The sequence below is a fragment of the Schistocerca piceifrons genome, chromosome 2 (genome assembly GCF_021461385.2).
Source record: "Schistocerca piceifrons isolate TAMUIC-IGC-003096 chromosome 2, iqSchPice1.1, whole genome shotgun sequence".
Classification (NCBI taxonomy): domain Eukaryota; kingdom Metazoa; phylum Arthropoda; class Insecta; order Orthoptera; family Acrididae; genus Schistocerca; species Schistocerca piceifrons.
The window spans coordinates 693,691,983-694,845,415 of record NC_060139.1 but is presented as its reverse complement, the minus strand read 5'-3'; the positions used below and the strand labels follow the sequence as shown (position 1 = coordinate 694,845,415).

Sequence of the window (1,153,433 nt, the reverse complement as noted above, 5' to 3'; positions counted from 1 at the left end):
CTAGTCTCTCTATCTAAACCGTTTATCGTCCATATTTCCCATATTTCACGTACATACACGGTTACACTCCATACAAATATTTTCAGAAAAGACTTCCTGACACCTAAATCTACATTCAATGTAAACCAATTTATATTTTTCAGAGACGCCTTTCTTACCGTTGCAAGTCTACATTTTATATCCTCTCTACTTCAATCATCATTAGTCATTTTACTGCCCAAACAGCAAACCTCATCTTCTACTTTAAGTGTCTCACTTCCTAATCTAATTCCCTCAGCATCATCTGATTTAATTCGACTACATTCCATTATCCTCATTTTGCTTTCGTTGATGTTTATCTTATGTACAAGACACTGCCCTTTCCGTTCGACTGCTTTTCCAAGTCCTCTGCTGTCTCTGACAAAATTCTGATGTCTTCGGCAAACCTCACAGTTTTTATTTCTTCTCGCTAGACTTTAATTCCCACTCCAAATTTTTCTTTTGTTTCCTTTACTGCTTGCTCAATACACAGATTGAATAACATCGGGGATAGGCTACAGTCCTGTCTCACTCTCTTGTCAAACACTGCTTGCCTTCCAAACCCCTCGACTCTTATAACTGCTATCTGATTTCTGTACAAATTGTAAATAGCCTTTCGCTCCCTGTATTTTACCCCTGCCACCCTTAGAACGTCAAAGAGTGTTTTCCAGTCAACATTGTCAAATGCTCTCTCTAAGTCTACAGATGCTACAAACGTAGGTTAGGCTTTCCTTAACCTATCTTCTATCACAAGACGTAGGATCGGTATTGTCTGGCATATTCCTATATTTCTTTGGAATCCAAAGTGATCTTCCCCGAGGTCGGCTTCTACCAGTTTTTCCATTCTTCTGTAAAGAATTTGTGTTAGTATTTTGCAGCTGTAACTTTCTAAACAGATAGTTCGGTCATTTTGACATCTGCTTTCTTTGGAATTGGAATTGTTATATTCTTCTTGATGTCTGAGTGTATTTCGCCTGTTTCGTACATCTTGATGGGAGACTTTTGTCTTGACTGGCTCTCCCGAGGCTGTCAGATCTAAAGGAATGTTGTCTATTCCCGGGGCCTGGCTTCGACTTAAATCTTTCAGTGCTCTGTCAAATTCTTCACTCACTATCAAATCTCCTATCTCATCTTCATCTACGTCCTCATGCAGTTTCATAACATTTCCCTCAAGTACATCTCCTTATATAGACCCTATATATGTCCCTTCCACATTTCTACTTTCCCTTCTTTACTTAGTACTGATTTTCTATCTGAGCTTTTGATATTCGCACAGATAATTCTCTTTTCTTCAAAGGTGTTTTTAATTTTCCTGTAGGCGGCCATCTATCTTTTCCCTAGTGATATATGCTTCTAAATCTTTATATTTGTCCTCTGGCCACTCCTGCTTAGCCATTTCGCACTTCCTGTCAATCTCATTTTTTAGACATTTGTATTCCTTTTCGCCTGATTCATTTAGCGCAGTTTTATACCGCCGTATTGTGCGCCAGGCACACCATCACCCCTTTATATCTGCGACTAACACAAGCCGGGCTAAGGAATTAGCTTCCCATGCGAAGGCTGCCAGTAACACGACAACACAAACGGCTGGTTTGGTGTGATACCACGTCCAGGAAGCACGGACTGCTGATAAGCGGCGTCTCATTGTGTTCTGCACTAGCCAGAATAACTATAGACGGCTAGTATGGTGGCAATGTGGCGAGAGGCCCCTTTCTTCCAGTGTTTTGAGGAGGCATACCATTTTTATTCCTGGCATCATGTTAAGGAAAGTCATTGGATGTGGTTTCAGGTAGGGCTGGTAGTGATTGCGGGAACTCAGATGGTGTCACGGACATCCCATCTCCTCGTGTTTTAAGTCTTATGCAAAATTATCACAATGTAATTTTTCAACAGCACTGTGCTCATCAGACGTGGCACGTGTCTCTGCGAACTGTCTGATGCTGAGGTTCTCCCGTGACCACAAGATACCTTGATCTGTCAGTGATGGAACATGTGTGGCCCCATCTCGGACATCAACTCTGTTCCAGCGCCAACATCCAATATGTCAAAGACCAGTTGCCACAGTTGTGGGCCAGCTTTCCTCAGGAGAAGATACAACGACTTTATGAGTCAGTGTATACAGCCGGGACAGATGAAGTGTTACGTCATGCTGGTAAGTGGACTCACACTGCCAAGTTCTACCTAAATTAAACTCGAAACTGTAGCCACTGAAATAATATTACACATCCTCTCAACCCAGAGAACTTTATTTCCTCTCCTCCTTCCTTTCTTTGCTTAGTGCTTTACGTTTTTTGTCAAACGGTATAGTGTTAGGCGTACAGATGCAGATATTGTGTTCATTTGTACTTAATATGTACTCACTTCCGTGTGTTAGTTTCTTCTCTTCATCTAACAGTCTTCCACAAACACATCGTATAATTTACCACCTGATGTTTTTTTTTTTATTCGTCCACCTCAATAACTGCTTGGTCAGCACGACGGATTCCTAACCGTAGTGCGACATAAACGGAAGTTGGTAGGCGTATTTCTACATCTGAAAGATGATGTCGATTCAGACTTCACGCCATTCGCATATGAGTTGCGCTTGTAGCGCCACTATGGGGATACAAATCAGGTTTGGTTTAAATACACACTGTAACGGTCGAGAGCGTTAGTTACCCGGTGGTGAGCTGACGTTAGTCATGAATGCCTTTAAGGCGACAAAGATGTTATTATCAACACCTCAGTCAGTTAGAATGAGGTCGTGTAATAGGTCTACGAGAAGCTGGAAGTTCCTTCTCCGATACTGCAGAAAGGCTTTGCAGGAATGTAGCCACTGCACGTGATTGCTGCCAGCAGTGAACACGAGAATGTACGGTCGCAAAAATAGCACTCTCCAGACGGCCACATGGTACTACCGAGACGGGAGACCATCGTGTTTGGCTTATTGCTCTGGTGCATCGTACTGCATCTGCAGCACCATTCTCAACAGCAATTGGCACCAGACTGACACAACGAACTGCTGCAAATCGTTTACTAGGACTGCTCCGAGCCAGACGCCCCGTTGAGTGCAGTCCACTGACCCCAAACCATCGCCATTGCGAATTCAGTGGAGTCAAGCGAGAGATCATTGGAGAGGAGGGTGGAGGCATGTTATGTTTCTGGAAAGAGTCGGTTGTGCCTTGGTACCAGTGATAGAAGGAGACGAACTGAGGGCTTGCAATCAACTTCGTATGAGAGCAGAGCACTCTTGTGGTTGTCCTACGCAAATTTGTACTTCAGTCCGGTGATTCGACCATGTGTGTTGCCATTCATGAACTTCATTCCAGGGGGTCTTTTCCAAGGGTCTTTTCCAACAGTATAAGGCTCGCCCACATACCGCTGTTGTAACGCAACATGCTCTAGAGAGTGTCGACATGCGGCCTTGGTCTGCTCGATCAATAGATCTGTTTCCAATCTAGCAGATACGGGACACCATCGGACGAAACCCCAGCGTCATCCATAAACAGCATTAACTGTCCCTCTATTGACCGACCAAGTGCAACTGTCATGGGACTCCATCCCACAAACTGACATCTGGCACCTGTACAACACTATGCACGCACTTTTCAGGCTTTATTCAACATTCTGGAGGATACACCGGTTATTAATATACTAGCATTACACATTTGCAATGGTTATCTCACGCTTACATTAACCTGCGATCTTGCAATGTTAATCGCATAAGTATGTTACCTAGACAAATGCATTCCCGAATTTTCATTTCCCTACATTAATTATTTTTTAGTGTTGTGATTTTTTTCCGGCAGTGTATACATACACTATGTGATCAAAAGTATCCGGACACCCCCAAAAACACACGTTTTTCATATTAGATGCAATGTGGTGCCACTCATATATCAGCGACCTCAGTAGTCATTAGACATCGTGAGAGAGGAAAATGGGGCGCCCCGCGAAACTCACGAACTTCGAACATGGTCAGGTGATTTGGTGTCATTTGTGTCATATGTCTGTACGCGATATTTCCACACTCCTAAACATCCCTAGGTCCATTGTTTGGCTGTGATAGTGAAGTGGACACGTGAAGCGACACGTACAGCACAAAAGCGTACAGGCCGACATCGTCTGTTGGCTGACAGACCGCCGACAGTTGAAGAGGGTCATAATGTATAATAGGCAGACATCTATCCAGACCATCAGACAGAAATTCCAAACTGCATCAGGATCCACTCCACGTACTATAACAGTTAGGCGGGAGGTGAGAAAACATGGATTTCATGGTCGAGCGGCTGCCCATAACCCACACATCACGACAGTAAATGCCAAACAACGCCTCGCTTGGTGTAAGGCGCGTAAACATTGGACGATTTCACGGTAGAAAAACGTTGTGTGGAGTGACGAATCACGGTACACAATGTGGCGATTCGATGGCGGGGTGTGGGTATGGCGAAATCCTGGTCAACCTCATCTGCCAGCATGTGTAGTGCCAACAGAAAAATTCGGAGGCGGTGGTAATATGGTGTGCTCGTGTTTTTCATGGAGGGTGCTTGCATCCCTTGTTGTTTTGCGTGGCACTATCACAGCGCAGCCTACATTGATGTTTTAAGCACCTCCTTGCTTCCCACTGTTGAAGAGCAATTCGGGAAAGGCGATTGCATCTCTCAATACGATCGAGCACCTGTTCATAATGTAGGGCGTGTGACGGAGTGGTTACACGACAGTAACTTCCCTGTAATGGACTGGCCTGCAGAGAGTCCTGACCTGAATCCTATAGAACACCTTTGGGATGTTTTGGAACACCGACTTCGTGCCAGACCTCACCGACCGACATCGATACCTCTCCTCAGTGCAGCACTCCGTGAAGAATAGGCTACTTTCCAGCGCCTGATTGAACTTATGCCTGCGAGACTGGAGGCTGTCATCAAGGCTAAGGATGGGCCAACACCATATTGAATTCCAGCATTATCGATGGAGGGCGCCAAGAACTTGTAAGCCATATACTTACTAAGATGGTATCTGTTCTTTCGGACATGTCCGAAAGAACAGATACTATCGGTGACCAAGCAGCCCGTTAGAATGAGCAGATACCATCGTAGTAAATATATAGTTAAGGCTCACCGGACACTTGACCATCTTCTTCTTCTGTGCGAATGCACAAACAGTCCCCGAACTCTTACGGGAATCGGCAACGCGCCGCGAGTAATGAGTATAATGGGCGGGGGCACTACGAATGTAGTGCGGGACAATACGTTAAGAATGTGGGTTTCGCGGGAGACGTGCCAGAGATAAATCCCTGCAGTCGCGATATCCTCTGTGTCCTCGGTGGCTCAGATGGATGGAGCGTCCGCCATGTAAGCAGGAGATCCCGGGTTCGAGTCCTGGTCGGGGCATACATTTTTATCTGTCCCCGTTGACGTATGTCAACGCCTGTAAGCAGCGAGGGTGTTCATTTCATTGTAACTTGTAAGTCATTTTCAGCCAGGTGTCCGGATACTTTTAATAGTGTAGTTCATAGAAAATAACGCTGAACGCAGAAGTGGCGCTGATCGACCTCTGGTGCAAAAGATCTTTACTCAAACAAAAACTATTTAGAAATTCCGCGTGTTCTTTCTGAAATTCCTGGAAGGAACAGCAGGTGGCGGTGGCAGGAAAATGATCTAGCTCAGGGCAGAGTACTGATCTCCAACAGTTTTTAAAATTTATGTCAATGACTAACCACCAGGTCCAACTTGAGATATATGATAGCCGAGACGCGGCCGTTCAGGGCAGTGCATTTCAGGGAGTTGGAGTAAAGGTCAGTAAATTCTTAGGGAATCGTGTTGAGCCACAAAAACCCACTTTCGCCACTTTTACCACTACAACAAACATCCAGAGGGTTCCAAGTAAAGCTAAGTAACGCACTACCGTACCCTACGTACTTTACTATTCCTCTGGTCAATACCCTGACACATAAGCAGCACTGGCTCAACACCAAAACGAGAATCAATGACAGAACCAATATCCTCTAGAAAATTCTGGGATCAAATTCTGTTGGTAAGTTACAAATGGTAAATAAAACAGCACTGGCAGTTTGCTTCTCCGCTGATGTGTATGCTCTCCGAACTGGTGCTAATCCGTACATGAGAAGTATGTTGACGTCTAAGTCAGTGAAGCACGTAGACTTATCGCTGGCTGTCTGAAAGCGACTCTCAGAAATGAAGATGATCGTCCAACTGGAATCGCTCTAGCGACAAGTTGATGTGTGGCAATTACCTACAAAGAGCGAATGAAGTGTTCCATGGTCGAAAAATATCCACAATATGGCAAATCAAACGTCAAAATCAGGAAATAACGTACTCAAAGCAGCCGAGAACAAAGTCAACACGAAGTAGAGATACCTTAGGCCTATGCTCCATTGCATGAAGCCGTAAGAAGAACTAGCTCCTGGTCATCAAGGAACTGCGAAATCCAGAAATTACTCAACAGGCACCAGACAGAAGCAACAAGATACCAGACAAATTTTCTAACATGTGGATAGTCAGTGTCGTCCAACCCGTCCACTTAAGGATAGGTCCAGACAACCAAGACATCATTGCCACCCTGACTGCTTCCTTTAGCAGTAAGGCTATATTGTGATTTAATGCAGGTGCGAGAAACTTTATGGTAGCTTAATTATGCGGAGATTGCTGTTCGACATCTGTGAATCTCGAAGCTATTACGTGTTGCTATTTGGCAAAGCGTTGTGTAAGCCTAAATTTCTCGAACTGGCAGGTGGCTCGGGGAGATGTTGGTTGAAAGGTTTGCTAAAGTTCAAATGAAGCACATAATTCATGTGGGAAAGCAATATTTCAGTTTGTGTAACGGTTTGGAGACGTAGTTTTAAACATTATCCTGAGACTTTTACTCCTAGAATTCAGTGAGTGCTGCAAGGAGTCAGCTTTGGAGGATAAACAGAAAGTGTTTGCACAGTATTGTATTGGGTCTTGTGATCGTCTCAGGAATCTACATGGGTTTAGTCTAGTTACAAAGGATTCAGATAAATGGTGTGAGACGAAATAGCAGTGCAGGTGTTATTAAGAAGCACGATGCATTGTTCCTTCGGAAAGAAGAGGCATTATGGCAACTACAGCTGTCAATAAATACGGAAAATATATTCCCAGTTGCAAATATGAACCACCTTATGCTGTATATTGGAATGAGGGCAATGAACATCTGTGCCAGACCGGGAATCGAAACCGGATTTCCCGCTTTACGCGAGTGGTCTCCTTGACAACTTCGGATATCCGTGGACATATGATAGCCAGACCCAAACTTCCATGTGATGACATCCGTGTGTCACAACCTATAGTCGTACGTTACGTATATTCCCGCCCAGGAAGGACCTATTTACCGAAAGTGAAGGGCCCAGTACTGGCGAATAAATACGAAATGCATTCACGTCTGAAGGAACTTTGCATCGTACAACTTAATAACACATGCTCTATTATTTCATATTTATTCGCCAATAGCAGGCCCTCGAATTTCAATAAATACGAGTATGTTCTTCCTGGATGGGAATATACGTAACGTAAGAGATCAGATGGTGACGCAAGGACGACGAAATATGAAAGTTTGGGTCTGGCCGCGATTCGTGCACGGATAGCGAAGTCTAGTAAGGCAACAACTCGCGCAAAGTGAGAAATCCGGATTCGAGACACGGTCAGGCACAAGTTTTCATTGTCCTCATTCTAATACAGAGCCGAAGTTGGTTCATACTTGCAACTGCGAATACGTTTCGTGTAGTAGAGTGACAGTTGCGAGTTTTTATTTCGTTTCGCTGGTGAAAGTAAAGCTGCCAATCCTTAACGAGGAGTGCGCGTAGTCAAATCGCGCGAGCTGTGAAGTGCCTAGACGATGTGTACGAAGGCAGCAGATGCTTCTCTTCGACTTTTCGCCACGAAAAGAGGTGGTGCGTGCCTCTACACGAGTACGGGAGCCAGCGTCGTGGCTGGTTATGCAGTCTGCGAGCATCGGCCGCCCGTGGCCGACGGCTGCAGTTTTAATTACGGCCTCGGCGTCCGGCAGATTTACAGCCCTGCGCTCCGGCCTCCGGGCGCGGCGCGGCTGCTGGCGCCGAATTTCAAACCTCGGCCGCGAATGAAATGCGGCCTCACCGCCTTTGCGTGCCCTTTGCTTCAGCAGAAGCAAGCCTTGCCCGGATTAATTAAAGGTTTGTAGAATTTTCCGCCGCGTTTGCAATTCGTGGCACGTAATTGCTTCCGGCCGTAATTCTTCAGGTTTTGTGGTAATTATAATAATAATTCTTCTTCTTCGTCTTTAATTTTTCGTGGCGAGTGAAATACACCGCTTTGTTTCGCACCAAAGTTACTGCACGTTCAGAAGATTAATCCGCTGCAAAAAGTGCGCTGCGTTGCAGCGAGTAAGTGCAGTCAGAATGTTTACAGTTGATGTTCTGGGACTTGGTCTTTAACATTACATATGACAACCAGAAAACTGATGTCATTACTTCATCACAATTAGCTGAGGATTTAGTGTGAAGTGCGAGTCCCCTATTTTGTTTGTTAAGATGCTGTAACTATAGCCTAATTTCCTGTTTCGTCTAGCTGCAGACAGCATGAAAATATTGAAAGAAACGAAACTCGTCATAAATCAATAAATATGTAACCATTCAGTTGAGGTAAATAAATGTAGATGTCATGTGATTAGGGCCTCCCGTAAGGTAGACCATTCTCCGGGTGCAGGTCTTTCGATTTGACGCCACTTGGGCGACTTGCGCGTCGAGAGGGATGAAATTATGATGGTGAAGACAACACAACACCCAGTCCCTAAGCGGAGAAAATCTCCGACTCACCCGAGAATTGAACCCGGGCCCTTAGGATTGACAATCTGTCGCGCTGACCACTCAGCTACGCGGGCGGACAGTTGAGGTGATTTTCATTAATCATTAACATTCATGTCATATGTGGGCTCAACATGATCAAGTTTACTTTTTAGAGTGCTATCGTGATGGAAAAGACTGCTTCAGCTGTATGATAAACCTTAATTACGATCCAACCAGTTTCGTGACGTTAGAGCCAAACTTCAAGGATACATACGTATCTCATAATTTATTTCAAACGATAACCAGTAGATGACCCAGCATTCTTTGTCGAACTGCGATAAAAAAATGTTCAATCGTCAAGAGGTCGGCAGTCACATTTAAGACGGGGCAGGATGCAGGGAACATCCTCGCGATACAGGAAATCGAAGGCGTAACTTCGTCGTAACGACATGAGGCCCGCAGTGACCACCTAGATGAACTGAACTGAACCGGCGCCTGCCCTGTTTTAAATTGGGCTACGGACATCTTGACGGCTGAACATTTTTATCACAACTGGACAAAGAATGTTGGGACACCGACTGGTTATCGTTTGAAATAAATTAAGGAATAAATATTCATCCCTGAAGATGTGTCTCTAAATCCGCGAAACTAGTTGGACCGTAAATAAACATTTATCATACAGATGAAGCGATCTTTTTCATCATGGTACAGTTCTGTATGTATTGATGCTAACAACACATATTTGCTGCCTTAGAGTGTTACTCGTCTGTCATGTTGTTTAATCCGTCCCCACAGATAGGTAACCAAGATAATGTAGAATTGAGTCAATGAGAAAGTTACGTTTCTAGCTTGTCCCTGGCTGCAGAGCAATAACTCAGTTCGACGAGAGAGCAGGCGGAATCAGTGCAGCCCTTATCAAACACCCCGTTATGGAATTCACTGGATCTTTGTTACGAGGGTGAGACACACGAGAGGGAGGACGGCCTTCGCTGGACAACGACAGTTCTGCGGGTGCGTTCCGGAAGGCCGCTGTAGTCGCAGGTCTGGACGACTTGATCCCATACATGTTGTTGCCCTGTGCGTCGGCGATAAAGTGCCGCAGTGGAGCGTGAGGGAAAGAAAATGTACATTTGACAACACAATAGTTGGCCGGTAGAAATCGCAGCTAATGTCATATTTTTCTGTTTAACTTGAGAACGTGCAGACGAGGAAATATTTCAAAAGTTACGGGACCTGATGTTGTCAGTAGACCTATACCAGATGTGTTCCAAGAAGGCACAAAATATTTTCTGAAAGTAAAAAATGCTGTTATTATCTACAGATACAGTCTATTGGTTTAACAATGTGTTGCCTATGATACCCTCCACTGTACTGTGTGGAACACATATCAATTAAGCGCATCTAGTATCCCACAGATGATACGAAGGAATTTTCTCTATAAATTAATGACTCACTTCTGGTGGAGAGTGTTTTTCCCAGAGTCGAAAACTTCAGTTTGCTACTTTTGATATTATATGTGAAAATTATTCTCATAGTCTCGCTGGTGTTACACAGTGATTCACAATCTGTAGTGTCGAGACAGGCCTGAAAGTGCACCATTCGTTCTACAATAGCCAATGACAGTACATGAGCAAAGTCAAACAGCTGCACCGCATCGCTTTCAGTCGAGTAACATTATTCATGCATCATGCCTCATTGTCAACTGGCTATTCGTGACAGCGTCAACGCTCTTGTGGAGGGATGGGATTTGATGCTGTCGGCGACCGGGACACTTTATGGCGTTCCTGAGCGCTCTACACGACGATGGACAAAACGTGATTGAGAAAATAAAGAATCCAGTAGGTATGTGAAAACTGGCTTCTGGCGTATTACAACACCTGTCCAAGATAATGAAAATGTCAGCACATCACAAGAAATTCCTTTTACTTAAACGCGGTGGAATTGAAACATACTTCCGCGTTTTTCGGATACTGTTCGACTCCGACTCGGGCTTCGGAAGGAAAAGCATGGCCACCAAGGAGGGGCACCGTGATCATCATCGACTCTACCGATTAGCGGATCCGAGTGGCTCACTCCGTCGGAGGTTCGAGTCCTCTCTCGGGCTTGGGTTGTGTGTTGGTTGTGTGTTGTCCCTGGTGTAAATTAGTTTAAGTTAGATTAAGTAGTGTGAAAATTTAGGGACCGATGACCTTAGCAGTTTGGTACCATAAGATCTTACCACAAATTTACAAATTATTCTCCGATTAGCGTGTGTCGAGACAATGTCAGTCGTGACTGGCGAAACGTGATGTTTTCCGACGAATCGGTTTTTTACTCAGTAAAAGAGGCCCCAACACGAGCACACAGGACACAATGTGCCGTTTCGATACGAAATACATCAATGAGTCATGTCGCAGTGACCGCGTTCTGTGGCAGTTTGGGACTGGATGCGTTCCCGTGGACTTAGAATGTTTCATCGGGTAGAGGGTCAAATTGATTTTGTGCATTGTACCCATATTATGAGTAATATTACTATTCCGTCAGTGCGACAACTATATCCTCAGCGAGTAATCTATTTCCAGCAGGATCAGTGTCCCATGCACATGTCAGCGAAAGCGCAGAAGTTGTTTGCAAAACAGAGTGAGATTTCTCTTCCAGACTGGCCTCATTTTGCACCCGACCTATACCCTTTTGAAAACGTATGACACGAAACGGATTATGCGAATCAAACTGGCTTGGCCCCCTCCAAGAACCCAAGGTTGCCGTCACCTTATCCGCCAGGGAGTAGGTGGCAGAAAATGAGAGATCTATTGCTCAGTTCGTATATTCCCTTACCCGGAGATTGTAGACAGTCATTTTAAGTTGAAGGCCTTTGGACGCAGGTATCAAGTGGCAAAGAAGCCACATGCTGTGCAGTTTTAAGAGCTGAAAATATCTTTTCTATTTGTTTCGTGATTACTACGACTCAATAGTTTCGTGATTATTACTGAGTGAACGAATAGCAGGGTACAGCAAAAAACTTTGCATTAAGTCAGATAGAGCCCAGACCATGTCGCCAGATAGTTACCCATCACGCAGCCGACTATGCCACTAAGCTACGAATGCGTTATGCTACAGCTGCCCATATTTACCTTCTTACCGCTGTGGACTCTTTACATCGTGAAATTTCTTTACTAGGTCTGCAGAGATACGAATGGCGTGCTGTAGTTTGCCTGCGTGCGTTCTCATGTTAAGCGTAAAAAAGGTGTTAATCCTTCTGATAGACCCACAATTTCAAGTATTCTTTATTTTTATGGGCAGATCTGTGCACCCTGTAATGTGATTGGCTCCTGAGTAATTCAAATTTCAGTCACGGCAATTTCCTGTACTGTCACGTGTGTGATCCGTCAGAGTACGAAGTTTTGATCGAAAAAATTAATCATCTCTCAAAACTGTGCAGGAATGATGTTGGAATATGTTGTGGTAAAAGAGGACATTACACAACATCAATAAAACTTGTAAACAAATAGATTGCCCAGATGTAGGATTAGAGCTGGCCGATTAGGTGTGTAGACAGGCTTCTCACAGCTTTTGCAGATCGCTGGAGGGAGAGACTTCTCTCAGGGTGGGAGGCTTTGCCTTCGTTCCCATTTGAATTCATGAAGCGTCTCCGTAATACTTACGATCTGATGGAAACTATCAGTAATAAATCTAGCAATACGCCTTTGAAATGCTTCTAAGTATTCTTTTAATGCAACCAGTTGGGACCCCACAAACACGAGCAGTAATCAAGAATGGGTCGCACTAGTGTTCTGCACGCTGTCTCCTTTGTAGATGAGCTACACATTCCTCAAATTCTCTCAAGAAATCGAAGTCTACCATTCGCCTTCTCTCCTATCCTTACATGACCGTTGCGCCTCTATATTTAATCGACACGACTGTGTTATGCACCCCACTACTAATGCTGTGTTTCTCCTGCTGATCTGCATTAACTTACATTTTTCTACATTTAGGGAAAGCTGCGGCTCACAACATCAACTTGTAATTTGCAATTTCGTCCAAGTCACACAACGATTATACTTTCCCATACACCACAGCGTCATCAGCAACAGCCGCACGTTCTTGCTCAATCTGTCTCTCAGATCATTTACGTACTTAGACATTTCGTTTTAGTTTTATTCATGGAAACAAATTCTTAGGACGATGTACCGTAAATTTATGTAATTGCGTTTCCTAATGGCATTTTCATTGCGTGGGGAACTTCTTTTAAACTGAATTTAGGACAACAGTTTTGCGAACTAAATCTTGAGAATAAATCACATATTTTATGTTCCAAACTTCAACCCTAATAGACATTTCTAACAGATATTATTTTAGGTGTGTGCGACAAATTATGACATTCACACAGTCCTCGGTTTAGTTTCATTTCGAGAAACTGACTGCTATCATTTTAATCAACATATTTTTACGTTATTTGATCAGACAATTTATATTTACCATAAAAATTGTGCGCGTTGCGCTTCTTTTCGTGCATTATCTTAAAATCAGTTTCCTGGAATTTGGAGAAAGAAAAATAGAAACTCAAAAAGCTGTGCCTCACTATTACCGCAGTTATATTCAAAAGAAGGAGATAGAATTCTGTTGTATTTTAAAGACTGAATTCCTGATGAGATGTGCATTAGAACGTGATCACTTCCTTTCAAAATCCTCACAAGTTTTTTGTTCACATTCGAAGCTGCTGCAGCTCATTCTGTCACATAGTTGACAGAAAGAAGAGTACTACCTTTAAGTCTTCCTTTCTCTCGGCTGAGCTCGTACGATAATATCGCATCACAAACAGCGCGACTTCGTACTTTACTACTCGGAACACTTGGCAAACTTTCTTCTGTCATTCTTCAGTGTCACAAAACATGCAACAAACAACAGTAACAATAAACAAAGTTTTAACCGAAATTTTCAGAAGAAAAAAAAAGAATACCACACAAAGTAGAAAGTTGTTTGAGTTATGCGACAGATTTTTTTTTTTCAAAATTATCTCGCAACCATTACACTCGTAAAATCAGAGTATGAAAATCCATTAAATTAGGGACATGCCAACTGTCACAAGGGTACAAATTTGCAGTTTGAGGATGATACGGCTCTTCTCACCTGCGGCAGACATATTCACGCCAACATTCGATGCTGTTAATGTCAACTAGATTCCACAGCCGCTTGGTGTAAGACCAGTACGGTGCGACTAAATTCCGCCAAGACGACAGCCATCTGTCTCAGGGAGAAACGCCCCTCGATGTTTACCAACTTGAGGCTGCATGGGTGGGATACCCCCTTGGGGGTCAACGGTGACCTATCTGGGTGTCACTTTGTAGAAACACTTCTTTCTCGCCGGTCGGAGTGACCGAGCGGTTCTAGGAACCGCGCCACCGCTACGGTCGCAGGTTCGAATCCTGCCTCGGGCATGGATGTGTGTGATGTCCTTAGGTTAGTTGGATTTAAGTAGTTCTAAGTTCTAGGGGACTGATGACCTCCGCTGTTAAGTCTCGTAGTGCTCAGAGCCATTTGAACCATTTTGACCTTCTTTCTCCAAAAACATATTGAACTTCTCAGGAACAAAGTTTTGGTATGACCAAGAAACTCCTCCCGTTTTTCAAATGTACTGACTCCAGTACCACAGCAAATGCTTCGAGTATATTAGGCGACAATGCTCTCCAAGATACTGTATGGCAGCTCGGTCTGGGACATTGCCAGTCCAACACAAATTGCCCGTCTACAAGTTTAAGAAAATGTAGTACTCAATGAATACTACATGAAGACCGCCATACACGCATCGTTGACTTGCACTCAGCACTCCACATGGATAGAGTACTGGAAGCAGTTCGCAAACGGACGACGACCTTACACAACAAAATAGACAATTTGCGTAACTCGATGTACCACATAACAAATCTGGGCAGGACAGTACCCCTCCCATGGCATCGGTGTATGGTACCGCGGTCCTCGGTAATATGACATCCTAACCCATTCCACCAACTGGCGGTATCTAGCGGACCGATATAGACGCCCTAAGAAGTTGACCCCGATACGTTTATCCATAATAAAGTGAACCCAAGCACCTAATTACCTTCCACCATCAAATCTGGACTGTCATCGACGATGGCACTTCGATTTACAGTGTGTCAAAAAAAATAAAAAAAATAAAAATTTAAATAGCAGTGAGAAATGTAATGCGTATCAGTACCAGTGATTATGGGTAGTTAATTAACGTAATTTACATTTATGTATGTAAATGGGCTTTGAAAGCACAATGGAATGAGGTGACAGTGCTCAAGTAAGCAGCAGAATCACGTAGACAGACAGAGCGCCCGCACTCGGGGGAGATCTCAGAATGATGCATCAGGAGGCGTGTAGGCCAGTGCAATGCTGTCAACTGGACCTTCTTTTGTAGTGCTGCGAATGGGTGCCGAAGACACAGCGGGCAACACAGGCACTGTCTCCTTTGACATAAGGTCTGTAGCAGCGACTGTTTCACCACCCAGCAGTGGAGAGAGAAGGAACGCTGTTCGCATCAACTTCTCGGAAGGCACTACTGTCCACAAAACGGAGATAGCTGTGTTCCTTTGGAACACACCAGACACTATAGATAACATACAGAAAAAGTGAGTACCCGCAGTTTGGTGCACCTTTGAAAACGTGGAGCACCGCCGAACGTTGACTTCGCAAAAACTGAATGTTTACGCAATATAAGAACTTGGTTAATGTAAATAAACTGGAAGTTAGAAAGAAAAACACGACCCTGCTGCCGCGGATCCAATTCATAGGGCAGAGAGAGAGATAGAAAGAGAGTGAGATGCCTTTCTTCAATACTGAATGGTTGACGTGCGTTACGGGCAAACCGAGCAAAGAAAGAGACCAGCGGTTTCTAAGGAATATTTTTGCCAGTTGGCGCTTGGAATATCCGTAGGCCAGCCAACATGAGCACAACAAATAGCTCAAAATGCAAAAATACACGTTTTAGTTTTAGTAAGCATTTGGTACAAAATTACTTCATCGCCAGGCTTCTTCTTTACTGAGTGCTTTCCACAGTCAGACCTTTTCCACGCCAGCCTGTAACGCCGCCAATGTCCATATCTGACCACATGAGCTGAGAGATTAGAAAGATTCCGGCTGACTTGAACCTAGCCACTGGCAAGGAACATTACTGTGTCACCAGTGATTCATTCTCCAGCTTCTTCGGCTTCCAGCTGCAGTTTTATATGGTGAGATCGAGCTGTGACAGTGGGGGATTGCATAAGAACAGTAAAATCATTTTCATCGAGTTACAGTAGCTCTGAAGTCTTGTTTTCAGATTCAGGTGACCAGTTTGCTTTCTACTCCATCCGCAGCTGCAATGCAGTCCTTTCCCTAGTACTGCCTGTCTTTCATACTAAAATCACGGTACAACTTCGTGACTGAAGTAGTTTCATTTTAGACACGAATATTCGAATCTTTCCCTAGACCCTTTATCATATGGTCTAAGGTTGCACTTGAGTATTATTACTGACTATCAGGCGATTTACGACTCACTTTATCAGAACAAACTGAAGTAAATGTGATTCTTGTTTCATTTAGTAGCCATTCAATTCCTAATTCTTTATTTTGGAGGGTATCTGACTAATTCATGTCAGATCACAGAGCTAATTAGCAGATTAGACAAACAGTAGCTTATACATTAGACTGAAGCATAATGCAAGTGTGGAATTCTGTTGTATTGCGGGTGGTGGCTTTGCTACCGCCGGTGGTCGCTGTGACTACATCACTCGTGAGAGTGATTGAACACTTGCCGTGCCTCCCAAATGAGTCTGTCTTCACTCTTTCCATGGTTGCTATCGAGCCTGAAGTAATTTTGAATGAAGTGTACTGGGAGGTCGCACGAGTTTGCTGGCAATCACACAGTCGTCGCGGCAGCCACACAACTCATTCACATCCGCAGCGTCGGCCACCGCCTTCAAGCAGAACCAGCCGCCTGGAAATTCTGCGACAGTTTCACGACGACACCACTGGATATCGCTGCCTGCTAATGACATACACTTAAGCACTACACCCATCAATTTCCCTCCTGGAAAGTGACGAAAAATTATTAATGGAATGGGCATATTTTTTTATTCTTCTGTGCGATTAAAATATAACGTCAGAACATGTTTTAAGGGGTAACTGAAATGCGTCTGTAGTACAAAAGAAACATTTTCTGAGGAAACAAAATGATTCTAGTGTACTCTATTCGCATTCCTGCATCTGGTATAAATTAGCTTCACAATATAGTCATTTAAATTCTATAATTACAATGTTATTGGCAATAACCAAAACAGTGAGACAGGACACGACAGAACTTATGATCTGCTTCAAAGAAAATCAATTAGTTTGTCTTCGCCGCTGCTCCAGGACTGCTTCGGAAGATTTAACAGGTTTTGCGCTATGTCACGTTTAACATCCTCAATTTGAATGGTATCAGCAGCTAAAACGAAGCTTATGGTACACAGTATTCCTATCTGATCAGTTCTAACCTCCCCACACAAAAAAATAAAATTATTATGGAGCCATGAGCCAAGTGTAACCTCCCCACAAATATATGAAAATGTAAATGAAAATGGAGCCAAGTGTAACCTTCCCACAAAAATATTAAAATGTAAATGAAAATGGAGCCAAGTGTAACCTCCCAACACGAAAAATGAGAATTGAAAATGAATTTTTCTAATATTGTAACCTCTGAACAAAATTGATTTTAATGTAACCTTTGAACAAAATTGGCTCCGATTTATACTCTCTGGTCAGAGATTCTGTCATGCCTCGCCCATCGCCGGCGAAGCATACGTCTTACACAGTACATCATAATCACTGATTCTGCACGTTTGCACGTATCTGGTTTCAGTGTACTCCGAAGCTGACACTAATACATTACAACTGCTATTGTAGCAAGGACAAACTGAATATATTTATAAGTAACAGCACGAAATTTTTGTGTTCACGATATTAGAAGCCTGGTGTTATTAAAGTACTTGGTATTTTATCGGTGGAATGAGCCCACGTTGTTTCGGCTGTCTTGGATTTGTGAGTGATGCAAGACGAATACGTTGGTTATTCTGTATGGCCCTCCCCCTACAGAAACTGCTGCCCAGCACAACAGCCGCGCGTTTAACAGAGAGGCAGCTGCCAGTGGCAGACCAAAGCACTCTCCACAAAGGAACTACAGAGAGCCAGACAGCTCTCCGTGCTATGCGGTTCTCACCTCCAACAAGACTCCAGCTGCCTGGACCTGACAGTTCGGCACTCCTCCCATCTAATGACGTCAGCCAACAACTGTCCACTGTGCCTCAGAGCATTTTCAGATGCGGAGAGAGGTTGAGATCATAGGGTGGGGAAACGTCAATGTACAACTAGTTCGTTCACAGTTACACTGATCTATGACGATAAACACACCTTCCGACAGTCACAATGTGTACGAAAAGAGTCTCACTACCAAGTGAATGACCATGGAAATCAATGATCCCACACCCTGACTGCCAGAGAGGATTATGGGTCTTAGCCTTCACAGTGGAGTTTAAACTTAAGGGACAGTCTGCGACGCTGCTCCATAAGAAACTATGTTGCCAATATAAGCACAGCGAAAGTATTCTCGTAGCTATTTCAACCGTTTTATGTGTGACCATCTTAGAAACGAAAGATAATAAAAAAATAAAAATGTCAACAAGCTTGCTAAATGGATCTCCTTGAGATTTTCCACAGTTTATGGAATTATGTTTGATTTACAGTTCTCTGTTGTGCGTTAGTGAAGTATCATCACTTACTATTCTAATGCACACACAATAATTTCCTCCTAAGATGAATAACGAGACTACAGGAACAGATTGAACGCACGTAATTGTACAACTTCTGAAACTTTCAGTCTCAAAACATATTCCACCGTATTATTTCTAGTTATTTCTATAATGTAACAGTCTCAAAGAACACACTTAAGGCTAATTTTGTAAAAGAATTCACATTTTCTAGTACACAAACGTAAGCCAAATAGTTATATATTTTTAAATCTTAACTGCCGTTTAAAATTCCTCATGAAGTTTACGAAAGCAGTTGCATTTCTTTATTAAGCAATAGTTTTCTCGCTTTTTCTCAGGTACAACTTAAAACCGATCATTAGTTCTTAGTAGTATGCATCTTATGTCATTACCATCATTAGTATTATTCAGTTTGTTGTTGCTGTTGTTATCTTCCTCAATTTCTCTCTCATGTTTCGTGTCACTATCACTTGTAACCCAAGATATTCTCCACCTTCCTATTCTCAATATTTCTGGAGGTTAATATTTTATTGCTTTCGTGGGCCATCTCTTCTCCTCCGTTATAAACATGTGTCTTAATCACACAGTTCGTTTTTCTCTGACTATGATTGTCTCAATACTCTCATCATATTGTAATCAATGCTTTTCCTAGACTCCCTATTTCCACAACTTTTACGTTGCATCTATTATTTTACGTACTTGCCTAAAGTCCACAAACATGTCTTGTCGTAGATGCCAGATAAACATACTCTCTCTCACCTGAGTAGCCCATTACTGGGAATGCGGTTTATGTATTTAGTTCTTATATCTTTGTATAAGCATTACGATACAGATAAAAATAATTCTTTATGTAAAGATAATGGAGGTTACTGTGGCGATCTTCAAAAACTGTCAGAAACATTATATCTACGATTTAGAATATTCATCAGATCTTCTTGAGAAAATAATTTATGTTCAACATACAAATATGGAATCCACTCACATGTCATTTTTTTTACATGTTTTAATTTTAAATGGTTGATATTTATAACTCCGGACGGAGACATGTATTTATAATATTAAATAAACCATAGCGAGAGCAGCTCAGTCTCTTGTGTTACATATTTCTCAATCTCTTTTGGTAATAAACCATAGTGCTAGACAAAGGGTACTTGGTTTTCTTGCATCAGCTTTATTGTTTGAAAACGTTCCGTTAATATAGTGAAAAATTATGTTGTTGCTCTGTTAGCGTCAGGGTTTCGTAAAAATTATTTTTAAACTGTTTTTTATGTTTTTCAGGTTCATATTGCGAGCTGTGATTTCACTGCCGGTCGTAATAACAGGTATGTTGTTTCACTGTTTACTGTTAGAATTAATCTCTTTAACTTCATACGAAAACTGCTTCTTTTTAAGGGCAAAGTAGTGAGAGATGTAAGGCACTCCCGGACTTAGGGAGATATGTAGTACCGCATTGTAAGTCACTACTGTCTATTATACCGCAAGCAAAACGTCTTGTTGATATTAGCGAAACGCATGTGTTTCCAAGTGTTGAGATATTAAAAAGAGGTGACAGTGGAAGTTACGCTTGTTGGAGATGCAAATCATTATCATCTATAGCCACATTGGTAACACGTTAACAAGAAGTTAGAAAAGAAAAATTTTTTCTGCATTTTAGAAGAAATGCCTACATGAGGAGTGACGAGTGGATCCGTATATGAGTTCTGTGTCTGTGTGCGGAGAAACTACTGGTCTCCCTTTATTACAACGGAAGTTTGTAAATTATACGGTTAGGAACAGTTACCTCGTGCAATGGAGATACAATGAGGAGGCAGTGGTGATTTATGTAACCATCCTCGTGTCGATTCGTCTGTATATTTACGAGTTTTACAGAGCAAAGGCTTTAGCATCTAAAGTATCTCCGTTGTTGAAAGTCTGGCTGTTTTGGACCCCACGTGGTTATTTTGATTCTAAGGATAGTTTCGCTGCAAGTAGATGAAGTAGATGCTTTACATAGCACTGATAGATACACTGCCTAAAAGTACTTACGTGTTTATGAATATTATAAATTCAAGTACTCTGCCACGGTTTCTGTCTGTACTTTCAGGTTAATCTCAGGAATAATGTAGTTATTTTGACACAGTTTTCACTGGTAGATAGAGTGATTCAGGAAGGAAGTCTGTGTATACAATTTATTTCCACTAAGTAACGATGAGTGCTTAATAAATGTGTATCTGTTTCACATTAAATTGGGGGTTTGGAGTGACATCTCGTGCCATTGTTAGGAGCTACAAACTGGCCAGTCACAGACGACGCGATATGTGGTAGCAACAGCGGTGAAGTAAGCAACATTCGCAACTCCGAAGCACGGCGAAAGTTGGTCAGAATTTATGTCAGGCCAGGTAGCCTAATGGTCAAACGCGTGCCTGGAAACGAATGGTCGCTTGATCGAATCTCAGTCGATCCACGGATTTTCACTCTGCGTTTTAAGCTAGAAATCACATCCTCAGCGTTGGGGAGATGGTCAAAAACCTCATACACGACTTTCTGTCTTTTCTTTCTTTCATTTTTTTTGGGGGGAAAGCAGAATAACATCGCACACCGAGTAATAATTGCGTGACAACTTTTGAAGCGGCCTTGTCTATTCCACATTGATTCTTGAATAGTGTCATGTTTACGAAAAAAAAGAGTGGTAGGCTACAATCACCATTTCACTTCACTTACCGACTGAGAATTCATGGTAGACAAATTCGTTAACAGCAGAACAAAAATAAAGGTATCATCGGTGTGAGTTCTCTAGCACTGTGGCGAATTGTGGCTGTTCTGTTTTTCCTAGAAACCATGAAGTGTCTGTGTAAGAAGATAATACTAATGCACTATGACTCTTACATCTGTCACCAATAATCAATGCAAGGTTGTAACCGTAGAAAATATGCATACCGTGAGAAAAAAAACGAGACTTTATGTTTGCACAAAAGCGTTTTGGATTTTTGCCATAACAGGTAGTTTGTTACAGTTGTACTAATTATCAGTGCCGAAGTGAGATACTCTCAGCAGCCAGACAGCAGTGCCATCGATATATTTTATGTTTTCCCTGGTTTCCATAACTCTATTAAAGCAAATACCGTGCGATTTCCCTCCCCAAATTTTCCCAATCTGAGCTCGCACTTCTTCTCTAATGAACGAGTCGTAAATAGGTAGTATGAACGGAAAAGGACACTGCACCATTTTACGTGTATGTTTATATATCAGCAGAAATGTGCGCTTTCGGACATTAATCACTGTTTAGAACAACACCAGAAGGGCTCCCTCTTAAAAACCAGAAACTATGTAATGGTAATTTATAAACCCCGCACAGTAACCTTTCGATTGCAAGCACACTGTTCATTTCAGTATCTGTTACGTACGAGTAAATTACAACGAATCATGCTCATAACACAAATATGCTCTACATTTTTCACTGTTTTCTACTCCACGGCTTAGTGATACAGCAACTAGTCTGTAGAATGAGGAGAAGTATTCCTGGTAGCGATGTTGAAATTACTGTTTATTTATCCATAAGTGACGCTGGTTTCGCCTAGTTCAAGTCTCTTCAGATTGGCCGATAAATGTTGATAAGCAAGTTATGAATACAGATAATGAGATATCCGCAAAAATAAATTGCTCTCATCACGTGCAAGATAAGTAGTCGAGACAAATATATGCTGCCGTCATATATTAAAAGCATAACATACGATAATCTTGTCGCGGCGCGTAATGCGGTCCACCTAATAAAAGGTAGGTCCAGCGTGTCCAACCGTCAGATGGTAAACATCTTGGAAGCATCTTCTACATCCTGCGACCACATACACAGTACGCAATAAATGACGGGAGCATCTGTTGCTCTCAACTATTTTCTTGCACACGATGAGGCAGTTTATTTTTGCGGATGTTTCATCACAAATTTCTGTAACTTACTTATCAACATTTATCGGCCAACCCGAAGATACATTGAGTTATGTGATGAATAAAAAAAACTGTATTTTCAACATCTCACCCAAGACTGTTTTCATCATCTCATTTTCCAGTGTACTGCGTTCGGTTCCTTGTTCATGCTATATGTTCGCCTCCAAAAGACGTAGAAAGAATTTTCACGTAAGGCTTATCAGATGACAAATATTGCCGAAAGAATAGGGGTGAAACGTATAGGGAACCTTAATGGCAGTCGTGTCTGTGAAAACATGGGTGACAAAGGACAGAGGCGTCTCTATAGCCGTCGTTGGTGCATGGCCGAATACCCTCGGGGAATTTCGTAACAAATGATGATGAGAAAATGTCGCTCGCGGTGTCATCATAGGAGAAGGGCAGGCGCAAGTTATTGGAAAACGTTCAACAGACCAACATGCTGCGGCGAGGTAGAGATAAAGCAAGTTATTTAGACCTGTCCCTTGAGTGCAGTATGATGTTAAGACGAGCTGATGAGTTTTTTATACTCGTAATAGTTTCCCGGCGAAAAAGATTGAGCTACCTATACAAAAGGTGTGGAGAGGCAGAATTTTTCGCAGCACAGCTTGTTTCTCTCTCATGACTTTCAAGCTAAGTTGATAGAGGCAACAGCGATAAGGTACTGAATTGCAACCAGCACAAGCTAAGAGTTTGTGGAATGAAAACTGGCAACAGACATTCGATTGTTCAAAGGACTTTATAAATAAAGCGTAATTCTGGCATCTCACCGTAGACTAAACTGCACGCGTAGCCATTTAGTGGTCATCTTGACGTTATTTTACAAGCGCGACGACGTTCATAACACTAAAAACGTATTTAACTCGTGTACTATATTAACGCACCATGCTAAATTAATTTTTTTTAATGAAAACTGTATCTCTGTTTGAGGACGTTGTAGACGTGATATAGCTGTTTTACCGGAAATTTTAGATGTAGCTAAAATGTTATCTCATTGTCAAAACGAGCAAAAGGATCTACCGTACCAAATATAATGCCCAACTGACTCGTAGGAATGTCAAGGACTGGGGGCCGTAAGAATCAAAAAATCGGTGTAATCAAACTGGGGAATAATTCTGACATCACGCATATTGGATCTAATTCAGTTTTTTTAAAAGTCCTAGATATGATTTAAGGTTGGAGAATGTCAGGTAGCACTTCAGAGAACACGTACTTTTCCGGCAGCATATGATGGGATCGCAACAGGGTAGCTAGCGCTGAAAGCAGCAGAATGGCCGATCTGATACGGGATATCTTTCTAGACTAATTACAATCTCTTAAAAACAAAGTGCGTGCCTTCTTAAATCCACAGGAGGCCCTAATAGAGAGGTAAAACAACTCGTCAATAAACAATGTTACTGCCGTCAGCGACGTGTCTTACATCAGGCATGTAACAAATGTGCATGGCTTTAATTGCAGACAAATAGGACTATGAGCTAGGTAGAGTCGTATTTTTGCGTCATAGTTACCGCTTCTGTTTTCTAACAGTAAAACGCAGTGCCCCCAGTTTCCAGCGCCTTTCCACAAAACATGAAATATTTTTCTCGAAACACTTAGCATGTATCAAGAACACTGTGTCTATAGAGTCTTCCGTATTTATTGCATTCCAGTTGGCTGAGTAGAGAGTTCGATAGCTGGAATTTGATCGCAGTCAAGCAGTTTCAGCTTGTAAATGTAATTCATTGTACCAGGCAGAACATTACACGTGTGTATGTTTTATTGATATATCTAGAGCCTGAGAAAGCGTTCTACCATTTTCAATCTATAAATTGACATATCCACCTGTGGAAACCACCAATCCAAAAGAGGAAGCTACTTCTAAACTAAAAGTTACATTAATGCGTGTTCCCGACCAAACTGCCGTGTGCTATGAAACTAGTCTCAATTTTAAACAACAGCTTGTAATGACTTTTGAGTTCGTCCTCTCTCTCTCTCTCTCTCTCTCTCTCTCCGTCTCCCTCTCCCTCTTTCTCTCTGTATCCATCTATCTTCCAATTGCGATTTCAAATTAATCTCGAGTACCACGACTTTTTGCAGCCTTTTTGAAACGCCTTTTAGCCGGTAGTTACTGGTCAAAACCATTGTTACTCCATAGCCTTATGCTTTTCTCAAAAATTAAAATTTAATCCTTTTCAAAGGCTCACAAAATCGTGGAACGATAGTTTTAATGTTTAACAAGTTGATGATAGCTGTGAAACTTGAAGGAAGCAGGGTGGGGGGGATTACGGTATAACGTCTCGTCGGTGAAGAAGTCATTAGAGGTGCATCACAAGTTCGTACTGGGAAGGAAATCGGTCATGTTCCTGTTAGAGGATCGATCATAGCATTATTTCAAAGCGATTGGTGAAACATACTGGAAACCTGACTCTGAATAATCAGAGATTTGAACCACTGTCCGCTGGAGTGCAGATCCTGTATTGACGAATCTAAAGTGAAGAGTCTGAGTTATATAATTACCTGGGCTTCTCGGTTGGTGTCAGTCTCATTAACAACCTGTTACGTGTACCGCTATGTCACTTTCAAGTACTTGAAATGATAGAATACTAACATAACTGACGTTTCGGCAGTGTTTTGCAGAGGCCTTTAGCTAAATGAATCTATGTCCTGAAAAGGAATGCACTGCCGAAAGGTTAATTATTTTAGTACCGTAGCGTTCTTAGTACTTACAAGGTAACATAGCGGTACACCCAGAAGGATTGAAGCAGTGGTTTTTATTAAAACTTAAGTGAAGTATTAGGCTTCAGAGAGTAGATTAACGTTCTTTCATGTTTTTTGTCGCTCAGTGGGATCATCTCAGTTTGCGAGGTAGTTGTAAATGTCACCTAAAACTTGCACCACAGATATTGAGGAAATGAAAAGTGCTACTGACGAACGGTTATCACAGAATGGATTGGCAGTTACGGTCTCGTATCGTTAGGCAATCAATAGTTTGCAATAATCCTTAGTGTATTTTTGTGTACACATACACTTCTTTGAATGGAACAATTCTTGTTGACAACAACAAACTGGAAGTAGGGTAAAATAGACCACCAGTGGTGTTCGTTGCAGGAGTCTTTTACGGGATATTGTATTTTGAAAAGTTCTCACACCGACACTTGTACAATACCTGTGGTTGCGCACACTAAAGAACAACACAACAGCATACACAAGTTACGTGTAACGAGACAATTGGCCACCACAGGTTGTGTTCAAAATGACCACAGCAGCGACAATACACGTTTCCAGTTTGGCATGGACGACCGCTGCACACGTGCTAACATTTCAGCGGATATGTTCGAGCAGGCTGCTGTAACACGTCGTTGCATATCATCGACTGTAGTTGGCATTTCCTTATAAACAGTGTCTTTCAGCTTTCCTCACAGAAAAAAGTTTACAGGCGTCAGAGCTGGGGAAAAGACCGGCCAAGGTACAGGTCTTCTGCGTCCAATCCAAGGATTTGGAAACAATTCGTGGAGACATGCTGTAGTACTTCATGCACTATGAGCTGGACAGCCATCATGTTGGTACCAATGGTTCCCCCAATTCTGCAGAGTAACGTCTTTTAGCGTCCAGGGAGGATGATCTGTTAGGAGGCTGTGATGCTTCTGCGCATCCAGTGTTCCGCCAATGAAAAACGAATTTATAAGCTGATGCTTCACTATCCCACACCTCTCGTGTACATCCCATGCACGCTGGCGTTTTACTTGACGAAGCCAACGGGGATTGTCAGTAGACCAACAGTGTATGTTTTGGCTGTTTACCTGGCCATGATTGGTAAATGTGGCTTCATCACTTAACAAAATACATAATACATCTGGAGTATCCTGTCTTAATGCACAAGTACAGAAGATAACACGATTCTCATAATCGTTTCTATGCAGCTCTTCATGAAGAGATATATGATAGAGGTGGAATCTATGTCGATGGAGAACGCGTGGGACACTTGCGCGACCCATGCCACTTCATCATGCGATTCGTGGGAGCTAATGTGCGGATCAACTTCGACAGCAGCAAGAACATTAATTTCCCATTCTTCTGTCGCCATTTCTTTCCTTCTGTTAAGCGTTGTCTAAGTGTTACACTACTACTTTCGTGTAACTTGCTGAAGAGGCTGATAAATAATTGCCGAGGTGGTTGACGTCTATTGTGATATCTTGCCGCAACAGCGTATAAGAAAGAACTACATTCTTCCTGCACTTTCCATACGCTATGAGCTTGCCGACTTTTTCTGCATTGGCAAATCCCATCGTCCACCCACGACCTACGGTTTGGACTCTCAGATACTGACTAGCAAGTTGCAATGCACTAAAGGAAGGCACAAGCACACTGTAAGCAAACATTACACATCGCACGTAGCAACTACTCAGATCGGATGGCGCGAACAAGTATCGGTGTGGAAACTTTTCAAAATACGGTATTTGGTAAAGAACTCGCACTCGCACTAGATTCCTGAGGCAAACACCACTAACATTCTAATGTACCCTACTTTCCGTCTGTTAATATCAATAGACATTGTTCCATTTAAAAAAGTGCATGTTTGCACAAAAAATACATTCTCTGAGCATTATTAGAATCTGTTTATTGGCTAACAATACGAGCCCCTGACTGCTAACCCACTCTGTGAAAACCGCACATCAACACCACTTTCCATCTACGCAATATTTGCGGTGCCGGTTTCAAATGGTTCACACTGTATAAGGTCATAAGGTCCTACTATCATTTCAAAAATTAAGACTTCGAAACTATAAGATGTAGAGAATCGTTGTTTAGTGTGAAAAGCTTAGTAGCTCTCAGAGTTTTGTCCTTTGTCTTTTGATGCAATTATGGCCTGGAGTGTACCAAAATAGTGACTGACTGGAATAAGGCGCAATGTACCATCTGGTATGAAGAATCCGGACCTGTGACAACAGAACTGCCTGATTATCAACGCAGTATGAAAGCCCATCACTGGCAAAAGCAAGCATAACGAAGTGGTTCAAAAACCTTAAGGAGACAGTCAGTGTGAAAGACCTTCTCCACCCTCTCTCGGTATCATGCCATTAGACTTCTTTTTGTGGGGTTACCTCAAGAGTCACGTGTACACAGCACCACTCAATGACATGGATATCCTTCGCGCACACATCAATGAAACAATCAGAGCTGTTGATGCTGCAATGCCGATCTGTACATGAGCAGAACCCAAATATTGTCTTCATGTTTTACGAGTGACGAGTGATGGGGCGCATTGAAATTCTGGTATAACAGGAAAAATATTTTGAGAGCAGCTAAACGTTTTACAACTAACTACGCTGCTCTGTATGCTGGACTTTTGGTCGCCCTGTATTTCTTCCATTTTAATATGAATGTCTGAGATTACGGTGAACCCCAAAATATCCAACGCATACTTAATTGTTTATACAGCACCCTAAGACTATATACATTTAGCTTTCATATATTAATCAGAAAATTGCGAAGTGTGTGTGGCAAAACATTTCTGAATGCATACCATGCACTGAAGATCCTTGTGTATAGATGTTTCTAGTGATGAAGGGGCGTTCCTTCGAAATGCACTAAATTAGACTTTTGTGTTGTGTGTGGCTGAACCCACATTTTCTTTCAAGTCGACTACAATTACGATCTCATTTATAGTCATGAGTAAATTGAAAAAGAAAAGAAAAAGAACATATATTCAAAACTAGTACTTAGGCATGCTATTTATCAACATATGCAACTTTAGCAGCTCACTTGTGACTGTATTGAATATACATCGCCGGTCCACATGGCCGAGCGGTTCTAGGCGCTACAGTCTGGAACCGCGCGACCGCTACGGTCGCAGGTTCGCATCCTGCCTCGGGCATGGATGTGTGTGATGTCCTTAGGTTAGTTAGGTTTAAGTAGTTCTAAGTTCTAGGGGACTGATGACCTTAGAAGTTAAGTCCCATAGTGCTCAGAGCCATTTGAACCATTTTTTGAATATACATCTCCAAAACTGCAGCATCTGCGTAAGTGGTAGACAACCCAGTCCCCACCGCCCACTAGAGAGTGTTCTAGCTGTCATGATAGCCCCATTTAATACGTTCAGGAAATATCAAAATCTTTCAACAATTGTCATATCAGTTAAGGAACAACATGCATTGAACAAAGATGGATTAATTTCCTATTATCACACTTCGCAACTGACTGTAAAAAGTGGTAAATGTAATAATGTTCTAGAAACTATAACAATGCTCCACATAAAAGAATTTATCTCAACAGTAATGTATCAAGATACATCCGAAATTTTAAGAACACTGTTCTTTGTGATGGCATAATAACGTGAAAAATTGAAAAAACTGGTAGATAGTGTTGAAAAAATAACTTGTAACTATTCTTCAAAACTCCTCATTTTTTGTGCAAATGGAAGAGTCTAACATTGCAGATAATAATGCCCTATTGATGGCATATGTACAGTGTTTTGATGAAAACAATAGATTTCGAGGAGAAATGCTATTCAAAATAAATGTCATTACAGCTACAACAGCTATGTCTTTCTGAAATGTATTGGAATGTTGACAATGAAGTAGCTGTTGACATACCCTTTGAATCCCGCCAATATAAAAATTTAATTTTAAAATTGACATCATAGTAAGCAATAAATACAATAAAAAATTGGGAAAAGTAAACAATCACTTATTTCAAGGAGGTGGTTTCACACTGGAATATAATCTTAAAATTTTTCACAAAACTAACATTTTTTTATCACAGGAAGCAATGACTACAAGAAGAAACTGCCAACAAGTAAACCATCAGTTGTTTTGAAAATGAGGTTTCACTTCATAACCACTGGAACATTCCGTTTCCAACCATCCATCATCCCATGAAATATATATGGGAGCAATTTCACATTTTTCCTGCAGTTCCACATCGCAAAACTTCCATGATCTCATTATGCCTAAAAAAAATGTCAGTCCTAAATAAAAACAAAAATGGGCCAAAAATTTAATAAATGTATCTCAAATGCACACCGCTCCAGTGGTTTCATATCAGACTTACGTTATTGTAACTTCATATACAGGTACACTTACTTTCACAATTAATGAACTCCTCAGTATGAGCACTATAAGAAAACCACATATCCTAATCTTCTACAATCACATAAAACAACCTCCACGCCGACTGGTACTTTGAACACTTCAAAGAAGTGCCTTAGTATAGCACTAGATGTCTCTGTCTTGTGATAGCTTCGGTGGTTTCACGCGAAAGATATTAGTACTTCAAAAAATTTTAACTGGTGTTTTCACGCAGAAACACTGATACTGCAAAGGTTTGTACTGTTGAATCATAAAAAATTACACGTGCCTAAATAATGTTGTTGCACGCACTACTTATGGGCCACCATCAGCGGTAGGTTGCTATCAAAAATTTGTTTTTTATTTTAAGGGAGAGGTGCCAGTTGTTTGATACATTGATTCTGTGGAGCACAGGCAACATCTGGTAGGAATACGTCTAAGTACAAATCTCCATCCATCATTAACTATAAGAATTTCACCCATAAACAAGATCAAATCCATTTGAAAAATAATGATAGATTGCTTGGACAGCTTTCCAGGTCAGTAATGTAGATTTTCTTTGACTACTTTTGCACACAAAAGCGCGGTGGCTGTCAAAGAGTATACCTTTTCACGCTTTTTCGCATAATATGATAGTCACACAATTTTTTGAAAGTAGTAATGAAATAAATGATGCCTTTTACCTTTTAGATTTTTTCAAAAGATTTAATATATCAATTTGCAGCTTCAATGATCTACTAACACTCTTGTAGTTTACCAAGATATTAGATTCTTTATTTGCGTGGCCATGTTGTCCGTAGTTGCTTTACAATTCTTGAGGTATTTTTGTTCTGTCATTGCAACAACAAAAATGCGTGATTTTTTCACCAGACGCGTTTCGTTTTATTGAAGTAAAGCATCATCAGCGGTTATGATTTTCGTTTGATTTCTCGGTTACATCGGGCAATCCGAAACGCATGTGGCGAAAAAAACACGCATTTTTGTAGTTGCAACGGAACAACAAAAATACTCTAAAAATGCCGAGATATTGTGTCTTTATTTACTGACAGACTTCAATTATTTTGTTACATTCTACTGAAGAGAGAATTTTCTCACTTTCCTTCAATTATTGGAAACAAAAGGTGGTGTATCTCCAGAAGATATTGACAGATTCAGTATCTAATTCAACTAATTTAAATTGAACAACGTGGAACAATTTGAAGATTTTTGAAATTGAAGGTGTATGACTGGATGAAAAATCCACTGCAGCAAATAACTGAAGATGCTGTTACAATATCTCAACAATAACTCTTATACATTAGAAGTTATGAAGAAAGTAAACATAAATTCGCAATGGTAATACGAAAAACTATGGCAAAATTTAAAAAAAAATAGATGCCTGTTTATGTGCAAATGTGTGGAAAACTATCTTCAGGGTACTAATACTGTTCCCTACTTCACATCTTGCACAATCAGGCTTTAGTGGTATTAATCATACTATGGCCACAGAAAGAAACCAAAGAGAAAAACTTCGTTAGTAACTTAGACAAACTGAGCTATATATCCAGTAATAAGTTTCGCAGCATCAGAATCTAGGACCTCATTAATAAATTAATTACCTAAATACAGTTCCATCACACTTCATTCTTCTGTGTATGCAAAGTATAAATAAAAAGATAATTATAACTGCAGTGAGTTGTTTTATAAAGATTTGTTCTGTGAAACTTAGTTCATCATAGTTGGTAATTAACTATTATTATATTCTTTATCTTCCTGTAACTTTATTTACCAGTTGTAAAATGTAAAGTTACTTTTCTACTTTACGGAACACCACTACTGGGGAGTCAGTGGGTGATTAGAAAATATTACTACTAACAGAAGTGGGTGGTAGGTAGAGAAAGTTTGACTACCCCTGAATCCCCTTTTACCGTCACTGCTCGTCCAACTGAGCCATTCACGTTAACGCAGTGGATCAAGTAACTACAAAACCTCTCTTTCCGTTCTGTCTGTCTGACACGTCACCACGCAGCAATGCACAAATATTTCCAGTCTTCTGTAGTTTGCAACACATAATTAAACGTATGCCCCTGCTGGTCTCTCCAGTTGGGTAAAATTTACAAAATTGAAGAATAACGCCCGGAGTCAGCCCACACTACTTAGAAGTTCCGTGTTTAGCACTCCCTCGTGCCCTGTGCCACAAATACGTCACCAGGAGAGGTCAGATGCCGAGTTTACGACGTAGTAAAGACGCCGCCGCCGCGCAGTCTGCTGGCCGATGACGTCACCCTATCGATCTCGCCAACCGGGTCACCTCCATTATTTACGGCCGCCATTCATCCCGCACAGCAGCGCTGCGCAGCGGCTGTCGCGCGCACATGGTCGGCGATCAGCGGGAGGGGAGGGCACGGTCTCCCACACACGAAGAACAGCCTCATGCCAGCACTCACTATTGCAGTTAACGCAGTTACGAGGTCGTTCTAAAAAGTTCTGGGTCTATCACTGAAATTCTTTTATCGTGGTCAAAATATTACTTATCTTATCCTGCCAATGACGTGATGTGAAGTTTGGTTGTCTGTGAATGCATAAAACCTTAAAAAGTAAAATTGTTGTGGAAGAGGACATGACCTAATCAGTGTTGTGGAACAATATTTCGTTCTAACAGATTTAATCTTAAATAGTGTGAAACGAGAGTAGAATCCTGATAGCGGATTCTTATCCATCGTTTCTAAGTGAGCTGCTGACTTCTAACGTTGTCTTGCAAACGTCGCAGATAGCGGTCCCTCGAAAAGTCCGAAGTTTTACGACTGAAGGGATTGTGACAAACATCACATAGTCGTACTCGTTAACTGCTGTTTTGACGTACGTGAGCTAGCTGGCATTACAAAGCTCTTGATCGGTTCATTCAACACATTTTGAGGGAAGAAATCTCTTTTCTGCCAATCCTCATAAAGAGCGAGAATGAAACAACAACAAAAATTATAGCAAACAGAGGACTAACTATATGGTGGTGTGTACTGCAGTCTTCTCTTGATTCAACAATTTTTACTCTGTGCTGGTACAGTGGAAATAAATTTTGTGGGTTGACTACAGCCACTGTGTTTACGTTCGGCCAACAATAATTTACCGAAACACTTAGAAAATATGTGAACATATGAGAAGTGGAACTACTCGCCCCATTTGTCTGTCAACTTAGCGCTAAAACCACAGAACACTGTTAATCTGCAGTTTGAATGGATAGCAGTGTCGTGTGCCATGCTGGATGTTCTGATCCATAATATATGGAGTGTTACCTTAATACAACCACGGACCACTGCCGACCTCCGGATTGTGCCTGTCCACCAAATTGTGGAGTTCACAGACACCATGCAAGATGGCTTCATTCGCCGTGTGTGCCATTACGTGCCAGATACCATTAAAAAAAAGCATCACATCCTTTTTGCTGATTTACTTGCAACCGGTGTAAGGACGCCACACAAGGCCTGACAAATATTCTAATTTGTTTGGTACATGTTTTTGTAAAGTCTCACGGTGTAGCGTAGTCAGTTTTAATGCACACATTACTGTTGTCTTATTTTGTTTCTTGCATCTCGAAGATTTGCACGTTTGTAAACGTCGACATTTAGAGAATATCTGAAGGTAACATTTTCATCAGGATAAACGTACGGAAGACTTGGGCAGTCTCTTTCTTTTTTCCGCCTTTTATTAGTTGCGTGGAGAGTATCAAATAATACATTGTTGCATAGTGGATAGGTCAATCCATAACAATCGTAAAACTCAGCTATTTAAACTCCTTTCGGACAGGCCTCGGTAGGCCCAACGATACCGGCCGACCGCCATGTCATTCTCGGCCGATAGGTTCACTGGGTGCGGACATGGAGGGGCAAGTGGTCAGCACATCGCTTTCCCGGTCGTGTTCAGTCTTCGCGACCAGAGCCGCTACTTTCCAGTCAAATAGCCACTCTATTGGCCTCACAAGGCTGAGTGCACCCTGCCTGCCGTTCGTCTGTGTGTTATTCTCGTCAGCAACTTTGATGCATGAGCTGTTAGCTCATAGTGGGATAGTTCTCGAACTTATCGGCTCCTTGCTATCTTTCGAATTGGTGGATAATATTTTTCCTGAAGTCTGATGGTACGTCGTCAGTCTCATACATTCTACACACCAACTTGAATATATTCGATATTGCAGTGCTGTGTTATTCTTAATTACGATGCAAAGTTCCCTTGGACATGAAAGAGTGTCCGAAGGAACTTTGGATCGTAATTCAGAATAACACAGACACTCCAATGTCCAATGTCATATTTATCCTTCGACAACGGGCAAGCAACTTTCAAAGAATATGTCTTACCTGTACGGGAATATTCATAATGTATGTACAATTACAGGTTGTAGACGCATGGTTGACGACAAATGGAAGTTTGGATCTGGTCGGGAGTCGTGCACGAATAGTCAGATGGTAAAGATTCGTAATTGCGAATACATTTAATTGACTGATCTGGGCGAACCATCAGAGACCCATTCTGCGCTCTGTCGTTTTGTGATAGGTTCGTGTTGATAACACCAAGTACCGTCCGTCAGTCATGACGATTTCTTCCAGAGAAGAATTGTCTGTGTTTTTAATTTGAATCAAGTCGCAGCAAGCGTTCACTTGTCGTTGTTTTCGTTCAGAATCAAGTTGTGCGCGACAAACTTTGCACTCACAATTCTGTACTTCAAAACATGCTCTCGAATGTCACAAACACTTGATTCAGAGATGTTCAATTTGTTGCTCGATTGCGATATGTGACACAACATTCATATACTTCGTCCGCAAGTCCACTACTTAACACTGGCTGCTCACAACTGACTGACCGGATGCACATAACTCGTTTGCAGTTTTTAGTTCAAGCTGCCACCGTTGTTACTTCGTTCGCGTCGCTTATACGCCAGGAATAAAATAAATCTCGGAAGTTTTCGGCGGATGGTGTACGTGGGACAGCATTTTCCGCACAGATGCCAATCATCGCACAATATACTCGTATTTGCAGTTGTATAGCGTGGGGTGTGTGGAACATGTGCTGTCCTGCCTGTCACTGTGGGTGGTAGGTTAATTAGTTATTTGTATATTCCAGGATCTCTCTGCGGTACAGAACGAATCAGTTTTACAATTACAGTACATTTTCTAAGTGATAAATTTTATATTTGTATGACCCTCTAATGCTTTCTTTCTCCAGTTGACTTTAAAGCTTTTAAATCTCTCTCTCTCTCTCTCTCTCTCATCTCAATGCCCCCTCCCGCTCTCTTCATTTCTCCCTCCCTCCCTCTCTCTCTCTCTCTCTCTCTCTCTCTCTCTCTCTCTCTCTGTCTCTCTCTCTCCCTCTCCCTCTCTCTCTCTCTCTCTCTCTCCCTCCCCTGTCTCTCCCCCCTCCCAGGCCTATGCTATGTGTTGTAACGGTTTGTTGGACCTAGTTGGCGTCAGATATACTCTAAAACTTCTGCTGATATCTGATATATAGAGACAATCGTCGCTACAACATGAAGCCAGTGTTCGTACACACACATTGTGTTACACTGTTCTACAAAAAAAACCTTTTTTTCTATTTCTGATAAAAAATATTGTGATCCTAGTTGTATTTTGAGTGCTGAATTGAAAACTGTTTTTGGTTTTTTTCTGTCAGGGATAGTTTATGAGTAATCGCAATTTTATTTCTCTTTTCAGTTTCTGATATAGTGCAGCAAACGTGAGGTGAAATTCGACAAACAAATGCACATCTTTATGATGTTATACGTTCATCACATTAATGGAGGGTGGGATCTAACATATAACACAGTAACCTTTGTGTATACACCTTGAAGCATTTATTTGACATGAGAAATTACAGAAAATTGACAAACAATGAGTACGGCCTTGTAATGCACATCACTTTTTTCTCTTGTATTGTGAATCTTTCTTCTCTCGAATGATATTCCAGCAATAATCTGCTAACATAGAAGGTACCCACTTCCCTTCATAGCGCCTTTCTATGGTAGAAATGTTTTTATGGAGTCTTTCCCCATGTTCATCCGATACGTCACTACAACTCTCTGTGAAGTAGTCCAGATGAGAGTCCATCATATGTACCTTCAAAGACATATTGCACCCCAAATCCTGATATGCTTTGATCATATCCTTCACCATTGCTTTGTAGTTAGTAGCTCTTCTTCTTCAGAGGAAGTTTTCCGACACCATCTTGAAACAGTCCCATGCGGTTTTTTCTTTATCAGTTAAACATGCTTCAAAATTTGCATATTTCTGCAGCTCCCTGATTTGTGGGCCCACAAATACACCTTGCTTTATTTTTGCAGCTGAAAGACAGGGGAATTTGGTAGTTAGATATGCAAACCCACAGCCTGTTGGATCCATGGCCTTCACGAATTGTTTCATCAGGCCAAGTTTGATGTGAAGCGATGGAAGTAGTATATATTCAGGGGCTACCAGACTTTCACGTTGTACATTTTTTTCGCCAACTTTCCATCTTCGCCTAGGTCATTTCTTTTTCACGTAGTGAGAATTTCGGTCTCGACTATCCCACTCGCAAAGAAAACAGGCATACTTTGTGTAGCCTTGTTGCATTCCCAGTACCATAGCAATTATCTTGAAATCTGCACATATTTTCCATTTGTGTTCATTGTATTTTAATGAATTTAGCATCCTTTGTACGAATTCGTAAATCTCTTTTGTCAAACTAGCGTAAGTTACTGGAACAGAGGGTATTTTATTTCCGTTATGGAGCAAAACACCCTTCAGACTTGTTTTCGATGCATCTCCACTCCTGTGAAACATAAGTGAAGTTCAGCACTTTCATCAGGCCAGAAACGTCATTGCAAAATGTCAGTGCTTCGTCAGTTGAAAAATAAGAAATAAAGGCATGTTCTCTGTGCCTGAACACTGATTTTAGTACTTTGGTGCGGTAGATTATACTCTTGTAATCTTGAACCAAGCAGCTGCACCTTTTGTTTACTTAGTCCTAGATCACGTACTAAATCATTTAAATCTGCCTGTGTTAACAAATGTGACGATGACTCACTTGTGTAGTGATATAAAGAATCATTATCTGTGATTTCTTCAATACTACTTATTTCACTGTCACTCGGAATTTGACCTCAAGCTCTTGAAGGTACTGGAAGGTTGTCGGAATGCTGCACTGGCATTCTCGCTGAAGGCAGATCTGGGTAAACAATGTGCCTCTTCGACTTTTTGTTTGTAAAACCCTGAATTTTTGTTAGTCAGTAATAACAATCAGTAACACGGTCCTTAGGCTCCCTCCACACCATGGGAACAGCAAACAACGCCACATTCTCTTTACCTTTCCACCACTGAATTAGTTTGCAGTAACATGTAGCACAACAGAAATGTGGTGCCCATTCTTTATCTTGGTCTCCTACCTCTACTCCAAAGTAATGTTTGTATGCTTTCTTTATGACTGAAGAAATTTTCTTCCTATTTCTGGCAAAAGTGAACTTCCCACAGAGGTAGCAGAAGTTGTCCGGCTTATATCGACATCCACGACGACGTGGCATTTCTGCACATTTAAAAATACCACTTTGGTAATACATCTGTATTAAATTAATAGTAGGGAACTAGAGGAACGCTGATGTGTAAAAACAAGCAGTCGTTTTAACTTCAGCACCAGACTCAATCAGTTTACACATAGGAACTAAAAAATTCAACCGTGCTCGGAAATATGACAGACAGTTACTTGTCAGCCAAAAAAAACCCACTCGTTAAGACTGACACAAGCTTTACTGCCGAGGCAGCGACCGGCTGTCGGTGTTCGAGTTAATGAGATGTTTCAAGTGGTCTTAATGACATAGGTGTGGCGGGGGATAACCTAATGATGTCTGATTCTTCCCACCTCCTGTTGCACAAGAAATTATCACGTTCTATCACTACTGGATGCGGCAACATACCCGTATCTCTCTATAACGTCTCTGTGTTTGCCATGAATTGTGAATATATATATATATATATATATATATATATATATATACAGATTACATAAAAAGTATCCCTGACAAAGATATTTTGTTTACATATTTGAATTTCGCACGGTAAAATGGTCTAGAAGCACATACTTTAATATCAGAAATAGAACCCATGTCGAACAGTGTTATCACATTCGACCATCTCTCTGCCGCAGCACCAATAGACTGAGACGCAAGTCACGGTCTGTTTATGGTGTGGGGTAGGAATTATGTTGTTTGGGTGGCGTCATGGTATGGCAGGAGTCTCAGCTTCTGTCCGATGCGATCTGTGAATCTGGACAAGGTCTGCAGACGGATTGACGGCAGACATACCTTATGTTCCGTTTATAGAACTAAGCTTTCAGGCACATTTGATGAAAGGACAGGAAGTACTGAAACCGATAATTTGAAATAAATACTGAAACCGATCATTTGAAATAGAACTTTAAAATCAAATGCAGCGCAGTCTGTGGAGCCAATCTAGCCAGACAGTACTTAAAGGGGAAAAATAATTCTGCTTAATCAGCATTACGTTGTTCCTTATCAGTACCTCCCGAAACATGTCAGCTTTTCCAAATGCGAGTGCTTTTATAGCGTGTTTCCAGCTGAGATTGCGCCGCACAGTGCATTCGGCCACCGGCAGGGTGCGGTGTATATGGGCGGGTCTGCGCCGTGTAGTTTGGCGCCCCCCGCTGCCGCGGATAACAAGAGCAGAACTTAGCGGGGGATGATGAGCGCTGTCCTCATCACGCTGACGCGTTTTAGGGCTGCAGACTCGGCTCTGATTACGACGCCTAGCTGCTCACTGGGGCACGTCGAAATATGGGCTATGTGCCGAGCACATGCGCCATACACCGTGCCCTTGTACGAACAGTTTGTGGCTGATACCCACATACATACGTATGCATTTCTCGGAGTCACAGCTGAATGAGTCTTTTGATTAAAACGAATTTCGCAAAACTTCCATGAATTCCATTAATAGAATTTTACAGGATAGTATTCTTTTTTTTTAGTTGGACACAATATCGTTGATTCAAAAGCCTTCAAAAATGTAATGCTAATCATCCATGTAGATAAATGCTGATGAAGGAATAATTGAAGTTTATCACTAATCCTTTTTACTGAGAAAAAAATAAGAAATTACAAATTGTTACAAAACGCAATATATCCACGTTTTCATCCATGTTTTATATTAAGTGCTACAAATACTTGGACATTTTTATCTGTATCTTTCCAAAGGAGTGAGTAAATTTTACAGTTACGCAGAAATTGATGATGACTTTTTCATTTGGAGCAGCCGTTTCTTGAGTTACCGGCGAATTAACATGAGCATAAATCACTTTCCCGCCAAACAGGTAAAAATTGTCGATCTTTGAGGAACAGTTGTTGCTAAACGGTTGGCCCGGTTTTTACTCTCAAGTAGGTTGTTCTACGCGAGATTTTCTGCTCTTTCATTCTGGTTTTAAGAAACTGTAGGATGTATTGTTTTCGAGTTATAAGCGAAAAACGGAGAGAAGTCCAAAAATAACGTGGTTTTCCAGCCCTCAAAAGTTTAACACCAGCCAACCCCTATTTGGTATGCCCAACGTCAGTTAAAATTATTTCCAGTTTGTCCTTAATTTATTGGTCAGCAAAATTCTAATACGCCCACACTAATCACAGTAAGAAATGATCGTGCTCACCTCTTGTTTCATTCATGTAGACCTACACGCTGTCTCTAAAATGAATAAGATAAATGAAACAGAAACATCCTGCTTTGCATATTTCAATATGGATACAATCTATATTCAGATCTCAATTTTCACTCCTTTTACGTTGACGAATCCTGCTTTGTCACCTCCTGAATTGTTCCAGAATATTCTGGAGCCTCTAATATATCGATAATGACAGCTAATAATCTTGTAGTAAAATAGCGGCTGAGTATGAGAGAGAATTAAGTGCGACAATATCTACTGTTCTCCAACAAATGCTTAACGAAGAGTTGGTTTATCTTGTAGGATGTTGTGCGATTGTCTGACAGTAAGCACAAGCGAGTGTAAAGGCTATTAAATTTAACTTTTAAATTTCTTGTACTAAGTTTCAACCATACGACATTAAAGAAGGATTAGTTGAGTTTTGTGGAATCTTGAAAAATGGAGATGTCGAGTTTTGAGAAAATTTGCTACATTCAGGCGCCTTTTACAACGAAATACAGTTTTCTCGTATTTTCTGGTAGTCATTGCGTGAGGCTCGTATTAAAGTACTAGAATCCGTTGAAAAAAAGCAATTTGAAAAAAATGGCATTTATTGAGTTTCGTTAATACGACCCTCAGTTTAAGAAACTAACTGGAATAATTTTTGTTACAAAGAATACTGATTTCAAGGCATTTTTTGATAAATTTAATAAGATTGTGGGTAACTATTCTAAGGAAATTTGATGATCTGTTAGATCACCATCAGTTTGATAAAGGCACCAGTGAAGCATTTCTGATGTTAAGCGTATTCTAAACACACTGTTGAATGGAATAGCGATTAACACAGACAGAAAAAAGTTATCTGTTTTAGTACATAGTAGCACTTTTATTCATCCAGCTTGATACCGGCCTGATCATGGTACGAGGGTCGTTCAATAAGTGATGCCCCACTTTTTTTTCTCACAACATATTTACTGTTAAGAGTCAGAATTTTGTGACAGTACATCCTACTTTTGTAAGTAGTCTCCATCACGTTCAATGGCCGTACCCCAAGGTTGTGGAAGAGCATGTATTCCCTGCTGGTAAAAGCTCTTGTCCTGTAGGCGTAGCCATGTTTTCCCTGTATGACTGACACTCTTGTCATCTTCAAGATGTGTTCCCGAAGAGAATCTTTAAGCGGCCCATAGAGATGGAACTCCGAGGGTGCCGGGTCTGGACTGAAGGGTGGATGAGGCAATGATGTGCAACCCAGTTTGTCGATGTGTTCCCGGGTTCTCACACTTGTGCATGGGCGTGCTTTATCGTGTAGGAACAAGACTTCTGGTGGATTCTCGACCGAACGAACAGGTCGGAAGCGGTTCTTGAATGCCTCAATGTCGGTCTCAAAACGCTCCAACAATTCAGATGAAATGACATTTATTTGAAACTTGTGGTCAGCTATGGGCATTCGTGGAAACCATCGAGAGCACCTCTATGAATATCCGACACTCTCGATCATTGCAGAGGCACATCCAATGCTGACCGACAACTGTAGATCCAACTGTCTAGTTGTGATGCGCAGGTCGGCACGCATAATGGCATCCGCACGATTCAGCATGCCTGTGACCGGACGTCCCGCGCGTCTCTCATCATGGGGCTCTGTTTCTGCCTTTCCTGAGGCTGTAACTTTCTTTACCCATCGCCTGACTGTACTCCTATCAACTGTAGCATCGCCATGCACTGCACACAAACGTTTATGGATGTTCACAACGGTTTCTTTCTCTGTACACAAGAATTCAATAACAGCACGCTGCTCGTTACGTACGTCATATGTAGATGCCATTTTAACGCTGTACTACGGCTCTGCCATCTGCAAGAACGGTTCGAAACTTCACCAGCGCACAGAACAAACGTCAGATGTGAGTCAACAACTAGGACGTTTGTCTATGTATATCAATGGCTTTTTTAAAAAATGTGGGGCGTTATTTATTGAACGACCCTCGAACTTGTCCCCGAAACCGAGAGCCAGAAGGCAAAATGGAACTGCAATTATAGACTAAAGCAGATTTTTTTTTATGGAAGCAAGGTTTAAGAAAAAAGGTTTATTGACCAAGATGAAGCGTAGGCTATGTAAAATGGTGCAATGTGTATGATTGCTAAGAAGAACGTGCTTACGCTACAGATAAAGATGGGTAATAAGCCATGAAGCCATGCTCTGTGTACAAGTACCAAGACGGTACTGCTTGGATTAATGAGTGTAAGGCACGAAAGCAGTGTCCTTCCCCTACTGTTCAACCTACACAATAAATAAATATGAGTGTGATTAAAATCGAGACGTTTCCTATGCTTGAAGTCCATAAAAATGAAGTCTGAGATCCCGTTCACTTATGCCACAAGTCCAACAACCTTTGGATACCATCAAAGTCATAAATTTTAATAAATGCAGTCAGTTCGGGTTTCTGGTCTTAGAGTTTACTTGTGCTATCAGCTTTATCTAATGATATGCCTTATATATACGAATAAGTCAAATATTTTCGTAGCATAATATTTATTATGTAAACAACTCACAACAACAACTCACAGTAACAACTAACATCGGACATGTTTTTACACTCTTGCTAACTTGCATTTTGATGGCATTCACAGAAACTAAAAGTATCACAACGTTTACTTTTAACTGCCGTTTCGCTTCTCTCTAAAACACATGTAAAAGCTTCCCCTCCCTACCAATTTAAGAGATGTGAGGTCACAAAAAGGAAGTATAAACCTGTACTGAATACTAGACCTAAGCTACCTGAACGGGTGCACTGCTTTATTTTATGTTAGCATTAACTTAAAAATTGCTTTTCCTTTGCAAACTAAATTTGTTCGACAGTGTGTTAATGTAATAGCTGATGTGTCTGCCAAAGACGGCGAAGGAAAAACACTCACATGTAAAATGAATTTGAAGTTTATTGTAATACACACAATCATCTCCAATGTGAGATAGTTTGGAACACAATAACTGAAAACAAGTCACTCTTTGATATTGAAGGAAATAACATTATCTGAAAGCTGAAGGACTGAAAATGGCTAAGTTCAAAAATGGTTCAAATGGCTCTGAGCACTATGGGACTTAACTTCTGAGGTCATCAGTCCCCTAGAACTTCGAACTAGTTAAACCTAACTAACGTAAGGACATCACATACATCCATGCCCGAGGCAGGATTCGAACCTGCGACCGTAGCGGTCGCGCAGCTCCAGACTGTAGCGCCTAGAACCGCTCGGCCAGTCCGGCTGGCAAAATGGCTAAGTAAATTGAAAGTTCCAAATGTACGATACCCATACGCTAAGCATGCCATAATCAAAGTCTGGAAGGGACATGCAACAGATAGTCCTAAGAGGATGAACAAAAGTTAGAGTCCCAAAGGGACTAAGTTTAAGTCTGGCATATTGCCAGTGGAAAACAAAGACAATTGTTACAAAGACCAGTTGCAGGTCACAGCGTTGGAGGTCAGTGTATGTGGCGATGAATGGTGTATGTCCATACCTGGCAGCTTCTGGAGGCGAAGGCCGACATGGATGGTGGAGTCACTGTAACAGCAACTCCAGAGTTAGTTGCTGATTGTAGGATGCTTTCAGAATTGGCGCTTCGCCCAGGAAATTCATTCAGTAAGGAGTGATCGAGCATAGCCCATGACCACCTAAATACCAACCGGAGGCCCCAGAATACGTCAGGCGCTACATTTGGGTATGTGACCAATGGACGAGAAAAGATGTGCAGGGCCAATGATGTCCAGCAGCACGTGGGTTGCTATCTGGTAGCTGGTTGGAACACATATACACATACACACATAACTCATCTGTGTTGCTGGTTGAGTGGATGCCAGACCTCGACACAGCATACCACCTCCTCCCCCCCCTCCCCCTGCACAAGGAGAGGAGAGGTGGAATCACATCTTGAGGCACCTGTTATTGCTGTTGTTGTGGTTTGTGGCGTAGCTGATGGTCCCTCCAGTGAGCTGGTGCAGGCAGAAATTGAGATACGCTGGCTGTGTCCAGGATGGGATTTCTGAAACACTCCTCCTCTGGAACGAAAAATGATGGCAGAATACCAAACCAAAGGTCACATTTGGTTAATATACTGATCTTGAAGTGTCACATTGGCCATAGCTGTGCCCAGAAACCAATGCTAGCAGCCTTTGGTGAAGACAAGGGCCTACATGGGATCTTTGAAACAGTGGTTTCTGGACAGTCAAGAGGACATGTTGGCGTTGGTGTGACTGATGGTAGATAATTGTGACCGATGTAGTCAGCCATTGAGTTTTTCTGCTGTGGGTGACTCACCTGGGTAGTGGATGATAGTCAGAAAGAGCTCAAGAGCCTTATTTAACAGGTGATGGCAATGAAGCTTGGACAGCTAGGGTTTAAAGGTATCAACTTATTTGCCATTTTCTTCACAGAAATTGGAGAATTTTGTGGAAACAAATTGAGGGCCATTATACATCACAATAGTTTCGTGGAACCCTTCAGTTTAAAAAAAAATGTGGAACAGGATTTAAATGGTCTGCCCTGTGGATGTGGTAGACATGCATGAGATTTAGAGGAAGGCACTGCCAGCATCTATGGTGATTAACCAGAAGTACCACAGGCAATCCAAGTGTAGCTGGGACTAGGGAGCAGAAGTGTCCTGCCAAGGGAAAAAATGAGATGGAGAGGAAACCTGCTTGATCTGGGGAATTGGGCAGGAGGTAACTATGTGGATGATCGCAGCACTCATGCCCTGCCAGTAGACCTGTTGACAGGCTTGATTAGAACAACGCCCAGTGGCTGACCTGCAAGGGAGACAAGACGCATTGCTATAGAGCCGCCAGGCTGTGGCTGTTGTTCCCCTCCAGCAGGAGCACATAACTAAGGTTGGTGATTTCCTTACGGTGATCCTAGTAGGCCTGGACTTTTAGGCATTGTAGCTGCTTGCAGTCTGGAGGCCAAACTCATTGTAACAGTTGGAATACCTTGACTTAATGTCCTGCATGATAGAGAAGGTCCTGGCCCAAAAGCAGATGCTAGAGGAGGTGACCATGAGGATGTCAGGTTGTTGAACAGTACTGAATGTTGTAATTGTGATTAATGAACAACATAAAATGGCGGCTGTAGACATAATCACGAAACTTTTTTTACACCAAGTATGATTCTGAGGTCATTTTTTTCTGTCTAACTGTAGTAACCCTCTGAACTGGAAAGATTCTTAGATACAAATGCGTTTGACCTCTCCACCCCATCTCTCATATGTGAAAGGACTGCCCCCAACCTATAGTCCTTCCCATCAGCTGTCAAGACTAGGGGACGAGTGGTGCCACTGCTGTGAGGAGGGCCTGTTATCACATGCTGGAGTCCATTCCAACAAACATTTTTGTGTAAGAGGTGATGTAATGGTTCTTCGATAGCTGCTGCATGCACAATAAATTTACTGTAATAATTGGGCTACCCCAACACTGACTTCAGCTGGTTGGTGTTGGTTTTTGCACTGCCTCAATATACAGTTGTGTCGGATGGACACACACTAAAAAGTGACACAAGTATTCAGCTTGGTGAGCAAGAAAATAGCACTTTCATTTATTGCATCTGAGGTTTGCCTGCCGCAGGACCAAGTACAGGGCATGCAGATTCTTAGCAAAGTTCTGTGCGTCCTTGCTTTCGATGAGCATGTCGTCTAAACACTTTGCCGTGCCTAATACGTGCCTAAGCAGGTGCAGTGTTCGCAGTACCAGCAAGAAATGGCGAGAGCATGGACAATGCCAAATCGATGTCTCTTATACTGAAACAGTCCAAAAGGAGTACTGATCACTGAAAAGCGTTGGGAATCTTCGGCAGCTGAAAGCTGAAGATCCGCATCATGGAGGTCAATCTTGGCACAAACTGTGCCACTTTGAGGAACGTTGTTCTGTCCTCTGCCTTGGGAATAGGATAAGCGTTTATGGGCGATTGGGCCTAAATGGACTTCTTGAAGCTCCCGCCTAGGCACAACGCACCAGTTGCTTTTTTCTACGGACATGTTGGGGGCGACCCATTGGCTGTTGGGAACGAGAGAATGCATCCTTCCTGCAACCGTTGTAGCTCCAGCCAAAGTTTGTTCCAAAGTGAAAAGGGGACATTTCTGGCTCTGAGGGACTTTGGTGTTGCTAATGGGAAAAGAGCCACATCTGTCTCACAGTTACTGACACCTGAGGAAGGTTGCATAAACAGTGAGCTTAACTTGCGAAAGAGGTCTTTTCGGTAGGGGTAGTTTGCTTCCGTGCTCTAGGGGTTACGTCTTTGATTAGCAATCAAAACGTCCTCAGTCCAAGGTTCGAAACCTGCCACTGCTTGAATTTTGATTAATAGCATTGGCGGCCGAAGAATTCCGTCAGGAAGTCACTCTCTTTCTACCAACGGCCTTGTCAAAGAGAGCGGAGGAGCGGACAGAGGTTCAGGGCACTCTCTTGTCCTTCGGGTGGGAAACTGCCGCCAAAGGTGGAAGAATCAATAATGATCAACGGCATGAGGGCGCAGAAAGCTATGAAAACAAGAGCATTGAACACACATATCGGGTATTCACAGGACATATGGCCCATAACTGGAAACGTGTCATGATCATCGGCCATTATCAAAAGATTCCCGAATAGTCCCCCACTCGTATCACCAGGAGGGGACTGGCAATGAGGAGGTGACCATGAGAAAAAGCATAAATAACCAACGAAAGGATAATGTTCCAATATCAGGGCGTGGAATGTCAGAAGCTTGAAAGTTGCGGGGAAGGTAGAAAATTTGAAAAGTGAAATGCAAAGGCCCGACCTAGATGTCGTACGGGTCAATGAAGTGAAATGGAAAGAATACAAGGTTTTCTGGTCAGATGAGAAGAGGGTAACAGTAACAGCTGGAGAAAATGGTATGACGGGAGTAGGATTCGTTATGAATACGATTGTAGGGCAGAGAGTGTGCTACTGTGAACAGTTCAGTGACAGGGTTGTTCTCACACGAATGGAAAGCAACCCAACACCAACAACAACAGTTTAGGTATACATGCCGACGTCGCAAGCTGAAGATGAAGAGATAGACAAAGTATGTGATGATACTGAAAGGGCTATATAGTACGTAAAGGAAGATGAAAACCGAATATTCATGGGGAACTGGAATGCAGTTGTAGAGGAAGGAGTAGAAGAAAAGCTTGGAGAAGAACATACGCTTGGAACAAGGAATAAGAGATGAGAAGGACTAACTGAGTTCGGTAATAAATTTCAGCTTGTAATAGCAAATATTCTGTTTAAGAATTACAAGAGGAGGTGGTATACTTAGAAAAGGCCGGGTGATACGGGAGGATTTCAGCTAGATTACATCATCATCAGAAAGAGATTCCGAAATCAGATACTGGATTCTAAGGCGTCCACAGGAGCAGATATAGACTCAGATCTCAATGTAGTGGTGATCAAGAGCAGGCAGAAATTTAAGAGATTAGCCAGGAAGAATCAATACGCAAAGAAATGGGATACGGAAGTACTAAGGAATGACGAGAAACGCTTCAAGTTCTCTAAGGCTGTAGATACAGCAATAAAAAATAGCCCAGTAGGCAGTACAGTTGAAGAGAAATGGATATAACTAAAAAGGGAAATCACAGAAGTTGGAAAGAGACACATTGACTCAAAGAAGGTAACTGCGAAGAAACCAATGGTAACAAAGAAAAACTTTAGGTTATCTATGAAAGAAGAAAGTACAAAAATATTCAGGGAAATTCAGGAATGAAATAAATGGGAAGTGCAAGGAGGCTAGACGAAACGGCTGCATGAAAAAATGGAAGAAATCAAGAAAGAAATGATTGTTGGAAGGACTGAATCAGCTTATAAGAAAGTCAAAACAACCTTCGGTTAAATGAAGAGCACGGATGGTAACATTAAGAGTGCAACGGGAATTCCACAGTTAAATGCAGAGGAGAGAGCGGATAGGTGGAAAGAGTACATTGAAGGTCGCTATTGGGGGAATATAAGTGTAATGTGATAGAAGAAGAAACAGGAGTCGATATAGAAGAGATAGAGGATCCAGTATTAAGATCAGAATTTAAGAGAGCTTTGAGGAACTTAAGAGCAAGTAAGGCAGAAGGGATAGATAACATTCAATCAGAATTTCTAAAATCGTTGTGGGAAGTGGCAACAAAACGACTATTCACGTTAATGTGTGGAATGTATGAGTATGACGACATACTATCTGACTTTTGGAAATATATCATCCACACAATTCCGAAGACTGCAAGAGCCGACAAGTGCGAGAATTATCGCACAATCAGCTTATCAGTCCATGCATTCAAGTTGCTTACAATATTAATATACAGATGAATGGAAAAGAAAGTGAGGATGTGTTAGATGATCAGTTTGGCTTTAAAAAGGTAAAGGAACCAGCGAGGCAATTCTGACGTTGCGATTGATAATGGAAGCAAATTTAAAGAAAAATCAAGACACGTTCATACGATTTGTCGACCTGGAAAAAAGTGTTCGACAATGTAAAATGGTGGAACATGTTCGAGATTCTGAAAATAGGAGTAAGCTGTAGGGAAAGACGGGTAATGCACAAAATGTACAAGAACCAAAAGGGGCTAATAAGATTGGAAGACCAAGTACGAAGTCCTCAGATTAAAGGGGTCTAACACAGGGTTGTAGCCTTTCGCCCTCTACTGTTAAATCTGTACATGGAAGAAGCAATGACGGAAATAAAAGTAAGGTTCAAGAAGCAATTAAAATTGAAGGTGAAAGGATATCTATGATAAGATTTGCTGATGGCATTGCTATCTTCAGTGAAAAGAAAGAAGAATTACAGTCTAAAGAGTATAAAATATAGACTGAGAGTAAATCTAAGAAAGATGAAAGTAATGGGAAGTAGCAGAAATGAGAACAGTGAGAAACGTAACATCAGGACTGATAGTCACGAAGTAGATGAAGTTAAGGAATTCGACTAGCTAGGCAGCAAAATAACCAGTGACGGACAGAGCAAGGAGGACATCAAAAGTATCCTAGCACTGGCAAAAAAGGACACTCCTGGCCAAGAGAAGTCTACTAGTATCGAACATAGACCTTAATTTGAGGAAGAAATTTCTGAAAATATACGTATGGTAGTGAAGCAAGGAGGACATCAAAAGTATCCTAGCACTGGCAAAAAAGGACACTCCTGGCCAAGAGAAGTCTACTAGTATCGAACATAGACCTTAATTTGAGGAAGAAATTTCTGAAAATATACGTATGGTAGTGAAACATGGACTGTGGGAAAACCGGAACAGAAGAGAAGCAAAGAATTGGAGATTTGGTGCTATAGACGAAAGTTGAAATTTAGGTGGACTGATAAGGTGAGAAATGAGGAGGTTCTGCGCAGAATCGGAGAGGAAACGAATACTGACAAGAAGAAGGGACAGGATGATTGGACATCTGTTAGGACATCAGGGATGACTTCCTTGGTACTAGAGGGAGCTGTAGAAGGCAAAAACAGTAGAAGAAGACAGAGATTGGAAGACATCCAGCAAATAATTGAGTATGCACGTCACAAATGCTACTCTGGGATGAAGAGCTTGGCACACGAGAGCAATCGTGGTGGGCCGCAACGAACCAGTCAGAAGACTGAGGACTCAAAAGAGAGAAAAAAAAATGTAGGGGTTGGCGCCCACGACTTGATGGTGGGGATAGGATCTCCGATTTCTAAGCCAAAACATTGTACAGATACAAGCGCAAGAGAATAATAGCTCCATGAACGTCAACGATGGAAACCGTGGCTGTGAGGGTGGCTGAATTGTTCTGAAGTGGAACTGTGAATTGGCCATTGACTTTATTAATGGCATTGCTGTATCTACATAGGGGCTGTCAAAAGGCTGAAGGGAAGGCGACTCAGCACATTACTGAAACTGCTAGTCTGTGATGTTCGTGAGGGACCTCATATCCATCTGCAGCTCGATGGGCATGTTGTTTATAAATGGGGAAACACAGATTCCATGTAAGATATGTCCATGAACGGTCTGCTCTGTCGTCCACCCGTGCATCCAAGGGGTCCATTTGTGCACAGTCGACATTCAGTTGGAGTGCTGATGGGGTCACTTCAGCCCTATGTCTGGATTTCCTACAAGAGGTGCAATTAGTACATCAGTAGTGGCACTGCTGTCTCTGGTTACAAAAGAACACTGGCTACAGGAAAGAAGCTGTTGAGCGTGGCGTCTGGCCACTGAAGCTTTTCTTGCTTATGTGAATCTGACTGGGGCTGAAGGTGACACGTTGGTCATGCAGTGGACATTGTGTTCTAGGCTGGCTGACGATATGAGAGACTTTTTAAAAGTTCTGATAAGTTCTAAGGAAAGGTCATTTAGTTTAAGAAAAATCACACAAAGTTCTTTATCAGGGGCGTCCACGAGAATTATGCCCCATATCAAAAAAGATGCATATGAATGCTTGCACTGAGGATTACTACAATGGAAATAACATCAGTGACATAAACCATAGAGGTGGCGATCCATTCGAGGTAAGACTGTCCCTTAAGTTTATGGAAGCTGAAAAACTACTGACAGTTTATTCGCCGCATGCACATGGTAGTCAAACTATTGGAACAAACTGGGCTTCAACATGTCATAGGGCGGAGCGTCGGATTGCCCTACGAGGTTAAATTATTGCAGAAGGGGTAAATGTCTGGACCCGTATAGATTAAAGACGGCGACCTGCTGAGGATCACTGTGATGCTGTGGGCTAAGATATAGTTCACCCATGATTCGACCTTTTTCTCTAACTGCTGAAATGCCAAGGGAGAGGTGGTTGGAGGTCTCAGGAGGTGATGCGGAGGTACTCACGAAACACTCAATCAGCAGTTCGTGGATGCGCTGCGTCTGCTAGGGCAGTAACAACGTCTGGCCAGAGACATCCAAAATTTCCATGACGCTGGAAGCAGTGTGACAGTAAGTGTATATGGAAGTGGAAGAACACATGCCAAATACTTTCTACTTGGGACGGAGCACATACTTGAGAAACTCACCAATTGATGTGTCTGCCGAAGGCAACGCAGTAAAAATACCGGTTATGAGATGGGATTTATTGTAACACATATAAACATTCTCCGACGGGAATTAATTTGGAACCCAATAATTGTAAACAAGCGACTTCTTGAATAGTGAAAGAATAATAATTTTATATGAAGGCAGAAGGCTTGAAAATGTCACAGTAAATTGAAAGTTCCAAAATCTAGTGTCTATACCCTAAGCTTCCCACAACAGAAGGGATGTGCAAAAGTTGAAGTCCGACATATTGCTGACGAAAAACAAAGACAAATGATTCAAACTCCAACTGCTGGCGTTGGATGCCACGGCTATTTGTTGTAGAGGCACGAGTGGTCTAGATTCTTAGCTGGCAACTCCTGGAGGTGAAATGAAAAAAATGAAATGATCTTATGGCCGGGATATCCCCTTCGGGGTTCGGCCGTCGTATTGCAAGTCTTTTTAGTTGACGCCTCTACGGCGACTTGCGTGTCAATGATGATGAAAACGATGTTAAAGGTCACACAATACCCAGTCCCCTGCCGGGAATCAACCCGGACCCCCTTGCGTGGTAGGCGGTAACGCTACCGCTGCGCTCCGGAGGCGGACACCTGGAGGGAAAAATCGACGTGGACGGCGTCGTCATCACATCAATGGCTGTAGAGTGCGATCGTGCTGTCCCCTGCAAGCTCCGTGCCCGCATAACTCATTTGTGCTGTTGGTTGCTGTCTGAGTATGCCACTATATTTCAATTGAATTGCGACATCAGCCAGAGAATGACACGTAAACTTCCCAGACCATAGCGCACCCTCCTCGGCCCAGACCATCACGACGATTGTTGGAGTGCCACGCACGCCAACGGCCATCTGTCCGATGGGGCATAAAACATGATTCATCTGGAAAGGCCACCTGCCGCCACTCAGCGCAGGTCTAATTATGATACTGGCGCGAAAATTCCAGCCTTTGTCGCCGAAGAACAGCAGTCGGCGTGGATGCATGAACCAGGCGCCTGACCATACAAAGCAATGTTAGCTGAACGGGCGCTGAGGAGACATTGCCAGTAGCCCCTTCGTTCATCTTGGTGCTCACTTGAAACTCCTGTTCGCCCTCAGCCACCGTTCACCCCTCTCATGTATGGAACCTGCAGCACCACATTTGCCTCGTGGCCGGTTTTGACAAGTGCCATTTTCCCATGCTCTTTCCACGGCGGCACGCGAACAGCTTACAAACTTTGCCTTTTCGTAAATGCTTCCACCCTTGGGGGAAAATCCAATGATCATGTCCTTTTTGACGTCAGATAAAACAAGGGCCTTAGAGGATGTTTCTGGTTCCTGTCGGTCCAGCTGACTGTCTACTGCCGTCCGTGAGTGTCCCTCAGCGCTTCAACGACGGCGCTGACGTCCAGAAGTCTGCAAGAAATACATGGATATAACAGCTTATTACCAAAAGAGACAAGTTACATAACAATATCTATAAGCCAAGTGTAACACATAGGCTATAGAAATAAACTGGCATCTTTATGAGAAGAATTATGCCAGTGCTCAATTATAATTTTTGACAAATGGTCATCATTGAATCGTAAAATGTCTGATTCTTGGCAATCGGTTGGTCACTAAGACTAAAATCTTTGGCTACATGGCCAGCTGCGGTGTCCGAGTGGTTCTAGGCGCTTCAGTCCGGAACCGCGTTGCTGCTACGGTCGTAAGTTCGAATCCTGCCTCAGGCATGGTTGTGTGTGATGTCCTTAGGTTAGTTAGGTTTAAGTAGTTCTAAGTTCTAGGGGACTGATGACCTCCACTGTTAAATCCCATAGTCGCATAGTGCTCAGAGCCATTTGAACATTTTTTTTTAAAATAACACATGAACCATAGACCTTGCCGTTGGTGGGGAGGCTTGCGTGCCTCAGCGACACATATAGCCGTACCGTAGGTGCAACCGCAACGGAGGGGTATCTGTTGAGAGGCCAGACAAACGTATGGTTCCTGAAGAGGGGCAGCAGCCTTTTCAGTAGTTGCAGGGGCAACAGTCTGGATGATTGACTGATCTGGCCTTGTAACATTAACCAAAACGGCCTTGCTGTGCTGGTACTGCGAACGGCTGAAAGCAAGGGGAAACTAAGGCCGTAATTTTTTCCCGAGGGCATGCAGCTTTACTGTATGGATAAATGATGATGGCGTCCTCTTGGGTAAAATATTCCGGAGGTAAAATAGTCCCCCACTCGGATTTCCGGGCGGGGACTACTCAGGAGGACGTCGTTATCAGGAGAAAGAAAACTGGCGTTCTACGGATCGGAGCGTGGAATGTCAGATCCCTTAATCGGGCAGGTAGGTTAGAAAATTTAAAAACGGAAATGGATAGGTTAAAGTTAGATATAGTGGGAATTAGTGAAGTTCGGTGGCAGGAGGAACAAGACTTTTGGTCAGGTGAGTACAGGGTTATAAATACAAAATCAAATAGGGGTAATGCAGGAGTAGGTTTAATAATGAATAAAGCAATAGGAATGCGGGTAAACTGCTACAAACAGCACAGTGAACGCAAGATAGACACGAAGCCCACGCCTACGACAGTAGTACAAGTCTATATGCCTACTAGCTCTGCAGATGACGAAGAAATTGAAGAAATGTATGATGACATAAAAGAAATTATTCAGATACTAAAGGGAGACGAAAATTTAATAGTCATGGGTGACTGGAATTCGACAGTAGGGAAAGGAAGAGAAGGAAACGCAGTAGGTGAATATGGATTGGGGCTAAGAAATGAAAGAGGAGGCCGCCTGATAGAATTTTGCACGGAGCAAAACTTAATCATAGCTAACACTTGGTTCAAGAATCATGAAAGAAGGTTGTATACATGGAAGAACCCTGGAGATACTAAAAGGTTTCAGATAGATTATCTAATGGTAAGACAGAGATTTAGGAACCAGGTTTTAAATTGTAAGACATTTCCAGGGGAAAATGTGGACTCTGACCACAATCTATTGGAAATGAACTGTAGATTAAAACTGAAGAAACTGCAAAAAGGTGGGAATTTAAGGAGATGGGACCTGGATAAACTGAAAGAACCAGAGGTTGTACAGAGTTTCAGGGAGAGCATAAGGGAACAATTGACAAGAATGGGGGAAAGAAATACAGTAGAAGAAGAATGGGTAGCTTTGAGGGATGAAGTAGTAAAGGCAGCAGAGGATCAAGTACGTAAAAGGACGAGGGCTAGTAGAAATCCTTGGGTGACAGAAGAAATATTGAATTTAATTGACGAAAGGAGAAAATATAAAAATGCAGTAAATGAAGCAGGCAAAAAGGAATACAAACGTCTCAAAAATGAGATCGACAGGAAGTGCAAAATGGCTAAACAGGCATGGCTAGAGGACAAATGTAGCGATGTAGAGGCTTATCTCACTAGGGGTAAGATAGATACTGCCTACAGGAAAATTAAAGAGACCTTTGGAGAAAGGAGAACCACTTGTATGAATATCAAGAGCTCAGATGGAAACTCAGTTCTAAGCAATGAAGGGAAAGCAGAAAGGAGGAAGGAGTATATAGAGGGTCTATACAAGGGCGATGTACTTGAGGGCAATTTTATAGAAATGGAAGAGGATGTAGATGAAGATGAAATGGGAGATATCATTCTGCGTGAAGAGTTTGATAGAGCACTGAAAGACCTAAGTTGAAACAAGGCCCCGACAATAGACAACATTCCATTAGAACTACTGACAGCCTTAGGAGAGCCAGTCCTGACAAAAATCTACCGTCTGGTGAGCAAAATGTATGAGACAGGCGAAATGGCTCTGAGCACTATGGGACTTAACATCTGTGGTCATCAGTCCCCTAGAACTAGAACTATTTAAACCTAACTAACCTAAGGACATCACACACATCCATGCCCGAGGCAGGATTCGAACCTGCGACCGTAGCAGTCGCGCGGCGCCGAACTGAGCGCCTAGAACCGCGAGACCACCGCGGCCGGCTCAGGCGAAATACCCTCACACTTCAAGAAGAATATGATAATTCCAATTCCAAAGAAAGCAGGCGTTGACAGATGTGAAAATTACCGAACTATCAGTTTAATAAGTCACGGCTGCAAAATACTAATACGAATTCTTTACAGACGAATGGAAAATTTGGTAGAAGCCGACCTCGGGGAAGATCAGTTTGGATTCCGTAGAAATATGGGAACACGTGAGGCAATACTGACCCTACGACTTATTTTAGAAGCTAGATTAAGAAAAGGCAAACCTACGTTTCTAGCATTTGTAGACTTGGAGAAAGCTTTTGACAATGTTGACTGGAATACTCTCTTTCAAATTATGAAGGTGGCAGGTGTAAAACACAGGGAGCGAAAGGCTATTTACAATTTGTACAGAAACCAGATGGCAGTTATAAGAGTCGAGGGACATGAAAGGGAAGCACTGGTTGGGAAGGGAGTGAGACAGGGTTGTAGCCTCTCCCCGATGTTGTTCAATCTGTATATTGAGCAAGCAGTAAAGGAAACAAAAGAAAAATTCGGAGTAGGTATTAAAATCCATGGAGAAGAAATAAAAACTTTGAGGTTCGCTGATGACATTGTAATTCCGTCAGAGACAGCAAAGGACTTGGAAGAGCAGTTGAACGGAATGGACAGTGTCTTGAAAGGAGGATATAAGATGAACATCGACAAAAGCAAAACGAGTATCATGGAATGTAGTCGAATTAAGTGGGGTGATGCTGAGGGAATTAGATTAGGAAATGAGACACTTAAAGTAGTAAAGGAGTTTTGCTATTTGGGGAGCAAAATAACTGATGGTGATCGAAGTAGAGAGGATGTAAAATGTAGACTGGCAATGGCAAGGAAAGCGTTTCTGAAGAAGAGAAATTTGTTAACATCAAGTATAGATTTACGTGTCAAGAAGTCGTTTCTGAAAGTATTTGTATGGAGTGTAGCCATGTATGGAAGTGAAACATGGACGATAAACAGTTTGGACAAGAAGAGAATATAAGCTTTCGAAATGTGGTGCTACAGAAGAATGCTGAAGATTAGATGGATAGATCACATAAGTAACGAGGAGGTATTGAATAGAATTGGTGAGAAGAGGAGTTTGTGGCACAACTTGACTAGAATAAGGGATCGGTTCGTAAGACATGTTCTGAGGCATCAAGGGATCACCAATTTATTATTGGAGGGCAGAGTGGAGGGTAAAAATCGTAGAGGGAGACCAAGAGATGAATACACTAAGCAGATTCAGATGGATGTAGGTTGCAGTACGTACTGGGAGATGAAGAAGCTTGCACAGGATAGAGTAGCATGGAGAGCTGCATCAAACCAGTCTCAGGACTGAAGACCACAACAACAACAACAATACAAAATATCGAAAACAGGTTTCCGGCAAATGATTGTGGTCTGCGTTGTAAATAATTCTTGTATCAACCAAGATACGGAACCTGTTTGGTATCATGCTTCGATACCACCCCCTGGCACATCAGGGGTGGTAACGGAATGGCAAGTTTCCGTCTGAACCCGACAGCGATCGCGCGTAATCTGACAGAGCTAATGATGCGCGTCCGCTCCACCTGCAGGTGTCAGACACTCAGACCGGTACTAACCGTTCTATGTCGATAGAGTATCTACCAAAACTCCGATTTAGTTCGTACTGTATGCTGTCGTCAAGCAGAATGGGCGTAAACTTTAATTAAAAGTAACACCGTAAGTGTAGAGCACAGAAGAAGCATAACTAACGTATCCAAATAGCTTCTGCGGGAAAGATGGTAGAGCGTTAGATTGTCGTACCAGGAGTCCAGGTTTCAAATCTCAGTTATGACAATTTTTTCACTGTATTATGTGTGAAAGTGTTATATGGGACTAATAGTACTTCCGCACGTGTGATGCAATTGTTTCTTTATTCTACCGTTCCGATTGTTTATGTTTATTCTGTGAATCTACAAATGAACTCGCTGCTTCATCACGAGTGGTATCTGTTCTATCGCACATGTCCGACAGAACGCCACATCTATCTACACGAATTTACCCTACAGATTTGCTACTTTCAACTAACGAAGCGAAAACTGCCAAAAGAACATTTCTAAAAACCCCGAAAAGTCTTTTTACATGTCACATAAATGTTCTCCCATATAACAGTTTCACGCGTAAACAGTTAAAAAAAGTTGTCATTAGTCAGGTCAGAACGCGCGACCACCGTAACGACGATATCAAACTCCTCCAATCACTCACGCGACTTCTATAACGCAATTATTAAGACATACGCTTTTGCTGTCCTCTGTTACTTTTAATTACCGTTTACGCATGTTCTACTGGACGTCAGCACATAGCACATAGTATGAACTAAATCGGTGTTTTGGTTGATTATCGAAATACAACGTTGGATACTGATCTGAGTGACTTCTGGAGATTTGCGAGTTAGCCACACCTAAAGCAGCTGTGTAAACGGCCGATGGCAGCCTTTCAGCCCACTCAGGCTTGGAGCCTCTTCCTTGTAACATTGCAATAGCTGGACTATATTTATCGCCGCATTATTTGTAGTGAGTCTTTGCACGCTTGGAGAAAGACAAGTAAAGTAAATCTTCTGTTTACTGCGTTAACTTGTTCACTAATCATTTCTGCTCCTTTCCAGTATCCCTACAGCGACAGCTGCCACTCCACTTTGTAGTCCACATCTCCTTACTGTTGTATAGTACATGTGCAAAGTCACACACAACAAGTGAAATATGTGTTTTTTAATGGAACGATGCACTTCTTTAGCGGAATTAGAAAGCTCTTAAAAACACAAGTGGAGTGATGTAACGCTTGTTAATGTCGGTGTTGAATCTTTTCGCTAAAGTACCCGTCACTAACTTCAGATTAGCCGCAACTGTGTAGTGGAAGAGGTTCTTCTTCTACTCACACTAGTCAGTGATCATTCCTTCATTCTCAGTTTCTCCAGAAAGCTGCTTCACAGTACCTCATAGCTTGCACGGCTTCTGCCTGCCCTCTCCGCACGAATCAGTGCAGTGAGATAAGGACACGATTACTCGTGCAATTCTGTGTACGTTGTCTGCTGTCGTACTGCATCGAGTAGACAACTTTCCCTATCTGATGGTCCATAAAGAAACTTGTTTCACTTCCTGTGACAGCAGACGAGACCAAGAACAGAAAAAAACACTGAAGCGCAAAATCTTTTGTGAATAAAACCGTCTAGATTTCTTAATAAATCTGTGTATTTATTACAGCGTCTCGGCTACTGCCATCATCAGATAACGAAAAATTTATAACTTGCAAAACAACGTTCAGTCTTAGTATTAAAAACATACGTCTAATCATGGTTTCAGCTAAGTTGAAGTTGTTAGTTGACGCGCAGGTTAGACGTAGGCGTTTAATACTGACACTGATCTTTGTTTTGCAACGTCTAAGTGAAAGTCAAGAGGAATTACAGGATCTGTTGAGTGGAATTAACAGTCTAATGAGATCAGAATAAGGATTGAGAGTAAATCTAAGAAGGAGGAAATTAGTAAGATGCGACAGAAATAATAATGCCGAGAAACATCAGAAGTGGTGATCTCCAAGTAGAGAAAATTAATCAATTCTGCTACATAGGCAAGAAAATAATCTGGGACGGATTAGCAAGGAGGACATAAAAAGCACTACAAAAAGGACATTTCTGGCTAAGAGAAGTCTCCTAACACCAAACATAGGCCTTAATTTGAGGAAGAAATTTCTGAGACTATACGTTTGGAGTACAGCATTGCGTGGTACTGAAACAAGGATTATGAGAAAACATGAACAGAAAAGAGTAGAATCATTTGAGATGTGGTACTACAGAAGAACCCTGAAAATTAGGTGGTCTGATAAGGTAAGGAATGAGCAGGTTCTCCACAGAATCGGTGAAGAAAGGAACATGTGGAAAACACTGACAAGAAGAAGAGACAGGATGATGGGACATACGTTACAACATCAGGGAATAACGCCTATGATGTGGAGTAGAGGTTAGAACCTGCAGGGGAAGACAGAGACTTGGTTACATACAGAAAATAATTGAGGACGTAGGTTGCAATCGCTACTCTCGGATGAAAAGGTTTGCACGGCAGAGGAATTTGTGGTGGGCCGTATCAAGCCACTCAGAAGACTGATGCCTCAAAAACAAGTTTTTCGAAATATGGTGGTGGTAACAGCCGAAACAGCGTAATAAACAAATTAATTTACTAACAAAATATTCACAATGATTGCGGAATCATCCAGGGAATTTATTTCTGTTTCAATAAACTGGAGCGGAAAGCGTTATATATCACATTTGATCCCATCTTCCATAACATTGAAGTTGCGATATTATATGTATATTTGTTTTTAGCATTTCGCTATGCTTACCGTACATATGACTGTAACGTAGGGTACGATTTACTGGAATAGCCTAAGTTTGTGTGTTATGCTCAATGAGTGTGACAAAACGTGTTTTTGCAACGGCTGTCGTTCGCGCAGCGAGTGAACCGTGGGGACTACGCCGCGCCGCGTGGCTTTCGCGAGCCTCCGGCGCGCTGGAGGCGGTAAGTGGCGACGTGAGTCATCGAGGGGGCGGGCCTCGTCATACATCAGCCGCGAGGCACGGGGGAGCGGGGGAGCAGCTCCCGGCTCTCCTCTTACATCTCTCTGCAGCTCATATGGCTTCACTTCCACGTCTGGTTCACTCGCAGCCACTCACGAATCCCCACACGATCAGGTTTCTGAACAACAACATACGAAGAGAGGAAATGTCAAAAGTTCTACCTGCAATTTTTTCACAAAACTCTTTTTCAGTACTATCGAGTTCTCCGTACTATGTTGTGTGTCCCTAGACTTGTTCCAAAAGCCACAACATCGATAAAATGTCGCAAACAATAATTATTAGGGCCTCGTGCCGGGCAGTTCTTTCCTCCAGGCTTCCGAGTGTCATGTGTCAAGGTCTTCTCCATTTAATTGATGCACAGTTTGTATGTTGAGTAGAGTGCACGTAAGCTTTTGTTTCTACGAACATAGCACAGGAGATAATGTGAGTTTCAAAAATAGTTAGAGAAGTGAACACACAATACCACGTGTGTTTCGAAAATGTAAGTAGACATGGAATGGTTTGAAGAGATAACAGACAAGTTTCTGGTAGTCGGCACACCCTTCTGAGCTGAAACAGAGGTTTAGGAATTATAGAACAAGGTCTTTGATCCGCGATAGTTGGACCAGATTATTGAATTACCCATTCCCTACAATTCCAATGAATACGACGACTTCTTTGATTTTCAAGTGGTTCAAATGGCTCTTAGCACAATGGGACTTAAGTGCTAACGCCATCAGTCCCCTAGAACTTAGAACTACTTAAACCCAACTAACCTAAAGACATCACACACATCCATGCCCGAGGCAGGATTCGAACCTGCGACCGTAGCAGTCGCGCGGTTCCAGACTGTAGCGCCTAGAACCGCTCGGCCATCATGGCCGGCTCTTTGATTTTAAACACGAAACTGGATAGGCTGCGATAGGCAAGTAGGGTGTGACAAGACGGGAATTTGGGATGGATGGAAAGCGTGTTCGGGTAGTGGAAGCGGTTAAGATGGTTACTCGAGTAAAGCGGGGAGTCCTCGTTCGAATGCCGATCCGGCACAAATTTTCACCTGGCGCCATTGAATTCATTTCAGTCCCAAATTGCTACCGATCTCGGAATTTATTTCATTCCATCATGTGTACTTCCGAAATATTATCAGTGCAGGCGCGCGAACCTCCGAATGCAGAATGATGAATGTGTCTGATCATTAATCTCAAATAGCTGTTAAAAATTCTGACGCTTATACAGAAAATCGTAAAATGTCAACGTATTGAAAACAAGAAATGCCATGGCTGATGTATTCAGTGCTGTACTTCATCTGAAATACCAGCTTCAAAACAGAAGGCATGTTGACGACATTGCCATATATTCCTCAACGGCACAGAGAGTTCTAGAGTAACTTTTGAAATACCTTATCAGGAGAATGGAGTTGTGTAACAAACAGAAGTCAATGCTTTGAAAACAAGTGAGCAATGGTTTTTATTGATAGTTCTACTAGATAAAATATTATTATTGTATTTATCTTCTTGTATTACCACGAATAAAATGTAGTGCCTGAATAATAATGGAATTTGAAACAAAAGATTGTTATTGACATTTAATTTAGTACCAGTCGGTTTTTTTTTTTTCAGTGATGAAGTGAGCAGCATATTCTATGGTATCGAAGTAACTGCTCATTCTTTTGCGCATAATTAATAAATTTTGCACAGAAGATACTTTTTTTATTCCTATGACAAATTTGACATTTGCACTTCCAATGTTTTGCATTACTAGTCTTCATACGTACTCCACAATTTCAAACCGAGCGAGGTGGCGCAGTGGTTAGACACTGGACTCCCATTCGGGAGGACGACGGTTCAATCCCGCGTCCATCCATCCTGATTTAGGTTTTCCGTAATTTCCCTAAATCGCTCCAGGCAAATGCCGGGATGGTTCCTTTCAAAGGGCACGGCCGACTTCCTTCCCCGTCCTTCCCTAATCCGATGAGACCGATGACCTCGCTGTCTGGTCTCCTTCCAACCAACCACAGTTTCAAAATGGCACAATCACCCAGTGAATTAATGACGGACAAGTTCCTACTTTATCACTATTCTTTCAAGTCCTTCAGTCTCAAAAACTAGTGAATATTCTAGAAATAAGTATTTCCTACCTGTTCTCGTCTGCCATTCGGTCAACAGGAATCTCCTAGCATTTTAAAGCATTTTAAATAAGTGTTCCGTCAAAACACACCCTCGGTTGGTAGATTATCTTGAAAGTATCATCAAAGGTGGGAGGCACCTGAATACTTGCATTCCTCTATACTACTTACGTTTGTAACGAACATATTGATTCTACTAGCAAACATTTTGGCCAAGTTAGATGCTGTAATAATTAAGAACTTAGTTTCGATTTTGATAGATGTGTCGTCAGATAAGGACATGGGTTTTTCCTTCTTCATCCTAGCTGGTTCGACCTTGTTTCCAACCTCGAATGACATGACTGGAACCACACTCTAACCTCCCTTGCTTCGAGATTTTTTCAACTTTTTATTTTCGTTCTGTAGTTTTAAGGACATGCAAGCCTGCGGAGTGAAGCTCACAAAATGAACACTCTACAACCTCTAAAAAAACATTAAATGAAAAGTAAAAAAACAAAAACTACTAAAACTAGAGGACCTTATCTCCTGCACTCCCTTCCATTCAGTAATCTCTCCACTTTTGTACAGCTACTGAACTAATGTTGTGAGCTCTCAGAAGTGACCGTATCGCAGTTACGTCATTGATGACAGTAATCATCAGCTTCATTGACATGGAGATGTGTAGGCCTACGAAACTGGGTTACGCAGTTGGTCGTGGCAGACGTCTTCTGAAGCGGCTGCGCCAATCTCACTTTAAGTCTCGGGGCCCTTCTTTCACAGCACAGACCACAGGTTAGACTGGCAGCAAGTGAACGCTTACTCAGTATAAAGCACTTCAAAACGCTGAAATTCAGTTTGACGCTACATCTAAGCTTGTGAAGGGAAATGTAAAAATTTAATGTGGTGACAAAAACACATTAATTTCTACGGTTATGCCACTCTGTGTAGCTTCTTTGTTAGTATTGACAGCTCTACGCAAACACCGGTGCTCTCGGTCATTAGATGAAGGTCGTGGACACACTCTTGACACTGTGGATCTCGGAATTTGAACTCCCTCACGATTTCCGAAATGGAATTTCCCTTGCGTCTAGCTCCGACTACCATTCCGCGTTCAAAGTCTGATAATTCCCGTCGGGTGACCATAATCACACCGGAAACTATTCCACATGAATCACCTGAGTACAAATGATAGGTGCGCCAGTGCACTATCCTTTCATGCCTTCTGTGCGCGATACTGCCGTCTGTATATGTACGTATCATTCATTATCCAAGGACTTTACTCACCTCAGTGTAAGTCATTTGGCTGCGCGTACACACCGTTCTGCATCCGTGTATAGCTCTTTGTGCGTTACGCATATGACGTGGAGACACAGAACACCTCAACATCTTTATAAACCAGCTTACAGTATCCTATCTCATCTGTGTATTAAGGGTTATTAATGGTCTTGAGAATGCGATCCAAGTTTCGTTCACAATCATCAACGTTCAACGTATTTTGGTGCAAATGGCTCTGACCACTATGGGACTTAATTTCTAAGGTCATCATTCCCCTAGAATTTAGAACTACTTAAACCTAACTAACCTAAGGACATCACACACATCCACGCCCGAGGCAGCATTCGACCTGCGACCGTATCGGTCGCGCGGTTCCAGAATGTAGCGCCTCGAACCGCTCGGCCAGTCCGGCCGGCAACGTATTTTGGCTATGAGCTGTATCACTAAAGGCTCACTGCAAGGGGTTGAGATTAATCCACAATACGATTCAATGTATTACTTCAAAGCCGACATTTTTAACGCAAAATGACTGTCACGCTAGCTTAGCCTCCATTACGTTGTATGCATACGCCAAATAACTGGGGCACTGAAGTTATCGCCGTCCAACCGTGATGTCTTTCGGTAAATATTAATTTTTTGAAAATCATTCAGTGCGATCATTGTTAGAGAAATGTACTGTTTCATTACTTGTAGCGCTACTGCACGTCGCCTTGTCGAATCGCTGGCACCGGACACAAGCTGGTTTATTGTTTGCTCGGGCGCTGCCTTCCCAGATCTCTTTCTATTAGTATTGATAGGCAGAGTCAGTTTATGGGCCATCCTCAGATTGGTGAAATAGCTCACGTGTCTGATGCTAACACACATGACGAACGGTCAGGCCAGCGAGGGAACGGCGTCTGTTGTTTCGACATTTCAGTCAACAAGTCTGCCGCGCTGTGTGGCCACGCGGGCCGAGGAGTCTTGTGACGGTCCCACGGCTCCCTCCGTCGGAGGTTCCAATCCTCCCTCGGGCATGGGTGTGTGTGTTGTCCTTAGTGTAAGTTATTTTAAGTTAGATTACGTAGTGTGTAACCTTAGGAACCGATGGCCTTAGCAGTTTGGTCCCATAAGATCTTACCACAAATTTCCAAAATTTCAAAAAGTCTCCCGATGCTGTTATCTTGGAATACAGAGTTCTTACAGTTATTAATATCTTTGTATTTAATTAAGTATCGAGCAACGTTGTTTGCACTTAGTGAAAAGAAAAGCATCTCCATCTATCGTGTTCAATTGCTTGTAGAGCATGTATGGTTGAGAAGAAAAATTTTAGTGCAAATGAGTGAACCGCAAAACAGTTAATCCACAGACTACAGTTGCCTTCTAGCTATTAAATTTAATAGGGGCTAGGAGGAGTGTTCTAGACGAAGACTATAGCTTTCACCTCTAAGGCAACCACCGGGAGGAGAAGTTGGTATAGCTCTCAATCATTTTCAGCTGAGATTGTCCGTGGTGATACTGTCACTGCATCATGTTTCATCTGCTGTTACTCATTCTTACGCATGCAGTGACTTGGTAATCTCCAACGTGCAGTCCAATAGGTTTTTAATTACTCTACCGATAACAGCTCTGAAATCAACTTTCGTTGTGTGCTCTCCCTCCCCCCCCCCCCTCCTCTCTCTCTCTCTCTCTCTTTCCCCTCTCTCTACCCTCTCTCTATGTGCATTATTATCTTTTCTGGCGATACGTCAAAAACCTCAGATAGGATCTTCTGCTCCATGTTTCTATTCTTATAACTCAGCTTTTCAGACTCACAGGCATTTTTGATGCGTTTCGCTCATTATATACATATTATATGTCGGTACGCGCATCTTTGAGGGCACCTACTTTTTTACGAGGGGGGGGGGGGGGGGGTTTCTTGGCCGCCCATATTTCAGCTATTCAACAACGTACAGTCTGAGACAAAAAAAAAGAAAAAGAAAAGAAAACGCGCCCCTCGAAGCAATTATCCAAATCGGACGCAAATCAGGACACGTACTGTACATATACAGGCAAACAAATGACTACAATTTCAGAAAAGTTGCGTGACTTCTCTAAGACAAAGAGCTTCACAAATTGAGCACCCTTGGCCCAAGGAAGAAGTTATTCGTCTTGGTATTGAGTTGCTGAATGTCTTCCTCACGGATGTTATGCCAGATTTTGTCCAGTTGGCGTATTACATAGTCAATATCCCGAACTGGTTGCAGGGCTTCTCCGTAATGTTCAGGTGGGGTTTTAAAACACCAAGAAAAACAACAAAAACTCCCTACGCGTACGGGAGGGCATTATCTTACGAAAATGCAAGCCCGCGATAGCTTGCCATAAAAGGTAAGAAAATGGGGCGAATGATATTATCGACGTTCTGCCGTGCTGTAAGGCTGTCCCGTATGACAACCATAGGTGTGCTGCTATGAAGAAAGGGCACTCCAGACCATCACTCCTCGTTGTCGGTCTGTGCGGCCGGCGACAAACAGGTTAGTATCCTACAGCTGCCCAGGGCGTCTGCAGACACGTCTTCAGCCTGGAAACTCATTGACTGGAGTAGAACTCGCTGGGACTTTGACGATCTAGTGCGCCAGTTGTACGGACTCTGCCTCGATTATCCTGAGAGGATATCCAAGAACACTGTTAATCAATTCCAAGTTGAGTAACTACTTGCATAAGGGACAGAGATGGACCAACGCGTTATTGAGTTGTTGAATTTGTGAAATTCTTCGTTTTGAATAAATCACCTAATTTTTTGAAACTGTAATCATTTGTATATGTATATGACATCTACCGATTTCTGTCCTCTTCGGATAATCCCTTCGCGATGCGTCCCTAATTAACACAGTGAATAAGTTGAGTTTGGTGGACTTTTTTAATCTGCGTCTATTTCCGAGAGCTTATTGACTATTAGAAACATCAGTTCCACGGGGCGTCATCAGCTTCTGAAAATCGGCATAACTTTAAGTGTAGGTGAAACATGTCGTAACTGTTCTGTATAGTTCCGCTTGTTAGTGTATTTCTCATTATATGATTTAATCTCTATGACTGTTAGTAACTATACCCTGTAGCTATAAGTACTGTGTCAAATATGACAGTGCTGCAATCTACTTTCGCAGCCCGTTTTTGGTGTGGGCAGTCATACGGATGGTGGTAACGTTCTGAATATTGTTATTAACTGGGAGACATGTCTCGCTACTGTAAGTAAAGTACCAAAGCAGTCAATATAACTGTGACTTAATTGGTGTTGCGCGACTAAAAGTGATTAAATGCGTCTGGAGCTATTCTAAGCACCATTTTGTAGAATATGCACTGCAGTTTCGTGGTATTTTATTGTCGTATGTGGACACTAATCGTTTCATATCTTTCCCTTCCATATTTTTCCCTTCCTATTTCCTTTTGCTTTTTTAATTTAACTCCAGATTTTTGTTATTTTTAGGAGATATGACAATTTAGTTTTTGCTTCCTTGCATGCTGAATTTACTGTAGGCAGAAGTTTACTTTGCCCTGAAGAGGCACTTCTTTTAGTGTTATAGTAACTTATTGAAACCGATTAAATATCATTCGAAATAAAGAAAGCGAATCGAATTTCCTCGTATGACCTACTTTTTTATTAATTTTCTTCAATCTGTGTTTCATAATAATCACAAGCTAGTGTGCATTTAGGTAATAGCGCGTGTCTTCCTACAGACAGCTTTCATCTATCCTCTTCATAGTATTGAATGATAGGTGCAGCTGAGGTGGTAGCAAAGATACAGATACTCAAGCGAGCAGCTAGTTTATCTCAGGACAATCAAACAATACAATCTCTACTTCAATCCTCATGTAACGGACCTAGTGCACCGTCTGTGATGCCGAAAACATCGACGGGACCTTAAAATGTTACGTCCTTCCCTGGCTTCAGACGCCATTTCGTAGGATATTACGTGATGATTCCATACGAATGTCACGTGACCACATGCTCGAGTTTTATAGCCCGCAATGCTGTCATGGCACAACAGTTCCTCCATGTACCTATTATTCACCGACTGGCAGTTACCTATAACGGAGAGGTAGTCGCATCGAACTTAAACTTAACAATACATTCGCAGATGAGTAAGGGGTTGCGTGCTGGTGTCGTATTTCAGAAAGGGTTGATACAACGAATTACAGCCTTGAATGTACGACGCAGAGTAACGCTGAAGAAACGTCTCGGTTGACTGAGATCGTACACTTTTTAAAATTGTGGTACACCGCATGAACACTCCGGAAATCACATGCAGTGTTTGTTCTGCAAGAGGATACACGAAATTGATTAGCATACATGAATTTTATCCATAATGGATGCTGTTCCTTTGTAGGGTGTAGAAAAATTTCCGCTACCAGTCACAATAAGGGGTTATTTATTTGTCGCACGACCGGTTTCGGGCTTTTGCCCATCCTCAGGTGTTTATACATTTATGTACATGTTTATATTGCTGGAGATCGCTGTATAAATACAAAAATATATATATTTGCTGGTGGGACAATTGTAAGTGGCAAGGCAGCATTTGTCGATAATATATCTATACTTACATAATAATGATGCTTCATCTTCTAGATAATCCAGAGACAAAATGTCTCAACGTAGTAACCACACTAATTGTTTGTCCATAATAACAGTACAGTGTAAGGTCGTACAGAAACTTCAGAAGTATGTTGTAACCAAACAGAACCTTCGTTTTTGGACTGATATGCTGGTTTTCGTCCAAGGACAAGTGATCATCAGTTCCCATGAATACGTGCAGCTTTAACGAGTGTCTGCAGGTCTGCAGTACTAACGTCCCCCTGGAACATCTGATTCTAGTGTGTGTGTGTGTGTGTGTGTCAGCGAGAGAGAGAGAGAGAGAGAGAGAGAGAGAGAGAGAGAGAGAGAGAGGAGGGAGAGAGAGAGAGTGAGAGAGAGTTCCGCACCATGGTCATGAACTGCAAAGCATTTTCTTTTCTTTCCTTTTTCTTTCGTATTCTTATATGAAATCTCTTTCTCGGTACTCGTTTCATCACAGGGAATTTCTACGTATTACCACTCGCGTAGCGGAGATAAATCCTTGTTTACACTGCGGTTCAGTAAAGCTCCCTGTTTTTCCAGTCGGGACAAAACGAATCGTGTACACAGTTCGGTCTATCAACTTGACTCGAAGGGTTATCCAAGCGTAGACCGTATGTGCAAAGTTGCCTGGGGAATTGGGGTATAGTACAGCGACATCATTCAAATATTCTGTCGATATTGTGTGAGACAAAGTTTCAACAGCACTACAACTCCGCACAGACTTTATGGAAGTAACTGGGACGGCTCTGTCGGCCCAAGTAGTAACCGACCATCTCCAAAAGATGTATGCCCCGCCAACACAGTGTGCATGAAGAAGTAGGGCAGACAGAACACTTTGAATGGGAGGTGTATCAGTGTGTAGGAATCTCTTCTGCGTCTAATTCAGGATAAGTCTGACGTCTGACAATCGTCGCACAACAGTATGACGGAGGACGTCTCAGGCGTGCAGTCACTCGAGTTCAGCAGCTACGTTCTAGGACGACATTACGCACAGAGGGGAGAAAATGAACGCTGACCTGTATGCCCTACAGGATCCCGTGGCATGGTCCGAGTTTCGAATCCTCGTCGTCGGGTTCTCTTATACGTGACGAAGGACCTCCTCTTCAAAGTCGCGGGCGCGACGCATCCGTAAAGTATCAAAGTCAACCCTTCTAGTTGCAAACGCATCAGCGTCTCTCAGCCGTCATTGTAGGTGGACGAACATATTATATGGTGTCATAGTTACAACAAGGACTGACGACGGCGCCCTCTTCTCAGTTTGTGTGCGTACCGTGAAGCGGGATATTTGAAAGTGATCCGATCTTCAGACTTATTTTATATCCAAACGATACATTGTCTACTAATCCCTCTATCTCAACAACCTTTAGAATCCTTTGTAATTGGACACCTTTTTCTAACATAACCTTTTTTTATAGTAGTAGTTGATACGAGGATTAATCTCGAATCTCGTAGAGGTGAACATTCTCGGCTGTTTCACTGAAACAATTTAATTTGATTTTGTATACGATGTCATATTTCAGACTAAAATGTATAAAAAGAAATTAATTTGTTACACTCTGTATGTACGGTTAAAATTATTCTTCTTTTGGAAAGATTTGAAACTACGAAATTTCTTGCATACTTAAAATTCGTATTATTAATTGTGCAATCTAACGCTAATTTTTAAAGTTATTTCTGGATTCATTTATAAAATAATGCTTTATCTTGATGATGATTTTTCTTGTGTCAAGAAAGTTTGTGGACTCTTTTGCTTTCTAAACTCTTTGGAGCATTGCGAGTACCGTAGAATGTAGATAGTAGTGGGTATGCCTATGATGGAAACACATTTATTCTTCAATTTTGTCACTAATAATGTAATTGATGGTTTTATGAAAATGTAGACTGTGAAGTCAGTGTGATATAGAAGAATGGGATAAAATAAATGAAAATCATAGCAACAGAAAGAATTTCATCAATTATTCAGTTCAACAGGAACCCACAATGTTATAAAAATTACAACCTCAACAATGTACGCTAGACGCAATAACTGGAGCCAACAACAAGATAAAATGAAAATAAGTAAAAAGTTTTTCTTTTGTATATCTTACGCCTCTCGAAGCTGTTGAAAATAATGAAGAGACTAAGAGAAATTCAATGGTTATGTGCGGGAGGGTAAGATTACACCATTAAGGGGAACTGTGAAACATCCTGCCTATGTATAGCGCTCAGAGCGCTTAAAACTGTATAAAAAGTCAAATCGGGTAAGTATTATTGTCAGTATGACCGTCTGCTTATCTGAGTGGTCAGCGTAGATGGCTGCATGCAGAGGACTCGGGTTCGATTCCCGACACTGTTACTGATTTTCCCTTGCCGGGAGGACTGATGTTGGGTGCGCTCGGCCTCGTGATGCCAACTGAGGAGTCACTTGACTGAGCAGCAGCGCTTCATGGTCTGGAAAGTCTGTGTAACGGCGGGGATATTGGTGGATTTGAACACATGTCCCTCCATACTGCATCCGCATGATGCCGCAAGGCAGAGGATAACACGGCAGCCGGTCAGTATCCCCTAGGTAATCACGGCCCGCTGAGGAGCTCGTTTAGTATTGTCAGTAGTGCTCTTGTTATTTTTTATTGTTGTCAGAAGACAATTGATTAATATCAAGAGTTACAATGCTGGGAGATCTAGAAGTCGTATCCTCTATTCAACAGGCACATGACAGCATAAGTACATAACCCCCACCCACCCACTAAAAACAGAAAAAAAACACTTGATTTCGGTATCTTAATTTCTTTAAGAAATATTTTCATGTATCTTTATGTACATTTCTTCAAATACGTCCAGCCAGTCCTGGACAAACATTTCTTTATTGAATTAATGTGAAATTCTCTTTACTTTCTGATAAATTCACTTGTTTTTGTGTCAAGCGAACCATTCATGAATCACTTATTCTTACTGCTTAGACTTCAATGTTTCGCCGCATAAATTGACCTTCTAAAATGGGTGTTGACAAATTATTGGCGATTAAAGTAACTGGGAAGAAAACGTGTGGACGTTCGAACATTTCGTAAGACAGCTCCATTTCAAGACTGACACACTTAAGTGTAATTATGTTAAGGTCAGTGTACTTCAGTGTAACTACTTTGTGATGTGACACACGCGACTAGTCTCTCGCCGTGTCTTCCTGCTGTTGCCGTGCTGCTGTGTGCCCTGCTGTGTTTACTCTCTGGTGGCTTGTCAGCGGCGTTTTACGGCTTCCCGAAGGCAGCAACTGAAGCCTTGCAAACTGTAGACGTCCGGAGGAGACGTTCTCGCGAGGTGCTGTTAATTCAAAGAGAGTATTTATGGCTATGCGGCAACCAATAGCTTATCAGTTCTGTGATTTACAAACTATTTATACATTTTCATTTCGAAACGTTTCATCTCCTCCATATGTAAAAATAGATTCTGAGTCATCAGACGATCGATCACAGGTCTTATCTGGAGAATCTGGGTCCGACAATTGAACTCATTTCTGCATTCCATTTTGACTTAAAAGCTTGCATTTTTATAGTCGTGAGTGTCTCCGACTCCCTTTACAATTACATATTTGTTCAACACATCAAATAAAAGTTATGATACCATTCGTGTCTACTGAAAAACGTATGTATTTACACGCAGAAGAATGTATTTATATACCCACTTGACGGCTGGATTTTTAAAGAGCTTTATACCGATGTGTTGAAAACAAATCATTAGACGATAGTGCACGTACAGGATGGGGCAAATAAAAGTGGCCAGGAGAACAGAATACCGAGGTACAAAGAAACACAGAAGAGAAAAGGCAATACAGTACTAACCTGATGATAGCAACTATTGAAAGTGACCTAAATTCATCTCTTGGCACTTTTTGGCCCTGGTCAGCAAGTTATTGAAGGCGGTTCGAAGATGGACTGTTGGAATTGCTGTAATCTCGTCCGAAATGTTCTGCTGCAATTCTTGAAGACTGTGAGGCCTGTTGCAATACACGTTAGACTTGAGGGCACCGCACACAAAGTAATCGCACACCGACAGATCAGGTGACCTGTGTGGCCAGCTAGGCCCGCGACCAGACTGACATCTGCTAGAAACTCTTGAATATTGAGTAAATGTGCTCCAAGGTTCGGCCAGCTGTACGGGCAGTTGTTCTCTCCTGTTGAAACTACCTTTACGTCTTTTCCTCCTCCGTTAATGCTGCTATAAATGATTTCAAAATGCAACGCCCAAACGTCCGGGTCACTTTTGTTTGCCCCTCCCTGAACTTTTTTTTTCCTTTGAAACTGTATTTTTGAACGTCTGTGATAGTCTCAAACACAAATGGATTTCCAACAGTTAATGAAAGTACTGTGCGGCTGTGCTCGATTTCTCCAACTCAAACCTGTTGTGACGTTTCTTTGCTCAACCCTACAACAACATCTGAATCATCTTCGAAAAGGGTTGTTTCTGCCTTCTCTTTGAAACTAACATTAGATTCATCTGAAAATCTTTTTTTTCTTTTAGTAAAAATCAATCCAGACCGCAATAATTTTTAATCCTCGACCGGTTTCGGTTTTTTATTCTATCCTCAGATCAAGGTCCCAGATGACCGCAGTAGGTGACCAGTATCAGTCGGTACTACACAGCGGCTCTTCGCGTCTTGTGGAGTCTTGGTGGTCTGAGGATGCCCTTAAAGACCGATACCGGTAACCAGAATTACAGATAAAAATTTATTGCTGTTTGGACTGCTTTTTCTAAAATATTAAGTACGATGGCTGACTTTTTTGTTGTTGCTGTTGTTGTTGTTGTTGTTGTAATGACGTGAAAGTTATCATCATAAAATTGCCTGAAATTGATATATTAATATTTTTAATTATTTTTGGTTAGTTTCGATCTTAAATAATACAAGATCCATGCATATCAACATAACGTAGAGAAGGGATGGTTGACGTCAAAAGTACACCCAGAACACAGGAATCAGCTGTATGAAGCGTCATTGTTCTAAATTATGGTTCGATTTGTTGAAATTAGATGGTTAATTTTTTAGTGTCCATTGTACAGTGTATAAGAGGCATTAGGTGGCTTTAAGATGTCTTTTCTGCTGAAGGTTCTTCGAATAATCGATCAACAACAACGATAATTGCTACGAGGCAATGATTGAATTCTGCGGAACGGTAATACTGACTGTAATATCTAACTCAGCTATCATATTAATAAGCATATTGTGTTTAATGCGGAAGGAGTTGGTCCTTGAAATGTTGCTACAGTGTATACAAACGAAGATACAGTATGATGAGAATGCACATTATTGCCATCGTTGGCATGGGAAAAGACCACACAGCGATTACCATTTGAGAGACTGATGGTGTTTGGTCCCATACTGGCATCGCGCAGACTACATTCCAGCACCTAGTTACTCCTGGTGACAGAACAAACTAATCCTAACCACAATAGATTCATACCAAACACAGAGTTGTTATAGGTAAAGCGATATTTTTTAGATGAATATGGCGTGAGCCATAGTTGACAATATTTTCGACTCTCTTGCGCTCTCCTGCCGAGATGCAACGTTAGGTCACGCGTCATTCAATAGTTTTCGTGGACTTCAATACCCCAGCAAAATGATTATCATACCGTCGTTCTCTCATAGGTTGGTGACGAAAGTAAAGCTTTAACTGCATAATTAACAATGTTACCTTGTACTAAAACTACACTCCTGGAAATTGAAATAAGAACACCGTGAATTCATTGTCCCAGGAAGGGGAAACTTTATTGTCACATTCCTGGGGTCAGATTCATCACATGATCACACTGACAGAACCACAGGCACATAGACACAGGCAACAGAGCATGCACAATGTCGGCACTAGTACAATGTATATCCACCTTTCGCAGCAATGCAGGCTGCTATTCTCCCATGGAGACGATCGTAGAGATGCTGGATGTAGTCCTGTGGAACGGCTTGCCATGCCATTTCCACCTGGCGCCTCAGTTGGACCAGCGTTCGTGCTGGACGTGCAGACCGCGTGAGACGACGCTTCATCCAGTCCCAAACATGCTCAATGGGGGACAGATCCGGAGATCTTGCTGGCCAGGGTAGTTGACTTACACCTTCTAGAGTGCGTTGGGTGGCACGGGATACATGCGGACGTGCATTGTCCTGTTGGAACAGCAAGTTCCCTTGCCGGTCTAGGAATGGTAGAACGATGGGTTCGATGACGGTTTGGATGTACCGTGCACTATTCAGTGTCCCCTCGACGATCACCAGTGGTGTACGGCCAGTGTAGGAGATCGCTCCTCGCACCATGATGCCGGGTGTTGGCCCTGTGTGCCTCGGTCGTATGCAGTCCTGATTGTGGCGCTCACCTGCACGGTGCCAAACACGCATACGACCATCATTGGCACCAAGGCAGAAGCGACTCTCATCGCTGAAGACGACACGTCTCCATTCGTCCCTCCATTCACGCCTGTCGCGACACCACTGGAGGCGGGCTGCACGATGTTGGGGCGTGAGCGGAAGACGGCCTAACGGTGTGCGGGACCGTAGCCCAGCTTCATGGAGACGGTTGCGAATGGTCCTCGCCGATATCCCAGGAGCAACAGTGTCCCTAATTTGCTGGGAAGTGGCGGTGCGGTCCCCTACGGCACTGCGTAGGATCCTACGGTCTTGACGTGCATCCGTGCGTCGCTGCGGTCCGGTCCCAGGTCGACGGGCACGTGCACCTTCCGCCGACCACTGGCGACAACATCGATGTACTGTGGAGACCTCACGCCCCACGTGTTGAGCAATTCGGCGGTACGTCCACCCGGCCTCCCGCATGCCCACTATACGCCCTCGCTCAAAGTCCGTCAACTGCACATACGGTTCACGTCCACGCTGTCGCGGCATGCTACCAGTGTTAAAGACTGCGATGGAGCTCCGTATGCCACGGCAAACTGGCTGACACTGACGACGGCGGTGCACAAATGCTGCGCAGCTAGCGCCATTCGACGGCCAACACCGCGGTTCCTGTTGTGTCCGCTGTGCCGTGCGTGGGATCATTGCTTGTACAGCCCTCTCGCAGTGTCCGGAGCAAGTATGGTGGGTCTGACACACCGGTGTCAATATGTTCTTTTTTCCATTTCCAGGAGTGTATTTCCGTCGAGTCGAAATCTATATTTTACCTCTCAAAGTGAGTCACTATACACTGATGCGCAAAGCTTAAGGGCGAAAATATAACATGATATAAGGAAAGAACTGCTACAGTACAGTAATGAAGGTCACTGAAAGAAATACGCAGTGAGACGAACAGAAGTTACACTTTTATCGAAAGACAACAGTAACACTGAAGTCACTGCTGTTTGTGATTGTCCTCTGGATATTACAAAAGGCGGGACATGGTATCTATTAGGATGTGTGAACACCATGGCGATAATGCATGCTCTGCAACGTCTTCCTATGCTGAACACTAGAGGTAAGGACCTCTTGTAGCAGGACGACCCATTCCTCGACCAGGGCTGTTGACAACTACTGGATAGCTGTTCGCAGGAGAGCTTGTGTAAAGTTTGGAAGGGAAGAGACGAGATACTGGCAGAAGTAAAGCTGTGAGGACAGAAAGTGAGTCGTGCTTGGGTAGCTCAGGTGGTTGAGCACTTGCCCGCGAAAGGCAAAGGTCCCGAGCTCAAGTCTCAGTCCGGCACACAGTTTTAATCCGCCAGGAAGTTCCATATCAACGCACAGTCCTCAGCAGAGTGAACATCTCATTCTGGATTGCTGTTGTATATGTGGAAGTGCTGCAATTGTGTGTCAGCGTGCTCGATGGGACTTCAGTTGGGGGAACGGGAAGGGTAGTCCATTTCGCTGAATATCCTCTCATTCAAAGAGCTCCTCCAGCTGAGCTGTTTAATGCGGTCGCGTATTTCCAACGTTAACAATGAAGTCATGGACAAATGCACCCCTGAAAAGAAGCACAAGGGGGCAGCAGTACAGTGTCACAAAACAGACCGGCGAATGTACCGTGTTCAAAGATTTGAAGGTTAGTATACCCATGCAACATTATGCCTCCCCACATCATAACACCTGGACCACCAAAGCGCTCATGTTCGACAAAGTTTCTGACTGCATTACGTGTTCCCACCTAAAGGACGTAATGGTCCTTTTTTTTTCGTGGTCACCCCTCGCTTGGAAGTCACCTCCCAGTGATCCGGATGGAGGACTGATCCCAAAGGAGCGCTCATCATGACATTTCTTCCAATTACCACGTGTCCTGTCGATACACTTTATGTGATCCCGATGCATTACTTATCATTGCCTTCTGTGTCCCAATACCACTGACCATTGCTGAGAGCTGGTAGCTCCTCATAAGCTATGAATTGCCATTATTGATTACTTGTTCTCTCTCGCAGTAAAGAGAAGAAATTAAGTGGCCGAGTGAAGCGACACCAAGCTAATATTTTCTCCTCCTTCCTCTTCCAGCTTTTAACAAATTTACAAACTATTATGAAATTCGGTTGTCTCATATTCTCGTTCGCATGTTGACAGCATAATAACTAGTGTGGAATTGCGCCAATAATGTCACTGTATAATTCAATAGGGCTCACACGTTACTGTAACTGAGTGTCGATGCAATCTGTATGTTCGTCTGATGAGAGAAAATTTACAGTCAGTAAATAACAATCGCTGGAGTTCTCCATAACCTCGATCGGCAGTCATGATTGAGTTAATAAGAAAGTTTTAGTCTGAAATATAACTATAGATTCTACTTCTTTTTTAAAAAACAGACAAATATGAACCATAAATGCATTTTTATACACAAAAAAGATGAAAATGTGCACTTACAGTCAACAGTCTGCGCTTTTTAACAGTACTCATAACAAGTTGCACAGTGAAATTATGACTAGGTAATAGCGCAATAGCCTTAATTTTAAAATTTTAGCTTGAGAGTACTCTCAAAGAGGGATATCTGCAATGTACTTCATTGCGCTTTATGTAACAAGTAATACACATTTCAAGACAAAAAAAGGAACAAAATAAGTGACGCACCACGAAGCAATTATCCGCATGGAACGGAAATCGGTAGATGTGATATACATGTACAGCTAAATAAATGATTACATTTTCAGTAAAATTGGATGCTTTATTCAAGAGAGCCGGACATGCGTGTGCATGCCCGCCGAGGTGTGGCCTGTTTCGGCTTACTCGGAAGTACCCGGAACTGTGCGACGTTCCATTTAGTATCGCGGTGTGGCATTTTTCGGTCAGCACAACACCGTGCCCTACCATTTCATTTATTTTGTTATTTATTTATTTAAGATCCGACAATCATTAGTTAATCAGTTTCATTTTACACTGAAATCCTTTTGTTTTGTTTTCTAACATTGACGTACAAGTGCTTATGCAAAGACGATACCCCCAAAAAATTATACAACAATATTAAAACAATTCTCTAAAACAATCTCCAATGAGCCAAGTTGCCTTTCAATCCCCTAAGTTGAAATTTAAAAAACTCTGAGATTATTAAAGGCAAACACAACTCAGTGTGCCGCGCGCACTTTTGATTGTTAAGAATCAGCTCACATAACTATCAGTTACTCCCTAAAGAGTCCGCAACTCGTGGTCTAGTGCCGTCGGCACGGTAGCTCAGCGTGTTCGGTCAGAAGGGTCGCTGCACTCTATAATAAAAAATAAAAATAAAAATAATAAAAAAAAACTGAGTTAATGGCTGAACGATGAACTTGAACAAGCGTCATGGGACGTCCACCCCAAACAAATAGAATAAACAATAACGAACAAAAATAGATCAACAATAAAAATGTGGCTAGCGTTGCTGGCCCTGCGATCATAGGGTCCAAGATTCGATTCCCGGCCGGGTTGGGATTTTCTCTGCCCGGCGGACTCGGTATTTGTGTTGTCCTCATCATTTCATCATCATCATTCGTTACAGAGGCAAAATTGGACTGTGAAAAAATTGAGACTTTGTACGGGTGCTGATGACAGCGTAGTTGAGAGCCCCATAAACCAAATATCACTGCCCAAAATTGTTGCACGTCGACTACTTTAATAAAGAGAGTTCTTTTACGCTAATTTATAAATTAACAATTCCAGAGGACACTTTCCATTAAATCTGCACAAGTTAAAGCAGTCTACCAAAAGCATTTGCGAGACCGCTTGCATAGCTTAACAAACGCATACGTAGAAATTGATCAGCTTAAGCTTCACGCGATAATTTACAGTTACTTAACGAAAGGAAATGCAATTTATAAAATTCAGTTTACCAAGGACAGTTACCAACATACTAAGCTGAGAGTTCTGCACCATTTCCGGTAATCACTATACTATGCCAATACACACAGTACTCAAACAAGAAAAATTCTAGTGTACTATATAACCGTAAGCAGTGAGATGTTACAGTAACAGAAAAGACAACGTTTAGTCAAAGTACCATGAGCAGAGGCTAACCTTACTTAAAATTACTTAACGTCTACCCAACCTTTGGACCAGTCGTGCCTTTGTACTGCTCGTACCACACTTCTCAAGCCTGACTACCAGAACAACAGGCCTTTCTCGACCAAGGCAGCTGGTTATAGTTGGTGCCTAATTTCCACCAAACCAAATCAACTTATTCGATACCGGTGTGTCAATAAATTTCCCCCTCTTAGAATATCAGCTTCACAACACAGTTCCAAAATGGTCTAGAACAATATAACTTCATTGGGTGAAGCCGAAACCAGTCCCCTCGTTTTCAATGACCAAAAGTTTCAAAAGTTCCAAAAGCGACACATCATCATTCAACTCAAGATTTCTACCATGGCGTGCGTCTTCTTCCTCCAAACTAGCGATAGCCTGTGCATATGCCTTCCTTCACACAAGCACGCTCCTCTGCTCCCAGCAGCCTCACTAAAGCACGTCCACTCGCTAGCCGTTACGCTCGCAAAGTTCCTGCGCCCGCAGAGTCACTTGCTATCCTCGCCCGCGAGCGCTCTGCTCTTTCACTGGCCTTGCATGCCTCACCGTACCACCAAAGACATTGCATGAAGACAAAGCAGTCAATCGGTCCCAGAGGAAATCTCGAACCTTGCAACATGGATCAATACTGAAGAATTTCAAAATCCGAAAATTCAGAAAAATCAAATATTGTCTAAAACGCCTCCCTGTACAGCGTCTTTTCGACGAGACGGAGTCGCAATATAACTAAAATCAGTCACCTGTGGCCTCCATCCCGTCGAGCATGCGCCACATTCCTGTGTCCGTGGAAAAATAAGGAAGGGACCCGGCCTCCGGGCAGATTTGAGAGAGCAGAGTGGGCGGGCAGGGTCTGCACGCTGGTGGCGAAACGACTGGCCTGACAGCGGCGGACCGGATCCGTCAAAACTATTCGCGTTACTTACCTGCGCCTCTAGCCTGTCGCTGAAATTCGCTCATATGCGACCTTGCAGGATAACCATACCATCTACTCAGTATCACAATATGGCTGCCCAAATCAGTGCCAAACCCATGGCACGTTTCACTCTTCGGAAGAAAACTCGGCGAGAAATTTGGAACAGTGTGAAACAAGACCCACCGACAAATGATTTTCTTCCACTGCCCCTTAGTAGACGTTTTATGGTTTCGGTACCACGTTTTCCTGTTACGGCATCTGCATGACTGACGAGTGGTTTGGGAAGTCCAGCTCGCCCTTCAGTTTCCTAGTTATGCAGCTCCATTCGTGTTGTTTTGGTGCTGACAGGGTTCGCGTACGCGAAATTCAGTGACTTCTGCAGCTGTCGCCCTCTTATTTTTCGACACAATGGTTCTCAATGACCGTTAGTTGCGATCACTCAACACAAACTTTCATCAACATTGTCACGTATTTGCGGTACAAATCTTCGATGCGGTGCCTCTTGCAACATAAAACACTTTGGCTCCCTTGCTTACCGAAGCCCCCCCACCACACGAGCAACAACAATTTACCCGCGTTAGATTGTACTCACCTCCGCCACAATGCAATCACAACTACACAAAACAGTGTTCTGACCACCGCTAACACTTGCAGCGAACTCAGGACTTGCACAGGTGCCGTTCGTGGTTAACGGTTTGTCTAGCAGCTGCATTTATGATCAAGCATGCATTTATCGCGGTGTTTTTATATTTTTGTCAAACCCTGTAAGTGTAGCATTACATACTGTAACGTTACACGTCCAAAACATTAATTCAATCCCTGACAGAATGCTTACATCGTAAATTTCTGAAGTATTCGTTCTCAAGAACACGAGGAGCGATCTCGTACAATGAACAAAACAGACAGCTCGCGTGTAGCGGTCATGAGATATATAACAAAGGGAGGATGGGCGTGGTGCAGTACCGGCGCGGCGCGGCGCACGTGGCCTGTGAGCCCATTGTAGCAGGAGGCGGGGACACACCTCCAGCTGCTCATACCGGATAAAGATCAGCCATCGCGGCCGCAGAGAAGCCGGCACACCAAGCAGCGACCCAATTCGTGTCTCTTGTGAACCTCTCCTCACCACTAAGAACCTTCAAAGTGATCCCGATGACTACGAGAGCTTTCTCACTCCTTGTAAAACAAAGCTCTTATATTCGTACGCCTTCGTTTCTTACGACCATACAATCGGTGTCTGTCTTTTGCCTGTAAGTATAAACCAACTTTCGACTGAAATGTAATTTTCAGTAGGTGTTTAGAAACAACAGTAACGTTAAATGAGATTAAAGTGGGTTATACGCTTGGTAGCACCAACACGTTCAGACTGCAGCCACCAGCATAATAAATAATTAAGGAAAATCGAATATGCTTCCATCGTCAGTGTAAAACATCGGACTTCACAGGGAGTAAGTGTGAGCAGGTGGCTGCACACGTCACAACTCAAAAAGAGGAAGTTCAGCGCTCAGTTGATTACCACGCTTTTTTCTGACGTACAATGTGACTTTTATAACTTCAGAGAAATCGGTATGATGCAGCTGCTTTGGGCGCTGAGATGATTCAACAGCTACTCTTGAAAATTTGTGCCAGGCCGGGACTCGAAACCGGATACTCCGCATCTCTAGAACGATTGCCATCCCGACAAGCTTCACGTCTGACCTTAATCCCCAGCTCCCCTCACCACTGATGTTGTGACTCCGTTCATTTTCCCATTGCTCGCAGCTTCAATATATTCCCACAAGGGCGGCGATCGATGGTATGCATTCGCGTTGAAATAATCGTATGCCCGCCAAGGCGTATTTTCACAATTATACATGTGTCTGTCCTTTAGGAAATGATCGAAGCAACAGACACCACACATATAAGTAACTGATCTGACTTTTATTGCGTCAAAGCTTTGCAGACATGAAAACGAGTTCCAATTTTGGGTCTCCCAACACTGGCTGGGTCCTTAGGTCAGAGACGAAATCAGGCTAGCACCTACAACACAAGCACTCTTTTCATATTCCCTGTTATGCGTCACAGTTTATTTTATTTCCTCACTGGTATTCAGAGTTTTAATGTGCACTATCAATATGTTCCCAAACGCGATGCGCATAACAAAAGGTTTCTTCCAGGGCTCATACCTGGATTTCTGCCGGTGATAGAAAGGTATGGTCAAGTACTTCGGATGCCCCTTGAGATAGGGATCGTTTGTATATCCAAGAGAAGGTTCTTCTTAGTGTCTCTATCGTACACTACAGGGTCGAAGAATGAATATTACACACTTCTCAGTGTTTTTAGGCAAGTAGAGCAAATCGATTGCTAATTTTTGCATTTGATGTGATCTGAGATGGACCTTACGGGGCTTATGGAGGCACCATTACTTCATGGCCTATTCCTTACAAAACTAAAAAAACAGAGGTTTTCTTAGCATTTTTTCGCACCAAAACCGAGCCGCTGATTCCAAGATAGCTACGCACAGCAAATGGCAGAATTTTTTGCGATGTGTTCTAAGTTTCCGATCTCTAAAACCATGAAAATTTTCTTGATGTCTTTATTCTTTTCCGAGGTACACACGCTCAAGCTACCCTATCTGTACAAGTAAAATACGCACGTCAAATCCGGTGTGAGACGAAAATGTAATTTTTAAAGTGACAGCATGAGGGAATATGGTTTAAAATGTCTCAGTATCCATCATAAGGGTTCTGGTAATCCCATGTTGTAGTACTGAAACACATGCAAAATTTTTGTTCATGTGAAATCCGGTCTGAGGTGTAAAATTAGTTTTTCATGATTTCAATTTCACGTAAGTAAACTATCAAAGTTTTAGCGACATGCCCTGCTGTGGCAGGGGAAAGAAATGAACCAGCGCAAAAATGGTCCTGTCGTAGCACAAAAAAGACGAATATGCTCCTATTTAATGGACTCTGACTGAAAAGTGGGATACCAGCTGTATCATTCTACATTCGTCAAAACCTTAAAAAAATTCCTTAAAATTTTGGTATGCGAACGTATCTGCCCTGTTTTGTGCCGAGAGAGAAGGAGACAGTGGTAGTGGAAAACAGACGTAAAAAGTAATAAATACTGCACGGTAGCAAGTAGTGGTTGTGCCGAGAGCAAAGGAAACAGCGACAGTGTAAGAGAAATATAGGGACACAGCAGTAGAGGAACATAATTGACAGTGCAAAACTGTGCTAAGAAAAGAGGAAATACAGTACCAGTTGAAGAGGAGTAAAGAGAATGAGAAAGTGGGTGTGACCCAGTGATAATATATGTCGATGACAATAGGAAGAACGAGACAGTGACAATGAGAAGAGATAGCAGCAGTGGGAAGAAATGCATGAGATAGTAGCAGTGAGAGAGAGCAAGACGCAGACAGTGGCAATGACAGGAGACAGTAGTAGGAGGACAGAACGAAGGAGACGCTGGCTGTGAGGCAGAGGGCAGTGACAGTTGCCTCTTACAACGACAATGAGCTGGGCTGAATAAGTGAGAGAGGATAAGTCGACGTTGATGGACATGAGCGACTTAAGGCGACGGACCAGTGGGTAAGAGCGAGTTACAATTAGGGGAACTTGCGGGAGTGAGAGGCAAGGCAGAACGACGCAGCTTGTACTCCACTGTTAAGTCAGGGTCTTTTAAATAGGAGCATATTCACCTTTTTTGTGCTGCGACAAGAAGGGTTTTCCGATGGCACCCTTGGATGTATGTATTGCTTTAAGACTTTTGTGTAAGCTGGGGCACCGTCTCCAGTCTCAAAGCCTCCTTTTCCTGTCGTGTTACGTCACATAAAACATCACTTGCACTTTGTAAAAGAAGAAATATAAAGTAAGCAACGATAGCGTCTAGAATGTGGAAATCCAAAGCTAATATACCTCATATGGCTTCATGTATCGAGAAGCAATGAAAAGTAACATGTCATTTTATTTTTTCTAGCTGTCAGCTAGTACGGAGGCCAAGATGATAAACAAATGTAGCATCTACTGTTTCTCGAGGGTTGACGTTTCACATTACAATGAAGGTAACGAATAATAAATTAGTCGTATCACTCAATAATTTAACCTGATACCTACCAATATGAGACGTAATAACGGTGACCACAGATGAAATCCTATTGGTGTCAGATTAAATACGTTTATGAAACAAGATCGTGACAGTGCGAGATTAGAAATATATAGGTCACCTTACATAGAGATGGCTAGGAAGCTGAGAGGCCACCTGTGGCAACCGTAATCTCTGTTGAAACTTCCTGACAGATTAGAACTGTGTGTCGGAGCGAGACTTGAGCTCGGGACGCTTGCTTTTTGCTGGAAAGTGCTCTATCGAATGCACTTTCCCGCGAAAGGCAAAGGTCACGAGTTCGAGTCTCGGTCCGGTACACAGTTTCAATCTGCAGGGAAGTTTCATATCAGTGCACACGCTCCGCTGCAGAGTGAAATCTTCTTTCTGTAATCTCTGTTGCTTGCCAGATAATGAGAACTCGCATCAACAATCAGTTTGTTCAAACGTTCAAATATGTGTGAAAGCGTATGGGACTTAACTGCTAAGGTCATCATTCCCTAAGCTTACAAACTACTGAAGCTAAATTATCCTAAGGACAAACACACACGCCCGTGCCCAAGGGAGGACTCGAACCTCCGCCGGGACCAGCCGCAATCAGTTTGCCATCGCACTCTCGAGAGAAACTAAATTCCGAAATTCGAGTTCTGCTTTTATGCAGTCTGCATCCATGCTCTACAAAGCACTGTGAAGTGGCACTAGCGAGAGTGATTTCCATCTTACCACTTGTTACGTTGTCTTCCCTCTGCGTTCGAGTACGGAGCGTGCGGAGAATGATAACTGACAAGGGAACAGCGTCAACTCGTCGATTTCTTCCATTTTTTTTATGTGTGCAGGGCTTGGCCAAAAATGAATGTGACAAAACGGGAGCTCCAGATGGCCAATCATTTAGGAAAATAGCACTTTTGAATCGTGTCGGGCGAGGCATGACCCATTTATCTTTAAGTAGTTCCCAGGTAACGGATGGTGCAGCGGAAAGAGTACAGAGTTGTAATCCGAGTTCACTGGCGTCGAGATGCTACGCGCAAACTCTTTTTTTGTTTTCAATTTTTACGTCACCCGAACAGGCACCCTATATTTTTACATACTGCCATCGATCGACGACTTATTCGGATCAAATCAACCCATCGTCGCACACAAAAGTATACTCCGACAAGGCTTTCAATACCTTCTCGTGTACTTTACTTTCAGTTTGAATGTGTTCTTCAGTTATTACCGCGGAATCTTCTGATGTCATCAGATCGTTTTTGGTCCAAATATGCAAACTATAATCCAGCGCCGTTTTGAAGTTATGACTCAACGCTTCGCTATGGGGACTATCATCGTGTGGCTCCTGTTCTTCTTCTAGCGGTGTTCCTGCCACATCAATATTTTCACTTGCACATTCAGACATTTTCGGTCGCTCGATATTTTCACAGTATTCCCACTGTGGGCTCACAATATTCTAGAAAATATTCCGCGTTACTCAATTTAGAGAGACTGACTGCATTTTCTCAGTGTCCTACCGAAGCATCGAAGTCGCATCGAAGTCTGTCATCTGCTTTACGTACGGCTCAACCTACGCGAAGTTTCCATTTCAAAAAATGGTTCAAATCGCTCTGAGCACTATGGGACTTAACATCTATGGTCATCAGTCCCCTAGAACTTAGAACTACTTAAACCTAACTAACCTAAGGACATCACACAACACCCAGTCATCACGAGGCAGAGAAAATCCCTGACCCCGCCGGGAATCGAAGCCGGGAACCCGGGCGCGGGAAGCGAGAACGCTACCACACGACCACGAGCTGCGGACTTTCCATTTCATATCCCCTCAAAATGACACAGCCAGGTTGACTGATTCCAAGGCAATGGTATGGTGGACAATCAGATAAAGCGAGTTGGATTCAGTGACCAGTCTCTCCACTTGTGTTATATCTTGCGTCGTTGCACAACAATGCGAAACTTGTCTCACAGCTCGAATTTCAGAAGGGTTGCTCGACTCGGAACGCTATTTATGTATCCACTCATCAAATATTACAAGACGTAAATAACAAATATCGCTAGTTCCTATTTTTTCTCATCTTTCCAAGGAGTTTGATTGTGGAGATCATGATACTCTCTTAGAAAAACTCTTGTTTTATGGAACTGATGACTTTACGTACAGCTGTTTTGAATTATACGTAATAAACACAATCCAAAAGGTTCTGACGCGTAACTCAAACCATGTCTCAAGGATATAAAATTTTAGGGACTGGGATAAATCATAAAAACAGTCCCATAGGGTTCAATTTTGTGTCCATTCCTATTTCTCATACATGTGAATGGCCTTCCACTTAATGTTCAACATGCAGAATTGGTAGTTTGTCCAGAATGCACTAGTGTTACAATAAATTCCACTAGAAAGAAAGCAACTGAAGAGAAGGTAAATGATATTTTCGAAAGAATTATAAAGTGGTTCTTAGAAAATGAATTCTCCCTAAATTTTGAAAAAAAAACCACTTTCTATATTCAGTTCCCTACAACAAATAGTCATAACAACAACTGATGTAGCACATGAACATGAGACAGCAAATACGGTAGGATACTCCAAAACCTGTTGTGTGCTTGAACGGGAAGACGCATGGTGTTGATCTAAAACAGTTAAATTCAGCTACTTTTGCTCTTCGTATAATTTCTATTCTTGGAAACGGACGAATCAAACTCCTGACATTTTTGTGTATATTCCCTCATTGATGTCTTACGGAACCTGGGGTAACTCATCACTTAAAAAGTGTTGACTGCTCCAAAGCGAGCAGTAACAACAGTACGGGGTGTTCACCCCCGGAGATCATGTAGGTACCTCTTCAAGAAGCTAGACATTTTAACTGCGCCTTCGTAGTACATATATTTGCTAGTGAAATTCGTCATAAATAATCTACCACAATTTGAGAGGAACAGTGATGTCCGTAACTACATCACTACAGGGATAAATAACCTTTGTTATCCAATATTAAAGATGTCAGTGGCTCAGAAAGGAACTCAATATGTAGCAAGAAAAATTTTTGATCATTTGCCCAAAAACATTAGGTGTCTGAGAGGTAAAATGGTTCAAATGGCTCTGAGCACTATGGGACTTAACATCTATGGTCATCAGTCCCCTAGAACTTAGAACTACTTAAACCTAACTAACCTAAGGACAGCACACGACACCCAGCCATCACGAGGCAGAGAAAATCCCTGACCCCGCCGGGAATCGAACCCGGGAACCCGGGCGTGGGAAGTGAGAACGCTACCGCACGACCACGAGATGAGGGCTCTGAGAGGTAACAAAGAAAGTTTTAAATCAAACTTAAAACCATTTCTCATCGACAACCGAAAACTCCTTCTATTCTAATCACAAATTCGTACTTAAAACTGATAGCAAGTTAAAAAAAAAAAAAAAAAAAAAAAAAAAAAGGGTGATGTAGTTGCGTGAGTTGTACAAAAGAAGTAATGTGATCGTTTCGATCAAAGAATTGGTCAATGGCTCTATCAAATATGTAAATAACTAAATATCTCCAAATTTGAAATCGTTTTTCCCAAAGAATCAAAACGGAAGAAAAAGAACAAAGACGTGTCTATACGTCAGAATAACAAAATGAAAACTTATTCTGATGTACGCTTGCTAAATCTTTTTTAGCAATAAGCGATACCAATCTTTTTTGTGACGAATTTCGTTTGTAGTTTGCCGACTTCATTTCCAAGCGCCCTTTGAGCTGCCTGGTTTCTTTGGACGACATTCTGGTGACATGTAAGAGAGGGCATCTGCTCCGAGGCGGAACGAACAGCCGCTTTAAAAAGTGCGCCCGTGCATTGATTGCATTCTGGTCCCCTCAAATTTCCTATCTGGCAGCGTAACGAAGTGATCGACCGGCTGCCCTTCCGGCTCAACCCCGCGCTGCGCGGCCTTCGACCAGCGCTCTAAACGTGTAGTCAGCCAGCCGCCGCCCCCGAAGGGTACTGTGACCACGTGTCATCGAAGTACTATTTCGCAATTCCTTAAAAGTAACAGGAATACAAATTATTCGAAAATGATCTACTCGTAATATGACCTACAAGTGACACTTTTCTGTCTTTCCAACTTTGATGAGGCCAGCGCTAATATCATTCCTGTGTCAGCCCCTTCATCTGAGATTAGTACTTGCACTTCATGTTCCTCAGTTACCTTCTACAGCTGCCAAGTGACTTACTCCTTGACGTCTTTATGCACGTCCTGTCATCGTGTCCCTTGTTCTTGTCAGTCTTCTACATAGACCTCTCCTCCCCGATTCTATGGAGAACCACCTCATTTCCTATCAGTGTACCTAATTGTCAACATCTGTCTATACTATAGACCCTACAGTATCAAATCTAAAATCCTTCACTTCTGTTCTTTTCCGCTTTTCTCAGAGTCCATTATTCACACCAATGCAACGCTGTGCTTCAAACGTAGGTCTCATATCTTTCTTCCTCAGATTGACACATTCGAGAATGGAATCAGTCACCCTGAATGGGGCTGCTTGACTGATCTTTTCAACACACTTTTTTTCGAAAATCATAGCTTTGTAACTGTGAATTCAATAACTGTATGTGATACTTCATTTGAAACGATGAAACCTGGTTTATCTGTTTCTAAAATATTATTAGGAATATTAAAACATTCTGAAAAAAATCTTGTGTAAGTGGTTTATACACATAATTTCCTGAATGTGTTATATTTTGAAACGATCAGGCATACAAAGCGCTCTATAGATCTACCGCTGCAGTTGTGTGACTGGATTGGAGATATCCCGTCAGAAAGATCACAGGTCGTGGTAACCGACGGAAAGTCATCACTTGGAACAGAAATGATATCTGACGTTCCTAACGTATAGAAACGATTTAGGAGACAATCTGAGCAGCCCTCTTAGATTTTTTGCACGTGATGCTGTCGTTTGCCGTCAAATAAAGTCATCAGAAGCTCAAAACATGTTTAGAAAATGATTTAGGTAAGGTATCTGAGTGGTACGCGAAGTACGAATTGACCCCAAACAATGAAAAGTGTGAGGTCATTCTCATGGGTACATAAAGGAATCCTTTAACTTTCCGTTACACGATGAATCACTCGTATCTAAAGGCTTTCAATTCAGCTACATACCTACGGGTTACAATTACGAAGAATTTAAGTTGGCAAGATCACATACAAAGCGTTGCGGGGAAGGCGTACCAAAGAGAGAGTCTTATTTACAGAAGATGCAACAGATCTACTAAAGTGACAGCCTACAGTAAGCTTGTACGCCCGCTTATGGAATATTTATGCACGCTGTGCGATCTTTACCACATAGGATTGTGGATGACATCGAAAAAGTTCAAGGACCTACAGCTCGTTTTGTATTATCTCGAAAAAGGGGACAGTGTGTCAACGATATGATAAGAGAGTACCAGTGGCACTCATTGAAAACAAAGGTATTCCTCGTTGCAGCGAGATCTTTTCACGAAATTTCAGTCACCAACTTTCTCCTCCGAATGACATCAACCTACGTAGGGGGAAGTGATCATTGTAATAAAAGAAGAAAAATCAAACCTCATAGGGAAAGAATTAAGCGTTCGTTTATCCCGCGTGCTATTAGAGAACGGTAGAGAAATAGTCTAAAGGGGACCCAACAGGGTAGCCGAGAGCGCCAACGCCCTGCTTCCTGGACTCGGGTAGGCGCGCCGGCCACGGATTGAATCCACTAACGACGAGGGCCGATGTGCCGGCCAGCCTGGATGTGGTTTTTAGGCGGTTTTCCACATCTCGCTAGGTGAATGCCGGCTGATCTCCATGTTCCGCCTCAGTTACACGGCTCGCAGACATCTGCACACTTTCACACTATTCCATGGATTACACTCGACGCAGATAGTTGGGGTACACTCATTCCGTCCCGGGGGCACGGGGTGGCGGCAGGAAGGGCATCCGGCCACCCCTTAAACATTAACATGCCAAATCCGATTAACAATGGCGGACGCTGCGTAACTGCGGGACAAGGCTCAAGCGATGAATAGATAGAGAAATAGTCTAAAGGGAGTTCGATGAACCTTCTACCAAGCACTTCATTGTGAAGTGCAGAGTAATAATGTAGATTTAAATTACAATTTGCACACCAACAGGCGTTCTTATTGACATCGGAACACACTTTACAGACACGTGTTGCATGTGATTTTCTCTCAGCAGGTGGTATCTTTCCGGCAAAATGTCGCCCACCATTTCTGCTTGTTGCAAGAACTGGAGAAAGACCTGGGCGCCATCCACCTGAATAGCCGCCTATTTAAATTGAAGGTGGAGAGGGGAAGAAACGAAAGGAGAGAGAGGGGATCCCTGCTGAGAGCTGCCTTGGGACATAACGCGGAATCAGCGGCGACGAATGAAAATGTGTACCAGCCCGGGATTCGAACCCAGGATCTCCTCATACAATGAAGGCTTTCACGACCGGATGTTCCAGCTGCCGAATTCTCGGCACCAGGATCTCCTGCTTACTAGGCAGGTGTGTGAACCATTGCGCCATCCGGAAGACAGCGTTATCGCACCTGCGCGGACTATTAAGGCACGCCTCACGGCCGATCCACACTCCCATCGAACGCCAGCTATCCGCAGTCCCTGCCCATTGACTCCATATTCGCTCTCTGAGAGTCCTACACGAGACATCACGCATTCGTATAATTTGAATAACTGGAGCTGCCCGAGTTCTACTCGGGTTCCGTCCACAACGTATTACCACCGAGTTCTGATACTAGTAGACTTCTTTTGGTCAAGAATGCCCTATTTAACTGCCCTAGTCTGCTTCTTATGTCCTCGTTGCTTCGTGCGGAGTGCACTGTTTAGCTTCAAAGGGCGCAGAATTCATCCTCTTCATCTACTTCGCGATCCTCTATTCTGATGTTAAGTTCATCCCTTAACTCATTTCTGCTGTTAATCATTACTTTCATCTTTCTTTAGCTAATTTTCGATCCATTGTGTGTGTTCATTACAATTTTTTGCTTCATTTAGAGGGTCCTGCAATTCTTCTTCGTTTTCACTGAGGATAACAATGTCATCACCGAATCTTGTCACCCGTATCCTCACACACTTAATTTTAATCCCTCTTCTCAACATTTCTTTTATAATACTTAAATAACGAAATATTAAAATATTTTAGAGGTAATTAGTACATCCCACCTTCCTTCATAAGGACATCGTGGGTGAACTGATTGATAGTCGATGAAAACCATCGTCATCAGAGCTTAGATTCATTTAGGTGGGAATTGGGACGCGCTGACTTCCCTGATGCTTTAATCTACGTCTTGAGAAGGGTCGCTATAATATGGTTACCAAGTCAGATATTTTATTGTTTTATAAGGTGACGATGGAGCACACCCACAAGTTTTCAATAAGATCGATACCGAATGCTTCGTCGACTATTTTATAACAGGCAGTCATTACATTAAAACTTATAAATTAGGTCGTGAGTTGCTAAATATCATCACAAAACGCCACGTAGAGCGTGTGTGTGATTTGATATTGAAAAAGGCAAGCTCCGAACTCGAGTTTCTCTGGTGACCTCCGAGGCTTTCGTTACAGGCGCAGTACTTGTACAAATTATGCAAAGTGGCCGCTTATACTAGCGCGCTTTGAACGTTAACGGTAGACATTATCTGTACTATAAAGGACAGTCGGACTAAGATTGGGAAGTGAGTATTCACTCTGCCGATTTCCATAGTTCTAACGACGCAATATAGTTCACGACAACGCGAATAAATTTAACAATATCCGTGACAAAAAACTTTCATATGATCCCAAGATTCTGAAAACAATATTAAGTATTTTAACAACACTCGAAGTTTCTTATAACTCAAGCAAATGTTGCCGGATTACATCGTCGACAAACCTAGATGATTCGATAGGTGAACACCCAACAGTTTTCGTGACACGAATGAGGCTATCGCTGTATATGGTGCCTTAAATCCTCAGTTGGTGGGACTACACAACCTGGAAGCGAGCTATGTGTATGCAGAAAGACAACACACACCGTAAACAACTAGCTTCAGCATGAGCTACGTTAGACTTATCGACGGTGGAAAATTAATTAAAAGCGGATGAGCAGGTAGCTCTAACTCCGTCCCTCGATTGTTTGACGAGAGAAACAGCATGGTTCCACCTAGAATTTAATCAAAAACTCCGTCTGTATGTATAAGGACACTCGCTAGATTAATATCAACTTCTAGCTTAATATCACTATCCCAGTGGCTGGAAGCGCACGCCAGAATCTCTGCGTTATATTCAGTTAGAATGGCCAAATCCAATTGGAATGACCGGTGCCCAGCCATGGTTCTGCAGAAGTAGATTTTCTCGGCTGTCGTAACCGTGTGTGATGCTCATGCTGAGCACATCGCTCCTCCACAAATCTGAATATCTGACCGATGTATGACGTGCAATAACTCGAGAGGATACAGTAGGTTGCGTAGACTTTACAGACGCTAAGAGAGCCCATAATTCACACCGTGTTTCCTCAGAATGCGAATAATCCTATTGGAAATAATGTTTGAGTAAGGTTTGTGGCTCCTCCTTTCTATTGTCTTTCGCGGTTGCAAAACTGTAGTTTATTAAGTTGGCCTGTGTCGATGTCTTCCATCTCTAGGGTCGTATTCGGTTTATTTTTATTTAAAGCTGGGAGGACGAGTCACAAACTTCATTAAAATCTCTTGAAACAGTATTAGCGGAAGCAACGCAGCTTGACATCGTCGTAAATTGTTTATTCACCAATTCTGTTACTAAGCAAGCTTGTGTCTAATTCTGGTCGCACGGGGTAGCCGCGTGCTATAGGGTGCCTTTGCCACGGTTCGCAAGGCTCCCACCGTCGGAGGTTCGAGTCCTCCCTCGGGCATGGTTGTGTATCTTGTCCTTAGCGTAAGTTAGTTTAAGTTAGAGTAAGTAGTGTGTAAGCCTAGGGACCGACGACCTCAGCAGTTTGTTCCCATAGGAACTTACCACAAATTTCCAATTTCTAATTCGGTGAACAAACATTATTTGTTTTAATTAGAATTAATTTCAAGCACTAAGACTTGAAAATAAATGTCTTGACACGTTATGTTCGTCGTAATTAAGTTTTCACGTCAGATTACACGCTGAAAGTCAGAGAGGTTGCTGCAATGTAGTCGGTGAAGTTCTTCAAATAAATCACAGTCAGTCGATCGCTCCGTGCTACTATCGGAAGTTAACATTTTCATTAAAATTGTTTAACTGCTGTTGAATTGAGACTGACTTCAAAATTATAGTAAGTGCAGTCTAGTATTTTAAATCCAATCAGCCTCAGGTGTAAAATCGTAACACTGAAATAATTGCGCATATTAAAATCCGTAAATAACAAAGCTGAATCAGAGATTACTTTTGATTCTGTTTTATTCGTAATCCGTACGAAACGAAACTTTCACAAGTAAATGTAACCGAGACCCTAACTGAAGCTAACAGAACAGAAGAAATCGCTACGGTCTAAAACATATACTTATACTTCTAAAAAGAAAGCATTGAACAATGGAACACCTACTTGATATTCTGATGTCTCTAGCTTCCTTTAAAAATTCTAAATTGTTTTATTATATTAATAAACTTATAAATTTCAAACAAAAGTTGACATAATAACTCATATAAATAACTCAAATTAAATAAAAATAAATATTTCAGTTACTATACTACTAAAGAGTGGCTTCAGGGGGGAAAACGTTATACTAGGCACTTCTTCATTATTCTCATCGTTAACCCGTTTCATGGTTTGTTCATAACGCAATGCACGTCTGATGTCTCTGACTCGCTACACTCATTCTGGCGAAAGGTTAGTACATGGTGGGCTAACGCACACGTCTGATCTGTCTCTCACTACATTCGTTGGGCTAATTCAGCTGACAGACTTCCAGGGTCTGAGTTGACATGGACATACGAAGTCTGATGGTGACAATAGGTTGAGTGTGAGTTGGCTGCCTGTTAACGGCATCGCCCAAGGTCCCATTATCATTCCTCCTGACCAACACATTAAGGAAAGGAAGGCAGCCATCCTTTTCCATCTTCATGGTGAAGCGAATATCGGGGTGGGTTGAACTGAGATGTTATACAAAGCTGGGAAAAATTTGGAAATTTGTGGTAAAGTACTTGGGACCAAACTGCTGAGGTAATGGGTCCCTAGGCTTACACTACTTATTCGGCCAAAACCCAAGTGTCAATAGTTTCGCACCGAACCTATTGTTATAGTAAGTTGATGTTACATTTGCGAGTTGTGCAGTGGAAAGATGAATGGGCGGTATCGCCCTGTTCGTGTCCTCTTTTGGTGATTCCTATGCAAGAATACGAAAGTGAAAACAGTGTGTGGCACATTCCTCCTCTGTGTCTAGGGAGTCACATTATCAGCAGAGAGAGAGCACAGAAGGCGATCGGGACCTAATTCACAAGATCTATCTAAATAACATAATATAGGCACACGCAGAGTACAAGAAAAACGGTTCAAATGGCTCTGAGCACTATGGGACTTAACTTCTGAGGTCATCAGTCCCATAGAACTTAGAACTACTTAATCCTAACTAACCTAAGGACATCACACACCTCCAATCCCGAGGCAGGATTCGAACCTGCGACCGTTTCGGTTGCGTGGTTCCAGACTGTAGCGCCTAGAACCGCTCGGCCACCCCGGCCGGCAGAGTACAAGAAAGCTCAAGGGCTGTAGAAGTAACTGCTTGCAACGGGGCTTCTCCTACCTACTATCGTCACCTCTTTGCTCCACAGATCGGATGTAAATAACTACAATTTGATGTGAAAAAGGCATATAAATTTCACAGACTCCGACGCCAAATACCTAGTGTCATTACCCTCTGTGCGGAAGGCCCGGATTCGATTCCTAGTACTTCCTCGGATTTTTCTGGGGTGGGGATATCTGGAATCGGCTCCACTCTGCTTCGTGGGGTCATATGAGGAGTTTCTTGAATAAAGAAGCAGTACATCACCAGGCTTCACCTACTGCCAGCAACGGCTGGAGGGATTTACAATCTACAATCACAGATCGCTTCTGTGCAGTAGCCTGTCAGTCGGAGCAGGCCTAACGGCTAAATGCTTGAGTGGTGTTTACGGTTACTTCAATTGACACAATTAAAGTTATTATTACAGCCCAGTCCTCGAAACACTGCACTGTTTCTTTGCGTGTTGTCTTAAATTAAGAACTTGGATCTGAACACTCAAACTATCTTGAATAAGACACTCATATGAATCCATTCTAAGAAATTATTTGTATGTGTTGACTATAATTAAACATCCTTGGCATATTTTACCATTCACAATGCTGACCTTATTCTGATAGTTGTAAGCTTACTAGCTTATTTTTGGTATTAAGTGAACGTGATGTGAACTTTGTTTTTATTCGATACTTCATACTTTTACCGTTCCGTCCGGACAAGACTTGGAAGGCCCAATGGTAGCGACCGAGTGCCGTGTCATCCTCAGCCGATGGGCGTCATTGGAGGAGGAGGAGGAGGAGTTGATTATCGTTTAACGTCCCGTCGACAACGAGATCATTAGAGACGGAGCACAAGCTCAGATTAAGGAAGGATGGGAAAGGAAATCGGCCGTGCCCTTTCAAAGGAAACCATCCCGGCATTTGCCTGAAGTGATTTGGGGAAATCACGGAAAACCTAAATCTGGATGGCCGTCGGTTTGAACCGTCCTCCTCCCGAATGCCAGTCCAGTGTGCTAACAGCGTCACTGCATGCGGATATGGAGGGACATGTGGTCAGCACGCTGGCCTCCCGGCCATTATCAGATTAGACGACGGGAGCTGCAAATTCGCTGTCAAGTAGCTCGTCACTTAGCCTCACAAGAGCTGCGTGCAATCCGCTTGCCAACACTGCTGGACAGACCAGGACAGCCACCCATCCAAGTGGTAGCCAAACCCAACAGCGCTTAACTTCGATGATCTGACGGAAATTGGCGTTAACACTGTGGCGAGACCATTGGCTCATATTTGTACACTGCATAATATTGAAACAGAAGTGTTCAATAGTCAAAATGTTACACCAAAGAGGATCCGAGTACAAGCAATGTGATCCATTGTTGTCAGTGGCACTGTCGTTGCCACGTTGCCAGTGTAGCATTCAGAGTGAAGTAAGTGAGAGAGAGTTGAATGTTGGTCATGCTGTTGAACGGTCTAAAAGTAGCCAGCAGAACATAAAAGATGCAAACGCAGACGATGTTGCATTTTGGAAATATTATTTTATAAAGACTGATATGGAAACTCTGAAGATATTCAAATAATGTGGTCCCTGGATTGTGTGCTCGCTCATAATTTATCATGAGTTTTGAAGACAGATTTTAGATTATCTATCTTTTCTGGTTTGGTCGATATTTTCACTGTCAAGACGAGATTAAACAAATTTATCTGCTGACATAGCCTGTACTCAGAGCTATAGTTTCACCACCTCTTTACCATTATAGTAACGTATTGTATGAAACAATAACATTTTCGTTATAAGAACTGAATTTTGTAAAGATTGATTTAATTATTAATGAATGACTTTCATAATTCACAATACAGTTTTTTAATGCTACTCTCTTCTACGTCATTCAATAAATTCAGTTTTCTGTGTTGCCGCTCTGCACTTACCGGAACACAGTTTCTCAAAATATGAAGCACGATTAGTTTACCATTGTTGCTTTTCCTCACTTTACATTTGGTCAACATTTTTTTCTTTTCTTTCTCTGGTTTGCTTCTGCTCTGCATTTGAATTTTCATCACTCTTCAGCAGTACCGAGTTTCAGTTGCCACAAGGACATAAAAATTAATAAGGGCCAGTTTAACATCAGTCAGAACACAGTAAGACCAGTCACAGTTAAGTACGGAATTTGAAAATCATCTTCAGCGTCACTTCAGGTAAAGTCAAGTTCATATCTCATTTGTTATGGAGACATTCTTACTTTTACAGTGCAGTGTTCCATTCATATCATTATCGTTTAGTGTTCAGAATTTTATTTTGTCAGTTTGCATACATAAAATTACAGCACATTGTAATAATATCATTCTGGACATAAATATGTTCTTTAAAAATTCGGTTTGAAATTTTATGTAGAATATTTATTCTGTTTTGTGTGTTGGAACTGCTAGTCACGTACTGTGGCGTCGCGCATTGTAGCACTGCTTACTGCATGGTACGATACAGAATTTCACAGGACAGCTTTAAATTTTTAATTGTCTTTGGTAATAGTTAACCACGCATAGTATAGCCTGCACGGTAGCTCAGCGTGTTCAGTCAGAGGGTTAGCTGACCTTTGTAATAAAAACCTGAGTGAACTGATCAACGATGAACTTGAACAGGTGTTACGGGACGTCCGCCCCGAACATATGCAACGAACAATAACGAACAAAATTAAATCGGAAAAAAGTTGCGTCTTTGATTAGTAATCAGAATGTTCTGCGTCCTGTGTTCGGAGGCCGCCAGCGCTTAAATTTTGATCAATAATCACCACTGGCGACCGAAGACTTCTGGCATAATAAGTCACCGTAATTCTGCCAACAGCCTTATCAAAGAGTGCGGAGGAGCGGACAGAGGTTCAGGGCACTCTTTTGTCCTTGGGGTGGAAACATTTCCCTAAAGGCGGCAAAATCAGCAAAGATCAACGACATAAGGATTAAGAAGGCAATGGAAAACACTGCATTAAAGACACATGACATGTATCTACAGGACCTGTGGCTGAAAAAGTGTCAAGATGATCTCTCCACTGACAAAAGATTCTGGGATTGTCCCCTATTTGGAGCTCCCAGAGGGGAACTTTTTTTACATTACTTTTATTTACTTTATCGTTTTCCATGGATCCCTTGCAGAGGAGTCTCTTCGTGTGGAAAAAGTCAAAGTTTTTTCTTTAGATAATTTTTTACTCAGATACATGGATATTGTACAGAGTTATGATCTGTAATGCTTGTGAAGATATTCATCGATGGTGTTGTGTCTAGGCAAGACAGCCTAGACACAATGCGAGGAAGCCGAAAGGCACGCGCTAAGCTAAAGCAGGATGGCGTGAGGTTTGAAACAGGATACGTAATGAATGCTATAAGATAAAGTACGTAGCTGCAGGAATACTTAACTTCAATCCATCCTTGTGGTACATTTGGAGATTGTGGCGATACAAGTGAGACTCTTTAGATACATGCAATGTTACTAATGGCGCCTTGCTAGGTCGTAGCCATTGACTTAGCTGAAGGCTATTCTAACTATCTGCTCTGCAAAGGAGCGAGGCTTCGTCAGGGTGCATCGCTAGCTACGTCGTCCGTACAACTGGGGCGAGTGCTAGTACGTCTCTATAGACCTGCCGTGTGGTGGCGCTCGGTCTGCTATAACTGCAAGTGGCGACACGCGGGTCCGACATGTACTAATGGACCGCGGCCGATTTAAAGCTACCACCTAGCAAGTGTGGTGTCTGGCGGTGACACCACAGATGGAGTAGAAGGAGTTGGCCAACAGGAAGTTCTTTAATTCACTCTGAAACTGATCTTTATCACTTACAAGACCTTTAATATGCTCTGGTAGGTAACTGAATATATGAGTATCCATGTATTTGACTCATTTTTGTACTAATGTTACACTTTTTATACTCCTTATACAGATTGTTTTTGGTTCTGGTATTATAATCATGTTTTGCACTATGTTGTATAAAAAGAGACATGTTGTAAATGACAAAGGACAGCAATGAGTATATGTACTGGGAAGTAGTGGTTAGAACACCAGGTTTCTTAAAGAGGTCTCTGAATGATGATCTAGGACTGACACCAGATATAATTCTAATGACTCGTTTATGAATTTTGAAAATGTTCTCTTTGTGAGAAGAGTTTCCCCAAAGGTGATTCCATAACTCATTAGTGAATGTAAGTAGACCGAATAAATTAACTTCTTCATTTTTAAATCACCTATTTCTACTATCATGCATACTGCAAATGTAGCTGAACTAGGGCGTTTCATTAAGTCTAGAGTGTGAGTTTTCCAATTTAGGTTGTGGTCAATTTGTAGCCTTAAAATTTTGACATTGTCTAAAGCTTTAACTTCATTGTTTCAATACATTATACCTGTTGGGTCAGGTACTAAACTGTATGTACTGGGTATTGTTAAAATTCAGTGACAATCTGCTTCCTGTGAACCACCCATTGATACCTACAAATATTTCATTAGCTGATTGCTCAATGAGATCATGGGTGCTACTGTTTTTTATACCAATACTTGAATCATGTGCAAATAAGACACTGCTTATGGATTGTCATTAATATATAATAGGAACCACAAGGGACCTAAAATAGAGCCCTGGGCCACCCCTTGTCTGATGGTTTTATATTTTGAATGACTATTGTTATGTGGTAAGCCTGATACAGACACACACTGTTTCCTATTAAAAAGGTAGGATGAGAACCATAAGCCTGCTATTCATGTTATCCCATAATATTTTAAATTTTGTATAAGGATATCATGCTTAACACAATCAAAAGCTTTAACCAGATCATAGAATATTCCAAGTGGTAATAACTTTTGATTTATTGATTCTAATATATCATTTGTAAAAGTGAATATAGTTTGATCAGTTGACAATTCTTTCCGAAATCCAAACTGATTGGGAATGAGAATATTTTTCTGTACTAAGTGTTTATAAGGTCTATTGTACATAAGCCTTTCAAACTCTTTTGAAAATATTGCCAATAATAAAATGGAATGGAAGTTTTTCACTGGTGATTTGTCTCCTGTTTGTGTAATCGTTTGACAATATCATATTTAAGCCTATTTGGAAAAGTACTGCTGTAGAGTGCTTCATTACATAAGTAGCTCAATATGTCACAGAGTTCTGAGGAGCAACCTTTAATTATGGTAGTCCTGATTGCATCATACCATTGGAACATTTGTTTTTGAGAGAGCTAATAATGCTAGAAATCTCTTTCGGTAAGGTAGGATATAGTTGAATTGTGTCAAAATTCTGTGGAAATGCATTTTTTAAAATATTTTAGGCTGTCTTCTGAGGAACTCTGCAAACCTAAGTTGCCTGTTACTGAAAGGAAAAACTTGTTGAAAGTGCCTGTAATTTTGGAGGTATCTCTAACTCATTATTTAAATTTAACATAATTTCCACATTTGCCTGATTAGTTTTTCCTATTTCACTTTTACTATGTTCCATATAGTTTTTTTATCTTGTTATTAGAGGCATTTATTTTTTCTTGAAAGTAAGTACATTTTGAGGTTCTGATTACTTTGTTTACAATTTTACAATATAATTTGTAATGTGATTTAGCTCTGTAGTCATAGTTTTCCCTTGACATTAAGTACAGTCTTCTTTTTGTTTATCGGGATACTTTTGTTCCATTTGCAATCCCAGGTTTTGAAATATTTAACCTATTTGCTTTGATTACTTTCTTAGGGCAGAAGTTTTTAATGTGACCTATGACCATATTAGAGAAACATTTATATTTTTCATTTATCCTGGGTGAACTGTATACATCTTTTCAGTCTGTATTCCTCAAACAGTTTTTTAGACCTTCAATTCCTGGTTCATTTATTATTTGTAGTTTCCCACTTCCTGTTATTAGTTGAATCAGACCCCACTATATTATATGTAAGCAACTGGGCATCATGATCTGAAAGGCCATTAAATATTGGATTTATACTGATTTGCTAATGTGCTAGTATCTATGAAAATGTTATCAATAGCAGTACTGCTGGTACCCATAACCATGGTTGGAAACTGTACTAAGGAAATGAGATTATAGAAAGTGGTAAGAGACTCCAGTATGGATCTTGAATGACTAACCTCCAGAAATTTAAATTAAAATCTCCACTCAGTATGAGTTCATTATTTTTAGAAGTTAAGAAATTTAATACAGCATCAAGCTGTTTAGAGAATAGCTGGAAATTACCAGTTGGAGCCCTATATATTGTGACTATAATTATTTTATTTTTGTGTGTTTCTACTTGTGTGGCACATGCTTCAAAATGCTGATCACTGCAGTATTTAAGAATGTCAATGTTTTTATGGTTGTGACCCTTTCTAATGTAAGTGGCAACTCCTCCTTTCTCCATCTCTTTTCTACAGTACTTTGAAGCTAAGGTATACCTTTCCCTATTAAGCATTTCAATTTCACTACCTAAATGATGTTCAGAAATACAAATAATATCAACAGGATTTGTAGACTGTAGATCATCTAAACAGATCTGAAGTTCATTAATTTTTTTTTTTAAACCTCTGATATTTTGATGTAGTATATTTACTGTTACTATTCTTTCGTCTTCACAAGCATTATGCTTAACCTTTTCAGATACATCTTGTTTCAATGTTGAATGTGTAGATGATGAGCTTAACCTAAGAAAGAACTACTATGAGTTACAGTGTCCCCCCTTAAAGAATTTGCTATCAGCCTAGCCAGTATATCCTTCCCTGTTCTACTGAGATGAAGGCCATGAAATGTAAAGCCTCACCTACCAATAGTGTCAACAGGAACCAAAGAAATCCCTGATCCAGCACCAGCCCGATGCAGTCGATCCAACTCCATATTGACCATCTTAACAGAGCTGTTCAACTGGGGTCGATCGTACCGCTTGAAAACAGGCACAAACCCAACTTTAATATGGTTCGTTGCCAATGAGGAGGTGACCATGAGAAAAAGACTGAATAATCAAAGAAAGGATAACGTTCTACTACGTTCTACTACTCAGGACGTGGAATTTCAGGGACTTCAACGTGGTAGGGAAACTAGAAAATCTAGATGTAGTAAGAGTCAGCGAAGTTAAATGTGAAGAAGACAAGGATTTCTGATCGGATGAACATGCGGTAATATCAACAGCTGCAGAAACTGCCATAATGGGAGTAGGATTCGTTATGAATAGGAAGGTAGGGCAGAAAATGTGTTACCGTGAACGGTAACATATATCTCGCGTAATGATCACAACGAAAAGATCCGAGAAATTAGAGCAAATACGGAGACTTACAAGCAGTCGTTCTTCCCACGCACAATTCGTGAATGGAACAGGGAAGGGGGGATCAGATAGTGGTACAATAAGTACCCTCCGCCACACACCGTAAGGTGGCTCGCGGAGTATAGATGTAGATGTAGATGTAGGGTTGTTCTTATCAGAATCGACAGCAAAGCAACACCGACAACTACAGTTAAGGTATACAACAAGAAATAATAATAATAAATTAAAACAGTAATGTTTATTTAAGCCTCTACCGTTACAACTGTTGCTGTCTGTGTGGTCGATGATGCCTAAAGCCAAAATAAAAAGAAGAAAAGTAGCACAGGACAGCATTTACAAGCACTTATCACCGCTGTCGTACATTTTTCTAGAAAACTCTCATCCCATTCATTGACTACCGTCTCCGAGAAGCGGCAATTACGTAGACATCTACCTACATCCCAGCATCCCAAGAAGGAACATGATCAGGACATCAAGAGTCACGGAAAGACCCCACTGCAGTTTGTGACCATTTATGTGACTATTTGATACGAAGTAAACAGTGACTTATCATGTGGCGCTCAATCCAGGAACTTCATTTTCCAAGTATCAACCTGTCATTATGTAACTGTTAGTATGTCACCAACGCATTAGTATTCACCCCTAATTTTGGTAATTCCCTAACACGGAAACTACAACATGGTCCCTCAACAGCACCGCCAAAAACGTGATTTATTCTTGCCAACACGTTTTTAATAATCGTGAGATACCCTCCTGGAATGTATGCTACTGCTTTTCACATATCTGTGTGTATTTATTTCCAAACAATTGCAAGTTTTTGAAGAGAAACAATTAAAATGAGCACTATTTACAGTACACTCCTTTCTCCATGTGCACTCACCTTCAAACTGCCCTAGCCATCGTCGTGTCAAGGCTCCTGAAGTCGCTGACATTGAACGCTAAACAATCAGACGCCAGAAAAAGCACCGCTTCCTTATAAAGGCATGCTCTGAACAGCGGAGTCGAGAACCGTATTATTTAATCGCTTCATATGTTAGATCACGCACAAAGTTTGTGATCACGACGCAATAGGAGTGGCCCGGTTGAATGTAACGTATACTGCAAAACGTTAATTTTTCCATATACTGCATTACTTGGCTGTAATTACTGTCTCCCAATCAACTGACACTTTATTTAAGAATTGACAGGTCTCAGTACAGAGCTAATTAGCCATAAATAATACATGTTGCTTACCAAGGCATTCGCCAGTAGCCCCTCGCCACTATTTACAGCTGAGTTCGACATCCGACACCGACTTCACCCTTTGATGATCTTGTTTTTCAGAACCTGTGCTGAAACTGCTTGAAAAGCACATTCTCTAAGCATATACTATTTATGGTGGATGCGATGGCCGGCGAGATCCCAATGACTTATTTTCCAGGCCCCAAGTCTTGTCCAAATTGAAAACTCCGTCCCTGGTAACTGGGATCTCATAGGCCATGGCATCCACTGAATTTTGAAATGTTAAGAGGATTTAAGTTACTGCAGAATGACAGTCTACTGTGTGGCTGCATGTTACGCAGGTACTCAACGGACCATGTTACCTAAAAGGCTTGTACAACAGCTGACCTGCGCAGTTTGTTGTCGGGACAGAGGATGTTCAAAATTCTTGTGCCTATGTACCTAAATGGCAATTCACTGGCGACATTGTCCATAATAGCAAAACTGGTTTTAATGTGAGAATTATTCAGCTTGGAAGGCACATCAACGTTACAAGTGAGTGACACAGAAGTGATAAAGCTATTGTTTACCCTATTTAGAAAAATTGATCTTTAGCTTCAGTTTCTCGGGCACGTCTTTTGATCAAGACAGTTGGCTCGCACTGTCTAGTAACGATCTACAACACTGCTATTTACTTCTTTTGTCTGCAATCTTGCCAACGGTTGTTGACAATAATTTATTGAAGCTTTCATCCGGTCTTCTCTAAGTAGTCTGATGGGACAAGGAGCAGCTTCTAGAGTTACCAGTGTGATTACACCTTATGTCACCTGACTTCTGGGCAATATATTGTGTTATATGAAGATGGTATCTGTTCTTTAGGTCATGTCTGAACGAACAGATACCATCTTCGTATAGTTAAGGGTAACCGGCCATTGACCTTCTTCTGTGCGGAAGCACACGCATTGCCCGAACTCTTACAGGACTCGATAAGATTGTCTGCCGCGAGTAATGAGTATAATGGGCAGGGGCACTTCGAACGTAGTGTGTGGACATTAAGTTGGGAATGTGGGTCTCACGGAGAGCGTGCAAGGGATAAATCCCTGCAGTCGCACTATCCTCTGTGCCCTCGGTGGCTCAGATGGAAAGACCGTTTGCCATGTAAGCAGGAGATCCCGGGTTGGAGTCCCGGTCGGGGCACACACTTTCAACTATCCCCGTTGATGTATATCACCGCCTGTCGGCAGCTTACGGTCTTGATTTAATTATCATATATTTTACAAGTAGGAGCTTGCAGTTACTAGGAAAATGATCAGGGCAGATGCACAAAAACACAGCTTTTTTTCATGATAAATGTTCGTCGATCGTTGATACCAAGTGTTTGAAACTACATACATATAATGACAACATCAAATTTGTTACAAAACTTGCAGTTCCCTTATTTTTATCAGCACAATCCAGACGTTCTTTCTTCACATTTTCCATCTGACTTTTTGTGCTGGATTTGCCTTGCATATCTTCTGAAGGGCTGTTCTTAAATCTAACCAACCTATCAGCTTGACATTTTATCTCCAAAATATTCGTCAGATGATTTAGAGTGGTGAATGTGGACTCATGCTGACCTGCCACTTATGATGATCTGTGGGTCGCAAACAAACCAGAAATGTTTATTAAACAAAAAAATTAAAATTAAAGCTTTTAATGCCTATACCACCATTTTCATATTATTGCATGAATACTCATGCAACTGGACAATTTTCTACATGACCCTCAACCAGCGAAATACCGTCTACAACAGGGCCGGTCAAACGCTGCACAGTGTGCAGACGTGCGGCAGTGCTGCACATGTGCGCACGTGTGCGACAGAGACATCTGTTATTAGACATGTGTCCTAAATGAACGGCGGCAGCTCGACGTCCCTGTTTATGCGGTACAAGCAAGAGCGCAACATACCCAGTCTCGTTTACCCCTGGTGACCGTAACCTTAACAGAGAAGTACTGAGAAATGGCAGGTACTGTGAAAAAGCAAAGGACGGGAGATCTATGTTCTCAGTCATTTAAAAATGACTGGGAGCTCCAATTCTTTTTTGTAGCTGTTGGCGAAAACTCAGTGTTTGCTGTGCCGCCGAATAATAGACGGCCAGCGTAAGTTTTCAGTTGAAAGACACTACAATACATGTCACAAAGACGAGTGTAGTGTACTCAACAGTGAAGAACGGCAAGCACAATTAAATGTCTTTAAGAAAATGGATGAGACACATCAACTCGATTTTACTGTACGTCAAAGTAACTGATACTTCTTGAACTCTTAGTTTCTTGTGTGACATTTATGTCTATTTTACTGTACGCTGTACAATGTAATGTTTTCTGTTTTCCAGAATGACAACCACACTAAATTTTCAAAGCGAGCAAGTTTTAATACCGTATTAAGAATTGCACAATCTGAGAAACCATTTTCCGAAGGGGAGTTTGTGAAAGGGTGTTTGATTGATGCTGCATAACTTGTGTGTCCCACGAACGTTAGCAGGTTTCAAGAAATCAGTCTATCCAAACAAACACTGACAAGACGTATCAGTGCTATGGCCGGCGATAGGCACAGGCAGCTAATAAATAAGGCTAAAGACTTTGTTGCTTTCTCTGTTGCGCACGATGAAGCAACAGATCTTACAGTTACAGCCCAGGTTGTGATATACATACGAGGTGTCGATAACGCACTTTGTGTAACAGAGGACGTTTTGGACTTAGTACCTTTGAAATGGTCTACTACAGGTGCGGACTTACAACAAGCTGTCGAGCAAGCGATTGATAGTGTCGGTATGGACTGGAATCGGTTAGTCTCAGTGACCACAGATGGAGCGGACTTAGTACCTTTGAAATGATCTACTACAGGTGCGGACTTACTCCAAGCTGTCGAGCAAGCGATTGATAGTGTCGGTATGGACTGGAATCGGTTAGTCTCAGTGACCACAGATGGAGCACCATCAATGCAAGGTCATCAGAGAGGACTCATAGCACGGATGAGCAAAAAGCTAGGGCGCACAGACGAGACGTTGTATGGAATTCACTGCATTCTGCATCGAGAGGCGCTTTCCGCAAAATCAGTAACGTTAGAAAACGTCATGCAAATTGTTGGTGCGTACTGTAAACTATCTGAAGACACATGGGCTTACGCATCGCCAGTTTCGGCGGTTCTTGGAGGAATTAGGAGCGGAGTACGAAGAAGTACCTTACTATACCGAAGTACGCTGGCTCAGTCGAGGTAAAATGCTGAAAATATTTTTTGATTTACGTTTGGTCATGGTAACATTCTTACATGACAAGGGAAAAAGTGAACCTATGTTGGAAGACCCTTGTTTGATATCAGACCTTGCAGTTCTCGTGGACATTACGTCTCACATGAACAGCCTGAACGTCAATTTGCAAGGTGAAAATAATTTAATTTCTGACATTTTGGAAAAAGTAAATGCCTTTGAAAGGAAGTTTGCGCTTTACGAGAGCCAGCTATTGACAGAAAACACTGAACATTTCCCGACTCTTGGACTGGTCCATCAAAGTGCTAGATGTCAAGAAAACGTGTCAATAATTGTAAAAAATGTTCAAATGTGTGTGAAATCTCATGGGACTTAACTGCTAAGGTCATCAGTCCCTAAGCTTACACACTACTTAAGTTATCCTAAGGACAAACACATACACCCATGCCCAAGGGAGGACTCGATCCTCCGCCGGGACCAGCCGCACAGTCCATGACTGCAGCGCCCTGGACCGCTCGGCTAATCCCGCGCGGCAATAATTGTAAAAATTAAGACACAATGTCGAGAACGATTTGCAAATGTTACGAGTTTGTCTCCTGTCATTCGCCTCTTTGCTCGACCGTTGTCGTCGTCAGTTGAAGATGCTCCGAATTATCTACAGATGGAACTGATCGACCTACAGTGCAATACAAGACTGCAGGACAAGTTCTTTGCAGCGCGAAGTACAAAAGAATTCTACGAAAATTTTTCACAACAAGAATTTCCACGCCTGCTCCGAGAAGCCGCGAGAGTTATGCCCATGTTCGGGTCGACATATGCTTGTGAAATATTTTTCTCGGTGATGAAAATGAATAAATCAGGGTTTCGATCAAGCATAAGTGATGAAAATCTTCGTAACTGCTTTCGTTTGTCACTTAGCCGTGCTTTTGTGCCCGATATTAACTGTATCATTTCTCATGACCAGTGATAAAAGTGTTTGGATTTATTCCTTTCACAATTAAAAATTATTGTTTACTAACAGTGCATGATTGCCTCATTCTGCTCCATGTTACATTATTATCAGGAAAATTGGTCATTTTTTTTAATGTGTGAAGGGCTACGCTCAGCTCAAGTATATAAAACATAACATTCATCTAATTGTCGGTTATTATGCAGATTTCAGACGGAACTGATGAAAGATACAGCAATAATGGTATTGAAATAACAGGTGATTGTCGAGAGGTCTGCAGTTATCATTCTGTTCAGAGGTCAGTGGGACAGAAATTATGTGGGTGTAACCAAGGGCACCGAGAATTAGTTTTAGGAAATCTTGCATTAGTTTAATGTTATTTGAAATCATGAATAAGGTATGTTGGAAGTCACTAAGTGTTCTCTTTCTTAAATACTAGGTCAAAAACATTACATAGTATTTTAAATGTTTAATACGCGAAGTACCTTCCCATGATTGGCTTGCAAGCTGTGGAAAGAGCACTAGAATGCGCAGGTACAGAGTATCCCAGCAAGTGGATAAAGGGACATCCGTGCGTAGAAACATGCACTACATGAATTCTGACGGCTGCGGCGTACAGCTGTGACCCGGAAGTTGCACATGTGCAGAATTTCTGGCCGGCCCTGGTCTACAACCTGGCGTCCTCGCGGTGACATTATCATCTACGTACTGTTATTATTTTGGTACCTACGAAAGCATGTTGTTGCATGACTACAGCTAACGATACTTTTCAATGTTCTTCACCGCCTTTTAATATTTTGACCGATCTGAAGATGATTGCAGATAGTAACCAAAACTAGTTATTGAACTTAAATTGTGACAGGAAAATTGCGATCTGGGCATTAACAGTCTTTACTTTAAAAAGAAGTTATTTAATAAACCACGTTAATGGCAGTCTCCCCCCTGACCATGTCTGACTTCACTAACCAGAATTGCTTCCGAAAGAACCAATTAATGAAATGGGGCATTAAGAGTTAAAACCTTTAAGGGCTTCTACAGCTACGTGCGTGATTCATGAGGCGTCTAATCGCTAACCGTGCAGTGGTGTGGTCAAAAAAGCCTTTGCGTGTCTGGTTCAAATGGCTCTGAGCGCTATGGGACCAAAAATCTGAGGTCATCAGTCCCCTAGAACTTAGAACTACTTAAACCTAACAAACCTAAGGACATCACACACATCCATGCCCGAGGCAGGATTCGAACCTGTGACCGCAGCAGTCACGCGGTTCCAGACTGTAGCACCTAGAACCGCTCGGCCACTCCGGCCGGCTGCGTGTCTGGCTTTAATTATTTTGGTACTAGCCCATCCCTGCATGATAGCCCCAAGACAGTCATTAGGTTTTCTGATATGATAGATATATATCTTAATAGGTCCTCTGCTTCACCCAGCAATGTAGAACTGAGCTAGTGGATTTTTTTGCACATCATCGATTGGGTTTTTGTTCATAATTAAACTCGAAAAGACATCATTGTAACGGCAACTTAAGGTAGTCACCTTCAAAAGTCTGTAAGTTAATAGAGACTAACTTCAAATGACAGACATTTCCTGGCGGATTCGAAAGTTCCATAGACTGTGGTATGTGAGCGTGTCGCTTCATTAAACTCTTCGTATTAAATTCAATGAAAGTCCAGGAATCCTCGGATTCTGCCGTGTCCTTGCTATGATCCATGGACTCATCTTCAATTTGCAACCGTGTTTCTGCCGACTTTTCCTTCCGGCATTCCTACGCTACGACTGTCTACAGCTTGTACAAAACCCTCTATGCGTGCGAGGCGGCTTTTGCAATACCTCTCTGCTTAACCAATCGAGCCTCTCACCAGATTCTATTCTGGGAATGGGCAGGTGGTAATATGGTACCAAGGAGCTGATAATTGCACTTCCACATTACAGTCAGGGCGGCAGGCAGCACGGACTGGAAGGACCCTAGCGTCATCATGCACTCAGTCATCAGTGGCGAAATTTCGACGCTAGCAGGTGACGTCACAGAACACAATGGTTGGTGGTGCCTGTACTCTTCCTGTTTAGTGTTCAACAAACACATTGTCAGCTGACAAACAGCTGCGAGCGCTGATGTTTCAGCAGCTGTTTCTGAAGTAATGAATCTTTTTTAAGAAGGAACACTGATAAATCTTTTTAAAAATATAGAACAGGACTTCTACGGCTGTAGAAACGAATTTAGAGAATGGTACGACAACAGAGGGAATTAAATCAGATTTTGAAAGTGAACGACCTAAATGAGAAATTGTTGGTTAAATATTTAAAAGAGTTGTTTAAAGGTAATAAACTAGCAGAAAATGAGAAAATTTTAGAGATCAGCATAAAAATAAACAATGGTGAAACTACTTCACTGGCAGAGTTAGAAGAAGCTGTAAGTCTGGTAAATAATGAGAAACTTTCAGGGAAAGATAGGATTCCCAATGAGTTTCTGAAGTATGGAGGATATCCACTAACTAAATAACTAATCACGTTATTTAATAATTTTATAACTCGTAATAAAATTCAAAATGAATGAACAACTAGCATCACTATACTCATGTGCAAAAGAGGAGATAAGAAAGACCCACCCAGTTACAGAGGGCTAAATCTACTCAGTTCAGTTCTTAAACTCATAAAAAGGTTGTAGGAAATAAATGTAAAAAAACTATATAACCCTAGCAGAGGAGCACATTTGAGAACCAGTAGGTCACGCACAGATGCAATATTCATTGTTAGACAGCTTGTAGAAAAGTCCACTGAATGCAACAGACCAGCTTATTTTTGTTTTATTGACTTTTAGAAGGCTTTCGACATTATTCAGTAAACACATGTGATAAACCTGCTCTGTAGTAAGGCCATACCTTTCGGTTTAATAAAAACAATTGGAGACATTTATTCCAACAACTACATGCAGGCGAAAATTGGTTCCAGTTTATCTGGCTGTAAAGCAATTAATAACGATATTAGACATGTTGACTCTTTCAGCCTGCTAGTCATGGATGACGTGATAAAGGAGGTATTGGATGGTAGTCGATATAAAATGGGGGACGAGGAAATAAAAATAATTTCTTATGCTGTTGCAGTTCTGCAAGCAAATAGTGATAACCTGCAGAAAATTTTACATACAGTTAACGTGGCAGCCTCAAACTTTAATATGATCATATTCATTAAAAAAACCAAAAGCATGACCATTTCTGTGGAAACAATTAGATGCCAGTTGAAAATAAATGGAAAGACTCTTCAACAAGTAATAAAATTTGAATACTTTGGTACTGAATTGTCCAGCAGAGGAAATTTCGGAGAAGAGCTTAGAGAACAAGTATAAAAAGCAAACAGAATGGTAGGGTGTTGAAACAATACAGTTTGAAGAAACAAAAATATAGGTTGAATGCAAAAGAAGGCAATATGCACTGAAGAGGCAAAGAAATTGGTACACCTGTCTAATATCGTGTAAGGCTCCAGCGAGCACGCAGAAATGCCGCAACATGACGTGGCATGAACTCGACCAATGTCTGAAGTAGTGCTGGAGGGAACTGACACCATGAATGCTGTAGGGCTGTCCATAAATTCATACGAATACAAAGGGCTGGAGATCTTCTGAATATCACGTTGCAAGGCATCCCAGGTATCCTCAATAACGTTCATGTCTGGGGCCTGTGGTGGACGACGGAAGCGTTTAAACTCAGAAAAGTGTTCCTGGAGCCACTCTGTAGCAATCCTGGTCGTGTGGGGTGTCGCATTGTCCAGCTGGAATTGCCCAAGTCCATCAGAATACACAATGAACATGAATGGATGCAAGTGATCAGACAGGATGCTTACGTCCGTGCGACCAGTCATGAGTCGTATCTAGACACATCAGTGGTCGCATATCACTCCAACTGCACACGTCCCACACCATTACAGAGCTTCATGCGGTTTGAACAGTGCCCTGCTGCACGGATTCATGAGTTTGTCTCCATACCGATACACGTCCATGCGCTCGATACAATTTGAAACGAGAGTCGTCAGACCAGGCAACATGTTTCCAGTCGTCAACAGTCCAATGATGTCGGTGTTGATGGGCCCAGTCGAGGTGTACGACTTTGTGCAAGGGTACAAGAGTGGGCCTTCTGCTGCGAAAACCCATGTCGATGATGTTTCGTCGAATGGTTCACGCGCTGACACCTGTTGATGGCCCAGCATTGAAATCTGCCGCAATTTGCGGAATGGTTGCATTTCTGTCACGTTGAACGATTGTTTTCAGTCGTCGTTGGTCCCTTTGATCTTTCACCAGCCGCAGCGATGTCAGAGATTTGATGTTTTACCGGATTCTTGATATTCACGGTACGCTCGTGAAATGATCGTACGGAAAAAATCCCCATTTCATCGCTACCTCGGAGATGCTGTGTCCCATCGCCCGTGCGCCGACTATAACACCACGTTCAAACTCACTTAAGTCTGTATAACCTGCTATTGTAGCAGCAGTAACCGATCAAACAATTGCATCAGACACTTGTTGGCCGATCGCAGTGCCGCGTTCTGCCTGTTTGCATATCTCTGAATTTGAATACGCTTGCCTGTACCAGTTTCTTTGGCGCTTCAGTGTAAAGAACAATAGTGAGACCGATTATGGCATAAAAAGCTGAGACAGGGCCTGAAGTATCAAGAACTGGAAGACTTTTGGAAGCCACGGAAATTAAAATTCTGTGGAAGATTGCAGAGGAAACGCCGAGAGATATAGAAGTGAAAGCATAAGAAAATGGTTGCGGGAGAACCAGTCCAGTTGAGTGTCTCGTCAGGCGCTTCTTGTCGACTATTGATCTCAACATGGGGAACGTCTGTTAGGAATATCGCCACAGTCACACGAACTGTCAGGGCAAAATTCCCACTTGTGCATGTTGTATTTGAACATACCTCCTCCAGTCCAGTATCTGCTAAGCTGTACGCGCACCCCTTTAGGACCATGAAAGCCTGGGACTTTAACAGCTGAGTTGTTAATAAATTCGTGGTTCCGGGAATTCATGGCTCGCCATTCAATTTTCCATTCGCAGTCCCGGTTGAACCCAGTTGAGAAAATCTGGATACCTTCTTCATATACTGGACTTCTGTATTTGAGACATTTCTTGTTCAGCAAGAGTAAATCTTTGTAAAGAGAAACTTATTTTTAGAAGCTTCCCGGAAGAGGTTGTAGAGAGCCGCCTTTCGGTGTTGGTGTGCATGACACATATTCAAGACTACTGATAGCCAACATAGCTGAAGGTACGGGATTAAGGCAAAAGAAAAAGTAGCAGAAATATGATTATTATGGAAAATATACATTGCGTTTGCGAAGGCGGTGACTGACATGTTATGAGATATTATTTTTTGTTTTGACGCAGCCACTTTTGATGATATAATCATAACCAGTTTCGGCCGTCAAAGGCCATCTTCATGGGCTACAACAGAAAACAGAAATGCTTGAATTAAGACCTGAAACAAGTGCAGTTCTTTTCACTAGACCTACGTGTGGGCTTAATAAACTGCTATTGCAATGAATATGGTTCATACCTAAGGGCGGCGTTTGATGACAACATCAGATCAGAAATCAGGGAATTATGTACGTACAACCAAGTGTACTTTTCCTACCCTACTCTTTGCGCTAGATGCACGCATCCGCTACAAGAGAATCTTCAGCCTTGAAAATAATAGTTACTGTAATAATATTTCACTCAGTTATCCATTCAGTAATTCCCTAATTTATGATCTTGTGTTTAGCTGACTATACATGAAAACTTGTTCATCAAACTCCGCCCATAGGTCTGAACCATATGCATTGTAAAAGCACTAAACTCAAAACGAAAATAACTGCACTTGTTTCACGTCTTAATTTAAGCTTTTCTATTCTCATCTGAAGATGGTCTTTGAAGGCAGAAACCGGTTATGATTGTATCATAAAAAGTCACTGAGTAAAAACGAAAATAATACCTTACAATACCATTATTATTTTCCACTACGAACCGTGCATTCCAAGCTATGACGGCTCATCTCTGCAGAATGGACATTATTTAGCCCCAACGCTCTGTCTTTACAAATAACTTTCCATCTTAACTATTCTATGTTACTTACAACATTATGAAAGTGTGTTTCGAATTGGCATCCAAGAGTTTGCCTTCTATTTCTAGGCTCTTCCATCCCTCTTTTAATGTTACTGTTTCTGCTGCCCTAATTCATTGCAATCTTTTGGCTTTTCTTACTGTATCTAGATCTTTGTATAAATTATTAAATTAATCATCATGTAGTGTTTCCAGGATTTATTATTACTTTTTTCCATCAGTCTTGTGACTGGTCTGATGCGACGCGCCACAAAATTCTCTCCTCTGCCACCCTATTTATCTCAGAACACCATTTACAGCCAACGTTCGCAGTCACTTGCTGGATTTATTCCAATCCTCATCACCTCCTACAGTTTTTACACTTCACTTCTCCCTGAAGTGGGTGTTATATCCTTGATGTCTTAACACATGCCCTATAATACCCTGTTATTGTCAACGTTATTTCTCATTTTTCTCCTCCCCCCCCCCCCCAATTCTGTGGAGAGCCTGCTCACTTCCTGTCTTATCAGTACATATAAGTTTCAACGTTCTTCTGTAGCACTAAGTCTCAAAATATTTCGATTCTCTTCTCTTCCGGTTTTGTGGACAATCTGTGATGCACTTGCATACAACCCAACGTCGTTGTCAGTTGGTCGATCCTCATACTGAAGCTGATACTAGTAGACTTCTTTTGGCCAGGGACGCGCTCTTTGCCTGTACTGGTATGTGCTTTATGTCCTCCTGATTTCGTCTGCCAGATCCCATTTTGCCTTGAAGGTAGCAGAATTTCTTCATTCCGTCAGCTTCGTGATCGCTCATTTCTGCTACTTCTCATTACTTTCGTCTGTCTTCGGTTGTGATTGTGAGATTGTTCATTTTGTTTAATACATCCTGCAATTCTTCATCACTTTTGCCGAGGCTGAATTGCAATTATACTGTTGAAACTTTCTTTTTATTACCTTCATTGCTTCTTCGATGTATACATCGAACAGTAAGGGCGAGAGACTGCATCCCTCACTTACATTCTTTCTAATCCGAGCCCTTCATTTTTGCTGTTCCATTCTTAGTTTTTCCTGTTGGCTCCGTACTCCCTACACCTAAATTCCTGAGAACTTCGAATATATTCCACTATATCACATTGCCGGACACTTTTTCGAGGTCGACAAATTCTGTGAAAGTTTTGTGTACCTTATGCCGGCCGGAGTGGCCGAGCGGTTCTAGGAGCTTCAGTCTGGCACCGCGCGACCACTACGGTCGCAGGTTTGAATCCTGCCTCGGTCATGGTTGTGTGTGATGTCCTTAGGTTGGTTAGCTTTAAGTATTTCTAAGTTCTAGGGGACTGATGACCTCAGATGTTAAGTCCCATAGTGCTCAGAGCCATTTGAACCATTTTTGTATCTTATAGGTCGACATACTTTCCTTAAGGGGGGGTAGGACGTCAAACGGGCCGACTTGGAGAAGGAGGGGCACCACAGGACATTTTAATTTCCACTCTCTATACTTTTACAAATAAATTCATAAAACTTTGTCAGCATGACCAGGAAGGATTCAGAATTCACACTCATTGCAGTGGATGTTCGAAAACATAACGAAGTAATATTTTTTTTTACATGTGAAATTTCATCATTTTTTCACTTACTAATGGCTGCATTTGTTGCTACAGGTACACTTTTCTTCATAAGTAAGTGAGATTCTTCGATGAATTTTGCACAGCATACAAACCATGCATAAAGGTGTATGAAACTCTAGAATTTTCAAAATCTATTAAAAACTGTGGTAAAAATTGAGGTAATTAACTACAAAATTTGTGTTTTTTCTAAACATCAAGTTCAAAATATAGCAGCTGATTCGTTTTTTCATAAATTAAATCAATTCTAGAGTTTCATACACCTGTAAGTATGGTATGTATGCTGTGCAAAATTCATCGAAGAATCTCTCTAACTTATGAAGAAAAGTGTACCTATACCAACAAATGCAACCATTAGTACGTGAAAAAATGACGAAATTTCACACTTAAAAAAATTACTTCGTTATGTTTTCGAATTTCCACTGCAATGAGTGTGAATCCTGAATCCTTCCTGGTGATGCTGACAAAGTTTTATGAATTTATTTGTAAAAGTTTAGACACTGGAAATTAAAATATCATGTGATGCCTCTCCTGCTCCAAGTCGGCCCGTTTGACGTCCTACCCCCCCCCCCCCCCCCCCCCTCCTACATTAAGGCTCTGCGTCCAACTGCCCTTCATTTTCTTTTGTTATTTCCCGAAAGAAGTACACCATTTTATTTCTTTTAATCTGAACAGCATAGCCTTTCATACGCACAAAGACATTAAAGTTTTTTTTTATTAAGTTTGAAAGTGGATTCCAATAGAAAACTGCCCACTTTGAATTCGCTTGAGATTTAACAAGTTAAGATTCATAAGCGCTTATAATTGTGTTTGTGTGTTTCTGTGTGGGTATGTGGGGGGGGGGGGGGTGGATGTGGGTGAATGTGTGTGTGTGTGGGGGGGGGGGGCGGTAGGGGGGGGGTGTACGTACAGTAATCGTTCATTAAGCGCTTTTGGAGGATTTTAATCTCCGCGGCGCTACGCTTCAAAATGTACGCGGACTCGCTGCCCTCCGCTCCAGAACAGAAACACAAGCGGCAGGCCGCTTTTCGCGCGCAGCGGAAATCTCCGCCGAGCCGAGAGCACGGAGTGAGCCGGGAAAGGGGCAGCTGGTGAGAGCAGATCGGCCAGCCGTGTTTTCCGGCCGCGCGATCACAGGCGCGGTCAGCACTCGTGGCGTCAGCTGTACCGCGGGCCGTCGCCATGGCGACGGCGGCTACGTGGGCGTGGCGGGTGGAGAGGGGGCGCGGGGCAGGGTAGGCCGGCAGTGCTCCGCGCCGGTGGCGCCCCACAGCCAGCCGGCGAGCCAGCGTCGCGTCGCGTCGAGCCGAGCCGTGGTCCCGCGCCGCGCCGCGCAGCTGCCAGCGTCCGCCCGCCGGTGACACAGTGACGGCCGGTGACAGCGAGAGCCGCGACGCCGGCATGGAGGCCCCGCCAGGTGAGTGAGTGCCAATGCGTTGCAGCGCAGCCCCGTCTCGCTGCGAAGTGGCCCACCCGACGGCGTCGCGCCTGACCTCGGCGCGCGCGATCGATAGCTCGCAGCCGGCCGCGAGTGTGCGCCCCGCTCTACGGCTCTGCTCGCGTGCCGCTCCGCCGTTCGCACTGCCGCAGGCCCGGCCCTGGCGACGTCATCACGTGTGTGTTCGTACGGCCACGCTCAGCTGCCGGGTGCACCGACTGGTAGTTCGGTCTCTCCCCGCCCTGTGATTTACTAGCAGTGCGTGTGGAACGCTACTTACGTTTCCTGGAGCAGTGACACCCTCGTGCGCATTAACGTCATTTGGCAATTATTCTGTAAGGGCTAGACAACTACCTGTTCAATCACAATCTGCTGTTGCTGGGTCTTCAGTCCGAAGACTGGTTTGTTGTAGCTCCCCACGTTAGTCCATCCTGTGCAAGCTTCTTCATCTCGGCGTCACTACTACAACCTTCATTGATTTGAACCTGTGTTTTATAGTCGAGTATTCGTCTCCGTCTACAATCCCCTGCACCCCTCCCACAATTGCCAGACTGGTATCTCAGGTTCTGTCTTATCAATCGATACCCCCTTTTATTCATGTTACGTCATAAATACGTCTCCAGTTCAATTGTTTTTTTTTTCTCCTCATTAATTATTCGATCTAGCGATCTAATTCATAAGACGCTCCTGCAGAATCACATCTCAAAACCTCTTCTTCTTGTTTATCACGCACATACCTCTTCTGTACAAGGCTCAAGACAGATAACGTCTGAAAAGATTTGCTAACACTTAAGCTCATATTCGACGATAACAAATTTAACAATTGTTACGAGAGTTTCCGCAACGGTTTAAATTTTCGAAACATTTATTGTAACAGCCTCAGTTCAAATGGTTCAAATGGCTCTGAGCACTATGGGACTTAACTTCTGAGGTCATTAGTCCCCTAGAACTTAGAACTACTTAAACCTAACTAACCTAAGGACATCACACACATCCATGCCCGAGGCAGGATTCGAACCTGCGACCGTAGCGGTCGCACGGTTCCAAACTGTAGCGCCTAGAACCGCACGGCCACACCGGCCGGCCAGCCTCAGTTGCAAATGGTGACAGTTGGTACCTAGTTTCGATCACATTTAATGATCATCTTCAGCTATGACTAATCACAGACAGTGAAAAGTCAAAATTCTTTCAAAAGTACGTAGTCATAGTTGAAAAATAAAGGAAACAGCTACAATAGTACACACATGAAACTTTCCATTTCATCTTGCATTTTACTCATATATGTTAGATGCCATGAAATGTTGCCACAGGTGTACTACTTTGCTGTTTTCTTTGTTTTACGGCTTTGACCATATCATTTATAAAGAATTTTGCTATTCACTACTCATGATAAATCAGATCTGAAGATGATCCTTAAATGTGATCGAAACTACTTATCAGCTGTAACTACTTTCAGCTAAGACCATTGTAATAAATATTTCAAAGAGATATGGTAATTATCATTTCCAAAAATGTTTTTCCTACTAATGTCGGACTGAATTTTTATATCGTTGAGCCGGCCGCGGTGGTCTAGCGGTTCTGGCGCTGCAGTCTGGAACCGCGGGACTGCTACAGTCGCAGGTTCGAATCCTGCCTCGGGCATGGGTGTGTGTGATGTCCTTAGGTTAGTTAGGTTTAAGTAGTTCTAAGTTCTAGGGGACTTATGACCTAAGATGTTGAGTCCCATAGTGCTCAGAGCCATTTTTTTAATATCGTTGGTACCTAAGCCATCGTCACTTACGTTGTTACTCCAGTAATTAAAGTCATCTAATACGTTTAGTGTCTCGGTTCTCTTTCTGAATCTAATCCCGCGACCGTTGCCTGGTTCAGTTCGACTATACTGTATATGACTGAGGAAAGTGAGAGCAGTGTGATTTACATTCGGTACTACTGTAATAATTTATGGAAGGATCTAAGGCAAAACGTGGATGCATCTTACATATTTCTTTTATTTGTACGATTTGTTTCGGAAGAATAGAAGGGAGGATGAAACGAAAATTGCACATCACGACAACGACAATGTCATCAGCGACTGAGAAGAAACTGGAATAGTTCATGTTTTGGGAAGGAATTCGGTAGCGTCCTTTCATAGGGGACTATACTGGTTTCGCTTAAATCGATGTAGTGAAACCACGGAATACATAATCCAGGACGGCTCGACGGGGATTTGAACCCCGGGTCGGTGTTTGTATCTCCATCAAAAAGCCGGCTACTTAAAAACAGTACCTGGAGAAAAAACACAATCAGTCGTAACGACTGCTTCCTTTGTAGCCGAGTATACACTTTAATCAAACATCCTGCCGGTTTGAAACAGTGCAAAAAGCAAATACTTTTCAAGCTCCAAATGCGGCCGTCGGAAATACAAGATTATCTCAGCTACAGAGGAATTTCCCGCCAAAGGCAGCGATTGGTTTTCGAATCGCAGTCTGTTGAAAAGTTTTAGTCTGACAAGTAGATTTAGATTTGAGAACTTCTGTACCTGTTCGTTCTTCTTTCCTTCTTGGATGTTATTTCCATTATGATAAAAGTTTAAAATACGTTTTAATTTTCGCACTAGAGACAGTGTTAACTACTGGCAGATGTCTGTTGATGCCAAATCGAAAGCACGACGCAGAGAACTATATCAGTGATCCTGAGTTCCTGATTTGTTGCATACGCATGTACTAACCCAGAGATACTTCCTGAAAACATTTCACAGTGGCAAATGCTACGACTAATGCCCAATGTGCTCCTCTGCAGATTTCTGTACCTATTGAAAGGATTTCTGTTGTGGATCTTCTTACATAACATTCTCAGCTGTGCTGGAGTACACAGATTTGACATACCTTCTCTTGATAATAGATCGAACGAGGTGGCGCAGCGTTTAAAGGCAGCGGATTAGTATTTGGAAGGAAGGCGGTTCAAATCCCTCCACGACCATCCTGCTTCAGTAAATCACTAAAGGCAAATGACGATGTGGTTCCCTCGAAAAGAACTCGTCCAATTTCCTTGCTCATCCTGCCGTAGAAAGGGGAGATTTTTATTTGGCTGTAACGACATCGCCGTCGATGCGATGTGAAACCTCATTTTTCCTTCCTTGCTATTAACACAACGCTACGACATATAAATAAAATTATACACAATCTTCATCAAAAGAGGATCGATCACCCATACAAGCAACGTACAGATGCTTTTGGGATAATTCCTTGTTTTATTTTCTTTTCCAGGATTCCAACCCAAGGATCCCTACAACCAACTGCATAACATCAGAATAAAACATAGACTATGTACGCAATAAAAACCCCACAATGTAACAGTTTCGAGATTTCGTGTTATAATTTGACTAGTTCATAAAGTACATGTAATCATAGGTTTACAAGGAATGAACAACATGCTATCACTGTTACGAAGAAGAAAAATTAATATTTACAACGATTTTGTACCTGTCCACATACATAAATGGAATGTTTGTGATGTTGAGTGTCAGCCTTATTTTGTACTACTAATTTGGAATAGTACCAAGTTTGGGCGTTAATGGTTGTTCTGGTCGTGGGAGTAATAATTGACGAATTAGTGTGTTGGCCGAGTAAGGAAGTATGCTGCAAAAGCTTTCAGTTATGGAGCGAATCTCTTCTGAAACAAATTTCTAAGTGTGAAACTTCTTAATAATTGTTTTTACTTAAACTGCAATAACTTAGAGAGGTGAAACTTCTAAATTTATTTGATTCTGAAACTGCTGTGTGAAATTGAATGCAAGTGAACCTGATTAAACTGCTGAGTGGAACTGTATGTACTGTCTCTTTGCTTGTCTTTATCATTTCATATCTGACCTACAGAACTTGCCCTGACAAACAGAACTCCAACTTTTCCTGTTCATTAATTACTCACAATATTCAAATAACGCGATCTGACTGCTTAAAATTGATAATCTGGCTTCAAATAATTAATAAAAAAGAATAGCCCCGAATCAAAAGAAAGCCTAACAGTAACCTATATATATCATAAGTCACTTACCTCATAGAAAATCTTCATTACACGAACTACAGCAATGCACCAAAAACTAATAAAGCCAGCTAAATAAAAGATTCTAACCACAGTAGGCTCTAACCATTAATAGGCATGTGGTTAGCAAAGGAAAGATTTTGTTGCAGAGCAAACAATGTATTTACCTTAAGAATGTGACAACCAGTTCAAAAATTATATAATCATTAGTAATAAATCTCAGTGACGGATATACATTCAGACCGTCCGCTCTCGCTAATATTGCAAACTTCCAACACTGCTAATTATTAACCTCTAACCTCCATCACTGCTGACTACTCACTCCCAACTTCCATCACTGCTTGCCATTCACCTCCAACTACCATCACCTCTGACTGACAACTTCCAACTGCTAGTCCACCCAGCCACAGAGTCTCTTACAGAGCGCGCACAGCACTGTCAGAGTTATTAGTGCAGAGTGCTACATAGCGCTGCCAACATACAAACACATAAACAAGCCTGATCCTCTCAAAAAATTTTACAGAATAGTTTGGGCAGTGGCCAAGACTCTTGTTAAAACTTTTTCATATTAACGATATCAGCTAGATCAAATGCACACAATTAGAAATATACTGTTGGTAAAAAGCAAAAATTGTCCTCACAGTCCCTAAAGACAGTTCTAGTCATTCATCAGAAGAGCAGTCTATGACAGTTTTATGCACAAAGTCTGAGCAGTAAAAGAAAATGCACAAACAAGTAATGGACCACCATGCAATCTTGAAGAAGTAATGTTGTCCTCCCATTGGAAACATAGTGCTGACTCTTGACATGAGGAATGATACTGGGCCACAAGAGAGCAAACCCACAGCAGAGTCAGTCAAAGTCTTGAAGAATATTGGTTGGTAGATCACCACAGAGCAGACCCACAGTGTGCCTTGTAGAAATTATGGTAGTAATGGGCCACCAAAAGTGCAGACCCACTGTAGTCCTTGAAGAGATGGCCAGCAGCCATCGGTTGCGATTGTGCAGGTGCATATACTATGACCAACAGAAATGTGTGCAGTAAAATGATCCCTACTCTTTACTTAACTTGAAGAACTGTTGTCTATACAATTTACAATTTTACAGCATAAGAATACAATTAAAAAGGTACAGAAAACATCATTACAATCAACAAAATGATAATACAGATAACATTTGTAGTAATACAGGCATTACGCAAAAATGGAAATAAGCATATACATCAATATTACAGGAATTATGACATAAGTAAATAAATGAAAAAAATTAAAATATTCTTAGGAACATTAACTTGATCCATGAGCATTAAAAGAAAACATAACAGAATAAATAACGTACAAACATCTACCCAAAGAAAAAAAGTCCAGATTTGAGGATAACAGTATTCCTCATCATAGTGAACGCAGCTAAGTATTAGAAGGAAAAAAAATTCTACCATATTTATCTTATCAGGTAAATACACAGACAGAGGAAGAACACAGACATACAAGGGTACACAAAAAACATAGCGGAATAACACAACAGGAGAGGGCAGGGTATGTTTTCAGTGTAACATTTAGTACTGCAGTACTTGTGGTACTTCATTTCCAACCAAAACTTCGTTTTATTCTCGGAAATCTCCCTTAGTTCAACATTGTTCCCAAAAAAAGTCGTGTCTAAGCATGCTTTTTTGGAATCATACTTACTCATATTTCTCACTTCATCATTTGTTTCCAAGTAAATCCTACCTAACAAAATAATTGTTCCCCATTAACAATACTCGTTGGCCAAACTTTTTTCTTATAGCTTCTCAATGCATTTCTTCCCTATTCATCACAGCCTTTTTCATAAATAGCATACCTCCTGTTAAACTAACTTAAATCTACTGAGCTCAGATACATAAACTAGAGAACGAGGCAAGGCAGCAGCACAAAACAGTTAACACAAACAGCAATGACAAAAAATGTAAATTGGCAAAGCAAGCAGCAGCATATTTAAATTAGCAAAGCAAATTCAACATTACAATATAAGGCAGCAAACAAGAGATATAAATCATTGGTAAAACTGACTTAATACAGTAATACAATGTGAAATTCAGTAGAACAATGCCTGACAAATAGCAGCAGCAAATGCAATAACTTATACCTAAACATGAGAAAGCACAAGCAGAAAAAATATTACAGTAAAGACAGCAATGCAGATAAGGGAAACGTCTATTCACATCTTAATGTGTATGTCACATCATATCACTAAAATGGTGCATCACAACAGCTATTCTACCAAAAAATTTCCAACTCTTCAAAACGAAAATTATGTATGCAATTCCTGTTACTAGTCCCTTCGCCTTTTTATGCTTCTTTCCTCTCCAAGTGCTCGTTTTTAAGAATGTGGATCATAAGATTATTATTTAATGGATCTGTAGATGGAAAGTGTTTACATTAGCATATGCATTAAATTTTATTTAATAAAACCAATGCTAGAGCGCAACTGGAAACTAGACATCAAAATACGAAAATATGTACAAAGCAAAGCATAAAAACATTATTCACCAGACGCATGGAATTTCATAATTCAGTAAAAAAAAAATTCTCAACTTTCGTAGAAAGATACTAGTCATAATCAGGTGTAGGTTGGTTCTGAGAACTATGGGACTTAACATCTATGGTCATCAGTCCCCTAGAACTTAGAACTACTTAAACCTAACTAACCTAAGGACAGCACACAACACCCAGCCATCACGAGGCAGAGAAAATCCCTGACCCCGCCGGGAATCGAACCCGGGAACCCGGGCGTGGGAAGCGAGAACGCTACCGCACGACCACGAGATGCGGGCATAATCAGGTGTGTAACATAAGAACATTTCTCGTCAATTCATAAGCATTTCAGTAATTTGTATAAGGTACGAGTTCCAAAGTGTTATCATATGTTTCCAAGTAATAGTGTGTCGTGTTTGTGGTGCGTTCTGCAAAGAAATGTCGATAGTAAGGTAAATGGCCTGTTTTTTCTACAGCTATGTGAGCACTTATGAAAGTGCGGCAAGCTTCAAAGTTTCTGAAGCGGCACGAGGAAAGTTGAAAATCAACACAACAATACGTATATTTCAAAGCGGCTAGTGTGTAGCCCAGCGCAGTTTAACATCAAGATCACATACACTTTTTAAGAAAATATTTATAACAGCAATTTCAGCTATAATGACAGTTTCACAGATTGAAAATTTACTTTGGAAGTGTATAGAAATGAAATCTCATGAATAACACTGTCCAAAAATTTCCATCAGCATTGTGGTACTCACATTCACATATATACTTACCTTTCATAACTCTTAAAGTACAGTTCTTGGTTTCCAATATTTTTTCACAAACCAGAGTCCCTAAACACTATTCATTATTTATATACATATATGTTGATACTGCTTCAATATTTCATCATAATAAACACTTAACATAATCACATTCCTCGTATAGAATCACCTTATTGATCATAAACATACCTCAACATCACAATACACATCTTCGTTATAATAACATCTCATAACAGATCAATCAAATCTCAAAATCGTCATAGCTTCTTTCAATAATCACAAAATACATAAAAAATTCTCTGCTTGTTTCAATAATGTCATCTACCTCAAACGTACTTCAAAAATCGTGATCCCATACAAAATACAGCATTCAAATCTCTCACAGTATCACAATGGTTCCGAAAATATATGAACAGTTCACAAAGTATAAAGTACAATTTCCTAAATGTGAATTGACTCAACTGTGTAATTATGTAGGCATGTGGCACTGACATAGTGAAAAAAATGTTTAATTTCGTCTGCTAAATGTCTAGATAGCTCTGTAATTCTGTGTTAGAGAAATATGGTACCAATATCTAAATTGTATAAGCAAATATCATATTAACTAGGGCTTCTTGCACTTGCCACACACATGGTACACAAAGTAGGCGTACCCCCATGAGGGATAATGTACACTCATGCTCATAAATTTAGGATAATTGCAGAATGTGATAGGCATAGGCACATAAGGAACACACACGACACAGATCTGTAAGTCCACAGTATCGGTGATAAGTTGAGAAAACCGTCCCGCAACCCATGTACTACAAAACGCCACTGTTTACTGCACATGTACCCTGACATCAATATAGGATATGATCACCATGCACACATACACAGGCCGCACAAGGAGTTGGCATATTCTGGATCAGGTGTTCGAGCAACTGTTGGGGTATAGCCTCCCACTCGTGCATCAGTGCCTGTCAGAGCTCCTGAAGTGTTGTAGGGGTTTGAAGAGGTGCAGCCATACGTCAACCGAGAGCATCCCAGACGTAGTCGATGGAGTTTAGGTCTGGAGAACAGGCAGGCCACTCCATATGCCTGAGATCTTCGGTTTCAAGGTACTCCTCCATGATGGCAGCTCAGGAGGAAGGTGGGACTCACTGCACCCTAAAAAGGCGAACATACTGGTGCAAAAAGACGTCCCGGTACACCTGACCTGTTACAGTTCCTCTGTCAAATACATGCAGGGATGTACGTGCACCAATCATAATTCCACCCCACACCATCAAACCATGACCTACATACAGGTCCCTTTCAAGAACATTGAGGGGTTGGTATCTGGTTCCTGGTTCACGCCAGATGAAAACATGGCGATGTTCACTGTTCACACTATACCTGGACTCGTCCGTGAACATAACCTGGGACCACTGTTCCAATGACCATGTACTGTGTTCTTGATACCAGGCTTTACGGTCTTTCCTGTGACCAGGGGTCAGTGGAATGCACCTTGCAGGTCTCCGGGAGAATAAACCATGTTTGTTCAGTCGTTTGTAGACTGTGTGTCTGAAGACAACTGTTCCAGTGGCTGCGGTAAAGTCCCGAGCAAGGCTACCTGCAGTACTCCGTGGCCGTCTGCGGGCACTGATGGTGAGATGTCGGTCTTCTTGTGGTGTTGTACACTGTGTACGTCCCGTGTTGTAGCGCCTGGACACGTTTCCTGTCTCCTGGAATCGTTGTCATAATCTTGAGATCACACTTTGTGGCACACGGAGGGTCCATGCTACGACCTGCTGTGTTTGACCAGCCTCCAGTCGCCCTAGTATTCTACCCCTCATAACGTCTTCAATACGTGTTCTTCGAGCCATTTTCAACACACAGTCACTATTATCAAGTCTGAAAACGTCTGCACACCCACTCGCTACACCAAACTCTGACATGCACCAACACACCTCTGCGTATGTGGACTGCTGCCAGCGCCACCGTGCAACGACCGCATGTCAAATGCACCACATGGTCACACCCCGAGGTGTTTTAAACCCGCAAACCACCCACCAGAGCGTTGTGTCACCATGTATCAGCAATATCCTTAATTTATGAGCATGAGTGTAATTATACCCTCAGATGTTACAGATTAAAAGTGCGGAATGAAATGTATTGCCGAAAACCTTCAGTGTATCATAGTAGTTCAAAAATATTGCTTAAAATATTCTAAGTACAAAAGGTAATCACTCAAATGCGTGTCCTGTAGCGCCAAACTTTGCTTTCTGTTGTAAGATAATTTCTGTCATTGGCTGGTGGTAAAAATGTGCTAAGTGTCATAGTCATCGTCATCCATAAGCAACGTTCTCCAAAAATCAATGTACACACCTTTGTCATATACAAAAGTAAAGGCTGCGTAAGTATTAGCATTTCAGCGGTGATGTCAGTGCAGTCTGCTGTAATATATCACTGCATATCGTCGGATGAAGCTGGTATGTCCTTCAAGAAAATGTCTTTCAGCTTTCCCCACAGAAAAAAAGTCTACAAGCGTTAAATCTGGGCAACAGGCCGGCCAACGATTTGGAAACAATTTGTGAAAACATGCTGTTGTACTTAGTGCACTGTTGGCTGGATAGCCATCATTTTGTTACCAAGGGGTCCTTCTAGTCTGCAGAGGAACGTCTTCTAGCACCCGTACAAGACGGTCTGTTAGAAGGATGCGATACTTGTGCGCATTCAGTCTTCCGTCTCTGATAAGCGGACTATGAACTGAAGGTTCACTATCTCACACCACACGTTTACACTCCCTGGACGCTGACGTTTCACCTGACGAAGCCAACAGGGATTGTCAACAGACCAATAGTGCATTTTTCAATGGTTTACCTGGCCATGATTGCTAAATGTGATTTCGTGACTGAACGAGACGCGTGGTACATGTGGAGTATCCTGTCTTAAAGCCCATGAGCAAAAGTGAACACGATTCTCCTAGTTGTTTCCTTGCAGCTCTTGATGGAGAGAGATGTTACAGGGATGGGACCTAAGTCGATGAAGAATGTGTAGGTCACTTACCTGACTCATGCCACTTCCCCGTTCGATTGCGCAGGAGTTAACGTGCGGATTAACTGGAACAGCAGCAATAGTGTCAATTTCCCCCTCCTCTGTCGCCATTTTTCCCTGTCTGTTAAGCATTGTGTAGGTGTTACACTACCATTTGCACGTAACTGGTGGAAGAGGCTGATAAATAATTGCAGAGATGGTTGACGTTTATTGAAATATCTTGCGCAAACTGCATTCTGCCTACACTCTCCGTATATCGTGAGCATGTCGACTTTTTCTGCATTTTATCCCATCGTCCACTCACGACGTACTGCTTGGACTGTCACGCACTTACTGACTAGCAACCCGCTATGCACTGAAGGAACACACAAACACTTTGTTAGTAAACATAACAACATCGTGCCTAGCAACTACGCTGACTGAATGGCACAAACAGGTGTCGGTGTGAAAGCATTTCAAAATACGATACAATGTAAATGACTTGCACTAGAGTACTAAAACAAACTCCAGTGACAGTCTAATTTACTCAATGTTTAGTCTGTTAATGTCAATATGCATTGCTCCATTTAAAAAAGTGTATGTTTGCACAAAAAATTCACCTAAGTATTGTTACAATCTGTGTGTTGGTTAACAGTACGAGCCCTAGCTAGTAATCCATTCTGTGAAAACGGCACATCGATAACACTTTGCATTTTCACAGTATTTTCGTGCAAGTTTTAGGTGGTTCACCCTGCTTTTACTGATGGAAAAAAGTGGCAGCACCAAAATGGAGTAATGTGAAGTAAACACAAAGTTGACAGCCGTGTTTCTACAGCTGAAAGATATCTATTCAAATTACACACCAGCCGCGTAAGAGTGGCGCTAGCAGCGCCACTAAGAGGATGCAAATCAGGTTTCCTTTAAATACTCGCTGTAACAGCCGTGGGCATTTGTTATCCTTGAATGGGACGTGGTGAGTTGATGTTATTCAACAATGCCTTTAAAGCTACAACGACGCCCTTATCCACTCCTCACTGAGTTTGAACGACGACGTATAATAGAGCTACGAGAAGCTGCATGTTCCTTCCGCGATATAGCAGAAAGACTTGTCAGAATTGTAGCCACTGTGCGTGACCACTGGCAGCGGTGCTCACGGGAATGTACGGTCGCAAGAACACCGGGCTCCGGATGGCACGTGACACTACCAAGGGGGAAGACCATCTTGTTCGGCGTATGGCTCTGTCGCATTGTACTGCATCTGCAGCAGCAATTCGTCCAGCAGTTGGCTCCACAGTGACGTTTTAGATATCGGATACTTCGAAGACAGCTCTGAGCCAGACGCCCTGTAAAGTGCTTTTCACTGACGCCAAACCACCACCATTTGCGACTTCAGTGGTGCCAAGAAAGAGACCATTGGAAAGCAGGGTGGAGGTCTGTTGTGTTTCCGATGAAAGCTGGTTTCCCCTCGGTGCCAGTGGTGCCCTTGTGTTGGTTAAGAGGCGGCCACTTTTGTTCCTGCAATTAACCTGTCTGCATGCTAGACACATTGGACCTACAGCTCGAGTTATAGTCTGGAGTGCGATTTCGTAAGACAGCAGGAGCACTCTAGCGGTTATGCAACGCATCCTGACTGGAAATTTGTACGTCAGTCTGGTGAATCATTCTGTTATGCTGCCATCCACGAACAGCAACAGTTCAACGCTCCCCCACATAACGCTGTTGTATCCCTACATGCTTTAGAGAATGTCGACATTTTGCCTTGTTCTGCTCGGTCACCAGATATGTGTCCAATCGAGCACACATGAGACATCATCGGACAACAACTCCAGCTTCATCTACATTCAACATTAACTGTACCTGTATTGACCGACCAAGTGCAACAGACAAGGAACTCCATCGCACAAACTTGTATGCGGCAGCTGTACAACACAATGCATGCACATTTCCATGCTTTCACTCAACTTTCTGGCTGCTATTCCTATTATTAATGTACCAGCATTTCACATTTTCAATGGCTTATCTCGCGCTTACATTAACTTGTGATCTTGTAATGTTAATCAGTTAAATATGTTCCTAGACAAATGTATTGTCGAAATTTAAGTCTCTACGTTAATTTTTGGTGTTGCGGTTTTTTTCCTGTCAGTGTATATTAAGTCGGTGGCTAAAGGGAACATTGTGACACTGCGATGCTAATAGGATAGACGTAGAAAGCATTGCCATCTTTACGATACAGGCCAATTAGTCTTACGATAATGGTGGGAAATACACAGCTGGCCATTAAAATTGCTACACCTAGAAGAAATGCAGATGATAAACGGCTATTCATTGGACAAATATATTATACTAGAACTGACATGTGATTACATTTTCACGCAATTTGGGTGCGTAGAATCCTGACAAATCAGTACCCAGAACAACCACCTCTGGCCGTAATAACGGCCTTGATACGTCTGCCCATGCAGCTGCCCATGCAGCTTCAACACGATACCACAGTTCATCAAGAGTAGTGACTGGCGTATTGTGACGAGCCAGTTGCTCGGCCCCACCATTGACCAGACGTTTTCAGTTGGTGAGAGATCTGGAGAATGTGCTGGCCAGGGCAGCAGTCGAACATTTCCGGTATCCAGAAAGGCCCGTACAGGACCTGCAACATGCGGTCGTGCATTATCCTGCAGAAATGTAGGGTTTCGCAGGGATCCAATGAAGGGTAGAGTCACGGGTCGTAAGACATCTGAAATGTAACGTCCACTGTTCAAAGCGCCGTCAATGCGAACAAGAGGTGACCGAGACGTGTAACCAATGGCACCCCATACCATCACGCCGGGTGATACGCCAGTATGGCGATGACGAATACACGCTTCCAATGTGCGTTTACTGCGATGTCGGCAAACGCGGACGCGACCATCATGACGCTGTAAACAGAACCTGGATTCAAACGAAAAAATGACGTTTTACCATTCGTGCACCCAGGTTCGTCGTCGAGTACACCATCGCAGGCGCTCCTGTCTGTGATGCAGCGTCAAGGGTAACCGCAGCCATGGTCTCCGAGCTGTTAGTCCACGCTGCTGCAAACGTCGTCGAACTGTTGATGCAGATGGTTGTTGTCTTGCAAACGTCCCCATCTGTTGACCAGGGATCGAGACGTGGCTGCACGATCCGTTACAGCCATGCGGATAAGATGCCTGTCATCTCGACTGCTAGTGATACGAGGCCGTTGGTATCCAGCACGGCGTTCCGTATTACCCTCCTGAACCCATCGATTCCATATTCTGCTAACAGTCATTGGATCTCGACCAACGCGAGCATCAATGTCGCGATACGATAAACCGCAATCGCGATGGGTTATAATCCGACCTTTATCAAAGTCGGAAACGTGATGGTACGCATTTCTCCTCCTTACATGAGGCATCAAAACAACGATTCACCAGGCAACCCCGGTTAACTGCTGTTTGTGTATGAGAAATCGGTTGGAAACTTTCCTCATGTTAGCACGTTGTAGGTGTCGCCACCGGCGCCAACCTTGTGTGAATGCTGTGAAAAGCTAATCATTTGCATATCACAGCATCTTCTTCCTGTCGGTTAAATTTCGCGTCTGTAGCACGTCATCTTCGTGGTGTAGCAGTTTTAATGGCCAGTAGTGTATTAATTTTATAATCTTGTATAATATACCATTATGCCATTATGGCAAAGTCTCTCAGAGGCTTGAGCTATGTCGAGGTGTACGGCTGTTGTGTCATCTGTGTAAGCTTCCACTAATCTAACTGCAGTGGAACCGAGTGCTTTGGACGAAAATTGAGCTGAGTGTTTGGTGTTACTGATTTTTCATCGCGTGTTATACAGATTCGGCGTAGGAGGCCTGTAATTTGTTCAAATCCAACTGACGACCAAAGGCTGATTGTTCTGTAATTCTCGGGGTATCTATGGTGTATGATTTGTTTGGGTATAGTAATTACCGTACCATGCTTCCACTGACTGGGAAAATTCCTTAGGTTTTTACTACTTTTATTGCGACTACTAGCACTCTTTGGGAGCTTGGAGTCACGTTCTTTCATGATTGTAGTTGAAACAGAATTATTAATCCTAAGGATGTTTCAGACACACTCTCTTTACTTTACCAGCGGCGTCAGTCCTCAACTATGCGTGTCCCAGCCAAATGGCGCGTGTAGTGGTTGTTGTGGAGGAGATCGGCGCGCCACAACAAGGCTAGCGCAGACCTCAAGACGCGCTGGGCGCGCCCGGACAGCCGCGCCTTGGTATTGATCCCTGAGGATATTAGGCAGGCCGTGGTGTGGAGAGGACACGAGAGGCGTTTAACAGCGGCCGCGGGATGAGTGCGCAGGATGTGTCGCAACCGGCCGTCCGGCCGGCTCGCCGCGGCTGCGGGACCAGCCGGGCACACGGCGGCTCGCGTCCCTGCCTCCTCGTCATCTTCAGTATTTTCATACCAGGGAACACAGGCGGGATTCCAGGGTTGGTTTCTGAGTTAGAATAGGAGACTGTGAGAGTCGATATAATTTGTTGGCACTCCTATTGTTGTGTTGGCAGACGAGACAACACTGTGTTACTAGTGGAGGCCGAAATGCACGCGTTTTAGCTCACGCAGGCTGGTGTGAGGAGGGAAGAACTATACTAACGTGACGTCTGGAACATGACAAGGAATTAGAATTCAGAAAGCGGACGTAATTAGTTTGATACTTAACTTTAATCCATTAATGATGAACGTCGCTCTTGACGGTACATGATTCACAATATTATCTGTTCAGAATAGTAACTGAATATGGAGCCTTGCTAGGTCGTAGCAAATGACGTAGCTGAAGGCTATGCTAAACTGTCGTCTCTGCAAATGAGAGCGTATGTAGACAGTGAACCATCGCTAGCAAAGTCGGCTGTAAAACTGGGGTGAGTGCTAGGGAGTCTCTCTAGACCAGACCTGCCGTGTGGCGGCGTTCGGTCTGCAATCACTGATAGTGGCGACACGCGGGTCCGACGTACACTAACGGACCGCGGCCGATTTAAAGGCTACCACCTAACAAGTGTGGTGTCTGGCGGTGACACCACACCTATTTTTGACGTACCACAGATGCGTAGGACTTCATTAATAATAACGACACTAAACCACGAGAGGACTTTAAAGAGTATGTTACACATTTCGCCCCACGCTAAGACCACTGCGCAACAAAAGAGCCGCATTCTCAGAAGGGGGTACATGTTTTGTGTTTCCCGCAGACACAGTTCTGCTGCGGTATGGATAACATGTGCACCACAGTGTGGGAGTGAAATGACGTGGCAACTGCAATACTCGAAAGTTCACCGTGAAGTTCTGGTGGTATGTGTACCTAATGTAACGTCGCATGCAGCCATTGTTAAATGGTGCCAACAATTTTCCCAAGGTCGCACAGACGTTTGTGATGTGAATCGGGAAGGAAGATCGTCGATATTCATCGCAGACGACTGTGTCCAGACAATCGAGGAAATAATTCTCAGCAGTCGCGATTTTCGACGATGAGGACGTCACACAGCATTTCTCGAATGGCTCAGAGACAAAGGGTCGGATTTTTGTCGTCGAGGAACTGTACGAGTGGTAGATCGATCCGTCCGTTGTTTGTAGTGACTTAGTGACTATGTTTAAAAAATGGTTCAAATGGCTCTGAGCACTATGGGACTTAACATCTGTCGTCATCAGTCCCCTAGAACTTAGAACTACCTAAACCTAACTAACCTAAGGACATAACACACATCCATGCCCGAGGCAGGATTCCAACCTGCGACCGTAGCGATCACGCGGTTCCAGACTGAAGCGCCTAGAACCGCACGGCCACACACGCCGGCGACTATGTTTAAGAATTGTGTCATGTATCAGTTTGAACTGTAGTGGAGCATTCAGTGAAACTTGCTTGGTCTCCCATAACAGTATGTATCTTACCTTTTTCGGTGAAGCCCCCTACTATATAAAATGTTTTAATGCAATGATAATTTGTTTGTATCAGTGCTTATTATCGCTGTATTCCTTTAGCGTAACTTCCAAGAAATTTTAATTCAGAAAAAGAGATCATTTTAAAAGAACTGGCCGAAAGTTTGAGATCATATGCCACCTAATTCATTTAAGAACTATAGCAGCAACAAACTTTCACAACACTGACAGCATCATAATTTACAAGCTATCCAGGAATTGGAAAAAAATGTGAGAACAACGAAAGAAATGAGTGCTTGAACATAAATGTAGACGTTAGCCAATCCTGCAGGTTGCGCTGTCGTATTGTGATTACGAATGGCACCTGTGTAGTGTCCTCAATTCGCTGCCAGTTTCAGTTTCGGTCAGAACAGCCTTCTGTGTAATTGTAACTGAATTATGTCGGAGATAAGTGAATTCGAACGTGGGAAAATTGTTTGTGTCCCTATCGTGGCTACTTCCGTAACCAAGGAAGCAGAAGTGTTCGATGTTTCAAGAGGCACTGTATCGAAGATTTATAGCGCATACATGGAAAACGGATAAACATCATCCCATCATACGCTAGATCACAACGCTGACGGAAGTCTATGTTGAGTGATTGTGACAGACGGTCATTGAAGAGGATTTTGACGCAAAATTAGAGGACGACAGCTGCGAAGTCGCTGCAGAACTGAATGTCGCACACGCTAGTCCCATTAGCACCAAAACATCGAGAAGCGATGGGTATGCCTATGATATTTTAACATTTTCACCTGATGATGCGGCTTAAAGCCACAAAACCAGTCTTGTTTTAATAAACAACAATTTTATCATATGTGAGCTTAATTCTTCCTGACATCTAAACAAGAAGGGAACTGCAGGGCGCCCTGGAATCCCAAAACCACTCACCAGTGATGCAAATGCCCGTGACAGGGAAACCTAGTGCCGAACTCATAAAACTTTCCTATGGAACAATGGAGGAAAGTCATTGGTCGGATGAGTCTCGTTTCACAGTTTCCAACTTCTCGTCGTGTTTACGTCCCATGAGTGAAAAATGGCGCGATGTCGGTGATGATTTGAGCAGCCATATCGCGATATTTGACGGGCGCCTTGGTTACTCTGCAAACTCACATTACTGCCAAGGATTAGGTGATCATTTTGGTCTATCAAGTGTATCTCATTGTAATAGTTTGTTTCCCTATCGTGGAGCTGTGTTCAAAGACGACAGGTGCTCCTTTCATGCAGCTTGCGTGGTCCAAGAATGGTTTTGTCAGCATGAGAATTAGCTATCGCTTTTTCCCTGGCCACCAGATAGCAGAACCGTTTGTCTTCTACGTAGTTTGAAGAGAAAGGGGCCTGATCGCTCTACATCTCCGTCATAGTTACCTGAATTTGCCACTATTTTCCAGGAATAATGGTATAAGATTCACTTGTAAACCATACAGGACCCATACTTTTTCCGTTCCAGCAAGACTCTTTTTAACGCCAACACCGTATTAGGCATGGTAATGTGTTGTGTTTTTGGTGTTACCATATTTTTGTCCAATGCTATAAAACGAAGTGTTGCATGGGGGCTTAATTAAATATAATGCAAATAATTTTAATTTTAGTCGATGTTTGTCCGATTACGAAGTCTCGTAACCGGTTGTCCCTGACTAGTATTAGTACGCAATCTGACTGCATAGAATAACAACAGAGAATGAAAGGAAATTTCCGTTAACACAATTAATTAATTAAGTCCCCAGCAACTATAAAAGGCTACGAAAGAAAAACTATGAAACAACAAAGCACAAGTGTAACTGTTCTGTGTGTGGAAGTGTGATTCAACGTACACATCTGGTACGGTTCTTCCTCAATAAGACAAGGTATTTTAAGCACCATTTACACTGAAGTAATTAAAAAAAACAGAAATACTATAATTGCACATAGAAACCAGAATTACACTCTAATACATGAACACAAGCCAGATGCTTTGTTGACTGAACCTGTGACCAAGAGACATTGTTAGTTAGGAAATTAAAAAAAAAAATTAAAAAAATTTTTTTACCTTCATATATATTGACGAAAAATACACTCTGATTATTACAACATCCCCATTCAAACAGCATCGGCTGTCTAGCCCATCAGAACAACTGCACACGACATGCTCACAACTAGTACTGCTATCGACATCCTCTCAACAAACACTGACTACGGCAACCTCAGAACTACGATTGCCCACAGCAACTTCTGAGCAAGCACTGCCAGTGGAGGCGGCGGAATAAAACTCTTTGGCGCAATCTCTGGCGCTGTGACTCAGTGTCACCACCTTTCAGTGTGCACTCATAATCATCAGTATTGTCCTAAATCTAAGACTGCGAACAGAGGTTTGCTGGCCATGGTTATATGAGGCACTTTTTTCCGCCAGGGAAATTTTGTTCTATGTCTTCCCCTCTCTGTCTCACTTTACGTTATTTATTTATGTAACCTGATCTGATTAGAGACATCAGGCCCTATCTTACATCAGACCAGGGTTTCACAGCTAGAGTACCTCTTTTACATCATAGCTATCTAAGAGATATCAATTTTAATATGGAAAACAGTATTAAAATGATTTGGATGTCTGTCGTGATAATGTGGGTAATACTATGAACTAGTGTGAGTAATAATAAGAACTAATAAAGTTAATACTGGCAGTATTTGTATTACTGTTGCTGGCGCCACTAATAGTAATAACGGTAATAATAATAATAATGACAATTTTCCGACATGGCGAGTTCTGGAGAAAGGAAATTTAAGGAGACTTCGCCGGCCGTTGTAGCCGAGCGGTTCTAGGCGCTTCAGTCAGGAACCGCGCTGCTGCTACGGTCGCAGTTTTGAATCTTGCCTCGGGCATGGATGTGTGTGATGTCCTTAGGTTAGTTAGGTTTAAGTAGTTCTAAGTTCTAGGGGACTGATGACCTCAGATGTTAAGTTCCATAGTGCTCAGAGCCATTTTAAGGAGAATTCTCCAGCTAAGTACATTGGGAAACGAGGAAGAAATCGTTAGAAAGATGAGTGTAGAAGTGTACAAGCGTAAGGAGAGCTTACAAGGACAACAGTAATCATTATTGTTGTTTAAATAGTTACGTGATTAACCCTTCTGAAGCCGAAGATGTTATTTAGTTCGACAATATAATGCAGGAGGCTATTCCGCAGTCGGGTTCCTGCCACTGAGGAGGAATGAGAGAAAGTAGCTGGACGATGGAGTGAGACAAAGGATTTTGCTCTGATGGAACTCCACCGTGTTGTTCAGACAAGAGCTTTAAGTCCGAGGAGAGAGGTGGATTCAATGTTCGTTGTAATACAGTGAAGAAGACAGAGGGTATAGATATACATGCGCTTGTCTGCACTCAGTTGGGATGGATGTGCAAATGATGGAGAACTGTGATCAAAGAGTGGAACGTCACGGATATAAAGAACACAGGCGTTGATAACTACTTCCAGGTGCCATGAGCTTTCCTGAGAAGAACCTTCGTAGGATAACTTCGCTGTAATCTAGAACTGGAAGTATAAGTGTTTGTTCAAGTTCCCTTGTCAGGTCAAGAGGAAAGAGCTTTTATATTTTTGTAGGGCATGAAGAGGAACTGATCCCTTCTTTCCTCAACTTTGTGTGGTTTGCCAGTTTTATCTTCGACTTGCGAAACGTGACGTTATTCTTGTTCTTCGCAGGCACGTTCAGCCTATAAAAGTGCCCATTTTCCTTGCATGAATGTTCTCTGTAGACGGTCAGCATGCGAGTGTATCCATTCGCTCTAGCCCTCAGAGGTGCAACTGAAGACTATCCTGTGTTAGACATATTAAAAATTTAGATCCCCCGCCACTTTTTGCTACCTACGTATGATGACCGATCTTAGAAACACTAATACATATATTGATTCACAAGGAAGGTTTACGTAAGTAATTTACAAATATTTCATGCAAATTAGCTGAACTAAAGGTAAGATCATATTTGTCGATTAATTCGTGCCTCCTGGCAACTTTCCTGGCGTGGGCTGCTTAAATCGTTTAAATTATGGTACAACGTGTAGTTAATATTCAGTTACCCAATGTATTTTCATTAATTTTAATCATAATTCTTCGCAATGACCCGTAGATGATATTATTGCTACTCCAGACAAGCCGTACGGTCGTAAATATGAGTGTTATACTTAGTGCTACCCGTGCGTTGCAGGGGCGGATCGTTACTTGATATTTGTAAGACGGCAAACATGTTTTAGTAAAATAGTCTTTTGGCAAGAGGAGGAATACCACTTATATCTCCCCTCAACCCCCCCCCCCCCCCCCAAATTCCATCCACCACCGCCTCTTGTCACAGGTAGCGACAGTTTCTGGAGAAACACACCGTGCATTTCTGTACCTCATTAGACTCTACTTATCAGCAGAGCTGCCTCTTATTTGTGAAATGTAGACGGCGTTTCTGCACTGAGGCTGCAATACTTATCAAGATCTTTTCTTGTTCACACCATATACAAAACTAGTTTCGTTTTGTATAGCCAGTTTCAGTTGTTTACATTTACTATTGCAATAACGGCGGCGGAAGTCTCGAGTAAACCGTCAGTAGTGGTAACACATCTTGTTTGACCATTACTATATGCATGTCAGTAAAACCTCGCTGCTGGTAATGGTGTTGTGGGCTGTTTCGTAATACAAAGATGAGCCAAAACATTGTGACCATCCTCTCATTGGCGAGCTGCACCACGTTTGGAACTCAATGACGTGGCCGTTCTACGTAGCATGGACTCTTGGTAGATATCAGGAGATTTGTGGTACTAAATGTTTATTCACTTGTCACGCAGTTCCCGTAAAGTACCGTTCCGGTTGCTCGTGAGAGCGGAACAGGCATCCGATGGCGTCCCAGATGTGTTCTGTTGGATACACGCCAGGTGAATTTGCCCAAGGCAGCTACCTTAGTTTTCCCTATCATGCACATCGACACACTGTAGGATGATTCTGACGTTATGAAAGTGTCTGTTATCGTGCTGGAAGATGTCATCACCGTCGGAAAAGGTTTCAACCATGAAGAAACCTAGGTGGTTTGCAGCAAAGTTCATGTTTTTCGCTTCTCGAGAACGGTTGTCTTGTTCGCCTCAGCCTCAGGACACGCTTTTCGTCACACCCAAATTCCCAACTTCCCGTTCGTCGGACCGCAACGGGCTCCGTCCATTAACCTCCTACTCGTGGACTTCTGATTCCCGTACGAGTTCGACGTTGGTTGTACATTCACACTGAAACGTTATCAAGTAGCTGTTGCGCCCATAGAATTATAGGTGTGAGTGGTGACACCATTCGTATCTATAATCTGCCCTTTGTGGAAGTCGAAGATAAAGGAGGTGCTGTGCCCACTCTCTGTCAGGGTCCCTGGAATTTGTATGTTTTCTTGTGAGTGCGGGAGAAAGTACATTGGTCAGGCCATCGGTGCCGTTACCAGCTATTCTGCAGAACATAAAACGCACATTAAAAGCGTTAATTTGAGAACTCACCATTTTCTGACACAGAGTCTCACAAGTAAACACACAATATTGTTTGATGAAGCTAAAACCTTTTCGCACGCGCCTAAACATTCGAATTTTGTGATTAAAGAAATTAGAATGTGCAAGAGCAACTTCAATCTGGGCAGCTACTATTGTCTTGCGTGGAAGCGATCTGTCGACGCCGAGAAGAAACAGAGGAGTGTGCTGAACGGTTTACGTTCGTACGAGAGCGGTGGTTCCAGCAGTGCAGACACGTACAGTGGGTGAACTAAAATATGGAAACGCCAAGAACTCAACCGTTGACGATCAAAACAATCTCCAGTCGTCTCGAAATGATTAAATAAAGGGCCTGTACCGTTTTCAAAGGCATTTGCACCATTCTTCCTGCAAAACAGCAGTAAGTGCTCTCCAAAGCACAGGTAGACTACAAAATCTCAATACTATTGATATCTAGTGAGTATGGTGGCCAGAGAGATGCGACAATTCATCATCGTGCTTACAAAACCTCTCCTGGACGATGCGATCTGAATGAACAGGGGCCCTGTCGTCTTGCAATATAGCATCACCTTTGGGAAACATACATTGTACCATGGACCTCACTACCCAAAATGGCCACGTAACCCTTGGCAGTAGTGAGTCCTTGCAGAGTAAAAATGGGGCCCAAGGAATATCATGAGATGACTACCCAAATCGTAACCGAACACCCTCCATGTTTCAGTTTTGGGACGTCAATTTTGCCATAAGTTGGAAACAGTGTGTAACAAGTCTCATCCAACCATATGACTTTCTCCTGTTGTTCCATAGTTCAGGTTTTGTGTTTTAGGCACTACGTTATGGGCATTTCATCACTGATGAGTGGTTTTGAAATTCTAGATAGTCCTGCAGTACCGTGCTTATGGAGCTCTCTTCGCGTTGTTTTGGTGCTGACAGGGTTCGCGAGTACGATTTCCGGTTTTGCAGTGTCGTCACGCAAATTTTGGTCACAATCCTCCTTAGTGACGATCACACAAAACACCAATACACACTTTCGTCCACTTTCTGACTTAGTGGAAGATACTCAAAAAGATTTCGGGCTTGCAGCCGGTCGTCGTTAGCTTCCATCCACGATATTTCGACTGGACAATTGCCAGCCATCCTCAGGTGAGCCATCGAAGACTGACGAAGACGCCCTCCGTTCCGTAATATATAGCGTGCAGCGGATAGTGGATGATGTTTTCCGCTTTTCTCGAATGCGATATAAGTCTTCGATATGGTGGCTCTTGAAATATCAGACACTTCGGCTACATTGTTTACGGAAGCACCCACCAAACGAGTACTAACATTTTTCCCATATTCAAATACACCTAGCTTCGACGTAATGGATTCACAAGTACACAGAACGCCGTTCTGCTCGCGACTGACACTTGCAACGTATTGAAAACATTGCACAGAAGCCGCTCGCGCTCACATACAAAAGTACAGTTTAGTCTTGGCTAACATCTGCATTTATGTTGATGTCGAAGCATGCGCGGTGTTATTGCGCATTGTTCCTGGTAGTGTGTCGTATGTCGCTCAGTTACAAGCCGTATGTAGGCTGCAAAGGGTCACTCCAACAGTAATCACGACAGTGGGTTTTATTCCTAGCCAAGACAAATTCTCGTCGAACACACTAGGTTTTAACCAGATTTGACGAGGCAAGTAAACCGAGAATGTTTTCTACAATGATGCCTTCCCGACGAACTTCGATCTTATAGATACACAGTATTGCTATCACTGTACGACGCTAATAGCGCCTCGAAAAACACGATGAACCTGAAGAGTGAACGAAAACAAGGAGACCGTGAAAAACGACACCGTATGCCGAGACAGCGAGTGCTGCGTCGACAACAAAACGCACTTTGCACGCTCGCCGTGCTGGCTGTGTCGTGCCGGTGGCCGCCTCCGCTCCCTGAGTTTCGCCCCACTGAGCAGTGGAGGGGTCGACAGACCTGAGGTATAGCGCGGGGCGCGCCAGACGCAGGGGCTCCCCCTGGCGCGTGACCTGCTCGCCGGAGCCGGGATCATCCGGTAAACACAGGGGTTCGCCACACCGCCGCAGGCCGCGGCGTCACGCCACACGCCGCCAACGAAATCGCCTCCGAAACCTCTTCTCCACCCACAAGCCGCAGACACACTTCTCCGTCTTTCTTCGTTCTTGCCGATCACAGAAAATCTTGCTTCGATTTCTTACTGTCGGAACCACAGCTTCAACAAATTTCAACAAGAGAAAACTGGAGATGGATAAACTTGTTCATCTTTGGGAAACAATTCACTGATGGCCGGTCCTTTCTGGGAGCTGTCCATTTTTTCTCCTTCACTTTTCCTTTATTTATGTAATTATGTAACGATTTATTGGTTGTAAGAGGACAGAATGGAAAACCAGAAATACTGCACCCAGTAACGAAAGCGTTCCAGACAGGAAATGATCCGCCATTGGCTGTGGTACTAGGGGGCACATGGGGGCGGGGGGAGGGACTTGTATTAGTTTCACAGCGAAAGGCGAAATACGCGGGCTATTCGGAAAGCAAGATCCGACCGGTCGCAAAATGGAAAGCACAGTTAAAATCAAAAACGTTTTATTTGCAACAGTTGCCTACCGCTTACAGCTACTTATCCACATATCTACCGCTCCAACTTAGACGTATATTGTAGCATGGTACCAACTTTCCATACCCTCCTCGTAGGAGGCAGCCTCTTGTGCTTTCCGCCTCTTCTCTACGCTGGTCTGCAGTTGACTGATCAAAAATGGTTCAAATGGCTCTGAGCACTATGGGACTTAACATCTGAGGTCATCAGTCCCGCCGGCCGGAGCGGCCGAGCGGTTCTAGACGCTACAGTTTGGAACCGCGTGACCGCTACGGTCGCAGGTTCGAATCCTGCCCCGGGCATGGATGTGTGTGATGTCCTTAGGTTGGTTAGGTTTAAGTAGTTCTAAGTTCTAGGGGACTGATGACCTCAGATGTTAAGTCCCATAGTGCTCACAGCCATTTGAACCAATCATCAGTCCCCTAGAAGTTAGAACTACTTAAACCTAACTAACCTAAGGACATGACACACATCCATACCCGAGGCAGGATTTGAACCTGCGACCGTAGCAGCAGCGGCTGCAACCGCTTGTCCACATCGGCCGGCAGTTGATTGATATTTTACGGCGTATGATTCAACATACACCTGTTTCTAGTCAGTATCTATTACATGTTCGGCCTTACTTCATACTGGTCTATGTGTGCGTGTGGGGGCGGGGGGGGGGGGGCACCATGCGAAGCGAAGTGAATTAGTGGAAAACAGTTTTACTACTGAGTGAGGGGTGGGGGTGAGGGTGGGGGAAGGAGGGGTCAGAGCTCATCCCCTCCCTCATCAATGGTACACGACGAACTGTGGAATAAATATTATTTAGTTTTTAATGAGTCTACATTCTTATGTACTGACGGATTATTCCATAAATGTCAACGATAAAAACCTTTGTCTGATGAGATGCAGAAGCACGTAAGTTTCTCCTTAATCGAAATACACACTGTGTAAGGGCATTCGAATGTCCTTTAGAAGAGTACAATAGTGATACACTACACTCAAAGTTTTCGGAAATAGGCGTTCCGTAAGTATGATTAATTTGGAGGCCAAAGTGAACTGTAAAATGAAATTTACGTTCAATTGTCTAATGTTTACATAGCAATAAAAGGAAACTGATATGTGCTGTTAGTTTTGGATTTCGTGTTTTCCGTATTCCTTGTTTATTTCCGCTAAATCTTTGAGGTTATACTTTAAGAAGGAACAGTTTGTTACACTCTCCTTGTTGCAAAATTTCTTTCGAGTACCATATTAAGCGAACATAGCTCAATAAAGAAATAACAATTTCCTCAGTATCTCCGTGAATAAGAGTTAGCGAAATCGAACACCTTTGTCCTACGCTTCTATCCATTTAAGAAACTAGATGCGGCAATGTTGCAACTATGTCACATGTGTTCAGTAGTAGTTTGCCAACGGATTTGAGAGACACGCAACTTTTTTTATTTTTATTTTCTATGAGGTTCGCTCACAGAAAGATGCGTACCTAAAGACTGGAAAATTGCTCAAGTCACACCAATACCAAAAAAGGGAACTAGGAGTAATCCGCTGAATTACAGGCCTATACCACTAACGAAAAGATATCGGATAAGCAGAAGAAATATTTACGGCACAGAAACGAGCCTGTAAATAGTGAAAAATAATCGAATCATTCTTTTCTATAAACGTCCCTTCATTTATAATATTTTTCTACCCCCTCCCCTCCACCCTCGACGCCTGCCCCCCCCCCCCCCCCTCTCCTTTGCTATGGTCTTGTTATTTCTGTACGACAACCCAACATTTTTCACCGAACGACATCAGATGTTCTGTAAATGCAGTCTGTTTGTTTTTCATAACCGTCGCTTCAGTACCTCCAGATTTACTTTGATTAAGGTACCATCAGTCCCCTCTACACAAAATTACTCTGATGTTACTGCTTTGTTGGCGCCTCACACCAACATCAGCAGGTAATGATGTATCAGCATTCACACTATACTTGACTCATCATTGCCAATGAGATGGCTAAGTTTTTTAATGTTTTAGGAAACTGTTACAAGTCGTTGGTCAATATCTTATCTATCTTCATTTAACCTGTTTGCGTTGCTCCGTCTGGATACTCCTTTTGTTCGTTCTATCAGCCATAACAGGCTGTAGAAGTTTTGGTATTAAAGTTATTATCTCTTTCTGCGAAGATATACTTCTCTTGTTGATGTAGAAGCATGAACTAAACTTTAGTGTGAAAAACCTTATCGCCGTCACTGAAGGCACATCCCTTTGCAAAGATTTTTATTCTTTATCTTTCTCTTCAAATTTCTTCAGCTGTTGTTTTACTACTTCTGTCGACCTTTCTGTTATGGGATTACAAATTAAATTATGAGGCACATAAAAAAATAACAATATAAGGAAGAGTCTGATAAAACAGGGTAGTCTGATGAAACAGGGTATCGTACTTTTCTCGTCTACTAAGTGCTGTCATCTCCCGGTAAACATAGTAACGTCTTTCCCACTCGACGACATTCATTCTTAGAGTAGCTGCAGTCCGTTGAAAGCAACACTGAGTTCTCTCGTTGAAAAATATATTTTTACAGTGTTGTGATGTAACATTCGACTGTGAACTGTGCGTTTATATTTGCAAGGCACTATTTTGAAGACTGTAAAGTAAGTGTGATATAAATTAAACGTTGTCTGCACTACAGATCGTTGAATGTTTCAAAATGTTTGTCCCGCTCAAGGGCTGTTGAAATCAAATTGTTCTTAACATGGCGTTGTCGGATAAAACAGGGTGCCTGCCACTAAGTTTGATAAAACAGGGTAGTACTTTCAATTTGTTTATTTAGTTTGTTCAATTAGAAAATTTATTGTTATTATTCACAGGATCTAACTTAAATTATGCCATAATTATGGCGCTTTATAAAGGGAAAACTGACAGACAGTCATGAAGTCAAGAGAGTATGAAAGAAGCTGTAGCAGCAGTTTTGGCCCAAACAATGCGCTATTTGAAAGCATCAAAGTTCTTTGGGGTTTATCAGAGTACTGTGGAAGCACGTGTAAAAAAGACCCGGAGTGGAATGTGCTTAGAGGATGCTACAAAGAAAGGTAGGCCTATTTACTATTTTAGAAGAAATTAGTTAAACCGTTGCAGGTATTATTATTATTGTTGTTTTTGTCAATGTTGTTTTAGGTCTAGGCTGCTATAAACCTGTATTTAATCAGGAGCAGGAAAATGAACTGATTGAATATATCCTGTTAATGGAAAGCAGATTGTTTGGGTTGACCATCGATGAGGTGAGGAGTCTTGCTTTCGAACTGGCAGAGAAAAATAACATGCCGCATAGCTTCAGGAAGACTAAGAAGATGTCAGGTAAATGCTGGTTCTATCCGGTTTTGAAGTGGAATCCGGAAATAAGCCTGCGTTCTGCCGAGCCAGCATCTCTTGCCAGAGCAATGGGTTTTAACCGTGTAGTGGTAAGAAGTTCTTTGGTTTGCTTTTAGAACTTTATAATAGGTACAACTTCACAGCTGATAAGGGTCTATAATGTGGATGAGACAGGAATAACAACAGTCCCTAATAAGCAATCAAAGATGCTTGTCTTGAGGGGAAAACGTCAAGTTGGCGGTTTGATTTCTGCGGAGAGAGGCATCTCAGTGACTGTTGTAGCCTGTATGAACGCTTCTGGAATTTGTATGCCCACAATGTTTGTGTTCCCTAGACAAAGAGCCAAGCCTGGGCTGCTGTATAATGCTCCGCCTGGATCTACTGCGGAGTATCACCCTAGCGGATGGATGCAGAAAGAAATTTTCCTGATGTGGTTTCAACGATTTGTTGAATTTTCTAAACCAACTGCAGAGAAACCCATTCTTCTGCTCTTGGATGGTCACTCAACACACACAAAGAGTATTGAATTTATTGACATGTTCATATGTTACGCTTCCCCCCAAACTGCACCCACCGAATGCAGCCACTGGACGCTGCATTCATGGCCCCACTGAGTAATTATTACTCTCAAGAGGTTCAAAAGTGGCTTCAGTGTCATCCTGGACGAGTGATAATCATCAATCAAGTTTCAGGGCTGTATGGGACAGCATTCATGAAAGCTGCTTCTATTGAGACTGCCGTAAAAACATTCTGTAAAACTGGAATCTTCCCACTGGCTGCAGATATTTTCCCTGATGGGATGTATCAGCCTGCTGAAACAACAGACGCTGACCCACCGTTGGAGAAAGGTGATGTCCCGCCTTCGGAATCTACTTCAGAGTCATTAAACAGAGAAATATCTTTTCCCACCACACCGTGGTCTTCCCAGTCGGATAGGCGTAAGTCTTCAACTTCAGCTTTCCACGTCTCTCCGAAAGACATAAAAGCAGTGCCAATAGCTGAAAGAAAGGAACAAAAATCTGATAGAAGAAGAGGAAAGACCGCTGTTCTTACAAGTTCACCTTATAAGGAAGAATTAAAGTTTTCTATGAAAAAGGGGAAGACTCTCAAAAGGAATCTTCAAATGGGGCGACATTCTAACTGTTCTATGTCTGCCGGCCGCGGTGGCCGAGCGGTTCTAGGCGCTTCAGTCCGGAACCGCGCGACTGCTACGGTCGCAGGTTCAAATCCTGCCTCGGGCATGGATGTGTGTGATGTCCTTAGGTTAGTTATGTTTAAGTAGTTCTAAGTTCTATGGGACTGATGACCTTAGAAATTAAGTCCCATAGTGCTCAGAGCCATTTGAACGATTGTTCTATGTCTACTGATGTCATAAATGTTGGACAGAAGAAAACAAAGAAAGCTGGAAAAGTCAGAAGAGGAAGGAGAAGATATTAATACAGCTTGCATTTATTCTAATCAACTTTTTTCCAATTCTAAGTCTGAAAAAGGTTGGGTGAGGTGTTATAAGTATAGTGAATGGGCTCATGTACAGTGCGCCGGGATTAATGGTGATGATGATGATGATGATGATGATGATGAAACATATAAATGTGATTTTTGTACATGAAGTGATTGCCAGAGTTTGTAAATGGATTTTTTAAATGTTCATTATAATGTAGTACCGTATTTTATCCAACTAGTCTGATAAAACGGGGTAGTTGACACAAGTGTAAAAAATTCATTCCTGTGATGAGGCATTTTTTTCAAATGTATGTTTTTCATGCTCAATTGTAAGTAGACAGATTGAACAATTAGTCATTAAAAACTCAGCAGATAGGTACGCACAGTTCATTACATATGCCACTTTGATTATTAAGTACCCTGTTTTAACCGACTCTCCCATACAAAAAATTACAACAAAAATGGATGTGACAGTCTCAACAGTTGTGATAACTGCGTGAAACAACAATTCTGAACAGTAGTCGTTTCTTATTCCGCAGGAAAACAGATGCAACTCAGATCGGTGAGGTGACTCAACCAAGCGACCAGTGCGAATGGTAGTTCGCTCCTTCGCCAACAGATGTCGAGTGCGGCTCTCTTGCAGCGTCACATCCGCAACGTGGATACGCATGGCGTTTTTAGAAATGGATGTAGTATGTCGCCGTTGTTACACACACAAAGATTATTCAAATTTTTCCTTTTTTCCTGAGTGGTTGAATCGTTTCTTATCTCAACGTAGACCTCGTTGAACTTACATGTCATGGATTTGTTATAGAAAGCATTACTTGCCAGATCCTTACTCCGGCACTTTTAAAAAAGAATTTCATGCAAAATATTCTAACTGCTTTTCATAAAAACAGAAGAGAAGGCACTATAGGGGATGCGCGTGTTATATACACTGATTATCACAGAGCTAATGAGATACACGCATGCTGTCCGCTCAATTATCGGCATCTGAGCGGACTGTTTATTAGTGAAACATCTTCACAGTTAGTGTGATTGTAAACAGGCAGGCAGCTTCGAGTTACTATGGGACCATGAGACCAGTTAATCACGTATTCTGATGAGTGTTATGTGTGTTGTAGAGGCACTTGTCCTGAGTATATGGTTTGCAGCTTTTCATGCGATGGCACCGCGTTTCCATGAAAATCAATGTTGGAGACTTTTGTGCGTGTCAACTATACTTAAGCTGCGACAAAGCGAGCCAAGGGGCCGTGGTTCACGGCAACCACGCCTGTATGTATAGGTATATATATTTTAGTTGCATCGAACAGAAGATCATTAAAGAGTATATGTCATGCAATATTGATTAGAAATTGTCATTTCCGCTGTAGTAAGTTCACTATTAAATCAATCATTGCAGCAAACGTACTTCAGATGTGTATTCCGTTTGTTACAGACTGGATTAAATTGCTTAGTGTGCAGAACAGAATTCCAAATGGCACGTATTTGTCACAGAAGCAACCGAAACACAAAATCGTAGAGCACCACGCACATTTGATGAAAGCTACTACCGTGCAAGCCACGGATTTTTCAGTAGCGACACCGGAAAACATGGTTCATTTAAAATCGAAAAGATTGCTCTGTCTTCGACTATCTTAGATACGTACCATCCGTACTGGATCATCCTGCGAATGCTAGTGTAGTAAATTGATGCAGAATTAAAGAATGTGTTTTATGAAATTTTCCCCCGAAGCGATTCCACTATCAGTCTTTACCAGTTCGGGGGAATTCCGAATTTTTTTCGTGTAAACTTTAACCTACGCGTAAAAAATAAACGTCACAGTGTTGGCAAAGCCGGATACATTTGGGTGAGATAATATTTACGGTGTAGGTGCATTCTTTTGCACATCTACAAAGATTTGATCCCAACGATTCAGTAATGGAAAGAAAATTTTCTTGTTCCACGTATTAAAAAATGACAAATTTTAAAAATTCATCATACAGCACGTTTGTGAACTTCCCTAACTGCATACAGGTCCAAGTTACACTCTTTAATTTATCAGTCAACTCTTCAAACTTCCTGCGTGGTTCTTGCATACATAAGAAAACATAGTGGAATATCTCTTCTATCGCAGTTGTGCTGTAAAGAAACGACTAATCTTGTTCAATTTTTTTTTCTGCACAGGGACGGTTTTTGCTTCTTACTCTGCAAGGGATCTACTCCACATCGATTGATACTGGCAGCCGGTTGGATAGGTATTAATTAAGTAATCGAGGTCAAAATTATGGATGAGTTCTTCCGTCTTTATCTGGAATCCTTCCGTCTTTATCTGGAATCCTTCCGCATATGCTAATGCTTCCTCCATTGTAGCAAAATCTTGGGCCTGTACAAAAATGTGCAGTATTAACTAGGAACTACAAACGAAATACTCGTTTGAATTGATTTATTAACGAAATTACTATGCAGAAAATGAGTAACCATGCGTGACGGATACTATTTAGTGATAATCTGTAGGACGAAATTGAAAACAAAAGAAGTAGACGGGCAGGTTTTGAACGTCTACCAGCAATTTCTTAGCAGAGAAATTTGGCCGTTGTGCTGTGCATGCTTGGTCGAAACATGAATAACATTACGGTAGAGGACGCACGCACACAACTATAACTTCGATTTTCTCCGAAATTTGGATCCGTCGCAACAAAAGCCACCAGCCAGGTACTCAGTTTAAGTCTCTCTACAACATACCAAAGATTCATCAATATCCGTGATTAACGGGTCTGAGGGTCTCCTTGGTAGTGATATATTTCTAGTCAGAAAAAAATACTGGAAATTTTGGTCAGAGAGAATACACGCGTGTTAGTAATTATAGAATGTGCACAAGTTCCTGTTTTGTAAACCATGCAGTGTCTCCACATGCCAGTGATAATTTTTCAATGAATGATTCAAACTTAAATATATTTATGGTTTCCTACCATCGTATTTTATTCAGAATTCAGGTATAAAAGGCATGGGCACAGAGAGAATAAGTGGGTCCCTCATCAGTGTAACACTATTGAAATTTAGATTACCGGAATTCTATAATTAAGATATTTAAATGTTCATATAAAACTGCCATAGAACGTCGATTAGCTGCTGTAGAACACTCAGACTGGAGGCAAATCGAAACACTATCTCCATAGGTTAACTGAGAATTTCGAGTACAGTAACATTTTATTTTTTACAAATACTAAGAGAAATAACTTTCCAGTATGCAGTTGGGTTATCCATGGAGGCCAAATTAAGTAGAAAGTGATGAGTTTGCAAGGAAGTGCGGGAGGATTAACTTACCTGTTGTATAGACAACCCTTTCAGTTGTTGGTTCACGATGAAGCTATTTTTGAAACAAAATATACACTCAGATAATACCATTGAAGACTCCATGCAACAAATGGAAGTACAACGTCGGGTAATGATGCGTAGTAGTTCGACAGCTAATTAGAAACCGCGTTCAGAAGCTGGAAAAGCTTATCCGTGACCTACTTCATACTCATAAATTACCTACATTGACCAAAATACAATCTTGATCACCCCAGAGGCAGGACCACATCACTTGAGATAGTCTGCCAAGGAAGTCATCGATAGAAGCGACTCTGCTGTTCGGAGATTACAGCACCGGATGCGGAATAACACCATCTCAAAAGAACATCGATGCAGTTTCCGATGGCCTTCCCCAAGACTGACTTTTTTTAATAGAAAAGAACAAGTATTTGTCATTCCCTGAAGATGAATGTGATGATTACCAGCTTCTAATACTCTTTTCTAGATCGTATTGTTTTACCTGTCTGAGATCATAGTGTTACTTGCTTGCGGCATCCAAGAGTACAGCATAAAGTGATGAAGACGCGTATCATGCCTCGCGGTAACACGGTCCTAACTTACCTCTGTCTGTTCCCTGCCGGCTACTGCCTGCCTATCACAACTGTTTCTGTGTAAGACACTTTTACAGAAGTTTGTGGAGCTTGCAAATCCTTGATGAACTTCACGGTCTCTCCCCCCTCCCTCCCCCCCCTCCACATGTTGTATAATGCACTGATGCTGATAACTGAATTTCACTGTACCGTCACAGATACTTAATGCCTCAGTACATAACGTTGTCAGATTTTCTCTACCTCGTGATGACTGGGTGTTGTGTGATGTCCTTAGGTTAGTTAGGTTTAAGTAGTTCTAAGTTCTAGGGGACTGATGACCATAGCTGTTAAGTCCCATAGTGCTCAGAGCCACATAACGTTGTCACACCATCACCTCGATGATCGAAATTTAACCCAAAGGACCACTCCCTCCTGTCTGATTCGATTTAATGTGGATTCTTTTAAAAATTCGAACCACTGTATCTATGAAATTATCCGTCGCCTCGCTTTTCTCATTATATCTGACTGAGAAGTTCAATTCTCCACACATGTACACCCACAATCAGTCGTACAAAACGGTGAATACAATTAAATACATAAACAGATACGTCTACTCAATTACTGTAAAAAATCACTCTGTCTTCAGGCCACAAGTAGCCCATCGGGACCATCCGACCGCCGTGTCATCCTCAGTTGAGGATGTGATAGGAGGGGCATGTGGTCAGCACACGGCTCTCCTGGTCGTTCTGATGGTTTTCTTTGACTGGAGCCGCTACTATTCGGTCGACTAGCTCCTCAGTTGGCATCACGAGGCTGAGTGCACCCCGAAAAATGGCAACAGACATGGTGGCTGGATGGTCACCCATCCAAGTGCCGGCCACGCCCGACAGCCCTTAACTTCGGTGATCTCACGGGAACCGGTGTATCCACTGCGTCAAGGCCGTTGCCAATTACTCTAAGAGCTACTATAGAATTGATTACAGTGTTGCTAACCGTTCGTTATTGAAAATGAATATATAGACTAGTACTTCAGTTATGTTTTATGCATTGAGAAAGTAAAAGGCGCTTTGCTGATGTGTGTTAACAGTTCGGTGTAACAAAAGTCAGATCGATCGTAATAACAAAATGTTAATTCTTGTATGGTATAGCAGCATGCGATCACGTGAATTCTAACTGGAATTAAATTAACTGTACTGCTGATTAGGACCGGAATGCAGCGAACGTTAATAACACTCCTGCATGAAGCCTCTCTGTTGTGTCACTGTCAGTTACAAGCAAACTTCTGCTACGTTTCTACGTTTCAGAATAAACCGTATTTTTAATTTCATATGTCTGAGAAAAATTACAACCGTTAGTAATTGCGTTCGCACCTCTCTCGGAAGTATGTAAGAAAATTATTTAAGTAGGTCTCATGATTCCAATGTTATTTACCCACAAACTACAGTGGTGTCCAAAATTAAAGCAACAAACCGTTATTTCTCTGTCTTGCATCTAGTCCACGATAAAATCGTACACACTGTCAACAGATGTGTGTATGATCGTGTTCTCTACGGAAGATAGCATTCCGGTCAATTGAAAGCCGCGCTAGCGACGACGTAAGGGCATCTACCACACGGAGTAGTGTTTTTTCCGGATAGCCCCACATCCACAATCGCTGTGCACACAGCCACAGACTGTGCAGTATGCCACAGAGAAGACGCCTACCAGACTCTCTGCTGTGGAGGGCCATAGGGATTATAGAAGCAGGACAGTCACAAGCTGATATGACCCGACGGCTTAATGTGAATTGTTCTGCTGTTTTTCGGGTGTGGCGATAGTTTATAGAGACCGAAACTGTATACCGAAGACCAGGGCAAGTCCGACCATGTGCGACATCAGAGACAGAGTACCGCACGGCAACTGGCATCTGACCTCGCAGCACCCAATGGACGTGTAATATCGAGGCAAACGGTGTACAGAAGGCTTCAACAGAGTGGCCTATACTGCCAGAGAACTGCTGTATCTGTACCTCTGACTTATCTTCACAGAAGGGTGCCGTCAACATGTCTCCTGGACGGTCGAACATTGGTCCAATGATCTTTTGACAGATGAGTCCCGATTTGATGTGCAGAGACCCAAACATTGTGGATAAAGATCGATATCTAGGAGGATCCCTAATAGTGTGGGCAAGGATTGCGTTGAGCATTCGAATAGATCTTCGTGAAACCTTACAGGTGAATCGGCGAGGTTTAACCGGTGTCAGGTATCGTGACGAGATCTTGGGACCCCATGTGCGGTTATTGCTAGCAGCTGTGGGCTCAGACTTCGTACTAACGGTAGACCTCATAGAGTACGGGTTATTGATGTTTTCCTGGAAACTGAAGATATTGCACGCGAGGCGTGGCCTACTCGCTCTCCCGATTTGAATCCCACAGGGCAAGTCTGGGATGAACTAGGGAGACGGGCTGCACCACGTCAGCACCCACCAACCACTCTCCAACACTTGCGAGCAGCTCTGGAGGAAGAATGGGTGTTATTGGCTCAACATGAGACTGATGACATCATTCGCAGCATACCCCGACGTTGTCAGGTCTGTATTGCTGCCAGAAGTGGTCATACCCCATACTGAGCACATTAACTGGTTGTCCCAAGTGTGTGCAAACACTGTTTGGTGCCAAAATAAACGCAAACTTGCAAAATTTCCGTTTGTTACTTTAATTTTGGACACCACTGCACTATGTTTACACAGTTCTGATCAAATGTACGCTCACAATATTTTAGCTGCTGTTAATGTAATTACTAGTCGGCTGAGTACTGTTAGACAGTGTTAAACGAACATACGCTCACTGTTTATTTAAGCCAATACACTTTAATGTAACATTCCGTATGAAGTCTGCTTTTCTATAACACGACAACGGCGGCTGATGGTTGACTGCTGAAGCACTGATACAAACCCCTACCACGCGGTAGCGGAGAAGTGTGGAACGTGTTTTCGAATTGAAGACCGCCATTTGCATGGACGAACATGAATACTGATCTTGATTTAAAAGATGTGAGAGACATCTAAGAAAAACCGATAAACAAAATGAATAGATGTTTGCCTCACAATTCCTAATGCGTAATAAAGTCTGTCTTAAGTGACTGTATTTTTCTACTTTTCTGTATGGGTCTCCATCAAAAGACGGGAAGTAATAAATGTCTATTCAAGAATGTGGGGTTCTTCTCTTACGAGTATGAGCGAAGTGCGTGAAATTTTCTATTCAGTATAGCTGCATGTAACCAATTAAGTTGCAGACAGTTTGTCAAACACTCAGTTATTCACTTCCGGTTGTTGTTCTTCCTGGAACATACTCTGCGTCTGTTTTTTGCGATTATTTTTCGGACTTTATTTTTTGTATGGTATAATTTTGTCTACCTTACTTTCCACAATTTTGTAGGACTTTTTATTCATCTAGCATGGATATGAATAATTGTAATCTCCAGTATCAAACTTGAACTAACCACTTCATTTTCACACTTTTTCCTGACAACAGGGATACATAGTCCGTATGAACGTTATTTGGGTAATTTCTAAGAATGATTGCCTATCGAACGCGCTTTGGCCCTAACGATATAAATCGAGCGTGCGACTGTATGTCGACTACACGACTCGCGAATTATGGTAAATGTATAGCGAGGTGACAGGGAACATAGTTTATTGTTCTCGGTTGTGAATAGCAGTGAATGAAAGTGTTGCAGTTTCGAGTGCCGATAGTCTCACACAGGGAAATCTAATTCCTTTGTTATGTAGTGTGGAAAATTGTGTGAATTTTGTAGGGACTTCGGATTGCTTCCAAATTAAGATATCAGTAACTGAGTAGGATGTCGTGGCTTCAAATCCGCAAAACTTCGCAAGAAAGATGCTGATTTTCTTTTCCAATTGTACTGCGCCCATTGTCACAAGAGAACATCTTTAAGAAAAAACAGTGGTTTCACAGCTCGACCTTGTGCATTGAAAAGAGCATCATTTTAGTTTCTTGTTGGATAAGAGCCTATATGTTACATGTGACAGCTTCTGAATCACAATTGTCCACGAACACCGCGTGAATACTGCGGTTTCTGTCTAGAAGTCTGTTACGTAATAGTCATGAACGGGAGTGTTTCAATCAGTGGACGAAACAAGGTTTTCGAAACAGCCGAATCGCAAGTAGCTTCTAGGAAACACCGCTGAAAAATGTGGTCGAACTTATTTGGGTATTGGGCGGCACTGAAAGAAAATCCCACAGGTGCTTTATAGTTCGCTTTTATTCAAGAGGAAAGAAACTTGAGCACTCTGATGAAGCATTTTGTATAGCCAGCCACGAATGTAATAGCAGACCGCCCTCAGTTGTACAACATATTAAAGAAAGAAGGATTTAAGCGTGAATTTATGAATCATTATGTTGAATTTGTATCATCGGACGATCCACAGACACCGAAAAGTCTAATACTTGAGGTAATCGGTGAACTCCTCCACAAAGGGAAAGTATCTCCCGATACTTCTGACTCACATAGCAAGAGTGAATCAGGGGTGCGGGAAAAAAAGGGTTATTGCCGGCGGTTTGTACAACACGGGGAAAAGTGCATGAAGAAGACGTGGTTGACAAGTAAGTAATGTTACTAATTTCATTTGTAATTAATTGTAACTTGTTAAACAACAGTCTTTTGTTAATGCTGTAGAGAACGCTGTAAACAGGATCCGTACCTCGTGCCACCAGAGACGTGTGATCGACATAGAATCACAGGTTCAGTATACTTCATTAGGGACCCGCGCATTCGATAGGCAGTCATCCTTGGAAACCACCGTTATTTGCATCTGTTAAGTCATTTTGTGTACAATGTCTTATCAGATATTTGACATCATTCACTAAGTGCAAACACGGAGTTGACCTGAAAATGGCAGCTTCAATATGGGTGCGCTGTACTAGCGCCAGTGATCTGTCTATTTAAAGTGGCCAGAACGAAAATAGGGCTTCAAGGTCATCTCGCTCTCTTACAATATTGCCAGCTTCCTTTTATAGTGATAATTTAAAATGTTCGTACAGATTCAAAAAAATATTAGACTACTCATATTTTTAATCTAGAATATTATGGAGTACTTTCCAAAAGAAAATTCTCACTAGCTGGTAGGAAGAAAAATGAAAACTAACGTTACAAGAAATTTTGGAGGAAAATAATTATTTACTTCAACCTGTGGTAGTAACAGAATCACTAATGTAATTGGACTGAAGAAAAATATGAACATCCTCAAAGTTCACAAATGCATATGTTGCGTCTTTTATTTCGGAAACATAAAAGTATTCTGAGATAAAAAAAAATATATTATAAGAGGTGTGAAATTGTGCCGACTGCGTAGCAAAAAATTAAGTCACTGATGAATATTCGTTCTGTAGGACTGCGAGGAAACTTCCAGCGAGGAAGTTGTTAAGAAAACTACAAAATTATTTTTGGTGACATTTCAGGTATCAGTATTGTATCGTATCACGTACAGAGGCAAATTAATTCTGCGATATTCCGTGCACAGCAGCGCGCGAGTCGTTGTATGCCATCGCCAAGGGTTTTGTTCGGACGGCCCGCTTTAATATGACCGAGAATATTCCCTACTTCCCGAAAGTATTTTACTGGCTGCTAATACATATCCTTCATCATTGCATCCATCACTCAAAACGCCAATATACGCTACGCAAAAGTAATTGTAGTTATTTTGAAGCCAATATTTTCACTGAAGTCAAGAAAAATATTTGTTCGAAACGTTTTGTGAAACACAAGTTTTATCTAAATTTGCTGTAAGCCCATTATTCTCAGCACGCAATACGTGCTTGGTACACAAAAACCTCATTTTACTACTGTAATCTCCCTGTCTTGTGTTACAAATTTCGTCCTGCATTACAGTTTCTGAATTAAAAACCAAGTGGGCGGAGAAGACAGTGCATTGAAGTGACTGGCCAGAATAATCAATTTTATCATGGACATTACCCTGTATTTCTTTAGCCATCGGATACTATCCTCTGTCATAGTAAAGTAATACAATTTTACGTTCTAGCTTTTTGTAAAAGTCGTCAAATATCATAGATTTTTATGCTCTTCTCGGAGAATCAGAATAGGAGCTGGGATTGTTCTGATGTTACTCCACTGTTTATATATATAGTCGATACAGAAGCACCACAACGTTTTGTCATTTTGTGAACTGCATTACCCTCGCTAAGAAACAGCCAGTAAATCCTTCTATGAAAAAAGGAATTAAATTTCGAATGTACTGGTAAACCGAATGCAGTAAGATTATATCCGAGACATTCGATACAGATTCTTAGGAAAAACTGTTGTTAATTAATGCTTAAGTGACAATCTTATTTTAATTGACAGTTACTGTCGAGTAAACTAATCGCCATCATTTGTGTTAAATTTATCAGACGTCTACTGTAAGAGAAAAACATTCGCAGTATGTCCTCTATAACTGAAATGAATAGCCAAACATTTAAATCAAGTCGTCTCTTTACATAGACGGCACTTACCTAAACTGAAGGATCTTCTGACTCCGTGTCTTCAGATTCCCTGTCGCTTGTTTCGGCCAGTTGTACCATCACAGATTCCACTATGGTGTCTTTTAAAACCTGGTTCAAAAAATCAGTTTCTTGCAATGCTTTTGCGTGTTTTACGTACCTCTCCCAGTCCTGCTGAGTAACATTGTCAAGAGCTTCGTGTGTTACCTTCTCGACATCAGCAAGTATGAAAGTAGTATTTCTTTTCGCTACTTCTCGCTTTACTTGGGCCCATATCAATTCAGTGGGATTATAATGGCAGTGATACTGTGGTAGACGTACCACTTGGTATCCCATTTCGTTTGCCAGTTGATCTAATTCGTAAGTCTTTTTGGCACCTGCGATTTCTTCCTTAGGCAGGAGTTCAGCCTCCGTTTCATCGACTGAATATGAAACATTCTTTCTCTTTAACCACTCCATAATATCTGCCTTGCGCCAATTTGAATGTGACAGCTTTTGTATCTGAATGGAGTGGTAGCAGGCGTTATCCATCACTATGATTGACCTTTCATCCAGCGCAGACAACAGTCGAATAAACCAATTCTTAAAAACTTCTCTCTTCATTTCTGAATCGTAATCGGATTGATAGAACTTTTCCCAACACGAAAAACAAGTTTGGCCTCTGGTATGAAGCCTGTGGTTAATGAACCAGGGTGGGCGATGATTAATTGGCCACCTCTACCAGTAGGCACTTTCAAACCGCCGTTTCCTTTGCATTCGTGCCATACATATTTATTGCTGTGGTTTTGTGAAACCCAAGTTTCATCCAAGTACACTACAGGCCTGGTGTCTTCAGCACGCAAGAAGTGCATTGTACGCTAAAACTTCGCTCTTGCTGCTGCAATGCTTCTGTGTTCCATTAAGAATTTCCGTCCGTCATTACACTTGCTGAATCGGAAACCGAGGGAGCGGAGAATACGAAGAACAGAGGTCTCTGAGCCCGAGTGATTAATTTTTTCATGGAGGTCAGCCTGTATTTTTTTAGCCGTTGGATACTCTCCCCGTCGTCATATCCAAGTACAGTTCTACACACGAGCTCTTTGTTAAAATCGTCAAAGTCGGTTGATTTCCATTCACGTTCGGATTCTTTTCTTGGAGAATCGAAACACGCATTCATGTTTGGAGATTTTGCCAATGACACAATTTGCTAATACGGCCTACAGTTGGAGACAACACACGCTTTAGCAGTAAGTTTATGAATTTGCGCCAAATTTAAGTTATTCCTCGCTTCTTCATTGTCAGCCTGATCAATAAAAAACTTGAGTACATTCGATACGGTAATGTTCATTGCTTGCAAATGTCTTTCCACCCTTTACACACACCGATCAGAGGAGTACTACAAGTAGGTCGTTGCTCCTGCATTGTTGTTCACCACCGAACACATGTCAAAGCACCTTTCTAAAGACAGGAAGACACTGAGATCAGACGTGAACACGCGATTTAGCACAGTAACACCGACCTTTCAGCTGCTCTGACCTACCGCACCGCTAACGGTGCCTACATGGCAGCAAAGCCGAGAGGCGAGCGAATCACAGCCCACAGCCCCTGCTGGTGGTAGGCAGCGGCCATGACCTTGAGGAGTCTACTTTCGTGCTGGCCACTACAGTTATTTTTACTAAGTGTATGAGCAGAGTCTAATTCATATAGTCACGACACTTTCTGTGCGAAAGTTGTTACCTTTCAACAGATGGAGCGACACCAGCGCTCCAAGCGGTGAGAAAGCTGACAGTCACAAGTGTTGTAATGACAATGTTTGTTTTTATTTATTTTCTACTACATTAACGAAATGGTTGTTATATTTTTTGCATCCCATGCGTTAGCAAATTATCAAGAGAGATGAATTGTCATGAAGTACATTCAAAAACACCTGTACTTTCAAATAAGTGTATATTTGTAGCTTATTCCACTGAAAGCAAGAGAATATAAACACATCTCATGTGTGAGAAGCATACATTTCTATTGTTGTCTGTTGTTATTATCAAAGGCACTTTCCTCGCACTTGAAAATTGTTATGGAATCTAATGATTCACCCATTGTTAAACTTCACTCGACTTTCTGATACATGGATATTTTTGTAAATGTTATTACTTTTGCTTCAAAAGTGAATGTTTTGAAGATTCTTGCCATTTGTGGCTCAGATTTACCAGTAACTGTAGAATTGCTATATTCTGTGCTGGGAAACAGTTTTATTGCTTTTGACGAATTATTATCAGATCTGTATGATTTTTCCTTAATATACAAGGTGTTACAAAAAGGTACGGCCAAACTTTCAGGAAACATTCCTCACACACAAAGAAAGAAAATATGTTATGTGGACATGTGTCCGGAAACGCTTACCTTCCATGTTACAGCTCATTTGATTACTTCTCTTCAAATCACATTAATCATGGAGTGGAAACACGCAGCAACAGAACGTACCAGCGTGACTTCAAACACTTTGTTACAGGAAATGTTCAAAATGTCCTCCGTTAGCGAGGATACATGCATCCACCCTCCGTCGCATGGAATCCCTGATGCGCTGGTGCAGCCCTGGAGAATCGCGTATCACAGCCGTCCACAATACGAGCACGAAGAGTCTCTACATTTGGTACCGGGGTTGCGTAGACAAGAGCTTTCAAATGCCCCCATAAATGAAAGTCAAGAGGGTTGAGGTCAGGAGAGCGTGGAGGCCATGGAATTGGTCCACCTCTACCAATCCATCGGTCACCGAATTTGTTGTTGAGAAGTGTACGAACACTTCGACTGAAATGTGCAGGAGCTCCATCGTGCATGAACCACATGTTGTGTCGTACTTGTAAAGGCACATGTTCTAGCAGCACAGGTAGACTATCCCGTATGAAATCATGATAACGTGCTCCATTGAGCGTAGGTGGAAGAACATGGAGCCCAATCAAGACATCACCAACAATGCCTGCCCAAACGTTCACAGAAAATCTGTGTTGATGACGTGATTGCACAATTGCGTGCGGATTCTCATCAGCCCACACATGTTGATTGTGAAAATTTACAATTTGATCACGTTGGAATGAAGCCTCATCCGTAAAGAGAACATTTGCACTGAAATGAGGATTGACACATTGTTGGATGAACCATTCGCAGAAGTGTACCCGTGGAGGCCAATCAGCTGCTGATAGTGCCTGCACACGCTGTACATGGTGCGGAAACCACTGGTTCTCCCGTAGCACTCTCCATACAGTGACGTGGTCAACGTTACCTTGTACAGCAGCAACTTCTCTGACGCTGACTTTAGGGTTATCGTCAACTGCACGAAGAATTGCCTCGTCCATTGCAGGTGTCCTCGTCGTTCTAGGTCTTCCCCAGTTGCGAGTCATAGGCTGGAATGGTCCGTGCTTCCTAAGACGCCGATCAATTGCTTCGAACGTCTTCCTGTCGGGACACCTACGTTCTGGAAATCTGTCTCGATACAAACGTACCGCGTCACGGCTATTGCCCCGTGCTAATCCATACATCAAATGAGCATCTGCCAACTCCGCATTTGTAAACATTGCACTGACTGCAAAACCACGTTCGTGATGAACACTAACCCGTTGATGCTACGTACTGATGTGCTTGATGCTAGTACTGTAGAGCAATGAGTCGCATGTCAACACAAGCACCGAAGTCAACATTACCTTCCTTCAATTGGGCCAACTGGCGGTGAATCGAGGAAGTACAGTACATACTGACGAAACTAAAACGAGCTCTAAAATGGAAATTAAGCATTTCCGGACACATGTCCATATAACATATTTTCTTTATTTGTGTGTGAGGAATGATTCCTGAAAGTTTGGCCGCACCTTTTTGTAACACCCTGTATAGTTGGCTTGGCTTATTTGATGCGTTGAATACTGTAGGTATTACATTCTGTATAAGTTTCCTACATTCCTCATTCACTGATTTGCCTGAAAGCGTGAGGAACAAAATTCTGCTTTGTTGGGTACATATACCATGTCTTTCGGTAAAAGGTCAGGTTTTCTGGCGTTTACTAGCAATTATTTGTTATTAAAGGAAACTAACAATATTTAGCAAATTTCTGTATGTTACAAAAGAACTGTAAATAAACTGCCCTGTAATATACCATTTCGTATCTACTAGGGTCCTTAGGAAACGAAAGGATGACAAATGTGATATCATGCTTTAGTTATTGCCGATTTTTATGACACTGCATACACTCCCTATTGTAAAAACTATGTTACAAATCAATATAAACGTTAGTATTCGCACTCATCCGATATAGTACTCAGAAGTGTCACTTGCTAGCCGCTTGAGACGCTGTTATCGCTGTGGGTAAAAAAACCATACAAAGTGTCCCGACTATTATGTTAGACTGTGGTATGAGTAAGTCTGTGCACTGATATTTCGTACCTCTTGATGGCAGTTCTCTGGAGCTGGTGCTCTGCTGTTCTTTGATGTCACTGAGATACTGCAAGGTGGTGATGGCGATCTCATTAATTAGCTCAAGTAATGAGGAAATTCAAATAAAATTTCACAGCTGCTCCAATTGGTCTTTTCATCGGAGGAGGCACAGTAAATAAAACGTTAAATGGTTTCCAAGAGGTGTGGGATAGAATTTGTTGGGTTAATAAATTTAGCGGACACTAATTTAGCACTTCCAACAATGACAGGCTGTGAAACTGCGTATTTAAAGAGCAGTTTATTATTGCACTCAAAATTAATTGGTCGGAAGCTTGCCTGTCACGCTGTTAAAACACAGTTTTAAACAAAATACTTCACAGTTCGATGCACAGAACACTATTGGTCGATATCCACTCATAAGTCCATAGCACAGTAAAAGTCTCAGTCGCTGCTGTCGAAATAACACGGAAATTATTTAGTCTGACACTCGATATGGATTGCGTCTTGCTGATGTGATTAGGTACTTCGGGCTTTTGTCTGTTTGACGTATTTCGTCTACATCTTTCCACTGTCTTGTGCGATGATCTTCCAAAATCTTCTTGCTTGTAGTTTCTTTTCTCTACTCCGACATCTTTAACACTTGTGATTCCTCTGCTGCGATGATTTCCACAGATAAAATCTTTTTCCAGAAGCATAGTAATTTTTGGCAACAGTGGTGCAGCCACCATCTTTTAGAATGTTCTATGTTCGACTCGCCTCTCCGGATTAAAAAAAAAAAAAAAAGCCGCGTTCTCCTGCTCATGACAGCCCGCGTTCCGATCGTCTTGATACTGCCACAGCCTAACATAACAAATGCAACACTTCGTCTCCTTTTTGTTACTCACAGCGACAGCACCGCCCCAACCGGCCAGAAAACGACACTTCTGAATACGACATCGAATGGATGCGAATACTAACGTTTATATTGGTTTGTAACATAGCTTTTACAGTAGGGAGTGTGTTTATAATGCAATAAAAATCTTCAGTCACAAAAAATTACACTGCATTTGTTGTTCTTTAATTTGCTAAGGACCCTGAGAGGTACGAAATGGTACAGTACAGCACAATTTATTTACGATTTTCTTGTAATGTAAAGATATTTACTGAGTAATATCGTTTTGCTTCAGCAACAAAAAACTGCTAGTAAAAATCAAAAAGCCTGTCATTTTGCAGAAGAAAGAGGCCTTTGTTCGTTACACTCTCAGCCAAATCAGTGAATATGTACGTAGGAAACCTAATGGAATGTAATACCTACATCATTTAACGTATCAAATACGCCACGACAACTGTAGCTTATGGGAAAACTACACAGATGTGATAATAAATCGTCAAAAGCAATAAAACTGTTTCTCAACACAAAAGAAAAAAATCCACAATTGCTGTTAACTCTGAGCTACAAACGGCAAGAATCTTCAACACACACGCTTTTGAAGCAAAAGTAATAACTAGTGCTTGGATTTATATGCACTGAAAAGTACGAATATATGCACACATATGTGCATTAAAAATCTGATAAATATGCTCTAAAAACTTTAAAATATGCATAATAAATAAAATTCATTATTTCAACTTTCTCACATCTTTTAATCCTCCTAAAGTAATCTGATTATACAATTATTCTTAAAACATTAACTAACAATTATTACGGTATATTGATAATTTTTATGAGGAAGACAGGACTAAAATAGTTGAAGATTAATTAACAAAGTTAATATTTATTATTGTCTGTTTGTCTCTTTCTCTTAGTCTATTTTAGCATCAGTTGCTTTTATTGTAATAAACAATTAAATATTTTTCGTAGTTGTCTAGAAGAAATGATTTCCTTCTGTCACTTAAAATGTTTTTGTACGAAGAGAAAGATCTCTCTATATCACATGAAGTCACAGGACAGTACTAAAAGAGGCTATGTCACTTACAGAATAACCATTAAGCTGTTTTTCAGATTCTCCTTGTAACACCTTATTCACATCCCGAAAAACATTAAACCTGGATTCCTTACTTCAGTTTTCTCATTTCTGTTGCGAAGACACATTCCTATTTCTCCTGGTCTGTCTCCGACGACAGCTGTTTCGTAGACCTCAAGGGCAGAAAATAGAGGCATTGCTTTTTATTCCAAACGTGTGAGTGTGGCTGGGAGTTTACTTAAATAGGTCCTAATAAACACTAATTTACTCTGGAGACTCTCCTCATTGCAAGCACTAATTGCAGCTGGGATGCTTACTGCTTCGTTTCTGTCCATCACGTCCAGCACCCTTTTCACGTCTTCTAAATTCTCACTGTAATACAGAGCTGCTACTATCCATGTTCCCCACCTCGTGATGATCGGCTGTGGGGGTAAACGAATACCTGGCATCATTTCAGTAAATAATTTTACTCTTGATGGCGCCCTCACAAACACTTTTTTCACAGAGGAAATTAAGGCATTTACTTCTGGAAAATACGCTCGAATGTCTTCAGCCAGTCGGTGAAGAGCATGTGCTAAACAAGTTATGTGAACTGCCTTGGGATAAAATACCTGCAAAGCTTTAGGAGCCTTAATCATATATGCTGCTGCATTTGTAACTATCACCAGGAGTTTTTTTTTAGCGGGCCACAAAACGCGTAATGCATCACGAACAACCCTAGCAATAGTACAATGGTTTGTTTTTCCAGTACTCTGGAGACAATGAGATGAGGTGTTCCTGGTTCAGATTCCACCATTTTTCCGACAACAACGTTGGTCATATATCTCCCACATGAGTCAGTCGTTTCATCCACAGATAACCACACGTTTGAATCCCCAATATCATCTCTGATCTCTTGTATTACCTGAAAATTTGTAAAGAACAGCCATGGTAATATGGGTCTCACTTCCTTTTTGGGGGGGGGGGGGAGAAGCACAAGTGTAAAATGGGGGGGAGGGGGGAGGATACGTGTAACAGAAAATATTAAAAACGTTTCTTGATCGTAAACTCGTTGACACTACAGGCCATAAGAAATTTTATGTTTCGATTTTAAAATATTTTTGTGTAATAGATTTAAAATTCTTAAAAAAAATGAAAAGTTTTAATGAAACTTAAATGGAGGGCGGGGGATATGGGGGTAGCTGACATGCAAACTAATTTCATTAAATAAATGTTTAAACTACCTCTTCATAAACTTTGCCAAGATAGTTTTTCCTTATTGTTGATTCATCATGAACTTTTCGTTTGGTATATTTTTCGAGGAACCCTCGAAATTTTTCATTATTTAATTTATTGAAAAGGATGTTGGCTGAAACTAAAGCTTTGCAGATATCTTTCGAAAAATTATCATTGCCATCATTTCCACTTCTGCTTGCATAAAGTGCTGTTGGTAAGGTTGTCTGGATGTTGGAGATATTTTTATTAGCAGCATTTCTATGAGCAGCTGTTTGTAAATGTTGTGTAATCTGGAATTTTTTATCACAGGGAACCTATAACAATGGTATAAAAATAAAGTGAGTTTATTTTCATTAAGTAAAAACTAACTCGAAAATCACATTGATTTTTAACTTTGAGAAAGCAAAAATAGAACTTACGTGCTTCTCACACACTTGGCACAATACTACATTTCCATCTGTTGTTAGAGTAGGATTTCCATCAATCCACTGTCGAAGTAAATAAGCTTTACTGTTCTTCTTTTTCGGCATTGTGGTAATATGGTCTCCTCCTGCGCACACTTCAGAAATCACGAAGAACAGCAGACTAGTTACTGATTTATACGTAGCCGACAATGGAACTTATTCATTCTTGGAAATGTCATTGTTGCAGCTGGAGGCTTCGTTTGTTACACAATAAAAACCGTACTGACTTTTATGACGTGATGGCCGACCGAACTTTAAAGGTTCGCCGCATGATTGTTGATCGCTATTTAGTTTTTGTTAAGCTGTCGAGAGACATTTTTGTAGTACAGGAACCGCTCATTGCTGGTTGCTATGTTCGTCTCATTTTCAGGCGCCCTTTTATGGATTTGTAAATATGACAGAGAAGTAATTCTACAAAAACAGAGCAATAAAAGAGAAATTTGCTCAGGTCTTAATCTTCTTCTTAAACTATTGTGGTGAAATACTCGTCTTTCAAGAATCATTGCTGCAAAAGTAAAATATATGCATAAATATGCAAAATTTATTTATATATGCTATATCCCCTTAAATATACATTTATGTGCACTAACATGCAACTGTGCGAAAATCCTAGAAAATATATGCATAAATATGCAAAATTTATTTATATATGCTATATCCCCTTAAATATATATTTATATGCACTAACATGCAACTGTGCGAAAATCCTAGCTCTAGTAACGACGTCTACAAACATATTCTTGTATTAGGAACTCGAGTGACGTGTAAAACAGCAAATCATTACATTCCATAAAAATATTAAGTTTGAGAAAGTGTCAGTCATAAAGAAAATAGACAACAAAAGAAGTACGTGCTTCTCATGCATGAAATATGTGTTTGTATTCTCTAGCTTTCAGCGAAGCAAGCTGCAAATTTGCACCTATTCGGAAGTATTTCTTCACAAAAAAGTTGTAGCTTATATCACTGAACCATTGTGATTCACCCACATATCACTTAGCCAGAGAAATGCACACATACTTACAGAAACATTACATGTACACAAATAACAGAATCATACACAACACTGAAGAGCTGATACAAAAAATCGAAGACATCAACGTACTTTCAACAGCCACACTCACATAATTTGACATCACATCCATGTACACCAATATCCCCACCACAGAAATCATCAACATCATCAAACAACAATTAGAAGAACAGGCAGAAATTCCCAAACTCCACATAAGAGAAATAGCTAGCATTCTAAAACTAATCACAGAGTAAAACTATTGCTCATTTGACAATCAGTTCTACTCACGAGAAGATGGGCTTCCATTGGGGTCACCAGTTAGTGAACTTCTAGCCAACATTTTTTCTTAATCACATTGAAAATAAAATATTTGAAACAATGGTAGGACCCAAACAATACAGATAATATATTGGTATCATTATGTAGATGAAATCATATACCTTCTAGGTGAAAAACCCAGTTGCATCCAACAACTCCATAGTGATGTGAACAAAGTCCACCCAAAAATAAAATTCACCTTAGAAACAGAAAACAACAAAATGTTCAATTTTCTTGACCTCACAATATTCAGACACAACAACCAACACAAATTCTCCGCATTCAGAAAAGTAACCACCACCATCACAGCCATTCACAAACATTCCGATCTTCCGATTACACACAAACTTGCGGGTTTCCAATATATGCTACACAGACTGAACAAAACTCCACTCACTGAAACCAACTATAACAATGAATTACAGACAATCAGACAAATCGTGCGTTTTGTTAATATCGTCTGATCTAATATAATAACAATTGCGCTGCCATCACCTGCTTAAATTAGTAGCTGCGGGAATTACCAGCTGATAGATTTAAATTAATGTAACATGTGGTACGTCTAGTGCAAGGGTAGCGTCTTTGTTCCTGCATTCAAACCCCTCCTTTGCTTAAATTTGGAATAAAAATCATCAGTAATGGCAACCGAAGACATCCGACATAAGAAGTCATCCTCATTCTCCTCACCACCTCGTCAAAGACAGCGGAGGAGCGGACAGAGATTCAGGGTACTCTCTTGCCCTTGCAGTGGGAAAATGTCCATAAAGGGGTAGGAATCAGCAATGATCAACGGCATGAGGATGCAGAAGACAAAGGAAACCACTTCATTATAGACACATAATGTGTATCCATAGGACATATGGCCTGTATTTGAAAAATTGTCATGATAATCTCTTCATTGGCAAGAGATTCCGGAATAGTCCCCCATTCGTATCTCCAGGAGGGGACTGCCAAGGAGGAAGTGACCATGAGAAAAAGATTAAGAACCAACGAAAGGATAACGTTCTACGAGTCAAGGCCTGGAATGTCAAAAGCTTGAACGTGGTAGGGAAACTAGAAAATCCGAAAAGGGAAATACAAAGGCTCATTCTACACATAGTATGGGTCAGCGAAGTGAAATGGAAATTAGACAAGGATTACTGATCAGATTAGTATAGGGTGATATCAACAGCACCAGAAAATTGTATAACGGGAGTAGGATTCGTTACAAACAGGAAAGTAGGGCAGAGAGTGTGTTACAGCGAACATTTCCGTCATATGGTTGTTCTGATCGGGACCGACAGCAAGCAACACCCACAACGATATTTCGGGTATGCTTGCTGACGTCGCAAGCAGAAGATGAATAGGTGAGAAACTATATGAGGATATTGAAAGGGTAATACAGTACGTACATGGAGGTGAAAATCTAATAGTCGTGGGGGACTGGAATGCAATCATAGAGGAAGGAGTAGAAGGAAAGGTTACGGGGTTACGGGAGAATAACGGTTTTGGACAAGGAGCGAGAGAGGAGAAAGACTAATTGGCTTCTGCAGTAAATTTCACCTAGTTATACGAATACTCTGTTCAAGAATCACAAGAGGATGAGGTATACTTGGAAAAGACCGGATGATACAGTAAGATCTCAATTAGATTACATCGTGGTCAGACAGAGATTCCGAAATGAGATACTGAATTGTAAGACGTAACGAGGAGCAGATACAGACTCAGATCACATTGTAGTAGTGATGAATAATAGGCTGAAGTTTCAGAGGCTAATCAGGAGGAATCATTGTGCAAAGAAATGGGATACGGAACCACTAATGAGTGGAGTGTTATGTTTGAAGTTCTTCGACCCTATAGATACTGTGATACGGAATAGCTCAGCAGGCAGATCAGTTGAAGAGGAATGGACGTCTCTGTAAGTGGGCAATCACAGAATTTGGAAAGAAAACCATAGGCACAAAGAAGTTAACTGCGAAGAAGCCATGGGTAACAGAAGGAATACTTCAGGCGATCGATGAAAGAAGAATGTACAAAAATGTTCAGCGAAATTCAGGAATATTGAAATACAAGTCGCCGAGAAATGAAATAAATATGAAACGCAGGGAACCTAAGACGAAATGGCTGCACGAAAAATGTGAAGAAACAGAAAAAAGAAATGACTGTCGAAAAGACTGTCTCAGCATACAGAAAAGTCAAAACAACCATTGCTGAAATTAAAAGTAAATGCAGCAACATTAACAGCGCAATAGGAATTCGACTGTTAAATGCAGAGGAGACAAAGATTAGATGGAAGGAGTACACCAAAGGCCTCTATGATGTGGAGGACTCGTCTGGTGTGATAGAAGAAGAAAACAGGAGTCGATTTCGAAGAGATAGAGGATCCAGTGTTAGAATTTAGAGGAGCTTTGGAGGACTTAAGATCAAATAAGTTAGAAGTAATGGACAACATTCCAGCTGAAGTTCTAAAATTTTTAAGGGAAGTGGCAACAAAACGACTATTCACGTTGGTGTACAGAATGCGTGAGACTGCCGATATACCATCAGACTTTATGGAAAACATCAGCCACACAGTTCCGAAGACTCCAGGAGCCGACATATGCGAGAATTATTTCACAACCAGCTTAACAACTCACGCATCCCAGTTCCTGACAAGAATAATATACAAAAGAGTGGAAAAGGAAACTGAGGATCTGTTAAATGACGATCAGCTTCGCTTTAGGAAAGGTAAAGGTACCAGAGAGGCAGTTCTGACGTTGCGTTTGATAATGGAAGGTAAACTCAAGAAAAATCAGCATATGCTCAGAGGACTTGTTGACCTTGAAACAGCTTTCGACAACGTCAGATGGTGCAAGGTGTTCGAAATTCTCATGAAAATATTGGTAAGCTATAAGGAAAGAACGGTGATGTACAATATGTACAAGAACTAAAAGGGAGCAATAAGAGTGGAAGACGAAGAAGTATCTTCTCGGACTAAATAGATTATAAGACAGGAATCTGTTCTTTTGCTCTTACTGTTCAATCTATACACCGAAGAAGCAATGACGGAAATAAAAGAAAGCTACAAGAGTGGGATTAAAATTCAAGGTGAAACGATATCAATGATAAGAGCTGCTGATGACATTACTGACTTTTGTGAAAGTGAAGAAGAATTGCAGGATCTGCTGAATGGAATAAATAGTCTAAGGAGTACTGGATGAGAATTGAGAGTAAATCGAAGGACGACGTAAGTAATGATAAGCAGCAGCAATGAGAACAGCGACAACTTAGTATCAGAATTGGTGATTACGTAGACGATGAAGTTAAGGAATTCTGCTACTTAGGCTGCAAAATAACCGATTATGGAAGCAGCAAAGAGGGTATACAAGGCAGACTGGCACAGCCAAAAAGGGGATTCCTGGCCAAGAGAAGGCTGCTAATATCAAACATAGGTATTAATTTGAGGAAGAAATTTGTGAGAATATACGTTTGAAGCAGACCATTGTACGATAGTGAAACATGGTCTTTGGGAAAAGCGTTTGAGATGTGGCGCTACAGAAGAATGTTGAAAACTAGATGGACTGGAAAGGTAAGGAACGAGGAGGTTCTCCGGAGTTTCGGCGAGGAAAGGAAAAATGAAAAACACTGACAAGCAGAAGGGAAAAGATGATAGGACATGAGTTAAGACATAAGGGAATAACTTCAACGGTGCTAGAGTGAGCTGCAGAGGGTAAAACTGTAAGAGAAAGCCAGCAAATAGAATATGTACAAAAAATAATAGAGGACGTAGTTTGCAAGTGCTACTCTGAAACCGAAAGTTTGGCACAGGACAGGAATTCATGGTGGGGTACATTCAGAAATCTGATGCCTCAAAGAATAAGGAAAATACGTATTGTCCCGTCCTCATTATTCATTCAATTGCACATACATTTTAATCTGGTCTATAGTCTTCATAATAACTTTGTTTCCGTTATGAGCAATAGCATTTTCATAATTCCGGCTTAGTTTGGCAATTATATATCCTATTTTTATACTTGCTATTAAATATTTATTATTATTTTATTTGCTTTTTTATTCTTTTATTTTTATTTACTTATTTATTCTTTTTTTGCACATAAGGATTTTGTTCAACAGATTTAATTCGTTATTGTTGACACATAGTTCTGTATTAAGTACGACTTCGTCAAAAACGTACTGAGAAGAGATAATGAGAGACTTTATTGCGTTATTTGAGATGAAGGCACCTATCTTTTTTTGTGTCTAAGCGAGATTTTAGTAAGTTCCTTGTTAACATATTTATTGATATTATTAAGAAGAATTGTGAAGACATGAGCATGACAGGTATGACGAATTGAAGATTCATATTGTACAATTGCAAACTGAAGAGATCTTCCGTCTTATTAAGAGATTTGATTTCAGTTTCAGCGAAATAGTGTCACAGTGTGATTTCGTTTTGGCAGGCATGCTCTTACTTGTCTCTTATACACTGGTATAGTTCAGGGTCAGGTTTTCAGATGGACATTTCTTGTTAAACCTTTTTGCGAGGATGGTTTTCGTTTGTTCCGTTGTGGTGGAAACAGCTTAACCTTAACCGTTTTGTGTTTACATTCAACATACAGTCACGGGTTCTAGAATATCCATTATGGATAACCTTAACCCTTTCCCTTTTTTTTAAATCAGAATACGATGCTACTCCATGCCAAAAGATTTCACAGTTTAAGAAACACTGATCATTTTTATCTTTTCAGTGCATGTACTTCTGACTATATTAAAAAGGTTTTTATTTTCCTGTCATTTTACCATACTAATACTATTTCTCTTCTTAAGCTGTATGAGTAGAAAAGAGACTTCGCGTCTTTATAAACTGACTGCATTTCTCAGTCCCAATAAAATGCATTATTAAAATTTACTCTTTGATAACTTCTTCCTTTCAGAGTAATGAACAGAGAAAAACAATAATAAATGCTTGGTTTCAATTAAACCTCAACTCTAATATAAATTTGATAAAAACCAGACTGCAATTGCGGAGCTCTAGAAGGACACTGTACACAGGCACACTTAAAATTATGTCTGCCGCAGATAAACTTCAAAATAGAAAATATTCTCTCTCGTATTACTGCAGAAGCTTATTACAGAGATTATATGGCCTCTAGGTAGTGTCATTAACGATAAGTGATGAGCGGGACTCATTTGATTGCGACAATGTAAAAAAAGCAACTGTCACTACTGTCCTCTTCTTCATAGTTACAATATGATGGAGGTACAGACCTGGGAAAGCATCAGACTTCAGCTTACGTTTCATAGAAACATTCCACAGTTCACCTTACAATTCTCCTTGCATTCTGAATCAGAAAAATTATCTCTTTAGAATCCTTATCAGCAAAATGTACTGAACACGCTCAAGCATTACCAATGACAACAAATCGGCGCCTTTACAAGCATTTATCCATTGTTGTTTCGTCTGTAATCTTCAAAGTGCATGAAACCTACCTTCTAATTTTTGTTGTCTATAGCGGTTACATTAGCTTAGCAAATAATTAGTTTTCTATTTAAACTGTAGCCTCAGAAACTGTCAATACACCGATAACTGTTGTAAAACGCTGCACTTAATCGTTAGTAACCGATAAGAACTAACACTCACGCACGGAACCTTGTATATACTCAAAAACCCATGAGAAGATGACAGCATCTATCCTATTATTCATTAGTTTTACTACATTTCTTTTCATTGCTTGTTGTCAAACGAAAAAGACCTGGTCCAGCTGATACTTGATTTAGAAGTATCATTAAGAAAATGGATCTTCTGCGACAGCGAACATACTTCTCGTCATAAACAAAATTGTGAAACGTATCTCTAAGCCTGATTTTTGGAATAACGGTGCTGAGAGCTTTGAGACGGTATGCGCCAAAGGTTACGACGTGAGGGCTTCGACTGGTCCACAGTTAGTGATACGAACTGAGTCTCGCAGTCTCAAGTTCGCACAGTGCCTGCGCCTTGTGTGCGTTTGTGGACTAAATGCCGTCCTTCCCGGAGATTAAAATGTTAAGCACGCCGTTGCGCTACAATATCATTGCATTTACATGCTCCGCGTCCCCGCCGGCAAGGCCTCGCTGCAGCGTAATTACCTCATAGGCTCCATTACGGGCCGCGCCAGCTCCGGGAACACGACGTTGTAGCGCTCACCGACCGGCTCTGCCGGAAGTAACGTAATCTTCCGGCGGCAGCTTACGGGGCGAGGCCGTAGCAGGAGCGGTGCTGGGCGCGGGCAGGCCATCTGTCCGCACAGCACGTCACGCTCTTCTTATCTACGTTTGCTTTTTACTCTGCGCGTTGATCTGTTTACACAGTCTTCCAGTAAAGAATACCTAAAACCCGCGTGCAGATCGTTCAGTCTCTTTTCGGCTGGCAGACTGTTAAATTTAATTTGTGGTAAGGTCTTAGGGGACCAAACTGCTGAGGTCATCGGTCCCTAAGCCTACACACTACTTAATCTAACTTAAACTAACTGACGCTATGGACAACACACACACCCATGCTCGAGGGAAGATTCGAATCTCCGACGAGGGGAGCCGAACGGACCCATAGACCGCGCGGCTACCCCGCGTGGCAGTCTGTTAAATATATATAGTCTACATCTACATAAATAATCCGCAAACCACTATAAGGTGCATGATGGAGGGTTCCTTGCCCCACTAATATTAGGTCCCTTTCCTATTCAATCGCAAATGGAGAAAGAGACATCGACTGTGTATACGCCTCCGCACGAACACTAATTGCCCTTAACTTGTCTTTGCAGTTCTTAAACAAAATGTACGTTGGCGGTAGTAGAATACTTTGGCAGTCAGATGCAAATACCTGTCCTCTAAATTTTCTAAGAAGTGTTTTGAGAAAACGTCGTCGTCTACCCTTCAGGGATTCCCACTTGAGTTCCCGAAGCTTCCCTGTAATACTGGTATGTTGGTCGAACCTATCGGTAACAAATCTAGCATCACACCTCAAGAATAGGTCGCACTAGTGTCCTACATGCAGTCTCTTTTACAGACGAACCACATTTTCCCAAAACTCTCCCAATAAACCAAAGTCGACCATTCGCCTATCTTACTGCCGACTTCACGTGCTAGTTCCATTTCATATCGCTCTGTCATTCGGCGCCCCCCTAACATCATATCCAAATATTACAGAATATTGTCTTTCCTACTCATCTGCGTTAACTTACATTTTTCTACAGTTAGCGCAAGCTGTCATTTACTAAATCAGGCAGAGACTATGTCCAGTTCATTACGTGTCCTAATACAGTCACTCAACAACTACAGTTTCCCGTGCACAATAGCGTTATCAACAATCAGTGAGACACTGCTTATTACACTCTCCGACAACTCATAGGGATGGATTTCTGACTGGAACTGAAGGAAAAAAGATCATATGAACATCTGTCCGGAAATGGATGGTATGCGTCCAACGACAACAAATCGTACCGGAACGCGGCACAGAGCTCCATCACATCCATGTCACAACACATCTTCAGAGCGGCCTCCATGGGATGCAATGTACGTAGTTGTCATGCAGGTTACACATAATCGTACTTTGGCTTAGACCATGTTGGCGGGCCACTTGCTGGATCTTGTACTAAAGTTCCTCTCAATATCCTGTAGACCACTGTCCTCCACATTTGGTGTAGGCACAGTCCGCCGCCATCTTGCAAGTTCGTCTGTCTGAAAGGACCCATGATCACACAAACTCCCAAAAAGGGATTGAGGTGTTGAGTGATGTGGCAGGTGTCTATGAGGGTGCTTGTTTTGGTATAGCCGTGCTGCCTCTCGACCGTTTCCATTTACTTGGCCGTACACAGGAACCATCTCGGCTTGTTCCCGACATGAATACCATACCACTCAGCTGCTTACAGTATACACTGTGCCATTCACACAGCCTGCAACTCACAAAGAACACACGGCACGTGTTCAGAGGCACTTTTATTCGTCAGCACCATCTTCCGTGACAACGATGAATTTCCGGACGCACGTTCATAGGACCTCTTTTTCCTCCATTTCCGGTCAGGAATCTGTCGCTGCAGTTTGTCAGTTTTATTGATGTTCGCCTTGTAGGGGACAAGAGTTGTCTGTCATACCCGTGTCTCTGATGAACACTTGTCTGGAAACCCATCCCGTATGCTCGGATGTTCATTAACAGTCTGAAGTGGGCCACCATATCAAAACTTTCCGGAAATCTAGGAATATGGAATCTGTCTGTTGCAGTTTGTCCACGGTTCGCAGGATGTCGTGCGAGAAAACGGCAAGCGGAGTTTTTCGCGAGAGATCCTTCTTAATTTCGTTCTCATTTGTGGCCGGAAGCTTTCCTGTCTCAACGAAATTTATTATATTCGAACTCGGAACATGCTCAAGAATTCTGCAGCAAACTCATTAAGTATATTGGTCTGTAATTTTGCGGGTGCAAAGAGCCATATGTGAATGTTATTTAGAGCACCAGAAGCAACTTTATGGTTGGTTGATTTGGGGGAGGGATCCAAACAGCGAGGTTATCAGTTCCATCGGATTATGGAAGGATGGGGAAGGAAGTCCCCCGTGCCTTTTCAAGGGAACCATCCCGGCATTTGCCTGAAGCAGTTTAGGGAAATCAAGGAAAACCTAAATTAGGATTACCGGACGCGCGTTTTAATTGTCGTCCTCCCGAATGCGGGTCCAGTTTGGTAACCACTACGCCACCTCACTAGGTGGAATCATTATTTCTTTCCTACTGTATCTACGGACGTGGTATTTCTTCGTTACTGGCTTTTAATCACAAAATCACTTTAGCTGAAGCCCTTCCTCTCACTACAGGTAGAGGACACTAGACTAGCACGAGATTACTGTTAACAACAGGCACGTAAGTAATGTGAGAGATCGGAGCTGCTGAAGTTAAAGTATAGCAGCTCGTGAACTTGCTGTAACAAGTAGTCCAACAATTCAATAGTCCGGGTAGCATCATGATGACTGACTGCGTTTTCACTGCGTTTGCCCTCTCTGGCCCAGAATAGCTTCAGTACCTGTAAGAAAATGAAATTCTTTAATAACAACGTCTTTTTGAAGGAATAGGCACCTGGTTATATTTTGCAATTAACGCGTGGAGCTAAGAAAGTATGACCTTGAACTACAAGGATGATAATGATTTGTCTTGTCGTCGAAGACCAACTCTAACGACCTCAACACAGACTGCAGGATTAATGAATCAGTGCCAGAGACAGTATCGCTTCATAATATCTGGGAGTAATAATGCAAGACGATTGTGAATAATGTAAATAGCAGGCTTCGATTCACATACAGGATACTCGTAGACAATATATTATTTATATACACTCCTGGAAATGGAAAAAAGAACACATTGACACCGGTGTGTCAGACCCACCATACTTGCTCCGGACACTGCGAGAGGGCTGTACAAGCAATGATCACACGCACGGCACAGCGGACACACCAGGAACTGCGGTGTTGGCCGTCGAATGGCGCTAGCTGCGAAGCATTTGTGCACCGCCGCCGTCAGTGTCAGCCAGTTTGCTGTGGCATACGGAGCTCCATCGCAGTCTTTAACACTGGTAGCATGCCGCGACAGCGTGGACGTGAACCGTATGTGCAGTTGACGGACTTTGAGAGAGGGCGTATAGTGGGCATGCGGGAGGCCGGGTGGACGTACCGCCGAATTGCTCAACACGTGGGGCGTGAGGTCTCCACAGTACATCGATGTTGTCGCCAGTGGTCGGCGGAAGGTGCACGTGCCCGTCGACCTGGGACCGGACCGCAGCGACGCACGGATGCACGCCAAGACCGTAGGATCCTACGCAGTGCCGTAGGGGACCGCACCGCCACTTCCCAGCAAATTAGGGACACTGTTGCTCCTGGGGTATCGGCGAGGACCATTCGCAACCGTCTCCATGAAGCTGGGCTACGGTCCCGCACACCGTTAGGCCGTCTTCCGCTCACGCCCCAACATCATGCAGCCCGCCTCCAGTGGTGTCGCGACAGGCGTGAATGGAGGGACGAATGGAGACGTGTCGTCTTCAGCGATGAGAGTCGCTTCTGCCTTGGTGCCAATGATGGTCGTATGCGTGTTTGGCGCTGTGCAAGTGAGCGCCACAATCAGGACTGCATACGACCGAGGCACACAGGGCCAACACCCGACATCATGGTGTGGGGAGCGATCTCCTACACTGGCCGTACACCACTGGTGATCGTCGAGGGGACACTGAATAGTGCACGGTACATCCAAACCGTCATCGAACCCATCGTTCTACCATTCCTAGACCGGCAAGGGAACTTGCTGTTCCAACAGGACAATGCACGTCCGCATGTATCCCGTGCCACCCAACGTGCTCTAGAAGGTGTAAGTCAACTACCCTGGCCAGCAAGATCTCCGGATCTGTCCCCCATTGAGCATGTTTGGGACTGGATGAAGCGTCGTCTCACGCGTTCTGCACGTCCAGCACGAACGCTGGTCCAACTGAGGCGCCAGGTGGAAATGGCATGGCAAGCCGTTCCACAGGACTACATCCAGCATCTCTACGATCGTCTCCATGGGAGAATAGCAGCCTGCATTGCTGCGAAAGGTGGATATACACTGTACTAGTGCCGACATTGTGCATGCTCTGTTGCCTGTGTCTATGTGCCTGTGGTTCTGTCAGTGTGATCATGTGATGTATCTGACCCCAGGAATGTGTCAATAAAGTTTCCCCTTCCTGGGACAATGAATTCACGGTGTTCTTATTTCAATTTCCAGGAGTGTACATTGCCCATAGCGAATTCCGAAGTAGTTAGTTCATTTCAGGAGGCAGGAACAACTCTAAACGGGCAATTACACAAGCTGGCAGTAAAATATGAATGTATGAAAAGTAACAGCGAGGGAGTAGTGGATAACAGAGGAGCTACTTTACTTGGCTAACGAATGAACGAAGTGCAAAACTGTTCAGATAAAGAAATGAATGCAAGTACATGAATCATTCAGACACTAAACCAATAATGAACGCAAGTTAATTAAGGTGAAATAAAAGAAGATAACTGTCAAGAAATCTCAAAGTAAATGCTACTATGAAAAAGAAATTCGTCATGTAGAAAAGCATTTAAATGAAACTGCGTCAACTTAAAGAGCGCAAGCGATATCCCTTTGATAAACTCGGAGGAGAGAGTGGATGGGCGGAAAGAGTATATCGAGTACCTCTGCGAGACGAAGAAACGGTGTGCTAATGTTGCACAAAAGTAAACGTGTTTCGATGGGAGGCATATAGGGGATCCAGCATCACTCACAATTTGAACGAGCTTTGAAGACTTGATCAAACAAGACAGGAAGGATAGATATCGTTTATTGGGAATTTCTAAAATATTTGGACCAAGTGGCAACCAGATTTACATTTAGATAAACACTAGAGTCATACCATCGGACTTCCAGAAAAATGTTATCCACCCATTCCTGGAGATAGCGGGGCCATATAAAAGCGACAGCTGTCGCACAGTCAGCTTAGTAACTGACTCATGCAAGTTCATGGGCACAGTAATACACAGCGCAAAGAAAAAAAAACTACGAATCCGTTAGATGACAATCAGTTCGACTTTAGGAGAGGCACCAGAGAGACAATTCTTATGCTACGCGTGATGATGGAAGCAAACCTACAACACTTCCAGAGGGTTTGTGGACCTAGTTATTGGTCCGACAATGTATAGTGGTGGGAGACATTTCAGATCCTTAGTGGAATGTGTGTACGCTACTGGAAAAGAACATTGGTCCACACAACAACCAGGAGCTTTTCAGAATAATATTACCACGAAATATTTGCATGCAAGAAAAGTATAAATCCTTTGGGTAAGTATACATGAAAATGTTGTGTCTTTCTGAGCATCCAATTCAAACGTCCACGTCCCATGGTTTAAAGTGTTATACGTCACGATGCAATCCGACGGAGGACTTGGGTGGCAGCGTGCAGAACACCACAAATCAGCCTTTAGTGTATTGCAGCCGATTAAACATTTTCAGAAGAGAGGTACAATAAAACAATTACGGCTATTCTAATGCGTTGTGATCTCGTAACGTCAACATGACAAGTGCGCGGATTATTATGGTCTTCAGCCGTATGCACTTACACCGTCTGTGAAAAATGAGATGCTTCACTCCACAGCAAGATTGTCTTAAGCACAAGAAGGCGTGCGCCGTGGCTGTAAACAAAATTTTTCGTCACGTACCCAGTGATATAAAATGTCTGACAGAAAGCAAAAGTAAAATTCGGAAACAAAGTGAAAATTTTCTTCGTGCCACGTCTTTCTACTAGTAGAATTTCTGTTATTGTAATGTATAAAAGTGTTGCATATGAATTAGTAACCCACATCTGTATTTTTTAAATACACTCCTGGAAATGGAAAAAAGAACACATTGACACTGGTGTGTCAGACCCACCATACTTGCTCCGGACACTGCGAGAGGGCTGTACAAGCAATGATCACACGCACGGCACAGCGGACACACCAGGAACCGCGGTGTTGGCCGTCGAATGGCGCTAGCTGCGCAGCATTTGTGCACCGCCGCCGTCAGTGTCAGCCAGTTTGCCGTGGCATACGGAGCTCCATCGCAGTCTTTAACACTGGTAGCATGCCGCGACAGCGTGGACGTGAACCGTATGTGCAGTTGACGGACTTTGAGCGAGGGCGTATAGTGGGCTTGCGGGAGGCCGGGTGGACGTACCGCCGAATTGCTCAACACGTGGGGCGTGAGGTCTCCACAGTACATCGATGTTGTCGCCAGTGGTCGGCGGAAGGTGCACGTGCCCGTCGACCTGGGACCGGACCGCAGCGACGCACGGATGCACGCCAAGACCGTAGGATCCTACGCAGTGCCGTAGGGGACCGCACCGCCACTTCCCAGCAAATTAGGGACACTGTTGCTCCTGGGGTATCGGCGAGGACCATTCGCAACCGTCTCCATGAAGCTGGGCTACGGTCCCGCACACCGTTAGGCCGTCTTCCGCTCACGCCCCAACATCGTGCAGCCCGCCTCCAGTGGTGTCGCGACAGGCGTGAATGGAGGGACGAATGGAGACGTGTCGTCTTCAGCGATGAGAGTCGCTTCTGCCATGGTGCCAATGATGGTCGTATGCGTGTTTGGCGCCGTGCAGCTGAGCGCCACAATCAGGACTGCATACGACCGAGGCACACAGGGCCAACACCCGGCATCATGGTGTGGGGAGCGATCTCCTACACTGGCCGTACACCACTGGTGATCGTCGAGGGGACACTGAATAGTGCACGGTACATCCAAACCGTCATCGAACCCATCGTTCTACCATTCCTAGACCGGCAAGGGAACTTGCTGTTCCAACAGGACAATGCACGTCCGCATGTATCCCGTGCCACCCAACGTGCTCTAGAAGGTGTAAGTCAACTACCCTGGCCAGCAAGATCTCCGGATCTGTCCCCCATTGAGCATGTTTGGGACTGGATGAAGCGTCGTCTCACGCGGTCTGCACGTCCAGCACGAACGCTGGTCCAACTGAGGCGCCAGGTGGAAATGGCATGGCAAGCCGTTCCACAGGACTACATCCAGCATCTCTACGATCGTCTCCATGGGAGAATAGCAGCCTGCATTGCTGCAAAAGGTGGATATACACTGTACTAGGGCCGACATTGTGCATGCTCTGTTGCCTGTGTCTATGTGCCTGTGGTTCTGTCAGTGTGATCATGTGATGTATCTGACCCCAGGAATGTGTCAATAAAGTTTCCCCTTCCTGGGACAATGAATTCACGGTGTTCTTATTTCAATTTCCAGGAGTGTAATAATGACTAGCATGTAGCTATATTTACAGATTGATTTGTTATTTGAATGTAAAATGACTCGACCCACATCACTGCGATTTATCCTGTAAATTGTCCACGTAAAAAGACACTAAGTAACTTATTAAGTAACTAACTCAGAGCACGGTACCTTGCAAGTCAGGGATATGAGCCAGATCCGGGTCGAGCCCGCGGCGCGGATAAACTACCGTGGTCTGGTACACCGACTAGCCTGAGATCGGTTTTTACGCGGTTTGCCACCCTTATTTAGGCCAACGCTGGGCTATTCCTCAAATTCAGTCTCAGAGAGTACATACAGTACACAAAGAGTTGAGGTACCTTAACACACAGAGCAAAGTTCACGCGATGCACAGACATACGGCACACACGCCTTCCGTGTCTTAGATTACCTTGACGACTGTGACATCTGGAAGCCGTCCGACCTCGAAATTAAATGTCTACTAATAATAAACCTGTAAAACTGTCATGCCGGATTGTTTGTTTGAATAAGCTTCTTCAAAACTACTAGATGAATTTTCAAGGGGGTTTTCGCATGTAACTTGGACATAGCTTGTGGCACCGTATAGAACTCATTTCATCAAAATCGAGTTACGATAAAAAAGATATCGTAGTCGAAAGTTTTAATCATACAAAAATTGTAAATGCGACAATAACTCTATATGCTACATTTTGATGACTAATCCGGTGAATCAATTTCGATGAAATTGAACCAACATAAGCTACTTAAGAAAGATTGTAGTACATGACAATTATTGATTTCAAGAATATTACTCGAGCTAGGGGAAAAAATATTCACCCTTTGGAAAGCTATATACCTTCTGACTTTTGGTCTTTATCACGTTTGTAAAAATGGTTTTCTTCGTTGTATATGCTATGTGTTACGATTGAAAGTACTGAAAGCAATGCTTAAACAATCTATAATGTGTTTAATCCGTACTTCCGCACTATTTGTTGCACAATGTACATGTTATATAATATATAGCTACATCAATAGCATGATGAATGATTATAACCACGGACCTACTGTCGATATACACTCGTCCATTCGATAGCAGCATCACCTGGCGAGGAATGTGTGCTGTTCAGACACACACACACACGGCGCACGTAGTAGCAGTGAGCGTGCTGCCCGTGTGTGGAATGGGATAGGTGCGCGATGTATCTGAATTTGACCGAGGGCAGATTGTGATGGCCCGGAAACTCGGCACGAGGATTTCTAAAACTGCAAGATTTATTGGGTGTTCGAGGAGTGGTGTGACGAGTGTCTTCAACACTTGGCGAAACCGACGTGAAACCACGTCTAGACGTCGTGGGGTTGGGCGGACACCTCTCATTACAAATGCCGGACATCGCAGTCTGGGCAGACTAGTAAAACAGGATGGGCGGCGAGCTGTGACGGAACTAACATCAGGCTTCAATGCTGGGCAGATTACAAGTGTGCCTGAACACTCAGAGCACCGAACACTCCTGACGATGGGCCTCCGCAACCGGCGACCCATGCAAGTGTCAATGTTAACACCACGACATCGGCAACTATGATTTGAAAGGGCAGTTGACCATCAGCACCGGACGTTGTAAAATTAGATATTTGAGCGCGCACGGAGGCTTTCCGGCAGTCGTTCTTCCCGCGAACCATACGGGACTGGAACAGGAAAGGGAGGTGATGACAGTGGCACGTAAAGTGCCCTCCCCCACACGCCGTTGGGTGGCTTGAGGAGTATAAATGTAGATGTAGATGTAGACGTTGCCGCAGGGGCAGAGCGCTGCATGGTCTGATGAATCCCGATACCTTCTTCGTTATGCCAATAGGAGGGCGCGAATTCGTTGTCTTCCAGGGGAACAGCTCCTTGACACCTACTCTGGGGGACGGAGACCAGCTGGTGGCGGCTCCATTATGCTCTGGGGAACATTTACCTCCGTGACGTCCAAGGAGTATCGTAAACTGGTTGCAGACCACGCACACCCGTTCATGATGATCATGTTTCCCGACTGCATTGGCATTTTTCAACATGATGATGTGGCATGTCACAAGCCCAGAAATGTGATGGAGTGGTTCGAGGTAGACAGTGGGCGAGTTCCAGTTTATGTGCTGCTCCCTCCTCCCCCCCCCCCCCCCCTCCACACTCATCAGATCTGAACCCGATCGAACACATCAGGGATTTGATTGAACGTGGCGTCAAACCTCATCGCCCCCTACCAGGAATTTTCGGGAATTAGGTGACTTGTGTATGCAGGTGTGGTGCGATCACCCTCCAGCGACCGACCAAGGCTCCACTGGTTCCATGCCACGACACGTTGCCGCTGTTATCTGAGCTAAAGTTGGACATACTTGCCACTAGGCAGGGCTCATCTATGTGATTAGTCTGCTATTCACAATAAAGTGTCTGGCAGAGGGTTCAATGAACCACCTTCAAGCTGTCTCTCTACCGTTCCACTCTCTAACGGCACGCGGGAAAAACGAGCGCTTAAATTTTTCTGTGCTAGCCCTGATTACTATTTTATCGAGATGATCGTGGTCATAATGCTCAGGCTCATCAGTGTAGATGTGCATTTCTGGGTTTGCCCCTCTGAACGCACTGCTCGGCAGCGAAATTGTGCATGCCGACGTATTGTGTGTTAGGTAATGCTTACCTGAACAGTCAGATGCATGAGAGTAGCTGATTTTATTCCACCTATTAATCATCATAACGAAGCTATTGGTATGAAAGCACAGCCATGGGGCCAGCCGGAGTGGCCGAGCGGTTCTAGGCGCTACAGTCTGGAACCGCGCGACCGCTACGGTCGCAGGTTCGAATCCTGCCTTGGGCATGGATGTGTGTGATGTCCTTTGGTTAGTTAGGTTTAAGTAATTCTAAGTTCTAGGGGACTGATGACCTCAGAAGTTAAGTCCCCTAGTGCTCAGAGCCATTTGAACCACAGCCATGGGTAACAGCTGGTTCTAAAAAAAAAAAAAAATTAATTCTCAGACCCCGTACTGTAGGCGGTACATGGTAGGGAAAAGAAAACCTCAGTGTTTTGGCAGTGATACCAAAGTGAATAATATAGTGCAGCAGCCTACTACGATTCGAAAATTCAAAACTCTTGTACCAATATGAGAAACGCTTAACTAACAGTCCAGATCACATAAAGAAATAAAGAAAGCTTCAGTTTTATAAGTGACATTTTTTTCTAACATAGTGCTTTGTTCTACTAGTATCCATTAAAGTTAGAAGATCCTTACGTCTTAGACTACCGTTGAAAAGGCAGGATTGACTACTGTGCGATATTGTGCTCGCCACATGCGGTAGCTCCTTTCACACCGTTTTGTGGAACAGGTAATAAGCACAGCGGTGCGGCTTCTCTCAGCAAATTACCGTGGCTCAGCTCACTTCACCTTACCCACCTCGCGTCGCGTCGCGTCGCCACGCTACGCCAGAACACGCACAGGTGCCGGCGGGGGCGCTGGGTTAATTAAAAGTTGAGGCAGCCAGCAGCCGACAGCGGGCTGCCCTGAGCCGCGCTGCTAATCGCCCCGCGGTCACCGCGCCCCGTGCGAGATTACGGAGCCGCTATGCGGCTGCACACTATGACGCTGCCGCGAGTCGCCACCGACCTGTAGCGACAGGTGGTCTCAACCTCGCAAATGTGCCACAGTGACACGTCATCCTCCTACACTGGTGTACAAAAGTAAGAACGAAAGTAACTTCCGCAAGTGTCACTGCCACGTAACATAGCTCGATGAAACATGAACCACGCATACGAAAAATTGCTACAGTATAGTACACACGGTGAATGAAATACCCAAAGAGAATAACAGAAATTATACCTTTATTCAGACACAATAATTACACCATTCATGACGGCCCACTGGAATTACAAAAGCCGAAACACAGTTCTAGCCGGCCGGGGTGGCCGAGCGGTTCTAGGCGCTACAGTCTGGAACCGCGCGACCGCTTCGGTCGCAGGTTCGAATCCTGCCTCTGGCATGGATGTGTGTCATGTCCTTGGGTTAGTTAGGTTTAAGTAGTTCTAAGTTCTAGGGGACTGATGACCTCAGAAGTTAAGTCCCATAGTGCTCAGAGCCATTTGAACCATTTGAACACGGTTCTAAATAGGGTACGTAATCACCACGGGTGGCAATGCATGCCCTGCGACGCGCTGCCATGCTTACCACAAGGTTGTATTTGTAGTAGGACGTTACATTCCTGCACCAGCGCGGTTGAAAACTTTTGGATCGTCGTTGGTGTATGGAGACGTGTTACAACACATCTCCCCAGTAAATCCCGCAAATGGTCCGTGGGATTCAAGTCGTGGATGCGGGCAGGCCAGCCCATTTGCAGAATAACCTCTCGTTGCAGAACCACCACGGCTCGCGCTGTTCCATGCAGTCACACATATTCATCCATGAAAACGAAGTCTGCCATGAAAGCAGAAAGCACCTCTGGAAAGACACTTGGGGAAGTACGCTTTTGCGACGGTTGCCCATAGAGAAATGCACCGGAATTTTTTCTCTCGGCCGAAAACAATGCTAGGAAAGCGAAACGTAACGTATGTACGAGGGCTGAATGAAAATTAATGCCTCCGCCTTCGTTAATGGGGGTTTGGATGGAAATATTTTAATAAATCAAACGCAGAAATAATCCTTAGAAAATGTTCTTTAATTACCAATATTCACTTTTCCACATAATCACCAGCCAATTGGATACATTTCTGCCAACGATGAACTAGTTTTCTGAAGCTGTCGCGGAAGAAGTCGACACTCTGCTTCCGCAACCACAGTCTCACAGTTCTCTCAACGTCTTCATCAGAGGCATAATGATGTCCACACAGACAGTCTTTCATTATCTGGAACAGATGGAAGTCAGACGGTGCTAAGTCTGGACTGTATGGAGGATGCCTTACGGTGGTGAGATTCAGTCTCTGAAGTTCTGCTGTGATGGTACGTGAAGTGTGTGGTGTGGTATTGTCATGCAGGAAAACAACAACGCACAGTACTCACATCAACACAATCACCGTAAACTGCTTTCATTCTCTAATGAATCTCCTTTGGCATTACACCTTCTGCTTGCCAAGAATTCAATGACTGCATGTTGCTTAAATCGCATTGACCGAGCGTCTGCGCAGGGTTCCATGTTTTACACTGTAACTGTTGTGACGTAACAAGACTGTTACGCCACACTGAAGTAGCCGAAAGAAAGGCACGCGTACACACACGCCGACTGGCGTCAAGTCTGGAACAAGATACGTTATGACTGTTATCAAGAAAATACGTAGCTGTGGAATATACTTAACTTTATTATTCCTTGTGATACATCTCTCTTGACTATACAAATGCGACTCGTAAGATACATGCACTGTTACAATTGGCGCCTTGCTAGGTCGTAGCCATGGACTTAGCAGAAGGCTATTCTAACTGTCTCTCGGCAAATGAGAGGAAGGCTTCGTCCGTATTGTCGCTAGCAATGTCGTCCGTACAACTGGGGCGAGTGCTCTATCGTATATCGAGACCTGCCTTGTGGTGGCGCTAGGTCTGCGATCACACAGTGGCGACACGCGGGTCCGACATGTACTAAATGGACCGCGGCCGATTTAAGCTACCACCTAGCAAGTGTGGTGTCTGGCGGTGACACCACAGTAATAACACAACCGTTCAATCCAAAGGCTTCCCGCCAACTGGAGCTGCAGAGAAGAGGCTATGGAAAACGTCAGTACCTGCCGCATACCAATGCTGCCAACTGTTGAAGAGTAACGAAGATGGAGGCATTAGTTTTCAGTCAACCCTCGTATTGTTTGAAGTCTCCTGAGTGAGTGCGCCAAGTTTCCGTCACTTCCGAGAGATAGCACAGCTGCAGGACACTTTCAAAATGGAGTCTGTAGCGTCTGTAGGTGATGCACGTTAGAAGCAACGTACCGTCATTGAATTTCTCACTGCAGAGAAAGTAACTATGGGGAATATCCACAAGCGCTTGTGCAAAGTCTACAGAGCATCTGCTGTCGACAGAAGTGCAGTTAGGCGCTGGCCACGGAGAGTGACGTCATGAGAAGGCGGTTCGGCGGAGCTCCACGACTTGCAGCAGTCGGGGAGACCATCCACGGCTGTTACACCTGACATGTTGCAGCACGCTGATGTGATTCGCGAGGACTGACGCATTACGACTCGACAGTTGGAAGACATTTTGAGGACGATGAGGAAGTGATTCACACAGTGAAGCACTGGCTCCACCACCAGTACAAGGATTGGTACTGGCAGGGCACACCAGTCCTTGTTTCGTCCTGGAGGAAGGGCATAGAACGGGATGGAGATTAAGGGTGGAAATAGAGTTTGTAGATAAAACACCAATCTTTCGTGTGTGTAATTCGCATTATGTTGAACAAAGAATCGTTGAAGGAAAAAATGCGATGCCTTACTTTTTGGGCAACCATCGTACATTAACGTTGACCAGGAGCATGCCTGTTCAAAGATATGGATGTCAGAATGCCCGATAAACATTATGCTCCTCATATCGTAACACCTGGACAACCAAACGATAATGTTCGACAATGTTCCTCGGTGCACTACGTGTTCCCCTCGCCTTACCGTATGAGGCTACGCCCAGCATTGTCGAACGTGATTGTTTGGGGGGCCCAGATGTCACGGTGTGAGGAGGCATAATGTTGCATAGGTGTATTAACTCCCAAACCTTTGAACACGATATACTCACTGTCAACGTTATTGTGAGAAAGTACAGCTTCCCCATGAGCGCCTTTTCAGGGATTTTGTTTGAGACTACAATAAATAGTGGAAAAATGACAATACATTAAATCAACGTACCAGTTGTTTTAAAACTTTTTTTAAAAAATGTAGACCTATTATAATATTAGTCTTTCGTTATCTACACTAATCATAGTAATACTACACTACTGGCCATTAAAATTGCTACACCACGAAGATGACATGCTACAGACATGAAATTTAACCGACAGGAAGAAGATACTGTGATAAGCAAATGATTAGCTTTTCAGAGCATTTACACAATGTTGGCGCCGGTGGCTGACATGACGAAAGTTTCCAACCGATTTCTCATACACAAATAGCAGTTGACCGGCGTTGCCTGGCGAAACGTTGTTGTGATGCCTCGTGTAAGGAGGAGAAATGTGTACCATCACGTTTCCGACTTTGATAAAGGTCGGATTGTAGCCTATCGCGATTGCGGTTTATCGTATCGCGACATTGCTGCTCGCGTTGGTCGAGAACCAATGACTGTTAGCAGAACATGGAATCGGTGGGTTCAGGAGGGTAATACGGAGCGCCGTGCTGGGTCCCAACGACCTCGTATCACTAGCAGTCGAGATGACAGGCATCTTATCCGCATGGCTGTAACGGATCGTGCAGACACGTCTCGATCCCTGAGTCAACAGATGGGCACGTTTGCAAGACGACAACCATCTGCACGAACAGTTCGACGACGTTTGCAGCAGCATGGACTATCCGCTCGGAGACCATGGCTGCGGTTACCCTTGACGCTGCATCACAGACAGGAGCGCCTGCGATGGTGTACTCGACGACGAACCTGGGTGCACGAATGGCAAAACGTCATTTTTTCGGATGAACCCAGGTTCTGTTTGCAGCATCATGATGGTCGCATCCGTGTTTGGCGACATCGCTGTGAGCGCACATTGGAAGCGTGTATTCGTCATCGCCATACTGGCTTATCACCCGGCGTGATGGTATGGGATGCCATTTGTTACACGTCTCGGTCACCTCTTGTTCGCATTAACACCAGTTTGAACAGTGGACGTTACATTTCAGATGTCTTACGACCCGTGGCTCTACCCTTCATTCGATCCCTGCAAAACCCTACATTTCAGCAGGATAATGCACGACAGCATGTTGCAGGTCCTATGCGAGCCTTTGTGGATACAGAAAATGTTCGACTGCTGTCTTGGCCAGCACATTCTCCAGATCTCTCACCAATTGAAAACGTCTGGTCAATGGTGGTCGAGCAACTGGGTCGTCACAATACGCCAGTCACTACTCTTGGTGAACTGTGGTATCGTGTTGAAGCTGCATGGGCAGCTGTACCTGTACACGCCATCCAAGCTCTGTTTGACTCAATGCCCAGGCGTATCAAGGCCGTTATTATGGCCAGAGGTGGTTGTTCTGGGCACTGATTTCTCAGGATCTATGCACCCAAATTGCGCGAAAATGTAATCACATGTCAGTTCTAGTATAATATATTTGTACAATGAATATCCGTTTCTCATATGCATTTCTTCTTGTTTTAGCAATTTTAATGGCCGGTAGTGTATGGGCATTTAATTCGTGACGAGATGCGAATCCCCGATCATCTTCGCAGTGCTGTGTGTTAACTTTGGTCACTGGTCTCTTTGATTTCTTGTTTACGCACCGAAGCGCTCAGTCGCGCTGCTCATGTGTTTGTATTCCTGTGTTTTTCCTGGAGGTGTACGGACTGTGCACACAAGTAGAGGTGGCTGTGTCGCTCCCTATACTCAGGAAAGCATATGTCGATTCATTTCAGTTTATCTCGTCGACTGGGCGAATGATGTGGAAGCACACCTTAGGCACCCTCGGTTTCATGGGAAGTAACCACGAAATTTTAATACTTTCATCAAGAATTTTATCTTTATCGTTTTTATAGATTCTTGTAAAATAATTCTAATAATGAAGGCTTGCTGCTTCGAAACGCGTCAGGTTTAGTACTTTTGCATTGCGAGAAGTTGTTGAGCCTAAGACGATAAGTGTACGTTGAACGACTGCGGGTTTTATCAAATAGATAGAAAAGTGGTGTTAGTTCTCTGTACTGTCCTGATATTACCGTTGCTTTCTGCAGTACGCACCTCACTGTATTTTCACTAAACATAACTGGATTATTGTGTCTTTGGAAATTCTTTGAACTCTAATAAAACATCTTACCACTTTCCTGAGTCTACATCTACATGGACACTGTGCAAATCACATTTAAGTGCCTGGCAGAGGGTTCATCTATTCGTTAACGACATACAGTAACAAACAGATTTCTCTGATATTGTATTGGCTCATATTTTCCACATAGACAACACAAGTGTGAACACACACTCACGCAATCAAGCCAACCAACAAAATAATAATAATAATAATAATAACAATAATACAGTATCATATGCAGTGTATTTGAGCATACGTGGTTTACTTATAAGTATCAGAATTTAATACATTTACGTCGCGTAAGACTTTTAGTGATGCACAGTTTTGTTATTACTTTGTACCTTCTGTTGCCAGTTTAAGTAGATTTTACGTCAAAGTTCAGTCGCAAAACATATGCGCTACAGTTTGTTTGCTACAATAAATTGATGTTATTAGACATCCCACCCATTTTAGCAATTTCTCTCCCAGACGCGAATTTGACTGCATATTCATATACGGAAGCTATAAGGTACTAGACTGCGGAAGAAATTAACGAGTTCGTGTTTTTTACTAAAATCGGACTATCTACCGTTACCTTGAGTGTATTTCCAAAATTTTGCACTGCAAACTTGATTTATTTTATTATTTCACTTCCTACTGCACGTGAACATTTTGAGGTTCATTTAATTCACTACTCTAAAATGATTTGGCAATGATTATGACGTTCGACGTCTTAGTAAAAATGCTTTTGTTGCTGTTTTTCGGCTGCCGTGAAACATGCATTTCTGAGACTCTCGTACCTCTGACTGAAGGCAGTTCCGGTTAGCTGTGTGAAACTCACTGGGCCGCGCTGCCGTCGCTGATCTGAGACGGTACGAAAATGACGGTATCTTCAATTCGAAATTTTAAAATAAATTGGCTAAAAATTAATACAGCGATGATTCCGCTCCAAACTGTAGTTCAGCGTGCATTAAACGTCTTGATTAAGCTAAGGAAGATTTCAGGATTGATTTATCTGACTCTTCGGTTCTCTTATAACAATAGTATCTGCATTATTATTTTATTTGCTAATATGAAGTGCCCATTTGTTTAAAACATCTACTTTTCGCAGGCAAATTGCATGCTATTGCCTCAAAAATGATAAAACAGCAGTAAATTTTCTGTCACTTACGAAGATCTATGCAAGAGTCACTGACACAGTTGAACAGTTTGTTCATCTGCCACAGTTCAACTACATAACACAATCGACGCATGCCTGCCCCTTTACTGACAAATATAATTTTTCTTGGCTGTTCTTGACGTCACAGTATGATACCACGCCTTCCGCCCACAGGTCTTCAATAAGAGTACAAGCAGTTAATAACCTTCACACTGACGTACTTACCGTCCACCATTAAACAATTCTCGGTGTCTCCTGTTCTTCTCTTCTTCTTTGAAATCTTCTTCGTCCAATTAACTCAACTTGACATTCCGTTGACATTGTAATTCTGTCAGAGACGGCAAAGGACCTGGAAAAGCAGCTGAACAGAATGCACAGTGTCTTGAAAGGAAGATATAAGATGAACATCAACAAAAGCAAAACGAGGATAATGGAATGTAGTCGAATTAAGTCGGGTGATGCTGAGGGAATTAGATTAGGAAATCAGATGCTTACAGTAGTAAATGAGTGTTGCTATTTGGGGAGCAAAATAACTGATGATGGTCGAAGTAGAGAGGACGTAAAATGTAGACTGGGAATGACAAGGAAAGCGTTTCTGAAGAAGAGAAATTTATTAACATCGAGAATAGATTTAAGTGTCAGGAAGTCGTTTCTGAAAGTATTTGTATGGAGTGTAGCCATGTATGGAAGTGAAACGTGGACGATAAATAGTTTAGACAAGAAGAGAATAGAAGCTTTAGAAATGTGGTGCTACAGAAGAATGCTGAAGATTAGATGGGTAATCACATAACTAATAAGGAGGTATTGAATAGAATTGGAGAGAAGAGAAATTTGTGGCACAACTTGACTAGAAGAAGGGATCGGTTGGTAGGACATGTTCTGAGGCGTCAAGGGATCACCAATTTAGTATTGGAGGGCAGCGTCGAGGGTAAAAGTCGTAGAGGGAGACCAAGGGATGAATACACTAAACAGATTCAGAAGGATGTAGGTTGCAGTAGGTACTGGGAGATGAAGAGGCTTGTAGAGGATAGAGTAGCATGGAGAGCTGCATCAAACCAGTCCCAGGACTGAAGACCACAACAACAACAACTTCTTCCTTTTGATGATCAGCCTCTCTTGTTTCTTGTTACTCCCCATAGTCTTTTAAATGATTTCTAACTACGTGATATCATCTCAGCTTGCAGTTCTTGGCTCCCACTACTACAACGCCATTGCCGTCTGCGACAACGTCTTCATTACAATGGCAGTTTCTCATATAGCTACCTTAAACTGCTTCTTGTGAATTAAGGCAGCTACAATGTACGGAAATCACGAAATTTCAGGAGTCTTAGTGCTAGCAAATTGGAATCCCTCACAGTGAAATGGTGTGTGCCTTAGCAAATGGCATGCTGAAAAAGTTACATATCTTCAGTAAAGATTATATTATTCACTGATTACGTTCTCAGTCAGATCTGAGATGAAAAAGTACAAGAAAGAGCAAAATGTCCTTAATACGACATAGGAAACAAGGAATTGAAGTTATTAACTGTACTGTGTCCCGTCTAACTGCACTTAACAATCATAAGCAGTAGATGGCGACTTGCCTCGTCAACCCGGTGTTGCCCACAAGAAGTGACCAACAGTGATGGTCCTCCTTCCTCACTCCCAACACCACCTCTCTCTCTCTCTCTCTCTCTCTCTCTCTCTCTCTCTCTCTCTCACACACACACACACACACACACACACACAGAAGTACTCACGGCACACCTTTCACGCTGCAGTCCTTGAAAACCAATGTTTGTATGCATACAGATGGAAAGTGACAGTACTTGTTTCTAGACGCTGAAGAACTTCTCGATCCAGTTCTGATACAGCAAGCCTCACGAGGCTTACCAATGTGTAAAAACGCTTCTGAAGTCACGATCCTGCGACCCGGGGCCCACGAGAAATACAGACACCCTCCCCCCCCCCACACACACACACACACAACGAACCTCTCACGTCACACTCGCTGCCTTGGGGCCAACGAGCCATATGAGCCAGCATGTGACACTACAGATCCTACGAGTTCCAGCGACAGTCTAGGGCGAGTAGCGAGTTACGAGTTACAATTTCACACCAATCTCTTACTTCGTAGCTGCACGGTTAAGTACAGCCAAGCTCTCGACAACATTTGTCAAAGTTAAGTCCTTTACTGAGTACTGATTTCACACTTTGCACTAAAAATTGCTGAGCATTCGCGATTTATGTGCGAAAAGGCAACTAGGGTGACGCACAAGTACATTGCGAGGTCCGCATTTCTAGTGGGCTCAGAGTTGCCTTAGCCGATATACATCACGAGTGCTCGGTTCTGTCTGGGGTCCACGAAAAGTCAGTACATCACTGAAAAGATACACACGCTAAAGATCTTAACATTGTCATTTGTTATCGAGAGCTTTCATATATTTAAACGCTCAATTAAGAATTATTAAACTCGTTTGAAATAGACCCCTGCTCCCCGCCGCAGATGATCGTTTGAACTCGGAAGACCTGTAGTGTCACGTGCTGTGACGCAAGCCACACAGCCCGCATATCTGTCCGTTTGCGACACTGTGAGAGTGTGAGGACAACAGGCTTGAGCTTCAGCGAAATGTGCCAACAGGCTGAATTACAAACGGAGGTGTGGCCTTCTGTTCAAACAAAAGGACATGCGTGCACTCTGGTAGCCTTGCAACATCTGTCAGAAACAAGTAAATTCTATCGTTTCATTTGAACTGTTGCATGGGGGCTTAATTATAATTCAATAAAAATAATTTTAGTAGCTGTGTGTCCGGTTACGCAATCTAACTGCATAAAATAACAATAAAGAATGAAAGGAAATTTCCGTTAACACAATTGATTAATTAAGTCCCCTGCAACTATAAAAGCTACGAAAAAACAAAGCACAAGTGTAGCTGTTCTGTTTGTAATAGTGTGGTTCAACGTACATGTATCTGGCACGGTTCTTCCTCAATACGACAAGCAATTCTAAATACCATTTACAATGAACTAATTGAAAAACCAGAAATACTATAATTGCACATAGAAACCAGAATTACAAGTCTAATACATGAACACGAGCCAGATGCTTTGTTGACTGAACCTGTGACCAAGAGGCATTATTATTAAGGAGATTTGAAATAAGAAAATTTTTTGTGGCCTCCATATATATTGACGAAAAATACACTGTGATCATTGCAACATCTTCCATATATACATTACACCAACCAAACAGCATCTACTCTCTCGCCCAACAGAACAATAACTGCACACGACATGGTCTCAACTAGTACTGCTCTCGACATCCTCTCAACAAGCACTTCCCACGGCAACCTCTGAACTACAACTGCCCTCGACATTCTCTGAACAACAACTGCCCACGGCAACCACTGAACTACACCTGCCCTCGACATTCTCTGAACAACTACTGTGCCAGTGGAGGCGGCGGAATAATACTCTTTGGCGCAATCTCTGGCGCTGTGACTCAGTGTAGCCACCTTTCACTGTCTCATTAGTCTGGTGTGAGTAGATGGCATTGATGGTACGAAAAGGAAATCATAGGCCGGAGAATATTTCATTGAAGCCCCAGAAAATCTCGATTATGTTTCCATTAAATAAGTTTCGAAATCCAGTATGCAACAGGAAGACTCACCATTGGAAGGACCATGAAATATTTCATGACAGACAAGGATCAACTAACAGTTTGTTTGTAGGCTGATTTTGGAAGAATGACTAATAACACCAAAAACGCTGCTCGCAAAACAAGATGACACTCGGTAGGGTGGCTGATAAGAGCGGCCGTAAGGGCGTTGCCCAATTAAGGTCGCTCCAATGAGCCATCGTGTCGACTGTCGATTTGCATGAATAGTGTTACTTTATTTCAGGACGGAGGTTAATTTGCTCTTTTTTTCCTTTTTTGTCATTAAAGTGAAAACCATTAGTATGGTGTGTATTAGACCGGTTTTCTTTGTAGCAGATTATGCAATTATTTCCTTACTTAACTACCTCTGGTCTACCTTAAGCACACTAAGTGTAAAATGTATTCGGACACCTACATAATTCGGCTTTGGATCTTAGGACGTGGACCACAGACGGTCAATGCTGTTTTATTTTATTTCGCATATGCATAGTTAAAAACGAAACATTGCACCAGTAAAATGAAATTTTAAGCAGCTGTCCATTTTCTTTCTTCTGAGAATCAAACGTGAAGGTTATATGAATTACTGCAACAGTATCAACACAGAGATGTCGAAAATTCGAAATTGTGATGTACATTAAAAAAATACAGGAAACAACGAAAAATTCGTGTCATTTCAAACCCCATTAAGAAACAGATGTCTTGTTTCATCTACAGGGTGATCAAAAAGTCAGTATAAATTTGAAAACTGAATAAATCACGGAATAATGTAGATAGAGAGGTACAAATTGACACACATGCTTGGAATGACATGGGGTTTTATTAGAACAAAAAAATAGAAATGTTCAAAAAATGTCAGACAGATGGTGCTTCATCTGACCAGAATAGCAATAATTAGCATAACAAAGTAAGACAAAGCAAAGATGATGTTCTTTACAGGAAATGCTCAATATGTTCACCATCATTCCTCAACAATAGCTGTAGTCGAGGAATAATGTTGTGAACAGCACTGTCAAGCATGTCCGGAGTTATGGTGAGGCACTGGCGTCGGATGTTGTCTTTCAGTATCCCTAGAGACGTCGGTCGGTCACGATACACTTGCGACTTCATGTAACCCCAAAGCCAATAATTGCACGGACTGAGGTCTGGGGACCTGGGAGGCCAAGCATGACGAAAGTGGCGGCCTGAGCACACGATCATCATCAAACGACGCGCGCAAGAGATCTTTCACGCGTCTAGCAATATGGGGTGGTTCTAATAAAACCCCATGTCACTCCAAGCATGTGTGTCAATTTTTACCTCTCTATCTACATTATTCCGTGGTTTATTAAGTTTTTAAAATTTATACTGACGCCTCGATTGGACAATGAATCACATCCTTCATCGCGGATGCACATTTACGTTCGACCTCCAGCGGGAATGTAAAATTAGCAGGCGCCAAGGACATGGGCAGGGACTGAGGATAGGTGGCGCTAGGTGGGGAATGTGATCGGTTGGGGAGTGTGCCGTGATAGCCCACGTATTTGCGATAAACACTGTGTCCAGGTGACGTAGCTGTTAACTCAACTACTTAGTAAGCAGGAGATCGTGAGTTCGAGTCCCAATGCATCACATCTTTTCATTTATCACCGCCGATTCCACATAAAGTCCCGATGCAGCTGATATCAATAGTTCCCCCCTTTCCTCTCGTCCCCAACCTACCTTCAATTTTACATAATAATTACTCTATGGTGACGCTTAATAATCGATGCTACAGTTTTTATTGCCCCATAGCCGATATTTTTTCTTCGAACTTATGGAAGTGCCATGATCGTATGGTTTCTATTTGTATGTGATTGCTTTTTGTGCAATATTCGAAGAAGTCTCAGACGAAGCAGAGCAGACTTGACATAACTTAACCCGATATCTGCACCCCTTCAAATACCAACAATGCTTTAATTGCACAACTGGTCAGGGAAAGAAATCTCAGTTAAATACTCTTCGAGATACTGTGCAGCATTCTAGAAACAGTTTCCACTACCTATGCATGACCCCAGAGATTTAGTGTTCAGTGCGACGGACACCGCTAGCTTGGTCTCAATAAAATATATTGATATTGCTCGTTTTGTCCATACGTTGCTCAGCTTTCACACCAGTTGTATTTGCCTGACGATCGCAGTTTCGTTGAACACTTTAAGTGACAACATTTTCGCTAATGGGTGCACTATTTATTATGTCACTGACATCTGTAGAACCTACGAATCCAGTTTCATAGATTTTCCAGGCTAGGCTGAAAATTTGTGCCCACGCGACCTAAATTACCTTCGGAAAAGCGCCTAATTAAACAGCGTATTTTCTCGAATTTCTGACCGTTGAAACAGTGACTTCTGGTGAGATTCACCGTCGTTTAAAGACTTTTTATGGTGACGATAGTGTTGATAGGTGTACTCTAAACAGATGTATATCAAAATTTCGTGGTTGTGAACTTGAAAAAGCCATAATTATTCATGAAATGCGTGGCGGACGTCCCGTTCATTGCCACAAACGATAAACGCTGCAAACTCGTCGACGATTTGATTAAAAATGGCTGGCGAATCACTCAAAAGCTTATCGCGAACCATATTGCAATATCCAACGAACATATCGGCTTTACTATTGAACCATTAGGACACCGTTAAATCCGTGCAAGATGGGTACCACGGTCTAACAGAGGAAAACAAAATTAATTGTGTCGATTGGAATGCTGCTAGCAACATTTGCAGTGCTATCGTGACGAGGAGACGGCTTCCTTTTGAATATTGCGACGGGGAGACGAGGCGTGGGCCATTCATTACGACACAGAAGGGAAAAAAACAGAGCGCTGAATATCGATAGTTGTCTTCTCCTTAGGCGGAAAAATTCAGGACTTACACATATAAATATTATTTTCGCTGTGTTTGGGATGCTCACCGATTTTATGTGACCGACTGTCTGGTACAAGGGGCAATGGTAAATTCTTTTCAATTTGTAGACACTCTAAAACACCTCAGACGTCGAGTTTGTCATGTTAGAGGCAGCCTGGAGTCAATAATCTTGCACCATGACACTCGTCCAAACACCTCGAGCGAATTCTGAAGTCTGAATCTATACCACACACTCGTTACTCCCCCTACCTTACGCATTGCGATTTTTTTCCCCTGTAGTCAAGAGAGACCTCGAGGTTACTCATTACACCTCAGACGATGAGGTGAAGGCAGTTGTAAAGACCTGCATTCGAGAAGAGTCGGAAGAACTTTTCAGAGACGAAATGAAACAAAATGTTACACGTCGGTAGAAATGTGTTAGTCCTAACGGTGTCTATGTTGGAAAATAAGTATTTGATTCTGGAGCTTAAAAGTTGTGCTGTAGCGTACTTTCGCCCAATCTCCTAATTGTTTTTGTTCCTGTTATCAAGCATTTGTGGATTACTTTTCAGTCTATCCTCCTGTTGCATATCGGTAGAGTTAAATAAAGTGTTTTATTTATCTGTTTTTTTTAACATGTTCTCGTAAAAAGATGATGTATTCTAACCTTTTACACCGATGAAGTATGTGACAAATTTTGACATATGCCATAAAGCTCACATGCTTTTTACTTACTTCGCTAATGTTGGCAACTGTTGTGATTTCCGCATGTGAGTAATTTTTATCGATTGTCAATTATTTCATGGAAGTACGGTAACACACGTATGCTTTCTGCCTTTGCAACTTTAATATTTCTTATTGCCTGCAGCTTAACCATTCTAATACTACTTAACAGACGAAATCCAAGTTCTAGAAATTGTAATACATAGTGCAGCCCATGGCTAAAATGTTTTCATTTAAAAAACAATCGCCGGCCCCGGTGGCCGAGCGGTTCTAGGCGCTTCATTCCGGAACCACGCGGCTGCTACGGTCACAGGTTCGAACCCTGTCTCGGACATGGACGTGTGTGATGTCCGTAGGTTAGTTAGGTTTAAGTAGTTCTAAGTTCTAGGGGACTGATGACCTCAGGTGTTAAGTCCCATAGTGCTTAGTCATTTTAACCATTTTTTAAAAAATAATCATGAAAAAGAAGCCTAAAATATGAATTATGATAACAGTAATAATATTAAACATTTCAATAAGGTTGGAATATAACTGAGTGATTGTTTACATAGAACAATCAGTAAACAAGGACAAGTGAAGTGAGCATCAACGGACAGCACATTGTAATGTTCTCCACGTTCTCCCCCAGATAGCGGTAACACATTTCCGGGACGGAGTTCAAATGTGTGTGAAATCTTATGAGACTTAACTGCTAAGGTCATCAGTCCCTAAGCTTACACACTGCTTAACCTAAATTATCCTAAGGACAAACACACACACCCATGCCCGAGGGAGGACTCGAACCTCCGCCAGGATCAGCCGTACAGTGCATGACCCGGGACGGAGTGATGTTACGCTGAACATCGGAAACGCACCTCACACAAGCGTTCATCCTCTTCTGAGAATCGATGAGGTTGCACGTTCACACAAGGAAGTCCCTGAAGAATGATCTGACCGTAGTCGACAACTGAAAGTACTAGGGATCAACGAGTTTTCAGATCACCTCCAACAGATATTTTTGCTCCGGATTCTAAAATTCTAAAGTTATTACCGCTGTGTTTTATGCAGTTTGTGCTCCACAAATATTTGGAAAAAGGAATATTTCCGAATCGTCAGGAGCTACTGATGAAATAATAAATCTTTATTAACTATCGGGATCGATTAAAAGATCATCCTCAGAAATCTAAAATTGTTTGCAACAACCTGCCTGGTAATGATCTTACTGCGCCTTCAAATAGAGTAAAGAGAGTGCACTGGACACGGAAGGATGGAAACTGATTAGGACAGTATGAGATTATTATCTGCTCCATTGCATTTTACTGTAGGCTATATAATGCATTTTGCTGTTAAGAACAGTGATGCAGGACGATTTTCGCTTCACCTGAAAGTGCAAACCAGTTTTATTTATTTTCCGTTAACCCTCTCTCAATTTCTCGTTTTTGGCCACCAATGTCTGCTTTTCCACGTTTAGATGCCTCAGATGTTTAGCGAAGCAGAGGAGTGTGAGTTAGCGCGCCGCCGTGTGATCGCCGTCCCGCGGAGTGCTGCGCGCCGACTGCGATGGATGTGCCGTGCTTTACGATCGGGGCGCCCCGGGTGCCGGCCTCGCTGCCGGCGGAGACTTGCGCACGCGGCCATGTGAGAAATTGCGTCTATTCTCATCCATAACAATACTCGCAAACTGATTGCAAATTACTTCCAACGCACGCGCCCATTTTGCTCTAATTGAAATTCAGCGCCGCGCCGGAGCCTTGCTGCTGGCAGTGAGGAAAGTGGAGCCCCGGCAAGTGGGCTGGTAGACTGGCTCCAAACACACACACACACACACACACACACACACACACACACACAACTCCGTCACTTTAACTCCCTGCTACGTGTCGAATATTAAAGCCAAATAACCTACTTCACTATAGTCGTACCACGTGCCCTTTGCAACAAGATTTCGCAACGAATTTTGACTTTTATTACTGAAATCTTAAACAGAGACGTTACAGGTTCATTGCAGTCTGTTTTATAGATGCGTTGCCGAAAATCCCAGTTTATACAGAAATAACTGATTTAATTGTCGCACAAGAGCATTAGTTATCAACTTCTTTTTTTCCCGCAGTACTGTCGGATTTGAACTCTATTGTGATATTTGGCTTGAGCGGATATTTTTCTTTTAAAACATTTTACATTCATGGAATCGGTAATTCTGAAATTCTTAAGTGATGGGGAACAGTCCCCAAAACACATAAATACTATTTACACTCATGGAATTAGTAATTCTGAAATTCTTAAGTGATGTGGAACAGTCCCTAAAACACATAAAAACTATCTACATCTGCATCTACATACACACTCCGCAAGCCACTGTATGGTGCGTGGCGGAGGGTATCCCGTATCACTATTAGTCAGTTTCTTTTCTGTCCCACTCTAAAACAGAGCGAGGGAAAAACGACTGTCTATAAGCCTCCGTGCGAGCCCTAATCTCTCTAATCATATCTTCATGGTCCGTACGCGAAATGTACGTAGGTGGCAGTAGAATCGTTCAGCAGTCAGCCACAAAAGCCGGTTCTCTAAAGTTTGTCATAGTGCTCCCCGAAAAGAACGTCGCCCTTTCTCCAGTGATTCCCATCTGAGTTCCCGAAGCATCTCCATAATACTTGCGTGTTGTTCGAACCTACCGCCAACATACATAGCAGCTCACCTTATAACGACACCAGTATACGGAACACAGTGTAGGAATTGTTCCACGTCATTTCATAGAAGTTATTTCGTTTATCTCCGCCATAACGTAAAAAAATACGACCAGTAGCAGGGAAGTTGTAAAAATCTTGTAATTTCGATGTATTGCTCATGCGCTGCCTGCGATATGCAAGGTATAAGAGAATCGCTGACCAGAGAGCAGTGTTGACTGCATTAGGAACTGTGTAGCTGTAGCAGTAAGTTGTTGCTAGTCTGGAGTCTGCTCTGGTCTGGTCTGGTGTATCGTGTTGGCTGGCCGGTCGCGGTGCAGCGATGCCGGAGCCTGGGTATTATTGTATAAGGTAAAAAGCAGCCTCGCGCATGTGTAGTAATGTCATCTCAAGTCCCATGTAAATGTTTTAAAAATCTCGTAATAATAATCTTTCTCACAAAAAGTAACTTTTAACAACCATTCATTTCAATTTAAAGAATTTACTAATTTCTCCCATCCATGATCATCCCGATTGTTGCAAAAGAAAAATCAGTTGCTTTCTTTCATAAATTACAAATCTATCGGCCAGCATTGCACAGGGCTGTGCCAGAAAACATTATTTTAAGAGCAGATATATATGCGTTATCCGGCGACTTCATTGAGGTAAGAGTTTTTCTCTTTTTTATTCAGAATGATCTTTCAGGGCCATGACGCAGCACTGCTGACGTCCAAAATTTACCAGGTTAAATTCACAGTCAATTATTGAAAAGTTATAAGTGAGCGACAATTTAATTGAGAGGCTAGTTACATTGTATTATTACCAGGTTACTGAATTTTTTTTTTTTTTTTTTTTTTTGTTGGGACGTTACACTGAATGTGAACGACATAATTATAATTTTTTACTGTTGAGAGATTTAGGAATTTTTTTGTTTTTGAGCTTAGATTAAATGTGAATGAATTTTGTGTGGAGGTTAATGTGAAAAGAATTTTGTGGGGAGGTTAAATGTCAATGAATTTTCTGTTTTGAGGTTATTTTATTTTGTGGGGATGTTTCACTTTTGTGGGGAGGTTACACTAAAGGAGAAAGAATTTTGTGGGGAGGTTACACTTGGCGACAACCGGCCAGGATCATACTTTCTTTGTGAATTTCAGAGAAGTAGTCATATATCTGCTCTTATTTACTTAAATGTAGTTTGCATCTGGCGCAACGCATTTACTAATTTGTCACTCTTTCTTTCACAGATCATCGGCAATTTATTCCTCTTTGTTGTAATTGTGTTTGTTCCATTTTTTATTTCGTTTTTGTTTCATTTTTGTGCTTAATTTCGATTTGTGAAAAATGCCTCGAAAAACTGTTAACAGTACATCGCGATGTACAATGAGTGAAATAGCCGACTCGAATAATTTGACCGATAATACTTGCGACACTCAGTGTAATAGTGATAATCCTCTAATTGCAGATAATCTGTGTGTGCCGATCACTATTAATGATATTGATCCTAACGATGAGCAAACGAATTCAATTATGTCCACCGTAAATGTAACAATTGATGACGCGGCACGTTCCGTTACAATGAACGCTGCCCAGTTTGACACACCTAATTTGCAAAATTTACGTAGCGAACAGATAATTGTTTCTAACGAAGGTGAACAATGTACTCAAAATATGTCAGATTTGTTTAATTCCGATGTAGTGACCAATAGTGTACATCCAATTGGCAAACCTTTTCAAGAATCAGATAATGACCAAATGCTTACACAAAACGTGACAAATGCAGATACACCATCAAACAGCACAGAAAATAGAGTCGCTAATTTTGGCTGGGGTCAAGTTATGGCATTATTGCTACAACTTAATAAAAAAATAGACAACAATTCCAAACAGTCGAATGAAAAACAACACGACAATTTCAAACGACTTAATGAAAAACAAGACAACGTTAATAAAAATTTCAAACAACTTAATGAACAGAATAAACAACTTAGTGAACAAATTACAGCCGTTGCCGTGCAATGTCATGATACCAAAGAACAATTACACGAGGAAATTAAGGCTTGTGCTAAGTACAGTAGTGAAGAAATTGGATCTGTGGCACAAGAATTAAGTAATACACATGCAGCCACAACTAAATTACTTAGAGATGAAATTAGTGCAGTCGCTAATCAATGCTCTGAAAACGCAACACAGTTACGCGACGAGTTTAAATTAATGTCAGCAGAACTTTCACGCACGCTGGATGCGAAAGTAGACACGAAATTTGACCAACAGAACAGCCAAATTGACGAACGTTTTAATCACCACCTACAAAACAGTGAAACGCGTTACTGTAAATTTATACAGGAACAGGATAAAGTAAAGCAACAAGTCATGGAAACAATTACTGCACAGAGACAGGAAGATAAGCGTAAATTGTTTACGAAAGCAAAAACATACGTAGACAACAATATTGCTACAGTATCAGACGAAATCAAACAGTTGAACACCAAATTGCTTATTGTAATACACACTCTATCATCATAATTGATGTCATTGAATTTATCGACGAAGAGCTTTAACGTTATTTCTAAAATAGTAAATTAATAAGCACTACTTGCAGAATTAAGTCTTGTAGTATCTGAGCCGCAGAAACCGTATAAAGTTTGGATGCCTCCAGACGGGGAGTAATCCCCTTTATTTGGGAGACGGTAGCCGCCTGTAATTGTACCGGAGGACCAGCTGCGCCCCGCAGAACAACGCATCTGCAGAGCTTTTTCCTCTCGCTGGCCTGCATGCGGAGGCGCTTAAAGTTCTCAGTGATCTGGGGCAGGCTGAGATTACCTTCCTCCTTCCAGTGAGGCTGCTGGTTCTTTTCCGTGTGAATAAAATACATTGACCTCCTGGTCCAACGCCCATTTCAGCACTGAATAAATCCCACGTTTTCGTTTGAAACTTTTCTTGTAATAAGCGTGGAAAGAAATAGGCAACGTATCATTTCTTTTTTACTAATTGGATGTTTCTCAAGAATATTACTTCCGCTGTAAGGTGAATTTAGTTATTTGCAGAACCTAAATTACTCGTTTTAACAGCGGTGGTATAAAAAAAGTACGCAAAGTGGAAACAAGTTTTAATTATTTTAAGAAGCCACTAACCGATACTGCACTTTTCTCTCAATGAAATGATACATTAATGTTTCTCTCAGATAATTTCGAGGTTCTGCGCTGGAGAGACGTCTCAAGAAAGGTTTCTGAGTGTTGTCTTTGTGATACTGTCCTCATTTTTATTTCAAAACAATTTAGCTGCTTCACATACGTAACATGATTCTTCCCATTTCTTGATATCACATTGGAGTTGTAAGCGAGGTATGCCAGGAAAAACTTCTGTTGACTACTTTAGACGACCCTTGTCGAGTCTCTTATTAGATTTCATCCAGCAGTGTGCTTTGGATGTGCTCCACGTGGAGGAGCATCACAACTATAGTGCTACAGGAGTGTGGTAGGGTTGGGTTGAACGTGGGTGAACATAATCCTTAATATTTCTAAATATTTAGTAACAGACCAAGGCTTGTTGAAGCGAAACAGAATTAGAATCCAAGGCGACGGTACAAGTCCCAAAAGATAAAAGGGATAGTAACCATAATATTATTGATGAGACAAGTTGCACTGGATAAAGCCACGGAACGAAAACAATTCAGAAAGGATATAAAAAATTCATAACAAGCTCAAGCAAATGGAACAAAGGGCCAAGTAAAATCACATTATACAAGAGACTCATGAAAAATTGCTTTAGTTAATCTTGCCCACAGGTCCTGCCAAGTTACAGAATAACCAGAAATTAGAGATATCACCAAGCCTAGTTTTTAAAAATAAAAGCTGGAAGTTATTATATGGGATTAATAAGTGTTACAGTTGCAATTGACGATATATCCAAGTCGAGAGTAGGGATACAACCCATAACGAGTAAAATTAGAACCACCGCGAACTACTGATGGCTCTCACATAGCTTGGACGCATCGTCGGTTGCTTACAGAAAGTATCAGATTGCACAGTTTTTGTAATCGCGACAAGCCCTTTTTTCTCATGGCGTCATTCACCGTGAAACTTCTTTTAAATGCACTTGACTTCTACTGTTTCCAACATTTGACGTTGCTACTCTACAGCAGAACGTAAGTTTTACATTGTTTTTACGCTTGTACTGTCCATATATAAAAATTGTCTCTCACCTCCCATTATACTAAAAAATAAAAAAAAACCAAGAGTATCTATATGCCCGTCATATTATTTATAAACATTCATCAGTTTCAGATGCACTTAATAATGGCCTAATATAAAGGCCGAAACCGGTCGTGTGAGCTTAATAAAGTTCTAAACAAGAAGAGCAACTGGAGCGACTTTCATTTACTGGGCGTCATTTACGGACTCAGCAGCAATATCATCGACACGTGGAGGACTAACAAAGCAGATTGTTTGCAATTCCCTCTGCAATAGGTACATTGAAGGCATCAGAATGTTATTTAAGTGATTTTATATTTTCATTAACATTCTCTTTTTCAGTACTGAGATGTTAATAGAGGTTTTAGTTGTCGAAATGACTACGGTATTGCGTTTACATGAGTTCCTCTAATTTTTGCGGGAACGCTTTGTGTTCAGGCCAAGTGCCCAGGTGCTGTGATCACAAAAGAGAATCGTGCTTGTGTTTAATGTTTCCCATAGTAAATTCCCTGCCACTGTCTAGAGGAAACTTAACGAAAGTAAGTGCGCATAATGCAAGATCGAAATTTATAATATTTTCGTCAGTTAGAAACTTGGAAAGTTGTGCCTTTTTATCGATCTCATATACAAATTAATAGTATCAGAGATCATGTTCAGTGAGCTTGAATCATTAATAAATGGTTCTGTTATTTAATACGTGTGTAAAATTCCTTCTTATACTCGTATAACGAAGAGTTTAAATACTTAGCCTTTTCTTCTCGTTAGTTTGACTCGCCTTTAGTTACACGTCGATCACTGAGTAGGCCTCTGTAACGTTGCCAAGTGAGTCTATCTGCTACCTGCACGTACCGTAAATTATGCTTTTTTAATTAATCAATTTTTGCATCGATTTTTGGGGACGCAATTTTACTTCTCTTTCACGTATATTACAGTGTTTGTATGATCCATAACTGCAGGAGAGAAATATTTTATATATTGGCACTCTACAACTACTATTTTACGAACCCCTTCTAAATCTCCACTGGAATTTGTTAACTCGAATCATAAGTAGTTATCTGAATCATACCTTGGCTCATCACATGCCGGTTGGTCATAATCGAAGTTACTGAAAGCTGTAAAATCCCTGGTTGCATGAGGTATTAAACATGTCATTTCATGTTCCCGTGTGTCCTCTCCCACTTTTTCTTTATCTGTGAATTGTCAGTGTGCTGTGGAGAAATGACTAATCTTGCTAATCTTTAAGTTTCTTAAATGTTTTTACACTGTATCGCGGGGGTTCTGGATACTTTTTCCACATACAAGAGATGGGCTCGACGGAGGCTTCCATTTGCAATACCATAACAGAAGATCATATCTGCCATTTCTCGTGTAAAATAAAAGGCTTCCATTATGTTGCTAGGTGAAGAGCTTATCAGGACACACTGGTTCCGTTAGAACAAATGTACGCACTACACTTACCTGGAATATGGATACATTTACAGTAACAATACTAACAAGTGTTTACTGCGTGCTGTATCCATGAAAAATAACAGATGAATGTACCCTCATTTTTTTACTGCATTCTGAAGGTCGTTCATAACCCATTATGTCCAGTAATCTATTTTTAGACTCTCTTGCTTTTTATTTTATTACTGATAATGGTACAACTTGCATTGATTTCCAGTTATAATAAACCTTCATTATCCACGTAATTGCCCTAATTTCCTTTTTATTGAACATTCAAACAATGGGATTTTTCTTATATTTTAAAATGAGACGACAACTGTCATAAATACAGCACGTTAATTTTTATATCCTCTCTATGATTATCAATTACTTCATAGTGTCGGTTGACTCTGGTTATGCTAGAAAAGGTTCATACAAAATGTGCAAGTAAATGATTTGCCATTATTGACCTACATTGTTGTTTAGCAAGCGTAAATACAAACGACCTATTTTTAGATTACTGGGAAGAAACACTATTGTCTGCTGACACAGCTGTAGTAAAAAAACACAATAACGACATTCGGTTCTAGCAGCGTAGTTGATGAGTAAAGTTTACTTTATTCACTGTAGCTCCATAAAATAGAGAAAACGCAAGCAAACGATTACTTAGTGTTCAAACACATTACAGTGTATGATGTTTTAGACATTATAAATAGTGATAATTTTGAACAGTTGATTGATGAAGACAATAAAAATGATTATGTCGTTGTTCTTCTGCATACTGATGCTTTGACAGTTGCAGATGAGGCAGATGAAGATGCAATAGGTACCGTGAATTTTCTGGATGTTCCTGGATAGGTGAAAGTTCATTTTGAAAGTACTGAAAATACGTGTTTGGTGACTTGGATAACGAAGTATTTGCTGATGAACATAGAATAAACTCAAGAAAACAGAACAAACTTTGCAGTCAACTGCCAGCTTACAGTAAAATGGATCCAATGTATATTGCAACTGCTAAAAATCACGTTACGGCTGCTGCAGCTCTAGAATAAATGAAAAACAAAATAAAGGCTCTCACGCCATTTGAAGTTGGAGAAAATATCTTTAATTTCAATAATGCCTTTGATTACATAGTGAGCAAATAATTATGATATATAAGTTCTTCTAAAAACTTATACAACTTCTCTTTCAACGTGGAAGAACTTAGTATTCCCAGGCTTACTACTTTTGTCACGGTACCATGAACTTAAATCAGAAGTACATTTTTGGTCTGAAGACGGTGACTTAGGACTGGAAATCGCCAAGAAATCTACGATGAGAAGTACATATTAGCATAAAAAATCTTTAATACAGTTCAGTAATAATGATCAAGCTCAAGATAACAAACGTGATAGAGAGTTCAAGGTTAGAGCACTAATTACAAAGATTAACGAGTCCTACTAGCAGTTCGGTATACTTTCGGAAAACTTCCGTGTCGATAAAATAATTTGAAGTATTATGCCCATCATACACGAAAACAGTTCATTCAAAGAAAGCCAATTCTATCTGGCTATAAGCTATATGCATTAAGTGCTTCTAATGGTTAATGTTTCAATTTTGATTTGTAATGTGGTGAGGAAGAGACAAAAGAAATGCTGACCCTGGTGTTGAATCCAGGGTAGTGCTAAATATGCTTGAATGTGCTGAAAATCCCCCTGGTCATACTACTTACTTCTACAACTATTTCACTAGCTGAGATCTCTTCTGCATGTGCGAAACATTGTATTTAGGGCAACAGGTACAGTGCAAGAAAACAGAATTGAAAAGTGCCCTCTTTAAGAACCAAAGCACTAGGAGAAATTGCCTCATAGAACTTGTGACTTTGTCTGTGATACAAGTCGTGAAATCCTGTTTGTCAAATAGAATAGTAATAAATGCGTGTGTATTGGCACCATTGTTAATACTGTGCAGCCACTCACCTCTGGAAGTAGGTGGAATAGAAAAGCTACGCAGAAAGCCAACATTCAACAGCCACATCTACATCTACATCCACATCTACATTTATACTCCGCAAGCCACCCAACAGTGTGTGGCGGAGGGCACTTTACGTGCCACGGTCATTACCTCCCTTTTCTGTTCCAGTCGCGTATGGTTCGCGGGAAGAACGACTGTCTGAAAGCCTCCGTGCGCGCTCGAATCTCTCTAATTTTACATTCGTGGTCTCCTCGGGAGGTATAAGTAGGGGGAAGCAATATATTCGATACCTCATCCAGAAACGCGTCCTCTCGAAACCTGGCGAGCAAGCTACACCGCGGTGCAGATCGCCTCTCTTGCAGAGTCTGCCACTTGAGTTTGCTAAACATCTCCGTAACGCTATCACGGTTACCAAATAACCCTGCAACGAAACGCGCCGCTCTTCTTTGGATCTTCTCTATCTCCTCTGCCAACCCGACCTGGTACGGATCCCAGACTGATGAGGAATACTCAAGTATAGGTCGAACGAGTGTTTTGTAAGCCACCTCCTTTGTTGATGGACTACATTTTCTAAGGACTCTTCCAATGAATCTCAACCTGGCACCCGCCTAACGAACAATTAATTTTATATGATCATTCCACTTCAAATCGTTCCGCACGCATACTCCCAGATATTTTACAGAACTTGTAAAGAATTGCAAAATACAGGGTGTTACAAAAAGGTACGGCCAAACTTTCAGGAAACATTCCTCACACACAAAGAAAGAAAATATGTTATGTGGACATGTGTCCGGAAACGCTTACTTTCCATGTTACAGCTCATTTTATTATTTCTCTTCAAATCACATTAATCATGGAATGGAAACACACAGCAACAGAACGTACCAGCGTGACTTCAAACACTTTGTTACAGGAAATGTTCAAAATGTCCTCCGTTAGCGAGGACACATGCATCCACCCTCCGTCGCATGGAATCCCTGACGCGCTGATGCAGCCCTGGAGAATGGCGTATCACAGCCGTCCACAATACGAGCACGAGGAGTCTCTACATTTGGTACCGGGGTTGCGTAGACAAGAGCTTTCAAATGCCCCCATAAATGAAAGTCAAGAAGGTTGAGGTCAGGAGAGCGTGGAGGCCATGGAATTGGTCCGCCTCTACCAATCCGTCAGTCACCGAATCTGTTGTTGAGAAGCGTACGAACACTTCGACTGAAATGTGCAGGAGCTCCATCGTGCATGAACCACATGTTGTGTCGTACTTGTATAGGCACATATTCTAGCAGCACAGGTAGACTATCCCGTATGAAATCATGATAACGTGCTCCATTGAACGTAGGTGGAAGAACATGGGCCCAAATCAAGACATCACCAACAATGCCTGCCCAAACGTTCACAGAAAATCTGTGTTGATGACGTGATTGCACAATTGCGTGCGGATTCTCGTCAGCCCACACATGTTGATTGTGAAAATTTACAATTTGATCACGTTGGAATGAAGCCTCATCCGTAAAGAGAACATTTGCACTGAAATGAGGATTGACACATTGTTGGATGAACCATTCGCAGAAGAGTACCCGTGGAGGCCAATCTGCTGATGATAGTGCCTGCACAAGCTGTACATGGTACGGAAACAACTGGTTCTCCCGTAGCACTCTCCATACAGTGACGTGGTCAACGTTACCTTGTACAGCAGCAATTTCTCTGACGCTGAGATAGGGTTATCGTCAACTGCACGAAGAATTGCCTCGTCCATTACAGGTGTCCTCGTCGTTCTAGGTCATAGGCTGGAATGGTCCGTGCTCCCTAACACGCCGATCAGTTGCTTCGAACATCTTCCTGTCGGGACACCTTCGTTCTGGAAATTTGTTTCGATACAAACGTACCGCGCCACGGCTATTGCCCCGTGCTAATCCATACATCAAATGGGCATCTGCTGACTCCGCATTTGTAAACATTGCATTGACTGCAAAACCACGTTCGTGATGAACACTAACCTGTTGCTGCTACGTACTGATGTGCTTGATGCAAGTACTGTAGAGCAATGAGTCGCATGTCAACACAAGCAAATAAGTCAACATTACCTTCCTTAAATTGGGCCAACTGGCGGTGAATCGAGGAAGTACAGTACATACTGACGAAACTAAAATGAGCTCTAACATGGAAATTAAGCGTTTCCGGACACATATCCACAAAACATCTTTTCATTATTTGTGTGTGAGGAGTGTTTCCTGAAAGTTTGGCCGTACCTTTTTGTAACACCCTGTATATATATTGCAGGAGTAGACAACCATGACTGGCTCGCTGACAAATATGTCACTTCTTTGCACTGTAAGAAATGGTAATAGGATCTCTTTTCAGAAATAATTGATATGGCCTTTGTGAACAGCTGGACCAAGTACCACATCATACATGGTGCAAGGTCTCTGGATTTACTGTCGTTCCTACGATGTCTTGCTTTCAGTATCTGAAAATGGCTACAAATTGCAGAGTGTGACATCCCTTATCAACAGCAAGAAGAAAATCCCATGAAGTGAGATATGATGGAAAGAACCACTTTATGCAACACGTTATTCCCACAGACTTTGTTAGTTTCTGGTTGCAAAGGCAGTACACTGACGTTGTGGAAGAAATATAACATTACCCTTTGTCGCAACTGCTTTGAGCCACAAAAAATAGGACAGAACACTGTAAAAGCATAAACAGGTGATTAGAAATGAAAATCACTGGTTTTTACAATAGCAAATGTTTGTAAAGTAAATTTTAAAAGTAATAAAGCTTTTTCTTCTAAAACTGAAAGATATTTTTAATACAGAAATATAATAAGAATGAGGAATACACCGAAGAGCCAAAGAAACTGATACACCTTCCTGATCTCGTGTAGGACCTCCAGGAGCACGCAGAAGTGCCGCAGCCCGACGTGACATGGATTAGACTAATATCTGAAGTAGTGCTGGAGGGAATTGAAACTATGAATCCAGCAGCGCTGTCCGTAAATCCGTAAGAGTCCAAGGGGGTGGAGATCTCTTCTGAACAGCACGATATGATCAATAATGCTTATGTCTGGGGAGTTTGGTGGCCAGCGGACGTGTTCAAACTCAGAAGAGTGTTTCTGGAGCCACTCTGTAGCAATTCTGAACGTGTGTGTCGCCGCATTGCCCCGCTGGAATTGCCCAAGTCCGTCGGAACGCACAGTGGACATGAATGGATGCAGGTGATCAAATAGGATGCTTACGTACGTGTCACCTGTCAGAGTCGTATCACTCCAATTGCACATGCCCCACAACATTACAGAGTCTCCACCAGCTTGAGCAGTTTCCTGCTAACATGCAGGGTCCATGGATTCATGAGATTGTCTCCATACCTGTACACGTTCACCCCATCGGTATCATTTGAAACGAGACTCGTCCGACCAGGCAACATGTTTCCAGTCGTTAATAGTCCAATGTCGGTGTTGACGGGCACAGGAGAGGGGTAAATATTTGTATCGTGCAATCGTGGAGTCATCAAGGGTACACGAGTGGGCCTTCGGCTCCGAAAGCCCATGTCAATGATGTTTCGTTGATTGGTTCGCACGCTGACAATTTTTGATGTTCCAGCATTGAAATCTGCACCAATTTGCGGCAGGGTTACACTTCTGTCACGTTCAACGATCTCTTCAGTCGTCTTTGCTCCCGTCCTTGCAGGGTCTTTTACCGGTCGCAGCAATGCCGGAAATTTGATGTTTTACCGGATTCCTGATTTTCACGGTACACTCATGAAATGGTCGTACGGGAAAATCCCCACTTCACCGCTACCTCGGCGATGCTGTGTCCCATCGCTCGTGCGCTGACTATAACATCACGTTCAAACTCACTTGACTCTTGATAACCTGCCATTGTAGCAGCAGTAACCGGTCGAACAACTACGCCAAACACTTTTTGTCTTATGTAGGGGTTGCGTACTGCAGCTCCGTATTCTGCCTGTTTACATATCTCTGTATCTGAATACGCATGACTGTACCAATTTCTTTGGTGCTTCAGCGTAAGAGAATACGTAATTTGGTTTGGTATATGTAGTTTATCTTCACAAATAATAAGCTGTAATAATGTACTTATAAAAACGAATCCCAAGTGAAATGCCAAAATCTAAATGTTTGCATAAACATCAAATTCTGTTTCATCTCAATGATCTTATTGTAGATCAACCAACTCTGTTCTTCAGAGTACTTCAAAAAATAAATAGAATTAGTTATGTTATTTAACATCACTAAATTATATAAACACAGAAAAACGTCACTTTCCCCCAAAAAATAAGTTGGGGATATGGGATAGTAGCAAGCAGCATGTGGAAAAAGAGATGTATTTTATAGTACTGAAGATGAACAAATGGTAATGACTCTTGAGAATAGCCCATGTTTACACAGGACCTTTTTGTTTTTAGTTACGTACTGACGTCTGTCAAAATATGAAATACGGTTTTCTTGGGCGCCCTGTGCACAGAAGTTACCTACTATGTGCAAAAATGCTTACTGATTGCGTATCATAGCATGTACTACGTTTCATGCAAATTTGACGTTTGTTACATGCCATCTTCATAGTGGTTCAATTTTAATGACAAGCAATGTAATTTACCAAAGTGACACAGGACGCTTTTATCCTAGGGTAAGGTTTCACTCACACTAACTTCTCAGAGAAATTGGAGTTGTTATGGTGTTTTATTGGCAACCATACTGCCAACGCATCATTCGTGACTTAAACAGGAAAGGAAGGGGAAAATGTAGTTGTAGCAAAAGTGCCGTCCGTGACACACCAATAGTTGGCTCAAGCAGTACAGAGGTAGATGAAACACTTCAGCACAAGGTCACAGCCGTCTACCAACTCACAATAAACTGACGCTTCCTTATTCTTTACGTATTCATGGGTACAAAAATAAAATAACTTCACTGAAAGGGTGATACTGATCGTATTCCAAGACTAGCAAGGTAGCATCACTAACTTGAGCTCATATTTGAAGGAGAAAAAAGCATACTTACAAGATACCAGCCGTAGAAATGATTCCGCGTGAAATTTGGGACGTAAGTCTAATAGTACGTAGTTATGACCTTGTGATTAAACAGGTTTTAAACATGTGAGAGTATCAATTGTCACTCGCTCCGCCCCATTGCAGGCGCAAAAAGCCGGAGCGGGACAGCGGGGTGACTAAGAGGCTTGTGAAGTACTGATTTGCCACTGGTAACGAGCTTTATCCATTGTGTGAAAGTCCGCGGTTTCTGACCTGTAACTGGTGCCAAATATCCCTTTGCTTTGAATGAGAAGAATAAGTGTATCATTAAAGAAATGGCGTAGTGCAATTTAATATTAATATTTTGACATTATGTTATTATTATAACATCATTTCTGCGTCATTTTCTTTTGTTTATAAATCTGACACTGTGAAATTCAAGTACACTCCCAGGAGATGATTAAGTTGTAAATCGAAAATCATTAGCTTACTTTGAAGTAATCTGTCAGTTACTTCATTTTCACTTTGTCGTGTAAGTATAGCTTCAGAACATCAGTTGAAGAATGGTGTTAACATACACTATCCAGTCATTTTAATGTAAACATCTGTCAAAAGCCTGAGTTAACCAGCTTTTGCAGCGCGGGCTGCTGCGAGACATGCTGGAAGAGAGTCAGTGAGGTTCTGGAAGGTGCTGACAGGGGTGTGGGGTAATACCGACTCCAGTGCCGTGGTTTCTCGGTGGAGGATCCATGGCGCGTACAGATCGATCGTGGGATCCCAAAGACTCTCAATTGAGTTTCAGTTGGGGGGGGGGGGGGGGGGGTGAGAGGGGAGGTGTGGTTGATGGCCAGCGAGGGTACGGCAAATTCATCCTGACCCTCTTCGAACAACACACGTACACAGTGAGCCGTGTGACAAGTTGCTAAGGAAAAGCAAATTGCTTGTAGGGTTGGACATGGTCTTCAAAGATAGACGCATATTTGTCTTGGGTAGATGTTTCACGTCACACATACCAATGGGCATTTGCCCGATGGAGCATAAAATGTGATTCATCTGAAAACCACCTATCGCCACTCAGTGGACATCTAGTTACCATATTGTCGCGCTGATTCCAGCCTTCGTCGCCTGTGAGTACTAGTCAGCATGGGGTCATGAACAAGGAACTTGCTGCAGTGTCCAATACGAAGCAATGTTCACTGAACAGTCATTGAAGAGACACTGTTGGTAGCCCCTTGGCTCATGTCGGCGGTCAGTTCCTCAGCAGTTGCACGTCTATTCGCCAGTACACATCTCAGCAGCTATCGTTCGCCGCTGACAAAATGGTTCAAATGGCTCTGAGCACTATGGGACTTAGCATCTGTGGTCATCAGTCCCCTAGAACTTAGAACTACTTAAACCTAACTAACCTAAGGACATCACACACATCCATGCCCGAGGCAGGATTCGAACCTGCGACCGTAGCGGTCACGCGGTACCAGACTTAAGCGCCTAGAACCGCTCGGCCACACTGGCCGGCTCACCGCTGACACCTGTGGCCCTTGGTGCACCACAATAACCTCTTCAACCACGGCAGGACGTGAACAGTTTACAAATTTAGGCGTTTCGGAAAGCTTCCACCGGTGGCCAGAAAGCCATGATCATATTCTTTCGCACGTCAGATTAACCGCTCTTTTTCCGCATTATCACAACAACTGCAGTGTCCCCCCCCCCCTCCATGGTTTAAATACTTTCGACTCCTAGTGCTACAAGCTGCCGTCTGTTAGTGGTTATTGACACCGACACCGAACATAGGCGATAGCCAAATCAATGTGACTGTACCACTTAATGTTAGACGTATATGTGTATGAGTTTGACACATTACGTACTCATATTACGCATCTGTTTTTAGCGTAGAATCTGTCCTTGCACAAAATTTCTAAATACTTCTGACAGACGTGTCCACCTTCCCCTCCTCTTCACTCACTTTCAAGATGCTGCGAATAGGAGTGCTCCGGTTGTCACTCCGCTGTATAGTACTTTGCGCTCGGGGATAACGAGGTTGTAAGGGGTGCAGCGAGTGATAGCAACTGGTGAGCGCGCAGTTTAAGGGCTGTAAACTCAGAAAGTAATATTGTGTACTATCAGAATTACGGCCCATATTTCGCGCAGGTATGATTGTCGGTGCCCGTTGTGGCCGTGCGGTTCTAGGCGCTTCAGTCCGGAACCGCGCTGCTGCTATGGTCCCAGGTTTGAATCCTGCCTCGGGCATGGGTGTGTGTGATGTCCTTAGGTTAGTTAGGTTTAAGTAGTTCTAAGTCTAGGGGACTGATGACCTCAGATGTTAAGTCCCATAGTGCTCAGAGCCATTTGAACCACGATTGTCGGTGCTGGTAACTTGGAAGTATCCTCTTTTTCCTTAAAATATGAGGTGAAATTGGTGACGTTTCTTTATAACAAATGGTACTTTTTATTATAGAAGTCGCTAGCTGGATGCTTTTTGTCCCCCGCGGAGTACGGCACAGCACGCTCCTGTAGTTCGGGTGGGATTGACAGCCAAATCCCCGCCTTGTTTGGGAGTGTTGGGGCGCACCTGGCGCGGCGCGTCGGTCCCCTGGATAATTCAGCGGGCAGGGTGGCCAGGCGGCCGGGAGGCCGGGCCATCTCATTCCGGGGACGCATCACGACCGCCTTTATTCCGGAGCGCCCGCTGTCTTGGCTGCCGGCGGGCCGCCGCCGCCGCCGCTGCCGCCTGCCACTTTCATATTCATGGACTCGCTCTGCTCTGCTCTGCTCTTCTCTCTCGACTCCCCAACTCAGCAGACCAAGGGTGGCCGCTGCTCCTGTCGCCGCCTTCCTTCGACTGTGGATACTAGGTACCGGGCGAGTCGTCACTTTCTTGCAGCTACAGATCCAGGATGGGGCTCACAGTTTCTTACTTTCTCTTCGGCCTCCCCTTTCTCCAAGTGTAGGAGGAGGAGGAGGAGGAGATTATAATTTAAAGTCCCGTCGACAACGTGATCATTACAAGTGGAGCAAGCTCGAATTAGGGAAGGATGGGGAAGGAAATCAGCCGCTCCCTTTCCTAGAAACGATCCCGGCATTTGCCTGAAGCGTTTTAAGAAAAACACTGAAAATCCAGATCGGGAAGTCCGGACATGGGTTTGAACAGCCGTCCTCCGGAATGTGAGTCCAGAGTTCCCCCCAACTATAATTTGCTGTCACTGCCTCTCTTAATGTGTCGCAGTTGCTTCGGATATTGTTGTAACACAGAATGGTAAGCGATTGAATTTAGAAAAAATATTGCAAATCATTCACTTTAACACAGACAAACTCAAGCCATGCCAGAAGCAGCAGGAAGCGAGCCAGCGACTGCAGGTGAGTGAGGTCACCGACACATTACAAAACCAGTTGTCAAGATAGGATACACATTCACCAGAAATGACACTGTGACAAAAAGCCAAAGGAAGTGAGACAAGCATGTTCGTTAGCTCGTAAGCAGGTTCAAGAAACTCTCGCTCTTTCACAAATGCACATAACGTGGAACTGACAAAGTAGTTAACAGCCTATTAATCGAATATAGCAGAATAGAGACGACACATGTGGTCATTAAAAACTGAGCCTTGCATCACAGCCTCACGTCAACTCACTTTAAATGCCCTAGAACTCCAACCCTCGAAATGAGTTGATTTTGAGATCGATGACATGCACAGCAACAGCACTCGATTCCAACATTACAACACTGAGTGAATCTATATCCTAGAGGGACCAGCACAGTTTATGAACTAGTCGAAGATGTATTCAAAATTATGGCCTTCACCTGATGGAAAAAGTGACTGTCTTTCGATAACATCGTATCGCAGAGTGTTGCCTGCATGGAACTTCAGTGTGGAAACCAATACAGGATCTACTGGGGTCCTAGTACCTGTTCAATACTCAGGTGCCTCTTGGCGTTGAAACCTGCCAGGATTAGGGAGGAAATCAATCTACCACACCACTACCGACACCAGGAACATCACGAATGGGTCATCAATGGCCATCATAGAATTCGGATGGGACCCAAGACACTCCAGCAGCCAGCGCGGGAATCATTTTGTGCTGGGCAATAGCCACGCGTACCAGCCGGCAACATGTTGCCGCGCCAGGGTCGTAGACGTCATTTCCTGCTGCTGCAGACGTCAAGCTGATTCAACGGACACCAACTAGACTCCAACATGCAGCCGTATGAGCAACAGCGGAGGCTGATGCAAAAAAACAACGACTTGCAGACATAGTGAATAAATGACTGAATTCTAATAATGTTTTACTGACATAAAAGAAGCTCCACATGTTCCCAACAGCTATCCTGACTACATGCAGAGATGCCTCTGATCGGCCCTTTGTAATATTATGAGGGCGTGCTGAAAAGTAATGACTCCGAATTGTTTATCCTGTTCGCAATACCGATTCATGTACTACATGCCATGCATTTTAGCCTGTCGGCTTTCCCGCTTCGCTCACGCAACTTGCAACACTATGCCGCTAGAGGGCTCCGAATTCTATCATGTAACCTGGCTGTGTGTAACACGACTATGTCGGTGCGTGAGAACAGCGTGCTTTAATCAAGTTTATAACCACAGAAGAGTTTAGAATCTCAAATCAAACACCTTCCAGCCATCTAAATTTCCAAATTGTTATTTTTTTGGGCTACCAGTTTCGGCGATATATTACGCCATCTTTATGCCCACTGACCGACGGTTAGGAAGATGACGCAATATATCGCCGAAACTGGTAGCCCAATAAAGCAACAATTTGAAAATTTAGACCTCTAAAAGGTGTTTGATTAACATTCTGTACTGAATAGCCGAAGTCTCGAACCACCTCTGGAAAGATGGACGAACGTAGCCAGAAGATTTCGTCCACACGTGTACCACCCTCTCCTTCAGCATCATAATGTCAGACCGCATGCGAGTTCTGTGACATCTGAAACAGTCTGACACCTTGGGATCACAGTCATCGATCATCGTCCATACACTCCCGACTTGTCTCCATCCGATTTTTCAGTTTCCAAAACTTACGGAACACCTCCGAGGAACACAGCCGTGAAACAACAACTAATCCCCCGACTTTTTTTCATTTATTGGTTTTGGTGACTTACCCATACTGTCACCTGAAGTAGAAGATTCGCAGTTATGATGATGCGAAAGGGAGGATAATACAACACCCAGTCCCTGAGCGGAGTAAATCTCGGATCAGGCCGGGAATCGAACTCGGGTCCCTTGGTTCGCAAAACACCGCGCTTACAACACAGTTACCTGTGCGGACAATCCAGCGACTTCACACACCGTATAACCATGGGCATGACAAAACCGATTTCCCCGTTTTGCTACACTGTCACATCTTATATTCACATACGGTTGCGTACATTGTCCGCTATAATATAAATGTTCAGTGATCACTAATGCGTTATGTCACCTGTAAAGGCTTAAGGTTTTATATCTGCGTGCGCACTGGCGTGACCAGTTTTTGGTCCGGTGAGCTTAATATCCGTCATATTCTTGTACGTGGACCATCGATACGTGGAAAGACTTACGTTCTACCAATTGTATAATGCCATTTGAATGTCCACATGAAATATGACTGTTCGAAGCATTTTTGTTAAAACACGAGTAAACACTCTTGAATCTGGTACGTTGCTGCTAGAAAATCTTCTGCCTTATTCCCTACAAGCAGCAACAGCAGTATTTCTAAATATGTGTGGCACGCTTAAACGATACAGCACAATTGGTCATAAAATCACAATCACAATTGCAAAATTGAAGCCGACCGGTGTGGCCGTGCGGTTCTAGGCGCTTCAGTCTGGAACCGCGTGACCGCTACGGTCGAAGGTTCGAATCCTGCCTCGGGCATGGCTGTGAGTGATGTCCTTAGGTTAGTTACGTTTAAGTAGTTCTAAGTTCTAGGGGACTGATGACCACAGATGTTAAGTCCCATAGAGCTCAGAGCCATTTTTTGCAAAATTCAATTACCTAACCTCATGTCCGTCTTCACAACTTGAACTTCGAAACAAACACGACCGTTGATAAATAAGTGCATATTAACTGGCTATTAACAAGATAAATAAAACTTAACTGTGTAATAATTTGTAACGCTATAACTAATAAGAAATGGATGCATGTTGCCTAGAGCGTTTTATTCGAGTTATTCTGCACCATTACCTCCTTAAATGTATACTATTCCTCCTGAAACAAATACCTTTACAAAGCGTTTCAATTTAATAATACCTTCTTTACATCAATCCTTAGTATATTGTATGTATGTATGTGTGTGAAATCTTATGGGCCTTAACTGCTAAGGTCATCAGTCCCTAAGCTTACACACTACTTAACCTAAATTATCCTAAGGACAAACACGCGCACGCCCATGCCCGACGGAGGACTCGAACATCCGCCGGGGCCAGCCGCACAGTCCATGACTGCAGCGCCCTAGACCGCTCGGCTAATCCCGCGCGGCGTTAGTATATTGCTTTTGCAGAATTTACACGATATAAAACCGAAATGTGGACTCGCCACTATCAATATTTCACCCAGAACTACGATTCTGAGCAAAAGGCTGCAGACTACGAGTAGACGAGCTTGTAAACGAGAAGAATGTTGTCTGTTTCAGTCGTTTGAGCCCACGATCAGGAAAGTTCTTGATTTTTCCGTAGCTGAAGGCCTTTCTCTTTCTTTCTTGGCTTATTCAGCTTGCTATAGTTTGCCAGCTCTACCTGTGAACTCAAAAATTTGTCCGATTTGTTGTCGATAGCAGTCATAGACGAACTGGCTCGAATGCTTTCTGCAACCCCTCGGTCCGCAAGCCCTTCCACGTGGGCTAGCCTTGGAATGATAGACTGAAAGTTTCTTGTCTTTTTATTTCGTTCCAGTTTCAGACTGTTCTCACGCTACCTTGTTTTCCGTAAATTGTCTAAGAAAATTGCAAATCGATACACACAAAATTTAAATGCTTTTAGTAACTTTTTTCTTTAGTACGTATGGTGTATTCATGACCCTATGACATCAACTTCTTGGAACCGCGCTTATGTTCTTAGGGTCAACACCTGTAGAGCCACTACCATGTAACTGTTCGCAAAAGAACCGTGGTCTCGCGTTGTGCTCATGAATGTAGCCTACAGTGCCTTTTGTTCAGAACACTGTCACTCAATTACACGTGTACCTACTGTTATTATTATTATTATTATTATTATTATTCAGTAACAATGTTTCCTCAACTGTTCAACTGTTGAAACTTCCTGGCAGATTAAAACTGTATGCCGGGCCGACACTCGAACTCGGGACCTTTGCCTTTCGCGGGCAAGTGCTCTACCATCTGAGCTACCCAAGCACCACTCACGCCCCGTCCTCAGAGCTTTACTTCTGCCAGTACGTCGTCTCCTACCTTCCAAACGTAACAGAAGCTCTTCTGCAAACGTTGCAGAACTAGCACTACTGAAAGAAAGGATATTACGGAGACATGGCTCAGACACAGCCTGGGGGATGTTTCCAGAATGAGATTTTCACTCTGCAGCGGAGTGTGCGCTGATATGAAACCTCCTGGCAGATTAAACCTGTGTGCCGGGCCGAGACTCGAACTCAGTTGGTAGAGCACTTGCCCGTGAAAGGCAAAGGTCCCAAGTTCGAGTCTCGGCCCGGCACACAGTTTTAATCTGCCAGGAAGTTTCATATCAGCGCACACTCCGCTGCAGAGCGAAAATCTCATTCTGTTCAACTGTTGTTTACACAATTTTTGTATCCATGTAGTCACTGTCACTTACATTATTAGTTCTAGACTGCTTACAGATTGCCTTCAGTAAATGAGGAAAAAATATATGCAACATATGAGAACGTGCTAAAAAGTAATGCCTCCAAATGCTTTACGTGAAAGCTCTTCTTAAATGAAACAAACGTCATTAATATTCTACATCTTCATTCTTCATGTCTATATATTCATTTCTGAACGTAGTTACCCTGTCGAAGAAGTTATTTCTCTTATCCAGAGACCAATTTGTTGATACCGTCACCATAGAATGTTTGTTGACGAAGCCACAACCTCACCTCTGCTAGCACCGCTTCACCACTATGGAACTGAAGTACTCGAAGGCGTTCTTTAAATTTTGGAAGCAGATCAAAATCGGATGACGGTCATTATGGGCAAACTCTTGGATTTTAATTTCGTGAACTAGTTATACTCGTATATGTATGAAGGCCACTTGGTGAAGATCCCTGAACCTCAACTGCACCTTTTCTATGTCAAGGTGAAGGTGCTTGATAATCATCTGTTAATATGAGCGATATATAATTTGCATTGGATAATTTTTTTCCGCTTGTTCCGACATACAAGTAGCGTAAGTAGGTGATATTGTACAATGTTTTATATTTTACTTGATTTATTGTACAAATGGTTTTGCTGCAATATTGTACAAATTACAGTACGTTCTTCACGGAGAAATGATTATCATCGTTTTCCGTAAAGTGGTGGATAAATTTTATTTCTTGTGCCGATTGTGGCTGTTTCTGTACGGCTCTCTCCTGAAGTGATTTTATAACATTTTATGTTGCTGTGACATAGGCACGTTGAAAATCTCTCCGTTCTAATTCTGAATTGCCACCTAGTGGCAACCTCAAATCATCTAGGCGACCGTTCAGACATTATCTGTCAGTCTGTCTCTAGCCGTCAGCAGGGAGACTTCTCCTGACATAGTACTAGTGGAAACGTATTTTGCTACCTGCTTATTATAGCTACCTCCTTAATGAAGCTTCTGAGTTACGTAGTGCTGTGGGGCGTTAAACAATGCCTTTACTGTGAGGTACGTTTATTACGGATACATCTTGCACATATGTTTACATTTTTTGATCGTATGTGTCTTTCCATATACTTGCTTTTAATTTATCGTGCAGTAAAATTGTAAAATGTATGTTGTTACGATAAAATGTCTAACTATTATCGACGTAGATACTACTGCATTATACAAAGTGGTATGTAACCCTATTGCTATGAAGTCTGTTTTCTTATATGTGGTCCGTTGAATATTGGCCTGTAACCTGATTCTTAAATTTTTTCTTATCCAAGATGGAAATTTTATTTGCTGAAAGTAGTTATCAATGTAAAAATATTTACGATCAAGGCTAGTAAATTATTCCCACAAGGAGACTACACCACCGATAATTATTGCTCACCTCCTACAGACCTGATAATGTCATGTAATTATTAAAGAAATATACTTCACATGACCTTACTTGCACTTGTGTTACACACCAAGCTATTAAAAGCTGAAAATTTTAACATTTTCGCTAGTTGTAGAGGCTTCAACTCGATTGCATTCTGTCATTCGTCCGATACCTTTGGAGGGCACCGCTCCACAGTACTAAGATTGATATAGTTATAGCTGTGAACTGAAATTCGTGCATCTTCATAAACTATACTGAGCGATCGGTTTCGCAATACGATTGGCCCTTGTTATTACCAAATTGTGTTTATCAAAAATTTCTGTGTTCTCTGACATCTTTTTTTATGATTACTGACACTGTCTTTGAGCTCAAATTGTGAAATTTTTGAATATGATTATATCCCTTTCGTCGGCTGTTGAGAGTTTTAGTCTATCTCCGTCACAATTAGCGCTTGCTCCTCCCAATGTACATTCTCACTCAGGCCATCGTTTACCCCAACCACTTCACCGGTAGGTCGTCCTGTTCGCGACCTTAAATGACCAGCTAGCTCGCGCTGATGGTGACTTGGCCCATTGCATTAACTTTGAATGATAATATGGGAATGGAACGTTTCGTTTCTGATGGAAAGATCCCAAAATAACGGAGGCCTCTTCGTACGAGAAGCAAAACCGTTCCTTTAATCAACTTCCTGGAGAGCAGACGTACGATCATGGCGTAGTCTCCACCTATCACATGCATCATAAAGTGTGTGTGTCTAATGGAAGCCGGCCGGAGTGGCCGTGCGGTTCTAGGCGCTACAGTCTGGAACCGAGCGACCACTACGGTCGGAGGTTCGAATCTTGCCTCGGGCATGGATGTATGTGATGTCCTTAGGTTAGTTAGATTTAATTAGCTCTAAGTTCTAGGTGACTAATGACCTCAGAAGTTAAGTCACATAGTGGTCAGAGCCATTTGTCTAATGGAAACACAAAGTCTAACTTCTCTCTATTTGTACGTCACCCACGTACTTCTCTCTATTTGTACGTCACCCACGTAATGAGCAGATACAGTATGAACTAATGCAGTACAGTATGAACTAATGCAGATCGATGAGGCAGGTGGATTCTACAGGTCGTTAGGTGCCTGTTAAGTAGTTTCCAACTTGTGATTATAATCTACGAAACGAATCGGCCGGGTATTCGAGCTCCGTAGTGACGTATTAATTACTGTAGCTAAAAATAAATATCGCTCAAGAATCGTCACAGAGAGACAGCGATTTGTTTTCTGTGGCACGCAACTTAAGCAGGGCTAGGCTGTCTGAAGAAAGCTTGGAGATGTCCGAGCCGGGAGAGAGCGCTGGTTAGCCGAGCCGCCGGCGCATGCAGTATTCAGGCGTCAGCGGGGGCCGCCATGATTTCCCCCGAGATGGCGCCAGCGACATGAAGCCTGTCGGGAGGCCGCGACGACTGCGCGCCCTTTGTCTTCTGTCTTCTGTCTTTGGCGTCGCTCTGTCCGCTCTCTCTCTCAGGAGAAAGCTGCTGCCACCTAGCCCTTTCTCCGGGAAACAGCCTTGACCGCATGCCGCGGAGCTGAACGTGGAGGTCCAAAGAGGCCCTTACAGTGAGCTGCCCCCCCCCCCCTCCCCCGTCAAGCTATCGTAATGATATCGTAATGAGGGCATCACAAGAGTGAATGACAACACCGGCTACAGAAATTAGAAATTAGTCACCTCCCTCCCCCCCCACCCTCCCCTTGTAGGAGAAGTCACGCTAATATCGTCTCTAGCCTTGATAAAGTTCGGCGAGGAAATGGATCCATAAATCTCTTCCAAAAAGGCCACATCAAACACAAGCCAGGCATGAATGTCAGATCCCGCAGAGTTTCCAAATTGTGGGGGCATTGATTACAAACCTTTCCCCAACTGTCCAAAGCAAGTACCAGACAATTTCTATGAGATTAGGGTCAGGAGGTTTAGTGGACCAGTCGATGTTCCGTGCGGGGCCAGACCGATCGTCAGTGCAGCCGTATTAACACAGCTGGCATCATCTTGCAAGACGAGCGTCCACAGAATGATCACGATGTAGAAGAAAGGTTCACATTTTGTCACCGAGAATGTGGAAATAAGCAACCTGGTTCATGTTAACGGTAACCTCATTAGTTGCTTGACGTCTGTTATGATTCTTGGGGATGCAAAATTTGGAGGTATATGGGAATATGAATCGGTAGTGACTTGCGAATTACTAACAGCGAATGGCTCCTGCCCTACTAGGATACAGCAGAAATGCCTCCCACCAGGTATCCCCTCTTAACTGTATTTAGTTGCTCGTTTGCCATATACCGGGTTCTAACAAAAGTACGACTCAAGGAGGCCTGACATCAAGAGAAAATATTCTCAAACTAACCCTGCACAAGGTAACGTTGACTCGGTGCAGCCTTATGGAGTTGATGGCCTGATTTTCCAATGATATTTGCATCTCACAGATTCTTTTATACTACTGACATTGCATTGGGACTGTCGACAAGGTGGTATGAAAAGGTCCATTGTAAACTAACACTTGTATTGATATTGTATTGCTTATTTGACGTGAAATTTGGGTACAAAATTATGGTGGACTGCTAAGCGCTGTTGTCCCGTACAAAGTCGTTTAACAAAGAAGTATGATGGACAAAAGGACCAGCATGGGGGAGGACCTATACATTAAGGGATTGCATTCTTATATTGGATTTATTATTAGCCATGTAGGCACCAGACTCGTTCTGTTAAACACGGCAAAGAACACGGCTGAATGTGAAGATGTATTAGCGGAAAGTTCGACCGAATAAGCAAAAGTTATGATCGGAGCGGCAATGCTACAGTACCGTTCAATAAAGCTTCTATAGGCAGTAACAGTGACATCTGTAGGATTCCACTTTTCTGTCAAAGCGATTTCTTCCGAAATTGAAAGCATGACACAAATTAACTAATTACATTGACGGAAAAATATAGCAGCACCAAGGAGCAGTTGTGCAACATAAACGCAGGTTGGTAGGCGTATTTCTACATCTGAAATATGATGACTATTTACATTTCGCGTCAATCGCTTAAAACTGGCGCCAGTACAGCCTCTACGAGGTTGCAAATCAGATTTGCTTCAAGTGCGCACTGTAACAGCCGTGAGCGTTAGTTACCTTTGAGACTGGACGCAGTGAGTTGATGTTACTCAAGAGTGCCTTTAAGGCAACAAAGACGCCATTGGCGGCCGCGGTGGTCTAGCGGTTCTAGGCGCTCAGTCCGGAGCCTTGCGACTGCTACGGTCGCAGGTTCGAATCCTGCCTCGGGCATGGATGTGTGTGATGTCCTTAGGTTAGTTAGGTTTAAGTAGTTCTAAGTTCTAGGGGACTGATGACCATAGATGTTAAGTCCCATAGTGCTCAGAGCCAAAGACGCCATTATCAACACCTCACTGAGTTTGAACGATGTCGTGTAATAGGGCTGTGCGAAGCTGAATGTTCCTTTGCGATACTGCAGAAAGACTTGACAGAAATGTATCCACTGTACATGATTGCTGGCAGCGGCTGTCATGGGAACGTACTGTCTCAAGAAGAGCAACGGCCACGCGCCACTACCGAGAGCGAACACCAACATGCTCCGCAATTGGCTCTGGCGCGTCGCACTGCATCTGCAGCAGCAATCCGAGCAACGTTTGACGCCACAGTGACATGACGAGGTGTTACAAATCGGTTACTTCAGGGACAGCTCCGAACCAGACGCCCTGTTGCGTGCTTTCCACTGACCCCAAACATCCGCCATTTGCGACTTCAGTGGTGTCAAGCGAGAGCTCTTTGGATGGCAAGGTGGAGGTCTGTTCTGTTTTCAGACGGACGCTGGTTCTTCCTCGGTGCCAGTGATGGCCTAGTGGTGGTTAGGTGGAGGCCAGTTGAGGGCCTGCAACCAATCTGTCTGCGAGCTGAATACTCTGGACCTACAGCTGGAGTTATGGTGTGATTTGGTATGACAGCAGATGAAGTCTCGTGGTTATTCCACGCACCCTGATTTCAAATTTGTACGCCAGTCTGGTGATTCAACCTGTTGTGCCGCCATTCATAAACAGCATTGCAGGGGGTGTTTCCCAACAGGATAACGCTTGCCCACATATCGCTATTGTAACTCAGCGTCCTCTGCAGGGTGTCGAGTGTTGCCTGCTCGATCACCAGATCTGTCTCCAATGGACCACATACGGGACATCATCGGACGACAACTCCAACGTCTTTCACACTCAGCATTAACCGCTCCAGTATTCACCGACTAAGTGTAACAGGCCTGTAATCCCATGCCACTAACTGAAATTCGGCTCGTGTGCAGCACAATGCATGCACATTTGCATGCTTCCATTCAACATTCTGGCGGCTACACCGGCTATTAAAGTATCAGAAGTTCACATCTTCAGTGCCTTATCTCGCACTTGCATTTACTTGTGATCCTGCAATGTCGATCACTTAAAAATTTTACGTGGACAAATGTATTCCCAAAATTTCATTACTCTACATCAATTATTTTTTTATGTTGCGTTTTTTTCCTTCCTCAGTGTTTGTGTATAGTCACACGGAAACAGAGACTGAGCAACTTAGAACGTTCTCTATTCCTAAATGCACTAATTCTTTCAAGTTACACTGTGGCCTAACTTCCTAACGAACCCCAATTACAATTACATTTTTTCGTAACATATCAGCTTGCAGACTGCAGCAGTCCTGCGTGGGCACAACCTCTAAAGTATTCCACCAGCCTTCAGTTACTTCCAACACACGTCTGCCACACCCCAAGGCTATCTGCCTGACGGCCTCCCGCAAAACATGATTTCTCGTCCGCAGTTTTTGTACATGTCTCTGGCCAAACCGCTGTTACGCTCCTCGGTGTGACGCACTAGCCGGGTCGGAATCCGAGAAAATGGTGCGTAGGAATGCACTTTTGGCGCCCCTGTGAACAGAGAAGGCTACTAGAGCTTTCTCGAACCTTCCATCAGAAGGTCAGAGTAGCAAATAAAACTTCTCGCTCAAAATTCGATGGGAAAGCTCGCTTCCCGAACCTCGTGCCGGTGTTCGCTCCATCTTTTTTTTTTTTTTTTGCGTCCACCCCGCCAAGATACCATGAAAGCTAAAAGTCTCTCTCCCTGGCTTCCTCCAACAAGGAAGAGTACTAATTCGTCCTAGCACCCAGCTAAACTTATATGACGTGTTTTCATGCATGGCAGTGTAAAAACACAGATTAGAGTCTTCTGACAATAAAGGGCATTTAATTAAAAATAAAATACAGGATTTCACAGACCACTCACTCTGTTATTTAGTTTCACTAGAAACAGACGGAAAAACAATATGTTACTTAGTCAAGTTAAAAAGAGCTCGAGTTTAAGGAAGAAGTACCAAAATCACCGTACATCTTTCTACTTGAATAAGTTAGCCCAAGCCGTCGCAGGAAACACTCCCAAAATCACGATGGGCCTCAACTACACAATCCACGCACACTGCAGGTTAAACGCCTCATCGGACCTTCAGCGCACTCGATCGCTTTGCTCAAAAGAGGTAAAATCCCGACTCTTCGGACTACACTATGCACCAGACAGCTACGATCCAGTTTCTGTGTCGTTTGGCACATTGGAGACGTGCAACTTCATTTGCTGCTGTGAACAATCGTCTTTTGCGAGATATCCGATCCAAATGTCCATTGCATCCGGTCCCCTATGCAACGTTCACTCAGAGACTGGTTGAGACGAACCTGCATTCACGGACAGCTGATCCTGAACAGTCTCGAACCAGTTCTCAGTGACCAGGCGTAACACTCGCGTGCAGTCGTTGTCGGTTAGGGTCGCCTCACGACCACTGTTCCTGTGCCTTGTTACACGGCTGTGGGTAGGCACGCCAGACAGTCCGCGCTGATATATCAACAAATTGGGTCATTTCCTTTATGGAGAGGTTACGGGCACGTCCAAACACGGTGGTTTCTTTCTGCCAGTTTGACATGTCTGCACTGTCTCATCTTACGCACCGATTACTGAAGTCAGGATGACACACTCGTACATCATTTCGCTGCCGTGGCAGGTTGCCAATGGTTACATGACTATCCATACCAGTTTTACACCGCCTACAGTGCTTCAGAGCGACCACACAATCAATGACATACACTGCCGAATGAAAAAGTGGAGCACCCTGAAGGTCTGAAGGAAACGAAATGAAACTTCATAGATTCAGAGAGTATTCGATGTTATTGCACTAATTACAAAATAGAGTCACCATGACAAAGAATTAGGCGATATGGACCCACTTATCAGTACGACATCGCTCCCCTGCCTGCGGTTAAAGGCGCTGCAGTCTGGAACCGCAAGACCGCTAGGGTCGCAGGTTCGAGTCCTGCCTCGGGCATGGATGTTTGTGATGTCCTTAGGTTAGTTAGGTTTAACTAGTTCTAAGTTCTAGGGGACTAATGACCTCAGCAGTTGAGTCCCATAGTGCTCAGAGCCATTTGAACCATTTTTTTGACATCGCTCCCTTCTGGCCGGTATGCATGCGTTGACTCGGTTGGTAAGGGTGTCACTAACGCCGGTGTATCCTCTCCTGAGGCAATCCAGCTCACAACTGTTGTAACAGGTTCTTCTCGACATCCTGGGTATGGGCACTAAGATGGAGTTGAAGATCGAGCTGGTGCCACCTATGTTCTACCGGAAACAGATCTGAGGATCTTGCTAGCCAGGGAGTACCACAGCATCACGCAGACAGTTCATAGAGACATGTGTCGATGAGCATTGTGCTGTCGGAAAAAGACACCACAGTACTGTCGATTAGAAGTAACACATGAGGATGCAGGATATCCGTGACGTACCGTTCTGGTTCAAATGGCTCTGAGCACTATGGGACTTAACTTCTAAGGTCATCAGTCCCCTAGAACTTAGAACTATTTAAACCTAACTAACCTAAGGACATCACACACATCCATGCCCGAGGCAGGATTCGAACCTGCGACCGTAGCGGTCACGCGGTTCGTACCGTTCTGCTGTCAGAGTTTCTTCAGCTACTACCAGTCGTGATCAGGAGTCGTACCCAATGACTCCCCACGCCATGACGCCGGGAGTAGCTCCCTTGTGCCTCTCCAAAACAGCACCTCTTCCAAGTCGCCGCCATACTCGCTGACGATGATCATTCGGGGTGATGCAGAACCGAGATCCATCACTGAACACAATACGACGCCATTTATCAACGATCCATGCTTCCCGGTCGTGGCATCACTCTAAAAGCAGCTGTTATCGGCAGCCTATGAGTGGGACGGTAGTTCTCTATTCCGACTGCTGCTAGTCTCCGACCAATGGTATGTGAAGACACAGAATGCTGCAGGGAATCCATTACTTGTGTCTCCGACCGATGGTATGTGAAGACACGGAATGTTGCAGGGAATCCATTACTTGTTCTCAGATGGCAGGTGGCGATATGAAGGGGTTAAGTTGTGCTTGGCGCATAGCACCATGGTACGTGTTGTGTTGGCAGAAGAGCCAACACCGTGTTACGAATGGAAGCCGAAATGCACGCGTTTTAGCTCACGCAGGCTGGCGTGGGGAGGGAAGAACTATACTGACGTGAGGTCTGGAACATGACAAGGAATTAGAATTCAGAAAGCGGGCGTAATTAGTTTGATACTTAACTTTAATCCATTAATGATGAACGTCGCTCTTGACGGTACATGATTCACAATATTATCTGTTCAGAATACTTTCATAGTAACTGAATATGGTGCCTTGCTAGGTCGTAGCAAATGACGTAGCAGAAGGCTATGCTAAACTGTCGTCTCTGCAAATGAGAACGTATGTAGGCAGTGAACCATCGCTAGCAAAGTCGGCTGTACAACAGGGCGAGTGCTAGGGAGTCTCTCTAGACTAGACCTGCCGTGTGGCGGCACTCGGTCTGCAATCACTGATAGTGGCGACACGCGGGTCCGACGTATACTAACGGACCGCGGCCGATTTAAAGGCTACCACCTAGAAAGTGTGGTGTCTGGGGATGACACCACAGTACTTTCTTGTGGTGGTCAGATGTGGTAGAATGGAACCCCGTCGATATGTATGCCTGCCCTCACGTTCCCATGCAGCCCAATATCGGTCCACCGTCACATCCGAATGCGTCTTACAAATACTTTTAGGTACTGATAACGCTGATTGATACGATTATGCAGCATCTACGTGTCCTTCACACTGATCGCTCAACATCTGATTCTGTTCACGCCCCGTACATACCCTACCGGACCTGGTAACAACACCAAACATGAGCAACATCAATACCCTCTGGTGGCCATTGTACGTGTAACAGAGAATTGCACACCTGCCAGTGGTGTGTAAGTGTACTAAGTTGCATAGCCATGCGATCATGTGTTCTGAATGCTTCCCTTTTTTGTTCATCAGTAACAGAAAAAAATCTTGGACCAAATTTGTAAAGAACAAATGGTTCAAATGGCTCTGAGCACTATGGGACTTAACTTCTGAGGTCATCAGTCCCCTAGAACTTGGAACTACTTAAACCTAACTAACTTCAGGACATCACAAACATCCATGCCCGAGGCAGGATTCGAACCTCCGACCGTAGCGGTCGCGCAGTTCCAGACTGTAGCGCCTAGAACCGCTCGGCCACCCGGGCCGGCCTGTAAAGAACAACAGACCTTTATATTTGTAGCCTAACACTCAAACACTAAGCCACCAAGCTATCGATTGAAAACGTTTGCAGCAAAAGGAACGCCAGCTTAACAATTTCTTGACTAATATTTTTGACACTGCGAAAGTAGACCATGTCCCACATTTTGTATTCTCCCAAAACGTGTTGGATGAAATAATGTACACATGAACACAGACATTGGTTTTTAATGGAAGAAAACTTCATTTTACATTAAACTTAGTTTTCATTTGTTTATCTTCTCTCAAATGTTCAGTTTCGTAGATACACCAATTTTCTCCGGTCTTAAGCTTTTTTTTTCCTGTACTGTGTATAGAAAGGCAAACAGACCCAGATAGCTGCAATACACATCAAGTGACTAATAAAACATATAGCAGCTTCTGTGGAATGTTCATTTGGGGATTTGAAACGGTTCAAAAGATTTCCAAGGTCTCTCAGAGTCAAGAAATAGTCCCCATCTTGGCAGTACTCTCTAGTTGACCTCCTTCAGATAGAGTGTTGCAGCATTCTACGAAGATGTCGTCATGATGATCAGTGAACAAGAATGGCGTGCAACTAAGCTGTCAAAATGTAATGAAAGGAATTAAGAAATCATTAGGATGTGAAATGCTATAAAACCTACGACTACCATACGCTTCGAAATAATAAAATTGTTACTTTAACTGATTCTTGCGTCGCTTCTTGGTAAAACAGCTTCATAATCTTAATAAAATGTAAATTTTCATTTGCTGAATGTCGAATATATTTGCGAAAGTTCTTCATCGATTGCTATAATAGTTTTGACACAGTGTTGCACGTTTTTCTATGTTCCTACTGGACCGCCATATGGTGTATAAATACAGAGATGGAGAGAGAGGTGGGAGAAAATGGATATAGAAAGAAAGAAATGAACAGGGAGGGCGTCCCTGAGGAGATGGGGAGAGAGGGCTTGAACGAGCTGGATATAGAAAGATGAGAGGAAGTGGTGGACAGAGAGATGGAAAGAGACATGCTGAGTCAGGGGAGGAGGTGATGGAGAGAGAGAGAGGGGGAGGAGGAGGTAGACGGACGCAGTGAGAGGAGGAGATCAGGACGTGTGCTTTCTCTTTTCTTTCCTTTCCGTTTAATCACTGTGAGACACATCAATGCATGGCTGGTAACAGCTACTTGTAAATGAAAAGTTCAATATTGTGTACGTGCTACAGATTTTCGGCTTACAAGGCTATCAGCACCATTAATTGCCTATCGTCGTCAAAGAAGACAGAGTATTCACTAACAGCACTGAAAAATATGTTACACATCGAGACTGAGATACGAACGCAAAGTAATGCAGTGGTAATGCAACTCACAATGTCAACACAGAACAGTAAATAAATATAAAGGGGTCAAACCAGGAAAATATTGCCGAGAAAACAGAGCCTATATAACAATTTGAATTAAATTAACAATCCCAAGAAAAAAAAATTAGTACAAGCAAGTGTATTGAAGAACAGTTTAGAGAGGTACTATGTATGGAAGTAGATATTGAAATAGGATTGGCAATTTTAACAGCAGAATGTATAAAGAGCATGTACAGTCACTATAAAATTAGTAAATACAGAAATAATGAGGAACAGGATGGAACAGACTGTGTGGGAAGCACTGAAAACTATGAGGACTAAATGAATTTTAGAAGACGAGAAGTATTGAGCTGTGTTTGGTCGTTTAGTACGAAATATGTTGATCAGATGTTTAATTTCCACGGCTTCCAACACATTAAGTTTTTATCCTTTGTTTGCTGAGTGGAGGACAAGTGACTAGCTGCTAACTGTAGCCCTCACTCAGTATATGATCAACAGATGTGGAGCTGTGGCTCTGCAACTTCCAGCTGCACTCACGTTCAGCCAACGCAGCCGCTATGTCTCTGCCTGATTGACCAATATAAAACTTGTCACAAAAGGAAAAGTAATTTTGAATACTCCATTGTTGGCCAATAATTGGGTATTACCTTTACCACTGAAAAAACACTCGGCTGTGGTGTTCCTCACGTATTTGGAAATTATATAGTTGCAGGAGTTCTGAGTTTTGTCTACACTCCATGACACCTGTCCTGTGTATGGGGTTGTATAACACTTCCTGAAAATTGTGGAAAGAACAGATGGTGTTAAGGAGGGGTATAATTTTGAATTTTTGGTTTTTATGCAAGATGTAGTGAATCAGGACAGGGTAAAGCGACAGGGTTATAGCAACTGATTGACGCAATAAATTCTGTTGTGTCTAATTCCCCTTTGAAATCTTCATTGAGCATGAGAACAGATAAGAGGTGGTAGACTACTGCGTGTAAAGCGGCATGTCTGTACGTTACTGAGTGTTGTGAACAAGAAGGTATTACTGTGTCTGTAGTTTTAGTTTTCTATAAATTTTGAAGCAATGGGTTTGTGTGCTGATGTCCGTGATTAAATCTAGGAAATCTCGATTGTGAACTGAATGTTTTATGCTGACTTTTTAAGTTACGAAAAAATGTGTTGGGATCTCCTGGAGTGCGTTATAAAAAAACACATTTTCTCAGCTGAGCCAACGTAAAACCATTAAAAACATTCAGTTCACTGGTGAACTAAAATACAGCTCAACAAATTTTTCAGAACTTTTATTCCTTGATTATATAAGCTAGTGAACTGGAAATACAATGACTAATATAGATTACTGACATCTTAGAACATGTCTCTCCTTACAAGCGCAATTCATCTTTGTTTAACGATAAATGTGGTGACTGAAAAAATTACTTGAATCAAAATATAAACATTATAATGAGGAATATGTACAAGCCCCTTCTTAGTTTAATAAATCGCACGTTACCTGTATTGGAATAGCACTTTTTTGGAAGGTATTGTGACGCTTCAAGGCTCCAACCGTCTACAGTAGGCGACGCGTAAAGCGAACACAATGTTTCCTCTCTCGTGTCGATGTGCTATAACGAACGTGTACATGGTGTAGTAGCAAGTCAGCGGCTGCGGATGGCTCGTTCCTTGTCTCAGGGAACGGCCGGACCGTAAATCGGGAGCTCCTGGCTCTGTTTTGACGTGTATTGCCCATTCTGCCTCGATAAACGGTCGATTCCTGCCACTAAAGTACACATTTTCATTTGCAATTTCGTTCGGTCGTGATTTACTGTCGCCTGAACGTCGTGCCGGTGGACCAAAGTAGACGAGAGAAGAATGTGTGTGTAAAACACCGTCAGGATCTAAGGTTTCCTCCCTGCCAGAAAGCACGCTCTTCCACATATTATATACCGAAATTAAAGCGCTACTGATACACTGATATTTATAACGTCAAAACAACAAATGAATCTGACAACTGTTGAGAGTCTGTTAATTCAGAACTTGCTACCGTAATATCATTATACTAGTAGGATATTAGCTGATTTCTCATCAGTATCATAATACAGAAAATCGACGTTTCTTCTTGTAATTAGTAAAAAAATTAAGTGTAACAACTTTATTCTGTGATCGTAATCGTAGACTGTTCTTTCTTTCATTTCGACTGTATGGCAAACTATGCCAGTTGCTTTCAATTCCGTTCATAAGGTATGTTTCGCAGGGCGATGTTAATTGGTTCAATATACGTCGTTCTTCGTCTTCCACTTGCAGCCTGACGACATAATACTACAAACAAACAAACGATCAAGGTCGTTGGATCGTTAATTTTCATACAGTTTTCCAAAGGCTACAATACAGATGGTTCTTCACTCCCTATCCAGTTTCGGACTATTTCGTAGATTTATGACTGTGCTCCACTTACTCATTTTCCTTCAGTTCATCTGTTTTTGTTAACATTTCATTCAATTACTCTTTAAAGCGTACCACAGATCACACACGAGCAGAAGGTAGCTTGGCCTCTCGACAAGATACAGTGACATTAATGTAGTGCGCGATTCTAGTAAAAAAAGCGATTTCATAAATGGTTTGGTGTTAATGTAATTAAATTTAATGACGGAAGCTGTAAGTAAGAAGTTTAAATTAAGTAAGTACACTTCTGAGCAGCCAAAGTCTGCGCTGTTACTATGCAGATGACGACAGGTTTCGGGACTGGGTGCCGAGTGGAACTTATATATCAACAACAAAGAAGAAGAAGCATATTCCTGCCAATAAATATCCTATTTACGGTATGACTACATGCGTTCTTAAGTAGCAAAGTCTACGACACATTGTCAACTCACATTAATGTTAATAATTGGCAACCAATGCTATACAATCGCAATAAAGTCATGAAATGTTCAGTTGACTCCTTTATTAGAACATGTTACGCGATTCGGGATTACACCCACCTTCAGACATCTGTTACAAAAAAGTACAAAACATAAGTGAACAGCACACTCAACATGTCTCAACGTCACAGAAAATGAGATCGTAAATGTAACCATCATTATCCATCTAGAGCTCTCCAGTCTCCGGATAGCTTAGGTAGGACTCTGGCAATTGTCGTGCCACTAGTTTATATAAGGAATTTATGAGGTACAACCCACGTTTGTGTGTTGGGATTTTATGAAAATGTTCATTCTCTCACCATTAAATTTTTTCCACTTGGTAGAGGGGTGTAAGTAGTTATTTGAAGGCTTTTGTTTGGGGAGTCATGGCCCATGAATATCACTTGGCTGTAATTCGATAGGCGAATGGCTGCCGCCGACATGATTGTCGTTGGCTTTAACAGATCGCGCCTAAGACGTCTGCGTACGCGAGCTGATCACAGGGTTTTAGTTTAAGATGGATAATGTTGGTTATATTTAATTTGGTGGTATTATTTTAGAGAATTGGGAGTTTGAAAGATCTATTCATGAAGAACTCCCCCTCCCCTCCTCCCTGTTATTTATTTTATTTTGACATATGGTTTGAGTTGTGCTTAGTGCCACGACTAGCTATAGGTATAGTACGGCAATGTAAAAATTTCTAAGTTTCTAAAATTTTTTTTAAAAAATCCTTCAGTGTTAACGTGTACGGAAGTAATAAATGAAAAGCAGCAGTTTGCTTTTGTTCTACAATATTGTTAACCAGTTAACCAGTTTTCGGCTTACAAGGCCATCTTCAGACTTTAATGAGTATTATCAACAAAGAAGTTAAATGTTAGCAGACAACATTGGAAGAGAAGCAACACATCTAGACTGAAGTAGAAACATAGAGTAAGTAACATCTTTGCAATGAAATAGTAAAAACTGAACAGTACATAAATAACAATGGAGTTGACAGGAAAACCTTTAGCACAAAATAGGAATAGCATGCCTACATAATAGTTTCTATTAATAAACAAAACTAATAAAATAAAATAAAATTAGTACAAGACAAGGCTGCATCAGGAGGTATGAAACATGGAGAGTGATACACAACCAATTAAAACAAGAGACAGTTGTCAATGTAAATGTGTACGGAAGTACCATTCCGGTCGCTAGTCGTAATTACACCCTGTTAGGTGTCACATGCGGAGTATATTATTATTAATCACATGTGAACGCATGGAGCACATGACCATGCAGCGCCCCCTACCGAGGGCGCTTCGCTGCTAGTTGACATGTTTAGCGTCAGTACACACTCTGCTTCAAAACTGCTTGTGTCGCAATTATAGTCATATGTAATTGGACACATTCTTTGATTTGTCAGGGCTGTACGCCTAGTTGGTTAGGAAGGAGTTGAAGTTTGTGCTATGTAACTCATATGACCCGATCTCATTTTCTATTATGTTCACTTATGTTTTGTAGTTTTTTGTGACAGATGTCTGAAGATGGGTGTAATCCCGAAACGCGTAAAAGGTTCTAATAAAATGGTTAAAATGGTTCTGAGCACTATGAGACTAACTTATGAGGTCATCAGTCCCCCAGAACTTAGAACTACTTAAACCTAACTAACCTAAGGACATCACACACATCCGTGCCCGAGGTAGGATTCGAACCTGCGACCGTAGCGGTCGCGCAGTTCCAGACTGTAGCGCCTAGAACCGCTCGGCGACACTGGCCGGCGGTTCTAATAAAGGAGTCAACTGAACATCACATTACTTTATTGCGATTGTTCCCACTGGTTGCCAATTATTAACGTAAAAATTATTGCAGGCCTCAGACGGGATTTTATGTCCTGTATATTTCCGCAGCTCGTGGTCTTGCGGTAGCGTTCTCGCTTCCTGCGCATGGGGTTCCGGGTTCGATTCCCGGCGGGGTCAGGGATTTTCCCTGACTCGAGATGACTGGGTGTTTTCTTCATCACCATCATCATTCATCCCCATTACGGTAGGAGGAAGGCAATGGCAAACCACCCCCTTGCCTAGTCGGCGGTGCGGGTCTCCCGCATCGTTCCCTACGCTCCTCAGAGTATGGTACCTCATCATCATCATCATATGTCACATTAATGTAACTACGTCTCAGAAGTCTGAATAACCAACTTTTCCAGCGCGGGCCGCTCCAAGACGTGCAGGGAGAGAGTTAAAGAGGTTCTGGAACGTACCTTCGACGAGGATATGGAGTCATGCCAACTCCATCGCCGTGGCCAGCCGCGTTAGCTTTCTCGGTTGAGGATCCACGGCACGAACAGCCCGACCGAGGTGGTCCCACAGATTCTCTATTGGATTTAAAACCGGGGAGTTTGGTGGTCAGGTTTGTACAGTAAACTCATGCTGGTGCTCTTACAACTCCGCACGTACACTGCGACCTGTGTGATACGTTCACATTGTTTTGCCGGTAGATGTCATCGTGCCAAGGAAAACCAGATTACTGGTAGCGATGGACATAGCCAAGAACTACAGATATATGATTACGTTGATCCATTGTGCCTTACAGCATGACCAGATCGCCCAGGGAATGTCACGGATACATTCACGCAGGCTATAACGGTCCCTCCTCCGGCCTGGACCCTTGCGAAGATTCTTGCACAGTGTTTGCTTTCTTTCCGATGGAGCATAACGTGGTTCATCTGAAAAGGCCGCCTGTCGTCATTCAGTGGACGTCCACTTGCAGTACTGTCGTCCAAATTCCAGCCTTCGTCGCCGATGAATTGCAGTCAGTATGCGTGCACGAACCAGGCGCCTGATGCGCACTCCCATAAGCAGTAGTGTTCGCTGAATGGTTGTTGAGGAAACATTATTGGTAGACCCTTGGTTCATCTGGGGGGGGGGGCTACATGCTCAACATTTGCACGTCTATTCGACCGTATACGCCGTTCACCCCTGTCATCGACGGCCCGTGGTGCAACACAGTTGCCTCGGCGCCGGTTTTGGACAGCACTATTTTGCCATGCGCGATATACTGTACCCACGGCGGCATGCGAGCAGTTTACAGACTTAGCCACTTCGGAAATGCTTCCACTCGTTTCCCGAAAGCCAATGAACGTGCCCTTTTGACAGTGCGATAGCTCGCTTCGTTTCCGCAATAACAACGGCAGCACTTCTTTCATCGGCCGTCTGCGGATGGTTATTACACGTTGACGTCGTTCATAGGTTGTGGTCATAGTGTGACTGGACAGTGTATTGTAAACAGTACAAACAATTTCAAGAGACAGATAATGACATATCTCTTTTGTCTTTAGTTGTAGGGTTGTAAATTCGAGGTAGACCTTTTTTTTCTATAAATATGAAGACAGACAGTACCATTGGTAAAATTTTCAGACTTTTTTCACAAAATTTACGCGTAGCAAAGCTCACAAAAGCAAATAACTCATGTACTTAACTTCGTCTTTGCATTTACAATTGTTCGTCAGACTGTAAACTGTCCTTGGCTGCCCGGCCTCTGTGGCCGAGCGGTTCTAGGCGCTTCAGTCTGGCACCGCGCGACCGCTAGGTCGCAGGTTCGAATCCTGCCTCGGGCATGGATGTGTGTGATGTCCTTAGGTTAGTTAGGTTTAATCAGTTCTAGGGGACTGATGACCTCAGATATTAAGTCCCATAGTGCTCAGAGCCATTTGAACCATTTGTCCTTGGTTCACTGACGCGTTGCTTTTAGTAACTGATGGTTATTGCATAGGTGTCGATGAAAGTCTTTCAAGGTTTATCGTGTCTTCTGCCCAAGGCATCTGCCTGCACCAGATTATAAGGAGGAGCGGATGAGTCGTTGGATCCGCTGTGGGCGTGGCCATTAACGGCGACCCCTCTCTTCATATTCAGTGTCACTCGTCGGTCTTTCGACAAGTGACGGAGAGTCTGGAGCGAGTGAAGCATCTGCTGGCGACTAACCCGGACTTGCTACACTCGGTTGACTTGCGAGCAGAGCAATAGTGGCGTCGTTTGTGGTCGGCGTGTATACTGAAGATCCCGCAATATCTCCTAAACAAAAGCAACAATAATGTCTGCCTTTGTTCTTGTACGCCTTCTTTACCTCAATGAAACTAACGAGGAGAACACGGCAAGTGCCATACCGAAACCCGTAGTATAAGGAGAAAACACTTTTCTAATCGTAGAAGACAACAAAAAAAAATGTTCTGTGTTTACTGAAGCTACAAGCCATATCCTGTCCAGCAATCCCTCTAAGCACGATATAGTCAGATCTTCTGTTCGCATTCCTGATAATACTTATTACCTCGAATATCTGTTACTCTCGAAAAATGCTAAACAGGCCTTAATCCATGTGGGCCATCTTTCGCAAGAGCCCAGCGGACTCCCTCCAATGCAAGGCACGAGGTATTTTACTTTATTCATTCCTAGGGGGTGTCACGAATTACCCACTTTCCCACACCTCACACCACAGACAGGAAGATTTTCAAATCCAGCCGGCAGCTGGTGAGCGCTTCCGCGAGAACAAATAAACATTTGCATAATTTATAGGCGCTCCCCCGGCAGCGATCTCCGACTGAGTTCATCATTAATGCAGCTCTGGCCTGCCTGCCGACTGCTTGCGAATCGTTGGAGCTCTACAGGACAGGCAAGCTCAAGACGAAGCGGAAGTCGTTCACTTGCAACGTCCTTACCATTTTTGACAGCCATTAACCAATCGTGCTAAGTGTTGTCAGATATCTTACTTGAGTTGGAATAACCGTGATGTATTACTTGCTGTACTGAACAAGACTCAACACTATCGCAGCACACATTGATCGAGAGCTGTTAAATTAAATGGGGTGCCTGCAATGATACTGCCTTGTATTGTTTTAGACTGTGCACAATAAAAACGGTCGCCAGTTCACCGAGACGCATGCTCCTAGTTGGCTATAAGTGTAAATTTTATTGACCTACCGGTATAGTGAAAGCATAATGATCTCAGCTACGATATTAAACGCGCAAATTGCATTAAACTTACATTGTTCGTTCTATGTAGCAATGTAATTTACATGCACTGAAAGTAAGTTTTGATCTTTATGAAACAATAGCTTGTAAGTTAAAATATAAAACTTGTCGAAAAATTTGGTTATGATGGCGTGAAAATATCACCTCGCATGAACATATGCTTCAAATTCAAATGGCTCTAAGCAGTGTGGGACTTAACGTCTGAGGTCATCAGTCCCCTAGACTTAGAACTACTTAAACCTAACTAGCCTAATGACATCACACACATCCATGCCCGAACCTGCGACCGTAGCAGCCGCGTGGTTCCGGACTGAAGCGCCTACAACCGCTCGGTCACAACGGCCGGCAACATGTGCTTCATTAAATATTTAAGTTTCCGTTTGAGGGCTTTGCTGCAGAGTATATGGAACCCAGCGCGGCTCCTACGCGGGTAAAATAAGCACCGTCATGTAGGCAAGGCGTTAGTGTGGCCTTCGAAAGACAACTTTTTGATCGCCCCATGTACAGTTACTCAGAACGAAGCACGCATTTATCATTAACCTTGCCACCTAAGATTTCAGTTATATCTGCTCTCACATAACTACAAAGCAGTGCGATGTCCAACAATTCATTAATACGACGAAAACATACATTTAATTAGTGTAGGCGCTGTGTCACTTGGAAATTCGTAAGGAGGCTATTGGGAGTGACTATAAGGCTTTCTGCCTACCCCACTGTTCCCAGCATGCATCAGGAGAAGTACATTGCGGGTGTTCTACATTAACATATCACATCTTATAGGACAAGGCAGCAGTCTGTCAGTGAGTAAGTGTTACGTTTTTCATATACACTGTACCCCAATGACATTCAAAGCCACTAATTCCGAAGCAACAGTCAAAAGCGGTACCAGTCGTGCAAACAGCTTCTTGATTCAGAACACGCCTATTAGTCCGCCCGTCTTATCAATATCAAAAAGATTTATTCAACGTTTCTGTATCGCGCTACCTTAAGATTGTCGACCACTTCTTCAGAGCAGCCCTCAAACTGGTGTCCAGAAGAAGTCGAGGTACCAGTACTTTGTTTAAATTCATTTATCCAACGGTAAATAGTCCTCAGTGTCGTGTAGAGTCCTCGACAAGTTTTCCAAATTACTAAGATCCTGTTCTTTAAAATATTTCATTACTCGATTTTTTCGTTATCCATTTTATACAGAAGGTGTACTACTTATAGGACCTAAGCTCAAATAATTGTCACTCGTATTTCTTTGAAACTTCGAACAAAATCCATGTATAAAGACATTCAAAAATTTCTCGGCATTTATTTGTGATTCCAGGCTATTCCCGTGGCAGCCTACAAACATGAATAGTTTTGTTTATCTGAGTATGTGATGACTGAACTCTGCTCTGTCATCTGAAAGCCACAAAACTGATTTAAGTGGTTTGTTTGTTTGCAGCTCATTCTTATGTATTTGTTAAGAGTCAGCAATGGTGGTGTTGGTACACATATGGTGATAACAGCTTCGACTGCGTGGAAACTTCCTGAATGGATGTATGGGCGTTCTCTAACGAGTCTCTACGATGAAGATAACCTGCGCGTTGCTGCTCTTTTCTGAATGCAGGTGGCAGTAAGCATTTTTCTAGCAATGACACGCGTGCTGCTAAGCCGATGAAAAGCAGGCGCCCTCAAAACGCGTCAAAAGTGCTGTTTGTGGAGTTCTTCATTTGGGCTGTCGGTTCTAAAACAAAAAACTATGATGCACTACGTAAAAGCCGCTTGTCACAGAGTGAATACCGCAGAGGCTGCATTCGTAAAGACTTAGCTCAACAAGAATTTGCGGGTAAACTCAGGGTTACACGCGGTTAAATTGAATGGGGCACACATGTGAGTAGGTTAGTATCTAGCGCATCGTGAACAGTTATGAGTACGACAGCGAAGGGGAAAATATCTCTTCGTAATGGAAATTAGTGCCAACGGCGGTACCGTTCTGATGACGTACCAAGCGACTCATAGGCCGGTTCAAAAGAGAAAACACAAATGACGACAAGAAAAAGTTATTAGAGTTTCGTGCGTCTGTGAAGAGATGTATGTGTGAACCATGCAACTACTACTACCGGTGTACCTTAGCAAAATATCTGGCAGAGAATCCGAAAAAATTCTGGTCCTACGTAAAATCGCTAAACTCATCTAAGGCTTCCATCCAGTCCCTTATTGATGAATATGGTGTAACAGTTGAAGATAGCAAAACGAAAATTTTCAATTTCGCGTACTAGAAATCGTTCAAGCAGGAGAATCGAACAAACATACCGGCATTTGACCATCAGACAGGCACCCGAATGCGTGACATACTATTAAGCATCCACGGTGTAGAGAAATAACTGTAAGATTCGAAAGTAAAGGTCTTGACGGAATCGAATTCGATTTTACATAGAGTACTTTACGGCGTTGGTCCCTTACCTAGCTTACGTTTATCCTGAATCTGTCGCCCAGCGCAAAATCCCAAGTGAAAAGCGCAGTTGACTCCTTTATATATGAAGGGCACAAGAACGGACCCATAAAATTACAGACCAATATCCTTTACTTCGAAACTTCCTGGCAGATTAAAACTGTGTGCCGCACCGAGACTCGAACTCGGGATCTTTGCATTTCGCTGCAACTGCTCTACCAACTGAGGTACCCAATCACGACTCACGCCCCCTCCTCACAGCTTCACTTCCGCCAGTACCTCGTCTCCTACTTTCCAAACTTCACAGAAGCTCTCCTGCGAACCTTGGAGAACTAGCACTCCTAGAAGAAAGGATATTGCGGAAACATGGCTTAGCCACAGCTTGGGGGATGTTTCCAGAATGAGATTTTGACTCTGCAGCGGAGTGTGCGCTGATATGAAACGGGGCGTAAGTCGTGCTTGGGTAGCTCAGTTGGTAGAGCACTTGCTCGCGAAAGGCAAACATCCCGAGTTCGAGTCTCGGTCCGGCATATAGTTTTAATCTGCCAGGAAGTTTCATATCAGCGCACACTCCGCTGCAGAGTGAAAATCTCATTCTGGATCCTTAACTTCGGTTTGCCGCAGAATTCTTAATTCGAATATAATGAACGTTTTTGAGACTGAGAAGCTTATGTCCACGAATCAGAATGGTTTTAGAAAGCACCACTCATGCGAAACCCAGCTTGCCCTTTTCTTACATGATATACAGCGAACTATGGATGAAGAGCAACAGGCAGACTCTATATTTCTAGATATCCGGAAAGCACTTGACACGGTGCCCAATTGCAGGTTGTTAACGAAGGTACGAACATATGGAATATGTTCACAGATTTGTGAGAGGCTCGAAGACTTCTTGGGTTATAGAACGCAGTATGTTGTTCTCGACGGCAAGTGTTCATCAGGGGTAAGGATTTCGTCAGGAGCGCCCAAGGGAAGTGTGATAGGACCGCTATTGTTGTCTAAGTACGCACGTGAATTGGCGGACAGGGTGGGCAGCAATCTGCGGTTGTTTTCTGATGATGCTGTGGTGCACGCCAATGTTTCAAAGTTGAGAGACTATAGAAGGATACAAGATGACTTAGCTAAAATTTCTAGTTGGCGTTGTGAATGGCAGATATCACTACATGTAGAAAACGTAAGGTAATGGGAATGAGCAGGGAAAACACACCTGTAATGCTCGGATGTAGCATTAGTAGTAGTTTGCTCGACACAGTCACGTCGTTTAAATATCTGAGCGTTAAGCCGTCGGCACACGGACCGTGCTGTCGAACGTTAACGTTGAGCGTGCCAAGTTCAACGTGCTGCTGAACGCTTAGGAACGATGCGACTTGTGCATACGGTACGTGGGCCCCAACGTGGTATATGCGATCGCAACGCACTCCAGCGGCAGTTTGAGGGATGTTTCTAATTCGTAAATCACACTGTTTACTCAACGGGCGCACGTAAAATTCCCACGTTAGCTCTATTAAAACGCACATTTCCTTTATCATCCACGAAAAGGAAAGTGCCATGTCCAATCAATAAGGACAAAGGCTTATAAAAGTTCCATTACAAACAGTGCTGTACAAATTTAGAATACTTCTCCGAATAAGATAAACATTATTTCATCATTCCCACATTTTAGTAAAACCCCAAGGTCAGTCTTACTTGATCACTGTTCCTACCCAGCAGCAGAATCTCTGCAACATGTGAATTACGAAGCGTAAAAGAAAAAGGAGCAAAATATATTTATACAAGTAGCGCAAGCTGTCCTGTAGATTAAGCCAATCCAACAAAGTCACCCCTCATAAAAAGGTGAACTTATATTTACATAACATCAAATATTGTAGCATATTCTTATATTAAACTAATAATAAAGTATCAGAACCTCTTAAAAACGCGAATGTTGGGAAACAAAATTTGGAACTGTTCAGACGCGAACCACCGCCCCCAACAAAAATTCATCGATGGACATAGACGCTACTCATTACACTAAACATACAATACGGTATTCATCTTCATCATATTGAATTACGCGTTGCCAGAAACGTTAATAGTAGATAATTATGTTATTAATTGAAATTTAATTATAACAAATTGTACGAAGAACAATGCGTTTTGGATGGATCTTCAGTGTGTCGCTGCCTTCAAATAGCCTACTCTCGTAATACGCTCTTTACAATAATTCTTTTGCCACGACTATGATATTTCTCATTATTTTATTGGAACGAATCACACAGTTAATAACGGGGTTCCCAGTGATTCTCACTTCGCTGGTGCTCAGAAACGGCATATACATATATAGACTTGAAATGAATGCCAATATGGCGCCTCACAACTCTGTGCTGAAGGGAGACGGCGTCCGTGTGACGTAGGTGGCGTTGTGCCATCTCATTGGTCAACGCTCAGACGCACGCTCAGAATATCTGACATGCTAGATATTGCTCTGCACATTCGGAAAGACTCCCGAGCGTGCTATTCCACGCTATGACGTCAGAAACTGGGCACGCTCAACGCTCAACGTTCGGATGCACGGTCCGTGTGCCGACGGCTTAACGTTGCAAAGCGGTGTGAAATGGAACGAGCGTGTGAGGACTGCGGTAGGGAAGGCGAATGGCTGACCTCGGTTTATTTTAAGAAAGTGTGGTTAACCTGTATAGAAGACCGCATACATGGCGCTGGTGCGACCTATTCTTGAGTACTACTCGAGTGTTTGGGGTTCGTATCAGGTCGGGTTAAAGGAAGACATCGAAGCAATTCAGATGCGGGCTGCTAGATTTGTTAATGACAGATTCGAACGACACGTTCAGGAACTTAAATGGGTATCCCTGGAGGGAACGCGACGTTCCTTTCGAGGAACGCTGTTAAGGTAATTTGAAGAACCACCATTTGAAGTTGGCTGCCCAGCGATTCTACTGCCGGCAACAAACATTGCGCGGACCACGAAGATAACATACGAGAAATTAGGGCTCATACGGGGGGCATATAGATATCTGTTTGTGGTTCTCTCTATTTGCAAAGCCGGCAACTATGCAAGCGACACTCTTGAGCTTTAGTTGTCAAGTGAATAACTGAAACCGTTAAATGGAGGAGATTATATAGGCTGCTGCTATCAAAATTACAGTCTCATGTTTTCGCGACTGTCAGAACAATGTCCTCTATCGTCTGGTCTGCGTGCTACAGGCAATGAACGACCACGACAATCGCTACGAGACATAATAACATCTCGGTCGATAAGAGTGTGGTGGATAATCCCCCCTAATCAGCCAACTGCTGTTGAGAGGGAGTGCCGGGCCACATAAGCAACATACACAGTTTATAACAACAACACTTTTATTACGTCTCTTTAGCCAAATAAAATGTTATCTTTAAAATTGAAAATCCTTACAAGCACGGGACTCCGCCCTATTCAAACAACATTAATCTTTAACCAAGCATTGACTTGCAAGTTAATTAAATTCTGTACACAGTAAAGCTCCCAAAAGGAGACTACAATAATGAGATAAACTTTAACCAATTATGGATATCACAATCTTTTTTTAACACAAAATAAAATACAAACAGATATGCCCCTTCGTGACGTTTTCAGAACAGGTGACGTCACATAGGCACGGGCTAATTCAAGTAGCAGTAGGGGGGCCCACTGGACCCAGACCAGAGGCGGCTAGACCCAGAACCCACAGCAAGCGTGCGAGCTGGACAGGGTGCCGCACACAGTACGCTATAACACACTGGAGAAAAGGTCTTAGAGCCCGTGCTACTATACAATTTCGGAGAAAGAGGGGGGGGGGGGGGGGAGGGGGAGAAAACGGCAAACATTAATTCCTCAAGAGTAAAATAACTACACTGTATAAAATGACAGCCTATTTCACGAATAATGAAATAAAATAGTCAAGGGTCCCTTGACGTAACCTTAAAAGACGAGGGCGATTAGCATAATACCAAGTCAGCTAAAAAATTTGAACTAGACTAGAAGGTTAACATATGCTCACTGAAACTGGGGAGCTGATTTAAATTACCCCCTTAAAAGGATACTGATAAACTTAAACAGTCAAGTGAGGGTGCCATTTCACTTTTACGAGTGAACAAGTAATGGAGTTAGTAACACAGAATGTACAGATTCAATGTTAAGCCTGTACTTTGAACCAACTATATCAACGTCCACACAGCTCACTGTACCAGGAAAAAATATTACAGTTGCACCATACTGGCTTATGCCGTCCGTCACTCCGAACAGCAATAGTACCAATTAATACACCTCGGTTGCTCGGACTGTATCACATCACAAAATCCAGATAGACATTTACCCAAACACAATAACACGTGTTTACTTAAACAGCACTAAATAGAAGGGACCTTTTGGTTGGCAAGACAACAGTTTCCACTCATGGTGCCGATACTTGGGAGGAGGAGGAGGAGGTTAGTGTTTAACGTCCCGTCGACAACGAGGTCATTAGAGACGGAGCGCAAGCTCGGCCTAGGGAAGGATGTGGAAGGAAATCGGCCGTGCCCTTTCAAAGGAACCATCCCGGCATTTTCCTGAAACGATTTAGAGAAATCACGGAAAACCTTAATCAGGATGGCTGGAGACGGGATTGAACCGTCGTCCTCCAGTGTGCTAACGCACCAAAAACATGACAAGCAATTCTCACCAAATCTTTTATGAAATCCTTTAAATATCCAAATCAGGGCCGCACGACTCGATTCGGGTAATGTGGCCGAGTCCAGTTCCCACAGTACAAGCCAGGTTCGGTCTTGCAAACGTGTCAGACACACCACAACCTCTGCGTCGTGCCCCAGCCAGCTCAACCAAGCTCGCCTCCGATTCTCACGCGCCGCGCGGCTCTCCGGCTGTCCCTCTCTAGCGCCACAAGCCGTCGCGGCCACAAGCCACGTCAAACGGCAGAGCCCAAAGATCACACCATGCCAACCCGATCGATCAATCGATACGAGCCGGCACGGCTCAAAGAAAAAAACCATGATTATTGATCATGATCACCCTCCTATAGTTTTGTAAATGGCTTGATCAGTATAGCCATCCTTTTGTTGAACTGAAGGCTCCTATTCGTTACTTTTTGTATGTCCGGGTTACTGTGAGGTACTACTGTACAGATTTTGATACAAGTCTTGGAATTCCCGGAATCAATTTTTAGGTAGTATCGATATCGGTAACAGGCAAAAATCGTTGATATTACCGATTTCCAGGATGGCTGAACCATTTATGTACATAATTAAGTTTGTACGGAAGCCTCAGTGCGTGAGGCCTACTCGCACTTGGCCGCTTTTTGTTGTTGTGGTCTCCCACCACATCTTATTCACGCATACAACACTCCTAATACAAAATGCGTACCGCACAATTCATTACTGTGGAAACCCCTTCCCGACACATTCCGGAAAGATCTGATGCACAACAGGCAGTTGGCGTTTGCACGTGTGACGCTCTGGCCTGGGTTCCAATCGGCGCCGCGCGTCGCGTTGCGTCCTGCGGTCTGCACGCCTGCGGCCGATGCGTGCTGCCGCAGGCACGCCGCGCGCTTCTGACGTCACGGGCCGCCCGCCGCCCCTGTGGCCAACCGCGGACGCCGGCTCGGACGCAAGAACTGCGGCTTTGGCGGGCGACACACGTCCCCCACAATGAATTGTTGAATTCGAGCATCCTGTAGCAAAATCAAGCCAATCCAATGAAGGAAACTGGATACTATCGCATCACAAATGAAAAGCTCGGGTGAGCTGGACCTACCTATTTCGGCTTTGACTCGTGACGTAATGGTGACGCGATGTCATACGTGTGCAAATAGAATTCCGCTTACACCTGGTGAAATTGTTGTTTATTGAAACACAATCGCTTTCGCAGCCTAAAGCCGCATCAACAGGTACAACCTACATGGTAAAGAGCAAAGTACGGAGTCACCACATTTTATAGACATTAAAATAAATAAAGGCGTGACTAAAATATATTCACAACGGTAAGAGGTGATGGGAATGCCCATCGCTCGTAGTCAAAATTTACTACTCAGAGAGTATTGTCAATACCACGGCAAGTGAAAGGTAACGAAGATGTGCTCCATTCATATAGGACAAATTACTGATATACGTTAGGACAACCATCAGCTGTAGAATGGAATGATGACAGTAAGAATTTCAGCCGGACCGGGAATCGAACCCGGATTTCCCGCGTAACGTGAGCGGTCGCCTTACCGTTTGACTATCCGTGCACACCTTACGGTCGCAGGTTCGAATCCTGCCTCGGGCATGGATGTGTGTGATGTCCTTAGGTTAGTTACGTTTAAGTAGTTCTAAGTTCTAGGGGACTGATGACCACAGCAGTTAAATCCCATAGTGCTCAGAGCCATTTGAACCATTTTGTTACTTCCGCTCAGTGGCACGGCCGGAATTTATACTAAGCGCTCATGCAATTAGTCAGTGCATTATTCATTAACCCGGTTAAGTCTGTGGTGATATTTTGTCAACTAAGTCTTTTGTGACGATTCCACCTTGACAAAATATATGATGACTATCTTTTTCAGCCTTCGAGCGGTTGCGAAATTAAAACCACAGTGAAAATCCGGTGAAGCTTTGCACAGATAGGTTGCACAGTGGTTCTAGAATGCCTGCCTATGGCGTCACGTCGCACCTTCCATTACCGAGCGCACGATAAGCAAATAAAGATGCCTTCAACAGTAGTGCCTCTCACCAAGTGTCAAGTGCCATTTGAAGGGTTTCGCCTTATTTCACGCAGCCCACATAATGTAAATGCCTTGCGTTTCCTTCTCATGACAATTATTCTCGGCAGCACACTGCAGGTGTAACGAAGATGATTCTACAGCGTTTTCGATGAGAAATCTTTGATCATAGATCATGCAGCTCGAATTTGGCTGCCTCTGATCTTCATCTCTATGTTCACATGAATCGCTGGTTATGAGGGCAGTATTTTGGTACAGACATGGAGCTGCAGAGCAGTATAGGATATTGGCGGAAATTACTGGTGGCTGCCTTATATGACGATGGTATTGGATAATTGGTACCACACTAAAACAAATGTCTACTTCGGAGCAGCGACTATATTGAGAACCATCTAGAAGGTGTATCTAAATGTAGTAAGAAAAATATTTTGATTTTCACTGCCGTTTTCATTTCGTGATCGTTCAGGGGTTGAAAAAAAAAATAGCCCCCGAACCTTTGAGTCCTATGATCGTATCATTTTGTAAGTAGGCTGTTTAAGTTTTTTTATTGGTAACGCCAACTCTGTATGAAAATCACTGGCTGTGCTGTGTGCAGTCTGTGGCTAGTTTTGCATTGTTGTCTGCCATTGTAGTGTTGGGCAGCGGCAGCTGGACGTGAACAGCGCGTAGCGTTGTGCAGTTGGAGGTGAGCCGCCAGCAGTGGTGGATGTGGGGAGAGAGATGGCGGAGATTTGTAATTTGTCATGAACTGCTATATTTATATATGATGATATCAAGGTAAATACATTGTTTGTTCTCTACTAATATCTTTCATTTGCTAACTATCCCTATCAGTAGTTAGTGCCTTCCATAGTTTGAATCTTTTATTTAGCTGGCAGTAGTGGCGCTCGCTGTATTGCAGTAGCTTGAGCACCGAAGATTTTTGTGAGTTAAGTGATTTGTGAAAGGTATAGTTTAATGTTAGTCAGGGCCATTATTTTGTAGGGAATTTTGAAAGTCAGATTGCGTTGCGCTAACAAAATATTGTGTGTCAGTTTAAGCACAGTCATGTATAATTGTTCAAATGGGACGTTTCATAATTTCAAGCAATAAGTAGACATCTAATAACGCTCTGAGGCCATTCAACCATTCGCTCTGGCAATATAAAGGTTCAAAAATATCGGAAGAACAAATAATGGTGCACAGCAGCACAAAAACCGTTGGGTAAGCAATCGCACAAATGTGGTTTATGATGGCCACCGCGATTGACGCATGATGACAAGTCCCAGTCCTCTTTATAAAGCTCCAAGCATTAATATCTTTTCAGTTTTATTTTAGATTATTTTTGCGGCTGTCGGGTTCAAATACAGGATCTTTAAATAGAGAAAACACTTCGTTATGAGTATAGCTTTACCATGTGCCTAATACGAATACGTGTCACTTATACATTTCAAACACTGAAGTATCTCAGTTGAAAAATGGAAAATGTCACTTTGACATAACACACTACAAGTCAGATTACTTTGTTGTATTGTCCCTTTAGCATGTAAAATCCCTGCCAGTGCCTAAGCTCATCCGGTCTCGCTTTAACAGTTATGCTTGTTTCACATTCGCCCTGAAGTAACCATCGCTACGTTGCGTTTTCGCACTAATTAAACAGGCAATCGCTGTTCACGGAAGACTTTTGATTTACGTTCTACATCAATACGTATTTCCACGACAACTTCTGATTCAAAAACACTGTTCCAAACATATATCTCATAATTAATCCCTCGCTCCTTTTTGCGTAATAACGAAATTACTGAAATATTTTTCTGCAAACCGACGTAACACTTTCAACATTATTGCTACCACATTCTTCATACCATCTATTCACGACGCGGCTGCACGTGAGCGCTCCATACTGAAGAAGCCCAATGACGACTCTCCCTATCGCCAAGAATACACGCCACCATTCCTGCTGCGGCATTGTTGCCGTTATGCAGCAAGATAGTGCACCCTCAGAGAAAAGGCGCGCTCGGTTCCCAAAGTTCCAGTACAATATCGATCCAATGGCAATATTCCTCACATCCTTCTTTGCTGCTATACTTCGTCGACAGATGTCGATGGCCATGTGATATGTAATTCGTCTCCCCCAGCATGTGCGTCGAGAGAAAGACGTTACGAAACGCCTTGCAGAGACAGGAACTATTGCTTTTAGCCATAATTTAATTTCTCGTTGCTGTATGGGATAACATGTACGGACAACTTAGTTTACTCACGAAGACCATTTAGCCAGATTAGAATTTTCTAACCAATATTGCCTAGGCTTGGCCACGTTTAAACGGATATCACAGCATATCCCTTCTGCTATTAGGCTGACGCCGTGCAATTTCTCAAAAGGATATGAGCAGTCAACCAGTGAAAATAGGTAATGAGAATCAAATTCTGTGGGAGAAATGTGTTCTCCGCTATTGTTTAAGAATGATTTCTATACTCTGCTACAGGCACTCTCAGCACTCGCCTGAGTACTTTTCCTGCTGCCTAAAGTTATAGAATGACTCCCCGTTTTGACAAACGCAATGAGGCAGACGTTCTCATATATCAATGGTGTCATCTACTTTCACAGTAATCGCTGTCAGTTACAACCCCGTAACACAGTTAAAGGGGTCAATATAATTTCTGTAGGTAGAGTCATCTAACAGAAGCAAATATCAAATCTGGATCTGACAACCCGTGAGTTATCGCTAAGATGGTTTAGCTCCTGTAGAAATATATTGAACTGTAGGTATATAGCGGAGTGCTGCGCCCTTATTTCTCGGTATTATCAACATCACAATGATATAGAATCCGTCAGTTTAATACCGGAATGTTATGCCATATATGCGGACACGATATATGGTTGGGCGCAGTGTTTTTGAAGAAGCCGCCACTTTTTGTTTTCTTACTCACCGAATCTGAGGAGAACTTCCTATTGTCTTATGCTAAGTCATCGTAGCTTTTAATATCTTGCTATAGCACCACATCTCAAACGTTTCTGTTCTCTTTTACGATGTTACCACACTCCATGGTTCATTACCATACAATGTTGGCTCCAGAAGTACATTACCAGAACTTTATTCCTCAAATTAAGACCGATATTTGACAGATGTACGTTTTTTGACCAGCGGTGGAGCTTTTGCCTATTCTAGTATACTTTATATGTCCGCATTGTTCCGTCCGTCATATGTTATTTCCAAGGTAGCAAAAATCTTTCAATTGGTGGTCCCAATTTTTATGTTATCGAAAATCTCATTTCTGCTACCCATTATTAACTTCGTCTTTGTTGGATTTACTCTGAATCCACAGTGTGTGTTTATTCCACAACAGATCCTGCAGTGTTTCCTCACTTTCACGGAGAACAGCAATGTCATCAGCGTATCTTAGCATTCATATGCTTTCACCTTAAATTTTAATCCCCCCTTTCTTTTATTTGTATAATTGATTCCTCGATGTATAGGTCGAATAAAAGGGGTGAGGGGCTACGCTGCTATATTACACCATTTGTAAATTGAACATTTCGTTCTTGGTCTTCCAGTCCCATAATTCTCTCTCTGTTCTTGGAATGTCTTTCCGTGTTGCTTACAGACCGAGCGAAATGGAGTAACTGTTAGTACACAGGACTCGCATTCGGGAGGACAATGCTTCAAATATCCGGGCAGCCACCCAGGTTTAGGTTTCCCTTGATTTCTCTAAATCGTTTAAGGCAAATACCGGGTCGTTACCTTTAAAATTACAGGGCCGAATTCCTTCCCAACACTTCAGCAGTACAAGTTTCTTGAGCTCTGCCTCTAATGACCTTCTTGTCACGGGATCTTAACCTCTAATCTACCATCCTTACTGTTGCTTACGCCTAGTTTCCTGAGAATGTCAAACTTCGTGTACAATTTTACGTCTCCAGCCCCTTTTTCCAAATCGTCAACTACTATAATTGCGTCTTGTTTTTCCTTAAGTGTTTGCTTCCATTGTCAAGTGCAACGTCAGAACTGCTCCTCCGTTCCAAGTTCCTGTACACTATACTTCTCAGCAATTTGGATGCAACAGCTGTTAAGCTGATTATGCGACAGCCGTCGCACTTATCTGCCCTTGGTATCTTTAGGATTGTGTAGATGATGTTTTTTCCGAAAATCTGACGGTATTTCTCCAGAACCGTATGTCTACATACTGATTTGAATAGTCGTTTGGTTGGCACTTCCACCAAAAATTTTAGAAATTTGAAGGGACTAGTCTTCTAGAGCTTTGTTAAATTCTGACACTGATACACTATATCTCCCACATCGACTTCCATTTCATCCGCTGTCTCATGTCGCCAGACAGTTCCTCCCCTTCGTAGAGGTCGTCATTGTACGTTTCTACCTGTTTGGTCTCTGTTCTGGATTCATTAACGACATTCCTCTTGCATTTTGAAGTTAGCGTATATTGTTTCAAGTGGTTGAAATGGCTTTATGCACCATGTTACTCAACATCTGAAGTCATCAGGCCCCTAGACTTAGAACTACTTAAACCTAACTAACCTAAGGACATCACACACATCCATGCCCGAGGCAGGATTCGAACCTGCGACCGTAGCAGCAGTGCGGTTCCGGACTGAAACACCTAGAACCGCTAGGCCACAGCGGCCGGCTATATCGTTTCACCGAAAATCATTTTGACTTTAGTGTATGTTAAATATGTGCTATGAAATGTCTTTTTAGATTTACTCCCATTTTTCGTGCAACCATTTCGCCTTGGCTTCCCTGCACTTCGTATTTATTTCATTCGCGACTGTATTGCCGTATTTCCGTCTTTTCCCTTCACATTTTTGCAGTTCCTTCTTTCGTCGACCAATTGAAACGTTGCTTCTGTTACCCAAGGTTTCCTCGCAGTTATCTTCCTTGTACCTACATTTATATGTCCAGTTTATGAGATTGCCTCTTCAAGTGAACTGCCTACTGTGGTATTCATTATAACATTTAGTTTAACAGCATACAATTAATTATGCATTACTTATGTAGTCTTTTCGCTACACAGAGCCCCACACATTTGACCTCGATTTCAGGACCACGACCACGCAGGCTCTCTATGTCTTCCCTTCTGCCCGTCAGAAAAACTGTATCAGCAACCCCCCACAATGAGTGAGATATTGAATCCCCACTCGAAATTCTCCGTCTTTAGCCGTTTATTAACTAATATTTAAGATGAGCGCTTGGACTGCTTTTTTAAACAAGCATCTTTCACTTATTTCTTCATTTCCTTGAGCCAATTATTTAACAGTTTTAATCCCTGATATATATCACCATCAGAATAATTAGACAGATCTATAGTTCTACTTAAATCCATCAAACAATGAAATTAATTAAAGACCCAAAATCTGAATCTAGAAGATGCTACTCCTAATTAACCCAGCATAAATCGTGAAATTCCTTCTATAATCAGAAAAGGGGTATCAGATACATTTGTGACTTTGTGTGATGGTTATTTCTACGAAGTGCACCGTCACTCCCAGTTTCGGTGGCAGAAGCCGCAATCGCGGAGGCGTGCCAACGTGGCAGCAGGGCGCTGGCGGTCACCTCAAATTAATTTTGCCCGTGGGGACGGGTCGTGCTGGCGATGGGAGGGGGTGTTGTAGAGAGGGGGGGGGGGGGGGAGGTCGAGTGGCGGCGACCCGTGACAAACGAGCGCTGGTGGCGCCGCCACGCTGAGGACGCCGGCACCGGCAGCGCCCCCTGATAAATGATGACAAATGACTGGCGCCTCTGCGCCTCTCGTCGCGGGCGATTCGTCAGCGCTCGCCTGGTATTTTCCGATAAAAAGAAATAGTTTTTCTCGAGGTAATAAACAAAGCATTCGAGGCAGGCTTGCTGGCAGGGGGAAATAATTGCACCGTGTCACTCAGGAGGGCCGCTGCCTGCGGCGTGTGGCTCAACGTGTCACGTGGCTCAACCGGCCAGACAGCGCCTGACTGAGCGCCGGAGCTGCGCCTTATGGTTCTAGCCACCAGCGGCGGCTTTGTGCACGTCCAAACACGTACCAGAGAAGAATTTTTGGTGTGGGGAAACCTTTGGCAAGTCTGATTAAGCTCAATGTTCCTTTGTACGTTAGAAAACCAGCATGTGTGCGATCCAAAGTGTCTGTCACTGAAAAACGAGTTTTAATATATAGTCTTGTCTGAATGAGACCAGCATATTTCAATAATATTAAAAAGAAAAGACTTTCCTGTTTTTATACAAATGTGTATTTACAGATCATCAAGAACTGTTTCGTGTTTAATATAATTCTCGAGATCTGCCGAGCGCCGACGAAGAATTCAACGGATTTTAACAAACTTATGTTTTGTCTTCAAATATGAAACTTAATGCTGAACTGAGCTCGTGGCTGATCTTCTGTTACATAATTCAGAGCAAAACAGTGAACAGTCACCATAACCGATTTCTAAATGTCCTGAAAAGGTGATGAGGTTATGTCCCTACTAATATTCGTCTATGTAAAAATAAACAATGTGACAGACTGCGAGATCCACTTTTCGTTTCTTTTAATCAAGAGCTTTTGGACATGAACGAGACAGTCATCCACAGAATGATTTTCAACATTTAAATGTCTAACGTACATTAGGAATTAAATACTACCAGAGAAGTTACACAACATTTTGATCCCACCCTGTACTACGGCCACAAATGGAAGATCTGAAAGACAGAAATCCCCAAGTCCACTACATTTCATAAAAGTCAATAGTTTCTCAGGTACCGCGCGCCGCGGAATTTGAATCCGCGCCAGACGTCATGGACGTAAGCTGAGGCGGTGCGCGCCTCCTGACCGACTTTTAGTGTGAGGGCGCCACAGTGGAACACGTGGTCCCAGCGGCCAATAGCGGCGCCCCCGAGAGCATACTTAAGTGCCTGCCTCACGCTCAGCCAGATCTCCTGTACACTGCTGATATGCCCAAACCTCCCCCACCTGTTCATCTTCTCCAATTCGCTGATGACACCGCCTTCCTAGCCCTTTATCCTACCCTTCAACGGTCCCAACGTACCCTCCAAACCCACGTTGACCAATTCACCGCTTGGTGCAACCGATGGTTCCTCCGTGTCAATCCCTCCAAGACCCAGGCGATCATCATAGGCCACACCACCCACTCCTTCCGCCTCCATGATTTCTACCTCACCATTTATGGCCGTCCTATCCACCTCACTCCTACCCTCAAATACCTTGGCCTCACACTCGACCACCACCTCACCTGGACTCCCCATCTCCTTACCATCCAAAACAAAGCTTACAACCGCCTTCGCCTCCTGAAACTCCTGTCTGGCCAGATGTGGGGTCTGCATCCTTCCACCATCCTTCACACCTACAAATCCTTGATCCGCCCCATCCTCTGTTATGCCAGCTTAGCATGGATTTCCGCCCCTCCCCGGTTCTATAAAGCCCTCCAAATCCTGAACGCCATGCGCTCTGCCTCGCTTTCCGCATCCGCCTTCTGCCCCCCACACGCATCCTCTACGACCTCATCCCCTTCCCCCACCTTCTCCTTTTCCTTGAACACATCCGCACACCCACTGGTGTCTCCCTTCCTCTCCACCCCCAACCAGTTGCCGCGCCTTTATCATTGTGTCTCACCCTCTCTCCATCTCCACACCCTCCATCTCCTTTCCCAACGCAACTTCCACCATCTACCCCCTCCCGGATGATGAGCTTTGCCCTGACATCTACCCTTCCTACCAACTCTAACCTCATCTTCCTGCCTCCTCCTCAGGGCTCCCTCTCCTCCCCCTCCCTCCTCCTGAGCGGCTTCCCCCTCCTACTCCCCCTCCATCTCTTGTGCCTCCTTTCAGTGTCTCTGCATTCCCTCCTGCCCTGTCTTCCCTCAACATCTCTTGCCCCACATGTCTCCTGCCTCTTTGTGTACCCACTGATGCCCCTCCTCTCTTCATCCCGCAGCTTCCCCCGCCGCCCCTTGCTCTCCCCTCCTTTTCCATCCTCTCTGCCCTTTCCCTCGGCACGTCCCGCCTGGCAGTTTTATTCTTTGTCGTGTGTGTTCCAAGTGGGTTTTAAGTGTGTTGTTCCAGAGTGTTTTTACTACTGTGGCCGACTTTTAACCTGTACATATCTCTGAGTTTTGAAGAATCGCCAACTGTGTTTTTTTTTTAACTTTCTGGTGACTTTTTTCTTTTCAACTGTCCTCCATGAACGTCTGCTTGTTAGTCTATTTTTTACCTCCATTTTCTCCCATTATTCTGTTTTAAGTTCCCCTTTCTCGCCTTATGTATGTAACATTTTATTCTTATTTTAAGTTGTCATGTCACTTGGCTGAAGAGCGTCGGATTGTGCCGCTGACAGCCCTCCCCTGCCCATATGGGGCAGGGGAATGAAATCACAATAAAGGAAAAAAAAAAGAAGCTCAGCCAGCAGTCTAACATCACGTGCGTCTCAGGACATATCGCCCCAGACAGCATATTGACTTTCGTGTTTCTATTCCAGTGGATGTGGTTGTCTTGTTTGGTTCGTTACTCCACTGTTTCGAACTTGTTGTTCGTTCTGTCCTCCGTTGGTCGTGTCCATCCTCTCCCGTTGTGTTGTTTTTCGCGGGCCGCTCCGCGGGTCCCGCCGCGTTTCCGTCACTATTACCCCGCGACCGTTCCGGTCGCCGTTACAACAGTTTTAATAAATCCAAATCTAACGGACATGTCCGAAAGAACGGTGCAGCTCTCTAGAATGAAACTACAATTAAATCAATACCATTAGCTGCTGACAGGCGTTGATATACATCAATGGGGACAGTTGAAAATGTGAGGCCCGCACGCGACTCGAACCAGGGATTTCCTGCTTACATGGAAGACACTCTATTCATCTGAGCCAACGAGGGCACAGAGGATAGTGCAACAGCAGTGACTTAGCGCGAGTAATGGGTATCATGGCAGGGGCACTACAAATGTAGTGTGTGGACTATAAGTTGAGAATGTAGGTCTCACGGGGAGCATTCCCGTGATAAGTCCCTGCAGTCGCATTATCCTCTGTGCCCTCGGTGGCTCAGATGGATAGAGTGTCTGCCATGTGAGCAGGAGGTCTCGGGTTCGAGTCCCAGTTGGGGCATACATATGTTCAACTGCCCCGTTGATGTATATCAACGCCTCTCAGAAGCTAAGGGTAATGATTTAATTTAATTTCATATAAGTATTGGGTATGCTCAGCGACTTGGGCGTGATACGATTGAGCCTTATGTGGATGGACGATGGGTTCAGGTCCAAGCCCTAAAAATGCAATAAAATCGGTAAAGTCCGATACCCACAAATTTGGATACACATATGGCTATTCGTTCCAGTCCATGATTTGAGATTTATTCAATAACCTGAATAGTCACACACAAAACAGAGTCACGATTAGAATGACCAAAATAGAAAAACAGAAGTTACAGATAATTCGCTGAAGGCGATAAGAAACTGAATGACTTAATAATCTTAAGCGTTGGTAATTCAGTACAAAGATCATATTCATAGTTCGCGAAATCAAGATAAATTTATTCAAATATTTATTTTGCACAATGAACAAGTGCATCAATCAACTAGTAACCACGAGAGCAGTTTCTGGGTGTCACTAATGATCGTACGACGTCGCGAAAGCATGGGCACCAAAGCCGCACTAAATTGAGAACCTTTTTAGAACAAAAATATGACTATTCGGAACGACTCTGTCTACTGTGAATTCAAATAAACGTGATATGAGTAATTATCTTTGCAGAACAAAAATTTAACTAATTCCGACCAAACTGAAACCTAAGTTAATCGTCTTCCGAGGAACACAAGGCATTCACGATGACGTTCCCAGAAAGTGTGTCTAGAAATACTTCTTGCCTTTTGGGGTTTGCCTCCTCCTTTCGACCAGCTGTGAGAGTTATGGACCAACTGAAAAACTACCAAAAGACCCAGTGGTGGGTGCTTGGCCAATCGTCAGACGTTGAAAACTAGGGACGACAGTTGCTCTACACACGCCACATTACAGGATACGTTTGAACAGGAGCCAATGGAAAATTTCCACTTTACACGGTGGGTGCTTGGACAGTTGAAACACATTAAAAAAAAGCGGAATGACGATCGCTATCCACCACAGCAAGTGACAGAAAAGAAAGAAATTACTCTGATTTCGGCCGGTACACATACAAACTCAATTACCAACACATCCATACGCTACAGAGGTTGTTCATGATTAAGAAAAAAGGAAGAGGTTCGTGATGTGAGAGACAAATAAAACAAACTTGTTCCTACGAATTCCGTCTCTAAGCACAGGAGAGAAGTATGATGAAAGATAGTAGAAAACTAGGCTACTATGCTGATTCCAAAGTATATATATATAATGACTGGCATTTGTATGAAAGGTGGCTGAAACAGGCCTCTTTCACCGTTATGATAAGAATTAACAATTATATAAATTTTACCTGAAATTCAGATAATGATCTAATAAAATCAAAATGATTTGTTATAAAAGTATGTTTGTTAACGCAAGACATGCTTATTGATTTACTGTACCATAATGTTAAAAAATACATGCTCTATATCCTTATGTGTCTTTCTGGTAAGAAATCGTAAAGCAATGAAATCAGTTTTTGGTCCTCTTGTCGCTAAAACCGTCTGATTAATGTGCTTCTACTGCCGCATTCACATGAAGAACATAGAATCACGTTGAGGGGGTTGAGATGCTGCTGGAATCTCCCCTGATTAAATCGAAGTCATGCCATTGCCACTAAAAACTTTCTGCTGTTTTTGCAGCTTTTGCACCAAGGACGTGAGGGCACATTAGGTACCACTGCAACATGCTGTTTCCCTTTAATTTCGTGAGAATGGTGAAGGTTTACGTTCCATCGAGCCCTGAGGTTTTCGTTCCATCCAGACTTGATTCTGTACCTTATTGTATGAAGAAGATCGTCAGGCGGCACTGTATTGTATTTCGCCTAGCCAGCGTACACAGCTTCCTTGAGCAGAGCCACTACTTTTTCATTGCCTTCTATTCCGCTGTGAGTTTTCTCCTTCTCGGTACGGACATACAGTAACACATTTTCTCTTGCAAAACGTACCTTTCCTTTTTCTACACTTCTCAAAATTACATTTCGAACACTTTATGACTGAGTGAATCGTCCCACAAAAAAAGGTAAAAATGAGGTCTATAGTTCGTCATTCCACGACCCTATCCCTTACCAGATACATTTATAGAACTCCGCATGTATGCATACCCTCTCTCAGGTTTGACGCATAAAGGTTTTTGTCAACGAAAGCAGGTGTCTCTATAAAATTACGTTATAGGCAAAAGACAGGACGCTATTTTAATTAGAGCTTAATGCGTCGTCAAGCATGTGTGGAAAATTTGTGGTAAGGTCTTAAGGGACCAAACTGCTGAGGTCATCGGTCCCTAATCTTACATACTATTTAATCTAACTTAAACTAACTTACGCTAAGGACGACACACACACACAAACACACACACACACACACACACACACACACACACACACACTCACACACCCATGTCCGAGGGAGGACTCGAACCTCGGACGGGGGCAGCCGCGCGGACCGTGACAAGACGCTTCAGACCAGCGGCTACCCCGCGTGGCCAAGCATGTGTGGTTAGCAACTTATCGCTTAGCACTTAAAATTATTTCCTCTTGTACCCTATGGTTACATAGAATGTGCGACTGTGTACCAACACTCATGCATGCTACTCCTTGACCCTGGAAAAACAGCCAAGTGAATTTTATGACAACGTTGTTTAGCATTGTTTTTACCCTGGAACATGCGTTTTGCCTATATATTTTGCAATAAGTTTTACCAAACAACCTAGGTGTCGGATTGTGGGTCTACTTTCACACGTGTTGCTAAAGAAAAAATAAAATCAAAATCCACATGTAGTCTAGTAAAACTTTTTTTAAATAAATTAACCAACAAAAATTATCTTTCAAAGAGTTATTTCAATGAATATCCGCAACAGAGTCATACTTTTTATCCTTATATTCAATTGACACTTTTCGCACCGTACAGATATTTTGTCTAAATAATTTTGCTATTGCTCTTGATGTTGTGATCGCTTTACAACACGATAAATGACTGCATCATTTGTAAACACACTAAGAGGACTGTTCACATTGTTTCCTAAATCGTTTACATAGATTAAGAGCAGCAGGTGGGCTATAAGACTTGTTTTGGGATCGCCAGACATCACTTCTGCTTTACACGACGACTTCTCCTCAACTACTACGAACTGTGGCCTTTCTGACAGGAAATCACGAATCCTGTCGCACAATAGCAACTATATTCCGTAGGCACGCCATTTGACTAGAAGCAGCTTGTGGGCTACGGTGTCAGAAGCCTTCTGTAAATCTAGAACTACTGCATGTACTCAATTTGGGATCCCCTGTCGATAGCACTAATTACAGAAATATTTGAAACACAGGAACGAGATTTTCGGGATCTGTGCTGACTATGTGTCAACAGATCATCTTACTCGAGGTAATTTGTAATGTTCAAAGACGGTATATGTCCTAAATAGTACTGCAAATTAAGATGATTACTTCTATTTCCTTTCTTGAATGTTTAAGTATTGGTGCGACCTTTGCCTCTTTCCAGTCTTTAGACATGGATCTTTCGTCAAGAGAGCGGTTGTGTATGATTGCTAAATATTTAGCTATTACATCAGCATACACTGAAAGGAACCTAACTAGTGTGCAGTCTGGACTGGAAGATTTTTCTATATTGAGTGATTTAAGTTGCTTCGCGACACCGAGGGTTAACAGCAGTTCTTAATTCGAATTCTGGAATATGTACTGCGTCGTCTTTGGTAAAGGATTATCAGAAAACCATCTTTAGTTGGGTTGGGTTGATTTCGGGGGAAGAAACCAAACTGCGAGGTCATCGGTCTCATCAGATTACAGAAGGATGGGGAAGTCGTCCTCCCGGATACGAGTCCAATGTGGTAACCACTGCGCCACCTCGCTCGGCCCGTCTTTAGTAACATTGCCATTTCTGTCGCACAGTGAATATATTGAATGTGTACCGCTAGTTTACTTTACGTAGGACCAGAATTTCTTTGGATTTTCTGACAGATTTTGGCACAGAGTTCAGTTGAGGAAATTATGAACCCTCTCACACTGGCACCGTGACTGTTGGGTCGTGCGCTGTGGCCGAGCGCCAGTCCCGCTCGGTCGTACCCGCTGTACGGCCCTTTTTTCGCGCTCCCCGCTGCGCTAGTCTGTCCTGCTTTCACATCCGTATTGCTATCGCAATTATTGGACTTTATACTACATATTTATTGCGTAAAATATTTATACAAATCACACAGGTTTTTGATACGTGTATCGTGTCTATGCATAAATTCAAGTCTGAAGATGTCAGTGGAAAACCAGGAGTAGCACGTGTACGTGATGTAGAAGCAGATACAATAGTTGTTTCATATTCATCGTCAGATTTGGACGATGCGTCGCTTTCATCTTCAAAGCCACTACCCAGTATGAGAGAAAGAGCCTCCTCCACAGTATATCGCTTATCTGCCATATCACTTCTAGTAGAAACTAACTGAGGCTAACAACACGTCACTTCAGTAACTCTGTTGTTAGCTTCAAACTTTGGACAAAGCCGCTAGATGGTGAATAGATCAAACTTCAACGCAAGTCGAGATTAGTGAAGCGGAGAAAGATGACGCAAGGCAGAACTGCAAGAGCAGTCCACCGGCTGGGAGGCACATTTGCTCCCGACTTCTGCAGACGTTCACCGTAGCGAAAGGATTAAAAGCCTGCCGCATTGAAGTCCGAGCTTCTATATATAAGTTAGTTCCAGATATTTTCAGAAATTCCAAATGTTAAATCATGGATAATTACTATGGTGCCGTCCAAAGAGTGGGATCCTGTGTTAAAGTTGGTACTTCACGACAGTACCACAAGCTATGGACAGTCACTGCCAGACGCAGCCACGAATGAGAGACGGCAACGAGGAAAGGCCGTCATGAGGTTCCGTAAGCCATTGCGCCTGGAAGGCTACTTGCAAGGGAATGGTCCAATTCGACATATCGAAATTTTTCATATACGAAGAATTTACCAAAAGAAATGAACAGTGAAAATTTTAACTGATATGGTGCACTGTAAGTACTTTTTATGTTAAAGTTACTCAGTTTTTCCGCACCAAGAACCGCTTCTGACAGTAGTTCGTACAGCTCTTCCTGCCTTGTCAGTGGATCGGCGAATAAATAGAGGCAGCCATGACATGAGAACGTAGAGCCGCGTAGTGTGAACTCCAAAGTGCAAACATGCGGATTTTAAGCACTTGAATCATACCTAAATCATTAATTTTTGAAGAAGTTGCACTCGTATTGATAGATAAAATGTTGTAGATGTAATTGTTCATAAATGGCTAGCGGAGGAAGTGGTCAGTGGAGTGTATGACGTTTCATTGCAGACTCCTTCCACTAATCGGCACATAAAGTAGTTGACACGAAATTTTTTATAAGAATTTCTGAAGCACAGGTGTTATAATAATATTTGAATAATGTACATTTTACTAACAATGAAATTTCCTTAATTATTCCCTGCAGCAATCAGAAAATGCAAAGCGTCTATTGGAACAGCATTTTCATTACACAAGGCACACCTGATAAAAGGAAAATTAATGCTGTCAGTTACTCCACCGTGATCAGTCAACATCTGACCCTGTTCACGCCCCCTTTATACCCTACTACGCCTGGTAACGACTTTAAACACGAAGAACACTAACGCTCTCTTGTGACCGTTCTAGTTATCACAGAGGATTGCAACTCCCTATAATTTAAGGCGGCCGTTTTGGCCGAACAGTTCTAGGCGCTTCAGTCCGGAACCGCGCTGCTGCTACGGTCGCAGGTTCGAATCCTGCCTCGGACATGGATGTGTGTGTGTGATGTCCTTAGGTTGGTTAGGTTTAAGTAGTTCTAAGTCTAGGGGACTGATGACCTCAGATGTTAAGTCCCATAGTGCTCAGAGCCATTTGAACCTATAATTTACTGCAGTGCAGTAACTGAGACACTGCGTTGACGATCAAAAGCCGCATTCAGTTAAGAATGAACTTGCAAACTGAGATTATGGTTCGGCTTCAGCTGTAGAATATTTCAGAAGAAATGGAAGTTTGAGCAGGAAGGGGACTCAGCCCGGATTTTCTGGTTGTCGCGAGCAATCCGAGCTTTCCGAGCACGCCTTCAGGAGTGACCAAAATCTCCATTTGTCCTGCTGTCTACTATATCTTGTGCTCGCAGTATCTCACCACGATTCCCACGAGGGGTGAGAGGTTGTTACAAGAGAAAACAGTATCTCACCCGGTGCAGGAATCACGGTAGTAGAGTGCAGCCACAAGGAAAAGCAGACACCTGGACAAATGGAAATTTGCACCGCTCCTTGAAGGCGAGCTCGGATAACCGAAGTGGTTAAGGCGATTGCCCGCGACAAACAGGGAATCAGGATTCGAATGCCGATCCGGTACAAATTCTCATTTATTCTGAAATATTCTACAGCTATAATCAAAATTTGCGATTTCATTTCATCATTCACATATCCGCCAACGGTAAGTAGGTTGGTTGGTTGATTGATTTGGGGGAGGGGACCCAATAACGAGGTCATCGGTCCTATCGGATTAGGGAAAGATGGGGACGGAAGTCGGCTGTGCCCTTGCAAAGGAACCATCCCGGTAATTGCCTGAAGCGATTTAGGGACATCACGGAAAACCCAAATCAGGATTGCCGGACGCGGGTTTGAACCTTCGTCCTCCGGAAATCCACTGTGTTAACCACTGTGCCACCTCGCTTGGTACCGCCGACGGTGTGTACGTGTATACAGTTACTTTGACATCCGACCATGTCTTCTGGGTGCTCCAATTTTTATGGCAGACTGTGTATTTTGCCCTTCACTGTGCTGTGGAAATCAGTGTGCCATTGCGATTTGAATGAATTGATGGTTTCAGCGAGGCTACACACGATGTCCTGTAGGGTCTTAACGGTCTCACACCACATGGCGGTCGAGAGAAGAGATGTATTGTTGGTTGGGCCCGTCAAGCACTATGAATCATAAAATGCGCCAATTGCCAGCAATATGGACTGTGTGACGATGTAAGGAGCAGCACTGACTGTCAGCAAGGTGACCAATTCTGCGGCTTTTCTGGAAGCATACAAGCGCTGCGGCAGTGGTGCGCCCAATGAACACACTGGACGCACTGGTGGCATCACATCCTCTTCTAAGAGGAATCTCGGTTCTGCTTACCGTACCTCTGTGGATGTATTCGTGTGTGGAGCTCCCACGCGATATTCCTCATTACCCAGATCTTTCACGCATTAAAATCATTTGAACAACGGAAACTGAAAACGTTCTGCGTGACACTTTGCCACAAACGCGTTTTCAGTGTTGTTGTGTTCTCGCTGTTCTGTCGCTTTTCTGTAGACTTTTTCCAATACAGCAGAAATTTTGTTAGTAGTAGAAATATAATCCACAAAAACCATTTCTAATTTCGCTTAATTGTTCAAGAGAATAACAAAATTAAATTCAAGGGAAAAAAATCGCTTAATGTTGACTTCTGTTTGCTACAAATCGTGGCGATCTGAAACATTCATTACTAGATGACGTATAGTCTTTGTGCCAAGTAGTGTTTTCCTCTGATTTCAAAGTGTCACGCTTCAAGGTGTTCCCCATTTAGCAGGGATGGTTTTGAAACGATAACTGACAAGTTTTTGATGACTGGGCACAGCATTTTGAGCTGCGACAGAAGTTTTGCAGTTGCAGGCAAACGAAGACATTTAAGCAAGGCCTTGATTCCGCAAGATTTAAACGAGAGCTATGAACCAATTTGAAGGCATACAACTGACTTTTCTCATTTTAAACCTGTTGCTGAAACAATGTTGTCGATGCAGGCATGTAAGATCTCCAAGTGCAGAATGATCAAACTTTCTCATAGTCATCCGTCTCAAATAACTATTAAAAAGTCTTAGAGATAGAAAAATGGAAAAATGTCAGTGTATTCGAATTATGAAAGAACGCGGCTGATGTATGCCTTGCCGTACTTCATCTGAAAGACCAGCCTCGTTTATCAGTGACAGACCTGTTGACGATGTTGCACAGGGAGTTTTATAGGGAACTTTGCGACATCTAATCCCAAGAATGAACATGTGTAACAAGCAGAAGTCAACACTGAGCGTTTGTTTTCCTTAAATTTAATTTTGTTATTTACTTGAACAATTAAGCGAAGTGAGAAATGGTTTTTGTGGATTACAGTTCTACTATTAACAAAATTTCTGCTGTATTTCTATACTTGTGTTGTGACATGAAACATTGTACCTCAGTATTAACGACACTTGAAACAAACACTTTCACACTGTCCCTAACAAACATTCATTTTTCTGGTATGGCATTTGGAATGTTTTTAATAAATTATTTATTTTGTCAAAAATGGTTCAAATGGCTTGAGCAATATGGGACTTAACTTCTAAGGTCATCAGTCCCCTAGAACTTAGAACTACTTAAACCTAACTAACCTAAGGACATCACACACATCCATGCCCGAGGCAGGATTCGAACCTGCGACTTTAGCGGTCGCGCGGTCCCAGACTGTAGCGCCCAGAACCGCTCGACCACTCCGGCCGGCTATTTATTTTGTCATTCACCTCATTATTGCTTTGCAGTGATGAGGCGCGTAGCGTAATTGTGTGGTATCACAACACATTCTCATTTCTTGGCTACAATTAAGTTATATACAAAAGGGTAACGAGGGTTTACTGAAAAGTTATGCGTCCGACATTTTATGTGAGGACAAACCGGATTTTATAAAGTCATACCTCCATAAAAGGATGCTCAGACGACATCAGAACAACTAGACATGTTTTTGTCAGGAGAGTTCTGAAGTCCACTGAAGTAGAACTTTTTAAATGAAACAAATGTTTTTTGTCTGTCATAATTAACGGTTTTACGTTGCAACATGTATCTCTATTTAAAGCAGATAAATATGTAACTTCATCCTGTTATTATTAATGCTTACGCTATGCCTGAATCAGCTGCATCACAATTTCATGTGTCTAATTTTGAATGTACAGTAGCCCAGTTGTTTCTGCGGCTACTAGATGGCGCTCGTAGCAACACCATGTTTACTTGCCCTAAAGTGGGCACAGTCTTGTTGCAACCCCTGTCCACAGTACGAGCAGCCCTTAGCGGCTCGCCATATGACAAGTGTTCATGACGTCGCCTTTCCGGCCGAGATCTTTTTTAATGTGTGACTTGTAAGTACTGCATCGTTTCGAGTCAGTACAAACTTTAATTTTATTAATGTACTATATACCTAATGTTTTAGTACAGTTAGTCCAATTCTGAAGACGACGCTCATAGTAGCGTCGAAACCAGGTTAATTTTGACTTAATATTTGTGACCGAGGGCTTATTTGTTACAATAAAACAAATGTTATTGAAATTGTACATCTTTATTCTTCATAATTCTAACATAGTCACCCTGGCGACGAACATATTTCTTCCAACGAGAGACCAGTTTGTCGATTCCATCACTGCAGAATGTTTGTTGACAGGGCCACAACCTCAACCCTGCTTGCGCCCACTTCATCACTATCAAAGGTCGTCCCCGAAGATGATCTTCAATTTTGGAAACATCTTGAAAATGTTCAAATGTGTGTGAATTTCTAAGGGACCAAACTGCTGAGGTCATTGGTCCCTAGACTTACACACTAGTTAAACTAATTTATGCTAAGAACAACACACACACCCATGCCCGAGGGAGGACTCGAACCTCTGGCGAGAGGGGCCGCGCAGTCCGTGACATGGCGCCTTAAACCGTTCGGCCACTCCGCGCGGCTTGGAAACATGAAAATCAGATGAGGTCAACTCGGGACTGTATGGAGGATTATTGATGACAGTGAAGCCAGGGTGTCGGATTCTTCCAGATGTCGCAGCGCTGATATCTGGTCTAGCATTGTCATGCTGAAGGAGAGGGCGCTCTCTGTGTAGACGAACTCTGCAAATTCGAAACTCTATTACACGACGCTATTTATCACACGCTGACATACACTCCTGGAAATGGAAAAAAGAACACATTGACACCGGTGTGTCAGACCCACCATACTTGCTCCGGACACTGCGAGAGGACTGTACAAGCAATGATCACACGCACAGCACAGCGGACACACCAGGAACCGCGGTGTTGGCCGTCGAATGGCGCTAGCTGCGCAGCATTTGTGCACCGCCGCCGTCAGTGTCAGCCAGTTTGCCGTGGCATACGGAGCTCCATCGCAGTCTTTAACACTGGTAGCATGCCGCGACAGCGTGGACGTGAACCGTATGTGCAGTTGACGGACTTTGAGCGAGGGCGTATAGTGGGCATGCGGGAGGCCGGGTGGACGTACCGCCGAATTGCTCAACACGTGGGGCGTGAGGTCTCCACAGTACATCGATGTTGTCGCCAGTGGTCGGCGGAAGGTGCACGTGCCCGTCGACCTGGGACTGGACCGCAGCGACGCACGGATGCACGCCAAGACCGTAGGATCCTACGCAGTGCCGTAGGGGACCGCACCGCCACTTCCCAGCAAATTAGGGACACTGTTGCTCCTGGGGTATCGGCGAGGACCATTCGCAACCGTCTCCATGAAGCTGGGCTACGGTCCCGCACACCGTTAGGCCGTCTTCCGCTCACGCCCCAACATCGTGCAGCCCGCCTCCAGTGGTGTCGCGACAGGCGTGAATGGAGGGACGAATGGAGACGTGTCGTCTTCAGCGATGAGAGTCGCTTCTGCCTTGGTGCCAATGATGGTCGTATGCGTGTTTGGCGCCGTGCAGGTGAGCGCCACAATCAGGACTGCATACGACCGAGGCACACAGGGCCAACACCCGGCATCATGGTGTGGGGAGCGATCTCCTACACTGGCCGTACACCACTGGTGATCGTCGAGGGGACACTGAATAGTGCACAGTACATCCAAACCGTCATCGAACCCATCGTTCTACCATTCCTATACCGGCAAGGGAACTTGCTGTTCCAACAGGACAATGCACGTCCGCATGTATCCCGTGCCACCCAACGTGCTCTAGAAGGTGTAAGTCAACTACCCTGGCCAGCAAGATCTCCGGATCTGTCCCCCATTGAGCATGTTTGGGACTGAATGAAGCGTCGTCTCACGCGGTCTGCACGTCCAGCACGAACGCTGGTCCAACTGAGGCGCCAGGTGGAAATGGCATGGCAAGCCGTTCCACAGGACTACATCCAGCATCTCTACGATCGTCTCCATGGGAGAATAGCAGCCTGCATTGCTGCGAAAGGTGGATATACACTGTACTAGTGCCGACATTGTGCATGCTCTGTTGCCTGTGTCTATGTGCCTGTGGTTCTGTCAGTGTGATCATGTGATGTATCTGACCCCAGGAATGTGTCAATAAAGTTTCCCCTTCCTGGGACAATGAATTCACGGTGTTCTTATTTCAATTTCCAGGAGTGTAGTTACGTTGCACACCGCCATGTTATACGCTAGCTGTTACGCTAGCTGCAGAGAGCAGTAAATATGAAGACATGAAGAGTAGATGTTGAATGTATATTGTTTACTTATTCTCCTGGTAAATGTGAGATTTGGCACTAACAAGGGGAGGCCACGACGTTTGGAATGTGGAATTACTGAAAACTTCGCACATTCGTAATACTGCTTGAGGACAACAAAATGTGTAAGCGGTAGCGCATACTTCTCAAGCGTTATTGAGAAAATCGCAAGATAATTTCAGTCGTTAAACATATACCTGTGCGTGGCCATTTTTACCACGAAGCGGCGGCTGCCTAGTGGTTGCCGGCACGGTAGCTCAGCGTGTACGGTCAGAGAGCCTTTTGGCCTCTGTAATAAAAAACTGAGTGGAAGGATCAACCACCGAACTTGAACAGGATTTCTTGCGACGTCCGCAACGACCAACCATAACGATCAATAACGAAAAAAATGCAAAAAAAGTGGTTAGCGTTGAAGCTCCGTAATCACTTCATCGATAGATCGAGTCACGTTCGTCAGGTTTTTTTTTATTTCTAACACAGTAATTTTCTTTACTATTTATATTACAATTGATATAATAGGAAAAATACGTGTAATCGGATGAACTTTTATTTATATTGCAGTCTACAAATTTTTATTATCACAAATAATATAATATTCATAACTATCGACTAGTAAACGACCAACGCACAAAGTGATACTGAAAATGTATGCTTGTCTGTGATGTGAGAAATCCCTTATACGTGGAAGGAGCCCTAAACGACTTGGTACCTCCAAGTTTTGACCGGCACAGACTGCTTCTGAAAGAAGTACAATTAATCGTCGCTTTCGACATTTCAAGTTTCAGATGGTATTTTTCGTAAAACATGGAAACATAAAGTTAAACGGCACCAGCTGAATAAATGCTATGTTTCCGCATACGCAAGGTCTTTTGAGGTTTTCCTTGGAAAAACAAACCTCACTAACATATTCTAAAACCTCTCTTTCAGACGATAATTTGGAAGTAAACCATGCATAACACAGCATTTCCTTAAATATCGGCGCTGATGATTGGTCATGCAGTATCGTCTGTATTTTAATAGCGTCTTAAGAGAAGCAATTTCTCGTTCCCTTTTGATTAAATACGAACAATTTTGAAAACACAGACAAGCATACAATTTCAGTATAACTTTATGCGTTTGTTCGTTTACTAGTCGATAATTATGAACGTTATATTATTTGTGATAATAAAAACTTATAGACTGCCAAATAACGCTGTAAATTTAATAAAAGTTCATCCGATTACACGTATTTTTCCCATTATATCAATTGTAATATGAATAGTAAAGAAAATTACTGTGTTAGAAACAAAGACACTGACGAAATGGACTCGATTCATCGATCCAGCGATTGCGTGGCTTGAACGCTAACCACTCGGCTGCCGCCGCTTCATGGTAGAAATGGCCACGCACAGGTATATGTTTCACGACTGAAATTGTCTTGCGATTTTCTCAATAACGCTTGAGAAGTATGCGCTACTGCTTACACATTTTGTTGTCCTCAAGGAGTACCACGAGTGTGCGAAGTTTGCAGTAAATCCCTCCCCTTGCAAGAATGCTACTCCTATCCACTCCTCAGTTAGTTGTAGGTTTCCGAGAGACTGGCATGCGTTGAATCGAGAGCTACTACCATAAATGATATCTGGCAGTGTACTGTTAAAGCAGAAGGAAAGACGTACTCGCATCTCACATACCAGCTCATTTCGACTCGGTACGCAGCCGATTTAGAGTAGGTAGCAGCTCTGTGTACTAAATTTCGCACTTGGTATACTATCAAACATCTACAAATTTAATCGTGTAATTGTCCTACCATACTGTTTGCGCACAATAAGCTAAGTGTGTTATTAGCTGCACTTCCTGGTGTTGCAATTTTAGTGGCGAACAGTATTAAGTCCGTTGCCCACAAGCTGAGTACGAAGTAATGTTAGCCGAGTTTTTCAGGGACGGAGCAGTGTCACATTTGCCAGTCGATTGAGTGACAGAGAGGAATGGGCGACGTTGTGATGCCTCCATTCCGGCGCGCCCTATTTGCGCGGCTTCGACCGACGACGCTGCCGTCGCGGCGCGGTGGCAAACGCCCCACGAAACCGCTCTTAACATTAGCATTTATGAGGAAATACGCGGGACGGCTTTGACATTTATTGCGGGCGCGCTATCGCGGGCGTAAATCGCGTCGCCTGCCACGCGGCCCTATTAATCAGCTTTGCGTCAAGTCCCCGCCTGCGCTATCGGCAACCCGCGGCGCCAGGCGGGCACGCGCTACACACACGGCAGTAGCCACTAGCCGGCGCTGTACTGGCGCTCGCTCGGCCCGTCCCCGCCGGTTTCATTCCCCTCGACAACGCCGGGCCGGCCCCATCCATCACGCCGTGGCCGCGGCCACAGCCACAGGCGCACTCTGCGGACGCTGACGTCAGTATTGGCGCCGCAGACGACTCTTTAACAAACAACCCGGCACAGTGCTCTCTCTCTCTCTCTCTCTCTCTCTCTCTCTCTCTCTGTGTGTGTGTGTGTGTGTGTGTGTGTGTCTTTCTCTACCTCTCTTCCGTACATCCCCGCATCTCTCTCTCTCTGCCGCGCTCTTCCCTCTCTCCCTCCCCTCACTATTCACTTCTGCACCACGTATGTTCTGTCATGTTGCGCCGCCACATCTGTAGAGTCATAGCTTTTGAACAAGTTCTCGCTGGAAAATCAGCAAAAGTTAAAATTTTTAATATGTCGTAGCCCTTAACTCACGAGGTGACTTTTCTGTAACGTATACTACGAGATGACTCTCTGGTACCCCTCCGTCTAAACGGAGATTTAACGTATAATTAATTTGAAAATTTTAATCTTAGTTACGTAAAATTTTAAATTATTTACTTGTTGTGCAATTACTGCTTTTGATATTGTTGCACTAAATAAAGGCTGTAGTATTTTACTTTTAATCAAACACAACCGCATACTTTACTGCGGCTTTCTAAACAATACACTTAAATGAACTGTTAATGACTAAATTTTACGCTCTGAAAAACTGTAGTAATTACCTCAGTAACAGTTAAATTTTCACTTAAAACTAAATTCCATGGTTTAAACTTGCAGATAAAAATTGCACTCGATACGACAAACAGAAAATCTGCAAAACTGACATTCACTGCTGGGATCTACACATTGCTTTACCAGGATTCGTAAAACATTTGATGTTAACTAACATTTCAGGTATTTTGTTGGTGAAACAGGACGGTGCCTATCACCACTTTACTCGGTTCTTCGTCTGAATGATGCCCTTATTCGCTTGCACAATTGTGATCATTGGCTATTACAAAATCGTCGTCTTTTTCGTCTATTTATTCATATATGTATACCAGTGACATCTTCCTACATCCATCGATAGACAATTTCATCAAACCTAGGATCATTAAAATTGACACGTTCCTGCGAACTCATTTGTACTATAGTGAAGAAAACAGTTACACAGGTCACGAGGCGCGGTCTGGGAAACCCTAACGCGTGTCAGCAACACGTGTCAACAAGAAACAAAAATGATGAAAATGCAACCGGCCGTAATACATTGCTGAGTTTGCAATTTAAGGAAAGTAGGAGGGGGGGGGGGGGGAACTGTTTGTTTTATTTGGCTCCTAGATTTCGTACGTTATTTAGCCATCGAGAACACGTGTTGACATAGAATACATAAATGTACTCAAGCCCTCAACTTTTTCCACAACAGATGCTTAACACATAGAACAAGTAAATTAAACATATTTATCTTATCAGTTCATACTTCTTCTTAAATTTAATAATGAGTGATTTAAGTAAAGGAAAATATGAGTCCTACACATTTTTCCCTATACTCATAAGAAAACTCACAGTCGCCTTAGACTGTGGAATATCTTTAGAAACCAAAAGAGCAGACGAGATAACACATACTCATCAAAGTTCGGAATCACACTCACTCGCACAGGAATAGTGGAGTCGAATGATGGTGGAAAGGGGCCAAATGCGTCCTCGTAAACTAAGGCCTTCTTGTAATTTGAGGTTGTAATGCCGCAAACTATCCACCTTTCGTTTGTTGGGACACATTCCACATTTCTTGCCGTTGTTGTTTTCCGTCGCCTTTGACCTCACATAAGTAGTCTGCATACGGTAATTTCAAATCGAGAATAGTTCCCATACCCGATGAGCTGCAGGATTTTTATGTCACTTATCAATTTCTTCACCTCTGACAATGTTTGTTATGTCCAACAAATCGCGTTGCACCGCCCTTCGGTGTTCTGATTAAACTTGAGGTCGCCCTGTAACTGGCTGCTAAGTCAGATCAGAGGGCAGAGGGAAGGCAACGGCATACCATCTGCAATACAACAAGGGCCTACCAAACCAACTTCCGTATTGATGACAGATTTACTTTACTTAACGAATCCCTAATGCTTTCACGTGACATAATGAGACAGAGGGAGACTTTTCGATATGTACAGGAAATCAAACTACTTACATTTATTTATTTGTTTGTTTGGCGTGTAACTAAAATACATGAAGTGCATAATTTTACGAAATAAATAGCATTACACATTTCTTTCTATAAATAAATATCTATTTTTTTCGATCCATCTAAAAGCTGCTTCAGTCACTTGAAAGATATCTTCTAGGGTCGCTAGTCTGCTACAGCTTTCTACATAGTGTTTAATGGTCTGATGATCATTGACTGAGTCACTTTGAGAAGAGGAAGCCTTACCCCACTGATATGTGCTTCCTACAGAGATGCTAAGGCCTATATGAATCCTGTTAATTCTCTTTCAATACGCTGCGGCTATTACATGTAGAATGGCCTTGTACCAGATCCTATGAGAGTTTGATATTCCTCACAGGCAATGCTATGCCACACGTCTGATCACTTCCTGTTCGGACTGAACTCCAGTGCTTGGAGCTAATCTGTCAATATGTTGGGTGACTGCCCGGATTTTAATCGGCTCATTACAAATGTAGTGACATGAGAGCTGTAAAATTTTAATAAATTTTTCATTTTCATTGAGAAGAGCATTCTGTCTTCGCACGTCCGATGGTGCAGTTTGGCTGAGAGACTGTAATCAGTGAAGAGGGGTAGACCTGATACATCCTGTTTTGCAACAGTGTAGACGAAAATGTAACAATTATGCTAAAGTGGTATATAGCAATTTTTTCACACAAACAAATATTTACAAATCTATCGCTGCTTTTCTGTAGCTCCCAAACGACAATCAGAAGAACTTGAAATTAGTTATTCCATACATAAAAGTATCATAAAGTAATCGACATTTACAAGACTTCATTGAGCCAGTTAGCGCCAACGAAGCACATTTGTCGCAAAATGTACCAAACATTGCAGTAGTGGTTCAAGCAACACACATCGCACTTGCTCCAAGGTTGGTGGGTAGCGCTACTTGGCGTCTGTCAACGACCGAACGTGGCATACTTCTACCTGTTAATGGCCGTTGTGTAAAGTGAGCACGAATCAAGAACAATCACTCAAGGCTGATTGTTCCCACATTCGAGAGTGGCAGCCCGTTTCCGTCACAGGTGCTTTCAAAGGCTGTAACTGCCGTTAACTATTGACTAAATTTCCGACCAAACGAAAAAACTGAAAGAATAAATTGTGACTGAGAATTATCTATACTTTCTGGAGGCATGTGCAATGAAATATCACTTTTTCTTTTTTATGAATAAAAATTCAATAGACGTCTTTGCGATTTCTTAATTTACCTAAAAGAATTTCTTAAGGATTGCTCGATATTCACTATTTACATGTTTCGGTAGAGGCTTTTGATCATGATGAAGTGCTAAAGGGGAGTTATATTGTCAAATGGAAGGAAAAATATGAGGTCTAATAAAAATAAATTACAAACTATGCCATGCACGAATTTTGTGACAATTCACCTCACTTTTAGTCCCTAGTGAAGTTCCTCTTATGTTGGCATACTGCCTGTTGGCTTCTGTCTCGGATTCGTGACCCAACGTTTCTTAGACGATTTTTCTGACGTTTCGCCAGCTTGAGTGGCTCGCAATGTCAGAGCTTCAGGGGAATCGTCAAACATCAGCCGAAGAACCCGAGACAATAGCCAACAGGCACTATGTCAATAAGTCGGCACAAAACCTCAATAATTCGTTTATGTTGTCTGAGTTTTATCGAATAGTATCAACACGACAAATTAAAGAATGAAAAAATTGGTCCCATACGCTGTTCAGTTCCAAATATATGCACTTAAATTAGAGAATATACAGTACTGTGAAAAGAGCATTGCTACCAAAGACTTTACAATTTTCTTAGAACTATGAATAACGCTGTAAAATGCACTGACGGAAAAAATCGCAACAACAAAAGATAATTTATGTAGAGTAATTAAATGTCTGGAATCCATTTGTCTAGGTAACTTATTTAAGTGACTGACAAAGCAAAATCACAGGTTAATGTAAGCGAGAGATGCGCTATTGAAAATGTGAAATGCTGGTACATTGATAACCGCTGTAACCGCTAAAAAGTTGAATGCAATCTCGGAAACGTGGGTGCATTGGGTTGTATAGGTGCCAGATGTCAGTTTATGGGATGGAGTTCCATGCCTGTTGCGCTTGGTCGGTCAATACAGAGACGGTTAATGCTGATATCCCACATGTGCTCGATATGGCGACCGATCTGGTAATCGAGCAGACCAAGGCAGCAGGTGACATTCTGTAGAGTATGTATGGTTACAACAGCGGTATGTGGGTGAACGTTATCCTGAACTGCTGTTCACGATAGGTAGCATAATAGGTCGAATCACCGGATTGACGTAGAAATTTGCAGTCAGGTTGCGTGACATAATCACGAGAACGCTCCTTCTGTCACATAAAATCGCACATGGACCATAATTCCATATGTATGTCCAGTGCGTCTATCGTGCAGACAGGTTGGTTGCAGCCGGCCGCGGTGGCCGTGCGGTTCTAGGCGCTCCAGTCCGGAGCCTCGCTGTTGCTACGGTCGCAGGTTCGAATCCTGCCTCGGGCATGGGTGTATGTGATGTCCTTAGGTTAGTTAGGTTTAAGTAGTTCTAAGTTCTAGGGGACCGATGACCACAGCAGTTGAGTCCCATAGTGCTCAGAGCCAGCCAGGTTGGTTGCAGGTCCTCAAATGGCATCCGTCTGCCTCAACATACTACCATCACTGGCACTCTGGCAGAACCAGCGTTCATCAGGAAACAACACACTTCTACCCTGCCCTTTTAATGAGATCTCACTTGAAACTTCTGAAGTCACAAATGACGGTGGTCTGGGGTCAGTGGAATGCACGCTACACGGTATTTGGTTTGGAGCTATCCTTGAAGTAACCGATTTGTAACAGTTCGTTGCGTCACTATGGTACCGACTGCTGATCAAATTGGTGCTGCACTAGCAGTGCGATGAGCCAGAGTCCCGCTCCGAACACGACGGTCTTCCTTCTCAGTACTGCCACGTGGCCATCCAGAGTCCGGTCTTCTTGCGACCGTCCCTTCCGGTGACTATCCCTGCAGCAATAATGTGCAGTGCCACAGTGCTGCCACGTCTTTCTGTAAAATCGTAGTAGTAGCACCTAGCCTCCCGTAGCCCTATTGCACGACCTCGTTCAAACCCAGTGAGGCGCTGGTAATGGCGTCTTTGTCGCCTTAAAAGCATTCTTGACTACCATCAACCAACAACGTCCAAAAGTAACTAACGCTCACGACCGTTACAGCGTGTATTTAAAGCAAACCTGATTTCCATCTTCATATTGGCGCTCATAGTATCACTCTTAATGCGATTGGCGTTTCTTCTACATGCTTGATGATACCAACGGAATGTTACACTGTAAGTTTGGTAAAGAACTGAAAATTACGTACAAAATAATACTGCTAAAACATTAATAACAATCAAAAAATTATAAGATAATGGTTTTTTTCCACAAATTTCACGAATAACACGCAGTAATACATGTAAGCTGTTCCTCTGGGAATGTTAAACCTTATTTCGTTGGTGTGAGATCGTTTGAACCACATCATGTAGAAATAAAGCTAGAGAAGCTGCTTCTTAAGACACACTAGTATCAGTGTATAATGAATTCTCGAGAAACAGTTTAGGAAATTTCACTACATTAGTAAATGAATTTTATGAATTTACTTACTCGCCACCTATGCAGAACTGCCAACTGTAGACTTCCATTTAGGTCTGTATCGTGCGAGACACTGTTCTTACGAAAGTGTAAAATGTATTCTAAAGTACAAAACAAGAGACATTGTTGTATTCGAACACTTTTTATACAGATAGACTGACATTGTAAAGGTATTTTATTTAATATTCTCGTACTATTTTTTTACGTATTGTATTTGTTTGGTTTGCCAGATATGAAAATGCTTTCTTTGAATATGGTACAGATATAGTTTTCTCCTCTGTGCATGTTGCTGGCTGAGAGTTAGATTAAGGATATCAGATGTGTTGTGTGTCTGTACTCCAGTAAAATTACAGCTTCGTATAAAGCTCTATCACGTATGTACGAATATAATAGACCTGAAGCCATCTATCATTATGTGTTCCTCCAGTAATTTAGTCTGGTATCATAGATTTACAAGGTATGGTGATCAGAGAAATGCAGATTCCTTATAAAACCATAGTATGATTATGTATTCTCAAATCACTTAAAATTGGCTTTTGATTAGTTTGTACGCCTCATTCGTCGGGTGTTGTCTCGTAGCTAAATAATAAACTGCGTACGCTGTTAGCCGAAGTCGAAAGATTTCAAGATAGCTCTGTTCTCGGATCAGATGCACTAGGACAAGGAGAGATGAAGGACAGTCTTAATGCAGATGGCTTTAAGAAATGTTTCACTTTCTTGAATGCTGAAGTTTATTTATTTATCGAGTTTCAACATAATTAAGAACTGGATCCATATTCTTTATTGGTTATGTTTCTGAACATCTGGTTGCTAAATCCTCTAACCACTGAGTAGTTCATTTGACTTTTTTTTTCCTTGCCATTTTTGGTATATGGTGTCCGCAACAGCCAGTTAAAAGCTACCACAGAAATTTTATCATTCTCTCATTTCTTTTCCTACGCCTAAATTTTCCAGTATTTTTCTCATTCTTTGTACGACTAATGTAGCATCCACCTGCACCAAAGCTAACGAGTTTTCATCCTCTTACACCTATTTATCGGTTCTTTAATTTTCTCACACTTGCATCCTTCTTCTATCGGTTTGTATTGTGGGCGTGCAAACTTGTGCAATAGTGGAAGATGTTGACTCCATTGCACTTCTCAGAAGAGTGATGTGGCAACTGTCTTGCTCTCTCCTTCCTTTCCGACAATACTAATACCTCTTAAACCAAACTTCAATGCTGGCGCTATATTCACCTGACGAAAAGCCATCGCCCCTTTCTGTTTCACTATAATTTATTATTTATAAGTCTAAATTCAGCCAGTCGTCTTCCTTCTAAGAATTTTCTACATCCAGTCAACAATTAAAGCTCTCAAATTTTCCTCACTGATTCGCAGAAGATTTCCTATATTTGTAAATCCCCAAAAAACAACCTCCAGTCAAAAATCGGAAGACGGGACGGCTGTTTTATCCACTATTATTTATTGCAAGAAAAATCAAGCTGAGAGTTGCCTTATGAGAACACAGGGACATTTACCTTATCATTGAGATAACATTTTTTCCAATAAATGATCGTAATATCAGCCAAAAAAGCAATGAAGTTTCGAATACGGGTGTGAAACCCGAGTAGGACCTCTAATATATTGGGTGGTTACGGCGCGCGTTTCCTCCCCGACCACGCGCCATTTAATATGCTTGCGCATATATTGGACGATAGGAGTAGCTGTATTATCTTTCACAGGCGTCTCTTTTTCAGCGTATAAGCCTATAAGCATCTTCAGTCACTAGATGCATTTGCATCAATATCACGAGCAGCGACCACAGGCGTAGGCTGCCGCTCAAAAGCAACACCAGCAACCCTACTGGCATTACAGAAAGCCTCAGTGTAAGAGAAGAAACATTCGCAGGCCATCCTACGAGACTAGACCGTGGGTAATGTACTACTCTGCTCTCTCCTCTCTAGACCCATGCAAGGGTGTAGGGCCACAGTTGGTGAGCCCATTGAGGACCATTCCCCAAGAAGCTCTGTCTCGGAAATGGTGTCTTACTTGCTGTAAGCTCATCCCTGTCAAGCTCTTAAGCTGGTCTGCCCACTGTAATGTTGAAAGTCCTCTAGTTCTCTGGCCGTTGACTTTTCCCTCAATCATTGTTCTTTCCACTGCTAGCGAATATAATATTTTAATTGATTTTGAGTGACAGGAGTCGACAGCCTTGTTCTGATATCGAATTGTCTCAGGATTGATTCATTAGTTCAATGTGCTGCCCTTGGTATTAGAGTCAATCTTATACAGCACCACATTTCCAGAGCATCGATATTACCGACAACGTTCCGCCATCTTCATCGCCCAAGTTTCTTATACATACGTAGCCGTAGGGAAGACTACAGTTCGGACGAAGGTGAGATTTGTCTTGTCAATGATGGAAGTGTTCTTCCAGATGCGAGCAAGTTTTGTTGTAGTATTTCTCATAGTCGAAATGCGCCTACAGATTTCAGGTTCGCAGTCTCCTGCATCGTGATAACAGATATTAAATACCCGAAGTGACTGACGACCGCCGCGCGGTATTCACTCTATACTATGGCGATGCCTTTTGTTTCCGTGATGATATTCCCTTGGTCGTCTTTAATTACCTGAGACCCGGGTGAAAACTCCTGTACCAAATACTTCACCTAGTCGTATAGTTCTGAGCTGCGGTTCTCCGTGGCAAGTGTAAATTTCCTTTTCTAAAAGCGTGTGTAATATTGTTATTCACTATTTTCATTAGTTTTTCGAGTTGGTTTGGACCTCTGTCTGTGATCCAGATGTTAAGTCATTTTTTAATGAAAGCCAAACTTCGCTTCACCGTGGTGTTCATCTTCGGGATTTTGTTTACTGCAGCTGTGATCCAATTTCCTATCCTCATCCAAGCTATGTCGCAATTTAATTCTAGGTTATGTGGTACAGTGTTTCGAAGTACTTCTTGGAATATAACTGGGTCAGGTGCTCAGCTTAATTTTGAGGTAGGCCCAAAGCAGACGGTGATCAGATCTGCATTCGGCACTACACTTGGTTTTAACATTGCGGAAAGTGGTTTTCCGTCTGTTATTAATAAGGATGTAGCCACTCTGGTTCTCGTAATGTCCTTTTGAGGACGTCAACGGAAAGAGACGGCGTTTGTGATGTTTAAACATGGTATCCGTTGTGGGAAAATTGTTGCCGATTGCAAACTGCAGCAATCATTTGCCTCGCTCATTGCATATTCCAAGGCCATACTGACCCACAGTCTCTCGCAAGTGGTCATCCTTCAAAGTGGTTCCGTCTTCCGCACTGAAATCTACCAGAAAAATCCATGTTTCTTCTTGGTTTATGACTGTGATGGTATTTTCTAAGTTTCCATTGAATCCTTCATTGTCTTCGTCAACAGGATCAGATGTAATTCATATGGTTTCGTGTTGAGGGCGGCGGTCAATATTCTCTCGTTGATGGGTCTGTAAACCTCAGCATACTGCATCATACGTTTGCTGGCAAGAAACGTGACGCCATTCCGCCCTGTAACGTTCGCTTCGGCAATGTGTATGGTGTGATCATCGGTTTCAAAATGTCCACCGTCTTTCTGATAAGTCACAGATGTCAATGTGATGCTTCTTTAGCTCTCGTTCCACAATATGAAGTTTCTCCGTCCGAAGTAATCCTTTCACATCTCGTGTAGGTGTTGTTTTACCTTTGCGAAGTTGGTCTGTCTTTGTTCGATCAGTACTGCACTGTCCGTGCAAGTCCTAATGGTTAACATCTGCGCATCCGGTTACACATTGCACATCGTTTGGCACGGATCCAGTGCGGTGCTTTTTCACTTCTTGACCTTTCCATGATGATGTCATGGGATTTTCATCAAGTGGTTTCCCCTCGCCTTCCTGATCCTTATGCCGTTGGCTACCTAATGGCTCTTTCTCCTTTAGGAGCAATTTCTCATCCCGAGGGCAAGAACATGCTCTATGCTTCTTTCCACTGATCAACCCTCCGAGGAGGCCGTTGTCACTTGATAATGGAGGGACGACTTATACCGGTAGTCATTTGGTGCGTACTCGCAGTTTAACGTCATGCCCGGACCACTAGGACAACATTTTGAAGACTTGGGTCTTTCATCCAGGGCTCTGACCTGTAACAAGCAAGGACGCAATCCGAAAACAAAGGAAGTAGGTTACAGTACGCTTGTTCGCCCACTGCTTGAATACTGCTCAGCAGTGTGGGATCCGTACCAGATAGGGTTGATAGAAGAGATAGAGAAGATCCAACGGAGAGCAGCGCGCTTCGTTACAGGATCATTTAGTAATCGCGAAAGCGTTACGGAGATGATAGATAAACTCCAGTGGAAGACTCTGCAGGAGAGACGCTCAGTAGCTCGGTACGGGCTTTTATTGAAGTTTCGAGAACATACCTTCACTGAAGAGTCAAGCAGTATATTGCTCCCTCCTACGTATATCTCGCGAAGAGACCATGAGGATAAAACCAGAGAGATTAGAGCCCACACAGAGGCATACCGACAGTCCTTCTTTCCACGAACAATACGAGACTGGAATAGAAGGGAGAACCGATAGAGGTACTGAAGGTACCCTCCGCCACACACCGTCAGGTGGCTTGCGGAGTATGGACGTAGATGTAGATGTAGATGTAGACGCAGAGGGAGAGGAAGGGTTGGGGGGGGGGGTGGTAAAAACTAACCGGATACAAAATCTGATTGACTGACTGACTGAAAGACGGCGTAAGAGTTCTCCTACCCCTCGTCTTCCTATTGTCTATGTATGGGAAGCCTTTCCTCGCCCCGCGACCGTAAACGAACAGTATCACTTGCGAGAGACTGTGGGAAAGTACGGCCTTGGAATATGCAATGAGTGAGGCAAACGACTGCTGCAGTTTGCAATCGACAACAATTTAGACTATAAGTTGCGATCTGCTCTAGTCTGGAACTACATATCGCTGACAGCTCACAGTCGCGAGTACACAGTGGTCGTGGAAAATAACCTGGCCTTCCTTCTATTCGCCTGCCTTTGAAAGCCAAAAGCCACACACTTTGTTGCTCAGAAAAATTCGTGATAGATAGACGATACGGAATCAGACCCTGGAATATGGCTCTTGCACTTATTTCTACACTCGTTACACTCGCAAAAAATAACCTTTGCTGTGGGGATCGCGTAAGTACTTCGTAATACACAGATGGAAAAACTCGCAACAGCAGAAAAAATTAATGTAGAGTAATTATATTTCGTAAATACATTTTCTAGGTGACATAGTTAAGTGATTAACATTGCAAGATCACGGGTTAATGTAAGCGCGAGATAAGGCATTGAAAATGTGTGTTGGTACATTAATAATCAGCGTAACCGCTGGATTGTTGAATGGAAGCAAAGAAAAAGTGCATGCACTGTGTTGTACATGTGGCGGATGTCAGTTTGTTGGGTGGAGTTCCGTGCCTGTTGCACTTGGCCGGTCAATATAGGGATGCTTATTGCTGGTTGTGGATGACGCTGGAGTTGTACGATGATGTCCAATATGTGCTTGAAAGGAGACAGACCTGGTGATCGAGCATACCAAGGCAGCATGTCGGCACTCTGTAGAGCAGTTACATTATTGCAGCGGCACGTGGGCAAGCGTTATCCTGTTGGGAAACACCTCCTGGAATGCTGTTCAGTAACGGCAGCTCATCAGGTGGATTCACCAGCCGTGGAAATTTGCAGTCAGGGTGTGTGGGATGATCACGAGAGTGGTCTTGCTGTTAAGCGAAATCTCACCCCAGACCATAACAGGTGTAGGTCCAGTAAGTCTAACACACAGACAGGTTGTTTGCAGAGAATCAACTGGTCTCCTTCTAACCAACACACAGACATCACGGGCACCGAGGCGGAACCAGCTTTCACCAGAAAACACTGCAGTCCTCCACCTTTCCCTCCAATGAGCTTTCGCTTGACACCACTGAAGTCTCAAATGGCGATAGTTTGGGGTCAGTGGAATGCACGCTACAGGGCGTCTGGCTCGGAGCTATCCCTGAAGTAACCGATCTGTAAGATTTAGTTGTTTCACTGTGGGGAAACTGCTGTTGAAATTGCTGCTGCAGAAGCAGTACGATGTGCCAGAGCCATACACCTAACACGAAGATCGACCCTCTCGGCAATGGCACGTGGCCGTCCGGTCTTCTTGCGGTCGTACATTCTACTGACCACCGCTTACAGCGGTTCTGCATCTACACTCCTGGAAATTGAAATAAGAACACCGTGAATTCATTGTCCCAGGAAGGGGAAACTTTATTGACACATTCCTGGGGTCAGATACATCACATGATCACACTGACAGAACCACAGGCACATAGACACAGGCAACAGAGCATGCACAATGTCGGCACTAGTACAGTGTATATCCACCTTTCGCAGCAATGCAGTCTGCTATTCTCCCATGGAGACGATCGTAGAGATGCTGGATGTAGTCCTGTGGAACGGCTTGCCATGCCATTTCCACCTGGCGCCTCATTTGGACCAGCGTTCGTGCTGGACGTGCAGGCCGCGTGAGACGACGCTTCATCCAGTCCCAAACATGCTCAATGGGAGACAGATCCGGAGATCTTGCTGGCCAGGGTAGTTGACTTACACCTTCTAGAGCACGTTGGGTGGCACGGGATACATGCGGACGTGCATTGTCATGTTGGAACAGCAAGTTCCCTTGCCGGTCTAGGAATGGTAGAACGATGGGTTCGATGACGGTTTGGATGTACCGTGCACTATTCAGTGTCCCCTCGACGATCACCAGTGGTGTACGGCCAGTGTAGGAGATCGCTCCCCACACCATGATGCCGGGTGTTGGCCCTGTGTGCCTCGGTCGTATGCAGTCCTGATTGTGGCGCTCACCTGCACGGCGCCAAACACGCATACGACCATCATTGGCACCAAGGCAGAAGCGACTCTCATCGCTGAAGACGACACGTCTCCATTCGTCCCTCCATTCACGCCTGTCGCGACACCACTGGAGGCGGGCTGCACGATGTTGGGGCGTGAGCGGAAGACGGCCTAACGGTGTGCGGGACCGTAGCCCAGCTTCATGGAGACGGTTGCGAATGGTCCTCGCCGATACCCCAGGAGCAACAGTGTCCCTAATTTGCTGGGAAGTGGCGGTGCGGTCCCCTACGGCACTGCGTAGGATCCTACGGTCTTGGCGTGTATCCGTGCGTCGCTGCGGTCCGGTCTCAGGTCGACGGGCACGTGCACCTTCCGCCGACCACTGGCGACAACATCGATGTACTGTGGAGACCTCACGCCCCACGTGTTGAGCAATTCGGCGGTACGTCCACCCAGCCTCCCGCATGCCCACTATACGCCCTCGCTCAAAGTCCGTCAACTGCACATGCGGTTCACGTCCACGCTGTCGCGGCATGCTACCAGTGTTAAAGACTGCGATGGAGCTCCGTATGCCACGGCAAACTGGCTGACACTGACGGCGGCGGTGCACAAATGCTGCGCAGCTAGCGCCATTCGACGGCCAACACCGCGGTTCCTGGTGTGTCCGCTGTGCCGTGCGTGTGATCATTGCTTGTACAGCCCTCTCGCAGTGTCAGGAGCAAGTATGGTGGGTCTGACACACCGGTGTCAATGTGTTCTTTTTTCCATTTCCAAGAGTGTACATGTATACTCCGCTAGCCACCAAGCGGTGTGTGGCGGAGGGCACAATTCGCGCCAAAGTCATATTTTTCCCCCTCTCTTCCACACGCGGATCGCGCGAAGGAAAAACGACTGTCTGAACGCCTCAGTACAAGCTCTAATTTCCCTTATCTTTCAATGGTGATCACTGCGCGATTTGAAAGTTGGTGGTAATAATATATGTTCTACATCCTCGGTGAAGATCGGAATTCGGAATTTAGTGAGCAGCCCCTTCCGTCTATCTGCAAGTGTGTCCCATTTCAGACTTATGAGATTTGTAACGCTCTTGCGATGGCTAAATGTACCAGTCACGAATCTTGCCGCCCTTCTTTGGACCTTCTCAATCTCTTGAATCAGACCCAACTGGTAAGGGTCTCATAAAGACGAACAATACTCTAAGACTGGACGAACTAACGTATTGTAAGCTACTTCCTTTGTTGGAGGACTGCATCTCTTCAGGATTCTACCAATAAACCAGAGTTTGCCTTACCGTTACTTGTGTAATCTGATCACTCCATTTGAGATCATTTCGAATAGTCACACCCAGATGCTTGACTGATGTTACCGCTTCCAAAGACTGGGCATTTATTTAGTACTCGTACATTAATGGGGATTTTCGCCTTGTTATACGCAGTAGGTTACACTTACTAATATTGAGAGATAACTGCCAGTCATTACACCACGCATAAATTTTCTGCAAATCCTCATTGATTTGTTCACAACTTTTGTGTCATACTACTTTCCTGTAGACTTCAGCATCATCGGCAAACAGTCTAATGCCGCTGTCAATACCATGAATCAAATCGTTTATGTAAACCGTAAAAAGTAGCGGACCTATTACGCTGCCCTGGGGCACACCTGAAGTTACGCTTGTTTCTGTTGAAGTCACCCCGTTCAGGACGACATACTGCTCCCTGTCTGTTAGAAAACTTTATATCCAACCGCATATGTCATCGGATAGACCGTAAGCGCGCACTTTTTGAAGCAAGCGACAGTGCGGAACTGAGTCGAACGCCTTTCGAATGTCGAGAAATATGGCATCAACCTGGGAGCCCTTATCTAGAGCCTGTTGTATATCATGCACAAAGAAGGCCAGCTGTGTCTCGAATGACCGCTGTTTCCTAAAACTGTGCTGGTTTCTGCAGATGTGCTTCTCAGAGTGTAGAAAGTTCATTACGTCTAAACACAAAACATGTTCCATGATTCTACAACAAATCGATGTCAGTGAAATTCGCCTATAATTATGTGCATTCGATTTTCTACTCTTTTAATAGATTGCTATGACCTGGGCCTTCTTCCAATCCCGTGGAACTTTCCGCCCTTCCAATGATCTTTGATAGATGATGGATAAGAATGGTGCTATATTCGTAGGATAGTCAACGTATAATTTTACGGGGATACGGTCTGGGCCAGATGCCTTCCTGGCGTTATGTACAATGGCTGCATTCCTGCAAAGTCTTTCTGCAGTATCATAGAAGGAACATACAGCTTCTCGTAGCCCTATTAGACGACCACGTTCGAACTCAGTGAGGCGTTCCTAATGGTTCTTTGTCGCCATAAAGGTATTCTTGACTAACATCAACTGAGGACGTCCAATCTCAAAAGGTTACTAACGCTCACGATCGTCAAAGCGCGTATTTAAAGCAGACCAGGTTTTCACTACTTGCGTGAAATTTGAAAAGAAATCATCTTCCAGATGCTGAAACATGTCTACCAACCTTCGTTTATGTCGCACAACTCCTTTCCGGTGTTGCGATGTTTTCTTCTGTGAATGTAGAACGTGACTTTTCTTTCAAATCTAGCGCCTGTGATTGCGCCCTCACTGGCTCTGTGACGGCAAGGCCCATTCCTCCAGAGCGCGGCCCGCCGCCTGCTTTACGGCTCCGCGCCGCCACACTCTCTCCCCAGCCCCGCCGGACATTCTTTCTCATTACTGCGGCCAGCGGCGCCGGCCCAAGTTGCCTCATTCCGCGTCCTAAGCCCGACAAGCCTTCTTTCGCGTTTACAACAAAGAACCGCACGTGACACCAACTTCCCCGAAGCCATTACCGCTACACGTGTTACTTTACTAATCCCAACAAAAGTACGGACCATTTTCTCACAGTTGTGTGAGGCCTAAATCTGCAATACAAGAATACTCAGAGACTCAACGGAAACTATGAGGGGCTTTAACAAGTGATTTACACATCATGACAGCAGGCCAAATAACTTTCACTGTCTGCTGCACTACACTTCATACCGACAAGGAATTCTGTTCAGGTTTCGAGAGGGTGCGTTTCTGGATGAGGTATCGAATATATTGCTTCCACCTACTTATACCTCCCGAGGAGATCACGAACGTAAAATTAGAGAGATTCGATTGCGCACGGAGGCTTACCGGCAGTCGTTCTTCCCGCGAACCATACGCAACTGGAACAGGAAAGACAGGTGATGACAGTGGCACGTAAAGTGCCCTCCGCCATACACCGTTGGGTGGCTTGCGGAGTATAAATGTAGATGTAGATGTAGATTCTGTTTCTCAACATAGCCACTCAGTCTCTGTGAACAACGGCCGGAACGTTCCGCCAGTCGTTCAGTTCCTCGAGGATAGAAATTCGCTCCTTGGTGACGCAGTCATCCTGGAGCCTCTGTGTAAACGTCTTCATCGTTGGAAAACCTGTCTTTCCTCGACTGCCTGGACATTGTCATCTGTGGTTGATGTCGATGGCCATCCTCCCTGATCACCATTATCCACGCCTTTGCGTTCTTGGTCATACTGGTGGCTCCATTTCACCATGGCTGGACGCGACTGAGCATTTGTTCCATGTAGCGCCCTAATTTTACGGCTACTGTGTGTGCAATTTAGACGTCTTGCCCACAAGAATCGCTCTGTCCCGCATGCTACGACTTCGGAGTACGTTCCCGGTTTCCGTGGCATTTCACTTCCACACTGTGATGGACCGCCTAGCCATACCACAGGAGAACTGTCTCTGCAGGAAACCCGTAACATGTACTCTCTTCTGAAAATGCAGCACTCTTGTTTCTCAATGGTCTTAGCTTGTGACGACATTTCTAACTAACTTCCTGAAATCCCTACGTACCACACATCACTCCTGTTCATAAGAAAATCATAAATCTGGATACACAGAATTACAAAGTAGTGTGCGATAACTTGACTGAAAGAAGAGACAGGTTAGTAGCTTGGATGCAGAACCGCCAAGAAATAGAGGCCAGCATTGGGAAAGGATGGGGGAGATATAAGTAACAGAAGGAATGCATGGCTTGATTACAGGTGGCAGCATAATGTGGGTGCAGGTTGTAGTAGGATACCACGAAACTTGCACAGGATAGACCATCGTCAAAAGCTGTGTCAAAACAGTCTGACTGGTGACTATAAGGGCATCTCTCAATGTCTTTGCTGCAGTTCTTGAAAAAAAAAAAAATCTTGCGAAGCATCAGCACTGGTTTGGGAAAGGCCATTCGTAATGCACAACTCTATTTTTGGACAAGATATGAAGGCGTGAAAAGTAATGCCTCCGAATTTTCTATGAGAAAACTCCTACAACTTTTTAAACAAACGTTATTAACATTCTACATCTTTATTCTTCTTGTCTACATTATTTACAGCCCTCTGCCGCTAGAGGGCTCCGAATTGTAGCGTGTAACATGGGGTTGTGTAACGTAACTATGCCGGTGCCTAAGAAACAAACAGTCAAACAGCGAGTTTCTAACCGTCCACATATGGAGCCCTCTCCTTTAGGATGGCAGAGCCAGACCACACATTAGTGCCTCGACATCTGCAACAATCCGAGGCTGGGGTTCACTGTCATCGATCATTCTCCATACAGTCCCGACAGTCCGAAACATAAATAGTACCTTCGAGGATTTCATTTGGTGCAAGCAGACGTGAGGTTGTGGCTCCGTCAACAGTCTCAAATATTCTGCAGTGACGGTATCAACGAATTGGCTGCTCTGCTTGGTACAAATTTGTTCGTCGCCAGGGTGATTATGTTGAGAAATATGTATGTCGACATGAAGAATAAACATGCAAAAGTTAATAACGCTTGTTTTATTAAATATTCAAGTGTTTTCACATAAATAATCGGAGTCATTACTTTTCAGCACGCCCTCGTATTTAATACATATCCCATGAAGGAGAAAAAATTAATTCAGTGTTCTTAGGTACCTGAATAACGTACAACAGAACAGTACCACAATTTTCATAAAAACCGTAAAAATGTAGAGTATTGGCTCGGATATTTCCTTGAAGAAGTTTTGACAAATCGGATACAGTACGCAAAACAGGATTCCGAATTTTCAAAAGAAACATTAGTAGCGTTTTCCACGACCACTTGATAAATGTAATACACTACTGGCCATTAAAATTGCTACACCAAGAATAAATGCAGACGATAAACGGGTATTCATTGGACAAATATATCATATTAGAACCCTGAGCATTGAGTCAAACGCAGCTTGCATGGCACGTACAGGTACAGCTGCCAATGCAGCTTCAACACGATACCACGGTTCATCAAGAGTAGTGACTGGCGTATTGTGACGAGTCAGTTGCTCGGCCACCATTGACCAGACGTTTTTAGTTGGTGAGAGATCTGGAGAATGTGCTGGCTCGGGCAGCAGTCGAACATTTTCTGTATCCAGAAAGGCCCGTACATGACCTGCCACAGTTCTCGCTTCCCGCGCCCGGTTAAAAAATGGTTCAAATGGCTCTGAGCACTATGGGACTCAACATCTTAGGTCATAAGTCCCCTAGAACTTAGAAGTACTTAAACCTAACTAACCTAAGGACATCACACACACCCATGCCCGAGGCAGGATTCGAACCTGCAACCGTAGCAGTCCCGCGGTTCCGGACTGCAGCGCCAGAACCGCTAGACCACCGCGGCCGGCCCTGCGCCCTGGTTCCCGGGTTCTATTCCCGGCGGGGTCAGGGATTTTCTCTGCCTCGTGATGACTGGGTGTTGTGTGATGTCCTTAGGTTACTTAGGTTTAAGTAGTTCTAAGTTCTAGGGGACTGATGACCATAGATGTTAAGTCCCATAGTGCTCAGAGCCATTTCAACCATTTGAACCATGACCTGCAACATGTGGTCGTGCATTATCGTGATGAAATGTAGGGTTTCGCAGTGATCGAATGAAGGCCAGAGCCACGGGTCGTAACACATCTGAAATGTAACGTCCACTATTCAAAGTGCCGTCAATGCGAACATGAGGTGACCGGGACGTGTAACCAATGGCACCCCATATCATCACGCCGGGTGATAAGCCTGTATGGCGATGACAAATACACGCTTCCAATATGCCATGTCGCCAAACACGAATGCGACCATCATGATGCTGTAAACAGAACCTGGATTCATCCGAAAAAAATGACGTTTTGCCATTCGTGCACCCAGGTTTGTCGTTGAGTACACCATCGCAGGCGCTCCTGTCTGTGATGCAGCGTCAAGGGTAACCGCAGCCATGGTCTCCGAGCTGATAGTCCATGTTGCTGCAAACGTCGTCGAACTGTTCGTGCAGATGGTTGTTGTCTTGCAAACGTCCCCATCTGTTGACCAGGGATCGAGACGTGGCTGCACGATCCGTTACAGCCATGCGGAAAGGTGCCTGTCATCTCGACTGCTAGTGATACGAGGCCGTTGGGATCCAGCACGGCGTTCCGTATTACCCTCCTGAACCCACCGATTCCATATTCTGCTAACAGTCATTGGATCTCGACCAACGCGAGCAGCAATATCGCGATACGACAAACCGCAATCGCGATAGGCTACAATCCGACCTTTATCAAAGTCGGAAACGAGGCATCACAATAACGTTTCACCAGGCAACGCCGGTCAACTGCTGTTTGTGTATGAGAAAGCGGTTGGAAACTTCCGTCATGTCAGCACGTTATAGGTGTCGCCACCGGCGCCAACCTTGTGTGAATGCTCTGAAAAGCTAATCATTTGCATATCACAGAATCTTCTTCCTGTCAGTTAAGTTTCGCGTCTGTAGCACGTGATCTTCGTGGTGTAGCAATTTTAATGGCTAGTAGTGTAGTTCCACTAACGCTCCCAACATACATAAGTAATTCGTTACACATCGTAGCAGTTAACGTCTAATTGAATAATGACTACATACTTTTCTACGGAAAAGTGTCATGATTGGATGATCTTAAGGAAACGAAAAGCGACATACACAATACTTCCACTCGGAATACTGAATGGCGGACCTTCTTAACTGCGGATAAATACAAGGAAGTAATTCCGTAGTATTCGGTTAAGCGTAAGCGACAAATATCTGTAGTTTTTCACATGTTTTAAAAACCAAGAGATACTACCATGAAGTGATATGAAATAGCAATGAAATCAGCAATACTGAAGATCAATGGAAGACTTAAATTTATTGCATTACTATCATTACATGAAATATACCTGACAGCGGACATCAGAGTAACTCGAGAAGTGTTCATAACATGGCAGGTCGGTACAGCACGTATGGAGAGTGTAGTAGAGATGCTTACATAGCATACATGGGAATATTTGCAGAAAGGTGACGTTGTTCTCACACAAACCTCTTGAAAAATTTAGAGACCCTACATTCGACGTTCACTGTGTAGCAGTTCCATTGCCTTGCAACGAAAATCTCATGTAAAGTCTATGAGAAAGAGGTGAGACGAATTATCATGCAAAATATGAAGGTATGAGGCCCACACATCCGTTTTCATTTCGCAAGTAGCAAATCAAGTCGCTGACGTCGATAGGAAGGATCGCCCACGCAAAGAATTTGTGAATCACGTACTTACTATGGTATTTACATTGCCGACATGCATAACATAACTAATGTAGCTTACCTTGCTGTCGATTATGTACATTACAGCGAACGTGCTCCAGTAACAATTAACAGTGCACACTCCTGTCTGTCGTCTTGAGTAGATATCGTGCTCTCATGACAATAAATTCACCACATTAGTTTTGTTTCCACGAAGAGTGAGACTATCTTACCAGCGCCAATTTTCTTCTGTTGTCTTTGAAACGCATTCGTATCCTTTATTGAGAAGTGTTAAATTTATTCAGATTTCCTCATCGTAAATTGCTTGAAAAGTGTATTATCTGTCGCATTAAATACCGATACTGTGAATATGTACTACATTTCAGTTTTAAAACATGTACAAATGCTAAATTTTAATTTCGTTGTATTACAACCAAAGCAAATATCTCGGAAAATTACCATTTCGCTGTAGTTCGGCACGAAGATATTGATCGTTATTTGGCTAAATCTCGAGATGATCACTTTGAGAAGTGAACAGTCGATTTCTTTCTCTCTCTTCCCCTAAGTACATTCTAATTATCTTGATGTTAAGAGGACTTTATAAAATTCCTTTAGTCCTTGTCGTGCACGTAGTGAAATTAACGGTCGTGAATTTACTTTTCCCAATACGGGTTACATACCTAAACTCATAAACAAAGTATTAATTGGTAATGTAACATAAATAAATGAGGACAATCAACAACATGACTATTTCCCTTCTAGAAACTAACAATAAGATGTATGACGTTCCGTTGTACTGGCACATTTGTCACGGGCTCGCTGCGGTGTTTATATTTATAATGCATGTTATGACGGCGAGCAGTATTTCGCGCCTTTCTGGCTACCTAGCCGTATCGCAGTAGACGCTAGGTCCACATGCACCATTGTTTTGCTGCGTGCCCTCTACCAATTTGTTAACTACTGTGCGCACGCCAGAGCACGCACTAATTTACATAAAGCTGCTGCTTATTACGGGAGCATAGCCCCTAAATCCAAAGATTATCTTTTTATCAGAAAAAGAAATGAGTAATAGCTCTGACTCAGGGGATCCCTCCCGAACATGGGCGTACTGCCTGCACCTGCGGTGTTCGTGGCAGACATCAAACCTCTCAGTTCGGGGAAAAACCCACGCCACACTGTCCTTTTAACCAAAAAACGTGTTCTTCTATGTTGATATTAAAATAATGCGTGACATAAAAATGGCAAACTCTTCAGTGTCGACATTTTGGTACGCTATTACAATTGTCCTTTTTTATCCTATTTACTACAATGAAGTTCAGTCACGTGTGTACTCTTCGTAGACTTACATAGCAACATTATTATATAACTTATCTGATATGTATCCATAATGATTATGATCATAACAAGAACCACATGAATTCATAGAACGTGCATTTTTCTGTCTCATTGTTGATTTCTGTCCCCACCCCCGAAGCGATATGGCATGTACATAGCTGTTCTTCAACAAAACTACCAGCTGCCACTCAGTGATTTCGTGTCTGGCACCGCTCTTGGTTCCCTTGTTGTTCACTACACTGGTGGTGAGGTAGGACTGTTTAAAGTGGTCCGCATCACAACGTGTTGGTCTCCAGGAGCATGTGTCCGTTTCGCATCAATGTATTTTTCGAGGGAACAAAGCCAAGATTCTTCTATACTATTCTAAAACTTGTACGCATAATTTCGAATGTTAACGAAGCGTAGTGTATGGCGGCACGGTAGCTTAGCGTGATCGGACAGAGAGCAGGTTGGCCTCTGTAATAAAAACCTGAGTGGAAGGATCAACAAAGGAACTTTAACGGATGTCATGTGACGTCCGCAACGACCAAGCACAACGACCAACAACAAAAAAGTTGTGTAGTGGTTATGATACTAGACTATTGCTTGGAGGGTCGTGAGTTCAAAATTCATCTGACCTGCAAAATTTTAATTTCTATATTCATTTCGAATACATTCTAGAAGTATCCACAAATGGCAAGAACCATTGCACTGGAATGTGCTGTAGCTGAATATATATAGTATGTGTTCTGGCCGGAGGCAGTTCGTTCCGCGCTCTTGTATGTGCAAGTGCTGAATAAACCTTCGTCATTCCTCTGCTTACACCTTTCTCTACGTGACATTATTCTTGAATTTTCCAGGACACAGCCTGGAAACGGTAATTGTCGCAATGACCCACACTTCCATAAAATCGTCTTAACCGAAGGGTCGCACAACGCAGTAAGGGCAGAGTAACAAATCGAGGAAGTACGTCTCCTTAACGTAGAAAAAATACACAAACAAAGATTGGTCGTGTGAGCGAACAATTTTAGCAACAAGAAATGACTAGCTAAATAAACAAATCTGCGATACGGACTATGTTACTACTGGAAGAAAAAATATTTATAGCCATTGATACAAAGATGAATCGAGACGCAAACAGCAACTTTGCAAGAGCATTCCTAAATTCGCTCTGAGTTCGCCATATGCCCTCACAAAAAAGTTTGTAAACATCATTGCAGAAGCGGAAATATTAATCAGAAAAGAAAAGGGCAAATCAGATTCGTATTACGAATTCCATGCATCTCAACTAAATTACCATTCAGCTTTACAGGGCTCTTACTTTTGCTTTTGATTACGTCCACTTAGACTATCGACGAAGTGTACGGGGAACATTTCGAAGTTGCGGATCGAATTTAAGAGAAATGCGTTTTCTTGACAGATAACTATACGTAGCGTGTTAAGCGTGTTGAACAGCCATAAAATGTATTCGTCTTTGCACCCGAAACTAAAACCGTAAATGCAGTTTATAACAGTACACTGTGAATAAGTTGGATGCCCCAAAAATATGATTAACTGCACACAATTTCCCAGCTGGGAACAAAAATGAAAAAAGGACCAAGCGCATCAGATTCTTGAAGTGTTTCCTTTTATTCTTATTATCCAATTGATGTCCTTAATGTTCAGTTATAAAATCTGGGTAGTGCACCAATCAACACACTCTCCAGTCATATTAATGTGATCACCTCTTAGAAGTCTGCGTAACCACATTTTGCATCGCAGACAGCTGCGAAACATGCAGCAAGAGAGTCAGTGAGGTTTGCAAGGTAACGACATGCACGTGAAGACATGTCGGCTACAGTGCCGTGGCCAGCTGCGATAGGTTTCTCATTTGAGGATCCATGGCTCAAACAGCCCGATCGAGGTTCTCCCACAGTTAAATCCAGGGAGTTTGTTGACCGGGGAATACAGTAAACGTCCTGATGCTCTGCTAAACACGCACATGCACTACGAGCCGTGTGACACCTCGCACTACCCTGCCAGTAGATGGCATCATATCGAGGGAAAAAAATCTGCATGTAGGGGTAGCCATGGTCCCAGAGTATCTCTCCACATATGAGTTGATCCATTTAGCCTTCCAGAATGATGAGGTCCCTAAGGAAATGTCACGAAAACATTCCACAGACCATAACGCTACCTTCTTGGTTACTTTCAGGCGTTTCACTCTGTACATACCAATTACCACCCGTCCGACGGAACTTGAAACGTGATTCGTCTGAAGAGGTCACCTGTTGGCACTCAGTGGACGTTCAGATGCTGTATTGGAGTACAAATTCCACCCTTTGTGGCCGATGAAAAACAGTCCGCAAGGGAGCATCCAGATGGCGCCTGCTGTGGAGGCTCATAGTGCTCGATGAAGATGACGTGCTACAGATGCGAAATTTAACCGAGAGGAAAAAGATGCTGTGATATGCAAATGATTAGCTTTTCAGAACATTCACATAAGGCTGGCGCCGGTGGCGACAGCTACAACGTGCTGACATGAGGAAAGTTTCCAACCGATTTCTCATACACAAACAGCAGTTGACCGGCGTTGCATGGTGAAACGTTGTGATGCCTCGTGTAAGGAGGAGAAATGCGTACCGATAAAGATCGGATTGTGGCCTATCGCGATTGCGGTTTATCGTATCACGACATTGCTGCTCGCGTTGGTCGAGATCCAATGACTGTTAGCAGAATATGGAATCGGTGGGTTCAGGAGGGTAATACGAAACGCCGTGCTGGATCCCAACGGCCTCGAATCACTAGCAGTCGAGATGACAGGCATCTTATCCGCATGGCTGTAACGGATCGTGAAGCCACATCTCGATCCCTGAGTCAACGGATGGGGACGTTTGCAAGACAACAACCATCTGCACGAACAGTTCGACCACGTTTGTAGCAGCATGGACTATCAGCTCGGAGACCATAGCTGCGGTTACCCTTGACGCTGCATCACAGACCGGTGCGCCTGCGATGGTGTACTCAACGACGACCTTGGGTGCTTGAATGACAAAACGTCATTTTTTCGGATAAATCCAGGTTCTGTTTACAGCATCATGATGGTCGCATCCGTTTTTGGCGACATCGCGGTGAACGCATATTGGAAGTGTGTATTCGTCCTCGCCATGCTGGCGTATCACCCGACGTGAAGGTACGCGGTGCCATTGGTTACACGTCTCGGTCACCTCTTGTTCGCATTGACTGCACTTTGAACAGTGGAAGTTACATTTCAGATGTGTTACGACCCGTGTCTCCACCCTTCATTGGATCCGTGCGAAACCCTACATTTCAGCAGAATAATGCACGACAGCATGTTGTAGGTCCTGTACGGGCCTTTCTGGATACAGATAATGTTCGACTGCTGCCCTGGCCAGCACCTTCTTTAGATCTCTCACCAATTGAAAACGTCTGGCCAGTGGTAGCCGAGCAACTGGCTCGTCAGAATACGCCAGTCACTAATCTTGATGAACTGTGGTATCGTGTTGAAGCTGCATGGGCAGCTGTAGCTGTACACGCCATCCAAGTTCTGTTTGACTCAATGCCCAGGCGTATCAAGGCTGTTATTACGGCCAGAGGTGGTTGTTCTGAGTACTGATTTCTCAGGATCTAAGCACCCAAATTGCGTGAAAATGTAATCACATGTCAGTTCTAGTATAATATATCTGTCCAATGAATACCCGTTTATCATGTGCATTTCTTCTTGGTGTAGCAATTTTAATGGCCAGTAGCGTATTTGCCCGCACACATCTCTGCAGATGTCGTTTACCTCCGTCCTCTGTGGACTGTTGTGCAACACAATTGCCAAGGCGACTACGGTGACAAGAGTCATGGAATTGCGGGATAGCTCCTACTATCGTGTCGAACCTCATTTTGCCCGGCATAATTACAGCAACTCGGCATCAACTCAACAAGTCGTTGGAAGTTCCCTGCAGAAATACTGAGCCCTGCTGCATGTATAGCAGCTCATAATTACGAAACCGTTGCCGGTGCAGGATTTTGTGCACGAGCTCATCTCCCGATTACGTCCCATAAATGTTCTATGGGATTAATGTCGGGCGATGTGGATGGCAAAACCGTTTGCTTGAACTGTCCAGAATGTTCTTCAAACCAATCGCGAACAATTGTGGCCGAGTGCGATGGCGCATTGTCATCCATAAAAAATTCCGCCGTTGTTTGAGAACATGAAATCCATGAATGGGTGAAAATGTGGTCCAAGTAGCCGAACATAACCATTTCCAGCGAATTATCAGTTCACTTGGACCCAGTCCATTTGATGTAAACACATTGCACACCATTATGGAGTTACCACCTGCTTGCTTAGTACCTGTTTGACAACTTGGGTCCATGACTTCGTAGACAGTCGAACCCTGCCATCAGCTCTTACCAACTGAAGCCGGGAGTCATCTGACATGGCCATGGTTGTCCATTCGTCCAGGTTCCAACCCATGTGGTAAAGAGGCCAGGAGAGGCGATGTAGTGCTGTTAACAAGGGCAGTCGTGTCGGTCGTCTGCTGCCATAGCCCATTAACACCAAATTTCACCGCACTGTCCTAAAGGACTTGTTCGTCGCAAGTCTCACATTGATTTCTGCGGCTATTTCACGCAGCGTTGCTTGTCTTGCAAAAGCTGCTGTTCTCGGTCGTTCAGTGAAAGCCGTCGACCACTGCGTTGTGCGTGGTGAGAGGTGATGCCTGAAATCTGGTATTCTCGGCACTCTCTCGACGCTGTGGATCTTGGAATACAGAATTACCTAACGATTTCCGAAATGGAATATCCTATGCTTCTAGCTCCCACCACCTTTTTGTGTTGAAAGTCTTTAATTCAATTAGCACGTCGGAAACTTTTTCAGTTGAACCTACTGAGTTCAAATGGCAGCTTCGCCAGTCCATTCATTGCCCTTGGATATTTGATATCTACTGTACGCGATACTGCCGCCATCTGAATGTGTGCATATCACAATCCCATGAATTTTGTCACCACAGTGTACTTTAAACACGGAGGCACATTTCCACACTTGTCCCGAAAGCAAACGATCTTGCCCATTTGGATGTCAGATACATCACTTTACGACAACGATTTACTCTTCCCCGCATCCCCCCCCCCTCACCCCCGACACGCTTTATGCTTCATATATCCTCCACAGCTGCCACCTTCCACAAATGAGTGCTTACTTCACGTTAACGTTAAACATAGGTGGTGGTCGCATTAACGTGACTGGACCGTGTATAAATGATAAAATGTGTCATTACCTAGAAACCAGTGGACACTTTTGTATAACCTATGATCATTTATACTGGAAGGTTGTTCCATAACTGCAACATAAGTTAAAGCAAAATCTCTGAGAAAGAAAAAAAGATAGAGACGGTTTCACTTTGTCTTCCCCTATTTTAGTCTTGGCTGAATCCACGTAGTTTCATTGCTTGTTTTTCTCCAATGTCTCAGGGTGATAGCGGTATACCCAGGACTCCAGGACTCTTTCGTGATGATAAGGTGAAAATCACTTGGACTACCCTGACGCAGCTAAATTTCCGCTGCTGTCGTGGTCCAGCAAGCTTTTTGAATGGGTGTGTGAACACAACTCAGCGGTCAGCGAGTTTTGTCATTCTCAAAATGTCCTGCAAGAAGTTCAGAACTACTCTGTGATTGATTACCACTGGTTGAATTACTCAACTGTGACATTCCAATCTTGTCTTGCAATTCCTGGTTATTCACAGTTAGATGGCCTTCCAGTTTCTTCGACAATTAGACAATTCTGGAAACGTCGTCGCCACATTATACCATGGGGGAGGGGGGGGGGGTGCATTGCTTCCGTACACATCCATCAACTCAGCGTTGTTCCTTTTTAAATGCAGAAAAAGAATTACCGCACTATACACTTTATCAAACGGCTGCGCCGTTTTGTCTAGTTTAGCGGCCTGCTACGGTACTGTGGCGCGTAGAATTTAGTGTGTCTCTGGACTGCAGAAACGTACTTCCAAACAAACAGAAAATTAGTTAGCTAACTTCGTATTTTCGTTTTAATTGAACATTTATGAATCCTTTATAAAATGTATTTCATTGGTGAAAACGATTGCGATTCAAGGTATGCCGACTGAAGAGGCTTTTGATGCCACTTCTTTTATGTGATCATTCCACTTCTAGTCGTTCCCGATCTGTTTATATTACGCAAGTGACGTGACGCAGTGTGGTGGAGGAAACTTCTGGTACCACTAACTGCCCCTCCCCCCTCCCGCGCTCCCCCTCTTCACTGTTCCAGTAGCGTATGACGCGTGGGAAGAATGTTTGTGGGTAAGCCTCTTTATTAGCTCTAATTTCTCGAATTTTTTCATCGTGTTCATTCCCCAAGATGTATGTGGAGAAGGAGTAATATGTTGTTCAGTTCTTTCCGGAAAGTACTCTCTCGTAATCTGAACAGTAAACAGTGTAGGTGATGCACAGAGCCTCTCTTTGTTTCTTGAGCATCTCCGTAACGCTCTCACGTCAACTAAAGGACCCCGTGACGGAACACTCCGCTCTTCGCTGGACCTTCTCTCCCTTATCTATCAGCCCTATCTGTTAAGGGTCCCAGATTGATGGACAATGCTCAAGAATCGGGACCATCGCCTTGTACGTCACTTCTTTCGTGGCTGAAACACATTTCCCTAAGATTCTTCCTATGTATCTCAGTCTGCTATTTGCTTTTCTTACTGTCTGCTTTGTGTGGCCATTCTACTTAATGTGCCGACCGCAGTGGCCGAACGGTTCTAGGTGCTTCAGTCTGGAGCCACGCGACCACTACGGTCGCAGGTTCGAATCCTGCATCGAGCATGGATGTTTATTATGTCCTTAGGTTACTTAGGTTTAAGTGGTTCTATGTTCTAGTCGACTGATGACCTCAGATGTTAATTCACATAGTGCTCAGAGCCATTTGAACCATTTTTTTCTACTTAATGCCACTTCGGACGGTTACGCTTAGTTAATTTACGGTAGTTACAGTTCTCAATAATTTTTGGCCAGTAGCGTAATTGTACTGTGGTAGATTTTTAGACCACATGTGCACAGTATGTTACATTTATTTAATGTTGTTCGAATGTGTGTGAAATCTTATGGGACTTAACTGCTAAGGTCATCAGTCCCTAAGCTTACACACTACTTAACCTAAATTATCCTAAGGACAAACACACACTCCCATGCCCGAGGGAGGACTCGAACCTCCGCCGGGATCAGCCGCACAGTCCATGACTGCAACGCCTGGGACCGCTCGGCTAATCCCGCGCGGCTACATTTATTTAATGCCAGTGCTGTGCACAAGTCATCAGTTCTCTGCAGCTCATTCTGCAAACCGCTACAGCCTTTCAGCACTGCTACCTTCCTATACCACATCATCTGCGAACAGTCTTGAAAAACTTTCGGCGCTTTCTATTATCTCACTTATACACACTGTAAACAGTAACGGCCCTATGACACTTCCTTGCGGTACTCTGGAATTTACCTTTGCATCTGTCGATTTTAAAACCGACGTGTTGAGTTCTATTTGCAACAAAGTCTTGAATCTAGTCGTAAATCTGGTCCGGTGCTTGGTAATATGTTTTCTTCACTAAACGACAACGCGGGTCAGTGTCGAATGCCTTCCTGAAGTGAAGAAACGCGGCGGCAGCCTGATGTATACAGCTTTGTGGATCTCATGAAAGAACGGAGAGATCTGTGTTTCCAAATTTCTGTTTGTGGAATCTCTCTTAATTTCTACAGATGAGATTAACGTTCTCCAGAAACATCATACTACTTGAGCATAAAATGTGTTTCATAATCCTGCAGTAGATTGACCGCAGCGTAATAGTCCTAGGACTATGTGCACCTTGACCATTGCTTCTGCGGTAGAGGTGGCAGATTGAAAAGCCATACCAGTACTATGAGACGATTAGACCTCTCACTGTGTACGCCTTTCCGGTGCTGGGCGCTTATAGGCCGATTACGGCCGCAGTGGCTACAAAGGCGTCCACAGAGGCTGCACAATGGCCCCCAGTAACACAGAGGGCCCGAATTACTGCATCCGGTTCAGGCGCACCGCCGCTAGCCAGACGGCTTGCAGCAAGCGCGAGCTCACAAGGACTTTCAGCAGTTAGTTAGTAACACAGGTTGCTCTCCTGTCGTTAAAACAAGCGTGAATTCAATGAACTTCACTCGGGTGCCGCGTGTGAATCTGCATAGCGTCTCACGTCCCTACGGTCTGAGGCTTAGGTTGTAAAAGCTCCCCTTACTGCTTTACGTCCAGAGGTGCGGGTTCCGTGCGGCTAAATAGGCACTAAAGCACAACTCGGCAACCGCACCCTGCAAGTTTAGCCATGTGCGTGAAGTACTCGCCAACTCGGTTGGAACCTGTAAACAGATCAGTGGCGCCCAGATACGCTACCCAAACTGAAATTGCATGAAAGTCCGTCTTACTGGTTTACTAGTACCTAACACTGTCTCAAACGCAAGTAATCAACATACAGCAAGAACAGAAGTTCGACACTAGACGGAAGTGTTAAAGTTATAGCATATCGTGCCCACAAAACCATTACGTACAGTTTTGTGTATTTATTTACGACTTCAAACCTGTTAATGTTGCGCAGGTATAATTTACAGAATAGTAACGAACCAGCGAAATCCATAAACGATGATAGCAACAGCTCCTATTTACTTAGCCCAGTTGCTGACTGCGGGAGGTTGCTGCCTAGGTACTACACAGCTACGATCGTTCTTGCGCTTATGAACGTAGTATTAATGTTCCACAATTCTAGTTCCTATAGGGTGTTAATTAATCCTAATATGTCTATTATCTTGTTTTCTCAAATGGTGGTTTTTTGTTGACATTCGTCGCATGTCAAGCCGACATGATTAGTAAAAATTTGTGTTCGTTGTTGAAGTAACAACATTTAATAATCAACCAGATTCCTAAGCTTTAGTTAATAATGACTTGCACGGAAACAGAAATTTTATAACAGTGACACTGACCGTGGCTGTTAGAACAAAAAAAAAAAAACCTTTGTCAAACTGGGCAGGAGAGTTAAAAAACGTCAATACGAAAAGACTATAAGGTGTCAGGTTAGTGCTTATATCACATTGGCGATAAGGACACATTAGACATGCGAAGAATTTATTACCTAAAAAGGGAGCGGAAGACATGTTGAATAATCTCGTATGTGTACCCACTTTGAACTGACAAAATTATTGACATCATTTCGTTCCCCTGCTACTTCATCAATTAGCTATGAAAAATACTCACTGACCACCTAGACGTCCTAGACAAACGACTGTTAAGTCAGAGCCGTAGTGCGGAGATCCTGTGCGGGCTGCACCTGGCAGAGCAGCCTAAGCTGACAGTCCATCGCTTCTCGTAAACTTCCTTTCTCCATGTTTCTCTACCCACATTTACCAAAATCATTTTGTAGCTAGGTTTCACAAAGGTGAAGAATTACAGAACACTACTGCTCAAATGAACTACGTGCTGAATATTGAGGAAAATGGTGAACAACAAATTAAAAGTATCATTGTAGTAGGTAAATTACAGATCGTATAAACCTCATAAAAATTCAAAGGTAAAACAATATCTTTATTTTATGTTTATAGCAGCTACCGAACGTTAGTTTTAGTATAGTGTGTAGAGAAGAATATATTTAATTTGTTCGCATTAACTAATAATAGTGAAGAAAATATTAATGAGGAATCAAATGGAACTAAGCGTAGAGAAAATATTCATTTCCTAGAACTTCGCATTTACATGCTTTGATTCATTGATTATGTCGAAAATGAAGTCAAACAACTTATACCTTCGTGTCTGCCCGAAAAAACAGACACTACTTTTTATCCAGCAGCCATTATGAATTAAGACGCAAAGGAGTCACAAACATTGGAAGCGAGCGAACATTGACTGAATCCAATGGGGAAAGTTAAATATTTGAGCAGTTTCAATGACCACATTGTCCAAATGGCTTAGAGGTCAGGGCACCTACCTAGTAAGCAGGAGACCGGGGTTCGCTTCCCGATCCGGCACAAATATTCAACTTCCCCATTGATTTCAGACAATGCCCGCCCGCAGCCAGTTTCTGTACTTAGTCTCTACTTGTGTTTTATCGACAAGATAGCTAAATTTGACAGCCTGGTTTAACCCTTTATCGATCTTAAGTACCTCACAAGACAACACAGTCACCAGCATTGATATAAATATCCTCAACACTATGCCAATGTTTGAAGAAGCCTCTCTTAACCCATAATATCGTATTTAATTCAACATCCACTCGCCCACCTACGAGATCCTAAAATATCGTACCGAATCAGTAGTGAGAACTCCCTTGCTGAACAAGAGCGACCAGTGTAGGCGGCAGCTGCGTGAATAAAAGGCGAGAGACATCTGTTCCGTAGTGGTCGTTTCTTTGTAGCAGACCGCACATGACACAAGTTCTTTTCTACGAGGGTCAGTCAAAAAGTAATGACTCCTATTTTTTTTTCTACGTTTAATTGTCAGGAAATTTAAATGCAATTACATAGGTTGAAAACCACAACATTGAGGATCATTTTGTCATTTTTCAATGTAATCTCCGCCCATCTCTACAGTTTTGGTCCATCTTTGAACAAGGGCATGTATCCCAGCACGGTAAAAATCACAGCTCTGCTTCCTAAGCCATTGACGCACGGATGTTTTGACGGCCTCCTCATCTTCAAAATGAATCCCACGATGAGCTTCTTTTAGTGGCCCGAACAGATGGAAGTCTGATGGTGCCAGGTCAGGACTGTATGGGGGATGAGGCAAAACTTCCCATCCAATTTTGACAATCTCGTCAGAGGTGTGACGACTGGTGTGTGGTCTTGCATTGTCATGCAAAAGAAGAACATCTGCCATTGATTTTGTTGGGCGAACTCGCTGAAGATGTGCTTTAAGTTTGTTGAGGGTTGTGACGTATTGAACAGAATTTATTGTGCATCCCTGCTCCAAAAAATCAACCAGAATCACACCCTCTGTATCCCAGAAAACTGTTGCCATAACTTTCCCTGCCGATCGCACAGTTTTGAATTTTTTCTTCCTCGGCGAGCTTGTGTGACGCCACTCCATTGACTGCCTCTTTGATTCGGGTTCAAAAAAATGCACCCATGTTTCGTCCCCGGTCACAATTTTTTTCAGAAACTCATCTCCCTCCAAACGGAAGCGCTGCAAGTGTTGGGAGGCTATTGTTTTCCTTGCCTCTTTATTCTGATCGGTTAACATTCTTGGAACCCACCGTGCACAAACTTTTGAGTACCCCAATTGTTTAATAATCGTGATCACACTGCCTTTACTAAGAGAAATAATGCGACACACTTCATCTGCAGTCACCCGACGGTCACCACGAATGATGTCATCAACTTGCTGAATGTTGTGTGGAGTCACTGCACTCACCGGCCTGCCGCTCCGCTTTTCGTCAGTCAACGGTGTTTGCCCTTCAGCTTCCTTACAACGACGAACCCATCGTCTAACAGTGCTGACATCCACTGTCACAACACCATACACCTTCTTCAGTCTTTCATGAATGCGTATGGGCGTTTCACCTTCTGCATTCAAGAATTCAATCACACAACGCTGTCTCAAACGAACATCGATGTCGGCCATCTTACAAACTTCTGCTGTGCTGCCACCTGTTGACACAGAAAGTTACTACTGCAGTGGATTGCAGAAGAAGGTTTGAGGAATGGCGCCAAATTCAAATTTTTCACTTAACTTAATTTCTTTAAGTAGAAAAAAAATGGGAGGCATTACTTTTTGACCGACCCTCGTATCTATGGGTTTGTCAAACAAGCCCACACACGTACTAATAAAGTTTGTCAAGTTAACCTTCCTTTTGAAACATTGATCGTGAAGTATTTTGACGCTATTGGTATGGATACCAGTGCAGAGTCTCTTTAAGTGAATTTGAACGTGGTTTTATAGTCGGTGCACGAGCGATGGGACACAGCATCTCCGAGGCAGCGATAAAGTGGGGATTTTCCCGTACGACCATTTCACAAGTGTATCGTGAATATCAGGAACCCGTTAAAAAATCAAATCTACGATATCACTGCGGTCGGAAAAAGATCCTGCAAGAAAGGGACCATCGACGACTGAAGAGAGTCGATCAACTTGACAGAAGTGCAACCCTTCCCCAACCTGCTGCAGATTTCAGTGGTCGGGCATCAACAAGTGCCAGCGTGCGAATTATTGAACTTAACATGGGCTTTCGAAGACGAAGGCCCACTCGCGTACCCTTGATTAAATGCACGACACAAAGTTTTAATCCTCGCCTGGCCCTTCAGTACCGACACTGGACGGGTTGATGACTATAAACATACTGCCTGGCCGTACGAGTATCGTTTCAAGTTGTATCAAGCGGATAGACGTCTACGGGTATGACAACCTCTTGAATCCATTGTCCCTGCATGTTAGCAGGGGACTGTTCAAGCTGGTGGAGGCTCTGTAATGGTGTGGGGCGTGTGCAGTTGGAGTGATAAGGGGCCCTTGATATGTGTAGATACGACAATAACAGGTGACACGTACGTAATCATCCTGTCTGATCACCTACATCCATTCATGTCCACTGTGCATTCCGATGCACTTTCGCAATTCCAGCAGGACAATGCGACACACCAAACGTCCAGAATTGCTACAGAGTGGCTCCAGGAACACTCTTGTGAGTTTAAACACTTCCATTGGACACCAGACTCCAGTGACATGAACATTAATGAGCGTATCTGGGATGTCTTGCAACGTGCTGTTCAGAAGAGATCTCCACCGCCTCGTACTCTTACGGACTTATCAACAGCGTTGCAGGATTCATGGTGTCAATTCCCTTCAGCACTACTTCAGACATTAGTCGACTCCATGTCACGTCGTGTTGTGACACTTTTGGGTGCTCACGGGGTCCTGCATGATATCAGGCTGGTGTACCGGTTTCTCTGGCTCTTAATTGTAGAAGAAGAAGAAAACAAAGCGTTGCTCCAGGGAAGGGCTGAAATTGAGTGGGAGATACGCTCTTGAATATCTGCTAAAGGAAATATTACACTCAAAACCTGATAATAACGTGAACTTTCTCCGAATGGACAAACATTTAATAACAGACTCACTTCGCCGTCACATTGAAGTAGAAGAAAAGTATACGAAAATTTATTCTCTTCTATTTGGTCCCGTAATGACAGTTCTTTAGCCCGCCAGTGTGGCCGAGCGGTTCTAAGCGCTATAGTCTGGAACCGCGCGACCGCTACGGTTGCAGGTTCGAATCGTGCCTCGGGCATGGATGTGTGTGATGTACTTAGGTTAGTTGGGTTTAAGTAGTTCTAAGTTCTAGGGGACTGATGACCTCAGAAGTTAAGTCCCATAGTGCTCAGAGCCATTTGAACAGTTCTTTATACACCAAAGAGGGAATGTATACGAGTATATCGTCCATGGTCCATGGAAGAATCGGAGAGCTCCCACTTTTTTTTATTTTATTACACTCCCGTAACCTCTTCCTGAGTAATAGAAGGCAGAGAAAGTCGCAACTTCCCTATCATTTTGGTAATTGCCAGTGCTGTATTGTTTTTATCGTTGATCACAGTTTCCGCAGCTATTGAACCTCACGATACAGTTATATCAATTTTAATAAAACTCTTTTTTGCTAATCACACGCGTCGAAACATCGAAAGTCCGACATCTCGTTAAATATGGTGTCAATTTAAATTTATCTCAAGCACGATAAACATACTGTATATTTGACAAAGACTGCAAACAGCGCCATAAACTATCAAATATTCGACATATCTAGTGCAGTTTATCAAATTTTTTGATCGTGTTCGGGATGATTATGAAGCTACTTCGACGGAATGACACTGCAGAAATGACACGGTGCCAACACTGTGTATTTACTGTCGCGGGCCGATGGAAAGGTTTCCTCTTGTTGGAAGAAGATACAACCAGGAGGCGTAGGAGGACTGACGTAACAGTCACGGTCAACTCTCAAACTGCCTTTCTATTTCGATTTCTGTTCACGTAATCGAAACTGCCACTCGTCGCAGTGGCTCGTGGGAGCCACAGCAAAAGCATTTCCCATTTCCGATCGCTCATATTTCTGGATTTTTTTACTGCGCCTCACAATTTTGAACCCTGCGTGCGACCGTTTCCAACGCTGATACGCTGCGAGACGAGAGTCATCAGGATTTCACGGTTCGGGCGGGACCTGTGACGTTACCGGCGCATCACCTGTTGAACGTCATCTCCCCTTGGAGACGCGCTGTACCCAGTCCACAGTCCAGTGATCGATCTGCTTGGCGGGCACATGACAGCAGCAAGCAGCAGACGGCGCGAGCAGCCCTCTGCCACTCCACTTCGAAGGTGGCCCGCAGAAAGGAACGATATACCCGACAGGGAGCACAATCGAGCAGTGAACTCGCATGGGGAAGAAAATCAGTCGCGTCTTTTTCTAAGAACCCAACCCATCTTTGACCCTAATTGAGATAAATGAATGGTGATTTGAATTCCACTTCGAGGAAAACGCGAAAAAATTGTGGGTCTGCAAGTAAGAGCTTATGATTCGTGAAAGAGTCATTTATTACCAACATAAATAAGAATTTCTGGCGTCCTGCTGAGACGTCAGCGATTGTACTGAATACAAATAAAAGATAATTGCCAAAGAGCTTCAATTTTTAGGTGTTTACCGATTTAGATTATATAATAACCATCAACAGAACATCAAGTCAACATGAGAACCCACTTTCCGACACTCGGTGACGGATACCACTTGCTAACAAAATAGTGGCTCCTCACACTGGCTCCTGTGGACTTTGAACTGGTCTGATAATTGTATAACTGAAACCAGTAAGCACCACTGTTTGTACCAAGATAATTCTTTTTTAGTTTAAAGCTCTTTATCGACTGTTTCTTTTTCTTTTTTTTTCTTTCTGTGACTAGTATCTACCACTGAAGTGTGTATTTGAAACATCTGAGACATATCCACCTGCGGTTGGTACAACTTCTTGACTGGACAGGAAATTCTTCCTACAATAATTTCCTCAAAATGAGTGGAAAATCTAGCCAATACGGTAGATGTTCCATCATTTATTACTTCATATCACTCGATTTTTCAGTTGCCGAAACTTGAACAAAGATGGTCGTTTTCTTTGTGTAATGCATCCCCTTCTCTTGTATTTTCTCACCCTTTCGTTGCACCTTATTTGCATAATATTTGTCAGTTATAGTAATTATTAAGAAGAATCGCCTTACCGTTCCAGAAACTCTAGCCATAACATTTTCGGTAGATGAAATCAGCTTTGCCTCTTTTTATACACGACTACAGGTTATCAGGCCCTTGTTTCTTTTATGGCGTGTAGAGTCCACTTCTCAGGCGCGGTAGCGCAATATAAGAACTGGTTTTTAAAAGGAAACAAATATTGTAAGAAATACATTTTCGAATTTGAAATTTGGTCACCATTAAGGAAATACGACATCTGTCACGCACAGAGGTCTCCCATAATGACTTCTTCTCGTAAAAATCTGTCGCGTTCTTCTACACTCATATCGCATCAGTCATTTTATAGGCTATATTTTAGTCAATGATCGTCCCCGTTTTGGCCATTTTGCAGTTTTTCTGCTAGGAAGTGTTAGGCGTCTCTTAAGTGGAAGAAAATTATGACACTGAGGGCTTGGACCGTTCAACCGTTAGAGATATGACCAAGGTTCTCCACAAAGAGTTGCTGCCGCAGTAGAGGTGTCGGACATGGCGAAAGAAGCTTCTGAAAAGAGTACATTACGCTGCATAGTTAAAGATTCGTTATGAAAAGTGTATCTGCTAGTAACAGAAATTTATTACAGGACCGAAAGAGTTTTTCCCCTCCTCATTGTTATTCCCGAGCTGGAGTTCCATATTTTCGCCTTCTGGTCCTTCCCCTAGTAAAACGTTCCAAAGTTACATACTGAACTTCCTGCCGTGTGAAGTCGGCAGGCATACCAGAACTATGTTTATCGGCATTGAGCGTGTACAAACGCAGTCACCAAAATTCTTGCTTGCACTTCAAGTGCCTACTTCATCCACACAGTTCTTCCACTCTTTGACGTTGTAATTACACTACTGGCCATTAAAATTGCTACTCCAAGAAGAAATGCAGATGATAAACGGGTATTCATTGGACAAATATATTATACTAGAACTGACATGTGATTACATTTTCACGAAATTTGGGTTCTTAGATCCTGAGACATCAGTACCCAGAACAACCACATCTGGCCGTAATAACGACCTTGATACGTCTGGGAATTGAGTCAAACACGGCTTCGATGTACAGGTACAGCTGCCCATGCAGCTTCAACACCATACCACAGTTCATCAAGAGTAGTGACTGGCGTATTGTGACGAGCCAGTTGCTCGGCCACCATTGACCAGACGTTTTCAGTTGGTGAGAGATCTGGAGAATGTGCTGGCCAGGGCAGCAGTCGAACATTTTCTGTATCCAGAAAGGCCCGTACAGGACCTGCAACATGCGGTCGTGCATTATCCTGCTGAAATGCAGGTTTTCGCAGGGATCGAATGAAGGGCAGAGCCACGGGTCGTAACACATCTGAAATGTAACGTCCACTGTTCGAAGTGCCGTCAATGCGAGCAAGAGGTGACCGAGACATGTAACCAATGGCACTCAATACCATCACGCCGGGTGATACACCAGTATGGCGTTGACGAATACACGCCTCCAATGTGCGTTCACCGCGATGTCGCCAACACGGATGCGACCATCATGATACTGTAAAAAGAACCTGGATTCATCCGAAAAAATGACGTTTTGCCATTCGTGCACCCAGGTTCGTCGTTGAGTACACTATCGCAGGCGCTCCTGTCTGTGATGCAGCGTCAAGGGTAACCGCAGCCATGGTCTCCGAGCTGATAGTCCATGCTGCTGGAAACGTCATCGAACTGTTCGTGCAGATGGTTGTCATCTTGCAAACGTCCCCATCTGTTGAGTCAGGGATCGAGACGTGGCTTCACGATCCATTACATCCATGCTGATAAGATGCTTGTCATGTCGTCTGCTAGTGATACGAGGCCGTTGGGATCCAGCACCACGTTCCGTATTACCCTCCTGAACCCACCGATTCCATATTCTGCTAACAGTCATTGGATCTCGACCAACGCGAGCAGCAATGTCGCGATACGATAAACTGCAATCGCGATAGGCTACAATCCGACCTTTATCAAAGTCGCAAACGTGATGGTACACATTTCTCCTCCTTACACGAGGCCTCACAACAACGTTTCACCAGGCAACGGCGGTCAACTGCTGTTTGTGTATGAGAAATCAGTTGGAAACTTTCCTCATGTCAGGACGTTGTAGGTGACGCCACCGGCGCCAACCTCGTGTGAATGCTCTGAAAAGCTAATCATTTGCATATCACAGTATCTTCTTCCTGTCGGTTAAATTTCGCGTCTGTAGCACATCATCATCGTGGTGTAGCAATTTTAATAGCCAGTAGTGTAGTTTGTATTGACAAACGCAAAGAAATTTAGTTGATGAAGAGCCCATATACGCCATAGGCGACAGACAAGTATGAGGTTTTTTTTTTTAATTTTAGATTACGCAGGTAGACAACTGATATTTATTGTACTGAGATGGATGAACTGAGTTGAAATATAATTTCATTATCGTCGTTTCTGGGCGCTCGATGACCCTATTCTGCATGAAGGTAATCGGACTTCAGTGGAAATTAATTAAGACTTTACCTGTCGTATAGTTAATGTGTAATTACTTCCAGTCAGAATAGTCCGGACTGACATACACGATAGCACTAAGACAAAAAAATGTATGGAAGTTCGCTAAGAAAGTCGTTTCATATTGCTCGTTGTGAATGATACAAGCTTTTGAAATATCACTTACTTTATTAAGAGATGATCCACAGTCCACACACATTATTAATATATAGCCTAGCACGAGAACAAGTAATTACTTCTGTGCTCTATCATAACATGCAGACAAGAGTAAAACATACATTATTTCATGTTTTGTTGCTAAACAAGCGAGGTGAGGTTTTTCCAAATAGCTCTGGAAAAATATTACTGTGGCAGCTGGAGGCCGCTCCACTTAAGTTTTTGGTCAATATACAGCGAATGAAAGTTATTAACAATAACAAACAGCAGCCAGGGGACGTTATACTAAGCTATATTTCTGTAGGAAATTTGTACAGTTCATTGAAGAACTCGGAATAGCTGATGGGAGGGATGCTAGTCGTCAAATACGCTTAAAAGCAGAGCGCGATGATGCCAGACACGTATCTATTTACTCATCAGTAGCAGGAGAGCTCTTGTGTGAGAACACTTCAGGAATGGGTGCCGGTACTGCAAATTCCTAGACCCTGGAGGACGATCAATACGGGGCGGGGCGTTCCTAGAACCGGCGGTAACAAACAGCCCCGGGCGCCACCTACTGTAGCTGCAGGCGCCTCGACTAGACCTGCTGTCTGCACTCTGCATGGCTGCGCTCCCGGCCACACCGATCACTCGCCACAGAATTACAGGCACATGCCTGACGGAGGACATGAATCACTCATCTTGCTTTCCGTCTGTAAAGAAAATAAAGGACCCCCACAGAATATTATCATCTTTGGCTACACGAGTTATTCACTCACCGTCGAAAACAAATAGTAATGATTTGTCAGTCGACAACAGATCATTAGCGTGCAAGAACAGTATGTTATATTTTAAGCTAAAATTTATGTAAATGGATTACTTTGTAAAATGTTTTAGTCTCGATGCTATAATCGATAGCCACTAGTTCTGAATGTATAGTTAAAATTATGGTTTTTAGAAACATTTGAAATTACGAACTACTGCCACACTTAAAATTTCTATTATTAACCACGCAATACCGTACTGGTAACAATGTTTTTGTGAAATAAAATGTTTCTATGAAATAATATCGAAAGCAATAACGTAACAGAAACTAGTAGAAATTAATTTGTTAAGAAAAATTATAAACCCTCTGGAATATAGTTATTCCTGCAGAGTGTGAGAGTCGTAAGCATGCCTCTCATGTGACCGGACGTATTTTTGTGTGGACAATGTAATTTCGGCTTTGTTAACTTGAAAAATTAAAAGACTTTATGAAATACTAAGATGTGATAAAATAAATTTACATAAAAATAAAAGTTCTGCAACAACAATCTTCAAATTTATTTTCTTCAATTCAACCGTGAGGTCCTAAAATATGAGAATTTCAGCTTCGAGAATCTGACCCCTAGACAAGAAGAACTGAAGCCAACTCAACATGACAAGATAAGTAAACTGGAAAGTTTATTGCAAAAGACTAATGTGGACAACAGATGGAATTAGGAAAGAGGGAGGAGGTTACAAGTTGCAACCCTGTTATGCCATACACTTCTCCCCAGCCGTCGGTCACCCCTGTTATCTATGGCCAGTGGCGCACCGTATTTGCCTCGACGCCAGGTTCGGATAGTGCCATTTTGTCATGCGTAGTACACTTTAACCACGACGGCAGTCAAACAATCTACAAACTCATCCTTTCGGAAATGCTTCCAACCTTAGGCCCAAAAGGTAATGATCATGCCCCTTTGGACGTCAGATATTATTATTCCCAATTATGATGCAATGTTCCTTTGAACACCCAAGCATCCCAGTGAACAGTCATCGAAAAACAATACGCAGAATTTGCTTAGTATTCGGTATACTAGGTTAGCAGGTAATGAGATATCTTTGGCGCTACAGACCTGGATGAAATGTGGTTTTATTTTATTTTTTCCCCAAACATTAAAGCTATCGCATTTCCATAAAACCAGTCAGTAACTTGCACAATAGCATCAGTTACTGTTTTCTCTGTTGATGCTTCTTCACTAGACTTCACTACAATACTTGTATCAAGAGCAAAGGTAACTAATTCTCCCTCTTGACTGAAAATAATGACAATTCATTAACATAAACTAGAGCAGTAGGGTACGTACGGTCAAAACCTGTAGGCTCCATCGTAATTTTCCCCATACAGATATACCGAGCGAGGTGGCGCATTGGTTAGCGCACTGGACTAGCATTCGGGAGGACGACGGTTCAATCCCGCGTCCAGCCATCCTGATTTAGGTTTTCCGTGATTTCCCTAGTTCGCTCCAGGCAAATTCCGGGATGGTTCCTTTGAAAGGGCACGGCCGACTTCCTTCCCCGTCCTTCCCTAAACCGATGAGACCGATGACCTCGCAGTTTGGTCTCTTCCCTCAAAACAACCCGACCCCAACCCATACAGATAACATGACACCCTCTTTACAATAACTCAATAGAGGAAAGTCCACTGGACCTGACGGGATACCAATTCGATTCTACACAGAGTACGCGAAAGAACTAGCCCCCCTTCTAACAGCCGTGTACCGCAAGTCTCTAGAGGAACGGAGGGTTCCAAATGATTGGAAAAGAGCACAGATAGTCCCAGTCTTCAAGAAGGGTCGTCGAGCAGATGCGCAAAACTATAGACCTATATCTCTTACGTCGATCTCTTGTAGAATTTTAGAACATGTTTTTTGCTCGCGTATCATGTCATTTCTGGAAACCCAGAATCTACTATGTAGGAATCAACATGGATTCCGGAAACAGCGATCGTGTGAGACCCAACTCGCCTTATTTGTTCATGAGACCCAGAAAATATTAGATACAGGCTCCCAGGTAGATGCTATTTTTCTTGACTTCCGGAAGGCGTTCGATACAGTTCCGCACTGTCGCCTGATAAACAAAGTAAGAGCCTACGGAATATCAGACCAGCTGTGTGGCTGGATTGAAGAGTTTTTAGCAAACAGAACACAGCATGTTGTTATCAATGGAGAGACGTCTACAGACGTTAAAGTAACCTCTGGCGTGCCACAGGGGAGTGTTATGGGACCATTGCTTTTCACAATATATATAAATGACTTAGTAGATAGTGTCGGAAGTTCCATGCGGCTTTTCGCGGATGATGCTGTAGTATACAGAGAAGTTGCTGCATTAGAAAATTGTAGCGAAATACAGGAAGATCTGCAGCGGATAGGCACTTGGTGCAGGGAGTGGCAACTGACCCTTAACATAGACAAATGTAATGTATTGCGAATACATAGAAAGAAGGATCCTTTATTGTATGATTATGTGATAGCGGAACAAACACTGGTAGCAGTTACTTCTGTAAAATATCTGGGAGTATGCGTACGGAACGATTTGAAGTGGAATGATCATATAAAACTAATTGTTGGTAAGGCGGGTACCAGGTTGAGATTCATTGGGAGAGTGCTTAGAAAATGTAGTCCATCAACAAAGGAGGTGGCTTACAAAACACTCGTTCGACCTATACTTGAGTATTGCTCATCAGTGTGGGATCCGTACCAGGTCGGGTTGACGGAGGAGATAGAGAAGATCCAAAGAAGAGCGGCGCGTTTCGTCACTGGGTTATTTGGTAACCGTGATAGCGTTACGGAGATGTTTAATAAACTCAAGTGGCAGACTCTGCAAGAGAGGCGCTCTGCATCGCGGTGTAGCTTGCTCGCCAGGTTTCGAGAGGGTGCGTTTCTGGATGAGGTATCGAATATATTGCTTCCCCCTACTTATACTTCCCGAGGAGATCACGAATGTAAAATTAGAGAGATTAGAGCGCGCACAGAGGCTTTCAGACAGTCGTTCTTCCCGCGAACCATACGCGACTGGAACAGGAAAGGGAGGTAATGACAGTGGCACGTAAAGTGCCCTCCGCCACACACCGTTGGGTGGCTTGCGGAGTATCAATGTAGATGTAGAACTGAAGATGCTAAGATATTTCTTTTTTTAATTTGTGCATAAAGGTTGGTTGTCTAGGGAATACATATATTAAGTAAGATCGTCGTCGGGTTATTCAGCAGAAAAAATTATTTAGCAACGAACTAAAACATACACATACATAGATATAAACAAAAGAAAAAATGGTTCAAATGGCTCTGAGCACTATGGGACTCAACATCTTAGGTCATAAGTCCCCTAGAACTTAGAACTACTTAAACCTAACTAACCTAAGGACATCACACACACCCATGCCCGAGGCAGGATTCGAACCTGTGACCGTAGCAGTCCCGCGGTTCCGGACTGCAGCGCCAGAACCGCACGGCCACCGCGGCCGGCAACAAAAGAAAAATGCAATTTCAATTAATAACACGTCAAGTCACCCGCAGCGTCGACAATTCCTTGGTATCCGAGGCATACTTGAAACCAACTTTTCCGCGTATTCACTTGGAAGAGACCCCAAAATGTGTCGAACCTGTGTTGACAACAGTTTCAAAGTGAAGATCGTTTCTTCTTGTAGCTTCCTTTTTTTTTAAGGCCACACATTTTTTACAGTATTACCATCAGGCGACTGTGAGGGCCAATCCAGTACCTGCACACAGTCTCTTCAAAGCCTGCTGCTGGCCTTCGGATCATTATCCCTCTGCAGTATGTAGCCATCATTTATGTCCCAAAACCAACGTTTGGCAGTCGGCATCAAACATCTTTGATAAGTTTATAACATCTTCTGTGCATTTAAATTGTTCCTAAACACGTGCAAATCTTAGTCAAGAATTCAAAGTAAACTTTATAGAATTGCCTGAATGACGCAGGTTCCCTCTAGCGTGCTGTAGAAAAACTGATGCGATATCTTTTTACTACCCATCTGTGTGTAATGCCGACCACACTCTTAACGTTATATTGGAAACCCCACTCGCAACGTTGTATTCCTCCGACACATCGAACCGGGGACTACTCAACGCGCCACTGCAGCTGTGGCTCGAGGCGAACACTACTCTACTTTTCCAATTATAGTAAGTGTTCCAAAGTAATGCCGTCAAAGAAGCATACCGCTGAGAATGTTACCACATGCGTTTCTGATGCGGTCGACCGTGTCTTCAAGGCCCTTGGCACTTGCTGGAGACCGAGCAAGGTGGCACATTGGTTACCACACTCGACTCGCATTGGGAGGACGTCGGTTCAAATCCGCGTCCAGCCATCCTGATTTAGGTTTGTCGTGATTTTCCTAAATCGCTTCAGGCAAATGGCGGGATGGTTCCTTTGAAAGGGCACTGCCGACTTCCTTGGTTCAAATGGCTCTGAGCACTATGTGACTTAATGTCTGAGGTCATCTGTCGCTATAACTTAGAACTAATTAAACCTAACTAACCTAAGGACATCACACACATCCATGCCCGAGGCAGGATTCGAACCTGCGACCGTCGCGGTCGCTCGGCTCCAGACTGTAGCGCCTAGAACCGCACGGCCACTCCGGCTGGCCGCCGACTTCCTTCCCCATCCTTCCCTAATCCGATGGGACCGATGACCTCGTTGTTTGGTCCCTTCCCCCAAATCAACCAACCAACTTGCTGGTGCACCTTATCTTTTAAATACCCCCACAGGAAGACACATGGCGACGTCAAATCCGGCGACTTGGCGGAACCATTAATAGCGCCACCTCTGCCGATCCGCCGCCCAGTGTAAATACGGTCTAATACCTCGCGTGTTTCAGTTGCGTAAAACGCTGGGCAGCCGTCATGCTGAAACCACAAACGTTGTCGAACGTCCAGGGCAACATACTGCAGTAGTACCGGTAGTTCCTGTTCCAAAAACCTTCGATATTTGAGCCCATTCAATTTGCCGTCGATAAAATCGATAAAATAGGACCAACGAGTTTGTTCCTCATACGTCAAAAAAATGGTTCAAATGGCTCTGAGCACTATGGGACTTAACTTCTGAGGTCATCAGTCCCCTAGAACTTAGAACTTCTTAAACCTAACCAACCTAAGGACATCACACACATCCATGCCCGAGGCAGGATTCGAACCTGCGACCGTAGCGGCCGCGCGGTTCCAGACTGTAGTGCCTAGAACCGCTCGGCCACTCCGGCCGGCACCCATACGTCAACGGACCACGCACGTTGACGGTCAACTTGCCGTAATCAGTGGGACGCCAGTAATGCATGTTATTCCGGTTAACGCTATTATGATTTGTGAATATAGACTCATCGGTAAATAGAACCTCGCAAAGAACGTGGGGGCGTTTATATCTATTGACGCGCCCATTCACAAACACTACCCGGTTATAGAAATCAGCGCAATGAAGTTCTTGATGCAGTGCCACTTGGTATGGGTGATACTTTTGACCACACAGTATTGTAACAGTACTACCTACAGACATACTGTAATCGCCGTGTAATTGCCGGCCACTTATCCGTGGGTTGCGGTACACTTCCGCTAGTACAGCTATTTCATTAGCTTTTCCCGTAACACGTTTGCTTCGTTTCTTTTTGCACGTCTGTATGCTGGCATCAGACAGAAAGGTGTTCACAACCTTGTAAAAGAACGGACGAGAGAGAGTTTTCTTTGGAAAACGCTCGGCATACAAGAAAACAATAGCCTCCACATTTCTCCTACATTCTCCGTATATCGGGATCATTTCAGTTTTTTCGGCTGTAGTTGCACCACTCATCGTCCACTTGTAAAGAATACGAAGTAGGTGGGGGCTAAGACGACGTAGGAGTTGAAATGCTGAAATGAATTTCACTAACGACAAGTTCCGGTTTCTTCTAAGCGCAAGAGGGTTGTGCTACGATGCTGACAAGAAGGACCACAAGGGGAACTCCGAAAATTTTGGCAAAATTTACAGCCGTGACGGGGATGGTGAACAACAACGTGCATAAATTTTATCAGGCCGCGATTCCATCAAACTTTCAACAACTGAAAAACTCTTGCAGTTCTCTGTTACACACAGTGACGGAAGAATCTTCCCGAATTTAAGCGTAGCAGTACATATTATACTGACAGTCGCTATCTCCGTCCTTTAGCAAATCAGCTCATTCTCTCGTGTCCCAGCACATCTGTGGGACCAAGATGACTCAGTGAATTTTCTATGCATGATATTGAAAGGGTGAAGACCGAGAAATATGATATTCACGCAGTGATTGAGTAACTTACGGTAGCGAAATAAAAAGTAAATTTTGCTTAAGTCAGTCGCTGTGCGCACAGTAGTGCTTAGAATTTGACAAGAGGCAACTACAGACGTCCGGCCATGATTATGGGTTCTTTGATTGCTCTCGGAGGTGGCTCATCTGAACTACAACATAAGATATTAATCCACTTTATTAGATGAATAATAAAAAAATTAGTTAACTTGATAACATGCTTTGCCACAGGAGTGCTTGACAATTTAAAACAGTCATGACTATTAAAGCATCAGTTGATGCCCTAGTTAAAAACTGACAAATTGTTCTCTTGAAGTACAGTGTTCAACATTTACAAAACTGCATTTCCGTCAGACTTGAACAACTCTTCAGCCCTTCTCGATGAAGCTGACTGCTTCAGCTGAGGGCACGAACTGAGCAGAGTACTTCCAAGTTCGGTTCTTTATTGACCACCGTGTGAGGACGCAGCTGCGCTGACAGAAAGGGCCAATCTTATTCACCCTCTCCCATTCGTCACTGCGTATTGTAGCAAGATATCACTAATGTCTGTGGTATAGATGTGCGTTGCTCAATATGAACAGTACCAAATAAACTTTTAATAATTTTAGCATTTTTCAGTTAAAACAAATGTAATCAACCATCAGCTGCAATGAGAGTTACGTCAGTGTTTCTTATGTTGTTTTACGTTTTCCTTATGAAAACATGATTTCAAGAGCATTTCGCAATAATATATTTTATTTTTTCATAGACACTATACATTTCTTTGCTCCAGTATTATGTAATATTTAAAATTTAAATTTAAATCAGTCTTGATCGCAATCTTGTTAATATATATATATATATATATATATATATATATATATATATATATATATATATATATATATATATATATATATATATACACATATGTATGTATTATTGGAGTGAGTGACCGGTTTCGACTCTATGAAAGTGTCATCTTCAGACTCTGTAAAGATATATTGCCAGAGCAGTATAGAGTTATAATAAGCATATAAAAATATATAAAAATAAGATAAATAGTTCTGAAAGTATTTGTATGGAGTGTAGCCATGTATGGAAGTGAAACATGGACGATAACTAGTTTGGACAAGAAGAGAATAGAAGCTTTCGAAATGTGGTGCTACAGAAGAATGCTGAAGATTAGATGGGTAGATCACATAACTAATGAGGAAGTATTGAATAGGATTGGGGAGAAGAGAAGTTTGTGGCACAACTTGACCAGAAGAAGGGATCGGTTGGTAGGACATGTTCTGAGGCATCAAGGGATCACCAATTTAGTATTGGAGGGCAGCGTGGAGGGTAAAAATCGCAGAGGGAGGCCAAGAGATGAATACACTAAGCAGATTCAGAAGGATGTAGGTTGCAGTAGGTACTGGGAAATGAAGAACCTTGCACAGGATAGAGTAGCATGGAGAGCTGCATCAAACCAGTCTCAGGACTGAAGACCACAGCAACAACAACAACAACAAGATAAATAGTAATAAATTATACCCAGGGCGGTGGATGGACACTGCTAGATGAGGGAACGGGTATTAATAGGGCTGGTCACACCCACCGTTCTGAGTATGACATCATAAGTAGCCAATTAGAAAACACGTTCATGATTATATAACTTAGTACATAACTACGAAGGAACAGTTACAATTGGAATACATCGTAATGTCAATTATTGATCATTATTCGTCAATGAATATAAATTATAATATTAAATTGGTTCAGTGGTATGAAATAAGGCTTACAGTAGGCTGCCCTCTAAACTCAGAACTACAAAATCTGCACCAAAGATTGTCGTTGCCCCAGAGTTTACGTGTATAATCGAGGGTTACCATGGAAATGGCGTCGTGTTCCGCTGTGGACGTTAGTGGTGCTAGGGTGAGAAACGTCGTATGTTACAGTTATGTGATGCCATAGAAATATGGTAACTTCTGCTCTCTTCTGATATCAGCGCCATGGAAAATAACAGTACTATGGCGGAATCACACCGACATTTCTGTAATAACAGTGGAACGAGGTTACTAAAGTGCATCGATAGTTGCCGTGGAAACGGCGTCCTAGCCCGGTGAGGCAGGCATCAGATGATCACAGATTATTAATCTCTGATTATTAACAAGATTGCGGTCAAGACTGTTTCAAATTTTAATTTTAACTACTTTTAAGATCGCTGACTAAGTTTTCAAAAATCTTATGTAATATTGTTCCAGTATTGTCTACTTACGCAATTAAAATGTAGCAGGATCTCACAACTATTTATGTTACAAACACACAATTGCCATGCAACGAAAAAGAAATGTTTTTGTGTAAAAATTTGGCGTTGCACTGCATTTTCTTTGTGTTGAAATGTTATACAACTCTATATTACTAACGCGATGAAAGAGTCTCCCTACCCAATTGTAGGTTGCCTCTCTTTTGACTCCCAGGAGAAAAAAAAATATTTCCAGTACGTCATATAGTTATTGAGAAACTTCCTTTCTTCGAGTCGTCAGTCTTTGGACCGGTTTGTTGTCTCACGCCACTGATTCCTTCTTGTACCAGCCTCTTCATTTCAGTATACCACTTGAAACCTAGTTCCTCAAATATTCGTCGGATGTATTCCAATCTCTGTCTTCCTCCACAGTTTTTGCCCTCTACAGATCCCCCTAATAGCTTGGAAATTATTGCCTATCGTCTTAACGCAGGTCCTATCACCCCGTCTTCTTGTCAATATTTTCCACGTGCACCTTTCTTCGTTCATTCTGAAGAGAACCTCGCCGTTTCTTACCTTATCAGTCCACATAACTTCCAAAATTCAAAGATTGAAAACGATGGCATAATCTGCAAACTTAGAGGCATAACCCTACATTAAAGGTTTAACACAACTAAAGTTAAAAACTCTGTGTACTGCCTTATCAAAAATATCGACACTCCTATACAACACGGAACAGACCAAAAAACGTCACGTAAGGCGGACCCACCATTACCAAAAAAAGTCGAGGAGTATAGCGTTGTCAGCAGGGATTTAATAACAGCAGAATACGTCGATCAAGAGAGCTCAGTCACTTAGAACGTGAAGTAGTCACTGGATGTTACCTGAGTAAAAAATCCACCAGGTACATTTCAACCCTTCGAAAACTGCCCAAATCGACTGTTGCTGATGTGACTGTCAAGTGGAAACGCGAAGCAACAACCACAGTTAAACCAAGATGGCCGGCCGCTGTGGCCGAGTAGTTCTAGACGCTTCAGTCCAGAACTACGTTGGTGCTACGGTCGCAGGTTCGAATTCTGCCTCGGGCATGGATGTGTGTGATGTCCTTAGGTTAGTTAGGTTTAAGCAGTTCTAAGTCTAGAAGACTGATTGCCTCAGATGTTAAGTCCCATAGTGCTCAGAGCCATTTGAACGATTTGAAACCAAGATGAGGCAGACTTCCTGTGCTGACAGACACAGACCGTCAAGCACTGCGGATGGTGGTTGTAAAAAATCCCATGACATCAATGAAAGGAATCACTCAGAAGTCCATTTAGCAGATTGATTGTGCCCAGTAGGTTGAAAAGAACGGAGTACAGTGGCCGGACAGCTCGTGCTATGCCACACATTTCTGTAGTCAATGCTGGGCGATGCTTGTGATATAAATATATAAAGAGCGACACCATCACGATATGCTCTGTGGACATTTTATGCAAGAGTTTGAGTGTGGCCCATATCTGGACAACGTTACCTGGCGTCATTTGAGGTGTCAATACTGAAGTCTGGAGGTGGTGGTGTTGCCCGATTAAGGTATGGTCCACTTATTGCGCTTAAGAAACTGATAAATGCGGAAGGATATGAAAATATTTTACTGTTTGGAGACAGTGACTGTTTGTATTATCATGACATTGCACCTTAAAGCAGCATCTGCAAAGTAATGGTTTATGGGCAATAATATTCCATAACTAGATAGGCCTACCCCAAGTCCCGAACTGAACCCGATGGAACACCTTTGGGATGACTTACAGCATTGACTTCACTCTAGATCGCAGCGTCCAACATACTACCTATTCGGATTTCAGCTCTTGAGTAAGAATGGACTGCCACTCTTCCACAGACATTCAGACACCTGACTCAAAGTGTCTCAAGGCATCATAAAGGAGAAGGGTAGATACACCCAAATTAAGGGTAAGTATACTTTTGATCGCAGCCCGTGTAGTGTAACGACGTATTAGTTTTTCGTTTGATATATGACCATGTGCAGACTTCGTCACCTACGTCAGTTACAACCCACTTCAAAAATGATTTATATTCTTTTTAAATTGTCATAGAATGGTTCTTGAACGAAACTGTAAAACATCAGTTGAGTCGTGTGCAAAGAATTACATCACTTGGGCCAATTGGTTTTTGTAACTTTCTCGATTTAAATTTCGTTTGTTTCTCCTCAGAAATTATATTGACACACGTTATCTTGATCTAATCGATATCAGAATCACACATTAAATAAACTTTTTAGATTCAAAGTTTCGGTGAACGCCGTAAGAATCACGAATCTTGTCAAATATATTATTAATCCGTTCACATAATTCTTCATAAATAAATCTTCAAGACACGTGTTTCAACTTTAGTAGCATACACTATTTTATTAGCTTCCTACACATACAGATGTGAACTTGAGCGTTGAGAGTTAGTGACTGACATTTCAATAAGATTAAGCTCTATATGACGTCATTGTTGTACAAAAAGAGTATAAAAATTCATTTTTAATTTTTAGAAGCACGACGCAACAACTCGGTTCCAGGATCTTCTGTTGCTCCTTGGCTGTCGACCCGCGACGTATAGCGGCCAGCAATTTCCTCTCTGGTCGCGGCAACGAAGATGCTGTCCCCGTTCGTTGCGCCGCCCTCTCCGTACATGAAACACATAAAAAAAATACAAAACTTTTAGATAATTCACATCTATTACAAATAATAAGAAAACACATAAACAAAACTAAATTAAACTTATAGTCACCTGCAAACTGGGCTGACTTTGGTGGATGGGTGACGCTTAATTTCGTCCCACTACACCCGCCCGCTTAGCCGAGCGGTCTAACGCACGGCTTTCCGGAGCAGGAAGGAGCGCCTGGACCCCGTCACGAATCCAGCCAGTCTGTGGATGGTTTTTAGGAGGTTTTCCATCTGCCTCGGCGAATGTGGGCTGGTTACCCTTATTCCTCCTCTGCTGCACTATGTCGGCGATTGCTGCGCGCCGGCCAGTGTGGCCGAGCTGTTCTAGGCGCTACAGTCTGGAACCGCGCGACCGCGGCGTTGCAGGTTCGAGTCCTGCCTCGGGCATGGATGTGTGTGATGTCCTTAGGTTAGTTAGGTTTAAGTAGTTCTAAGTTCTAGGGGGCTGATGACCTCAGACGTTAAGTCCTATAGTGCTCAGAGCCATTTGAACCATTTGATTGCTGCGCAAGTAAGTTCTCCATGTACGCTTACACCACCATTACTCTACCACGCAAACATAGGGGGTTACACTCGTCTGGTGTGAGACATTCCCTGGGGGGAACCGCACAATAACCCTGGGATCGGGGTGGGGCGGCGGAGGGGTGAAGTGGACTGCGGTAGTCGTCGTGGGGTTGTGGACCATTGCGACTGCGGAGGCACGGAGCCTCTCTGTCGTTTCTAGGTCCCCAGTTAACATACATCGTACTTTTGATAACAAGCTGTGCTAGGGTTATTCGAAAAGTAAGGTACGATCAGACGCGAAATGTAAACCACTGCGAAAATCCAATGAAGCTTTGCATGGATGTGTTGGCAGTGTCCCTAGTTTGCCCATCGATCGCTTCAAGTCGCTCTTTTCACTTCTGAGCTCGCAGTCAGCACGTAAAGACGCCTAAAAAATAGTGTCTCCCGCCAAGTACGAGGGACTGGTGAGAATTTCGACTGAAGCTATGCAGCCCACATAACATAACTGTCATGCATTCCCTTCTTCAAGACAATTCTCAGCCGCATTCTGCAGGGGAAATGCGTCTGCGAAGGGAAGTGTTTGATAACGCGTAATACAGCCCGTAAATGGCTCCCTCTGGGTTCCATCTGTGCTCCCATGAACCGCTGGCTATGAAGACAACATTTTGGCAGAGACAACGAGCTGTAGACCAGCGTAGAGAACTGGCGGAAAGCACTAGCGGCTGCCTTCTATGTCGAGGGTATTGGAAAGTTTGTACAGCGTTACGACAAATGTCTAGGTCGGATCGGCGACTATGTAGATAAGTACCTGGAAGGTGTAGCTAGCTATTGCAAATAAAACATTTTTCATTTTCATACTGACCTCCAGTGTGCGACCGATCGGACCTTACTTTGCGAATAACTCTCGCATATGTCTTCAGTTAGCGTAACTTATTGTGCGCAAATTACACAGACTATATTCATCCAGTATTTGTGAATGGGGGCACATACTAATTTCCAGTTCAGTATACACTTTATTTAAAACCATATCAAAACTTTTTACATGCGTAATGTCAAATATTTGACTTTGAAACGTCCCCTTTGAAAAATTAATGAATTACTGTGCTGGTAAACCAATTACATTATTTGATTTTCAAACAGCTCAGCAGAACTGAACGTACTCAGACGTTTCGCTCTTTACTTATTCTGATCAACACTAAACTGACACACAATATTTTTAGCGTAACGCAGTCTGACTTTCAATAATCGCTACAAAAGAATGGCCCTGACTAACAATAACCTATAGCTTTCATGAGTCACTTACCTCACAAAAATCTTCGTCACTCGAACTACTGCAATACAGGGAGCGCCACTACTGCCGGCTAAATAAAAGATTAAAACTACTGAAGGCACTAACTACTGATAGGCATAGTTAGCAAATGAAAGATTTTGATCGAGAACAAACAATTTATTTACCTTAATAGTGTTCAAAAGTCATAATATATATGTCAGTTCATGAAATCCAGTATTACAAATTTACTGTCTCTGATGGACACACGTCCAGATCATCCGCTCTCAAAACTCCGCCATCTCTCTCCCCACATCCACCTCTGCTGGCGGCACACCTCCAACTGCGCAGTGCTACGCGCTGTTAACAACCAACTGCCCAACACTACAATGGTGACTATTCCAACAATGCTAACCAGCCACAGACTGCACACAGTACAGCCAGTGATTTTCATACAGAACGCTACGTGGCGTTACCAATATAAAAACCTAAACAGCCTGCTTACAACTTGTTAACTCATTTGTGGAATAATCAGGTGTATGAAGCTGTCTTATACGTGGGAGCTCGATTTCTAAAACTAAATGTACCCTGTTTTGTCTCTTTGGGAAGATAACTTTAATTTTAAGATTTGTTGTTACCAAAGTGCACATTATTTTGTTGCAGAAGTTCAGCAAATTAATAATTTCCTTTTTGTTTAAGCCTTGGGTTATTGTTATTCTGGAATTTGTTGGAATCGAAATTTGTTGATTCCTTCTGGAATCAGAGTTTCAGACCAAAAATTACTTTTGCTCGAAATATTCTTTTCCCTCTGCTGGTGTTTTCAAATATAGCAAAATAGCGGTGGTGGATGAGCATTTACTCTGGATTATTACCTAGTTTCGAGTGTGACAATCTACTGAGTGCTGCAAAGTGAACAACGTGAATATTTTATACGATGACAGTTGATGTGAGTTCATAATGCTAGAGACGTACCGGAAGCGGAACGGCCGCGAGCGACGCACCGGAACGTGTGCTGCTCGAGCGTCACGTGACGCGACGGTGGCGCTCCTGGCGGCGGGAGGCGTCGCGTCGCCTTAACTCAGTGCACTTCCCGCCACCGGCCCGCGCGCGCCGCAGCACAGCGCGGTGATGTAAGAGGCGGGCAGCCAGTGAGCAGTCGCGTCAGCTCTCGGCATGTTCGCCGCTCTGGTGCAGTGCGGAGGCGGCGGCGTCGGCGGTACCGCCTCCTGCTCCATCGCCGCCAAGGCCAGCGTCTCGGCCGCCGACGCCAACTGTCATTACGTCAAGGCGCGGGTCACACCGAAAGAGGTGCGTGCTGCCGTGACACGGACTGTACACGCCCGCGTCAGTCACTCTCCGCGTGTCCACTTATCCCTGTCGCAAACTTCCTCGCAACTTAGCCAGCCAGCTTCCCTACGTGTCGGTCAGAATATCTTGGAGATAATAACTTGTTCCCACTGAACAAACGCCCATACATTCTGGAACTACCATAATTGCTTTGAACTAAAAAACTCACATTACTATTTTCCATTTTTTAAGAGAACCCACAGAAATTGCTGTTGAGCGACAAGCAAAAATAAATCTCTGGGGGTGACTTTTCTGGCAAAGTTACAACCGGAAAAGTCGTTCTTTGACAGTTAGTGTGCTGGGTTGCGAAAAAAAGGTGGATCGGTTCGCGGTAGGCGTGGCGACGCAGTGTGGCTGCATACAGTTTCGCGATGCAAACTGACACCCCTATCACTATTCTTCAGCCATTCGCGCAACACGGTTTCACATGGAGCTTAATCCACTTACATAAGCTGTAAAACTGACACATTGATTATGCTTCCCGCTCTGCTCATGCCTTCCACCCGTAACTTAATTCACTCGTAACATGGTGTACTGCGTTGCCTATCCGACATACCCCCATTAACTTCTCTTGTCGAAGTCCTCAAACTTAGACGTATATTTTGCTGTAAAACGGACGCAATTTTTTTAGGCGAATAAGAACTTCACTGTTACTTATTGAAAGTAACACATGCTTGAAAAATGCTGCATTCACCGCTATAGGGCCAATTAATTAGCTGCCTGAATACATAAACTACAACGATGACACGCCAATGGCTCTATTTATAACTATAAATACCTCTAGTGACATTATGTCGTATTTCATTATTCTGCAACTCTTGTCTTGTTCAGACCTCAGGAGAGAGTGTATTTCTTTAACTGGTGTAAATTACTAAGATTACCAGCAGTGTGTAAACATAAACTCAAACGCCTCTTCATTTAAAAACTATTAACAACGTTCCCATCTACGGAGATGTCTTCTTAGAGCTTTACTAAACAAGACCACGCAAGTTTTGGAATAAGTACCCCGATTCCCTCAAATATTACGTCATTCACGAGCACGGTTTAAACAGAATGGAATCGCTAAACCTCTGTCCATTTGTCCACAGAATACTCCTCATACTGAGTGTAGAACAGAACATGAAGACCACTGCAACAGTTTGCTTGTTCCACATTGTATTTCGGCGTCACTCTTGTTAGTCACAGTATAAGAAATTCTGCGGAAAGAACACGCTACGTCTGTGGATTCATCGATGTAGAATTACAGTTGTTCTCGTCCATTCGCTGTTTACCTTCTAATGCTCTCGTTATGGAATCGCTATCCACGTTACCGAATCTCTCTTAAGCTCAAGTAGTTTCCTCAGCTCTTATTTTGGGGGTTATTTGGTTGATTTCTTGCCGTTGATTGTCGTTGCGAATGGATTCAGTGATGTGCTGTGTGTGTGTTGCCGTAAAACGTGAAATCAGTTTTTATCAAATTCGATGAATTTGTTAAGCAGTTCTCTAGTCTGAAACAAGATTATTTATTCACACAATATTTCTTGACTTCGATATGAACGATTCCATTCCTCCTCTTACCGCGTCAGTTATTCGTCTAAAGCACAAAGGAAACAGACGACAGTTTTTCGCCATCTGATTTCATTGTAATAATGACCTGCCTTTATATTCATAACAGACCAGGCTATTACACAATTCCAAGTTGATCACGTGATTGAAAAGGTTGTTTGTAGCGTACCGTTGTGTACTTAGAGGACTTGGTAAAAAAATAACCATAGAGCTATCATTTGGATAGGAATCCATATCTCTCTGTCACAGCAACAAACGTGTAAAATAATACTTTCCACTGTCCCTTGTCTGCTGGATGATAGAGCGCTACCAGTTAACGTTGGTAAATGTCACATCTGTAGCCAAGTACCTAAAGTAACAATATACCACATAACAGGGAAAAAGAATCCGGACAGCTGGTGGAATAAGAGACAGTGCGTAATGTGATACTTGAAACTAACGTTTCGCCCGTGCCTTGGCACTGTACATTGCCATAATGTCAGTCTTCTGGTTACGAGAGACACAAAAAGTGACTTTTATTCTTCAACGCACTATACACGGGCAGACAGGAGACGGTGTTGCTCCTGTAGCACGGAGACAGTATGTTTCCCGATTACGGCTTTCTATCTCAAACGATATCTATACGGTCTGCTCAGAAAAATTCAAAGTAAAGGGACCTTTGAAACACTCGTTATAGCTAGGGCTTGAAAGGTGTCGGTCTGATTTAGAGACTGACCATTCGCAGAGAAATGTATAGCAATGAAAAGTTGGTTCACAATACGTATGTTGTACTGAGCAGATGAGTCATAGTAGCACCCAGCCGCCATACAAGCATGCCAGACAACAAAGTGAGGAAAAATGAAATGTAAATATCACATAGACGGCCCAGCCACAAAGCAAGAAGTAGACTGCGGTTTGCTTTAAAGATATTAGTGTGCTGGTAGGTTATTCAAAAAAAGTATGAGTAGGTACTACTTCAGTATACTCCGTCAGCACTTGTCGCTACTGCTTCCGGACCCACAAAGCATAGGAACAGTCCCAAGAGAGACGGCACCCTACATACGGCTTAATATTATGTTTCGTAAGCCCTCCACAGAAATACGTGATTACGTGTTCTGTTATCACAAAGAGGTCAAAATATTCAATAACGTTTAGAACTAACCTTTTTCCTGGGTGTATTTGTTTCTACGTTTCATCATCTATTTGTCGAAAGTATATGCATAATTGTATTAACGATCCGCATTTTCCGTTTCATTTACAAGTTTTCTTACTTGTGTAGCTCGTATAATACCCGATTACATACGTTAAATTCTCTCTCCTTGCATTATCTGTTGTTTCCTCTCAGATTTCTGTACATTATTTCAAAGTAACTTCCTAATTACAATGATACATCTTTATAAAAAGATGAGAAGGTACTGACAGAGAAATGAATATATACATCTCAATTTTCACGAAAGGAGAAGGTTTTTAAAACTCAGCGGAAACCAGTGTTGGCACAGTGAGACAACTTTCGATTCCATTCATATCACTACATTTTAATATTACACTTATGAAAGTGTTTTTGAGCGGTGTAAAAAAAAAATGGCGGGAAACCGCGGAAATGTGGGCTGAAACGTCAATGGGCCCTTTACTGATTACGGTCATTTTGTCATTTTGAAACTTCACTATCGACTCGATAAGGATTTAAAAGTTAATAGCGCACGCATACCGTGTGTATTCATTCAGGAAAACGTCGTCCTTAGATTTCACACGACAATTTTCACTAGATAATCCATACATATTATAAAAATATATGTATATATGTGTGCATGCCGGCCGGAGTGGCTGTGCGGTTCTAGGCGCTACAGTCTGGAGCCGAGCGACCGCTACGGTCGCAGGTTCGAATCCTGCCTCGGGCATGGATGTGTGTGATGTCCTTAGGTTAGTTAGGTTTAATTAGTTCTAAGTTCTAGGCGACTGATGACCTCAGAAGTTAAGTCGCATTGTGCTCAGAGCCAGCCATGTGTGTGCATGATCCACATCCATTGGACCGATTTCAACCAGACTTTGTACACATATCCCTTATTGTTAGGCAACGATCACTGTGGGAGTAAGAACCACATACATATCATAGTTAAGGAGATATCACGTCATAAAGACTGAGACAAATGAAAAACTGCCGCATTATCCATAACGTTTAAATTTATTACTTCTTTGATGCTAATTCTATTTCTAACGTATTTCGCTGACACTATCCAAATGGGCCGCTCAATATAACTACACAAATGTATCATTGTACGACACATAATTTAAGAGATGTGGCCTCATAAACACTGAGAAACTTGAAAAAATGCCGCATCATCCATGAAGTTTTAATACATTTATTCGTTACTGCTGAGACACTTCTACAGTCGTTTTAACGGAAGGAAATTTCTGACGCCTAGCAACACTTTCGACCACATTTAACTGGCAAGCGCAAACGGCAGTAAGCGAAAACGGGTGCAAGCGAAAACGATAGCAGTCTATAGATCTATGAAGAGACGTTGCTATAGAGACATTTACAAAATTGCGTCGTAGAGACGCGAAGCAGCTGCGCTCAACGTACAGAAACTATTCTGGACTATTTTCCTTGATTTGAATGCTGTACTTATACATCTGTGCGTTATGCATATTTCTTTGTACAAATTTTTCATAATTTCAAAGCTGTTTTTTCGAATACATGGAAAAGAAATTTTGTCGATAATTCATACAAACACAACTGTATTTTTTGTTTGCATTTCTTATAGAAAATTGGCCAATGACTACCCAGGCAATGCCACGTTTGTTAGCTAGTAATGTAATAAATCCGTTGTTATAACTTTTTATTAAAATGACCAAGCATTTGTAAAAAAAAAATAGCTTTATACCAGTCATGGCTCTCTCTGGCAATTAGGAAATGCTGGATACCTGTAATTATGACATTAAATTTTATTCCATATGCTCCACTATGCTTCATCTTATTACAAACCAGTTATTAGTTCTTCGAGGTTTTTCAGATAGCTAATGCAAACGCATGATAATGTATAGCGCAAGTAAATAGTATAACAGAGGAATCCCATACCTTACGAACAAAGATGAACCACTTTATGTCGTGTTTCCTTCGATACTGACCGAAAATTACGTGGACTAATATTCACTGATTACACCAGCGGTTCTCGAAAGCTTGTGGGATGCAGCTCTCCAAAATTTAGACTCTAAAAAAACTAGGACATACGACGAACAAAAGCACGACGTCCACGCAGTACGGAAACTATGCAAAGCTACCCATTGAAAAAAGTCTCTACCACCATTTTCGTTTGTGTGCATTTTGAAGAATTGCTCCATCGTTACCTTACAATTTGTCTTAATACTCATATTAACTTTTAGATGATCGCTACAGACGTGACTACGGGATTTCTGAGAGATTCGTAAATTGTGCTAACATACAGTTTAAATATAAAATTGTTTATCTTATAAAACCTGCTCCCTGTTGGATAGGTCCACAGAATTACGTACAAAATAGAATTAAACTCCCCATGCATTTCATCCGCTCTGTTGGTCACTTGCATCTGTGTACGAACTTGCTTGGAACAACTTGCTACGCGTGGAGCTAGTTATTTAAAAAGCGACAAAGTTTCCGTTCAACAGCGATGATCCCTCCCTCCTCCTCTTCCTCCCCCCCCCCCCCCAAAAAAAAGATCTGGTTTCTTTTTAACACAAGTGTATACTATACATAATTATTGAACGAATCGTACAGAGAAATATGACTTAATTTTTTTTAATTTCACAGTTAAAAGAAGAATTAAATACGTATTAAATACGTATTAAAAACACTAAATGCAAAGGTAATGTTTCACTACTATTTTATAGGTACTGGATGTATCTATAACTTAGTTAATAAGTCGTGAAATACTCTGGGCTTCATCAACATTGAATCTGATAGTTCTGGTAACTCCAAAAATGGTCATGAGACGTTAAAGTGGAACTTCGGCATTTCAATTCCCAGTGGAAGGTAAAAAAGGAATCCTTAGATATTTCTAAAGTAATGCCGTAACTACATTGTTACTTAACATAAGAAATACATGGTGCGTACTTCATTTTCATGGATTTTCCAACCGTTCTTGTATTCTCTATAGTGGCTTCAGTTGATGTACCATAGATGGAGATATATCGTGAAAGCCAGTAGACGCCTGATCTTTTTATTTCCTGAGATATGTAATTCGAATAACAATCGAAACTTCTTTATAGGAATTTTACGGTAAGCCAACGCAAGAGAGAGGAATGGGAACTTTGACGGCAGCCGCGCGTTCGAGTCCTCCCTCGGGCATGGGTGTGTGTTGTTCTTAGCATATGTCAGTTTAAGTTACTTTAAGTAGTGTGTAAGCCTAGGCACCGAATTCACACACATTTGAACATTTCTTTGACGGCAAGTATACATTACTTTTGCCTGCTATAAACAACGGCGATACTTATTTGTATCAATATTTCGGATGTCTATAGCTTCTTTACTGTATTTGCTTAAATCATTACCTCCAAAAAATCCATAAGCCATAACAATACGTTTATGACAGGTGTTCGTTATACCCAGTGATCGATTTCGGACGTAGGTCCGTCACGGCATTGCTACATTGCGGACATAACAAAAGTGGAGCTAAATACGTGACGACATGTTTAACTGCGTAACTACAAAATAGTATGTTACCTGCTACAAAATGCAAACTCTAATACAAATATTCTAGTAGCATACAAAAGTTTGAGTTTATTTTAAAATTTTCGTATTTTATTCTTGATCAGTTTTTGTGCCAAGGCTAGACGAACTGCTTCGTTCCAAATCTTTGACTCTGGAGTATCAAAAACAACAAGTATTACTCCTGTCTTAATAAGACCTAGACTTTAAGAGCAATTTTTTTCCCTTCATTCTTCTGACTGGTTTGACGCGGTCCACCATGAATTCCTTTCCTGTGCCAACCACCAACCTCTTCATTTAGAGTAGCACTTGCAACTTACACCATCAATTATTTGCTGGATGTATTCCAATCTTTGTCCTTTCCTACAGTCTTTACCCATTGCAGCTCCCTCTAGTACCATGGAAGTTATCCCTAGCGTCTAAACAGGTGTTCTATCATCCTGTACCTTCTTCTTCTCAGTGTTTTCCCTATATTCCTTTTTCTCCGATTTTGTGCAGAGCCTCCTCATACGTTACCTTATCAATCCACCTAATTTTCATTATTCTTTTGTAGCACCATAACTCAAATGCTTCGATTCCCTTCTTTTCCGTGGTTCCCACAGTCCATGCTTCACTACCATGCAATGCCGTGCTCCAAACGTACATTCTCAGAAATTTCTTCCTCGGATTAAGACCTATGTTTCATAGTACCCAATACTCCGTCATTGTCTGCAGCTCATGGGCTCGCGGTCGCGTTCTCGCTTCCCGAGTACGGGGTTCCGGCTTCGATTCCCGGCGCGGTCAGGGATTTTCACCTGCCCCGGGATGACTGGTTGTTTGTGTTGTCCTCATCATTTCATCATTATTCATGAAAGTGGTGAGATTGGATTGATCAAAGTTTGGGAATTTGTACGGGCGCTGATAACCGCGCCATTGAGCGCCCCACCAACCAATCATCATCATTCGTCCGTCATTGGTTATTTTGCTGCCTAGGTAGCAGTATTTTTTAACTTCATCTACTTCTTGACCATCAGTGCTGATAAGTTTCTCGCTGTTTTCTCTTCCGCTACTTCTCATTATTTTGCTCTTCCTTTGATTTACTCTCAATCCATATTCTGTACTCGTTAGATAACTCGTTCCATTCAGCAGATCCTGTAATTCTTCTTCACCTTCACTGTGGATACCAATGTCACCAGCGAATCTTATAATTTATGTCATTTAACCTTGAGTTTTAATTCTGCTCTTCAACCTCTTTTATTTCCATCATTGCCTCTTTGATGTAGAGATTGAATAGTAAGGGGGGAAAGACTACATCCCTGTTTCACAGCCTTTTTTTCATTCATTGTTCAAATGGTTCAAATGGCTCTGAGCACTATGGGACTTAACATCTGTGGTCAATCAGTCCCCTGGAACTTGGAACTACCTAAACCTAACTAACCTAAGGACATCACACACATCCATGCCCGAGGCAGGATTCGAACCTGCGACCGTAGCAGTCGCACGGTTCCGGACTGGGCGCCTAGAACCGCTAGACCACCGCGGCCGGCTTCATTCATTGTCTTCCACTCTTATTATTCCCTCTTGGACCTTGTACATGCTGTATATTGCCCGTGTCTCCCTATAGTTTACCCGTATTTACCTTAGAATTTCGAAAATCTTGTGCCCATTTACTCAATCGAACGATTTTCCAGGTCGGAAAATCCTAAGAGCAATTTAAGCTCTTTAAAAACAGAATTTTCATCAGGAGATAGACTCGCAGAACTCGAAATGTATCGTTAATATGACAGATTACACATATTCTTAAGAGGAGACATAGTGTTTAACTTAATGTAACTGCGGTAGGCATATGCTTTGGAAAATATCTGTAATTTTTTAATCAGTGTGACCATCTCTTAGAAGGTGTCTTTAAGAGATTTGAAACCTTATATTTTGCAGGAACGCTCGTCACGGACATTTTACCGAAAAGCCTCGCTTCATTACGTTAATGTTCGTGCTGTGGATGGCCTCTTGAACACGACTGAAAATTAAGGAGTAATCAACTATGTTATCAACTTCCAGATTCGTTACGGAAGATCTTTTACTTCCACAAATGACCTATAAAGCATTCAGCCGTGCAAAATCGTCTGGTCGATACTTGATGGAAAAATGGTTTGTCCGCGCTGAGAAAAGTTTTAAGTACTTTAATCCGTCGCAACCGAAGTTCTTCCACGAAAATGCTACTCTGTATCTCAGTAAAAGGGAGCTTTTATAACCACGCAGCACAGAAGCACCAAAATGCACTGCTTAGTTGCCCAGATAAAGGCTAGAAGTAAATGCTTTACTTGTAGTTTCCAGTGGCTTTAAGCGACTTCGTCGGGGAATTGTCGATAGCGTTTTTTTTTTTTTTGTTTTTTTTTTTTTTTTTTTTTTTTTGTTATAAGTTATGGAATCTACAATATGAAAGCTCTGAATTACGGACGCATCCTGCAGAGCCATGAAAGTTAGTTATATGCGTGGAATTTGTAGTAAACATTTAAAATCGAAAATTTCTTTATCGTTAAACAAACCTGTTGAGTGTGCACGGATCTTCTATTATTGTTATTCTCTGCTATTACTGGCTTCATGTTGCAAAATTTTCCGTTGCCAAGGATGTAATTCCGCATTAATCCTAACAGGAATTAAATACAAATTAATTTCCAAGAGAATACTTTATTTGTATCTGAACAGAATTAGTGATTATCACTGCTTTATTTTTACCCAGACACCATATTACACGTGAACCTGAACTGCGGAATACATTTGTTTGCACGGATTTCAAAAGTGGTTAATTTATGCATAGGCGGGAATACCTTTCCCTCTTCGAAATATGGAGATAGGAATGTTTATCGCCAATGAAATATCACCCGGGATAGGTGTTATTGGCTGCAACTAGTTATATGGGCAATGTCTAGAAGAATGTAAATTGGGTTCTTATTAATAAATAGCTACCTGACGATAAAACAAAAACTAGTGAATAACATGCAATTCCTCTGCATCAACTGAGAGCAAAAACCGTGGGAATGTGTTGTAATTGCAAGATAAATTAGTTAATTTCACGACCAGTTTCGACAATGACTGTTTGTCATTCACAGATTCGCTAGAATCATAATTACGCATCAGCCTCGATGCTGAGGGCATACTAGTTATAATAATACAGCTCCACAACGGTTTATCACATATATAAAGTAGCCATAACACCAATAAGGAGTACAGGAGCAAAAAGAGGTACATCAGTACAGATTATACGTCGACGACAACTCGGGATGACAACTAGTTACAGTCGAAACTGGTCATGAAACCAACAATTTCACCTCAAGTGATGGCTTCTAATATCGTAAAGCGCAGCAGTTTGATTAAATCTAATGAAGCCAACCTTGTACCCTCATTTACTTTGTACTCTTGTGTCAGTTCTGTCACCTGCCTACTATTCACTATAACTATGCCATTTACGAAGCATCTCACTTAGCCATGTAATTAATTTTCCTCCATGTCCTCTCCCATATTAAGGGACTGGTTATTAGTACACCGAATGTCAGAGAAAAAGGTGTTTGCTGGATTTTGTACAGACAAGACAGTCCCTATGGTACAAACTGCAAATAATGGGTCACATACACTTACTTATCAACCAGAACTTTATGATCACCTGGTTAATAGCCGGTAGGTCCACTTTCGGCACCACATCTGCACATGCACGTCACCCAATTCCTGTAAATTCCGGGGAGGGGGGCGATGAGCTCTGACACCACATTCAATCACATCTCAGATGTGTTCAGGTTAACATCTGGCGAGTTGGGGTTTAGTACATCAGTTGTCACTGTGTTCCTCGAACCACTCCATCACACTCCTGGCCATGTGACATGGCGCATTGTCTTGTTGGAACATACCAGCGCTGGCGGGAAACATGACCGCCACGAAGGGGTGTACGTGGTTTTCAACCACTTTACGATACTCCTTGGCCGTCATTGTGCTTTGCACAAGCTCCACTGGAACCACGGATTCACGCGTGAATCTTCCCTAGAACATAATAGAGGCGCCACCAGCTTGTCTCCATGTCACAATACACGTATCGAGGAGTTGTTCGCCTGGAAGACAACGGAATCGCACGCTCCCTTCGGCATGGAGAAGCAACACCACCTGGACTAGAAGACTTTGGGTGAAGCAGGTATCTCAATTCATCAGACCATGCAACGCTCTACCACTGCCTCAACGTCCGGTGCCAATGGCCACGTGCCCATTTCAATCATAGTTACCGACGTCGTGTTTTTAACATTGGCACATTCATGGGTCGTCGACAGCGGAGATTAATCATTACGAGCGTTCGGTGCATTGTGTGTTCAGACACACTTGTAGTCTGCCTGGCATTAAAGTCTAATATTAGTTCCTCCACAGTTCGCCGCCTGCCCTTTTATACCAGTCTGTTCAGCCTATGACGTTCGACGTCTGTAATGAGGAGTTGACGCCCACCCCCATATATTCTGGACGTGGTTTCACATTGGTTTAGCCACATGTGGAAGACACTCACCACAGCAGTCTCGAACACCGACAAGGCGTGCATTTTCCGAAATACTCGTGCCGAGCCTCCGGAGCATTGCCGAGCCTCCGGAGCATCGCAATCTGCTCTCGGTCAAATTCAGATAGATCGCGCGCCTTCCCCATTCTACACAGGGACAGCACGCTCACTAATACTACCCGTGTGTCTGATTAGCAGTTATTCATCGCCCGGTGAGTTTGCTATCGCATAGACGGGTTTATATTGATAGTAGGTCGGTGGTCATAATGTTCTGGCTGATTATTTTAAAGAGAAGGTGATGCTGTCCTTGTGTGGAGGACCAGTGCGCAGTGGATATCAGGTACCATGGGCATTGCCCACGCGGTGGAACAGTGCTCAGCTGCAAACTGAGGAGATGGGGGCGCGTGTGAACCGCTATCCTTTCTTCGCTGCCGTAAACAGAGGCTGCTCCATGTGAATCCACTACAATTAAGCCATTGGTGACGCAGGCAGCCGCGTGCTGGGTAGCCCCCGCCCATCTTATGCCCAACGAATGACGTTTAGGGGTGACGACTGTTTCTGGATCGTCGTCACCACGCGTATCACCTGTCCTACAGAAGAGACGTGTCCGGTGTTGCAGCTCCAGACACTCGTCCGGCCACCAAATTTAAAATTTCGATTGGGTCCCTAAACCATTCAATGGATATCAGAGGTCCTATCTTGCACACGTTAAAATGCTATGTTTATGACTCGTTATGTCGAATAATGTTAAGGATAACGCTGTACTGTACAGAGAACTGTCATCTTTGAGTGGCTGTAGGAGGGCACTGGATGACTTAGGGAGAATATCGATTTGGTGTGACGAATCGCAGCTTGCTTTAAAGGCGGCAATGCACATGAGTAGGAGAAACAATCAGCTAACGTTCGAATACATTATTAGTGATGTGCTCCTTGACACAGTTACGTAGATTAAACATCAGGCATAACGTTGCAGCGCAATATGAAATATGATGTGTCGACAGAAGTGCCGACACAGTGTGATTTGAGGGGACCGCAATGCACGCTATAAACACACGAAGGATGGCGTGAGGTCTGAAACAGGATACGTAATGAATGCTATAAAGAAAAGTACGTAGCTTTTGGAATACTTAACTTTAATCCATCCTTGTTGTATACATCGTTCTTGATGAAACATGCTTTATACGATAAGTATCAATTGCTATGTAAGGCTAATGGCGCCTTGCTAGGTCGTAGCCATGGACTTAGCTGAAGGCTATTCTAACTATCTGCTCGGCAAAGGAGCGAGGCTTCGTCAGTGTAGTCGCTAGCAAAGTCGTCCGTACAACTGGGGCGAGTGCTAGGAAGTCTCTCTATACCTGCCGTGTGGCGGCGCTCGGTCTGCAATTACTGACAGTGGCGACACGCGGGTCCGACATGTACTAATGGACCGCGGCCGATTTAAAGCTACCACCTAGCAAGTGTGGTGTCTGGCGGTGACACCACAAAATACGTGGTTATTCGTAAGTGCAGGGGGTGAGGGGGGGGGGGGACATAACATGTAGTCAAATCATCCACTCCGTATTTGTCTCACCGAACTTCACTATGCAAAACAATTACAGGATCATTTCGTCCAAGCGCCGTAACTGTCTCCCACTGCGACGTAGTACTTCGAAATCTGGATCATAGGCGCCCACAGTATTCTACTGTAATGATGCAAAAGCGTGACGCCCTGCAACGTTATATACAGGCTCGGCGACGCTTTAAACAGCAAAGCGTCGCTAATGCGAAAAGAAATACCAGGCCACAGAAGTTCATGTGTGGCGTAGTGAGGGTTAATGATGTCACGGTGATGTCACGTTGTTACCCCCTCTTATCCACACAACCACACTTCATCCCTTTTTCTGACACATTTGGGACAAGGGTCAGAACTGTCACGCCCAGGCTTGGAATCACACGGTTCCCTTATGGGTGGTCGAGGAAAACATTTCAGCGCGCCACTGCTTAAAAATGACATGAAAATGCCTTAGGGGGGCGGCATAAAGGACGCCAATAAAACCACCCCTTTCCTTGCGGCATCGATCTCCACTCATTTCGCAGTAATAGACAACAGTTCACAGTGAAATGAGCAACAGGTCGACGTTCTCGATAACCATTGATACTGCTGACACCCCAGGACGATTCAACCCTTCTCTAAGGCCATTGTGGTCCAGCTACCCCACTGATGTGATAGCAGATTCCTAGGTGTCTGCAAACAGGCAACCCCTTGAGATGTTTCTGATTATACATGCCTAATAGCAGACACAGTGGCAGCGGCGTAGCCTGCCTGCAGGCGCATAGGACTCATCACAGTTTGTCTCTGTTCAGCTACATTTTTAAAGTGTTCAGCAAAGACGGCCGAGTGGAACCGCAGGAGGCCGCGATTTTTTTATTTCATTTTTTCCCCCGAGTCATCAGTCTCGTGACTGGTTTGAAGAATCCTGCAATTAATTCCTCTCCTGTGCCAACTACTTCAACTCAGAGTAGCTACTGCAACCTAGATCCTCGATTATTTGATACATGTATTCCAATCTCTGTCTTCCTCTACAGCTTTTCCTCTCTACAGCTCCCTCTAGTACCATCCATGTTATTCCTGATGTATTAAGAGAAGATGACTTACGAGCCTGTCCCTTTTTCTTGTCAGCATTTTCCAAATATTCCTTTCCTCGCCGATTTTCCGGAGAACCTTAAGCGTAAACACCCTTTACTGATTCAGATTTCTTCTAATGGTTTTGAATGACCTCTAGAGATGCCACAGTGCTCATCAGAACAATAATTGCGGTCGCCGTGCACTCAAAAGGGGTACGATCACATTCAATGGTGTTTCTGGTCCACGATGTCCTTACAGGAGGGTTTTAATCGTCCACAGTGTATCAGCAATGTATCAGCAGTGTCCAAGGTTGTCAAGAACGTGGTCCTGTTGCCGTCACACTTCGGACTGTTGGTTTCGATCGCAAAAAGCTTGGGAATCAACGCTCCAAGGAAATCGGTAGTTTCACTGACGTCGTTTATTCGAACCCCTAAGGCCAGTTTCGTATCGACACTGAGCAACGGTGTCTGAAACGTTTTCCTCGGCCACCTATAAGAAAACCGCATGAATTGTGTCGCGATTCTAATCTCCATCGAAGAGGAGTCAAAAGAAGGGGTGAAATGTGGGTAAGAGGGGTTTTGAGGACGTTCCCAATGTGCGACATGTCCACGGTGGTGGTCGGCAGAATTGTGGGGAAATTTTGTGCTAATATCATTAACTCACCTCACGCCTCACATGAGCTGAGCTCTGACCTTTTTTTCGCATTTCTCCATACCTTGCTGTTTGAAGTGTGCGAATCTGAGGGTGAGGTCGCAGGGGGCAGCTGTTTTGCATCATTACAGAGTAAGCTTCTACGCAACTTTGAGGCAAATAAAAAACTTCTACCTAACAGTGAGAGACAATTATGGCGTTTTGAAAAAGCGACCCTTTCATTGTGTTGCGCAGTGTAGTCCACGCCTGCAGTTAGGCAACCCAATGATTAATTTGCCAAAATAGTCTGTTGTACCGCATTCCCAGACAGGAAACACCAGCGACTTCACGAACAGTACTCGTAATATGCACCTGTAATGTGTATTAAAAACATGAAGATATGCTCTGTCCGCAGATTTATGTAATTTTTCTGTATGTCTTTTAGTTTTTGCGCATCCATCTTCTAAATCCTTTCGGTTACTTACGAATAACCCTGTATAAATACGAGCACGTAAAGTTGGTAGTAGGGGATGTTAATGGACGACTTCGGTTTATTGAGAGAATTATTGAAAATGTAGTCGTCTATAAACGATGCCATATAAGAACACGTGCCCTTCCACTCTTTAGTATTGCTCCACTGAAACAGTTCAGAGGCGTAGTGCTGTATTTGTTACGGGTAGAATCGATCAACGCTCGAGTGTTATGGAAATGTTCCGTCACCTCACAGGGGAATCTTTAGAGGAAAGAAGACTTTTTTTCGCGAAACTGTATTGAGAATGCTTAGAACTGTCATTTGCCGTAGACTGAAAAACGAAACTACTGCAACCAGTACACATTTTCATAAGGATCACCTAAACAAGATAACAGAAAACAGAATGCTTACGGAAGCTCGCAGACAATCGTTACCTTCTACGATACATTTCCGAATGCAGCACGAACTACACACGTCAAAAGAAAGTTTTGCATCACCCTGGTTCCCAGAACTCCTGAGGACAGACGTTGACTGTGGATATTGTATGACAGACACAGTCCTTTTGACTGACTGTTCAGAGATGTCACTAAACCCGCCAAAAGATGTAAACAACCATGCATGAGCAGCGCCTATTAGACGGAGGGGATCCGGCAGCCGATCAGTTCCAGTCATTCCACCAGGAAGGAGGTACACGGCTCGTGTTGTCTGTAGTTCAACCATGCCTATAAGGTCAATACCGCGTTTCGATCGCGTCCGCATTGTTACTTTGTGCCAGGTAGGGCTCTCAACAAGGGAAATGTCCAGTCGTCTCGGAGTGAACCAAAGCGATGTTGTTCGGACATGGAGGGGACACAGAGAGGCAGGAACTGTCGATGACATGGCTCGCTCAGGCCGCCCAAGGTCAACTACTGCAGTGGATGACCGCTACCTACGTATTATGGCTCGGAGGAACCCTGACAGTAACGCCACCATGTTGAATAATGCTTTTCGTGCAGCCACAGTACGTCGTGTTACGACTAAAACTAATTCAGACTAATAATTATAGGAATTACGAGTCGTTTCCTTTTAGGTTGGTTAATACCGCCAAGTACTAGTGGCACAAGCCAGCCATTAATGTTTTTTTTCCAATGGGCAGCATGATTGTGAGGATTGAAGTGTGGACACGTGGATGCAAAACCGTCAGACTATACTGACAGGATTACACCACCCACACGCAATTACGAAAGTCTGACATCCATATCCAAACATATTAGAAAAATAGAAATATGTAAATACGTATGTATGTATTTATGTTCAGCCCTCTAAACCAAAGGACCGATTTCAATCAAATTTTACACACGTGTCACTTACTCCCTGTATGGAATCGCTGTGGGGATAAGAACGACGTACCTGTCAAATGGGTGGGGTGGGGGTGGAAGAGTAGCCAATTTGCAAAATTGATTCATACAGTATTTGATAATAGCAATTAGTGACTTCCAACAAACTTTGCACATAATTTCAAACCTTCGAGAAACTTTTTCTTCCTCACAGCCCCCACAAAGTTATGAAAGGAAAAAGTCTATCGCTCATTAAATTTTCACTGTTCGTAAGTAAAACTGCCGCATCCCGCATGACCTTTTAATTTGTTACTTCTGTATAGCTAAGTGTACTAACAACACATTTGGCAGACAGTATTCACAAATAACATTGAATGTACTTCCAAAATAATATCGCTGTACTTAGGAGGAGGAGGAGGATATTAGTGTTTAACGTTCCGTCGACAACGAGGTCATTAGAGACGAAGCGCAAGCTCGGATGAGGGAAGGATGGGGAAGGAAATCGGCCGTGCCCTTTCAAAGGAACCATCCCGGCATTTGCCTGAAGCGATTTAGGGAAATCACGGAAAACCTAAATCAGGATGGCCGGAGACGGGATTGAACCGTCGTCCTCCCGAATGCGAGTCCAGTGTGCTAACCACTGCGCCACCTCGCTCGGTGCTGTACTTAGGAGATATGACGTCAAATATTGAGAAGCGTGGAAAACTGCAGCATCACGTATGACGTTTTAACTTATTACTCCTTTCCTACTAGCTCCATTCAATACACATTTTGCAGACAGTATTTATACATATGATTAAATATATCTGCAAAATTAGATCATAGTACGACACATAACTGAGGCGTACGACGTCAAAAACATTAAGATGCGTGAAAATGAAAGTGTGTGACGAAATTCGCTAGATATGCATGAGGATTCTGTTAAAAAATGTTCAAATGTGTGTGAAATCATATGGGACTAACTGCTAATGTCATCATTCCCTAAGCTTACACACTACTTAACCTAAATTATCCTAACGACAAACACACACACCCATGTCCGAGGGAGGACTCGAACCTCCCCCGGTACCAGCCGCACAGTCCATGACTGCAGCTCCTTAGATCGCTCGGCTAATCCCGCGCGGCGAGGATTTTGTGTACAGATATGTTTGAAGTATGTTAATAACTGTGAACCATGTATGAATTGTGCCTACGCGGGAAAATCCATCCGTTAAAAGTTCATCCTAAACCCCTGGAACGATTTCAACCAAATTTCGAACACATATTAGTTACTGCTTGGACAAGAAGAGGAGGAGATTGATAGAGAGAGGAGGGAGACCGAGGAGGACAGAGAGCGGGTGAAGAGAAAACGGACAAAGAGAGCGAGGAGGAGGAGATGATGGAATTAGAAAGGAAGGAAGAGTTTGACAGATGGGGAATTAGCAGGTGGACAAGGGGGAGAGGGGAGGAGACGGACAGAAAGAGGGAAGGAGCAGATAGGCATAAAAGGGACTACATAAGTTGAACAGAGAGGGATTATAGTAGGAGATGGACAGGTAAAGTAGAAGGTGGACTAATATATGTATTGGAATAAATACACACCCCAGCAACAACGGGTATTCAACTATTGAGTGTGTGTGTGTGTGTGTGTGTGAGAGAGAGAGAGAGAGAGAGAGAGAGAGAGAGAGAGAGAAAGTGTTTGAAATATAACCTATCAATGCATCGTATCATAAAGGATGCTATGGCAGCCTCATAAGAGACTGAAACGGCGAACTGTAATTTATGGCAAATTAGAGAGGCACTGACCGCAGAGGCAGGAAAGTAACGTTCTTTTTAACTTCAGCATAGGTTTTTGACCTGTTATTGAACATTCGATACGACGATGACGTCGCCAGTGGAAGAGAAATATAAGCTGTCACGAAAGATTCGTAACGTAGTTGTCCTTATAAGGAATGGAATCTTCATATTTGTACGTTCCGCGTAGTCATCAAGCGTAATGGATTTGGGGCGCACTGGCTGTGATCGTGGAAGCTCCAGCCGCGGTCATGTGATGACGGGAGCCGCCCCCCACACGCTGAGTCAGGCAAAGGAGAGGACGGGGCCCCACACCGCTCAGTTCTAGCAGGGCCTCGCAGCGCACGCACGCACCCGAGTTTCTGCCGACTGTTTCTACAGACTATGGGCGACCGCAGCACGCCGGACCTGGGACAGTGGGCGCGGTGCTCCTGAGGTATTTCCCATCGAGAGATGTCGGTTGTGAAAGTCGCGTTTTGCATCTCATATCTTCAATCACTGTGAAGTTTTTCGTCTACAACATCGTTCATATTGACACAGCTACTAATTATCATTGTACCGTGCATAATTCCAGTCAGATCCCATTGAGATATTGAAAACGCTTGTGAAGGTAGCTATTTGCATATCGAAAGTTGGCACTTTTTCATTCGGTTTAAGCTTTCATTCAGCTTAGGACTCGAAAATCTGATTTTGAAGCAGCAGAAATCTGATCTATGGATTTCATGTGTATGTTTTGCAGTCATTACCGTTTTTGATAAGTGCAGTAGGTATTCCAAATTAATATACTGAAATGCGATGGTACAGTATATCATCTTGAAATAGTACCTTAATACGTCACGCTCATTTAAAGATCAGTACCAATTGCTATCACTCGAGTAAGATTCGTAATACATTAAGCTGAAAATAATAACAAAGGAGCAATAATATCACAGGCTACATTCAAAAATAAACCTCACTTCTCTTTATTGTTTGTTTTGCGTAAACTCAGTAAGACTTCCTGCAAGAATTTTCTGCTCCCGTCCACATATTGCGAAGATTGTTTCCACTACGCTGCAGAAGTTTAGCTCCGAAGCCGTTACACATCCTGCATACAATCGCGCTATCTCCTCATGCGATTACCATATTTTTGGAGCCCTTAAGAAAGGCATTCGTGGCCGTCGATGTGCTTCGGATGAAGTGGTGCACTGTTGGGTTCAATCATGGTTCCGTAGGCAATCGTAAACATTTTTCCATGAAGACAGTGACCCTTTCGCCTCAGGGTGGGATGAATGTATTTTTGGAAATTGTGGTAAGTTCCTATGAGACCAAACTGCTGAGGTCATCGGTCCATAGGGTTACACACTACTTAATGTAACTTAAAGTAACGCACGCTAAGGACAACACACACACACACACACACACACACACACACACATATATATATATATATATATATATATATATATATATATATGCCCAAGGGAGGACTCGAACCTCCGATGTGAGCAGCCGCGCGAACCGCGGCAAGGGGCCCTAGATATCGCGGCGATGGGTATATAGACAGTTATGGTGTTGCTTCTGAAATAATAAGTAGTTTACTTACTTTATACAGTCTTTCTCGTTTTCCTTTAACTGGCCCTCATATTTATAACATCCAGTTTTTATGACAATATAAACAAAGGACTTTCTTTGCATGTCTCGTATTTGTGGCCCCTAACTGTGGCCCAATTTTCTTAATTCTGACATTTTACCGAACAGGGAACGCCCTCAAAAAAGATGTTTTTGCAGCATTTCTTTTACATCGATTGTAGTTTTGAAGTTTCACGAACACCTGCAAAATAATCGAAAGCAAGTCCCATAATATTTGCTAAAGTAGGATAGTACTCTCCGAAAATCCCCAATAATAAATGAGCAGGGATATCTATTATCTGTGATTGCTATTAACCCATTTCCTAAACCAACATGTAGGTAATGTCTCTCGAACGATAGTAATGAACGGACTTTCAGGATAGCTTCTTTATTAACATTTGTCTCTAATTTACGGGTCCAACTACTTGCGTTTTGGCACCAGCAGATATTGATAACGAGTATGGAAATATAAATTATATTACTGCTGTTCAGACTTTATTGTATCTCGATTAAGGCATTTCGATTATTATGCATGCACACAACTCTCTGTAGCTCAGAGAACCGTGGACAAAGTTAGTGGAGTGTGGAAGACAAGTTGCTTAGGGCGGTGTTTCTGACGTAGGGAAGCAGTGACAAGGACGTGCTGGGTGTTTCGCAAGATCCTGCGCCGTGAGTCATCCGTCTCTGCAGATGTGGGCTGCGCGCATCCGCTATTAAAGGCAAAAACACGCCCTCCTCTGGCATGACGCGGTGACCGCTTATAAATGTTCGGCCGCCACGCCGCAGTGCTGTTTCCAGCGTAAGAGGCACTATCTTCCAGCAGCTACAGTACTGCTTGCAAAAAAACCTAAAGTGTTTCATCGGGGAGGTTCTAACAGCACATCTTATTTCAACGAATATTTTCAAGACCACCAACCTGTGCACCGTTTGAAAACTATAATAGATATAGCGAATTGTAGCGTGTAACATGGCAGTGTATAAAGTAACTACGTAGGTGCTGATATGGAATACGCACAAACTCGAAGAGTTCGTCCACACATGGAGCACATTCTCCTTCAGCTGACAATGCCAGACCACACGTGAGCTCTCGAACGTCTGCAACAATCCGACGCTTTGGGGTCACTGTCATTAATCATCCTCCATATATGGCCCCATCCGATTATCATCTGTTTCGAAAATTTTAAGGACACCTTTGTGATCTTCACTTTGATACTCATGATGCGGTGCAAGTAGAGGCACGGTTCTGGCTCGTCATCAAAATCAAACATTCTGCAGTGGCGGTAATAACAAACTGGTCTCTCGTTGTAAGAAATGCGTCTGTCGCCAGCGTGACTATGTTGTGAAATAGAAATATAGATTGTTAATAAAGTTTGATTTATTTAAAAGGTTTTAATAGTTTTCACATAAAAAATACGGGGCAATTACTTTTCAGCCAAAACAGAGTCTTGACATTCCTAGCCAAGTGCAAGCCATTCGATTCGACTTCAGCGGTTTGTCAGTTGCGCTCTTTATGAAACTTCTCAATTGGCCTCAGTGGCCAAATCCAAATTACACCGTCCAGAAATCTGAGTTTTGTACCATGAATCTCCGGAGGCTAGCTATTAATCTACACCACGGAGGTGCCCCGCACACATGGTTATCTTTATAGACAGCCTGCCTTTTAATTATGTCTCAGTTTGTCTTCGTGTGTGTTACCATCTATTTGTCCGCCTCGATAGCTGAGAGGTCAGCGTGACGCTCAAGGAGTGGGTGTTGTGCTGTCTTCATCCTCATTTCATTCCCATCCGGAGCACAGGTCGCCCAATGTGGCGTTGAATGTAATAAGACCTGCACCAAGGCGTCCGGACCTGCCTCGCAAAGGGCCTCCCGGCCAATGATGCCAAACGCTCATTTCCATTACCGTCTATTTAATCCTCTTGGCTTTTTTTTGCCTGGAAAGAATATTTGTTACTAAGTTCGCAAATTATTGTACAGTCCACACAAAATAAATTGGAAGACGGCGTGGTACGAGAGAGAACAATTATATGGTCTGATAATCTACTAATTTTGCTATTCAGTTTACGCAGATCAATATCGAACATTGTAACAGAATCTGTCAGTTGCCACTCCTTTTGAAATTACACATAAGTGATGGCACAAGATTACGAACATAGTTTATGGCCTGGATTATATCCCGTAGACAGTGAATACGAAGCATTGATAATGCGATCTGACTTTTTAAATAACAACAGGAGATGGTAAAGCTTCCATAAAGTGCAACAAAAAGGGAGAAGTTACTCGGAAGTTACATAAGTGAACACCGAACGTGAACGAACTGCAAACACATGCTACACAGCTTCAGAGCATAACAAACCTCTCCTTATAGGTCTGATTTGTGTATGCTCGAATGTACGTAAGTGTAAGAAAAACGCTTCCCCAAGAAATCAAGTCTACAGATTCATATATAGAGGCAAATACACGTGGTGGAATTGCTAGTTCCAGGAAAAATTTGTGAACTATTGAATTCACGAAATTGCAATCTAGCAGAAACACAACATAGTTTACAAGCAGATTAGATACAGTGCGAAGCCATTTTGGCTAAGAACACTACTCCCGAGGACCATATCACAGAACTGCATCAGAAACATCATCACTGGTACATCTGGGATAACATAAAGAAAAAACCTTTCGCAAGGAATGATGCATGACATACTTCATTTAATCCACATCGACGGTTACAACGTCTTAAATTGAAGCGACGCCACTGTTAACACTTGAGTTTAAACCACATGGTTTATGGAACAGAACTGATAACATAAAGAAATACGGCTCATCTACTTACGTCATCATGTCAGCGTAGTTACATTCATACTCCCACAGTCATGGGGATTACAAAACCTGATAACCTCAGTCAGACTACTCATACAATGATGCTTAGCTGCTCAGTAGAATGTTCAAAATTTGTTTGAAGGTTCTATGAATATTACTAGTGAATTTAATTCTCTCTCACACAGTTTTCGTGTTCAGTATTCTGTTCTACGACTAGTTGCATTAAAGCACCTTATCGCAGTAGAGGAAAGATTTATTGTACTAGGTAAATCAGTTTACACAAACACGTTTTAAGTTTGAAAATGAATTTTGCATATATTATTGCGAATTTATATAAAAGAACTGACGCGAAGTTTACTAATCAAAAATATTCCTTGTATCGGAAACAGTACGAAGCTTACGCAATACTGAGACTTTGTAGTAATGAAGTTGCTTGTTCTCGGCAATGCCAAGTATGAATACACTTCGACTCACGTACTTTATGTCTCTGTATCATATGGCTGAATCTCTTTTTCAAGCCAATGAGATATTCAAGATGCCTATAGCAAATCAGATTATAGGACAGTTAAATAGAGCGCTACAATACCACATTTTTCATCATAAGCGTGTCGTATGCTCTGTACTGCTCAGCCGACTCTCGTGAATGCAAAACACTGAAACTTATTTCTCAAACCAACAATATTTTATCACTTCTGAAGATATTATTTACATATAATTTTTCAATATTATTAAGGTTTAGATTTGTTACATTAAGACCAATGATAGAACTTTGTGCTGCAATTAACTGATTAGTTACAAACTAAAAACTTATTCATTAATGAAAATGGAGAGTATGGGGTATATTACACACAGGTTCTGTCTGAGCAATTTAGAGCACTGCCAGATTCGATATTAGCAATAAAAACAGATCGACTACGTTTCCGTTTGTTTTGTTACAATGACAGTCCATCAAGGAAAGTGGGTGAGCTTCAGTGAAGTTTGGGACGTAGGAGAGAAATAACGACGGAATTAAAGCTGTGAGTGCGGTTCATTAATGCAGCCTGGATTGCTTATTCGGTTGGATGTGAAAGATAAGGTTTCAGATTCTAGTCCCTGCCCAGCATACAGTTTCTATCCTCTAGTCAGCTTCTCGCGGCTTTGTGCTCAGTTTTACAGGCCACTTCATGGAAAGAACTTTGCGTCTCTCACCTGTATTGTGCGGGTTGCTGCCTTCGCAGGAGGCACCTGTTGTACGCACAGGTTGCCTAACTTTCGCGAACCATGCAAAATCTACTGAAGTGATGCGACTAGACTCTATTTTACACTTTTTCTTATATCAGTGGTGCCCTGACCACCATTCTGCATTATTAACAAACATGCAGAAAAAGGAATGAAGGACTCTTACAGTTATCATTTCTCCGACATTGGTGACATGTGACGGAGTGCTCGCTCACTTGGACAATAAAGAACAGACACCACATCGGCCTAGCGGTTCTAGGCGCTACAGTCTGAAACTGCGCGACCGCTAATGTAGCAGGTTCGAATCCTGCCTCGGGCATGGATGTGTGTGATGTACTTAGGTTAGTTAGGTTTAAGTAGTTCTAACTTCTAGGGGACTGATGACCACAGCAGTTCAGTCCTATAGTGCTCAGAGCCATTTGCACCATATAAGTATACAGTTCTGGCAACACCGGCCATGACCTTCTTCTTCTGTGCGGATGCACACATATTCCCCGAACTCTTACGGGACTTGGTAAGAATGTTTTCCACGAATAATGAGTGTGTTGGGGCGGGACGCTACGAATGTAGTGTGTGGACATATAAGGTGAGAATGTGAGCCTCGCGGGAGGCGTGCGCGAGATATTCCCTGCAGTCGCGCTATCCTGTGTGCCCTCGGTGGCTCAGATGGATAGAGCGTCTGTCATGTAAGCAGGAGATACCGGGTTTGAGTCCCGTTCGGGGCACACATTTTCACCTGTCCCCGTTGATATATATCAACGTCCTTTAGCAGCTGAAGGTATTAATATAATTCTAATAATCAGAGAATGGTTTTATAAGTGGGCCTATTATCCTATAATTCAACCTAAGTTACACCACAGATGGCTCCCACTGCCATCTGACAACCCTGACCTTTACTGCATTTTCATATCTTCTTTATCTCGGTTTAATGCTCTAAAACCGGAGATAAATGTGCTAAATCTGAAGTCTGAGAATACCGAGATAATGAAGTTTTGCTCCGATGACCTCGCATCAGGAAGAATAACAGGATGGAAACGACGCTAAACCAATAGTCATGTTCTACAAAATGCACCGTCTCAGGCGGTATTAATAGGGGTGAAACCGACCTGCGAACTGAATGACAGTTTATACCACTATCCGCCTTTAATCAAGAGCTCATCACTGGAGTGTAAATAAGTACGTAGTACAATCTCGATTCGTATTTGTCCAGTACTTTGGCGAATAAAAAAGTAAGAAAACAGAAAAACGCTCATCGTCTATCGGCATTATCACATACCAAAACTATAACTTGGATATCGTGAACTATTAGTCAAACATTCTGTTTGTCCACTATAAATTAATACATTGCATACCGTCGTGGAAGGCATGGAGAAAGGTGCTTACAACACAGAAATGATAGAACATGGCATCTACCACTACCCGACCACATACTCCTTATTCCCTATCAACCTTTGGGTTCTTAACGACCACAGTGTAAGCCACACTCCTTTGAAACTTTATCATTCACTACTTTAAAATTTTCTTCAGCAGGAGCAGTTTTTCACCCAATGTTACTCGTATAGGGACACATTCGTGGATGTCTAGCATTGACTAAATTTATTAGGTACTAATGTAATAGAATCTCTCCTAATTGACTTCAATGAATCAGAATTCCAACTGTAAAGTAAATAAATTTTCAACTTATAGGAGCCACATAAATTGGAGCACATGAAATCATCATTCCACAGAGCCACAATGGCTCGCTACCTTCCTACAGTACTGTCCATGCTTAATTTAATTTTCTGCGTACTCACTAGGAATGTGATCAACCTGACTAAATTCAGAGACACGTCAAGTATACTCTGTAACAACACAGTTAAATTTTTGTTTCGAAACTAAATGCCGTAGTTGTTGAGGTACATTTAAGATTATGTTCCAAGTGATGAGTCGATTGTGGTTCAGTTTGGAATTATCTGCTGATGTCATTCTGTGAACATCTGTGACATTTCTGTTGTCTCCACTGAAGGATCGGTCGTTTTTCTCTAAAATACCACCAGAGAAAAGTACAGTTGGGTCGTGCCCAGAGAATCGATCAAAATAATAAGCCGCGACATATTCTTTCAGTTGCTAGTTTTTTGACAGTCGTTGTAATACAGTTCGACCCTATTTTTTCGTCCCTTCTCTCTTGCGAATAGCGACGTAAACCGTTACAAAGGAAATTTCGTTAAAATCAAGAATGATTCTATAAAGAAAGTAATCAGAGTAGTTACTCGTAGTGGAAGAGAGTTGTTAGTATTCGAGAGAGCTAGCTTACATATTTGTGAGAGTATTTACAGTTGATTTATGTTAGAGCATACATGAATAGACAGAGAGAACAATTCAGTTCCACAGCAGGGCTTAACGAAATGCCGAGTGATCCGATATGTAGATTTCCAGAATAATACGCCATTCCATCCGTTGCGAGAGTATAATATACTCTTATTTTAAGATTGTCCATAAAATTAAAATAAAAGTATAATTCGTTTGTATTACGTTTCGACTGACTGTTTATTAAATGGACTTTGTCATAAGCCAATTGTACCGTGTGATGTTTTAGTCCATCATAAAGCGAGCCTAAAACTGTTGATAAAGTTATGCTGTAGCTTACCAATATCTCTACAGAGGACCTCATTCAATTTCTACAGATAGAGATATTGAAAAGTTGGGATTATTAAAACATTTAACGCTATTGATAAATTTTATGTTCATCTCCTTCGGTATATAGTCTGATAATATATTTTAATTGCTATTCAATTTACGAAATTATATTACTATCAAACAATGTAATGGCACTCCTTCTGAAACTACACGAGTCTTCATGCAAGATTACGAGGATAGTTTATGTCCTGAAATATATCCTTGAGACAGTGAATATGAACCTTTGATAACGAGGTCTGACTTTTTGAATAGCAACAGAGGATGGTCACATAAAGTGTAACTAAGAAGAGGGGTAGTTACTCGGAAGAAACGCAGTTGAATACTGAGCGTGTACATAAATTGCAAGCCACATATTACACGGCTTCGAAGTATAATAAATCACATCTTCTAGGGCCTATATGTGCGCAGATCTTTTTTTTTTTTTTTTTTTTTTTTTTTTTTTTTTTTTTGTCGACTGTTACCTGCATTGCCTAATCCCTAACAATGAGCTTGTGTGGTGTATGCGATGATTTCCAATGACGTCGTCTCACACCTAGGATATGTCTGAGAACTGCATGAGCGTCAACCTAGCTCGATTGCTGAAAATCTCTTACAATGAAACTAAATGCTAGTGGAGAACACACGTGTAAATGCAACGTACGTTTAAGAAATCAAGTTTACAGCTTCGCACATGGAGGCAAACACACGTGGTGGAATTGCAAGTTCCAGGGAAAGGTTGTACGGTAATGAATTCGTGAAATCGAAAAGTGTCAAAAACACAATGTAATTTATAAGCAGATTGGACATGTTGTTTAGCCGTGGCGGCTATGGACAAACATTGAATCGGAACAACTTATCTTAGAATTAGAAAAAAAATAACTTTACAGATCGCTAGAAAACATTGGCGCTCATGAGAGAAGATGTTTCTAAGTCACTTGAATTTACAGATACCCAGCATAGAGATGTATGCATATCATCACTTGTTCTGAAGTAATTGAAAACGAGACCAAAGATCCCGCATTCTACACGTGAAGTCCGTATATAAAAGCCAACCCGAAAACCACAAGATTTTACGTACGTTGAATACTGTCATGGGTCCCAATCTATATCTACATCTACATCTACATGACTACTCTGCAGTTCACATTTAAGTGCTTGGCAGAGGGTTCATCGAACCACAATCATACTATCTCTCTACCATTCCACTCCCAAACAGCGCGCGGGAAAAATGAACACCTAAACCTTTCTGTTCGAGCTCTGATTTCTCTTTTTTTTATTTTGATGATCATTCCTACCTATGTAGGTTGGGCTCAACAAAATATTTTCGCATTCGGAACAGAAAGTTGGTGACTGAAATTTCGTAAATAGATCTCGCCGCGACGAAAAACGTCTTTGCTTTAATGACTTCCATCCCAACTCGCCTATCATATCTGCCACACTCTCTCCCCTATTACGTGATAATACAAAACGAGCTGCCCTGTTTTGCACCCTTTCGATGTCCTCCGTCAATCCCACCTGGTAAGGATCCCACACCGCGCAGCAATATTCTAACAGAGGACGAACGAGTGTAGTGTAAGCTGTCTCTTTAGTGGACTTGTTGCATCTTCTAAGTGTCCTGCCGATGAAACGAAACCTTTGGCTCGCCTTCCTCACAATATTATCTATGTGGTCTTTCCAACTGAAGTTGTTCGTAATTTTAACACCTAGGTACTTAGTTGAATTGACAGCCTTGAGAATTGTACTATTTATCGAGTAAGCGAATTCCAACGGATTTCTTTTGGAACTCATGCGGATCACCTCACACTTTTCGTTATTTAGCGTCAACTGCCACCTGCCACACCATACAGCAATCTTTTCTAAATCGGTTTGCAATTGATACTGGTCTTCGGATGACCTTACTAGACGAATGCATACGAATGCAGCCGACATGACCGCTTCTTGTTCCGGTCTTACCATTACACGAACCGTTGCTGTCTGAATGCGTCACTATCAACCACAACACAAGCTTCTGGAATACAGCTTTCTATTGGGAGCTGGTCATGAGGATGATTGAGACAATATGATAATACATTTGTGTTTGAAAGAATGATGGAACTCAGATGAACTCTTAGGCTTATCTTTTGCCAGTTAAGTTTATAAATTTACTTCCAGATAGGGTAAACCAGCAATTCCTTCTTTTGTCAAAGATGAGTTACTTTCGCGGACAGAGGTGATTCGTTACTGACTTCGTGAATCAATAAGTGACTAAGCCGATAATGGTGTAGTTCTGCGATGACGTATGAAATGCGCTCGCTACGAAACAGCCACCATTCAAATCAAAATCATCACCCGGTAAGAGCAACCTATGATTGTAATATGTTGTTGTTGTTGTTGTTGTTGTTGTTGTTGATGTGGTCTTCAGTCCCGAGACTGGTTTGATGCAGCTCTCCATGCTACTCTATCCTGTGCAAGCTTCTTCATCTCCTAGTACCTACTGCAGCCTACATCCTACTGAATCTGCTTAGTGTATTCATCTCTTGGTATCCCTCTACGATTTTTACCCTCCACGCTGCCCTCTGCCCGCTGCCTTGTAATATAACTTCACTGAATTTGTTAAAACTGGGACCTTGCATTCGCCTGTTTTGGTCGTCGCATGGATTTGAGTCCTCTATTAATTTACTCATCGTGAAATATCGTTTAATACTGTACCTAAATGTGTGTGGGAGAGAAAATAACTAAATTTATCCGAAAGAGACGATGTGTTAGACCGAGTGTACTCCGGTGAGCGTTTGTGTTAAAAAGTCTTAGGTGAACGTTACTTCAAGCCGAATAGCGTTTAACTCAAATGCGTACATATAAAATGTGAGCGGCATATAATTATCACGTGCGTTCGATAATATTTTAATTCTTTGTCTGCATTGTAATGTGAGTATTTCCGAAAGAAACCAAAGTGTAACAAAAATCTTATAATGCCTCAGTGAATACGAGTTTTATTTGAACGCCTTAGGGACTTTTCGTTCACTTATCAACAATAATGGAACTTACTAGAAAGTTTGTGGCCTTTGACTGGATCCTTCAGCGGAATTTTCGTATATTTGTTTGACACGGAACTGAACGTAAGGCTTCCTAAGAAATGTAACTCATTAATCTTACAATATATTCGAAATTGCGAACGACATACATAGTAATACACTCCTGGAAATTGAAATAAGAACACCGTGAATTCATTGTCCCAGGAAGGGGAAACTTTATTGACACATTCCTGGGGTCAGATACATCACATGATCACACTGACAGAACCACAGGCACATAGACACAGGCAACAGAGCATGCACAATGTCGGCACTAGTACAGTGTATATCCACCTTTCGCAGCAATGCAGGCTGCTATTCTCCCATGGAGACGATCGTAGAGATGCTGGATGTAGTCCTGTGGAACGGCTTGCCATGCCATTTCCACCTGGCGCCTCAGTTGGACCAGCGTTCGTGCTGGACGTGCAGACCGCGTGAGACGACGCTTCATCCAGTCCCAAACATGCTCAATGGGGGACAGATCCGGAGATCTTGCTGGCCAGGGTAGTTGACTTACACCTTCTAGAGCACGTTGGGTGGCACGGGATACATGCGGATGTGCATTATCCTGTTGGAACAGCAAGTTCCCTTGCTGGTCTAGGAATGGTAGAACGATGGGTTCGATGACGGTTTGGATGTACCGTGCACTATTCAGTGTCCCCTCGACGATCACCAGTGGTGTACGGCCAGTGTAGGAGATCGCTCCCCACACCATGATGCCGGGTGTTGGCCCTGTGTGCCTCGGTCGTATGCAGTCCTGATTGTGGCGCTCACCTGCACGGCGCCAAACACGCATACGACCATCATTGGCACCAAGGCAGAAGCGACTCTCATCGCTGAAGACGACACGTCTCCATTCGTCCCTCCATTCACGCCTGTCGCGACACCACTGGAGGCGGGCTGCACGATGTTGGGGCGTGAGCGGAAGACGGCCTAACGGTGTGCGGGACCGTAGCCCAGCTTCATGGAGACGGTTGCGAATGGTCCTCGCCGATACCCCAGGAGCAACAGTGTCCCTAATTTGCTGGGAAGTGGCGGTGCGGTCCCCTACGGCACTGCGTAGGATCCTACGGTCTTGGCGTGCATCCGTGCGTCGCTGCGGTCCAGTCCCAGGTCGACGGGCACGTGTACCTTCCGCCGACCACTGGCGACAACATCGATGTACTGTGGAGACCTCACGCCCCACGTGTTGAGCAATTCGGCGGTACGTCCACCCGGCCTCCCGCATGCGCACTATACGCCCTCGCTCAAAGTCCGTCAACTGCACATACGGTTCACGTCCACGCTGTCGCGGCATGCTACCAGTGTTAAAGACTGCGATGGAGCTCCGTATGCCACGGCAAACTGGCTGACACTGACGGCGGCAGTGCACAAATGCTGCGCAGCTAGCGCCATTCGACGGCCAACACTGCGGTTCCTGGTGTGTCCGCTGTGCCGTGCGTGTGATCATTGCTTGTACAGCCCTCTCGCAGTGTCCGGAGCAAGTATGGTGGGTCTGACACACCGGTGTCAATGTGTTCTTTTTTCCATTTCCAGGAGTGTAATTTTCTGTAATACTGGACATTCCTCTCACCTGAGGGAACTGTAGAATACCTTGACTACATCATGGTATCGATATGCGCTCCATAATCAATGTTAGTTTCTAGACTTCGAGAACCTGTATACGTCTTTTTACGTACACGGTTTGTTCAGTCCCGTCGAGTTTAAAATATAAATTAGACGTAGCATTTTGTTTTAGCACGAGTGTGAAATCAAAAACATAGTATCTTCTTGACATATACGTTTTCTGGATATGGTACCGCGTTATAATGTATAAAACTACTGCTGCTGGAGAAAAACCAACGTTTCGGCCAAGGTTGCAGCGGCTCTCTTCTGGGTCTACTGATAGATTTGAAGTGCACATAGTCTTATTTTTTTATCCAGAAGAATATTTAGAAATAGCAAGTCGAACAGGAACGACACAGTGCAGGCACTGATCCACTGTTCGGTTCTGGGTGAGAGGGACAGGAGGGCAGGGGACGGCGTGCCACAGTTTACCTGCCCCCACCCCCGCCCCACACAACTTGCCGTCAGCCTCATACAAGCCATATATGACTATGATTTCAATACTAATAACAATTAAATATTTTAATACAATTATAATATTTTGTTGAAATTTGTGCTTGTTGCATCACTTTAACCTAACCAACTTCCAAGAAACAGCAAGCCGGAGAAGTATATTATTTGAAACCCATTCGTCTGAAAAACTGAAGTTGACACTTGAACTCTCACAGTTTTGATAACGTTACAAAATACAAGATATAAAATCGAAGTGTGCAGTTAACATGGTCAGAATTTATCTTGCCACCGAATGTGTGAACACAGTTCCAAAGACTACAGCCATATGAGCATGTCAGTGGTAAGGAAAGCTGTATCTTTCAATTGTTTCGACCTAGATAGGAAAAGGCAGTCTTTGTTATTTTTTCTTAGTGATCGGACTTTGTCCTTCAGTCTTGCCTTACTCAACTTTCTGTGGTTTGCCGGTTCTCGACTCGACTCGACAAGCGATTCGGGTTCTCGTTGAGAGCAGGTACGGTCAATCCGTGAACGTGTGCCTTTACACGTGGTTGGACTTCTTTTTGAAGGCAGTCAGACTACAATCCGCGTCTCGTGGTCAGGACCTCAGGCAAGTAACTCGAAAGTATCCTGTGTTAAACATAACTTGTAATTTCTAGAATCATCGCCACTTTTGAGACTCTTAGCTGTTACGCTGGCTGAAGGACTTGAAAAACGATATACATATAAATATAAACGCTTTTTACAAATTTTTGTTTGTATTCACGTCTGATACAGTTACAAAGCAAATATCATCCCTTACTGAGGTTCTTGAACGTATACAGTACTAACACAAAGGCGCGACTGTGTTCTGTCTGGTGAGGTAGCAGTCTATCAACCCACGTGGCTACGATATTAATTTAGGTTTAGATCATAGTACCGCTGCTGTGGCGGTGACGAACTATAAGTGTCATGCACATCTTCTCTTCTGTACTCCCATCAGTAAGCATTGTAATTTAAATCTCCGTTGAGCTATTTCAAGCTTAGTTCAGTCAGAGGCATGTCAAAAATCGTTCAAATGGCTCTGAGCATTATGCGACTTAACTTCTGAGGTCATCAGTCACCTAGAACGTAGAACTAATTAAACCTAACTAACCTAAGGACATCACACACATCCATGCCCGAGGCAGGATTCGAACCTTGCGACCGTAGCGGTTACGCGGTTCCAAACTGAAGCGCCTAGAACCGCACGGCCACACCGACCGGCAGAGGCATGTCCTATACGAATGGAATACGTAGATTATTTAAGAATTTTAGATTTGTGATGAAATTATAATTCCAGGACTGTAAGGATTTTGATGTCAACTTGTTCCACAAACAAGGTGTAATTTTCAATTAACGAACTCTGATGTCAGCCTACTGTTCTAGATTTGTGTTACGCTAAACAATAACTATCTGCTGCTCTTTGCTCACCAACAATTACCAAATGTTTCTTCTTTTTCAGGTAAGCACGTCGCCTGCAGCCTCAACAGCCAACAGAAAAGAACGAAATTCGTCTCCACCTCTTCTGTTGAGAATTGAGAACGTAAGTTCGTCACGACCTGCTCATCTTAGAGACGTCCGTCGTGTAAGCTGTGACAGGAAAATAGGAAGCAAAGATTACCGGAAAATTTCACCTTATTCATCCTCACTTATATTCATCCTTACTTATATTATTGTTTATTGTATGTTTACTCGTGTGAATGGAACGTTAATTCACTTACGAGCTTTCGGAGCAAAGCGGGATCCTGCACTGATCTTTGGATAATGTGTTAGGTGAATAACTAACCATTGCTATTCTCCTACATTACACATGTTATTTGATGGCAGTAATCTGTCAAGTCAATAGAAAGAAATTTCTTCTACACCTAAGATCGATAAATATTATTTATTTCACGATGACCGGCAGAAGCATGCTGTGGTCATCTGATCGTCGAAAATATTTGTTTGTACCAGCAGTTTGCTGGTAGCTGACGTAGCTCACTGAAAACTCTCCACAAAAGCCCAGCTTCAAATTATGGCGTCTACGAAGCCCCACGTCATAATTACAAAATGTCTAATGAATCAAGTGATGATTTGTACTATTTCCAGCTACATTGAAAGCCAGTGATCCAGTGGATGGAAATAGCATTTGGGTACCTTCGCAGATATCTGTTTATGTACGCATGGTAATTATGTTTATCGTGTATTAGTTGATGAAACTATATAGACTGATGGAATGGCTAAAAACACACAAATAAAAATCGCTACAGATATGTAAAAATAATAAACAGATTGTTGTTATTATATCATTGCTTTTTAGTTCTGTGTTACTGTGAAAAAGACATGATCTAGACTTCTAATAAATGTTAGTAATGCTTCGGATAACTTCTAAAAGGGAAACCACATACGAAAAGCTGAATCACACGGAAAAAGTTGATAAATTAAACATAAATAAAAAGATCGAAATGGAAAAAGGATAATTTCAAGCCGTTTTATGTTGCAGCTGAAAGTGTTTATCCTACCATAAACAACTTTTATTACAAAAAATTTTAATTTACGATGAACAACGGGCCCGCCTGCCTTTCGAGGCAGTCGGTTAGGCGTGGATCGAGAGCTCGCAATCGATATTTTATTTATAAGAGAGAGCAGAGACAGAGCGAGACAAAGCGAGCGAGAGATGAACTCAATAGAATTATATCACAAGGCGCAACAGAAAAAAATGTCTTCATCTAGAAATGCACCATGGCGTCACCGAGCTCACGTAATCCCTAAAACCGTACATCCCCATGATAGTAGATGGAAGTAGCATTAGGTAGCGCGAACTGCAGCATTAATACGTTGACCTATACGCCCTTAACCTGCTTGAGGCTACGATGCTCGCAAAATGTGCAATGTAATTTATATTCATTTGTTGTAGTGTGTGTATGAAATATTTCAGTAGTAGCTGAATAAAGTAATTGAAACATAAATTCCTCCAGTCATCCTGCACTATTTTGTACTAATTTGCATGCTTTCACCGTTTTCGGATGACCATTACTAGGCTTCGTTATTCAACTCATCACAAATCGTTCTGTTTAGCACGTACAGGATGAAAAAGTATCCACTGAGAAACATTTTCTGCGTGTAAAGAATAAGTAGTGCATTGTAACTAAGGATGGAAGTTAATGTATTAGGTAATTTACAGAGGTCATATTTTTAACATTGTTGTGTACGTATATCGTATACCAGCTGAATTACAACCTGTTCGTGCGTCTGTAATTGATTGTAGAAATACCTTTGAAATGAGCTGTACTAAACAGTTCAACAAACACTGAAAACCTTACTGGAGGGCGGGGAGGGGGGGGGGGGGGTACAGAGAATGGAAATAATGGGTACATCTGTTGTGTATTTGCTCCTATACTGCGTGCTCCCGGTCGGATTAATAGTATACACAAGCCTTTATTTATGCCAAACACTTACATGACACAAGAGACAGCTGTTGATATAAGCATAGCTTGGCTATTTTAGTATGGGTGATACCTGTAGAATATGCGCGACGTTAATGCCTAGAACAAAACATTATGGCAGTTCGGAAGATAATGGGTTTATATCCACCACAAGTCATTTGGTACAATGTGCTTTACTCAGTTGCGTGAATGAACAGTCAGGGACGACTGTTAAAGGATTGTCTATAGCCTCCGGTTTAACTAGTAAGCCAAAAATTGCTTTCTTTCACAAACTGCAAAGTATACGACGGGCTAGTCGTACTTGTAATTGTACCTTGCAGAACTGAAGAGCTGGAGTAATTAAATAGCGTGAGATACTTCGACTTTTTTTTCTGTCACTCACACCCCCCTGTAAACAAGGAAAAAAAAGAAATTACGCTACTCTAACTGGACTAGTCACCCAAAGAGTTACTACAGTTGTTATTACTCTGCTGAATATTCCTGTAATACTGCTACACTTATTCCTGACAAAATAATGAATTCGTAATGACCTCCCTTGAAATGGGCGCATAACATTTTAAGCGAACCAATTGTTCACTTCTTTCCACTAAGGAAGACGTTGAAACGATACAGTACGGAAAACACAGCCTGTTTATCACTGAAAGCTCCCTGCCCAAAACACACAAAAAAGCAACATACATATTTTTGTGACCTGATATCAATCGCCGTATAAAATATTCAAATAACTTTTGGGAATGCAGATGGGTGACGTCATCGACATCTGCCGATATTTCGGTAAGAGTACACACTGCCATTTTCAAGGCAAAACTGCAGCAAGTAAGCGCTGTGCAAGGGAATTTAATACCTTGGTTTCCAGAGAAACTCTGGAAATATAATACGCACAGGTTCATCAAATCTGTGTTTCCCTTCTTCGTATACGCCAAAAAATGGTTCAAATGGCTCTGAACACTATGGGTCTTAACATCTGAGGTCATCAGTTCCCTAGACTTAGAACTACTTAAACCTAACTAACCTAAGGACATCACACACATCCATGCCCGAGGCAGGATTCGAAGCTGCAACCGTAGCAGCAGCACGGTTCCGGACTGAAGCGCTTGGAACCGCTCGGCCACAGCTGCCGGCCGTATTCGCTCAGTATACCCTGTCAGTTCTTCTGTCTACAGGCCCCACTGACTTGAGCAATATTCTGCGTGACGCAGCATGTGAAAGTTGCTGTGTGTGGATGGGTTACTCCTGCAATCGAAATTGTAGATCTGAAGATGGCTCTAGAAGAACCGAAACCAGTAATGTGAATAAACATTTTTGCAGTCAAAATGGAATGTAAATAACATTATATAACCAGTGATTGCAGTATCCCCTCAGACGTTGTCTGTTTTTGCAAACTGGTCGCTGAATTAGATAAGTTGTCTGACGGACTTTAAACGAGTCTAGTTTTTCTAGTTGCTGAAAAAGCTGTCGGATCACGCTACAGCTTCACGTCCCTCGCAGCAATTAATAATCATTTATGAAATAACTAAATAAGTCAGAGTGTGGTTTAAAGTCGGACAACGTAAACCAACTTTAATGTTCATAATGGAGGCGTCACTTTCAGCCATGCTGATCCTGCATTCGACACATGCACATTGCTTGCAGTCGTGGAGACATTTTTGAGTTTTTTTAAATATACCATTACACGTTGTAGACTGACAGAAAGAAATCGCATCGCCAAGGAGGAGCTGTGCGACGTAAATAAAATTTGGTAGGTGTGTTTCGGCATTGAGAACGTGATGGCTGTTCAGATACAGCTCCAGTCGCGTAAGAATGGCACTAGTGGTGCCACAATGATGCAAATCAGGTTTCCTTTAAATAGAGCTGTAACGGTCGTGAGAGTTACTTACCTTTGAGACTGGACGTGGTGAGTTGTCAGTCTAGAAAGCCTTTAAGGCGACAAAGACGCCATTATGAGCACCTCACCGAGTTTGAACGAGGTCGCGTCATAGGACTACGAGAATCTGGATGTTCCTTCTGCGATATTAGAGAAAGGCATGGCAGGAATGTAGCCACTGCACGTCATTGCTGGTAGCAGTGGTCGTGAGACTGTGTGGTCGCTAGGAGACAGGGCTCCGGATGGCCACGTAGCACTGGCGCGTCGTACTGCATCTGCAGCAGCAATTTGAGCGACAGTTGGCACCACTGCGACACAATAAACTCATACAAATCGGTTACTTCAAGGATAGCCGAATGTCAGGCGCCCTGTAGCGACGGCAGGTTGGAGGTCTGCTGTGTTTTATGAAGAACGCTGGTTCTGCCTCTGTGCCAACAATGGCCGTGTGTTGGTAAGGAGGCGGCCAGTTGAAAGCCTGCGTGGCAGTCGCATTGAACCTACACCTGCAATTATGGTCTGGGGTGCGCTTCCGTATGACTGCAGAAGCACTCTTCGTGGATATTCCACGCACCCTGACTGTAAATCCTTACGTCAATCTGATGATTCAATCTGTCGTGCTGCCATTCATGAACGACATCTGTTTTCCAAAAGAATAACGCTCGCCCACATGCTGCTGTTGTCATCCAACAAGCACTACAATGTCGACATATGGGACATTATCGGATGAAAACTCCAGCGTCATCCACAAACAGCATTAACAGTCACTGTATTGAACGACAGAGTGCAACGGCGTGGAACTCCGTCCTACAAACTGACATATAGCACCTGTGCAACACAATGGACGCACGTTTGCTTGCTTGTGTTCAATATTCTGGCGGTTACACATTTCACATTTGCAGTGGCCAACCTCGCGCTTACCTTGCAATGTTAAGCACTGAAATATGGTACCTAGACAAATGTGTTCCCGAAATTTCTTTACTGTACAGTAACTACCTCTTTCGTGTAGCGTATTTCATTTCTATCAGTATATGTAGCGATATAACCAGAAACTTCCTGCAGTCATTAACTCACAACAATGTTCAAATGTATGTGAAATCTTATGAGACTTAACTGCTAAGGTCGTCAGTCACTAAGCTCACACACTACTTAACCTAAATTATCCTAAGGACAAACACACACACCCATGCCCGAGGGAGGACTCGAACCTCCGCCGGGACCAGCCGTACAGTCCATCACCGCAGCGCCCTAGACCGCTCGGCTAATAGCGCGTGGCCATTAACTCACACTCACCGAAAGTTTATCGTATGTTTCTGTGGTGCAAGTAGTTTATGCTGAAGAGGAGGACATCGTTCTGATGTTTATATTGTGGTATTTCCCCTACAGTACTCTAACATTAAACGAGGGATTGTGAGAGATGGAAGTTCCGTGCGAGTGCGCCTGTTGGAAGGCGTTACTTCACGCTGCGTCGTTGCTCTAAAGTGTTCCGTATTATGAATACAGGCCGCTTTAGCTGCACGCCATCTCACTCTTTATTGCCACAACAAAATCCCTCCTCAGAATGACACACGTGATGAAGACGAGAATCATCTGGCGCATTTGAGGAACAGACGCGCGAGACAGCCGCCTGTAAACACACGCGACTTATCAGCAGGCGACGCGGGGCCTTGGAATAATTCAGCGGCTGGCGGCCGCATTAGGGGGAGGCTCCCTCCCCCCAGTTTTACGAGCGCCAGGGGCACGGCACGGCACGGCACGGCACGGCACGCCAGCCGCCCCGAGGGCCTGCCTCGGCCTGTTTCGAGCGCCCACGGCACTGGCCACGAATGCACGGTATCGCGGCTCGCACTAAACGCCGCGCCAACCACCCAAATGGAGCCAAACGTCACCCGGAGACCAAGCGTGTCACTCCTTTTTCACACCCAAACACTGTCTGTTAGGGGATGTACAATTTAAAATCTTATTATATGAATGCTTCGTGTCTTTTCCTTTGGACATGCCCGAAAGAACAGACACCGCGTGGAATCCGCAGCTGCGACACATATTATGTGAATTGACGGTGATTGGGGAAGAAAGGAAAGGGAATTGAACGAACTAACGACATCAGCTGCATCGGAACTTTAAACGGAATCGGTGGCGACAAGTGAAAATGTGTGCCGTACCGGGATCGAGCCCGGGATCTTCTGTTTACTAAACAGTTGCGTTAAGCACTGAGCCATGTGCCTTCATACACTGAAGAGGCAAAGAAACTGGCACACATGCCTAACATCGTGTAGGGTCACCGCGAACACGCTGAAGTGCCGCAACACATGGCACGGACTCGATTAATGTCTCCTGTAGTGATGGAGGGAAGTGACACCATCAATCCTGCAGGGCTGCCCATAAATCCGTAAGGGTACGAGGAGGTGGAGATCTCCTGTGAGCAGCACGTTGCAAGCCATCCCAGATACGCTCAATAATGTTTATGCCTGGGGGTCTGGTGGCCAGTGGAAGTGTTTAAACTTAGAAGAGTGTTTCTGGAGGCACTCTGTAGCAATTCTGGACGTGTGGTTGTCACATCGTCCTGCTGAAATTTCTCACGTCTGTCGAAATGCACAGTGGATATGAATGGACGCATGTTATCAGACAGGATGCTTATGTACGTGTCACCAGTCAGAGTCGTATCGACGTGTATCAGGAGTCCCATTTGACTCCATCTGCACATGAGCCACACCATTACAGAGCCTTCACCAGCATGAACAGTCCAGTACTGACAAACAGGGTCCATGGATTCGTAAGGTTGTCGCCATACCCGCACACGTTCGTCCGCTCGATACAATTTGAAACGGTACTCGTCCGACGAGAGAGCATGTTTCCACTCACCAATAGACCAATGTCGGTGTTGACGGGACCAGAGAGGCGTAAAGCTTTGTGTCGTGCAGTCATCAAAGGTATACGAGAGGGCCATCGGCTCCGAATGCCCATATCGATGATATTTCGTATATTGGTTCGCACGCTGCTACTTGCTGATGGCCCAGAATTGAAATCTGCACCGATTTGTGGAAGGGTCGCACTTCTGTCACGCTGATCGATTTTCTGCAGTCGTCGTTGGTCCCGTTCTTGCAGGATATTTTTCCGGCCGCAGCAATGTCGGAGGTTTGATCTTTTGCCGAATTTCTGATATTCACGGTACACTCGTGAAATGGTCGTACGGGAAAATCCCCACTTCATTGCTGCCTCGGAGATGATGTATCCCATCGCTCGTGCGCTGACTTTAGCACCACGTTAAAATTCACTTAAATCTTGATAACCTGCCACTGTAGCGGCGGAAACAGATCTAACAACTGCGCCAGACAGTAGTTGTCTTATATAGGCGCTGACGACCGCAGCACCATATTCTGCCTGTTTACATATCTCTGTATATGAATACACATGCCTATACCAGTTGCTTTGGCGCTTCAGTGTATAGTAGATTCCCGTCGATGGGCAGTGAATCCACAACCTTCAGTGTGGGTGTTGAACATCGCTCGACCTCCGACGAGAATCTAAGATTAGCGATCATGTAGCTCATGGACAAGGACTGCGGATAGTTGGCGCTAGGTGGCAGTGTGGGGCGGCCGGCAACCGTGCCGAGGAAGTCCGTGCATTTACGATAAACACTGTGTTGGGATTGCTCAATGGTTAACGCAACTGCCTAGTAAGCACGGAATTCTGGGTTCGACTCCCATTCCGGCACACATCTTCATTCCGCATAAAGTCCCGCCAAGCTGATATCATCAGCTCCTTTCCTTTCTTTTCACCCCTCCCCCCCCCCCCCCCCCCCACTCCCTGTATCTTCAGTTTATATTATTTGTTATTGCCCAGTTTCAACATGTTAGTCATAATCAAGCAACTTCAAACATACCGAGACATACATAAAATAAAACATGAAACGTATCCAAGGAAACGTACGTAAAGCAAACAGCAGCGTTGTGAAAATCTGAGTGGCCTTGTAGTTATACTGCGCAACACAATTAAAGGGTGACACTTTCGACCCCTTCATTGTCTCTCATTGCAGCCCATAAATCTTAAATTTGCCTCAGAGGTGCATGCAACCTCCTTCTGTAATGGTACAAAAGCGTCGTGCCCTTCGACTCCATCTTCAGGCTAAAGTCGTTAAACCCGTCTTATCCGCATTAGATGGCTTCTCTTGACGTCTTTGCGATGGAAGTCAGAACTGCAAAGCAAGGCGTTCAAATCACTCGGTTTTCTTACGGCTGGCTGACGAAAACATTTTAGCTCTGAGCGCTATGGGATTTAACATCTGAGGTGATCAGTCCCCTAGACTTAGAACTACATAAACCTACCTAACCTAAGGACATCACACACATCCATGCCCGAGCCAGCGACCGTAGCAGTCGCGTGGTTCCGGACTGAAGCGCCAACAACCGCTAGGCCGAAACGGCCGGCAAAACATCATTTCCCTTGTGACACTGATCCGCACACATTCCGCGGTTAACTGTGCAGTAAGTAATAAGACGACGATCATGAAAACTTTTAGCACTGCCGACAGCCACCGGATGATTCAATCATTCTCTAAGGACATCGTTGGCCTGGAACCCCTTAAACGTGATTGCACCCCTTTGGAGTGTAGCGTGAGCACAATTTTCGCCTTTGCATACTGGGCAGTACCACTAGGGAACTCAAAGCTCTTCGACGACAATTCAAAATAATCCGGTGCAGCAAAGTGTTTTTATGCTTTTTCGACCTTTCTATTTTGCGCCCTGCTGTGGCATGATCCCAGTTGGTTGGGGGGGGGGGGGGGGGGGTGGTGACATTGACACATGCGTGAATAAATCAGGACGGCCGCTGTGACGAGTGGTTCTAGGGCCTTCAGTCCAGAACCGCGCTGCTGCTACGGTCGCAGGTCCGAATCCTGCCATGGGCATGGATGTGTGTGATGTCCTTGGATTAGGTAGGTAGGAAACGAAACGAAAAGTCATGATGCTGAGCGCGATTTAAACCAGGTGTAATCGTCAGAGCACTCGAACATTTCATTTTTATATGAAGCTGACAACTAAACAGTTTCCTTGCTATTGAAGAAAAAGCGATTTTGATCAGCTGCAGGTATGGTCACATGATAGGGTGTCACTTGGGTCATACGTCTGTACGCGAGATTTCGACACTCCTCAACATACCTAGTATTTTGTGAATATTTTCTGGCATATGCGGAATTCAATAAGTTACAGATGCAATTTAGGGTAATTAACTCAAAAATAGATAGTATGCACGATAATAACATTAATAAAATAAATAGTATTGCTATACACAATATATCCTAATGGAAAAAAATGGTTTAAATGACTCTGAGCACTATGCGACTTAACTGCTAAGGTCATCAGTCGCCTAGAACTCAGAACTAATTAAACCTAACTAACCTAAGGGCATGACACACATCCATGCCCGAGGCAGGATTTGAACCTGCGACCGTAGCGGTCGCTCGGTTCCAGACTGTAGCGTCTAGAATCGCACGGCCACTCCGGCCGGCCCTAATGGAACATCTTAGCTTTGAGTTAGGAAAGTAATCTACATGAAATGAACTCTTTTGATGTACGATACGTTTTGCGTATCTCCTGCAAAATTTAGTTACTGGTAAACGACACGGGTTCAGTGTCAGCAAATTAGCTATATCAGAAATTACAGTTTTACAATCGCGCCCAGTCTCGGATAAATTTCTGCTTAGTCCTATACCTGTGTCTGAAGAATCTTACTGTGGCGACGGAAAGGCTAGAGGGAGAGCAGCAGAGCGCCCGCCGCCCGCTGCCCGCTATCCGTGTCCTGGCTGGGGGACGGCGGCCGGCGGCAAAGCGCGTCCGGCGTAAAGCGCCGGCCAGCCCGCGACCGCTATCAGCGCAGCCGAAGCAGCCGCAGGCCGGGGCTAAGCCCGGATTAATCATCTAGTCGCGCGCCACATTAGCGCCGATTGCCAGATTACGCCCAAACAAATGGCTGCCGACAGGCGCGATCCTAATGTATCGCCGCGCATCCGACGCTTCGCGAATCCTCCGTTTTTGGCAATCAGCGTTTCGGGTGTTTTTCTTTTATCAGTATACCTATTTGTTCTAAATCGCCGATAAATCCACCGAGTTAAATTCTTTCGATAAAACTGTCATTGTTTTGGAACGGCAAAATTACGGCAGATGCTGTTGATTTGCACGCTGCGCAACATTCTGCAAGCTCCACTAACACGCTTTTGCCCCATTATTCTGTCTTTGTACTGAGCGTAAACCGCAGGTACGAGCTTTCTCCTTGCTGCTAACTTCGGACATGCGCACCAGCAATATGAAAAACAATGTACCACACAGCGTCAGCGTTATGAGGGAAGTCCGAATTGCCCACTGCTGTCGCGACCGAAACCTTAGACAAGGAGGCTCGAAAACCTGAACCTTTCAATACCACCAATTTGCTTTGGCACTTGATGTCAGTAAAATTGCAAATATAAGCCATTAATCAAAGACTTATATGCATTAAATATGCTTAGTAATAATGTGTGTGTGTGTGTGTGTGTGTGTGTGTGTGTGTGTGTGTGTGTGTCTGTGTCTGTGTCTGTGTCTGTGTCTCTGTGGTCTTCAGTCCTGAGACTGGTTTGATTTAGCTCTTCGTACTACTCTATCCTGTGCAAGCTTCTTCATCTCCCAGTACCTACTGCAACCTACATCCTTCTGAATCTGTTTAGTGAATTCATCTCTTGGTCTCCCTCTACGATTTTTACCCTCGACACTGCCCTCCAATACTAAATTGGTGATCCCTTGATGCCTCAGAGTATGCCCTACCAACCGATCCCTTCTTCTAGTCAAGTTGTGGCACATATTTCTCTTCTCTGCAATTCTATTCAATACCTCCTCATTAGTTATGTGATCTATCCATCTAATCTTCAGCATTCTTCTGTAGCACCACATTTCTAAAGCTTCTATTCTCTTCTTGTCTAAACTATTTATCGTCCACGTTTCGCTTCCATACATGGCTACACTCCATACAAATACTTTCAGAACCGACTTACTGGCATTTAAATCTATACTCGATGTTAACAAATTTCTCTTCTTCAGAAACTCTTTCCTTGCCATTGATAGTCTGCATTTTATTTCCTTTGTACTTTGACCATCATCAGTCATTTTGCTCCCTAAATAGCAAAACTCATTTACTACTTTAAACGTCTCATTTCCTAATCTAATTCCCGCAGCATCACCCGATTTAATTCGACTACATTCCATTATCCTCGTTTCGCCTTTGTTGATGATCATCTTATATTCTCCTTTCAAGACACTGTCCATTCCGTTCAGCTGCTCTTCCAGGTCCTTTGCTGAACTGACAGAATTACAATATCATCGGCGAACCTCAAAGTTTTTATTTCTTCTCCATGGATTTTAATTCCTACTCCGAATTTTTCTTTTGTTTCCTTCACTGCTTGCTCAATATACAGATTGAATAACATCAGGATAACTGTTAAAGCCAATGTCTGGTATTGCTAGGTTCAACCCACTGTCGTTTCGCTGCTGAATTAATTTTGGAAATTTATAGTAAGATTCTATGGGACCAAAGTGCAGAGGTCATCTGTCCCTAGGCTTACACACTATTTACGATAAACTAACTTAGCTAAGAACAACACTCACACCCATGCCCGAGGGAGGACTCGAACCTCCGATGGGAGTAGCAGCGCGAACCGTGACAAGGCCCTCAGACCATGCGGCTACCCCGCGCGGCAGAATCAATTTGACTGGTTCTAGTGTCTCTGGTCAAGTACAGTTCTGTGACCGCAAAATCAAGTTTATTTTCGCATTGTTACACATGCTACCAGAATGAAAGAAAGGAAGAAAATAGAATTCCAACCGCTGCCAAAAAAAATTAGAGGAATCGCTCATTGATGCCATGTAAACCGAAGACAAAATATGGTTTCCTTTCTTCATCTCTATTTTCTTTTCTTCATTTGCTTGTAACCCCGGTCAGTTGAAGACCTCTTCCATCTCGTGTACTGACGGTTCAAGCTCCACGTTCAGAGAAGGAAATTTTCGTAGGAACGATCATCCTTACATAAAGGGCAACTAACATATCTTTAAATACTTTTGTTTTGTCCAAACATAAAGCTTGAAGCGCTGTGCGTAGAAATTATATTTGGAATCGGTGTCTAAAGTAGAACAAAAACTACAGTTATAGCAACTTAGCATCCTGTGTTCCTGATTTCTTCCAAAAGACTTGGAAAAGGTATGAAACGTAAGGGTTTACATAAAACATTCTGAGAAATACTTCAACATTTCACTGTAACAAAAAGGAAATAGCTTCAATCAGAGTGTTGGGTTGGGTTGGATTGATTTTGGGAAGAGACCAAACAGTGAGGTCGTCGGTCTCATCGGATTAAGAAAGGATGGGAAAGGAAGTCTGCCGTGTCCTGGAAAAGGAACCATCCCAGCGTTTACCTGAAGCGATTTAGGGAAATCACGGAAAACCTAAATCAAGATGGCCGAACGCGGGATTGAACAGTCGTCCACCCGAATGCGAGTCCAGTGTGCTAACCATTGCGCCACCTCGCTCGGTCTAATCAGAGTGTGTCGTTGATACAGATTAGTTGGCAATAGTGGATGAAATTTTGAAATATTTCGAGAGATGATTCATTCACAAACCAAGTACACTTTGTTGAAAATGACTCAACTCACAGAACCTTACACATATAGGACAGTTTGCTCACGACCCAAACCATTGTGAGCACTTGTACAGTACCTGGAGAAAGTGATGTTTGAGGGGTTGGTACCCATTTTCTTCGATCGGCTTGAATAAGTAAAACTACTGCGTTGGGAGATGGACTTTCGTAAGCGGGAATCGCGTTCACATTTTTTACTATGTATTTTATGTTTCGAGCTTTTACGAGTATATCATGCGTGTGTTACCAGGTTCACCTACTCCCCTTGCGAAACAAATCCGCTTTGCGTTTAATGCCCAACATTAAAGCCTTTGTAGATAAGAGTGAACTGGATATCAAAACCTCTATGCTTGGTAGTCACACGTTTTCACACAGGCCGCAGTCCTCTGACGCATGGCTTCGCGCTCCGAAGAAAGGACCGTCCAGTGTGTGGTGCTTGTCACGTAGAGATTACTGTGGGCCACATTTCACTAGACTGTGTTTAATTTTCGAACCAAATGACAACGGCAGATTTGTCAGCAGATCTGCCCTTTGTTTTAAGTGACACTGAAACAAATGTGATTAGAGTTTTAAGGTTTCGTGATCTGTCCAAATTGTTTCGGACTTTTTTGTTGTTTTTTTTTAATTTTTTCAGCCAGTCACATATCCCTGTGACATTGTTTTGGCTCCTCTGTCGTTTTAGTTCTGTTTTCATTCCACGTACAGCATCTTTCAACATATCTACTTTGTTTTATGGTATGTTATATGGGATGATTATGTAGGTCAACGCGACTGAGATAGGAGAGAATGAAGTAATGCACAAGTGTGCCAACGATTTTGGCGCTTTTACTCATATTCGTTTCTTTTAGTATTTTAAGGGCTCTGATAACCTCGCCCTTAAGCGTCCATACTCGTACACCCCAAAAACCACAAAACAAAATAGTTAAATGTTTTGTATCTCCACATTGATTGGTTTTTGCGTAAAATGTAAAAATTCGTAAATATTACAATCTCAATGCTACTCCAGTCTCTGTTCTGATTTGTAAAATGAAGTAATTTATGTTTTCGGTGAACTGTCTGAACTGTCTTTTGAAAATTATCTTTTGCTTTAACAGTTTTACAATAAGTGTTATAGTAATTATGTTTTCCACCCACATCACAAGCATTCTGATGGCAAGTCATTTATTCCACGATTGCTGCCTGTGTCGCTGTTCGTAATTTAAGCAACATTACAAGTTTGGTAAACAGTTGCTTAAATATGCTTCATCATTTCACTGAAACAAAACGAAAAGAAAATATAATCGACAATTAATAAACTGTCATAGCTAAAGCATAAAAATTTACCTATCCCACAAAAAATAGATTGTTTGTTCCTTTCACACCCCTTGAAACCAAATAAAACAATTATGAGGGAAAATAACAAATACTCAAATATACACATCAACAAAAGATTTGTATCACCGCCTTATTTCAAAATTCATAGGAGAGACGGTAAAAACTGGTTCTGAGACATCCGTATATACTCAATTGAAATGCGACAAGATTACCAAACGAAAAAAAAAACATGTTTAATGACAGAATCGTCTGTTTCCTAATAGCGAGTTTTCCACAGCACTCCTGACCAACGTCAGTACGCGGTGGAACGTCGCCCTTCTCGGATGCAAGCTTGACTTCGTCATGGCATACCACCGATGAGATCATCGAACCAGCCCTGGTCCAAATTGTCTCACTCTTCAATCAGGATTCTCCGTAAATCACGCAGAGTACGTCGTCGTTGTCGAGGTCTAAAAACAGCTCGTGTCGAACGATTTCGCACATGTTCTATTGGGTTCGTGTCTAGGAAACAGGTAGGCCCCTCCATTCTGATGAACCCAGCACATTGAAGAAACACGTTCACGAAAACTGCACTCTGAGCATGAGGACCACCATCCGTCAAGATGAAGTTCTCACCAAAATGTTGGCGATACGGTCCCTCTATTGCTTGCAGAATCTCGTCCCTCTACCGTAGAGCAGTGAGATTATCGTCAACTATTAAGCAAAGTGTCCCGTGGCCCCTTGTAATGCCGTCCTAGAACATCGCTCCACCACTTCAAGTCAGTCTTGTTGCACACGTGGCACACAGTGTTGGAGGCGTTAGATATTAACGGGTTGTCTCCAAATGCGTTGTTTACGATTATCGAGATACAGATAGATCCGAGATTCGTCCGTAAACAACGCCACACGCCAATCCTGGGACGTCCATTCTGTATTATGTCGTGCCCATCAGTAATGGAGTTCCTTGTGGTATGGTACGACGTGGTGCTCGCTATGTTCATCTCAAATCAGTCCAGCCCCGGTAGCTGAGTGCTCAGCGCGACAGAATGTCAATCCTAAGGACCCGGATTCGATTCCCGGCTGGGTCGGGGATTTTCTCCGCACAGGGACTGGGTGTTGTGTTGTCCTAATCATCATCATTTCACCCCCATCGACGCGCAGGTCGCCGAAGTGGCGTCAAATCGAAAGACTTGCACCAGGCGAACGGTCTATCCGACGGGAGACCCTACTCTCACGACATTTGCATCTCTAAGCATTCAGTTCTGGAGCATTCAGACAATGGTTCATTTGACTAAAAAGGGGTTGACGCTTTCATACTGTGCACCTGTGGAATCTGGACGGTCTATGCGATGTGAGTCCTCAACATTCCCAGTCGGTGGGTAACGATTCCATGTCCGCAGCACATCACTTTGAGTCCGGTGCACATGTCGAGCAGAGTCCTGGGTGACAAAGTTCCTGCGAGTAACGTGATCATTGGTCGCGATGACCCTTTTTGGCATGATGGATGGTCATTCTACTGTTCCACAAGCGACTCCGGTGCATCCCCACTGGTGCTTTACTTTCAACTGCAATGCTGCAGTCTATTAAAGAGCAATGTTATATCTGTAAATAGCACTCATAATAACCGTGTGTACCTTTACAGTCAACGCCAGGGGTGACTTACCGATCGGAACGGGAACAGTCACAACAGCAGCACACATGCACGACGTATTAGGCAGAAGCAAATCTTTTGTTGATGTGTGTATTTTTTATTATCTTATATTCAAATCTTGCGAGACGATTCCTAACGCTTAGACACTTTTTTGTCTTCATAGCTACTAGTTATTATCATCAAAGTACAAAACTGAAAACACTCTTTTTGGTGGGAGAGGATATTTATGAGACTGATACAGTTTTAAAAAAATCTGCAACTATTACTAGGTATGCTTATTTTTCATAAATTCTATTCATACAAACGATATTCATACAGTTCTACTTGCGTAATTTGTGGCTGATAGTAAAAGTAGTACTATGATCTGCAGTGTGTATCGACTGATTGGAATGGTGCACCAAGTTCTGTACTGGTCACGGGTCAGCACAACACTAAGGCGGTTCTGCGACCCCAAGATCATCAATTGCAGACGAGTGGGAGACATTCAAGCACGCGGCATATAGTCCTAGTCCCTCCCAATGCCATTATCACACCTTTGGTCCCTCAAAAAAGAGCTTGAAGGCCCGAAGATTTCTGTTGGACGAGGATCTCTTCACGTAGCTCGACACGGTGTTTTACCGAAACGTTGTCTTCAACCTGGTGCGTCTGTGGCATGATTGCGTCAATGCTCAAGGCGATTTTGACAGATTAACATATCAATTCTGGACTATACTTTATTCTAACGGAAAATTTTTGATCGCCCTTTTAAGTAAGTCACGAGAATCAGCAGGGTGGTCAGAGCAGTTTGAAAATCTTGTAAGGGTGTTGCAGGATAGACACACATAGTTGTTAATTAAAATATTCGATATATTATCATTGAAGTTACCCAATCAGGCTGTCGCGAGAGCAAATTCAAGCGGCCCGCCAGAGACGGTGTTGCGAAACGTATTCTTCATTTGGTTTCCTACAACCAAAAAAGAAAAAAAGAACGATAGAAAAATTGGACATTGGACGGTAGTAAGGATCGAACCTGAGCCACAGGCTGAGCAGTCTTGTGCGCTATCATCCAGGCTATGAGAAAAACTGAAGGTATTTGTATCTGGAGGGCCGCTTGAATTTGCGCGCAAAACGGGCTGCCTGGCTAATTTCAATGCTAATTAACTCGGAAATGGGAACGAATCGAATTTTTTTCTTAATCGTTAAAAAAACACTTCCTAGCATAACCTACCCTGTAATGTCCCTATAAGCTTCTGGAACTGTTTCTGACCACTTGGTATTTTTAATTTTTCGTTAATCACCTTCGTTTACCTGGAAGTATCGTCTTTCTCAAGGCGTGAGTTGGACTTTAGAGTGCATCGGCATCGTTCCAATAACATATTTTTCTGAAACTCAAACTGCGTGTTTGTTTTTGTTCCCTTTTTGTGCTGCGGATCACTTGCTTCTCACAGCATATATTCGATTTGTTAGCTTCACTTTTCCTTTATTAGCAAGCATTACACTCGTTTCTGACAACTCAATCGCTCTTGCAGCACACCTTGACTTCGAAAGTGAATATTCTCTCTGCCGTTCACACCGAAGCGAACACCGAAACGGAGAGCACGTGAACTTCCTGTGACGGTTCGCTGAAAGATCAGCAATCAGCGGAACACGAGCCATCCCCTACAGATGCGAACCGAACACGGCCGCATGGTCTCGACCACCGTTAAAAGAACGAATGTCTGTTCGCTGTTGTGAACCAGGTGTATGAAGATCGGCAACAGCTTTAGGAATAGTGGAAAAGTAACTGCAAGTCCAAATACACAGAAGAGCCAAATGAAAAAATGCTTCAAATAGCTCTGAGCACTATGGGACTTAACTGCTGAGGTCATCAGTCCCTAGAACCTAGAACTAGTTAAACCTAACTAACCTAAGGACATCACACACATCCATGCCCGAGGCAGGATTCGAACCTGCGACCGTACCGGTCTCGCGGTTCCAGACTGTAGCGCCTAGAACCGCTCGGCCACCCGGCCGGCAGCCAAATGAAACTGGTACACCTGCCTAACATCCTGTAGGCCCCCGCAAGCACGTAGAAGTGTCGCAGCACGACGTGGCCTGGACTCGAATAATGTGTGAAGTAGTGCTGGAGGGAACTGACACCATGAATCCTGCAGGGCTATCCATAAATCCGTAAGAGTAGGCGAGGCCTCTTCTCAACAGCACGTTACAAGGCATTCCAGATATGCTCAAAGATGTTCATGTCTGGGGAGTTTGGTGGCCAGCGGAAGATTTTACATTTATAACAGTGTTCCTGGAGCCAATCTAGCAATACTGGACGTAGGGGGTGTCACATTGTCCTGCTGGAATTGCCCAAGTCTGTCGGAATGCACAATGGACATGAATGGATGCAGGTGATCAGACAGGATGCCTACATACGTGTCACCTATCAGGAGTCCCATATCACTCCAACTGCACACGTCCCACACTATTACAGAGCCTCGACCAGCTTGAACAGACACCTACTGACACGCAGGGTCCATGGATTCATGAAGTTGTCTCCATACACGTACACGTCCATCCAGTCGATAAAATTTGAAACGAGACTCGACCGACCAGGCATGTTTCAGTCGTCAACCGTCCAATGTCGGTGCTGACGGGCCCAGGTGAGGCGTTAAGCTTTGCGTGAAGTCATCAAGGGAACACGAGTGGGCCTTCAGCTCCGAAAGCCCGTATCGATGAAGTTTCGTTGAGTGGTTCACACGTTGACACTTGTTGATGGCCCAGAATGGAAATCTGCAGCAATCTGCGGAGGGGTTGCACTTCTGTTACGTTGAACGATCCTCTTCAGTCGTCGTTGGTCCCGTTCTTGCAGCATCCTTTTCCGGCCACAGCGATGTCGCTGATCTGATGTTTTATCGGATTCCTGATACTCACGGTGCACTCGTGAAATGATCGTACTCGAAAATGCCCCCTTCATCGCTATCTCGGAAATGCTGTGTCCCATCGCTCATGTGCCGACTATAACAGCGCGTTCAGACTCACTTTATCCTTGATAACCTGCCATTGTGCCAGCAGTAACCGACCTAACAACTGCGCTAGACACTTGTTGTCTTATTTAGGCGTTGCCGATCGCAGCGCCACTTTCTGTCTGTTTACATATCTCTGTATTTGAATACGCACGCCTATATCAGTTTCTTTGGCACTTCAGTACAATACCTGATTGCTGGATACATTTTAAGGGTCAGTCAATGCAGAAGAGATAGACAATGTGGTCCCTCAGACCATACATCCCTGAGAGAATTCAGAAGTACATATTCGTGAAAGATAGATCTGATTTTTGCTAACGCTGAAGTTCGTAAATGCATTGTCTGATCAAAAGTACCCCGACTCCTATTCGTGGACATTAATATGGAGTGTGTCGACCTTTCGCCGTTATTTCGGCTCGAACAATGCTGTGTACACTTTCAGTGAGCCCGAATGTCCTTAGAGGAATGGTAGCACATTCTTCCTCAAGAGCTGAAACCAGAGAAGGTAGTGGTTTTGGACGCTGTGGTCTAGAACAGCCGCCGAAGTTCTAACTCAACCCAAAAGGGTGACACTGGGTTCGGGTTGGAACTGTGGGTGGGCCAGTCTGAATGCTATTGTCCAAAAACCGTTACCTCACAGATGTTGCTTTACGATACGTGCAGTATCATGCTGATACAAACAGTCGCCTCCGAACTGTTCCTCTACTGTACGCTATACATTATAGTGTAAAATGTGTTCATATCCTTCCACATTCAGCAATTTCTTAACTAAATAAGAGGAACACATCCTGACCACAAAAAACACCTCAATATCATATCACCGCCTCGTTTGTACTTCACCGTTGGCACTTCACAAGAAGGCAGATAACATTCTCCAAGTATTCGCCAAACACAAACCCTTCCATCGAACTACCACAGGGTGCAGCGCGATTCGTCTCTCCAAGTCACTCGTTTCTAGTCATCCACTGCACAAATGCGCTGTTCTGTGGACCACCTCAAGCGTCGCTTAGCACTGACCGCAGAAAGGTGAGGCTTATGAGAAGGTGCCGTTGTATGCCGTTCTTCTTAAATACTGACACAGGCACTGTGCTAGCTGGACTACTGGTAGCGCGTTGGAATTCACGAGCGATTTCTGTATCCGAATCCTTCGTGCTATTGAAACTTCCTGGCAGATTAAAACTGTGTGCCCGACCGAGACTCGAACTCGGGACCTTTGCCTTTCGCGGGCAAGTGCTCTACGAAGCACTTGCCCGCGAAAGGCAAAGGTCCCGAGTTCGAGTCTCGGTCGGGCACACAGTTTTAATCTGCCAGGAAGTTTCATATCAGCGCACTCCGCTGCAGAGTGAAAATCTCATTCGGGCTTCGTGCTATTGTTTCCAAATGCCTCAGCAATGCTCGAAGGTCCCTGTTCCTCGTACACGAGGTTTGCCAGGTCTTGCTGTGTTTGTTCCTTCACATTCCCATTTCACATTCAAATCTCCGACAACCAGCTTGCGTAGCTTTAGAAGGCTTCAAATGACCCTGATGGACCTGTTGCTAATTTGAGATCCAATGACGTTCAAAGTCACTGAGTTGTCCTGACCGACCTACATTGAGATCACAAAAGTCATAGAAAACTGCCGAGGTCATCGGTCCCTAGGCTTACAGGCTACTTGTTGTTGTTGTTGTTGTTGTTGTTGTTTTTGTTGTGGTCTTCAGTCCTGAGACTGGTTTGGTGCAGCTCTCCATGCAACTCTATCCTATGCAAGCTTCTTCATCTCCCAGTACCTACTGCAGCCTACATCCTTCTGAAACAGACTACTTAATCTAACTTACGCTAAGGACAAAACACACACACACACACACACACACACACACACACACACACACACACACACACACATGCCCGAGGGGGGACTCGGACCTCCGACGGGGGGAGCCACGCGAACCGTGGCAAGGCACCCATAGACCATACGGCTACAACGCGGCCAAACGTCATGAGATACCGATATGCACATATACAGAGACCGGTTGTATTGCTTACACAGTTGCTGTAAGTACTCAGCTGATTCATGGGAAAAGGTTTCCGACGTGATTATGGCTGCATCACGGGAATCAATAGACTGAAAGCAGAATGGTAGTTGGAATTATATGCATGGGACATTCCATTTCGGAAATCGTTAGGACATTCAATATTCCGAGACCCATAGCATCAAGAGAGTGCCGAGAATACCAAATTTCAGGCATTGCCGTTCACCGCCGACAATGCAGTTTTCATTGTTAACAGACAAGCAACACTGCGTGAAATAACCGCCCGCAGAATGCAATGTGAGACGTTAATGGGCTGTGGCAATAGACGACCACCTCAAATGCTTTTGCTAACAGCATGACATCGCCTGCAGAGAATGTCTCCTAGTTTCGTCAGCATAACGGCTGGACGCTAGACGACTGGAAAACCAGAGCCTGGACAGACGAGTACTAATTTAACTTGGCAAGTTCTGATGGTGTATGATTGGGGTGTATCGCAGAACCCTTCAGGTCATGGACCCAAGTTGTCAACAAGACACTATGCAAGCTGGTTGTGGTTCCATTGCCGGCCGGAGTGGCCGTGCGGTTCTGGGCGCTACAGTCTGGAACCGAGCGACCGCTACGGTCGCAGGTTCGAATCCTGCCTCGGGCATGGATGTGTGTGATGTCCTTAGGTTAGTTAGGTTTAATTAGTTCTAAGTTCTAGGCGACTCATGACCTCAGAAGTTAAGTCGCATAGTGCTCAGAGCCATTTGAACCATTTTGTGGTTCCATAATGGTGTGGTCTGTGTACATGGAATCGACTGGGTCTTCTGGTCCAATTGAACCTATCATTGAATGGAATTGGTCATGCTCTGCTACTTGGAAAGCATTTTCAGCCATTCCCCGACTTCATGTTCCCAAACAGTGACGGAATTTTTATAGATGATAATGCGCCATTTCACCGGGCCTTAATTGTTTGCTGTTGGTTTGGAGAATATTCAGGACAGTTGGCGAGAATGATTTGGCCGCCCAGATCGCCCGAAATCAATCCCATCTAACATTTATGGCACATAGTCGAGAGTAAGTTCGTGCACAAAATCCTGGACTGGCAACACTTTCGTTAATAAGGACGGCTATATCGGCAGCATCGCTCAGTATTTCTGTAACGGGCTTCCAACTACTTGTTGAATTCACAGGATGGCGAGCTGCTACACTACGCCGGACTTTTGGCTGCTACTGCTTTTCTACTGACAACACTCCCCGCCTCCTTTTTCACTGGCGAGTCGGCCTCTGCTTACATTCTGCATTACATTGTGCCCGGATACTTATCTTCGGATAGTATGCTTCGGTATTTTTAGAAGAGCGAGGCGGACGAACGCCAAGGAGCGGCACGTGGCTCCGGGTAACTGCCGGTTACGCAACGTCGTTCTCAGACGAAGACGGAGGCGAGCTCAAGTGTCCCTCAGGAGCGTTGCGCAACGGCCAACTTCCACCACACGATCCGCCAGCGGTGCAGGTGGAGCAGGGGGCTGCAACCCGCGCTAGCGCGACCGGGGTGTGCAGAACGATGGCAAAGTTCTAGCCCGGGTTTGTTGGTCAGTCCTTTCTCTAGAAGAGCCGCATGTCACTGGCTGTAACGCTTATCACTGTCGATATTCATGTTCTTGTAGCGTATCGTACATCATATGTAATGATTCATATTGAACATAATGACTCTTCACACGAAAACTGGGACAGCCATATTCGTGTTTTCTGAATGAACTACAGAACTTGAAATATTGTGTTATGGTAAACAGTTACACTGCTTTTGATTCAGTATTTCATCGGCAGCCAATAGAAACTATGTTCGCTTTGCATACCTAATTAAACTGATGAGCGATATGGGTATTTCGGGAAAGGCGACCACAGCACCACATAGCGGGCGGCGAGTCCTATAGTGACGTAGAAGTAAGTCAGGGTGTACCTGAGGGAAGAGCTACAGATAGGAATATCGTTGTTTACAATACGTGCAAGCTATTTTGCTGATAAAATTAATAGTAACATTATATACTTTGGAGGAAGAGCACCATAATGCTATAGCTTTCTTTCAGCATTACAGATACTTCTCGTAAGAGAGGCTTGCGGAGTATATACATGGTCCAGTCACATTAATGTGACCACCGTATGTGTTTGACGTCAACGTGTGATAACCACTGAAGAGAATGCAGGTGTCAGCACTAGCAGTGGAGTTTATATACAGCGTGTTGGGGGGAGGGGGGAGGGGAGGGGGGGACGTGCGATACAGTGTAGTCGTTGTAATGCGAAACGGAGCAATTTATATGACTTCCAAAAGGCATGATCATTGGCTTTCACGTCAAGGGTGGAAGCATTTCCGAAACGGCTATGTCTGTAAATATTTCGCGTTCCGCCATGGTTAAAGTATACCGTGCATGACAAAATGGCATTATGTAAAACGGGCGACGAGGCAAGTGTGGAGCACGACGCTTCACAAATTACAGGGATTAGTGGTGCCTGCGAAGATGTGTACGGGCAAACAGACGTACAACTGTTGAGCAATTGAACGCCCAGCTGAGCCAAAGGGTCGCAAAAGTGTCTTCTCAAGACCATTCAGGGAACGTTACTGTGTATGCGACTCAGTAGGTGCCTTATAAATGGGGCGATAGTGCCTGTTATTCATCGGCGACAAAGCTTGGAATCTGCAAGCCAGTACCTCAGCTGAACGTCCACTGTGTGGCGACAAGTGGTCTTTCCTGATGAATAACGTTTTATGTTCCATCAGACAGATGGCCGTTGCCGTGTGCCGGGTGAAAGGTCTGCAACATTCGTCGAAACGGTCCAGGCTGGAGGACATTCCCTGTGTGACGTTGGTGTGGAAGGCACAGCGGATCAGCGCAAGTATTTGTCTATCTTTATGGTCCGTGTCCATCCCTACATCCAGCTTTTCCTCTGCTCGATGGCGTGTACCAGCAGGACAATCCAATGTGTAACACAGCTTGCGGTATACATGCGTGGTTCAAAGAGCACCAGGATGAGTTTAGAGTACTCACCTGGCCACCAAACTCCCCGGGTTTAAACCCAGTAGAGAACCTGTGGCACCACTTCGATCGGGCTGTACGCGCCATGAATCCTCACACGAGAAACCAACCTAGCGCAGGTGACCACAGCACTATAATCGACATGACGTCCGCCTCCGGTAGCTGAGTGGTCAGCGCGACAGACTGTCAATCCTAAAGGCCCGGGTTCGATTCCCGGCTGGGCCGGAGATTTTCTCCGCTCAGAGACTGGGTGTTGTGTTGTGCTAACCATCATCATTACATCCCCATCGACGCGCAAGTCGCCGAAGTGACGTCAGATCGAAAGACTTGCACCCGGCGAACGGTCTACCCGACGGGAGGCCCTAGCCACATGACATTATTATCGACATAACTCCACATCCCCGTTGGTAACTTCCAGAACCTAATTGATTCTCTTCCTGCGCGTCTCGCAGTGGTCCGTGATGCAAAAGGTGGTTATTCAGGCTTTTGGCAGTGGTAACATCAATGCGACTGGACAATGTACTGTCTGCAGCTCGTGATCGTGCGGTAGCGTTCTCACTTCCCACGCCCGGATTGCCGTGTTCGATTCCCGGCGGGGTCAGGGATTTTCTCGGCCTCGTGATGACTGGATGTTGTGTGCTGTCCTTACGTTAGTTACGTTTAAGTAGTTCTAAGTTTAGGGGACTGATGAACGTAGATGTTAAGTCCCATAGTGCTCAGAGCCATTTGAACCACTTTTTTGACAGTGTACTGTGATGAGACAAACCATTATGTTCACGGCCTACCGTAAGTCTGAATTTGACACGGTGATTTTGTGAACACGTAACTCGATAAGGAAAGAATATGACCAGATTGTTGGCAAATCACTCTAGTGCCAATACTCGCCGCAAATGGTTAAGTTCAGTAATATAAGCGACTTTGACAAAGGACAACTGGGCACGATCATTCCAAAACGGTGGTCAGCTATGCCCGTGCTACTGTTGTGAACGTCTATAGAAATTGGCTGAAAGGCGGGGAAACCACCAGTAGACGATAAGTTTTTGGAGACCCCGACTCCTCACACAACATGGAGCCTTGCCAACTGTGTAAAGTAGGATAAGCTGTGACCTTTACAGGTCTGACAACGAATTATAATGCTTTTGTATGTCAATCCTTTTAGCAGGACATCTCCGGGACGATGGCCGTTTACTATCTTGGTAAAAAATAAAAACACCTATAGCCGTCCTTATGATTCTATTGTATAAAATCATAAGGACGGCAATAGGTGTTTTTATTTTTTATCACAATTATAAAGCTGGCGCAGTCTGTGTAGCATTTCTTTACGACTTTCATAACTCTTGCCATCACAGAAAAAGTGCGTTATGTCACAGTTAAGACCCATTGCATTTACAAATCGAGAAGAATACTTAATTTCGTTCTCTATTTTACGCAACGCTTGGTAGTCAATTTACATGTGATAGTCAGTGTACGGAAATGAAGTTAAGAAATTCCCATCAATGGATCCAGTTAATACGAATTATTTTTAGCACTTTCAACTCTCAGTTCCATTAGTAAAATAACTGCCGAAGTCGTCAACGTCCTTATCATAAATAGGAAAGCGCTAAATACATTTGCTGGCTAGTAGTGGGGCGTCTGTATCCCTACACGCAAGGAACCCTTGAACTAAGACAGTAATTAGTGGCCCATTTAGGCCACAGACGTAGGTTTCCCAGCTGCTGTCACTGTAAGGCGTTTTCTTTCATTTTTTTCTCTACTTCAGCAAATACTCCATTAACATTTCTTTTATTGTTCAACAATCTTGCGGGAAAATCTGCAGAGAATATTAGATAAAAGTGAACAGCCAGTGGGCAGACTATTATAATAATTAAGCTGCTAAAGGTCTGCTGCTTAGCGCTGGAAGAGCGGATGCTCAAAATTGAACTAAAGAGAACTGCTTTTGCGACAGCCTCAAAACATAATTACAAATTCGAAGGTAGCGTCAGTTCTTTAAAGCAGACAGTGCCTTATAGGAGACAACAGATGCACTTCGAAAACCGAGAAGATATTTTTCCGCTGGACCAAATGCTGTACAAGATGGATGATGATTATCACCTTTTCGAGGTAGCCGACACGCTTGGCTACAATACTTTTGTATTCAATAACTGTGATGGAACAGTTCAGAATATTTGCGATATCTACTTTGACTATGACCAAAACAACGATTTATTCGTTTACATTATTACTTACACCTAGACACATCTAATGTCTCTTATATTAATTTAAATTTATGTATCGTGGGTTCTACGGTAACAATGAACACTAAGCTTAACGCTAGCAAGGCCGACGCCAAGTTCTCTTACGATAGCACTAATTGTTTCGTGGGGATATTCCTTGACGGAGATTATTAATATAAAAATGAGTAACGAAATATCTCATGTATTTTAGTCTGTACGCAATCATAAATACGAAGAAGGATGTCAGGACCAATGAATTTCTTTATTTTAAAATTTTATTTATAATATAATTTACAAACAATTTATATCTAGAAATCGTCTTCATTCTTCCACGTGAGCCGAAATAAAACGCTTGCATACAGAAGGTTTTTTGCATTTAATATCTCTTTTTACATTTGTAAAGTATTTTAAGCAGCTTTAATTTCCATATCCCACACCTGACCACAAGCAGATGAATCTATGTACTTGCACAAAATAATGAGCCTAGCAAGAATCAGGATCAAGTTTGCAAATATATGTTTTGATCGGATTCGAAATCTGTCAGTTTCGCCAATTACGAATTCATAAAAAAAGGTTAAAAGCGCCTCAGGGCAGCATTATGACAATGTGTTCAATTTTTTTTTTGTCCTATACAAATAGGAATTGAACTGCCGTCTGTATCTGTTAGTACGTTCTAGATCATGTCACGAATTTGCGACTCACTTTAAACACTTCTGTTTTACTCTGTCTCAGGCTTTCATAGACATGAAGCACCAGCTTTTTTTTTCCAAAGCCTCTATATCACAATGGAGGGTAGATAATCGTCTTCAAATGAACTGGATTGTGCTAAAAAGTTCTTCTTCAGTGATGCACGACCACTCGCATTTTACCGTAGCTACTTTTTTAATGGATAATTATTGGCTGGTATTTTCGGCCATAGGCGGGTTTGCCCCATTTCCACTTCATTATGATATCAATTTTCTGCAGTGCTGGATGTAATTTGCTCTAATTGGATTCGAAATAATGCGGTCGCGTCGAAGCACGCCCTGATATCGGTTTTAAATGCTTGGTGTGTACGTTCATTTATCTTCCCCCTATAGGCAACGCCGGTGTGCTTTCAGGAACTGTATATTCAGTAGCAATCGTCAACAATGAATCGACTGTAGAACTGAGGGATATGAACATCTTCCCATAACTTGTCCCGTCGCCACGCCCGGTTAAATGGCAGGGAGAGGATTTCGCCAGATGTCCGTCGCGAGATAAATGCGCAGAGGAATTTAAAACCGATATTAGTGCAGTCCTCTTCTTCGGGTCCAATTAGGGCAAATTACTCTGGATGCTCCATCAGATTGACAATTATAACCGAGAGAGAACGAGAAACACGTGGCCGGCGAAAAACAGTGTGCGGTAATTAAATGCAATAACTCAGTGGGGCGGGAAGCTCGCGCCGCCGGTTTTAATGAAGTTCATTAGCAGACTGCCCCCGCCTGGGCCACTTGCTCGCCAGAGGCGACCAGCCTATCGATTTCGGCAGCCAGGAGGAGAGGACGCCAGCGAGTGTCTTCCAGGTTGTGCGAACAGGCCACGGCTTAACAGAGTTCAAAGTACGAAGCTTAAAGTTGTCAACAAATCTGCAACAATTTCACCAGGTGTAGTCTCGGAATAAATGTCCAAATATTTAATGTTTGAAGATTTGCTACTATATATTTATTCACCACGGTCATCCTGCAAAAAACGGTCGCATCTTATCCCCCGTGTTGTTCAATATGTGCTTAGAGGAAGCAGTAAAGGAAACTGAGAAGAAATAAAGAAAGACAGAAGAAATAAAAGTTTTGAGATTTGCCGATGGCAGTGTAGTTCTCTTAGATGGCAAAGTCTATCGAAATTCAGTCAAACGAAATAGTCTTAAAATATGTTACAAGATAAACATTAAGAAGCGCTAAACGTATAGCAATGGTGATGCATTGTAGTTGAATAAAATTAATTGATGCTGAGATAATTATCTTAGGAAATGAGACACTAAGTAGAAAACCAGTTTTGGTCTTCGGGAAAAGAAATAACTGATGATGGCCTGAGCAGAGAGAATACAAATGTGGAGTGGTAATAGCAAGAAAGCTTTTTGAAAAGACAAGTATGTTAACATCAAATACATATTTAATTATTGTTTCCATGGTCATCTTCCACAGCAGCCTTTGTAATAATTTATTTCTGTTTTTTTCTGTCTTAAGCTTATTGTTTTGAGTGCGGGATAAGTGAAATTACTGGAAACTACCGTTCTATTTATTTTGTGAAATGTACAAAAATAAAGTAAAACAAAAAAACGCAATTTGGCTTCGGTTCAAAAAATGGCTCTGAGCACTATGGGACTTAACATCTGTGGTCATCAGTCCCCTAGAACTTAGAACTACTTAAACCTAACTAACCTAAGGACATCACACACATCCATGCCCGAGGCAGGATTCGAACCTGCGACCGGAGCGGTCACGCGGTTCCAGACTGAAGCGCCTTTAACCGCACGGCCACACCGGCCGGCATTTGGCTTCGGAAAAATCGCTAAAGGTGAATATGAAACCAGGTTTTTCTCCACTTCAGCCTCCGCTAACAACGAGGATAAAAGCAGTGGACTTCAGATCATTTAAAATGGAGGGTTAAATACCAATGACCACTGAAAATGCTTCGTAAATAAAAGTGAAGTGTGCCTGATGAAAAATACTCTTATTTGCAGTAATCTTAAGCCTGAAAACCATTAATATTCATAAAGATGGAATAGATTTCAGACATTTATGCTTCCAAACCACAAAGGACAGAGACAATTCCAACGTTTCTGGAAAAAGAAATGTTCAAATTTTTAAGCATTCAATGTGAGCACCACAAAAATCAAAACAGAATGTCAGATCAAAATACCTTTCAGCCGTCTAAATCTTCAAATTGTTATTTTATTGGGTTACCAGTTTCGGCGATATATTATGCGATCTTCGGGGCCCGTGACCGACGTGTAGAAATTTGCCGGCCGCGGTGGTCTAGCGGTTCAGGCGCTCAGTCCGGAACCGCGCGACTACTACGGTCGCAGGTTCGAATCCTGCCTCGGGCATGGATGTGTGTGATGTCCTTAGGTTAGTTAGGTTTAAGTAGTTCTAAGTTCTACGGGACTGATGACCTTAGAAATTAAGTCCCATAGTGCTCAGAGCCATTTGAACCATTTTGAACCGGCCCTCGCCACTAATCCACCGGCCGGATTCGTGAGGGCGGCCGGCACGCCTTGCCGCCCGGAAAGCAGTGCATTAGACCTCACGGCTAACCGGACGGGCTTATTAATAATTTAAGAATAATGACTTGCAGTGTCCAAGGATACATGAGGTTGTCTCCATACCGGTAAACGTCCATCCTCTCGATACAGTTTGAAACCTGACTCATCCCACCAGGCAACATGTTTGTCGTCATCAACAGTCCAATGTCGGTGTTGACGGGCCCAGGCAAGGCGTAATGCTTTGTGTCGTGCAGTCATCAAAGGTACATGAGGGGGCCTTCGGCTCCGAAAGCCCATTGAATGGTTCGTAAGCCGAGACTTGCTGATGTTACAGCATTAAAATCTGCAGCAATTTGCGGAAGCTTTGAACTTATGTCACTGTGAACGATTCTCTTCAGTCGTAGTTGGTCCCGTTCTTGTAGGATCTTCTTCAGGTCGCAACGATGTCGGAGTCCTGATATTCACAGGACGATCGTGAAATGGTCGTACGGGAAAATTCCCACTTCATCGCTACCTCGGAGATGCTGTGTCCCATCGCTCTTGCTCCGACTTTAACATCTCGTTGAAATTCACTTAAATCTTGATAAACTGCCATTGTGTCAGCAGTAACAGATCTAACAACTGCGCCAGACACTTGTTGTCATATGTAGATGTTGCCGATCGCAGCGCCGTATTCTGACTGTTTTCATATCTCTGTATTTGAATACTCATGCTTGTACCAGTTTCTCTGGTGCTTCAACGTACGTGGACTGTGTTCATGCAATGTTTGAGAGACAGCATTTAGCGCCTTCCATCACTTTCAGCATGATTCCAAACCTTTACGAAGTCCCGCAGAAACCGATGAAAGGAAAAAGCTTGTCGCTTACTACATTGTTGCTATTCTTGCAGTAAAACTTATGACGTTTTAATTTATTGCTTTTTTCCTACTAGTTGTATTCGCAACACATTCTGCAGACAGTAGCCACGTGTATCTCTGAAGATAGTGATTTGTAACTTACGCATGTCAGCAGGGGCTGTTCAAGCTGGTGGATGTTCTGTAATGATGTGGGTCGTGTGCAGCTGGAGTGATATGGGATCCCTGATACGTCCAGATAACGACTCCGACAAGTGACACGTATGTAAGCATCCTGTCTGATCACCTGCATCCATTCATGTTCAATTTGCATCCCATCGGACTTGGGCAATTCCAGTAGAAAAATGCGACACTCCACACTTCCAGCTTCGCTACAGAGTGGCTCCAGGAACACTCTTCTGAGTTTAAACACTTCCGCTGGCGTTCAAACTCCCCAGACATGAGCATTATTGAGAATATCTGGGATGCTTTGCATCGTGCTGCACGGGAGAGATCTCCACGCTCTCGTACTCTTACGGATTTATGGACAGCGATGCAGGACTCATGGCGTCAGTACCCTGCAGCAATACTTCAGACATCAGTCGAGTCCATGTCATGTTGTGTTGCGGCACTTCTGCGTGCTCGCGGGTGCCCTACATGATATTAGGCTGATGTACTAGTTTCTCTGGCTCTTCAGTGCGTTTGCGCGCTGTTAGTTAAATTGCCTCAAGACATGTACACAGCCGGGCACTGTGGCCGAGCGGTTCTATGCCCTTCAGTCTGGAACCCTGCGACCGCTACGGTCGCAGATTCGAATCCTGCATCGGGCATGAATGTGTGTGACGTCCTTAGGTTAGTTCAGTAGATTTAAGTAGTTCTAAGTTCTAGGGACTGATGATCTCAGATGTTAAGTCCCATAGCGCTCAGAGCCATTTGAACCATTTCAACATATAAACAGTTTCTAACTGTAATAAGACTAAAGTTTTTAACGAGTGGATTATGACAGCTTTTAAATGCTTACATTGAGTTAGTAACTAAGCGAAATACTGAAAATCGTGTTGCCGGCCGCGGTGGTCTCGCGGTTCTAGGCGCGCAGTCCGGAACCGTGCGACTGCTACGGTCGCAGGTTCGAATCCTGCCTCGGGCATGGATGTGTGTGATGTCCTTAGGTTAGTTAGGTTTAAGTAGTTCTAAGTTCTAGGGGACTAATGACCACAGCAGTTGAGTCCCATAGTGCTCAGAGCCATTTTTGAAAATCGTGTTTTTGTTGCTTTGGAAACCATTGGATAAGAAATCTGCAACTTGTGCCGGGTTCCGGGAGAGCGGTTTTGTAACACGATACTTGTCAGTGCCAGTTAATTGTCAGTTCTGACTATCCCCAATGTAACATCTGCGGTGATATACCCAGAAATCGCATTTCACCGTTGCGGAGGGAGAAATGTTGCGAATTGTAAACTGCGAATTTAATCTGTGACATAGTACTACTGAAAATGTTTATTACCGGAAAGCGGCATTCATAAGTCACACATCAGCCCATCCTTGCTGTCGTGCGGTCGGCAGCAGCTTGCGTCACACCGGGGAGAGTCCCACGCCACGCGGACTGGCGTCGCTGAGTCGTGATCGAAGGCTGGCTGGTATTTCCGACAGGGCGCCGGGTGGGCAACCGCCGGCAGCCAACTCACGCGACCACTGCTCCCCTCACCCTGACTGGGCCGCACCCCAGCGTCTGGAGGGGTCCGGAAGCCAAAAGCTGCTCCACTGGCTTACGAGCGGAACGTTCACGACGTAGCCACTACATTATTTGGCCATGACAGTCGTCAGTGGTCTAGGGGTAGCGGCGTATTTGACCAATAATCAAAAGAAGTACTCGGTTCGAACCCAGCCACTACCTAAATTTTTAACAACTATCATCACCAAAAACAGCCGAGACTCCTCGTTTAAAGTGTTCCTTGTTCTGTGAATCGCCCAGTACTTAGCCATATTTGTAATTCTTACTTCAGAAATGGTCCGTTTCCTGAACGATTCAAGACAGCAACGATTCAGACAGCAAAAGGCCATTATTCACAGTGTTGAGAATGGCTGTGATATGGGGTCTGAGTGGGGTACTGTCAAATGGGGAGTGCTCCATGATTCAGTGTTAGCGCCACTCCTGTTCCTTATTTATATAAATGGTATGCCCTTTAGTATTACGGCTAACTCTAAAATATTTCTGTTTGCTGATGACACTAGCTTGGTAGTAAAGGATGTTGTGCGCAACATGGGCACGGCTGCGAGTAGTGCAGTTCTTGACGTACGTTCATCGCTTGTAGAAAATAAACTAAAGCTAAATCACAGTAAGACTCGGTTTTTACAGTTTCTGACAAGCAATTCAACAAAACCCGACATTTTAATTTCACAGAATGGGCATATGAGTAGTAAAAGTGTACAGTTCAAATTTCTAGGTGTTCAGATAGATAGTAAACAGTTTTTGAAATCCCACGTTCAGGATCTTGTTCTGAGACTGAATGCTGCCATTTTTGCTATTCAAACGGTATGTGAAGTGAGTGATCGTTCGACACAAAAATTAGTCTACTTTGCTTATTTTCATTCGCTTATATTGTATGGTATTATATTTTAGGGTAACTCTTCCTATTCTAAAAGGATATTTTTGGCTCGCAAACGGGTGGTTCCGGCAATAAACGGTGTGAGTTCACGAAAGTCTTGTCGACCACTGTTCACGAGTCTGGATATTTTGACATTGGCCTCTCAATATATATATATATATATATATATATATATATATATATATATATATATATATATATATATATATATATATATTCCTTACTGTCATTTCTTGTTAACAATATTAGCTTATTCCCAAGAAAAGCAGCTGTCACTCAGTTAATACCCGGCTGAAACCAAACATGTATTTGGATCGAACGTCCTTAACTCTTGTGCAGAAAGGTGTGCAGTATGCTGATGCATAGATTTTCAATAAGCTGCTGCTAGAATTCAAAAATCTTAGCAGTAATCCACGCGCTTTCAAATTAAAACTGAAGCGTTTCCTCATGGGTCACTCCTTCTGTTCTGTCGCGGAGTCCCTTGAAAAATTAAGCTGATTCTTGTTGTATTGTTGATTGCGTTTACTTAAACTTACGGACTGACTTTTTCGGGTTCATAAACATTTTATTTTTATCCGTTACTACTTTTGTGTTGTGATTCCATGTACTGACACGTTCCTCAATTTGGTCCAAAGGAACTTGACATAAAAATTAATTAATTAAGAGGGTGGGAGAAGCAGACGGAGTTTCACAGCAATTGCTTGCTCTTGGGGTGAGAAATTTCCTATGAAAGGCAGAATAATCAGCAATAATCAACGGCATGAAGAATCCGAAGGCAAGGGAAACTACACTATTAAAGACACATATTGTGTATCCACAAAGCATACGCCCAGTAGTAGAAAAAGATTTATGATTCTCTCTCCATGGGAAAGATTCCGGATTAGTCTCCAATTCGATTATCTGCAAGGAGACTACCGATTCCAAGTTAATAATGCAACGAAAGGATGACTTTCTATAAATCGGAGCGTGTAATGTCAGAAATCTGTAGTAGGGAAACTAAAAGCCTGGAAAGTGAAGTTCAAGGACTCAGTCTAGATACTGTGGGTGTCAGCGCAGTGAAATGTAAACAAGATGATGATTTCTGGTCAGACGAATACAGGCTAATATCAACTGCAGCAGAAAATGGATTAGCAGATGTAAGATTCATCGTGAATAGGAGGGTAGGACGGGCAGTGAGTTCCTGTGAGGGCTTTAGTGACAAGATAACTCTCTTCAGAATCTACAGCTAACTAGTACCAACAACAATAATTCGGGTATACATGCCTACATCACAAGAAGGTCGTGAAGTCACAGACATGGTGTATGAGGATACTGAAGTAGTAATTTGGCTCGTAAAGCGGGATGAGGATCTAATAATCAAAGGGTATTGGAACGCGGTGGAAGTAGGAGGCATGCAAGACAGAGTAACACGAGAAAACAAGTTGGTTGTAGTGGTGGGAGAGGAAAAAGATTAACTGCGTTCTGCAATAAACTGCAGCTGAAACTGCGAATGCACTCTCCAAAAACTACAACAGGAGCAGGTATATTTGGAAAAGGCCAGGAATTACACGAAGATTCGAGATAGATTGCATCATAGTAAGACATAAATTCTGAAATCAGATATTGGAATTACGGTGTACCCAGGAGCAGATATAGACTCAGTTCACAATTTAATAATGGTGAAGAGTGGCTGAAGTTTGAGAGGCTAGTCAGGAAGAATCAGTGCGCAAGCGCAAGGATGTGGGGTATAGAAGTACTAAGGAATGAGAAGACACGCTTAAAGTTCTCTGAGGTTATAGATAGTGCGATAATAAATAGCTCAGTAGACAGTTCATTTGAAACGGAATGGACATTTCTAAAAAGGGTAATCACAGTTGGACAGACAAACATATATACACGGAAGGTTACTGCGAAGAGACCTTGGGTAACAGAACAAATACTTCAGTTGACTGACCAAACAAGGAAGTACATAAACGTTCCGTGAAATTCAGGAGTACAAAAATATAAGCCACTTAGTAATGAAATAAACAGCACGTGCAGGAGAGCCAAGACGAAATAGTTACAGGAAAAATGATAAGAAATCGAAAAAGGAGTGATCATCGGAAGGACTGCTTCAGTATATAAAAATGTCAAAACAACCTTTGATGAAAGTAAAGTCAAGAGCGTCAACATTAAGAGTGGAATGTAAATGCCATACGCATAGGAGAGAGCGGATGGATGAAAAGAGCACACAGAACGCCTGTACAAAGAGTAGTCGTTTGTTGTAATAGAAGAAGAAATGGGCTTCGATGTCCACGACATAGGAGATCCAACATTAGTCAGAGTTTGGCAGCGCTTTGGATGATTCGCGGTCAAATAAAACAGAATGAATGGATAACATTCTTTCGGTACTTCTGAAATAGTTATTAGCAACAAAGTGACTCTGGAAACAAACTGTCAGTCATCATGCAATCCCGAAGATAGAAAGGGCAGATAAATACGAGAACTATAGACAATAAGAATGGGAAAGAAAATGAAGGATATGTAAGATGACGATCAGTGAAAAAAAGAACTCTTCCTTTGCGTTTATTCCGTTTTACGAAAGTCCCCCTTTTCGTGAAGTGGACAATTTATTTTCTTTAGAGTTATTGTGTTTCTCGGCTTAAGCTTGATGAAATTTCAAAATGTGTTTTTCACCAGGACTGTTTCGTTTCTGCTTACAAAGCATCTTCAGTGGCCATGCTGAAATACTGTGCACGTACGAGAGCGTGCTGAAAAGTAATCCCTCCTAACATTCATGTCGATACCCTTAAAACTTTTTAAATAAAACAACCGTTATTAGCATTCTACATCTTTATCCTTCATGTCCACATATTTGAACTCCTCTTCCGCTAGAGGGTTCCGAACTGTAGCGTGTAACACGGCGGTGTGTAACACAACTATGTCGCTGCGTGAGAAACAGAGTGTGTAGTAAGTGTTTCGAATTCGAAGAGTTTGTCCACACATGGAGCAGCCTCCCATCCAGCATGACAACACACACGAGAGCTGCAACATCTGCACCAATCCTACGCCTTCGGTTCACTATCATCAATCACCTTCCCGACTTGGCGTCATTCGACTTTCATCTGTTTCCAAATCCACACAATACCTTCGAGGACGTCACTTTGATAGTGATGAAGTGGTGCAAGCAGAGGTGTGGCTCAACGAAGTCAAACACAGCACTGCGACGTTAACAACAACCTTGTCTCTAGTTGGGAAAAATTTGTTCGTCGCCAGGGTGCCTATGTTAGGAACTCAATATGCACAGATGAAGAATAAAGATGTAGAATGCTAATAAAGTTTGTTTTATTTAGAAAGCTTTAAGAGTTTGTACGCACAAAATTCGGAGGCATTGGTTTTCAGCAAGCCCTCGTTAAATGTTACTACGTTTTGGTATTTACAGATCAGAAACAGTTTTTCTTTATAAATTTTGAGAGCAATTTACTTTAGATGTTTTTCCTTTTGCTTGCATGTTACGAAGACTACTGCTTTGTTCCAAGTTGTTAGCGGAGGATGGTTTCGTAATCTAAGAGACGGGGAGGGGCGGGGGGTGAAGGAGTAGTTGCAGTTGTGTGCGCTGTCTTTCTGCGCATCGTTTATAGTTTGTTCTGTGTTACCGTATTTGAACTGCTTGTGTATCGTTCTTTCTGTGGTGGGGTTTTGGAAATAGCCCAGAATTTGGCTAAAGTATCACGGAAAAGCGTCTTAAAATCACACTCAGGCTGGAATGTGCACCAGACCTAGGTACGGATGTCGGTTATCGCTGAAGCAGCTGGTTTCCAGTTGTATCGATTTGTTTCCGTCCGTAGTTTGACCTTACCGTTAAAACCGCTCAAAATAACCGGTTCCTGAAATAACCGATTTTCGGTTTTTTTTTATTGCTGCTATTTTCAGTTATTAAAGCGTATTTCGAACAAAGATTGAAAAATTCTAGTGAAAGTGAAGAACTTGGAGATCTCGATCGATATGGGGTTGATGCTGTGGCAGAAATCGATGTCAGTGTCTGCAGCAAAGATGGCGACGGTGGAGGAGACGTGTGCGGCGACTGTGAAGCAGTAGCTCACAAGTTGATGACGCTCCTACGTCTCACTTTCTGATGGGATCAGTGTTTCCCCTGAAGCAATCACAAATTAAGGCCTCATGTTTATAGCACGTCACTAAAATGATTTTCGCAGCAATAACATTTACCTTCTATCCAGGGAACATTAAGGATGGCCGTGCGGGATTAACCGAGCGGTCTTGGGCGCTGCAGTCATGGACTGTGCGACTGATCCAGGCGGAGGTTCGAGTCCTCCCTCGGGCATGGGTGTGTGTGTGTCTGTCCTTAGGATAATTAAGGTAAAGTAGTGTGTAAGCTTAGGGACTGATGACCTTAGCAGTTAAGTCCCGTAAGATTTCACACACATTTTAACATTTGAGGATGTTTACTAATTATATGACGTCGCAAGGCTCTTTTTTTTAACCTAAGCCGACTTTTCGACTTCCCTGCAACTAAGCTTACATGCTCCTTCCCTTTCATGCCGCTTTGCAACGTTACACCCAGATATTTAATCGACTTGACTGTACGAAGAAGCCCGTCACTAATGTTTTATTCGAACATTACAGGGTTGTTTTTCCTACTCATCTGAGTTAACTTTCATTTTTGTACATGTAGAGGAAGCTGCTCTTTGTTACATCAAATACAAGTTATAAGTCGTCCCGTATCCTACTTTAGTTAATCAACTACGACACTTTCCTGTCCACTACACTGTTAGCAAACAATCGAAGATTGCTGCTCAGTTTGTTCGACAGATAGTTTATGAATATAGAGAAAAAGAGGAGATATATCACACTTCCCTAGAGCACTCTTGACGATATCTTTCAGCTATGCGCCGCGATTCGATTAAATTCCAAGTAATTCCAATTAAGCAATCTAAGCAATGTCGATCCACTTAATAAGCATGTGAACTCATATTTAAAGCTGCCCAATGATTTTGAGAATATCATAAAGGCTCTACCCTTCACACGTGTGACGGCTGTTGGGGACCTGTTAGCGCTTCTATTCGGAGAAAAACAAACAATAAATCTTCATACAGTTTTTCTCTGAGCTTCTTCGCAGAAGAGATGGGTCAGTATGTTTCTGAGATTGACTGGAAACGTAATATATTTGGCTCCAGGTATCGCGTTTGCACCAACCAAATGTGTCAAAACAAATTGGCTGCCTACCTATACTTACTTTATTTCACTACAAAGATGCCTAAAATACTCAATCACCAACTACAGTTACTGTGTGTTTTTCATTAGAGGCTATTTCCTTCATATACTATTTCTATATTGTATGGCACTCGTGAGTTTCATCCGTTCGTACGCTCTGTTTATAACGCCAGAGTTAATGCAGGATGCCGACTGCCTAGATAAATTTCAGTTTGTTTTCTAGTTACGCTTCGTCAACAAAAATATTCCCCTTGTTTCTCCACATATCGCTTAACTCCTTGCAACGTTGATATTATTAAGGCGTTGTGGGCCCTGATTTTCTGCTGAGATGTAAAATGTTACGCTTACGAGTTAGTTCCACCTACAAAAGGAAATTTTCAGATGACGAATATAGTACGATGTCACCCGAATCCCTGTCCTTGACAGCCATGCACAATCACGTTTCCCGTTCTGTACCTGACAAGTTGAAATCTCCCTCTAATACAAAAACATTTATGTCTTGCTGATCTGGACAACCGATGATGAACAGTAACTTTTCAAATCAGTCAAACTATAGTGGCTAATATAATGTAACTAAATTATAATTTAGTATATTACAGACGCGTTTTGAACAGGACATACTGGACGTTAGCAGAAGATGCAGTACGTTAATTGTGAAGTCGTACAGAGAAGTGGACGGATACCGTAAATCTTGGGTATTAATAACCGCTTCAGCTGTTTTTAGTCCTTTCTTATTGGATCACTACCGATTTCGTGGCACTAAATGCTACATCTTCAGGTGAACACATGAGTGAAACACTAGAGCGGAAATGCTCGTAACCTTTTTAGTCAACATTTGTTGTTAGTCAGAAAAAAAGAACGTTGTTCTGACGGTCATCGAATGTCGGGTAAAAAGGTTCCGAGCTTTTCCGCTCTAATGCTTTAGTCATATGTTCACCTGAATATTCGGGTTTTAGTGCCACGATATCGGTAGTGACCCAATAATAAAGGATTAAATATAGCTAAGAATGCTATGAATTCCGAAGATGACTACTCATAGCTCTGGTTGCCCTACCTATAAGGTTGTCTGCAGATACCGTAAACGTTTGCAGGGTGTTCTCATAAACTGGGTTGCTTCCACCGAGCCTCCTAGGCAGCTCAGACGACGGAGGCTGTTTTTATGCATTACAACATCGTGCACCACATGTCATTCGCAGTAGCATATCGTTTGTCATTTGTATATCTATCAACATCGTTCACGGCGTAAAGAGGCACAATATTTGTGTAATTGTAACAGCTTCCATGTGTGTTTGCTAAGGCGAACTATCTGTTACGAGAGTTGCAGCACGTAAATCTTTTTTTGGGTACGGTGGTTATTAAATAACTCTGTACTGAACTGTATGTAATGTTAGTTCTCGTAGCCTGTAGAATTAGTAAGTAATCTTGTTATTTTCTAGCGTGCTTACAGAGTTATACCAATCGTGCTTCACACGCATCAGCATTAAGTGGAAATCATGTCGCCACTGTTAACGTAAAAGTACATGACATTTCGTATTTTATTTTATTACGTTCTCTGTACAATATAAGTCCGCGTGAATCGTTAAATTTTTGTTCTTCTTTCTGTAATACAAATTCCGTACATTACAGCGATGAGGACGGGAATGGTGTTCTCGTCGTCCAGACTTGCATACAGGTATATAGGTCGTTACGTCCGTGAAGGAGCTGAAGATAGTTTGTTCAGCATTCCGGTCTAACCGATAAGACATGGGTTTGTGATACGCATTACAATAAAGAAAAAGTCGAGTATTCATCTCAAAATCGAGAGAGCAGATAATCAAGGATAAAGATAAAATAATAGATTTTATTTCTTAACAATTAAACAACAGTATACAGTGACTTAGCAGTCAGTGGAAGACAATCCTCTTGCGACCAGAGACTTGTCCTGCCAGCTCCGCTGACCGTTTGTGATTCTCACGGTTGGACTTCATCGGCGACACCGTTCGTTGAACCACAGAACATGAAAAAGCACAATGCGAAATACGAATTATTACGTTTTAAAAACTTTAATAAATATATACGAAATATAATTGCAATTTATGAGTGCCCAAATAGTTACGTGGACGAGGGACTTCAGCTGATGATATACATGAGAAAAAGTATCACCACAGCTGTATCTTCTAGTGGCTAGCGTTGCTGCCTCTGGATCATGGGGTCTCGGGTTCGATTTCCCGCCGGGTTGGGATTTTCGCTGCCTGGTACCTGGGTGTTTGTGTTGTCCTCATCATTTTATCGTCATCATAATTCGTAACAATGGCTATATTGGACTGTGTCCAAAAATTGGACTATGTCAAAAATTGGGATTTTGTACGGGCGCTGACGACCGCGCAGTTGAGCACCACACAAACCATACATCATCAACAGCTTTATCTTGAGAATGTCCTTAATCTATCACACGACTTGTTTCGGCTGCACTTTACCACCATCCTCAGGTCCCGTTTACCGAAAAACAATAACACCCAATATCCGAAAACTAAACAGCTGTAAAACAACGAACACACACAATTATGGCACTATAACGTATTTGTTGAAGTAACCTTAAGGTAATATTCTACGAAGTATCAATAGAGCACATACGTCAATACCTGTATTTTTTTCGCTCTAGTCCAGAAATGTATAAGAGTACAAAAGAAACACGTAATAAACCTGAATCAAACTCAGAAAACACACGGCTATCGTCATACGTAAAAACAATTGACATCTAAACCGGCAACTTCCCCTCATTATCCTAGGCAATTCAGACAATACAATGTACCACGATTATAAATTTAACAGAGAGTCCCAAGCATCAGACATGATTCAACTAAAAATGTTCATTAATATTTAAAGATGTATGCCAAAGTTGTATACGTGATACAAGAACCTAATGGTAGAAGTGAAACAAACCTGTTACAGCATAACCCCATACCCAAAGCAACTGTACATGAACCACACGATTTTGTGACAACCTATCTCCAAGAAATGAAAAGGCCTCCCTCTCAAAACCCTTGATAACTATGTACCATTAAATAACCAAATACACCACGCCTCAAATAGTATGTTCACTATCACACCCTTGTGTGATAAGCACAAGCACCTAACCGCAAAAAACAAAACTAAAATACCCACATCAGACAGTATATTCATCAATAATAAAATCACTCCTAGACATAAAACCTAGGAAGACGAAAACACTCTTGTATATCTAGGATCTAACTGCTGCAACTTCACTGTCTGTGTTGGACACGAGTGCCTAAGACAATCTGGTACCTTCTCTCTAATCATACACAATACATAAAAATGTAGGCCAGTACACCGTCAGATAAGATGTAACAACACTAAAAAAATGTGGTACAATCCATTCGGAAATACCCATTGGTTATTACGAAAACTGTAAACCACAAAATCTGAAACGTCACACGCTTTGACGTACCTATGTAACGTATATGGAGTCGAAGGGAAATGAATAAACGCAAACTGGACCTTGGCCTTAATGACACAAAACCACAAAGTATCACGCCGTAAGCAGTAGAATATGGGAAGACTAATCCATAATAAAAGTCTGCGACCTAAGTAGACATAAACAACTTGACAGGAATTTCATCCCCTTGTTCTAGTAACTGTGCCGCATGCCCTGATGAGAACTGCTAACCCTAAAAACCCTTGTGCTACGTGCGGAACGCATAATTCGGTACAGAGCAAGTACCCTTGGTAAAATACAAAGCACAGCTGAACCCATTATCAAAATAACACCATGATCGTAAAACAAGAACTAGCAAAATTCTACGTGACAGGTCAAAAAAATGCCCATAATCGTGGATCAGCATGCTTCAGATAAATAAGAATCAAATACCGGCCAGAACGAATGAGGGTTGTCAGTAAAATAACATGTATCCAGATTATTTGACAATACAGTTTATATTCCCCATCGGTCGGTAATCCCAAATGTTGCTAAAATGTCTGCCTCTATGTGAAGATACCATAACTTCAAAAGAAGAACACATCTAGAAAAACCAGGTAGCAGGCCATTTTAGCACTTGCAGAAATAACAGCGGGTAACACACTACTGAACACGGTTATTGAAAACAAATGGATCTATCTATCTATATGAGTAGTCCTATTACTACAGTCGACCCCTATGAACCGTAGAGGGTAGTGTGAATAAATTAGGTAAACCAATACATACATCCACAGAATGAGTATATGGAATGCTAGGATCCCTACAATTAAAACGAAGAGGCTAAAACCAATAGAAACGCCATACAGTCTAAAACGTATAGAAACCTCATAAAGCAAAGCGCAACCCCACGATCGACTCATAATTGTCGACAGATGATGAAAAATTAAATATAATATTTGTAAACAAGTAAATACCACGCCAGATGTATATTAAATCGAACATGTGGATTATGATAAAGAACGCCACCATTTGACATCAAGCCTAGTACTTCCTATAATTAAAAATCTGATCTACACCAAACCAAAAATAACCTCAACCGTACACTACAGGGGTACAGGGGTTAGGGGAACGGTTTGGTAGGATGGGGAGGGGGGGGGTATTACGCCCAGGTGGGAAATTAGGAGTTGAACCAAGTAATCAACTAACACTAAGAAGTGATTACCATATTTTTATAAATTATCAAATTTTAACAGCTTATGTGGATTACGTAGCATAACTTCCTTAAAATCTATCCCAATACTAACAACCATGAGATGTGGAACAAGTGAGCAAAATATTATCGACCTCTCTACGTCATAGTGAAACAATATGCGATGCCCATATCCAACAAACTGGAGCAAACAAATGCCAAAATGGGCAAGAAATGCGTACACAGCTCAGCTCTAAAATAATTCATAGCAGACTAAAACGTCCAATCTCAACCTAATTTGAAACAAGGTATGATCTTGGGCTAATGGATCGCCTGGAACGTGTACTAAATAAGACAAACAAGATAAAATAATTTTAGATGAAAAGAGCACACCCGCAAGTAACGAAACAAATTACGTTCAGTTATTGTTTGGTGGCCAGGAAACCACCTAGCACTAAATATAAACAGATCGTAGTTTCCATAAAACAAACTGAAAAGATGTAATCTTATGTGACACACAACGATTAGTGACACACAGAGAACGACATAGTTTAAACCCTATTGAACACCCAATAATAACGGAGTCTGTGGAAGACTAAGAAGAAAGAAGACCGAACTTATAAGAGGGTCCTAGTTATGGCCATTACACACGTTCCAATCAAAGTAAATGATTACAAAAAATGTCAATGAGGCTCCTATTCTTGGACTCTGATCAGTAAATAAAGATGTTGGTACGTATTCGACATGTATATAAATTTCAATTTTTTCCAGTAACTTCACTGTTCCCCCTTTGTCAACGAAATGCAAAACTTCTAGGCATTCTCTAATGTCACCAATGTTATGTCTAGTACACATTAAACGAAACTTAAACGTCCAATGTTGTGTGACATGTAGATTTAAAAGTTCCCTGAACCACTCACGAAAAGATAGTCCTGTCTGGCTCACATATATAGACTCACAGCCGCTACAATTCAGCGTGTATATATATATATATATATATATATATATATATATATATATATATATATATATATATATATATATATATATGATTTTAGTAAATAGTCTTCCTCCTAGGTTGAGTGTCGTAGCAACAAGGGGAGTGTGTCAGTGTTCGTATACGATTTTAGTATACCTCTGGTGTGGTATTTACATGTTTATAGCTATTATAATTGCCGGCCGGGGCGGCCGAGCGGTTCTAGACGCTACAGTCTGGAACCGCGCGACCGCCACGGTCGCAGGTTCGACACCTGCCTAGGGCATGGATGTGTGTGATGTCCTTAGGTTAGTTAGGTTTAAGTAGTTCTAAGTCCTAGGGGACTGATGACCTCAGAAGTTAAATCCCATAGTGCTCAGAGGCATTTGAACCATTTTTTGGTATTATAATTATTTTTTCATCATCTGCGGACAGTTATGAGTCGATCGTGGGTCGTCAGTGAAGTGCAACACTTAGCACTGAAGGCTCGTTTATTACCTACAGCAACGTATAATCTGGAGCACTGCTATTTGTGCAGACATCGAATATTCCTGAATATACAAATATTAAGTACATAATAAATTTCTAGAACCATCCAGAAATCGTGAACACTATGTAAAAAGTAAGTTCTCGTGGTCAGCTTTGAACTGGTGAGCCACTGCATGCAGCCCAGTTCACAGGATTCTTCCAGATCGTGGAGAAACAGCGACACTCTGCTTCCATTCTTATTAGAGCCGACTGTAACACCCGAGACACGCGTCTTGTCAATGAGGTAGAACTGGCGGATTCTCGCGTTCTGGTCGTATATTCGTACTCTCTACTACGACGAGCATCAAGGGCAGCTTCGCTTTCATCGAGAAGGTAATTAGTTTCCTTGAACGAGAGGTCCCAATCGTCGATCTCCGCCGCTAGATTGTAGTAGGGCGCCGTACGAAAGATATGGACGTCTCTGCGCATTTGTCTGATTGATGAAGGGTTTTCATCTTCATGTTTTACGTCTGGCAAGAGACAAAGGACACGATACGGCCCAAAGTAGCACCTTAGTAAATTTCCAACTGTCCCACTTTCCGCATATGCACAGAAATCCATTCAAAGTCTCACACAATCTATTTTACTGGCCATTGTTTGGAATTACAGAGCTCTAGGCCCTTCTGCTGAACGTACAGGGTTCTTTTGTGAGCCAGCTGCTTTGCTTTTCCCTTATAATGACGTGGTGTTTCACATAGTCATCCTGAGTATTTCCACTTGAAAAAAATTGTTTAAATGGCTCTAAGCACTACAGTAATTAACATATGAGGCCATCAGTCCCCTGGACTTAAAACTACTTTAACCTAACTAACCTAAGGATGTCACACACATCCATGCCCGAGGCAGGATTCGAACCCGCGACCATACCAGCAGCATCGTTCTGGACTGAAGTGCCTAGAACCGCTCGGCCACAGCAGCTGACATTGCCATTTGAAATGGCAACAGTGTATCCACTGCCATTTCTATATATACACACATCAGGCTACATGTCACAGTATTGAAAACTCTCTCCTGCCCTTGACATATAGACTGCCATGCAAACCAAGATGATTTGGCAGGACGATATCGTTTCCACACAACACCCCTGTGGTGCAGGGCAGCCTACATACCAGGGTCCTGGAAAACATGTTTCTTCACATATCACCACTCCTGCTGGAACTAAGAGGTCATGAATACCACTGTGCCGATACTTGTGAGGCATGCTGCTTCTCTGCTAAATTTGCCTGAAATCGATCCAGACACAAACACAGTCTGCATACACACACATCAAAAGTTTTGCATCACTCTGGTTCCCAGAACTCTTGAAGATAAACGTTGACTGTGGATATTGTATCACAGACGCAGTCCGTTTGACTGCTCAGAGATGTCGCTAAGCCCACCCTGATATGTAAACAGCCATGCATGAGCAGCCCCTATTAGATGGAGGGGTCCGACTGACAATCAGTTCCAGTCATTCCACCAGGAATGGCTAGACGGCCAATAGTGCGGCTCGATCGCTTCCGCATTGTTACTTTGTGCCAGGAAGGGCTCGCAACAAGGGAGTGTCCAGGCATCTCGGAGTGAACCAAAGCGATGTTGTTTGGAGATGGAAGAGATACAGAGAGACAGAAACTGTCGATGACAAGCCTCGCTCAGGCTACTACTGCAGTGGATGACCACTACCTACGGATTATGGCTCAAAGGAACCCTGACAGCAAAGCCAGTATATTGAATAATGCTTTTCGTACACCCACAGGACGTCGTGTTACGACTCAAACTGTGCGAAATAGGTTGCATGATGTGCAACTTCACTCCCGACGTCCACAGCGAGGTCCATCTTTGCAATCACAACACCATGGAGCGCGGTACAGATAGGCCCAACAACGTGCCAAATGGAATGCTCTGGATTGGCATACCATTCTCTTCGCCAATGATTGTCACATATGCCTTCAACCACACAGTCGTCGGAGACGTGTTTGGAGGCAATCTGGTCAGGCTGAACGCCTTAGATACACGGTCCAGTGAGTGCAGCAAGGTGAACGTTCCCTGCTGTTTTGGGGTGGCATTATGTGGGGCCAACGTGTGCATGTAAGGCTCCGTAACGGCTGTGCGATACGTGAATGCCATCCTCCGACCGATAGTGCAGCCATATCGGCAGCATATTGGCGAGGCATTCGTCTTTATGGACGACAATTCGAGCCTCATCGTGCACATCCTGTGAATGACTTACTTCAGGATAACCTCATCGCTCGACTAGAGTGTCCAGCATGTTCTCCAGACATGAACCCTAACGAACATGCCTGGGATAGATTTAAAAGGGCTCTTTATGGACGACGTGACCCACCAACCACTCTGAGGGCTCCAAGCCGAATCGCCATTGAAAAGTGGGACAGTCTGGTCCAAGTGTGCCTTGATGAACTTGTGGATAGTATGCCACTACGAATACAGGCATGCATAAATGCAAGAAGCCGTGCTACTAGGTATTAGAGGTACCAGTGTGCACAGCAATCTGGACAACCACCTCTGAAGGTCTCGCTCTACGGTGGTACAACATGCAATGTGTGGTTTTCATGAGCAATAAAAAGGGCGGAAATGATGTTTATGTTGATCTCTATTCCAGTTTTCTGTACGTGTACGATGTGTGTTTACATATAACAGATTATTAATGTTACTAATGATAGACTACAGAGTGACATCGACTGTTGTGGCTGTGGGTGCACTGTGAGACAGACGACAGTGTGTTTCAATGGTCTTCAGAAATCGCATCCTGTGCAGGCATTCTTTTGCTGTTTAGTTTGCCATTTGGAAGACTGCCATGTGGTCCCCTACAATACAGCCTTGTTTGTTGCAGGTATAGCATCTGTGAAAGATAGGATTAGTTGTTACATTAATTTTTTATTTTTGTAGGGGTGTTAATCTTTTTTATTGTTTATTTTTTAATTTACTATCTTGATTGTTTTAAAAAAGAATACTTAAGTTTAACACAATCGTTCGGTGGCCTCCACAGTACCCCAGGGTTCTTTAAGAAGTGCTGCTGTAGCATATCAACAATTTTATGGTTTTCACATACAGTTAAAAGTGAGACACTGTGTGCACTCTGTAGCCAGCGTGAGACGCCCGTTTGTGAAGACAGTTCCCCATTGAGCAGGCGGCAGTGGTGCGGGCCGGACTTGTTATGCAGCTGGCGCTGTGGTGTTTATTTTGACGGCCCAGCTGAGCCGCGCCCCTTGTTTAGCTTCCCCGGCCTGGGCTCGGCCGCGCAGTGCGCGTAATGGCATTACAGTGAAGGCGGGGGCTGCCCCCCGCTGCCCCCCCGCCCCTTGCCTTACACACGGCGTCGCCCGTGGCGCCCCCAGGCCGCCGCCCTCTGCCCTAAATTGCTCCGCACTCTGCCGCCCCTGCAGCTCCTCACCAGCTTGCTTCCGCCGCACTCGCTCGCGAATGCTTGCAGGATCTCATTAGCGACGAAAAATGTTGCTAAGTCGCGCAATTAACGCCAGCCTTTTTTCGCGAATAGCCTCCTGCTCAGCGTGTCAACATCAATACGGCATTGCTCTAACGCTGCCACAAAAGTACAGTCAGAGGCGTCAACAATAGTGAGCGTCGTAGCAGGAGCGGAGACCATTTTTTAAACATGTCTTAGGTGGGCGCCATTTTGAGATTTACCTCATGGTAATGGCATACACTTTTCATGTAGCTGCTAATTAGTTTCCTACATCCAAACATCATGACTGTCTCAACTTGACGTCTGTAAACCGTTTATACATCATTTTACCCATGGTGATTAAGTGATAATGTACAAGTCTGGTTTTACTCTCATTGTTTTACTTATTTTATGCTCGTTCTGATATTATCTGTCCTCCCGCAGTACTTTCTAGTGCCATGCCAACCTCGCTACCATACCTGCTATAACTGTCGCCACCCACTCATTTTGCGCCGTATGAGATTGAAGGTAGCAGACTCTCTCCTTCGAAACTGGTATAAAAAGACCGTGTTATACACCACTAGACCAATCGCCAAAATGTCATGAATGAGGTAATGGAGCCCCAAGTTTCTATTCCCTTAAAAAAGTATTTACTTTGGATTTTTCAAATTTTTTGTACCGAAGAATAGTTATTATTGTTTCACTTAGTAGTTGAACTTTAACGTAATTAAATTCTAAACGATATGAAAAAATAACTAAAATGGTCCTTACCCTACTTATGCTTAATTGTTGCTTGTGAGCTTTTGTTATGCATCACTAGCCTAGTCTTGAAGGTCTTTTAGTGTCATTATGCACAACAAAACAGCGCCTTAGGCCTATTGCAACAATAAATCATTAGTAAACCACATGCCTTTCATAGTGTGAAACAACTTGGCAAGGTGACTTTCTTGGAAACGAACCTCAAAAAATAGGGTATTATAATTTGTAAGTTAAACATTATCCAAAAAACTGTAGTTATTGTAGGAAGAACGTATCTTTTATTGATTGATATGAAACGCAAAACAATTGCAACGATCCAAATAACATTAAAGATTTATATTTCTGCAATTTCTTAATGTGTTCAGTTACCTCTTGTACACAGGTATCATCTATTTTTTCCACCAATTTCTCCAAGACTATCACGATCTCATTCAGGAAATTTCTTATTTTGCAAAGCGTTATTCGCTTTACAGATTGATGTCCCTAGCGTCTGTTAATAAGAATGTTTTACACACACCACCACCACACAGTTTGTATAAGCTGCTAAACTTTCTTTTGTTTGATGTTTTCACCCTTTTCCGTTTTCTTTCAAACTCAGAAACCATTGAGCAAATCAGTGCGCGCTGGGCGCCATAAGATTCAACAGTATAAAATTTGTCAAATTTATTCTTAACGTTGTCCTCTCCTGCGTCTTCCAAACGTTTGTAGGGGCAGAAGTAATATCGGAACTCTTTGAGTACAACTACCCTTGAAACTTTCTGGAACATTAAAACTGTGTCCCGCACCGAGACTCGAACTCGGGACCTTTACCTTTCGTTTGACGTTTAGTTTGTGGGGCGCTCAACTGCGCGGTCATCAGCGCCCGTGCAAAGTCCCAGTTTTTATACAGTCCAATTTTTACACAATCAAATCTAGCCACTGCCATGAATGATGATGATGAAATGTTGAGGACAACACAAACACACAGCCCCCGTTTACCTGTTTACCTTTCGTGGGCAAATGCTCTACTGACTGAGCTCCCCAAGCACGACTCCCCCTCACAGCGTCAGTTCCGCCAATACCACGTCTCCTACCTTTCAAACTTCACAGAAGCTCTCCTGCGAACCTTCCAAAACTAGCGCCCCTGAAAGAAACGAAATTGCCGAAACATGACTTAGCCACAGCCTGGGGGATGATCCCAGATTGAAGTTTTCACCCTCCAGCGGAGTCTCGGAGTTCGAGTCTGGATCCGGCACACAGTTTTAATCTGCCAGGAAGTTTCATATCAATGCACATTCCGCTGCAGAGTGAAAATTTCATTATGGAAAATAGCCCTTGTTTGGATGGAACATTTTTTCCTAAACTCCCTGTCTTAGTTTTCGTACTTACGTTTCCGTTTGGTTCAGGGATTTTATTTTGTACATCATTAGTATGCACAGTCTACTGTGGGATCTCCACTTACGTTTTTCGTTCGATATTATCAACGTGGTCACTGCCAGATCTGCAGTTCTTATCTTCATTACAAGCTGCACTCCCGTCAGCGTTTTTCTTATCCACCGTTACACTTCACATTAAATCATTGTTACAGTTATTTTCATTCAGAGAAGAATCTTTGATCAGAATGTCCGCCCTTGAAGAGGTATGTTCTCGTTAAAGAACGGAAGAAGAGTGAAAGACGTAAGGTACTTGATATTTCCTTTAGGTCTTTTTGGAGTGGTTTTGAGGATACCCTCAAAGGGAACTTATGTTTCCATATCTTTAAAGCTTCATATCCAATCCACGTCATTGCTGAACTTTCAATAATTCGTTGTGTCCTTGTTTTGAAAGCATCCATTATCCCACCTGATACTCAAAACATTCACAACGTTGCAACACGTCCGTAAATACCACTCAGCCCACATAGCAAGAAGAGAAGGTGTTTTGTCTGGTCTGTGCAAACAGCCGACGTTGTGAACCAGCGACGCCACATGTTCCGTTTACTGTCACTAGACCAGAAACTGGTTAGTGAAAGTTGGTCTGCTGTTGCAAAACTGCAATTTGGATTGTAGCTTGTGGATTTTTGATGCAAAACTGAAAATCAAATAGACGGAGCGGCGCTTAGTCTTTTCCAGTAGTTCATGGCCCTTGCTGCGACGACAACGGTGTTTTCTTTCCAAATAGGTCATATTGTTTCTTAACAGACTGATCTCACTTCAGAAAGTTTAAAGGAACTGCGCTTGGTCTAGTGATGCATAACATGATCCAAATGTCTCGAGAACTGTTGTTAAATCTATATATTTTTTCCTTTGAAAATATCTTTATTACATGTTACTTATCTCACACTCCTTGTTTTATTTTGCTTCGGTAGACGTTATAGAGTTTTATCAATTGGTAATGAATGTAGTGCATCGGCACCAGCAGTGAGTAATTGATTATAATCATCATTTTGGCCCTTTCTTAAATGCTCTTTGTCTTCCCTTTCCCTTTACGAAAATATGTCTGTATTGACATTTTTATGTCTCCTCTATCTAGATTGTTCGGCATTTCTAAGCATATCAGAGCGGCAAAGTGATTGTCAGTTAGCTATTTGCAAATGGTTACCATTGGAACAACCTACAGGCAACGTTCGTAGTAACGACTTCTGTTTTGTTCGTCGTTGTCATATCACTCTGCAGGCGGCAGTTGAGGCTGTTAACTTAACTGCAGTGATACATTTACATCGTCTGCTTTGCTTCTGTGTGCCTATTTTTTTATAATACAGAAAATAATGTTTGCAGCTAACAGCTAAAGTTTGCAGCAAAGTGATAAGGCTACTGTTAAGCTGTAAGGTGAACTCAGTACTGCAGATTAACAGAAAACATGCGAAGGAGTTATGAAATGGATAGCATAGCTGTTTGTTGCCGCCGCCATTTTGGCGTGTGGGTAACTGCGAATCCCCACAATCGTCCGTTTGCCTGTCTCTCAGTGCATTGTTATTCTGATCAAGGTATACCTATCGAAGACATAATGTCTGTAAATGAGTCCACCATCATGCTTCGCAACTTGTTCACCAATGCCTCGTCTTGACACATCTAACGACGTAATTCACAATTACCGAATTTGGCTATCTGCAATCGTCAGATCTGTTAAAAGATGAAAAGAAAATGCTGATGTGACAATATAAAGTTCGAATATCTGAAGGAAATACATACAGAAAGGTTAATAATAACCTAAGAATACATAGGAAAGATAAAATTGTTGACATGCATTATATGTCATTAAAGGTATTCTGATACAGATCTCAACGACATATAATGTACACACGCTGGTACATAGTGTGTGTTGATTATGGCCTGACGTCGTCCTATAGCCAACACGTACACAAGCACTTGACGGCAAATGGAGAAAATAACGTAAGTAATCAACATCATAGATTAAGTGACTCCAAACAGAATATTTATAGTTTTTTATTAAAATGGTTTCAGGTGAATAACTTGTGTGTCTGACAATAAAAGTAGAATAAAATATAATATGTAGAAAATAAAATTATACTTTTTTATTACTTTTTCATGCTAAAAGGCATTAATTAGTAGATTGTATACCATTTCACACGTTGTAATCGCGGGCTACCAGTTCCCAGTAAAGATTCGTCTATAAAACAAAAGAAATTGTCCAGAAGAAGTTATATTAGGTTAGATTTAAACTTTGCTGATCTTGCTACCAGTCATTTTATGTTATTGTGCAAATCATCACAAGCTTTTGTTGATACATACTGAACTCCTTTCTGAGCCAATGACTGCTTGTATAAAGAGTAATAATTGTTAGTTTTTCTTCTAGAGTTATAGGTATACACAGCAGTATGGGATTTTCTTGTCAAATTGTGATGGGTTATTTACGACAAATTTCATTAGCATATACGAGTTTGTGACAGTGTAGTCAAAATGAAGAATTCCTTGAAGACGAACCTACAAGAGTATTGTGGATGAACGCCACATATTATTCTTACTAATCATTTGGTGCAATCTGTACTTGTTTCTAAGTAATAATGTAGGTCAAAAAATTATTCCATGAGACGTTATTGAGTGGAAAGGTGTAAGATATGGTAGGAGGTTGGTTCGTTTGTTCCCAGGACTAGCAATTAAACGAAGGGCAGAGGATATGAATTTTATTGTTGGAGCAGCTCAGTAATATGTTCCCTCCAGTTCTTCAGCAATGCGTACACCTAAAACTTCGGATAATTCTAGCCTGTTTATTGACACCTGTTTCTGTGCTTCAGCAATTGTTGATATGACAGAACTGAAAATTGAATGTTTTCTCAAAATTAACAGAGTTTATTTTCAGAGATTTTTTGGATTTATTATACTTCCAGTATCATCAGCAAAAAGTAGCAATTCTGCTTTATTAATGTTAACTGTAAGATCATTCAGATATACAAAAAGTAGGAGTGGACCCAAAATTGAACCCTGTGGGTCTCTTCGAAATTTCTTGACAGTCACTAAAATATTTTCTCTTTCCAACATTGTTTGAATTATTCATCACAACCTTTTGCATTTTGTTTGTTAAGTGTGATTCGTACCATCTGTTTTTAAACCAATGAGATTTATAATTGTTAAGTTTATATGTGAGAGTAACATCACTATCAAACGCCTTGAAAAGATAACAAAAAATAACAAGTATTGCGTTTTGCGCCTTTATGGTCGCTCATTATCCGCCATTTGAATCCCATCACCATCGCCTTACACTGCGTAACAGTCCGTGTCTGTCAGTCTGTGAGAATAGAGCAACGGATGTACTGTTACTTACAGTTGCAATGTCTGCAAAGCAGCTACGTGACGTCATCCGGAAGGCTGCCAGAGCAGGGCAGAGACGCCGTTGTCTGGAGGCGCGTCGCGTCGCGTCCATGTTTCGGTGGCTCGACTACGGTAATGGCATTAGCCAGAGATTGTGGCGGAATCGTTAACTAGGCGGAGGAGACTGGGACTTGGCCAGCAAAGGCACGCTCTGACGACCTCCGGCTGCCACAGCGCCTTCCCTGCCCACCACGCTGATACCTGCCGAGAAATCTAGAATGCGCCATGCATCTACACCTGTGCAGCCCAAGTTATTAATAACAAATGAAATAAGTGAATGTACATATACTGTGAGGCTAGTGTGAATATCCCTAGTTCCGTGACAAAATGTCTTCAATATGATCTTGGGTGGGCTCCAGCTTTTGTTCTGATTATACGCTTTTTTGCAATGAATGTTTTTCCTTAATGATGAGTTACCCCAAAATATGCCAGCAGCGAATGAAAATAGGCATATTTAAGCTAATTCAGTGTTATCTTTATCGTCAAGCTTTACAATAACCGTAATAGCATAAGTGGTTGAACTCCAACGTTTCAGCAGGTCATCAACGTATTTCTTCCAATCCAATGTCTCATCAGCGCACAAACCCAAAAATTTTTGATATTCTGCCTGAGCTATAGATTTCTGTTCAAAGTCTATATTTATAAATGGCGTATGCCATTTACTGTGCAAAGCCGTATATACTGTGTTTTATCTAAATGTGATGAGAATCCATTTAAAAAGAAACACTTAACAATTTCCTGGAAGACTTTATGTACAATTTGCTCAGCCAATTCTTGATTGTTTCGTGTTATTACCATTCTAGTATTATCAGCAAAAATCTCTTATGCATCTTCGTGAATATAGAGTAGCAAGTCAGTAACATATGTTAAGAACAATAAAGGACCCAAGACTGTAACCAGTGAGGCCCCAGTTTTGATACCTCCCCACTTTGTGGAATCAGCTGATTTTTGCATTATGGAAATACTTGTTTCAACCTTCTGCAATCTTACAGCTAAATATGAATAAAACAATTTGTGCATTGTCCACTTACACCACAATACTTAAGCTTATCGAGAAGTATTTCGTGATTTACACAATCGAAAGTCTTTAACAGATGACAAAAAAAACCAATGGGTGATCTTCAGTTATTCAAAGCATTTAATATTTGATCAGTGATAGCATATATAGCATTTTCTGTTGGAAAGCTTTTATGAAAACCAAACTGATATTTCGTTACCATTTTACTTTTAAAAATATGTGAAGCTACTCTTCAATACATTATTTTTTCAAGATTTTTTGATAAAGTCGTCAGAAGTGAAATTGAATGGTAGTTGTTAGCATCTGACCACACCCCCCTTATATTCAATGTTTTAACGATAGTACGTTTCATTCTCTCGGGGAGAATACCCTTTCTTAGTGAGCTATTACATATGTATCTGAGAATCCTACTTATTTATTGGGAACAGCCTTTTAGTACTCTCTTTAAATCCTATCAATTGCACGTGAGCTTTTATTTTTGACTGAGTTTATTATTTCCATAATGGCAGAAGGAGAGGGGGGTATAATTTCAATTTTATCAGACTGCGTAGGTATTGCCTCTTCCATACATGACGTTGTCTTTTCAGATGACCATCTGGAGCCTATTTCCTCAACAACATTTTGAAAATGATTATTAAAATATTTTCAACTTCTGACTTTTATTTAATGAACTTTTCATTCAGTTTGATGGTAATGAAGTCTTCCAGTGCGCTTGGTTGCCCTGTTTCACTTACAACAATATTGTCAAATGTGCTAATTTTAGACATAATACATATACTTCTGGACTTTTCAATAACTTTCCTCAAGATAGTACAGTAGCTTCCATAATATTTTATTGTTTCCGGTTCATTACACTTTCTTGCCATTTGATATACCTTCCTTTTCCAGTTACAAGATATTTTTGTGCCTTTAATAAGAAGAGATTTTACATTGTCTTCTTAGTGAAACTGTTTTCAGATATACGTACAAACGTATCATGAAATACGTCATATTTTAAATTAGCATCAGGTTCCCTGTCTAACTGGTGCAGTTGTCAAACAGTTAACAGAACTCGCGTTTTGGAAGACTATTTTGCATTACTGTACAGAGCTACGTTAGAGTAGATTATAGCTATGTATCTTTTCAGTGATTTCGGTACAAACCCTGTATTCGATAATGTCTACGGCACAAAGAATAGAGAGAAAGTGGGCATCGTCCTTTCTGAATTGAAAAAAGTTTTCGAAAATTTTTGTGAGGTGCTGGGACTGAATGTGAGAGTCGTGTGTAATGTTTGTTAACCGGAAAATTTTCTCATTGCGTTTACTACGAAAGTCACCAATTATTACGGACATACAGTGCAGACTAGTTCAGGCAAAGATGAGATTTCTGGCCAGCAGATGTCTATTACCATCAAACGCGAGGCTTAATCTGAGGAAGATTTTTCGGAAAGGTACGTCTGGAGCAAATCATTGTATGGCCACGAATTGTGGACTGCGGGAAAAGGGGAAAAGAAGGGAATCGAACCGTTTGAGATGTGGCGCTACACAAGGATGTTCACAATTACGTGGATTGAAAGATAAAAAATAAGGATGTTCTACATAGAATATGGAAAACAAGAAGAAAAGACAGGATGATACGATATCGGGGAATAACTTCAGCCGTAGTGTAGGGAGCTGAAGAGAGTACAAACTGTACTGAAAACAGAAATTCGGCTACATCCAACAAATAATTGAGGGTGTAGGGTGCAAGTGGTGCTGCAACATGAGGCAGTTGGTGGAAAAGAGAAATTCGTGGCCGGCCGCATCACACCAGTCAAAAGACTGGTGACTGGAAAAAAAATTGAACACTACAGTGGCTAAGTACCTTCCACCATAGCTAAAGTAACACAAAAATCAGCAACCCAAAGCGCCCGTGACAGACAGAAGTGGCAGAATGACGCTGTTGGCTGGAGTGTCATGTGGTACTCTGCTCCTTGTCACTACACGTCACCCCACCACCATCTGGGTTCCTACATGCCCGCCGGCCATGGTGGCCGAGTGGTTCTAGGCGCTTCATTCCGGAACCGCGCGACTGCTACGGTCGCAGATTCGAATCCTACCTCGGGCATGGATGTGTGTGATGTCCTTAGGTTAGTTAGGTTTAAGTAGTTCTACGATCTAGGGGACTGATGGCCGCAGATGTTAAGTCCCATAGTGCTCAGAGCCATTTGAACTTACGTGCCCGCTGTTCTGCAACCTAACCAACTGCCAGTAATACGGAACATACGTTAGATGTTTAAATGGCTCTGAGCACTATGGGACTTAACTTCTGAGGTCATTAGTCCCCTAGAACTTAGAACTACTTAAACCTAACTAACCTACGGACATCACTCACATCCATGCCCGAGGCAGGATTCGAACCTGCGACCGTAGCGGTCGCGCGGTTCCAGACTGTAGCGCCTAGAACCGCTCGGCCACCCTGGCCGGCCCATACGTTAGAGTCGATCCTTTTGGCAAGTGACATTTTGTATTTCCTTGAGAGAAAGACCACTAAAATGTTCTCCTCATCAATTTTTTCTCACTTTTTTTCATTTCTTAAGCCAGTTCTATGATACAAATGCTATCCTGTCCTTTTAAACGAAGCTCTTGATGTTGAACACTTTTCCAGTGCTGGTCCAAGTAACATGCTCCCAGCAGCTCAGTGTACTATCCTCCAAGACAGCTATTTATAGAAATTTGTAATACGTGAGAACAACGGCGGGAAAGGAATATAAAAGAATGAGTAGCAGCGAAAGAACGTTGGAATGCATAGGACGTTTCTCGTACTGGTCGTTGGCCACAGTAAAGTCTAGGGCTATCCACGGCGATACGCGAGAAGTGAAAAGGTAACATCTGTACTACAATGCGGCGCCGCTGTGAGGAGGCCGACATGTTTTCTACATCTACATCCATACTCCGCAAGCCACCTGACGGTGTGTGGCGGAGGGTACCCTGAGTACCTCCATCCGTTGGATCTTCAGCGCGCTCCGTTGGATCTTCTCTATCTCTTCTATCAACCCTATCTGGTACGGATCCCACATTGCTGAGCAGTATTCAAGCAGTGGGCGAACAAGCGTACTGTAACCTACTTCCTTTGTTTTCGGATTGCATTTCCTTAGGATTTTTCCAATGAATCTCAGTCTGGCATCTGCTTTACCGACGATCAACTTTATATGATCATTCCATTTTAAATCACTCCTAATGCGTGCTCCCAGATAATTTATGGAATTAACTGCTTCCAGTTGCTGACCTGCTATTTTGTAGCTAAATGATAAGGGATCTATCTTTCTACGTATTCGCAGCACATTACACTTGTCTACATTGAGATTCAATTGCCTTTCCCTGCACCATGCGTCTATTCGCTGCAGATCCTCCTGCATTTCAGTACAATTTTCCATTGTCACAACCTCTTGATACACCACAGCATCATCTGCAAAAAGCCTCAGTGAACTTCCGATGTCATTTATGTATATTGTGAATAGCAACGGTCCTATGACACTCCCCTACGGCACACCTGAAGTCACTCTTACTTCGGAAGACTTCTCTCCATTGAGAATGACATGCTGCGTTCTGTTATCTAGGAACTCTTCAATCCAATCACACAATTGGTCTGATAGTCCATATGCTCTTACTTTGTTCATTAAACGACTGTGGGGAACTCTATCGAACGCCTTGCGGAAGTCAAGAAACACGGCATCTACCTGTGAACCCGTGTCTATGGCCCTCTGAGTCTCGTGGACGAATAGCGCGAGCTGGGTTTCACACGACCGTCTTTTTCTAAACCCATGCTGATTCCTACAGAGTAGATTTCTAGCCTCCAGAAAAGTCATTATACTCGAACATAATACGTGTTCCAAAATTCTACAACTGATCGACGTTAGAGATAGTTCTGCACATCTGTTCGACGTCCCATCTTGAAAACGGGGATGACCTCTGCCCTTTTCCAATCGTTTGGAACGCTACGCTCTTCTAGAGACCTACGGTACACCGCTGCAAGAATGGGGGCAAGTTCCTTGGCATACTCTGTGTAAAATCGAACTGGTATCCCATCACGTCCAGCGGCCTTTCCTCTTTTGAGCGATTTTAATTGTTTCTCTATCCCTCTGTCGTCTATTTCGATATCTGCCATTTTGTCGTCTGTGCGACAATCTAGAGAAGGAACTACAGTGCAGTCTTCCTCTGTGAAACAGCTTTGGAAAAAGACATTTAGTATTTCGGCCTTTAGTCTGTCATCCTCTGTTTCAGTACCATTTTGGTCACAGAGTGCTTGGACATTTTGTTTTGCTCCACCTACCGCTTTGACATCAGACCAAAATTTCTTAGGATTTTCTGCCATGTCAGTACATAGAACTTTACTTTCGAAGTCATTAAACGCCTCTCGCATAGCCCTCCTCACACTACATTTCGCTTCGTGTAATTTTCGTTTGTCTGCAAGGCTTTGGCTATGTTTATGTTTGCTGTGAAGTTCCCTTTGCCTCCGCAGCAGTTTTCTAACTCGGTTGTTGTACCACGGTGGCTCTTTTCTATCTCTTACGATCTTGCTTGGCACATCTCATCTAACGCATATTGTACGATGGTTTCGAACTTTGTCCGCTGATCCTCAACACTATTTGTACTTGAGACTAAACTTTTGTGTTGAGCCATCAGGTACTCTGTAATCTGTTTCTTGTCACTTTTGCTAAACAGAAAAATCTTCCTACCCTTTTTAATATTTCTATTTACGGCTGAAATCATCGATGCAGTAACCACTTTATGATCGTTGATTCCCTGTTCTGCGTTAACTATTTCAAATAGTTCGGGTCTGTTTGTCATCAGAAGGTCTAATATGTTATCGCCACGAGTCAGTTCTCTGTTTAACTGGTCAAGGTAGTTTTCAGATAAAGCACTTAAAAAAATTTCACTGGATTCTCGACCCTGCCACCCGTTATGAACATTTGAGTCTCCCAGTCTATATCCGGCAAATTAAAATCTTCACCCAGAACTATAACATGGTGGGGAAATCTACTCGAAATATTTTCCAAATTATCCTTCAGGTGCTCAGCCACAACAGCTGCTGAGCCAGGGGGCCTATAGAGACATCCACTTACCATGTCTGACCCTGCTTTAACCGTGACCTTCACCCAAATTATTTCACATTTCGGATCTCCGTCAATTTCCTTCGATACTATTGAACTTCTTGTTGTGACTTGGCAAGACAGCCAAGCCACTATGAGATAGCCGAAAGGCACGCGTTTAAGCTCCACGCAGGCTGGCGTGAGGTCTGGAACAGTTAAAGGAGTTGAGTCTAGTAAAAAAAGTACGTAGCTTCTGGAATACTTAACTTTAATTGACAGGAATGGGGGAAGGAAATACAGTAGAAGAAGAATGGGTAGCTCTGAGGGATGAAGTAGTGAAGGCAGCAGACGATCAAGTAGGTAAAAAGACTAGGGCTAATAGAAATCCTTGGGTAACAGAAGAAATATTGAATTTAATTGATGAAAGGAGAAAATATAAAAATGCAGTAAATGAAGCAGGCAAAAAGGAATACAAACGTCTCAAAAATGAGATCGACAGGAAGTGCAAAATGGCTAAGCAGGGATGGCTGGAGGACAAATGTAAGGATGTAGTGGCTTGTCTCACTAGGGGTAAGATAGATACTGCCTACAGGGAAATTAAAGAGACCTTTGGAGAGAAGAGAACCACTTGTATGAATATCAAGAGCTCAGATGGCAACCCAGTTCTAAGCAAAGAAGGGAAGGCAGAAAGGTGGAAGGAGTATATAGAGGGTTTATACAAGGGCGATGTGCTTGAGGACAATATTATGGAAATGGAAGAGGATGTAGATGAAGACGAAATGGGAGATAAGATACTGCGTGAAGAGTTTGACAGAGCACTGAAAGACCTGAGTCGAAACAAGGCCCCGGGAGTAGACAACATTCCATTAGAACTACTGATGGCCTTGGGAGAGCCAGTCATGACAAAACTCTACCATCTGGTGAGCAAGATGTATGAGACAAGCGAAATACCCTCAGATTTCAAGAAGAATACAATAATTCCAATCCCAAAGAAAGTAGGAGTTGACAGATGTGAAAATTACCGAACTATCAGTTTAATAAGTCACAGCTGCAAAATACTAACGCGAATTCTTTACAGACGAATGGAAAAACTGGTAGAAGCGGACCTCGGGGAAGATCAGTTTGGATTCCGTAGAAATGTTGGAACACGTGAGGCAATACTAACCTTACGACTTATCTTAGAAGAAAGATTAAGAAAAGGCAAACCTACGTTTCTAGCATTTGTAGACTTAGAGAAAGCTTTTGACAATTTTAACTGGAATACTCTCTTTCAAATTCTGAAAGTGGCAGGGGTAAAATACAGGGAGCGAAAGGCTATTTACAATTTGTACAGAAACCAGATGGCAGTTATAAGAGTTGAGGGGCGTGAAAGGGAAGCAGTGGTTCGGAAAGGAGTGAGACAGGGTTGTAGCCTCTCCCCGATGTTATTCAAATGGTTCAAATGGCTCTGAGCACTATGGGACCCAACTGCTGTGGTCATAAGTCCCCTAGAACTTAGAACTACTTAAACCTAACTAACCTAAGGAGAGCACACAACACCCAGCCATCACGAGGCAGACAAAATCCCTGACACCGCCGGGAATCGAACCCGGGAACCCGGGCGTGGGAAGCGAGAACGCTACCGCACGACCACGAGATGCGGACCCGATGTTATTCAATCTGTAAATTGAGCAAGCAGTAAAGGAAACAAAAGAAAAATTCGGAGTAGGTATTAAAATTCATGGAGAAGAAGTAAAAACTTTAAGGTTCGCCGATGACATTGTAATTCTGTCAGAGACAGCAAAGGACTTGGAAGAGCAGTTGAACGGAATGGACAGTGTCTTGAAAGGAGGATATAAGATGAACATCAACAAAAGCAAAACGAGGATAATGGAATGTAGTCAAATTAAATCGGGTGATCCTGAGGGAATTAGATTAGGAAATGAGACACTTAAAGTAGTAAAGGAGTTTTGCTATTTAGGGAGTAAAATAACTGATGATGGTCGAAGTAGAGAGGATATAAAATGTAGACTGGCAATGGCAAGGAAATCGTTTCTGAAGAAGAGAAATTTGTTAACATCGAGTATAGATTTAAGCGTCAGGAAGTCGTTTCTGAAAGTATTTGTATGGAGTGTAGCCATGTATGGAAGTGAAACATGGACGATAACTACTTTGGACAAGAAGAGAATAGAAGCTTTCGAAATGTGGTGCTACAGAAGAATGCTGAAGATAAGGTGGGTAGATCACATAACTAATGAGGAGGTATTGAATGGAATTGGGGAGAAGATAAGTTTGTGGCACAACTTGACTAGAAGAAGGGATCGGTTGGTAGGACATGTTTTGAGGCATCAAGGGATCACAAATTTAGCATTGGAGGGCAGCGTGGAGGGTAAAAATCGTAGAGGGAGACCAAGAGATGAATACACTAAGCAGATTCAGAAGGATGTAGGTTGCAGTAAGTACTGGGAGATGAAGAAGCTTACACAGGATAGAGTAGCATGGAGAGCTGCATCAAACCAGTCTCAGGACTGAAGACCACAACAACAACAACAACAACAACAACAACAATCCATAATTGGTAAACATCGGTCTGACGGTACATGCATCACAAGATAAATAGCAAATGATATTGGCGCCTTGCTAGGTCGTAGCAAATGACGTAGCTGAAGGCTATGCTAACTATCGTCTCGGCAAATGAGAGCGTAATTTGACAGCGAATCATCGCTAGCAAAGTCGGCTGTACAATTGGGTCGAGTGCTAGGAAGTCTCTCTAGACCTGCCGTGTGGCGGCGCTCGGTCTGCAATCAATGATAGTGGCGACACGCGGGTCCGATATATACTAACGGACCGCGGCCGTTTTAAAGGCTACCACCTAGCAAGTGTGGTTTCTGGCGGTGACACCACACTTCTTATAGCTATAAACACGCCTCCCCCTTCACTTTCCAGCCTGTCTCTGCGGTATACATTCCAATCTGAGTTTAGGATTTCATTACTGTTTACGTCTGGTTTCAGCCAATTTTCTGTCCCTAGTACTATATGGGCATTGTGACCGTTTATTAATGAGAGCAGTTCTGGGAACTTTCAATAGACGCTCCTGCAGTTTACTATTAGCACATTAATATTGTTATTACCTGTTGCATTTTGCCTGCTCCTACCTTGCCGCGTCTCAGGAGACGTCTTGTCGGGCCTAGGGAGGGAATTCTCTAACCAAAAAAACCCCTATGTGCACTCCACACGTACTCCGCTACCCTTGTAGCCGCTTCTGGCGTGTAGTGCACGCCTGACCTATTCAGGGGGACCCTACATTTCCCCACCCGATGTTTGTTGAGAAATTTGCACCCCAGATCTCCGCAGAATCGTCTGAGCCTCTGGTTTAAGCTTTCCACTCGGCTTCAAACCAGAGGACCGCGATCGGTTCTGGGAACGATACTACAAATAGTTAGCTCTGATTCCACCCCGCGAGCGAGGCTTTCCGCCTTCACCAATTCCACCAACCGCCTGTACGAACTGAGGATGACCTCTGAACCCAGGCGGCAGGAGTCATTGGTGCCGACATGAGCAACAATTTGCAGTCGGGTGCACCCAGTGCTCTCTATCGCCGCCGGCAGGGCCTCCTCCACATCTCGGATGAGACCCCCCGGCAAGCAGACAGAGTGAACACTGGCCTTCTTCCCCGACCTTTCCGCTATTTCCCTAAGGGGCTCCATCACCCGCCTAACATTGGAGCTCCCCATCACTAATAAACCCCTCCCCCCGTGTGCCTGCTCGGACCTTGCTGAAGGAGCGGCCACATGTCCACACACAGGCAGAGCGGGCGATGCCACACGGCCAGCCTCCACATTGAGCCTCCGCCCCATGCGCCGCAAACGCCGCTGAACCCGCCACTCCCCTTGGGGAGAGGGTGGCCCAACCGTGCCCGGTACCCGCGAAGATGTCTCGACAGCAGGGACAGTGGGTGAAGCATGTAACACCTGGGGTGTACCTTGCGACACACCAGACTCCCCACTGCCGCTACACTCCGAGGCAGCAGCCTGAAGACGGCTGACCGCGGCCATCAACACGTTCAGCTGTTCGCGAACAGTGGCCAGCTCCTCCTGCATCCGTACACAGCAGTCACACATCCTATCCATACTAAGAAATCAATTTACTGTGGAGAGTTAATCAACTTTTAACTAGACTGCTAATTCACTGAAGGCGGCTGATTGTTGACTAAACTGTGGTTGCTAGCCACTTCTTGTAGAAAACAATGAAAATAGCACTACCTGTCTCTGGACTGTATTGAAAACAAACCCTAGCACTACTGGCACTATGGCTGACTAAAGGGACTCTCTCTGACTGTATTCAAAACAAACACTAAGTCTATGGAACACTATTACTAGCACTCGACAATTAAAGCTTCCTAAAAGCAAAAACACACGGAAGAAGAAGTGACAAGTAAGAAAAATACAGTTAATGCTTAAATTAAGGTAGCTCGCTGCACAGCAGACGTGAAGCAGACGGCAGTTACGACATTTTTCGTTATTGTGTTAATAAACGTCTCTGAAAAGTACCTGTACGGTACATAATTAGTCTACCAGAATGAAAAACGCTCCTAGAATAGCACAAAAAAAGGCAGAGTTAGAGATGTAAAAGGAGTCTAGCTTTTCGACTTATCTGACAGTTTCAAAGACGCTTATACCGACCCATGTCGTGTAAGATAATGTATCGGGTTAAGTAAAGTAACATGATACATGATGTCACGTCGTATATCATGATACATGGTATCATGTCACCCAGCATGGCGTTTTCCATGTCGTGCAATATAACACAACTTCTCATTTAAGTTTAGTACGCATGCATCCCCTCTCCGAAATACTTCCTATTATAGAGATTGTTAGCCTGTAAATTGCAAGATGCAGGTGTTGTGATGACCTTAACCCACAGGAAAAATAATTATCAAAATCTGAACTGTAAAGTCATCCAAAATTCTAGTTGAAAAACCACACTCTTTGTTATACTTCTCAATTGGTCACGATCCCACTTTGTTTATGAACTGAAAACTCTAATATTCACGAGAAACTGCTCTGAAATTAGCCTGAACCGACAAAATTGTGTATATATTCTCTGAAACTTCAAAGACATCTAAGACAATATCTGAAAGGAATTAGAAAAAGTGACAAAATTTCGTGAATCACACACAATACTGTTAACAATCGCATGAACACGGGGGGGTTTCACCATACATCTACCCACTTTTGAGTATAACCAGTGTCTCTTAATACTACGACTCGTAGCAATACAATATCAAAAACTTTTATTAGTGGGTAAACAGCCACTACGTGATTTGACAGCTGACATTTATAATTCCCGCTCACGTCAGGAAAAGCACCAATACGGGAATAGCAGCTTTTACGTTATCGGTCAGAACGCAAGCAATTATGGCGGTCGCCGTAATTTTCGTGTGAAGCCATATTTCGCGACAAAATACTCTTATTAGTCACTGTCATATAGCTAGTCTCATAACAATACATAAAACTACATAAAATAACTACAATAATTTCGACATGCAATGAGAATTAGTCCGAATGAGAGGAAGAAGTTTATATTTACTGGTGTTTCAACAATGACTACCAGGCAACTTTTAATTCACTGATTGTAATTTTATTTTCGTTAGCAGAAAGCAAACAAACTAAACAAAGACTTTAATTAAATAGAGTCTGTAATTCTTATACTTTTAATAGAGAAAGAAAGTTTCTAGGTCAGGGGATAGCGTTCGGCGAAATCCCTTAACTTTTTGTTGCATACGAATGTTGCGTTAGGCAGCACGATGTCGGCGGGTTACGATGATGAGAGCAGGATACAGACAGTTCCGCTGGTCAATCTTCTCCGGCGAAACGCAAATAAAGTTCCGGCACAGCTGTATCATTAACCCCGTGGTGATTAACAAACCACAAGACGCCAGTATACGAACGTTGTTGACATGTCCTCTCTTTCAAAGTACATGACGTAGACATCGCTCGTTTTTACACTTTATGCACTGTCCGTGACGCTATCGTCCATAATTACAAGGTTCGTCACATTCATGTAGTCTTAGCCACAAATACACAGTTCATAGAGTTGTTCTTGTGTGTGAAGCACACCGTAAACGATGTCCACTCTATTCTCGCATTTCAAACTTCGACAACGTCACTGAAAGCCATTTATATTGCACAGTTAATTAGTCTTCACTTTCACGGCTTGATAGAATGTGATATACAACAGTTCCACCACCCAAAACCAATACCAGCAAAGTTCATTCACATAAAAGCACAGTTCGTGTCGGCCACAACAAAGTAATGTTAGCGGCACTTTCACAGTCCGGTTTATTTGCTCTTAAAGTTCGCTGGCGATGGCATTACATACCGCAGTGGTAAAGAGAATTAACAATCTGATAGTTCGGTATCGCTGTCCATACAATTACGCATGCTTTTCATGAAACACAGTACTATTTTTCCCGCGCACGCTTCACAGACACGCCATCCACCATCCCCTCTACTACGCAACAACCTTCCGACTCTCGATATCACTATCGCTGCCCCCTGTCTATAGATGTTATATCGTTATCGTAAATTACACAAACCTTTATAAATGTTATTGTCTGCATTTTTCACAATTAATAATATTCCAAAAGAGAACTTTACAAACTTTACCACAGGTACAAAGCAAGAAACATATTTATCCATTGGCAAACAAAACAATCACAATTACATCTTTACATTTAAAAACCACAGTAGGATGTTACATAATCACAATTAGAAATGCCAATGTGAACAAATGAAAAAGAATAGAAATCTAAATAAAATCACGAAAAAAAATTTTATATGCTTAATTAGCAATGCCTTCACAGTGTGCCAACATCTTGTAGCTAAAAGAGCTCACCGTGCTGGGGAAAAAAGCAAGAACATGTCAAGGTATTTTGATTTAAATGTCTTTGAAGCTGTCGGATAAGTCGAAAAGCTAGCTCTCCAACTCTTCCAAGGACATATTCGCCTTTTTTATGTTATGATCGAACATTTTCCACTAGTTCCTAACTTTTTCTCTTCCTTGATTTTGACAATTAACCTCCATTGGCAACCGATGTAGATTTTTGTTAATTGCTCCGATATAGGTTTTGTTATTATTTTTCGAACCATATTGCTTACATCATGGCAATGGATAAAGATTTCACAAAACAACAGAATAGCATTAATTATATGTATTTTTCCATCTTCTTACAAAATTTGAACAAGTTCGCAAAAATCTAGAACATAGAAGTGTCGTGCGTAAGAAAAGTACTGAAAACGTATTTTTTGCACGTAAAATACGAAATGTATTTTTCTGACTCATTATAAACGTTTTCGCACATTCGGTTCACTTAAGAACAAATTTAACGTGCTACATTTGGCTCACTTTCAACCATAGTATCCACACAATGGATATATATATCATTGGATAAAAAATAATTCATTTTAACTTTATCCATTTATCTACATTAGTGCAAAGTTTGAACCGAATTGCACCAGTTTAAATTATAGAAGGCCCGATACCCCGGTGGACCGAATTTGAACCAGAAAACTCGGTCCAGTTCGTGATTATTTAAGGGAACTATTTTTGTACGTAAAATCCGAACGGGAGTAACTGGTGCGTAAGTAAAATACGAACGGTGCATATACAAATGGTGTTATTAGCTGAGCATTAATTTCAGTCCAATTAAAATATTTTTTTAAACGAATTAGTCGATTTGCACAATTTTCCTGGGCGCCAGCCACGGTTCGTCGTTCAAAGCTTGCTTAATGTACTGTCACAGCTACAATAAGACAGATATTCAAGTGGCTGTACAAATGACCGCTGGTCTGGGATAAGCCAAAACTTTTCACCACATTTTCCTCGCTCAAATAAAAGCCGAGCACCAAGATCTCTCCAAACCGCGATTCTGTGTGCGTCATTTTTTTGTATGTATTTGTTACAGTGCTTCCGCGCTATAAAATTTTTTCATTTGTCAAAATAATTCGGTAGTATCGGCAGTTATACACGATCTTTGCATTAAACGTCTAGAGGTGCCAGATCAAATCATGGGGAACAATTACTTTTAGAGACAAAATATTTGGTGGCGCTTGCTCATAATGCTAGATGTCCTTTTATTATTGTTATGAGTGTCCGCCCCAGTAGCTGAGTGGTCAGCGTGACGGATTGCCGTCCTCTGGGCCCGGGTTCGATTCCCGGCTGGGTCGGAGATTTTCTCCGCTCAGGGACTGGGTGTTGTGTTGTGTTCATCATCATTTCATCCCCATCCGGCGTGCAGGTCGCCCAATGTGGCGCCGACTGTAATAAGACCTGCGATATGGCGGCCGGACCTGCCCCGCGAGGGGCCTCCCGGCCAATGATGCCAAACGCTCATTTCCATTTCCATTGTTATGAGTTGGCTGGGCGCAGACACTCTGCAGCGTGCCTATGCAGCGTGTGTTGCCTTTAATCTGCTCTACACGAAGGACGAGAGGGCAAACAAAATCATAGTTCCTGATTCGCTTCTATGACATTTTTCTTCACCTATAAACTCGCATTCTTAAGGTTTTCTCATTGAATCTTAAGTCTGTCAGTTTACTGGGGGTAGGTAATATGCCTATGCAGCGCACCTCGTTATTACATTCTGCCTCTCGGAGGCATAACCGATAATAAATAGACCCCTGGCGTCGCTGGGAAGAGTCAACGAACACTTCGTCTCTATGAGACGCTGTTCCCCACGGCGTGGTCTTTCACGCCTAGACGTTTGATGCAAAGGCTTTAAGACAAAAAAGCAAAAGGTTCCGAGAATTTGTATTTCATCTTTTGGTAATTTCGGAATAAAGTGCAGAAAAGTTTTGGAGATGTTAAATATTGTTGTTGGTTAGTCTGCTATGAGTAGGAAAAGGTTTTACTACGGAGTGAGAACGCTGAAGATGTCAAGCGCCCTGGACACCAAAACGCACTATCAGCCGATAATACCATGGGAAGGTGAACAGAGATGGTTGCGAACGGTCACCAAATCACAGCCAGATAAGTTTTTAATGATGGTGGCATATCGGCTGGCTCATTCCATCAAGTTGTTGTGCGTATGAGACGTGCGACAGCAAAACGTATTACGGAACTGTTAAATTGCCGCAAAAACGAATGCAGGCTGCTCAGGAGTCGCTAGAAGAAGTTAACAACGATGCAGAACTACTGAAGCGTGTCATAATATACGATAACGATGGAAGCTGAATAAATAAACTAAAAATTTGTGCCACGGTCGGGGTTTGAAGCCGGGTCTCCTTGCTTACGGGGCAGAAATGCTGACCATGATGCCAACGCAACACTGTGGCTAAAAATGCTACACGGATAACCAAAGTCCAATGCCCTTCCCAACACTAACTTCAATTCATATTGTAAGAGGTTCACCACCATTTGCTCCAGCAGGGAGGTGAATCCTTTGCAATATCTTCATCTTATTTTCCCCCGAAATCGTCACTATTGCCAGGGCTCTCCGGCAATGGAATAACACCCCAGCTTTGGACGTAATGAGGAAATCCTGGGCCTCAGGTGATCGTATAGTTAAGATCTATGTGTCATAATAGGTGATGAAACATGCGTTATGAATGTGGTATGGAAACTGAGGCTCAATCATCTCAGTGTTGTGCACTCTGGATCGCGAAGTCCGAAAACGGTCAAATTCGAATGTTATGCTCACTGTGTTCTTCGATTTTTACAGCATAGTGTATCACGAGCTCTATCCGCAAGATTGAATGATCAATGAGAAATACCAGCACCACGTTGAACGGCTTCTGCGTGAAGCAGTCTGTAAAAAGAAACAGCGCGATTTTAGGTAAAGCTGTTCATGGATTTTGCACCACGATATAGTGAAAAGTGTCTAGAAAACATTGACTATCTTTTTTTTCAGAAACGGTCGCGTATATACGAATTCCCTTATTTTGGCCTCCCTTCCATTGAGCGACTTTCTGAGAAATCGGGTGATGAGACCTATCTTATTCCCCTCATCAATGTAGCTCCAGCCACTAAAGCTTTATGCACGTCTATTTTTCAGTTACTATACATGAACTAACAATCAGTATTCGAAAGTACACAGTGCGCAAGTAGACTGTGACAGGTAAGTGTTGGGGACGGCTTGTGACTGGGGTACGGCGTAGTGGCGTGCCGACAGCGGGTCGGTCCCATGCTTTAAGGCCGGGCCCGCAGTGCGGCGCGGGAGTCGCTGACCTTTCCCAACAGCACGGCGTCCTGGGCTGTCCTGTCCACCTCCGGCCCGCTAGTGCAGTTGGTGACATTTGCCGCTGACCCGTCTTATTTATCGCTGCGCTTAACTATCGATTAACACCGCCTCTGCCGTGGGGCACGCAGCCCACGGGCTGTGTCAGCTGTCGTCGCAGATTAAAGCTGCAGTTAATGAAAGCCTCTTCTTGTGGATATACTTATGGTGATCTTCCTCTTCTTCTTCTTCTTCTTCTTCTTCTTCTTCTCTTCATGAAATAGACCTACGGCCTGTTCCGTCTTCACATTTGTTCGTCGGTTGTCCTACAATTCTCTTTTTACTGGTTTATAATTGATTACTTATTTAACTAATCTATATTCTCCAATTCCTTTGATATACAATACCCATTTTATACATTCTTTCTATGCTTTTTATTTTTTCCTTTCTTATATGCAGTATGCAGAACACTGCAGAAGGAGTGGTCATTTCAAGCAAAAATCATCGTATGGACGCATGCCCTATTCCAAATATATTGCATTCAATTTCCATTGTTATTTATGCTGAAGAGCGAAAGAAACTAGTACACCTGCCTAATGTCGTGTGGGGCCCCCGCGAGCACACACAGAAGTGCCGCTACACCAAGTGGCATGGACTCGACTAATGTCTGAAGTAGTGCTGGTGTTAGTTGACAGCATGAATCCTGCGGGGCTGTCCATAAATCCGTAAGAGCACAATGTTCGTATTTGGAGAAGTGTTTAAAGTCAGAAGTTTGTTCATTGGGCCGCTTGTAGCAATTCTGGACGTGTGGGGTGTCGCACTGCTGGAATTGCCCAAGTCCGTCGGAATACATAATGGACGTGGATGGATGCAGGTGATCAGACAGGATGCTTATGTACGTGTGACGTGTCAGAGACGAATCTAGACGTATCAGGGGTCCCATATTACTCCAACTGCACACGTCCCACAGCATTAGAGAGTCCCCACCAGCTTGAAATGTCCCCTGCTGACATGCAGGGTTCATGGATTCATGAGACTGTCTCCATACCCGTAGACGTTCATCCAATCGATACAATTTGATACGTGGCTCGTCCGATCAGTCAACATGTTTCCAGTCGTCAGCAGACCAATGTCGGTGTTGATTGGACAAGGCGAGGAATAAAACTTTGTGTCGTGCAGTTATCAAGGGTACACGAGTGGGCCTTCGGCTCCGAAAGCTCATATCGATGACGTTTCGTTGAATGGTTGGCACGCTGACACTTCTGATAGCCCATCATTGAAATCTGCCGGAAATTGCGGAAGGGTTGCACTTCTGACCCGTTGATCGATCCTCTCAGTCGTCTTTGGTCCCGTCCTTGCAGGATCGTTTTCCAACCGCAGCGATGTCGGAGATTAGATGCCGCGTACTTAATACACATACGTGCGCACCACTAGCACAAAAATAAATGTATAAGCGACGATGAAAAAGTTTCAGTTTGAGGGCGTTTCTGTGGCTTATATGCAACGTAGCGCGACTCCAAGTACCGACATGTAGGCAGTATACTATTATGGCATTCGTGTCTTTCCGATGTGCGTATGGCAAATGCAGAAACATAAACCATGTCAACGTTATTACCATACGCGTCAGAACAGGATCAATGTGATGACCAGCAGAAACCCATCGGTGAATGAAGAATGTGTATGGGGCAGCATTCCCGTTGAGAGCCAGTATTGTGGAATGGTGCGCCAAATTCTGTGCTTGTCGTGATTCTACACAAGTCGCGGGTCTATATGGGAGGCCATTCTCATCCATTATGGACAAGTGGAAGACACTCGAGCGTCCGCCCTGTAATTCTGATCCCTTTCCTTCAAAAAGGCCTTGAAGGGTCGACGATTCATGTCGAACAAGGATGTGCAGACATGGACTTCTTCACGCAACAGGCTACGGTGTTTTACCAAACGGGTATATTCAAGCTAGTGCGTCGGTGAGACGATTGCCTCAATGCTCAGGGCGATTTTGCCAGATTGGTATACCGATTCTGAACTGTACGACCTTCGAAGGGAAACTTTTTGACCTCTCTATATTAAGATCTTCTTTTGTAATATTGTTCCGTCTTTTAACTTTAACTTACGTTAAAAAATTTCTTTCAAGCTGCCCTTATTCTTCTTTTGTCATAGTTAAGATCCCCAGATTCGCTTCCATCAAGAAGGTGTAACAAAAATGTATGGCCAAACTCTCATGTGTTATAAGAACATGCGTCCGAAAAGTTATAAGAACATGCGTCCGAAAACGCTTTATTTCCATGTTAGAGATCATTTGCTACAATTGTGCAACACACTGATCATGTGACAGACACAGGAAAAAAGTATCAGCACAGTATGAGGCACTTCAATAAATGGAATGTTCAAAATGACCTCCGTTAGCAAGGGCACATGCATCAACCCGCCGTTGCATTGAATTTCTGGTGCTCTAATGCATCTCTAGAGAACTGTGAATTGTTTCACACTCTTCCACAATACGCGCACTATTACGCTGTACAAGATGTACCAGGGTTCCGTACACAAGAACTTTCATAAATGCCTCCCCAAATAAACGTGTAGTGGGTTTAGGTCCGAAGAACGTGGAATCTATTCATTCCATCTGTCCATCTGCCACTGAATCTGTGATTTGGAAGCCTAGGAACATTAACACTGCATTGAAAAGGAGGCCAACCGTGTATGAAGTGCACATTTTGCCGCACTCGTAAAGGCACAGTGTTACAGCAGAACAAGTAGGGTATTCTCTAAGAAAGCATGGCCAGTTTCTCCTTTGAGCCTGAAAGAAAGAACATGATGCCCTAATAAACAGTCACCAACAGTACCGCCCGAAACGTTGACCGTAAACAATCTTTGTTGACAACGTGATTGCACAACTTCGTGGGGGTTGCCGGCAGCCCCATGCGAAGCCTCATCCGTGAACAACGCATTAGCACTAAAGCTATGGTTGACACATTGTTGAATGAATCATTCAAAGAAGTGTACCCGTAGAGGAAAATCAGCTGCAGACAGTAGCCGTACACGCTGTACATTGCACGGATTCATCAGGGTCTCTTCCAGTACTCTGCAGACAGTCGTGTACTCAACATTACTTGCTGTGATTAAACGTTGTAGTCAATTGCACGACGTCGTATCACTCCGCCTGAGGTGTCCTAGTCCTTTTAGGCCTCTTCCAGTCGCGAATAGAAGGCTTAAACGGCCCGTGCTCCTTAAGACGACTAACAATTCAGTCAAACGTTTCCCCGTCGAAGCAACGTCATTCCGGAAATCTCTCGCGATTCAAACCTTTAGCGCAACGGTCGTTACAAGTCTACTAATCCGTACATCAAATGTACAGCATGTAAGAGACTTTGTATTTGTGTACACCTCCATTGCACTGTACCGGAAACAAACTCCGTGATGAACATTAAACAGTTTAAGCTACATGCTTGCACAGTCCGTGATCAGCTGATAAAACAGTTGATGTTACTTGCTTGATGATAGTAGAGAAACGAGGTTAGTCGCATGTCAACACAAACAGAGAAGTGAGTCGCAAATCAACATTACTTTCGTTCCAGTGGCTCATCGAGCACTGGTGGTGAACGTAAGAACTACAACTTACTGTATTTTCTAAACAGACGCAGGAGGGTGCTTTGATCATTCTATGTAAGAGAACGTTTCATGCAATGTTGGTACGTTCTGTTACTGTATGTTTCACATGACTAATGCGAGTATTAAGATAAGGAGAAAATGAGCTCTAACAAGAAAATGAAACGTTTCCCGACCCATGTCCATATGACAGATTTTATTTATCTATTTGTGAGGAATGTTTCCTGAAAGTTTGGCCATACCATTCTGTTACAACCCTTATATTACTAACCAGCTAACCCTCTTCATTGTTCAGTGGTGCACGGTCCGAGTTGAAGGCTGTCTACTTAACAGTTTCCAGGGCAAACAAAAATTTGACTTTCAGGACTTCATAACTGACCAAATTTAAAAATTTTAAATGCTGTCAGAATATGCTCGTTCAGAGGTATAACCCCAAATTAAAGATTTAATACAAGTATTACTCTTAAATAGTGTAGTGTATATGTGTCTTAAAGCAGCACGGTTCGGAAATTACCCATACTATATTCACCCAGTATCTGAAAATGACAGCTTAGCGACTTCCGACAAGTTTTAAACATAATTTCAAACCTTTTCGAAACTTTTCTCTCTGACGTCCCCAAAAAAATAATGAAAAGAAAATAGTTTATCGCTTACTACTTCTTACGTTCATGCAGCACCAGGCATGACGTTTTAATTAATGGCGTCTTTTGCGGACAGTATCCACATATACCTCTCATTGTACCTGCAAAATTGTCTTTGTACGACAAATAGTTCGTGAGATAGGAGGTCATAAGTACTGACAAGAGTGAAAAACTAGCTTTTGCTTAAAACGGAGCACAAATTACTCTATATTCAACCAGTATTTCACTATGAGAGCCCTCTGCGACTTCCAAAAAACTTTAAAAATAAGTGCAAACCTTTTCAAAACTTTTTCTCGCTGATATGCTTAACGCCAAATATTTAACACAATATGTCATTTGTAAAATAAGCAGCAGTTTGAAGCTGTTCTACACGTTGAAGTTTGCTTATATTAGAATAGCGGTATCTAATAAAAAGTAGAATTTTAGCGTTCATCTCGCTTTTTTTGTCGGCCAGTGTTCTGTGTATTGCATCACATATCGTTTGAACCTTATTTCGTTAGTTACATCGTTTTCATATTCATAACTAATATTGCAGTCTAGCCTCTGAAAATGTGACACCTGTTCTATTGAGTGATTGTTCGGTACAGTACTGGAGCGTACGGGAATTTCCCTTCGATGGCCATTATTTTAGTTTGTTTTTTCCGAAACGCTTACTAGATATTTCTTACATATTTGATTACATTTTGTCTTACACATTGGATTACTTTCTATCTTATAATTTTTTGGTCACTGGCAAAGAACACAATATTTGCAAGTCCTGGTATTAAATTGCCATTTTTTAACTTCTCATTTCCATAGTTTAAAAATGTTATGTAAGTACCTACTGAATGTAGTAGGTGAAAGACTATACCTTTGTTGCACTCATATGTTGCTTTTATTGGTTCCCTCTTTTCTTTGCACGTATTTATTGCAATTTTTATTTTCAGATAGTAGCTCATTACTTGAATTAAATGTTTTGGACACCTTCGAGGACAGACCTTCGTTTGTCCATGTTTTTCCAAAGCTTACTTCTGTTCACTCAATCGAAAGTCTCTCCATAATTTAATAATGCAACTTGAGTTTCTCGGCTGTGTTCCGTCGTTTTTCTGTTAATTGGAGTTCAGCAGTGACAACATCGTCCATTTCTAAACCTTGTTTGTTTCTACGGTGGAAAATGGTCAGTTGTCTTCCTCAGTCTACTGAATAATTCTTTCGCAGAGCTGGCAAGAAGTAGTCTTATTTCTCTTTGGTCCTCAGACACATTTCTTGCTCTTCTGTCTTCAGCGATTAAGGTACCACTATTATCTTCAGACAGCCGTTTAAGAGGTGTAAGAGCCCTATATGTAACTTTAATCCTCCATATTTAAGGAGATCTACGTTGCGCTGCTATGGACTGTAGCCAAATGAAGACAGTGAAAGGCAGGCCCCTGGTGCATTAAAGCTGGGGCTCTCTGCTGCGAGGAAAAATCCTGGTACAAATCAAGCAGGTCAGGTGGCCTGGAGGTGGTAGACCCACTATTTCACTGCTTTATCCAGAGATCGGTGTCCTGCTTCTGGAGGAAAGAAATCAACTCAGAACCTTCACTTAACTCTGATTACATTATTTGTAAGATAATTACACTTGAGTCTATCATTTGTAGTTATTGTAATGAATAAAGAGATTGGGTGCACCAACTGCAAGACTGTAAATTTTGTACGTAACACACGATCTGTTTGGAAGTCCTTGCTTGGACCACGATTAGAGAATTCTGCCGCCCATTAAAAGCGCAACCACAAAATAATTAATATCTTACTGTCATTACGATTAAAATTAAAAAAATACTATGTCCGTTACATTAACATGACAGGGTCGCTTTCCACAGAAGTTTTTATTGCGCTTATACCAACGCAACATTAGCCGCTACACGCGAGGGTATGACGGCAGCAGGTTCGAACGACGGCCGTGAAGACAGGAGCTGCGATGGAGGCTACAGTCGAGGCGCTATAAGATGATCCCTGACATCTGTTGCCAGCTTTCAGCTGCGAAGCGCTAACGGCTGCAGGTGAAGAAAAATAGCCATCTGCAGAGCTGTGACAACACTGAGGCGTTGCTACAGACACGTTTACAAAATAGCTTTGTGTCATTGGTTGAAGTACGCCCCCAAAGCTGTCAGTTTCACTGTCCCACTGCAACTGGCAGGGATCAACTTACGCCGACTCGACTGTAGGCTGCGTGTTTAGGGTAAGGGGCAACAGCGGGACAGCGGCGGTAGCATCAGCAGAGCTCGCTATCAAATCGTCCACCCCGGTAGCTGAGTGGTGCCGGCACGGTAACTCAGCGTGTTCAGTCAGAGGGTTAGCTGCCCTCTGTAATAAAAGAACTGAGTTAATGGATCAACGACGAACTGAAACGGGTGTCTTGCGACGTCCGCATCGAGCAGATGAAACGAACGAAAACGAACAAAATGAGATTACAAAAAAAAAAATGTTGTCTGCACGATAGAATGTTAATTCTAAGGGCCCGGGTTCGATTCCCGGCTAGGTCGAAGATTTTCTCCGTTTATGGACTGGGTGTTGCGTTGTCTCAATCACCATCATGTCATCCCCATCGACGCGCAAATCGCCGAAGTGGCGTCAAATCGAAAGGCTTGCACCTGGCGAACGGTCTACCCGACGGGAGGCCCTAGTCTCCTGACATTTACATTTATTTTACTATCAAATCGCTGCGCTGAGAAGCAATGCCTAGAGGTATATAACATGTCTAGCAGTGAAATGAAGTAATACTGATCACGTTGAGGAACATCATGAAGGCTCATCCAAATTCTTCACTGGGACGATCACTTCATTTTATTTTGGCCATCAATTCAGACTGTTTTCATGCGGCTCACCTTCAACCCATCTCCTGTGCCAACCTCTTAATTTCAGAAAATATCTTACAGTGCCGGCCGAAGTGGCCGTGCGGTTAAAGGCGCTGCAGTCTGGAACCGCAAGACCGCTACGGTCGCAGGTTCGAATCCTGCCTCGGGCATGGATGTTTGTGATGTCCTTAGGTTAGTTAGGTTTAACTCGTTCTAAGTTCTAGGGGACTAATGACCTCAGCAGTTGAGTCCCATAGTGCTCAGAGCCATTTTTAGCCATATCTTACAGTGTCCCCTTATTTATTGATATGTTCCTATCTCTGTCTTCCCCTACACCTTGCTCTTGTACCATGGAAGTTACTCCTTGATGTCTTACCTTGGCTCCTATAGACCTGCCCTTCTTCTTGTCTATGTTCTCCAAATGCACCATTCCTCGCTGATTTTGCAGTGTCTCCTCACTTCTTATTAGCCAACCAAATTTTCAACATGACGTTCATAAGATCACATCTCAATCTCTTCGATAGTCTTATTTTCCAATTTTTACACAGTCCATGATGCATGTCGACACAACGCTGTGCTCCAAACGTACATTCTCAGAAATTTCTACAAGATAAGGCCTTTGTTTAATAATAACACACTTATTTTAGCAAGTAATGTCTTCTTTTCACGTGCTACTGTGTTTTGTAACTTTGTAGTATCCTTCTTATTTTATCTCTCATGCGTTGTTTTGCTTAGCAGGTAGCAATTTTCCTTCACTCTATCTACTACACTGTCCCCAATCTCATTTCTGCTATTGCACGTTATTTTCGTCTTCATTTGTTTGATTTCGGTCAGTATTCTACCGTTGCTACAGATCGGTTGAACAGTAGGGGAGAAAGACTGTATCCTTTCCTTACATCCATTTTCTCCTGAGCGCTTCTCTCTTGCTTTTTCAGTCTCATTGTTCCCCCTTGTTTCTTGCACATGTTGTACATCATCCACCTTCCACTATAGCTTATCGCTGTTTTTTAGAGACTTTCAATCGTCTTGTACCATTGTAGGTTTTGAAACGCTTTTCGTAGATTGACAAATTCATTGAAGATGTCTTACCTGAAATATGAAGAACAACATAACTGTTTCTCTGGTGCCTTTGTCGTTGCTAAAGCCAAGCAGATAGCCGTCTAACATACACCAAGTCTTAAAGAATGAGTTCACACACCTCTGATTAATCTCGCACATAAACTGCTTAACTACTATCGTCTTTTCCTACTCTAAAATACACACACACACACACACACACACACACACACACACACACACACACACACAGACTACACACACTTTTTCCCTTACTCATCACCTGCGTTTTCATAGTGTAATAGCAAGTGATTGTTGAACGGTGTATGCAATTTATTCCAAACATAAATCTGATGAATAAAAACTGATGCTGTTCGTATTGTTGCCACCTGACCCGAAGATTTTTTGTAAGTGTACAACAAGCTGTTGGCCGCTGGCCGCAGATGTCTGAGAAAAAACATAAAGATTTTAAACATTTGCAACCTAAAAGGAATTATCGCAGAATAATAGAGGAACATTCGGGGTATATCCACTGAAGCGTCAACTAGAAGCATTCTCCCTTATCAACCACAAGTAAGGTGAATGTACAGAGGATCTGGGGAACATCTAATGGACTTCGAAAATTGGTTTTGCTTGGATAAAGCTGCAGTTTTGTCTTATTCCCCTAACAACAAGAATTTACATTTCTTGGTCTGCTGCATTCGTTATCATCATCAGATTTTTATAAGTCAGATTACTTGTCTGTTTATTTGCATTATCGCGATTACTCTCAGGATTTAACATTATATGCAATTTCTCGATGTAGGAGATCAATAAAATTGCTGTACAGTTTTGTAACTCTTTATTCTTCCTTCTACAGACGATCGCAAATTGAAAAGTGTCAGTCTGATACAAATACACTCATGGAAATTGAAATAAGAACACCGTGAATTCATTGTCCCAGGAAGGGGAAACTTTATTGACACATTCCTGGGGTCAGATACATCACATGATCACACTGACAGAACCACAGGCACATAGACACAGGCAACAGAGCATGCACAATGTCGGCACTAGTACAGTGTATATCCACCTTTCGCAGCAATGCAGGCTGCTATTCTCCCATGGAGACGATCGTAGAGATGCTGGATGTAGTCCTGTGGAACGGCTTGCCATGCCATTTCCACCTGGCGCCTCAGTTGGACCAGCGTTCGTGCTGGACGTTCAGACCGCGTGAGACGACGCTTCATCCAGTCCCAAACATGCTCAATGGGGGACAGATCCGGAGATCTTGCTGGCCAGGGTAGTTGACTTACACCTTCTAGAGCACGTTGGGTGGCACGGGATACATGCGGACGTGCATTGTCCTGTTGGAACAGCAAGTTCCCTGCCGGTCTAGGAATGGTAGAACGATGGGTTCGATGACGGTTTGGATGTACCGTGCACTATTCAGTGTCCCCTCGACGATCACCAGTGGTGTACGGCCAGTGTAGGAGATCGCTCCCCACACCATGATGCCGGGTGTTGGCCCTGTGTGCCTCGGTCGTATGCAGTCCTGATTGTGGCGCTCACCTGCACGGCGCCAAACACGCATACGATCATCATTGGCACCAAGGCAGAAGCGACTCTCATCGCTGAAGACGACACGTCTCTATTCGTCCCTCCATTCACGCCTGTCGCGACACCACTGGAGGCGGGCTGCACGATGTTGGGGCGTGAGCGGAAGACGGCCTAACGGTGTGCGGGACCGTAGCCCAGCTTCATGGAGACGGTTGCGAATGGTCCTCGCCGATACCCCAGGAGCAACAGTGTCCCTAATTTGCTGGGAAGTGGCGGTGCGGTCCCCTACGGCACTGCGTAGGATCCTACGGTCTTGGCGTGCATCCGTGCGTCGCTGCGGTCCGGTCCCAGGTCGACGGGCACGTGCACCTTCCGCCGACCACTGGCGACAACATCGATGTACTGTGGAGACCTCACGCCCCACGTGTTGAGCAATTCGGCGGTACGTCCACCCGGCCTCCCGCATGCCCACTATACGCCCTCGCTCAAAGTCCGTCAACTGCACATACGGTTCACGTCCACGCTGTCGCGGCATGCTACCAGTGTTAAAGACTGCGATGGAGCTCCGTATGCCACGGCAAACTGGCTGACACTGACGGCGGCGGTGCACAAATGCTGCGCAGCTAGCGCCATTCGACGGCCAACACCGCGGTTCCTGGTGTGTCCGCTGTGCCGTGCTTGTGATCATTGCTTGTACCGCCCTCTCGCAGTGTCCGGAGCAAGTATTGTGGGTCTGACACACCGGTGTCAATGTGTTCTTTTTTCCATTTCCAGGAGTGTATGTTCTTAAAACCAAAATACATCTGTGGCCACAGAATTTTTTGTCTCTATATCTGCCGAATTTTAGCAGTGTTCAGTAGAATACAATCTTCGGAAAATGCACAGAACAAAACATGACCCATAACTCGCACAGGAACCAGACTTCGTATACAAAAGTCGAAGAACATAAAAGGGGGTGGTGTTTGAGAAGGGAATGAGACACACACGTAGCCTCTATTAAATTTCAAGAAGAAGAGGAAGAAATGCTTTCAATGTACTTGGAAGAACAGTTGAGAGGAATGGATAGTGTCGTAAAAAGAGGTTATAAGATGAACTTCAAAGAAAGTAAGACAAGGATAATGGAATGTAAGTGGTTCTGTGGGAATTATGTTGGCCATAAGACACTGAAATTGGTAGCTACATTTTGCTATTTGAGTAATAAAATAAATGGTGGCGATAGAAGTAAAAATGATATGAAATGAACACCGGGAATAGAAACACATGTTCCTTGAAAACTAGAAATACGTTGACGTTTAATGAAAAGCCTCTTTTGAAATCATTTGTTGTGATTGCAGCGTCGTATGTAAGTGAAATATGGACATTAAACAGTACAGACAAGAAGAACTTTCTAAATGTGGTATCATGGCTTGTTCTGACGGTGAGGGTGAGGTGAATGTAACCACTGACATCGTCGAGCTCCCTCCACTTCGGGTAGATGAGATGTCTGACTGATGATACCAACGAAAATATACTGGAAGACTGAATATTAGATGGGAAGAAGTGCTGAATCAGGTTGGGGAGAAAAGACTCGCTTGACTAAATTTTGTTTGGCGTAGGGGGTCTTTCTTAGACCCCAAGGCTCTTTTAACTACAGAGGAAGATTTTTAACATGGACGTAGACTTGTCACCTTCCAGATATGATTTTATGGACTTTTTATTATAACTGGGCGAAATGTTACTGGTTGTATCGCGGTTAGTAGTACAATAACTTGAAATTTTTGCAATGGGGTCAGAAAATTTCCGAGGTACACAATATGTGATTTTCAGTGCTATACTTCAATTTTATCACGAAAATAAAATATTGGCAAAAATGCACCTGCTCAACAGACATCTGTATTTCCATTATTGTAACTAGTTCGTAGAAAATAGATACACATGGACTGTTGGACCAAATTCATAGTTGGGAATTGGGTTCTTTTGAAGAAAGGTGTTATATTGTATTCATAATCGATGATGACAAATGCTTTTAAAAGGGGTACAAGGTCGAGTAGGTTTTACTAGATATACATAGAATTGAGGGCAATAATTAATCAATTTTTGTCAATGGCGGTGAGAGTGGTGCTGGGGTACATATACAAGTCGTAGATGTGGTGGATATGAAGGAATGTGAATAAGGTGGTAATGGTATTCAGGAAACAAGTGCACCTACACTTTTATCTGCAAGTGAAGAGATAACATATGACATAGCACCATTTGATGTGTGCAGGCAGGCTTCCAGGACTATAATACGTCAAAAGAGCACAAGTATACACAAGGGCAGATTACCTCAGACTTTTTATCACCAATCATATGCTGAGCGTAATAGTAATGCGTACCAATAATCGTGTAGAAGACAGTAAAACTCTACACGCGTATCTTGAATGCTGGATTGAACTTAGCTCTACGGTACCACAGGCATTCTTTGGTCCAATAATAATAATAACTGGTTTACACAAGGCACGTGGGAAACCATTGAGTGAATTTCGATCATATGAATATGGCTTTCCTATTTTTCGAGCCAAAATGAGCTTTGTAAGATTTCGTAATATTCTGATGTGCCTCTGGTTCGATGATAAACTTACAAAATAAGAAAAAAAAGCAGTTTCTGGATCAAACCCTATTCATAAACGGGCTGTGTTTCAAATGTTCATTGATGCACGCATTTCATTTTATATCCCTGGACCTCAAATTACAGTTGACGAGCACGTGTGCATTTTCAGGGGACGATATCCATTAAAAGTGTATATTCCTTCAAAACTTTGAAATCACAGGATAAAAGTGTACGCTGCACAGCTGAATACAGGGAAATCTGCTGAACGATGGAAAATAAATCAGGGAAATGAGTGGTACATGATTTAATTGATCACCTGATGGGAAGTGGTGAGAACATTACCACTGGCGATTTTTTACAAGTTTGCGGTTTAATAATATCATCTAACAATAGAACTGAAATTTCAACAACGTGCATGGGTCGCACAATACGTCGTTATTACTTCCGTGGAAAAATTTTGCATTTTATTGCCATGTAGTTGCTAGAATCACATTGGCTTGAAAAAAGATACAAACAATATGTTTTTCCAGAGCTGATAGCATGCGAAGGTTGAAATAATTGGTGAGTTGACAGGACACATCGTGAGGCTAGAAGGGTTGATTATAGTAAGCAGGTTCAGATGGACATAATGTGAGGCAACTGTTGGGTCCCGCCCACTCGTGTCGTATAGGGTGCCTAAAGGATGCTGCGTTCTCGGAATGCTATACAACAATTCAAGCAAATCACATTAATAGTTTTTATTACAAATAAGAAGATTGACAATACTTAACTTTGACACCGGTGTCGCAAGCGAGGGTCGACAAGCAAACAAGTAATGTTCTTCGCTATATATAGGGGCCATGTAAGCAACTGATATCTATCACACGTCACTGCTTTGATAGTTCTCTCAGAGTACTGTGCCACTAATGTCCGGCCGAGGCTGGCAGGAACGGCTCTTGCCGGCGCTTGTCGATACGTCGGAACAGTAACCATGCATATAAGAAGACACCTGGACAGGATAGACTATCGCGGAGAGCTGAATCTAACCAGTCCTCAAATTGATGACGACAATAAAGGCAACAGCAAAACCAAGAACAACAACCACGTTGTGTGTCTTGTGAGGTAATTAGCAGTGAAGTCACGAGCGTGCAGTGGGCGGGACACAGGGATGAGGTGTCTGCGCGGCCTGCTGGCTGGGTGTAGGGGCGGTTCTTCTTTAAGGCTGGGCCGAAGCCGCGGCCAGGCAGGCCGACCAGGGCAGAGCGAAGCAGCGCCCACCAGAGGCGGCTGTCGGCCGCGCGGTCGATGTCTGCGCCGCTGCGGCCTGCGCCAAACAGCTCTGCCCGCCCGAACGGGCTCCGGCGCGGGAGTCGAGTTCAGCTGAGCGTCTCTGTGGTCGCTGCAAAATTCAGTGATTCACTGAAATGTATTTTAACCTATTAACTGCCGTAATCCCCATTTGGAGATTTGTCTTCGTAACGGAAATCTGGCAGCAAGTGTTACTATTTTGCATTGTTGTCTAGAGCTTTGTCAAGATTGTGCATACATTGTTAGTTATTGTTAAATGAGTGAACATATACGATTACAGGGTGTTACAAAAAGGTACGGCCAAACTTTTAAGAAACATTCGTCACACAAAAATAAAGAAAAGATGTTATGTGGACATGTGTCCGCAAACGCTTAATTTCCATGTTAGAGCTCATTTTAGTTACGTCACGTGATCAAATTGTAAATTTTCACAATCAAAATGTGTGGGCTGACGAGAATCCGCACGCAATTGTGCAATCACGTCATCAACACAGACAACGTTTGGGCAGGCATTGTTGGTGATGTCTTGATTGGGCCCCATGAACTTCCCACCTACGCTCAATGGAGCACGTTATCATGATTTCATACCAGATTCTCTACCTGTGCTGTTAGAACATGTGCCTTTACAAGTACGACACAACATGTGGTTCATGCACGATGGAGCTCCTGCACATTTCAGTCGAAGTGTTCGTATGCTTCTCAACAACAGATTCGGTGACCGATGGATTGGTAGAGGTGGACCAATTCCATGGCCTCCACGCTTTCCTGACCTCAACCCTCTTGACTTCCATTTATGGGGGCATTTGAAAGCTCTTGTCTACGCAACCCCGGTACCAAATGTAGAGACTCTTCGTGCTCGTATTGTGGACGGCTGTGATACAATACGCCATTCTCCAGGGCTGCATCAGCGCATCAGGGATTCCATGCGACGGAGGGTGGATGCATGTATCCTCGCTAACGGAGGACATTTTGAACATTTCCTGTAACAAAATGTTTGAAGTCACGCTGGTACGTTCTTTTGCTGTGTTTCTATTCCATGATTAATGTGATTTGAAGAGAAGTAATAAAATGACCTCTAACATAGAAAGTAACCGTTTGCGGACACATGTCCACATAACATATTTTTTTTCTTTGTGTGTGAGGAATGTTTCCTGAAAGTTTGGCCGTACCTGTTAGTAACACCCTGTATATGTGTGAAGAAGAAAAGTTTTTTCAGGTTTGCAAGAGAATTTCAAAACAGCATACGGCACATTATTATGGGAATAGCTTCCAACGCAGATGTACTGGCCTCTTCTGTGACGGTTTTAGAAAATGACTATCGATTGCTTATTTCTAAGGCTTATTTTTTTTTTATTATGAGGGCTCTGAGAATTTCGATCACTATTTGGGGCTCATGGCAAGTTCCGCCTACAATAATATTTCGTTTTTGTTTTCTCCCCGGACACAATGAATCTCTATAAATCACTTTCTATAAGGGAAATTGAAGACTTTGTGAATGATCCCAATTTCATGGCTTGTTCTGACGATGAGGGTGAGGTGAATGTAACCACTGACATCGTCGAGCTCCCTCCACTTCGGGTAGATGAGATGTCTGACTGATGATATCAACGAAAATATACTGGAAGATATTCTTCCAGCTGATGTTCCACGCGCCTTGGAATTTCAACGAAGAAATGGAGGACGAGAAAAATGTAAGACATCGCAAGAAGAAAATGAAAGCTAACATCACTTCTAACTGAACAACTGGAGATGCAACATGCAGTAAAACCTACCCCTGTCTAGCAGAAATTGAGCAGAGCTAATGCCTTTTGGTAGCAACACTAAAAGAAAAGTTCGCAGATGACTGCTTTGAAGAATTTTTTATGAACAGTTACTGAACTTGACTGCCAGTGAAAGGGTCCAATATATACAAAGAACAACAATTACATCTTTGATCCAATGACTGCATAAAAGAATTCTTAGGTATATTACTCTTCACTGGATTCCACCCACTTCTCAGAAATTGAAATAGGGCATAACACGCTGTTTCGAAATACGTTGCTATTAAGGCAATTTTGAAAGCAGAACTACGAAAATTGGCATTTTGCTTCTCAGTCATAATTGAAATAAAAAGTTTCAGCATTTTTGTAAATTCAACCACCGAGGGGATATAATAGTGAGTGAAAGTGGTTTCTGAAAATAAATCATTATCAGAGAACTTCTAAAGCATTTTTGAAGCTACATCTATGAAGATATGTTGGTGTTCCACGGCGTACAATTCAACGCGTCTACAAGCAGTGGCGTAACACGATGTCGGAACTGTGATAGGGAAAAGATTTGGACTTCTCAGTCAGGATCTTTTCCCGACCAGAGACGCGATTCACGGCTTGTGAATCAGAATCGCTTCCAAACCAGACAGGAAGTGCTGCAGGTACTGAATGAAAGTCCATCCCTAAATGTTAGTGAAAGAATATTGCGACGGAAACCGCATGCGATAACATTTGGAGTCAGTCGCCGCACAAGAGGCCGTTGCTCACACAGGCACATAAAACTGACAGCAATGTTAATCGGGTTGGAAGCATATGAGGCTGGTTTTCTGACCACTCCCCCACCCATTTACACCTAGATTGGCGTGCAATGTCACCTGACTTGAACCCCATAAAAAATATGTGGCGCACGTTGGAAAAGAGGGTGGAACGCGGACATTAGCATCCCCGAAATTTGGTAGAACTGTGCGATCAAATTCCCAGCGAGTGGCTTAAGCTGTAGGTGACTTATCTTCATAAAAACGTGGTCTCAGTCCCTAACCTAATCCAGGCTGTCAATTCCAGGGACGGAATTACACGGTATTCTAATGGTTTTTCTAGGGGTGACTACTTTTTTATGTGGTGAGCTTACGTCTCGACCTCTGCGACTTCCCGATAGAAAACCTGAGTCCCTGCTTTATGCCACTCAACTAACTCTGAGAGAGTGCAACTTCCCAGCCCCTATACGTGGTTCCGCACCATACTCTCTAGCGTGTTAATGAGCTATCGGTTTATCGTTCACGTGTTGGCGCCCCTCTCTGGGTCACGGTTCCCCTCCAGGGACTGTCATCTGTCCAGAATTACTGTAGGATTAACACATCGGCAGGAACACGTGGGGGGGGGGGGGGGGGGGAAGGAGAGTTGTCATGTCCCGCACGGAACATACATGTCTTTAAGCTCGCTCAAGCTTGCAAACTATTCGATATACAAAAATGGAACTGATATGTTTCTTCTTGAAGAGCTGCACTCTGTTTCCATCTTAGTTTCATTTGCAGTCGATACGGGGAAAAATTTACAGAAATGCATTGTCTGACCAAGCTGTCGAATTTTCGACATGCAGGAAACGTTTTTGTTATTGGCTTCACACGAACACAGTATGCAAATGAAATCTTAAGAAAATGTTGTTTTTTTCATTTGCTACGTATCAGGACTGTCAGAGGTTTCTAACGGGAGATATTTGAGTTAAATGCGGCACATGATACGACGCTTGCGCGCAAACTCTTCAGCAGTTGTCCGATTATTTTCATTGGGACGATCAGAGCGGTATTTATCATTACGTTTTCTGAGCAGTTATTCTACTTTTCTGAAACATGTAACAAATTTTGCCTTTTAATTGACGTGAAGAAATCACCGGTTTGGAAGAAAAAATATCGATACGAAGTGCACCACCTCAGTGTCGCAGCTATTATAATGTAAAGTGTGAGAGGGATTTCTATAGTGTGATTAGCGTTGGCTTCCTGAGACGAACTTCATTCGGACAGAGTTTCTAATTACAGACTTCTTACTAGCAGTCAAAACGTATCCATAGTAATATTATAATTACAAAAATAACTCTGATTGTTTATTTTTCACTAGGAAATCACTGAACCGATTTTGATGAAATTTGATATAGAGATACCTTGAACCATGAGGAAGAACATGGGCTGCTTTGAAGTTTGTATTATCTTTCTGTACATGATTAATACTTTTAAATATGGTACACGTGCGTGGGACGCAGATACGCTTGCCTCAGTGTTCGGCGATTCTGAATGTTTATAGACTGTTCCGTGACAGTGCGAATCTAGTGTTCCAATGTTTACTCGTTCCCGGGTTTCTGAAATTTTAAAATCAATTGCTACATCACACGACGGTGCTGGACAGTTTTTTTATTAGTTTCTCCGTGCTTGGATGATGCCGATTCGGCAACTGTTGTTCAATTAATGAAAAGCCGCTCCGGCTGCTTTATTAGAATTTTATTAAGTACACACTACCAACTTCGGCCTTTAATTAGACGAAGAAAGTTATGTTGCAGTGAAGCAGAACTTCTCTACAGCATAACTTTCAAATACACTTAATAATGGCTAGTATAAAGACCGAAACAGGTAGCATGGATATAATAAAATTCTAATTAATCAATTGGAGCGGCTTTTCAATAATTGGACAGTTTTTACCTCGAAATGTTGTTGATACACAGCAATAAACTCCGATGGTAAGCTAGAGAATCATGTTTAAAACTATTACTTCAGGAAATCAACAAGAAAAGTATTAATAATATTATTTATTAATTATATACCTCGCAAACGTAATTAGTTCTAAGAGAACCCGCACGGCGGAAGTTACCCGAACTTAACACGCCTCGGAGTAATCTAAGTTCAGCAGGAACTTAAGTACAGAACGTCAAGTGATATTAAAAACTACTATTACTTTAGAATAGTCACAGGCCTATCGCAAGGGCCTCCTACAACTTCTGAAACCCTTGGATACTCGCAACGACGGCGTCCTTTCAATGTTTAGCGAAAAACAGACGTCGCACCTTCACATGTAAAACGTGGGAAGCTTTTAGTGAGGCTGGCTTTCAATATGATCCATATCTAAACCATTATATATATATATATATATATATATATATATATATATATATATATATATATATATATATATATATATATATATTCAGATATTTATAAATTGCCACCTTCAGCTGAATCCAATTGTGCATTTCTCTATGATATGATACAACGGAAAGACTCTACTGAAGTTACTCTTGTCGCTGTCGAAGATGCCTGAGGGGGGACACTGTCACTGCCTTATTTCATGATGTCATCATTTCCTGTAACCTTTTTTTTTTTTTTTTTTTCAAATCGCTTCATTCTGACGTGCGTTTTCCAGGATGCGCTGCTTGTGACTGACGGCCTTCCTCCGGTCTTCGCACGTGACTTTTCTGAGAGCTTCGCTGCTGAGTGCTTCGACTAGAGAGAGAGAGAGATTTTTTTTTCTTATTGCTGGCAACTTAACCTGTGTCCACATCACTTATACTGGACTGAAAAGGATGTGACGGTGTGACAGCCTAATGGCCATATGACATATTTTACTAGCTCGTCGAGACACATTATATCCATAAATCTATCGATTCGACAATTCGACACTGATACCAGTCGTCTCCTCCTTTCGCTTTGACATGGTAGGCATCTTATGAACAACAGGTTGATTGCGAGCATTATCAAGAACAGTTGTTGACAGTGTAGTTCGGTAACGTGCAAACTGTTTCTCACAACTGAGCACATACGACAATCCCTTGGCTTAGATAGCGCCGTCAAACGTTCCCACTAAGACGTGACTAAACTTGATTCTAAAATTGTTCAATGCCGCACAATATACAATAAACAGTAGACATAATATATACTAGATTAACCCCGCTACTGTAAGAAATGAGCCGACCGTTGTGGCCGAGCGGTTCTAGGCGCTTCAGTCTGGAACCGCGCTGCTGCTACGGTTGCAGGTTCGAATCCTGCCTCGGGCATGGAGGCATGGATGTGTGTGATGTCCTAAGGTTAGTTAGGTTTAAGTAGTTCTAAGTCTACGGGAATGATGACCTCAGATGTTGAGTCCCTTAGTGCTTACAGCCATTTTAACCATTTGTAAGAAATAAAAACAATATTTCAGCGCTCAACGAAAGATCCCACATGGCAGTAACCAGCTTGAAACTGCAAGCAACAAGTGCTGTAGTGACTGAGGTGACGGCCTGGCAGTCGCGAGTGGTTGCTGCAGCTACATGTCTCTTAGAATTGGCTGAAAGTGTGACGAATCTTCCTCGTCACCCTAATCCTACTATTTCCTTCATAGCTATAACTCTAAGATAATTTTAAACGGAATATAGGACTAATGTTTCCACCAACAGATGCGCCAACATTCTGCCACTCGAGAGGTTTCAGGCACTACTCCGTACTTATCCGGTAACCCCTCCATTTGTGAAGCACTCTAGCTGGCCCATAGAATGACTGTACCGTTCTCTCACTGTTGACGGCTGCGTCTTAACTGTCATAAAGGGGATAGAAACAGCTATCACACTCGTGCGAAAACAGCGAACAACTCACCGAGTAGGTGGCGTTTTCGCAAGTGTCGGGAGCCTAACGAATTGTTCCAGCGAACGTACTGATTTCAGTTCCCGCCTCGTGAAGTTAGCAGTGGACCTTCTGTAGCCCCTAGATTCTTGACGGTGTTGCATCTCGTAATCTCTGTTACCGAATATTCAGCTTGTAGGTAATCTGCCGCACTATTCCATTCCTGTTCGCCCCAGTACTAATGACTCTTGGCTGACATCGGCTTATGACACTAGTGGCTTTACGTGGATTCCTCGCAGGAACTTGCTCGGATTCTATTCGAGTCTGGCTTCCTATCACTTCCCGTACACCAGCGTCAGAGACGCGTGGCGCGTTAAGCTATACGAACAAGTCTTTGGTGAATAAAAATGATTTCCTGAATCTATGATCTGTCTGAACACAAAGCCTCAAAGTGATGCTCTAAGGTCCAACTTGAGCCTGTTTCTACTGGAATTCACATTTTTATCTTCGTAAAGCAGTGTTAACAGAAGTAGTCAAAAAAATCAATAATCATGTAATAGGTTTTATTAATTTGCCCCGTGATTTAAATGGAAAGAGACAAGAAAGCAGGTGTTGATAGTTCCGTCTATAGTCTAGAGAAGGGGTTTGGTGGCCTGCTAGTAGCGCGGACCACAAACCTGTTATTGTGACTACGTAATGGCGAAGAAAAAGAGACACAGAAGCCATGTATAGAAAATACAGGATGTAGACCTTTGTAGCGTCTCCTTAGGCTGTACTCCTTTTGGACTATTGGAACACTTTTGCGAATAAACGAATAATGCTATTCAGCGATTTCGATTAAGAAAAATAGTTTCGGTCCAGCTATCCTCCAACCGCTGATTCTCGTCCCGTAATCTGAGCTTCCAACACGGAAGTTTTAAGTTCAGAATATTTTCCAAGTAGGGACAAGGAATATTCGCAATAACGCTGATGAGGGCACACGAAGAATGTTCGGAGGCACAGAAAGATTAGTTTCAGGGTATCACACACAATCATCCGATTTTAAAAAATCATGACTATTATGTTATTTGAGATATTTGTGTGAACAACGTACTGTCTGAAATAGCAAACTCTCGAGTTTTACATGGTTCCCGCCAGGTAGCAGCAGTGTAGCACTTCAGTTCTAGTAAAAATGGTGTCTGGACAACAGAAACCGTTTTGTGTTCTACGTTTTATGCATCGCGGTTCAGCGTGACTTTCGTACTAGGAATGGTGTCGATCCTCCTACAGCCCAGAGCGTTAGATGATGGCATGAACAATTCTGAGAAACAGGCTGTTTGTGTAAAGGCAAATCACCGGTCCGTCCCCGAGTGTCTGACGCAGACGTCGAATGCATCCGCCATATTTTCACGAGGAGTCCGCAGAAATCCGTTCGCCGTGCAGCTCGACAGCTCAACACGCCCCCTACGTCCTTCTGGCGTATGTTGCGTCGACGTTTACACATGAAACCATACGAAATTCTGCTAATGCAAGCTCTTCGTGAAGGTGACAAACAATATGAGAGAGACTCTCCAAAATTTAATGTGTTTTGTTCAGTTTCACGGGAGAACGGTGTATGGGCCATTATTCTCTGCCGAGAACACTGTTACAGGGAGCACATATCTCGATACACTTCAGAACTTTCCTTTTGTCACAGATAGTGACTGATTCGAACGACTTCATTCACCAACAGGATGGGGCACCGACACACTGGCATCTGGAAGTGTGGGATTTTTAAAATCACCTTTGACTTAAAACAATGTATTGGTTGCACTGCCAGCCTTACATTACAGGCCTCCAAGGTCACCGGACCTGACTGTGTGTGATTATTTCTTGTTTGGGGGTTACAAAGACGCTGTTTATATGCCTCCGTTACCAACAATAATGAATGAACTGAAACATCGCATAACAGCCGCTGTGGAAGCTGTAATTAAAGACGTGCTCGTTGCAGTGTGGGAGCAACTTGAATACCGCACTGACATATGCCGTGGGTCTTAAGGGCGGCATGTTGAATACCGACGAAAGGATACGAAAAAAGAAAATTTTTGAGTTTCCCTGCATCAAATAATAACATTCATTGTATATATTTATTAGTTTCAGAAACATAGACGTGCCAAATCGAATGATTCCTTTTGATACATTCTGTCTTATTGTTGATGGATGATCAGGAGGCCAATGCACACAGCTTCACAGAAAGATATAGAATTGTTGCTTATCTTCATCGCAAACAGTTAAGCGTACTGATCAGTAACCTGATGATGCTCACTTACGCGATTTGTGTAGTGTAGGTTACACGGACCAGTTACGACTATACAATGACGTTCCCTGCAGTCCCACGTGCGGCTCTTGTTTCTGTGACTGCTCCGTTGCGCTAGTTCTGAGTAAAACAAATATGTAAACAAAAAAATTCACGAAAATGAACGTTGAGGGGCGAGCCGCCGTCAGATCAATGCTTTAGAGCAACAGCGGGCGGTGAGTGCATCGCGTGTCGGTGCGCCGCTCTCGCACAGACCCAGTCAACAAGAGGCGCCGCTGGGCTGGCAACCCGCTGCACAGCCCTCTCTCCGGCTGCTCCGCGCCCTTTTCTTATAAGCCTGGTGACTCACCATCTTCGTTTAAGGTTTTTATTTGGATAAGCAGCACAAGAAAAACATGGCGCTGTTAGAAGACCATCAGTTACGCTTTAGGGAAGATCAAGACACAAGGGAAGAAATTTCGACGATTCGCTTGACAAAGAAACCAGACTTAAGTAAAATGAAGATATTTTCAAAGGATTTGTCGACCTAGAAAAAGCTTTAGACATTGTAAATGGTGCAAGGTTTTCGAAATTTACAGGCAAGTAAGTGTAACTATAAGAGAAAGACAGGTAATATACACTACTGGTCATTAAAATTGCTACATCAAGAAGATGACGTGCTACAGACGCGAAATTAAACCTACAGGAAGAAGATGCTGTGATACGCAAATGATTAGCTTTTCAGAGCATTCACACAAGGCTGGCGCTGGTGGCGACACCTACAACGTCCTGACATGAGGAAAGTTTCCAACCGATCTCTCATACACAAATAGCACTTGACCAGCGTTGACCGGCGTTGCCCGGTGAACCGTTGTTGTGATGCCTCGTGTTAGGATGAGAAATGGGTACCATCACGTTTCCGACTTTGATAAATGTCGGATTGTAGCCTATCGCGATTGCGGTTTATCGTATCGCGACATTGCTGCTCGCGTTGGTCGAGATCCAATGACTGTTAGCAGAATATGGAATCGGTGGGCTAAGGAGGGTAATACGGAACGCCGTGCTGGATCCCAACAGCTTCGTATCACTAGCAGTCGAGATGACAGGCATCTTATCCGCATGGCTGTAACGGATCGTGCAGCCACGTCTCGATCCCTGAGTCACCAGAAGGGGACGTTTGCAAGACAACAACCATCTGCACGAACAGTTCGATGACGTTTGCAGCAGCATGGAGCGTCAGCTCGGAGACCACGGCTGCGGTTACCCTTGACGCTGCATCACAGACAGGAGCGCCTGCGATGGTGTACTCAACGACGAACCTGGGCGCACGAATGGCAAAACGTCATTTTTTCGGATGAATCCAGGTTCTGTTTACAGCATCATGATGGTCGCATCTGTGTTTGGTGACATTGCGGTGAACGCACATTGGAAGCGTGGATTCGTCATCGCCATACTGGCGTATCACCCAGCGTGATGGTATGGGATGCGTTACTACCCGTGGCTCTGCCGCTCATTCGATCCCTGCGAAACCCTACATTTCTGGAGGATAATGCACGACCGCATGTTGCAGGTCCTGTACGGGCCTTTCTGGATACAGAAAATGTTCGACTGCTGCCCTGGCCAGCACATTCTCCAGATCTCTCACCAATTGAAAACGTCTGGTCAATGGTGGCTGAGCAACTGGCTCGTCACAATACTCCAGTCACTAATCTTGATGACCTGTGGTATCGTGTTGAAGCTGCATGGGCAACTGTACCTGTACACGCCATCCAAGCTCTGTTTGACCCAATGCCCAGGCGTATCAAGGCCGTTATTACGGCCAGAAGTGGTTGTTCTGGGTACTGATTTCTCAGGATCTATGCACCCAAATTGCGTGAAAATGTAATCACATGTCATTTCTAGCATAAAATATTTGTCCAATGAATAGCCGTTGATCATCTGCATTTCTTCTTGGTGTATCAATTTTAATGGCCAGTAGTGTACAATACGCACAAGAGGGAACAATAAGACTGTAAGACCGAGATCGAAGTACAAGGATTAAAAAGGATATAACACAGGGACGTAGCCTATCATCCCTACTGTTCACTCTATACGTCGAAGAAGCAATGACAGAAATAAAACAAAAGTTCACGAGTGGAAAAAAATCGGGGTGAAATGATACCACTGTCAAGGTTCGGTGGTGATATTGCGGTCTTCAGTGAAAGTGAGGATGAGTTACCGAACCTGTTAAAAGGAATGAACAGTCTCATGAGTACGGAATATGGACTGAGAGTAAACTGAAGAAAGACAAGGATAATGAGGAGCAGCAGGAATGGGATTAGCAATAAACTTAACTAGATATAATTCAAAAGCCAAGATCGCTTAAATACTGTTTACTGGATAACACTAAAGATGCCATCATCGCATCTGAATGAAGATTAACGTTTATAAACCATTTGGATATAACGATACATGAGGCAGACCAGCTGATATAAAATCATTGTCACAAAAAATAAGAAACAGCTGCTCTCCTGGTCATTCTCTTCCGTAAGATATGTAAAACCGAAGCCATAAAACTATTTGGTACAGGAGAGCAGTTGTTTCTTATTTTTTATGACAATGATTTTATATCAGCTGGTCTTCCTCATGTGTCGTCATATCGGAATAGTTTATAAATGTTAATCTACATTCAGATCCGGTGATGGCACCTTTAGTGTATTGAAACCGGTTATCCAGTAAAAAGTAGTTAAGCGATATGGGCTTTTGAATTATTTCTACAAGAGAGTGATCGCCCCACTACGCACTATGTGTTCACTGAAAGATAAACTTAACACCACATTTGGGGATCACTGTGTAGATGAGAGGAAGGAATTCTGCTACCGTGGAAGCAAAATAAAACATAACAGATAAAGTAAGGAAACAAGTCAAAAATCCGCCTCAGTTGCGAAATGAGACAAGTAGCATTTCGGAACTGAGACGAATTTTCGACTTATTAATTTATCACAGTTGCTGACAGGGCTGCAACATGTTAAAAATTCTTATATAAAGCAAGGACATAAAAAGGAGACTAGCACAGGCGACGAGAAGTTTACTGGTATCAACACTGGTCTCAGTTTGAGAAAGAAATTTCTAAGGATGTGTTTTTCGAGCACAGTTTGATACAGAATTGAATAAAAGGTCTGTGGAAGAACCGGAAAGGAAGACAATCGAAGATATACAAGAATCAAGAAAGTTTGGCGAACTGACAAGGAGTGAGGAAACTCTCTGTAGAATTGGTGGGAAGAGGAATATATGGAAATCGTTAACGAAAGGAGGGATGATAGAACATACAATGTAAAGGAGTAACGTCTATGGTATTAGGAGGAACTATAGATGGTGTAAGCTGTAGAGGAAGACAGAGATTGGAATAAATCCAACAATAATTGAGGACTTTGGGTACTCCGAGATAAAGAGACTGATGCAGGGGAGGAATTCGTGGCGGACGATATCAAACTAGCAGAAAACTGACGATCTTTACACGCTCAATAAGTAATATTTCGTTATTTGCTGTCCTTCTTGGTACTGTAAATTTAACAGCAAGCAGTTATACTGCCCAGAGATTTACAGCTCCATCCGGTCGGCAGTAGAACTTTCCACTAATGCTGGGATCAGACCCCTGGTGGCGGCTAAGGGTGGTAGCGAGTGCGCTGCAGGCTGACATACGACCCCCGCACGTTTGTTTGCCGGGCGCCAGCAAGGCTGGGTCGGCCGCCACCACAGCCGGCCAGCCGGCGCCGTCTGGTCTCGAACCGACGTCGCGCCACTCATCAGCCACTGTGTGTGCGTGACTCACACGTCAATACTAGCCAACCGGGCGGAGTGCTCGTTACCCGCCTAGCCGCACGTGTAGTCTGCCCATGACAATGAACAGTAATCAGTAGTGGGCGAATCGAGCAATAAACATTTCTACTCCTTCTTCTTCTTCTTCTCCTCCTCTCTATGGATTAGGTAACATTGCCTGTTCCAGCTTCAAAACGCACGCTAACGAAAAAAAATCGCTACACTAACAAGGGAACCTCCCCATCGCACCCCCCTCAGATTTAGTTATAAGTTGGCACAGTGGATAGGCCTTGAAAAACTGAACACAGATCAATCGCGAAAACAGGAAGAAGTTGTGTGGAACTATGAAAAAAATAAGCAAAATATACAAACTGAGTAGTCCATGTGCAAGATAGGCAACATCAAGAACTGTGTGAGCTCAGGAGCGCCGTGGTCCCGTGGTTGGCGTGAGCAGTTGCGGAACAAGAGGTCTTTGGTTCAAGTCTTCCCTCGACTGGAAAGTTTAATTTCTTATTTTCAGACAATTATTATCTGTCCGTCCGTCCGTCCGATGCGAGGTAACTGCGCCCTAGTATGGGGACGTTACACCTATACGGAAAAATTTGAAAACGTTAAAAACATATGTTTTGACAGAGCACAGGGAAAACTGTGCGACTGTGAAACTGTTGCATTCATTTGTTGCAATTTATGAGACAAACTCTTATGTTTTCATCACTTTTTGGGAGTGATTATCACATCCACAAGAAAACTTAAATCGGGCAAGGTAGAAGAATCCTTTTACCCATTCGCCAAGTGTACAAGTTAGATGGGTCGACAACATATTCCTGTCATGTGACGTGCATGCCGTCACCAGTGTCGTATAGAATATATCGGACGTGTTTTCCTGTGGAGGATTCGGTTGATCTATGACCTTGCGATCAAATGTTTTCGGTTCCCATTGGAGAGGCACGTCCTTTCGTCTACTAATCGCACGGTTTTACGGTGCGGTCGCAAAACACAGACACTAAACTTATTATAGTGAACAGAGACGTCAATGAACGAACGGTCAGATCATAACGTTGCGAAAATAAAAAATGTAAACATTTCACTCGAGGGAAACCTTGAATCAAGGACCTCTCGCTCCGCAGCTGTTCACGCTAACCACGGGACCACAGCGCTCCTGAACTCTCATTCTCCTTGATGTTGCCTGTCTTGCACATGGACTATTCAGCTTATATATTTTGCTTATTTTTTTCATAGTTCCACACAACTTCTTCCTGTTTTCTCAATTGGTCTGTGTTCAATTTTTCGTGGCCTATCCACTGTGCGAACTTATAACTAAATCTGAGGGGGGTGCGATGGGGAGGTTCCCTTGTAAGAAGAGTTGTGCGACATAAACGAAACTTGGTAGGCGAGTTTTTATGTCTGAAAATGATATCTTTCAAAATTTCGCACCAGTCGCATAAGCGACACGCTAGTAGCGTCGTTATGAAGATGGAAATCAGGTTTGCTTTAAATACACGATGTAACGGTCGTTAGCGACAGTTAACTTTGAGGTTGGACGTGGTGAGCTGATGTCAGTCAAGAATGCCTTTAAGGCTGACAAAGACGTCATTATGTACACCTCACTCAGTTTAAACGAGGTCGTCTAATAGAGCTACGAGAAACTGGATCTTCCTTCTGCGATATTGCATAAAGACTCGGCAGGAATATAGCCACTGAACGCGACTGCTGGCAGCGGTGGTTACGAGAATGTACAGTCGCAAGAAGACCAGGCTCCGGACGGAGATGTGGAACTACTGAGAGGGAAGACCATCGTGTTCGGTATATGGCCCTGGCGCTTAGTACTACATCTGCAGCAACAACCTGAGCAGCAGTTGACACCACAGAGACAAAACGAATTGTTACAAATGGCTTACTTGAAAGACAGCTCGAGCCACACGCCCTGTAGCGTGCATTCCAGTGACCCCAAACCACCACCATCTGAGACTTCAGTGGTATCAAACGAGAGTTCGTTGGAGGGCGGGCTGGAGGCCGTTTTGTTTTCTAATGCAAGGTGGTTGTGCCTCGGTGTCGGTGATGTCCGTGTGTTGGTTAGGAGGAGGCCAGTTGAGGGCCAGCAACTAAGGTGTCTCCGTGCTAGACACACTGGACATACAACTGGAGTTATGGTCTGGGATGCAATCTGGAATAACAGCAGCAGCACTCTCGCGGTTATCCCACGTGTCCTGACTGCGTCAGTCTGGTGATTCGACCTGTGCTGCCATTCATGAACAGTATTCCAGGGGGTGTTTACCAACAGGATAACGCTCGCCCATATACCGCTATCGTAATCTGACATGCTCTACAGTGTGTCGACATGTTGCCATGGCCTGCTCTATCACCACATCTGTCTCCATGCGGAAAATCATCGTACGAAAACTCCAGAGTCCCCCACAAACAGCATTAACCGTCCCTTTATTGACCGATCAGGTGTAACTGGGATGGAACTCCATCCCACAACATGACATCCGGCACCGGTACAACACAATGTGTGGTGTCACCGCCAGACACCACTCTTGCTAGTGGTAGCCTTTAAATCGGCCGCGGTCCGTTAGTATACGTCGGACCCGCGTGTCGCCACTAACAGTTATTGCAGACCGAGCGCAGCCACGGCAGGTCTAGAGAGACTCCCTAGCACTCGCCCCAGTTGTACAGCCGACTTTGCTAATGATGGTTCACTGACTACATACGCTCTCATTTGCAGAGACGACAGTTTAGCATAGCCTTCAGCTACGTCATTTGCTACGACCTAGCAAGGCAACATATTCAGTTACTACGAATGTATTCTGAACAGATAATATTGTGAATCATGTACCGTCAAGAGCGATGTTCCTCACTAATGGATTAAAGTTAAGTATCAAAGTAATTACGTCCGCTTTCTGAATTCTAATTCCATGTCATGTTCCAGACCTCACGTCAGTATAGTTCTTCCCTCCTCACCCCAGCCTGCGAGAGCTAAAACACGTGCATTTCAGCCTCCACTAGCAACACGATGTTGGCTCTTCTGCCAACACAACACAATGCATACACGTTTGCATCCTTGCATCCAACATTCTGGCGGTTACACTGGTTATTAATGTACCAGAACTTCCCATTTGCAATGGCTTTTTCCGCGTTTCCATTAACCTGTGATCTTGCAGTGTTAGTAACTTACACATGTTACACAGACAAACGTATTCTCGAAATTTCATCACTGTACTTATTTGCGATTTTTTCCATCGGTTCGTCTGACCACCGTTTCCTTGGTCCTCTCGAATATCTTGTTCCTTTAGACCTATAATACAACACTCTTCTCGGGATCCTCTCTTTCGACATTGTACCAGCATTGCAGTTTCTATAATTTTTCCTTCCAAAGAATTTATTCCTTACTTCTTCATTTGAAATTTTATCTGAATGGACACGTCATTTCACTATTCCTAAAAATCTCGTTGCAGCAGCCTGTACGTTGTTTCTACCAGCTTTTCTCAATCTCTATGTTTCAGCTCCATAGGAAGAAGCAGGCAAAGCCATCACTTTGTTGAATTTCATTCGCGTTTCTTTTCCGGTTGTTTTAGGCCTCTCTTCATTGTACCGCATCCTTGCTGGAACATGAGTAATTTTTTTTTAATCTGCATATTCAGACTACCCAGACGCATATACATCATGAATCGTAGTATAAATAATTTCTATTGTTGGAATCATCATATTCATTGCAATTAGGTGAGAAAGACTGGTTACAAATCGAGCAATTTTCTAACTGACATACCTTCCTCAGTAATTACAACCTGTTACTTGTTCTAATACAGTGTCACTGATTACAATCTTAGGTTTAACAGTACATTTGAGTTTGAAATCCATTGTTTTTGTTTTATTCACTGAAATTTTAAAATTATAATTCTAACATTCCTTGTGTAACATACACACTGCTATACCCAGCTCGTCTTCAGGTTTAGTATAATAATCCGATCATCAGAAAATAGCGTAAAATTTCATGCAATACAAATACCTTCGTTAATTTTATGCTTTCATTCTGTAACGAAATCATCTGTACAGATTTTAAACAAAACAGGAGACAAACTAAAACCCTGCCTTACGACTTGATTTGTATGTATCTTTTTTTACTATACATTCCATTCCCGACAAATGGCTGATTGTTATCTCTTTATATACATTTCAGTACTTTAAATAGGTGGTTCATAAATCCTCTTCGAGTCATAATTTCCCATAATTTTTTTCTAATTACTTGATCTAATGCTTTTTCCTAACAAGTAAAAGCCACATTACATTCACCTCTTATCCCTACTATCTCCTTAACTGTGAAAGACACATCTGTACAGGATTGTCCCTTTCTAAAGGCGTTTTGTCCTTCTAGTACTAAAACATCTGTAACTGCTTGCACTTTTTAACTGAATGTTCTTGCCTTTATTTTATCTCCTTTATTCAAAATATGTATTCCCCTATGATTTTAACATTTTGATTTCTACTTAAGTAATTATGTCGTCACAGGGCATGAAAGTTTTTCCTTTTACTCTATCCTAGAAGGAACATTTGGAAGAACCTTAAAATCAGAATTCCAGATATACCATTTCTATAATACATACGATGAAGAACGGAGCAACTGCAAATTTTTGTGTCCTGAATCAATCCAGCTTGTTTTCGTGCACAGACTGCATACAATTCTTATGCAGTTTTCGCCTTCCATAGTTGTTTTCTCGTCTGTCCACTGCTGCGGTAAATCCTGACATCGTGTGTTCGTAATAATTTGGGTCCCCACGCCAAATGACAAGCTTCGGCTTTTCTTCCTCTTATCGCAGATTGCAGTCAGTGTCTGCAATGCTGGTCCTTAGGCAGCAGGACGCGAAGTCTTCCCCCTCCTCTGGCCTGAATGTATTTCCAGGAAACTTGAATTGAACAGCTTTTGGCTTCTCTTTTCAGGAAAACAGACCCACAGCTGAGCATGTTGCGCTGGTTGTCCTCGAGATAGACACTGCAAGGTAGATCACATCTAAGTTTCGAACACTCATGCATCTACACCAGTATGTAAAACTATACCCCATACACCACAAGCTACCTTATGATGTGTAGCGGAAGGTACGTTACGCACCTCTGTCACTTCAACATTTTACTGTTCCATTCACGAATGGGGCGAGGAAAGAACAACTGTTGATAAGGTTACGAATGTAATTTTTCCTTTAATCTCTTTTCGTGAGATATACGAGGTAGCAGGGAATGTATTGGTTCACCCTGCCATGAACGTACTTGTACATTTTAAAATTTTAAAAGTAAAGCACGGCGTGATGTTCGACGCCTCTCTTGTAGCGTCTGTTACTGGAGTTGAATGAATACCTCCGTCATGTTTTCGCTCTTACTAAGAAACCTATTAAGAAAGCCGCTGCTCTTGTCTGGATGTTCTATTTCGTGTATCAATCCTATCTACTATGGATCTCAGCTGTGGAGCAATATTCAAGTATCGCTCGAAAGATGACAAGTTGACAGGGTACGTTATGTTTGCAAAACGACCACCAAAATGCTTATGTTCCATATTGTTCCTATGTACATTACACGTTCGTACCTCTCGCCATATGGGGGTGCATCTAGCTTTGTCGAATATGATCACTTTGCAGTGTGAGGAGGAATGAAGAGCCTACTGACGTCCAAAACATTGAACACCGTTCACTCAACGGTCAATGTTGTTATGATACTCTACTCCTTCCCCATTTGCGTATTTTCAGATGTGCATTCGCTCCTGACTTCGTTTTTATGGATGGAAATGAGCAACCTCATCGTACATCACAGGAGGGGGAGGACGAGGTGGAGGAGGAGGAGGATGACCTGGACTGGCCTGCCTACTCCCCGTCTTAAACCTCATCGAGTACGTATGGAACGCATTGGGAAGACGTACTGCAGGACGTTCACGTGCACCAACGACCATCCAGCAGGAGTCTTCCGCGCTGGTGGAGGAATGCAACGGGCTACCAGAACAGCTCGTTACCAAAACTGTGCCCTGCACGAGAGTACGTTACAGAGCATGCATAGCAGTCCGTGGTAATTACACACCGCATTAAGAACCATGTCCCGCCTTTTTTTAATGTCGAGCGGACTTTCACGAATACCGATGACTTCAGTTTAATTATAGCCTTTGACTGAAAGTGTCATCTGTCCAAGCTTCATTGAGCTCTGGTACTTGGCAATGAGAAGTCATGCGAATGTTACTTTCGTCCTTAACTTTTGCACATCAGCGTAGATTCTTAGTGGGTAACGTCGTCAACGGCCCCTAATCGTATAAGTAATTACTTTGATTTTTTGAGTTAGATTAACAAGAATGACACAAAAATACACTACTGGCTACTAAAATGGCTACACCAAGGAGAAATGCAGTTGGTATTCATTGGACAAATATACGAGAACTGACATGTGATTACATTTTCACCCAATTTGGGTGTACAGATCCTGAGAAATCAGTACCCGGAACAACCACCTCTGGCCGTAATAACGGCCTTGATAAGCCTGGGCATTGAGTCAAACAGAGCTTGGATGGTGTGCCCATGCAGCTCCAACACGATACCACAGTTCATCAAGAGTAGTGACTGGCGTATTGTGACGAGCCAGTTGCTGGGCCACCATTGACCAGACGTTTTCAGTTGGTGAGAGATCTGGACAATGTGCTGCCGAGGGCAGCAGTCGAACATTCTCTGTATCCAGAAAGGCCCGTACAGGACCTGCAACATGCGGTCGTGCATTATCCTGCTGAAATGTAGGATTTTGCAGGGATCGAATGAAGGGTAGGGCCACGTGTCGTAACACATCTGAAATGTAACGTACACTGTTCAAAGTGCCGTCAATGCGAACAAGAGGTGACCGAGACGTGTAACCAATGGCACCCCATACCATCACTCCGGGTGATACGCCAGTATGGCGAAGACGACACACGCTTCCAATATGCGTTCACCGCGATGTCGCCAAACACGGATGCGACCGTCATGATACTGTAAACAGAACCTGGATTCATCCGAAAAAATGACGTTTTGCCATTCGTGCACCCAGGTTCGTCGTTGAGTACACCATCGCAGGCGCTCCCGTCAGTGATGCAGCGTCAAGGGTAACCGCAGCCATGGTCTCCGAGCTGATGGTCCATGCTGCTGCAAGCGTCGTCGAACTTCGTGCAGACGGTTGTTGTCTCAAACGTCCCCATCTGTTGACTGAGGGATCGGGATGTGGCTGCACGATCCGGATATGATGCCTGTCATCTTGACTACTAGTGATACGAGGCCGTTAGGATCCAGCACGGCGTTCCGCATTACTCTCCTGAATCCACCGATTCCATAATCTGGTAACAGTCATTGGACCTCGACCAACGCGAGCAGCAATGTCGCGATACGATAAGCGGCAATCGCGATAGGGTACAATCCGACCTTTATCAAAGTCGGAATGGATCGGTGCGCATTTACCCTCCTTACATGGAGCATCATAACAACGTTTCACTAGGCAGCTGGTCAACTACTGTTGGTGTACCAGATATCGGTTCGAGCACTCCTCACCAGCGCCAACGTAGTGTGAATGCTCTGAAAAGCTAATCACTTGAATATCACAGCCTGCCTGCCTGGCGGGTCGCATCCGTTGTGCTTGATAATCGTGGTGTAGCCATTTTAATGGCCAGTAGTGTAAATAGTGACTGCGAGACGCTTTCTTAAGAGTGTCACGTAGCAAAGAATAACCAAATATCTCGTGTTATTCCACAAAACTAATGCTGAATGTCTTGAAAATTATAATACGCCAATCCGTGTACACGGCTGACTGTGAGAGTTTTTAGTGGCCCACCGTGTGAAGTGTTAGTTAGATTCGAATAGCGGTGCTATTGCAGGAATGGTCTCAAACGAAGTCATTAGTTATCTTCCCCCGCTCGTAGCTTTCCTCGGTCTTCCCCATATAACTCCTAACTCAAAGAACTGATTTTCGTAGGCTGGAAAACATTCTCGTGCTGTAGCGGTAACGAAATACTGCCTACCCTATACATTACACGTCAAAACACAGCAGAGTTTCAGAACAACACATTTACTGCGACAGTCTGTAAATGAATACACGATAAGCTGCAGTTCATGAAGCCAGCCAGCGCTGGTTTCACAGAGCCGGTCTGCTGTGGAGCTGCCCGCGGTTCCGCAGTGCACATCCTCCGTCCGGCCTGCTCTATATGGAGGCTCCCAGAGCGCGGGCCCCGTGGCTTTATTGGGAGCTGGCGGCGCGGGTGCGACCGAGGGCGAGGGCGATTGTGCGGTCGAATGGCCGCAATCGATTTCCGGGTGGCAGTGGGACTGCTGTCCACCTGGCCGACACGTGTCCGCCAGCGTCGCCACCGCCTATTCGATTCCAACGCATTATAGATTAAACCTTTCTGTATTCTGCGCTATTTGTTCGTGGTCTCTTGGTATTTCTCGAGACGAAGTTAAGTTGGAATGCGACAGTCTGGTTACGAGGGAGCGAAGGCGGCCTATGTGATTTCGTAAGAAGCAGCACACTCACAGACAAGGTATTTTATAACTTGAGACAACTAAATATCTCTACAAGGACACATCGTACAAAAAAAAAAAGTTCAAGGTGAAAACTTAATATGAGTAAAGGGAACATCTGTCTGTGTTACAACTGACCACCTCCTAACCATCCCTCCCGCGTGGGCGGGGTTAACTTCGTACTTTCAAATGGGAACCCTCAGTTCTTACTGTATATTCGGATTTCGCTAGAAAATACGGTTAGCTCAGACCATTGTTCCCATTCGTTGTAGATAGCGCTGTAATCAGCAAATATCAAGTGTGCCTGTTTTCGCAACTAAGAACAGACGATGTTCTTCTACATGTCATTTACTATGCAATCGAAATTGACATTTATGTCAGATACTCTACTTGTGTGATAAAGGGGTTGATTGTGGTGAGTCCCCAACTTGACTTCGGTGGCCACCTTCGAAACCCGCCATCAGAACGACTGATTCTCACGTTGACCGCTACGTGGCTACCGGCAGAATACAAACCACAATCATTGTAATAGGTAAAAGTTGATAAAGTGATAGTGACATGCGCACCTACCATGGATACTCATCGAAATCAAGCGCCCTAATGTTGAGAGCCATCGGACTCAACGATATCAGCCATACCTATAGGAACGGAAAATTATTACATCCACGTTGTTGTTCTTGGATCACGCTAAACCAACCAGACGTTGAAACAGGTGACCGTGTTGCGCCACACAATCAAACTTGCAACACCGAGTAAATTTCGAACATAAATATCAACTTTAAAACACAAAGGTTGACATTTATTTCTTAAATCAAATGTAAAACCAATTTATCAGGTCATAACTGCCAAAACAGGTAAAATTGATATTTGTCAATTACAGCGCCACCTAACGGGAATGGGAAACAATGGTTTCACTAAACCGTACGTATTTTTACTAGCTGAATCCGCAAATGCAATAAAAATGGGGGAGGTGGGCCGAGGGGGGGGGGGGAGTTGTCCCATTTGAAAAGCCAACGTTGACCCCCCCACGTAGGAGTGGTGGTTAGGAGGTATGCACTTGTAGCACAGACAGGTGTTCCCTTTACCAATATTAACTTTTCACCAACAACTTTTTGTTCGTACGATGCGTCGTTTTCGAGATATTTAGTTCTCTCAAGTTAAAACTACCACCCTGTGTATCTCGCAGTCATTATAATGATTCAGAAGACAGTCTGTCACCAGAGGTTACGTACAACATACTTCGAACTGCAATTTCCACCCTGTATCATGTGCAACCGAATAGGAGTTATTATTTTGGCGAGTATTTTGCGAACTTTTGATTGGATAATTGTTCTTTAGTTTCGTGTTATCATACTGGTAACAGCACGACGATGTATACTGGTTATAGCTCTGACACTGATTTTACGATTTTAAGTGTCCACTCAGCTCGAACCGTTGCGAACTAAAATCGCTTTTGGAATGATACTTAACGTTTTACTAGATGTCGCAGAGTAATCCATTGTTTCACCAAATTTTCTGCATTTTAAAGGGTTTTGCTTATATTACTACGTAACACATTGATGAAATCTTCAAGGCCTGTACCATTTCCCTGCAATATTTCTTCCAAGAGCGCTATTCCCGCTATATATACAGGAGAATCTGTGTGAAGTTTTGGAGGTACGAGAAGAGGTACTGAGTCGTCCTTGCGTAACTCAGTCGGTGAACAACCTGCCCGTGGAAGGTAAAGGTCTCAGATTTGAGTCTACGTCCGGTACATAGGTTTAATCTATCAGCACGTGTGCGATTTAATTTATTAAAAGTGAAGTCAACACAACTAATGGAATTTTGCCGTTGTATAGCAGCTTGTGACAGTTATTGAGCGTTGGTTTTCGAATTCGTAGTTATATTGTTATCGAGTTTTGACTGGATTGCATCAGCTCATCGCTACGAGACATGTCGCCTGCCTGCTGCTCTCTGAGCGGCTAATTGCACTCACCTGTTGGCACGTCACCTTGCGTTCAAACGCGCACAGTACAGCAAGTGAAAACACTGAAGTGTGGGCACTGCTCTCATTGTCAGTTTTACAGAGTTGAAAAATATTTTACAAAGTAATGCAATTCTGTTACGTCTACATCTATACTCCGTAAGCATCTTATGGTGCGTGGTGGAGGGTCTCTTTTGTACCATTGTCTCTTACTCCTTCTGTCCCAGTGGGAATGGTTCGCGGGAAGAACGAGTGTTGGTAAGCCTCCGTGTGGGCTCTAATCTCTCTGATTTTAACTTCATGGTCTTTTCACGAGTTATACGTTGGAGGAAGCAACATATTTTTGACACTTCTAGATACGTACGCTCTCCAAACCTTAACAGTACATCATACCGTGATGCAGAACGCCTCTCATGCAGAATCTGCCACTGGAGTTGTTTCTTTATCTCGTGACGCTTTCGTGGTTATTAAATGAACTTTTAACAAAACGGGCCGCTCATTTTCTCTATCCGTCCTATCTGGTACGGATCCCATACTGACTAGAAATATTCAAGTATTGGTCGAACAAGTGTCCTGTAAGCAACTTACTTTGTTGAAAGACTACATTTCCTGACGATACTTCCAATGAATCTCGGTCTGGCAACTGTCTTATTCGTGATTAATTTTATGTGGCCGTTCCTTTTCAGATCACTCCGTACGCATACTCCTTGGTGTTTTATGGAAGTAACTGCCTCCAGTGATTATTCTGCAATTGTGTAATTACATAATAAAGGGTCTTTTTGTCTATGTATTCGCAATACGCTACAATTGTTTATGCTACTCCCTGCACCAAGCGTCGATCCTGTGCAGATGTTCCCACTCTTCTCTACATACGTCTACCATCGCGACTTCCCCGTATACAACAGCAGCATCCCGCAAAGCCTCATGGAACTTCCGACGTCATCTACTAGGTCACTTGTACATACTGTGAAAAATAGTGGTCCTGTAACACTGCCCTGCGACACGCCCGAAGGTACTTTTTCGTCTGAAGACATCTCTGCGTTCAGAATGAATGCTCTGTTCTGTTTGCTAGAAACTCTACAGTCCAGTCACACGTTTGATCTGACATTCCGTGGTCTCGCATTTTGCTCATTAAGTGGGAGTGCGGAACTGTACCGAATTCATTCCGTAAGTCAAACAACACACCATCTACGTGAGCACCTGTGTCAACTGCTTTCTGGGTCTCGTGGGCGAACAAAGCGAGCTAGGTTACACAAGCCCGGTGTTTTCGGAAGCCCTGTTGCTTCCTACAAAGTAAATTTTCTGTTTCTGAAATGTCGTAATACATTTTTAAATTTTACTTGTAAAAATGTCTATCAGCGTGGTGTATGTTCAATGAAATACATTTACTTATTTATATTATAAATAGAAACCCTTGTTGGTAATTAAGTCCGACAGAGAAGTTTCCCTATTTACAAAAATAAATAATCCCAAGTTAAAGTAAAGCAGTCTCACTAGTCACTGTTCACCTACATCCATACAAGCCACCGTATGGTCCGTGTCGGAGGGTCCCTGTCCCACTCGCAGATAGGGCGAAGGAAAAAAGACTATCTATATGCCTCCGTATGAGCCCCAATTTCTCATACCTTACCTTCATGGCCCTCACGCGCAATATCTATAGGCGGCAGTAGAATCGTTAAGCAGTCAGCTTCTCTAAGTTTTCTCGATTGTGTTTCTCGAATAAAACGTCCCCTTCCCTCCAGGAATTCCCATATGAGCTCCCGAAGCATCTCCGCAACACTTACGTGTTTTTCGAACCTACCGGTAACAAATCTAGCATCCCGCCTCTGAATTGCTTTGATGTCTTCCTTCAGTCCGAACTGATACGAATCCCAAACACTTGAACAGTACTCAAGAATAGGTCTCCTTGACAAGCGAATCACTTTTTCCTAGAATTCTCCCAATAAACCGAAGTCGACCATTCACCTTCCCCACCACATTTCTCGTTCCATTTTATATCCCGCTGCAACGTTACGCCCAGATATTTAAACTTCTTGATTGTGTCAAATAGGACACTGTATCCGAACATTTCAGTTTTTTTCTTCCTACTCATTCGCATTTGCTTACATTTTTCCACATTTAGAGATAGCTGCCATTCATCACATAAATTGGAAATTTGGTCTAAGTCGTCTTGTATCTTCCTACAGTCACCCAACTTGGACGCCTTACCGTACACCACAGAACCAGCAGCAAAGAATCGCAGATTGCTGGCCACTCTGTTCGCCAAATCACTTATGTATACAGAGAACAATAGCGGTCTTATCACACTTCCCTGGGGCACTCCTGACGATGCCCTTATCTCTGATGAACACTCAGTGTCGAGGAACACAAAATGGGTTCAATTACTTAAGAAGTCATCGAGCCACCCATATATAGGGGAACTTATTCCATATGTTCGAACCTCCGTTAACAGCCTGCAATGGGGCACCGTCTCAAATGCTTTCCGGAAATCTAGAAATATGGAATCTGCCTGTTGCCCTTCGTTCATTGTTCGCAGTATATCATGCGAGAAAAGGGCAAGCTAAGTTTCGCATCATCAGACACCGATACTTGAGTAATGTGACGGACATTGTTTAATACCTGAAATAATTGATCATTGGCGTCTGGTTAACTTTTCTTTCATTTAAAACACAATAAATCTTCCTAACAACACTTAGTTCTTCTACAATTATCAAATTATTGTTGTAAGTTAGTTCATTTATCATAACCTATCTTTCATTGTTGTGAGCTTGTAACGCCATAGCAACCCAGAAGGTGGTACCAGAATGTGATTTACTTATCCTCTCGAAGTCCTCGAGGTGACTTACCTTGGATGCCTTGCAGATAGCTTAATAATTCAAAGAGTGACTTATTTCTGGGTACTGATTATCGGCAAAAGTGATGCTCAATGAAACATAAATGGAATCGGCCATGAAAATTTTAGATTAACTTTTGCACACAAAACATTTCTGCAAGGCATTATATTAACTAGTATTTATTATCTCGTAGGAATGGTACCTCATTTAACAGAATATATAAATAGTATGGATTACAAATAAAAGATGTAATATTTACGTTAACCAGAATTGTTTTCTGCCACTTACATACAGAATCTATATAACTCACTCCGATTACAATGACTTGAAACACCTCTTGTATTTAGTACAAATGTCAATGCTTCAACGTACAATTATGAAAATCATGCCAGACATCGTCTACTTGGTAAATAAATGCCATTCACAAACTGAACGAAAACTACCCCACTGAATCGCACCCGCGAGAGCCAATGTGCCACAGCAGTTAATATTTCATCCAGAGAGATCTCGACAAGCCAAAGTGGCTCACAAGCATTTAGTTAATGCAAAATTGTTAGCTTTTTGTTCAGAGTCGTCGCATGAGAGGGGCTCTATTTTTAATAAAATATCTCGCATATACAAACCGTTGCTGCTTGTTTTTGTCATCAGTCTGCTGACTGGTTTGATGCGGCCCGCCACTAATTCCTTTCCTGTGCTAAACTCTTCATCTCAGAGTAGCACTTGCAACCTACGTCCTCAATTATTTGCTTGACGTATTCCAATCTCTGTCTTCCTCTACAGTTTTTGCCCTCTACAGCTCCCTCTAGTATCATGGAAGTCATTCCCTCATGTCTTAGCAGATGTCCTACCATCCTGTCCCTTCTCCTTATCAGTGTTTTCCACATATTCCTTTCCTCTCCGATTCTGCATAGAACCTCCTCATTCCTTACCTTATCAGTCCACCTAATTTTCAACATTCGTCTATAGCACATCATCTCAAATGCTTCGATTCTCTTCTGTTCCGGTTTTCCCACAGTCCATGTTTCACTACTATACAATGCTGTACTCCAGACGTACATCCTCAGAAATTTCTTCCTCAAATTAAGGCCAGTATTTGATATTAGTAGACTTCTCTTGGCCAGAAATGCCTTTTTTGCCATAGCGAGTCTGCTTTTGATGTCCTCCTTGCTCCGTCCGTCATTGGTTATTTTACTGCCTAGGTAGCAGAATTCCTTAACTTCATTGACTTCGTGACCATCAATCCTGATGTTAAGTTTCTCGCTGTTTTCATTTCTACTACTTCTCATTACCTTCGTCTTTCTCCGATTTACTCTCAAACCATACTGCGTACTCATTAGACTGTTCATTCCGTTCAGCAGATCATTTAATTCTTCTTCACTTTCACTCAGGATAGCAATGTCATCAGCGAATCGTATCATTGATATCCTTTCACCTTGTATTTTAATTCCACTCCTGAACCTTTGTTTTATTTCCATCATTGCTTCCTCGATGTACAGATTGAAGGGTACTGGCGAAAGGATACAGCCTTGTCTTACACCCTTCTTAATGCGAGCACTTCGTTCTTGATCGTCCACTCTTATTATTCCCTCTTGGTTGTTGTACATATTGTATATGACCCGTCTCTCCCTATAGCTTACCCCTACTTTTTTCAGAATCTCGAACAGCTTGCACCATTTTATATTGTCGAACGCTTTTTCCAGGTCGACAAATCCTATGAAAGTGTCTTGATTTTTCTTTAGCCTTGCTTCCATTATTAGCCGTAACGTCAGAATTGCCTCTCTCGTCCCTTTACTTTTCCTAAAGCCAAATTGACCGTCACCTAGCGCGTTCTCAATTTTCTTTTCCATTCTTCTGTATATTTTTCTTGTAAGCAGCTTCGATGCATGAGCTGTTAAGCTGATTGTGCGATGATTCTCGCACTTGTCAGCTCTTTCCGTCTTCGGAATTGTGTGGATGATGCTTTTCCGAAAGTCAGATGGTATATCGCCAGACTCATATATTCTACACACCAACGTGAATAGTCGTTTTGTTGCCACTTCCCCCAATGATTTTAGAAATTCTGATGGAATGTTATCTATTGCTTCTGCCTTATTTGACCATAAGTCCTCCAAAGCTCTTTTAAATTCCGATTCTGATACTGGATACCCTATCTCTTCTAAATCGACTCCTGTTTCTTCTTCTATCACATCAGACAAATCTTCACCCTCATATAGGCTTTCAGTGTACTCTTTCCACCTATCTGCTCTCTCCTCTGCATTTAACAGTGGAATTCCCGTTGCACTCTTAATGTTACCACCGTTGCTTTTAATGTCACCAAAGGTTGTTTTGACTTTCCTGTATGCTAAGTCTGTCCTTCCGACAATCATATCTTTTTCGATGTCTTCACATTTTTCCTGCAGCCATTTCGTCTTAGCTTCCCTGCACGTTCTATTTATTTCATTCCTCAGCGACTTGTATTTCTGTATTCCTGATTTTCCCTGAACATGTTTGTACTTCCTCCTTTCATCAATCAACTGAAGTATTTCTTCTGTTACCCATGGTTTCTTCGCAGCTACCTTCTTCGTACCTATGTTTTCCTTCCCAACTTCTGTGATGGCCCTTTTTAGAGATGTCCGTTCCTCTTCAACTGTACTGCCTACTGCGCTATTCCTTATTGCTGTATCTATAGCGTTAGAGAACTTCAAACGTATCTCGTCATTCCTTAGTACTTCCGTATCCCACTTCTTTGCGTATTGATTCTTCCTGACTAATGTCTTGAACTTCAGCCTACTCTTCATCACTACTATATTGTGATCTGAGTCTATATCTGCTCCTGGGTACGCCTTACAATCCAGTATCTGATTTCGGAATCTCTGTCTGACCATGATGTAATCTAATTGAAATCTTCCCGTATCTCCCGGCCTTTTCCAAGTATACCTCCTCCTCTTGTGATTCTTGAACAGGGTATTCGCTATTACTAGCTGAAACTTGTTACAGAACTCAGTCTTTCTCCTCTTTCATTCCTTGTCCCAAGTCCATATTCTCCTATAACCTTTTCTTCTACTCCTTCCCCTACAACTGCATTCCAGTCGTCCATGACTATTATATTTTCGTCCCCCTTTATATACTGCATTACCCTTTCAATATCCTCATACACTTTCTCTATCTGTTCATCTTCAGCTTGCGACGTCGGTATGTATACCTGAACTATCGTTGTCGGTGTTGGTCTGCTGTCGATTCTGATTAGAACAACCCGGTCACTGAACTGTTCACAGTAACACACCCTCTGCCCTACCTTCCTATTCATAACGAATCCTACATCTGTTATACCATTTTCTGCTGCTGTTGATATTACCCGGTACTCATCTGACCAGAAATCCTTGTCTTCCTTCCACTTCACTTCACTGACCCCTACTATATCCAGATTGAGCCTTTGCATTTCCCTTTCCAGATTTTCTAGTTTCCCTACCACATTCAAGCTTCTGACATTCTACGCCCCGACTCGTAGAACGTTATCCTTTCGTTGATTATTCAATCTTTTATATTTATGCATATATAGCTCTCTCTCTCTCTCTCTCTCTCTCTCTCTCTCTCTCTCTCTCTCTCTATCTCTATCTCTCTCAGCGTGTATAAATGCAACCACATTGAATATCACATCGTTTCACAGCATAAGAAAGTACATCTTATCACCATCATAGACAAGAACGGAAAGGGGAGAATCCACCCTTTTTGCTCTTCTTAGAAATTCACAAAATGTAGTCAGTAACTGCACCTCACAGGCTACGCTGCTCACTCACCAAAGAACCACCGCTGATACCATACCAGTTGATGTAACGACAATCCATCAGTGGATTCAAAGATAGGAGCAAAGCTTGTCTCGCAGACAATCGACACGGATCGAATCGAATCTGTGGAATTCAGCAAATATGCAAATATCCAGACATTTTTTATTCTTTACGTTCAAAAATCAAATACTATTATTTTACATATCAGAATGCAAAAGACAGAAAGGAAAGTAGACAGGAAACTTTAGGGATCGCAGAACAAGAAACGCATGATCGGACGAACAGAGAGAACGAATATTTGAATATACAACACAATAAGGAAAAGGCAACCCAGTTAAACTAGTTCACTCAACCGCCTCCGCCCCAACGTGTTACCATTCCATCTTCCGGTCTAGCAAACAGTTTTAACTTGTCAGATGTAATAGTGAATTCCGATTAAAGACTATAATTAATCACACTTTATGTCTAAATTTTGTCGGCATTTATACATACTGAACTGCTAGAAGCTAACCGAATATATTTTCGTCTTCATCTTCAAATAAAAAAACAGTAGGTTCGTTAGAAAGCGCCTTTGGTTCCCCCTGTTCAGTAACACACTATATTCAGAAATAAATAAAAATTTGTCGCTTTTCACAAACGGACGGAGATACTTTTTGTTAAACCATGACTATCATTGATAATGGTTTGCGTAATAAAACGATACGTCTTCCACATTCGGTAAGAGGGTTCTCCTGTATGGAACTAAGTAGCCAAATGAAACAATTATGTTAGAGTATTTGCAGAAATGCTGAACTCGGACCCATTGGTACTTGACTTCTTGAGTGCTTTTAAGCATTTTTCAATGGTTGCTGACACAACATTTGGTGCAGAAACATGCAATGTCAATGAGACACAAGTTTAAAGGGTCAACACCGAAAATACATTGATGGGGGCCAAACATTATAGCTACCTGCGAAATAGCTTGTCGGTCTACCTTTGGAACGCAATACAGCGGTGACTCTGCAGCAACTGGTGTCTACACACAGGTCATGCAGTCGCCGCAGATTACGACTGGGTAGTTTGCAAGAGCCCCATGGTGTTCCATATTTGTTCTGTGTGACTCAGCACAGACGATTTTGGTGGCCAAGGTATCAACGTGAGTTATCTATCATGTTTCTGACATTGTTGGCGAAAATACATGTTCAAAACCGGTGGTGGACAGAAAACATCTTCCGAAATTGTACTAAATGCTTTCTCTGAGAATTACTTTGAACAATTAGTTCATGAGTCCACACGAATTGTAAATGGTTGCGAAAACACACTTGATCTCTTAGCCACAAATAATCCTGATCTAATAGAGAGCACCATGACGGATACAGGGATTAGTGAACACAAGTTCATTGTAACGAGGATCAAAACCATATCAACCACAACCACTAAAAATAAACGCAAAATATGTCTATTTAAAACAGCAGATAAAAATTTGCTTGATGCCTTCCTAAGAGAGAGTCTCTATTCCTTCCAAGTTAATTATGTAAGTGTAGACCAGATATGGCTCAAATTCAAAGATACAGTATCGCCAGCAATAGATAGATTCATACCACGTAGGTTAATAAGAGACGGAATTGATCCACCATGGTACACAAAACACGTCAGAACACTGTTGAGGAAGCAACGTAAAAAACATGCCAAATTAAGAACAACGCAAAATCCCCAAGATTGGATAAGTTTCACGGAAGCTCGAAATTTAGTGAGGACGTCAATGCGAGATGCTTTTAATAGTTTCCACAATGAAACATTGTCTCAAAATATGGTAGAAAACCCAAAGAGATTCTGGTCGTATGTAAAGTACACCAGTGGCAAAAAGCAGTCAATACCGCCACTGCGCGATAGAGATGGAAATGTTACCGATGATGGTGCCACTAAAGCGGAGTTACTAAATATAGTTTCCCGTAATTCCTTTACGAAAGAAGACGAAGTAAATATTCCAGAATTCGAAACCAGAACAGCTGTTAGCATGAGTGACATAAAAGTAGATATCTTAGGTATTGCGAAAGAACTCAAATCACTTAAGAAACGCAAGTCTTCGCGTCCAGATGATATACCAGTCATGTTCATTTCAGTGTATGCAGACACAATAACGCCTTTCTTAGCAATCAAATACAACCGCTCACTTGACGAAAGGTCTGTTCCTAAAGACTGGAAACTAGCACAGATCACACCAATATTCAAGAAAGGAAGTAGAAATAACCCATTGAATTAAAGACCCATATCACTGACCTCAATTTGCTGTAGGATTTTGGAGCATATACTGTACTCGAATATTACGAATCACCTTGAAGAAAAAGACTTATTGATACATAACCAACAAGGATTCAGAAAATATCGTTCTTGTGCAACACATCTAGCTCTTTATACCCATGAAGTAATAAGTGCTATCGACAAGGGATCTCAGATTCATTGCATGTTCCTAGATTTCCAGAAGGCTTTTGATACCGTTCCTCACAAGCGACTATTAATCAAATTGCGTGCATATCGTCTCAGTTGTGTGACTGGATTCGTGATTTCCTCTCAGAGGGGCTACAGTTCGTAGTGATAGACGGTAAATCATCGATTCGAACACAAGTGATACCTGGCGTTCCGCGAGGTAGTGTGATAGGCCCTCTGCTGTTCCTGATTTACATAAATGATCTAAGTGATGATCTGAGCAGTCCCCTTAGATTGTTTGCAGATGACGCATGATCCGATAAATTTTGGGTATACGATAAATCGCACAAATGTGAGGGCTGTCAATTCGAATAAATACCTAGAAGTTACAATTACGAGCAACTTAAATTGGAAAGACCACATAGATAATATTGTGGGGAAGGCGAGACAAAGACTGCGCTTTGTTGGCAGAAGACTTAGAAGGAGCGACAAACCCATTAAAGGGTTGGATCCTTACCAGGTAAGATTGACAGAGGACCTCGAAAATGTGCAAAGAAGGGCAGCACTTTTCATGTTATTGTGCAATAGAGGTGAGACTGTCACCGATATGATACGCGAGTTGGGGTGGCAGTCACTGAAACAAAGGCGGTTTTCTTTGCGGCGAGATCTATTTACGAAATTTCAATCACCAACTTTGTCTTCCGAATGCGAAAATATTTTGTTGACACCCACCTACTTAGGAGGAAATGGTCATCATAATAAAATAAGAGAAATGAGAGCTCGAACGAAAAGATTTAGGTGTTCCTTTTTGCTACGCGCCATTCGAGAGTGTAATGGTAGAGAAGTAGTATGAAAATTGCAGAGTAACCATATAGATGTAGATGCAGATCAGTGTAACATAGTTTTGGCTGTGCTGGAAGATACCATTGTCATTAGGGAACACAGCAACCATAAAGAGATCCAGGTGGTCCGCAATAATGTTCTCGTGGGCCACAGCTGTCACTACTACCACAGACAACATGTAATACCAGATGAATACCCCTTATAGCATAATACTGCTCTTACTGGTCTGTGTCCGTGTGGCGGTGCACATTTCGAGCAGCCATTCACCTGAATGACGGCTGTATCCGGACACGATCACCGACCATTTGTTACAAGTAACGTGATTCACTCGACCAGGCGTTTCATTTTCATTGACCCACGCTCCAGTTTCGCTGATCTCGTGCCAACTGCAGTCGTAATTGACGATATGGGGTCAATATGGAAATACGTAGAGACCGTCTGTTGTGGAGCCCTGTCTTCAACAACCTGCTCTGAAATGTGTGCTCACGACATTTGTTCCTGCGCCAACACTTTACTTTGTCGTCCACCCAGCTTTATAGAGTGGACAGCCGTCCGACCTCCAAATTTTACAGTGAGGTTTGGACGTCCAACGACTTGTCTCCTGCAAGTGGTTTCAGTGTCTTCAACCAGTTTCCATAGATGCTCACGATAGTAGCACGTAAACGAGAGACCAGCTTCGCCGATTCTGAGATGACCGTACCCAGTCACGGGGCCTAACGACTTGCGTTTTATCTGGACTTTTTCATTTGCAGCCCATATCGTCGCTAGACTGATTCGCCATTCGTCTCTGCTCCACTTACGTACTTCGCTTGCCGCGCTCTATGCCCGCAACACCATCAGGCAGCATTCAGTCTTACAGGGAACTCTGGTCATGACCGTACATTTCAGAAACAAGAATGCAGAGGTAGAATTTGAACCAGTACGTTTTATTTAACTTAAAAGGAGCAAGGTTGAAGTCATTCACTTATTAAATGAAATTGGATTTGTATGTGAACATTTGTAAGTAATGTGGCCCATTCCCTAAAGGAAGGGAGTGCATGTGAATCACATAAAAGCTACATACTGAGTACCATCGCGTTAGCTCCCTCTTCCCTTGTCTGCAGACACGACGGTTTCACCAGCGAACATGAATTTCAATGCACGCACATTCCATGTCCGTGTGCTTCTGTGAGGTATTAGCAAACGGTGGATTACTCTATATTAACTTCCCACAAACCATGCTGATTACTTGAACAACCTATTTAGTTTACTAATAAGGAACATGTTTGATTATTCTCATATTTATCATATCTTTAAATTACACGACGATATCATGAAAATTACGAACATAAACCGCTCATCGAAGACCCACTCGCTATAAACATGGGTCATAACAAATATTGTCATAATTTTCATAACATCGAATAATTAGATTCGCTAGTTCTCAAGCAAACTGTCACGTTCCAACCAACATAAACCTAATATTACACTTCATATGTTATCAAAACCTACATTCCAAAAAATAATGTAGAAGCAATATAAATATCATCAGGGTTCTGTTCTATATTTAAATGGGTACATATGACTTCACACGGTGGCGACAGGTACAACCCAACAGTTTCTTTTCTTTTCTCTTTTTTTCCGTCTGTCTTCTAAGTGGTTTTATGTGGCTCACCATCTCTTCATATCAGATCAGAGTAGCATTTAGTCCCAACGTCCTCAATTATTTAATGATATTTTCCAGTATCGCTCTAGCAGCTCGTAAGTTATCCTATGAAGTCGTCACATATCTCCTGTCACCATGTACCTTCTCCTAGTCACTGTATTCCACAAATTCCTCATCTCATTTCCTATGGTCTTCTCTCATAGTCTTCCATTTCTGCTCTCCTGCTCTTGCACGTTCTGGATATTATTCGTTTTCCTGTTGCTTTTACAGTTCTCAGAGAATTTTAAACAACTTCCGCCATGTTACTTTTAAAGTAACCTTTGGTAACAGCGTATGTCAAACGCTTCGAATCTCTTCTCTGGTTTTCCCTCAGCCACAACGCACTTCCACAAAATGTTGTCCTCCAGAGGTTCATTCTGAGATTAATGCCTGTGTTTGACACTTGTGGACTTTTTAGCGAGGAATGAGCTCTTTTCTTGTGCCGATCTGCTTCTATTGTCCTTTGTTCTTCGTCTCTCGTATTGTATACTGCTTACAAGGTAGCGTAATTCTTCACCTGGTTCTTAATTTTGATGTTAAAACTATTGATAATCTTTGTTTTGCTACTCGTCATTAATTTCGTCTCTTTTCGATTTACTCTTAGTTTCTAGTGTGCGCTTACCAGACTGTTCACCGCATTCAAAAGGTCATGTAATTATTCCTCACTTTCATTGAGAACAGCAATATCATCAGCGAATCTCATCATTAATATCCTTTCACTCAAAATTTTAGTTCCCACCCTCCATTCCGTCATAGTTCCTTAGACGCACAGGTTGAAAAGTGGGACATAGGCGGCATCCTTGACTCTTTTCATGCAAGAGTGCAATTTTTGTTCCCTCTTCGTTCTTGTACACCTCTTTCTTCATAGTTACTTACCAAGTTTTACACTGTCGAACGTTTTTTCTAAGTCAACAAATTGTTCTTCCCTCCGCGATCAAGCGCAACATCAGAACTTCTTCTATGTTGCCTTTACGTTCTGAAATCCAAAGTGAGTGCCATGTAAGTGACCCATTAATTTCTTCTCCCTTGTTACACGTATTACGAGGAACTTGGATGCATCAGCTGTGGAGCCGATGATAGATTTCTGGATTTCACTTTCCTTTGATATCTTCGAGACTGTGTGGATGATGGTATGTCTCAAGTCTCACAGATCCTACAAACGAACTTGAATAATCTTTTGATTGCCTTTTCCCCAGTAATTTCACTAAACTCTGGATGAGTTTAATACATGACTTCAGTAGCCTTTTCCGATCGTAAGTCTTCCAAAGCTCTTTCAGCCTGACTGAATAGCCTTAGTCTTCTAAATCGACAGCCATTTCTATCACATCTATCACATCACAACATAGTAATAAAGTACTAATAATAAAATCGAAAAAAATAATCTTATGCAGTACATTGTTGTTTGCAGGTAAGTGTCTGCAGTACTAGTACATAGCGAAGTCCTAGCGCAACAGCACCGCAGCAGTTCAGTAAAGTAGGCAGTAGGCAACATCGCAGTCTCTCTTCAGTTTATCAATGGACTGCGCGTTTTGTTTTGGGTGTTTATATGTAGGCTGAAGCGACGAATAAAAATTTGTACCAAAGCTGGGATTCGAACCCAGGTCTCCTGCCCACTAGGCACATATTCTAACCACTACGCTACTCTCTGGCATAGTGACTTTGCACAACAGCACGGCAGTGCAACGCCACTGTGGCAGAGTAGTGTACTGGTTAGTGTATCTGCCTAGTGAGCACGAGACCCACGTTCAAATCCTAGCCGTGGTGCAAATTTACGTTTGACGGTTCCGTCTGAATATATACATCATAGATTTTTGAGACTTGAAAAGACCTCTGGAATCATAGAATTTCATGTGATTTTGTTTTCGTTCATATACAGGACTGCTACATTAATGTCATATGGGGATTTCAATGTGTACTAGTACTGCAGACATGTACCTGCAAACAAGTAAAGAAATACACTTAAGAGCCTAATATCGTGTAGGGCCCCCGCTAGCACGCAGAAGTGCCGCAACACGATGAGGCATGGACTCGACTAATGTCTGAAGTAGTGCTGGAGGGAACTGACACTATGAATTTTGCAGGGCTGTCCATAAATCCGTGATAGTACGAGGGCGTGGAGATCTCTTCTGAACAGCCAGTTGCAAGGCATCCCAGTAACGCTCAATAAAGTTCGTGTCTGGGGAGTTTGGTGGCCAGCGGAAGTGTTTAAATTCAGAAGAGTGTTCCTGGAGCCACTCTGTAGCAATTCTGGACGTGTGGGGTGTCACGTTATCCTGGTAGAACTGCCCATGTCGTCGGAATTCACAATGGACCTGAATGGATGCAGGTGACCAGACAGGATGCTTACGTACGTCTCACCTGTCAAAGTCGTACCTAGACGTATCAGCGGTCCGATATTACTCCAACTGCACGCGCCCCACACCAGTGCAGAGCCTCCACCAGCCTGAATAGTCTCCTGCTGACTGCAGGGTCCATGGATTCATGAGGTTGTCTTCATACCCGTACACGCCCATCCACTCGATTCAATTTGAAACGATACTCATCTGACCAGGCAACATGTGTCCAGTCATCAACAGTCCAATGACGTTGCTAAAGGGCCCCGGCGAGGCGTAATACTTCGTGTCGTGTAGTCATCAAGGGCACACAGGTGGGCCTTCGGCTCCAAAAGTCCATATCGATGATGTTTCGTTGAATAGTTCGCACGCTGACACTTCTTGACGGCCCAGCATTGAAATCTGCATGATTTGCAGAAGGGTTGCACTTCTATCAGTTGAACGATTCTCTTCAGTCATCGTTCGTCCCGTTCTTGTAAGATCGTTTTCCGGCCCCAGGATGTTGAAGTATTGATGTTTTACCCGTTTCCTGATATTCACGGTACACTCGTGAAATGGTCGTACGGGAAAATCCATATTACATTGTTACCTCGGAGGTGCTGTGTCCAATCGCTCGTGCGCCGTCTATAACACCACGCTCGAACTCACTTAAATCTTGATAACGTGCCATTGTAGCAGCAGTAACCTATCTAAGAACTGCGCCAGACACTTTTTGTCTTATATAGGCGTTGCCGACCGCAGCGCCGTATTCTGCCTGTTCGCGTATCTCTGTATTTGAATACCTATGCCTATACCACGTCGCACCAAGTGACCGCGCGGTTTGAGGCGCCATGTCACGGATTGCGTGGCCCCTCCCGTCGGAGGTTCAAGTCCTTCCTTGGGCATGGGTGTGTGTGTTAGTTTCAGTAGTGTGTAACACACACACACACACACACACACACACACACACACACACACACACACACACCACAGCACACACACCTGCACACACCTGTACAAATTTCTTTGGCATTTCAGTGTAATTACGCAGCACAATTTTTTCTGGTCATAATTGCAATTTTGGTTGTCCCTGACGTCCATTTTCACTCTAGTAATTTTGACTGTATTCTGAATTTCCACGCTGTTCATTAACGGCGGAATAACCCATAACAGACGAAGCAAGGACATAAAAAGCAGCTAGCACTCGCAAGAAGGACATTCCTGGCCAAGAGAAGTCTACTAGAAATATCAAACTTAGGTCTTTAATTTGAGACATAAATTTTTGGGAATGTATTCGGATGATGTAGGTTAGCTTCAATAAGAAACCTTCCCAAAAAAATTAGTAATACAATAATATTCATTAAATATTAAGAAATACTCTAAGGATGTTTATTTTTGTGAAGTGTCCAGCACAATTAGACGTTTGAAATTATTACAAGTTCTCTAAAATATTAAAGTCCTGTCACTGCGGCTCTGAGGACTGCGTAGAGTCCAAAACTGTCCTACGATGCCTACGGAGTATAAGTCTCGGAGACACCTGACGATCACTGCAGCTTGTAGACTCGGCGGTAACGGGAGACAGTACATGAGTCGACGCACTGAAGAGAACTGTCCACCGTAGCTTAGTGCTCCGGTTTTAACGGGGCGTCATCCAATCGCTGTTTACACGCATGATGCCCATAGGTTGGCAGCTGCGGTCCCTGGCGGATCCCTGTATATTTCGTACTGCCAACCTGTACATCTGCTGCGCTACGAGTCATTGTAGTGCGGCATATCGAGTGTGGTGCGGTACTCTCTGGAGTCGTGAGCACAGTCACCACAGAAATTTCTGAGAATCTACGTTTGGAGCACAGAGTTGCATTGCAGTGAAACATTTATTGTGGGAAAACCAGAACAGAAAAGAATTGCACATTTGAGATGTTAAAAATCTGGTGAACCGATGAGGAAAGGAATGATGATGTACTCCGCAGACTCGGCAAAGAATGTAATATACGGAAAACTCTGGCAAGAAGAAGGGACAGGATGATAGGACTTTGTTAAGAAAGTAAGGAATAGCTTCCACGATACTAGTGGGAGCTGAACTGGGTAAAAGCCGTAGCAAAGGCAGAGATTGGCATGTGTCCAGCAAATACTGGCCATTAAAATTGCTACACCACGAAGATGACGTGCTACAGACACGAAATTTAACCGACAGGAAGAAGATGCCGTGATATGCAAATGATTAGCTTTTCAGAGCATTCACACAAGGTTGGCGCCGGTGGCGACATCTACAACGTCCTGACACGAGGAAAGTTTCCAACCGATTTCTCATACACAAACAGCAGTTGACCGGCGTTGCCTGGTGAAACGTTGTTGTGATGCCTCCTGTAAGGAAGAGAAATGCGTACCACCACGTTTCCGACTTTGATAAAAGTCGGATTGTAGCCTATCACGATTGCGGTTTATCGTATCGCGACATTGCTGCTCGCGTTGGTCGAGATCCAATGACTGTTAGCAGAATATGGATGGTTCAAATGGCTCTGAGCACTATGGGACTCAACTGCTGAGGTCATTAGTCCCCTAGAACTTAGAACTAGTTAAACCTAACTAACCTAAGGACATCACAAACATCCATGCCCGAGGCAGGATTCGAACCTGCGACCGTAGCGGTCTTGCGGTTCCAGACTGCAGCTCCTTTAACCGCACGGCCACTTCGGCCGGCGCAGAATATGAAATCGGTGGGTTCAGGAGGGTAATACGGAACGCCGTGCTGGATCCCAACGGCCTCGTATCACTAGCAGTCGAGATGACAGGCATGGCTGTAACGGATCGTGCAGCCACGTCTCGATCGCTGAGTCAAAAGATGACGACGTTCGCAAGACAACAACCACCTGCACGAACAGTTCGACGACGTTTGCAGCAGAAGGGACTATCAGCTCGGAGACCATGGCTGCGGTTACCCTTGACGCTGCATCACAGACAGGAGCGCCTGCGATGGTGTACTCAACAACGAACCTGGGTGCACGAATGGCAAAACGCATTTTTTCGTATTAATTCAGGTTATGTTTACAGTATCATGATGGTCGCATCCGTGTTCGGCAACATCACGGTGAACGCACATTGGAAACCGTGTATTCGTCATCGCGATACTGGCGTATCAGCCGGCGTGATGGTATTGGGTGCCATTGGTTACACGTCTCGGTCACCTCTTGTTCGCATTGACGGGACTTTGAACAGTGGACGCTACATTTCAGATGTGTTACGACCCGTGGCTCTACCCTTCATTCGATCCCTGCGAAGCCCTACATTTCAGTAGGATAATGCACGACCGCATGTTGCAGGTCCTGTACTGGCATTTCTGGATGCAGAAAATGTTTGACTGCTGCCCTGGCCAGCACGTTCTCCAAGTCTCTCACCAATTGAAAACGTCTGGTCAATGGTGGCCTAACAACTGGCTCGTCACAATACGCCAGTCACTACTCTTGATGTACTGTGGTATCGTGTTGAAGCTGCATGGGCAGCTGTACCTGTACACACCATCCAAGCTCTGTTTGACTCAATGCCCAGGCGTATCAAGGCCGTTATTACGGCCAGAGGTGGTCGTTCTGGGTACTGATTTCTCGGGATCTATGGATCCAAATTGCATGAAAATGTAATCACATGCCGGTTCTAGTATAATCTATTTGTCCTATGAGTACCCCTATATCATCTGTGTTTCTTCTTGGTGTAGCAATTTTAATGGCCAGTAGTGTAATTCATGACGTAGATGAAGATGTTGGCACAGGAGAGCAATTTATGGCGGGCCGCATCAAACCAGTCAAGTTAGCGACAACTACAAAAAATAAATAACAGACTGTCAGTCTTACTCACCCATAGATGCAGCGTGTGCTCCTGCTTGCGGTGTCCTCATCCTGCCACAATTTAGGCTGCCGTGCTCGGGGTAAGGTGCAGCCCCTGCTCACCCCGCGGCCACAAGACTCGCGTGTTTGGGGCGCTGCGCGATCCCGCAGCCGCGGCCCGGAATCCCAGGGTGGGTCGCGGTGTGACCAGGCGCAACCCACGAGGGGCCTCCAGCTGCAGCCGCTCCGTCACAGCGCCGCTCTCTCTTAACACACGCTACGCTACGGAAACCAACCATTCACTGTACAGAAACACTGTTTCCTCACTTACAGCGGGTACTGCTAAAACTTTATAGAATGATCCACGTACCCACAAGACTCATCCAAAGGGGAACTACCGTACTGAAAAGTTAATGCTCGTAGGTACTTATCCGTTGACACAGTGAGCCACTTTTAATTTTATTCGTGATAAGAAGCGAAGAAGCGCAGACCACCGACGCTCTATGTCTATCCGTGAATTCCTTCTGTGGTTTTCAGTCTGAAGTCTGGGTTGATACGGCTCTCCTCTGTACTCTACCCTACGCACACTGCTTCATCTCTGTGTAGACAGTGTAATCTATGTAATCCCGTTTACTGTACTCTACGCTTGGTCCCCCCCCCCCCCCCCCTCCCAATACATATCCTTCCTTCCACTCCCAAACTGACTATTCCTAGATCTTCAGTACGTACCGTATCAATTTATCCCTATTTTTAGCCAAGTTGTCTCATCGATTTCTTTTTCTCGTATTTTCGATTCATCAGCTCCTCGTTATTCGACCTACACATCTAATATTTGCCATTCTTCTGTAGCACCAATTTTCAAAAGCTTCTATTCTCGTCTTGTCTGAACTGTTTATCGTGCACTTTTCGTCGACGTACAAGGCTGCTCTTAAGACAAATACCTTCAGAAAAGACCTCCCGACACTTAAATCTATATTAGAGCTGCTCAAATTTCTGTTTGTCATAAAAGTTTTTATTGCCACTGCCGATCTAAATTTTATATCCTCTAATAGCGGACCCGACAGACGTTGTCCTGCTTGATATTTTCAAGCGATTAGAATATTAAAGAAAGTATGAAGTGAAAGACAAATAATATAATAATTTCATTATTCTTTATTTTGAAATAACATCAATTTTCTTAAAAAGAAAAGATTGTTTAATTTTATCTTACTGCGAGTTGATGATCAATATTTTTAGTCAATTCCTAAGGAGTATAAATGAATAAACTTCACGGTTTTCCAACGTGAGAACACGCCACATATAATTGGCCATGTGAAAAATCCGGATTTTCTAGATCCAACCCTCAAATCGATATTGTTTGACCTCGTGACTTATTAACAGTCATGGCAAATGCCAAGCGAATTGTAAATTGCAGACATCTGAATGGAATGTGTGAGTCTGAAGGGATCATTGGGATTCGTGGCAGGAGAACAACTTCACCTTCAAATTAGCCGTTCAAAACTGTAGCTTCAAGAACATTGCCCATAATTTTTTTTATGACTAATCTTGTACCGTTGCATAGCTTAGGTGCATTTAAATTCCGAAGTAAAATGATAGGTGAGCCAATTTTTAATAGCAAGTTATGTGGTGGCATTCCTGGTAAATCCAGCGAATTCAAAAATGCAACAGGATTGTTGACTGCTTCGTCAGGATCGGTAACAGTGTCGATCGATATGAACAATATCTCATAGCCGGACAAAGACTGTAGTATTTTGAAGTTAATAGCGTCAAAATCGATATTTTTGCGTCTAAAATAGCTCGTTCACGAAGCCACGTATGATTAATATACACTCCTGGAAATTGAAATAAGAACACCGTGAATTCATTGTCCCAGGAAGGGGAAACTTTATTGACACATTCCTGGGGTCAGATACATCACATGATCACACTGTCAGAGCCACAGGCACATAGACACAGGCAACAGAGCATGCACAATGTCGGCACTAGTACAGTGTATATCCACCTTTCGCAGCAATGCACTCTGCTATTCTCCCATGGAGACGATCGTAGAGATGCTGGATGTAGTCCTGTGGAACGGTTTGCCATGCCATTTCCACCTGGCACCTCAGTTGGACCAGCGTTCGTGCTGGACGTGCAGACCGCGTGAGACGACGCTTCATCCAGTCCCAAACATGCTCAATGGGGGACAAATCCGGAGATCTTGCTGGCCAGGGAAGTTGACTTACACCTTCTAGAGCACGTTGGGTGGCACGGGATACATGCGGACGTGCATTGTCCTGTTGGAACAGCAAGTTCCCTGCCGGTCTAGGAATGGTAGAACGATTGGTTCGATGACGGTTTGGATGTACCGTGCACTATTCAGTGTCCCCTCGACGATCACCAGTGGTGTACGGCCAGTGTAGGAGATCGCTCCCCACACCATGATGCCGGGTGTTGGCCCTGTGTGCCTCGGTCGTATGCAGTCCTGATTGTGGCGCTCACCTGCACGGCGCCAAATACGCATACGACCATCATTGGCACCAAGGCAGAAGCGACTCTCATCGCTGAAGACGACACGTCTCCATTCGTCCCTCCATTCACGCCTGTCGCGACACCACTGGAGGCGGGCTGCACGATGTTGGGGCGTGGGCGGAAGACGGCCTAACGGTGTGCGGGACCGTAGCTCAGCTTCATGGAGACGGTTGCGAATGGTCCTCGCCGATACCCCAGAAGCAACAGTGTCCCTAATTTGCTGGGAAGTGGCGGTGCGGTCCTCTACGGCACTGCGTAGGATCCTACGGTCTTGGCGTGCATCCGTGCGTCGCTGCGGTCCGGTCCCAGGTCGACGGGCACGTGCACCTTCCGCCGACCACTGGCGACAACATCGATGTACTGTGGAGACCTCACGCCCCACGTGTTGAGCAATTCGGCGGTACGTCCACCCGGCCTCCCGCATGCCCACTATACGCCCTCGCTCAAAGTCCGTCAACTGCACATACGGTTCACGTCCACGCTGTCTCGGCATGCTACCAGTGTTAAAGACTGCGATGGAGCTCCGTATGCCACGGCAAACTGGCTGACACTGACGGCGGCGGTGCACAAATGCTGCGCAGCTAGCGCCATTCGACGGCCAACACCGCGGTTCCTGGTGTGTCCGCTGTGCCGTGCGTGTGATCATTGCTTGTATAGCCCTCTCGCAGTGTCCGGAGCAAGTATGGTGGGTCTGACACACCGGTGTCAATGTGTTCTTTTTTCCATTTCCAGGAGTGTAATTAGCGTGTAAATCTGGAAATATGCTCTCAATCATAGCATCTTTTGTATTTACCATGTTGCAGAAGTGTCTGGCAATTTGGCGCGTTGTGTGACTCCATGTAATGGTATTGTTCCATTTCCAATGTTGAACAATTGCTCGGAGAATGATAGTGCCAATGGATTGTTTTGCAGTTGAACAACTATATTTGTGTTAAGACGTAATGTACTGACATTTCGCCATAGATAAGATTGTTTTATACATGCGTTGTTTTGATCCGCATATGTAGCGCGTGGAATGACCGGCAATGTCTGTCTAAAATCACCGGACAGCAGCAGTAAGGCACCACCGAAAAGCCTGGTGTTATTATTTAGATCTTTCATTATTCTATCGAGAGCTTCAAGTGAATGCTTGTGGGACATGGTGCATTCATCCCAGATAAGTTTACATTATTGCAAAACTTTAGCCATACCGGAATGCTTTTTTATGTTGCACACTGCATCTGGATTTGCGTGAATGTTCAACGGCAACTTGAGTGCTGAATGTGCACCCCGTCCGCCATCAAGCAAAGTGGCTGCAATATCTGATGAAGCAATTGCTAACGCAATATTATTTTGTAATCGAATGCGCGCAAATATTAGTGAGATGTTCTGCTGCAATTGACAAATTAATTCGATCGTATACATTCTTTTGTTCATCAGTGAATGGTTGCTCATTATTTTCAACGAAAGTAGTTAAAGAGACCGTACTGAACTGTTGTTCGCGCTGAATCTCGCTGTAAATTATGTCTATTGCTGGTCGGTTGGGTGAGGGCATACAAAAATGAATGAGTGGCATATTCTATATCAGAATACGAATATCTTCAATCTTTATTAGCGCCTCGTTATATATTTCCGGCGAAAGTCGATATTGGGATCTTGATCAGCGATCCGAATGCGGTGCAGAATGTCGTTGCTCTTGGAATCTTTATGTTTGTCCCAGAGGACAGAAGCTTGAGACGGAAAACATGTCGTCAATAATATGGCGAATATTTGGCGAAATTGATGAGAAGAGGAACTCAGTGCAGCACTTGCAAGTGTAATATCCCAATGGTTGCCATCTTCCAGCAAATGTAATTCGCGACACGCATCGTGATACGTGTCGTACAAAATGCCATTGACTGTTCGCAAGTATTGGAAGGACGTCGGTCCAGGAACATTAACCAACAATAAACGCAAGAAGAAACATTCGCGTTGCTTTGGATGGACTGTGTATAATCGGCCTAATGTATTTCCCATAAATATGCCGCTGTATCCTTCAACCGGAACACCTCGCTTTTGTGGTTCCCACTTTTTTGACTGTTTGTTCCATGTGAAATATCGTGGCACATCAGTATACATTAATGTCTTTGCGAACTGACCAGGAATACCTGGTTGGTTGCATAGTTCGAAAAACTCAGTTAATGTGGTTTTCGGGGAAATTGATGCTCGTTGTAGAGCAGTCTCTTCCGTGAAATAAACACACGCTGTCGATTTACAAGGTGCACGGCAAAATGTATAACAGCAGGGTCTCTTTCGTGTATCGGAAAACCCAAAATACACCAAACTGCTTAATTGCTGCTGATGTATCGGCCCACTTGATACCGTGGTATTTCATCGTTTTCGTTAACATTGTCAACAGCAAATACAGCCATATCACTGCCCTTATGGACATATTTGCATATATATTTTATGGACTTCACCGAACTCCAGAGCTCAATGTTTATGCGTGCTTTGTAGATTTTACACAGCAATGGTGAATACGGAAGCACCGAGTGATTGTCAGTGTCATCTGTTGTACCGCTTGACATGCGTAATTGATGTGATTGACCACCATGGTCAGTGTCTCTACGACGATACAATGGATAACCATCGATATTAGTGATTGTATCATTTATACATTTTTTTGGAAAACGTTTCGTACATTTTCCATTGTCCATGCACGGCGCCGTCATGTTTATAGCACCGCATGGACCATGGATCATGTTAGCGGTAACAATCTCATACAATTCTTGATCGATATTTCGATCCGGAATTTCTGCTGAGATAATTTTATCAATTTCCTCAGACTGTATTTAGTCGACCAACCAAATCAAAATATGCGCGTGTGGCAAACCTCGTTTTTACAATACAACAGAATACAGCCAGCAACGTGTTTTGCCAAATACAGAGGAATGTATAATAAAGTTCATCAACGATTTTAACTTTTGTCTGAAGACACGTGCAGTAATATCGTGCCGATCTATTGCAGGCTGACCAGGCAATAATCCAATTTTAATTTCATCCCATTTTGGATTACACGTAAATGTAATGAACAAATCTGGTAGCCCGTACGCGCGCACAAAAGTCATGGCGTCTTCAATACATTCTTGTATATGACATGGGCTACCAATATATGACGATGGAAGTATATATGAAATACCGATGTCGTTGATATTAGTTATTCCATGTACGTTACCAACAATAGCATCACGCAAATGAATGTATTCCTCAGCTCGAAGTAGCGCTTGATTATACCTGATGTATCGTAATCGCTCGCTTTCAATTTTCGCATACATGTCAACGATATATTGATGAAACAGCTGGCGGCATCGGAGAATATTATTGTCTTCATTGGCACTAATCATCAACCGATATGCGTAGAAGTTTATCGCGCTCACTTTCTTGCCGGTTTCTGCACCTGCAAAGTAAAAATATAATTAAGACAAAAAGAAATTAATCGTGCGTAAAAATAAAATATGTTATCTCTGCGTTGGATTCGTATATCTCGTCGTTCAAATGCGTCGCCAACCGTAACAACTGCAGCTTCATTAATGGTCGGTGCAATATATCGCCCCTCGTGCTGCCCAGATGGTACTTTGTCTGCTTTGATGACGATCGTATAGTTGTCGTTTTGCAATCTGTTTGGACGGTATTGAACAACTGGACCAACTGGTTGTGATTCTGTAAAAACAGGTCTAAAATACCCACAATTTCTCGCTCCTCCATCTGCTCGATATGCTTGTACTGGCAGCGTGCGTTTATTTGCTGCTCCTCATCACCCATGAAGTAGATTTGCAAAAATTTTGAATCGGTATCAGGCATCGGCATTAAAGAACCAGTTTGTTGATACACTTGGCTCTGAATCTTAAACGTTGATTGGAAATCGCGATCATCCTCATTCTGAACGATTTTTGTTGCTCCGGATGATGTCATTTGAAAGTACGAATTGAATATGCGAATTTTACGCAACAACAATTTAGATTGAGATGTAGCTCCGGGCCAATAGTGTTTTCAATGTTTCTGGCGGTGATTTCATTGGTGGCAATACAACTTTTCCACACACGCAGCAGAAACCTGGCGATTCACCTTTGTATTTGAGTGCATGACTGTGCTGGTATTTGTTCATATCACCGATTACAATTGGTGAATGTGACGAACAGTCGATGTCCGACTCGTGTTCAAACGCAAGGCGAAGTGTGATGCACGTGTCAATGCGCGATACACTTGCAAACGCTGTTGTTCACGTGTTCTGAATGTGTCGGTGACTCGTTGACGGGCCAGTCTTTGTCTCAATACATTAGCTCGAAGGCGTTCGTTGCGTTGCTCCTGACTTTCATTATCACGTCTGATTGCAGCCTGGTTTCTTAAATTTTCGTTGTCCGTCCATATAATACGATCAATATTGCACACAAAAATGCAACGCCACCTACCGTGCTGATTTAAAATGTAAATCATCCAGGCCCCCGCTTGAACGCATACACAAAAATTCATTCAAGTCGATCCAGCCGTTCAGTTGCAATATAGATAAATAACCTAGATACCGACTGCAGCGCCATTTGTTGGTCTGATTTGTGAATCTAAACCATCCAGGGCGTCACCCAAACGCATACAAAAAATTCATTCAAATCGGTCCAGCCGTTTAGGAGTAATTCAGTAACATACACACGTACAGTAGAATTATATATATAAAGATACATCTGCCATCGTCACTTATTTTGCTGCCGAAATAGCGAGTCTCGTCTACTTTTACGTGTCATTTCCCAATCTGTTGTCTCCAAAATATCACAAATTAAACTTGATACAATAAAGCTGTATGTCAGGGCAGTTTCTAGTCTGTTACGCTATTCCAAGAAGAGAAACTGCATTGTACCGACACCGTTTCCACTTTACCCGACAAATTTTAGAAAAAATTCGCTCTCATTGCTAACACGGGCACAATTTTGAACTGTTCGATATTACAAATGTTGTTAAATTGCAAAATTCGATTAAGGAACATGGTTTCTGTTATATAGCTGTGGATATGTGGAATATGAGACTCTAAATATGACGTCCGACTTTTAGGAGAATATCATCACATGATCCGGATGATAGCAGAGGTTGATAAATGCGTCTACTACCGCTCAGCAGGTCACGTATCTTAGTTGTGACAAGAATAATGCGGACAAAAACTGAGAATTTGTTAGATGACGATCAGCTTGCGTTTGAGAAAATTAAAGGCATGAAAGGAACAGTTCTAACGCTCCACTTGATAAAGACGATAAATAGTAAAAAGAAATTTTATTTGGTTGATATAGAAAAATTGTTCGTCATTGTATAGGTGGTGCAAGATCTTTGAAATCCTGAAGATAAGTGGATATACGCTGCACAGAGAGACGGGTAAATATACCATCGCTACAAGAACCAACTGGTCATAGTAATATTGGAAGACCAAGGCAGAACTGCTGGGATTAAACAGGGCGCTAGTCAGGCATGCAGTCTTTCTTCCCTACTGTTCGATCTGTACCTCGTAAAACCAATTAAGAGAACGAAAAATTCAGAAATGCAATTAAAATTCAGGACAAAATAGTCTCAGTGACAAGAATCGCTGATGACATTGCTATCCTCAATGATGAAGTGATGAAGTGCTGGACCGTTTCAGCGGAATGAGCTGTCAAAGTAGCACACAATACTGATTAGGAACAAACCAAAGAAAGACGAAAGTAAAGATGAGCATAAATTAGATTATTGATAAACTTATCGTAACTGAGGAACTACAGGGAGACCATCTGCAGCCATTCATGGACTTTAAGTTCCAAACATGTCACTTGGAGAGAAATGTTTGCGATTGGTTTGAAAAACAATGTGGACAGTTCGAGCGAATGATTCGGTCACCCAGACTACCCGACATAAACCACGTGGAAAATTTATGTGACTTAATAGAGAGGTCATTTCGTGCACGAAATCCTACACCGGCAACACTTTCACAGTTATGGGCAGCTACAGAGGCAGCATGGCTCAATGTTTCTGCAGGGGACTTCCAATGACCTGTTGAGTCCACGCCACGTCGAGTTACGGCATTACGCCAGTCAAGAGGAGTTCTCACAGGATATTAGGAGGTATTCCATGACTTTTGTCACCTCAGTGTGTAATGAACGAAGTACAACGCTATTACAATGCATGGTTTTGTAATAGTATCCTCGTAATACCCACATCTGTTGTGGTTATTACAAGGTGGAGTGAGTCTAACAACATTTCAGACTGCAAACTGTTCGCAGGTGGTAGCACACAGTCAATAGATGTTGAACTTAGCTACCTAGACGCTAAAAATAAACAGGAAAATGCAACTGAACTATGTAACTATTTGGCCAGATCAGATTATCTAACGTCAATTGGAAAGAACTCGTAACAAACATATTTTATAAAATAGAAGATTATGCTCCGTTTCCAACGTTCCAAATATGGACATACTCTTATTTTTGATACTGTGAGTTTATACTGATTACTGAATATGCTCAGGAAAGCCAGTGGATAAATGAAAGCTTGGTGTAAACATTCATAAGGAAGATAGTAAACTACTTCTATGATGCCAGTGTAAGGTTTATCCTACCATTGCCGAACAAGTCACAAGCGTGAGATAGGGTGTATAATGTTTACAGTAAAATCGGTTCTGTGCTATGCACACTGGAAAGAGAGGCAATCTAAATGAGTTTGCGTTACAAATGTAACCACACCGAGGCTGGTAGGAAAGACAGTACAGAAATTTCATTGGATATAAAACGAAATTGATAACCTAGTAAGATAGTCCGTATTAATGGACAATGTGGCTGCAACCGATAAAACTAACGTCCGAATACCATATGTATTCCTTATAAAGCCTAATTCTTTATTAAATAAATGAAGTAGCAGCCTCCCATACATGTCCACTGTGCACTATTTTAAGAACAGTTGGCGTTGGAAGTCTTAACAACGATATCCGTCTAATGTGTTTATAGGGTTTTCCTTGTCGGTATACATTTTCACATCAAGGCTTCAGTGAACAGGCAGGGGCATTCATTGCGATATCAACGCTTTATAAAAGCGTATCTGTCAATATTGTACGGTATTCTTAATTTCAATTCGCAAAACTGTGGTGGAATTTAATATAATACAGAATTACATGAGAATTCATGTAGATTTTTGTTTGAACTTATACAGTACGCCTGTGAATATTTTTGATTTATTTTGTGTATGATATCTCAAAAAACAACTTCCACATCTTCAATAAGCACAATGTTCATAGATTCCCCTACAACTTTCAAAGAAAATGGCAAATTGCATGAATATTTCATTACTACTAGATTATAAATAACTTCATATTATACGACACATCTTAATCTTTAAACAAATACTTCTGAATAAGCATGTCTGTCAGTGAAGTTCGTGAGTATACAATAAGTTTTAAAAAGCATCTTCGCAAATTCTTCTGTAATTCTATGTATATTTCTCCGCAAATTTCGTTTAAAAATAAACTATAACTCCCACACTTAGGCGTTTCTGTTCTATTGGCGTCACAATGCAGATCATTACTAAACAGCAGAAAGCCGTGAGTACTAAGCTGTGACTTCGAAATGTATAGTGGCGTGTGAAATCGCTATAACCACAGTGTTCGGATTTTATTATTACTGTTAGTAGTAGTAGTAATAGTAGTAGAAAAAAGTAGTGTTTTCTAATATTAAGTTTTAAAGAGAGCTTTAGAACTTAAGTGGTCATAATTTTTTCCTGTTCTTTAGTCATTCCTAAATTCTCTTCATACGTTCGCTTTGTCCTCTCTTGCCTTTTTCCCATCATTTTTTTCCTGTTCTGATTCCATGTACTTTCGTTTAATTATTTGGTTTTGTGCTGTTTCTGAACTATTCTTGACTGCTTATGTTAATTTTTATGAGTCCCACTTCTTTATTATTTTCTTCTGTTTAAACATAGTGTCTTCTTTTTTCAATCGCTTGATGTCTCGAAGATTTTCCTTGTGAATCTGTTCTTGTTCATCCTGTGGATGCGTCGATAGAATTTAATTCTTATTTTTCTAAACATGTCCGTTATCGTTTCCGTCCCTTTATAGATGTCTCTCGACGGCCTCTTTATCCATATTCCTTATGAAATACGGGCCCCAATATTTTCCTGAGAATTTTGCTTTTTCTAATTTTCGATCTCTTGTATTATTGTCTGACTATGAATCACCGTAGTTGCTGCAGTGTAGAGTACTTCTGCTAGAAATATTGTTTTGTAATGTCTTAGTTCTGTATTGTTAGAGGTACATTTTTTGCTTTAGTGACGCCACGTGAGTTTATTTGCTTTTTGCAACTTTGAGATTCTTTATTAATTCGCTATTGTGTTAAATCTGAGTGGTTGGATCTTATCATTATGTTCTTGCAGTAATAACCGCTACGGTTACCATAAAAATTGAACGTCATTTGATCCTATTCCTGATGTTTGCTGTTGTGATGTCAGCAACGACCCTGCGATTCGTTTGTGCTTTATACACGAACTCAAATGAAGATATTTGCGTTTTATGGTGTCTTGATTCGCAGATCTGATCGTTAACCCAGTTCACATCGAAAAACGCTTTATCGACGACGACGTGTGATCTACGCCGATGGTGGCAGCGAAGTACCGCTCACATTTTCGGTTTTTCGTCCTTGACGTAAAGACGAGGTAACGACTTTACAAAATGTTTACGCCCGTGTGATCAATGAGGCCATTAAGGGGGAGGTTCCTTATCTACATAAATCCTGTTGGATAAAAACCCCTAGTTAGAAGGCTGCTCCTGAAACAACGACCTCCTCCTCCCCCTCCTCCCCCCCTCCCCCCCCCCCCTCTCTCTCTCTCTCTCTCTCTCTGTCTGTCTGTCTGTGTGTGTGTGTGTGTGTGTGTGTGTGTGTGTGTGTGTGTCGTGTCATCACCTTATACAGAAAAAAGGATTAGACACTTCCTTCACTTGTAATTTGTGCTACTATTGACAGTGACATGAAGCATCAATCCTCCCGCTTAGGATCTCTGGAACATTCGAAGTTAGGCACGCCTTTTTATGGTAGGTGGCATTTTCTTGCTCTTTCGTTCAGAAAGCCCAGGTGCAGTTGGCACGCGCCTTTATGTAAGGCAGTTGTTCTGGTTTCTAGTGGAACGTTATTATGCAGTCGAGTTGCACCAAAAAATATGTGAACAGCTTGCAGACATTGATAAAATATGAGTTTTGAATGTGTCCGAGGAGTGCTAGGACAACAATGATTGATTAATCGGTTTATTCGTGGAGCGTGCGCGTAATTACACGCACTTCGGTTGACATATCAGTACTGTCATTCTGAGTAACATCGGTTAATGGGCTACATTATTCCTCGAACAATTATTATAGTTACCGCGAACTGTTATAACGTTACAACTTGATTTGGCAAAGCAATGCAGCCATGGCAAACTTCATTGTGAAAGTAGAACAAAATTTAACTATTAATCAAAGCATTATTGGTTCTAGTCACTGTTTATAAATGTATTATTTACGAGTTCAGTAAACGAAGTAAACGGTAGGAAATGTTATGCTCGTTATACCTTCAAAGCACCCTTTTACAGTTAACACTGGAGAACTGTAACAGGTAAAGAAAGGAGAAACATTTACATTCCGGACAACACGATACGAAATGTGTTCTCTCTGTTAACCATCCGTTACCCACGCCCGAGCACCGCGAAGGACACTGTTTCAGTTCAGTATCAGCCAAAAATAGCAGGAGGAAGGTTACACACCACAGTATTTTTAGGTTAACACTCATTCTAATTACAGTCAATCTTTTCTTTATATCCCAATACATCTGTAAGTCACTTTACTGTGAAATTCATTCTACTCCTTATGGTCAATTTTCCTAAAGTCCTCTGATTCTTTTTAATGCTTTGTCATTCTCATCGACATCGTCGTCGTACCTGTCGCCTTACATTTAACGTCAACGTCTACATCCATACACCCCTCTAACCACTCTCCCATTTCTGTCAGTCTTAGGGAAAGCCCAAGAGAACCAATTATTAAAATATCTTCTGTCGAGACACAACAACGCAGCACCAGCTTCACCCAGCAGGCAAATTTATGGTGTACTGCGGAGGGTACTTGCCTCTAGCCGGCCGAAGTGGCCGTGCGGTTCTAGGCGCTACAGTCTGGAGCCAAGCGACCGCTACGGTCGCAGGTTCGAATCCTGCCTCGGGCATGGATGTGTGTGATGTCCTTAGGTTAGTTCTGTTTAATTAGTTCTAAGTTATAGGCGACTGATGACCTCAGAAGTTAAGTCGCATAGTGCTCAGAGTCATTTGAACCATTTTGAACTCTTGCCTCTGTGGTATCTTGTCTTTCACCTAGATTGGTTCTTATTTGATCTGGCCTTTTCTCCCCTGTAGGAATTATTAGATTAGGTTTCGATCGGTCGTATGAAATGCGATTGGCAGCCATTCTCGCTCATATAACTTATGAACTATTACAATCCACATGATATAAACTCTTTTTAAAATCTTTAAAAACATCCTTTACTGCCATCACTCACAGGGAGTGTGGTTTCTACGCTGTTACTGAGACGAAGTGCCCCTCATATTTAACTATATTTGCTTACCAAAAGTTTGAGTCAATAGGACTGTTTTCAGAAGCGTAATATGTTTTTTATTCACTTCATAGTTATAATATCAAATGGTCACTCCATAGTCACAATAACAAATGCTGGTTATAATTTGCAACAAAAGCATTGTATCCCGAAATATCATGAAATGTATTCGCAAACTGCAAATTCAGTACCACAACAGCTATACAATTTACTGGAAACACATGATAATTTGTGCTGGACCAGTACTCGAACCGCGATTTCCTGCTTGTAGCAAGCGGTGCTTCCCATAGTGCTCGAACGGTTATGTGATTCCGCCATAAGAAGAGAATTATTCATTTTTCTCATCCGATTGCCATGGCTTTGCCATGGAATACGTTAGTGCAGTGTCTGTATTTGACAGTTTCTGCACAGTTCGAAACATATGTGCATGTCTGAACTAAAGGTGCATCGAACTATACAGACACTGATAAATGCAGACAATGTGCTGATGTATTCTGAAATAGAGTCAAGCATTTCATTTGTGAAGCTAATTTATTTCACTTCTCTCAGAGCTGTTTAGTGTACACACGTTTCTCGGAAATCAACTGCTGAGCAAGAGACAGAAACCACAGTTTGTTGCCCCAAAAGGTAACTTTTGCTTTGGAAATGTATTGCTAAAAACCTATAATTTCAAATGATTTAAATCTGAAGTTTTCCACACAATCGCAATCATGTCTGGTTCATGCTCATTTGTCAAAGTTGTCTTGCATGTAGCGTAATATCCAGTTATGTCTTGATAAGATAGCAGTCTGATGCTGTGGCAGGCAACATACTCCTAATAAAAAGAATGTTAAGATCTGAGATTCAAAGATCTTTCAAATATAGCTAACATACAGGATGACTCACCTGCCCCTACGAAAGGTTTTATGCAACCCACAACGCCTTCAAAACTAAGGCGCGAGATTTTCATATTCTCTCGCTCACAACGTGCAAAGTATTAGTCATACAGAAAAAATGAACACCTTTTTGTCGGAAATGTCACGTAGTTAAGTTTTGTACTGAGATACGTTTTCGTTGGAGACTAAGGTTTCCGAGTTATTCAAGAAAAACGCGTTTAAATCCCACTTCTGAACAATTTTTTGTGAATAATTAAAAAATTGCAGCCCCTAGCGAAAACGTACCTCAGTACTAAATGTAGCTACATTAAATTTCCTACAAAAATATTGTGTTCATTTTTTTATAGGACTAATAGTTGGCATGTAGTAAGAAAGAGAGTGTGAAAATGTAGCACATAGTGTTTGAAGGCACTGCATATTGCATAAAACACATGAGTAAGGCAGCTGAGTAGTATATAGGCCACACAATAAATGGATCTGTGACAGCCATGGTAGATAATTACGCGAAATTAATGTTATAAGGAAGTATAAAGGGCAATAAGCACTAAGCTCATTTTTTCTAGAAAGAAGTATGGCTGGGAAACTGAAGTTCAATTACAAAATAGATTATTTACAGTAGTAAAGGGTGTATACTTATTAATTGTGTGCGGTCCTTTTTTAGGTTGCACAAACAGTTTAAGATAAAATGAGAATAATAACAGCTCTATTCCTAAATGTGACGGTAAGAAACCATAATACGAGACGCAATAACAATGAATCTGTGACATAATAATAATTGATAGAGAGGAGATGTAGAAGTTCGACAGTATCCTTCTACTAAAGACGTTTTTTGTGCAAATGGGGAGAAATTTTTTAAATCTTCAGTGCAGCGGTTTGGAATTTGGTTGAATGCTTTACAATAACTCTGTATAACTCCGTCAGAGAATTAATTGGAGCTGTAATATGTTTTTTTCCGGTTCGAGGAAAATGTTTGGTTGTAGAAGCACATATACCGAATCCTTGATGAAGCCACTAAAAGAAGAAAAGAGCAAAAGCTAAAGTTCCCAGTGTTGAGACCCGTTTCACCCTATCTAGCGTCGAGAAATTTCTTGAGTTTTCTCTGCACTATAAATGGGCGACGGACTTTCTCTCGAAAATGCGAAGTATGTACTATGCTATCTGATCGCTACGTTCCCTAATTTCTGGCGCCAAACTTTGGCAGAGGAGCAGAAGTTTTCCTCGTCACAGAAAATCAAGTGCAACGGGTAACTTCCTGTCTCTTCTCCTCTCTCAAGGTTGTAACTGCAAAACTGAGTGCCGCTGTCAGTATTTCCTTTATTAAGTGCCTGCAGAAGTTGAACCTTGTTCTCTTTTAGTGCCAAACGTCGACGTAACTTTCTGATTCGGAACACAAAACTCTTGGCACCCTCATCGTATCGTTTCATGGACTATAAATGAACAACTGTCGAATTCGTCGGCGCTCCTGTTAGCCGTGCGAGAAGGATCCCAACGTATTGAGTTTCGCAAGTATCCTTTCTATGAAATTTGCAATCAGAAAGAGCTGTAGAGCGGAATTTCGATAGAAATTACAATGCACTTCTCAAACGTAACTCACAAACCTTTCCATGTGGCTAGCACACTGTTTTTAACAATACACTACTCCTCAAATCCTGTATTCGCTAGAAGATCTCTCGCCGAACAAATGAAACTTCATTATTCACGAATATTAACAGTTTTTGAAGTTGTAGAATTGTGAAATAGGACCATGACCTTAACACACTTATTTTCCATTGTATTATATGTATATCAATACGTCTACCGCAGCTAATGAAATGTCCTTGTATGTTGCAGGAGGCCGCGATGCGCCTGAAGGACGCCGACTGTGCTGGTGTTGTTGCCGAGCCGCGTCTGCATATGTGAGTACCTGAACACTAGGGGGGGGGGGGGGTGTATGTGTGTGTATGTATGTGTGTGTGTGTGTGTGTTTGCTTCTGTGTTGGTTTGTTTGTTGTGCTGTACCTGCCGAGATGTAATAAGAGGAGGTGTCATGACGTCACAAACTTTAAAGCCAGCGTTCGCCATGGCAACTGCCCAAAATATTAGCTTCTGGTGAAAGTGCTTTATAAAAAAATTCCACCTCGTCATATATCGATGTACGGTCTAATGACAGTAGAAAGTATAAAAGAATCTCAATTCATTCCTGACACTGTGTCATTCACGAAAACAGTGTGAAATTTATCATTTAATACAACTGTTGCGAGCTCATAACAGAAATTAAGAACAAAAATCAATCGTAAACAGTAGTCTGCTAATGTTTTTGGGCATCCAATGTGGCGGGGCCGGCTTGAAAACAATGTACAGCTTAAGTCTGTAGTGCCATTCCCCTTTATTATACCGCCATGGTCATACCAGTCTCCCTATTTCCGTATGAAAATTACCCCAGAGTTTTCCATAAAAATGTTACGCTATTCATGGTTGTTTACAGCCTTTAATAGTCACCAGAAAACACTTATAAAAAGTCGAAGGACATGGAAAAAGCAGTAACTGAGAAAGGAGTGAGCAGCGGCTGTGTCTTATCCATCATTTCATCAAGTCTGTAGTTAGTGAAAGCAATACAAGAAACCAAGGAGATACTTTTGGAAAAGCGATTAATGCTCAGGGAGAAGAAATAGAGTTCAAAAGTTTGCTGATGTAATTCTGTCAGAGAAGGCAAAGGATTTGGTAGATCACTTGAACGTCTTAAAAAGAGATTGTAAAGAAACACGATTAAAAGTAAAAGAAAATTTTTGAATCTTGTAAAGTTATGATGAGGGATTTACTACTTGGCAACAAGACCATGAAAGTAGTACACAATGTTTGCTACTTGGATAGCGAAACAGCTGACGAAGGCACAACTAGAGAAGATGTAAAATGTAGGCTAGCAATGGAAATGAAGTTTTCTTGTAAAAGAGAAACGTGGTAACATCTAATATAAACCATTGGGAAACTCATTCTCTGAAAACTTATGTTTGGAATGTAGCTTTATACGGAAATCCCACGTGGACGATAAACAGTACACAGAAGACTGTTGTTGTTGTTGTGTTGTTGTGGTCTTCAGTCCTGAGACTGGTTTGATGCAGCTCTCCATGCTACTCTATCCTGTGCAAGCTTTTCATCTCCCAGTACCTACTGCAACCTACATCCTTCAGAATCTGCTTAGTGTATTCATCTCTTGGTCTCCCTCTACGATTTTTACCCTCCACGCTGCCCTCCAATACTAAATTGGTGATCCCTTGATGCCTCAGAACATGTCCTACCAACCGATCCCTTCTTCTGGTCAAGTTGTGCCACAAACTTCTCTTCTCCCCAATCCTATTCAATACTTCCTCATTAGTTATGTGATCTACCCATCTAATCTTCAGCATTCTTCTGTAGCACCACATTTCGAAAGCTTCTATTCTCTTCTTGTCCAAACTATTTATCGTCCATGTTTCACTTCCATACACTGCATACGAATACTTTCAGAAATGACTTCCTGACACTTAAATCTATACTCGATGTTAACAAATTTCTCTTCTTCAGAAACGCTTTCCTTGCCATTGCCAGCCTACATTTTATATCCTCGCTACTTCGACCATCATCAGTTATTTTGCTCCCCAAATAGCAAAAGTCCTTCACTACTTTAAGTGCCTCATTTCCTAATCTAATTCCCTCAGCATCACCCGACTTAATTAGGCTACATTCCATTATCCTTGTTTTGCTTTTGTTGATGTTCATCTTATATCCTCCTTTCAAGACACTGTCCATTCCATTCAACTGCTCTTCCAAGTCCTTTGCTGTCTCTGACAGAATTACAATGTCATCGGCGAACCTTAAAGTTTTTATTTCTTCTCCATGAATTTTAATACCTACTCCGAATTTTTCTTTTGTTTCCTTTACTGCTTGCTCAATATACAGATTGAACAACATCGGGGAGAGGCTACAACCCTGTCTTACTCCCTTCCCAACCACTGCTTCCCTTTCATGTCCCTCGACTCTTATAACTGCCATCTGGTTTCTGCACAAATTGTAAATAGCCTTTCGCCCCCTGTATTTTACCCCTGCCACCTTTAGAATTTGAAAGAGAGTAATCCAGTCAACATTGTCAAAAGCTTTCTCTAAGTCTACAAATGCTAGAAACGTACGTTTGCCTTTCCTTAATCTTTCTTCTAAGATAAGTCGTAAGGTCAGTATTGCCTCACGTGTTCCAGTGTTTCTACGGAATCCAAACTGATCTTCCCCGAGGTTGGCTTCTACTAGTTTTTCCATTCGTCTGTAAAGAATTCGTGTTAGTATTTTGCAGCTGTGACTTATTAAGCTGATAGTTCGGTAATTTTCACATCTGTCAACACCTGCTTTCTTTGGGATTGGAATTATTATATTCTTCTTGAAGTCTGAGGGTATTTCGCCTGTTTCATACATCTTGCTCGCCAGATGGTAGAGTTTTGTCAGGACTGGCTCTCCCACGGCCGTCAGTAGTTCCAATGGAATATTGTCTACTCCGGGGGCTTTGTTTCGACTCAGGTCTTTCAGTGCTCTGTCAAACTCTTCACGCAGTATCTGATCTCCCATTTCATCTTCATCTACATCCTCTTCCATTTCCATAATATTGTCCTCAAGTACATCGCCCTTGTATAGGCCCTCTATATACTCCTTCCACCTTTCTGCTTTCCCTTCTTTGCTTAGAACTGTGTTTCCATCTGAGCTCTTGATATTCATACAAGTCGTTCTCTTATCTCCAAAGGTCTCTAATTTTCCTGTAGGCGGTATCTATCTTACCCCTAGTGAGATAGGCCTCTACATCCTTACATTTGTCCTCTAGCCATCCCCGCTTAGCCATTTTGCACTTCCTGTCGATCTCATTTTTGAGACGTTTGTATTCCTTTTTGCCTGTTTCACTTACTGCATTTTTATATTTTCTCCTTTCATCAATTAAATTCAATATTTATTCTGTTACCCGAGGATTTCTACTAGTCCTCGTCTTTTTACCTACTTGATCCTCTGCTGCCTTCACTACTTCATCCCTCAAAGCTACCCATTCTTCTTCTACTGTATTTATTTCCCCCATTCCTGTCAATTGCTCCCTTATGCTCTCCCTGAATCTCTGTACAACCTCTGGTTCTTTTAGTTTATCCAGGTCCCAGCTCCTTAAATTCCCACCTTTTTGCAGTTTCTTCATTCTTAATCTACAGGTCATAACCAATAGATTGTGGTCAGAATCCACATCTGCCCCTGGAAATGTCTTACAATTTAAAACCTGGTTCCTAAATCTCTGTCTTACCATTATATAATCTATCTGATACCTTTTAGTATCTCCAGGGTTCTTCCATGTATACAACCTTCTTTCATGATTCTTAAACCAAGTGTTAGTTACGATTATGTTGTGCTCTGTGCAAAATTCGACCAGGCGGCTTCCTCTTTCATTTCTGTCCCCCAATCCATATTCACCTACTATGTTTCCTTCTCTCCCTTTTCCTACACTCGAATTCCAGTCACCCATGACTATTAAATTTTCGTCTCCCTTCACAATCTGAATAATTTCTTTTATTTCATCATACATTTCTTCAATTTCTTCGTCATCTGCAGAGCTAGTTGGCATATAAACTTGTACTACTGTAGTAGGCGTGGGCTTCGTATCTATCTTGGCCACAATAATGCGTTCACTATGCTGTTTGTAGTAGCTTACCCGCATTCCTATTTTCCTATTCATTATTAAACCTACTCCTGCATTACCCCTATTTGATTTTGTGTTTATAACCCTGTAGTCACCTGACCAGAAGTCTTGTTCCTCCTGCCACCGAACTTCACTAATTCCCACTATATCTAACTTCAACCTATCCATTTCCCTTTTTAAATTTTCTAACCTACCTGCCCGATTAAGGGATCTGACATTCCACGCTCCGATCCGTAGAACGTCAGTTTTTTTTCTCCTGATAACGACATCCTCTTGAGTAGTCCCCGCCCAGAGATCCGAATGGGGGACTATTTTACCTCCGGAATATTTTACCCAAGAGGACGCCATCATCATGTAATCATACAGTAAAGCTGCATGCCCTCGGGAAAAATTACGGCTGTAGTTTCCCCTTGCTTTCAGCCGTTCGCAGTACCAGCACAGCAAGGCCGTTTTGGTTATTGTTACAAGGCCAGATCAGTCAATCATCCAGACTGTTGCCCTTGCAACTACTGAAAAGGCTGCTGCCCCTCTTCAGGAACCACACGTTTGTCTGGCCTCTCAACAGATACTCCTCCGTTGTGGTTCCACCTACGGAACGGCTATCTGTATCGCTGAGGCACGCAAGCCTCCCCACCAACGGCAAGGCCCATGGTTCATGGGGGGGGGGGGGGGGGGGTTTAGAAGACTAGAGGCTTGTAGAATGTGCTACAGGATAATGCTAAATTAATGAAGAAATGGTTGTTGCTGTTTTCAGCGCATACATTTCTCTGCATAACTACTGCAGTCCACTCACTGTTGTCGGTCCTTGCTGTCTCTCTCTCATTTTTGCAACGTAAAGTTTATTCCGTTACCAAATTAACATTTCTTGATGCCACAAGACGTGCTCTGTCAACCGATTACTTCTTTTATAGTTTGAGCCGTAAATTAATCTTTTTCCCAATTCGATTCAGTACCTTCTCATTAGTTATCTGATGTATCCATATAACATTCAGCAATCTTCTGAACCTTCCATTATCTTCATATCTGTATAGTCTGTCGCCAACGCTTCCGAATTGGGGAGAAAAGATAGCTGTTACTACATTTGCTAGATGTATTCTAGCCTCTGGCTTCCTCTACAGTTTTTACCGTCTACACCTCCCTCTAGTACCATGATGGAAGTTGTCTTAAAAGTTGTCCTATCATCATGTCCCTTCTTCCTATCAGTGTTTTCTATATACCTTTAATTGCTGATTCTTCTGAGAACCTTCTCATTCCGTACCTTATCTGTCCACGTAATTTTCGAAGTTCACATGTAGCACCACGTCTCAAATGTTTCTAATCTATTCTGTTCCGGTTTTTCTCACAGTCCAATCTCACTGTCATACAATGCTGTTCTCCAAACGTACATTCTTGGAAATATCTTTCTCAAATTAAGACCTATGTTTGATACTAGAACGCTTCTTTTGGTCAGGAATACCCTTTTAACCAATGCTAGTCTACCTTTTATGTCCTCCTCGCTCCGTCCATCATGTGTTGTTTCGCTGCCTAGGTAGCAGAATTACTTAACTTCATCCACTTCGTGATCACCAACTATAATGTTAAGTTGCTCGCTGTTCTCATTTCTGCTACTTCTCCGTACTTTCATCATCTCTCGATTTACTCTCAATCCACATTCTGTACTCATTAGACCATTCCACTCAACACAGCCTGTAATTTCTCTTCACTTTCACTGAGGATAGCAATGTCATCAGCGAATCTTATCAGTGCTATCCTTTCACCTTGTACTTTAATCCTACTCTTGGGCCGGCCGCTGTGGCCGAGCGGTTCTAGGCGCTACAGTCTGGAACCGCGCTGCTGCTACGGTCGCAGGTTCGAATCCTGTCTCGGACATGGATGTGTGTGATGTCCTTAGGTTAGTTAGGTTTAAGTAGTTCTAAGTTCTAGGGGACTGATGACCTCAGATGTTAAGTCCCATAGTCCTCAGAGCCATTTGAACCTACTCTTGGATCTTTTATTTATTTCCGTCACTGCTTCTTCGACATATAGATTGAACTGTATGGACGAAAGGGATGAATCCGTACACTTAGTTCTTGGTCTTCCGTTCATATTTTTCCCTTTTGGTTCTTGTACATATTGTACGAGGATTGGAACTTTAATAGTGGCAACTATTTATTCACAGCTCGTACAAAATAGATACGTGTTTCAAAGTTTTACTGCTCTTCAAAGTAGTCACCAGCATTGTGTATAACCCGTTGCCAGCGGTGTGGAACTCGTAGGATACTCTTAGCAGTGCCAGTTGCGTTGACAGTTCGAGCGGCGCGGTCTATTGCCCAACGAATTTGTAGCATTTCTGAAGAGAATGCCGTGAAGTGCTTCTTTCAGTTTAGAAATCGAGTTGAATTCACGAGGGCTTAAGTCAGGGGAGTGCAGTGAGTGGTATAGCACTTAGAAGCCCCATCAGTCAAACAAATCAGTAACAGCTTGCACTGAACCTGCTTGAGCATTGTCCTACAAAATGATGGTCAGGTCCTGCAGAAAGTGTCATTACTTCTGTCACTAAGCTGGTTCTAGGTTGTGTTCCAAATATGAACAGCATAGAGACAGACGTGACGACACTTTCTCCAGGTTCTGACCACCATTTTGCAGGACAAGGCTCAAGCACGTACAGTGCAAGCTGTTCCTGATTTTTGACTGATGGGGCTGCTGAGTGCTGTACCACCTACTGCACTCCCCTGGCTTAAGCCCTCGTGAGTTCAACTAGATTTCTAAACTGAAGGAAACACTTCATGGCACTCTCTTCTGAACTGCTACAAATTCGTCGGCAATAGACCGCGCCACTCGAACTGTCAACACAACTGGCAGTGCTAAGAGTACTCTACGACTTCCACATCGCTGGCAACGGGTTATTCACAATGCTGGTGACTACTCTGAAGGTCAGTAAAACTTTGAAACACGTATCTATTTTGTACGAGCTGTAAATAAATAGTTGCCACTATTAAAGTTAATCCCTCGTATATTACCAGTGTTTCCCTATGCCATACTCCTAATTTTCTCAGGATTTCGAACGTCTTCCGCTATTTTACGTTGTCGAACGCTTTTTCCAGGCCGTCAAATGATATGAATGTCTTTTGATTTTTCTTCAGTCTTTCTTCCATTATCGAGGTGGAGGAGGAGGAGATTAGAATTTAACGTCCCGTCACAACGACGTTATTAGGGACGGAGTACAAGCTGGGATTAGAGAAGATGGAGGAGGAGAGCGGCCGTGCCCTTTCGAAGGAACCATCCCGGAATTTGCCTTAAGCGATTTAGGAAAGCCGGTCGCAGTGCCCGTGCGGTTAAAGGCGCTGCAGTCTGGAGCCGCAAGACCGCTACGGTCGTAGGTTCGAATCCTGCCTCGGGCATGGATGTTTGTGATGTCCTTAGGTTAGTTAGGTTTAACTAGTTCTAAGTTCTAGGGGACTAATGACCTCAGCAGTTGAGTCCCATAGTGCTCAGAGCCGATTTAGGAAAATAGCAGAAAACCTAAGTCAGGATGGCCGGACGCGGGTTTGAACCGTCGTTCCCTCAGCTGCCTCCAGTGTGCTATCCACTCCATTTTCAACCGAAACATGAGAACTACCTCTCTGGTTCCTTTGCTTTTCCTAAAGCCAAACTTATCATCATATAATAGATCATTAAATTTCTTTTCCATTTTTCTGTATACTATTCTTATCAGTAGCTTGGATGCTTGATCTGTTAATCTGATTGTATGATAATTTTCGCAATTGTCGGCTCTTACAGTCTTGGGAATTGTGTGGATGATGATGTTTTTCCGGAAGTCACAAGTCTCATACATTCTACATACCAACTTGAATATTCGTTTTTTTGCCATTTCCCCCAATGATTTTAGAAATTTCGATGGAATGGTACCTACCTCTTCTGCTTTATTTGTTGTTAAGTTTTCCAAATCTCTCTTAAATTCTGACTTTAATACTAGATCCCCTCTATCTTCCCTATAGCCTCCTGTTTCTACTTCCATCACGTCTTCAGACACGTCCTACTCCTCATAAGACCCCCAATCTACTCTCTCCACCTATTCGCTCTCTCCACTGCATTTAGCAGTGGAGTTCCCATTGCACACAATGTTACCGCTCTTAGTTTTAATTTTACCGAAGATTCTTTTGACTTTTTTGTGTGCTGTGTTAGCCCCTCAGACAATTATTTCATTTTCGATTTCTTCACATTTTTCATTTAGCTATTTCATCTTAGCTTCCCTGCACTTCCTATTTATTTCATTCCCAACTCGTTTGCATTACTGTATTCCTGACTATCCCGGAACATTTTTGCACTTCCTTCTGTTATCCATGGTTTCATCACAGTTACCCTCCTTGTACCTATGGTTTTCTTTGAAACCTCTGTCATTCCCCTTTTTACAGATGTCTATTCCTCTTCAACTGATCTGCCTACTGAGCTATTGGTTATGGCAGTATCTATAGCTCCAGAGAGTTTCAAGCGTACCTCTTCATTCGTTAGTATTCCTTAGTATTTCCGTATCCCACGTCTTTCCTTTTAGTTTCTTAAACTTTTGTCTACTCGTATCTCTTGAAATCTTGCCTCCGTCAAATAGACGATAGGTGCTCCAAACGCACTGTTCAAGTAAATTTGTCCTCAGTTGTTGGCCTCTTTCTACGTAGATTAACGTGGAGTACTTCGTTGTTAGACAACACGGCAAGATAGTACAGTAACAAAATTATGCCATATTCTGGAATAAGAGAGAAGAGTGAGAGAGAGAGAAAGAGAGAGAGAGAGAGAGAGACAGAGACAGAGAGAGAAGCAGAGAGGTAGAGGTGGGGTTTACGATTTTTGCACCGCAGACAGATTTCTCCGGTTTTGCGTGTATTCCGTACCCCATCCCCCAACTAAGCAAATTATTTAATCTTAATTACAAAACTGCATAATTCTACAACGATTAAAAATCATGGCTGGCAAAGACAGGATGCGACGATTTTCGTCTTACTTGTTCTCCAACCATAGAGTGACGATAATGCTTTTCTCGTAATGTGATGCTACATCATTTCGTGTATCACAGACTTCGAACATCACTTTAGCATGCTTTCAGTGACTGCAGTGACTGTCGAACTCCGAGTGTATAACACGATCTCTCTCTCTCTCTCTCTCTCTCTCTTTGTTTTTCCTTTTTCTCCCGGTACGCTATTCGGGTGTTAGAGAGTATTTCCCTCTGAAACAGTCTTTCGATGTTTACTTTCCATCTACCAGCTCTTTTTCTCTAGATTTGACACTGGCTTCCTATCCGCTCATCTTATATCGACACAGTTTCTCTTTACTTCAGTGAAATTGTGTTTCGTCTTCATCCCTGCAGCTTCAGTACTTACAAATATTTATTTTACCCTTTATTCATGAATTTTCTTCTTTCACAGATGATATAGAGTACTTTCGTAAACTATCTTCAATTTTCTTCAGTCTCTCTACCCTACAGAAAGTGAGATATTTGACTTTGAGCGTTAGCTGTTTTTATAAGCAACTTCTATTTCCCAAAAATCTTCTATTACTTTATGTAGCCCAAAAATCACAGTATGGGACAATCTCGAACTAATTTAATTTCCTAAGCCTTAAGGTAGTATCTCTTTTCTTTCACTTTGAATTTCTTTCAAAATTCCTCCCGTCATACGTTACATCGTCAATTCACATTTTCATCTAAAAATGTCTTGAAATACTGTATATTCCCAACAAAGACGTACGTCAGTCACTGTCCTCCTGTGTACCAAGCGTTCAGAAAAAACACAAGTTGATTTCACTTAAAATCTAAGCTACTGCTGCTGTAATAAAAGCATGTAAATTTCTGTTGCTAATGCCTACTGCTGTATCTTCCATTTATAAACATACAGAGTAATCTTAGCATTCATCAGAAGAAATTAAATTTTGATTCAGTGTTGTATAAATATCTTTAAAGTTAATTATGTGATAGTTTCCTTTAAACTGAAGTTTCACTATCTAGAACTCTCAGAATGATGCTCACTTTTCTTATAATTAACCTGTATTAGAAATGATAACGTGTTATGGATGTCACGCGTAAGTTAAATTTTAAACTGGTACTTCAGATTTAAGTTTATTTCGCTTCCTTCTTTGGGCAATACATTGCTCAGAGAAGCATTAAAATTTAGATTTCCGCCCACTAAGAATTTTCATAGGCCTGAAGCTTTGTACTACTCTCTTAAAAATTCTTGATTTACCAACCTCCTTTTGTGTGTGTGTGTGTGTGTGTGTGTGTGTGTGTGTAGGTGTAAAGAGGGGTCTCAATGAGGCGACGATTCTGATTGCAGTACTTATTGTACCATACGTCGTTCCAGTTTATCATGCGAATATGGGCAGGATGCATTTTGCAGCTATCTGAGGACCGATGCAATATACACCCTCATCCAGTTTTGGAGTAGGCGGAAAGATGATGCTCGCGAATGCACTCTATAGCAGGTAGAGCAGTTGCTGGAAGGACTAAGTAAGTTCCCTGAAATATTTTACGGAAAATTCCGGATAGCTCCTTTGGAGAAGTGCATATGTGGATTTCGTGACGTGTCCTATCCGGCTTCTGCTCTGTCTCCCATTACCCTGCCGTCGACATCAGGTCAACATTCCCTCTGGTTAAAAAAGGATGCCTCAGTGTGCGTCACTTGATTTTTACCGACGGAGATAACGAGCTAATCGTTATATCAAGTAATTTTTTTACTTAACTAAAAAAAGAAACTTCAGTATAAGCACAAGGTTTCTGGCGGGTCCCAATCTTTTATCTAACAGGTATCTGATATCCTCCAACCCTGAGCTCTTAAGTTCAGCAAAAATGTAAGTTCGTACTTACAATTTGGTTGAGTTAAACAACCGCATTACAGAGGCAAATTAAAAATCTTCTTGGAAAATTACTTTCGTCAGCCTGAAAGCATAAGTGAAGGTTTAATTTAATATGTGACTGCAATAAAAGTGTTCCGCTGCTCTGAAGTTGCTAAGAAAATAATTCAAGAGAAAATGTGAATCCAAGGCATAAGGGATTATCGCAGCTTCACTCAGAAATACAAAAACTGCATTCAACTCAAATTGACTGAAAATAAAATGAGTACATACTCAAGTCATTTCATTCTATAAATGACTTTACTAAGGACCAAACACAATGTATTTTTCTTGATAATATTACAGGCATTGCGCCTCGTAAACCAAATTATTCTAAATGCTGTATTTAGTAATAACTACAGTTGTCCTATCTGGCATAAATTTCCATTACGTCAGTCTAGATGAGTACAAAACAACGATTCTCTACAATTAAATATTAATTGTTTCTTTTTGTAACTAGAGCTTGTAAGGTTTTGAGGTTAGAACAACGACTGTTTAACTATTTTTTTGTTTAATTTTGCAATCTCATCACAGAAATACACACATTATACAGTTTACAATGTGACAATGTTGTGATAGCTGTCAAACGAACGCATCTCGTCCTCAGAAAGTGAAATAATCCTAAACACAACAATGGTAAATTTTAATTAGAAGTTTCTTTACAAAATTATTCTTATGACTACGTCATGATGTTGGTCATTGCTACAACAAATCATCCAATTTCGGTTCAAAGTTTGGTACTGTTTAGGATGACAATCAAGTCTACAAAGGATGGTTAGTTTTCTGGCAAGTTGAGCAAAAGATTATCCAAGGTCACTCGAGTTTACAGTGGACGCAAGTTGGTGAACCAACAGTTTACGCCTCTGCTCGTGGTATTTACCTTAGATACGATGGGCTGTTGTCTGCACGGCTTCTCTCATCCTCTGAAATTCCGATAAAAAAACTAATTAAGCCTTTGCTGATTTTTCCAGCAGAAACTCTCCGTATGTTTCTTGTTATGCGAGAAAACATGTAAACATGTACTCATCCATAGTCTTGGAATATGGCGATATGCACGTGCATGGCTGGAGCAGTGTGCGTATTAAAATGCCCTCTCACTCCTCGCAAAACAATTAACTAATTGGCTGGTTCGTTTCTCCATAGTTGGAGCCCAACTATGCTAAAGCTAATACCTAGTTGAATGTCAGCCACAGTGAACGCAATGTTCACACAAATATCTCCTCTGCGTCATACAGAATGTTATGCGGTCCATTCTGCACTTGACGCCAGTTCAGAGAAGAGTCCCTGAAAATGTCGCTCTTGTCTCCCCACCTGGGTTCTTTCATTCTCCACGTCACGGCTTTTTTCGACAAATAGGAGTGTTCCTCTTATTTTTGTGGAAACTCTCTCTGCCAATCGCAAGGGCCCTACCACTGAACTGTGACAAAATCTCGGCACTTTAATCCTTCCCACTTCGTTTCCGCCAATCGGACGTTTTGTGCCCACTCCAGATGCCTAAAAGTTACATGGTGTACATCACATGTGTACCACTCGCTCTTCACATGACCAACTGCATCACTGGTTTTGTTCATATCCATTTGGAATTCCGAAACGCAGTTTTCTAAAGCTTCTTTCTGTCCTACTTCTGGTGGCCCATTGTATTGTATTGTATGTTAATCGGGGACCGAGAAACGACGGAGAGGCTCCGTCCCCACCGCAGCCACAGTGGTCCACAACCCCACGATGACTAACGCAGTCCATCCCTCCGCCGCCCCACACCGAACCCAGGGTTATTGTGCGGTTCGGCCCCCGGTGGACCCCCCATGGAACGTCTCACACCAGACGAGTGTAACCCCCTATGTTTGCGTGGTAGGGTAATGGTCGTGTACGCGTACGTGGAGAACTTGTTTGCGCAGCAATCGCCGACATGGTGTAACTGAGGCGGAATAAGGGGAACCAGCCCGCATTCGCCGAGGCAGATGGAAAACCGCCTAAAAACCATCCACAGATTGGCCGGCTCACCGGACTTCGACACAAATCCGCCAGGCGGATTCGTGCCGGGGACCGGGCGCTCCTTCCCGCCCGAAAAGCCGTGCGTTAGACCGCGCGGCCATGGTGGCCCATTACTTGCTCTCTAGTATGCGTCACCTGTCCCGTCGCTGGCTCCCATTGCGGGAAGCCCCCTAAGAGCTTTTCGTGGTGCAGCCTCTGCTTCTGCCGGTGCCTGCTTCCACACAAAACGTTTCCTCTCGCTGCTTGTTTCACCTGCATAGAAGCAGTGTGTTAATGTAGTCGATTGAGTGTCATCCCTTTTGCAGTACATACTTACAGGCAGATATGCTCATTGCCGCCGAAATAAGTTAGTTTTCATATTCACCTTCCCATTACGATGTATAAAACTCTTATGTAAGGTGCAAAATTGACCTTCATTTATCTGCCACCTTACAAGCTTTACAAGTTTGAAACGAGACTTATATTATCATTCTTTGATTTTTATGCTCTATCAGCAGCCGTGTTCGCAAACCAGACTACGAGAATTGCGTTCCATCTGATTATGCTAACTACCCAGTGTTCTTATACTATTTTTGTCGTAAGATAAACATTTCATTTTGAAGTTATGTGGTTAACTTGTGGGTGTTGTTCATAAAAACAGCATTTTCAGTGTTTGACGCCACCATATGCAAGAGAGAAACATGTGCGCGTGGAGTGGGACAATGATACAAATTAAGATAACCTTCCTGACCAGTTAGTGAAGTACCCATATAGCTTAACCAGCTAGTAATTAAGTCCTCAATAAAATAAAAAACCCTTGGCTATGGCACAAATTAGACCAAATACGTTTGGGAAAGAATAGTAATGTAAGGACGTTTTGCATGAACGGACAGAATCTATTTAGCATAAGTAAACTTAGTTTTGTGTACTGTTAATGTGTAAAATGAAATATTTCTGGACATGTGTTTGCATACAAGTTCTCTTTAGAAGTGAAACACCTTATACTCTGAACTATTTGCAGCTGACAGATCCGCTACATGATCAGTTGTTTGGGAGAAATGCGACCTACTGCTTCTAGAGTTCACATCAAATGTTGCACTGGCGTATTACACTTAAAACACTAGCGGAAGAGTCTCAGTCCCCAGAAGAATTTCGGTGCAGTGTAATGATAAATAACTCTGATTTCGTGTTCTGTACAACAATCAGGTGCGTCTGTAATACTAATACTAAATTATTCTACCTCTTATTTTAAGATTATTGTAGAGCCACTATGGAGGCAAAGTACCTACTCCAGAAGCACAGCGCATTTATAAATGAAAGCTTTCCAAATCGACAATAAAGTGTACGCAAGCTCTTCCTGTTCACCCATCAATAAGAACTCCCCGCCCCCTGTCATTATTCTGAAAAGAAAGCATACACAATGTGATCAAAAATATCCGGACACCTGGCTGAAAATGACTTAAAAGTTCGTGGCGCTCTCCATCGGTAATACTGAAATTTAGTATGGTGTTGGCCCAGCCTTAGCCTCGATGACAGCTTCCACTCTCGCAGGCATACGATCAGTCAGGTACTGGAAGGTTTCTTGGGGAATGGCAGGCCTTTCTTCAGAGTGCTGCATTGAGGAGAGGTAGCGATGTCGGTCGGTGAGGCCTGACACGAAGTCGGCGTTCCAAAACATCCCAAAGGTGTTCTGTAGGATTTAGGTAAGGACTCTGTGCAAGCCAGTCAATTACAGGGATGTTCGACATAGGCCGTGCATTATGAACAGATGCTCGATCGTGTTGAAAGATGCAATCGCCATCGCCGAATTGACTTCAACAGTGGGTAGCAAGAAGGTGCTTAAAACATCAGTGTAGGAATGTTCTGTGATAGAGCCCGCAAAACCACAAGGGATGCAAGCACCCTCCATGAAAATCACGACCACACCATAACATCACCACCTCCGAATTTTACTGTTGGCACTACACACGCTGACAGATGACGTTAACCGGGCATTCGCCATACCCACTCCCTGCCATCGAATCGCCACATTGTGTACCGTGATTTGTCACTCCACACAAAGTTTTTCCTCTGTTCAATCGTCTAATGCTTACGCTCCTTACACCAAGAGAGGCGCCATTTGCCATTTACCGGCGTGATGTGTGGCTTATAAGCAGCCGCTCGACCATGAAATCCAAGTTCTCTCACCTCCCGCCTGTCACAGTACTTGCAGTGGATCCTGATGCAGTTTGGTTCAAATGGCTCTGAGCACTATGGGACTTAACATCTGAGGTCATCAGTCCCCTAGAACTTAGAACTACTTTAATCTAACTATCCTAAGGACAGCACACACATCCATGCCCGAGGCAGGATTCGAACCCGCGACCGTAGCGGTCACGCGGTTCCAGACTGAAGCGCCTAGAACCGCACGGTCACACAGGCCGGCTGATGCAGTTTGGAATTCCTGCGTGATGTTCTGGATAGATGTTACCTATTACACATTACGACCCTCTTCAACTGTCGGCGGGCTCTGTCGCTCAACAGACGAAGTCGGTCTGTACGCTTTTGTGCTGTACGTGTCCCTTCGCGTTTCCACTTCCCTATCACATCGGGAAAAGTGGACTTTGGGATGTTTAGGAGTGTGGAAATTTCGCGTACAGACGTATGACACAAGTGACACCCAATTACCTGACCACGTTCGAAGTCCGTGAGTTCCGCGGAGCGCCCCATTCTGCACTCTGACGATGTCTAATGACTACTGATGTCGCTGATATGGAGTACCTGGCAGCAGGTGGCAGCACAAGGCACCTAATATGTAAAACGTATGTTTTTGGGGGTGTCCGGATACTTCTGATCACATAGTGTAGCTTTGCGTGTAACCGTTCATTTTTATATATAACATACCGAAAAAATGTTAGCTCCAATGTTGATTAACAAAACCGACGTCGAACAGAGACTCTAAGTATCACTGATGATGGCTAGAGGAATTCTCTCGCGATATAAGGTGTCCCAGGAGCATGGTCAATACAAGTGATGTGACAGGAAGCATCATTCGAAGCAAAAAGTAGAGTAAACATGGGCTCTAAGACGCACACCTTAAGAGCAATGAGCACTTGTTCGGTATAGCATATTTCTTCTACTGACCAAGTGCTAATAGATCTTAAGCTATTGACGGAAAGTCATCGAGTAAAACAGAAGTGATTTCTGGCGTTAAAAGTGTTATAGGCCCTTTGCTTTTTCTTATCTATATAAACGATTTGGGAGACAATCTGAGTAGCCGTCATAGGTTGGTTGCAGATGACGCTGTCGTTTATCGACTAATAACGTCATCAGAAGATCAAAAATAAAATTGCAAAACGATTTAGAAAAGATATCTGAATGGTACGAAAATTGTCAGTTTGACACTAAATAACGAAAAGTGTGAGGTCATCCACATGAGTGCTAAAAGGAATTCGTTAAACTTCGGTCACTCCATAAATCAGTCTAATTTAAAAGCCGCAAATTCAACTGAATACCTAGGAATTACAATTACGAGCAACTTAAATTGAAAGGAAGGCTAACCAAAGACTGAGTTTTATTGGCAGGACACTTAGAAAATGTAACAGATGTGCTAAGGAAACTGCCTAGACTAGCCTTGTCCGTCCTCTTTTAGAATACTGCTGCGCGGTGTGGGATCCTTACCAGGTAGGACTGACGGAGTGCATCGAAAAAGTTCAAAGAAGGGCAGCACGTTTTGTATTATCGCAAAATATGGGAGAGAGTGTCACAGAAATGATACAGGACTTGGGCTGGACATCATTAAACGAAAGGCGTTTTTCATTGCGACCGAATCTTCTCATGAAATTTCAGTCATCAACTTTCTCTTTCGAATGCGAAAATATTTTGCTGACACCGTCCTACATAGGGAGAAACTATTACCACGATAAAATAAGGGAAATCAGAACTCGTACGCGTAGATATACGTGTCCGTTCTTTCTGGGCGCTATAAGAGACTGGAATAACAGAATTGTGTAGATGTTTCGATGAACCCGCTGCCAGGTACTTAAATGTGATGTGCAGAGTATCCATGTAGATGTAAATGTATAAGGTATGCATTTTAGAACCCATATTTACTAGAGCTTTTTGATTTGAATAGTTGTTTCTGTCATATCCTTAAGTATTAACCATTCCTCCTGGGATACCCTGTACACCACCGTATGCCGATTTAAGGGACTCTTGAAACACGAGAAGGCAACTAGATTTTCGAGAATGCGGGCCAGAGAACCCAATGTTATGCCGAAGCAAGTACCTTCGTGTTTTTACTTGCTTCCTACTATAATTGGAAAATTAACGTAATGGGAAACATTAAAACAGAATGTTTCAGAAGCTGACAGCTTCAGAGTGTACTAGTATTATTATACACTTATACTTACAGTAATTTAACCTAATTACAGGCAATAATTTGAAGATAAATATTACTTTCGTCAAAACTTTGATTGTAATCCTATTGATTGCTGTCATCATTTTGTCTACACTCATCACACCTCTCCAGAGTGGTATAATATATTGTTCATGGTATTAATAAATAAATTTTTGCATATTGTTCGACTATGGTTTAAAATACAAGGCAATGAAATGTCTACAGTCGCAATTTTATTGATTTTTTTTCTCAACCATCTCGGTTACTAAGCTATTATCACACCTTCTCCTTCTCCTTCTTCTTCTTCTTTTCAGCGATAATAGGGCCTGTAGGCCGCGCCCTACACCAACGATCTGCTTCCATCTCCTATCTCTCGCTGTCTCTCTCCAACCTGCAGGTATTCCTAATGCTGCGACGTCCTTGTCTATGTCATCTTTCCACTGTGTGGAGGTCGAGCCAGTAGTTCAAATGGCTCTGAGCACTATGGGACTTAACATCTGTGGTCATCAGTCCCCTAGAACTTAGAACTACTTAAACCTAACTAACCTAAGGACATCACACACATCCATGCCCGAGGCAGGATTCGAACATGCGACCGTAGCGGTCACGCGGTTCCAGACTGTAGCGCCTAGAACCGCTCGGCCACCCCTGCCCGCGGACCAGTAGTCTTGTTGCTTGGAGAGTACCCTCAAATGCCTCCTTAGGAAGTCTGTTGGTGTCCATTCTAGCCACATGCCCAGGCTATTGCAGCCTCCTACTTTTTAATTTCTGGACGATAGCGGGCTACTTCATCAACTGATAAATTTCAGTGGTCTTTCGAACTCTCCAGATGTCATTCTCCAACACGGGTCCCCATATTTTCCTCATAATATCTAAAAGAAATAAAGGTTTTAAATACTCCATGAAATGTGACATAAAACTACGGTTGTAAGAACATTGCGTGTAATTGGTCGAGTCATAGCATCAGCGTACTGGTAACACGTAGGTTAGTACTAGAGATCAGAAATGATCTCTGTATACTCTCTTTAACCTCGTCAGCGAATCCTGGGACGTCATCTCCGAACTGGCCGTCTCCATGTGCCCGTAGACTTTAAACGTGAGTCTCCACCACAGCCCAGTCATAAAGTGATTCTGTTATCGGTTACAAGTGAACTCGACGTGCTCATAAAGGAGAGCAACTACACGAGTTCGCAAGTATAACCACGGACTCGCGGTATTCCCACTACAAACGCAACCGTATTGAAAGAAATTTCGGCCACGCGGGGTAGCCGCGCGGTCTATAGCGTCTTGTCACGGTCCGCGCTGCTTCCTCCGACGGAGGTTCGAGTCCTCCCTCGGACATGTATGTGTGTTGACTTAACGAAAGTTAAATGTTTTTATTCCAGTCTTTGATCACAATATGTATTCTTTAAACGATGACCGGTTTCAGTCCGTAATGACCATGCTCAGATCTATAATATACAAATATATACACCTAGTGAGCAGTGTGTCTTTCAACATAATACAGCAATACGTATCACAATATACTATCATACAACCAGGGAAACGTACAGAAAAAATACAGTACAACCTACCTTTTTTACACCATGTCCTAAAGCGATAATGCCATAATGGCATCGTCAAAACATATAAATATAATCAGCATAGCATCACCATATAGATCTAAAATAAGGTTAGAATAGGCCGCACCGTCCACAGAGTCATTAATGCAACTGGCTACTGAAGTACAGTAGCTACCAGAAATCTGTTTGCCTACGTCATCACTACTTGTCGCTACTGTCGGCTTAAATGTAGTCATCATTTACGCAAAAAACATAATCTGATAAAAACACGTTACGTAAAATACATGTAACAAACTTTTAAAATTGATAACTATCATAGAAACTAAATTGTGATACATTAAAAGACGAATACAGTTACCCATATAAAATTATTAAAAGGAAATATACGAATAGAATAGGACTGATCCTTTTTATGGTGAATTTACGGTCAACGATTAATATACGTATTACATTGCCTGTTGTTGTTTGTTGTTGTGGTCTTCAGTCCTGAGACTGGTTTGATGCAGCTCTCCATGCTATTCTATCCTGTGCAAGCTTCTTCATCTCCCAATACCTACTGCAACCTACATCCTTTTGAATCTGCTTAATGTATTCATCTCTTGGTCTCCCTCTTCGGTTTTTACCCTCCACGCTGCCCTCCAGTACTAAATTGGTGATCCCTTGATGCCTCAGAACATGTCCTATCAACCGATCCCTTCTTCTAGTCAAGTTGTGCCACAAACTCCTCCCAAATTCTATTCAATACCTCCTCATTAGTTATGTGATCTACCCATCTAATCTTCAGCATTCTTCTGTAGCACCACATTTCGAAAGCTTCTATTCTCTTCTTGTCTAAACTACACTCCTGGAAATTCAAATAAGAACACCGTGAATTCATTGTCCCAGGAAGGGGAAACTTTATTGACACGTTCCTGGGGTCAGATACATCACATGATCACACTGACAGAACCACAGGCACATAGACACAGGCAACAGAGCATGCACAATGTCGGCACTAGTACAGTGTATATCCACCTTTCGCAGCAATGCAGGCTGCTATTCTCCCATGGAGACGATCGTAGAGATGCTGGATGTAGTCCTGTGGAACGGCTTGCCATGCCATTTCCACCTGGCGCCTCAGTTGGACCAGCGTTCGTGCTGGACGTGCAGACCGCGTGAGACGACGCTTCATCCAGTCCCAAACATGCTCAATGGGGGACAAATCCGGAGATCTTGCTGGCCAAGGTAGTTGACTTACACCTTCTAGAGCACGTTGGGTGGCACGGGATACATGCGGACGTGCATTGTCCTGTTGGAACAGCAAGTTCCCTTGCCGGTCTAGGAATGGTAGAACGATGGGTTCGATGACGGTTTGGATGTACCGTGCACTATTCAGTGTCCCCTCGACGATCACCAGTGGTGTACGGCCAGTGTAGGAGATCGCTCCCCACACCATGATGCCGGGTGTTGGCCCTGTGTGCCTTGGTCGTATGCAGTCCTGATTGTGGCGCTCACCTGCACGGGGCCAAACACGCATACGACCATCATTGGCACCAAGGCAGAAGCGACTCTCATCGCTGAAGACGACACGTCTCCATTCGTCCCTCCATTCACGCCTGTCGCGACACCACTGGAGGCGGGCTGCACGATGTTGGGACGTGAGCGGAAGACGGCCTAACGGTGTGCGGGACCGTAGCCCAGCTTCATGGAGACGGTTGCGAATGGTCTTCGCCGATACCCCAGGAGGAACAGTGTCCCTAATTTGCTGGGAAGTGGCGGTGCGGTCCCCTACGGCACTGCGTAGGATCCTACGGTCTTGGCGTGTATCCGTGCGTCGCTGCGGTCCGGTCCCAGGTCGACGGGCACATGCACCTTCCGCCGACCACTGGCGACAACATCGATGTACTGTGGAGACCTCACGCCCCACGTGTTGAGCAATTCGGCGGTACGTCCACCCGGCCTCCCGCATGCCCACTATACGCCCTCGCTCAAAGTCCGTCAACTGCACATACGGTTCACGTACACGCTGTCGCGGCATGCTACCAGTGTTAAAGACTGCGATGGAGCTCCGTATGCCACGGCAAACTGGCTGACACTGACGGCGGCGGTGCACAAATGCTGCGCAGCTAGCGCCATTCGACGGCCAACACCGCGGTTCCTGGTGTGTCCGCTGTGCCGAGCGTGTGATCATTGCTTGTACAGCCCTCTCGCAGTGTCCGGAGCAAGTATGGTGGGTCTGACACACCGGTGTCAATGTGTTCTTTTTTCCATTTCCAGGAGTGTATTTATCGTCACAAAATTAAATTATATAGTCTGGTTATAAATGGCTCTGAGCACTATGGGACTTAACGGCAGAGGTCATCAGTCCCCTAGAACTTAGAACTACTTAAACCTTACTAACCTAAGGACATCACACACATCTGTGCCCGAGGCAGGATTCGAACCTGTGACAGTAGCAGTCGCGCGGTTCCAGACTGAAGCGCCTAGAACCGCTCGGCCACTCCGGCCGGCTAGTCTGGTTATACATTCAATGAATAGGTAGGACATAATCATCAGGGATGATGTAGGCAAACAGATTTCTGGTAGCTACTGCACTTCAGTAGCCAGTTGCAATAATGACTTTGTGGACGATGCGGTGTATTCTACACCTTAATTTAGATCTATATGATGATGCTATGCTGATTATATTTCTATGATTTGAGGATGCCATTATGGCATTATCGCTTTAGGACATGGTGTAAAAAAGGTACGTTTTTCCGTATTTTCTGTACGTTTCCCTGGTTGTATGATAGTATATTGTGATACGTATTGCTGTATTATGTTGAAAGACACACTGCTCACTAGGTGTATATATTTGTATATTATAGATCTGAGGATGGTCATTACGGACTGAAACCGGTCATCGTCTAAATAATTCATATTGTGATCAAAGACAGGAATAAAAAACATTTGACAGTATTCGATCACTGTTTGTATACGCGACCATGTCGCAGTTGGTGTTAACGTAATTAGTTTAAGTTAGATTTAGTAGTGCTTAAGCTAGTCCCATAAGACCTTACCACAAATTTCCAAATTTTTCCAAAAGAAATTTCCACCATTAAACTGTCAATTATTATTCAGTCGTATGACACAACATTGACTTCGGCTTTTGAGCCATTCTCAAGTGAAAGCTGAAATGTTACAAAATGTACGATCTACCCAAATGACGGAAGTATATACCAATATAACGACTAATTGGTTAGCTTATGATCACACGTACATTTATAAATACAAGAGTTTTTCGAAGAACGCTGTAAATTTTTAACATTTAATATCTATTCAGAGAATGTTTAAAAGTTACGTTGACATACGCACTCCTTGAAGGCGTTACCGAGTTTGTAATAAAAGCACCTGAAAACATGACATGAGAAAGACGTGCAATCTCTCACTAGCTATTAATTATTAAAATAAATCACAGAAATGAATGATAAGCTAAACACCTCGCTGTTACCATAAACGCAAATTGCCTTGACCAAGTGCATACAGAAATTGAACGCTTTTTTATCGCAGGGATATGTCAGTGACGTTGCTCTGTGCCCAGTTTTTATTTGGTTGAGTACATATATTTTCTCATGCTGGAGGCGGAACAAACAAGAATACAACCATTTTGTGTGCACTGGACGAAATTTTTATGTTTTTCGTCTGAAGCGTGGACTATAGCGTGAAACTGATTCCAGATTTCACTCCTCCACTAATGGAAGACATTTTATTTGCGTATTTTGTATCAATTAATTTTCGTCTTGCATTCTTCACAGTCTCACAAAACACAGCTTCGTTAAAGGCGTTATGTTCCCGAATGTCATTCACTTAGCCTTCTCAGCAGAAAGATCGCGTATTCAGCTTCAGTACTAACAAGAAGTCACGACCAGCCTCACACTCCTGCACGCTTCGGTAAGAGAGGACGAGTCCTCGGGTAAGAAGCAACCGCAACGCCACAGTTCTCGGACTCGTCACATTCGCGGACTACAGCATGAACGAAGAAAGCCCGTTAGCACCGACTAACAGCGGCGCTCGCGATTTGTGAAGTATGCAACCCGAACATCAGACTCTTACTCGCGCCGTTTCTGATCTGTGGTAGGTACCCGTACAGGAAGAAATAAACTGACTCTGGCGACTCAAGATTTTTAATCATTAATAAACTCTGGCAAAACCTTTAGCTTCACAATCAGTCTTTCTCACTTAGCACCTTGTGCTAATAAATCACTCCAGGTTCACTAAGGAACCGCTGTGTGATTCTTAATTAGACTCCTATATTTTTCTATTCATCTTGCTCTTTCCAAAGCAAATCAGACGAGAAGAAATTTTAAACCCCACTGCAGCCGTTCTAGGCTCTTGCAGGAAAACGAAGGATATGTTCCTCGTGTTTCCGTTGTTCTCCCTAACGGATGCCTAGCGCGCAAGTAATCTGGCCCGTCTTTTATTATTCATGGAGCCTAGGGACCATTCATATGCTTCCAAGCCACGCGTTTCTCTGCAGGAGACCGGCTCTAGTAACTAAATCCCGTAACAGAGATTCTTTCCAGGCGCTGCTTATTGGGCGGGCTATCTTTCGCGCAAAGCACCTGCTCCAAGGAAGTAATTGTTACCGAAAAAAACTGAGCGTCGCTTTAAATCGTTTATATTTTAAGACAAATAAGTGTTAATACAGACGTTCATCGCTAAAATACTGGGTGGTTATAACTAAACTTCAATACTTGAGAGGGCCCCATGAAAAACGAGTGATCGTAGGACAATGGAATTTTATGGAAACATTTGTAAGAACATGCGGAAGAAAAACGACGAATAAACTATTGAAAGGATTACATTTTAATTTTCTACGTGAGAGGGTAACATTTGTGAACTGCGTACCATGTTGACGTTCTAGGTTGCTCAATGTGATGACCATCTGAATCCGCGACAGCCTGGATCCTCACCAGAGACGTCATTTCACAACTGTTCGCAGCACTTTTCGAACGATGGACCATGGAATGTTAATACGGTGATATAGCTCATGCTCTGCTTGGGGGTCGCACATTGCATCCAGCGTTCTGAGCCAAGCCAACAATAACTTCAACAGTTTGTGACGCATTTGACCGTCGGTCTCTCCCAGGAGCAATTCCCAAATCGCCAATTAATTCTAACTTCCGAATCATGTTCTTCAATCCCACTGTGAAAAGAGGACCTCTGCGCATACCTTTAATGCGTCAATACCCGCGATAAGCAGTGATGACTGTGTTTCAAACCTACGTCGCCGACCTAGTACTGGTATCTATCGGCAAGTCATGACAGTAACTCTGCTAACAACAAAAATCCTGCAGCGCCCAGTCTGAACATCATTTCTACAAAACTGGTTACCGATATTGTTTACAGCTTCCAGACTACATAGTCTCAAGTAGTGAAGGTTTATTTATGACAACCCTGTAGTCCAGTTGCTTTTTCCCAGTTTTCGTTTGTTTCACGTAAGTCATAATAATGCCTTAGAAAAGATTTTTCGTGAGTCAGAATTAATGACAAACAATTATTGTCTCTTGTAACTGGTTCAATGTGACTTCACGAACGTTAAAACCCTACCTCGGGCATGGATGTATGTGATATCCTTAGGTTACTTGGCTTCAAGTAGTTCTAAGTTCTACGGGACTGGTGACGTCAGATATTTAGTCCCATAGTACTCAGAGCCATTTGAACCATTTGAACGTTAACACAGAAACTTCCTGGTAGATTAAATCTGTGTGCCGTTCTGAGACTCGAACTCGGGACCTTTGCCTTTCGCGGACAAAAGCTCTACCATCTGAGCTACCCAAGCACGACTCACGACCCCTCTTCGCAGCTTCAGTTCCACCAGTATCTCGTCTGCTGCCTTCCAGACTTCACAGAAGCTCCTGAGACGAGGTACTGGCGGGATAGGACACTGATAAAGTTGCTTCGAAATTATAATCGGCATTTTCTCGGGACTTATTGGGTGTTGGCACATAAACCAAAAAGGGTATACTTTTATTTTAACCCTTCTTCGTTTGTATCAGGGAGTGACTTATGCGTGTAATCAGAATAATAGCTGGAGCCCACTCTAGATCACCTTGCTGACATTTATTTAAGGAACTCGGGATATTCACAGTACCTTCGCAATACATATATTAACTTGTGAAATTCATCATTAATAGCCTCTCCTTATTAAAAAATAACAGCGACGTATGTAGCTACAACACTAGAAGAAAGGATAACCTTCACTATTCTGGATTAAATGTCATTTTGGCACAAAAATAGGGTGAATCATGCAGCCAGAAAACTCTGTCATCATTTGCCAAATAACATTACAGGTCTGACAGATAGCCAACCAACATTTAGAAGAAAATTAACAGAATTTATGAATGTAAAACTCCCCCTACTCAATAGATGAATTTTTAGATATCATGTAGTAACTGCAAAAAAAATTATTGATTAATTATTTTGTGTAAAGAAAACTTATGTTAAAGTAACACGGTTCACATCGATACGAAATGTATTCATAATCTATGAAACAAGTATTAACGTATGTATATATGTTTGTATGTATGAGTATGTATGTATGTATGTATGTGTGTACGTATGAGATGGTTCAAATGGCTCTGAGCACTAAGGGACTTAACATCTGAGGTCATCAGTCCCCTAGACTTAGAACTACTTAAACCTAACTAACCTAAGGACATCACACACATCCATTCCTGCGACCGTAGCAGCAGCGCGGTTCCGAATTTAAGCGCCTAGAACCGCGGACGGCTATGTATGAGAGTTCCCCTTGTAAGGACAGGAGGAGGATCAGGGGTAAACTGCGAAAGCACCGTATTTAGATTGAAATTTATTCGGCTGCATATGACTTGGTTTCGCATTTCATATTTCTCAGAAACATAGATCACAAACGAAATATGTTTTCAGTATTATTATTTATCTATTTTTGCGTGCTGAAGGTAAAATTTTTTATGAGGCACAAACTGTCGACTTACGGACAAACGCAGTTTCACAGTTTTTCGTACTGAGGTGGACACGTAATCGTGACTCACTAAGTTTCATAATCAAATAAAGGTCTTTCACACATGTATGTTAATCAAAACATATTGCAACGTCATTATGGGGACGTGGATATTCTACTTGAGGAAAACATTGCTGACGTCCTGGATAGTTTTAACGTAGAAGGGTTTGTCTTTAAAACGATAATTGCACTGTAAATCAATCAGTACCATCTGCACATGGAAAGGGGCGCTCCCGACTGGAACGGCAAAAGGCTTCGAAAACAGCTCGGAAACAGAGATAAAATTTGCGCTGTCCTCAAAACATTTAGAAAACTATTTTGAACTTATTTCAACGCCTCAATGAATTCTTCAAAGTTAGCGTTTTCTTTAACGCCAGTGGGTTTAGTCAAGTGAACGGTGCTGTATGTTAGAAGTTTTTCCTTCCACAATGCAATTTTCTTTTTATATGTATCCCCGTCAAATCAGAACTTAATTGGTTCTCTCCTTGCAGTGTCTTACTATGGGCAGCGTGTTGTTAAGTCCACATAAAATGTTGGGTCTGAAATCATATCCAGGTGTTCTAATTTTCGTTCCTGCACTCCTTTTGCCGGCCGGAGTGGCCCTGCGGTTCTAGGCGCTACAGTCTGGAACCGCGAGACCGCTGCCGTCGCAGGTTCGAATCCTGCCTCGGGCATGGATGTGTGTGGTGTCCTTAGGTTAGTTAGGTTTAAGTAGTTCTACGTTCTAGGGGACTGATGACCTCAGACGTTAAGTCCCATAGTGCTCAGAGCCATTTGAACCATTTTGCACTCCTTTTTCTTTCACAAATTCAACACTAACGTATTTTAAATAGAAAAATCGTTCCAGGAATGTCCTCTGTCACAACGTACTTTACAGTGATATGTAAAGTCTTCAACTGACAGTGGAGTAATGCGCGCGACTTCAGATGTTTTAGTACTCGTGCCACCAATTGCTCCACGCCTGCAAATTTAGCACAAAGTGTTTCTTGATGTACAGAATAATGAATACCGGCTCTCCATTGTTGAAAGTTTTTGCTCTTTCACTGTCAACTGAATCTTTAAATTCTTTCTGCATTATACTGGAATGTCGTTTCATAGAAAATTTGCAGTACCCGTGGATTATGCAAATGCGCAATAGCTTTTGAGAATACTCATCCCTCTATTCTGTCATTCCCACTCATTTTTAAAGGCTTTTGACGGTAGATTACTAGACTGCGCCTTTCTGTGCAAACGGTCACTGAACCGGTGAACCTCTTTCATACTGTGAACAAACAGAGATGGCTAAAAAGCGATGACACCACGATTCTGTCGAAAAGAAGAGAGTTGTGTCGACCGAAAAAATGCCGCACTGCAGTACTAAACTAAATGGCACGCTGTGCTGGTTACTTCTGAGGAGGACTGAACAAAAGTGAGACAAGCCGAGCCTGAGCCCACACGTGGCCCTCACATCCAGATCGCGTGCAGTCTGGCACCCCATGTTAGCCCTGTTTTACAGATATTTGAGTAGCTGAAGGAAACTGCAGTAAGAGTAAGTACTGTGATGTGACGTTATTTAGGCATTTAGCACATAGTGAATTTTTTTCGTATGTCGTTAGTGTCACTGCTCCGTTCTATCTGCTGCCTTCGGAGCTTTTGGTCTTCATTAGCTACACGTCTGACATATCAGCATTCGGTCGTCAAAGAAAAGACACGCTGGCTTTTATTTCCCCGTATTTGTGTACTTAGAAAGTGTCGCTTATCATGCATATTCACCAGTAATGTAGGAGTAGGAAAAATTAATTTTATTTTGCTTTCTGCAACTCCTTTAAAGGTAGAATTCTGACCAAAATGCCATTTTGTCTCATAAAAGTGAAAAAAAGATAAGAGAAATCGAGGTCGCATTGTAACAGATCAACATTTGAGGTGTCTGGAGGGAAACGCAGACGAAATATGTGTTACATGCATTGGATATCAAAAGAATAATATGATGCTAAAGAGAACTGTACAAAAAACGAGCCTATTTACTGAAAAAAATGAGACTCCCTTGCCTATAGATGAAAAATGCTCTAGTGTAACAGATTTCAAATAATAAGCCAATTGTTAAAAGCAGTATTTGGAATTTGACGTGGCTTGTTTCACAAAGGATTATTAAATACTCTGTGAAGGGAAAACAAAACGTGTCGACAGTGCTTTGTGCGTAACTGCATAAAAACGTACGCTATTTCTAAATTTCTGATGTAATACACATCAAGCTTCAAATTCGATTACTAGTAAGAGGCCTAGTTTCATGCTGTGTGTATGTATGATATTTACATATATTAACAATAACACAGTGTACGGAAAAATAGTCGGCTTATATCTGCTAACGGTGCTTTATTCTTGATTCATAACATCTGGCGCTATTAATCTCCTTCCAGGATGAACTAAATCCTATAACTTGATCTACAACTACATCTATATCTACATATACACCGCAAGCCACCGTACGGCGCTTTTAAGAGGGTACTCTGTACCACTAGTAGTTACTTCCTTTCCTCTCACAAACAGAACGAGGAAAAAACGACTGAGTATATGATTCCGTATAAGTTCTAATCTATCGTATTTTATCTTTGTGATACTTACACGCAACGTACAATGATAAGCCAAAACGTTATGATCACTACCCACTGCGAAGCTGGATGCCGCTTGGTTGGGTTGCGGGCACGGACGGGGATCATCCTAGCGAAGATATGGGCTGCAAACGGGGAAACCCATTGAGATAAGCGACTTTGATAAAGGGCTGATTATTATTATTACGCACAGCTTGTGAACGAGCATCTCGAAAACGATGAAGATGGAATGTTCCCGTGCTACTTTCGTGAGCATCGACGAAAAGAGGCAGGAGGACAGTGAAACTACCACTAGGCGCCAAATACACTCCTGGAAATGGAAAAAAGAACACATTGAAACCGGTGTGTCAGACCCACCATACTTGCTCCGGACACTGCGAGAGGGCTGTACAAGCAATGATCACGCGCACGGCACAGCGGACACACCAGGAACCGTGGTGTTGGCCGTCGAATGGTGCTAGCTGCGCAGCATTTGTGCACCGCCGCCGTCAGTGTCAGCCAGTTTGCCGTGGCATACGGAGCTCCATCGCAGTCTTTAACACTGGTAGCATGCCGCGACAGCATGGACGTGAACCGTATGTGCAGTTGACGGACTTTGAGCGAGGGCGTATAGTGGGCATGCGGGAGGCCGGGTGGACGTATCGCCGAATTGCTCAACACGTGGGGCGTGAGGTCTCCACAGTACATCGATGTTGTCGCCAGTGGTCGGCGGAAGGTGCACGTGCCCGTCGACCTGGGACCGGACCGCAGCGACGCACGGGTGCACGCCAAGACCGTAGGATCCTACGCAGTGCCGTAGGGGACCGCACCGCCACTTCCCAGCAAATTAGGGACACTGTTGCTCCTGGGGTATCGGCGAGGACCATTCGCAACCGTCTCCATGAAGCTGGGCTACGGTCCCGCACACCGTTAGGCTGTCTTCCGCTCACGCCCCAACATCGTGCAGCCCGTCTCCAGTGGTGTCGCGACAGGCGTGAATGGAGGGACGAATGGAGACGTGTCGTCTTCAGCGATGAGAGTCGCTTCTGCCTTGGTGCCAATGATGGTCGTATGCGTATTTGGCGCCGTGCAGGTGAGCGCCACAATCAGGACTGCATACGACCGAGGCACACAGGGCCAACACCCGGCATCATGGTGTGGGGAGCGATCTCCTACACTGGCCGTACACCACTGGTGATCGTCGAGGGGACACTGAATAGTGCACGGTACATCCAAACCGTCATCGAACCCATTGTTCTACCATTCCTAGACCGGCAAGGGAACTTGCTGTTCCAACAGGACAATGCACGTCCGCATGTATCCCGTGCCACCCAACGTGCTCTAGAAAGTGTAAGTCAACTACCCTGGCCAGCAAGATCTCCGGATCTGTGCCCATTGAGCATGTTTGGGACTGGATGAAGCGTCGTCTCACGCGGTATGCACGTCCAGCACGAACGCTGGTCCGACTGAGGCGCCAGGTGGAAATGGCATGGCAAGCCGATCCACAGGACTACATCCAGCATCTCTACGATCGTCTCCATGGGAGAATAGCAGCCTGCATTGCTGCGAAAGGTGGATATACACTGTACTAGTGCCGACATTGTGCATGCTCTGTTGCCTGTGTCTATGTGCCTGTGGTTCTGTCAGTGTGATCATGTGATGTATCTGACCCCAGGAATGTGTCAATAAAGTTTCCCCTTCCTGGGACAATGAATTCACGGTGTTCTTATTTCAATTTCCAGGAGTGTAGTTGGACGTCCAAGACTTCACTGAACGTGGGTTTCGAAGGTTTGTCTGCTCTGTAAAGTAGGACAGATGATGATCTGTGGCGTCTCTATGGGAAGAGCACAATGCTGGTGCGCGCACTGCTGTTCCGGAGCACACCGTTCATCGTACACTGTTGAACGTGTCCACTTTTCGGGTGAACCACATTTTCGGTAGATGGTCGTCTCCGCAGATGTCGTCATTGAGGTGAAACGTGCAACTCGCCATGGTTGATAGGGCAGTATTATGCTATGGGAGACGTTCTCCTGCGCTTGCATAGGAACTGTGGTAGTAATCGAAGACATGCTGATTGCTGCGAACCACCTGCATCCCTTCATGCTTGGTGTCTTCCCCGACCGCGATGTCACCATCCAGCAGTATAAGTGTCCGTGTCTCGCAGCCAGAACCGTGCTGCACTGGGTTGAGGAACATTATAGTGAGCCCACGTTGATGTCTCGGCGACCAAATGCGCCTGATGTAAATCCTATGTAAGCCCTGTGGCGCACTATAGGGCGCCATAACCACGTAAGCAATTCAGCAATCCGTTATTTACGCGAATTACATGACCTGTGCGTAGACATCTAATACCACATACCTCCACCAACCTACCAACAAACTGTCGGATCCGTGATACGCAGAAACAGTGATGCATTTCGTCCCAAAGACGGACAAACAAGCTATTAAGCAGGTGGTCATAATGTTTTGCCTCTTAAGTTACAGATAGTCCGCCCCCGGTAGCTGAGTGGTCAGCGTGACAGAATGTCACTTCTAAGCTTCCGTGTTCGATTCCCGGCTGGGTCGGAGATTTTTTCCGCTCAGGGACTGGGTGTTGTGTTGTCCTAATCATCATCATTTCATCGCTATCGACGCGCAAGTCGCCGAAGTGGCATCAAATCGAAAGACTTGCACCCAGCGAACGGTTCACCCGACGGGAGGCCCTAGTCACACGACATTTACATTTATTTAGTTACAGATACACGCGAAACTTCGTAGGATGAAAGAAGAGCCAAAATAAAAGGATACCTAGTTTGACTCTTGTGCCAACATTCAATAGTTTCCGAGAAAGTATCGAAACTACTTTATCAGCGTCTTAGCAGATGGCTGATGAAACGTGTTGATAGCGTAGTGGACCAAAGGTTCGAACATTTGCGACCCGTACAATTTTCTTTTCTTTATCTTTCATTGTTGTAGAAGTATGTGATTCTTCTTCTTTTGCTTACTCCTTTGTCCCTCAGTTTTCGCGGGGTCGGCGTGGCTAAAATCGGATTTTGGCAATGTTAATTTGAAGGGGTGGCTGGATGGCTGAATATCCTTCCTGCCACCATCTCGTACCTCCTCCCCCCCCCCCCCCCCCCCCTCGGGGTAGAAACAGTGTACCCCAGCTGTCTGCGTCCAGTGTAAATCATGAAATAGTGCGAGAAATAGTGCGAACGTGTGTCAAATGTCGGCAAGTCGTGTAACTAAGGCGCGGCGTGGGGACTAGCCCGGTATTCACCTGGGGTGGGGGCGGGGGGGGGGGGGGGGGGGGGGGTAGAAAACTGCCTAAAAAACCACATCCAGGAAGCAGCACATTACCGCTCTCCGCTAACCTGGCGGGTATGTGATGTCACTATTTTTTGTGACAATCTGAAATACAGTGAAATTAATGACAAAAGAAATATTTCACACCTTATAAAAATAGATTTTACCATCACAAAATCCAGGGCTATACAAGTTTATATTATTAACAGTAATCGAAAATTAAAAACATATAATTCTAGTGTTTCAATTTCCTTACATGATGGGTTACTTGTCGATAAAATCAGAATACCGTCGTCCATTAAAAGCAATTCCGCTAAAATGTACGCCAATGTGAGTTCGCTGTGCTATACGCTTTTACCGACACATGAAGAATTACATTCCCATATTACAAAGTGGGAATCACAGGTAGAAGCGATGCAGTTAAAATACATGCCTTGGCCCATCTTCAGTTGCAGGCCTAGTGCCTGAAACTCATGGTGGACAAAGAAAATGTTTAGATATCCATGGTGGTTTGCCCGAAAAATCGCCAGATAGCGAAGTATTTGGCACCTTCAACATGGTTGCTTTTGCTAGAGACGTTTGCCCTTAAAAATATGACTGATGAATATATACCTTCCCACGTTGCTTGTGGTGCTCCAAATTTTTGTGTTTTGTATGTTTTCGTGATAGATGTCGTCACAGGGAATATACTGGTTCTCTTGAAGTAAAAAAGTAAAAGTGTAAGCAAAAACTGAAATATTAGAATTTATACGTTTTTTCGTTTCCAATTACTGTTGATGACGAAAGTTTTGTGATGATAAAATCTATTTTAATAAGATTTGAAAAACTTACTTGTTTTGTCAATAATTCCTCTGTATTTCGCGATGTCACAAAAATACTGATATCACAACAACAAAATATAAAGAAAAAACAACACAAGACTGGATTTGAATACGGGATGTAAAAATGCCAACCTGTGCTGTTGACAAGGACCCACTTTCTTTGGCATTGCCTAATAAAGTGATTAACTGGCTTCAAAACTTTAATCATCATTTTCTCAGAAACTAATCAGGGTTGTCACCTAAGCTAAAAAAGGTGCACCTTTATTTTCACCATTGTTTCACCTTGTAAAGTTTCCTCTGTGTCAGAGGCCGACATATGGAGGGTACTCCTCGGAAGACAAGTGTTGCGTGGCAGTGAGGGAAGTGTGCAGACAGGCTGAGTGCTGTGGTACGCGAGGAGGGCACAGCTCTCTTGGCCGCCCCTGCTGCAGAACAACATGGAGACACAACGTCCTCAATTATCTGCTGAATGTGTTCCAATGTTTGACTTCCCCTGCAGTTTTTTCCCTTTTCGACCTCCTCTAGCACCATGGAAGTTATTTTGTGATGCCTTACATATACCCTGTCATCCTGTTCCTGTCCCTGACACTATTATCAAAAGTAATGAACTGCAAACGAGAAGCAGAGGGTTATTAAACGTTCTGGAGCGAATCCCGTGGTAGCTATCATTGTTCTCAGGAGAAATGGACGAAAGAGGACTTGACGCCAAAGAGTTAATATTAAGTTAGATCCCATAACAGTATACGAGGCCGGCCGCTGTGGCCGAGCGATTCTAGGCGCTTCAGTCGGGAACCGAGCTGCTGCTACGGTCGCAGGTTCGAATCCTGCCTCAGGCATGGATGTGTGTGATGTTCTTAGGTTAGTTAGGTTTAAGTAGTTCTAAGTTCTAGGGGACTGATGACCTCAGATGTTACGTCCCATAGTGCCTAGAGCCATTTGAACCATTTGAACAGTATACGAATTATTGATAAGGAGCACGTACAAATACAGTAGTTGCAACCGAAAACAGTAAAGCACATAGGAGACTAACTTCATGGCGCCTGGTGCAAAAAGAGGTAGCGGCCGCAGCATGATGACTTTGGTATTGGTGGGTGGTACAGTGAAAGAAATTAGGCACTGTTCAAAGCAGCCAACACACTATATTAGCAGGGCGTCACAGTTTATCAGAGGAACAACGTATGTCTGTCATAACACCGAGTATTTTGTCTCTGATGTATCTGCGGTCTAACCTAAAAAAATTAAAACGAATCCATTACATTCACCCTCTACCTCTCAAAGAATGGTGATACTGTAGGGCAGAAGTTGCCATTCATCAACATTCAGAATTTGTGTATATTATTTTAGAGAAGAGTGCCAGATATGATGCTAAAGAAGCGAAATGCTATGAAGTGTGTAGCAAAGGATACTTTTTATTGAACCATGCGTGAAGATTTCATTCCGTTTCATTCATATAAGGAAGGTGGAAATCACCTATATGCACGCTGCTCTTTAGCCCAATTTTAAATCCAAGATTTCTTTGTTATCCATATGTCAAGCGCTGACAAATATTCGAAGTACCTACATTGAAAGCCTCTTTTCTTCGAGTTAAATCACACTCGTGATGTTTCTTATAGCCTTCCTTTGTGTGCAGTTAATCATTCCGATCTAACAGGGACCGACATATTTGAGCGTGTTCAAGCGTGGGTCCCAGGAGTATGTTGTGAGCTATCTACGTTTCGTAAATGTCTTATCAAGAAGCTGAAGCTCCTCTATTGCTATAACCGGCAACTGAGCCTGTGTGAACGTTCGGGATCATAAACTTACACATGATTGCTGTCAAGTATTTGTATGACATGACTCGCTCGAATTGTGCCTTGTTAATCCTGTAGTCAGTCAGATCTTTACATTTCTCTACATTAAGACCTAGTTCTCTGCAGCTGGTCATATTTTGCCTAGATATAACGGGATATCACAAGTGAATTCATAATTAACTGAGTCATCTGTAAAAAGTCTGAGATTGCAGCTAATACTATATGTTTTCATTAATGCATAAAAGTAAAAGTAATGCGTTCCTGAGGCACACTGTACTTCAGCATCTGTAGATGGCTCTCCATCCTGGATAACGCGTTGTGTGCTGCCTGTGAAGAAATTTTCGTCCAGCTGTAAACCTGTTTAGATACAGCTAAGAACGTAAGCTCAACGTACAATAGATTACTCACACTCTTAAAAGGCAAACTAATCGCTTTTGAGCACTGTAGATAGTCTTGTGATCCTTCAGCGTTGACGTAGGTCATGACAGTGAAGTGGTTTGTATGCGACAGTCACACAGCACAGAAGAATACGGCAGCACAGAACAATGAGTCGAAGTGGAGAACGGATTCATGTTTGGCCATGCCCATTGCCTTGTCCTGACAGAGAACATAAGAGGGTTCGGGTCATTTTGCAATTTTCGAGCCGTAAAAACAAATTCAGAAGTAAAGTTTCCAGCGATGACGGTTGATTGCTCGGGTCAGTGCCAGACAGTTTTAAAGGTCCGGTTTTGGGGCTCGATAAGGATCCTTGTAGGGAACTGAAGAAACTCAAGGTTATTAACACTGCTGTTTGTTGCATTCAGACTTAACTACTGCACTGGACTATTTCTAGACATGAGGAAAAGCGAGCGGCTCAATTGTTGTCACAACGGAAGTCAGTGTCAGTTCAAGAGGGGGGAATTTTCCTGCCTTAACACCAACAAATTCCTTGTTCGGCGGCAACAGCATTCAGCTGAAAGACAAACATCGACTGCCCTTTCTTGTAAAGCTAAGAAAAACAGTGTTGTAAGTCACATTGCTGCGCCCTGTGGGTGGAGACTTCCACCTCAAGAGCAGGGACCGCTCTCTCAGCAGCTTTACCCGTTTCACTCCAACCTGTGCAAAACCTACCTAGTTTGCGCTTCTCAGGAGCAAGGATCATACTTGCTGCTTATGCTGAGACGTGTCTGCAGTCTACTGCGACACCTGACAACAGCGTCTAGGTGGTGTGCGGAGTTACCATGTAATTCCGTGAACTGAAACTTCCACCGTAAGATAGCTGCACAGAGCGTCTGCAGTTTACAAGCTTCTTCCGTTACTGCTTTCCTCATGTAACCTAAACGTCGCCAGCTGCACTTGCCACCTACATTATTTCTCTGGTTTCCTCTCTTAGAGCAAGAGCACTCTCACTGGCTTCCAACAGTCTCAAGCTTAAAAATGAATGTCATTATGTAGTACAGAACATCACAACCACAACGTAGATGAAAGTGCCTCTTTGTTAGTGTGTCAGTGTTGATTGTGCAACGTGTCTACAAGGAATGGAGTAGTACTCACAGCCCCGCAGCACGGCGTAAGAGCAGTTGTTGCGCAAAATCCTAAGTGACAGGGACCAGACCCGAGTGTTAAGTCTGGTAAATGGCAATCGGTTTCAGTCAATGAACTGCTTCTATTAACGGATTCAGATCCATCTCAGCCAGTTTCCGAGTGAACGCTGCTAAGGAAATTCCGTGCCCTGGGCATTTGGAGACGGATCTCTCGCTAAAGACTATTGTTCACAGCAGTAAACTAAACAGTCCGCCTTCAGTGGGCGAAACTACTCAAACTGCATAGTAGCTGCCAGAGGTCGCTGTTTGGCATGTTCTCAAATAATGCAGGAAGCACACCGACGGCCCAACGAGACTCTTAAACCGCAGTGTGCGCAGCGTGTAGTTCATGCTGAAGGCCTTGGGGATCTTTCATTCATGTTACTGTGAACATAAATCAGGATGTTTATTTCAACATTACCGGTGGCCGAGGATTGCTCTTTCTCGTGATGAATATACTGCTGACGCTGACGTACTCACGTCTTTCAAGATGACAACAGCGCCTCACTCATTGTTCCAGCTATGACACTGTCGCACACCCACTGCCCCACCCGCACCCAAAAAAAAGACTAAAATGAGATTTTAATCCCGTAGGAGAAATCTGTGTTTACAGCAACTTAAATTCAGCAATCATCCCCGTATCCCCGTAATTACCGAGGGAGATGGCGCAGTGATTAGCACACTGGACTCGCATTCTGGAGGACGACGATTCAATCCCGCGTCCGGCCATCCTGATTTACGTTTTCTGTCATTTCCCTAAATCGATCCAGGCAAATACCAGAATGGTTCCTTTGAAAGGGCACGGCCCACTTCCTTCCCCGTTCTTCCCTAATCCGATGATACCGATGACCTCGGTGTTTGGTCTCTTCCCCCAAACATCTCAACTCAACCTTCCCCGTAATTTGGCAGCTCTATGAGCCGTAATCACCAACGAGTAGCTTCGGCCGAAGAAATGTGAGGAATCTCTTCTTCGTCAAATTCGGGCCACTCACATGGCGAGAGGTGGGAACATGCAATGCACCCAGCAAAACTGGTGGTAAAGCTGTTATGGTGGAAGAGGATATAATGTTGCATGGGCGTACAAATCTTTGAACATGGTACACTCACGTGATGACTGGGTGTTGTGTGATGTCCTTATGTTAGTTAGGTTTAAGTAGTTCTAAGTTCTAGGGGACTGATGACCTCAGAAGTTAAGTCACATAGTGCTCAGAGCCATGGTACACTCACCGGTCAGTGTTATTGTAACTCTGTACTCCATCCCCATGTACGTGTTTTCAGGGGTGCATTCAACCCTGCCTCCATTTTTAGGGTTCCCTGCCTCCGTCGGTAAAAAAGGAACTCTTACAGGATCACATTGTCATCAGTACGTCTGTCTGTCTGTCCGTCCATCTGTCCGTCCGACTGTTAACACCCATTTTTCCTACGAACGGAGTGAAGTATCAAGTTGAAATTTACGTCACATATTAAGGTCCACGGTCCCCTGGCGACGTGAATATTTTAAGCTTCTAAGTCAATTCACTCAAAAGATAAGGGCCATTTATGTCACATATTTTGATATTGGCAAACTCACTTAATAGACCCTGTAGGGTACTTCGCGTTAACCTACAAGAATCAAGGTTTTACGGCACAAGTAAAGAAAAAAAAAAGAAAATTCTTCATCTATGATTATAACGCATCACAAAAAATGACTTTCTTTGACATTTATTGTTCGTGTGCCTGTCTGTCCGTCTGGTAAGACGACTGCTTCCCATGAATGATTGCAGTTATGAAGTTGAAATTATCACATACTAAAGTCTGTTGTCCCTTGGCTGAGTAATAGTTTAAGCTTCTAGGTCAGTGTAGTTAAAAGACACAGCCATGCACGTCACATATTTTCAAACTCGCAAACTCCTCATCAGCACCTACAAATCGACTATGTACATACATGTCGGGCACGGTGGTCTAGTGGTGAAGCGAGGTCGCTAGATCGAATAAGAAAAACGTCTCAGTCGGACCACGGAGTTTTAGTCTTTGTTTTAACCTAGCATTAACCTCTCAATGATGTAAGGAGTCGCCAGAAGCAACACGTTGTGCGGATCCACATTAAACTGCAGTTCTCCTTGAACTGGATGGATATCAGGCTTAGGTTAGCGACACGCAAGTCGCCGGAATGGCGCCCAGTAGAAAGATTAAAACCAGTCCCTGTTCTGCGCTCATAGGCAGCACACCGCTCATGGTACATGCGGCGCTCGGTGACCACAGCACAGCTACGACACCTGAGGATGGGCTTATATCAGTCCGAAACCGGTTGTGTGAAAATAAAGTAATTTACAACTGAAGCGGTATTTTCAACTTTTGCTAAAACAAGTCCATTCAGCCACATACTACATGTGGCTTATATATATGTATATACAACTTTTGCTAAAACAAGTGAGACAGTGAGCCACCCCGTCGAGCAGCACAGGTGAAGGAGCAGCTCGTGGAACGAGAGGATATTCGGCGAACGAACCGGGCTGCCCGTTCTCCCGACTTAAATCCCATCGAGCACATGTGGGATGCGTTGTGGAGACGTATTGCAGCGCGTCAACTTGCACCAATGATAACCCAGCAGTTGGCAATCGCGCTGGTGGAGGATGGAACGTCCAAATAAAAGGACTCCTCAGTAAACTTGTGGCCAGCACGGGAGCACGGCCGGCCGCGGTGGTCTAGCGGTTCTAGGCGCTCAGTCCGGAAACGCGGGACTGCTACGGTCGATGGTTCGAATCCTGCCTCGGGCATGGATGTGTGTGTTGTCCTTAGGTTAGTTAGGTTTAAGTCGTTCTAAGTTCTAGGGGACTGATGACCACAGATGTTAAGTCCCATAGTGCTCAGAGCCATTTGAACCATTTGAACGGGAGCATGCACGGCCGTCCCTGGTGTTCACGCACCCTGTTAACATTCATGTCCTACGATTTGTAACGTCTAGGGAACCGTCATGAATCGCAGTGACTTCAGTATAACTGTTGTCTTTGAATAAAAGTATCATTTCTGTTTGTCTCATTGTGTATTTCTTTCACTTGCCTTCTGTATTATACTGTATCAATTCTTTCTACGTATGGTCCAAGTTTCATCGATCTATCTCACTTAGCAATAACACAGCGTCCGAAAGTCACGTTCGTCCTTAAGTTTCGCATACCAATGTACAATCGCCTTCCCAGAGATGGACCAAAGTGACTGTGATCCGCCTGTATGTAAGACATAATCCTTGGACTCATTACTGCCTATTCCCACGACTACACATCTTGACTTTATTATTTTTGGGGTACGAATTTCAGCATACAGCATTTTAATACAATCCATTTTATGTCCTGACGAAACAGTAGGTATGGATTTAAATGAAGACCTGCTCTCTGTACTATCTGACAAGATGAGTGTGGTCTGCCTTTCACTATGTGTAGCTCACCCGTTCTTAAATATAAGTCCGTCACATGTAGTTGCTGTACTTTATTAGTCTATTCTTTAAAGACTATCGTCCTCATTTTATAGTTTCAAATACAGTGTGTATGTGTGTGTGTGTGTGTGTGTTTGTGTTGCGTTTTGTTTCGTTTTGGGAAGAAATGTAATCTTTATCACTTTAACCGCACTCACTTGTGCATATTTTAGTAAAGAGGCTAATAGCTCTGGTGTCGAACACCCGAAAATGCTGTTGTATTCAGCATAAAGACTCATCCCGGAATTGGATGTCGAAAGGGTAGCAGTGTCGGAAAATTGTAGGGTCAGAGCGCTTGTGGAAAGCCTGCTCACAAAAAAATTGACACAGTTGCTAAACACAACACTAGAAGTTTTGACTAAGGTATTGCGGTTTCTAGGGATTCTGAAACTGCGTAACATACGACATTAGATTATGAAAACGCGTATCATTGTCGACGTAAGGTCACATGGCGCTGACTACATCGCTGAAACGAATTTTGGGCATACACGAGACCTGCTAATGGTTTTAAAGAGTAAATTAATGCATGCCAACTTAAGAACGACTTTGAAAGAAGTGAAAATCTTCAGAGTGAGTGAAGAAAATTATCTCCCTTGGTGCCGGCCAGGGTGCCGAGCGGTTCTAGGCGCTACAGTCTGGAACCGCGCGACCACTACGGTCGGAGGTTCGAATCCTGCCTCGGGCATGGATGTGTATGATGTCTCTAGGTTCGTTAGGTTTAAGTAGTTCTAAGTTCTAGGGGACTGATGACTCAGCAGTTAAAGTCCTATAGTGCTCAGAGCCGTTTGAACCATCTCCCTTGGTGGTAAACGAAAGAGGAAAGAAACATCACTGCAGTCGGCCTGCCAAGAAGTGAAGGTGCCGTAAATGATTCGGATCAACAGGTAACAAGGAAATGAAAATGTGTCATATTTCTTTTTGCAGTGGTAGACTTTACAGTGGGGTAACGGAAACTTTAAAATAAAGTATATGGTGCCACCGTATTACGTAATACAATACCTACGTGATGACGATGTACCTCTCCACAAGAGATAGAAGTTAGTAAATCTATTCTAGAAACAGCGAACGAAACTAGTCTGTGGGGCGAAAGGAGAATTTCAAAATAACCCAAAAATATTAACGTAGTCATCGGACAGGAAAAGGCGGCAGGGAACAGTAAAGAAACTTTTACTGTGACATCTGATAGTTGATGAAAAGCAATGTGAACTGGGAAAAGTTTCAAGAGGTTACGAGAAACAGTGAATCCAAAAATGGAGCTGGCCGCTGTCGACAGTTTTGTTTGTAAAAACCGGAACATTTCTAGTTATTCAGAAGCGTACTTGTACCTGCCGCTAGACCCCTCTCTAGTGCGGTCTGGCTCCTGTAGTGCTCGCTGCAGCTGTGTGCCATCCCACTTGGCCCCAGCGATGGCAGCCGCTGACGTCATGCAGCTCCCACCACTTGCGGCCCTCATTGAGCGTCGGCGGTACAAGCAATTCTCCACGAGCTCTCGTTTCCTCGGAACGACCTCGCGACTTGCCGTAATCAGCAAAAAATTATAAATGCGCTTCCGTGCGAAATGTACTTGAGATTAATGACACTGGCGTTCGTTCCTGCATCGAACACGTGCATGTTAACAAAGAAAGATCTCCTGCAACCACGAGTTTCTCCGTCATGCCACATCCTACCTAACAAAAGATTCCGTAAAAAGAGAACTCATGGATATATTCCCCATGTCATAGGCATACATTCACTTCTTATCATATCTATTAAAATCACATGTGTACCGCATTACAAATATAGCAATCCCAACAAACAACTACGTTATTGGATACACTCTCAGATTTTATCTTACTTGTTATGCTAATACAAGTAGTGACTATTTTTATGTTAGTGTTTTTTCAACATATTTTTGAGCAGAAGTCACGAATTTCGCAACTGTTAAATATACTATAACACAAAAAACTGACACACCACGGGAAATCATCCCAAAGTGTCGGAAATTGGTAGATGTGCTGCGCACGTAGAGACGAATGATTACAATTTCAGAAAAAAATGGGTGATTAATTCAAGAGAAAAAGCTTCATAAATCGGGCAAGTCATTAACGCATTGGCCCACATCTGACCCTTATGAAAGCAGGTATTCGGCTTGGCACTGATTGACGGTCTTGGATGTTCTCTTGAGGAATATGATGCCGAATACTGTCCAATTGTCGTGATAGATCATCAAAATCCTGAGCTGCTACGAGGGCATTGCCCATAATGCTCCAACATTTTCAATTGGATGGAGATTAGGGGATCTTGCTTGCAAAGGTATGGTTTGGCAAGCGTAGGGACAAGCAGGAGAAACTGTCGTCATGAGTGGGCGGGCATTATCTTGCTGAAATTCAAGCCCAGGATGACTAGTCATGAAGGGCAACCAAACGAGGCGTAGAATATCGTCGACTTACCGCTGTGCTGTGAGGCGTGCCGCGGATGATAACTAAAGGGGTACTGCTATGACAAGAAATGTCACCCCAGACCATTACTCCTGGTTGTCGGACCACATGGCGGGCAATAATCAGACTGGCATCCCATCGTTGTCTGTGCCGTCTCTGCTGCTCATCGGGGCTCAGTTCAAAGCGGGACTCATCACTAAAGACAATTCTACCACAGTCAATGAGATTCCAGGCAGAAGACGTGTCTGAAGACGCCCCAGACAGCAGTGAGAAACCATCATGACTGTGGCCCGCCATTTCTTTTCGTAGCAGGATCCCTTTAATTGTCATCCATGGCACCCTAACAGCACAGGAGTATGTCGACGATAATCTTCGTCCCGTTTTGTTGCCCTTCATGGCAAGCCATCCTGGGTTTACAGATCAGCAACATAATGCCTGCTGCACGTGGTGAGAGTTTTTACTGCTTGTCTTCGTGCTTGCCAAATCCTAATTTGGTCTCAAGATCGCCGGATCTCTCCGCAATTGAGAATGTTTGGAGGATTATGGGCATGATCCTCCAACCTGCTCGGTATTTTAACGATCTAACTTGCCAGTTGGACATAATTTTGCACGATATTCCTTAGGAGACCATTCAAGAACTGTGTCAATCAGTCCCAACCCGAGTGACTGCTTGCATAAGGGCCAATGGTGGACCAATGAGATATTGACTTGCTCAATATGTGAAGCTCTTTATCTTAAATAAATCATCCAATTTATCTGATATTGTGATCATTTCTTTGTCAGTACATGTACATCTTGTCTACCGATTCCGTCGCATTCGGATTTTTTTTATGTTAGTGATTATGACCTCTCCTGAGCAACCCATTCTGCTGTTCATCCTTCTCTGCTGACAACACAATACTCCCCGCCTGTTTTTAAACTGATCTGTCTGTTTCTCGTGACATCTAGTGGTCACTTCCGCGTTACTTAGTGGTGTCCACATTCTTTTGAACACGTGGTGTATGTTACACTTATGTATGGGATATAATACCCAAGCAGCGCTTCTCTGAATCCACTTGATGCTTATTGTTATGCCTACGTCATGAGGTCTCCGAACACTGGAACAGATTTCTAAAAATGGCTCTGAGCACTATGGGACTTAACTTCTGAGGTCATCAGTCTCCTAGAACTTCGAACTACTTAAACCTAACTAACCTAAGGAAATCACACACATCCATGCCCGAGGCAGGATTCGAACCTGCGACCGTAGCGGTCGCGCACCTCCAGACTGTAGCGCCTAGAACTGCTCGGCCACTCAGGCCGGCACAGATTTCTAGAATTAGTATCCGATCCTCTATACAGAAAAGTCTGCCACTTTGAGAACACAATTTTATTTTTAGTATTTTCTCTAAACATTTATAGGATGTGAAGTGGTCAAAATGATCGCCACTAATCTTATATTCTGATACCATTAGATTCCTTAGCTTTGTTATAGAATTATGCTACATTTACTTAGATTTTAAAAAAGTGACTATTCATTACACGAAGTGGAAATTCTGGCCAACTCCTCCCGCAGTTTCTTACGATCGTTCAACGACGATACATTCTTGTACACAACAGTACCGCTAAAAGGAACGATCTTACAACGTTGAGTAAGAATGTTGTTTTTAAAATCTAAACGAGAAGCTCCAAACTGCTATACCAAAATAGGCTACGGAATAAGTTTACCATGGAAAGGATAGAATACCCCACAATATTGTGCGATCACCTGAAAAGAAATTGGTTTGGAAACTGGAAGACAAGCCCTTTGAGAGTATTAAAAGAAAAAAAAATGTGTAGAAGGGCTACCCAGGCAGTTGGAAGAAATTATTCAGGGAAAAAAAGCCATTTGCGTGTGAAATTTTTCATCGCAGAAAACCAAGTTGTAGTACAAAGGAGATGAAGTTAGGATTTGAGAGGAAAACAGTTAGAAATAACGGAGGAGGATGTGAAAGCATTGCTGTCTAAAACGAAAATATATTAAGCCCCAGGAACAGGAAATGTAAGAATGGAACTTCTGAAATATGACGGAAGTGTATTGATATATCTACAGAAACTATTTGGGAAAACAGAGGCGAGAGATTATCCACATACGGTACAGAATTTGTCTCCACGGTATATAAAAAAGGGTGTACACAGATTATAGAGGAATGTCACTGCAGCAGCGTCTAGATTTTTCCCGGTGTGTTGAGTAAGAAAATAGAAAAGGATGTACCGGCTTTAAGTGAAGATCAAAGTTGTTTTAGGCAAGGACGACACTATATGGCTCGTACAGAAAATGCACAGGCATGGAGATATAGATATGTGACGATAATCTTCACTCTGCTTCATTTCCGGATAACCAAATAATGTTGAGAGAGGTTTAAGAGGAGTATTGCAAATGGGGTTTGGGATAAATCTGGATAAGACGGACCGTATAAGTACGGGACAGGATTGGATGAAAATATACAGAGAGGAAGGAAAAATAAAATCCTACAAATATTTCGTAACAATAATAAACTCCGGTGCATGTGACAAGGATATTACTTCCAGAACAGCAATGGGAAGGAGCTGTTAAAACTGTGCAAACGGTAATATAGAATAATAATATTCAGCAGGTCACTAAGAAAAGAGTATTTCACGGTATATTGGAGAACATAGTTCTCTATGGAGCCGAGATGCGGCCTCAAGTAAAAAAAGTTACTGAGAAAATGAGAACAGTGGGAACGGGCCACATGAGAAGACGTCTGCAGTTAACAAGGCAGGACAGAAGAGATTATTGACGAGGGGTGCCATGCTTCTCTACAGTTAAGTAAGTGTGGGGGTGGATAGAGATAAAGTCCGTCATAAGAAAAACTTTGGGGAATAGAAAGCTTCAGTACTTCGAACTATTACACGGAATGGCGAGCCATAGGTGGTCAAGGAAGATTTTAAGGTGATAGCTGCCTGGAGGAAGGAGGGGGGGGGGGGGGGGGGGAAGGCCAGTGCTAAGACAGGAAAAGATACATGCAGGAAGCAATATAAGACTGGAAAACTGGAATGAAGGAGGCCTGTGAACGGCAAACTCCCAGAGGGGAACGCCGAGAAAGAGAAGAAAAGAAAAGTAATGGAAAATCTAACGGTAAAACATTTCGTCTTTCGCAGATCTTTAGATGGAAATTATACTAAATTATGCCCGCGTCTACCCTATGTAACTAGAACGTCTGCGTACTTCTGTAAATCCTCGCAGAACTGCAACCGCATTTTGAGTATACGTCTCCTTTCTCATTTTCCCTGATATATGAAGTAATTTACAGTTTTGCTACCTTGCCGCACAGCTCCGCGACATCATTAACGTTGAAGAGGCGACACACAGTTAAAACTGTCTGCCCCAGTAAGACTGAAAACGCACACTGCCTTTCGTAAGCTGAATGCTCCCAACAGAACTACCCGAGCGCACCTTTACTGGCCACCTCAAGGCTTCTGTGAGCTGCAAGCTTTCCCTCAGTTCGATCTCATCATTAACGTTGACATCCAATTTTTGTTAATATTAATGGTTAGCTGACACCCGTAACCAGAATTTTTACTGAAAAGGTGTTCAGTTTTTGTCGTAAATGGACGTAACGGGCGAGATGCACAACATTAAGAGCGCAAATAATACCTAAAATACTTCTCGTTTGAATGAAACTGTCTTCTCAAGTCTTATTCTATTTCAAAATGGTCGCTCTTTATCTCTTTTGTATATGTAGAAGTTTACCCCCAAGGACCATGCATAAGATCCGAAATATAGATAAAGTACACAGATCGTGGACATACGAGTATTTGCGCAATATTCACAGAACTTATAAAACGAACTGCAGGATACAGGAAATTGCATAAAGCTATTGAGATTTACAGTGATAGGTTACTTAATTATTCAAATCTGGCTCATGAAGCTAATTATGATGACTAAAATTAAATTTTAATTGCGCCCTTCGTTTGTATCCTCACAACAGAATACGGTGAAGATTACTGCAGATGCATGAAATTTCAATCAAAGACTTTCGTACAACCCAGATACTAAGCATTCTTTATCAGATCATTACATAAAGCTCGTAAAAATCATACTTGTAATCAGACAAGGTCGTACTTACAAAATCGGACTAAAATACAAAAATGTTAACTCAGACATATATATAAGAAAAATTTAATCCCAAAAAACTTAAATATTAACAATACACTCACGAAATTCGTCTGCTGAGATTTCTATCTTCCATCTGCTTATGTGTTTAATAAACCAAACGTACATATAAAATCTGTTGAATACGGGAGATCTCATGTAGGATCAAATTCTCACTACACATATCGTCCACACTACAAAAAACACAACTACAACTATGGAATCTATAAACCCAATGGAACAAGAACTCTACAGCCAACTGTTTATCCACTGGCAATGACTTGACTTTGTTTCAACTTGGCACGGCGTTGACAGTTCAAGGTTGAGAAACAGCCATCCACTAACACACCATGACCAATAGTTCCTCAGTAATGGCCACAGTCGCAGTGCAGAGCTGATGTTTGCACTTTGCGTCTGCCCACATTGACGGCTATCCACACGCAACCTTGTCCTCGAAACCTCGGCACCGCTTTGCTCGGAGATTGAAGAAGTCTTTTCCGGACGATTTAGCCTTGACATTGGAGTGCTCATCCTCCATCGATCTCATCGTGCGCTCGCATCGTCTTTGAGAATTTACGCTGGGTTGCACCGACCGGAACACGTTGCACCTTTGTGGGAAAGAGTGTCCTCGCAGTGTCTGAACTGTAAACTTCCGAGCCCTCAAATTAGAACATCGTTTTCAAACTACAGAAAATTATCACAAGAATAACAACGAACGGAAATGATAAAGTTCATTATAAACATCTGTTTAAAACATTGGGGTTTCAACTATTCGATGGGAGTACACGTACCATACAGGGTCTGCACATAAAAACTTTTATATATAGCGTACAAACACCTGAGACCATGAACATTGAACAATATTATTTTGGCAAGAAAGCATAGACAAAAAAAAAACTCGAAACAGCGTTACCATCCAGAAAACAAAACTGTACCATAAACTGTCCAAGGGAATTAAACACATTACTGAAATAAACTTACTCAAGAAGAAATGTATTGTCACTGACAGCTTTCATTCAACAATGTTTCCTCTCCAGAATCATCTTGTAGGTGTTAGACTTTTTTACAGCTCATTCTGTTACGCAGATTTCTTTAAATAAAAACGTAGGATGTATAATACAGAATGGAGATACGTTTAGTTTATGTTAAATTTAAATGTGTCGCCTTAGCAAATGCGTAAGATTTTTAAAAATTTGATTGATATTCCACATTATTAAGACACCATTTGCTTCGGTTTTCTTTACCCAAATGTGTTTCAGCGTTTTTCGTAATAATTCCCGTGATACGTTTTACTGTTCACTCTTACACAACGCTAAAAAGGATTTTGGCGCTGGTAGCTTTATAACTCCCACACATTTTTGAGCACTAAGAGTTGTTTTCGACACATTACAGCGCTTTCCATAATTTCATGTTTAGTATCTGTTTAATTATAAATGTCATGCTTTTTCGAGTATTTATTCGTTTCATGTCTTCTGTGATTTAAAACGATGGAGGTAGAAAAAAAGTGATATGGCGCTATAAACTTGCGCTGTACGTTATCTTGAAGCCAGTGTGGCTGGAGCCTGCCCTCCCCCCCCCCCCCCCCCTCCCCACCACCACCACCACCCGCCCCTCTTGAAACATCCAAAACATTAGCAGACTGCTGTTTGCGATTACTTCTTGTTTATCATTTCTGTCGTGTGCACGCAACAGCTGTTTCAAATACTAAAAATTACCGTGTTTACGTGAATAACATAATGCAAGGAAGGCAATTTCTTTTTTCTGTTCTTGAAGGTTCGTTTGCTCTAGCAATATGACACATTTGGGCTCGTTAATGCAGATTGTTTTTGGTCATGTATTTGGAATAACCAAGAAGAGATGGATGTGATGCGAAAAGAATGCTTTCGTAATGAATTTTCTTCCACTTTTATTACATTTGTATCGATATCAAACAAAGCTGGAATTCCAAAACCAATGCTTGTCTGTTACGGGTACTGCTTGTTCGTCCCATTTTCAGATTTTAACTAGTATGCATAAAATTTTTAATATTCGAATTTGCAAAAAACTTCGTGTCCTTTGTCAGCCCATAAACGTGTGCAATGAGGAGTGAAGCAAGGCATGCTATCGTCCCTTGTGCATGTGAACAAAGTGAACGATTATTGAAATCTCAAAGAAACAGAACTACTTACAGGTATCCCTCCGTGCAGAATAGAGTTCTTGTTTTATTAGATTGTCAGTGCATTAGTTTCACTGTAGTTTACAGATTTTCTCATTCTGAAATTATACCTATGATACGTCATGCAGTGTGTGACCAATAATACTAATTTACAGGATATAAAACGATATAATTTGTTAACCATGTTCCAACATTTTGCAGTACTACAAATATGATTAAGGGAATGGTCTCAAACGCTTAGACCTCGTGAAGTGGATATTTTGCTTTAACACGTACGTAAGTCATTTCTTTTTAGTAGTGATAGCCTAACCTGTGTAACACATACGCCTACCTTTCCAACAGTAGCCCATTTGCTTCTTTTCCCGGAATATTTTCGCCAATAGCTCTACCAGTTTTTCAGGAACAACAAAAAATGTCACGACTGGAATGTACGCCTACTATGATCATCTGGTTCATTTTATTTCAGAATTTCATTTTGAAGTTTTCGAAATAGATAAGTCTACACCATGGTTTATGATGTACCAGTTAGTTTCATGTTCCGTGTACCATTTTCACGATAAACAGTAATGATGAGAAACGAGTCATTATATATAGACACCAATTTTTTTGTAACTATGCCTCCATGCTGATCGTTTATTAGTTTGTTTTTTTAATTAACGACAGATGTTAATCAGTAATTCCTACCCATCACGATTCACACATTACAGTAATATACAATCTTCTACAGCACTGGAGGAGTTTTCAAAGAGAAACGTTTTCACTTTAGATTCGAATTTCCCTTTTCTGTCTGTCAGGCATTTTATATCAATGACTAAGTAGTCAAAGCTTGTGGTTGCAGCATTGTGAGTGCCTGTTCGTGCTATAGACAACCTTCATACGGCGTAGTGAATGTTTTTTTTTTCTTCTGCTATTGTAATTATGTACATCATTATATCTGCTGAAGTGAAGTTGATTATTTGCAACAAACTTCATGAGGGAATAACTATACTATGAAATGGACTGATTGCTATTCACACACCGAGCAGCAGGCAGGCACGACGAAAAGAGCGTTCACATAAGTTTTCAACCAAAGCCTTCTTCAGAAAAGAAGCAAAGCACACATACTCATTTATACAATCATACACACAAAACTTACACACGCACACATGATCGCTGTCTGCGGCTGTTCGAGCCAGAAGTTTTTTGAAAGTGGCAGGAAATGTGAACAATGAATAATTATCTGCGGGAGCAATTTAGGGCGTGAGATGCTGCCCCAACAATCAGCACGATTACGTAGCCGTGAGTTGTGCAAGGACGAGACCGTTGATATAGCGTGACTCGGATGACGGAGCGTTTTAATTTAAAACGCACTGAAAAACACAGGAAAGAACGAACACTGAGTAAATTAAGGCAAATCTAAAGTCAAATGGCAGAAATAAAGCCACTACAATAAAAGTAAACGGTACAACAATGATTCATGTATACAAAATAAAATATTGCTTGAACAGCTCCACTCACGAATGAAATGTAATTCCTTTAGACTTTAGATTAGGATCTGACGATTAGTTAGCAAGCTGGTATTTTTGATGAAACAACTACGTCTCCACACAATCAAAGCATCCAAAGGGTCGAAACGGGCAGGGGCACGTCAGAGTGACGTCACGACGTGGTATCACCGCGGTGAACCATAGAGGTATGAATGCGGTGAAACTAATGTTTTGGGCCACTTAAGATGGTGGACGTCAGCTTCAAGTTTGTGACGTAATTACCGCTCCTTCCTTTCTTTACCTCTGTGTTTAAGACTTAGGTTCAGTGTATGTCGGTGGTGTATTTACAAGCTAGTGTAAGCGTCTAATTTTTTGATAGTATCGGTTTGATTTATCTGAGAAAATACAGTGCTATTTAGTTCTAGTTCACTTCGTGTCTTCTGTTACCTAAAACGTACGTTCAGCGAACATCTGTCATGTTGTATATATGGTTCTCGGGCGAGACGTCGGATGTCATAGAGAAAATCCACAATATTTCATCAGCGCAACTGGCCGACATTTTCATGTGCGACGAACACACTGCTAAGGCAGGTTTTTTTTTCCTTTATTGAATTCCGATTCCCCCCGAAGGGGGGGCGGGGGGGGGGGGGGGGTGGCGGGCCGGCAGCAGCTTAGTACGCTGCTCTGCAGCCTACAGACTTTTTAAAACGTAAGATGAAAAGAAACAATAAAAGCAGGCGATAAAACGGTGGCTTAAATTGTAAAACGGCGGAAACTAAGGCAGGACCAGAGCCCCCTATTTATGCCAGTCTTAGGCAGGAAGTGCGCATGGGTAGAGGCGCCAAATTCGATGGCCAATAGCGACGATATCAACCGTTCATCCTACAGGATGAAGAACCAAAGACTTCGGCGCACGCGCGGAGGCTGCCGCCGCTGCTCTGCGCTGTCATCGGCCACCCCAGCGACATCTGTCGGAAGCCGCAAGCAAAACTGCGCGTCCGCGTAGACACCTTGATTATCCTCCCGTAGTCAACAGAATATTTATGTTGCTTGCGAATCGTCATCCGTCGTATGACCAATAGTACTCCTCGCCGCTAGTTCTTGAGCCGACGAACTTACGACTCGCACCGTCAGATATACTCGTACGTTTTGACGTAGTCTCGCTTTTTACTCCAGTACCATTGCAGGAATCGTTGTTGCTCATTAGCGAGAAGCTGGATGGGGAACTTTTCGACTTATTCCAACATGTGCTCACATCGACGTACTTTTTATTTAATGGACAACACTTTGAACAGATTGACGGCGTCGCAATGGGTAGTCCCTTGTCACCCATTGTGGCTAATCTTTTCATGGAAGACTTCGAGGAGAGAGCACTCCAGACGTCGGATTTGAAACCTACGTGTTTTTGGCGATATGTGGACGATACCTTTGTTATCTGGCCTCACGGCATTGCATCGCTGAATGTTTTTCTTGAGCATCTTAACTCCCTTCATCCCAACATCAAGTTCACGATGGAGATGGAGAAAAACGGCGAACTTCCATTCCTGGACGTGTTGGTTCGGAGAAAAGATGATGGCACATTAGGTCACGCAGTCTACTGTAAACCAACACACGCGGACTTATACTTACAGGCCACCAGCTGTCACCATTCTTCCCAACGAAGTGGCGTACTGAGGACGTTGGTTCACAGAGCACGAGCCATATCAGACTCAGACAGCTTATCCAATGAGCTACTCCATCTGCGTACCACTTTTCAACAAAATGGATACTCCGAACGGGAGATCCGCCGTGCCTTACACCCGAAGCGGGTTACCCAACGTGAGGAAGCGGAAGATGGCGAAGAACAAAGGGGAATGGTCATCTCGTCATACATCGGCGGTGTCTCTTCAAAAATAGGAAGATTATTGAAGAGGCATAAAGTTAAAGGTGTCTTTCGTCCACCGGCAAAACTCAGAGCTCTCTTGAGCTCATCTAAGGACAGCCTTGGCCTAAGAAGACCCGGTGTTTACGAGATTCCTTGTAGCTGCGGCATGTCGTACATCGGACAAACTTGTCGCACTGTAGAAGAGCTATGTACTGAACACCGATGCTACACTCGTCTGGAACAACCAGAAAAGTCTGCAGTGGCCGAGCATTGTCTTAGTACAGGCCATTCTATGAATTATCAACATACCAAAATTCTCGCATCGACGAGCTCGTACTGGGACAGTGTTTTTAAGGAAGCAGTGGAAATACGTAGCTCGACGAATCTTGTAAACAGAGACACGGGCTTTCAGCTCAGTACAGCTTGGGATCCAACACTGGCCATATTGAAGTCGCTTTGAGCGGCGAGGAGTACTATTGTTCATACGACGGATGATGATTCACCAGCAACATAAATATTCTGTTGACAACAGATGGATAATCAAGGCGCCTACGCGGACGCGCATTTTTGCTTGCGGCTTCCGACAGAGGTCGCTGGGGCGGCCGATGGCAGCGCAGAGCAGCGGCGGCAGCTTCCGCGCGTGGGCCGAAGTCTTTGGGTCTTCATCCTATAGGATGAACGGTTGATATCGTCGCTGTTGGCCATCGAATTTGGCGCCTCCACGCATGCACACTTCCTGCCTAAGACTGGCATAAATAGGGGGCCCTGGTCCTGCCATAGCAGTGTGTTCGTCGCACCTGAAGATGTCGGCCAGTTGCGCTGATGAAATATTGTGGAGTTTCCACTATGACATCCGACGTCTCGCCCGAGAACCATATATACAACATGTCCGTCGGGAAATCCTCAAGCAACACATCTGTTATGTTATCTGCGTCCACCTAACGCCTAGAAATTTGCTGTACAACTCACTGGAGGATGAGTTTTTGCTAATTATTAGTTTATTGCCAGTTAAATGTGTTGTAGTGCTTTTTCGTTTACTGTCAGACTAGCATCAGTGTGACACATGCGGGTGTTGTAGTATGGGAAAAACACGTTAGGATATGGGTTGGTGTTCCTCTGGGACGAATGTGGAAGTGTCAGATGAGGTTCTTCCATGGAGTTGTAGATTATATAGTTCAGGCAAGAAAATCGTGGAAAATGGAAGAAAGATTCGTACCCTTCTGACAGAATTGGAAATGCCATATTTTGAATCACATAGGTTGAATAGGGTAAGAGAGAATTGAAGCTGGAGCAGTTGATAAACACTAGGCAAAAGGAGTACCTCAAAAATCACATTTTTAATTCCGGTTAGCGATCAGTTTGACTTGTTACCTGAAGTAGGAGAAGAGGCTCAACCAGTTTTTGAGGTAAGTGGAGTGCAGCAGACTCGTAGGAACGACTTTAACACTATGTCGGTGGGAAAATCACGTAGAAAGAAAAGTCTTGCTGCTATATATCAGTCATACGAGAGGCGTAGCTGGTGCAGGAAACGTTAGGTGTAAAATATCAGCTCACAGGCATCCGAAAACCTATCGTCAGGCTTAGCCAGGTGAGAGAAAACGTTGGGATCCTGTGCAGAGGTTCTGATGGAGAGGGTAAGGTACGTATAATAGGAGGAGCAGGAAACAGACCAGCAATCAACTTAGAATACAGCATAAAAGGTGATCTGGAGCAACAAATGTACACATTCGTGTTGGGTTGTGGAAGTTTTAGAGCACCATTATTATCATAACTATGTAAACAATGACGTGAATAGATTGCCTTTGGTTGAAAAAAGTCTCGTGTCTATGCCATGCCTGTTGCTGAAATCTGAAGATGAGGATACACAAATCATGGTCTGCACCTGAATAGCTCGGGGAAGGAAAGAGAACCTGAGTATCTTTCAGAAAGACAAAATCCCTGTGATTACTGGAGTCAAAGGGGCGAACTTCTTGGGTTAAAGTTACAGACAGATAGTATTGAAGGAAATTATAGGAGAACAGGATCATAATATATGTAACAGTTCCCAGAAAAATAAAAATTTGTTTCATCAGAAAATTAGAGGGTTTAAAAACAAGTTGGATGTCCTTCTTGTATGCCTAGAAGATGTGGAAAATTCTGAAGTAACAGATGTTATGTGCCTCTCTGAACTCCACATAAACACAGATGGAGAAGTTAAATATCGGCGATTACAGACTAGCATCGTTTTCGTGTGGAGTTAACATGGATTAGTTGCAACATATGTAAAAGCTGGACAAAAAAAAAGGAAACAAATAGCTTTTGTGTTGACCAGACCCTTAAGCCATGTGCTTGTGAGATGTTACTGCATAATATTTCTCTGACAGTTGTAACAGCCTACATATCCCCTCTAGGAAACATTTAGCTATTTATGAGAACTCTAGATGCATTATTGTGTTACTTATCAGACAAGAAGAAATGGTAGTTTGTGAATATTTCAATGTAGGTTTCTGTTACCTATCAGACAAGAAGAAATGGTAGTTTGTGAATATTTCAATGTAGATTTCTTAAAAGGTACAGACAGAACAAATGGACAAGAATAATTATTTGGGTGTTTCGGTCTAATTTCAGTAGTTAGGCTTCCAGCTTGTGTACAGCAAGATAGCATATTAATTGCTAACATTTTTAGACACTGCTCAGGCTAAAACAAGTAATGTGTACCCAATTAATAGCATATCTGCTTATGAAGCACAATTAATAAAAATAAGCAATATGGCACATTACACCCTTGAAGCAAGTTAAAAAAAAAAACAGGTAAGATACAGTGTATAAAGAGTATGTTAAAAAAGGTCGTACGTGATGAGACATACATAGAAGGAGATGCTAAGCATTTCAAATTCATTTTATTCCATAGTAAATTGGTGTCAATATTGGAAATTTGGTTTGCTAAAATTTATCCATAAGATCCATAAAAAAAAAGTAAGCCATGGATAACTAGGGAATTAATATCTCATAAGAATAAGAGGGAAATTTATATAAAGACCAGAGTAAGTCAATATCCAAAATCTCTTGTATAGTTCAAAAATGCTGTAGTATTTCAAGGAAAGTCATTATGGCTGAAAGTATGCACATCCTGACAGAAATAAATAATGCAGATAACAAGACTAAAACTGTGTGGTATATTGTCAAATGCGGGACAGAACAGCCAGTCAGTGTACAAGATACCATAACAAGTAAAGTAAACGACAGTGTTGTGACTGATAATTCACAAGTTACGTGTACTTAACAGTAACTTTGTATATTCAGCACAAAAAAAGAGGATTAAATGGAACAGTTGAAGAAGCAAGAGAATATATTAAAAATTTCATTCCACAAAACGTTAAACAATTAGAAATAGCACCAACACCCTTCACTGAAATTAATACAGAAGCTCATATAGTGTTGATTAAATTTCTAATAGTATTCTGAAAATTTGTTCCAAATCAATAAGTGATGTCCTTAGACATGTATCACTGGCAGGGGAAAACTTCCAATTTAAAAATATGTAATCGTTAAACTTCTCATAAGAAAGATTGCAAGACAGATTTAAACAGTTATCATTCAGCTTCCTTACTGACAAGTTTTTCCAAAACATTCGAAAAAGTGATGTAGTCAAGAGTAGTCTCACACTTAAGTAGAAACGATTCATTTAGCATATGACAGTTTGGGGTCCAGAATTATTGGTCGACGCAGAACACTATTTATGCATTCACTCAGCGAACAGTACAGGCTTTAAATCATAAATAATCGCCAGTTGTCATTTTTATGGTCTTTCCAGGGCATTTGATTGTGAATATCATATTGTCGTCTTAGAAAAACGGAAACTGTATGTAATTTTTGGTTTTACACACAGCTGATTTGAATCATACTTAAACAGAATCCAAAACATTGTGCTGAGTAATTCGAACGATGAAGGAAGGGTAGAAAATTTTACTAACTGGGGAGAAATCGCAAAGGGTGTGCTACAGGATACAATTTTGGGTCCACTCCTTTATGTGTGTATGACCTTCTGCGCAACATTCAGCAAGCAAAATTTGTACTTTTTGCAGACAGTACTAGTGTTATAGTGCATCCTGTTAAAGAGAAAGCAACAGAAGAGATTGTCAATTATGATATGGCCAAACGAAACGTAATAACAGTTTTAGAAACAAGGCCAAGGGAGCGTGGAACGATAGACATGGTTCAGGAAAACATCTCTCACCCTTTAGTTTGTACACTTTATTTAAATAATAGCAAAGATTTTTCAGTTAAAAAATTTCATAGTGTTTTGAGAAACATAGTTTGAAAAAAAAAACACGTAGGCTAAGCCAAAGCCCAACTCAAGCGCTTCAAGAAGGTTAACAGTTGCTTAATTCTTACGAGAAATGTTAACCATCAAAATTTAGACTTTTCTCTCAGTTAAAAGCAAAAATTTTTTGCTTCAAAAAAAGGTTTTAACCATTTAAGAGAAAACAAACATTTAAGGGACATCGGCGAATATACTTTCAAGGCAAGCTTCAAATTATGTACGATTGCTTTAAAATATTGAAGTCTACATGATTCCAACAACCCTAATAAAATCGTACGATTTCTTTCATTTAAGAAACAGCAAGAAAACTCTTAATCATTTGAGAAAAGAAGAAAACATTTGAGCCCCGACCAAAGTACACATTCAAGGCGAACTTTGCACAACTCTTGATTCGGTGAGCCGTCTGCCGAGCCTCCATCCCTCAGTTGTCGCCGGTCTGGACGCCCTTCCGCCCCGTCAGACCGACGAGGCCCACATGACGGACAAACTGGAACACGCTGAGGCGTGTGCTAACGGCTGATTCCATACCACTAGTCGAGAAGTAGTTTCAATAAATACACCTGGGAGAGAAATAAAGGTCCGGTGTGAAATAGCACAATGCCTTTGAAAAACAAGTCAATATGGAAACGCCGAGCTACAAGCGGCTCAAAAGGCAACGGGCAGAAATCAAGGTCCACAGCTCGACGTGGCCGTTATCGATCCAAAACACCAGAGTGATCTTACGGATACTCAGAACGACTCAAGAGGTGGCTGACAGATGCACAAGGTTAAGCCAAGCAGTCGCCCAGCTTAGGTCAGCTCGGAGGAGACAGTTCACGGGTGGGGTTGATGATACACACACACTACCCCGATGATGTTGGAAAATATCCAGAACAGAACACCGGGTGGACCTTCAGATCAAATGGATAAATTGTAAGGTGGCTATAATTTCGCACCTTACAAGCACTCATCCACATACTTTGCCATGAACTACATCCACAATTAGGTATCATTTGATAGGTTGTACATCGTAAATATGAATATTTAAAGGAGACTGACATTGTCACGTACACTTTGGAAATAATTGTTAACGCTTATTTGCATGAAAGGTGACGGATTGTCTTTATTATCAGAACGGCATGATGAATGATTGCCTATACTAGTAGAGGTTGGAACGCCAGTGAAGATGAAATGGCAGGTAGAACTCAAACCTTGGGTGGAAGGCCCACACAGGTGTTTGTCCTGCTTAAAAACAGGAAGTAGCTTGACGGACGTCGTGGCACCTGAGCTCTGGAGCACAACAGGGTGACGGCCGTCCGCTATTGTAGCAGGACCGGAAGGATAACCAGAAACTCTGGAAATCTTGTACGCAGGTGAGAGGAACGAAGAAGTGGCACCTCAGAAACCACGTAGGCTGAGTTATTTCTAAGGATTTTTACTCAGTTGCGTACCATTGTACGAGTATAGGTTTTTCCTCGCAAACTTTTAGCGCTGGACGACAAAAGACTAAAATATGATTGGTCGGCGTTCGGAAGAATCTGTAGAGAGGGGGAATATTCCGTGGTTTCGTGAATATGATTCGTTTTCGGAATTACGAGGGTGGGGAGCCGAGTCGTGCTGGGAAGCCAGCGGTGGAGAGATGGGGTCTTCCGTTGTGAGCGCCCGTGTGTGAGGGTCGCTCGGTATCAGCTTTTTTGATACAGATGGACATGCTGACTTTGCTCTCAGGAGAGTTTATAGTTAGAACAGTTAGGCACAGTACTGTTGAAAACCTATACTATTATGGACTTCACCTCCGGGTTGGAAGTCGCCATTGAATACGCAGTGTTCAGAAACACTTCTTCTGCCTATACTTACATTGAGACGTTATCTGAACTCCATCCTTGTGGCTAGGAGTTCCTGTTTTTCATCTGTAGAACACAGAGAGGAGAAGACAGTGTTAGAGAATATTAGTCAGAGGACCACCATCTGCCGTCCTAGTGTTTAAAAGAGTTTATTTGTGGTTGGAGTTCTTCCATCATCGGAGACGAGTATGAGAACCATCACTCCGACGCATCGGACGCAGTACATACGGTGATATCGCAAATTACTTCAGCTTATTAGGGCCATCAAGCTAAACAGCTGTGATCACGTACTTTTATTTCCACTGAGGTTCCACACCACCGTAGATCATCTTTGAAAGTAGTGTCTTCTAGTGTTTGGTATGTAGATGATGTCAGCCATTTCGCATTAGTGATATTTGACTGGACATTCATAATAAGGGGCAGAGTTGGGCAGTTAATTAGTAATTTTAGTTAGGAAATATAGACAATTGTACTAAAAGGGTTGATTTTAATCTATAATAAACATATATGTTGTACAACAACGTTTATCATTAGTAGTATAAGTTGCCTTCATCATTCATTTATGGGGTTGGGTTGTTTGGGGAAGGAGACCAGACAGCGAGGTCATCGGTCTCAACGGATTAGGGAAGGACGGGGAAGGAATTCGGCCGTGCCCTTTGAAAGGAACCATCCCGGCATTTGCCTGGAGCGATTTAGGGAAATCACGGAAAACCTAAATCAGGATGGTCGGACGCGGGGTTGAACCGTCGTCCTCCCGAATGCGAGTCCAGTGTCTAACCACTGCACCACCTCACTCGGCCATCATTCATTTATGTTTAGATTGTCATTTATATGTGAAAAAGAGCATTAAGAGATTCTAAGATCTGCTTCAGGGGGTAGTCTGACAGGGCCAAATAATCATTTTAGCGTTTATTATTTTCCGTTGCGCACATTCATTTTTACACCCGCCTGGAATAGCATCTTGGAAAATATGCCATACTCGCCAGCAAGTCGACACTATCTAGGATTATTGTTTCAGGTATTCACCTAAGCAAACAGTTGTGCCATAAGTCAGAGTCTGTAGCTAGGATCATATTCGTGTCTCGGATCACAGCACTACGGCCACTACAACATATAACTGAAGTTAAAGAAGATCACTAAGAACTGGACCACAGTGGACGAGGATCCCCTTCAACTGGCCGCCAACACCTGTAGCCCCCTCCTTCTGAAAAACGACGGGGCCGTCTCCTGTCTGTCCTGACTCCTCCTGCCACTTCCGTCCGGCCAGAGCCGCCCCACGCGACCACCGTGCATCGATCGCTCCGACCGCCGTACTGGCGATCGCGCCCTCTCGCGGCCACTGTGGCTGAAATCGAGCTGCTGGCACCACGAGGCGAATGCCTCCACCAGAACAACAACATCACAGAAGCAAACAAACAAAGGACAGGCAGATCCCGGGAAATCGAAGGAAGCTGAGCCGCACGGCTCAGATTACGTTTTCCACAGAATTATGCAGTCTTTTTCAGAAAAAGAACTCCCCCTAAATTTTGAGAAAAATACTCTATATTGTTTTGTACAAAAAATACCATCATATATACAACCGATGGAGAACGTAAGCTGGAGTTAGTAAATATCGTACAATGTTCCAAATTTTTGGATGTACATATTGATGAAATTTGTACTGGAAGATGCATATTACTGAACTTCTCAAACAATTAAGTCCAACTACTTTTCTTCTGTGTTTCACTGATAATCTTGGAAACAAGCGAGTTAACCTGCTGAAAGAGTTTTCATACCTCCACTCAATTTCTTATGTAATAGTTTTCTGGGATAAGTCGTCTCTTAGAAAAGTATTGACGGCACAAAAGCGAACAGTGAGAATAACATATGTTCAACGGCGGTATCGTGTAGGTACCTATAAAAATAGAAGGAAAAATTACCTTTATTCTCCATTATTAAAGCCGTCAGGCACTCCGAAAGGAGTTCAATATGCAGCAACAAAAATTTGTAATCATTTGGCCAATATCATAAAATACCTGAGGCGCTGCAAATAAAGTTTGTTTTTAAGTGTAGGTGCACGAGAGGACTAAAAAAATAATTTGTTCATTAATGTTAACACTAATCATGTATACATATACCGTAAACTGACTCGCTCCGCATCATTTCTATAAAAGATTCGTTCAAATTATGTCTGGAACACGTAACGAACTAATTAACATTTTTGCAACCTGTCAACTGCGGATTCTGTAGCCTTGTTTCCCGTTACTTGCTTTCTTTGTTAACGGATGTCAGTTGCGGCTTCTTCGCGGTCATCTTTTTTTTTTGTTTTCAAATAGTTAGCAGTTTTGGAGCACCCCACCACACACAAAAAGTACACATTCCTTGGTATTAAGCGTAGGCTATTATGCCATTTAATTATATTTAAACGGCCCACATGTAGCTAAGCAAACACAAACAAAAAAAATGTATACAGAATGAGTTTTGCACTCTCTAGTGGAGTGTGTCCTGTTGTGAAACTTCCTGGCAGATTAAAATTGTGTGTCGAACCGGGACTCGAACCCAGAATCTTTGCCTTTCATGTGCATTTGCCGTGAAAGATAAGGTTGCAAGACAGAATACCAGCCCGGAATATGAGTTTTATTTGCCAGAAAGTGTCACAAAATGTGTACCTAGCATTTTTATACTGGCTTGTTACTCATCATTTCGATAGCAATCGTGCAAATCACCCGTGCAACACGATGTTAAATAATATACGGACAGAACAGTTCTCAGAATCGCAATTCCTATTTGAGATAAGAACATGCACTAAAACGTTTTTGGTTTCACCCGGGCCAGCAGCCATTAGTATAGCCAACCAAACATATGTCTTACTATAGCTAAATTACAGTATATTAAAAAAGCTTTGAAGGCGAACCGTAGCTGGCTCCCGAGAAAATTGGGTGAATCGATCGTTTCCTTTTGAAAAATATTTTAACTGGACTGAAATTAATGCTCAACTTATGGCACCATTTGTATCTGCACTGTTCGGATTTTACGTGCAAAAATAATCACCCTTAAATAAATCCGGAATGGAGCGAGACCAATGTTTCTAATTTGGTCCATCGGTGCATGAGACCTTGGTCTCAGTTAAGTGTAAAATGTTAGAAAAATCTCGGTATCTTGCTTCGTTTGGATTTTACGTGTAAAAAAACACATTTTTCTGAGAGGTTTTTAAAGCTTGTCACTTCTATATTTTAAACTTGTAAGAATCGGTTCAAACTTTGTACGATGATAGATAAATAGATAAAGTCAAAACGACATTTAAAAAAGCAGACAAAAAATCGCTTGACACCTCCCGAAGAGACACTCTCCACTTCTTTCAATCTGACTATGTTTGCGGTTACCAGATGTGGTGTAAACTCAAAGAAATAGTATCGACCGCAATTGAACGATTTACACTCAATAAATTAGTAAGAGATGGTACTGATTCCCCGTGGTACAAAAAACAGGTCAGAATACTATTGCAGAAGCAACGATAAAAGCATGCCAAATTTAAAAGAACGCAGTATCCCCAAGATTGAAGAAGTTTAACAGAAGCTCGAAATTTAGCGCGAATTTCAATGCTAGATGCTTGTAATAGTATTCACAACGAAACTCTGTCTAGAAATCTGGCAGAAAGCCCAAAGAGGTTCTGGTCGTACGTAAAGTACACCAGTGTCAAGACTCAGTCTGTAGGTCCACTGCACCATAACAAGGGTGATGTTATTAATGGCAGTGCCACTAAAGCAGAGTTGCTAAACACGGTTTTCCGAAATTCCTTCAGAAAAGAAGACGAAGTCAATACTCCAGAATTCGAATCAAGAACAGCTTCTAACATGAGTAACTTAGAAGTAGATATCCCCGGAGTAGTGAACCAACTAAAATCACTTAATAAAATAAAATCTTCCGGTCCAGACTGTATACCAATCAGCTTCCTTTCAGAGTATGCTGATGCAAAAGCTCCATACTTAACAGTTATGTACAACCGATCGCTCTTAGGAAGATCCCTACCCAGAGCCTGGAAAGCTACACAAGTCACACCAATACGCAAGAAAGGAAATAGTGGTAATCAGATGAATTACAGATCCATATCACAAATGTCAATTTGCGGTAGGATTTTGGAACATATACTATGGTCGAACGGTATGACTCACATCGAAGAAAAAATTTGTTCAAAAATAGCCAACAGGAATCAGAAAGCATCGTTGTTGTGAAACACATCTAGCTCTTTATTTTCACGAAGTGATGAGTGCTATCGACAGGAGGACGTCAAGTTTATTCCATATTTTTAGATTCCATGTTTTTAGATTTCCAGATTTTGACACCGTTCCTCACAAGCGACTTCTAATCAAATTGCAAACCTAAGGAGTATCGTCTCAATCGTGTGAGTGGATTCGTAATTTCTTATCAGAAAGTTTACAGTTGGTAATAACTGACTGAAAGTGATCGAGTAAAACAGCGTTCCCCAAGGAAGTGTTGGTCGCCGTCTGTTTTATATGAACGATTTAGGAGACAATCTCAGTAGTCCTCCTAGATGGCCTGTATATGATGCTGTCATTCACCGCCATGTTATGTTATCATATGGTCAAAACGAAGTGCAAAATTATATAGACAAGATATTTGCATGGCGCAAAAAGTGGTAATTGACTCTAAATCATGAAAGGCGTAAAGTCATCCACATGAGCACTAAAAGGAATCCGTTAAACATCTGTTACAAAATAAATCATACATATCTAAAGGCTGTAAACTCAACTAAATACTTCGGGATTACAGTTACGAATAACTTAAATTGGAGAGATCACATAAATAATGTTGTGAGGAAAGCAAACCAAAGACTGAGACTTATTGGGAGGACACTTAGAAAATGTTACAGGTTTACTAAAGAGACTGTTTTAACTACGCTTGTCCACCCTCTTCTGGAGTATTGCTGTACGGTGTGGGACCCGCATCGGATAAGATTGACGGAGGAGTTCAAAGAGGGACAGTTAGCGAAGTAGGGGAGAGAGTGCCACGGATATGATACACGTATTGGGGTGGCAGTCATTAAAACAAACCTTTCTTCGCAGCGGCAGGGCATGCTCGTGAAATTTCGTTCAACAGCTGTCTCTTCAGAGTGTGAAAATATTTTGTTGGCGCCGACCTCCATAGCGAGAAATTACTATCTTAATAAAATAAGAGAAACGAGCGCTCGCACGGAAAGACTGAAGTGTTCGTTTTCCCCGCGCGCTGTTCGAGAGCGGAACGGTAGAGAAGTAGCTTAAAGGTGGTTCTACGACCCTCTGCCGTACACTTAACTGTGAACCACAAAGTAATCATGTAGATGCAGAAGTAGATTTTTTTTATCCAATAGTCTTTATCGGTTTTTCGAGCTGCGATAGGTTAAAGTGGAGTAGTACATAAATTTCATTCTTATGGGAACTGAATGCGCAGAAACAGTTTAAAGTGAATCAAATAAATTTAAAAGATGCTTTCTTACGATAAAATTGAAAACTCGCTTTCAAAATCTAGCTTCGTTCGAATTGTACATGATATTTTTTGTGAGTTTTACTTCCACGCACCACTTCCCTGTCTAAAACTTGTGCGAACCGGTTAAAATTTTATAAGAAGGTAGACAAATGCATGTTAATTGTGGTCTCCCTGTTGTTTTGTGAATGCTTTGTCCGTCGCCTCTATATAGCGGTGTACATAACTGCACACAAAATGCACTTTATATCCGATTTCACGCGAATCTCGCGTTCTGACATGGTTTAAAGTGATAGACATGATTATAAAAAATATTTTCTTAAGTTAATTATAAAAAGCGTTTGCAAAAATCATTCATCGTTCCGGTTTTATGTGCGAAAAATCACGCGTTTGCGTATGAAACTGTGTTTCATAAAAATGCATTGCATTTTAAGCGCTGCATTTGGAAATAATTAAAAAGAACTGGTTACTGTTGTTGATTATCGTTTCGTTGCTTATACCTTAAGGATTCGATTCACCTGTGTAGGAATCCGGGTCTGCCGAGTGCTGTTGGCAAGCGGGGTGCATTCATCCCTCGTGAGGGCCACTGAGGAGCTACTTGATTCAGAACCAGCGACGCCGGTCACGAACACTGGCACCTGCCGTGAGAGCGGTGTGCTGACCACACGTCCCTCCGTATCCGCATCCAGTGACACCTAAGGACTGAGGACGGCACGGCGGCCGTTCGGTGCCGTTGTGCTTTCAAGACCTGTTCGGACGGTTATTTTCATATACCTGCGTATATAGTCTCATGTGTATGTGACAAAAATGCTTGTAAGTATAAAATAATAAAAATAAACAAAAATTCAAAATACAATACAAAATAACACAATAGTAAAAATTATGAAAAAATTAAAAAATGGGGCAAAAACTCCCACAAACTTGTGAGCTTGGCGTGGTGGTGAGGCCTGTGTGCTCTGTGGACGCACTAGACTATACTCCACAGGTTCAATCACTTAATGAAGATTGATTCTTACAAAGAAGAAGACAGCAACCAACCACTATTAATAGTGGCTGGTTGCTGTCTTCTTCTTTGTAAGAATCAAACTACATTAACTGTACACAGCCACGGTCTCACTATGTCAGTTTTAGACAAAATAAAAGCAGGTTCAATCACACCTGACGGGTAACCGTAGAGGAAGCAGACTAACGATTATCAACTCAAACAACATGGTTCGAAAGACAATAAAAGAGTAATGTCGGATCTTTCAACGGCCGAGTCAACAAACAAGCTACGTTGGTTGTCAAGCTATGGTGGTCTAATGTCAAAATTATGGTAGAGTAAAAGTTGGGACCACAAAATGAAACGTGTTTTTTTATCATAGCACAAAAAAGGCGAATTGTCCTGGGCAGAGTTAGGGATTTAGAAGATGGGAGCTAGCTTTCCGAATTATCTACCATCTTCAAAGGCACTTAAAACAAAACATCTTGACACAATCGCGTTTTTTCACTAGTTAATTCTACTTACCCAGCTCAGTGAACTCGCGTAGCTTCAAGGTGTTGACATAGGTGCATCTTGTAATTTAGAGGCTGAAGTCCGTGATCCTGGGCCCAGCGTCCAGAAAATTCACCAGCCATGGTAAACAATATATAATGTCACATGGCTGAAGAGCGTATGTGTAAGTACGTGTAATAGGGTGGATTTGTTACTGTGTGGGGGAGGGAGGTCGCTAAAACAATTTTTTGATTTCTCCGTGGGTGAAGGCTGATTTTTTTTCCCCAAGGAGACAACTTCTCCCTCAAACCCGCCTCATGTTACATGTGCGGTGAGGGGTGAAAGAACAAATTGACACAAATTTGTGTGTTTCTTGAGATTAGGATGCATCTGCATTAGGAAGTACCCGAGAGTAGGTTTCATCCGTAATGGGAAGGATGGCAGAATGGGGACGCATGCATCCTAAACTTCAAAAAAATGGCTCTGAGCACTATGGGACTCAACTGCTAAGGTCATTAGTCCCCTAGAACTTAGAACTAGTTAAACCTAACTAACCTAAGGACATCACAAACATCCATGCCCGAGGCAGGATTCGAACCTGCGACCGTAGCGGTCTTGCGGTTCCAGACTGCAGCGCCTTTAACCGCACGGCCACTTCGGCCGGCCTCCTAAACTTCAATGACACGTTGTTTCATAGTACACGACTAGACAAATGCCGTGGTGGATGACATGATGGCGTATGTCATATCATACGACATGAACACTTGTATCAAATTATTTCACTTGACAAGATGCATTATACACTGAAGCACGAAAGAAACTAGTATAGGCATGTGTATTCAAATACAGAGATATGTAAACAGGGAGATTATGGCGCTGCGGTCGGAAATGCCTATATTAGACAACAACTGTCTGGCTCAGTTGTTAGATCGGTTTATGCTGTTACAGTGACAGGTTATCAAGATTTTAGTGAGTTTGAACGTGGTGTTATAGTTGGCGCACGAGCGATGGGACACAGCATCTCCGAGGTAGCGATGAAGTGGGGATTTTCCCGTAGGCCGTTTCACGAATGTACCGTTAATATCAGGAATCCGGTAAAGCATCAACTCTTCGGCATCTCTGCGGCCGGGAAAAGATCCTGCAAGAACGGGTTCAACTACGACTGAAAATTGTTCAGCGTGACAGAAATGCAACCCTTCCGCAAATTGCGGCAGTCTTCAATGCTGGGCCATCAATAAGTGTCAGCGTATGGACCATTCAACGAAACATCATCGATATGGGCTTTCGGAGTCAAAGGCCACTCGTGTACCCTTGATGGATGCACGACACAAACCCTTACACCTCGACTGGGCCCGTCAACACCGACATTGGACTGTTAACGACTGGAAACATGTTTTCTGGTCTGCCGACTCTCGTTTCAAATTGTATCGAATGGATGTACTTGTACGGGTATGGAGACAACCTCATGAATCCATGGACCCTGCATGTCAGCAAGGGACTGTTGAAACTGGTGGAGGCTCTATAATGGTGTGGGTCGTGTGCATTTGGAGTGATATGGAACCCCTGATACGTCTAGACACGACTCTGACAAGTGACACGTACGTGAGCATCCTGTTCGACCACCAGCATCTATTCATGTCTATTGTGCATTCCGACGGACTTAAGCAATTTCAGCAGGACAATGCCACATTCCACACGTCCATAATTGCTACAGAGTGGCTCCAGGAACACTCTTCTGAGTTTAAACACTTCCGCTGGCCACCAAACTCCCTAGACACGAACACTATTGAGCATATCTGGAATGCCCTGCAACGTACTGTTCAGAAGAGATCTCCAACCCCTCGCACTCTTATAGATTTATTGACAGCCCTGCGGGATTCGTGGTGTCCATTCCCTCCAGCACTACTTCAGAAATTAATCAAGTCCATGCTAAGTCTTGTTGCGGCACTTCTGTGTGCTCACGGGGTCCGTACGCAACATTAGGCAGGTGTATCAGTTTCTTTGGCTCTTCAGCGTATGATATGACATGGGTACTAATACTAACAAGTAAAACAGCGTGAATATGTCAAGATGTTTTGATTTAAATACTTTGAAGTTGCCAGAGAAGTCGAAAAGCTAGTTCTTTTCTTTTACTTTCCTAATTCTGCTTAGGACATATTCAGCTCTTTTGTGCTACTATAGAAGCATTTTTCATTATTGTGATTTGATTATTACCGGTCTCGCTCGTCGTACACAAGCATCATCGGATGCGCTGATGGCAGCACGCTAAGGGGGTTAAAAATACCTTTCAGTACCATAGTCAATCACAAAATGTGACTAGCGGAAACGGTACTGTGCGACTCTGTCTTTGTCACCTGTATATTACTCGTATTTACAACGGTTGAGGCGTCGCATGCATAAGACCATTTGAAACTGTTAGAAAAGTCCTTATTACGGACGTTGTTAAACCCGGACGTCACATTGGGTTGAAAGTTCGTTAATTTCATCAAAGCGTTGACCGCTGAAGTAAATTTCTGCACTTTTTCGTGTTGTGGTAGATCGTATTGATAACACCAAGTGATGTCACCCGCGACGATTTTTTCCAGAAAATAATCGTCGGCGTTTACACGTCAATCAAGTCACGGCACCGTCCACACGTCGTTGTTTTTGTTTGGGCCTCAAAGTGAGCGCGAGAAACTTTGCACACACCTCTTTCTCTTTTGAAACATTTTGGAGAGAGCTTTGAGCACTTGATTTAGAAATGTTGCTCCATTGTGGTTCATGACACTATAACCGCACGTACGTTACTTAACATTGATCGCTCTCAGCTGACTCGTCGAATGCACACTGTTATGGTTAGTTCAAGCTGCCGCCGTGGTTACTGCGCTGACGTCGTTTGATGTGGTCTTCAGACCGAAGACTGGTTTTATATGCCGACCGCCGTGGCCGAGCTGTTCTAGGCGCTTCAGTCAGGAACCGCACTGCTGCTACGGTCGCAGGTTCGAATCCTGCCTCGGTCATGGATGTGTGTGATGTCCTTAGGTTAGTTAGGTTTAACTAGTTCTAAGTCTAGGGGACTGATGACCTCAGATGCTAAGTCCCATAGTGCTTAGAGCCATTTTTTTAACTGGTTTTATGCAGCTTTCGACGATAATCTATCCTTTGCAAGTCTCTCCATCTCCGTGTAACTGCTGCAACCACCATCCGTTTGAACTTTCTTGCCGTATACATCTTGGTTACTCTCTGCAACTTTTGCTCCTCACACTTCCTTCCCTTTTTAAATTGGTAATCTCTTGATGTCTCAGAATGTGTCCTATCAACCGACCCTTTCTTTTAGTCAAGTTGTACCACAGATTGCCCCACAGTTCAGTTCATTACCTCCTTATTAGTCACATGATCTGCCCAACTAATCTTCAGAATTTTCAGACAAATAACTTTAGAAAAGGCTTTCTATCATTTAAATTTATATTCTTCGCTAGCAAAATTCTCTTCTTCAGAAACGCTTTTCGTGCCATTGCCAGTCTACATTTCATATCCTCTCTACTTCTGCTATCACCAGTTATTTTACTGCCCAATAAACAAAACTCTTTCTGCTGCTTTTAGTGTCTCGTTTGCCAATCTAATTTCCTCAGTATCTCCTGATTTAATTCGCTTACATCCCATTATCCTTGTCCTGATTTTGATGGTGTTCATCTCACACCCTCCTTTCAATCCACTGTCCATTCTGTTCTATTCAAGTGCTTTTCCAAGTCCTTTCCTATCTCTGACAGAATTACAATGTCATCAATAAACGTCAAAATCTTTATTTCCTCTCCATGAACTTAAATTCCTTCCCCAAAGTTTTCGTTGCTTTCCTTTACTTGTTCTATAAAAGGATCGAATAACCCGGCTATAGGCTACAACCTAGTCTAACTCCCTTTTTAGCCACTGCTTCCCTTTCGTGCCCTTCGGTTCTTATCACTGCTGTCTGGTTTCTGTACAAATTGTAAGTAGCCTTTTGTTCCCTGTATGTAACCCCTTCTAACATCAGGATTTCAAAGAGTGTATTCCAGTCTACATACTTCCGTAAAGAATTTGTATTATTTTGTAACTAAAACTTGTTACACAGATAATTCGGTAATATTCACACGTGTCAGTGTCTGATTTTCTTGGAATCAGAATTTTATTACATTTTTCTTGAAGTCTGGGGGTATTTCGCCAGTCTCATACATCTTCACACCAGGTGGAATAGTTTCCTTACGGCTGGCCCTCCCAAGGAGACTAGTAATTCTGAGAGACTTTTGTCTACTCCAGAGGCCTTGTATCGATTTAGGTCATTCAGCGTTCTGTCAAGTTCTTCTCGGAGTTTCGTATCTTCCATCTCATCTTCATGTACGTCCTATCCCCTTTCTATAATATTGCCTTAAAGTTCACTTCCGGTATATAACCCCTATATCTACTCCTTCCACCTTTCAACATTATCTTCCTTTCCTTAATAATGGGTTTCCATCTGAACTCATGATATTCATACACCTGCTTCTCATTTCTCTAACGGCCTCTTTAATTTTCCTGGAGACAGTATGTATCTTTCCACCAGTGATATAACCTTCTATATCCTTGCATTTTCCTTCAGCCATTCCTGCGTTAGCCATTTTGCACTTCCTGTCAGTCTCATTTTTAGACGTTTGTATTCCCTTTTACCACTTTATTTGCTGCATTGTTATGTGACCTCCATTCATTAATTAAATTCAGTATTTCCTGGGATATCCAAATATTTCTGCTATGCAGTGACTCTTTAACTATTTGATCCTCTGCTGCCTCCACTATTTCCTCTCTAAGAGTACCCATTCGTCCTTCGCTGTATTCCTTTCCCCTGTTGCAATCCACCGTTGCCTAATTCTCCCTGAGAAACTCTCAACCACCTGTGGTTCCAGGTTGCGTCTCCTTAATTTCTTATTTTGTGTCATTTATTCAGTTTTAATCTACAGTTCAGAAGCACTAGATTGTGGTCAGTCCCCATCTACCGCTGCAAATGCCTTACAGCTAAAAAGCTGGTTCCGAAATCTCTGTCTTGTACGCTAGAAATAAAATCATTCCCGTAACTTTTTTTGATGGACCGTTTAGTAGTGGAAACAGTGTAACGAAGATAATTTTGACATGTGTGAGGAGTTTATCTCCGCTTAAGAGTTGAGCAAGTACAGATAATTTTTCATTTTTTTTAAAAATTTTCATTGTCACTATGCCAGTAGCAATGACGTGACGAAATGTCTGTCATCATTCCCCCCCTCCCGCTCCCCCGTAGTGTACAGGAAGTTACGAACAGAAAGACAGCTGCGCGTTAGAATTGACAGCGACAGGCAGCCAGCCAGCAGTGGTGTGCGGATTGGTGCGTGCGGTGCCGCGAACAATGGAGCGACTCCCAATAGCTGGCCCACCGCCTCGTCCCGCCCCCATTGTGCGTGGCGGTAATTCCTTCCGCCCCGGGTTCTGGGCTTGCTGCCACCTCATCGACCCGCGCACTCGCCACACACTGCCGATTGCTGACTGGACCACACAGGCTTGGGTTCCTTTATTAGCTGTGTCCCAGCCACGTGCACAGAGCCGGACCGACGTGGTCCTGCCCCACTGGCGAAACGACCAAAGCTGCACTTCCCCTTTCCCCTAACCCCTGCCCGACCCCCGTAAAATCAACTTCCTACGTATACAATCACGGACTTGTGGTTCTCCCATGAGCAAACACAAATTCATTTCACTTAACCTTCAAAGATGATTCGATGACGTTTCACGACCGTCAGTGGGTTGATCATTATCCGTTAAATTACACGTACAGAAATGTTGCGTGATACTACATAACGGGTTTTACATTATAGGATTTACATTTATAGAGTTACTGTCTGACAAACCCGGCATTTCCAGGTATTCATTCTGCCAGTTTTGTATCAGACACGAAAACAGAACTGTCTTTGTAGTGTAATATCGAAAACATTTGATTTCCGTGTATTCGTGAAAACGCTTTTGAAATGATGAAACAGCTGTACAAAGAAATGTTCACAATGTACAAGTATGAAATACAGTATCCCAGACGGTTTCTGTACACTGCGCGCAGCTGCTTCGCGTGTCTACAACGCTATTTTGTAAACGTCTCTATGGCAACGCCTCTTCATAGCTCTATCGACGGCTGTTGTTTTCGCCTACAGCCGTTTGCACTTCGCAGTTGAAAGCTGTCAAAAGTGCTGCCAGGCGTCAGGAATTTCCTTTTGCTGACTCGACAGTAGGTGTTTGTGTTGGTTGCAAGGAATATATGTATTAAAGCTTCATAAATTGATGGGCCATTTTTTCACGCATCTCAGTGTTTGTGACGTCATATCTCATGAACTGTTTGTCGCACAATGACATATTTGTGTAGGAACATTTAGCGGTATATGTGGATACTGTCTGCAAAGTATGTTGCGAATAGAGTTAGTAGGAAAGAAGTAAGAAATATAAATGTCATGCAAGATGCGGCAAGTTTTTCACGCATCCCAGTGTTTGTGAAGTCGTATCTCCTGAACTATGATAGGTCGGTGATTCTTATCCCCATAACAACTGTTGGCTGATAGTAAGCAATATTCGTACCAAGTTTGGTTGAAATCGGTCCGGTGATTTAGCAGGAAATGTGGAACATATACACATGCATACATCCATTTTTATAATATGTATGGATTAACAAAATATATCAGGAAAAAAACCAAATATGCCTCAGTAAACTTCCATCCCCGATTCTTTAAAGAATCGAACTCTCTTTTAAGGAACGTCACTCTCCCGAACTATATGTAGTATAGTGATGTAATTTAGTAGGTAGGCGTACATTCAGTGCGTATATGTGGATAAAGTGTGCAAAATGTTATGGCTAGAGTTAGCAGTAGGAAGGAATGTTATGCTGATGCCGCAGTTTTACTGGATGAACAGCGAAACTGTAGTAAGTTTATTCGTAAGGAAGCAGATAACAATCAGACAGCGAAGAACACATTAACTAAGAAGGATTTAAGGAGTATACGTAACAACATTTCTCACGCCTCGTTTGGACAATATGATTATGCTCACTCAGAATTCTGCAAAACTATTCAGATTTTGTACAGAGACTTCTGGAACTATTGTATGTCTGTCAAGAACCCTGAAAAAAATTTTCTCGAAATTCAGGTGCCATTATCACGCGATTCCACCGACCGCTGTGTCATTCTCTGCCAATGGCGTCTCCTAAGGATGAGGACCATGACGACCAACAACCCTGTATTATTTTTCAGGCATACAAGGCTATTTCTAGAATTCCATCTTGAATTTACACAGTAGGTCGCATCAATCAACTCTTGGGAGCAGCAGAAGCGCTGCCTGGAGGAAAAGTAAATTACATATCCGTTCCACGATTTTTTTTCCTTGCTTCCTTCCTTCACCGGCGCGTCTCGTTCTATTCATCAGTCGGCAGAAATCGATAAAATAGGAAGCCTGCAGTGAGGCAGCGCATTTGCTTCAACACCCGCTCGTCGACCTATGAGATTTTACAGTACTGTAGTGAAGCAGCAGGAACAGCGTTCTGTAGGCGGCAGCTGTGTGAAACAAGCGCCCATAAATCGAGTTAGCGATAGTCGTCAGTTCTGTAGCATTTTTTTTTTTTTTTGTATGATGATGTTACTTGGATGAAATGACAATGTAAAAATGATACTGTGACAACCTTTGGGGGTTGGCAGTATCGTATGTTGCCTTACCATTAATTTTAAACTTCAATCTGGTGAATTTATTTTAATTTAAGATGGATGAATGTGGTACCACATTTATGGGCAACCTGTGAGAGTATCTGATAGCAGAGGACTAAAAACTTCTGTAGTATGTAGTTCAAAGTTATGTGAGCATATATAAATGCAATGGTGAATAGATTATTAAGATTGCTCCCTCGCCTGCATGAAGTTGAAAGAGAGCTGAGCATTTTAAAGCCAGCGGGCATGAAGAATGGAGACAGACTGAGGGGAATGACGAAAATTTATAATACGGTACAGGAAAAACAATTAAAACAGGTCCCATCACAGTTACGAATTCCAACAACAACAAAATAAGTGGCTACCACCTACAACAGGAAGACTTCCGATAGAATCAAGAGATGCTTTCGTAAAGCAAATGTAAAACTAGGTTTTTCCGTAAGAAAAAGAAGCTAAGATTCAGGCTCCACCATAAAATATGTAATAGTGGGAAAAAGTTCCGGGAGTCAAGTGTGTATAGGATCATGTGCAATCATTCTAGTAAAAAGTACAGAGGGCAAACGGGGAGGAGCTTCGAAACTCGATTCAGGGAGCGCACGTAGTCTCATAACAAAACCGCCTTTGGGCACATAATGAAACTTTAAAGCACAGTATGACGAGCATTGATCAAAATTTGAGCACCTTACCCAGAGATCATAAGGGAGGAGTCCCCAGCTCCTCAGAGGAACTTCAAATTTACGACCGCAGACAGCGAGATCCAAGTCCAGTTTTGAATGAGCAGAATGAATTAAATCAGAACGCCTATTTTAGCTTTTATGACGGCTTACTAACGTGATGACTGTTTGTTTATGGGTAGTGTAACACCCCAATTACAGAAAATCTAATAAACAACCCCTTGTTGTAAAAGAAGTAGGAAAATTAGTCATCCTGACAGTGACGGCAGCTGCTGACGTCAAAATTTACACTTGTGATGAGTTGATCAACAGGAATATCATGTGAATAATAATATTTATCATGAAATAGAAACTGAACGAAATAATACGATACGATACGATATGCGATAAAAACATCAAAGAAAGAATTGCAAAATAATTAATAATGAAGGTCAAAGCCCAGATGGTAAATTGGCCAAAGGTAACAGTTACCACAGAAGAGAGTTGTAGCTGCATCGAAAAGGAAGTTCGATGTGACTACAACGTAGCTCGGAAATGGAAATGTTAGCTTCAGTTGCTATCTAGTCGCTCTCTAGTACTATTGCGATAGTATCATGCATGTAAGCGCTACTAGATTGTTTTAAGCTAATCGGAAATTTGAAAGTTTTGCGATATAGACTGAAGCATTATTCAGAAGTCATACTAAAGTCATCTTTATCGTTAGCAAGATAAAGGGATACGGAGATTCGCGACGAAGTTAAATCGTGTGAGATTTGTGATGGGACTTAGCCTTCGTGATACGGAATAAGCAAGAACATTCAAGGACATTGAAAAAGAAATATCACCGACAGAAAAACGATCATTAGACTCGAGTAGGTAACATACGAAGAACGCACGATTGCGCCGAGTTGCCAGAGGTTGTCATCAACGACAGGATTAGTGATGCAAACGGAAGCAATTCCCTGAGGGAGAAATCGGTGTGCGTGCTCAGTGTAGGGACAATTAATTACAAAGAACAATAAAATTGGATTCATACTTAAATTCTTCGTGTTGCCTACATAATTGAATAAACATTATCATGTGTATTGGTGAAAATTAATTGACTAATAGAATATTATGTAGTGAAAAGTGGATTCATGATTATATAACAGTGAACAACATCGATTTGTTCCAAGATTACAACGCATTCTGATCATTGCTTAAGTATATGTTATCTCTGGAATTACGTCGTGTAGTTATTGAACACACGACGTAGCGAAATCTTGACGACGGAATAACAACTTATCAACTTCACATTCTCGCAATTCCATTATGTGGTCACGACTTGGGTGATGGATTGAAGATTCAAGACTTTAGATTATTAATATTCAACATTCATTATCTAGCCGGGCATAATAAAAAGAAGAACTACAGTTAGCCAGTCCGCGCAAGCAGAAAAGTCTGTCGCGGACTCACAACAAAAGAAAACCACGCGAGGAGTTTGTGTTTTTCTACTAGTTACAGGGTGGCTTTATCGTGAGCGACGGACGCAGTTCCACGTCATACCGACTGGGACAACCATCACTGCCAAGTCGTGTCAACTCTAAGGAGATGCCGACGTCACAGTAGGGAAGAGAAAGTGTGGCCGGTCAGGGTGGCCGTGCGGTTCTAGGCGCTAGTCTGGAACCGCGCGACCGCTGCGGTCGCAGGTTAGAATCCTGCCTCGGGCATGCATGTGTGTGATGTCCTTAGGTTAGTTAGGTTTAAGTTGTTCTAAGTTCTAGGGGACTGATGACCTCAGAAGTTAAGTCCCATAGTGCTCAGAACCATTTGAACCATTTGAGAAAGTGTGTGGTAGGACAGCTGGAACGCATGTGTTGTGCCCGAAGTCGGTAAAGAGGCCAGCGTTTTAGATCCAGTTTCCGAAATTTTCCCATGGCAGACAAAAATATTTTCCAAAATGATACCATTTCGGCAACTTTCCTCAAATATCTTAAACCTACCGAATCTTTTAAACTATTATTTTTTATTATTATTGGAAGCTGAAATAGGTGTAAAAACAGGTGTGAAATAGGGCCGTAAAACTATCATACTTTCCAAAAATTATAGTATAAAAAATAAAAATTTTAATTTGTTAATAAAAACAATAGCCCTACCGGAAAAATGAAAAAACCTTACCTAGGTGCTCCGCATTTGCTTTCTTCGCGCTTTTTTTCGTTGTTCTGTTGATTTACCATTAGTGCACCATCTACATCTTATCTCGCCACTCGACACCACTATCCACTACGCTACTACGAACACGCAAAATCCGTGCCCGTATGTTTTATTTATATCTGAAAGCTCTTAACCGCCGATCTGTCACTATCTTACATTTAATGATGACAAATCATACCAATCCCGACGCGTTTACGAGAGATCCTCAGTATTTCAAACAGCATATATTGATAGGGCGTACTTTATATTATAAAACCCATCAAATACAAGCTTCAACTAAAACGACAAAATCCAGTATGACGTCTCTTCAGAACTCGATACGACCACAAAAGTCGATAGACATCCGGAACGGTCCAAACTGGGCATGTACACGTCATAGTGACGTCACGGAGAGGTATCACTGCTGTGAGCCTAACGTTGTTCACAAAGGGAAAGGTGTGCTGATTGAGTTGAAGAAATAGTGAGGTCTAGTGAATATCCACAAAACTTAATATGTGCAGTTTGAACTAAAATATTAAAGATTGCGTTATTAATAAGACTAAGCAAATAAAATACTTTCCAGTGTCGCCGGTATCGAAATTGTCTTCGACAAAAATTTCCTCAATGGTTCTCTTTCCCCAGAAGTTTCCCCCAGAAAGTATTTCTCCCCAAAACTACGAAAAAACCCCAATCTGGAGTCGCTGCCCTCAGCCCACAACAGCGGATTGCAAACGACTGGTCGGCTTGCGGCACAACACCAGAGCAACGACGAAGACAGGCCTGTAGCAGCGCCATGCATACGTACGCCGTCCGCCATTCAAATGACAATTTTTTGCCATTTTTATAAAGTTTTAACTTCTAATCAAGTATTTCGAAGAACAATACTCTCTATACACACAGAAAGACTATCGTTAATTCCTTGTCGGTATACATTTTTTTATTCCTGTGTGACAATTGTACCAGACGCCACCTATTGGCGGTTGACTTGCGGGTTATATGAATAAAGCGTATTCTATCAAACCATTATTTTATCCTGTGCCCTTCCAAGTAAATTGTGATGATACTTCAATCCGGAACCGCGCTGCTGATACGATGGCATGGATGTGTGTGATGTCAAAAATGGTTCAAATGGCTCTGAGCACTATGGGACTTAACACCTATGGTCATCAGTCCCCTAGAGCTTAGAACTACTTAAACCTAACTAACCTAAGGACATCACACAACAAACACCCAGTCATCACGAGGCAGAGAAAATCCCTGACCCCGCCGGGAATCGAACCCGGGCGCGGGAAGCGAGAACGCTACCGCACGAGATGTCCTTAGGTTAGTTAGGTTTAAGTAGTTCTAAATCTAGGGGACTGATGACCTCAGATGCTAAGTCCCATAGGGCTTGGCGCCATTTGAACCATTTTTTTGATGATTAGTTCAACGGGTTACTCTTTTAACCGATACAGTCAGGTACGATCTGGTACATTTGAGGTTTGTTGATATCGTATAACAACGACGTCGTATTTCGTAGAGTATTTGTTGATTGGTTATTTTACAGCGCTCAGGAGATCTGAGGATTGTTAATGTTGAACTGAAACCACTCATTTCAAAAACTAAAGCAACTGAGACAGTATAAAAGACGTCTTTCACACCCAGTGATTGCGGATTTTCTCCGATAACATTGTTAATTTTTGCATTTATAATCCGATTAAATGAAACAATTATAATTCCCTTTTTCTCTATACTATCCCTTTTTCTGTCACCCTAAGTACATATATTACAGAAGTGTTTCCTTTCTTGCTGCCAGCATATCGGCTGCGTTTCTCGTTTACTATACTATATTATGACTCCAAATCCCATATTTGTTGCCTTGAACCCCAGTCTTTTCTAGAATTTCTCGCAAAAACATAGAAGACGATTAATAGAAGATCCATTTGTGTGAATTACTTTCACTGTTTCCATAAATCGCTTAAGGGAAATTTTGATATGGTTCTGTCCCCATCTTTCAGAAAAAGAACTAAGGAAATCGAAGTCTATGAGGTGAGGTGTAAACTCTTATCCTACCTTTCTTCCTTTTGATTTTGTTCATAGCGCTTTTTTTCGCCAGCATTTTGTGGCAACTAGCGCAATTTTCCTTTTGAGACCGTTAACATTTTTCTCCGTACACCTACATACGCCTTACGTGTTTCCCCAGTGCACAATCGGAGAAAGCATAAACCGTTATTAAGCCCTTTCCTTTAGCATTCCGTAAAAGAATTGAGCAAGGAAAATGGGCGGTGTAGGCTGCTAAATTGCTTTAAGATAAGTTCTGAATACAGGAGTTTTTTTATATAAAATAGCACTCTTTCCACTGAAGAAGGAATTGCAGCAACTTGTCACTATTTACTTTATCAAATTTATTTTATTGTCCATTAACGGTTTCCGGGTTTTAACGCTCACCTACGGAAAGTGCATACTTACGTTAATATGTGAAACAGGTAGAACTTCCCGCAGTTTCCTCTTTCTTTTCATATATGTGGCTACCCAAATACGAGTACAATTTATATTAAACACAGTTCGTTTTGCCTTCTAGAGTTGAGATTACAATCCAAGAAAACGAATCCGAGAGATGTTATGTCTATGGCTTTGAGTAACTTCACAGATTTATGTTATATTAGAACAAAAACATATATGACATACGTCATTTAATTAGGCAGTGACAAACACTAATTTTCGTTAGCTATTGGGATCAGAGGCGTGCATCGCTCGTTGCCGGTCCGTGCTAGCTATTGTCGAAAGGTCTTTCACAAAACGCAAAGAAAATGGTTCAAATGGCTCTGAGCACTATGGGACTCAACTGCTGAGGTCGTCAGTCCCCTAGAACTTAGAACTACTTAAACCTAACTAACCTAAGGACATCACACACATCCATGCCCGAGGCAGGATTTGAACCTGCGACCGTAGCGGTCGCGCGGTTCCAGACTGAAGCGCCTAGAACCGCTCGGCCACTCCGGCCGGCACGCAAAGAAATTCTGGTCGTATGCAAAAGCTGTTAGATGCACCAAAGTTAGTTTCCAGTCACTCATGAACGAGACAAGATATGAAATAGAGAGCAGGAAATTAAAAGCAGGAATGCTTTACTCTGTTTTCGTATTTTCCTTCACAAGGAAAAGCCACGAGTATTGTCCCAATATTCCTGTCTTACCACTGAAGAGATCGCTGAAATAGTGTCAGTGCGTTGAGCAGATTCCATACCATATTTCCTGCTGAGTTAGTCCCTCCATCGTACATTTCTCTAACAAAAAATCGTGCCCAGTAGCTGGAAGAAAGCAAAGTTCACAACTATCTACAAGAAGGGTTGCAGACGTGATCCACAAAACTACCGTGCAATATCCTTGACATCCAGTTGTTGTAGAATATTCAACATATTCTGAGCTCGAACATGATGAGGTATTTCGGACAGAATGACTCCCTCCATGACAACCAGCGTAGATTCTTAAACATTGATCATTTGAAACCCGACTCGCACTTTCCTCACATGACACGCTGAAAGCTATGGATCAAAGGCAGTCAGGTAGATGCAGTATTTTTCGACTTCGGATAAGTATTAGAGTTAGTATCACACCTAAGCTTATTATCGAAAGTACTATCGTGCCGGGTATCAGACGAAATATGTGAATGTATTGAGGATTTCTTGCTAGGGAGGACGCAGCATGTTATCTGGGTTCGAGAGTCATTGATAGAAGTAGAAGTAACTTCGGGTGTATCCTGGGGAAGGGTACTGAGTCACTTGTTACTCATGTCGTATACTGATGATCTTGTGGGCGATATTAATAGTAACCTTGACCTATTTGCAGGTGACGCAATTATCTGCAATGCAGTATAGTATGAATGAAGCTGCACAAATATTCAGTCAGACCTTGATAATTTTTCAATGTGGTACGAAGATTGGCAACATGCTTTTAACGTTCATAAATATAAACTTGTGCATTTGACTAATGGTAAAAAAAAAACATGGTATCCTCTGGACATAATATCAGTGAGTCACAGCTGGAATCGGCAAACTCATCTATATATGTATATAGAACACTTACTGGTCGCTCTGTCGTGCGTAAAGCAGGTAGCGGACTTCGGTTTATGAGGGAGATGTTGAGGTAAGCCATATCTTCGTAATATCCTTCCCTCCAGGAGTGTTAGTCTTGCAAGTTTCTCAGGAGAGCTTCTGTGAAGTTTGGAAGTTAGGAGATGAGGTACTGGTGAAAGTAAAGCTGTGAAGACGGATCGTGGATCGTGCTTGGGTAGCTCAGTCGGTAGAGTACTTGCCGACGAAACGCAATGGTCCCGAATTCGAGGCTCGGTCCGGCACACAGTTTCAATCTGCGAGGAAGTTTCAGTCTACAAAGGAGGTCGCTCACAAATCATTTGTACCACCGAACATAGAATATTGCTCAAGTGCGAGAGGTCAGTACCAAAGAGATCTTGCTGGGGATGTTAAACGTATAAAGGGTAGCACGATTGGTCACAGGTTTGCCTAATCCACCAAAGAGTATCACAGAGATGTTGAAAGAACCGCAGTGGGAGAATCTTGAAGCTAGGTGGGAACTATCCAGAGAAAGTCTGCTAACGAAGTTTCAAGAACTAGTTTTCAATAATGGCTCTAGCGATTGCTACAACCCTCTACATATCCCTCCCATAGAGATTGTGCGGACAAGGTCAGATTAATTACAGCATGCACGGAGGTATTTAAACATTTATTCTTGCCGCGTTCCATACGTGAATGGAACGGAGAAAAGCCCTAATGAATGGTGCAGTGGGAAGTGGTCTTCGCCACGCACTTCAGTGTTTTGCAGAGTATGGATGTAGATGTACATATAGGCTCAGTCCGAGTCAATGTCCAGGTCACGCTCTACGCAGGCTCCAAAAAATGGTTCAAATGGCTCTGAGCACTATGGTACTTAACTTCTGAGGTCATCAGTCCCCTAGAACTTAGAACTACTTAAACCTAACTAACGTAAGGACATCACACACATCCATGCCCGAGGCAGGATTCGAACCTGCGACCGTAGCGATCACGCGGTTCCAGACTGTAGCGCCTAGAACCGCTCGGCCACCCAGGCCGGCCGCAGGCTCCATTCTACCGGGATGGTAGAGTCGAGTTTCAGTTGTGCAAGTCTTGCTTCAGAGGAAAGGAGTACAATGAGTGCTCAAAACTTGAATGACGTTCTACTTCTACACTGTTGTTTGATAAGATTCTCACCAAAATTATTTTCTGTGAGACTGAAGTTTCTTTCGTGTTAGTACTTGAAAAGAAGTACAGCATGAATATTTTTTTTTCATTCAGGCTGAATATGATGCAGAGGACTAACAAGAAACAAAAGCTTCCTGCTTCTTAAGAGTGTTGCCTAGATGACACATTTGTGGTAGCTGGGTATATAATGGATGTATTTTTAGTTATATTTCGTAGAATCTCTTATATTAAACATACAAGTACGTGTGTCATGCTACGGTGTAACTGGTCATGCGGTCTTACATTGTCGGACACACTTGCCTAGGTTTTATGAAACTTTATGGCCCTCCAGTATGTAGATGAGACGAACGCTGCAGACGTAGCTCACGGAGAGGGTGTTGTAGCCTGGGCTCGCGACCTTTCGGCCAGCCGGGCTGGGGACCTCGGACTGGAGGCAGGCTGGCGGGCTAGCGAGCGGACACACAGCCGGACACAGGCCAGGCGTACTGCGGTTGCCTAGCCGCAGAACACCAAAGTACGGCTAGTGCGCTGCCCGTGTTACGACACGGAAGCAGAGAACGACAGTAGCACTCCTAGCGTTCTGGCAGTGAACTTAGAATACGGAGAAATATGGCGCGAAAATCCGTATTCTTTTTTCGCGAATTACGAGCATTACATGATCACATTTTTAATTTTTACGATGGGCGATCAATAAGTAATGCAACAATTTTTTTCTGAAAGCAGGTTGGTTTTATCCAGGATTCCAGTGCACTGTAATATTCCTCACTCCTTTCGCTACGAAACCCTTTTCAACATAATCTCCAACCTATACGACGGCCTTCCGCCACATTACTGGGGAAGCTTGTATGCCCGCATGTTGCCACTCTGCTGGATGAGGTCGGAACCAACGCCTTTCTCCATTAATAACCTCCCCATCATCCACATACCGCTTCCCGTGGACTCATTAGGCCAGACAACTGGATGCTAGAAGGTGTGAGATCTGGGCTGTGTGGTAGATGAGGAAGAACCGTCAAAGACGTTTTGTGAACTCCTCCTGAATGTCCTGGCTTGTATGTGACGTTGCGTTGTCTGGGGCAAGGAGAAGTTCGTTCGCGTATTTGTGGCGACGAACATGCTGAAGCCGTTTCTTCAGTTTTCTAAAGGCAGGACAATACATTTCAGATTTATCATTGCAGAGTGAGAAAGGACATCAAACGGAATAACCCCCTCAGAGCCCCAGAAGACCGTCACCATGACTTTATCGGATGAGAGTGCAGCTTTCAAGCGTTTCTTCAGAGGAGAGATGGTGTAGCGCCACTCCATGGATTGTCGTTCCGTTTCCATTTCGAAATGACGAACCCACGTTTCATCACCAGTGACAACGTTCGAAAAAAAATCGTCACGATCAGCCTCGTAGCGCGCAAGCAATTCCGCACAGATGGTTCTTCGTTGCTCTTAATGGTCTGTTAGGCGGTGAGGAACCCAGCAGTCATGCATCTTTGAGTATCCTAACTGTTGGACAAGTGTGTCAGCACTACGAACAGAGACGTCCAATTATACAGCGAGATGTTTGATTGTGATCCATCGATCACTTTGAATGAGAGTGTACGCAAGTTCCAACACTGCATGTGTCACAGATCTGCGCGGCCGGTCGGCACACGAGGGATAGCACAGGTTTTCACGGCACGAAAATCGCCCAGCGACTCACCATGCTTTTGTTCACTGTCAGGTCTTTCCGTAGACATTCTGCAAGCGCCTAGGCACATCTATGATGCTATGGTTCTCCACCAAAAGAAACTCAGTGAGAGTTTTCTGCGTGGCACGCACCTCCATTACAGACGCCACTTTGAAGACTAAGTATTGCGCCCCCACCTATAGGAACTTCGTGAAGCAATAGAGGCTGAAGTGGGAATATTCCACGACGTCCCGAAGCATATTCCGCAGTTTCTCAATCGAAACTGAGAAAAAAAAATGTATTGCACTACTTACTGAACGCCCCCGATACTTTAAGGCTGGACACCGTAGTTTAGTGCGTGTCTGGAAACGTTTCTGTGACCTTGAAAAGTACTATATTCGAGAAATCTTGTAAGTAGGCTGTGTAGGTTTTTTTTATTGGTAACGCCACGTAGCGCTCTGTATGAAAATCACTGGCTGTGCTGTGTGCAGTCTGTGGCTGGTTTGCATTGTTGTTGGCTATTGTAGTGTTGGGCAGCTGGATGTTAACAGCGCGTAGCGTTGCGCAGTTGGAGGTGAGCCGCCAGCAGTGGTGGATGTGGGGAAGTGAGATGGCGGATTTTTGATAGCGGATGATCTGGACGTGTGTCCATCAGAAACAGTACATTTGTAAGAATGGATGTCATGAACTGCTATTTATATTATGACTTTTGAACACTATTAAGGTAAATACATTGTTTTTTCCTCTATCAAAAGCTTTCATTTGCTAACTATGCCTATCTGTAGTTAGTGCCTTCAGTAGTTGGAATCTTTTATTTAGCTGGCAGTAGTGGCGCTCGCTGTATTGCAGTAGTTCGAGTAACGAAGATTTTTGTGAGGTAAGTGATTTGTGAAAGGTATAGGTTAATGTTAGTCAGGGCCATTCTTTTGTAGGGATTATTGAAAGTCAGATTGCGTTGCGCTAAAAAATATTGTGTGTCAGTTTAAGCACAGTCATGTATAATTTTTCTAAGGGGACGTTTCAATCTCAACAAAAGCTAAAATTAAATTCTCATCACTGGCATTCGCAGTCATGTATAATTTTGTAAATGACATTGTGGTAGCCTTTTGATTGTAAAATTATTTATTTGTAAACTTCAAAGGAAACTCACTGTTAGTGAGAATCAAAAAAGGAGCCATACATGGATCTTAAATTTGAATAGAGAACGGTATCAATTGGACTACATCGTGATACACGGAAGTTTAAGAACTGTCTGAAGAATGCCAAAGCTTACCCAGGAGCAGACATAAATTCAGACCACAACCTCGTAATGGAAGAAATACAAATGAGGTTGAAGAAAGTATGGAGAGGTAAAGCAAAAGACAGATTAAACTTGGAGGTCCTCAAGGACGTAGTCAAGGCTTCAGAGTGAAAGTGAAGACAGGTTTATGGAAAAATGGAAAAGAAATAGAAATGAAGAATAGTCAAATGAGAAATGAATAAAAATGAAGGAAGGACTCATGGGTCCCACCAAAGAAGTATAGGAAGTGACTAAAAGCATCAGTAAAGACTGGGTAACGGAAAACATATTGAAACAGATGGAACAAAGGAAAAATATTTTTAAAAAAGGTTCAAGAAACAGAATAATGAATTAAGCAGACAAACTGAAGAAGCAAGAGAAATGTGGATGAAAGAAAAATGCGAGGAAATAGAGATAATGAACATACAGGGAAAGTATGAAATAATGTACACATTGGGTAGTGTGATGGTTTTCGAAAGTAAAAGAACGAAGACTAACATGGAAATGAAAAGAGTGGATGGTACATTGGGTGAAGAACCACAGGAGGTTTTGAGCAGATGGCAAGAATATATAGGTTGTCTGTATAAGAAGGATCAAATACAAAGTGAAATCAAGCTTGAAGAGGAGGAATGTTGTTGTTGTTGTGGTCTTCAGTCCTGAGACTGGTTTGATGCAGCTCTCCATGCTACTCTATCCTGTGCAAGCTTTTTCATCTCCCAGTACCTACTGCAACCTACATCCTTCTGAATCTGCTTAGTGTATTCATCTCTTGGTCTCCCTCTACGATTTTTACCCTCCACGCTGCCCTCCAATACTAAATTGGTGATCCCTTGATGCCTCAGAACATGTCCTACCAACCGATCCCTTCTTCTGGTCAAGTTGTGCCACAAACTTCTCTTCTCCCCAATCCTATTCAATACTTCCTCATTAGTCATGTGATCTACCCACCTAATCTTCAGCATTCTTCTGTAGCACCACATTTCGAAAGCTTCTATTCTCTTCTTGTCCAAACTATTTATCGTCCATGTTTCACTTCCATACATGGCTACACTCCATACGAATACTTTCAGAAATGACTTCCTGACACTTAAATCTATACTGGATGTTAACAAATTTCTCTTCTTCAGAAACGCTTTCCTTGCCATTGCCAGCCTACATTTTATATCCTCTCTACTTCGACCATCATCAGTTATTTTGCTCCCCAAATAGCAAAACTCCTTTACTACTTTAAGTGCCTCATTTCCTAATCTAATTCCCTCAGCATCACCCGACTTAATTAGACTACATTCCATTATCCTTGTTTTGCTTTTGTTGATGTTCATCTTATATCCTCCTTTCAAGACACTGTCCATTCCATTCAACTGCTCTTCCAAGTCCTTTGCTGTCTCTGACAGAATTACAATGTCATCGGCGAACCTCAAAGTTTTTATTTCTTCTCCATGAATTTTAATACCTACTCCGAATTTTTCTTTTGTTTCCTTTACTGCTTGCTCAATATACAGATTGAACAACATCGGGGAGAGGCTACAACCCTGTCTTACTCCCTTCCCAACCACTGCTTCCCTTTCATGTCCCTCGACTCTTATAACTGCCATCTGGTTTCTGTACAAATTGTAAATAGCCTTTCGCTCCCTGTATTTTACCCCTGCCACCTTTAGAATTTGAAAGAGAGTATTCCAGTCAACATTGTCAAAAGCTTTCTCTAAGTCTACAAATGCTAGAAACGTAGGTTTGCCTTTCCTTAATCTTTCTTCTAAGATAAGTCGTAAGGTCAGTATTGCCTCACGTGTTCCAGTGTTTCTACGGAATCCAAACTGATCTTCCCCGAGGTTGGCTTCTACTAGTTTTTCCATTCGTCTGTAAAGAATTCGTGTTAGTATTTTGCAGCTGTGACTTATTAAGCTGATAGTTCGGTAATTTTCACATCTGTCAACACCTGCTTTCTTTGGGATTGGAATTATTATATTCTTCTTGAAGTCTGTGGGTATTTCGCCTGTTTCATACATCTTGCTCACCAGATGGTAGAGTTTTGTCAGGACTGGCTCTCCCACGGCCGTCAGTAGTTCCAATGGAATATTGTCTACTCCGGGGGCCTTGTTTCGACTCAGGTCTTTCAGTGCTCTGTCAAACTCTTCACGCAGTATCATATCTCCCATTTCATCTTCATCTACATCCTCTTCCATTTCCATAATATTGTCCTCAAGTACATCGCCCTTGTATAGACCCTCTATATACTCCTTCCACCTTTCTGCTTTCCCTTCTTTGCTTAGAACTGGGTTTCCATCTGAGGTCTTGATATTCATACAAGTCGTTCTCTTATCTCCAAAGTTCTCTTTAATTTTCCTGTAGGCGGTATCTATCTTACCCCTAGTGAGATAGGCCTCTACATCCTTACATTTGTCCTCTAGCCATCCCTGCTTAGCCATTTTGCACTTCCTGTCGATCTCATTTTTGAGACGTTTGTATTCCTTTTTGCCTGTTTCACTTACTGCATTTTTATATTGTCTCCTTTCATCAATTAAATTCAATATTTCTTCTGTTACCCAAGGATTTCTACTAGCCCTCGTCTTTTTACCTACTTGATCCTCTGCTGCCTTCACTACTTCATCCCTCAAAGCTACCCATTCTTCTTCTACTGCATTTATTTCCCCCATTCCTGTCAATTGCTCCCTTATGCTCTCCCTGAATCTCTGTACAACGTCTGGTTCTTTTAGTTTATCCAGGTCCCATCTCCTTAAATTCCCACCTTTTTGCAGTTTCTTCAGTTTTAATCTACAGGTCATAACCACTAGATTGTGGTCAGAGTCCACATCTGCCCCTGGAAATGCCTTACAATTTAAAACCTGGTTCCTAAATCTCTGTCTTACCATTATATAATCTATCTGATACCTTTTAGTATCTCCAGGGTTCTTCCATGTATACAACCTTCTTTCATGATTCTTAAACCAAGTGTTAGTTATGATTATGTTGTGCTCTGTGCAAAATTCGACCAGGCGGCTTCCTCTTTCATTTCTGTCCCCCAATCCATATTCACCTACTACGTTTCCTTCTCTCCCTTTTCCTACACTCGAATTCCAGTCACCCATGACTATTAAATTTTCGTCTCCCTTCACAATCTGAATAATTTCTTTTATTTCATCATACATTTCTTCAATTTCTTCGTCATCTGCAGAGCTAGTTGGCATATAAACTTGTACTACTGTAGTAGGCGTGGGCTTCGTATCTATCTTGGCCACAATAATGCGTTCACTATGCTGTTTGTAGTAGCTTACCCGCATTCCTATTTTCCTATTCATTATTAAACCTACTCCTGCATTACCCCTATTTGATTTTGTGTTTATAACCCTGTAGTCACCTGACCAGAAGTCTTGTTCCTCCTGCCACCGAACTTCACTAATTCCCACTATATCTAACTTCAACCTATCCATTTCCCTTTTTAAATTTTCTAACCTACCTGCCCGATTAAGGGATCTGACATTCCACGCTCCGATCCGTAGAACGCCAGTTTTCTTTCTCCTGATAACGACATCCTCTTGAGTAGTCCCCGCCCGGAGATCCGAATGGGGGACTATTTTACCTCCGGAATATTTTACCCAAGAGGACGCCATCATCATGTAATCATACAGTAAAGCTGCATGCCCTCGGGAAGAAATATGTGTCGTAAAATAGTAAGGATTACAGCCTCTCGTAAGCAGCAGCAGAAGAGGCGCTGAAGGAGATGAAAATTGGATGGCATGTGGAATCGATGACTTGCCAGAAGTAGTGTTGAAGTTTTGAGGAAACACGGAAAAGAAAGAATTATACTAAATGAGAAAAAGAGAAATACCAAAAAATGTGAAGAGCACAGGACTATCAACCTAGTTTCCCATGCGGCTAAAGTATTGCTGTGAGTGCTGAACAGGAGGCTAGCGAAGTAGATGGGTTGAGGAGATACGGTTCGCATTTAAAAGCAGAAAGGAACAAGAGATACTATTGGCCTGTTAAGAATCGTAGGGGAAGATATATTGAGCGAGATCGAGAAATTTCTTCTGTTTTTATTTGAAAAAAGCTTTACACAGAGTACAACAGAGCGAGGTGATGGGAATTTTGAAGAGGAAAGGAGCAGACTGGATGGTCAGATGATTGGTGCGGCACGACGGAAAGAAAGAATAAGCGTTGGAAGTGAATTGTCTGAAGGAAGCAGCATTGGAAAGGTGAGAATCAATACCGCAACAACAAAGAGTATGGAGATCGTCAAATGAAGGGGACTGACAAGTATTAAGACAGGACACGTCATTATTAGCCGAGCAAGGGCACTGAAATATCTTGAAAGTACGATTAATGAAGGCTGTAGATGCCATCATGAGCTGAAAACTTGCATTGGTATAGCGAAGGAGGCATTTAGTAGAAAGAGGAAATTACTATATGGAAAACTAGATAAAAGTCTGACGAAAAGACTTGGCAAATGATTTGTCTGGAGTATGGTACTCTTTGGTGCACACACTTGGACACTGAGACGAGAGGGTGAGAAAAGGCTGGAAACAGCTGAGATGTTGATTTGAAGAAGACTGGAGGGTATAAGCTGTATGGAAGGAATAAGTAACGAAAGAGTGTTGGAAATAGTTGGTGAGGGGGAAGAGTCGTGCACGCTATAAGAGAAAGGAAGAAGAGCTGTGGGGATATTCGTTGAGGGGAGGTGGTCTAGTTCGTGGGAAGAGACAGAGGAAGGGCGAGATAGAATATGACAGACAAAGTAAAGTGGAGCGGAAATTACGCAGATCTGAAGAGTATGGAAGAAGACAGGAGATCGTGAAGAGTTACCACGTTAAAACCCGTGTTTAGGCACAACACTTATGACAGTGGCCCAATATTTCAAATTTCGACCATGTGGCCATTATCAAATGAAAATAATTGCACACACATGTCAAAACCTGAAAGTCACTGGACATGACATGACACAGAAGTGGTTTTATGGTAATTTGTTCCTGATTATGACTTTTCGTGTGTACCGACTCCTTGAATCATATTGAAAATACGTTGTTTATGTTCTCCTTGATTTTTGTTTGCATCCACGACATTGGGTGAAGTAAATGATATATTTTTTTTCATATAAAATAGAAGCTGCTTTAGTCACATGGTACCTGCGGACTCACATACACTGACGAGCTGAAACATTATGACCACCTGCTTAATAGCTTGTTGGCCCATCTTTGGAACGCCATGCTGCACCGATTCTGCCTACCATCGATTCTACAATTTCTTGGTAGATTTGTGGAGGTGTGTAGCATCAGATGTCTACACACAGGCCACGTAACGTGCTAAATAACGAGCTGCTGCTTTGTGTACGTGCTGATAGCGCCCGATAGCGGCCCAGAAGGGTTCCATCGAATTCACATCAGGCGAATTTGGTGGCCAAAACATCAACTTCATTTCACTGTCATGCTCTACAAACCACTGCAGCGCGATTCTGGCATAGAGACATGGACAATTATACTGCTGAAAGATGACATCGCCGTCAAGGAAAACATCAGGCACGAAGGGATGCAGGTGCTTCGCAGCTGTCAGTATGTTTTCGATTACTATCAAAAGTTCCATGCAGCCGCAGGAGAATGTTTACCACAGCATAATACTGCTCCCACTAACCTGTGCCCTTGGCGCAACGCATGTTTGGACCCGCCCTTCGCCTCGATGACGGCGTTAGCGGAGACAACCATCGACGTTGTGTAGCAAGAAACATGATGCATCCGAAGAACCGACACGTTTCCAGTGATACACCGTCAAAGTTCTGTGAAGGTTCCTGGACGTCTAACCACTTAATGCCTAGCGGTAGTTTTACTGTTCTTCTACCAGTTTCCGCAGAGGCTCACGACAGTATCACGTGAACATTCGACCAGCTTCGCCGTTTTCGAGATACACGTTCACAGGCTCTACGTAATAATAATCTTCCTTCAGTGTCTCTTATCTAAGTGGATTTCCCCGTTTGCAGGCCATAGTTTCGATAGGGTAATCCCCCATCTGTCTCTTTTCCGCTTTCATACTTTCCTTACCGTGTGACGTCCTTGCAACGCCCACCAGACGACATCCAACATCGCGTTGAGTTGTGGTCATAATGTTTAGCTGGTCAGTGGGTATTTGTAACTGTTAACGAATTTGTGTTTGATCTGCTCGAAGTAAATGCATTGTAGTACACTGCTCGTATCCTGCTTTATCTTGGTTTGGATCCGTTTTCCGTACTTTCTCGCATTTAGTGGGGAACTCAGAAATTTTCACTGGAGTGAGAGTATGATTCTTGTACATTGATTTCTGCTAAAACGTATAGTTTGTAATATCAGTTAATAATGTGCTAACACATCTGCGTAACTACTGGTGCATTCTTAGCATTTGCAAGGAAGAAAGCTCTAGTCACTAAAAGCATGCTCGGTGGCAAGATGCAACACCAATCCAAGCGGGATTAGATACACATCCAGTGACAAGATGCAATAAAGTTGAATATCACTTCTGTTAAAAGCTGCTAACACAGAGTTCTTATTAAATGCAAGAAAGTATGGAAAACAGATGAAAACAAAAATAGATTAGAATACGAGGAATGTACTTACAATGCATTTAAAACGAGCAGTTCACACAGGAAGAACAAATAAACACGAGTCCATAGAACCCCAAGTGACGAGCCCAGCTTCTGTTTTATATGAAACGATAACATACATACTTGAGATAAGTGGCAGCGTCGGTCGTAAACATTGAAGTGCTTTATTTTACAAATCGATCTCGATCACTGTGTGACCATCTTCCGTGCAAACGATTCGAACCTTGTACGCCCATATCATAACACAACATTTTCTATATGGTGTAACATATTCTGTGATGATTAATTCCAACTAATATCTTCACTTTTACTCCATACAGTAATGATAAAATTACAGAAGAACCTATCTCGTGACCTTAGCAGTTGCCGATCCAACATCCGTCCATTTATCCAAAGTATATTGACAATAATGGAATTAGACGTCAATAACATATGGCGTGATTTAGTTCACACAGTATTACAAATGCGAGCAAAGATCAAGCAGAATACGAGGGTAATCCCAAAAATAAGGTCTCCTATTTTTTATAAATAGATAGACATGTTTATTTCTACAATGGTTTACATCAGTTTACAGCTTGAACATTTAGCTATTTTTCGAGATAATCACCATTTCTGTCGATGCATTTTTGTAGACGCTGTGGCAGTTTTTGTATGCCCATGTCATATCAGCTCGCCGCCATGCTGCGAAGAATGATGCCGCCATTGGCGTGATTGTTGCTTGGTCTCAGGTGTAAAGTTGTATGCCCAGGTTTCGTCACCCGCGACAATTGAGTCCAGAAAGTTGTCCTGTCCGGCTGCAAGGCGATGAAGAAATGCGCGAGAAGCATCAACTCGTCGCCGCATGTGGTCCTGAGTCAGCATGCGTAGCAACCATCTTGCGCACACCTTCCGGTAGTTCAATGTTTCCGTAAAAATTCTGTGAGCGGTGCTTCGGGAAACCTCAGGAACCAACGTGGAGAGATCATCCAGGGTGATCCGCCGATCTTCACGCATGCTTTGCTCAATTTTCAACACTGTCTCCTCAGAAATTGACGGTCTCCAGCTTCTTTGTCCGTCGTGAATTTCGGTCCGACCAGCTGCAAACTCTCTACACCACTTACGAACATTTTTATCACTCATGCACGACTCACCATACACTTCCGTCAATTGGCGATGGATTTCAATTGTCGCAGTGCCCTTTGCGTTCAAAAACCGAATAACTGCGCGCAATTCGCACTTGGCGGTAACATCCAACAGGAGCTCCATCCTCAACGGCTGCCAAGCCAAGACTGAGCGCCTCAGCGCGTGAACCACTCTTCATAACAGTGTGACCAACTGCCACACAAACAGAGTTTTGTACTTCCAAAAAATAGGAGACCTTACTTTTGGGATTACCCTTGTAGCAGTATAACGTTACAATCCAATCTAGAGATTACAATACACACGAGAAGTCGTAATCAGAGACACAACGTGATGAAACCAGCTACAGTTTACTACGAAACTAAAACAAAGTCGCTTGTCATTTGACCAAGGTTCAGTCCGCAGCGTATGGCTCTGTGATGTTACTTACAGACTACTGGCAGATTATTCACAGATTTTTCCCCTGTGATTTTGTCCTGATCAGCCGTGGTGACTTAGTTGAACACTGTCTTAGGAACATTGACTGGTGATGCAAAATTCTTCTCAACTGTATATACGAAGACAGTAACTTGTTCTCGAAAGAACAGTTACTGTTGATGACCGTGCAGCTTTTCCCTGGAATAAATGATGAATGACAACCTCAGCTGCCGACAGTAGTTGTTGTTACACCTCGATGTGGACAGCTGAAAATGTGTGCCCCGACCGGGACCCGAACCCGGGATCTCCTGCTTACATGGCAGATGCTCTATCCATCTGAGCCACCGAGGACACAGATGAATAGCGCGACTGCAGGGACTTATCCCTTGCACGCTTCCCGTGAGACTCACATTCCCAACTGTCCACAATTCTACATTATGTAGAATTCTACGTTATGTAGAATTCTACGTTATGTAGAATTATGGACAGTTGGGAATGTGAGTCTCACGGGAAGCGTGCAAGGGATAAGTCCCTGCAGTCGCGCTATTCATCTGTGTCCTCGGTGGCTCAGATGGATAGAGCATCTGCCATGTAAGCAGGAGATCCCGGGTTCGAGTCCCGGTCGGGGCACACATTTTCAGCTGTCCACATCGAGGTATAACAACAACTACTGTCGGCAGCTGAGGTTGTCATTCATCATTTCTTCTCAACTGTGTTTCTTATGAAATGTATGCACCGCATATGCACATCACTTACTCGTTTTCAGAATTCTTGAGATGAAGATCACCATACACTCTATTTACAATTGTGTGTTTGTTCAAATGTGTGTGACATCTTATGGGACTTAACTGCTAAGGTCATCAGTCCCTAAGCTTACACACTACTTAACCTAAATTATCCTAAGGACAAACACACACACACCCATGCCCGAGGGAGGACTCGAACCTCCGCCGTGATCAGCCGCACAGTCCATGACTGCAGCGCCTTAGACCGCAATTATGTGTTTGAACCAGCTGATATCAATCTGTAAGGTAAGACCTAGATATTTGGTTGATGTGAGTGAATTCACTAGTGGGAGAAATTCGTGCCCTTCCAGAATGTTTCGTAGCGCCGACACCCGGAGCTGTTTAGGTTTGTAATGGCACGTGTAGTGAATACTAGTTACCACTGTCGCTGCCACTGACACCGCCCTCCCCGTGTGTTGCAGCCGTAACGCGTCGCAGCTGCCGCACAGGGACCGCAACCGGAACACCGCGGCCACGGCGGCCGACGCCGCCCACCACCTCATCAACAGGTGAGCACGCCGCGCCCACCCACGCACTGCGCTTCTCAGCTGGCGGTACGGCGTCTCAACACGAATCAATAGCATAACACAACAAGGGGGCAATTTTCGCTGGACGGTTCCGTTACATGGTAGGTAGATTTTTAATCTTCACCAGATCTAAAAAACGAATGATTTCTTGAGGAAGTGTAATTATTCGTCCACAAACGAGGTAATTTATAAAAACGCTTTCCGTCAGTTCGTTACCATTTCTCGTCTCTCTGGGACGCTGATACGATTAAAAGAGTAGATACAGATGAGCATGAGAAGATCTGCATATTTCGTCACGGATTCGTCCAGTAAGCACGACATCGTCAAAAAGACACTCATCAGACTCTAGTGGCAGACGGCACAAAAGATTTACTGTTACAATTTAGAGAGCTTACGTTCCAGGAAGATTCGCTAACATTCGACGTATTGTCATGTGCCGTTATGTGCAAAAGAATCCGAAAGACGTGAATTGCGTTCCGACTGATTTTCACACAGACACTAACGTAACTGTCTTGTACCTTCTCTAATTGCTTTCTGGTACAGTCCTTTGACTACGCAAAATTGTTACCACAACTGACCACTAAAACACTGGTCTGTATGGCCATTACTCCAATTGTAAACAAATACCGCCATATTTCCAATCTCAGGGAGTTCCTTATTACAGATGAGAAGTCCTAAATGCTTGTAAACTCAGATTTATTACAGCAAGTTACACATCTAAAATTTTACCACTATCATTAGTATCTGAGACAGCGAATACCTGTAACTCAACCACACAAAACATTCCGCAAACTTTTCCCAAAACTAAATTTATTTGCGAATAAGATATTTTCAATGGATACCAGGACTCCCAAAATTCGATGACAATTCAAAGCATTATTGCTATCTGAAAGGCTTTCCACGCGCCTGTTAACCGTAGTATGCATAAGCTGGTTCATGAAATGGCTCAAATGGCTCTGAGCACTATGGGACTTAATATGGTTCATGAAATAACCAGCTAGATAACCGCGATTAACGGCATCATGTGCTATATGGAAACCTCATCAACAACAACGTGTCACTAATAACTCACTGTATTCATGATGGCTACCTATTCGAAATTCTCCTATCTACCAGAAAGTGACATTAAAAACCATTAGCAGCGAGTTGCGCTTATGTTTGAACTTTAAAATATATGACCAACTGTTTTGTTCTGAATATAGGTCCAAACGCGATATCTATAGGCCATGCAAGGCGTTCGTGCCTGGCCGAAACTAGAACACAAGACTGATGTTCATTGCTGACTATGCATAAAGATATATGATACACTTCATTTTCGCTAATACCAGCTATAAATCTGAACTTGGAACTACATTGCGAAAATCGTTAGACTGGACCGGGACTCCTATCCGGCAACTTTTGTATCTCTTAACTAACCACCAAAGATGTTAAATACGGTTTAATGCACGTGCAACAAACTTGAAATGACAAGACGTAAAGTTTCATGATGGGCGGGAGTTTGAACCAAGCACGTAATCAGATTGTTGAGTAAGCACGATCAAATAGTAGTTAACGATTTTTTTTAGCATTAGCGTGATGTCTGAATTTTTGCCTTCCCAGGATTCGAACCCGATACTTATCGCCGTTATCGTTCAGCGAAAATGGACGTTAAAGTAGAAAAGTAGAATAGCTGTGCTGTGCAGAAACGAAGATGAGCAAGTGCTCATGATTCTTAAGGTGTGCTCTATATAGACCTTGCTCACCGGAGACATTTTTCTTCTTTTGGTTCATACTAGCACCTTTCAAAATATAGAAAGCAAAGAACATTCAGTAGAAGAGATCTGTATCACAGTAAGGAAGATGAGGAAGCACATATGCCTCTTCAGATTTTGCATTTTTGAGTCCATATTTATTAGACTTTTTTGCTTCGAATGATCGTTTCTGTAATATTCCCGCTTATTGACCATTGCACCTGAGACATCCTGTACAGGGTTCATTGACCAGTAGCAAGAACTGCGCATGTTTGAACTAAAAATAGCGTGACTGAGAATTCAGTGGTGATCGGGAAACGAACACCGACCAAATCGTTGTTGACTAAACTACGCACAAAGACACGTTAACTGTCGAGTTCTTTTTGACCAGCAGCTAGGAGTGGTATTTATTAACTTGAAATGATGTGACGAAAATTTCTGTGTCTTAACTGGGAGTCGAAACCGCCTTACATCGTTATTATGGACAATGAATGAAGACAAGTTAAAAATCGAAATTATTTCCCGTCAGCAGTTATATCTGCTATTTTTAGAGTTTGAAACGACGTGATAAAAATTTTTGTGCTGAACCAAGATACGAACTCAAACACACTCCACACGTGGAGACACCGAGTACTTTGGAATCTTGAACAGGCAAAGAGTTAATGGAACTGTATCACCATTACACCTGCGGCAGGGAGACCCGAGCTCAAATCCCAGCTGCGAACAAATGCACTCATCATCTCAGGGTCAAATAAAAGATGGAGTAACTGTTCTGTGACACTGCATGGCGTTTGGTTCATTAACTAAAATAAAGTTACAAGTGTAAGAAAGATTACTGGTGACAGAGTTTCTACATGCTGACACTTCCCCCCCTGTCATGGCCCAAATGTTCAAATGAGTGTGAATTCATAAGGGACCAAACTGTTGAGGTCATCGGTCCCTAGACTTACAAACTACTTAAACTAACTTATGCTAAGAACAACACACACACCCATGTCCGAGGGAGGACTCGAACCTCCGGCGGGAGGGGCCGCGCAATCCGTGACTTGGCGCCCTAAACCGCTCTGCCACTCCGCACGGCTCATGGCCCAACTTGAGCAGTCGGTAGCGAAGGAACACACCGTTTTATGTGAATTTTGAACCACGGGTCAGTCTTACTTCCAGCACTTGTAGCTAGCAGAGGAGAGTAGGATCTGTTTATGCCTCTTAACAACAGTTGCCGGAAGTGTGAGTAGAATCCAGATCTTAAATATACAAAACTACCATGAATCCTCCACATGTGGCTTGGTAATGACTTTGTCGCACTGCAGATGCTCCACACTTGATGTAACTTCTGACACCAGAAATCCCTAGAGTGGTTTACAGCGTGTTTAATACATTCGTTTATGAATCACCGTTTACCAAATGCCTCGGCTATCAAAAATGGTTCAAATGGCTCTGAGCACTATGGGACTTAACATCTATGGTCATCAGTCCCCTAGAACTTAGAACTACTTAAACCTAACTAACCTAAGGACATCACACAACACCCAGTCATCATGAGGCAGAGAAAATCCCTGACCCCGCCGGGAATCGAACCCGGGAACCCGGGTGCGGGAAGCGAGAACGCTACCGCACCCTCGGCTATCCAGTGTGTGTATTCGACTTGATATTGTAACCATTGAAACAAAATCACGTAACGGTCATCTGCACAAACAGCCAATACTCTAGGATGCAGAAGATTTCGTAGTTGTTGCCTTTCACTTGAGCTACTCACGTGCACTACCGGTTCGCGGTTAACGTCGCACAGTGCAAAAGAAATATTTTCGGCAAACTGAGTGTACAGCTAAGTAACAACAACGTTGTAGCCAGTGCTCATGCGACATATGACGTGAAGATTATTAAGTATGTAATCTACAATTGTGGACAAAATTTATCCGGAAAAAGGAGGTGGTGCGTGATCCGTGGCGGGTTTGTTTGGCGTGTTCGTACGTAGGTTGCTATAAGCGTATTTATCAATTTCATTTGGGGAGGCAGGGGCATGGTTCTAGTACTTTTCTTGCATTAAGATCTTGAACGATGCGTATTTGAAGGTTATGAGTAGCACTGATAATGAGTTAAAAATGGTTCAAATGGTTCTGAGCACTATGGGACTTAACTTCTGAGGTCATCAGTCCCCCAGAACTTAGAACTACTTAATCCTAACTAACCTAAGGACATCGCACACATCCATGCCCGAGACAGGATTCGAACCTGCGACCGTAGCGGTCGCGTGGTTCCAGACTGTAGCGTCTAGAACCGCTCGGCCACTCCATTCGGCTTATGAGTTAAAAACGGAGCGTTAGACGGAAAAAGTTTAACATTTGCAACTTTTTGTTCTCTTTAAATTTATAAATTGGTGTGAGAAATGTGGAGGAACGTCGAACAATTGTGCCTTGTATGGAGTGAGTGCTATCGAAGAAATCTTGCCAGAAAATACTTTTCTCGCTTCATGTAGGATCTTTCTAAAATGAATTATTTGCCACGTTCAGGATGCACAACGGCTGTAGCCCTGACACGCTGTTCTTCCACGAGACTTAAACCTACACCCAGTACAGCCTTGGCTTTACAGCGTGGCGATGTTTCCACGGGCCTAGCAACCACAGGCAGCATTCAGTGCTCCTTAGTCTCCTATTGATGGCTAAGACAGATAATTTGCAAAGAAAAAGACGGTATCGGCAGTAGTGTCTGCGTGAAGTGACTTACATGGACTAAATTCATGTATTCGAAAAGTAGATGACACACTATAAGTGAAATGCGTTCAGAATTCTTAATTGAAATATTAAGAAATTATCAAATGAATTTAGCAGGATAAAGCTGTATCTCCTCACCAAGTATCTCAATTGACACAAGGCTGCCACTCTTAATTTACAGTGTTGTCAAGTCTCCATCATTCTCGCATCATGAATGAATACGTTTCACAGCCGACGTGCTTCTTCAGCGGCCTAGCAATCCAAGAGTGAACGTTGCGCTTCAGAGACAGTGGAAACCGCCGCCAAATTGACAAATACCTGAAATACTATAGGCCTAAGAAAACTTGTGTAAGTCAGTCGAAAAACCAAAAATTAATAGCAGGGAAAAATTCATTTGACAGCCCTCTTCACATAGCCGTCATTATTTCATATTTGTTTTTGTCTCGAAGTATGTAAGAAATTCCTTAAATGAAGAAAAATAATTTTAAAAGTAGCTTGGAGTGGCGTTTACACTCAACGACCCTCACCAACATCTGGGGATACGAATGCGACGTTATAGATGAACAGGGAAGGAGCTGGAATGTGTGGAGGCTATTCAGAAGCTGCTGATCAATTAAGTCTGACTACCAAATATCATTATTTATAGTGTTCCTCGTCAAGCTGACTACAAACAGCCTTCAACAGCGCTTGATGTCAATCAGATTCTCAGACTAAATTCCTGATGTTGAAAGATTTGCTCAGTAGTGGGTGAACAGCATCAACACCTTTGTATCCCGCACTTAATACAAGTCTATCACATTGTAGTTTATCACAACACTATGCCCAATCTTTACACCTTTCTTTAGACCATTTAATTTCTCCGTAACAGACACATGCCCTATTTTGAGAGCGGTAAGCAAGATGGATGGACAGATGGATCGATCGATACGTTTACGAGATCGTGATAATGGTGAATGAGAAGTATTCTTGTTAAAACGGAAAGCTAAGGCCGTACATCAACAGCGAGAGCAATAGTAAATGCCGCATAAATTTCCCAGTAGATCTAGTCACACCCTTGTCATATATTAGAGGAATTAATGAAAAGTCAGTAAGAAGGCTGGTTGATCGTGGAACCAAAAAGATGAGTCATCTAACAAAAACCACATTAAAACCTCCGTCTAACTAAACTGGGGGTGAGTCCTCACGTCACACAAAATGCCAACAACTTTCGTGGCATTGGTTCGTCATCGCCTAAATGGACGAGAAGTCCCTCGGTGTACCAAATCTTCCCTCCTACCAGCATACAACACACAGGACTTTAAAGTACGGCACGCTGTGACTGTAACGCCTCAAACAAGAGTAACAGACTATCACAACTTCATACACCTCATATGTCCCTAATACTCCACCCATCCTCAACTTCCATAGTGGATTTCTCATAAATTATGATCCCACACACAGAAACATAAGTTGAAGTCTTGTCGTCTTTCTGCACTCGAAACAAACTCTGCAATTCTCTATGGATCTCAAATTTCAGTCTTATGGATCTGGTACACTACCGAAAGTAATTAACATGTCCCTCAGAGCGCAAGGGCCTCTATTCTACCCTCGACGAGGTGTAACTACCGTCTCTTAGGTTCCGCAACGAAAACAAACCCCCAAATTTGTTTATCATCCTTTTCGCCTTTCTGCGCAGTAGGCACAGTTTGACATTTCTATCACTCATGTGTCTTTTCTCACAATAGCACTACTCTACTAAGCTCAAGTAACTCTCATTGTGAATACTTGAATAGTTCACTTGATATCACGGGAAACACTCATATCAACTTGAGGACAGACATCAAAAGTAGCATCTTATCATTAACAGCTGTATACAGCGGGATGAACCCAGCTAACGTACCCTCAGCTCATAGCTGGTTCAATTCACTGAAGCTCTCGCAACTCGTTCCATTGTTCAGAGAAATCGCATTTCAGCTACGAATAATTAACTGATCAGGGAGAACCCCTTTTCAACCTACTCGTTCCCGTAGGCTTCTAGATGAAATTTTACGAAGTAAATCGGCATTCGCAAAGCAGTCAACTATGTCTACTCACACAATATCTGAATCATCGTTGCCAGAGTACTAATGAATTTTCTTCAGTATCATACGACACACGAGTAACTATTAGCCGATAACCCTGGGATTTTGACCCAAAAGCAAGAAGTGTTTAGTGTTTCTATCTTTTTATACTGCGTCATAATCCAAATGTCAAGAAACCTTTCTACCATTTTTAGTTAATTCAATGGAACCTACAGATTAAATAACAGAAAGCCATTCTTGGCTAATCAGCACTGATAATTCGTGGCTTTTTGGTAATTTTAGCGTATTTACTCAGTCTGTAGTTGGGTAAAACGCTCCGCTTTGCCGACACAGAGATAAATGTAGAGCAATAGTTGTAGATTTGTACCCAGGTTACCGGCTCCTTATCTTCAGATTTTCTGACTAGGTATTGTCCTTTTTTCCGAAAATTAAGTGAACAGTATAAGAGAATATTACGTGTGACGACCAGCCAACTATTCAACTCATTATTCAAAAAATATTGAAAATAGCTGACATAAAAGTTCCTAAGAAGGTAGGCGTCGATGTCGGGAACATTCTCTTAATGCTGTACTAGCAGCTAAGACAGTTAGAATAACAGATTGCTCACAAAGTGAAAGATAAGAGACATTATTGTAATTTGCGAGTAAAATTATCTCCTTGTTGTTGAAAAATTGAATTTCGTCATTTTTCACTTGTTATGTAAGAAATATTTGCAAATTTTCAACAAAATCGCAAAACATACCCAATGAATTTGGAAGCCTAATTCAGCTTCAGTACCGAAAGTAAGTCGACGGTCACAGACTTGCCAAACAACTTTGTGATGTTTCCAAGTCTCAACTTTTCCAACATCAGGAACATATTTTTGTATGGCTGTCAGAATCTCACATAGTGCTGCTACCCAAACTTTAGTGGACATCTGGGCTGCTGGGCACCAACTTAAGTTTTACATAGATTCGACCAGATAATTATAAGTGTCTGAATATGTATAATACCGTAGAAACGTAAATCTAAGTAAAAGATCATCTAATTTGTGCAACTGCCGGCCGGTGTGACCGAGCGGTTCTAGGCGCTTCAGTCTGGAACCACGCGACCGCTACGGTCGCAGGTTCGAATCCTGCCTCGGGCATCTATGTGTGTTATGTCCTTAGGTTAGTTAGGTTTAAGCAGTTCTAAATTCAAGGGGACTGATGACCTCAGATGTTAAGTCCCATAGTGCTCAGAGCCATTTTTGTGTAACTGTTTTATTGTGTGTTTATATGCTTAGCTGTGTAATGAAGATATATTTACGTCACGATAATTGTCAAATATGAAAGCTCACATGTACAATTTTCGGAATGAGCCAGTCCTTCGGTAAAGTTATTATAACCTTATTTCTAGGCTTGTAAAACATCGATGGTGGCTAGCCTCTAAACTTCCGGCAACTTTTTTTGCCAAGAAACGGAAGTGTATCACAGACGGAAAGGAATCTAAAAAATTGCATTATGCTACTGGAAACTTATATGGAGAAGGAGCTAACAGTAAAAAGTAAACACCGACACTTCAGTTGCTGTAGACACGTTGGACTCAGGAATTCTCCTCTGTAATCTCAATACAGCATCTAAAAGTTCCTCATTTTAGCAAACCTGGATAGAATTTTAATCTGTCAAATTTTTGCTTTTTGAGACAATAGAATGATCAGATGTGAGTTGTCTCATAATAGAAAACGCGTATAAGACTATAGTCCACGAAGTGAGAATTTATTTGCCATTGAAACAATATAACTAATAAGGAAGCATTAGTTTTGTCATCTGTGACATAGGACCCCAACGTCATTCTATCTCGACTCACTACAACACCTATCATTCAAATAACTATTGGTCGGTACAACTCAGAACTGTAAAAGAAATACTGCAGTGAACTGATCATTAAACTAATCATAACAGATATAACCTGAACAGTGGCTCTTGTTTCAGTTGTTAACAGACGATTGTAGAAATTTAGCTTACTTACCACAACGATGAATTTTGTTGTCATTAAACATATTTACAGCACAATAATTGAGATTTACATTAGTGAAATCAGATTACTGAATGTGATACTAACTGCAAGAGGCGTCCTTTGAAATTCGCCTTATATGGTCTTCCGCAAAGAGCAACAAAAGACTTAACTCCTTTGTAAGCAATATTTGTGTTCGTTATTACGGAAAATTATTATTTGTACCCTAAACCGCGCAAATAAATCACTAGTTAAATGAGAAACCATGTGAGCTGAAGGTTGTCTTTACGCACGTTGTGTTAAGTTGTATAATTGAAAGTAATTATCTATTTCAAACGGATCAGCAGCTGAGATCTACCGGTATGCACAACTGTTAAAAAATTGTGGATGTATGGCAACAATGACGGGCAGCATTTGGATTGCCATACATTGCAGCAGACACACCAAGACTTCGTCAACGGAGGCAACCATAACCTCAAACTTCCTAAAGAGACTAAAGTCACAGGCCGCGAGGAAATTAGTTGGTATGTCTACTTAACGTGCAGCTTTTGCTCGTTTTGTGCGACCCCAATTTTTTCAGTTAAAAAGGAGCGGATCGATAACATCTGAAGGTAACTGAGTATTCTAGACAACTATTTTTAAGGCATTATTAACCCTTTACAGTAGTCTATAGGCTTTTTTACAAGTTTTGTACAAGACGAACAGTTCAAGGGTTGAGATCTAGCAATTTTGTTCGTGTCGAGTGGCAAGCCTTCCTTACAACACCTGTTCAACAAAGTTAAAAAGGGGAGATACATTCACATAACACAACATAAATAGCCATTTAGGATTAATTTATGAGAAAGCCAGAATGGGATTCGTAAGGCGGGTGCTTCGTAATGCGATAACCGGTTACTCTTGTCCATCGCCTCTACAGCGAGATGACAGCCAGGTGTGAAAAATATTAAATTGTAAGCAACGTTGTATTGCTGTGATTAACAGCCATAAGTATCAGTTGCGGCAAAGAGTCATGCAAGAACACTACCAACGTTCTGTGAATACTGAGCAAGTGGTTTCTCACCGCTTTATTTGGTCGCCAACACCAGTCCACTTGTTGTCAACGACTTACTTGTTCCCACGTTTCGGGCTTAGCCGATCATTAGAACATCGTATAAAGGACTTAACACACAGTATCGGGTAACATGGTTTCAATCTTAATACTGATGCTACATTAACATTAAGATTGAAAATACGTGACGCAACTCCATGTTTTGTGAACAAAACTATCTAGATATCTTAATACATTTCCTCATTTATTACTTCGTTTCGCTATTGTTATCATCAGATCAAAAACTATACAGTACATGAATATTTATATGATGTGGTAATAAGTTATGGCTGAAACACATGAACACACAAATCTTTCACAAAAAGTAGACTGTTACTGTTACCTACCAAATAAATCAGTGCAACGAGACGTGCTCAGCATTAACTATCATAAGATGAGACCGTGCTGTGTGTCGGATACAAAAAGTGCTAAAGCTATTCACACACTATTGAGACACGTGCAGTAATAATCTGATTGACCACGCCACTGTTAATGATTTTTGATTAATTTGACTTAATGAATCAGCAGCATCTGGATGGTCTCCATACGTAAAACATAAATCTTTTACAAAAAGTAGGCTGTTATTACTACCTACCAAATAAATCAGTGTAACGAGACGTGCTCAGCATTAACAACCATAAGATGGGATCGTGTTGAGTGTTGGATACAAGTAATGCTAAAACTGTCTACACACTGTTGAGAAGCTTTCAGTAACAATCTGGCTGATCACTAAGACTGTTAATGATATTTGGTTAGTTTGACTTAGCGAATCAGCAGCATCCGGATGGCCTCCAAACATTCTGGCACCGTCTGTCTATCTGTGCCGTCACATTCGTATTCCCAGATGTTGCTGTGCATCGTGTGTAAACGCCACTCCAAGCTAGTCTTTTTAAATTTGTTTTCATTTAAGGACCTTCTGTCACTGAGTCCTCCACTAGAATGATTAGTCATTTTCTGATTTACTCTTAAGGTAGCAAACTGTTCTAACAATTGCTACTTGACATTTCTCATACGAATATACTGATAATTTAGAGAATACACTTAACAGTCTGTTCTGACAACTGCTCCCCGATAACTTTCATATGAATATTCCACTAACCTAGAGACTAAAACAAAAATAAAATAATGATTCCTATGATGAAGAGGGTCACTCAATTAATTTTCTTTGCTCTTAATTTATGGAGTTCCAGTTGGTTTATAAATACACTATGTGGTCAAAAGTATCCGGACACACTCAAACACTAAGTTTTCCTCATTACGTGCATTATGCTGCCACCTACTGGAACTCACGGACCTCGAACGTGGTCAGGTGATTGTGTGTCACTTGTGTTCTTCGTCTGCAGGCGAGATTTCCACATTCCTAAACATCCCTAGGTCCACTGTTTCCGATGTGATAGTGAAGTGGGACTGTGAAGGAACACGAACAGCACAAAAGCGTACAGGCCCACCTCGTCTGTTGACTGACAGAGACAGCCGACAATTTAAGATGATCGTAATGTGTAATAGGCAGACTTCTATCCAGACTATCACACAGGAATTCCAAACTGCATCAGGGCCCATTGCAAATTCTATGACAGTTAGGCGGGAGGTGAGAAAACTTGGATTTCATGGTCGAGCTCATAAGCCACACATCACGCCGGTAAATGCCAAACGGCTCCTTATTTGGTGTAAGGAGCGTAAACATTGGACGATTGAACAGTGGAAAAATGTTGTGTGGAGTAACGAATCACGGTACACAATGTGGCCATCCGTGTGCGGGTATGGCGAACACCCGGTGAACGTCATCTGCCAGCGTATGTAGTGCCAACAGTAAAATCCGGAGGCGGTGGTGTTATGTTGTGGTAGTGTTTTTCATCGAGAGGCCTTGCACCCCTTGTTGTTTTGCGTGGCACTATCACAGCACAGGCCTACATTGATGTTTTAAGCACCTTCTTGCTACCCACTGTTGAAGAGCAATTCGGGGATGGCGATTGCATCTTTCAACACGATCGAGCATCTGTTCATAATGCACGGCCTGTGGCGGAGTGGTTACGCGACAATAACGCCCCTGTAATGGACTGACCTGCACAGAGTCCTGACCTGAATCCTATAGAACAACTTTGGGACGTTTCGGAACGCCGACTTCGTGCCAGGCCTCACCGATCGACATCGATACCTCTCCTCAGTGCAGCCCTCCGTGAAGAATGGGCTGCCGCCGCGCGCAGTGGCCGTGCGGTTAGAGGCGCCATGCCACGGATTGCGTGGCAGGAGGTTCGAGTCCTCCCTCGGGCATGGGTGTGTGCGTGTTGTTCTTAACATAAGTCAGAGTATGTTTGTTTAAGTAGTGTGTAAGTCTAGGGAACGATGACAGTAGTTTGGTCCCTTAGCAATTCACACATTCTGAATGCGCTGCCATTCCCCAAGAAATCTTCCAGCACCTGATTGAACGTATGTCTGCGAGAGTGGAAGTTGTAATCAAGGCTAAGGGTGGCGAAACACCATATTGAATTCCAGCATAATCCGATGGAGGTCGCCACGAACTTTTAAGTCATTTTCAGCCAGATGTCCGGATACTTTTGATCACATAGTATATTTTCTTACAACTTTCATATTTCAGATAACAGTTTGGTTGCACTTTTTGATGTATCTCTGATGCACAACGTTCGCTCTTTGATTGCTAGGCCGCTCAAGAAACACACTAACCGTGGAAACGTATTCCTTCCCGCTGTGCGGATGATTGAAATTTGACAACATTGTGGAATATGTCTGACAACTTCCTGGACCGATACAGAATTATCCTGCTAAATTCATTTGACATTTTCTTGGTATTTAGTTAGGTATTCTGAACGAATTCCATTTGCTGTGTGTCTTCTAATAGTCAAAAGCACGTTTTTAGCCCAGGAAGATCGTTCCACACACAAACTACCGTCTGTTTCATTGCAGATTATCTGTATTAGCCATCAGTACGACAATGACAAAAAACTGAATGCCGCGTATGGTTGCTAGGTCTGTGGGAACATTGTCACATTGTAAAACAAAAGCTTCAGTGGTTTTTGGTTCAATTCTCGTTGGAGAACATTTTATCTCTTAAGTGACAGCCATTGCACTTCCCGAATGTGAAGATTAATTCATGTCAAAACGATGCTACATGAAGCGAGAAAAGTATTTTCTGGCGTGGTTTCTTCGATAGCACTCATCCCAACAAGGCTCAAATTTTCGATCTTTCTCCATATTTTTCACACAGATGTTTAATCTAGAGAGAACAAACCGTCGGAAATGTTAAACTTCGTTTCTATTAATGTTCCGTTTTCTAACCCATAAACAACGATGCTCGTAACCTTCAGTTCAAAATTTCAATGCAAGAACGATTATAGAAGCTCAAATAAAAAGAAGACGATAGATAAATACACTTAAAGCAAGCTGTGTACCAATACGCCAGACAAAATCGCCACGAACGTATGCACCAATGTATTCTTTTCGCATAAATATTGTCCACAAATGCGTATTACACACTTAGTGTTCCTCGTGTCGTATGTTGCGTGAGCATTAGTTATAACGTTGTTGTTACTGCGTGGTGTACATTCAGTTTGTCTAAAATATTTCTTTTGCACTGTGCGTTGTTAACAGCGAACAGCTAGTGCAGCGTAGTAGCTCAGGTGCAAGGCAATAAACCTTCTGCATCCTACAGTATTGGCTGTTTGTGCAGATGCCCGTAATGTGATTTTATTTCGATGGTTACAAAATCAAGTCGAATATATACAATGGGTAGCCGAGGCAGCTTTTTAACGGTGATTCTATCAAACATGACAATGAATGTATTAAACAGGTTGTAATCCATTCCATGGAGTCACGTGTCAGAAATCTCATGCAGGTGGCACGTCTGCATGACGATAAAATCATTACCAGACGTGAAGCTTGGTAGTCTGGTGACTTGATAGTATCTTTGTTTACTGAAGTTCTGGTTTCGATTCCCACTTCGAGCGACTGTTTTTCATAGGCCTGTTTATCACTCTTCGCTACCGACTAGAGGTCAGCATGAGTCACGAAAGAGGCGTTAGTGTCAGCGTGTAGAAACTCTGTCACCATTAACCTTTGTTACGCTTGTATTTCTGGTTTATTTCTTGAACCAGACACCATGTAACGTCACAGGACAGATATTCCATCTTTTATTTGAGCTTGATATGTTGGGTATATTGATTCTGGGTTGGGATCGGGCTCGTATCTTCCTTCCCCCTCCCAGGATCTGATCCCTTCGTGGCGATAAACTTCCATCAATTCTTTGCCTGGACAAGAGTCCAGAGTCCTCGATGTCTCCAAGTATGATGTGTGTTTGGGTTCGAATCAGGTTGGAGGATAAAAATGTTCGTGATGTTTTTTCAGGCTCTAGTATCAGCAAACCTATTTGCTAAAAGAACTAAACTCCGCCTGAATAGGCCATGAAGGCCAGAAGGCACCGACCGGCCGCCGTGTCGTCCTCAACCACAGGCGTCACTGGATGCAGATATGTAGGGGCATGTGGTCAGCACACTACCCTCCCGGCCGTATGTCAGTTTACGAGATCGAAACCTCACTGCTGGAGGAAAATAATTTTTATTTTTAATGCCTCTTCATTCATTGACTACCAATAGAACACAGAATTTGTCGTCACATTATTGTAGTTTCGTGCATACCACTCTCACTTACTGGTAAAAAAAAATCGGTAGTTAACGTCTCTTCGTGTGTAATCAATGACTATATGTGCGGTGTTTTGAATCCTTAGTCACGTTATTTCTAGTTCAAAAGTTTGCGCATCTTGCAACTGTTGTAAGAAACCTATAATTAACGTCCAACGGCGATGAGTGCTGGGTTCTAATCCCGGGAATGCAAAAATTATTCATTCATCCTGTCATTTCAGATACAAACATCTCGCTTCTACCAAAGAAATTGGTTATTTATCATTTGATTGTGCTTACTCAACAATCTGGCCAAGTGTTGGTTGCGAATCCCCTTCCATCACAAAACTCTGTCCCATCATTTCACGTGTATTACTCATGAAGGAAACCATATTTAACATCTGTTGTGGTTAGTTAATAGGCAAAGAAGTTGCTGGACATGAGTCCCGGTCCAGTACAAAGATTTTTGGCAAGCAATTCCAAGTTCCGCATTACTAATTGATACTAGTTATTAATAAGGTACATCATGTATCTTTATGCCTAGTCAGCGATGAACATCTGTCCTGTGTTAGAGTATCGGTCAGGCACGAAAGTTTTGCCCATAGATACTGGATTTGCATCCATATATAGAACAAAAGAGTTGGTCACGTCTTTTAACGTTGAGACATATGGACAACTCGCTGCTCATGAGTTTTAACTTCACTTTGCATTGGATAAGAACGGCGATATGTGACTTTCGAACTACACACAGATCCTCATGCCGTCATGAATGCAGTGAAATTACTAATGATATGTTGTTGATGGTGAGGTCTCCATAGAGCACTTCATACTGTGAATCACGGTTTTCTAACTGGTTAGTTCATTAACTAGTTTATGCAAACGATATATGAAGCTGAAGGAATGAGACTTGACGTCTCATTCCTAAATTACATCGACCCTCCGAGTTGACATGCTTGTATATTCTGATTTACGTCCGATGTCTACTGGCTTTAACTCCCATCATTAGTAGATGAAGTTGCGCATCGGTTAAGATGTTGCACTGGTGTGTCAGAGTAACGGATTCAAAACTCCTTCACTTCATTCCTTCCCCTATATCTAGAGAACGCCAGGATAGTTCTTCTGCAATGCTACAGCTGATTTCCTTTTCATTTTTTTCCTACTGAACTAGCGCAGTGATTGTCATTGTCCCAGTAGTCAATGGTCTCGGTAGTCAATGAGAAAAAATAACAACAACAAGAGCTGAAATCCCTTCCTCTTCTTTTTGTATCTTCCACTACCATTACTGTGAACAGAAAATTCGATGTAGTTTATGCTCCATAGTTCCATGATTAATTTACTTCACTCAGGAAATTAGGCTACTTTTTGCCATGTCATCGACAGATCTTATCATTGATATCCTTTCAGCATGAATTTTAATCCACTTCTCACACTGCTTTTTATTTCGGCCATTATGTCTTCAACGTACGCGTTGACCTATAATGACGAAAGACTGCTTCCCTGTCTATTCAATCCGAGCACTTCATTCTTGTTGTTACATTCTTATTGTTGCTTCTCGGTTCTTGTACATATTGCGTATTTCCCATCTTTTCTATTGTTTAGACTTATTTTCCTCAAGCCTTCTAAACTCTTGTAGCAGTATACTTGGTCGAACGCTTTTTCCATATCGTCAAATCCTATGAGCATGTCTCGATTTTCTTAAGCCTTGCTTCCACTACAAAGCACGACGTCACTACTGCCTTTCTGGTGTCTTTACATTTCCGAAAGCCGAACTGATCGTTATCTAGCAGATCCTATATTCTCTTTTCCATTCTCTTGTTGGCCACTTGGATGCGTGAATTTTTGAGAAGTCTGTGCACTAGTTACCACACTACTCACCCTGCTACCTTCAGGATTGTATGGATGATCTTTTTCTGAAAGTCTGGTGATAAGTCCAAAGAATCACACATTCAACGGACCAAAAAGGAATGTTACCTATGCTTTCTGTCTTACTTGGTTGAAAGACTTCCGCAGCTCTTAAACTTTGCTTCTAGCACTGGATCCCCTATGTCTTCCACATTGACTGATATTTCTTCCTTTGTGACTTTAAACAGTTCCTCTCCCTCGTAAAGACCTTCAATGAACACCTTCCATCTATCTGCTACCTCCTCTGAATTCATCGGTAGAATTACTCTTCCTCTCCTTGAGTTTTCTGTGAGCTGAATCAATTCTTCAGACGACCATTTATTTTTCGATTTCTTTTCATTTTCTTTATGGTCATTTCGCCTTGGCATCCCTAAACCTCATATTTATTTATATCTTAAGAGACATATATTTCTGTATCTCCATCTTTTCTTGAGCATTTTTCTTAGTTCTTTCTTTCGTCTTAGAAGTATTTCTTCTGTTACTAACAGTTAACTTTCTTATAGCTGTATTTATCTGTCCAACTTCTGCTCTTCTTTCTACATAATTTGTCACCATACGAACGGCCACGGGTCAAGATGAAAATGAAAATTGCAAACGCAGAGCTAGTAATACAAGCAACATGTAACATAAACACATTACGACTGCTAGCAACACAATATAAATAATCTGTACCTGCCGCTAGTATGACCACAGTTAACTACTCTTTTTTCCTTTCTGTCGCATGTTCATCGGAAAATTTTAAGGGACCACACGCAGTGCGATCGTGTGAGAAGAGTGAGCCCAGTGACGTCTGTTTCGATTTTGAACACAGCTCCTTGACGTGCCTTCTGTTGTGACTTGGCAAGACAGCCAAGCCACTATGAGAGGAAGCCGAAAGGCACGCGTTTAAGCTCACGCAGGCTGGCGTGAGGTCTGGAACAGTTAAAGGAATAGAGACTAGCAAAAAAGGTACGTAGCATCTGGAATACTTAACTTTAATCCATAATTGGTGAACATCGGTCTGACGGTACATGCATCACAAGATAAATAGCAAATGATAATGGCGCACTACTAGGTCGTAGCAAATGACGTAGCTGAAGGCTATGCTAACTATCGTCTCGGCAAATGAGAGCGTAATTTGTCAGTAAACCATCGCTAGCAAAGTCGGCTGTACAACTGGGGCGAGTGCTAGGAAGTCTCTCTAGACCTGCCGTGTGGCGGCGCTCGGTCTGCAATCACTGACAGTGGCGACACGCGGGACCGACGTATAGTAACGGACCGCGGCCGATTTAAAGACTACCACCTAGCAAGTGTGGTGTCTGGCGGTGACACCACATCTTCAGCTCTGTAGACACCGGAAATTTAACAGGTCATCGTACCAGTGCTGCTTACAACCATCTCTCTCACTCTACCTATCCCTAATAAACGTTCACGCGCCAATCTCGGTGACGCGTCACCGTGTGCGAGATATTGTCTACGCCGCGAGGCGCTAGGAATTAAAGTGTAAAACCGGGCACTCACCTGAATCAGGTGGTCGAATTGCTTCAGTGGATGTGCGTTCGCCCACCTAGAGTTTACTGAGACAGAAATTTCCTGTGCAGTCGTAATGTTAACGTCCCCCTCAGCTGGAGCAGTGTAGATGTTCCCCCGGAGCGGATTTGCAGAGTCTGGCACGGTGGAGCGGTCCCCCTCCAGTATTCAGGACTTTGTCAGTAATGGCGGGGCTGTGAGGAGGGGGACGCTCATCCACTTGCTGTGCCGTGAGAGCAATTTGGCTGCGAGCCGCGCCGGCGGGATGGACAGGTAGCCGGCAGAAAGCACCAGGCACCAGGTAGCGCCACGGAAGCTCCCAATTACGACGCCGGGATGGCCGCCCCGATTTCCGGCCCACCTAATTGATGAAATGGCCAAGTTTCGCGGCTGCGACGCGCGCTCGTACTTTCTCCACTCCTCCGTCTCTAAGCTGCGCTCTCTCTCTCTCTCTCTCTCTCTCTCTCTCTCCCCCTCTCTGTGTGTGAGTGTGTGTGTGTGTGTGTGTGTGTGTGTGTATGTATGTGTATGTGTGTGTGTGTTTATCTGTCTGTCTGTCTGTCTCCCTCTTTCTACACACACACACACACACACACACACACACACAAACTAAAAGTAACGACGTCCGTCGGATGGACGACAGCAGACACCACGGAACTGACAATTCTTGGCGCACGTAAAATGGCCCATATCTCAACAGTTCTTCAGTCAATAATGTTGATTCGACAGGTCCGTCACTGCACTTACCTCGCAAGTATCTATTTAAACATATCTTTTCGTATAAGATTCCGTTTGCGCGTTCGTATGACATGAGTAATATCTTAGCTGCCTCGCATTTTTTTTCTCTTGCAACACGACAAATTCCACTCTTCATTTTACCCTAATTTTTCACACCCTGCTGCTCGCTCTAGTACCGCAGAAGGTATTCTCCTGATGTCTTAACACACTGCCTATCATCCTCTCTCTTTCTTGTCAGTGTTTTCCACATATTTCTTTTATCGAGGGTTCTACTCTCCCCACATTTCTTAAAATTCCACCCAATTTCCACCGTCCTTCTCTGGCAACGCGTCTCAAACGATTCCCTTCTTTTACAGTTCTCCCCCTGTCGATTATTGGTAAAATACAACAAAATAATATAGTCATTTTATGTATGTGACTGTCTGCTGTAGTTACCTAAACCTTCGTTTTCTATATTTGTCATTTGTTAAAAAAGAAAACGAGCTTGTTTTCCATTACTGCCTGTCTCCCTCGCCCCACCGCACGGCCGTCTTCCTTCCCCATCCTTCCCTTATCCGATGAGACCGATGACCTCGCTGTCTGGTCTCCTTCCTCAAAACACCCCACCTCGCCCCACCCTCTTCCTCTCTCTCTCTCTCTCTCTCTCTTTCTCCACATTCTAGTTACAATTAAAAATACTGAGAACAGCAGGCATTAGTATAAGAAAAAGGCAGATAATCTTTTTTAATAGAGAAGTCACTTTATATCGCAACATAGTCTCGATTTTTAGCTGTACATCTCATTCCGAAAGTTTCCAGTTTCGTTATTCCGTCGTGCAAAAATGTTCTATGATTTTCTACAGAACACTCATTGACAACGGTGGCTTCCTTGTTTGTTGCAAATATCTATCCACTATATGGGACACTTAAACTGAGGAATGTAAGGAAACTTTGTGGAGCTAAAACTGAAAACTTAGTGGTTGACGGATCAGTTCGAAGTCAGTTTATACGCTGTATCCTTGTGACTTTTACAGTGTGGGATAGTGGATTGCCCTGGTCAAGGCGAAAACCTGTTTACACGCAGGACTTTTTCGCTTTTCATTTAACTAATGATCTAACAGCTAGTCTTACTAGGTCCCAGGCAGTCTCTGTGACTCTTACACGATGGGATACCCAAAAATGAAAGAACAGAGACTTTACCAGCCTATTGTGGAGCGCTATCATCAGTCTATGTCATAGCTATGACTAGTTTCAAATTGTGTATACAGTGATGGACCCACGTTACATCTACCGCTACGATTTGGTGCAAAAAGTCCAGCTGGTTGCGGCTAAACAAACAGTGCTTTGGAACGTTCTTTAGGCTCCTCTTCCAGTCAACGCCGTTGATTCGACAGATTTCAGTCTCTTCACCCCTCTTTAACACATCTTGTCCTTCGGGATATGTTTAATAACACAATATGAATTTCTTCTATTCATATTCCATGCTGAGTGAATTTCCACGTCATTTTCTGTAAATTTACCAGATTTTTCGAAAGAGTCTTCTAAAGCTCGTATCAAAGTGCCAAAACTAAAATACAAGAAATGGAATTAAAAATCATCCGCGATACACTGCTAATGTTCCCTAAATACGTTCGGAACAATAACTGGAAGGTCAAGGCAACTCTATAACTTTGTGGTAGTCGCTGTGAACAAAATTTGTGAAAATGAAAGGTTCATTTGGTATCAAAATATCGATCTTCCAGAAGATTCACTTAGTCTTTTATTTATCTTTTATTTACGTGTTTAGCTTCATTAACTAACTAAAAAAGGTTAATTTTCGTAATACGATTGTGTCAGCGCCATTATGGGTGATGCTAATCTCGCACTCAGAGTAACGACGAAGACACGTGCAAGGCAAGACACCATCTCAGTCTAAGAGTTTTCTTTTCCACAGATCACACGGAATCGGACAGCATCATATGTTCATTTTGCATCTTCATCTCCTTTGAAGAAGTATGTTAGTACTGTCTTGTGCGCAAGTAGAAAATTAAATTTCAAATTACACTACTGTCCATTAAAGTTGCTACACCAAGAAGAAACGCAGATTTGCATTGGACAAATATATTATACTAGAACTGACATGTGATTACATTTTCACGCAATTTAGGTGCATAGATCCTGAGAAATCAGTACCCAGAACAACCACCTCTGGCCGTAATAACGGCCTTGATACGCCTGGGCATTGAGTCAAACAGAGCTTGGATGGCGTGTACAGGTACAGTTGCCCATGCAGCTTCAACACGATACCACACTTAACCAAGAGTAGTGACTGGCGTATTGTGACGAGCCAGTTGCTCGGCGACCATTGACCAGACGTTTCCTATTGGTGAGAGATCTGGAGAATGTGCTAGCCAGGGCAGCAGTCGAACATTTTCTGTATCCAGAAAGGCCCGTACAGGACCTGCAACATGCGGTCGTGCATTATCCTCCTGAAATGTAGGTTTTCGCAGGGATCGAATGAAGGTTCAAATGGTTCAAATGGCTCTGAGCACTATGGGACTCAACATCTGAGGTCATCAGTCCCCTAGAACTTAGAACTACTTAAACCTAACTAACCTAATGACATCACATACATCCATGCCCGAGGCAGGATTCGAGTAACGTCCACTGTTCAAAGTGCCGTCAATGCGAACAAGAGATGACCGAGACGTGTAACCAATGGCACCCCATACCATCACGCCGGGTGATACGCCAGTATGGCGATGACGAACACACGCTTCCAATGTGCGTTCACCGCGATGTCGCCAAACACGGATGCCACCATCTTGATGCTGTAAACAGAACCTGGATTCATCCGAAAAAATGAGGTTTTGCCATTCGCGCACTCAGGTTCGTCGTTGAGTACACTATCGCAGGCGCTCCTGTCTGTGATGCAGCGTCAAGGGTAACCGCAGCCATGGCCTCCGAGCTGATAGTCCCTGCAGCTGCAAACGTCGTCGAACTGTTCGTGCAGATGGTTGCTGTCTTGCAAACATCCCCATCTGTTGACTCAGGGATCGAGACGTTGCTGCACGATCCGTTACAACCATGCGGATAAGATGCCTGTCATCTCGACTGCTAGTGATACGAGGCCGTTGGAATCCAGCACGGCGTTCCGTATTACCCTCCTGAACCCACCGATTCCATATTCTGCCAACAGACGTTGGATCTCGACCAACGCGAGCAGCAATTTCGCGATACGATAAACCGCAATCGCGATAGGCTACAATCCGACCTTTATCAAAGTCGGAAACGTGATGGTACGCATTTCTCCTCCTTACACGAGGTATCACAAAAACGTTTCACCAGGCAACGCCGGTCAACTGCTGTTTGTGTATGAGAAATCGGTTGGAAATTTTCCTCATGTCAGCACGTTGTAGGTGTCGCCACCGGCGGCAACCTTGTGTGAATGCTCTGAAAAGCTAATCATTTGCATATCACAGCATCTTCTTCCTGTCGGTTAAATTTCGCGTCTGTAGCACGTCATCTTTGTGGTGTAGCAATTTTAAAGGCCAGTAGTGTATATCGTTTGAAAGTGTGTATGATTCATACAGAACGTGCACAAAAGGTTTCCCATTAGTCGAATTCAAAAATTTACGCAACTGTTCCATTTTAAACAGGAAAAATATTATTATAAAAGAAAGAAGAAAGATTAGATTTTAGTGTCCCAATGGTGACGAGATCATTAGAGATGGAACACAAGCAAGGGTTGGGAGGGAACAGGAAGGGAAAGGAATAGTTATATCCTTTTCAAAGGGACCACCAGATGTTTTTTGTACTATATCTGTCTGCAAAACGTTGGAAAACTGCCACTGGCGTTTTAGGAAGACCAACATGTTGGCTACTTCACGGGTGAGCCAAACATTCAGGGTCAAAACTATACAGATAGCAGACAATACTCTGAAATAAGGAATTAATATTTAGTTATTTATTGATATTACAGCATTATAATTCCTTTGGACTGATGAACGTATGAACTAAATACAATATGTGACCGTCTTTATACACTATCTGATCAACGCCCATACAACAGTATGCCTCTTTACACCATAACGCCTGGTCTGCCAAAAGTATCGTATTTGATAATGTTCCTTGGTGCACTATGTGATCCCGCCTGGCGCCATATGAGGGTACGTTCAGCATTGCCGAACACGATGATCTTGGTGTTAGGGTGTAGGAGTGATAATTTTGTTCGGGAATACTAACCTCCAAATCTTTTAACACGATACACTCACCAGTCAACGTTATTATGACACTGTATTTCTTACCCACGAGCGTCTTTTCAGAGATTCATTAGCCTCAGACTCTTTTTTTCACGAATGACGATACGTTACCGCATCGAACAGAGGTGCAGCAGCTCTTGAAACGAGAGGATATTCGGCGAATTGACTGACCTGCCCGTTACCCCGATTCGAATGCCGTCCATCATGTGTGGGATGCGTTCTGCAGACTTATCACGTCTACATAGACCAACGACCGTCTAGTAGTTGTTAACCTCGCTGGTGGAGGAGTGGAACGCCCTACTGCAAGAACTCCTAACCAATCTTGTGGGCAGCATGGGAGCACATTGCGAAGTATCCATTTCTGCCCGTGGTGATCACACACCCTATTAAGAACCGTGTCTTTTGGTTTGTAATGTCCAATGGACCGTCACGAATGGCGGTGACTTCAGTGTAATTATTGTCTTTGAACAAAAGTGTCATTTCTATTCGCCCCTTTGCGCATTTCTTTCAGTTACCTTCTACTGGGTGAGTCACTAACTATTGCCACCAAGAATAACTTCGAAAGCATGATAGGAGCTGAAAATTTTGGAGGACAAAAGTTTCATTGGGCAACAGGGGGAATAATATGACGTTGGTTTTTTGTTGCTAGGTGGGGTCGCGTCAGAGATAGGAAGGTCAACTTTGTCTTTTTTTTTTTTTAATGGGATACTATAGTTTGGTACTTATTTTCTGATAGCGACTATCGAGACGAACCCAAAGATGAGTAACAGTAAGGTCTTTGAAGGTTAACGAAGGTCACAAAGGTGGCATGAACGTCCATTTACAGATGGTCTTCGAAGTGATGACCATTGGTATCAATGCAGTGCTGCAAAGTTCTTATCACGCATTGAGTGGTATTCCTTTTCACATCGGCACTTATCGAAGCACATTCTCCAACAATTCTCTCCCGGATATCTTCAGGTGTAGTTGCAACACCTTTGTAAACAATGTCCTTTACGAATCCCCACAAGAAAAAATCCAGAGGCGTCAAGTCTGGCGAACGAGCCGGTCACGACACATCTACTCCGCGTCGAATCCAACGATTTGGGAATTGTCTCTGCAATTCATTTCTGGTTGTCAGCCAAAAAATGTGCCGGACATTCATCTTATTGATACCACATTCTGTTCCTTGTTCCTAAAGGTATTTCGTCCAATAACAGACCTAATGTTTCTTCCACGAATGTGTTGTACTTCCTACCATTAAGATTTCCTTCGATGGAATACGGGCCTACAATTTTGTCCTCCAGAACCCCACACCAAACATTCACTGACCACGGTTTTTGGGGTGTAACTTGCCGCAGCCAACATGGATTTTCAGTTGCCCATTAATACACGTTACGCAAATTAACATTTCCATGATTCGTGAATGTAGCCTCGTCAGTGAATAAAAACAAATTAATAAATGTGTTGAGCCCATCGGCAGAGTTAAAAAAAAAATGGTTCATATGGTTCTGAGCACTATGGGACTCAACTTCTGAGGTCATCAGTCCCCTAGAACTTAGAACTACTTAAACCTAACTAACCTAAGGACACCACACACATCCATGCCCGAGGCAGGATGCGAACCTGCGACCATAGCGGTCGCGCGTTTGCAAACTGTAGCGCCTAGAACCGCTCGGCCACTCCGGCCGGCTGCAGAATTCAATGCGACGCATACAATCCGTACCAATTAATTCTTGGCGGAGACTGATATGGTAAGGATGATATTTATGTCGATGCAGAACACGAACGACACTACTCTGGCTCATGCCAGACTACATTACAATTTGACGCGAACTAACACAAGGGTCTCGAACCACAGTGGCAAGAGTACCAATTTCCGCTTACTCATTAGTAACTTTCCTTTGCCAGATATGTTTCCGATGCATTACAGATCCTGTTGTTCCTAATTTATCATACATATATTTAAATGTGCTACGTTTAGGATGAATACATTGAGGATATCTTTCAGATATGAGTGTCTAGCTCTCACTGAATTTCGTTGGCATTCTATGCAAATATAGACTTGTTCTTCTAAGGAATACATTATTCACGTTCGATTGATTCGACGATACTAGACTTACCGTTCCTATTAGTGTTGTATTGCGAAACCGTCGAGTGTGTTTACATGTCAATGGCACGTTAGATGGATACGCCGTATTCGGCGAATATTTACTAACTACACGATATACGAGAGAGAATTGTCAGAGCATGTGCTTCGATAAGTTCCGAAGTGATAAGGAATGCCACTCAATCCGTGATTAGAAGATTGCAGCACTGCATTGATACCTATGGTCATCACTTCGAACACCATCTGTAAACGGACGTTCATGCCACCTTTTTTACCTTCGTTGACCTTCAAAGACCTTACCGTTACACGTCATTGGATTCGTCTCGATAGTCACTATCAGAAAATAAGTACCAAACTATAGTATCCCATTTAAAAAAAAAGAAATTGACCTTCATATCTGTGAAGCGACCCCACCTAACAACAAAAAACCTACGTCATATTGTGGCCCCCGTTCTTCCATGCAACATTTGTCCCACAAACTTTTCAGCTACTATCATAGTTTCGGAGTTATCCTAGATGGCAATAGTTAGTGACTCATCCTGTATAGTATACTGTACTAGTTCTTCGAATGTGCGGTCGAAGTTTGATCGAGTTACGTTATTTGATAGTGACACATCATGCGAAAACTGCTTTCATCCGTTAAGTTTTGCACGCTATTGTACCTCATACACGCTGATAAACCAAAACGTTGTGACCATAGGCCACGGTGAGATTGAATGCCGTCTGGTGGGTATGTAGGCTCGTCACTCGGAAAGGAAAATATGTAATCGGAGCACAGACGAACGGAAATCATTATAGCAAGCGACGATATGGGCCGCAGATATGAAAAACCACTGACATTAGCGTTATTTTAAATTGCAGATTGTCATGGCCTTGCCCCAGAAATGAGCCTTTCGGAAAAGGCGAACTTGTTTGCAAAATACCGTCACAAACCTCTACGGAAAGTAGTGGAAGAACAGAGAACCCACGAAGAGAGGAGAAGGTGTTGAACGTCCACGTCTAATCTCACAGCCGTTGAGCGTTCATAAGCCTCGCGTGCCCGCACCTCGACACACAGCATTGTGGTCGGAGGTTTGCCTGTTCTGTATACGGTGACCTGTGTCGGATCTGACGAAAGAGTACAGGACTGGTACAAGCACAAGCCTTTATAAGCACACGGTTCAGAGCACAGCGGCGATCATGAGAATCTGCAGCAGACGACACGTATTGTCATGTTGAACCAGCGACGTCGTGAATAACGACTGCGGTGGGCACGAAATTAATGGTCGAGGACAAATGCAAATGTATCATCTGGTCGGATGACTGTGGTTATTTGTTAAATCAGGTCAGTGGTTGTGTTCAGATACGCTGTCCTCTCAGCGGATGACCACCGCGCCTCAGGCTGGCAGGGTAATAGGAACTCTATTATGCTGGGAGAGAGATTCACCTGGCTTCTTTGGGACTTGTGGTAGTAATCGAAGACCACGTGAATATTACTGCAGACCACCTGCATTCGTTAGTGATTGTTGTTCTCGCCGTCGTCGATGCCATCATCCAGTAAGATAACTGTTCGTACCGCAACGCCGTAATTTTGCTTCGATGGTTTGAGGATTATGATAGTCAACTCACAGTGATGTCTTGGCCACCCGATTCGCCTGATCTGAACCCAATGGAGCATGCCTGGGGCGCTATGGAGCGCAACCTCCACTACTACAAACCATCGGCCCATCATTCACGGGAATCCTGTCACTTGCTCATATGCACCTGTAGCGACGTAGTAGTAGTAGTACTAGCTTTATTCATCCATAGATCTCTTTTTACAAGGATATAGGACATGGCAAAGTATTTACAAGCTTAGACCGATTTAAAATAAACTAATTCGTACAAACATATATTTACAGACTTCTAGTTAGACAAATAACTTATTAAATAATGTAATGCTACACTGTTCACTCATATCTCACTATCAGTCACTGCACACACTACACGCCCATTGTTTCATAACACTTCACTCGCTACACACACACACACACACACACACACACAGACACTGGTGATCTCTGGGCCATTTTCTATACCGCAACGTCCCATCTGCTATCCTGAAAAACTGTGTCAGCATCCCTCCATAATGAGTGAGATGTTGAGCTCAGAAAGAGGAAGAAGTGTTAGTATTGTGCTATGCATAGCTTGGGGGTAAGTATTTCTAGAAAGGAAAAAAGAGGGAAAAACATAAAGTGAAGGTGTCATGTGGAATGTTGGATGTTTTATAATCATTATTATTATTATTATTATTATTATTATTTGTATAACATTTTTTATCGAACCCCCTACTCTGTTTTGTCTAAGTAATACTTCAGTGTATAAAATGAGTTGCATAACACGTACTTTTCAGCTGCCTTTTTAATAAGTGTATCTTTGCAATTTCTTTAATCTCTTCTGCTAATTTATTGTACAGTTTTATTTCTTGGTATAAAATTCTGTTTTGAGTTTTATGTTTATTTTTTCTTGGTAACTGTAAGTTGAGTCTGTATCTCGCTGCATCGTCATGGACAGAGCTGTTTGTGCAGTAATTACCAATGTTATTTTTTGTGTGCGCAACTGACTGGTAAATGTATTCACGTGGAGCAGTTAAAATCCCCAGTGTTTCGAACAGATCTTTACAATGAGCACGACTAGTATTTTGTATTGTTATTCTTATGTCTCGTTTTTGGAGCTTGAAAATTGTGTTCATGTTTTGTGCGTTTGTTCCCAAAAAAAGAATGAAGAATGCCATGAAATTGGTTCAAATGGCTCTGATCGCTATGGGACTTAACTTCTGAGGTCATCAGTCCCCTAGAACTTAGAACTACTTAAACGAAACTAACCTAAGGACATCACACACATCCATGCCCGAGGCAGGATTCGAACCTGCGACCGTAGCGGCCGCGCGGTTCCGGCCTGTAGCGCCTCGAACCGCGCGGTCACCCCGGCCGGCAGAATTGAGTGTACATATGAATAATATCAGCATAACATGCTGATGACATTCTGTTTGCAAGTACCTTTGTGTGTTCACACCACTTCAACAGAGACTCATTATTCATTCCTAGAAATTTTGCATTTGTTACACAGTCTATAGAGGTGCCATCTATATTTAATTTAACATTGTCGTTATTCCTCTTCAAACTGAAATTCATGGCATTATTTTTCTTTATGTTCAATGTCACTTTATTGTTTATTGACAAATCATAAACTTCCTTGAGAGTTTCATTTGCTTTCTCGGCAAGGAGTTCTCTTGTCTTCTCAGTGACTACAATATTGCTGTCATCAGCGAAGAGAATTTTTTCACCATGAGTAACACTACTGGGAAAGTCATTAATGTATATCAGGAATAGTATTGGTCCTAATATGCTACGCTGCGGAACCCCTATATTCATTGATTTTGGTTCTGATAAGTGTTTTACTAAATGTTTGGATCCATTTGAAGTATGTGTTATCTCTACTCTTTGTACCCTATCTGCTAGGTATGATCGAAACCAGTCATTAGCTACTCCTCTTATTCCTACTGCTTCGAATTTATTTAATAGAATCTTGTGGTCTACTATATCAAACGCCTTAGAGAGATCCAAAAATATTCCTGTGATACACTCATCTTTATGAAGAGCATCAAGTACAACTTTTGTGGATTCTACTATGGCTGACTCCGTATTTTTGCCACTTTGGAAACCAAACAGTGATTCGCTTAAAAGATTGTATTTGTTCAGGTAATTCATTACTCTGTCTTTCATAATTGCTTTTATTAGGTTTTAGAATGCTGACAGCAGGGAAATGTGCTGGTAATTTTCTGTGTCTTCTGCATAACCATTCTTAAGCAAAGGCACAACTCTTCCCTGTTTTAACTGCTCTGGAAATGTCCCGGATGTGAAGGATTCATTTATTATATTTGTTAAGAGGTCTTGTATAATCCCTATGCATTGTTTCAGTACACACGTTGGTACTTCATCTAAGCCTACTGACTTTTTTATTTTTTAGTTTTTGAACAGTTTTATTGATTTCATTTTCTGTGGTTGGAAGTAACTTCATTGTATTTAGTGAAACATTATTTACAGGTGTTATATTTGTTTTGGGAAATTTTTGCTGTAACTTCTCTGCAATACTTGAAAAATGCACGTTTACGTAGTTTGCTAAGTGTTGTGGATCACTTATTACCTTATCCCCCTCCCTTAGCAGTATGTTATTCTGGATTTGTTTGCCTCTCCCCGTTTCATTTTTATAACATCCCAGACTGCTTTGCCTTTATTTTCTGCAATATATATTATTTTGTCATTAAATGACTTTTTTGCAGTAATGAGCACCTTCCTATAGATCTTTTTGCATCTTTGATGAAAATTTAAGAATTCTGAATCATTGTGAATCTTTTTCATGGAACTGAGGGCTTCTTAATACCTGCTGTTATCCATCTGTTTTTGTGAGATGTTGATACAGAAGTGCATACTTTTGGAAATGCCTTTTCAATGTTCAATTTAAACAATGTGGAGAATTTAGAGAATTCCATATGCACATTGGTTTCCTTATACACTTCATCCCAGCTTTGTTTTTCTACTTCTTTTGAAAAATCTTTTGTTTTGATTTCTGATAGATGTCGTTTGTAGGCTTGTAGTTTCGGGAATGATTCGATGCCAGATTGTACTGTTGTTATTTGACAGAGATGGTCTGATAGTCCGAGATCTTTTACAGCTACATCTCATTTTTCCCTGTCCATATTTGTGGCCACATGGTCAATTACTGATGCAGTCATTGTAGTAACCCTTGTTGCACTATTGACCAATAGGGACATGCCAAAACATTGAAGGATGTTTACGAAGGTGATGCTGGATTCATTTATGATATTAGTGTTGATGTTAATGTCCCCACACATAATTATGTAGACCTTTGTACTTGAGACTTTATCTAGAGCTTCTGTTAATTTATTGAAAAAAGTGTCCACACTACCACTGGGAAAACTATACACACACAAAATGATTAATTTCTTGGTGATAACAAGCCCTGTTAATTCAATAGCGGATATTTCAAAGTGTCTTTCTACACTTACTGTACAGAGGCCATGTCTTGATTTGAACTGTGTTCCTTTTCTGATATAAATGCATGATCCTTCACCCCTTGAAGTTGTTCTGCAGTAAGAGTTTGCCCTTTCATATAATGATAATACTGCATGTTGGATTTCTGTGTCTCTACACCAGTGCTCAGTAATACAAACTACTGTGAAGTTCAAAGATCGGAGCTCAACTTCTAACAGTTGTATTTTATTTTTTATTGATTACATGTTTTGATGGAGGACTGTTAAGTCTGTGAAATGCCCCATGTTACTCTTTCCAGTGGTTTGTTTTTCTTTGTGACATCTGGTATGTGTGATATTTGAAGTGTTAAAATCTGTGTTATGAGTGTTTCAGTATTTTTTAACTGCTGGAGATACTCTTTAGGCAGGGGAACCTGCTGTCTGGACTTATCCTAAAAAAGACCTACTTTTCCTAGCTATACAACAGGTATTTGACCATGTGCGACCCGAGATCCACCCCCTATACTTTCATGAGTCAGCTGTACCAATCTTCCCTTCCCAGTCCTGTTGGGTGTAGGCCATGCCTAGTGAAACCCCATCTGTTGATAGTCCTGACGGGCACCAGAGAAACATGAGCAAAGTTGGCTGTCCTCAGAGCCATCCCTAACCCTACACTGATTCGCCTCACAGCTCCATCAAGGTGTGATCGATCATGACGCCGGAACAGCTCAACAAAGTTTACGTTGGTTCCAGAAGTCAGGGAAGCTATCTTGTCCAGATCACCACCTATGTCATATTCCCCATCCCTGTCCAAAAGTTTCCCACACCACCCACTAACACTACATAGTTCTCTTTTGTAAAGTCCTTACATAAAGACGCTAGGTCCACTATCACATGACTTAGTCCTGCATTTGGCTTCAAGATACTGGTAGCCTGGTATGCTGCTCCTAAACTTTCCTGTAACTGAGGGCCTACACCTCGCCCATGGCTACTACCTAGCAGCAGCTCTTTCTTCTTCCTAACACTTTATACATTCCTAGGCTTCTTGGCCTCGGTTAAAGTGTGCTGCACATTTCGTGCTCCTCGTTCTACCTGAGGCTCTTCTCCACTTAACTCTGGCAGTGGTAGGTGCCTGTTTTTGTTGTTGACCATAAAACTGTCAGATCGCGTTCTCTTTCTTCCTATCCTCCTACCAGCTGCCAGTTCTCAACCACCCTCCTACCCCCTCTCTCTCTTGATCCTTATGAGTTCCTCCCTTGCTTTCTCCAACTGTGCCTGAAGGGCACAGATTTTCCTTTCCTGTTCCCCAATCCAGAATGTTCCTACCGCATACTCCGCAGTTCCAGGAGAGAGCCTCTTCTATTCTCCCAACATTCTCCCCACTGCATCCCCCCCCCCCAGTAAAAATATTTTCCATAAGATTGGCAACAAATCCCTCTACTCACTACCCTATAACAGCTCCCACATTTCTCACTCATGGTCTGTTTCAAGAATGTTTTAAATTTGTCAAGGACGCGAGATTGGCTGTGTGTAAACAAAAAACGACACAAAGGTCTTATGTGTGGTGGTTGTTGTTTTAGTACTGATTTATAGATACAATGACAGAAGAATGAATTTGTAATTTCTTTGCTTTTAGAGAATTTACGTTGTCAGGCGTGTTTGGTCAGGTTTTTAAACGTTTATAACTCGGAAAATGTTTACCTAGATCGCGTCTATGTAACTAGTAAACAATACGAAATGTGTTAGTTAAATACGATTTAGAAACGTTTAATTACACTTTTATTGCGACAATAGACACTGATGAAACTAGTAGCTGTCTTTTTTAAACGAATTTTGCACTATCAAGAAAACTTCAATAGAATTTTTTGTGTTTATGTCACGCAAAATTTCGGGTTATGTCGCGATTATCGGGACTTCAGATAAAGAACAAGTTTTTTCAAGATCAAGCTCTGCTGGGACGCTAATATTCAGTTTTGTGGCAAGAACGGACACTACAGCAAGCATATAAAACAAAGAAAATTTAAATTTGACACCATTTCCTCTTAAATAAGTTTTTTAACGGACGAAGAAAATACCTGTGATCTCACTAGGCAGCCATCTTCCGGAAACCCACTAAGAAATTTTAGAGCACATGATACGCAGAATCGCTGTTGTTGCGTTCCAGACTGGACAGAAAACGTTATTAAGCGTGTGGTCATAGCTCAGTAACATCAGCTTACATCCGTTTGGCTTTTCCAACAGAACTCATCCTGCTGCAGCAAACAGTAAATGCATATCGGCAACTTCTGTAATGAGTAACGCACATTGTTCGCTATTCAGTCATGAAATGGAAGCAATATTAAGCTCCACTGTGTACACATCACAGACAACTGTATATTTTCGAGGCAGCGCCACCAATGTAGATCCGGCAGGCGGTTGTTCATTATGAACCATGAGCTGTTTCCAAACACGTGCGTCACATGCACTGCTCATTCGAGACCTCGGGCCGCCTGAAATATGTATTCCCAGCCATTGCATTCTTATCCCATTTTATTCAGTTTAGCTTCCTCTCCAATTTATATAATTTTGACCTTTACATTATTCTCCATAGTGGCGGAACGTAATCGCAAAAGCAATGTCCTCTTCCTCGGTCGATGAAAATGTGCCCCAGTTTGGACAATAATGCTGACCAGCCCTTCGTCCCAGTCCAAGTCAGTAATAGCTTTTTAGTCTTTTCTTGGTTAGAATCTTGTTTTAGACGGATTATCCATTTTTCTATGCTGATAGTAACTTCCCACCATTGACTCTTTAAAGAATCGAAGCTCCAGAGATATGATTACCTTATAAATGGGGCAGTGTCTTGTTTATGACGCATCTCATTGTTTATGACGCGATACCTCCTGAGCCATGTGTCGTACAATCGTATGATTCAGTTGCTGCGTTCAGTGGTATATGTGGATAATGCTTGAAAAATGTATTACGGATAGAGATAATAATAGTAGTAGTATTAGTAGTAGTAGTAATAGTAGTAAAGAAGTAATAAAGTAAAACGTCATGCATGATGCTGAAGTTTTAATCCACGAAGAGCGAAAATATTATGCTCGATAAACGTTTTTTCCTTTCATTATTTTGTGAGGGTGCATCAGCGAAAAAAAGTTCAGAAAAGGTCTGAAATAACGTGTAAAGTTCTTGGAAATCATGAGTGCTTTTATTCTCAAACACTGGACGAATATGGTCTGTGGAATTTGCACACCGTAAGTTAGGATGCCTCAAGACGTATAGATTGTTTCTGACTTCAGTATCTGACTTACTGTGTTAAGGCTTTGACGTAAGATTATACGAGGGGGAGTTGGAAAATAAGTTTCCCCTGTCGACTGTGGTCAGAGTTGGATGTGAAAGGAAAAAAAGAGAGAATGAGACATTAAAGATAAGACATATCTTTCCTTTTCAACATAATTTCCAAGTACATTGAGACATTTGTCACACCGCTTTATAAGCTTCAAAAGCCTTCGTGAAAAAAATCAGGGCATTGCACACGGAAGAAGCGTTGAACGGCTTGTTTGACGTCAGCATTGCTGCCAAAGCACCTTCCGCCGAGAGTCTTCTTAAGCAGGAAACACATGGAAGTCACTTGTGAGTTCGCTCATGTCCGATTCCAAGTTCTGGCGCTACTCCATCGATGGTGATACGCCGGTTCGCTTTAATCATATCATCCACCTTCCTGAAATTTGCATCTGTAGTGGCCGTGCGCGTCCGTCAAGGTCTCGGCATGTCCTGCACTTGCTGACGTCCATCACTGAATTGCTGGCAACATCTCCGCACCGTTTGCCTCGACATCACACCTGACCCATACATCTCAACAAGACGGTAATGAACTTCTGTGCCTGATACTCCACCTGCCCATTCATAGCAGATAACAGCTCTCACTTCCGCCTTTGACCACGACTCCAAAACGCACCTTCTCTCCACAGCTCCGGGAAAAGACTGAGCGGCTGGCCTCCGCTTTGCGCAGGCACTGCGACAGCGCCATCTGCTTGATCGCCGTCGACCTCTACACAATGGTGTATCAGTGTCTTGCACGTGCGCGTTCACCTGACGTGTCGTCTTTCGCCCATATCACACAACTCTGCCCACAGTCGACACGGGAACCTTATTTTCCAACTAGTTCCTAAATATTAGATATTGGTAGCATTTTAACTTTTTAATTACATGAAATACTGAAACTAATATTTTTGCTGTCCCTAAAAGCACACAGTTAGGCAGTCTGCAACTGGGACTGGGCGACGGTTTTAGCCGTTTGGGAATATGGATATTTATAAGGCAAAGTCTATAGATGTGACTACTGAAATAACAGTTGTAAATATGACTGCTTTTCCATTCGTTGCACAGTCTCCAGCTCCTGCAGTTAAGTTCAAAAATGGTTCAAATGGCTCTGAACACTATGGGACTCAACTTCTGAGGTCATTAGTCCCCTTGATCTTAGAACTAGTTAAACCTAACTAAACTAAGGACATCACACACATCCATGCCCGAGGCAGGATTCGAACCTGCGACCGTAGCGGTCTCGCGGTGCAGTTAAGTATCCTGCACTTTCGTGTTGGGAAAATCGCATAATTAAGTCTGTGATGGAAGTAAACGAGGCTGTACTACCAACGGTGAACTACGATAAAATACACGGAACTGTCGGTCTTGCCATTTATACTAATTAATATAATTTTAAGGATAAACATTGTTTACTTCGAAGAAACGCTGACACTTAACTGACTTTGTATCGATTTGTAGCGTAAGCGCAAAGGGCGTGCGGCTACGGTAGATTGTTATTAATTGTTACGTTTTTCTCCTTGGAAGAGAGCAGCTCCTGATTCAAGGCTTCACTTGACGTAAATGGACAGCGATTCACAAGACGATCTCCTCGCCAATAAAAAAAAAAAAAATCGTTGCTCACTTGAAAGCAGGGTACAAAATTGGAGATTTCTTTTTGAGAGTGAATTAACAGCTGTCGGTGACAGCATTAGTCGTCGATCCTCCGCATAACTTTTAGCATTTCGCCGCCGTCTTCTGGCCTTACAGCCTCATTACAGACAACAGCATCGTCCACGAAAAGCCACACGGAACTTCCGACGTCCCAATCAAGAGGAATTCCAATTTTTTTATCTTTTTTCACTTTGTTGGACTTTCGCGGTATCTTTAACCTTTCATTTTCACTGTAAGGAATTGAAAATTCGTCATTCGCGTGGTTAACAGCAGTTGCACCAAATATATAAACTGACCGAAATCCGTGAAATCGCAAAGTCCGCAACATGGCATTGTTTCTACAACGGTGTAATACGTCATCAGTTAGGACGAAACGTTTAAAATAAATTGTGCTGTATGTTTCAGTAACGGCACACAATGGGCAAGCAACTACGAGGAGACGACGCAGACCATTGTGAAGCACAGCAACAACTTCAACAACAACTGCAACAACAACATCAGCGTGCGCCCGCGGTCCAGCCACAGCATCGCCAGCTCAGAGTTCATGTCCGAGTCCTCTCCAGATGACAGCATAGGCGACTACGAGGGTGAGCTCAGCGGCGAAGCGCGCGCAAGCTTGCGAAACTCGCTTGTTTATAGTTATCGTCGGCGGCAGCCGTGAGAATTTGCGAGCATTATAAGGAAGACAAAGGGGCGGAGGGATGTCAAGGGGGTGAGCGACTGTGGGAGGGAGGAGGAGGGGGGGGGGAGATACGGGATAACAAGTGACAATACTGATACGCATATTGTTAACACTGGTGTGCAAAACGCAAAGACGAAACAACTTTCGCATGATGTGTCACCGCCAAGGAACAACTGCAACATTATAAGTACAGAAAGTAACTGAAAGAAATACGCAATGAGACGAAGAGAAACTACAGTTTTATGCAAAGGCAATAATTACACTGATACCACCGCCATTAATGATGGTCCCCTGGACATTACAAAAGGCGAGACATGTTACTTAATAGGGTATATGATCACCATGCTCCCATGCTGGCCACAACGTTGGCAAAGAATTCTTGAAGTTGGGTGTCCCATTTCTCCTCCAGCGTAGCTGACAAACGTCTGGGTGGTCGTTGGTGCATATGGTCGTGTTGCAATACTCTCTTCAATGCTTTCCACACGTACTCGATGGTAATTTAAATTGGGGGCACGGGCGGGTCAGTCGATTCACCGAATATCTTCTCCCCTGAAAAGACACACGCGGAGATGGTGTACAGTGTCACAATAACTTTGACAGATGAGTGTACCATGTTCAGATTCAAATGGGTCAAATGGCTCTGAGCACTATGAGACTCAACTTCTGAGGTCATCAGTCCCCTAGAACTTAGAACTACTTAAACCTAACTAACCTAAGGACATCACACACATCCAGGCCCGAGGCAGGATTCGAACCTGCGACGGTAGCGGTCGCGCATTTCCAGACTGTAGCGCCTAGAACCGCTCGGCCACCCTGGCCGGCCATGTTCAGATTTTCGCACGTCCGCACACCATGTAACATAACACCTCTCACTCCGCAACAACTGGACCATCAACACGATCATGTTCCACAACGTTCCAGGGTGCAATACGAGGATACGTCTAATATTACCGAAGATGATCGGTTTGGTTGTTCATGTGCTATGGTGCGGGGGCGAAATAAGAGTACTGACCTCCAAATCTCTGAAACAGTGCACTCACCGGTCAACTGTGTGTCACTATACACCTTCTTCGTGTGTGTCTTGTCAGGGGCGCACTCATCCCTGAGTTCATTTTCGTGGATGAAAAAGCACAACTCTTGGGAACGCGAGGATATTCGATGAATGTACTGTCCTGCCTGCTCCCTCGACTTAAGCCCCATCGATCAGGTGTGGGTTGCGTTGGGGAGACGTAGTGCTGCACACCCACATTCATCGACGACCATCCAGTCATTCTCAAAAGCACTGGTGGAGAAATGGGACCCCACCACAAGAATCCTTTACCGGCGTTGCGGCCAGCATGGGTGCACGTTATAGAGCATTCATTCCAGTCCGTAGTGATGATAAACAACTATCTCCCGATCTTTGTAATGTCCAGGAGATCATGCTGGATCGTCGTGACCGCAATGTAATTATTGTCTTTGAATAAAAGTGTCATTTCAGTTCGCCTCATTACGCATTTCTTTCAGTTATTTTGTGTACTGTACTGTATCAGTTCTTTCTATGTATGGTCCAAGTTTCATCGAGCTATGTTATTTGGCAGTGACAAAGGGAGGAGAATTCTCAATTATATTTTAGTGAGTAGCAGAGTGGAGAGTACTTTGAGTGTATGCTTCACTGTAAACCATAAAATATCCAAAAGGTAACCATCTCAACACACGACTTTGTTGCCGGAACATACACTGATGACCTAGAACATTATGTACTTATAGGGATATAGTGTCTGTTCTTTCGGGCATGTCAGAAAGAACAGACATCATTGATGGCCTGCAGCCGTCTAGAACTAAACTAGAATAATGTATTAATACCTTCAGCTGCCGACGGGCGTTGATATATATCAACGGGGACAGGTGAAAATGTGTGCCCCGACCGGGATCTCCTGGTTACATGGCACACGCTCTATCCATCTGAGCCTTCGAGGGCACAGAGGGTAGTGCGACTGCAGGGACTATCTCGCGCACGCCTCCCGCGAGACCTACATTCTCACCTTAAATGCCACACACTACACTCATAGTGTCCCTAACCAACACACTCATTACTCGTCATGTCCGAAAGAACAGACACCATATCCATATAAGTATATAGTTCTGGCAATACCAGCCATGACCTTCTTCTTCTGTGCGAAAGCTCACATATTACCCGAACTCTTACGGAAATTGGTAGGAATGTCTTCCACGAGTAATGAGTGTGTTGGGTAGGGACACTATGAATGTAGTGTGTGGACATATAAGGTGAGATTGTGGGTCACGCGGGAGGCGTGCGCGAGATAGTCATTGCAGTCGCTCTATCTTCTGTGTCCTCGGTGGCTCAGATGGATAGAGCGTCTGCCATGTAAGCAGGAGATCCCGGGTTCGAGTCCCGGTCGGGATACACGTTTTCACCTGTCCCCGTTGATACATATCAACGCCCGTCAGCAGCTGAAGGTATTAATCCATAATTCTAATCTAGAACATTATGATCAGATACCACCGCCACATTGAACGCCACCTAAAGGCGTTTCGGGCACGTGGTGAGATAAGAAAGGCATATAAGTGGAGCAGAAACGAATGGTAAGCTGAAGATTTTGCATCCGTGGGGATCCACAGCCTCTAAGTGGTTACTAAAAGAATACATTGTCTGTTGTAGGCTGTATTGTGCTTTGTTAAAATGAACACGATATGTAATACATGACACAGCAAATGTGCTTGATAACGGCTCGCGCCCGAAATTAGCTAACTGCACGATTTCAATAAAGCACAATACAGCCTACAACAGGCAATGTATTTTTTTATTGAATTGGAAATTTCGTAACGATGATACGGATCGCAAATGGGGGAAATCCACTGGTAGAAGCGACTTTGACACAGCTGATTGTTGTCATCCGGTGCCTGGTAAGGACGAACGGATTCCAAATTTTTGACTGAACATCGTGATGTAAGTCCTCCATTGTATCCTCTCAAAAATGCGATGATCTAATTCGTTATGTATTGAGTCAATTCATTTTCTTTCCGTCTGAAAATAGCGGTACGACAACTACACTTCACCGCTTTTGTTTTTGTTTCTTTCTTTGCTTCTAGGTTCGTGGTCGCAACTCCGTTCTCAAACACCCATTCTTGTTAAAATCAACCAAGCTGTCAAGCTGCAGCCTAGCACCACCACTGTCCCTTGGCAGCGTCGACAACATGCGGTAGCTGCATGTCTTGCGCGTTCAGGCAGACAATGGCGACTTTTCCTGTCTCACCTCTCCAGGCAGCTCTAGACTATGTCTTCCATCCTCCCCGTCCCTTCTCTCTCCCCTCCCCGTCCCTTCCCTCTCCCCTCTCCTTGTCGACACATTACAAATACTTCTTATAAATGTTTCAACGGGACGCTTTCCCATTCTTATTCGACATTACGTTTTGTGAGGAGTATCATAAAGTTTTATTTATCATCAGGGGAAAACTCCAGGTGTGTCCATGACAACTGGCGTTACTCCATCTCTCGATATTCACTCTTCAGTGCGCCGCATCTTATCCAGCGATGGAGAACCAGGAAGTAGGAAGAAGTAATTGGGTGGCATGTCCGGATATTAGATGGATGAGGCAAAATTTGGTGGCCCAAAGAAGAAGCATGTTTAACTGTGACAGAACGAGCAGGGGCGTTGTAGTGGAACCAAAACAGCCCCTTTAACAGCTTCAAAATGGTTCATATGGCTCTGAGCACTAAGGGACTTAACATCTGAGGTCATCAGTCCCCTAGAACTTAGAACTACTTAAACCTAACTAACCTAACGACATCACACACATCCATGCCCGCGGCAGGATTCTAATATGCGACCGTAGCGGCCGCGCAATTCGAGACTGAAGCGCCTCAAACCGCTTGGCCACACCGGCCGGCCTGAACATCTTCCCTCGACGCTTGGTCTCGACAGCCAACCGTACCCTTGGCAGGAGATATTGGCAGCATGCTCCTGTGACAGTTTACCTCTTATGAGCATAATAAGTTAGCATCAAAACATGACAGCTCCAGAAAACACGCGGCATCACGTTGCCTGATGATGGTTTGCTTCCTCGCTGTTTTCCAGCGTGGTGTAACCACATGTTGCCACTACTTGATTTGCGTCTATTCCTAGAGTCTTAGTGATACAGCCAGCACTCCGTAGTTATTAAGTGCCAAAAGAAGACATCTCTATTGGCCAGACACAGCTGCAATACTTCCGCTATCGCCTCGGTTCCGCATTCTTTTGAAGTGATACGAGCAGCCGCGCAACCCAAAGGGCAGTGATGTCTGTCGTGTAAGATATTAAAACGGATCTGTGACTGTGCTGTATTTTTTCCACTGTAGTCTACATTTTGATACGTTGGTCTTCAAACATATCTTGTGCTTCCCGGTTCTTCGCAGAACTACGATCTCCTACATCGTTCATCATCATTCAAACTTGTTTGACCACAGAAGAAGCCTCAGTGCAGAAAACGAATCACCGCACGATACTCCACTTCATTAATGGGCTGCACCAGTTTTTTGTATTTCGGCGTGTATCAAACCTGCAGAAATGTGTTTGCAAAAAAATAAGCCTTTAATTACGTATGTTTAAACACTTATCTGCCGGCCGGAGTGCCCGAGCGGTTCTAGGTGCTACAATCTGGAACCGCGCGACAGCTGCGGTCGCAGGTTCGAATCCTGCCTCGGGCATGGATTTGTGTGATGTCCTTAGGTTGGTTACGTTTAAGTAGTTCTAAGTTCTAGGGGAGTGATGACCTCAGAAGTTAAGTCCCATAGTGCTCAGAGCCATTTGAACCATAAACACTTATCAATAAATGTTTTGCATCACCCCTTTATTTCGAAATTCATGGCACAAAAAGCAAAAATTGATTCTCAGGCATGCTTATGCACTGAGGTGATGATGATGATGATGTTTGGTTGTTGGGCGCTCTAACTGCGCGGTCATCAGCGCTCATATAAAGTCCCAATTCTTACATAGTTCTTTCTTTTCACAATCCAATCTTGACACTGTAACAATTAATGATGATGTTGAAATGATGAGGACAACACAATCACCCATTCCCCGGGTAGAGAAAATCCCCAACCCGGCCGGGAATCGAATCCGGGACCCGGCAACGCTAGCCACTAGACCACGAGCTGCGGACTCACGCACTGAGGTGACGCAAGTCGTGGGATAGCGTTATGCACATGTACAGATGGCAGCAGTATCGGTTACACAGGGTATAAAAGATTAGTCCTTGGCGGAGCTGTCATTTGTAGTCAGGCGATTCATGTGAAAACGTTTGCGATGTAATTATGGCAGCAGGACGGGAGTTAACAGACTTCGAAAGCGGAATGGTAGTTGGAACTAGACGCATGGGACATTCCATTTCGGAAATCGTTAGGGAATTCCATATTCCGAGATCGACAGTGTCAAGAGTGTGCTGAGAATAACAAATTTCAAGCATTTCCTCTGTTCATGAGCAACACAGCCTTCACTTAACGACCGAGAGTAACGGCGTTCGCGTAGAGTTGTCAGAGATAACAGACAAGCAACAGTGCCTGAAATAGCCGCAGAAATCAATGTGGAACGTACGACAAACGTATCTATCAGCACAGTGCGGCGAGCTTTGGCGTTAATAGGCAGTGGCAGCAGACGACCGAGGCGAGTGCCTTTGTTAACAGTACGAGATCATCTACAGCACCTCTCCTGGGCTCGTCACCATATCGGTTGGACTTTAGACAACTGGAAAACCGTGACCTAGTCAGAAAAGGTTTAATTTCAGTTAGTAAGAGCTGACTGGTAGGGTTCGAGTGTGGCGCAGTCCCCACAGAGCCATGGACCCAAGTCGTCAGCAGGGTCCTGTGCAAGCTGGTGATGGCCTGATAATGGTGTGGGCTGTGTTTACATGTAATGGGCTGAATCCTCTGGTCCTATTGAACCGATCATGACTGGAAATGGAAATGTTCGGCTACTTGGAGATCATTTGCAGCTATCCATAGACTTCATGTTTGTAAATAAAGATTTTTATGGATGACAAAGTGCCATGTCATTGGGCCACAATTGTTCGCGATTGATTTGAGGAACTATCTAGACAGTTCAGTAATTAAAACTTCCGGGCTAAGAGGCCGTGGTCCAATAGTAGAAATACTTCTCCCTGACGTTTCGTTGCTAGCTGCGGGCAACGAAACGTCAGGGAGAAGTATTTCTACTGTTGGACCACGGCCTCTTAGCCCGGAAGTTTTAATTACTGAAGACGCCAGCCGTGAAAGCCTACACGCAATGATTATCTGGACAGTTCGTAGAATGATTTGGGCACCCAGATCGCCCAATATTAGTCCCATCGAAAATTTATGGAACATAATCGAGAGGTCAGTTCGTGCAGAAAATCCTGCATCGGCAGCACTTTTGCAATTATGAATGGCTGTAGAGAGGCATTTGTGCAGGGAACTGTCAACGACTTGCTGAGTCCATGCCACATCGAGGTGCTGCCGGGCAAAACGAGGTCCGAAATGATATTAAGAGGTATCCAGTGATTCCTTTCACCTCAATGTATATTCATTTGCAATGCGTCCTCGTCACCAAATCAAGAAAACAAGCACTGTTTAGCGACAGAGTTGTCTGTTTCCCATTGGGGGATTTTCCACAGCACTCCTCAATACACGGTAGAACGTCCCCTCGCTAGGATGCAGGCCTGAATCAGTCGTGGCATGCCATCAATAAGATCATGGACCAAATTGTCGCATTCTCGATTACCATTATGCCTAAATCGTACAGAGAACGTGGTCGTTGTCGACGTCCGAAAACAGCTCGTTCCAGTCAATCCCACACATGTTCCACTGGGTTCGTGTCCTGGGAACAGGCAGGCCACTTCATTCTGATGATCTTGACATGCTTAAGGAACACGTTCGTGAAACCAGTAGTATGAGCGCGTGATTTATTATCCATCAAGATGAAATTGTCACCAAAATGTTGGTGATATGGCCTCACTATCGGTAGCAGACTATCGTCCGTGGGCAGTTAGTCCTCAACTACCACGAGAGATGTACAGTGACCGCATATAATACCACTTCGAAACGTCACTCCACCAAAACCTTATTGCACATGTGGGACACAGTGTTGGTCGCCTTCTACATTACCGGGTTCTCTCCAATCAAGCTTTCCGTCGTTAATCAGGGTACAAACAAATCCCAGTTTCGTCCGTAAACAACAACGAACGCCAGTCCTGAAACGTCCACTCTGCACGATTTCTTACGTCCGTAAAGAAGCCCATGCTGTTATGGTGTATGATGCGGTGCTCACCATGGTCACCACGAATGGAGATTCCCATCATACAGTCAAGAGTTTGAAGTGATACATCACTTCCTGTAGCCTCTTTGAACATCGAATCTAGTTCAGCACTATTCAGCCCACGGTTTCTTTGATCATCCTGTACACCTGTCAGACGTTGTGGCGTCCGAGTATTGTGGTTTGATTGCGTGTTGTACAATTTCAGCAAGATTACAATAAAACTAGTTACTTATTATCAATCTAGCATGAAGTTTTATTTAAACACTGCTTTTCCCGGCTAATGATCGTTGTTTTGTTAAAGAATCTCCACCTGGGAACGTGTAGCAATGTTGTTTGTCAAGCAGTCTAAATGGCATTAAGTTGCAGATCGTTTATCGAATTTAACATCACTGTTATTCGAGGTGGAAGCACTTTTCTTTAAGCAAAACGAACAGTTTTGTCACACAATGCTACATGCACTCAAAATTAAGATATTTTTCCTGTCAAAATATTTTATAAAAGTTGTTACGAAATAACCAGGCTTCATACATTAGCAGATAAGAATTTATATCGCGGAAGGAGCTATTTGCACTATATTTAAAGATTATTCACAATGTAAGTCGAATTTATTTCCTCAAAGTGAGTTCTGGGCCTCCAATACACAATTATTATCGCAATTACGACCAACAATATTTATGTCCGTATAGAAAATCAATTTAAAACTGCTGTTCCAATAGTTCACTAAGATGGTGGCTAACATTAGAAAATCACTTATCGATTCTGCTTCAGGCTCTGTTTTACTACTAACAAATAATATATATTAAATCTTTTTTGTACCTCCACTAAATGCATTAACATTTTAATCTATTTCTCAATGTTAATTGCTTATTATTCAGCATTTACCAATAAACTGTGCTGTACATCAATAGCGCTAATGGCTGCGCTTCTTTTGTAGGTGTATTAATTAACAACATAATACAGTTATCTATAGACCTCTGTGTTACGAGACATCAATCACGTCCTATCATTACAACAGTTCGAACAAGAAGAAGGATTATTCTAGAAGAATCACACATAACAAAAGATGAATATTATCATTTTCCAAGAGTATTGTCTGAGATATGATTTTCCCTGAAAATTAAATTATGTGACTGACAGTAATTATTAATTATTATTTTAGTATCGATGAAGTCCTTTTTTATTAACATCACGAGATTGTTCGCTCAAATTCCACATACAACGCTTTCGTAATTATTGTTCTGAATAAAATATAGTCGCGGATATTACAAAGTTCACGGCCTGTGTATTGTAAGTCCTCAACACAGCCAGTCAGCTGGAACCGATTCCATGTCCGTTCCTCATCATATCGGTTCCAGAGCACATGCCGAAGAACTCACTGTTGACGAGCCTTCTGTGCCTAACGTGATGATGCGGACTTGATCAGTGGTCGCAATGGTCGTTGAAGGATATTCACTCCACTGTTCCACCAGTGTTTCTAATGCGTCCCTACTGGTGGTTTAGTTACATATGAACTGCTGTAATCCATTCCATTGCGGTGTTCTACCGTAGTTGGCACTCATGGTAACTGTGTGTATGCTGAAAAACAACGTCACGAGTTTTGATGTTGCTGAGCAACAGTCAAACAATAACTTTTAAATGAACACACCGCCATTTGATTCCATTGTTGCTTGTTTAATGACGATCTAGGTTTCGGCCTTTTGTCACTTGAAAATGGCATAAAAGCCCGAAACCTGGGTAATAATTAAACAAACAACAATACAGTCAAATGACGGTGTGTTCATTAAAAAAAAAGGAAAAAAGTCGGGAATGACTTTTCGATCGGTACAGGAACAGTATCGTCTGAATATCCAAAGTGGCAATTAAAATTTTATGACAACCTTTCTTAATTATCTGGAATTCAAAGAGAGTTTTAACCACTGCTGTGAAAATATGGGATGGACTTCCACTTTTGCCTCCTTCTACCATAACCAACAGATTGTCTAATGCCATGTTCTCCGCCTACCTTTTTCGATCCGCTTATCCTACTCCACCCGCACACTCTAAACACTTATAAAATTGCCCTCTCTACTCTTCGATCTTGAACACCCCCTGGTATCTCTCCTGCTCACTGACCTTGGTACTCTGCCACGCCTCTACCACAACATCCCCCTAACACTACACCATCATACCCTTCTCTTCCTCACGCAGCTAAACTTCAATTGCCTTCCCTTACCCGACTATGAAATCCGCCCTATATACTCGCGTCCTAGAAGGTGCCTACCAACCTCCCCTTGTCAGGACCCCCTTACCCTCCACATCGTGAGTGTTGGTTTGGAACCGCATCGTTCTTCACTCTTCCCACATCCCTCCTTCTTGAATGCTACGTTCTCATGATGATCTTATCCCTGACACTCTACAATCACCCTTCACATCACTAATCTATGTACACTCCTGGAAATTGAAATAAGAACACCGTGAATTCATTGTCCCAGGAAGGGGAAACTTTATTGACACATTCCTGGGGTCAGATACATCACATGATCACACTGACAGAACCACAGGCACATAGACACAGGCAACAGAGCATGCACAATGTCGGCACTAGTACAGTGTATATCCACCTTTCGTAGTAATGCAGGCTGCTATTCTCCCATGGAGACGATCGTAGAGATGCTGGATGTAGTCCTGTGGAACGGCTTGCCATGCCATTTCCACCTGACGCCTCAGTTGGACCAGCGTTCGTGCTGGACGTGCAGACCGCGTGAGACGACGCTTCATCCAGTCCCAAACATGCTCAATGGGGGACAGATCCGGAGATCTTGCTGGCCAGGGTAGTTGACTTACACCTTCTAGAGCACGTTGGGTGGCACGGGATACATGCGGACGTGCATTGTTCTGTTGGAACAGCAAGTTCCCTTGCCGGTCTAGGAATGGTAGAACGATGGGTTCGATGACGGTTTGGATGTACCGTGCACTATTCAGTGTCCCCTCGACGATCACCAGTGGTGTACGGCCAGTGTAGGAGATCGCTCCCCACACCATGATGCCGGGTGTTGGCCCTGTGTGCCTCGGTCGTATGCAGTCCTGATTGTGGCGCTCACCTGCACGGCGCCAAACACGCATACGACCATCATTGGCACCAAGGCAGAAGCGACTCTCATCGCTGAAGACGACACGTCCCCATTCGTCCCTCGATTCACGCCTGTCGCGACACCACTGGAGGCGGGCTGCACGATGTTGGGGCGTGAGCGGAAGACGGCCTAACGGTGTGCGGGACCGTAGCCCAGCTTCATGGAGACGGTTGCGAATGGTCCTCGCCGATACCCCAGGAGCAACAGTGTCCCTAATTTGCTGGGAAGTGGCGGTGCGGTCCCCTACGGCACTGCGTAGGATCCTACGGTCTTGGCGTGCATCCGTGCGTCGCTGCGGTCCGGTCCCAGGTCGACGGGCACGTGCACCTTCCGCCGACCACTGGCGACAACATCGATGTACTGTGGAGACCTCACGCCCCACGTGTTGAGCAATTCGGCGGTACGTCCACCCGGCCTCCCGCATGCCCACTATACGCCCTCGCTCAAAGTCCGTCAACTGCACATACGGTTCACGTCCACGCTGTCGCGGCATGCTACCAGTGTTAAAGACTGCGATGGAGCTCCGTATGCCACGGCAAACTGGCTGACACTGACGGCGGCGGTGCACAAATGCTGCGCAGCTAGCGCCATTCGACGGCCAACACCGCGGTTCCTGGTGTGTCCGCTGTGCCGTGCGTGTGATCATTGCTTGTACAGCCCTCTCGCAGTGTCCGGAGCAAGTATGGTGGGTCTGACACACCGGTGTCAATGTGTTCTTTTTTCCATTTCCAGGAGTGTATTTATTTTCATCAGTCACCATATCGGCCTTTTACGTTTTACCACACACAACTGTCTGTTGTTATACAGGGTGCAGTGCTTAAATCCAGACAAATTTCAATTTGAATTTTCAGCCATATCGTAGTCCCGCCGGAGGTCGCGATTGGCTTTCTTGAATGCCATAGACGTCTAGTAAACAGTCTGAACTTCTAAATGGCAGAGCTGTTACAGACAAATGCTGAATACAACCGAAGGGCCGCTATCATCGAAAGTTTTCGCACTGATTGTTCGCCCACTGAAATAGTCCTATTCTTCGGATACGCGAGATCAACGGTTTACGATATTGTGGCCAAGTATAATTCGTCGGAGAAGGTGTTGTGTCCAGCGATGGTGATATCATGCCGCAGCATTGCTTTGGAAAGGGGCAAACCGTCAAAAAAGAAGTATATCTGCAAGTTTTGACGAATGTCCTGAAACCGTGGATGGTAACTGTGGTCTCGTGCAGAGGATACGTCTTTCAACAGGACCGTGCACCATCTCGTATGAGCCATTTAGTCCAAAACTAGCTCTCGGATGACGTTGACATTTTCTGGTCAAAGGAGTTCTGGCCCCCGAATAGCCCAGATTTTAACCCATTCGACTACTGTGTGCGGAGCGTAGTCGAAAAAGTTACCAATAAGACGAGGGGCTCTGATGTCACACCTTTGCGCACCGCTATCGAAGCAGCATTCACAATATGGGCAGCGTTGTTTTAAAGAGTGCGTGTGTTGCTTCTAGACAAGATTGGAAGCGGTCACTGCAGCTGAAGGGAGTTACATCGAGTAATGTTATTCTCGAAAGATACCACTACTTATATGTAAAAGGATACTTATTTTCTTTTGTACTTTGTTTCAATGAATTTTCTTAAAAAAAAAAAAAAAAAAAAAAAAAAAAAAAAAAAAAAAAACCAGTTCCATTTGTTCGGAATGAAGCGCCACACCCCGCATATTCGTGTACAACACTCATTTTGCAGTCAGCTGTGCCTTTATTTTGAATAATAAACAAATCAGCCGTTTATGTTGTTGAACATCTATGAATCATGGACTTTGCCGTTGGTGGGGAGGCTTGCGTGCCTCAACAATACAGATAGCCGTACCGTAGGTGCAACCACAACGGAGGGGTAACTGTTGAGAAGCCAGTTAATCGTGTGGTTCCTGAAGAGGGGAAGCAGCCTTTTCAGTAGTTGCAGGGGCAACAGTCTGGATGATTGACTGAACTGGCCTTGTAACATTAACCAAAATGGCGTTGCTGTTCTGGTACTGCGAACGGCTGAAAGCAAGGGGAAACTACAGCCGTAATTTTTCCCGAGGGCATGCAGCTTGACTGTATGATTAAATGATGATGACGTACTCTTGGGTAAAATATTCCGGAGGTAAAATAGTCCCCCATTCGGATATCCGGGCGGGGACTACTCCAGAGGACGTCGTTATCAGGAGAAACAAAACTAGCGTTCTGCAGATTGGAGCATGGAATGTCAGATCCCTTAATCGGGCAGGTACGTTAGAAAATTTAAAAACGGAAATGGATAGGTTAAAGTTAGATATAGTGGGAATTAGTGAAGTTCGGTGGCAGGAGGAACAAGACTTTTGGTCAGGTGAATACAGGGTTATAAATACAAAATCAAATAGGGGTAATGCAGGAGTAGGTTTAATAATGAATAAAAAATAGGAGTACGGGTAAGCAACTACAAACAGCATAGTGAACGCATTATTGTGTCTATTAAGATAGACACGAAGCCCACGCCTACTACAGTAATGCAAGTTCAGAAGCCAACTAGCTCTGCAGATGACAAGGAAATTGATGAAATGTATGATGAGATAAAAGAAAATATTCAGGTAGTGAAAGGAGACGAAAATTTAATAGTCATGGGTGACTGGAATTCGAGAGTAGGAAAAGGGAGAGAAGGAAACATAGTAGGTGAATATGGAGTGGGGCTAAGAAATGAAAGAGGAAGCCGCCTGCTAGAATTTTGCACAGAGCATAACTTAATCATAGCTAACACTTGGTTCAAGAATCATGAAAGAAGGTTGTATACATGCAAGAACCCTGGAGATACTAGAAGATATTAGATAGATTATATAATGGTAAGACAGAGATTTAGGAACCAGGTTTTAAATTGTAAGTCATTTCCAGGTGCAGATGTGGACTCTGACCACAATCTATTGGTTATGAATTGTAAATTAAACCTGAAGGAACTGCAAAAAGGTGGGAATTAAAGGAGATGGGACCTGGATAAACTGAAAGAACCAGAGGTTGTACAGAGTTTCAGGGAGAGCATAAGGGAACAGCTGACAGGAATGGGGAAAAGAAATACAGTAGAAGAAGAATGGGTAGCTTTGAGGCAGCAGAGTATCAAATAGGTAAAAATACGACGGTAGTAGAAACCCTTGGGCAACAGAAGAAATATAGAATTTAACTGATGAAAGGAGAAAATATAGGAATGCGGTAAATGAAGCAGGCAAAAAGTAATACAAACGTCTCAAAAATGAGATCGACAGGAAGTGCAAAATGGCTAAGCAGGCATGGCTAGAGGACAAATGTAAGAATGTAGAGGCTTATCTCACTAGGGGTAAGATAGATACTGCCTACAGGAAAATTAAAGACACCTTTGGAGAAAGGAGAACCACGTGCATGAATATCAAGAGCTTTGATGGAAACCCGGTTCTAAGCAAACAAGGGAATGGGGGAAAGAAATACAGTAGAAGTAGTTTGGGGGATGCAATAGTGAAGACAGCAGAGGATCAAGTAGGTAAAAATACGAGAATTTAATTGATGAAAGGAGAAAAGCAGAAAGGTGGAAGGAGTATATAGAGGGTCTATACAAGCGCGATGTACTTGAAGACAATATTATGGAAATGGAAGAGGATGTAGATGAAGATGAAATAGGAGACATGATATTGCGTGAAGAGTTTGACAGAGCACAGAAAGACCTGAGCCGAAACAAGGCCCCCGGAGTAGACAACATTCCTTCAGAATTACTGACAGCCTTGGGAGAGCCAGTCCTGACAAAACTCTACCATCTGGTGAGCAAGATGTATGAGACAGGCGAAATACCCTCGGACTTACAGAAAAATATGATAATTCCAGTTCCAAAGAAAGCAGGTGTTGACAGATGTGAAAATTACCGAAGTATCAGTTTAATAAGTCACAGCGGCGAAATACTAACGCTAATTCTTTACAGACGAATGGAAAAACTGATAGAAGCCCACCTCGGGGAAGATCAGTTTGGATTCCGTAGAAATGTTGGAACACGTAAGCAATACTGGCCCTACGACTTATCTTAGAAGAAAGATTAAGGAAAGGCAAACCTACGTTTCTAGCATTTGTAGACATAGAGAAAGCTTTTGACAAAGTTGATTGGAATACTCTCTTTCAAATTCTGAAGGTGGCAGGGGTAAAATACAGGGATCGAAAGGCTATTTACAATTTGTACAGAAAGCAGATGGCAGTTATGAGACGAGGGGTATGAAAGGGAAGCAGTGGTTGGGAAGGGAGTGAGACAGGGTGGTAGCCAATCTCAGATGTTATTCAATATGTATATTGAGCAAGCAGTAAAGGAGACAAAAGAAAAGTTCGGAGTACGTATTAAAATCCATGGAGAAGAAATAAAAACTTTGAGGTTCGCCGATGACATTGTAATTATGTCAGAGACAGCAAAGGACTTGGAAGAGCAGCTGAACGGAATGGACAGTGTCTTGAAAGGAGGGTATAAAATGTGTTGTTGTTGTGGTCTTCAGTCCTGAGACTGGTTTGATGCAGCTCTCCATGCTACTCTATCCTGTGCAAGCTTCTTCATCTCCCAGTACCTACTGCAACCGGTATAAAATGAACATCAACAAAAGCAAAACGAGGATAATGGAATGTAGTCGAATTAAATCGGGTGATGCTGCAGGAATTACGTTAGGAAATGAGACGCTTAAAGTAGTAAAGAAGTTTTGCTATTTGGGGAGCAAAATAACTGATGATGGTCGAAGTAGAGAGGATATAAAATGTAGACTGGCCATGGCAAGGAAAGCGTTTCTGAAGAAGAAAAATTTGTTAACATCAAGTACAGATTTAAATGTCAGGAAGTCGTTTCTGAAAGTATTTGTATGGAGTGTAGCCATGTATGGAAGTGAAACGTGGACGATAAATAGTTTAGACAAGAAGAGAGCAGAAGCTTCCGAAATGTGGTGCTACAGAAGAATGCTGAAGATTGGATAGGTAGATCTTCTTCAGAAACGTTTCCTTGCCATTGCCAGTCTACGTTTTATATCATCTCTACTTCGACCATTATCAGTTATTTCGCTCCCCAAATAGCAAAACTCATTTACTACTTTAAGCGTCTCATTTCCTAACGTAATTCCCGCAGCATCACCCGATTAAATTCGACTACATTCCATTATCCTCGTTTTGCTTTTGTTGATGTTCATCTTATATCCTCCTTTCAAGACACTGTCAATTGCGTTCAGCTGCTCTTTAGGTCCTTTGCTGTCTCTGACGGAATTACAATGTCATCGGCGAACCTCAAAGTTTTTATTTCTTCTCCATGGATTTTAATACCCACTCCGAATTTTTTTTTTGTTTCCTTTCCTGCTTGCTCAATATACAGATTGAATAACATCGGGGAGAGGCTACAACCCTGTCTCACTCCCTTCCCAACCACTGCTTCCCTTTCATGCCACTCAACTCTTATAATTGCCATTTGGCTTCTATACAAATTGTAAATAGCCTTTCGCTCCCTATATTTTACCCCTGTCACCTTCAGAATTTGAAAGAGAGTATTCCAGTCAACATTATCAAAAGCTTTCTCTAAGTGTACAACTGCTGGAAACGTAGGTTTGCCTTTCCTTAATCTAGCTTCTAAGATAAGTCGTATGGTCAGTATTGCCTCACGTGTTCCAACATTTCTACGGAATCCAAACTGATCTTTCCCAAGGTCGGCTTCTACCAGTTTTTCCATTCGTCTGTAAAGAATTGGTGTTAGTATTTTGCAACCGTGGCTTATTAAACTGATCGTTCGTTAATTTTCACATCTGTCAACACCTGCTTTCTTTGGGACTGGAATTATTATATTCTTTTTAAGTCTGAGGGTATTTCGCCTGTCTCATACATCTTGCTCACTAGATGCTAGAGTTTTGTTAGGCCTGGCTCCCCCAAGGGTGTCAGTAGTTGTAATGGAATATTTTTATATATTATATTATATTTTATAATAATTTACGCAACTGATGACCGTCTTTTTATTGTGCAAGACATTCATTTTTGTAAATCACCTTGCATGAGTTTTTATACTACGTTTTCCAAAAGTTTTACTGTCATGTGGCTGAAAAGCGGTAAATTGTATCCGCTATCAGCCCTCCCTCCACCCTCATGCCCATATGAGGCGGAGGGGCTGGTGTGAAATAACAATAAAGAATACAAAAGAAGACCACTATAAAAAAAAGGCAAGCAGATAGGTGCACGGTAAGAATCCCGACACGTAAGACACGCCTGCCTGCTGGTACGTTGCAGACCCCGGAGCTCAGAGCAGCAGTTCGTACGGCGCGGGCCACGACAGCGAGGCGTGCGGCGAGGAGGGCAGCGTGCTGAGCGTGACGAGCACGAGCACGAGCAGCAGCGGCGGAGGGCGGCGGCTGGGACGCGCCTGCTACGCCGACGACAGCGACGACTACAGCGACGTGGGCTCGGTGAGCAGCGACGACGGTAACTGCCGGCCGCCGTCTGCGCCCGCGCGCGGCTTCGCCAACCCCAACTACCCGGGCTTCCAGCACCTGGCGCGCCGGCTCGCGCGCTCCCCGGGCGCCGACGGCGACGACTCGTCGGCCGACGAGGTCGAGCCGGAACCGGAGCCGGAGCCCGAGGTCGACGACGACGACAACGAGGCCTGCAACAATAACAACAACAACAATAATAATAACAACAACAATAACAACAACAACCACGACGACAACAACAACCAGGAACAGGAGGACGAGGTATGTTAGCTGATTACACTAGGCAAATCTGTAGTTAGTTTTATTCCTATAATCTACATGTACATGGTTACTCTGAAATTCACACTCAAGTGCCTGGCAGAGGGTTCATCGAACCATTTTCATACTACTTCTCTACCATTCCACTCGCGTGGGAAAAATGAACACCTAAATCTTGCCGTTCGAGCTCTGATTTCTCTTATTTTATTATGATGACCATTTCTCCCTGCGTAGCTGGGTGTCAACAAAATATTTTCGCTATCGGAAAAGAAAGTTGGTGATTGAAATTTCAAAATAGATCTCGCCGCAAAGAAAACCGCCTTTGTTTCAGTGACTGCCACCCCAACTCGCGTATCGTATCAGTGACACTCTCACTCCTATTGTGCGATAACACGAAACGAGCTGCCCTTCTTTGCACTTTTTCGGTGTCGTCCGTCAATCCTACATGGTAAGAATCCCACACCGCGTAACAGTATTCCAGCAGAGGACGGACAAGTGTAATGTAGGCTGTCTCTTTAGTGGGTTTGTCGCATCTTCTAAGTGCTCTGCCAACAAAGCGCAATCTTTGTTTCGCCTTCTCCACAATACGATCTATGTGGTCTTTCCAATTTAAGTTGCTCGTAATTGTAATTCCTAGGTATTTAGTCGAATTGACAGGCGTTAGATTTGTGCGATTTATCGCATACCCAAAATTTATCGGATTTCTTTTAGTACCCATGTAGATGATCTCGCACTTTTCTTTATTCAGTGCCAATTGCCACTTTTCACTCAGAAATTTCGGAACACTTCTTAACATTTTAAATACAGGGTGTATCAAAAAGAATCATCCGATTTAGGACATCTATATTTCTGAAACTAATAAACATATACAATGAATTTTGTTGTTTCATGAACGGGAAACACAAAAAGTTTTTTTCATATTTTTTTCATATCTTTTTAATATGCTCCCCTTGAGATGTATGGCATATGTCAGTGCGATATTCCAACTGTTACCACAGTGCAGCGAGCATGTCTTTGAGCTACAGCTTCCGCAGCTGTTGTTATGCGATGTCTCAGTTCATTCACTGTTGTTGGTAACGGAGGTACATAAACAGAGTCTTTCTTAAACCTCCACTAGAAATAATCAGACACAATCAGGTCCCGTGAATTTGGTGGCCAGTAATGTAAAGCTGAATCATTTGGACAAGTATGACCTATCCATTGTTGAGTAATAAAATCTCCGTACTTCCAGATGCCAGTGTGGCGGTGCTCCATCCTCTTGGTAAATGAAGCCGTTTGAGTCAGTCTCCAACTGTGGGAAGAGAAACTTCTCAAGTATATCGAGATATGTGCTTCCTGTAACACTGTTCTCGGCAAAGAAAAATGGACTGTACACCTTTTTCCATAAAAACATATTAAATTTTGGAGACTCCCTCTCATGTTGTCCAACTGCATGGGGTTGTTCCGTTTTCCATATTCTCACATTACGCCGGTTCGCCTATCCAATTAAATGGAATGTTACCTCGTCACTAAAAACTAAGCGTGGAAGAAAACTGTCATCTTCCGTCTAGTCAAGAACTAAATTACAGAACTCTACACGTTGATGTCTGTCACCTTCACGAAGAGCTTACAGTAGCTGAATTTTGTGTGGTGTCATGTGTTAATGTCTACGCAACACACGCCAAACGGACATTGGTGGCATGTTGAGCTGTCGAGCTGCAGGGCGGGCGGATTTCTGCGGACTGCTTGTGAAATTATGGCGGATGAGTTCGGCCTCTGTGTCAGACATTCGGGGACGACCTGGCAATTAGCCTTTACACCAACAACCTGTTTCTCGTCTAATGCTCTGTGCTGTAGGAGGATCCACATCACACCTAGTACGGAAGTCGCGCTGAACAGCTATTACTATCCTGCAACGCGCAAAACGTAGAACACAACACGCTTTCTGTTGTCCTGACACCATTTTTACTGGAACTGAAGTGGGCGCACACTGCCGCTACCTTGCAGAAACCATGTAAAACTCGAGAGTTTGCTCGTTACTACAGTACGTTGTTCACGTACGTATCTCAAATAACATAATATGGCTCTGAGCACTATGGGACTTAACATCTGTGGTCATCAGTCCCCTAGAACTTAGAACTACTTAAACCTAACCAACCTAAGTACATCACACACATCCATGCCCGAGGAAGGATTCGAACCTGCGACCGTAGCGGCCACGCGGTTCCAGACTCAACCGCCTAGAAACGCACGGCACACCGGCCGGCAATAACATAATAGTTACGATTTTTTTTAAATAGGCTCATTCTTTTTGATAAAACCCGTATATTCTGTGGTAGTTGCTCAACAGCTCGCATACATTTGTCTAAAATCAAGTTCATCTACATCTACTTCATTACCCTGAAATTCACAATTAATGCCTAGCAGAGGATTCGTTGAAGCACCTTCGAGTTATTTCTCTAACGTGCCACTCTTCAACGGTGCGCTTTAAAAATGAGCGCGTGAGTCTTTATGTGCGAGCTCTGACATCTCTTACTTTAGCATTTCTCCCTACGTACGTAGGCGACAACAGAATATTTTCGCAATGGGAGGAGAAAGTATTTTTTTTTTAATTTTGCGGGAAGATCCTTCCACAATGAAAAAAAACTTAGTTTTAACGGTTTCAGACCCAATTTCTGTATCATATACGTGACACTCTGTCCCCTATTTCGCGATAATACAAAACGAGCTGCCCTTCTTCGAACCTTTTCGAAGTTCTCTGTCAATTGCATCTGGTGCGGATTCCGCACCGCACAGCAGTACTGCAGGAGAGGACGGACAAACTTATTCTACGCACTCTCTCTAGTAGACCTGCTACATTTTGTAAGTGTTTTGCCAATAAATCGAATTCTTTGGTTTCCTTTTTCCGCAACATTGTCTACGTTATAGTTCCAGTTTAAGTTATTCGTATTATAATCCCTATGCATTAAGTTGAATTTACAGCCTTTAAATTTGTGTGATTTATGGTCTAACCGAAATTTAGCGGATTTCGTTTAATACTCATGTGGATCAGTTCATAGTTTTTTTTAGTGTCGATTGCCGCTTTTCGCAACATACAGATAACTAGTCTAAATCATTTTGCAATTGGTTTTGATCATCTGATAACTTAAGAAGACGGTAAATGACAGCATCATCTACGAACAATCTAAGAGGGTTGCTCAGATTATCTGCTATGTCGTTTATGTAAGTCATAGGTCAGGAACAACAGAGGACCCATAACACTTACTTGGGGAATGCTCTCTTCTACTCGATGGCCTTCCGTCAGTTACTAGGAACTCTGACCTTTTTGGAGCTGTACCACTAAAAACCGACCCCTCTTTATAAAATAATGGAAACATTTAAATACTGGTAACTGGATCTCTGGTGAAACGAACTTTGGCCACGTAACAAATACTTTTTCGTAGACAGGAATTTCCTATTCAGTAAAACAGTACTTGTCATTCTCTAACTTCCACTGAATGCCAAGTCTTCTGAAGTCACGTAAACATTAATTGGGCCTTATGTTCTACTAGAAAGAAACCACACAATGGAAATTTTCAACAAATGGATTTCTGATCGACCGATCAGGGAGTGAACTTCACTAAATGCTGAGTAGTATTCACGATGAGATTTTCATTCTGCAGCGGAGTGTGCGCTGATATGAAACTTCGTGGCAGATTAAAACTGTGTGCCAGACCGAGACTCGAACTCGGGACGTTTGCCTTTCGCGGGCAAGTGCTCTACCAACTGAGCTACCCAAGCACGACTCACGACCCGTCCTCACAGTTTCAATTCTGCCAGTACCTCGTCTGCTACCTTCCAAAATTCACAGAAGCTCATCTGCGAACCTCTTCTACAAGGTTCGCAGAAGAGCTTCTGAAAAGTTTGGAAGGTAGGAGATGAGGTACTGACAGGACTGAAACTGTGAGGACGCGTCGTGAATCGTGCTTGGGTAGCTCAGTTGGCAGAGCACTTGCCCGCGAAAGGCAAAGGTCCCGAGTCCGATCTCGGCCCGGCACACAGTTTTAATCTGCTTAGTACTATGTTTTTCATACATGGTAAACGAGGTTAATGGTCACAGGGGGTTGAATGGCGTGCTTTTATGCACGTTGGGAAACTTTTAACGAATTAAGTTAATTCCATGTTGACATTTATTCACAAAATGTAGTGCACTCTCAAGTTCAGTACACATTCAACACGTATAAACTCCCAAGACTATGGTTCTGTAGAGGGAAACTGTTGTCATTATATTAATCATATTATTCAGCGGTGATTACGTTAACTAGGGGACACAACATAGATGCACAAATTAGATGCACGAAGATTCAAACACTCATAAAATTACCGAAAGCAAAATTCACCATTTTCTTGTAATGTTTGAGTCATCAAGACTAGGTTGTGACTCTGAACGAGAAAAGGCCGAAACTAAATCTAGATCACGATGCGTGGGATGAATCTCGACCGGATAAAGAACGAAGTTGGCCCCATCTGAATCCAGTTCTACGATAACAAAGTTACCACCGGCGAGATCCCTATAATGGTACTCACCAGTGACTTTAAAAATTATATAAAGGTCGTAACACGAAAGTCTGAAGTGACTCCCATCCAAAATCACCTTCCAAGTGCTCACAGAAGCAGCACGTCACGCTCACCAGACCCCAGAACAGCGACTGACAAATTCTGCACTGAATCCAACGTAGTTCGCCTCGGTGCACAGAGAGCGAAAGGACCGATCGATAAGGGGAATTTTTCAGTGGTGCCAGGCGTTTCCTCTAACCAGAAGATAAGAGAGACAACGGCAGGTTCCTTTGCTCAAAATTTTCCAACGGTTCAACAAGTAATTTGAACAAACGATTGCCTTGCCCATGGGTCTGAAGGAACGGTTCGGGAGGCCGTGGGTTAAGAATGACCAGGCAGACAGACGCCCCGCTGAACTGGCGTCCCAAGCCAGCTTAGAAAGAGTAAACTCAGCGACCGTTTCCAGATACTGCTACAAAGCTGAGCCAACGAAGTCCGCCTGAATTTACCAACGTACATACGTGTGCAATTATATCCACTTTCATACAATCCAGTAATCATCAAGGTCTAGGAAAGATTGTTAAAGTTACATGCGGTGCTGAATATCGAACGTAATGAAAATGAAGATGAAATTTCAATCCATAAGCTCCCAGCGTGATATTCCGTCACCTGGCGCGATAAAAATATGAGGAAACACATTCTTCAGATCCTGCTAAAACTACAAAATCACGTGGACGGTTGACTGACTGCAGCCTTTCACACAGTCAGCTGCTATGAAAATCTATTATTGCTAACAATTTCAATAGTTACTAATCATAAACAAGCAAAAAATGTTCAAATACAGTGTTTTTGTGGGAACATATATGATGTACCATCTCACTCTACATAACATAAAAAACACGAGCGTTATATAGGGATGAAAAGTCATGTTTGTTTCCACGAAAACTGAGAAACTTCAAGTGCTTGATAATGATTAGAAACAATCGAAACTTGTAGCTACATACTAGAAATGAGGACCGACTATTAGAATTTTCTTAACACATCAACAGCTGGTTGAGCGTCAAAAATGCAGCAGAAAGAAGGAACTATTGCAATCAGTCTTTTCAATGGTCCTATATAGTCCTACCTTGCGCTATTATTTACGCATTTGTTTGTATTTATTGATGCACAGTTTTAACAAAACAGGCTAAATATTAATGGATCTTTACAGTTGTTTCACTATGTTACTGCAATCCCTACGTGATCCAATTATAAAACGTTATAAAATACGACATAACAGCCATTTCGGGAAGGAAATGTTCGTTGCTCCAGCGGGAATGGCTAGAGTTTTGTAAAAACGTCTCTAGATGCCAGTGTTGGTAACCTCAGTCAAGATCACGATATCACCAGCTGAACAGAAGGTTTCTGCGCGCTGTAAATATCAGTGATTGCAGTCAAGCGCGTTTTTCGCTAAGTTTTGAGGTGATAAATCCTGTGGAGAAACACATTCGTTGTTTGTAACTCCACTCTGAACAGACCGGACGTCTGTCTTCTGACTACCCCTGTACCACCCTCTTACACCCAACGTCCTCGTTTATTTGATGGCTGTATTCCAATCTCTGGCCACCCCTACAGCTTTTACCCTCTACATCTCCCTCATGGACCACTGAACTTACTCCCTGATGTCCTAACACATGTCCCATCGTTCTGTATGTTCTTGTTGTCATTGTATTCCATATGTTCCTCTCCTCGCTGGTTCTGTGGAGAGCTCCTCCTCCAAACCACATTTCAGACGCTTTGAATCCCTTCTTTTCCTGTTTCCTCGTCATGACTGACTTCCATGCAATGCTGTGCTCCAAACGTACTGTCTCAGAAATTTCTTCTTCAGATTAAGCCCGATGTTTGATACTTGATACTAGCAGACTTCTCTTAGTCAGAAATGTCCTCTCTGATATACTAGTCTGCTTATTAGGTGTTTCTTGCTTTGTCCGTCGTGGATTACTTTGCTTTCAAGATAAGAGAAATCCTTCATTTCGTCTACTTCATCGTCGCCTTTTATCAAGTTTATGCTTTTCCTCATTGCTTTCACCTTTATTCGATTTATTCTCAATCCATAGTGTGTACTCGTTAGACCTTCCGCTCAACAGATCCTGCAGTTCTTCCTCACTTTCATTGGAGATACCGTTTTCATCAACGAACGTTATCATCCTAAATTTTAACCCCGCTCCTGAACGTTTATTTCCGTAGTTGCTTCTTCGATGCACAGATTGAAGAGTAGGAGCGAAAGACATCCTCCCTTTCCGAAACATTTTCTAATCCAAGCACTTTGTTCTTTTTTCCGCTCTTATATGTTACCTGTGTTTGCATATAGCTTATACGTATTTTCCCACGAATTTCGAACATTATACTTTATTTTGCACTCGAACGGTTTTTCTAGGTCGACAAATCCTATAACGCGTCGTGATTTTTCTTATGTCTTACTTCCGTTATCAAGCGCAACTTCACAATTGCATCACCCTTTCTTAAAGTCAAACTGATTATCAACCAGTAGATCCTCAATTTTCTTTCCTATTCTTCTTTATATTATTCTTATTATCAACATGGTTGCATGAGTTGTTAAGCTGATTGTGTGATAGTTCTCACACCTTGCCACCTTCGGTATTGTGTAGAGAATGTCTTCTTGGAAGTCTGGTGGTAGGTCTACTCACCAAACCAGCAATGCTCTCTATGCCTTCTACCTTATTTGATCACATGTCTTCTGAAGCTCTATTAAATTCTGATACTGGATCCACTATGTCTTCCATATCGACTTCTATTTATTCTTCCGCGTAATAAGATTAATCCTTCCCCTCATACACACCCTCAGTGTACTCATCCCATCTAATCTCTCTCTCTCTCTCTCTTACGCGTTTAACACTCTTAATGTTGACTCCTTTGCTTTTAATTCCACCAGAACTGTTTCGACTGGTCTACATGCTGATTGTTCTTTCGACGAACATTTCCTTTTCGATACTTTCACATTTTTCCTGCTGCCGTTGCGCTTCCGCTTCGTTGCACCGCATATTTCTTTCGTTACTAAGTGACTTATATTACTGTGTGAATGCCTCTTCCTGAACATTTTTGTACTCCGTTTTTTCGTCGATCATCGGCAGTATTTTTTCTGCTATCCGAGGTTCCTACGCTGTTACCTTTGTTGTACCAACATATTCAACTTCTATGTTCGCCATTTATAGAGATGTCCATTCTTATTCAACTGGACCGCCCGTTGTGGTACTCATTATCGATTTATTTACAGCCTGAGAGAACTTCAAACGCATTTCACCATTGCTCAGTATTTTACATTCTACTTCTTTGTTCATGAATTCCTTTGGACGATTCCTTTTAACTAATTTCTGATCGGTGTCTATATCTGCCCAGAGTGTACGTTATAATCCAACTAGCTGACAAATCCGACTTTGCTCGGGGTATTTATTTTGCCAAATTTCTTTTAGAAACAAAAAAATGAACTGTGTTTGCATGAATCCGTGAAAACACCTTAGGAATTATGAAACAGTCATACAAAGAAATCCACGTAATTTAAAATGTAGAAGTACAGCAGCCAAGTCAAGAAACATAGTATGCAAAATATAATTTATCTGCAATGTTTATTTAACTCAGAACATGATTATAAACGATATTTATAGTTCCATGTCCAGGCAACTGGACGCAGTTGCTTCGTGTGCCTACAACGCTTTTTTGTAAACGTTTCTATGGCAAGCCTCTTCATATCTCTATAGGCACTATTGTTTGCGCCTATAGCCGACTGCGCTTGGCAGTTGAAAGCTCTCAAAAGCGCTGCCAGGTGTCAGAGATTTCCTTGACTGGACTGTAGGAGTATCTTAATAGTAAAGAATAAATCTGTTAAAACTTCATGCATGATTCGACATTTTTTCAAGCATTTCAGTGTTTCTGAAGTCATATCTATTGATCAATACGTCATACAATGACATATTTTTGTAGATACATTTAGCGGCATGTGTGAATACTGTCTGAGAAATATGTTGCTTATAGATAAGAAAATAAGTGATAAATTTAAAGATCATGCACGATGCGGCAGTTTTTCACACATCTCACTATTTATGATATCTCCTGAACTATGCGCGGTAGCGTAATACAATTTTGTAGGTGCGTTTAGCGGCACATGTATTTCCTGCCTGAGAACTTCATTGCGAATAGCCCTTTAAAATCCTGTATGGAGCGCGAGAAGAATGATTTTTCAACGCCTCTGTGTGCGCTGTAATTAATCTGTCTTATCCTCGCGACCCCTATGGTGGAGGGGGGGGGGGGGTTTAGGGTTCCTGGGGAGTTGGATTTATCATTTAATATTGGTTCTTGAAAGTTTGTAATTAGGCTTTATTCAGATAGTCTTCGTTCATTTTGATGCATCTTCCACATCAGTTTCTTTTGCATCTCATGACACTTTCGCATGGTTGAAACAAATCAGTGACCTTTCGTGCTACCCTTCTTTGTATACGTACATTATCCCCAATTAGCCCTATTTGGTGCGGGCCCCATACACTTGAGCAATATTCTATGATGAGTTACATGGTTATTTTGTAAGCAGACTACTTTGTATAGTGATTATATTTCCCTATTATTCTATTCATGAACCGAAGCCTGCCACCTGTTTCCCCTACGCCTGAGTCTACGTGACTGTTCCAGTTCATATCCCTCTAAATTGTTACACCCATTCTGTAGTATGAACTGATGGACGCCAGTTGTGGCTCATTGAGATTGTAGTTATAACATATTATGTTATTTCGTTTTGTGGAATCTTCCCATGTGCCCAGGTCTTTTCCAAGTACACTTCCTCCTCTCGTGATTTTTGAATAGTGTATACGCTATTACTAGTTGAAATTTATTGCAGAACTCAGTCTTTGTCTCTCATTTCTGCTACGAAGCTCATATTTTCTTGTAACTCTCTCGTCTATTCCTTCCTTTACGACAGCGTTCCAATCATCAAAATTATTAGATTTTCGTATCCCTTTACATACTGATACACCATCAGTAGTCTCATATACTGACTCTCTTTATCTGTTGTTTGTGAACTCGGCATGAATACCTGACTTATTGTTGTTGGTGTTGGTTTGCTATCGATTCAAATGAGAAAAATCGATCAGATGAAGTATTTCTTTTGTTACCTACTCTTTGAAGTTACCTATATTTGTGCCTCCATCGTTTGTTATTCCCTTTTAAGATATGACCATCCCTCTTCATCTGATTATTGCAGTATCAACAGGGTTCGAGAACTTGAAACGAATCTCTACAGGGCTAGAGAACTTCAAACGTATCACATCATTCCTCGGTACTTCAGTATCCCACTTCTTTACACATTGAGTTATCCGGAAGTTTCACTTCACCACTACTAAATTTTGATCTGAGTCGGTTGCGCCTTGCACTTCGAAATCTAATTTCAAAATTTCCGTCTGACCATAATAGAGTCCAACTGGACTTTTCCCATGTTTCCAGCTCTTTTCAAAGTATATTCTCTGCTGTTACCGAGCGAGGTGGCGCAGTGGTTAGCACACTGGACTCGCATTCGGGAGGACGACGGTTCAATCCCGTCTCCGGCCATCCTGATTTAGGTTTTCCGTGATTTCCCTAAATCGTTTCAGGCAAATGCCGGGATGGTTCCTTTAAAAGGGCACGGCCGATTTCCTTCCCAATCCTTCCCTAACCCGAGCTTGCGCTCCGTCTCTAATGACCTCGTTGTCGACGGGACGTTAAACACTAACCACCACCATTCTCTGCTGTTGTGATTTTTGATCAATGTATTTGCTATTAAAGCTGGAATTTTTTGCAGAACTCAATTAGTGTTTCCCCTCTCTTTCTCATGCTACAAATCCCATATTTTCCCGTAACTCTGTTCTCTATTCCTTTCTTTACTACAGCGTCCAGATTCCTGTCATTATTAGATTTCCATTTTCATCTTGAATTATCCGGTAAATATCCCCACACACTTTCTCTATAGCTTCATCTTTTGCGTTTAACACGGGCATGTACACATGAATTATTCTTGGCGGCGTTGCTTTGCTATCGATTGACATGTGTACAACCTTATCACTGAACTGTTCACAGTAAATCACTTTCTGCTATATCTTCCTATTCATGACGAATGCTACTCCCGTTACACAATTTTCTGCTGTTACCCTATATTCGTCTGACCAGAAATTCTTTCTGAACACATAGCACTAAAACTTTCTCGCCGCGCAAGCTGAGAATTTGAAATTTCCAATGTGACAGTCGAACGCTAAGCCGCCATTTGATCTACAATCTTACAGACAACAATCAGCCTAAACCCTTCGTGCTGGTGATAAAAGAAAACATATTGACGTCAACAATGATCCCTTAACAGAACTCGAAGATGACAGATGTTTCTACTGAAGTTAATTTTCATTGACCTAATAACATTCCATATGAGCGATAACGGAAAAAATGTAAGCACATACGTATTCCACAACTCTGAGGAAATAGTTGAGCGTGAAAGAAATCCTCCTAAGGCAAACGCATTTTGTTTCGTTACTTACGAAAAGGTTTATGGCCCATGTCTTTCTGAAAACAACAGTAATTGAAACGAGCTATCTTGAAATGTTGCACACGTAGCTTTTTCCACAACTTCATGATTTCTTATTCCAACAGGGTTGAGCTCCACTGCACCGGTTCTGCAACAAACGATATGCGAATTTTTTTTTGTGCTTACGTGAAGGAATGCATCTTCCGTGGCTCTCTAGTTCACAACATAAATGAGCTCAGAATTAGAATAACAAAAGCAGTGACTTCTGTCGATGAATGAATCATTCAGAATTTATGAAATTTCTTCATTAAATAGAAGTCAATATTTGACACCATTTGAACTCAACCGACTTTCCTCTGTCTTCCATTCTTCACCCAGTGTAACCTTACTTCATAGGTAGTATATTTCCTTCAACTATTTTCCATCGCTGATTTTGATGAAAAGTCGCTATTCTACTTTCTACAATCTCTCTCGTATTCCTCTCAGCGTAGTTTATCTCTCATCCACATTGAATGCTAAACTTTTGTCGACTCCAGTCAAAAGGACTTCTAGATCTTCCGAAGAGCCTGCCTGAGGATGAAACTTAGCATCGTCTCCAATTTAGTTTGCACATTCATTCGTCTTCCGAAATTTCTATTCATGTTCTCAGTTCAAAATACGCTACAGCTCTTTCTTATACACTTCTTACAACGAACTTATCATTCTAAACCTGCAAATTTTGTTATTTCTTCTTTACTTTTAATATTTCCATTAAACAACAAATTTCATCTTCGTCTCGAATGTCTTATTGCTACCACGTGTTGTCTAATAGTGATACACAATTCAAATGTCCTACTTTTTCAATTTTTTTTTCCTCCAATATTAAGCGCACAGTCAGAAGTGCTTATATAGTACCTTTATTATTTATTTGTTAAACTGTTGTTTCTACTGGAGTTCTTTATTTTTTCTTTCCATATATATAATTACTCCCTGTCCCCCCACCCCACCTCATGAAACATGGACCTTGCCGTTAGTGGGGAGGCTTGCGTGCCTCAGCGATACAGACAGCCGTACCGTAGGTGCAACCACAACGGAGGGGTATCTGTTGAGAGGCCAGACAAACGGCCTTGCTGCGCTGGTACTGCGAAGGGCTGAAAGCAAGGGGAAACTATAGTCGTAATTTTTCCCGAGAGCATGCAGCTTTACTGTATGGTTAAATCATGATGGGGTCCTCTTGGCTAAAATAACCCAGAGGTAAAATAGTCCTCCATTCGGATCTCCGGGCGGCTACTACTCAGGAGGACGTAGTTATCAGGAGAAACAAAACTGGCGTTCTACGGATCGGAGCGTGGGATGTCAGGTCCCTTAATTGGGCAGGTAGTTTAGAAAATTTTAAAAGGGAAATGGATAGGTTAAAGTTAGATATAGTGGGAATTAGTGAAATTCAATGGCAGGAGGAACAAGACTTCTGGTTAGGTGAATACAGGGCTATAAATACAAAATCAAATAGGGGTAACGCGAGAGTAGGTTTAATAATGAATAAAATATAGGAGCGCAGTTACTACGAACTGCATAGTGAACTCATTATTGTAGCCAAGATAGACACGAATCCCAAGCCTACCACAGCAGTACAAGTTTATATACCAACTAGCTCCGCAGATTGAGGATATGTATGATGAGATAAAATAAATTATTCAGACAGTGAAGGGAGATGGAAACTTAATAGTCATGGGTAACTGGAACTCGACAGTAGGAAAAGGAAGAGAAAGAAAAGTAGTAGGTGAATATGGAATGGGAGTAAGGAATGAAAGAGGAAGCCGCCTGGTAGAATTTTGCACAGAGCATAACTTAATCATAGCTAACACTTGGTTCAAGAATCATAAAAGAAGGTTGTATAAATGGAAGAAGTCTGGAGAGACTGGAAGGTCTCAGATAGATTATATAATGGTAAGACAGAGATTCAGGAACCACGTTTTAAATTGTAAGACATTTCCAGGGGCAGATGTGGACTCTGACCACAATTTTTGGTTATGAACTGTAGATTAAAACTGAAGAAACTTCAAAAAGTTGGGAATTTTAGGAAATGGAACCTGGATAAACTGAAAGAACCAGAGGTAGTAGAGAGCTTCAGGGAGAGCATTAGGGAACATTGACAAGAATGGGGGAAAGAACTAATGTAGAAGAAGAATGGGTAGCTTTGAGAGATGAAATAGTGAAGGTAGCAGAGATTCAAGTAGGTAAAAAGACGAGGAGTAATAGAAATCCTTGGGTAACAGAAGAGAGATTTAATTTAATCGTTGAAAGGAGAAAATATAAAAATGCAGTAAATGCAGCAGGCAAAAAGAAATACAAACGTCTCAAAAATAAGATCGACAAGAAGTGCAAAATGGCTAAGCAGGGATGGCTAGAGGACAAATGTAAGGATATAGAGGCGCACATTACTAGGGGTAACATAGACACTGCCTACAGGAAAATTAAAGAGAGCTTTGGAGAATATAGAACCACTTGTATGAATATCAAGAGCTCAGATGGAAACCCAGTTCTAAGCAAAGAAGGGAAAGTAGAAACGTGGAAGGAATATATACAGGGTCTATACAAGGACGATGTACTTGAGGACAGTACTATGGAAATGGAAGAAGACGTAGGTGAAGATGAAATGGGAGATATGATTCTGCATGAAGAGTTTCACAGAGCACTGAAATATCTAAGTCGAAACAAGGTCCCAGGAGTAAACAACATTCCATTAGAGCTACTGATAGACTTGGGAGAGCTAGCCCTGACAAAACTCTACCATCTGGTGAGCAATATGTATGAAACAGGCGAAATACCCTCAGACTTCAAGAAAAATATAATAATTCCAATCCCAAAGAAAGCAGGTGTTGACAGGTGTCAAAATTACCGAAGAGACAGCGTTATAGCCTATCCCCGATGTTATTCAATCTTTACATTGAGCAAGCAGTAAAGGAAACAAAACGAAAATTTGGAGTAGGAATTAAAATCCATGGAGAAATAAAAACTTTGAGGTTTGCCGATGACATTGTAATTCTGTCAGACAGCAAAGGACCTGGAAGAGCAGTTGAACGGAATGGACAGTGTCTTGAAAGGAGGCGATAAGATGAACATCAACAAAAGCAAAACGAGGATAATGGAATGTAGTCTAACTAAATCAGGTGATTCTGAGGGAATCAGATTAGGAAATGAGGCACTTAAAGTAGTAGATGAGTTTTTCTATTTGGGGAGCAAAATAACTGATGATGGTTGAAGTAGGAAGGATATAAAATTTAGATCGGCAATGGCAAGGAAATCGTTTCTGTAGAAGGAAAATCTGTGAACATAGAGTATAGATGTGTCAGGAAGTCTTTTCTGAAAGTATTTGAATGGAGTGTAGCCCTGTATGGATGTGAAACGTGGACGATAAGTAGCTTAGACAAGGGAATAGAAACTATCGAATCGTGGTGCTAGAGAAGAATGTCGAAGAATCGATGGGTAGATATTGTAAATAATGAGGAGGTACTGAATAGAATTGGGGAGAAGAGGAATTTGTGGCACAACTTGTCTAGAAGAAGGGGTTGGTTGGTGGGACATGTTCTGAGGCGTCAAAGGGTCACTAATTTGGTATTGGAGGGCAGCGTGGAGGATGAAAATTGTAGGGGGAGACCAAGAGATGAATACACTAAGCAGAGTCAGAAGGATGTAGGGTGCAGAAGTTACTTGTAAATGAAGAAGCTTGCACAAGATAGAGTAGCACGGAGGCGTGCATCAAACCAGTCTCTGGACTGAAGACCACAACAACACCAACAACACACGTTTTTAAATCAGCTGAAATAACTTCTTGTGCGTATACCTTCCACATACATTCAGAAGCTTTGTATGTAGATAGATACTTCAGACTCCTGTGTAGTTGTCTGGTGTCATAACATTAATGGTCTGTCACATTCTGACTACTCATCTGAATCACCTATTTCTTCCACGTCAGTTTCTCCTCTTCTTTTATAACGCATCGTTCTTAAATGTCTTGAGCACATTTTATGGATATATTACACAATTATAGATATGTTAATAAAACGTATTTTTACAGACATAACTGCTTCATTTTTAAAGTAAGGTTCAAGAGACAATGAAACTTTCATACAACTAAATATGTTTCTTTCACAAAAAGGTGAAGTGTGTATTTTCTCTTTATCTTGCATTTTTTAATATTCTCGCAACTGTTTATATTTAATGGTAAGTTGGAAATTTGTCTTTTCTAGATTTTTTGTTGTGCTTATGACCTTATTTTGCAAAGGCCTTAGAGTTACATAAGCCATGTATCTGACCTTTTATCCTGCACTTAACAAAGTTCCGTCACCACTGTATAGGTTTTATTTCTACAAAGTATAATTTTCATGCAGATCGCTTTAATTTTTCCTACTTTCGTTTCCTGTTAAATTTCATTAACAGTCTGCCAATATCCGTTCTTTGTCCATTAATATAATTTTTAAGAAACTTAAACTGTTGACGTCCCATCCCACCCCTTCCAGTCTTGTGGTTCTTACTTTTAGCGATAAAATACAGTATGTGCCGATTTATAAACTGCTTTTTCACTCTCACCTTCGCTATATATATTGCACTCTGTTATCCATTAGCACTTTCATTTTACATTCCATTATCCTGAAATAACGCCAACACTTATACTTAGGTCTGTTTCGTCTGAGAATTTATTAATTTCATACTTTGCTGAATTTTCGTCCGCCTGTTTATTCAAATATTTGTGTAGCCATATACGTTCTATACAGAGTCTCCCCTTAATGTTGCGATGAACTTCGAGGTGTTGTAGAGGGTGGCTTGAGGAACAAAGCGAGGACAGGAACCCGTGCCTGGAAACGTCATCCAATGACGCTACAGAGCGTCGAAGTTCAGGCTCCGGCGCCTTCCGTTAGGTCACCCCATCGGCAGCAAACGAGACATTGCTCGCTGACAGACCTTAGACAGAACTTCTCTCAATGTTGTTTGCTATTCAGTGATAACGACTGACTGCCACGATCGTCAGTGGAGAACATGGAGCTATATGCTGCGTAGGCAGGCCTTGTCTTCTACGAATGCGATTCTCTGTTGGCTCGTTGTAAGACAGTTATGGACACTGGTTTCCATCTGCAGTTTATTTTTGTACTGTACACCGAAAAACATTGGAGCATCACATTCATAGGAGACAAGGCCTATCTGTGCAGCAGTTAGCTCCATCTTCTCCACAGGCGGTCGTGGTAATCAGTCACGATCACTGAGTAGCAAAAAACATTGCGATACTTTCCGCCTACGGTCAGTCACACTTGCCGCCGAAAAGATGGCCTAGCGATATGCGCCAGAGCCTATAATTTCGGCTGCACCATTTCTGGGACAGCATGTGTACAGTGTTGTCTTCTATAGCTTTCTCCAAGTATCACTTAACATTTTAAAAAATGGTGTTCCCAGCATGCTTCTGGAGTCCTTCTTATATCAGCCTCGTATCTCATTTGTTTCTCAAAAAAGTGTTCTCAGCATGCTTTTAAAATCTATATTGTAACAGTCTCTCAGTTCTCTCATTTTACGAAAAAGGTATCCTCAGCATGCTTTTAAAATCCACTCCGTAACAGCCTGTTCTCTCCCTGCTTTCTTTTCTGCAATTCAACTTCTCCTGTAATTCTGCCTTTCTTTCTTTCGCCTACTAAACATTTTAATCTTCTAATACCGCTAAAAGTTCATTCATCCTCCCATATTTTATTAATTCCACAATTTACTCTTATACATGGTGTTTCACAATTTCTGTTACACGTTTCTAGGGGTTGTAGAGGAATCTACGTAGATAAAGTACGAGAAACCGGTGTCCGAAAATGAACCGTCTGGATGTAAAATAAATTTGAAGACCCGAACATTATCCCATGCCACACAGTGGAGACAATGACTTCTGACATGCGTGTTCTCCAGGAGTCCATGGCATGGGCAGTGTTTCGAGTACTCTTCGTCTGGTCGTCTTCTGCGTAACGAAGGACGTTCTTTCCAAAGTCAAGAGAGTGGCCCATTCGTCGAGCACCACAGCCACACCTCCTAGCTGTGAATGTACCAGTTTCTCGTCGCTGTTGTTGTAGTCGGACGAGAATTGTAATTGGTGTCATATTTTTAAGAGGGACTGACAACGACTCCCTCTTTTCGGTTCGTGCGCGTACAGTGTAGCGGCAAATTATAAAGTGATCTGGTTTTCAAACTTATCTTACAACCAAATAGTACATTTCCCGGACATGGATTCCTTACCAAAATATTATCTATTGTACAACACCTAGAAACCTGTTACAACAATTGCGAAACGTCCTGCATGTGCCAATGTACATTTAGAAGTCAAAGTTTCATCATCACGTCTTCAGTTTTTGTGTAAGAACCAACATTATTATGACAACGTGCCAATAATTTGAGAAATTATTGTGGAATATACAGGGTGAGTCACTAACTATTGTCACCAAGAATAACTCCAAAAGTATAAGAGCTGAAAAGTTTGGGGGACAAAAATTGCATGGGACAACGGGGCGATAATATGACTTTGGTTTTTTGTTGCCAGATGGGGTCGCTTCAGAGATATGAAGGTCAACTTTCTTTTTTTAAATGGGATGCTACAGATTGGTACTTATTTTCTGAAAGCGGCTATCGAGACGAATCCAAAGATGTGTAACAGTAAGGTCTTTGAAGGTCAACGGAGGTCACAAAAATGGCATCACGTCCATTTACAGAAGGTGTTCGAAGTGATGACCATTGGTATCAATGCAGTGCTGCAAACGTCTTCCATGGATTGAGTGGTATTCCTTAACACTTCGGCACTTATCGAACCACATGCTCTGACAATTCTCTCTCGCATATCTTCAGGTGTAGTTGGAACTTCTTTATAAACAATGTCTTGTACGAATCCCCACAACAACAAAATCCAGAGGCTTCAAGTCTGGCGAACGAGCAGGCCACGACACGTCTCCTTCACGTCCAATCCTATCCATTGATCTGGGAATTGTCTTCGCAACTCATTTCTAGCCATCAGCGTAAAATGTGCCGGATACCCATCGTGTTGATACCACATCCTGTTCCTTGTTCCTAAAGGTATTTCTTCCTATAAAAGACATAATGTTTCTTGCAGGAATGTGGTGTACTTCCTACCATTAAGATTTCATTCGATGAAATAGGGGCCTATAATTCTGTCCTCCAGAATCCCACACCATACAATCACCGACCACGGTTTTTGGTGTGTAACTTTCCACAGCAATCTATTTTCAGTTGCCCAGTAATACATTAACATTTCCATGGTTCGTGAATGTAGCCTCGTTAGTAAATAAAAACAAATTAATAAATGTGTCATCTCTCTGAATCTGAAGTTCAGCCCATCGGCAGAATTAAGCGTGTCGCATACAATCGGTACCAGTTAATTCTTGGTGGAGACTGTTATGGTAAGGATGATATTTATGGCGATGCAAAACATGAACAAGAAAAAAATGGTTCAAATGGCTCTAAGCGCTATGGGACTTAACATCTGAGGTCATCTGTCCCCTAAACATTGCCATTTATGCTTCCGATGCGTTAAAAATCCAGTTATTCTCACTTTATCATAGCCATATTTAAATGTACGACGTGTAGGGTGAATACGTTGAGGATATCTTTCAGCATATAAGTCTTTAGCTCTCACTGAATTTCGTTGACGTTCTCCGTAAATGAGAAGCATATCGACTTGTTCTTCGAAGAAATACATGACTCACATTCGCTTGATTCGACGATACTATTCTTACCGTTCCTATTAATGTTGTATTGCGAAGCCGTCGAATGGTGTTTAAATGTCAATGGCGCGTTAGATGGATACGCCGCATTCTGCGAATATTTACTATTTGCACGATATACGAGGGAGAACTGTCAGAGCACGTGCTTTGATAAGTGACGAAGTGAGAAGGAGTACCATTCAATCAGTGATAAGAAGATTTCAGCACTGCATTGATACCTTCTGTAAATGGACGTTCATGGCACCTTTGTGACCTTCTTTGACCTTCAAAGACCTTACTATTACACATCATTGGATTCGTCTCAATAGTCGCTATCAGAAAATTACCAAACTATAGCACCCCATTTAAAAAACGAAGTTGACCTTCATATCTCTGACGGAACTCCACCTAGCAACAAAAACTAACGTCCTATTATGGCCCCCCTTGTCCTATTGAACATTTGTCCCACAAACTTTTCCGCTACTATTATCCTTTCGGGGTTACTCTAGGTGGCAATAGTTAGTGACTCACCCTGTATACAGAAGTACAGAAAAACATAGTTGAGATTTCAAAGAGTAAGTTACACACGTCGTCCTATGATAAGGCCATTGCGCACCAAGAATGGCAAATCGTCAGAAAAAAGTGCATGATCTAGATTTCCCGGAGATACAGCTCTGCTGCGATACAGATAGCAGGTGTTTCACAGTGAGGTAGTGAAATGGCACGCCAGCTGGAAAGGTGCTCCTGTACTGAAGAACGTGGAACGGACGATTCTTGTGCGTAAATCAACTAAACTACACATTGATTCACCTGGAAATTCTGCCTGTATATGGACGAAATGCAATCTTGTGTCCAGCTGTAGTGCAAACAGCTTGAACGAGGCTGCAAAGGTGTGGGTGGTGCTAATCAGGAGGAAACGCCACTGATATCGACCACAGACGACTAACGGAAAACTAATTCCCAGCAGTCTCAGATTTTCCACCGCTGAGGACGTACACAAAGCGGTTCTTGGATGGCGCCGTGATCAAGGAGCAGATTTCTATTGTCGAGGAACTGCACATTTGGTATAGTGTTCCGACCATTTTGTAAAGAAGCTTCATGACGTGCCTAATATAGTGTAGAGCCCCCGCGAGCACCCAGAAGTGCCGGAACACGACGTGGTCTGGGCTCGACTAATGTCTGAAGTAGTGCTGTAGGGAATTCACACCGTGAGTCCTGTAGGGCTGCTCAAAAATCCGTAAGAGTACAAGGAGGTGGTAATCTCTTCTGAAAAGCACGTTTCAAGATATCCCAGATATGCTTAATAATGTTCACGTCTGGGGAGTTTAGTGGCGAGCGGAAGTGCTTAAACTCAGAAGCGTGTTTCTGGAGCCACTCTCCAGCAATTCTGGACGTGCGGCGTGTCGCATTGTCCCGCTGGATTTGTCTAAGTCCGTCGGAATGCACAATGGGCATGATTGGGTGCAGGTGATCAGACAGGATGCTTACGTACTTGTCACCTGTCAGAGTTGTATCTAGACATATCAGGGGTTCAATACCGCTCCAACTGCATACGCCCCACACCATTTAAGGGCCTCCACAACTTTAAGAGTCCTCTGGTGACACGCAGGGTGCGTGGATTCAAGAGGTTGTCTTCACACCCGTACACGTCCACCCGTTCAATACAATTTGAAACGAGACTCGTCCGACCAGGCGACATGTTTCCAGTCATCAACAGTCCAATGCCGGTGTTGACGGGCTCAGAGTTTGTATCGTGCAGTCATCAAGGGGCACGAGCGGGCCTTAGTCTCCGATAGCCCATATCGATGCTGCTTCGTTGAATGGTTCGCACGCTGTCACTTGTTGATGGCCCAGCATTGAAATGTGCAGCAATTTGCGGAAGGGTTGCACCTTTGTCACGCTGAACAATTCTCTTCATTCGTCGTTGGTCCCGTAGTTGCGAGATCTTTTTCCGACAGCAGCAACGTCGGGAATTTGATGTTTTACCTGATATTCACGGTGAAATGGTCGTACGGGAAAATCCCAAATTCATGGCTACCTCGGAGATGCTGTGCGCCACCGCTCGTGCGTCGACGTTCAAACTCTTTTAAGTCTTGATACCCTGCCATTGTAGCAACAGTAAACGATCTAACAACTGCGACAGACATTGGTATTCTTATATAGACGTTGCCGACCGCAGCGCCATATTCTGCCTGTTTACATAACTGTATATTTGAATACGCTTACCTATGCCAGTTTCTTTGGCGCTTCAGTGTTTATTCACCCAAAATTTCACAAATTACAGTTAAGAATTCACTATATCTCCCATAGACACCCGTTCCTGATATGTTAACATCGTAATACAGGTACGTACCTAAAAACCGAAGCCCTGGTGGAGAAGCTGTGACTTAGATATATATATCTGCAAAATTAAAACGCTGTAAAAGACAGTAGACGGATTTTATTATTAGTTTTTCCAAAGAATTAATACGTAACTTTATTCCTTCGACCTGGAAGTTAAAACTTCTTGACTACACACCGTAATTATCACAGATAGTTGATGTAAATATTATTAATTTGCAGGAAGATATCCTGGCGAGCAAGATAGACAGCATCAACCACTTGGACAGCGTGGAGAATCTGCAGAAGGCGTCGCTGTACGACAAGCCCAAGTTCAACATCCCAGTGGACGGGGAGGTGGACGAGGTGCTGGTGGTGAAGGACCTGAACGTGCCCACGCCGCTGCTGCCCCCAGAGGCCCCGGCAGTCACCGCTAGCACCGGCGCCGGCAGCATGGCGCTGGCGCTCGCCGCCTCTGCAGACAAGATGTCCGACGCCTTTCTGTCGGGGGCCAAGGACGAGCTGGCGCCCATCAAGATGGCCACCGGCGACGACTCCTGCGCAGCGTCCGCCGCCGGCGCAGGTGAGGAGGACTCGAACCGCTTCGCCCCGGAGGGCGACGACACGGAGGAGACGGAGAAATTCGCGCTGGAGCGTCGCGAGAAGGACGAGGTGCCGCGCAAGAAGGAGAAGATGGAGGAGATCAACTACAGCGTCAAGAAGGGCGGTGGCCAGGTGGACAGCCACCAGACCGCGGGGGCGGCCGCGGGGGCCGTGGTGCGGCGGCGCGGCGGCGACGCCGTGGGCGGGGGCGGCGGGGGCAGCAGTCGCAACATCTCCCACAGGAGGTCCGTGCCGGCTGCCAAGAAGAAGTCGTCCCCGGAGATACTCGGTGAGCCTCTATAACTAACTACTTGTCATACGAGTGCACAAATCCACGCTCAGGAGCAGACTCAGTAACGTAGAGTCACACCATATATCAACGTAACGTTAGGCACTGTCACCGTCAAATGCATGGGCGCTAATGGTGTTGATTATTTTGTGGCCCGCAGCTCGATAATGTACGAGGGAAAGTCAATTAGTATCTGCAATCAATTTTTACAAGAAGAGTACACAATTTTATTGGTGTCATTTTCCAACATTGTCACCCTTCTTTTCAATGCACTTGGCCAATAGTTGCATCCTTTCCAGTACCATCTGAAAAAAGATTTTTGGCAGGGCAGCAAGCCACGTATGCACCGATCGTTCACCTGTTGATTATCGCTGAATCAACTGCATCTTAAAGCATCTTTTTGTAGACTAATCTGGATATGATTTGCCACACCATCAATAGACACTTGTCTGTTATTGAGGCCGAAGGCACCGACTTATTCAATATTGATACCAGTTGTGACTGCAGCTGAACGCCCCGCTCTTTCATCATTATTTACGTCCATCCACTGGTAGACACTTAGCTATGACAAAACATTGTCCCTGTAATGTTCTCAGTGTCTTCTGTGTATTGCCGTTCCTAGTACACCTTCAGACCATAAGAAACGGATTGCGAAACGTTGTTCTATGGTGCAAACAGAGAATGGTGCGGCCGTCTTTACGTCGCAACAGCGCAAAGAGGACGTGTGATAATGTCGCAACCTACCACAGGCGAAGACATCAGTGCCACCTAGAGGCTGGTGAGCACAAAAAGCCGTAGAGACAATCTAAAGACAATTAGAGCAAAATTGCAGGTGCTTATTTACTTACCTTCGAAAATGTTAGTAAAAAACCACCACAGCTGTATTTCAAATGCGTTTATTCCGCCACAAACGGTTCGGTTCTAAATGGACTTCTTCATGTAACATCAACAATTCACGAACAGTCTTCGTAACTAATTCTTACAAAGTGGCAGAATAGTTCTAATAGTATGAATCAAAACTAACTAGCCGCCTAAGGCTATAAGTCACATGCTGGAACACAATGAACACACTGAATCAATTCATCTTCCATCTGGCAAAACAACAGCCGTAAGGCTTGATGTCACGTGAAGAAGACCATTTAGAACCAAACCGTTTGTGGCGCAATAAACGCATTTGAAATACAGCTGTGTAGGTTTTTTATTAACATTTTCGAAAGTAAGTAATAAACACCAGCAATTTTTACTGAACAGAACTTCCTAACATCTCGCTCAGCTTGCTATCTATAGTGAGAGTGAGGTTATCAGATACCATCCGTGAAGCAAAAAGCTCAAATACAGATTTAGAATTACGGAACTAGCAATGATACTGCTTACTAATGGCCAAAGCAAATTTCATAACAGATGTTCTTGACGAAAGTTGTGAGGAAATTTTCTACAGCGTTGAGGAATGAAAATATAAAAAAAGTGTTTTCCAAACATTTCAAAACATCCACGTTTATCTGATAGAGAAAATATATACAAACAGAAGAAAATAATATTTATAAGACAATAACTAGTCCCTTTTTACGTTAGCTGCTTTCCTAGGAACCATACATAGCCAAAAATAACTACTTTTCTGATTCGATAGAGTAGACTTTCATTGTTCAAAAAAAGTTTTTCATTAAAATTATCTTCTCAATTTATGTTCTGTTCCTATTTACGCACAATTATAGGCTTTTTCTTTCTTTTGTTAACTAATACTTAAATCATTTTAGCTCTCAGCTCTCATGGTGTATTTTGTCGTGTATTTTCTAAGCTGACAGGAGGGAAGGCTTTGGACTACTGAGGGACTTACCCTCAATTTTAGGCAATGACAAAATAGTAGCAAGTAAATTGTTGACATTTTTACAACGTTAGGATTCCAGCTCAATTTAATTGGACAATGATTTTAATGTGTTTTAGGGTGGCTGGCTAATCCTATTAGCTTCCCGAGCAGCTAGCCATCTGAATGCCATCCACTGTTTTATTAATACTGTTAAAGTATGATAGCGGTATGAATCGATCTACTGGAGATTGTATGTGACATTTTTATTGCTGCATTTTAGTTATATGGCATTTTCTTTAAGTTTGAACAAGAGTATACACCAGTATGCTATTGTGAAAGGGCGATGATGACCACACTATTTAGCACCGAACCATTTTCAGTCCATCCGTCCATCACCCTCAACTGCTTGACATCTTTCGTGGAAGAACACTTACAGGAAAAAATCCTAAGCAGTGGGTCACAAAAATAAAGCAAATAAAAAATAAAGATTCAGAAAACAAGAAAGAACGAAATCCCATACAATAACACGAGGGAGCGCCGCGAGAACACTCCGACTCACAATGTGAGCAGACCACTCCATAATCTGCCAACCCCATACCCCCAGCCATCAAAGTCGATGCAAAAACTTTCTTCCGAGAAACCACCCGTATCGTAATTTTAAATGTACTGCGGGATTTTTTAAGTTTCTTTCCACAAAAGTAAATCAACTCTTAATTGCAATTTTTTCTCGTGGGAGAGTAACTGTGTCATGGTGTATAAAGGGATCTTCCAGGAATGAATCAGATTTGAAGTCTGTCATCCCAAACCCTCTCATTCGGTCACTTTTTTATCAGTTTTCCCACTGGTTTGATGCAGCCGACCACGAATTCCTCTCCTGTGCCAATCTCTTCAGCTCAAAGTAGTCCTTGCAACCAACGTCCTCAATTATTTGGTGGATGAATGCCAATCTATGTTTTCCTCTAAAGGTTTTACCCTCTACAGCTCCCTCTAGTACCATGGAAGTTATTCCTTCATGTCTTAACAGATGTCCTGTTATTCCTTACCTCATCAGGCCACCTAACTTTCAACATTCTTCTGCAGCACCACAGCACAAAAGCTTGAATTCTCTTCTGTTCCAGTTTTTCCAGAGACCATGCGTCACTACCAAACAATGTTGTTCTCCAAACGTAGTTTCTAAGAAATTCCTTCCTCAAATTAAGGACTATGTTTGATATCAGTAGATTTCTCTTGACCAAGAATGCCCTTTTAGCTAGCGCTAGTCTGCTTTTGATGTCCTTCTTGCTCTGACAGTTATGGGTTATTTTGTGCCTAGGTAGCAGAATTACTTAACTTCATTTACCCGCGATCATCAATCCTGGTATTTTCTCGCTGTTCTCATTTCTGCTGCTTCTTATTGTTTCTTTGATATAAAAAAATGGTTCAAATGGCTCTGAGCACTATGGGACTCAACTTCTGAGGTCATTAGTCCCCTAGAACTTAGAACTAGTTAAACCTAACTAACCTAAGGACATCACAAACATCCATACCCGAGGCAGGATTCGAACCTGCGACCGTAGCGGTCTTGCGGTTCCAGACTGCAGCGCCTTTAACCGCACGGCCACTTCGGCCGGCGTTTCTTTGATATACTCGCAATTCATATTCAGTACTCATTACACTGTTCATTCCATTCATCGGATCTTGTAATTCTTCTTCACTTTCACTGAGGACACATCATCCGAAAATCCGCAGTGCACCTTATGGCGGGTGACGGAGGGTACCCCGTACCGCTGCAGTCATTTCCTTTGCTGTTCCATTCGCAAACAGAACGAGGGAAAAACGAAAGTATATATCCCTCCGTAAGAGACCTAATTTCTCGTAATTTATCTTCATAGTCCTTACGCGCAGCCGGCCGGTGTGGCCGTGCGGTCTAGGCGCTTCAGTCTGGAACCGCGTGACCGCTCCGGTCGCAGTTTCGAATCCTGCCTCGGGCATGGATGTGTGTGATGTCCTTAGGTTAGTTAGGTTTAAGTAGTTCTAAGTTCTAGGGGACTGGTGACCACAGATATTAAGTCCCATAGTGCTCAGAGCCATTTGAAACATTTCTGAACCTTACGCGCAGTGTTTGTTTGGAGGAAGCAGAATCGTTCCGCAATCAGCTTCAAATGCTGGTTCTCTAAATATTTTCCATGGTGTTTGTTCCTCGTAAAGAACAGTGCCTTCCCTCCAGGTATTCCCGTTTGAGCTCCCGAAGCATCTCCATAACACTTACGTGTTGTTCGAAGCTACCAGTAACAAATCTAGCAGCATACCTCTGAATTGCTTCGATATCTTCCGTTAATCCGACCTGGTACAGACCCCAAACACTCGAGCAATACTCAAAGATAGGTCGCAGCAGTGTCCTATATGCAGTCTCCTTTGCAGATGAACCATTCTGTCTTAGAATTCTCTCCATAAACCGAAGTCGACCAATCACCTTTCCCCCCGCAACCCTTACATGCTGATTCCCTCTCATATCGCTTTCCAACGTTACGGCCAGATATTTAAACGACGTAACTGTCATGCAGGACACTATTAACGCTGTATCAGAACATTACGGGTTTTTTTCCCTACACATCATCAGTAGCAATGTCATCGGCGAATTTTAATTCCACTCTTGAACTTTTATTTCCGTAATTGCTTGTTCGATATATAGACTGAACAGAACGGATGAAAGGCTAAATATCTGCTTTACACACGCCTTATCCGAGCACTTCGTTCTTCCGTCACAGTTTTATCATTTCCTTTTTCAGTTTCTCTGTAGTTATTATCTTGTTTTACCAGTCACAGAAGGAGAAACTGTTCAATCTCACAATTCTTCTTCTTCAGCTTCTGCTTCTTCTTCGTCTTCTTGTCGAATCGTACTTTCTCTCAAGCACCCTGGCACTCTGACAAATGAGCTGTAGACAGTGACCGTAGGGGCCGAACCAACCGTGGTTTGAAAAAATGAATAAATAAAAAATTTAAAAAAGGAAAATGGATCTGATGCCTGCGTTTTATTCAAAATTCTTGTTCTGATTAACTTTTAGTCATTGCAGTTTTTCGCAATATTGCACTTGACGTTGGTCACACGGCCGAAATTTCAATAGTGTCTTTTGTGAAATATACAATTTCTGACAAAAAAAGTGACCTATCCGAAAGTCATGGTCGGATGTTGATGTAACTTCAAATACGTACACTCCGTTGTCGGGTATGCAAATTATTATAGCTGCAATTTTCTATGACATACAGAGCGGCCACTACAGCACGTTAGTGTTGTTCGTGTTTAGTGTTGCTACCAGCCTTGCTAGGCTATACAAGGAGCACGAATAGCGTCAGATGCCGCGCACTCGTGCGAGACGGCGTTATCGGCACCTGACAGAGACTGAAAGGGGCCTGAATGTGAGTCTCCATTTGGCCGACTGGTCGAATCGTGCAACATCCAGTTTTATGGAGCATTGGGTTGTGACAGTAGCCCTATGTTGGGCTGCATGGGAAAATGAGGCCACACACACACACACACACACACACACACACACACACACACACACTCGTCAAGGTTCCAGTCGACGTCATCTGACCACCACAAGGGCGGATCACCGTAATGTGCACCAAGCACACCGTAACTCCTCTACATCTGCATTTGTGATCGGAGAACAAGTAATGGACTCCTGTGCCACTCTGTGGCATTCCGCACCATTGGTCGGAGACTAGCAGCAGCGGGACTACAGAATGTCCACCTCGTAAGTAGGCTGCCGCTAACACCGAAACACAAATGCCTGCGTGCTGAGTGGTGCTTTGACTGGGAGGTATGGACTGCTGATGAAAAGCGTCGCATTGTGTTCAGCGACGAGTCGCAGTTCTCCACGCTCCGGATAGTCGGCGAATATGGCAGCGACCTAGGGAGACGTCCGGTTCTTCCGTTATTTTCGAGAGGCACTGTGGCATTGCTGTTGGCGTCATGGTGTGGGGAGTAATCTCATTTGCATTTCAAGGGGACGCCTAGAAGTGAAATTTAACGGCCAATGTTACGTCACGGATACCCACTTACCTCTCGAACAACAGTACTGTGGTGCCACTTTTCAACAGGACGCAGCTCTGTCAGTCGTCGCCCATGTGTCTATGAACTGTCTGCGTATTGTTGAGGTCCTCCCGTGGCCAGTAAGATCCCAAGACCAGTCCGCGATAGATGTGGGACCAGATCGGACGTCACCGTCCCAGCAGTAGTATCCACGGTAACAAGGACCGGTAACAACAGTTGTGGGGCAGCTTGCTTCGGGAGATGATACAACGACTGCGCGACGCCTTTCCCTGTCGAATCAGTGCATGCATTCAGGCTAGAGGAAGTGCAGCGTCATACTGACACGTGGGATCATACTGCCAAATTTGTAAATTTAACTCACTGACATGTCACATACACTCTCAGACCGTGAAGTTTCATTTAGTTTCCTCTTCCCCTTCTGGATGCTTCACTATTTTTGTCGGGAAGCGTAATTTTACAGTCAAAGGCCACCACCACGTCTGAAAAATTGTTCTTCGTTTTCAGATTTGCCTATTTTCAGATGGAAATATTAACTTCTTGGAAGATGAGCATTACTGTACGAAACTGGTCAACACCTACACAAAAATGTTCTGCTGAATGGTTGATGTCTTAATTCATTCTGTTACATCAAGTGTCAGCATAGCTTCTCCCCTTCTTCATACTAAAAAATATCAACGATGCATAGAAAAAACAGTCGGAAGAGCCTTCGCCAACATGTGGCTACGACCCTACATGTATCAAAGAAAAAAAAAGAGACTTCCACTTATATCGTAAAATATGGACTAAGCTCAGCAGAATAAAAACAAAGCACAGCAAATGTGCTGATTCGTTACACCAGCGAGGTAGGGCAGCTTCACCGGAATGTCGAATTCGTGCCAAAAGACAAACCATGTAGCAACGCTTTATTCATCAAGTGCCTCCTATCACATACAGAATATGAAAATGGATACGGTATGGCTGAAGCCGTTTATGACTGCTATCATATCATGTAACTTTATAACGTAAAAGGAAGAGCGCGTCACTCACTCTTCTCTGTAGAGAGTATGTCGTTTCAGTAAAATCTTTGTTCTCACTTAACAGACTGCCGTTGTACAGTCGACAAATTTCTTTTCCCGCGGTGTACGCTGCCTGCTTTGCAGTTTTCCCTTCCATCAAATATTTCTTCGGAAATTACAGGACAGGCTAACATAAGGCTAAACGCCAACCACCCACTTAAAACATCTGATGTGCTTACCTCCTCATATCATTCTCTCTTCACGCTTGCCTCCTGTTTGAGAACTAGCACAGTTTTCATACTGGTTTCATACCAGTTTTCATCTGGTCCCACATAAATAAGTCCCATAGAATCTACCAGACCATGACTGACTTCAAAAGTTGCACTTACTCTATGAAAAGCATACAGAATGAGAAATAGCTGGTATTACTGTTTTATGTTTTAAAGAAGCGTGTTTGTAGTTAAATATCTCTTCCACCAAGATAGAACTCGTACTAATGATGACGCCACCGGTATACATATTCCTGTTCTAGAGAAAACTTTTTTAAATTAATTTTCGTGCTTGTGCATTAATATATTCTCCGCAATCCTTTTTGATTCTGCTTCTTGCAAAGAACACCTCTGTTTACTCGGTGATATCACAATACTGGGTGTTCATTGCTTTAGTGGAACGCTACCTACAAATTCTTTATGCATTGACATCCCATACATTATAAGCACGCACTGTGAAAAGCTATGTTAATTGCGACACTCTTTCTTTCAGGTACCTTCACACATGTTGAATGTTGCGTATCTCGTCTGAAGACTCTTGGCGGTAGATTACTACACGTTTTTAAAGGTCTCATCTAGCAACTAAGCACTGCTTTCGCGACATGTATTTACAATGCTTGAAAATATATGTAGCTATAAAATGCACTGTATGGTGAATTTTTTGGGATTTATGTAATCATTCCTGATACAAGTTTTTGAATTGGACACTGCTTCGGAAACATGCGTGCTAACCTACCCCAGTGATCTTACCGGGGAAAGGGGACGTTCCGCTTGAGGTGGAATCCGAACCACGTGTAGTTACCGGCGAATTCTCACATCATTGGGAAGTGAAGGCTATGTTGAAGGGAGCTTAAAATACGCTGACGAAAAAAAAAGATCACTACACCAAAAAATAATTAATGTGGAGAAATGAAATATCGGGAATAGAATCGTCTAGGTAATATATTCTACTGATTAACATTACAAGATCACAACTTGATATATCCACGAGATATGGTTGTAAATTAATAACAGGTGTAACCGCCACAGTGTTGAATACAAGCATGCAAACGTGCGTGCATTGTCCTGTACAGGTGCCGGATGTCAGTTTGTGGGATGAAGTTCGCCGCCTGGTGTGGCCGAGTGGTTCTAGGCGCTTCAGTGTGGAACCGCGCGACCGCTACGGTCGCAGGTTCGAATCCTGCCTCGGGTATGGATGTGTGTGATGTCCTTAGGTTAGTTAGGTTTAAGTAAGTTCAAAGTTCTAGGGGACTGCTGACCTCAGATGTTAAGTCCCATAGTGCTCAGAGCTATTTGAACCATTTTTTTGGGATGAAGTTCCATGCGTGTTGCACTTGGTCGGTCAATACAGGGACGGTTAATGTTGTTTGTGGATGACGCTGGAGTTGTCATCCGATGAAGTGCCATATGTGCTCGACTGGAATTAGATGTGATCGAGTACGCCAAGGCAACACGTCGACACTCTGTATAGCATGTTGGGTTACAACAGCGGTACGTGGGCGAGCGTTACACTGTTGGAACACACGGAATGTTCATCATGAGTGGCAGTACCACAGGTCGAATCACCTGACTGACGTGCAAATTTGCAGTCAAAGTGTGTGGGATAATGACGACTGTGCTCAAGTTGTACGGAATCGCACCCCCAGACCATAACTGCGGGTGTAGGTCCATTGTGTCTAGCACCTGCCGGCACGGTAGCTCAGCCTGTTCGGTCAGAGGACTAGCTGCCATCTGTAATAAAAAAACTGAGTTAATGGATCATCAACGAACTGAAACGGGTGTGTTTCGACGTCCGCCAAGAGCAGATACAACGAACGAAAACGAACAAAATGAGATAAAAAAAGTGGTTAGCGCGTGGGAATGCGATACGAAAAAAAAGCACCAGACAGGATGGTTGCAGGTCCTTAACTGGTCTCCTCTTAACTAACACAAGGCCATAACGGACACAGAAGCAGAACCTGCTTTCATCATAAAACCCAACAGAACTCCGCCCTTCCCCGCCAATGAGCTCTCGTTTGAGACCACGGAAGTCGCAAATGGCGGTGGTTTATCGTCGGTGGAATGGACGCTACAGGGCTTGTGGCTCTGAGGTGTCCTTGAATTAACCGATTTGCAACAATTCATTACGTCACTGTGGTGCCAACTGGGTACGACTAAACTGTGACTATCGTCACCAATGCAGTGTGACACGCAACGTTATAGTCTCAGTTTATCAATTCACCATATTTATTAAGAATGCAGTAATTATTTAGTTCGTTCAGTATTGATTAGCACTGCCCCTATAACACCTGAAAAGCAGCAGTTTGACATGTGCATGCGCCAAAAAGACTATAGTGCTGGCCACCGTCAACACATGTCTTGTTGATTGCCGTAGGCGGCGCATTGCAGTAGCACATCTTCCGGCTTGTAAATAAGTGGTGAACATCGATAAGACGAAGTAGAATCAATCATGGACTACAGTGTACAGCGTGGTTTCTCTAGAAGGAAGGTGCTTCATGCATCCTTAAAAGGTTAATAGCCGTATGGAGGGAAACAGAGCAAGTCTTAGACCCGTGTTTCATGGAGTATCAGAGTTCAGAGAATGTGTTGAGAAAAGCAAAAGCACTGGAGGTCCAGCAGCTGCACGCAAAACAAACAACGCTCAGCGTGTCAATGAGTCGATAACGGAGTAATGGCGAATTACGTTTGATGAACTAGAGAACGCAACAGGTCTGTCATCGACGAGGATTTGAAGATGAAAAAGGTGCATGCACAATGGGTGTCCCATTCCCTCACAACTGCTCAGAACAATTACTCAGAAACAGAAGCGTTTGGAAATATACCAACAGTTACTGCGACAATACAGTGCAGATCCAGCGGAATTATTTGAGCGTCACGTCACCGTCGGTGAGTCATGTTTCTTCCAAACGACTGCAGAAAAGAAACGGCAGTCTCTGGACTGGAAGCAGAGTGGAAGCACATTGGGAGCGCAAGTCCCAAGAAGCCATGGCCGGTACTGTTCGTGCAGAAAAAAATGGCGACTGCGTTCTGGAGTCAAGAAGGTGTACTACCGTTGGACTGGCTGCCTCCCAGTAAGACCCTCGACAGTCATCGGTACTGCAGTTCGCTGCACCAACTCCGCCGGCGCCTTCAACAGAGCCGCCATGGAAAATCGGCTCGTGGCGTTCTGCTCCAACACGACAACGCGCAGCCACAAGCCCCTTGCCAGGCCATTCCCACCGTTCGTGAACTAGAGTTTACTGTGCTGCCACATCCTCTATATTCGCCGCATCTGGTTCTTAGCGAATATGCCCTTCTCGAAGCAATTAAAGAGGTCATGCGGGGTAAGGAGTTCACCACCAGTGACGAACTTCATGCCATTGCCCGCCAGTGGCGTCGGGATACCCCCAAAGAGTGATTTGCTACATAAATACGGAATAAATGTTAATTAATCCAAACCCTCAGCTGCCGCCAGATGTTGTTGATATACCTCAACGAGGGGCAGCTGAAAATGTGTGCCCCGACCGGGACTCGAACCCGGGATCTCCTGCTTACATGGCAGACGCTCTATCCATCTGAGCCATAGAAGACACAGATGAATAGCGCCACTGCAGGGACTTATCCCTTGCACTCTCCCCGTGAGACCCACATTCCCAACTGTCCACAATCTACATTCGTAATGTTCCTTATAGATATTTGCCCATAGACTCATTACTCGTGCCAACTAAGGTGATGATTCCCGTAACAGTTCGGGCAACCTCTGCGTATTCGCACAGGCGAAGGTCAATAGCCGGATAGCCTTTAACTATATATGAAGATAGTAGCTGTTCTCGAAAGAACAGATACCATTGATGACCGTGCAGCTTCTCTAGAATAAATGATAATTAATCCAAACCCTCAGCTGCCGACAGGTGTTGTTAATATACCTCAATGGGGACAGCTGAAAATGTGTGCCCCGGTCGGGACTCGAACCCGGGATCTCCTGCTTACCTGGCAGACTTTCTATCCATCTGAGCCACAGAGGACACACATGAATAGCGCGACTGAAGGGACTTATCCCTGGATGGGATGGGCAAATATCTATTAGGAACATTACCAATGTACGAGGGTGAGTCAAATGAAAACCTTAAATCTGTAATAACAAATCGAAATTTAGCGCCGTTATCCTGTAAGTTGGTAAGCGGCTATAAACAGCGTGCAGAATGGCCTGTAGGTGGCAGCATAGTGCAGATGCACACATACCGTCGCAGTATCAGTATAAAGATGGCCGCCCCACTTGCTACTTACACCAGGGTGGTGGTGGTGGTGGTGGTGGTGGTGGTGGTTAGTGTTTAAAGTCCCGTCGACAACGAGGTCATTAGAGACGGAGCGCAAGCTCCGGTTAGGGAAGGATTGGGAAGGAAATCGGCCGTGCCCTTTCAAAGGAACCATCCCGGCATTTGCCTGAAACGATTTAGGGAAATCACGGAAAACCTAAATCAGGATGGCCGGAGACGGGATTGAACCGTCGTCCTCCCGAATGGGAGTCCAGTGTGCTAACCACTGCGCCACTTCGCTCGGTTACACCAGGGAAGAACAGCGTTCTGTTATTCGGTTTTTGCGTAGTGAAGGTGTGAAACCTATTGAAATTCATCGACAAATGAAGGTTCAGTACGGTGATGCATGTTTGTCACAGCAGCAAGTCTACGAATGGAATAGGAAGTTCGCAAATGGTGTGACTTCAGTGGAAGATGCTCCTCGTGCAGGTCAGGCACAACGAGTTATGACTCCACAGAACACTGCAGCAGTTGAAGCCATATTGAAGGAAAACCGCCGAGTGACAGTTGGAAATGTGGGTCTCACGGGGAACGTGCAAGGGGTAAGTCCCTACAGTCGCGCACTTAATCTGTGTTCTCTGTGGCTCAGATGGATAGAGCGTCTGCCATGTAAGCAGGAGATCCCGCGTTCGAGTCCCGGTCGGGGCACATGTTTTCAGCTGTCCCCATTGAGGTATATCAACAACACCTGTCGGCAGCTGAGGGTTTGGATTAATTATCATTTATCCTAGAGAAGCTGCATGGTCATCAGTGGTATCTGTTCTTTCGAGAACAGTTACTATCTTCAAATACGGAAGCTGCCAAAATGATGGCAAAAGTGCATAGACATTGGCGGGAAATACCTGTAGTACAATCTGTATTTGTTTGTTCACTAAATGGCCTCTGTGAACACACAAATTTTTAATGCCAATTTTTTTTAACACCGCAAGCACGTATAAGCCTTTTGAAGAGTACGAATGTAAACACCCAAGTCCACTTAGACACAAAAGCCTAAACAACGCAGTTCACATGTTCGTAAGGCCATTCCAGGAGTGCTGGCTTGCAGAACGTCGTCCAAGAAGCAGACACTCGTAGACCACTGTATAGCTCTGTGACTCGCACAGACAACTCGATTGCAAGTCACCGTCGCTCTAAGTACCCGACGAGTGGAAGGATAGAGTCACACTCTAGTTTCGTGTCTGTAAAGTGGGGGAGGGGGAGGGGCACGTTGGCGCCACCGGGCAGAGTCGTCCCCGTTCATGAGCCCGATTGTGAACACATTGTGGGTACACTGATAACGTGTGCTGAGCAGGTAACCGTACAGATATGGGTGTGTCGCAAGAGATCAAACTGCACATTGGATACATCAGTATTTATCAGGCAAAACTGCCCCATTTTCTCTTCGAAAAAAAGAAATAATAAGGTAGCTGACGAAGCCTGTGAGGTAGCGCTCGACTCGGAGCTAACCCAGTTCGAGTCCTGGTGGTGGGTGAAATTTTCGCTGCCAGTAGTTGGGCAGCAAGAGGAGAAGATATGGCGGCGAAAAGTTTCTGGTCATACTAGACAACATTAAAAATGTAATTGGGATGAACTAAATGTTTGTTAACTATATCGACCACACAGATGACGAAAGCGACGAATTAACTTTCGTTTCCAAGTTAAAGGGGTGTGGATTTAATTATATTTTATTAGCAATCTTTGTTAATCTCTCCCAATATTGGCTTCCCGCTGATGGTAGACTGAATGGTGAAGCTTGAGGCAACACTAGCCGTGTGTATTTTGTCTCTTATTTTAGCCCGGGCTCGTAGTAAACGGGAAGGGGAAGAGAAAGGGAGGAGCACAGCATGTTTCATTTAAGCGTGGTTTCAGTCTGTTACAAACTGTGTTCTATTCGTGTGCTAGAAGAACGTGTTACTGAAATGTATTTAGTAAGTATGGTCATTGTCATTCCTGTGATTCAATATGCCTCCCAAATACGCAGAGAGGGCTGACAATTTTTGCTACATTTGCGAACAGACTGCACTGAAATTGCAAAGGAGGCAAAATAACGTCATATACTGGGAAGGCGTACAGACTGTACTTTTGCTGTGAAATCGGGGACTAGGACGAGTCCTGAACTCCTCATGTATGTTGCATATCTTGTGTCTCGAGTCTTCATTGGTGGCTGAGTCGTAAACGATCTTCCATGGGTTTTGTTATACCCACTATCTGGCGAGAACAATCAAACCACGTGAATCATAGTTACGTTTGTATGACAACTCCATTAACACATAGTATTTCCAAGAAGAAAATATCTTCGTTGACATATTCTGACATTCCGTCAACAACGCGATCAATGCTTCACGGACACGGACAGCCTGTTCCTGTCCCGCCTGACTGGATAATGTCGAGGGCGGTAGTGAAATTATTGATCCCGATTTTGGGAGTAGCGACGAGTGTACAAAAATTCACAAAATAACACAGTGTGAACTCAACGACCTAGCAAGAGATATGGAATTGCCGAAAGGTAAAGCAGAACTGTTGGCGTCAAAACAACAGTGGAATTGTCTTGATAAGACGGTCAACGTGACTGTGTTCCGTAACCGCTGTAAGTCATTTCTTCCATTTTTCGAAAATGAAAAGAACTTCGTATTTGCAGCTATGGGCACTGACTGTAAAAGTGATGGAGGTTGTCCAGCTCTTCCAAAATAAGTCTCAAGTGTGTGCTACTGCATAATGCCAACGTGTTGTCATCAATTCCGATTGGGTATGCACGTCACATGAAAGAAACATATCATAACAACAAATAGTTTTTACTGCGGCTGAGGTATGACAAATTTAAATGGCAGATTTCTTGGGATCTGAAAGTTGCAGCCATATTACTCGGCCTGCAACACGGATGTTCCGAATTCGGTTGCTTTGTATGCCTCTGCGATAGCCGCACCAAAGCCGTTTATCTTAAAAAGAAAGATTGGCCTAAGCGTTAATCACTTGAACTAGGATCTCACGTTGTTATGCACCAAGCAAGTTTGGAATTCAAGAACGTAATTCTCCCTGTTCTTCATATAAAATTGGGCCTAATGAAAAACTTCGTCAAGGCCATGGACAAAACTGGGGAAACACTTCCCTATTTTCGCGAGAGATTTTCATGTCTTATTGTGGCGAAAATCAAAGAGGAGACTTTTCCCAGACACGCAAACTGTACAAAGATGAGCATTTCAACATCATCCTGACAGGTGATGAAAAGTTAGCTTAATATGCCTCCGTTAAAATTTCAACGAAAAGTATGAGGGCAGAAAACTACAAGCATCTTGTGACAAACCTTCTGCACTGCTACTGGGGTGCAACATGTGCTGAAAGTTACATTTCCTAGAATCCCACTTGGACTTCTTTCCTGACAACTGTGGTGCTGTAACCGACAAGCACGGAGAACTCTTCCACCAGCAAATTTCCGACATGATAATGAGATTCCATGGAAAGTGGATTGCATCACTGTCAGTCGATTGTACACTACTGGCCATTAAAATTGCTACACCAAGAAAAAATGCAGATGATAAACGGGTATTCATTGGACAAATATATTATACTAGAACTGACATCTGATTACATTTTCACGGAATTTGGGTGCATACATCCTGAGAAATCAGTACCCAGAACAACCACCTCTGGCCGTAATAACGGCCTTGATACGCTTGGGCATTGAATCAAACAGAGCTTGGATGGCGTGTACAGGTACAGCTGCCCATGCAGATTCAACACGATACCACAGTTCATCAAGAGTAGTTACTGGCGTATTGTGACGATCCAGTTGCTCGGCCACCATTGACCAGACGTTTTCAATTGGTGAGAGATCTGGAGAATGTGCTGGCCATGGCAGCAGTCGAACATTTTCTGTATCCAGAAAGACCCGTACAGGACCTGCAACATGCGGTCGCGCATTATCCTGCTGAAATGTAGGGTTTCGCAGGGATCGAATGAAAGGTAGAGCCACGAGTCGTAACACATCTGAAATGCAACGTCTACTGTTCAAGGTGCCGTCAATGCGAACAAGAGGTGACCGGGACGTGTAACCAATGGCACCCCATACCATCACGCCGGGTGACACGCCAGTATGGCAACGACGGATACATGCTTCCAACGTGCGTTCACCGCGATGTCGCCAAACACGGATGCGACCATCATGATGCTGTAAACAGAACCTGGATTCATCCGAAAAAATGACGTTTTGCCATTCGTACACCCAAGTTCGTCGTTTGAGTACACCATCGCAGGCGCTCCTGTCTGTGATTCAGCGTCAAGGGTAACCGCAGCCATGGTTTCCGAGCTGATAGTACACGCTGCTGCAGATGTCGTCGAACTGTTCGTGCAGATGGTTGTTGTCTTGTAAAAGTCCCCATCTGTTGACTCAGGGATCGAGACGTGGCTGCAGGATCCGTTACAGACATGCGGATAAGATGCCAGTCATCTCGACTGCTAGTGATACGAGGCCGTTGGGCTCCAGCACGGCTTTCCGTATTACCCTCCTGAACCCACCGATTCCATATTCTGCTAACAGCCATTGGATCTCGACTAACGCGAGCAGCAATGTCGCAACACGATAAACCGCAATCGTGATAGGCTACAATTCGACCTTTATCAAAGTCGGAAACGTGATGGTACGCATTTCCCCTCCTTACACGAGGCATCACAACAACGTTTCACCAGGCAACGCCAGTCTACTGCTGTTTGTGTATGAGAAATCGGTTGGAAATTTTCCTCATGTCAGCACGTTGTAGGTGTCGCCACCGGTGGCAACCTTGTGTGAATGCACTGAAAAGCTAATCATTTGCATATCACAGCATCTTCTTTCTGTCGGTTAAATTTCGCGTCTGTAGCACGTCATCTTCGTTGTGTAGCAATTTAAAGGCCAGTAGTGTAGCTGGGCACTAATTAGGGAAACACCAGCAGACAAATACAAACGTTAGGCATAGCGGCTGGGCCTTTAATGACCTTCCTTTGACACCAACGTAAATACAGGCATAAGCCTATATACGCGATAACGTAAAGTTATCATAAGTTCAAAACGGCAACTAATCTAGCATTTCCATTTCCGTTTTTTGTCGGCCTGTGTCAGCAGCCTTTTCTCCAATGTCCTGGATTAAATTCCAAACCTCTCCACAGTGTCTCATGAAGTGAGGGCATGTGGCACTGTTGATGGTGATCCATCCGTCGGATGGGAACGTAAGCTCAACGGCCCCCCACGATGCTTTTTGAGAGGAGTAAGCTATGTGCCAGCAGTGGGTTTCACCCTCTCCCTTCCTTTCCCCCATAACAACACGAACCCAGCACTACACTGTACAGGCGGTCATCAGAGTCATCCACATGACACAGAAACACACTTGACACTTCATAACAGGTCGGAGGAAGGCAACGGCAAACCACCTCCACTTATACCTTGCCTTCAGCGGCGGTGCAGGAGTCCTCCGCCTTCTTCTCATCTTCTTCTCCTAAGCTCATTTCCTGAATGTAGGACTATTTATTATACTTGGTGTATACTAAACAATGGTATTTGCAGTTAGGGAGACATATACCGACTAATACCTACAGTCGAGAGAATATTTATTACCATATAATTTGTCTCGTTTACGACCGCTTTACGTAAAAAAGACAAATTTTCCAGGAAAACAGAACATGATATCCACAGTAAAACTGTACGTTTCTACACTCAACATCTCATTCTAATTGCTCGCATTATCCGTAAAACTTCAACCGCGGTTTCTTTCCAGTCTGTATCTAACAATGCATTCCCTGCAATTCCAGAACTGCACTAAATAATGGCTTTCCCACATTTGGCAGATGGACTAAAATAATGAGCTTCTGTCAACTTCCCTCTGTGCGGTCGAGCGTTCTTCCGCAAACAAAAGTTCTCTTGTCAACAAATGATTAAGTCCTTATTTTAGAAATTTGCTTAAACATGTTGTATACAGTCGGAGCGCTCTAACAGTTGACATTGCTGCCGAAACAACGATAGCTGTCATTGTTTAGCAACCCGCATTCGCTAATGCAGGGTAGGCAGTGTCCAAACAGCCACACATTCACATCACATGCACACAGCCACGCTGGCGCTACCTGCACCCGTAACGCGCACAAATCCAGTGCCCTGTAACAGCTCTCGGCTCGTTTGGACAGCCCAATACCGGCCGCGGCGGCTCGTAACGACCTATGGCCCGCTATCTGCACAGAGTCGCCACCCGCGGTTGACCTCTACACACACGGGCAGCGTTTACTGCCGGTCGCATTTACTGCCGGTCGTCGCATCCTACTGTCTATACTCGGAAGTAATATCAACAGCGCGCACTGATTCAACGCTTCGTTTATCTGCGTCCTGCTTTCCTGTCCAGAGCAAAGTCTGCGTCAATCGGTAGCACACTCCTAGTTGGACGATATGTCGAGTTATGTTAAAATTACCTGCAGCTAGTCAGAAAAGTTCGTACGGGTTGGTTCGTTGGTTTGGGGTATAAAGGGACAAAATTATAGAATCATTAGTAAATTCTTCCTCGAGCAAACAAGGCTCAAGTTAAAACAAGTCCCAAAACCAGCCGGAGAAAGGAAAAGGGCGGAAAACTAACGGGGAACCACAAGGGAAGAGAAAACGAAAGAAGCTAACCAAAAGAGGCAAACGAACACTCAAAGTAAGGTATTAAAATAATACAGCAGATGACCGAGGCTGGCTGATCACAAGAATAAAAAAGGATGAGCCAGCCACTCTGCAACACATTAAAATCTCCAGCCTAAAAGAGAAGGCAAGATGAACATACATAGGGACAAGAAGAAGATCGAGGCAAACAAACAGCAAAGAAGAGTTAAATGGAGGGCGGGTGGAGAACTGGGAGAGAAGGCCAGACGCGCACCCTTAGATTGTGTGATAAAAAATTTAAAAAAATGGTTCAAATGGCTCTGAGCACTATAGGACTTAACATCTAAGGTCATCAGTCCCCTAGAACTTAGAACTACTTAAACCTAACTAACCTAAGGACATCACACACATCAATGCTCGAGGCAGGATTCGAACCTGCGACCGTATCAGTCGCTCGGTTCCAGACTGAAGGGCCTAGAACCGTTCGGCCACTCCGATATCACATTATTTAATTTTTATAACAATTTCAGTGGTAATATAATGAAAAGATCCACGCGCATTGTCATAAAGTTGTAGTGAATTTTATACGTTATTTGACTGTTTATAATTTTTAATTAAATTTTCAAGGGCGACGGATAGGATAGGAATGTCCAAGCCAAACCTCGATAAATAATGATGCGAATGACGTTGTTCAGCAATATAGTAAGCCACATCGTGCCAGACCACAAGAGTAACGTACAATTACTCGTCGGATGTGCTCTCGTCATCACACGTTGCAGAATGGTATTTATCAAGACGTGGAAAACATAAATCGAAACGGTATCTACTACGTCGAATGAATGCAGTTTTCCCGCATTTACAGGGAATGTTCAGAGTTCCTAAGAGAGAGCACACCTCGTTGAGATTTTGAAAAATTTCTATTTCTTTCGATTGTATAGATTAAAAATTAAGTTAAGTTTGAGTGGGAGCCGAACCGACGCCTCGTACATGGTCTTCTTACAAAGATCGAACGCTAAACACTTGACCACCAGGAACTCTAACGTCCGGCTCCTACTCACAGAAACATCATTTACATAATAGAGGCGTAAAACTTCTCTATCGACTTTTCTCGGAATTGCGCCTTACTATTTGCAGATTATGTTGCTTTGATGGCCGACTAAAGCTGTACAAAGTCTGAAGTAAATCTGTGATCGCAACATCGTGGCCTCCGCTTGTATGATGGAATCAGTCATTGAAGCTTGGGATTTTATCCAGTCTGAAACGTTAAGTTAACCGAGAACTTTTTATCAAAGGAATCCATTGCGGAAGACTTCATTGTTGTTGTGGTCATCAGTCCAGAGACTGATTTCATGCAGCTCTCCATGTTACTCTATCCTGTGCAAGCTGTCCGGCCGGAGTAGCCGTGCGGTTCTAGGCGCTTCAGTCCGGAACCGCGTGACCGCTACGGTGGCAGGTTCGAATCCTGCCTCGGGCATGGATGTGTGTGATGTCCTTAGGTTAGTTAGGTTTAAGTAGTTCTAAGTTCTAGGGGACTTATGACCTCAGCAGTTGAGTCCCATAGTGCTCAGAGCCATTTGAACCTGTGCAAACTTCATCTCCCAGTACCTACTGCAACATACATCCTTCTGAATCTGCTTAGTGTATTCGTCTCTTGCTCTCCCTCTACGATTTTTACCCTCCACGCTGCCCTCCAATGCTAAATTTGTGATCCCTTGATGCCTCAGAACATGTCCTACCAACCGCTTCCTTCTTCTTGTCAAGTTGTGCCACAAAGTCCTCTTCTCCCCAATTTTATTCAATACCTTTCATTAGTTATGTGATCTACCCATCTAATCTTCAGCATTCTTTTGTAGCACCACATTTCGAAAGCTTCTATTCTCTTCTTGTCCAAACTATTTATCGTCCATGTTTCACTTCCATACATGGCTACACTCCATACAATTACTTTCAGAAACGACCTCCAGACACTTAAATCTATGATAGATGTTAACAAAGTCCTCTTCTTCAGAAACGCTTTCCTTGTCATTGTCAGGCTACATTTTATATCCTCTCTACTTCGACCATCATCAGTTATTTTGCTCCCCAAATAGCAAAACCTCTTTACTACTTTAAGCGTCTCATTTCCTAAACTAATTCCCGCAGCGTCACCCGATTTAATTCGACTACATTCCATTATCCTCGTTTTGCTTTTGTAGGATGTTCATCTTATATCCTCCTTTCAAGACACTGTCCATTCCGTTCAATTGCTCTTCCAAGTCCTTTGCTGTCTCTGACAGAGTTACAATGTCATCAGCGAACCTCAAAGTTTTATTTCTTCTCCATGTATTTTAATGCCTACTCCGAATTTTTCTTTTGTTTCCTTTCCTGCTTGCTCAATATACAGATTGAATAACATCGGGGAGAGGCTACAACCCTGTCTCACTCCCTTCCCAACCACTGCTTCCCTTTCATGCCCCTCGACTCTTGTAACTGCCGTCTGGTTTCTGTACAAATTGTAAATAGCCTTTCGCTCCCTGTATTTTACCCCTGCCACCTTTAGAATTTGAAAAAGAGTTTTCCAGTCAACTTTGTCAAAAGCTTTCTCTAAGTCTACAAATGCTAGAAAAGTAGGTTTGCCTTTCCTTAATCTTTCTTCTAAGATAAGTCGTAAGGTCAGAATTGCCTCACGTGTTCCAGTATTTCTACGGAATCCAAATTGATCTTCCCCGAGGTCGGCTTCTACGAGTTTTTCCATTCGTCTGTAAATAATTCGCGTTAGTATTTTGCAGCTGTGACTTATTGAACTGATAGTTCGGCAATTTTCACATCTGTCAACACCTGCTTTCTTTGGGATTGGAATTATTATATTCTTCTTGAAGTCTGAGGGTATTTCGCCTGTCTCATACATCTTGCTCACCAGATGGTAGAGTTTTGTCAGGACTGGCTCTCCCATGGCCGTCAGTAGTTCTAATGGAATGATGTCTACTCCCGGGGCCTTATTTCGACTCAGGTCTTTCAGTGCTCTGTCAAACTCTTCACGCCGTATCATATCTCCCATTTCATCTTCATCTACATCCTCTTCCATTTCCATAATATTGTCCTCAAGTACATCGCCCTTGTATAGACCCTCTATATACTCCTTCCACCTTTCTGCTTTCCCTTCTTTGCTTAGAACTGGGATTCCATCTGAGCTCTTGATATTCATACAAGTGGCTCTCTTTTCTCCACAGGATTTTCCTGTAGGCAGTATCTATCTTACCCCTAGTGAGATAAGCCTCTACATCCTTACATTTGTTCTCTAGCCATCCTTGCTTAGCCATTTTGCAATTCCTGTCGATCTCATTTTTGAGACGTTTGTATTCCTTTTCGCCTGTTTCATTTACTGCATATTTATATTTTCTCCTTTCATCAATTAAATTCAATGTTTCTTCTGTTAGCCAACTTTTTATCAAAGGAATCCATCGCGAAAGACTTCATAGCGAAAAGAGTGTACTAGCGCCACGACATCTCCCCGGCTGATTCTCCACAGGACCCAGCTGCTTCCTTGGCCTATCCGATTTTGCCACACTCCCGTATTCACCCGACATGGCACCCAATTATGTGTTTCTGTTCCCTCAGATGAAGAACCGTTGCTTGGCAGTGAGTTTCAGAATGACGACGAGATGATTTTCTAGATATAATGTTTCCCGAATGGTCTGAACGCAGACATATAAAATATAGACCTCCGCCATGTCATCCATCTTTGGAAAAAAGTGTGTCACATCTAATGGCGGCTATGTAAAGAAGGACCAACTTCTGTGGCGCGCCTACCGCTCAGCGCCAGATGCCGAATGTCTGCCGGCTGCAAAATTTAAACGACCGCGGCTCCAGTCGAACCGTGGCAGGGCCAAGAAGTCAGACAGAAGGCCGTTGGAGGGCGACACTGGCAGCCGCGCCAAATTCTTAGCCGTCGCGCGCTGCTAGTATCGGCGTGCGCCGATCAAGACAACGTCTTGCTTTTGCGACCAAGCCAATCAGAAAGATGTAGCACTCCGCACATCGAGGATTGAAGCTCGCGCCAGGGCAGCAAAAGGTTTACGGCCACTAATAAAGTTTCAGTCTTGATACGACCACCAGTATCAGTACCTGCTAACTTGAACTTCCACCGTCGGAGGGTAGCTCGAGACATAAGTCACACCGCCACACCTTCAACGTACACTCAAATACGTCGCGCCCCCAAGGACCGGACTCTACCAGTTCGAAGTGTCTGGTCGTTGTCGTCGTTTCAGTGATTTTGGCCAGCAACATTAATTTTTTCAGTACTCGTGCTCAGTAGTCATTAGACATCGTCTGAGAGCAGAATGAGGCGCCCCACGGAACTTGGCTCAAAACTGGTTCAAATGGCTCTGAGCACTATGCAACTTTTTCAGAACTCGTACTCAGCACGTTCAAGATGAATGTGCTCCATAGTGGCTCGTCTGAACTTTAACTTTTGTTCTACCAGTTATACCAAAACGGTTCAAATGGCTCTGAGGACTATGGGACTTAACATCTGAGGTCATCAGTGCCCTAGAACTTAGAACTACTTAAACCTAACTAACCTAAGGACATCACACACATCCATGCCCGAGGGAGCATTCGAACCTGCGACCGTAGCAGCAGCGCGGTTCCGGACTGAAGCGCCTAGAACCGTTCCATAACTTCAAACACTGCTACAGAAATGGAAGACGTAAGATAACGAAATTTCAAACAATTCATCAACTTGACGATGCACAGCCACTGCGGAATCAGTCCAAAAATTTGCAGATGAGATAAAGAAATTTATCCAGTCGTTCAGAAAGGAATTGGTTTTCAACTCTGATAGATCAGGATTAGAAGAGGAACTGCATATGAAAGGAACCCTGTAAATTAGAGGTACCAAGAGAGTTGTATCAAGATGAACTAAGATCAATACCTAACGCATTTGTGTCCAATTTCGCCGGCTGTTAATCTGGATGGTAAATTGGCTGGAAAATTATTTTTTGTGCTGCGAAAAGTTAGAGGTGCTGTGCCTCCTACGATTCTTTCTCGTGTGCGTGATTTTGTAAGGGCATTAGGGAATATTTAGGTCACAGCAAGCAAGAGGCCCTTCCCGCCGGAGGTTCGAGTCGTCCCTCGGGCATGGGTGTGTGTCTACGTTGTACTTATCGTACGTTAGTTAAAGTAGTGTGCAAGTCTAGGGACCGATGACGTCAGCAGTTTGGTCCCTTAGGAACTCACACACACAAGCAAGCAAGTGTGGGAAAATGGGCCCAAGAGAACTACAACCGTGGTATGAGCACTGCTTCCGACCAATACCTGGTCAAAATGACTTGCTTTTGCTTGATTCCTGGTCTGCGTATAAAAATCTTACTCCTTTAGGGCAAACTATCCCTCCTCAAAAATTTTGTGACATTCCGGTTCATACCACCTGGAACCACCGGACAAGTTCAGCCGCTGGGTGTTTCTTTTTTCCATGTCCATAAAACATATTATCGCACTATCTGCAGCTATGCCTTAAAGGATAGCCAGTTTCACTATAAGCTCCACGACGAGTTGTTTCGTATTCGGTTGCATGCAGTCACATTGCACCAGTTCTCATCGCCAATATGATTCTATACGCATGCCTTATGAGTGACTACCTAGCTGAATGTCCTGCTCGATTTGTAACTCCCAAGGAGTTCGCCTTTGATCTTGATGATGCGAATCTTTGTCATATCTGTGGCACGCTATTTTTCATTCGGTGTTTGTGGTGCAACTTAATGGTTTGTTTAGAACATTTCTTGAACGTCAACGATGTCCTTTTTGTGAAGTGTAATACATGCATCCCATAGAAGGTTGATATCTGCACCTCCAGGACACTCATTTTCTGTCGCCCTCCTGATGCTCATTGTGAGTCATTAGCAGTTAATGTTTTTTTTCAGACGTTGTTAATACAACATTTTAAAATGAGCCTTACTAAAGCATTATTTTCGATCTCACACTCAAGGGGTTCCTTGTTAGTGCTTTGGGTTATTATGTGTGGGGCAAAAAAAAAGGTTTTTCCATTGACATACAGTTTGTGATCAAATGTATCCGGACATCTTCTAAAAGCTACGTTTTTCATATTAGATGCATTCTGCTGCCACCTACAGCCAGATACTTCATATCAGCGACCTCAGTAGTCATTAGACATCGTCTGAGAGCAGAATGAGGCGCCCCACGGAACTTGGCTCAAAACTGGTTCAAATGGCTCTGAGCACTATGCAACTTAGCTTCTGAGGTCATCAGTCCCCTAGAACTTAGAACTACTTAAACCTAACTAACCTATGGACATCACACACATCTATGTCCGAGGCAGGATTCGAACCTGCGACCGTAGCGGTCGCTCGGTTCCAGACTGTAGCGCACGGCCACTCCGGCCGGCCCCGCGGGACTTTCGGGACTTCAAACGTGGTCAGGTGATTGGGTGTCACTTGCGTCATACGTCTGTACACGAGATTTCCATGCTCGTAAACATCTCTAGGTCCACTGTTTTCGATATAATAGTGAAGTGGAATCGTGAAGGGGTACATACAGTACAAAAGCGTACAGGTCGACCTCGTCTGTTGACTAACTGCTAACAGCTGAAGAGGGTCGTAATGTGTAATAAGCAGACATCCATCCAGACCATCACACAGGAATTCCAAACTGCATCAGGAACCACTGCAAGTGCTAGGACAGTTAGGCGGGAGATGAGAAAACTTGGATGTCATGGTCGAGCGGCTGCTCATAAGCCACACATCACGCCTGTAAATGCCAAACGACGCCTCGCTTGGTGTAAGGAGCGTAAACATTGGACGTTTGAACAGTGGAAAAACGTTGTGTGGAATGACAACTCAGTACACAATGTGGCGATCCGATGGCAGGGTGTGGGTATCTGCCAGCCTGTTTAGTACGAACAGTAAAATTCGGAGGCGGTGGTGTTATGGTGTGGTCGTGTTTTTCATGGAGGAGGCTTGCAACCCTTGTTATTTTACGTGGCACTACCACAGCACAGACCTACATTAATGTTTTAAGCACCTTCTTGCTTCTCATTGTCGAATAGCAATTCGAGGATGGCGACTGCATCTTTCAACACGATCGAGCACCTGTTCATAATGCAAGGCCTGTGGCCTGTGTATTTGTGATACACTCCATAGTATGACAGACAGCGTTACATATAATGGAGAGAGTGAGTAAGTGTGTGAGTGTGTGTGTGTGTGTGTGTGAGTGTGTGTGAGTGTGAGTGAGTGAGTGAGTGTGGGTGAGTGAGTGGGTGTGGGTGAGTGAGTGGGTGTGGGTGTGGGTGTGGGTGTGGGTGTGGGGCGGGAATTATGACTGCTTCGAAGCCCTCTTCAATTTAATGAACTTCCCTTCGGGGAGAGAAAGGGGATACCACAGTCATGCTGAACTACTTGAAAGAAATTTCGAGCATTTGACTATCAATTACTCTTCGTTGAATTCAGACAATAATGATTTCTACTTTATAGGCATTCTCAAGTGGAAGTTGACACTCACAAAATTTCCGGCATGCGGAAGACATATCACCGTCGAAATAACATATATATGATCGCAGAGGTTGAAAATACCCTTTAGTTATAAGGTTCTTTTTATTTTTCAGAACCTTAACGCGACCTGTTTATTTTACATAACTGTAAAATGTCCTCTTTTAATAGAAGTTTGCATAGTTTTTATTTTTTATCCCATGTCTACGGCGCATTATTTTGCGTCATTATCTGTGTCCTCAATTAATATTTGCCTGTCATTCATGATGTAAAATTTGTCTCAGGTCTTGTCTTATGTAAGCCTCGCTGAGTCGCCGGCTTTTAGTTAGCATATTTTGAATTGCGCCTACTTTAATGCATCTATTTCGGGCCATTGCTGCAACCTGTTAATCGGTATAGTACTTGTTGACAGTGTGGACAGTAAGATTTTGCTACCTTCCATTCTGTTCAGTAATGAGATGCTTTTCAATAAGAGTGGCACAAGTCTTTATTCTTTTAACTCATGACTGGGGCACGTTATTCCACGTCGCCATATGTATCCCCACTCACGCAAAAGGAAAAATTTTGATTGTGTTTTACTGTTTATACATAAATTTTATATAGCCAGCCTCCAGTTAGTTCAGCTACGTTCTTTACTGCCCCTGTTCAGTATGTTGCTTAACCACTCATAATGCACTTTTAACGCTATTCATGTAACTTTCTCTGCAATGGTTTTTCTTCCTTTTCAGTGTAAATAGCTAATTCAAATTTTGAACGGCCGAGCTAGCTAGTCCCGCATTGTTCTTCCCATCAGCAGATGGCAGTACTTTTGCCACTCTGGTTTACCAGTTTGCTTCCTCCTTCGTCTACGCTAATCCGTGCTCTGCACTCGCTGGTGATACACCGCGTCCTGTACTCGTCCACGGCGGAGCTGGGGTCACAGCACACTGTGTAAGTGCCCTGGTGTTTACTGCATATTTCTTTACCCAGGCAGTGTCCGTAGTACTGTATGGTATCATATTGCCATTGACTTGTGTTTTACCGCACCTAGCCCAACCATTAGTTTCTAAAATGTTACATGGAACACTTCTTGCTTTTTTTATATGTACTACTGCGTGTAAAAATTATCATTAGCTCCGGTCTCTTGTTTATTTTATGATGGACATGTAAGAGCCTGATACCGAGCATATTTGAGTACTGAAAGATAAAAAGAAGAAAGCCATTTTCAACCACGGCTGTAACGTTCAGTTGCAGATGTTCCTCCATGAGGATTGGCTCAAATGGCTCTGAGCACTACGGGACTTAACTTCTGAGGTCATCAGTCCCCTAGACTTAGAACTACTTAAACCCACATCACACACAACCATGCCAGAGGTAGGATTCGAACCTGCGACCGTAGTGGTCGCGCGGTTCCAGACTGTAGCACCTAGAACCGCTCGGCCACCCAGGCCGGCTCCATGAGGATTGTTTAGTATATCTTATCTTATAAACTAGTTGTTGTATAACAGGATATGAGTATAGATCAAAAATATGTAATAAGGCCGACATTGTGGACAGCGAATAAACTTTAACAAACTCAGCCTTACTATCTAGGTGTCTTTGTTATGTAGTCTTATCCTGTAACAAGACGATTGGTTTATAAGATCAGATAAATATTATTTCGACGATGACATGTGTTAGGCATGTTAGAGATTTTGTGATATTTCAGCTTCCACTTGAGAATGGCTACAAAGCTGAAATCATATTGTATGAATTAAATGATTAGTAATTTACAGTCAAATAGCGGACATTTCTTTAAAACAAACCCCTCCATTTTGCCTGCAATAGCTTAATCTTTCCGTCTATGCAGACCAACTATAACCGAAATTTTCGACAATCCATTTACAAAATTCTGATGTTTATCTCCCCGAGCAGTCTTTCGAGAGCCAAATTTAATTTTTACACGATCCCTTAGCACGTGTTCAGCTACTCAAACACTTCTTTTGGAAAATGTTTGCCGTAGACATCCTTCCTCGATTACTAATTCCAGTACCTCTTCACTTTACCCATTACCTGTCCATTTCACTGTACACATCAACCCACACTTCACTCCGAATGATGTCAACTGTCGACGTCAATGGTTTTAGGAAGTTCCGACAATAGTGGTAAATCATGGTACCAGCAACATAGAAAACAACAAAAAGTATTAATACAGGCGGTTGTATAGCACAGGTGGCAGTTTTACTAGAGATCTATAGGCTAACGGTTCTTTATTTCAGACAGTGCAAAGTCTTTTATTTTACATCAGCACTGGAGCACAAAGTTCTCCGCACAGTTCACCGACCTATCGAGGCAATCACAGCTTTGCTGTAGACAGAGTCCAAGTCCCGATCCGCTGTAATCCCCCTTCCGGCGACCGATCGCAGCGGCATTTGTTTACTCCCACGGCGCGAAGCGGTCCGTATTCAGAGCCCCTGATAATCCCCAGCGCGCGCACTGCTCGCTGGCACGCTTTTGTTTTTTGTTTATTCTGTTCTTGCTACAAGCGACCCGTGCATAGAGCTTCGTCGCACCATCCCAGAGGCATGACGCATCACAGTGGTACCACAAAGTCCACCTGCTGCAGCTCATTCACTCGCGAATACAAAATAATGTACCGAGGGGCATTGAATAAGTAATGCAACACATTCTTTTCTGAAAGTAGGTTGATTTTATCCAGGATTCCAGTTCACCTTATTATTCACCAATCTTTTGGCTACAGAAACCTATTTTTCAACATAATCCCCGTCCAATGCGACGACCTTACGCTGCCTCACTGGGAGAACCTGTATGTCCGCATGATATGACACTACTGGTCGACATCGGAGCCAAAGTCGTTCTGGATATACAGCTTCCGTAGCATTCACGTATTTCTTCATACGAAGTGCATCCTTCATTGGGCCAACCAGATAGAAATCGGAAAGGGGCGAGATCCAGGCTGTAGGGTGGATGAAGAAGAAGAAGAATCATAAGAAGTTTTGTGAGGTCCTTTCAGCCGGCCTCTGTGGAAGAGCAGTTCTAGGCTCTTCAGTCCAGAAACACGCTGGTGCTACGGTCTCAGGGCATGGATGTGTGTGATGTCCTTAGTTGCCGTTGGTGAGGAGGCTTGTGCGCCTCAACGATACAGATAGCCGTACCTTAGGTGCAACCACAACGGAGGGGTATCTGTTGACAGGCCAGACAAAAGTGTGGTTCCTGAAGAGGGGCAGCAGCCTTTTCAGTAGTTGCAGGAGCAACAGTCTGGATGATTGACTGATCAGGCCTTGCAACATTAACCAAAATGGCCTTGCTGTTCTGGTACTGCGAACGGCTGAAAGCAAGGGGAAACTACAGCCGTAATTTTTCCCGAAGGCATACAGCTTTGCTGTATGATTAAATGATGATGGTGTCCTCTTGGGTAAAATATTCCGGAGGTAAAATAATCCCCCATTCGGATCTCCGGGCGGGGACTACTCAAGAGGACGTCGTTATCAGGAGAAAGAAAACTGGCGTTCTACGGATCGGAGCGTGGAATGTCAGATCCCTTAATCGGGCGGGTAGGTTAGAAAATTTAAAAAGGGAAATGGATAGGTTAAAATTAGATATAGTGGAAATTAGTAAAGTTCGGTGGCAGGTGGAACAAGACTTTTGGTCAGGTGAATACAGGGTTATAAATACAAAATCAAATAGGGGTAACGCAGGAGTACGTTTAATAATGAATAAAAAAAATATGAGTACGGGTAAGCTGCTACAAACAGCATAGTGAACGCATTATTGTGGCCAAGATAGACACGAAGCCCACGCCTACTACAGTAGTACAAGTTTATATGCCAGCTAGCTCTGCAGATGATGAAGAAATTGATGAAATGTATGATGAGATAAAAGAAATTATTCAGGTAGTGAAGGGAGACGAAAATTTAATAGTCATGGGTGACTGGAATTCGAGAGTAGGAAAAGGGACAGAAGGAAACATAGTAGGTGAATATGGGTTGGGGTTAAGAAATGAAAGAGGAAGCCGACTGGTAGAATCTTGTGCAGAGCATAACTTAATCATAGCTAACACTTGGTTCAAGAATCATGAAAGAAGACTGCATTCATGGAAGAACGCTGGAGATAGTAAAGGGTATCAGATAGATTATATAATGGTAAGACAGTGATTTAGGAACCACGTTTTAAATTGTAAGACATTTCTAGATGCAGATGTGGACGCTAACCACAATCTATTGGTTATGAACTGTAGATTGAAACTGAAGAAACTGCAAAAAGGTGGGAATTTAAGGAGATGGGATCTGGATAAACTGAAAGAACCAGAGGTTGTACAGAGTTTCAGGGAGAGCATAAGGGAACAGCTGACAGGAATGGGGAAAAGAAATACAGAAGAAGAAGAATGGGCAGCTTTGAGGGATGAAATAGTGAAGGCAGCAGAGGATCAAATAGGTAAAAAGACGACGGATAGTAGAGACCCTAGGGCAACAGAAGAAATATTGAATTTAATTGATGAAAGGAGAAAATATAAAAATGCAGTAAATGAAGCAGGCAAAAAGGGATACAAACGTCTCGAAAATGAGATAGACAGGAAGTGCAAAATGGCTAAGCAGGGATGGCTAGAGGACAAATGTAAGGATGTAGAGGCTTATCTCACTAGGGGTAAGATAGATACTGCCTACAGGAAAATTAAAGAGACCTTTGGAGAAAAGAGAACGACTTGTATGAATATCAAGAGCTCAGACGGAAACCCAGTTCTAAGCAAAGAAGGGAAAGCAGAAGGGTGGAAGGAGTATATAGAGGGCCTATACAAGGGCGATGTACTTGAGGACAATATTATGGAAATGGAAGAGGATGTAGATGAAGATGAAATGGGAGATATGATACTGCGTGAAGAGTTTGACAGAGCACTGAAAGACCTGAGTCGAAACAAGGCCCCCGGAGTAGACATTATTCCATTAGAACTACTGACAGCATTGGGAGAGCCAGTCCTGACAAAACTCTACAGTCTTGTGAGCAAGATGTATGAGACAGGCGAAATACCCTCAGACTTCAAGAAGAATGTAATAATTCCAATCCCAAACAAAGTAGGTGTTGACAGATGTGCAAATTACTGAACTGTCAGTTTAATAAGTCACAGCTGCAAAACACTAATGCGAATTATTTACAGACGAATGGAAAAACTGGTTGAAGCCGACCTCGAGGAAGATCAGTTTGGATTGCGTGGAAATATTGGAACACGTGAGGCAATACTGACCTTACGACTTATCTTAGAAGAAAGATTAAGGAAAGACAAACCTACATTTCCAGCATTTGTAGATTTAGAGAAAGCTTTTGACAATGTTGATTGGAATACTCTCTTTCAAATTCTGAAGGTGGCAGGGGTAGAATACAGGGAGTGGAAAGCTATTTACAATTTGTACAGAAACCAGATAACAGTTACAAGAGTCGAGGGGTATGAAAGGGAAGCAGTGGTTGGGAAGGGAGTGAGACAGGGTTGTAGCCTCTCCCCGATGTTATTCGATTTGTATATTGAGTAAGCAATAAAGGAAACAAAAGAAAAGTTCGGAGTAGGTATTAAAATCCATGGAGAAGAAATAAAAACTTTTAGGTTTGCTGATGACATTGTAATTCTGTCAGAGACAGCAAACGACCTGGAAGAGCAGTTGAACGGAATGGACAGTGTGTTGAAAGGAGGGTATAAGATGAACATCAACAAATGCAATACGAGGATATTGGAATGTAGTCGAATTAAGTCGGGTGACGCTGAGGGAATTAGATTAGGAAATGACACACTTAAAGTAGTAAAGGAATTTTGCTATTTGGGGAGCAAAATAACTGATGATGGTCGAAGTAGAGAGGATATAAAATGTAGACTGGCAATGACATGGAAAGAGTTTCTGAAGAATAGAAATTTGTTAACATCGGGTATAGATTTAAGTGTCAGGAAGTCGTTTCTGAAAGTATATGTACGTATGGAGTGTAGACACGTATGGATGTGAAACGTGGACGATAACTAGTTTGGACAAGAAGAGAATAGAAGCTTTCGAAATGTGGTGCTACAGAAGAATGCTGAAGATTAGGTGGGTAGATCATATAACTAATGAGGAGGTATTGAATGGGATTGGGGAGAAGAGAAGTTTGTGGCATAACTTGACTAGAAGAAGGGATCGGTTGGTAGGACATGTTCTGAGACATCGAGGGATCACCAATTTAGTATTGGTGGGCAGCATGAAGGGTAAAAATCGTAGAGGGAGACCAAGAGATGAATACACTAAGCAGATTCAGAAGGATGTAGGCAGTAGGTACTGGGAGATGAAGAAGCTTGCACAGGATAGAGTAGCATGGAGAGCTGCATCAAACCAGTCTCAGGGCTGAAGACCACAACAACAACAACAACAAGCACTTCTAAGTCCAGGGGACCTCAGATGTTAAGTCACATAGTGCTTAGAGACATTTGAGCTCCTTTCAGGTGAGCAAAATTATATGTGGCCTTGTGTTGTCATACAGAAGGAGAAGTTCCTTTCCATTTTTGCCTCAACGAACATTATGAAGTCGTTTCTTCAGCTTCCTGAGGATAGCAAAATAGTCTTCAGAGTTGATCGTTGCACCGTGAGGGAGGACATCAAACAGAATAAACCCTTCAGAGTCCGAGAAGACCGCCCCCATAACTGTTACCGGCTGAGCGTGCGGCTTTAAACGTTTTCTATGGAAGGGAGATGGAGTGGTGCCGCTCCATGGATAGCGATTTCGTGTCCGGTTCGAAGTGATGAACCCAGCTTCATCGTCTGAGACGATGTTCGACAAAAATTATGGCGATTAACCTTGTAACGCGCAAATAGTTTCGCACAGTTGCTCTTCATGGTCTTCCGTCAGGCTGAGGGGAACCCAGCGGGCACAGGCCTCTGAGTACCCCAAAACGTGGACGAGTGTGTCAGTACTACCAACAGAGACGTCTAATTGTAAAGCGAGGTGTTCTGACAGTCATCCGTCGGTCAATTCGAGTTAGAGTGTCCGCACGTTCCAACGTTGCAAGAGTCACAGATGTGTGCAGCCGGCTGGCATGAGGAAGATCGGACAGGTTTGCGGACTTTGTTGCAATAATGACAAACGCCTCGCCCAATGACTCACCGTGCTTTTCTTCACTGTCACGTCTCCCTAAACATTCTGCAAACTCCCTGTGAATAAATGCGATCTACATCTACAAAAATGTGTTCAAATGTGTGTGAAATCTTATGGGACTTAACTGCTATGGTCATCAGTCCCTAAGCTTACACACTACTTAACCTAAATTATACTAAGGACAAACACATACACCCATGCCCGAGGGAGGACTCGAACCTCCGCCGGGACCAGCCGCACAGTCCATGACACCAGCGCCCCAGACCACTCGGCTAATCCCGCGCGGCCTACATCTACATCTGTAACCACGTATACGTCATTCTCCGCAAGCCACCTAATGGTGTGTGGCAGAGGATCTTCTCGTACCACTAACTGAGCCCTCCAGCCTTGTTACAGTCGCAAATAGCGCGTGGGAAGAATGATAGTCGGTAAATGCCTGCATTTGTTCTAATTTCTCGAATTTTCTCACCGTGGTCATTACGTGAGACATATGCGGGAGGAAGTAAAATGTTGTCCGACTCTTCCCGGAAAGTGCTCTCTCGAAATTTCAGTAGCAAGTCTTTCTTTGACTTGCTCTGATTTTCTGCCAAAAGAAACTCCATGACAGCTCTCTGTTTGGAACGCACCTCCACCACAGACGCCATTTTGAAGGGTACGAGTAGCGCCGCCCTCTATCGGAACTTCATAAAACTACAAGGGCCGAAGCGGGAATATTCCACGATGTCTCACACAACTACATTCTTGCTTGTAGCATTTGGCCGGTTTATATACATACAGTGAAGAGCCAAAGAAACTGGGACACCTGCCTAATATCGTGTAGCCCCCGCGAGCACACAGAAGTTCAGCAGTACGACGTGTCATAAACTCGACTAATGTCTGAAGTATTTCTGGAGAGAATTGACACCATTAATCCTTCAGGGTTGTCTATAAATCCGCAAGAGTAGGAGGGGGTGGAGATCTCTTCTGAACACCACGTTGCAAGGCATCCCAGATACGCTCAATAATGTTCATGTCTCGGGAGTTTGGTGGCCAGCGCAAGTGATTAAACTCAGAAGAGTCTTCCTGGAGCCACTCTGTAGCAATTCTGAGCGTGTGCGGTGTCGCATTCTCTTGCTGGAATTTCCTAAGTCCGTCGGATTGCACAATGGACATGAATGGATGCAGATGATCAGACAGGATACTTCAGTACATTTCATCTGCCAGAGTCGTATCTAGATGCTTCAGGGATCCCATATCACTAAAACTGCACAGCCTCACACCTTTACAGAGCCTCAACCAGCTTTAACAGTCCCTTGCTGACATGCAGAGTCTATGGATTCATGAGGTTGTCTCCATACCCGTACACGTCCATCCGCACGATACAATTTCAAACGAGACTCGGCCGACCAGGCAACATGTTTCAATTCCTCAACAGTCCAATGTCTCTACTGACGGGCCCAGGTGAGGCGTAAAGTGTCGAGGTGAGGCGTAAAGTGTCGTGAAGTCATCAAGGGTACACGAGCCCATATCGATGACGTTTCGTTGAATGATTCTCACGCTGACACTTGTCGATGGCCCAGCATTGAAATCTGCATCAATTTGCGAGGGTTGCATTTCTGTCACATTGAACGACTCTCCAGTCGTCGTTAGTCCCATTCTTGCAGAATCTTTTCCCGGCCGCAGCGATGTCAGAGATTTGATGTTTTAGCGAATTCCTGATATTCACAGTACACTCGTGAAATGGTCGTACGGGAAAATCCCCACTTCATCGCTACCTCGGAGATGCTGTGTCCCATCGCTCGTGGGCCGGCTATAACACCACGTTCAAACTCACTTAAATCTTGATAATCCGCCGCTGTAGCAGCAGTAAGCGATCTAACAACTGCACCAGACACTTTTTGTGTTATATAGACGGTATTCTGCCTCTTTACATATCTGTGTATTTGAATACGCATGCCTATACCAGTTTCTTTGGCGCTTGAAAGTATATCGATGGAAGGGTAGTGCCAGCAGTGAAGTACGAAGACGGTGGCCTTCCTTACGGGGGTGTTTTTCGTCGTTAGGCGGTGGCCTCCTTATTGCGTTTAAGAAAATGCTAGTTAGGTAAGAATATGTACACATTTTACAGCATTGCAGTCTGTGTACAGTAGAGGAACAGTTCGGAGACGATGAATGTTGCATCAGCACGACAATGCACCTGTCATATAAAACATAATTTGTGGTGGCCGAGTGGTCCTACGCGCTTCAGTCTGGAACCGCGCGACCGCTACGGTCGCAGGTTCGAATCCTGTCTCGGGCACGGATGTGTGTGATGTCCTTAGGTTAGTTAGGTTTAAGTAGTTCTAAGTTCTAGGGGCTGATGACCTCAGATGTTAGGTCCCATACTGCTCAGAGCCATTTGAACCATAATTTGTGAGGCAATGGTTTGAGGACAATAACATTCCTAAAATGGACTGGCTTGCCCAGAGTCCCCAGCTGATCCCGTTGGAACACTTTGGGATTAGTTGGAACGTCACCTTCGCTCCACACCCCTGCGTCCAACATCGCTAGCTTTTTTGGTTTCGGGTCTTGAAGAAGAATAGGCTTTCGTGCCTCCACAGACATTCAGACACCTTATTGAAAGTGTCTCCTGCAAAATTCAAGTGGTCATAAAGACGAAAGGTGGACACATTACAAATTAGTGTCCACTAAGAGACGTCCGGATACTTTTGATATAGCAGCGTATGTTGTTAAACCACGGTACGTGCTGTGCGCTTGCGAACACTGAGAACTTGCACTCTGCTCTCCTGTGCTTGTTGTGTACCTTGCGGCGGTGAACTGCTCCCCTCCAGAGCCACCCTTTCAAGCGTGTCCCCACCCGCAGGAGCGCCCGTCCACATGGGACAGGAAGACGCGCGGCCCCGGTTTAATTTGCGTGTCGCTGGCCTAATTGAGGCCATCAGTCGCCTAATTGAAACCGCAGTCACGGCTGCGCTCCGCCATTCCTTGCCCCCACTTAGTCGCGAGCCGGAGTTTGCAGTTCCTAATTTACGTCACTCTTGGCCTCTTTGTTCAGCCGCTCCCTCTAGCGTTAGAAGTGCAGAGAAACAGATTTGTGTTACTCTCGGTGTTCAACAATAGTGAGCGCGTTCTTTGCTACACGGACTTCTTTAGTTGCCTTGAGATCAGAAAGAGGTGCACATACCAAAAACATGGTGATACATTCGCTAACAGTCGGTTTTTTTTATGTCTACGGACTTTCTCCAACGTTCTGCCAATGAGTAAGTCCCTACACAAACGTGCGGTAGTGGAAAGTCTGCAAAAGCGAAGTTAAAAAACTATGGCTGCCATAAACTTTTCATGAAACTCAAAACGTTTTCCAGTCACCGATTACCTTAGACGTGCATAAAGGTATTACGTTTTCTACTGGAAAATATTGTCCATAATTTATATGATAGGTGAATGATTTCTTCATACCGCATGTTTAAAATGGTTCAAATGGCTCTGAGCACTATGGGACTCAACATCTGAGGTCATCAGTCCCCTAGAACTTAGAACTACTTAAACCTAACTACCTAAGGACATCACACACATCCATGCCCGAGGCAGGATTCGAACCCGCGACCGGAGCGGTCACGCGGTTCCAGACTGAAGCGTCTAGAACCGCTCGGCCACACCGGCCGCCCATACCGCAGGAAGCTGCAACATCAATATTTGTTTATTTACTGCTTTCAACTACACATCAGCGTCAGTTCGACATAGCATGAAAAACTATACGATTTTATTTGATATCAGACTGATTATGAGTGATACCCATACGTTTTTCGTATATCTACGTCCTACATCCATACTCTGCAAGCCACTCTTCGGTGTATGGTGAAGGGTACCACTGGCACCACTATTTCCTCCCCCCACTCCGACCCCCACCCTTTCCTTGTTCCATTCGCGAATAGCACGTGGGAACAGCAGTTGTCGGCAAACCTCCATATTAGCTCTAACCTCTCGGAGTTTGTCATTGCAGTCATTTCGCGGAACGTATGTGGGACGAAGTAGCACGTTGCCCTACATTTTCTGGAACGTACGCCCTCGGTAATTTAGTAGTAAACCTCCACGTAACGCACGACGCCACTCGTGAAGGGTCTGCTAGTGGAGTTCGTTGAGCACCTCCCTAACGCTCTCGCGCCGACTAAACGATCCCGTGATCAAACGCACCACTCTTCTTTCCATCTTGTCCATCTCTTCTAGAATTCCAACCTGGAAAGCATCGTATACTTGTTAACAATACTCAAGAATCGGTCGAACAAGTGTTTAGCAAACCACTTTATTCATGGATGAATAACGTTTCTTTAAAATTCTTTCACTGAATCTCAGACAGGCATCTGATTTTCCTACAATTAGTTCTATGTGATTCTCCCATTATAGGTCAGTTCAGCTGGTTAGGCCTTTGTTTTTTTTCGATGGTTTGTCGCCATAATATGGACTGCATCATCTATTTCTACGCAGGACATTACAGTTACCTACGTTCAGGTCAATTTCTAGTGTCTGAACCAGTCGTCGATCCTCGGCAAGTCTTCCTGCAATTCGCTACTCTTTTCTGTCGTTGCTGCCATCTTACAGACAGCAGCATCATTTTCGAACAACCTCATGGAGCTTCCGACGCTTTCTACTAAATCATTTGCATTCATCGTAAACATACACGGTTCTGTCACATTTTCTAGGGCTACTCCTGAAATTACATCTACCGATTTTTTCAGTTAAGAGCGAGGTGTTGAGATCTACCTGCAAGGAAGTCTTAAGCCCAATCACAAATCTGGTCCGATGCTGGTAAGTGCCTTTTATTTCACTAAACGGCAATGTGGGACAGTTTCAAGTGTGTTCTTGAAGTCAAGGAACACGGCATCAACCTGAGCCCCATTGTCCACAGCGCTATGGATCTCATGGAGGAACAGAGCGAACTGAGTTTCGGACGATCTCTGTTTGCAGTATCTATGTTGATTTTTATAGAAGACATTTTAGATCTCCACAATCGTCATAACACGCGAGCACGAAACACGTTCCATAATTCTACAACCGACTGACATCAGCTACTGTATACTGGTCTGTAATTATGTTCTTCTCTCCTACGACCTTTCCTGGAAACGGGAATGGTTCAAATGGTTCTGAGCACTATGGGACTTAACATCTGTGGTCATCAGTCCCCTAGAACTTAGAACTACTTAAACCTAACTAACCTAAGGACATCACACACATCCATGCCCGAGGCAGGATTCGAACCTGCGACCGTAGCAGTCGCGCGGTGAAACGGGAATATCCCGTGCTTTCTTCCAGTCGCTAGGCATCCTTATTCGATCCAGCGTCCCACTATAAACTACTGCTAGAAGGGGAGCAAATTCTTTCGTATAGTATTTGTAGAATCTTACAGCTGTCTCCTCTGGTCCCGATGCCTTTTCCCTATTAAGTAACTGATGTTGTTTTTCTATTCTGCTCTCGCGTACCTCAAAATCTGACATTTCGGAGTCCATACGATGATTGAAAACAGCGTCAGTACATAGTCCTTCTCTTTGTCATCTTCCGCTTAGGTGCCAGTATCGTCACTGAGCGACTGAATAGATGGTTTCCATTCGCTAATTGACTGTAAGTCATACCAGATCCTCTTATGGTATTTAATCAGATCACCTGGCAATATTTTACTTTCAAGCTTGCCTCTTTACTCTAAGCTTTTGTTTGCCAAGTCTGCTTTGACTTCGCATAAATCTGCAATGAAGCTTTCTTTGCTTTCCTATTAGCTTTCTGACAAGGCTGTTAAACTACCGCCCTTAAAACTTTATATCTGGCGTGAACTGAAGTATTTCTGTACGTTGACGTTCAGTACGGTGGGGTCTTATATCTCGTTTCCATGTCTGATGACAATGATGTGCCCTCCCATCTCAGGTTTCTGATACGATCAAGTCTGACTCAGGTCACTCGGTTCTTATCTTCTACAGCTGAAATTGCAGACTCTTAAATACTCACAGCTTTTGATCAACTTGAGCTGGTCATAACTCATCGAAGTGTAAATATTTCATGAGCACATGGTCCTGCAATTCACCCGTTTCAACGAAGCGCACACAATAGAAACATAAAAATTCGTATAAAAGCTCTTCAGTAGGCCGATACTAGAGTTAACGTTATTATGCATTAATTACCAAAAGAAAAATACCTAAATGTCATTTGTATGAACACCATCTTTGTACCAGGCCGAGAAATAGTCACTCTTTTGTGATTATATGGAAGTATTACGACGGTGCCCATCTTTCACCATTAACAGACTTCTAAAATTACTTCCATCGGAATACTCTCTACTGCGGGTAGTATGATTTACCATCCAACGCTATAGGAACGTAGGTGGGTGGCAAACAAGAGGACCTAGCTATCTTATATTCTAAGTTAGACTGATGCCAGAGTTAGCTTGCAAGAACGAACAAGGTGACAATATAAACTTGGATCCATGTTTTCCGTCCGTTCCATATCAGCTTGTCTCGTCTGTCGAACAAGACCTTTTAACGATTTTTAACCTATCCTTTCCATCCTGAGCAAAATGGACGTTACTCTTGCTGTTGATTTGATAGTGGTATACTTATCTCCCGTCTTGTGTTAATGTATTCTTTTCTACTAAGTACTGTATTCTAATGTCATCCGTAACCTCTTGAACATATTCTAAAGGTTGTAAGCTCCCGCAAATTTTTCATATGTTTTTTGCTCTATAGTCTTTTACGTACCTGCTACAGGATGCCTTAGTACAGATCTCATTAATATGTTTCACACCACAGGCATCTTTCTTCTCCCACTCTTTAATTGCCTACGCCTGTATAATTTCTTTTCTCTACCTAATTTTAAATCTTTTTTCTTTAGCATCGCTATCCAGTAGTTTCTGATTCCTTCGTCTTTGGGTGTATTAGATCCAGGTTCAAATCCTATGTAATGCTCTGCTCTAACCGTACAGTTTCAGAAACTCATTTTTGAGATTTTCTCCAGTTCTAGCTACTTGTGAGTATAGCTACTGCATACATTTTGGCATAGACTACCAACATCACAAGCAAACTTGAGGAATAGAAACGGACATTTGAAGCTCATGCGAGCATTGGTCTCATTCTATTCATCTACTGTCTATACTCTCTCAAATACTGTGAAGTGCATGGTAGAGGGTACTTCTCACAGTCGCACGTATTAAGGCTTTTTCCCAATCCAATTAAGTATAGTGAGAGCAAATAATGATTATCTCTGTGTGCGCTGTAATTAGTCTAACCTTTTCTTCGCTGCCCAAGTGGATCATTATGTTGATCCTAGATCCCTCGTTTAATACTGGCTCTTGAAAATATGTAACAAATTGTTGGTATCTGTCTACAAACGTCCACCAGTTCAGAATTTCGTCGTCTCTCTGACCCTCTCTCATAATACCAGAAAACCTGTCACCATTCGAGATCCGCTATTTTGTATGAAATCAGTAGTTCCTGTGTATTTGTTGGTATTTGAACAAGTTATTTTATGTACGCGCCCAAGACGTGGGGTGATTTACGGTATACTTGCTCCCTCAACAGCATCCTACATTCCTCCTCCCACTCCCCACCCCCCACCCCCTTCCCTCTCTCTCTCTCTCTCTCTCTCTCTCTCTCTCTCTCTCTCTCTCTCTCACACACACACACACACACACACACACACACACACACACATTCTTATACTGGCGAACAATAGGGTTCTCACTACTGCAAATCGGAAGCACTAATATATAAACTCGTTGGATATCTATCGACTCCTCGCAGCACAAGTTACATCGCTGTGCTTCTTAGAAACATGTTATGTGGCCATTCCAATTTGTTCTCTTATGAGAAAGGTTGAATGAAAATATGAATTACCCGGTCAGAAAATGAGATATTTGCGTTTGCTATGTCACATTTTCAATTTTCACGAACAGCCAGATATTAGTACGCTGTATTTACAATAAACGTATTCCACACTAGTTGACATTCCAGTGATTACAGGAACGAAAGCGAGAAACAAGATTCTTGAAAAGTAGACATCACACTCCTGTAAACGACCTGCTCTCGCAAATTCAGTCAATAACAAAAAAAAAACCTAGAAGATAATTCAGGCACTTTTTGGCAAACGGGAAATTTCCTCGCGAAAAGCAAAGGTGTGTTTGAGTGCTGGTCCGCCTCACAATTATGAATATAGTGTTACTTACTGCACGCCAATGTTGAGAAAATGTGAGTCAGTTTTGTCATAAAAATGATTCATTCGCGCTACAGCAAAGCGTGCGCTATTTTGAAACTTTCTAGCAGTTAAAAACTGTTTGCCAATCCGAGTCTCGAACCCGGGACCTTATCTTTCGTAGGCTTTACTCTTATCGGCTGAGAGAGCCAGGCTCGACTCACCACCCGCCCTTAAAGCTTAATTTCCTGCGGTACTTCGTCTCCTACCTTTCAAACTTCACATAACACTTTATTAGCAATAAATACCATAACCAAGTAAATGCCTTATTAAGACATTGTCAGCATACCAAGCTTTTTTATCAGTCGCCTACATGACGTTCTCACCCGATATTATTCTTATAGAATGTTTCTGTGCAATTAATAATATGTGCCTAACTGCAACATTCCCCCAGAATATCATTGTGCACATTGACAGGTTGTATGCAAAGTGAGCCAACGTTCTGACGCATTTGCAAAACCAGCAGTCACATCCAGAGCAAATGTTGCTGAACTTTCGCTTCAGACATTTACAATGTGTTTTTTTTATTTGGTCAGTAATATACTAAGCGTTTTGTTGCGGCCGTCCAAGAATCTCTCTCGTGCACCATCCTTCTCATCTTAAAGTAGCAGCTGAGCCTACGTCCTCAATTATATGTTGGACGTACTCCAATCTCTGTCCTCCCTACGGTTTTTACCCTCTGCAACTCGTTGTTGTGTTCACACGTATACTATCATCCTGTCGCTTCTTTTGTTAGAGTTTTCCATTCGCTGCTTTCTTCGCCGATTCTGCTGGGAGTCTCTTCATTCCATATCTTCAAACACGTTCTTCAGCACCATACCTCAAACGTTTAGACTCCCTTAGTTTCCAGTTTTCCCCCAATCCATGACTGGCTATCAGACAAAACTGTGGTCCAGCTGACTTCTTTTGGCCCGAAATGCTCTCTTTCCCTCTGCCAGTTTGCTTTTTATGTCCTCCTTGCACCGTCCGACATGTGTTATTTTATTTCCAAAGTAGCAGAATTCCTTAAGTTCCTCTTCTTCACAGTCACCCTTTTTTATGTTAAGTTTATCGTTAATCTCATTTCTACCACCAATCAGTGCTTTCGTCTTTCTTCGCATAACGTTCAGTCCATATTCTGTACTCATTAATATGTTCATTTCGTTCAATAAGCCCTGAAAAGCCGGCCGAAGTGGCCGTGCGGTTAAAGGCGCTGCAGTCTGGAACCGCAAGACCGCTACGGTCGCAGGTTCGAATCCTGCCTCGGGCATGGATGTTTGTGATGTGCTTAGGTTAGTTCGGTTTAACTAGTTCTAAGTTCTAGGGGACTAATGACCTCAGCAGTTGAGTCCCATAGTGCTCAGAGCCATTTGAAACATTTTGAAGCTCTGAAATACACCTTCACTTTCAGTGAGCACAGTAATGTCATCAGCGAATCTTATCATTGATATTCACTCACACAAAATTTTAATTTCAATCTTGAATCTTGCTTTTATTTCCTTCATTGCTTCTTCAAAGCACAGACTGAAAATTGGGGCGACTCAGTTAATTATCTTTTATTGCGAGCGCTTCGTTCTTGGTATTCCTTTCTCACTGGTTTCTCTTCGTTTTTGTACGTATTATATGTTACCTATCATTCTCTATAACTTACTCCTACCTCTCTCAGAATTTCTAACACCTAGCATCATTTGACATGGTCGAAAGCATTTTCGAGTTCCACAAATCATATGAGTGTGTCTTGATTTTTCTTCAGTCTTCTTTCTATTGTCAGTCGCAATTACAGAACAGTCTCTCTAGTGACTTTACTAAAGCCAAACTGGTCGACATCTAACAGACCACAAGTTTTCTTTTCCATTCTTCTGAATCTTATTCTTGTTAGCATCTTGAATGCATGAACTGTTCAGCTAATTATCGAATGTTTTTCCAGAAGTATGTTAGTATATTCTCAGTACCATAGGTTCTCCTCACCTACTTGAATAGTCGTTTGGTTGCTACTTCCCAATGTTTTGAGAAATTCCAGAGGAATTTTATTTACCCCTTCTGCCTTCGTTGGTCTCAAATATTCCAAAGCCCTTTTAAGCTCTGATTCTAATACTGGATCCCCTGTCTCTTCCTTATCGACTACAGTATCTTCTTCTGTAACGTCATCAGACGATTCCTCCTCCTCCTTCTAGATGCCTTCAGTGTACTCTTTAACCCACCCATCTCTTCTCTGCGCTTAACAATGGAATTCCCATTGCACATTTAGTGTTGCGGCTTTTGCTTTTAATTCCAGCAGACTTTGTTTTGACAATTGTACATGATGAATCAGTCCTTCCGACGAAAATTTTCTTTTTTCGCGATTTCTTCACATTTATCTTGTAGACATTTTACCTTCGCTTCCTTGCAATTCCTATTTATTTCATTTCTGAATGACTTATAGTGTTGTAAGCCGGCCTTTTAGTGAACATCTCTATTATTCCAGCTTTTGACGATCAATTGAAATACATCTTGTCTTACCCAAGCTTTCTTCCAGTTACCCTTCTTCTACCTATGCAGGTCTGTCCAATTACTGTGATTGGCTTTTTTAGAGATGCACATCCCTCGTCAACTGAACTGCCTACTGTGGTATTCGTTATCACAAAGTCTGTAGTCTCAGAGAAATTAAAACGCATCTCATCATTACTCATTATTTCAGTGTCCCACTTCACTTCTCTTAAATTTCAGTCTACTCTTCATCAGTACCAGAATATGGCTCAAATGGCTCTGAGCACTATGGGACTTAACATCTGTGGTCATCAGTCCCCTAGAACTTAGAACTACTTAAACCTAACTAACCTAAGGACACCACACACATCCATGCCCGAGGCAGGATTCGAACCTGCGACCGTAGCGGTCACGCCAATCCAGACTGAAGTGCCTAGAACCGCACGGCCACACCGGCCGGCACCAGGATATGATCTGAGGCTATATCTGCTCCTCGGTATGCCTTGAAATCCAGTCTCTGGCTTCGGAAAATCAATCTGGCCATAATGTAATTCATCTCGACTCTTCCCATATTTCCAGGTGTTTTCCTCCTGTCGTCACTTTTTAGCAGCGTGTTCACTACTGCTAGCTGAAATTTATTGCAGGACAAAATTCGTCTTTATCCTCTCTCATTCCTACTACTAACCCCATATTCTCCTATAACTCTTCATTTATTCCTTCCCCTATTACAGCGCTCCAGTCCCCCAAGAATATTAGATTATCATCTCCCTTTGCATATTAAATAAACAACTCAATATCCCGTATACCTATCTCTCCTTCTTCACCTTGTGGCGTCGGCATGTACATACGAGGTGTGTTCAAAAGGCAAGGTGACTTTATATTTTTATGAAAAATATTTATTTATTCATCAATATTCATGTTGTCCCCTTCAAAGCAATCCCCCTCATATACAATACACTTGTGCCAACGCTTCTTCCAATCCTCGAAGCACTTCTCATAAGCACTTTTTGGTACACTTTTGAGTACTTTCAGCGATGCAGTTTTATTTCCTCAGTCGTTGAAAATCTTCGTCCTTTCATAGGTCTCTTAGTTTTAGAAACAGGAAAAAGTCACAGGGGGCTAAATTCGGTGAAAATGGTGGCTGAGGCATGATTTACGTATTGTTTTTGGCCAAAAAATCTCCCACAAGCAACGACGAATGAGCAAGTGCATTGTCGTGATACAAAAGCCATGAATTGTTTTCCACAATTCCGCAAACGGCGCATAACGTCAAGGTAATACTCCTTATTGACCTTACGACCTTGAGGCAAAAATTCATGATGCACTAGGCCACGGTAATTGAAAAAAGAAACAGTGAGTAAAGCTTTGACATTTGATCGAACTTGGCGTGCTTTTTTCGGTCTTGGCTTTCCGGGATGCTTCCATTGAGACGTCATAACCGTAAACCCACGTTTCGTCACCAGTTTTGACCCTTTTGAGAAAATCAGGATGATCACTGATCATGCAACAATTCCTGAGCGATGCTTGTGCAACGGTTCTTCTGATCAAAATTGAGAAGTTTTGGAACGAACTTCACTGACACACGACTCATGCCTAAAACATCCGAAAAATTTGCATAACACGAGCTGACCGATGTGCCAAGATCCTCAGCAACTTCTCTTACCGTAATTAAACGATTTTCCCAAACAACTTCATGTCTTCGACGTTATCATCTGTTGTTGATGTGCTGGGGCGTCCAGAACGAGGTGCGTCAATGGCATCTTATCGCCCGTCTTGGAAGACCTTGTACCATTTGTAAACCTTCTTTTTTACTTAGAGCGTACTCACCGTATGCCACTGTCAACATTTCAAGTGTTTTAGAGCACTTGATTCCAGTTTTCATTTGATGCAAATTCTTTGCTCCGTTTCTTATAAAAATCGAAAATGTCAGAGCACACTATAGTACATCTAACCATTTTATCTATCAAAAGCAAACTGTGAACATATGTTCGGGACACGTGTACCAACATAACAAAAAAAATCGATAGTCGAATGTACGTTTCCCGCACAATTTTTAAAGTCACCTTACTTTTTGAATAGCCCTCGTATACTTTTGGCAGGTAGGAGACGAGGTACTGGCAGAAGTAAAGCTGTGAGGACGGGGCGTGAGTCGTGCTTGGGTAGCTCAGTTGGTAGACCACTTCCTTGCGAAAGGCAAAGGTCCCGAGTTCGAGTCTCGGTCCGGCACACAGTTTTAATCTGTCAGGAAGTTTCGTATCAGCCCACACTCCGCTGCAGAGTGAAAATCCCATTCTGGAAACGTCCCCCAGGCTGTGGATAAGCCATGTCTCCGCAATATCCTGTCTTTCAGGAGTGCTAGTCTTTGCAAGGTTCGCAGGAGAGCTTCTGTAAAGCTTGGAAGGTAGTAGACGAGGTACTGGTGGAAGTAAAGCTGTGAGGACGGGGCGTGAGTCGTGCTTGGGTAGCTCAGTTGCTAGAGCACTTGCCCGCAAAAGGCAAAAGTCTCGCATTAGAGTCTCGGTCCGGCACACAGTTTTAATCTGCCAGGATGTTTCAGCCCTCGTATAGTTGGTTTTCCGTAGATTCAGATGAAAACAAACCTATCACTGAACTAATTACAGTAACTCAGTCTCTATGTTCATGACAAATCCTATTCCTACTATGCCATATTTTGATGGTGCTGATTTTATCTTACATTAATCTCACCAGAAATCTTAATCTTCCTTCGATTTCATCTCACTGACGCCTCCTGCATCTAGATTGACTCTTTCAATTCCCTTCTCAGTCTTGTAACATCCGTACCACGTTCAGACTCCTGGCATTCCGCACTCCGACTCATAGAGCGTTACCCTTTCGTTGGTTATTCAATCTTTTTCTCATGGTGGTATTTCTAATTAAAGTCCAATTAATATTCACAGCAAAGAAATTTGAACAATCGGTTTTATGTATTTCTTTTCCGTAATGCCTTGTTGTGGTTAGTGGTACTATTTCTTGCCATATACGAAAAAGAATGGAGTGTGTTTCTTTCTCTGAGTTGAACAATAGGCCTTGGCAGACGTCTACAGTAGATCCGACTGGGGGACTAATGTGGAATCTTTTGATAGTAGACTGTCCTACTCAGTTATAGGTCGCATGTTCTTCGGATATATATTACACATCTTTAATACAGTGGTTTCCATTGCCTTCTGCATCTTCATGCCGTTGAACATTGCTGATTCTTACGCCTTTTTGTGGCAGTTTTCCACCCCAAGGGCAAGAGATAAACCTGATTCTCTGAACACACCTCCACCCTCTTTGATAAGTCCATTGGCAGAACGAGAGTGACTTCTTATGCCGGAAGTCTTTGGCCAGCATCGCTGATGATTTATATTCAAAATTTAAGCAGTGACAGGATTCGAATCCAGGACCCAAGACACTTGAATTACTAGTTAAGAATGCTGCCCTTAGTTCGTACTAGATAGAGTGTGGCATTTCTGATTAAAGTTCAATCAATATGCCCAACAAAGAAAGTTGAACAATCGGTTTTAGGTATTTGTTTTCCCTATACCTTGTTGTAGGTGGTGGTGTTATTTCTTCAAATTGGCTCTGAGCACTATGGGACTTAACTTCTAAAGTCATCTGTCCCCTAGAACTTAAAACTACTTAAACCTAACTAACCTAAGGACAGCACACACATCCATGCCCGAGGCAGGATTCGAACCTACGACCGTAGCGGTCGCGCGGTTCCAGACTGTAGCGCCTAGAACCGCCCGGCCACTGCGGCCGGCTGTTATTTCTTGCCATATAGAGAAAATAATGTAGTGTGTTTTTATCTGAGTTAAGCAATAGACCGTTCACAAAAAACCACTCACTAACTTCCTTGTAAATGGCATTTATCATTCCTTCTGCTGGTGCATTTTTGGTGGACTTGAATATAACGCTTGCATTAATGACTCTTGAAATGCCTTTGTAAATATCATTTGCTTGCACTTCAGTAGCAATAAGGTATTACGAATAATTCAACAAAATGAATGCTAAGCAAAATCTTTAACTCTAGATCAAAAAGCTGTTGTGTAGCTCTTTATTATTCCATACAAATCACAGCCTACACTTTGTTTGCATATGATTCTGTAAATGGCGCGCAAGTGTGGATAATGCAAAGCAACGAAAAAGCGAAAATCTATAATTTAGAAAATGTTGCCAAGAGTTCAAACAATTTGCAACAAAACTGACGGAAATACATTGGGATTTTTTTTTTTACTATAAAACTTTTTTCCTTAAGTACGAGATTTTAAAGCGAACAGGCTATGGTGCGTCGATGACGACGATATTCAGATTTTTCGCCTCACGCAATTAAAAATTATGTTGACTGGTATTAAGCGTTCTGTGTACAGAAAAACCACGTTTTGCACTCAAACCCATTGTAAATGCACGAAATCGTGAACTGATGTCATACTAGTTAAACCCTATTCTCAGGGCTATATTTTATTTGGACTAATGGAGCTATGCAGATGTTTGTAAAAACGACAATGACATATCACTCCATGTTAATGTAATACTGCCGCCTTCTGAAGAAGATAGATTTAAATCTATCGAAACCTAGGTAAAGATTACTTTATCCTTTGCAACTGGTCGGCTGTTTTTTAATCTTAATACATACTAGTTACTAGTATCGTTTTCTCACCACGTCATCTTACATAGAGAGAAAGGGTGGTCGTGTTCAGTTTGCTAAGAGGGGCTGCGCTATCAGTTTGTGTGATAGATGTGTTCAGCTCCAGAAAACCATCTCCACTAAGCATCATGACGTCAGCAGTTGTCGTAGAGAGAGCATTTTTAAATTGGCTGGCCCAGCGGTAAATTACTGGGAGCCATTTACATACAGCTGTTTATACTGTACATGATTAAAAATATAAACAACGATATAAAATTGCTAAGGAAATCTTTATCCGTGCCAAATGTTTCGGACACAACGAAGCGAAATAATCTGGCCGACTTGTGTATAACAGAGAATTGGTAATTCAAATGTACACATTTTCTTCTTTCCTTTATTGGAATTTGACAGTTATCATACAGCCATCCAAATATGCACTAGCATCTATATCTACATGATTATTCTGCAATTCACAATTAAGTGCCTGGAGGGGTGTCCATCGAAGCACCATTAAGCTATTTCTGAACCGTTCCACTCTCGAACGGAGTGCGTGGAAAACGAACATTTAAATCATTCTGTGCGAGCTCTGGTTTCCCTTCTTTTATTATGATGATCATTTTTCCCTACGTAGGTGGGAGCCAAAAAAATATTTTCACATTCGGAGGAGAAAGTGGGTGATTGAAATTTTATAAGACGATTCTGCCGCAACGGAAAAAGCCTTTGTTTTAATGATTAACACCCTAATTCAAGCGTCGTATCCATGGCACTAGCTCCCCTATTTCGCTATGGTACAAAACGAGCTGCCCCTCTTTGAACTGTTCCGATATCCTCCGCCAATCCTATCTGATGCACATACCCCAACGGGCAAAAGTATTCCAAAAGACGACGACCAAGCGTAGTGTAGGCAGTCTTTAGTTGACCTGTTGCATTTTCTAGGTGTTCTGTCAATAAACTACAGTTTTTGGTTCACTTTCCCCATAACATTATCTATCTGATCGATCCAGTTTAAGTTATTGGTAATTATAATCCATAAGTATTTAGTTCAGGTCACAGTCATTAGATTTGTGTGATTTACCGTGTAGCCAAAATTTAGCGAATTTCTTTTAATACACATCTGGATGACTTCCAACTTTCCATTATTTAGTGTCGACTGTCACTATTCGCACCATACAGATATCTTTTCCAAATCATTTTCTAATTGGTTTTGATCATATGATGACTTTACAAGACGGTAAACGACAGTAGCATCTGCAAACGATCTAAGAGGACTACTCACATTTTCTCCTAAATCGTTTACAGAGATTAGGAACAGCAGAGGTCCTGTAACATTTTCTTGGGGGACACCAGATATTGTTTGTTGTTGTTGTGGTCTTCAGTCCTGAGACTGGTTTGATGCAGCTCTCCATGCTACCTTATCCTTTGCAAGCTTCTTCATCTGCCAGTACTTACTGCAACCCACATCCTTCTGAATCTGCTTAGTGTATTCATCTCTTGGTCTCCCTCTACGATTTCTACCCTCCACTCTGCCCTCCAATGCTAAATTTGTGATCCCTTGATGCCTCAGAACATGTCCTACTAACCACCAGATATTACTTATGTTTTAATCGGTGGCTTTACGTCAGTTACTCCGAAATTTGATATTTCTGACAGGAAATCACGAATACAGCCGCACAACTGAGACGATACTCCATAGGCACATAATTTGACTAGAAGTCGCTTGTGTGGAACGGTGTCAAAACTCTTCTGGAAATATCAAAATATGGAATCAATGTGGCATGCCCTGTCGATAGCACTCATTACTTCGTGAGAATAAAGAGCTAGCTGTGTTTCACAAGAATGATTTTCTAAATCCTTGTTGGTTATTTGTCAATAAATTGTTTTCTCCTAGGTAATTCAAAATGTTCGAAAACATATGTTCCAAAATCATACTCGAAATCGACGTTAGTGATGGGTCTGTAGTTTAGCGTATTACTCCTATTTCCTTTATTGAGTATTGATGTCACCTGTGCAACTTTCCAGTCTTTAGGTATGGATCTTCCAACGAGCAAGCTGTTGTATATGATAAATACGGAGCGACTCTGAAAGGAAGCCGACAAGCATTCAATCTTGACCGGTGACCTTGCAATTATTTAGTGATTTGTTTGGTTTGGTTGTTTGGGGAAGGAGACCAGACAGCGTGGTCATCGGTCTCATCGGATTAGGGAAGGATGGGGAAGGATGTCGGCCGTGCCCTTTCAGAGGAACCATCCCGGCATTTGCCTGGAGTGATTTAGGGAAATCACGGAAAACCTAAATCAGGATGGCCGGACGCGGGATTGAACCGTCGTCCTCCCGAATACGAGTCCAGTGTCTAACCACTGCGCCACCTCGCTCGGTTTAGTGATCTGTTCTGCTTCGCTACACCGATGATATCTAGGTCGAAGTTCCTCATGTTGGCATTTGTTCTTGATTAGAATTCTGGAATATTTACTCCGACTTCTTTGGTGTAGAAATTTCGGAAAATCGTGTTTTGTAACTCTGCTTTAGTTGCACTGTCATCAGTAACATTTCCATTGCCACAGGGCAGTGCAGGTATAGATAGCTTCTTGCCCCTGATGTACCTTACATCCGGCCTGAATTCTTTTTTGTTTTCTGCCAGCTTTCAAGACATTACCTGGGACAGTTCAAGTATTCCATTACGCCTTGGCTATAAGAACGCAAATTATGATCATGTTAGACAATGAGTTCGGCACTTAATTACTTTGGATCTGTTATAAGTCTCACAGGTTAATATAAATGGCATAATTAAAAAATAACCACAGTTTCTAATATTTGGTCCTCAAACTGCCTACAAGTACCCTTTAAGTTCAAGGTAACAAGTTTCCTCATGTGAACGTTAGATGTTACATAAAACGTCCGTAGGTGCCCATATTGGCGAAGTGTTACTTTGTGTGGGTGTGTCGCTTTACGGACGCCTCCTTGTACAGCCTCCTAGAGAAACACAAACGCAGATTGACGCTAATGGCGCCTGCCTGCCACGGAATTTACATTATGATGGTCATCGAACTTAGTAGCCATAAGCGAGAAGGAATTATTTGTGATCAATGGTAGGATGCGAGACATTGTCTGCTGTGCTGTGGGCGTGACAGACTCTGTTACGCCAGTATAGAAACTGCTTATTGACCGCAAGTGTCACGTATACGTTGATTTTAAGTTAAGGAGTTTCGGTAGAAATTTTATTGTTAGTCACAAGAATGGAAAAATGCAAGTAACTGCAGCAGGAAAACTATCCTCTAATGTTTGGATACAATATTAGCGATTAAATATCTAGACATATCTACATTTACATCACTACCCTGCAGTTCACATTTAAGCACCTGGCAGAGGGATCATCGAACCACTTTCAGACTATTTATCTATCATTCCACTCTCTAACAGAGCATGGGAAAAACGAACTCTTAAATCTTACCGTACGAGCTCTGTTTGTCTTATTTTATTACCATAATCATTCCTCGCTATGTATTTCGGTGACAATAAAATATATTCGTATTCAGAGGAGAAAGTTCGTGATTAAAATTTGGTGAAGAGATCTCGTCGCAACTAAGAGCATCTTTGCTTTACTGATCCCCATCCCAACTCGCTCGACATATCCGTGACTCTATATCCTATTTCAAGAACTTTCTCCATGTTCTTCGTCAGTGCTATCTGTTAAGGATCCCATCCCACACAGTAGTACTCTAGCAGAGGACGGACAAGCGCAGTGTAGCCAGTGTCTTTAGTAGATATGTTGCATTGTCTAAGTCTTCTGACAGTAAAACGGAGTCTTTGATTTGCCTTCACAACAAAATTATCTGTATAATCGTTCCAGTTTAAGGTTTTCGTAATTGTAATTCCTAAGTACGCACCAAGACAAAAAAATTAAGCGCAACGAAGTAATTATCCGAATTGGACGGAAATCGGTAGATGTCAGGTACATACACAGAAAAAGTAAATGGTCACAGTTCAGAAAAATGGGATGAGTTTCAAAATTTGAGAAAGTTAATAAAGCCTTGGTCCACCTCTGGTCCTTACGCAAGCAACTATTCGGTTTGGCCTTGATTAATAGAATTGTTGGATGTCCTCCTGGTGAATCTCGAGCCAAATTCTGTCCAATTGGTGGGTTAGACCGTCAAAATACCAACACGGCTGGAGGGCCCTGCCCATAATGCTTCAAACGTTCTCAGTTGGAGTCATTCCGATGGCCTCGTTGGACAAGGCAGAGTTTGGCAAGCACGAAGACAAGCAGTAAAAACTGCGGCCATGTAAGCCTAGGATGGCTGGCCACGAAGGCCAATAAAACGAGCCTTGAAATACCGTCAGGTCTGAACCGACTTTAAATTAAATGAGCACGCCAGGTCAATTGTATGAAAGGAGAGTGGCATACTGGGAGAACACTGTGAAAAGTAGCTCATCTATAAACAAGATCACCTACGACCTATGCGACCCATTCTTGAGCAGTGCTATTGTTCGATCGATACGTGAGTGAAATCAAGTGGAAGTTCCTGGAGGGAAGAAGATGTTCTTTTCGCGAAGCAGTATTCAGAAACCAAACGATGTGGTGCTGTGGTTAGCAAACTGGACTATCATTCGGGAGGACGACGGTTCATACCCATGTCCGGCCAGCCAGATTTAGGTCTCCCTTTGAGAGGGTGCAGCCGATTTCCTACCCTATCCTTGACACAATCTGAGCTTGCGCTGCGTCTCTAATGATTTCAATGTCGACGGGACGTTAAATCCAATCTTAGTTTCTTTCAGTGTTGAGAAAGTTTAGAGGACCGACATTTGTGACAAAATGGACAATTATTTTACTGCCATCAACGTACGTCTCGAATAAGGACCGGGAGAAAAGGATAACATATATCAGCATTCGCGCAGAAGCGTATAGACAATCGTTTTTCAGTCATTCCATTTGTGAGTGGGAGAGAAAAGTGGATGACTAGCAGAGGAACAGGTCAGCATCTTCCATGTGGCTCGTGGAAATCTTATGTAGATGTGGTCATGGATTATTTCCTTGCCTAGCATTTCCCAATCGTAGCTTGTGCTGCGTCTCTAATGACCGGTGATTAAATCACAATATTCCTCAATTGCTTTTCCAAGAATCCCGTATCGTTCTGCGTATTTGCTGCAAGGCTGCAGTATATTTGTAGTGAATGAGATTTCCCTTCCTTGCCTGCCACTTTGGGACGGTCTCGGTCGAGCAGCAGGCCTGGCAGTGTCGGCAGCGGCGGCTGGCGCGACGTGATGGGCATGGCGGCGCGCCACCGCCTCATGTATTTCGTATCTGGGCCGCATCTTTATGCCGCCGGTTATTGGGAGCGGTCCGCCGTACAGCATCTCCCGCCAGTATTGAGTTGTGTGCGCCTGCGCAGTCCGCGGATGCGTCCCCTGGGGGGAACTGCTTCCCTGATTCCCTGCTGCTTCTGCCCACCTTCCTTCGTCCCATTCTGTTCTCTCCTCCTGCTTTCCTTCCTGTCCCTCTACACATCACGACTCGATAAATCATCGATAGTAATTTATCGCTGGTTCGTACGCCTACACAGCTGATGGCTGAAGCATCCTTTGATTGCACGGTTGAGCTCCGGATCTCTAAACCTATTACCCTATTGAACCGTCAATTAGGGCGATTCACGAACAACAACTTAAGTACACATGTTACTCCAAAAACTTTATCGTGAAGTAGGGGCCAGGAGGTGCTGGTGAAAAAACACACACTGATAGGATTTTCTTTTATTTTAAAAGGCTTTCTCAGTAATAAATTTTTAAGTCTGGCATTTCTTAAAAAAATAATTTCAAACAATTTCAAATAACTTGACAATTTTCATTATGAAAAGGAGATTACCAGGTATGACATTAACAACTTGCCAACTCTTTTAAAAATAGCTCTATGTAAAGGATAATGCAAGGTTTGACGTTAACCACAAGAAGATTTTAAACTTGTTATATCAATAAGGGAACAATTCCAAAAAAACTTTAAGTAGCTAGCATGTACTAAGCAAAAGTAGTTGTCTGTCGCCAGTTACATAACTTATATTTGTTACAAAATAAATGTGAATAAGCCAGCATACGAACCTTCACATTAAAGGCAGTTCCCAAAAAAAATTTCCTTAGCTCGGTGAGGGAGTGACACGTGTAAAGGGGCCCAAATCACAGTGGACAGAATAGTTACTGGTGGTCTACAGGTCCATAGCAGATCAGCCCCAAAACTTCCATTACAAGCCTCCCCAAGTTACTCAAAACCAGAATATGTAGCAAGGGCGGTGCCTGCACAGACTCCGCACCACAGAGACCAGCGACACCGACCCTAAATCACCCAATCGAGGTGTGAATGAAAATGGCCCGACGAGGAAGCAATTACCACATTCCAGCGGTCAGGCAAACGACAACTGTGGTGCGACGACCCCAACAAAACCACTGGTGAAGAAACTCAAACTTCACTAGAACTTGAAAACCTTCTCTCTGTTGCATAAAAACAGTACTCAACTCCTCACACTCCACCCCAGCGCCGGGAACACGTCGCACTACCAAATGCTCGTCAGAACCAACTGGTTTCAACGGCCAATAAGAAGACATACGATTCCACGAGCTGATCTCCTGTACCACGGCTTCTAAGCGTCATACGCCAAGTACATGCGGGTAGGGCAGACTTAGCCCCTGGCAGCGAAGAGGTCGGCCAAAGCACGTGGCGAGCAGTTGACAACCCCCAACAGCAGCCCCGTACGTACTGCCTATATCGTCACGCGACCGTCCACTTGCTCCACCTCCCGCCAGAGGGCGGTAGCGATCCAAACAGCGCGCCAAACGAAAGCGCCACCGCAAACACTAGACACGAAGCGAAAGCACTCCGCCTGGCGCGCTTTTCGAAGAGCCGGACACAACTACGGTTCACCTATCTTGCGGTGATTGATAGATTACTTATTTTACTCTCCAATCCCTCACTAAGAAAATATCATTTACAAACACATATAATAACTGAAACTTCCTGGTAGATTAAAACTGAGCGCCGGACCAGGACATGAATCTCCGCTGCAGAGTGAAGATTCATTCCGGAAACAATCCCCCAGGCTGTGACTAAGCTATGTCTCCGCAATATTCTTTTTTCTGTGGATACTACGTCCGCAAGTTATAAATGAGAACTGTGACGTCTGGAGGATAAGAGAAGACAAGCTGCCCAAAGTTTAGCCGTGAGGACAGAGTCCTGTTTGGATATCCCAGTCGGTAGAGCACTTGCCTGGAAAGACGAAGCTGATTGTGACCCGATGACGGAGTATTCCACCTGGGGGATAGTAGATGTACTGATAATGGTTTCAGCGTCGTCCCCAGACAGACAGCTACCAGGAGCGCCATCGTGTCTACCCTTTAATAGCGAATGCTCACAGCCAGAAGGCTCAGTGTGGCGCAAACGTGTGAAGCAAGTAGGCAACCATGCCACGAAGACGCACTCGTGCTTCTTACAGCCAACTGAGCGAATTTCAAAGTGGTTAAATTGTAGCCTTCTAGATGGCGGGACGGTCCTATCGGAGAATTGCCACACAAGTTGGACGTGCAGCGGCAGTTGTGCAACTATGCTGGTGTCAGTGGGCACGTGAACATTCTCTTACCCATAGACCCGATTCTCGACATCCACGCATTTCAGACGCCTGCCAGGATCGTCATATTAGCAGTGAGACTACGGGCAAGCACACCTCTAGTCTAAAAATGGTTCAAATGGCTCTGAGCACTATGGGACTTAACATCTGAGGTCATCAGTCCCCTAGAAATTAGAACTACTTAAACCTAACTGACCTAAGGACATCACACACATCCATGCACGAGGCAGGATTCGAACCTGCGACCGTAGCAGTCGCGTGGTTCCGGACTGCAGCGCTTAGAACCGAGTGGCCACTGCAGTCGGCCCACCTCTAGTCTGTCTTCCAGTCACGTCACAGCATCGGCGTGCACTGGTCGTCTGGTGCCATCAGAGGATCAATTGGAAGATGGAATGACACGCCGTAGTCTTCTGCAATGAAAGAAGCTTCTCCCTACACACAAGTGATCGTTGTTTGCGCATACGACGTAGATCTGATGAGCGCTGTCTCGTAGAATGCGTTTCTCCAACACACTGGCCTCATCCCATGCCTTATGGTCTGGAGAGCGATAAGCTACGACTTGTGTCCACCTTTGGTGTTTCTGGAGGGGTCACTAACCACCGCTTGGTACATGCAGCATGTTTTTAGACCTGTCCTTTTGCCGTTTTGCAACAGGAATGTGATGTGTTGTTCCAACAAGATAATGCTCGCCCACAAACTGCGCTTGGAGCTCAATGTGCTCTGAAAGACGCGCAGCAGCTTCCCTTTTCAGCACAATTTGCGAACTTGTCTCCAGTAGAGCACGTTTCGGATATGATGGAACGAAAAGTGACTCGTGCGACTCGCCAGCCAGCAACTCTTATAGAACTGCGTGAGCAGGTCGAGTCGGTGTGACGTCACGTATCCCAGGTCAGTATTCCCCATTTGCACGATCTAGTGGATTCCAAAGTCAGCGCCTGCATTGCCGTCCATAGAGGCTACATCAAGTACTAATATTGGTGTTTCAGCGTGGGTCGATACCTCGAACCTCAGAACCGCTTGTGCTGTTAATCTGTAAATATAATCCTTTCATGTACTCCACATGCACAGTTGCAAACAATAAACTTTGAGCAAATTGGAAACTGCTAAAAAGGTGTACTAATTTTTTTTCCGAATTGTATATAAAATACACTACCGTTCGTGGAAATTGCATCACCAAGAAGGAAACGCACGAATTCAATTAATGTAATGCCACAGGTTAGGTTCATGACAAGTAACAAATTATTACCTTTCCAAATCTGTACATGTCCTTTGAGGCCTACTATTCAGTATGTCATGTGGCCACCATGCGCTGCAATTAGAGCTGCTATACGCCGTGGCATTGAATCAATAAGGTTCTGAATACGTTCCTGAGGGATTTCCCTCCATGTAGTCTGTATCGGAGCCCACAAATCCGTGACACTAGTTGCAAGTGGACCGTGACGCACCAGGTGCCGACCAACCATATACCAGACATGCTCGGTGGGCGACGTGTCTGGCGAACTTGCAGGCCAGGGAAGCAATGCTACATGTCGCTCTTCGAAGAAGGCCTTTGCATTCCTCGCAATATGTGGACGGGCATTGTCCCGTTGAAATGTAGCCTGTGGAGATGCCTGAAGCACGGGTAGTACCTCACGCTCCACAACCTCCGTTAGGTACCGGTTGCTGTTCAAAGTGCCCGCAATACGTACGAGGCGAGAACGATTGTTGTAACCAATGGCGTCCCAAACCATCACACCTGGTGTTTGTCCGCTATGCCATTCCACAGTGCAGCCCTCCAGGTTGCACTCACCACGGTACCGCCGTAGAACACGTTGAAGCGGGACTCATCCGAACAGATTACATGTTGCCACTCACCACCCCAGTGACGGTGTTCACGTGACCATTGCAGTCGGAGGAGCTTGTGGTTTCTGGGCAATGGAAGCCGACGTAATGGCATGCGTACAACCAGTCCAACCTGCAGCAGACGGCGACGAACCGTCGACGCAGACAAGTTCACACCTGTTGGCAGTGCTTCAGCGACGAGCCAACACTATGGATGACGCTGTACGGTCCGTAATGGCCATGCGGACAAGATGGCGGTCATCCTGTGTTATGGTCATATTCCGTGGTCCAGTTCCCACTCGTCGCTGCGTACAACCTTCCTCTATCCAGTGCTTCCACACACGCATCACTATCGTAGCAGCATGCCCTGTGCGACACGAAATGTCACGGTATGACAACCCTGTTTCCCATAGATCTATAATTCTTCCCCGTTCGAACTCGCTCATATGCCGATATAGCTCCATTTGACGTCGACGAGGCATACTGGCACTCACTGTATTGTTTCCACCTTATGTGACAGCTCTACACCGACTACACTAGGCGCAACACCGACCCTGTTGGACCGACACGAGAGGGCCTTGCTCGACATACGTGTACCCCATCTCGCTGCAAAACGTATTACGTATTGATTGGCGACTCCATAGACTGCTGTGAGTTGAGTTCAAATGGTTCAAATGGCTCTGAGCACTATGGGACTCAACTGCTGAGGTCATCAGTCCCCTAGAACTTAGAACTAGTTAAACCTAACTAACCTAAGGACATCACAAACATCCATGCCCGTGGCAGGATTCGAACCTGCGACCGTAGCGGTCTTGCGGTTCCAGACTGCAGCGCCTTTAACCGCACGGCCACTTCGGCCGGCCGAGTTGAGTTACAGTGATCGTTTCTTAGCTTTGGTTACTGATAATGACACCAGTGCCTATGAGTTTAATTTGTACTCCACAGCACTGAAGATGATCACTATGTGATTGAAAATAGATATTGATGTCAATAAACCATCAATTTTACGGCCAACGCTGACCTTCCTTCTAATTTCTAGTATCACGTATTGCTTGCAGAACCGTGTTCACTTCCGCCAAGTGCGGTGCTATTCGGGTAATTCCTTCTCGGTGTTGTACTTTTCACAAACAGAAGTGTACGTGCAACCACAAAATATACGGGAACACAACCATAGCCGAATGTCAATGTTGCTGATGTAGTCTACCGCATTTTCGGTAGCGGCCAAGAGTTCGGAGCAGTCGTCAGTGAAGGTAGTCAATTAGCAATCTTCAACCACGGTATACGTTTTACAGTTTGCCTAGCAAAGCCGCAGTCGCACTAGGGAGAAGCTATTTTGTCCCGTCTACGCACCGAGTCAGCACGTCTGCCACAGTTCGTTCGTACTGAATTTCGAGTAGCCCAGATTTTGCGAGGCTTTTCGAATTCAGGTGGTGTGGTAGCGAGGCAAGGCATATTATGAAAGGTAGGGGTTGCCTGTTTGGTCCACTCCTTTTTGCAGTGACCACTTAGGTTGAATTCATTTTCATCCAAAACTCTTAAATGGACTGATAAGAAATTAGGTATCTTATATATAGAAAATAGGAGATGATCATGGGACATAAGATTTTTTGTTAAAGAGCTTCGTAATGCTACGTGAAACCGTTGAGTGCAAATATTTTAGTTGAAGACATGGATTCAGTACACCCAACAAGTAATTCAGGACTTCTGGTGTCAGGCTACTCCGAGATGAAGAGGTTGGCACAGGACAGAAAATTGTGGCAGCTCTGATCAAACCTGTCAGAAGAATTATGTCTCGGAAAAACAAATCAGTATGGTAGGTATAATTGCAAATCCATGATAGGGAGATAAATAGAAAGTTAACTGGCGATCCCATCAGACGTGTTCAGTGCTTAATTGTGTAGAACGTAAATATATGGAAAGCTGGGATGAATTTAAAAAGAGAATACATAATACATAATTAAAAAAGGTATATTACAATTATAAATACTTACCATGTGCTCTTATTCAGTTTTAATGATACAAAAACATTGGTTTCACTTTCTTAATACTATCTTAAGTAATTTGATTTTGATTAATTTTGATTGAAATGTTGTTAGTCACACAAACTGTAGCAACTTTCGACAATAAAAACAGAATTACAGCTTTCCTCATGCACCGATAGACTGTTCCCCTCTTACTTACATTTTTTCAGGATAATCAGTTTCTGTGGACTGTTGGCCAGATTGGGTTTCTCAATGTTTCCGTAATACGCTCCCATGTGTCAAGAATACCTGAGACCGTCTGAGCCACCCATCTTAGCGCACCTGTGTTAAATTCTATTAAGTATCCATCCCCAATGCATATTCTCTAACTCTCATATTCTGTAGCTTCCTTCCCTAGTAATATACTAAAATACGTAGAACGAGCATCTTATACAGATTTTATTTCTTTTATAACTATAGTTCCCAATATTCATCCAATGAAATGTGGTTTGCCACTTGTTTTATCTTCTATTGAGCCCAAGGAATTAGCCCGCTCAACTGTGAGCTCCCAATCTTTCCCATCATAGATATTTGGACAAAACTGACTGCACCAATCTTGTAATCGAAGGAAGTAGCGTTCGTTTGCTTCTTTCAAATGATTTTTCATAGGGCTGAAATCCTAACGTGATACGATTGGATATTTATGTGACCTCTTCTCTCCTTTTACAACCTCCCCTCGTATACGACTCCGTAACTTTTATTTACAAGTTAGTCTGAGTTTGCCGTCAAACAACACAACAGATCACTGTAAAATGAAATACAAAAGTAGTCCAGTCATATTTTAGTAAAACTCCTGTAGTTACTTTTGTCCATGGTTCTTTATCTCATAACACTTGTTCCCATCTTTACACCAAGATATAATGTTTACTTTCAAATCTGACTAGTGAAACCATATTTAAGTAGGTAATATTTAAGCAGGTACTTCAGTAGAGTTCAGTGATTTATCTAATCAAATTCTTTTCAGAAGTCAGAAAACATTAGATCAGTCTGGCTAAATCGACCCACACTCTTCGAATTTCATTGTAAAAAAATGGTTAAAATGGCTCTGAGCGCTATGGGACTTAACTTCTGAGGTCATCAGTCCCCTAGAACTTAGAACTACTTAATCCTAACTAACCTAAGGACATCACACACATCCATGCCCGAGGGAGGATTCGAACCTGCGACCGTAGCGGTCGCGCGGTTCCACACTGTAGCGACTAGAACCTCTCAGCCACTCCGGTCGGCCGAATTTCTTTGCAAAGTGAGAGCTGTTCTTATCATCAAAAGCGATTGTTTCAGGTAAATCATTGCGTCCAAACCAAACTATATTGTAAAAATTTAGGATAGTTATATATCAATGAAATGGTCAGGCAGCACTGTAAGTTACGGGAACTTTGTTGTAGACAGATGGAGTTCGCACTAGGTTCTAGTCCCTGACGGTTTTCTACTAACGAGGAAAACACGGCAAGTGCTATAACTCGATTTCCCAGCAACTTCGCGCAATGGAAGAGGTGTCGAAATAAGCAAACACGTTTCTCGGATTATCCGTAGATAGTCGACCGTTTCTGAGTAAACGACGTCAAAGTTTTCGACGTAATTTAGACGCCTTCTTGACATGCGCTAGTATCAGCCGAAATGGTGGCGCAGTAGTTGGCGTAGCGGCCTCTCCCTTTTGCGCGCCGTGTTCGAAACGCGATTACCGCTTTTATTTATTTCGAAGGATAATCCCCACGAATGTTTCTTATCAGCTTAGAGGATACAAGGGTGTTGTATTAACCGTAAAGTTACAACTGGGTTTCACAATAAGTGTCATACATTTATTATATAATTGTGTGTGTATGGTATTTCCAGGGCTTAAATTCCTTTTAAATTCTCATATTCTTATATTTCATTCTTACGTCAATTCTTCTATTAATTCATATGTTTATTCTTCAGGAAGATTTTGTGAATGACTTTAGATGATACCAATCGTAGAAATATTCGAAATACAGAAACGCCAAGCATCGCGCGAAGGCAGTTTGCCACAGTGACATTTCTTCGTATCTATCTCACTCGAGAAAGAGACGTCGTTAACATTGCCAAAGATTTAATCCGTTAGCAATAATTTAGCAGCAAACCAGGCATAACGGTTGGTTTTACTGAAAACTGGCGCTTGTAATTCATATGAATCAGCATACACTACAGGAATTTCACCGAAAATAATTTTCTCATTCATTCATTTATTGTATTTTTTATTTTTTATTTTTTTTTAGTTCCTCCACCATACATACAGATCGTCGAATTAGGACAACGTTATTTCATTATACATTGGAAAACATTCTTGTAGTAATTTCCTACCGACATGGGTAGAAAAATGGAAAACAAAAATAATAATCGGGTTTCTGAGAGGATTACAAAAGTGTGAAGCCGCGCCGCTAGCCATTGTGCCATCGCTTCTCTTGAACTGTTTACTCGATAAGAGGCACATTAAGCGCCTCGAGAAGTTTGACCGTCGTTTTCTCAGGAACGGTGGAGTATCTACGGATAAGACGAGACATACGTTCGCTTATTTGGACCCTCTTCCAGTGAGTGAAGTTTGTCGGAAATCGCGTTACGGCACTTGCCGCTTTCTCCTCGTAAGGCATCTTGAAAACGATAGTCACGTTCAGAGTGCAACATCATTTTAGTGATTCCAGCTGTTCTCCAACATCGCTGACACCGACACGTACACCATCCATTCACTCAATCATGCAACCGTTAATCGTTATCAGTACTCCAATTTCTTTCGTGAAGGAGTGCTTAAATACCGAACTCACAATTTATTCATAGTGATTTAATAGCAAATTCATCCACAAGATTTTTTATCTTGCACTAAAATGTATTGTGCAACAGTCTCAAACCGTATATAGCTTGCTCTGAGAGACAATTAATCTACATCTACATCATATCCCGTAAGCGACCTAATGGTCTGTGGCGGAGGGTACTTTTTGTACCACTACCTGACGCCCCCAACCCTGTTCCACTCACTAATAGAGCGTGAGAAGAATGATTTTCGGTAAGCCTCGGTATTTGCTCTATTTTTCGAATTTTCTCCTCATAGTTATTACGCGACACGGATGTAGGGGGAATTAATATGTTGTCCGACTCTTCCCGGAAGGCGCTCTCTCGATATTTCAATAGTAAATCTCTCCGTGATGCACGACTCTCTTGTTACGTCGGCCGGCGGAGTTTGTTGAACGTCTCCGTAACGCTCTCGTGCCGACTAAACGATCCCTTGACGAAACGTGCCGCTCTTCGTTGGATCTTTTCTATGTCTTCTATCAGTCCTATCTGGTAGGGATCAGAGATAGACGAAGAATAGTAAGAATCGGTCGAACTAATTGCTTATAAACCACTTCGTTCGTGGATGAGTTACATTTCTTTAAGATTCTTCCTATGAATCTGACTTTGGCATCTGCTTTTTCCACTATTTGTTTTACATGGCCATTCCACTTAAGGTCGTTCGGGATAGTTACTCTTAGATATTTTACGATCGATACTGTTTCCAGCGGTTTGTCATCAATAGTGTAGCTACACACTAGTTGATTTCTTTACCTATGTATGCGCAATATGTTACGTTTATTTACTTCAAGGACAACTGCCAGAGCCTGCACCATTCACCAATTCTCTGGAGGTCATTCTGCAAATCGTTACTATCTACGGGCGTTCCTGCTTTGTTATAGACAACCGCATCATCTATGAAAATCCTTAGAGAGCACCCGTCGCTTTCTCGTAGATCATTTATATATATTTCAAACAGTAACGGTCCTATCACACTTCCTTGGGGTACACCGGAAATTATCTTCACAACAGTCGATTTTGTTCCGTTAAGAACGACGTGCTGAGATCTGTCTCCAAGTAAATCTTGAACCCAGTCGCCAATCTGCTCCGATACCGGATAAGCTCGTTTTTTTTTTTTTTTTCATTAAACGGCGGTGCGGGACGGTGTCAAATGCCTTCCTGTAGATGAGGAACACAGCATCAACCTGAGCGCCGTTATCTGCGGCACTGTGGGTCTCATGAAGGAACAGAGCGAGCTGAGTTTCGTATAATCTCTGTTTGCGGAATCCATGTTTATTTTTATAGAGGAAATTTTCCTTCTTCAAGAAGGTCTTGATTGTTGAGTATAAAACGTGTTCCATAATTCTACAACAGATTGACGTCAAAGGATAAGTCTATAATTGTGTGCACCCGTCCTGCCTTAAGAACGGGAATGACCTGCGCTTTCTTCCTGCCGTTAGGTGTCCTTCGTTACTCAAGCGATCTATGATAAATTACTGCTAGAAGGGGAGCATCTTACATGTATCTCATCTGGTCCTGACACCTTTCCACTACTAAGCGATTATAGTTGTTTTTCCATACCGAGATCGGTTATCTCAATATCGGCCGTTACGACGTTCGTACGACGATTGAAAGGATGGACCATGTTAAGATCTTCGGCAGTGAAACAATTTTGAAAGACCGAATTCAGAATTTCGACCTTCGCTCTGTGGTCTTCCGTTTCTGGGCCAGTATGGTCACTGAGTGAATGAATAGACTATTTTGACCCACTTACTGATTTTACACACGGCCATAATTTCCTACAGATTTTAGTCAGTTCGGTTGACAAAACTTTACTTTCAAAGTCATTGATCGCATTTTTGTAAAATCTACTTATTGTATGTTTCTTCGGAATTAAAAAGAAATGGCAGTTTGTTAAGAAACGGAAAGGATTATATGTAGAGCCATCAGTCACAAATAAAGCAACTATTTTTTTAAAAGACAGAGGGTTTCTCCCAAATAACGAATAGTTTAAGCAAAAATTGTGGAAAGTCTGCAGTAGGTGGATACGTTCCATTCCCACTGAATATCAGTAATTCACTTATTACAGGGCAATAGGTACTGGAAACGTCGTTTGAAACCCTTGTCTTTTGATAATATGCCATCTCCGAGAAGCTTTTCTAAGTTAAGTAGGACGTAAGTAACAGAACAGCTTATTTCACTGTTGATTTCTGTCATGTTGAATCTCTGCTGTTTCATTATGTATGGAGAGGAAGGAGAATGAATGCTTGGCGTAACCTCTACTGACATGTGCGTTTTCTCACTAGACTACCAGACACTGACTCTCAAACCACTCCACGATATTTGATGCGGAGTTATTCAAATAGCACTGAGAAACCTGATTCAGCTCCCAATCCGTTCCGTGTCAACACAAGACTGGATAGTTACTTAAGGGCGTCAACGATGTTACACTAACTAGCACGAATATAAAACCCGCTTTCTCCCTCCAACACCGTTCACCCGAAATAACACAATACTTCACGGACTCAGAAACTGTACTGTTTGCTTGCAGAGTAGTTTTCTCTAGATACATTTTCTGTCGCATTCTCCCGTTCCGTCAAATGACTGTATCCAGATCACTCACTGCTTTGAGTTACGAATTAAAATCAGAGGACAAAGTTAAATGAATGAACGTCATCACTTTCATATAACAAACGATTTAGGCAGCGCATGACAGGAAAGTTCACAGAAGGCACTAATGTCATTTGTTCCAATGAAACAGGCATTTGGAGTGACATCTCCTGCCAGTTATGGAAATACATCAATGCATATCCAGTGTTAACATTCTATGGGAATCGTTCGTGTGTGTGTGTGTGTGTGTGTGTGTGATTTGATATGTCTTTTAGTTTCTAGCATATGATGTACCAGAGGGTGCTGAGTGGATCATGTGTGAAGACCACAAATTGAACAAAATAAAACAAAAATAAACACACAGACACGTGACGTAGATGTGAAGCCCGTGACATCACTCCTGTTTTAATTCTAAGTACGCACTGACTCATTGTACATATTCATTGCCGCAATTCTTTGTCGCGAACTCTTTATGGCAGACTTTTTCGCCCTGTCACGCATGTGGTGCTACAGAAGAATTCTGAAGATTAGATGGGTAGATCACATAACTAATGACAAGGTATTGAATAGAATTGGAAGAAGAGAAATTTGTGGCACAACCTGACTAGAAGAAGGGATCGGTTGGTAGGACATGTTCTGAGGCATCAAGAGATCGCTAATTTAGTATTGGAGGTCAGTGTGGAGGGTAAAAATCGTTAGAGGGGGACCAAAAGGTGAATACACTAGGCAGATTCAGAAGGATGTAGGTTGCGGTAGGTACTGGAAGATGATGAAGCTTTCACAGGATAGAGTAGCATGGAGAGCAGCATCAAACCAGTCTCTGTACAGAAGACCACAACAACAACAATAACAATACGCAAGAAATCGTGTCTGCATCTAGATTTTATGCAAGGAAAGCAGAAAGGTGAAAGCTGAGTCATCTGATGCGCCGCTGAAAAAAACGTTCTTTATTTAAAGGAAGCAAAATTGGATCCGTTGCTGAAGTAGTATTTCGGAAAACGTTTCCTTTTTGCTTAAAAGATTAAAGACCACAGATTTCGGTATCGCGATTTCTTTCGCTATGCAATTATTCTCAAACGATTGAAGAGGAAGGTTTCAGTAAAAATATTTAATTTTTTTCTCATTTTATAGTGTCACATCGCAGCTTGATAATAAAGTGGTTATCTTTTCGTTTTTGGTCATATGTATTACGATACTTCGAAGTTAGATAGCTCATTGTCCATTGTTCAAAGAATTTGCATTGAATTGTGAGCACGAATTATGATGGCTAATATGAGGGAAGCACGAATCGTACAACGCGAAGTTATCTTTTCTCGAAATGCGACCGCCAACCATCTGCAGAGGTCTTCAGAAATGTTCTGTAGTCCTCCGCAAGGAATTTCTGAATCGCCTTCCATCCTCGGCACCTAGCTGAATATTGATACACCAATAAACAATTCAGTGGGAAGGAAATGAATAAATGAAGAGGAAAATTGAGGAAACCAGAAGAAAAGAAACCTACTGTGTATAGAATGAACATGAATTTCGTTTACTGCAGGCGACCCGGCCCGGCCTTTCACTGGCAGCTCCAAGCAGCTACGGCCGGACGTCTTGTTTGGCGTAGGGGTAATAACATGTGTGAACAAAACTTCCTCCTGAATAAGTCCGTCTATTAGCAAAAACCGTATCTAAATCCCTACAGCAGTTCGAGGTCAGACTTCATACAAAGACAGAAAAACGATGTGGGGCTTTAGGTTAATTAATATTTCCTGCGCAAGCGGCGGAAGACATTGGTTTTTTTTTCTTTTTTTTAATTACGATGGGATGAATGGCGTTAAGTAAATAATGCTACATATATTTATCTTCGGCCAGTTGAGGTTGAAAACATGCGGAATTTGTTGTGGGACATCGTGGAATATTCCCGCTTCAGTCCGTATATTTTTAAGAAGTTCCGATAGGTGGCGGCACTACATGACGCCTTCAAACTAGCGTCTCTAACGAAGGTGCGTTCCAGGCAGAGAGCTGTCACTGAATTTCTCTTGAAGAAAAACCAGAGCATCACAGATATTCATAGGCGCTTGTAGAATGTTTCTGGAGACGTGGCAGTGAACAAAAACACGATGAGTCGTTGGGCGAGGCGTCTTATCATCTTTGCAACCAGGTCGCGCAAACCTGTCCGATCTCCCGCGTGCCGTCCGGCCGCATACATCTATGACTCCTGCAATGTTGAAACGTGCGGACACTCTCATTCGAAATGATCGTTGGGTCATAATCAAACACCTCGCTGAACAACTGGAGGTCTCTGCTGGTAGTGCTAAAACACTCGTCCACCAGTTGGGTATTTAGATGTGTCTACCCGCTGGATTGCCTGCCGCCTAACAGAAGACCATGCAGAGCAACGAAGGACCATCTGTGCGGAATGTATTGCGCGATGCGAGGCCGATTGTGCCAATTGTTTGTCGAATATTGCCGCAGGCGGCGAACCATGGGTTCATCGATTCGAACCGGAAACGAAACGCCAATCCATCGTGTGGTGCCACACCTGCTCTTCTCCGAAGATAGGTTCAAAGCCGCTCCCTTAGCCGGTGAAGTCATGGCGACGGTCTTCTGGCACTCTGAAGGAGTAATTCTGTTAGAAGTCCTCCGTCATGGTGCAACGATCAACTCTGAACTGTATAGTACTACCTTCAGGAAACCGAAGAAACGACTTCAGTCTGTTCGTCGCCACAAAAAAATGCAAACGAATGTCTCAATTATAACACAATCTATTATACAGGCCTGTGAATGCGAGAGAAGCTGAAAAAACTTCATTGGATTATTCCCTCCTCACTCGCCCTACAGCCCGGATCTCGCACCTTCCGGATTCCATCTGTTTGGCCCAATGAAGAATGCGCTGGAAGCAGTACGTGGATGATGGCGAGGTTATTGACGTAGCCAGACGTTGGTTCCAACGTCCATCAGTAGACTGGTACCATGCGGGCATAGAAGTTCTCCCAGGAAGGTGGTGTAAGGCCGTCGCATCGAACCGGAGATTATGTTGAAAAACAGGGTTTTGTAGGCAAAGGAGTGGGGAATAATATGGTGAATTGGAATCCTAAATAAAACCAACCTGCTTGTAGAAAAAAAATTGTTGCATTGTTTACTGAAAGCTCCTAGTATATTTGAAAATCACAATAAGCAATACACGTGACTGACATGGGCTTTATACCACAGATTACGGAGATGACAATACGGAAGAGGGATATTCGGAAAATTAGAATTATCACCTCGAAAAAAAGTAACGTTTTTTTCTGGTACATATTTTTTGGAGGTTGCAACTAATACTTTACGACTGTCACTTTTAAATCATTAGGGCAATAAAACTGTGTAAGTCCGCCAATGGGTGAGCGGTCAGCACGTCTGCCATGCGGTAGCCTGGGATTCAATACCCGGTACTGCCAGGGATTTATCCTCGATTGGAGAACTGGAAAAGGGTAGACTCAGCGGCGTGGTGCAAACTGAGAGCTACTTCAGTGAGAAGTAGCGGCTTGAAGGCATGACAGCTGCGGAGAGAGTAGTATGCTGATCCCACTCCTGTCCATAACGCACCCGAACGACGCAACTGGTACAGGATGACATGGCGCCCGGTTGGCACTAAACGGTCCGTCAAGGCCTGAATGTGAAACCATACAGGAGTTCTGATTTTAAGAATTCAGTATGGTGTGAATGCAGTACGCACTACACTCGGAGCCTCTAAAAGTCGAGGCAAAGGGCTTAAGGTGACATGATGTGAGTGTGAACAGTGGTTTACTGAAGAACAGTGACCAGGAAAATGAAGAAGTTCCACGTCTGAGAAAGGGTCGGAAGGTGACATGTCAGGTGAAAGAGCAGTCTAGGGAAACAGTGAGACCCACTGCTCTCAGTCGTAGGTCTTCATCATATAGAGCAGGACACTGTCCACTTTTCAGTCCGGAACTGCACTGCTGCTACGGTCGCAGGTTCGAATCCTGCCTCGGGAATGGATGTGTGTGATGTCCTTAGGTTAGTTAGGTTTAAGTAGTTCTATGTCTAGGGGACTGATGGCCTCAGGTGTTAAGTCCCATAGTGCTTAGAGCCATTTGAACTGCCCACTTGGTTTAGGAAGTGTAAGATTTCCTGAAGTAAGAACAGTACCTCGGGCTATAAATTCTCCCTCGCGTAGTTGCTATTTAAACTGCTTTCAAAGCTCTGGTATCATTATCGTATGTAGCGTCCACTGCCCACCCAAAACCACGCAGCGTTTGCCTGCTGTACCGCTCAAAAAGGCAGGCTACAAGACTGCCGTCATCGCGGTAGCGTCTAACACAAGTATGTCCACGACAGATTTGCAGTCTGAGGCGTTTACGACGTCGTACAATGTAAGTCGAACCTGTGGTTAATGTGCTGGTGGTTCAACGTGGCAGGCGGACGTGAGCGATGTCAAACGAAGAATGTGGTCGCTGCTGGGAGAGGGGAGAAGAGGTACGTGCGGGAACGAGACCAGACGCCCTCACGCAAACCTCCCAGTCTACACCCATGTTTTGTGCTTCTGAGAAATGCGGTATACTAATAGCGTTCGCTGATCCTTTTCAAGGCCGCAGGAGTCGCACTCGAACGGCGTAATGGATTCGAAGTAGCCCTTTCACTCATTTCAAGATAGGAAAGAATACAATGAGAAGGGCGCAATGCAGAACGTTTCTTAACGGCCACCTCAACTTATAGTGACGTAAACTATGGTTATAGATCTGACCTCTGTCCGTATCTTAAGCAGTCATAATTCAAAACGTGCTCCACCTAAAACTGCTGCGTTAAAAAGTCCGCACAGTGACTTTGTACGACTGTCGGCGCAGAAAGGTTCACACCATCTCCCAGCGACAGTCCAACGCGTCGAAGTGGTTCTGTGTGTTACAGCAGACAATTTCACATCACTCTGCGACGTTGCGCACTGCGCTGTGTCAAGCAGCACTCTACTAATACTGTGTTCGAACATTAAAGGAGTCTTTTTGCTACTCATATGCGTTAAGTTAAATTTTCCTACATTTAGAGCAAGCTACCATTTATCACAGTGACTAGAAATTCTGTCAGAGTAATTTAGTATCCTCCTACAGACGTTCAAGGGCGACCCTTTCCCGCACTTTCAGCGTCATCAGCAGTCACAGTTCTACAGAGAACAGCGCCCCTATCACTGTTCCCTGGGCTATACCTCTGTCTCTGATGAACACTAGCCGTCCAGGACTACGTACCCGGTTCTCTGGCTTAAGGGTATCGAGCCACTTACATTAATGAGATAAGTATTCCGTATCGTCGGAACCCTCGTTAACAATCCGCAGTGGACACTGAATGTTTTCCGGAAATCTAGGCATATGGAATCTGCCTGTTGCCCTTCATCCATGTTTCATGACATGTCATGCGAGAAAAAGAGTGAGTTGAGCTTCACACGATCGAAGCTTTATAAATCGGTGCTGATTCGTAGACGGAAGCTTTTCTGTGTCAAGAAAAATTATTATTTTCGAAGTTAAAACATACTCAATAATTCTGCTGTAAACTGATGTTAAGGACATAGATCTTAAATTTTTCGGGTCCGTTGTTTTACCCTTCTTATGCTGGAGAGTCATATGTGCTTTTCTCCATTCGCTTGGGACTTCGCGGTGGCCGAGAGATTCGAGATAAAAATGGGAGCTAAGAAGCCTATGCTGAAGAGTGCTCTCTGTAAAACCGAATTAGAGTTCCATACGGGCGTGGTGATTTGTTTCCAACTCTTCCAGTTGCTTCTCTACGCCAGGAATACTTATTTCTGTGTCTTCCATACACGAGTCTGTGCGACGGTTAAACCAATTAAACACCAGCAACAGGCAGGTCTCAAGAACTGACGAATAGGTACGGTCGAGCACTGCGGAGACTAGGTGTAAAGATTCACATGAAAGCAGGGGAAGGGATCACTCGTGAGTTCCAAAATGCTAACAGCAGTCCAGCTGGCACAAGGACTGTGCGTAGGGAGTTAAAAAAATTGTGATACAATGGTCGAGCAGTTCCTCATTAGTGGCACATTTCGTAGTCAGCGTTTGAGGTGGTATAATGATCAACACTATTGGACGGCGGATGACTGGAAGCGAGTGGTTTAAAGTTATGAATAACGCTACACCCTGTAGCAATCCGATGGAAGAGTTTGGATTTGGAGAATGCCTAGAGAACCTTACCTGCCGTCATATGTAGACTCAATAGTAATGTACGGAAGTGGTGATCTTTTGGTATATGGGTGTTCCATATGGTTCAGGCGTGGTCTCCTTATTGCGCTTAAAAACACGCTAAATGTGGAAGGATACGAACACATTTGACAGCATTGTATACTGCGTAGAGTAGAGGTACAGTTCGGAGAGGATGATTGTGTCAGTATGACACTGCATCTTGTCATGAAGCAGCATCATTGAGACAGTGGTTTGTTGACAACAGCATTCGTTAAAAGGGGCAGCCCGTCCAGAGTCCTGGGCTGAACCCATTGCGATACCTTTGGGGTGAGTTAGAACGTAGACTTCGCTCCAGGCACCGCCACCCAACTTCAATATGTACTCTGCTTTCGATTCTTGTGGAAGTATGGGCTGCCATTCCTCACAGACATTCAGACGCGCCACTGAAAGTCTCCCCAGCAGAGTTCAAGCCGTCATAAAAATTAAAACTGGAACACTCCATATTAGCGTCCACAAATACACTATCTGATCAAAAGTATCCGGACACACCCAAAAACAAACGTTTTTCATAATAGGTGCATTGTGCTGCCACCTACTGCCATGTACTCCACATCAGCGACCTCAGTAGTCATTAGACATCGTGAGAGCAGAATGGGGCGCTCCACGGAACTCGCGGACTTCAAACGTGGTCAGGTAATTGGGTGTCACTTGTGTCTACGCCTGTACGCGAGATTTCCACACTCCTAGACATCCCTAGGTCCACTGTTTCCGATGTGATAGTGAAGTGGAAACGTGAAGGGACACGTACAGCACAAAAGCGTACAGGCCGACCTCGTCTGTTGAATGACAGAGACCGCCGACAGTCCAAGAGGGTCGTACTGTGTAACAGGCAGACATCTATCCAGACCATCACACAGGAATTCCAAAGTGCATCTGCATCTACTGTATGTACTATGCCAGTTAGGCGGCAGATGAGAAAACTTGGATTTCATTGTCGAGCGGCTGCTCATTAGCCACACATCACGGCGGTAAACGACAAACGACGCCTCGCTTGGTGTTAAGTAATCACGGTACACAATGTGGCGAACCGATGGCAGGCTGTGGGTATGGTGAATGCCCGATGAACGACATCTGCCAGTGTGTGTAGTGCCAACCGTAAAATTCGGAGGCGGTGGTGTTATGGTGTGGTCGTGTTTTTCATTGAGGGTGCTTGCACCCCATGTTGTTTTGCGTGTCACTATCACAGCACAGACCTACATTGATGTTTTAAGCACCTTCTTGCTTCCCATTGTTGAAGAGCAATTCGGGGATGGCGATTGCACCTTTCAACACGATCGAGCACCTGTTCATAATGCACGGCCAGTGGCCGAGTGGTTACACGACAATTATATCCCTGTAATGGACTGTCCTGCACAGAATCCTGATGTGAATCCTGTAGTACACATTTGGGATGTTTTCGAGCGCCGACTTCGTGCCAGGCCTCACCAACCGACATTGCTACCTCTCCTCAGTGCAGCACTCTGTGAAGAATGGGCTGCCATTCCCCAAGAAACCTTCCTGCATCTGATTTAACGTATGCCTGCGAGAGCGGAAGCTGTCATCAAGGCTAAGGGTGGGCCAACACCATATTGAATTCCAGCATTACGATGGACGGCGCCATGAACTTGTAAGTCATTTTCAGCCAGGTGTCCGCATACTTTTGATCACATGGTGTAGGTGTCAGGATACTTTTTATGAGATAATGTAAGAGCTGCAGTCCAGGGGGACAGCGGTTCAAATCCGCTGCCGGGCATCCAGATTTAAGTTTTTCGTGGTATTCTTCTATAATTTAAGGTAAATGGCATAACGGTTACTTCGGAAGGACGCAGCTTACTACCTCCGCCATCATTACTCAGTCCTAGCTTCTGTTCTGAATCTAAAAGACCAGAACGTCGACATGACGTTGAACTCTAATCTTTCCTTTACTCCGGCACCCATACATTGATCTGAAAGTACCATGAACGCTTCTACAATCGCCACTGACTAGTAACTTGCGTTGTGAGGAGCAGAATGCATATGCCGTGCGTCAAGATTTCCCCTGCGTACAGCAAGCAAATTATTTTGCCGTAAATAGCTGCAACGTACGGGAGAAGAGCGGTGTTGAGGCGGCAGATCGGCTTGAGGGATTCGGGAAGGCCCACGCCCTCATTTTTAATGTGGGCGGCAGGGGGTGGGCTATTCTGCGTCGCGCCATCGCGTGGGCCGTGAGGACGGCGGGCTTTTTTGGCTGGCGATGACATTGCGCAGGGCCGCGGCGACGCGCGAAAGGTCAGTCCACCGGCTGCGAAGCTGGGGCGATGACCTTCACTTCAGCGTGCTAAAGCGAGCGCCCGAAGCAGCCTCAGGAATTCAGGCGGCTGCGCCTTGTGAACTAGCGGAGCAACACTACCACCGTGAACCTTCGTTGGGAAACGCGACTTACTCGCCGTGCAGATTTGTAACTTGTAATTTATCTTGTGGCGACAAGGGTGAAATTAACTGTCTCGCCTGTTCACACGATGCAATCTGAGAATATTCTATAAAGGTCAAAATTCAGCAAAGGCATTAATATACAAAACAAAGAACAAACACAAAGTCGAAGATATTACAAAAAAATAAACTTGATTCACGTGCGCATTTCTTATGCATTTGACACGTTCATCATCATTACGGTTACCGTGAGATTGATCAATGGAAAACGTAGCTAACTAACTTAAACCTAAAAGTAATCCCTGTACGACTTGCGTACTTCTACACCTTGATGCACTACACTGCACAAACACTACGCAGCCACTTCATCGCTCCTATGACTGTGCTTAAACTGACACACAATATTTTTAGCACAACGCAATCTGACTTCTAATAATCCCTACAAAAGAATGGCTCCGACTAACAATAACCAATACCTTTCATGAATCACTTACCTCACAAAAATCTTCATTACTCGAACTACTGCAATACAGCGAGCGCCAATACTGCCAGCTAAATAAAGCTAAATAAAAGATTCTAACTACTGAAGTCACTAACTACTGATAGGCATAGTTAGCAAATGAAAGATTTTGCTAAAGAACAAACAATGTATTTACCTTAATTATATATATATAATCAGTCCATGACATCCAGTCTCACAAATTTACCCTTTCTGATGGACACACGTCCAGATCACCCGCTCTCAAAACTCCGCCATCTCTGTCCCCACATCCGCCACTGCTGGCAGCTGACCTCCAACTGCGCAACGCTACGCGCTGTTAACAGCCAACTGCCCAACACTACAATAGCAAATTCCAACAATGCAAACCAGCCACAGACTGCATACAGCAGCCAGTAATTTTCATATAGAGCGCTACATGGCGTTACCAACATAAAAACTTAAACAGGCTACTTACACTCCCTCCTATGTGTTAACGATATCTGCGATTAAACGTGACCTGGTGTCTAGATCGCGTGACGACTCGTGTTGCTGTTGTAGAGTCGTCAGTTGTAGAACTTGATGTCCGTCGAGAGTTATTGTCGGCATGTGGCGTGGTTGCGGGTGGTTCAGATGTGTCCATAAGTGATGTGCTAAGTGATTTCTGTGCGCCAGCATCAGCAGCGCTAAAGGCAGATTTTAGGCGGTCAATGGAAACTGTTGTCGGTGTTCCCACGACGTCAACTCCAAGCACTTTATCCTCCCTGCTGAGTACAGTAAATGGCCAACCGTATGGTGATTGCAGATGTTTACGTATTGTGCCGTGCTGAATGAACGGCCGGCCGTTGTGGCCGAGCGGTTCTAGGCGCTTCAGTCTGGAACTACGTGACCGCTACGGTCGCAGGTTCGAATCCTGCCTCGGGCGTGGATGTGTGTGATGTCCTTATGTTAGTTAGGTTTAAGTAGTTCTAAGTTCTAGGGGACTGATGACCTCGGAAGTTGTCCTACAGTGGTCAGAGCCATTTGAACCATTTTGCCGAATGGACGCCTGCCTGCAGCTCGAAAAATCAGCAAAGACGAATGGTCACGAGTCACTTGCTCTCTTGCTGCAATAGGCCGGTGTTGTCGGAAGTGTGTGCCTAACTTGTTGACGGTGTCTACGCATGGATGGTAGTGCCCGGCATGCTGCCCAGGAACTCGCCGGCTGGCCTACTTGGTTGTCCACAGACAAGCTCAGCTGCGGTTGTGTTCAGATCGTCTTTGAGGGCTATGCGGAGGCCCAGCAGCACGATCGGTAGCACTCAGTCCAACCGAAGAGACGCTTTGAACTGACAGTGTAAGCGTTCTATCACGCCATTTACTGCCGGTTGGTAAGCAGTTGTCCGGATGCGTTTCGTACCTAACAGGGTGGCGAGTGTCTTGAATAGGTAAGATTCGAATTGCCTGCCCCGGTCGGTAGTGAAGCGTAAAATTACGCCAAAACGGGCAGTTCATCCCCGGAGAAGTGCAATGGCGACGGTCTCGTCGGTAGTATCGAACGTGGGGAATATCGTATTTATCGCATAAAATCCTCCCCCGCATATTCCCCTCCCCTACGATTTTTCATCATTAAAAAAATTATTCTATTAATATAGCGTATAATTTCCTCTTCTGGTTCGTTCACACTGGAGCGGCCTTCAAATGACTTGACAATGGACAACAACGGATGCAGAGGTACTTGGCGTAAAAATATTCCCATTGTTACAGCATACCCTAAATTTGAAAACTGGAGTTGCAGACGTATTTCTGGATCAGTTACAAGTAGTCATAATGTCTAAAGATTGAAACTACGAGACAAAACTGAAATTAAATGTTTTATCTTACGCTGATACAAACAGTTTGAAAGCTGCAGGAAGACATTTCTCCGTTGATCCAAATTCAATACGGTACTGGCACGGACAGAAAGACATACTCATGGCTGCAAAGGCAAGTTTCCTTGGGCCTAAAACGGCGAAATACGCCGAAACTGCTGATGGTGTAATTGCTTATGTCAATGAACTTCAGAATGATGTTTGATCTTTCCATTACGAAATGGTTCATAACAAAGCTAGTGAGATAGCTGCCACCCTCAATATTGACAGAAAGGATTTTAAAGCAAGCGTTGGTTGAGTGATTCGTTTTATGAGACGTCAAAATCTCAGGAGAACATCTTCGTGCCAGCGTTTACCTCGAGACTACACAGATAAGGTAATAGAGTTACATTGTTACGTAACACAAGTGTGACAGCAATATTACTGTTTGCTCTCCCACGTTGGTCAAGCTGCACAGACGCCAGTGTTTTCTAACTTGTTGCACAACACCATCATTGCTCCAACTGGCTCAAAAAGTGCCCTTGCGAAGACAACTAGAGTGGAGAAACTAAGATACACAGCGATGTTGTGCATTACAACAGACTGCAATAAACTTCCACCATATGCCATCTTTAAAAGGCAGACATTACCAAAGGAGGCTACCGCAGATGGAATTCGCTTACGAGTTCAGGGAAAGGGCTGGATGTCAGCAGATTTGATGGTAGATTGGTTGGAGAAAGTCTGGGGAAGACGACCAGGGACATTATTACAAAAGAAGTCCATTCTTGTCCTAGACAGTTTCTGTTTCCGGAATCACTTTGTCGAAGCTGTGAAGGAGAAAATGAAATGGATGGAGTTCCATCCTGTCATCATCCCTGGAGATTTAACGGAGATTCTTCAACCTTTTGATGTTAGCGTCAACAAACCTTTCAGGGAACATCTTCGATCCTCGTATTCAGAATGGATGGCGGCGGGATGTCTTCCGGAAGACAAGATAAGGTAGCCATCAGTACCTACGATGTGGGAGCGAATAATTCGAGCATGGGAGAAAATTAGTGCCGATATTATTCCGAGGATGGAATGCTGTGGAATAGTGATAATGAAGCTGATTTTATCTGAACCTGAGAATAGTTATGATAATGACGATAGCGAGACTGCAGAATAGTAAGAGAAAAGAAGCAATGAAACGATGCATCGCTGCTCCTCATTGTAGGCATACGAAACCGTGATATGAGATCAGTTCTTTTGACTTAACAGAAAATAAATACTGGTAGGTAGCAATTTTTTCACAAATTGCCGTAAATACGACTTTTACCTACCCAATACATCGGTTCCCTTCCTTTTTGAATTCTTAGAAGCACCAGTCTACCACTTGCATAATTCTCTCCCTTCTGTTTTCTGAAAAAATTTTATAGAGTAAAGGAGATTGGGTGTACTACGCGATAAAGTACGGTACCTCTGGCCAGCGAGTGAATCTATGACAATCGGAAAGTAAATACATCCCTCTGTTGGCAGAAATTATCCAACGATGTCAATGTGGATTTGTACGAACCGTTGATTAGGTGGAATGAATGTGCCAGGGGATACACGAATATGACTAGTAATCTTGTTACGCTGATAGGCCATGCTCTGGTGGACAAAGGTCTTACAATCTCTGTCAGTGTTAGGCCACATAAAAGTTATTTTTACCAGCTGCTCTGTAGCACGAGCACCAGGGTGACACAGGTCGTGTAGTGACGCAGTTGCTTGCTGTCGTGAGCCTTGATTCACGTAGGCTAGAGGCCTCGATGCAGAGATGTCAAAATACAAAAGACATATGTTGGAAGCACTTGAATGCTGAAGGCTAGGTGGCCGGGTCAAGACATCTCCCAGTTCGCCGTCGGACTGTCTTCAGGCGATTTTCGTGGTGTTCGGAATTTCCATGTTTCGAATGCTTCTGAGATCCATATCATCCAAGAGAATGCACCACATCTTCCTGAAGAATAAACATAAAAACAGAATAAAAGGATTAAGAGGTGATACAAGAATGAAATGTAAGGATCTGAAAAGATTGTAACAGCTGAAAATACCATACACACATACATTTTATAGTAAATGTATGATACTTATTGTGAAACCCAGTTGAAATTTTACAAATAATATAACGCCATTGTATCCCTTCACTTGACAAGAAACATTTGTATAGTAACTTTCTACTGACGTAGGCAGATAAATTTAAATAAGTAAAATAAATAAAAATACTAATCGGTGTCGAATACGGGACGCAAAAGTGAGAGGCCGTGGCGCTAGTCACCATGCCACCAGCTGAGCTATGCGGATCTCCTCCTAAGGGACATCTAAAGTTATGTGAAAACTCTCTCAGAAACATTCGAGTATCTACGGATAAAACGGTTCAAGTGGCTCTGAGCACTATGGTACTTAACATCTCAGGTCATCAGTCCCCTGGAACTTAGAACTACTTAAACCTAACTAACCTAAAGACAACACAAACATCCATGCCCGAGCCAGGTATCGAACCTGCGACCGTAGCGGTCGCGCGGTTCCGGACTGAAGCGCTTACAACCGCTCTGCTACAGTGGCCGGCTATCTACGGATAAGCCGAGACACATTCGCTTATTTTGGCCCCTCTGCAACTAATCGAGATTTCTGGGGGTTATGGTGCATGCCATGTTCTCCTAGCCAGTGTACTGTTAACAAGTGAGGTTGTAACTTTTTAATGTGGCTTCATTCCTAATGTAATTATGCAATATGACGTCTCGTTTAGTATGTACAAAGCAAAAGAAGCTGATAATTATAATGTGTAATATCGCACATGTAAGTAGAAATACTGCACTATAATGTGGTATGTTAATGTGGGTTGTGCAATGTGTTATTTATATATTGCGATGTATGGAGATTTATGCAGAGAATGTTGACGCTCTTCCAGGTTGATTTTTCAGATGCGTGAAAATGACTTAATGATCGAAATTAGTCAATCGCACGCTTTAAATAAATAACGTTTAATTACAGCCTGCGACGGACCATGTTCTCTTTTATAAAGTATTTAGAGGCTGCGGATACTCATAGAAACAAAACATTTTAACGTTGTGGGTATATTTCGGCCTGTCCAAGCTGCCTCACCCCGCGTATCTCTAATCCGTTTCCTGTGTCATTTTTTTGATGTGTGTGGTTTGTGGTTTAACGTCGAGTTCATCATCGCCTTTACATATACACTACTGGCCATTAAAATTGCTACACCACGAAGATGACGAGCTACAGATGCGAAATTTAACCGACAGGAAGAAGATGCTGTGATATGCAAATGATTAGCTTTGCATTGCATTCACACAAGGTTGCCGCCAGTGGCGTCACCTACAACGTGCTGACGTGAGGAAAGTTTCCAGCCGATTTCTTATACACAAACAGCAGTTGACCGGCGTTGCCTGGTGAAACGTTGTTGTGATGCCTCGTGTAAGGAGGAGAAATGCGTACCATAACGTTTACCACTTTGATAAAGGTCTGATTGTAGCCTATCACGATTGCGGTTTATCGTATCGCGACACTGCTGCTCGCGTTGGTTGAGATCCAATGACTGTTAGCAGAATATGGAATCGGTGGGTTCAGGAGGGCAATTCGGAACGCCGTGCGGGATCCCAACGGCCTCGTATCACTATCAGTAGAGATGACAGGCATCTTATCCGCATGGCTGTAACGGATCGTGCAGCCACATCTCGATCCCTGAGTCAACAGATGGGGACTTTTGCAAGACAACAACCATCTGCACGAACATTTCGACAGCAGCATGGACTATCAGCTCGGAGACCATGGCTGTGGTTATCCTTGACGCTGCATCACAGGCAGGAGCGCCTGCAAAGGTGTACTCAACGACGAACCTGGGTGCACGAATGGCTAAACGTCATATTTCCAGGTTCTGTTTACATCATCATGATGGTCGCATCCGCGTTTGGTGACATCGCGGTGAACGCACATTGGAAGCATGTACTCGTCATCGCCATACTGGCGTATCACTCGGCGTGATGGTATGCGGTGCCATTGGTTACACGTCTCGGTCACCTCTTGTTCGCATTGACGGCACTTTGAACAGTGGACGTTACATTTCAGATGTGGTACGACCCGTGGCTCTACCCTTCATTCGATCCCTGCGAAACCCTACATTTCAGCAGGATAATGCACGATCGCATGTTGCAGGTCCTGTACGGACCTTTCTGGATACAGAAAACATTCGACTGCTGTCCTGGTCAGCACAATCTCCAGATCTCTCACCAATTCAGAATGTCTGGTCAATGGTGGCCGAGCAACTGGATCGTCATAATACGCCAGTCACTACTCTTGATAAAATGTGGTATCGTGTTGAAGCTGCATGGGCATCTGTACCTGTACACGCCATCCAAGCTCTGTTGGACTCAATGCCCAGGCGTATCAAGGCCGTTATTACGGCCAGAGGTGGTTGTTCTGGGTACTGATTTCTCAGGATCTATGCACCCAAATTCCGTGAAAATGTAATCAGATGTCAGTTCTAGTATAATATATTTGTCCAATGAATACCAGTTTATCATCTGCATTTCTTCTTGGTGAAGCGATTTTAATGGCCAGTAGTGTATTAATAGGAACGAATGTGGTTAAAATATCATAATACTAGGACGAGTAAGTCTTAGGTAAATATTCGAACTGTATGTCAATCTCACCATCATCCGCACATTCAGTCTTGAATCATTCACAACCAAGTGGTCGTTACAGGCACTTCGTAGGATGATCTCCCTGTGTGATATAACGAGGTGTGTTTTACGTCAGCGTCATTATGTTTGATACGCTGTGACGCAACGTCCTTGCTTTGTGCCACGCATGTAGCAAGCTACCCCATTCTTCTTGGGCTTCTCATTAGACGCTAATGTCTACGACACGAAATGAGATAAAAGGAACACAGCATGCCTTTCACGTTACGAATTCTTGGAATCTCTCTGTTCCATCACGTTTTCATTCTCTTTTGCGAACGGTGTACTTCCTGCTACATCTCATTAACGCCAGCTGCACGCTCTGTAGAGCAGTGCAAGTTCTGCTGCAATCGCAATACAGGAGCAACGGAGAAAGCCACATGGAATAAATGAAGACGAGGATCGTTGTAGATTGTTTCGCTGCATAATAACTTTAAATTTCCTGTTACATCACATTACGTTTTTTATAATAGTAAAAATTACGTCATGGAACTTTTATCTCTACCTTCAGCTTTGTTTTAGACACAGAGTGTTCAACCTAAAAGAGGCCCCGTCGCTTATTCTATAAACAATATTTTTATTGGAAACTTACATTATAAGTTACTATATATTATAGTAGGTGTTGGAAATATTCTCCATCCATTTCTATGCGCTTTTAGACACGTTTGATCATCATCATTGAGACTATTATTAGCTACACACTATTTCCTTGGGTCTTATCGCAATGTACGTCTTCAGAACCTGCACGGTATGAAGATTACTCTTGTAAACAATATCTTTTAAGTAACTGCACAGAAAGGAGTCAGGGCTAATAATATTAGGGGATCGTGGTGTCCACAATAGTGTCGAAATCATTATTCACCGAAAGAATCCTGTAGCATTTCTACAGCAGAGCGAGGTGTACGGAAAGTGGCGCCGCTTTGCTGCAGCCAGTAGTCACGCTCATCCTCTTCAAGTAAAGCTATGAATGACTGTAGTTTGTCTTGGTAGACAGAAGCATCCACAATTGTCTTGTGACAGCCAGAGCGAGAGCACCAGCAGCAGCGAGTACTGTTTGTATAAAGCGTTTATTTTGCATTTTGTTTACGACCTTCCACTAAGGAAGGGATTCTATTTGTGTTTATCTGCTCTGCATAGTAACTAACAGTTCTTGATAAAATTTTACGTAGTTTTCGTGTTAGATTTCTTAGTGTTTTCTTGATCGTTTAGAACAGAAAGCGCCCTAAAACCGTCTTTTGTTTGTTTCGAGGCCGTTAGCCACTAGTCACTTGAATCAGCAGTTGTCTTGTGACAGCCAGAGCGAGAGCACCAGCAGCAGCGAGTACTGTTTGTATAAAGCGTTTTTGTACTTATTTGCTGCGCTTAGATTTTAAATAGTTTTTCTGGGAAAACCTAGCGTAGTTTTCGCGTCTCGTATTTCAGTGAGTGTTTCTTGATTATCAGAGTAGCTCATCAGAAGATTATCTTGGGAATTTGTCACCGTATAGAGTAGGGTAAACATAGTCATGTGTAGGGACTGTGGTTGTTGTGAGCGGACGCAAGGAGAATTGGCCACTCTTCGGGGGCAGGTGGAGGCTTTGTCTGTTAGGCTCATCGAGCTCGAGGCGCAGGCGTCGGCTCGTAGTGGCGTTGGGGCAACTGTGGTGAGACCTATGCCTACTTCGGTGGCCTTGGAATCACATGGAACCCCTGATGTCGCTGCGTCTTCCGGCAGTGAGCATCTTACCGGTCAGCCATCACTCCAGGGTGAATGGCGGACAGTGGTGGGCTCGCGCGTGCCTGGCCGAAAGGCGAAGGTGGGATCTGGCCGCGTGGCAGCTGCCTTACCCCTTTCCAACAGGTACGGGGTGCTTCCTAGTGGTGATGACATCGTTTCTGAACCACCACAGGATGCCTCACCTGTTGGGCCAGTGGCCGATTCTCCGGCAAGGTCCCGACAGTCACAGAGGGCGGGCCTATTAGTTATAGGGAGCTCCAACGTTAGGCGGGTTATGGAGCCCCTCAGGAAAATAGCGGGTAGGTCGGGGAAGAATGCCAGTGTGCACTCGGTGTGCTTGCCGGGGGGTCTCGTCCGTAATGTGGAGGAGGCCCTTCCGGCAGCTATTGAACGCACTGGGTGTGACCGGCTGCAGATAGTAGCACATGTCGGAACGAATGACGCCTGCCGCTTCGGTTCTGAGGCCATCCTTGGTTCCTTCCAGCGGCTGGCTGATTTGGTGAAGACAACCAGCATCGGACGCGGAGTGCAAGCTGAGCTTAATATCTGCAGCATAGTGCCCAGAGTCGATCGCGGTCCCCTGGTTTGGAGCCGTGTGGAGGGTCTAAACCAGAGGCTCAGACGACTCTGCGACTATAATGGTTGCAAATTCATCGACCTCCGTTATTGGGTGGAGAACTGTAGGGCCCCCCTAGACAGGTCAGGCGTGCACTACACACCGGAAGCAGCTACTAGGGTAGCAGAGTACGTGTGGCGTGCACACGGGGGTTTTTTAGGTTAGAGGGACCCCCCCTTGGGCGAAACGATAAAATACCTGACGGCTTACCAGAGAGGACATTATCATCGTTGATAAAGAACGTCCGTCCTCAGAGACCAAAAACAGGAAAAGTTAACGTAATATTGGTAAACTGCAGGAGTATCAAGGGCAAGGTTCCTGAATTAGTATCTCTTATTGAAGGAAATAGTGCGCATATAGTATTAGGAACGGAAAGTTGGTTAAAACCGGAAGTGAACAGTAACGAAATCCTAGACACAGAATGGAATATATACCGCAAGGATAGGATAAACGCCAATGGCGGAGGAGTATTTATAGCAGTAAAGAATTCAATAATATCCAGTGAAGTTATTAGCGAATGCGAATGTGAAATAATCTGGGTTAAGTTAAGTATCAAAGGTGGGTCAGATATGATAGTCGGATGCTTCTATAGACCACCTGCATCAGCAACTGTAGTAGTTGAGCGCCTCAGAGAGAACCTGCAGAACGTCGTGAAGAAGTTTCGTGATCATACTATTGTAATAGGGGGAGACTTCAATCTACCAGGTATAGAATGGGATAGTCACACAATCAGAACTGGAGCCAGGGACAGAGACTCTTGTGACATTATCCTGACTGCCTTGTCCGAGAATTACTTCGAGCAGATAGTTAGAGAACCAACTCGTGAAGCTAACGTTTTAGACCTCATAGCAACAAATAGACCGGAACTTTTCGACTCCGTGAATGTAGAAGAGGGTATCAGTGATCATAAGTCAGTGGTTGCATCAATGACTACAAGTGTAATAAGAAATGCCAAGAAAGGAAGGAAAATATATTTGCTTAACAAGAGTGATAGGGCACAAATCGCAGAATATCTGAGTGACCACCATCAAACGTTCATTTCTGAGGAAGAGGATGTGGAACAAAAATGGAAAAAATTCAGAAACATCGTCCAGTACGCCTTAGATAAGTTCGTACCGACTAAGGTCCAAAGCGAGGGGAAAGATCCACCGTGGTATAACAATCATGTACGAAAGGTACTACGGAAACAAAGAAAGCTTCATCATAGGTTTAAGAGTAGTCGAATCATAGCTGATAAGGAAAAGCTGAACGAAGCGAAAAAGAGCGTAAAGAGAGCAATGAGAGAAGCATTCAACGAATTCGAACATAAAACATTGGCAAACAATCTAAACAAGAACCCTAAAAAGTTTTGGTCATATGTAAAATCGGTAAGCGGATCTAAATCCACTATTCAGTCACTCGTTGACCACGATGGCACCGAAACAGAGGACGACCGAAGAAAGGCAGAAATACTGAATTCAGTGTTCCGAAACTGTTTCACTGCGGAAAATCGTAACACAGTCCCTGACTTCAGCCGTCGCACGGACGCCAAAATGGAAAATATTGAAATAAACGATATCGGAATTGAAAAACAACTGCTATCACTTAGTAGCGGAAAAGCATCCGGACCAGACGAGATACCCTTAAGATTCTACAGTGATTATGCTAAAGAACTTGCCCCCTTTCTATCAGCAATTTATCGTAGATCGCTGGAAGAACGTAAAGTACCTAGCGACTGGAAGAAAGCGCAGGTCGTTCCCATTTTCAAGAAGGGTCATAAATCAGATGCGAATAATTATAGGCCTATTTCGCTTACGTCAATCTGTTGTAGAATAATGGAACATGTTTTGTGTTCTCGTATTATGACGTTCTTAGATAATACAAATCTCCTTCATCATAACCAACATGGATTCCGCAAACAGAGATCATGTGAAACTCAGCTCGCCCTATTTGCCCAAGAAATTCACAGTGCCGTAGACACTGGCGAGCAGATTGATGCCGTATTCCTGGACTTCAGGAAGGCATTTGATACGGTTCCGCACTTACGTTTAGTGAAAAAAATACGAGCTTACGGAATATCGGACCAGGTTTGTGATTGGATTCAGGATTTCCTAGAAGAAAGAACACAACATGTCATTCTTAACGGTTCAAAAACTGCAGATGTAGAGGTAATTTCGGGAGTACCGCAGGGAAGCGTGATAGGACCTTTATTGTTTACAATATACATAAATGACTTAGTTGACAACATCGGTAGCTCCGTGAGGCTATTTGCAGATGACACGGTTGTCTACAAGAAAGTAGCAACATCAGAAGACTCGTACATACTCCAGGAGGACCTGCAGAGGATTAATGCATGGTGCGACAGCTGGCAGCTTTCCCTAAACGTAGATAAATGTAATATAATGCGCATACATAGGGGCAGAAATCCATTCCAGTACGATTATGCCATAGGTGGTAAATCATTGGAAGCGGTAACGACCGTAAAATACTTAGGAGTTACTATCCGGAGCGATCTGAAGTGGAATGATCACATAAAACAAATAGTGGGAAAAGCAGGCGCCAGGTTGAGATTCATAGGAAGAATTCTAAGAAAATGTGACTCATCGACGAAAGAAGTAGCTTACAAAACGCTTGTTCGTCCGATTCTTGAGTATTGCTCATCAGTATGGGACCCTTACCAGGTTGGATTAATAGAAGAGATAGACATGATCCAGCGAAAAGCAGCGCGATTCGTCATGGGGACATTTAGTCAGCGCGAGAGCGTTACGGAGATGCTGAACAAGCTCCAGTGGCGGACACTTCAAGAAAGGCGTTACGCAATACGGAGAGGTTTATTATCGAAATTACGAGAGAGCACATTCCGGGAAGAGATGGGCAACATATTACTACCGCCCACATATATCTCGCGTAATGATCACAACGAAAAGATCCGAGAAATTAGAGCAAATACGGAGACTTACAAGCAGTCGTTCTTCCCACGCACAATTCGTGAATGGAACAGGGAAGGGGGGATCAGATAGTGGTACAATAAGTACCCTCCGCCACACACGGTAAGGTGGCTCGCGGAGTATAGATGTAGATGTAGATGTAGAACGTTATTCAATGAAGAGAAAGGAGAACCACAACCGTCACACCGACGCGAGTATCTACTAAGGTACAACAAAAAAATTATTTTTATACCTGTTACACCCTGCAGCATATGTATGATATTGGAAAAACAAGAGACTCTTCTATCAACTTCAAACAACGTCCTTTATGGGAGAATAGTTAATTCAAGCCTAAAATTCTATGTCGAGCGTGGAGGGAGTTTAAAATCACATCATCGTTGAAATAATTAGGGATGGAGCATTGTCTCCCGTTATTGAGGATGAGGGGAGGAATCGGCAGTGGTCTTTTAATAAAAACCGTACCGGCACCCTCCTGAAGGGATGTAGGGAACCTGCGTGACACCTACGTCAGGGTACCCGGACAGGAATTTGAACTCCACTCAAACGGACTGAGACAGCAATGTCTCAGACAAGGCGGCGCCTTACTCGGTTCGATAACTCGAGGCAAGGCTTCTCTGATTTACAGACGATCATAAGAAACAGCAGCCAAATGTAAATTACTCTGACGGCTAAAAATCACCGCCTTTAATAACGACGGTGAACTTTGCCTGGACTAAAATTTCTCATTATCTGTCCTCCAAGTCACGCTATGTTAGAAGGGTTCAATGCTGAAAGCAAAATATTACGAGCAGAGTTATTAAGAAGACCTGAAACAATTAAAGGGTGAGAGTCATTTGTCCAGTTGCTCGTTCATGACGGCGCGAAAATGGAAGGTGATACACTGAACGTGAAATGTTTCAGGGTATCCGTTAGTTGCTACATCGAACAGGCGGTAGAACGAGCACCTCCCCTATCAACTCACTGTTGCAAGTAGGCAGAGGAACTGTGCGTCCTATGTGATTGGGGAAAAGGACTGGTCACTTCGTTCTTTAAGAGAGTATGCATACAGATGATGTTCAGCACTAAAGACCTATTGACACCAGTTTGCTGCAATATATCGGAAAATATTTTTGTGCTCGTTTATGATGACTTTTATTTCAAAACAAAACAACAGCTATTAGTAAACAACAGATTCTGTGTACATTGATTGATCTGCTCTTTAAGGCGACAGAAGATTGTAGAGAGGTCTACATCTCTATTGATGCCATTTTCCTAACAGAGTTACGCATCGTCGGCTAATATAACAAATACGTGGTTATGGAATACCGGAAATGGTTACGCATTTGCAGTGAAACCTTCTTAGCTAAGGGAACCTAGTAAATCTGTGGTAATAGGGAGGCATCGTGGGAAGCGACAGGAGAGCCCAGAGGACTCTAAAGAAATGTAATGGAACTCTAAATCATCACGATATGCTTTGATCAGCCAAAACATTATGAAGAACTGCTTATTAACGTTAGTGTGTTGGGGCCCAACTTTCGAGTGCAGTACAGTAGTAATTCTGCATGGCAAGAATCCGTGGTGGGTGGCAGCAGATGTCTTTACAAGGGTCGCACAATTCCCGTGAATTAAAGGCAGGCGGTTTATGGGTGCGTTAGCGTGCCATTGACACCGGGAGAATTCAGTGTTGAAGACATCTTCGAGAGTTAACTACCATCCCCCTAGAATCACTATAGTACGATTCTGACCTCGTAACACGGACAGTTATCCTTCTGGATGATGCCATGCCGTCGCAGTCTGGGAAGCCATCAACTATGAAGGGATACGGTAGTCTGCAGTAGTGTTCACTTAGTCCACAGTTGTGATGGTGCTTTCGATTACTATCACAGATTTCATTGAGGTCCATGTGAATGTCCTCCACAGCGATAATACTGCCCCTATCGGCCTGCATCCGTGGTGCGTTGCATGTACCAAGCAGAAGTTTGCCTGGATGACTGCGTATCCGGACACGGCATATCGACCTGGTGTACCAAGAAACGTGATTCATTCGACCAGGAGAATAATTTCCGCTGATATGCTATCCAATCTCAATGACAGCGTGCCCACTGCAATCATAATTGACGAAGTCGTTGGGTCAACATGGGGACAAATTAGGGATCGTGTGCTGTGGAGCCCCATGATCAACAATGTTCCCTGAACGGTGTGTTGCGGAACACTCATGCCTGCACACTGCAATCATAATTGACGATGTCGTTGGGTCAACATGGGGACAAATTAGGGATCGTGTGCTGTGGAGCCACGTGACCAACAATGTGCACTGAACGGTGTGATCCGATTCACTCATACCTGCAGCAGCATTGTACTCTGTCGTTAGATCTGCCACATATCACCGCCTACCCTGCTCTACAGTACGGGCAAGCTTCCGACCTCCGCATTCTGTGATGAGGCGTGGATGTCCAGTATCATGTCTCGTACTCGTGGTTTCATCGTCTTTTAACCATTTTCCACAGACGCTCAATACAGTAGCACACTGACAGTTGACTGCTTCGCCGATTCCGAGGTGCTTGTTCGCAGGCCCCGGCCCATAACGATCTGCTCATTCTCAAAGTCGCTTATGTCAGTGTATTTCACCATTTGTGATCCATATCGTTGCTAGAGTAATTCCCCATTCGCCTCTGCTTCACTAATAATACCGGGTGGATGTAATTAAACTTCAGCTACTCACGGAGGTCCAGTGTGGGCTGTAATTATAGTATGCTAGCGAAACTTGGTAGATATGCTAAGCGTTAATGTGGAACCGATTTACGCTGGAAAAAACATCCAATTTTGGCCACCAGGTGCAAATCTGGTGCTGTGCAGCATCTCCAGTGCTTATATTGAACAAACTGTGTATGTGGCGATTAATAAAGAAATCAACATTATGCCGTTTTCTTGTTTGACCTTTTCTGCCCACATAAGGTTCCTAATCCAGTAGCTATGGAAACATTTCTACACGCCTTTCTTGCATTCACAACGCCAGATTTGCACCTGGAACTAATTTTTCCCGGCGTACATCGGTTTCGCATTAACACATTAGATTATCTACCAAGTTTCGCTGCCATAAGTACAGTGGACACTGGACCTCTGTTAATAACTCACTTTAATCATAGCCACCTGGTACCTTCCTTACTTCTTTACGTGCCAGAAACGTCACCAGGAGGTGTCCAGTCTCGCGGTGGGCAATATTCCTAAATATTTTGGCTCATCAGTGCATATTAACGACTTCTCAATAAAGCAAGCACAACTGTCACCATACAGATTTTAAGAACGCCAGCGAACTAATCTGCCGGACTCTTCACTTTAGTGAAACCTGAGAGGCTTCGAGGTGTTCGACAAGAATACAGTCTCTCTCTTGCCATTCCCTTCTCCCATTCCCACCGAGCTCTCAGCTGTTTGACCTAGTTCTGGACGAAGTTACGAGAAAATGGGAAAAAGATATCAAATGTATAAACATCAGAAATTAAGGTTCCAAAATCAATGTTAAATGCTTACCCTGTGTAATGATTTGGCAGTGCCCACCAATACTAAACAGGAAACAAAATATGGTGTAGAAAAACTACACAGTGATTTCCCTAAATCGCTCCAGGCAAATGCCGGGATGGTTCCTTTGAAAGGACACGGCCGAATTCCTTCCCCGTCCTTCTCTAATCCGATGAGACCGATGACCTAGCTGTTTGGTCTCTTCCCCCAAACAACCCAATCCAATCCAAACATACTACACAGCGGCAAAGGCAGGCCACCAGATATCTCATGAGAAAATCCACTATTTGGAAAATATACATCAAAACAACAGGAAAATTGGCCAAAGATGAAATGTATGGGGAGTTTATGGGTATCATCCTTCAAATACCGTGGAGAGATCATAGTGATATTAGGGTTGGATAATAGTGTGAATCTGAAAAGAACCGTCAAACTCTAAAAGGCATTCAGAATCACATGGAACACTAACAGAAAAGTAATAGTGCGCAGCAACGTCAAAATTACGACATTACAAGACAGTTCTTTTACGAGAATCATTTTATGCATCGAAATCACTCAAACTGCAGAAATTGAAAATGAAGAGCGGAATATTTTTAGGAAAATTTATGACCTTACACAGGAAATGGAATTTGGACGATGAGAACATCTAACCAATAGACATGCCGATCGCAAGAGACGCTTGAAATCCTATGGCCATATTTATAGTATGGACAACAATAGACGCAGTAGAACATTATTTAACATTATAATAAAAAGATAAAAATCAGCTGGTGGCGAGAAGCTAGGGAAGATTTACAAGACGTGAACAGCGCAGAAGAAAACTAACTAAATCGTCTAGTCATTGGACGCTGACGAAGTACTGATTAACAGAGAAGCTTAAAAAGAAGGTTGCAGACAAATAGAACAAGTGAAAGAAAATATATAGTGAATTCTTGAAGACCTTTTGGGAGGATAGAAAAGCAAAAACCATCAAATATGAAGGTGTAACGTTCTCCGTAAGTGGCCAAAACGGAGGGAGGGAAGGAAGGACGGAAGGAAGGAAGAAGAGGAGGAGGAGGAAATGACTTGGCATACAACCATTTTACCTCACTAAAGCTGCAGTTATGTGCAGGTTGGTCGCGTCAGTATAAAAATATTACTAATGGCAGAAAAATATGAAGATGGCCAACGCTTGGCTCAACATAAACAATGTAAAGGGTGTAAATGGACGAAAAGAACCAGTTCATTTGATTACGTCAGCAACAATTGATCACTGAAACCTGTCAAAACCTTAATGTATGTAGGGATATCTGTTGGAGAGGGATTTAAGATGAAACGACGAGATAAATTCAGCTCTGGGGAAGGCGGATGTCAGGCCAAAACATATCAACACAATTCTTGGGAAATGTGCCTCATCCATATACGAAGTGACTTACGAAAGACTCGTTTGATCAAGTCTTCAGTTATTCTTAGAGTTTTATCAGTTAGTAGAAACGAGACAGGAGATCTAATAAGAGCTGTACGCTTCCCCACAGGTTTGTCTAGCCAGTGCTAGAGCGAAAGAGACGTGCTGATGCTACTACCTTGGGAAGCGCTATATGAAAAGTGATGAGCATCCCTTCATGCCTTACTCTCAGAAAGCAACGCTCCGATACGTCAAGAAATGAATTTGTTCTTCTAATTCGCTAAATGATAAGCTCCATGGCACTGGAGGGAACTGTAGAGGGCAAAAACTGTAGGGGATGACAGAGATCGGAATACACCAACCAAATCCGAGATTCATTCAGTAAGTAATGCAACACTTTTTTTTTGAAAGCCGGCTGGTTTTATGCAGGATTCCAACACAACATATTATTCCCCAGTCTTTTGGCTGCAAGACCCTATTTTCAACATGATCACAGTTGAATGGAGACCCAACGCCACCTTGATGAGAGGGTCGCTATGCCCGCACGGTACCATTCTACTTGTCTACGAGCCAACGTCGTGTTGCATCAACACCTCACCATCGTCCACGTATTGCTTCCTGAAGAGTGCACCGTTCACTGGGACAAGCAGATGGAAATCGGAAGGTGCGAAATCTGGGCTACAGGGTAGACGAGGAAGAATAGCCCAATGAAGTTTTGTGAGCTCTACCCTGATGTACGGACTTGTATGCAGCCTTGCGTTGTCGTGGAAAAGAAGGTCGTTAGCATTATTGTGTCGATGAATACGGTGCAGTCGTTTCTTCAAGTTCCTGAGGGTAGCACATTACACTTCAGAGTTGATTGTTGCACTGAGAGGGAGGACATCAAACAGAACAACCACTTCAGAGTCCCAGAAAACCGTCGAAATTACTTTGCCTGCTGAGGGTGTGGCTTCGAACTTTTCCTTCGGAGGAGAGGTGGTGTGGCGCCACTCGATGGATTGGCGTTCCGTTTCCGGTTCGAATTTATGAACCCATGTTTCACCGCTTGCGACGATTATCGACAAAAAGATTGCCATGATCAGCCTCGTAAGGCTCAAGCAATTCCGCACAGTTGATCCTTCGTTGCTCTTTATGGATTTCTTTAGGTTGGCGAGGAAATTAGCGGACACACATCTTTGAGTAACCCATCCGGTGGACGAGTGTTGTCAGCAATACCGACAGAGACGGCCAGTTGGGCAGTGAGGTGTTTGGTGAATCCTCGATCAGCTCAAATCAGTGTGTCCGCATGTTCCAACTTTGCGGGAGTCATAGCTGTGGTCTGCAGGCCGGCACCTGGGAGATCGGACATGCTTGCGCAACCCCATTGCGATGATTACAGCCGTCTCGCCCAACGACTCACCGTGCTTATGTTCACTGCCAGGACTTTTTAGACTTCGGTAAGCGCGATTGAATATCTGAGATGCTTTGGTTTTTCGACAAAAGAAACTCAATGGCGGCTCTCTGCTTGGAACGCACCTCCGTTACAGACGACGTTTTGTAGGCTTCGTGTAAAGCCACCATCTATCGGAATCTCATGAATCTTTAGGGGCTGAAGCGGAATATTTCATGACGTGCAGCAACAAATTTCGCATTTCTTCCCCGAAACTGGCCACAGAAAAATGTGTTGCTTTATTTATTGAACCCCATTGGAAGTGACGACGTAAGGTGAAATTTTACTATGAGATGAAGAGGTTAGCGCATGAGAGGAAATCGTGCAATACAGTCACTAGACAGAGGAAAAAAAATAGAAAGAAAAGATCATGAGAATGTAAGCAAAGAAACGTGTGCCCTATGAAGAGCAGTAGCAAGAACCTTGCCACCTGTTTCGCTATTCGTTAGTGTAATAGGGAGAGGAAAATGATTCTTGTATAGCAGGTAACCTGTGCCACACACCATACGGCTCTTGGGTCGCAGATGTAGATGTAGATGTAAGTAGACTGACCAGCTGCATGTACTTTAGTTAGAAGAACAGATGCGTCGGTCGTAATTGATTGTTGTTACTTTCCTGTCACCCAAGAATTATTACGGGTTACTTTCTTTAATCGAGAGATTTTGACATGTTTCGCTTCTGTGTCATGGAATCTATGGAATTATTATCAAGAGTATTATTACGTTCTCCGTGAACATGACAAGTGATGAGCATTCTTTTGCGAAAAGAATAAAAATGCTGGTATACTTGCCAATGTGGGGAGGTTTCCTTTTACAGGGAGCAAACCGTGCAGACTGCTGACCTTCGAAAATACGGAGTGTTCAGCTTAAAATAGGCCTCATGTTTCAGAAGTTTATATTAAATGGATATTATTGTTGACATGCATATATTCGTATAAGATGGGTGAAATAATGTTTATAGTGTTTGTACGACTGGAGCCGGAACGGTAAGTCTGTTTGTTGCCTGCCCGCTTAAATTGTGCCATTCACTGTTGAGCGTCAGCTATTGAACAAGTTTGCGCAATCATGTATTGTTTGTTAAACTGTCGAGGAACTTGTATTCGTGATTGAAATTTATTTTGTGATGAAATCTCATGATGTGTGTCGGCGAAAGTTCACGGAGAAATTTGAAAAGGAAGCACTAGTGAAAAATGTTGTTCATAAGTTAGTTCAGACAGTTCGTGAAAGAGGTTCAGTGTTAAACAAGAAACGTGCCACATGAAGGTCAGTTTTAACCACACACGTCATTCAAGATATTAAAGCAACAGTTACTGCATCTTTCCATAAATCTGTGTACGGAGTAAGCCAGCAAAGGAACATTTCACCTGGTTCAGCCCACACTGCAGCGAGAATACTGAAATGTTATCAGTACGCTTGCACGTTTTACGTGAGCTGAATAATGCTGATTATGTCAGAAGGGGTCACTACTGCCAGTGGTTCAAGACCCTCGTTAGAGGCAAAAAATCGCATTTTACATTAAGTGTATTTCACTGACAAAGCTTGGTTTCATCTTAGTGGGTATGCTAATGGCCACAACTACTGGACTAGGGGTACTGACAATTCGCACTCTTTCACTGAGTTTCCCTTACAACCACAAAGGCGATGAATAATAGGGTCTTTGTAGTTTCTACATCTATACTCCGCGAGCCACCTTACCGTGTGTGGCGGAGGGTACTTATTGTACCACTATCTGATCCCCCCTTCCCTGTTCCATTCACGAATTGTGCGTGGGAAGAACGACTGCTTGTAAGTCTCCGTATTTGCTCTAATTTCTCGGATCTTTTCGTTGTGATCATTACGCGAGATATATGTGGGCGGTAGTAATATGTTGCCCATCTCTTCCCGGAATGTGCTCTCTCGTAATTTCGATAATAAACCTCTCCGTATTGCGTAACGCCTTTCTTGAAGTGTCCGCCACTGGAGCTTGTTCAGCATCTCCGTAACGCTCTCGCGCTGACTAAATGTCCCCATGACGAATCGCGCTGCTTTTCGCTGGATCATGTCTATCTCTTCTATTAATCCAACCTGGTAAGGGTCCCATACTGATGAGCAATACTCAAGAATCGGACGAACAAGCGTTTTGTAAGCTACTTCTTTCGTCGATGAGTCACATTTTCTTAGAATTCTTCCTATGAATCTCAACCTGGCGCCTGCTTTTCCCACTATTTGTTTTATGTGATCATTCCACTTCAGATCGCTCCGGATAGTGACTCCTAAGTATTTTACGGTCGTTACCGCTTCCAATGATTTACCACCTATGGCATAATCGTACTGGAATGGATTTCTGCCCCTATGTATGCGCATTATATTACATTTATCTACGTTTAGGGAAAGCTGCCAGCTGTCGCACCATGCATTAATCCTCTGCAGGTCCTCCTGGAGTACGTACGAGTCTTCTGATGTTGCTACTTTCTTGTAGACAACCGTGTCATCTGCAAATAGCCTCACGGAGCTACCGATGTTGTCAACTAAGTCATTTATGTATATTGTAAACAATAAAGGTCCTATCACGCTTCCCTGCGGTACTCCCGAAATTACCTCTACATCTGCAGATTTTGAACCGTTAAGAATGACATGTTGTGTTCTTTCTTCTAGGAAATCCTGAATCCAATCACAAACCTGGTCCGATATTCCGTAAGCTCGTATTTTTTTCACTAAACGTAAGTGCGGAACCGTATCAAATGCCTTCCTGAAGTCCAGGAATACGGCATCAATCTGCTCGCCAGTGTCTACGGCACTGTGAATTTCTTGGGCAAATAGGGCGAGCTGAGTTTCACATGATCTCTGTTTGCGGAATCCATGTTGGTTATGATGAAGGAGATTTGTATTATCTAAGAACGTCATAATACGAGAACACAAAACATGTTCCATTAATCTACAACAGATTGACGTAAGCGAAATAGGCCTATAATTATTCGCATCTGATTTATGACCCTTCTTGAAAATGGGAACGACCTGCGCTTTCTTCCAGTCGCTAGGTACTTTACGTTCTTCCAGCGATCTACGATAAATTGCTGATAGAAAGGGGGCAAGTTCTTTAGCATAATCACTGTAGAATCTTAAGGGTATCTCGTCTGGTCCGGATGCTTTTCCGCTACTAAGTGATAGCAGTTGTTTTTCAATTCCGATATCGTTTATTTCAATATTTTCCATTTTGGCGTCCGTGCGACGGCTGAAGTCAGGGACCGTGTTACGATTTTCCGCAGTGAAACAGTTTCGGAACACTGAATTCAGTATTTCTGCCTTTCTTCGGTCGTCCTCTGTTTCGGTGCCATCGTGGTCAACGAGTGACTGAATAGGGGATTTAGATCCGCTTACCGATTTTACATATGACCAAAACTTTTTAGGGTTCTTGTTTAGATTGTTTGCCAATGTTTTATGTTCGAATTCGTTGAATGCTTCTCTCATTGCTCTCTTTACGCTCTTTTTCGCTTCGTTCAGCTTTTCCTTATCAGCTATGATTCGACTACTCTTAAACCTATGATGAAGCTTTCTTTGTTTCCGTAGTACCTTTCGTACATGATTGTTATACCACGGTGGATCTTTCCCCTCGCTTTGGACCTTAGTCGGTACGAACTTATCTAAGGCGTACTGGACGATGTTTCTGAATTTTTTCCATTTTTGTTCCACATCCTCTTCCTCAGAAATGAACGTTTGATGGTGGTCACTCAGATATTCTGCGATTTGTGCCCTATCACTCTTGTTAAGCAAATATATTTTCCTTCCTTTCTTGGCATTTCTTATTACACTTGTAGTCATTGATGCAACCACTGACTTATGATCACTGATACCCTCTTCTACATTCACGGAGTCGAAAAGTTCCGGTCTATTTGTTGCTATGAGGTCTAAAACGTTAGCTTCACGAGTTGGTTCTCTAACTATCTGCTCGAAGTAATTCTCGGACAAGGCAGTCAGGATAATGTCACAAGAGTCTCTGTCCCTGGCTCCAGTTCTGATTGTGTGACTATCCCATTCTATACCTGGTAGATTGAAGTCTCCCCCTATTACAATAGTATGATCACGAAACTTCTTCACGACGTTCTGCAGGTTCTCTCTGAGGCGCTCAACTACTACGGTTGCTGGTGCAGGTGGTCTATAGAAGCATCCGACTATCATATCTGACCCACCTTTGATACTTAACTTAACCCAGATTATTTCACATTCGCATTCGCTAATAACTTCACTGGATATTATTGAATTCTTTACTGCTATAAATACTCCTCCACCATTGGCGTTTATCCTATCCTTGCGGTATATATTCCATTCTGTGTCTAGGATTTCGTTACTGTTCACTTCCGGTTTTAACCAACTTTCCGTTCCTAATACTATATGCGCACTATTTCCTTCAATAAGAGATACTAATTCAGGAACCTTGCCCTTGATACTCCTGCAGTTTACCAATATTACGTTAACTTTTCCTGTTTTTGGTCTCTGAGGACGGACGTTCTTTATCAACGATGATAATGTCCTCTCTGGTAAGCCGTCAGGTATTTTATCGTTTCGCCCAAGGGGGGGTCCCTCTAACCTAAAAAACCCCCGTGTGCACGCCACACGTACTCTGCTACCCTAGTAGCTGCTTCCGGTGTGTAGTGCACGCCTGACCTGTCTAGGGGGGCCCTACAGTTCTCCACCCAATAACGGAGGTCGATGAATTTGCAACCATTATAGTCGCAGAGTCGTCTGAGCCTCTGGTTTAGACCCTCCACACGGCTCCAAACCAGGGGACCGCGATCGACTCTGGGCACTATGCTGCAGATATTAAGCTCAGCTTGCACTCCGCGTGCGATGCTGGTTGTCTTCCCAGAAATATGTCACGAAGTTCACCATCTGATGTTTTCTGCACTGTCGTAACAGCACAACTAGGTGGACTACATCTGTCAGACTGACTAATGGATTTGCGTCCATCCGTCCACACTTCAACACCTGACATGCTGTTGTGGGGAAAGTAAGCACTAATGTCTCGCTCCTACCACACATATTTGGAGGTACTAACCAACCTAAATGCAGACGACTTGTAAAAGCTGTAATTATTGGCCTGCGAATCACGTCAATAGTGATGTAAAGTTGTTCAGCGCAGCGATCTCAGTCACCAAGAGAAATATAGGCGCTTATATCCGTCACATGTAAGGAAAAACACAAAAAAGGAGTTGTGCGACATAAACGAAAGTTGTTAGGTGAGTTTCTACACCTGAAAGGTGATATCTATTCCAAGTTCGCTCCAATTGCATAGAGTGGGGCTGGTAGCGTCACTATGAGGATGCAGATCAGGTTTGCTTTAAATACACGCTGTAACGGTCGTGAGCCTTAGTTACCTCTGATATTGGATGCGGCGAGTTATTGTTAGTCAAGAATGCCTTTAAGGCGACAAAGACACATTACCAACACCTCACTGAGATTGAATGGGGTCGCATAATAGGGCTGCGAGAAGCTGAATGTTTATTTCTGCGATATTACAAGAAGACTAAGCAGGAATGTAGTCACTCTACATGACTGCTGGCAGCGGTGGTCACGAGAATGTACGGTCGCAAGAAGACCGGACTCCGGACAGACACGTGGTATTTACCGATAGGGAAGATCATCGTCTTCAGCGTATGGCTCTGGCGCAGCAGCAGTTTGAGCAGCAATTGGCACCACAGTGCCACAAAAACTGTTACAAATCGGTTGATTCAAGGACAGCTCCGAGCCAGACGCCCTATAGCGTGCATTTCACCGACCCCAAACCACTGCCATTTGCGACTTACGTAGTGTCAAGCGAGAGCTTATTGGAGGGCAGGGCGAAGGTTTGTCGTGTTTTCTGAGTAAACCGTTTCTTTTCTGCGTCAGTGCCAGCGATGGCTATGTGCTGGTTAGGAGGAGGTCACTAGGAGGAGGCCAGTTGAATGCCTCCATCAACCTGTCTGCGACCTTGACACACTGGACCTGCACATAGAGTTATGGTCTGCGGTCCCATTTTGTGTGATAACAGGAGCACTCTCATGGTTATCCCACGCACTGTGACTGCAAAATTGTGCGTCAATGTGGTGATTCGAGCTGTTGTGTTACCATTCATGAATAACATTCCAGGGGGTATTTTCCAACAGGGTAACGCACGCCGACATACAGCTGTTGTAACCCAACATGCTCTACAGTGTGTCGACGTGTTGCCGTAGCCTGCTCAGTCAAGAGATCTATCTCCAATGAAGCACAAACAGGACGTCATCGGACAATAACTACAGAGTCATCCACAAACAGCGTTAACCGTCCCTATACTGACCGACCAAGTTCAACATGCATGGAACTCCATCCCACAAACAGACATTCGGCTTCTGTACAGAACAATGCAACTACGTTTGCATGGTTCCATTCAACATTCTGGCGGCTACACGGGTTATTAATGTACCAGCACTTCACATTTGCTGTGGCTTATCTCAGGCATACATCAGCATCAGGTGATCTTGCAATGTAAATTACTTAAACATGTTACCTAGACAAATGTATACCCGAAATTTCATTACTCCACATTAATTATTTTTTGGTGTTGTGTTCTTTTTCCGTGTATGTATAATGTGTGTGTGTGTGGGAGGGGGGTCTGCAAATCGATACTTCTTTCTACTTTTACCACGTTTTCGGACAGTTGCTTCCCTTTGTAGAGCCTCTGTCCACCTAACCCCTCTGCCATCAGCATTTATCAGTGGAATTCTTTCTACATTTTAAATATTGAGACCTTTGTCTTTGATCTCTCCGAAAGTTATTTTTACTTTTCTGCTCTCTAAATCCCTCCTTTCGACGACCATTTCTTTTCTATTTCTTCACATTTTTGGTGCAACCATTTTGCTATAGCTTTTTCGTACTGGATATTGACTTCAATTCTACGTGACCCATTTTTCTAAAAATTTCTGTCCCTCCTTTCTTTCAGTGATAAAATGAAATAATTCTCTTGTTACCTATAGTTTCTTCAGATTAATTTTTCTTATATTTGTCCGTTCAGACTTTGTGATTCTTTTAAGAGATGTCCATGCCTTCTCAGCTGAACTACTCTACATCTACATCTATATTTATACTCCGCAAGCCACCCAACGGTGTGTGGCGGAGGGCACTTTGCGTGCCACTGTCATTACCTCCCTTTTCTGTTCCAGTCGCGTATGGTTCGCTGCAGGTTGCCACCTATATTTTGCAACGTTTTTGTTCTTAAGATTATGGCTCAGTTGCAGTCCGAAATACGTTACTGCAATCGCGAAAGCATACTGAAGCTAAAATTTTCTGGCTCTTCAACCACCTTCTACAAAACTCGACGTTCCGAACGCCATTCTGGGTTCAATCTCAATAGAGATTACGGCTATAGATTTAAAGAATAAAAACAGTCTTTATGGCAACTTTTTTTTATTTTTACTCACTGTGTTATTCAGTACGACAGTAGCTACAGATAACTGCGATGCACCTCATCATCCCTAAGTGGTTCAAATGGCTCTGAGCACTATGGGACTTAACATCTGAGATCATCAGTACCGTAGAACTTAGAACTACTTAAACCTAACTAACCTAAGGACATCACACACATCCATGCCCGAGGCAGGATTCGAACCTGCGACCGTAGCGGTCGCACGGTTCCAGACTGAAGCGCCTAGAACCGCTCGGCTACTGCGGCCGGCCATCGCTAAGTGCTTTAGTATCTCATTTCCTTGTACTTTCATTCGTGCTGTCAATATTCTCTTAAACATCAGCCTACTTTTCATCATTATTGAATTATGATCCAAGTCTCTATCAGTTAGGGCCAAGCATTACACTCCAAAATACTATTCTGAAATCTCTCTCTGGGTCTCACCTATCGTATTGCAATATAATCTTAACATGCAGTATGAGCACCAAGGTTCCTGTCTGCAAATAATTTGTCTTCATGACATGCATGTCGAAGTTTGCCCAGCGTAAGGAATAATCGATGAAGATTCGAGTTGCAGGTTGACACCTATATTTTGCAACGTTTTTGTTCTTAAGATTATGGCTCGGTTGCAGTCCGAAATACGTTACTGCAATCGCGAAAGCATACTGAAGCTAAAATTTTCTGGCTCTTCAACCATCTTCTACAAAACTCGACGTTCCGAACGCCGTTCTGGGTTCAATATCAATAGAGATTACGGCTATACATTTAAAGAATAAAAACAGTCTTTATGGCAACTTTTTTATTTTTACTGGAGTGACCAGTTTCGATTCTATTTAAGAAGCATCTTCAGACTCCAGAAGGGTGGGTGGTTATTCCAGTGTCGAGGGCCGGCGCAACTTGCTTCACGGAGTCCACCCACCGTTCTGGAGTCTGAAGATGGTTCTTAAATAGAATAGAAACCGGTCACTCCAATAAAAATAAAAAAGTTGCGACAAAGACTGTTTTCATTCTTTAAATCTTAATTTTAAAGATCGCTGACGATGTTTTCAAAAATTTTATATTACAGCTATAAGTTTCCAAGTTCGTAGCTTCTGCCATCAACTAACCAGCAGCCACGACGCGCAGTGAGTACGAAGACCAGGAAGCCATCTCACGTCTAGAGAAGAATAATACACCGGTGTGCAAAACTTACGGACGAAAGTTACTTTCGCGCGACTTGTCACTGCCAAGTAACATTGCTGAATAAAACCTGGACCATACAGAGAAAGGACCGCAACAATATAGCACAGAAGCTAAGAAAGAAATAAGCAACGAGATAAACAGTAATGACAACTTTATTGAAAGACTAATAATTACATTAAGTCACCCCGATTTATGATGGTCCCGCGGGCATTAGAATGGTGGAATATGGTTCTTAACAGGTGTGTGACCGCCATTGACGGCAATGCATGCTCCTAATAGTGCTCCTCTGCACAGGGTTGATAAGGAGCTCTTGTGTTAGGGCGTTCAGTTCCTACACCAGCACGGTAGACAACTGCTGCATAGTCGGTGGTGCATGTTGGCGTGTTTCAAGACGTCTCCACACCCCATAGGGCTTAAGTCGGGAGAGCAGAAGGGCCACTCCATTCGCCGAATATCATCTTTGAACAAGAACTCTTTCACCTGCGGTCGCGTATTATCATCCATAAAAATGAAGAAAGGGCCGAACGAACCCCTCATAAGACGCACATGGGGAAGGAGTACAATGTCACAATAAAATTTGCCGGTGTTTGTACCGTGTTCAGCGATTTGGAGGTCAGTACGCCCGTGTAACATTCTGCCTCCCCACACCATTAATCCTGCACCACCAAAACGAACATGTTCAAAATGTTTCTGAGTGTATTAACTGTTCCCACGTCTCGCCATATGAGGAGTCTGCGTCCAGCATCACTACTCAGAATAAATCTACAAAGAAGAGCATGCGATCTCACTCCTCGTTGGAACCAAGCGATGTGACGCAGTGGTTAGCACATTGGACTCGCCGGACCCGCATTCTGGAGGACGACGGTACAAACCTGCGTCCGGCCAACCAGAATTAGGTTTTCCGTGACTTTCCTAACTCGCTTCAGGCAAATGCCGGGATGGTTCCTTTGAAAGGGCTCGGCCGACTTCCTTCCCCATCCTTCCCTAATCTGATTGAGCCGACGACGTCGCTGTTTCGTCCCCTCTCCCAAATCAACCAATCCTCGTTGGGCCACGCCCTGTGCTCTTGGCCCATCGCAAACAGTTCCGAAGGTGTGCCTGTGTCAACGGAACACAACGTCCTTGTCATCGGATAAAGAGACCACTCCCGTGCGGTCGCTGTATGGAACGTGAGAATGCGCGCCTTGGAGTTCTATTAAATGTGGTACCAATCGCACTTGCTCTTTTACGTGGATCCCCTCTTGCTGTTGCCCAATATAACCCTAATCTGCTAGTGTAGTTGACTGCGGTTGAGCACGTCCTTTCCTCCGAACAGCAGTGCCTGTGATTTGGAACGCTTCACATGCGCGTGAAACAACGGTGTGAGCATTGCCGATTTCATTGGCTAGATTCGTCACTCTTCGTTCTTCTTCCAGTTTCCCGGTGGTTCTTCTCCGTCTGAGGTCATCCAAACGTTGTCCCCGGGCCATTTTGTAATGAAGAATCCCACCAGAGTGCATCGTGACTGCTCGATAATAGGCACACAGTCTTTTCCGTTCTTTCTACTGCCTCGTGTTGCGAACCGAGCCCTATTTGGCGCTACAGTCATGTTGACCTCATGCCACGTGACATCCAGTTTTCTGTGCACACCTGGGAGACCTCTGGCAACATGTGCCCGCACTTTCTTTAATTTCCGCCGAATAGTTAGTATGTTATGTTGTTTTACCTACCCCTTACTTAAATTTTGCAGGGCAGCGTAGTCTCCCTCTCTTCTTCAGCAATCAGCACCTACCCTATGACGAAGTTCCTCAAACGGTAGATTGATGAATTTTGTGTAATAATTCCTCTTCTTCGGAAAAACGCGAGGCTACTTCCTTCTATGAGAGTACACGACACTAGTTTTCGACACCATAAGACCCCAAGGCAGGAGGTTAGAGTCCTCCCTCAAGCATGAGTGTGTGTGTCGTCCTTAGCGTAAGTTATTTTAAGTTAGATGAAATAGTGTGTAGGCTTATGGACCGATGACCTCAGCAGTTTGGTCCCATAAGACCTTACCACAAATTTCCAACTTTCTTGCATACTTCTCTCTCTCTCCCCAAGGCAAATTCCAGCAGGGGGATGCAAATATGTACGTATGAAGAAATACCTAGATGTGGGAATATGACTTAACATAATCACCAACAAGGTTTTACCTTCAATGACCACCGCCACAAAAGCCTGATAACTTATACGCCACAGCACTGTTTCTGTATATCGCTAGCAAAACGGAGCTGATTCCAGTTTGTATCGAGCAGCAAGTTTACTTCAACTTCTGAATTTAGGCTACAATATACTGCATTTCGGTTATTCTCTACAGCAATTAACACCGTTCAACTTGTCTATTAACAGAAATACGTTGTTGGTATTATTATTAACCGAGATCCTGGAAAATACTGAGGCATATCGACAGGTTATTAAAAAAATACTACTCACTTTGTCGCAGTTTACTACAATAGAATTTGAGGGAGTTGTAAAGGGTTTTGATCTGCAGCATTTGTCTTACTCAGGGGTATTCTTCCTGATGCCTATTTTGCACACGCTAGACAAAGACACAGCAGATTCTTTTCTTGAAAAAACACAAACTGTTGCCATCCAGTACGTCCCAAACCGTGTTAATGCGCTATTCGAAGTATCCTACTATGTCACAGCTCAGTGATTACATTCCAGTATGCGCTGCCACAGATTCCAAGCACGACGAGCTGGCGTCCACGAAAGGAATGTACTGGCATCTGAGGGCAGAGGTATTTACTGTCACATGGCGGCACTTAATGAAATTTTCCAGATTCCCCACGGCGGTGCACAGGATCGGCGTGGCCTGGAGCGGCACGCAGAACGTCTCCGGGATATCACCTGAGGTCTCGCGGGAGCAGGGTCGACCTGGCGCTCACGACCAATCGATAGTGACGCGGCTGCACATCGAGCGCTGTGCGGCGCCTCCACAGCTCCACGCCTGCACGCCTTCCAACCTCATTCCGTTTTTCTCTCGATTTTCCAGGAGGCTTTGATGTCTACAACATCGAGACTGCGATGCCAAAGATCGACCTCGATGCTATCGAGTCGCACCTGCGCGCTGCGAGGGAGGAGGAACGGCGGGTGAGTACAAGTCAGCAAAACCTTTTGCTGTATTACCTCTTACAGCGGCATCTCGTTCTGAAGTTCACCACCAAATCGTATGTTTACCTCTTCCTAACGGGAGGCGACACGTATTGATTGGTGCTGCAGCAGTTTCGTCAACTACTTTCATAGCCCCTTCTGGCATATTTGCCAGAGTTTCTATGTTTAATTACACTTCATTTTTCGTACTACCAAAATTTGACGTGTTTCGGCACTTTGACTGGCATATACGAGCTTATTAATTCCGTATATTTCTTACGTATTATGTTTCTACCTCAGAAATTGACAACAATCTCTAAGCCTTCTCTGAGATATGTCACAAATCTGGATCACGGCTATTGACGGTGGTAGTGTATAAACAATGCAAACAAACCATTTCAACCTCAATTTAAGGAAGAAAGCTCATCTTAAAAGTTTGTGTATTAGATGCTCCAAAAATTCTGGACCTAAAGTTTCTGAGGAATGACATTTATAGCAGTAAACTAGTAATTTCTACATTTCTCTTAAGCATGGGAAAAGTTGCCTCCTCCTGTACTTACAACGACAAGTTCAGAGCCTGAGATTAATTCTTTTTTGCTTACGCACAAGCCGGCCAGGGTGGCCGAGCGGTTCTAGGCGCTACAGTCTGAAACCGCGCGACCGCTACGGTCGCAAGTTCGAATCCTGCCTCGGGCATGGATGTGTGTGATGTCCTTAGGTTAGTTAGGTTTAAGTAGTTCTAAGTTCTAGGGGACTGATGACCTTAGCAGTTAAGTCCCATAGGGCTCAGAGCCATTTGAACCATTTGCTTACGCACAAGTCTTAAACTACGAAGAAGAGCGTCTTCCTGATAAACCGAAACGATATTGATTCGAGCTCATTTCATCTTTCTATCGGGAAAACCTCACCACATAGTGAAATTTTTGATTCTTCTTATTGGCCCGTGCCCCGATATCGCAAGGTTCCCATACGATGTAACTTGTCCACAAGGTTCCCACATGATTTAACTTACGCAATTTTTGTTGTCAGAACGCTGTCTTAATCTACGGAATGAGTATCGTGTTCTTTTGTCTGTAAACATTATTCTGCATTATTTCGGACATAATGAATAGCATAATGGGGACTGCATCTAACAACTGAATATAAATAACACAGTTTTCTGTTGCAACCACCTGTTTACTGTACCATTAAGCTTTTCGATGGTTGCGCCGAAACATAACCTCTTTTGTACTTGGCCTGTCGCTGTTGAAAGGCGTCGAAGTTCTGCATTAATATAAATAATTTAACTACATAATTCTTCACCTCAAAATGGTACTGCGAATCATCTAATTGCTTAGTAGTAAAACAAACAAGTGTCTAACGCAGAAAACTGTTTCATTTATATTGTTTGCACGTTTTATCTAAAGTAGAGGTGGGGAACAAGCCCAGCATTCGTGCCGGTGAGACCAACACGATCTGGTCGATTTACATCGATGATAGTCGTTAATCTGGCGTAGGCCTTTCATTAAGCTGTGCTTCACCTTCTTCTTTCACAAGCTAGAACTCTTCGTTTTTTCGTATAGGAACAGTCCGTCGTGAAGCTTAAGCTGAAGAAACTATTTAACTGCTGTTAGGTGAAACAAAACGTCTATCAGCAATGTCCACTTCATGCTCAGAGAGACATGTTAATAACGAAGTCTAAAGTAGAAACATACGTCCCGAAATCGTTCTTTTTCATGTTACAAGGGAAACAGAAGCAGCTCAGGTTTTTAACTACGGCACTATTTGTAATTTTTCTTGCGAGATTTTCCCGTATACATGCTAAGCTGACTGAATGCTACCTTCATTACAGCACTGTGTGGTCATTCTCCAGTTTATAAGATTAATTCTTTCCACTGATACAATGCGTTTTGCAAGGTGAACTATTTTCAACAGCTGCATTTGAGATGAAAAACCCTCGCGTCATACATTCCCATGGATCTCACCACACTTTCGGCGGCAAAGTATAGATAAATAACATCGATAGTAGTTTGATAACAAATTAGATTCTCCCTCCCCGCCTAACGGTCGGAGGTTGTTTACTGCAATATTTACGCGTGAATTTGCTGGAAGATGGACCACTGAACATTATCGAAAAACTCGACAGCGTGCCAGCACAAGGTGCAGTTGTAGTCCGAGCCTATCTCGACGCAGCATTCGGGGAAGGGAAGGTAGCTGGTGATCGGCCACAGGCTAGGCTCGAAATATTCCCAGATGTAACTGTGTTACATTTTTAAGTGTGTGGGCACATGTAAAATCCTCGAAGAGGCATCAGATGTGATCTTTCAAACTTTCCTGACTGATCTGATGCAAGCACATATCTCGTGTTTGTCACCGGATTACACTGAGTTACCAAGCAGCGCTCAGCACTCTGCCTTCGTGTTCCTTCCGTACCAGTGACAATAAGACTTTGGAATCTAAGCTGAGTTTCTTAAAAGAGACGCTAAAAGTTGATACCTTTGATGGTTTATCCATATGTAGGGCTTTCAAACAAAAAAAGTGTCAATTAGGAGGACGAGTAACTTTCTTCTCGCTCTATTAACCGAGATCTAGCGTTTGTTTGTAGAGTTGCTGACCCTACAAGAAGAATTCTTCTGAAATATGGTATCGAGACTGTATTTTTAGTCATAATGAAATAAGCCTTTTTACGACGTAAAATGGACACTGATCATCTCCACACTGCACGAGTCTATGAACTGGCGTATGACTGTGACAGAGCGTATGTAGTCAAGCGAGTAAATACCCAGCCATGGTGCTCGGGGAATACAAATAGCTTGCAGGAAACCACCTCTTCTGCACTATAACAATAGTTTGGTAAGCATCCCTTCCACCCGCCCTTGCTTCGATTTCAAATGGCTTTGAGCACTATGAGACTTAACTGCAGTGGTCATCTGTCCCCTAGAACTTAGAACTACTTAAACCTAACAAACCTAAGAACATCACACACATCCATGCCCAAGGCAGGATTCGAACCTGCGACCGTAGCGGTCGCTCGCTTCCAGACTGTAGCGCCTAGAACCGCTTGGCCACTCCGGCCGGCCCGTGCTTCGATGAAGTATTGTGGCATTGGCAGTATAATTTCCGGCGGCAAATCCGAGAAACGTATTCGCAAGATGAATCTTGTTTACTACATCAGTATGCACGATAAATTATTCCCCATTGACTATCTTGTTTTGGTCAAGTGCATTAGAACTCACTGCGTAAATACTGTTTGTGCAACGAACACGGTGAATGTCAGAAAAACAGTTTTTTAGATAACTACACGGATAGTAGAGATTAAATTAAAAACGAGTTACTCATGTTCCCCTTGTAACATGAAAATGGAGCGTTTTGAGACATAGATTTCAGAATAGTGTAATAGTAACGGTAGGAGTTCTGTGTGAGGAAACCGAATGAAATGAGAACGTTACACTCCGTGTACTAGTCTTATGCTGGGCGCAAATTTTGTTCCTTGTGTAAGCGGGCTAGCTTAGCTCTCTACCAGCAGGGGCCCCTCTCTTTATGGAGAGCTTAGGTCGTAATTGCTTCCAGTCTGCGTGCAGGACGGGTGCACATACGAGGGCACGGATTTACCTGTGGGGCCGGCCGAAATGTTGTGACTGCTTTACTGCTTCGGCCTCGGAGACGGAGAAAAAAAAATGGTATCAATTTCTGTCGCCCTCAGTGAACAGTTGAACCGTGGATAACTGCTTGACACCGTGTACTTGCAAATTTATCACATAAGATTACTTCGCTAATATTATAAGGGGCGATCAAAAAGTTTCCGTTTTAAGGGTTTTGCTACAGCGCACATGCAACGTATCGCGACTCCGTTGCGGTCATATAAGCACCGACCTCTGGGCAAGGGATTAGTGTGGCATTCGTGTCTTTCCGACGTGCTTGCAATAAATGAAGAAACTTGAACTATTGTGATGTTATTACCAAATATGTCCAAACAGGATCAACGTGTTCTTATTCTTTTCTTGGATGCCCAATGACAAACCCTGGTAAACATGCATCGAAGACTGAAGGATGTGTATGGGCAGCTTACCTCTCGAAAACAACCGTTGCGGAATTAGATTAGATTAAACTTACTTTCATTCCAATTGATCCGTAGTGAGGAGGTCCTCCAGGATTTAGAACGTGTCAGAAAAACAATAATACATGAGAAATATTTGCAACTTAAACAAATAAGCTAGTATCCCATTCCACATGTCCCAAGTGAAATGATCGTCATTTTTAAAATGAACACTGTATGAAACAGTCATTTTACAAACATTAATGCACTGAATTTAAAATAAAAGTTTTTTAAAGGTAATACACATGTAATAGAACTACTATAATGCTTATTTACAATGAACACATTGCTACACTCAAATGGTGCAGAAGTTACATTACTGCACTGAAATTGTGCATACGTTATATTGCACACACACAAATCAGTTGGTTCTACTGACAAATTCATCAATAGAGTAGAAGGAGTTGGTCACCAATAAATCTTTCAAGCTTCTCTTAAACTGAATTTCATTGGTTGTTAAGCTTTTTATGGCTGTTCGCAAGTTATTGAAAATGTGTGTTCCTGAATAATGCACACCTTTTTGTACACGAGTAAGTGACTGTAAATCCTTGTGAAGATTATTCTTATTTCTAGTATTGATTCCATGAATTGAGCTGTTGGTTTGAAAAAGTGATATATTTTTAATGACAAATTTCATTAAGGAATAAATATATTGGGAAGCAGTAGTTAGTATCCCCAGTTCCCTAAACAGGCTTCCGCAGGATCTTCTTGAGTTCACACCACATATAACTCTTACTGCACGTTTTTGTGACCGGAACGGTGAGTGTCAAGGGGTCCTGCTGTTTCATGATAACGCACGTCCATTGCAAATGTCGTAACGCAGAAGTCACGCAAATTCAAGACGGATATTCTCAAGCACCCACCCTATAATCCTAATCCTTTCCTACGCGATTATCTTGCTTTCGGTCCCTTAAAAAAGGCCTTGAAGGGTCGACGAATCATGTCTGACGAGGATGTGCAACAGGCAGTTACTTCTCGCAGGATGACACGCTGTTTCGTCAAAGGGGTGTCTTCAACCTTGTGCGTCGTTGGAATGATTGCCTCAATGCTCATAGCATTTTTCCTGATTTGCATACCGATTCTGTACTGTACCACCTTCGAAAGGAAACTTTTTTATCGTCCCCTTATAACAGGATGAACCTATGTCCTAAAAAGCGTTTTGATTACTTGCGAGGTCCCTCCACACTGTTGTCCCTGTAGAAAAAAAGCTACATGTACCTGTAAGCAGAGCTTATGGACCCTTAGAACGTACGTGGCGGGGGCAGCGTGTTCATAGGGCACGGCTCTGTGTCCATTAAAAGCGCGCTGGAGATGGACAGGTCACGGAGTTTACATACTTAATATGCTATTCTTTTTTGTTCAGAAAGAGGTGGCTACTCTAGGCGCATAGTGTATCTCACTGTGTGGCTAAATTACAATTCACGTGTGCTGTTTCAGAAATGCAACTGTACGATCATGGAAGAAACTGTCAGACATCCTGTTAAAACAGCTCATTGGTCGCTTTGGAGCAGTGTAGACAGTGTAGAACTCGTACGACTTGGTCATGTCACACTTCACTGCTGTCGAAGGCAGTGGAGTAGTGTGTGTGTGTGTGTGTGTGTGTGTGTGTGTGTGTGTGTGTGTGTCGGTTGTATGGAATCAGCACTGTAGGACGGAAAACGCCCATGACCAAACCGTGAATTCGCGATTTGGTGGTGATCGAATCGCACTGTCCAACGTCTCTGAAGGAATGTTGCACCACGCGCAGCCATGGAAACGCGGCGTAAGAACAGTGGTCGTAAACACACACTCACCGGAAAGGACCGAATCGAGTGTAATGTCTTGTGAGTGACACTCGGTTTCAAACCCGACAGGAATTCTTGCTGTTAGTGATTGCAGGTCATTATCGCCCAGTTTTAGAGAGAACATTGCGACCCAAACAACATATAAACTGGATAACAGCTAATTGCAGGAGTGTGGTGTAATCAGACGAGTCACAACTTTGCTTCTTTTCAAACGATGCAAAGCATGCTGGAGGTCCAATGAGGCATCGTTCTGATGAATTAACAGAAGCGTTCAGATACTACGTTGACAACAGGAGCACTGTTTTCCCCCACAGGGAATAGATACATAGAGCCAGCCACTAGCGTACTGGAGGTGAAAGCAGACCCGCGTCTTCGATGCAGTTGTGTACAGCGCGCTGGACGGAACACGGCGGGTCGTGGACAATGCTCGGTGTGTCAGCGTACAGAGAAGACTTATCTCAGACGTACGCCGCGTGCTCACTGTCATTTCACGAACAGAAGGATTCTCAACAAGGGAAGCTTCCTGCCAAACTGGCATACACCGCACTGATGGCCTTTGAAATTTCACCTGGTATCGTGAGACACACAGAGCACTGACTATATGGGAATACGCTCATTCTCGGCGAATTGCGTTAACAAAATCAGCCGAGTCGTGGCTTCGCAACGTTACGACAGGCTTCCTACTTTTTATCTTCAGGCGAAGTCGCCTATTCTTTCAGCTTGATAGCACCCATTCCTTCATGCGATTTACCCTTACGTCTTACAGGACACGTTATCTGTACCAGAGGGTAGGGTGAGAGGAGGAGACACTTTGAGACAACATGGCTTTGCCAATCGACCGCTAACCACAAAAGTGCTACAGTTGTGCTTTGGGCGGGTGTCATGAACAGATGCCAGATGTTTCTCATCGCTGTCGAGGTTAATTTGTGGGATGTGCGGTATCGCGAAAGGATCCTCCAGCACAGTGTCCTGTGCTACACTCAAGAATTAGCCGGCGGGTGCGTCTGCCAAGATGACAAATGCGTGAGCCCTTACTGAATACCTCCGCCCAGGACGCAGGATAGAACCGAATGGACTGACCAGCAACACAGACCCGATGGAGCGTACTGAGTGCTGTTTCAGTAGTAATCCTTCTCAGCCACTACACTTCCTCAGGAGAGCCACCGTCGAAGAGTTGGACAGCCAAAAATGTCTGGACCAAGTCATGAGCAATAAATCAAGGAGAATCCAAGTATGTCAGAAAGCATAGGGTGGAGCAAAACAGTACGGTATTGAATGTTATTAAGCAGCAGATTTTGATTTCACAGATGTGCACTTCCGAACAGCCTGCTTTTCTTGTGGTTGTATTTTATTCCCAGTCCACGGAAACTTTATTTTTAGCTTTACTAGGCTGGCTACCCAGTCAGTTACTTGGGGAGCTATAATTTAACGTTGATCCCGAAATTAAAGTTCAGCTTACGTTTTATCACGCATGTCATTTATTTCCAGAAGTAAAACAAGCTGTGGGTGACAGCGAATTGATTTAGTTTTGTAGTCCGACATTCATCCGTAGAGCCATTCTAGAGGGTAGGCGGGGGGAAAGGTGTGCATTTAACACTTTCCTATTTTTCCCTTCGGCTTTTCTGGTTACGTGACTGTGAAAATTGCACATAATACACCTAGGATCATAATTTACATGACACCGTAAGTTCTAGATGGCTAGTATGATGTATTAAAGTTAGATTTAACAAAATGTTATAAATGAAGGAAACTGATTCTTCACCACACCAGGGGTAAACATCCTAGGGGTATGGGGCAAAACTCTACACAAAATGGATTATAATTATAACAGACTTATGTAGAACTATACTATTTCTCAGGTACTGCTATTATTAACTTGTATATTGTTTTAGTGTATAAAAATCATTACAATCATCATCATAAACATGACGCTAATGTATCACTAATTTAAATACAAAACATTTTAACACAAGGAAACACATTTTGTTATTATTATATGGCCCTTATGACGAGCAGTGAAAGAGCAAGCCCAGTATTCCCTTGCCACAGGTGGTCTGCGACATTACTTTCGGCAAACTAATATGCTAAATGTCGGAAGTGTTTAAACGTAAGGCCATAAAACATAGGATCCAGATTGATACAGTGTTCCGACAGTTCAGTTTCCTCTTTCTCAGAAAATACGCTCCTGAAACACCCCAATGATGCCACTCCATAGCCTGCGTTACGTCTTTGACGTAATGTGGATCCATTACAACCAAGCCTTTTAGCTACAGTCTAATGAATGATACATTTCTTATTAGCTTCTTAGCCTTTTCTAACGTTTTAGAAGACAATGTTGTGTAGGTAGTTCTTTTCTCGTAGTTTCTGTAACATGAAGTTGAGTTAGTCATATTGGTAATGATTTAGTCGATATGAAATAGCGAATTGTAAGTTAAGGTCCATTAAGTACGTTAAATAAACCTACGCCTTCAGCATTAAAAGTGAAGAGAGAAAAGATAAACGTTTTGGGGCAATTGCTCCATCTAGTTCTTACGATTTTTGTCCCGTGACGCTGATTTCTGAACTGCCGGTATCAGATGCTATAGATGTCAACTTCCTACACTAAGAACTAAGCTTAAAGCGTGAGCTAGGCTACGTGCTTACATACGAGGTATGATGACGATGATTAGACAGTTATCCATCAATTACATGTTAAATACTCAGATCTAAAGTTCCAAAAACCTAACTCACATATAACTCGAAAGCTTCAGAGCACAAACCACTGTACCAGTACCTGACTCTTCCACCAAAACAGGTCTCAATTACAGTTGCAGGGCTGCCAAACTATACCCACAAGTAAGAAATACAATAGACTTGGATCTTTGCCCCTTGCCCACCCTCCATATTCTAACAAAAACTAAATTGACACATTCACATCTTTCGTATGATACAAGTTTTTGGTTCTTATCGAAGCTCCAGCTGAATGAATTAAGCTGCATATAAAACAGATCATCCAGGAACGTGTAAGTATTTTTCTCATACTTTTCGCAAATTACACTCCTGCTAGATGCTGAAAATGTCCGCCGTTAATCATAAGACGTCATCCATTTATCAGTACTCTCCAGCACTCGTACGCGTGTCTAACCCGGTCTGACCCATAGCCTTGTTTGCAAATTCCGAAGAGGGTACTTCAATTTAGGAAACCCAGTGGAATGCACCACAAGATTAAATAAATGGCCAAGTTGCACAGCTTATGTTTCATTCAACTCAGTCGTATTATTATTACCGTCACCTGTCGGACCATCTGCACATTATTTATCTCAGCGCGGCCTTGTAGAAACTCTGCCAAAACATACACATGGAACAAAACTGAAGTCTGTTCACCCCACATTAAATTCAGTGGTCTGTAGTCCTCAGCTCCTTCTGTCATTGCCAAAATCAAATTATTACAAGTGTAACGAAGAGGAAACGTAAATAAGAAGGTGATGGTAACCGAGTAACGAAAGTAACCGTACAATCGCCAAGACACGTGTTGGTGTACGAAAGTTGTCCGCTTTGGTCCACGCCTGCCCGCAGCGACACTCGGAGGTTCCCCCGCTTCCTTCTTTTCCCCCTCCCAGCTGCCAGTCGCGATCGGCGCACCACTTTATTCCCGCGGCGTCCTGGTGGCGGCCCCAAAACGTTTTACGACACAACAGCGGGCCGGATGAAAAATTCAAATGTGCGCCTGCGCGGCGCTGCGCGCCACACGCGTAATGCCACTGTATATTGTGTTGTATAGCCGGCGCGCTGCAGGCGCAGTCACGCCGAAGCGGCTCAACCGTGCACCGAGCCCTATATTGGGCTATTTCCGCACGTCACGCACACCACACCACAGCACGCCAACGCATATCGCATCTCGCATTTACCCCGAGCGAAGCTTTGACTGTGTACTGTGCTGTTACACAATATAACGTAATGTCCTCAAAATAACCGATGTAAACTGTCCTCAAAATACCGATGTAAATATAAGCAACTAAAACATACACATATCCGGTTCCCGCGTAATGCGATTAGAGACCTTTTGATAAGTGAAGCCCAAGAGTTAATTTTCTATAGAGATTATTGTTGAAATGCGTAAGAATTTTGCTACGTGGTTGAATAATATTACAGTTAACAATCATTTTCAGCTTAAATTCTGTTTAAACAACATCTCTCCCTTCTCTCGCTCTCAAAATGGTTCAAATGGCTCTAAGCACTATGGGACTTAACATCTGAGGTCATCAGTCCCCTGGACTTAAAACTACTTAAACCTAACTAACCTAAGGACATCATGTACATCCGTGCCCGAGGCAGGATTCGAACCTGCGACCGTAGCAGCAGCGCGGTTCCGGACTGATGCGCCTAGAACCGCTCGGTTACAGCGGCCGGCTTATGACCACCACAAATATATCCGGAATTAATAAATATATGTTGCGGTTTTCGCCTTATTATAGCGAACAACAGGGAGAATCTTGCACAGATGCGTCCCATCACTTCGAATTTTTCGTAGGTAACACTCGGAGAACTGAAAGCGACTGTGGCAGTTACTGCCATAAAGCTGCAGATACATCGAAATGTAACGAGGTTGAAATGCTATGGAATGCAGTGTTCGCAGAGTACTCGTTTAGTTGGTCCCTCTCGTACTTCCGAGATGCCTCTTAGCGTCATATTCACTGCGTGTAACTGCTACTAAAGTGTTTGTTTCAATTCTTTCATCAGTAGATCTTCTTTTCCCTTGCCATATTTTACTCTGCAGACTTACAGTTTCTGTAACATTTTTGTGGTGTTAGCAAAGGCAGATCGTGAGGGCTCAGCAACATCTCGATATTTCTCAGCATAACAACCACACCGCTGTTCCAATAGCTTGGCGAACGCCATAGCGATATTCACTTTCTCGACTGTCGTGTACAATGTGAATCTCTCAACAGCTTTACGAGCAAATTGTCTGACTGCTATAACAGCAAAACACAGACTAATGAGCTTCAAGAGCACAGGTAAACACAAGAACCATACCTGAGTTCCGTGTTAGATTACATTTGGTATAAAAGCGTAGACGCTTGTGGAACACTTTCTCCTGACAGCGGGACAGTGGTTTGCGCCGCTATCATCTTGATACTATTTGAGCAAGTCCCATACATGCTATGTCGGTGATGTTCCCTTAGAAGCTTGTTTCAAACGTCACAGAAAACTGTATGTAGCTGCACTAGAAAAAAAAGTCTGTGTCATAATTCGGCAGCTATAAACGATAAAAGCTACTTGCGAAAGTCGAGGAATTCGTCCTATTGGCCGGTATAACTCGGCGAAAACTACACATCGATATTTTTGTTCATTGTGGATATGCGGTATTTGGGATTGCCTGTCTTAGCTGGTTCACTGTTTTTTATAGCATCTTTTATAATGTTTGCAATACTATCGTGGTTGCGCAGTGGTAGCTGTTGTGGTTGAGGAGATGGTCAGCATCATATCGTGAGGGTTACCAGGACATCTTCTATCCTTTTCGCATCAATATGCTTCTCAAGGGGAAAAAATTGATTTTTTTGCTATAATGTTCTTGACTATTTATGAATACTCTCGAATGTTAAAGAATTTTTGCGAATGGCCTAAAAAATGTTCTAATGTTTCAGAATCAACTTCGAAATGGCATATATCGTATTGATTCACACTCTGGCAAAATCGTCTTAACCGATGAGTTGTACAGCGTAGTAAAGACATAGCAACAATTCATCGATAAAATATGTCCACTTATAGAGAAAAATTAATTAAACAAAGAATAGTTGTGTGAGCGAACACTTTTAACAACGAAAAATAACGTAGTTCAACACATAAGTAATCTAATACATACACAATATTTAAATCGTTTCATACAATGACGACGCGAAGCGAAAGCGTAAACTTTCCAGCGGATTTCTTATATGTGCATACTGTGTGTAAAATATGTCGCGAATACAATTAGCAGTAAGGTAACAATAAATGATGTCATGCCTCATGCAGTACTTTTACTGTAAGAATAGTGGAATATAGTAAGCGATAAGTTTTCTCTTTACGTCATTTTGTAGGGGTTGTCAGCGAGAAAAAGAAATTTACAAAGGTTTGAAATTATGTGTAAAGTTTCTTGCAAGTCGTGAGAACTCTCATTCTCAAATACTGGGTGAATAAAGTCTGGGAATTCTCGCGTCACAGGGTACACTTCTTTTTCACCCCCACCCCTTTGATAGATGGATGGTTCTTATCCCCACAGTGAGGATTGTAGCCTGAGAGTAGGGTATATGCGTACCAAGTTTGATTGAGATCGTCTAGTGTTTTTAGAAGAGATGTGGAACACACACACACACACACATATATATATATATATATATATATATATATATATATATATATATATATATATATATATATATATATATATATATATATATAGGGTGAGTCACCTAACATTGACCGAGCGAGGTGGCGCAGTGGTTAGCACACTGGACTCGCATTCGAGAGGACGACGGTTCAATCCCGTCTCCAGCCATCCTGATTTAGGTTTTCCGTGATTTTCCTAAATCGTTTCAGGCAAATGCTGGGATGGTTCCTTTGAAAGGGCACGGCCGATTTCCTTCGCGATCCTTCCATAACCCGAGCTTGCGCTCCGTCTCTAATGACCTCGTTGTCGACGGGACGTTAAACACTAACCACCCCCCGCCCCACCTAACATTACCGCTGGATATATTTCGTAAACCACATCAAATACTGACGAATCGATTCCACAGACCGAACGTGAGGAGAGGGGCTAGTGTAATTGGTTAATACGAACCATAAAAAAATGCACGGAAGTATGTTTTTTAACACAAGCCTACTTTTTTAAATGCAACCCCGTTAGTTTTGTTAGCACATCTGAACATATAAACAAATACGTAATCAGTGCCGTTTGTTACATTGTAAAATGTTAATTACATCCGGAGATATTGTAACCTAAATTTGACGTTTGAGTACCACTCCTCCGCTATTCAATCATGTGCATCGGAGAGCACCGAATTACGTAGGGATCCAAAGGGAACTGTGATGGACCTTAGGTACAGAAGAGACAGTAACAGCACATTACGTCCACATGCTAACACCTTTTTATTGGTCTTTTTCACTGACGCACATGTACATTACCACGAGGGGTGAGGTACACGTACACACACGTGGTTTCCGTTTTCAATTACGGAGTGGAATAGAGTGTGTCCAGACATGTCAGGCCAATAGATGTTCAATGTGGTGGCCATCATTTGCTGCACACAATTGCAATCTCTGGCGTAATGAATGTCGTACACGCCGCAGTACATCTGGTGTAATGTCGCCGCAGGCTGCCACAATACGTTGTTTCATATCCTCTGGGGTTGTAGGCACATCACGGTACACGTTCTCCTTTAACGTACCCCACAGAAAGAAGTCCAGAGGTGTAAGATCAGGAGAACGGGCTGGCCAATTTATGCGTCCTCCACGTCCTATGAAACGCCCGTCGAACATCCTGTCAAGGGTCAGCCTAGTGTTAATTGCGGAATGTGCAGGTGCACCATCATGCTGATACCACATACGTCGACGCGTTTCCAGTGGGACATTTTCGAGCAACGTTGGCAGATCATTCTGTAGAAACGCGATGTATGTTGCTGCTGTTTGGGCCCCTGCAGTGAAGTGTGGACCAACGAGGTGGTCGCCAACGATTCCGCACCATACATTTACAGTCCACGGTCGCTGTCGCTCTACCTGTCTGAGCCAGCGGGGATTGTCCACGGACCAGTAATGCATGTTCTGTAGATTCACTGCCCCGTGGTTTGGGAAACCCGCTTCATCGGTAAACAGGTCGAACTGCAACGCATTCTCTGTTAATGCCCTTTGACAGAATTGCACTTGATGATTAAAGTCATCAACATGTAATTGCTGATGTAGCGACACATGAAACGGGTGAAAGCGGTGACGATGCAGTATGCGCATGACACTACTTTGACTCAGTCCACCGGCTCTCGCAATGTCTCATGTACTCATGTGTGGGTTCATGGCCACAGCAGCTAACACACCAACTGCACCCGCTTCTCCTGTGACGGGCCTGTTACGGACCCGTTTGCGTGCTACGACCATACCTGTTGCATACAGTTGGCGGTAGATGTTTTGCAATGTGCGGCACGTTGGATGCTCTCCGTCCGGGTACCGTTCTGCATACACCCTGCACGCTTCAGCTGCATTTCGTCGACACTCGCCGTAGATGAGTATCATCTCCGCCTTTTCAGAGTTCGAATACACCATGGTCACAGTTCCTACAACACTACACTATCACAGACGTCTGGTAACATGGTGTACTACAGTTGGTCTGCGTGCGGAGACGAATGCAGAATAACAATAGCAGCAAGCGCTACATGCGGACACTGCGACAGCTAGACCAGACCACAACAGTGCACTACAGCCACACTCGTAAACACGGTCGTCATCGTAAACATGTCCCTGCAGATGCTGCTCGCCGACCGTGGCCCGTGTTTGTTACAACACGCAACTGAACGTCGGAGGTTTCAAGCGTCAACTCTAGGTTACAATATCTCCGGATGTAATTAACATTTTACAATGCAACAAACGGCACTGATTACGTATTTGTTTATATGTTCAGATGTGCTAACAAAACTAACGTGGTTCCATTTAAAAAACGTAGGTTTGTGTTAAAAACATACTTCCGTGCATTTTTGTATTGTTTGTATTAGACAATTACACTAGCCCCTCTCCTCACGCTCGGTCTGTGGAATCGGTTCGTCAGTACTTGATGTGGCTTACGAAATACATCCAGCGGTAACGTTAGGTGACTCACCCTATATATATATATATATATATATATATATATATATATATATATATATATATAATAGAGTATGTATGGACTGTATGTATACTGGCCGTAATCCAGTGCCATGCCACTGTGTTAGTGTGGAGGACCTGTGAGTGTCCACTACGGGCTCTGTTTTCCAACGTGAGACCGCCCCACGTGGCCGTCAAGACGGACACCAGCTGGCTGCTCTGGCAGGGGGTGCAGCGGGTCAGCAGGCGGCGAGCGCCCCGTGTTATCTCGGGAAACACGGCCCAGTTTGCAGCGGTGTGATACCTGTCCAGAGAACCGCCTCCGGCAGAAAACTCTGCAGCTATCACAGCGCACCTCGTTTTGCCTCTCACCTCACCTCCCCTCCCCACGCCACGAATACTGATACCTGTCTCAAGCCTCCGTGTGCGTTGCCCCGTGTCTGTATAGTCATATTGTACCGCCGTCAGCTGCTTTGAAAACCTTTATTATTACAACCAGTTTAGACTGGAGCTAATAATCTTCAGGTGCCAAACCTTTCCAGTTCTTGTGCCTAGTAGTGTTTAGCAAGAGCCGGTAACAATTATAAAGATTTTTAAAGCAGCTAACAGTAATACAATATTTTTTCATAAATAAACGCTTACTCTCGAGCACTACCTCCAAAAAGTATTGGAAAATATACATGTGCCTGAAATACGGTATCTTCTGATAACGAATTTACAACTTTTAATTTATGTTTGAAGAATCACTCTCACAACAAGAAACTAGGTGACAGGCGTCGATTTCTTTGTTAGTCAGTACTATTCATTAGAAAGAGTTCTGCACAAGTCTCGTTGCAAGCCAGAGCATAAACTAGGCAGTAAAAACACGCACTCATGCTAATTAAAATCAATGAACCAGCACTTAACAAAAAGGCACAAGACGCAAGAGAGAAGCCGGGGAATTAACTGGATACATATCACAGACTTCGCGTGAGGTGATGCAGTCGGAAGGCATTCTGCTAATACTTTGGAGGACGATGGTTCAATAAATATAGGGTTCGCTGCAAGGACTTGTCAAGCGCATCTCCTCTGGTGCTTCGTTAGGTATTATCAATTTCGTTTTTGCAATTTTAGCTACCATCAGCCTAAATTAATGTTGCTTATCGCCTTTTTCACGCAATGTTCAGTATAGATGAGAAGCGTCGGTTTGTTTCCAACTGCGAACAAAATAATTTTTAAAACGGAACTTTACATGCCTAATCGAGAGAGTGGTCAAAAATTAGTCTAGTTCGATATTCGTTTTATCGATATGTATTAACAGTGACATTAGAATGCGGAGAACAGCCAGTACTCCAGCAGCGACTGAGCTGTGTTGCTGCAATGATCTCAGGTGTGAGTGGTGCTCAATCACTGCCGGAATACCCGTTATGCTTCGCGTATTACTGTCCCTTTTAATACACAACTATAAAATGAATATAACATTAGACTGATTTGAGACAGCTCTATAGAATGCGCACTTAAAACTCTGCTTTAAAAATGATTTTGTTTGTAGTAGGAAACATACCGACACTTCAAGTCGACTCATCCCGTCGGGTCGACTCTTCTCGTCGACACAAGGCACAGCATGAAAGGCGTGATGAGCAGTACCCGTATGGGCTGGCTGCAGCTTCACATTGCAAGAACGAAGTGGCAGATATCTGCCGAATCAACAGAAAAAATGTGCCTGCCAGCTTTTAGGAGGGACACCCATTATTTGTAAGATTGATATGGGAACAAATGCAGATACTCTTAGTGATGACTGAGGGCAATGAACTGAAGAACATTACATCAGTATTTACTTCATTCGCAGACAAACATTATGGGTACTACGAGTAGTACGTTTTTAGGTTGGTTAGCACCTTCGAGCATGCATGGCGAAGCAAGTCGTTAAAGTTTATTTTCCCGTGGGCAGCGGGTCACGTATTGAAGTGTCAATGCGTGGAGGCCAAGGGATAGTTTATAGTTAAAGGCATAGAGCAATTCGTGGTGCAGTTATGACCGTACAGAAAACATCAGGTAGTAAATTAAGTGATGGATATGCTGGAAGACTGTGAGACGCAGAGAAAAAACAACTTACACGCCGAAGCTGAGCCCGCAGCTCGTGGTCGTGCGGTACCGTTCTCGCTTCCCACGCCCGGGCTCCCGGGTTCGATTCCCGGGGGGGTCAGGGATTTTCTCTGCCTCTTGATGACTGGGTGTTGTGTGATGTAGTTAGGTTTAAGTAGTTCTAGGTTCTAGGGGACTGATGACCATAGATGTTAAGTCCTATAGTGCTCAGAGTCATTTGAACCACTGAAACTGATGTGTACTGAGACACCAATGATCACAGTATCTATATCTATACCCCTAACACCTCCTGTATACCGACTCAAGCTGCCCGCTGTACTGTAATTATTTTTTCATGTTATTGCTACACTAATACCACACACGTGGAAATATCCAGCAGCATCTGCATTACAGAAGACCAACTACACAGTGCAACAGGTTAATTTCTGGAGTACAGAGTTGTGTTGTGTAGGAGCTAAGACGAATGTCATGTCGCAATTTTGCTTGCCACTGCGCATGTCAAACAGATTTACTAATACTATTCTTGTAATTCTTCAATAAAATGGCTGTGTAAATCGGCGAAGGCATTTTTGATGATAAGAAGTTTTTGCAAGGACGATGTGCTATTCATCTATAGATTCTGAATGATGTGTTTGATACCATAGATGATATAGGCTCTGGTGGCATGAAACAAGACAGTGGTCAGAATATGGAATGTACTATACAGTCTCACTTGCCGGTTCCAAAAAATAAATAGTTAAGAAATATGTAAGCAGATCTAACGTAGAAGCGAAAATGTAAACATGCAACAGATTTTATAATTTCGTTATTAATTTGTTTTATAAGTGTTATCTGAATACTAAAAACAGCCAGCTGGTGTGGCCGAGCGGTTCTAGACGCGTCAGTCTCGACCCGCGCGACTACTACGGTCGCGGGTTCGAATCCTGCCTCGGGCATGGATGTGTGTGATTTCCTTAGGTTTGTTAGGTTTAAGTAGTTCTAAATTCTAGGAAACTGATGACCTCAGATGTTAAGTCCCATAGTGCTCAGAGCCATTTTTGAACTAAAAACAAAGGCATGTGCTTACAGGATAAACGTTCATACTATTATTGGTGAAATTTTCGATGACATTGGTGTTTTTTCGTCTATCTGTTGTTGAAAACAATGTGAAGTTTTTTCGTCGGAAATGTCAAAACATCTATTTCCGTAAATTGTTAGTAGGCTGCTTTTTCAGCATAGTGTAGGACTAAATGGTTGCAGTTCTTTTCCCCATTGCATAAGTACATACGTTGGGGGATCCAGATCCCCAGACTTCGATGGTCGGTCGACACAATAGATCGTTTGCGAGGGTGTCAGTACATTTGGAAGTTAACAGGCGACCATCATCGAATGTGGGAGGCTCTGTACCCCCATCCAATCTAATGTATTCTCATACCAGCAGCTCGCCACCACCACCACCACCACCACCACCACCACTACCGGCAACACCACCTACCTGTGCTCCGTCCACGATATTCTTAAGATTATACTTATACCACTTACCGCTTTTTCCCCACACGAATGTACGACAAAAACCGTTCTGCAAACTGAAACTGGTTTCGTCTTTGATAAGCACATTCCTCCATTTCTTTGTGGACGATTTTCAGTGTTCCTGATTACCCAATAAACAACGTGTTCTCCTATCCCCCACCACCTGTGAATCACAACTCGAATAGTCAACTCAAACAAATATATTTGTCTGCAACAATTTGTATGGATTAACATTCTGTTAAGATAGCTATACGTTGCGCAGAGTTCGACTCATTCTTACTGTTGTCGCTCCTGTGACTCGAGCGTCGTCATTGCACTGGTGGCGGCACGTCAGGGATTGAAAGTACCGCTCGGTGCGACAGTCAGACATGAAACAGTGTAGTGAGTTTATAAGTACCGAATGGTGCTTTCAGCCCCTGACATATTGTCATCAGGGGAATGATGATGCTCTCGCCTGCTGAGTATACTAATAGTGAATCAAATTCTGCGCAACATATGACTGATTTATCTTTATTAGTTAATACAGTCGCTGTCCCCGGCAGGTGATGCCTGCTTTCGCTAAATTTGTATAGGTAGAGAATGAACACATGTGTCAATCTTAGGCGCAGCAGGGTCATTGGTAGAATAATCAGAAAATAGAATCAGAAGATAGTAAAAAAAATAGTAATGCCTCCCACCTTACAATGTTGCTCAAGTACGTGGGACCCATATTAAAAAAGGTTAACGCATTATTGGTACTGAACGCATTCGAAAAAGGGTAGCATGAATGGTGATACGATGGCCTGACTCACGGGACAGGATTACGGAAAACCTGAAAAACATTAATTGGCAGACACCAGTTATCTGATGAAAACCTACTCACAAAGTTTCGGCACTTATTGGTAAGTGAAGAATCTAAAAAATTAATGCTGTTCTTACTGCGAAGACCAGATCAGCGCACAGTAAATCATTTAGCCAGTCATTGTTCCCGCGCTCCATACGCGGTTCTAACGGAAGAAACATTAAAATTTGACAGAATACTAACTATCTTCTGTCACACATTTCACAACAGTATTCTGAGTATATATGTACAAGGGTTGGACAAAAATATGAGAACATCGCAAGACATGCATATTTGAACACAAATGCAGATATTAGGCAAGTCTGCAGGTTGCACTGATGTGTCTGAGCACGAACGGCACCCGTGCAGTGTCTTTAATATGTGGCAAGTGGCAGCCGTGGTCAGAATAGTGTTCTGTGCAGACGTGATTACATTACGTCGGGGTGGATACGAACGTGGGCAAGTTGTTGGTACTCGTGTGGTGCGTGCTTCTGTAACCAATTGTTTAGTGTTTCAAGTGGCACCGTATCGAAGATTTATACTGCATGCAGAGAAGGCGTAAAAAGCACCATCGACTAAGTCACAGCACGAACGAATGTATATGTTGAGTGATTGTGACAAACGCTCATTGAAGAGGCTCGGGCGATAAATAGGATAACGACAGCTGCAGGAGTCACTGCAGAATTGAATGTCGCTCTCGCGAACCCTGTCAGCATCAAAACAACATGAAGGGAATTCCGTTAGCAGGGAATTGCAGAGCGAGATTGAGTTACAAAACCATTCATCATTGTTGCAAAAACACGTAACGCAAACGTTGTGCCGACGTCATAAAACCTGGACTGTGGAGCAGTGGAAGCAAGTCATTTGATCGGATGGGTCTTTTCTCACACTGTTCCAACTTCTGGTCGAGTTTACGTCCCAAGTGTGAAACATGGCAGGGTTTCGGTGATGATTTGGGTAGTCTTATCGTAGTTCTACATGGGACCCGTGGGTATTCCGCAAGCGTGCATTACTGCTAAGGATTATCTATATCTACGTGATTACTCAGCAATTAACAGTTACACTCCTGACAGAAGCTCCATCGAACCTCCTTTTAGATACTTTTGAAAGTGTTCTGCCAATAAATCACAGTCTTTTGTTTGTTTCCACCACAATATTATCCATGCGATCTTTCCAATTTAAGTTATTCCTAATTGTAATCGCTTAGTATTTAGTTAAGTTTACAGCTTTTAGATTTCTGTGATTTACCTGTAACTGAATTTTAGCGGATTCTTTTTATTACTCATGTGGATGACTTAACACTTTTTATGAGTTAGAGTGAAATGCCACTTTTTGCAACATAAAAATAGCTTCGCTAATTCGTTTTGATGATCTGATGACTTTACATGACCGTCGTGGCTGAGCAAGTCCTTCCCATTGTACAGTATCTGTTCCTCAATGGTAATGCTGTGTTCCAAGGTGGCAGGGCCCCTGTCCACACAGGTCGCTTGTTCCAGGATTAGTTTTGCGAGCACGAGGATCAATTGCCGCACCTCTCCTGGCCAGTACAGTCACAAGATCTAAGTATTATTGAGCCTGTGTGGTCGACTTGGAGAGAAGGGTACGAGTTCGCTATCACCTCCATTATGGCTCTCTGAACTTGCCACTACTTTGCCGGGAGAATGGTATGAGAACCCTTTGAAAACCATGCACAACCTTTATTTACCCATTCCAAGACGACTGGTAGCTGTTTAGAATGCGAAACGGTTTCCTACACTGTATTAGGCTCAAATGGCTCTGAGCACTATGGGACTTAACTTCTGAGGTCATCGGTCGCCTAGAACTTAGTACTAATTAAACCTAGCTAACCTAAGGACACTACACACATCCATGCCCGAGGCAGGATTCGAACCTGCGACCGTAGCGGTCACGCGGTTCCAGACTGAAGCGCCTAGAACCGCACGGCCACACCGGCCGGCACACTGTATTAGGCTTGGTGTTTGTTGTGTTTTCGCTACTTCCATATTTTTTCATCCCCTCCAGATGCAGATGTAGAGTGAGTCATACACTGCCGTAATACAGACCAACAGCTGTTCTGGGCCTCCGATACAGGGTTTCTTCGAAAACTCAAACACCTAATACATCTGTAAGCTCTGCGGGCGAGTCCCTCGTTGGAAATCGTCGTGCAGTGAAGCCCTATTTGGAGTCCTTACTTCATTATTAACAATGCGTTGCAGTGAGTTATTCAACGCTGCTGATTGTTTGGTCTGCACCTGATCTACTTCAAAGCATACGGTGAGTGTAGTCAGCAAAACGGATTCTAAACTGCGTCTTTGTAGCCTTAGCTTTGCTGGGAGGCTACTCTCTGCTCTCTCTTTGCAAAATTATGAGACTGCAGGCTGATGATGTGGGCTTATCATATCAACAGCTGACAAACAGGAAGCCATTTCGAGATACATTTTACGACTGGAGTTTACAGATGCTCATCGCTATACATACACAAAAAATTGACCCGGTGTTGTAAGCTCATAGGGGTTGTCTGCATTCCCGCTCTCTGCCACACTGCGCTCCAAGTGACAAGCAAAGCATACGCCATAAGGGTCATCGATTTTGCTCGTCTGTCGTACGAGTAAAGCTATATTCATTGATGTAACAAATGTTTCTCTGGTACGATGCACTTTTCAAGCGTTTCTAGGAAATCTAAATTCAAATATTTACGAACCTGTAGAATAACGCACGACAGCGCTAGCCGCCGAGCAGCTGCGTTAGCGCAAACGGCCAAGGCAGTACAGTGTGCCCGACACAGCGTTCTAGTACAGTCACTTTAACTCGGTTGGTGAAGCTCCTGGCAGGTTAAAACAGTGCGCCGTGTCGGTACTAGAATCCCGGTCATTTGCCTTAAGCAGACAAGTCCTGTAACGACAGAACTATTCAAGTACGGCTCGCGACATGCTGCTAATCCGCAATATCCATTCTTCCACGAATGTTTGTCCTGCAATATACTCGTATGCATTACATCTCCACTACGACTGAAAATTAATTTTGAAACAATCCCTCAAACTGTAACTAAGTCACTTTCCGCAAAATCTTTTCCTTCATGGAGGAAAAATTCTGTGAATTTTAGAAGGCAGGAAATGAGGTACTGGCAGAAGTCAGTCGTCAGTTGTCCTAGGGTAGATCAGTCGATAGACAATTGCTCGCGAAAGGCAGTGGTCCCAGCTACGAGTCCCGCTCCGGCACACTAGTTTTAATCCTCCGGGAAATTGAAAATGAGCGCACACTCCGCCGCAGAATGAAAATTCGTTCTGGATTCATATGATAACACTTCAGTCACAGTGGAAAGTCGAGGTAGTGGATCGATTTTAAACACATAGTAAACGTATCTTTGTAGTATACAGTACCGTAAGACTATCCTGAATGACAATGAACTACACTACTGGCCATTAAAATTGCTACACCACGAAGATGACGTGCTACAGACGCGAAATTTAACCGACACGAAGAAGATGCTGTGAAATGCAAATGATTAGCTTTTCATAGCATTCACACAAGGTTGGCGCCGGTGGCGACACCTACAACATCCTGACATGAGGAAAGTTTCCAACCGATTTCTCATACACAAACAGCAGATGACCGGCGTTGCCTCGTGAAACGTTGTTTTGATGCCTCGTGTAAGGAGGAGAACTGTGTACCATCACGTTTCCGACTTTGATAAAGGTCGGATTGTAGCCTATCGCGATTGCGGTTTATCGTATCGCGACATTGCTGGTCGCGTTGGTCGAGATCCAATGACTGTTAGCAGAATATGGAATCGGTGGGTTCAGGAGGGTAATACGGAACGCCGTGCTGGATCCCAACGGCCTCGTATCACCAGCAGTCGAGATAACGGGCATCTTATCCGCATGGCTGTAACGGATCGTGCAGCCACTTCTATATCCCTGAGTCAACAGATGGGGACGTTTGCAAGACAACAACCATCTGCACGAACAGTTCGACGACGTTTCCAGCAGCATGGACTATCAGTTCGACGACCATGGCTGCGGTTTCCCTTGACGCTGCATCACAAACAGGAGTACCTGCGATGTTGTACTCAACGACGAACCTGGGTGCACGAATGCCAAAACGTCATTTTTTCAGATGAATCCAGGTTCTGTTTACAGCATCATGATGGTCGCATCCGTGTTTGGCGACATTGCGGTGAACGCACATTGGAAGCATGTATTCGTCATTTCCATACTGGCGTATCACCCGGCGTGATGGTATGGGGTGCCATTGGTTACACGTCTCGGTCACCTCTTGTTCGCATTGACGGCACTTTGAACAGTGGACGTTACATTACAGATGTGTTACGACCGGTGGCTCTCCCCTGCATTTGATCCCTGCGAAACCCTACATTTCAGCAGGATAATGCACGACCGCATGTTGCAGGTCCTATACGGGTCTTTCTGGATACACAAAATGTTCGGCTGCTGCCCTGGCCAGCACATTCTCCAGACCTCTCATCAATTGAAAACGTCTAGTCAATGGTGGCCGAGCAACTGGCTCGTCACAATACGCCAGTCACTGCTCTTGATGAACTGTCGTATCGTGTTGAAGCTGCATGGGCAGCTGTACCTGTACACGCCATCCAAGCTCTGATTGACTCATTGCCCAGGCGTATCAAGGCCTTTATTACGGCCAGAGGTGGTTGTTCTGGGTGCTGATTTCCGAGGATCTATGCACCCTAATTGCGTGAAAATCTAATCACATGTCAGTTCTAGTATAATATATTTGTCCAATGAATACCCGTTTACCATCTGGTTTTCTTCTTGGTGTAGTAGATTTAATGGCCAGTAGTGTAGATAGCTTCTGTTACCGAAATTAAGCGGTCTCCAACGCGGCAGGTAGTAACATAGGCAACCAGCCCATTCTGCGAACAGGGAAGACAGTTACTTCCCACTCGTGCTTCAAATTCTATACAAATACGATCAACATTACTCGAATAAATCCGTTACCATTTCTCTGGGATATGCACATGACTTTATCTTTAAATAAATGTTTCACCACAGTTTCTTAGTGTACGTTAACTTCACTTCAACTCGAATGTAACGCTATGATTGTCACTATTATTTTAGTTTCTTGCCAAAAGAACATCACTCCTTGAACCTACAGAAGTGACTGGGACAACATTGGAAAAATGAATGACGAGGCTGGAAGCTGTAGGAGCGGACTTCTGGTCTATCGTCGTAACCGTATGCGCCTGAAGGCTGGGGCTATGGTGTGGTATTTTACAGGCTCTTAAAACATTAAACCTCTATTCCTCTGAAACACTTGAGAAGCGGATCGTACCAGATCAGCTTTTGTTACATCTAAGTGTGCACTGCAGTCGTACGAAAAAGAGGAGAATCGGTGAACCGCTGGGGTACTTGGGAGCTACACCGATGCACGATTAACGGTAATGTTACGAGGGGTGTCCGGAAAGTAATTCCGATCGGTCGCGAAGTGGAAATCGCAGTGAAAATCCTACGAAGCTTTACACAGATGTGGTGGACAGTGGGTCTAGTACGTCCGTCGATTGCCTCATGTCGCTCTATGCAGTTCGGGACCCACAGTGAGCTCCTGAAAACTCCTAGAAAACAGCGTCTCCGCCAAGTACGGGTGAGTGTCTAGAGATTTCGCCTGATCTCATGTGATCCCATATAAGGAAACTGTCATGCATTGCATTCCACAAGACAGTTCTCTGCCGCACGCGACAGGAGCAATGAAGACGCTCCTGCAGCGTTTTCGTTGGGAAGTCTTTGATCACCCGCCCTACAGCCAGGACGTAGCTCCCTCTGATTTTCACGTCAGCTAACATGAATCCCTCCCTGGCTATGAAGACATTTTGGCACAATGAGCTGCATGCCAGCGAAAGTAATCGGCGGAAAGCACAGGCAGCTGCCTTCTATGAAGAGGATATTGGAAAAATGGTACAACGTGAAAGTAATGTGTAAAAAATATATAAACTCGTGTTTGTACGTGTCTGGTTGGATTCAGAGAAATTAGTAAAACTTATCTTGATAGTGAAATGCGTAAATGTCAGTACAGGGCAACAGAACTGTGTTAAATTGTAAACGAAAGCATGTGAAGCAATCCAGGCTAGACAGTATATTAAACAATTCACCTGCAAGAGAGAAATCTGTTTTCAATTAAATTTACATATGCTGTTTGACTGAAAAGCAAATGACTCACATCAAAAATGTTGGCCCTGCATATTGCCAATCTTCGGCCGGGTGTGTGGCCGAGAGGTTCTAGGCGCTTCAGTCTGGAACCGCGCGACCACTACGGTCGCAGGTTCGAATCCTGCCTTGGGCATGGATGTGTGTGATGTCCCTAGGTTAGTTAAGTCTAAATAGTTCTAAGTTCTAGGGGACTGATGACCTCAGAAGTTAAGTCCCATAGTGCTCAGAGCCATTTGAACCATTTTTTTCCAGTCTTTATCTTTAGTTTTGCAAAAAATCACTGTACCTGATTTATTTTAGTCATTACTCAGAAAATGAACGTACAACTTAACGTATCTGACTTAATGATAAACTTCCTGAAAACTTACAACTCTTTTCTGAAATCTCTTCCTCCTACGAAATCTCTGAACTGGTATTTTCACAATTATATTCCGACAATCATTGTAGCTTACAGTGCACATGAATTCTGATAATTGAATTCGTTGGCCTACCTGTGCGTACGGAACGCTCATCTGTTCTGCAACCTGTTATTATTGGCAATATAGATCTGAATGTCCAAAAATATGTTTCATTTGCCGTACTTTCGATGTGCAATACAAGACGGTATCTTACCTGTCGTCACAAAATGCTTCTGCAGCACACAACTCCCTATGTGCAGTGGGAGTATACAAACACATTGCTAAAGATGGAGACTGAAAAATGCGGAACTAAACTTAACGCCTGATAAATGAGAACAAAGACTCCAAGTGTAACTATGCTTCATTAACAACAATACACCCTTTCGTAAAGTTCTCACAACTAGACAAGTTAGGAAAAAATCTTTGTTGATAATTTTCCTGTGTACAACTACTTTCCTTAACACTTATTTTTGTTACAAGACAAATCCATGTACTTAGCTATAAAGCTTCTTACTTTAAACATATACAGGTTCTAACAATAAGAAACTACAATTGCGAATATATAAAAAAAACTAAATTACCTTAGAAAACTTCTCTTTTGACATTCTTGCATTCATATCAGCCTCCTTTCAAACGCAACGACAAATATAATTGCCTAGGCTTCCGCGGCCAGAGTCAGTCGACATAAAAGTTTTATGTCGGCTACGAGAAATGTCCAAGTCTGAGCAGCAGCCGTGTAGAGAAGTAGATAGGAGGTGTGTCTAACTGTTGAAAATAAAATATTTCTAGTTTTATATAGGTTGTTTTCCTTGTTTTGGCCTCTTTTTCCGAATTTACACATAAACAAGTGGTATAAGTTAATTTTACAGTTGTAAAAGACAGAAATGAAGCTATGCAACTTGCATTTCTGATTTTCACTGCAGTTTTTATTTCGCGGCCGATCGGAACTTACTTTCTGGACAACCCTCCTACATGAACGTCCTCTCTCAAACTACGATCCCGAAGAGTGCAAACTTTGTGGTATTAACTGTAGTCAGACATGACACTTGGCCTGAACTTCGTCTTCGTAAAAAAAATTATGCAACTCTCCGACTTCCACACTTTATTCAGTTTAAAGTCGTCCTAACGGCTAACAAGGTTTTCCCGAAATGCATTTCCATATATTTTCATCCCAAAAGAATATTCCACGAAATGTCCCGTGCAGATATAATGCCCACCTATGGCTGACTTACTGGGCCCCGAAAGGCGAGTGCGATGATTATATCCTATGCACCTTTCACGTACTGGTCCGCAGCTCGTTGTCGTGCGGTAGCGTTCTCGCTTCCCGCGCACGGGTTCCCGGCGGGGTCAGGGATTTTCTCTGCCTCGTGATGACTGGGTGTTGTGTGATGTCATTAGGTTGGTTAGGTTTAAGTAGCTCTAAGTCCTAGGGGACTGATGACCATAGATGTTAAGTCCCATAGTGGTCAGAGCCATTCGAACCATTTTTTTCACGTACTGTTTGTGTGGAGAGGGCGGTTTTGCAGCCAAGAATTTTGCAGTTATGCTGTCGCGCCAATTTTTGGAATAAACATAGTCAACCACACCAGTTCCACCAGTAAAATTTACCTGAAGGTGGCCGCCTTGTACTCAGCCGAAGAATCGGAGCAGAAGTCGATATCATCCGGCTACAGTCTCGAATGCACGAAAATGTTCTCGATAGCACGCAATGAACTGTTTAGGAGAGTAAAATGCAATTTTATCGCGACACAGGTGTCAAGAAGGGAGCAGAAGTAATCACCGATGATACGGCATCGGAAATAAAAGAAGCGGAATGCGTATGACTGAGAAATCATCAAGAAGTCACAAAAACGGATCTCTGGTGTAAAAGATAAGGAAGATTTAGACAGGTAATTAGTACCAGCGATGTGTAGAGCACCTAGGTGTGACTGTTCAGTCGTCACATTGTGGAGTATCCTGGCCGTTCCATTGGCCTCGGACCTGGTAGCAGAGTAGCCCCTGAATGAAAATTAGTGCCGGTTTTACTGCGCGGTAGGCCGTTAACGGGTCGCCGAATCCACTGACTGCTGCCCCCGACCCGCCGATATCGGTGGCTGCGTGAATGAGGGACGGTGGAGGGGGTTGGGGGCTGTGGGGAGGGGTGGGGAGGGGAGCGGAGGGGTGATCAACAGGTGCCTCCCGCCCCCGCCAGGCCCATGACGGCTGCATTAACGCCGCCACGTGCATCCGCTTGCCGTCGTCATCCAGAATCTCACTGTGATTCTCGCGGACCATTAACTTACGAGTACACTGGTGAAACAATGCTCTCCGCTGCCCAGTGTGACAGCATTAATACTGATATCACAATGTTTATCCAGCGGCAGAGGGACAGTGGGGGATGGCAGTGAGTCGGGAAGAGCGTTTCACACACGCAGGTACTTCTGAAAGTAAGTTACGTATGTCGCTTTAGGCTAAGACCATTCCACAACATGGGTGGCGCATATCAGATCAGCGAACGTGTTCCGGATTTCCTGCAGACACAGTTCTTCTGCGTTAATGATACGAGTTGTCCCAAAGGGTGTGACTGAAATGGCGCGGCAACTGGTAACGTACTCCAAAATAGAAGTGCGCGGGACAGTACAATTCTTGTCAGCAAAACGTCTAAATTTCCCACAGATTTATAGGTAAATGTTGGCAGTGTAGGGACCAAATGCAGCGTAGCATCCAGTGGTAGCGAAATGTTACCAATAATTTCAGTAAGACACCGCAGACGTGGACGGTGGTGATCAGGAATATCTTGCACCATGTGAAACAACATCTGGAGGAAAGAGATTTTCCAACCATGAGGATATTCAGAGAGAATTTCTCGAAAGTTTCTGTGACCAAGCAGCAGCTTTCCATGGTGAATGAAGTGAACAACTGGTAGTAACAATAATTTCATGTGGCTCACTGCCAGATGCAAGTTTTCCTGTTGAACCCCACTTCGACGACTTGCTTGTTCTTACCTACGGCAATTATCCAACTGGGGAAAGGGGACCTACAGTTTAACGTGGAATTCGAATCACGTGTCTTTTCTAGAGACTACTCAGATCGTTAAGAGGTGAAGGCTGGGTTAAAACGCAGACTGAAAAATCCATAGTCTCACCGGGAGCCGATCCGGTGACCTATTGGTTTCCAATCAAGCGGTATGCCGTGTTCTTCCCTCTTTTTGTTCGTTATTCTTTTCGTCATTTTGTCTGGACGGACGTCACATGACGCCTCCTTCAACTTCATCTTTGAAAACTTCCCCTTGACTTTTTTTTTACAGATGACAACTAGCCCTCTAACCGAACATACTGAGCTATCATGCCGGCTTTGATAGACCACCAGGCACGACCAACGACTGGTAGCACGTTCCGACTGTTGTTTATAGAGATTGGGTGGTTATGTTGCAAATCTGCATCACGCATGTGTCACACTTTGAAGTGTAATTCAGCGTTCAATAAAAGTAAATAACTTTTTGAAGTCCGCTCGTACAACATTACAGCAATCTCAATGCAATGAATTATTCTCAGAGAATTAAAGTTTCAGCCCCCCCCCCCCCGTCCAGTATTAAAGAAAGAATTTAGGTAAGCTTTTTGTATAAATAGTAGTTATTAGGATTAGGGAGAGCTTCTAGGTAGCACGCTAACTTCATCAATGATCATAATATTTGCCGTATTGGTTTCATATCAACATTTTTTTTTCTAAAAGGGCATGCTTAATTATTACAGAATATGACTCTGGGAAAACTCTTGAAGATCATTCCGTAATGTCTGTTGTTTATTATCTGTGATCTGTAGGACTTAAGTTAAAGAGAACTGAATTCATACGACACGTCAGTGAGGAGGGGCAGTAATTATAATGGAAACACTTAAAATAGGACGTTAAGTGCAGCTGAAGATATATACTGGGACGAAAGAAAAGTTCCAGTCTATACGGTGTTTGTGCGCGAGAGAGAAGAAAAGTCTTTGGGATGTTGGTAGAAACATAGAATGTTGGAGAAGCAAGCGTTAGTGGCTATTTGCAACGCGAGGTGAAAGACCTCCGATAACAGATAGCAAAACAAATTTTAAATGTTTTATTACCAAAAGCAGTCTTGTAATGAGTATTATGTACCTTGTTTTGTGCCCACAGTTGCAGGCAAACTGCTCAAGCACAAAACACAAGAAGTTGTCCTATTCCAATGTATAAACACAGGTGTTAAACCAGCTGATGACTAAAAGCTTACGTTGGCTGGAAGTCAGGGCATAAACCAGGCAGTAAAAACATGCACTCATGCTAATTAAAACAAATGACGCAAAACTTTCAAACAGAGTGCAACGCTAAGAAGTGGGACTCTACGGGTTAACTAACTAGTTTTGCATTATTGGCACTGCGCTAGGTGGTGCGATAGTAAAGCACTGCGCTCGTACACCACAGGAGGATGATGATTCATTATATATATATATATATATATATATATATATACGTATATATATAGGGGTTCGACAAAAATGTGAACACCAAAAACACAACACATTGCCATGCTTAATACGGTGCAGGAGAACTGTTGACATTCAAAACAGCTACCACTCGTCTCGGAATAAATAAGTACAGGTTGTGTATGCTTTTCAGGGGAATCTTACAACATTCTTCCTGAAAAATAGTCGCAAGTTCAGGTAATAGTAATGAAGGTGGATAGCGACCACGTACTCTTCTCTGCAAAGTAAACCACAAAGGCTCAGTAATATCGAGAGATGGTGATTGTGGTTGGCAAAGGAGATGCGATAATTCATCCACATGCTGACAAAATGAGTCGTGGGCGATACGAGCTGTGTGGAATGGGACCTCGTCATCTTGGAACACATAATCACCAGTGAGTAATATTTGTTGCTCCATGGGATAGAGCTGATCAGCCAAACTGGCCATATAATCTTTGGCAGTAATACCACTTTGAGGAAAATCATGGGGCCCATGGAATATTATGATATGTCTATCCAGATAATCATCGAATGTTTCATTCTTGGGACGTAGACTCGGTCAGAAGTTGGAAAATGTGTGAATCAAGACTCATCCGACTAAATGAGCTTTGCTTCCAACGGAAGTGCGTCCTCCACGGCCGTTTTAATGAGATCCAAGATAGGAGGAAGAGCAGCATTGGTCGTATATTTTTAATCCGTTTACTGCAGATCTATTTCAGCTACTGTGTAGTTATCTTTTGTACATGACTTATATATAACTGCATAGAAGATAGCTACACAGTAGGTGAAATTGATCTTCGTCAAAGAGGTCAAAATATTACGACCAATGCTGCCCTTCCTCCTATCTTGGATCAAAAATGTCTTTGTTCCATTGCTCCATGGTCCAGGTTTTATGGGTTAGCTACCAAGTTTTCCTGTTACCGACATTTGCGACACTGATGAGTCGTTTTGGAACTCCCAGCTTATGGAGCTCCCTTAGTGTTGTTTCGGTGTGGACGGGGTTTGCAAGTTCGTTCATTTCTGCGGTGACTTTCGCAGCTGTCGTGCTCTTACATTTTTGTCACAGTCAATGCTGTCCGCCGCGATCTCTCAGCACAGTCTTTCGTTCGCGTTGTAACTTAGCGGATGAAGTTGTCCGGCTTACCCTGTGTGCAGTGCAGTGCCTCTTCAAACACCAAACACTTCGGCTACCTTGCTTGCGGAAGCACACGCCATACGAACACCAACAATTCTCTCACGTTGGAATTCACTTAGCTCCGGCATAACACACTCACATCCACGCAGAACACTGTTCTGACGACGACTGACGTTTGCGACGTATCGAGAACATTGTATAGGTGTCGTTCGTGGTCAAATGCAACAGCGCAACCTGCAGATTTGGCTAATATCTGCAGTTTTCCGGGGTTTACCTACTTTTTTTCCAGCTACTGTGTATACAGCCGCACACGCGCGCTACGCCTCCGTCACATTTCCGTTATGTAAGAAAAAATAAGCCAACTGCTTCGCCCCAGTTGGATGACTGAACGTTAACTGCTGCAAAGCACAATTATCTGCTACAATCAACAAATTTTGCACTTCATTAAACTTCTGTGTAATGAATGGCTATATTTCACTAAATTGAATCAATTAATAGGGCGCGAAGAGAAAATTACGCCCTTATAGACTCAAACGAAAACATCACTCGCCGCTGACCGGTGTTTAATTGGAAACGCTATATGGCCTCGCAAATTTGGAGAGCACCCGACGGCGCTCTCTTAATTGAGCTCCATGTCTGCTCTCTGAAGAACGTTTGCAACACAGAACTAATTATCCCGGCACATCGTAAACTGTGACAGCAATGCATCATTCAAGTACCAATCGGAAATGTTGTTTGAACGTGAACTCAAAGATAATTTCTTTACAGAAAGTTATTGGCTAATTCAAGTCTCATTTATAGTCACCGTATCAAAACAGAAACATATTTTGTTTGCAAAATACTGAAATCCGAAACGTCTGTAATGATAACTGGCGAGACATCTATAGGCCTCCAAAGCGGGATTTTAACCCATATGACGAGGCAGATGATAACAGGTTTGCTGTTTAGGGGGAGCGGAACAGTAAACAATGTTATATCAATGTCAAAAAAAGGAGGTGTACAGCGGGAAAGACGCTGCACTCGTATTTGACAGGATGTGAGCTCAAATAAACTCCAAGGGACGATAAAACCTGAAAGTGTACTCTATCTGCTATTCTTATTTTAATCGAGATCATACACATTACAATAAGTAAAGACGATGCTAAAAATTTCTTAACACTATACGATTGCAGATATACATTGAGGTGACAAAAGTCATGGGATACTTCATAATATCGTGTCGGGGAAGTCGTTGGAAATCCCCTGCAGAGATGCTGAGCCTTTCTGCCTCCATACCCGTCCATAATTGCGAAAGTGTTGCCGATGCAGGATTTTGTGCACGAACTGTTCCCCTCGATTATGTTCCATGAATGTTCGATGGAATTCATTTCGGCCAATCTGGGTTGTCAAATCATTTGCTTCACTTGCCGAGACTGTTCTTGAAACTAGTCATGAACAATTGTGGACCGGTGATATGGCGCACTGCCATCCGTAAAAATTCCATGGTTGTTTGGGAACATGACGTCCATGAATGGCTTCAAATGGTCTCAAAGTAGTCGAACGTAACCATTTTCAGTCAACGATCAGTTCAGTAGGACCAGAGGGCTAAGTCCATTCCATTTAAACACAGCGCACACCATTTCGGAGCCACCAACAGTTTACACAGTGCCTTCTTGACAACTTGGTTCCATGGCTTTGAAGGGTCTACACCACATTCTAACCCTACAAGCAGCTCTTATCAACTCAGATCGGGACTCATCTGACCAGGACACGGTTTTCCATTCGTCCAGGGTGCACAAGCCTGGGAGAGGAGCTGCAGGCGATGTCGTGCTGTTAGCGAAGGCACTCGCGTCGGTCGTCTGCTGCCATAGCCCACTAACGTCAGATTTCGCCGCACTTTTCTAACGGACACGTTCGTCGTAGGACTCGCATTGATTTCTGCGGTATTTTACACAGTGTCGTTTGTCCGTTAGCATTGACAACTCTACGCAAACGCCACTGCTCTCGGTTGTTAACTGAAGGCCTTCAGTCTCTGCGTTTTCCGTGGTGATAGTTAATGCCTGAAATTTGGTATTCTGGCACGCTCTCGACACTGCAGATATCAGAACACGGAACGCCCTAACGATTTCCGAAATGGAACGTCCAATGCGTCTAGCTCCAACTATCATTCCAACTTCAAAATCTGTTAACTCCAGTCGTGCAGCTATGATCACGTTGGAAATCTTTTCACGTGAATGACATGAGTATAAATGACAGCTTAACCAATACACTGTAGTTTTACACCTTGTGTGCGTGATAGTACATAGCATATATGCATAACGCTATCCCATGACTGTCATCTCACTCTAATAATTAGGTGACAGTGTCATTGCACATTTTATATATGTCAACACTCTTACATGCTGATTAATGACTATATCCGTTTCGATGGTCTGGTAATTATCAGTATGGAGTCAAGCAGTCTCAACCGACCGCCGTGTCATCCCTTGCCAACGGTGTTACTGGCTACAGTGTGAAGGTACATGTGGTCAGCACACCGCTCTCTCGATCGTTGTCGGGTTTCTTCACCTGTCAACGCTACTAAGAAGTCGAGCAACTCCTCAGCTGACCACGTGCGGCTGAGTGCATCTCGTGCCTATCCATGTACCAAGAAAAAATCACTGGCAGTACCGGTAATCGAACCCGGGGCTTCCGTATGGCAATCAGCTGGCTTACTAGGCCGCTACGGAGGCGAATTGTCGTTATCTGGCTTACTAGGCCGCTACGGAGGCGGATTGTCGTTATCCATAAGCCATAAATATTTCTTTGCCGCTGCGAGGAATCGAAATTTCGATTAAAACGGAAAAGTAATGCCTTCGATTTTTTTTTCTACTGAGTATCTTTGGGAGTATTACGTATCATGCCTATTACTCGGTCGACTTTCCCACTTCCCTGATGCAAGTTGCAGCCCTCTGCTGCTAGAGGGCTCCGAAATGTACGTGTAACGTATCGATGTGTAACGTAATGAGGTCGGTGCGTGTAACATCCTCGGAAAACTGAAAGCACGATTCCGGAGAGTTCGTCCACACACAAAGCACCCCCTCCTTCAGTATGACAATGCCACACAACACTCAATCACTGCGACACCTGGAACAACGTGACGCTTTGGGTTCATTGTCATCGATCATCTCTCATACAGTCCCCACTTGACACCCATCATATTTTCATTTGTTTGCAAAACTTAAAGAATCCTTTTGACGACTTCACTTCGATGATGATGAAGCGGTGCAAGCAGAGGTGAGGTTCTCCGTCAACAAAGTCAAACATTCTACAGTGACTGTACTCGATCTTCCGAAATTGTTTCACGCGGAAAATTGTAACACGGTCCCTACTTCCAATCGTCGTGCGAACGTCGAAAAGGCAGAAGCTGAGATAACCGAATCCAGAATACAAAAACACGTGGGGCGTGAGGTCTCCACAGTAAATCGATGTTGTCGCCAGTGGTCGGCGGAAGGTGCACGTGCCCGTCGACCTGGGACCGGACCGCAGCGACGCACGGATGCACGCCAAGACCGTAGGATCCTACGCAGTGCCGTAGGGGACCGCACCGCCACTTCCCAGCAAATTAGGGACACTGTTGCTCCTGGAGTATCGGCGAGGACCATTCGCAACCATCTCCATGAAGCTGGGCTACGGTCCCGCACACCGTTAGGCCGTCTTCCGCTCACGCCCCAACATCGTGCAGCCCGCCTCCAGTGGTGTCGCGACAGGCGTGAATGGAGGGACGAATGGAGACGTGTCGTCTTCAGCGATGAGAGTCGCTTCTGCCTTGGTGCCAATGATGGTCGTATGCGTGTTTGGCGCCGTGCAGGTGAGCGCCACACTCAGGACTGCATACGACCGAGGCACACAGGGCCAACACCCGGCATCATGGTGTGGGGAGCGATCTCCTACACTGGCCGTACACCACTGGTGATCGTCGAGGGTACACTGAATAGTGCACGGTACATCCAAACCGTCATCGAACCCATCGTTCTACCATTCCTAGCCCGGCAAGGGAACTTGCTGTTCCAACAGGACAATGCACGTCCGCATGTATCCCGTGCCACCCAACGTGCTCTAGAAGGTGTAAGTCAACTACCCTGGCCAGCAAGATCTCCGGATCTGTCCCCCATTGAGCATGTTTGGGACTGGATGAAGCGTCGTCTCACGCGGTCTGCACGTCCAGCACGAACGCTGGTCCAACTGAGGCGCCAGGTGGAAATGGCATGGCAAGCCGTTCCACAGGACTACATCCAGCATCTCTACGATCGTCTCCATGGGAGAATAGCAGCCTGCATTGCTGCGAAAGGTGGATATACACTGTACTAGTGCCGACATTGTGCATGCTCTGTTGCCTGTGTCTATGTGCCTGTGGTTCTGTCAGTGTGATCATGTGATGTATCTGACCCCAGGAATGTGTCAATAAAGTTTCCCCTTCCTGGGACAATGAATTCACGGTGTTCTTATTTCAATTTCCAGGAGTGTATGATAGGACCATTACCGATTACAATATATACAAATGATCTAGTAGAAAGCGTCGGATGCTATTTAAGGCTGTTAGCAGATGATGCGATTGTCTGAAGCAAAGTAGTAACGGCAGATGATAGTAACGATTTACAAAATGACCTCCAGAGAACTGATGAATGGTGCAGGCTCTGGTAGTTGACCCTGAACGTAAATAAATGTAACATACTGCGCATACATAGTAAAAGAAATCCACCACTGCACAGCTACACTATTTATGGCAAACCAATGGAAACAGTACCTACCGTGAAATATGTAGGAGTATTTATCCAGAGCGACCTTAAGTGGAATGATCACATAAAACAAATAGTGGGAAAAGCAGATGCCAGACTGTTTGATTGCAAGAGTTGCACACTGAGTGTCTTGTCGCTGGAGGTAAATGAGTTTGAAAAGTGTAGAGCTATCGGGCAAGAATAAATATCCTTTTCTTCGTATATACGAGGGCGTGCTGAAATGTAATGCCTCCCAATATTTTATGAGAAAACTCCTAAAGTTTTTTAAATAAAACAAACGTTATTAACATTACACACCTTTATTGTTCATGTGTCCACATTTGCTTCTCCATATAGTCGGCCTGGCGATGAAAACATTTCTCCTAACGAGAGACCAGTTTGTAGCTATTGTCACTGTAGATTGTCTGACTTTCTTGGCGGAGCCATATCCTCACCTCAGCTTGCACCGCTTCATCGCTATCAAAGTCAAATCGTCGAAGGTGTTCCTTATGTTTGGAGACAGAGGAACTCGGATGGGACCAAGTCGGGCCTGTATGGAGGATGACCGGGGTCAGTGAACGCAAGTCATCGGATTGTTGCAGATGTCGCAGAGCTCGTGTGTGATGTAGCATTGTCATGAAGAAGGAGAAGGTGCTCCATGTGTCCACGAACTCTTCTAATTCGAAACTCTGTTACAGCACACTTTTTCCCACGCACCGACATAGTTACATTACACGCCGCCATGTTAAATTCTACAAGTTGGAGCCATCTAGCGGCAGAGGGCTGCAGGTATTTGGATGTGAAGAACAGAGATGTAGAATGTTAATAAAGTTTCTCTTATTTCAAAAACTTTAAGAGTTTTCACATTTCAGCACGCACTCGTAACATTGGATAGGCGATCTTTCAGCTAACTGAACCGTGCATGCAGCCTCTCATTGATGTAAGAAGGCGAGACGTGATGGTGTGGGAGTATTTTGGTAAGGTGTGCACTATACGCAGGAAGCGTCTACTACAGTAGCAGTGTACAAGTGGTGTGCTATTGTTGCTGCAGACAAGTCGTAATGCTAAGAAGTTGAAGGAAAATGCGGGAAGGGCTGCAGAGGAACCGCGCGTGGTGCACTGACCTTGCAATTGAACTCCCGGTACTAACAAATGTACGCGTAATGTATTGCACAAAAATAAACGGGAAGACATGGTATTTTTTCATGACAGGATTGGTGAAGAATCACTTGGAAACAGTCACATCCATTAAACACCTAGGAGGATCTGCACAGAGAGATTTAAAGTGATCAACCGCATAAACTACTCGTAGCAAAGGCAGGTTTCAGACATATCCCTTGGAAGGATCCTCAGAAATGTACTCCGCCCACGAAGGGGAGGTAACTTAGAGAATCCTCTTTCAACATATGCTTGAGTACTGCTCCTCGATCTGAAACTCTTATTAGACAGGCCCGGTAGAGGAATTTGAGAAGGTGAAAATAAGAGAACGTGTTTCGTCATGGGTCCGTTTTGTCAGGGTGAAAGCGTCATTTAGATGATAAATCCAGGGGCAGGAGACTACAGGTGAGGCGTTTTACATAATGGTGTTGTTTGCTATTAAAATTCTGAGTTGTAAGATCTTGGAGGCCTCAACGAACTTATTGGTTCCTCCTACGTACATCTAACAAGAAATACCCGAAGATAATCTTAAAGATGTCCGAGGTCACACGTAGACTTAGCAACAGGTTTTCTTCTCGCTCTCATCATTTGCAACTGGAATGGAGAAGGGAGGAAGTGACAGTGTTACACCAAATACCCTTTGCCACTCCTCGTAATGTGGCTTACAAAGTATTACTATAGATGTATACGTGATATTCTTAAGCGAAATCTGAACAGATGTTGTCGTTCTTTTCCTGCTTGGATATGCACAATTCGTCTTAGTGATCATTATAGCTTCACATTTCATTAGTTCATTATTGTAAACTATCTAACTTATCAATCTTCGTAAAATTGTGGATAGGTGATCATCGAAACTGAGTAACCTTCGGGCTACTAATATAATACTGATGTAAGCAGTAAGACGTCAAAGTGACTTATGAATAATTCAAGCAGCATTACTGGCCTGGAGACACGTCCGGGGTTGTTCGACCACCTAGTGCAAATCTTTCTATTTGATATCGCTTCAGCGAATTACAAGTCAAGTTCAAGAGACAAAAATAATTTATATACTATTTTTCTGTGGTTTGGATGGCAGTTCGTGAGAAGTGCCAGGATAGCTAGTATGGTAATAGTATCGCCCACGAAAGACAAGGGTCCGGGTTTGTATCCCGGCCTGACACCCAATTTTAAACTGGTAGTGAGTTTCATAACAGCCCAGAGCACCCTGCGGAATGAAAGATTCATTCTGGATTAAAGGGGACAGTCTCTTGTGTGAGGTGAATGTTAGCTACCAAGACGACTCTTGTTAATTGCATACTGTAAGATCTGAACCGCGCACTGAATTCCTCATCCATACTTTTCAAGCTAGGATTCTGTATTTGCTTCCGTTACATTATCTGGAAAGAAGGGTCGTCTCTGATTTGTGTTCTTCCTGCAAGCGGTGCTGTCATTTGGGTTGCAAATCCACCTACATAACGGTATGCTACTCAATTAGTGAAGAAAAAATAGTAAATAGCGTGCTGCTCCCAGACGTTACTATTGAAGATTCTGATTAACAGCTTGCTAAATTCATATTTTTTAGAACAAAAGTTTCTCCCGTATCTTGAGGAACGTATTTCGTTCACAGCTGTTAATAGTAGCCAAGTACATTGTTTGAGCTCCAAAAATATCAACCCGCGGCTGGGAGGTGGCGTTCCTGTTTAATTACACAGACGCTGGTGGTGGGCCCGCCCCAGCGGCGCAGCCCTCAAACCCATGGGGCGCTGCAGACGACGTCAGCCCACAAGAAGCCGGAAATTGGGGCAACTCCACTGTCGGCAGTAACAGCGTTACCGTCCCACTTGTGTCACTGATAGTATCAGGCGCCCAGAGAAATTGCTGGAAACCTCCAACTAAGAGTGTTTGGGAAAGCAACATGTAGCTGGCGTGATGCACGCACTTCGTACTATCTGTTCACTTCCGGTGCGTGCGTCATCACAAATATGATGGTGCTAGGGAGTGGCAGATCAGCGCAAAATCATCTGCTAATCCCTCGAATATAAGGTGGAAGTAACATTTCTCGAATCTCAGGTGTCGCTACTAAAGCAGAAAAATAATGGTGAATAGCGTCATACCATGTTACGTATAATTCCAAAGGATTTACTGCACCCAGTAGTCACCCCACGGTTCTATTATGAGGATTAATCCCGTTCAGCGATAGGATAAGCCAATATGTGAGTCTTGGATCTTTGAAACAATTCCAGCTGCTCACTGCAGAAGAGCTTGAAATTCCGTAGTTGCGTTAATCCCTCTCTCGCTTTGAGCTTGTATGCGATTCCCATTAATCTATGTTAGCAGTGGACCAAAGCAACGAAAGAAAAAAGGAAGTTATGGGTCGGCACGTAGTACAGAGAGAAACTAAATCCATATCAATATTGGAAATTATGAGAAGCCTATGGATTCAGCACTCGAAATGAAAAGTTATAACGCCACAGCTAGTTTAGCAGCAAAAATGGATTTTTTTTTTTTTTAAAAAAAACTGTGTCCTATTTGAGGTGGTTACTATTTTATTAGTACAGTTGAGAATGGCACAAATACCAAAACTGACTGTTAGTGCACAATGTAACACAAATATATTTTATTACTGAACGGCTTTTGCAGAAATGAAGTCTTGCTTGGAACTACGTTTCGTATCGTAGCATAATTAATTACTTTAGCAGAGATTCAACGTTAATCGATGGTGAAGATAGGCGCGCCGCAATAAAGTTCTAATCACTGTGAAGTGGTAGCTCGCCACAATCGCACTTCATGACACATCTATATACCTAAGGGGCTAATATGGTTCACGGTTCATGGAGCAGTATCCCAGCTGCAGGTTTTAGGGGCAAAAAAATTCGATTTCATTATTTGATATCAGTCCGTGCATGACACTGCACGGTTCTATTATGTTCCAGAAAGCCGTGCGTGAAATAAGGGTTTTTTTGCCATCATTTGCCCTACTATCGGAGGAAATGGCGTACTTTAGTCATACTACAGTACAGCGTCAAAATTTAAACAGTACACACTTCCTCCAACCCGGGCAAATCGAGCAAAGCGGTTGGTTCTTTTGAATTGGGTGTGATCTAGGTTGCTCCTTAGGTGGCTTGTAAAAACACCATTGGGTACGAGGAGTATCAGTTGTAGAGATGGCCACTTCTGTAATTTATATTCATTACATATCGTCGAAGGTTTTACCATATGTTCTTAAGATGATCTAGTCGGGTATCTTCGGGACTTTTTTTGGAGTCATAATCCGTTACCTGATACAGACATCCAAACTTACCGTACTTATCCACGTAAAATATGCATGTAATATCCTGTCTAAGCGATAAATGTGTAATTTTAATTGACATAGTGAACACATGGCAAGGGTTCTAGGGTCATCGCAAGGGTTCTGGAGGTTACCAAACCACTATGATTTTAGCAACAACAGAACTTCATGACGCGCTGTCTCTGCATAATTGGCAATTCATGCGTATATAAATATGCCCAAAGTGGTACTGCTGTGACAAAAAAGTGGACTAACAAGTTTTTAACAAGCCTGCAAATAACTTAAAATGACTACTTAAAATTACATTAAACAGGAAACAATACAAATTCAAAGATATAACTCATAAACCGGGCATTTTCGATGGATTTCGATCGATTAGCAAGGTATCCAGAAAAAAATGTAAAGCAAACGGTTTTGTACTAACCTTATATTATGCGTTCTTATTTGTTGTTTATATGTTAGAAAGTTTACAGATTTGTCGAAGTATGTAAATAAAGCTGCTAAAACTTTAATGACCTACAGAACTCGTTTCATATAAGCAGCACGACGTGCTATAGTAGCGAAAAGAAAGATCAGCGGAAAAATGCTCTTATCGGAGCACAATACAGTTGAATAAGTTCCTCTTTAAAAGACTGATAGAAAAGTGGAGAACCAGCTGTCTCATTCCTCGTTCCGCTTTTCTCATCAAAAATTTTGACATGCCATCAAATTCGCACTTTTTGCGCTGAAAGAGATTAGTAGAGAGACAGGGAGGGTGGAAGAGAGAAAATGGCAGTGAAAGAAGAGAAATAGAGATGGATGAAGTCAACAGCAGTGGGAGCCAGAGAGAGTGCAGAAATTGGAAATGAAAAACGCTGACGAGTGGTGAGTATACATAATCTTGGGAGGGGGGGGGGGGGTTGGATCCATCCAGGCCGACGAAATTTTACCACCGAATTTTTAAACACGTGTGTTGAGGAGCCCCCTTTCCCAGGATTTTTGAGTTGCTGAGGTATGGCGGAGACAGGGGCAGTGAGGAAGAAAGACAGAAGGGGGCAATGTAAGTGAGACAGGATTTAGTGGCAGTGGGATATACTGTAAATCAATGGGAGAAAAAGGGAGAGAAGTGTGAGAGAGACACATATAGACAGTGGCAGAGACAGGGAGGTGCTGAGAATGAAGATTTAACTACAACGAGAGTCTGGGTAAAACAGCGCGAATACATAAGCATGTGAAAATTTTTGGTGAAGAAGGCGGAATGAGGATTGAAGCAGTAGGTTCCTCAGTCTTTTAAAGAGGAACGTATTCGACTTTTTTGTGCTGCATTCGGAGCATTTTTCCGTTGGTAATTATTGCACGAATTTAAAAATTTAAAATGCTGTCATAATCTTCTCATTAAGAGACATAATCTTATGTTAAATTCATAACACAATAAGACAACTAATACAGTGAGAAAGTGCATACACGTCGTGAGGTAGCGTAAGTTTTGGGGGCGCAAATTAGCCAATTATTTGCATACATTGTTTGAGAATGAGAGCACTTACCGATTACAGCAAATCTTTACGAAACTTTTTCTCGCTGAAACCGGCCACAAAATGACGAAAGGAAAAAAGTTTGTCGCTTAATACTTTTTCGCTGTTCACGCTGTAACACTTCAGCATTAGGCATCACATTTTCATTTATTGATTCTTTACTGCAAACCCTGTTTGCAACACGTTTTGCAGACGGTATCCGTATATGCCACTGAATGTACCTACAAAAATATGCCAGAGTAAGATATGACGTCATAAACATTGAGAAGCATGAAAAAATACCTTTTCCCTAAAACGGAGCGTTAAGTACCCGGACATAAAGTGTTTCATAATGAGAACGCTTAGCTCCATCCAACAGACTTTAAATATTATTTCAAATATTTTCTAACCATTTGCTCTCTTACATCGTTAACGCCAAATATTTAATACATTTGTAAGGTAATTAGCAGTTTGCAGCGTTTTATACGTATATGGCAGTTCGATTCTTTACAGAATCGGGGCCTTCCTGGTGTACTCCTAAACCAGTGACGCTATCGTTCGCGGTTTTAGTCATAAGAACTTATAATACACTACATGTTACAAAAAGTATCTTTTTTACGTGCTTAAGGAATTGATTTCGAAACTGCGAATATGCCTGCTGCGATTGGTAAGTGGGGTGCTAAAAAGTGACCGCTGTTGGGCTTTAGTATTGTCTTTTAAGCATCCGAGACATGGCCTGGTTTTAATCTTCTGTGATGCAACGGATAAACTAGACCTACATTGTTGTCAAGCGCGCGGTGCATACATACTGCATCTACGTTATCTTCCTAACAATAAGTCTTGGTTCAGAGACACGTAGAGTTTTTAGTAGAACAAAGATATTGTCGGAAATTTATTGTCGGATTTCATTTGTACTCACATGATCGCATGGTATGACCGCTTCGCCGGCCTCGGTGACCGAGCGGTTCTAGGCGCTTCAGTCCGGAACCGCACGACTGCTACGGTCGCAGGTTCGAATCCTGCCTCGGGCATGGACGTGTGTGATGTCCTTAGGTTGGTTAGGTTTAAGTAGTTCTAAGTTCCAAGGGATTGATGACCTCAGATGTTAAGTCTCATAGTGCTCAGAGCCATTTTATGACTGAAACATGTGCCGCCGTGACTTACGCAAAGAAGTTCTGGTGTTACCAGCTTCCTAATTAACGAAGCGACTGCTCCGGTGTCAGACATCGACCTGCACGTCTCTGCTTTCCTCCGTATTGCAGCTTTGAGCTTAGCGCGGTTAAATAAGGCGTCGCAGAAATATACTAGACGCGTAGAGATAGTAATGGCCAATTCCATTTGACACCAAATGTACTAAAATTATGTTAACAAAATGTAACTTGGTAAAAGTTTTCCCAGGGATAGATAAGTTTAAATCATTCTTACTAAATTCTGTTCGATATAATGCTTGTAAAGACATAGCCCACAGCTTTTCAAGGATCATAACTTTTTTTTTTAATTTATCGTTATTCTATATTGTCTAACATGGATCGAAGGATCATCGCCATTAAAAAACTTGAACGCTCGGTGCTACGCAGCTTTAAGATACTCATTAAAGGACTTCTTCTAACCACCATGAGCTACACTTGGAATGTTTATTTCGCAAACCGGTATTTGTGTATATCACCCATCATCAATGACATCTGATAAGAAGAACAAATAACTGTACGTGCATCCATTTCTACATCATGACAACTGTACATATAAAAACAGAAATATAAGACTACTTACCTTGTGAAAATCTTTACCAATGACACATGTCACTTAAAACGGTGTGATATGAAGTTTGTCCTGTCATATAGTACACAGGTTGCCGTGTATGTTATTACTGTTAAACCTTAGGCAGTGACAGTTCTTGATCATGTCTGACATAAGTGGTATATAGTGTAAACATGGAACTGACAGATCAAACAATCAACATTATTATTTTTTGTTACTGTCCAAGGATTGTATTTTATACACTCCTGGAAATGGAAAAAAGAACACATTGACACCTGTGTGTCAGACCCACCATACTTGCTCCGGACACTGCGAGAGGGCTGTACAAGCAATGATCACACGCACGGCACAGCGGACACACCAGGAAAGGCGGTGTTGGCCGTCGAATGGCGCTAGCTGCGCAGCATTTGTGCACCGCCGCCGTCAGTGTCAGCCAGTTTGCCGTGGCATACGGAGCTCCATCGCAGTCTTTAACACTGGTAGCATGCCGCGACAGCGTGGACGTGAACCGTATGTGCAGTTGACGGACTTTGAGCGAGGGCGTATAGTGGGCATGCGGGAGGCCGGGTGGACGTACCGCCGAATTGCTCAACACGTGGGGCGTGAGGTCTCCACAGTACATCGATGTTGTCGCCAGTGGTCGGCGGAAGGTGCACGTGCCCGTCGACCTGGGACCGGACCGCAGCGACGCACGGATGCACGCCAAGACCGTAGGATCCTACGCAGTGCCGTAGGGGACCGCACCGCCACTTCCCAGCAAATTAGGGACACTGTTGCTCCTGGGGTATCGGCGAGGACCATTCGCAACCGTCTCCATGAAGCTGGGCTACGGTCCCGCACACCGTTAGGCCGTCTTCCGCTCACGCCCCAACATCGTGCAGCCCGCCTCCAGTGGTGTCGCGACAGGCGTGAATGGAGGGACGAATGGAGACGTGTCGTCTTCAGCGATGAGAGTCGCTTCTGCCTTGGTGCCAATGATGGTCGTATGCGTGTTTGGCGCCGTGCAGGTGAGCGCCACAATCAGGACTGCATACGACCGAGACACACAGGGCCAACACCCGGCATCATGGTGTGGGGAGCGATCTCCTACACTGGCCGTACACCACTGGTGATCGTCGAGGGGACACTGAATAGTGCACGGTACCTCCAAACCGTCATCGAACCCATCGTTCTACCATTCCTAGACCGGCAAGGGAACTTGCTGTTCCAACAGGACAATGCACGTCCGCATGTATCGCGTGCCACCCAACGTGCTCTAGAAGGTGTAAGTCAACTACCCTGGCCAGCAAGATCTCCGGATCTGTCCCCCATTGAGCATGTTTGGGACTGGATGAAGCGTCGTCTCACGCGGTCTGCACGTCCAGCACGAACGCTGGTCCAACTGAGGCGCCAGGTGGAAATGGCATGGCAAGCTGTTCCACAGGACTACATCCAGCATCTCTACGATCGTCTCCATGGGAGAATAGCAGCCTGCATTGCTGCGAAAGGTGGATATACACTGTACTAGTGCCGACATTGTGCATGCTCTGTTGCCTGTGTCTATGTGCCTGTGGTTCTGTCAGTGTGATCATGTGATGTATCTGACCCCAGGAATGTGTCAATAAAGTTTTCCCTTCCTGGGACAATGAATTCACGGTGTTCTTATTTCAATTTCCAGGAGTGTATGTTGAATGCGTGTCGGAGATGTATATAAATATTATTTTATTTGCTTCAAGCATACAAACTTTTTAGCCATCACAATTTAAATGTATTGTTACACATACAAATAGCAAGGAAAGACCTGGTCTTCTTCATTAATGTACGTCTTCAGATAGAGATTCTTGTACTTATATTACAAAGACAGAATTGACCACTTAGTTATTAACATATAAAATATATCTTAGAAATAACAAGATACAGGTATGGAGACTTCGATGTGTCGGTTCCACAGTTACACTGTATGATACGTCAAACATGATCCAAGAATTGTCAATGCCTAAGATTTGACGGAAATAACATTCACAACATCATGTGTACTACGTGACAAGGCGGATTTCAAATTTTGTCGTATTAACTGACATGCTTGTTATCGGTACAGAGGTAAATAATGTAAGCAGGCTCATATTTCTGCTACTATATATCCAGTCGTCATTTTGTGGAAATTGATGTAGATATGGTTGTTTGTTCCTCTTTACCAAATGCACCTGACGAAGGGTTATATTCCCGAATATCGGTTTGGTAAATAAATGTTTCAACTGCAGCTCATGGTGTGCAGGTGATCGTCGTCAATGGATCTTTAGTTGCACAGTAACCTAAAAATTAAGATAATCTGAAAGGTCGACTGTACGTGAAACTTGGGCCATAAGATCCGATGATGATTTGGAAGAGAAGCGAAATCGGTCGATATAAATAAAAGAAACTTTGTAATTAAGACGGTGAAAAATATGTTATAAGAATCGTAGATCACAAGACACTATGTCACCGTTTAACAGCATGGTTTCGCAATAATTAGATCACGGTGACCTGTAGCATAGATCGAAACCTGTTATCTAATAAAGAAACGACGTGAACCAGACAGTGTCTTTCTTCGTCCCTCAGACATCATGTCTTCAGTACTGAACTTTTAGATAATGTTAGTTACATGTAGACGCTGACTGAAGATGATTTTGGTTCAAATGGTTCAAATGGCTCTGAGTACTATGGGACTTAACTTCTGAGGTCATCAGTCCCCTAGAACTTAGAACTACTTAAACCTAACTAACCTAAGGACATCACACACATCCATGCCCGAGGCAGGATTCGGACCTACGACCGTAGCGGTCGCGCAGTTCCAGACTGTAGCGCCTAGAACAGCTCTGCCACCCCGGCCGGCAGAAGGCGATTTTACTGTCGGGACTAGTCACTACAATAAATATCATTACAGCACCTTTTTGACTGTTATAATGATATTCTTCGGACTTATTTCTTGTTGATATCTCGTAATTTTATGTTAGAAAGTTTTGTATCCCGCATGGAACGCGGCGCGTGGGTAGGTGCAGGAGCAGGAAAAAGGTACTACACGTCGGTACTGCAAATACAGTTGAAGCACCTTTACTAGTGTATAAACATATGCAAACATACTACATAACTTTAGGTGATGACACGTAGGTGCGACGTTGTGGCCCCATCGTAACTGATGCAAAGTCTCAATAGCAAACTAAGCTGAAGCGATGTTTCCTGGCTGTCTGCACCTGATGAAATGGGCAGAATCTGTAGCGGGGCTCGTAGATCTCCACAGCACCGGCTAGAGTGCAATGTAGGCGGTGTCTGTCGTAGTGCCAACTTAAGAACTTTCATTGACGCCGTGGAATCAAAGCTATCGATACCACAGAAAGCGAACACAAATTTCCAGTGGTGCCAATTTCCGCTACGTTGCTGTACTAATAATATTGCTAGATCAGACTTCTGTTGTTACGGAAAATCGCTGAGATATTTACTGTTATTGGCAACCAAAGATCTTAGTTCGAAGGTTCTCTCTTTCGTTCTCAGGGAAATTGACACTACTGATCCACAAGCCCGATTTCGTCACAGTGTTATCGCTGCAGGCGCAGCACGGTTTCCCGCTGTCGCTCACGCAGGCGGGCCGATGTGGCTGCCACCAGCTGTTCTCCAGCAGAACCATAATCTCAGTAGCGGCGTGTCTGGATTACGGCGGACACGGGGCGAAATTTCCTGCAACGTCGGCGGGGGTCCGGTGATCCGGCCCGTGTTTTACGGCGCCCGTGACGCAGATGGAAATCTTAATTAAGACCGGTAGCGCCGCCATTGTCTGCGCTCGCGGCCAGTTTTAATTAAATCTTGGGAGCGGCTGGTCGGCTGCAGCCGGCCGCACGGCCACTTGATGCGTCGTCCATCGGTCGTGCCGCCAAGACCGGGCTGCGTATCACCTCATATCACCTCAGATCACCTGCTGGCAACGCCGGAGGGTACGGCTACCACTGGCCTGTGCTCTGGTCCCTTCTCCAGTGTACGCTCATGCAGTGGGAACACCCACGTGTGTCAGACACGCCGAACACTGCTGTCGCAAACAATACACGGTGTTCCAAAAACATTACCTGATTTCAAAACCCATATTTATTGATAAAAATGTTCAATGTGTCCACCAGTATCTGCACCACGAACATCATCTAGAAGCTAATTAAATTCGTCATAAACTCCACACGGTATACATGCTATTCTGTTCTTCACTTACTCCGCGTCATGAGGTAAAAGGGAAGGGAACACACATTCGTTCTCATATACGTTGTTGTGCCAGTATGGTGGAACTCCATCCTGTTGGAAAACGAAGTCGTCGGAGTCGTCCTAAAGTTGTGGAAAAAACCGATTCGGCAGCATTTGAAGAAGTCACTGTGTTCTCCTAAAAAAAAGAATCGACCGTACAGTTTTTCACTTAAGGTGAACGCTGACGAAAAGCACGCTGGACCGAAAACACTGACCGCTCTTTGTAAACTGCAGCACACAAAACACCTTCTGTTGAGCGGACGCCATCTTACTTCTGACTGAAAACTAAGAAAACGCATTGACTGACATCTAACGGCGTTTTTCTGAAACTCAAGGTCACGCACATTCAAGCGACACACATTCCCTACCGGTAAGTCCTACGTTTCGTAATTATACCGTCCAAAATCACATCATTCATTTTTAAACACCTTGTATCTTAAAATTTTGTTTCTTTGAAGATCCACAGCTCTAAATACTTTATAAAAGTATTTTATATCGGTTGATAGATTTTACGAGAACGTCTAATTCTCCTATAGCGTGGCATCCCCGTTCGCCGTCCAATGCTGCTGCATGCGCAGCTACACGACGACTCATGTCGTCTTTCCACATTCATTATTTATATAGCTGCACGCGCTGTATTTTGTACATTGTTTCACTGAACCTGTCTGTTTTTAATTAAGTGATATGCAACTGTTCTGCAAATCACGATTTTTCAAAAAATGACCGGCTCGCATTGATGCCTTGTTCTTTGGCATTTGTCACAATCAAGTGGCATCTTATTTCTCCCTGAGTTACTGCCATAACGAGTTGCTGACTTGCATCTGTCAGTGGGAGCAGCAGTGCTTATCGATAGTAGTACTGCTGTACCATCTTCGGTGTGAGCGCTATATTTCCGTGTGTGGTATGTGTTGGGACAGAGCAGCGAGGAAGTCTCCACGGCGCGCGGTCACTGGTTGGGTTGTTTGGGGAAGGAGACCAGACAGCGAGGTCATCGGTCTCATCGGATTAGGGAAGGACGGGGAAGGAAGTCGGCCGTGCCCTTTCAAAGGAACCACCCCGGCATTTGCCTGGAGCGATTTAGGGAAATCACGGAAAACCTAAGTCAGGATGGCCGGACGCGGGATTGAACCGTCGTCCTCCCGAATGCGAGTCCAGTGTGCTAGCCACTGCGCCACCTCGCTCGGTACGCGGTCACGTCGAGGCCGATGGCGGTGTACACGCGCGGTCGGATTTGTGAGGTGATAGCGGCGAGAGCTACAAAGTTCGTCACCCACTGAACCTGGACACCGAAGTTGAGTAATCAGTTAACCAGTTATGAAACCTAACCTGCTGTAACATCTCTTCGTTCATTGCCGGTTGTTGCTTTCTGGGCCGTTTCCGCAAGCAGCAACGTATGGTGTGTTGGAGTCGGCAAAATTTTGCAGCAGTCTTCCTGTATGGTGTTTAACTTTTGAATTGGTTGATACTGTGGTGTCACCGCCAGACACCACACTTGCTAGGTGGTAGTTTTAAATCGGCCGCGGTCCATTAGTACATGTCGGACCCGCGTGTCACCACTGTGTGATCGCAGACCGAACGCCACCACAAGGCAGGTCTCGAGATACGGACTAGCACTCGCCCCAGTTGTACGGACGACTTTGCTAGCGACTACATGGACGAAGCATTGCTCATTAGCCGAGCCAATAGTTAAAATAGCCTTCAGTTAAGTCAATGGCTACGACCTAGCAAGGCGCCATTAGCAACATTGCATGTATCTAAAGAGTCTCACTTGTATCGCCACAATCTCCAGATGTACCAAAAGGATGGATTAAAGTTAAGTATTCCAGAAGCTACGAACTTTTCTTTATAGCATTCATTACGTATCCTGTTTCAGACCTGCTTCAGCTTAGCGCGTGCCTTTCGGCTTCCTCTCATTGTGTCTAGGCTGTCTTGTCTAGACACAACAGATACTTATTAGTGAAGTGCACCAGCGGTATCTTCTGCCTTGCGGCCGTTAACGTTCCAATTAGCTGCCCTGGTCGTTAGCGTAGTTTTCTGGCAATGTGTTTTTCCTCGCCATGTTGATGCTGTCTGGCACGGCGTGTAGTTCGACAGCCTTTGGTGTTGTTCATATTTTTGAATGGTTATTGTATCTTGACTGTATTTAGACGCCAATTTCTCAAGCCGTAGTGCTGCTGATATCTTCGTTCTAGCTGATTTTTTCCGTTGTCGTGCTGTTGGTCGGGCGGAAGGGAAATGATTGGGTTGTTGGTCGGTCCTTCAGCCGTCCCTGGGTCAGGTTTCCACCCGATTATTTAGTATTACGCTTGGCTGCCTGCCTCACCTAAACTTATGTTAGAGTTACCTCCTCAGGCTGACCCTTGGAGCATTTCTGAGCACCACTGTTCTGTTGTTTTAGACTGTGATTTTCTTTTAGTCGCAAGTACTGCGCGAAGCCTTCGGCCATCTATTAATTTAGTTTGTTTTAATGTTAAGATAAGGCCTTCAGTGGTCTTAAATTAAAACTTAGAAGATTCTTGCTTAAACTAAATTTTAAAAAAAGGGGATTTTGACCTTTGGAAATCCTTATTATTATCCATGCCTTAAGCCTTGAGTTGTTGTATGTTCAGTATGTGGCCTTCAGCAAACTTCACATGAAATATTTTAAGATAAGACCTTAAGCTGTCTTAACTTAAAATTTGAAAAGTCAGTTTTTTAAAACCTTCTCTGTCGGAAATCCTTGTTATCCAGGCCTTAAGCCTTCAGTTGTTCTATCTCCAATGTGTGGCCTTCAGCCGAGTTTTTATGTAAAATGTTGTAACCAAGAGCTTCAGCCGTGTGCATTCCTTAAGGCAATTTTAATAACTTGGGTTCGGGCTTTCAGTCGTATTGTTTTTTTAATGCTTTTAAGGGCATGTGTGATGAAGTGTTTTAGGTAAATAAAGTTTGAATGTTTTGTGCAACTGACGGTAACTGATTTTGGCCCTCTTTCCACAACTACATCCCAATCCCCTCTGCCCTGTGAAACCAGATTTCAACTATTTTTTGTTAGACCTGTCAGAAAGTTTGTGCTTCTGCAATTTAATCCCCAGTAAATTACATGTTTAGTTCCCTATCGTCCTGCCGGGCGAATTTGACTAACTTATGTATTCCATTCTCCCTATAGGGCAGTCGAGCTCGATGTTATCTGTTTTCGGTACAGGGGAAACAGCGCCCGTTCGTTACGCTGTTAATTGGAAGTACGGGACGCTCACGTGTTAGCCCGGACGAAGCAAACGAGGAGGCTGCGTGATTAGAGTTACGGCTGCCCTCATTTGCTGCACGTGTGTGGATGCACTGGCCTTCCGATACGTTACGAGTCACAGCAGACACCAGCCACAGGGGGAAATAGGCTGCCTTCTGAACAGCCGTGCTGACCTCACGCAGCGCCCGTCTCCGCGAATTCGAGATACATTCAGCGTTTTATGGATCTCTGCCCAAATAAATCAAATTCATCTAAACATTTCTCCTTATTTAAGCACGTCAACGAAGTGGGGTGCTCAATCGTAGTAATTGACAACCTACGTGTTTTACTCTCAGGAAGAAAGTAGGGTTGCATATAGAGTAAGACGGAAATAAAAGTCGAAGAACTAAAACTAGCTGTGCTAGACAAACGAAATTTCTGAGGGGTGATTGCAGATTTGAAAGATTACGCCGTTTCAGCATGCGCGCTTCTCAACTAAGACTTAAACTACACTACTGGCCATTAAAATTGCTACACCAAGAAGAAATGCAGGTGATAAACGGGTAATCATTGGACAAATATATTATACTAACACTGACATGTGATTGCATTTTCACGCAATTTGGGTGTATAGATCCTGAGAAATCAGTACCCAGAACAACCACCTCTGGCCGTAATAACGGCCTTGATACGTCTGGGCATTGAGTCAAACAGAGCTTGGATGGCGTGTACAGGTACAGCTGCCCATGCAGCTTCAACACGATACCACAGTTCATCAAGAGCAGTGACTGGCGTATTGTGACGAGCCAGTTCCTCGGCCACCATTGACCAGACGTTTTCAGTTGGTGAGAGATCTGGAGAATGTACTGGCCAGGGCAGCAGTCGAACATTTTCTGTATCCAGAAAGGCCCGTACAGGACCTCCAATATGCGGTCCTGCATTATCCTACTGAAATATAGGGTTTCGCAGGGATCGAATGAAGGGTAAAGCCACGGGTCGTAAAACATCTGAAATGTAACGTCCACTGTTCAAAGTGCCGTCAATGCGAACAAGAGGTGACCGAGACGTGTAACCAATGGCACCCCATACTATCACGCCAGTATGGCGATGACGAATACATGCTTCCAATGTGCGTTCACTGCGATGTCGCCAAACACGGATGCGACCATGATGATGCTGTAAACAGAACCTGGATTTATCCGAAAAAATGACGTTTTGCCATTCGTACACCCAGGTTCGTCGGTGAGTACACCATCGCAGGCTCTCCTGTCAGTGATGCAGCGTCAAGGGTAACAGCAGCCATGGCCTCCGAGCTGATAGTCCATGCTGCTGCAAGCGTCGTCGAACTGTTCATGCAAATGGTTGTTGTCTTGCAAACGTCCCCATCTGTTGACTAAGGGATCGAGACGTGCCTGCACGATCCGTTACAGCCATGTGGATAAGATGCCTGTCATCTCGACTGCTAATGATACGAAGCCGTTGGGATCCAGCACGGTGTTCCGTATTGCCCTCCTGAACCCACCGATTCCATATTCTGCTAACAGTCATTGGATCTCGACCAAGGTGAGCAGCAACGTCGCGATACGATAAACCGCAATCGCGATAGGCTACAACCTGACCTTTATCAAAGTCGGAAACGTGATGGTACACATTTCTCCTCCTTACACGAGATATCACAACAACGGTTCATCTGGCAATCCCGGTCAACTGCTGTTTGTGTATGAGAAATCGGTTGGAAACTTTCCTCATGTCAGCACATTGTAGGTGTCGCCACCGTCGCCAACCTTGTGTGAATGCTCTGAAAAGCTATCATTTGTATATCACAGCATCTTTTCCTGCCTGTTAAATTTCGAGTCTGTAGCACGTCATCTTCGTGGTGTAGCAATTTTAATGGCCAGTAGTAGCGGCGCTATGACGTGACAAAGCGCGTTTGCTATAAATAAGCAAAGTATAATTCGTGATAGTTGTCTGTCTGGATTGGAAGTTGTGAGTTAATCGTGTCTTTAAGGAAATTGTTATGGCAGTATCAGCAGGTTACGGAGTTTAAACGAGACCGTGTAACATGTCTACAGGAAGGTGGATCTTCTTTCTGCAGTATTACAGAATGAGTTGACAGGTATCTATTGGTTACAATGATCCCTACCTGAACAGGACCAGGGCTCAGCCGCAGACAGGCCACTAGTGAGTGGGAAGACCGCCGTACTCTCCGCATGGTTGTGGAGCATCACACTACGTCCGCGTCAGCCACTGCAGGTGCTGGTTGAAACAGAGTGAGGACGCCAACGACAACCAGTAGATTGCTTGACGGACAGATGCCTGCGGGCACGATATCTAACGAAAAATATTGGTACTTTATTCGTGAGTAACACGGGCGGAAAAGACTTGTATTCATAAAAGTATCAGAAGAGAAATATCACTGCACTGAGGTATCGATACTTGTCTTTAATAAAAAGATTATAGTTGATAGTCTCTATGGCTCCAATGCCTCCACTTCGGATTTTAAAACCTATCCATAATCTAGAGAGAGAGTAGATTTTACAACTGTTTTAAATAGAAACACTCAAGTGTAAATCCAACAATGTTTTTATTTTCATTGCAAATTACAATTTTGAAAATGTGGAAAATTAAACACAGTATGAAATTACAGAAAAATATCAAAAAAACACTTAATTCCTACCCAAAAATAAATTAATTAAATCTTACCGGATCTTTCCTTTTTTCCTTCGTACAGTCATGTGCTGCCTATTATTGAAAACAAGCGCTCGGCGGACACTGATGCAATAGCAGTTGTGAAGTACTCGTTGGCTAGCTTAGATAACTGGTGGAATGAAACTTTCATACCCCTCCCCCGCCCCCACCTCCCCATTGTATTAAAAGATGGTGACACAGTGCTGACAAAGTTTCGCTTCATATTTTTGATAAGCCAAACAGTTTCGAAAGAGGCGACTGCTCCATTTTTCTCATTTTGTTTGCAGTGTATTAATATCTTACGATAGCTTAAAAAGTTATATACCGTTTCACTATTCGTAGGCACCATTCTGTCGGCTGATTCAGTAGTTCTTGCTCTTAAATTAAATTAAACAATAAAAAGTACACAGGAAGTATGAATAAAAACCGTCTTCAGCTCTAATTTTTCTCTGTTTTATTAAATTACACGATGCATTTTGGTACCTGTGGGTCCATCATCAGGTGCAAATCGTCTTAATACATAATTTATTTCTGCCTTTGAATGTGGTGAAGTGCATGTTCCTGTTATGAGAACGTTAGATTTTATATTTTGTGAACGAGAAGTGTAAAATATGACAAACAGTGGGAAAAAAGTGAAAAATTTACCGAACAATCAAGGAAGAACATTTTCAACATTTTATTGCCAGCATACTTTGGTTGATCCTTTCTGTCATTCCGCATCACGTCACTGGAGGTGGACACTTGTTTATACATTTAATAAGCACTTCTCAGATGTAGTTTAACATGACAGATCAAAGATGAAGTTTAGCACGTGATATCAGAGAACTGAGTAGTAACCAAATTGACAAACACGAGGAATAAATTTAAAATAAGTCTTCAAATTACTAAAATAAGTATGACTAGGGAAATCTGTCTGTTCATTTAACATAGATTCAGGCTTTTTGATCTTAAGGAGGAATTTTTCCATTTGTTACAAAGATTTAGGGCCTTGCCATTGGCGTCATTGTGCAACACTACCAAATAGTTTTCTATCCTATTTATAATGTGTTTGGTTTCCAGCATATGTTGTGCAATAGCTGATTTTTCCAAGTGGCTGAGCCTGAAAGCATACATGTGTTCTTGGAAACGGGTTTGGAAATTTTTAAGGACACAGAAACGCTTTCAGACTCAAATTCTTTGAAAAATGAGTTGCTATGTAGCATATGCTGGAAAACAAACACATTATCAACGGGGTAAGAAACAATTTGATAGTACTATACGTTGAAGCCTATAGTAACACCTAAATCTGTTAAAAGAACTGGAAACAAAAAAATAAAAAAGCCCGATTTGATGGTAAAAGAACAAACAGATTTATCTAGTCATACATTTTGAACTTATTTTAAAGATATATTTTAAATTTATTTCTGACGTATGCCAGTTTAGTTAATATTCCGATCTCTCACACTACGTGATAACTTCACCCTTGCCTGTGACATGTTAAACTACATCTGTGAAGTGTTTTTTAAAATGTATGAAAAACGTGCGCCTCGAGTGACGTGATGTGCGATGACAGAAAAGATAAACCAATGTATGTTGACAATAAAATGTTAAAAAAATTCGTCCTTGATTGTTCGGTAAGTTTTTCACTGTTTTTTCACTATTTTTCATCATATTTTCCACAGCTTACTGATGAAATACAAAATCTAACGTATCAGCTTCTCGTAACAGGAAAATGTATGTCGCCTCACTCAGATGCAGAAATAAATTGTGTATTAAGACGATTTACACCTGATGATGCATCGGCAGGTCCGAAATGCTTAGTGTAATTCATTAAACATGAAAAAATTGTGATTCATACCTCCTGTGTGTAGAGTACTGTCACATTCACAGCTGCAAAATGTGGAAAAAAATGAAAATGTAAAAAAAATACAATAATAAACAAGTAAGACTAATCAAAAAAGGGTATTCCAAGTGAAAGAACTGCGAACGAAACGTTGCCGAGATTTATGAAGAGTCGCAAATGTTTTCGTGTACTCGCACTGTCGCTAGCACATTCGCCGCTCTGTCAATTGATGGCCTCTTGGTGCTCTTGCGTTTAATTGTTGAAAGAGTTGCAACTGAATATTAGCCGTCAAAAATTTTACTCAATAATAAGAATTTATTAATCGTTATTTGGAGCATTCGTTACGACAACTGTTATGAAGTAGTGCTATGAATAAAAGTATCAGTTGAAAAATTCAGAGCAAAAAAAGTGTCAGTCGGTGCTTGAAAGTACACGATACCAAGACGCACCCTATTTTGTTCGTTGTCCCTACAAACGTCCTGTACCGTTCATGTCACTAGCTATCAATCACTATCGTGGAGGGTGGAGAACTGTTGTACTGATGACTCGCGTGTCTGTCTTGCTGCCGACGACGGCCATCTGTTGATTAGAGTTAGGCCGGTTGAACACTTGGAACCAAGTCGTCTGCGATGTAGACACGCTGACACAGAAGAAACATCGACTCCAGATTTCTGCCTTCCGCACGCCAATTTGTATGTGACTGTTACATGCACACAGCTATTCGCCGTGATCACAATCGACGCATCTCCAAAATCGAGCCGTTTCTGGTTTTCTGCACCCTCGAAAGTCTTGTCGCAAATTTCTTTCGTTTTCATTCATTCTCGCTTTCCGTCTCGTGATTAAGAAATTTGTCTCCATCCATTCTTTCCATGCATTCCTTCCATTTGTGTTTTTATCTTATTTCATTCTCATTCTTGGTAAACATCCTTTTGCTTCCTGTTTACTGCTGTGTGACATGTCACCCAAAAAAATCTCAAAATCGCTTAGGCAGGTAACGTAATGATTAAGATATTGAATTTTCCTTTAGCAAGAGCCGACGAGCTCATACACCCATGCTCTCCTCCACATTTTGGTTTTCCTAAATGAATGCGCAAGAATGTTGAAAAGCTTGCTTTGAACCGCTGAGGACTGAATTCTTTCCGCATCATAACGAAGTCAAACTTGAGCTCCTCTTCTACCTCTACATTTACACTGATCAGCCAGAACATTATGACCGACGACCTGTCGATATAAACCCGTCCAGGCAATAGCAGCGTCACTTGGCGGGGAATGACTGCTGGTCAGACACACGAACTCTGCCTGTAGTATCAGTGAGTGTGCTGTCCGTGTGTAGAACGGGGAAGGCCTGCGATCCGTCTTAGTGTGACCGAAGGCAGATTGTGATGGCCCAGAGGCTCAGCACGAGCATTTCGGAAACTGCACGACTTTTCCGGTGTTTGAGGACTGCTGTGGTGAGTGCCTTCAACGTGTAGCGAAACCGAGGTGGAACCACGTCCAGACGTCGTGGGGTTGAGCGTCCACCCTTCACTGCAAATGTCAATAGTCGCAGCTTGGGCAGACTGGTAAAACAGGAAGGCAGCGAACTGTGGCGCTTCTAACATCAGACTTTAGTGCTGGTCAGAGTACAAGTGTGTCTGAATACTCAGAGCACCGAACACTTCTAACAGTGGGCCTCCCCAGCCGATGACAAATGCTTTTGCCAATGTGAACACCACCAGATCTGCAACTACGACTGAAATGGGCACGTTACCATCGGCACTGGCGCAGTGGCAGAGTATTGCACGGTCTGATGAATCTCGATACCTTTTCCACCATGCCGATGGGAGAGCGTGAATCCGTCGTCTTCCAGGGGAACAGCTCCTTGACACCTCTAGTGCGGGACGGAGACAAACTGTCGGCGGCTCCATTGTGCTCTGGGAACATTAACGTGGGAATCCATGGGTCCAGTGGAGCTCGCACAAGGCACCATGACGGTCAAGGAGTGTCGTATAGTTAGAGACCACGTACGCCCCTTCATGACGATCCTGTATCCCGACGGCAGTGGCGTTTTACAAAACTCGCCAGATCTGAACCCTGTCGAACTCGTCTGGGATGTGACTGAATGTCACATCAGAGCTCATCGTCCCACTCCCCGAAATTTACAGGAATTCGGCGACTTGTGTATGTAAATGTGATGCCAACTCCCTCCAGCGACCTGCCAAGTGCTCATTGCTTCCATTCCACGATGCGTCGTCGCTGTTATCCGTGCTAAAGGAGTATACACCGGTTATCAGGCAGGTGGTCATAATGTTCTGCCTGATCAGTGTGTGCTACACGAGCCACATTAAGGTGAGTAGTTAAGGGTATGTTCTGTATCACCGTTACTTCACGACATTGCTGTTCCAGTGCACAGGCTGAACAGTTCTTGGTAAACTTCCACATAAACTTAAATTTTACGTTGATGGTGAAACCTCCCATTAGAAAAATTTATGAATTACTGTGCTGGTAAACCCCTTACGTTATTTGATTTTCAAACATCTGAGCAAAACTGAACGTACTCAGACATTTCTCTCCTTACTTGTTCTGATCATCACTAAACTGACACACTATATATGTTTTTTTTAGTGCAACGCAATCTGACTTTCAATAATCCCTACAAAAGAATGGCCCTGACTAACAATAACCTATACCTTTCATGAATCACTTACCTCACAAAAATCTTCGTTACCCAAACTACCGCAATACAGCGAGCGCCAATACTGCCAGCTAAATAAAAAATTCTAACTACTGAAGGCACTAACTACTGATAGGCATAGTTAACAAATGAAAGATTTTGATGGAGGACAGACGATGTATTTACCTCAATAGTGTTAAAAAGTTATATATATATATCTCAGTTCATGACATCCAGTCTTACAAATTTCCTTTTTCTGACGGACACACGTCCATATCGTCTGCTCTCAAAACTCTGCCATTTCTCTCCCCACATCCACCACTGCTGGCGGCTCACCTCCAACTGCGCAACGCTACGCGCTGCTCGCATCCAACTGCCCAACACTACAATAGCGAATATTCCAACAACGCCAACCAGCCACAGACTGCACACAGCACAGCCAGTGATTTTCATACAGAGCGCTACGTGACGTTACCAACATAAAAACCTAAACAGCCTACTTACAATGGTCTTTTCGCGAGGTATACGCATTAAGAAGCAACACACTGAAGTGACCTTTGCCCGCCGTAGTGCACCAACTCGGCGTGGCATGGACTCAACAAGACTCTGGATAGCTCTTGCAGATATATTGAGCCATGTTGCCACTACAGCAGGCCATAATCCGAAGGCTGGCCGAAAGTGGCCGAGCGGTTCTAGGCGCTTCAGCCTGGAACCGCGCGACCGCTAAGGTCGCAGGTTCGAATCCTGCCTCGGACATGGATGTGTGTGATGTCCTTAGGTTAGTTAGGTTTAAGTAGTTCTAAGTTCTAGGGGACTGATGACCTCAGATGTTAAGTCCCATAGTGCTCAGAGCCATTTGAACCATAATCCGAAAGTGTTACCAGTACAGAACTTTGGACACGAACTAACCTCTCGACTATGCCTCGAAAATATTCTATGGGATTCACGTCGGGCGATCTAGGTCACCAAATCATTCGCTCGAATTTTTCCGAATGTTCTTCAAACCAGTCTCAAACAAATGTCATCCATAAAAATTCCACCGTTTTCTGGGAACATGAAGTCCATGAATGGCTGTAAATGGTCTCCAAGTCAATGGTACAGTCAAAGATCGGTTCAGATGGACCACAGGACCCAGTCCATTCCATGTAAACACAGCCCACATCATTATGGAGCCACCAACAGTTTGCACAGTGCCTCGTTGGCAACTTGGGTCGATGGATTCTGGGGGTCTGCGCCACACTCAGGACTCATCTGACCTGGCCACGGTTTTCGTCCTCAACCGTGCAACCTACATCATCACGAACGCAGGAGGCGCGCTGCAGACGTGCTGTTAGCAAAGGCACTTGCGTCGGTCGTCTGCTGTCAAAGCCTATTAACGGCACATCTCGCCGTACTGTCCTAACGGATACGTTCGTCTTACGTCCCACACAGCTTTCTGCGGTATATTACGCAGTGCTGCTTATCTATTAGCGCTGACAACTCAACGCACTGCGTTGTCCGTGGTGAGAGGTAACGCCTGACATCTGGTATTCTTGGCACACTCTTGACACTTTGGATATCGGAATACTGAATTCGCTATCGATTTCAGAAATAGACTGTCCCATGCGTCTAGCTCCAACTACGATTCCAAGTTCAAAGTCTGTCAGTTGCAGTCGTACCGCTATGATCATATCGGGAACTTTTTCACATGAGTCACTTGAGTACAAATGATAGCTCTGACATTGCACTGCCCTTTTATACCTTGTGAGTATGCGATACCGTCACCATCTTCATATTTGCTTATCGGTATCCCATGATTTTTATCACCTCAGTGTATATTGGTCGACTCTTTCACAAACGTACGCTCTTGGAATTTTAACCGTAGACGAAGTCGTGATGCTCAACGACTCTCTTTTAGCGTTCATCGTAGGAGTCGTATGAGCTCTCTTCCCGTCGCCCTGACAGTAAAATCAGAACCGATTGTGCAGCCGTTCATTCGCAAGATTTACGGTTTTATAATGGGGATATGTTCATAGCGCTACGGTCACCCATCGTGCTATCACGACTCGAGCCAGGGTCGTGTTTTTATCAGGAGGTCGAGCAAAGAGTAGGGACTAGTGATCTTGTGAAGCGCCGAGGCGAGAGTCATTTATTGCCGAGTGTTTGTTCAATCACTCCATCTTCTTTCCAACGTTTCCTTTGCAGTACTGATGGACGTGACGACCGTCTTCGGCTGGTGGTGTTCTCGTGTTGCAAGTAGCTATGCTTCGCTACGAGACAGCACGTCCATTTCGGGGACGTCGCTCCCGCTTGCTCGCTGTCACAGATTGCGGCCGTTTAAAAAGGGCAGTCGCAACCTCGCAGCTGGCAAGGGGTCACAGCGTTACATCACGCACTCCCTCCAAGCTATGTCTCCAGAGCTTCAAAAGCACTGCAGTAGTTTACATCTGTTTCTCAACACAAAATGGCTTTTTTGTAGTGTCCAAGTCAAAGAAAAAAAGAAACACACACACACACACACACACACACACACACACACACACACACACACACAGAGAGAGAGAGAGAGAGAGAGAGAGAGAGAGAGAGAGAAAAGCCAGAAATGCCATGGCACGACTCCCGACATGCACGCTGCGTAGCTATAAATTTTTGTACTTGGGTTGTTGCTTGCGGTTGTAGCAACAGAGCTTTACGTACTATCTCCTACATCTGGCGTTGTTTTGACCTCTGTGACGCAACAGAGTGAACCGAAAGCAAGTTCTTCGAAGTCAAACATATTAACAGAAGACAACTTTGTGGGGTCGCCACGGTACTCTGACTGGAAGTAATATTGACTGGAATTCAGGCTTTGCAGACGACTTTTATTGATGAAATCTTCTCGTGTTGTTAGACGAATTGTGGTGTTTTTTCGATGAGTTTCCTACATTAAAACCATTTTTCGCTGAAAGGCTAAAATCGAGAAAATGTTTGGGTCAGTAAAAGGGTTACGGGGAACTGGTGCGCCAGGCAGTACATCGACTATACGCAGCGTACATTTCACAGCGTTGTTCAGAACATGTGCGGAGCGTTGCCCCCTGCCAAGCCGACGGTCCTGCAGTGGCAGAACACAGCGTCAACGAAGGGCACATATTTATTTCTGAACTGACAAAGGTGCTGTGTCACGCCTTATGAGAGTCGGTTATAGAGAAGCACTGGAAACAAAAGTACATGAATATCTTGTCAAACGGGACAATAGTTTCCAACTGAGCTCCACGTTGGATATGGTATTAGCAAGAATACTTTAGGAACGCTCTGATTTGAAAGAGGAGACGCAGCGGATTAGGAGGGAGCAGCAGCACTCGACACCGGGAGTCCTCTCCACCCTGGCGGGACTCTACCTCCCCTCCTCTCCCCCGAATTCATAATTGATATCCCGCGTCTTAGATACCGTCCTTTAACTGGGAAGCGGCTGTGGTATTTTCGTAGTTTCACAGTTGAGATGACAAACTACAGAAACAGTTCCAACATATCTCGCCAAACTTTTATTTCTCTGAAATGGCGTTGCGAGCGAAGCAATTCTGGGAGCAACAGCTTGCGGTGGTGGTCGGGATGACCGTGGAAAGTTCCAAACAACTGTAAGGCGGGAAAAAGAGAAGACACCTCATTACAAGCAGATAGCTGATGCATAGAAAGTGTTACTGCATGCTTAAAGCAGAGGGAAGTCGTAGGAAAAAATGGTAGAATCTGCAAAATTGTCATGTACGCAATTCAGCTGAAGCTACAGAGATATTTTGAACGCTACGTTATGTTTTTTTTTCCATGAAACACCGAATAAAAACTAATTCATTGTGTTTTCCAAGTTCCAGTTGTACATATAGTTCGTGAAGTTCATAGGTTTTACGTTTCCACATAAACATCTTCAGCCGCTTACACTGTAACCTCGTATACTCGAAGACACAAAAAAGACACGCCACTAACGAATCATAAAAAAAATGTAATGATCGTGTGGCATTGCTGGCCAGGATGCTCCATCCGGGTAAGTTCGTCCACCGAGTGTAAGTCTTATTTCAGTCGACGCCACATTGGGCGACTTGCATGCCGGTGATGAGGATGAAATGATAATGAGGACAACACAGCACCCAGTCTACGAGCGGAGAATCTCCAACCGGGATGGTAGTCGAACCCGGGCCCACTGAATGGGGGGCAAGCACGTTACCACTCAGCTAAGCAGGTCGCCACTAATTATGCAAATGGGACGCTACTCGATAGATGTGATGTACATGAACAGAAAAACAAATGATTACAATTTCAGAAAAAGTGGATGATTTTTCCACAAGAAAGAGCTTCACAAATTGAGCAAGTCAACAGAGCGTTGGTTCACTTCTGGCTCTTACGCAAGCAGTTATTCGGCTTGGCATTGGTAGAGTGAGTTATTGGGTGTTCTACTGAGGATCATGGTGCCAAATTCTGTCCAATTCGCGCGTTAGATCGTCAAGATCCCGATATGATTGTAGGGCCCTGCCCATAATGCTCCAACCGTTCTCAATTGGGCAGCGATCCGGCGACCTTGCTGGCCGAAGAGCGTTTGACAAGTAGTAGAAACTCTCGCTGTGCTCGTCCGGGTATTCTCTGCTGAAATTTAAGGCCAGAATGTCTTGTCTTGAAGGGCAACAAGACGGGGCGAGGAATGTAGTCGACGTACCGCTGTGCTGTAGGGGTGCCACGTGTGATAACCAAAGGCGTCCTGCTCTGTACAGAAATGGAACTCCAGACCATCTACTGGTTGGTTGGTTGATTTGAGGAAACGGGACCAAACAGTGAGGTCATCGTTCTCATCGGGTTACGGAAGGACGGGGAAGGAAGTCGGCCGTGCCCTTTAAAGCAACCATTCCAGCATTTGCGTAAAGCGACGTAGGGCAATGACGGAAAACCTATACCAGGACGGCCTGACGCGGGGTTTGAACCGTCGTCCTCCCGAATGCGAGTCGAGTGTGCTAACTACTGCCCCCTCGGTGGCACCCTAGATCACCACCCCTGGTTGACAGGCCGTATGAGAGGCGACAGTCAAGTTGGTATCCCAACGCAGTTTGGGGGCCTCCAGACACGTCTTCAGCCTGGAATCTCATTGACTGTAGTAAACCTGTCTTCAGTGATGAGTCCCGCTTTGAACGGAGCTCCAATGGCCAGCGAAAACGTGTCTGGAGAACGCCTCGAACACACCACCCTGCTAAACGCTACACTTCGGAGTCCTCTAACGGTAGGGGGCTGCAAATATATAGAGAAGAATAATAAATATGTAGAATATTCGTAACGTTTGTTTTATTTCAATATATTTTAAGATTTTCCACATAACACTTCGGAAGCATTACTTTTCAGCACGCCCTGTAAAACCACTCTGTATTCAAGAAGACACGAAAGTTGTATCTGTTAACATCGGCGTAGCTTCGCTCTTGGCATGTCCCAGCAGTTTTACTTCCATCCAATAGTGAACCAGTATCTGTCACACTGTCTATCTTAGAAGTTTTACCTCTGTCAACAGTGAACAAGTATCTCTGTCACACTCTCGATGCTTTTCCAGTATCATCTGTTTCCATTCTCTTCTATACTACTGCTATATGTTTCTGTTAGACGTTGTTGCTACAGTTGTACACGGATATAATGTGGAAATTTCTTTATGCTTGTTATTACTATTATCAATAATATTCAGGTAGTAGGGTGTACAGCAGTCAGTCTCAATTATGTTTATTGCATATATATAGATTTCGGGCCGGCCGCTGTGACCGAGCGGTTCTAGGCGCTTCGGTCCGGAACCACGGTGCTGCTAGGTTCGAATCCTGCCTCGGGCACGGGTGTGTGTGATGTCCTTAGGTTGGTTAGGTTTAAGTAGTTCTAAGTCTACGGGACTGATGACCTCAGATGTTAAGTCCCATAGTGCTTGGACCCATTTGAATACATTTCGGTTACTGTGTGGCCATCTTCACTGCCAAAAAACATTCCTTAAGGAATCAAACTTGAACAATATTATTATCACTATCATCATTATTGTAAATTGAGGATGAAAAGTACACATTGTACTGCTGATTCACTGTGAGTGTCTTGTTAGGTGTAAGAGAGGCCTGAATGCCCTAGTCTCGGAAAGTGAAGTAAATATGTAAATAAATGACTACAGTGATACTTAACTGACCGCAAAATGTACAAATTAAGTTTCCACAATTTATTTATCTTTTACTAATGTATACATTGAGCCACATCCCTCGTGGTTCTCCTTTTCGAAGGAATTATGAAATATGCTGAGAGAATGCATGAATGAATGAATGATGAAACGCAGGTCATAGTGTCCAGTTTTACACGTAATTGTCCGAGCGACATAAAGTTTCACTCTTCCATAGTTCACTGCAATTCGATCAGCCAATTGACATGCTTGAAATGAAGCGGATATGTGCACTTACATAGCATACAAAAAGAATATTTAAAAAAAGGGAAGACATTTACTGACGCCGCGCTGTAGCAGGAGACTCAAGTGTCACATGATAACACTTCTTCCCGATGCGAATTGGTCAATTGAGTACAGTGCAGCCTTCACAAGGGAAGTTAATTCGAATGTCAAGGTGGAGCGCGACGAGTTTCCGACGTCAGAGAGTCGAAAGCGCTCGTTCAGGAATCTTTCTGAACGTGCAGAGCAACTTCAAGCGTGTCACATGTCCTGAACGCGGATTCGAACGTGGACCTATGAAAAGTAAATACATCATGTACGTTACATGCAGATCGCTTGTCGTTTCAATACAGAGGACTTTTTCTTACTGATAGATGTATTTAAAGAATAACAGTGTCTGTACAGTTAGTTGCAAAAGTATAATTTATCATAATTGAGTTAGTTTACGACTCACCATTTCGAGGACTCGTGCGTAGTTCGTAGCGTCACTTGTAGCCGCAAATTGCTGCTGGAGCTTTCTCCAGTCACACATAATCATATTGCGGTACGCTTGCCGTATGAACAAGCTGTATCGTTTCTGAGCGTTCAGCAGCATGGTGGAGACCGTATCAGCAGACTGCAGTGGGTGGTTATAATTAAAGTGCAATTACTCACGGATGTCCAGTGTGGACTGTAATTGTCGTATGAAATCGAAACTTGGTAGACATTCTAATGCGTTAGTGGGGAATTGATTTACGCTAGAAAACAGATTAGTTCCAGCTGTGGGAACCAGGTGCAAACCTGGCGCTGTGCACTGTTTGTATGACGGTATGACATCCACACTGTCATTTGACCAGCCATAACGTGAGTAAACAGTACCGCTATAGAGAAGAGAAACAGTGCGCTGTTAGTGAAACTTTTATTTGAGCGGCGGTAATTACACCGCTGCACCGAGAGAGTATCGCCGACGGAAGGGTCTGGGGAGAGGCCCGATGTAGTTTAATAGTTTAGAGAAGATGATAATGAAATTCGAAAACGCTGGTGAGCTTGGCGTGGCACATGGAAGATAAAGTCGTCCTATCCCGGTGGAAGCTACTGATGGTTGCTGTTGCTGTAACTGACCGTGCAGCAAGTGGCCCGGATAGTGATAGTGGTGGTGCAGTGTCACGATAAATGTCCTTTCCACGGTCAGCAGTACGGGAAGTTTTGAACAATTTTAATAAACATTTTTTGAGTAGTGAGCATCTTCGTACTTAAGCGTATGCTCGTCACTTGCTGGCATCAGTTGACATCACAGCAGCTGAGAAGAGTGCTCCACCTACAATCTTCGAAGGATGCCATGGGTATAACATGTCTTATTGTATTTTATCCTTATAACCATTTTGTCATATTTTATTGTCAATCAAGTAAGGTTTCTATTACTTTCTAAATTAAATTACAGGTCTGATGATGGTCATGTAGTATGACCTAAACCGGTCACCTATGTTCTTGTAACATACTTGGTGTGATCAAGACTGAATTTTAAAAAGAAAAAAAATTTAAGGAAAGTTTTGCTGCCTATTTTAACACTGGTACCCGTACAAGACCCAGACGTTGTAGCAAAAGAAACCTCATGGTCCGTAGCAGCGTTCTCAATTTGCTCTTCTGTTTCTGGCACAGATCGAAGGTGATGACATGTGGCAGGGCAATATTCTATGGAGTGACGAGGCACATTCTACATTACAGGATATAGTGAATACATAGAAGTGTCGGATTTGGGATAATGTTAAACTGTGTGCTGTGCATGAAGAGCCATTGCAGACGCCATATGTGACTGTCGAGCACCTTTATTCCTGGTCCGTTCTTGTTAGAAGAAAATAACTCACAAGGTGTCAGACGTACAGTGACGTCTGCATGTAATCCTTGTACAGCACGTGATTCCTGCTTTGGTAGAGCGCAACTGTGTGGAAACCACCGTTTTCATGCAAGGTGGAGCAACACCTCACGTCGCTCGCTCACTGAAAGATCTGCTTAATGCAAGCTTCCACGAAAGTGTTCTCTCCAGAGATTTTCCAGATGCATGGCCTGCAAGATCACCTGATATGAATACATGTGACTCTTAGCTCTGGAGATATCTAAAAGAACGCATTTACTAGCGACTCGTTCGGTCTCTACATGCCATGATGTACAGGAAGACGTTGCTCAAATTCCTTCGGAACTGCTACGGACGACTGTTGATCACGTCGTTTTACGGATGCAGTATGTCGTAGACGTCTCCGTTGGTCGTGCTGAATAAAATGTGCAAGTGGCAGTTAATAATAAAATCGACATTATGCATTTCTCACTTGTCTGACCTTTCTGCCCGCGACCGGTTCCTAATGCGTTACACTTGGAAACATTTCTAGACGTCCGCCCCCGGTAGCTGAGTGCTCTTTTGTCCACGTAATTTACCCTGGAAGGAACACACATCAAGGAATGAGCATGCTGCACTGCCAACAGTTGAAGGTGACAGTGAAGGTGCTAAATTGTGCTACTGCTAAAGACTCATTCTTCGAATGCTGTAATTTATGACTGCAATTATCTGTCACCTTATTTATATCATTTCACTGTAGCCATTTTTGATACTGTTTTTGTGGAATAAAAAAAAGCTACGAAAAAAAGTGCTCAGTGCGACAGAATGCCAATCCTAAGGGCCCGGGTTCGATTCCCGGCTGGGTCGGAGATTTTCTCCGCTCAGGGAATGGGTGTTGCGTTGTCCTAATCATCATCATTTCATCTACATCGACGCGCAAGTCGCCGAAGTGGCGTCAAATTGAAAGACATGCACCTGGCGAACGGTCTACCTGACAGGAAGCCCTAGTCACACGACATTTCTATACGACTTTCTTGCATTCACAGGGCCACACTTGCATGTGGCGTGTTAAATTGGAACTATTTTTCTCCAGCGTAAGTCGGTTCCAGATTATAGTATTAGAATATTTACCAAGGTTCGCTGCCGTAAGATAATTACGACCCACACTGGACCTCCGTGAGTGGCTGCACTTCAGTTACAACCACTGAACGCCACGTCCGTGTGAAGGCGGTATAAGGGACGCAGTGGCAACATCTGGCCTGGCGCTCCCTTTAGGTGGGACAGGAGGACACGGCTACGTTCCGGCTAGCGCTTCCGCTCCCGTCGCTGCACTCTTTTCACATTTATTCGCATCTCTGGGCGCGCCTATCTGTGACGTCACGCGCAGCTCGGCGCAGTCACGGCCGGCGTAGCGATAAAGCGGCGCCGCCGCGGCATGGTGAGGGGTCGGCAGACGGCAGTCGCTCCTCTCGCCTGGCCTGGCCTCGCCATGCAGCCGTCGCGGGCTGACAGAGCCGCGCGCTTCCTGGACGCCCTGCAGGTACTGGCTGGCCTCTTTCACTTGCTCACTCCTCTAAGCCGCTATTCCACTACGGAACGCGTCCCGAAACCGTCTCATTCTTTCGTGGCCTATGTTCGCTTTGCGGTCTCGCTTGACAGGAAATGGGCTGCATCTACATCTATAGCCAGCAAGTTAACTTCCGGTGTGTCGTGGAGGGTCCTTCTAGTACCATTACTTCCTTCCGTTCCCGGAATTTTCTTGGAAACTCCGCTTCCTGAATTTTAAAACTTACCGTGATGCAGAGGGCCTCTTTTGTGGCGTCTGCTAGAGAAGTTCTACGACTGTCTCCATAACGCTCTCGCGCATCGTAAACGAATCTGTGCTCAAATTATCTGTCTCTCTCTCTCTCTCTCTCTCTCTATATATATATATCTATATATATATATATATATATATATATATATATATATATATATATAATCTCGGGTGATCAAAAAGTCAGTATAAATTTGAAAATTTAATAAACCACGGAATAATATAGATAGAGAGGTAAAAATTGACACACATGCTTGGAACAACATGGGGGTTTATTAGAACCAAACCAAAAAAAACAAAGTATTGCTAGACGCGTGAAAGGTCTCTTGCGCGCGTCGTTTGGTGATGATCGTGTGCTCAGCCGCCACTTTCGTCATGCTTGGCCTCCCAGGTCCCCAGACCTCAGTCCGTGTGATTATTGGCTTTGGTGTATCGTGATCGACCGACATCTCTAGGGATGCTGAAAGACCACATCCGACACCAATGCCTCACCATGACTCCGGACATGCTTTACAGTGCTGTTTACAACATTATTCCTCGACTACAGCTATTGTTGAGGAATTTCCTGTAAAGAACGTCATCTATGCTTTGTCTTACTTTGTTATGCTAATTATTGCTATTCTGATCAGATGAAGCGCCATCAGTTGGACATTTTTGAACGTTTGTATTTTTTTGGTTATAATAAAACCCCATGTCATTGCAAGCATGTGTGTCAATTTGTACCTCTCTATCTACATTATTCCGTGATTTATTTAGTTTTCAAATTTATACTGACTTTTTGATCACCCGTATATATATATATATATATATATATATATATATATATATATATATATATATATATATATATACGGTGCTGTGACATTAATACGATCAGCCCCTACGTTCGACATCAGTGTTTAATTTCTAGAATGAAATTTTCACTCAACAAAGTTTCATCAGTGTGTAAATAACCATTCACAGACGACAGGTAGCAGCATTAGCTGTGGAGGGTACAGAGGGTACAAAAACCGCGTCGGGGGACTTGAAAATGAGTGCAGTCATTGTAGTAATGCGGAAATGGAGCGACTTACCTGTCGCCTATGAGGATATGATCATTAGCTTCCGGGCCAAAGGTGGAAGCATTTCCGTGACGGCTAACTTTGTAAACTATTCGCGTGGCGCCGTGGTTAAAGTATACTGCGCATGGAAAAATGGCGCTATCCAAACCGGCCAGAGATGACAGGGGTGCACGACGTGCAACTGTTGAGCCACTGACGGCCCAGATGAATAAAGGGGCTACCGACAGTGATGCGCAACGACAGCTCAGCGAACATTCCTGCGTACGGACCTCTGCAGCAGGCACTTGGTTCATGCATCCGTACCGAGCGAGGTGGCGCAGTGGCTAGCATACTGGACTAACATTAGGGAGGACGACGGTTCAATACCGCGTCCGGCCATCCTGATTTAGGTTTTCCGTGATTTCCCTAAATCGCTCCAGGCAAATGCCGGGCTGGTTCCTTTGAAATGGCACGGCCGAATTCCTTCCTCGTCCTTCCCTAATCCGATGAGACCGATGACCTCGCTGTTTGGTCTCTTCCCCCAAACAACCCAACCCAACCCATACATCCGTCCTGTTGTTCATCGACTGGACGTCCACTGAGTGGCGATAGGTGGCGTTTTCAGATGAATCGCGTTTTATGCTCCATCGGCATGAAATGTCTGAAAACAAACATCCTACAACAATCGTCAGAAGGGTCCACGTCGGAGGAAGAAGCATTATGATCTGTGGTATGTTTTCGTGGCATTCACTGGATGACCTGGTCATTCAGAAAGACACAATACATCAACATATGTATGCATCTATCCTTGGGAGCCATGCCCATTCCTACACGCACTTGGTTTCTCCTCCACAGCCGGTCGCTGTGGCCAAACGGTTCTAGGCGCTTCAGTCCGGAACCGCGCTGCTGCTACGGTCCCAGGTTAGAATCCTGCCTCGGGCATGGATGTGTGTGACGCCCTTAGGTTAGTGCGGTTTAGGTAGTTCTAAGTCTAGTAGACTGATGACCTCAGGTGTTAAGTCCCGTACAGCCATTTGAACCATTTTCTCCTCCGCACGATGGCATCTACCTGCAGGACGATGCAACGCCTCACACAGCTCGCATTGTACGAGCGTGGTTCGAAGAGCAACAGGATGAGTTTACCATACTCCCCTGGCCACCAAACATTCCGGATTTATACCCATCGAGAAGCTGTGGGACCACCTCGATCGGGCTGTTCGCGCCACGGACACCCAGCCACAGTACGGGAGTCGGCGTTGGTCCACGTCCCGCTCGGTACGTTCCAGAACCTCATTGGCTCGCGGCACTCCGCGCTGCAAAAGGTGGTTATTCCCGCTTTTGACAGATGGCCACTTTAAGGTGACTACAGAGTGTATAACGGTCAGTCAAATGAAAATGAGGGAAATGGGAAAAATGTGCGTAAGCTGCATATTACTTCAAAAGTTATCGCCGAAACTGTAAGTACTTTTATCCCACTGTCTGACGAAACAGTCAGCGCCTTCATGGAAAAATGTTTGCAGTTGCCTACGGAAGAATAACTGTACCCAGCCGTGCATCTCTTTGTCCGAAGCAAATCGACGGACGCAAATGCCTTTATACAGGGCCCCAAAAGTATGGAAATCTCGTGGGGAGAGCAGGACTGTTTGGAAGGTGTATAAGGTATTCCCAGCGAAATTTTTGTAGCGTCGTCGTAATCACCTTGGCAATAGGTGGCCGGTCATTATTCTGCAACAGAGTGATGCCGACCGTCAACATTCCTGGACTTTTGGACTCGCTAGCGAGCTTAAATTTTTGCAAAGTGTACGCGTTGGCGGTTTACTCCCTGCTTAGGTACAGGGTCTATCGCAGATTCATAATGAACTTCCGTACTGCTTCTCAATTTTTGTATAAATATTGTTCTTCATTATAGAATCAGATGACTACAGTAGAAGAAACATGTATTCCGAAACTTATTAAGAAGTAATGTGAGAAATAATCATAAGCGATCCGGACAGCATTATTTGCGAAACACAATCGTTTTGTAACAGTTCTAGAGAAACAACAAACGCACTAGGTGGTGCTGGAAAGTAATGCCGCCGATTTTCTTTATTCTTTTCTTAATATTGGTCTAGGTATAACACATCATGCATATTACTTTGTCGACTTCCCCTCTTCACTGATCCAAGTTGATGCCATCTGCCGCTAGAGGGCTCCGAATTGTAGCGTGCAGCGTTGCGGTGTGTAAGGCAACTATAGTAACTATCTCGGTGCGTGGCAGACCCTCAGAAAAGTGAATGCTCGAATTCGAAGTTTTCGTCCACGCATGAAGCCATAACAATGCCGCACAACACCTGCGCTGCGACACCTGCAACAATCCGACGCCTTTGGTCCACTGTCATCGATCATCTTCCACATATTCCCGACTTGACCCTATCCGTTTGTCATCTGTTTCGAAAACGAGAAGCATACCTTCGAGGACTTCACTCTGATTGTGATGAAGTGGTGCAAACGGAGGTGAGGTTGTGGCTTCGTCAACATAGTCAAACATTCTGCAGTAACTGTATCGACAAACAGGTCTCTCGCTGGGAGAAATGTTTTCGTCGCGAAGGTGACTATGTTGAGAAATAAAAGTGTAGACATGGGAAATAAAGATGTAGAATGTTGATGATGTGTGTCTGATTTAAAAATCTCTAAGAGTTTTACATAAAAAATTCGGAGGCATTACTTTTCAGGAGTGCACTCAGATAAAAACTGCCTACGTGCATTTGGTAAAATTAATTTTCAAGACATAGCTTAAAAAGGGACTGAAACGATACGTTCACAAGTAGTGTGTATTGTTAGTTTTTACAGTGGGACATGGGCTTTTAATCCGGAAATCGTTCCAAAACGGAAAACTGTTCAACGAGAAATGAAGAGGTACTTCCAGAATGAGATTTTCACTCTGCAGCGGAGTGTGCGCTGATATGAAACTTCCTGGCAGATTAAAACTGTGTGCCCGACCGAGACTCGAACTCGGGACCTTTGCCTTTGGCGGGCAAGTGCTGTACCAACTGAGCTACCGAAGCACGACTCACGCCCGGTACTCACAGCTTTACTTCTGCCAGTACCTCGTCTCCTACCTTCCAAACTTTACAGAAGCTCTCCTGCGAACCTTGCAGAACTAGCACTCCTGAAAGAAAGGATATTGCGGAGACATGGCTTAGCCACAGCCTGGGGGATGTTTCCAGAATGGAAACATCCCCTGGGGGAATGGAAACATCCCCTGGGGGATGTTTCCAGAATGGAAACATCCCCTGGGGGAATGGAAACATCCCCTGGGGGATGTTTCCAGAATGGAAACATCCCCCAGGCTGTGGCTAAGCCATGTCTCCGCAATATCCTTTCTTTCAGGAGTGCTAGTTCTGCAAGGTTCGCAGGAGAGCTTCTGTAAAGTTTGGAAGGTAGGAGACGAGGTACTGGCAGAAGTAAAGCTGTGAGTACCGGGCGTGAGTCGTGCTTCGGTAGCTCAGTTTGTAGAGCACTTGCCCGCGAAAGGCAAAGGTCCCGAGTTCGAGTCTCGGTCGGGCACACAGTTTTAATCTGCCAGGAAGTTTCGAAGAGGTACTTGTCTGTGGGACTGAATGGAGAGGAAGACATAAAAACTTCTGCAATAAACATAAAACTGAGTAATAACTTATAGCCAGCTAAAGGATACTACCCAGCCAAATGATGTTCTTTCCTGAGTTCCAAGAGATAAATAATGATCGTAATGCACTTAAGAGTCTATAGGACGCATTTATCCAACGACTGATGTCGAATGGTAACGGCTTCTGCTACCCCGTTGTGCAGATATCGTAATGTGTACACAGGCAACTTATTTAAGTGGTAAATGTGAAATAAAAGCCAAAAGCGTTTTTGACTTCAATAACATGCAATAAACTAGACAAGAGTATCTCTTTTTCTGTTATGAATGTCATACTACTGATGCTGGAATACATTTCCGAAAAAAATTGTAGGTTTGTGTGGGAGTTGTGAAGCCAAGGTTGAACAGCATCATTATAGAAGGAGGCACTTTGTGAACATACAGTAATACACCTGTAATAATGCTCTAAGACTGCGTGAAAATTATACGCGATCATACCGTTACTGCCATTCGTATGATATAACCTTGTGCTAGTGCAGCCCAGCTCCGCCTATTCACATGTCTGATTGCTTTCGAGAGAACGTCTACCACATACGGACCGCTGAATTAGCATAAGGCTGTGCCGGTATGCATCTGCTAGGTGGGCCCCGTCATACTCAGGACATCATATCATTTATCCATTTCTAATTCCATATCCTGTTCACATTCCGCTGGTTACGAAAATTTAAATCTGGATGACTGAACGGGGATTTGAACCGATATCCTACAGAATGCGAATCCAGTATTTTCAGTACTTCGACACCTCGCTAGCCCGCAAGTCACACTCACTTGACAGTGACCTCTCTTTCGATATTTACCGCAGGGGAACGACGAACAAAAATGTACACACATTCCTTTCCAGCCCACAAACACACGTCTACCACGGTCTTTCAGTAGGCGCTGATTAGCAAAAGAGAACGCATTCGCTCAGTAACGCTACATGCTTTTTCTTCTGCATCAGTCTTGTGTTTGTTACAACCCGACACAATTTTCTCTCCTCTGTCAGATTCTCCGTAGCACTTGTACCAAACGTTCTCAGTTAATCTTTCCAAACGCCTGTCATTTTTCACTTGCGTGACTACACATGTATCACAGTTTACAGTAGGCGGATTTGTCGTAAGTGGGCGACATATATACGTAATCACAAATCACACGGGCAGAGTCCGCAGAAGCCAGTGCCAGCTATTTTAGCGGCCTACGTAGCGCTTGAACGTTATCCCAGGCTGGCCTCTGGCCCGTCTGTGCGGCCTTAAATCTTGAGCAGCAGCTCTTGAAACGCACTCTGGCGCCTTGTTTTACTGCTGTGCGGTCTGACGGCGCCAGGGGGGCCTCCAGAGTGGAGTGAACGGTCAGTCAGTGTGGACTATGTAACGAATAGCGAATGATCACAGAAAAGTCGACGTAACATACACAAAAATTTTTAAGTGACCTTCTAATTAGACTTATCAGAAATTCAATTTCTGTCTCATAAATTATAGCCCTTCCTCTCGTCTTTCCTTTAAATAAATTACTATGTATGGACATATCTTTCTGATTGACGCAAATTCGAATACAGAATAATGAAAAACACGAACTGCTGACAAGCCTGAAACTCCTCTTCATTTCGAGCCAATTTTGTACGGGTATCAACTTCTGTATACAAGATTTACTTTGCGTATTTCCGTACATTAGTGCTTAAAAACCACGAAACTAACGACAGGCCACTAATTTCTGTGTCGAATGCGCAGAAACTTGAAGGAGAAACCGTAGAACATGTGATTCTGAAAAATAATTGATAATTCCAGTCCATTTAGAGTATTTTTAAATGGACGGCATTAGCGCGTCATAAAGCCCACCATTATAAATGGTTGGTAAAAGGCTGCGACTGTAAAAACACTGGTTTTGTTTACAAAATAACTTCTTCTGCTGCCATTTCCGATTTTCCTTTCATTTGTCTTTTGCAAGAGGTGTTTCGGGAAGTGAATCCCATTTCAAAATGGGTTTTTCGTGTATTACGCCATTTATTCGAGATGGTTTCGAAGTGTGAGATGCTGCATTCCACTGTTGCCTTGGAAAATATTAAGACCCATCATTAATTACAAAATTGCGCATATTTATACATGGTATTAAAAAACTTGTACAAAAATTTAGTGTGTAGATTAGATAAACTGCGAGTGGAACAGGAAAGGAAATGACTAGTAGTAGCACAAGGTAGCCTGCACCATGGGCCATACAGTGGCTTGCGGAGTATGTATGTAGATGAACATGTAAGAAAAATATCACAAGTGCGGGGGTCCATGGCTACCATGTAATTTTGTTATATCCGTTGGTGTAGCACACGGTAAAACAAACTGCTGATCGGGAGCAATTACATATTTATCACAGAATAAATGCCTTCGTTGCTGCCCAGAAACAGCAGCTTCATCGGAGTTATAATGTTTAATTTATATGTTTTCTAATCTATTTAGCTTCAGTGAGAACTGTGTTTGTAAAAAGGCGTTGAAGGTTGTAGAAGCATTACGCATGTACTAATGTCATTAGCTTGGTATTATGTTGTTTTCTGATCTGTTTGAATTCTAATATAGATGGGAAAATAGGGATGGTTCTGTAGAAAATTTTGATAGCTTCTGTCAAACACTCCGTATTTTTCTCCTCTAGTATATTCCTCAGTCTGGCACGAATTATGTTATCAAAGAACTTAGAAGTAGTTGTATAAGTTTCTATATTTTTCCAGCTCGTTTTGTGCAGCATGTTGTACAGTACAAACAGCACCGACACAATCTCCTACTTTTTCGGAAGCCTTTCTGCTTGTTTTCGAGCAGAAAAGCATCAAAAGCGGTAACATAAGTATTGCCGTTCTACAGGAAAGATTCGGTAAGGTCAAAAAAATGTCTAGGTAATGTTATCCTAAAAGAAAAAAGTTTTTTAGTCCTCGGATACTACGCTATATATAATTGCAGCGAAGCCACTGAATACTGTGTGGTTATTCTTTTACGGGTGTACATATCAATTGAAATGGTTCTCAAATTACGTTGTAGAAAAGGCAGACAAATGAGTGATACTGAAATGTTGGTTATATCCAGAATGACAGCGAAATTTTGCCAAGAAAAATAATTGACAACAGATATACTTATTAAAATTAAAAGGCTTCCAGGGTTGTACTGCTTAAGAAATGAAACACTTTGAAAAGAAAAGATACTTTCAAATTCAGACTGCAGACAGCTACAATGCCAATTCGCTGTCAGGCGACAGACCTGGGAAATGCCTACTCAGTGTGTATCATAATCCCTGAAACAATAGTATAATGCGAGAGGGGACGTTGCAGTAAACATGGCTCCTCAAACGAGACGTTTGCAAATATGTGGCTCTCATGCGCCACTGACTGGACCTACATAGCACAAATGTAATCTACTGAATGTTTAAATTTTGCGTTTAAGTTTCCATCTAATTGGATTCAAACTTCACCCGAAGCCAGTTGTTGGGAATGTGATTGTCGGTGATGTAAGATGGCATCCAACGTGCTGATATGCTCGAACGAGGTCAGGTCATGCAGGTCCCATACCTTGGCCTCCAAGGTCAACTGAACTTAGTCTTCTGGAATTTTCTGTCTAGGATCATCTGAAAGGTGAAATCAATAGCACTCACTTTCATACGGTGAGCTAAAGCAGCTAGTTGTACAGTCCTGTCAAGATTTACGAGATGATACAGTGATGCTTGAAAGAACTCGTACTCACTCCATAGACCAGTACAGTATTGCATCGAAATGTGGAGGACGACGCGTGGAACACTTCCTCTAACAGGTATGGGTTCACAAGAAATTACACTCAGCGACAAAACTCATGTGATAGCGATATTCACATATACAGATGGCGGTAGTGTTGCGTACACAAGTTATAAAATGGCAGTGCATTGGTGAAGCTATCATTTGTATACAGTTGATTCATGTGAAAAGGTTTCCGACGTTGTCATAGCCGCAGGACTGGAATTGACAGACTTTGAACGCGGAATGGTAGCTGGAGCTAGACGCATGGGACATTCCATTTCGACAATCGTTAGGGAATTCAGCATTCCAAGATTCACAGCATCAAGAGTGTGCCGGAAATACCAAATTCCAGGCATTACCTATCGCCACGGACAATGCATTGGTAGACGGCCTTCACTTAACGGCCGAGAGCAGCGGCGTTTGCGTAGAGTTGTCAATGCTAATAGACAAGCAACACTGCGTGAAAGACCGCAGAAATCAACATGGGACGTACGACGAACGTGTCCTTTAGGAGAGTCTGGCGACAATTGGCGTTAATGTGCTGTGGCAGCAGACGAACGACGCCAGTGCTATTGCTAAGAGCACGACATCGCCTAGAGCGGCTCTCCTGGGCTCGTGACAATGTCGCTTGGACCCTACACGACTGATAAACAGTGGCTGCGTCAGATGCGTCCCGACTGCGGTTGGTAAGAGGGGGAGGTAGCGTTCGAGTGAATCGCAGAGCCCACGAAGTCATGGACCCCGTTGTTAACAAGGCGTCCTGGCAGTGGCTCCATGCTAGTGTGGGCCGTGTGTGCATGGGATGGCTGCGGCCTGTGGTCCAACTGCATCGATCACTGACAGGAAATGTTTATGTTCGGCTACTTGGAGACCAGTTGCACCCATTCATGGACTTCACGTTGCCAAACCACCGTGGAACTTTTATGGTTGACAATACGGCATGTCACCGGGCCACAACTGTTCGCGGATGATTTGAAGAACATTCTGCACAGTTCGAGGGAAATATCTGGCCACGCAGATCGCTGGACATGAATCCCATCGAACATTTATGGGATATAATTGAGAGGTCAGGTTGTGCGCCAGGCAAAAGGAGGTCCCACACGATATTAGAAGGTATCCCCTGACTTTTGTCACGTCAGTGTATAATGGTAATACGCTGAGGTAGTATAGTATTACGTGCTACAGTAGGCCATGGCTGAAATTTGAACCCAGTTAGATGAGAAGTTAATCAAAGAGTTAAAGTTTCACATTTACTAGGATAGTATCTCGTACTGAAAGCAGTGACCGCTCGTAACCACGCGTTCGCAATATCTCGCAAACAACTTATTTGTTGACCTGTAATGCTGCAATGTTTTCTCTCGGATTACAGTATCCGCCTACCTGCGCCAGTTTTTCGCTATTAATTATTGTCTGCTCTGTAGATTTGTAACGAATCGAACTGTGAGAAGTTATATTTTGCGAGCAATGCTTCGCAGATGCTGCAATCCGCCGTTTCAGGCTGCAGTCCTCTGGGGCCATCCACCTGACAGGAGTATTTTGGTGCGTTTTCTACGTGACGTGCAAAATTCTGTCAATACTGATTATCTTTGGCTACCCATCTGTCCTGTTAACCATTCAACAATCTTGGCCCGAGGTTTCTCTGTGCAGCCGTTCTGAAATTGTAAATACGAGATCTGAGGTGTGGTAATTAACGCTGAGGAAATAACGTCAAAATCTGAATAAGTACTATACTTCCTAGAGAAATCTCTCTCAGTAAGTTACATCCTCGCCAATTCAACGAGATAGGCGTAATTCAGTAGAGCATTCACTGAGCACTTGACCTTTCCCTCTTTGCATCTGAAAATTATGGGAACGAACGGACTGTAGCACTCTGAATGATCGATGGTAACCAAAACAGGATACAAAAAATGAGCATGAATTGGTTCTGTGACTGTTAAGCTCTCTAGTGTGTCATACTTCGACTTTTTTCGTTCACGACCGCATCTCACGTTCTATTTTCCTTGCACATAAAAATCGACGACTTGCAATGTCACATAAGGTTACGGCTCGTAAAAATTTCATTGCTGTCCCCCGCCGTCCCGTTCACTTCCGGCACTCTTCGTATTCGCCACGATGTCACGCAGTTCGTTTTAGGACTGCAGCCTGAAACGGCGGACTGCAGCATCTGCGAAGCATTGCTCACAAAATTTAACTTCTCACAGTTCTATTCGCTACAGCAATTCTGCTAGTTCGGTCTACCGGCGAAGGTGGGAATGCAAAACGTTCTCGAAGGAGGGGACGTAGGAATGGCAGTAAATACTAAAATATAGTATTGCTGTTATTATTATTATTATTATTATTATTAATTCTGTTATTGATTATCAGTATTACAACATAACTGATTTCCTAGCTGCAGCAACCACTTCGTTCAACTCATCATGTGGGATGGAGCAATCAGATACGCACGAATGGAAAAACGCACTATATTAATGAATGCTGCAAAGACCTAGATATTACTTTTAGGTGATTTCTCGCTGCGTCTCACACACTCGATTCAAAATCAAATTCCATACAACTCACACCAACATTTAAAAAGACAGTACGCCAGGAAATGCACAGTATATGTTGGAGTGTATCTTGTTTAAATGTTAGCCGCCACTTTCCATGTGCTACGTCGCATGGAGCAAGAAAAGCAAATGCCTGTGTACCCCATACGCCCCTATTCTCTGCTTCTCGTGATATTCTCCTTTCTGCAAATAAATTCCTTATAAGTCCCCTGAACTTCTATGCTGTACTCTCGATTGGCTATTGGGTGTGTCGCTGAAGACATTCTGCATCTGCTGTTAGGCTCACTTGATAAGACCAGCAAACACTGGAGCAGCACTGAAGAAGCATTCACAAGACTGCGTTCTGTTACGTTCCCTTAACAAAACAGACTCACAATAGACTCACGGAACGATAGCGTACAAGGCTATCCCCACTACCCACCGCTTAGGTCGCTATAATGTAATATCGCAAGGACAGACAGCAAGCTTTGGCGGCATGAATGAAGCCCGAGCGTCCAAACAGCAGTAAAAACGGCATTGGAAATCTGCAACTGCTATTGGAAGTAGCATGTAAGAGCAACGAACAGGTGCACAGGTGTACTGGAAGGCATGTAAAACCAGAATAAGTGATTAAATGGTTACAAATTATCAGTGAGTAAAAGCACCAAACATTCCCATTTTAAACAATAGATACTTCATGCAATACTATCATATTTTTCATGCGTCGTGTTTTCCTAAATATCTGTAACTAACACTCTTTTAGATATATTCGTACCGACAGCAAAAAAAAAAAAGTTTTCACTTAGTTTGTAAGAGGTATGCGATGTATGCGCTGCCTGCAATAGGCAAGGCATAGGAGAGTCTCTGACCAGAGATCAGTATGTAGTTAGTTGTTGCTTGTCGCTAGTCGGCATTAGTCTTGAGTTGTCTGCAGTAGCCGGCAGGAGTCTGCGCGTGTCTGCGCTTGTGTGCAGTCTGCTCTGGTCGGGACTCCGGAGGATGAGTATTATTGTATAAGGTAAAGAAGCAGCCTTGCGCATATCTAGTAATGTATGTGAACTGTCATCCAATCTTTAAAAAAATGCCCTAATAATAATTTTTATAATATAATTTTTTTAAAAAAAGCTTTCATTTCAATTTAAAGAATTTATCCAATGCATGACCATTCCTTTCACGAATCACGAAAGTATAGCCCAGCATTGCACGGAGCTGTGCCAAAATATTTTTTTAGGTAAGAGCAGATATATTCGCGTTTTTTATTGAGGTAAGAATTTTTGCTTTTTTATTCAGAATACAGGGCCGTGGCGCAGCGCTGCTGTCGTCTTAAAATTTACCAGGTTACTGAATATTTTTATTTCGTTTTTTTTTAATTTTTGTGTTTCGAATTTAACATTAAATGAGAAAATAATTTTGTAGGTACATTAAATGTGAATGCATTTCTGCACGGAGATTATAAATGGGAACCAATTTTGTTCAGAGATTACATTCAATTAATAATATTAAAAAAAAAGAATCATTATATTATTTATGTGGAGAGGTTACATCTGGTTTTTATTTAATTAATATTTTTGCGGGGAGGTTACAAGTTGTGTAGCTTTCCAGATTTTGGAAATTTACTTTTGTATTCAGCTATATATATTGTCAACAAATACACTTACGTGACAAAAGCGACGGAACGCCGCCTAATACCGTGTCGGACATCCTTTTGCCAGGCGTACAGTAGAAACTCGACGAGGCATGGAGTCAAAAAGCCGTTGAAAGCCCCCCGCAGAAATATTAAGCCATGCTGCCTCTACGGCCGTCCATAATTATGAAAATGTTACAGGCACAGGCTTTTGTGCACGAAATGACCTCTTGATTATGTCCCATAAATGTTCGATGGGGCCGGCCGCTGTGGCCGAGCGGTTCTAGGCGCTTCAGTCCGGAACCGCGCTGCTGCTACGGTCGCAGGTTCGAATCGTGCCTCGGGAATGGATGTGTTTGATGTCCTTAGGTTAGTTAGGTTTATGTAGTTCTAAGTCTAGGGGACTGATGATTTCAGATGTTAAGTCCCATAGTGCTTAGAGCCATTTTTTTGTTCGATGGGGATCATGTCGGGCGATCTGGGTGGCCAATCATTCTCTCGAATTGTCCAGAATGTTCTTCAAACCAATCGCGAGCAACGGGGCGCGGTGACATGGCGCATGGTCATCCACAAAAATTCCATCGTCGTTTGGGAACATGAAGTCCATAAATCCCGGCAAATAGTCTCCAAGTAGATGAATATAACCGAGGACACAATCTATTCCATGTAAACACAGCCCACACTGTTATGGTGCCACCACGAACTTGCACAGTGCTTTGTCGACAATTCGGGTCCACGGCTTCGTGGGGTCTGCGCCAGACTCGAATCCTAACATCAGCTCTTACCAACTGAAATCGGGACCAATGTGACCAGACCGCGGTTTTCCAGTCGTCTAGAATCCAACCAATATGTTCACGAGCACAGGAGTGGCGCTGCAGGCGACGTCGTGCTGTTAGCAAAGGCACTCGCGTCGATCGTCTGCTGCCAAAGCCAGTTAATGCCGAATTAGATCGCCGCACTGTCCTAACGGTTACGTCCGTTGACGTTCCATTTCTACGCTTATTTCACGTCGCTGCTCCGGTCGTTACGTGAAGGCCGTCGACCACTGCGTTGTGCGTGGTGAGAGGTAATGCCTGAAATTTGGTATTCTCGGCGCACTCTTGACCCTGTGAATCTCGGTATACTTAACTGCCAAATTATTTCCGAAGTGGATTGTCCCAGGCGTCTAGCTTCAGTTACCACTGCGGGTTCAAAGTCTGTTAATTCCCATCAAGCTCTAGGGCGCTGCAGTCGTGGACTGTGCGGCTGGTCCCGGAGGAGATTCGAGTCCTCCCTCAGGCATGGGTGTGTGTGTTTGTCCTTAGGATAATTTAGGTTAAGTAGTGTGTAAGCTTAGGGACTGATGACCTTAGCAGTTAAGTCTCATAAGATTTCACATACACACAATTCCCGTCATGCGGCCGTAATCACGTTGGAAACCTTTTCACACGAATCACCTGAGTACAAATGACACAAATGACAGCTCCGCCAATGACCTGCCTTTTTATACCTTATGTACGTAATACTACCACCATCTACAAAATCAAATGGCTCTGAGCACTATGGGACTTAACATCTCAGGTCATCAGTCCCCTAGAACTTAGAACTACTTAAACCTAACTAACCTAAGGACATCACACACATCCATGCCCGAGGCAGGATTCGAACCTGCGACCGTAGCAGTCCCGCGGTTCCGGACTGCAGCGCCTAGTACCGCAAGACCACCGCGGCCGGCACCACCATCTACATACGTGCATATCGCAATCCCATGATTTTTATCAGTTCATTGTATAATACACTGACGTATAGATTTAAATGGACCAGGTACTAGATAAACCCATCTATACAGAAGTTACCAACGTTTCAGCTTTCAGGAAATACAAGACTTAGTTACTTATTTACAGGGTGTTTCAAAAATGACCGGTATATTTGAAACGGCAATAAAAACTAAACGAGCAGCGATAGAAATACACCGTTTGTTGCAATATGCTTGGGACAACAGTACATTTTCAGGCGGACAAACTTTCGAAATTACAGTAGTTACAATTTTCAACAACAGATGGCGCTGCAAGTGATGTGAAAGATATAGAAGACAACGCAGTCTGTGGGTGCGCCATTCTGTACGTCGTCTTTCTGCTGTAAGCGTGTGCTGTTCACAACGTGCAAGTGTGCTGTAGACAACATGGTTTATTCCTTAGAACAGAGGATTTTTCTGGTGTTGGAATTCCACCGCCTAGAACACAGTGTTGTTGCAACAAGACGAAGTTTTCAACGGAGATTTAATGTAACCAAAGGACCGAAAAGCGATACAATAAAGGATCTGTTTGAAAAATTTCAACGGACTGGGAACGTGACGGATGAACGTGCTGGAAAGGTAGGACGACCGCGTACGGCAACCACAGAGGGCAACGCGCAGCTAATGCAGCAGGTGATCCAACAGCGGCCTCGGGTTTCCTTTCGCCGTGTTGCAGCTGCGGTCCAAATGACGCCAACGTCCACGTATCGTCTCATGCGCCAGAGTTTACACCTCTATCCATACAAAATTCAAACGCAGCAACCCCTCAGTGCCGCTACCATTGCTGCACGAGAGACATTCGCTAACGATATAGTGCACAGGATTGATGACGGCGATATGCATGTGGGCAGCATTTGGTTTACTGACGAAGCTTATTTTTACCTGGACGGCTTCGTCAATAAACAGAACTGGCGCGTATGGGGAACCGAAAAGCCCCATGTTGCAGTCCCATCGTCCCTGCATCCTCAAAAAGTACTGGTCTGGGCCGCCATTTCTTCCAAAGGAATCATTGGCCCATTTTTCAGATCCGAAACGATTACTGCATCACGCTATCTGGACATTCTTCGTGAATTTGTGGCGGTACAAACTGCCTTAGACGACACTGCAAACACCTCGTGGTTTATGCAAGATGGTGCCCGGCCACATCGCACGGCCGACGTCTTTAATTTCCTGAATGAATATTTCGATGATCGTGTGATTGCTTTGGGCTATCCGAAACATACAGGAGGCGGCGTGGATTGGCCTCCCTATTCGCCAGACATGAACCCCTGTGACTTCTTTCTGTGGGGACACTTGAAAGACCAGGTGTACCGCCAGAATCCAGAAACAATTGAACAGCTGAAGCAGTACATCTCATCTGCATGTGAAGCCATTCCGCCAGACACGTTGTCAAAGGTTTCGGGTAATTTCATTCAGAGACTACGCCATATTATTGCTACGCATGGTGGATATGTGGAAAATATCGTACTATAGAGTTTCCCAGACCGCAGCGCCACTGTTGTTGAAAATTGTAACTACTGTAATTTCGAAAGTTCGTCTGCCTGAAAATGTACTGTTGTCCCAAACATATTGCAACAAACGGTGTATTTCTATCGCTGCTCGTTTAGTTTTTATTGCCGTTTCAGATATACCGGTCATTTGTGAAACACTCTGTATTAACACAACGGTATTTAAATTACAAATCCAATAGTGTACCCAAAAATAGACTACGGATATATACTGTAATTTTCAAAAAATGTGTAGAAACATATGTCGTTGTCGTATTTAGGGTATCTTTTGTAAATGGCCAACACGCAGCCATACACACAAACGAATCTTGTACATTTACACTCCCATTTCTCTCTCTCTCTCTCTCTCTCTCTCTCTCTCTCTCTCTCTCTCTCTCTCTCTCTCTCTGTCCGAACAGGCCTTAAAGACGCAACGGGACTGACCGACTGACTGACCGCCGTGTTAGCCTCAGCCTAAAGGCGTCATTGGCTGCCGACATCGAGGCTAATGTGGTCAGCACATCGCTGTCCCGGCCGTTGTCAGCTTTTGTCATGAGAGACGCTCCTTCTGAATCAAGTAGCTCCTTAATTTGCCTCACAAGGGATGAGTGCACCCCGCCTACCAGCAGTGCTCGGCAGACCGGACGGTCATCCCTCCAAGTGCTAGGCGTGTCCAACTGCGCTTAACTTCGGTTATATACCGGGAACCGGTGTTACCACTGCGGCAAGGCCGTTGGAGCACTTACACTGCTGGCCATTACTTAGCACGAAGTGACTAAATGCTTCGGTATGCAAACGATTATCATTTCAGAGCAACCGCACAAATAGGAATAACACCATCCACAACAACATATAAGAAAATAATATACAGTGGTTTTCTCATTCAGAAATCGCGTTTGAAAGTTGGTTGTCTGTAACAAGATCGTGTTATGCCTTCTGTATAAGCGAAAAACGTCCACCAACATATACCGAAATTCAACAGTAACACATCGTAGCCTTGGAGACCGCAGTATACTGCTTCGCGATATTGTTGCTGGGGGTTGGGATGCCACGACTGTTACTCCAGTATGCAATCTATAGGTTCAGGATGGCAATATTCAACGCCATGCAGGATCTCAACAGCCCCACGCGGCTAGCACCGGACAGGATAAACAAGTAGTCCACTCGGTCGTGTGAGATCGTACAGTCACTTACCGCGAATCAGGAAATGGTCTTGTTTGCAGCGAGACAAGTATCAACGAACAGCGCGAAGACATCTGAAGCATCACACACTTTTAGCACGATGAATATTGTTGCGGTTTCCCCGGATGTGGCAGCAGAGATGCCAGCCGACAGGGATGAGCTAAGCGACATTACTGTGCATGGGAGTGACTCCGTGTCGTCTTTTCAGAAGAGAATTTATTCTGCGTACAGCATCACAATTAATGTTCTGTATATGGAGGTGCCCACGAGAACAAACGTTGAGAGTTTGTATTTGTTACCGCCCATATAATATATGGGCCCAGAAACTGGCTTGGTGGTATGGGGTGTCATTGCGTACGCAACACGGTTACCTCTGGATCGCATTTTCTGTAATTTCGACAGCAGGCGTTACATTTTTAACGTGTTTAGTCAGGTGTTGGTGACTTATATTCGAGGTCTCCATGACGGCATCTTTCAAGAAGATAGCCTAAGACCCTATGCTGCCCACGCTGTCTTGGCCTACATTGATATCAAAACCGTTTGGTTATCTAAGAGCACAGACTCTCACTGCAGTAACATTGAATAAAAATTTCTCCAGTTTCCAGCCGCATCAAATGATTAAAATTAAGCGAGCTTTCGACCAAGCACTCCTTGGCCTTTGTCAAGTGATATCACCAAGCAGTGCTTGGCCAAAAGCTCGCTTAATTTTAATCAGTTGATGACGCTGGAAAGAAATCTGAGAACCTTTCATCGATTTGGTTGTCGATTGCCGACAGGCTGGTATGCCACCATCCGCCAGCCATTACGACTGATAAACTCTGGTGTAAAGTTGAAGCAACGTGGAACAACGTAACCGTATCTGTCGTCCAAGCACAGTTCGACTCTGTGGCCAACTGGATTAGAGCTGTTGTTGCTAGCAGAGGTGATAGCTCTGTGTGCAATACTTCGCACCTTGTATATCGCGAAATCACCTACAAATTTTATCATGTAGTCTTCCTAAAACACTGTATACTGACAATAACTACGATTTCGTCATTTCCTGTCCTTCGTGGTGTTGCAGTCTTAATGGCCAGCGGTCTGCCTTCGACCTCCACATACAATTTGAACGATTGCTATCGAAATAATATGGAACGCGCCCGTTTACGGGCCAAATATTTTTGGAACGAAACTAAAAAAAAACGTCTAAGTTGCAACAACTTGACGGTTTTGCAATTTCATTGAATCATAGCAATTTGCTGCCTATTGCCATCCAGTGTTCTAGAAGCGATGTCCGCCTGCGTAGCTGCGTGGTCAGCGTAGATGGCTGCCATGCAGGGGATCCAGGTTCGATTCCTGCTACTGCCAAGGATTTCTCCTTGGTGGGAGGAATGGTACAAGGTGCACTCAGCCTCGTGTTGCCAATTGAGGAGCAGTAGCAGCCGCTTGCGGACCGCTTGCCCCTCCATACCGCATCCACAAGTCGCCGGAAAGCGGAGGGTGACACAGCGGCTTGTAGACGTCACTTGGGCCATCATGGCCTGGAGAGGAGCTCGTTTATCATGGAACTGAATAAATTTCTTTGACTGAACACGTTAAGGTATAGGTTATCGTAAATATAAATGACAAAATTCTGCACCGTTCGTTTGTTGTAAAATTAACAGAGGACCTGTAGGCCTACAACAGAGGATAGATGTGAATACAAGCGAAAAATTTTTCTTGTACGTTTTCCCCAGGAACGTTTACTGAGTGCAGTGGTATCAGGAGCCTGCTGTCTCCAACGAGGAGACGGTAGCAGAGTGGTTTAGATATTGAAAATAAATTAGCCAACAACTAATTACCTTCTAAAGATAGGAATATAATGTGCACCAAGACTGACAAAGATTATGAAAATAAATATCCTTCGCAACAGTATTGTTAGTATTGGTTCCTGTGCCTAGTTATTGTACGCAGCTGCTTCTCTTAAAGCAGCTGTTCATAGTGTTAGCTGCTATGTTCGCGTCACCCCGTGAAACGGCGCCATCATAGGCGCTACAGTACACGCTCTACTGGCCCAGGGCACTGGCGCGATGTAGCGGCCGCGACAGCTCTAACAATATGGTCTACACTAAAGTGGACTGGAGAGAAAGGAAGCAAGTGAAGAAGCCTAAGGATTAACGTCTCGTCATTGCAGAGGTCGTTAGAGAAGGAAAACAAGCTTCGTTTAGGAAAAGGGTAGCGAAAGTTTCTGGTCAAGTCCTATTCAAGGAAACTATCTGACTAGCATACGCGCATTCGAATCGCCTCCTCCCGAATGGCAATCCGGTGTGCTAACAATTGCGGCATCTCCCTCGGTTGCCGAACATAGACTCGTCACCAGATGCGGAGGAAAAAGATCGTAAGCCCTACACATGGCCACTGAGCTGTCCATGAAACACGACCGCCACAACAACCAACCCACTGTTGTCAAAAATTGGCATTGTGCTTTTCCATAGAAGTCCCATCATGTTGAAACCACTTAGTGCTGATAATTATGAGCGACATGTTTTTAGGTGCTATGGAAACGATATTAGTAGATCTTTTTGTAGGTAAATACAGTTACTTGCTTCGCAACATATGGGCTGCGTCTATAACATTGTCCACAGACAGACCGCACTAAACAAATGTAAAAGTTTATTGGCACTCCATATACTAAAGCACTACCTGACTTATTTATGTAAATCTCACAAGTATTTCATTCTAATACACACATCAATAAAATTTTTGCATCACCTCGGTTCCGAGAGTTCCGGAACCTGTACAGAAAATTGGAATAGAGAGCCGGCCGGAGTGGCCTTGCGGTTCTAGGCGCTACAGTCTGGAGCCGAGCAACCACTACAGTCGCAGGTTCCAATCCTGCCTCGGGCATGGATGTGTGTGATGCCCTGAGGTAAGTTAGGTTTAATTAGTTCGAAGTTCTAGGCGACTGATGACCTCAGAAGTGAAGTAGCATAGTGCTCAGAGCCAATTGAACCATTTTCTTTAGAATAGAGATCAACATAAACATCACTTCCGCCCTTTTTATTGCTCATGAAAACCACACATGGCATGTTGTATCACCATACAGGGAGACCTCCAGAGGTGGTGCTCCGGTTTGCTGTACACACCGGTACCTCTAATACCCAGTAGCACGTCCTCTTGCATTGATCCGTGCCTGTATTCGTCGTGGCATACAATCCACAAGTTCACCAAGGCACTGTTGGTACAGACTTTCACTCCTCAATGACGATTCGGGGTAGATCCCTCATAGTGGTTGGTGGGTCACGTCATCCATAGACAGCCCTTTTCAATCTATCCCAGGCATGTTCGATAGGATTCATGTCTGGAGAACATGCTGGCCACTCTAGTCGAGCGAAGTCGTTATCCTGAAGGAAGTCATTCACTAGATGTGCACGATGGAGGCGCGAATTGTCGTCTATGAAGACGAATGCCTCGCCAATATGCTGCCGATATGGTTGCACTATCGGTCGGAGGACGGCATTCACGTATCGTACAGCCGTTACGGCGCCTTCTGTGACCGCCAACGGCGTACGTCGGCCGCACGTAATGCCACCCCAAAACAGAAGGGAACCTCCATCTTGTTGCACTCGCTGGACAGTGTGTCTAAGGCGTCCAGCCTGACCGCGTTGTCTTCAAATATGTCTCCGACGATTGTCTGGTTGAAGGAATTTGCGACACTCATCGGTGTAGAGAAGGTGTTGCCAATCCTGAGCGGTCCATTTGGCATGTTGTTGGGCGCATCTGTACCGCGCTGCATGATGATGTGGTTGCAAAGATTGATCTCGCCATGGGCGTCGGGAGTGAAGTTGCGCATCATGCACCTTATTGCGCACAGTTTAAGTCGTAACACGACGTCCTGTGGTTGCACAGTTCCTGTCCCTGTGTATCTCCTCCATGACCGAACAACCACATTTTGGTTCACTCCGAGACGCATGGACACTTCCCTTGTTGAGAGCCCTTCCTGTCACAAAGTAACAATGTGGACGCGATCAAACCGCGGTATTGACCGTCCATCCATGGTTGAACTACAGACAACACGAGCCGTGTACCTCCTACCAGGTGGAATGACTGGAACTGATCGGCTGTCGGACCCGCTCCGTCTAATAGGCGGTGCTCATGAATGATTGTTTACATCTTTGGGCGGGTTTAGTGATTTCTCTGAACAGTCAAAGGGACTCGTCTGTGATACAATATCCACAGTCAACGTCTATCTTCAGGAGTTCTGGGAACTGGGGGGATACAAAACTTTTTTTGATGTGTGTAGTTTTTCTTAGAACTGTATAATCGAGAAGTCCAAAGAAGTGAAAAGTGAAAAACTATTCTCTATAACGAGAAGGAATCGAATACGCATACGAAAATCGATAACTTACTACTACTGACTAGCTGCTGTGGACACAATACGCTATAGCAACGCCATCGGATGCAATCGTGATTTTGTCGTTTTTCAGACTGTACAGGGGGCCTGCTCGGATAATATGGGATCTTCGTTCCTCTAAGGAAAATAGTTTTATGTAACTTCAGTAAAGCTGTAATATTCGTCGATTCTCGAATCAGGTTTTTTTCCGTTTGTTCCAGTTACCTGTTACTATAGGTTCACTTGTTCATTTGCGTGCAGGAAAAAACGTTGCATTGAAAGAGTGGTCGCGAGTGCAGCCAACACGAAGCGATCCGAAACGTGAAACGGGACTTATTATTCTCGGATTAGGTATTCGAATACTCGACATCTGCCGGTCGGAGTGGCCGTGCGGTTCTAGGCGCTACAGTCTGGAACCGGGCGACCGCTACGGTCGCAGGTTCGAATCCTGCCTCGGGCATGGATGTGTGTGATTTCCTTAGGTTAGTTAGGTTTAATTAGTTCTAAGTTCTAGGCGACTGATGACGTCAGAAGTTAAGTCGCATAGTGCTCAGAGCCGGAACTTGACATCTGTATTCGAAAATTTGGAATCGGAAACTTCTCGGTTTAAAGTAATCTTTATGAAAGTAAACTCCCTGATGTAACTAACACTAATAGCACGTCACAGCAGGAGACACCATATGCAGAGGAGAGTTATTGAGCAGAAAAGGAGCAGCACCAGTACCAATAGAAATGTCCGTTACCGAGTTAACGTCCCTGTAAACGAATTGCTGACTGGCTAAATGGCCGATGCTTCAGCAATTTCAGAGGCAGTTGTGTTTTGTGACATCCGATGAGGTTCAAAAATGGCTCTGAGTACTATGGGACTTAACTACTGTGGTCATCAGTCCCCTAGAACTTAAAACTACTTAAACCTAACTAACCTAAGGACATCACACACATCCATGCCCGAGGCAGGATTCGAACCTGCGACCGTAGCAGTCCATCCGATGAGGAACGGAGCAAAGATGATAGGCGTAGTATTCTCAGACAGCTGTATGCACAGTGCAGACGAGAACACTCTGCTATTTTTTTCCGAACCACCTCCTTGTCGACATTATTTTAGTTGTCAGACCGGAGACATTCTGTCTGATAATTTTGTACTAGAGCGGCCTCTCAGGACACTGTACTGAGTGATATGTTTTTTTTTTAAATAGTTACAAACCAAGGATCTTGAAAATTAGGTGGAATGATAAGATAAGAAATGAGGAGTTTCTCCGCAGAATTGGGTAAGAAAGGAATGTATTGAAAACACTGAAAAGAAGGGACAGGATGACAGGATATGTGTTAAGATATAAGGGAATAACTGTCATGATGTTAAAGGGACCTGCAGAGGGCAAAAACTATAAAGGAAGACAGATATTGGGAAATAAGCACAACAAATAACTGAGGACGTAGGGCGCAAGTCCTACATTGCACGCAGAGGTAGGCGCAGGAGAGGAATTCGTGGCGGGCCGTACCAAACCATGCAGAAGAATGATGACGGGAGAAAGCTAATTTGTGTCTACAATAAAGGGCTCCATTCGATACTATTTACTCAAGGATGATTTTTTTACTTTTAGTTAGTCTGCCAGTCTTTATTTCAGCTAAATCAGCTGTACTTTCCAGCGATATGTCTGTTTTAGACTGTAGAGCTAGATATTGATTAGAAAGTACTTGGAAGGAGGAGCAAACACAACAAGACTTAATCAGAGAGAGAATAATCGTCTGAGATGCAAAGCTCCAGATATTCCAGGACGCTAATTAAAACTAGTAATCGGCTTGGTGAAGACGCTGGTGGCCTATGTCCTCCTGTGGAGTTCTCAGTTCAGGGAATTTCAGAACGCAACCTCATAGTGACGTTGTGCGGTGCTAATTAATTCTGTCTCTCGGCTCGAGACAAGGGTGGCAAGTGTTACTCAATTTAATGAACACATTAGCGGAGTAGGTGTCTCCAGGTAAACCAGTAACAAGTTTTTCGAGACGTAGGTCGCACATTAGGTCACGTGAACTGCTACTTGGGTTTTTTAAAAACCACACGAAAGGGAAAGAGCGTCACATAATTGTAGACTGAAGTATTACCTCATGTCGTACGCGATATGAAAAACGTGCACTGAAGCGCCGAAGAAACTGGTATAGGCATGCGTATTCAAATACAAAGATATGTGAACAGGCAAAATATGGCGCTGCCCTCAGCAAAAAAGACAAAAAGTGTCTGGCACAGTTGTTGGACAGGTTACTGCTGCTGCAATGGCAGGTTATCAAGATTTGAGTGAGTTTGAACGGGGTGTTATAGTCGGCTGCGAGCGATGAGAGACGCGATCTCCGAGGTAGCGATGAAGCGGGGATTTTCCCGTATGACCATTTCACGAGTGTACCGTGAATATCAAGAATCGGGTAAAACATCAAATCACCGACATCGCTGCGGCCGGAAAAAGAACCTGCAGGTAAGGGACCAACGACGACTCAAGAGAATAGTTCAACGTAACAGAAGTGTACAGATTTCATTGCTGGGCCATCAGCTTGCGAACCATTCAACGAAACATCATTGATTTGGGCTTTCGGAGCCGAAGGCGCACGCGCGTACCCTTGATGACTGCACAACAAAAAGCTGCACGACTCGCCTGGGCCCGTCAACACCTAGAGTGGACTGTTGATGACTGGAAACATGTTGCCTGTCAACAGCCCTAACACAACAAAGGTCAAAAATTAATTATGATTGTAGTGTTGCTCACACTGCTAAATATTGCATTTTCAGGCAACAACAAAGTTATATTATATGGCATGTATCATTAGAGCACAGTTAATAGTCATTTCTTGAAATAATGGATAAACTGGGCACTCATCTTTTCGTGTTTCCCACGCTGGTCTCGTTGTGAACTCATAGCTCAATCGTCGTAAAATCTAGTAGTGATGATTCCAAGCTCGCATTCAAAGAGGCCTAGGTGTTATTCTGCGATATTCAAATGTTTTATAGATGTGTTTCATAAACCATTCTTGAAGATTAATCTTTTTGCAAGTTAGGACTATGGTGATGTAAAAAAAGTAATCAGCACTCCGAATTTAAGTTACACTTCTTTTTCATTACTTTTGTTACAATATCACGTAACTCGTTCCAAAACATCACTTCACAATATAAAACATACTTGAAAATATATTCCTCACTGTCAAAGTTCAAATTTCATAAACTGACTACAATTTGCATCTTTTTAACATGACGGCCAAACCTTGACTCTCTAATAACAGCTTACGCACCCAAACATCAAAGTTACAAGCACGTCAAAGATCATAGTGACAAAAGAAATAATACACATAAGAATAATATCATTGCAATATAAACATATCGATGTATCGAAGTACCTCTACATTAATGAAATCAAATCTGAATGTTGTCACAGTAATATGTTAACTATTTTACAGAAACACAGTAGAATATTGCTGGTATCGAGAGGTTGAGGTGAGGTGAGGTGCCGTAATGGTTACGTAATTCAAGTACCATTACACTTGGTCGGAAAGTCTCGTTTGAAATTCCATCTAGCGGATGGACGTGTACGGGTATGAAGATAAGCTAATGAATCCATGGACTCTGCATGTCAGCACGGGCTGTTCAAGCTGGTGGAGGCTCTGTAATGCTTTGGGGCGTGTGCAGTTGGAGTTATATGGGATCCCTGATACGTCTAAATAAGACACTGACAGGTGACACGTATGTAAGCATCCTGTCTGATCACCTGCATCCATTCATGTCGATTTTGCATTCCGACGAACTTGGGCAATTCCAGCAGACAATGTGACATCCCATACTTCCAGAATTACTACAGTATGGCTCCAGGAACATCCTTCTGAGTTTAAACACTTTCGCTGGCCACCAAACTACCCAGCCATGTACATTATTGAACATATCTGGAAAGTCTTCCAATGTGGTGTTCAGAAGAGATCTCCACCGCCTCGGAGTCTTGCTGATTTATGGACAGCCCTGCAGGATTCATGGTGTCAATTCCCTCCAGCAGTGCTTCAGACATTAGTCGAGTCCATACCACGTCGTAGTGCAGCACTTCTGCGCACTCGCGGGGGTCCTACATGATATTAGGCAAGTGTAACAATTTCTTTGGCTCGTTTTAGAACCACTCATTCATTCATTCATTCAATCATTCGGTCATGCAGGTATCGTGTTCGGTAAATTCGAACAAGAAGGTGAGCCTTCATGAATTTCGAACGGGCAATTGTGGCACGTGGTATAATATTCCATTACAAATTGATGAGTCAAAACATTGCGGCCACCTGCTTAATAGCGCGTTGGTCCACCGCTGGAGTTAGTACAGCAGAGACTCTGCAAGGGCAGCATTCACCGACTCTTGGCAAGTTCCGAAGGTATTTACCACCAGATATCCACGTACAAGTCAATCTTTTTTGTGCCTCTTTAGTCTTCGGATTGGTTTGATGCGACCCGCCATTAATTTCTCATTTTCCAACCTCTTGCTCTCAGAGTATCACTTATAACCTATATCCTCAATTATTTGCTGGACATATTCTGATCTCTGTCTTCTTCTCTAGCTTCTATCCTGCACAGCCCCTCTAGTACCACGGAAGTTATTGACTAGTATCGTAACAGGGGTCTTATCATCCTGTCCCTTCTTCTAGTCATAACTGTTTATACCGTATACTCCCTTCCTCGCCGATTCTGTGGAGGACCTGCTTATTTCCTGCCTTAACGGCCCACCTTATTTTCAACATTCTTCTGTTCCACCACGTCTCAAATGCTTAGAGTCTCTTCTATTGCGGTTTTCCCACAATCCATGTTTCGTTATCATACAATGCTGTGCTCCAAACGTACATTGTCAGAGATTTCTTCCTCAGATTACAAGGTGTCGGTCGTCCACGCCTCATCACACGGAGATCGGAGAGTTGCCCGCTCTGTAAACTGCATAGGCGGCGACCTGTGGCAGTACAAGGCTGGCGGAGCACGCTGTTCAACTCACACAGTAGAACGTGAGGCTCCGCAGCCCTTAGTTTTCACATGTTAACCCAGCGACATTGTCAACGCTTCGCCGCGCGAGATGAATCAAGTTTCTTGTACCGTCAGGTCGATGCTCGTGTACGGAAACCCTCATCCGTGTGAACGGCTCCTCGAAACATGCAAAGCGCCACGGACTCATGCCGCTGGGAGTTGTATTATGTTACGGGGGACGTTCAGTTGCATTCCCATGGGACCTGTGGTAGTAATCGGAGGATCTGCGACATCTGTGGACTGCGTGGACACTACTACGGACCACCCGCATCCCTTCATGCTTGAAGCCTTCCCCGACTACGATATCGTCCGTGTCACAAAGCCAGGATCGTGCTACAGTGGTTTAATGAACATGATAGTCAACTGACGTTGATATTTTGAGCACAAAATTCTCCTAATCTGAACCCAATGGAAAAATCTGAGATGCTATCGAGCGATAGCTCCACTCTACAAATCACTGGTCCGTGATTTACGAGAATCCTATCGGAATTTCTAAAATCATTGCGGGAAGTGGCAAGAAAACGACTATTCACGGTGGCGTTTAGAATGTATGAGATTGGCGATACACCATGAGATTTTGGGAAAAGCATTATCCACACAGTTCCGAAGATAGCAAGAGCCGGCAAGGGCGAAAATTATGGCTCTATCAACGTCACAGCTCATGCAGCCAAGTTTCTGACAAGAATAATATGCAGAAGAATTGAAAACAAAATTGAGGATACCGTAGATGAGAATCCGTTTGGCTTTTGGAAAGATAAAAACACCAGAGGCGCAATTCTGACCTTGCGGTTGATAATGGAAGCAGGACTAAAGAAAAGTCAAGACATGTTCACAGGATTTGTCGATCTCAAAAAAAAGTTCGACAGGGTAAATGGTCCAAGATGTTAGAGATCCTGAAAAAAATAGCAGTAAGCTATAGGAAAAGACGGGTCATACACAACATGTACCAGAACCAAAAGGGAACAATAAGAGTGGAAGACCAAGAGCGAAGTGTTCGGACTAAAAGGGGTGTAAAACAGGGATGTAGTCTTTCGCCCCTACTGTTCGATAATGATGGAAATAAAAGAGAGCTGCAAGAGCGGGATTAAAATGCAAGATGAAAGGATCTCTGTCTTAAGATTAGCTGATAGTATCGCTGTCCCAGTGAAACTGAAGAAGAATTACAGGATCTGATGAATGGAATGAATAGTCTAATGAGTACAGAATAAGAACTGAGGATAAACCGAAAAAAGACGGAAGTAATGAGAAGTATCAGAAATGAGAATAGCGAGCAATTTAAGATCAGGATTTGCGATCACGAAGTAGACGAAGTTGAGGAATTCTGCTACCTCTGCAGCAAAGCAACCGACGACGGACGAACCAAGGAGGAGATCAAAAGCAGACTAGCACTGGCAAAAATGGCATTCCTGGTCACGAGGAGTCTACTAGTGTGTAATAGTACGAGCAAAATATTTATGTATACACAAAACAAAATCAAAGTCAGCATCTGTTTTGTACAAAGCTTATGGCCTAAATAGTCTGATAAATTATAGAAAACTATCTAATAAGGTATTTAGAAATCACATCTTATTTCAAGCAAAGTCTCTCCGCTGACTTTAGTTCACAAGCTGTGGAATGCAGTCATTCCAAAATGTTTTTGAATGATGAATAAAAATGTAGGATGTTAATAAAGTTTGTTTTATTTAGAAAAATCTAAAGAGTTTCCATACAAAAAATTCCGAGGCATTACCTTATAGCACGCCCTCGGTTAGCGCTGTCAGTCTTAAGGCAGTAGAGAGGTAGCCCTCCAGAGGTAGAGGACATAGGGAGCGTTTCAGTGGTATGGGCCTCCACAAGTAGCGAAAGTAGTAATTACATTGAACAGCGTTAGACAGTTAGGCCTGCAGCATACGTACGCGTAAAATCAGGCAAATAAATATGTAAGTTATTTTGCTGAGTGATGATACGGATTTCGTATCTTTTGCGATTGTTCGTCAATATTGAACTGCTTTCAGCACTAGTACTAAACCGAAGAAAAAAGTATAAATAAGTACGGCAGAACACTCGCTTACATAAATAAAGTTATCTTCGTACGTATTTTGGTAGTCGCGACACATCAGGGAACCACTGGACAGACACCGCACGCTAGGTGACGAGAAGTAATGCAACGCGGTATCTTCAGAGGGATGTGTCGACAGGAACATGAAATAATATAGGAGAATAAGTAAATCAATGTAATAGATGGTCAGTGTATTAAGGGATGGTTGTAGCAGCGTGCAATTTTGCTAGGTACCGTGAACTCTAAGTATGGCAACTGACAAAAAGAGGCGGAATAGTGCCGACAATGTTACAATGTATGTGGCGGCTTTATCAATATGCTCGTGTCTCCATCAAACATCGCAGTGTTCTGAGGAGGCCTGTAATACCCCAGTCAAATCATATACCGGGTGGTTATAATGAAAGTGCTGCTACTCACAGAGGTCCGCTGTTGCCTTAATTGTCGTATGACAGCGAAAACTTGGTGGATATTCTAATGTGTTAACGCGGAACCGAGTTACGCTGGACAAAAATGAGTACCAATTTTAGCTACGTGGTACAAAAGTGACGCGTTAAATGCAAGAAAGACGTATAGAAATAATCCCATATATAACGGGCGGACTAGGGGCAGGGCGAGAAAAGAGAAGGTCAAACAAGTGAGAAAGGCATAATGCTGATTTTATTATCAACTGCTGCTCACACAGTTTGTTCAGTATGAGCACTAGAGATACCGACGAGATGCTGTACAGCGCCAGATTTGCACCAGGTGGCTAAAATTGAAACTAATATTTTTTCCAGCTTGAATCGCTTCCACATTAACCATTGGCATATCCACCCGGTATGGTGGTCAAAATGGGAGCAGACCTATAACCGAACCTTCTATTCCGTACTTCTTTCTTACTGTGATTTACTGCTGTGGCTATTTGTGAACCGAGGTAATAAGGTTTACACGTTGCAGTGGTGTGTAGCAGGTTGTTATTTTTATAGCCATATACCCTGTGAGTGGCAGTCTCTCATCGCTTACAAACTTTAAAACCGTGACGCTGAGCACGGCAAGCTTGTTTGGTGTGCGCTAACGAGAGAGGTTAGAGGCGCGGCACTAAGACAGGGCCGCTGATTGTTACAGAGGACGGCAGGAGAGAGCAGGGCAGAGGTTGCGGAACTTTGTGAGGGCGTGCGGGCCTTTGGCGGGGCGCGTGGCGGCCGGCGCACCGCAGCCGCTCACAAAGGCCACAAAGAGCTTCTCCGAGGCGCGGCCTTTGCGCGCTGGCGCCAGCAGATACCGTGCGTGCTTCCGCTCCCCTCCACCACACCACAACCCTGTCCCCCCTCTCCGCCAGATACGGCACGACCGATCGAATAACGACACGACCCGCTCCGGTTGGAGGTTCCCGTCTTCCAGCAAAACGCCCTCTTTTACCACCGTGGTAGTGCTCTCTGCGCCGCCCTTGTTGAGGCACAGTGACCAAGAATGACGTTACGCGTGTCGAGAGGCGAGGAAATTGCAGCCATCGCCTACCACATACAGCTACACTACTGGCCATTAAAATTGCTACACCAAGAAGAAATGCAGATGATAAACGGGTATTCATTGGACAAATATATTATACTAGAACTGACATGTGATTACATTTACACGCAATTTGGGTGTATAGATCCTGAGAAATCAGTACCCAGAATAACCACCTCTGGCTGTAATAACGGCCTTGATACGCCTGGGCATTGAGTCAAACAGCTGGGATGTCATGTACAGGTACAGCTGCCCATGCAGCTTCAACACGTTACCACAGTTTATCAAGAGTAGTGACTGGCGTATTGTGACGAGCCAGTTGCTCGGCCACCATTGACCAGATGTTTTCAGTTGGTGAGAGATCTGGAGAATGTGCTGGCCAGGGCAGCAGTCGAACATTTTCTGTATCCAGAAAGGCCCGTACAGGACCTATAACATGCGGTCGTGCATTATTCTGCTGAAATGCAGGGTTACACAGGGATCGAATGAAGGGTAGAGCCACGGGTCGTAACACATCTGAAATGTAACGTCCTCTGTTCAAAGTGCCGTCAATGCGAACAAGAGGTGACCGAGACGTGTAACCAATGGCACCCCATACCATCCCACCGGGTGGTACGCCAATATGGCGATGACGAATACACGCTTCCAATGTGTGTTCACCGCGATGTCGCCAAACACGGATTAGACCATCATGATGCTGTAAAGGGAACCTGGATTCATCCGAAAAAATGACGTTTTGCCATTCGTGCACCCAGGTTCGTCGTTGAGTACACCATCGCAGGCGCTCCTGTGATTCAGCGTCAAGGGTAACCGCAGCCATGGTCTCCGAGCTGATAGTTCGTGCTGCTGCAAACGTCGTCGAGCTGTTCGTGCAGATGATTGATGTCTTGCAAACGTCCCCATCTGTTGACTCAGGGATCGAGACGTGGCTGCACGATCCGTTACAGCCATGCGGATAAGATGCCTGTCGTCTCGACTGCTAGTGATACGAGGCCGTTGGGATCCACCACGGCGTTCCGTATTACCCTCCTGAACCCACCGATTCCATGCTCTGCTAACAGTCATTGGATCTCGACCAACGCGAACAGCAATGTCGCGATACGATAAACCGCGATCGCGATAGGCTACAATCCGACCTTTATCAAAGTCGGAAGTGTGATGGTACGCATTTCTCCTCCTTACACGAGGCATCACAACAACGTTTCACCAGGCAACGGCGGTCAACTGCTGTTTGTGTATGAGAAATCGGTTGGATACTTTCCTCATGTCAGCACGTTGTAGGTGTCGCCACCGGCGCCAACCTTGTGTGAATACTCTGAAAAGCTAATCATTTTCATATCACAGCATCTTCTTTCTGTCGGTTAAATTTCGCGTCTGTAGCACGTCATGTTAATGGTGTAGCAATTTTAATGGCCAGTAGTGTATTGTCTCTTATTATAACTACATGTCCGAACGTCAAAATCGAGTATGAGTATCGAAAAGTAAGCAGCCGCAACTGCATTTTCGTTAGACATTAAAAATCCATCCTTCGAGTGCGGTTTGCCAAGCAGGCGCCTACCCAGTGTTCAGTTCATGGAAGGTCACAGTCTGTCACTTCCTCACCCCCCTCCACACTGTAAATACACTAAGGCGACAAAAGATGCGAGATACCTCTTGACATCGTGTTGGACCTCCGGAGTAGTGCAGCAACTCGACGTGGTGTGGACTCAACAAGTCATTGGATATATCAAGCCATACTCCCTCTGGATTATGACCCATAAATATTAGATGGGATCCATGTCGGGCGATCTGGGTCGCAAAATCATTCGCTCGAATTGTCCAGAACGCTCTTCAAAGGCGTCGCAACAATTGTGGGCCAGTTACAAAGAGCACTGTCGTCCATAAAATTTCCATCGTTGTTTGGGAACATGAAGTCCATGAAGGATTACAAATGGTCTCCAAGTAGCCGAATATAGCCATTTCCAGTCAATGATCAGTTCGGCTGGGCCAGAGGAATCGGTCCATTCCATGTAAACACAGCCACACGGTTATGGAGCCACAGTCAGCTGCTTAGTGCCTTGCTGACGAGTTAGATCCAGTGTCTCGTGCGGTCTGTTAGCTAAGGTATTCGTATCGGTCGTCTGCTGCCACGGCCCATTAACGCCAAATTTCGCCGCGCTGTCCTAACGGATATGTTCATCATAAGTGCCACTTTGATTTCTGCGGTTATTTCACGCAGTGTTGCTTGTCTGTTAGCACTGACAACTCTACGCAAACGCCGCTACTCTCGGTCTTTAAGTGAAGGCTGTCTGTGAGAGATAACGCCCGAAATTTGTGTTTTCGGCGTACTCTTGACACTGTGAATTTCAGAATATTGAATTCCTTAATGATGTCCGAAATGGACTGCTCCACGCATCTAACTCCAACTACCATTCCGCGTTCAAAGTCTGTTAATCCAGTCGTGCGGCCGGGAGAACGTCGGGAACCTTGTCACATGAATCACCTGAGTGCAGCTTTTATACCTCGTGTACGCGACACTACCGCCATCTTTATATATGCATAGTGCTGTCCGATGACTTTCGTCACCTCAGTGCATTAAATCTGCGTGCACTAACCGACACTTGTAATACGTCAAAGATGCCTTCCATTTTCATAGTAATAAGAATAAATATATTTAACGTTTTAACATCGTTTCTCTCCTGGCCTTTCTCCCGCATTTCCATGGTATCGACATGTTACTCTGCATTCACTGCCGTCGCCAACCATCCCCCCCCCCCCTTTCCCATCCCCACCCCCTACGAGGACGGATATTACGTATCCCACCAGTTTGCGGCCGATGTTATTCATGTCAAAGTGTGAGAACGTTTTAGAAATGTTTGCGAATGGTGAAACTGAGGTGGGACGTCGGTACCAACTAAGTAATCACGTAGTCGTATTTGGTAAACCGCCAGAAAACCACAACCAGGCTCGCGAACACACGGCACTCGTTAACTCACCGATTCGATCTGTAGACGGCGCTTCACCGAATCCCGGAAGCGGCGTCATAATCCAGGAGGAATCACAAAACGTTTTATTGCAATGATATCAGATTGTTTACATCAGTGCTTACGACTTCTCTCTAACATGTCTACGAATTTTCAGTTTAGAGGAGATTAGCATCTGAAAATGATTCGTCCGGAAATTTTGGAACAACACGCGTTATCTAATTAACTTAAGAACTATGTAGCAACAGAACGTAACAGCTTTGACGTCATAAAGTACATAATGTAAAATCGAAGTGTGCTCGCTACGTTATCAGTATTTCACTTAGCACTACGACTGTGAGCACAGATTTGAAGAGATTATGGCTATGACAGCGAGTAAATGAGACTAATGCTGTCGCTTTCGCCCGTTTCCACATACGTTCAGGCATTCAGTTTTCCTATTTTTTCCCATCAGTGATGCATTTTTCCCTTTCTATCTTCCCTTACTGAACTTCCCGTGGTTCGTTTCTTCTACCTGTGGACTCACGAACCGAAGGGGATTCGTTGTTGATAGTGCAGTAGATGCAGCCAACATGAGAGCCCTGCTAGAGTGCTACCGGACCAGTCGTAAACCCGTTCACGTGGGCTAGTCTTCACACAAGGAGCGAAAAGCATCCTGCGTAAAGTGCAATTTGCAGTTTATAGAAATGCCTGCAATTTTCAAAAATCGTAATTTTCGTGCCATTTTTTTCCGAAAGCCGGCTGCGAGATATGGAATTTGAAATACGAAAAAGTATAAAGAGTCCTAGTAAAACGTATTTTGGAGGTCCTTCATGATCCCCATTAGACCCTCCTTTGAGTCCGCGCCTGCTTCCAACAGGCATAATTGAAATAAGAGATTTGGGTCTGGGATGTCAGCATACAAAGTAGCTCCAACACAGCTGCATAGGATATGTAGGAAGAAGACGTGGTCAGTGAACGTACAGGCATTTTCCCTTGACATCAAGGAGAGGTTAAGACTAAGATTGATGTGAAAGTCACATACGAGTAAGATGGTGGTGGTGGTTAGTGTTTAACGTCACGTCGACAGCGAGGTCATTAGAGACGGACCGCAAGCTCAGGTTAGGGAAGGATTGGGAAGGATATCGGCCGTGCCCTTTCAAAGGAACCATCCCGGCATTTGCCTGAAACGATTTAGGGAAATCACGGGAAACCTAAATCAGGATGGCTGGAGACGGGATTGAACCGTCGTCCTCCCGAATGCGAGTCCAGTGTGCTAACCACTGCGCCACCTCGCTCGGTATACGAGTAAGAGCTGCGGATAAATAAAATCCGTTATTTGCTGTCATCCTCAGACGACATAAAATCCCAGACTGAATTTCTCGTCTTGTACCGGAGCGTGCGTTGTTTTAAATTTTCCTGGAAGCTGGAAACCGCGACTGAACCCGGGACCTTGCCTTTCGCCAGCAGCGCTCCTACCGACTGAGCTATCCAGGCACAGCTCACAGTTTCACCTCCACCAACACTTCTCTCCTGCTTTTCAGACTTCGCAAAAGTTCTCCTGTGTCATCTAACATCACGCAGCGAACTAAAGATATTTGTATGATTTACTGTATCCATCAAAGTTTGCTGTAAAACAAAAACAAAGCGCACACAAAACGTAAAATGTAGCTTATTTCACGTGGGTGGAAATCTTTAAATATTAGTCGCTACTCATTTGCACTTCATTACCGTCAACGATAATGTTTTTGTAATACACATAATATGTTATTGCATACAAATGGTTCAAATGGCTCTGAGCACTATGGGACTCAACTGCTGAGGTCATTAGTCCCCTAGAACTTAGAACTAGTTAAACCTAAGTAACCTAAGGACATCACAAACATCCATGCCCGAGGCAGGATTCGAACCTGCGACCGTAGCGGTCTTGCGGTTCCAGACTGCAGCGCCTTTAACCGCACGGCCACTTCGGCCGGCTGTTATTGCATACAATGTGTGGATCATTTTATATATGACTGCACAAGTACTCGGTTTTACATATATGTCGCACAGTGTATAAAATCGAGAGAACATTAGTACGAACATTTCCAGTCCTGTTACCTTGTATCGTACTTTCATTTTCAGATACTTGTGATGGATTTTAAGCTTTTGATGACACTTTATATCGTCATGTAACCTGTTAAACGTTTTATGTGAGTATGTGACTTCTTATTACGTGATTTTCCATGAGCATGTGCATCATATAGCACTGACGTTTAAATATGAGATGTATTTCGTGTGTTCTCCCCTAAGGTAACCACATACCTCATGATGCTCTGAAAACTAAAACTAGTTGTACTAAAGAAGTACTTTTAACAGCTCTTGGAGGTGAACTGTGATGTTTTTTAAGTACTTAAGAGCTTTGGCACCGCCTTCACAAAGTATTTTAGTTGATTGTCCTGGAAGAATGATGAGTTAAAAAAGCCATGCGTTTACAAAGGGTGTTTAAAAAAGTGGTCATATTCCTAGAAGAGAGGGCTACAAGTAAATGACGAGAAACAGATGCTTGCGGAAACATGCACCATTCTGTGCTACGACAGCCATCCATCTGCTGACACTGCGTAAGGTGCTCTTTGTACAGTAGTTACCACTCTTACGCACCCTTCGCCCGCCTTACAAAGAATCGCAAGTTCGTATAAACATACCTGTTTGCCTCGGATTTGGTCAGTTGTATGAAACGCACGCTCCTGTAACTATTCGTGTGTTCGATGAGAGTGGACCAATGTCCTTAAATGTCCCCATAGCCAGAAATCTAAGGGGGTTAAAGGGCTTGGTGAACGGTAAGGCCGGGCTACTGGGCTTCCTAGACCAACCCGTCGGTTATTAGAAGTTTGTGTTAGTACTGTTGTAGGAGCGGTACAAAATGGGCTGGCGCCCCGTCACGCGTGAAGCACATTAGCTGTCATTCTTCAGGAAAAACGTTCTGCAAGCGGGCGAATAGTTTATCGCGTAGAAACTGGCGATAAAACAGCACCTATTAATCTGTCGGATAAAATGTGTGTCCCTGTGACTGTGTCAACCACAAATACTACACACAGTCATACTAAGGCGAATATGATGCCTTGTTTCCATGATCGCCCCAGAACTTACATCTCATCACAAGTTGTTATTGCGGCAATATACTGTTCCATTCTGTATATATCCGTAAATAAAATGCAGGGCTGTGAACTGATAATCTTTGCTGCTCCGTTTTAGAATTAATTGGTAACTCTGTACTCAGACAGGTGATCTTGTTCCTAAGAGCCTGCACGCTCAGTAAACGATAAAGTAACAGCCGGTGCCGGACTGGCATAGCAAGATCTTGGTTTATACCAGTGGTCTTCAAAGCTTTTTGCTCAAGAGCCATTATTAACATTGAGGGATGACACCTCGGGCCGCATATGTACCAACCAATCTTATCATTAACTGGTAAACTATACAAATTGGAATGTTTCAAGCATCCAGTAGACTAGTTGTGGTAAGGGCGCGATAAGTTGGCAGCTGGCCCCCATGTAGTGATCGTTAAAAATCGCCACCATTCAGACCACTTCGTGTCAGCTGTTCTCTATTTCAGATTGTTGCACCCTCAGCGACCCCAGAGTCGTAGCACGGCTTTGCCTAACTAAGTCTTGTGTTGTCTGTGGGAACAGATGGTTAACTGGTTAATAAAATTAGCTGTACTTATGTTTCAAAGCATTATTCAATATGAGACACTTTGACATATGATTTAAATGTCAGTTTTCTTCTGCTCATTGCGCTGTATTATAATATCTTTAATGTAATGTTCCTTGCTGCAAGTAAGTATCACATTTGAGGATGACCGTCTCTGTAACACGCATTCACAAATCCATGTTACTTCCGTCTCAAAATTTATACCGTAGCAGCTGATCGCTACGAGACGCTCGCACACGTGATTTATCGGTACTGGAAGACAAAACAACAAAAGTTTCCCGCTGTAACACAGCAGTGGCCGCGCTACTTGACCGCTATACCCCTGAGGTAAGCGGCCAACTTTACTTCGCTCATGGACAAATTCATCAACGTCGATTAAAATTAAGCACATCTTAAAATCGTAACTAGCTGTGTAAGTATTTTTTTGTTACCAAGCAGCAAAAGTACAACTCTTAACGGTAGTTGACACTTTGGATTCGGCTGTTAGTTGTCAGATGCATATTGTTATAAAATACGGCTCAGAATCGCGGGCCACACGAATACTTGATTCGGGCCGCAGTTTGACGACCACTGGTTTATACCTTTAGCAGCTCCAACTATTCCCAAACTTTCCTCTGGATCAACTTCTTATCGTAGCAACACTCGCTCCAACACATCCGGGATGCGACTTGTGCCTCGTCTGCTGGCAACCCTCGCTCTGGTTGCTCCTGATCCCGTGGCCGAAAGTTCTGGAAGAACCAACGAAACACTTCTTTCTTTACTATGGAATCATCGTTGAGAATGTCGTTTCGTGTACATTACATGTGCCTATCGATTTAAACCGTTTGCTAAGCCATAGCAGAAGACAGTGTATGCCACTTCTCGCGTAATGTTGTAGAATATTTCGTTGATTATGTTGTTCACCCTCCACAGAATCAAAAACCGTGTTCCGAGGCCACGACACCTCTAAGCGACATTTATGGAATAGCTGATAGAAGAGCAGTTGTGAATGCTATATCTGACGACAACAACAACACGGTTAGAAGGCGAAGCACAGAGACGAATGCAACCAGTAACAAAATAGCGACGAGCGCCAATAGGGACACAGCCTCCACAGCTGAGTACCGTCAGTTATCGAGACGCGTAAAATGGCGCCTATCTCAAAAATTATTAGATTCCTGGTCTATGTTTACAGGATTTTTCTTTCTAGTTTCGATTTGTACTATTTTCTGTAAGAATATTGGTCAGTTTTTTTAAAACACCATGTATTTACTTTCGTGCCAGAAAACAGCAAGACGAGTTTCACCACACTTCGGCTGTGACTCTTTGTGGCGAAGTCAGTGAATTGCAGTATATGCCAGCATTATGGACGCATTGCCAGATCTTACAACATCAGATCAGCCTGTGTAAGTGTAGAAAATCTGCAGCATTTGAATAGATGAGGATGGGATGGATGAGGTTCTTTTAGACAGTATGATAGTCCCCATGTTCTGCTGATTCGCCGGAGTTCGTTTACAAGGTGTAGTACGTGTAATAGGTTTATGAGTTGATCGTCAAAAAATGGCTCTGAGCACTATGGGACTTAACTTCTGAGGTCATCAGTCCCCTAGAACTTAGAACTGCTTAAACCTAACTAACCTAAGGACATCACACACATCCATGCCCGAGGCAGGATTCGAACCTGCGACCGTAGTGGTCGCGCGGTTCCAGACTGCAGTGCCTAGAACCGCTCGGCCACCCCGGCCGGCGTTGATCATCAGTTCGAACGAAGACACACTGGGTTATTTGGTGAGGGTGGGTTCAAGGAGTTTGTGCATGCGTTTAAGAGGATGAATCCAAGTACCCCGCTGAAGAGTGAAGTAAGACAGAATCGTCGTTAGGAAGAGGTTTCACTAGGAGGCTTCTTGGGTTTTGAGAAAAGGAGAATCTTTTCCGTCTTCCACAATTCAGAGCAGAAACCTGTGTAGAGGATTATGTTATATAGGGTTGCAAAGGTTTCTAATATAGGGTAGCAAGGGTTACTAGGAAGAAGAAAGGACTTTAAGCTAGAGGTATGTGTTGGAAGCAAGAACAATCAAATTTTTACAACAAAATGTTAGTAATGAGCCATCCGGAATTGTCTGTGCGGAAACACATTCCTTGTTTTCCTCGTGTCCTTAGTTATACAGACCAACAATGAAAAAACTTTTTTCGTGAAAGTTTCTTATTCTTGTGATTTATAGTGTGGTGAATCCTAATGTAACAAAAAAGACTTATCGCCCACTTACTTTGGAATTAACACTGAATATTTAAAAATACATTTTACCAGTTTGACTATGCATTTTTCACATATTAATCATATGAATTTGAAATTTCAGTGGCAATGTCAGTATATATTGTACAGTAACTATTACGATAAGCTCACAGTACGTACTGTCACTGTTTTGGTACTTACGAATGTACGTTGTTGCATGAATACAGCTAACGATACTTTCCAATGCTTATTCACTACTTTTTCACATTCTGAACGGTATGTTTCCTGATAAGCGTTCACATAGTTTATATCAAACTGTTAAATGGTTTTGACAAATGTTCATTATGCCTCTGGAATTGGCCCCCCATTATTTTTGCTCAGGTGTTGTACAGTGTTTTTGTATTCTACTTGATTGTAGGTAATTTTCTTAGGCTATGTTTCCTACATGTGTTACAGATATGAATATGGTTGCAGACAGCAAGTGAAACTAGTTATCGAACTTTAATTATGATAAGAAAATTGCGGTCTAAAAATTAAAAGTCCTTACTTTTAAAAAATTTTATTCACGTTTTTAACAGCCACTTCGAATTTTACTCTGAAAATTTAAGTGATATCACCCACAAGGTGATCGTTTCTACCAAGGACGCAAAATGGAAAGACTGTAACAGGACTGCTAGAATACCAATGTGACTGGAGGCTACAATGATCACGTCAACTAGACAGTTCATTAGAGACAGCGCTACATTTTATACTTTAAGGAGAAAATATAAGCCAATATACACGCAATCCCTACGTAATAAAGAGTGTTTTGACATTTTTATTCAGTACAATGTTTTTTGCATATTCTGGTTGTATGTATGTTACTAATTTATAACGAAGTCACATTGAGTCAAAGCTGTATACAGTAGAGTAGCACTGAAATCATATATGGGCTCTGTGGGCAAAAAAAACATGGGATTAAGCTATTAGTTAGCAAAAAGTAATCAAACGATGTTTTTTCGTTGACCTGCCTTATCAATGCCTCAAGCTGCATGTTAGGTAAAAATCGTCTTTCAGCGTTAGGTTCGCAATAGAAAGTAATGACCCGTTAAAATACACTGTTAGCCTTCACGAAACATTTTAGCCAGCCCTATTAATAACACGTTCAGCCGTATATCGATTTGCCCCCCGCTGCGCCTTTTCTGTGATCCGCCTACGGCCTGCCTTAAAGCGCGTTTACTTTGCCTCAACAGGCATTCCTCCAGAAAACTCTGTCAATAACGTTCCTGCGCATCCTCTAAGGCATTTAAACATTCACGGAACTATTCAAAGGCGTAACAAGAACGTTAGACTAGTTTACAACTGTTTTCCAATTACTAGTTTGTTTTCTTTTGTATCTACATACTTTTGACTTCAGCTTCTAATTTAATTAAATTTTGTCCTTCAGAATACCTTGTAAGGAAGAACTTACAGTCTAAACCCTACCTCTACATTAAAAATATTCGTCGTAACACTCTTTATGTATAAAATTTGTGGTAAGTGATAAAATTCGCTCTTCTTTGGTATCGTAACTCATTTTTAATTCCGATATTACTGATGAATACGTAAACGTAAATATACTTTGCCTGCAAGTTTGCTGCGATGTTAGTAAAGGGGAGAAGTCAGCCGTCTATTGACACCACTAATGTCCAGTAACTAAATTGACTCATCACATAGAGACAACATTATCTGTAGGAACCACGTCGATCTGAAATATGTTCTTCTATTCAAGTAGAAGGTAGCAGTTTCCAACATCCGTATTATCAGATGCTGCCAGAAATAAGGAGATAGTGTCGAGTTAGTTTACAACATTAACGTATTGCAGATAGAAGTTTCCAGAATTACTTTCTTGAAATACAAATGTTCTATCTCCGTCAGAGAGATAACCGTGCAAATTTACCGTAATAAAAATCAGTTGCGATTGATATTGATTAGACTGTTATCATAGAGACATTGATGATCTGATTAGTAACTACTACAAATAGAGGTTTAGAAAATCAAATAACAACGCTCATATGAAGAAAATGTTTGTCATTGTATTATAATTTAAGCCTACTGTTTTGGCTGGTGTGTCGAAAACAGAAATTGAAACTGATCATTAAACTGTGCCAGCGCTGAGTGAAACTACAGTTTTGAACGAAATGGACAAGCTGATTAGTAAAAAAAAAATAGTAACAACGAATATCAAGAACAAAAAGCTGTGGAAGATATAACACTGTAAAATAACCATCAAATAGACACAAGAAAGGATGCCTTCGGCTCACCTGCCGAATTAAAAAGTGTGCCGAAGTGAGGTGAGTTAGATATCTACCTTCAACTACCATCACTCCACCAATCGAGCATTGATAACGAGCGAGTCTATACGGGTTCATGTCCCAAGTGCAGCAGAAATACCTAAGGAAGTTAAATGGGGTTCGTTGAAAGAAATGTTGCATTGCTCACTTTAAGTGCAGTTGTGTAAATGTTGAGAAACGACCTTGGCATCTTCCATTCCACCACCCGCATCATTGATCTTCCGAAATAATCACGACAACAAGGTAACGTTGATTATGGCAGGAAATGACCGTGCCGACAGCCAATTCTTCCTTCGCTCGGTACGGGAATGGAAAAGTAGTACTGTACGTGTAGTGGCTCACATGAGGGGGACGTACCCTCCGCCATGCACTCTATCATGGCTTGCGAAATGTACTAGATTTAAAAGTTCTTAATGCATTGATCTTCTTAAATTCTACATTTGGTGCACAGCACTGCAGGATTTGAAACACGGATACCAGGCAACCAGGACGATACGGATCCGAAAGCGAATGAATCTCGTCGACATCATTGTAGCGACGGAGTATCTGTTTTATTTGAAAAGGATGATTGGGACAGGGGGGAGGGGATGGTGAGCAGACTTTATTAACCTTCCCGACGTGATTTAGTGAAGTTACATCAGTCCTTCATTAGGACGGCTAAGCAGGAAAATTACCAGAATCATGTCTTAGTCATCGCATCATTTCGTACATGTGACGCAGAGGGATAGTAATGATCAAATGCACAGGTACAGCACGAAATAAAGATGTAGTACTAATATTAGGCAAGAACAGAACTTGTGGTGATTAGGTCGCACTAAAGAGTGGAATTTGTTCGACCTTTTCATCTGCCTGTCATGAAGTTGTTAGATACTCTCAGAATTTCGGTGCCCAAACAGCTTAAAGTGGAAAGCCACAGTAATGGCGAGGGGCAGTCAGGGTTCACCAAAACCGAATGCCTTCCGAAAATGACGCACGATCAGCCTATTATCAAGCAGCTAAGAAGTTTCTTTACTCGGAAGAGTCATCTCCATCAGGGAGAGCACTACAGTTTTCCAACTTGAGTTTCGAATAGGAACAAATTGTGAACCTAAGCTGTGGAAACACAGTCGCTTTGTGTCCCCGTTAATGTACGTAACAGCAATAGTTAATGTACGTAATTATTATTATTATCTTTTACTGATTGGGGCTGACATGGTCCATTCCTTCAGTCTTGTAGTTCGTCTCAATGTATTCCATTTGTGACTCTCTTTACGCTGCAGAGACCTCTGTCGAAAGAGTTTATTTAGAAAAAGATCAAATATCTTTGTAGTCATTATGTTTCTGTAATTCCTTTGAGGTAACCGTGAAATCGTGCCCATTTTTTGTACTTGGTTTATGTGACTTTTTTCTACTTCAAACAAACTTGTTTGTTGGATCCTCTTTATGAATGTCGTTCTTGTAATTGGATGCTAGAATTCCTATAATGATTTTACGTTCTTTCCTCTCCAGCTCTCCGAGCATTCCTTTACTGCCACTCTGGGACACGATTTCGCCAGTACACAAAAATACTGATTTCATAACCATTACACAATGATGTATCCTGAAACAGTAAAAAACCCATTATGTGCTGTAGACCGTTGTGTGTTTGGTAGCCCGTCAAGATTGTGTATTCGCTATTATTTGTTTCGAATTTGGTGAGTCATCTTTGAAACTGGTCATTACCTCCGTTTTCACGAAGACCATCTGTCAGTCTGACGATTTATTTTGGCACGGTGATTTAGATCCTAGCGGTTTCCATGTGTTTTGATAAGAAAAAGCTAAAGTGTCTTCAGTGATTCATTTACATTTGTTTCTCTTTCCCAGTGGGCTGTAACAGGTTTTTTTCTGTTCAGATGATCTTTTCGAGAATGCCTTCTACAAAATGACGGGTAACTGCGAAGACCTACAACTGTCGGAGACACGAAAGTAACTCAGAATCTAACAGACACTGAGATCCGACAATGAAATAAGTTTCCCATGTATCATGTATTGGAACGCTGCAACAGAAGGGCGCTCAAATGACCTCCACCAGCTAAAGATCAGAGGTGCGTGTAGTCTTCATATTCCGCTGTGAGAGCGCGTCTGGGCTAGCCGCCGGGATAAGGTGTACTCGTTTGTTTGGTAGCTTTTAAGAATAGAGATAGTGATGTGTGACGTACCTTATAGACAACAGTTGTTGAATTGTTTCGAGAATGAATTCTCACTCTGCAGTGGAGTGTGCGCTGATATGAAACTTCCTGGCAGATTAAGACTGTGGCCCGGGCGGAGGCTAGAACTCGGGACCTTTGTTAAATTGTTGTTTTTAAATGGCATAGCTGGCTATATCTGTAGATTACCAGCCAACGTCTATTCTGATAAGAAACTCGACTTTTTCATGCACGGCCGAGCGGTTCTAGGCGCTTCAGTCTGGAACCGCGCCACCGCTGCGATCGCAGGTTCGAATCCTGCCTCGGGCATTGATGTGTGTGATGTCCTTAGGTCAGTTAGGTTTAAGTAGTTCTAAGTTCTATGGGACTGATGACCTCAGATGTTAAGTCCCATAGTGATCAGAGCCATTTGAACCATTTTTCCATGCACACTCTCAACGGGGGCGACGGAGTAGGAAACCAGAGTGACACCTGACGTATTACGCATTGCAAGAACTCGTCTCTTAGCTCCACGAGGAGTAACACGGTTTGATATGTCATAGTCAATAAGCTATGCTGTAAGCTTGATCGTCGGGAAATCGATAGTGTTCACTGAAATCCAGTATGGGGAAAACACGCACTGTAATAAGAATTACAGTTACTCTCATGATATCACAAACTGTCACCACAATCCACATCCAAAAAAATATCGAAGAAAAAGAAACATTATTAGTGTGCTGTCCTATCTCTTGTTCAGGCACGTACGAGGCCACACATCCCACCATCTCTAAGTCACGGGACAACGTCACCATCCGGCATAGGAATAATGCACTCGAAATGTATTTTTTAAGTCTGTCTTTTATGGCATTATAGGTAAGCACCGTAATTTTTCTGAAGTATACGCGGACAGCTCAGAAAAAGGCGATACCCTTGTCTGCTCAGTAGTCTTCAGGTGTCGACTGACTGGTTAGTTTACATGTTGTAGTGTTGAATTGCTTGCAGTCCTGGAGGCACTGGAACAAATGTAGCGTCACCAAAGCAAGCAGTTTCTCATCTGCTCAGATTCCCTTAGTGCTCTATATGCTGTACAGAAATTGTACCCAACATAGGAAACGATTCAATTAATACAGGATAGACTACTACTTCTTCAGCAGCTGGTGGAGCAGGTATCGTTCTGCTGGGTACTGATTCGTAGCAGTCAATTGCTGCACTGAAAAGTCTCATCTTTTAGTGTCACAATTTTCTTTAATTTATTCGGGTTGCATCTGATTGAAGCTACTTTTGTATGCCCATGTCTATAGAAAGCAGTGGAGATTAGGACATCAATTAGCATATCACTTTTCTTTATCTGTATAGTGATAGTTGTGTGTCAGTCTTTTAGTAACTTTCGTGAAGCGAGAATGCCAGATCGAAGCACCGCCTAAGGATGTATTTGCCTCACATGAGTGAGGTCCCATTCTACACTTAAGAGCGACCACCGCTTCGTAGCTTAAGGTCAGGTACCATAAGATCCAGTGCGGTTGAGTGTACAGACATAATCGTGTTAATAACTCCCCGACAGTTGTAGAATACTTTATTCACCGAAATCTTTCATGACAGAAGTCACTATACACTTCCGCGCTTTCCAGGTCTTAGCCCCATCATCGAGTGTATCTGAAACCTTGCAGTAGTAGGAAGTCATACCTAACAACTAATGGGCAAACGTCTATCGTAGGTGGACCGTCAGATAACAATCCTAACCTGTGACTGCAAAAAAAAACAACTTTCAATCACGGCCTGGAAAAATCCTCTTGTCACAGAATTGCCACCGGGAGTGCGAGTAGTCAATCTCTGATACGGCGCATCTGTTTTGACCTGTGCCGCTACGGCAAGCGGACTCCGCTACTATTTGGGATGTTATTTCACGGTACACCCACGGTAGTTGCTTGCCTGTTGGTTATTAGGGAATGGACATGACGTCCTACTACTGCTAGATTTCAGATACACCTGACGATAGGACTAAGAAACCGAAGCAGTGCTAGTGTGTAGCGACTTCTGTCGCGCATGACTTCGGTCAATAAAGTTCAAATGTGGCGGATTTGTTTCCCACGAACATGTTGGAAAACAGTCGTGGACGTCCCATAAATAAAACTTTTTACAAACATGAGTCCCCGAACAGTCGGCGTGACTTATGTCGCACTAGGTGCGGTCTGGTGCCTTCCCAATAGATCAGATTAGGTAGTGGGAAAATACTTCAGTTCAGACGACCCGATGGATTTAGCGGGTCAGCGCAGAGAGGTGTAATCGTTTCACAAGAGAAATTTGTTTTCAAACTGGAAAGTCCTTCCCAGAGGCAAGTGGTGTGCGTTGGTCGACACCCTATGGAACCGCGAGAAACAGCGAGGCCCTGGTCTCCATACGGGCAGTCCGGCCAGTTCGTTGTAAAGTTTGAATGAGACTCCGTACTGGTTGAGCAGAGGGGCGGAGCCGAGAGCTGGTTTCCAGAAAGTCCAAAACGTGGAGCCAGCAACTGAAGCTCTGCCGCTGGGCAGAGTTTTGTAATATCGTTTGATTGGCGTACCGAAAGGTGCACAGATACCGAAGTGAGTGTTGATCTGGAGAAGGAAGCGAACAGGGACTTCGCCGCCGAGAGCCGAGCTGAACACTTCTTCTCCGAGAACCGATGAGGGCCGGCTTCTTAGCAGCATATCATGGCTTACGCTCCGCTGTTTGCAGAGTCCGGTAAGTTAACGAGATGTTAGGCAAACGAGTGGGGAAACTCAGAAGACGTTGTATTAGGATTGAGCAATAGTTTCAGACCTTGTTGTTTCGTGGAGAGTTTGAAGCGACAGTCAGCTACTTTCTTGGTGTAGTATGCAATAGATAACCAACCTTTGAGCGTAATCACGCAATCACAGGACGGGTACCAAGAGTTATAAATTTCAATAAGGTTTACGAGGCGATAATTTCACACAACCCCTTTTATTCCGATCTTTGCAAAGACTTAGTATTACTCATATGCAGCAGTCATTCAACCTCCCTACTTGTGATTTCTAATCTTGAGATAGATGGCATAACTAAATTCACGTCTATTTTCTGGCCACCACTTGTAATAAACAAGTCTGATTTGGATCCCTGTTTCATTTAATATTGAGATGACCTTGGCACAACTGAAATAGCTCGCCGGACAAAAAGTTGTCACTCCAAGAGAAATGATTAAATCATCGTTCAAAACCGGGTAATTCCGCCCCTGGACTTTATAAGCACCTGGATTTGGACACGAAGCGAGTCCAAAAAGTTGTGCAGATATGTAGCTTTCCGGTTGGAAGCCACTCGCTGAGAATTTGATCACTCAATTCTACCAATTTCCGGCGATGCTGATGTCTACGATTTACCTGCTGTTCCAACATGTCCGGCAAATTTTCTCTGGAGTTAAAATCACGTGATTTTGCGGGCCAGTCGAGATCTAATAGGGTAGGGGAGTGTTCAGAAAACCAATCATATTTCCTTCCAGTCCGATGCACTTTGCTGTTGTCGTGTTTATGTGCCGGTGTGATCAATGGCCTCTTGCGGGGTGACCGGCTCCAAAGTGTATTGCACGCAGTTCCCGCCGCAACAATCTCTAGCTAAGAGGTGGGGAAGGACCTTCATTCGCCGCCTGCAGCAATTCCTCTCGGATTTCGAAGCGATTCTGATTCTCGAGCCGTGAAACTCGTGTCTGGAGCTTCTCTCTGTCAGGATCTTTTTCCGGCCATATTGTCCGCCTGCTTAGGTGGGCGGTAACGTGCTCGTCTCCTATGCAAGCGGGCCCGGGTTCGATTCTCGGCCGGATTTGAGGTTTTCTGCGCTCAGGAACTGGGTGTTGTGTTGTCCTCATTATCATTTCATCTTCATCAGCCGCGCGCAAGTCGCCCAATGTGGCGTCGAGTGCAATAAGACTTGCACTTGGCAGCCGAAGTTCCCCGGATGGGGCCTCCCGGCCCACGATGCCATACGCTCATTCCATTTTTCTTTTTCCGGCCATAGTTTTGCAGTTTTGCATCATATTTTGCAGCGACGGGTGTTACACCACTGCCTGTAGACGTCCTGAACAGCAGCCCTCGAAACACCAACATGCACAGCAACTTCACACTCCGTGTGGCCATGGGCACGGTCAACCACGATTTGCTCTTTCTGGCCACTCTGTCACCTCCTTACATTTACTCTTGTTTCCGCACAATTTCAGCTTGAAACATAAATGTCTCACTCGTCACTACTGCCTTATGCTGAAGTAGAAGCAGTACCCGCGTGGTAGACCACGTGACTCGATCACTGCGTCATCTGTACAGGCTTAACGATTCACCAGTACCTGCGCACTGGAGTGACTTTTGTCTGGTGAGCTTACTAGATGGTCAAACCAAGTCTCATTGCTGCCATTTTTAATCAATAAATTTATCCATTGTGCACAATTCATTTAACTCACCTGAGGCTGTGGACGTTTAGTTATGTCCCAAACGACTGACCTGTAGTAGTATCAGGGCATTAGGGAATTCCGGGAAAAGACCTAGAGATGTGGCCGCCAAGAAGGACCGCAGAGAACGCAATGTGATCATAGCCTCGTATGCTGCCATATGACTATTGTGTCAAAAGCTATGCAACTGTGAGAGGAAGAGTGGCAAGGCATGAGAGAAATTAAGCTGCGGTCGGTGAAGAAAATTATCCAGCCGTGCCCTGCATCGTACTGGCCACAGCGATGCGGCTGTGGCCGAGCAGTTCTAGGCGCTTCAGTCCGGAACCGCGCTGCTGAAACGGTCGCAGGTTCGAATCCTGTTTCGGGCTTGGATGCGTGTGATGTCCTTAGGTTAGTTAGGTTTAAGTAGTTCTAAGTCTAGGAGACTGATGACCTCAGATGTTAAGTCCCATAGTGCTTAGAGCCATTTGAACCACAGCGATGGGAAGAAGTCACCCTTAACGCCTCCAAATAGGACACTGTCCACTAACGCATGATTCTTGGTTTTGGCGAGAAACTATCCCTGTGTGTGATGCCTGTGCGGTACGACTCACTTCGTTTTATTGGCGTGCATTTTGTATTCGAAACAGAGGGCAGCTGCGCTAATTTAACTGGGTACCCGCCCTCTGTTCTAGCTGATGGTGATACAAGTGTTACAGATCTTTTACAATTCTGTGCATTGTGCAGCTCCTACGTAAGCTCTTAAGTCGGAGGTTTTAATTGGTAGTACATCACAGATTTCTTGTCTCTTCCTATTTTGTCTAGTGATCAGCCAGTCATATGTATGTATCAGCCAGTCATATGTATCTACTATGGTATTTTACTTATTGTTTCTACTTTCAGTTAATCCTTTGAAACTGGCATAAGAAGTAGTTTGACTCGTGTGTGTGTGTGTGTGTGTGTGTGTGTGTGTGTGTGTGTGTGTGTGTGTGTGTGTGTGTGTAAATCTACATACATTGATTTTCTAGCAACCAATTTCATTTTTTATTTTACTATAGGTTCTAGGCGCTACAGTCTGGAACCGCGCGACCGCTGCGGTCGCAGGTTCGAATCCTGCCTCGGGCATGGATGTGTGTGATGTCCTTAAGTTAGTTAGGTTTAAGTAGTTCTAAGTTCTAGGGGACTGATGACCTCAGAAGTTAAGTCCCATAGTGCTCAGAACCATTTGAACCATTTTTTTTTTTTTTCGAACCTGCGACCGTAGCTGTCGCGCGGTTCCAGACCGTAGCGCTCGGCCACTCCGGCGGGTCAAGATGTCGGGGACAGATTGGTCCAACCTGTGTCGAAGTATTCCGGACTAGCCAATCTCATCGTGAGACAATTTGGATAAAGTAGACATTGCAGCAAAAAACAAATATCACTACATTTATCACAAAATATAGATACAGAAAGGTAGCCCTGGCAGGGGCAGGATAAGAGAGTGGCAGAAGATAAGAAAGAAGGCAGCCTCAAACCAGCGCGAACGGTGGTAAGCATAGCCAAGACTACAGCAATCGGATGCATTGGTTACGTCGAGCATTCCGATGGCGTCTTCCGGTGTATCGCGGCCAATAGCTGGCCTACTGCCAGCGCGTGAATACTGTAGCCCCCCCAGCGAGGGTCCCGGTCTGTTAGCCGTCGCTGTTGATCTAGCCCTCGCAGCGCCCAGGTCAAATATTTGTCCTGCTCGAGTACAAAACGCCTCCCCCTCGCCCCGTGTTCCTCGGCGTACGCAAACACGTCCTCGGAACGGTGGTAACAATGGTGTAATGGCTGCCGCTGTGGATTACGGAGCGGCCTTGTTACCGCCTGCCTGCAGATTGCCCCACAGGCGACCTGTCAAACGCTAAACGATTGTACGTACGCATACTGCGGTGCCTGCGCCCTATTAACACCTGTCTCTGCAGAGTGCCCCGTCTACTGTGGGCCCCGCACCACGCCGCTTTATTCGGGTAAAATGCTGACGAGAGGCATGGGCCAAGTCTGGACTGCGTGCCAGTCGCTCGTAAGTGAACCTGATATTTACGGCGTTTATTGCTTTTCTGATTATAAAGTCATATAACGAAAAAGGCATTATTTTTTCATCAACTGCATGGAGTAAGAAATCCTCACACTGAAAGATGTAATGTAATACATCCAAAAGTCGTTCTTATTTTTAAAAATAATTGAAAAATTTCACATTGTCAAAAACAGTAGCGAGATAAGATTTTATTTATTTAATCGTATGGTTAGGGCCCCCCGTTGGTCAGACCGTTCACCGGGTGCCGGTCTTTCAATTTGACGCCACTTCGGCGACCTGCAGTCGATGAGGATGATGATGATGATGATGATGATGATGATAGCACAACACCTAGTCCCTGCGAGGAGAAAATTCTCCGATGCAGCCGGGAATCGAACCCGGCCCCAGAGGATTGACAATCCGTCACGCTGAACTTTTTTTCATTTTGTTCGTTATTGATCGTTGTGTTTGGTCGTTGCGGACTTCACATGACATCCGTTCAAGTTCGTTTTGTCGATCCTTTCACTCAGTTTTTTATTACAGAAGCAAACCAGCTGTCTGATCGAACACGTTGAGCTACCGTGCCGGCAAAGTATTTTCTTGCGATTTCCTTATCGATATTCGATCTGACTGCTTGTAGCTCTTTTGCAGAAGGGATAAGAACGTTACAGTCAGGAGACTGGAACTGCGAACCATAACTGACGCTTTTTCACAGGTCAGTACGTTTCCACAGAGCTATCGAAGAGCTATGCGACCATTCAGCTACCGGGGGCGGACAGCGAGATAAGTTGGAAATGTTGAGGATACCAGAAAGGGGCGAGTGGTAAAACACTGGACTCACATTCGGAAGTACAGCTGTTAAAATCCCCATATGGACATGCAGATTTAAATATCCTAGTCCTTTAGGCAAATGCGGGGACGGTCGTCCCAGAATGACAAGGCCGATTTCCTTCTCCCTTTCTTCCCCAATCCAAGCGTGCCTTCGTTGTCTAATGGCTAACGTCGCCGCCGCGACTATAAACTCTAATCTTTCTTTTTCTACGTATTCTAGTAATCAGAAAGGCAATTTTCCTGCAGGTGGTTAGTGTCAGTTTTCGGAATGGGATGGAAATCGGTAGAGAAAGCGCTTCAAATTGATCCACCTCTGGCTCTTATGAAAGCAGTTATTTAGCTTTGTATTGATTGACAGAGTTGTTCATGTCCTCCTCAGGGATATCATGCCAAATTCTGTCCAATTGGTGCGTTAGATCGACAAAATGCCGAGCTGTTTCGAGGGCCCTCCCCGTAAATCTAGGGAGAGATCCGGCGACCTTTCTAGCCAAGTTACAATTTGGCAAGCAAAAGACAAGCAGTGGAAACTCCCGCCTTGTGCGAACCGGCATTATCTTGCTGAAATGTAAGCCCAATGTGGCCTGCCATAAAGTGCAGCAAAAGGGGACGTGGAATATTGTCGACTTACCGTTGTGCTGTATGGGTTCCGCGGATTGCAACCAAAGGTTTCTGGCTATGAAATGAAATGGCATTCCCAGATTATCACTCCTGGCCGTTGGATCGGATGGCGGGCAACAGTCAAGCTGGTAACACACACCCCAGTGCAGGGCGTCTCCAGACACGTCTTCGCTGATCATCGTGCCTTATTTATAAGCGATACTCATCACTGAAGACAATTCTACTCCGGTCAGTGAGATTCCAGGCCGGATGAGCCCGACACCACTAAAAACGGGCTTGTTGGTGTCGGCTCAAGGGGCGCCGTGAGCTCAGCCCCCTTTCTGTGAGCCGTCTATTAGTGTTTCAGTGGTCTCTGAAGCATCAGTTGTACGTCGGATCGACGATTATGGCGAATACGGAGTCTGGAAGCTTCTCTGGAGATTGCTCGGCCCTCACGTTCTGTCGTCTCTCCAAGTCGACCGCTCCCTTCTTGACGCTGTGTTCGACCACGGTTCACTCACTCCTGCCAACATCACCGAATCCTGGCATCGCTTCTAGTCAAACGTCGAGCAATTCGCCGATTACTCCCAACGACTTCCTTGAGCCCAGCTACATGTTCCCTCTCAGATGTTGACATCTGTGTAAAAAGTTCACGCGCCTGTCTGCGAGGCGTCCGGAACCGCGCGACTGCTACGGTCGCAGGTTCGAATTCTGCCTCGGGCATGGATGTGTGTGATGTCCGTAGGTTAGTTAGGTTTAAGTAGTTCTAGGTTCTAGGGGACTGATGACCTCAGATGTTAAGTCCCATAGTGCTCAGAGCCATTTTGTCTGCGAGGCACAGTTACTGCCCAGCAGGGTACACAGAATGAAATGCGAATAAAAATTGTGCACTGGTATGGACATGTCGTCCGTTTACTATCCGTTCAAGCTGAGAGGTGAAATCGTGCTGTAGCGTCACGCATTCGTCCATTGTCCGGCAAAGTTTACAGTTTTGCATTTTCCCTCGATACCTGTATGAATATCAATTTATGTTGAATTTATGTAACTCCTACGTTGGGCATCCTTTCTTTTTCTTTTGTGTGTGTGTGTGTGTGTGTGTGTGTGTGTGTGTGTGTGTGTGTGTGCGCGCACGTGCTAGAGTTTATCGTACCTGAAATTCCCCCACGGGTATACAGTAATCCAACTACCACATCCGGTCTAGGGCGCTGCAGTCATGGACTGTGCGGCGGGTCCCGGCGGAAGGTCGAGTCCTCCCTCGGGCATGGGTGTGTGTGTTCGTCCTTAGGATAATTTAGGTTAAGTAGTGTGTAAGCTTAGGGACTGATAACCGTAGCAGTTAAGTCCCATAAGATTTCACACACACATTTTCAACTACCACATCAGCAGCCCTGATGTTGGCTCTTTTAAAAAAATTATTCTTGTTGGGGGTCTGTTGCTGCCCCCTCGAATTCTTCTCTTGTGCGAAGCTTTTCTTTTCAACGTGGTACTTGCAGCCTGCATCCTCAACTACCTGTTGGATGTATTCCAATTTTTGTCTTCCCCTACAGTTTTTACTCCGTACAGCTTTCTTACGAACCGTCGAAATTATTCCTTGATCTCTAAACACAGGTCGCATCATCCTGTGCTTTCTTCTTGTCAATGATTTCATATGTCCCCTCCTCGCTGATTCGGCGAAGAACCTCGTTCTATAGCACCACATCTCAAATGTTTTGGTTCTCTTCTTTTCCATATAATGCTGTGCTTCAAATATACATTCTGAGACACTTTTCCCTCAACTTAAGGCAGATGCATTTAGCATAGGCGTCGCTAAAGATAGCACAAGACACTGTAGACGATGATATGTACGAGTGGTAGAGGCCACATGCGCTGTTTAAAAATTACATACTGCTGTTCAGATTTCGTAACGAATAAAATTACAAGAAAGCCAGTCATGCTGCTTAATGTCTGCCCGGTAGCTAAACATTATTTGCTTGATATATTGCTTGTGACAATAGTTCGCAGAAAGGCAATCGTAAATCTACTTGACTCGTTCACTCGCGTCTTGTCCAGGAACATTATGGGACTGCCCCATCGTACACTACGTCGTCCACTGCTTAAGTACGGCCTGACTAGATTTCTCTAAAATGTACTGCGAATCACACTACTGCTCAGGAAATTTTGAGGGCTCGGCGGTAAATACTGGCAGGTTTTTGGCTCGCCTCGAAAAGAGCGGGCCGAGTGCAGAAAAGAGAAAGCGGCGGTATTTGCAGGTGAGGGCGGCTGCCGCGCTGCCGAGGGCTGGTCCTTAATTTCTCGCCCACTCGGGACGCGCGTCGAGTAGGCGCTTCGCCCCGGCTGGCTCTCCGGAAACTCTGCGTATTCCGTCCACAGAAAGAAGAAACAGCGAAAGCTGGAGTCCTGGTTCAGAACACATGCTGAACGAACGGCAAACGACCCAGTGAACAGCGCACACTACGTAATGGCGCTCTTTGTGTTCCTTTGTTTGTTGGGGCTCTATGGCACAAAATAGCTGAGGTTATAAGGGTGCAAATCGTGACTTAAATGGTCCTTTCCTAACGAAAGCGCTCTATTATTTTTAAAATTAGTTGACACATAAGACCCTAACCTGTCCCAAATGAATAATGGCAGCGAGCCTGGAAATCAAACTGAAAAACAACAAACTCAGTAGAAATTAAAATGAACAGTTACAATAAACCTATTTTAAGGGTTAGTTCGGTAAAAGTTTCCATGTCCTCGATCGAAAATTTAATATTCTTTGCCATCTTGATACACTGAGTAAAGAGCAAAACGCATTCTACAGCATGTGCTGTGTCTGCTAAAACCTCGGATAGCTCAGATGACAATCACACATTATAACGTAAGGGGTTAAAAACTGACACTGGTTAGAAAGTGTTCGTGTAACGAATTGCTGTAAAGTGCGATTTGACAACTACACAGCTATCACAAGCAGTTAAACCGAGCGGTGCAGTGCATTGTCAAGTATTTGGGTGAATGGATGTTCAAATCCCTAGGCTCAACAAGATTCGGGTATTCCTTGATTTCCGTAAATCGGCCGGATGGTGCCTTTCAAAATTAGCGTCAGGTTTCCTCGCTCATCCTTTCCCAGTCAGAGCTAGTGCTCTGTCTCTAATGATCTCGTCATCGACGGAACGTTAAGCCCTGACCTTCCAACCACAAGCACTTGCGACTGTGATGCTATCCCCAGTAAGCTACGTAACGGTGACGTGTTAAAGTTCAACAGATTACTTAAAAAATGCTGTGTTTTCTTTATGTCTCACACTCGTACATCTTTCTACATATTATTAATGTTGCTACTGTCATGATTTCTTTCAGAAAGCATAGCTCCTTTTGTAGTACGATGTACGAATGTGCAACCATTCCCACCTTAATATCTCACTGATTTTTTTTAACTACCTCTGGACTTCTAGTCCTCTAATAGCAACCAACATGCATGCTGGAAGTTGAAGCCAGTTTTACAAAATTAGTCTGTAATAATTTGGAGAAAAATGGAAATGCGAAATTATGTTAGCTGCTTGGAGCTATGAGCCTTGCACAACCAGAAATTTTAGTGCAATGGTTTTTAAAAGATCGTAACATTTTCTCTGTCACTTCAGCAGAAAATTTCTCGGCAGCGAATCAGGATTATTATGATGCGTCATGCTGTTATAACAATATCACTCACGTTAATAAGGTTAATTTTAGAAGCAAGTGCCCTTCTAATTGTTTTTCCGAAGCAATTGTTTCTTCTTCGTCCACGATGGATATGAAAATCTTCATAAACGTTAGAAATGTTTGAATGATGAACAGAAATCTTGTCTACGGGCCAAACTGTTATTTGACTTCAGGTGTCGAGAATACCACACAATCGTTTAATTTTTCATTACTTTTCTCTCTTTTTATTCAGTGATAGTGAATATTGTAATGTAACTGGAGAATGTTGTTCTGTTCTGTTGGGCCCATTGTGCAGTATAATCTCGATCCAGCCTTCCAAATCTATAGGCGCTTAAAAATATTTTGTTTCTCCTAGACTCGCAACAAGTTTTCACGTTTGTTCAAATGCATATATGTAGCAACATCTGTATTAAGACGAGGCTACAGACTAAGGAACAGAGGAAAAACCCTAGTGTTCTTTTTAATGAGGAGTCATCTATTTCATTCACCTTCATTGTATATCCAAAATCATCGCTGATTTTCCAAGCGGCGCATGTCTACAGGCCTCCACAGATTCTTCGGAACTCGTAAGTGTCATTAGTTTGTAAAAAACTTCCTCGCGTTCCCTTGCTCCTGCACGTGCTGCAGAAAATGCTCAGTACCCTTTCCCCACTAGAATTATTCGCTCTTGGCGACACAATACAATCTGCTGCACAGGTTACGGTTCAAAGCTAACGACACCTTCTGTGTTATAAGTAACATACTGAGATTTCATTCAATCCTATTCACCACAAGCATGGAAAAAAATTTGTTATTACATTCGAGCTTTCATTTGCGCAAATTTATTCTCACGGATCTCACAAGGACGATAAAGCATAGTATGAAGAAATACATAATTTCAGCTTGAAAATAGTTCTTCAGTTTTCCTAATTTATACAGCGTCTCTCTCCTAAGAGTCATCAGACATACTTTCCCAGATGTTACGGAAGATATTTGCAATTTCTTTCTTCAGATTGTAGCTGGAGGCAGCCGAAAGAAGTAGGCCTACTATTCATCACGTCGTACATGCTACGTCCAGCGCCGACAGAAAGTAGTCTAATGCGATATTTGTTTTATCAATATATATTGACAGAGATAGTTAAATACGAAGAATAACCAATACCCCAGCAGTGAAAGCACCGCCTTGGTAAGCACTGACTGCTACCGCCATGCAGCAGCTCTGCTCATTCGCTGCTGGGGTACTTGTTCTTCGTTGTGCTCAACTATCCCCGTCAGTACATATCGATAAAACGAATATAGTACTAGAAGAATCTGAGACCACTGTATGGAATGGCACGTAAACTTCCGCTTTCCAAATCGTTTTGTTGGTAACGGGAAGCAAACCGACGCTTTCCGGTGACACTGGGCGTTACACGGAAGCCGCGATGAACAACACTTTCCTGGGCCGACTCCAGCTACACACTGCAAAAACGAAATTGCAAATATCTGCCGAAACACCAGAGAAGATGTACGGGACGACTCTTAGGAGAGAGAACCTGTGTAAAGGGTGTACAAAGTTGTGCTGAAAATAATGCATCCAAATTTTTATGTGAAAATTCCTCAAGCTTTTTAAATAAAACAAACGTCATTAGCAGTCTACATCATTATTTTTCATGTCTACATGTTTGTCTCTCGACACAGTCATCCTGGTGACGAACACCTTTCTCTCAGTGAAAGACCAATTTGTTGACACCTTTGCTATAGAATTTTTGACTGTTGACGAAACCACATCACCACCACTGCTTTCACAGCTTCATCACTATCGAGTTGAAGTCCTCGGAGGTGTTCTTTAAGTTTTGGAAGCAGATGAAAATTGGATAGCGCCAAGTTGGGAATGTATGGAGGATGATCAATGGCAGTGAACCAAAGGCGTCGGATTGTTGCAGATTTAGCAGCACTCTTGTGTGGTCTGGCATTGTCATGCTGAAGGAGAGGGAGCTCCATGTTTGGACGAACTCTTCGAAATATGCTAGCAGTTTTCTGAGGGTCTCTCACGCACCGACGTAGTTACGTTAGATACCACAATTCGGAGACCAATAGTGGCAGCCGGTTGCAATCTAAGTGAGCGGAGCGGAAAGTCAACCGAGTAATGTGCATGACATGTAATACCACAACTGACATTGAGAACAGAATGGAAAATTCGGAGGCATTACTTTTCAACACGCTCTCGTATGTAAGGGAAAATAACCTGAGGACAGTATTAGAGAGAGAGAGAGAGAGAGAGAGAGAGAGAGAGAGAGAGAGAGAGAGAGAGAGACAGAGACAGAGAGGAGAGATAAATAAAGATTAGATGGGAGATATAAGAGAAGAATTTGATGGAGCAACGTTATGTCTAAGTGGAACCAAGGCTCCTGGAGAAGACGACATTCCCTCAGAATTACTGAGATGCTTGGGAGAGCCAGTCATGACAGAACGGTTCCAGCTGTTGAGCAAGATATATAAGACAAGCTTGAAAAAGAATGTATTAATTTCTATTCCAATGAATATAGGTGCTGGTAGATGTGAATAATATCGAACCTTCGGCTTAATAAGTTATTGTTGATAAATATTGACACAAATTATTAACCCAAGAAAAACTGGTAGAAGTCAACTTTGAGGAAGATCAGTTTGGGTTCCGATGAAATGTAGGAACACGCTAGGCAATATTGTTCCTACGACTTGTCCTGGAAGATAGGTTGAAGAAAGGCTAACGTACATTTATAACCTTTGTAGATAAAATACAGTAGGAATAAAATACAGGTAGAGAACGGTTATTTACAACTTGTACAGCAACCAGACTGCAGCTATAATAGGCGTACGAGGTGAATGGGAAACTAGCTGAGAAGGACTGATACAAGGTTGTAATCTACACTTGATTTTATTCAATCTGTAGCAGAGCAAGCTGTGAAAGGAATCAAGAAGAAATTTAGAAAGGAAATTAAAGTTCAGGGAGGAGAAATAAAATCTTTCATGTTTGCTAAAAACTTTTCTGTCAGAGACGGCAAAGGACTTGCAAGAGCAGCTGGGTGGAACAGATAGTGTCGCGAAATGAGACTATAAGACGAATATCAACTAAAGTAAAACAAAGGTAAAAAGGTAATGGAATGTAGATGAATCAGCTCAACTGATGCTGAGGGAATTACATTAGGAAATGTGACACTGAAAGTAGTAGACAGGTTTTGCTATCTGGGGGGGGGGGGGGGGGGGTGTAGATGATAGCTGAAGACTATGGGATAAAATGAAGACGCAATAACACGAAAAGCATTTCGGAGAAAGCGTAATTTCAAAACAGAGTAATTTGTTCATATGTTAATTTGTTAGGCAGTCTTTATCAAAGTAAGTCAGTTTGTTACATGTTCCACAGCTCATTTGAATGATTCTTTTATCGAAATGAGGTGTAATCAGACATTTTACAGGGCGTGTACACGTGATTAGTGTTAACGTAACTGAACATATTTATTTGAGCGCTACTGATACAACTACACCTAAAAACTAGGGTTTTTTTTACAGACTACCAGTTTAAAAAAACTGTCCCTGGAATTGTAGGAGTTGTCCAGGAGAAATGATTTTAGATTAGATTTTAAATTTTCTTTGCTACCTGTCAGATATCTTACGTTATTTGGAAAATAATTGTTTCTACATATCAAACTCCTTTGCGAGCTTCTGACAGCTTTTTTCCTGTAGTGTTGTAGGATAGACATCACTTTTCTTCTCAAATTGTGATGGATTATTTATGACTGATTTTATTTGCGAATATATGTATTGTGATGGTGCACAATGCGCCTAACTTTACGAACAAGTGCCTACATGACAACTGCGGATGACCTTTTATGCAATTAGTACTTTCTTTCTAAGTGATGAGTTACCCCAGAGAAATATTCCATACGACATTATTGGGTGGGAATATGCTAAATATATCAGAAGAACAATATGTTTGCTTTCAAGATTACCTATTTATACGAAGAGCAACAGTGGCTCATTTTAATTGTTTGTCTGGAGTGTAGCTTTGTACGAAAGTGAAACGTGGGTGACAAGCAGTTCAGACAGGAAGGGAATAGAAACTTTTGAACTGCGGTGCTACAGAATAATGCTGCAAATTACGTGGGTGGATGAAATAACTGAAGAGGAGGTATTCATTCGAATATGGCATACTATAACATGACTAAAAGTAGGGATCAGACACATTCAGAGACGTCAAAGGTTCATCAGTTTCGTAATGGAAGTAACTGTCGAGACAAAAATTTTGGTGGTACATCTAGGCATGAATACAGTAAGCAAATTTAAATGGATGTAGGAAGCAGTAGTTATTCAGAGATGAAGAGGCCTGCACAGAATACCATAGTGAGTTAAATCAACCCAGTCTTTGGACAACGCTACAACAACGACACAATGAAAGTGAGTATACCATCCACCGACTTCCATTTAATTGACCGGCTAGGTTTGTAATAGGTACGTGTGTGTGTCAAAGAACAGACTCTGTTAACAATCCTCATATAAATGACACAAGCCTAGGGGGGCACACAGCGATAACAACAATGGTCTCCATTGCCCTTTGTCCCATAATCATTGTTGCGAAAATACAAGTAATGCTGCGAACATTAGGTGATGAATTTATTAATTTAGTCGACTACAATGTAAGGATGTAGACAGTGTGACATGGAAGTTTGGGTCGATCTGGGTAGCGTGCACAGATAGCCGAAGTTGTTAGGCTACCGCTGGTGATAAGCGGGAAACCCGGGTTAGAGTCCCTGTCTGGCACAATTTTTTATATGTCACTATTGGGTAGTAGATCTATACCTAACACAGCTGATGTCAACGAATTCAGAGGCAGCGAATTAATTTCGAAGATGTAAACCAGCCGCTGTTTTCCTGAATTTTCTTCGAATCAAAGAAACTGTTTTACTACAAAAACTTGCGACAGTTAAGGTACCCCATTCAACAAGTGGTGTTGTATTATGATGTCTTGAAGATATTCAAGTATACATAGCTCTTTTTTATTTTATACGAGATAGAAACGCGTGTATATGAAAGTTTGTGCAGTATTGTCGTTGCCTAAACACTCTAATCTCCCGGCACTATCTGTTGGGTTCTTTTTTAAATTCTATTTTGTGTGTAGTTTGTTGAGCCAAGATTCCCTAGCTATTAGTGCTGTACTTACGTGGACATTGCAAAATAATATGGAAGCATTGTTCAACAAATTTATATTGTAATTTCTCTGTACATATGAATTTATATTTGTGTAACGCTATTGCCAATACGATTCAATAAAACAAAGCCAAATTTGTGCGTCCCACGCATATTACATCACATTAAGTCCGGTGTAATAAGGTTATGGTTTGACGTTCGTTAAACAACGATGCTGTTGTTGTGGTCTTCAGTCCAGAGACTGGTTTGATGTAGCTCTCCATGCTACGCTATCCTGTGCAAGCTTCATCATCTCCAAGTACCTACTGCAGCCTACAGCCTTCTGAATCTGCTTTGTGTATTCACCTCTTGGTCTCCCTCTACGATTTTTACCCTGCACGCTGCCCTCCAGTACTAACTTGGTGACCCCTTGATGCCTCAGAACATGTCCTACCAACCGATCCCTTCTTCTAGTCAAGTTGTGCCACAAATTCCTCTTCTCCCCAATTCTACTCAGTACCTCCTCATTAGTTACGTGAACTGCCTATCTCAGCTTCAGCATTCTTCTATAGCACCACATTTCGAAAGCTTCTTTCTCTTCTTGTCCAAACTATTTATCGTTCATGATTCATGTCCATATATGGCTACACTCCATACAAATACTTTCAGAAAGGACTTCCTGCCATTTAAATCTATACTCGATGTTAGCAAACTATTCTTCTTCAGAAATTCTTTTCTTGCCATTGCCATTTTACATTTTATGTCCTCTCTACTTCGACCATCATCAGTTATTTTGCTCCCCAAATAGCAAAACTCATCTACTACTTTAAGTGCCCCGTTTCCTAATCTAATTCCCTCAGCATCAGCTGATCTAATTAGACTACATTCCATTATCCTCGTTTAGCTTTTGTTGATGTTCATCTGATATATTCCTTTTAAGTTGCTGTCCATTCTGTGGAACTGCTCTTCCAGCTCCTTTGCTGTCTTTGACATCATTACAATGTCATCGGCAAACCTCAAAGTTTTTACTTCTCCATGGATTTTAATTGTTACTCCGAATTTTTCTTTTGTTTCCTTTTCTGCTTGCTCAATATATATATGGAATAAAATTGGTGATAGGCTACAACCTTGTCTCGCTCCCTTTCCAACCACTGCTTCCCTCTCATGCCCCTCGAATCTTGTAACTGTCATCTGGTTTCTGTACAAATTGTAAATAGCCTTTCGCTGCCTATATTTAACCCCAGCATCCTTCAGAATTTGAAAGGGTATTCCAGTCAACACTGTCAAAAGCTTTCTCTAAGTCTCTAAATGCTAGAAACGTATGTTTGCCTTTTCTTAATGTATCTTCTAAGATAAGTCGTAGGGTCAGTATTGCCTCACGTGTTCCCATATTTCTACGGAATCCAAACTGATCTTCCCCAAGGTCGGCTTCTACCAGTTTTTTCGGCTTCTACCAGTTTTTTCGGCTTCTACCAGTTTTTTCGGCTTCTACCAGTTTTTTCGGCTTCTACCAGTTTTTTCGGCTTCTACCAGTTTTTTCGGCTTCTACCAGTTTTTTCGGCTTCTACCAGTTTTTTCGGCTTCTACCAGTTTTTTCGGCTTCTACCAGTTTTTTCGGCTTCTACCAGTTTTTTCGGCTTCTACCAGTTTTTTCGGCTTCTACCAGTTTTTTCGGCTTCTACCAGTTTTTTCGGCTTCTACCAGTTTTTTCGGCTTCTACCAGTTTTTTCGGCTTCTACCAGTTTTTTCGGCTTCTACCAGTTTTTTCGGCTTCTACCAGTTTTTTCGGCTTCTACCAGTTTTTTCGGCTTCTACCAGTTTTTTCGGCTTCTACGAGTTTTTTCGGCTTCTACGAGTTTTTTCGGCTTCTACGAGTTTTTTCGGCTTCTACGAGTTTTTTCGGCTTCTACGAGTTTTTTCGGCTTCTACGAGTTTTTTCATTCGTCATTTCTTAAGCTATCTTCTAAGATAAGTCGTAGGGTCAATATTGCCTCACATGTTCCTACATTTCTCTGGAATCCAAATTCATCTTCGCCATGGTCGGCTTCTACCAGTTTTCCATTCGTCTGTAAGGAATTCATGTCAGTATTTTGCAGCCGTGGCTTACTAAACTGATAGTTCGGTATACGGTCGCAGGTTCGAATCCTGCCTCGGGCATGGATGTGTGTGATGTCCTTAGGTTAGTTAGGTTTAAATAGTTCTAAGTTCTAGGGGACTGATGACCTCAGCAGTTAAATCCCATAGTGCTCAGAGCCATTTGAATTTTGATAGTTCGGTAATTTTCACACCTGTCAACACCTGCTTTCTTTGGGATTGGAATTATAATATTCTTCTTGAAGTCTGAGTATAACGAAGAGTGTGGGGTGATCCACGTGAGTTCCAAAAGAAATCCGTTGGAATTCGATTACTCGATAAATAGTACAATTCTCAAGGCTGTCAATTCAACTAAGTACCTGGGTGTAAAAATTACGAACAACTTCAGTTGGAAAGACCACATAATATTGTGAGGAAGGCGAGCCAAAGGTTGCGTTTCATTGGCAGGACACTTAGAAGATGCAACAAGTCCACTAAAGAGACAGCTTACACTACACTCGTTCGTCCTCTGTTAGAATATTGCTGCGCGGTGTGGGATCCTTACCAGGTGGGGATGACGGAGGACATCGAAAGGGTGCAAAAAAGGGCAGCTCGTTTTGTATTATCACGTAATAGGGGAGAGAGTGTGGCAGATATGATACGCGAGTTAGAATGGAAGTCATTAAAGCAAAGACGTTTTTCATCACGGCGAGATCTATTTACGAAATTTCAGTCACCAACTTACTCTTCCGAATGCGAAAATATTTTGTTGAGCCCAACCTACATAGGTAGGAATGATCATCAAAATGAGAAAATAAGAGAAATCAGAGCTCGAACTGAAAGGTTTAGGTGTTCGTTTTTCCGGCGCGCTGTTCGGGAGTGGAATGGCAGGGAGATAGTATGATTGTGGTTCGATGAACCCTCTGCCAAGCACTTAAATGTGAATTCCAGAGTAATCATGTAGATGTAGATGAGACTATTTCGCCTGTCTCATACGTCTTGCTCGCCAGATGGTAGAATTTTGTCAGGGCTGGCTCTCCCAAGGCTGTCAGTAGTTCTAACGGAATTTTATATACTCCCGGAGCCTTGTTTCGACTTAGGTCTTTCAGTGCTCTGTCAAATTCTTCAAGCAGTGTCATATCTCCCATTTCATCTTCACCTACGTCCTCTTCCATTCGCATAACATTGCCCTCGAGTACATGACCCTCTGTATACTCCTTCCACCTTTCTGCCTTCCCTTCTTTGCTTATAACTGGTTTTCCATCTGAGCTTTTGATATTCATGCATGTGGTTCTCTTTTCTCCAAATACAATATACACTCTAACAATTTTAAAAAATTTGAAAAAAACGGTGCAACATTGCGGAATTCTCCGAATTCCGAATGGGTTCAAAATGGCTCTGAACACTATGGGACTTAACTTCTGAGGTCATCAGTCCCCTAGAACTTAGAACTACTTAAACCTAACTAACCTAAGAACGTTACATACATCCATGCCCGTGGCAGGATTCGAACCTACGACCGTAGCAGTCGCGCGGTTCCAGACGTTAGTTGGCTGCAGGTAAGCAAGCAAGTGAGTGAATTGATCTGCAAAGCGCTGTCGTTGGGCATTCTCGGGCAGCAGCAATAGCGCAATGAACAGCAGACGCATGCTGACGTTCGCCGCGTCACAAATGGTGACCACATTGAGCACTTGTAATGTGAATTGAAGCAATAGAGTTTCCACTAGTATGTGTCTGTTTTCTGTACTAGTCTCAGCTTTCGCGCAGTTCTTAGCTTTCGTGCAGTCTTCTTATGAATACCTCGATGCATTTATGAATAATCTTGTATATCCAAGTATGTAGGACGCTTCACGCTAATGTGACGTTCGTTGCGCATTGTAATTTTTAGTGGTCAGCAGTGTACGTTGAGAACTTTAGAGATCATTGAATTTTCGCCGCATATATTTTCACGGTCAGCCCTCGAAGTATGGGCCATTGCTCGTGAAACGGCCGGTGCACGTAGCTGCAGTTTCAGGGGAGGGGGTGGGGGCGGGTGTGCCGCGTGGCCGGTGCGGGGGCGGCCGTGTCCGGCGCGTGCGTGCAGGGGCGGCGCTGCCCGCGCCCCGCCGTGGCTCCGCCAGTGCCGCCGGCGGCCTGCACCCGAGCGTCAGCCGCAGCGGCAGCGGCAGCGGCAGCCACAGCGACGGCCGCCGACGTCGACGTCGACGCCGCACAGTGCGGGCGCTCACTGCTCCTCTGCAAGCGTGCTCCCCGACACCGCAACGTAAGTACTCGTCGCCCCCTCGTTCACACGCTCTCAAACGCGGTCGCTGTGACTTTGTATCATGGAGTTATGAACCGCTACCCAAATCCATCTCGTTTCTGACACATATGGAAGCTTCCTGCGTACAGGATCTTTCAAAGTCTTTGCATTAGACGTCTTGGTCTGATAAATAGGGAACAATTTTTGTTAGAGACAAAATGTTCTCTAAGCTTTCCGGCGACGCCAGTCGTCTTTTATTACTCATTATGCCCCTGAGGGCGTAGGCAATACGCGACGCTCGTATGTAATGTGTGTTGCCTAAAACCCAGTCATTTGCTGCACGTGAAAGGTGGTAGGTTGAACAAAGCTGAAGCTTGTGATTTGCTTCTAAAATATGTTTATCTGCTTGCAGACTCTCATTGTTGCAGATCACCCTTTCAATGTACCGGAGGACGTAGTAAGCAGATGCAGATGCACCACACCTTATCAGTATATCCAGCTAGCTCAGTGAAATCCCATCGTCCTAGGACAGCTAAATCCAATAAAAAGACGCTGGGAAGTGTCAGCGCATATTTTCTCTCTAACAGAAGTTGTACCTCATGACGTTGTCTATCACCAGTAGACGTTTGATCCAAAGACTTTGAAATATGCTGTATAAGAGGTGAATATGATCCATCGGGATTAATTCTCCGTGAAATGTGCGAAGATTATCCGGCAAGTAGGGTGGTAAATAGCATGACGGGGGTGGTGATAGGGGTTGGGGTGGGAAGGATGTGAAGGAAGGAGGCGGGACAATCGATCATTATGTTTTCGTTTCCCAGCTATGGTCGTTTAAAATAAATGCTGCAAATGAAAATACCTCCAAATGTTATTTTTTCTGTAATAGAGTTTTTATTGGCAAAAAATTTCGAAGCTGTTGCCATTCATCTCGAAATTTGTGTTGTGTACGGACCGAACGTGATAAGTGACGGTTTTATGTGTCAATGGCGTCGGTTGTTTAAGAGTGAAAGCACGAATGTTCACGATGATAGCAGAAGTCGCCGTCCGCCTGTGTAGCCAACAACAAACCGATTTTCCAAAACAATGGTGAAAAGCGGCGTTCTGCGATGTCTCAAATGTCGGACAATTGAAGGGGTTGGTCGAAGAAGGTAGTGACCCACAGTTTAGTAACTGGCCCCCTCCCACCACCTCATTCTTCACACACTAGGACGCCCATACATAAAACAGCTTCAAAGCTCTGATTACAAATGAGTAAAATATTTGACGTTCGGCGTGCGAAATCTTTATGGTTGAAGGTATTGCAGCTTTTCATCCATAACAATGTTTATGACGTCGTATCTCCTGAACTATGGGCCAGACAATGATATAATATTGCTGGTACATTCAGTGTTATACGTGGACATTGGCTGTAGCGTTAGTAGTAAAGAAGAAATTAATTAAAACGTCGTGCCTGATGACGAAGTCTTACAGCATAAACGGCGAAAATGTAGTAAGCTTTTTCCTTTCATTCTTTTCGTGTGGGGTGCCATGGAGAAAAAGTTTCGTAAATGTTTGAAATTACGTCTAAAGTATTTTGAACGTAGCTGAGTGCTCTCGTTCTCAAATACTGAATGACTACAGTCCGGTTAATTTGTGCGCAATGAGTTGCACTGCCTTGTGACATATACATAGTTTCTTACTGGAATACTTGTTGCCCTAAAACTTAACTTTAAGATAACATTTTACCTAGTAATGAATAGATCATGATAGCATTTTAAATTTTTGAAAGCAGTCAATAATTACATGAAATAATGAAAATTAAATGTTTGTTGCCCCCTGGAAGCCGCTAGATAGACAACATGCAACGAGTATCGTGCACCTTGTTCCTCTTTAGTAATATAGGTTAACCTAGTCACATAATCTGTCTTGTTTTGGAATGCATCACATGCTGCTAACAAACAGTTCCTCATTTTCCGATAGGAAACATTGTCAACTACACATAATAAATAGTTTTGTCTTATGTTCTTGTATTTGAACTGAATCAGACTCGTAAAATGCAGTACCGGTACCTCAACATAGGCTCTCAAGCGTTAGCACTTTCTTTCGCCGACTCCTTCAACTTTCTCCACATTTTTTGAACTGATTTTGTATGATATTGTAGCCAAACAATAGAGGTACCTCAAATCACTTGACCTTTCTGCTCCAAAACCCACGTGCGGCAGGATTTTGTATACAGGAAATTTGTCAGCTCGTTAAAAGATTTGATAAATGTTTAAACTTGAGTGGTGATTATGTAGAGATGTAATACTACGTTGTACTTTTAATATTTTTTCTCGTGAATTTGCATCAATTTCTCCAGTATTTTATTTACTGGTTAGCGGAAGTAACATTCCGGATACCACTAGTGTTAATGAAAATAATTGTCATATGAGAGGCGCTCGTCTGTCAGGATAATGGGTGACGGTAATGACAACACACAATATGTTTTGTAGAAAGACTGGCGGAAGGCATAGACGCACTTCCGGCGTCGTGGTCATGAGGGGTGGGACATTTGCTCGGCTGGAGAGAGCAGTTGTAGAAATCAGCAACGCACTTGTTAAAATAATGACAAGTTATTTATAAGACCCAACGACATCCTTAATCAGGATAACAGGACGAAATTTTAACCCCGTTCCTTCCTAATGATAGTGCTCTGTCTTAACCGCCGCACGACTTAATTTACTCGCACGGTTAAGCAGAGGTTGATTCTTATTTGCTTCGCTATAGCTCGCTATAATATATGTCGACTGATCCACAAGAATACTAAAATTTCAAAGTTCCTACTTGCTAACCGTTTGCATAAGTGATTATTCTTAAGTGTTTAATTCAAAAATGCAAATATTACATATCCAAACATTCTCCTATCAACCAAAAGTAGTTGTCGTGGCAAAATATCAGTTAGTATATTTCAAATTGTGTTTAAATTCTCTTGTAGTTCGCTAGAGGGGTGGTCGAACATTTGTTCGTTACATAATTTGCTCACCTAATTTGCTCAAGCAATTTTTGCTTTTAAGAAGGCTATTATTACGTTAAAATTCTGATTTTTTTTTTTTTTTTTTTTATGAACTTCAGTACTGACTAACTGATTGTGAGCCTGTTGTCAGTATTCTTAGATGCTGAAAAGTACTGCGCCAGAGCTTTGAGGATATACAGCACAAGTAACCGTTTCTGCATGTTCATTATCCAAACATCACTTTCCGTTGTGGTTGCATAATGACAAAAGAATGTTATTCCACGTAATGTTATCGAATGGAAGCAAGCAAAGCAATGCTAACATTCTTTCTGAGTATCTTGATTGCCGAACTCAGCAGTTGCATGTATAGAAAAAGTCACTGAATTTAACAGTGTAACAAAATTAATAATCAAATTCATAAGATATTCTTAATTTGAAAATTACTTCCCATTTGCTCTCTTCATCATTTTATGTCGTTATTGTTGAGGTTATATATACATATGATAGCCATAAAGAACTCAGTGGATAAATTATAAAATCTTGTCAAAAGATATGTACACAGACCAGATTCCAATTCTTAAAAGTTCATTAAGCTCCTCAAATGTTTAACGTCGATGAATACAAACATATTCCCGTGGACATTAGTTCGAGCCCGAATGCTGTGATGTATTTGTAAGCTTGTTCGTGGGGTACTCGGTCAATGCGTTCTCGTTCCTCTACCTACATGTTCAAAATGAGCGCCTCTTTATCTGGTCTGATACAACAATGATGGTCAAATAACGGTTCATTTCTCTCTCTCTCTCTCTCTCTCTCTCTCTCTCTCTCTCTCTCTCTCTCTCTCATCTATCTAGTGTTGAAACATTTATTTCACTGTGATCAAAGTTTTGTGTCATATCATCATATAAATCTCATGCAGCTATCTGTTAACACAAACACAACAGCTCACTTCTTCATAGTCCTGCAATCTTGGGTTTTCTTAACGTGGAAATTGACCTCTAACTGGTGCGTTAACCCTGCACACCAATACTCCACCCAGTCTTAGCGAGCCCTCACTTCTCTCTTCATTGTGAACATTCCTTACATTTTAACTACAACGTCTTCAGCCACTTACGACATATTGAATCACTCACGGCCTCGTCCAGTAAATCTATCTGACCTGACGGTAAACGACGTGTTTCACAAATTCTAAACCGAACCACTCTCAATTCCTCAAACGGTGACGCATCCATTGCATTTATATTCACAAATACTAGAGGATATTCGTACCAAGTCTATATTCCTAGCCAAATCAAAAAACACTGGGGAGATGCAGGTGCAAAATGCCAGCTCACCGTAGTATTACTTAACTTTACTGTCGAAATTTTCTGTTAGAATTCAAAACAGCTTGATCTTTAATAAGCCGCATCTCACTTTAAAGAACAAACAAATTGACCATTACCGGGAGCACGCCACTAACGCAACAGCTTGTCTAAGTGGTCTTTACCTCGTCCACAGTGATGAGTCGTCGTCCACAAACGCAACAGGAAGCACGGCACAAACAGTGGCACTGTTCCGTAAATGAAGCGCGTTACGTAACCCGCATTCCAGCTTCAGGCGGTCGTGTTATCGGGGTACAACAGAAACCGTTTGACCAATAACATACATTGCTTCCTATTCCTTTCTTCTTTTTTAACATTTCCCAGCAACATTTCACAGAAAATTTAATGCTCGTTTCAGACTGTACAGTATTATTATATACAGCCTAGTGTTTTGTGATGGCATGCACTATAATAAATGTGCAACATCTGTTTCCATTGCCGAAATTTAATTAGTTAACAAGTGTAGTTTTTCACGAAAGACGTCACGATAAAGGAAAAAAAAAGGAAGAATCAGACAGGAACCAGATTTTTCATCTGCCCCTAATCGTAATTACATAGCATGTGCACTTCCGGCATGTTGATGGTGCACAGCCATACATAGAGAGGCCATCACATGCAGGTCCAGCCTCCAGAGAGGTATTTCTCTGCAAAACTTACGGACGAGATAGGTAAACTAAGATAACATATTAACAATTCGGTGGAAATGAATAGAAGTGCGGGAGCATGTTGCTAGAGGTCTCCCAGTAGTGCCCAAAAATCTGAACGTCACGTGGTGAGAGACCAGCGTGACTATAGCGCCAAATGGGGCTGGCCCCGCAACATAAGGCAGTTGAATGAGCTGGAAAAGACAGTACGTGTCAACCAGTGAGTAGTTGCGCGGTAACGCAATGGCAAGTTTCCATTCGACGCCCACAGCGGTTGCACGGGATGTGCCGACCCAGTCGTGAGTGCCCGCTGAGCCACGTCGACGCCGTAAGGCCATTATGGCAAGACAGGGAAACTGCGTAACAAGGCCAGATCTACCAAGCAAAACTTAATGTATAAAGGTATCGAAAGACGCACTGACGTAATGTAATTTTCTTTTACCTGCAAATAAGAAAATACTTCATGTAGTTTCAAGAACACTAAGATGTAGTCTTTTTTGCGCCATCTTCCGAGTAGATACGATGGCAGGCCACTATCTCGAGATGTGCCTGCTATTACCGACTCCCGTAAATTCAAGAACAGCACTTACGAGTGTTTTACTCTGATCATCCTGTGCAACAACACGCAGTCTGAAGTTAGGTGCTCTGTTTTATAGTAGTAGACGTATGTTGGTAGGAAGATACTTTGCAAGCACCTACTGGTATGAGTTCAGAAATTTTTGATGCAAATGTGTGTAGGGAGAACTGCTTACACGATGAGCCAAAGCATTATGATCACCTGATTAATAGCTTGTTTGTCCGTCTTTGGAACGAAATACGTCATAGGTTCTGCGTAGCAGGCATCCGACAGTTTGTTGGTAGGTTTGAGGAGGTATGTGGTATAAAATGGTAAAAAACAGGTCATGTTATTCGTGTCAATAACATGCCGCTAACCGCACGGCATAGCCGCGTGGTCTGGGGACCCTTGACACGGTTCGCGCGTTCCCCCCCCCCCCTCGAAGGTTGTCCTTAGCGTAAGTTATTAGGTTAAGTTAGATTAAGTAGTGTGTAAGCCTAGGGACCGATGAGCTTAGCATTTGATCCCATGGGAACTTACCACCAAACATGCTGCTGATCCTGCATAGGCCCTATAGCGACCCAGAAGGGTTCCTTAGGATTTACATCAGGCGTATTTGGTAGCCGAGACATCAACCTTAGTTCACTATAATGTTTCTCAAACCACTGTAGCACGGTTCTGGCTTGGAGGTACGGACAATTACACTATTGAAAGGGACATATTAGTCGTGGAAGAGATCAAGCATGAACGCATGCAGGTGGTTGCAGCTGTCACCGTGTATTAGATTACTACCACAAGTCCCACGCAAGCACAGAAGGATGTATGCCATAGCACAATAATGTCCCATCATCCTGCATCCGTGGAGCGCTGCACGTTTCGTGCCGTCGTTCACCTCGATAACGGGGCTTGTGAAGACGACCATCGCCCCAGTGTAGCAAAAATGTAATACACGCGAAGAGTCATTGATAGACAGTCGAATCCTAAAGGTCTCGTGCCCACTGCAATCGTAATTGACGATGTCGTTGGGTCAACATATGAACACGTAGGAGTGGTTGGCTGTGGAGCTCCATGTTCAACAATTTGCGATGAACAGTGTGCTCCGGAACACTTGTGCGTGCACCGGCATTGTGCTCTTTCGGCAGAGATGCCACAGATCACCATCTATCCTACAGACAAACCTCCGAGCCCCACATTCTGTGAAGAGTCGTGGACGTTAAACCATTTAACGCCTAGTTGTAGTTTCACTGTCCTTCTACCTCTTTCTGTAGATGCTCACGACAGTATCACGTGAACATTCGACCAGCTTCGGCGTTTTCTGGATACGCATCCACAGGCTGCGCGCAATAATAATCTGTCCTTTGTCAATGTCGCTTATCTCAATGGATTTCCCCATTTACAGCCCGTATCTTGGCTAGGGTGATCCCCATACGTCTCTGCTGCGCTTACATACTCATCATAGCGCATCACACGTCCAGTGTCACCAGGGGGCATTCAACGTCGCGGTGGGCAGTGGCCATAATGTTTTGGCTTAGCAGTGTATGCCTTCCTGACATGACTCACAAACGTGAAGAAAGAAAAGAAAAGAATATGAAGGTTTAACATGTCGTCGATGAAGAGGCCTTTAGAGATAACACGAATTCGGATGGGTCAAGGAAGAGAAGGACGTTGGCAGTGTGCTGTTGATAGGAGCCATTCCGATATTCACCGTAATCGGCATAGGGAAACCACGGTAAACCAGCTCTGGTTCCTATCTAGTGTGCTAATCACACCACAAACATGAGCCTCATAAATGACTCTCCTGTGTGCGGATGCATCAACAATAGAACTACGCCATGACATTCGAGAGTCGTTCCTTCATCCACCACGACATTTAGATCCCGTTCTGAATGAGCCAAATTCTGTATGATGCATTAACCATTAGCTATTGTTTGAAGCAATAATCAGTTTTCATAAGGATTATAATAAAATGAACATATGCGTTACTTAAACAATGAGAAAACTGCTGCTCAGAAATTGCTTGCTTTGTAATCTTATGGCTGTTACACTAAAGAAACTGCTTCCGTGTTCTCTGACCGAGATTGTGCTCCGTCTCCAATGACCTTGATGGCAACGGGACGTTAAACACTAATCCTCTTCTTCCTCCGTGTATTCTGAGTAGAGATCCTAAAGTGAACATGGGCACTTGACATCCATCAAACAGGAGCTTTCAATACTAAAAGTTTTACCTAAGAGAACCCAAAATTAATACTGTTTGATTCATTGTTTCCATCCGTACTTAACAACCAACAGCGGCTCCGGTCAAACATTGTACATCACTTTTCCTATCAAATCAAATCTAGTAAAGCAAATACACACCTGTAAACCTAATAAACATAAGTTTCAGTCCAGTCTCGCGTGCCTTCACCGATTTATTTCGTTATATACTGTCCTGTATGAACATGTACGTGATCGATCTCTCGCTACCGTATAATCGATGAATATGAAACTATGAGCCACAGACATGCTGATTTTCATAACCCAGTTCGAGTGGCAGACGGAGAAATCATTTAATTGATGATTGGCAAACTCTTACGAAAAATGAATTTAAAAATTAACAAATAAAGACATCTGAAAATGACAGCGTACTACCTCCTCCGTTAGATTTGTAAAAGTGACTGAAACAGTAGCAAATCCACTACTGTGATAAATAAAATAAAATTTGCGATACCGAATCTCTTACGAGGCGTATTCGGAAAGCAAGGTCCGATTAGGCGCGGAATGCAAACCACTATGAAACTCCGATGGAACTTTTCACACATCTGTTTTCTTTAGTGTGACTGTAGATGGCTTTGGGTCACTCTTTTCAGTTCAAAGCGCAAAGTGATCACGTTGAAATGCCTAAAACAAGTGTCTCCCACCAAGTATGTGGTTCTGGTGAGAGATTTCGCCTGAAGCTACGCAACCCACATAACATAAATGTCATGCCTTTCTTTCTTCAAGACAATTTTCAGCCGCATTCCGCACAGGCACTGAAGACACCCCTGCAGCGTTTCCCATGCAGTTTTTGATCAACCACAATGCAGCCCTTAATTGGCTCCCTCCGTCGTTCATCTCTGCTCACATGAGCCGCTCGCTACGGAGACAACATTTTGGCACAAACAATGAAAGGCAGATCAGCGTAGAGAATTGGCGGAAAGCACAGGCGGCTGCTTTCTGTGAAGAGGGTACTGGAAAGTTTGTACAACGCCACGAAAAATGTATATGACTCGGAGCGGCGACTATTTAGAGAGGCGGGTGGATGATGTGGCTAACTGCTGCGAATAAAAAATTTTTTATTTCCACTGTCGTTTCCATTCCGCAACCGATCGGACCTTACTTTACGAACAGCCCTCGTAATTTAGTGCGTGGCGTACATCGATATAGAATTTCCTGATTTTGAACTTCGATACGATTCTATGTTTTAGTTTATATTACTATCTTCAGTACACTGCGAAACCCCTGTTTAATTATAAGGTACTTTCAATAAATGACCGGAAAAGTTGTATAAAAAATATAAAATTTCGACAGAATTTGTGCTTCTTTGTTATTTTTTGGTGGTGTCCTAGAACTATTATCAAATGGGGATGGCACGCCTGTCTTTCGATTAGGATGCTGGGGACTGGTGAAATAAGATGGCTACACCTTTGTAGGTTTGCACCAACATGGAGCAGCGGAGTGCTATTAGATTTCTGTTAGCTGAAGGGTTGTAACCAATCAAAATTCACCAGCGGGTAGCAGTGCGATACGAAAGTTTCTGAATGGAAAGGTAAGTTCAAACGCGGTGCAACAAGTGTTGAAGATTTGCCACACCCAAGACACAATGTCTGTGCAGTCACGGAGAACAACATAGCCACAGCTGATGAGTCGGTTTGGGAAAAAAGGCGTATTACGATCACTGACATTGCAACAATGGTGAACATAAGTGCCCGATCAGAGCACCATATTGTTCATGGCGTATTGACGTTCAAGACAGAGTGGGCGAGATGGGTTCCAAAACATTTGGCATCAGAAATGAAAGAAAGGCGCTTGGATGTGCAGGGAGCTTTTGAACAGTACGAAGCTGATGGGGAACCATATTGCAAAAAGAGATGAAAGCTGGGTGTATTTTTAAGAACGTGAACAAAAGCTTGCTTCTTCATCTCCAAAACCCAAGAAGGTGCGAACCGAAAGTCGTATTGGTAACGTAGTGTTGGCTTTGTTTTGGGACCATATGGCAGCAACTTTTGAACATTACATGCCGAGAGGTCAAAATGTGAGCAGTGCGACGTACGCAAACCTTATGCGTGAAAATTTAACAGTTTTTAGGAAGCAGCGCGGACTCGTGTCCAGTCGCGTCCTGTTACTGCATGACAAAGCGAGGCCACGCGCTGCTGGAGTCACGTTAGATATCTTCAAAGACCTGAAGTTCGTCTGCTTGACCCTAATTGCTAATTCTTTTATCCTACTACTCGTGCGCCTCAAAACTCTTATATCCTGTTCACTGCAGACATTCCCAACCTCCACCCTTCCCACCCCACCCCACCCCCACCCCCACCCCCACCCCCTCCCGACTCCCCCATATTTCCCGGATCTGGCACCTCCAGATTATTACTTTTGTGATTCACTGAAAGAAGGTGCTAGCGGACCAAGGTACGCTGACAATGAGGAAGTCCAGAGCAGGATTGCAAAACTGGTTACGCACACGCCCCCAAGGATTCTTTGCACGTGCAAATGATAAGCCTATCCAGCGCAGGCATAAGTGCATAGAATTTGAGAGGTATTACGCTGAAAAATAAATACGTCTTGTATTCCTTTCTAGTAACAGATTCTTTAACAAGTTTTTTATTGAATGGCCTATATATTTGCAACCTTTGGATTGCTAACGGCATCGTAATACAAATATTACTGAGAAGGATTGCGAATTCTTTAAGAAACTAAAGTAATGCCGAAGACGATAGACGTTTCAGCTGTGGAGTGATCTGGAATGGCTTCCTGAGTTAAGACGACCGCCAGAACAGTTGATCAGTGCCTATCCCGGTACTTCCCTCACCTCCTTCTCCACATCAGTTTCTCTCAAAAGGATGCTAAATGCACACACTAAAAAAAGACAAAGGAATATATCTTCTCAAATCTTCATTGCAATTCCATTAAACTGTTTTAGAGAAATATTTGCAATTACTTACTCTCGGTGGGATGAGAAAAATGAATGAAATTAGTGACAGGCTGCCGAGACCAGAATAGCATCCTGTGATTATGTAATGAATATGTTTTAGCATCCTGTTGGATTATGGTTTGTAGTTTGTATGGCGCCGGGGCCAATTCTGTGTCACATTATACGCTTTAGTGAGGTCGCCACGCTCCATTTGAAGCGGTAATTGCTCTAAAGCTCAATTTTTGTTTTAATTAGCAGCTTTACACAGTAATGGAAGGGCAATTTCAATTCGACTGTGAAAGAGTGAATCGCTAGCGCCATAAATCAGAACATTATGTTTTACATCGGAGAGCTTTTAGCTGCCCAGTAATTCGAGCGGTGCCGCTCTTCTAACGGTATTCCCGCATGATGCGATCGATTCGACAAGGCCGTAAATTTCAGCAGCTGCCGTTACGACAAATTCGCCCGTTAACAGAGTGATAACTTTTCTCTCTAGAGCGTCTTTCGACTCTTTGAACGCAATGAGTTACTCACTCGAAAGAATTATTATGTTTTGATACCCCTATAGACTAGAAAATTATTTAAAAAATCAGATTTAGAAACTCTCCTGAAAGCCATAAAATGCAGCTTTGGAGTGAACAAAGAGTCATATAATTTTGACAAAAGTCCAAAATAATCTAAGCTACAGTAGTTGAAGACAGTAATTACACTCGCACAATCGAAAAACTTCTCAGGTAAAATTTGGGGTTTAAAGATAAAAAAACACACACATCCATGCCCGAGGGAGGACTCGGACCTTAGACCGGGAGAGGCGCACAGACTGTGACTAGGCACCCTAGACCGCGCGGCTACCCCGCGCGGCTCATTTTAGAATAAAGACCACAAAAACCCTTTACTAGAACCCTTCAGATATCAATGAAGGGTGCAGAGGCTGGAAACTGCAACAGGCCACACACGCACACACACACACACACACACACACACACACACACACACACACACAAATGCGCGCTTGTTCGTGAGCTCGTACGGCCCTATGCCATCAACCACCAAGATAATTGCTACTTACCTTATTGCGTAGATGCTGAGTCGTACAAAAATAGACTATCGGAAAGTGAGCTATCGGTTTCAGTTGCGAGAGACTGTGGTCACGCGTGTGTAAGTTGCGTTTGCATGAGTGTGTGAGTGTATGTTCTCTATTTTCGACAAAGGTTTTGTTGACCAAAAGCTCACTTTCCGACATTCTTTTTGTTGTGCCTATCTGCGTCTCAGCATATCCGCTATATGGTGATTAGCAACTATCCTTTTCATACTATTGTTACATTCCATCCTGGATTTTCCATTGTTAGATGAATATTATGTTTTAAAACTATGTTTAATTTTTAAAAATGAGACGAGGTTCTATAACACGGTTCAAAAAGAGTTTACGTTGATGCTGCTATGATGTCACGGTGAGGGTGGCGAACAAAACTGACGATGTTCACGATGGAGATGAAAAGGCGTTTACTGCATCGAGATCCTTCAAAATCGTAGTAACAATAATCTGAGGGATCAGAGAAGTAAAGACAAAATGGCTCCGAGCACCATGAGACTTAACTTCTGAGGTCATCAGTCCCCTAGAACTTAGAACTACTTAAACCCAACTAACATAAGGACAGCACACACATCCATTCCCGAGGCAGGATTCGAACCTGCGACCGTAGCGGTTGCGCCGTTCCAGACTGAAGCGCCTAGAACCGCTTGGCCACCCCGGCCGGCAAGTAAAGGCAAATAATTGACTAGCATGAGGCTTTTATGGGACGTTGTTTGCTACGGCTAGAAGAAAGGGTATATGATTGATAGGACGGATTTCATGGTTCAGAAGAGAAGTTTGTTTTAAGTTCCACAAGGGGGGGGGGGGGGGGGATGGATAGGGGAAGGATGCACATGAAAGGTAGCGTACTTCTTTTCTTTATTTTTTTTTTTTAAATTTTATTTTGTGAAACAAGACACATGGATTGGCGATTAGTCGGCAGGATATTGCATGTTAGTCAGAGCTTTTCAGTTGATGTACTTTATTTTATCGTGCCTCAGGAACAATATAAAGTGTGGGAAATGATTGATTTGATTTAGGATGAGAGCCGGAGAAGGCAGGCAGGTGGGTGTGGTGTGCGAGGCGAACAGTAGTATTCCAGGAGACTGGTAGACTTCAGTAGAGGCGGAGATCCAGGGAAGTTTAGATATAAGGATGGAATGACTGAGGGATTTATAAGTGAGTATATTAACAAAAGTATGCAGATCTGCAGCCTGTTAATATAAAGCGTTTCAGGTTTTGGTCTCGATAGTGAAGAAGCGTGCTTTCCACGTCAGTTTTTTATCAACGGAAAGTCGTAAATGCACGTCTATCGTAATGCGAGGAATGAGCTGATGAAGTAAAGGTTCAAAAATGGTTCAAATGGCTCTGAGCACTATGGGACTTAACTTCTGAGGTCATCAGTCCCCTAGAACTTAGAACCACTTAAACCTAATTAACCTAAGGGTATCACACACATCCATGCCCAAGGCAGGATTCGAATCTGCGACCGTAGCGGTCGCTCCGTTCCAGACTGTAGCGCCTAGAACCGCACGGCCTATTCTGGATGATTTTATATAGTTTGGGTCATAAAGAAAACCATGTCACTTCAAGAAACACAATTACCGAGCAAGAACTGCAGTGAGTCGCTTTAATAACGTTCATACACTTTATGTGAAGGAGTACTGAAATTTTTCTTTTTTGGTTACATCAAGTTTTTTCCGAAATACTCCAATGTGAAAATTTAAGTGCAAAGTGAAGAATATACCTTGTATGAAGAAAGGCTTTGCTACTTTAAACTGGCAGGGACAAATAAATGTTATTTAAAGTAACTGTTGACCGTTTGCACTCATCATTTTTTTTCTAGAATAACTGACGCGAAGTAATATTCCTATTAACATTTTATTGTCATTTAACACAACCACAAAACGCTTCAACATGTCAACCGGTTTCGTCCCACAGCGTCCATCATCAGAACATTGATGTGAAAGGAGGATGAGATCCCTCGAACGTCGTCCCTATAGAATCAAGTTGTTCTCCCTACCCCCACCTCCCCCCTGCTTCTACATGCTATTTCCGTGTGACAGCAGAAATCTAAGGACAGTCAAAGCTTGTACATGTATATGGCATTAGGAACCATTTCCAGTCTCCAATACACTCAGGTGGCAAAATTTATGAGATAGCGGTAGTATCGCGTGCACAAGGTACAAAAGGGTAGTGCTTTGGCTCAAAAAAAATGGCTCAAATGGCTCTGAGCACTATGGGACTTAACATCTATGGTCATCAGTCCCCTATAACTTAGAACTACTTAAACCTAACTAACCTAAGGACAGCACACAACACCCAGCCATCACGAGGCAGAGAAAATCCCTGACCCCGCCGGGAATCGAACCCGGGCGTGGGAAGCGAGAACGCTACCGCACGACCGCGAGATGCGGACAGTGCTTTGGCGGAACTGTCGTTTGTATTCAGGTGATTCATGTAAAAAAAGTGTCAGCGAGATTATGGCCGCACTGCAAGAATTACCGGACTTTGAACGCGGAACGGTAAATGGAGCTAGACGCATGAGACATTGCATTGCAGAAATCGTTACGGAATTCAATATTCTGCCAAGAGTGTGCCGAGAATTCCAAATTTCAGACTTTACCTCTCATCATGGGCAACGCAATTGCCGAAGTCCTTCACTTAATGATAGAGAGCAGTGGTATTTGCGTAGAGCTGTCAGTGCAAACAGACAAGCAAAACTGGGTGAAATAACCGCAGGAATCGATGTGATACGTACGACGACCATATCCATTAGGATAGCGCGGCGAAATTTGGTGTTAATGGGCTAAGGCAGCAAAAGACCGACGCGAGGGCCTTTGCTATCAGCACGACATCGCCGGCAGCGCACAACATCGCCTGCAGCGCCAGTCCTGGGCTCGTGACCACATCGGTTGGACCCTAGACAACTGAAAGACCGTGGCCTGCTCAGATGAGTCTCATTTTCAAGTGGCAAGAGGCGCTGTGCAAGCTAGTGGTGACTCCACAATGGTGTGGGCTATGTTTACACGGAATGGTCTGGGTCCTCTGGTCGAGCTAAACCGACCATTGACTGGAGATGGCTATGTGCGGCTACTTGAAGACTCTGTGTTCTCAGACAGCGATGTCACGTCACTGGTCCATAATTGTTCGCGAATTTTTTGAAGAACATTCTGGACAATTCGAGCGAATGAGTTGATCGCCCAGCTCGCTCGAGATTTATGGAACGTAATCGAGAGGTCAGTTCGTGCACAACATCTTGTATCGGCAAGACCTTCGCAATTATGGCCGGCTGTAGAGGCAGCATGGCTCAGTATTTCTGCAGGGGACTTCCAACGACTTGTTGAGTCCATGACATGTCGAGTTGCTGTACTACACCTGGCCAAAGGAGCTCCGACACGATATTAGGAGGTATCTTATAACTTTTTGTCACCTCAGTGTAATGTGTCACAGGAGATGACCTCCTGATTCCGGATGCTAAAAGATATGCGTTACTGTCGTTTAACTTCTAATCACAGACAATTGCTTCGGTCTCTGCATTTGGCGACGTTTCTATTCATGTCGATACCATCTGAAGGCTCCTTCCAACACTACACAAAAAAAATGATTAGTTCCATAGCAAACAAGGTTACGCATGCTAAAATTTTCTCGCATTTCTTCCCAAGGCCGCTCATGATCAGTCTAGTTCGGATAAAACCTGTATACAGACTGCCAGTCACAAGAACGGACCGCATGCAACTGTTGGCGCCTGCTCCCAAGTTTTGTTTCACGTGCAACACCAGACAAAGCCCTCAAGTAGTACAGGAAACGCCGTATATATACAGTGAAAGAAATGGGAAGTGTTACACCCTGAAGCACCAGCCTGATATGTATCAAACATCGTAGGGATGTTCATCTCATAACTGGTATTAAACCATACATTCCATTCGGATCTGATGCCCATCATCGGTATGAGATGTTAGCCCCAAAGCCATCAATTCAGTCCTGTATTGGATGTGGTCTGGAAGCAGACACCCTCCGAAAGCCATCTTGAGGAATTTCTTGTCACGCTCTAAAGGCATACTGTGTCAGTTCCTTGTTGTCTGGAAATTTCTGTGAATGTACACGTCTTCCCATCGCGTTCTAAACATGATTCATGGGGATCGGGCAGGCCAGCCAAGAATCCGTATAGTCCCCAAGGTGTTTGCGACGTGAATTCAGTGTGGGATCGGGCATTATCGTCCTGGAATATATCATTCGGCACCCTGGTAATGAAGTGTATGACAACGAGGTTTACCATCCTTGCTACATAAAGGCAGACAAATTATCAAATGAGTTCTGTTGTGATGTCCAGTAGCTCCCCACACCATGGTTCCAGGAGTTGGAAAGGTACGTGTCTCTAGAAATGCTGATTGGTGCGACCCTTCAGTAACTCGTCTACAAACACTCTGGGATCGATCTTTCAGTCACAGAGAGAAGGGAGACTCAACACCACAGACCAGCACTCAGTGTCCCAGCTAGCACGGTACCACGCAAGTATCTGTCGCCTGTGTTTTTGCATCAGCAGTAAATGGCGGGTGGCAAGTCAGAGTCAGGGGAAAATTCCCAAGATCTTTTCGTGGTGTAGTCCTTCTGTGCTGATCCATGTCTGCTTATCCTCATAATCTGTTGTCCTAAAATCATCTCGTCATCACTCTGTCTACTCTCATTACTCTACGGCCAACTGTCTCTGCATTCTGTCAGCATTGTGCTCCTACGTCCCTCATGGCCATTACTTGACATTTCTCAAAGTATGAAAGGTGGAGGGCAGTAACACATACTGTGTTGCTATCTCCCCCTGAAAGGTTCCAGCAACGTCACGTATGCACTGCCTTCTTAGTTTCTAGGAATGGCTTCTTTCTGTACAATAAATAAGCTCACATAGGAAAGAAAATTTATTCAATAATTTCCACAGATGTGAAAACATTGGAGTTTTAGTTCCTCAACATTTAGTACAGTTTTTAATGGAACAACACATTCTACTTCCGTCAGTGTATACATATAGTGACTCGCGTATGATGGAAACATTGCGTCCCGCAAGAATAATACCGGGGAGGTAGGCTCCGACGTGTACATGTGCTGTGGCCCGTTCTTCGGATTCTGGCAATCGGCTTTACTCAAACTAGAAGAGTTAGTAGTCGGCTTAGAAAGAAGGCCGATTTCGTACTTCATACTGACCAATCAGAAGCATCTGCTAAAAGAGCTATGCGCAAACAAGAACTGGAACTGTACAAAGTAGCAGTAGAGCATCGACTGACCGGGTGTTGTTGCTCGACATAAGTATTTCAACTGGCCATCGTAGTTTGTGCACGATGGAGAGGCTCGTCCTGAAATACCATTTTTTTCTAGTGACTCACGGGTGCGTTTATAAGAGCACATGAACCCGCAGAATCGATGTTGAAGTTCTGAAACTCGTCATCAGTTGTATCTGGAGCTTCTATATGTTGACAAAACGGAGTGTGATGAGCGCTTAGTGCAAAACTAAGTATCGGGTCCATCGAACCATAACTCCTGTTCAGTATATAATATTTATTTTCTTTTAGTCTGGTATCTAGATACAAGAACACACCAAATGTTATAATGAATTGGTGTGTATGAATATGGCCAACGGCCTTGCCGCAGTGGTAACACCGGTTCCCGTCAGAGCACCGAAGTTATGCGCTGTCAGGCTGGGCTAGCACTTGGATGGGTGACCATCCGGTCTGCCGAGCGCTGTTGGCAAGCGGGGAGCACTCAGCCCTTGTGAGGCAAACTGAGGAGCTACTTGATTTAGAAATAGCGGCTCCGGTCTCGCAAACTGACATACGGCCGGGAGAGAGGTGTGCTGACCACATGCCCCTCCATATCCGCATCCAGTGACGCCTGTGGGCTGAGGATGACACAGCGGCCGGTCGGTTCTTTTGGGCCTTCATGGCCTGTTCGGGAGGAGTTTAGTGTATGAATATGACCCATAATATTTTAAAACAATTGCAAATGTGTTAGTATAAGAAAACATTATGGTGCTGAAGAAATAAATATTTACATAGAATATCTACTTTAAAAACATAATTACAATAATTCTAGGACTGTTGATACTACCCTTTGGTCATCTGGCACGCAGATAGTTTTCATGTATCGATACCACGCCACGGGCGTCCTTAAGTTGCAGCCGAATTGTAAGTTTCCGCCAGACGCCAATGTGGTAGCGCAGGATCCGGTGGACGGGATGGAGCACGCCCGCTGAGTCGCGCCTACAGCGGCTCCGGACTACTAGCGCCGTCTGGCACCGCAATACACGACGGCCGGCGGCAGCCACACACCCACTCGCGCTTCGAGCGACTTCGCTTCGTAACGCTATGCAGAGGCTGCCTAGTCGCGGCTCCGACACCACCCATCGTGCTTTAGTACAGAGAGCCTCGTTGCTGTTGCTGCTGTAATGCACGGACTTATTTCTTCCTGCACTACTTGCAATGAGTCCTCATATGCTAGGAGAAATGCAAGTAAATCTTCTGTTTACTGTGTTAACTTTTTCACTAATCATTTTCCGCTCCTACCCAGCTTTCCTACGACGACAGTAGCCACACCACTCTGTAAGCCCCCTCTCCAAACCATTCTGTACGAAGTTGTGCTCAAAAATCTCAAATCCGGAAAGCATAGGTTACTCATTTACAGATTATGCTACATTGCTAAACCAATTTTGTAATTTATAATTCTAGACTATATTACACAGCACTACACTAAACTACACTGTAGTCCTTGGTATCAGAACCAAACCAGATTTCCTGTGGATAGTTAGCTCCTGACGTGCTGAAGCACAACTCAGGATTCACTGTGGTTGTGTTGCCGTGACGTCCAAGGTGTAGAGACAAAGACTAGAAGATGGCTGGCACTGTGTCAGGAAATCCCTCGTAGCCCTCGAAGAGGCTCATCTCTTCGTTGCTTCCAGATGTCAAGGCGATTCGCCGACCAGTTTTGAAGCGTTCACTCGACTGCCCTCTGCGGCCCAGTGTGTTACGTATTCGCTCGTGGACGTAAAAGCAGTTGGAGAGTACGAGCACTTTCTGTAACACGACAAGACATCTGAGGGAAAATACACAAAGTGTTTTTATGTACAGCAGAAGCGCTCTGTCCGTCATGGCCCTTAAATGCAGACTGCCATCGCTGCCTACACAGCAGGCCATTCCTCGGACTGTGGTAGGTGGAGTTTCGATTTGAGACGAACAAGGCGGATTTGGAACAGCCTAGGAAGAGCGACAAAATCGTTGCACCACCATTAAGCACCAGCCTTCTGTGTGAGCAACGTCTGTCACACAGGTGTGTATAGCCGGCCGGTGTGGCCGTGCGGTTCTAGGCGCTTCAGTCTGGAACCGCGTGACCGCTACCGTCGCAGGTTCGAATCCTGCCTCGGGCGTGGATGTGTATGATGTCCTTAGGTTAGTTAGGTTTAAGTAGTTCTAAGTCTAGGAGACTGATGACCTCAGATGTTAAGTCCCATAGTGCTCAGAGCCATTTGAACCATTTTGAACAGGTGTGTATAAATTCAAACAGATAGTTCTGTCATAAAAAAAAAAAAAAATCTCGTAATACTGTTGCACATGCATTGACGGTGTGTGCTCTTGCTTTGTCCTGCACGAAATACTTGACGGTATTTTCTTAGCTGTTACTTCTATGAAAAAAGTTTGTTGTATATTCTCCACATACCTAGGAAATACTTTCCTCATTCCTTAGTCTGTTATAGACTAGTGTATTACCAAAGACGTTCGCATTCTGGTCCGCAAAATTTATTTTATTTATTCATTTACACGTCATGTTCCGTAGGAACAAACTGAGGGGCAAATCTCCAAGTTCATGAAACGTGTCAGTACATGAAATTACAACGTAAAAGTAATAACAGATAAAAATAAAATGTTTATGAACCCAAAAAAGTCAAACCATAATTTTAAGTAAACGCAATCAACAATACAACATTAGAATCAGCTTAATTTTTCAAAGAACTCCCCTACAGAATAGGAGGAGTGACCCATGAGGAAACTTACGGTATACTGATAATTTGTACTTTATGGACCGTCTGACAGCAACTGAATGAAACAGAATTTTGGTGCCACACGCGTTTCGCCTTTATTTTCTGCCAGGCATCTTCAGTGGGAGGTTGAGTGGACGATTTCCTACATATTACGCTTCTGTTGCATTTTTCGTGTTGTTAATCTTCTTCTAAATGCCAATTTGCGTTTTTTTCCCATATTTCACAGCACTGTGAACTTTACATTTGTTTCGATGCGAAACGCGTATGGCACTAAAATTATGTTTCATTCAGTTACTGTCAGACGGCCCATAAAGTAAAAATTATCAGTATACCGTAATATTACACGCAACTGAGGAAGACAGGACTACAAAAGTTGAAGATGTCATGAGGAAACTCTTCAGTTTCGATTTGAAAGCGAGTGGATTACTGCTAAGATTTTTTAATTCTTGTGGTAACTTATTGAAAATTGATGCAGCAGTATACTGCACATCTTTCTGCATGAGAGTTAAGGAAGTCCGATCCATATGCAGGTTGGATTTCTGCCGAGTATTAACTGAGTGAAAGCTGCTTATTCTTGGGAATAAGCTGATATTGTTAACAAGAAACGACAGTAAAGAATATCTATATTGAGAGGCCAATGTCAAAATACCCAGACTAGTGAACTAGAGTCGACAACAGATTCGCGAACTTATACCACTTATTGCCCGAACCGCCCGTTTCTGAGCCAAAAAAATCTTTTTACAATGGGAAGAGTTACCCCAAAATATAATACCATACGACATAAACGAATGAAAATAAGCAAAGTAGACTAATTTTCGTGTGAAACTATCACTTACTTCAGATACCGTGCGAATAGTAAAAATGGCAGTATTAAGTCTTTGGACAAGATCCCGAACATGAGCTTTCCACGACAGTTTACTATCTAACGGAACTGTTAGAAATTTGCACTGTTTAGTTTCACTAATCATATGCCCATTCTGTGAAATTAAGACGTCGGGTTTTATTGAATTCTGTGTTAGAAACAGTAAAAACCGAGTCTCATTGTGATTTCGCGTTAGTTTTTTTTTTTTTTTCTACAAGCCATGAACTTATGTCATGAACTGCACTATTTGAAACCGAGCCAGTGTTGCACACAACATCCTTTAGTACCATGCTAGTGACATCAGCAAACAGAAATATTTTAGAGTTAACCGAAATACTAGAGGGCATATCATTTATATAAATAAGGAACAGGAGTGGTCCCAACACTGATCCCTGGAGCACCTCAATTTGACCGTACCGCACTCAGATCCCACATCACAGCCATTCTCAACACGGGGAATAATGACCTTTCGCTGTCTGTTGCGAAAGTAAGAGGTGAACCATTTGTGAGCTACACCCCGTATTCCGTAATGGTCCAAATTCTGGAGCAATATTTTGTAGTTAACACAATCAAACGCCTTAATTAAATCAAAAAATATACCTAGCATTCGAAAGCTTTTGTTTAACCCATCCAGTACCTCACAGAGAAAAGAGAATACAGCATTTTCAGTTGTTAAGCGACTTCTAAAGCCGAACTGTACATTTGATAGCAAATTGTGTGATATAAAATGATCAATTATCCTTAAATACATAGCCTTTCCAGTAACTTTAGCAAACACTGGTGGCATGTAAATAGGTCTAAAATTTCTACATTATCGGTTTCTCCCATTTTATAAAGCGGCACATTCCAAGATAATGTGGTCCAGGGACCCGATCGCTCGCGATTCAGAAGTACCCGTGGTACGTTGAGGAATTTTTAAAAGTGCCTCTGATATGAAGTGCCGACAGATAGTGTACAGCTCCCTTGGTCGTAAGGAAGTGTGGCATTGTTAATCTTCCTTTTATTTTAGGAAGGAACTGGTAGATTCTCCTCCATGTTTCTGCCCTCTTCCAAATTTCTTTCCATTCTCTCTCAGTGCACACCTTAATTTCATTGGTATGTGGATAATACACTGCAAACTTATTTCACAGAATAACAGCTGAGAAAATCCTGTTAGATATTTAGTGCAAGACAAATCGAAAGCACCCGCCGTATATGCATGTATAACAGTTTTACGAAGTCTTTTTGATGACAGGACTATCAACACGTATGAGAACAGACGTTACTGACACAGCATGTTAAAGTGCTAAATGGCGGCGCAATGATATATATAGTGTCATCAAAAAGTCATTATAAATTTGAAAACTGAATAAATCACAGAATAATGTAGATAGAGAGGTACAAATTGACACACATGCGTGGAATGACATGGGGTTTTATTAGAGCCAAAAAAATACGAAAGTTCAAAAAATGTCCGACAGATGGCGCTTCATCTGATCAGAATAGCAATAATTAGCATAACAAAGTAAGACAAAGCAAAAATGATGTTCTTTACAGGAAATGCTCAATATGTCCACCATCATTCCTCTACAATAGCTGTAGTCGAGGAATAATGTTGTGAACAGCAATTTAAAGCATGTTCGGAGTTATGGTGAGGCAATGGCGTCGGATGTTGCCTTTCAGCATCCCTAGACATGTCGGCCGATCACGATACACTTGCTACTTCAGGTAACCCCAAAGCCAATAATCGCACGGACTAAGGTCTGGGGACATGGGAGGCCAAGCATGACGAAAGTGGCGGCTGAGCACACGATCATCATCAAACGACGCGCGCAAGAGATCTTTCACGCGTCTAGCAATATGAGGTGGAGCGCCATCCTGCATAAACATCGTACGTTCCAGCAGGTGTTTATCAGCCAGGCTGGGGACGATGCGATTCTGTAACATATCGGCGTACCTCTCACCCGTCACGGTAGCAGTTTTGCTGTCCAGCGCGATCTGTCGGACATTTTGTGAACTTTGGTTTTTTTTTTTTTTGTTCTAATAAAACCCCATGTCATTCCAATTTTTACCTCTGTATCTACATTATTTCGTGGTTTATTAAGTTTTCAAATTTATACTGACTTTTTGATCATAACTTTATTTGCACTTCCGAGCCTGCTCAAAATCCGTCTAGTTCGTCTCAAACCGATACTCCACCTACTAGAGTCAGAGGAACGGCCTGCAGCGTGCACGTCGATCGCAGCCTGCTTTTAGAGCAGCTGCGTACGCAACGCTCCTGCTATGCATAAAAACTCCCTGTATATTTTCCCTCACCTGTCTAGTCGTTGTGTTCCAAAAAGTGCTCGTACTCTCCAACCGCCTTTATGTCCACAAGCGAAAACATAACACATTCGGCCGCAAAGGGCAGACGAGTAAGCGCTTCCAAACCGGCCGGCGTACCGCTGTATATTTGCATACGGGAGACATGGGGAAGCGGCGGAGCTTAAAATTCATGCGTCGTGTTATTGCGCATGCGTGGCTGTGCACGGCTGCTACTGCAGTGCTGCCAGAGCTGACATCCAGCCACTGGAGCAGATGCGTGCGTAATCACGTCCCCACTACCGCTTATTATTCATCGCCCATTGCCGCTCATATTAACATTCAGTGTGGTGCAAATGACACAGTGCATCGTTAGCGGAGACACGAGTGCGAGGACTAGTGACCCCTATTTCGACAGGAAAGAGAGAGAAAAAAACATTGTGTTTAAGTTGCCGTTAACTCTTTGCGCAGACCTTCTATTGCCTTCCAAATGTCATACTTTCAGTCGCAGAACAGTTGCCAATTACGAGTATCGATGTTAACATGCAGAGGGCGAGGGTGCTTGTTCGTTATGCAGCCGACATCAAATGTCAAATGTCACACAAAAACGATGGAACCTTGGGGACATAGTACTTCCGCATAACGAAGCAGTTATTTCTTTTTCCAACCTACTTTCTATGAGTGCGACGTTAAAATACACAGCCAAATGTTAACGCGAGTACGTGTTTCTTGGAACAAAACAATTTTCGTTACAGAAATTTACAGACAAGTACGTAATTGGCCAAAATCACGTATTATGTTCGTCTATATTACTAAACGGGTAACTCGGTTCATGGCGCCCAATTTCAGTTGCAGGTTGCCTATCCAACGGCTTGCGGGGGCAAATTTCGTACAGTTATTGACCAAATTTAAAGTGCTGTCGTAATCTGCTCAGTAAGTATAATAATATTAAGTTAAACCTTTAACACAGTGACACAAATATTACAGTCAGAAACTGTGTATACAAGTCGATTCAGCTACCCCTTCCGATGTCATTTTACGCAATCTGCAGTGTTATAACTGGCCTTCTAAAACCGGGCGTGAGATTTTCATTTCCTCTCTCTTGCTACGAGCGAACTCTTAGTCCCACAGAAAAAATGTACAGCACCTTTTTGTAGGAAATTTAATGTAGTTAAATTTTGTGCAATGACGCGTTTTCGCTAGACCGTAGTTTCCGACTTATTCGAGAAAAACGTACAACAATGACCTTCAAAAGCACCCCCACTCCCACAATCAGTTCCTACCGGTCATGATTACTCATGGCACTCCTCGCTGCCACTGCAGAAAAATATGTGACTACACGAATTATTTCCCACATTCGACCTTCTTTGGTCTTCACTGACTGGCCTTATTACGCCACCGGTTTTGTCGAGCACTCACAAGTTGTAAAACTGACGTTTGTGTAAATTTTATGAAGCAGTTTTGTGAATTTTAACACCATAGAAGAAACAATTACATCGTTTTATTCGTCATGCCTTCTGACTAAGAAACTATTGTGCTTGTAAGGGTCAAGTTATGCATCGAACTGTCAACGTAATTAGTTTTAGCGTAACGTTTACAACAGCCACTTTTTCCTTCGTTGCTCTCACGGGTACGTTTAAATTAATAATGTTAACGAAGTAGGCGACTATGCTCGTGGCATAATAGCCCAGTCAACAAAGACCAAAAAGGTCGAATATCGGGAATAGTTCACGTAGTTGGAAATTTTTGTACAATAGTAGGAGGGAGCGCCACGAACAGCGTACTAGAAACCCTGACTGATGAGGAATGTGTATTGGGGGTGGAGGTGAGTATGAAGGTCATATTTGCACGTCTCTCTAGAAGAACTCAAAAACCATAACCTTCAGTGAAAACGCGTCTCAGTACAAAATTTAACTACATTAAATTTCCTACACAGTAAACCTTCAGCGTCAGGGAGGAGGTTCTAATTTATTACGTCTTTGCTATTATTTCTAATCGCAATACACTTTGGAGATAATATCTACATATACCAATGAATGCACCTACAAAAATATATCATTTTAAGACAGGAGGTATGATATCATAAACATGCGTGAAAAACTAATTCTTTCTTATAAAACGGAGCGTATATTTCATTTTCTACACTTGCCAAGAGTTTGATAATGAGAGCACTAGACGAATACGAAAAAACTTTCACCATAATTTCAAACCTTTTCTTAAGTTTTCCTCGCTTACTTACCTAAAATAAATAAACACTCATTCTCATTCACAAACTAGTCAGATATTTGATAGAAGAAATATATTTCTTTCTCAAATTAAGGCTTGTGGCTTATTTCTATTGCCTCTCAACACAAATTTTGTTCTAGATATACTGTTCATTCCATTCAAAAATCCTGTTAGTCTTCCTCACATTCGCATAGTATATCACTATACCAACGAAACGCATCTTTGATGTCTTTTCAGCCTGTATATCGATCTGGTTGCTGACGCTTGGATACATATAATATATCTTAACGCATTCGTCACTATTAGGTGAATCTTTTGTCTCGGATGATCAGCCGGATATTCTCGACAGTATGTTGTCGTTTGATGCCGGCTAAATGTAATTTCGATCTGAAAAAGCTTCTTTAGTTGCTATTTAAATTCTCAAAAAGAACTTATTTCATCTCTTGGGCCTTCCTACGAAACAACTTTGTCCAATCCAAAGCCTCCCATGAAATTCACGTCCCGCATTTCCTGTCCGCTTCCATTCATCCTGTGAGCCCTTTTTATGCAAATACTGAAAAGACGGAAAATCGTCCTTTTGGTGCGCTCCGTCTTCAGTAGACATAATCTGGACAGATTATTTGCCTCTGGAAGGGAGGATCCACTTTCCTCATCTCTGTGAACGTCCGCCCCATTATGCGAGCGGCGCTCAGCCGGCCAGTAACAACTCGCCCCAGTATTAGCTTTGCAGCGAGCCAGTTACTTTTATTGGCGACGTTAAATTCCCTGACAGATGTCTGCCACTCTTCCCTACCTGTAAAATTACGTCTGCAATTCTGACGCTAGTCTTCTCGTAGGTACTGTAATTTGCGTTACTTCGAAAATATGTGAATCTTTCATCTCCAAGGACAACAAAGAGAACAAACATTGCACGATTTTTAACTTAAAAGGAGGAAACAAAAACTTCTATCATATGTGCGAACGTATTACGTTATGCTTGTTGATGACCGCTCTGTTACTAGTCAAGTTTATTGTATTAAACCTTCTAACAGCGAGTTTAGGAGGGTGATACATTCATCAGCAGATGCATCGATTTAAAATACGTTTTTTACCTTCTGCTGGCAAACACTTACGTGTTACCTAAACGCCATACACACAATACAACAAGAACATAGTAACTCACATAAACTGGTCTGATTATGGGTAAATAATCTCGCAAAACGCACAGGAGGAAAAAATGGCATATGTGACTTGTTACATCAGTTTATTTTTAACAGAAAATCTTTGATATTTTATTGAGACATTTCTGTAAGGCTTCTAATACAAGAATGAAGAGAGTGGTTTTCTTTCGTGCCCACGTGTCTTTAACTACATCACACTATGTATTTAACATACTTCGAATGACTTCCTGTCAAATAATTCGGAATTCACTGATAAGTCCTTCGCAGTTTGTAAAATCACTGAGAGAAGTAGCAAAAAACGACTGTTCAAGTTAGTTTGTTGAATCTATGCGTCTGCAGCTAACCGCCAGACTGCCAGAAAAATACTATCCACACAATCATTAAGGGTATAGATATCGATCGTATACCTTAGAGATCGAATCTCCCCTTGCACTTCTTTGTTACAGCGCAGTGGCATCGCTGGCGGGGATGCCCCATAGTTCTAGAAGGGACGGATTGGTGCCTGGAGATCTTTCGGCACGAAAGAGTGAGTAAGTCGAGTCTGATCAAGCCTGCAGGGCGAGTTCCGGGAGCTCTTGCTCCGCGCGTCTTGCGTAAAAAAATGAATCAGTTTGTGACATTGCGGAATATTGTCATTTGAGCCAATTTGCTTGCTTGCAGAGCAAATCCAGAGAGTATAAAAGTGAAATATTTGGTGGCCAGAATATTGAAGTCGCACTACAGTTAAAACGTATGTGTGAGAGCGAATTGAAAATTTTGAAGCTCAAATTTAAGTATCGTATCTGGTCATTTGTTATTTAGCGAAAGGGCGATCATATAGCAATGAACTGGCAATGATAATCCCGTGATAAATGAGTGACTGCAATTGTAGAGTGAGTGCAATCAGAACAAGTAGGGACGTGTTGTTTGAATAAAGTGGAATAAATTAACTGTATCGAAGAAACATGTTCACATGTTAAAACCTCTTCATTATTAATAAAATATTTTGGGACAGAATCATAGAATAGTGTGGGAGAATGGATTGGGCATGTGTCGTAGGCTCACAGGCAGAACTTTAGTTATCGGCGCATGTAGCTTAGAAGTAAGCACGCCCTCTATAATTTAAAAAAATGTTCAAATGGTGTGAAATTTATGGGACTTAACTGCTAAGGTCATCAGTCGCTAAGCTTACACACTACTTAACCTAAATTATCCTAAGGACAAAAACACACACCCATGCCCCAGGGAGGACTCGAACCTCCGCCGGGCCCAGCCGCACAGTCCATGACTGCAGCGCTAATCTCGCGCGGCCTCTATAATTAACTACTTATTAATGTAGGATGCCTAATTTTCTAAACAGCCAGACTATAGCAAGTAAAAATTGCTTATAAGAGAATAAATAGTGCGAGGGTGGCTTACAAACCCAGCGATAACAAGGATACATTACAACGACAACTATCAAAAAATCTACTTAACGTCTCGTGCATCCAAGTTGCGGACTAGATTAATATACAGGAGAATAGAAGAGAAAACTCAGGACCTGTTATATGACGATCAGTTTGTCTTCAGGAAAGGTAAAGTCACCGGAGAGACAGCTCTGATGTTATGCCCCAAATGGAAGCGAAACGTAAGATAATTCAAGACACATTGATAGGGTTTACCGATCAAGAAAAAGCGTTCAACAATGTAAACAGGTGTGAGAGGGTCGATATCCTCAGGTGTGTGCTATAGGGAAAAACTGGTAACATAGAGTATATACAAGAACCTAGAGGAGACAAAAATAATGAAAGACGAAGAACGAAGTTCTCGGATTAGAAAGGATATAACACAGGTCCTTTAACCCCTACTGTTTCTCTACACATCGAAGAACCAGTAACGGGTATGAAGAAAAGGTCAAGAGTGGAATTAAAATTGGAAGTGAACGGTTATCAATCCACTGATCACAACTGTGACAAGGTCATAATTTACACAATATAATACGGAAGTCTACACCTATCACATCTTCGGTGTACAATCACCATTCCTTCCCGAGAAACTCACGAACCGTGCCGGAGTTTTTGTAGAAGGCAGGTACGGTCATCGGGTGAATGTGTGCCTTCACGTGGCTCGAATGTTAGCCGTGAGCGCTTCCACGTAGTCAGGTCCCCACTTAACTATTAGGCGTAGCTCCTAATTTTTTAAATGTCTTACCGTTTTCGAGACTTACTTTTCATGCTACTTTTATCTCCTAAATTTAGCTGTACAAATTGGAAATTGATAAATACAAGACTACAAACGCTTTTACCAAAATGTTTTGGAGAAGGTGGCCTCACGATCACCATGATATCTCCCCCTACCGTACAGAACGCCCCCCCCCCCCCTGAATCGTAGAGGACATAAATTATTTGCGTAGGCAGACGTTAGGGCAGGGACATTCGTAACAGACACGTCAACTTCCTTACAAATCCTACCATTAGTAACTAGTTTACGCATGCGTACAACACATGAAACCAAGCAGTTGCTTTAAAATAACGACGAATGCAGTAATGACTCATCTTTGCGTGAGAGAAGTTTGGTAAGGTGAAACTTAGCATGTCTTTTATTTGTACCCGTGCGCAAAAGTGATGTACGAAGTTACATTTGGCATGACGTGTCACTTCCAGGTAACACTGCTCGACGAAATTTGGATAGTACATAGAACGAACTGCTACAGTAAAGTACAGTACAGTACAGAAGATAATTGAAAGGAATATGCAATGAGTCGCACAGATATGACGCTTTTTATTCAAAGAAAATAATTGCACTGAAGACGCCGCGATTCATGATGGTCTCCTGGACATTTAAGAAGGCGGGAGATGGTTCCTAATAGGGTCTGTGATCATCACGAACGGCAGTGCATCCTCAGAAACGAGTTTCCATGCTGGCCAAGAGGCGGGTAAGTAGTTCTCGTGGGAGGGCGTTCCGTTCCACCACCAACGCCGTTTTTTATTTAATCGTATGGCTACGCCCCTCCATCGGGCAGACCGTTCGCCGGGCGCCGGTCTTTCAATTTGACGCCACTTCGGCGACCTGCAGTCATGAGGATGATAGGAGGATGATGATGATGACAGCACAACACCCAGTCCCTGGGCGGAGAATTTTACCCGACCCAGCCGGGAATCGAACCCGATCCCAGAGGATTGACAATCCGTCACACTGACCACTCAGCTACCGGGGACGGACGACCAACGCCGTTGAAAACTACTGAACAGTGTTTGGTGCGTGTACCTTAGATGTGCTGCAATACGTCTCCTCAAAGCCTCCAGAATATGCTCGATGGTGTTTCAGTCGAGGGACAAGCAGGCCAGTCCGTTCACTGAACATAGTCTCTTTCCAAAACCCCTCATCCACCATCAGTGCAGTTCGATGCGGTCACGGATTGTGATGCATAAAAATTAAGCCAGGGCCGAATTCACATGGTGAAGCAGTACAGTGTCACAATAACGTTGACAGGTTAGTGTACCGTGTTCAGAGATTTGGAGGTAAGTATACCCACGCAGAATTTGCTTCCCCACACGATAAGAGCTGGACCATCAAACCGATAACGCTGGATGTATTCTCTTACTGCGAGAGGTGGGAACACGTAATACATCCAGGAACTTTGTCGGACACGATCGTTTGGTGGTCTTCGTGATATGGTGTGGGGAGACACAGTGCTGTGTCGGCGTACTGACCTCCAGATCTTTGAACCTGAGACACTCGCCGGTGACATTGTGACACCATACTTCCTCGTGAGCGTCTTTTCGGCGGTGCATTCGGCCATTACTTCTTTGTTATGGATGACAATGCGCGACCGAATTGAACATCGCAGGTGGGGGAGCTCTTGGATCGAGAGGATACTCGGCGAATGGACTGCCCTGCCCGATCCCCCGACTTAAATCCCATCGAGCACGTGTGGGATGCGTTGGAGCGACGAACTGGAGAACGTCCACATGCACCAACGACCATCCAGCAGTTCTCAACCACTCTAGTGGAGGAATGAAAGACCGTATCAGAAGCACTCCTTACCAATCTTGTGGCCAGCTTAGAAGCATGTTGAACATGTATTACCGTCCGCGGTGGTCACACACCTTATGAAGGACCATATGCTACATCTTGTAATGTCGAGGGGCCATCATGAATCACGGTGACTTCAGTGTGATTACTGTTTCTGTTCCTCACGTTGCGTATTTCTTTCAGATAGCTTTTGTACTACACTGCAGCAGTTCTTTCTGTGTGTGGTACAACTTTCGTCGAACTACACTGAAGAGCCAAAGAAACTTGGATGCCTTCTAATATGGTGTAGGGCCCCTGCGAGCACGCTGAAGTGCTTTAACGCGACTGTCTGAAGTAGTGCTGGAGGGAACTAACACTGCCTGGCTCTCCATAAATCGGTAAGAGTACGAAAGGGTGGAGATCTCTTCTGAACAGGACGTTGCAAGGAATCCCAGATATGCTCAGTAATGTTCGTATCTGGGAAGTTTGGTGGCCAGCGTAAGTGTTCAAACTAAAGAGTGTTCCTGGAGCCACTCTGTAGCAATTCTTGGCGTGTAAGGTGTCGTACAATGGATATGAATGGATGTAGGTGGTCAGCAGAACGCTTACGTACGGGTCACCTGTCAGAGTCGTATCCTGAAGTATCAGGGATCCCATGTCACACCAACTGCACACACCCCACACCGTTACAGAGCCTCCACCAGCTTGAACACTCCCCTGCTGACATGCAGGTTCCATAGATTCATGAGGCTGTCTCCACACCCGTACGAATCCATCCGCTCAATATAATTTGAAACGAGACCCGTCCGACCAGGCAACATGTTTCCAGTCATCAACAGTCCGATGTCGGGTTGACGGGCCCAAGCGAGGTGTGAAGCTTTGTGTCGTGCAGTACACAAAGGTACACGAGTGGGCCTTCGGCTCCGAAAGCCCATATCGATGTTGTTTCGTTGAATATTTCGCACGCTGACACTTGTTGATGGCCCAGCATTGCAATCTGCAGCAATTTGCGGAAGCGTTGTATTTTTGTCACGCTGAACGATTCTTTTCAGTCGTCGTTAGTCCCGTTCTTGCCGGATCTTTTTCCGGCTGCAGAGACGTTGGACATTTGATGTTTACCGGATTCCTGACAGTCACGGTACACTCCTGAAAAGGTCGTACGGGAAAATCCATATTTCATCGCTACCTCGGAGATGCTGTGTCCCATCGCTCGTGCGCCGACTGTAACACCACGTTGAAACTCACTTAAATCTTGATAACCTGCCACTGTAACTGTAGTAACCGATCTAACAACTGCGCCATATACTTGTTGTCTTACATAGGCTTTGCCGACCGCAGCGCCGTATTCTGCCTCTTTACATATCTCTGTATTTGAATACGCATGCCTGTACCAGTTTCTTTCGCGCTTCAGTGTATGTTGGTTGGCAGTGACACATCACGCGGAAGATTTGCACACCAGTGTTTTTTAACAAGTGTTCAAATGTGTGTGAATTCCTAAGGGACCAAACTTCTTAGATCACCGATCCCTAGACTTACACACTAGTTAAATTACCTTAAACGACCTTATGCTAAGAACAACACACACATACCCATGCCCGAGGGAGGACTCGAACCTCCGGCGGGAGGGGCCGCGCAATCCATAACATGGCGCCGCAAACCGCGCGTCCACTCCGCGCGGCTGTTCAACAGATCTGATGATTAGTAAAGGACGAAACTGGATATCTTTGTGAAAATACGTGTAACAATAGACAGAGATATTATTACAGAGATAAGGAGACAAATGGCATCTAATTGAGGACGTTGGTTGCAGCTGCTGCTGTACGGTGAACAGATTAGCATAGGATTGGAAATCGTGGCGGGCCGCATCAAACCAATCAGAAGATTGATAACCTAAAACAAAATGGGGGTTGCCTTCCCACTATGCTAAAAAAGCATTTGCCGTCCCATTATCAAAGTAACCGGTTTCAACTCGCATTTTGCATCATTCTGACGCTGCTCGGCCAGCAGCAGGAAGACTAATGAGTTCGCCAGCGCAAGCTGATTAGCAGGTGGTGTGCCGTTTGAGGAGGCACAAAACTGGTGTGCGGAGTCTCCGAATGGCGGGTCGCGGATCGGCCGCCTGCGCTTTATTCGCGGCGCGGACTGTAGGGCGCAGCTGGGCGGGAAATCCTCTTAGCAGCCGTCAGCAGCCCGTAATACAATGCGGGCCGCGGCACGGGTATCCATTAGCAGCCGCTGGTGCCAGCCGGCGCCGGCGCACTTGTGCGGCTTCCCTCCCGGCACTCCTCAGACTCTGCCAGTCAGACCGGCACACAGCGCACCGTAGTATCACACGGTGTACTTCAGTGGTTCCCAACTTTTCTGAGACCTTTACTCTGAATACATTCATTTATTAGCCTACACCTTCACCCCAATCCCCCCACCACCACCACGACCGCCGTCACAATCGTTAACATTAGCACCTAACTCTAGAGCGAAGTATAATTTTCTTTGAACACTTCCGTTTTTAAAATGTCTAAAGATAAATGTACTTAATTATTGTTGGTGTTTTATTAAACCGTCAGTACTAAACTGGCGATCCGGTCATATGGTTAGCCCCGCCAGTTTAGCACACAGCTGACCACCTCCAGTGCTTCATCCTCGCGACAACCAGCTAAAGGGTTTGCCATTATAAATGGCGTTTCCAGTTATCTGATGTTCTTTCTCAGTTTTTACTAGGTTGTTGTTGTACCTCATCAAATGGTTCAAATGGCTCTAAACACTATTGCACTTAACATCTGAGGTCATCAGTCCCCTAGACTTTGAACTACTTAAACCTAACTAACCTAAGGATATCACACACACATCCATGCCCGAGGCGGGATTAGAACCTGCGACCGTAGCAGCAGCGCGATTCCGGACTAGTTCCCCTCCTCATGGGGTTGGATTCTCTGATTAAGAACGTTGGGGGCGTTTCCTTGGGCAAACCTATGTGACACAGCTACCACCTGAAGATGCTGCTTTAAAGCAGCGAAACCAGTCGTGAATAAATTATCAGTTCATAGCCATTTGCGATTTTATTCAAGGTCAATGTACTATGAATTTCAACAGTTGTGGCTGCCCATATTATAAAGTTGCATATAAACTAAAATAATTTTTCGTTGCCACAATTTTTGTATCCCGCCTGGAAGGCGCCGCGTGGGTCTGCTCCTGAAAACTGAAGGGTAGGCCGAATGTAGGAAGGTAGGAGGAGCAGGTGAGGTAGAACACTCGGTACTGCAATATGATTTTAAATCACCTTTATTTTAGCAAGAAGAATACATAACTTTGCACTGAGGAACACGTAGGTGCGAAGCCTTAGACCCGTCATAAGTAAAGTCTCTATATAAAGCGAAGATTAAGGGAAGTGTCCCGGCCGTCTGCTCTTGATCAAATGGTGTGAATCTGGAGCGGAGCTCGTAGAGCTACACAGCGCAGGCTAGAGGGCGCTGTCGTCGGTGTCCGTCGTAGTGCCAATTTAACTTGCACCTACGCCGTGGCATCGCAGCTATGGATACCACACACAACAATACTGTTCTTGGAAATACTTGATGAAAATTTGTTTTGACAAGGGTAAAAACATTTGGAAAAGTCAGAAAATATATAATCTGAGCTGCAGACGACGTCCGCATCCATGGTCATTCAAATTACTTAGTTTCCTTGCGGATTACAGGTACAACGTGGTTTCCGCCATCCCTCTGTTTATCCAGCGCCGTGCGGCGTAAATTTTGCTGATGAATGATATAATCAGGTGTTTAAGATAATTCTCAATTATTGTCCCGTCTCAGTTGCATGTTTCTAATTTGATTAAAACTTTCGACCACTGTGGGTCATCTAATCTGAGTAGTTGCGTCAGCAACCCGTCTTGTCTAATCAAGTACTCAAGTATCTGTTTCGTGGTTCTGAACAGACAAGACAGGTTGCTGACGCAACTACTTGGATATGAAGATGATTCAGAGTAATCGAAACTTTAATGTAATTAAAAATGTGTAATTGAGATGGAACAACAAATCAGAATATCTTAAATATCTGTAGAGTTACTGAGTCTCAAGACGATTATGTCGACTATAGTGACAATTAGGTCTCTTCTCCTACATTTTACTTTTGATATGGTATAACAGCAGAGTTGTACATGTCTTCATTGTAGAGTTGGCTGGCTCTGAGCACTATGGGACTTAGCTGCTGTGGTCATCAGTCCCCTAGAACTTAGCACTACTTAAACCTAACTAACCTAAGAACATCACACACATCCATGCCCGAGGCAGGATTCGAACCTGCGACCGGAGCGGTCGCGCGGTTCCGGACTGTAGCGCCTAGAGCCGCTCGGCCACTTCGACCGGCGTATCGTAGAGTATACTCTATCAGTTTTTTATATTTATCAGCAGATCCGAGGACTGTTCGTGTGGAACCGAGCCGATTTTGGAAAATTTAAGAATTCTAGACCGACAGTAAAAAATCTATTTAAGGCAAATGCGTCCGATGTGTTAATCGGATGATTTCAGATTCAGTTCCATATATGATCTCAGCGATCGTTCATTTTGTGTGTCACTTCTTCTTTCGTAAACATTATAAAAACAGTGTTTCCGATAACGTAAGTTGGCAGTGACACAAGAACGATCCAAACTGGTCGATGTCTTTCGACTTCGATTCTGTAACTTCCATGAGCCACTTCGCGGACAGTCCTTGGAATGGCAGTACCCCAGCTAGAATCAATAAAACTGAACAAAAATCATTTTAAAATAAGGAGGTAAGCCAGGTATACAACCCATCAAGGCCATTAACGTGTAAAACTCCGCATTTGTGCACAATCGATGCTTGAAGGTCAATGGATCTAAATACTAAAAATTGGCCACGTGCGATTAGGACTCGGGCACAGAGGATTCCGTAAAAACTTAATTTTTTGTATATAAACACCTCATCCATTCCGGGAATCGAGGATTTGGACGATTTTTGTCTATTATCGACATTGATAATGAAAAGATGTCGATCCCAGGAATTCCAAGACTTCCGAGGATAACGTTTCCCTTCACGGGACATCCACAGCTGTTATTCATTATCAATGATAATATCCTCTACAATATTATAAAAATTATTTATTTCCTAAACGAGAACCACTACCGGGTTTTAGGACGTATGTCCCATCTGCAGTTGAGTATTGACATGTGAATCCACAAATGATTCATAACTAATGTATTTTAAATACTAATGTATTTTAAAATACACGACATGAAAGAGAATATCCTCGTCAGTCCTAAGTCTGTTAGAAAACCCCTCACAGAGGAGGACAACGGTCCAGGCTTAGGGGAGTGCCATACATCGAAACGTATAAAGACAGATGGGCGGTCTTTCGAACGCAGTGTTTCATAGTCACCCGTCGGATAAATACGACACACAACTCAAAGTTCAATAACAGAACACTGTGATCCAAAGACCGGCCATCGGTCTTCATGTGGACCCATGAGTGGCGCGCACCTAAGCCTGGACCGTTGTCCTCCTCTGCGAGTGGCTTTCTGACGGACCTAGGATTGAAGAGGATATTCTGTTACATGTCATGTACCAGGGATGCACTATTTTTACATATTTTAACCTATTTGAACCTTAGTTACGCATTCTTTGTGGACTAACATTTTAATATGTACCTGAAGATGGGACATACGCCCTGAAACAGCCCCTTTTTAGAAATAAATAATTTTTTGAACTATAGTGGATTTTATAAAAGACCTCCAAGGCTATTTTAATTTCAAGTTTGAAGTCAGTTAACAAATAACAAAACGAATATCTTTCTGGTGCGGTACAGTTACAAGTTAACAATTTTCGGAATCTTTTCGTTTACTTTTACTGCGAAATCTTTCTTCTTGCCAAATTTCGTGATTCCACGATCAAGGGGAAGTACACTATACATTTTAATGAGTGAGTTTTCGAGTATCAAAATTTGTGACGTAAATCACCATATTTTTTTACTGCATTGACTTAGAAACAAACGTTTATTACATCGTCAGGAGACCGTAGACCTTAGCATGTGACATAAATTTCAATTTGATACGTCTCGCGTTGCTAAGCAGAAGGGGACTTAACAGACGGACGGACAGTCAGCCAGCCTGACAACAAATGACGAAAGAATTGTTTTTCGTGTGATATAATTACAAATTGACAACTTTAGGATTTTTTCCTTTGGTTTTAGTGTGAAATCTTGCTTCTTACCAAATTTCATTATACTGGGTCAACGGGAAGTGTTTTGTACGTTTCGATGAGTGAGTTTGCGAGTGTCAAACTATGTGGCATAAATGACCGCACCTTTTGATTGAATTGACTTAGAAGCTTCACGTTTCTACAGCGCCAAGGCCCCATAGACGTTAATAATAGAGAATTGTGAAGGTGACTCGATGAACCCTCTGCGAGGCACATAAACGTGATTTGCAGGGTATCGATGTAGATGTAAATGGAGATGACACAAATTTGAACTTGATTCGCACATCTGTTCCTGAGAAAAACGGTTTTGAACAGTCGGGCAGACAACAATGTGATCCTAAGTGGTTCCCTTTTTATCGGCTGAGGTACGGACCCCTAAATAAGCACAAACCGCTCAAGAAACAGAACCGTCTAACAGACAATCATGACGAGAAATCAACCAGAGTTGTCAGTGAGGTATTATTAGGCAAAATCTAAACAATTGCTTGAAACAATGTTATGTATATTGACACATACAGTACCTTCAGAGTTATGTTTCCTAAAATATAAGTTGACGAATTGTTGTACGACTTTCTTTTATTCGTCATCGAGGTGAAACGTGTTGTTTCAGTCAATAACAGGACAGTGGATTGGAAGAGCTCATGGCAAATATATGAAAAATATGAATTTTTATACTGTACTTCCGTAGCGCGGAATACAGAATATACAGAATATGATGGAGTATGTTCACATTTGGTCTCGCAATGTGTGCATACTGCTTCACTCCGCTTTGCTTTTATCACTTCACTGGAACTCCGAATTTCTCCTTCGGGGACGACAACACTACTATATATTTTAAGTACACACGACTCTTAACCAGGCTACGCCAATGTTAACTTCTTTATTCCGTTACGCTACCAAATAACACGTAAAATAAACAGTACGATGATTCGAAAGAAATATCAGTATATGAAATGCTTGAGCAGTACTATTTTTACGACGTGATCGCTGAAACGTTAACCGCACTTGTGAGGAACTCTCCAGTTATTCGCCATGTGGGCGACTGACGATGTTAAATTTAGCTAGTGGTCTCAGTTTCACAACAGGAGTAGAAACAGAACAGTGTTCTCGGAGTGTTGAAGACTGCTGAGAAGACGCTATGCGAATCTGAATATAAATTACTTCATTAGGGAGGCGGCGTGCAACCTAAAGGGCTCGCGCCCTAGAGGGAGCGCTTATGGTACAGTCTCCTCCGGCGTATTGCTAACTGCAACAACCAGAATAATTCCTGTTAACGGCGTCGGCAACCAAGCGTCTTGCTCTAGTGTCATTGCGATCATATATTATTTTGACGAGGCGAGAAAATCGCTTAACCAGCTTTGGGTAACTACCTTACAGAAACCGAACAGTAAATCTTTTGGCCAGAAAAGGGCGATGGCATTGCTATGGCTTCGTTGAAGGAACGATTCGGAAATCTTTGGTAAATTATTTAATAAAATTACAAAAAACAATAGGAAACAGTGCGACACCACAGCTGTGAGATGTATTTGAAATACAATATTATCTGAGACAGCAATGCACTCGGCTTAGTCCCCTCTGAAGATGGACTGATTAAATTGAAACTGCTTACAGGCGTGCAATTTGGACTTGTTGGTAAAACTTTTCGTTATAAACCATCGCTATTCTTCCAAAACCGATCATGTGGATGATTACTGAAACCACGTGGAGCTTAATCAGGAGGACTAAAGTAATATTTGTACTCCACTGCTGTCCAATACGAGTACTGTGTGTTAATTACAGCGAGCAGTTGACCGAGTTGGCTCGAATGCCTTGTACTCTAAGCAAAAACTTGCGGTGCACAGAGAAGGGTACTCATGTAATCAAAACGAAAATAAAATAGTACTGTTATGCACAAAGAAACCGTCACACAATTCGCTCGAAGCGATGCAAAGGGACAACCCAGTGGTTTGGCTAGTGAGTTCTTGAGAATTACGGCGTCATCAGCGCGGTGCCATATTTATGCAACAGACGCGCGTCAAAAACGGTTACGGTTTCTACCGTTCAGGACAGCTTAAATTCACTGCAAGATACAATAGTTAGCTTACGTTTAACGCTCGCTACCCTTTCTCAATCTTTAGACGACACTATAAATATACAAAATTTTCTCAGTGTTTAAACACATTCAGCTCCACTAATATTCTTCGGGTGTCAAGAGCCACAGCTGCCATCGTCTCCAGGGGCAAACAACAAAATGCGTCTTACATCCGTACAGTGCTCCACTCCATACAAATATCTTTAGAAAAGAATATGTAACACGCAGATTTATATTCGACGTTAACAAATTTCTCCTTTGTAGAATTATTTTTCTTCCTATTGACGTTTGCATTTAATATCCTCTCTGCTTCGGCCATCCTTGGTTATTTTGCTGTTCAAAATAGCAAAATACATGATCTATGTGCTTCTTTTTTCCTAATGTACTTCTATCAGAATCATCTGACTTATTCGACTATATTCTATATCTCGTGTTTTGTTTTTGCTGACATTCATTTGATAACTTCTTTTCAAGACGCTATCCAATCCGCTCAACTGCTCTTGCAACTCGTTTGCTGTCTATGGCATAATTACAATGTCATCGGCAAGCTTCACAGTTTTTATTTCTTCTGCCTTAACTTTCATTTATTTTCCGAATTTCTCCTTGGTTTCCATCGCTGCTTGCTCAAAATACTATGTTGTATTAAAATTTGGTAACGAGTGGCCTCCATGTTTATTGTATGTGGGATTTAAAATACGGGGCCCCATATCAGCAAACGAAAATTCAGCTCAAGCGCAAGTCTATGATCAGAACTCCAGGGTATCAACGGCCAAAATGGTTAATGTTCCTAAATGCACGGTTACGAATGCAGAGAAACGAATTGTGGATAAGGGGCTTGTAGATGTGGACAGCATTATTCTTATCCGCGCAGATCTATGCCAGCAGATTAACCTATAGGAAGACTATTATTCAACCACATGGGGAAAAAAAAGAAAATTAGTTACAAACTACGACCTGCACAGAATTTATTCAACATGTAAAAGTCACTACAGTTATTCGGATTTAGGTTATGACAAGTTCGGTATGCCTGCCGTCATTGGCGATGATGTGGCGCAGACGAATAGCGAAATTCTGCATGACCCGCTGAACTCTCGGGACATCGATACTGTCGACGACATCCTGAATGGCTGTTTTCAGCTCAGCTATGGTTTTGGGGTTATTGTTGTACATCTTATCTTTAATATAGCCCCACAAAAAGAGTCGCATGTTGAGATCCGGAGAATATGGCGGCCAATCGAGGCCCATGCCAGCGGCCTCTGGGTACCCCAGAGCCAGAATGTGGTCCCCAGAGTGCTCCTCCAAGACATCACTCTCCTGCTTTGATGGAGTCGAGCTCCGGCTTGCATTAACCAGATATTGTCCAAACGAGGGTCACTTTGGATAATGGGGATGAAATCATCTTGCAAAACCTTCACGTGCCGTTCGGTAGCCACAGTAACATCAAGGAATATCACACCGATTATTCTGTGACTGGACATTGCTCACCACACAGTCACCCGATGAGGGTGAAGGGACTTCTCGATCGCGAAATGCGGATTCTCAGCCCCCAAATGCTCCAATTTTGCTTAATGACGAAAATGGTTCAAATGGCTCTGAGCACTATGGGACTTAACATCTGTGGTCATCAGTCCCCTAGAACTTTGAACTACTTAAACCTAACTAACCTAAGGACATCACATACATCCATGCCCTAGGCAGGATTCGAACCTGCGACCGTAGCGGTCACGCGGTTCCAGGCTGAAGCGCCTAGAACCGCACGGCCACACCGACCAGCCTAAGCTTAATGACGAACCCATCCAAATGAAAGTGGGCTTCATCGCTAAACCAAACTATACATGCGCATATTAATTCCTATCAGGCCCCGTTGGTAACCGTGCAGTCTGAACGTACTAACACAAACCGATTTTATTTCGTATAGCTCAATAACTGCCACACTGTACATGTGCAACAAGCTGCAGCCTTTTATTAACATGAACTTGTCTTTCTACATTTTAAGTCTTCATTATTCTCGGTTGTTGTTGTATAGGAACATTTCACGCACTCAACTTGTGTACAATTACGGTAATACATCGGAAAAAATACATACGTGTCCACGGCGGAATATGCTTGCCTGGCACGAACCAGGTCTATACATGCCAAAAAGGTCAACTTATGCTTAGATGAAACATTCCGACTAATAACAGATCCATGAAACCTGCACCGCTCGAAAAACTATAGAAGGTGGCCGAATATGGAGCCAAACAGACTGATAAGCTAACCCATAACGCAGATCCGTATCTGAAGCTTTCCGTGCCACAACAACAGATTCTTGAGAAAGAACTTAGTGAGCTTCCAGACGACTGCCCTCCACTACAGGAGATTCATAGGGGGCGAGAACTTCAGGTGAAAGGTTTGGAGAAGTATGAACCGCATCAGAACGGCCCTACCACCAGTAAAAGCAAACCTGATCAAGTACGGGTGACACTAGCACTACTAACGGAAATCCTGCAATGCGCAGTCTGAAAAAAAAGGTTGGGTACCCATACAGTAAATAGTTTTCCGTCCAAACTGCCTCAAGTAGCGAAAGTTTAATTATAACCATCCAGCACATTCAGTGGTATATGTGGATACTCTATGGAAAATGTGTTGGTTTTAGAGCTAGTAGAAAGGAAGAAATAAAGTGTCATGCCTGATACTGAAGTTTTACAATATAAACAGCGAATATTTAGTAAGCAATAAACTTTTTATCGTTTCATTATTCTCTCTGTATGTGAAGGGGGTAGGAGTGACAGAGAGAATATGTTTCGAAAAGTTTGAAACTGGTGGTAAAACTTTTTGGAAGTCGCTAAGTGCTCACATTCTTTAAAACTGGATTAATACAATCGGTATAACTTTCATGTCTTGAGTTACAATGCCCCAAGACATTTTCTAATTTTAGTACTTGACTTACTGTGGTAAACTTTCAACGTAAGATTATGTCGCTTAATGAGTAGAATTTGAGAGCATTTTAAATTTTTAAATTCAGTCAATAATTATGTTGTTGTTGGTGTGGTCTTCAGTCCTGAGACTGGTTTGATGCAGCTCTCCATGCTATTCTATCCTGTGCAAGCTTCTTCATCTCCCAGTACTTACTGCAACCTACATCCTTCTGAATCTGCTTAGTGTATTCATCTCTTGGTCTCCCTCTACGATTTTTACCCTCTACGCTGCCCTCCAATGCTAAATTGGTGATCCCATGATGCCTCAACACACGTCCTACCAACCGGTCCCTTCTTCTTGTCAAGTTGTGCCACAAACTCATCTTCTCCCCAATCCTATACAATACTTCCTCATTAGTTATGTGATCTACCCATCTAATCTTCACCATTCTTCTGTAGCACCACATTTCGAAAGCTTCTATTCTCTTCTTGTCCAAACTATTTATCGTCCACGTTTCACTTCCATACATGGCTACACTCCATACAAATACTTTCAGAAACGACTTCCTGACATTTAAATCTATAGTCGATGTTAACAAATTTTTCTTCTTCAGAAACGCTTTCCTTGCCATTGCCAGTCTACATTTTATATCCTTTCTACTTCGACCATCATCAGTTATTTTGCTCCCCAAATAGCAAAACTCCTTTACTACTTTAAGTGTCTCATTTCCTAATCTAATTCCCTCAGCTTCACCCGGCTTAATTCGACTACATTCCATTATCCTCGTTTTGCTTTTGTTGATGTTCATTTTATACCGGTTGCAGTAGTACTGGGAGATGAAGAAGCTTGCACAGGATAGAGTAGCATGGAGAGCTGCATCAAACCAGTCTCAGGACTGAAGACCACAACAACACATTTTATACCTTCCTTTCAAGACATTGTCCATTCCGTTCAACTGCTCTTCCAAGTCCTTTGCTGTCTCTGACATAATTACAATGTCATCGGTGAACCTCAAAGTTTTTATTACTTCTCCATGGATTTTAATACCTACTCCGAATTTTTCTTTTGTTTCCTTTACTGCTTGCGCAATATACAGACTGAATAACATCGGGGAGAGGCTACAACCCTGTCTCACTCCCTTCCCAACCACTGCTTCCATTCAATAGTTATATAAAATACTAAAAATCAGATTATTCTTGCCTCTGGAAAGCGTTAAACAGCCACTTGCGTCTAGGACTGGGTGATCGTTTTAGCTGTTTTATAATAAAAAAGTGACGACAGATGTGACCGTGGCGAATATCAGGATTCGAAACATTTCCGAACCTGCCGTAATTGTCCCAGTATATGTGCGCTCGATGAAGTGTGGCAAGGAGGCACTGAATGTGGACCAGTCGAGGACTGAAAAAGTTTGATTTCCGGACACAAAAAAGTAAAGTTACAATGTAAAACTGACGTTTTTCTTCCTTGCCTCGTTTGCATATAACTGTATATCCGTTTCATACGCTCGCAGAGAGCAGTGCCGGTACGAATTCTCGGTCGTTCCCACGTGTTGCCTGACTGTCGTTGCGCCGCGCCGCGCCGTGCCGTGCCCACCTCGCGCCCCATTCGGCAGCGGCACGTGGATCGGCGCGCGCAGATGGAGATTCGCCACGTCCCGGAGGGTTGCGTCGCCCCCTGGCCGCCACGTCGAAAAGCTGCCGGTATTTCGCGAGGCCCCGGTCTGCAGCGGTTGCAGCTGTGGTGAGCGCCCGGAAACTTTCTCCACTAATTCACTGCGGCCCCTGCGTACACAATGCAGTGCACCGCAGAGTTGCCGACCAAGGAGCGAGGCTGCAGGAGCTTCCGTCTGCAAATACAGAGGAATTCCTGCAGAGGTTGCCCCAGAACTACATCGGGACTCGTTTTAGCTGAGTAACCCTTGTTCCACAAAGCGTTAGTCGTATTCTACGGATCCTCTGGAGAGAAGATAAGAGCGCTTAAATGTGGTGCAATGAAATAACCTAACACTGTAAATAGAAATGAATCACAGCGCTAATATTAATTGTAAAATAACCTAAAAATATTATTTTAAGAGTTTCTCTGGAGATAAGCCTCAATGAGGTAGGAGAAGTTGCACAACAAAAAGTAGTTTAGTCAGTCTTACACTCCATCAAATTACCCAAAAACATCTGACGTGCACTGGCTAATCGTTAAATACATGTGTCCGCCTATATGTAACTCTTTTCAGTACTGGTGTTAGCTGCTTGATGTTTCTGTAGAGGTTGTTAATTTTTTTGGAACCTCAACATACAGTGATTCGATTTTTAGGAAACAAAGTAATTATGCCTGATTTGGTGTAGAACATACTTCTGACAGCTCTTGAAGAACTAGGTGTTTCAGTCGCTGCTTGAGAATTGGTAAAATTAATGAATATACGCTTTGTGAAGCAATTATTAAAACACCAACTTTTTCACGAGGTTACTACAGGATCTTCCTCAATTAAAACCACACAACATTCTGTTTCCTGAAAATCCTATCACTGTGGGTTGGCGTACCCGAAAACTGATTCCGGAAGTCATTACTGATAAAAATATTAATAATGAAGTACTGACTTCATGTTTAAATCACGTAAAACATTTCTATCGAATAAGAAATGAAGAATATTGTATCAGTTTGGTAAACATAAATTTATGGCAGAACTTGACTAAAAGATGGTATCGGTTGATAGGACATGTCCTGAGGCATCAAAGAATCGTCCATTTGATAATGGAGGAAATTGCAGAAGGTGTTTATCATTATTTCAGACAAAGGAAATTATTCCTGGGTGGCTTTTTTTCTTTTTTTTTAAAAAAAAAAAGCAAGAGACTTGAATCTTCGGACTTGATTTCTTCTTCAGACCATAACCAGCTCAGTTCTCCTTATAAAAGCCCAAGAATTTTGCATGAGGATTCTTATAAATATTGTGCACATCTGCTCACGCCTGTATTGCTAAAATTAAGATATAACAGACCAAAGACGGTCCTCGCCGCTTCCCAGATAAGTTACGATTTAATTATGTTACTGATCTCAAAACCATTTTCTGCTCATGTTTGTCGTTGTATAAACATCCTCAATTGCTAAACACATAGGATTACATTCACTGGGCAAGTATCAGGAAAGGAATAGGCTTTTGACCGGAAATCTCTTTGTCGACACTCCTTTCGCTGCATGAAGTCTCTACGTGCAGCCAAGGTAGTAAAAGTAGACCTGCATTCTTCTCAGTGCAGCTCTGTAGAACAAACTGTGCGTAGAATTATGAATGGCACACCCAGACCTGTGTACACTGTTCAGTTGGATACTTTGTCACGAAGGTTATTTTCAAGGTCACTATACGTCAAGAAAGGTTTCGCACCGAATCGGCGTGCCTCACAGCAATGTCATCCGAAAATTCAGCAGTTGTCGTGAGGTGGCAAAGGTTGATTGTCAGCCTCAAAGGTGTCGCCCGCGGTCAACAATACCAACTGATGAACGCTACCTACAAATTAAGACTCGAAGGAATTCCAAACAGAATTCAATATAACTGCACACTGCCTTTTAGGAAGCTGCCGTCAGCTCACAGGCGTCATTACACCCAGCGTTTAGCTTTACAGTCAACTTTTGGACGATTGTTTCATCTTTCGAGACGACAGAGTGCGAATACACCGCGCCTATCTCGTGAACACCTTCCTTCCGAAGGCAGGAATCAGCTGAAATTTATGGCCTGCGCTTTTTGCTGGCATGAACCAGACTGAGCAAGCTTGAAGCCAGTTGAAACCTTATTGCGTTATCGCGGGAGCCCTCCTAACACACCTGCTGCCCTCAGAACGGCCGCCGACGAAGAGTGGGACAAGGTTCAGCAGCAACTCCTCAGATACCCTGTGGATAGCACGCCAAGGTGGATCCAAGCATGGTATAATGGCTGGCCGCTATGGTCGAGCGGCTCTAGGCGCTGCAGTCCGGAAGCACGCGGCTGCTACCGTCGCAGTTTCGAATCCTGCCTCGGACATGGATGTGTGTGATGTCCTTAGGTTAGTTAGGTTCAAGTAATTCTAAGTCTAGGGGACTGATTACCTCAGATGTTAAGTCCCATAGTGCTTACAGCCATTTTTGAACCATGTTACAATGCATACGATGAAGCAACACGGCAGCAGGTTTTGATTTAGCACATGTGCAAAGACTTTACTTATTTCTTTTGCTTTTATTGTACAATAAAATTCGCAGCTAATCAAATGCTGCAAAACTAGTTTTGAGCAGTTTACAATGCGTGATGAATTCGTGTATAACTGTTCGACGTGTCACTTTTGGAACAAGATACTGCGACTAATGAGGAAATTTGGGAATTTGTAGTAAGGTCTTATGGGACCAAACTGCTGAGGTCATCGGTCCCTAAGCTTACATACTAGTTAACCTAATTTAAACTAACTTACACTAAGGAGAAAACACACACACACACACACACACACACACGCACACACACACATGCCCGAGGGAGGACTCGAACCTCCGACGGGGGAAGCCACGTGAACCGTGACAAGGGGACCTAAACCGCGCGGCTACTAATACGACTCAGAAGAGTCGTAACAACTAAACTGTCCATCAAAAGCCATCACGACAGTTCCAATTTAAAAAATCCTCTAAAGTTTGTAGAAATTTTAATATTTGTGTGCTGACTGTACCATCGATGAGAAGAAATTCATATTTTGAAGAAAAAGAAATAATTTGTGTGACTTTCTTCCGTAGTCCAGAGCACTCAAGCCGACCATACATTACGTTTAGTATAAGAGATAATTTCATTTCCTAAAATCATGAGAGGTCTGTTTTAACTCTAGACAATACTACTTTTTCTAAACGATTTCTCAAGGCAGTAAGCACACTTCGCAATATTTACATTGATTATGCCTACCATGTTTCCTACAACTGGCCCTCTGCCTCTCTGTGCTAGCCGCAGAGTGTTCCCGTACCTACCGTTAGGATGAGAGCCTATAGCTCCACCAATGCCGTGGGATCTACATTTGGTAACTTCCCACAAGTGCGGATAAAACTACATTTACGTTACATTTACTTTACCACTACCGTTAGTTGTTCACAGTGGCACTTCTTCATATTTCGGTACATCGATATTACGGACTACTGTAGAGGCAACAAACACCGGACAGACGCTGTCCAGACTTCCCCTTGCCTACGTTTGAACAGCAAGAGGAGTCTCCTGTACTCTATACCGTACTCACATCAACCGGTGTTAGCAGAGGCGAGCACTAGTTCCTTCCAGCATCCAGACCCGAAGCTCGACCAATTCACATAGACGGTCTGCTCATATGTGCTCATAAACGTTGTACGAGTTGGTTTTTTTCCTTTTTTTAGTCTTCGGACTGGTTTGATACGGCCTGCTGCAAATTCCTCTCTACTGATGGGCTATTCATCTCAAAGTACGATATGAACACAAAGTAATAGTCTTCCCCTACTGTTTTTACCCTCTACAGATTTCACGAGTACCATGAAAGGTATTATCTGATGTCTTAACGTATGCGCTATCATTCTGCCCCTTCTTCTTGTCAGTGTTCTCCATACGTTGTTTCCTTCGCAAGTCTGCGGAAACCACCTCATTCTTTATGTTATGAGTCAAGCTACACACATCAAAAAAGGAAGACGTTTACTGTGGATATTGTATCACAGACACAGTCCGTTTGACTCTTCAGAGATGGCACTAGACCCACCCAAAGATGTAAGAAACCATGCATGAGCAGCCGATCAGTTCTAGTCATTCACCAGGAAGGGCGTACACGGCTCGTGTTATCTGCAGTTCAACCATGCCTAGACTGTCAATACCGCGGTTCGATCGCGTCCGCATTGTTACTTTGTGCCAGGAAGGGCTCTCAACAAGGGAAATGTCCAGGCGTCTGGGAGTGAACCAAAGCGATGTTGATCGGACATGGAGGAGATACAGAGAGACAGGAATTGTCGAAGACAAGCCTCGCACAGGCCGCCCAAGGGCTACTACTGCAGTGGATGACCGCTGCCTACAGATTATGGCTCGGAGGAACCGTGAGAGCAACGCCACCATGTTCAATAATGCTTTTCGTGCAGTCACAGGACGTCGTGTTACGACTCAAACTGTGCGCAAGAGGCTGCATGATGCGCAACTTCATTCCCGACGTTCATCGCGAGGTCCATCTTTGCAACCACGACACCCTGCAGCGCGGTACAGATAGGCCCAACAACATGCCGAATGGACCGCTCAGGATAGGTAACACGTTCCCTTCACCGATGAGTGTCGCATATGCCTTCAACCAGACAATCGTTGGAGACGTGTTTGGAAACAACCCTGTCAGGCTGAACGCCTTAGACGCACTGTCCAGCGAGTGCAGCAAGGTGGAGGTTCCCTGCTGTTTTGGGGTGGCATTATGTGGGGCCGACGTATGCCGCTGGTGGTCATGGAAGGCGCCGTAACGACTGTACGATGCGTGAATGCCATCCTCCGACCGACAGTGCAACCATATCGGCAGCATACTGGCGAGGCATTCGTCTTCATGGACGACAATTTTCGCTCCCTTCGTGAACATCTTGTGAATGACTTCCTTCAGAATAACGACATCGCTTGACTAGAGTGGCCAGCCTGTTCTCCATAGACGAACCCTATCGAACATGCCTGGGATAGATCGAAAAGGGGTCTTCGTTCTGTGTGTTCCATTGCTGGTGTTCCCTTTTAATCGTTGTATGTTTATATTTACGACTCTTTCCTCATACCTTCTATTTTTTTCAGTGTTTCGAACATCTTCCACCATTTTACAATGTCGAACGCTTTTTCCAAGTCGACAAAAAGTGTGAACGTTCCATATTTTTCTTAGGTCCTAGTCAAACACATGTAAAATGCCAAATCGAAACTTGGTAAGTCTGAGTTAAAAGACGTTTTATCACCTTCTGTTACGGCGTTGCTATATACTGAGTTGGGCCTGTTACTGATATTTTGCATACCTCTTTAGAAAAGACTTGGAACATTTGTCAATCGCTCAGTACGTGTGCTGCATTGCTGCATTGTTGGTCGGTAATTTCTGCCTCTCTATGGAGACACCCTGTGCGTACTCAGGGCACTGGAACGCTGTAATTATGTTCAGGCGCCACAACACCCACTCTCCGGCGGCAGGCCACCACTGTGACCGCGGCGCAGTGCGGGCAGCGCGCCAGCAGGCGCCGCAGATGGCCGCGTCATTCTGTGATACCGCCGCGCCGCCGGACCCATGAATCTCTAATGGCGCTTTTTTACTGCCGCCAGATACCACACTGTATAATGGCCCAGATTCTTTTTTGCTCAGACACCATCGTAAATGTTATTCCTGCCGGCTATCCGAATGATAAATATCTAACCGGAAAGGCTCGAGGTTTTCCATCTGACTCTACGGTACTTACAGTGAATTTATCGGTCTTTATGTCAGCACGTTTGCTTAGTTATTTTGAGAAGCTTGTGGTACCAGAGACCGTTGTCATGTATCAAAAATTTGTGATGTATACATGCAAAATGGCTCTGAGGTCATCAGTCCCCTAGATTTAGAACTATTTAAACCTAAGCACATCACACACATCCATGCCCGAGACAGGATTCGAACCTGCGACCGTAGCAGCAGCGCGGTCCCGGACTGGAGCGCCTAGAACCGCTCGGCCACCGCGGCCGGCTGTATATATGCAGACTGATAACAATAACAGTATTATAAGATAGACACTGACGGTTAATTTGCCAAGGTGCCTACAGATTAAACCGCTGCCCCCACCCCCCCCCCCCCCCCCACCCCCGTCCCATAAAAAAAGAAATAATGCTATTCCAATTTTAATTTTGTTCTGATACCCTGGTAGGTTGTAAAACCTGTTCAGAATGATTCCTGCTGGCTCTGAGACCCATCAGTTTCGAGAGGAAAGCAGCCGCAATATTGGTCCACAAGACGGAAATCGATGGATGTGATGTACATGTTCAGACAAATAAATGATTGCAGTTTCAGAAAATTGGGTCATTTATTCAAGAGAAAGAGCTTCACAAATTGAGTAAGTCAATAACGCGTTGGTCCACCTTCGGCGCTTATACAGCTAGTTATCTGACGTGACATTGATTTATAGAGTTGCCGGATATCCTCTTGAGGCATTAGATAGTCAAAATTACGATCTGCATGAAGAGCTCTGCCTATAACGCCCCAAACGTTCTGAGCCGGACAGAGACACGGAGTCCTTGCTGGGCATGGTAGGGTTTAGCAAACATAAGACAAGCGGTAGAAACTCTCGCCGTGTGCAGGTATTATCTTGCTGAAATGTAAGCCCAGGATGGCTTGCAATGAGAGCCACCGAACGGAGCCTAGAGTATCGTTGACGTACTGTTGTGTTGGTGCCACGAATCGTAACCAAAGGGGTCCTGCTATGAAAAGAAATATCCCAGACATCACATCTGGTTGTCGAGCCGTATGGTGGGCAACAGTGAGCTTGGTATCCCACCGCTGTCCAGGAGCCTTCGGCCTGGAGGAGTAGAATTGTCTTCCGCGATGAGTCCTGCTTCGAACTGATCCCTTATTACCACCGAAGAAGTGTCTGGAGGCATCCTGGACAGCGGTGGGATACCAGCATGACTGACACTCGCCGTACGACCCGACAACCACGACAACCAGGAGCAATAGTCTGGGATGCCATTTGTTTCTATAACACGTCCCCTTTTGTTGTCATCCGTGACACCGCCCCATTCGGATAATTTCTTATAGCGGAACCTCCCCATCGCATCCCTCTCAGATTTAGTTATAAGTCGGCACAGTGGATAGGCCTTGAAAAACTGAACACAGATAAATCGAGAAAACAGGAAGAAGTTGTGTGGAACTATGAAAAAAATAAGCAAAATATAGAAACTGAGTAGTCCATGCGCAAGATAGGCAACATCAAGGATAGTGTAACCTCAGGAGCGCCGTGGTCCCGTGGTTAGCGTGAGCAGCTGCGGAACGAGAGGTCCTTGGTTCAAGTCTTCCCTCGAGTGAAAAGTTTAATTTTTTATTTTCAGACAATTATTATCTGTCCGTCCGTCCGATGCGAGGTAACTGCGCCGTAGTATGGCGACGCTACACCTATACAAACATCGAAACACACGACGTTAGTCGACTACAGCGCACGGAAGAGAGAGTATTCCTGCTAACGAGGCTCCCTGGCTGGCAGTTGACTGTTCGCTACTTTGGACGGACAGATAATAATTGTCTGAAAATAAAAAATTAAACTTTTCACTAGAGGGAAGACTTGAACCAAGGACCTCTCGTTCCGCAGCTGCTGACGCTAACCACGGGACCACGGCGCTCCTGAGGTTACACTATCCTTGATGTTGCCTATCTTGCGCATGGACTACTCAGTTTCTATATTTTGCTTATTTTTTTCATAGTTCCACACAACTTCTTCCTGTTTTCTCGATTGATCTGTGTTCAGTTTTTCAAGGCCTGTCCGCTGTTCCATCTTATAACTAAATCTGAGGGGGATGCGTTGGGGAGGTTCCCTCGTTAGTGTTACGCAATTTTTTTTTTTTTTTTTTTTTTTTTGAGAACATATTAAGCGCCCTTCATCTAACTCGGTGACTTCGAGAGCCGTAAATGGCAAATCCTTACACACGTGTTATTAACTTAGGTCTTTGTGTCACGCGTCGCGACACGTTCCCGCCTGCTGCCTGGAGCAGTGCAGGCGTGCGGCCGCGTCCGTCGCGTCGCCAAGTGTCGCCCGCAATGCGACGGCCGTGATGAGGAGTGGGCAGGCGGCGCGGATCCACAAAGGCCTCCCCGGCTCCGGCTGCTCGCTGAATGGCCCGAGAGCGCCGAGCAGCACGACGCGAAGAAAGCCAAACGTATCGACCGGCTGAGCGGAGCGCGGAACAAATGCACGCGCACTGCCGCGCTTATTCGCACTCAGGCGAAATTTGCACCGCTGAAAAACCTCCTACTGCTCTTCTGGCCACGTTCCGCAGGTTAAGGTCTTCTCTGCACGGTAGGCAGTCAAATAATTTTACACCGCGGTAGCCGTTCCTCTTCCTCTATTCCGTGGACTTAGTTTCCAGATTTTTATAATCATCTTCCACTATACTACCATGTGAGCCCTGGTATAAGTAGTCTCTCCATCTTAGGCACAACGTCGGTGGTGGACTATGAAATATCGGTTAAGGCAAAGGGTATGAACAGTTTGGGACAAACGTGAATGCAAGTTGAATACATTTTTTTCAGGTTGTGGTACACAACTCCGATAAGACTTTTTTTCTATCAAAATGTTGAAAATTAGATGAAGTGATAAGAAATGAGGAAGTTCTCCACAGAATCGACGAGGAGAGGAACATCTGGAAAACACTGACAAGAAGGGACAGGCTGATAATACTAGTTTTAAGACATCAGCGAATACTTTCCATGGTACTTGAGGGAGCTGTAGAGGGTAAAAACAGTAGACGGGGACTAGAATATATCCAACAAATAGTTTAAGACGTTCGCGACAACTACTGCTCTGTCATGAAGAGATTGGAACAGGAAAAGATCTCATGTCGGCCCCATGAAACAGTATAACTTTAATGACCCCAAAAAAGTGTTTACCACCAAAAAGCTGCAACAATCTTTATTACTATCCAACTACTCTGACCAGTTTATGTCATAATCTGTTGGCAGCCCTGCACAAAATACGAAATATAACGCCCCCTGCTGCAGGGTGGGGCCGCTATGAGCCAGGATGGTACGAGAGGGTGGTGGGGAGGAGGTGGGAGTCGTCGTGGCTGCGAAGAAAATCAGTTGTAAATGTACCAAGTTCTTTTACTGCCGCGTCTGCGCTGCACGATACACTGGGTCAGCAGCCGGCTGGGCGCTGAATTTTGCTGGGGTGGCTGCCCACGCACACTCCGCATTGCTGCTGACAGTACTACACTGCGGCACCGGCCTCGTTACGTAACCCGGTTGTGCGGAACCCGCGCCAGCAGTGAGCGAACTCGACGCTGCTGTCCGCTGGCGTCGCAGAGGGGGCTGCCCACCGAGCTGAGTCGCCCGTCCGAAGGTGATGGACGTTGGCTGGAGTGCACTGGAAGTGACCCGCCGCCCTGCTCTGGTGTAGGCCTTACTGCTAGAGAGCCAGCCACACTGTGCTACTAAGTTCGGGGAGGGACTTAGTACACAGGCTGTTGCACCGCTGTGGCCTCGAACCAGTGTCCGCTGCTGGCAGGTCCACGTGGCGTCCTCGTCCGGCACTGCTCCATCCTCCTGACTGGGCTGCAAGCCTCTGTTACAAAAATGACAAATACTGACGGTCGGCAGCAGTGTGCTTGTCGTGTATATACGCCGCTACCAGTCACACTACTGTGGAAATCTGCCTCGCTCCTTGCTGCACTAGTCGGCGCTGTTCCAGCAAACTAACTTGCCTCGCAGCATTGCGGTGGCCTTGTTGAGTTACGACAGCGACAACATCCCGTGCTCGCCTGCCGTCAGTGCTCCTCAGTCCTACATTAATATGCCCGTATGTGGAGGATTATCATAAAGACCGGGAGACCGGTGTGTTGACCCCACGTTCCTCCTATCCGCATCCTCCTCTAAGGATGACACGGCGGTCGGATGGTCCTGGTAGGCCACTCGTGGCTGAAGACGGAGTGCTTTTTTATGTGGAGGATTCCGCAATCTGAAGAAAAAGACTTATGGAATTCTACAATCGTATTGTATCTACGAGTAGCTACTTAAAAATGGTGCACACCGCATACGCATTGTTGTAATACTGTGTATTTTTCTTATCTACTTAGTTCAGTGGTAGCAAATGTGCCGCTAAATGTCAGTGTAGTAGATATCAGAACATATGAATAACAACTACATTTTACATTAAATGGTTCAAATGGCTCTGAGTACTATGGGACTTAACATCTGAGGTCATCAGTCCCCTAGAAGTTAGAACTACTGAAACCTAACTAACCTAAGGGCATCACACACATCCATGCCCGAGGCAGGATTCGAACCTGCAACCGTAGCGGTCACGCGGTTCCCGACTGAAGCGCACACCAGCTATCAACGTAGACACCGTAAGTAATGTCAAACAGTAACGCATTGTCGGCACTAACCTGTCATCTTCTGAAGAGGATCTCGTAGCCCTTTGTCCAGCCCTTTGTATCTTAGAAAGTTGCATGAAATCATAATAATAATGTGGCAATATTTCAGTATGCCATGCGAAGTTTTTTAACTAAAATGTACCAAAAACCAAAGTGGTTTCTAATATGCTTTTACTGTGCGATTTAATATTTCCTCTAAATGTAAGATAGTCACATTCTCGAAACACTAAAAAATTCTGTGATAATTCTCCTAACCGTCTTAATGCCGCCCCCCCCCCCAAAAAAAGTTCAATTGACGTTACCATTCATCAGCAGCCGCCAATATTGTACTGCGTCGGTCTGTTCGTAGCTGGTCGTAATCATTCGAGTTCCAGTTTTATTTTGTTATACTAGCGGAAAATTAACCTCAAAAAACATGAACTGCTGCAAGTACATAAATTAAGCTGTTCAGAATAAAACTGCCTCTTGCATGCTGCATGTTAAGTTTTTTTTTTATTTATCTTGTGCATCCACACGTCTTTCGTTTCAGTTACTAGGCTTCTTTAGTGGGTGTAAGTTCAGCGTCTAATTAATTATTTTTAAGCCACACAGCTTTCTCCCATTTGGCAATTTGGTTGAAAATTTGCAGTTTTCCTTTTGGTCACTGTTTTCAAAAGGAAAACTGCAAAATTTCAACCAGTTTGCTACACGAGAAAAAACTATCGGTTTAAAAATTAATTAGACGCTAATCTTATACCTATTAAAGATGCCCTGTAACTAAAACGAAAGGTGAGTAGGTGCACAAGATAAACAAAAACAAAATTAATCTGCAGCCTGCAATAAACTTTTTCCTTTTGAAATACTGTAGAGAACTGTTACATTCAAATAACAGAACTTTTCCATGCATCTTCGCAATGGCTGCAACCTGTTTTACATTTAAAGGCATCAGTACTGTCACAGCCTATTCTGCGCGTCTTGTATATCCTTTACGCTATTGATCCGTGGTTCGCCTGTCACTATTCCACTAGTTCTTACTAATAGACATTTTTTTTTTTTTTTTTTTTTTTTTTTTTTTTTTTTTTTTGTCATCAGTCTACTGACTGGTTTGATGCGGCCCGCCACGAATTCCTTTCCTGTGCTAACCTCATCATCTCAGAGCAGCACTTGCAACCTACGTCCTCAATTATTTGCTTGACGTATTCCAATCTCTGTCTTCCTCTACAGTTTTTGCCCTCTACAGCTCCCTCTAGTACCATGGAAGTCATTCCCTCATGTCTTAGCAGATGTCCTATCATCCTGTCCCTTCTCCTTATCAGTGTTTTCCACATATTCCTTTCCTCTCCGATTCTGCGTAGAACCTCCTCATTCTTTACCTTATCAGTCCACCTAATTTTCAACATTCGTCTATAGTACCACATATCAAATGCTTCGATTCTCTTCTGTTCCGGTTTTCCCACAGTCCATGTTTCACTACCATACAATGCTGTACTCCAGACGTACATCCTCAGAAATTTCTTTCTCAAATTAAGGACGGTATTTGATATTAGTAGACTTCTCTTGGCCAGAAATGCCTTTTTTGCCATAGCGAGTCTGCTTTTGATGTCCTCCTTGCTCCGTCCGTCATTGGTTATTTTACTGCCTAGGTAGCAGAATTCCTTAACTTCATTGACTTAGTGACCATCAATCCTGATGTTAAGTTTCTCGCTGTTATCATTTCTACTACTTCTCATTACCTTCGTCTTTCTCCGATTTACTCTCAAACCATACTGTGTACTCATTAGACTGTTCATTCCGTTCAGCAGATCATTTAATTCTTCTTCACTTTCACTCAGGATAGCAATGTCATCAGCGAATCGTATCATTGATATCCTTTCACCTTGTATTTTAATTCCACTCCTGAACCTTTCTTTTATTTCCATCATTGCTTCCTCGATGTACAGATTGAAGAGTAGGGGCGAAAGGCTACAGCCTTGTCTTACACCCTTCTTAATACGAGCACTTCGTTCTTGATCGTCCACTCTTATCATTCCCTCTTGGTTGTTGTACATATTGTATATGACCCGTCTCTCCCTATAGCTTACCCCTACCTTTTTCAGAATCTCGAACAGCTTACACCATTTTATATTGTCGAACGCTTTTTCCAGGTCGACAAATCCTATGAAAGTGTCTTGATTTTTCTTTAGCCTTGCTTCCATTATTAGCCGTAACGTCAGAATTACCTCTCTCGACCCTTTACTTTTCCTAAAGCCAAACTGATCGTCACCTAGCGCATTCTCAATTTTCTTTTCCATTCTTCTGTATATTATTCTTGTAAACAGCTTCGATGCATGAGCTGTTAAGCTGATTGTGCGATAATTCTCGCACTTGTCAGCTCTTGCCGTCTTCGGAATTGTGAGGATGATGCTTTTCCGAAAGTCAGATGGTATGTCGCCAGACTCATATATTCTACACACCAACGTGAATAGTCGTTATGTTGCCACTTCCCCCAAAGATTTTAGAAATTCTGATGGAATGTTATCTATCCCTTCTGCCTTATTTGACCGTAAGTCCTCCAAAGCTCTTCTAAATTCCGATTCTAATACTGGATCCCCTATCTCTTCTAAATCGACTCCCGTTTCTTCTTCTATCACACCAGACAAATCTTCACCCTCATAGAGGCTTTCAATGTATTCTTTCCACCTATCTGCACTCTCCTCTGCATTTAACAGTGGAATTCCCGTTGCACTCTTAATGTTACCACCGTTGTAATTAATGTCACCAAAGGTTGTTTTGACTTTCCTGTATGCTGAGTCTGTCCTTCCGACAATCATATCTTTTTCGATGTCTTCACATTTTTCCTGCAGCCATTTCGTCTTAGCTTCCCTGCACTTCCTATTTATTTCATTCCTCAGCGACTTGTATTTCTGTATTCCTGATTTTCCCGGAACATGTTTGTACTTCCTCCTTTCATCAATCAACTGAAGTATTTCTTCTGTTACCCATGGTTTCTTCGCAGCTACCTTCTTCGTACCTATGTTTTCCTTCCCAACTTCTCTGATGGCCCTTTTTAGAGATGTCCATTCCTTTTCAACTGTACTGCCTACTGCGCTATTCCTTATTGCTGTATCTATAGCGTTAGAGAACTTCAAACGTATTTCGTCATTCCTTAGTACTTCCGTATCCCACTTCTTTGCGTATTGATTCCTCCTGACTAATGTCTTGAACTTCAGCCTACTCTTCATCACTACTATATTGTGATCTGAGTCTATATCTGCCCCTGGGTACGCCTTACAATCCAGTATCTGATTTTGGAATCTCTGTCTGACCATGATGTAATCTAATTGAAATCTTCCCGTATCTCCCGGTCTTTTCCAAGTATACCTCCTCCTCTTGTGATTCTTGAACAGGGTATTCGCTATTACTAGCTGAAACTTGTTACAGAACTCAATTAGTCTTTCTCCTCTTTCATTCCTAGTCCCAAGCTAATAGACACAGGTCGTCATTAATCGCCTATGCCAGGAAAACGCTTTTCCAGCACCGACTGTTCCTTTTGAAGCCAATGGCGTCCGCTGTTGGGGCCCGTGGCCGGTAACACAACAAATGGATTCATACTCAGAAAGACCGGGATCTAAATCCTTCACCAACCCCGAAATCACTTAAGACAAATACTGCGGTAGTTCCATTCAAAATGACAATTTCCTTCTCAACGCATGTCGAATCGGAGTCTGTAATGACCTCGGAGGATGTTAGTGTTTAACATCCCGTCGACAAAGAGGTTATTAGAAACGGAGCACAAGCTAGGATTATGGAAAGATGGAGAGGCAAAGTGCCAGTGCCCTTTTCAAAGGAACCATCCCGGCATTTGCCTTAAGCAGTTTAGGGAAATCACAGAAAACCTAAATCAGGATGGCCGGGAGCGGGTTTGAGCCGTCGTCCTCCCGAATGCGAATCCTGCGGTAACCACTGCGTTACCCCACTCATCTTCAGCAACACATTAAAACCTAATTTTCTTCCCTTCTTCTTATTCGATATTTTTTATTATTTATGGTGTGTCTAAGAAACTCGTTGACAATAATGACCTAGACTTCGACAGACGTGGTACAAAAGTGGAGCCGGGACATTTGACTTGCAGGAGATTAATGTCCGCGGCTCTGTAGGTAGATGGGTGGGCTCGTTTGCGCTTCTTTGTGCCAGAGGTCCGGAAATTGTGGCGAGGGGTGGGGCCACATCGAGGGGTGGGGTCACATCGAGCGGACAACAACTGAGCCAGCCAGGCCTGGAAACACGTGTTTCGCTAAACAGAGGCCGCCGGGTCAGGGGTGGGCGGGTCGCCATTAATCGCGCCCCTGCTGCTGCAGGCGACAGGTGGGCAGATGTCTGTGTTGACAGCCCTGTCCGCGGGGAAGCCCCTCCCTCAGCTGTCATCGACTTTGAGTTGCCAGCGCCGTGTTTTCAGGACCCGTCAGCCCAAACCACCTCGCAATGCGCCAGTCGGCTGTAGCCTTCGCAAGCGGCTTGAATTGTCTGGAACTATGATCGGTTATCTTCGTGGGCTTTTGTTAGGTGACAGCTACGATGAAACTTCTTGCTGTGCCCTACAAATTTTTGGCGGGCTTTACTACTTTCGTAACGCAGAAACAGATGTAGTCAAATAGTGTGCCGAGGGGACTGGGGAAGAGCTCAAGAAGTATGAGTTCAATGTTATTCATGATTCATTTACTAATTTGGGGCTAATCGCAGCCTAGGGCTTAAATACATTGGCGTATTTCTGCGTGGAAACCTTTATTTTTCAGAAAGGGTTTTGACCGTTTTAGCCTGTGTAGACTACATAGAAATCAACCGAAAAAGAAAAAAATCGGTCATACAGCATACCGAGATGGTGGTAAGAATGAGGTTGGGCTGTGGGATGCGCTGGATTTGGTCTGGACTAGTTACACTACCAAGAATTTATTAAATAAAAAACAGATCTAAAATTTTGCACCTTGATCCAAGAGCCCCTTTACAATATTGAAGACAGCAAAAGTTTACGATCAAATAACTAAGCTCGCAAAATAACAATGCAATTAGTCTTGCTCAAAAATCGAGACATTTGCCACTCATATAAGATTGGTTCAAAACGCGAAAGTTAACTCACAGTGATGTACATTGTACTCTTCAGTTACATGCTCAACGTTCTTCAAGAAATATACGTATTTTTAGCTTTCAATAACCCCATCATTAAGGAAATTTGTTTTCTTAAAACAACATGAATAAAATAGCAAAATTTTAGCTGAAGTAAATTTTAACTATATGTTGCCACATTAAATAAAACTATACAAAAGTTAAATATTACGCTACATAGGAAAAGATATATTGCTACTTACCGTAAAGATGACACTTCAAGTTGCAGACAGGCACAATTAAAAGACACTAACACCGAGATTTCGGCCATAGCCTTCGTCAGAAAAAGAGAAACGCACACACCTCACGCACACATGACCACTAGCTCCAGCATCTCGGACCAGAATGCAACTGTCATGTGGAATGGAAGCAGTAATCTGGAGGAGTGGGGAAGGGGAAGTGATAACAGTGTACAGGTGGGAGGAGAGAGGAGTGCTGTCTGGTAGATGTGCAGGGACTAGAATGCCAACAGGCACAATGTCAGAAGGTTGTGAGGTCGGGAGGTGGTGAAAATGGAACATAAAAGGGGAGAAATGGTGAGAGCTAGGAGGGTGTGTTGGCAGAGGGTGGCAAACAAAGAGGGTGAGAGACAAGGATGGGGAGGCAGGACAGAGAGAGTGGAAACTGTTGGGTGGAGGGAGTGGGGACAGTATGTTACTGTAGATTGAGGCCTGGATAACTAAAGGAGTGGAGAAACGGTTCAAATGGCTCTGAGCACTATGGGACTCAACATCTGTGGTCATCAGTCCCCTAGAACTTAAAACTACTTAAACCTAACTAACATAAGGACATCACACACATCCATGCCCGAGGCAGGATTCGAACCTCCGACCGTAGCGGTCACGCGGTTCCAGACTGAAGCGCCTAGAACCGCACAAGGAGTGGAGAATGTGTTGTATAGCTCTGATGCACAGCTCACAAAAGCTAGTAGTGAAGGAGAGGGTCCAGGTGGCTCTGGTAGCAGGTAGCCATTGAAATCAAGCATGTTATGTTCAGCTGAATGTTGCGCTACAGCGTGTTCCACTTTGCTCTTGGCCACTGTTTGGTGGTTGCCATTCATCCAGGTGGACAACTGGTTGGTAGTCATACCAACATAAGAAGCTGTACACTGATTGCAGCAGAGCTGTAAATGACATGGTTGCTTTCACAGGTGACCTGGCCCCTAATGGGGAAGGATAAACCTGTGTCAGGACTGAAGTAGGAAGTTCTGGGTGGGTGAATTGGGCAGGTCTTGCACATGGGTCTTCCACAGTGATATGATCGTTGTGGCAAGGGGATGGGATTCAGACTGGCATAGAGATGAGCAAGGCTCTTATGGAGGTTGTTTGTGCAGTAGAATACCACTTTAGAAGGGGTGGAAAGGATCTCAGGTAGGGTCCTCCTCATTTCAGGACTGATGATAGGTAATAAAAGTTCGGGAGGAGGATATGGTTCAGTTGTTCCAGTCCAGTTTGTTATTGGATGATGAAGGGGTACTCCTTTGGTTCTTGGGGGTAGTGGGAGTGTTGTGGGAAGTGGCATTGGAGATCTATTTGTGGGCTAGTCTGGGGGATAGCTCCTGTCTGTGAAAACGTTGGTGAGACGTACAGCATACCGAGCAAGGGAGTTCTTGTCACTGCAGATTTTCTGTGCTCAGGTGGCCAAGCTGTATGGCAGGGAACTTTTCGGAGAGAAAGGGATGACAGTGGCCAAAATGCATGTTAGTGGGTTTAATGTGGTTAGAGGCAGGAATGGAGCCATCAGAGAAGAGGAGGTCAACATCAAGGAAGATGTCACGCCGGGCTGCAGCGGACCAGGTGAAGCAGATGGTAGAGTAGGTATTGCAGTTGCGAAAGAATGAAGAAAGAGTGCCGTGTGTCACGATCATGAAGATAACACCAATAAACCTGAACCAGACTAGTGGTTTGCCGTTTCCAGAGGCTAGGATGGTCTCCTCTACATGATTCATATGCAGGTTGGCATAGGAGTGTGCCCATGGCTGTGACACAGCTTTGACTGTATACCTTCCTTTTAAAGGAGAAGTAGTTGTGAGTTAGGATAAAGTTAGAATGGTATATGTAGAATGAGTTTGTGGGATTGGAGTTTGGAAGACTTTCGGAAAGGTAGTGTTCAAAAGCAATAAGACCATGGGCATGAGGGATGTTGGTGTACAGGGATGTGGCATCAACAGCGATGAGCAGGGATCTAGGAGATAAAGGGGGGGGGGGGGGGGGGTTGGTGGAGAGTCAATGAAGGACGTGGTTGGTGTCTTTGATGTGGGAAGCTAAATTACAGGCAGTTGGTTGGAGGTGTTGGTCAACGAAGGCCGAAATTTATTCAATGGGGACACAATAACCAGCCACAATGGGACATCCAGGGTTGCTGGGTTTGTGGATTTTAGGGAGCAGTTAGGAAATGGATGTTTGGGGTGTCGTAGGGGTGAGGAGGGAATTGGATTCAGACGAGAGGTTCTGGGAAGTGACTAAGGCTTTAAGCACAGACTGGAGGTTGTGTTGGACTTCTGGGATGGATTCACTCTGGCAGGATTTGTAGACGGAGGAGTCAGATAATTGGCAGAGGCCTTCTGCCAGGTAGTCAGTGTGATTTATAACAGCACTGGTGGAACATTTGTCTGCAGGTAGGATGATTAGATCATGAATTGTTTTGAGGTTGTGTGTCACTATTCTTTCTTGTGCTGGAAGTTTGGTATTCTGAGGAAGGGGTCTGGGAAAGGATGGTGAGGCTAACTTGGAGGTAAGAAATTCCTGGAAGGTGACTTGCAGATGGTTAGGGGGGAGGGGAGGTTATGGTTTGATGGTTGTGTGAACTTGGAGAGACAGGGTTCAATGTTGGGATCAGATTGGTTTTTGTTGGAGGGATTGGTGGCAAAGAAATGTTTCCATTCCAGGGACTGGAAGAAGGAGAGTAAGTCTTTGGTTAAATTTGAATGTAGGGCTAAAGGTGAGGCCCAAGGATAGGACTGAACCTCCTATGGAACTGAGGGTTTTGGTGGAAAGGTTAACAACAGTGTTACAAGAATGTTTCGGCTCTGCATTTGGTGGAGTGTTGGTAAGGAATTTTGGGGTATGTGGCATGTTGAAAAGTTCAGGTAGGCAGGGTTTAGATGCTATGAAGGGTAGACGAATGGAAAGTAGGATGTCAGCAGAAGGTGGTGTCTGGAATGCTCCTTCAGGTGCTGGAAAGCAAGGGATTCAATTTCAGAGATGTGGTGTATGAAGCAGGGATTGCACAGTAGCAGCATCTAGTCAAGGAAGGAGAGATGGTAGTGGGATGCCTGTGCTGTGGAGGTGTGTTTTTGCAGTGTCAGGTTTGTGAGGGCTATGGAGTAGCGGAATCTGAAAAGGCTAACGTCATTTTGAAAGGAGGAATGGGATCCACAAAAAGGAATTTGTATGGTTAGGCCGTTTGATTCCATGGTTTAGGCAGCATTGAAGATATAGGATGTGTGAATGGGTTTTAGCCAGGGAAAGGAATACTTTTCTTAACTGGTGCAGAAAGATGGAGCAGGGGTCCACTGTGGCAGGAATGGTGTGAACAAAACAGGGACTCGGAAATCGGCAAAATAGATGTTGACGATTGTGAGAGAAGCTGAATAAGAGTGTATAGTAATCAGGTAAAAAAATCTTAATGCCACTTGGTAGCAATTACAACAGGGCAGAACTTGTTGCCTCAGCCATCCGGAGAACTGGTGAACTTATACTCACAGACAGCACATGACAGTTCATTGAAATTCTTGGTCTGATGAAAAATGTAGCGAGCTAAGTAAAAGTTTCATATCAAAGGAGAAGTGTAAACACTTGGAGCTAAGTGTATACTGACGGATGGTTGTTCAAAGATGCGTCATGTGAAATGACTAACAATTCATTTCTTTATAATTCCTTGTGAGACCTAGTATTGCCATGCAATACTCGACGTTATTTTTCAAGACACCACCACGTTTATTTTGGGTAGTTCATCTCAGCATCTGAAAGTTTTGCTATAGGCTTCGCATTACATGCCATTCCTTATAAAACCTGTATAAAACATCGTATCATATCCCGAAAAATTGTAGCATTAACTGTCTTGCTGACAGTTTGGAGGAGACGGTATGCCCCGACAACATTGACACATTGCGTCCTCGTTAGCATAGGAAACCCATGTCTTATCGTCGGCCCTGTTCCTTTACTGTGAGATTTCCCTTTCTGCATAGTATCGAGCAAGGTAATCCACAGAAGCACTCGTCTGTGAGTTGTGGTTGCCAGAAATAAGTTCTGCAAGATTTCGTAGATGATGCAATTATCTATGAGGAAGTTCTGTCTAGTAAACACTGAAGTAACATTCAGCTGATCGAACTCCGACTAGTAGTTCTTGATATAGAAAACTGCAAAGTTAGAGCATAAATTCTTTATTGGTTAAAAACAGTCTTGGTTGCAATTTTAGTTTTTTATTTTTCAACGACGCGTTTCGCCTTATTTAGGTATCTTCAGGTTATCTTTTCTAGATAGGCGCGAAAGGCAGCAAGGTCTGCATAGCGCGTTCCCGTTCACAGGAGAGAGTAACAGAGTAAGATGGGGGCTCAGGTAGTAAGCATAATGCTAAAATTGCAACCAAGACTGTTTTTAACCAGTGGTTTGCTGTATGTCACATATGGATTGGAAGAATTTCCATAAATTCGTTGGTTATAGGATTGATTAGTGAGACCTGAGCCAGTCATAAGTATTTGAGAGTAATAGTGTATAGATATATTAAGTGTAACTTATAGGTAAACCAGCCGGCTGGAGTGGCCGAGCGGTTCTAGGCGCTACAGTCTGGAACCGCGCGACCGTTACGGTCGCAGGTTCGAATCCTGCCTCGGGCATGGATGTGTGTGATGTTCTTAGGTTAGTTAGGCTTAAGTAGTTCTAAGTTCTAGGGGACTGATGACCTCAGAAGTTAAGTCCCATAGTGCTCAGAGCCATAAGGTAAACCAAACGGCAGGCTAAGATTCATTACTAAAATACTGAGAACCTGTAGTTCGTGCAACAAACAGATTGCATACAAATCAGTGATACGTTCTGTGCTTGAATGCTGCTCAAGAATGTGGGACCTACACAGATCACGCGAAAACGGTTTGACCTCTGCCGACTGAAAACGCCTGGTGACATCACGGGCACCTGACGAGATAAGGAAAACATAAAAGCGGAGCAGGGACGAATGGGGAATCATTCCAGCGACGGTACGGGACGGAAATTGGGAAGTCCATTGACATAAGCTATTTAGAAAAGAGGCAGACTGTTATGTGACCGGCGTCTTGGAAGGAGCATATCGGAAACGTCGACACTGATCGGCTGTTCGCGTACTGCTGTCGTGAGCGTGTAGAGGATTGAATGAAGGACCGCGAAACCTCGAGTAGGCAACAAAGTGTTGGACGTTCACGACTCATCACAGGACGTGAGTGTCGGAAGCTTTCCGCTATGTAAAACGGAATAAGCAGTGATCGCTGGCAGATGCGAGTACAAAGCCGATGCAGACATGCTTCCTAGCACACAGTACAGTGCACATTGGTATACACGACGCTCTCAACCAGATGAAATTTTCATGACCTCACTTTGAGTCAACGATATCGTCAGTTAAGATTGCAGAGGACACGGGACCAGTGGGAATATGTCGCCTAGTCGGATGAACCATGTTTATTCTTACACCAGATCGATGATCGTGTCCGGATACTCTGTCATATAGAAGAAGGCGAACAGATGCTCGAAACAAGCACCGCACCACGGACGAAAGCCGGTGGGGGACTGATCTGAACACGATGGAATATGTTCAGGACGCTCCGCGAGCGCAAGTCACGTCTCCGTAATTTACGGGAATTGCGCGAACTGTGATTATGCATCCTGGGCCTCATACTACAGGAGGCCAACCAAAGATTTGCTATATTGCGTTCCAGAGGTGGAACAACGCGTTATTAAGCACGGGGTTATAATGTTTTGGCTGATCCACGCGTATCAGGTGGGACTAAAAGTGGACATCGAGCATATACAAAGAAGGGCGATGGGAATAGTCACTGACTTGATGATGGACGACAGAATAACAGAAGTGTTGAAAATTCTTCACCGTCAGGCACTCGAAGAGAGACACCGTATTTCTTGCGAGAACCTTGTATGTGAACCTCAAGACTCTTCTTACAGAGGAGAAACTGTGAATATGTTTCATCCCTCTACATATGTATTATATGAAGGTACTGCCGATAAAATTGGGCAAACAGCAGTACTTACAGAAATTTACAAGCAGTCATTCTTTCTGGCTTCCATTCGTAAATCGAACGGGAAGCAATAACCAAAAGTTTCCTCGCAATTGGCGGTGACTCGATGGATGTTGATAAGGATGTAGATGTAGAACGAGAAGCAGTGCGATCTTATCGCTATATACAGGGTGAAAAGCATTTAAACCGACAAACTCTGGTAGGTTGTAGGGGACACCAAAACAAATATTTTTCCCTAATGCCATTTTTTCCTATGAGGAGTATTTAACCCGGTAGAGGAAGATTCCTCTGGCAACAAATTAATTAAACCAACAAAAAAGTCCAGAGGGGACATATCTGGGGATCGAGCAGGCCATGGTACAGGACCACCTCTGCCAATCCACGTTTCTAGGAACCGTCGGTCCAGGAATCGACGCACCCGACGACTGAAATGTGCCGACGCCCAGTCATGCTGGAAGCACTTGCGTTGCCTTGTAGGGAGCGGGACGTTTTCCAGCAATTCTGGCAATGCTCTGGCGAGTAAACTGTAATAGTGCCTGCCATTTAATGGCCTAGGTAGCAGATACGGCCCAATTAAACAGCCCCAACAACACCGACCCACACATTAACGAAGAACCGCACTTGATGAGCGCTAGTAACTGTGGCATATGGGTTATCCTCACTCCAAACATGCGAAATGTGCATGTTGAAGACTCCATCACGCCCGAACGTTGCTTCATCGGTAAACAACACAGAGGATGGAAATGGAGGATGCATTTCACAGTGTTCCGGGTATCACCGCGAAAACTGTGCTCTGGGTGGATAATCAACTGGTTCCAGGTTGAGGACACGCTGTAAGTGAAATGGACGTAACAATTGCTCTCGAAGGACTGTTCTTACATTCCTTTGATTCGTCCCCATGTTATGTGCAATTGCACGAGTGCTGATTGAAGGATCCCGCTCCACACGCTGCAAGACAGCTTCCTCAAATTGCAGCGTTCTTATCGTGCGACTGTGTCCCTATCCAGGTAATCTGCTAAATGACCCGGTCTCACGCAGACGTTGGTACACAGCAGGAAAGGTCGCATGATGCGGGATACGGCGATTAGGATATTGTTGTTGATACACCGGCTGTGCAGCTCGTCCGTTGTGGTGGGCTACGTAGCACGCACCAAGCATGTCAGTGTGCTCACTCCAGGTGTATCGCTCCTTTAGTAAACAGAGACAATGCACTACTACACTGGTGGACAGCAGTTGGCTACAACTGAAGAGCGTAATACGGCCTCCACCGGTTTAAATAATCCTCATAGGAAAAAATGACGTTAGGGAAAAATATTTGTTTTGAAGTCCCCTACAACCTCCCAGAGTTTGTCGGTTTAAATACTTTTCACCCTGTAGAAAGGAAATACCGATCTATAAATTTAATATTTCCTAATAAATTTTCTTTAAATATTCTCCTCCTTTGTCCGTAACTTGATGATTACTTTCCCGACAGCCGTCATACTCTTTAGTACACAACCCAGCTGCAATCTGAGGAGCTATTTGTTTTTTTTAGGTTTTTTAATTGAGACGCGAGACCAGCAGCGAGGTCAGAGGAGCCTGCGTGACCTCTCGCTGACGTCTCAATATTTTCGACGAAGCCATTAGAGAAGCTGGGAGAAGCTGGCGCCACCGTCACTCGTGCTCTATAACGACGTCCTCTCCTCTGCTCTTGTCCGGCTGCAGCGGGCCGCCATTGGTGGCAAACCGTGCGTGCGCCCCACACGGCAGCCGAGCGCGTGCGCAGGTCAGACGGCGGCGACCAAGCCACTGCCAACATCACATACAGACACCGTCTAACGAGCCGCGACAAGTTCCCCGCTTTATATTTCTGCTCCGGAACTCTAGTAAAACGCCTACCATCATAATCTTTTGGCTTTTGATGCTCTGGCAGCAGACGAATGGGAAAACTGGTAGAAGCCGACCTCGGGGAAGATCAGTCTGGATTCCGTAGAAATGTTGGAACACATGAGGCAATACTGACCTTACGACTCATCTTAGAAGAAAGATTAAGGAAATGCAACTTACGTTTCTAGGATTTATATACTTAGAGAAAGCTTTTGACAATATGGAATGGAAAACTATTTCAAATTCTAAAGGTGGCAGGGGTAAAACACAGGGAGCTAAAGGCTATTTACAATTTGTACAGAAAGCAGATGGCAATTATAAGAGTCGAGGGACATGAAAGGGAAGCAGTGGTTGGGAAGGGAGTGAGACAGGGTTGTAGCCTCTCCCCAATGTTATTCAATCTGTACACTGAGCAAGCAGTAAAGGAAACAAAAGAAAAATTCGGTGTAGGTATTAAAATCCATGGAGAAGAAATAAAAACTTTGAGGTTCGCCGATGACATTGTAATTCTGTCAGAGACAGCAAAGGACTTGGAAGAGCAGTTCAACGGAATGGACAGTGTCATGGAAGGAGGCTATAAGATGAACATCAACAAAAGCAAAACGAGAACAATGGAATGTAGTCGAATTAATTCGGGTGATGCTGTGGGAATTAGATTACGAAAGGAGGCACTTAGAGTAGTAAAGGAGTTTTGCTATTTGGGGAGCAAAATAACTGATGATGGTGGAAGTAGAGAGGATATAAAATATAGACTGGCAATGGCAAGGAAAGCCTTTCTGAAGAAGAGGAATTTGTTAACATCGAGTATAGATTTCAATGTCAGGAAGTCGTTTCTGAAAGTATTTGTATGGAGTGTAGCCATGTATGGAAGTGAAACGTGGACGATAAATAGTTTGGACAAGAAGAGAATAGAAGCTTTCGAAATGTGGTGCTACAGAAGAATGGTGAAGATTAGATGGGTAGGTCACATAACTAATGAGGAGGTATTGAATAGAATTGGGGAGAAGAGGAGCATGTGGCACAACGTGACTAGAAGGAGGGATCGGTTGGTAGGACACGTTCTGAGACATCGACGGATCACCAATTTAGTATTGGAGGGCAGCGTAGAGGGTAAAAATCGTAGAGGGAGACCAAGAGATGAATACACTAAGTAGATTCAGAAAGATGTAGGCTGCAGTAGGTACTGGGAGATGAAGAAGCTTGCACAGGATAGAGTAGCATGGAGAGCTGCATCAAACCAGTCTCAGGACTGAAGACCACAACAACAACAACAACAACAACGGCAGCAGCCGTATTTATAGAACAAAATATCTTATATTACCTATCTTACCAGAATCCGTTTCAGCACATGCGCCATTATTACTGGGGTTTTATTATCGAGCTCTTAGTATTCTTAGTTGTTGGGCTTTGTAGAACTTTCGTGGACTGGTTCGACAGCTTGTTATAATTTGTATCGTGGCCATTGTCATCATGCATATGCTACTCTGTTGCAGGTGGAACTTTTCGTACCACCACTCGCAAGTATAAGCACTGAGTTTCAAAACACAATGTCAATATTCGTTCTATCTTACAGACAAAAATGGTTCAAATCGCTCTGAGCACTATGGGGCTTAACAGCTGAGGTCATCAGTCCCCTAGAACTTAGAACTACTTAAACCTAACTAACCTAAGGACATCACACACACCGATGCCCGGGGCAGAATTCGAACCTGCGATCATAGCGGTCGTGCGGTTCCAGACTGAAGCGCCTAGAACCGCTCGGCCACAGCGGCCGGCTCTTACAGACATAAACATTCTGTTTTGAAGTACTCGAGTACGAATGTAAACGATATTCTCGATGTCAGCACAACTCTACGTCCTAGTCTATCGCTATATTAATTTCCTTTCTGAGAAACTATCTCGTATTTTAATAGCAACCGTTGATCACTTTCAATTTGCCACCTTTACACTAGTCATTCTGCTACTATTTAATACACTTACTCGGTCCATAGCGAAATTATCTTTAGGTTTCAATGCACACGCATTGTTTTTGTGGAAATCTCTTCAAATTGTTGCCTTTATACTTCTGTCCTCCTACTCAGCCTCATGTCGGTTCTGTGCTCTGTTTAAGCAGCCTGTTGATAAACGTACTCTACTTCGCCACTTTGAGAGGCGAGTACTGGAACTACAGTTTAATTAAATTTTAGCGATGTAGTTTTTAAAATCCTAAATCCCACATTTACCACAATCTCTCTCTGTGTCCCTCTCTCGACTAAAATGGCAGGAATCTTTAATATTTTCTGTGTTCTAAACGTATTTTCTGAACGTCAATACATGTACGATAAAGTTTTAATTACAATAGAATTGGAACTGTTTCATAATAAGTTAGAACTCATTTATGCAACCTCTCAGTTGGTTGTAAGGCAACCTGAACGCCTAAGTCAACCGTTATTACGCTTCAGTGAACATTCTATGGTTGAGTGTCCAACGAGCATGCATCGTGCTGTTGAGTGGACATAAATTAATACTAATTTCAGCACTACGGAGCAATTTGGTAGCTTGTATCCGTCTTGAGCCATGCATTAGACAACGATGCCATGCGACTTCACTGTTCTTAAAGTTTTCTTGCCTCCTAATTCGTAGATTTGTCACAGCTACCATAGCAGTCTCTTTTCATTTATTTCTGCGGGTTCCCAACACTGACTTCCATAACTTGCTGTAGTTCCACGATAAATCTGTAAAATCGCATTTCAAGTGTATGTAATTATATAGTATATATAGGGTATATAGTGTATAACTGTGTCACATACGTTTAGTAGTGACGAATGAGGAAAGCTAACCGTACTGCGTTAAAAATATCAATAACAGAGTGCGCTGCAATGTGGAGCTGTTTGCTGATGACGCTGTGATATGAGAGGTGTCATCGTTGAGTGACTGTACGAGGATGCAAGATGAATTTCACAAAATTTATGCACACATCAAAAAAGAGTCTCACCGCGGACTTCTAGTACTCAGCCACACAGAACTGATATAATCAAAGTGTACGGACCTGAAGATAGCGTTGACACGTCGTCGAAACTAGTAGTCACGTAAATATGAAATCTTAAGTACAGCTGGGGAGTTTCATTTTTAATAAAAATTATACAGCTGATGTCCCACCATCGTCCAATTTAAATACGAAGAGCAAATGGTTCTGTTTGGCTACGTGGAGACCATTTGTAGCCCTTCATGGACTTCATGTTCCGGAACAACGATAGAATTTTCATGGATGACAATGCTCCATGTCACTGGGTCGCAATTGCTCGTGACTGGATTGAGGAATATTCTGGACAATTAGGGTGAATGATTTTGCCACCCATCGAATATTTATGGGATATAATCGGGAGGAAGTTCGTGCACAGAATCCTGCACCATCAACATTTTCGCAATTGTGGAAGGCTATAGGGGCAGCATGACTCATTATTTCTCCAGGGGCCTTCCAACGACTTGTTTCATCCATGCCGCGTCGAGTTGCTGTCCTACGTCGGGCACAGGGAGATCGGACACGCTATTAGGAGGTATCCAATGACTTCTGTCGCCTAAGTTTATTAACGAGTGGAACAGGAAAGGAAATGACCAGTAGTGGTACAAGGTACCCTCCGCCATGTATCATACAGTGGCTTGCTCAGTATGTATGTAAGTGTAAGTGTAGATGTAGAAGTAGAAGTACGGGGATTGCCCAGAAAGTAATGCATCGCGTTTTTCTTCTTCAACAAATCTTTATTGAACGTAATGATAATTACACACACGAAAGAATGCTGTTTTATCTACACACCCTATTTTTCTATGTAATCTCCACCCCTTCTACGGCCTTTCTCCAGCGCAAAACAAAGGCGTGTATGCCTTGTCGGTACCAATTCATATCCTGGTGGCGGAGCCAGTCCTTCACTATGTGAATCACCTCCTCACCATCCTCAAAATGTCTTCCACGATTGGCATCCTTCAATTGCCCAAACAAGTGGAAGTCCGAGGGGGGTAGGTCAGGGCTGTAGAGTAGATCGGATAACACTGTCCAACCAAGTTTTGCAATGTGATCAGCAGTCCTCAGACTTGTGTGGGGCCGAGCGTTATCGTGTTGCAGCAAAACATCTCCTGGGTTGCTGTGGCGCTGAAGTCCTGAGTTTTGTTAATGTGTTGACGTATGCTTCTGAATTAATGGTATCTTCTCTTGCCATCACATCAATGAGAATCAAACCTTCACAGTCCCAGAGCACGGTGATCATGACCTTACCGGCGGAAGCACTTGCTTTGAATTTTTTTCTTCTGTGGGGAGTGGGAATGGCGCTATTCCATCGACTGTCGTTTTGGTTCGGGCTCAAAATAGTGAACCTAGGTTTCATCACCCATCACAATCCGGGACAAGAAGGCCTCCCCCTCAGCTTCAAAACGTTGCAGCAAATAAAGACAAATGTTTTTTCTGTGCGATTTGTGATCCACCGTTAGACACCGCGGGACCCATCTTGCACACAGTTTTGAAGAGTGCTGATAATTGCATCCACACTTCCTTTGCATATTGAAAGATACAGCGTCAACTGCCGAGTCGTGATGCGTCTGTCCTCGCGAAGGACAACATCAGCTCGCTGCAACATGTCAGGTGGGACAACCGTGGATGTTCTTCCCGACTGCTGCAAACCTTGGAGCCCCGCCGAACCGCCTTCTGATGACCTCACCCTCCGTGCCCAGTTACTAAATGTACTTCTGCCGACGGCAGATGCTCCATAGACTTTGCACAAGCGTTTGTGAATATTCCCCCAGTTTCTTTCTCTACAGTGGAAATTCAGTGACGCACGTTGCTTGTAACATATATCACTTACAAGACAAGCTGTGCTGCAGCTACGCTATCCGTCGGAAGTGACGGAAACGTTGAGCGCTCAGTAGACTTCAGGTAATACATACGTAACGTATCGCATTCGTAGCAATGTTTTCGGCTGAGAAAAAAGATGCGGTGCATTTCTTTCCGGGCAACCTTCGTAGAACAGAAGCAAGCAGGTCATGTAGTGAATGCCATACGCTCTCACAGGAAGCGCCGTAGCGGCTCCGCGAACGGCCCGGTAATGCTGCGGCGCCTCACCTTGTCAGGTACTCAGCCCTAAGCTGCCCTCTCGCCTGCCACATCAGCAGCGCCGCCAACCGCCCATCGAAGCCCGCTGATCGATCACCCCCCCCCCCCCCCCCCGCCTCCTTTCCGGCACCCCCACCGCAAGGCGCGGCCGCGGCTGACCCCGTTCCTCTCCGCACTTCCCCGCCCTTATTGTGAGAGATGGATCAGAGTTTATTCGGCCAGAGTTGCGCTCAAGAAATGCGTTTCCAGTTTCTTTTGTTTCCCGCTCCGCCTCCCAACTTCGCCAGCGCCGGCTGTTCCCAACTCCCATTCGGTGTTCGGCGCTTCGCTCGCAGACGGTCGTTGTGCACTTGTTCTGCCGATACTCGAGCGAGAAACTCGAAACCCGGTACACTTTTTGAAATGCGACCGCGGAAGTAGCTGCTCTCGTCGAGCGAGTTGCAGCCGTGTTTCTGCTCTCGTTTTGGCGAGCACTCTGTCAGCTGGAGCGCCAATGTCTGTTCCCTACAGCCGAAATCGGTACTTTTTCCTTCCCAAATACTTCAGTGGGAGACAGTAATACTTAAATTTAGAGACATTCATTCATTCATTCGTGTCATTAGCTGCAAAGATTTTTGTTTCTGCATTTACTCTCGCCACAGAGAGAAAAAATTTGTGTGGGACTTTTGAAGTGATCCACAGTTTCCTTGATACGCTATAAAATAGTAGGGTGGTGCACTGTGGAAGGATGTGCTAACTGACACACCATGCGTATTAAAATGTTTGATACGACCATTATTGTACGTGTTTCGGCGGCGTGGCGTCTTTCCTTATCTTGAAATCTGCTCACTTACCTCTGTGAGCGTCTCAGAAACACCGCATGCCCTGAGTCGACTTATAATGTGATTCACATGGAAAATCTGTTTAAAAATCAGGCTGCACCCTACGGGTTAGCAGATATGTTGCACCAGCACTAAAAGTACGTAGAGTCGTCCTCGCTCATATACCGGGTGATCAAAAAGTCAGGATGAATTTGAAAACTGAATAAATCACGGAATAATGTAGATAGAGGTGTACAAATTGACTCACATGCTTGGAAAACTGAATAAATCACGGAATAATGTAGATAGAGAGGTACAAATTGACACACATGCTTGGAATGACATGGGGTTTTATTACAACCAAAAAAAAAATACAAAAGTTTAAAAAATGTCCTACAGATGGGGCTTCATCTGATCAGAATAGCAATAATTAGGATAACAAAGTAAGACAAAGTAAAGATGATGTTCTTTACAGGGAATGCTCAATGTGTCCACCATCATTCCTCAACAATAGCTGTAGTCGAGGAATAATGTTGTGAACAGCATTTAATGAAATTATACAAAAATAATTTCATTAAAAAAAAAAAGAAACAAAATCTATAATAATCAGTTACCCTTTTTTAAATTTGTTTCTTTTAGTTAATTAATTTGCCTTCTGTCTGTACGAACGAACTTTGTTGTAGAACCTACCTCTTATTTACGTATGGTAATAAAAAAAATGCATTTTCAAAAGAATTGAGTACATTTAAAATTACGTGAACTCATATTAACTGATTAAGAATATTTAGTTGAGAATTAAATCCTTTACATAATTCGGCCTTGGCACACATTTTCTTAATGCAGTGGGTTTTTTTTATTATTTACTGAATTCTTTCCCGGCGTTAGCTATGGAACACAAGACTGTCTCTATTAGCAGAAAACGGTTAAATATTGCCAAGCCGACGTTTAATTATCACTGATAAAACACACATCCCTATACATTTAAGTTATTTGAAAGAACCAAAATTGTTAAATTTCAACATTAACTATCCGCCTATGAATGCACAAATGTGAACTAATTTAAAATCCGTAAGTCTCAGGATCGCTGTAAAAGAAGAACATTTTCTTAATTCACTGCTAATTTTTATCTGTTCCCGATTTACGGGTTTGGTTAATTTTTCTTAGCGGAACAATTTTTTAAATGTGCCGCCGCTGCAAATCGTTGGGTCGCGGCACAGCCCAGCAACACCGCTAAAAATGCTGAAAATTCTTTAAAGAAATATTATAGATGACATGGGCAAGCTAATTTACATTAATAATACACACTTTTGATAAATTATAATATATTTAAACCACAACAAATATTCAACTCACATTAGTTTGTAATTTCTCCTCTAATGGCGGCTAAATCTAGCTACTGACAAAAGACGTCTACCCATTCATAAAATGCTTCGTCACAGCTTGCTCTCGCTTTCAGCTCTACAGGGAGACGACCAAAGAATACTCAGTACGTGGTGCTTTTATACTACTGCTGACTATTAATGTCTCTTTGTAATCATATAACATTATTTTCGTCTGTGGCTGAATTTTACATTTTTGTTATCGCAGATATTGACACATTTCGCAATTATATTATGAATATAGAAATATTACCATCCTAAATACAGAAAAAATATTACTACAGAAAATATTACAATAATAATGAATGTCCGTTACACAAAATTCAATAACATTTTTTGTTAAATAATTACAATATTTACAAATTGCTTTATAGCGGCGTATATGGTACAATTAAATTTTAGTTTATTAATAGTGTGAGTTTGCCAGGGAACGTTACAAGCACTGTAAAGCATGTCTGGAGTTATGGTGAGGCATTGGCGTCGGATGTTGTTTTTCAGCATCCCTAGAGATGTCGGTCGATCACGATACACTTGCGACTTCAAGTAACACCAAAGTCAATACTCACACGGACTGAGGTCTGGGGACCTGTGAGGCCAAGCATGACGAAAGTGGCGGCTGAGCACACTATCATCACCAAACGACGCGCGCAAGAGATCTTTCACGCGTCTAGCAATATGGGGTGGAGCGCCATCCTGCATATTGGTTCTAAGAAAACCCCATGTTATTCCAAGCATGTGTGTCGATTTTCGCCTCTCTATCTACATTATTCCATGGTTTATTAAGTTTTCAAATTTATAATGACTTTTTGATCACCCGGTACTTGCGCGTGACAGTTCGAAAATTTGTGTGGTACGGGAAGCGCGTCCGGTTGGCCGAGATTGTTAATGCAACCGTTCCAGATAAGCGGAGCGTCCAGGTTAGAGTCGCAGTCCGCCAAAAATTTTCAACTTTCACCACTGATTTATTGTGCACGTAGGCGGCTGAAGTCTCAATTTACGTAATACAGTTTCTCTACGGTCGTTGTACCAACAACGATTTCTCTTCGGTCGGATATGTCCAACGGAACAGACGCCACATATCAATATGTGGCTCATTTTCCTAAGCCCGACTAAAGTTACTAAATACCAAGTTCTTCGCTGAAATATCTGTACTGTATTTTCACTTCAGCAATACGCAATATGATACCAGGTCCGCTTCATAGTTTCTCACGTAAATGCAAATACTTCGTCCTGGCTTATACTGTCACATCCACTCGTACATCACATTGTAGCTTTATCACGGAACTCGCGACCTGCTGCCCAAAGAACAGCAATTTGTGACATTAGGAGACGCCAGCTCACGGAGCGAGAGGTAGTGGCGAGTGCTTTGGTGGCTCCCAGCGACTGGCCGACCGGACGTAGAATGCAGACAGGCTGTGGCTTAGGATTAGATGAGGGGTTCTTCCCGTGACCAGAACACTCGCACTACGCTGATGGGTGAAGAGGGCACAATGGCAACCAGCGTGGTTGACATGGAAGCTGACTATTACCCTTTCAGCGACAATGCGTTACAGATACTTTAAACATGTTACAGAATATCCAAGCACACCAGAAAAGTCGCAGCGACCAGACGAACGCGTCACAACTTCAAGTACAATTCTAAGATAAATGTTGAGAAACCACTGGGAAAATCTGATCGCATGAAGTATAAAATGAAAACAGACGATATCTTAAACACAACTTGTTATAAGGAGTAGTCAAATAAAAACAAGAGATGTGTAAAAAATGAAAGTAAACTGTTTCTTATTTCAAAATTAATCACCAAAATTATTGATACATTTATTCCACTATGAGACAAGACGGTCAAGGGCTTTATGGAAAAATGTTTGTAGTTGCTTATGGAATTGTGATTAAACCAGCGTGCACTTCTTCGTCCGAAGGAAACAGACGGCCACAAATTTCATACAGAGCGAGGGCATATTGTGCAGTTGCTGGCGATTCTTTCATCGGTTGAGAGAGCTAAGTTCGGCAGCCCTGGCGCTGTTCGAGAGGAGAAGGCTATGTGCCGGCAATTTTCACTCTTCCCTTCTCATCAATATACGACATAAATATGACGCCGTACTACACACATATCTGTTTCAGTTACATTAAAGAAGTACACCTAAGACAAAACTCTAACACAGCCCGGAGGAACAAGCCATTGTGAGCGAAAGAAGAAAACCCTCTCCGATTAGGTGACTGATCCTAACTCAACCCTTCGAGTCAACAATGGCACACACTTTCTGTATTTCCCAAAGTCATATCTCTGTGCAGATGGTGAAAGCATTAATTGATTTAGGCGAATACAGTCGTGTAGGAAAAATTTGCTAACGAAATCAACATTGTCTTGAAGCAACATTTAGACAAGTTACTTACTCACCATCCTCAAATAAAACGCCAGAAATCTGGTTCTTCACCTGTAGAAGACTAGTAAGAATACTGTCGAAATAGTGGTTCAAGACTATACTGTCAGTTAGCTGATAAAACGTGATGATTTTATTGTTACATTGACGACGTTCAGATAACAGAAAACTATTACAGCTGCTTCAAGAAAATTAAATTCTTAATCACTATTTCGAAAAGTAAAATTAGTACATTTTCTTTCCATAAATTTAATTTGTAGGAGCTTTAGGTATAGATCTGGAACGTTCAAGGAACTTGTGCTAGGAGATTTAATGAAAACTTGTTTGTGTTGTTGGATAGTCACCTATATTTCTTACTCTCCTACAGAATTTAGTCCTTATTACTCAAACAGTTATCACAGACGGTGACAATTAAATACTACTGTTACTGCTGCTGTTACCTTGGTTCAGTAAGCAAGACGTCACTATTGGGTGTTCAGTAAACGACTCTCAGATTCACAAATTTAAATATCTCGAAAACCAAGGTCTAAAGACGTGCAAAAAAGCTATATTTATTGTGGAAGCTGTAAGAATTTTATGTAGAAGGTTCGAAATAGTTCGAAAAGCTGCCAACAGATGGATCTGCACACTGTGCAACTCGTATAGTATCAGCGTGCATAATTAAGCTCGACCTCTACAAGCAGCTTTTGTAGTCACATTTCAATCTTTTCGAAATGTCCACCACTCGCAGTACAGAGGTGGCGCAAACGAACAATGACATTTGGCTTCACATCCTGTAGTGTCTCATTGGAAATGGACTCAGATGGCACACAGATCACCGATTTGAGCTCGACCAGCATGGTGGTAAGGTTCCGGAGACAGCGTCATTCAACGTGCACAAAAAACACTGTCACAAGGAGTCAGATCAGGCGAATCCATCCCGGCGTCAACAAATTCGCAACAATCTAACGCAATGATTCTATTCGCGAAGTATTCATCAAGTGTGGTCTTGCTCGATATTGCATGAGGGCTTGGGTGCCTGGTCGAGCCTCCAACACTAGATGTGTGGGGAAAAATTATTCCAAAATTGCAATACAACATTCACTAGTGGTCATTTTTCGCATGAAAAAAAGAGCCAATAAAGCGTCTGCAGCCCAAACGGTATCTTTGGGAGAATACAGTGTTATCGACCCACACAAATGGGGATTTTCGGAACCCCAAAATCGCCAGTTTTGCTTATTCACTACTCTATTCCGGTGGAAGTGTGCTTCATCTGTGAACCATATCCCGCCAAAGTCAAATCATTCATTATCAGTCACTGTGAGAATCTATTCCGAAAAGTCAGTCCTCTCCCGCGCAGCTGGTACAGGTGTAGCCTAGTGGTTTTATATTATATTTTGAATGAAAACGTGTGTTGGCTCTGTCTCAATATCTTCAGCCTGCTGGAACCATTCAAACCAGTCTCTGCTGCAATTCTTCGGGCGGATTTCCTTGGATTTTGCAGAATTACATGCAGGAAAATTGTATCCAGGAACCGTGGCGACATTTTCAGGAGTAACTACAGCTTGTCTGGGGCCAACATACCCCGCTAGATCATCAGCCACGCTGCCTGTCGCTTGGAATTTGACGAAGACTTTGCGAATGGCTTTCGCAGAGGGTTCTTTTTGAACACCAAATCATGTTTGAAAACTGCGCTTTGTAGCCACAGGACTGTGTTCTAACATGTGACATCCCAGTACCAGAAAAACACGTTGTCCGATGGAATGCTTGATTTCAGCCACTTCCTTCGAAACGTTAGCCTCCTTTCGCGTTTCAGTTGTGGAACTGGTCTCTCTGAGCTGCGGCGCACAATTTATAGCTACTACATATTGTGATTCTACATCTACATTTATACTCCACAAGCCACCCAACGGTGTGTGGTGGAGGGCACTTTACGTGCCACTGTCATTACCTCTCTTTCCTGTTCCAGTCGCTTATGGTGCGCGGGAAGAACGACTGCCGGAAAGCCTCCGTGCGCGCTCGAATCTCTCTAATTTTATATTCGTGATCTCCTCGAGAGGTATAAGTAGGGGGAAGCAATATATTCGATACCCCATCCAGAAACGCACCCTCTCGAAACCTGGACAGCAAGCTACACCGCGATGCAGAGCGCTTCTCTTGCAGCGTCTGCCACTTGAGTTTGCTAAACATCTCCGTAAAGCTGTCACGCTTACCAAATAACCTTGTGACGAAACGCGCCGCTCTTCTTTGGATCTTCTCTATCTCCTCTGTCAACCCGACCTGATACGGATCCCACAATGATGAGCAATACTCAAGTATAGGTCGAACGAGTGTTTTGTAAGCCACCTCCTTTCAGTGTCATGTGTTGGCAGCTTTTCGAACTAATTCGAAACTTCTGTATAAAATTCTTATAACTTCACTCGTCTATAGCTAGTACTTTTCGAGATTGTTAATACTGAAAACAGGGATTCTTCGCTAGACCCCTAGTACAACAGCTGTGATAATTCAGGTGCTGGTAGCACAAAACCGTTTCCTGGCCAAATATAGGAGTGCGGTTTTCTACACAAAAATAGTTTACTCTGATGCTTCTGAATAACACTGGACTGACCGCATACTCAGTGCCGGTTCGAGGACTCTTTTTCCACAGAAGCGACTTGTCATTTGGCGCCCTCTTCCTCCCTCCATTTCCCCTCGTTCACTTTGTTTGCGCTAGTAACTGTGACACGCGCTGTATACAAATCCTGCACTTGGGCTCCCCTAGCGCCTCTCAGCTACTAATTGTGATACGTACTGCGTAGGAACGTTAAAGCTGCGGCGCTCCTCCCAGCTTGGTTGCCCAAGAGGCTGCGTGTGTCGTGTGGGTCTCAAATCGGCCCTGCACGCGCTGTCCGCGCGGGTGACTTATGTTTGTGTCATACCAAACGTCGGCGGTCGGTTCTTCGTCCGCACCTTGTACCCGGTCGCGCAACTGTGAACTCCAGTCACGCCGTTGCGCGACAAGGCACCAGGCTTACCACAGGAGAGCCACCGACGGAAGGGCGTATCCCGTGCTCGAAATAAAGTTTGCGTGTATTACGAACCGTCCGGTACCATTAATCACCGCGCAGGTACGTTATTTTCTTCACATAATGGTTTTTTAATGTAATTACGGCTTTGCGTGTTAACGAAAAATGGACCACCATGAATATGCGTGCTAGCTCGACGGAACTAGACAGTGAGAGAACGACCTGTAAGTGAGAAATCAGATGCAAGCATGCGCCATTCTGGCGAAAGTTAATCGTTACTTTACTACTTACCGGCAGCGTATCAAAATGATATATGCTGAGCAATATTGTTTTTCTTGGAAACATTGTGCCTCAAAATGTGCTCTGTGCAAGTGCAGACTCAGTGATTTCTTGATATGGCCTGACGTTCTTCTAAAATACAATGTACTTTGAAAGAAAAGTAAACGGAAAAGATATTGTGATTCGTAGATGCACGTATGACACAAGATTACCTCACGATTGACAGTTGAGGTACGGTTCCACTAAATCATAAAGCACGAGACACCTTGATTCTCAGTTTACGAGGGTAGGTTCCGGCTCATTTCATACATAGGGAGTACAATAATTAACAGCAACTGTTAATATGGTAACAGCAGCAATAACGTTCCGCCGCGCGGAGTGGCCGCGCGGTCTAGGGCGCCATGTCACGGAGTGCGCGGCCATTCCCGCCGGAGGGCCGAGTCCTCCCTTGGGCATGGGTGTGTGTTGTCCTTAGCATAAGTTAGTTTAAGTAGTGTGTAAGTGTAGGGACCGATGATCTCAGCAATTTGGTCCCTTAGGAATTCACACCCATTTTTTAATAACGTTCCAGTAAACATTGACCCGCAAACGAGCTCTTTACGAGATAACTGAATGTCTGGTTACGAGTCTTTCATGACTTCAGTGTGAAATATGGGTCCATGCAGTACAAATGAACTTGAAATGTAAACTTAAAATTATGTCCCCATTTAGGAGAGGCGTTTAGTAAGTAATGTAAAACTCTATTTACCTGGTCAATTTCTGTTGAAAAAATTGCGGAATTTGTAGTGGGACATTGTGAAATATTCCCGCTTCAGCCCCTTTACTTCCATGAAGATCCGATAGGTAGCCTTGTTATACGTAGCCTTCAAAATGGTGTAACGGAGGTGCGTTCCAAGCAGAGAGCTATTCAAAATTTTCTTTTGGCGGAAAATCAGAGCATCGCAGATATTCATCGGCGTTTGAAGAATGTCTACGGAAACCTGACAGTGAACAAAAGCACGGTGAGTCGCCTGTCATCACGGCAACTAGGTCGCGCAGACACGCCCGATCTCCCGCCTGCAGGCCGGTGGCACACAGCCATGACTCCTGCAATACTGGAACGTGAGGACACCCTCATTCGAGGTGATCGATGGATTGCAATCAAACGCCTCACTGATCACATGGATGTCACTGTTGGTAGTGCTGGCACACTCGTCCACCAGCTGGGCCATTCAGAGGTGTGTGCCCGCTGGTTTCCCCGCCTCCTTACAGAAGACCATAAAGAGCAACGAAGGACCGTTTATGCGGAATTGCTTACATGTTATAAGGCCAATGGTGACAATTTTTTCTTGAAGATCTTCACAGGCGATGAAACATGAGTTCATCACTTCGAACCGAAAACAAAACGGCAATCCACGGAGTGGCGAAGAAAGAGTTCAATCCCGAACCCTCAGCCGGTAAAATTGTGGCGACGTTTTTCTGGAACTGTGAAAGGGTTATTCTCCTTTATGTTCTCCCTCACGATGAAACTACCAACTCTGAAGTGTATTGTGCCATCCTCGGGAAATTGAAACGACTTCAGCGTGCCCGCCGCCACAAAGATGCATCACAACCGAAGGGCTCACACAATTCCACGAACCAAGTGGGAGTTCACAGAACATTGGACTGTTCTTCTTCATCCACCGCACAGCCCCGATTTCGCACCTTGTTTGGCCCAATGAAGGATGCACTTCGCGGGGTGCAGTACAAGGACGACGGGTAAGTCACTGATGCAGCAAGACGTTGGCGCCGACGTTGACCGGTAGAGTGGTACCATGCGGGCAACGTGTCTCCCAGTAAGGTGGCGAAAATCCATCGCATTGAATGGGGATTATATTGAAAAATAAGGTTTCGTAAAACAGTGGGGAATGGAAATGATCGTATGGCATTGTTAGCCGGGAGGCCCCATTCGGGGAGTTCGGTCGCCGTACTGCAAGTCCTTTTTAGGTGACGCCACATCGGCGACTTGAGAATCAGTGATGATGAAAGACACACAACACCCAGTCCCCTGCCGGGAATCGAACCCGGGCCCCCTGCGTGATAGGCGCTACCATTACGCTACGGAGGCGGACAGTGGGGAATAATATGGTGTATTGGAATCGTAAATAAAACCAACCTACTTTCACAAAATAAATGTGTTGCATTACTCATAGAACGAGCCTCGTAATTGCGCTGAAATTCCAACCATGGACTACCTTAACAATAATGTAGTATAGGTACCGACTAGTTCTCAAGAACTGGGGCAGGATGTACCTGTGTTTATGGACGCGAACAAATAGTTTTTGCAAATATGATGCTGGAAATTACTGAATCCGTTGAAACGGCCTAGCTACCGAGAAAATTTCATTCATTAGATTAAAAAATAAGACGCTTAAGCGCTCGTCAACACTATCTGACTGATAAGAAAAACGTCTCAAATCAGACGTCGACTTGTACCAACAGACTCCACCAACAGTGCCTCACAAGGGAATCTCCCCATCGCAAGCCCCTCAGATTTAGTTATAAGTTGGCACAGTGGATAGACCTTGAAAAACTGAACACAGATCAAGCGAGAAAACAGGAAGAAATTGTGTGGAACTATGAAAAAAATAAGCAAAATATACAAACTGAGTAGTCCATGCGCAAGATAGGCAACACCAAGGATAGTGAGAGGTCAGGAGCGCCGTTGTCCCGTGGTTAGCGTGAGCGGCTGCGGAACGAGAGGTCGTTGGTTCAAGTCTACCCTCGAGTGAAAAGTTTACTTTTTTTTATTTTCGCAAAGTTATCATCTGTCCGTTCGTTCATTGACGTCTTTGTTCACTGTAATAAGTTTAATGTCTGTGTTTGGCGACAGCACCGCAAAACAGTGCGATTAGTAGACGAAAGTACGTGCCTCTCCAATGGGAACCGAAAACATTTGATCGCAAGGTCATAGGTCAACCGATTCCTCCACAGGAAAACACGTCTGATATATTCTATAAGACACTGGTGACGGCATGTGGGTCATATGAGAGGAATATGTTGTCGACCCACCTAACTTGTACACTTGGCGAATGTGTACAAAGATTCTTCTACCTTGCCCGATTTAGGTTTTCTTGTGGATGTGATAATCACTCCCAAAAAAGTGATGAAAACATAAGAGTTTGTCACATAAACTGCAACAAATGAATGCAACGGTTTCACAGTCGCTCAGTTTTCGCTGTGCTCTGTCAAAACATATGTTTTTAACGTTTTCAAATTTTTCCGTGTGTAGACCGTCAAATCCTGCATATGTCCAAGCAAATCTGAACATGTCCTGGAATTTTGGAGAGCGAAGTTGATTATGTGTGAGTGCCTGAACTTTGATAATTGTCTGAAAATAAAAAATTAAACTATTCACTCGAGGGAAGACTTGAACCAAGGACCTCTCGTTCCGCAGCTGCTCACGCTAACCACGGGACAACGGCGCTTCTGAGCTCATCTTGCGCATGGACTACTCAGTTTGTATATTTTGCTTATTTTTTTCATAGTTCCACACAACTTCTTCCTGTTTTCTCAATTGATCTGTGTTCAGTTTTTCAAGGCCTATCCACTGTGTCCACTTATAACTAAGTCTGAGGGGGGTACGATGGGAAGGTTCCCTTGTCAGTAAAGTGTACAACATAAAGGTGAATATTTGTTGGTCTGAGATAACGCTCTGTCATTTACATCTTTGCATTACTTTCCTTGGAAACGATCAGTGTGTTTCTCAGTCATGGTCCTTTTCACTGAGACAATACCGATTCGAAGTGGCCACACCGAATGAGGTGGTGCGAAGAGTCTGGGAACGTAGCTTGCATTTAGGAGGAGGAGGATTTAAATTCCAGTCTGGTAATGTTGGTTATGTTTTTCCTGGTTTCTCCTAATCACTTCGATAAGTGTTTCTTAAACAAATCCATAGCCTATTTCCTCTGTCATCCTTGTTCCATCCGATCTCTAGTAATATCCACGTCGATGGAATGTTTAATATTCGTTTCTTTCCCTTCTGGCTCTCCAAAAAGGTTACTGTGTAGAACAAAATTCTAACGGATTTCGTGGCCATTTTCTGACGTATTACGCATTCAGCCTACTTTTCTTAAAGAGTTTTCTGACGTTTCTTGCTGGTGGCACTGTGTAATGTAACCATACCGGTGCGTGAGAAACAGCGTTTCTAATCGCAGAAAACGTGCCTCCAATTGAAAGCCACGGAAGAATGAAAGCTGTCTACGGTGACGATTGTATCAGCATCAGGATGATGGGTTCCTTAACTACATTGTGACGGCTGATGAAAGCTGAGTTCACGGTTTTTGACTCCGAAAACAAGAGAGCATCAATGGAGTTCCGCCACAAGGGACCTCTGACAGCAAAAAAGTGCAACACTATGCCATTAGTAGACAAAGGCATGCTCACAGTGTTCGCGGATCTTCTAGGTGTGGTGTATTTGGAATTCATGCCTAAAGACACCACCATTAATTCCGCAATGTACTACAAGACCTTCACAAAACTAAAAGCACGAATTCGACCATGGAGCACCCTTCCTTCAGCATGACAATGTCAGACCGCACACGAGCGATGTGACGCTGCAACTGTCCGACCCCTTAGACTGACTGACATCGATTATCTTCCATACAGTTCCCGCCTTGATCCCATCCGACTTTCATTTGTTTCCAGTATTAAAAGAACACTTTAGAAGATTTCACTTTGGTAGTGGTGAATCTGTGGAAGCTCTGTCAACAAACTCAAACATCCCACAGTGACGGTATGAACAAAATGGTCTCTCGCTGGGAGAAATGTGTTCGTCGCCAGACTGACTACGTTGAGAAATACACATGTAAACATGAAGAACAAAGATGCCGAATGTTAATAAGGTTTGTTTTTTTAAAAAAGCTTTAAAAGTTTTCGCATAACAAATTCGGAGGCATTACTTTTCGACACGCCCTCGTATTTCTCACACCAACTTATGACGGCCTTGTTCTGGCCATTATCGGTGCGGTTCACCCCTTGTTACCCATTCAGAAGAAGAAATGTCAGGTATGGAACTTGTACCATACTACCGAGGCTGGCTGACAGAATCGGACTTCGACTAGGCAGACATGGTGTAAAGATGATTTACAAACCGATGGAGAACATCCTAGAGTGTCTCAGATTGGCAGACACAAAAGGAACCCACTCGCAATGTCGGGAGTGTACCGCATACCATGTACATGTGGAAAAGAGTATTATGTAATGACTGGACGACACATCAATACCAATATCATCACACATTAAAGGTATTGCAGGCTGGGACAGGCGGAGAAATGAGCAGTTGCGGAGAGTGCGCTATGTGAGACCAACAACGGAGTAAACTTCACCGACACGGTCGTTCTCGCCGTGGAGGAGAGCTACTACGCTCTTTCGTTAAGAGAAGCCATTAAAATTCGGAAGCATGACAAGGGTTTTAACAAACAGAAGGAAGCGTTAAGATAAACGGATCCTGGATTCCAGCGCTGCTGCGCACGACCTTTACAGGTAACAAGAAAATTCTACACGGAAAGACCTCAGACGTCTTATTGTACAATATTACACATGTGGCTGAGGAGCGCTGTCCACATCCTGCAAAGGATAATAATGGTCACTTCTCGCACACAGCTGAAGTTGCGGAAGACGAAAAAGGACGTTGGCAACTCTATGTTTACAGCAAATGTGAATACTTCCGCCTTATAAGTGCACTTATATTGGGCAGATTTTGCCAAAAAAAATTTGTGCGTTATTATCGGTACGACATGAAGTATCATCTCAGTAAGCTCATTCGCCTATGACGCACAACGGGAACATGAACATCCGCCAGCGCCAGTTCCTTCCAGGAAGACAACCTGGGCTACCAATGACTAGGCGTGGTTGCCGCCCAGGAAGGGGCCAGAGTAGTACCGGAAACTGACGCTTGTGGCAGAGGCTTTGCATAAAATTGTCGATGGTTACATTAGATTCGCATTTTCGAGGAGCGAGGTTAAAAATCAGTCTGCCCATTCAGTTTTTCTTTTCCAAGGATTCCCTAAATTAATAAAGGCGAATCTCAGGAAGCCTCCCCCCCAAAAAAGATGTTTTTTTTTTCCTTCTCTGTTATGATCCAATCAAAGCTCGCAGAACTCCGTAATTTGTTGTCAGTAAGTAGAAATCGTTACATTTTTAGTAGATTCAAATCGTCTGATGTACAAGTAGTATCGGGAAGACCCCAAAGTAGTGTTCCAGACCATACTGTTCGCTGATGGATTACGTACTAACCTCTGTGAGGCTGTTGGCGAATGTGCTGTTGTATATAGAGAAGTTGCAACCCCAGACCTCCTTAGCTAAATATTGGAAGATCTGCACAGCATCGACTCTTAGTGCAGGGGATTGGTAGTTGCCTCTTAATGTAATTCAATAAAATATATTCCGCATAAACAATCGGAAACTCGTTATTTTTCATTGCACAACTAGCGCTAAACTGATGCAACCAAAGATATATAGAAGTATTCGTCCGAAAATACGAAGTGGAACGATAAATCTTGTAGTATGAGAGGCAGATGTCATATTGAGATTGATTGTAATTGTCCTAAATAAATGTAAATCGTTCATGAAAGAAGACATTTACAAAATAATCATTCGACTACTTCGTGAGTATCTCTCGTCAGTCATGTAGGATTAATGGATAAGACAGGAAAGATCCGAGTAAGAGCGAAGCCATTCGCCAGTTTCGTATAGTAAGTGGGAGAGAGTTACGGGGATTCTGATAGAACTCCTTGGGCAGATGCTACAAGAGACAGTTGTGCATTAGGGAGATATTTGTTTTTGGTCAAAAAAATTGTTTTCAGGCTATAGTCAACAACATGGATACACTTGGAGAAATGCATGATACACAGTGTCCTGTGGCACAACCGGTTTCGATCACGGACCGTCTTCACACTGGAAAAATACCTAGTATGACAACTCCACATACCGTACACGCTATTTAACCAGGAAAGTATAGCGCCAGTGCTGACTTGAAAACATTACAAAAGACACTTAACGCCATAATACCGGCTTAAGCAAGCAGAAAAACTGAAAACACGAAAGTATCTGACAGCAGTAAGTGCGCAGCACCATTGCTCATACAATTGTGAATAAATATATTGTAAGACAGCAGAGGTATATCACGCATTTCTCCAAGTTCATTTTTGAATTTTCGACAGCATAGTTCCAAGAATAGTTGGGGTATGGTATTAATTCCTCCAACGTTCGTCTCGCCACATGTCTGTGATGGAAAGTGAGATGCTTGCCGACATCGTTCTTCCCATGCACCATTCGCGAATGGTAAGAGGATTGAGAGAAATAATGTTGGTTCCGAAAGCACCCTCCTGCACACACCGTAACGTGCCTTGCGGAGCGTAGTTGCAGATATATTCCGTCTCTAATGACCTCGTTTCCGATGGGTCGTTAAACCCGAATTTTGCCTCCTCCGTTTGCAGCAATGGGGCAAAAGGTTCAAAACGCGTAGTGCTTGTACCTAAAAGCAGCTAAAGATGCAGATATCTAAGCCCGTGTAGTTTTCATGTGAAATTAAGCCCTCATCTATATCAACGGCTTGACGTTCCACAGTGCGTTACTAGTTGCATTCTACTCAAGTCTAATGATTTTTGATACTAGTGACACTTGCAAATGATTTAAGACCGAAATCTAGAGTGTGGAATAAATCCTATTGTACAGTCAAATGACGGTTATATCTTTCAAAAAGTTTTATATGACCGTGGCCCCACATCAAAGTAAAATCATTATTAGTCTGTTGAATTTTGTACCCTCCTGCAGTCTTCCGGTCGGCAACAAGACGATTTTTTTCACATAACATACCTAAGGTAGATTATTTCTGAATGGAAAAATCACCTTAAATGCCAGAAACCAAGTTCTAGGACCTCTGGATTTACACTCTGAATGGCTCAGCTCCCATGTTCTCTTGTATACATGACCGTACAAATTCTAGGAGGAGGAGTGAATTATTTCAGAACGAAAGCTTTTGCTTGCGTACAGTACTGCGTTATATAAAGCGTCAAACCCAACTCCACTGACCACATTCTGGAAATTGTTCATGGGTATTATCTGACGATTTTGGTATAGTGACCTGTGATGTCTTGCGGCTCGTTACAGAGTAAATTTATTTATTTTGATTTCTTGTCCCATTCTCCTTGTATCTGTATTACAGCGAAAGCATCTGCACAACACAAATGTAGAAGATATACACTGTGTGTCTTCATATATGAAGTCGCGGTGCTTGCTGTTGGCAATAGTGATTCTCACCTTACTCTTGGCCTTCAAGCCTGCATTCAGTACTGCTACTTCTGTGTTGCGTTTGTTTTTTTCCGGCAGCGTTAGTTGTCCGTTAACAGAGATACACGACAGTATCGGTAGCTTTACTGATTAAGAGTTGGCCGATATGCACCTCGTGTATGGGTTCACTGAATGCAACGGAAGACCGTCACAACACGTCATAATGAGCTCCCTCTGCAACAGCGGCAGTCACATCGCAGTATTTTTACATCCGTACATATATATTTTGTGTTTTGGTTGTTACCTATCACAGGTTTATTACTGTTGTGAAAGTAGTTTGACAGAAGTAAAGGTAAATGCGGTAACACACCAAATAATCACAACTGGATTACGTAGCGACCCACTGGAGACCACGGGTCTCTCCTACCAAAATACTCAGAAAATATGTCGAGCCGTGAAATTCTTTCGACGGAATTCGGCTTCATCCTGTGTAACAGCACTCCGTTTTTTCTTGGCCTATTTCAATAATCGTCAATTCCTCTTGTATTTTCTGACTGAAAACGCATTTAACGCGTGAGATGTCCCGAAATAACATCAGATGGAAAATAATTTCTAGACAGGGCAGCCGGTTTGTCGGTATTTTCTTCTTCATTTTTCAGGTGAACCTGTCACTAGAACATCAGTAGGGACAACTTCTTGTTACAAATCGTATCAGATGTCAGACAAAGAGAGAAGTTGTCGCCACTATTACTCCAGTGTGTGTCTGAAAAATTATAAAAGAATGGAAAATAGAGGAATGAAAACAAAAGGTTAATAAAAACATAAAGAATGATAGATCGAAGGAAGCAAAAAGTTGTTTTGTCTTTGCAGCAGTCTTGTAATAATAGATAGGACCTTGTACAAAGCAAAGAAAAGATTAGAAATTCTGAGAGAGCTGCAAAGGCAGCTCTGCAAATATCGCTTGAAAAGGCAGAATACTTGACAAATGAAAGCATCTCACGAAGAATTTTAAAAACGAAGTACAGCAACATCAAGAAAACCGACAACTTGAAATATGTGGGTAAAATATAAACATAAAAAGTGAAAAGAAGCAATTAAAAAGACAACTGACAAAATGAAAGGAGCTTGCATGAAAGTGAAAAAAACATGCTTTCATAAACATGTTAAATTACAACATTATAACACAGTCTTAAAACCAGAAGTCTTCTATGGGTTGAAAACACTCATATATGGATGCAAAATGACATTAGAAGATTTGTAAAAGACAGAAAGAAGAATATTGGGAAAAATACTCAGTCCAATTAAGAGCACATATTATGAAAGTTGTGTTGTCAGAACAAATAAGATACACTAATTCTGCCCTAAAACAACAAATGAGATCTAAATGGTTCAAATGGCTCTGAGCACTATGGGACTTAACATCTGAGGTCATCAGTCCACTAGAACTTAGAACTACTTAAACCTAACTAACCCAAGGACATCACACACATCCATGCCCCAGGCAGGATTCCAACCTGCGACCCTAGCAGTCGCGCGGTTCCGGACTGAAGCGCCTAGAATTCAATGAAAGCGTCACTAGTTCCTCTCCATAAGAAGGCTGTACACGGTTTCAAAGGTCCTGAAAGACGCTAGTGAATGCCCTAGCCTGTAGATGCAGAGTTACTATAGTCATCATAAAAAGGTATGGGAAAGTAAAGAACGAAAGAGTATCCGCATGATTGCTCCAGGGGCGAAAAAGATGTACACATATACCGAGGCGCATTACAAGTCAAGAATATGTTAAGGATTTTGTGTACTATTCGGGACTGATTCCAACAATCAGCAATATTTTGTTGCTCGTTTTCTTCGTCAAAATGACACATCAACGATTGAAACAGCCACTGAAGTTACATGCGATATCTCTCTTTTTACTTCTCTTCAGCACATATGAATATTCTGGGTTAGTGAAATTTCTGGAATTATTTCCCCGCGCCTATAATTACGTAAATATGTTCAGAGGCCGGTGGCTTCGGTAGTGACAGTTTTGAAAACAACAAAGAAACGAATTTTACGTGCTTCATAAAACTGTAACCTACTACGAAATATGAAAGAAACTTTCTTTTATTAATCAGTAACAAAATTTGCGTTCGGTGTGAATTGTAAGTATATGTGACAATCATGGCAGTAGAAGAAGCTGCCACTACCATCTTGAGTAATTTCATTTTTAAATAGCAAAGACTATTATCATTCCTCCACTACTGTTTTAGTACGTTTTATTTATGTTATGATCTGAGTTTCGGTTTGGAAGGCTTTTTTCAGGTCGTAACTGGGAGTTTTTGTCATACACAATAACCTGAAGAAGAGTCACTGAAAAAAATATGTATATTACAATTCGACTGTCCGCGGTGACTAGCCAGAGCATAATGTTTGCGCATTTACTCTCTGTGCATGTGATCCACGTTCGTCATACCTCGATTCTTCGTTTTGAGCCACAACGTGTTGACGTGACTACGAAAACAGACTATCCAACTGCGCGTGATTTCCGGTCATTGATTCGAATGCTCAGTGCAGTGGGGCATAACTAGCGGCGAACCGTGTGACTGTGAACGTGGCGTCTAAACAGAAATGCTCCAGGTGGCGCCATTCAAATTTACCAGAGCTGAAAACGTTCAACAAGCATGGAAAACAACAGAAAGCGTGACCAGTCAGCTCTCATCGCGGCTGGAGCCGCGAATGTTTACAAAAACTAAAAATTTCAGATGGACGCTAATGAAACAAAACTCTTAGATGCAGGTAAGATATTTCAACAAATCAAGATAAACGTACTATTCTGAAGAGTGAAAATGAGCAACTAAATCTGTGTTGCTTCTTAGGAAACAATCTAAAGAAATTGAAAGGTGAACTCTCCCATCCAAAAGTACATCCCTGAACACGAGAAGAAAACAAGCTAAAGAAATTGAAAGGTGAACTCTCCCATCCAAACGTACTTCCCTGATACGAGAAGAGTAAATCCATTAAATTTCGGGAATGCAGAAGCATAAATCCCATCTTTCACTGATATTTCGGCCGCGTATGCTGCGGCAATCATCAGAGTGAGCAAAAAGCATTTTGAATGTCTCTCTTAGTAAAGCGAAAGGCTTGTGTATTCTTTCGCAATAATTTACAAATTATATCTAATTTATAGAAACTTTTATTTCCTAGAGCGCTAGAACAGGTTAATTTAAAATTATAAATGAAAAAAAAATTATAGCCTTTATAACACCAAGAAGCTGCTATATTTTTTTCATTTTATTGTACGATTACATCGTCATCATCTGGTACAGTTTTAAGGTACAATCGAAATTTTAAACCCATGAATATAAAGATGAATGTGGTCTTTTCGAAACATCTGGACTGGACTGTACTGCTACGAGGAAGTGAAAGCTTGGCAATGAACAAAAAGGTAACCTCCAGCCACGAGAAACGGAAATACAGAGCGAGTGAGATCTAGGAAGAACAAGTCAAGAGATCCGAAAGGAAATAAGGCAGCTCCCCAAGGAAATTATAAAGAGGAGGAAAAGATTGTGGCCATATACTGAAGCACAACAAAAGAATGACAAATATTTTCGAGGGCAAAATGCTGAGTGAAAAGACAGTTAACGCCAGAGATCTGAAGAGGGCACTTGGATACGAAAGCTTTCAAATCATGAAGAGGGTTACAGAACAAGGTATTTGCAGCTGCTGCATGCTACGCCACCGAAGGTCTACCTTACACAGTGTGTACTAAAATTCATGCTCCGAGGCGCTACAGCGAGGTTCCTTGAATACTTACAATGCAAAAATGTCGCTAACAAAATTTCGTCTCACGCTTATCCAAAGTAGAAAATGGGCGACAAGGGGGTGATTTCGGAACACTGTATACCATATACGACAATCACCTCTAATCAGTATTGCCTAGATATGCTGCCTAGTTAGTGCAGCGCATAAATTCTGGCGTTAGAACACGAGAATTCGAGAGTTAGATTTTGGGTGTAGGTGCAATTTGTTTTGGACTGATATGGTATCAGGATTTTTAATCGTTATTCAACAATTACACTAGGGATTATGCGAAATGTGCATTATTTGATACTAACACAGAAAAGAGAGTACAATAGCCTTCATTATTTCTCTTCTAGAGAGGTATTTTGCGTTTAAATGTCGCTTCCTCTCCCCCACGCGATACATCCTTCCATGATTCTCGGTTCATTGTTAACATTACTTCCTTTTTCTTCAATTACACTTCTTCCCCAAAGGAAAAGACACACACACACACACACACACACACACACACACACACACACACACCTGGTCGGTCTTAGTGAATACAGTACGTGTGTTTAACATTTTCGTTTTGATAAGTTTCGTAGTTATTTCTGTTCTATGACAGGTAATTTATTTTACAGTGATTATGAAGATTTTTGACGAGCCGCCCGCGTTTGTACGCCGCTTCCGGGATTCGGGGAGGCGCTGCGGCCTCGGATGGAGTCTTCCCGGCGGTTTACTGACGAGGGGGCCGGTGCGCCGACCAGCTTGGATGTGGTTTTTAGGCGGTTTCCCACATTCGACTAGGTGAATACCCGGCGATACCGACGTCCTGCCTCAGTTACACGATTCAGACATATAGGGAAAAAAAAGTTCGTTCTCTTTCACATGGGATAACGCCAGACGCAGGCAGACGGGTACAAAAAAGCCGTACCGGGATGATTGGAGAGGGAGGGGGGCGACAGAAAGGGCATCTGGCCAGTCTCTGCCACTAACATTGCCAAATGCGATAGTTAACATGTTGATCCAGTTAAGATACAGGAGAAAGGACAGGAAAAGAAGGAATGAGGATGAATATTTCTGGCGCATCTGACCAATAATTATTACGTTCAACATTAAAAAAACTGTAGTTGAAGCTTATGTATAGTTTGAGCACCAATTATGTACTACAGCATTAATGTGCAGATCAAAATCACCAAAAAAAATTGCCCCTAGATCCGGAATCGAGCTATGGAACTCGAGTATTCTAACGCAAAACCCTGTACACTGCACTAAATTGGCAGCGTACCTAGCAAGTATTGAAGTGAGATACTTGCCATACAGTATTGCCAAAATGACTGTCTGCCTTTTTTTTACCGAACGTATGCACGGGGCGAAATTTCGTTACAAACACTTTTGTATTACACAAGGAATGACGTTGTTGCGTCAGAAGTTCGGTTCACCCTGTATACTTTCGCTGCTATACTTCCTTCTCAACATCCCTTCAACTTCAGGTTTCAGCAACTAATCATATTATTACACATACCCAATCATTATGTTTCTGCGATTAATAATTATATCCTGTAACATGCAGATTTACTTATTGGCTCGCGTCTGGGCACCCCCTTCACTTCAGCATATCTGCTGAATGCTACATCACCAAAGATCTGCGTTGTACACTCCCACTGTGTTTATTTTGCTACCTTAAACTACAATTTATAGCAACGACTCGTAGTTATATGCAGCCAGCCATTCTACGTCTCCAATTAATTGTGTTCTTTAATAGAAATTTCTCATCATTGGGTCGCTGAAAGACGTCTTCATTTCTTGTTGAAACAAATCGCCAAGTTTTCAGAAGCCTCCTATTATACCACCTTTCGAAGGCTTTAATTTTTTCACTAAATTTCCCTTTTCTTTCCCCAAAGGGCTGTGCTCCAAACATAGCTTCGTACAAGTATTTATCTGATCTCGGGCTTTCGAGTATTGTATGGCAGCAGTTGTTTCTTTTCACAGAAAGATTACCTTGCGCATTCTTTGCTAATATGTCTTTCTAGCGCTTTCCCCCTATGTTATTTGCCAGATAACCAGATTCGTCCATCTCTTTGTGAATCTCTCTCCTAAGTTTAACATTCAGCCGTCCGTCATGTCCACATGCTGCGAGCAGTGTTTCAATTATCATTTTTTGTTTAAGTGCATTTTGTAGCAATCAGCGTACGCACGTTCCATTTCACTAAGCAGACGAGCCAGTTTCTATTCATTTTCGTCGTGCACTGCTACGTCGTCAGCTGTTGGAAATAACAGGTCTTGAATTCAGTTACGACTGTCACTCGTCAGTTCATTGCTTTTTTTACGTTCATTGTGAATTTAAACACCTAGAAAAAGGATTTAATTTGTAGTAAAAAATTATGAGACAGCATTCACTCTACCATTAATAACAGGAAATAGGTGTGAAAGAAATGCAAAAAGAGTGAAAAAGATGTATGAAAAAGAATAAATTGAAATTCCAAAATAGAGCAGCTGACCTGTATTACACCGAGGGAAGATTTATAATAACACATCAGTACGTGTGCTACTTCACAGGATTTCTTTAGCTGCTGTAGTATTGTCAAACAGTACATCAGTAGTGCGTTAGGGCGTTGACGCAGCTTGCCCTGTGAGGGAAGCCGGCCCCCCTTGGTGGAATGCTCACACTGCCTCAAGAACCGTCAGAAGCGAAATATTTTGCAGCGCTTCTACGGCGCTCACCTTCAAAAAAGAAACCATCAGCAAGAATCTCGCGCAAGTGCACTCCACTCCTCTGCGAAGTTGACCGTGGGATAAAGATGGAGATACAGCTTTTCGCTGCATCCTGGAGAGCGCATCAACTATTCTTGGCGTTCTCTTTCACTCAAAAAACTGCGGGGAAAGTAAACAAGCAGCATTCTCGCCTTTGAGGCAAGCAAAATAAGGCTCCACGAGGCAGAGTCCTCACTTCCCGCGCCACCTCTTCTGGAGGGGGGCTCGACGAAGCAAGAACAAAAGAAACTACTTGTAGCGGCCGAACCAACCAAAGATTCGCTGGCCAGCTAAGGATCACGTGAAGAAAACTATTTTTTTCTCTCTTCCCTCATCTTTCTCCAAGACATCTCAGGTTGAGCTTTTTCCTCTCAGCTGACCATCTGGTTTCATCTCGAAAACTCTTTCCCAATATGTAGGTGCGCAGTATTGGAACGAGGCCGGTAACTCACCTAAAAAATCACTTGATAACTTTAGATGTTGCTCATTTCAGTACTGTCTTGGAGGAATTTTCACTGTTGTAGCTAATATAGCTTGCACCAAACTTCATCGCTCGTTGTAACGTCATAATAAAGGGAGCCACGTTACGTAAAATTTCCCCGTTGAACACAATAAACAGTCCAGTTTCTTCTTTTATCGTTTAATTTTTGTTTCATTTAAGATTATTTTCATTTCCATAACCACACCGAGAGCTGAGATACATCCTGAGGCAAAGACAGTGGACAAATGAACACAGTGATACCTGCTTGATTTTCTTATTGAAATTAACGGTATGAAATTTTCGATTAGGCAGAATTCCATTGCCGAAAGAGCAGTCAAGTCAGGTTTTACTCGATTTGTTGATTGGTACAATTATTGTGGGACAAACGGAACTAAGAAACACACAAATTCGAAGTGACGAACCACATAACTGATTACTGACCACAATACCACATCAAAGTCTCACAGAATATTTTTTCTTTGTTTCTAAAAGACTAAAACACGTTGAAGTTCCATTAAAAAAACTAAGGCAATGCAAGTTTTAGATTTCGGACAGTGTAACACTGGACACGAAGGAAACGTCTTCTCAATATGATACGATAGTGGCGAATAATTTTTAGGTATGGAAGTATAAAATATTAATTGCCTGCAGTTCTGCGAATGGAATGAAACATGTGAAACTGCAGAATGGGCAGATAAATATTACACACTGAGCGAAATGGAGCGCTTGTTAGCGCACTGGATACACAGTCTGGAGGTTGGCTGTTCACATGCCTCATTGGCCAACCCGATTTAGCTGTCCCGTAGTCTTCCTAAATCGCTTGTGGTAAATATCGACATGGTTCGTTTGGAAATGACACGGCTGATTTCACGTCCTTTCTCTAATCCGAGCGTGTGCTGCGTCTCCACAGCCCACGTCGTCGACGAGACATCAAACTCTGATCTTCTTGCCTTCCTTCGAATATGACGAGAATTTGTATAAAGGTTCTCAGTAAGTCACCTCTTGCAGCTCTCAAATATTGAATAACAGAAATTTTTAAATGTTTAACGCCGAAGTTACTAATTACTAATTGCCTGATTAGTTTCGGGATTTTCCCATTTCCACAAGCCACTTACTTTGTATTTGGGGCAAGGTTGATGTGAACAGATCTATTTACGTCATCGTGCTTAAATGTAGCTCAGCTCTTCATTGTTCAACATGATCTGATCCACTTGACGACGATATTTTATATACGAGGCCATGCTGAGAAGTAATGCTTCCAAATTTTTATGTGAAAAATCTTAAAACTGTTCAAGTAAAACAAACTTTGTCAGAATTCTACATCTTTATTCTTTATGTCAACATATTTATATCTCAACATAGTCACCGTGGCGACGAACACATTTCTCCCAACGAGGGGCCAGTTTGTTGACACTGGCACTGTAGAATGTTTGATTTTGTTGACGGGGCCACAATCTCACATCTGCTTGCGCCGTTTCGTCACTATCAACGTGAAGTGCTCGAAGATGTTCTTTAACTTTGTGAAGCAGATGAAAATCGGATGGAGTCCAGTCGGGACTGTGTGGAGGGTGATCGATGACGGTGAACCCGAGGCGTCGGATTGTTGCAGATCTCGCAGCTTTCCTGCGTGGTCTGGAATTGTCATGCTGAAGGACATGGTGCTCCATGTGTGGACGAACTCTTGGAATTCGGAACTCGGTTATAGCACGCTGCTTCTCACGCACCGGCGCAGTTAGGTTACACGCCGTCATGTTACACTCTACCTCTAGTGGCAGAGGTTCAAATGGCTCTGAGCACTATGGGACTCAACATCTGAGGTCATCAGTCCCCTAGAACGTAGAACTACTTAAACCTAACTAACCTAAGGACATCACACACATCCATGCCCGAGGCAGGATTCGAACCTGCGACCGTAGCGGTCGCGCGGTTTCCGGACTGAAGCGCCTAGAACCGCTCGGCCACTAGTGGCAGTGGGCTGCAAATACGGGTCTGCAGACATTTGCCACGCCGGACATTTGCCACGATTTTACCTGCTCCGAAGGGTTGGGTCCCTTGTCTCCCCCTCCTCCCTCTCATCGCTGTCGCGCAGTAAAGGTACTTACCGAGCCTTTTCGCTGGTTTACTTAAGATAGGACCAGAATCTCTTTGGATTTTCCGCCACATTTCTAGAGAGACTTTCGTTGTGGAAACTATTAAATGCATCTCGCATTGAAATCCGCACCAAATTTCGAGCCTCAGTAAAACTTCGCCAATCTTGGAGATTTTGCGTTCGTCTAAATTATTCGTGCCTTTTTCGGTGCTCCTGCAGCAGCTTTCTGTCGTGTTTTGTGTACCATGGGGGATCAGTTCCGTCTCTTATTAATTTATATGGTATGAATCTCTCGAGTGATGTTGATAGTATTTCTTTGAACTTAAGCCACATATGGTCTTCACTTACACAGTGGTTGGAGACTGTCTCTTAGAAAGACGAGAAGCGAATTTTTAGCTGCTTTTATAAATAGATATAATTCGCGTTTAGTTTTGGCTAATTTCTTTGTTGCGGAATTGAGCCTCGCTCGACTGTGTGTTCACTAATCCCTGTATCCGTCGTGATGCTCAGGATTATTTGTGGCTAAGAGGTCCAGTGTGTTTTCGTAACTATTTACAATTTGAATGGCCTCGTGAACTAATTGTTCAAAATAATTTTAAAAAAAGCATTTAGAAAAATTACGGAAGTTGTTTTCTATCTACAATAGAGTCTAAAAATGTATTTCTGTCAGCATACGGAAGGTAGATTGAAGTCACTGCCAACTATAATTGCATGAGTAGCGTACCTATTTGTGATAAGACTCAAGATTTCTTTGAACTGTTCAGCAACTGTTTCACTGAGACCGGGGGTCGGTAAAAGGGACCAGTTATTAATTTATTCCGGTTGTCGAATATAACCTCTGCCCATACTAAGTCACAGGAACTATCTGCTTCAATGTCACTTGTGAGCTGGAACACACATTACATTATTTTTCCTTAAGTTGTGCTTCTTGTTTCTGGTGCTGTGCAGACCATTACAATTAAGGCTTTTCCCTCCAAAACATCGGATGCTTTCTCTGTGACCCTGTAAATACCAGAGCTAAACAATGTAGAACAACAACTCCCGTTACAAGCATAGCATTCTGTATTACTTCATTCCTTATTTCTAACATTTTAAAATTGTACGTCGACTTTAGAAGACGTGTCAGTCATAGATGTTATTATCTCTATTTCGTGAACTTATTTTCAGTCATGTTTTTATCATTGTCCCGCTACACTTTATTAACCAATGTTTTGCCGCAAGGGATATCGGATTTTAGAGAGTAAATTAATATGGAGTATGTCGTTCTTCTTTTCAAACATTCACTTTCCCATTTCTTCTTTCCTTATTGTCTTTTGGGTATGCAGTTGTAGTAATTAAAGTAAGCACAAATGCAGTGATCAAAAAGAAATAATTTGCGTACATTCGCATTCTCTTTAAATCGTTCCTTTCTTGTTGCTCCCCTGCGGTGGACTGTTTCTATCGCAATCAGTAAGCGTGAAAGGAAGCTACCGTACAGACAGAGGGATCTATATTTATACTTGGCAGAACTAATTACCTACTGACATAATCGTCGGTATTGCTTTCGTTTCCCAAAAGTTATAAATGTTTCGATTTCGGAAGCTCTGTATTTCGCCAAGATGTCGGAGAAGAAGGTTGCATCGAGTAAGAATTGGAGACTGTGGTTCGAAAGCGGACAGAAGAAGTACGAGGAAGGGGGTCCATTACCTGTGGGATCGTTACTCCAACTACCTGGCGAAGGGGCAAGTGTGGCAAATGTCTGGCGTGGAAAATATGTGTACACGAGGAATAAAGATGTAGAATGTTAGTAACGTAAAAAGTGTTTAAAAAGTTTTGAGAATTTTCACACAAAAAAGAGAGAAAATGCTTTTCAGCACCCCCTCGTGTGTGTGGCTTATTTTTGTGCAACACAACTGATGATAGATTGCGGCATCAGTAGTCCACTTAAATACTTTATACTGATTTAAGCAATTTAGTGACGCAGAGATACCAAAGAATTACGTAAATATTTCGTCGTCCTTCGTATCATTAGCAATAGTCAAGGAAATAGAATTTTATAATCTTTTGAATAAAGATTTTTAATATACCTAGGTCGCTACAGTTACTACAACGCAACTGGTTTCAACCGCTTTGTGCTGTCGTCTTCGCGCCATTTGATTGTTACTGCAGCAAATTGTAACCGTTATCTAATCACAACGTGCCGTTCTTATTTTCTTTCATTGGCTTTTTGTTAATATAGTGGCCTAAGATGGTATGTACATCAGCTTAAAAGTATCTAGAGGATGTTATTGTGTTCCCAGCCTGTTTGTCTGGTAAGCTACGGCGTAACATTACAAGATTTTAACATCGGGAGAAGTCGTCCTTTAGGACTGTAATCCTGTGGCTAGGCCCGCGATCTATTTAAAAGAAAGACCAACCCAAACAAAGCTTTCTGATCTGAGCACAGCGCAATATAAAAGGGGAAAAAAGAAAGTCTGAAAGGAGTATTCGCCGTGGGACGTCCGCAAGCCCCATTCGCGAAATGAAATGAGCTGCACCTTTATTACTCGCATAACCGTAGGCCGGATTTTAATAAAAGCGGATTATGTGACAGCGGAATGCCGGCGCACATTGGGAGTCTTCCTGCATTTGCATAACTAGTTTTTTCGCGTTTTTGTTCTGAACAGGTCAATGAAAATTTTTCCATTTAGAGGGTCACATTAATAACAGCGAGGGATTCGACGATGAGGTTGCTGTAACTGCTGTCCTTAGAGCTGAATTTTCGACTGTTGGGTGAGAGAAACAGTGGAGGGGCGAGGTTCGGAGGTAAATGCGCGATAGTGCACACTATCGTGTCTGATAAGGCACCTCACTAACAGATGCTAAAACTATTCCTGGAAGCATGCCAACCAGTTCGTGATTCGAGTAAATATCAGCTAAATCTATCCAGATGTATGTTGAAATTATTTCAAAACACAATTCTTTCACTATTCCTTCACAGTTTTTCTGATCACCAACGCGAAAAGCGCCGTTCGAATTCAAACCTCTGATGAAATCTGTTAATTTCTTTCCAATTTTTTCGGGTATATAAATACAAAAATTATAAATTTAAAAAGGCCATCAGTGTTAAGATAGCAATTGCAGGATGGCGTCGCAATTGCAGGATGGCGTCGGATATTGGGAATTTCGAGTGTATACAGTCGTGGCAATTCATATGATCATCAAGGACCTACTTTTCAGTCCTACAGGATAACCCATCGAATATAACGGTGTCGACATTCAACCTGAAATCTGGTGGCATGGACACAGCCTTTCAGGGACAATACAAAAGCACGTTAAGTACAAAACAGTACAGCTGAAACACTGATTCATCATATTACAATATCATGTGGTTTATATCCCACACTTACAGAAAGGTTGATTTTGTGCGTCCGAATACTGAAAGGGTAAGTTGCTATTGTAAATATGTATCAATAATAAACATTAGGGGAGACCAGAACTACTTGTTACACTTTTTTCAATCATTTTTGTACAACAAGGTTTTAGAGCTATTGATTCGAAATACCTTATAATGTAGCACCCTTATTATCGATTCACCGCTTTTCTCTCCCTGTGCCAACTATCAGGAATACCAATGACATCGCATTAGTTACAGCCATGCACACTGTAACAGTTTTCCCAACAATGGGGAAAGTTGGTGCAGTGGGTGGGATACGTTGTTGCACATTGTATAGATTATTAATCATTGATCAAAAGTGTTAGATCTTTGTATTATTTATTGTTATCAGAACTGTAGAAAAGTCTGTTTTGTTTTCACAAATTACTGGTAATCTGACATTTTTGGGAATCCTTGTTCTGATACACTAACTTCAAATTCATTGTCAGAACTGCAGTTCTTGCAGATATAATATTTATCTCGTCACATATTTTTCTTATGCTACTTTGTCTTTGTCTTCCCCCTTGCACTGAGAGATAACTGTCTTTTCACTATACTGTCATACAAGTTTATTGTAATTTTATTAGTGGCTTTGCTTTGTAAAGAACCACTTATTACATCTTTTGCCACTTTGCTATATTTTTCTTTTGGTATTGTGCCTATGTTTGTCTTCTTTTTATAATTTCTCATGTTGCTTCACGAGGATAATAAATAATAAGACACTGCATGTGATCATGAGCAGATTGTTACAAAGTAACAACTAACTCCAAAGGAACTGAAACAAATTGTTCCATACATCACCATTTATATTCGGTTACAGATAAGCGTCAGTTTTCAATTGTAGAGAAATGTTGAAAATTTATCAGACGTAAAGGCTACGTTGCCATTAAAAACAATACTCAGAGCAGAAAAAATTACAAACAGACGGAGAAACAACGTTTTCTCACGAAATGTCTCTAACACTGTTAGCCCGCCTTCCAGCGATCGGCAGGAGAACTGTACCATCAGTTGCTACCATCTAATGGAAGGAAAGGGCATTGCTGCAGCGATTAATTCAAAATTCACATTTAAAAAATTGCGCCATGTAACGTCTAGCTCCAGTTTTCCTATTGGAAATGAATCAGCTTGCGTAATTGTTCCACTTCCTTCAATCACTTCCACATTTAGATCTATAGAACAAAAAACTAACATTTTCTTGCAACTATTTTCTTATTTACCGGAGTTTGTTTGTTACCGTCTTTCGATGTGCTTTTTCCCGTTAACTTGTACAGACTGTCCAGCGAAGGAAATCCTGATTTCAGAATTAAACAAAAATGGTTCAAATGGCTCTGAGCACTATGGGACTTAACTTCTTTGGTCATTAGTCCCCTAAAACTTACCTAAGAACATCACACAAACCTATGCCCGAGGCAGGATTCGAACCTGCGACCGTAGCGGTAGCGCGGTTCCAGACTGTAGCGCCTAGAACCGCTCGGTGAAAATTAGATATCTCGAAAATTAAGATGATAGGCGAGCTCAACAAACAGTGTGTTTATTGTGAAACCTGTAAGAATTTTATACAGTGCAACGTATATGCAACTAATGTGTGTGTAACTACTACAAATGTGCCTATGTTCGTCAGTGAAAATGGACTCGATAAGCAACCTATCAAAATGGTTGAATGGCTCTGAGCACTGTGGGAATTAACATCTGAGGTCATCAGTCCCCTAGAACTTAGAACTACTTAAACCTAACTAACCTAAGGACATCACACACATCCATGCCCGAGGCAGGATTCGAACCTGCGACCGTAGCGGTCGCGCGGTTCCAGACTGTACAACCTATCAGTAATCGAAATCTAACCTGCGTAACACTGTGTACGTATTGTATGAGTGTCAGTTTCACTGTCATTTAAGCCCACAACAGATCGTTACATGAAAAATTTAAAACTAACATTTGGATAAGCTATCTGACTGCATATTTGAAAATTAAAACTACAGGAAGAAATAAAACTTTAACAATGAATAAGCTATCTGACTGCGTTTTTGAATAAGAATTTAGACGTGATCAGAATCTGTCTTGTGCAACAGAGTTTACTGGATTAGACTACATGTCATATTGTGGTGTGTCTGTTTGGCCCTTAAGTTTTGCACTCACCTCTTCAGATGACTGCCTTTTCCATGTGGTTTCCAGCAATTCGCAGCAGCATACAGCAGCAGTGGCTAAAGCTTATTGTTACTAAGAATGAGTTTAATAGAAAGGAGTTTGCTTGGCCCCTGTTAACTACTAAATAACTTGCGAGAAGGGATTTCATATCTATTTAAAACTTCAGAATCATTATAACCCATAAACAGTAATAGACAATGACAATTACAACGAGATAGGTATCAACAATGACTGAGTGCCAAATAAACAAATTATTTCAATTTCAAAGTTACATTAACATTTAGCAGCCACAGCATATTATTTAGATGTGGAGAATAATTATTATTGTTTGGAGGATAAGGAGGCTTATTTCACTGACCAGCAAAACATGGGATTATTGCAAACTCGGACTAACAATCACGAGACTAAAACTCCAATTGCTTTTGCGCCATTCTTCCGAGTTTTACCTTGAATTCCATATTCAAGCGTAGTTAAGCCATCTAAATCTCTCCTGGCTGTATAAATGAAATCAGGGCTTGAGCGTGGTAAGATCTGCCATCACTGGCGTGAGAGCAGCATGGCACGTCTGTCTCCGAGCTCTCGATCGACACTACTACTTCCACTCTTGCAGACAGACCTCGTCTCACAACAATACTTACAATCGCGGTCCCATGTTTCGCCCTCAGATTGTTACTATCCATATCTGAGTGCTTACGCAATGCAAAGAATAGTGTTAAGTTGGCTATATTGTTTTCAATGTAATGGAGAGTTCTAACACACTCCTTACAGCGGAAATTTCGATATAGTTCCAAAAGCTGCTAATACATGGCGTTTTATCACAATACGATTGCCTATACATGGTGCACCGCACCTCTGAGCGATAAGTTCCACCTTTGAAAAGTTAAATGAGGTTTGCTTACCAAAGGAAGGGGTTGAAATCATGTATTCCAAAGAACAAGGTGCTTCTTTGGTACTCGAACACCACAGTCCTACGGCAACAAGTTGCAGTTTTCAGATATGGTTTAATGTTCCAAAAGGACTCGATGCGAAACCCATTCGTAAACCGGTCGCCAAATTTCAACGGACAGGCAGCGTGGCTGCTGATTTAGAGGGGGATGTTGGTCTCAGGCCAGCCGTAGTTACTCATGAAAATGTTGCCACAGTTTCTGGAATTATTCTGAAAAATCCAAGGAAATCCACCCGAAGAAATGCCACAGAGACTGGTCTGAAGCTTTCCGGCACGCAGAAAATACTGAGACAGTGCCTACACATGTTTCCATTCAAAATCAGAATGCCACCAGGCCGTACCTGTACTAGATGTGCGACAGAGGACTGACTTTGCGGAACGAATTCTCACAATGCTTGATAATGAAAGATTTGATGTTGCACGCATCGGATTAGCAGATGAAGCACACTATCGCCTGAATGGCGTCGTGAACAAATAATACTGGCGATTTCGGGATTCCAAAAACCCCCATTTGAGTGAAGCGAAACAACTTTATTTTTCCAAAGTTACTGTTTTGGGCTGCGGTATGGATCAGCGGTATTGTTGGCCTTTTTTTCATGCGAGAAAGGATAACTAGTGAACGTTATATTGCGATTTTTGAACAATTTGTCGCCACACAGCTAGCGTTGGAGGACCGACTAAGTACTGAGTGATTGTTACAAGTTGTTGTCAGACCATATCACTCCGGACAGCTGTTTCACTTTCGTGATGAATACATTGCTTTGGATTATTGAAAATTTACTGGCGCAGCGACGGACTGGACTCCATACTCGCCTGATCTGACTCCTTCTGAGCACGTTTTGTGGGGTGCACCGTCTACCATAGCCATACCACCACGCTGAACGAGTTTGAAACGGTGATCTGTGTGGCATCTGAATCCTTTTCCGTGGAGACACTACAGGATGCGACGGCAAGTTTCATTGTTCGTTTGCGCCACCTCCGTACTGCGACTGGTGGACATTTCGAAAAGATTGTGACGTGATTGCAAAAACTGCACACCATACAGCTCCATATTTATTAGCTTTTCGAACTAGTCCGAAATTTCTGTATAACTTCTATATAAAATTCTTACAGCTTTCACAATAATCATTTCTTGTTTTGCACTCGTTTGTCGATCTTAGTTCTCGTGATATGTAATTTTAAAATGAGGGACTCCTTCTCTGGACATCCTACATTACGTTAAACCCCGCATAACGTAGAACGGTATCATAGGAAAGCTTCGTTCTCTTCTGCATTTCCTTAAATTAAATTCGTCAACATATTGAAGTACTGATGGTGATCAGCTACTGTAGTGTAATGCGCAGCACACTAGCTTGTTCGACTGGGATGTGAGACACCGGGATTAAAGACTGTTGGCCTGGTAGACTGGCCAGTCAGTGTGCTTGCCAGGTAGTTTTCCACGCTCGCTTAGGAAACTTTTGGGCTGGTCCTTATCTCTGCCCCAGAAAATGTGATACACAGTTACCAGAAATATGTAAATTTGCGTGTATGAAGGGTTGTATATTTTTTATTTTATCGAAACTATGCCCAGAGATCATTAATATCTGTGTAAAATCAGAGGAACTGGCGGCTGAAAAAGATGGAAGGAAGGGAAATAAAAATTGGGTGATCGTGATACTTTCTGGAAATCTAGTGTGAAAGCGAGAATTTTAACGAATCAAGGAATAACAGTTAGTGGAAAACTTTTGTTATGAATCACTTGTGATTCAAAGTGATTAAAGATGAGAGTGTGCAACAGAATTATGGACATCGAGGAGCTGATGTGGGAGCTATAAACAGAAGAATGTTCACTGTATGTATTTACGAATAACTGTAAATGTTTGACGGCCGGAGTGGCCGAGCGGTAGCAGGCGCTACAGTCTGGAACCGCGCGACCGCTACGGTCGCAGGTTCGAATCCTGCCTCGGGCATGGATGTGTGTGATGTCGTTAGGTTAGTTAGGTTTAAGTAGTTCTAAGTTCTAGGGGACTGATGAACTTTGAAGTTAAGTCCCGTAGTGCTCAGAGCCATTTGAACCATTTTTTTGTAAATGTTTTTTCTTCTTAATATTTTTTGTACAAAGATTATTACTTTTTCTCTATAAACTATCATTTTTCAATAATTAGGACCAATATTTAATTCTGAATATTTTTTATAAAGGCATGCTGTGACAAAATCTCGATGAGGCAACCTGTGTGGGCGCACATGTTAATCTGACACGGGGTCTGAGGAAAACATAATGAATCACATAAGCACTGAGGGATCGTCGTGAAATGTGTTAGTATAGGATATCACAGGGAATAGTTGTGGAATCTGGAAACAAATGTTTCATGACATGCAATATAAATCGTTAGAGTGAAGCTCTAAGATATTAAAGTTGCAAACCAGTATGGCTCTCGCTGCATTACTCTCAGAAGCGGGTCGGTTTCACCATATTGTGGCTGTTGGTGGCAGAAATGCTACGGCCTCAGTCTGCTGTAGCACCGGCGATCTTCCTTCTAAGTTGGCGTGGTAAGATGAAAAGCTGTGGCGCTGCGCGCCGAGGCTACGAGCGTTAGGAGCAGTCTCAGATCAAGTGCCTCACTGAACTCTTTGTTGAAATCTGACGGTGTCTATCGAGGAAACCTCGCTTTACCTCGTGCTTCGTTGCTAGTTAGAATTGGTTGGCTGGATACTATTTCTTGCGAGTTCCAACCACCAAATGTGCTTCTATGGGGGCACAGATCCCCTTCTCTGGACTATGTTTAACTCGGTCATATAGTGAAATTTTTTCTGTTTCTGTTTCCTCGTCCCTCGCTCGTTCTATCTCTTTCTTCAGCCAATAAGGCCTTGCTCCTATCCATTCTGGAAAAAAGTTCCATGAGAACCAATGTCCGTCCCCTTCACATTCTTAGACAAAGTTTTTCTGTAATATCGGTGCATGAAGTGGCGTCTCACGGTTTGAGAGACTTTGAGCTTCTTTTCATGTGCCTGACAATATCCCAAATGTAGTTTCTATATTCGGCAGACAATAGCATCTGCCGCTAAGGTCCCTCCCCACTCCATCTCATGAAACGTTTTCCAAGGGGTCGCTCCAGGAAGTTCTTCCTGTTACGGAATCCTCCGGGCGGCACTGCAGGGCACCATAAATGGCCTTGCTGGGCCTTGGCCATTGTGTGACTGACACCCTTAGTCAGCCCTTCTCCAAATAAGCGCCGTCCCAGCGATCGTCCGGTTTGTTTCCAAAGCATTTTCTTACTCCCTAATAGCATGAAAATCCAATTTTATGCTACTGCAAGTAACGATCACTCGTACATTTAAGAACACTTAGTTATGCAGTTAGAGTGTGAATCTCTAAATTGAATGCATAATGTTAATTTGCATATGTTATGGGTCCGTTCCGAAAAACAGTCCCGTAAAACCATCTTGAAGCCTCATTATGTGCCCAATTATTACGATATCACTGTGCATGTGTTATCCAGAAATACAATGGAATGATCCTTCGGACATGCATGCGTGTCCGAAGAAACACTGTATCGTACTTCTGAAGTACATAGGCACTGGAGTATCGTATTTGTCCGCTAACACCGAGCAAATGATATTCAATTAAAATGTCTCCCCTGTACGGGAATATACAAAATGGACGTACAAGTGCAGGTTGTAGACACGTGGTTGACGACATGTGGAAGTTTGTGTCTGGCAGTGAGTCGTGCTCGGATAGCCTAATAGTAAGGCGACCTAGCACGATAAGCGGAAAAGACGGGTTCGAGCCTCGGTCCGGCACAAATTTTCATTGTCGTCATTCCATTACACAGCTGACGGTTGTTCATATTTGCAGTTGGGAAAACATTTCATGCCCGGTTTTTATTCGATTTTCCTTCCTCTAGGTAAGTTTCTTTCTCGACAGCTACAGACATTCATCTACCCTGTATATCCCCTTGCTAGACTAGATGGCGTTTCCTTTTCCACCAGCTACGCTGTATCAGAGTTCCTCTCCGCCTCCCTTCGCTGCCATTGAGGTCTTCATCGAAACCCTATGCCAGGTGCTATCACCCGGAAGCAGGTGAACCAAGGATTTCTGACGAAGTGTTATTCCTCCCACTCCTCTATCGATTACGCTTGGAACTGGCTACGGCGGAACTACTACTCATCACAGCTTAACTTGCGCATGCTACATCACCAAAGAACTGCCTTATAAACTGAAGCGCCAAAGAAAATGGTATAGGTATGCGTATTCAAATACAGAGATACGTAAACAGGTAAAATACGGCGCTGCGGTCGGCACTGCCTGTATAACACGACAAGAGTCTGGTGCAGTTGTTAGATCGGTTACTGCTGCTGTAGTGGTAGGTTATCACAATTTCAGTGAGTTTGAACGTGGTGTTATAGTCAGCGCACGAGCGATGGGGCGCAGCATCTTCAAGGTAGCAATGAAGTGGAGATTTTCCCGTACGACCAATGCACGAGTGGACCGTGAATATCAGGAATCCGCTAAAACATCAAATCTCCGATATCGCTGCGGCCGGGAAAAGATCCTGTAAGAACGGGACCAACAACGACTGAAGAGAATCGTTCAACGTGACAGAAGTGCAACCCTTCCGCAAATTGCTGCAGATTTCAATGCTGGGCCATCGACAAGTGTCAGCGTGTGAACCATTCAACGAAACAACATCGATAAGGGCTTTCGGAGTCGAAGGCCACTAGTGTACCCTTGATGACTGCACGACACAAAGCTTTACGCCTCGCCTGGGCCTGTCAACACTGACACTGGACTGTTGATGACTGGAAACATGTTGCCTGGTCAGAAGAGTCTAGTTTCAAATTATATGGAGTGGATGGACTTGTATGGGTATGGAGACAACCTCATGAATCCATGTAACCTGCATGTCAGCAGAGGAGTGTTCAAGCTGGTAGAGGCTACGTCATGGTGTGGGGCGTATGCAGTTGGAGTGATACGTCTAGATACGACTGTAACAGGTGACACGTACAAGAGCATCCTGACTGATCACCTGCATTCATTCATGTCCATTGTGCATTTCGACGGGCTTGGGTAATTCCAGCCGGATAATGCGACACCCCACACGTTCAGAATTGCTACAGAGTGGCTCAAGAAACATTCTTCTGAGCTTAAACTCTTCCGCTGACCACCAAACTCCTCAGACATGAACATCATTGAGCATGTCTGGGATGCCTTGCAACGTGGTGTTCAGAAGAGATCTTCCTCGTACTTTTAGGATTTATAGACAGCCATGCAGGATTCATGGGGTCATTTCCGTCCAGCATTGCTTCAGATATTAGTCGAGTCCATGCCACATCACGTTGCGCCACTTCTGCGTCCTTGCGGGGGCACTACACGCTATTAGGCAGTTGTACCAGTTTCTTTGGCTCTTCAGTGTATGTTCACATCAAAGCCTGTCCTGCTAGTCTCTCCTTCCACTGTCTTATCAACTGGACGATTTGCTTTACCCGAGGTACCTGTACTGTGCACTATTACTGAAAAGTCAAAGTTAATTTTGTATTATATTTTTAATAGCGCCACACTTATCTAAACTGACTGTGAACAGGCCTTGAGTAGAGGAAGTGAATTGCCGAAAATAATAGTGTTATTTAAGGTAGTTGTAGTGCTGTTTATATCTCCGTATCGAACAAAGGTACAAGAAAGGCAATCATGCTGGTTAACGTCCCCTTGAAAGATTGAAACATTTTTTTTATTTTTATTGTTGACGGAAAGTTATTTGGGTTGATCAAGATAAATGTAAATATATTGTATCTCAGAGGTAACACCATTTGTCCATGTAACCATTTATACCCCACCTATTAACAGTGAAAACTGCCAGCCCTGTGGACGAGTCAAAGCCCGGAGGCGCTAGCTGAGCACCCAGCAGCACCCGCAACCAGGTGGCGGCGTGGTGTAGGCTGGAACGGCCGCAGATAGCCACAGCGCTGCGGTAATTGCGCCGTAATCCATAGCGGAGCACGCGCCAATGGCCGCCCAACACGACACCATTGTTCCCGACCTCCCAGACATGGCCGTTCCTACCCCTTTCCTCTCATGATGACCTTGTACCCGCTTATTACCTGATTCATCATACAGGCGACACTATCAACTGTGCTCATTTAGTGGGCCACGCAATAAACGGAACAACTCGACCAAAGGGTCCTCGTACTGAAACCTCTGGCAGATTAAAACTATTTGCCGGACCGAGCCTCGAACCCGAGACCTTTATCTTTCGCGGGCAAGTGCTCTACCGACTGAGCTGCCCAAGCACGACTCATGACCCGTCCTCACAGTTTCACAGTACCTCGTCCCATACCTACCAAACTTCACACAAGTTCTCATGCGAAACAGTAAGTTTCGCAGGAGCACTTGTGTGAAGTTTTGTGTGTAGGAGACAAGTTACTGGCACAAATGAAGCTGTGAGGACGGGTCGTGAGTAGCACAGTCGGTAGAGTACTTCCCGCGAAAGGCAAAGGTTCCGAGTTCGAGTGTTGGTCCGGTACACAGATTTAATCTGCGACGGAGTTTCACATCAGCGCACACTCTGCTGCAAAGTGAAAATTTCATCCTGGTCCTCGTATTAACTGCTGGCACACTACAATTTGCAGTGGCGGCCTTGCAGAAACCATGCACCGAGCATGAAAATGTCAGGAGTGTAACAACTCTGTTGGCTACGTGACAACATTTTCACCATTTGACAGATCCTTAACATGTTCGAATCTGGCCTGAGTCACCACGGATGGGCCAACTGGACTGCTCTTTTTGACATATTTTTCGAAAATCGTAGCTATGTAACTGCGAATTCAGTAAAGGTATATTATGTTTCACCTAAAGTGATGAAAGCTGGTTTATTAAATCTTAAAAATCTTATTGTAAAATATTACAATTTTACTAAATCTTCTTTTTATTCCGAAGAAAAACTTACACACAACGTTCTTGCATATATTTTGCCTGAGTGTGGTATGTTTTGAAACATTCAGGCGTACAAAGAGCTGCACCACCATTTGGATACCACGGAACGATTTTACCTTCTAGCTCTTACTTCCTAGATAACAGAACGCAGCATGTCATGCTCAGTGGAGAGTAGTCTTCCGAAGTAAGAGTGATTTCAGGTGTACCGCAGGGGAGTGTCGCAGGACCGTTGCTATTCACAATATGCATAAATGACCTTGTGGATAACATCGGAAGTTCACTTAGGCTTTTTGCGGATGATGCTGTAGTATATCGAGAGGTTGTAACAATGGAAAATTGTACTGAAATGCAGGAGGATCTGCAACGAATTGACACATGGTGCAGATTCAAATGGCTCTGAGCATTATGGGACTTAACATCTGAGGTTATCAGTCCCCTAGAACTTAGAACTACTTAAACCTAACTAACCTAAGGACATCACACACATCCATGCCCGAGACAGGATTCGAACCTGCGACCCTAGCGGTCGCGCGGTTCCAGACTGGAGTGCCTAGAACCGCTCGGCCAAGATGGCCGGCCATGGTGCAGAGAATAGCATTTGAATCTCAATGTAGACAAGTGTAATGTGCTGCGAATACATAGAAAGAAAGATCCTTTATTATTTAGCTACAATATAGCCGGTCAGCAACTGGAAGCAGTTAATTCCATAAATTATCTGGGAGTAGTCATTAGGACTAATTTAAAATGGTTTGATCTTATAAAGTTGATCGTCGGTAAAGCAGATGCCAGAGGAAGAATCCTAAGGAAATGGAATCCTAAAACAAAGGAAGTAGGTTACAGTAGATTTGTTTGCCCACTGCTTGAATATTGCTCACCAGTGCGGGATCCGTGCCACATAGGGTTGATAGAGAAGATCCATCGGGGAGCGGCGTGCTTCGTTGCAGGATCATTTGGTAATCGTGAAAGCGTTACGGAGATGATAGATAAACTCCAGTGGAAGACTCTGCGGGAGAGACGCTCAGTAGCTCGGTACGGGCTTTTGTTGAAGTTTCGAGAACGTACCTTCACCGAGGAGTCAAGCAGTATATTGCTCCTTCCCACGTATATCTCGCGAAGAGACCATGAGGATAAAATCAGAGAGATTAGAGCCCACACAGAGGCATACCGACAATCTTTCTTTCCATGAACAATACGAGACTGGGATAGAAAAGAGAACCGATAGAGATACTCAAAGTACCCTCCGCCATACACCGTCAGGTGGCTTGCGGAGTATGGATGTAGATGTAGATGTAGATACCGGAACACGCTTTGCAGACACGTGGTGGATCCGGTTTTCTACGATATTTCTACTACCACAGTTGTTTCACGAATGTTCGTTTAGTCGATACAATACCACAAATGCTTTACTACGTTACTTATTACTTACCTGAGCATTCATCCACACAGAAATCTGGATCAATAAGATAATCCTGCAACAGCTGCGAATATGCTTCTTGGAAACTAGAAAGCCGCTTCAGCAGTACGATTATTTTTTTTAGGATTTGCATACAGCTGAAGCGGTTTTCTAATTTGCAAGATCGATAATCAGCAACTTCCCATTCTCAACTGAAATCATTCCAGGCCATTGAAAACATTGCTGTCATAGAAATTCCGTATGTCAGAGCTACAAGGGGCGATCAATAAGTAACGAAACACACTTTCTGAAAGAAGGTGGTTTCATGCAGGATTCCGATAACCTTATTATTCCCGCTATTTTGGCTACAAAACCCTATTTTTCAACATAATCTCCGTTCAATGCGACGGTCTTACGCCACCTTACCGGGAGAGACTGTGTGCACGCATGGTACCAGACTACTGGTCGACATCGGAGCGAACATTGTGCTGCATCAAAAAGCTCCACATCATCCACGTACTGCTTCCCACGTAGTGCTTCCTTCACTGGGCCAAACGGATGGAAGTGAGAAGGTGCGAGGTCCGGGCTGTGGAGCGGATGAGGATGAAAAGTTCAGTGAAGTTTTGTGAGCTGCTCTTGCTTGCGCAGACTTGTGAAAGGTCTTGAGTTGTCATAGAGCAAGAGAAGTTCGCTTGGATTTTTGTGGCGGTGAGCATGCAGAAATAGTTCCTTTCCTGAGGGTAGCACAATACACTTCGGAGTTGATAGTTACACCATGAGGGAGGACATCGTACAGAATAACCCCTCCAGAGAACCAGAAGGCTGTCGCCATGGCTTTATCGGACGAGGGTACGGCTTTGAACTTTTTCTTCGGAGAGGTGGAGTGGCACCATTCCATGAACTGCCATTTTGTTTCCGGTTCGAAGAAATCAACACACGTTTCACCACCCGTGGCGATGTTCGACAAAAATTATCATCCGCCTTATACAAGGGTTGTCCAGAAAGTAAGTTCGGATTAGTCGCGAAATGGAAACCACAGTGAAAACCAGAAACGTTTTATTTGCAGCAGTTAGGTACACCTTCCACCTACTTCTCTACATAGTCGCCGATCCAACTTCAAGTTTTGTCGTAGTGTTGCATCAACTTTCCAATATCCTCGTCATAGAAAGCAGCCGCCTGTGCTTTCGCCCAGTTACGGACTGTATTGTGGGTGATCAAACACTTCTCATCAGAAATGCTGTAGGAGCGTCTTCATTGCCCCTGCAGTGTGCGGCCGAGAATTGGCATGAAGGAGTTGTGTTATGTGGGCTGCGTGACACAGACGAAATCTCTAACCAGGCCCTCATACTTGGCGGGAGACGCTGTTCCCTACGCATCTTTACGTGCTCACTGTTCGCTCAAAACTGAAAAGAGCGACGCAACACGATCGACGGGCATACTAGAGACACTGCCCAACACATGTGTGCAAAGCTTTACCGGATTTTCCCAGTGGTTTTCATTTCGCAACCGCTCGGAACTTACTTTCTGGACAACCTTCGTAACACGTAAGCATTCCGCACAGACGGTTCTTCGTTGCTCTTTATGGACTTGCGTAAGGAGGAGGGGAACCCAGCGATCACACAGCTATGAGTACCCCAATTGGTGGTTGTGTGTCAGCACTACCAATAGAGACGTCCAGGTGATCAGTGAGGTGTTTCATTGTGATCCATCGATCCCCTTGAATGAAAGTGTCCGCACATCGCAACATTATAGGAGTGAAAGCTGTGTACCGCCCACCGGCACGCGGGCGACCGGACAGATTTGTGCTACCTTGTAGCGATGATGACAGACGCTTCACCCAACGATTCACCGTGCTTCTGTTCGCTCTCAGATCTCCTTAGACATCCTATAAGCGTCTAAGAATATCCGCAAAACTATACTTTTCCGCCAAAAAAAACTCAATGGCAGCTCTCTGCTTGGAACGCACCTTAGTAACGACATTTTGAAGGCTACGTATAACGCCGCCACCTATCAGAACATCATGGAACTATCGGAACTGAAGCGGGAATATTCCACGATGCCCCACAACAAATCCCGCATTTTTTCGACCGAAATTGGCAGAGAAAAAGTGTGTTGCATTACTTATTATATGTCCCTCGTATGTGAAACGCTAGTAGTGAGCTATCACAGACACAGATAGCAGACGAAAGCAATATGGGACTCAACAGAGAGCAGAAATATGCAAAACGTTTCTATGGAGTACAGATAGTTCATAATTTAAAAACTACGTGATAGGACAATGCAGAGACCATCCTTTTGGCAGTCTACATGACTACGAACAGAGGCCAGGAGATGCAATGTTAGCTACGAAATTTTATTCGCAGCACGAGCAAGACTCAGGCGTCACCTGCCCAATTCAAATTGGCTCTAAGCACTATGAGACTTAACATGTGAGGTCATCAGTCCCCTAGACTTAGAATTACTTAAACCTAACGAACCTAAGGACATCTCACACATCCATGCCCGAGGCAGGATTCGAGCCTGCGGCCGTAGCAGCAGCGCGGTTCCGGACTGAAGCGCCTAGAACCGCTCGGCCACAACGGCCGGCCCTGCCTGATTGCCGCTGACCGAGTCCTCCTCGCTCACCCTGCACAACATGTTAATTTCTTTTCTGTCATTATTACAATTTTGGTTCTGTAGCCATTTTCAAGTGATTCCTTATGCGATGGTCTTTAGTCACACTGTATCCCATAGCATATGTCAAGAACACCGTGTTCAACAGCGAAGTTGTACTATGGCAAGGAATGTAACTAATCTTGTTTCGTTTGTTTTTCCAAGTCAATTCGCGCCTCCAGTACTCGGTCTCACACCGAGTGAAGTCAGTTCCTATTACGGCAGCGCCTCCTGACAGCAACTGAAAACAGCAGTCCACAGTTGTAAGCCGTAGAACTGCGAGCGTGTTCCGACATGAAGCACACTTGTCGCCGTACAAACACGTAGAGCGCTTGACCTCTGACGCCGCGACTGGCGAGATAGCGGCGGCTGACATGGCGGCCGGCGGTCGATGAACCGTCGCTAATCGTTCATGCAGCACACGTGCAGGCGCATTAAGTAGTCGCGGATAGACGCGGCACATAACGTGGAGACTGCGTGGTTCTCGGACCACAAGGACCGTATGCTTTCGTCAGCCCAATTCACAGCTCTGCTCACTCCTAAGCACGTGTGTACAGTTATGGTACAATAAATACACCGACAAAAAAGCTAGTCACTCTCAGCAGACATCGCGCTAGTAACATGTGACGCTGCCTCTGGCCTTAATTATGGGCTCAGTTCGGCGAACACTGGTGTTTCTTCAGGTACGCCATAGCTAGATGAAGCCTGACTCCCACTGATGATTAGAGCCTGTAGAGATAACAAATGTCGATTGCTACATTCCATCCGCTGTTCCAGATAGTCCCTCGTATTTTCTATGGCATTAGGCGGGTCATACGGGGTGCAGTAGGGTGCCTGGGAGCAAGTCAACCAGAAACGTATACACTAAGCACTGTGAACATAGACGGTAGTTGTCATCTTGGAAGACGGGAGTGCTCGCAAACCGTTATGAAGATGTACAGGCAAGCACTACATTCCATCACGTAGAAAGCTGAAATAAATCCACAGTAACCTGAATGGACGACACACCCCAAAACATCTCATAACCACCTCCAACCTCAACAACAACCTCTGCATACTGCGGGTTAAGCGCCTTATCATTTGAAAGAGGCTAAATCACAGTTGGTGGATCACACTACATCCTTCCAGTCAGCTGTTGTCTAGTTTGTGTTGTTCAAATGGCTCTGAGCACTATGGGACTTAACTTCTGAGGTCATCAGTCCCCTAGAACTTAGAACTACTTAAACCTAACTAATCTAACATCGCACACATCCATGCCCGAGGCAGGATTCGAACCTGCGACCGTAGCAGTCGCGCGGTTCCAGACTGAAGTGCCTAGAACCGCTCGGCCACTCCGGCCGGCGTTTGTGTTGTTCACCACACTGAAGTCGTGCAGGCTAATATGCCACTGGGTGCAGTGGTCTTCAGTGAAGCACCTAACCGACTTCAGACGTTCACTGCAGTTTGTCAGTAACGCTCACACAAATCGAATGAGATACGCTATAAGACGCTTTGTGTTGTGTGGGCTCTCAAAGTTCTCAGATCCGTCATAATTTTTTCAATTCGTTTCGGCCTGCTATGGACCACGGGGCTCGTCTTAACACTCAGCTAGCGTCTTCTTGGCCCAGTATGCCTTCATCTTCTGGCTGTGAGCCTGCTTCGTCTCGTCCGTCCACTTGGGTCTGGTGGTGCCTGTACACTTCTTGCTTGTGAGAGACAGTGGAAAGACTCCTTGCAGGATGGCCTGTCGCTACTGAGTTCGGTTCTCGGTTGTCTTTAATGGGACTGCATTTCCTCTAAGTATGGCTTTGTACGCCTTTCCCCTATTTGTCACTGTGAGTATCCTGTTGGTGAGTCTGGAGTGATTCCGGCGGGTCATGTGCCCATAGAATGTCAGTCGCCTTTTCTCATACATGTGACTATGTCTACCTGATGTTCGTAGAGCTCGTTATTGTGCCTGATTCTGTAGGTACGTCTTCCTCTCTTATGGGTCCTAGTATTCTCCTCAGGATCTTCCTCTCTTTAAGTTCTAGTTTCCTGAGACGGCCCTTTCCATTCATCAAGAGGCACTCTGAGGCACAGAGTGCAGAGAGTTTTGTTGCCGAGTTGTTGTGCTTCAGCTTTATGTCCTTGGATAGATACTTGGAGGTATAGATGTTCTTACAGGAATGATAGGCCCTCTCTCATTTGGTGCACCTAGCGTCTATGGTCAAGGTTTCCTCTCGCTTGCTGAGATCCATTCTCCCAAGTACTTGACTGCACGAACTTTCAGATAGTATTGTTTCCTAGTGGGATCGGCATGCTGATAAAACTAAAACGTGTTATTTCCTCCAGTGTACACCTACTGTAATGACCGCGAACGTAAAGAGAAATTTGGTATTGAAAGAAGGGGTGTTCCTGTATGCCAACCGCGAATGAAAAAATTGTTCTAGTTCAGTGTAGATCTTCGTCCACAAATCGTAGAAAGCATAAATATAAATCACAGGTTTCAGCTTCACAATGCAGCCTCAAAAAAATATTGTACACATAACTGAGTGCTCAAAGCCCAGAAACACACAAAGTCGACAGTTTTAAGTTAATAGGAAAAGATCTGTGTACTGGCACAAAGGGGCGAGATATCTGTAAGCGTGTTACGTTAATTTACTTTTTAGTTATTTACTTCACGAGGATCCCTGTTAAATCTAACCACGTATTCTTCACAATTCTAAGAACCAGAACCATAACGCTGATTATTTGTTTGCGTAATTGATAGAGGGTATAATTAGATTAAATACAATTAAAAGACTATTAGTGCTCATATTAGCAAAAGGATAATACTAATGACATAAGCGGTGGCAATATGGAGAAAAGGAGGAACCAACAAGAATAACTGTAATAGTAAGTGTCGGATTATACTTGTGCATGACAGTGATCTAAAACTGGAAGGATCTGCCGATGAGAGCAGAAGTAGCCGTCAGTAAGTGTTCCGCATGACACTGTGCTGTATTTGGAGACAGGAATGATATCCGGCTACCTTATTCCACTAACATTCCCAAATCCGTATTAACGTACCGACCCGTGAAGATACAGCCAGGCTAAAGAAGAAGAGACAGCGGCCCATTTTCGAGAAAAGTAATTTTTCAGATGTTGTTGTTGTAGTGGTCGTCAGTCCAGAGACTGGTTTGATGCAGCTCTCCATGACACTCTATGCTGTGCAAGCTTCTTCATCTCCCAGTACCTCCTTCAACCTACATCCTTCTGAATCTGCTTACTGTATTCATCTCTTGGCCTCCCTCTACGATTTTTACCCTCCACGCTACACTCCAGTACTAAATTGTGATCCCTTGATGCCTCAGAACATATCCTACCAACCGATCCCTTCTTTTAGTCAAGCTGTGCCACAAATTTCTCTTCTCCCCAATTCTATTCAATACCTTCTCATTAGTTATGTGATCTACCCATCTAATCTTCACCATTCTTCTGTAGCACCACATTTCGAAACCTTCTATTCTCTTCTTGTCTAAACTATTTATCGTCCACGTTTCACATCCATACATGGCTACACTCCATACAAATACTTTGAGAAATGACTTCCTGACACTTACATAAATACTCGATGTTAACAAATTTCTCTTCTTCAGAAACGCTTTACTTGCCATTTCCAGTCTACATTTTATATCCTCTCTACTTCGACCATCATTAGTTATTTTTCTCCCCAAGTAGCAAAACTCCTTTACTACTTTAAGTGTCTCATTTCCTAATCTAATTCCCTCAGAATCATCCGGTTTGTTCGACTATATTCCATTATCCTCGTCTTGCTTTTGTTGATGTTCATCTTATATCCTCCTTTCAAGACACTGTCCACTCCGTTCAACTGCTCTTCCAGCTCCTTTGCTGTCTCTGACAGAACTCAATGTCATCGGCGAGTTATAAATAAAAACTTTGAGGTTCGCCGATGACATTATTCAGATACTGGGTTGATAAAAATCTTAGATTCAACATTGTTAGTACATTTTCCTTAAAATCAGGAGATCGACTAGTTTCACCTGGAGTAAAACGTATTGCGTGTAGATTAGTGTCCGACAACTGAGCGCTGACGTCAGCGAATGCATCTGCTGTTGACTGAAGAATACGTGAGCCATCACCGTGAGTTGATAAGACGTGTCTAAGACATTTCTCTCGTGTCCCGCAGTCGTGATTTGGGTTTCTCGCACATCACTTTAGACGAATACTGGGAACTTGCCATGACTAGGCTACTGACGCTTTCTTTTCCCGTCCTGAGTCAATTCTAACTTGGCTTCGTCGATAGTGGCAGCGACGCTGAGAGGATACAACGACAGGCCTCCTTCAATGCAGATAGCGGCCATGTGAATCATACTTTGTTCATCTGACGTCATCCGTTTCTGAGTGCATATAACAAACCGCAACGAATGCACTAAAGCACTGGCGCTGTGCTCGGTAGCCACTTCCATGCTCTGTCGTCTGGCGGACACTGCATTTTGAAAGTTAGTGTAGCTTCTTCGTCTTCTTCTTCATCTTCTTAAGGAGCCTTCTCCTGACAGAGGTTGGCAGTCCACGCAGCCAGCTCTAGACCTGACGTTGCAGCATGGAAAGTATCTTCTGACGTTAGGATGTACCATTTCCGAATATTCTTCAGTTACAAGTTCATTCGTCCTCCAACAAACTTTTTCCCTTGAACGTTTCAAGCTCCAACATAGTAATTAATATTTGTAGTAACGGTGGAACAAAAATAAAATGCTATGGCTTCTTACGTATCTCGTCTGCCTTAATTCTGTCATGTAGATTCAAATGCGAACGTGTTGTAAAATCTTCTCTTGCACATAGCCGTGCAGAAAATATAAAATACAACAAAGTTTGTAAATTAGGTTTAATCTATTTTCATAATCGTTTAAAACAGCAGTAATTCTTTGTTACTGCCACTACGGCTGGCGTACCCAGTTGTATTTTGTTAATGCTTCTGCATGAACTCCTCACTCATTTCGCTAAATATTTTTCCACGTTCAAGGGGATACCAGCACTACTTAGAACGAAACGCATAACTCTGCTGCTTGGAAGTCATACACATCGATACAGTTAGATTATACAATTTCGTACTTTAAACACAGATAATTTCCTAGAGTTACTTTCAGAGTCAGGGTATAAATGTAGTTTATTTCCTCACTCTTAGAGTGTACCAAAAATACCTCCCTCCACGAGAGTGTGTCCTAATGTAATACAGAGGCATCTTTCGGGGTCTTAGGGGGGATATTCGTTCCACCAACTTAATTACGGCTCCAGCACTAACTTATTAAATTTGCATATTCATGACTACCTTCGCTCCTAATGCAGCAAAATGAATCACTGTTACCTCGGATTCGCTTAAAATGGAAATGTTCGATCGACCTACCACTCAAACTCGCGTATTACGACCATTATTACTGCAGTAAGACTTTTGTAAGAACGGTGTCTGTATTGCCACCATTCGGTAGAGCAATAAGAACAGCTGAATGGTGCAGAAGTAGCCAAAAGGATGTTAGATGGAAACCCGGAGGTCAAAAGCGATGGCGTCGACAGAGAACTAGATAGACAGAGTCTAAGAGGAATTGCAGAAAACGGACTCCTTCCTCGTCTTCTTCTTCATCTTCTTAAGGAGCCTTCTCCTGACGGAGGTTGGCAGTCCACGCAGCCAGCTCTAGACCTGACGTTGCAGCACGGAAAGTATCTTCTGACGTTCAGATGTACCATTTCCGAATATCCTTCAGTTACAAGTTCATTCGTCCTCCAACAAACTTTTTCCCTTGTATTTTTCCTTCAATGATGAGTTGCAATAGCTGGAACCTTTCACGTCTTGTAATGTGCCCTAGATATTGACTTTTTCTTTTACAGTGAGCAATAGTTCTTCTTTGCTTTTTCATCCAATGAAGTTTTTCGTTTGAAATTTTCAGCACCCAAGATATGCGTAAGAATGGCGATAAAGATACTCGTACATTTCAAAAGCGTCAATTCTTTTCTCTTGATATTGGTGAAGGGTCCGGCTTTCGCATCCATAGAGGAAAACGGAGGACACGTAGCAAACAATTCATTCGCGATCCTAGTTGTACACTAAGATGAGATCTTATGAAAAGTTCTTTCATGCCAATAAATTGTCTCGTGGCCTGTAGTATTCTTGATCTAATCTCTTTCTTGTAGTCGCACTGCTCCTCCTTCACAGTACCTAAGTTTTTCAAGGAGGGTACTAGTTGGATCTCATTTCAAAAATGGTTCAAATGGCTCTGAGCACTATGGGACTTAACATCTGTGGTCATCAGTCCCCTAGAACTTAGAACTACTTAAACCTAACTAACCTAAGGACATCACACACATCGATGCCCGAGGCAGGATTCGAACCTGCGACCGCAGCGGTCGTGCGGTTCCGGACTGAGCGCCTAGAACCGCTAGACCAGATCTCATTTCCTTTTATTGCTTGGATTCTTCTCTTAGAGAAGACTACAGCTTCGGTCTTGAAAATGTTGACAAAAAGGCCAAACTCTTCACTACACTGGACTAAATTGTCTTTCATGTGCTGGAGCGCAGGGAGATCATTCTACAAACTCCTGAGGATTGTAGAGGACGGAAAACTCGAGCGTTGTTTCGTGATAACTGGAGAAGATTTGTTGAAGATGCCAAGGTTCACAGTGGACTGAACGCGATTCTGCTATTAATACTAAGTAACACATGGTTTCTAAATCTAACTTGAAACATACTTCTCGCATTTGGCAAGAAGTACGACAGGTTTTGAGAATACAGATTACTGACTCAGTTTCGGGATTTCAGAAATAAGATTTATATGTCGGAGGAAATGTTGATCTGTATTTTTGCTGCACAGGTGACGTTTCACTGAAAGAGGATGCAGTTTTCGTTGAGGTATGTTGAATAAAGCAGAATGGAACACCTAAGGGTAATGTTTTAGTTCTAGGCGCTTTTCAGTTATACGAATTTCTAAAGACTCCTTGAGATCGCCCTATAGCCTTACAGAAGTTGTGAAAAATACTGATGACACTGGTAGTTATTGCCGAAATGCAGAAATGAGGCCGGCCGGTGTGGCCGGCCGGTTATAGGCGCTTCAGTCCGAAACCGCGCTGCTGCTACGGCCGCAGGTTCGAATCCTGCCTCGGGTATGGATGTGTGTGATGTCCTTAGCTTTGTTTGGTTTCAGTAGTCCTAAGCCTAAGGGACTCATGACTTCAGGTGTTAAGTCCCATAGTGCTCAGAGCCATTTGAACCATTTGCAAAGATGAACTTAGTATTATGAAGCATCACACATTTCACTCTCTACACACTGTATTTTCAAGGTCGTGAAACCTAAAGAAATGACGGATATTCAAAATCTGTTAATTACTATAATCCACTTTTGACTGATAGCAAAAATATGAGCATAGAAGTAGTTCACAAGTTCGTGAGTTATTCGAAGACTTTTCCCACTAACAGAACAGAGTACGCTATTGTGTATAGCGAATACTTACCGCAAAAAACGTCAGAAATATCCCAGCTAAGTCTTATGAGACCTCTACTGTTTTCACAAAACAGTAGCTGAAGAGAGTGCGGAAATAGCAAGAAGGGGTACTAAACTGGAGCTCCTTCTCCTCCGTCAGCCTGTACTGCGCTTGTCGGCCGAGCTGTTGCTCTTGATAAGACTTGTCGGTGCGCTGCAGTGGACTTCCCGGTGCATCTCAGACTTTGCGACATTGACTTGTGTTCAAAACAAGTGCGTTGTCTCAAAGAAAAGCTTGTAAATCTAATAACGACACGTATGGCTAATATCAAATTTATGTCCTGTCCTGTAAGAGTAGAGTGTGGTAAGCTGTGCCGGTGTTAAGACTTATAGTAATTTGTTCAGTTTGCCTCAGTACTCCGCCAACAAAGAGTTGACGTGTGGCGTTTCACTCAATTTTGTTTGCAGTTGGAATATTTTTTATTTACTCTATACGTTTGTATTTGATATTGTTCTCAATTAGGCTCATAAAACCATAGCAGAATTTCCTTATTTCGCTTTGTTTTCGAAGTACTTCATTGTGTGATCAGGAAAAATCTATTTGTTTTACGATATTGATGGTAACGATAGTCTTTTCGACATTATAGTGATATCGATATAATATTAGGTATTGATATAGAACCAAATATCGTATCAGATTTTGTATGGAACGTCCATAATCCTGAGTAGCCCAATGAATCGGTCTGCGAAATATCTGTATACACCACAATTATTTCAAGAACGTTTAAGAACGTCTTCTACAGCCCTCTTTAGACAGTAAGGTAATCGCCAAACTGCTGGCATTCGCGAACGTCGACGAATGACGGCGATAGCGTTTAAGTGCAGGACGCGCCCCCTCGCTCGTCATCCCTGGCGACAGCAGGCAGAGGCCGCGCCAGGGAGGCGTGACCCGGCAGCATTTGCGAATGCCAGCCAACCTTTGCGCTCCGCCAGTGGCCGACGTAAGACCTTCTGAACTGCCGAGGCCCCAACCAGCGTGCACACAGGCTGGGCAGTCCACCTCGTTCAGCGTTAACAGATACTCCACTTTTTAATTTTTGCCAAATATAATAAACGAGCAGATGGAACCTAAAAAAATTTTCACATCTTTGAACTATGAATTTCGCACATATAATATCCTGTAAGAAAGGTTATCGACTGCATGGCGAATAAAAACAGCGTTCCAATCGGATTCAATGTCTCTGTTTATTATTTACTGTTGCGTTTTACCCATGACTGTATTAGATATTCTGATTCGTAGCAAAAGCCGTGCTACCATTCCTCGGTCATACGCCCCGCGCCAGGTAAAGTTACAGAGATGAAATGGGGGTGGGGGTTTAGCGTGTCGTTGACACCTCGGTTAGCACAAATACAAGGAAGAAAATCGCTCGTGTCCTGTTCAACGAATCATATCGGTATTGACCTCAATCGTTTTAAATGGCTCTGAGCACTATGCGACTTAACTTCTGAGGTTATCAGTCGCCTAGAACTTAGAACTAATTAAACCTAACTAACCTAAGGACATCACACACATCCATGCCCGAGGCAGGATTCGAACCTGCGACCGGAGCGGTCGCTCGGTTCCAGACTGTAGCGCCTAGAACCGCACGGCCACTCCGGCCGGCTCAATCGTTTTACAGAAACCACATAAAACCTAAACCAGGATGGTCGGTCGGGGATTTGAAGCCCGTTTGTCACGAAGGCTTGCTCAGTATACTATAATCAATTCCCCCGTCTCCCTCGCCAAGCACTTTGACAGGATCCTCCACCTGATACGCGCATCAAATGCGTACGAGAGAAAGAAAATTCTGTTCATATATCGCCCCTGGAACACAGCCCATGAGCAAACGCACACACACATAATACAAAACATAAAAGTAGCCTTTGCGTAGCGCATACTCAAAATGGCAGCCGCAATACAACTTTGCGAAGACTGATGGCCCGAAATGTAGGGTTCTGTCCAGAGAACATAATGAACACAGTACGCAGTATATGTGCATATACTGGAATATTTTGCTCTGACTACTTTGTCGCAAAATTCTGCGTAATGTCTTTCTTGACACAGAACATAGCTTATACTTAACATTTGAATCAGGTTGTGATGATACATTAAAATGCTTTAAAATTTTGTATATCTTTATTTATTTCATTAAAGTTAAGACGTTAAAGCATGCTGCCTATTTCTTATAACATACCGTTGTTTTACACACATAAAAAGTCTTATATTATAGTATAATGTTAATGGTTACATCCTAAATTAGAAGTAGTAATGACAATAATAACGTAACTTTGGTCACGTATGTCTCTTCTCAACCTGAAGGACGCTTTGAATATTACCGCGTCTTAGGCATAGTCCTACTGCGAGTAGTATGCCCTCGCCTTCCTCCTAATTGTAGAATATGCTGATAAAAATTGTTAACACAAAACTACGGTCTGCACTGAAGAGAAATGCAGATACACTGTTTCAGGTAGATGTTTTGCTGTATGGAAAAGACCTGGTAGCATTGAAGTATAATCGGTTGAAATGGAGTAAAGGGTAAATTCAAAGCTAAGGGGAAAGATAGTATTGTTTTAAGAAACGTGATGATAGCTGTTTTCTGAGGAGAAAGATGCAAATTCTCTGCTTTGTGAAAAACGGCGTTCAGTATTTCAGAAATGCCACTTTAATTAACACCGAATTAAGTAATTACCTAGTTGCAGTCTTCTTTATGTGAGTATCGACATCTGACAGAAATGGAGCGCCACATTACATATGGAGCTCTTATCTGTTGAGCTATAAAAGAGCAATAAATAATGGTCAGGTTAGCAGATGAAAGGAAACAGAACTACACAGCGTTGAGGAAAACATGGATAATGTTGATAATGTGTCAGAAATATTGGTTCGCTGTTAACAGAATTAAAACAGCTATGTCGAGAGAGAGGATGTGCTGATAAGCAGTAAAGCTTCAATCTCCTCTTGAAAGCATAGAGGTTTTAGATAAGATGCAGGTTACTGACCAGTTTGAAACAGAATCGTATGGCTGAAACGGAGAAGGATGTAAAGAAACATTTAAATTTGTGCTTAGATGCAGCCATGACGCTGGCATATCAGATCTTCTACAGCATTTACGGAATTACGGCAGGCATGGACATACGAGAGAAGACAGTGAAGAAACGATGTGACAAAATCACGTAGCCTGTACGGTGGCATCCACGTTAAATGAACATAGGAAGAACTGACGTCATCGAAAAACCTTATGTTACGTAAATGTCTTACACAACTATGAAATGCTACCTCGAGTCGTCCGAAGTTTTCACCATTTGTGACGAGCTGAATTACGTTACAGCAGTGCAGATTCAACAGGACTGGTTTCTGTTTTATATTGGGTGGAAATATTTTTTTTTTAATTTTCTTTGTTGCCTGTTGGCAAGAGAGAGATTTTCCGGAGTTTCTCTGCTCATCCAAGATTATAACAAGATCTTTTAGTCTTTCCAGTAGGGCAATTTGATACAGTCAAGAATTATACTGGGTGCGGCTCGTAAAACCGGCCCGTAAAGTCAACGCATGAACATAAAATGTAACGTAATGTAGCGTATTGAATATGGGACCTACGACCTAGCTGTTTGGTCCCCTCCCCCACATCAATCAACCAACCAACCAATTTATTGAATATGATTTCTCACCTTTACAGTAGGTGCTGAAAGTGTACTCCACCCACTTCAGCACACACACATGAGCACGCTTGAGGAGAGTCATATATACCGTTGTCAGTTCTTTTTCTGCGATGCTACTGATGACACCCTGGAACCTGATCTTGCGTTCTTCAGTCTCGTGTGCAGTTGTTTCGTATACTCTTCCTTTCAACAGTCCCAACAAGTAAAAGTCGCAAGTGGACAAGTCTGGGGACTGAGGAGGCCACAAGCCTTTCTCTGGTGTAAACATCACAAGCGCACGGGGCAATGATGCAGCTGATGTGTGGCATGTTGCACCGTCCTGCTGAAAGCAACGTAACTGACGCTCCTCTCTGTCAAGTGTGAATAAAACTCCTCCAGGATTCCCAAATACACGTCACTGTTCACTGTCGTCTCAAAAAATATGGGCCCCGTAACGCGTGTGGTGGAAATGGCACACCAAACATCAATCCTCTCGTAATGAAAGGGTACCTAGTGGATCGCGTGTGAATTTTCTGTCAGCCAATACAGGTGGTTTTGGGAATTTATACACCCAGACAGATGGAGCCACTCTTCGTCACTCATGATGAGTCTTAGTGGGTCCAAGACAACACTGGCAACATTTGTCAACAGCTACGAACAGCAATGCATTCTCTCCTGCAGTTTAGGCTCATTCAGTTCTTGCACAACACCTATCCGGTACAATTTTAACTTCGGTCGCCTTAAAACACACCTGCAACTTCTCTCACTGACATGAACCTGTTGACTCAATCTTCTGGTTGACTTACGAGGATTTCTTGTCATTATCTCCTGCACCTGCCTCTCTAACTTAGTTGTGCAGACAGGTAGTGGTCTGTTCCTGGGACCCGATCACGTACGCCACCATTTTTCAATCAATTCCTGTATCGTGCTTTTTGCTGGCACAGAACGTCCTGAAGATTTCTGCTGAAACAAATTCTTTGTTTTCACAAAAGATCCAATGCGAATGAACGCTTCAACATCACGCTCTTGTACTGAATACGGCATTTCCACAACCCAGCTTCACACAACGAGGCCTTTTTTTCAACTGGTTTCGACAAGTTCCACTGGCTCGTGCTGCAGGTGCCTTACACAACAACAAAGTTCCGCGCAGTGTCGGTGCATCAGAAGAAATGTTTATTTCATGCGAGACTGTTTCGACGTTTCCCGTTTTCCATTATTATTGACGCACTGGAACGTTATCGGTGCATATGACGGGCCTGTTTTACGAGCCGCACCCTGTAGAAGAAATTGTTCGATTTGTTTCATGAAAGAGCGCGCAGATCAATTTTGAGGTTGATATTAACTCTGACTTTTTAGGGTTAAGTTTAAGATCCAGGTTTTGTGCCGATGGTGATAATGAAGAAACGTAGGCATTCGTACCTCACATAGCAACAACAACGTTTTTAAGGCTGGAGTTTAGGTACGACTGAATGTCGTCAGTATTTAGGTGATAGCTGCAAGAACGTAGCTTGCTTGAAATGTCTGCGATGGACAAAAAAGCACTGAACTACTTACTGACTGAGCCCCCTTTTTTCCTCATTTTGTTCGTTTTCGTTCGTTGCATCTGCTCGGGGCGGAAGTCGTAAGACATCCGTTTAAGTTCGTTGTAGATCGATTAACTCAGGTTTTTTTTATTACAGAGGGCTGCTGACCCTCTGACCGAACACGCTGAGCTACCGTGCCGGGTAGCCCTTGGAAGCTCCCAAGACCACACATTGCCGACCCACGGACGACTCGTTGATATTTAATAAACAAGCAAACACCATCTGGATCACAACTTTTTTTATTAGCGACTACCGGATCCAATCTGCGCTGCAGATCATCTTTAGGTCTGGCGGCGTGAAGTGCAGTTTGTTGCACTTTTTGTGATGCGAATGGTGTGCATTTATTGCAACAAAAGAGCTCACGGTGCCTACGACATGACGTCGTAGATGTTCGTTTTTAAGGTAGGTGTCGAACCGCATGTTGTTTGTTGTTGTTGTGGTCTTCAGTCCTGAGACTGGTTTGATGCAGCTCTCCATGCTACTCTATCCTGTGCAAGCTTTTTCATCTCCCAATACCTACTGCAACCTACATCCTTCTGAATCTGCTTAGTGTATTCATCTCTTGGTCTCCCTCTACGATTTTTACCCTCCACGCTGCCCTCCAATACTAGATTGGTGATCCCTTGATGCCTCAGAACATGTCCTACCAACCGATCCCTTCTTCTGGTCAGGTTGTGCCACAAACTTCTCTTCTCCCCAATCCTATTCAATACCTCCTCATTAGTTACGTGATCTACCCATCTAATCTTCAGCATTCTTCTGTAGCACCACATTTCGAAAGCTTCTATTCTCTTCTTGTCCAAACTATTTATCGTCCATGTTTCACTTCCATACATGGCTACACTCCATACGAATACTTTCAGAAATGACTTCCTGACACTTAAATCAATACTGGATGTTAACAAATTTCTCTTCTTCAGAAACGCTTTCCTTGCCATTGCCAGCCTACATTTTATATCCTCTCTACTTCGACCATCATCAGTTATTTTGCTCCCCAAATAGCAAAACTCCTTTACTACTTTAAGTGCCTCATTTCCTAATCTAATTCCCCCAGCATCACCCGACTTAATTAGACTACATTCCATTATCCTTGTTTTGCTTTTGTTGATGTTCATCTTATATCCTCCTTTCAAGACACTGTCCATTCCATTCAACTGCTCTTCCAAGTCCTTTGCTGTCTCTGACAGAATTACAATGTCATCGGCGAACCTCAAAGTTTTTATTTCTTCTCCATGAATTTTAATACCTACTCCGAATTTTTCTTTTGTTTCCTTTACTGCTTGCTCAATATACAGATTGAACAACATCGGGGACAGGCTACAACCCTGTCTTACTCCCTTCCCAACCACTGCTTCCCTTTCATGTCCCTCGACTCTTATAACTGCCATCTGGTTTCTGTACAAATTGTAAATAGCCTTTCGCTCCCTGTATTTTACCCCTGCCACCTTTAGAATTTGAAAGAGAGTATTCCAGTCAACATTGTCAAAAGCTTTCTCTAAGTCTACAAATGCTAGAAACGTAGGTTTGCCTTTCCTTAATCTTTCTTCTAAGATAAGTCGTAAGGTCAGTATTGCCTCACGTGTTCCAGTGTTTCTACGGAATCCAAACTGATCTTCCCCGAGGTTGGCTTCTACTAGTTTTTCCATTCGTCTGTAAAGAATTCGTGTTAGTATTTTGCAGCTGTGACTTATTAAGCTGATAGTTCGGTAATTTTCACATCTGTCAACACCTGCTTTCTTTGGGATTGGAATTATTATATTCTTCTTGAAGTCTGAGGGTATTTCGCCTGTTTCATACATCTTGCTCACCAGATGGTAGAGTTTTGTCAGGACTGGCTCTCCCACGGCCGTCAGTAGTTCCAATGGAATATTGTCTACTCCGGAGGCCTTGTTTCGACTCAGGTCTTTCAGTGCTCTGTCAAACTCTTCACGCAGTATCGTATCTCCAATTTCATCTTCATCTACATCCTTTTCCATTTCCATAATATTGTCCTCAAGTACATCGCCCTTGTATAGACCCTCTATATACACCTTCCACCTTTCTGCTTTCCCTTCTTTGCTTAGAACTGGGTTTCCATCTGAACTCTTGATATTCATACAAGTCATTCTCTTATCTCCAAAGCTCTCTTTAATTTTCCTGTAGGCGGTATCTATCTTACCCCTAGTGAGATAGGCCTCTACATCCTTACATTTGTCCTCTAGCCATTCCTGCTTAGCCATTTTGCACTTCCTGTCGATCTCATTTTTGAGACGTTTGTATTCCTTTTTGCCTGTTTCACTTACTGCATTTTTATATTTTCTCCTTTCATCAATTAAATTCAATATTTCTTCTGTTACCCAAGGATTTCTACTAGCCCTCGTCTTTATACCTACTTGATCCTCTGCTGCCTTCACTACTTCATCCCTCAAAGCTACCCATTCTTCTTCTACTGTATTTATTTCCCCCATTCCTGTCAATTGCTCCCTTATGCTCTCCCTGAATCTCTGTACAACCTCTGGTTCTTTTAGTTTATCCAGGTCCCATCTCCTTAAATTCCCACCTTTTTGCAGTTTCTTCAGTTTTAATCTACAGGTCATAACCAATAGATTGTGGTCAGAGTCCATATCTGCCCCTGGAAATGTCTTACAATTTAAAACCTGGTTCCTAAATCTCTGTCTTACCATTATATAATCTATCTGATACCTTTTAGTATCTCCAGGGTTCTTCCATGTATACAACCTTCTTTCATGATTCTTAAACCAAGTGTTAGTTATGATTATGTTGTGCTCTGTGCAAAATTCTACCAGGCGGCTTCCTCTTTCATTTCTGTCCCCCAATCCATATTCACCTACTATGTTTCCTTCTCTCCCTTTTCCTACACTCGAATTCCAGTCACCCATGACTATTAAATTTTCGTCTCCCTTCACAATCTGAATAATTTCTTTTATTTCATCATACATTTCTTCAATTTCTTCGTCATCTGCAGAGCTAGTTGGCATATAAACTTGTACTACTGTAGTAGGTGTGGGCTTCGTGTCTATCTTGGCCACAATAATGCGTTCACTATGCTGTTTGTAGTAGCTTACCCGCATTCCTATTTTCCTATTCATTATTAGACCTACTCCTGCATTACCCCTATTTGATTTTGTGTTTATAACCCTGTAGTCACCTGACCAGAAGTCTTGTTCCTCCTGCCACCGAACTTCACTAATTCCCACTATATCTAACTTCAACCTATCCATTTCCCTTTTTAAATTTTCTAACCTACCTGCCCGATTAAGGGATCTGACATTCCACGCTCCGATCCGTAGAATGCCAGTTTTCTTTCTCCTGATAACAACATCCTCCTGAGTAGTCCCCGCCCGGAGATCCGAATGGGGGACTATTTTACCTCCGGAATATTTTACCCAAGAGGACGCCATCATCATGTAATCATACAGTAAAGCTGCATGCCCTCGGGAAAAATTACAGCTGTAGTTTCCCCTTGCTTTCAGCCGTTCGCAGTACCAGCACAGCAAGGCCGTTTTGGTTATTGTTACAAGGCCAGATCAGTCAATCATCCAGACTGTTGCCCTTGCAACTACTGAAAAGGCTGCTGCCCCTCTTCAGGAACCACACGTTTGTCTGGCCTCTCAACAGATACCCCTCCGTTGTGGTTGCACCTACGGTACGGCTATCTGTATCGCTGAGGCACGCAAGCCTCCCCACCAACGGCAAGGTCCATGGTTCATGGGGGGGGGCATAACTGCACTATTTGAGAAATTTGGTTTGTTCATTTTCAAAAGCATTACATCGAAATCAACAGTATGAGAAAACTTGCTGAAATGAAGCGCGTGAAGTCTGGTTGTTGTGAGGCTGTGATATGCGTAACACGTTACGAAAAAAAAGGGGGGGGTTGTCGTCGGCCAATGTGATTCAACGCGACCCTTAACTTTTTGTATGCTTTTGGCCTACACTTCAAACGTGTTACATTAATCACAGCTTTATCGCTATCGCGAGTGCAGCGTTTGTTAGAACCCAATTGTGGGAAGAATTAGAACATAAGGTGATATTTCAGGTATGTTGCCATAGTTGATAACGGCTCGTTAGCGCCTCCATCCTCTCCGGCGAGCGCAGCTCTGCGGCTGCCGGGGTCCGACGCTTGGCTGGCGAAGCGCAGCAGCCGATTTCGCTAGCAGCAGCAGCCGCCATGACGCTACGCTCTACGCAATTCGCCTTCGCCTTGCCTGGTAGCCGTCGTCGCCGGCTTCTGCAAGCCGCTCAGACCCTCCTGCCTCCCATTCACGGGATTTCGGGATGGATCTGCTGATCAGTGAAAACCCAGCCACGTTTGAGGATGATCCTGTTGGGCGTTCAGCCGCGCGGCTAACGAGCGAAAGTGTGTCCTCTTTGTTCCCCAGCGGCAACGAAGCGCTAAACTGGTTTCCCTTCCACAGATGCTGAAAGCGAAAGGCGTCCATCTCTCCACCCTTTTACCGGTTTAGCCATTACTCTGGACGGACAGCACTGAGCACGTATCGCATAGCGGACTTGCTGGTGGGCCGATGGACTGGAAGGAATGTGGTACAGAGGAATAATGTGTAACTCGAGTGAGCAACGTCTGTGAGTTTTGGAACTGGTTGAGGTGCTGTGCGCCGAAGGCGTCACTGTTCATTATTCTTTCGTATTCTTCTCCGTAGACGTATGAAAATAGTACTAAACTTCATCGACTCAGCATGTCGAATTAAATCATGCGACGCCGGGCGATTCAGATTAGAAAACGAAACACGAAAAGTAGTTTTGCTATTTGGGTAGCAAAATAATCGACGACGGCAGAAGTAGAGATATATAATGCTCATTTGTCGTTGTAAGAAAAGCATTTCTGGAAAACGTAAGTATAAATAACAGCCTTTCATCTTAAGTGATTTTCCCTATTCTTCATATAACTGCTTTGCCTTATTAAGATTTAGAAAGAATTTCTGATGGTATTTGTCTCGAATGAGGTTTTGTGCAGAAGCGAAAAGTGGACACTAAAAAGTTCAGACAAAAAGAAAATAGGAGAGTTTTGAAACATGACACTACAGAAGAGCACTGGAGACATGATGCGTAGGTCGAACAAATAATGTTGAGATACTGAATCCAAACGGGAAGAATGTAAATTTTTTGCACCGACTGACTGAAAAGAGGAGATAGGTTCATACGACGCACCCCAGGGCATCAAGGAATTGTTAATTTGGTAAAGAAAGAAAGTGTAGGGAAGTGAGGGTAAAACCTGTAGAGGAAAACCTAGGCTTGGCTATAGATTCAAATCGATGTAGGGTCCAGCAGTTATGCACAGATAGAGAGACATTCACAGATTGGATTAGAACTACATCAAACCAGTCTTTGGACTGAAAACCACAACTTCAGCCAGGCCTCTGATGATAGTCTTAACACGGCGAAAGTGAAAAAAAATTATACTGTCTAAATAGCACTCAATCAAGGCACTTACGGTGCTTTCAAGGTTGCTGTTCGAGTGGATGGAGAATGAAGTACTTAGTTTAGCAATTGAAAATACAAGTTTACTGTTTCCAATCACGGTTTTATTTCCACTAAACGTTACTACGAAATAGTTGTTTGTTCCCTCCTGCCTCCCCCCCCCCCAAAAAAAAAACAATGCTGACGAGATAAAAGAAATAAATATTGTAAATGATGGGTTTCATTTTTTCATAAAATGTTCGTATTTACTATCAATGATAACTTCCACAGTTGCATTCACAGTTTAAGTAATGCAGCTATAGCGTCAATTTACTGCTAAGTCAGTAACTGATGCAGGTAACACTATAAGTCGTCTTTCAGAACTTAATGGAGCTGTAACGCCGAAACGCGTTGGATTAAAGCAGGAGAGAAAAACTTTGTGTCTGAAGGTCACATATTACTAACACAAATATTCCTACCCTATGAATACGATCACTTTACGTTAAACATAAGAGTCTCAATTATGAACATCATCTGAAACACACACAATTCGCTAATCAGTCAGGCAAGTAGAAGAAAAGACAACCCAAATGTGGGATATGAAAATGCATTTCACGCAGAAAAAATGGAGCATTATACACATAAAGGAAATAACAACCGAAGACGAAAATTTACATGTAAATCATTTCTGAGTGGCTGAAACAAGTTTCAAGCACTTGCTGAGTGCCAGTCAAAAATCATATACTCCTATGAAGGATGCAACTCGAATGAAATTGCAAGTCTTTTCACTATATGTTTCAGAAATCTGTCTGCTGTGGTAAACGAACAGTTGGCTTGTAAATTTCATCTGTAACGCACCATCTTCCGAAATTTTAAAACTTCGTTGTATCTGCAGATGAAGTGATGATGAATATTTCTAATTTTTTTGCTTTCACGACATTTACCGGGTGATCAAAAAGTCAGTATAAATTTGAAAACTGAATAAATCACGGAATAATGTAGATAGAGAGGTACAAATTGACACACATGCTTGGAATGACATGGGGTTTTATTAGAACCAAAAAAATACAAAAGTTCAAAAATGTCCGACAGATGGTGCTTCATCTGATCAGAATAGCAATAATTAGCTTAACAAAGTAAGACAAAGTAAAGATGATGATCTTTACAGGAAATGCTCAATATGTCCACCATCATTCTTCAAATAGTCGAGGAATAATGTTGTGAACAGCACTGTAAAGCATGTCCGGAGTTATGGTTGATGCATTGGCGTCGGATGTTGTGTTTGAGCATCTCTAGAGATATCAGTCGATCACGATACAATTGCGACTTCAGGTATAAAGCCAATAATCGCACGGACTGAGGTCTGGCTACCTGGGAGGCCAAGCATGACGAAAGTGGCGGCTGAGCACACGATCCTCACCAAACGACACGCATCTGTCGGATATTTTGTGAACTTTGCTTTTTTTTGTTCTAATAAAACCCTATGTCATTCCAAGCATGTGTGTCAATTTTTACCTTTCTATCTACATTATTCCGTGGTTTATTAAGTTTTTAAATTTATACTGAATTTTTGATCACCCCGTATATCGCACTCGGGGTCTACTTCCCGCATACAGTCTACTGTTTATGGAAGTGCCTGGTCTCTCAAACCAAAATCTTTATACGATACGCTTGTTTTGTTCCATACGTAAGGTCTTTCTTCTTATAGTCCTTTAGTTAGGAAGTGTTAGTGGCCTCGCTGTTCCTGATCCACATAAATGATTTAGGAGACAGCTCTCTTAGACTGTTTGCAGGTGACGCTGCCAGTTACCGACTTGTAAAGTCATCAGATGGTCAAAACCAATTGCAAAATTATTTAGACAACGCAACCGTATGGTGCAAAAGGTGGCAGTTGATTCTAAATAAAGAAAAGTGTGAAGTCATCCACATGAGTGTTAAAAGGAATCTGCTAAATTTCGGTTACACGATAAAACACAAATCTAAAGGCTGTGAACCGAGCGAGGTGGCGCAGTGGTTAGACACTGGACTCGCATTCGGGAGGACGACGGTTCAATCCCGCGTTCGGCCATCTTGATTTAGGTTTTCCGTGATTTCCCTAAATCACTCCAGGCAAATGCCGGGATGGTTCTTCTGAAAGGGCACGGCCGACTTCCTTCCCTAATCCGATGAGACCGATGACCACGCTGTCTGGTCTCCTTCCCCAAACCAACCAACCAACCTAAAGGCTGTGAATTCAACTAAATTCTTAGATATTACAATTACGAATAGCTTAAATTGGAACTACCGCACAGATAATGTTATGGGGGAAAGCGAACCATAAACTGCGATTTATTGGCAGAACGCTTAGAAAATGCAACAGGTTTCCTAAAGAGACATTGCCTACATTAAGTTCGTCCGTCGTCTTCTAGAGTACTGCCTTGTGGTGCGGGATCTGCTTCAGATAGGATTGACGGAGGACATCTAAAAAGTTCAAAGAAGGGCAGCTCATTCTGTACCACCGCGAAATAAGGGAGAGAGTGCCACGGATATGATGCAAGAGTTAGGGTGGCAGTCATTTAAGCAAAGTCGTTTTTCCTTGCAGCAGGATCTCCTTATTAAATTTCAGTCGCCAACTTTCTTCTCCGAATGCGAAAATATTTTGTTGTTCCCATCTATATAGAGAGAAAAGAACGTCATAAAAAAATAAGACAAATCAGAGTTATCACTGAAAGATTTAAGTGTTCGTTTTCCCCGCGCTATTCCAGAGTGGAAAAGTAGAGAAATAGCTTGAAGGCGTTTCGGTGAACCCTCTGCCAGGCACTTAATTGTGAACTGAAGAGTAATCATGTAGATGTAGACAGTTCTTGGAACTGTAAAATTACGCCGTCCGTCCAAATTCTTGACGTATAACCAACATTGGCGTAGTAACTACGGCGGCAGCTTTAACAACTGCAAGCAACAGATGTTCATTCGACCAGTCAGCTGTGAGCAGGCCGTGCTAAGAAGTGGGCGAGCGGCCGTGGTGAGTCAGCGTTGTGCCACAAACCGCAATGGAGTAACGTCTCCAAATTAAGTGCTCAAGACATTCCCCACAATGTTTTGAAGAAGAGAAGATTTGTGCATTTTTTGTCCCGCGCGCCTTGACTGCCGAGTAGAAACAATGCCTGCTGCGACTTGATTGAAATGCGAAACGAGGGCACTTCGTTTGTGGAAGAAATCATCACGGGTGACGAGATTTTGTGTTATTAATATGAACCTGCCACATAACGGCAAAGTACAGAAGTTGACATGTCAACTCTTTGACGACATAACCGACATTCAAGCCAATACGACGCGAGTTGAACAACATCCCCATTCTGACAGTTTCACATGATTGTATGAATGTTCTGTGCGTTGTTCTCAAGTGTAGGGAGACTATTTAGAACACCTGAAGCATTAAAACCACCATCTTAACTTTTCTCTATTTTTTGATAATTTAGCCCCGAAAGTTTTTGAACTGGCGGTGGCATACCAGCCGACTAAATTTTGGACATTTATCTTCAGCAAGAAAATGTAAACACACTGAACGGAAACGGATCTCAGCAGAACTTGTTCTACGAAAACTGTGACACAATGCTGGTGTTTCCAAACCCAGCTACGAGGGACAGTCGAATGATGCTATTCAATGGTGTTGAAAGATTAGTCGCATTTCGAAATGTACAACCAAATTTAACTTTTAGTGGCGTGGCAGAAAGTTGACGGCCGCAGTGGCGCCACTAGTTTCTGCTGTGCTGCAGTAGTTAGATGACGCGATGTGTGGCTGTGCAAGTTCTTGAGGCAGCGCAAGCAGGGGAGCAGTCGCCAGCGGCTGACGTCACACGGCAGAAGGCGGCGGCTCGCGTTACATCGCGTCAGCACGCGGCGCCGGCGCCAGCCAGCCAGCAACTAGCACTCTGGTTATTCGCTGACACGCGTGTCCTCCGTTGTTTACAAACAGCACCTGTGCGTGAAATTGAGGTCGGCAACGACAGCGGCTTTTTACGGTTGTGTACTGTTATGTTTACGCCGAAACGCAAACACTTGTACCGGTGCCTTTAGTTCGTCTGCCACTGGTCGACTTTATTCTTCACTACAAATGTAATCGCTCCAAGTCGGAAGGTTTTGTAGTTTACAGCAAGTTGCTAAACCCCATTGCGTATTTTAGAGGCCGTTGTAGAGATCAAATACATTAACGGGAAAAAATCGCAACACCAAAAATAATTGATGTAGAATAAAATGGTTGAAATGGCTCTGAGCACTATGGGACTTAACATCTGAGGTTATCAGTCCCCTAGAACTTAGAACTACTTAAACCTAACTAACCTAAGGACATCACACACATCCATACCCGAGGCAGGATTCGAACCTGCGACAGTAGCGGTCGCGCGGTTCCAGACTGAAGCGCCTAGAACCGCTCCGCCACACCGACCAGCGATGTAGAATAATCAGATTTCGGTAATACATTTGTCTTGGTAACATGTTTAAGTTCTTAACATTTCACGATCACAGGTTAATGTAATCACTAGATAAGCTATTGCAAAAGCAGTATAACTGCCATGATGTTGAATACAACCATGCAAACGTGCATGCATTGTGTTGTAAAGGTGCCGGATGTCAGATTTTGGGACGGAGTTCCATGCCTGTTGCACTTGTTCGGTAAATACAGGGACGGTTACTGGAGTTGTCGTCCGATGATGTCCCATGTGTGTTCGACTGGAGACAGATCTGGTGATCGAGCGGCCCAAGGCAACACGCCAACACTGTGTAGAATATGCTGGTTTTACAACTGCGGTATGTGGGGGGGAGAGTTATCCTGTTGGAAAACACCCCGTGGAATACTGTTCATGAACTGCAGCACAACAGGTCGAATCACCAGACTGACCTACAATTTTGCAGTAAGTTACGTAGAATAACCGCGAGAGTGCTCTTGCTGTCATACGAAATCGCACCTCAGACAATAACTCAAGGTGTAGGTCCAGTGAGTCTAGCACGCAGACAGGTTAGCTGCAGGTTCTCCACTGGCCTCCTCCTAACCAACATACAGCCTCACTGACACCGAGCCAGAACCAGCTTTCATTAGAAAACACAAAAGACCTCCACCCTGCCCTCCAATGAGTTCTCGCTTGACAGCACTGAAGTCGCAAACGGGGGCGTTTAGAGGTCAGTGGAATGCGCGCTACACGGCTGAAGTTGCTGCTGCAGATGCATTACAATGCGCCAGAGCCATACGCTGAGGACGGTGGTCTTCCCTCTCGGCAGGGCCACGCGGCCGTCCGGATCCCAGTCCTCTTGCGACCATACACTCTCGTGACCATCGCTGTCAGCCATCATATACAGTGGCTACATTCCTGCCAAGTCTTTCTGCAATATCGCAGAAGGAACATCCAGCTTCTCGTAGCCCTATTATACAACCTCGGTCAAATTCAGTGAGGTGCTGATAATGGCGTCTTTGTATCCTTGTAACGTATCCTTAGAAAAAGTATAAATGACTATGCTGATAAACCTCTTACGTTATTTGATTTTCAAATAGCTGGGGTATCTGAACGTACTCAGACATTTCTTTCTTTACTTATTCTGATCATCACTAAACTGACACTCAATTTTTTATTTTTATTTATTTATTTATTTATTTATTTATTTATTTATTTTTAGCGCAACGCAATCTGACTTCAATAAGCCCTACAAAAGAATGGCCCTGGCTAACAATAACCTATACCTTTCATGAATCATTGACCTCACAAAAATCTTCTTTACTCGAACTACTGCAATACAGCGAGCGCCAATACTGACAGCTAAATAAAAGATTCTAACTACTGAAGGCACTAACTACTGATAGGCATAGTTAGCAAATGAAAGATTTTGATAGAGAAACAAACAATGTATTCACCTTAATAGTGTTCAAAAGTGATAATATGTACATCAGTTCATGACATCCAGTCTTACAAATTTCCTTTTTCTAACGGACACACATCCAGATCATCTCCAAACTCTACCACTCTCTCCCCACATCCACCACTGCTGGCGGCTCACCTCCAACTGCACAGCGCTACGCGCTGTTCACATCCAACTACCCAACACTACAATAGTGAATATCCCAACAATGCCAACTAGCCACAGACTGCACACAACACAGTCAGTGATTTTCATACGGAGCGCTGCGTGGCGTTACCAACATAAAAACCTAAACAGCCTACTTACATCCTTAAAGGCATTCTTGACTAACACCAGCTCACCACGTCCAATCTCAAAGGTAACTAACTCTCACAACCGTTACAGCGTGTATTTAAAGCAAACCCAATTCGCATCCTCATAATGGCGCTACCAGCGCAACTCGTATGCGACTGGCGCGAAACTTGAATAGACACCATCTTCCAGATGTAGAAACTCCTTTTCGTTTATGTCACACTAGTTCCTGGTATTGCGATATTTTTTCCGTTAGCGTAGGTGTGATGTTCAGAAGTAATGTCCGAAAACGTGACAGTACTGTTCGACGGAATCAAACGTAAAAAATGAAGTGTTCCGTTCTCGCATCAGCTAAGCGAAACGACGGTAGTAATTAATTGCTGTTCTGATAATTACAACGTTTTTAGTTGTGTAACTCACTCATGCGCAACCTCTCGTGATCCACGAGCGTGATTCACATACCACTTTAACCCCGAACTCCGCCCCGTAACGACGCGACAGCAACGTTCCTAGCACATTAAGTCAAAGTATAGCGTTCGTGATTTTAATATTTATGGAATAACGCACCGATATCAATGGCATCCTTTTCCCGACACGTCATTCCAGGAAATTATGCCCTAAAACACGTGTTTTTCAGAAAACATTCATTTAATTTTCACTCGGAATTTCTTCTGCGGGTCGTATTAACAGCCATCGCTCGCCGGATGCGACCTGTGGGCCTCCTTGTCTACACAATATGCCACAATGTGTGATATTGTAACAGCCTATTTATATTATTTTTTTAAGTATCTTACTCAGCAAAAAGTTATCGCCTTTTCAAGAAGTAAAGCTTCCCACAACCCGAAGGTTGGTTTGCAAACCACAGTACTTATGGAATGGTCCTGTTGGAAGTTGTACGTGCTTGATCTTCTTCGATCTTTGAACTTATTTACCCAGCCACTTTTATGGGAACCTGCAGTCCAACATGGAATCCGAACCACTGTGCAACTCAGCGTCTTCAAATTGACAGATCACGAACAGAGCTGAAAGAGGCTTTTCCGTAACACACGGTATTTTAGACGTTTCAGTTTGCAACGCACGTTGTAGGACTGCAGTAGATGTAACATGAGAATGTCTCTGTACTAGATTTTGGAAGTCTGTAAGATGTGAAATTGACAGGGTTGGTATCAACTGGCAATAGCGCTAACGCTCTCCTTAAAAGAATCGAATCTTTAATCCTCAATTAACAAACTTCTTCCTTAACGACTCCCGATAGAGGATCAGTAATGATACAATGTCAGTCACCTAACCGTAAGTATGTCCGGTATCATTGAAGGTATCGAGCTCACATTTTCGACATGTTGTAGTACTGACAGGAGAGAGCATTATGCCTCTTGACTTCTTTATAAACCGAGATATTAAAACTACTACATTTAGTGGAACTTTACGTTGTGGAATCATTTGCAAATAATGCGAGTACTGCGGGAAACCCTGAGGCCGACAGAGCGGAGTTTCACCTGCCGAGTCACGAGGCGGAACCTGCGCCCTACTCACAGGCTTGGCCTTCACGCCTATCCAATGGAAACAAAAAGAACCACATACAAAAACATCTGTACCATCGACCGTACAGCAAAGTGTACACGCTTACGGATAGCCTTGTTCGGTTCGGAAACTCATTTGAGGTTAGCAGCTTAGATAACTCGCACTGTGTATCACGAAACAGTAGCCAGCAGACAATATGTCATTCGGCAGTTTCCTACGACTGTCTTTCAATTCAAAATTGCATTCGATTACTTCGCCGGCTTTATGAGTCACACAAAATAACACTCTAAACTTTTTTTTAAGGAGACTCTAACTGTGGTTTTCAGCTTAGTTGACGTCCCGTGAAACATCCAATGAGTATCGTTTTTGTGCGTAATACACCTACAAGTAAGAACAGTGAAACTGAAAATTACTCCAATACTTACCTGATGCCTCTTAGACGCTCCTGACTAAGGCAAATATGGACACAGAAGAACGAAGTGTCTCTTGAATCGGAGAAAATTCCCGGTGTTTGACAAGTGTCAATGGCTACTATCTTCTGTTTTCATGACGCTGATAGCTCAATAGCCATGACTGTACAAGCAACTGCAGCCGCATCGAGGCCATTCCAGTTCACTAAAGCAAATTTAGCAAGTGTACGTGTTGTAACTCTGTCCCAGGAATTTCTGCTGAAGTATAGTAGGAGAGCTGGTGCGCTGCAAACAAACAAACACAGCGCCGTATTTGGCCACACGAGCTCAGCATGTGTACAGCGCGCATTCAGAAATGGTGCTTCGAACTTCCTCCAACGCAGTTGCACAAACCTTCCAGAACAATGCACAGTGGCAGACAAATTCCCAACAGGAAACACGTGCTTACATCTCTGTTGTGGGCAAAGAGAGATCCTACACTAAATGTACAAAACTTCATAAATTTAACAAAAATGGAAAGGATGAAACCTCTTTGATGTTGCTAACGCAGAGTGATATTCGTATATGAGTAAATACAGGCACGCTGTTTTCATCCACTCCTTCACTTTTGTAAATCACGCAAAAGCTTTGATGCAAAGGAAGAGACACAGTTTTCTTACTAAATTTCATACGATACCATCAATTCCAGGAAAAATAATAACAGAAAGTTCATATTTTCCACACATTTCAGAAACAAAACATAACAAAGTTTATGGAGGTATGTTCCGTCTTTGCAACCAAATGCTAGGCAGTTTGTTTTTTGCCCTACGCGTTTCACTTCTTTTATGTATGAAGTATCTTCAGTGGCCAGCTGTACATGCTGGTTTTTATACAGGTTGATATTTTTCCACCGTATACGAACTCAAGGTGAAACATCGCCTTAGAAAAATTAATGAATGACAATTCTGGTAAACCTCTTACGTTATTTGATTTTCAAACAGATGAGCAAAACTGAACGTACTCAGACATTTCTCTCTTTACTTATTCTGAACATCACTAAACTGACATACAATATTTTTAGTGCAACGCAATCTGTCTTTCAATAATCCCTACGAAAGAATGGCCCTGACTATCAATAACCTATACCTGTCATGAATCACTTACCTCACAAAAATCTTCGTTACTCGAACTACAGCAATACAGCGAGCGCCAATACTGCCAGCTGAATAAAAGATTCTAACTACTGAAGACACTAACTACTGATAGGCATAGTTAGCAAATGAAAGATTTTGATAGAGAACAAACAATGTATTTACCTTAATAGTGTTCAAAAGTCATAATATATATACATCAGTCCATGAGATCCAGTCTTACAAATTTACTGTCTCTGATGGACACTCGCCCAGATCGTACGCTCTCAAAACTTCGCCATCTCTCTCCCCACATCCACCACTGCTGGCGGCTCACCTCCAACTGTACGCGCTGTTCACATCCAACTGCCCTACACTACAATAGCAAATATTCCAACAATGCAAACCAGCCACAGACTGCACACAGCACAGTCAGTGATTTTCATACAGAGCGCTACGTGGCGTTACCAAAATAAAAACCTAAACAGCCTACTTACAAAGGGATTGATGGATGAGAGCATACGGAACAAAAAAGGTCTAATGAACTTCTGTCCAGAAATACAGGGTGTTTCAAAAATGACCGGTATATTTGAAACGGCAATACAAACTAAACGAGCAGCGATAGAAATACACCGTTTGTTGCAATATGCTTGGGACAACAGTACATTTTCAGGCAGACAAACTTTCGAAATTACAGTAGTTACAATTGTCAGCAACAGATGGCGCTGCGGTCTGGGAAACTCTATAGTACGATATTTTCCACATATCCACCATGCGTAGCAATAATATGGCGTAGTCTCTGAATGAAATTACCCGAAACCTTTGACAACGTGTCTGGCGGAATGGCTTCACATGCAGATGAGATGTACTGCTTCAGCTGTTCAATTGTTTCTGGATTCTGGCGGTACACCTGGTCTTTCAAGTGTCCCCACAGAAAGAAATCACAGGAGTTCATGTCTGGCGAATATGGAGGCCAATCCACGCCGCCTCCTGTATGTTTCGGATAGCCCAAAGCAATCACACGATCATCGAAATATTCATTCAGGAAATTAAAGACGTCGGCCGTGCGATGTGGCCGGGCACCATCTTGCATAAACCACGAGGTGTTCGCAGTGTCGTCTAAGGCAGTTTGTACCGCCACACATTCACGAAGAATGTCCAGATAGCGTGATGCAGTAATTGTTTTGGATCTGAAAAATGGGCCAATGATTCCTTTGGAAGAAATGGCGGCCCAGACCAGTACTTTTTGAGGATGCAGGGACGATGGGACTGCAATATGGGGCTTTTCGGTTCCCCATATGCGCCAGTTCTGTTTATTGACGAAGCCGTCCAGGCAAAAATAAGCTTCGTCAGTAAACCAAATGCTGCCCACATGCATATCGCTGTCATCAATCCTGTGCACTATATCGTTAGCGAATGTCTCTCGTGCAGCAATGGTAGCGGCGCTGAGGGGTTGCCGCGTTTGAATTTTGTATGGATAGAGGTGTAAACTCTGGCGCATGAGACGATACGTGGACGTTGGCGTCATGTGGACCGCAGCTGCAACACGGCGAACGGAAACCCGAGGCCGCTGTTGGATCACCTGCTGCACTAGCTGCGCGTTGCCCTCTGTGGTTGCCGTACACGGTCGCTCTACCTTTCCAGCACGTTCATCCGTCACGTTCCCAGTCCGTTGAAATTTTTCAAACAGATCCTTTATTGTATCGCTTTTCGGTCCTTTGGTTACATTAAACCTCCGTTGAAAACTTCGTCTTGTTGCAACAACACTGTGTTCTAGGCGGTGGAATTCCAACACCAGAAAAATCCTCTGTTCTAAGGAATAAACCATGTTGTCTACAGCACACTTGCACGTTGTGAACAGCACACGCTTACAGCAGAAAGACGACGTACAGAATGGCGCACCCACAGACTGCGTTGTCTTCTATATCTTTCACATCACTTGCTGCGCCATCTGTTGTTGAAAATTGTAACTACTGTAATTTCGAAAGTTTGTCCGCCTGAAAATGTTCTGTTGTCCCAAGCATATTGCAACAAACGGTGTATTTCTATCGCTGCTCGTTTAGTTTTTATTGCCGTTTCAAATATACCGGTCATTTTTGAAACACCCTGTACATGGTTTCCATACTAGAGACCATTTAATCGATCATATATTGTTACCGAGACTGCTGTCCAATACGCGCTGTACCACGCAGCCACAGTTACAGTATGTGCTGAAAATGGTTTCCATGTGCCTCAATGGATGCGTGTATGGGGCGTACATGTTCTGCCTTACGCGGTGACATCGGCCCGGCTGCATCCGAACATCGTCAAAGGCAGCATGAATACGCTGGTCCAGTGTTTCCACATCTGGAATGGGCTCTGCATACACGATACTTTCGAGGTGACCCCACAATACGAAATCGCACGGGTTGAGGTCCGGTGAACCCGCTCGTCCGATCCATCGACCAGGGAAGCCACGATTGAGGTGCATCCAGACGCTAACAGCGAAGTGGACTGGAGCACTATCATGCAGCGGCCATGTGATCCTTCGCATTATGAATGGCACTTCTTCCAGCAGGGGAGGCAACGTCCTCCAAGAAACGCAGTAAGTTCCGGCCTATTAGGCGACGTGGAAGGAAATACGGTAGCCAATTATTCTGGGCCACACATTTCGGCTGCACCGATGCTGATTATTCGCTGTCACCCCTACTATTGGGGTTCTGCGTACTATCCCACAAAAGACTGTTACGAAAGTTGAAGATATCACTTCGTGTAAAGGTGGCCTCATCTGTGAATACGATGGATGACACAAATCCCGAAATCATGGTTGCCTGGTGAAGAAATCAGTGACAAAACTGCTCCCGATAAGGAATGTCTTTCGCTAGTAAGCCCTGCACACAATGTATGTGATAAAGGTGGTAACAAGTGCCGTGGAGGTTGTTCCACACAGTCGTCTGGCTTACCCTGTACTGGCGGACCAACTGCCTGGTACCGACACGGTGGTCGCCTTCCATAGTGTTAATCATATTTTCCTCCAAGTCTGGTATCCGAACATTGCTGGTATGTCCTTCGTGATTTCCTACTTCCTGAAACGAACCTGTCTCAGACAAACGGCGAAACATTGTTGCAAATATTGATTGTTGATTGTTGTCGGCGTGAATAGATCTCCTGGTAAGACCTTGCGCCCGTTGCCATTTGCCTGTCCGTAAGTAAACACCATGTCGGCAAGCTATCAATTCGAATGCGGAACTTTGTGTACAACGCTCTATTACATCCACTACAAAGTGAGTGAGTAAGAGAAGTGAATCGGACACAACATTGTCAGTTACTATGCCATTTACAAGGCATGACATCTGAGGAACAGTACCACCCTCTAGGAGGAAACCAGGCATACTGGAACTATGGCTACATGGTACAGCGTGTATTAGATCACAGTCTCTGTAACAAAGTATGATTGAATAAATGATCTCTGGCTTGGACTTGCATTTCCGGACATAAGTTCATTAGACCTTTCTTGTTCCATATCCTCTCATCGATCAATCCCTAGAGTTTGTGCATGGTGGAACAGATAATCCTGTATATACACACATCAAAAAAAGTTTTGCATCACCTCGGTTCCGAGAGTTCCGGAACCTGTACAAAAAACAGGAATAGAGATCAACATAAACATAATTTCCGCCCATTTTATTGCTCATGAAAACCACACATTGTATGTTGTACCAGCATACATCGAGACCTTCAGAGGTGGTGGTCCAGACTGCTGTACACACCGGTACCTATAATACCCAGCAGCACGTCCTCTTGCATAGATGCATGCCTGTATTCGTCTTGGCATACTATCCACAAGTTCACCAAGGCACTATTGGTCCAGATTGTCTCACTCCTCAACTTCGATTCGGCGTAGATCCCTTAGAGTGGTTGATGGGTCACGTCGTCCATAAACAGCCCTTTTCAATCTATTCCAGGCATGTCCGATAGGGTTCATGTCTGGAGAACATGCTGGCCACTCTAGTCGAGCGAAGTCGTTATCCCGAAGGAAGTCATTCACAAGATTTGCACGATGGGGGTGCGAATTGTTGTCCATGAAGACGAATGACTCGCCAATATGCTGCCGATATGATTGTACTATCGGTCGGAGGATGGCATTTACGTATCGTACAGCCATCACGGCGCCTTCCATCACCACCAGCGGCGTACGCTGGTCCCACACAATGCCACCCCAAAACAGCAGGGAACCTCCACCTTGCTGCACTCGTTGGACAGTGTGTCTAAAGCATTCAGTCTAATTGGGTTGCCTCCAAACATGTCTAGTTGAAGACATATGCGAAACTCATCGGTGAAGAGAACGTGATGCCAATCCTGAGCGGTCCATTCGACATGCTGTTGGGCCCATCTGTGCATGGTGTCGTGGTTGCAAAGATAGACCTCGCGATGGGCGTCGGGAATGAAGTTGCGCTTCATGCAACCTACTGCACACAGTTTGAGTCGTAACACGACGTCCTGTGGCTGCACGAAAAGCATTATTCAACATGGTGGCGTTGCTGTCAGGGTTCCTCCGAGCCGTAATCCATAGGCAGCGGTCATCCACTGCAGCAGTAGCCCTTGGGCGGCCTGAGCGAGGTATGTCATCGACGGTTCCTGTCTCTCTGTATCTCCTCCATGTCCGAACAACATCGCATTGGTTCACTCCGAGACGCCTGAAGACCTCCCTTGTTGAGAGCCCTTCCTGGCACTAAGTAACAATGCGGACGCGATCGAACCGCGATATTGACCGTCTAGGCGTGGTTGAACTACAGACAACACAAGCCGTGTACCCCACTCCTGGTGAAATGACTGAAACTGATCGGCTATTGTCTCATAGGCGCTGTTCATGCATGGTTGTTTACATCTTTGGATGGGTTTAGTGACATCTCTGAACAGTCAAATGGACTGTGTCTGTGATACAATATCCAAAGTCAACGTGTCTATCTTCAGGAGTTCTGGGAACTGGGGTGACGCAAAACTTTTTGATGTGTTTATGTACGGGGGCGTGCTGAAAAGCAATCTGGACCACCACCTCTGAAGGTCTCGCTGTATGATGGTACAACATGCCATGTGTGGTTTTCATGATCAATAAAAAGGGCAGAAGTGATGTTTATGTTGATCTCTATTCCAATTTTCTACAATAAGATGTTTTTAAAGGTGACGTTTTGAGCGGCGGTTTACGCGAAGTCGTCGACTACTTTGTTATATTTATTGCTAGTGAGTCCTTTGATCCACATATATTTTACTTTCTTTCCGAGATATTCGTTTCATTGGTAACTTTCATGATGTCCGCTGTCAGTGCATTAGTGTTCTTGAGAATGGTAAGTGTAAGCATATCTTGGAGTATAAGCTTCTACAATCTGTTGTTCTGCTCCGACATTTGTTTTGTTGGAAAGTAGAAAACATCAGCTACTGAAGTTATTTCGTACACTAGTAATTCGTATTAGAATATGTTGGTGTTCTTCGGAAATTAGGTAAAACATTCTTGAAATCTGTATGCTTCCAAATGGTGTTTCACAATTTATGATACACATTTCTAGGGGTTGTAGAAGGAACTTAGTGGATCAAATTTTACATAGGAACTGATGCCCGGAAAAGTCATCCAACGTTGCTACAGCGCACCAAAATTATAAGAACCAGCGGCTGTAAATGTGTGTACATACAGGGAGGGTTTCACTGACAGTTGCACGTCCAACATTCTTAGCAACAACAGTGCCGGCACCTGTATTCCACTGTCATAGGTATCATAATGATTTTCGCTTGTAACTTTCGACTCGTTCGTTTCCGATACAGGGACACTTACCTCAAACTGATACATTTATCCGTCTCCATCACGACTGAAAGTTTGTAACACAGAATCATCCTGTAAATACATACATTTACAAGCGCCTGCGCCGGCGCCTATAACTTTGACTCTCGGTAGCGCCGTCGGCTTACCTATCCGGACATGGTTTCCTATGTAAAACACTATCTACTAAGTCCCCTCTACAACTTCTAGGAATGTGCAACATGAATTGTGAACACCCTGTAAATAATTTTATTTTTAGGGCAGCGTTTATTCTCTGTCCATTCATACATTCTTGAAATAATCTGTCGAGTTTCTGTATCACCTGGTTGTGGAAGCCATGAGATTAAAAAGTCGACGGTAGTTACGTGTAGTCCTAGTCGGTAACGACTGCTGAGTGGGCAGACAACGGCAGCTCGTGTTGTTTGCTGCGGTCAGCTGCTGCTGCCACTGCTGTTCCACGCCGGGTCGGCGCTCACTCCCCACAGCAGTCGTAGGCGGCGCGCGTCGCGGGAGCCACCGAGAGATGGGTGTCGGCCACGTCAAGGTAGCGCGTCACTCACCGCGCCCTCTTCACACTACCGCTCAACGCTAACCACACAACCATCTCGCTTTTGAAAAATGTAATCTTCTTGTTGGAAAAGTTTTGTTTGCCCAGACCGCAGTAATTACATATATGGACTTCTAGTACGGGCAAATTTCAATTGCCATCTTCAGATCATCTACATACTTCAAACAATGTGCCACTATGTAGTACACTGATATCTAGTCAAGAGCTCAACTCGATGGATCAGACGCACCAGTTAGCGTCATACGTCAGGTAATAAAAGTATTGTGGTAACCACTCACAAAAGTTACTGATAAAATAGATTTGGTACATAAGGTATTTCTTGCTCTATTCGTGTTTATAGCTGACTGTAATACTTTTCTTAAACTCCGAAAGAAGACTGAGAAAAACCATTTATATATCATCTTCAGTAAGAAGTGTTTACATCTACGAGTAAGAGTGTGTCGTCAACTATCAACACCGACAGACCTTAGGTGCCAAAAGTATTTTATCAGAAACTTTTGTGAGTTGTTGACACAATTATGATTTTATTACTTGACCTATGACACTACACTGGTGTGTCTGATCCAGCGAGTTGAACTCTTATATGTTCATGACTAGACGACAGTGCACTACATAGAGTGGCTCAGTGTTTGATGTATGTAGATGATCGGAAGATGACAACTAAAATTTGACGAAACTAATATTCTATACATGTAATTACTGCGATCTGGGCAAATAAAACTTCTCTAACAACAAAATTATATTTTTCATAATAAGAGACGGCTGTCTTGCTGACAATGTCGGGTAACCATAGCTCGATTTTCTTACTTCTTGACATATTCTTAATGATCTCCTGCTTTTCCTTAAAAGTACTTCTGCGCAGGCCACATTTTACTGAAAATTGAGGCCGCGATAGTGTTTCAGTCAAAGTGGCAGTAGTACACAGCAATATTTCCGGCGTGGCCCGTAAATATTGCCGATGGAGAAGGCGGTTGCAAGTAGTTGACTACGCATGGCAGAGGAGTTGCCGGTGATGTCCACAGGATTGAAATATTTCTTATGGTCGCGTCAGATCTGCCTCTGTCTTTGTCCATAAATTCTTCCCTCTCATTCTCGGCCTTGCATCCTCTTTCTCTCGTCGACAGAGATGCAGTGCAAAATCGTGTAACCTCAGAGGTGACACAATATTAGTTCTATGAAGATTTTCAGTACGGTACATCGAGTCTTGCAGCTCTCAAATATTTGAGAAGAGATACTCTTAAATGTTTAACAACAAAGCTACTAATTATTTATTAGTTGACTAGTTTCGGCCTTCGCCCATTTTCACAAGCCACGTATTTGTGTTAACTCTCGTGTGGACAGTTCTGTTTATGTCATCACACTTACATCTAGCTCAAATCTTCATTATCCAGCATGATTTGATACACTTAATAACGATATTTCATATACAACAGACAGTTTTTTTCATATTAGAATACACTGTGTGTCACACGGATCAGATCATGTTGCATAATGAAGATCAGAGCTACATTTAAGTTTGATGACACAAACAGAACTGTCCACGCCAACTTATCCCAAATAAAAAATACGTAACTTGTGAAAATGGACAAAGTCCGAAATGAGTCAGTCAGTAAATAACTAGTATATTTGGTATTAAACATTTAAAAATGTCTTTTCTTCGACATTAGTTCTCTTTAATTCGAAAGTTGGCTTGCGTACGATGAGGCACTCGATTTCTCCGTTGTCTATACGGAGCTACCTCATTTGAAAAACGAGAGAACCACGAATTTCAAAAATTTGATACGTCTACGACCATAGCTATGGACGTAGAACGATAAACAGAAAGAATCAGGAAAACGAAATTCTCTCTGCTACAAATAACTAATGAAGAGGTATTGAAACGGGGAAAAAATAAATATATTTTACAACTTGACTAAAATAAGGGATCGGTTGATAGGACACCTTCTGAGGCATTCATGAATCGACAGTTTGGTAGCGGAAGCGTGGAGATTAAAATTGTAGATGGAGACTCAGACTGAGTACAGTAAGCAGGTTTAAATGGATACAGGTCGCAGCAGTAACGCAGAGTTGAAGAGGCTTTCACAGAATATACTTGCGTGGAGAGCTACATCAAGCTAGTCGTAGGACTGTGAACCACAACAACAGCAACAACAACAACACTTCGTATTAGAAGAAGATCTGCAGAACTGTATCCTACATAATTTCTTAAGACTTCTAAACTTTTTGCAAGTTGTATCGTGTGTGTTTCCGTGTTCATGGACAAGAAGTTTCAATTTTTCTAACTGTCCTTTTTTTGTTAAGGCTTTTGTAGACATTACCTTCCATGTCCCATAATGCTGGTCGTAGATGTATTGCACGTGTGAGATTCATAGTTCACTTGCAGTTCACATACACATTTGATTTTTATTTCAATCTTATATAAAACAGTATGTCATGTCAATGGCCAATATAAACGTACCTTAAGATACTTGCACATAGTTATCCACGAAATTTATTCACGTTTAGCGGATTGCTCTTCGCCGTGTGTGTGGCAGAAGGACAAACTCGAACATTTTTCTTGGTGAGAACCGGTAATTCGATGTTAGGAATTTAATTTTGTTTCCATCTGTCCGGCTTATCGTTTTCATATTTTTAGTCAAATAAATTATTGAAATTCTCTGACAGATTGAAGGTGTAAAACAAGCTGAGAATGAAACCTGGTCTCAATTTCCCGGGCAATATTCTTACCTAGGAGAACCAGGAAGTGATATACAGTGTGGGGCAAATAAAAGTGGCCGGAGAGCAGAGTGCCAGAGTACAAAGAAACATAGCAGAGGAAAGCGTCTGATGAAAGAGGATGTGACTAATAATGTGGCGTGCAGACACTGCACAACAAACCCCAACCTTCTGATCATGCAATGGCGTTTCGTGGAAGTTATGAGGATTCTCCGCTGCCCAGACCTGTGATTCTGTGAGCTCACATAACCACACAGGTGAAACCAGGCTGCATCAGACATAAAGAACAGATCCATGTCCAATCTCATTCAACAGCCACTCACAAAACTGGAGGCGCTGAAAAGTATCTGGTCGTTTTAATGCATGAATAACAGACACTAGATTGGGATGCATGTGCAGCTTGTAATCTCTCCCCTCCTTTCTAACTCCAACTATTGTCCACATTAGTCTTTTATTAAGAGCTGAGAGGAGTGAAGATTTTAATAAACTCTCGAGTTTACTTAGCTCGTCATGTAGAGTTGGCTCCAGTTCTTCTTGTCTAGGGGTCTGATTCTTGAAGCTGAAATCTTGAAATTTTAGGTCCTCACGATTGGATTGGCCTAAATACATTTGAAGATTTTTGTTGCAGAATTTTTTGTTTTTACTTCAAATATCATGCAGTTTGTTGATTTTTCACGTTAACAAGGCCGAAATTACATTGTTCGCACAAAATACAAAAATACGTCCGATCACACCAGAGGCATGCTTACGACTCTCACACTCTGCGGAAATAACCATATTCCAAAGGGATTACCATTTCTCTTAACGAATGAATTTCTTCTAGTTTCTGTTACATTATTACTTACGGTTATTATCTCATAAATGAATCCAGAAATATACATAGTAAGCAGGACAGTATTGCGCAATTAATAACAGTAATTAATAATAGAAATTGTAAGTGTGGCAATAGTTCATAATTTCAAATGTTTCCAAAAAATAATTTTAATTGTACATTCAGAACTAGTACTTATCGATTATAGCAACGAGACTAAAACATTTTATAAAATAATTCATTTCCATAAATTTTAGCTTATAATATCAGATACTGTGTATTACAGTTATATGAAAGTTTTCAGAAAAGCAACTAAGTTAATATTGACCTGTCCAGAATTCGAAAAAAAGTAATACTGGCATCGACAACTATTGTTGAGGAAAAGTAATGCTAGAGGAGGACGTCCCGTTACAAGGTCCAGGTTGAGCATTCGTCCGTATGATCGACGCGATGTGTCGGTCTCTTGCGACAGACGTCGGGTTGATTTGGTTAGATTACATTAGATTAGATTAGTACTTGTTACATAGGTCATGAATACGACACTTCGTAATGATGTGGAACGTGTCAGGTTAATAAAAGGTGTCTATACAAGATATTGCATTAGACAAAATATTACATGACACTCCTTTTTTTTTTGAGGTTGGGAAATTACCCACTTACCATATCCAAAAACTCATCTAATGAGTAGAAGGAGTTGCCATTAAGAAATTCTTTTAATTTCCTTTTAAATGCTATATGGCTATCTGTCAGACTTTTGATGCTGTTAGGTAAATGACCAAAGACTTTTGTGGCAGTATAATTACCCCCTTCTGAGCCAAAGTTAGATTTAACCTTGAGTAGTGAAGATCATCCTTTCTCCTAGTGTTGTAGCCATCTACATTGCTATTACTTTTGAATTCGTTCGGATTGTTAATAACAAATTTCATAAGTGAACATATATATTGTGAGGCTACAGTGAAGATTTCTAGCTCTTTCAATAAGTGTCTGCAGGATGATCTTGGATGAGCTCCAGCAATTATTTTGATTACACGCTTTTGTGCAATGAACACTCTTTTACTCAATGATGAGTTACCCCAGAATATGATGCCATACGAAAGCAGAGAATGAAAATAGGCGTGGTAAGCTAATTTACTCAGATGTATATCGCCAAAATTTGCAATGACCCTAATAGCATAAGTAGCTGAACTCAAACGTTTCAGCAGATCCTCAGTGTGGTTTTTCCAGTTCAACCCCTCATCAACGCATACACCTAGGAATTTTGAATATTCTACCTTAGCTACCGATTTCTGATCGAAGTCTATATTTATTAATGGGGTCATTTCATTTACTGTGTGGAACTGTATATACTGTGTTTTGTCAAAGTTTAATGAGAGCCCATTTGCAGAGAACCACTTAATGATTTTCTGAAAAACATCGTTTACAATTTCACCAGTTAATTCTTGTTTGTCGGGTGTGATAGTTATACTTGTATCATCGGCAAAAAGTACCAGCTTTGCGTCTTCGCGAATATAGAATGGCAAGTCATTAATATATATTAAGAACACCAGAGGATCCAAGACCGAACCTTGCGGCACCCCATTCTTGATTGTTCCCCAGTTTGAGAAATCACCAGTTTTTTGCATATTATGTGAACTGTTTATTTCAACTTTCTGCACTCTTGCAGTTAGGTATGATTTAAACCATTTGAGCACTGTCCCATTCATACCACAGGACTTGAGCTTATCTAGAAGTATTCCATGATTTACACAATCAAAAGCCTTTGATTGATCACAAAAAATCCCAACGGGTGACTTCCGGTTACTCAGCACATTTAATATTTCATTAGTGAAAGTATATATAGCATTTTCCGTTGAAAAACCCTTCTGGAAACCAAACTGACGTTTTGTTAAAACTTTATTTTTACAAAGTTGTGAAGCTACTCTACAATACATTACTTTTTCAAGAATTTTGGATAAGGCAGTCAGAAGAGAGACAGGGCGGTAGTTGTTGACATCAGACGTATTCCCTTTTTTATGCAGTGGTATAACAATCGCATACTTCAGTCTATCTGAGAAAATACCCTGCTTCAGAGAGCTATTACATATGTGGCTAAGAATCCCACTTATTTCTTGGGAACAAGCTTTTATTATTCTGCTGGAAATGCCATCAATCCCATGTGAGCTTTTATTCTTGAGAGAGTTTATTATCTTCCTAATTTCAGATGGACAGGTGGGTGGAATTTCAATTGTATCAAATGGTGGGGGTAAGGCCTCTTCCATTAACTGTCTTGCTTCTTCTAACGAACATTTAGATCCTATTTTCTCTGCAACATTTAAAAAATGATTATTCAAAATATTTTCGACTTTCGGCTTGTTGTTTATCAAGTTTCCATTCGCTTTGATGGTGATGCCGTCATCCTGTACTCTTGGATGTCCTGTCTCCCTTGTAATAATATTCCAAATTGTTTTAATTTTGTTATCAGAGGTATTAATCTCAGACATGATGCACACGCTTCTGGACTTTTTAATAACCTTTCTTAATGTAGCACAGTAGTTTTTATAATATTTGGCTGTTTCTGGGTCACGGTAGGACTGGATAGGACTATGAAATATTTTCTGGCGAACTGCAGCCACGTTTTATGGTGTGCAGGCACGTTTCGGAATGTTTTTGACTTGTTCAAAACAGATCCTGTCTGTCGCCACTTTCGGACTAAGCGTTGCAGGGCACTGATTGCTGGCACTTTTGACGCCATTAAACTTCTCAGCAATCAACTGACCACACCATTTCCACACTTTGTTGTCGCGTAACTTTCCACAACGAATACCCGCTGCTGCACTGAGTGTACCATCGTCCCCTTTGCAATCCTCCACTCACACTGACACAGCCCGCACTGTGATCTGACCATATGTGGATCACGTGGTGAGGGTACACGTAGTGTGCGCATCAAGAGATGTGTTTATGTGCACACGTTAACGTCTAAACATATCGACTCCTCCGGGTCACTTTTAATTGCCCCACCCTGTATTATCGGTGTTCGGACGACCAAGAAATGCCTTGTTCGTTGCCGTGTAGCTGGTGAAATATGTACTCTGAGACGCTCATAACGACGATAAAGCTATTTGAGTTCGTGATCAAACCATCCGAATGAAAAGTAAATAGACTCTAGTTGTTATAGTGCGCAATGAAGGAAAGAGCGAAGCCGAATTCAATGCTATCTGATTGCATAGATACGGGAGTACTCTATTCGAAACGCTTTGTTAATAAAAATAGTTACTGACGTTGAACTTGTCGCTCGTTGGCAGATAGAGTGTAATACCAGCAGCTGAATGAGTAATTCAGCTAGTTTCTGAATTCTATTGCGGAGACGTAGTCGGACTAGAGTTGTTGGACTATGATGCATACGATACAGCAGCGCCATTGTTATTAAGAACAACGATGGAACTGCTATGACAACAGTCGCTATGAAATACATGAAATGTACTCTGGGTTGCGAGTACGAACAATCATTAGCTACGAAACAGAATGGCGACAATGACAATCTGTGCCGGACCGGGTCTCGAAACCGGATTTCCCACTTTATGCGAGTGGTCGCCTTAAGCGCTTCGGCTATCTGTGCACGACCCACACCAGACTGAAACGTCCATTTGCTGTAGTTCCTGAGTCATAACCTGTACTTGTAACGCCTGTGCACGTGAGGACATTTTAATTGAAATGGTAACGGCGGGTAAATACGATACTGCAGTGTCTGTGTTTTGACGATGCAATGTCCCTTCGGATATGAATACATGAATTGTATTCCGTCGACGTCAAGCAGCGACTTTCAATTAAAATGTCCTCCACTGTGCAGGAATTAGATAATATGCGTACTAGTACAGGTTGTGACGCAGGAACGACGACATATGGAAGTTTGGGTCTGGCAAATGGGTCGTTTATAGATAGCCAGAACGATTAAGGTCTGTCTTGTGACAACAGTAGACTAGATCAACACAGATTATGCCGTCGACAACATGTTGCTCCAGTTAACAGTAATATAACATTTAATGTATCAGAAATTTCGGAAACAATTTTCTGGGCCGAAACACGGCACAAATTTTTTGTAGCTTCGATCGGTGAAGTTGCGAATTTGCGCTTCTCTCGCGGACTGTGTCGATCCAACAGTAGAGGCGGCAGTCATCTTCAATTCCATCACTGGGGAGTCTGTTAGGAGGCTGTTAAATTAAGAACGATGCCATCGACGGCTCACGCCTTGTATCGCGAGAGGAACACGGGAGAGCGAAAAAGGGTGGCAGCTGAGAGAGTGTTTGCCAGTGATTCATCCCACATCGGCGCTAGCCTGCCGCCTGTCCCCGTAATAAGCCCCCATCGATCGCTGCTTGGGTTACATTGTGGGAGTCTGCAAATATTTGCAAGAACCGGTGGACGTAGCATCGGTCCAGAGCCCACGAACAAAAGGCCCAGCCCCGTCTCTCTCTCTCTCCCTCTCTCTCACACACACACACACACACACACACACACACACACACACGCACACACACACACACACGGCAAAGCGAGTGCGCACAAGCACAAGCATACACACGGTCGCGCACATAGTCAAAGCCAACTGAAAAATCTACGCTTGCTAAAGTAGAGAAAGTATCATTGACCTCCAAACAAATACATCCCCCAGGCTGTGGCTAAGCCATGTCTCCGCAATATCCTTTCTTGCAGGAGTGCTAGTTCTGCAACGTTCGCAGAAGAGCTTCTGTGAAGTTTGGAAAGTAGGAGACGAGGTACTGGCAGAATTGAAGCTTGAGGACGGGTCGTGAGTCGTGCTTGGGTAGCTCAGATGGTAGAGCACTTGCCCGCGAAAGGTAAAGGTCCCGAGTTCGAGTCTCGGTCCGGCACTCAGTTTTAATCTGTCAGAAAGTTTCAAAAATATCTATGATTTTCTGTGTCAAAACTTTGCACCCCGATATGCCTTTCGAGCCTAAACTCACCGTCAGATGACAAGAGTGTATGGTTGTAGACGCGAGTAACAACCAGAAACCAGTCACCAATAATCGGCGCTCGTCTGTCATCACTGACATTCTGAAACTCTTATTGTGTGTGAAATCTTATGGGACTTAACTGCTAAGGTCGTCAGTCCATAAGCTTACACACTACTTAACCTAAATTATCCTAAGGACAAACACACACACACCCATGCCGGAGGGAGGACTCGAACCTCCGCCGGGACCAGCCGCACAGTCCATAACTGTAGCGCCTAGACCGCTCGGCTAATCCCGCGTGGCAAAACTCTTATTGTAAGTTTAGTGTAGCCACAGAGTTTGTGCATAATAGCCTAATGATCAACTTATTCGGCAAGTACGTAGCGACAAAGTAAATCATAAAACAGGTGTCATTTATGTTTCGGTCACTTTTCCTCAATTTCCTATCTGCTTGATGATGAGAAATCTTCGTCACTTGAGCCTAAACAAACAACCTTTTCCTATTGCTGATCTGATTGGTTGCATTTCTCTGCAGTCATTTTCGATGAAAATTTGTGAAAATATGTCTCTAAAATAGTTTAATGTATCGCGTCGAAACTTCTTGACCAGAGAGATTTTCTGTTGGGTTGGTTGAAACATGTGATAACTTGTTAGTTTACTATTTCAATCAGTGACATTTTATATGTACATAATGGTTTCACTTTAATTAATGACAGTTAAGTAAGTGCTAGAAGTTGTGCACTATCGTTGCACAATTGCTGAAAACTCCTCACTCCGCACTCACATTTAGTTTACTTTACTTAGTTACATCTTTTTAAGAGAATATTTGCCATATATGCTAATATATCGAATGAGCAATTTACGGGCTGTTTAGCACAGTTTATATAGAGTTTATGCAGATGAGAATATACAGAGTGGCCAGAATAAAACTGCTCCGGAAAATGTTTCATGTACGTTAAGACAGGCAACCCAAGCTTACAGCATCTGCCCCCGGTTTGGAGGATTGAGTGGGTTGCCTATCTCAAGCCGCATGAAACAATTTCCGGAGCAGTTTTATTTTGCTTGTCCTTTATATGAAAATAAAAAAAGTAGTTTGGTAATGGAAGTACATAACTCTTGTTCACTACATAAGTTGCAAGTTTCCAAATAAAATTGTTTGGCCGATAGCAAAAGTTGCTCAGAAGATAGATCTTAGTATGCTTTCAAACCTACATCTTCTATCACATATTTTATACCATTAGTGAGTGAGCAAATGTTTCGGTCGCTACATGGTGCGCGCTCTTTCTGAGCTAGCATCAATTTTCATGATGAGTAATGAAGGTAATGAAGAGTTGCAGAAGCTATTTCCCTTCTAGTGTTTAATAACGAATGCCATTATTTTTAATGAATTCTAATAGGTCATTTAGAACAAATTTTACGGAGGATTAGATGTACTATCAAACCGTAATTAAACTGCCAAAGCCCTTAATCAGGCGTATACAGAATGACCGTAGGTTAACACTGCACATTTCCTCATTGCGTGGTTTTGTGCAACGAAACGACATGAAATGGAACGAGTACGTGAAATCTGTCGAAGGGAAGGCGAATGAAATACTTAACTTTATAATTATTATGGGAAAAGCAGACTGTATCTCTTAAGAATAACGCCTACAAGACTCTAGTGCGATCTGTTCTAGAACAGAGTACTTCTTGGATGCTTAGAGTGCCTGTCATGCGTGTGTGGTGGAAATCGTCGATGGGATTCAGAGAGGCGTTCCTAGACCTTAGTAGGTCAGTTTAGTGCATATGTAACTGTAACTAAGGAAGCTGGAAGGCGTAGTTGTATTCGCAAAACACTGTTGAATAGGTACTGCGGGAGAGTAAAGGATAGGAATTGACGGAAGGAAGGTTGGATGAATTTTTACAATAATTTTTATTTCAGTCAGAAGTTACGCTTGCATTTATCAGAACAAAGGCGGCAACCGTTCAGAACACCATAAGGTCAGACCAGATAAGACAACATAGTGGTAATGGACGGGCCGGCCGGAGTGGCCGAGCGGTTCTAGGCGCTACAGTCTGGAACCGCACGACCACTACGGTCGCAGGTTCGAATCCTGCTTCGGGCATGGATGTGGGTGATGTCCTTAGGTTAGTTAGGTTTAAGTAGTTCTAAATTCTCGGGGACTGATGATCTGAGCAGTTAAGTCCCATGGTGCTCAGAGCCATTTGAACCATTTGGTAATGGGGGACTCATCGTCGTGTAATAGCGTATATAGTAAATTGCGTATATAGCAAAATATGAAACAAACTAGGAGCGCTAGCTCACACCCAAACCTCCAGATGTCACACACTCCGATCGGCCCAAATGTTGCGTGTCGATAGAGTATCAGTCAAAACACCGATGATTTCATTCGTGGTGTGTGCTGTCGTCCGGTAGAACGTAATTAAAAGTAACACCAGAAGTGTAGGAAAACCGCATGTGTGAAGTGCGAACGTGGAGACCTCTAGTACGTGAGTTGGTAGAATGTTAGATCATCGTACTAAAGGTCTCGACTTCGAAACCTTATGATGGCGAATTGTTCTTTTACCAGTTTACGCATTAAATTGTTATAAGGGAGAACATTTTTCTGACATCTAATAGGACGTTTCGGAGTTTATAGCGCTGTTCTTTGGGCAATCTGCTTTCGCTTCGTTAGTTGAAAGTAGCAAACCTATGAAGTACATTTGTACCGATAGGTGTGGTGTTATCTATACTAATGTACGCTATAGGTTTGCCACTTTCATCTAATAAAGCGGAAGCAGACTGCCAAAAGAGCAGTGCTACAAACTCTGAAACGTCCTTTTAGATGTCAGAAAAATGTTCTCCCATACAAAAATTTTTTAATTATAAACTGTTAAAAAATCGTCGTCAGTCGGGTTCGAAATCGGGACTTTCAAATACGACAATCTGACACTCTACAAACTCACCTACCAATAATCTTCACATTTGTACCTCACAGATAAGCTTTTCCTGTATTCCGTAGTTCTGGTGTTTCTTTTAATTACCGTTTACGCATCTTGTACTGGACGACAGCACGAACTAAATCAGTGTTTTGGCTGATACTCTATCGACATACAACGTTTGCTGCCGATCTGCATGTCTGACATGGGGACGTTTGGGTATCAGTACTATCTGCTTATTCTTAGACAAACATGAAACTTTGCATGAATTATTAACACTGTAAGCTACATTTGGTTTCTTCATATATATACCGGGTGATCAAAAAGTCAGTATAAATTTGAAAACTGAATAGATCACGGAATAATGTAGATAGTGAGGTACAAATTGACACACATGCTTGGAATGACATAGGGTTTTATTAGAACCAAAAAAATACAAACGTTCAAAAAAATGTCCGATAGATGGCGCTTCATCTGATCAGAATAGCAATAACTAGCATAACAAAGTAAGACAAAGCAAAGCTGATGTTCTTTATAGGAAATGCTCAATATGTCCACCATCATTCCTCAACAATAGCTGTTGTCGAGCAATAATGTTGTGAACAGCACTGTAAAGCATGTCCGGAGTTATGGTGAGGCATTGGCGTCGGATGTTGTCTTTCAGCATCCCTAGAGATGTCGGTCGATCACGATACACTTGCGACTTCCGCTAACCCCAAAGCCAATAATCGCACGGACTGAGGTCTGGGGACCTGGGAGGCCAAGCATGACGAAAGTGGCGGCTGAGCACACTATCATCACCAAACGACGCGCGCAAGAGATCTTTCACGCGCCATCTGTCGGACATTTTGTGAACTTTTTTTTGTTCTAATAAAACCCCACGTCATTCCTAGCATGTGTGTCAATTTTTACCTCTCTATCTACATTATTCCGTGGTTTATTAAGTTTTCAAATTTATACTGACTTTTTGATCACCCTGTACTTAAAATGACTTGAAAAATGATAGTCTGTCTCAAATAACGATTCTAAAAGAGGCGCGACACGTCGAAATATGCACTTGGGGGAAAAAATCACAGCAAGCTGCGCGGTGAGTTGCGAGGTGCCGCCGTACAAGAAGGATTTGTCTTTTCGTTTCCATCCGCCTCCTCGTGGACTAGACTGCAGCGTGTTACACAACGCAGCGAGATACGGCGCTCCCCAGAAGCGGACAAGGTGCCCGTCGACAGTTGTCTCCGGACACTCCCCCCCCCCACCAACCCACCACCCTCTGCCATCTCCTGGAACGGAAGCGCCGCCGCCGCCGCTGCCGCCGTCGCCCGCTTCCGACGGCAGCCGGAAGTGACGACAACACCAGCGCAGCGCCGGCTGCTCCTTGCGCTCTCCGGCTCTCAGCTCGCCGTCTGTGTTCACCATTTGCTTCTCGCTGCGCCGTCCGACAGTCCAACCGAATAGATATGGTTATGGCACGTGTATAAGCCTTCTTCCTACTATTACCCGTTACTCAATTGCCGGAATAGTCAGTACACGGCTGTTAGACACGACGGGAGAAAAGCGGCGAAGGTTAGAGTTTAGCGTCTAGATGACAGCAGTTTCACCAGAGACGGAGCATTAGTTTTGGCGGATAAGGGCGTGAGAGAGAAGTGGCCATCGAAAGAACTATCGCTGCGTTTGCCAGAAAAGAAGATAATCACTCCGAAAATCAGAGAACATCTTGCTGTGCCCATCACACTGAGAAAAGCTTGTAATGTCTGTAAGGGAATGGACAAGCTTAAATACCCCTCACTTAAAGTACTGTAGTAAGATTTTCTATGCAGAACAGTGGTCGTCAAACTGCGTTTCGCGGGCTGCGTGCCCATATCAACTATTCGTATGGCTCGCGGTTGTCAGCCTTATTTCGTACTTTGCAACTAACAGCAGAAACGAAAAAGTCAACCAATGTTACTTCTTAAGAGTATAGTTTTTCTGCTCTAAAACAAACAAAAATATTTAAAAGAGACAGTGAAATATTAAATGACGTTGGTGAATTCCGCCGTGAGCTAAGGAAAGTTGGCCCCCTACCTCAGGGGCAGAGGGCTAAATAAAGCGGCCACAACGAGGTTACTGGATGAGAGAGGGGGAACGTTGTATTGTCTGTCTTGTCTTCCTCTTTCAGTACTGGCAGTCGTGGGGGTGCGCACCGATCAGTTACACATTTTGAAACAAAAGTGACATGGATTCATGAATGAGCGTTGCAGAGAAAGTCGCCTTCAAATGGGGGTACATATTTGTGGCAAAAAATGTGGAATTAAATTAAGGCTATTGTAATGCAATGCAGTTGATAGAAGAAAAATTACATTCAGAACATTCAGAAAGATTTGTGATCATGTCGCATTTTGCTTATTGAATGTAAATGTAAGTAGAACTAATGCTATTAACCAATTAATCATACGCTCACGCAAGCAACACTTCATCAGGCAATTACACTATCACAATTTTGGGGTCACTGACTGTGGCAGCAGTCTGAAACAGGGAACAGTCCGCACGGAGCGTTCCGAATGGTTTCGGCTTCTAATGATTAGTACTCGGGGCGTGGCGCTCTTAATATAGTCAGTCTGTTGGGGGCGCGTAACATACTAACTATTCAGATTACCAGCTAATAATAACATCGTTACGTATGCGGCGCATGATGAAGCCTTACATGTCAGTACTGGCCATGAGCAAAAAATTTAGGCTACCGTTGATATAGAATGCCCGAAGGCCTAAACATGGCAAGAAAAGGGGCAATTCGGAAAACTGAATGAAAAACTCTAAAGAAAATAATGGGTTATAGGTATAGAACTGATATGACACGATGTGGAACTGTAAATTTAAATAGAATGCAACAGCCACTAGTAATCCTCAACACCGTCTCCGGAGGGAAAGTAAAGGACGCTTACGGACGAAACTACTGCAAACGAATCTAGGACATTTAAATCCAAGTGTACCACGGAGCAGTTAACTTTCATTCGAATATCCGACTCACTAACCTGTTTAACACAGTGCCCTGTATTAGGAATGAAACCGACACAAGAAAGAAAGGCAGCTATAACACCAGGATGAAGGAGAATTAGGGTAAGAAGAAAGATTCCAGGATTTGATAATCACGCGGTCTGTGTTAGGCCTAAACAAAAAAAATGATCCTACGATCTAATTTCTCAACACTTCCACCCCGATTTTAACTGTTATAACAACTAAGGTGGTCGAACAGTGAAACGCACGAATACCTTCTTTCAAAAAGTTGTACGATACACAGGTTCGTAGAAGGACCTGTGCTTTCCTCATAATCCTATTAGTCTCAACACACCAAAGCAATAACAGAATTCCACAGCAAAGCTTCATCGAGCGTCCCATGTGTGATTCTTTTATGTGTCAGTTGGCCAGTGCGAGTGTTGCTGCGCTTTCTTAGCTGCAGGCAGCGTATTTCGTCTGCAGGTCCCTCACGACGTGCAGGACTGAAACCGTCACATTCAAGTTTAGAAACGATAAGTTGTAGTTTTAAAGTTAAATTATGCCGATACTGACGTAAAATGCTTATAACCTGTTCCTGTCTCACTACCTCTCATTTTACAGAGACATCAGCTAGTTAAAGAGTTGTTCTGCAGATAATTATGTCCTGGGCGAAAAGGCTGTGTTTCCAGGAAGTTCTCCCACAATAAATTCACGAACTCAGACGAGTTCCCTCTTCAACTGCCCTAATGCAAATGCTTAAACGAAAGACCTATCTACCTGCATTTACATACGTATTCCGCAAGCCACCGTATGGTGCATGGCGGAGGGTAACTGGTACCACTACTAGTAATTTCCTTTCTTGTTCCTCTCGCAAAGAGAGCCAAGGAAAACCGACTGTCTTACGCCTCTGTACTAACTCTAAATTCTCTCATTTCCGTAGTCGTTATGCGAAATGTTGGTTGCAGTAGAATCGTTCTGCAGTCAGCTTCAAATGCAGGTTGTCTAAATGTTCTCATTAGCTTTTACACTGCGTGGTATAGGCTATGGTGACTGGCCAACTCCTCCTGCCCAATATTTTCTATGTTCTCTTACAATTTTTTCCCTTTCCCTTTCTCATCAAGAAAGATATTCCCGGCTGTCTTCACACCTGTCCAACCATCCTGTGCCTTCTTCCAGTTGATATTTTCACATATTCCTTTCCTCGGCGATTCTGCAGAGAACCTCCTCGTATGTTACCTTGTATGTACACTTAATTTTCTGTATCATGTAGTAAAACCATACCACAAATGCATGTATTCACTTCTTTTCCGGTTTACCCATAGTCCATTATACACTTCCGAACAATGCTGTGATCCAGTCGTACATTGTCAGGAATTTCTTTCTTTTTAAGATCTGTGGTTGACCCTATTGGACTTCTTTTTGCGATTAATACTCTCTTTGCCTGTGCTGTTTTGCTTTTTATGTCTTCCTGTCAAACTATTGCTAAACATATCAGACTGGAAAGAGGCACTTGATGGCTAGGAAGATTATTGTTTCTGTAAATTACTCTGTTTATTCTTTGATTAGTTCTGTTTGTACGGCTTTGAGAGCAGTGTCTGACGGAAACACTAACGCATTGTCACTTTAATAAAACCTTTTTATCATTTATAGAGCGCTACATTGACACACACACACACACACACACACACACACACACACACACACACACACAGTTCCACAGGAGGTTAATCGTTTATTCGTATATATTTTTGTATCAGAGCATATTGTTGTAAGCAGATTTACTCTACAAATTTTAATACATGTTTACACTATAAGGTATCCGAAACGTGCCACATACCCAGTGGCCAGTGCCCAAGTTCTTAAACATTTGTTTACGTTTTTCGCTGACAATTATTTGGCTCTCTTTTGGTAGAGTGGTGAGCTTTGGTGCTTCATTCCTTATCTTAATCACTCCGTCAAGGATAAAGTAAGGAGTGGAGTTACTGTACCACGACAAGCAGTAAAGAGGTTAGAGGTCATTCTGCTTCAGAGGTAGCAGGATTCCTTCACTTTGTTCCCCAAACGATCCCCAAGTCGAATGTTACTTTTATCACCAATCTCATCTCAGGTGTCAGGTGATGATGGCCCAGAAGCGGAAAGACTGATCGTTATCAAATAAATATTTTGCAGAACATCGGGAAAATGTTTCCTATTTAATGTTACTGTCGTGTTCTTTCAAGCAGCGAAGGAACATTCAGTTAATGTTATAATGTCATTTCCGATATTCCTCAACACTTTGGTATTTCTTTGGTTTACTCAGTCCATATTCTGTGTTCAGGAAATTGTTCATTTCCTTCGATAGGTCCCGAAATTACTCGTCGCAGAGTGTACCAATGTCATCAAAGAATCTCATCATTGATATTCTTTCATCCTAATCTTAAATCCCACTTACGAAGCTTTTCTGTGGTAGCTATGAATCTATTAAAGGCTGCGGCTGGTCACGGCTGAGGTTCGAGTCCTCGAGCATGGGTGTGTGTGTTTGTCCTTAGAATAGTTTAGGTTAAGTAGTGTGTAAGCTTAGGGACTGATGACCTTAGCAATTGAGTACCATAAGATTTCACACACATTTGAACTCTTTTTTTCTGTTAAAAGCAACAGCACTCGAAACTTTTCCTGAAATCTCGCAAATTAACAAGGAGACCGCACCTACTCGTCGTCGCCGATTTCGTCCAAAATTTTTTGTGTACACAGGGCTTAGCCAAAGTGACAGAATTTGGAGCTCAAGATGGCCATGCATTTAAGAAAAAAATAGCATTTAAGGCGCGGATCGAGTGAGACAAGAGCCTTTTATATCACCTTAACTTACAAGGTGACCATCAGACCTTTTAATCACGGATTTTGATGAATCTTAGGTAAGTTGTAGAGGGACCTGTCCTCGGTAACGTCTTTTCACGCGACAACCGATAGTTTCCAAGAAAATCGATTCTGAAGTATTACGCGTATCCCCTATAACTGTAACGTTAGTAATGATTCCGCAAAGCGAGAGTAGCACAGCGGCTAGGATTCGCTGCTACCATGCCGGCGGTAGGGGTACAAATCCTACGCATGAACGTTTTTCCCCAATTTCATAGCCTCAAGGGAAGATTCCATAAAAGAACATTCTTTAATCATGCATCAGTTTAGAACACTTGCTTTCACATGAACGATCAAATATGCGTGGCTTGAATCGAAGTTCACCAAAGAAGGAACTATGCTTTGAGTTTGAGTTTAAACGAACTGGTTTTCTTTTTTTTTTTTTTTTTCTAAGGTAGTAGCTTTCATTAAATGTGCTTGGCGCTCTACGAGTTTGTTTTTAAGTTGCTTCTTCGACAAATTCCACCTGGAATTCTGCCTTAAAACGGCTAGCGATTCTGTAATATATTATTGTAACAAACGGAATGCACATTTGAAGAAAATTTACTGTAGCGATTAATATTTTGATTAAATTATTACGCCGAAAGCCACAATTTTTGAATAATTCCGCATGACATACACTATTTAATCAATATGTGAACGGTGACATAGTCTTCTTCTGTAGTGGTCAATCTAAGGATTGGTTTGCAACAGCTACAATGGCAGCTTGTCTCCATTCTGTGCGTCTTTCAGCTTTTCTCTTCATTTCTTTATAGGTGTTACATCCCACATCTTTCACGATTTGATCCATGTACCTAAGTCGTGGTCTTCCCCTTGGTCTTTTTCACTCGACATATCCCTCTATGATTGTGTTCAGGAGTCCTTTATGTCTTAATAGATGGCCCGTAAATTGCACTCTTCTTTTAACAATGAAACTCCAGAAGCTTCTCTTCTCACCTGCTCTTTCCAGAACCACTTCGTTTGTGACCTTGTCGATCCATTATATTTTGAGCATGCGTCTATAGCACCACATTTCAAAAGAATTTAGCTTCTGGTCTTCCTCTGTCCCGAGAGTCCATGTTTCACACCCATAGCATGCCACACTCCACACATATGATTTCAAAAATCTTTTCCTGATTTCAAGGCTGATGCTCTTAGATGTTAATATGTTTTTCTTCTTGTTAAAAGCAGCCTTTGCTTGAGCTATTCTGCTTCTCACTTCTGCCTTGCTCCTTCCATCCCTGGTAATATTACTGCCCAGATAAGCAAATTTATCAACTTGTTCAAGCAGTTCATTGCCTACATAGTAAAAAAAGAAAAAGAAGAAAAATACTCTGGACGGCATTTGAAACTGTACAGCCAGCGTTGCAGACATGAAACTTAGCCGCTGCACTATTTTGGCGTGGTCGAAACACGATTAACGCTACACGTATGGATCGTACGCATAAAACTTCAACGTCGATTTTCTCGGGAACTAGGGGCCGTCATATGAAAAGCCGCTAGCCAGGCACGGAGATAGTTCCCTCTACAACATACCTAAGACTCACCAGACTCCGTCATTATCAGACAGGTGTGACAGTCCCCCTTGTTAGAGACGGTGCTTGACGCAGCGGAAAGGGAACAGAACGGTAATCTGAGGGTCGTGGGTTAGTCTCCTTCTGCAATAACTCCTTTTTTTTCCTTTTCAGTGCTTACGATCTGCACACCGCAAATAAACTGAAATAATGCTGAATATATTATATTTATTATTACTTTCAAAAAAGGAATTACAAGGAAAGGCAAAGGAAATTCTGGTGGACTACTACGCGTCAGTACTTCATCGAAATCTGGGAAACTTACAACAACCTTACATAAAGTTATTTTTACTGGTGTGATGAAGTCTTACGTTTACGAGTACCAATCTCTTCTATAACTTGACTCGTCGGGAGGACGAATAAATCCTCTACGAGGTTTTTCAACATGGTGGATTCGCGCAGTACATTATTAAAATGATTCCCCCGCCCCCAAAGGCACTCGCTAGTGCGATCCTTCGATGTATGTTTTTATCGTCAGGTAAATAGTTTGATCAAAAAGCTTCGAAACTGCCCTTACCTCAATGAGAGAGCAAAAGGAGTTGCATCCCGAGGAGACCGCATCAAAATACAGTTCACTGCCACCATTTGATGAAATGCTGCGTTACGCGTGATTTGCTGGCAAACTGTACGATAAGAGACAACCTTTTATAAATGTAAACCAAGTTTGTTTTGTTATAGTAACTTTTAAACCATCATGTAATTGTATAAATACTACGTTTATAACATGTGCAAGATGCCAAGAAAGTTACTGCTTCCTCTTCTTTTTCTCTAAATATCACCCCAGCACGTGTAAATCATCAAGTATAAATTTTATACACGAAATTCTGGTATGCGCCTTATAATCACTTCATGTAGCCGGCCGAGCGGTTCTAGGCGCTTCAGTCCGGACCCGCGCTGCTGCTACAGTCGCAGGTTCGAATCCTGCCTCGGGAATGGATGTGTGTGATGTCCTTAGGTTAGTTAAGTTTAAGTAGTTCTATGTCTAGGGAACTGATGACCTCACATGTTAAGTCCCATAGGGCTTGGAGCCATTTGAACCATTTGAACTTCTTGCAAATTTGTTTGCAGCCTCAAAACTTCTTTGACCTTCCCTTTTTATGGATATATGGAAATATTAAAAATAGATATATTGGGTTTATTTCGGTTTATTTTCAGTATAAATAACCTAGACAGAAGGAAACAAACTCAGGACTCTCGTATTATCGCCCTGTACTCTTCTCCACTGAGCCGAGCGCTGCATGTAGGTTGCGTCAACAAGAAAGGTTCCTGGCTCGCCCGACCCGAGCCAGAAATGCTGTTTTCTATAAACACTTGGTCATCTGCAGCTCCAACTTCTGTCATTTTCATTTCTGGGTAAGCTCTGTACATACTATGAATTTGGACGAAAGCGGTTACGACGGGTACGCGCAGTTCGCTTGTACTATTTTGCTCTGAATCTTTCTTCGCTGCTCGCCGGCCGGAGTGGCCGAGCGGTTTTAGGCGCTACAGTCAGGAACCGCGCCACCGCTGCGGTCGCAGGTTCGAATCCTGCCTCGGGTATGGATGTGTGTGATGTCCTTAGGTTAGTTAGGTTTAAGTAGTTCTAAGTTCTAGGGGACTGATGACCTCAGAAGTTAAGTCTCATAGTGCTCAGAGCCATTTGATTTTCGTCGCTGCTCAAAGGGCGCCTTAGGCTTTCCCCACACCGACACGGCAGAATATGTACACCAGAAGCCGCACCCTAATCCTGCCAGCTACGTCACCACTAGGACTTAACCGCGGACGTTAAACGCGGCGAGTCTCCTAGGAGAGAAGTCGTCAACGTCTGCTTTTAAGTGCTGCGCGACTTCGGTGTGTTGGCAACGACGTGGGGATGCTGGCTTCCGTCAAAACACGGCGCGCCAAGCCACAGTAGGCCAGAGCGCGGGTGGGAGAAGTGCACTTAGGAGAGGAAAGGAAAGGAAAGGAAAAGCGAGCGGATGGAAACGCTGCCGGCCCAGAGGCCTCCGACGGGGCGCCCTGCGGACGTGACGCAGAGCAGTCGGCAGTCGGCGGTCGGCAGTGTGCTCTCGCTTTCCACCGCCGCCGCCAGTAAAGGCAGTTGGCGGCCGGCAGCCATGGGCTCCCTGCGCAGGCGCCACTACAAGAAGGACTCGTGCTTCCTCGGCGACCTGTACACGCTCACCTACGACTGCCACGAGTCGCTCGACGACCCAGTGAGTACAGCCCGCCGTAGTTCTACTGTTGCGACGTCTCTGCATCGTCGGTCGCTAGCAAAACCTGCCTCGACATCGCCGCGTCGTGAGTGTATGCTGTCCGTGAAGATGATTGTGTTCCTCAAGAAATCTTATAAAAATGTCTGTAGAAATAAGTGACAGTCCGAAGTTACAACAACTGCACCCTCTCAATCAACGATGGTGTTCTCAACATGTTCTTGGGCAGGAAAACGTTCACGTGATTTCTACGTCACAGCACATACAATTACACCTTGCATATACGTGCGTTGTGGTGAAATATGTTTTTCCGCTACAGCATTCGATTCTCTACAACGAGAGTTAGAGCGACTTCTTTCGAAATCCGGCCCATCTAAATACTGGATGAGGCAGCGTTCAGTCAAAGGTGTTCCCAAGTAAGATATACCGAAAGAAGTTGTCAGTTCTGGAAATTGGAAATTTGTGGTAAGGTCTTACGTGACCAAACTGCTGAGGTCATCGGTCCCTAAGCTTACACACTACTTAATCTAACTTAAACTAACTTATGCTAAGGACGACATATACACCCGTGTCCGAGGGAGGACTCGAACCTGCCACGGGGGGAACCACACGGACCGTGACAAGACGCCTCTGACCGAGCGGCTACCACGCGCGGCTTCCCAGTTCTGCTTATGCTTCGCAACCAAGAGAAACTTCCCGAAAAGTTGGGTCGGGAGCGAGAGAGTAGAATTATTTTTCTTTTATTTCTGGGAAACGATGCTCCAGAGATGTGAATACCTAGTGTGTGTGTGTGTGTGTGTGTGTGTGTGTGTGTGTGTTCGCCGTGCGCGCACAACAGTGAAGTCGGTGATTTGCTCAACAAGTGCGGTGTACCTACCGCACAATGTTTGTGTGTGTGTGTGTTCGCCGTGCGCACACAACAGTGAAGTCGGTGATTTGCTCAACAAGTGCAGTGTACCTACCGCACAATGTGTGTGTGTGTGTGTGTGTGTGTGTGTGTGTGTGTGTGTGTGTGTGAGGACGTTTCTGACCTCACCTGAGCTGAGGCACAGTCTTCCATTGAATACATCTGGAGTACCACATAATGTAAACGATTCAGTATAACGAAATAAGGTTTTTGTAAATTCCTAGTATGCAAAAGGATGATTACGCTTACTAGCTAATGCTTCAATGCTTTTCTATTCAAAGAGGTAAAAAAAACAGGAAGAAAAAACATTTTTTCACAAAAATGGACGGAAGATATTATAAATGTTGGAGTGGTGCTGAGCTGACAGTTGACGCCCCGCTTAGGTACAGGTTTCATCGCTACGTTGTCTTAAAAGTTCTATGAGTTAGTCTCGTGATGCCAATAGCCAGAACGCCATTATAAATAAAGCATAAAATGTATTAAATGGTTCAGACAGCTTTATTCACAAATTATCCACAATAGTCGCAGACTCGTTCATTCAGGAAATTTACTTCCCATGATAACAATGAAGTTTGTTTACACAGATTAGTTTCACATCTAGTGCTATGACAACAGAGCATAGTGGTCCAAGATTACGGTGTATGGACAGATTTTCATCACACATGTGGTAGCAAATTTTGCTAGCTTCATTCTGTTCACTGACAATATGTTTTTCATCACAGTCCTGCCCTTCGCGCAGCTCATAGGTTTCCAGTAAAAGTGTCCATAGTTCAATTTAAAAAAACGTAGTGGCTTCAGTTCATTAACAAAAAAAAGCACAGTGTCCACCAGTAGCATACCCTTTTCAGCTTGTCAGGCACCTTTACAAATAAGCTGCAACATTAGGAATATGAACGTGTGACAGTCACTCGGGTGTACCCATACAGATGTTCGAGTCTGCTTGCAGCAATGAGAAGTCCACCTCGTCTGTCCCTACATCTACAGTGAGATATCATAAGACGTGGTGCATGAAACACTGTTAGACAACCGCTCGATATAGATTTTCAGATGCTTTGTTTCCACCGTTACGTAGAGAGGCGGAAATCCACACTTCTTATTTGAGAAAAATCTCAAATATCTGAATTTTACCGAGTTGTTAAGCGGCAAAAAATGCTCAAATAATCTTTCATGTGAAATAGCATTTTACGAAATTCTGTTGAATCTGCGTTATGCAAATACGTAATAAAATCTGCGTGATCTATAAAGCTGAAAGTGGCCAACTCGCTACTTCCATAACATGGGTGATCGGTTCTTGAAAAGTGGCCTGGTGTTTTGTACACCGCTCGCTTCAGGTACCTGTCTTACCCTCTAGGACTTGAGGACATTTTTTGGGGAAGGGTGACCGGTGAGGGGAGGGGGGGGGGGGGGCAGATGGACATGAAGCGCCTGATACAAAATTATTCCATAGACTTTAGATGCACTCATTGTATGAATCAAGACATTGGCTCAATAAGTTAACACACACGTTTTCACATCAGTCGCGATCGTTGTAAATGATTGTTATTGATAACCTGTGTCATCGTCTTTTTTTTCAGTTAGGAGGTTTGTTACCCAGCATGCATTGGTAGTTTCCAGTATATTCATAGCCTACACGCCTTGGTCGACCGTTAATCTATCATTCTTTCAGTTGTGTCAAAAACTTAAAATCTGTTCAGCGCATTGGTGGTGGTATCGTTGTCTCGTTGCTGTGGCTGTGTGCCATTGCCCGTCAGGAACTTACCGGTTGTGGTCAAGCTGTCGAGGCCGACTCACCTGATGGTGAGTCGCCAAGTGGCGCAAGCTGCTCTGCTCTCACTGCTGGCGCCAGCCGTCATGGCCGTCTAACCGAATGGTAAGACGTGAGCGGGCTTTAAAAAGAAATTTACCTTGTACTTCCTCCATAAAGACCAAGTTTTGAATTCGTTTAGTTTTTTAATATGCGAAGTATTTCAGACTGTTGTACTATCTTCCGTAAACGTTCCTGTTGTTTCCTTATGAAATGATTTGTGGTCGTGAAATATCGTGACTTTAGACTAATATAGCAAAATAAATGTTGTTATTTTGTATACGATTTTCTATAGAGTTCAATATATTTTGCAAATCTATGTCGTACTAATTCTGGAACCTGGCTTTCTGTAAAAATATGCAGCGTGTTACAAGTGAAATTGGAATATATTTCAGTGTTAGTATTATATTTTTAACGCGACTTCATTTGTGCAGACAAAAATTCCGTGTGAGAACTCTTGCTGAACTGAATATTTTTTTACTTGATTAGTTCATATGTCAAACGTCATAACCTAGTTTCCGTAAGAGATCATCGTTTATTATTGAGATCTGTTGCATGTAAATAGTTTGAAGCCTTACGAGTTTTAATTTCGGCTGTATTCCCACTTTACCTAGATGTCCTAAATCCACCTCCGTAGCAGAGGTAACTAACGTCCACTTGTTGGGTGACGTGGAGGTACGCTGGTTACAACCCTGGTGGGAAAAATTTTCACTGCCAGCACTTGGCCGGCAGGGTAGGAGACGCGATGGCGTAAAGTTCTGATCAGGCTTAAATTTCCTGATCACCAGTCTTTGCGCCAATGTCTGGATTCAGTTCCAAACCTCTCCACAGTGTCTCTTGAAATGGCGGCGTGTGACACTGTTGACGATGATCCGTTTGTTAGCCTATCTGAGCAATCTCTGTACTATCAGCACGAAAATTCTTACTGTCGTTCGTGTTCTTTTAGTAAGTCTTCGACGTCAGAATCCTTAATTCAATGCCACGCGATGGTACCATTTAGGTGATGTAGCAGTCCTTTGCCACATGAAAGTATAATTAAAAATCGTAAACCAAATGTGTTACTAAGGCAAATTAGAAATTAGACGTCAAAGCGTATTATGAAGAGTTGAAAACCAGTAGCACTGAACACGACTGGACTCCAAATATGCCTAATACGGTGCTAACTGAATGTATTCAAAAATTAAAAAAAGAAAAAAAAAGATGAGGTCCCGAAACCAGTCCACACAAACAGAAACCTTCACAGCCCACTGGAGGTGGAAGATAAATAAAAAATTTTAATAAAATCTTGTGACATGCCTGTCCCTGTATTACGACAATAATTACCAGTAGAAATTTCCATGTATTTACAAAAGGGCAGATGTCAGATATGAGGGGTTATTAACATCATTCAGAGGATAGAACCGGTAAATATTAATTCGTTGCTACAACACAACTATATGTAACACATACAAAAGCTTCCCGAATTATTAAAGTAGTGTACCGTCCGTTATTCTAACTTGGGCCTTCTTGTCTCGCGGTAACACTTCACCAGTTGAGCAATCCAAGTGCGCTTTGCCGTCCTGCATGCCTTATTGTTGTCTGAAAGAATTTGACGGGGAATCCGTAGTCGTTTCTAGACTGTCTTCTCCCCTGCAGTGGAGCGTGGCCTGATTGTTAAACACCAAGCGAGATGGCTCCGTAGTTACGTCACTGGACCCTTATGTAGCAGGAACGAGGCTCAAATTCCAGTCCAGGTATCCACATCTAAGTTTTTCCTAAATTACTTGAGGCGAATGTTGGGATGCTTCATTCAGAAACACTACCGCCAAACTCATTCCCCGTCCTTGTTTAATTGAGCGAATGCTCCAAACGTAGCGGTCTCCACAGAGAGGGAATTTCGTACTGTAACTTTTTCTTCCTTGCTCAAAACCGGAACTTTGCCTGTATTGTGAAACACTTCCTTCTTTTAATTCTAGTGAAAGAAGCTACGTCGTAACAGCAGCAGCAATAGCGTCAGCAGCCGAATCGAAAGCATGAGTTGGAAACGTGACATGTGCGTCGTTTGTCATTTAATGAATGTCTGTTCGACGTTCTTAATGACGTTCTGTTCCACAGAAAAGGTAGATGAATAGATTTTAGAGGGAAAGGTAACCTACATTTCTAAAGCCGACTTAACAAGTCATATGGAACGACTGCTTCTATAATCTCGTACGTGACCGTGCGCTGTGAAAAAGCAAGTGGTTTCAACTTTCCTTCGTTTTCTTTTCCGGCAAGCGTGCTCCATAATTCACGTCACTGAGAGGCAGAAATGTACTGTGCGTTATCCACAGCAAATTACTGCGTGAATAGAATATCATGGTGGTATCTGGATTTGTCATCATTAAATACTCTGTTTGTACTTGGTTTCTATTCCTGACGACAATGGCGAAGATAGTCTTTGAAAGCTCGAATATTTTATTGGAATTGACGCAGCTTGAAAACCGAAAAGATTTTATTCACTTTTTCCATTATATGAATTTACTACAATAAGCGGACATGGTGTTTTTGGTGGGCCCAGAATCTCCAGAAGTAGAATGCGCCCGAAAATTTAACCGGCGGAGGTGCTGCAGTGGTCAGCACACTGTACTTCACTTCACGAGATTCGCTGTTTAAATCCCAAATATATACAAGTTTTCCGCGATTTACATAAATGGATCGAAGCACATGCCGAGATGGTTCCTTATAAAACCTCTGTCGTTGTTTTGTCCTAGTTTGAACTGCGTGTCTAATGACCTCGTCGTCGATGGGACGAACATTGTTCCCCCCCATTTCCTTTCGGACGTTTGAGAATAACAACGTTCTGATTCATGACTGTGCTTCACATGACTAGTCAGTAACACTTTGCTGCAAGTTTCAACGATCTGCATGGCTAAACGGCTGACCCGGTATATGGTTCATGATGTACAGTCCCAGTTGCAGGTTGGATATCTAGCGGCTTCCAAAAAAGAAAAGATTTCTGTTATTTCATACAATGGTCGACCAAATTTAAAAATTTAAAGTGCTGTCATAATCTGCTCATTAGGAGGTATAATTTTATGTCAAAAGTTTAACGTAGTAAGACAAGTATTGCAGTTAGAAACTGTCTAGATACGAGGGCAGGCTGAAAAATAATGCCTCCGAATTTTTTTGTGTGAAAGCTCTTGGATATATTTAAATAAAACAAGTTTGGTTAACACTCTAAGTCTTTATTGATCATTTCTACATATTTATTTCTCAACACTATGATCCTGGTGACGGACACATTTCTGCCAACGAGTCACAGCCTCACTTCTGCTTGCACCGCTTTATCACTACTAAAGTAAAGCCCTCGAAGCTGTTCTTCAAGTTTTGAAAACAGGTGAAACTCTAATGGGGCCAAGTTGGGACTGTATGGAGGATGATCGATGACAGTAAACCCGAGGCTCGGGTTACTGCTGGTGTCGCAGCGCTCGTGTGTGGTGTGGCATTGTCATGCCGAATGAGAGAGTGTTCCATGTGTGAAGAACTCTTAGAATTGGAAACTCAGTTACAGCTCCTTGTGTCTCACGCACCGACATAGTTACGTTTCACATTGCCAAGTTACACCCTACAGTTCGGAATCCTCTAGCGGCAGACGGCTGCAGATATGTAGATGGGAGGAATAAAGATGTAGAAACTTCATAACGTTAGTTTGATTTAAAAAGCCTTAAGAATTTTCACATAGAAATTCGGAGGCGTTACTTTTTAGCACACCCTCGTATCTTGTAGCAGCGTAACTCACTGCACACAAATTACCCTGGTTAAACTCATCCAGTATTTGCTAATGAGAGTACTTATCGACTTTCAACAAATTTTACGCATAATTTCAAGCCTTTTCGAAACTTTTTCTCGCTGTAACCTCCCACAAGGAGAAAGGAAAAAAGTTTATTGGTTACTACCTTTTCGCTGTTCGTGCAGCATAATTTCAGCATCAGGCATGACTCTTTTAATCTGTTACTGCTATACTACTAATTATATAAGCAACACATTTTGCAGACAGTATCCACATATACCAACGAATGTACCTGCAACATTACATCGCTGTACGACACACAGTTCGGGAGATAACCATTGAGATGCCTGGAATACTAGCTTTTGCTTAAAATGAAATGCAATACTCAGATGTAGTCGTCCATTTTTTTGATAATGAGAGTTCTTCGCGACTTTCTATAAACTTTAAACACAATTTCAAGCGTTTTTGAACTTCCTCTTATTTACGTGTTTAACTCCAGATATTTACCGCATTGACTTATTTCTAATCAGATGTTTGAAACTGTTTCACATATGGGAGTTCGATTATTTAAAGAATTGGAAGCGTGGGGAGGGAGGTGTTTACTGATATCGAGTTATCGTGGAAGGATCTCTGTTGCCCCACTGCACAGCGTATTCAGCTTTCATTGAAGATTATTCGCGCTACTTTTTTTCAGTGATGTCTTTCTGAGCAACTGCGTTTGACAATTCTTCTATATCTACATACACACTGTGCAAACCACCATGAAACACACGGCAGACGGCACTTACCGTTACACCACACGGTGGGATTTCTTTCCGTTCCTTTCACCTAAGGAGCGCGGGAAGAATATCTGCTTAAATGCCCCTGTGTGCTCTGTAATTTATCTGACCTCGTCTTAGCGGTTCCTATGGCAACGATGCGCAGGACGCAGTAGTGCAGGGTCGGCCAAAAGTCACTCCCCGTAGTAACCTAATTGAATACAAAACAAACAACTGCAATTCTGAAATAATATAACCCTTTACTGAAGCTACAGGATTATCTATAACATTCTTTCTCGAACGTTGAAATTATTATTCCACTCATTTATTGTTAAATTGCAACCATCTTTGTACCACGTTTATAAAGTGGAAACTCTTCCTTCATTAGAAAACATCTTCACGACAAGTGTCTGATTTAGTAGCAGTGCACGCTAATGTTTGTTCCCATAATTATCACTAACAAACAAGATTACCCTAAAATTTTCAGTGGGTTACGATAAGTAGTGACGTTTCGTCCACACCGTGTATTCCTCACTTAACACTGGTCACTGAAACTTTGTAAATAGGCCGTCTTGCGACTGCTGCCATCTAAGTGTCTGTTAGTTTAGGTTTCTCAGCATCTGCGTCACGCTCTCTTGTGGGTCAAAAGAACCTGTGATCATTCGTGTTACCTTTCTTTGTATGTGTTCGATATTTCCTGTTAGCCCTAGTTAGTATGGGCCACACACACTTGAGAAATATTTTAGAATACATCCCAAGTCTATTTTGCCAGGAATTTCCCTTATAGGTGTACGGTGTTTTCCCTGTCTCCTAATAATGAATCTAAACCTGCCGCCTGCTTCACCTACACCTGAGTCTATTACAACATGATCAGCAGTAGTCCCAACACACATCCGCGAGGCTGGCCCAAATTTACTACTGTCGATGAATTTTTGTCCAAGATAACATGATATGTCCTGCCTTACCAAGAAATCCTCATTCCAATCACAAAATTCGTTTAATACCCTATACAAGCGTAACTTCGTTAATTGGCAGTGGTGTGATACTGAGTCAAATGCTTTTCTCTTACCACGATCACAGTATTTTGTTTAATTCGATAAATTCAGACGGGAAAGAATGTCTCTGCGATGCGAACGTCGGTACGGACGCAGAGGCCTGTTGTACAATCTCGAGACCCTCAAATAATGTTATCTTATTAAGGATATTATGTCCTTTTCACAGTATGATTCAAGTAATAGATGCTGTTTAAGGCTTTCCAAGTGTGGTACTGATATTACCAAGATAGTTTTGCTAAAACGTCACAACATTTCGACGATACATCTGCTCTCTTCGTCTTCATTTGGTGCAGGACTCCTAGCAGTGCACTAGTGTCTGGATGACGTCGCCACCAGAACATGGCGTGTAGGTACCTCGTGAACATATTTTAGGGGCATTCACGCAGCGCTCGAGGAATTCAACATTGTTAAAATAACCTATTCGATCACGACACAATCAACCATTAAAATTCTCTGAGTTATTCTGAGCCGTGATTGTTAACACGAGTTACTGCTAATCAAAATGTCACTAGTTTCAGTACAGGTGCAGGTATGGATATGAATATCAGTCTGTATGTCATCTTGTTTGACATCCTGTGTTGTCTCCTGCAAGCGGACAGAGTAGCTCTGATCCTCATAACTACATAGACCTGCCAATGTCGGAAAAAGTAGTGTGATCCAAAGTAAGTTAAATCCTCAACAAGTAAAGGAGTAAACGATAGAGTAATTAAAAGAGAAGATGAAAAGAAGGAGAAGTTGAATTGAGGACGTTCATCTTACCGATTCCTAGGCTCAGTACTGAGACAACATGTTGATCACAACAAATACACTGCGCAGTCCCGAAGCACATAGTGAAGATACTAACCAGCCCGCGAGTGATCAGAATTAGGGCACGGTGAGTAAGAAAAAATATATTTCGATGTACGGAGGAGGAAAGCTTGCATATTAGGAGCCTGAAGAACCTGCCCTTCGACTTCACAAGTGTCGGCACGTTGCGGACGTTCATGAGCTACAATATTTACATTGCACCACGACTGATGTCAATCCAGAGAAATGTCTAGCTGTGGAAGAGAGATAGGCTGGAAGTGGTTGTTAACGCTCGGTTCGCAGATAGATACGTGCTAACAAGAGCAGTACTCTGGAGCAACAGGACAGCAAACACAACATCGTCGAAGGAATACCCTTGGTGACGACATGCTAAGCAGAGGCTACAATATGCAATGGCCGTTGTGACATCCATGCTAGAGCTAGAGGCCCTAAATATCTCTAGCGGATTCGTCTTCGCTGATAGTTAAACGATGTGGGCTACAACTACTCCTAAAGCACTTTGCTGCTGCACCTAGAGTAACGCGAAGCTACTTTCCAGTATTTTGATCTGCTTGTAAAATGAGTGTAACAGACATATTGACCTTCTCCTTATATGGTTAAGACATCTTTCAAGACGACAAAGCACCAAAGTGTCTATCATGTCCGGACAGGACGGAACGCAGGGAGTTCCTGTGTGATCCCGAAACTCATTTCAGTCCCAGTAGTGACCAGGGATGCATATTTGAAATATGAATCATTACAGCCTCCCCTCTTCTTCTTATCATTAGTGAAGACCACAAAGCATGCAACGTAGTTGATCAGGCCACAGCATTACCACTGACGTCTAATTACAGCACTGCCAAGTACGATCGCTGCCATGTGAAAGACGAAAGGGGGCTTGCAAGATCTACATCTACATTTACATCCATACTCCGCAAGCCACCTGACGGTGTGTGGCGGTGGGTACCCTGAGTACCTCCATCGGTTCTCCCTTCTATTCCAGTCTCGTATTGTTCGTGGAAAGAAGGATTGTCGGTATGCTTCTGTGTGGGCTCTAGTCTCTCTGATTTTGTCCTCATGGTCTCTCCGCGGGATATACGTAGGAGGGAGCAATATACTGCTTGACTCTTCGGTGAAGGTATGTTCTCTAAACTTTAACAAAAGCCCGTGCCGAGCTACTGAGCGTCTCTCCTGCAGAGTCTTCCACTGGAGTTTATCTATCATCTCCGTAACGCTTTCGCGATTACTAAACGGTCCTGTAACGAAGCGCGCTGCTCTTCGTTGGATCTTCTCTATCTCTTCTATCAACCCTATCTGGTACGGATCCCACACTGCTGAGCAGTATTCAAGCAGTGGGCGAACAAGCGTACTGTAACCTACTTCCTTTGTTTTCGGATCGCATTTCCTTTGGAGTGGATTGATCGGTACTCTCTTTCAACTAAACAACGCTCACGATCACTAGAAATTCCCTGGAATTATGTTCATCGGCGTGACTGCAAGAAAGCAAGATCCTCGTGATGATTTGTCCAATCTTTCAAACAGATGCAAAGCGCAGTACACGAAGTAATAGACGTCATATGTTTCAAAGAAATGGATAAAGTCGTTTATCCTACAGTTGTATAATATTTTTCCTTAAAAAGAGTCTGTGAGCCACATTTAACTTCATTTGGAGGAAGTTTATGGGAAATCTTGAACAGTATTCCCTGTCGTTTATTACTGTACGATGGGCGCAGCTGTTTCCTGACAAAAAGGGCTTCAAGATGAATATTTCAAAATGCTTTTTGGACAAATTGAAGCATAATCGGAAGGGCTCTCGTGGTCGACATGCGACTGTAGGGGAAATGTGGATTACTGAATAACATATAGGAATCAAACATATTTTCAAGATTGTAAGTTAGTAATTCTAAGTGTACTGAAACACTTAAATGTCTACCTTCGACTGAATATTTCCATGATTTTGCTTCCAGTACTGTCGTCTCACATCTATCATGTTTAATTTATAGGATTTTGATACTCTCGCTCCTGAAATTTCTCGTTTCTATTCACTCTTTTAATTCTTTGGTCTTAATCTGAGCTAAACATCCTGTGAATTCCATTTGATTGTTTTACTATAACAAATATAACATTTATTTGTTCATAGCCTCTTTGGGTATTACATTATACTGACATTTTTGTATCGACATAGTAGTAAAATGTCACATATATTTGAAAAACAATCTTTGCACAGCCATGAAATCTCGCTGGCGCTGTACGAGCTATCTGTTTAGTATTAAATTATCTGATGATGGGCTAGGAGACCGAAAGCCTGTTCATAATGAACTATTAAATACATATTATTGTGGAACATTAATACTGTGTACTCAATTTTTTAACAAATATGTCCGTTACACGAACAAAAAAATGTTAATATCTCTCTCGATGCAACACACAGTGTGAACGTGGGCCAACTTCCATACTACGTATCATTTTATTTGACTTTCGTTTTTCCTACGTGCCCTGCAAAGGATAATTTTTTCCTTGCATGTGAGACACGAAACGATAGGGGCCAGCAGCCGCTCGATACCACCGTCAGACATGATCAGAGTAACGCACAGTGCGTCCGTGAAGTAACGAAATATATGTGTGAACGCCATTCTTTAGGTAGCCTGCTTTGCTATGCTTGACGAGGTTAGCCGCAATGCGGAGCAAACTAATGGTTAGCGTTGGCAAGAAAGCTGATGGAGGAAGGAGTTTCATGACGTCTGACATCTGACCTCCAACAGCCATTTGTCTCAGTTAGCGAGCCCTTTGTTCGGCAAATTGCCGGAAACTTGGCTTCACAAGCAGCGGGTCACTGAGGAACTTGCTCCTACGGAGATACTCAAGCTGGACTCTTGCTGTAAATGAAGGCATTCGGCATTGGGACCCTCTCTATCAAGTAAAATTTTACTAATCTGATCAAACTGTTAAAAATTTTGTCGGTAAAATACGAGGCTGCAGACCGCAATCTTCGAGAAGTAAACTTTGTACAAAATAAAGCGGTCAGCCGTTCAGACGAAAGGGTTTTATTTAGAAGCGATTTCACTGTCGCCACAAAGACCCTTTCCTAAAATGCTGGTTCCGAGGCTGCAAGATTCACCCGCGTCCATCTGAGCGCGACTTCATGTACCGTCGCTTGTCACTCCATGAAATCTACTTCCAGCACTGCACAGATCAGTGGTGGTGGTGTTGCTGCACTGTAAGTGATCAGCAGGACGTCCTTGAAAACGGAGTCCTGTCGCTTTTTGACGGATCGTTCTTTCACTGACTTTTATTCATGAGTTGTAACCGAAATCCCCTGCAACAGTTAAGGATCTACAAGAGTTGTTGCAGGAGATAAAAGAAACAGTTTTTAAGTGACAAAAAATATCACGGGTGCAGCGTTTTCCCTCTAGGGGGCCATGAAAGTTTTGACGCTAATGGTGTTCAGTGACGGTGTCCAGACTGCCGCGTGATGAACATCGTTTTAGAAACGTTGCGTGATAAAAGTGGTCTAACACGCTCAAAACAACCAGATGTTTCACGAATAATGTCTATGATCACCCAACTGGGCAACCCACTTTTCTGGAGCGTCTATCGATGTCTCCGACGCCAAACGCTTCGTCTCATACTGGTTTAAGGGATGCTGGTTCACGAAGGCTACCATCAAGTCTTTATAATGTGACATGGTTTAGTAACCCACTCGCTGGAAATCTTACTGCATACAGGCGCCTTGCTATTCGACTGTCGCACCCCCTTAAACGAGAGAGAGAAAAGATATCTGTATGGTGCCAAAATTGGCAATTGGCATTAAGTAATGAAATATGTGAGGTTATCCACATGAGTGCCAAAAGGAATCCGTTAAACTTCGCATACACGATAAATCAGTCAAATCTAAAGGCCGTAAATTCAACTAAATACCAAGGAAGTACAAAATACGAACAGCTTAAATTGGAAAGAACACTTACAAAAGTCTTGGGGAAGGCAAACCAAAGACGGCGTTTTATTGGCAGAACACTTAGAACATGTAATAAATCTGCTAGAGAGGCCGCGTACACTACGCTTGCCCGTCCTCTTTTAGAGTACCGCTGCGCGGTATGGGATCCTTACCAGATAGGATTAACGAAGTAAATCGAGAAAGTTCAAAGAAGAACAGCACGTTTTGTATTATCGCGAAATAGTAGAGAGAATGGCACTGACATGATACAGAGTTTGGCTTGTACGTCTTTAAAGGAAAGGCGTTTCTCGTTGTGACGGAATCTTCTCACGAAATTTCAATCACCAACTTTCTCCTCAGAATGCAAAACTATTTTGTTGACACCGATGTACATAGGAAGATACGATCATCATCATAAAATAAGGAAGATCAGAGTTCGCACCGAAAGATATAGGTGTTAGTTCTTTCCGCGCGCTGTTCGAGATTGTAATAATAGAGAACTATTGTGAAGATGGCTCCATGAACACTCTGCCAGGCACTTGTATGATTTACAGAGTATCCATATAGATGTAGATGAGATGAACGTCAGCTAATTCGGTTAGAGACTAATCACACATTAAGAACCTGGAAACGTAAGTATAAGCTTTCAAGTAAACACAATAATAATGTAATCGTTTATCGAGGGAATCAGACGCTATAGGTGGTAATGAAATCTTACCCATCCTAGCAGTAAGATGTGGTAGCGTTGCAAATTAGATTCCAATTTCAACTTGTTGCTCACGAAGCAGTGAAAACAACTGTGAACATTTGTCTATCGTGTAAGTCCAATGTCTTCAAGGACCTCTAGCGCGCAAACAGTGTGCCTGCGAAATTTGTGTCACAAAAAGAGTTTCTTTTTATCAAGTTTCTTTTACTGGCCATTTTCGAGGCAGCTGTATACAAATTACAATAGTTCAAAAGAAAATAGCCTTTTGCATAGTGCATATTGTTTTTTTAATTTATCTTGTGCACTTTTTATGCCCTCTAACAACACTAGAAATGTGTATATGGTTTTTGTACTCCCTGTATATCAACACCCATAAACCGCAAGCCACATTACAAATAGGGGCGGACGGTGCTTGTGGTAACACTGTCTGTCCGTCCCGTTCGTGCCCCCCCCCCACCCCCCACCCTCTTCCTTTTCCCTATTCTGTTCACGAATGTTATGTTTTTGTCAGCTCCCATTTCTCCGATTTTCTCTGATTTTCACCGTCTTTCCCAATCCTCCTCGCCAAAATATAACCTGCTGTCCCTCACAATAACATGCAAACACACAAAATTCTGTAATATAATAATAATTTGTTTTCGATGGCGCCTGCCCTGTGTTAGGTTATAAGACATTAACATACTATAGCTTGTTCGTTTCTTGTGGCTTAGGAGACATAAATGAGTTCTGCCTGGTGATCTTCCTTACCCTCAGATCAGAAGAACGCCACCGGCTGATCTGCTGCTCTTCGACCCGTGATGGGGTCAGGTGTTTCTTCACGTACCGCAGGGATTTCGATTGCTGACTGTAATTAACTGGTTAATAAGAGAAAAGGGGAAGCCTACAGACCAGTAACATACACCTAAAAGAAAAGCACATATCTTCTCGTAAACGCACTGAAATGAGACGCAGCCCCAATGAAAATAGATGGTAACTAGCCTGTCCACAGTTTCGGATTGCACAGGCTATCCGCAGGCTTGCTATGGGCAAAGCCACAAGTACGCGAAGAGACATAAAAAACGAACAAAGTTAACGATGACTATTCCGGTACCTAGAACGAGTTCTGCAAGATTCGAATCACAAATTATGGTAAAGAGCCATGAGTGTAAACACGTTGCGAGCACACGGATAGGAGCAGCACGATGAAGACTACCGAATTAACATTGATGAAACCGTGCGGAGGATCTCTCGTGGTGCAAACCGAATATTTGCTTCTTAAACGCGGTCGGCTTTGTTACGAGAGCTCTACCGCGGATGAGTTGATAAAAACTGAGCACAACGGTGATTCATGTTTCCACGGCGGTGAAAACGAAAACGCGAAGCGCAAAATGGGGACTACTGCGCGACTGTTGGTCACGAAATAAAGCCACGAACGAAGCCTGCCAAGCACTGGCACAAATCGAGACCCAGAGGGCGCCTCTCAGTAGTTTCGTAAGCTCCGATCCTCGTTAGCTGTATGCTTCCGCCGAGAGAAAAAGGTCCCTGCTGCCAAAATGAGCGGGGACGGGAACGCCGGTGGACGATTAGGCTTTCAGCCGAGGTGCAGTTCGGCCCAGCCGCGCCCTGGCTTTTACTGGGGTGACGCCAGCCGCCTGGCAGTCGGAGAGGCGCAACCGTCGCCTTCGCGAGGATTCTGAAAACCAACGACCACTGGATCTTCTGCAGTTCTGCGCCATTTTGAGGAATTTATGAATTAATTTATAGGTGAATCCGGAAATTTCTCCATCCTCATCCTCCTGTACTCAATTATGGTAAAGCACTGCCACTTGTGCTTACAGACGGCTTGAGGAAATTGCCTTTAATGCATAACCAAGCGAATTAAATTCAGCATTTCTTAAATAAGCAACCCGACTCTGTGGTTAGAATAGCAGTTTTAATTTTATTTTACTCCTTCCCTTTGTATAGGGGCTGAGCTGGACCGCTATAGAGATTTCGACACGTGCTTTAAGCGTCTCTGGGAAGTCTCTGTGCTACAAAATGTTAGAGTTACTATTAAAGTGGAAACAGACATACGTAGTCAGCCTCTTAAAATCAAATGGAATGCATGTCAATGAACTTAACAGTACATCGTGTGTGTTTTCATTTTAATAGTTACACTAAAATATTTTAATGTGTTCTATGGTGGCACAGTGACAAACCTACGTAAGGACGGGGTTTTATGCATGGATTTAGCATGTGGAGCATTTCTGTCCTTACTTACTGTGGCTGTGCGGAACTCTTGTTAGGGGCGCCATCACATATTGCTTTCCCCGCATGGGTGTATGGAAAATACATTGTAACGCACACACAAAGATTTTTACTGTGATGTAGCTTCATAATGGTCAAGGAGGCGAAATTAGCTGACTAATAAATAATGCAATAAATTATTTGTAATAAAAGAAAAGCTGACACAGGAAAATGAGTTTCTTCAAGAAACTGATATTTCCAAACCTTCCATATAAATCTTTGCTAACGCCGCGTAAATATCGTCGTGGAATGCGCAATGAAGTGGTGTATTCCCTCTAGTCGGTTAGCTCGTCTTTTTCTTCCGTTCTCTGCTCCCAAGAGTAGACAGCCTGTTGGCCCGTAATGGAGTCGCGATTCTTTTCAGTCAATTGTGGTACAGAAAGGTTCCCAATTGGATGTACGTAAGAGGAACTTACCAATTCAGGCATTTGCCTTACAACAAAGGGCAACTTCCCGCAATCCTAAATAGGGACGGGGACAAAGGAGGTATTTGTCTTCCAACAGAGGGAAATCTCTTGAAACCGTGGGGTCAGAACCGGGGATTGAAACTATTTTGCATTTATTTCGGATATCGTTTTGCATTAACTGTGGAAGAGTCACTACGTACACATTCTGTGTACATATCATCAAGATACGTCCTTTGCATTTCGATATGTAATTAATTATAGGCCTACATTGTACTTACATTTGAGGGTGACATTGTGAAACGTTAAATCATTTGCGTTGACTTTGTCGAATCGTGAAGCATTTTGGCCAATATTTTAATCTGAATGGCAAATATTGGCAATAAGTAACTTCTGGAAAGTTATGGTGTCATGTTACCATGTGGTTCATTTTAAACCGACAAGAAAGATAGGATTCAATGTAGTAAACGTAATCATAGTTTAGATATGCTAACACACTGCGTGAGTTTAGGACCAATACGTCTTTTACGTGACTATACGCCTACGTTTAGTACGAAAAAGTTCTCTCATACATCAAAGAGTCATGTCGAGCTGCACGGCATTTAGATATAGAATTAAAACGAAGCCCCCCCCCCCCTAAAGGTAGTAGAGCAACAATGAAACATGTCTGAGCAACAGAAAATCATGCAAACAAACAAAATGTCTTGCATGAAGGCGGTTCTGAACTTATTATTTTGCTGCGTAATGTCTGTGAGCACGTAGAACAACAAACGACGTAACTTCCCACGGTGAGGACTCCCAGCGCTTCATTGTTCTGAAGAGACATTTTCGTCGTAACCTTAAGAAACCATGTTGACGCACCATCACATTAAATTTCTTTTCGTGCACGAACCTTCTGTACCGCAGGCGTCTAAATGACATCATTTTTCGAAGCAGAAGACATTTGCTGAATCTACAAATGGAATCATTAATCGAGCATTCTGTAGCGGCAAACGACATGTATTCCACTAAATGAGGAAATTCTCTGTCACCTCGACGTGTCTTCCAGCAGAAAATTTTAAAAGCTTAAGGACAAAATGCAAATTAAATAGTAAAATCCTTTGCAAATTCAATATGATATACAATTGACTCTAAAACTGATTAAAAACGACATTTCGGCTTCCCTGATACAACAAAACAGATCCGATGTGACACTGGAACGCCTGGAACAAATAAACCCCCAACCGATTATTACCGTCATCTTCCGCCAATCCCTCCAACCTCTAACATAAATGCATACTGTAAGCCAGATTATTTCTCACAACATAGAGGCATGGGAAATAGGTTCTATAGATTTTTATTCGACTAAAAGTGGAATTAAATGTCGTTCAGGATTGTGATCAATCAACCAAGCAACCTTGAGAGCTAAAGATTCGCTAATTAAATAACGTCAGCTGTTTACCATTGTTTTTACATGCCATACTTGGTGGAGGTAGGTGGTAGTAGGGGCACGTCGGTATACGTTTATTCCAAACAGCAAAGCGTATATGTACGAAGTTTCATTGAAATAGTTCTTGGCGTTGCAGGGTAAAGCAGGGACAAACACGCACAACCCATGTACGTTCGGTATCATCTGCTGCATCTGATTATTACCCTCATCTTCCACCAATTCCTCCAACTTTTTTATGTAAATGGTGTCATATTTCAGTGGTTTCATATCTCAAACGATAACCAGAATAAAAAACGGTATGAGGATACAGAAGGCAATGGAAACCACTGCATAAAAGAGACATAACGTGTATCCACGGGACATGTGGTCTGTAACTGAAAAAGTGTCATGATGTCTAAATGTGATGGGGAGGCTAAAATGTCTGGAAAAAGAAATGATTCATTACATGACGCTCAGTTCGGCTTTCGGAAAGGTAAAGGTACAAATGAGGCAGTTCTGGTGTTGCACTTGGTGATGGGAGCAAGACATACAGTATGAAAAATCAAGACCTGTTCATAGGATCTGTCGACCTAGAAAAAACGTTCGACATTGTAAAATGGTGCAACATGTTCGAAATTGAGAGAAAAATACGAGTGAGCTATAGGTAAAAACAGGTAATGTACAAAATGTACAAGAGCCAAGAGGGAACAGTAAGAGTGGAAGACTAGTGACGAAATGCTAGGATTCAGAACGGAGTAAGAGACGTATGTAGTTTTTCGCCCCCACTGTTCAGTCTATCGTAATCCAAGAAACAATGAAGGAAATAAGAGAAAAATTAAAAATTGAGATTAAACTTCAGGATGAAAGGACATCAGTGACAAGATTCACTGATAAAACTGCTGTTCTCAGTGACAGTGAAAAAGAATTACAGGACATGTTGAGTGGAATGAACAGTCTAATGAGTACAGAGTATGAATTGAATAATGAGCAGCAGTAGTGAGATTAGTGATAAACTTAAGCTCAAAATTGATGACAACGAAGTAGAAAAAGTAAAGAAATTCTGCTACCTTTGACGCAAACACATGACAGACGAACCAAGGTAGACGTAACAAGTTAACTAGTGTAGGCAAAAACGGCGTTCTTGGCAAAAAAAAAGTCTACTAGTATCGTACATCGGGATTAACTGGAGAAAGATGTTTCTAAGAATGAATTGATAATTAAATCAAGACCCTACGCTGCCGACAGGCGTTGATATACATCAACGGGGACAGCTGAAAACGTGTGCCCCGACCGGGACTCGAACCCAGGATCTCCTACTTACATGGCAGACCCTCTATCCATCCTTTTTTTTAGTCTCATTTTGTTGGTTTTAGTTCGTTGCATCTGCTGGGGGCGGATGTCGCAAGACACCCGTTTCAGTTCGTCGTTGACCCTTTCCATTAACTCAGTTTTTTTTTTTTAATTACAGAGAGCAGCTAACCCTCTGACCGAACACGCTGAGCTACCATGCCGGCTCCATCTGAGCCACTGAGGGCGCAGAGGATAGTGCGACTTGCACGCTCCCCGTGAGACCCACATTCCCAACTTAATGTCCACAATCTTACCAAGTCCCGTAAGAGTTTGAATAATACATGTGCATCTGCACAGAAGAAGGAGGTCAATGGCTGGTTAATCTTAACTATATGAAGATGGTTCTGTTCTTTCGGACATACCAGACCAGAACAGAACAGATACCATCTTCATATAGTTAAGGCTAACTGGCCATTGACCTCCTCCTTCTGTGCGGATGCACACGCATTGCCCGAACTCTTATGGGACTCGGTAAGATTGTCTGCTGCGAGTAATGAGTGTAATGGGCAGGGCACTACGAATGTAGTGTGTGGACATTAAGTTGGGAATGTGGCTCTCACGGGGCACTATCCTCTGTGCCCTCGGTGGCTCAGATATATAGAGCGTCTGCCATGTAAGCAGGAGATCCCAGGTTCGAGTCCCGGTCGGAGCACACATTTTCAGCTGTCCCCGTTGATGTATATCAACGCCTGTCTGCAGCGTAGGGTCTTGATTTAATTATCATTTCATTCTAGAGCGCTACATGGTCACCGATGGTATCTGTTCTTTCGGACATGTCCGAAGGAACAGATACCATCTTCATATAGAATGTACGTTTGGAGCACAACATTAAATGGTTGGTAGTCAATCATGGACCGTGGGATAACTGGAATAGAATAGAAACGAAACGTTTGAGACGTGGTGCTATAAAAGGGTGTTAAAAATTAGGTTGACTGATAAGGAATGAAGAGGTTCTCCCAAGAATTGGCGAAAAAAGTAACATATGGAAAACACTGACAAGAAGAAGGGACAGGATAATAGGCCATGTGTTACGGCATCGGGAAATAACCTCCATCTTAGTAGATGAGTCTGTAGACGGTAAAAAGTGTGGGGGAAGACAGAGACTGGAACACAGCCAACAAATAATTCTGAATGTAGGGTGTAAGTGTTCCTCTGAGATGAAGAGGTTGGCTCAAGAGAGGAATTCGTGGCGGGCTTTATCGAGGCAGTGAGAAGACTGATGAATCAAAATAAAAAAGCTGGAAACATTAATTTTAGTCGAGCAGGATGGTAAAGAGCTGTGCCCAGCTCTGTGCAAACCTTGATACAAACACTTGTTGTTGACAGTGGGATCGAAATAGATCACATTGAAATAGAAATGAAAAAAGAGAGTATTGTTTCCAAATGTCTCTTCACAAAAAAAAAGATCTGAGCAGAAAACTGTTCCAGTTATTGGAAGAGAGCGACGATCAAACTTATCAACTGGTCCAGATCACAAACATTCTATGTAATTTTGTCTATAAGAAGAACTCTGAAACCTATGTGGAATGAAATAACGTTTTTCACGAGCAATAATGTGAATTTTGAAATGGCAGAAACACAAGTTGCACTCGTCATGCCTGTTAGCCTGTGAGTGTTGTGGGGAAGTGATCAGATTCAGCGATCCATGACTCCTGAAAATCTCTTGAATCAGTAGACGATCAAGATGGTTCGAGCACAAGACCTAGTGAGCGTCTTACATTCCAAATTCTCCAGGTGGTCTCCTACTAAGACCGATACTTTTTGGGCATTTGTAATACTTACATTTAAACTGTTAATAGAGATAAGGCGAACTCAGCTTACTACAACCACGATGGTGGAAATAAATCGATTAAAATACGGTACTGACGAAGTTCTGACATCACTCATGTTGCATTAATGTTTCAATTCTGTGTGGTGATCCACTTCAGTGGTCAAATATTCCTGACAGCTGAAAATTATGATCCCGACCAACTGTGTAATCTGAATGAATTAGTGCCATCCTCACAATTGGACCATTTGCAAACACCTTACTGACTGGTACAGGAAGTCAAGCGATATGAAAATCAGCGCTCTGGTTGATGCTGTGTTCCTAGACTTCAGGAAGGCATTTCACACTATCCCGCATTGCCGTTCAGTGGGGAAAAAAAGACGAAGTTACCGAGCATCGGACCTGATTTGCGACTGTATTCAAGACTCCCTTCCCCACAGACCCCAACACGCCGCTCTTAACGGAACAAAATCTACACATGTGAAGGTAGCTTCGGGAGTAGGCCTACCCCAGGGAAGTGTGATACGACCGTTACTGTTTATAATTTATCTAAATGATATAGTAAAATGCGTCGGAAGGTCTTTCAGGCAGTTCGCACATGATTCAGTTGTCTACAAGAAAGTAGCAACCCCTAGAGGACCTACAGAGGCTTGGCGAATGATGCAGGGACTGGTAGTTAATCTTGAAAGTAAATAAATGTACATACTGCGCATAGATTGGAAAAGAAATTCACTACTGTACAACTACACTATTGATAACAAATTGGTGGAAGCGGCAACTGTCATATAGGACCGATAAAGAAGATCCAACGAGGAGCGGCGAGTTTCGTCAAGGGATAGTTTAGTGCGTACAAGAACGTTACAAGAGATTTTGGCGTTGAATGGCAAAGTATATCAACCAGCAAGAGATGCGATTAGCAGTAGAAGAAGTACGGTGATAAAACTGCTTTTATTTTATTATTATTATTATTATTATTATTCATGTAAAGCGACAGACGATTCTTTTGTGGAAAGAATATACCGACAGTCAAAGAACACGGGGTAGAAGTTGCGCAGGGTTTGCAGCCAGTTATACCAAGACAGCCATGAAGTGTTAAGTCCAAACACTCGAGGAAAATATTTCGTCCATTGATCGAATGCCTCCGTCATGGATCTTTCTCCGCCCACTTACATAGAATCGACTTTTCGGAGTCAGTGCCATGACATCGCAATTCGTAATGTCAGTCACATTGTTTCAGTGCAGACTGACAGAGCCAAATTTTTAAAGGAGTTCCGAGACTTGTTCACTACCCACCACGATGTACGGTACTATCTTAGATTTAAAAAAAATCCGTTTGCGGAGACGGTGACTGACTTATTCTTTATTTTTTACGCAATCTTTTTTATTGCTCAGTCGTAACCGGTTTCGGTTTACAATGGCCATTTTCAGGTACTGTAATAGTGAAAATAAAAGCTTATTTTAAGACCTGAAATAAGCATAACTATTTTCGACAGGTCTGCTTTTGAGCCTAGTAAAATGCCATTAACTTGCATATGGTTCATACGTATGGGCAGCATTTGGTGAAAAAGTGATCATGTATATTAAACACAAAATCAGAAATCAGGGAATTATATACATACAACCCAGTGTACTTTCCGTCCCTATTATTTGCGCTAGATGCGCGCGTCTTTTATAACTACTATTCCAGTTCTAGGAGATACAAACAGAAGTACATATGATGCCAACGCCAAATTTATAGCTCAAGAAGATATAAAAATCTAAAGGGAATTGCGACCGTCGATCTGACTACTAGAACAGAAGTGGTTTGCAGTCAGTTGTATCTAGTACTCTCATTCGAAAGTGTCAATTATGTTCTGAAGACGCGTTTATGAATGTCCCCTCTACATGTGTCTGACCAGCGTTTAATGTTACCTTGATATATTTTTCATTTTTTTAAGTTATAGTACCTAAATAGTGTTCCGCAAAAAAAAAAGGAAGAGGCTTTGTGCAGCACGGAAAGTTTATTGTCCGAGAGGAATCGAACACACATTACTTCCTCTTAAAAACGTCTTATGAAGTGACCACAACAAGAAAATTCGAGAAATTAGAGCTAATAGTGTCAGTCTTCCCCCGCGCCATTCGCGAGTGGAACACGGAAGGGGGTATCAGTTAATCGTACAAGAAGTATTCGTCCCACAACATCAAGTGGCTTGCGGACTATTGATATAAATGTAGACCATGAAATAACTCTGAGGCTGTGAATGAAACATAGCGTAAACAACTTAAGTATTTGAATTTAAAATACATTCTTTTAAGTACACTGAATGCGAGATCAAACTCATTATAGTTGTATTGTCTCGCAACCTTCCAAACGCTACATTGTATTGCAAATGATAAACGCGATAAAATGCATAATTTCTTGCTTCGAGCCACAACCCAAGTTGTGCACCCGCCTCTACTAAATCTAACTGCATAGGTACGTTATAGTAACGCGTCCTCGATTTGTTAAATAATAGTAGGGTTAAGTAAATGATTCGGAATTGCAGATATAGTATTTCAAGAAATAACCATTATTTTCAACGCAAGTAACCTCCGAAACGTATTTGTATCATATATACGAATCGTAAGTATCTTATTACTGAAATACGCCGCAGGCGTTCATTTTGGCCACCTCCTTGAATAAAAACAAGAACTTTTTGCGGCAGGCAAACACAACAAGACGCGCTTGTATTTCGTATACGCGCAACGGAACATCCGGTCAAAGCATTGGTGGATTGCTGTATTGTGTGTACGCTGCACAGTGTTCTTTCTAGGCTGATGAATTTTGAGCGTACGTCTACGAAATTGTAACCGCTTGGTGTTGACGTGTAGTAGCTAGTTTTATAGTACAGTACGTGTGTCTGAAAAGAGAATATGTTTGAAAACATCATCCATAACGTAAAGTCGCATTCTGCAAAACTGAGTGAGACGTTAAATCTCGAGAATATACGATCGCAGACGACGCGTTTATCAGAAAATGTGGAAAATATAAAAAATCACACTAGCCGGTTATCGGACAATCTGATGTTGACATTGAAGAAATCCAAGTTTTCCACATTCTTCCCCATATCTGAGGATACATGCAATGTATCACAGCAACCTGTCACGGATAAATCTCCTCAAAATCGAGTGTTGAAATGGCCTGTGTTAGTAGATAACAGAATGCAATGGATTACATTACAGCCAAATTCACTTGAGGAAGAGGAGGAGGAAGAAGATATTGTTGCAAGGTTCATTCGTGTTATTACACCAGAAGAGGATTCCGTGCCAAAAGTAATTATTTTTTTAGGTTTTTAATTACATAGTCCCAAGTAGCTTGTCATATATAATGTTGGTCTTGTTATCTCAGTACTTTCAACTTCAGTGACAGACTGATATTTTGGTGGTTGAAGTTCCAGAAGCCTACTTGAAGCAGCAGCTGTAATACATAGTTCATTTACAGTATTTTGCTGTATTTTGGACAACAAGAATTCCTCAGAATATCATTCAGTGGGGGAAGATTTACTATTGAACACTTCCTTTTTTCCCAATCTCTTACATGTTTCTGTTAATTTTAATGCACAAAAAACGTCATTTCTTGAACAGTGTAGGCTGGTTCATGATTCTTAAAATTGCTTGAGAACACACTTAAAATTAATTACTGCCTCATTTATTAACCCATTGTAATATGTTTGTCTACTTATGATGTACCCATTTTGATACTGTGTTAGTCTACACAGCACAGTCTGCCATGTTCTGCCTTCCAGAATTTATCTAAATTAGTCTAGGTCTGTAACTACAAAGAGATCATTATTTCTAAGTACTGTTTTCCTTCAATGTGAGTTACTGATAAATGATACTGGTGTCTTCGTTTAGCGATGAAATAGTTACTATTTATTGGAATGAAACCATTGTAATGACAGCACTAAAATCTCAGAAAAAACTGAAAAATAAAAAGCAATGGTGATTCACATTGTCTAGAGTAGACCTAATGTGATAATTCATTCCAACTGAAAGTCTCTTGTGACAATGATGAAAAGCATTTGTGCCTTAGCTAATACGTATCACAGTTACATCATAAAATAACTGTTACTTATTTTGAAATAATAGTATTTTGTATGGGTAGTTGCTTGAGTATCACTTTGCAGTTATATTACTCAGATTAGAGGGATCACTGCTAGTGAGAATAATGAACAGGTTAACTGTGCAATGGAAAGCTACCCTTGTTGGTTAAAAAAGGAATGAAAGAATCCACAACATATGATATAATTAGAAGTCAGTTTCAGGTACACAGAGGGTGCTCGAAATAAATGTAAGACAGCATGGGACGCTATTAGACAATGACAATTCCTCCACCTGGGTACATCAAACTCTGCTTGATCCAGGAGAATTAAAAGAGTACATTGTCACATCAGTCAGAGAACTTGGAGACAAAATTAAAACCACAGACGTATCTGCTTGGTCTCCAGCTGTCTGAAGCACTTTCTTTGATTGGGATAAAATCACACCCAATGATATCTGTAAAACTGTTTCCAAATTATTTATTTCAAAAAGTATCGATTGCTACTGGATGTCTAATTATGTTGTTAAATGAACAGTTCAGTTGCCAATTAAGCCACTAAGTTTTATTTTTAATGAATGTTCAGATTATGGAATTTTACAGGATTCACCCAAAATCACAAAAGTTACCCTTATTCAAAAATGATGAACAACAACTCCCCCAGAACTACCAACCAGTTTCTAATGTGTTAATATTATCACTCATGTAAGTTCAATTAAGGAATTATTTTGAAAAGGATAACGTTCTTTGCAACAACCAGTTCAGATTTCAGCCAGATAAAAGTACCACTGCAACTGTTCTGAAAATTGTTGATTAGACTTGAACGGATTTTCAAAATTAGAAGATAGTGTAGCCTGCATTATGTGCAAAATGTTATGGTGTACAAAAATCTGCATTAGCCGTAATTTCTTCCTATCTGATCACAGGAGACAGTTTTGTCTCAGTTATAGACACTGCTCATAAGTAGAAACCGGTACAAGTGTTCCACCAGGCTTTGTCCTGGGCCCCTTCTTTTTCATTTTGCTGTCAATGACCTGCTCCATTGTGAATTACAGTCTCTTATCTTCTGTGCTGTTGATACAGCTTCACATCACAACATCCCAACTCTTGATAAGATCGTGCAACAAACTCTTGATTCGGCACTGAATTGGTTTGCAGCCAGTAAACTTGTTTGTAATCCAGACGAAACTCAGTAGTTTATGTTAGGACTGTTTAAGAGTGTAAATGATAAATGTGTCAAACTCTTAGGAATATATTATGATACCAAATTCAGTAGGGAAAAGCTTATCAACCAAGCCTGTAAAAAGATTTCACAGCAGTCGTACCTGATGTGGAAACTGAGAAACACACTCACCAATAATTATCTCTGTATAACATATTTCGTACTCTTTTAGTCACATGTCATATGTCGTCCTCATATGGTGACATGCTCCTCATTCAGCAACATTAAAAAAAAAAAAAAAAAATCATTCATTTAATGCATAAGGCTGGTTCTAAAGAGCGCTGTCGCCATCTTTTTTGCCAGGCTTAGGATACCAACAGTGTGAATCTGTATATTTATGAGCCTGCATTCTTTGTCAATAACAACATTAAAGATTGTGTTGTCAGGGAAACAGTTCTTGAACATGACACTAGAAATAAGGCAAACAATTATGTCCCAAGGCACGGGCTAACAATAACAGGGAACTCACATAAAGTGAATGCTCTCAAAAATTTTAACAAGTTTCCTCTCGTTGTTTGATACTTGCCATTAACAAAATTTAAATTGAAGTTATATGACTGGCAAAAACATCCATGTTACAACACAACAGAGTTCTGTGATATGGGCAGTGTTGAAATAAATATTTGTGATTATAGGTGTATATAAGATACTTAATTTGTACATGTAATGTGAAAATTAATTTCAATAGTTTGACTTCAGCTGTAATTTGCTATCACTGGGAAAGCCTATTCCATTATAGATGCTCAGTGGCAAATAAAGAATCTGTATGTCTGGCTAACTACCACACTGCTCTCCTGGTCATTAATGCTTACTTCTGAAAAGTGAACCCCTTACTTCTTAAAGAATAGATGCCCATATTTCCTCATGAGACTGAGTACACTGTATTCCAGTCCTCCTACCACGCGACTCAAATTCAGATCCTTTGTATAACAGTCAGACATAATGACCATTCAGCTAGAGAAGTGGACCCTAAGTAGTTAAAATTTTATTTTTGTCATTTAGCAACTCGGTAGTAATTCTAGCAGAGACAGTTGCCTGTGAATTCATGGTTTACTTAGAATTGCATTGCAGAGGTGTGTTTCTACGTTGTTTTTTTCCAGAGTCATGGTCTAAGTTGACATAAAAAGTCTGTTTATTTAATGGTTCATGCAATGGCTGAACTGTGTTTCCTTGAAACAAGAACTAATTGCCATCATGCTGAAGTGGCTTGGGTCAGCAACTTCTGTTAATCAGTAGAATGAAAGACCAGTCCAAACTGCAAATTTTTGCTTTTTTATTCATTCGATGACTAGTTTTGGGCTGAGACCCACTTTCAAATCATACATACAGTGCATACAAATGACAGTTATTTGTATGCACTGTAAATGTTCATTGTACATGTTTGACATCTTCAGAAATTTCATTTTTGAATTTGTTATGAATGATTTGAAAATGGACCTCGGCCCAAAACGAGCCATCAAATGAATGAAATGTAAAAATTTGCACCGTGGACTCATTTTTTGTTCTACTGAGGAACTAATTTACATGTGAATTAACTGTTAAAATAATAATGTGGACACATTTAATGAAATGAGGTCATTTGACGTACTCTGATGCAAAACAGGAAAAAAAATTCTGTTTTCAGCACCAAAAGTGTTGTTTTATATAAAACATTAGGAGAGTAGTGTGTTTGTTATAAGCTGTGAATTATGTCTTATAAATCTTAATATTTTTCTTGTTTACAGCGGCGCAATGATCGTGAGGAAATTCGTAGGCGACTTGCTATGGGCTCAGACACAGATGATTATTATAGTGGTGACCGCCCAGGCAGAAAACCTAGTCTGCAAGCAAGGCTTCAGAGTGGTATGTGAACTATCTCAGTTACTTATTTCTTGGTAGTTGTGTGTGTGTGTGTGTGTGTGTGTGTGTGTGTGTGTGTGTGTGTGTGTGTGTGTGTCAGATGAAGTTCCCTTATTTCTTTTATACTGATTTTGCACTGATGATCCTGATTTAGGTCTTCAGTGGTTTCTGTAAATCATCATATCCAAACTCATATTTTCATCTCTGATTGTCTAATCATAGACTGCATACCTCTTTCCCAACCAAACAGCCTTCTTTCCAGCAACCCTTTCCTCTTTCACCAACTCACCAAAGAAAGTATCCCTGGTTTTGAAAAATTCATTTGTTTCTTTCTTTACATTCTCTTCCTTTGGCTTCTGTGATTCCATCATCAGCCTCTGTACGACCCTCACTCTGTACTCTGTTAGCCTCCTATCAACCTACTTCCAACTTTCTGTCTCTCCCTCTCTCTCATACATATACAGGCTTTTGATATTCAACATCCACTGCAGGACAAAGACCTTCTCCACCTCCAGAATGCAGCATGTCATGTGGCCTTCAGCTATAGAAACCCCCTACATATTTTCTGATTTCATCTGCAAACCTTCCATTAGATTGTCTTCTCTGTCATTTCTCCTTTTGGAATCCAGAAAACTTCCTTTCTCCCTATGCCATCTGGCTACCCTATCCATCCACCTCAATGTCAGTTTCATTACAGTAATAGCTGCACTGTACACTGAAGTTTATTCCTGAACCCATTTATTTGTTTCCCGTCTTTTGTAATAATTTCCCCGTTGTGTTTTGTATTGCTTACCAAGTAGCTTTCAGTTTTTGAAAAGTTTTTATGCCAAAGGATCATGTCTCACATCTATAAGCCATAATTCAGAATACTGGTTGCAAACTTTTCTTGTCAGACACACCAGAAGTTTAGTTTAGAAAATCTAATCTATTTTACTGAAAGTGCTCCACCCATTTTCATTCTCCTGTTTATTTCTTTTGCTGCCCATCCAGGAACTGTCTTTACTTGTCCCGTATACAAAAACACATCAACTGGTTCCACATGGAAGTTACCTATGCTACAGGCAAGAAATACATCATCATCGTCAAAACAAAAATGGTTCATACCTGTCCCATTAACATATAGTCCTCTATTTTTTTCCAATTGTTGCATCTGAAAACTTCTTCCGGGGCTTCTCAGATTAGCTTTCATGTTATATAATCTCTTTGTTCAACTCAACTTTCAGTCTTAAGTCTAATGGTACTGTAGTAGCGTTTAGCACACTAAGGTAACTTGAATCAAAAACTTGTTCTCAAGGTTGTTTTGCTCCATTTTAGTTAAAAATATGGGAAAGCCCTCTGAAAATCGTAGGCAAAGTGAGTAATTCATACTCATTACTCGATCCTCTAATCTAATTCACAACATGCAAATGGTACGTTGTGCTAGATACAATTTTAAATCTGTAGACACAATACATTTCATCAGTTAAGATGACAGATAGTATATAACATAGTAGCTAAAAACAGAAAGAAAGTTGTAAAAGTCTTTGACAATTGTAAAGTTACAAAGTTGTAAATATGTACCTTCCCTTTGGTACTTTTGTATTTTGTTGTTACCTATCCTAAAACAAGCCTCTTTATCTTTATAGTTCTAAGTTTATTATGTATTTACTTCTCTGTGATATTCGTATTATTGTTAATTTTTCTATACGTATATCCACAGTAAGAAATAACATATGTTCAAAGAAATCTTCATTTTATTCATACATTCATTGTAACATGTGACTCATGTTCTTTGTGGGTGTTCTTACTCATCCAAAACTTTTGATTTTTTTGTTTTAAAATACCAAACTTTGTACAAAGAAACATTACAAAATACATTTTGATTTATTAATACTTTGAAAAGTGCTTTGTAGTAATAGTGCAAAGTTTACAGAAGTAGTGAATCTGTCCCCTACAGGGATGAACCTGCAGATTTGTTTTATGAATGAGACAGCATCTGATGTAGATTCCCCCAGTTCGGACACAGAGACGTCAACGTGTGATTCAGAGAAGATGTCACTTTCAAGGAGTCATACATTACCAGCCAAGGTAGGTTTGAATTTGGTAACAGATACCTGCATGACATTAAGAATGATAGAATCTTTGTTTTTTATTTAACATGTATATTTTGAGCAGATTCTATTGGTTTCAGTGAAATATGCCGTATATCATTAAACACTTAAAATATGAACAAGAAATTAGTGGGATAAGTTAAGACATAGAAAAATGTTTGTGACGTTAGCCCTAATGCAGAGCAGATGTGTACAGTTTTTGTGAAGACTCATAGTAAGAGAGAATTACTGATATTAGTAGCACAGTGTTAGTAAAAGATGACATGTTCCAGGCGATAATGATTCATATCCAGATTTTAGGTTACTGTCATGTTATAAAACCGAGTATGAAGAGTGCACAAATATTAGAGACACGAAGGAGATACTTCAGTCTAAAACCATGGACATTTAAATCTAGAGAGCATAGTGTATCTGAGTTAATTACTAACTGTTGTGAACTGGGAACAAATCTTTGAAGAATTATGCTGACAAGGGAACCTCCTCATCGCACCCCCCTCAGATTTAGTTGTAAGTTGGCACAGGGATAGACCTTGAAAAACTGTACACAGATCAATCGAGAAAACAGGAAGAAGTTGTGTGGAACTATGAAAAAAATAAGCAAAATATACAAACTGAGTAGTTGATGTGCAAGCTAGGCAACATTAAGGAGCGTGTTAGCTTACGAGCGCCGTGGTCCCGTGGTTAGCGTGAGCAGCTGCGGAACGACAGGTCCTGGGTTCAAATCTTCTCTCGAGCGAGAAGTTTAATTTTTTATTTTCAGATAATTATCAAAGTTCAGGTACTCACACATAATCAACTTCGCTCTCCAAAATTCCAGGACATGTTCAGATTTGCTTGGACATATACAGGATTTGACGGTCTACGCACGGAAACATTTGAAAACGTAAAAAAACATATGTTTTGACAGAGCACAGGGAAAACTGTGCGACTGTGAAACTGTTGCATTCATTTGATGCAGTTTATGTGACAAACTCTTATGTTTTCATCACTTTTTTGGGAGTGATTATCACATCCACAAGAAAACCTAAATCGGGTAAGTTAGAAGAATCTTTTTACCCATTCGCCAAGTGTGCAAGTTAGGTGGGTCAACAACATATTCCTGTCATGTGACGCACATGCCGTCACCAGTGTCGTAAAGAATATATCAGACGTGTTTTCCTGTGGAGGAATCGGTTGACCTATGACCTTGCGATCAAATGTTTTCGGTTCCTATTGGAGAGGCACGTCCTTTCGTCTACTAATCGCACGGTTTTGCGGTGCGGTCGCAAAACACAGACACTAAACTTATTACAGTGAACAGAGACGTCAATGAATGAACGGACAGATCGTAACTTTGCGAAAATAAAGAAAGTAAAATTTTCACTCAAGGGAGGATTCGAACCAAGGACCTTTCGTTCCGCAGTTGTTCACTCTAACCACGAGACCACGGCGCTCATCAGCTAACATTGTCCATTATGTTGCCTATCTTCCACATGGACTACTCAGTTTGTATATTTTGCTTATTTTTTCATAGTTCCACACAACTTCTTCCTGTTTTCTCGATTGATCTGTGTTCAGTTTTTCAAGGCCTATCCACTGTGTCAATTTATAACTAAATCTGAGGGAGGTGCGATGGGGAGGTTCCCTTGTGAGGAAGATGTTTATAGTGAGGCATGTGCAGGGAATGGGTATACATGATGCCATGCCAGTATCGGTGTGTAGTGCACCAAGGCCATGTTGCTATTAATACTGTTAGGAAAGTTTTGGAATATGAGGTTCCTGAGGAACATATCACAGTCTGCTTCCAAACTTGTCCAAACAAGACTAAAAATAAATTTTAGCTAAGAACTTTAATTTCTCTTATCACTTTTGGAATAGCTGTCAGCATCTAACTGTATTGTAGCGAAACAAAGAAGAGTTTTGCAATGCATTTCTTATGGTAAGATGACAGTGAGTTAATACTTCGAGGAGATGTCCCAAATATGAGCGGAAATTTTTCCACACCACAGTTACATATATAAATGGATTCCATGCAGTAAATTCCATCTCCAGAAAACTCTTAGCTCATACTGCTGCATTACAGAAACTTGGGGAGATTTCTGTATGCTATACCATCAGATACAGTATTCCATAGCCCTGTTAGCATACACAGTTACAGTATTGTGTAACATCAGACTAGAACGAAAAAGCTGCGTTCTTTGGCGTACTGCTTTCTTAGAGGACAAGAAAACACATTGTGTCTAAGTGGAACAAAAGATCTAAGATATTTAAAAGGGACACATATCATTTAGCAAGAATAATCAGGGAAATATAAAAGAAAACAGAAGATGGTACACAGTGACATACAAACACAAACTCACACATAAAAACTCCAACATTTTCAAAAGACAGGGAATAAACATAACATACACAACTGATAATTCTATCCAAAAATACACCCGAAAACTGACAAAAAACAGAGACATATACCAAAAAGCGGGTACATACAAATTTCAGTATAATAATTGTGATGACAGATACATAGGACAAATACACCCTAAAACTGACAAAAACAGAGACATATACCAAAAAGCAGGTATATACAAATTTCAGTGTAATAATTGTGATGACAGATACATAGGACAAATAGGCAGAACATTTGATGTCAGATACAATGACCTCTTGAGAGCCTCGAAGTATGGGACAAACCACTCCACATTTGCAGAACGCTTAAGAGAACACAATTGCAACCAACCACTAGAGAAGAAGACATGAAAATAATTAGAATGAACAACAAAAGAAACCTCCTAACCCTGCAAGAAAATTACCACATACAGAAAACCAAAGCAGAAAAGAAAACCCTGTTGAATGATCAAGTACACATGCCAAACAACTCATTGTTTACACTAATAGATACAATAATAGAGTAACAATACAACGTAGGGCTATAATAATAATAAAACCCCATTTGACTCCTTGCCCGTGAACTTCGCCATAAAACATTCACAAAACTCAGATCAGCTGAATGCCATAACTTTCAATCATTTTATGGCAACTATTACTCTCTCTCTCTCTCTCTCTCTCTCTCTCTCTCTCTCTCTCTCTCTCTCTCTCTCTCTCTCTCTCCCCCCCCCCCCCTCTCTCCCCCCCCCCCTCCTCTCCCCCCTGCCCCACTCTCTCCCTCCCCCTCCCTCCCTCTCTCGCTCCCCCTCCTCATCACACACACACACAAAACACACACACACACACACACACACACACACAACAAAATGAATAGCCATTATTTTTCAGCATGTACTTTCTTAGATTGGCAACAAGTATGAACCAAACTAAACAGGATGAGAAACGTAGTGAACTCACAATATTTACGTCTTGAAAGCATAGTTATCGATCAAATATCTGGTGACAGAAGGCTGATAGTGCATCACAAAAATAACGGCAAACAAGATGAAAAGTGGGAAGAAAAAAGTTAAGAATATATAAACATGCTTATGTTTCGTAAACAGAGCTGTGCGACCTCCAGCTTGTGACTGGATGAAAGGAAACACAGATGCCTACAAAAAATGTGAAGAACTGTAAGTAATCACTTATTTACATAAAAAGGAGATGTGAACTGTTTTATAATCTACAAATAACACATATCAAAACAAAACTGTATCATTCTATATCTTACTGATCATGCATTAAAGAGAAAAAGGCGAAATATGTCTGAGAGAAATAAAATACAGTGCAGCAAGAAAAGGCGGTTTTTATTTACCAAACAAATATATAATTATTACAGATGATGAAAACTTACTATATTATTAAAAAGTTTCTGCCAAGTAACAAAGCATGAAGTGGATGTTCGAAGTTGGGTGTACTTGTTTAAGTATGAAATCACAGCCTGTCTAAAAGAATGTGTCAGTCTATTGGTGATTCAGTGGATATGTGATGGAGTTTGGTATAGTCTGTGAATGTAACAAGATCTGTAGATGGATTCCCACAGTAGGCATACCTTATTTTCGATTAATATATTTGAGTTTTCAGGCACGTCTGATGATGATGAATGTCTAGACACCAATAATGCGAAATACAATAAAACCTCTTCAGTATAGTCTCAGGAATTAAATAAATCAAATAACACAGTGTTGAATATTTTCTTCATAGCCTACAGATATTTGAAATGTGTGGTGCTCAACTGTCAAGAACCAGTATATGTGAAGTGGTACACAATACAATGCTTGACTTAAGTAGATTGAAACTAAACAGTTGAATATTTTATCACAACAGTCCAGGAAATATAATTTTGTTGATTATTTAGCTGCAAAGGGCTACAGTTTTTTGAATCATCCCTCCTGTTCCTTGTAGCCTAGATCACTGGCCCACCTCACACACCCTCCTTCTGCCATAAGAAAGTCACAAGTCGAACAGCTTTATGTAAAGTCTATATTTTCTAAAAATGTAAGATGATGAATTTGCTTAGTAGGCAGTTTTTTCTTTTTTTAAACAAGTGTTTTTGAAAGGTAAAGAACTGCATTCAGTGCAATGAAGCAATGGAGAGTCTTTTAAAAGTTAAAGCAAAATGGTCCTCTGATGTAAAGTTTCGTGCTGGTATGTTGTAAGGAATTGTTGTGGTTCTGGAAGTCAGTGTTAGCAACTGGTTGTTCTGTGCCATTTGTTTTAGCTGATAACTGTTAACCATTTTTGCTGACTATTATTATATATTGAACACCAACTCCCACTCAGTAATGTGCCTTGTTTCAGCAGCAGTGCACTTCTGCCACTGGAAACAGTATGGGTGCAGCACGGCCATCTGCATCGCTCTTGACCCTGCCTTTACAGCAAAAAGAACCTGACTCATCGCAACCTCTTCCACCCCAGCAGCCACTGACAGAGGCAGACTTCTTTGCTCGACAGGCACGACTGCAAGCTGAGGCACGTCTGGCACTTGCACAGGCAAAGGAAATGGCTCACATGCAGATGGAAGTAGAAAGACAGCGTCAGAAGAAGAGCCCGATCACTGAAATGGTGCGCTCAAGCCTAGAAAAGGTATTGTTTTCTGTGCTATTGAAGAGATTATTTCTCTTGCACCACATTTTTTAAACATTGTAAAATAGAATTTTGCTCTCTGACTCTTCCTTCTTTCTTTGGCACTTTCTTCTAATTATTGTGCCCCTAATGAGTATTATAAGAAATGCAATTAACTTTCACAGTTTGTAGTTTTAGTAACCACAAAAACTACATCGAAAAATAAGGCCATAAATTTAGCTCTTTGTGAATAGTTGGGCTTCAGTCTTCACCCAGACATTAATGTAGTATAAATCTTATTGTAGGCAATAAATGACTTCTGCTTTGTGAATGTATGCTGCAGAGGAGGGACTTCTTTCCTGTGTGTCCCTGATTGGTTCTCACATACACGCCCTTAATCAGTCTTTATAAAAATGAGAATCCTATCCACCCAGGCCTCAGTTTAATAAAATCATACAGTGTATCGTCCTTCTAATTTTTGTGATATTCCAGATGTTTACAATTAAATTGACAGTATTCTGAGCACTGCAGTGTGCTCTGTACACATCCCAGGATGCTGACACTATAGGTATGTTCATTAATTAGTGCTACGAGGTAAAAATATGTCACTGTGAGTAGCCAGAATGTGGTGTGGTTGCAGGAAAGTGATAGGAATGATCAAACACATGACGGCAGTGGTTCTGGCACATTTGTTTGGAGGATATTGCTACAAGTTACAATATGTGGTCAATATGGTCTCCTGATTCAGCCACATGCTGCATACATAACACAACATGGTTGACAGTTGCTTGCAGTATATCCAGTGTAATCAGAGTGATATATCATCGTATGCTGACCTTATGATCAGGAAGGGTCTGGATACATCCCCAATAGACACTATCTTTCAGATGTCCCCACAACCAGAAGTCACACAGATTTAAGTCGGGGGTCTGGAAGGCCACTCATCTTGAAATTACCTAGAGATGATGCACTCTTTACCGAAGTTTTCTTGAAGCAAATCTTTCACCTGTCAAGTGGCATGTGGTATTACCTCATCTTGTATGAAAATAGTAGTATGGAGACAGCTGCGTTCTTGAAAAGCTGGAATCATGTGTTGTACAAGGAGGTCTTTATAACATGCAAATGTCACTGTACACTTAACAGGCCTGAAAAGTGTGAGTTCTTGAAGAAAAACAGACCAAGCATAAAGGAGCTTGTGAAACACTACCACACAGTCACATAAGCTGGCTGCAGTGTATGTGGCTGCATAGAACCCCATGTGTGACAGTTCTTCGCATTCAAGGCACTGTACAGAGTAAAATGTGCCTCATCTGTCCAACAAATATTCTCCAGCCACATATCATGCAACGAAGAGCAAAGTCGCGGCATTGTAGCCTATCTTGGGGCTTCATTTGGTGCTCTTTCTGAATGTTGCAGGGGTACTCATGTGAAATATGGCATAAAATCTTTTGAACTGTTGACCAGGAGAGTGACAATTCCCATAATATAGATCAATTGTTGGCTGCAGAATTTGAGGCGCATACTGCACAGTTGGTAATAGCTACAGAAACTTTAACAACAACTGTCATGGGAAAGGGCTACCTCCCTCTTCCTCTTACACCACATAATTCATGAGTTTATTCAGATTTCTTGATCATATCCTGTAGCACATTTACTGACATGGGGCCTGTTTGCAGCTGTTTCTGCCAGCGATATTCTCACATTACAGAACTGCTATTGCTGCCTTCTTGATAAAACAATTTTATCTTCAGTGCACAGTCTTTCTGCTCAATAACCACTGTGTTTTGTACAGAAAAGTTCAACCTTCTTACCCTTTACACCAACAGCCTCTTTACAAAAGAAATCAACATACGTCACCAAGCAACAAACAGCATACTGACGTAAAAACAAGAAACATTTCACATTCTGACTGCTTACAGTATCATATTTTCACCTGGTGGCAGAAAATGGAACTTCTGCTGGCCTGTTGGTCTCCTTTTCAGATCTATGGGGGGAAGACTGCTAATGGGGAGGTAACCATGAGAAAAGATAGAATAACCAACAAAATGAAGATGTTCTGCAAGTCGGAGTGTGGGATTTTAGAAGTTTGAACATGGTAGTAAAGCTAGAAAGGGTTTAGTCTAGATATAGTGGGGGTCAGTGAAGTGAAATGGAAAGGGGATAAGGAGTTACAGTTAGCAGAATATAGCAACAGCAGCAGAAAACAGTATAACAGGAGTAGGATTCATTATGGACAGGAAATGAAGGCAGCGAGTGAATTACTGTGACCAGTTCATTGATAGGGTTGTGTTCAGTTATGCATGAAGTCATCACATGTAGAAGATGAAGAGGGACTAAATTATATGAGGATAATGAACAGGTAATTCAGTATGTAAAATGTGACAATAATTCAATAATCATAACTGACTGGAACATGATAGTTGGGTAGGGAATAGAAGAAAGAGTTGGGGAACAATATGGGCTTAATAGTAGGACTGAAAGAGGAGAAACACTAATTGACTTTGACAATAAATTTCATTTAGTGATAGTGAACACATTGTTCAAAAATCACAAAAGGACAAGGTATACCTAGAGAAGGCATGGAGATAAGGGAAAATTCCAGCAGGATTGCTTCATGATCTGACAGAAACTGCAAAATCAGACGTTGGATTGTAAAGTGTATCTAGTAGCAGATATAGAGTCAGATCACTATTTAGTAATGATGATGAGCAGGCTTAGTCTAACGCACTCATCTGAAAGAATCAATGTGCAAAGAAGTGGAGTACTGTAGTACTGAGGGATGATAAGATACGTTTGAATGTATCTGAGGCTATTGATACTGTGATAATGAAGCCACAGTAGGCAGTGCAGTTGAAGAGGAATGGATATTTCTAAAAAGAGCAATTTCAGAAGAAAATGAACAGATAAACATAGGTATATTGAAGGTAACTGTGGAGAGATCTTGGTTAATGGAAGCAGTAGTTCAGTTGATTGATGAAAAAAGAAAGTACAGAAATGTTCAGGGAAATTCCTGTGTATAGAAATGTAAGCCACATCGGAATGAAAGAAAAAAGGACACTTTGGGGAAGCCAAGTCAGAATGGCTGCTGGAAGAAGTGAAGAAATAGAAAAAGAAAAGTTTGTTGAAATAACTGACTCAGCACACAGAAAAGTTACAACAAATTTTGGCAAAATTAAAAACAAGGTCATCAACAGTAAGAGTCCAATGGCAATACCACTATTAAGTGCAGAAGAGAGAATAGTACTGCTAGGTACTTAATTGCCGGGTAGTCATGTAGTAGGTGGAAAGGAATACACTGAAGGTCTCTATGAGAGAAGGAGTTACCTGATGACCTGATTGAGAAAGAAATGGGAGTGGAAATGGAAGACAGTATTAGTCAGAATTTAACAGAGCTTTGGAAAAGTTGTGACCAAATAATTCAGAAGGGTGGGTAACATTCCTTTCGAATTTCTGAAAACACTGGGGAAAGTGTCAATGAAATGACTATTCAAGTTGGTGTGTAGAATCTGAGTCTGGAGACGTATCAACAGACTTTTGGAAAAATATCATCCCCACAATCTTGAAGATAGCAAAGGCAGATAAGTGTGACAACTATTGCATAGTAAGCTTAATGGCTCTTGCATCCAAGTTGTTGACAAGAATAAAGTACAGAAGAAATTAAAAGAAAACTGATGATATGTTAGATTAGGCTTTAGGAAAGGTAATGGCACCATAGAGGATAGTTCTGACATTGTGACTGATACTAGAAGCAAGACTTAAGAAAATTTAAGACAATTTCATAGGATTTATTGGCCTGGAATAAGCATTTGACAATGTAAAATGGTGCGTAAGTTCCTTTCCTTTCATTTCTTTTCTCCCCCGCCACCTTCAATTTACATAGTATGTATCATAGCTGATGATTCCGTATGGTGTCCACCACATATTCATGTAACTAATTCACCTCAGTTGGCTATGAAGCCAGCCTGCAGTGCAGATGCACATTTATATCCTACCTTCAGTGCAAATCTAAAATTAGCATACAGGACATGGACAGGGACTGTGGATAGGTGGCACTAGGTTGTGTGGGTCAATCAGGGAACATGCCAAGAAGGTCCGTGCATTTGTGATAGACACTGTGTCCGGGTAGGTTAGTGGTTAATGCAACTGCCTAGCAAGCAATAGATTCTGTATTTGTATTTCACTCATCACTGCTGATTTTGCATAAAGCCCCAATGCAGCTAATATCAAGAGTTCCTTTCCTTTCCTTTCTCCTGCTTCTGCCTTTTATTTACATATTATTTGAGGTAATAGTCAAAAGTACAAAATAAACAGATGAAAATCTGCTAGCTGTCACTCTTCATGGCTCTGTTGAAAAAATGCTCTAATTTTATCATAGGTGTTATCTTGATTCTCATTATTATAAAAGATTAATAAATTAAAAATTGTTCTGACTAGTGTCAAACAATGAAAAATCCAGGAAGGGATGTAACAGTATTACATTTTGACTAGTGTGTGTTTTATGGATGGAAATTTAATCAGTGTATTAGGTAGATGTATTCTCATACACAAAGAAAACATTTGTTGGGAATCTGTTCACTTCACTAAGAAAGTATTTGAAAGATTGACAACTTGTGGATGGAAGTTATATTTTTTGTATATATTTATGACAAAGTCTTGTAGTACAAGAGTAAAATGGAACATTCTCAGCGTAGCATAGAAAGGCCATTGAGATGAATGAAATTTTGTATTTGTTACATTGGAACAGGATGTACATTGGAAGAGGATGTAGATGAAGACAAAATGGGAGATAAGATACTGCGTGAAGAGTTTGACAGAGCACTGAAAGACCTGAGTCGAAACAAGGCCCCGGGAGTAGACAACATTCCATTAGAACTACTGATGGCCTCGGGAGAGCCAGTCATGACAAAACTCTACCATCTGGTGAGCATGATGTATGAGACAGGCGAAATACCCTCAGACTTCAAGAAGAATATAATAATTCCAATCACAAAGAAAGCAGGTGTTGACAGATGTGAAAATTACCGAACTATCAGTTTAATAAGTCACAGCTGCAAAATACTAACGCGAATTCTTTACAGACGAATGGAAAAACTGGTAGAAGCGGACCTCGGGGAAGATCAGTTTGGATTCCGTAGAAATGTTGGAACACGTGAGGCAATACTAACCTTACGACTTATCTTAGAAGAAAGATTAAGAAAAGGCAAACCTACGTTTCTAGCATTTGTAGACTTAGAGAAAGCTTTTGACAATGTTAACTGGAATACTCTCTTTCAAATTCTGAAGGTGGCAGGGGTAAAATACAGGGAGCGAAAGGCTACTTACAATTTGTACAGAAAGCAGATGGCAGTTATAAGAGTCGAGGGGCATGAAAGGGAAGCAGTGGTTGGGAAAGGAGTGAGACAGGGTTGTAGCCTCTCCCCGATGTTATTCAATCTGTATATTGAACAAGCAGTAAAGGAAACAAAAGAAAAATTCAGAGTAGGATTTAAAATCCATGGAGAAGAAATAAAAACTTTGAGGTTCGCCATTGATACTGTAATTCTGCCAGAACCAGCATAGGACCTTGAAGAGCAGTTGAACGGAATGGACAGTGTCTTGAAAGGAGGATATAAGATGAACATCGACAAAAGCTAAATGAGGATAATGGAATGTAGTCAAATTAAGTCAGGTGATGTTGAGGGAATTAGATTAGGAAATGAGACACTTAAAGTAGTAGATGAGTTTTGTTATTTGGGGAGCAAAATAACTGATGATGGTCGAAGTAGAGAGGATGTAAAATGTAGACTGGCAATGGCAAGGAAACGTTTCTGAAGCAGAAAAATTTGTTAACATCGAGTATAGATTTAAGTGTCAGGAAGTCATTTCTGAAAATATTTGTATGGAGTGTAGCCATGTATGGAAGTGAAACATGGACGATAACTAGTTTGGACAAGAAGAGAATAGAAGCTTTCGAAATGTGGTGCTACAGAAGAATGCTGAAGATAAGGTGGGTAGATCACGTAACTAATGAGGAGGTATTGAGTAGGATTGGGGAGAAGAGAAGTTTGTGGCACAACTTGACTAGAAGAAGGGATCGGTTGGTAGGACATGTTTTGAGGCATCAAGGGATCACAAATTTAGCATTGGAGGGCACCGTGGAGGGTAAAAGTCATAGAGGGAGACCAAGAGATGAATACACTAAGCAGATTCAGAAGGATGTAGGTTGCAGTAGGTACTGGGAGATGAAGAAGCTTGCACAGGATAGAGTAGCATGGAGAGCTGCATCAAACCAGTCTCAGGACTGAAGACCACAACAACAACAACAACAACAACATTGGAACATGTTGTACAATACTATGAGTCAAGTGTCAGCTTTATATGTGGGATAGTTTTGTGGAATACTATACTACTTGAGGAAATAATTGAATTGTATGTGTTTCATTTAAATATGTAATCTGGTATGGCTTCATTTTATAACCCCCTGCCATTTGCTGGCAATTTTGCTTAAGCAGTATTCTCCTATAACAGTTACTGCATTTCTCTTGAAGAGAGAGGACATGTGCATCCCAGGTGTTACATAGATGTGTATTCTGCAACATTTCATCTGAAGATGATTGTAGCTTACAATCAAAACCAGTAATAGTATGAATAAAAATAGTGATTGTCCTCTGGTTAAATAAAAAAAGAATAATTGTAATTGTTATATGGTAATGCCACAACATAAACACACTGTTCTGTTATTTCTGTGTAGCGCTATCTTAGAAATTTTGTTACATTTATCTCCCTTCCCACTTCACTCACTTTCGATGAGTATTAAACTGTTCATTCTCTTGTTTTCTTTTTTCTCCATTTTGTCAGATTGGTAATCATTTTCACTCGTGTTGCAGCAGTTGCTATCAATTTATAAAATTATGTTGTTTTCAGGTTGGCATCCCATTCCCAGAAGACAGAAGACGTGTTAGCAGGCAGTTGCTGACAGAAATGAATGTTGCTCAACTTCAAGTTATTGTAAATGATTTGCACACCCAAATTGAAGGTATGAAATAGCATCTGCCATTTGATAAAATCAGAATTATTACATTTATATATTAACAATCAGATTGAAATAATTGCTCTCTCTCTCTCTCACTCTCTGTGCATGTGTGTGTGGGGGGGGGGGGGGGGCGGCTGTGGCCACTTGTGAGTATACAGTCTGGTTTTCACAAAGTTTTTAGATTCAGATAAATTTGAGAGTGAAATTAATCCATCTGTTTTATAACATTTATGCTTATCAACAAGTTTATACAGCAAAAAGCCACTGCCAATAGTAATAACGACAGTAATAATAATATGCATAACTTATCCGACAAAAGGAAGAATTGTTTTTGTGGAATTTTGTTGTATTGTGCATAATTAAGTACAATTTAGGGCAATAATGAAATAATGTGTAAGCTTTCACAACTCTCCATTTTGCTTCGTTGTGTACATGGGAGTTTTCATGCTTTTACATTTTTTCAGACAAATGTACAAGATCCCTAACACATATATTAGTTCACAAATTTACTTCCAGGCTGAAAATCAAATGTTCTTACGCTGCACCCACACAACAACATGTACTAACTGTACACTTCCTTGTTAAATGTTCATTTGTAGTCGCACTCATTTGATTTCATCGCTCTCTCAGTCACAGGATCTACTTTTGGAGACCCTAGCTCCTTTGCAGCTAACTTTTCCTGGTAATTAACTTTTCTGTTCCCAGAATGAGGTTTTTCACTGTGCAGTGGAGATTGCTCTGATATGAAACTTCCTGGCAGATTAAAGCTGTGTGCCAGACCGAGACTCAAACTCAGGACTTCTGCCTTTCCCCGACAAGTGCTCTACTGACTGAGCTATGCAAACACGACTCATGATCCGTCATCACATCTTTACTTTACTGTTAGCATTTAAAATGGATTCAACATAGTTCATGTTTACACGGCATGCAACCAGCTCCAAACACGAAGCACCATTTGTGGAAATGATTAAACTCAAGTAATAATGTCTACAACATGGTCACCTGGCTAGAATACAAATGAGGTGTGAGATCCATAAGGGCCTAAAGCAAATTGCCGTTGATCCCAAACTTAAGTGAATATGAGAGAAACCAATTATACACTTTTCGTGAATTTTCATGTATACAGTGTGAGCCTTCAGCACAGATAAACCTGACTCACCATAAGATCAACAGAGTCCAGAAAAATGAATAAATGCTACCATGTCAAAATAGACAGTGATATGGTTTAGGCCCTAATGATTCTCTGTGTGATAAAATTCATAACATATGCACTGTAACTCATTCAGAAACCATAAAATAGGTTTACTGTCAGTACAACTTTAACATATACTGACATCCTAAGTAATCTTACTACAGTATATAGTGAGCGAATTAGCATATCTGAGGAGTGGGCTATCATCTAATAGGATTTATGCCCACCGAATGGGGATGAAAGTCTGCCACAGTGTGCTACCACCTGGTGGCATTGCCATAAGCTTCTAGTTGACTGACAAGGGCTAGCTGTGCACATTATGAACCATGCACATTGTTTATCAAATTCGTATGTGGCCATATCTTTCAGATTGCAGCATCTATGTTGTGTTTAACAGCATTCAAAGAAAAATAATCAATAAATTCACAAGGTGTCGAAAGTTAGGGTGTTCACATACTCTTTTGCTCTTACACATCAGCCGCCACTGTGTGTGTGTGTGTGTGTGTGTGTGTGTGTGTGTGTGTGTGTGTGTGTGTGTGTGTGTGTGTGTTACAGAAGACAGTAAGATTTAATACAAATCAATAGCAGAAATCTAACAATATGCAAATAGTTTACAAAGCAAAAAAGAAAAAAGAAAATTTCAACACAGAGTAATGACTGGATGAGTTTGTTTCCAACATTTATGACAGTCAGTGCATCAGTCATCATCATCATTTTATTAAACCGAAGAAGTCACCACAACTGGAGCATAATGCTAAATGTTGTATACACCCCTTACATCTATACAACACACAGTCTATTATTCTAGCTTTTCTGTACTTCTTTGTCTTGACAGTTACAATAATGCTGTTGTGTTCATTGCAGATCTTCAATTCTCCTGAATTTGTTCCATTCATTTTGCTCGCCACAGAGTTCAAAATTATTACGAACATAAACAACTAATGTTGAAATTACATTGCATATTAAATAACATTGAACACAGAAGATGTTCTCCATACATTCTAAAACCACTGAGGGGAAAAAAGGAAAATAATTTTGTAAAAAATAACCGCTGACAAACACCACAATTCCTGAAACACACTGTTGTCCCATTGTTCACATACAAGCAAGATATAGATCAATGATACACAGAGCAACCAAAGTAAACATAGATAACATAACAGGAAATAAACAGAACTTCTGGCCAGTACTTGCCTGGATGAGGTCAAATTCTTAGCACTGGTGATAGACACACGTGAGCCTACAAGATTCTTTCCTGAGGAGCAAAAAGGGATGGGTTGGGTAAGATTTGACAGGACGCACAAGTCTCTCAGACTGCAGAATGAGTTGTCTCCCCTCATCCTGACTACAGGAGTGTCCCTCTCATCCTTGGGTCTTTATAACCTGCACTTCCCCAACCTATCCTTCTTTCCTCCCTGAGGAAGGAACTAATAGTTCCAAAGGTTAGAATAATTCCTTGTACTTTTATATGTATGTATTATGGTTCTGAGAATTTCACTTTCAGATGGTAAGTACTGACCAACAATTCTTTCTCATAATTTTGTAGCTTTCTCAAGAATTGTTTTTCTTTTCATACAGTGACCACAATGAAACAGATTCCAGTAGCAAGTGGCTTCCTTTCCTTCATAATTACCGTAATACTGAAAAAAAACTAAAATGAAAAGGTACAAACCACACAAGGAAAAAATATACGAGTTACTAGTAACCCATAATTTGAATTATATCAAGAAATATTGCAAATGTTTGTTTGACAATTTTGTGACATTTGCAACATCAGATTAACTTGTCAAATATAGTTAAAACACACACACACACACACACACACACACACACACACACACCAGAAATTTGTAAGTATTTCCAAAAAGTATCATGAGCAAGATAAGTTAAAGAAACAAAATATTATGAATGGTGATAGCAAATGATTTAATAATAATAATAACATTATAGGCTTCCACAACTGTTTTGTATCAGGTAACCTGATGAGAAAGAACATAACAGCAAGGGGGAAGGCAACTTGACTGCCTGGTGATCATAAATTGTTCAGTTATATGTACTGTGGTACACCTTGGTAACATACATTAGCAGATCACAAAGGTCTGGTGACATTGTTGGGTTCAGACACTTAAGAGGGGGTTATAGTGCTTGTTATGGATTTAGGAAAACAGTAATGCATGCTATAAAAGGGCCAAGCTTCAAGATTTATTTTTCATGTTTACTTTAGTTCTTCATAGATTACAAAATTTAAAATTTATCCTTCCATGAAAAAAGTGCGAGGTGAGTTATTGAGCAGTTTCTTGCTCTTGAACTTCCAAAATTTCTTGCTCATTCAACAAACGTGATACATTTGTAGCAAAATTACAGCGAACTGTGAAAACTAAGGAGTATGCACATGAAATTATATCCATGCAATCACTCAGCCATTCACGAGAGCAGCTGATACACTCACTAATGTTTCTTTTGAAATTGACATCAGAAGACAGTACCAGTCAAGAAACAGTTTGTGAGATGTCTGTACATTGTTTTCATACAAAATGCACCCAGTTTTGAAGTGAAAGGCAGCTCACAGTCAAGAAAATCGTAGCCCAACCTATACTCAGGCACAGTTTTTTTTTAACACAAAGTTGTTGCCTGAGCTATGCTCGGCTTTGGTGTCGAAAGTGTTAACAAATCACACTTCAAATTGACAGGCCATGACATTTCTATAAATTTTGACAACATACAAGATATGGCACCTATATGTGATTTCTTGCCATAAACTGAGAAATAGGAATGAAAATCACCCCTTCAGTTTTAAGGCTTTTATTTTTTAAGTCATGACCAGTTTTGGGATAACAAATGCCCATTGCTAGGTGTGATTACTGAAAAAGAAATTAAGTGTGCTAAAATTAATTTTTACATCCACTTGTATTCATAAAATAATGAAAACTAATGAGGACTGTTGTGTATAAAATTCTAACAGTGATCAGGTTGTATATGGTGAAAAGTGGGAGAGGAGTAAATTGCAATACTGTAGCAACAACTAATAACAGAACATAGAAACCATCTCTTCAGGCATGGTATAGGATAAGAACCAAAATACTAGTTCTATTATTTATTGCTCTTTGAATAACCTTTATTACACTTTTTCTACATATCTTCTGCATTGTTTACATCAGTTTATAATATTTTCTCTCTAGTTCTGGATGAACAATTATCAATTTAAATGTGAATGGCCAGGTTACTTTGTCTCATGCCACTCATTTCCAGTCGTCCTAACAGAAGTCCGTAGTACTGCCACACCGAAGTTTAACAATTTAGCTCCCTCCTTTGTGGGCACCACTCGGTGCTCTATGCTCATTTGTGTTGGTCATCTCAACTCTACCCAGTCTCACTGTACTTGGGGTTGCAGCACACAACATGTGTTCTGCTTCATATCTTATACCATGCATCTATACCTAGGCAGTTTCTCTGTTTTATTATTAGTTGTCACCCCAGTATTGCAACTGACCCCTCTCTCTCTTTTCACCATATCTAGCCTGACTGCTATTAAAATTTTATATCTGATAGTCCTCATTAGTTTTCATTATTTTATGCATACAAGCACATGTAAAACTTATTTCTAGCATACTTCACTTTTCTGCTTTCAGTAATTGCACCTGGTGATGGACATTTGTTTGCCCGAAACCAGTCATGACTTAAAAAATAGAAGCCATAAAGTGAAGTGGTGATTTTCATATGTATTATGATGCTCAGCTGCAGATGTTCCCCCAAACTGATTATTCACTGAGGACATAATCTTCCAGTAGGCTAACACTTGGTCTTGTACTGCTCATGTTTGTGCTTTTCCAGGAGCAGTATCTTTTTATTGCCTTTGTATTTGCTGTGTGTCACCAACAAAACCAGGCAGGGAACTCTTACCATTCTGGGATCTGGCCCTCTAATCACCATCTTCAGCATCCACCAATGAACTGTGGAACTGCATTGATACAGCATGTCACTTGGAGCTGGAGAAATGATTGATGCTGTATCCTGAGATTTGCTCGAATTAACTTTTTCAGTGCAGAATTCTTATCCTTTATGGTTCACTCCTTGAGTAATTTACAAACTAGTTTTTATTCTCCTGGTGTAATTATTATTTTACACCTCTGTAACTGAGTGGTCAGCAGGGCTGACTGCCATCTGGGTGTTACCAGTTCAATTCCTGGTACAACCAGGGATTTTCCCTTTGTTGGAGGACTATTACACAAAGCACCACACTCATCCTCTTGAGGCCAACAGAGGAGCTGCCTGATCAATTAGAAGCAGTTTCGAGATCAAAAAAACTCAACAGTGGCCGGGAGAGTGGTGTGCTGACCACATGCCCCTCCATACCATATCCAGTGATGTCGTTAGTAGAAGATGACATGGTGGTCGGTTGGGCCCAACTGGCATGTCTAAGGCCAGAACACAGAACTTTACATTTTGCCATTATTAGTGTGTGGTACACCATTCACATGCAGCTGTGGATCACCAGGTGTTTTCCACCAGGCATATGCAATGTTTTTGTAACAAAAGAAATGGACTAATCTTTTACATTGGGATGTTTTATTTTATGCTACAGTTGTTATTGGTTGTTCCCATAGACTTCCTGATGTGTTGCATATGGTCATTAAATGTTTTTGTCTCCATTTCTTTCAGTCAAATGAATTCACTTAGAAATCTGCCCACCTTCACACAAAAAAGTTTGTGTGATAGGAATGGTGGGAGAGATGTAGGAAAGTCACTGTGTAAATTTACTGATCGCCATACTTTGCACCAGTGTCCTGGGTTAAATTCCAAATCTCAGTAAAGTATGTCATGGAATGAAGACCAATGACACTGTTGCTTGTGATCCATTTGTTGGATGTTAAGCTAAGCATCTCCCATCATGTTTTTTGAAACAAGTAGACTATGTGATGGCACTAAGTTTCACCCTTTCCATTCACTTTCATTATCATCAAAACACAAACCTTACACCACACTCCGTGCATTCATCACAATCACCTACGCTAACCAGTCCTACTTAAGTCACAATAAGCACATTTCACAAATGAAATTCACACATGCAGTGCGAGTAAAGGAAGGATGCTTTTTAATATTAGTAGACGTGTGCTGCTATCAAAGTTAGAAATTTTGTTCGTGCATTGATACAGTAGTTTGTTTACATTGTACAATACAATTGTGAAATGCAAGCCAAAGGGCAGCAATACAGATTTACCGGAATGTAACTGAATGCAATCCTTGTCTGTAACAACAACAAAAATTTAAGTTTAGTAGTGAAAGCTCGTTACCATTCAAAAGTGATATGCAAACATTGGGGAAGTGAAGGAGGACTAAAAAATTCACTTTGCATTATGAAGCTGAAGACCACCTATTATTGGGTAACAGTTCATAGAGTACCCATGGAGTACTAAATAATTTAATATAATGCAGTCTGCTTGATATATATTTTAATGATATTTGATCTTTCTTTGTTTTTGTTGTTTGCCTTGTAAAACCAAGGCCAGCTTTCAGTTTTCTGAATTTAAATGTAGCTTGAAAACTCACTTAATTGCAACAATTTGCTCTACTTGCTTCTTTTATTTTGTTAATATAGTCTTGCTGCAAGTAGTATTTCAGGCGTATGATTTTAATCCATGCTCTATCAGTTATTAGTGTATTTTTCATATTAAAATAGAATCATTGTGTATGCAAATGATAGTACATCACTTTTTTTTAGCTAGATTCATTACTTGTTTCTCATGCCTAGATTTTAAACACTATAGATGTCAGCCAATGTTCACCGTGGTTTCATAATCTGATTTGTTTGTGCAAAAAAGTGATATGTGCTTTATCTCAAACATCACTGTATTATTGCATTTTTGAAATGAATTTGTGTTGTATGTCTTATTTTCATTATAAAGAAAAAGTTTTCAGTTTGAAAATTACATAAAGTATTAAAGTACTAAAAAACCTGTTTCAGTTTTGAATGAAGGATTGGTTAAGTTCCTGATGGATCGTGATGATCTGCACATGGAGCAAGATTCTATGCTTGTTGATATTGAAGACCTCACAAGATATTTGTAAGTATGGTGTTTTAGTTGTAACATAATTTAGTTTTTAAAATGAAAATTCTTATAAAATCTGTTACATTCAGGTAATTACTGAATGTAGTTGGTGGACAACTTTCTTAGACTTCTTCTAACCACATAAAGGAGATGTTGGATAGCAGAAGGCACATCTAATGGTAAACTGTTACATTTTTTTAGCTATTGGACAATGCCATTCATCACACACACACACACACACACACACACATATGTACACAAACCACTGTCATCTCCAGGCACTATGGCCTCACTGGGAGCAGGTGGTGATCTTGGCTGGGTTGGATAGTGTGGATACAGAAGAGACGTGGCGTGGGGGGAGAGCAAGATAGGAGTGATGGAAGATGTGTAATGTGGCCTGTGGAAGGATGGGGGGGACATGTTAGGTGGAGCATGGGGAGAGCTGTGATGAGGAGGGGGAAAGGAAGGGAGTAGAGAAAGGGAAATGACTATGTAGGTGAGCCTGGAGGATAGATGTCATGTGCGAGGCTGCAGTGGGAGCAGGGAAGGAGACAGAGGCAGGTGGATGTTAAGGACTAACAAACATTAAGGGGAGGGTGGAATCATGAGAACAAAGGGTATATTTCAAGGAGATTTCCCACCTGCCAATTCAGGAAAGTTGCCATGCTGGGCAACTGGATGGTCTAGCTACCACTCCACAGTTTTGTGAAGGCCATTCATGCAGACAGAAATTTTTTCAGCAGTCATGCATTCAAAGAATGTTGCACAGTGGTTGCTGCTAAGTTGGTAGACTACATGGCTGCTTTCACAGGTGACCCTGCTTCTGATGGGAGTGTGTGGTTACTTACACAGTTTCAATAACCAGCTTTAAATGATGAATCTAGGATTATACTGCAACCTCCTATGTATCACTCACATAGGGATCGCGAGAACTGTAGCACACGCAGTGGGATTTTAATAATCATTCTTCCTGCGCTCCATACGTGAATGGAATGGAACAAACTTAATAACTGGAACAATGGAATGTACCCTCTGCCATGCACCTCTCCATTGTTTGAAGAGTATAGATGTAAACATAGTGGGCGGGCATAGCTAAAATCTTGCAGTCTAGTATTAAATGTGCATGTCTGTTGTTCAACACCTCTACATAGTGAGGTGCAAAGTATCCTAATATTCACATTGTTATTTCATCCTGGAGTCTTCTTTATCAAATAACTTCCTGTAATGAAAGGCATTCTCTAGGGTCAGTACAGATCTATCACCCAAAGGAGGCAACTTTGCTGAACACACATTTGTTATGTGGTTTTCTCAAATTTTTATGTTTGCCTCATTTACTTTTTCTCATTAATGTAGGTAAGAGCCAAGTTATAACATGCTCATTATCCTCCATTACAGTCCAGCAATTAACTTGGAAACCCACTAGCTGACAGTTCATTAAGTAAACCAAAAGTATACATGGATCATAATAACATAGTGATTGTCGTTTAACTATTTACAAGGCTGCTACAATAGCAACAACCAATCAAAGTAAGCGTTTGTTCTGTTCCGTTCACCATTGTCAAATTGCTCTGCTATTGCAGGTAGCAGTTACTGTAGCCAGTTACAGACGACACTTGTGGCCAGTAACCCAACAGTTACAATCTGTTTCCATTGTGTGCTTCTTTCCCTGTGTAGTGAGTTTGTTTTGCAATACAGAATGTCTCAAGCTTGCAATAGAAGTATGCAGGTAAGAGTGATTACTGAACCAAATGTTCAGTGATCTGCTCACCTCACTTTTGTGTGGTCAGACATGCAAGTTTGTGTGGTGTAGGAATATTTTAAGGAGAAGAGAGACTATGGTGTGAATTTACTGGTTCTAATGAAGGTAGAAAGGACAGCAGACACTTTGAGGATACATAAAAACACTGTTGTCAATGTTTGTAATTAAAAAATAGTGTGCAGAAGAGGAAGTGGCTGGTTCATCTAAGATGCAGACACATGGTAAAAAGAGGAAAAGTCATTGCTGTTCATCATAGCATATACTAACAGTACAAGAGGAAAGGAAATCCAACTATAATCAAACTATGCATTATTCTTCAGGAGACAGAGTTATTCAATGGCAGTAAGACTTCTTTGTAACAGTTGTCAGAGAATTCTGTTCCAGGTACAAAAAAAACTATTGCTTGCAAAATTATAATGAAGAAGTCTTACCTTTTGAAGACGCTGTCTGGCTCACATTTCCATAAGAAATCTCATCTTGTTATTGGGGGTACCCCTCTGCGCAAGTATTCACACTACAGTTTGTACTACTTTCATGTTTTTAGTTACTGTGTTCACATAAAGACTTCAAATCCATTTGAGCACCACTTTCATACTGAATATGACACAAATATGTAAATCATACTGATTATTGTCCCTCCCCCCATGAACCATGGACCTTGCCGTTGCTGGGGAGGCTTGCGCGCCTCAGCGATACAGGTAGCCGTACCGTAGGTGCTGTCACAACGGAGGGGTGTCTGTTGAGACGCCAGACAAACATGTGGTTCCTGAAGAGAGGCAGCAGGCTTTTCAGTAGTTGCAGGGGCAACAGTCTGGATGATTGACTGATCTGGCCTTGTAACATTAACCAAAACGGCCTTGCTGTGCTGGTACTGCGAATGGCTGAAAGCAAGCGGAAACTACAGCGATAATTTTTCCCGAGGGCATGCAGCTTTACTGTATGGTTAAATTATGATGGCGTCCTCTTGGGTAAAATAGCCCGGTGGTAAAATAGTCCCCCATTCAGATCTCTGGACTGGGACTACTCAGGAGGACATTGTTATCAGAAGAAGGAAAACTGGTGTTCTATGGATTGGAGTGTGGAATGTCAGATCCCTTAATTGGGCAGGTAGGTTAGAAAATTTGAAAAGAGAAATTGATAGGTTAAAGTTAATATAGTGGGAATTAGTGAAGTTCAGTGGCAGGATTTAACAAGATAATAATAAGTTGTCTCTTCCTCCATGAATAGATGATGAATGTAGCTAGCCGCTAACTTTGTGTAATGTCTTGTCTGTATAGACGTGTATCTGTTGTCTTTAAGACCCTTTCACCTTCACACATAAATCTATACAGTAATGTAGGGGCCTCCCGTGTCTTGGCTGATTCGTGATAAGACAGGCGAAAAGTTATACTAATGGAGGATTATTAGTATTATCTCTATTTTCATTCGCTCTCTCTCTTTCTCTCCTTTATCTATGTACAGTTTTTATTATAATATTTCATTACGTGAAATCAGCCAAATAGGATCTTTGGTGGAGTCCTTCGTCTTGGTAATCAGCGGCTGGCTTGCTGTAAGAGATCTTTACATTTATTATTACTGTTAAACACTGTATTCAGTCGGGAGAATCAATCGTGTGGACAATTTGTTCCTTTTATGAAAGATTGCGAATTCCAGATGTGTACGAAGCCTTTTTGGATGATTTAACACAGACTCAGTGATTGCAGGCTCTCTTCGACACAGCTGTAACTTCCCCACTAATTATAGGGCCAACGTGATCATCAAATGGTTCAGAAAAAAAAACTCATTCGTTCATTCACTCCGGAACAAAAAGTCACAAACCTTATTTATGAAGGAAATTGTGTATTAAATCCATCTCCATTACATGTCCAGATCTCCGGTGATTCCACGTCTTAATAATTTTCCGTTTACACTCTCTTTCTATTCAAACAAACCGCTAGTGGCACAAAAGTTAATTCGCTCGATTTAGCGAGAAGAAAATCAGAATATGTGTCTCTCAGAAATACGTCAATCCCTCAATCCCTACTCCAGAAGCTGTCCTAGTTACCACTCCAACAACCATGGAGAATGCATATATGCATCTCTTTTATTTCAAAGAATAAACACGCTAGAAAATACTTTGGCGTTGTCTAGCTGTGGCCGCATATGTTACGATAAAATCAGATCAGATACTTTTCCAAAGTGAATGAATGTGGATGGTTTGATTGACAATGATTAATTGGTGCGTGGTAGAGGGTATTTTCTGTGGGGACATTACAATGCCCCTCGCAGCGAGCGAAGTTTGTGAGCCTAATTTTGATTTACCGAACACACTTCGTGAGCTATCTATTAGTGTGGGTAACCCGGAAGTGATGAGTGTCGGTCCTCCGACTGAAAAAGATTAAATAAGAAAATAAACATTGGAAACAAAAGAAATGAAGAGACAGGTACCGCGGCTGTATTGCTTTTACGTGCATCAAGGTGTTATGTTTGCTGTGCACAACCAAGGAAGATGATCTTTCATGAGACTGTTATCAGGGTCTACCCATTCGGGAACTTTCTTAAGCAGGGAAACCTTGGAAAACCTCTTAAGCCTAGACCCCCAGCCTACGGTACATAGAAGATAGGAAAGCCTACAGAAGAGAAAAAATAATTTTGAAATTGATCTCTAAAGGAAAGATAGGGATCGATTTATATAACGATTTGGAGAAGAGTGATTTGTGCCTCTAGCAAAAAAAAAATTACAATAAATAACTTGAGTTTCTTTTTTTACAATCTTGTTCCCAGGACAATATCTTGCGATGCTGAAACTCCCTCGGACCTTGCATGTCCCCAACGTCCACATTTGTAGTCGGTCTTCTACGCGGCCCACAATGGGAAGAGTAGAAGGAACAGGGATACCAGATTTCACATGCAACATTCATTGCAAAAGAATTAGCAATGACCGAAAGGGAAACTCTTCCTGTAAAAGAACTGGTTATGTTCCACCGTCCAAGATTCTCCTTTTTGAAAACAAAATCCCTATGGCTTCATGCATCCTTTTTCTTACAATGTACTGCAAGGAATTTAGCCATTGACTTAAAGTTTCCATTTATCCATTGACTAATGCTGTTGCCGAAAACATCATAATAATTACTCTAGTTTGAATTTTCTTTTGGACTTCGCATCACCATTTGTGCTTGTAAGTCCAAAAATTCCGACACATTTTCTGTCAATGATTTATTCTTCGTAATTTAAAGGATTCATGCAACTTGCAGTAGATTTTGGATTCAAATCATCGAATAATGGAAAGTGTGGTTCATTTTATACAAAGACATAATCCATCATTTCCTTGAAAAGTCGTATCATTTATCTATACTCATAAAAATTTTATCCTAAATGCATATATTTCTCTGCTTGATTGCTGTAATGTAAAAGTTATTAGTAGTGAGGAATGTGGATTCTCTTCTTTCATTTATTCTCTTCTTTCATTTATTCTCTGATTCATCCGGCATTCATACATGCACATATATGGAAATGGATTTTCAAACAAAATTCTAAAGTGAACAAGACCCATTAAATAACTACTAATTCTATGAATCTTAGTTTCTTTTGACATTCAACAATAAATCAAGAACTCTTAACGTCTAATTATGACACTTTTTTTTAAAAAGTTTAGTTTCCCCTCGCGTTTGATGCGAGTCTCTTACAAAGCATATCTGTGTCGTCTATATCGATTCTAACTCTCGCGCCAGCGTCAATTGTTTTGCGTGGGAAATTATTCTTGCGGCATTAACCGTCAGTCATGATTCACTGCCTAAACGCATCACTTCACACGTTTACACACCTAAGCGTGCACTTGAAATTATATATGAACATTCACTGGGAACCTCTTTTGATTATGCAGCGTCATTTTCGGAAAACATTTCTTTCTTCTTGAAGGTCATTCAGATCCTTTATAAATCTTGATGACATTAGCAATGCTAAAGTTCCATGTTTGCCCAAACACAGGTGAAGCCTATCTCCACTGTCTTCTTTGCAGCACTCGATAGTAATAGTTAGTCACTATTTCTACAATCTGTGTCACTGATTAATTATTTCAGTTTAAAGTTTTCTAACACTAAACACACACAGTTTATTTTTATGTTTTTTCTAGCGTTCATCTCTGTCACTTGCAATGGGGAGCAGTATGGGCTTGTAGAGGGTTTGATCAAACCCCATTTCAACATGCGATGTATTTCCTTTTGAACTTGAGCCTTTAACCTCCAGGGAACAGGATAGAAAGTTCTACAATACGTTTCGTGCGGCTTAACGTAGAGATGGCATATGTATCCCATAATAGCTCCTGGCCTTTCATCAAAAACGTTTTCATATGTTAATAATAATTCATTGAGCTGCTTCTTCTGATCTTCGATAATGCAGTTGGATTCATTTAACTTTGCAAACACTAATTGACCGAAATCTTCTTTGACTTGGAACTCATTAATTACCTGCTCTTTCGAATTTTGGGCCGTCCTGATTACTTGCACACTGATCCCACAATTATATTTTCTCGTAAGGCATTTTTTTCTCAAAAACTCCAACTCAATTTCTTGTTTATTAACATTCAACCAAATTTTTCCTGTTTTAAAATCTATTCTGCATCCGTATTGACGTAGGCTGTCGACTCCGATAATGCAATCTACCACCAAATTTTTCACAACAAGGAATGTGCTTAATATTGCTACATTTCCGAATTCCACACCAAGTAGTGACTGCACCCTTACATTAGCCGATCGAGCCCCAACGGCGCCTATTATTCTGCAATTTTGAACTGGAAAAATTGGTACTCGTCTTATATTTCTGATCCTGTTGAATAGTGCCTCCGAAATAACATTTGTGGTTGCAGCTGTGTCTAAAACCGCCACTATAGGTACGGTCTCCATAATGACTTGCACTTCGGCTACTGCCACCTGTTCCTTATCCTCATTTTGTGGTTCTAAGTCCTCGGTCAGTTCATCTGCCAGTAATCGTCCATCATTATACGTTAACATGGGTACACATATCCTGTTGCCCCTCAACCAATTGTTGACCGCTCGTCCGGGGCACGAGTGGGTCCTTACAAGTTTGTTGGATTTTGACTTGTCTGCTGGTTGACATCATCCGTCACTTTGGTAATTACCGGTTGATTTGTAGATGTCCGTCCCCACTGATGTTGGCTATTTGAATTCATTCCTCCCGGTTGATTCCACTTCCTATTATCGTTATTATTCCAGGCTTGGGGTCAGAAATTTCTTTCGTTCCCCCACACGGGATTGGATCTTTTCCCGTTCCTGTTGTTCCTTGAATAGCCCCTCGCAAGACCATTGCCGGGATTACTATTGAGATTTTGAGGGGTTTCTCCATTACTTAACGATCTCTGTTCATTCCTTCTAAGTGTCGATTGATCGCCATTGGCATAACACATACTTCCACCTTGCCTACTGTTTGGCGGAGGTTCTATCTCCCTATATTGGAATCTGTTATTACGGGCTTTCTGGTTGTTCTCTTCGATAATATCTATATGGTCTAACGTCGTGAGGAATGACTCCAAGTCTTTGTCGTTGCTGTAAATCAATTGATTCCGGATGCTAGTTGGTAGTCTTGTCTTAAATATGTTTATTATGTCTGGCAAAGGCATACGTCTGTCCCAGTATCTCGTTTTATTTATATATTTTTCAAAATACTTTCTAAGGCTTCCTTTCGAAAAGGAGAAAGGCTCTGGGTAGAGCACCTCCTGCCTTAGGCGTTCCTGTACCCCTTCTGATCAGAACTTTGCTAAAAACACCTTCTCAAAATCGTCATATGTCGAGCAAACAGAAGTCATGTCCGAGGCCCAGATTGCCCCCGAACCTTGTACGAGGGCGGTTCAGAAAGTAACCTCCGATTGGTCACAGTGCGGGTTGTGGGGGGAGTAGCGGCGCCATCTGTGGGTTCACGCACTCAACAGGTCAGTCGGCATCAAGCCGTGGTCGAGTGAACGTCGTACCTGCGCTAGTTTAGTTTTTGTGGCAGTTTGAAATGTGTGCTGCAATAGAAAACCCCGCCAAATGTGAAGTGCGTGCTGTCATAAGGTTTTTTTTACAGCCAAAGGATATTCTGCAGCAGCTATTCATCGTGAGCTTTATGCCGTGTACGGACCAAGAGTTACGACTGAAGGAGTTGTCCGTGAATGGGTACGTTTATTTAAAAGTGGACGAGAAAACGTTCATGATGAAGAGAGGAGTGGTAGACCATCATTGGGAACTCGTTCAGACAGTTGATGCAAAAGTTCGTGAAAATCGACGTTTCTCAATGTCGGAGTTGTCTACTGGTTTTCCACAGATTTCTAAGACTCTCTTGTACGAGATAGTGACAGCAAGATTGGGTTACCGTAAGTTCTGTGCACGATGGGTGCCCAAAATTCTTACTGACCACCACAAAACTCAAAGAATGGCCTCTGCATTAGACTTTCTGTCACGTTATGAGGACGAAGGAGAACCATTGTTAAACAGAATCGTGACCGGTGACGAAACCTGGATTAAGTACGTGAACCCTGAGACAAAAGAACAATCAAAGATGTGGGCACATTCAAATTTGCCTACCAAACCAAGAAAAGCCTCGCAAGATTTTTCTGCCAGAAAACTGATGGCAACGGTGTTTTGGGATGCCAAAGGGGTGTTGTTGGTTGAATTCATGGAACGTGGTACGACCATTAATCAAGACGTGTACTGTGAAACAATAAAACAGTTACGACGGGCTATACAGAACAAACGCCGTGGTATGCTGACTTCCGGTATCGTTTTTTTGTACGATAACGCCCGTCCTCACTCTGCTCGCAGAATAACGGCCCTTCTTGAGTCCTTCAAGTGGGACGTTATCAACCATCCACCTTACAGCCCAGACCTGGCGCCAAGTGATTATCGCCTCTTCATGCATTTGAAGAAATGGCTCGGGTCACAGCGGTTTGATGACGACGAAGAGCTCAAAGATGCGGTCACAGGCTGGCTCCAGGCACAAGCGGGTGATTTTTATGCAGAAGGAATTTCAAAGCTTGTGAAGAGATACGATAAGTGCCTCAATCGCTATGGAGACTATGTAGAAAAACAGTGCAAAGATGTAGTTGTAAGATGTATATATTAAAATATTTTTATTTAACTTGGTGTATTTTTTTAAATCAACCGGAGGTTACTTTCTGAACGGCCCTCGTATATATCCTGTAACAAAACTGATCTTCTGCCACTCCGATCAATTTCTGGGTAGCACTCCTCTGAAACTTCGAATAAAAACAATTGGATGGACCACCCTTTTGTCAGGGTTAAAAATCTGGAATTGCATATGCTTTATCATTTTTTCTTCAGCATGGCAAAGGCTTTCATAATCTCCGTTAGATAAGAATTCACGCGAACAGCCCGCTTGTGGCAATTTAATGTTTGAATTACTTACACAAGTCGGTATTGTGTGCAAATGGGCAGTAACTGGCTCTATAGTCGCTGCCAACTTCTGCTGCTGCCCTGTATTCATTTGTTCTGAGCTTTGTTGTGAAGCGCGCATCGACTCTTCTATCGTTTGTTCCCAATGCTCCAAATCAGCACCTAACTGGTGTCGCACCTCCTCAAGCCCTTTTGCAAACAAATTCTCTTCCTGTTTGCCAGATAAACTCTGGAATACTGCCTTAACATTTTGCTCAACGTTTTCACACATTAGCCTTTTGTTTTCTAATGTGATTTCGGATAATTTACCCGTTAGTACGTTAATTTGGTGGTCTATAACGTCTTGACACTCTGTCAGATGTTCAACGCTTTCCTTTAGGTTAGCCTGTATACGTGCCAATTCAGGAAGTTGCGCAATTGCACATGACATGGCGTCTTGCTTTTGTATTAATTGCGGAACCATTTCCACTTGTTCCTGTACAGTATCTATCTTAATAGCCACATACTCCTTCATTTCGACACGTATGCAGTGAGTAGATTCCTCACATTGTGCTTTCACCAATTCTATTTGTGCAGTTAACTTTCGTTCCGTTTCTTCGGCCTGATCTTTGAGTTCCTTGGTCTTCGCCTCTATCCGCTGCTCTAATTCGGAAAAACTGTCTTGTAACTGCTGCTTAATCTCAGTCTGGACTAATTTCATTTCTTCTTGAGTTTGAGTGACTGCCACTAATTGTGCTTTAATATCGGTTTTCAGATTTTCCTGCCCTTCAGTAACTGAGGCTAATTTCATATTCAAATCATTTTGCCCTTCAGTAACTGAGGCTAATTTCGTATTCAAATCATTTTGCCCTTCAGTAACTGAGGCTAATTTCACGTTAATATCGGTTTTCAAAGTATTCATGCTCTCGGTTATCATCTGCATCTGTCTCATGATAATTACCACTGGATCTAATCCCTGCTGTGTACTTGCTGATACACCTCCAGCCGTGTTTACAGGGCGTTCTATTGCGCTATCTGTAGCCATCGGTCCTACAACACTTCTTACTGCATCATTATTATCAGTGCTAACAGCTGAAGGCTGTTGCGTGTTACTTTGCTCTGCTTGACTCATCCTAAACATTGCCCTAGTTAAAACCATATAAATGTTCTACTGTCACTATATATAACTCCCTTCTACTGTCACTATATGTAACTCTGTTCACACAAAAGTACTTCTGTGTCTACCTTCTTAATGTACATATACAGATAAATGCAACTGGGACAGGTCAATGAAAATACATCTAACGTGAACAGAGTTAATCAATGTTCAAAAATCAAATAACACTAAACAAAAAAGCGTATACTTCAACTATACTAGCAAGCTATAATAATAAAAATATAGATCTGGCCTTTTCTCTACGCCCAGCGTGCTGTCTTTCGGCTTTATTTGTAGATCCAATTATATCACCTGCGAGTCTTTCCTCTCTTTTCCAAGCGTCAGTTAGGTTAGCTCGTCGTAGTTGACATGAAACAGAGAACAAAATTATTTAAGCAACGTCCAAAAACGTGTCCTGTCACGGATTGGCCATTTTAACAAGATAATAATAAGTTGTCTCTTCCTCTATGAATAGATGATGAATGTAGCTAGCCGCTAACTTTGTGTAATGTCTTGTCTGTATAGACGTGTATCTGTTGTCTTTAAGACCCTTTCACCTTCACACACAAATCTATACAGTAATGTAAGGGCCTCCCATGTCTTGGCTGATCCGTGATAAGACAGGCGCTTTACGTGCCACTGTCATTACCTCCCTTTCCTGTTCCAGTCGCGTATGGCTCGCGGGAAGAACGACTGTCTGAAAGCCTCCGTGCGCGCTCTAATCTCTCTAATTTTACATTCGTGATCTCCTCGGGAGGTATAAGTAGGGGGAAGCAATATATTCGATATCTCATCCAGAAACGCACCCTCTCGAAACCTGGCGAGCGAGCTACACCGCGATGCAGAGCGCCTCTCTTGCAGAGTCTGCCACTTAAGTTTATTAAACATCTCTGTAACGCTATCATGGTTACCAAATAACCCTGTGACGAAACGCGCCGCTCTTCTTTGGATCTTCTCTATCTCCTCCGTCAAACCGATCTGGTACGGATCCCACACTGATGAGCAATACTCAAGTATAGGTCGAACGAGTGTTTTGTAAGCCACCTCCTTTGTTGATGGACTACATTTTCTAAGCACTCTCCCAATGAATCTCAACCTGGTACCCACCTTACCAACAATTAATTTTATATGATCATTCCACTTCAAATCGTTCCGCACGCATACTCCCAGATATTTTACAGAAGTAACTGCTACCAGTGTTTGTTCCGCTATTATATAATCATACAATAAAGGATCCTTCTTTCTATGTATTCGCAATACATTACATTTGTCTATGTTAAGGGTCAGTTGCCACTCCCTGCACCAAGTGCCTATCCGCTGCAGATCTTCCTGCATTTCGCTACAATTTTCTAATGCTGCAACTTCTCTGTATACTACAGCATCATCCGCGAAAAGCCGCATGGAACTTCCGACACTATCTACTAGGTCATTTATATATATTGTGAAAAGCAATGGTCCCATAACACTCCCCTGTGGCACGCCAGAGGTTACTTTAATGTCTGTAGACGTCTCTCCATTGATAACAACATGCTGTGTTCTGTTTGCTAAAAACTCTTCAATCCAGCCACACAGCTGGTCTGATATTCCGTAGGCTCTTACTTTGTTTATCAGGCGACAGTGCGGAACTGTATCGAACGCCTTCCGGAAGTCAAGAAAAATAGCATCTACCTGGGAGCCTGTATCTAATATTTTCTGGGTCTCATGAACAAATAAAGCGAGTTGGGTCTCACAAGATCACTGTTTCCGGAATCCATGTTGATTCCTACATAGTAGATTCTGGGTTTCCAAAAACGACATGATACTCGAGCAAAAAACATGTTCTAAAATTCTACAACAGATCGACGTCAGAGATATAGGTCTATAGTTTTGCGCATCTGCTCGACGACCCTTCTTGAAGACTGGGACTATCTGTGCTCTTTTCCAATCATTTGGAACTCTCTGTTCCTCTAGAGACTTGCGGTACACGGCTGTTAGAAGGGGGGCAAGTTCTTTCGCGTACTCTGTGTAGAATCGAATTGGTATCCCGTCAGGTCCAGTGGACTTTCCTCTATTGAGTGATTCCAGTTGCTTCTCTATTCCTTGGACACTTATTTCGATGTCAGCCATTTTTTCGTTTGTGCGAGGATTTAGAGAAGGAACTGCAGTGCGGTCTTCCTCTGTGAAACAGCTTTGGAAAAAGGTGTTTAGTATTTCAGCTTTACGTGTGTCATCCTCTGTTTCAATGCCATCATCATCCCGTAGTGTCTGGATATGCTGTTTCGAGCCACTTACTGATTTAACGTAAGACCAGAACTTCCTAGGATTTTCTGTCAAGTCGGTACATAGAATTTTACTTTTGAATTCACTGAACGCTTCACGCATAGCCCTCCTTACGCTAACTTTGACATCGTTTAGCTTCTGTTTGTCTGAGAGGTTTTGGCTGCGTTTAAACTTGGAGTGGAGCTCTCTTTGCTTTCGCAGTAGTTTCCTAACTTTGTTGTTGTACCACGGTGGGTTTTTCCCGTCCCTCACAGTTTTACTCGGCACGTACCTGTCTAAAACGCATTTTACGATTGCCTTGAACTTTTTCCATAAACACTCAACATTGTCAGTGTCGGAACAGAAATTTTCGTTTTGATGTGTTAGGTAGTCTGAAATCTGCCTTCTATTACTCTTGCTAAACAGATAAACCTTGTTTAGGAAAACAAGAGTTATGATCAGAACACAGCATCAACCTATTTGCAGAGAATGAGACAGAATTCGTAGCTGCTAGGGATTAAATCAGCCAGCTAACTGATTACACATGATGAACTGAACAGAGATGCCATGTTTTCCTTGCAAGCAATACTCTTATTGGAATGTAGATGTTATGATACTTGTCAATAGCTCTGTATCTTCAATTGATAAGTCTGACTGAGTTACAAGAATGGAGGCATTAAGTTTAACCCTTCACTTCAATTTTCAGACACACATGTAAATTTATCTGTTTCATTTGTCTCGCTTTGAATTGCTTGGTAATCACCACACAGTCCACCACTACTTTGTTGCAGTTTCTCACTAAGAAGGAATTCTAATTAATACATGAAATTTTGTATGCTGGGTGAAAAGTTTAACATCAGCGTTCTTACTCTGTTAAGTCTCTCAATATTTTTTACATTGTCAGTTTGTATGTTCTGAAACTCTTATTAAAAATGTGCATGACATTTTGTGCACCCATTGCAAAGTAGCCTACTGGTACATTGTGAGAGCTAATCATTGTTATTAAACAAAGTGATGAATCGTTAACACAACTGCTTTTGCGAAGCTTCCAGCTGCTGTGCATGCAGTGTTGGTGACAGGAAGTCTGCAGTAAATATAGTTTCTAACATATATACCATAAATACTTAAAAAAGAAAAGTGAATTACTCATGTATATTAAGCACGGAGATACTGGAACTGACTCCCTTCATTGTTCAAGTATTTCTGATAACTGTTTAGGAAATCGCTCATTACACTCTGCAATTTCCTCTGAGAAATGACAGCAAATTCTTGACAAATCCTAGTTTTAAGTTCATCTAAAGTATGTGGATTTGATTTGTACACTTTCTCATTTCTGCCCCCACCCCCAGAGATAAAAATTGCTGTGGTTAAATCAGGATATGAGGATGCCATATTTTGTTGATACCTCTACCTTGAAAGACACGAATTTCCTATAATGAGAAGTTGGTTGTAAGTGCCATCACTGTGTCCTGTTGAAAGGTTGTGAAAGAATGTTCTCTTCTTTCTCAGTTAATTGACCAAAAAAGGTGGCATAATGTTTTCCACATATCTCTCACTGTTAATTGTTTTTCCTGGAAAAATACAGGAGCTATTATTTTCTCACCACTAATAGTGCACCATACTCCTATTTTTTGATCATGCAGTGGTGTCTCATGTATTTCAAAAGGCTTTTCAGAACTCCAATAACAGTTATTTTGTGAATTAAAGTATCCACAAAGGTGGAACAATGATTCATTTTAAATAAATCAATTAACAAAACTACAACCTTATTGCAGGGTCACTCAGTTTAAGATCTTGGAATGCAGTAATTTTATTGGGCTGTAACTCAGTAACTTTGTAGGAATTTGAACAGAGCCGTAGGAAATTTGAACTTGTTTCCCAGGAGACCTTTCCAGAGCATGCGTAGTGTTATCCAGAGTTTTTTTTCTGTGAATACTGCATGTGGTTGTCTAAGTTTCCTGTCAAGAACACTTCCCACTTCGTGAAATTTATTTATCGGTTGATGAATCGTACTTTGATCAGGATCTCAAACATCAGGAAATTCCTCTTAAAACAATTGTCTTACTGCACATGCTGATTCTGTATGCACCTATGAATCACACATGAATACTCTATGGCGAATAGAGTATTTGTATTTCACCATTTCATTTGAAACACTTTCACTCAATACATTGCATTGCATCACCCAACAGACACATGCTACTTGGGCAAACAAATGCCTCTCAACAGAGTGGAAATATATTCCCTACCAGTGCTGCCTGCAACAAAATACTTGCTAGGTGATTGTGTTAAGAATTGACCATCCTGTATAACAATATTTTGTATTTGTGTAAGTGCATCCACGAGTGTCAGCTCCTTCACCAGACTGCCTGGACACTTTGATCGTGACATAAAACAAAATCATTTGTTACAGGGGTGCCAAAGAACAGTCAGTGAAGGAGCAACAAGATGTTCAGCTGCTGAACCAGAACAACAATCTCCTTTCACCCAAGCCAAAACTCAATAGGATAGCAGGCTTAGTGAAGAAGTAACAGACAGTAAAAGTCAGAATAAATTATGTAGACTGAATCTCATTAATTAGCAAACTGAAATTATCAGTTGCTTTCAAACACACTGACGTTCCGATGGTGACAGACAGAAAGCAGTAATGTGTTGATGTGATGTGTTTTGTTCCTTGTGAAAGTGGACAACAAACAGTGAGCAATGGAAATGGAAAAAAGCAGACTAATAGATTTAAAATTACATATTCATTGTTATTTGTTTCCACCTAAGCTTAATGCTAATTTTTGTATTATTATGTCTCCTTTTTTGTATGTGTAGGCTATAATTTATAGTTGTCTCCAAGGACTGATTTATGTTAAGTTCTTCTGCAGTGTTACGTATAGATTTCATATAAAGGTAGTAAGAACTCTGGAAACAATATTACTATTTTCAAAATAATTTATAATTACATAAACTTTGTAAATTGCAACTGTATTGTGTTCCACTATGTACAGAGTCTGAGATTTCAAACACGTATCATAACTGTACATTCCAGTTTTAAGAAAAATGCATTTTATTACAGCTGTGTAGCATAATTCATCAAAATATGTTCTGCACAAGAACAGTGTAATATCATTTTGAATATGACTGAACAGTTAATATCCCTAAGATTACTATAGTAGTTATTCTGGAAACTATTAACTCTGAACATTTGATATACCAAGCGATTGGATTCAAGATGTAATTCCAATAAGCAATGTGTTTGGAAAAAATATTTCTTTACTGAATTTTGGATGTTCCTTTCATAATATTTTGTACATACATTTACATTTAATAATGAATTATATATGCAACAGTGATTTTAGTTTTTGTAAGAATGGATATAATGTTTATGTACTATATATATGTGTGTGTGTCATTACTTGTACAACCAGTTTCAAGTAATTTAATGTGAACAGTGAGACAGAACACTTTCTCAACTATTTATTGACAGTAATTTAGCACAGAATGTGGCCAAAGTAATTCATAGGTTTCTATTTTTCTTATTCTTATGCATTACTACTGTGAAAATTGTGAGCACTGTATCAGTGATGTGAAAGCATTACCCTGTTTTTATCATGGGCACTTCATGGATATGCCATTTCAAATAGAGCAGCAAATCCAGTAAATTACTTTTTGCAACACCATGTGACCTGGCATTCGGCGATCATAACTTCAAATTCTTACAATCAAAACCTGAAACCGACATGTTGATAAAATACTTCAATTCCATGCCTACTTTTACTTTAATATCATACATAAATTGCATTTTGGATTGTCCTCCTTTGTTATCTTCATCAGATGTGCAATAGTCTGCTATATTTTCAAAGAAACATATCAAATGTCCCACCTAAGACAAATGCCCGAAATATATTGATTCGAGATAACTTATGTGGTTATTACAGCAAGTTGCATTTTTTGTACATGTCTTTATCATGTACTAGTAATTGATGTAAACGGAAGAATATGCCACACAAACAAATAGAGGGAAGAAAGGGAGTGAGAGCTACAGAAATTAGTGACAGGCTCAATGGAGGCAGAGAAAGAGAAACATAGAGAGTGAGAGTGGCAATATATGTGAACAGAAATGAAAGAGAAGAATTACAATTTAAAGAGGATGGAATAAGACTGGATGAACAGGAGTGAGGTCTGCATCCTACTTTCTTGAAAATTATGGAATATGTGTTAATTATCAGTTACTGAATGGGAAACAGTAAGCTCTTGAGTTTCAGCACAGTTTGTTGAGATCAATACACAAATGTGTTTGAATTCAATACAAGGAATATATTTCACATGAAAAAATTGTTGTATGTCTTATTACGTGCATTTCAGGATAACTACACAGGTTTTAGACTTAGACGAAACAGTGGCAGAGAGAGTAATGCGTGGACAGCATGTACTGTAGTACTGGACAGATTATGATAGTTAAAATATTTTTGTGTGCACTTATTTTTGCACCTGTTCCTTTCAGGGCAGGGCAGAAAGACAGCAGTGCTTAATCAGTATGTTGGCAGGAAGAGTTTAGAACAGATTATGTAAAAATGATAGGCGCCAAATACCAAATATACAATCAGATGTTGGCAAATTAACTGGAAAACTGTTTATTGGCAATCATTCTCAGGTAAATGTAGCATATGAATTATTTTTAAGTCAACAATGCATGTTCTAAGATTTACTGCATGAGAAATGATATCTTGACCAAACTGAGGATACAGAACATTTGCATTATATGGAAAAGATGAAATGCTACACTCTCAAAGATTGGGCTATTTCTGGACTCTGTGGGATATGTCGATGTTCTGTAAGCTGCTGGGGGACCTGTCACTAGAAATTTAATTTGTGGAAACTATTTAAATTGCTGAGTTATTTTCAGGTCACATGTGTTTTAAGTAGTGTAGTGTTCTCTTCCTACAACCTATACAGGTTAGGATGTTCTCATTAAGGCCAGCCTTTTAACTTCTTACCAGTAGTCACCTGCACAGTACGAATATGGATACTGAAGAAGTCTTTTTAGTGCTTTATCAATACCATTGATTTCATCCGTAAATCTATTGATTGAAATTCTAAATAAGTCAAAAATAATATGGAATTTCTTCTCTTTTGCTATTGATTTTCATATTTATTGTTTCTTTGTACCTTCATCTATTAGTGCTTTTTATTATTATTTCTTCAGTTCATGTCCTCCTCCTCATTTGTGTGGGCTTCTGTCTGATCTGGCAACTGTTTTATTTTTGATACTTCCTTTGTCAAAACATCATCATTTGCATTCCAGTTTATAACAGTACACAATTTTAATGAAGAGATAATTGATGTTCAGCTTCAATACCATTAGTAGCAACAGAGGTAATATCTGTTCGGATGATTAAAGGCATTTTCAACTATAAAAGTGTCATATCAAAGATTGTGCTGAACTAAGAACTACTGGTGATATATATTATATAATGACATATTTATGAAAATATTATTAATTGAAATCTTTGACTATGTCTTGAGATAGCTCAGAATTAAACATTCCATGAATTATTCACACGTTCACACCCACTTCTATCATTTCTAACCCATCTAAAACATTTAATGCTTTCTGTGCTAGTGTGAATGTTGATGCTAATTGTTGTATGAAAGATTATATTAAATGATTGTAAATAACATTTTTAGACATGTTAACATCTGTCCTGTAATTTCATGTATTTTAGATTGGAACCAACTTAACGTATGACAGTGATTTTTTTTGTGTGTGTGTGTGTGTGTGTGTGTGTGTGTGTGTGTGTTTTGTTTAATTCCTGTTCAGTTGTATAAAGATGTGATAACACGTAGCTGCCATTTGATCTGTCAAGTCTTCAATACAAGGTCATGTGGATACTGAATTAATCCAATGCACCATATATTCTGTAGTGAAAGTAGCAATCTGAATATATGTTGTTGATACTGAAGCTTGTTATCTGCTGCTTAAATGCACTCAAAACATATAACTGTTAACTTGTAAGTGCATCATTTTACATGTTCCAGGTCTCTTAGACTAGGGGCCAAATTGTAACTGTGCATCCACATCATATTAACAGAACTTGCTATATGCAGCTTTAAAGATAAAATGTCTCTCATTAAAATGCTTTGTGATATTTGTTAAATAAAATAATGTGATGTCTTGCTTGTTCCGGGTGATTGCAGCAAGCTCCTCCAGTTCTGTTGTACAAACATGTCAAAACTGAATGAAAGAGAAATAAGAATATTTGCAGCCATATAATCATTTCTATAAGCTGATTTAAATTGACATTTTGTATGTTTCCAGTGTTATCCCAAATCAACTACTCAAAATTTTTGGTTTTTAGTTTCCTTAAAATTGCCACCATATCCTAAATCCCACACAGTGGGTAAGAAGCCTAAGCATAACTTGACTATAATGCACCCATAAAGCATGACTGATATCACTTTGATAAAAGGTACTGTGATTGCTAGACTGAAATGTCATTCAGGAGGGAGGAAGTGTTCAAATTCATGTTGGGTTATCCTGACATATGTAAGTGGATTTCAGCATGGTTTCATCAACAAAGTTACATCTGATTTCCTACAGTAACTACATTCAAATGAGCTAGTACTTCAAGATTTGAAGTACTGATGTTGACTAGTTGCTTGAGTGTAACGTTCCTTCATAATAACTTGATTCATTAACCTATTGTCTCCATGTTATGCCACAGCCCCCCCCCCTCCCGCACACACACACACACACACACACACACACACACACACACACACACACACACACACACTGTTCCCTTTAACAGTGAGGGTAGTTGAAAAATGAAACCACAAAAATAAGTAGTTCATAACATTTATTTTCATTTAACTTGAGAAGATGAAATCAAACAGAGAAATTATTGTTATAGCTTTTTGGGATGGCAAAGGAATTTTGACAATGGATTTTATAAAAGTACCATGTGAGAATACTGAGACATCATAGGTTAATTGCAAAACACCAAAGGTCAAGCCAAAACAAATAGTGTGGAATGATTACCAAAGGAATCCTCCTCCTTTACAACATTGTGTGACCACATACTCTGAAATTATTGAAGGAAAAACTCAGACCTTTTGGCTTGGAGATTTTTCAAGATCTTTCCCAAGATGAAGTCCTGGCTGGCTACTCAGCACTTCAGGATCAATGATGAGGTCAAGGATGCAGTCAACGACTGGCTGAAGCACCATGCAGCACCATTCTTCAATTAAGACATAAAGAAGTTGGTGTCACAATACGAGAAATGTTTAAATTTGGTGGTAATTATATGGAGAAGCAATGTCAACATTTTAGTACATGTTCATTTAAAAAAGTTATCTTTCTTAACAGCCAAATGGAGATTAACATATGATTATCTCTCACTTATACCTATTTAACTCATATCTGCAATGGTGTGAGAATTAAACTGGGACAATACACCAAAGTTTTCCTATTCTACAGAAACATTTGAGAATGGAGTTCACAATTTCTGCTTTTGCTTTGCTATCCTCAATTTCAATTCTTATCTCTTTCATGGACAACTGGGCATAATTTTGGTGGTACTACAACACTAATATCCATTACATATGACCTGAATTACTGTAGATTGTGTGAGACACCTTTCAGTAATATATTACAGTTGTCAAAGTCTTCATGCATTCCCGTTTTGACGCCCTCCTGTTTTGTTCAGCATCTTTCTGTCTATAGTCCTATGCTTTGTTTTACACCTATTATGCGGCAGTCGATTCTTCTTAGGAAGTTGGTTTTACCGTGACTATATACCACAGACGGTTTCTACCATCATGAAGTACATCTTTATCCAGTTTATAGTCAACTATTCTCTTAAACATGCTCCACAGTTATACATACTCCTGTCCAGGACTAAATGTTGAAAGTTCCTCATTTTGATATGACACTACTGCGTATTTATCTAGTCTGCTGAACATACAAAACTTTCAACTTGTTTTAGTAAGTAATAAGCTGAGGTGGCACCGCCATCTGGGTAAATTAGTTAAAAAGCTCAGTTCACAGAATAAATATTATTTTGACCTTAGCTGCATTCCTCCAGAACATTAAACCATAGGATAATAATGAGTGAAAGTATGCAAAAGATATTAGTAATCTCTCTTGTTGTGTCATCCTGTAAATGGAATTAAAAACTGTAAAGTAGGCAGAACTGAACTTCTTTGTTAACTTACCCATGTCCTGATGTCACCTTAGTTTATTATCCATCTGGGTGTCTAAGAACATCACACATGACTCCTCATCCAGTGTGCCAACTGATATCTGCTTCTGGCATCTTTGGAGATTTTTATTGATGCCAAATTGCACATGCAAGCTAGTATATTTACTCTTTCTTACTGTTATAATTCCTGCAAATTCTGCACATTTAAACAAGTAGTCATGACTTCTTTATTGGCGTTCCTTATCCTTCTTCCCCAATTTTATCACCTCTTCTAAATCAGGATCGGCATGCAAAACTGCACACGTGCACGATGTATTTTCTCACAGGTGGGACAGTGCTAGGCCTCACTCAGCTTTGCTTGGCCATCCTCAGAAATGCTCAATACAGTGCAACCTTTCATTTAATAGTGCAGGATGACATTTTTCAGTTGGTGTAACATTCTTCAGTTCAGTAGAACTGTCATATCAATACTGTTTACATTCCGTATTTGTTCATGGTATAAAGGAAGTTGACAGGTCCAGTGGCTGTTACACAAAAAGTTGCAGTCTAGTGATCTATCGTCACAAGCCTTTACAAGTGAATGGGAATGGCAGAAGAGAAGTATGAGTATTCTCAATATCTATTGCACTGTCACATAACTGACAAGTACTCCAGTTTTTCTGTGAAACAACATTACAACACCATGCAGAAAGAATATAAAGATTTATCTGACAACAAAGGAGCAAAAATTTACAATGATTGACAGAGGGGATTCATTGCTCTATACATCAAGAAGCACTTGGTGTTACATTTGTAGGCATGGGGCACAGTATGAAATTGGTGGTACAAATAGTGAAATTTCTGGAGTCGCGTACACTATTCCATCGTCAGGTGCAACAGTTTTCAATGGACTTGAATTAAGAGCATGGAGACTTCATATATTACTGCAAATTATGTTGCTTAAGTCATAGAGCAGAGAAGCTGGAAGGATTTAAAACCAACTATTGTTGAATTTATGAAGGGGAAAGGAAAATTGTAATGTGTGGATTGGATTGTAGACCTTAAGACATCACAAGGTGACAAACAACTTAATTCTGATTTGATGGGGGTGCATTTAAAAAGGAAATCACATTGTGGAAGGGACAAATTCTCACAAAAAAATCACACTCCATTTCCCTAAACACTCTAGCGTTAAAAAATATATATATATATGATTTTTAAGAATTCATTGTGGCCTTGAAACAATTACAAGAATAGTTCTTTAAACATTTTGAGGACAGTGCCAATCTCTCATTTGTTTTTGAGACCATTTGTGATTTCAGTTGAAAGTGCCCCTGTTCATGTGCAGATGGAACTGATCGATCTTCAATGTAATTCCTGTTTAAAAGACAAATTCTTTTATATTAAAACTGTCTAGAATGTCTACACTGTTTTCCTTGTGAGAAGTTTCCAAGTCTCCATAGTGAGGTTGCAAACATGATAAAATTCTTCAATCAATATGCTTGCATGCAAAGAGAGTACAAAACTATGTAAAATTGTCTGCACTGTCCATATGCAAACAGTTTGTCCCAGTAAAAGTTATGTCTTCAGTGCATTAAAAATAATTAAATACTGTAAACCTGTTTTGTTTGTGATCTATGTTGTTGATAAATATGAAATCAAGTTGTATGCAGTGAAATTATGTTGCCAATTAAATGCAGCATGGTCACAGTTTCACACACAAGACAGCATGGCTAGGCAGTGTGGGGAAAGTGCAGCCAGGTGAGAGAGCTATGCACACATGCAAAAGCACTATTTGTGTTCCAGATTCTTGGCTGTCCCAGCTGTAAATGGTGGAGTTTCAATTATACTATTTTTTTAATTTTTGTCACTGTGACCAAAATGGTACTGAAACAGAGGATGACAGACTAAAGGCCGAAACACTAAATGTCTTTTTCCAAAGCTGTTTCACAGAGGAAGACTGCACTGTAGTTCCTTCTCTAGATTGTTGTACAGATGACAAAATGGTAGATATCGAAATAGACGACAGAAGGATAGACAAACAATTAAAATCGCTCAAAAGAGGAAAGGCCGCTGGACCTGATGGGATACCAGTTCGATTTTACACAGAGTACGTGAAGGAACTTGCCCCCCTTCTTGCAGCGGTGTACCGTAGGTCTCTAGAAGAGCGCAGTGTTCCAAAGGATTGGAAAAGGGCACAGGTCATCCCCGTTTTCAAGAAGGGACGTCGAACAGATGTGCGGAACTATAGACCTATATCTCTAACGTCGATCAGTTGTAGAATTTTGGAACACGTATTATGTTCGAGTATAATGACTTTTCTGGAGGCTAGAAATCTACTCTGTAGGAATCAGCATGGGTTTCGAAAAAGACGGTCCTGTGAAACCCAGCTCGCGCTATTTGTCCAAGAGACTCAGAGGGCCATAGACAAGGGTTCACAGGTAGATGCCGTGTTTCTTGACTTCCGCAAGGCGTTCGATACAGTTCCCCACAGTCGTTTAATGAACAAAGTAAGAGCATATGGACTATCAGACCAATTGTGTGATTGGATTGAAGAGTTCCTAGATAACAGAACGCAGCATGTCATTCTCAGTGGAGAGAAGTCTTCCGAAGTAAGAGTGATTTCAGGTGTGCTGCAGGGGAGTGTCATAGGACCGTTGCTATTCACAATATACATAAATGACCTTGTGGATGACATTGGAAGTTCACTGAGGCTTTTTGCAGATGATGCTGTGGTGTATCGAGAGGTTGTAACAATGGAAAATTGTTCTGAAATGCAGGAGGATCTGCAACGAATTGATGCATGGTGCAGGGAATGGTAATTGAATCTCAGTGTAGACAAGTGTAATGTGCTGCAAATACATAGAAAGATAGATCCCTTATCATTTAGCTACAAAATAGCAGGTCAGCAACTGGAAGCATGCTTGAATACTGCTCAGCAGTGTGGGATCCGTACCAGATAGGGTTGATAGAAGAGATAGAGAAGACCCAACGGAGAGCAGCGTGCTTCATTACAGGATCATTTAGTAATCGCGAAAGCATTACGGAGATGATAAATAAACTCCAGTGGAAGACTCTGCAGGAGAGATGCTCAATAGCTCGGTATGGGCTTTTGTTAAAGTTTCGAGAACATACCTTCATCGAAGAGTCAAGCAGTATATTGCTCCCTCCTACTATATCTCGTGAAGAGACCACGAGGATAAAATCAGAGAGATTAGGGCCCACACAGAAGCATACCGACAATCCTTCTTTCCACGAACAATACGAGACTGGAATAGAAGGGGGAACTGATAAAGGTACTCAGGGTACCCTCCGCCACACACCGTCAGGTGGCTTGTGGAGTATGGATGTAGATGTAGAAATACTAAAAAAATTGTTTTGTTATCTGGTCTCTCTTATTCTTTTCTCACACATGCAAAACAAGACTTTCACTGCTCGATTGAGTCTGAATGTTTTGGAGTATCTATATAAAGTTCTTTCCTATTTCTTAATATGTAGTGTATCTTCCATTTACAACTCTTTTCACTCAAAGGATTTTTCTCTTTCCTCCATTCCTGGATTGTACAGATTGTCAGTGGTTTTATAGCTACATTGTTAGGTCCAATTATTGTGTCTACTGACAGATTTTTTTTTTTTTTTTTTTTTTTTTAATTGTACCCTCACAGAGTTGTTGTCTCAAGGTCTCTGGTTCCGGCTTCATAAACATCTTCAGTTCACCCATTTGTTTAAATTACTCTTAAAATTTGTGAACTTAATTGATGTTTCTGATATCATTTCTTAGGTAGTTTGGGTACAATCAAAATGTGGGTCATACACTGTTTTGAATGTTAAAGTTTTAAGGTCTGTTTCTGTATAGTTTTTCCTACAAGATTTATGTGAATGGCTGCAGAATTTATGTCTCTAGTAAAAACCAGGTAGGCCATTTGAAAAACCCAGGTAGTTATGTGAATGCCTTCATTTTTTGCCCACAGTTTGATTTGGTTAGTTATTCTATTTTCTTCTAGTGCTGTTTTTTTTTTTTTTTTTTTTTTTTTTTTTTTCAAATAACTCTTTTCTCTGAGAAACAGTTAAAAAATACAAGCAAATTTCTTCTTCTTGGAGCTTGTTTTAATTTCAAATGTTTTGGATTTGTATTTATGTGGGCACTATTTAGTTAAGATTATCAGTTTGTTACCTACACTGAATTCACATAGTATAGAAAGCAGGACTGGTTTATCTGTAGAACCTGTATGTTTTCTGGGGATCTACAGATGTGATAATGAAGTCTTGTTTTTTCGGCTTTACTTAGTTAAAGCTTAAAATCTGTTCAACACATGACCCTCACTTCCTGAAATCAGTTTTATATCCTCCTATCTGTTCATCCATTAAATTTTCCACTTTGCTTAACATGGCTTGTGATGTTCCTCTGTAATTGTCTCTCCCCCTTTTTTTAATGGGTTAATTGGTGCATATATTTTCAGTTCTATGATAAATCTTCTGTTTCCTATATTAAGAAAAAAATAATAAAGTTGTACAATGGCATTTATCTTCAGATTATTGCAACAACAGACAGTTGCCTGTGTTCTTAAATGCTACATCCCCGTCTTCTTCTAAAAAACATAGACCTGGAATGTGATACTTCTGAACTCTTTCTTATCAAGTTTAGACATTTTTCTGGAGAAAAAGTGTTTGAATTAATAGTTTCTGAAAGTGTTTAGTAATGCAATAAACTTCTTGTAAAAACAGTAAATTGTTTAAATTATGCAATGTGAACAAAGATTATAAATGTTTAGTACACCAAAAGTGGCAAGCCTCACCACACTGCCGCCTGCCGTATAATTTGCAACATCTGAATGCCTCCCCACATTACATATTGTCAACAGTAGCTGCAGGCAACACACGGCCTTCAGCACTGCATCAGGAGTCGCCCATTACATTCCCTGCTGACCATGTCCACATCTGATTACATTCACATCTAACAGTGTCAGCAGCTTTGTTATCCTCTTTAGCTCCAACAAATTCTCCATAGTAAGTAAATAAACTGTAGCAACTTTACACACTGTATATTCCCTACTATCCTTGGGCATACTAGAACGGCGATACAACAAGCACCGTTACAGAAGTGCGTGCTGCTTTGGTTGTAAAAGCTATGTAAGAGAGAGTATGCCTAAGGCTTCATGAATCAGCGAGATAATGGGAAATGCTCAAATGCTGTATCAGATGAATCATCTGACACATTTTATGAATGCACTGATGATCCAAAACATTATGACCACTGCCCATCATGAGTCTGAATGCTGCTTTGTGGCGCTGAAGTTACATGATGCAGTAAAGAATGTGTATAAAGCAGACCAGATTTGAATGAGAAAACACTCAAGTGGCAATATTTGCCACAAATGGAGAAGTCAATGACATAGGTGGCTTTGGAAAAGGGCACATTTATTGGCATCGTACTTGGGAGTGAGCATCTCGGAAATGGCAAAGCTGATTGGCTCTTTGCTTGCTGATGTGAGCATCTGTAGAAAATGGATGAGGGATGATGAAACCACAAGTAAGCAACAAGGTGTTGGACATCCGTGCCTCATAACAAAATGTGGAGGTCATAGGATTCCCCACTTCATAAAGCAGGTTATTTGTGACAGATCTGATGACAGAGTACAACACTGGTGTAGGCACAAGTGTTTCAGAACACGCTATTGACCATGGCAGCAGACATGTTCCCATAGTGACCCAACGACACTGTCAGTTACGAATGCAGTTGGTACAGGATCACTGAGATTGGACAATGGATCAATGGAAACATGTTGCCTCATTGGGTGAGTCACATTTCTACATGCACCAAGTCAATGGTCGTGTCCAAATATGGCATCACATAGGCGAATGATTGCTTGAAATAACCACTGCACCAAGGACACAGAACACTGATAGCGTCATTGTGCTGTAGGGGCATTCACATGGGCTACCATGAAACCTGTGGTAGTAATCAAAGGCACCATGACACCTATGGGCAAACTGAATATTATTGTGGACAACCTGCTTCACTTCAGGCCTGATGTCTTTCCCAATGGTGAAAGCATCTTCCAGCAGGATAACTGTTGATTTCATAAGGCCAGTACCGTGCTACTGTAAGTTAAGGAGGATGATAATGAACTCATGCTGATGTTTGGCAGCCAAATTCTCCAAATCTGAACCTGATGGGACACATCTTCACACCTTTGGATGCCAGTTAGGCACTTCCAAACCACTGGCCCATAAATTATAGGAATTGAATGACCTCTGTGTAGACATCTGGTGCCACATACTTCTAGAAATCTTCCGAGGTCTTGTCACATCTACGTCACGCAGAATTGCTACAGTATTTCATTCCAAAAGTGTACCAACAGAGATGGTCATAATGAAATCACTCAGAAAATGTCCAAATGAACCATGTTTCAATTGAGGTCAGTTTGTTAAGTAAGGAAATTACGAGAGGAGAGCAAAATATTGCACCAGAATATTTCTGAATTATTCTGTGACGTACTGAAAGCTCAAATTGCATTTCTGGGGTTGAAGTACATTAACTAACTGAAACAGCTGGCAGTTATGTTGGCAATGGAAAGGGATCTTCCCTTTCACCCCAATGATGAAGGTATTTGATATTCAGGTCTCATACACATAAATACTGATATACTGTTAAGTTGAAACTGCATCCTCTCACAGGCGAGAGGAGGTACCATGTACAACTACTGTAGGTAGCATGTCTCAGTAGAAAAGCAGGTAACATGAAACTTTTAAATGGTATAGCATTAGCTGACCTACAATGATTCCAGCTTATATGTGGTAGCTAACTGTTGCTGGTAATTTCAGATGAGAATGTTACATGGATTGTCGTCACTACTGTGTGGCAATTGTGGCCAGAAAAAACAGTCACTGTTATAAAAAAGAATCATTCCTGAAGAATAGCAACTGTTGGCAGTTTAGCACTGCAGTACTGCCCTGGATAATCTGTTAATGGTGCTAAATTCTAGGTTGAAACTAAGCTGTATGGTTGGCACTAATACTGAATTACACACCCAACTTCAAGACAGACTAGATGATGAGTATGACAATCAACTGCTGGTGACTTTTGAACAGGAAGAATTGCTGTTGTAATTCCCAATTGAAACCTAGTAAGTGCCGAAAGTCCAAGTGGCACTCACCCTAAGATGGAATGGAGACCCAAAGAAATTCTGGTCTTGTGTAAAGGTTGTTAGTGGCACCAAAGTTAGTGTCCAGTCACTCATGAAAGAGACAGGAAATGAAACAGAGGCCAGCAAAGCAAAAGCTGAAATGCTTAACTCCATTCCCAAATGTTTCTTTACAAATTAAAACCTCATACCATTGAAAAGAAGAGTGGAAAGGATATTACTCTCAATGGTGTTGAGAAACAGATAAAATTGTAAAACTGAACAAAGCTCCAGTGCCCAATAGAACTCCTATCATATCCTATACTGAATTTACAGCTGAGCTGACCACTCTTTGGACTATAATCTATCATAGATCCCTCAAACAAAAAACTGTGCGCAGTAATTAGAAGAATGCACAGATCACAGCCATCTATAAGAAGGGTAATATAAGTGATCCACAAATCTACCGTCCAATATCCTTGACACTGATTTATTGTATAATGTTAGAACATTTTCTGTGCTCAAACATAATGAGGTATCTCAAAGAGAATGATCTGCTCTAAGCAAATCAGAACAAATATAGAAAACATTGATCACTTGAAACCCAACTCACACTTTTCTCGCAACATACTGAAAACTTTGGATCAAGGCAGTCTGAAAAATGCAGCTTTTCCTGATTTACAAAAAGCATTTGGCCTACTACCACATCTACACTTACTGTCAAAAGTATGATCATTGGGGCACCAGTGAAACTTCTGACTGGACTGAGGACTTTTTGGTTGGGAGGATGCATAGAGTATCAGCCAACCTGCATAAATACCTGGGTATAAACACTTTGTAGGGATATGAAAAGGAATGATCACATAGGGTCAGCCATGGGTCAGATGTAGAAGTAACTTCGGGTGTGCCCAGGGAAGTGTGTAGGGACTCCTGCTGTTCTCGTTGTATACTAGTGACCTTGCGGACAATATTAATAGTAACCTCAGACTTTTTGCAGATGATGCAGTTACCTGTAATGAAGTACTGTTTGAAAGAATCTGCATAAATGTTCAGTTAGATCTTGTAAGATTTCAAAGTGGTGCAAAGACTGGCAACATGCTTTAAATTGTGAAAAGTGTAAAATTGTGCACTTCACAAAAAAAAACAAAAAAAAACATAGTATCATATGACTAAAATATCAATGAGTCACTGTTGGTATCAGCCAACCCGTACAAATACTTGGGTATAATGCTTTGCAGGGATATGAAATGAAAGGATCACATAGGCTCAGTCATCATTAAAGAAGGTAGTAGACATTGGCGTATTGGTAGAACACTGGACAACTGCAATCAGTCTACAAAAGAGATTGCTTACAAACCACCTGAGTGACCCATTCTGGAATACACACGTTTGTTTGACCTTTGGAGAGTGTCACAGAGATACTGAAGAAACTGAGTTGGCACACTTTTGAAGATATACGTACACTATCTCAAGAAACCCTACTTACAAAGTTCCACAACCCAGCTTTAAATGATGACTCTAGGCACATGCTACAACCCTCTATGTACTGATCACATAGGGGTGATTAGGGCAAGATTAGATTAATTATAGCACACACAGATATATTTGAATAATAATTCTTCTCATGCTCTATACATGAATGTAATGGGACAAAACCCTAACAACTGCTATAATGGGGCAAACTCTCTACCATGCACTTCACATTGGCTTGCAGAGTATAGATGTAGATGTGAAATGTAAGTCCACTTAAAGTACCCTTATTTGACGTTATTGACGAACAAGGCATTGCGAACAGATAGAGCACAGGGCACCTGCAAAACAGCCAAAGCAGCTGTTATCAAACACAGAGAGTGCTAGCTACCCTGCACTATTGAAACTGTAACCCATTTTGGTTAAAGTCTAAGCATATAGACAAGTTTTTCTGTCCATTTCAGATATGAATCTGTAATCTATAAACAAAGCAAAGCTCATCAAAGCATATAAAGAGAAAAGTAAAGTCCAGCTGATCGCAGCTAGTGCCACAGACTATGACAGACTGAATCATTGCTGCCTGTCTGGGCCTACTGCTGTGAGTGGCTTGGCCCACATAACATGCTACACTCACCATTGCTGGTGGTCATCAACCATGAGCTACGGCATCTCTGGGATTGTCCATTGGCTGGGATATGAAAATACTTACTGCAGATAATTGCAGAAGTTAGAAATCTAAGGCCTAAAGTTAGTATTAATTCAAGTCACATTTCAAAGAAGCAGTTGCCTTAGTATCAGTCTTTAAAGTCAGGTAGACATTTGGAAATCATCAAATGTTATTGGGTATGATAAATCAGTTCAAATGAAAAGGGTGACAAGAAGTGTAACTTCCACAGTGGTAACACATTAACTAGATCCATAATCAAAATCTTAAAAGATTATTGGTGCAAAATAGCCACCCGTAAGGGTATGTGCCAGTTCTAATAATACCAGCACAGACCATGTAGAAAAGTAATAGTAATAAGTTTAAATGCAGAGCAGATAACATACATCTATTATGATACTGTCAAATCTTGAACCCTTCATTGGTAGCAAATAGCAATTTATTATTCAAAAATTTAACTTTCAGTATAAGGTGTTCATTCAGTTAGAATATTTTTCCATGTATTTTTTTGTTTCTTAAATAGATATTAATAATCTTCACTACAAATATAAGAGGTCTATTAAAAAAATTCCAGAACTTTGTCCTCAAAATTTTCTGTGGCTACCTTCTACTTATTGTTCATAGTCTCCATCAAAATAGAGTTTGTGAGTTGTGCTGTCAATTTTCAGTTTTCAGAAGTGGTAGTAATCTTATGGATCTTGCTGATGTACCGTTCTTCATATTAGAGTTTGGTTATACAGAGCTATATCATACTATTTTCCATAATCTATTTTTCATAGATGTTGTGTCATATCTAGATGCTAGGGATATTTGGGCCTAAAACAATTAAGGATGGTTACACAGCTCTAAACAAATTAGTTATCAATGAAGACAAACACACCTGTATAGTAGTTGAGGCCCGCAGATGGAACAGTACAGAAAGAGTGTAAATCAACTATTAACACAAAACTCAATGTCCATTTCACTGGCAGTATAGTAATTAGGCAGGGACACTTTGCATCAAGGTTGAAAAAGAAAAAAGAAAAAAAAGATATTTTAAAAACAGGAAGTTAAATTGGGATTTTTTTGGTTTTATTGGGATTTTTTTGTATTGACAATGACACAGTTCAGTTTACACTGAAGTGCCAAAGAAACTGGTATAGGCATGCATATTCAAATACAGAGATATGTAAACAGGCAGAATAAGGCACTGCAGTTGGCAATGCCTATATAAGGTAACAAGGGTCTGGCGCAGTTGTTAGATAGGTTACTGCTGCTACAATGGCAGGTTATCAAGATTTAATTAAGTCTGAACGTGGTGTTATAGTTGGCGCACGAACTATGAGACATAGCATCTCCGAGGTAGTGATGAAGTGGGGATTTTCCCCTATGACCATTTCACGAGTGTACTGTGAATATTAGGAATCCAGTAAAACATCAAATCTTCAACACTGCTGAGGCCAGAAAAAGATCCTGGAAGAACAGGACCAACGATGAGTCAAGAGAACCATTCAGCGTGATACAAGTGCAACCCTTCCATAAATTGGTGTAGATTTCAATGCTGGGCTATCAACAAGTGTCAGCATGTAAATCATTCAACGAAATATCATCAATATGGGCTTCCAGAGCCGAAGGCTCACTCATGTATCCTTCATGACTGCACAACACAAAGCTTTATGCCTTTCCTCGGCCCATCAACATTGGACTGTTGATGACTGGAAACATGTTGCCTGGCCAGACGAGTCCCATTTCAAATTTCATCTGAAAAAGGCATGAGAAAGGACTCTTGAATTCCTTTAGTAACACACAACAATACTAGTTCTATGTTGGGAATGACTTCTCCCTGTAGCTGCTCCAGTGGCACCAGAAATAGTGGTACACTAGTAGGAGGTCTTGGCAGTCAACATTGAACTTTTACACAATTGAAGAGAAAGCAGACAGGGCTGGGAGCTTTGTAATTAAAACCAATGATCAACAGAAGGAACAAATGGATCTATTGATAGCATAGTTCCTTCATGCTAATAACCTAACCTTCAATTAAACTTCAAGTCAAGAATACACAGACATGATTCAAGAACTGTGATCTGGTTAAGCTGGTCCAGACTGCTAAAATTAAGTAGGATGGTGCTAACATGAAACTTCAGTTAAAAAGGCATAATAGCACTGTATTACTACCAAATGAATAGTCTAATATACAGAACTATCCAAGCCAATAAGCATTTCTATTAAGTGCAGTTGATTGTGAAGCCAAACAGAGCCGCTAAATATTGTGCAGAGTCTTTGAATAATTTGGTTAAAATTTGTGAAGATAATTTTCAGAAAAAAATTCAGTTATAAAGAAAATAATATGGTAAAAATGCAACAGCTTTTAAAAGAAGATCTTTTTGATTGTTCAGCTCATTACATTACTCTACTCAATGAACAAGTTACACCTACGTGTGTAATAAAGAATATTGGTGGAGCTCTAATTCCGCAGCTCCCAAATTCTACTAGATGGAATTCCTACCATGATTTTCTACATAACTTTACTGATAATTATTGTAAATATATAGAAATTGTAACAGAGCAAAATGAAGTAGTTCCTGCTAACATTAAGAAAATCTTAGATAATGTTCTCATTTATGAAAATGCCACTTACCTTTTTCCACAATCGTCAGTGGTTTGTAGAGTCCTGGACCTTCTTCAGACAGACAGCACAAATATTGCACAAGCTATCGATCTATGGATTGATCTTTTTAGAGAATCCTGATATGGAACACTCTAAGGAAGTAATAATGATAAAAAAGAAAGGAACAAACACTAAAACCATTTCACTATCTTGCTAATATGTTAGATCCTTGACTCAGAAAGAGAAGATCAATGGCTGAACAAAAGAAAGTGCAGAAAATTGACTCAAAGAAACACATCTAGAGTAGATTGCAACTGATATATATGTCTTTTAGAATTGCTGCTTCTGATTATTTCCCTGCAACATTGTTTTTCTGATGCAATTGTAACACAGTTCCATCCAAACTAACAGTGGAATATAATGAAGTTGAAAACAGCAAAAAAAGGAAACTTACTAACAGAATTTATTACTTTTGTGAAAAGTCTCATTTCTTGCCCTGCCAGCACTGCATCCATTGAGAAAATCTTTTCCAACTAAGTTTTTGTTTGGTCAAAATTAAGAAATAGTTTAGAAGTGAAAAGAGCTGAGAAATTAGTGAAGATCTATAAATTTCTGCATGCTCCCAAAAAAGACTTTGTGCTTCCCAGTTTTTACAATTATACATCAAGTTAATTTTTTTCTGGACCTGTAAATGTTATTAAACTGTGTTTCTTATATTGCAAGAAAAGTTAACACACAATATTAATAAAATAAATTCTTGTGACAGTATAGTTAAATATGATTGCTCTTTTTAATTTGCATAAGGTGAACTATGTAACATTTTGTATGTTAATTAAATTTTCATAATTAAATCCAGTTGGATTTTATGTGACTGTTTTAAATAAAACATTTAAAAAATTAATTATGGAAAAATTAATTAACATACAAAATGTTACACAGTTAACCTTATACAAATTCAGTTGGGTTGGATTAAATTACAACCACTTTGCTCTGTGTAGACTAAACAGACAGTAATTTGCCTACTGACAATTGTTGACACACTCAAGTAGCTCCATGGTAAAAGACTTGCGACTGAACACAGACTAAGCATAAAGCTCTGAAGCCAGATGCAAATAGCAGCCAGCTATAGCAGTGCTGCAGAGTTCCCTCTTAGGTGTTGCCCTCAGTCAAGTCAGGGTTAGTTGTGCCATCTGGCTGCTAAGATTCTAGTAGTGTCTTTGGTGGTGCCAATCTGGAGCCATATAGTGTGAGATATTGATGACACCACATTTCTCCTCCCCAAATCTTTGCACCATCGCCAATTGCTGTTGAGGCCTGGACCAACGGTGGAGGGAAGGTTTGGATGCAGACACGGCTGTGGGGACAGGGCCAGTGACTATCCTAAGCAGCAACATCCTAAGCAAAACATTTAAAAAATTAATTATGGAAAAATTAATTAACATACAAAACGTTACACAGTTAACCTTATACAAATTCAGTTGGGTTGGATTAAATTACAACCACTTTGCTCTGTGTAGACTAAACAGACAGTAATTTGCCTACTGACAATTGTTGACACACTCAAGTAGCTCCATGGTAAAAGACTTGCGACTGAACACAGACTAAGCATAAAGCTCTGAAGCCAGATGCAAATAGCAGCCAGCTATAGCAGTGCTGCAGAGTTCCCTCTTAGGTGTTGCCCTCAGTCAAGTCAGGGTTAGTTGTGCCATCTGGCTGCTAAGATTCTAGTAGTGTCTTTGGTGGTGCCAATCTGGAGCCATATAGTGTGAGATATTGATGACACCACATTTCTCCTCCCCAAATCTTTGCACCATCGCCAATTGCTGTTGAGGCCTGGACCAACGGTGGAGGGAAGGTTTGGATGCAGACACGGCTGTGGGGACAGGGCCAGTGACTATCCTAAGCAGCAGACCCCTATTGGTTGGTTGATTTGGGGGAGGGGACCATAGAGTGAGGTCATTCATCCCATCATATTAGGAAAGGATAGGGAAGAAAATCGGCCATGCCCTTTGAAGGAATCATGCCAGCCTTTGCATCAAGCGATTTAGGAAAATCATGGAAAACCTAGATCAGGACGGCCAGATGCGGGTTTGAACCATTGTCCTTCCAAATGTGAGTGCAGTATGCTAACCACTGCACCACCTCGCTCAGTGCAGGCCCCTGTTCTTACCACAGTATTCACCTTGTTCACGAGTGTCCAGAAACACCAGCCACTGGTTACATGCCCAATGTCCAAGACAGTGTCTGTGCCGGATATGACTCCTCAACAGACATTGTTTCGGGTTGTGGGAATGATGGCAACACTTGATGCGGCAGCTCCGCATCAATTTCCATAAGCACGTCAACCACAGGTGGTGACCAAAAGTTTTGGTCCACTGTCAGAGATGACTAGGACTTACAGAAACCCTTCAAGGAAAAACATTAAGGTGAGAGATGACTATAAAGGTAGTTGTGATAGGCTGCATTGGGACAACAAAGGATAATTTTCTATATGCATCCACCACCAGCAACTACCGATTGTTCCAAAAAGGTCCTGCAAAATCCACATGAAGATGTTGCCATGGTCCTGTTGACTGTAGCCAATCAAAAAAAAAAAAAAAATGTTGCAGTGGAGCAGACTAATGCTCCACACAGGCTGCACAGTGGGTGATCAATTGTTCTATTTGGGCATCCATATCCAGTCATGTATAGTGGCATCAAGCTAATTGCTTAGCGTCCACCACTCTCCAATGACCCTGCTGGAACAACTGCAGCACCTCCCAATGGAAGCACTGAGGGACCAAGACTTACACATTGTATTATCCACGTGGAGGAGGAGAACACCTATATATGCAGAGAAAGAGGGTGATGTATTTCCTTCAGACTCCAAGGCCACCCATTGTGGACACACTGCAGAATCGCCTGAAGTGATGGGTCAGATGCAGTTTCATGCACAATGCATTGGTAGTCGAGGAGAAACCCATTAAGTATGTTGAAATCCTGGTAATATGTGTGAAAACAGGAATCCTTGGATAAATCAAAGGTAACAGAGACAATAAATCAGTGTTGAGATGCTGAGCTGTGGGCTTGTACAGAAGCTCATACTGGTAACTGAATACCAACAGAGCCCACCGTTGCAACTTTTGCATAGTCCATGGTGAGACAGGATCAGAGGGGCTGAAAAGAGCTTTCAGCAGCCTGTGGTCTGTAATAAGATAAAAGCGTCACTCCAAACAAAGACAATGAAATTTGATAACTCCATAAATAATGGTGAGTATCTCTTTTTTTAAGAAGCAAAGGCAATGGGCCTGTCAGTAGAACCTATCCCTGTGGGAGAGAGTAACAGAACATATTAAAGGCTTTACTTTACCGAAGTATGCGATACCCTCCAAATTCAACCAGTTTAACGAGTATTTATGATTATAGAAAAGTTATTGTTTATGTTAACAATGATTGCACAACATGTCTCCATAAACAGTCAACCCATTAAATCATACTGAATAACTGACCCACACAAAAGTTAATATCACTTGATCACTGATACAGCAAATGTCATCATGTAAAAACACTAAGTTTATCTTAAATAATTAATATGAAGTACGAAAAATAGTGGCCAACTTAGGTATTTTGGATCTCCTTAAATAAAAATCACCCAGTGAAACCTATTCGTTCACTAGGAGCGTTTTCACTCAGTATTCACGTAATCAATCCTATTTTAGACGAAAACCAATGTAATTCTTAATAATTCATGTTAATTACTTATTTATGCAAATTAGAGAAGTCAATTGACAAACTTCTAAAAAACGGCCTTTTTGTAACAAAGAATTATTCTGTCAAGTCTACAAATCTGTCTGTCATTTTAATAACATGTTAAATTATGTCACTCAGTGCAAATTAATAACTTTTCTGCACAAATTATGATAACAGATGTACATGTGACTTGTAAACTATATCTCTTTTTAGTAGTTCTTTGACAATGTTATAAATACAAGCAGCAAGAACGGTCGAGGGGCAGTCGGAATGTCACTTTGGTAAAGTGTGTTTGTGTGTTATTGTTTGAGGTGGATAAACAATGCAAAGAACATGTAAAGGAAGTACTATTTTGTGTTGTGTCATGGTCTTTGGTGGACAGTGGAATTAAGATGGCCACCTGAGTAATAAATATTTGAGGTTTACATATTTGTTGGTTTCGCTCGTTCTTTATCATCAAAAGCACATAAAAAACACGGGACCTCATGTTTTTAACCCTAGACAACCAGATTTAGAGCCAGCATCAGCATCGAGACACAGCAGCGATCCAGCAAGCAGCAGCGATTACTACAACGCATTTTAATGGCGCCAACCAAACATAAGTGCTAACAGGCTCCGTAAACGGGAGTGAAATAGTGCGATTACAGCAATTAGCTATATCAACGACTAGGCGACCATTACAAGAGCAATGTTCCAGTTCTGTAGAATGCATTCACTGTAAGGACAACTGGCTTGTTTGGGTCAAAATGAATCAGATGGCAATCACCAAGAAGGGTGTCCTTGACATGCTGAATAGCTTGCCAACATTCCCTGGACTACATAAGTTGAACACCTTTCCAGTGCAGCCAGTTCAGTGGAGCAACAATTTGTGCTGCTGCATTACTGATAAATTTGAAGTATGTGAGTTTTTACATCTCCATCTGCAGCTCCTTAACACTACAAGGTACTGACAACCTTTTGACTGTCGACATATGCAACTGGCTCAGATGAATATCGGAGCATTAGTGACATGACTCAAATATTTGATTTTTGTGTGGAAAAATGAACACGTTGACTTGTTACAATGAGACCCACTTCTAAAAGCATTTTCTGTAGACTCTACAAATTGTAAAAATGTTCTGCTGGTGTATGATCAGAAACCACAATAACTTACTTTGCTGTCATGTGTCCCAAAAAACCTTGAAAAATGGCAGGTGATAACGCACTACTGAATGGTAGGTGCTGAAATTGGAATAGTCACAAGTGCACATTGACGACAAAAATAGAAACGTTTGGACTGTTTGTCCAACACCACTTGTAAATATGCTTCTTGTAAGTCAAATTTTTTAAAAAAAGCAGCCCTTTCCCAGTTTGTCCACAAGTCCATCAGGCCAAGGCACATGGAAGGAGCCCACCATTGTCTGAGGATTAACTATAGCTTTGAAATCTGCACAGGGCTGTAATCTGCTCGATGGCTTTTCTAGAACAACCATGGGGGACACCTGCTGGTTCATGGAAACAGGCTGAATTACCTACTGTTTTGCCATCTATGTAGTTCATGCACAACTTCATTGCAAATGGTGTGTGGGATAGGCCTAGCATGATAAACGGGTCTGAGCGTTATCCCTAAGTGTGAGCCTCAAAATCCGGAGCTTTCCAAAGTCCTCCTTGAAGTAACTGACTGTACTTCTTACACAATTCATTGACACTGTCTTCAGGCACCATAGCATTTACTTGCAAGACATTATCCTGAATAGCAAGTTGATCTCGCTACTCAAGATAATGTCTTTCAAGTGAATGCTACAGTGCCTCAAGACAGTGTCAATGAATTATGTAATAAGTACCTATAGATCAAAAGAATCAAGACCAAAAAAGTTTGGGCTGTCTTGGGAACACAGTACAGGAGAAGACACAGATTTGGTTACACTGTAGAACATTTCTGGCAGCCTGCAAACACCCAATACTGGGATATGGTATGTATTTTACATGACAGCACAGCAAGAGGCCGCCACAGCCATAGGCTCCATAAAACTCATAAGTATTTCTGCACAATAATATAACAGAAGCACCTGTATCTAGCAGCATTTTAACTGTATGCTGAACCACTTGTTAATGCACATATAGTTTGCTCAACTATTGATGAATTATTATTGAACACTTCTGTTTATGTGAAGTTTGAGACACCAATGGCATCCCATGCACAGGCTCAGTAGATACAGTATTAACTTCCAATGAGGGAAGCTGCAATAGCGT

General features: G+C 42.8%; 1 protein-coding gene, 2 non-coding genes and 1 pseudogene across 3 annotated transcripts; all 4 read left to right on the top strand.

The window, feature by feature from the left end:
- Positions 1–322,767: 322,767 nt before the first annotated feature.
- Positions 322,768–1,133,718, top strand: LOC124775754 (schwannomin-interacting protein 1 homolog). The gene is made up of 13 exons (XM_047250583.1): positions 322,768–322,902; positions 493,952–494,016; positions 586,095–586,181; positions 621,219–621,400; positions 638,120–638,583; positions 659,908–660,556; positions 763,997–764,094; positions 1,093,519–1,093,636; positions 1,095,552–1,095,700; positions 1,100,425–1,100,709; positions 1,107,592–1,107,703; positions 1,114,855–1,114,954; positions 1,129,870–1,133,718. Exons 1-13 carry the CDS (start codon positions 322,768–322,770, stop codon positions 1,129,985–1,129,987), a joined length of 2,562 nt encoding a protein of 853 aa, XP_047106539.1. The 3' UTR covers positions 1,129,988–1,133,718.
- Positions 585,444–585,517, top strand: Trnat-ugu. The gene has a single exon. It is a non-coding gene; the product is annotated as a tRNA-Thr (tRNA).
- On the top strand, positions 623,828–623,902 carry Trnat-ugu. Its single transcript has one exon. It is a non-coding gene; the product is annotated as a tRNA-Thr (tRNA).
- LOC124778250 lies at positions 913,940–914,057 on the top strand (annotated as a pseudogene).
- Positions 1,133,719–1,153,433: the final 19,715 nt, after the last annotated feature.

Coding starts and splice junctions, on each gene's coding strand:
- LOC124775754 (XM_047250583.1), top strand. CDS start 322,768: ATGTTCGCCGCTCTGGTGCAGTGCGGAGGCGGCGGCGTCGGCGGTACC. Junction 494,017..586,094: donor GCCGAGCCGCGTCTGCATAT/GTGAGTACCTGA, acceptor CGTGTGTTGCAG/CCGTAACGCGTCGCAGCTGC. Junction 764,095..1,093,518: donor CGAGGGAGGAGGAACGGCGG/GTGAGTACAAGT, acceptor TCTTGTTTACAG/CGGCGCAATGATCGTGAGGA.